This window comes from Bos grunniens, chromosome 13 (genome assembly GCF_055505025.1).
Source record: "Bos grunniens cultivar Pamir isolate PY7600 chromosome 13, Bosgru_T2T1.0, whole genome shotgun sequence".
In the NCBI taxonomy this organism is placed as follows: domain Eukaryota; kingdom Metazoa; phylum Chordata; class Mammalia; order Artiodactyla; family Bovidae; genus Bos; species Bos grunniens.
In genome coordinates this window covers 54,575,861-55,652,546 of record NC_141177.1, presented here as the reverse complement: position 1 = coordinate 55,652,546, position 1,076,686 = coordinate 54,575,861, and the positions used below count along the sequence as shown (strand labels likewise).

Below are 1,076,686 nucleotides of genomic sequence, written 5' to 3'. Positions count from 1 at the left end.
ATCTGCTGGAGAAGGGATAGGCTACCCACTCCAGTATTCTTGGGCTTCCCTTGTGGCTCAGCTGGTAAAGAATCTGCCCGCAGTGCGGGATACCTGAGTTCGATCCCTGGGTTGGGATGATCCCCTGGAGAAGCAAAAGGCTACCCATTCCAGTATTCTGGCCTGGAAAATTCCATGGACTATATAGTCCATAGGGTTGCAGAGTCGGACACAACTGAGAGACTTTCACTTTTCATTAGGTCTATGATCCATTTCAAATTAATTTCTGTTTAAGCTGTGAGTTAAAGATTATGGGTCATTGTTTTCCAAATGAACATTCAATTGTTACAGTACCATTCAGTTAAGATGCTATAATTTTCTCATATTATTTTCACTTCTTTGTCAGAAAATCAGTTGACCATTAGGGTCTACTTCTGGACTTAGTTCTGTTAAGTTAATCTGCATGTTATTCCTTACGCTAGTACTATTGTCTTAGTTAGTGTAGCTATATAAGTGTAGGAATCAGGTAGTACCAGCTTGTTCTTTTTAAAATTTGTTTTGGCAATTCTAGGTCCTTTGCATTTTGATGTGAATTTGAATAAGCTTATCAATTTCTACCCCAAAAACCCTGCTGAAAATTTAAGATTGTGTATAATCTATAATTTTAAGATTTTTCATCTGTGAATATAGTATGTCTCTTCATTTATCTGAATCTTCTTTAATTTTCTCAGCAGTGTTTACTGGTTTCAGTATACGTATCTATTTTTAAATAGTTTTATGGTGTCATATGGTGTTTTTTTCCATTTTAAATTCCAGTTATTTTGCATACATGCTAGTATACAGAAATAAAATGTATATTTGTCTATTGGCTTTGTATCCTGGGACCATGCAAAACTTGCATACTAATATACCAACTTTGTAAATAGACTCCTATTTGAAAAATCAAAATAATATGGAAAGTGGACAGAACTTTTTTTAAAGTGCCATACATTGTAAGATCATAGAGTATACCAAAGTTCCAGTTCAGTTTAGTTCAGTCGCTCAGTCGTGTCCAACTCTTTGCAACCCCATGAATCGCAGCACGCCAGGCCTCCCTGTCCATCACCAACTCCTTGAGTTAACTCAGACTCACGTCCATCGAGTCAGTGATGCCATCCAGCCATCTCATCCTGTGTCATCCCCTTCTCCTCCTGCCCCCAATCCCTCCCAGCATCCGAGTCTTTTCCAGTGAGTCAACTCTTAGTATGAGGTGGCCAAAGTACTGGAACTTCAGTTTCAGCATCATTCCTTCCAAAGAAATCCCAGGGCTGATCTCCTTCAGAATGGACTGGTTGCATCTCCTTGCAGTCCAAGGGACTCTCAAGAGTCTTCTCCAACACCACAGTTCAAAAGCATCAATTCTTTGGCGCTCAGCTTTCTTCACAGTCCAACTCTCGCATCCGTACATGACCACTGGAAAAACCATAGCCTTGACTAGACGGACTCTTGTTGGCAAAGTAATGTCTCTGCTTTTGAATATGCTATCTAGGTTGGTCATAACTTTCCTTCCAAGGAGTAAGCGTCTTTTAATTTCATGGCTGCAGTCACCATCTGCAGTGATTTTGGAGCCCAAAAAAATAAAGTCTGACACTGTTTCCACTGTTTCCCCATCTATTTCCCATGAAGTGATGGGACCAGATTATTAGTACGTAACCAGTTTGCTTTTGGACAGATCCCTTAACTCTTAAATTATGAAAATCTTGCCAAAGGATTAGAACATAATTCGTTGAAAAGAAATTAGAAATGAACTTTCCCAATGAAATCAAACTGATAAAAAGCACATGTCAAGTTTTTTGTTTTGTAAATTTTTAAAATCATTCTGGGTCTCAAGAAAATTACCACCTCCTTCCAAAAATCTAAATAAACAAAGGCACAAGATAATAAGTTGCAAAATCTCCTTGGAGCACATGCACTCTAAAAAGAAGAAGATAATGAAGAAAATCACAACATACAAAATTGTGTGAAAAGACAATGGGTTTTTACCAGTTCATCTTTTGACAAGGTTTTTCAGTCTCTTTCCTGGAAACCCTGAAGGACTAGGAAATAGTAAGGAAAGGACAGAGAAGAGTTAGTTAAGAGAGTGTCCCAAGGGCCACCCTTTTGATAAGGCCAGTTGCTGAAAATATGGATTCTCCATTAGTGTATTTCCTATGAAATTCTGCTGCCCAGATTCCAGTCCTGTTTCCTTTGGCATCCTTCTCCTTGCCCGAGAAATGGCTGCAATTGGATTTGAGTGAAGAAATTCTAAAACTCTGAGATACAGTGGAGCCCTTGTTAAGGATGGGGGTAGAACTCAGAATTTTTTCTGCCAGAGGTCTTTATCTCGAGTTAACGTGCCAAACGTAGTCACTGAAGAGGCCAGGATGGGCCATTTTGTTATTTTGATCTGGCCACTCACCTAGACTGTTGTTGGTATTTGACATCTATGACTCCAGCATTCCCTCCTCTGCATGCAGCAGGGTTTTTGACCCAGGTGGCTGCAGGGTATGGCCTTGAGTCAGACCTCATCATCGGCTGCCATGCATCTAATTGCTGGCTCTCCTGCCAGAAGGCAACGGCTGAGTGATTGTCACCATATGAGCCAATCTGTGGCTCCTCTTGTTCCCTGGCTGAGCTGAGAGAGCAATGCTTTGCCTTTTCTCTGTAGTACATCTGGGCATGTGAAAACACACACCCTCGTAACTTGGGGTTACCAACTTAAAGGTCAGGGACTGAATTTACTGGTATGATGTCTGAGTTTGGGCCATCCAAGAGGGCATTTTGTGTGGATAGAGGATAGACCCACCCAGCAGCCAGCAACCCTGGCTCAGGACCTGAGCTGGCCGTCAGCAGAGCTTGCACCTGCCCCATAACAACCTCGTCTCTCAGGTAACCCACCTTTCCTGGGTAACCAAGCTGAGGAGAGGCATTGTGGCTCCTGCATGCCTGTTAGTAAAAATTTCTGATCTGTGTGTGGGGCTGGGTACATGAGGGAGCCTCGCTATGGAGAGCACAGGGGGTCTACCTTGCCCATTTGCCAAGCCTCCCTGTTGTGCTACTTTGCAGAGTGGAATAGGAAGTGGGTGGGATGCACATCTGAGTCTCCCCTGTAGCTCAGAGAGGACCATCTCTGATCTTTCCCCCCCTCAAGCTGACTGATTTCTCCAATGTAAACCAGAGCCTGCAGAGGTGGAGGACAAACAGCAGAATTCCATTTTGGTCTGTTTAGCTTTTTCCAAAACTTAGAAATACTCATTCTTTCCAAATAATTTCAGTCTCATCAGATAATAAAAAACTAATGAAGTACTGAAGCATCTGCAGTTTTTGTTTCTTGCCAGTTTTTTCTTCTGCTTTCACCTCCTAATTTGAAGTGCCTGGTACTTGGAGTGAGCACTGTGGGGAGCAGGGGGTTTCCTACAAAGCCTGTGTGTTGAAAACACGCCCAGAGGCAGGTGGGTGGCTGTTGGGAATATGTGGATTGAGTAGGTTGGGTTTCACTGATTTCCTTTTGGTTTGGTTTAGGTTGAGTTTACATACACAGAGACATCTAAGACTTGCATAACATTAGAGCAGACATCTCAGTGATCCCCAAAAGAGCATAATCAAAATACTGTAAGCCTCAGCTGCCGATAGGCAAACACAATTGTGTCATGTCTAAACCAATTTGGCACAGCTTTGACTTTTGTTGTGTTGGGTCTTCACTTGTGCCCCAAGCCTCTCTCTCCAAATGATGAATCGCAGGACTCCTAAGAAGAGAGTGGCTCCCCTCTTCCCCCTGCCCAGGTAATACCATTTAGTGGTAGAGTTTGCCCAGTCCCCTTCCTACCTTCTCAAGGCTAGTTCAGCTCCTGCTTGGAGTTTGTGTGAGGAAATACAATGATGACTATACATGAGGCAATTTGGAATGTGCATAATTGCTTGATCACTAGAGTATTTTCAAGACTTTTATCCTAGTCTTTAAAAAAGTTACTTTGTATTCATTGCCAAGTGTCCAGATCTAACTAATTGCTCCACCTCAGCTGGCTTTTTCTCAAAAAAAAAAAAATGTTGCCGTATACTGGCCTGGAAACCGGCTTCCAAAGTAGGCTGGACTAACCAGCTAGGGACCCAAGGCAAGGGGGAAGCAGAAGACCCAGGGGAGGGGACTGGGAGATGGCCAGGAGTGGGTGCTTTTTCTTCATCTTTGAGAAGAAAGATGATCCTCTGATCCCACAGAGGTGCCCACTTAACGTTGTTCTTGAGTTTTCTGCATTCTTAGTGTGGAATCCCTGAAGACAGTTGGGAGCAAGGCTGGAAATAACCTAGTGCTTAGTCTGTGGCAGGAAGGCAGAGCCACTGGAACAAGAGAGGGCACTGTTACGGGCTGAGTTGTTTTCTAGGAAAAGATACACAGAAACCAAACCCCTGAGACCTGTGAATATTGACGTTATTTAGAAATAGGGTCTTTACAGATGTAATCCCGTTATTGAGGTAGCAGAAAGTGAAAGTGAAGTCACTCAGTCGTGTCCAACTCTGCGACCCCATGGACTGTAGCCTACAAGGCTGCTCAGTCCATGGAATTTTCCAGGCAGAAGTACTGGAATGGGTTGGCCCTTAACGACTGGTGTCCTTACAACAAGAGACACAGACAGAGGGAGGAGTGTGTGGAGACATGGGGAGTAAAGGCCATGTGATGGTGCAAGGAGTGACTGGAGCAATGCTGCCGCAAGCCAGGGGACAGCTGAGCCCTCAGAAGTTAGAAGAGGCGAGAGAGGACCTCCCCTGGAGCCTTGGGAGGGAGTGTGGCCCTGCCAACACCTTGATTTCAGACTCCAGCCTCCACAACTGTGAGAGGATAAGTGTTCATTGTTTTTAAGTCTCCCAGTTTCTGGCACGTTGTTACGGAAGCTCTAGCAAACTAACACTATGAAGAAAAAGGAGATGGTACTAAAACTGAACCTTATCTGCTGGCTACTTTTGGTTACAGCTGGCCTCACTGTAACCCTGGCTTTTGATTGATGCCATTAAGAAACCACCATTGAACCTTAAGACTTTTTAGAGACGTGAGAAGCACCTGGGCTCAGAGAACGGTTTTTACCCAAACAGTTGCATTTACAGGTCCCTTTCAGTCACATAACTACTGAGACAGGCTGATGAAATAGTGAGACATGCTCCCAAGTCCAAGCTTCCTGATACCCAAGTCTGTGTGAGCCCCACTGTCATTTGGGAGGGACAAGTTGGCGCCACTCAGCATGAGATTCAAGAAGACGATACAGTGTTGACTCAGCGTTTTTATTCATAAGCTGTAAGCAGATACACGATCTTTTCTCTCTACTGTGATTTCTCATCTTTCTGTGGACCAGGAGTCTCAGTGTGGGAGCGATGGTGAAGCAACAGGGAACCTCTAGGAGGGATAGCAAGAGGCCCCACAGGCCTTTGCTCACCTCAGAAAATCATCTGCCAAGAAGCGCAAGCCTGGGCGTTTCCATCCATGAGAACAGAAGGCCCTAGGTGACTGAGGCCCTGTGAAGGGACCTGTTTGTGTGCGGGAGAGGTGCCCGAATACCAGGGGTAAGCGGGTGTCTCAGGCTCAATCTTCTGTGTCCCTCAAACTGAGCTCAGGTGTGGTGGCGGTTGTAGAGGTAGGATGGGTACAGGCCGTCGTAATGCCACTGGCGCCACTGCTCGACAGCCTCCCGGCTTCTCTCTCCCTGTTCTGGGGACAAGAGATGAAGTCCTCATGTGAGGATGGAGGGCTCGGATCTGGGCACAGCCATCAAGTCCCCCAAAGTATCCACTCTGCCCCCATGACATGAACCATTGTGCCTGTGTACATGGGTGACAGAATGTCCCAGCTGGAAGGGCCTAAAAGGATGCCAAATCTAAAGCCTCCCTTTTACAGATCTGGCCTAGAGCGAGTTGCCAGGAGAGCAAAACCAGGATCCTACATTCCCTTCAGTGCATGTTCCTGCTCAGCCAGCGAAGACGGGGTAGCCACGTGCAAAAACTGGCCCGGAGACTCACCAACTAAGACAATACAAAATCACAGCAGCAGAAAAATAGATCGCAAAAGCATACTGTTGAAAAACTCACGGAAGGAAGTCACTGTCAATTTCAAGTGATGGGATTGTGAGTGAGGTTTTCCCTCTGTTTCTTAGCTTTAAAAATAAAGTTACGTTGTTAGAACTAATTGGGAAAGGGGCTGGACCAAGCAAGTGCAGGAAGATCTTAATAATTGCTGATTCTGGGTGATGGTTATATGAGGGTTTGTTATAATACATATTTTTCCATATTTTTGAAATGTTTCATAGTAAAAAGCTAAAAAGAACAGAAGGGAATTTTTAATGAGTAAGAAGTCTCAATTTTTCTGTCTTTGATGAGATGTGTTTCTGAATAGGGCTTCCGTTGTGGCTCAACTGATAAAGAATCCAAATAATGCATTTTTGAAGCTATAGAATTAGGCTCCTGGTGCCAGTTCAGGACTGCCTGTTAGCCACTGTTGTTGTTCAATTGGTGAGTTTTGTCTGACTCTTTGCGACTGCATGAACTTCCCTGTCTTTGTTAGCCACTGTTAGGTACCACTGAACCACAAGCAGACATCCCAAGGCCATCAGTGTTTAAAAAGCATCCTCAAAAAGTTAAACAGAATTACCATATGGGAAGAGATGAAAAGATGAAATGTGAGAAGATAGACTATAATGTCTAGATATGTCTGTGTGTATTCAGCCATGAAAAGGAATGAGGTTTTAATATCTGCTATAACATGAATGAAACTTGAAACATGCTAGGTGAAACACACCAGACACAAAAAGACAGATATTGTGTGATTTGTCTTCTGTGAAGTATGTGGTATAGACAAATGTGTATGGACAGAGAATATATTAGAGATTTCCAGAGACTGTGGGGATAGGGGAATTAATGCATAATGGGTGCAAAGTTTGAGGTGATAAAAGTGTTTTGGAAATAAATAATGATGGTTGTTGTGAATGTACTAAACGCCACTGAATTGTACACTTAAAATAAGTGAAGGTGGCAAATTTTAATGTTCTGTATATTTTACCACACTTTTTTTTGAGTATGTGGGGAAAATGTTGGGAAGATAGAAAGTTAATAGAAGATAATTGCAAGCTCTATGATGCATTTGGTCATCCTTCGTTTACAAAAACATGGGCTTTGCTGGCAAACACCTGCGTTTAAATTCCTTACTACCTGTCTCACCTTGGACATTCACATATTCTTTCAAAGACTGGGTTTTTGAAACTGTAAACTGGAAATTGTAAGACCTGAGAACTGGCCATAAGGATTATGTGGTTCAGCACAGAGTCTGGCAGGACAGGTGCTCAACCGATGACAACAGCTGCTGTCACAGCGTTCCCCGAAGGCCTGTGTCCTGCAGCCTTTCCGTCTGTGGGCAGCACCTGAGGCCTAAGCCTCAGTCTCCTCTGGCTTTGCTGGAGGACCTGGCATCCCTCAGGTGCCTCACCCCTCATCCTGATTCATTGTGGAAGGAAAACAGTGAACATTTTCCATCCAGATGCTAGGGATTTCGACCTGAAACATTTAAAAATGCACAAAATAAAATGCTGTTATTAATACTATGAGTTAAAAAAAAAAAACAGTGAAAGAATTTTAGAGGCCACATCCTCATTTTTTAAATGCCTTGCCCCAAGCTGTCCACCAAGTTAAACAAATCTGTAACAGAAATATTTGCTTCCGAGTTACAACAGTCCTAGCTTTTTCTGGGACAATTGATTTGCCAGGATCCTGCAGCCCTCTGGGCCCTGGTGATTGTGTCCTTTCCACTAAGAGATGCCCTAAGGGCACCTCACCTCTCAACTGCACCAGAGCGAGCAAGTAAGGAGGTTGGTGACTTCAGAAATGAAATCACACTTTCTCTAACAAAGGTCACCATAACTGGGGTCTTAATGCCTACTCTCACCTTCATCCAGAAACTTACTCAGAAGCATTTCAATCTTGAAGTTTCAAGAAAGACCAAAAAAGTAATAAACACACGTGTTGGCCTGCCTGGTCTGAACCCTGTACATGTTCTGTGGATTTTTGGCCATGAGTGACACATGAAAGTAGTCAATAAATACAAAGTCGAATCCCCTCAGTGTGGGAGGCTGTGGTTCGAAGGTAGAGTGTCTGTCCACCCATGCCCACACCCAGAGGCCCTGTTGAAACCAGCATTCCCAAGGGGAGGCTGGAGCCATCTCCCAGGAGCAGAGGGTGGGGATAAGGTGTGCAGACTGCCTGGTGCGAGACACACAGGCAAAGGCCAAGACTTCCCAAACACTTGCAGCAACTGGATGGGTTTGCAAACCACATAGGAACTTGCAGGGGCCCAATGCTATGAGTGAGGGGAGCTGTCCTGAGGGCTGTGGATGTTCAGGTTGGAGCAGGGAGGGTACAGAACTGAGTTCATTTGTCGGGTTTGCTTCCACCAGTCACCAAACGCTGATAATAGTGACTAGGGAAATGGAAGTCCTAGGTTTTCCAGGATGGGCAGTTCTAGAGCCATGACGTTGATGTAAATCCAAACCACTTGACAGTGAGTTTGAAATCCTCCCAACCCAACTCTGGGAATGAAGGCACAAGTGTAGGTACTGAGACAGAACACACCCAAGTAGGAGGAGAAAATACTATCAACCAAAAACTCCCCAGCCCCACAGTCCCCAGCCAGTGGTACCCTACGTGTTCTGACCTTTTCCATGCCTTCTCAGGTTCTGTAGCTACTTTTGTGACTTTCTCCCTTTTTTTTTTTTTTGAGACTCCCATAGATACGAATTGAAAGTAGAGCTGCTCTTATCTCCCTCCTCTAATTAAAACTTGGGACATAAATAAATAAAACTTAAAGGAAAAGTAGGGAGAAGGCAATGGCACCCCACTCCAGTACTCTTGCCTGGAAAATCCCATGGATGGAGGAGCCTGGTAGGCTGCAGTCCATGGGGTCGCTAAGAGTCAGGCACGACTGAGCGACTTCACTTTCCCTTTCCACTTTCATGCATTGGAGAAGGAAATGGCAACCTACTCCAGTGTTCTTGCCTGGAGAATCCCAGGGACGGAGAAGCCTGGTAGGCTGCCGTTTATGGGGTCGCACAGAGTTGGACATGACTGAAGCAACGCAGCAGCAAAAGGAAAAGTATAGACAGATCACATGGTTTTCCCATGTGATCACATGGTTTGGGAACTTCCAGTTCCCAAAAGTCACCGGCTGATGAGCTCTTACCGTCGTTTTGCTCCTCCACGAAGTTCTCAAACTCGTTCCTTTGTTCTTCATGATACTCTCTCCGCAGCTCGTCTGCCCACAGCTTCTGCCTGTTCTCCACTGAGGGAAAGGTGAGAGTTGCCCCCAAGAATAGGGGCAGCCACATGCATTGAGGGGGACACCAGTCATTCTGCATAAGAAACTCAGGTGCAGATGAGGCTGTTTGTGAGGGGCTAAATGCGGGGCCTTACTGCAGTGGTTCACCCCTGACATAGACTTTAAAACCTGAGGGACCTGGGAGAGCATCCCAGCCAACCACCTCGTGTTGTGTATTAAGAGGACTGAGACCCCAAAAGGTGAAGCCGTTTGTGTGCTTAGTCGCTCAGTAGTTTGCGACCCCAAAGACTAGCCTTCCAGGCTCCTTTGTCCATGGGATTCTCCAGGCAAGAATACTGGAGTGGGTTGCCGTTTCCTTCTCCAGAAGCCATTTAGCTCCAGTCATAAAATGAGCAGTGTAGCCAAGCTTGCTGGTTCTCTTAGAAGCTAGGAATTCTTTCTCAGATGATAGAAATGAATTCCCTGAGGGAATAATCCAACTTGACACTAACACTTGCATATCCATTCTGCAACTTTGAGCACCTGTCATGGCCAGAATATATGCTAAGCACTGGGATTAAAAAAGCAAGTAAGAAAGATCCTATCTATCCCTCTGCCTAAGAAGTCTGTAGTCTGCTTAAGGAAAAAGATAGGAAAATAAATTGCATTCAAAATTGTGGCTGCTGTGATAGAAATCACCACAGGGCCTGAAGATGGTGTAATCATCTTTACATTGACCTCTTCAGTGTGAGAACTGTGATTGTCTGGAGGAAATTCTTTCAAGAGCACCTCAGTCTCCCCACTGTGACGTGAGGGAATCAACCATACTTGTGTGAGGCATTCTGAGGGCCAGCTCTCCCTCCCCACACATGGCCTTCCTGCCTATGGATCTTTCCAATGAAAGCCTCATCAAAATAAGTATCTTGAAACTAAGAGAGCCACAGATTGGACCTCTGACTCGGCAGTGAATAAGACAAGATGCTAGATGCTGTTTTTATACCATGCACCGCGTACCTAGAATACATCCCTCCTCAGGAACGTGCCTTTCCTCCAATTAGTTCCTTTCACTGTAAAGTAACCTGCATCTTTACCCAGAAGCTTAGAGATAGGAGATGCCTGTTTTCTGCTTCCAAGTTCATTTATCAAAGTGTCGCCTTCCTTTACTGAACCTGAGATATAAGTGGGCATTGTTCTGCTGCCCAGCGCCAGAGCTGACTGGGCAACAGCAGGTGAACTCAGGTGTGTCCTCGGTGTTCACCAGGTTGTCCTGGGCAATGCCTGAAACCCTGAGCTTCCAACCCGGGTGACAGACCTCTGGCTTAATCATGTGCCTCGTTCTGAATCCCCTTAAAGGATGGAAACTATTCGCCTCCTAAATTCACGCCCATTCCCCACTGGGAGTCTGCCAGACGTTGCTTCTCTCATTTCCATCAAGAACAGTCCAAGCTCCATCACGGTCTTTTCAGTGTTTCTTGACATTTGCTAACCTCTAAATCTCAAATTGTGTGAGGCCTGGAGATATTTCCAGTGTGGATTGTACTTCTCCAATTAAAAAATAAATAGATACTAATTTTATCTCAAAGCATTTTCATCTCACTTCTTGCCCATCATTTGAAAACAGTCCTGTTATTTTCACTGAGCGAGTTACCTTGCTGAGTGTGCTGAGAGGCACAAAGAGTTTATTCAGACACACACAGAAGTGACGAATCAAGCCTTGGACTCAGTGACTGTCAGAGCTGAGTCCTTGGAAGAATCTAGTTCAAGGACAGAAAACTCAAATGCCTTCAAGGGTTGGCAGGTCGTTACAGGCAGGCAAGTAGACACCAAAGCCTACTTTAGGCTGAGCAGACATTCTTCCAAGCTCAAAAGTCTCCCAACTGCATTGGAAGTGAAAACTTAAAAACACTGCTGACTGAACACCATTCTTTAAATAAGGGGCTTATAAAGAAGGAAACTTGGGCACAGTGAGAGGAAGTGGTCAAGGCCACTTAGCAGCAAAGCTGTCACCAAGCCCACATTTCCAGTTCCCTGTCCCACGTGCCTCTTCCTGCCTGCAGTGCTGCTCTCTTGGCTATAAAGGTACACCACAAATTATCCAGAAAGCACACACTGAGCTGCGGTGTCTGCACTCCACCAGAACATAGATTTCCCCCATAACTTTTTCTTTTTTTTGGCTGCTCCACGTGCATGTGGAATCTTAGTTCCCCAACTGCGGATTGACCTGTGCCCTCTGCAGTGAAAGTGCAAAGTCCTAACCACTGAACCACCAGGGAAGTTCTCCCTCTTAACATTTTAACTTTCAGAAATTGAGGGCCAGTTCATCGACTTCAGTGCAGTCACGTGGCCCTTCCCTCTTTGTTCCTTACCCTGACGGCATAGCCAGTCAAGACTGACCTACAGTCAAAGAAATGTGGTGTAACTTCTGACTCAGAGCCACAGTTACTTTGACACTCAAGGACCTGGGTTGAGCCCTCCGACCCTGGCCATCCCCACAGCCCAGCTGACTGTGGGAGAGAGAAGGAACAGGAAGGAGCAAGAGCAGAAGGCAGGCCACAGCGTCTTACCATTGACCTCGTCAATGGTATGGAATCTGGGGGACCGCTTTCTGCGCTTCTTGAGGAAATTCAAGGCGTCTGATTCCTGCATGAAAATCTCTTCCACATCTGAAACCCGAGGAGAGAGGCCGGTCACACCCAGCACAGGCTCACCAAGGCTATGTCAGGAGCCAACCCATCCACCCCACAGCCTCGGGTGGCCCCGGTACTCACCTTCCTGTGCCTCTTGGCCTGCCACCTGCCTTGAGCCCACCGACACAGCGCCCCCCTCCCAGAGCACTGTGGGACGAGAGCACAGCATGAGGGCTGCAGCACCCCAAGGGAAGTCCTCACCCCAAGACAGGCCAGGACAGTCCTTCCCAGGCCCTATGACTTGCCCTGGAGCCCTAGACACAAGTACCAGTCACAGTCAGTCTCCCCAGGAAACTGTCAGACAAGCTGTTTTCTCTGTGCTGCATTGTGTCACACATGCACACACAAGTACAGCCTTCTTAACAACAGGCACCCTCTTTACCTGGGCCACCTAAGCCGCCTCACCTAACACCAGGTCCATCCTGGAACCTCCCCATACTCACTGGACAGGAGTGCAACGGCAGAGAGACAGATCAGAAACAGCTGTCTCCAGGCCATCTTTGGAAAGCCTGAGGCTCTGTCTGGGGACCAAAGAGAGGATTCTACAGACCCTGAGGCTGCTGGGTCCTCACTTCTGTGTCAGGCAGGCCAGGAGGGAGGGAGAGAGAGAGGCAGGAGGCAGGGATGCCACTGAGGGGGTGTGGGAGGGGTCCTGGCCGTGGCTTCCATTGGCTGCTCCTGCCGGAGCACTGGAGATGTTTTTGGCACCTTGCAAACCTCACAGAAGCAGAGCTTGTCATTGAGGCCCTAGCTGGGACAGTTCTGAAGTGGCCTTTCCAAGATCTGCACCCTAGGGGTTGCTGCTGGAACACCCAGCCTCCGAGTCAGGATTCCAAAGACCAAGGGCAAGTTTCAAAGGCCCCTGGCATCTGCTTCAGAGGAGGTGGGGACTCTAGTCCTGGAGGCTGAAGTATGCAGGAGGGAGGGAGAGAGGCTCAGTGCGGGGATTTGATTCAGCTGTCAGGCTAGGAGGGACCGTAAAGGCTGGAAGACCCCCCTCATGGTGACGCTCACATGGACATGTGGGCTGTCCTGATGGCCCCCAGCTTAACATGTCCCCAGCTGATGCCGACTTTTAAGAGAAGCACAGACCCCTCTCAAGACTTAAAAGAAGAGAGGCAGTCAGCCTTCTGTGGAGGAGTCGGGGAGCGCAATGTGGGTGGACTTCCCAAAGGCACACCCTGTGTAGGGGAGGAAGTACATTCCCAGAACTGGGAATGCTGATGGCATCCAAGCCCTCTGAGGCCATCAGCCTCCAGTCCCTTGGGAGCGTTGTTCTTAACACTGTCATTTATTCTGAACTATCCAGAGTCGCCTTTGGATACTGGTTAGGATTGTCCTAACGGTGACTATCACTAGACCCCCCCACACGAGGCTCCCATTTCATTAGACATGTGTAGTAACATCCCACTTGGACCGTTGGCAGGAAAAGAATGTTAATAGCAGAAAAACAGCCAAGGCAGAGCAAACAAAATAAATGAATTGTTTTCTTCGTGGCTGGGAGCACACAGAGGGCTCCCCTTCAACACTGGCTGGCCTGCTTAACCAGGCACAGGTGGGCTCTGCATGATCACTCCAAGAGGGGCAATGCCCATGAAAACATATCAGCAAATATTTATCTGTCAGGTAAAATGGTTGTCAACTTCAAGGAGGGAAGGGCCACAAGACAGCGATGTTGATGGGACTCGTAGGTGAGAAAATGGGTGTGTGAAATACGTGTGACATCCTTGATACCCTAGTTCTTCTTGCTGCTTTTTTAGTTCCATTCATGTCAACCATGAACATTTACCAAACACCTGCTCTAAGCCAGGCACCTGTGCTTGTCACACACTCACCAGCTTTTAGTAAATCTGCCCTACGTGTCCTAAGTACTTTCCACCCAAGATCAGATGCTGTGCATTCATTGGCCACGCAGAAGGGCTTAGGGAGAAATCTCAAGCCCTAGGAAGTCCTCTCAGACCAGCCTGGGAGAAAAGGGCAGGAGGTCTAGAATTCACAGAATGGAGAATGGAGGCTTGGAGTGAGATGTAAGCTCAGTTCTGGAAGAGCAAGATTACATTTCCTACATACCTAGGCTGGTGGCCTGAGATTTCTGTCAGCTACAGTACTGTGCTCTACCAAATGGTCTAGTCACAGCTGGCCTCCAAGTGTTATCTCTCAGTTCCTCCAGACCTTTCCCTCTAGAGCCATTGGCATCTATGCTTGCCATCTCTTTCATTTTCTACCTTCAGCTCCCCTGCCTCTGGGGCTGCTCACTGCGCCTGGCTGTGCTGCTGAGGTGACCTCCTCGTGACATCATACCCCAGGAGTATAACAGGCCACCCACCTCAAGGCAAAAGCATGGTTCTTAGGGCAATTATAATTTTATGAATATGCTAAAACCCATTGAGTTGTACACTTTACGTGGATGAATTGCATGGTATGTGGTTAATATCTCAAAAAAACTGTTAGAAAAAAATTATGTATCAGAACTTCCCTGGTGGTCCAGTGGTTGAGAATCTGCCTTTCAGTGCGGGGGACGCCAATTCAATACCTGATGGGGGAACCAAGATCTCACATGCCGTGGGGCAACCAAGCCTGCACGCTGCAACTACTGAACCCGTACACTGCAACTGAAGAAGCCCCCGCACGCCTCCGGGAAGACCTGGCCCAGACAGAAAAAGACATGTATATGTGTTACCCAATATGAAAGCAGCTTCAGGACTTCATATTTAGGGATCATGGGGTGGGGATGGGTGGAGAGAGTCAGGAAGACTAGAAAAGCAGTGATGACTAAGATGAGGCTTGAAAGACTTCCAGAGCCCACTTAGATGGGAAGGTACTGACAAAGGGCCCAGAGAAGTAAAGCCCTTTTGAGAAACTTCAGTCAGCGAGTAATAGGAGAGCAGGAGAGCACATGGAACAGCTAGGGGCAGCCAAGGCCTAGGTCAAGGTGGAAGAGGTCTGGCCTCCATCCTTGAGAGACTAGCTTGACACCTATAAGCACATGTCTCAGGGCCAGTCCCCTAGTTCATTCCCAGCATGGCCTTGGGCAAGTCATTTTACCTCTCTGTGCCTGATTCCCTCCTCTGGCACATAGATTGATGTGAGAGTTGGCAATAACGCATCCACAGTTCTTAGGACAGTGCCTGGCACACACAGATTATATATGTGTTTGTTCTCATGACTCAATAATGGACCATTGAATGATTTTGAACAGGGAAGGGACACGAGGATTTTGTTTTAGGAAAATCACACCCATGATATGGAGGGTGAGAGGGATTAAAGTGGAGAGACTTAGAGAAGGCTGTTGCAGTAGTCCAGGTGAGAGATGATGTCAGCGAGTGCAGAAGGTTCAGGATTAGAGAGGACAGATATTTTAAGAGATCAAAGGAATAGAATCTAGTAAGACTGGATGACTGATTAGCTCAGGAAGTGACAGATTGGGAGGTGTGCTTTTCAGGTGGCTTGTGAGTTTTTAGTTTGACTAACTGGGTAGAAGAATGGTAAGATCATTCAGTAAGATGGAGAAAACAGAAAAGGAAAGTTTGAAGAATGTGTCATTGGACAAATCAAGTCCAGTGATTTGTGGATCCAAACCAGGTCTTCTGATGCTGAATCCAGTGTTCTTCCCATTTCCCCCAAAATCATAATTTTATGAATAAAGGTTTAGTATATTCTAAGTCAATTTTAGAACACTTTCATCACCCTCTAAAAGAAATTCCATACCCATTAGCAGTCAATCCCCATTTATTTTCTCCATCCCCTCTAGGTCAACCACTAATCTGCTTTCTGACTCTATGGATTTACCTATTCTGGATATTTCCTCTAAAAGGAATCATACCCTACATGGCCTTTTCTGACTGACTTCTTTCACTTCAAATACTGTGTTCAAGGCTCACTGAGGTTGTAACATGCATTAGTACTTCATTCCTTCTTATTGCTGAATCCTTAATCCTGTTGTACAGATATACCACATTTTATTTATCCACTTATCAGTTAATGGACATTTGAGTTATTTCTCCCTTTTGGCTGTTATAAGTAATGCTGCTGTGAACATTCTTGTGCACGTTTTTGTGTGGGGATGTTTTCATTTCTGTTGGGTGGATACCTCGATGTAGAATTCATAAAGTAGCTCCATGTTTAACTTCTGAGAAACTCACTTTTAGCTAAAATGTTCATTTACTTGTCTATCTCCTTCAGTGCTATGAGGTCTTCTGGAGAAGTTTCTACCTTGTTCATACCTGAGATAGTCTCTGGCTCCAAACTGATGCTTCATAAATGTCTCAATAAACATTAATCAGTAAAATACTCTGGGGTGGAGGCCTTAAAAGGAAATATTTCTGAGCTCATTTCAATGGGCTATTCATAAGAAGGTACCAGTTTTAACTTTGACAAGGGCACTGACTCCACATGTCACTGATCCACCAGGGAATGAGGGCATCATTCATATAAGTGGAAATGATCCTCAGGGAGTGGGTCCATGAGGATAAGGTCACTAGATGCCATGGTCCAACTGTAAGTGTTACCCTGAACTGAATAGATAAAAGTCTATAGCGAATGCTAAGAATATATTATGTTCTTTCATTGCACATCATTTTCAGTGGACTGATTATGCCCCTGAGCAACCCCCTCCATGTGGCAAAAGTGGGTTAGGGATTGTACCATAAAGGGGACTCATGACCCTTGGGACCAAGAGATCTCAGAGCTCAGCCCCTTTAGGAGCCCCACAGAGTATTTAAATGGACACCTTTCCTGCTACCCCCTCAGTGAGAAGGAAACACCATAGATGTGGAAGTGAAGGCTTTTTGTTGGGTATGAGAGTGACCATTTGGGGAAAAAAAAGATGTTTCAGCTCATTTCAAGTCCCTCTGGATCTGACTGTGTTGACACATGTGGGTTTGGAAAATGAGGACTTTGTGAGTCAGGACATTTCTATAACATTTCAGGCTTCTTATTTTCCTGTGAAAGACATTCAGTTCTCTAAGCCCCTAGCCAGAGTGTCATAGACTTTCCTTATAGTGCTTTCCCTCATGTGCCATAGAAATATTATCAGTCACTCTGAAAACAGTGTCTAGACTTAATTTCTCTTGGTGAAATTAAGTCTTCAGAATGTGTCTCTATTCGGAGCAGTCAGCGTCACTAGGCTTATGGTGTATTCCCAGTGTGAGGAACAACTTCCCTGAGGCTATAGAGGAAGTTATAAATCCATGTCTGTGTCTTACTTTCCCCACACACCATACAAGGAAGCTGGGAATCATTTATCTTCCGCCGTCACCACCGGCATACATGAGCTGAAAAAAGCTTTGAAAGGGCATGAGGTATTCTACAGCTCCATGGAGTACTGCCATGAATATCTGAATTGATATTCAGTGGCAAACACAGTTATGGCTAAACCAAGTTACTAAAATATCCAAATACGTCCTTATCAACTCTTCAGTAGCCACTTTCCTCAGCCATCTACCACTCTCTGTTGCCTCAGGTACCCCAGGCTTTCTCCCCAGACCCCTGCTTTCTATAATCCATTATCCAAAAGGCTGATGCTTGGCCCCAGAGGGAACCCTGCTCTGGGTTCCCACTGAGGGCCTTGATTCTGATTGGTCAGTGTCTCTCCTGTGCCAGCTAAACATATTTAGTATCCCTCCAAATTCAGAAATTTCTCGTTACTCAGGAATCCTCCGAAATTACCTTATACTTTTTTCCACCTCTCCTCCTGCCACCTCTCTTGTGTTTTGCATAAGAGAGTACTATCTATCCTTGTTGTTCAGTTGCTAAGTCATGTCCAACTCTTTGTGACCCCGTGGACTGTAGCACACCAGGCTTCCCTGTCCTTTACTATCTCCTGGAGTTTGCTCAGACACATGTCCATTGAATCGGTGATGCTTTCTAACCATCTCATCCTCTGCTGCCCTCTTCTCCTTTTGTCTTCAGTCTTTCCCAGCATCAGGGTCTTTTCCAGTGAGTCAACTCTTCACATCAGGTGGCCAAAGTATGGGAGCTTCAACTTAAGCATCAGTCCTTCCAATGAATTTTCAGGACTGATTTCCTTTAGGATTGACTGGTTTGATCTCCTTGCAGTCTAAGGGACTCTCAAGAGTCTTCTCCAGAACCACAATTCAAAGACGTCATTTCTTCGGCGCTCAGCCTTCTTTATGATCCAACTCTTATATCCATACATGACTCCTGGAAAAACCATAGCTTTGACAATATGGACCTTAGTCAATAAAGTGATGTCTTTGTTTTTCAATATGCTGTCTAGGTTTGTCATAGCTTTCTTTCCAAAGAGCAAGCATCTTTAATTTCATGGCTGTAGTCACCATCTGCAGTGATTTTGGAGCCCAAGAAAATCTGTCACTGCTTCCCACCAAAAATCTCATACTCACTACAAAGACTCATGTGCATGGAGATTTAAAGTATCTCTGTTTACAGAGGTGCAAATCTGGAAACAGTCTAAGTAAAACAACAGGGTATACATCGTGGTGTACATATGAGAGAAGAGTATATACTTATTGAAAATGTTATGAAATGGGAGAACATAGTGATAGCATAGTTGTTGACAAGAAGCCACACATTGTAGAAAGCCAGATGTGCTGCCAGTAATTTGTTTCACCACAACAGATTCTCCTAGTTTGCTGCTCTCCATCACTAACTTAAAATAAGTTAGTAATATAAGGGAAGGGTGAGTCGGCCCCATTTTTCTAGAAGAAGATCAATCACCTTGAATGGGTAGATCTTCACCGTTATGAAAATGAGTCACTTTGGCAGGTCTTGTGGGAGGGGCAGGGGAGAGGGGGGAGAGGAGGTGGTGGAGGGGTATTTCAGGTCAGTGACGAGGGGTCTTGGGCAGATCCTGACCCAGCATCCCTTGGGCTTCTTCTCCATGGAACCAGAAAGATCTGATCGCTAAGATTGCTGAGACTTGTCATAGCTTAGACAGACCCCAGACAGAGTCACCCAGGTCTCATCTCTCCCCCGAGAAACAGAGTGAAGGACCTTTGCTCTACCACCCATGGCAGCAACTAGAGCGGAGCATGGAGCTTCACCTCCAGAGGGCGCTGTGTCACTGATCGTCTCTGCTGCTGCTACTACTACTAAGTCACTTCAGTCTTGTCCGACTCTGTGCGACCCCATAGACCGCAGCCCACCAGGCTCCCCCGTCCCTGGGATTCTCCAGGCAAGAACACTGGAGTGGGTTGCCATTTCCTTCTCCAATGCATGAAAGTGAAAAGTCAAAGTGAAGTCGCTCAGTCGTGTCTGCCCTAATATAAACCTGAACCTTCGGACCCAGACTCACTGGCTCCCACCTTCCTCTGCAGCCGCTTGCCTTTTGACCCATGAGACTGAACTATTGCCCATGTTCAGGCTTTGGGAGTGGCCTCTTCCTGCCTGGGTTAGTGGTGCACCACACCCCTAACCTTCACTGCTCAGAAGTTGACCCGTCAGGGATTTTAAAATCTTCCCAGTCAGGTGACTTGAAGCCCCTGTCCTGAAGATGACCCCTGAAGGTGAGAAGCTCACCTCCAAGGGTTTTTGGCTGTACATGATGACAACAGCTTAGTGATTACTACCACTTTAGGGACTGAAGACTTACCTCCACCTCCTGACTTGCAGCCAACTCCCCAAGGCCAGGTTCCAGCACAGACCCTGATCTCACCAGGTCACAGTCCCAAGACTAACCTCCAACATGGAACCAGGGCAGGTTGTACTACTGACCACATGACCTGTGATGTACAGAGGGAGAGAGACTGAACTTCTGGACACCCCTCTGAACCTCTGGACTCCTTCGCAGGCAAAAAAATAAAAAACTGTAGCAGTGCTTCTACATCCAGCTCCGCTCTGTCTATGAGCTGCTCTTCAGCCACCCCAAACCCTGGCTGGCTGTCGTCCGAAATCTTCCCAGCCTGTGATTATTCCAGTGTGTCAAGCACTGAAGAATTGATGCTTTTGAACTGTAGTGTTGGAGAAGACTCTTGAGAGTCCCTTGGACTGCAAGGAGATCCAGCCAGTCTATCCTAAAGGAAATCAGTCCTGAATATTCATTGGAAGGACTGATGCTGAAGCCGAAGCTCCAATACTTTGGCCACCTGAAGAAATGACTCACTGGAAAAGACCCTGATGCTGGGAAAGATTGAAGGCAGGAGAAGAAGGGGACAACAGAGGGATGAGATGGTTGGAAGGCATCACCAACTCGATAGACATGAGTTTGAGCAAGCTCCGGGAGATGGTGATGGACGGGAAATCCTGGCATGCTGCAGTCCATGGGGTCACACAGAGTCAGACACGACTGAGCAACTGAACTGACTGAGCACTTTGTGGAGATTAGCAGATTCTTGCTCTTTGTGCCATGCTGTATCAGGCCTCTTTGGTAGCCAAGGCAGGGTCTAGCACACCTTTGCCGGGACAGAAGTATGATTGATAACCTGGGCCTGTGCTGGTGCCTGGAAACTTGTCCAATTCTCTGAACAAAGGTGCTCTCTCTGGAGATGAAATACAGAGCTGCTTTCTGGTTTCAGGATTGGCTCTCTGGGGTAACGGAAAGGAAAGGATGCATTGGCAAGGCCCACGGAAGAGTATATAAATGAGGTCTGTGGGATAAGAAGTGTGGGCCAAGCTGGCTGGGGTCCCTGGCCATCCAGGAATCCTGTGAATATATGACACATATTCTGAGTTCTCCACAGTATGGACAGCACAGCAAGGCAGAGAAACTAAGTCACCTCAGGAAACCTGGTCCAGGGCTGAGCCGTGTTAAAGGAAAACAGGCTTACAGGCCCCCATCTTGCCCAGCTTGTAGGGACGGCTTTGCGGACAAGCCTGTGGGGGTGGGAGTGGGGACTCTGCTAGGCGAAGTCCTACACAGCAGGACTGGGGGAGCAAAAGGACTGGAAAATGGCAGGCACGATCCCTGACCCTCTTCCTCTTACAAGATGCCAAAATGCGTCTCATTGGAGGGAGAGAGCATCATCCTGTTCACTTCCAGTGACAGCCCAGCACTGAGGATAAAGTAGGGTGTAGGTTTCCCAAAGTCAGAGCTTTAGTCCCTCAGTCGTGTCCGACGCTTTGCAACCCCATGGACTGTAGCTCGCCAGGTTCCTCTGTTCATAGAATTCTCCAGGCAAGAATACTGGAGAGGGTAACCATTCTAACCATTCCCTTCTCCAGAAGATCTCTCCCACCCAGGGATCAAAACTGGGTCTCCCACATTGCAGGCAGATTCTTTATGGTCTGAGCCACCAGAGAAGCCCCAAAGTTTGGACACCCTGTACTACAGGATGCTCTAAGATGAAAGTCATCCAGGGTCAAATAAATTTGGGAAGTACTATGTAGACTCTGGTGGCACTAGTGGTACAGAACCTGCCTGCCAGTGCAGGAGACATAAGAGACACAGGTCCAATCCCTGGGCCGAGAAGATCCCCTCAAAAAGGGTATGGCTACCTGTGCCTGTATTCTTGCCTAGAGAATCCCATGGACAGAGGAGCCTGATGGGCTATAGTTCATAGGGTCACAAAGAGTCAAGACACAACTGAAGCGACTTAGCATGCACACATGCACGTAGACTCTATCCTCATCTTTCACACCATATTCACGAAACAGGAGTATACTAAAGATTCTGACGAGTCCTGCAGCTGGAAAGTCTGTTTTAGTTTAGCATTCCCCAGATTTAATTGACCATGCCATCTTTATTCATGGAGCACCCTTTAACGTTCCATGGCCTATTTGGGGAAGATCTGACACGGTTATTTAATAACAAGAGAATCTATAGGTAGACTGTCATTTGTCAAGAATCTAATTCCAAAGTAATGTAGTAAGTATTACATAATAATTATAAGGTACTGCACTCAAATAATATACAGTCCAAAAAAAGGTGACACAAATGAATACAAATAATTTATTTACAAAATGGACTTACAGACTCCTAAAACAAACTTATGGTTACCAAAGGGGAAAGGTCAGGGGGATGGGTAATTTAGGATTAAGAATAAATTAGGAATAATTTGGGATTAACATATATACACTACTGTATATAAAATAACAAGGACCTAGTGTATAACATAGGTAACTCTACTCAATATTCTATGATAACCTAAATGGGAAAAGAATCTGAAAAAGAGTGGATATGTGTATAACTGAACCATTTTGCTGCACACCTGAAACTGACACAATATTGTAAATCAGATCTAGTTTCCCAACCAGGGATCAAACCCATGCCTCCTGCAGTTGAAGCACAGAGTCCTAACTCCTACACCACCAGGGAATTCCCCAGAAGCAGGTTTTGATTTTGTTTTGTTTTGTTTTGTTTTTTTAATGAGTCAAATGTGAGCACCAAAGGCATTGGTACAGATCAAGTTGTCTAGAAAAGAGAGCAGTCAGTGTAGGCAGAGAAGCTTCTAAGAAAGCCCTGGTGTAAAGGAAGATGTGGTATTTTGAAGGATGAACACAGAGATGCCTTCAACAGAGAGCAGGGGAGGAACTCCAAACTGGGGTTATTGGTCTTAACAAAACAAGGAGAAAAGCAGAGAGAAAAGCAGCCCCCTGAGAGCTAGGCCAGAAGGATGCTGATCTTCGAAGCTCTCATACTTCTGGAAATCGCTGGGGACTGAGACATGCAGAGATGGGCTGTTGTGTGGCATAAAAGAAGTGGGGATAGAACTTTCTAAGCATAGACAGCGGACAAGTGAGAAGGGAGCTTGTGTATGATTGATTGTCTATTATGTCCCAGGACCTGCATTGCCACACTTAATTCTCAATATTACCCAAGGCAGGGGTGTGAGAATTATCACCAGTTGAGGGATGAGAGAGTTGTTGGGGGCCCCTTCTTCTTACTGGGGTCCTGGAAAAATTAAAGACTAGAACAGAGTGGGAGGTGAAGTTTAAATGTCACCTTTATGACTCAAAACCTAGAGTATGAGGAACCAGCAGTGTATAGAGTTCCAGTTGTTCTACACCTATTCAACATCTGATGGTGGTAGTGTTTTTAATTTGGCCAGTCAAATGGGCTTTAATGAAATCCTACTACATTGTAGTTTTAGTTTGCATTTCCCTGATGACTAGTGATATTGAGCACTTATTCATGTTCTTATTGGCTATCCTTTGTAAAGTTTCTGTTTAAGTCTTTCGCCCAGTTTTTATTGGTTTCTCTTCTTCTTACAGATTTTCTATATTCTCAACATACTATTATGTCAGATATAAATTTTAATTAAATTTTTAAGATACTTTGTCATTAAATATTTTCTCCAGATCTGTGGCTTCCCTGCTCATTTTCCTAATTGTGTGGTTCAATGAGCAGTAGTTTTTAATTTTAATAAAGTAAGACTAGTGGTTTTCTCCATGGTTTCTGCTTTCTGTGTTCCAAGAGCTCTTTACCTACTTCATGGTTTCAAAGATCTCTATTTTCTTATATAAGGATTATGTTTATATCTGTGATCCATCTTGAATTTTTAAGTTTTAGTTGCTTTATTTTTATTTATTTTATTGAAGTATAGTTGATTTACAGTCTTTCAGATGTATAACATACTGATTCAGTTATATGTATATGTATTTTTTTCAGATTCTTTTCCATTATAAGCTGTTACAAGATATTGAAATAGTTGCCTGTGCTATACAGTAGGTCCTTGTTGTTTATCTATTTTATATATAGTAGTGTGTATCTGATAATCCCAAATTCCCAATTTATCCCCTCCTCCTTTCTGGCGGGCTACAGCCATGGGGTCACAAAAGAGTCAGAACGCGACTGAGTGACTAAACAACAGCCTTTCCTCTTTGGTAACCATAAGTTTGTTTTTGAAGTTTGTGAGTCTATTTCTATTTTGTAAATAAGTTTATTTGTGTAATTTTTTTTTAGATTTCACATGCAAGTGATACCATATGATTTTTATCTTTGTCTGACTTATTTTAATGTGTAGTATGAGATAGAAGACAACATTCTTTTCCTTACGAACATCCAATTGTTCCAACACCATTTGATGAAAATATTTTCTTTCCCCATAGGATTGCTTTGATGCTTTAGTCAAAATTCAGTTAACCATATACCTGTGGGGTTATTCTGTCCCATTGATCTGTTTGTTTCCCCTTGTGTCAGTTATGGCACCACAGTGCCTTGATTTCTGTAGCTTTTACAGAGTCTTAAATTTACATAGTGTAAGTTCTCCAACTTTGGTCTTCCATCTGCTATTCTAGGCTCTTCTGAATTTCTGTATACATTATAGAAACACTTGAGGGAGATTAATTTGGGATTAATTTGGAGATTAATTTGCAATTTTAACAATATTAGCTCTTCCAGTCAATGCGCATGACCTCTCTCTCCATTTATTTTTATCTTCTTTAATTTGTCTCAGCAATGTTTTTTACGTTTTCAGTGTAGAGGCCATACACATCTGTTGTAGATTTATCCCCAAACATTTTATGTTTTTTTTTTTAACTTTTTAAAAAAATTATGTTTGCCCCATTGGGTCTTTGTTATTGCATGTGGGGTTTCTCTAATTGCAGTGCCTGGGCTTCTCTTTTGAGAAGCTTGTTTGAAGCTTGTTGAGAAGCTTGTTTTCTTTTGTGAAAGAAGCTTGTTAAATTTTGTGAAGTACTTTTACTACATCTGTTGAGATAATCATATGATTTTTCTTTTATTCTGTTATTGTGATGAATTATATTGACTTTCAACTGTTAAACCAATCTTGTATTCATGGGGGTAAATCCTAGTTATACTGAATTATCCTTATTATTTATTGCTGGATACAAAATACAAAATCATATTTTGTTTAGGATTTTTGCGTCTAGGTTCAAGGTATTTGTCTGTACTTTGCTTGTAATATCTTTTACTGGTTTTAGTATCAAGGTAATGCTGGTCTCCTAAAATGAGTTAGGAAATATTCTCTCTGCTCCTCTATTTTCTCAAAGAGCGTGCATAAGATTCATATCGTTTCTTCCTTAAATGGGTGTTAAATTCACCAGTGGAATCATTTGAGCTTGGTATTTTCTCTGAGCCTGGAGTTTTGTGGGAAGATTAAAATGGCAGTTTCCACGTTGTTAACAGATACAGGGCTATTCAGATTTCCTATTCATGCTTGTGTCAGCTTTGGAAACTTGTATTTTTCAAAGAATTTTTCTGTTACATCTAAGCTGTCAAATTTATTGACAAAAAACTGTACATAATTTCTTATTATTAACCTTTCTGTTTTTCTGTGACAAGTTTTGATGTCTCTTATTTCATTCCTAATATTGGAAATTTGACTTTTCTTTTATCTTTATCGGTCTTGTTAAGTGTTTCTTGACTTTGGTAATTCTTTCGAAGAACCAACTTTTGTTTTCATTGATTTTTTCCTCTATAGTTTGTCTATTTTGTATTTAACTGACTTCCACTACTATTTTTTTTAATGTTTTTGTTTAATTTTTCTTCTTTTTCCTAGATTCTTTTAAGAAGGAAGCTTAAATCACTGATCTAAGCTTATTTCTTATTTTTTTCTTCTTTCTTCTTTTCTGATATAAGCACATAAAATCATAGATTTCCCTCTCAGCACTGCTTCAATTGCATACTGCAGATTTTGATATGTTGTGTTTTTTGTCATTCATTTCTAAATGTTTTCTAATTTCCCCTTTGATTTCTTTAACCTGTGCATTGCTTGACAGTGTGTTATTTAATTTTCAAGTCATTGGGGATTTTCCAGGTTATCTCCTGAAACATTTTATGGTCAGAGAATATACTTCATGTGATTTCACTCCTTTGAAATTGATTGACACTTGTTTTATGACCAGCATATGGTGTATCTTGATAAAAGTTGGGTTCACATGCAAAGAAAAAGTGATTTCAGCAGTTGTTGAGTGTAATGTTCTATAAATGTCAGTTAGCCTTGGAAAGAACTTGAAAAAGCTGTGATTTTCCTCACACATTTTAAGAAGTTTTCTACAGTTTTGTTATAAATTTAAATAATTACAAATAATTTTAGAGATGTATAGTTATAAACATTTTTTTAGTCATTAACATTTTTAAGTAAAGTTGCTACATTGCTCTCTTTTAAACATATTCAAGAGACTCTAAATACAATAGTGATTTTATATCCACTGTCATTCATTTAAAAAAATACATGAATACTCTTCTCTTCTTGTTGTTCAGTCACTCAGTTGTGTCCAACTCTTTGCGACCCCATGGACTACAGCACACCAAGCTTCTCTGTCCTTTACCATCTCCTGGAGTTTGCTCAAACTCATATCCATTGAGGTGATGATGCCATCCAGCCATCTTATCGTCAGTCTTCCCCTTCTGCTTTCAGTCTTTCCCAGCATCAGGGTCTTTTCCAGTGAGTCAGTTCTTCACATCAGGTAGCCAAAGTATTGGAGCTTCAGCTTTAGCATCAGTCCTTCCAATGAATATTCAGGGTTTATTTCCAATGAATATTCAGGGTTGTATATTCTTCTCTAACAACTAGAAATTTGACAGTTTCCTTTTGCCTTTTGAATTCTTATTTCCAGTCCACTGGGATGAAATAGCATGTGCTAAGGCCCTAGGGCCTTTTCATTCGCTTCCTCGCAAAATATTTTCCTAATGCTGTAAGTATACCTTTAAGCTTTTAAGTCTTTCATTTATCACTCTCTCATACCTTTCTGCTGGTATATTTTTTTTCTGAAACCATAGTCCGTAGTGTTAATTTCTTTGTCTGGATTGAGTTGTTATTACAGTTAATATTAGTGCTTAACCAATCAAATTACATAATTGTTATCTTTAAATGGTAAACAAATGGTCATTTATTGATGTTAATCAGTAAATATTTCCTCATGAATTCAGCATAGTTCTTTGCAGATTATATGTATATCTCTGTGTGTGTGTGTGTGTGATTCTTTTTGCTAGATTGAGACAGGATTCAGCAATATTCCTCTTACTTTTTCATTTTTATAGACAGAAAAGCTGATGAAGCTTTTCCCCATTAATAAATAGATGAGGCAAAGAGTTTTTTTTTATTTAAATAATGTCACTCTTTGAAATTCTTCGAATGTTTTCTGAATTATATGCGAAAAATCACATAGGTGATTTATCACTGAATATTGTTGGTAAGGACCTATCAGGTGACAGATCTATTACATCTTCTTTCAATTTTCATGAAACCAAAGATTTGGAAACCACCAGAATCAGAAAAGGATTTGTTATATCATTAAAGTCATTTACTTCCCCAGCTTCTGGAAAATAGAATAAGAAGGATTTTTATCAAAACTTCTAAAATTATTTATTACTAAGCATTTGCTGGTAAAATATTTTAACAAAAATTTCATTACAAGTATGCTTTACATGTATATGTGTATATATATATAAAAATATGCATATGTTCAGTTCAGTTCAGTTGCTCAGATGTGTCTGACTCTTTGCAACCCCCCTGGACTGCAGCACACCAGGCTTCCCTGCCCATCACCAACTCCCGGAGCCGGCTCAAACTCACGTCCATCGAATCGGTGATGCCATCCAGCCATCTCATCCTCTGTTGTCCCCTTCTCCTCCTGCATATGTATATCACATGTATAATAATTTTTGCCTTACATATGTATTTTTATCAAATACTGGAGCTGCATATTCTCCTCATTACTTTAGGGGAAAGCCTGACACCTCACTAAATTGCAAAGTGCGTTGTATCCCCTCATCACAAAGTCAGACCAGCCCACACAGACTTTCTGACATCAAAAGTGTGACTTTGTTTTCCAGATTAAATAAATCTGCTAATACACTTCCTTCCTAGGACAAACATCTTATTTCAGAATTCTGCTTCTAGATGAGACACAGAGACTCCCCATGAGTTTATCTCTGCAGGGAAATCTTACCTGTTCCTACATCTTTTCTCTCTGACAGTCTGTCTGCTTTATTCTCACCAGACTTTACTCAGGAGCAGATATCCCAGGAATTTTTTTTTACCCCCTGGAACAATGACCCTCAATCAGATTCAGAAAGGTTGTGGGAGCAAGTGCTGATCTCTTGTGAAAAAGTGAGCAGGGAAAAAGGGAACCCACATCTCCATCTGGCAATGTTCTTAGGCCAAGAAGTTTTAGGAAAGAAAAGTGAAAGTGAAGTTGCTCAGTCATGTCCGACTCTTTGCGACCCCATGGACTGTAGCCTATCAGGTTCCTCCGTCCATGGGATTTTCCAGGCAAGAGTGCTGGAGTGGATTGCCATTTCCTTCTCCAGGGGATCTTCCCAACCCCGGAATGAACCCGGGTCTACCGCAATGCAGGCAGACGCTTTACTGTCTGAGCCACCAGGGAAGCCCGTAGGTCAAGCAGTTTTAGGAAAGAAGACATGTGCAAACAGAGGAGCTAGATCTTGATCCTTTAAAACTCTCTGTGGCCCATACACCTAGGAAGACCTCAGGAACCTCCATCTGAAGTTCTTTCCTCAGGAATGAGGAGAGAGAGAGAGAAGAGAAGAGAGTCTGAGACACCTGAGACAGGCACAGATATAGAAATCAGTGATGTAAAGAGAAACCAGCAAAAGAGGTTGGTAAGGAGTTGCTGATCAGTTAAAAGATTTGAAAGAGGAAGATGGGTTGATGGTAGAAGGAACTACATACATTTGGTCAACCACATACATCTGGCAGAAGGAACCATGAACATCTGGCTCTCATCAGAATCTATAAAGGTTTGGAAAGCCCTTCTTTTGGAGAGTTCCAGCATGCTTTGCTGAAACCTCTCAGGTAAATTTGGCAGAGGGCAGTGGGAGTCCCCCTAAGGGACCAGGCATCACCTGGGCTCCTCTTTCCTCATCCATCACTTCCATGTCTGCTTTTTACCATCTGCTTTTGTCCATTTTTCTCTGAATGAATATGCTCTGATAGATGCTGTCATTTCAAACCCTCTGACACTGGTTTTCCTGCCTCTCGTCTCATTCTTCTCTCTTATTTATCCTGCTAACTATTGTCAGATTCATCTTTTCACAATGCAAATCTGATCATATTGTACCACTACCCAGAACCCTCCAGGGAGGCACAGCACTGTGTTGGTGACTGCCACCCTCTTCTTTGTCAAGAGTCAAGATTTTTGTCCAGTTCTTCCTCAGCCATTGGCTTCCAGAATGCCTGGACTCCATCTCTAGCTCCAGTCAAGCCAATCAAGTAATCATCTTGGTATTCCTTGACTTAAGTAAGAAAGGGCATAAGAGCTTGAGGGATGAGAGCAAGCCTCTTGGAATGGGGGAGATTTTAGGATTCTTAGTTTTTAAAAAGAAACACAAAGAAGGGATCCTGAAAAGGAGACACATAAAAGAGATACAGTTCTTTTCTGCCTCTGGATGTTGCCAAATGAGGATGCAATGCCCACAGCCACTGCAGCCATGTTTTAAGCATGAGGAGAGTGAGCAACATGATGAGGACAGAACAGTAAACAGGTGAAAATAACTGAGCCTTTGATGACACTATATTGTGCCCTTTCTCTGGGCTTCCAGTTGTGTGAGTTAATGCATTTTGTTTATTGGTTAAACCTCCAGAGGTGACTTTTTCTGTCAGTTGCCACCAAAAGCATCTTGAGTGACTCACACTGAATAGTGAATAGATTCCAAATTATTTTGCATAGTGTAAGAGGATTTTCATCATCTGTCCCTGTTTACCTCTCCAACCCCTTCTCCCTTTGTCTGGCATGTCACCCGTGCCATGCTGCGCAGATTCTCCATTTCTTCACATTCTCTTTCTGGTGAACAAGCTTCTCCTTGTTCACCTGGCAAAGACTTTGTAATTCTTCAAGATAATTCTCAAGCTCCCCTTCTTTTCAATGCCTCCCTTTCCAGGTAGGAGAGACCTTCTGTTCCTCATGTCCCCTCCTCTCTTTCTCTCACCTTTGCCTGCTTTTCCTCACATCAGTTTCAGGACCAGTCTCACCCCATGCATTTAGATTTTTACATGGTTTCCCTCCCTCCTCAGCCGCCTTCTCTAGTTAGCTCTGAGCTCCTTGAGAGCAAAGACCACGTCTTATTCAGTTCTTTTGCTCACAGGAGTTCATGACAGTGCCTGGCACATCATAGTCACTTAATAAATACCTGTTGAAAGTGATTTATGTGAGGGAACTTGGATGAAAGCTGAGAGAAGCAGGAACAGTGTCCAGGCATATCTGAGAGGATAGAGACTGGAATGGTGGTGTGCGGTGTGAATGTGTGTGCACGCACACATACTAGCTCCTGTCTGGATTTCTCTGTTGAGGGAACCCATGAAAAGGTATCTGTGTGAACAGTGCAAGTGTTAACAAGTGGGCTTGTGTGAGTGAAGTCTTCTGTGTAAGGGGCTATGAAAGGGAGTTTGTCTGTGTGACTGAGCAGTCTGAGACTCTTTGCAGTGAAATTCTGAGAGTTGAGTCAGAAGTGTGGAAGGAACATATGTAAATTTTCCAGATCACTCAAAATTTTGATCAGGCTCAGATCTTTTCCTCCAGCTGTCTTTGCCATCTGTTAAGTCCTAGTTTCCAACCCTCTAATTTTTTCATTTCCACTCACCCTGACCAAATTTTCCACATCCCTTTCAAGGAACCTGAATTTAATAGGGAAAAATATTCTAACAGCAAGCAGATTGTCACTTATTATAGGTGTAACCCCAGTGCTTAAAAAAATGTATGAGGATATGAGGAGTGAATGGGACCCATCTTGAGGACCTCCAACCACTGGATGATTTAAGATCAGGTGATTTAAGATGATGATTTAAGATGGTGGGTGCTTTTGCTTTTGTCTTGGAGGAGGATGCTTGGTCCCATCAGAGCAACAAGGGACCGACACAGATTAGGGACCCAAGGGATCACCCTCACTGAAGCTGGTCTGGGGAACCCCTCTTCCAACTGAGGGGTAGTTTTCTTTGTTTTTATGGGTAACATGGACCTCATTTTCAGAACTTCTTTACCAAGTCTGAATAAGAGCAGAAAAGAAGCATACCCAGCACTCCTATTTATTCTTCAAGACCACCCCATGAAGTCCAATCTTACAAATAAAGAAACTGGGGTCTAGAGATGTTAAGTGACTGTCACGGTGGGGAACAACAGAGCTGGGATTTCACCTCCAGCCTGTCAGAGGGAGGACCACAAAGGGAATCTCTGAGAAGAGCTGGGGACCATTTTGCTTTTAGCTTTGTTTCTTCGGCTCTCACATTAGCCTGGGAAATGCCCATAGACCAGGAAATGTAGGTTTAAGATCAGGAGGAGATGCTCCAAGGTACCTGGAGGAGAAAGCTGTGTTTCCTCAGAGGTGAGCCAGTGGCCAGACCACAGGGCCCAGTCACAAAGCCCCTGGAATCAGTGCTGAGCTGTGTGCAGAAACAAACCTGGTTCAGTAACAGATGCTTAGATATTTGTTAGATGAACTAGCACACAAAAGGAACAGAGATAAGGTGGGAAATGTTTCCCGATTGACTAATTGCAGTTCACTCAAAAATAGACCAGAGAAATGACAAATTCTGCTGTCTGGTTTTCCTGCTGAAGTCCCCAGTTTCAAGGTAGACCTGAGTTTAAATTGGGTGTCCTTAAGGAGAAACAGACAAAAATGGTGACGCTAGATTTAGATAAACATACGCTTAGCAGATTGACCGAAAAAAAAAAATAAAAAAAACACTTCACTCTTCTTACTATTTTTTTTTTCTTATTAAAGGTTCAACTAGAATTTTTAAAAATAAGGACTATGTCTCCTTGCTGCCCTCCACTGGTGGAGAAACACAATCCTAATTAAATTTCCCATCTACACCAATTGAAATCCAAATCAAAAGTTACCTAAAAATTTCCTGGACCTTGAAAGAGGTTAGGTTTCATTCATTAATTCTGAATGTTTTCAACTGCCATGCCAAATATGAACTGGCAGAGAAAGTTACCCTGGTCTTCTTTCTTTAGAGAAAAAGACCTGGCAAGATCCAGTCTGTTTTTTTAAGGAGCGTGATTGGCCTAGAGAGGCCATGGAAGGAATCCTGTGTCAGAATGTGAGTTTCCACCCTTATTTTACACCCTAATGCCATTCTTAGGCCCTTCACTAACTGCACCTCTAATATTCATTGTTCCAGATTTGAAAAGAAATCTTACACAACACAAAATTAGGAGGTGATGGGTTTTGTGTTTGAGAGCATTAATCCCTGCTTGGGTAAAAAGCTAACTGGTTGGAAGAAACTGAACTAACCCACTTCTTTATGCATCACTTTTATTAGTTGCAACCCCAAGTTTTCCTTAAAACAGTAATATTTCAGTTCTTCTACTTTATATCCATTGAAGGCATCCTACCATACTGCAGAATTACCCATGTGCAGTTAAGTACTGCATCTGTGCACTTGGATTTTGTTAACATGGATAGAAACGATTAGATCATCTCATTGAGAAAAGATTTTCCTCTGACATCTTGTTCCACCTTGATTTTCTTGACAAGAGTTTGAGCGAAGGGCTATTTCTAAGGTTGATTCTTTCTCCTTTCACAACGCACCCTCGAAATGTCCAAACATCCTGCAAATAATACCAAACACAATGAGTTTCTGAGAACTTGGATTTACCTATTCACCATAAGACAAAGATTTCTGACATCTACAAATGGTTAAATACGGGGGAAAAAACAGCCCTCCACGTAGTCATAAATTAGTAAATAAAAACCACATTCTGAGACTCCAGTTAATTTACTTGCCAGCATCTAAAATTATGTTTCACAAGCCAGGACAGTGGGTCAGTGAGTGCCCACTCTGTCAGTTTTTTTTTCCTTGGTGCTTGTGTTGATTACAGGTGTTGGAAATGGCTGTTATGTTTGGTCACAATACAGTTTAGTACCCAAGCTCCTTCTGTTGTTGGTGATATTTGCCTGCCCCATTCTGGGTGATCTCCTCCTGAAAATGATGTCCTAGGCTATTGGATTGGTTTTTTCTTCTTTGTTCCTAATAAGACAATTCAGACGTTTTTGCTTATTTTTTAGCAAACAGCTAGGTATGATGGGAAGAACAATTTTAGAATTGGGCCTCTGAAATCCCTGTCACATACATAACTGAAGCCTATCTCTTGAACTTTCCCTTTTCTCATTAAGAGCGTGGAACTATCTCAACTGCTCCATTGAGTTTTGGTGAAGAAAAGGGATAGGAATGTGTTTTGTGCCTGCAAAGAACTCTATAGCAGAAGGTAGTATTGTTCTTCTAAGTAAAGTCGATAAACTATAGCTGAGAGAGTCATGAAAAGAAATACAGGAACTTACTGATTTAGTACAACTCTGACAGACCTCAAACAGAATATATACATTTTTTTCCTGCCTTAAAATTCTGTATGCTGGATGAAAGCCCCAACCGGCAAAATACGTTGCCTTCGTAGGACATTTAAGTGCTGGACAATGGAAGAAGGCAAGACCCTCCAGAAGGTGCAAATATCAGGCCAGAGCATCTTCACATACAGGGATACATTCAGACATTCTAGAAAGTAAAGGGGTTAAGATGGAGAATCTTGAGCTGGGAAGTTGTTTCAGAAGATAACACCTTGCCACTGGTGTGTGAGGCTCTTCAACGTACTGAGCGGCCCTGAGTTGTTATTACACTCAGTCTACTTGGGGGTCATGTCACCCCAAAATAGATGATGCATTTATGATTATGTGGAAAATTCTGAAAGAGATGGGAATACCAAACCACCTGACTTGCCTCTTGAGAAACCTATATGCAGGTCAGGAAGCAACAGTTAGAACTGGACATGGAACAACAGACTGGTTCCAAACAGGAAAAGGAGTACGTCAAGGCTGTATATTGTCACCCTGCTTATTTAACTTACATGCAGAGTACATCATGAGAAACGCTGGGCTGGAAGAAGCACAAGCTGGAATCAAGATTGCCAGGAGAAATATCAATAACCTCAGATATGCAGATGACACCACCCTTATGGCAGAAAGTGAAGGGGAACTAAAAAGCCTCTTGATGAAAGTGAAAGGAGAGTGAAAAAGTTGACTTAAAGCTCAACATTCAGAAAACGAAGATCATGGCATCCAGTCCCATCACTTCATGGGAAATAGATGGGGAAACAGTGTCAGACTGTATTTTTGGGGGCTCCAAAATCACTGCAGATGGTGATTGCAGCCATGAAATTAAAAGACGCTTACTCCTTGGAAGGATAGTTATGACTAACCTAGATAGCATATTCAAAAGCAGAGACATTACTTTGCCAACAAAGGTCCGTCTAGTCAAGACTATGGTTTTTCCAGTGGTCATGTATGGATGTGAGAGTTGGACTATGAAGAAAGCTGAGTGCCGAAGAATTGATGCTTTTGAACTGTGGTGTTGGAGAAGACTCTTGAGAGTCCCTTGGACTTCAAGGAGATCTAACCAGTCCATCCAAAAGGAGATCAGTCCTGGGTGTTCATTGGAAGGACTGATGCTAAAGCTGAAACTCCAGTACTTTGGCCACCTCATGCGAGGAGTTGACTCATTGGAAAAGACCCTGATGCTGGGAGGGATTGGGGGCAGGAGGAGAAGGGGAAGACAGAGGATGAGATGGCTGGATGGCTCGATGGACATGAGTTTGAGTGAACTCCGGGAGTTGGTGATGGACAGGGAGGCCTGGTGTGCTGCAGTTCATGGGGTTGCAAAGAGTCGGACACGACTGAGCGACTGAACTGAACTGAACTGAACTGCAGGCACGTTTACCAAATAGGATCAGCTTCTTGGTTCAGGGCCTAAAACATAATCATCTACAATGCAAATAAGTTTGTTTATTTGCCTTGACTGCTAACTTGTTATTGATCAGCAACAGCATGGAATGTTCACTAGTTAAAAATAAATAATCTAGAGTGAGGTGTATTAATTAGGCAGGCATATGAAATACTCTCTTACACTGCTATGAGAACCGTCAGTGATCTCCCATCTCTGCTACATGCAGGCTTTCCTTAAACTCCCAATGCAAACTGACCCAAACACTTGCTTGAGAATTGTTTTCTGAGAGTCTTACTGGAATTCCACATACATACGTACTCTCTTCTTCACAAATAAAGGAGGCTTAATGATTGACAGCCCAAACCTTTAACATCTGTGCATTCAGAAGGTCACTTTGTCCTCCATTTCCTGACCTGTGATTGTGCTATTTCTTCTTGTACCCGTCTGTTTTGGAACGTGATAGCCTGTGTACAACAGGCTAGCCCTTAGACTTACAGAACCCAGGTCCCCACATAGGGAAACAAGTAGAAACAAGCCCCGCTGTCATTCCAGGACATCTCAGCGGTGTTTCTGAAACAAGCTGTAAACCTAAGCACTTTATATTTTCAAACTGAATCAGGTAGGAGAAGTATTAAACATCTGAAGAAAAGAAAAAAACGAGATCTTTACCTTGTCATTTCATACAGACATACCCTCAGCTGGCGTTTTTCAGTCCATAGATTTTACAGAATACCTCTTCCATTTCCTTTCCAACATTTTCCTGATTGGTGCCCTTCAGATCAATGTAGTGACAGTTGGCATCAGCAAAATGGCATGAAATTGTCTGTGGAAAGTGAATGACTCATGTTAGAAGGAAAAAAAAAAACACCTTGTTAACACCATCAATCAAGCAATGAGGCATCTTTCAGAAAGTTCTGTCCGTGAGCATTTGATTTCTAGACTGAATGCTATTCCCATGTGTCTTAAATCAGTCCCTCGATGACTCAGCTGCTTTTTTCTTCCAGCTAAAGGCTAATTGAGAAATTGTAAGATTTTTAACTGTGTAATTTATTATCCAAAGATATATACGGGGCAGGGAACAGAATTATGTAAGGAAGAAGTCTTAACTTTTTAGCATTTGATTTTTCTAATGAGTGAATATTTCCAAGTGCTACTAAGGAATGTATTGCAGGGTTTCTCATCAACTCAGTTACAGAAGTTAGTGGAGTTTGTAATGAGTTGGTATTTCAATGGCCACAGATGATGGAGCAAGAAAAACTGAAAAGCCCTTGCAAGGGAAAACAATACGCAGACACCCTTCTCCAGTCCAAAGCACAGTTCCAGTCTGATAGCATTCACATAAAATACTCATCTTGTTTCCTTTTGAAGGTAAGATGGAAGTTGTTTGGTTCTCCCCAGTCTCAAAGGACTTATCAACAGATCTAACTTGCAAGGTGATAGTTAAAACTCACCTTCGTTGTCACAAGTTAGTTGTCTTAGGGTGATTGCACCCATCAGAAGATCTTCCTACTTCCTACAAATTTCTAAGCAGTTGAGTCATGAACTTTATTTCCTATGGAAACCCTAGTGCTATACGAAGCCATTTTGTAGCCTGAGGCAAAAGAGAAGAAATGTACACTCCTACCTGTACGCTTTTATGTATTTTTTAATAGTTAGCATTTTCCAAACCATTAAAGCAGTTAAAAATATTGAAAAATTACAAAATTAATATATTAAAACACACTATTTCCAGCATAGTGCCTGTACCCCCCCCCAAATTTGTACTGTTCTGAGTGTCATGGTAGTGGAGGGTCTGATCTTGTTTCATTTGAGATTGTGCTCAGTGTGGAATTTTTTGTTTTATGCGTTGAGTCTTAGTTGCAGCATGTGGGATCTTCATTGCAGTGCACAGCCTCTTTAGTTGTAGCTGCTGCTGCTGAGTCACTTCAGTCATGTCCGACTCTCAGCGACCCCATGGACTCTAGCCTTCCAGGCTCCTCCATCCATGGGATTTTCCAGGCAAGAGTACTGGAGTGGGGTGCCATTGCCTTCTCTGCTAGTTGTAGCACAAGAGCTTAGTTGTTCTTAGGTATGTCAGATCTTAGTTCCCCAACTAGGGGCTGAACCAACCAACTTCCCCCAAATTGCAAGGTGAATTTGTAACCACTGGATCACGAGGTAAGTGGCTCACCATGGACTTTTTGGCATTAATGTTTCTTTATTTTAAATAAGATATTAAAATATTATTTAATTGGATCACTGAGTTTCTTTTAGCCTCCAAGAGAACTGCCTTCTTGCCTCATGCTCATCTCAGTCCTGTTGAGCCTGGTGGATGTTTGAATGAATGGAGAGTGAAATCTGACAACTAACCCTCAGCGACAGGGAGACAAAAGGGCTGTTTTGATAAACTGGAAGCCTTCAGTTCAGTCACTCAGTCGAGTCTGACTCTTTGCGACCCCATGAATCACAGCATGCCAGGCCTCCCTGTCCATCACAAACTCCCAGAGTTCACTCAGACTCAAGTCCATCAAGTCAGTGATGCCATCCAGCCATCTCATCCTCTGGCGTCCCCTTCTCCTCCTGCCCTCAATCTCTCCCAGCATCAGAGTCTTTTCCAATGAGTCAACTCTTAGCATGAGGTGGCCAAAGTACTGGAGTTTCAGCTTCTGCATCATTCCCTCCAAAAAATCTCAGGGCTGATCTCCTTCAGAATGGACTGGTTGGATCTCCTTGCAGTCCAAGGGACTCTCAAGAGTCTGCTGCAACACCACAGTTCAAAAGCATCAATTCTTCAGTGCTCAGCCTTCTTCACAGTCCAATTCTCACATCTATACATGACCACTGGAAAAACCATAGTCTTGACTAGACGGACCTTTGTTGGCAAAGTAATATCTCTGCTTTTGAATATGCTATCTAGGTTGGTCATAACTTTCCTTCCAAGGAGTAAGCGTCTTTTAATTTCATGGCTGCAGTCACCATCTGCAGTGATTTTGGAGCCCAAAAAAATGAAGTCTGACACTGTTTCCCCATCTATTTCCCATGAAGTGATGGGACCAGATGCCATGATCTTCGTTTTCTGAACGTTGAGCTTTAAGCCAACTTTTTCACTCTCCACTTTCACTTTCATCAAGAGGCTTTTTAGTTCCTCTTCACTTTCTGCCATAAGGGTGATGTCATCTGCATATCTGAGGTTATTGATATTTCTCCTGGCAATCTTGATTCCAGCTTGTGCTTCATCCAGCCCAGCGTTTCTCATGATGTACTCTGCATATAAGTTAAATAAGCAGGGTGACAATATACAGCCTTGACGTGCTCCTTTTCCTATTTGGAACCAGTCTGTTGTTGCATGTCCAGTTCTAACTGTTGCTTCCTGACCTGCATACAGATTTCTCAAGAGGCAGATCAGGTGGTCTGGTATTCCCATCTCTTTCAGAATTTTCCACAGTTTACTGTGATCCACACAGTCAAAGGCTTTGGCATAGTCAATAAAGCAGAAATTAATCTTTTTCTGGAACTCTCTTGCTTTTTCCATGATCCAGTGGATGTTAGAAATTTGATCTCTGGTTCCTCTGCCTTTTCTAAAACCAGCTTGAATATCAGGAAATTCACGGTTCACGTATTGCTGAAGCCTGGCTTGGAGAATTTTGAGCATTACTTTACTAGCGTGTAAGATGAGTGCAATTGTGCGGTAGTTTGAGCATTCTTTGGCATTGCCTTTCTTTGGGATTGGAATGAAAATTGACCTTTTCCAGTCCTGTGGCCACTGCTGAGTTTTCCAAATTTGCTGGCATATTGAATGCAGCACTTTCACAGCATCATCTTTCAGGATTTGGAATAGCTCAACTGGAATTCCATCACCTCCACTAGCTTTGTTCGTAGTGATGCTTTCTAAGGCCCACTTGACTTCACATTCCAGGATGTCTGGCTCTAGGTCAGTGATCACACCATTGTGATTATCTGGGTCGTGAAGATCTTTTTTGTACAGTTCTTCTGTGTATTCTTGCCACCTCTTCTTAATGTCTTCTGCTTCTGTTAGGTCCATACCATTTCTGTCCTTTATCAAGCCCATCTTTGCATGAAATGTTCCCTTGGTATCTCTAATTTTCTTGAAGAGATCTCTAGTCTTTCCCATTCTGTTGTTTTCCTCTATTTCTTTGCATTGATCACTGAGGAAGGCTTTCCTATCTTTTCTTGCCATTCTTTGGAACTCTGCATTCAGATGCTTATATTTTTCCTTTTCTCCTTTGCTTTTCACTTCTCTTCTTTTCACAGCTATTTGTAAGGCCTCCCCAGACAGCCATTTTGCTTTTCTGCATTTCTTTTCCATGGGGATGGTCTTGATCCCTGTCTCCTGTACAATGTCACAAACCTCATTCCATAGTTCATCAGGCACTCTATCTATCAGATCTAGGCCCTTAAATCTATTTCTCACTTCCACTGTATAATCATAAGGAATTTGATTTAGATCATACCTGAATGGTCTAGTGATCTTCCCTACTTTCTTCAATTTCAGTCTGAATTTGGTAATAAGGAGTTCATGATCTGAGCCACAGTCAGCTCCCGGTCTTATTTTTGTTGACTGTATAGAACTTCTCCATCTTTGGCTGCAAAGAACATAATCAATCTGATTTCGGTGTTGACCATCTGGTGATGTCCATGTGTAGAGTCTTCTCTTGTGTTGTTGAAAGAGGGAGTTTGCTATGACCAGTGCATTTTCTTGGCAAAACTCTATTAGTCTTTGCCCTGCTTCATTCTGTATTCCAAGGCCAAATTTGCCTGTTACTCCAGGTGTTTCTTGACTTCCTACTTTTGCATTCCAGTCCCCTGTAATGAAAAGGACATCTTTCTTGGGTGTTAGTTCTAAAAGGTCTTGTAGGTCTTCATAGAACCGTTCAACTTCAGCTTCTTCAGCATTACTGGTTGGGGCATAGACTTGGATTACTCTGATATTGAATGGTTTGCCTTGGAAACAAACAGAGATCGTTCTGTCATTTTTGAGACTGCATCCAAGTACTGCATTTTGGACTCTTTTGTTGACCATGATGGCTACTCCATTTCTTCTGCAGGATTCCTGCCCGCATGAGTAGATATAATGGTCATCTGAGTTAAATTCATCCATTCCAGTCCATTTCAGTTTGCTGATTCCTAGAATGTCGACATTCACTCTTGCCATCTCTTGTTTGACCACTTCCAATTTGCCTTGATTCATGGACCTGACATTCCAGGTTCCTATGCAATATTGCTCTTTACAGCATCAGACCTTGCTTCTATCACCAGTCACATCCACAGCTGGGTATTGTTTTTGCTTTGGCTCCATCCCTTCATTCTTTCTCAAGTTATTTCTCCACTGATCTCCAGTAGCATATTGGCCACCTACTGACCTGGGGAGTTCCTCTTTCAGTATCCTATCATTTTGCCTTTTCATACTGTTAATGGGGTTCTCAAGGCAAGAATACTGAAGTGGTTTGCCATTCCTTTCTCCAGTGGACCACATTCTGTCAGATCTCTCCACAATGACCCACCCATCTTGGGTTGCCCCATGGGCATGGCTTAGTTTCATTGAGTTAGACAAGGCTGTGGTCCTAGTGTGATTAGATTGACTGGTTTTCTGTGAGTATGGTTTCAGTGTGTCTACCCTCTGATGCCCTCTTGCAACATCTACCATCTTACTTGGGTTTCTCTTACCTTGGACGTGGGGTATCTCTTCACGGCTGCTCCAGCAAAGCACAGCCACTGCTTCTTACCTTGGACGAGGGGTATCTCCTCACCGCCGCCCTCCTGACTTTCAACATGGGATAGCGCCTCTAGGCCCTCCTGCGCCCGTGCAGCCATCACTCCTTGGACGTGGGGTTGGTCCTCCCAGCCGCTGCCCCTGGCCTCTGGCATGGGGGCGTGGGGTAGCTCCTCCCAGCCACCGCCCCTGACTTCGGACGTGGGGTAGCTCCTCTTGGCCGCCACCCCTAACCTCGGATGTGGGGTAGCTCCTCCTGGCCGCCGCCCCTGACCTTGGACTTGGGTAGCTCTTCTCTGCCGTTCCTGCGCCATTGCAGCCTGGCACTCTTGGCTGCTGCCCTTGACCCCCGACATGGGGTAACTCCTCTTGGCCGCCACCCTTCAGGCATGGGGTCCTCCTGGCTTCTGCCCCTGACCTCGGATGTGGGTAGCTCCTCTCGGCCGTGCTTAGTGTGCCGGTAGCAGCCGCCATCACACTCAATGTGCCGGTCGCAGCCCCAAAGAAGACACTAATATTTAGTATCAACAGCCATGTCATCCTAGGGAAACGTGGCCCAGCATATCATCAGATCTGCTGAATTTTAGAGAAGCAAGAAATCTGGGAATTTATGAGAAATTCTGTCCGTTTTTAATGTAAGCACTGATCTCATAAAGCTTAAAACATTCTGAGGCTAAGGAGTGAAAAACATGGCCATATCTGATTTCTGGGTGGCCAATTCACACCTTCCTTTCCAATCAATAATATTTTAACCAGTAGCTATAATATTACAGACGTTCCCCTTATATGAGCTGTATACATTCCAAATGTTATTATTTGGTATGTATGTCTGCCTTTGTCTTTTCCTCTGAAAACATGCTGTCATTTGCCAAGTAACTAAGCTCTCTGTCTGAAGAAATTCCATGAATGTTCAATAGTGATGGCATCCTAAGGTCATCTGGCTTCTTACTGCTGTAAGCAACAAAGCATGAGGGAGACAAATATATTTCCTGGTAGATACACCAGACTAAAGGGCAGCTGAGTTAGAAGTTACAACTCCTTTAACTTTTCATGTATCGGGATACTTTTCTTCCTCATGCATTCATCTTCAAACAGTGCTGTGATGTGAATGTGTACCTTCCGGAATCCTTGACTTTTGTTCCGACCAGATCCATGGATGAGCAAAGGGTGAAAGAAGACGGTGTCTCCCTTCTCCATCACCAAGTGCACCCGGGCATTGTTTTTGTCATAGTCCTGGATCCCGTGGAACATGATGTTGACTCCTCCCTAAAATCATGAGAGAAGCCAAGTTCAAAAGTGAAGAAGTCAAGAATTAAAACTTTTATCAATGATTCATCAGGGAAAACAAAGCTTCTCTAAGTTCTTCCAAGAGAAAGAGACAAATAAATTAGATTTTTAAAAAATTATTTATACCAAAGCTTCTCAGTTGACTGGTTTTAGAAAGCCATGAGTTGTTAAAATCAGAGATACTTTAGACTGGATGAAAAATTTGGAATTTCCACCTATGGTTCATTACTGAATGATAACTGAAGACCCAGATCAGCTTTGCATTTTGTGGGAATGCAGGAGATCATCTTTCCTGGTAAACCCATGCTCATTCTTTCCCAGCATGCTCTTCTCCTCACCTGGAACTTGCATCAGTCATTCCTCTATTACTCAGAAGTATCTCTTAAGAAGCTAACTCAGAGAGAGGCTCATCTCCCCAAATAGGAGAGAGAAAGTACTCAGTATTTCTGAGCTCAAAACCCACTCATGTTACATCCAGAGTAAAGAAAGAAAGTAAATTAAAATGTTACATTTTAAAATTATTTCAACCTCTGTTTTTCAAAGTCACTGCACACAAAGAAAAAAAAAAAAAACCCACAACTTTGTTTTCAAACTATTTTCAAAGTTAATTACTGCATTAGCTAATAGTTATATCTTTTATGGAAAAAACCTAAAATGAGAAGCTTTCAAGCCTTTTTGGGTCTTGGGCAGTATCCCATTTCCTTTCCTAAGACTATCCCAAACCCAAATTCCTTTGCGGGAATGACTACTTCCCGACTGTACTGTGGTGAGTCTTTGTCTCCTGCCCAGAGTGGATATTTGAGCAAGATAACTCCATCTAGTCTCCCATTGCAGCACTTAGCACTAAGCCTCAGTGCAGGAATTCTAACTAATTCTGACTAATTTAAGCACAGAAGTCCTGAAACACGCACACACACACATATATATATATATATATATTTTTTTTTTTTTTTGGCTGAGCGGCTTTTCAGATCTTAGTCCCTAACCAGAGACTGAACCTGCATATTTCACAGTGAAAGCTTGGATTCCTAAGCACTAGACTACCAGGGAAGTCCCAATATTCTTAGCATCCTGCAGAACCATGTGCATTCTGTCTGCCTTAACAAAAGGTGCTCTTCCATCCTTACCATCATTATGGGATTTTGAGACCTTATTTCCTTACATCTAAAACACTAATTAAGAGTCTACTCCCTTGTTTCTCTGCCTCTGGACTCCTACACCTGCAATACATATACTGTGCCAGACCACAAGGTTATTATCCTTGAAAAAATGATTTGATCTCCTCAATCATGGGCCCCAAATCATTGACCAGCTAAATTGATAAACCATGGAACAGCCTCATAATGGAACGCTGCTCAGTCCTCCCCAGAGCCTCTCTCTGCTGGTCTCTTCAGGTGGAAGCAGATAATCCCGCTTCTTCACTGAGAGACCAACCAGTCAGTGTGTAAGACTCACTTGGCACATGCATCTGGTGTTACTGTGTTTTTGTCTTACCTCTGTAGTTAGGCTTTATAATCTCAGCTCTTTTATAGCATCACCAAAGTCCACCACTTTGGTTGGCCTTCAAGCACTTGTTGAAAGAATGGAGGTGATCATTTTATCTGACATCCTGGAATTTTCCCTAATCCTCGTTTTACATTCCAGAACAATGTTTCTCTAAGAAAGGAAATGTCATCTTACTGGTAAAGCTCCTTATGTGTATGTGCGTGCTGAGTCACTTCAGTCATGTCTGATTCTTTGCCTATAGATTGTAGTCTGCTAAGCTCCTCCGGAGAAGGCAGTGGCAACCCACTCCAGTACTCTTGCCTGGAAAATCCCATGGACAGAGGAGCCTGGTGGGCTGCTGTCTATGGGGTCGCATAGAGTCAGACACGACTGAGCGACTTCACTTTCACTTTTCACTTTTCATGCATTGGAGAAGGAAATGGCAACCCACTCCAGTGTTCTTGCCTGGAGAATCCCAGGGAGGGCGGAGCCTGGTGGGCTGCCGTCTATGGGGTCGCACAGAGTTGGACACTAAAGCGCCTTAGCAGCAGCAGCAGCAGCAAGCTCCTCTGTCCATGGGATTCTCCAGGCAAGAATATGAGTACTGATATGAAATCAAAACAGTCAAATCTGATCAAAACTCAGCCATCTAGCAAACTTACCTCCCATTGGGGATAATCATGGGGTTTCAAGGGGCCTTTGCGTGTCCCTGGCAGCACAGCCAGACAGCCATCGTTCCGGTCAATGTGCTCCATGGCTGTCCAGGCACAAACGATGCTATTGCTGGGCCTGAACGGGAAATAGTGCAGATCCTGGTGCAAGGGATGACGGGATGTCTTCTTGCCTGAAACAGAATTTGCTGTTAAATAAACTTAAGTCTCAGAATTCTTCTCTGCTTAAAAAACCAGAACAATGACCTATCCTTGCAAAAACCAAACAGATGAGACAATGCTGAAGAAAACCAGCCTCTAGAGATAAGCACCAAATTAGAAGACTGAATCAGCACAATGACTCAATCCTCTAATTCTTTCTGGATTTCTGGTAGCTGAGGACTACTTACACTGTTTTCTAGCAATCTGTACATATGTCATCATCTCCGTTGTGCTTTATACCTTCCTAACTCTGGTTTGGGCATAGAGCTTAGTATACCCAAAACAGGTTGACTAATTAAAGAGAGTGGTCAAATCTGAGATCCTATGACAGCCTTCTAAGTGACTGATATAAAAAAATGATTCATTAATTAACTAAATAAATAAATAGAAGGACTCTCAAAAGGTTTCCCCCACCAAACTAGAACCATTTGCTGTACAATCACTGTGAAGAACCAGAGATACTACACCCACATTCACATTCTCCCCTAGAATTGCCTTCTGAACGTGGTTTCCCCAGGCCAGGTGATCTCTTCACCCAGGACACCCAGGGAGGGAAAGGCCTACTGATATTAGGCTACAGGCTTAGTACATAAACCTCTCTTGGCCATCAGGACAGAGACAGAGTAGCAATGGATTAAAGATCTCTAATGGCTGATTTCCTACCACTGATACAGCTGAATTTCTCAGTGTGGCCAAGAGCCATCTGCATAGCATCTCTGAGTATGGTTAATAAAATCCAGGTTCCTAGTTTCTATTTTCTGAATCAGTCTCTCTAGGAGGGAGGGCTTAGAAGCTACATTTTACCAAGCACAGAAAACTTTAAGAATAGCTATGGTATTTGATAAAAGTTCAGTTTTAAATTTGTTAGTAATAATACTGTCTTCAGATCAGGAAGCCAAAGTCCACACCCTCATGCATTGGTGAGAATGGGTAACAAAGCTTAGAGATGCTGAATATCAGGAGTCTGTGGGGGTAGAGAGACAGTTGTGTTTTATTAAACTGCATCTTTCAGAAGCCACTTGTCTACAGTCCCAGCAATAACCCTGGAGTTAACATTGATATCACTATTATACTTCAGTGTTGTTATGATGTAAGCTACTTTGAGACTTAAGTGAAAATATATATATTCATTTATGCAAAAATTTAGCAGTAGTGCACTTTGCTATTTTCTTTCTTTCTTTTTCTCTTTATTTGTTTGCTTTTCTTTTCCTTTATCAATAAAAGCTCTTTACCAGAATCTGGAGGTTTGTTTATCAGCATTGTATGTATGGCCATAATATTGGGTCCAGTGAAGCACTCCACATACTTCAGAATCTAAGGAAAAAGGAGGGAAATCAGATGCACAAGTATGTGGCACAAAGTACATCTATCTATACCCCGTTGGCAGTCATTTAAATCAATCAACCAGTATTTCACAACCTTGCAAACAAACCACGCAAAAGTGAGCAACTGCAAATCATCAGAAACACTCTCAAACAGGCTTTTTGGAACCAGCTGAAAATCTAAGTGCTTCTTCTACAAGAGAGACACGAGTTTTTCTGAGACACCAGCTACGAAGGGCAGGAATTAAACCTCCGATGAAAAAGATGTCCAAACTGGCAGGGCCAGTTGAATGAAAACAATGATGATGTTGTTCAGACACTAAGTCCTGTCTAACTCTTTGAGACCCCACAGACTGCAGCACACCAGGCTTCCCTGTCCTCTACTGTCTCTCAGAGTTTGCTCAAATTCATATCCATATTCAATCTCTAATTCTGTCTGACTCCAAAAAATGAAGTACATTCTATGGCGCTCAATTATATGATCTCTTCTGTATAAGGAATGTAGGCAATTTGAGTATAAAACACTTGAAATGTTACAAAACTCCCAGGAGACCGACCTAATGCTTGTTTTATTTTTTATTAAAAAGTTTGTTTTTGTCATTTTGGGGGGTATTCAAAAAGATGGAAAAAGAGTTGTTCTTTACTTTTTTAAAAAATTTTGATTGGGGTATAGTTGAATTATAATTGTTAATTTCAGGTGTATAGTAAAATGAAAATGTTATATATATATACACTAAGACTCTTTCCCCATATAGGCCATTACTGAGTATTGAATACAGTTCCCTGTGCTATACAGTAATCGTTATTTGTTGTCTATTTTCTATACAGTGTGTGTATGTGTCCATCTCAGTCTTCCAATTTATCTCTCCTAGGCTGCGATTTTCTAAATGGTTGTCATTCAAGAGCAATCCTCAGAGTTTTTGTTCTGCTTTGCAGAATTTTCCAATATATTTAGAGGATATTCTCCCTACTTCCTATCTTAGTCTTATCCTGATTAATAAAATTCTTCAAACCATGGGTTTGAGGTGCTGGTCATTTTTCCAATATATATTAAAATAAACACCTAGCTATTAGAAGAATACCTACCTCCTAAAATATCATTGCATGAACCACCAGACACATGGTTTGCAGGTTACAGAAGTAGGAACATCCTGACAGGACATTCTACCACATGCTGCCTATAATTTCCAGCTTTTATCATGATCCACCCACACAATTTTCATTTCCAAAACAGGACGTGAGGTTGGGAAGAATGCATGGTTCAAAGAGGCCACTTCCCTTCTTGTCCCCAACTCAAGAGGCCAGACCTCCCAGATACCTCAGCTGTGCAGTCTTCAAGAATCAGACTTTCTAACAGCACTTGGGGTATAAGTTCTAATAAGTACTTTGTGCAAAGTGTCCTTTTAAACCATTCTAAATGACTGGTCAGAAACCATAGTACAGGACTACCTTATGCTACAGTGGATAAGAACCCCACTGCCAGTGCGGGGGACATGGATTTGATCTCTGCTCCAGGAAGATTCCACACACAAGGAGCACCTAAGCCCTCGCACCACAACTGCCGAGCTCCAGCTCTGGAGCCTGAGAGCCGCAGCAAGAAAAGCCAACAAAATGAGAATCCCATGCACCTCAACTAGAGAGGAGCCCATGTGCAGTAACAAAGACAGCACCAGCAAAAATAAATAAATGAGAAAAAAATAATAAACTCTTTTAAAAATGAAACTGTAATACATTCACGCAAGGCATTACTATGCAATAGTTTACAAAGTATAAAGTAGATCCACAGATACCAATGGAAAGATGTCTCTCTCATATGTACTACCAGTGGAAAAACCAAGGTGACAACCAGGATGCTTCCTGTTACACGAAAGGTGGGGTTATACAAATATGCTTGATTATACCTGAAACGGTTCTAGATGAATACGTAAAACAGAAGAGTGAGTGGTGCAGGGGGTGCGAGAATTTCCTTTTCCCTTCATGTCATTCCACACTAGATATTTCATAGCTATGAACTACTCTTAAAGAATAATTTTTTAAAAACCTAGTTTAAATTTAAAAACAGACACCACTACTGACCAGATTCATAAAACAAATTGAAAAGCGGCGTGCAATAGGTAAGCCTCAGCACTTTTATCCCTGTGGACATGCCTGTAGGGAGTGTGAGAAGGCTGTCTGTTTACCACAGAATTCCTGCTCCTCTCCAGCAAAAATAGAAAAATCATGAGGATTTCTCAGTCTTGGCACTACTGACATTTTGGGCCGCATCATTCTTTGTTTGCTGCAACAGGCTCTTCTCTGCATTATAGCATCCCTGGACCCAGTAGCAGCATCCAGATCTCTACCCATTAAAACCCACCACCCCTCCTGCCTGACAAGCAAACATGTCTCCAGACTTTGCCAAATGTCCACCTCTGATTAAGAACCACTGCTATCGGGCCCCAATAGAAAAGGACAAGAGTCTAATCCTTTGCTACCCCATGGAATGTAGCCTGCCAGGCTCCTCTGTCCATGAGCTTTTCCAGGCAAGAATACTGGAGTGGGTTGCCATTTCCTTCTCCAGGGGATCTTCTCAAACCAGGGATCGAACCCATGTCTCTTAAGTCTCCTGCAGTGGAGGGGGGTTCTTTATCACTAGCGCCACCTGGGAAGGCCAGTAGAAAAGGGCAAGATAAAATGAAAAAAACAAAAAAGTTATAAAGATTTCAGAGGCAGACATGCAGATAGGCTATTAGCTTAAAGAGAAAGAAAGCACAGGAAGGTCTTGAACCTCAGGGAGGGTGCAGTATCTGAAGAGTTCCTCATCTTCTTGGAAATCCTGGACCTTGGAAACCACTTTCTCACTTGGCACGTATTCTGATTTTGCGATGGTGACATCTCTCATCACCAACAATCCCAATGGTTTCACCTCCTTTCTGCAGATTCTTTGAAACTCATTCCTAGAAAATTCATTGGTAAATGATGTCAGTACCACAGGCACTAAGCACCTTCCTGGCCTTCCACTTGTTCTGTGGAAGGACTCGAAGACTTGGGAGTGGTTTCTCTGCACTAAATGGTCCTCAAGCCCCAGGTCAAATAGTTCTGATGACAGGAAGGAGAAAATGGCCAACTCAGAAGTGCCCGCCTCCTAACTGTGGAGTTGAAATTCGCTACCAGAATTTGAATAGTCCGTAGCTTAGTGGACCAGTGGGGAAATATTTGTGATTTGGTTTCATTAGAACAAAAAAGCAAACACCTCCCTAGCATCACCATGTACCAGGCCCTAAGAACTCTGTCTCTACTTTACCTGTTTAGTCCTAAAAACCATTCTAGGACATAAGTACTGTTATTTTCCCCATTCTGCAGATATAGAAACAGGCATGGAAAGGTTAAGGAAATTGCCCTATACCTACAATATTAACTAAAGAGACTGAGATTAAAGCCAGACACTCTGGCTCAAACCCAGGTTCTAACAAGCCACTTCCTAACAAACCTGATCCCTGAAAAATATCTGAACACACACAAGGTAATCCTACCCATAGTCCCATTGCACACACAGAATACACATTTCCATTATATAATAAAGTGTTACTTAGCACCTAAAGCGTTGAGTATCAGCATCAGACACCAAATTTTTAATGACAAGAAATCCATTTTCTTCATAGAATTTTCTCTGTTCTAGGCTTAGAACATTATTCTCCCAAGTGTACCTAAAGGAGGAAAAAAATCTCAAATAAATCCAATTTAAAAATCATAACCTAACATTATGTATCAAGAACCTGAGAAATGTTTGTACTCTTCCACCAAGCATTTCTAAGACTTTAAGGAAATAATCTGAGTTTTTTTTAAGTTTTAAATCTAAAACAGTAATTACTGTCACTAAGATATAGAATAATAATTAACTGATTATATCATATCCATTCAATGTGATTGGATTAAAAATGAACATACTTATTAAATTAAGGACATTGCTTATTAAATTAAGATTTGATGACAGTGATATAAAACCAAGACACTATTTGTTCCCAAGGAAAAAACTGTAAAGAAATACAGGAAAAATATTTAACAGTGATTTCCTTAATAGAATGGCATTATGGATGGTTTTTTTTACTTCCTCCTATTTCTCTGATTTTAAAATTGGCTCTGTAATGAATAAATATGGTTTATCAAAGAGGAAACAAATTTAATATATTTTGTGTTTTTAATTGTCTGGTTCATGCATTCACAGAAGAAATCCAAGTAACAAAAATCTAAATATGTGCATAGCACACACACAAACTCAAATCACCCTATCCCTTCCTCTGGTTTGGAGTTGCCACTCTATGAGAATAGTCCACAGACATCAATGTCTTCCACTTCAAAAGTGACATCAAGATAAACCAATGATGCTAGCTGGACATCAGAGTGACCAAACAACAGGATAATTTAAATGAGATTTACCATGCCTGAATTTTACAAAATAAGCTTATGCATTTTCTGACATTTTCACTTCTTTTTAAAATTTAAAATACATAGAGGAAAAGTCTTTGTCTTCAAAAATTTCCAATTAGAAAAAGTCCTGGGTTGGAGGACTTGTATAATAAATTCTCATCATGCAACCTGTGTTTTATATCCTAGTTACCATGGTCGGGGGGCGGGGGAAACCTTTATGTACATTGTATGGTTAAGAATTAAAATTATATCTACTTACTGGAATTGTTGAGGATGGAAAGTGGCTGGAGAACCAGGCCTTGAAGCCGGGTGAGATATCTAGGATGTGATTTAAGGCAAATCAAGTGAAGTCCAGGCATCACCCTTCTAGAATCAACGCACCCTGGATTGGTTTTCACAAGGGAAGACCAGCCCTACACAGTCACCAGGCACACTGACTACACACATACGCTTCAGTGCACTGCTGCTTAGATCGTCTCATTTCACAATGGCCTAAGGAGGTGCCTGGAAGCCAAGACCTTTATTATGCCAACTGCACAGAGCAGAAACCCTAGGCTGGGAGCGCTCAGTAACTGGTCCAAGGTCACCCAGCAGAGAGCAACTGAGCTAAGACTTGACTGACACTGTATTCATACTTTCCTTATTCCTCCTGGATATTTTTTCCACCAAACTACTGAGTGAATAAAAATGCAAAGGCTCTATTCTAGAAATAAAGAGAAATGTGCTATTTGAAAGAGATATTTAACTTAGTGGGAGCCTAGTCCAAAATATTAGAAACAGTTTGGCTGGTCATTAAAAAAAAAAAAAGTATGGAAAATGTTGCCAACCCTGGCTCAAGACTAAAAGCTATTGCTTTAGTGGAGTGCCTCCCTGTAAAGCACTGATTCTCAGATGAAGTGGGTATGGTGGGTGTCAGATTCACCTGGAGAACTTTTTTAAACCCCTACTAGAGTTCAAGCTCCAAAATTCTTCCCCCAGTAAAAAATCACTGTGGTAGGACTGGATTGTATCTTTCAGTTGTATTGAGGCTGGAAAATACTTGGAGAACTAGGAGGGTAAAAAACACTAGTGTCCTTAAGTGTAAGATCTGCAGTGATACAGCCTTTCACATGCCTCTGAATTACCTATGGTTTCTCAAAAGAAAAAATAAAGTCCATAAAATAAACAATGACTCCAAGAAAAATATAATCCACATACTAGAGTATCATTTTAAATATCTTAAAAAACTAGAAAATTCCTTCTAGTTTTCTTTTCTATATAGTTATCACAGATGATTGTCTTAGCATTGGGGTTTTTTTCTCTTCTCATTTTTTCTATTGTTTCTTTTGCTGAAAGAGTTATTTTCAGAATGTCACTTCTCAAAAACATGCTTTTTGAATGCTGTTTGTATGTAACTGGGGACAATATAATAATCAAGGAGATGTGAATTCCCTGGCATCCCAGTGGTTAGGACTCAGCACTCTTTCTCTGGAGGGCCCTGGTTCACTTAGCTGGTTGGGGAACTAAGATCCCACAGGCCTCACAGTGTGGAAAAATAAAAAGTCAGGGAGGAGGCAGGCCAGGAGTCAGAATTACTAGCTGCAGTCTGTTTTCCCTGAGGGAGAGAGTTAACTTCTTTGTCAGTTGTTCTCAGCAAACTGTGGCTGCCAGGACAGTCCAGACATGACTCTTCCAGTCCTTTTCTCCTCTCTCCCACGCCTGCATTATGGCTTTTACTTTTGTTGTTGTTCTTGGAGAATTTTTTTAATACATGGAAATGTTTACAAAGCTAATAATTATTTACTATGTTTCCTATATAATGTTAATAAACCTGGGGAAAAAAATGGGGTAAGAATCTGTACCATACTGCATGGTCCTAACTATGGAATTATGCAGTTATGTAAATACATGGAAATAAACACGCCAAACTGTTTACAAATAATGACCTGTAGGAAGTGGAATTATGGGTGATATTGATTTTCTTATTTGTGTTTATATGCATTTAAAAACTACACTGTAGGACTTCCCTGGCAGTCCAGTGGTTAAGACTGCATTCCAGTGCAGGGGGTGTGGGTTGGATCCTTTGTCTCAGACCTAAGAGCCCACCTGCCTCATGGCCAAAAATCAAAAACATCAAACAGAAGCAATATTGTAACAAATTCAATAAAGACTTTAGAAATGTTCCACTTCCAAAAAATCTTTATAAAAATAAAAACTAGACTGTCATACTTCAAAAATCATTCCTTATTTCAGAATCCTTAAAAAAACTGGAAATAATAGAACTGCCATATGATGCAGCAATCCCACTGCTGGGTGTGCACACTGAGGAAACCACAATTGAAAGAGACACGTGTACCCCAATGTTCATCGCAGCATTGTTTATAATAGCCAGGACATGGAAGCAACCTAGATGTCCATCGGCAGACGAATGGATAAGAAAGCTGTGGTACATATACACAATGGAGTATTACTCAGCCATTAAAAAGAATACATTTGAATCAGTTCTAATGAGGTGAATGAAACTGGAGCTGATTATACAGAGTGAAGTAAGCCAGAAAGATAAACACCAATACAGTATACTAATGAATATATATGGAATTTAGAAAGATGGTAACAATAACCCTGTATGCGAGACAGCAAAAGAGACACAGATGTATAGAACAGTCTTTTGGACTCTGTGGGAGAGGGAGAGGGTGGGATGATTTGGAGAATGGCATTGAAACATGTATAATATCATATGTGAAACAAATCGCCAGTCCAGGTTCAATGCATGATACAGGATGCTCGGGGCTGGTGCACTGGGATGACCCAAAGGGTTGGGATGGGGAGGGAGGTGGGAGGGGCGTTCAGTCTGGGGAACACATGTACACCCATGGTGGATTCATGTCAATGTATGGCAAAACCAATACAATATTGTAAAGTAATTAGCCTCTGATTAAAATAAATAAATTTATACTAAAAAATAATAAAAATAATAAATGTATTCAAATGAAAACGTCAGTGCTTTAACTGCACTAGTCATATTTCAGGTGTTCATAGCCACATGTGGCTACCATATTGGACAGCACTGGCACAGAACATTTCCACCAGCATAGGAGCTTGTGTTGGTGCTATTCTAGGAAACAGATATGGAAAAAACCAACTCTGACCTCCATACTATTAAAGCTAAGTCCAATATGATCAGAATATTAAACTTAAGGTATTCCCTGGCAGTCCAGTGGTTAGGACTTAGTGTTTCCACTGCAGCGGGCATGGGTTCAATCATTGGTTGGGGAAGTAAAATTCCATGTGTCATACAGGTGGGCAAAAAAAAAAACCCCACACAATTAAAATTTGAAAGTGTTAACAACCTGACTCAGAAACCTTAATCTAGTTCCAATTATATCTGGTCCGAGTATATTTGTGGTTTTCACAACTGAACTTGTATCAGAACCAGGTGAAACCAGGTTGCCAGCCCCACGTCCCTGGATGTTGACACCACAGGTCTGAGAGGAGGCTGAGGTCCTTCATTTCTACCAAGTAGCCAGGTGGTGCTGATGCTGCTGGCCCTGGGACCACACTTTAACAACCACTATGTGCCTTAAATGACCTTTGTCAGGAGTTTTAATCTCCAACCTCAATTGCTTTCTCACCTGTAAAATGAGATTATAGTCACCTGTGCTGTGCCTAGTTGCTCAGTCGTGTCTGACTCTTTGCCACCCCATGGACTCTAGCTCGCCAGGCTCCTCTGTCCGTGGGGATTCCCCAGGCAAGAATACTGTGATGAGTTGCCAATCTTCCTCCAGGGGATCTTCCCAACCTAGGAATCGAACCCTGATCTCCTGCCTTGCAGGTGGATTCTTTACCTTCTGAGCCACCAGGGAAGCCACAGAGTCACCTAGGTTCCCTTTATCAGTTTGTGGATGGGATTTTAAATTTACAATGGTTCTGATTGGAACTCCTCTGGGAGAACAGCAGTGAAATTAAAAGGAACAGCCACCAGAATCGACTTTAAGAAAGATTTCAGGATCCTGAATACAGCAGAGCAAAATCCCAGCCTGTGTTGTGAGCCCTGAATGAGATCACTGAACACACAAAAACAATTCTGCAAAGCAAGTTGATTTCTGAGGCACACAGTGACATCTCTCTGGATCCAACACCGGTGGCGCACAGATTGACTTGGATTCATTTCAGAAGGCCTGACCAGGAGTAGACACAGGACACCCAGCCCTTCTCCAGGAAACAGTGTAAGTGCCACCGGGCTCCCCTGAAGAAGAAGAGCTGGGGGGCAGCCCCATCCCGAGAGGAGCGCTCGGCTCCTCAGGGTGGCTCTGCGCCCCTGGCTATGGTCTCTGTCTCTAGGCAGCCCCACGATCAGGCATGGTCAAGTATAGAAAGTGACAGGGCAACAGAGAGTCAGCCAGCTTGGACTTCCCACCGTCCCCTCCCAAAGCCGGGGAACAGAGGCCCTGAGAGGGCCCGGAAGGCTGCAGCAACGCTAACTCCGACGCCAAGTCACTGGAGCCAGCAGTCCCAGACCCACCTGGCAGACAAGTGCCCTCCTGGGGGATGTACGTGTCCTCGCCCGCCAGCACCTGGAAGAGATGTGACCATCACAAGGACAGATGGTGGGAGCCAGGAGCCAGAAAGAGTCAGCAGGGAGGTTGTATGATACACCCTGAAAGCCATCATTTTCCGAGCTCGAACGCCGTGCTCCCAAAGGATACAGTGGGCCGGGCCAAGCAGCCATCGAGGTGGCGCAGCAAGATGCGTAGGCGGGAGGAGGTGTGGTTCTGGTCCATGGCCTCTCGGGGAACACCTGGCCCTTGGAGGCACACGTCTTTTTAACTCTGCTATCGGCCCCACCTCCACGTCGCTCCTGCTCAGCCAAGGCCTTGGGGCTAAAGAAGCTGCCACCTCCCACGTCGGCCAAGGGCACTGACACAGTTTGTTCTACAAGACCCGGAAGATCATATCTGTCACACAGAGCAGGAAACTATTCCCAAGGGCTCAGTCACTGGGTTAAGTTTGCCCAGGAAGAAAGCATGCCAGAACATAACTCATGCTTAGCTACATAGTTCCACTTATTTTATTCATGAAGATCCTTCTACCAAGCTGCTGAAGGAATGAAAATTCTTAGAAGTAACATGTGCTTTCCAGAAGAGACATTCAATTTACTGGGAATTCAGTCTGAAATACTATAAAGTTTGGTCGTTTAAAAAAAAAAAGGCGTTGAACATAAATGAGTCTATGAAATGCTCTAGTATAACTTTGGGAGTAGGGAGCCGGGCCGCTCAGCATGCCAGATGTTAGTTTGATGACCAGGGATTGAACCCGTGCAGTGGATGCAGGGAGCCCTAAACATCGGACAGCCCTGGAATTCCTAATTTGAAATTTAGGGAAGAGCTAGAATTTTTTTTTTTTTTTAACTTTACAATATTGTATTGGTTTTGCCATATATCAAAATGAATCTGCCACAGGTATACATGTGTTCCCCATCCTGAACCCTCCTCCCTCCTCCCTCCCCATACCATCCCTCTGGGTCGTCCCAGTGCACCAGCCCCAAGCATCCAGTATCGTGCATCGAACCTGGACTGGCGATTTGTTTCACATATGATATTACACATATTTCAATGCCATTCTCCCAAATCATCCCACCCTCTCCCTCTCCCACAGAGTCCAAAAGACTGTTCTATACATCAGTGTCTCTTTTGCTGTCTCGTACACCAGGTTATTGTTACCATTTTTCTAAATTCCATATATATGCGTTAGTATACTATATTGGTGTTTTTCTTTCTGGCTTACTTCACTCTGTATAATCAGCTCCAGTTTCATTCACCTCATTAGAACTGATTCAAATGTATTCTTTTTAATGGCTGAGTAATACTCCATTGTGTATATGTACCACAGCTTTCTTATCCATTCATCTGCTTATGGACATCTAGGTTGCTTCCATGTCCTGGCTATTATAAACAGTGTTGCGATGAACATTGGGGTACACGTGTCTCTTTCCCTTCTGGTTTCCTCAGTGTGTATGCCCAGCAGTGGGATAGCTGGGTCATAAGGCAGTTCTATTTCCAGTTTTTTAAGGAATCTCCACACTGTTCTCCATAGTGGCTATACTAGTTTGCATTCCCACCAACAGTGTAAGAGGGTTCCCTTTTCTCCACACCCTCTCCAGCATTTATTGCTTGTAGACTTTTGGATCGCAGCCATTCTGACTGGCGTGAAATGGTACCTCATAGTGGTTTTGATTTGCATTTCTCTGATAATGAGTGATGTTGAGCATCTTTTCATGTGTTTGTTAGCCATCTGTATGTCTTCTTTGGAGAAATGTCTGTTTAGTTCTTTGGCCCATTTTTTGATTGGGTCATTTATTTCTCTGGAATTGAGCTGTAGGAGTTGCTTGTATATTTTTGAGATTAGTTGTTTGTCCATTGCTTCATTTGCTATTATTTTCTCCCATTCTGAAGGCTGCCTTTTCACCTTGCTAATAGTTTCCTTTGTTGTGCAGAAGCTTTTAAGTTTAATTAGGCCCCATTTGTTTATTTTTGCTTTTATTTCCAATATTCTGGGAGGTGGGTCATAGAGGATCCTGCTGTGATGTATGTTGGAGAGTGTTTTGCCTATGTTCTCCTCTAGGAGTTTTATAGTTTCTGGTCTTACGTTGAGATCTTTAATCCATTTTGAATTTATTTTTGAGTATGGTGTTAGAAAGTGCTCTAGTTTCATTATTTTACAAGTGGTTGACCAGTTTTCCCAGCACCACTTGTTAAAGAGATTGTCCTTAATCCATTGTATATTCTTGCCTCCTTTGTCAAAGATAAGGTGTCCATAGGTGCATGGATTTATCTCTGGGCTTTCTATTTTGTTCAATTGATCTATATTTCTGTCTTTGTGCCAGTAACGTACTGTCTTGATGACTGTGGCTTTGTAGTAGAGCCTGAAGTCAGGCAGGTTGATTCCTCCTGTTCCATTCTTCTTTCTCAAGATAGCTTTGGCTATTCGAGGTTTTTTGTATTTCCATACAAATTGTGAAATTATTTGTTCTAGCTCTGTGAAGAATACCGTTGGTAGCTTGATAGGGATTGCATTGAATCGATAGATTGCTTTGGGTAGTATACTCATTTTCAGTATATTGATTCTTCCAATCCATGAACATGGTATATTTCTCCATCTATTAGTGTCCTCTGATTTCTTTCACCAGTGTTTTATAGTTTTCTGTATATAGGTCTTTAGTTTCTTTAGGTAGATATATTCCTAAGTATTTTATTCTTTTCGTTGCAATGGTGAATGGAATTGTTTCCTTAATTTCTCTATTTTCTCATTATTAGTGTATAGGAATGCAAGGGATGTCTGTGTATTGATTTTATATCCTGCAACTTTACTATATTCATTGATTAGTTCTAGTAATTTTCTGGTGGAGTCTTTAGGGTTTTCTATGTAGAGGATCATGTCATCTGCAAATAGTGAGAGTTTTACTTCTTCTTTTCCAATTTGGATTCCTTTTATTTCTTTTTCTGCTCTGATTGCTGTGGCCAAAACTTCCAAAACTATGTTGAATAGTAATGGTGAAAGTGGGCACCCTTGTCTTGTTCCTGACTTTAGAGGAAATGCTTTCAATTTTTCAGCATGAGGATAATGTTTGCTGTGGGTTTGTCATATATAGCTTTTATTATGTTGAGGTATGTTTCTTCTATTCCTGCTTTCTGGAGAGTTTTTATCATAAATGGATGTTGAATTTTGTCAAAGGCTTTCTCTGCATCTATTGAGATAATCATATGGCTTTTATTTTTCAATTTGTTAATGTGGTGTATTACATTGACTGATTTGTGGATATTGAAGAATCCTTGCACCCCTGGGATAAAGCCCACTTGATCATGGTGTATGATCTTTTTCATGTGTTGTTGGATTCTGATTGCTAGAATTTTGTTAAGGATTTTTGCATCTATGTTCTTCAGTGATATTGGCCTGTAGTTTTCTTTTTTTGTGGCATCTTTGTCAGGTTTTGGTTTAGGGTGATGGTGGCATCATAGAATGAGTTTGGAAGTTTACCTTCCTCTGCAATTTTCTGGAACAGTTTGAGTAGGATAGGTGTTAGCTCTTCTCTAAATTTTTGGTAGAATTCAGCTGTGAAGCCATCTGGACCTGGGCTTTTGTTTGCTGGGAGATTTCTGATTACAGTTTCAATTTCTGTGCTTGTGATGGATCTGTTAAGATTTTCTATTTCTTCCTGGTCCAGTTTTGGAAAGTTGTACTTTTCTAAGAATTTGTCCATTTCTTCCACGTTGTCCATTTTATTGCCATATAATTGCTGATAGTAGTCTCTTATGATCCTTTGTATTTCTGTGTTGTCTGTTGTGATCTCTCCATTTTCATTTCTAATTTTATTGATTTGATTTTTCTCCCTTTGTTTCTTGATGAGTCTGGCTAATGGTTTGTCAATTTTATTTATCCTTTCAAAGAACCAGCTTTTTGCTTTGTTGATTTTTGCTATGGTCTCTTTTGTTTCTTTTGCATTTATTTCTGCCCTAATTTTTAAGGTTTCTTTCCTTCTACTAACCCTGGGGTTCTTCATTTCTTCCTTTTCTAGTTGCTTTAGGTGTAGAGTTAGGTTATTTGACTTTTTTCTTGTTTCTTGAAGTATGCCTGTATTGCTATGAACTTTCCCCTTAGCACTGCTTTTACAGTGTCCCACAAGTTTTGGGTTGTTTTGTTTTCATTTTCATTTGTTTCTATGCATACTTTGATTTCTTTTTTTTATTTCTTCTGTGATTTGTTGGTTATTCAGCAACGTGTTGTTCAGCCTCCATATGTTGGAATGTTTAATAGTTTTTCTCCTGTAATTGAGATCTAATCTTACTGCATTGTGGTCAGAAAAGATGCTTGGAATGATTTCAATTTTTCTGAATTTACCAAGGCTAGATTTATGGCCCAGGGTGTGATCTATCCTAGAGAAGGTTCCGTGTGTGCTTGAGAAAAAGGTGAAATTCATTGTTTTGGAGTGAAATGTCCTATAGATATCAATTAGGTCTAACTGGTCTATTGTATCATTTAAAGTTTGTGTTTCCTTGTTAATTTTCTGTTTAGTTGATCTATCCATAGGTGTGAGTGGGGTATTAAAGTCTCCCACTATTATTGTGTTATTGTTAATTTCTCCTTTCACACTTGTTAGTATTTGTCTTACATATTGCGGTGCTCCTATGTTGGGTGCATATATATTTATAATTGTTATATCTTCTTCTTGGATTGATCCTTTGATCCAAGTAGTGACCTTCTTTGTCTCTTTTCCAGCCTTTGTTTTAAAGTCTATTTTATCTGATATGATATTGCTCTGATATAAGTATTGCTACTCCTGCTTTCTTTTGGTCCCTATTTGCATGGAAAATCTTTTTCCAGCCCTTCACTTTCAGCCTGTATGTGTCCCCTGTTTTGAGGTGGGTCTCTTGTAGACAACATATGTAGGGGTCTTATTTTTGTATCCATTCAGCCAGTCTTTATCTTTTGGTTGTGGCATTCAACCCATTTACGTTTAAGGTAATTATTGATAAGTATGATCCTGTTGCCATTTACTTTATTGCTTTGGGTTTGAATTTATACACCCTTTTTGTGTTTCCTGTCTAGAGAATATCCTTTAGTATTTGTTGGAGAGCTGGTTTGGTAGTGCTGAATTCTCTCAGCTTTTGCTTGTCTGTAAAGCTTTTGATTTCTCCTTCATATTTGAATGAGATTCTTGCTGGGTACAATAATCTGGGCTGTAGGTGATTTTCTTTCATCACTTTAAGTATGTCTTGCCATTCCCTCCTGGCTTGGAGAGTTTCTATTGAAAGATCAGCTGTTATCCTTATGGGAATTCCCTTGTGTGTTATTTGTTGTTTTTCCCTTGCTGCTTTTAATATTTGTTCTTTTGTGTTTGATCTTTGTTAATTTGATTAATATGTGTCTTGGGGTGTTTTGCCTTGGGTTTATCCTGTTTGGGGCTCTCTGGGTTTCTTGGACTTGAGTGACTATTTCCTTCCCCAGTTTAGGGAAGTTTTCAACTATTATCTCCTCAAGTATTTTCTCATGGTCTTTCTTTTTGTCTTCTTCTTCTGGGACCCCTATGATTCGAATGTTGTAGCGTTTAATACTGTCCTGGAGGTCTCTGAGATTGTCCTCATTTCTTTTAATTCGTTTTTCTTTTTTCCTCTCTGATTCATTTATTTCTACCATTCTATCTTGTAATTCACTAATCCTATCTTCTGCCTCTGTTATTCTATTTGTTGCCTCCAGAGTGGTTTTGATCTCATTTATTGCATTATTCATTATACATTGACTCTTTTTTATTTCTTCTAGGTCCTTGTTAAACCTTTCTTGCATCTTCTCAATCCTTGTCTCCAGGCTATTTATCTGTGATTCCATTTTGATTTCAAGATTTTGAATCAATTTCACTATCATTATTCGGAATTCTTTATCAGGTAGATTCCCTATCTCTTCCTCTTTTGTTTGGTTTGGTGGGCATTTATCCTGTTCCTTTACCTGCTGGGTATTCCTCTGTCTCTTCATCTTGTTTAAATTGCTGAGTTTGGGGTGTCCTTTCTGTATTCTGGCAGTTTGTGGAGTTCTCTTTATTGTGGTGTTTCCTCACTGTGTGTGGGTTTGTATGGTGGCTTGTCAAGGTTTCTTGGTTAGGGAAACTTGTGTTGGTGTTCTGGTGGGTGGAGCTGGATTTCTTCTCTCTGGAGTGCAATGAAGTGTCCAGTAATGAGTTATGAGATGTCTATGGTTTTGCGGTGACTTTGGGCAGCCTATATATTGGAGCTCAGGGCTGTGTTCCTGTGTTGCTGGAGAATTTGCTTGGTATGTCTTGCCCTGGAACTTGTTGGCCCTTGTGTGGTGCTTGGTTTCAGTGTAGGTATGGAGGCATTTGATGAGCTCCTGTCAATTAATGTTCCCTGGAGTCAGGGTTTGGACTTAAGCCTCCTGCTTCCAGTTATCGGTCTTATTTTACAGTAGTCTCAAAACTTCTCCTTCTATACAGCACCATTGATAAAACATCTAGGTTAAAGATGAAAAGTTTCTCCACCATGAGGGTCACCCAGATAGGTTCACAGCGTTACATGGAGAAGAGAAGAGGGAGGAGGGAGTTAGAGGTGACCCGAATGAGATGAGGTGGAATCAATAGAGGAGAGAGCAGGCTAACCAGTAATCACTTCCTTATGTGCACTCCACAGCTGGATCTCTCAGAGATGTTCACAGAGTTATACAGAGAAGAGAAGAGGGAGGAAGGAGACAGAGGTGGCCAGGAGGTTAAAAGGAGGGAATGAAAAGGAGAGAGATAGATCCAGCCAGTAATTAGTTCCCTAAGTGTTCTCCACTGTGTGGAACACACAGAAATTCACAGAGTTGGGTAGAGTAGAGAGGGGTTAGGGAGGAGACACAGGCGACCTGGTGGAAAAAAAGGAGGAGAGTCCAAAGCAGGAGACAGCAGTCAAGCCAGTAATCTCACTCCCTAGTAAAAAAAAATGGGTACTGAAGATTGGGTTCTTAAAGGTACAAAATTGGTAACAAATACATAAAAGCAGAAATTAAAAATCTAGAGTAGAATTTGGAATTTCAAAAATACAATGTTAAAGAAAAGAAGAAGGAAAAGAAAGAGAAAAAGAAAAAGAAAAAAAAAGTCATAAAAATTATAAAGAAAATATAGGTACAAAACTGATAACAAATACCAAAAAGCAAAAGTTAAAAATCTAGAGTAGAGTTTGGAATTTCAAAAATACAATGTTAAAGAAAAGAAAAAGAAAGAGAAAACAAAAACAAACAAAGTCACAAAAATTATAAAGAAGATATAGGTACAAAATTGATAACAAATACCAAAAAGCATAAATTAAAAATCTAGAGTAGAGTTTGGAATTTCAGGAATACAATGTTAAAGAAAAGATGAAGAGAAAGAAAGAGAGAAAAAAAAAGTCACAAAAGTTATAAAAAAAAAAAAGGTACAAAATTGATAACAAATACCAAAAAGCTAAAATTAAAAATCTAGAGCAGAGTTTGGAATTTCAAAAATACAATGTTAAAGAAAAGAATTAAAAAAAAAAAAAACAAGGTCACAAAAGTTATAAAAATATATATATATGAAGTTTGCTTTTTTTTTTTAAAAAAAAAGGGTCCTTTTTTTTTGCAAATTAATAGCAGGTTATAAAAGTGAAAATTAAAGGAGTAATAGAGGAATTAAAATTTTTTTAAAAATTTAAAAAAAGAAAGAAAGAATGATCATAAAAATAGTAAAAATATATATAGGACTCTCTCTGATGTTGTTGTGGGTATTGTGGATTCAGTTCATTTTCAGCTAGTTCCTTGTTCCGGCTTATATTTCTCAAGATCTATAGGCCCCTTCCTATGTAGTCGGTATTAACCATGGGGTTTTACTCTATTGCCTGTCACTTCCAAGGAGGTTCCCTCTGTTATAGCTTCTTCTGTTTGCTGGTCTCTTCAGTGTCTCATTTCCACCCTGATACAAAGCAGGCGGTGGTGGACACCTTTTTTTTTTTTTTTTTTAAGGCTCACTTGTTCAGTCGTGCTGTGGGGAGGGAGGGACACTGCAAATAAATAACACTGGCGTGTGCTCGCAGTGCCTCAGCCACACTGGGCCTGCCCCCGCTCACGGCGCGTGTAGCCTCCCTGTCCACACTGCTCAGGCTCTAAGTTGCTCCGCTGGAACCATCCGCGGCCGGCCCTGGGCTGCTTGCACCTCCCAGGTCTAAGCCGCTCAGGTTTAGGCACTCGGGTACTCCTCAGAGGCACAGACTTGGTTGGACCTGCACTTTGTGCCCTTCCCTGGTCCGAGCAGCTCAGGTGATGAGGTGTTTGGCGAGCACGGTTGCTGCGACTTATCACCTCCCCGCCACTCGGTTATCTGGGTGTACAACTGGCTCACCTTCTCAGGCGGATGTTGACCATCCAGAACCCCAAGAAGTTTTAGTTAGCAAAGAAGCCTGCTTACAGTTTTGTAGATAATGTCTGCCTGGGGCTGTGATTGCCCCCTTCCGGCTCTGGCTGCCTGTCACCAGAGGGGGATGGTCTGCAGCTGGCTATCTCTGTACAGTCCTTTGTTCCATGCATGAGCCTGGCGGTGTCTTAGGTTAGGGCTGGCATTTCGCGTGGTCGATATCCCACAGTCTGGTATGCTAGCCCAAATTATTTCTCTCAGGTAGCGCTCGGGGTATTCAGGCCAGATCCTTACTCTAAGCAATGCAGACCGCGCCGCGCCTCCCTGCCCAGCCCCCCGCTTGCTATGGTGGATGAAGGCGTCTGCACTGCTTCTCCACTGAGGGCGTTACCGTAGGGCTCGTAATCTGCGGGTTTTAATTGTTGATTTATTTTTCCTCCCTGTTATGTTGCCCTCTGTGCTTCCAAGGCTCGGCACAGACTCGGCAGTGAGAATGTTTCCTGGTGTTTAGAAACTTCTCTCTTTTTAAGACGCCCTTTCCGGGTCGGAGCTCCGTCCCTCCCTCTTTTGTCTCTTTTTTTGTCTTTTATATTTTTTCCTACCTCCTTTCGAAGACAATGCGTTGCTTTTCTGGGTGCCTGATGTCCTCTGCCGGCATTCAGAAGTTGTTTTGTGGAATTTACTTGGCGTTTAAATGTTCTTTTGATGAATTTGTGGGGGAGAAATTGTTGTCCCCATCCTATTCCTCTGCCATCTTAGCTCCTCCCCCCTAGAATTTTTTTTTTTTAATTCATTGATTCTGGGGATGAGTATACGTGAAACCAACACCACCATCAAAGACAGTTTCCTTCCACAGTTCTTCATTTCATTATTGTGTGTGTGTGTGTGTGTGTGTGTGTGTTAAGAACACAACATAAGACCTACATTCTCAGCAAATGTTAAGTATAGGATGAAGCATTGTTACTCCCATTGTTAATCACAGGTTTACCTTGCATGACTTCAACTTTGTACCAATGGACCCACCTCTCCAATTCTCCTCCTGGTAACCATCATTCTCTGTGCTTCTATGGGGTTGACTCTTTATTTATTTATTTATTTTTAGGTTGACTCTTCTAGATTCCACATACATGGAGTATCATGTAGTAGTTATCCTTCTGTGATTAGCTTATTTCATTTAGCATAATACTCTCAGGGTATAGCCACATTGTCACAAATGGCAGGATTTTCTTTTTTATTAAAGCTGAACAGCATTTCATTGTATTAATATGTATATACCCTGTCTTCTTTACCCAATATCCATCAGTGGAAACTTAGTTTATTTCTACATCTTGGCTATTATCATAATGCTGCAAGTGAACATGGAGGTGTAGGTATTTCTTCAAGATCCTGATTTCAATTCATTTAGATAAATATCTACAACTGGGACTGCTGGATCATATGGTAGTTCTATTTTTAATTTTTTGAGGTACCTTTATAGTGTTTTCCATAGTGGCTGTAAAAACTAGAAATTCTTTCCATAAGATCTCTTTTCTTGTTTTTAAATTTATTTATTTATTAATTGAAGGATAAATACTTTTCAGAATGGTGTTGGTTTCTGCTAAACATCAGCACGAATCAGCCATAGGTACAGATATGTCCCCTTGTACTTGGTTTCTTCTTATTGCTGAATCCTTAATCCTGTTGTACAGATATACCACGTTTATTTATCCATTCATTGGTTGACAGACATTTGAGTTGTTTCTACCTTTTGGCTATTATAAATAATACTGTTATGAACATTCTTGTGCACGTTTTTGTGTGGGCATGTTTTCATTTCTGGTGGGTAGATACCTAGATATAGATTTTGGGGATCATACGGTAAATCCATGTTTAACTTCTGAGGAACTTTCACTCTATAACTAAAGTGTTCACTTACATGTCTGTCTCCTTCAGTGCTATGAGGTCTCTTGGAGGAGAAGTTTCCACCTTGTTCATCCCTGAGATGGTCTCTGCCACCAAACTGATGCTTCGTAAATGTCTCAATAAACATTAATCAATAAAATTACTCGAGCGTAATAAAAGGAAACATTTCTGAGCTTATTTCAGTGGGCTGTTCATAAGAAGGTACCCACACAGGGACCTGAAATTTCCAAGTTTATGTATCTCTGGGTTCAGGGTCTTTCTCAAGCAGCAGACATGAATTCTGTGGTATGTTTGTGGTTGTCTTAGAGGGCACCAAAGATGGCCTTAATGTTCCCCTCAGTTTTAATGAACTTTAGACAAACTTCTTTTGGATTATAAGCCCCTGACATCCCTTTTTAAAAGAACATTTAATTTAGAAAACATGCACTTTTAATTCTTACCCTTCACCTTTGAAATGTATGCATATCTTCTACCCTCTTCCCAGACATTCAAGCCAGGAAGACTTTCTTCAGGGCCAGGGAATCATGTTTTTAAAATGAAAACCCCAAAGGAAACGGCGTTTTCACCCCTGTGGGAGGGTAAGTGCCTGACGTTAGTGGGCACTTAATTCCAATTGTGACAGCCAATTAGCAAACACAGGTGGCCTACAAGTCCCCATATGCGTGCATGTGTGCTAGGTCTCTCCAGTTGTGTCCGACTCTTTGCAACCCTATGGACTGTGGACCACCAGGCTCCTCTGTCATGAGATTTTATAGGCAAGAGTACTGCAGTGGGTTGCTCTGTCCTCCTCCAGGGGATCTTCCTGATCCAGGGATCAAACCCCCATCCCTTGTATCTCCTGCATTGGCAGGCGAGTTCTTTACCACTAGTGCCACCTGGAAAGCCCACAGTTCTCTATAACCCAGCTGTTAAAACCTCTCCAGGTCTACCATATGACACAGCAATCCCATTACTGAGTATTTATCCAAGGAAAATAAAATCCCTAATTTGAAAAGATACATGTACCCCAATATTCATGGAAGAATAATTTATAATAGCCAAGATATGGAAACAGCCTAAGTGCCCATCAACAGATGAATGGGTGAACAAGAGGTGGCATGCATACAGAATGGACTGTTACTTAGCCATAAAAAGAATGAAACTTTGTCATTTGTAACAATGTGGGCAGACCTGGAGGATATTATGCTAATTGAAATAAGTCAGGCAGAGAAAGACAAGTATTGGACACTTTCACTAAATGTGGAATCTGAAAAATGAAACAAACGGACAAATACAACAAAACAGAAACAGACTCACAGATACAGAGAACAAATTAGTGGTTTCCAGAGGGAGAGGTATAGGGGAGGAGCAAGATAGGGGAAGAGATTAAGAGGTACAGACTATTAGATATAAATAAATACATGATACGGCTGTAATGTAGAGTGTAAGAAATACTATTTTATAATAACCATGTATGGAGTACATTAATTAATATAATATTCGAAGTCAACTATACTTCATTTGGAGGAAAAAAAATCTTCAGCCCTTTGTTTCAGTGGGGTTGAGTTCAGTCTATCTCCTCTTTTGCAGTAGTCTTGAATAAACTGTTCCTTGCTTCGTCTGGTGCAGTTTTAACTTTGACAAGAACACTGCCTCAACATATCACTTGATCCACCAGAGAATGAAGGCATAACTCATCTAAGTGGAAATGATCCTCAGGGATTGGGTCTGTGCAGGTGAGATCACTAGATGTCCAACTGTAAGTGCTATCCTGAACTGAATAGAGAAGAGCCCAATGTTGATACCTCATACTAAGAATGTATTGTTTTTTGATTTCACATCATTTTCAGTGGACTAATTATGCTCCTGAGCACCCCCTCCATGAGGCGGAAGTGAGTTAAGGATTGTACCATAAAGAGGTTTCATGACCCTTGAAACCAGGAAATCCTCAGAGCTCAGCCCCTTCAGAAGCCCCACAGAGCATATAAATGGACATCTTTTCTGCCACCTTCTCAGTGAGAAGGAAACAGCATAGATGTGAAAGTGAAGGCTTATTTGTTGGGCAAGAGAGTGACTATTTGCCAAAAAAGAAAAAAAAATTCAACGCATTTGAAAACCTCTAGATCTGTGTTGAACTTCTTTACCAAGTGAAATCTGAATAGGCTTCTAAACAAACATTAAGAGCAGGAAAGAACCATACCCAGCACTCCTATTTCTTCTTCAAGACCACGCCATGAACCCCATCTTGCAAATAAAGAAACTAGGGTTTGGAGATGATAAGTGACACAGTGGGGAAGTAATGGAGCTGGGATTTCACCTCCAGCCTGGAAGAGGGAGACCCTTAAGGAGAGTCCCTGAGGACAACTGGGGACTGGTTTGCTTTTGGTTTTGTTTGTTTGGCTCTCACATTGGTCTGGGAAATGCCCAAGACCAGGAAATATAGATTCAAGACCAGGAGGAGATACTCCAAGTTACCCAGAGGAAAAAACTATATTTCCCCAGAGGTGAGCCAGTGGCCAGACCACAGGGTCCAGTCACAAAGTCCCTGGAATCAGTGCTGAGCTGTGTGCAAGAAAATGAAATTGAAAGTGTTAGTCTCTCACTTGTGTCCAACTCTCTGCAACTCCATGTACTGTATGTAGCCCACCAGGCTCCTCTATCCATGGAATTCTCCAGGCAAGAATACTGGAGTGGGTAGCCATTCCTTTCTCCAGGTAATCTTCTTCACCCAGGGAATGAGCCCAGGTCTCCTGCATTGCAGGCAGATTCTTTATTGTCTGAGCCACCAAAAATGATTAGCCTAACTCCCTACTTGGGACTGACTTGAACAGCCACAAAGTTAAGGCAGGGGTGTGTTATACATAGGTAGGTGGGGCTCCATTAGGGTGCCCCTTTCTAAGTCTTTCCAAGAGAGGAGACACCTAAAAATACCTAAACGATGTTAAATATGGTCTTTTCATGCATTATTCCAATGACACAGTAGCAAGAACTGAAGACCCTGACACAGTTCATTTCAGTTCAGTTGCTCAGTCATGTCTGACACTTTGGGACCCCATGGACTGCAGCAAGCAAGCCTCCCTGTCCATCATCAACGCCCGGAGCTTACTCAAACTCATGTCCATTGAGGCGGTGATGCCATCCAACCATCTCATCCTCTGTCGTCCCCTTCTCCTCCTGCCTTCAATCTTTCCCAGCATCAGTGAGTCCGTTCTTTGCATCAGGTGGCCAATTATTGGAGTTTCAGCTTCAGAAACAGTCCTTCCAATGAATATTCAGGACTAATTTTCTTTAGGATAGATTGGTTGGATCTCCTTGCTGTCCAAGGGACTCTCAAGAGTCTTCAACACCACAGTTCAAAAGCATCAATTCTTTGGCACCTAGCTTTCTTTATAGTCCAGCTGTGACACCCATACATAACTACTGGAAAAACCAAAGCTCTGACTAGATGGACCCTTGTTGGCAAAGTAATGTCTCTGCTTTTTGGTATGCTGTCTAGGCTTACTGAGCATAGCCCCACCTATCAGAAGAAGACCCATTTTCCCCCCTCTGTCAATCTATCCCCTCAGGAAGCTTCCATAAGCCTTTTATCCTTCTCCCCATCAGAGGGAAGACAGAATGAAAACCACAATCACAGAAAACTAACAAAACTGATCACATCCCCACAGCCTTGTATAACTCAATGAAACTATGACCCATGCCATGTAGGGCCACCCAAGACGGACAGGTCATGGTGGAGAGTTCTGACAAAACGTGGTCCACTGGAGAATGGCAAACGACCTCAGTATTCTTGCCTTGAGAACCCCATGAACAGTATGAAAAGGCAAAAAGTAGGACACTGAAAGATGAACTCCCCAGGTCTGAAGGTGCCCAATATGCTACTAGAGATCAGTGGAGAAATAACTCCAGTAAGAATGAAGAGATGGAGCCAAAGAAAACACGACACCCATTTGTGGATGTGACTGGTAATGGAAGTAAAGTCCGATGTTGTAAAAAGCAATATTGCATCCGTTCAGTTCAGTCGTTCAGTCGTGTCCGACTCTTTGCGACCCCATGAACCACAGCACACCAGGCCTCCCTGTCCATCACCAACTCCTGGAGTTCACCCAAACCCATATCCATTGAGTCAGTGATGCCATCCAACCATCTCATCCTCTGTCGTCCCCTTCTCCTCCTGCCATCAATTTTTCCCAGCATCAGGGTCTTTTCAAATGAGTCAGCTCTTCACATCAGGTGGCCAAAGTACTGGAGTTTCAGCATCAGTCCTTCCAGTGAATATTCAGGACTGATTTCTTTACGATGGACTGGTTGGATCTCCAGACCTGGAATATTAGGTCCATGAATCAAGGCAAATTGGAAGTGGTCAAACAGAACATGGCAAGAGTAAACATTGACAATTTAGGAATCAGCGAACTAAAATGGTTTCAGAGAACTAAAAAGGACTGGAATGAGTGAATTTAACTCAGATGACCATTTTATCTACTGCTGTGGGCAGCAATCCCTTAGAAGAAATAGAGTAGCCATCATAGTCAACAAAATGCAGTCCAAAATGCAGTAGTTGGATGCAGTTTCAAACGCCAGAATGATCTATGTTCGTTTCCAAGGCAAACCATTCACTATCACAGTAATTCAAGTCTATTCCCCAACCAGTAATGGTGAAGAAGTTGAAGTTGAACGGTTCTATGAAGACCTACAAGACCTTCTAGAGCCAACACCCAAAAAAGATGTCCTTTTCGTTATAGGAGACAGGAATGCAAAAGTAGGAAGTCAAGAAATACCTGGAGTAACAGGCAAATTTGGCCTTGGAGTAGAAAAGGAAGCAGAGCAAAGGCTCATAGAGTTTTGCCAAGAGAAAGCAGTGGTCATAGCAAACACCCTCTTACAACAACACAAGAGAAGACTCTACACATGGACATCACCAGATGGTCAATACCAAAATCAGATTGATTATATCCTTTGCAGCCGAAATGGAGAAGTTCTATACAGTCAGCAAAAACAAGATCCGGAGCTGACTGTGGCTCAGATCATGAACTTCTTATTGCCAAATTCAGACTTAAATTGAATAAAGTAGGGGAAAACCACTAGACCATTCAAGTATGACCTAAATCAAATCCCTTACAATTATATAGTGGAAGTGACAAATAAATTCGAGGGATTCGATCTGATAGAGTGCCTGAAGAACTATGGATGGAGGTTCATGACACTGTACAGGAGGCAGTGATCAAGACCTTCCCCAAGGAGAGCCCAGCTGCTGGTACTCAAATCGTGACTTTTCCATTTTGTAGCTGTGTTACCTTAGGTCAAACTACTTACCCTCTCTTTGCCTGACTTGTGTCTTTTGTAAAATGGGATGATTCTATTTACACTATGAGAATCATTATGAGAATGGAAAGTATCAAAAAATTTATGCACTTTCAATGGTGCCTGGCATGGAGTAAGACAAAATCCAGGTGTTACCTACTACTGCTATATATTACTCCAAAACAATTGACTGCCAAGGTGCCCCCATACATGGGGCCTAGGGTGCTGAGTGGCCAAAGGCTCTAACAAGTGCTACAGCTGGAAAAATCTGTTTTTGTTTAACATTCCCCAAATTCAGTTGACTGTGCCATCTTGATACCCCAGGGATAAGGGAAGGAGTCAGCGGTTAAATTGCTCAGTTGCTCCCCACCTCATCCTATAACCCTGTGACCAAGCAGCAGGCTGATATGTTGCGAAGCTCTGTCTGATTCAGTGTCACACCAGCCGCCTGGCTTCTGCTCCCTTTCCTTCCCAGGCTTCCCTCTCCTCCCTCACTCTCCTTTCCTGGGGTTGCTCTCCATAGCAGAGTCAGTGCAGGAGGTTTTGCCTCCAGCTCTGAGCCTTAAGGAAGCAGGGCTCACATAGACATTTACTGTCACACATTCTCTGAGTTCTTCCAAGGAAAAGAAACCACACCCACGATCTTCTTTGTGATTATGAATAAAGAAGACTTTATTACCTCTCCTTGCTATTCTTTGGAACTCTGCATTCAGATGGGTTTATCTTTCCCTTTCTCCTTTGCCTTTTGCTTCTCTTCTTTTCTCGGCTATTTGTAAGGCCTCAGACAACCATTTTCCCTTGTTGCATTTCTTTTTTGGGGGGGTTTTGGGGATGGTTTTGGTCACACATCCTGTACAGTGTTACGAACCTCTGTTCATGGTAGTTCTGGTGCTCTTTCTATGGGATCTAATCCTTTGAATCTATTCATCACCTCCACTATATAGTCATAAAGGATTTGATTTAAGTCATACCTGAATAGCCTAGTGGTTTGGCCTGCCTTCTTCAGTTTAAGTCTGAATTTTGCAATAAAGAGCTCATTATCCGAGCCACAGTCACCTCCGGATCTTGTTTTTGCTGACTGTATAGAGCTTCTTACATCTTTGGCTGCAAAGAATATTATCAGTCTGATTTCAGTATTGACCATCTGGTGATGTCCATGTGTAGAGTCTTCTCTTGTGTTGTTGGAAGAGGGTGTTTGCTATGACCAGTGCGTTTTCTTGGCAAAACTCTGTTAGCCTTTGCCCTGCTTCATTTTCTACTCCAAGGCCAAACTTGGCTGTTACTCCAGGTGTTTCTTAACTTCCTTGTTTTGCATTCCAATCCACTATGATGAAAAGTACATCTTTTTTTGGTTTGTTAGTTCTTGTAAGTTTAGAAGGTGTTGTAGGTCTTCATAGAACCATTCAACTTCAGCTTTTTGGCATTAGTGGCAGAGTTTCAAAGAATAGCAAGGAGAGATAAGAAAGCCTTCTTAAGTGAACAATGCAAAGAAATACAGAAAAATAATAGAATGTGCAAGACTAGAGAGCTCTACAAGAAAATTAGAGATACCAAGGGAACATTTCATGCAAAGATGGGCACAATAAAGGACAGAAACGGTGAGGACCTAACAGAAGCAGAAGAGATTAAGAAGAGATGGCAAGAATATACAGAAGAGCTATACCAAAAAATATATATTAATGACCTGGATAACCATGATGATGTGGTCAGTTATCTAGAACCAAATATCGTGGAATGTGAGGTCAAGCAGGCATTAGAAAGCATTACTAAGAATGTGATGGAATTCCAGCTGAGTTATTTAAAATCCTGAAAGATGATACTGTTTAAATGCTGCACTCAACATGCTAGCAAATTCTGAAAGCTAAGCAGTGGCTATAGGACTGGAGAAGGTCAGTTTTCACTCTAATCCCAAAGAAGGGCAATTTTCAAGGAATGTTCAAACTTCTGTACAACTGCGCTCATTTCACATGCTAGTAAGGTGATGTTCAAAAACCTTCAAGCTAGGCTTCAACAGTACATGAACTGAGAACTTCCTGATGTACAATCTCAGTTTAGAAAAGGCCACAGAAACCAGAGATTAAATTGCCAACATCTGTTGGATCATAGAAAAAGCAAGAGCATCCCAGAAAACCATCTACTCTGCTTCATTGACTACTCTAAGGCCTTTGACCGTGTGGATCACAACAAACTGTGGAAACTTCATGAAGAGATGGGAATACCAGACCACCTTACCTGCCTCCTGAGAAACCTGTATACAGGTCAAGAAGCAACAGTTAGAACCAGACATGGGACAATGGACTGGCTCATAATTGGAAAAGTAGTACATCAAGGCTGTATTTTGTCACCCTGCTTATTTAACTTCTGTGCAAAGTACATCATGTGAAATGCCAGGCTGGATGGATCACAAATTGGAACCAGTACTGCCGGGAGTAATATCAATAGCCTAAGATAGGCAGATGACACCATGCTAAAGGCACAAAGCCAAGAGGAACTAAAGAGCCTCTTGATGAAGGTGAAAGAGGAGAATGAAAAGGCTGGCTTAAAAGTCAACATTCAAAAACTAAGATAATGGCATCCAGTACCACCACGTCGTGGCAGATAGATGGCAAGAAAATGGAGACAGTGACAGACTTTATTTTCTTGAGTTCCAAAGTCACTGCAGACAGTGACTGCAGCCATGAAATTAAAAGATGCTTGCTCCTTAGAAGAAAAGCTATGACAAACCTAGACACCATATTAAAAAGCAGAGATATCACTTTGCTGACAAAGATCCGTATAGTCAAAGCTATGGTTTTTCCAGTAGTCATGTATGGATGTGAGAATTGGACCATAAAGGTGGCTGAAAGAATTGATGCTTTTGAACTATGGTGCTGGAGAAAACTCTTGAGAGTGACTTGGACAGCAAGGAGTTCAAACAAGTCAATCCTGAAGGAAATCAACCCTGAATATTCATTGGAAGGACCGATGCTGAAGTTGAAGCTCCAATACTTTGGCCACCTGATGTGAAGAGCTGACTCATCAGAAAAGGCCCTCATGCTGGGAAAGATTGAGGGCAGGAGGAGAAGTGGCAATAGAGGATGAGAAAGTTGGTTGGCATCACCTCTCAATGGACATGAGTTTGAGCAAACTCAGGGAGATACTGAAGGACAGAGAAGCCTGGTGTGCTGCAGTCCATGGAGTGGCAAAGAGTTAGACACGACTGAGTGACTAAACAACAACAAATGAGTAAAGAGCATCAGCAGATATTCTGAGTGTGGTGTGATAGAAGGCAGGAATTAGAACCCCTGAGTCTTCACATCTCATCTCTTATTCAAACCAACTAACTTACTGCTCAGAGAGGGGATTACCAAAAAATGGAGCCAAACATGTTTATCTTTCATCTCCCATGTGTGAGAATCAATCAACATTGGAACTAACACATTGAATGCCTGCTACACTGTATGATCTCTCTTGATATCTACCACAAGCTAGATAGTTTTACTCCCTAATAAAGTCTGTGTTCTGTGAGGCTTTTTGTTCTGGAGAGAAGACACAAAGTCATTGATGCAGAGAGACAGAAATTAAGTCTTTTAGTATATTCTTTTGGCCCCTAGCTCCTTCTTTTCACTAAAGATACCTCCACACTCCATCCTTGCTGCAATTTTTTTTTTTTATGTTTCAGTTTCCTTAATTTATTTTTATTTTTTTAATTTATTTATTTTAATTAGAGGCTAATTACTTTACAATATTGTATAGGTTTTGCCATATATCAACATGAATCTGCCACGGGTGTACACATGTTCCCAATCCTGAACCCCCCTCCCACCTCCCTCCCCATACCTTCCCTCTGGGTCATCCCAGTGCACCAACCCCAAGCATCCTGTATCCTGCATTGAACCTGGACTGGCGATTTGTTTCTTATATGATATTATATATGTTTCAACGCCATTCTCCCAAATCATGCCCCCTGCCCCCACAGAGTCCAAAAGACTGTTCTATACATCTGTGTCTCTTTTGCTGTCTCGCACACAGGGTTATCGTTACCATCTTTCTAAATTCCATATATATGCATTAGTATACTGTATTGGTGTTTTTCTTTCTGGCTTACTTCACTCTGTATAATCGGCTCCAGTTTCATCCACCTCATTAGAACTGATTCAAATGTATTCTTTCTAATGGCTAGTACTCCATTGTGTATACGTACCACAGCTTTCTTATCCATTCATCTGCCGATGGACATCTAGGTTGCTTCCATGTCCTAATTGTCTCAGATGAGTAACAAAGGGCCAGTGTTCTGTCTCTATCTCTGCAGCCACCAGCAGGTGCCACGTTACTCACGTTACCCAGAACTTGTCCCCAGGTCTTGGCTCCAGAGCAAGGGCCTCAGGGTCAGGAGTGGGGGTGAGAAGGGTCACAGTCATAGCTTTGGCCACTGGCCCAATCTGCCCTTCCCATGTGTCTCAGAGCCCCGAAGAGCATTTTTGATGGATTCAGTTCAGTTCAGTTCAGTCTCTCAGTCGTGTCCGAGTCTTTGCGACCCCATGAACTGCAGCAAACCAGGCTTCCCTGTCCATTACCAATTCCCGGAAACTGCTCAAACTCATGTCCATCGAGTTAGTGATGCCATCCACCCATCTTATCCTCTAAATTGTCCCCTTCTCCTCCTTCCTTCCGTCTTTCCCAGCATCAGAGTCTTTTCCAGTGGGTCAGTTTTTTGCAACAGGTGCCCAAGACTGGAGCTTCAGCTTCAGTGTCAGTCCTTCCAATGAATATTCAGGACTAGTTTCCTTTAGGATGGACTGGCTGGGTCTCCTTGCAGTCCAAGGGACTCTCAAGAGTCTTCTCCACCACCACAGTTTAAAAGCATCAATTCTTTGGCGCTCAGCTTTCTTTACAGTCCAAGTCTCACACCCATCCATGATTACTGGAAAAAACAGCTTTGATTAGACAGAACTCTTTGATGGATACTGATATTTATATTTAAGTGAAGTCTGTGATTATATCAGCGTCTCCACCGCACCTCAAACACCTCCTTTCTGGGATACAGACTCTCAGGGATGTCCCAGACTTAACTGAGATTAACAGGCCACATCAAGGAAAAAGATGAGGATGTTAATTAAACTTACTGTGGGGGAGTCATTTCGCAGTATATACATAAATCATCATTATTTTGTATACCTGAGACTGTTAAACAATATTATTGTCCATTATTTCTCAATTAAAAAAATACATTATTAAAAAGGAAAGAGAGAAATAGAAGCAGCCATCCAGCACATGTGGAAGCAAGTCACCCTCTCACTGGGCAGGGCTAGGCTCCTTGGCACCTTCTTTGTCCTGAAGAAGCAGTAAGGTGTGGGCACCCCACACACAGCTCCCACCAGGCCAGGTGCTTCTTGCTGCTGCTGCTGCTGCTGCTGCTAAGTCGCTTCAGTCGTGTCCGACTCTGTGTGACCCCATAGACGGCAGCCCAACAGGCTCCCCCATCCCTGGGATTCTCCAGGCAAGAACACTGGAGTGGGTTGCCATTTCCTTCTCCAATGCATGAAAGTGAAAAGTGAAAGTGAAGTTGCTCAGTCGTGTCCGACTCCTAGCGACCCCATGGGCTGCAGCCCACCAGGCTCCTCCGTCCATGGGATTTTTCCAGGCAAGAGTACTGGAGTGGGGTGCCATTGCCTTCTCCGCAGGTGCTTCTTACCAAACTGCAAAGGATTTGTTGCTCTACTGACTCCATGTATTGAGATCAGGTCAGCAAAATGGGAGCCAGGGCAATCTGCCATACCACCCTTGTTTGTAAATAGAATGTTACGGGGCCACGGCCAATGCCTGTTCCTGTAATTGTTGACTCTGGCAGCCTCCCTGAGTTGTTGCAATAGACAATACAGCCAATGAAGGCAGAAGTATTTAGAGAAAAAGATCACTGACTCCTAATCCCTAGAAAGGGGAAATCCCCAGAAATCCTCAGAAGGGCAGAAAGAGTTTGGAAATAAGCCAGTCACAAAAAGAAAAATACTGTATGCTTCCTCCTATATGAGGAATCTGGAATAGTCAAATTCTTAGTGATAGAAGGAAGACTACAGGTACCATGGGTTGGAGGGGGGCGGGTAAATGGGAAGTTGGGGTTTAGTTTATGTAAGGTATAGTTCAGACCGAGGCAGAAAAGGAGAGACGACCTCAACGGAGGTAGGTTACCTTTATTCAGGCAAGGAGGGGCGACAGTCGGCCTAACGACCAGGCTGAGTGTGAGAAGGATCAGGGAGGCTTCATATTTAAAGGGAGGTTTGTGGAAGTGATAAGGGAAAGGTTAGTCAGGCGGGATGTTTTGGGTATTCTTTAGTTGAGATGGCATTTGTAGTTGGACAGGGGTGGGAGGTTTTGGGCAAGTGGTGATAAGTCCCAGGTAGATGCAACCGGCCCAGAGCATCAGAGCGGGACCTAAAGTTTGGTTTTGTTTTCTCTGAAGTTAGATGATTCAGCAAGGGCCTTTGAAACTGTTGTTTTCTTTTCTAGGCCCAAAGACTCCTTCAGTTTGTAAAATGAAAAGAGTTCTGGAGATGGATGGCAAAAATGGTTGCACAACCCTGTAAGTGTTCTTAATACCAGTGAAACATACACTTAGAGATGGTTAAGGTGGTCAATTTTATGTTATGTGCATTTTACTACAATTTAATTTTTAAAGAATATCAGACTAAAACAAGAGATATCAAACTCAACACCATCACGACGACTGTGGAGCTTCGGATGAGTTACCAAACTTCTTGGTCACAGTCGCCTCCTTTCCTGGCCACCCAGCCCCCAACATATATAAAAGAGGTACTGCTGAAGAATGCAGTGGAGTCAGAGCTGGATGGAAAACTCAGGGAAGAACATATCAGGAATCAGAAACAGGTGTGAAGGCTGCACAGACCAAGTCTATGTCTGAGGGATACACACTTTCTCCTTTTTTATTTACATTCTTGTGTTAGTTTCAGGTATACAGCAAACTGAATACTTGTACATATACATATATCCACTCTGTCTTAGATTATTTTCCCACATAGATCATCACAGAGTATGCAGTAGAGTTCTCTGTGCTGTATATTATAGTAGGTCCTTATTAGTTATCTATTTTACACATAGTAGTGTGTATATACACACTACATATAGTATATACACACTACTATATGTAAAATAGAGACCAAATTGCCAACATCCGCTGGATCATTGAAAAAGCAAGAGAGTTCCAGAAAAACATCTATTTCTGCTTTATTGACTATGCCAAAGCCTTTGACTGTATGGATCACAATAAACTGTGGAAAATTCTGAAAGAGATGGGAATACCAGACCACCTGACCTGCCTCTTGAGAAATTTGTATGCAGGTCAGGAAGCAACAGTTAGAACGGGACATGGAACAACAGACTAGTTCCAAATAGGAAAAGGAGTACGTCAAGGCTGTATATTGTCACCCTGCTTATTTAATTTATATGCAGAGTACATCATGAGAAATGCTGGGCTGGAAGAAGCACAAGCTGGAATCAAGATTGCCGGGAGAAATACCAATAACCTCAGATATGCAGATGACACCACCCTTATGGCAGAAAGTGAAGAGGAACTCAAAAGCCTCTTGATGAAGGTGAAAGAGGAGAGTGAAAAAGTTGGCTTAAAACTCAACATACAGAAAATGAAGATCATGGCATCTGGTCCCATCACGTCATGGGAAATAGATGGGGAAACAGTGGAAACAGTGTCAGACTTTATTTTTCTGGGCTCCAAAATCACTGCAGATGGTGACTGCAGCCATGAAATTAAAAGACGCTTACTCCTTGGAAGGAAAGTTATGACCAACCTAGACAGCATATTGAAAAGCAGAGACGTTACTTTGCCAACAAGGGTCCGTCTAGTCAAGGCTACGGTTTTTCCAGTGGTCATGTATGGATGTGAGTGTTGGACTGTGAAGAAAGCTGAGCGCCGAAGAATTGATACTTTTGAACTGTGGTGTTGGAGAAGACTCTTGAGAGTCCCTTGGACTGCAAGGAGATCCAACCAGTCCATTCTGAAGGAGATCAGCCCTGGGATTTCTTTGGAAGGAATGATGCTGAAGCTGAAACTCCAATACTTTGGCCACCTCATGCAAAGAGTTGACTCATTGGAAAAGACTCTGATGCTGGGAGGGATTGGGGGGCAGGAGGAGAAGGGGACGACAGAGGATGAGATGGCTGGATGGCATCACTGACTCGATGGATGTGAGTCTGAGTGAACTCCGGGAGTTGATGATGGACAGGGAGGCCTGGCGTGCTGCGATTCATGGGGTTGCAAAGAGTCGGACATGACTGACCAACTGAACTGAACTGACTGACTGTGTATATGTCAACCCCAATCTTCCAATTTATGCATCCCACATCCTTTTCCCCTCTAGTAACCATAAGTTGTTTTCTGTATCTGTGATTCTGTTTCTGTTTTGTAACTTCATTCCAGGTGTATATCATATATGATATTTCTCTTTCTCTGTGTGACTTCTCTTAGTATGATAATCTCCATGTCCATCCATGTTGCTGCACATGGCATTATTTCATTCTTTTTATAGCTAAGTAATATTCCATTGTATATATAAAATAACTACCACATTGTCTTTATCATTCATCTGTCAACAGACATTCAGGTTGCTTCCATGTCTTGGCTAAATAGTGCTGCAATGAACATAGGGGTGCATGTATCTTTTCAGATTAGAGTTTTCTCCAGATATATGCTGAAGATAAGGATTGCTGAATCATATGGTAATTCTGTCTTCAGTTTCTTAAGGAACCTCCATACTGTTTTCCATAATGGTTCTACCAATTTACATTCCCAAAACAAACTAGAAGGGTTATAGGGACACTCTCTCTTATGTAAGAGAAACAGTTACAAAAATGAGCGACAGTTGCAATTACAAAAATGAGGGACACGGGCAGGCCAGTGATTAAGACACCATGCTTCCACTGCAGAGGGCACAGGTTCAATCTCTGGTTGGGAAATATGATCCCGTGTGCCTCAGGAGCAAGAGAAAGAGGGAGAGTAGATAAGTTTGCTGTTCATATTGAACAAGAAATAAATAGCAAGTGTCTTGTAGGTGAGGGCACTGTGAGTGTTAACCAAAGTGCCCAAGGAAGAGGCAGGACCTCCAAGGGTCCTACCCTCTCTATTCAGGAAGGCAGGATATTTACAAATGGGAAAATCATACTTTCAGTAAACGCATTAAGGGCTAAGTGGCGGCATGTACTATACACAGGATGGATACCAGAGTTGGGTTGAAGGAGAGATTAATTCAGGCTGTGTTGTGTTAGTAAGACAAGATTTTTGCAGGTAGATTTGAGCTGGTTTGAACCATGAAACTGTATTACTAGAATTGGTTTTGGGAAATGTTCCCATGTTTTGTTGATGCAATCATAAGCTTTTCAAACTCATTTAATCTGCTGCTTAAAAGGAGTGAACTCCAAGCAGATACCAGGAGCAAAGTTTTGTTTTCTTACACTCATCCCAAATATCATAGGAGGATCTGTCCTATTTCTTTTGTTCTGCACTGTGAGGACCTCGTGAACTCTTTTTAGATGAGTCTCTGGTGAAATACATATATTCCCAGGATAAATCACCTTTCACCCACGGTGAAGCCAGGCTTTTCCCTCATTCTGCCATGATCTGGCAATATTCCCACCCAACCCTTCAATTACCAGCTCCTACCTTTCCAGGGTGTCCCATAAGCAAAGTAGGCATCATCCTGCTACTGTCTCCCTTCCATATGTGGTCCTGCTACATGGAGTGGATTTGAAAGCATGGGTAAACGGTCAGTCAAATCCATCTCACCTGCCCCCACTAAGTGAGGTTGTTGTCACTGTGCTACTGAAGGCTTGCATGTCCTCCAGCTGCAACATAGCCTAAGTAAGAAGATGTTTCCCTGAGTTCCTGACCCAGACCTTGGACTTGGCTGTGTCTACTTGCAAGTGAACTGATTAAGATTGGGTAGGACTGAGGGAGGAAAGGAACAGGCTGAGCTGACTCCATCTTGAAAAAGAAGGAAACAACATCTTGCACTTTTGGTGAGCTTTGGACCATGTGCCTGGTAGCCATGGGGATAACATACCTACAGCCAAACTGCCCTCCTGGACTGATAAACACCGGATTCCATACCAACATTTCCCATCACCAAAAAGAATGTAATAATCCCCTATGTACTCAATCACCTTTGTAATCTTTATGGCACCCATTGGTGTAGGCTACAATGTATAACCAGTTGCCCCTTCTGATTATGAATCATGGCTGTAACCTGATTGTATCTCCCTTTAACACTTTTCAGGCTAGGTTTAAGGAATCTGGGGATGTGGGCTTGAGCCGTACACTTAAGGTATATAAGGTTTTCACAAAAGTCAGTTGGGGTCCTTGGCTAAGAGGAGACTCTGCCTTGGGCCCACCGGTGTAATAAACTGCACTCCACTATCTGCATTGTCCTTCTGAGTGAGTTTGTTTCCCAGAATGCGTGGCTATAACAGGACCACTGACCTTCCATCTGGGAATGTGCCAGTGTCTGCTAGATGAACTTTTGACACCAGAGGGCTGAATCCCATCCCCACTCAGTCTCTGCTGTGCTGTGCTTAGTTGCTCTGTTGTGTCCCACTCTTTGCGACCCCATGGACTAATACTGGAATGGGTTGCCATGCCCTCGTCCAGGGGATCTTCCTAACCCAGGGATCGAACCCAGGCCTCTCCCAATTTGCAGGCCATTTATCATCTGAGCCATCAGGGAAGCCCAAGAATACCACAGTGGGTTGCCTATCCCTTTGAGAGGGTAACAGATAGGAAGGCCAGGGGTCTCCAAACGGAGGAAATAGGCTGCAAGTAGCAGACATTTTTTTTTTCTCTCTCTCTTAAGCGGCAGGAGGAAACAAACTAGGGTTATATGTTTTCCCCTTCTCTATACACATTTAAAAAGAGGTTTCTCTTCGAAATTCTGTGTTGCCATAATGACACCTAGCTCCACCTGAACTTAACTTTTCTCAAACCGTGAGCTAACCAATGCACTTTTCTTATGGAAACATTTGTCTTAAGCTATATTAATGTCCTATGCTCTATCTTCAAGTCGGTTCCACCTAAAGGCTCAGAAATGATATGACCAGCCAGTATGTTATACTCATCCATTTTTCTCCTAATCTATGTTAATGAAACTGTATATTTGTATGGAAATCTGCCTTTCTTCAAGATTCACGTCAATCATTTTATGGCCCGGGATGACTCACCTGGTGCCATTCTCTGAGTTTTGAGACATTTCCTTTCTTTAATTAGCCGACTGCTAGTACCTGTATAACATCCAGCTAAAGACTAGCAGGGGTGGGGGTCCTCTTTCTGCTCCTTCTGATGTCTATGTCAGAAGCTTTCTCTCTTGTATAGTTTAATGAAACTTTACTGCACACAAAAAGCTTTGAGCAATCAAGCTTCATTTCTGGCCCCTGATTGAATTCTTCTCCTCCGGAGACCAAGAATCCCAGCGTCTTGCGTGGTTCAGCAACAACCTTTCACCTTCTCCAGGGGAACGTCCTGACTCAAGAAAGCAACTGAGGCCTCCATCATTGCAGGTGGCTTCTTTTCCAGCTGAGTGATGTTGGGAAGCCCCAGTCTCTGGCAAGCGTCTCCACTTCTGAACTTTCAGAGGCCGAGGCTTACTCACACCTGTGCACAATAATCAAGATGATACCTGACTGCACTCTCCCGGTTCCCTTTCCCCTGTGCTTCCATGCGCTTACACATGGAGCGCTCCCACACTCCTCCTTGGAGGAGGCCGACCTGAAACAGTTCTGTCTTTTCTCTTTGCTGTAAATCTCTGTTCGGAGCAGTTCCTCTTGAAATACATTTCTAGAAACTAGTGCAGAATGAACCTTGTTCAGTAACAGATGCTTGGATATTTGTTAGATGAACTAGTTGGCACAAGGCACACAGAAACGAGGGGAAGTGTCTCCTGACTGACTGGCTGCAGTTCACTCAGAACTGCACCAGGGAGATAATATTCTGCTGTCTGATTTTCCTCTTGAAGTCTAAGGTTTCAAATGTATTTTAAAGTTAGTTTGAACAGTTTCTTGCGAACAGTGTCCCATACATGCTGTTTATGCTGACTTTCCACATACACATTTTATTTCCAGTTATTCCATAGTCCTGAGAGCACGTCAGGGATTTTCATGTCTTCCCCAGTTTCCATCTGGACCTGAGCTTAAACTGGGTGTCCTTACAGAGAAACTGACAGAATCAGCAATCAACATGTAGGAAAACGCATGCTTTGCTTAAAGAAAGGGACCCTTTTCCTTATTCTGTTTTTCTTACTGAAGATTCAACCAGAATTTATAAAAAGAAGAATTATGACTCCTTGCTGCCGTCAGCTGGTGGAGAAATACAATGCTCTATTAAATTAAATCTCTGTAGCACATGCCACTTGATATCCAAACCAGAACTATTTTAAAAGCTTTCCTGGACCTTCAAAGAGATTAGGTTTCATTCATAAATGCTGAATGTTTTCAGCTGCTATGCTGAATATGAATTGACAGAGAAAGTTATTTCTCTGGTCTTCTTTCTTTAGACAAAAAGACTTGGAAAGATCCAGTCAGTTTTTTTAAGGAGCATGGTGGCCTAGAGAGGCCATGGAAGGAATCCTGTGTCAGAATGTGAGTTTCCACCCTTATTTTACACCCAGATGCCCTTCTTAGACCTTTTACTAAATGCATCTCTAATATTCATTGTTCCAGATTTGCAAAGAGATCTCACACAACACAATATTGGGAGGTGGTGGATTCTTTATTTCAGAGCATTAAACCTTGCTTGGGTAAAGCGTTAATTGAGTGAAAGAAACTGATCTAACACACTTCTTTATGCATCACCTTTGTTATTTGCAACCCCAAGTTTTCCTTAAAACAGTAATATTTCACTTTTACTACTTTATATCCATTGAAGGCATCCCACCACACTGCATTATTACCCATGTGCAGTTAAGTACTGCATCCATGCACTTGGATTTTGTTAACATGGATAGAAACGATTACATCATCTCATTGAGAAAAGATTTTTCTCTGACATCTTGTTCCACCTTGGTTTTCTTGACAAGAGTTTGAGCGAAGGGCTATTTCAAAGGTTGATTCTTTCTCCTTTCACAACACGCCCTCGAAATGTCCAAACATCCTGCAAATAATACCAAACACAATGAGTTTCTGGGAACTTGGATTTACCTATTCACCACAAGACAAAGATTTCTGGCATCTACTCATCATTAAATGGGGGGGAAAGACAGCCCTCCACAATAGTCATAAGGTAGTAAATAAAAACCACATTCTGAGACTCTAATTAATTTACTCACCAATATCTAAAACATGTTTCATAAGCCAAGACAGTGAGTCCTCACACTCATTACGCTTTGCTTGGCACTTGTGTTGATTAGAGGTGTTGGGACCTGCTGTTATGTTTGGTCACAAAACTGTTTAATACCTAAGCTCCTGCTGCCCTTGGTGATGTTTGCCTGCCCCATTCTGAGTGATCTGCTCCTGAAAATGATGTCCTACGCTACTGGATTGGTTTTTTCTTCTTTGTTCCTAATAAGACAATTCAAACTTTTTGCTTATTTTTCTGCAAAGTATGCTAGAAGAATAATTTTGGAATTGGACCTCCTCTGAAATATCAGTCACTTAAGTAACTGAGGCCATTCTCTTGAGCTCTTCATTTTCTCATGAAGAGTGTGGAGCTATCTCGACTGCTCCATTGAGTTTTGGTAAAGAAAAGGGACAGGGACATGCTTTTGTGCCTGCAAAGAACTCTATAGCAGAGTTAGTGTTGTTCTTCTAAGTAAAGTCCATAAACTATAGCTGAGACAGTCATGAAAAGAAATAGAGGAACTGATTCATTAGTACAACCCTGACAGACCTCAAACAGAATATATATGTTTTTTATCCTGCCTTAAAATTCAGGGTGTTGGATGGAAGACCCAAGTGGCAAAATAGGTTGCATTTCTAGGACATTTAATTGCTGGACAAAGGAAGGACAAGACTGTCCAGGAGATGCAAATGTGAGGTCAGAGCATCTTCAGATATGGGGATACATTCAGAGATTCTAGACAGAAAATGGCTCAAGGGTGGATGAAGACTCTTGAGGTGGGAAGTTTTTTCAGAAGGCTGTTGTTGGCATGCGAGGCTCTTCAAAGTACCGGGAGGCCCTGTGTTCTCATTACATTCAGTCTACTTGGGGGTCATGTCACCCCGAAATAGATGATGCATTTATGATTATCTCATAAGTTCAGCTTCTTGCTTCAGAGCCCCAAATATAATCACCTACAATACAAACTAACTTTATTTAGTTGCCTTGACTGATAATTAGTTATTGATCAGCAACAGCATGCAATATTCACCAGTAAAGAACAAACAATCTAAGTATAACAATGTTGTTAGTTGGCTTCATACCCCAATACAAAGTAAAAAGTTAAAAAAAAAAAAACAAATAATCTACAGTGATGTGTATTAATTAGGCAGGCATATGAAATACTGTCTTAACACCACTATGAAAAGCATCAGTGATCTCCCATCTGTACATGCAGGCTGTCCTTAAATTCCCAGTGCAAACTGACCCAAACAAACACTTGCTTGAAAATTGCTTTCTTTACAAATAAAGGAGGCCTATGATTGACAGCCCAAACCATTTACAACTATGAGTTCAGAAAGTTGCTTTATCTTCCATTTCCTCATCTCTGAATCTGCTATTTCCTCTCCTACCTGTCTGTTCTGGAACACGATGGCCTGCCCGAAGACTTAGAGAAACCAGGTCCCCCACACTGGGGAAGCAAGTAGTACAAACAAAACCCTCTGTCGTTCCTAGAAGGTCTCAGCAATGTTTCCAAAAGGAGCTGTAAACCTACACACTTTATACCTTCAAACTGAATCAGGTATGACACTATTAAGCATCTAAAGAACAAACTGAGATCTTTACTTTGTCTTTTCATACAAACATACCTTCAGAGTGACGTCTTTAAATCCATGCTTTTTCCTGACTATATCGACAACTTCCTTTTCAATGTTTTCTTGACTGGTGCCCTCCACATCTATGTAGTGACAGTTGGCATCCGCAAAATGGCAGGAAATTGCCTGTGGAAATTATTATGATCCAAAATTATATGCAGGGCAGGGAACAGAATTATGTAAGGAAGAAATCTTTAACTTTTCAGCATTTTATTTTTCAAATGAAGGATATTGCCAAGTCCTACTAAGGAATGTATTTCAGGGTTTCTCATCACCTCAGCTACAGAATTTAGTGGAGGGTGTAATGAGTTGGTATTTCAATGGCCACAGATGATGGGGGAAGAAAAACTGAAAAGACCTGGCAACAGAAAATAATACACAGACACCCCCTCTCCAATCTAAAGCACAGTTCCAGTCTGATAGCATTCACATAAAATACTCATCTTGTTTCCTTTCGAAAGTAAGATGGAAGTTACTTGGTTCTCCCCAGTCTCGAAGGACTTATAAACCGATCTAACTTGCAAGGTGATAGTTGAAACTCACCTTCCTTGCCACAAGTTAGTTCTCTTAGGGTGACTGCACCCATCAGAAGATCTGCCTACTTCTTACAGATTTCTAGGCAGTTGAGTCACAAAATTTATTTCCCATGGAAACCCTAGTACTATTCTGCACCATATTGGAGCCTGAGGCAAAAGAGAAGACATGTACACTCCTACCTGTACGCTTTTATGCATTTTTCAATGGTTAATATTTTCCCAAACTGTAAATCAGTCAAAAATATTGAAAAACCATCAAGTTAGTATATTAAAACACACTATTTCCAGTGTAGTGCCTATATCTTCCTTTTGCACAGTTCTGGGTATCATGGTATTAGAGGGTCTGATCTTTTTTTAAAATTTTGGTATTGTGCTCACCATGGACTTTTTGGCATTCATTTTTATTTCTTTTAACTGGCATTAAGATATTATTTAACTGGATACTGAGTTTTTTGAGCCTCTGAGGGAACTGCCTTCTTGCCTCTGGCTCATCTCAGTCCTGTTGAGCCTGGTGGATATCTGAATGAATGGAGGATGAAATCTGACAACTAACCCTCAGCCACAGGGAAACAGAGAGCTGTTGTGATAAACTGGAAAGCTTCACTCAGCCCCAAAGAAGACACTAATATTTAGTATCAACAGCCATGTCATCCTAGGGAAATGTGAGCCCAGCATATCATCAGATCTGCTGAATTTTAGAGAAGCAAGAAATCTGGGCTCTTATGAGAAATTCTGTCAGTTTTTAATGTAAGCACTGATCTTATAAACCTGAAAACACTCTGAGGCTAAGGAGTGAAAAACATGGCCATATCTGATTTCTGGGTGGCCAATTCACACCTTCCTTTCCAATCAATAATATTTTAACCAATAGCAATAATATTACAGACGTTCCCCTTATATGAGCTGTATACCTTCCAAATGTTATTATTTGGTATGTATGTCTGGTTTTATCTTTTCCTCTGAAAACATGCTATCAGTTGCCAAGTAACTATGCTCTCTGTCTGGAGAAATTCCACGAATGTTCAATAGTGATGGCATCCTAAGGTCATCTAGCTTCTTACTGCTGAAAGCAACAAAGCATGAGGGAGACAAATATATTTCCTGGTAAATACACCAGACTAAAGGGCAGCTGAGTTAAAAGTTACAACTCCTTTAACTTTTCATGTATTGGGATACTTTTCTTCCTCATGCATTCATCTTCAAACAGTGCTGTGATGTGAATGTGTACCTTCCGGAATCCTTGACTTTTGTTCCGACCAGATCCATGGATGAGCAAAGGGTGAAAGAAGACGGTGTCTCCCTTCTCCATCACCAAGTGCACCCGGGCATTGTTTTTGTCATAGTCCTGGATCCCGTGGAACATGATGTTGACTCCTCCCTAAAAACACGAGAGAAGCCAAGTCCAAAAGTGAAGAAGCCAAGAATCAAAACTCTTATCAATGACTCATCAGGGAAAACAAACCTTCTCTAAGTTCTTTGAAGAGAAAGAGATAAATAAATTAGATATTAAAAAAACTTACATATACCAAACTTTCTCAGTTGACTGCTTTTAGAAAGCCATGTGTGAATCGTGAATTTTTTAGACCTGACGAAATATTTGGAATTTCCACCTATGGTTCATTACTGAATGATAACTGAAGACCCAGATCAGCTTTGCATTTTGCAGGAATACAGAGACCACCTTTCCTGGTGAACCCATGCTCATTCTTCCCCAGCATGCTCTTCTCCTCACCTGGAACTTGTATCAATCACTACTCTATTACTCAGAAGTATCTCTGAGAAGCTAACTATTCTCCCAACTCGCAGAGAGAAAATTCTCAGTCTTTCTCAGCCCAGAAACCAAGTAGGTCAGATCCAGAGTAAAGAAAGAAGAGTAAATTAAAACATTAGCTTTTAAAATATTTTCCACTCCCTGTTTTTCCAAGTCAATCACTGCACAAAAAGAAAAAAACAAAAATCGTTATTTGTTTTCAAACTATTTTCTAACAATTTTTAAAATATTTTCAAGGTTAGTTATTACATTAGATAATAGTTATATCTTTATGAAACAAACTGAGACGAGAAGTAACAACGTTTGCAATCTTTTATGGGTCTTTGGAGGAGAGCATCCCATTTCCTTTCCTAAGACTATTCCAACTCCAAATTCCATTTTGGGAATGACTGCTCCCTACTGCACTGTGTTGAGTCTTTGCCTCCTGCCCAATGTGGAAAGTGAGCAAGATAAGCTCGTCTCACCTCCCATTGCTGCTACTTTGAATCTGAGCAGATGACTGAAGCGACTGGACATTGTCAAGGTACATCTGGCCACTCCAGGTGCTGCAGCCCAACTGTTCCCACTGAAGAAGGACTTCCTCTTTCCTCCTCACCCTCCAGAGCTGGCAGCCTGCCCACGGATTCTGCATGTCCAAGGGGCCCTCCCTTCAGCTTGAGTCACTGAGAGCCCACTTCTATTGCTTGCACCAACCTTTCCTAAACCAAAACTTAACTGAAGAATTTCAGATTTTATAGCAGAATCTAGACTCAAGGTATTTTCACCTGGCACTAATCCTCAGTTCAAGACTTCTAACTAGTTGACACTGAAGTCCTGAAAGCCATATTCTTTACATCTCACAGAACCAATGTGTACTCTTTCTGCCTTAACAAAATGTGCTCTTCCCACCTTGATCATTATTACAGGATTGTGAGACCTTATTGCCTTACATCTAAATGCTATGGGAGTCCTCTCCGGTTTCTCTGTCTCTGGACTCCTATTCCTGCAATACATTCTGTGCCAGACCACAGGGTTATCATTCTTGAAGAAATGATTTGATCTCCTCACTCATGGGCCCCAAAGCACTGAACAGTCCTCCAGTATCACCAGCTGAATTGATAAATCATGGAACAGCCTCATAATGGAATACTGCTCAGTCCTCCCCAGAGCCTTTCTCTGCTGATCTCTTCAGGTGGAAGCAGATGATCCTCTTTTTTACTGAGAGAACTAACAGTCAGTGTGTACAACTCACTTGGCATACATATCTGGTGTTACTGTGTTTGTGTCTGACCTCTGCAGTTAGGCTTTATAATCTCAGATCTTTTATAGCATCACCAAAGTCCACCACTTTGGTTGGCCTTCAAGTACTTGTTGAAAGAATAAAGGTGATCGTGTGATCAGCCATCCTGGAATTTTCCCTGCTCATTTGAAATCCTAGAACAATGTTTTGCTAAGAAAGGAAATGTCATTTTATTGGCAAAGCTCCTTATGTATACTGATGTGAAATCAAAACAACAAAAGGTTCTGATCAAGACTCAGCCGTCTAGCAGACTTACCTCCCACTGGGGATAATCATGGGGTTGCAAGGGGCCTTTGTGTGTCCCTGGGAGCACAACCAGACAGCCATTGTTCCGGTCAATGTGCTCCATGGCTGTCCAGGCACAAACGATGCTATTGCTGGGCCTGAAGGGGAAATAGTGCAGATCCTGGTGCAAGGGATGACGGGATGTCTTCTTTCCTGAAACAGAATCTGTTGTTAAAATAAATAAACTTGAGTCCCAGTATTATTCTCCTCTGCCTGAAAAGCCAGAACAATGAACTATCCCTGCAAAAGCCAAACAGATGAGACAATACTGAAGAAAACCACCTCTATAGATGAGCACCAAATTAGAAGACTGCTGCTGCTGCTAAGTAGCTCAGTAGAGTCCGACTCTGTGCGACCCCATAGACAGAAGCCTACCAGGCTCCTCCATCCATGGGATTTTCCAGGCAAGAGTACTGGAGTGGGGTGCCATTGCCTTCTCCAAATTAGAAGACTGAATCAGCACAATGCCTCTGGATCCTGTGATTCTTTCTGGGTTTCTGGTAACCGAGGACTACTTACACTATTTTCTAGAAATCTGTGCATATGTCATCATCTCCACTGTGCTTTATTCCTCCCTAACTCTGGTTTGGGCACAGAGCTTAGCATTCTCCAAGTCAGCTCAGTCGCTCAGTTGAGTCCGACTCTTTGGGACCCCATGGACTGCAGCACACCAGGCTTCCCTGTCCATCAGCAACTCCCAGAGCTTGGTCAAACTCATGCCATCGAGTCAGTGATGACATTCAACCATCTGGTCCTCTGTTGTCCCCTTCTCTTCCTGCCTTCAGTGTTTCCCAGCATCAGGGTCTTTTCTAATGAGTCAGTTCTTCCCATCAGGTGGCCAACATATTGGAGAGTATTCCCCAAAAACGTTGACTAATTAGAGTGGTCAATCTGAGGCCTTCTGATAAACTTCTAAGTGGCTGATATTAAAAAAGTATTCCTTAATTAACTAAATATATAAATAGAAGGACTCTCAGAGGTTTCAGCACCAAACTAGAACCATTTGGTTCTGCCATCACTGTGGAGAATCAGAGATACTACACACACATTCACATTCTCCCCTAGAATTGCCTTCTGAACGTAGTTCCCCCAGGCCAGGGGATTTCTCCAGGCAGGACACCCAGGGAGGGAAAGGCCTGCTGATGTTAGGCTAAGCCTGTATGTAGGCTTAGCACATAAACCTCTCTTGGCCATCAGGACAGAGACAGAGTAGAAACAGATTAAAGATCTCTAATGGCTGATTTCCTACCACTGATATAGCTGAATTTCTCAGTGTGGCCAAGAGCCATCTGCATTAGCATCTCTGAGTATGGTTAATAAAATCCAGGTTCCTAGTTTCTATTTTCTGAATCAGTCTCTCTAGGAGGGAGGGCTTAGAAGCTACATTTTACCAAGCACAGAAAATTTTGAGAATAGCTATGGTATTTAATACATAAGTTCAGTTTTAAATTTGTTAGTAATAATACTGTCTTCAGATCAGGAAGCCAAAGTCCACCCCCTCATGCATGGGTGAGAGTGGGTAACAAATCTTAGAGATGCTGAATATCAGGAGTCTGTGGGGTAGAGAGACAGTTGTGTTTTATTAAACTGCATCTTTCAGAAGCCACTTGTCTACAATCCCAGCAATAACCCTAGTTAACATCAGCATCGCTATTATACTTCAGTGTTGTTATGATGTAAGCTACTTTGAGACTTAAAGTATATATATTCATTTATGCAAAAATTAAGCAGTTGTGCACTTTGCTATTAGTTAGCACATCAATCTTATATAATTTAATTAAACACTTTTTTTTTTATTTGTTTGCTTTTGCTTTTCCTCTACCAATGAGAGCTCTTTACCAGAATCTGGAGGTTTGTTTATCAGCATTGTATGCATGGCCATAATATTGGGTCCAGTGAAGCACTCCACATATTTCAGAATCTAAGGAAAAAGGAGGGAAAAGTTCATGGGAAATCAGATGCACAAGTATGTGGCACAAAGTACATCTATCTATACTAGAACCCCGTTGGCAGTCATTTAAATCAATCAATCAATCAATATTTCACAACCTTGCAAACAAACCACGCAAAAGTGAGCAACTGGAAATCATCATAAACACTCTGAAACAGGCTTCTTAGAACCAGCTGAAAATCTAAGTGCTTCTTCTACAACAGAGTCATGAATTTCTCTGAGACACCAGCTACGAAGGGCAGGAATAAGACCTCCCATGAAAATGATGCCCAAAATGGCAGGGCCAGTTGAATGAAAAAGACAATGATGTTGTTCAGTCACAAAGTCGTGTCTGACCCTTTGCGACCCCATAGACTGCAGCACACCAGGCTTCCCTGTCCTCCACTGTCTCTCGGAGTTCACTCAAATTCATATCCATATTCAATCTCTAATTCTGTCTGACTACAAAAAGTGAAGCACATTCTATGGCTTTCACTTATATGATCTCTTCTGTATAAGGAATGTAGGCAATTTGAGTATAAAACACTTGAAATGTTACAAAAATCCCAGGAGTCTGGCCTAATGCTTGTTTTTTTAATAAAAAGTTTGTTTTTGTCATTCTGGGGGGGTATTCAAAAAATGGCAAAAGGGCTGTTCTTTTCATTTCTTTTTTTAATTTTGATGGGGTATAGTTGAATTATAAAGTTGTGTTAGTTTCAGGTGTATAGTGAAATGAAAGTGTTATACACACACATATATACACTAAGATTCTTTTCTCATATAGGCCATTACTGAGTACTGAGTACAGTTCCCTGTGCTATACAGTAATCGTTATTAGTTGTCTGTTTTCTATACAGTGTGTGTATGTGTCAATCCCAATCTTCCAATTTATCTCTCCTAGGCTGCGATTTTCTACATGGTCATCATTCAAGAGCCATCCTCAGATTTTCTGTCCTGCTTTGCAGAACTTCCCAATATGTTTAGCTGATATTCTCCCTACGTCTTATCTTAGTCTTATCCTGATTAATAAAATTCTTCAAATCATGGGTTTGAGGTGCTGGTTCATTTTTCCAATATATATTAAAATAAATACATAGCTATTAGAAGAATACCTACCTCCTAAAAAATCATTGCATGAACCACCAGACACATGGTTTGCAGGTTACGGAAGTAGGAACATCCTGACAGACATTCTACCACATGCTGCCTATAATTTCCAGCTTTTATCATGATCCACCCACACAATTTTCATTTCCTAAACAGGACGTGAGGTTGGGAAGAATGTGTGGTTCAGAGAGGCCACTTCCCTTCTCGTCCCCAACTCAAGAGGCCGGACCTCCCAGATGCCTCAGCTGTGCAGTCTTCAAGAATCAGACTTTCTAACAGCACTTGGGGTATAAGTTCTAATAAGTATTTTGTGCAAAGTGTCCTTTTTAACCATTCTAAATGACTGGTCAGAAACCATAGTACAGGACTTCCTTATGCTACAGTGGATTAGAACCCCACTGCCAGTGCAGGGGACATGGATTTGATCTCTGCTCCAGGAAGATTCCACACACAAGGAGCACCTAAGCCCACGCACCACAACTGCCGAGCTCCAGCTCTGGAGCCTGAGAGCCGCAGCAAGAAAAGCCAACAAAGAACCAGCTTTTGTCTTTGTTGATTTTTGCTATGGTCTCTTTTGTTTCTTTTGCATTTATTTCTGCCCTAATTTTTAAGATTTCTTTCTTTCTACTAACCCTGGGGTTCTTCATTTCTTCCTTTTCTAGTTGCTTTAGGTGTAGGGTTAGGTTATTTATTTTACTTTTTTCTTGTTTCCTGAGGTATGCCTGTATTGCTATGAACTTTCCCCTTAGCACTGCTTTTAAAGTGTCCCATAGGTTTTGGGTTGTTGTGTTTTCATTTTCATTAGTTTCTATGCAAATTTTGATTTCTTTTTTGATTTCTTCTGTGATTTGTTGGTTATTCAGCAGTGTGTTGTTCAGCCTCCATATGTTGGAATTTTTAATAGTTTTTCTCCTGTAATTGAGATCTAATCTTACTGCATTGTGGTCAGAAAAGATGCTTGGAATGATTTCTATTTTTTAAATTTACCAAGGCTAGATTTATGGCCCAGGATGTGATCTATCCTGGAGAAGGTTCCATGTGTGCTTGAGAAAAAGGTGAAATTCATTGTTTTGGGATGAAATGTCCTATAGATATCAATTAGGTCTAACTGGTCTATTGTATTGTTTAAAGTTTGTGTTTCCTTGTTAATTTTCTGTTTAGTTGATCTATCCATAGGTGTGAGTGGGGTATTAAAGTCTCCCACTATTATTGTGTTATTGTTAATTTCTCCTTTCATACTTGTTAGCATTTGTCTTACATATTGCGGTGCTCCCATGTTGGGTGAAAATATATTTATATTAGCCAGACTCATCAAGAAACAAAGGGAGAAAAATCAAATCAATAAAATTAGAAATGAAAATGGAGAGATCATAACAGACAACACAGAAATACAAAGGATCATAAGAGACTACTATCAGCAATTATATGGCAATAAAATGGACAACGTGGAAGAAATGGACAAATTCTTAGAAAAGTACAACTTTCCAAAACTGGACCAGGAAGAAATAGAAAATCTTAACAGACCCATCACAAACATGGAAATTGAAACTGTAATCAAAAATCTTCCAGCAAACAAAAGCCCAGGTCCAGATGGCTTCACAGCTGAATTCTACCAAAAATTTAGAGAAGAGCTAACACCTATCCTACTCAAACTGTTCCAGAAAATTTCAGAGGAAGGTAAACTTCCAAACTCATTCTATGAGGCCACCATCACCCTAATACCAAAACCTGACAAAAATGCCACAAAAAAAGAAAACTACAGGCCAATATCATTGATGAACATAAATGCAAAAATCCTTAACAAAATTCTAGCAATCAGAATCCAACAACACATGAAAAAGATCATACACCATGATCAAGTGGGCTTTATCCCAGGGATGCAAGGATTCTTCAATATCCGCAAATCAATCAATGTAATACACCACATTAACAAATTGAAAAATAAAAGCCATATGATTATCTCAATAGATGCAGAGAAAGCCTTTGACAAAATTCAACATCCATTTATGATAAAAACTCTCCAGAAAGCAGGAATAGAAGAAACATACCTCAACATAATAAAAGCTATATATGACAAACCCACAGCAAACATTATCCTCAATGGTGAAAAATTGAAAGCATTTCCTCTAAAGTCAAGAACAAGACAAGGGTGCCCACTTTCACCATTACTATTCAACATAGTTTTGGAAGTTTTGGCCACAGCAATCAGAGCAGAAAAAGAAATAAAAGGAATCCAAATTGGAAAAGAAGAAGTAAAACTCTCACTATTTGCAGATGACATGATCCTCTACATAGAAAACCCTAAAGACTCCACCAGAAAATTACTAGAACTAATCAATGAATATAGTAAAGTTGCAGGATATAAAATCAACACACAGACATCCCTTGCATTCCTATACACTAATAATGAGAAAACAGAAAGAGAAATTAAGGAAACAATTCCATTCACTATTGCAACAGAAAGAATAAAATACTTAGGAATATATCTACCTAAAGAAACTAAAGACCTATATATAGAAAACTATAAAACACTGGTGAAAGAAATCAGAGGACACTAATAGATGGAGAAATATACCATGTTCATGGATTGGAAGAATCAATATACTGAAAATGAGTATACTACCCAAAGCAATTTATAGATTCAATGCAATCCCTATCAAGCTACCAACGGTATTCTTCACAGAGCTAGAACAAATAATTTCACAATTTGTATGGAAATACAGAAAACCTCAAATAGCCAAAGCTATCTTGAGAAAGAAGAATGGAACTGGAGGAATCAACCTGCCTTACTTCAGGCTCTATTACAAAGCCACAGTTATCAAGACAGTATGGTACTGGCACAAAGACAGAAATATTGATCAATGGAACAAAATAGAAAGCCCAGAGATAAATCCACGCACATATGGACACCTTATCTTTGACAAAGGAGGCAAGAATATACAGTGGAGAAAAGACAATCTCTTTAACAAGTGGTGCTGGGAAAACTGGTCAACCACTTGTAAAATATTGAAACTAGAACACTTTCTAACACCATACACAAAAATAAACTCAAAATGGATTAAAGATCTCAACGTAAGACCAGAAACTATAAAACTCCTAGAGGAGAACATAGGCAAAACACTCTCCAACATACATCACAGCAGGATCCTCTATGACCCACCTCCCAGAATATTGGAAATAAAAGCAAAACTAAACAAATGGGACCTAATTAAACTCAAAAGCTTCTGCACAACAAAGGAAACTATTAGCAAGGTGAAAAGGCAGCCTTCAGAATGGGAGAAAATAATAGCAAATGAAGCAATGGACAAACAACTAATCTCAAAAATATACAAGCAACTCCTACAGCTCAACTCCAGAAAAATAAATGACCCAATCAAAAAATGGGCCAAAGAACTAAATAGACATTTCTCCAAAGAAGACATACAGGTGGCTAACAAACACATGAAAAGATGCTCAACATCACTCATTATCAGAGAAATGCAAATCAAAACCACTATGAGGTACCATTTCACGCCAGTCAGAATAGCTGCGATCCAAAAGTCTACAAGCAATAAATGCTGGAGAGGGTGTGGAGAAAAGGGAACCCTCTTACACTGTTGGTGGGAATGCAAACTAGTATAGCCACTATGGAGAACAGTGTGGAGATTCCTTAAAAAACTGGAAATAGAACTGCCTTATGACCCAGCAATCCCACTGCTGGGCATACACACTGAGGAAACCAGAAGGGAAAGAGACACGTGTACCCCAATGTTCATCGCAGCACTGTTTATAATAGCCAGGACATGGAAGCAACCTAGATGCCCATCAGCAGATGAATGGATAAGAAAGCTGTGGTACATATACACAATGGAGTATTACTCAGCCATTAAAAAGAATACATTTGAATCAGTTCTAATGAGGTGGATGAAACTGGAGCTGATTATACAGAGTGAAGTAAGCCAGAAAGAAAAACACCAATACAGTATACTAACGCATATATATGGAATTTAGAAAGATGGTAACAATAACGCTGTGTAGGAGACAGCAAAAGAGACACTGATGTATAGATCAGTCTTATGGACTCTGTGGGAGAGGGTGGGGAGATTTGGGAGAATGGCATTGAAACATGTATAATATCATGTATGAAATGAGTCGCCAGTCCAGGCTTGATGCATGATACTGGATGCTTGGGGCTGATGCACTGGAACGACCCAGAAGGAGGGTATGGCGAGGGAGGAGGGAGGAGGGTTCAGGATGGGGAACACAGGTATACCTGTGGCAGATTCATTTCGATATTTGGCAAAACTAATATAATATTGTAAAGTTTAAAAATAAAATAAAATTAAAAAAAAAAAAAAAAGAAAAGCCAACAAAATGAGAATCCCATGCACCTCAACTAGAGAGGAGCCCATGTGCAGTAACAAAGACACAGCACCAGCAAAAATAAATAAATGAGAAAAAAATAATAAACTCTTTTAAAAATGAAACTGTAATACATTCACGCAAGGCATTACTATGCAATAGTTTACAAAGTATAAAGTAGATCCATAGATACCAATGGAAAGATGTCTCTCTCATATGTACTACCAGTGGAAAAACCAAGGTGACAACCAGGATGCTTCCTGTTACACAAAAGGTGGGGTTATACAAATATGCTTGATTATACCTGAAATGGTTCTAGATGAATACGTAAAACTGAACAGTGAGTGGTGCAGGGGGTGCGAGAATTTCCTTTTTCCTTCATGTCATTCCACACTAGATATTTTCATAGCTATGAACTACTTTTAAAGAATAATTTTTTAAAAACCTAGTTTAAATTTAAAAACAGATACCTCTACTGACCAGATTCATAAGACAAATTGAAAACAATCTGCAATAGGTAAACCTTAGCACTTTTATCCCTGTGGACATGCCTGTAGGGAGTGTGAGAAGGCTCTCTGTTTACCACAGAATTCCTGCTCTTCTCCAGCAAAAATAGCAAAATTATGAGGATTTCTCAGTCTTGGCACTACTGACATTTTGGGCTGCATCATTCTTTGTTTGCTGCAACAGGCTATTATCCAGCATCCCTGGACCCAGTGGCATGGATCCGGATCTCTATGCATTAAAACCCACCACCCCTCCTGCCTGACAAGCAAACATGTCTCCAGACATTTGCAAATGTCCACCTCTGATTAAGAACTACTGCTATAGGGCCCCAGTAGAAAAGGGCAAGAGTCTAATCCTTTGCGACCCCATGGAATGTAGCCTGCCAGGCTCCTCTGTTCATGAGCTTTTCCAGGCACGAATACTGGAGTGGTTTGCCATTTCCTTCTCCAGGGGATCTTCTCAAACCAGGGATCGAACCCATGTCTCTTAAGTCTCCAGCAGTGGAGGGGGGTTCTTTACCACTAGCGCCACCTGAGAAGGCCCGTAGAAAAGAGCAAGATAAAATGGAAACAAAAAAGTTACGAAGATTTCAGAGGCAGACATGCAGATGGGCTATTAGCTTAAAGAGAAAGAAAGCACAGGAAGGTCTTGAACCTCAGGGAGGGTGCAGTATCTGAAGAGTTCCTCATCTTCTTGGAAATCTTGGACCTTGGAAACCACTTTCTCACTTGGCACATATTCTGATTTTGTGATGGTGACATCTCTCATCACCGACAATCCCAATGGTTTCACCTCCTTTCTGCAGATTCTTTGAAACTCATTCCTAGAAAATTCAATTGGTAAATGATGTCAGTACCATAGGCGATAAGCACCTGCCTGGCCTTCCACTTGTTCTGTGGAAAGACTCAAAGACCTGGGAGTGGTTTCTCTGCACTAAATGGTCCTCAAGCCCCAAGTCGAACAGTTCTGATGACAGGAAGGAGAAAATGGCCAACTCAGAAGTGCCCGCCTCCTAACTGTGGAGTTGAAATACGCTACCAGAATTTGAATAGTCCATAGCTTAGTGGACCAGTGGGGAAATATTTGTGATTTGGTTTCATCAGAACAAAAGAGGAAACACCTCCCTAGCATCACCATGCACTAGGTAGGCCCTGTTCAACGAACTCTGTCTCTACTTTACCTATTTAGTCCTAAAACCACTCTAGTGCATAAGTACTGTTATTTCCCCCATTCTGCAGATATAGAAACAGGCATGGAAAAGTTAAGGAAACTGCCCTATATCTACAACATTAACTGAAGAGACTGAGATTAAAGCCACTCTGGCTTGAACCTAGGTTCTAACAAGCCACTTCCTAACAAACCCGATCCCTGAAAAATATCTGAACACACACAAGGTAATCCTACTCATAGTCCCTTGCACACACACAATACACATTCCTGTTATATATCAAAGAGTGTTACTGTACCTAAAGCGTTGAATATCAGCATCAGACACCAAATTTTTAATGACAAGAAATCCATTTTCTTCATAAAATTTTCTCTGTTCTAGGCTTAGAACATTATTCTCCCGGGTATACCTAAAGGAAAAGAAAAATCTCAGATAAGTCCAGTTTAAAAATGATAACCTTCATGTCAATGTATGGCAAAACCAATATAATATTGTAAAGTAATTAGCCTCCAAGTAAAATAAATAAATTTATATTAAAAAAATAAAAATAAAAATCATAACCTAACAATATTTATCAAGAACCTGAGAAATGTTTGTACTCTTCCGCTCAGCACTTTTATTTCTAGAACTTTAAAGAAATAATCTGAACAAATTTTCAGTTTTAAATCCGAAACGTTAATTACTGTCACCAAGAAATGGAAGAATAATTAACTGGTTATATTATATCCTTTCAATGGGATATGACTTGACATTAAAAATGAAGAACATATAATAGCAAGGACAGTGCTTATTAAATTAAAATGTGATGACAGTGATGTAAAACCAAGACACTATTTGTTTAAAACAAGAAGACTATAAAGAAATAAAGCCAAAAGAAAAATGTTTCACAGTGATTGCCTTTATGTAATGGCATTATGAATGATTTTTTAAATTTACCCTATTTTATGATTTTAAAATATATTCTGTAATGAATATGTATGGTTTTTCAGAAAGGAAACAAACAATATACTTTATGTTTTTAATTGTCTGCTTCATGTATTTACGGAAGAAATCAAAGTAACAAAATCTAAATAAGTGTAGAGCACACACATAAACTCAAATCCCCCTGTCTATTCCTCTGTTTTGGAACTCTGACTCTATGAGAATATTCCACGGAGATCAATGTCTTCCACTTCAAAGGTGACTTTAAGATAAACCAAAGATGCTAGCTGAGATATCAGAGTGACCAAAAAAAAACCTGGCTAATTTAAACGAGATATACCATGCCTGAATTTTATAAAATAAACTTATGCACTTTGTGATGTTTTCCCTTCTTTCTAAATTTTAAAATACACATAGAAAGTGTCTTCAAAAATTTCCATAATTGTTCTAATGAGAACAAGTCCTGGATTCAGAGGATTTGTATAATGAATTCTTATCAGTCAATATGTATTTTATATCTGAGTTATCACTGGGGAAAAAAAGTTTATATACATTGTATGGCTAAGAATTAAAATTATATCTACTTACTGGAATTGTTGAGGATGGAAACTGGCAAGAGAACCAACCCCCGAAGTGTGGTGAGCTATCTAGGATGTGATTTAAGGCAAATCAAGTGAAGTCCAGGCATCACCCTTCTAGAATCAACCCACCCTGGATTGGTTTTCACAAGGGAAGACCAGCCCTACACAGTCATCAGGCACACTGACTACACACCAACACTCGGATGCACTATTGCTTAGATCGTCTCATTTCACAATAGCCTAAGGAGGTGCCTGGAAGCTAAGAGCTTTATTATGCCAACTGCACAGAGCAGAAACCCTTGGCTGGGGTCAGGGTTCAGTAACTGGTCCAAGGTCACCCAGCAGAAAACAGCTGAGCTGAGACTTGACCAACATTGTATTCATACTTTCCATATATTTTATTCCCCCTGGATATTCCTTCCACCAAACTACTGAGTGAATAAAAATGGAAATTTTTTATTCTATTCTATTCTATAAATAAGGAGAATCATGTTCTATTCAAAAGAAGTTTTTCTCTTAGTGGGAGTTCATCCAAAATATTAGAAACAGGCTGGTCATTAAAAAAAAAAAAAAAGAACATCTTTATAAAAAATTTTTGCCAACTCTGACTCAAGAATAAGCACCTGTCAGTTTAGTGGAGTGCCCCTCTGTAAAGCACTGCTTCTCAGAAGAAGTGGGTATGACGGGTGTCAGATTCACCCAGAGAACTTTTTCAAACCCCTACTAGAGTTCAAGCTTCAAGATGCTACCCTCAGTTAAAAAAATCACTCTGGCTTGGGATTGACACATCCACACTGCTATATTTAAAATGGATAACCAACAAAGTCCTACTGTATAGCACAGGGAACTCTACTCAATGTTATGTGGCAGCCTGGATGGGAGGGAATTTGTGGGAGAACGGATACATGTATATGTATTGCTGAGTCCCTCTGCTGGTCTACCTGAGACTATCAAAATTGTTAATCCACAGATTCCAATATAAAATAAAAAGTTTTTAAAATCACTCTGAGAGAACTGAGTTGCATCTTTCGGTTGTATTGAGGCTGGAAAATACTTGGAGAATGAATGGGGTAAAGAAACACTGCTGCTGCTGCTAAGTCGCTTCAGTCGTGTTGGACTCTGTGCGACCCCATAGACAGCAGCCCACCAGGCTCCCCCGTCCCTGGGATTCTCCAGGCAAGAACACTGGAGTGGGTTGTCATTTCCTTCTCCAAGACATGGAAGTGAAAAGTGAAAGTGAAGTCGCTCAGTCGTGTTTGACTCTTTGCAACCCCATGGGCTACAGCCCACCAGGCTCCTCCATCTGTGGGATTTTCCAGGCAAGAGTACTGGAGTGGGGTGCCATTGCTAGTTGCTTTCAATTTAAGATCTGCAGCATACAGCCTTTCACAGGCCTCTGAATTACCTGCGGTTTCTCAAAAGAAAAAAAAAGTTCATAAAATAAACAATGACTCCAAGAAAAATATAATCCACATAGTACAGTATCATTTTTAAATATCTTAAAACGTCTAAAAGTTCCTTCTAGTTTTCTATCCAGTCATCACCAGATGATTGACTTAGGATCTCATTTGTTTTGGTCATTTTTTTCATTGTTTCTTTAGCTGAAAGAGCTACGTTCTGAATGACACTTCACATAAACATGTTATCCTTTTTGAATGATGTCTGTATCTAAGTTGGGACAATATAATAGTCAAGAAGATGGGAATTCCCTGGCAGTCCAGTGGTTAGGACCCGGGCCTTTCACTGCCCGGCGCCTGGGTTAAGGCCCTGGTCAGGAAACTAAGATCCCACAAGTCTCCAAAGTGGAAAAAGGTGGAGAAGGGGGCCAAGAGTCAGAATTACTAGCTACTGTCTGTTTTCCCCGAGGGAGAGAGTTAACACCTTTGTCAGATGTTCTCAACAAAATGAAGCTGCCAGGACAGTCCAGACATTAGCCTTCCAATCCTTTTCTCCTCTCTCCCACTCCTGCATTATGGTTTTTATTTTTGTTATTGTTGTTCTTGGAGAATTTTCTTAGTATGTGAAAATGTTTACAAAGCTAATAATCATTTACTATGTTTACTATACAAAGCTAGTAAACCTGGAAAAAAATGGATGCAAAAATCTGTACAGTACAGCATGGTCCTGAATATGTTATTATGCAATTATGTAAATATATAGAAAAGAAACAGACCAAAGTGTTTACAAATAATAATCTGTGAGAAATGGAATTATGGGTTATATAGATTTTCTTCTTTGTGTTTATCTGCATTTAAACACTGCACTGTTACTTCAAAATTTATTCCTTATTTCTTAAAGGAATAATTAAGGTTGGGAGGAAATTGTCACATAATTTCTAGTAGTTTCTTTAAGCCTAAACCACACTTATATTCACTGAAAATTTAGTGAATTTAGGCAGAGACGCTCACCACTTCTGGCTATGTAAATTGAAATGAATTAAAATGAAAACTTCAGTTCCTTAACTGCACTGTCACATTTCAAGTGCTCATAGCCACATGTGGCTGCCACATTGAACCCTACCAGCAAAGAACATTTTTCCACCATCACAAGGAGCTTGTATTCGACAGTGCTGTTCTAGGAAATAGAGATGAAAAAAAAAAAAAAAACAACAAGCTCTGACCTCAACACTATTATAACTAAGTCCAGTGAGATCAGATATTAAATTTTAGGGAATTTTCTGTCGGTCCAGTGGTTAGGACTCTGTGCTTCCACTGCAACAGGCACAGATGGGTTCAATCCCTGCTGGGGGAAATAAAAGCCTCCGTGCTGTTAGCTTGCCCTCTCTCCTCCCACCCTGGCAAAAAAAAAAAAAAGAACACAATTAAAATTTAAAAATAATAACAGACTGGACCCGGAAACCTTAATCTACTTCCAGTTATATCCAGGCCCAATGTACTGGCACTTCTCACAACTAAACTATTAATAGTATCACACTAAGTGAAAACAGGTTGCTAGTCACACTCCCAGGCATTTGATACCACAGGTCTAAGAGGAGCCTGAGTACCTGCATTTCTAACAAGTACCTAGGTAGTCCTGCTGCTGCTGCTCTGGGGACCACGCTTTGACAACCACTGGTTCCATTAAATGACCTTGCTCAGGAAAGTTAATTTCTCCTAACCTCAAATGCTTTCTCACCTGTAAAGTGAGATTACATAGTCACTTGGGTTCCCTTTACCAGTTTGTGGAGGAGATTTTAAATTTATAACGATTCGAATACGTCAAGGCTTGGAACACAGTTGGGAGAGCAACAATGGAAGTAAAAGAAACAGTATAATCGTTTTAGGAGAAATTTCAGAACTAAATATAGCAGAGCAGAGTCTAATCAGGTCACTTGGCGGGGCGGGGAAACCCAGCCCGTGCTGTGCGCCCTGAATGAGATCACTGAACACGCAAAAACAATTGTGCAAAGCAAGTTGATTTCTGAGGCCCACAGTGACATCTCTCTGGATCCAACACCGGTGGCGCACAGACTGACTTGGATTCATTTCAGGCCTGATCAGGAGCGGACACAGGACACCCAGCCCTTCTCCAGGAAACAGTGTAAGCTTCACCTGGCTCGCCTGGAGAAGGAAGAGCTGGGGCGCAGCTCCACCTCGAGAGGACCCCTCGGCTCCTCCAGGTGGCTCTACGCCCCGGGTTCCGTCTCTGTCTCTGGGCAGCCGGACGATCAGATGTAGTCAAGTACACAAAGTGCAGGGCAGCAGAGAGAAGCCCTGCTTGGACTTCGCACCCTCCCTTCCCAAAGCCGGGAACAGAGGGCCAGGAAGATTACAGCGACGCCACTCCAGGAGCTGGAGCCAGCAGCCGCAGCCCCACCGGGCGGAAAAGTCCCCTCTTGGGCCTTGGGGACCCGTAGCGCCCGAAAGAGATGTGATCATAACGGGGACAGAGGCTGCGGAGCCAGGAAGAGCCAGCGGGGAGGTTATGCAATGCGCCCTGAAAGCCGCCACCCTTCACGCTCAAACCTCGCGAACCCAAAGGATACAATGGTCCCGGCCGAGCGGCAACCGAGGTGTCGCAGCAAGACAGTCAAGCGCGCGGAAGCTCGGTTTCGGTCCATGGCCGGAGGGCAGTACCTGGCGCCGGGCCTCCGGGTACTTAACTCAGTTGGGGGGCCCCGCCTTCTCTTAGAGGGAGGGGCGTGGAGCGGACGTGGCTCGACGAGGAGGCGGGGCTAGGGTAGCACCGCCTCCCGAGTTGGCCAGGGCGCTGCGCGCAGATTCGCCCCCTGGGCCTCTGGCGAGGGTGTTTCCTGCTAGAGCTTATTGCTTTTGAAGTGAAGTGAAGTCGCTCGGTCGTGACTCTTAGCGACCCTATGGACTGTAGCCTACCAGGCTTCTCCGTCCATGGGATTTTCCAGGCAAGAGTACTGGAGTGGGTTGCCATTTCCTTCTCCAGAGGAACTTCCCCACCCCAGGGATCGAACCCAGGTCTCTTGCATTGCAGGCAGACGCTTTACCGTCTGAGCCACCAGGGAAGTGTATAAAATGAAAGTCGCGTAGTCGTGTCCAACTCTGCAACCTCATGGACTATATAGTCCATGGAATTCTCCAGGCCAGAATACTGGAGTGAGTAGCCATTCTTTTCTCCAGGGGATCGTCCCAACCCAGGGCTCAAACCCAGGTCTCCCACACTGCAGGCGGATTCTTTACCAGCTGAGCCATCAGGGAAGCCCTTATTGCTTTTACGAGAGTCCAAAGACCGGCTCTGTCACACCGAGCGGGAGACTAATCCCCAGAGCCAAATCTCCCCAGAGTAATAGAACTAGAACAGAACTCACATTCTTAACTGCATCGTTCCACTTACTTTATTCTACAGGACTGATCCTTCCAAACTCTGAATGCAGAGTTCCAAAGAATAGCAAGGAGAGATAAGAAAGCCTTCACAGTGAGCAATACAAAGAAATAGAGGAAAAAAATAGAATGGGAAAGATTAGAGATCTCGTCAAGAAAATTCAAGATACCAAGGGAAAGATGGGCACAATAAAGGACAGAACTGGTATGGACCTAACAGAAGCAGAAGATGTTCAGAAGAGGTGGCAAGAGTACACAGAAGAACTATACAAAAAAGATCTTCACAACCCAGATACTCGCAATGATGTGATCACTCACCTAGAGCCAGACATCCTGGAATGCGAAGTCAAGTGGGTCTTAGGAAGCATCACTACAAACAAAGCTAGTGGAGGTGATGGAATTCCTGTTGAGATATTTCAAATCCTAAAAGATGATGCTGTGAAAGTGCTGCACTCAATATGCCAGCAAATTTGGGAAACTCAGCAGTGGCCACAGGACTGGAAAAGGTCAGTTTTCATTCCAGTCCCAAAGAAAGGCAATGCCAAAAGATGTTCAAACTACTGCACAATTACACTCATCTCACATGCTAGCAAAGTCATGCTCAAAATTCCCAAGCCAGGCGTCAACAGTACGTGAACCATGAACCTCCAGATGTTCAAGCTGGATTTAGAAAAGGCAGAGAAACCAGAGATTAAATTGCCAACATCCGTTGGATTATCAAAAAACCAAGAGACTTCCAGAAAAACATCAGCTTCTGCTTTATTGAGTATGCCAAAGCCTTTGACTGTGTGGATCACAACAAACTGTGGAAAATTCTTCAAGAGATGGGAATACCAGTCCACCTTATCTGCCTTCTGAGAAATCTGTATGCAGGTCAAGGAGAAACAGTTAGAACTGGACATGGAACAACAGACTGGTTCTAAATCGGGAAAGGAGTACATCAAGGCTATATATTGTCACCCTGTTTATTTAACTTCTATGCAGAGTACATCATGCGAAATGCTGGGCTGGATGAAGCACAAGCTGGAATCAAGATTGCCAGAATATCAATAATCTCATATATGCAAATGACACCACCCTTATGGCAGAAAGCAAAGAAGAACTAAAGAGCCTCTTGATGAAAGTAAAATAGGAGAGAGAAAAAGTTGGCTTAAAACTCAACATTCAGAAAACTAAGATCATGGCATCAGGTCCCATCACTTCATGGCAAATAGATGGAGAAACAATGGAAACGGTGGGAGACTTTATTTTGGGGGGCTCCAGCAGATGGTGACTATAGCCATGAAATTAAAAGACGCTTGCTCCTTGGAAGAAAAGCTATGACCAACCTAGACAGCATATTAAAACACAGAGACATTACTTTGCTGACAAAGGTCCATCTAGTCAAAGCTTTGGTTTTTCCAGTAGTCATGCATGAATGTAAGAGTTGGACCATGAAGAAACCTGAGCCCCAAAGAATTGATGCTTTTGAACTGTGGTTTTAGAGAAGACTCTTGAGAGTCCATTGGACTGCAAGGAGATCAAACCAGTCAATCCTAAAGGAAATCAACCCTGAATACTCATTGGAAGGACTGATGCTGAAGCTGAAACTGCAATACTTTGGCCACCTGATGTGAAGAGCTGACTCACTGGAAAAGACCCTGATGCTGGGCAAGATTGAAGACAGGAAGAGAAGGGGATGACAGAGGATGAGATGGTTGGATGGCATCACTGACTCGATGGACATGAGTTTGAGTAAGCTCTGAGAATTGGTGATGGACAAGGAAGCCTGGCATGCTGCAGTCCATGGGGTCGCAAAGTGTCGGACATGACTTAGCAACTCAACTGAACTGATCCTTCCACTCATTTGCTGAAGGAATGAAAATTCACATGTTCAGCACTGAAAGTACCATGTGGTTTCCAAAAGTGCCCATTAATTTAGCAGGAATCCAGTCTGAAATATTAGAAACTGTTTGGTTATTTTTGTTTAAAGTTGTTTAGGAAATGTGATTCTATGAAATGTCTAAGCCATGGTATAAGATGTAATTTTAAATTTGCTGAAGAACCAGATTTTTTTTTCCAATTCAATGAGCTTGGGGAAGAGTATGGGTGATGGTGTTGAGCCTTTAAATTCTACATACAAGTAGTATCAAGTAGCATATGTCCTTCTGTGGCTAGCTTATTTCACTTAGCATAATGCTCTCAAGATTTATTCCATGTTGTTCCATATGCCAGAGTTACTTCTTTACTAAGGCTGAGTAACTTTCCATGTTTATACATACTCCATCTTCTCTACCTATTTGTCCACTGATGGACCCAAGTTGTTTCTGTATCTTGGCTATTGTAATACTGCTGCAGTGAACATGGGGGTGTAGGTATTGCTTCAAGATCCTGGATTTCAAGTCATTTAGATAAATACCTAGAACTGGGATTGCTGAATCATATGGTAGTTCTATTTTAATTTTTTGAGGTACCATTATATAGTGGTTACCATAGTGGCTGTAAGAACTAGAAATTCTTCCCGTAAGATCTCTTTCCCATCCCATAGCTACATATAGCTGACTTACCATTTCACTGGGGTTTTTTCCTCTCAGTTTTTGTTTCTTTATCTTAAAGAGTTACTATCAGAATGTCTCACATCGTAAACCTGTTTTCAGTTTTGAATGATGCCTTTATGTAATGTGGTGAAACTGCCATAGTCAAGGAGAGAAGCAGGACTCAGTTACTAGCTGCTGCCTGTTTTCTCAGAGGCAGAAAGAAGAAAGGGCTGCCCTTGGGCTTCCACCTGTGTTCTTTATTCTTTTCCCATGATTCCTCCCTACCAAGACTCCTAGATTCCTTTACTTACCAGAAGGACCATGGGCCTATCCTTATCAGCTCTTAATCTGAGTCCCCTCAAACTTCTCATCACACAGCTGGAGCCTGATCCTGTATTTGTCAACTGGATCATCAAGTGTTTTCAAGAGGTGCACTTACGTTTATCATAGTTTGAAATGAAGTGTCTGGCTTTTGATAGGTACCGAAGAGAATCTGCATCTCTGACACTTTCTGAGAAAAAGCCCTGCTGGATTGTGCGTGGGTGCTCAGTTGCTCAGTTGCATCCGACTCTTTGAGACCCCATGGACTGTAGCCCGTCAGGTTCCTCTGTCCATGGGGACATTCTCCAGGCAGGAATGCTGGAGTGCGTTGCTATGCCCGCCTCCAGGGGCTCTTCCCTGAGGCAATGGGAATGGTCAAATGGGTGTCTCATACTTCCCTCGCCTGGTGAAATGTGGGGACTGCGGGCAGGAGGGAGAAATAAATAGGTCAATTCTGTTTGTATCTACTCAACATTTTTCATTTTTTGGTTTTTTATTGAAGTATAGTTGTATTGTGTTAGTTTCAGGTGTACAGCAAAGTGAATCAATTATACATGAACATTTATGTGTATATAGTCTTTTTAAGATTCTTTTCCTTATAGGTAATTACAAGATACTGAGTATTTCAATAATTCTCTGTGCTATACAATACTTGTTTCTGCCTATTTTATATATAGTGTGTATCTGTTAATCCCATACTCCTAATTTATCCTCCTTCCCCCTTTAGTAACCATAAGTTTGTTTTCTGTATCAAGTCCTTCTGTTTTGAAGTTCACTTGTATCATCTTTTAGATTCCATATGTAAGTGATATCATACATTTGTCTTTGTCTGACTTGTGAAAACCAAGTGGATTTCTCTAGAACCATCCATGTTGCTGCAAATGGAAATATTTCCTTCTTTCTTGTGGCTAAGTAGCAGTCCCTTGAATATATATAAGCTTATCCCCATGAACAGAGGAGCATGGTGGGCTACAGTCCATTGAGTCGCAAAGAGTCAGACACGACTGAGCAACTAAGCACACACAGACATTCTGGCAGGGCTTTTTCTCAGAACGTTTCAGAGAGATGCAGATTCCCTTTTCTGTACCTATCAAGTGTAGTGTCTACCAATGGATGAATGGGTAGAGAAGATGGAGTATGTATATACAATGGAAAGTTATTCAGGCTTAATAAAGAAGAAAACCCAGCCATAGGGGACAACATGGAATAAATTTGGAGAGTATTATGCTAAGTGAAATAAGCTAGTCACAGAAGGATATATGCTACTTGATACTACTCGTATGTAGAATTTAAAGGGTCAACACCATCACCTATGTTCTTTCCCAAACTCACTGAATTGAAAAAAAAGAATCTAGTTCTTCAGCAAATTTAAAATTATACCTACACTGTGGCTTAGACATTTCTTAGAATCATTTAAACTCTAGTTCCCCCAGTAATCTCCTCGAGCATCATGACATTAAGTTCCCTCTGTAAACTGGTGATCCCCACACGTCCATCTCTGGCCTAGGCTCTCCAATAAATTCCAGACCCTATGTATCCTACTTCACATCATTGCTAGGATTTCTAACAGACGCCTCAGGACAGAATTTCTGATCTTCCCTCACAAAAGCCGCCCCTCCAAAAGATATGTCCATGTCCTAACACCTGAAAGGATAAATGTGACCTCATTTGGAAGAAGGGCCTTTGCAGTTGTCGATTGAAAAAAAAAAAAGCACAACCTTAAAGTGGAGAATTCAGTTTTATTCGGCGAAGTTGTTGAGGACTTGAGCCTGGGAAGGCAGCTCTAAGATAGCTCTGAGAAACTGTTCTGAAGCGGTAGAGGAGAAGCTGGGATATATAGTTTTGGGGACAACAGACAAAACAAAACCCCCAGGTAGTGGCATATCAAAAAGATTACCATTTATTAAGGAAAAATGAGACATCTCTAGTTACTGAATTTAGCCCTTTTGTTTAGGAAGACGCAAGAGTCTGGGCCCATTGAAATCACTCCCTTGATATGCACCTTAACTATCTAGGGCCAGCATCCTGTTTTCTCCTAAACCCTGAATCCCTTCAGCCTGCACGGTCAGGGGCGGCTACTGGCTAGGTGGCCACAACACCCTTTGGTTACTGCTATGGCAGGTGACATTCTTTGTCCACACAGATGTGATCATGTTAAGGACCTAGAGATGAGCTCATCCTGGATGAGCCATAAACCCAAGGAAAACCCTCTCCAGGTAACTTTGACATATCATCACCCCCACTCTCAGCCTGATGAGAACCACTGATCTTTGGCATTTTGTGGTGAAGGTAGTAGGGTAGGGAGGAAGGAAACAAGAAAAAAATAATCACATACTACTTATTCACATTCCTTTAGCTCTGGATTACATTTTCTGCCTCTATCCCATGAAGAGCATGGTCTTCTCTTATGGAAATAATTTAAGGAAAACAGGATAAAGATATTTCTAAGGACACAACTATGCCCTTCATGAACAGTGAAGTGAAGTGAAATGAAGTCACTCAGTCGTGTCCGACTCTTTGCGACTCCATGGACTGTAGCCTACCACGCTCCTCCATCCATGGGATTTTCCAGGCAAGAGTACTGGAGTGGATTGCCATTTCCTTCTCCAGAGGACCTTCCCGACCCAGGGATTGAACCTGGGTCTCCTGCATTGTAGGCAGACGCTTTACCGTCTGAGCTTAGTCTAATAGTATTCATGAACAGTATGAAAAGGCAAAAAGATAGGACCCTGAAAGATGAACTCCCCGGGTTGGTAGGTGCCCAATATGCTACCAGAGATCAGTGGAGAAATAACTTGAGAAAGAATGAAGGGATGGAGCCAAAGCAAAAACAACACCCAGTTGTGGATGTGACTGGTGATAGAAGCAAGGTCCGATGCCGTAAAGAGCACAGGAACCTAGAATGTTAGGTCCATGAATCAAGGCAAACTAGAAGTGGTCAAACAGGAGATGGCAAGAGTGAACGTCGATATTCTAGGAATCAGCGAACTAAAATGGACTGGAACGGGTGAATTTAACTCAGATGACCATTATATCTACCACTGTGGGCAAGAATCCATTAGAAGAAATGGAGTAGCCATCATAGTCTACAAGAGTCTGAAATACAGTACTTGGATGCAATCTCAAAAACGACGGAATTGTCTCTGTTTGTTTCCAAGGCAAACCATTCAATATCGTGATAATCCAAGTCTATGCCCCGACTAGTAATGCTGAAGAAGCTGAACTGTTCTATAAAGACCTACAAGACCTTCTAGAATTAACATCCAAAAAAGATGTCCTTTTCATTATAGGAGACTGGAATGCAAAAGTAGGAAGTCAAGAAATACCTGGAGTAACAGGCAAATTTGGCCTTGGAGTACAGAATGAAGCAGGGCAAAGGCTAATAGAGTTTTGCCAAGAGAATGCACTGGTCATAGCAAACACCCTCTTCCCACAATACAAGAGAAGACTCTACACGTGGACATCACCAGATGGCTAACACTGAAATCAGGTTGATTATATTCTTTGCAGCCAAAGATGGAGAAGCTCTATACAGTCAGCAAAAACAAGACCAGGAGTGAACTGTGGCTCAGATCATGAATACCTTATTGCCAAATTCAGACTTAAATTGAAGAAAGTGGAGAAAACCACTAGACCATTCAGGTATGACCTAAATCAAATCCCTTATGATTATACAGTGGAAGTGAGAAATAGATTTAAGGGACTAGATCTGACAGACAGAGAGCCTGACGAACTATGGACAGAGGTTCGTGACATTGTATAGGAGACAGGGATCAAGACCATCGCCAAGAAAAAGAAATGCAAAAAAGCAAAATGGCTGTCTGGGGAGGCCTTACAAATAGCTGTGAAAAGAGAAGCGAAAAGCAAAGGAGAAAAGGAAAGATATACCCATTTGAATGCAGAGTTCCAAAGAATAGCAAGGAGAGAAAAGAAAGCCTTCCTCAGCGATCAACTCAAAGAAATAGAGAGAAACAATAGAATGGGAAAGACTAGAGATCTCTTCAAGAAAATTAGAGATACCAAGGGAACATTTCATGCAAAGATGGGCTCGATAAAGGACAGAAATGGTATGGACCTAACAGAAGCAGAAGATATTAAGAGGTGGCAAGAATACACAGAACTGTACAAAAAAGATCTTCACGACCCAGATAATCACGATGGCGTGATCACTGACCTAGAGCCAGACATCCTGGAATGTGAAGTCAAGTGGGTCTTAGGAAGCATCACTAGGAATAAAGCTAGTGAAGGTGATGGAATCCCAGTTGAGCTATTCCAAATCCTGAAAGATGATGCTGTGAAAGTGCTGCACTCAATATGTCAGCAAATTTGGAAAACTCAGCAGTGGCCACAGGACTGGGAAAGGTCAATTTTCATTCCAATCCCAAAGAAAGGCAATGCCAAAGAATGCTCAAACTACCGCACAATTGCACTCATCTCACATGCTAGTAAAGTAATGCTCAAAATTCTCCAAGCCAGGCTTCAGCAATACACAAACCGTGAACTTCCAAATGCTCAAGCTGGTTTTAGAAAAGGCAGAGGAAACAGAGGTCAAATTGCCAACATTTGCTGGATCACTGAAAAAGCAAGAGAGTTCCAGAAAAACATCTATTTCTGCTTTATCGACTATGCCAAAGCCTTTGACTGTGTGGATCACACTAAACTGTGGAAAATTCTGAAAGAGATGGGAATACCAGACCACCTGACCTGCCTCTTGAGAAACCTGTATGCAGGTTAGGAAGCAACAGTTAGAACTGGACATGGAACAACAGACTGGTTCCAAATAGGAAAAGGAGTATACGTCAAGGCTGTATATTGTCACCCTGCTTATTTAACTTACATGCAGAGTATATCATGAGAAACGCTGGGCTGGATGAAGCACAAGCTGGAATCAAGATTGCTGGGAGAAATACCAGTAACCTCAGATAAGCAGATGACACCACCATTATGGCAGAAAGTGAATAACTAAAGAGCCTCTTGATCAAAGTGAAAGAGGAGAGTGAAAAAGTTGGCTTAAAGTTCAACATTCAGAAAACTAAGATCATAGCATCCAGTCCCATCACTTCCTGGCAAATAGATGGGGAAACAGTGGAAACAGTGGCTGACTTTATTTTTGGGGGCTCCAAAATCACTGCAGATGTGATTGCATCCATGAAATTAAAAGACGCTTACTCCTCGGAAGGAAAGTTATGACCAATGTAGACAGCATATTAAAAAGCAGAGACATTATTTTGCCAACAAAGGTCCGTCTAGTCAAGGCTATGGTTTTTTCCAGTAGTCATGTATGGATATGAGAGTTGGACTATAAAAGCTGAGCGCCAAAGGATTGATGCTTTTCAACTGTGGTGTTGGAGAAGACTCTTGAGAGTCCCTTGGACTACAAGATCCAACCAGTCCATCCTAAAGATCAGTCCTGGGTATTCATTGGAAGGACTGATGTTGAAGCTGAAACTCCAATACTTTGGCCACCTGATATGAAGAGCTGACTCATTGGAGTAAGACCCTGATGCTGGGAAAGATTGAGGGCAGGAGGAAAAGGGGACGACAGAGGATGAGATGGTTGGATGGCACCACAGACTCAATGGACATGAATTCGGGTAGGCTCCAGGAATTGGTGATGGACAGGGAGGCCTGGCGTGCTGCAGTTCATGGGGTCAGAGTCTGACACGACTGAGCAACTGACTGAAACTGAAAGGGCACAAGTGTAATTAAGTTGTGCGTTGTCATTAGAAGACAAACTTCCTATAAATCCATTCCAGACAAAGAGATTTGGGCTTTATTTTCTGGAAGCCCATTTCGGAAGTCAGCCATAATTAAAACAAGTTGAAGAACTGAGACAATGTGTGGTGTAGAGTTTTTTAATCTTTTAGTAGGAACTAGAAACGAAAAGATATTATATGTATGTATATACAAACTCAGCAGGAGACGAATGGATACAATTATTATTTATGGAATTGTTTGGATTGAAAAATGTCAAGAGGACTAAATTATCAGTCACGAAATGAAGATAAATCAACCAACACAACTTCACACACTTCTTGGGTACTGAATTTGCCCAGGACTATCTCCATCTACAGGGAAAAATAGAGAGGGATGCAGGCAACCATTCATATTAGCAAAGAGTTCAACATCTAGTTAAAGAGAAAGATAGTGAGTACCTGTCATGGGCTCAAGGATCTGCATGAGGCATTTCTCCTTGAGAAGGACATGCAGGCAGAGGGAACGGGGGGTGGGGAGAGAAGCTGGTGGGTCAAATATATTCTTTTTAATGGCTGAGTAATACTCCATTGTGTATATGTACCACAGCTTTCTTATCCATTCATCTGCTGATGGACACCCAGCTACAATACTTGAGGAAAATCCCCAAATCTGATTAGCTTGGGCATGGAAGAACAAAGGGTTTTCAACATTTTAAGGATTAGTGTTCCACAGAACTGAAGTGAGTGAACTGGACAATTACAAATAACTTCAATATTTCTATTTCAAAGTCCGAGTATCCTGCAGCCATACAATGGGATACAACATCAGGGTTAACGTGAATGGGGATATTTCTATTATTAAATATGACAGGAAATTAGGTCCAGGGTATATAAAGTGAGAAGAAACAAGTTGCACAATATATCTATGTCAAATTTTAAAAAGCTCCATTACCCGCTTGGTATTTCTCTTAGTTTTAAGCACAGACTCCCTCTAAAGGCAACAGGACTAGAAAGACCATCAGAACCCACTGAAAACATCAACTGCATATTCAGAATTGGACATCAAATATATAAGGGCCACGAAACACAAGAACTCGACTCACCCAGTGTTTGCTAACCCACAGAAGGCGGCAGAATATGATTCAGTCAATTCTTGAAATGTGTCTGGAAACCTGTGAATTCCCCCATCTTACCAATTATTTCACTGAAGGCCTGCAAATCCACCCACTCCCATTCTTTCCACACAGACTTAACCAGGGGAAAAATGGTATTTCCATGTTCCACCTTTAAGACCAGGGCTCTGTGGGTTTTACTGGTGGACCCTGCCATGTGTGGCCCAGCCATACAGGGTGCTCATTTAAGGATTCCCTTAGTCCCCCACCCCCAAAATTCTGTTGTCAGCCTGGGTTGGAGCCCAATAATTTGACTCTGACAAGCATCGCCAGGTGATTCTAATGCAGGTGTGACCTGGACCCACTAAGAAACACTCCTGTAAAGCCTAGTTATTCCTCCTCATTTACATGGACCTCTAAACACCCAGCATTTCCTCTTTATAAAACATGAATATTCACAATCATTTCCTCAGAGCATCATTCGATTAGCTCACTTTCTCAACAGACCTGCCACCAAGGAAACCATCAGCATTCAAGACATGATCAACTCTGAAAGTAGTTCAGATTTAGCCATCACACCAAACCTTAAAGGGAAAAAAAAAAAAAAGCTCAACAGTATGTTCATCTCACTCAGAGGTTTCCAACATTTTATTTTGCTGACCACCAATTTGCAGCTTCTAAGGACCAACACGGTCATCAGTCCCTACCCAGTGTCCAGTTAACTTCAGTTCGCTGCAGCCCCTTGGTCCTACACACTGAAGTTAATGGCTTGAGTTCCAGTAACATGTGCAAAGAGGCTGCGCTTTGGCTCCTGAAGGAGGACGAGTCCAAGGTAGAGCCTCTTCCAGGGCTTTGCTCCCGCGTGGTGGTTTCCTTTGGCAAGAAGTTGAGCCATTCTCGACTTTGGTGCCTGTAGGCAGGAAGCGCTCAGAAGCGGGCGGTGGGACATGCGGGACAGTGTGACACGTGAGGAGAGGAGCCTCTCCTACTGGGTCAGTAGGTGAAAATAAAAGGAAGCCTCTGTTTTTAAGGAACACGGATAAACACCTTTTTAGATCACCTATTTGTTCTAGAACTACAAAATTTAATTCAAGAAAATATAGGTCCCGTGAAAGACTTGAAAGTTTTATAAAACTAAAATCTAGTTTTCCCCCAATAAATTGTATTTTAGCCAAAACCCTCTTGATGCTTCTAAAATAATACTAAACGGGGCATCTGATTATACAAGAGCAATAAAAAAAATTAAATATTTATTTGAATAACAAGTTGAAGTTCGAGCTGCATGGTTGGCCAATGCAGGTTTCCACACAGATCACAGGAAGCGTGCATGGAAAAGTACTGGCGCAAGGGACAAAATAATGCTAAGACTCAGGCTAAACAGCTGGATTTTAAGGAAACAAAAGGTCTGAAATCACTATACAAAATATAAAATGTATTAAACACAACTATCCACAGAACAGTCTTTATTATTATTGATTATATTTAAAAATTATTTGTGTAGTTAATTATATGCTGACTTGTAAATGAGTATTATACATGAACCCCCTTTCAGAGGCAAATCCTTGCTGTGCTATTGAACATCTAATTACATTGCAAAAAGTGTCCTTTTTTGCTATCAATAAAGAAAACAGTTAATGATACTACTGCAAGTATTAGGAAGGCTACAAAAAAAAGAAAGAAAGAACATTTCTTTTTTGTCTTCAAAGTGCTTTCCATGCAGTTAAGCACTTGCCTGGTTTAGCTGAATGCACCCTTGGGTCAAAGAGATGCTCTTGAATTAGAAGACTAAAAGGATTCATGCAACCCTCTTGCTACTGGGACACCATTGTGTCACTCCCTCACCAATCCTGTCTTTCCAGAATACCATTCCAGACACTTCAAAAAGGATCGGGCGGATAATGATAAATATACATAAAATGAAAAGACACAAACTGCTATACACTACGACAGGTAATGTCTGTGCTACGTGAAAGCACCTTTAAAAAGAGCCTACTCGGCAAGAGATAAGTGTCTAAAGATTCAAAATGAATCAACAGTATTGGATAACAATATAATTCTCAACTCAGAAGCTGCCTCAAGATTAGGTGCATCTTCAGTTAATGTAACGGGAAAAAAAGGCAATGGATTTTATTTGATTAATTGCATCCACTCACAAATCGACCTAAGGTCACCAGATGTGTAGACACAATGAGATTTTTCGTTGTTGTTTATAGTCTTTAATTGAAATGATGATAAGGGAAATAGAGCTATTTAAAAACAAAACCACACAGCTGCCTTGGCCTAGATTACGAGGTGGCACCGGGCGTGGGGTTCACATTCTGGGTGGCCACCTGCGGTGCGACCTCAATGATCCGGGGCTTGTCTATGATCCTGGCTGTGCGGTTACCCTTCTCCACGATCCCAATAATCCATGCTTGGTGGCCTTCACCATACTTGGGGGACTTGATCTCTGCACAGAATCGAGCTGCTTGCTCACGCGGTAGACAGATCAGGAGGCCGCCTGGCAAAAGGGAAAGGGAGAAAAAAGGAGCACCATTAGCGGTGATGCTGTTGTCTCCCCAGAAGAGGTCTACACTGCCTGCGTCTATTCCACAGACCGCGCTGTGGAGTCGCTAACTGATTCCTTGCTCAACTTCTACTATATTTCAAAACACACACAACAAACTTTTAAGTCATGAAAACACCTTCCTTGTGAATCATCTGATGCTGTGTAGGAGTGAAGCGTCTGAGACACAGCAACATACGTGGTGCCAATCTTTCCCAGGCAACGCTTGAAAGGATTAACAAAAGAGAACCTTACATTTTCAATCTGATTCTCTACATGGAGTCCTCAGTTTACCAAAAAACGCTTTTCATTTTTTTTTTTTTTTAATTTAAAAACTAAGGCCAAATAGGAAAAGGAGTACGTCAAGGCTGTATACTGTCACCCTGCTTATTTAACTTATATACAGAGTACATCATGAGAAACACTGGGCTGGAAGAACCACAAGCTGGAATCAAGATTGCTGGGAGAAATATCAATAACCTCAGATATGCAGATGACACCACCCTTATGGCACAAAGTGAAGAGGAACCAAAAAGCCTCTTGATGAAAGTGTAAGTGGAGAGTGAAAAAGTTGGCTTAAAGCTCAACATTCGGAAAACTAAGATCGTGTGGCATCTGGTCCCATTACTTCATGGAAATAGATGGGGAAACAGTGGAAACAGTGTCAGACTTTATTTTTTTGGGCTCCAAAATCACTGCAGATGGTGACTGCAGCCATGAAATTAAAAGACGTTGTTTACTCCTTGGAAGGAAAGTTATGACCAACCTAGATAGCATATTCAAAAGCAGAGACATTACTTTGCCAACTAAGGTCCATCTAGTCAAGGCTATGGTTTTTCCTGTGGTCATGTATGGATGTGAGTGTTGGACTGTGAAGAAGGCTGAGTGTAGAAGAATTGATGCTTTTGAACTGTGGTGTTGGAGAAGACTCTTGAGAGTCCCTTGGACTGCAAGGAGATCCAACCAGTCCATTCTGAAGGAGATCAGCCCTGGGATTTCTTTGGAAGGACTGATGCTAAAGCTGAAACTCCAGTACTTTGGCCACCTCATGCAAAGAGTTGACTCACTGGAAAAGACTCTGATGCTGGGAGGGATTGGGGGCAGGAGGAGAAGGGGATGACAGAGAATGAGATGGCTGGATGGCAGCACTGACTCGATGGACTTGAGTCTCAGTGAACTCCAGGAGTTGGTGATGGACAGGAAGGCCTGGCGTGCTGCGATACATGGGGTCGCAAAGAGTCGGACACGACTGAGCGACTGAACTGAACTGAAGGCCATAAAAGTGTGTGTGCCTCAAAGTATCTAGGTTCTGTCACTGGCTCTGTCATTAACTTCAAAATAGAAAAATACAAAATATGTGAAAATAAATCTTCATTGGTACCCGAGTAGCTAGGCCAGAATAATTTAATGTATTTTTAAGTAGAAGAAACACAATGGGAAAAAAATATATATGACCTTTTACAAAAAAATGAGACACTTTTCATTTTTAAATAGAGACAAACTATATTAGTTGGTAATATTCATTAGTTCATTCACACTGATTCTACACCTGCCAGGCAGCAGGTGCTGTTCTACCAAGAGTTCAGCTACCCTCTTGTAGCACACTTCGAGGAAGTGGATTTTGTGATTTTGAGGTCAGGAAGTGGCAGGGTCCTCTCTATGGCTGAGAGGCCCACCTGAGACGACCCCCACCATCCCCACCCCCAGGGCTGGTGCATGGGTGGGGCTTCGTGGTCTTAGCTTTTAGGGGTCAGAATTTCTTATGACCAGGCCAACCTCAGATTGACTACCTAGGGGTTCAGTCTAGGCATGGGTACTTTACTTCATTCCCAGATATTTCAACTCTTTTACCAGGACAGGGAAACAGTTCCTGAGTTATAGAGGAAGTATAACAGAAGTAAGAGAGACTAGGGGGAGGAAGGTGGGGCGGGTAGGGGATAGAACTGAAAGGATGAGACAGAGTCCAGATAAAGAAAAAAAAAGGGGGGGGGACAAAAATAAAAATGGTAATTTGGAGATATCATATACTATTTCATTCTTAAAACACTAATTTTAGACTTTTGCAAGGAAAAAATACAGCCTCGTCAATGTAACCTATGGATACATTAGCTATTTCTTGAGTTTCCAATGGAAACTAGGTGATGACCTATTTTCCCCATATCCTCCCTTCTTCCCATCCCATCACCAAACACTGGACTGAAAACAACGCTGCTCATCACAGGAAGGATGGCATGAAGACACCGTGGCAGACGGCAGCAGGCGGAAGATGCTCCCAGCCAAGACCTCACACCTTGGGGCCCTGCTGCTGGACCTGGCTTGCTCCTCCTCAGGGAGGTCCCACTGGCCTCACCAGCATTAACCCCTGACCCGGGCCAGGGCCCCGGTACCTGATGTCTCTGGGCAGGTCCCGTGCATGAGCCCAAACATGTTTCCGCAGGCCTTGCTCACGGCTGCCATCTTGGCCAGGACGGGAAGGTTGTGAATCACAAAGGATACCTCGTTCCTCTGCTGTTTGGCCAGGTTCTGTGCGTGGCCCAGAATCCCGAAGCCCGTGATGTCAGTAGCCGCATGGGCGTTGAATGTGTGCATGAGTCCTGCCGCTGCCGGAGGACAGAGAAGCCTTTGTCATCTGGTGTCATGAACAGAGACTCCTAGAAAACACCCCTCCTCAACTCAAAATCTTACAGATGCTTTGGTCTCAAAACTGCTATTTCGTCAGGAAGACGGCATACAGGAATGATGAAAGCTGGATTTTAAAGATTAGTAAAACCTGGAGTAAAATTCTGAAAGTTGGTTTTGTAGTTCATTTTGAATCACTCGGAACAGCAGCTTCAACCAACAGTAAAGCCCTAGTAAACCAAAATATCTGTAGCGAGGAAATGCTACCTCAACGAAAGATAAATCTGTCATACTCTCCTAAAATCAAAGAACAAGACCTTTTAAGACTGTCTGATCTAAATTCAAGGTACATTCCTGGTATCTGAAAGGTTAATCTTTTATTTTTTAATTAAAAAAAATTAGTACATTTTCTAGAATAGTCTTAGGTTTACAGAAAATTTAGCAGAAAGTTGCCATACTGTCCCTACCCTCCAGCCATCTCTCCTACAGTAATAGCCAGCATCAGTGTGCTGCCTTGACAGGTCAGGACTCATATGTTACTGTTAACTCCAGTTCACAGTTTACACTGGGGTTCACTCTTGATGTCTATGCGTGCAGCAGAAGTATGAGCTCGTGTATCCAGTCATTAGAGTATCATAGAGTATTTTCACTTCCCTGGAAATCCCAAGTTCCACCTTTTCACCCACTCCTCCAACCCTTGATCTTTCAACTTTCTCCATCATTTTGCCTTTTCCACAAGGTCAGAGTTGGAATTATACAGAATTTGATCTTTTTGGATTGATATCTTTCACTCAGTAATGTGTTCTTAAGGCTCCTCCATGTCGTGATAATTCTCTTCAGCACCGAGCAATATTCCGCTGTTTAGATGGACCACAGTTTATTTATATATTTACCAACTACTGAAGGACTTTAATATTTATACTAATTTACATAAATATAAATTTATATATTTACCAACTACTTCCAAGTTTTGGCAATTTTGAATAAACCTACGACAAACATCCATGTGCAGGCTTTTGGGTGGATAGAAGCTTTCAGTTCATTTGAGCAAACACCAAGGCACACAGCTGCTAGATCACATTAGCGGATGTAGTTTTGCATGAAGCTGCCAAACTATCTTCCAAAGCAGCTGTGCCACTCTGCATTCTCGTCAGCAATGGGCTGTCCACACCCTCACCAGCATTTGGTATTGACTTTAGCTATTCTAGTGGATGTGCAATTCCCTAATGACATACGATGTGGAGCATCTTTTCATATAATTATTTGCCATCAGTGTATCTTCTTTGGTGAGGTGTCTGTTCAGCTCTCTCCACCCCCCGCCCCCCATCGTTTTTTAATTGGATTTTCTGATTGTTGGGTCTCAAGAGTTCTTTGCCAATTCTGGATACCAGTCCTCTGTCACATGTGTTTTGTAAAGATTTTCTTCCAGTCTGTGGCTTGTCTTTTCATCCTCAGTCTCTTCTATAGAGAAGTTTTTTATATTAATTAAGTCCAACTTGTCCATTTTTTTTTTAATGGATTTGTGCTTCTGGTGTTATCTCAGTAGCTATTATCAAACCCAAGATCACCCAAGTTTTCTCCTATGTCATCTTCTAGGAGTTTAGCATGTTTGCATTTAGGTCTACAATCCATTTTGAGTTTATTTTTATGATGGGTTTAAGACCTGTGTCCAGATTCATTTTTTTACCTACGGATGTCTAATTTTTCAAGAACCATTTCTTTAAAAGATTTATCCTTTGCTCCTTTGTCAAAAATCAGTTTAACTATACTTATGCAGGCCCATTTCTCAGCTTTCTATTCTATTCCACTGACCTCTCTTTTTTAACCAACAACATACTATCTTAATGTCTGCAGTTTTATATGAAATCTTGAAGTCGGGAGGTGTCAGTCCTCCAACCTCAACACCGTGTTGGCTGTTCTGGGTCCACTGCTTTTCCATGTAAACTTCAGAATCAGTTTGCTGATACTCACAAAATAACTTGCTAGAACTGCAGTTGGGATTGCATTATACCTATAGTTGGGAAGAACTAACATCTTGACAATACTGAGTTCTATCCATGTGCACGGAATACCTCCATTTATTTACATCTTTAATTTGTTTCATCAGTTTTATAGTTTTCCTCATACAGAACTTGGACATGTTTTTAGAGTCGCACCTATGTATTTCACTTTGGGGATGGGGAGAGTAACTGAATTGCTAATTTTTAAAAACTAAGTGTCTTTCTCATGAAATGAAATATGCCATATGTTTACAGAAGTGCTCTGGGGTAAATGCTTTCTCTTTTTTTTGGCTATACTAGGTCTTTGTTGCTGCGCTCGGGCTTCTCACTGCAGTGGCTTCTCGTTGCAGAGCACAGACTCTAGGGCATGTGGGCTTCAGTATTTGTGGCATGCAGGCTTACTTGCTCCATGGCATGAAGAATCTTCCAGGACTGGGGACTGAACCTGTGTCCCCTGCATTGGCAGGCAAATTCTTATCCACTATACCACTAGCAAAGACCTGCTTTTTGATATACATTTTCTCTCTTTGGGCTTCCCTGGTGGCTCAGAAAGTAAAGAATCCACCTACAATGCAAGAGACCTGGGTTCGATCCCTGGGTCAGGAAGATCCCCTGGAGAAGGGAATGGCTACCCACTCCAGTATATTGGCTGGGAAATCCCACAGACAGGAGTGTGGCAGGAGGCAGTCCACGGGGTCCCAAAGAGTTGGACATAACTTAGTGACTAAGCACAAGTTCATCAAATCTCTCATTTATCTTTCCTTAGACCAGAATCTTTTACTTAGGTATATCGTCAACAACACACGCTGAGAGGAGAATTGACCCCATTCTGGTTCATAGTGCTAGCTAAGCAACACTGAGAACAGGCCATCCTATTCACATACCTACACCTGGCACAGTGGGTCAGTCAAGGACATTTAGCAAAGCCATAACCTCCACTTCAGCTCTTCCTGACGCCGTCCTAGACAAGCTCTGAGTACCAGAGTGGACAAGAGGACACAATGAATCCTACAGTCAGTAAGTGTGTGTCAGGCGCTCAGTCGTGTCCAACTCTGTGACCCTGTGGACTGTAGCCTGCCAGGCTCCTCTATATCCACGGAATTCTCCAGCAAGAATGCTAGAGTGGGTAGCCATTCCCTTCTCCCTCCTGACCCAGGGATCGAACCCAGGTCTCTTGCATTGCAGGCAGATTCTTTACCGCCTGAGCCACTAGGGAAAAGGGATTCTACTTTTAAGGTATTGGTCACCACTTCTCTTATATACGGAATGACTGTTGCTAATTTTTATTATAAAAATTTCAATGAAACACAAAAGCAGAGAGAGGAGCACACCACCATGAATTCCCACATACCTAACAATACCCAGCCTCAAGTGTTACCACCAATCTGCTGGGGTCTCATCTTTTCCTGCCTGCTTGCTGGGGGATGTGAGAGGTGATATGGAAACTTTAAAGCCAACCCCAGTCATGTCCCTTAGCTATCAGTATTTCTATGTGTGCCTCTAAAAGATAAAAAAAACTTGTAACAGCCACAATATCATTATCATACCAACAAAATGAACACTACATTTGATTGCTTTCTCTGAAACATCACAACAGTTTCCTCTCAGTGTCATTTATTTGTGGAGACTGAGCCACTTTTTCCTACAGCATCTCCTCCATTCTGGATTTGGGGATCTTCTCCGATGCGAGCACGTTCTACCATCTTCTCTATTTCCTGTACTGGTGTTTAGGACCAAGGCTCGAAGAGACTCAGGTTCTTTTTTTCTGGCAAGAATCCTTCATGGGGAATGGGGGGTAATATCATCAACATGAACCTTTCACTAAAAGCTTCTAGCAGCCACTGATGTTTTTTTTGTCTTGAGGTTCATTTAATCATGGGACAGCAAAAATGGCAACTCTGTAATTCAACCATTCTTCCTGTATTTATATGATTTCGATAAAGAATTTTTGAGAAAATTCGGTTTCCCTGAAATTCACTCTATACAAGACAGGTAAAGTAAAAGGATGACCACTTTTATTTTAGAACAAGTTGGTGACCCAGGTGACCAAGAAGTTTTAATTATCAGTTGTTTAGATACTTGATATGGTCACTCTGGTCTTTGATAGTCAAACTGTACCCTCCACCCCCATGAAGTGGGAGCCCCCTGAAGTTGTGGGGATGTGACACCACCACCACTTCCAGGCACAGGAAATCAAGTTTATCTTCTGTACTTCCTGCCCCAGAGCTGGAACCTGCCATTTCCCCAGGGAGTCCTGGTACTTTTTAGTGGAAAACAGTAACTTTCCGACCAGGGGCAATAAGACTTCACCCTTCATTGCTTCTAGGTCTTTTCAACAGGTTCAGAAATAAACATTTTCAGAGAAAAAAAATAATCCTGAGTTCACACTGATAATTCAAAATTAAAGATGATAGTTTTTAATTAATTTAAAACTGTCTTACTTCTCTTACTTAGATCGTCTTACTTCTCTCTAAAGTCTTTGTTCCTAATTACATTCACTTATTTATCTCAATATGCAATATTCTCACAAACACAAACCCACTGACAACAATGAAATATTTTTGTGGATTTTTGTCTTAAGGATGTACACAGAAAATACCAGGCTCAAAGAGATTTGAAATAATTCTTCTTCATGTCATTTTGCCACTAGCTTAGACGTACGTTGGACAACCTTAAAAAATTTGGTTTGGATTCATAAAATATGCTCTTTTCATTTAAGTATAGAAAACTACATAAAACATTTGTTTCCAAGTTGAACTTATGAAACAAAGCATGTTCAGAGGGTCTGCTTCCTCCCTGTTCTCTTGTATATGTAATAATTTTTGTTAATGACTTATTTTTCCACTGTTTCTTTTTGAAAGTATAAAATACACATTATTACTTCGTATTTATTTATGAACACACAAAACGTAGCATACTACACACATGCTCTGTCCTTCGCTTTTTTCACTGGCCATATCCTACAGATAGCTTCCTGGTAATAAAGCTCTCTCATTCCTTTTTCTAGGGAATAGTATTCCACTGTGCATGGAGACTAGACAATCCCAGTCAGTCACCCAGTGATGGACCTTCAGATTGCACCCTTCTTTTGCAATTATAAATAGTGCTTCAACGAATAGTGTTGTACACATGCTATTTCATATTCTGGCCACTGTAGCTTTGGGATAGACTCACGGAAGTGGGAATTCTGGGTCAAAATAAACGTACACTTAATTTTGCTGCATACGACCAAAGTGTTCTGCCATATCCCTATCAAGAATGTCTAAAACTTAAGGATAGAGGACTCTTAACTGCACAAATATAAGTAAACTAAAAATCTATATGAGTAAAACTAAATCCATTACAAATCACTTTCTAACTGTTAAACTACTTAATTTGAAGGACAAAAAAAAAAAACTTCTTAAACATGGCACAGTAAAAGAAGTAGGAATGAAAAACCTTTGTTGTAAGTGATGAGAGTATCAGAGAACAAAGAATTAAATAATTACAATTCAACTTAATTTGGAATAAAGCCAAAGACATACTCTTGGAATGCAGGGAAAAAAAATTACAGAAAAATTTTATCTCAAAATAAATTGTTCAAAAGTAGGCAAAAGGCAAATTAGTTACAGCATATTGTTCTGATAGAACATCTAGCCATTAAAAATCATGTGTATTAGAATTATATAATATGGAAAAAAGAATTTAGTAATATTAAGAATAAAAGCAAATTCCAGGGACTTTCCTGGTGGTCCAGTGGGTAAGACTATGCAATTCCACTACAGGGGGCATGGGTTTGATCCCTCCCTGGATGGGGAACTAAGATCTGGCATGCCGCTCCATGACCTGCCCCCGCCAAATTCCAAATACAAGTAAAATGTATGCTAACCATTAGTTTACAACATCAACAATAAGATAAAAGTAAACTACCAACCAACCAAACATGGATAAAAATCTTAGAAAAATACATAAAAGTATTAAAAAAAAATACATAAAAGTATTAATAGAAGTTATTTTGGGGTGGTGGGACTATGAACAATGTTTTTCCTTTACTTTTTATATTTTCTAAAAACTTTCCTATAATAAGCATATGATTTTTTCTCCTCTAAAGCAAATCACATTTACCCCGTGCTTATGTCAAGAACACGCAAGGTGTCTGGATTCCCACCAGGAATCCAGGTGGGTTAGGGCTCTAGGCACTAACAGAAGGGGTTGTGCAGTCACTGGCCAAACCTGGCTGGTGGCCAGTTCCTCCAGCTAAGATTTTTTTTAAAAAAACAATGTTAAAAGAGTCATGAGGAGAAAAAAAATCAGTGCAACTGAGACCGTGGCCCACAAAGCCTGAAAGAGCTCCCTTCCTGCGTCTCAGAAAGCTTGCTGACCCGGCCCAGCCGTACCTGTCCTGTTGAGCCTAGCCATGTTCATCATCGCCTCCTGGTATGCCAGCTCCACATCCTCCTGGGTGACCACTAGCTTGATTTTATTCCACTTCTCAGGCTGATGACAGGAACACAGATGAGGGAGCAAAGAGAAAAAATGTGATCAATCTTTGTTTCTAACCACTGAAACAGCCTATTTTTTCCTTAGTCATCTTGAGGAGTTTTACTTATCTAATTCTGCACACAAAATTAAGTTTTCTAACTCCCCACTCCCCCAACCCCCGTGATTATTATTTTAGGTGTCCGCTAGACGTTACTATCACGGCATCTTCTCTGCTCTCAGCTGCACCTCTGTATTCCAACACTGCAGTTTAGTGGAAACGTGAAACCAGCAGGATAGTTGTGAATGTCCTTAGGTTCTCCTCTTCATCTCCCCTCGTAAACTGATGGCTCACAATTTTCATGTTTTCGTGTTAACTGTGTTAATATTCTTACTGACTCTCCCTGAATTCTGAGAGCAAGTCCTCTTGAGGGACAAATGAATGGGAAAGAACTTCAACTTAGCATTGGCTCCGATGACATTGAGGGTGACCACACAGCACATCCTCTGAAACGCCACTGTCTTCCCTCTTCTTCCCCAGTCTGATAGTCAAAGAGCCTAGCGTCACGATGCTGGGTTCACGACATACAGTCATGGTACATTAATGGCCAGCATTCATGAATTCACTCATTTTTAGCAACACTCAATAATCTACCGCCCAATGGAAATCTATCTGTGTACCTCCCTTATTCCCTGCCCCTCAGCTCTCCCCAAGAGGTAACAACGATTTTGAATTTTATACTTGTCATTTTCCCGCCTTTTGAAAAGCAGTATCCTCATACATACAGACGCCCAAACAATACTCTTTGGTTGCTTCTGACCTTTATGAAAGGGTATCACTCTGTTACTTAGTCTTTGAAACTTGCTTTTTTCCAGTTCTGAGCACCTTTAAGAAATTGGTAAAAAGCAAAGTCCTGTGGTCTGATTGACAAGTAATCATACTAGATGGGAAATGTCCCCATCATTGCTGAATAAGAAGGGAAAAATATCTAAAGAATACGGCCTCCTTAGAGATTCTCTCTGCTGTGTGTCAAATTAAGATCTATCTGATTGATGAGTAACATAAAATTACTCTTTTTCAATTGTTTCTCAGGACTAGTGGTTTCAGATGTCAATTGCAGAAATTGAAAGCAGTGAGATATGTGAGAATATACCACAGTCATTCATTTTTGAGTTGCTACAGCAATGAAGAAAGTCTTAAAGGAAGAATGATTGATCATACTGCAGTAGAAAGTGACTCAGGATAAGTATCTTTATATTCTAGATGCTTTCTCCATAAGATGATTATTTATCAAAATGTTCTGATTCACTAATTAGCTTAAAAAGATAAAACAAGCAACCAGAAATGACCAAAACACTCATGACGAAATTGTCAATAAGCCTGGCCTTATTTATACCTCAAATATCAAACTTTGCACACATTCTCTTATGTATTAATTTTCAATGATAAGATATAGCCAGCTCATTAACTAATGAACAGATAAACTCAACTGTTTGCCAAATTCTCTTTATGGAGTACTTCTGAACTTTAAGCACTCGATACATGAAACTTGGATTTAATAAAAGAATAGGGACAACTCCCAGGATTTCTGTAAGGTCTAGATTGACACTATACTCTCTGGTACTACAACTAGAAGAGTGCATCAAAAAAAAAAATTTTTTTTTTTAATATATATGTATTTACTTGCCTGGCCAGGTCTTAGTTGCAGTACATGAGATCTTTAGTTGCACCATGCAGCACCTCTAGTTGGGGCATGTGGGATCAGGTTCCCTGACCAGGGATCGAACCCAGGGCCCCCTACACTGGGAGCATGGAGTCTTAGCAACGGGACCACCAGGGGAGTCCTCAAGAGCTCATTTGAGAAGACACACTGCTGACACCGGAAGGTGAAGGTCACTTACAATATCCAGCCACTGGTGCACAGCCACGGCCACTTGCGTCCCCAAAGGTTTTGTCAGGACAAGCACGTCACCTGGCACTGCATTATCTGGCCTGAAGAAGAGAACACTGGCAGTTTCTCATCAAATTAACCAAGGAGATAAGCTCACCATCGGTTAAACAAAAGAAAGCAAAGGCTAGTAAAACCAAGTGTGTTTGCGGTCACTTACTCATATTTAAGCCAACTACTGCCATGTACTGGCAGCAGAGCTTTACCATTTACTGCTGGGGCGACGAATGAACAAAACGAAGCATTAAATGAAAAGTGGAGAGGCCACGACTTCAACACTCAGGACGATGACTTACTAGTTTCCCAAAAAGGCAAACTGCTTAGACTTCAAAGACATCAGGCCCTGATTCAGTCATGCTCTGTACTTTTCAACACAGACCCACCAGGGTTCTGAGGCAACAAGACTTCTGAAACAAACACTGTTCTTTCTTTTTTACAATCACTTATATAGCAGAGACACAGGTGGGCTTTCTCAGGCTGTTCCATTATGGGTCTGTTTTGGTAATTTTACCATCAGTGTGTCAAATTCACAGTTATGACCAGTAAGTTTCCTTGGTACCCAGGATCCCTGGTTGGGCCCTGTCTTAAAGACAGAAGGCAAATACCAAAAAAAAAAAGGCACCCCTAAAAACACAAAGACTGCGCCCCCGAACAAAACTCCTGTCTCACTAAGTACCCTCATGACTAGCACTCATGTCTTTCTTGTCCTGGTTCAAGGAACTGTCCACACAGTCGTCTGGTCCCCCGACAGTGGACAACAATCATCCAGGTGGGTTAAAAACCCGCAGGCACACCCTTTCACGCTTCTGGAATTGTGAAACACGTGGACCCGGCACCCGCTCACAAAACCCACTCCCCAAATGGAGCTTCTGATTCCTTCAGAGAACAGGGCAAGGTGGTTTTCTTAATAAGATTTTAATACTTTTCTTAATTTTTCTTAATAAGGTTTTCTCAAACATGAAAAGTGACAACTTGTGTTAAGAGAGAAACTTCTCCAAAGACGTGGCAATGGCCTGAAGGCACATGAAAAGATGCTCTTAGCATTAGCCATCAGGGAGATGCAAATCAAAACCCACTGAGGTATCATCTCACACCCACTAAGACAGCTATTATCAAAAACAACAACAACAAAAAAAACAACAGTAAAGAAGCGGGTGATGCTGCTATAAACATTCATGTGCAAGCTTTCTGTGTGGACATACATTCCAGTTCCCAGGCGCAGATATCTAAGAATTACTGGGTCATGTGGTGACTACTGAACCTGAGGAACAAAACCAGCCGCACCATTTTACATTCCCCACAGCCATGGACACGGTCTGCGGTGTCGCCACATCCTCACCAAGACTTGTTCACTGTCTTTTTGATACCTATGTCCACACAGGAAACTTGCACACGAACGTTCACAGCAGCATCACTCGCAACAGGGGGAAATAGCCCAGAGGCCTGTGGCCTATGAATGGGTGGACACACTGCGGTCTGCCCATACCACGGAGTGTTTGTTATTCAGCCATAAACAGGAATGAAGCACCAGCACACGTGCAACACGATGAGCCCTGCAAACATGCTAGGTGAAAGAAGCCGGACATAAAACATCACTTGTTGCACAGTTCCATCTATATGAAATGCCCCAAACAGGCAAATCCATGAGACCAGAAGTAGATTTGTGGATTTTAGGGAATGGGGGAGGAGGGAGTTAGTAGTAGCTGCTATGAGTACGAGGTTTCTTTTTGAGGAGATGAAAATGTTCTGGAATTGGACAGTGGTGACGGTTATATAAGTCTATGAATACTAAAAACCAATACACTGTATACTTTAAAAAAACTGAATTTTATGTTATGTGAAATTGTGGGGAGCGAACCAGGCCAGGTGACATGAAACAAAAAAAAGACTTACATGATAAACTCGTTGGGCTGGCAGACAGTCGTAGCCACACCTCCTAAAACAATCCAGGGGTTTAGCACTGTTTGGCCGCCCGTTACAGACGTTCCTGCCTCCTCTGCTGCATCTTTAAAACCCTGTATAATTAGGGGTATCACTTTATCCCTTTCCTAGGGTTTAAAAGGAAAATTAAAAGTCACATCATTCAGCTGAAGACCTGGAAAAGAGAGTCTATACACTTACAGCTATGAAAAGATCATAAACCAGAAAAGATCATAAAACCAGAGTTTCCAGAAGGGGAAGGGAGTAACAGAAAGAGCTCACTTTTGTTACAGAGTGAGTAACAGCTCACTCTGTAGCCCTTTTATCACAAGTTGGAAGAGGCTGCAGGTTACAATGTGAATGGAGCTTGGACAACAGAAGTGAACTCTGGAAATGGGCTGGGTGTGCAGGGCTGCCTGCATCTGAATGGGCTCTCTACACGGTCCTCAACCACCCAAGACCAGCTCACGTGCACCCCCACGTCTGCCCCAGATGGCTGTGTCCAAGCAGAGGCCCAAGAGCACCTTGTGGGGGCAGACAAGAGCCCACTGAACGCTCAATTCTTATGCGCAGGGCGAACTATGGCAGGGCGTGGGGATGAAACCAATTACCTGTCAAAAATAATCTAAACAGGAATTCACCTCTGAGTCAAAGAACAGGTCAGGCAGGGAGGCCACAGATGCTCCAGGTGAGCAGTGGGACACCCCGACCCCACCACTGTCTATGTCACCAGCCAGTGACCAAAGGGAAGGGTGACGGCCTCGGTGCCACAGCCTAGGCTGGAAGGCTCCTACTCACCCTGTCCGTCATTTTATTACTGACTCCAAGGAGCATCAGCATGTTGTCGCACTCCGTGACCCCCATGGCGTAGAGGTCACTGAGGACGTTGGCACAGGCTATCCTGCCCTGGAAGAGAAGGGAGACATGAGCGGGGACCCCAGGGGACTTTCCGGGGCAGGCACAGAGAGCTCAGCTGCCCAGAGGCACCCGGGAGGGGACTTTCCAGGATGTGGGCCTCAGCAGCTGTGCTTCACACACTCGCTGCCTTTCCTCCACCACAGAACCAAGCTCAGACGTTCCTGCCACCACCTCTCCTCCATGCAGCACGCAGCATTTCCATGTTCTTCACCATTCTAAAACATCAGGAGAAAGCTGCCATTTATTTAGGTGCAGAACCCAGAGCAGGGAGATGGTGGAGAGAAGTGGGCATGGTGCAGATGGTTACAGAGGAGCCAGAGTGGAAATGCTGGGGAACAAACATCTTAAAGAAAATGTGGAAACAGTCACTTATCCTGAACAGATTCTTAAAAAGGGCCAACTTTTACTGGTTACAGAGAAGATGGGTTTTATGTACTCGGAGAAATTTTTGGACTCCTTTCCAAAGTTGTATGAGATAAACAGGAAAATCATCTTGGTTAAAAAAAAAATAGAAGAAATGAACAACACCTAGCCCTGAAACCAGATTGTTTTCTAAGAAAAAGGGAGGCAATTCCTAGTAAACTATATAGTTTTATTGAGGAACTTTGAACTAGTACTCAATAGAAAGGTGGAAAATAAAAAATAATTTCTGGTTATTTTAACAATTATTAATATTAATAATTACTTATAAAAAATAAAAGATTTTCTACTGCCGACGGAGATTGAAAAAAATTTTTAAAGTTGCCTTTCTCTAAACAGCAAAGGAGAAAATGACAAACTTTTCTTTTGACATAAGAGTAATCAAACTGCAAGTTACTATATCACTTCCAGTGGCCATTTCATTGCTGGTTTATTGTTATGTTGTCTTACAACTTCTGGGCAGGTTGGCAGGGAGCTGGATCACCTCCTGTGACTCACTCACGAGGCAACAGGGGCAGTGTGGTTGGCATGCTGGGAGGTGCCAACCACAGGCCAGGCTGCAGAGGTGTGCTGCTCCCTCTGTGCTAGGCTCTCAGGTCCTTCCGCAAGATGCTGGGAGAGGATGCATTCTGGTTCCAGCCACCTGGGCCCCAAGTCAGATAGGACACCAGAGGTATGGCATGCATGGGAGCACTGCTTTAGAGGAGAGACAGCTGGCTGTGTGGGCAGGAGACAGGTTTCTGGGAGCCCATGTGCTTGTCTTGGGACCTGAGTGGTGAACACTCCCTCCTCGCCTCGTTCCCAGTGCCCCTGGCACCAGGAGGGGCCTTTGGCACTTCCTACGGATAAGATGTTCCCAATCTCTTCATTGGCTCCTCCCAGCTGCCAGGGTGCAAGGAAGGGTCCAGCTGGGTAGATGGAGGGGCTGCTGGCAGCAACCCCACAATGAGCAGGTGGGGGTATCTGAGCAGAGCGTGATCAGCAGGGAGACCCATGGGTTACCCTATGGAATACAGACATGGAGAGAGGCATGACCAGAATCAGGATCAATGGTTAAGTTCATTGTGTTGAGATGCTAAGCTCTCTATTTCTGGACAAAAACATGCAGGATCTGTCCTATTACAGAGGATAGTGAAACACAGGAAAGTGGAGTTTACAAATGTCAAAGAAAAACATGGACAAGGAAACAAAAGAAGAAAACTAGAAACACATCATTCCATAGACACACTGAAAAGGTGCTTTGGCAGAAAGACGTGCACAGGTACGAGAGCAGCAGGGGACACCCCACATCCGCTCTGCCTGCCTCACGCACGGTACCAAGTGTGAGCAAGGGAGCAATCAAGTCAGACCCTCAATGGCAGAGTCATGGTGGGAGGAGTAACAACAGTCTGTACAGAACAAAAACAAAAACACACACACACAAGTACAAAACCCAGCCACCACTCCAAACCCAATGAGTAAGCAATTCCAGATGTAAAAGTACGTAGGGTCAAACTCACCATCATGTAAGGGTCATCAACGATGGGATAAATGTAATCTGTGGTTTGAACCAAGGAAAGGCCGCCGTGCCTCAGAGGAATGACACAGGTGTCCATCCCGATGCCTGCAAAGATGGGAGTCACCATCATCCAGAAGTCAACAGGAGAGTGGGGTCATTTTGTACCTTCAGTGTTCTGACAGGAGGGGTTTTGCACAGGACTCTTATGGAACACTACTCACTGCCAACAAAGCAATGTGCTTCCTATCAAGAAGTATAACCGAAATAAATGCAAAACAAAACCAGCTTAGATAGCAAACGAGAAGACAATTTGTTAGGTGTGAAGACTCAACTTCAACATGGTACTATTTTGAGACTCTAATGATGCCTTGAAGAGAAATTTTCCTTTCTTTTACTGTTATCATGTGATTGGCACCACAGAGAATTTCCGTAAAGATGAGAACAGCACAGAAGGAACTTCGGTTGTCTTCTCCATAGTTAGCCAAGAGTACATCTTTGGGTATCATTCTGTTTTTCTAACAGAAAATCTGTAAAATATTTTACACATATAAAATGCTATTCCACATTTTAGTAAAAAATGACCCAAAAAGGACAAAGCTAGAACAAGTATTCATCAACTCTAATCAAGCACACGCATAAGCACTGTGGTGCCCACGGGGTCTTACACTTGATGGGCTATTTAGAGATTATTCCCTTTCCTGAAATTGGTTTAGAAACATCAAGACTAGTTACTGTAGGTCATATTTCTCAAAAAAAAAAAAAAAAAAATCACTTGTAATGCAAACACTATGTGCTTTCCCAACACATCTCTCAAGGGGACACCCCCCAGCCCTTAGGAAGCATTTCGACTTTGCAACACAATGGGCAAAGGACAAATCAGGAGGAAGTACAAAAGGAGGCAGGTAGATTCACCCAGAATCCTAAATGAAACAAGAATAAATCACACCCAAATCCCACAGAGAGGACTACCTGTGAGCTTTCACAATTGCCCCCGCAGACAGGCTGAGTCCCAGGGGCAGTCTGTCAAGGTCTGATCCATTATTACTAATACAGAAATAAAATCAACTTTAGTAAAACATCACTCTGTGATGGCAGGCTGATTTTTTTATTACCACCCTAGATGGCAAAGCAGAAACTCTTGGTGGAAGATCCAGTTAGGGAACAGAAGGTTTTCTTTCAGAATGGCAAGCCTCACAAATTTGTGACCATGGAACACTCATTACCAGCGATCAGGAAGTGTGCAACAGTTCATCTCATTCGATGCATGTGCACAAAAATGCCCACTAATGATACTCTGCAGCACTCAAGTGGAAACAAGGCAAGAACCACAATTAAACTCACATGATTCTCCTGAAACTGATCATTCCAACAACTGGGTATTCCAAATACATTACTATTCACTTTGGAAAAGAGGGAAGGTTCCCTTTTAGGTTTCCATATAAACTACAGGTCTATAGAAAGAGACACTAAAAAAGAGTTGCTGAAAGTTAGCTTTAAATATTTCCCAACATGGGAATCTTAAACTTGAATTCAATCTTGATTTGTAGAGCAGTTAATTTCTCTCTCTCTATCCAGCATCAGAGAGTGTGACCGTGACTCCTGAGCACACTCCTGGGGCTGACAAGAAGCTCCCATCACCCACATATCCTCTCTCCACGAGGACACCACTGCATGCTTAGGAGGGTCTAGCGCTGTCCACATGGGAACTGCCAGCCACACATGGTAAGATATGGCAATTTCAGAGTGACACGCGCTGCCAAGTGTAAAACACACACTCAGTTTTAAACACTTGGACCTGAGAAAAATCTCAGCTAGCATCTCCTTAGCAGTGTTTTACATTAATTATGCATCCAAATGACATTTTTACATATAAAGTTAAAATATAGTAGAATTAAATTCACCTGAACTGGACATGGAACAACAGACTGGTTCCAAATAGGAAAAGGAGTTCGTCAAGGCTGTACATTGTCACCCTTCTTATTTAACTTATGTGCAGAGTAGCTCATGAGAAACGCTGGGCTGGAAGAAGCACAAGCTGGAATCAAGATTGCCGGGAGAAATATCAATAACCTCAGATATGCAGATGACACCACCCTTATGGCAGAAAGTGAAGAGGAACTCAAAAGCCTCTTGATGAAAGTGAAAGTGGAGAGTGAAAAAGTTGGCTTAAAGCTCAACATTCAGAAAACGAAGATCACGGCATCTGGTCCCATCACTTCATGGGAAATAGATGGGGAAACAGTGGAAATAGTGTCAGACTTTATTTTTGGGGGTTCCAAAATCACTGCAGATGGTGACTGCAGCCATGAAATTAAAAGACGTTTACTGCTCGGAAGGAGTTATGACCAACCTAGATAGTATATTGAAAAGCAGAGATATTACTTTACCAACAAAGGTCCATCTAGTCAAGGCTATGGTTTTTCCTGTGGTCATGTATGGATGTGAGAGTTGGACTGTGAAGAAGGCTGAGTGTAGAAGAATTGATGCTTTTGAACTGTGGTGTTGGAGAAGACTCTTGAAAGTCCCTTGGACTGCAAGGAGATCCAACCAGTCCATCCTGAAGGAGATCAGTCCTAGGTATTCATTGGAGGGACTGATGCTGAAGCTGAAACTCCAATACTTTGGCCACCTGATTCAAAGAGCTGACTCAATGGAAAAGACCCTGATGCTGGGAGGGATTGGGGGTAGGAGGAGAAGGGGACGACAGAGGATGAGATGGCTGAATGGCATCACCAACTCGATGGACATGAGCTTGAGTGAACTCTGGGAGTTGGTGATGGACAGGGAGGCCTGGAGTGCTGTGATTCATGGGGTCGCAAAGAATCGGACATGCCTGAGCGACTGAACTGAACTATTTTTTAAAACTATTTATTTACTTATATGACTGTGCTGGGTGGTCTTAAGTTTAGCATCAGGATCTTCTGTCGCAGAATGTGAATGCTTAGTTGTGGCATGTGGGATCTAATTCCTCAATCAGGGATCAAACCCAGGCCGCCTGCATTAGGATCAAGAAGTTTTAGCTACTGGACCACCAGGGAAGTCCCTGATTCTTTTTTTGTTTTTTTAATGGAACTACCTGTAGTAGAAAAATCTAAATGACACAGCGGGCTCATCTCATTTTTCTTTGGGACAGCACTAGTCTGTAGTGAGTGGTTTACAAATCCCCTATCAAATTTCAAGAATAGAAGACAGAGAGGGTGAGCCTAGGTTAGGCCATGGGATTTGAAAACGAGTGTATCAAATATGAGAGAGGACAGAGGCACAGCGTAGGTGGAAATAAAGGAAGATGCCAGAGTGGAGGAAGCCTCAAATACAGAGCAGGGTGTGCTTAATCAGTGGCTGAAGGGGAATTCTAGAAGGTTTCAGCAAGACTGAAACCATCCAGCAAAAAATTAAAAATAAATTAAAAAAAAAAACCTAAATCATCAAACTCCCTCCTTAGCCAGCAGCTGTCAACATGTGACAAAGCTTATGCATCAGCAAGAGATGTACCAAGTGGTTTTTTTTTTAAGAATTTTGAAAAAATTATTTATTTGGCTGAGCTGGGTCTTAGTTGCCATACATGGGATCTAGTTCCCTGCTGCTGCTGCTAAGTCACTTCAGTCGTGTCCGACTCTGTGCGACCCCATAGACGGCAGCCCACCAGGCTCCCCCACCCCTGGGATTCTCCAGGCAAGAACACTGGAGTGGGTTGCCATTTCCTTCTCCAATGCATGAAAGTGAAAAGTGAAAGTGAAGTCGCTCAGTCGTGTCCGACTCTTAGCGACCCCACGGACTGCAGCCTGCCAGGCTCCTCCGTCCATGGGATTTTCCAGGCAAGAGTACTGGAGTGGGGTGCCATTGCCTTCTCCCGGAGCAGGGATCAAACCTGGGCAGAGTCTTAGCCATTGGACCACCATGGAAGTGCCACATGTACCAACTTCCAAGACATACTTATCATAACAGTTCGTCAGATACAATAAACACGTATCTTTAACAACTGTTATGGCTTATCCTTAGAATGCCAAAAATACGACACTTTTAGAAAAAATTTAAAAACACATCAACAGACTTATGTGTATACATACATACCTTATACATAAAAACATGTATGTATTATGTATGTGGGTGCAGATATGGTACACATACATACACAGATAATTTCTGGTACTCAGTTGCAAACAACAGGTATTATTAGCCCATATTACAGATGGGGAAACTGAGGCTCAGGAGGGTTAACAAGAGTGTACAGAGTAACACTTATTATCTCTTTCTCCTGGCCTGTTCCCTTGCTGTCATTGCTGAGTTACAGCTGATGCAGCTTCTTTCCCCACAAACATGTCTGGACTGAAAAATCAGATGACAAGCAGTATGGCGAGCAGAGGAATGGAAAAATGTGGATTTCAAGTTCTGACCCCCACCAAATGACAGGAAACAGGCTACCCAGCTTTCCTGAGCACCACAGGGCTGCTGGAAGGACCAACTGCCTGAGTGCTCAATAAGTCAACGAGGGCAGTTACAGAAGGGAATTACTGCTTTATCCATAAAGTTGCTGCTGTTGTTTTTAATTTAATTATTTATTTGGTTGTGTTGGGTCTTAACTGCGGCACTCAGAATCTTCACTGCATCACGCAGGATCTTTTGCTGCAGTGCACAGACTCTCTAGCTGCGGTGCATGGACTCCAGAGCTCATGGGCTTCAGTACCTGCGGCACACGGGCTCGAGAGTGCACCAGCTCAGTAACTGTAGGCTGCAGGCTTAGTTGATCCGAGGCATGTGGAATCTTAGTTCACCCACCAGGGACCGAACCTTTGTCTCCTGCATTGCAAGGGGGATTCTTAACCACTGGACCATCAGAGAAGTCCCATCCATGAGGTTTTTACTGCATTTGTTGGTGCCCAAAGTTATCTAACGATTTTCTCAGTATATTCTCATTCCTTGACAAGGAAGCTGACATCCACTCCACCTCATTCACATGTTATTTTTCCACACTGAGACTTTAGATAGATGAAGACGGTTTTCTTTTTCTATAATTTATTTGGCTACACCGGGTCTTAGTTGTGGCATATGGGATCTAGTTCCCTGACCAGGGACTGAACACGGACTCCTTGCATTGGAAGCTCAAAGTCTTAGCCAAGGATCCCCAGGGAATTCCCAAGAGAAGTTTTCTAATTGAGCTCCTACGAGCCCTTACAGGCCCTGAGAGTGCAGGAAGTGAGTTTTCCTCTCTCCCACCCAAAGCAACTCTGCTTTATACAATCAGGAAAGAAAGGAGTACCCTGGGTTCAAAACCAATGTTATGAGATAGAGTGTGATAATATATAGGCAAAAAGAAAGGCAATTAAAACCTTATGCAGGAAATCTAACCAAGTCACACACTGTAATTACAAAACATCCACAAGCTCCTAAAATATACAACTAACACTCAAAAGGCAAAGTGATCACAAGTCTTGCATCACATACTGAACAAAGCACACACAGAAGCTAACAGACATCCCTGCAGCTGAGACTTTCTTTCTGAGCTCAATGTTTGGGGAAGGGTAAATCACTAAGTACATCCGGAACTGGATCAAGGAAACACAGCTCTCAAGTCCAGATGTCAAGCTGGGGTCAAGTACAGACCCAGTCCAGTGCTCCCGCCTTCTATGTCTGGAGCACTTTTCTTCTCCTTCCTCCCATGGGAACTTTTCTAGTGATGCCTATTGCAGAGGAGCCCTGAGTTCCTCCCAACCCAGTCACTGTTCTCCCAGTCCTGTACAAGGATGCAGAACCACTATCTTTTCTAATCTGATTGAATAAAAAATACCTTTACTGTTAACAGTTGTCTCATATACTTTAAAGTTTAAAAATGGTTAGAGCACATTTCTTGATGCTTTTCACGTAGTTCCTCCAAATAAGTTATAAGGTAAGTTACCACTGCTTTGCTCTGAATCCTTCTTGCAGAATTTTTTTTTTTTTTTAAAGGCAACATGGGAAAAGAGAACTCCGGTTTTTGACTCACTAACAATGCATCCAAGATGCTCTACTCGGGAAATATGAAAGAAAACAGTGGTTCACGTACCAAGTCTTGGCATAACTGCTCCAAGAAACTGCTCATCTTCTTGGAAGTGGTTCTCCTGTAAGGACTCCAGCAATTTCTGCAGGACATCTTGGGGCACTTTGCAGCCAGTGCCCTTCAGTTCAGTGAATCTGGTTAACCGGAAACTCTTGTCCAATTCATAACTTTCCGGGTTAAAGGACTCCCGTGCAGACATGGTTCTTGGGCCCACACACCTCACGGCCGGGCTCCTCCCCTCCTTCTCCTACGCAGCTGGTTTCTTTATAGATCCACCTGGGTAGCACCAAAACATAAAGACACCATTGAGTTCTCACCAGTACTTGGCAAGAATCAAGTGAATGTATGACAGTGAAAAGTAAACATGAAGTGGGCTGAAATCACCAAGACGATAGGAAAACAGCCATCTGGGACCAGAATGGTTTGACACAGTGATGTACAAGCCAGGTAAGTCTTAAAAAGTGACTGTACCATTAGAGACATGTTCTGCATCTGTGTTGTTATAATTGTGGCTGCGAGGGGCACCAAGAAGACAGAACTATGGGCCAGCTGGCTTACAGGACACAGTGCCATCTTGAGCAAAAAGTCCCAAACGTTCTTCTAGCTGATGGCATTACAGGAAAACGAGTCACTTCACCTATCAACCAGGAAGTACTATGGTTTAGAAATGAGATGCCCTGGCTAACGTGACTTTTCAGGAAGACCTTTTGCTATCTAAAAGAAAAATAAAATACCTAACAGGCATTTTTGGTGAAATGGAAGTTGATGGATATGGATTTGATGAAATTCTTTATGATGCTAAATTCGATTTTAGAAAAATAGATTTTGATTCCAAGTCAGAAGTACACAAAATGATCCAAAACTATAGGAAGCCTGTCTAAAGAACACAATTTGAAATCTGGAATGGCTGTTTTAACACAGCAAGGTTCATTTTCTACAACAGAGCAGTGGAAAGTTAGTTCTCTGATGTTTTAATTCAGTGCTATTTCCTAGAAAGCAAATGCTGCCCAACTAACTAGTAAACACACATCATTGACAAAGTATACTACTACTCCTTACTGTTTCATTGCAGATCTATAGTGATAAACTGTACTAAATCACTAGCATTTATAGTTTGGGTTACCACTGGAAGTTTCTGGAACAAATCTTTCTAAGTTTGAAGCCTTGGGGCTAAATGAAAACCTTTCCTGCGCTCCCGGGGTTTATAAACTTTCAGACTGATGCTTTATTGGGCACAGAATAACAGACACCCCAAGTTTTAAGGTCAGTTTCCCCTATAAAATTCATGTTTAAGAACATAATTCCCATTTATAGAGTTTTCGATCCCTTGGGAAGCACATCACTCATTTAAAATAAATCTCACAAAGCCTGAGTTCAGGCAGTCATCCAAACTGTCTTTACAAAACCATGTTTGGGGTGAGCAATGATTTTGGTTTGAAACCTACAACTGTAAAGCAGTGAACCTTCCGACAGTCCAAGAAAACACCTGTGCAAAAGGAGGGCGCGAGGCTAATCAAGTTACAGACATGGGAATTCTGAAGCCATTTTACAGCTGGGAAAGTCCAACAGCACTTTGACTTGGAAGGGTTTGCAACAAAAACAACAGTCCTTTCCTCACCAAATGCCTCGCACTTAACACCGCCTCACTCCTACCAGGGTCAGAAAAAAATCCAACTCACGAGGCATCCAGTTATTTTCCTACCTCCAATCCCTATCCAAAAATAAAGGCGGGGAGGGGAATCTGGAACTCAGGAGACTAGCTTCCTTTTAAATCTTCCAAGATTTTTAACGGCAAAAAGTTTAAAACACCTTAAGCCCAGAAGGCACTCAGGAGTTTCAAATTTCCAAATAGAATGAGGGACGTAGATCACACAAATCTCAATCCAAAAAAAAAAAAAATCTTGCTTTTTTTGGAGATGGGGGGGGGGGCCCTGAAGAAAGGTGAAATTAATGGCGGGGCGGGGGGTGGGTTGCATAATATGCAGTCCACTAGAACCCCAAAGCCGCCTGTTTACACCTTTAAAACAATGACATGAATATTTAAAGCAACGGTTAACCCTTTCTTTCCCAGCCACGTTTTAATTTTTTCAAACGAGGGCGCCAAGCGGGCCGCAGAGCCGGGGGAGCGCGGTGAGTGGGGGCAGGAAAGAGGGCAGCCCCGGCCCGGTACCTACCTCCCCCAAGGTTCCCAAGCCCAGGAAACAAACAACGGGGAGGACGCGGCGACTTGGGCGCAAGGGGCGCGTGCCCAGCGGGAAGCACACGTCGGGGCGGCGGAGGGCAGCGCTCGGGGACACCTTAAATCCCTGGCTGCCGCCTTTAAAGGCCACCCGGGCCCGGATTCTTTGTGCGGCGCGGCCAGGAGGAGGCGGAGCGGGGCAGCCGACGGGGCCATGCCCGCCCGCCCGCTCTCTGTCCCGGCGGCAGCGGGAACCGCGCGGCCCAGGCCGCGGGGAGGGCGCGAGGCCCGCACGGCCCCACTAGCCGCGATGGGTCTTCGGGTTCGCGGGCCGGCCAGGCCGGGGCGCCAGGCGTCAGGAGGCGCCCGCGGGGCCGAAGAGAGGGCGCGCGCGGGCGGGGGGGAGGCGGGGAGGGCCTGAAGGCGCCGCGCCCCGGGGACCGGGCTGGGCTCTCTCGCCGCGCGCGCGGGCCGCCGCCGCACAAAAAATGTCGGCGGGCGAAAAAATTAACCCCTGCGTCGCCGCCGCCGCCCTCCCCCTCCACTCCTCCCCCGCCCTCTCCTCCCTCCCTCCTTCCCCGGCCCCGCGCGGCGGCCGCGGCGGCGGCGGCGGCGGCGGCGCGGGCGGTGCTTCTTTTTTAAAGCGGCCCCACCAAGCCCTGGCTCGGCCCCTCTCCAGGCAGCGCTGCAGAGCGCCGGTCGTGCACGGCTCCCGGCGCGCCCGGGCGGCCCGCGGGGGGATCCGCACGGCCGCCCTGGGCCTGCGGACGAATATTCCCCTTTAAGCCTGGTGTCTCGCCCCCCCTCCCCGAGCCAGGCGCTTACCGGTTCGCTTTGCGCCCTCCGCCTCCTCCCGCGAACGGGACTCCGCCGCTCCCACAATGCACCGGGCGCGGCCGGGCTCCCTTAAGCGTCGCCTGAATAAAAAGGCCTCTCCCGGCGGCGGCGCGGAGGGCGGGAGGGCCCCGGCCCGCGCCTGGGCGCCGCGGGGGCTCGGCCTGCCTCGGCGGGCCCCTGCCGGGAACCAGGGCCGCCGCGCTCCGCCGTGCGCCGCGCGCGAGGGGCCTTTAAGGGCCGGCTCCCTCCCTTTAAGAGGCGGCGGGCCGCGGCCGGAGCGGCTCGGTGGCTGCGTGCGGCCCGGGAAAGGGGGCGGGGGCGATGTGCAGGCCCGAGCGCGGCAATGATTGGTCTCGGGGGAGGGGTGGGGGGTTGCAAGCCCGAGGAGCGGTGGCATCCGTTGCACGATGCAAAAAGGATTGATTTCAAAAGTTGCGAGTTGCATTGGCAGCAGCCTTTGGCGCCCGGGCCACCTCCTTTTCCTTGACCCGCTGGAAGGGCCGGGAATGTTTCCCAAAACCTGGCGGGGTTCAACCGTGCTGCGTTCTGCGGGACGCTGTACCTGCTCCCCGAGCGCTGCCGTCGTTCCTACCAGCAGACAATGAGCACGGAGACAATTTGAAAGTCGGGTGAGAGCAGAGGGAATGCCCCCTCTGCCGCGACGAAAGACTTAGAAACACAGACGGCGCGTTTGATTAATAACGACTCTCCCTTCTATTGTTCAGCCTGGCTTGGGAGATCACACGAGCCTTGGTGAACACGCACACGTCCTGCGAAGTTTCTTGAACGTTTCATGCGTTTGGTAGGAAGTCAGAGATTAAGGTTCCTCAGTTACATTGTTTGCTCTCCACAGGTCCAAGTCAACATGGCAGCCTAGTACCGCATGTGTTTGAATGAACACCCAAGGGAGAGATTCAGCTTCTGAGATTACTTTTTTCAGATTTTCAACTTTCTAATACGTTGCTGAAGCCAATAAAGTAAAATGCTTTCCTACGACGCCTTTTCGTGCTTCCCTTGAAACCGAGAAGTTGGAAACTGACCAATCTTTTCTAGAGTGGTTCAGCATTTTCCAAATATATTTCGGAGCAGGAGTGTTTTTTGTTTTTTTAACCAGTTTTTTTAACTGCTGTAGGTTCTGTTGTCAGGTTTGTAGGCTACGCAGATGCCTATTTCATTCTTAAAATTTCTGCTTGGCAGTTCCCCAGGGTTTTGATCTGGGTGCAGTCTAGGAGACTGGGCTGTTGCAGGCTCCTCGCGGTCTTTTCTCCGTAGCATTTCGGGAAGTTAGGAAAGAACACAGTAGCCTAGATTCTTTAATGTGATGTGTTGGAGTTTTGTCAGAGTGTCATAACCTACTGGTTGACAAACCTAGATTTGCCTCTGAATCGCCTGGGGTAACCCACGTGCAGGCACTCCCCAGGCAGCACTCCAGATGTCCAGAATCTGGAAAGGGGGATGAATGTCGCTTAATTCCTCTTATCTCCGCCCTTTTAAAATCGATTTTGTGAGTTGTCCGAGGCATTTTGGTATTGTGTGTTTACTTTTTAGCAAAAAAAAAAAAAAAAAAAGTAACAACTGAAAAAAAAAGATCTTGGGAGATTAAGGGTAAGGTGGCTTACTCAAGAGAGGTGAGTAGGACCCTCTCTGAAGATTCATGTCTCATGCTGAGTTTGGTGTTTCTGCCGTAGTCAGCAGAGTTTGGCAGATTTGGTTTTTACAAGCTTAGCTTGTAAAAGAAGGCTGTACCACATTTGCGAGGACATCCTCTCTCTGCCAGAAGGGAAGACAGGGCCACATCTACAGTGAAGAGGGAATTATGCAAGTCAGTCGTAGAGTCCAGGGCACCTGACCCAAAGCTGCAGGAATTCGGACCTAGGAAAGAATTTCAGATGATTTAGTGTGTTATCAGAAGAAGTGTAAGATGACCCCCAGATTTCTGGTTTGAGGGGAACAGGGTAAATAGTGAGGCTACTAGTTGAAACAGAAACTATTAGCATGCAAACAAGTTTGAGGTGAGTTCAGGTTTGGAAATGTTAAATTATAGGTGCTCAACTGATATTCTAGGCAGAAGGCAATTGGTAAAATGAGGTCTGCCGCTTGGGGTGGGGGTGGACTCTGAGTTTGAGATGCAAATGTGGGGACCATCAGCATGTAAATGGGGTTTGAAGCCCGGGAAAGGGTTGAGATTAACCAGGAATGAGAGGAGAGGGGGAATAAAAATGAAAGAGACCTTGGACAGAGCCCGGCAGAGCTTCAGACCTGAATGGCTGGTCGAGGCTGAGGCTGATCCCTGCTTTGTGTGGGAGGCAAGCGTTCTCAGAAACCGCTCCTTCCTCCCCAGCCCCTGGGGTTGGAGCCCTTCGGCAGCTCCAGCACACCTTGAGTCAAATTCTGCCAAGCAGAGTTTGTGGACTCTTAATATAAGCCACGATGCCTTGATGTCTCGGGGTCAGATAATCCACCAGATCTCTCATCCCTCCCTTCCTTTGCCCTAAACACAAGCCTCTCTCTGTGCTTCCCCCCCATCAGCTTTCTATGAGTCTTCCCCAGCGGGTTCATCAGAGTCACATCCTGTTGAGAACCATCCCCCTGTGGTCGCAGGTCCTACCAGCTCCTACTGAACAGATGGTTCTCCTGGGTCATGTTACCTGCTGGAGGCTTGTTACAACTACGGATTTACCAGCCCCACCCCAAAGATGATATCTATCAGGTGTAATGGGTGGAATTGTGACAAAGATTCTTTGCTTGGCCGAACCTGTAGTGGGTCTCCTGAACTTCCTCCTGGACCCATCCATGCACTTCCTTGTAAAATCCAGTCCTAGCAAATCTGACGGAGAAGGCAATGGCACCCCACTCCAGTACTCTTGCCTGGAGAATCCCATGGATGGAGGAGCCTGGTAGGCTGCAGTCCACGGGGTCGCTAAGAGTTGGACACGACTGAGCGACTTCACTTTCACTTTTCACTTTCATGCATTGGAGAGGGGAATGGCAACCCACTCCAGTATTCTTGCCTGGAGAATTCCAGGGACGGGGGAGCCTGTTGGGCTGCCGTCTGTGGGGTCACATAGAGTCGGACACGACTGAAGCGACTTAGCAGCAGCAGCAAATCTGATCACCCTCAATGTCTGAACAGGGTCCTTGTCCTCCACCATCACCCAGGCGCTTGATCACCCTGGCCTGCCTTCAGCAAGTGCTTCTAGAGCCGTGCTGTCCAATAAATACTATAACTACTCTTCATAGTCCCTTTTGAGAGCTTGGAATGTCCCACATGTAATGTGCTCTCTGTGGAAAATGCACTGGATTTTGAAGACTTAAACAAAACAAACAAAAAATGTAAAATAGCTCAATGATTTTTATACTGATTCATCTTGAAATAGAATATTCTTTTGAAGCCAAATGGAGTCCAGAAATAAACCCACACATAAATGGACAACTGATTTTTCTTTCAATTGATTTATTTTGACTGTGTCAGATCTTAGTTGAGGCACTATCTGGTTGTGATGCTCAGGCTTAGTTGCCCCATCTGCTGCGATGTGGCATCCCAGTTCCCTGACCAGAGCTCAAACCCAAGTCCCCTCCTTTGGAAGGCGTACTTTCAACTACTGGACCACCAGGGAAGTCCGTGAAATAGGATATTAGGGATATGGATATGTTTGGTTATATAAAATATATTATTCATTTCCTTTTTTTTTTTTAACGTGGTCATCTGACCATTTAAAGTGACACAGATGGCTCACAGCCTGTTTCTCCTGGACCGCTCAGCTCTGGATAATGCCCCAGTCCAGAGCCCCAGACACAGGCGTTTCCGTACTTACACGAGTGTTCCACAAACACTTTGACCATGTTCCAGACCAAAGCAATTATTTCTCTTCCAACCCTGCCCACTCCTCCCCGCCCCACCAACTCCCCCTCTATTTGCCATCTTGGCGGACAGACGATTATCTGCTGAACTGCACATGCCAGAACCCTGGCATTCTGCATGTGCTGTTATCCATCAGCTCTACCACCTTCATATTGTTCATATCCAAACCCTCCGCTCCCTTCCCACAGTCCCTGTCTCTCTGTTTATTTCTCGTCTCTCCCCTCAACTGTTGTAGAAGTCTCACGTATGGCATTTTCACTGATTTCCATTCAGTTCAAAGCGATTAATGCCGTGGGAATGGTATTGATCCAAGGCAAACCTGATCGTGTTCTTTCCCTGCTCCCAACCTTTAGGTGGTTTCCACGCCTCTGGCTCTGTTTCTCAGAGTATGGCATTCATTCATGGGTGTGTGTGGATGATTTTAAGGATACGGGGAGGAACATCTTATATACACATCTTGACATACACTGGAAAGATATAACAGATAAAACCTGTGATTTATGAGGATTATTCTTTAGGATAAAAAGTGTGTCAGAGAAAGTTTTTCTGATTTGTTTATTTTGGCTGCGCTGGGTCTTCGTTGCTGCACATGGAATTTAGTTGTGGGGAGCGGGGGCTCCTCTATAGTTGTGGCACAGGCTTCTCATTGGGGTGGCTTCTCTTGTTGCGGAGCATGGGCTCTAAGGTGAGTGGGCTCCAGTGGTTGCAACCTGTGGATGCTAGAACCTGGGCTCAGTAGTTGTGGCACACGGGCTTAGTTGCCTTGCAGCATGTGGAATCTTCCCAGGCCAGGGCTCTAACCTGTGTCCCCTGAACTGGCAGGTGGATTCCTAACCATTGGGCCACCAGGGAAGTCCCTAAAGTTTTAAAGAAACTATAGCACAGTCTAAAGTAATGGGATTGGTCAAGTAAATGCATTCCCGATAAATTTCAGACTCAATATGGTTTAAAAAAAAAAATCTTCACAACCCAGCTTCTAATGTCCTCTCTAATATAATGTCCAGAAGGTATCCCCTTTCTATTCTTCAGCCATACAACCATGCCACGTACTTGCAGGGCTCCAGGCTCAGTTTTTCTTTCTCCACATAGCATCTCATCAGGTGCTAGTTCTTTGTTATACCACCACATCCCCCTCTTCTGGCAAATAAGAACTAAACCTGTAAGACTCTTCTCTGAGAGTCTTCTCTCTCAAGAGTTCTCTGACAATGCATGGGGGAACGCTACCTATGGTAGGCAGCATATCTTGGTTGGCAAAAGGGATTTTGCAGAGGTGATTAAATTAAAGATTTTTTGGGGAGGGTGGTGGTGAGATTTTCCTGGATTATTTGGATGGACCAATGTAACACCAGGATCCTGTCAACTTAAAAAATATTCACAACCTAAAAGTTTGGAGTTATGTTTTCTTGGGTAGGAATATTTAGGACTTCAAGCCCTGGAGGCAGCAACTCAAATAACCCTGAGGTAACTGCTCCAAGAGGTGAGGGGGTGGGGGCCAGCCAGGTTATATAGAAGCTTTGCAACAAAGGGCAAGTAGTCTGAATGTCAAAAGATTATTGTTAATTAAAGGAAAACCAGACATCCCATGTTAAGGAGTTTAGTGCTTTTCTATGTATGGGAAGATACAAGAGTGTGGACTTAATCATTCCTTCTGCATGCACCTCAGCTGTCTGGGGCCAGTATCCTGTTTTTTCACATCCTGAGTTTCCTCAGGGCTCACCGTAGGGAGTGGCTGCAGACTGATGGCTAAACTAAACGGCAGGTGTTCTTTCTTTCCAGAGTTTCTTCAGGGCTCGCCAGCTCACACCGGAGGGCTGCAGCTGCCGATGACTGAGACATCCTTTGTTTGTTGATATGAAAGGACACGTTCCATTTCTCAGCACTGTTATCATCCCTATGTTATACTTGAGGAAACTGAGACCCAGAGAAGGTAAGCAACTTGTCCAAAGTTACAATGGCGAAAAGTAGAGAACTTGGATTAGAACCTGGGGGTCTGTCTCCCAAGTCCACACTCAAAGAGGTAGGCATTCACTGAGTGGCTGAGAAACAGAGCCCACTTCTATGCTCCCCCTGAAATAGCAGGATGGGTTTACTCTCCTGCAGCTGCCCCCTCCCCCAAGTTGGGCATTATACATCTGAGTTATCTACACACACAAAGAGGCCTGACTGAAAGGCTGGCAGTTGGCCGGACCATGGTTGAAGCCACAGAGGTGCCTGACATATTATCCCTTATCCTCCACTCTTGACAGGAGCTATGTACACTCAGGTTTTTTAGGAAGGACTCCTCATTCTCCCCTCTTCTTCCCTCTCAATCCAGGTCAGGACTTAAGATTCCCAGGGGTCCCCAACCTCCGGGATCTAATGCCTGATGATCTGAGGTGCAGTTGATGTAATAATAATAGAAATAGAGTCCACAATAAATGTAATGCATTTGGGTCATCCTGAAACCATCCCCCTTCACCCACCCACAATCCGTGGAAAAACAGTCATTAACAAAACCATTCCTTGGTGCCAAAAATGTTGGGGACTGCTGCACTCAACTGTCATTTGCTTCCCCAGCAGATGACAGGAGATTTCTTTCTAGGCCCTTCACTGCCTGCAGACCTGTCTTTGCAGCCCTAGACTTCTCTGCGAGCAGGGCTTAGGGCCCGAGGGCAAGTATGACAGTCCTACTGAAGGCAGGCTGCTATGGGGGGTTGAGGAGGGCAGAAATTCAAATCCAGAGGCAAGAGTGCCAGAGGTAATAGGTTCAGAGCCTAGAAAGGATAGATAGAGTCTTGGCAGCCCAGGTGGGAAAGCAATTTAGGAGTCTGTGCCTGGAACCACTCATTGTTGGCCCCTCTACACCCAGCATCCTAGGGGGGTGGATTCTAGAAAGGAGCATGATTCCTAAGGCAGATTTTAGGCTGCATCCTGATATTTTGGGGCCCCTCCCTACTTCCCCTGGGGCTTCCCTGGTGGCTCAGTGGTAAGGAATCCACCTGTCAATGCAGGAGACTCGGGTTCAGTCCCTGGATTGTGAAGATACACTGGAGAAGGAAAGGCCAACCCATTCCAGTATTCTTGCCTGGGAAATTCCATAGACAGAAGGAGCCTGGTGGGCTAGAGTCTACAGGGTTACAAAGAGTCAGACACAACTTAGCGACTAAACAACAACAACTCTGCTCCCCTTAGGCCCCTCTCTAAGCTTACTCCTGTCGTCCTGTACAGATATGAGAGCTGGACCACATAGAAGCCTGAGTGCTAAAGAATTGATGCTTTCGAATTGTGATGCTGAGAAGACTCTTGAGAGTCCCTTGGACAGCAAGGAGATCACACTAGTCAATCCTAAAGGAAATCAATCATAACTATTTACTGGAAGGACTGATGCTAAAGCTGAAGTTCCAATACTTTGGCCACCTGATGTGAAGAACAAACTCATCAGAAAAGACTCTGATGCTGGGAAAGATTGAGTGCAGGAGAAGGGGGCAGAGAGGATAAGATGGTTAGAGTGCATCACTGACTCAATGGACATGAATTTGAATAAGCTCTAGGAGATAGTGAAGGACAGGGAAGCCTGGCATGCTACAGTCCACAGAGAAGAAAAGTGTTGGGCACGACTTAGCAACTGAACTGTTGCTGCTGCTGCTGCTGCTGCTCAGTGGCTTCAGTTGTGTCCGACTCTGTGCGACCCCATAGACGGCAGCCCACCAGGCTCCCCCGTCCCTGGGATTCTCCAGGCAAGAACACTGGAGTGGGTTGCCATTTCCTTCTCCAAAGTAGCAACTGAACAACAACTTGAGACTACATAGCAAGGCCCCAGATTCCTGTCTGTGTAAGAGAAACTGGCTCTTTTTTTACACTGTGAACGTTCCCAGTGATCCAAATCCCCTCAAAACAGGGAAACAGCTTAAAGGCCAATCTTTTTTTTCTTGCATGACATAAACATGCTTTCTTCTTATTTTTAAATATCATTTCTCTCATTTCACCATTCTTGCCTAAAAAGTCAGGTCAACAATAAGCCTTACTTTCGAGCAGCTGCTGCTTTGTGGCCCTGTGCTCAGTAGAACACTGTGAACAGGTCAAGATCCCAATCAGTGACAGAGAAATGCTGTAATGCCAAGTGTGAAGTCAAGGTCTCAGGGATTTTTTTTTTTTTTTTTTTGAGGAGCAGGGATCTATGAACCTTCTGAAATGATGTGGAAAATTCTATCTACTTGTGCATTTCTGGAAAGAGAGTTCCTAGCTTCTGTCAGCTTCCCAGCTAGGATAATAGCTTTTATCATATTCCCAAACTGGGTAATATGGTGACAAGTGCTGTGGGAGAACAGAATTTGAAGGAAAAAGTGGAACTATAGGGAGTGCATTATTAGTCCATTAATTTATTAATGCTACTGTCCTTACAAATAATCATCAATTATTTTCTTCAGGGGTCTTTTACAATCTTCAGTAAAAGATTTTATGGTAGTTTTTTGGGTAAGAAAAAAAATCACATGACATTTGAGTCATGGTGTTTGACTTCAGAAGGAGTGACTTTTCTTTAACTTTTATTGGAGTACAGTTGCTTTACAATGTTGTGTTAGTGTCTGCTGTACAGCAAAGTGAATCAATGGTGTGTTTATATAGACCTGCTCTTTTTGGATTTGCTTCCCACTTAGGTCACGGAATTGGTTATTTCTAAAGGAAAGGAGCTCCTTGGAGTGGGCGATATTTAGCAAGTCCCCTGAAAGCTCAATGGAGGGTCTCCCCTCCCCTAATCAAGCCTGGGGCTCCCCCCGAGACCTGCTTTCTGCAGTATCCCCGTGCATGGCTCTGAGTGGTGGGTCCAGCAGGGTACCCTCCACTGAACTACAACTAACACCATCTTGCTTTCTGAAATTCTGGCTTTGCACTTCCCCAAATGTACCCACATTCCCCCAAATCCCACTGTGCTGTGGAGTTATCCCTGGCGAATCCCCCTTTTCCTCAGCACAAAAGTGATTAATCTGGTGCTATATAAAATGAAGATTTTATCGTTTGCACCCAGAGAGTAGCAAAAGTTACAAAGTTAATTAGGTTTTCCCTTTGTCTCTTGATACAGGGGCGATAACTAGGGGTGACGGGGGAGAAAGCCAGTTTATTTTCTTCAGTTACGTTTTCACATCTCTGTCTTCCTGCCTTCACTCATTAAAATGAGTGAGGTTTTGCACACAATTTCCAAAAATGCATAGACTACTCCCCACCTCCCTCAAATCCTGAGACCCAGAGAGCCAGCCCCTCCAGATTCATTGTGCAGCTCCTCCCTCGACCCTTCCATTCCCACTTCTATTGAAGAAAACTGCTCTTGCCTTTTAGCCAGAGATCCTAACCCAGCCATTTCTAGCTTCCTGTCCTTCAGGGGTTGATTCTGCAACATAATAAACAAAGGGTGAATTTCTTCCCATTTTTTCTGAATTATATATAATTGGTTCTCCGCCCCGCCCCCTCAGCTAAGACCATCTTTGAGGGATCATATTGTAATGAACAATTAGTGTTAGATGCCTGATCCCCCCTAGTATTTGGTGGGGGAGGAGGAAACGGAGAGGTGAGGAGGGGAAGAAGCAGAGAAGACAGGTAGAGAGGATGTGTCTGTGAGAACACAAGTTTCAGGCTTACTGTCTATTTCCTGCTGTCAGAACTGTTTAAATAAAAATTGGCTCCATGGTGGTCCAGTGGCTAAGACTCCGTGCTCTCAATGCAGGGGGCTTGGGTTCAATCCCTGGTCAGGAAACTAGGTCCCACATGACGCAATTAAGAGTTTGCATACCACAACTAAGACCCGTGCGGCCAAATAAAAAAAAATTGGCTCCAGAACCAAGCCCTCTGTGAACTGAAGTTCATTGTTCCACCAGCAAAGGAGCAGCTATTTATTCACATTCTCTGTTCTCCACATTTAATTCATGGCCAGCTTTGCCCTTCGCCCCCGAATACACCATCTTCCTTAATTATCTCCTCTGGTCAGAGGCCACTTGGGAAAAGTATTACTGATTGAGTTCTTCCTACCTGAGGGTTCCTGTCCTTGTCCAGCACTTGCTGTGTGCTGCAGCCCAGGCCCAGGCTCAGGAGTGGCCCTGGACTCAGGACCTCTAGACGAAAAACTAGACAGACAGGATACAAGGGAGGAATAATAAATAAATAATGCCAGAGACAAAAATCAGTTTTAGTTTAAGTCTCTCGGGGTACCTCACTGGAATGCAGGGGCCGTGTCCGACTTGGGATGAAGTTCAGGTTTGACTCTCCTTGGCTTGACCTGCTCTGAGCAGAGCCAGTTCTCTGGCTGCGGTGGTACCGTTTCTTTCAAGGAGAGTGAGCAGCATGTTTCCTTTTCCAGGCTTAGCAGGCAGTCCAAGCAACATGTAGGGGGTTGGACTGGATGAACCTTAAGATCTTTTTCCGCCTGGAGGTTCAGTGATTCCTTTAAGGTGAATGAATTGTCAGCACCCCTGACGATTTGTTGTTGGTGGTGATTATTTCCTCTGCTGGGTCTGCATTGTCAGGCGGATTCTTTCCCCCCTCGACAGTAGGTATATATGATAAATGCATAAAGACAAGGATGGAAGGAGTCATGCCAAATCCAAGATACGCTGACCTGTGGAAGGGAGAGGAGGAAAGTCTGAGGAGGTGGCTACAGTAGAATTCTACCTGTGGTATTTTATTTGAAGAAAGATCTAGGGGATTCCCTGGCGGTCCAGTGGTTAGAATTGCCAGTTTTCACTGCTGTGTGGAGAGTTCAATGCCCGATGGGGGAACTAAGATCCTGCAAGTCACATGGTGCAGCCAAATTAAAAGAAAAAAAAAAAAAAAACTAAGAAAGCTCAATAAATGTTAAAACAAAACAGATGTTACACTCATCTCAATATTCTTCCATCTGGTTAGGGGAGGAAGGAGAGGGTGAGATGGATGGAGAAAGTAGCATGGAAGCTTACATTGCCCTATGTAAAATAGAGAGCCAATGGGAATTTGCTGTATGTCTCGGGGAACTCAAACAGGAGCTCTGTGACAACCTAGAGGGGTGGGACGGGAAGGGAGGTGGGAGGGAGGTTCAAGAGGGAGGGGACATATGTGTACCTCTAGCTGATTATGCTGATATTTGGCAGAAAACAGCAAAATTCTGTAAAGCAATTATCCTTCAATCAAAAAATAAATAAATTTTAAAAATTCTTCCATCTGAAGATCAAGGCAGTCTCTTTCTGTGATTGGGGTATATGGGTCATGTGCTCTCTGGCCTTGCGTTTGTTTAGGGCCAGGTCTCACCATGTATTTCAGGAGGTCCTCTTATGTCTCAGGCATGTTCCTAGGTGATAGGAACTCCGTGATGAACAGGACAGATGTGGCTCCCACTCTCAGATAGCATTTTCCTCCCAGGGATGCTCTTGCATGACGGTTTTCACTAGGCCAGCAGCATCAGCCTCACCTCAGAACATACTAGAAATGCAGATTTGGGGTCCCTACCCAGACCTGTAAACTCAGGATGCTATGGGATTGGGGCCCCGTAGGGGGCACTTTCACAAGCCCTCCTGGTGATTCTGGTGCACCCTCAAATTTGGGACCCACTGCTCTTGCATGAAAAAGAGAATGCTCTCTCCTTTTTATACCCAATTTGGGAGGGGGCAGGGGTGTCCCTCCAAAAGTTGCCTGTGTCCCAAAGTGTTCCAGAGATGAAGAGAACACTGTCAACTCCCGCGTGCAGCCCTTTCCTCGCGCGTGCATACGCCACCCCAGTTCTTCTGGCGCCCACTGCTCTGGGGCGCCGGGAACCCCTGCCCCACCCCTCCCTCAGGCTTGGCCTCGGGACTGTGCCAGGTTCGTCAAATCAGACTCTTTCCAAGTCAGACTCGTCCTCCGTGGAGCCTCCCCGCAAGCTGCTCGCACCAGGTCCTATGTCTGTGTATGTCCAAGCTCCTGGGGCAGACTGAGTTCAAGTCATTTTCCCAGAAGTACTACAACTCCCACGGGAAAGTGGGGTGCGGTTGTATACCTGGGTACAGGAGGCACTGTGGTCCACCAGCCTCCTGACACTCTACCCCAGCTTCCACCTGGTCAAGATATCCTCCTTAATTTGGCACTTAAGACCCTCAGTGAAAGATGACTGTGGAAAAAAAGCACTTGTCCTTGCTCATAGAAGATAGTCACACTTTCTGTCTCAGAGGCTTGTATTTTATTTATATTTCTTCTGTCTAAAGTAGTTTCTGTATATGACAACTCCACTGTTCCCACCTCAGCCCCATCCATGCTTATCAGTTCAGATCAATCTCAAATGTCATTTCCTCCCTCTCTAGCTGGAGGCAGTTGCTTCTTTCTTTGTGTTTGCCTTGTCCAAGGCTTTATTGGCTTCCATAACCTGTCATGTATCTCTCCCATTTCATCCTGTATTCCAATGTTGTGTGTGTATGTCTTATTAAGTCATGAATCTCTTAGACATCTTAGTCAAGATAATTCCTTAATAATGCTGAGCATACTTCCAAGCTCAAGTGATATCAGTAAAGGTGTTGTTCCAAAGTGTCTGAGACATGGTCTTCTGTCCTCAAATTACTGTAAGTCTAGAGGGGAAGACGGATATTTTGTTTATACAAGGCGACTGAGCTCAGACAGGGTGATGTGTTTGCCTGGAGGAGAGAAAGGCTAATTCTGCTTGCAAAGGCCTTGGAGGTGGGAAGGGTTTACGGAGAAGGCAGTACTGGAAGCTGTTGGAGGGAGGAGTTCTCAGTACAAGAAAGTATAAGAGAGGCTTCCCTGGTGGTCCAGTGGCTAAGGTCTGTGCTCCACATGCAGGGGCCTGGGCCAATCCCTGGTCAGGGAACTAGATCCCACATGCTGCACGCAACTGAAGATCCTTCATGCCACGACTAAGACTCCTGTGCAGTCAAACAAGTAAATAAATATTTTTAAAAATATATTTAAAAAAAGGACTCTCTGGTAGTCCAGTGGTTAAGACTACTTCCAGTCGAGGCATGGGTTTGATTCCTGGTTGGGAAACCAAGATCCTGCATGCCAAGTGGTGCAACCAAGAAATAAATAAAAATAAATTTAAGAAGTTTTTTTTGAAAAGAAAGTGTAAGAGGATGAGAGACTGAGATGGGGCAAAGACACTCTCTCCTGTTTTCTGAGGGAAAAAAGACAAAAAGGTATAGACGGTAAAGAAAAGTAAGTACAGCTTCACAGAAGCCAAGGTAAGAGTTTGTTCTGTGGGAATAGAGTTAGAATCAGCACCAGAAGTGAAGTAGAGAGATGCCTTTGATGTAAGGTCATCGTTACTGCCAGCTTTATTCCGGAACCGCAAGAGGTACATAATTCAGAGAACAAACTACCATGCAGGAGCTCTCATGGAAACTGAAGGCACTTCTTTGAGTTTCAGGCTTGGTTACTATTTGAACTTCCTCACTTGCATGATTTAGGGTGGTGTTTTTCAGTCCAGGGACTGTGTTGTTGTTCAGTCACTCAGTCATGTCCGACTCTGCAATCCCATGGACTATAGCACACGAGGCTACTCTCTCCTTCACTATCTCCCGAGTTTGCTCAAACTCATGTCCACTGAGTCAGTGATGCCATCCAGCCATCTCATCCTGTCATCCCCTTCTCCTCCTGCCTTCAATCTTTCCCATTATCAAGGCCTTTTCCAATGACTTGGCTCTTTGCATCAGGTGGCCAAAGTATTGCAGTTTCAGTGTCAGCCTCGTTCCTTCCAATGAATATTCAGGGTTGATTTCCTTTAAGATTGACTGGTTTGATCTTGCAGTCCAAGGGACTCTCAAGAGTCTTCAACACCACAGTTCAAAAGCATCAATGCTTCAGCACTCAGCTTTCTTTATAGTCCAACTCTCGCATCCACATGACTACTGGAAACACCATAGCTTTGACTAAATGGATCTTTATCAGCAAAGTAATGTATCTGCTTTTTAATATGCTATTTAGGTTGGCCATAGCTTTTCTTCCAAGAAGCAAGCGTCTTTTAATTTCATGGCTATAGTCATCATCTGCAGTGATTTTGGAGCCCCCAAAATGAAGTCTGTCACTGTTTTCATTGTTTCCCCATCTATTTGCCATGAAGTGATGGGACTAGATACCATGATCTTAGTTTTCTGACACTAGAAAAACTAGATCTTAGTTTTCTGACATCTAGTTTTTTAACACACTAGATATATTTAAAAGATTTTCCCCCCTTTGCTGCTACTGCTGCTAAGTTGCTTCAGTCATGTCTGACTCTGTGCGACCCCATAGACGGCAGCCCACCAGGCTCTCCCACCCCTGGGATTCTCCAGGCAAGAACACTGGACTGGGTTGCCATTTCCTTCTCCAATGCATGAAAGTGAAAAGTGAAAGTAAAGTCGTTCAGTCGTGTCCAGCTCTTAGCAACCCCATGGACTGCAGCCGATTAGGCTCCTCGGTCCATGGGATTTTCCAGGCCTTTAGAAAGAGTCTATAGTAATTAAATTGAGAAGTGTTGAACGACCATTTCCTCCTGCTGTTTCATGCAGAGTCTCCCTCTGGCCAGTAGGAGGCAGCATAACCTAATGCTCTGAGTCAGGATCGTTGCTCCAGTGGGCTCTGGCCCAGGGGAGGAGGCTTGTGGATGGTTCTGTACTTTCATTTCCTTCTCTGCATCCTGAGAAAGGTAGGAATTAATAATAATTCATTAACAGCCAAGTATCTTCAAAATGTTAAATGATGTGGGCGAGCTGGTCATCATTGCAGGAATCAAGGCTGAATAAAACACCAGTCTTGCCAATGTGGCCCTGAAATCTGAGAAGCTCAAAGCTTTTTACAAGGGAGTCTTGTTCCTATTTCTGCAAATGGAAACTCTACTATGTAAATTCACAAAAGACATGGATGCCCAGTATGTAGCTATAACTAAACTAAAATAAGCATTACAGCCGACTTCTACCTGTAGGTATGAAAAAAAGGAAAAGCAAGGGTTTTCTGGCCATATGCTCTAAAATTGTTTAAAATGATTATATTACTTTTGAGTATATTAAAGCAGTCATCTGTCTGTTGCAAACACTGTATATTACTACCTGCAAGACCTGGAATATTAGGTCTGATGTATTTGCAAGTCTTTCCACTTCCCAGAGGCAGCAAAGTATAGTGGAAATGCATACCAGCCTTTCCCTCCAGCTGTGTGACCTCAGAGAGTTGGTCCAACCTCTCTGCTCTTCCCAGCACCTAGGTAACTGGACTGTCATGATAGTACCAACCGACTAAGCATGTTGAAATAAGAGCATGAAGTAAGAGCCTGGAACATAGTGGACACTCAGTAAAATATTCAACATGTTATTAGTACCTGGATGTTTGGTCCCTAAGCTAGATTATGATGTGGGGCACTGGGTTAGATACTTTCCAGTGTCAAGTTCTATGATTCCATGGGATATGGTGAAATGATAAAATGGGGTTTTGTTTCAGTTTTGCTAAAACCACCCTCATGTTGAACACGAACAGGAAAGTTACTCTGCTGATCTTGACCGTGTTAAGGTTGTCAGGAACACGAGCTACATTCTCAGAATGCCCCAGCTGCTTTCCCCCGCCGCCCCCATATGTTAGTTTTTTGGAGGCAGGCCTCTGAGCTGAACACTGCAGCTACTGCCGTTCACTGAGCATGACTCTAAGTATCTTGAAGGTATTAATGGACATGATCATGTTTGGGAGGGACCCATGAAGGAGAATCAACATGGAACTAGAGCAAGATGCCATGTGAAAAATGGCTATATGGTTATATGTGCTTGGAAACCCTGCTTACCACAGCCGCCTCCTAGAGATTTCCCCACTGTAGTGTGGAAACTCTATCCAACAGAAATGGAATGCAAGCCACAGGTGCAATTTATTTATTTATTTTTTTATATTGTATTGGTTTTGCCATATATCAAAATGAATCTGCCACAGGTATACATGTGTTCCCCATCCTGAACCCTCCTCCCTCCTCCCTCCCCATACCATCCCTCTGGGTCGTCCCAGTGCACCAGCCCCAAGCATCCAGTATCGTGCATCGAACCTGGACTGGCGACTCGTTTCATATATGATATTATACATGTTTCAATGCCATTCTCCGAAATCATCCCACCCTCTCCCTCTCCCACAGAGTCCAAAAGACTGTTCTATACATCAGTGTCTCTTTTGCTGTCTCGTACACAGGGTTATTGTTACCATCTTTCTAAATTCCATATATATGTGTTAGTATTCTGTATTGGTGTTTTTCTTTCTGGCTTACTTCACTCTGTATAATCGGCTCCAGTTTCATCCACTCATTAGAACTGATTCAAATGTATTCTTTTTGTCACAGGTGCAGTTTAAAATTTTCTAGCAGCTATGTTAAAAAAGTGAAAAAGGAACAGACGAAATTGGCCTTATTTACCCTTTTCTTTTTCCTTTTCAGCCACACCCAGTGGCTTGCCAGATCTTAGTTCCCCAACCAGGGATTGAACCCAGGCCCCTGACCTTGGAAGCACCAAGTCCTCACTGCTGGACTGCCAGGGAAGTCCCTGAAACAGATTTTAATGATATATTTTATTGAACCCAATTTACCCAAAATATACCCAATATTTTTAAGTTATCTCCCTAAATCTTTGATAGTTGGCATGTATTTTACAGCTAGTGCACTTCTCAGTTTGGGTTAGTTATGTCTCAAGTGCTCTGGGCCTCATGAAGCCAGCAGCTACGTTATGGGATGGCTCAGGCTCCAAGAATCCATGCTTGGAGGGAATCCCAATATAAGCTGAAAAGGCCCCATGGAGTGACAGGGGAAATAACGGAAAAGAATAGAAGGTGCATTTAGGTTAACCTAAAGCTGTCCGTCTAGTCAAGGCTATGGTTTTCCCAGTGGTCATGTATGGATGTGAGAGTTGGACTGTGAAGAAAGCTAAGCGCCGAAGAATTGATGCTTTTGAATTGTGGTGTTGGAGAAGACTCTTGAGAGTCCCTTAGACTGCAAGGAGATCCAACCAGTCCATTCTAAAGGAGATCAGTCCTGGATGTTCATTGGAAGGACTGATGCTAAAGCTGAAGCTTCAATACTTTGGCCACCTCATGCGAAGAGTTGACTCATTGGAAAAGACTCTGATGCTGGGAGGGATTGGGGGCAGGAGGAGAAGGGGACGACAGAGGATGAGATGGCTGGATGGCATCACTGACTCGATGGACATGAGTTTGGGTGAACTCCGGGAGTTGGTGATGGATAGGGAGGCCTGGCGTGCTGCAATTCATGGGGTCGCAAAGAGTCGGACATGACTGAGCGACTGAACTGAACTGAAAAGCTAAGATCTTGGAAGAGAGTCTGCCCTGAAAAGGCCTAAATGACATAAGTTAGGGTTTAAAATTTCTCATCGTACATTAATGACCAATATCAGCATTTCCCCTAAAACCCCTGGCAGAGACTAACAGAGACAGCTGTGGCAGAGATGGGCAGAGGCACCTGTAGTCCAGTCCAGGAGATGATATGGTCTTGTGTTTATTGACTGTTTGAATTCTTATTTAATCTTGCATTTCTCTGCTCCTGGGTGTCTAGAGGTTGAGGCTGTGTGGTGTTGGGCAATTTTTTTTTAAATCTGCAAATCATGTACGTTAGCAGCAACCACTTCTCAAACTCTTTGGCAAGAGACAACTTTTGCTCTGTGTCTCATCCCACTGTTCTGGTCCCAACCTTTTCACTGTGTCTGTGCGCTGGCCTTCTCTTCACTCTCCAGCCTGACTCCCCCACCTTCGTCTCATCTTCCAGCCAGCTTTCTTCCTCCAGATGGAAGAAGCCACAAACTTGAAATATTTGGTCCCCTCCTGACCTGCTGTGAAATACTTCCTCTCACATACCTCTGTTAAAAACGTTTTATGATCCCGCATATTAATCAATGTGGTTCTTTACCAGCGTCGCATAATTGTGCCATGAACCGCAGCCATAAGTCAAAAGACCTTCTCTAAACTTTCAGTGATTGTTCTGGACAGTTTTGTAGGAGGGAAGACGGGAGACGTTTAATCAGACTAGGAGTCTTTCAGGAGAGCATCCAACCTACCTCAGGACTCATCCAAAGGCCATTTGCTTTTCCCTCCCAAGCATTTCGCTTGATCCAAGGTCTGTTAACAATTTGAAAGTCAAACTCCTGTCTCGGGTTACGGAATGGGTATCTCCTTTTGTTGTGTGGGATCAGACACCTGATCCCAGCTGGTAGATCCCCCAAGGATGCTCCTTCCGCACGAAGCTCCAGAATTACCTTCTCAAGTGGACAGTGCCACGTAACCACACTGGGCATCCGATCGCCCCTCCTGGAAGGCAGCAGACATCTGCCAGGATCCCAGGACCGTGTTTTATATAAACAAGCCCAGCTCACTCCATCATTCGGAGATGTGTGTGTGGAGGCAGGCAATAGCCTTGGGACCACATGCTTTTGATAATCTTTTGGCAAGTGAGCACTTCCCCAAGCCAGGATTTGTCATCATCTTTTCTCTTTCTTAGCGGTGAGAGAATAGATACATGTTTTATTGGTTCCACTTTTTTGAAAGTCACTGGTCTGTTTTTTGCTGCCTGACTTTCAAGGCTAAGAATGTCAGTTTTGGTTACTTTCCATCTCTCAGTGGAGGTTACGTCCCTTCTGAAGTTGGAGAGGAAAGATGCGCAGGAAAGACGACTTAAAATGACCAAGATGGAAAGAAATTTAGGGCGAAGTGCCCATTTTCCTGTCTGGGTCTATCTACTCCACCAGCCTGGGACGCCTGCCACTTCCTGCTGCTTCACCCTTACCCCCCAGCTAAGGTGTGTGCTCAAAAGCTGATAAAGGTGATTTATACCCTATATCATGAAACTCATGCATTTTAAGTAGTTACTCCATTCCAAATTTGTGCAACCATTACCACTAATTCCAGAACGTTTTCATCACCCCGTAAAAGAAACTTGATGTCCTTTAGCCATCATTCCCTTCACCCCCATCACTAATCTACGTTCTGTCTCTAGAGATATGCCTCTTCTGGACATTTCCTATAAAAGGAATCCTACAGTCTGTGAGTTTTGTGTCTGACTTTTTTCACATAAAACAGTGGTCCCCAACCTTCTTGACACCAGGGACTGGTTTCATGGAAGACAATTTTTCCACAGATGGGGTGGGGGTGGGGGGATGATTTCGGGATGGTTGAAGCACATAACATTTATTGTACACTTTATTGTTACTACATTGTGATACATAATGAAATAACCATGCAGCTCATCACAGTGCAGAATCAGATCATCAGGCATTAGATTCTCATAAGGATCTTGCAAGTTAGATCCTTAACATGCTCAATTCACAGTAGGGTTCACACTCCTTTGAGAATTTAATACCTCTGCTGATCCGACAGGAGGCAGAGCTCAGGTGGTAATGTGAGTGACGGGGAGCGGCTGTAAATACAGATGAAGTTTTACTCGCTTGCCCTCTGCTCACCTCCTTCCAGTTCCTAAGAGGTCATGGATCGGTACTAGTCTGTGGCCCAGGAGTTGGGGACCCCTGACTTAGAAGAATGTTTTCAAGGTTCATCCGTGTGTGTAACATGAATCAGTACTTCATTCCTTCTTATGGCTGAAGAGCATTCCGTGCTCCTCACTTGGTTCATCCATTCATCAGTCGATGTACATTAATGTTGTTTCACCTTTTGGCTAATATTAATAATACTGTGATGAACATTCCTGTACAGGTTTTCATGATATAAATGTTTTCATTTCTCCTGGTTATATAGTTTGCAGTGGAATTTCTGGATCACATGGGAACTCTATGTTTAACTTTCTGAGAAACTGCCAAACTGTTCTGCAAAATGGCTGCACCATTTCACATTCCCACCAACACCACCTGAGGATGCCGTCTCACCACATCCACATCCTGGTTATCTACTGCCTTTTTGGTCATGGCTATCTGTGTGGATGTGAAGTCCTAGTTTATTGTGGTTTTCATTTGCATTTCCCTAATAACTAACAATTTTGAACAGCTTCTCAGGTGTTTATTGACCATGTGTACATTTTCTGAGAAATGTCTTTTCAAATCCTTGGCTCATTTTCCAATCAGTTGGGTTATTTGTCTTTTCATTGTTGAGCTCTAAGAGTTTTGGGGTTTTTTTTTAGATTTTCTTTTTTGATTTAGATGATTTTTGAAGTCTTCATTGAATTTGTTACAACACTGCTTCTGTTTTATGTTTTGGTTTTTTGGTCGAGAGGCATGAGGGATCTTAGCTCCCCAACCAGGAGGTTCAATCCCTGGAAGGGACTGGAAGGCAAAGTCCTAACCACTGGACCACCAGGAAAGACCCTAAGAGTTCTTTATGTATTTTGGATATTAGACCCTTAACTGATATAATATTTGCAATTTTTTTTCCCATTTTGCAGATCACTTTTTCACTTTCTGGATAGCTTTCTTTGAGGCAAAAAATTTTAATTTGGATGAAGCCTGATGTATCTATTTTTTAAAATCTGGTGCCTCTGTATAGGATATTTTTTTGGCTATGTCACCTCTTTGAATGTACTTATGTTTTAAATTTTAGCTTTAGTTATAGACTGTCATTCTCTGCCTTTGGTTAAAATAACAGAAGCCCAAGAATCAAGTAGGCAAGGATTCTGAGGGGCCAGGAGATCACTCAGATTACCTGCATGTTAGAAAGCACTTGGTCACAGCTTAATACTGAGACAGGTATCTTAGTGTGCATGTGTGTGTGTGTGTGTGTGTGTGTCTGCGCATACAAACTGGCATTGCTTGAGGGCCTGATAGATACGACATAGGATTAAAGAGAGTCAACTCACAGACTAGGGTTGAAATTGAGGGTGAGAACACCACCTCTCACACGTGTGTGGTTTACCCCACTGCTGATTCTTCCCAGTCCAAGGTGGAGATGACTTCTCTAAACAGATGACCCCTCTAAACAGGGCCTCCACATTTATCATGTTGTCCTTCTGCCTCTAATACTCACATTACCACCTTCATCCTGCTTGACCCCTCTCAAAAGCAGAGGGGCACTGAAGCCTAGACCCTTGGTCAGACTATGTTTACACTTTTTATTTGCTCACTTATCATACTCTGTTTTGTACAGTCCTGTGTGCACACTCTCCTTGAGAATCTCAAGTTGGAGGAGGGGAGGCTGGAGTGTTCTTTGCCTCCCCATTGTGCTGGGGATTGGGTCTTGAACACTGGGTTCTCAGTTAACACTTGTGGCCTTGACCTGAACATCTGCTGACCAATTCTCAGAGCCACTTTATCTAACGTACACTTTTGTCAGTTATGACTTTCATCTTTATAGCCGTCTAGTTATTTTTTGGCTGTGCCATAGCATGCAGAATCTTAGTTCCCCAACCAGGGATTAAACCCATGCCCCTGCAGTAGAAGTGCAGAGTCCTAACCACTGGACTGCCAGGGAATTCCCTCTTCTAGTTATTTTAGAAGCACACACAAAAACGCTTTTAAAGGTGTATGGCAAGAATTTCAGATCATATATTACTTGGGTCCATTAAAGAATTAATACAAAAATTGAAGATCAATATCAGGTGAGCTCTTACTCCCTCTGTCTTTCTCTATATATACATATTTTAATTGAAGTAAAATTCATATAATGTAAAGTTAACCACTTTAAAATGAACAATTCTGTCATTTAATATATTATCAATGTTGTGCGAATACCACTTCTAATTCCAAAACATTTCCATCACTCCTCAAAGAAACCCCACTCCCAGTCACTTTCCATTCCCTCCTCTCCCAGCCCCTGGCAACCACCCATGTGTGGGCTCTTTCTGTGAATTCCCCAATTCTGGATATTTCCTATAAATAGAATCATGTCATCAGTGGCCTTTTGTATCTGGGTTGTATCATTTATTAATAACTTACCATTTTGAAGTTCATTTACGTTGCAGGATGCCTTAGTACTTCATTCCTTTTCATAGCTGAATAATATTCCATTGCTTTGCCCTAATTTTTAAAAATAAAGTTCAAGTTAATTACCTATATCCATAAACAAATAGCCCAACTGTCTCTCCCAGGCCCCCATAGTGTTGTGTAACCACAACCTGACAGGCAGAATGTTACACTAACAGGATTGGACCTCTTCAGACGCTGAGTCTAATTAATCAGATAATGTAAGCTATTCCGATTCAATTCCACTCAAATAATATCATGAAATTTGGGCACTAGGAAGGATTAGTGGCAGAAGAAAATAAATATGAATAAAGCTTCTGAACAGATTTGATTCTTGTTGGAGGCATGTCCTGCCCCCATGGTCTACCAGCCTGTCTCCATCATCAGTAAAACTCACCCAGCCTGCATGCTCTTTCAGTGGGGAAAATACTCCTGCCCAAGGCTATTCCAACTCTAAAAAACTGTGATTCTGTAGGTCCTTAGTTTGTTTCTACCCCCAAAGGCTCACATATCTTGATATTGGAATGTCTCAGTTCAGTTCAGTTCAGTCGCTCAGTCGTGTCTGACTCTTTGTGACCCCATGAATTGCAGTACGCCAGGCCTCCCTATCCATCACCAACTCCCGGAGTTCACTCAGACTCACGTCCATCGAGTCAGTGATGCCATCCAGCCATCTCATCCTCTGTCGTCCCCTTCTCCTCCTGCCCCCAATCCCTCCCAGCATCAGAGTCTTTTCCAATGAGTCAACTCTTCACATGAGGTGGCCAAAGTACTGAAGTTTCAGCTTTAGCATCATTCCTTCCAAAGAAATCCCAGGGCTGATCTCCTTTAGAATGGACTGGTTGGATCTCTTTGCAGCCAAGGGACTCTCAAGAGTCTTCTCCAACACCACAGTTCAAAGGCATCAATTCTTCGGCGCTCAGCCTTCTTCACAGTCCAACTCTCACATCCATATGTTTAGAGAGAATCAATTAAGATACAAAAGGCCACTGATAACATGATTCTATTTATAGGAAATATCCAGAATTGGGGAATTCACAGAAAGAGCCCACACATGGGTGGTTGCCAGGGGCTGGGAGAGGAGGGAATGGAAAGTGACTGGGAGTGGGGTTTCTTTGAGGAGTGATGGAAATGTTTTGGAATTAGAAGTGGGGAGACTCAGCTGGACCATCAGCTCAGGATCACTCCCCTGGAGACAATGAGGACAGGTTTTGGATTCTGTGGAACCCTGGAGACTAAAGCAGAAGATGGTCACAAGCACAAGCTTATGGATGAACCATGGGGTACAGAGATCAGGAGCATAGGTTGTAGGTTCTAATTATGCCTGCAAGAGTTGAGCTTCCTTTGGATCTCTCCTTGTTTCAGTGTCTTTCATTCTTCTGCTCAGGGAGATGAGGAGAAATCAGAGAAGAAGCCAAGGGGTCCCCACTATGAAGGTTAAGGAGTAGAATAGATCTTTTAAAATAATTTCAGTGGTGGCTACATGAATAATATGGCAAGGGGAGAAGAGTGAGATTATAGAACTGACAAGTTCTGAATGGAATCATTTGGAGATCAGATTAGACAAGGAAGAGGATTACCTCTCAAACCCACACTTGACAGAAAAATGGGCCTGCTGATCAGAAAGTAGTGTTCTCAGTAAGGCACCAGTAGAAAATGTTGGCACCATGCCCTTACTGGTGGAACCACTGAAGGGGATCAGGAGGTGCTCCTTGCCCAATATGCTACTTTAGCATAAAGATTATTTTAAGCTGAAGGCAACTGAGAATCAACAGGTACAGGAAGAGTTTTCTTGCTCGCTAAGTCATTCCAGCCGACTCTTAGCTACCCCGTGGACTGTAGCCCACCAGGCTTCTCTGTCCATGGAATTCTCCAGGCAAGTATACTGGAGTGGGTTGCCATTCCCTTCTCCAGGGGATCTTCCCAAGCCAGGGATCAAACCCCGGTCTCCTGCATTGCAGGCAGATTCTTTACCATCTGCACTTCCAGGGAAGCCCTAAGAATTCTCTGGCCTCCCCTTATCCACATAAGAGCCGAACATAAATTTCCCTTGGTGACCAAAGTCCCTTTCTCCTGTACCAAGAGGAGGAGAATGACTCATATCATCAGAGACAGAGAATTGGCACCGAGAAGAGTCTGCATAAACAGACTTTACTGAAATAACCCTTATTTTCCATTAGCTCTTCTGTCCATGGGATTCTCCAGGCAAGAACACTGGAGTGGGTAGCCATTCCCTTCTCCAGGAGATCTTCCCAACCTAGGAATTGAACCTGGGTCTCCTGCTTTGCAGGCAGATTCTGTACTGTCTGAGCCACCAGGGAAGCCCCATATCCCAGCCACTTCCCACAATTTATTGTGCTTTGAAGCCCAAAACCCCCTTCCCTTCTTAAAGTGATATATAAGCCCTCGAATCTGATAACCTCTTTTAAGTTTTATTCTTTTCTATAAATTCCTATGCATGTGAAATGTTAGTAAAAATTGTATGTCTTTTCTCCTGTTATTTTGTCTTTTGTTAGTTTAATTTACAGGCCCATGTGGACAAACTTTAAGAAGACAGAGGAAAGGTTTTTCCTCCCTAACACCATGCATCCTACATGATGTGTGGATGGGGTGGATCCAGAAGGGTGCTGGGCATTTTGTGATTACAAGTGAGGGAGACTCCTCCCAACTTGATTCAGTGCCTTGGCATTGTGGGGTTTTGCCAAGGCAATTTTTGCGATGACTGTCCACGAGAGTAGCTTGGTAAATACCTGGTGACCGAACGGCTGATGGCACACGAACAGCAATTCACAGAGAATAGCTTTCTCCTGAAGAGTTTTAGCTACAGACCTAGAACAGAAAATGGATGGAAGCAGTCAGATGTTAAGGTGGGACTTGGGATAAGATGAAAAATTGTGCTTAATAAAAGTCATAGAGAGGAAAAAAGTGATACTGTGTTTCTTGTTTTCCATAAGGAGAAAGGACTTAGTGGAAGTTGTTGACTGATTTGAGACGAACTGATCACCCAGCCATTCAAAAAGGGCATTTTGTCATCTGAAAAACATTCCAAGGCAGGAATTTTGTTTAGAGAATTTAGAGTACAAAGTCTTCCACTATAATCCCAGAAGACACATTGGTGAAATTTAGTTTCCCTAGAATAAGTGGTATTGAGCCTTCAAAGGAAGACAATACATGACACATCTGAAAAAATATTTGGGGATTGAAATGGGTGCCTGTGACTTAATTTTCCAGTGGCATTACACCAAGCAGGACGAGAAATGTCTAAGATGAGAAATAATGTGGTTATGAAAGATGATAGTTTGGTATGGCTAATAAGCCAGGACCCATGAGATAAGCCAGGGCAATGAAATGAAATATATGACAATGAAATACCAAGTGAAATACTGGGCCAGACTGGGGAGAGGACAGAGGAGTGTTGCACATGGCAGAGAGATGGCAGAATGGTCCTTCCACCTTTGAGAACAGAGTAGGGGTATATGATTATGAAGAACCGGGGCACTTAACCTGCAAAGGCGGATTGAAGGAGCTGGGCTCCTGAAATCAACCGATTCCGGAAGTTGACCGGCTGGGGTGTGCAGACGGCTGAGGGAAGAGGGGAACCACCTTCCACGAGGTGGTACCTGTGGGATGGAAGGACGACTGGTTTGCCGAGATTCAGAGTCAAAAAGGTGGGAGGGGGGAGCTCCTACCATGGAGACCAGATAGCAGAGAAAAAGGAAGCAAAGACCACCGAATGCTGAGTCCGGACACGGAAGGAAAAGTTAGGTCAGCCAACAGGGAAGACAGAACAGGGGGAAAGAAAAATGCAGCGTGGCCCGGCCTTATGGTCAAAGGCGAGAAAAGGACGGAGGCTCGCTGGAAACCGGTCTTCCTTCTTTGTGGGCAGAAAGTTCCCGCCGGGTCGCGGGCAGATAAAGGAATCCGAGGCTGACTGCCAAAGACCGGAGGTAAGAGACGCAAGAAGAGTTCAGAAGTTCAGGAAAATAAAAGAGGATTATCATTCAAGGGTTCTGTGGACCAGAGAAAAGGTGAAATGACAGGAAGCTCTGAGAGCGGCGGGGGCGGGGGAGGGCGGGGGAGGGGAAGGGCGAGGGCGAGGGCGGGGGCGGGGGGCCCGGGTGGGGGAGGGGAGGGGGCGGTCACTAGGTTGAACTCCGCCTGGTGAGGATGGGAAGCCGGCTAAGTAAACAGACTGAGGTGCGCGGGCGTTCTCGTCCTGGAGCACCTAATCAACCAAATAAGCTCCTCACAAAAGACCAGACAGTGGAGGACTGGTTCTGAGCAGGCTCCATTTTTATAGTCTTGGGGAGAAAACCTTTCTGCCTTGGCATTTCAATTAAAAAAAAAAAAAAAGTTTAAGTGTTGTGTTATATATGAATGTGTATGTATATGTACATATATACACACACACGTATATATATTTTCTATTTTAAATAAAGCCACAGCAGATTTGAGAAAGCATTCAGAGGGTTACATGTAACAAAGGAAGACAGAGGGATGGGAGATATCAGCTGGGATGCCCTGGAGCCCCCCTTTCCATGAAATAGAGGGTGACAGAAAATAATGAAAAAGATGTAAAGGAAATCAGAAGTACAGTGAAGGCAGGGCAAATTAGAGAAATAAATTACTGCCCCAAACAGGAGACAAATCTAGGAAAACATTGACAGCAAGGAAGGAAGAGAGAAATCTCTGTAAATGATGGGGATGAAAGAACAAATGAAGACGTATGTTAATAAAATCCAGAGGGGAAAAGCGAGACATGTTCTGATGAATGCCTAAAGCATGAAGGATCGTAGAAAGAAAGGAATCAAAATGTTGGTTAAACTTAGGATAAATAAAACCAATGAGCAGAATTTTTAAAAGTTATAATTTTTAAACACTTATATTGAAGTGTGGATGATTTACAATGTTATGTGAATTTCTTCTCTCCAGCAAAGTGATTCAGTTATGCATATATATATTCTTTTTCATATTCTTTTCCATTATGGTTTATCATAGAATATTAAGTATAATGCCCTGGGCTATACAGTAGGATCTTGTTTATCCATCCTGTATATGCTAGTTTGCATCTACTAATCTCAAACTCCCAATCCATCCCTACCTTACGCCTCTCCCACTTGGCAACCACAAGTGTGTCCTCTGTGTCTGTGAGTCTATTCTGTAGATAAATTCATTTGTGTCATATTTTGATTCCATGTATAAGTGGATATCATATGGTGTTAGTCCTTCTGTTTCTGATTTACTTCACTTAGGATGATAGTCTCTAGGTCCATCAATGTGCTGCAGATGGTATTATTTCATTCTTTTTTATGGCAGAATAGTACTCCACTGATGTACATCTTTATCCATTCATCTGACAATGATGTTTAGGTTGTTTTCATGTCTCCGCTTTTGTGAATAGTGCTGCTATGAACATTAGAGTGTATTATCTTTTCAGATTGTGATTTTTTTCGGATGTATGCCCAGGAGTGGATTGCTGGATCATATGGTAGCTCTATTTTTAGTTTCTTGAGGAACCTCTATACTGTTCTCCATAGTGGCTGCACCAATTTACATTCCCACCAGCAGTGTAGGAGAGCCCCCTTGGAAAGTTATAATTTCTAGTGTACTCAGAAGTTTTGAAACTTTGTTAAGATAGAATATTTAGATTTTTAAAGGCCAGAATTAGAGAATTAGAGCATAAAGAATCTGTTTCTCCTTTAGATAGACTTACAGTTGGTTTAAAAAATGGTGTTTGTTATATTTGGTCATAGGGTTCTGATGCACTCTTGAAAATTTGAAATGACTGCAAATAAGGAATTCAAAGATCATTTTGTAAAAATGGTATATTTTCTCTGTTTCTTCCTTTCAATCTCTTCCTGCATACACATGCATACACAAACTTGAACATTCTTTTTCCTAAACATTTGCAGACATCATGATACTTCAGTATGCATTTCCTATTAGAACATACTCCTACCTGCTCACAAAACCACTATCACACCTAAGAACACAAATAATAATTCCATAATATCTAATAGGTGGGCAGTCATATTTAAATATCAGCAATGGCAGAAACTGGAGAAGGAAATGGCAACCCACTCCAGTATTCTTGCCTTAGAAATCTCATGGACATATGAACCTGGTGGGCTATAGTCCATGGGGTCACAAAAGAGTTGGACAGGACTGAGCATGCATGCACGCACACATCACTTCTGACATGAGAAAAATACTGTTGAGACAAGGTGATTTGCCTAAGGCTGATGCACAGAACATTTGCTCCATTTCACTTAAGTAGAATTTCATAGTAAGATGGCTTTGCATTTTTAAATAATTTTAAAATGATAAGTATCAAAGTTGTCATCATCGTGCAGGAATTACCACTCCTCCCTTAGCTATACTGAGCCCTCAAGACCAGTCAACTGTTGTCATGGGCATTTACATTCATTAGCTTAGTTGAAAAGTGAAAGTTGATCAGTCATGTCCAACTCTTTGCGACCCTATGGACTGTAGCCCATGAGGCGTCTCTGTCCATAGAATTCTCCAGGCCAGAATACTGGAGTGGGTAGCCATTCCCTTCTCCAGGGGATCTTCCCAATGCAGTGATCAAACCCAGGTCTCCCACGTTGCAGGTGGATTCTTTACAGCCTGAGCCACCAGGGAAGCCCTGTAAACTCAGTTAACATATCACAAACCCCCACAGTGATGACTCAGAGACCCTCTCCTGTCACACAGCAGAAGCTCAGAGCTGTTGCCAGACTGTGCTGTGTCTGGAAGCTGGCAGGATACCCAGATGGGCCCCATTGAGCTCTTATACCACTTTCCTGCTCTGACACCCCAGGGCATCAACACACACTGCCTCCGAGTATATTTCAAGACTGCACTTGTCCCTCTGTACTCACGGGTTCTGCACCCTTGATGCATGAAAATACTCAGAAAAAAAGAGAAAGTTTTGAAAAGCAAAACTTGAATTTGCTATGCCCTTGCAACTCTTAATGTAGAGTTTACATTGTATTAAGTAGTATACGAAGAGTTGACTCATTGGAAAAGACTCTGATGCTGGGAGGGATTGGGGGCAGGAGGAGAAGGGGACGACAGAGGATGAGATGGCTGGATGGCATCACTGACTCGATGGACGTGAGTCTGAGTGAACTCCGGGAGTTGATGATGGACAGGGAGGCCTAGCGTGCTGCGATTCATGGGGTCACAAAGAGTCGGACACAACTGAGCGACTAATCTGATCTGATCTGAAGTAGTATAAGGGGTGTCCCAAATGGTGCTAGTGGTAAAGAACCCACCTGCCAATGCAGGAGACATAAGAGACAAGGGGTTCGATCCCTGGGTCAGGAAGATCCCCTCAAGGAGGAAATGGCTACCCACTCCAGTATTCTTGTCTGGGAAATCCCATGGACAGAGGAGCCTGGAAGGCTACAGCCCATGGGGTCACAGAGAGTCAGACACGACTGAAGCGACTTAGCATACATACACTTAAGTAGTATAAGTAATCTAGGGATGATTTAAAGTGTACAAAGGATTATGTGGTAGTTTATATGCAAATAGTGTGCTATTTTATTTATTTAAAAAAATATTTATTTTTATTTATTTGGCTGCTCCAGGTCTTAGTTGTGGCACACAGGATCTTTAGTTCCCTGACCAAGGATCGAACCTGGGTCCCCTGCATTGGGAGCTCGGATTCTTAGCCACTGGACCACAGGTAAGTCTGAATAGTGTGCTATTTTATATGAGGGACTTGGGCATCCTCGGATTTGGGTATCCGTGGGGATCCTGGAAGCAATCTCTCACTGATACCAGGGGATGACTGTATGCAGGTCAAGAAGCAACAGTTAGAACTGGACATGGAACAACAGACTGGTTCCAAATTGGGAAAGGAGTACATCAAGGCCATATATTGTTGCCCTGCTTATTTAGTTTATGTACGGAGTACATCATGCGAAATGCCGGCTGGATGAAGCACAAGCTGGAATCACGATTGCCAGGAGAAATATCAATAACCTCAGATATGCAGATGACACCACCATTATGGCAGAAAGGGAAGAGGTACTAAAGAGCTTCTTGATGAAGGTGAAAGAGGAGAGTGAAAAAGCTGGCTTAACATTCAAAAAACGAAGATCATGGCATCCGGTCCCATCACTTCATGGCAAATAGCTGTGAAAACAATGAAAACAGTGACAGACTTTCTTTTCTTGGGCTCCAAAATCACTGCAGATGGTGACTGCAACCTTGAAACTAAAAGACACTTTCTCCTTGGAAGAAAAGCTATGACCAACCTAGGCAGCATATTAAAAAGCAGAGACATTACTTTGTTGACAAAGATCTGTCTAGTCGAAGCTATGGTTTTTCCAGTAGTCACATATGGATGTGAGAGTTGGACCCTGAAGAAGGCTGAGCAACGAAGAATTGATGCTTTTGAACTGTGGTGTTGGAGAAGACTCTAGAGAGTCCCTTGGACTGCAAGGAGATCAAATCAGTCAATCCTAAAGGAGATCAATCTTGAATATTCATCATAAGGACTGATGTTGAAGCTGAAACTGCAATACTTTGGCCACTGGATGTGAAGAGCCAACTCACTGGAAAAGACCCTGTTGCTGGGAAAGACTGAAGGCAGGAAGAGATTGAAGGGGATGACAGAGTATGAGATGGCTTGATGACATCATCGACTTGATGAACATGAGTTTGAGCAAGCTCCAGGAGATGGTGAAGACAAGAAAGCTTGGCATGCTCCTGTCCATGGGGTCACAAAGAATCGGACAGGACTGAACAACTGAACAACAACAATGTAACTTTTCAAATGAAGTCATAAAATAGGTGGTGCCCTCTCCCCAGCTGATTCCTTGCCAGTGTTCTCAATACGTGGTGTTTGAGGGGGTCACTAAGTTGCCACTTTGAAGAAAATAAAATGGCAAAGAAGGCAAGATGAAATCTTCAGTCTTTCATGCCTCGGGGCAATGCAAAGCTATGGGATTCCTAGGACACGTTTTGACAATAAAGGGAGACTGTAGAACACTTAGCAACAGTAAGTGAAAGAACAGATCCTGCAAATGAGAAATATTGCTACATAATGAACCTAGACTAAAAGTGGAATGAATGAAAGTGGATCTTTCTCTTGCTTTTTGTTATATGAAGATTCCAGGAAGGTTAGAGTAGATACCTTGGTCCATTTGCCCTTGTATTCCACAAACGTCATGCATAGTTCGGAGTATACGTTGATCTCCAGATAATATTTATATTAATTCAGCAAATATTTCCCGAATGCATTCTATGTGCCTGGTGCTGACCCTGCCCCCAAATAAGAAACAGACCACATCCATCCTTCTTGGTAAGCATGATGGACAGTGGGGCAAACGCCTAGTGTTGCAGGCTTGGGAGGGACAGGAAAGGCTTCCAGGAAGAGGTGTCATTTAAGTCAATACTGGATTGGAGAAGGAAATGGCAACCCACTCCAGTATTCTTGCCTGGAGAATCCCAGGGACAGAGGAGCCTAGTGGGCTGCTGTCTACGGGGTCGCACAGAGTCGGACACGACTGAAGCGACTTAGCAGCAAAGGTGGATTAGTGATTCAAGCTGGCTGAACTGAATGGGTGAATTATCTTTGAAGTAACTTGAAGACACAGGGAACAGTAAACTATATACACAGATCTTTATTGTTTGAATTAGCAAACCAACTGGTGAGAGTGGTGGCCTGTGTATAGAAAGCAAGAAACTTATACCCTTTTAGCTCTTAAAAAAAATTATTTATTTGGCTGCACTGGGTCTTAGTTGTGGCATTTAGGAGCCTACCACGTGTGGGCTCAATAGTTGCCACATGCAGGCTCTTCGGTTATGGTTCGCAGGCTTAGTTGCCCCGAGCCATGTGGGATCTTAGTCCCCAACCAGGGACCGAACCTGAGTCCCCAGCACTGCAAGGTGGACTCCCAACCACTGGATCACCTGGCAAGTCCCCCCTCTTAAATTGTCTTCTAATTTGTTTGAGTAATTAAAATGACTTTTTTTTTTTTTTTGTATCCCTTGGCATCCCTTTGAGAAAAAATTTTTAAAAGAAAATGATAAATTTATGTTCTGGATGGAAGATCACTGCAGGGAACAGAACAGGAAGGGTATAAACACACCCCTCTTCAATTGAGCAAAATTTGAGGATGCTATAAACTGGACAGTGGTCTAAAGGAAGGGGCTATGCTTTCCAATCTGTGAGTGTCTTGTGGGCTTATCCAGGGACCAAAGAGAGGAGACCAGGACGGTGAACCTGTTAAGAGGGAGGGAATGACAGTGAAAGGGAGGACTTCTCTGGTGGTCCAGTGGTTAAGAATCCACTGCCAATGCAGGGGCCACGGGTTCCACCCCTGGCCCAGGAATATCCCGCAAGCCTCAGGGAACTAAGCCCACATGCCACAACTACTGAAGACTGCGTGCTCTACAGTCCGTGCTCCACAACAAGAGAAGCCACCACCGTGAGAAGCCCAGGCTTGGAAACAAAGAGTAGCCCCTGCTCACCGCAGCTAGAGAAAGCCCGCAGCCCATGAAGGCCCAGTGCAGCCAATAAGTAAATAAATAATGTTTTTAAAAAAGAAAATGAATGGGTTCGTTAAAACCTTGGAAATTTTTTTTTCTGGTACTTTATTATTTTTTAAATTAATTAATTTATTTATTTTACTTTACAATATTGTACTGGTTTTGCCATACATTGACATGAATCCACCATGAGTGTACATGTGTTCCTCATCCTGAACCGCCTTCCCACCTCCCTCCCCATCCCATCCCTCTGGGTCATCCCAGTGCACCAGCCCCGAGCACCCTGTATCATGCATCGAACCTGGACTGGCGATTTGTTTCACATATGATATTTTACATGTTTCAATGCCGTTCTCCCATATCATCCTGCCCTTGCCCTCTCCCACAGAGTCCAAAAGACTGTTCTATACATCTGTGTCTCTTTTGCTATCTTGCATATAGGGTTATCGTTACCACATTTCTAAATTCCATATATATGCGTTATTGTACTGTATTGGTGTTTTTCTTTCTGGCTTACTTCACTCTGTATAATAGGCTCCAGTTTCATCCACCTCATCAGAACTGATTCAAATGTATTCTTTTTAATGGCTGAGTAATACTCCATTGTGTATATGTACCACAGCTTTCTTATCCATTCATCTGCTGATGGACATCTAGCTTACTTCCATGTCCTGGCTATTATAAACAGTGCTGCGATGAACACTGGGGTAAACGTGTCTCTTTCGATTCTGGTTTTCTCAGTGTGTATGCCCAGCAGTGGGATTGCTGGGTTGTATGGTAGTTCTATTTCCAGTTTTTTAAGAAATCTCCACACTGTTCTCCATAGTGGCTGTACTAGTTTGCATTCCCACCAACAGTGTAAGAGGGTTCCCTTTTCTCCACACCCTCTCCAGCATTTATTGCTTGTAGACTTTTGGATCGCAGCCATTCTGACTGCGAAATGGTACCTCATTGTGAAAACCGTGGTAATTTTTTAAAAAAAGAAACCTCCAGAAACAGAAATGGGGAGACAATCTGGGAAAAGAAGAAGAGAAAAGAAGACGACATGGCAAATCCCTGAGGCAATTGCTGCATGTTTCTGGGTGACCCTTCCTTTTATACAGTTGTTGCATTTTACATTGTGGAACAGACAAAGGGTAGTGTTGATGAGGAAAGTTTGTACAGGTGACACAGCAAATATGTTTACAAGAGAGTTAGTATTACTGGGCGAGAGTGCTCAGGTGTGAATTTATTTTCTTTTACTTTCTTACTGAGGTATAATTGATTTACAATGTTGTGTTTGTTTCAGGTATGCAGCAAAGTGATTCAGTTATGAAAAAACAGTCGGATAGTCATGTCCGACTCTGCGATCCCATGGATTGTAGCCTGCCCGACTCCTCTGTCCATGGAATTCCCCAGGCAAGAGTACTGGAGTGGGTTGTCTTTTCCTTCTCCAGGGGATCTTCCCGACCCAAGGATCAAACCCAGGTCTCCTGCACTGCAGGCAGGTTCTTTACCAACTGAGCCACCTGGGAAGCCCCCGTGTATATATACACAGATATATTCTTTTCAGATTCTTTTCCAATGTTGGTTATTACAAAATATTAGGTACAGTTCCCTGTGCTATACACACTTGTTGTCTATCTATTTTATATATAGTAGTGTGTATATGTTAATCCCAGACTCCTAATTTATCTCTCTCCCCCCTTTCCCCTTTGGTAACCAAAAATTTGTTTTTTATGTCTGTGGGTCTGTTTAAGTTTTATATATAAGTTCATTTTCATCATTTTTTTTGATTCCACATATAAGTGATATCATATGGTATTTGTCTTTCCCTGTCTGGGTTACTTTGCTTAGTATAATCTCAGGGTCCCTCCACATTGCTGCAAATGGGAGATGTGACTTTTTTTATTAATTTTTTTTATTGAAGGATAATTGCTTTATGACTGAGCAACTTCCCTTTCACTTTTCACTTTCATGCATTGGAGAAGAAAATGGCAACCCACTCCAGTGTTCTTGCCTGGAGAATCTCAGGGATGGGGAAGCCTGGTGGGCTGCTGTCTATGGGGTCACACAGAGTCAGACACGACTGAAGCGACTTAGCAACAACAACAAAAACAACAATTGCTTTACAGAATTCTGTTGTTTTCTGTCAAACCTCAACATGAATCAGACATAGGGACACACACAGCCCCTCCCTTCTGAACTTCCCTACCACCTCCCTCCCCACCCAACCCCTCCAGGTTGATACAGCCCCTGTTTGAATTTCCTGAGCCATACAGCAAATTCCTGTTGGGTATCTATTTTACATATGGTAATGTAAGCTTCCATATTACTCTTTCCATACATCTCACCCTCTCCTCCCCTCTCCTCCTGTCCGTAAGTCTGTTCTCTTTGTCTGTTTCTCCACTGCTGACCTGTGAGTAAATTCTTCAGAACCATTTTTCTAAATTCCGTATGTATGCATTAGAGTACGGTATTTATCTTTCTCTTTCTGACTTACTTCACTCTGTATAATAGGTTCTAGGTTCGTCCACCTCATTAGAACTGACTCAAAGGCATTCCTTTTTATGGGTGAGTAATATTCCATTGTGTGTATGTACCACAACTTCTTTATCCATTCATCTGTCGATGGACATCTAGGTTGCTTCCATGTTCCAGGTATTGTAAATAGTGCTGCAATGAACAATGGGATACATGTGTCTTTTTCAATTTTGGTTTCCTCAGGGTATATGCCTAGGAGTGGGATTGCTGGGTCATATGGTGGTTTTATTCCTAGTTTTTTAAAGAATCTATATACTGTCTTCCATAGTGGCTGTATCAATTTACATTCCTACCAACAGTGCAAGAGCATTCCCTTTTCTCCACACCCTCTCCAGCATTTGTTGTTTGTAGACTTTTTGATAATGGCCATTCTGACCAGTGTGAGGTGATATATCATTGTAGTTTTGATTTGCATTTCTCTAATAATGAGCTATGTTGAGCATCTTTTCATGTGTTTGTTAGCCATCTGTATGCTTTCTTTGGAGAAATGTCTGTTTATAGGTCTTTTCCCCACTTTTTGATTGGGTTGTTTGTTTTTCTGGTATTGAGTTGTATGAGCTGCTTGTATATTTTGGAAATAATCCTTTGTCAGTTGTTTCATTTGCTATTATTTTCTCCCATTCTGAGGGTTGTCTTTTCACCTTGCTTATAGTTTCCTTTGCTGTGCAAAAGCTTTTTAATTTAATCAGGTCCCACTTGTTTACCTTTGTTTTTATTTCCATTACTCTAGGAGGTGGGTCATAGAGGATCTTGCTTTGACTTATGCCATCGAGTGTTTTGCCTATGTTTTCCTCTAAGAGTTTTATAGTTTCTGGTCTTACATTTAGGTCTTTAATCCATTTTGAGTTTATATTTGTGTATGGTATTAGGAAGTGAACACTTTTAAACTCATTCTATGAGACCACCGTCACCCTGATACCAAAACCAGACAAAGACATCACAAAAAAAGAAAATTACAGACCAATATCACTGATGAACATAGATGCAAAAATCCTCAACAAAATTTTAGCAAACAGAATTCAGCAACACATAAAAAAGCTCATACACCATGATCAAGTTGGGTTTATCCCAGGGATGCAAGGATTCTTCAACATATGCAAATCAATCAATGCGATATACAATATTAAAAAATTGAAAGATAAAAATCATATGATCATCTCAGTAGATGCAGAAAAAGCCTTTGACAAAATTCAGCACCCATTTATGATTAAAAGTCTTCAAAAAATGGGCATAGAAGGAACCTACCTCAACATAGTGAAGGCCATATATGATAAGCCTACAGCAAACATTGTTCTCAATGGTGAAAAACTGAAAACATTTCCCCTAAGATCAGGAACAAGACAAGCATGTCCACTTTCACCACTATTATTCAACATAGTTCTGGAAGTCCTAGCTATAGCAATCAGAGAAGAAAAAGGAATAAAAGGAACCCAGGTCGGAAAAGAATAAAACTCTCTCTGTTTGCAGATGACATGATACTGTACATAGAAAACCCTGAATATAGTATCAGAAAATTACTAGAGCTAATCAGTGAATTTACCAAAGTTTCAGGATAAAAAATCAATACACAGAAATCACTTGCATTTCTATATACTAACAATGAAAAATCAGAAAGAGAAATTAAGGAATCAATCCCATTCTCCATTGCAACAAAAAGAATTAAATATCTAGGAATAAATTTACCTAAGAAGATAAAAGAACTGTACACAGCAAATTATAAGACACTAGTGAAAGAAAGACAACATAGACAGATGGAGGGATATTCCATGTACTGGGATAGGAAGAATCAATATTGTGAAAATGACTATACTACCAAACGCAATGTGATCCCTATCAAATTACCAATGACATTTTTTACAGAACTAGAACAAAAAATTTCCCAATTCATATGGAAACACAAAAGACCCTGAATAGCCAAAGCAGTCTTGAGAAAGAAGACTGGAACTGGAGGAATCAATCTTCCTGACTTCAGATTATACTACAGAGTTACAGTCATCAAGACAGTATGGTACTGGCACAAAAACAGAAATATAGACCAATGGAACAAGATAGAAAGTCCAGAAATAACCCCCTGCACCGATGGGTACCTTATTTTTGACAAAGGAGGCAAGAATATACAATGGAGCAAAGATAGCCTCTTCAATAAATGGTGCTGGGAAAACTGGACAGCTACCTGTAAGAGATGTGACTTTTTTAATGGAGCAGTTTGTTTTTACTTTTTGAAATTTTTGCAAGGGCAACACATTAAAGAAATGTAAGTCTTCTAAGCCCTGTGCAAAACATCAAAACATGAGGTCTAGGGTAAGGTATACCTGTGGGGTCAGTAAGGCTGGAGTTTGATTCCTGGCTCTGTCACTCACTGGCTCTGGGACATCAGGGCTCTTCAGGTTCCCCATGTTGCGTCTCTATCAGTGGCAGAGGGGTAGTAACCCATGTGGGAGGGTTGTTTTGAGGATTGACAGTGAAGTGACAGTTCATAACACCTTCTTCATGTTACTTGCATTTGGTGAGAAGGCCCGAATTCCAGGAGAGCTCCCAGCTCCTGAGGGTTGGGGAGAAGGTGGCTACTGCTCCCCTCTCCATGGTTCTGGAAAAGAGATATAAAAAGTGCAGGCAACCCACTGGTTAGTGAGGAAATCCTATTGTTTGCTGCGTAGGTTCACTTTCTCTGCAGTCTCCCACAGGAAGAGTCAGACCTCCATGATAGGAGCCGGAGAACCCCAAACCCAAGTACATGACAGATTTGGCGCAATGGAACAACTAAGGGGGAGGAAAAAGGGAACACTCTCAAGAGAAAAGCAGACTTGTCAAGAGGCTCTTATGGATTTGAGGGAGAGGGAAATTGGCCAACGACATTTTTGTGTCCATGGAGGAGGGGAAAAGTGTATTCCAGGTCTAGGTGAATTGAAAGTTGCTTAGTCGTGTCTGACTCTTTGTGACCCCATGGACTAATACAGTCCATGAAATTCTCCAGGCCAGAATGCCAGAGTGGGTAGCCTTTCCCTTTTTCCAAAGGATCTTCCCAACCCAGGGATCAAACTAAGGTCTCCAATGCGGCAGGCAGGTTCTTTACCAGCTGAGCCACCAGGGAAGCCGGGGTGGTCTAGGTGGGAGATGATAAAAAGCAGAGGAAACACAAAACCATCACATGTCAGAAATAATGTTTTCAGAGCAACTAGAAAGACAGGGAAATGAGAGGTCAAACAAAAAGAGAAAATTGTACGAGCATATTTTTTAAAAATACACACAAGACTGTTAGAATCATTTAGGGAAGTCACTTTCCTGTCCAGGATCTGTAGGCACTCCCCTTGTTTTGATGTTCAAGGCCTTCTATAATCTGGACCCAAACATATTTGTCCACTTCTGATGCCAAATATAGTAAATAAGTAAGTCATTTATCAAACCCTTTCGACTTTCTCTGGGGGTCTAGGTACCAAAGGGAGGAAGCCTTGACTGCCCTGTCGTCTCATGGGAATGCCCATAAGATGGAGGCATCCCAGAAATTACTCCCTGGTGAAGGAGCTGGGATTGTTCCTCTTGCCTTGGAAAGTTCCTCAAGCTCCTTCTTTTCTGTCTACATCCCACCTTCCTTCTTGGGCCATTCTACACACATATGGTCGTACAATTTTCTCTTTCTGTTTGACCTTTCATTTTTCTATGTCTTTCTAGTTGCTCTGAAAACATTATTTCTGCCATTTGATGTCCAATATCTCTCCCCTCAAGGAGTTTGCGAACTGGTAAAAGAGGTCAAACAGGTACTTATTAACTATGACAATGGGCAGCACGTGGTGGAAGGAGTGCAGAGAGATGGTAGGAGAGGAGGAAAAAAAGATATTGGAATGGCTTTGCAGAAGAGGTAGCATTGGAGATGGAAAGACATGGGTAGAATTGTGGAGGGTTAGTTGAGTTGAAAAAGAGGTTGTTGAATAAAGTATCTGACATGACTGATTTGAATACGTTTTGGGTATTAGTATTCAGGTGATAAACAGAGACAGTAATGTGGGCCATCCCATGAAATGTCTTTGTTGCTAGGCTGAGAAACGTATACCTAATACAGTAGCCAATAGGAATCCATTGGAGATCTTTGAGCAGGAGAGCAACACACAACCATGTGATCTCCAAGCTCAAAGGGACTTAAAGGCCTTTGGTTCTATCCAAAGCCTGATGTCTCTGTCTGCCAAGTCCAGATTTGGCCACTAAGTTCTCCTTGTTATGAAGATTAAATGAGATGACACTTGTAAAGTGATTAGCTCAGGGTTTGTCAGAGAGTAAAGCTCAATAAATCTTGACTGATGTTGTCAACATCACCATTCATTGGATTATTATTTAGATAGGTTTTCCTTAAGCCTTCATTCACATTTGTCCTGTAAGGATTTGAAGACACCTGATCTGCCTCTTGAGAAATTTGTATGCAGGTCAGGAAGCAACAGTTAGAACTGGACATGGAACAACAGACTGGTTCCAAATAGGAAAAGGAGTACATCAAGGCTGTATATTGTCACCCTGTTTATTTAACTTATATGCAGAGTACATCATGAGAAATGCTGGACTGGAAGAAGCACAAGCTGGAATCAAGATTGCTGGGAGAAATATCAATAACCTCAGATATGCAGATGACACCACCCTTATGGCAGAAAGTGAAGAGGAACTAAAAAGCCCGTGTCCATCAGCAGATGAATGGATAAGAAAGCTGTGGTACATATACACAATGGAGTATTACTCAGCTATTAAAAAGAATACATTTGAATCAGTTCTAATGAGGTGGATGAAACTGGAGCCTATTATACAGAATGAAGTAAGCCAAAAAGAAAAACACAAATACAGTATACTAACGCATATATAGAGAGTTTAGAAAGATGGTAACAATAACCCTGTATACGAGACAGCAAAAGAGACACTGATGTATAGAACATCACTGATGTATAGAGTCTTTTGGACTCTGTGGGAGAGGAAGAGGGTGGGATGATTTGGGAGAATGGCACTGAAATATGTATAATATCATATATGAAACGAGTCGCCAGTCCAGGTTCGATGCATGATACTGGATGCTTGGGGCTGGTGCACTGGGACGACCCAGAGGGATGGTATGGGGAGGGAGGAGGGAGGAGGGTTCAGGATGGGGAACACATGTATACCTGTGGCAGATTCATTTCGATATTTGGCAAAACCAATACAATATTGTAAAGTTTAAAAATAAAATTAAAAAAAAAATTAAAAAAAGTATTCTAATAAAAAAAAAAAAAAGAAGAAAAAGTTGGCTTAAAGCTCAACATTCAGAAAACGAAGATTATGGCATCCGGTCCCATCACTTCATGGGAAATAGATGGAGAAACAGTGGAAACAGTGTCAGACTTTATTTTTCTGGGCTCCAAAATCACTGCAGATGGTGACTGCAGCCATGAAATTAAAAGATGCTTACTCCTTGGAAGCAAAGTTATGACCAACCTAGATAGCATACTGAAAAGCAGAGACATTACTTTACCAACAAAAATTCGTCTAGTCAAGGCTATGGTTTTTCCTGTGGTCATGTATGGATGTGAGAGTTGGACTATGAAGAAGGCTGAGCGCCAAAAAATTGATGCTTTTGAACTGTGGTGTTGGAGAAGACTCTTAAGAATCCCTTGGACTGCAAGGAGACCCAACCAGTCCATTCTAAAGGAGATCAGTCCTGGATGTTCACTGGAAGGACTGATGCTGAAGCTGAAACTCCAATACTTTGACCACCTGATTCGAAGAGCTGACTCATTGGAAAAGACCCTGATGCTGGGAGGGATTGGGGGCAGGAGGAGAAGGGGACGACAGAGGATGAGATGGCTAGATGGCATCACCAATTTGATGGACATGAGTTTGGGTAAACTCTGGGAGTTGGTGATGGACAGGGAGGCCTGGTGTGCTGGGATTCATGGGGTCGCAAAGAGTTGGACACGACTGAGCGACTGAACTGAACTGAACTGATCCCGTTCCTTTACATTTTATTTTTTTACTTTTATTTTTTGGTCAAATAGGCATGTGATCCCCGATCAGGGATTGAACCCATGTCCCCTATATTGGAAGCACAGTCTTAAACTCTGGACTGCCAGGGAAGCCCCAGCTATCCCATTCCTGTCTGAAATTTGTCTTCTCTAGACCAGATATTCTTGGTTTCCTCCACCAGCCCACATTCATCTTCCTGATTGTCTCTAGTCCTTGTAAAATGTGGTACCTGGAACCCAGTTGTCTGATCACAGCCGACCAGAGTGGGCCCTTTCCTTCTCTTATACAGAAGATGCCTGAAGTGGAAAGAAAAATTTAAGAATTTTTTGGCAGTCATGCTCTGAGTATAATACAGGTACTCATCACACTGAATGTAATTCTGATTTAAACTCCTAAGCCATTCCTACATGCACTGCTGCTAAGCTACAAGCTTTTCTATTCTCCACTTGTTCTTGGACCTGCACAAGACCTCAGATTGCTTTGTGATTATTGTTTCCTCTTATTGTCAGGAAAAAATTGTGAAAGCCTTTGAAACAGGCAAAAAGATGACTGTTTCCATTCAGTGAAATTGCTGGGTGTCATCTAGCAGATTCTTCTTGGGTTGTCTGATTTTACAGGGGTCTGTGTCTTTCAGTTTTTGATTAAACTATTTTGCAACTATCAATTGTAGAACACACATGGTTCTAATGAGAAGAATTCTCATCCATAAAGAGGCAAGTAAATTTGGTCTGGTGAACATGCAATTGATTTTCACCCTGTGAAAGAAGCTGCTAATCTTTCATCTATTAGCAAATTTATTTCAGTATCCCTGATTGCTTTTATATGTGTCCCTTCTCTCGGTTTCCCTTGGAGCCAATTGTAATGTTTTACTGCCTCATTGTTATTTAATAAGTTAGTTAATGGACACATGTTCATTTTATATTTGTACAAGAGCCCTGATTCTTTCTTAAAGTAATCCTTCAGCACTGATTTTCTTATCCCTTCACAAATTGGAAAGGCATGAACAGGGCAGAAATGAAGATTTAGCAAGCATTAGAGACCTCCCTTTAAATTGGCATGGATTACAGTTGCCAGGATATGGAAGCAACCTAAGTGTATCCAGTGTTCTTGCCTGGAGAATCCCAGGGACGGGGGAGCCTGGTGGGCTGCCGTCTATGAGGTCGCACAGAGTCGAACACGACTGAAGTGACTTACCTTACCTTACCTTAAGTGTATCAATAGTTGAATGGATAAAGATGTGGTATATATACACAGTGGAGTACGGCTCAACCATAAAAAAGAAATTCTGCCATTTGCAATAGTGTGGATGGTCATAGAGAATGTTATGCTTAGTGAAGTAAGTCAGAGAAAGACAAATACTATTTATTATTACTTATATGTAGAATCTAAAAAATAAAGCAAGCAAGTGAATATATCAAGACAGATACAGAGAGAAAACTAGTGATTGCTTCTGGGGAGAGGGGAGAGGGAAGAGTGTGGGGCACGATGGTGGTAGGGGATTTAGAAATACAAACCACTGTATATAAAATAAGTAAGCTACTACAAGGATATGGTGCACAGCACAGGGAATATAGCCAATATTTTTCAATAACTATAAATGGAGTATAAGCTAGAACATTTTTGAATCTGTCTTGTACACTGGAAACTAACATCATATTATAAACCAACTATACCTCAACTTTAAAAAATCATGTTTTAACAAAAGGCAATATTGACATTGGGTCTACCAACCCATATCTTTTGGTAAAGTTGCTCAACCAGTTATCACTTCATGTAACTGTACCAGTGTGCTTCTGCTTATGAACAAGTCATTCATAAGTCCACTTGTGCATAAATTCTATGTGATTAAGAGGTATTAAAACTTGCTCTTTGCACATGCATTCTCACCAATGATGAATGCAGGTCTGACTGATAATTTTTAGATCAGTCATAGATTTCCTCTTCCTTGCTCATTTACATTCGTATGGATACCCTTTGCCAAAAAAGACCAGTTTCCCTGCACCAAAAATCCTCAATGATCTTGGAACTTCCCTGGTAGTCCAGTGGCTAAGACTCTGAGTTCCCAATGCAGGGGGCCCAGGTTCAATCCCTGGTCAGGGAACTAGTCCCACATGCTGCAGTTAAGAGTTCGTATGTTGCAACTAAAGATCCTGCATGTGGAAACTAACACCTGGCTCACCCAAATTAATTAATTAATTAATTTTTAAAAATCCTTAATGATCTTGTTGGAGAGTACTCAGCAGGAGAACTGAGTTGCTATGGAGAAGAGGAGTTTGGGGGTTGGTTAGTGGAAACAGAACACGTTAAGTGAATGAAGTTAAGGTCTGTTACCAGCCTGCAGGACATAGTGCAGAAACAGCAAGGAGAATGAGGAAGGGCTGCCATGATGGCATTTTTGGCTGGAAGACTGTGAGACAGCCAATGATGCAGGTGAATGGAATGGGCCCTTCCTCGTGCTAATGGTATTATAATGATAAGTAAACATTAATCTGGTCCTAAGAAAACCTGTGTCTAGTGGCTGCACCTTGGAAGAAGGACAGGAGGGCTTTAAGAGGATGCTCTTGAGCAGACAGACTGGTTCCAAATAGGAAAAGGAGTATGTCAAGGCTGTATATTGTCACCGTGTTTATTAACTTATATGCAGAGTACATCATGAGAAATGCTGGACTGGAAGAAACACAAGCTGGAAGAAATTGTGTTTCGGGAGAAATCAATAACCTCAGATATGCAGATGACACCACCATTATGGCAGAAAGCGAAGAACTAAAGAGCTTCTTGATAAAAGTGAAAGAGAAGAGTGAAAAAGCTGGCTTAACATTCAAAAAACGAAGATCGTGGCATCCGGTCCCATCACTTCATGGCAAATAGATGGGGAAACAATGGAAACAGTGACAGACTTGCTTTTCTTGGGCTTCAAAATCACTGCAGGTGGTGATTGCAGCCTTGAAATTAAAAGATGCTTGCTCCTTGGAGGAAAAACTATGACCAACCTAGACAGCATATTAGAAAGCAGAGACATTGCTTCGCCAACAAAGGTCTGTCTAGTCAAAGCTATGGTTTTTCCAGTGGTCATGTATGGATGTGAGAGTTTATACTATTATTATACTATAAAGAAAGCTGAGCGCTGAAGAATTGATTCTTTTGAACTGTGGTGTTGGAGGAGACTCTTGAGAGTCCCTTGGACTGCAAGGAGATCCAACCCGTCCATCCTAGAGGAAATCAGTCCTGAATATTCATTGGAAGGACTGATGCCAAAGCTGAAACTCCAATCCTTTGGCCACCTGATGCAAAGAACTGACTCATTTGAAAAGACCTTGATGCTGGGAAAGATTGAAGGCAGGAGGAGAACGGGACAACAGAGGATGAGATGGTTGGATGGCATCACCGATGCTATGGATATGAGTTTGAGCAAGCTCCAGGAGTTGGTAATGGACAGGGAAGCCTGGCGTGCTGCAGTCCTTGGGGTCGCAAAAAATCGGACACAACTGAGCGACTGAACTGAACTGAGCTGATCCTGGTTCAGGTCCAGGTACATGATCAGTCAGGACTATGGCTTCACAGTGCCTCTCCTTGGCCGTCGCTGCACTAAAGGTAAATTGTGAAGGAACAGGATGGGTGAGGCAACAAAATGCAGTAACTTTGCAGGACATTCGTTAGCACCGAATTCATCAAACACTTTTGACAGTGGAAGTGGCTATGCCCAGTGCACCACAGTTGATGGCTCATAGAGTCCCATCATTGAGTTTTCAACTCCACAACAGTTTCGTTTGCATCAATGAAAGGTCTTCTGCTAAAAAGCTTCTGGGTTATGTTTTAATCCACATTTCTCAACCGTTTCTCCAAGGATGAGAGGCTTATTAAATGACTTGCTCAAGTCCTGACCCAGTATGTTTAATTTTTTTTCTAATTACTGGTTTAGCCATAGAAATAAATTAATCTTGCAGAACACAGTTGTACCTTAGGATCTGAGGTTGAGGAATGGAGGGTGCTGCAGAGTCCAGTCATTACCCATTCACGTGCTTTAATTTTGCACTTGCTCTTTGGTGCCCTTACACCCTTGACCTTCTGTAGGGTCCATCCTACTCAATCCTACCTCCCAGGCAACCTACTCACTTGTTCAAGTGTATCCGTGCACATGCTGGCAGCTGCGTGACTCTAAGGGGAAAGCAGATAAGCCAGGTGCACCATTAAAGGCTGAAACAATGATGTCATTTGTTCTCCAAGGCCTGTCCCCAAAGCTGCTGCTTTAAAATTCATCCCAAGAAGAAATGTGCAGTTGAGTTCATCTGGGCACAGCTTTTCAGACCATGAGCATTTCAGATATTCTCTTTGGGGCCCTTGATGATAGAAAGGTATTTTATTTTGCTTTATTTTGTTAAACTTCTCTATTTATTTTTTTAAAAGTTTTGACTGTGCCATTTGGCATGTGAGATCTTAGTTCCCTGACCAGGGATGGAACCTGTACTCTCTGCAGTGGAAGCACAGAGTATTAACCACTGGAGCCCCAGGGACGTTCCCAGAATGATTTTTAAAAGTAACAAAAATAATGTTGTATAAACATAATTTCTGTACATATATGTTTTTTAGAAAAGTGATTAGAAGCTGATATGCCAAAGTATTTTTTAATTAATTTTTGTTGAAGTATAGTTGATTAACAATGTTGTATTAGTTTCTCACGTACAGCAAAGTGGATCAGTTATGCATATACGTATGTCCACTCTTTTTTAGATTCTGTGCTGTACAGTAGGTCCTTACTATTTATTTTATATGTAGTAGTATGTATATGTCAATCCCAATCTCCCAATTTATCCCTCCCTGCTTTAACCTTTGGTAACCACAAATCTGTATGTGATACATCCACTAAGTTGTTAGATGTTCCTGTCATAGCCAAATAGTCACAGCTAGTCTTCCAGAGAGCAGATATGAATAACTGCTTGCAGCTGGAATGTTGCATCTAACCTTGGCATTTCAGCTGTTTATTTAGTGGGAACTTTTTGTTAACATCCTGGAAGGCACCTGCATGGTAGGAAGGAGAAAGCCAGAGTGGGAACTTACTCAGGAGCCCAACCACAGATCCCAGGGATGTTGCTGCACGGAAATCATCTGAGGACTCTGTCATTACAGCGACAAGATCCAAAAGTTAGGAAAGGACCTCTAAGTCATCCAGTCCAGTCTGCCGTAGGTGTGACATTCTGCCTACAACCGTCCCACCAAGGTTGGAGCAGTCTGGGCTTAAACACCTCCGAGGACAGAGAACTCACTACCTCCTGGGGAAGCCTGTCCTATCTTTGTAAACCTCTGGCTTTTCTATGTTCTCTGTAATTTCCATCTTAGTCTCTGCTTAGTGGGGGCCAAGTAAGTTAGCCAAGGACTAATTGCTGGCACCATCCCAGGGCATAGTGTTTGTCTTTGGGGAAGGAGCAGCTAGCAAACAGGACACTTTGGTGTCCTGACTGTTCTCCCCGCTAAGTATTATTAGTCTATTTAGTTCCTTATTGAAGATGTTGAGGAAACCCCAGTTATACTACCTCAATCTTGCTAAAGCTGATGGAGGAGGTCAGGGGAGAAGACAGTGCTCTCAGAACTGCTAAAAAAAATACCTTAGGACAGAAGAGGCCTTAGTTTTGTGTTTGCCTCACAAAACTTAGAAAAAGTTTTAGCTGGAAGACTGTAAACTATGATCATGCTCTGCCTGGAGTTGAAAGGTTAAATAGCCCCTAAAGACATATACCTTAAGATTCCTACAAGTACTGCACACACTGCTTTTATGGAGAAAGCAAAGCTTAGGAACTTGGGGGAACCACATGTCTCAGTGTCAGAGAGGTGCCATATTTTCCAGCTGGAAACTCCTAAAGGTTGCCATTGCCCAGTCATTGATTTTTAGAGATGGGGAAACCGAGATTTGAAAAGACTTGCCCGAATGCTTTGGCATCATCTAGACCCACTTCGGAGAAGGCAATGGCACCCCACTCCAGTACTCATGCCTGGAAAATCCCACGGACGGAGGAGCCTGGCAGGCTGCAGTCCATGGGGTCGCTAAGAGTCAGATACAACTGAGTGACTTCACTTTCACTTTCATGCATTGGAGAAGGAAATGGCAACCCACTCCAGTGTTCTTGCCTGGAGAATCCCAGGGATGGGGGAGCCTGGTGGGCTGCCGTCTATGGGGTCGCACTAAGTCGGACACGACTGAAGCGACTTAGCAGCAGTAGCAACCACAAATTTGCTTTCTGCATCTGTGACTCTATTTCTGTTTCGTAAGTTCATTTGTACCATTTTTTTAGATTCCACATACAAGTGACATCATATGGTGTTTGTCTTTCTCCATTTGACTTACTTCACTCAGTATGACAAGCTCTAGGTTCATCCATGTTGTAATGCCAAATGGCATTCTTTCTTTCTTTTTTATGGCTGAGTAATATTCCATTGTATATATGTACCACTTCTTCTCTATCCATTAATTTGTTGATGCACATTTAGGTTGCTTTCACGTCTTGGCTATTGTAAATGTTAATAGTCCTGCTATTGGGATGCATGTGTCTTTTCGAATATTTTTCATTTAACAAACATTTATTGAGCACCATTCTTGGTTCTCAGGGAGGAAAATTCCCTTCTTTCGTGGACTTTGTGTTCTACTGAGGTGGTCAGACAATAAGTAACAACCACCACAACAATAATAGTAATCTAACAAAACTATGAACCCAAATAAGGCAGAGTTAGAGTACAGAGGGTGTTAGAGACAGGACAGTGATATCTCAAGACGGTGAGATTACAGGGAATCCCCTGGCAGTCCAGTGTTGTTAGGACGCCACATTGTCACTGCTGGGGGCCTGAGTTTAATACCTGGCCTGGGAACTAAGATCCCACAAGTCACGTGGTATTGCAAAAAAAAGATGGTAAAATTACAGATAATTTGCATTTTTTTCCTGTGTGTTTTTCTCTACTTTCCAAATTGTTTACAGTAAACATGCTTTCCTTCTGTAATTAAAAAATAAGCGATTTGGAGAAACATTCTCTTACATGGCAGTAGCAGATTGTCAGACTTCTGTTCGCTTTCTCCCTGGCTCTTTTTTTGACAAGATCTTTGGTTGGTTGTTTACCAATCCACTGTGTATGACTTGTGATTTTCATGGGGAGAACAGGAAGAAAGAAAGGGCAGGTGGATTTACCACTTTTCCTTTATTTACTTAGACCGTAAGCAAAATGCAAGAAACCAAACACTGCTCAGGTCACTCTTGGGAAGAAGTGAGTTGGCTGAGTGCTAAATACTGCCCTGGGCACCTGCCTTCCAACCTGTTTACCCCTCCTCCTTGGTCTGTGTCTATCACCACAGTTTTAAAAAGGGGAGATGGGGCACCACTGTGATTGTCAGAAAACCCACTGCCTCCACCATGGACCACAGCTCCATGGGGATGATAGTTAAATCCATATCTCTGGCTGTAACCCCACCCCCAACCAGCTGAGGCTTTGTATCCACCCAGTGCCACAATGTGGAGAGCATCCATAGCTTGTGGCTTGGAGCTCAGGTGACGGAGCCACAGCTGCACCTGGCTGAAACTTGATTAGCATTGATCACATTCATGGAGCAAAGTCATATAAGGGTGATCAGTGGATACGAAGAAGCTTTATTGAATTCAGCACAGACAATCTTAGGGATTGAACCCAATTGAACCCCAAGATTGTGGTTTGGTGATTTTAGAGAAATACCACTGGGATATGCCTAGGAAGCAAGATCTTGGTGTTAGGAGACAGGGTTGAGAGATACCTGGCTGGATATGAAGACTCTGTAGGTTCTGTGAAGTTAATCATATTATAGATCTTATGCTGCTGTGCTCAGTCATGTCTGACTCTGTGCAACTCCATGGACTGTAGCCTGCCAGGCTCCTCTGTCCATGAAATTTTCCAGGCAAGAACACTGGAGTGGATTGCTATTTCCTTCTCCAGGGGATCTTCCTGACCCAGGAATTGAATCTGCATCTCACATCTCCTGAATTGGTAGGCGAATTCTTTACCGCTGTGCCACCTGGGAAGCCTGTAATAAGATTTTATGTCTGGGTATTAGTTTCCTCATACCCCTGTAGAGGACAGAAGAGCCTGGCGGGCTGCAGTCCACGAAGTCGCAAAGATTCAGACACAACTTGGTGACTAAACAACAGCAACAGCATTAGTTTCCTATGGCTGCTGTAACAAATTACCGCAAACTTAGAGGCTTAAAGCAACATGATTTATTATTTTACTGTTCTGGAGGTCAGAAGCCCTATAGGAGTTTTAGAAGGCTGAAATCAAGATGTTGGAAGCTCCAGAGAGAATCTGTCTTCTTACCTATTTCTGGAGGCTGCCTGCATGCCTCGGCTCACAACTCCACTCCTCAAATTGCATCACTGCAGTCTCTGCTCACCTCTTTGCATCTCTTTTTTCTGACCTTGACCCTCTTGACTCCCTCTTTACTTTGATTGTTGTAAAATATGAAGTATATATACCATAAAATTTGGCACCTAACCATTTTTTGAAATGTACAATTCAGTGGCATTAATTACATATACAATGTAGTATAACCCTCAGCACTGTTTCCAAAACCCTTCCTGGCCCAGGCAGAAACTCTGCCCATTAAGCAGTAACTCCCCGTTCTCTGCTCCTCCCATCTGTTGGTAACGTCGAGTCTGTTCGCCGTCTCTGTGACTCTGCCTAGCGTATGTATGTCATGTAACTGGAGTTAGGCTGCATTTATCATTTTGTGTTGTTTTTTTTTACCTAAGGTAGTATTTTCAATGTTCATCTGTGTTGTAGCAAATCCTAGAACTTCCATTCCTTTTTAAAAAAATCTTTGTCTATGCTCGGTCTTAGTTGTGGCATGAAGGACCTTTAGTTGAACATGTGGGATCTAGTTCCTTGACCAGGGATCAAACCTGGACCCCCTGCATTGGGAGCTCAGAGTCTTAGCCACTGGACCTACCAGGGAAGTCCCCATAACTTCATTCCTTCGGTGGCTGAATGATATTCCATTGAACACGTATGCCACATTTTGTCTATCTGCTCATCAGTTGATGAACACTTGGCTTCTTTCCATTACTTTCGATATTGTGAACAATGCTGCAGTGAACACTGGAGTGCAAGTATCTGTTTAAGTTCCTGTTTTCATTTCTTTCTTTGATTTTATTTCAAACCCAAGAGCATGGAATTGTGGGATGATAGGAAAATGCAACATTTAGTTTTTTCAGGAGCTGCCGAACTGATTTTCCACGGTAGCTGGACCATTTTACATTCCCACCAGCAGTGTGTGTGGGTTCCAATTTTTCCACATCCTCACCAACATTTGTTATTGTCTATCTTTATGATTATAGTCATCTCAGTGCATGTGAGGTAGTTTCTTGTTGTGGATTTGATTTCTTTAATGACTAACGATAGAGAACATCTTTCATGTGCTTGTTGGCCATTTGTTTATCTTCTTTGAAGAAATGTCTGTTTAAGTCCGTTTTTAATTGGGTTGTTTGTCTTTTTGTTGTTGAGGTGTAGCAGTTCTTTACACATTCTGGATATTAATCCCTTATCAGACATACAATTTGCTGATATATTCTTCCATTCTTGGCTTGTCTTTTTGCTCTTAGTAGTGTCCTTTTTGTTTTCATTGGAGTATAGCTGCTTTACAATGTTGTGTTAGTTTCTGCTGTACAGCAAAGTGAATCAGTCATTCCTATACATATATCCCCTCTTTTTTGGCTTTCCTTCACATTTAGGTCACCACAGAGCACTGAGTAGAATTGCCTGTGCTATGTATTCTTTATTCTTTATATGAAGTGAAGTGAAGTGAAGTGAAAGTTGCTTAGTTGTGTCTGATTCTTTGAGACCCCGTGGACTGTAGCCTACCAGGCCCCGCTGTCCATGGAATTCTCCAGCAGGAATACTGGAGTGGATAGCCATTCTTTTCTCCAGGGGGCCTTCCCGGCCCAGGGATCAAACCCAGGTCTCCTGTATTGCAGGCATATTCTTTACTGTCTGAGCTACCAGGGAAGCCCATTCCTTATGTAGTAGTGTATGTATGTCAATCCAGTAGTGTCCTTTGATGCATGAAAGTTTTGCCTCCCTCTTATAAGGATGCTTGTGATTACACCCATTATCCAGAATTTGTTCAGTCACTCAGTCATGTCCGACTCTGCAACCCCATGGACTGCAGCACGCCAGGCTTCCCTGTCCTCCACCATCTCCTGGAGCTTGCTCAAATTCATGTCCATTGAGTCAGTGATGCCATCCAAATAGTCTTACTTTCTCAAGATCCTTAATTGAATCACATCTGATTTTGCCATGTAATGTATTCACAGGTTCTGCGACTAGGAGGTGAACATCTTGGCTAAGCCACTATTCCATCTAGCACAATTCGTTCCAGGATATCTGCAAAGTCAGAAATTGTGACTGTATTCATGCAAAAAGGTATAAGCTAGCGACTTGGCAAGAAAGCAGCCTGCCTCATATACAGCAGTCATGTAGGGCTTCTGCCCTCAGGCCCCCTTTTAGGCTTTCACTCTGTGCTGGGTTACTTAGTGTCTCTGTTCATTCTTTCTTTTTTTTTATGTAAATGTACTTATTTATTAATTTTTGGCTACGCGGGGTCTTCGTTGTTGTGAGCGGGCTGCTCTTTAGTTGTGGTGCACTGGCTTCTCCTTGCGGTGGCCTTTCTTTTTGGGGAGCACAGTTTCTAGAGCTCAGGCTCAGGAGTTATGGCGCACGGGCTTAGTTGCCCCGAGGCACGTGGGATCTTCCTGGCCCAGGGATGGAACCTGTGTCCCCTGCTTTGGCGGGTGGATTCTTCACCGGTGAACCACGAGGGAAGTCCGCTGTTCTTAAAATGAGACAAATTGTCCTTCCTCTTAGGGTGAGCAATGGGGCTTTTTTATCATCCGTGTGAACCAGAAGTCCCAAATATAAAAGCTACTTTAGGAACATCATGAAAGCTGGCACACAGTGAGTGGATAAATACAAGCCAACAAATAAGGTTTATGTTTGGACCTGTATCAGAAGGAAAAATAACAGACCTGTGGAGATTAATGAGACCATGTCTCAGAAAACCTTTGAGCTCTTTGGAGGAAAAGCGCTTCGTAAACGCAAGCATTTCTACACCCCTCCTCACCTTTTTCACCCAGTAGCAGCTCTGGTGCCTTTTTATTCCTCATACCTATCACAGCAGCCTGTAATTATCGGAGGTAGTAATTGTGCTTGGGTGGAAGGGTGGTGGGGGGAGGCGAAGATACCTTGGTAAGAACATAGGGCTAAATGCTGGATTAGTGTCGGGGGAGGGCCTGACCCATGAAGTCACAGAATCTGAAAAAACAGCTCTTTTCTCGTGTTTCCAAAGCCTTCAGAACTGGTATACATACATTAGACAGTCATCTCGCTAATAGAATCTCCCCTAAAGAAATGCTCGGAAACGCAGGCTAGGACATAAACCAGAGATGTTTGTCAGCGTCATTTGTAATTGTGAAAGACTGGAAACGACCTCAGTGTTGCTTCCTACAATTGGAAATGGTTAGATACATGACTGCATGAAACTCCTTGTAGTATTATGCCGCTGTTCAGCACTTCGATGAACAATTTTTAACAATGTTAGGAAATGAGTCTGATCAAGTGTAAAAGAAAAAAGCAAGACTGCTTTCAATGTGAACTGCATTCTCAGCAACATAATGTACTGCTAGGTAGGAAAAGAGGGGTTAAGAAAACATTGAAGGATGCACCAAATATTACCACTTGTTTCTTCTGCTTGGTGGAATTCTGGATGTGAATTCAGTAACCCGGGGAGGCTGTGTTCTCTTGCTTATTGGGTTGTCATTTCCTAGGGATGATGTTAACATGTTGGTTTGTTCTTTTGGTATTTGCCTTGCTTTGAGGAAGAATCAGAGAACTGAAGTATTAAAATTTAGGAGAAAACCATAGCTGGTGAAGGACTTCCCTGGTGGCCCAGTGGTTAAGAATCTGCCTTCCAATGCAGGGCACGCAGGTTTGATCTAGATCCCACATGCCGTAGAGCAACAAAACCCGTGAGCCGTAACTAGAGAAAGCCTGAGCACCACAGTGAAGACCCAGCGCAGCTAAAATTTTCAAAACTAAATGAAAAAAAAATAGCTAATGAGTGCTGAGATTTACTATTATAAATGTTTTTGAAATTTCTTTGAAAAGTGGTAAGAATGGAAGTGAAGATGATGGAACAGTCTAGTTTCTCTGCCTCCCTTCCTATAAATTTAGCTATTTCTGATAAGTTAGATGAAACATTTTCCCTGGCGTTCAACCTCCTTGGTCATGAGAGCTGGTCTTGCCCACCCAGAACGTCCGACCCAGCTCCTATAGTGGAGGTCAGGGTCCTTCCCACCACATGAATGGGGCTGAGAGGTGAGTATACTCAAAGGCAGTGGCTATGGGTCACCTTAAATTCTGCCGGAGGGGGGCTGCCTGCTCACTGCTCTGGGGCCTAGGCCTCCCTGTGTCTGAAAGAGCCATTCGGATATGGAGAGTCTGACCTTGAGATCAATCTAAGCCTGCTCACCCTTTTCCAATCGCCTAAGACTTGAGCCAAGAGGACATTTTGCATCCTTGTCACCTGGCCCTTTCCTGCATTCTATCTACTTCAGTGACTCAGGCTCACCCAGAGCTGACACTGGCCGTGGGTTCCTGACAGTCTGGGATGTATTTGTTTCTTTCTTTTTAAATATTTATTTATTTTTATTTTTTTGGCTGTGTCGGGTCTTGGTTGCGGCAGGCGAGCTCTTAGTTTTGGCGTATGGGATCCAGTTCCTTGACCAGGGATAGAACCCTGGCCCCCTGTATTGGGAGTGCAGAGTCTTAGCCACTGGATCACCAGGGAGGTCCCTGGGATATGTTTCTGAGCAAGGGAATTCTGACCTGTAGAGTGAATCTACATGAGTGGTTTTTACCTACCATCTGCCAGTCAGCTCCAACTTTGCTTCATAAATGAGAACTTTTGTATATCATGGTCCAACCACCATATTTTTCCCAGAGCAGGCCTGGAGTTTCTGTGGCCTTGGTGTTGTTTCTGCTTGAGAGGTTTAACTGACAACACAGCAAAGCAACTTAAAAATAGCCCAGGAACTACCTCTCTCTGACGCCAAAGATCTGCACCTCTCTCCCCTGGGCCTACCTGTCCTGGGACTGGGGCCCTGCCCTCCTGGCCTCCCGTCCCCAGGTGGCTGAGTCCAGGCTGAATCCTCCTAAGGACCAGGAAAGGGGCCGTGGGGGATCCTGGCCTTTTCGCACTCAGAGGAGACCCTCTGGTATATATCTTCTAAAAGTGTCTCTGGTCATAGAGTGGTTTTCTCAGACATGGTACAGTGATCACCTCTGGATGATTTCTCATTGCATCTGTAATGCCAGGCTCTATGCTGGGAAGTGATGTTGGAATATGATGAAAAGCCAGGACCTAGCTGCTTGTGGGCTGTAAATTCAGCCTTTAACTTTAAAAATCAGTGTTTTATTGTGAAATGTGTATTCTTATAGCATATTACATAATCTCTATTGGCAGGTAGTATAGTATGTTAAAAAAATAAAAGCCTGGGCTCTGGAACCAGACCACCTGAGTTAAATTCTACCCTATCCAGTTAGAAGCTGGGTGAGCTTAGGCCTGTTCCTTAACATCTCTGGTCACTAGTTTCCTTGTTTGTAAAATGGCTTGATAACGTCAGACCTACCTTAGAGACTGTAATGAGGGGTTGTATGAGGGGGTTTTTAATATTTAAATTATTTATTTGTTTATTTTTGGCTGCACTGAGTCTTCATTGTCGCGTGCAGATTTTCTCTAGCTATGAAGAACGGGGGCTACTCTCTGGTAGCAGTGGACAGGCTTCTCGTTGCAGTGGCTTCTCTTGTTACAGAGCATGGGTTCTAGGCTCACAGGCTTCAGTAGTTGTGACTCAAGGGCTCTAGAGTGTGGGCTTCAGTAGCTGTGGCACTCGGGTTTAGTTGCTTCGAGGCATGAGGGATCTTCCCTGACTGGGGCTTGAACCCGTGTCCCCTGCCTTGGCAGGCAGATTCTTAACCACTGGACCACCAGGGAAGTCTGGGTTATATGAGTTTTAAATGTGGAAAGCATTTAGAACAGTGCTGAGGATAGAGGAAGCATTGAATAATAATGGATATGTTCTTTGTTAAATTGTAAAATATGGATAACACAAAATTTACCATTTTAGTCGTTTCTAGGTGCTCAGCTCAGTGGCACTAAGTGCATTCACATTTGTGGCCATCACCACCATCCACCTCCAGAACGTCTTCATCTTGCAGAACTGGGGCTCTACACTCATTAAGTAACGACTCCCCATCCCGCTCTGCTCCCAGCCCGTGGTAACCACCGTTTTATGAATTTGACTCTCCCAGGTTCCTCATATAAGTGGAATCCTGCAGGATTGTCTTTTTGTGACTGACTTCTTTCACTGAGCCTAATGGCCTCAAAGTTCATTCGTGTTGTAACACGTGTCAGAATTTCCTTCTCTTTTAAAACTGAGTAATATCACATTTGTGGGGCTTCCCTGGTGGCTCAGCGGTAAAGAATCCACCTACAGTACAGGAGACGTGGGAGACATGGATTCAATCCCTGGATTGGGACGATCCCCTGGAGGAGGAAATGGTCACCCACTCCAGTATTCTTGCCAGGAGAATCCCATTGACAGAGGAACCTGGTGGGCTGCAGTCCATGGGATCACAGAGTTGGACACAATAGAGCACACACGCATGCAATATCACATTGTCTACACGACATTCTGTTTATTCCTTCATCTGTAAATGGGCATTTGAGCATTTGAGTTGTTTCCACATTTCAGCTACAGCGAATAATGCTGCTGTGAACACAAGTGTACAAATATGGGCCCAAGTCCCTGCTTTCTCTTCTTTTGCCCAGAAGTGAAATTGCTGGATTCTCTAGTAATTCTGTGTTTAATGGTGTTAGGAATCATCCTACTGTTTTTCATAACAGCTGCACCATCATTCTCATGGCTTTAAATACTATCTACCAGCAGATGAATTCTATACAACTTCATACCTTTCCTGAGCTGTAGGTGAAGTGAAAGTGAAAGTCGCTCAGTTGTGTCCGATTCTTTGTGACCTCATGGACTATACAGTCCCTGGAGATCTCCAGGCCAGAATACTGGAGTGGGTAGATGTTCCCTTCTCCAGGGGATCTTCCCAACCCAGGGACTGAACGCAGTCTCCCGCATTGCAGGTGGATTTTTACCAGCTGAGGCACCAGGGAAGCCCAGCATGGAGGGAGGTAGGGAGCTGTAGGTAGATGTACACAATTGCCTACTTGGTCTTGTCAGTGTGATTTCTCACGGGCATCTTGAGGTTAAATATGTCCCAAACTGCACCTCTTACCCCACCCTGCTCTTTTCTGTTTTGGTAAATGACACTAACTGAGCATCTGGTTGCCCCAAATAGCTTTTAAGCAGGACCAGCTATAGAATTTGCCAGACCTGGTGCTACATGAAGATGGGCAGGAACAGGGTGGTGAATTCCGCCTCCTTCCAGGGCTGTGCCCCCGTCCCCAGTGTACTGGCCATCCTGGGGGCATTGAAGCCTCTGTGCTGGGACCTGCCCAGTACCTGGATCCAGGGTGGCCCTGAGCCTCCACTGAGGTCCCCACCAGCTTGGGGTGGGGACATCTCTTGGCACTGATCACACCCCCATGAAGCTGGCCGTGAATCCTTCAGTGAATCTGGGATTCCTTTTTTCCTCACCCTCTAAGTTCACTTTATCATCAAGACTTATGAGTCTGACCTCTGAAATCCATCTCAGCTCTTTACTTCCCTGTCTCTCCTGCCAGGATGAGCATCCAAGCTACCATCACTTCTCTCGACTGTTAAAAGCCACCCGCCTGGTTTCTTTCACTCACACTTGCCTCTCCCCCTACATTCCACACACAAGCCGATGTGATTGTCTCCAAAAATAAATGAGTCCATGTTTACTGCCCAGTTTTAAAACATTTGTGGGCTCCTTGCCACATTTAGAATGAGATGTCAGCTTCTCACCAAGGCGTACAAAGAGGGTGATTTCAAAGCCCTGTGCGCTCTTCTTTGCTTTTCCAGGCATGGCTTCCTGTTTTCTACACTTTGAAGATGCCAAGGCTGGAATGGTCTCAGGACAGAGTTTTTCCACCCGGCACCACTGACATTTTAGATAACCCTTTGCCTGTGGGTTTGTCCCTGGCATGGTAGGTCAGCAGTATCCCTGACCTCTAACCCTTAGATGCCGGTGGCACCACCCCCAGCCACCACTTTTGAGGACAGAATGTCCCTGGACGTTACCAAAAGTGCCCCCAGGGCCACCTGCTTCCTGTGCTTCAGAACCTTCCCTGGAGCCCTAGAGCCCTGGTTCCTCCCCCGGCTGGATCATTGCCCCCGCACGCCCTCTGCCGCTTTCACTGGTTGCATCTCCTTGTCCTTCGAAGAGCAAAGAAGCCGCTTGCCAGGCGGGAGACCTGGGTTTGATCCCTGGGTTGGTAAGATCCCCTGGAGAAGGGAACTGCTACCCGATCCAGTATTCTGATCTGGAGATTTCCGTGGACTGTATAGTCCATGGGATTGCAAAGTGTTGGACACAACTGAATGCCTTTCACTTTCACTGATCAACCAATATAAAGTTGTCTCTCAGTCACACTCTATTTAGATTGCTATCTGAATGCTCACCAGTCTCTGATTTCTCTCTTGTTTAATTATGTGTTTGCTTACTTTCTTCTGTCCCTCCCCTCCAGCCCCCACCAGGATGCAAGCTTTTTAGAGTGGTCATGTCCATCATTTTGGTTGAGTGCTGTATTCCTGACACCTGGAGTGGAACCTGGCATATGGTAAGTGCTTAGTGTATCTTTGGGCTCCCCAGGTAAAGAACCCACCTGCCAATGCAGGAGACATAAGAGACTCGGGTTCAATCACTGGCTTGGAAAGATCCCCTGGAGACAGGCATGGCAACCCACTCCAGTATTCTTGCCTGGAGAATTGCATGAACAGAGGAGCCTGGTGAGCTACAGTCCATGGGGTGACAAAGAATCGACACAGCTGAGTGACTGACACTTTCACTTCACCTCCTGTACCAGTGTAGGACGGTTCCCTTTTCTACACATCCTCTCCAGCATTCATTATTTTTAATGATGGTCATTCTGACTGGTATGAGGTAGTATATCGCTGTAGTTTTAATTTGCATTTATTTAGTGATTAGCATTCACTTTCATGCATTGGAGAAGGAAATGGCAACCCACTCCAGTGTTCTTGCCTGGAGAATCCCAAGGACAGGAAAGTCTGGTGGGCTGCCATCTATGGGGTCGCACAGAGTCGATCATGACTAAAGCGACTTAGAAGCAGCAGTGATTAGCAAGGAGAAGGAAATGGCAACCCACTCCAGTATTCTTGCCTGGAGAATTCCAAGGACAGAGGAGCCTGGTGGGCTGCCGTCTATGGGGTCGCACAGAGTCTGACACGACTGACATGACTTAGCAGCAGCAGCAGCAGTAATTATCAATGATGAGCATCTTTTCCATGTGCCTATTGGCCATTCGTCTTTGGAGAAATGATTAGGTCTTCTACCCATTATTTGATTGGGCTTTTTGGGTTTTTTGTTATTGAATTGTATGAGCTGTTTGCATATTTTATAATTTCAGCTCTTATAAATTCACAAAACACTTTGAAACTCATGCTTGTTTCTGTGTACTCATCAGGCCATTTTCATTTCTCTCCAGTTCTTCCTCTTCTTTCCTTTTTATAACCTCTACTTTCCCTTTCTGATCCCCATTTCTGCTCTTTTGTCTCTTTTCTTTCTTTTGGTATTTCCCACATTAATTTGATTCAACATCTTTCATAACAGAAACAAAGACAAGTCAAACATGACACAGATAAAGTTTTGGTGAAGTTGAATCAAGCAACAAGATCTCATGGTCAAGTTCACTGGACTTCGAATAGCAGCCAGGACACAGAGGATCCCAATTGCCTGGGAACCAGACAGGACATCCCTGGGGGGAATCCCGGTGGCCTCTTGCTCCGTCTCTTTTCCCTCCTTCACTCTGAGTGTTGGCTTCTTTCTTCTCTCATTACGGCCAAGACCCCTGTGCCTCTTTATTTACCTGGTGAGAAACATTATTTCCATCAATATCTCCATAGACTTTTATTGAAGAAACCTGGCAGATTGAGCTAAAATGTCTTTATCCCAAATTCAAACAAACCATTGGGGAAAGAATTCCTTGGCTCAACTTGGGGAGGAGTCTTTGTTGACCGTCTCCATGTTCCAGACACCTCTAGGTGATGAGGATACGGCAGACAACAGGACAGACACAATTCTGTTGTCATGGAGCTTACATTCTCCGACACTGTACTTGCTCTATGTTTATTACTAAATGCGTATCAAGAACCAGGTCCTTACCTTGTGCCAAAGATATAGCGAACAAATCACACAAGCATAATTGTATATGGTGATAGGGCTAATTTTTTAAATACTTATTGTTTATTTGGTTGTGCTGGGTCTTAGTTGAGGCATGTGAACTCTTAGTTGCCACATGTGTGAATAGTTCCCTGACCACGGTTCCCTAAGAATAGTTCCCTGACCAGGGTTCGAACCCGGATCCCCTGCCTTGGAGGGGGGAGTCTTAGACCACGAGGAAGTCCTGGCTGATAGAGTTTTCATCAGGTTTCTCCAATGTGACTCTTTCCCTCCCCATTTCCGTACTGTAAAGCTGCTGTATTTAAGAGGGGAGGGTTGGTGTGCTTCACTTCCTGGGCAGTGTGTTTTGTTCTTCATGGCTTTGTTGAGGTACAATTTACATACGACAAAATTCACCCATTTTAAGTGAACAGCTCATGCATTTTAGTAAAAATTGATATAGTGTACCTGAGGAAAATGGTCTTGGAGCTGACACCCTAAGGATGCAGAGGATTTAAACAGCCAAAGGCAGGGGAGGACTGTTCTAAGCAGAGGTCACAGCAATGTGCCAGCCCCTCCTGGGAGCGTGGTATGTTTAGGGAACTTGGGTGAGTCCTGAACCACCTAAAAAAAATAGGCTGTGTCACCATCCTTCATTCAATATGCTCATAAATATTTTCCTCAGAACATTTAAAAGTCAACAGCATTTTATTGCCCAAATGTGTAAATTCCAGTTCTGTGAAGCACATGTCTCTCTAAAACAACTCCATCCCTGTTGGTTTATCCAAGGTTTTACTGTAGCAGTGTAAATATTAGGATAGTAAAATTCAGAATGGTCCCTGAGGGGAGAATAAAGGTGTTAATAAGATTTCCCCCCCTTTTTAGGTCTTGTTTAAATGAGAATGTAAAGTACGTGTACTATTTCCTCTCTAATTTATTCCCCTTTGTAACAAACCCACTACAACAAAATGAGAATGGGAAGGTGATTCAGAGGCAGAAGAAGGGAAAGGAACTATACTTAGAAAGATATCGTTTTACAAGCTTAGAACCTGAAAAAAATCCAGTTAGCAAAAACACTGAAGAGCTGTTTCTACTTAGAAATATCTATGCAGAAAGAAGATAATAAAACTGATTTGATGAACATATAGTATTGTCTTTGCCACAAGCCAACTTTTATTATTTGATGCTTTCCACATTAATACATGTTTATTGTAGCAAGTGAAATAAGTGTATGAAGGCGAGACCGGTCATCTCCTTAATACTTCCCGCCTCTCTTCACGTTCCCTTCCCTGCCACACCTCTGTCCTTGTTCCTGTAACTATACTTCATGTTCCTGTGCGATTCAGGAGAAATGAACTCTGAAAGACTCTTCTGAACTGGAGGTTGTTATGATAATGCTTCTAGAGTTGCTGGGAAACACCTGAAGGGAATGTTCACCCAAGAGGTACCTTGTGTTGACAGAGTAGGGATAGAATTGAAAATCCAGTACTTTGTTTATTTTTTCTTGGCTCACTGCAGGTGGCTGGCATCTCTGCCCCTGGCTAGGCTTTCTGAACTCCCTTGTCACTATTAGAAGCTTTGCTTCTGAATGGTAGACCCAGCTGGAGCTGTGGCAGCAGAAAGACCTGGGTTCAGATCCTGGCTTTGCCTCTTATGGTCTCTGTGATGTTAATAAATTTTGTAATGAACCCTTCCTAGGTCATGGAAGCAGCATGACTTCATATTTGAAACAGAGACCTAGTACCTATCTCTGGGGTGTTTACAGTACCTACTCTTTTTAAATAAACATTTATTTATTTGGCTGTGCCAGGTCTTGATTGTGTTACATGGAATCTTTGATTTTCGTGAGATCTAGTACCTTGACCAGAGATCCAACCCGAGCCACCTGCATTGGGAGCACAGAGTCTTAACCACTGGACCACCAGGGAAGTCCATTACAGTACCTACTTTTCAATCTCCCAGGTTATTGGATATCTCTGACGTCTTAGGATCCACAGCCAGAGACCAAGGCAAGTTGTATTTAAAGTGTCCAGGGGACTGAGAAGTTGGGCCTAACGTCTGTCTGTGAAACCAAGTGTCATAAGATAGGGAGGAAAGGAAGAGAAAGTATAGACTTGAGAATGTTAGTGGGGACTTCCCTGGAAGTCCAGTGGTTAACACTCCATGCTTCTGCTGCAGGGAGCACGGGTTGGATCCCTAGTCAGGGAAGTGGGATCCTGCGTGCCACATGGCCAAAAAGAAAATACATGAATAAATGGAAAGGTATTTTTAAAAACCTTAAAAAATGTTAGTGGGCTGAAGTGGATTTGGAGTACTCATTTTGGAAGGAAGGAAGGTATCCAGGAAATGAAGGTTGGGACATGTAGAGATTGTTAGAAAGATGTTGAGACTGATCGGGCAGTTGGACTTCCAGTTTTCCTCTTCATTAGTTATGCATAGCTCCCATCAACAGAGGCAGGGTCCTGCTGTGGCAGACCTTTCTTATTAATGACCCAGTGGAATAAAAGATTCCATGGAGCCCTGAGTGTCCCCAGAGGAAGGGATTGGGTCTGCCCAGTGCTTTAAGTTTGTTCTGCAGTTTAGTATACATGTATGTGTGTGTGTGTGTGTGCCTGACCAGTTGCTCAGTCATGTTTGACTCTTTGCGACCCCCATGGACTGTAGCCCACCAGGCTTCTTTGTCCATGGGATTTTCCAGGCAAGAATACTGGAGTGGGTGGCCATTTCCTTCTGCAGGGGATCTTCTTGACCCAGGGACTGATGATCTGCAGTACAGGTGGATTCTTGACCACTGTGGAAGTGGTCCACTTGACCACCAAGGAAGCCCTAAGTTTAATGTAACAGTGGTCTAAAAGCAGAGAAGCCCAATTAAGGACAAGTGGCAAACTTTGCCAATGTTGAGAGGGCGGTGAGCATAAACATTGACAACTGAAAAAAATTAAAAACGAAAAGATCGTGTCAAAGAATTCATCCACATGAGGACAAAGGGCAGCACCCAAACACAAAAACTTGGATATTTACAGGTATACTTTGGAGCTACTGCAAATTTGGTTCCAAATTACTGCAATAAAGTGAATATTGTAATAAATCGAGTTGCATACCTTTTCTGGTTTCCCAGGGCATGTAAAAGTTATGTTTACACCACACTATAGTCTATTAAGTGTGCAAAGCATTGTCTAAAAACATATATATACTTTAATGAAAAAATGTTTTCTTGCCAAAAATTATTAACCATCATCTCAGCCTTCCACAAGTTGTAGTAGTAACATGAGAGATCACGGATCACCAACAAATATAATCATGATGAGAAAATTTTGAAATGTTGTGAGAATTACCAAAAGGTGACTCAGAGACACAAGAGGAGCAAATGCTATTGGGACAATGGCACTAATAGACTTCCTCGATACAGAGTTGCCACAGATCTTCAATTTGTAAAAAAAAAAAAATGACGTGTCTGTGAAGCACAATAAAATGAGATCTGCCTGTACACAAATGTCCAAAAGGGGGAAAAAAAAATGAAGAAAGATTCATCAGTTTATTCATTAAAACCGTAAATCACTTTAGGTATTTCAAACAGAGAGGGATTTAATACGGGGAATTCAGTCATAAAGCTGGTGGAAGAGCTGGGAGAGCTAAAAGGCGGAAGGTGATGTTACCCAGGGATCAGAAATTCAAGGAGCTGGGGACATGTTCCAAGCAGTTAGGGTCTGTATGTTGAAAGCTATTTGTTTACCTAGTGTTCTAAGAACAGCTCTGTAGCTTTTCTGGTCTTTGTGCTTCTCTAGTCTGTGGGTTAGATTATAATTTCAAGGCTTAATTTTATGGCTTGTACAACATGGAGTCCCTGTAGGGAATCAAGGCCATGACAATGATCTTGTAGTTACCAACAGGCTGTGAAAGCTGGTCCATGGCATCTTAAACTTTGACAAGCAGGTGAATCATACAGCTGGGCTACCTTGGTTTTGCCTTGCTCTGATTCAGCCCAGGGTTTGTTTGCTGATGTTTATGTAAACCAAGGAATGGTGCACGTGCCCTTTCCTCCTGGGTGTGTTTTAGGGGGAGAAGTGCATCTGTGCTCCAGGTGTGAGTTTAATGTTCCCAGTAGCATGATCCGATGGCAGGGCTGTTGAACATTTCTGTGGACACTCAGGGTTCCGTGAGATTTTTTGTGTGCTTTCAATTTATTTATTTTTAATTAAAGGATAATTGTTTTACAATATTGCATTGGTTTCTGCCATACACCAGCATGAATCAGCCATAGGTATACATATGTCCCTTCCCTCTTGAACCTCCCTCCCACCTCTCACCCCTTCCCACCCCTCTAGGTTGTTACAGAACCCTGGTTTGAGTTCCTGGAATTATACAGCAAATTCCCATTGGCTGTGTTACATACCGCGAGTCTTTGAAGGAAGCAGTTTGGGAGCAGCTCAGTGGTGACTTTGCATAAAGAGGCGGAGAGGGGGCCGTTTTGGTTTCTAGAATGCTATAATGTTCTCTCTCAGGCTGGCATGCAGTGGCTCATTCCTCAGCCTCCTCCATCATCCTCCTGTGCCCTGGGTTGTCCCTTCCTGCTTTGCTTCCTTGGATTAGTCCTCCCTGCACATGGCGGGAACAGGGAACCCAGACCATCCCCCAGCTGGTCTTCCCATTGATAATAGCTCTAGTGATAGAGTCCGTGGTTCCTGTGACAAGTCTGTGGTTCCTGGGACAAGTGAGAAGTCTTCTGTTCTGAGTCTTCTGTCCATGCTTGCCACTCTGGACCAGGCTGATGGATCAATTCCCACAATTTCTACTGTCTTTACTCTTCCTTTAAGTGGGAAGATTCTGTATCAAAAAACACATATTTCCACTGAATTCTATCCCTAAGAACTTTCCAATCTCCCCAAAGTAGGGTCAAGTTCGCCAGCCTAAGAAATTTGTCCTGAACTTGGCTGGGTACCCCACTTGTCCTCCTATCTACCCGGCATGGGCACTGGGCTGTTCTAATCAAATTACTCAGTAGGGGTCTCCCCCAACCGTATCCTGTTTGCTCCCACATATAGATCTCTCCTTCACACTCTGTTACTGGTAAAAGCTTTTTCAGCAAGGGAGGGTTTACTACAATGGTCTTCTAAGCTCAGCTTGCCCAAGGAGGGGTGACATTCTGGGCAGCTTCTTAAAGAATATGATCAGAAAGCATGCGATTACCTCTCCTGAGTGTGATCCCTAGGAACTCCTAGACTCAAGAGTTCAGCCAGGCTGATCAAAGGGACACAATTTCTCCCATGCACTGTGATTGACGATTTGCAAAGCATTTAGAGCTTAACACACATTCTTAATTTGATCCTCACATTCAATATTTTTCCCAGATGACAAAAGAGAAGCTTGGAGATTAGGGAGCAGAGGGCTGGTTATATAATAGAAAGCTGGGCCAGAAATCAAGATACTCAGACGCTGACTTCTAGACCTTCTTTCTGTACCAAAGGACTAGCCTAGGAAGATGTAATGAGTGTGGGTGCTTACAGCAAATGTGTCCTTGCAAAGGTCAAAAAGATGAATTTGCCAGAGCCTGGCAAGGGTACATTTTTGCAAAGGAAGCCTTCTGTGAATGATGGAGGGGTGGGGTGGTGAAAGCAGAGGAAGACTGGGGAGGATCCCCTCGATAGAGGGAGATAGTCCTAAGAGTCCCATACATTTTCCAAAGATAATGTCTTTTGATTTAAAGACATTAGAAAAAGCAGGTCTATTCTACATGATTGAAAGAAGACTGGTTTGACTAAAGCCCTGACAAAGGTAGTTGAAGCATGGTACATGTTCGTCTCTCTGATGCTAAAACTTATACCTTGAGAGGGGAGGGAGGGCTTCCCTGCTGGCTGCTGCCAGTGCAGGAGACAAGGGTTCAGTCCCTGGTACAGGAAGATCCCACATGCTGCTGAGCTACCAAGTCCACGTACTGCAACAGCTGAGCCTGTGCCCTAGAGACTGGGAGCTGCAACCACTGAGCCCATGTGCCCCAGAGCCCATGCGCCACAGCAAAAGAAGCCACTGCGGTGAGAAGCCCAAGCACACAACTGGAGAGCAGCCTGCCCATAAATGAAGACCCAGCACAGCCAAAGATAAAATTATTTTTTAAAAAATTTTTTAAAAGAGGGGAAGGAGAGGAGACTTAAGATATATTAGTGTTTCTCTGCTGTGACACACCCCTAGACCTTACACTTCTGGCATGTTGGGAATTGCTGACCAATCCTGAATCTCCAGGATTCAGGACTTATCTGGGTTTGCCTGGAGGGCTGGCAAGGTAGATCCCAGGCCTAGCACCAATCTTGAAGGGCAGTCTTTTTTTAAAAAGATTATTTTATTGAAGTAGAGTTGATTTACAGTGACAGTGTTAATTTCTCCTGTACAGCAAAGTGATTCAGTTATATATATCTTCTTTTTTTTAATTAATTTATTTTTTTATTGAAGGATAATTGCTTTACAGAATTTTGCTGTTTTCTGTCAAACCTCAACATGAATCAGCCATAGGTATACATGTATCCCCTCCCTTTTGAAACTCCCTCCCATCTCCCTTCCCATCCTACCCCTCTAGGTTGATGCAGAGCCCCTGTTTGAGTTTCCTTAGCCATACAGCAAATTCCCGTGGGCTATCTATTTTACATATGGTGATGTAAGTTTCCATGTTACTCTTTTCATACATCTCGTCCTCTCCCTCCCTCTCTCCATGTCCATAAGTCTATTATCCATGTCTGTTTCTCCACTGTTGCCCTGTAAGTAAATTCTTCAGTACCATTTTTTCTAGATTCCATATATATATGTGTTAGAATATGGTATTTCTCTTTCTCTTTCTGACTTACTTCACTCTGTATAATAGGTTCTAGGTTCATCCACCTCATTAGAACTGACTCAAAGGCATTCCTTTTTATGGGTGAAAATCTGTATGCAGGTCAGGAAGCAACAGTTAGAACTGGACATGGAACAACAGGCTGGTTCCAAATAGGAAAAGGAGCACGTCAAGGCTGTATATTGTCACCCTGCTTATTTAACTTATATGCAGAGTACATCATGAGAAACGCTGGACTGGAAGAAACACAAGCTGGAATCAAGATTGCCGGGAGAAATGTCAATAACCTCAGATATGCAGATGACACCACCCTTATGGCAGAAAGTGAAGAGGAACTCAAAAGCCTCTTGATGAAAGTGAAAGTGGAGAGTGAAAAAGTTGGCTTAAAGCTCAACATTCAGAAAACAAAGATCATGACATCCGGTCCCATCACTTCATGGGAAATAGATGGAGAAACAGTGGAAACAGTGTCAGACTTTATTTTTCTGGGCTCCAAAATCACTGTGGATGGTAACTGCAGCCATGAAATTAAAAGATGCTTACTCCTTGGAAGAAAAGTTATGACCAACCTAGATAGCATATTCAAAAGCAGAGACATTACTTTGCCAACAAAGGTCTGTCTAGTCAAGGCTATGGTTTTTCCTGTGGTCATGTATGGATGTGAGAGTTGGACTGTGAAGAAGGCTGAGCGCCGAAGAATTGATGCTTTTGAACTGTGATGTTGGAGAAGACTCTTGAGAGTCCCTTGGACTGCAAGGAGATCCAACCAGTCCATTCTGAAGGAGATCAGCCCTGGGATTTCTTTGGAAGGAATGATGCTAAAGCTGAAACTCCAGTATTTTGGCCACCTCATGCAAAGAGTTGACTCATTGGAAAAGACTCTGATGCTGGGAGGGATTGGGGGCAGGAAGAGAAGAGGACGACAGAGGATGAGATGGCTGGATGGCATCACTGACTCGATGGACGTGAGTCTGAGTGAACTCCGGGAGTTGGTGATGGACAGGGAGGCCTGGTGTGCTGTGATTCATGGGGTCACAAAGAGTTGGACACGACTGAGTGACTGAACTGAATATTCCATTGTGTATATGTACCACAACTTCTTTATCCATTCATCTGTTGATGGACATCTAGGTTGCTTCCATGTTCTAGCTATTGTAAATAGTGCTGCAATGAACAATGGGATACATGTGTCTTTTTCAATTTTGGTTTCCTCAGGGTGTATGCCTAGGAGTGGGATTGCTGGGTCATATGGTGGTTTTATTCCTAGTTTTTTAAGGAATCTCCATACCGTCTTCCATACTGGCTGTATCGATTTACATTCCCACCAACAGTGCAAGAGTGTTCCCTTTTCTCCACACCCTCTCCAGCATTTGTTGTTTACAGACTTTCTGATGAGGGGCATTCTGACCAGTGTGAGATGATATCTCATTGTAGTTTTGATTTGAATTTCTCTAATAATGAGCTATGTTGAGCATCTTTTCATGTGCTTGTTAGCCATCTGTATGTCTTCTTTGGAGAAATGTCTGTTTAGGTCTTTTTCCCACTTTTTGATTGGGTTGTTTGTTTTTCTGGTATTGAGTTGTATGAGCTGCTTGTATATTTTGGGAATTAATCCTTTGTCATTTGTTTCATTTGCTATTATTTTCTCCCATTCTGAGAGCTGTCTTTTCACCTTGCTTACAGTTTCCTTTGCTGTGCAAAAGCTTCTAAGTTTAATCAGGCCCCACTTGTTTACTTTTGTTTTTATTTCCATTACTCTAGGAATTGGGTCATAGAGGATCTTGCTTTGATTTATGTCATCGAGTGTTCTGCCTGTGTTTTCCTCTAAGAGTTTTATAGTTTCTGGTCTTACATTTAGGTCTTTAATCCATTTTGAGTTTATCTTTGTGTATGGTGTTAGGAAGTGTTCTAATTTCATTATTTTACATGTAGCTGTCCAGTTTTCCCAGCACTACTTATTGAAGAGACTGTCTTTGCCCTGTTGTATATTCTTGCCTCCTTTGTAAAAAATAAGGTACCCATATGTGCATATGGGTTTATTTCCGGGCTTTCTATCTTGTTCCATTGGTCTATATTTCTGTTTTTGTGACAGTAACTTACTGTCTTGATGACTATAGCTTTGTAGTATAATCTGAAGTCAGGAAGGTTGATTCCTCCAGCTCCATTTTTCTTTTCAAGAGTGCTTTGGCTGTTTGGGGTCTTTTGTGTTTCCGTATGAATTGGGAAATTTTTTGTTCTAGTTCTGTGAAAAATGCCATTGATAATTTGATAGGGATCATATTGAACCTGTAGATTGCATTTGGTAGTATAGTCATTTTCACAATATTGATTCTCCTATCCAGGAACATGGAATATCTCTCCATCTGTTTATGTCATCTTTGATTTCTTTCATTAGTGTCTTATAATTTTCTGTGTACACTTCTTCTGTCCCCTTAGGTAGGTTTATTCCTAGATATTTAATTATTTTTGTTGCAGTGGTGAATGGGATTAATTCTTAATTTATTTTTCTGATTTTTCATTGTTCGTATACAGAAATGCAAGTGATTTCTGTGTATTGATTTTGTATCCTGCAACTTTGCTAAATTCACTGATTAGCTCTAGTAATTTTCTGATACTATCTTTAGGGTTTTCTATGTACAGTATCATGTCATCTGCAAAGAGTGAGAGCTTTACTTCTTTTCCAATCTGGATTCCTTTTATCTCTTTTTATTCTGTGATTGCTATAGCTAAAACTTCCAGAACTATGTTGAATAATAGTGGTGAATGTGGACCCCCTTGTCTTGTTCCTGATCTTAGGGGGAATGCTTTCAGTTTTTCACCTGAGAATAATGTTTGCTGTAGGGTTATCATATATGGCCTTTACTATGTTGAGGTAGGTTCCTTCTATGCACATTTTTTGAAGACTTAATCATAAATGGTGCTAAATTTTGTCAAAGGCTTATTCTGCATCTATTGAGATGATCATATGATTTTTATCTTTCAATTTGTTTATATGGTGTGTCACACTGACTGATTTGTGTATATTGAAGAAACCTTGCATCCCTGGGATAAACCCAACTTGATCATGGTGTATGAGCTTTTTTATGTGTTGCTGAATTCTGTTTGCTAAAATTTTGTTGAGAATTTTTGCGCCTATGTTTATCAGTGATATTGGCCTGTAGTTTTCTTTTTTGTGATGTCTTTGGTTTTGGTATCAGGGTGATGGTGGCCTCATGGAATGAGTTTGGAAGTGTTCCTTCCTCTGCAATTTTTTGAAAAAGTTTTAGAAGGATAGGCATTAGATCTTCTCTAAATGTTTGATAGAATTCTCCTGTGAAGCCACCTGTTCCTGGGCTTTTGTTTTTGGGGAGATTTTTTTTATCACAGCTTCAATTTCAGTGCTTGTAATTGGATTATTCATAATTTCTATTTCTTCCTGGTTCAGTCTTGGGATATTGAACTTTTCAAAGAATCTGTCCATTTCTTTCAGTTTATCTATTTTATTGCCATATAGTTGTTCACAATAGTCTCTTATAATCCTTTGTATTTCTGCATTGTCTGGTTATATAACCTCTCCTTTTTCATTTCTAATTTTGTTGATTTGATTCTTCTCTTTTTTTCTTGATGAGTCTGGCTAAAGGTTGGTCAATTTTGTTTATCTGCTCAAAGAACCAGCTTTTTGTTTTATTAACCTTTACTATTGTTTCTTTCATTTCTTTTTCATTTATTTCTGCTCAGATCTTTATGATTTCTTTCCTTTTACTAATTTTGGGGGTTTTTTATTCTTTTTCCAGTTTTAGATGTAAAGTTAGATTGTCTATTCAATGTTTTTCTTGTTTCTTGAGGTAGGATTGTATTGCTATAAACTTCCCTGTTAGAACTGCTTTTGCTGCATCCCATAGGTTTTGAGTTGTCATGTTTTCATTGTCATTTGTTTCTAGACATTTTTTGATTTCCCTTTTGATTTCTTCAGTAACCTGTTCATTGTTTAGAAACATGTTGTTTAGTCTCCAATTGTTTGTGTTTCTTATACTTTTTTTTTTTTGGTAATTGATATCTAGTGTCATAACATTGTGGTCACAGAAGATGCTTGATATGATTTCAGTTTTCTTATATTTACTGAGGTTTGATTTGTGACCCAAGATGTGGTCTATCCTGGAGAATGTTCCATGTGCACTTGAGAATAAGGTGTATTCTTCTGCATTTGGATGGAATGTCCTGAAGATATAAGTGAGATCCATCTCATCTAATGTATCATTTAAGACTTGCATTTCCTTATTAATTTTCTGTTTTGATGATCTGTCCATTGGTGTGGGTAGGGTGTTAAAATCTCCTACTATTATTGTGTTACTGTCAATTCCTCCTTTTATGTCTGTTAGTGTTTGTCTTATGTATTGAGGGGCTTCTATGTTGGATGCATAGATATTTACAATTGTTATGTCTTCCTCTTGGATTGATCCCTTGATCATTATGTAATGTCCTTCCTTATCTCTTGTAATCTTCTTTATTTTAAGGTCTATTTTGTCTGATATGACGATTGCTACTCCAGCTTTCTTTTGCTTCCCATTTGCATGGAATATATTTTTCCATCCTCTCACTTTCAGTCTATATGTGTCTTGAGGTCTGAAGTGGGTTTCTTGTAGACAGCATATATATGGGTCTTGTTTTTGTATCCATTCAGCCAATCTGTGTCTTTTGGTTGGAGCATTTAATCCATTTACATTTAAAGTAATTAGTGATATATATGTTCCTATTGCCACTTTCTAATTGTTTGGAGTTGATTTTGTAGATCTTTTTTCTTCTCTTGTATTTCTTGACTATATAAGTCCCTTTATCATTTGTTGTAAAGCTGGTTTGGTGGTACTGAATTCTCTTAACTTTTGCTTGTCTGAAATACTTTTTTTTCCTCCATCAATTTTGAATAAGATTCTTGCTGGGTACAGTAATCTTGGTTGTGTATTTTTCCCTTTCAGTACTTTAAATATATCCTGCCATTCCCTTCTGGCCTGCAGAGTTTCTGCTGAAAGATCAGCTGTTAAGTGTATGGGGTTTCCCTTGTATGTTACTTATTGCTTCTCCCTTGCTGCTTTTAATAGTCTTTCTTTGTGTTTAGTCTTTGTTAGTTTAATTAATATGTGTCTAATTAAACTAACAAAGGCTATGTGTCTGGGCTTCCCTTGTAGCTCAGTCAGTAAAGAATCTGCCTGCAGTATAGGAGACTGGGGTTCGACCCCTGGGTTAGGAAGATCCCCTGGAGAAGGAAATGGCAACCCACTCCAGTATCCTTGCCTGGAAAATCTCATGGACACAGGAGCCTGGTGGGCTGCACTCCATGGGGCCGCAAAGAGTAAGCATGACTGAGTGACTAACACTTAGTATGTGTCTTGGCGTGTTTCTCCTTGGGTTTATCCTGTATGGGACTCTTTGTGCCTCTTGAACTTGATTGACTATTTCCTTTTCATGTTGGGGAAATTTTCAACTATAATCTATTCAAAAGAGATTTTCTTTTTCTTTTTCTCTTCTTCTTCTTCTGGGACCCCTATAATTCGAATGTTGGTGCATTTGATATGGTCCCAGAGGTCTCTGAGAGTGTCCTCAGCTCTTTTCATTCTTCTTACTTTATTCTGCTCTTCAGAAGTTATTTCCACCATTTTATCTTCCAGCTTACTGATTCGTTCCTCTGCTTCAGATATTCTGCTATTGATTCCTTCTAGATTATTTTTAATTTCAGTAATTGTGTTGTTTGTCTCTGTATGTTTATGCTTTAATTCTTCTCAGTTCAGTTCAGTCCCTCAGTCATATCCGACTCTTTGCTACCCCATGAATCGCAGCACACCAGGCCTCCCTGTCCATCACCAACTCCTGGAGTTCACTCAGACTCATGTCCATCGAGTCAGTGATGCCATCCAGCCATCTCATCCTCTGTCGTCCCCTTCTCCTCCTGCCCTCAATCCCTCCCAGCATCAGAGTCTTTTCCAATGAGTCAGCTCTTTGCATGAGGTAGCCAAAGTACTGGAGTTTCAGCTTCAGCATCATTCCCTCCAAAGAAATCCCAGAGCTGATCTCCTTCAGAATGGACTGGTTGGATCTCCTTGCAGTCCATGAGACTCTCAAGAGTCTTCTCCAACACCACAGTTCAAAAGCATCAATTCTTCAGCACTTAGCCTTCTTCACAGTCCAACTCTCACATCCATACATGACCACAGGAAAAACCATAGCCTTGCCTAGACGGACCTTAGTTGGCAAAGTAATGTCTCTGCTTTTGAATATGCTATCTAGGTTGGTCATAACTTTCCTTCCAAGGAGTAAGTGTCTTTTAATTTCATGGCTGCAGTCACCATTTGCAGTGATTTTGGAGCCCACCAAAAATAAAGTCTGACACTGTTTCCACTGTTTCCCCATCTATTTCCCATGAAGTGATGGGACCAGATGCCATGATCTTCGTTTTCTGAATGTTGAGCTTTAAGCCAACTTTTTCACTTTCCTCTTTCACTTTCATCAAGAGGCTTTTGAGTTCCTCTTCACTTTCTGCCATAAGGGTGGTGTCATCTGCATATCTGAGGTTACTGATATTTCTCCCGGCAATCTTGATCCCAGCTTGTGTTTCTTCCAGTTAATTCTTCTGCTGCTAAGTCACTTCAGTCATGTCCGACTCTGTGTGACCCCATAGACGGCAGCCCACAAGGCTCCCCTGTCCCTGGGATTCTCCAGGCAAGAACACCGGAGTGGGTTGCCATTTCCTTCTCCAATGCATGAAAGTGAAAAGTGAAAGTCAAGTCGCTCAGTCGTATCTGATTCTTAGTGACCCCATGGACTGCAGCCTACCAGGCTTCTCCGTCCATAGGATTTTCCAGGCAAAAGTACTGGATTGGGGTGCCATTGCTTTCTCCGAGTTAATTCTTCTAGGTCTTTGTTAATTGATTACTGCATTTTCTCCATTTTGTTTTCAAGGTTTTTGATCATCTTTACTATCGTTATTCTGATTTCTTTTTCAAGTAATTTGCCTATTTCCTCTTCATTTATTTGGACTTCTGTGTTTCTAGTTTGTTCTTTCATTTGTGCAGTATTTCTCTGCCTTTTCATTATTAAGTTATTATGTTTGAGGCCTCCTTTTCCCAGGCTTCATGGGAAGTTGAATTCTTTCCTTGAAGAAGGTTGAATTCTTTCTTTCTTTTGGTTTCTGCCCTCCTAAGGTTGGTCCACTGGTTTGTGAGCTTTGTATAGGGTGAGATATGTGCTGAGTTTTTGTTTGTTTATTTTTCCTCTGATGAGCAAGGCTGAGTGAGGTGGTAATCCTGTCTGCTGATGATTTGGCTTGTATTTTTGTTTTGTTTTTAGTTTGTTTGTTGTTTAGATGAGGTATCTTGCACAGGGTGCTACTGGTGGTTAGGTGATGCTGGATCTTGTATTTAAGTGGTTTCCTTTGTGTGAGTTCTCACTATTTGATACTCCCTAGGGTTAGTTCTCTGGTAGTCTAGGGTCTTGGAGTCAGTGCTCCCACTCCAAAGGCTCAGGGCTTGATCTCTGGTCAGGAATGAAGATTCCGTAAGTGGTTTGTTATGGCATTAAGTGAGATTAAAACAAATATCCAAAAACTAGAAACCAAAGATGAACCCGAGACAAATGGCAGTTACAAAATCAGACAAATAATAATTAAAATAGTGGAATATATACATATACATATATACCCATGAGCATCGTGAAAACAGTCCAGCAAAAACAACATACAGTAGATTGACCTGGCAAACAGAGGAAATCAAAAATTATATTTACCAGTTAAGAACAAAACTAACTTAAGCACAAACTAGAAAACAAAACTAAAGCAAGGTGCGAGTGGGGAATAAAGCAATGAAAACAAAACTAACAAATATGTTGAGAGGAAAGGAAAGAAAGAATAGATATGCAAAGTTAAATAGAGATAGATAAAGAAGATTTATATATGTTAAAGATTAACTGCAAGGGAAAAGAACAGTAGAAAAGGCAAATGAATAAATGTAGAAAAAATATAGTAGGTTTGAAAAATTAAAAATTAAAATTATAAAAAAAAGAAAAAAGAAGAAGAAGAAGAAAGAAGAAAGGAGGGAAAAAAGGAAAACTCCACAGAACTGCAAAAGTCCAATGTATAGGTAGAGGTTTATAACAACAATAGAAAGTGTGACTGAATGTGCACATATAGGTATACACCCACAAGCAAAATCAGAACAGTCCAACAAAAATAAAGTACAATAGATTGACCTGGAAAACAAAGGAAACTAAAAATTATATCTACCAGAACAAAACTAATTAAAGCACAAATTGGAAAACAAAACTAAAGCAAGGTGCCAATTGGGGAATAAAGCAATGACGATAAATATGTTGAGAGGAAGGGAGACAAAGAAAAGAAAGAATAGATATGCAAAGTTAAATAGAGGTAGATAAAGAAGATTTATATATGTTAAAAATTAACTGCAAGGGGAAAAGAATAGTAGGAAAAGCAAACAAAAGAATAAATGTAGAAAAAATAATAGTAGGTTTAAAAAATTAAAATTAAAAAAAAGAGGAAAACTCCACAGAATTGTAAAAGCCCAATGTAGAGGCAGAGGTTTACAACAACATAAAAAATGTGAGTGAGAAAAAAATAAAAGCTCAAAAACTTAATTGGCTTTCTTAGTGCAATAAAATTGACAACTACAACACTGGGGGTGGGAATCCAAAAGAATCTACAGAACATGTCAAAAAATAAGAATAATAAATGTTTTTTTGAGTCATTGCTATCAGAGTCCTTTACCTCGCTGGGAGTCACAGTCCACCTTACCTCCCTAGGATGCCTTCCAACACTCTGCTGATCTCTGGACCTGCTGTGGGGCAGCTCAGATTCTAATCTGGTCCTACTCCTGTGTGTTCTTGCCTGCAATGTCCACAGCTATCAGAGCTAGTGTATTTTATTTTGTGGGAGCTCTCAATGGCCTTTTATATATTCCATAGACACAGAGTCTGCTTAGTTGATCGTGTGGATTTAATCTGCAGCTTGTACAGCTGGTGGGAAGGTTTTGGGTCTTCTTCCTTAGCCGCACTGCCCCTGGGTTTCAATTGTGGTTTTATTTTCACCTCTACATGTGGGTCGTCCACTGGGGTTTACTCCTGAGGCTGCCCTGGAAGGCTTGGGTTTGCCCCTGAGAGGGCCAGGTGTGGAGGTGGTGCAGGTGCTTGGGCCCCAGGGATTCTGGCAGCACCAGGTACTCAGGGGGGTTGGCAGCTAGGACAGCAGGAAATAGTGCTCTGGAAGGGTATGGCAACCAGTATTGGCCAATACGCTCCAGTATTCTTGCCTGGAGAAGCCCCTCTCTGACAGAGAACCCTGGCAGGCCATGGTCTACAGGATCACAGAGTCTGACACAACCAAAGTGACCCTGCACATACAGACTCAAGACTTCTTTTGCCTGTGGCAGCTCTACCCAGTGAGAGTTGAGCATGAAAGTGGTGCAGCTGCTTGGCTTGTGGGGACCCTGGTGGCACCAAGTGTGCAGGGACACGGACTGCCTGCCCCACAGGAGTTATGGCCCTATCAGAGTCTTTTCTTGAGCCTCTTGTAGCTGGCAATCAGAAGGTCTCTTTGGCCGGTTTTTCTCTCTAGCTCCGCCTATTCAGGCACTTAGAGGGCTCCCTTGCCTGGGGTCCTTCTCTGTTGTTCGGCACGTCAGGCACATAGAGGGGCCCCCCCGGCTGGGGTCCTACTCTGTAGATTGGTGCATCAGGCACTTAAGGGGGCACCCTGGGCGGGGTCCTACTCTGTAGTTTAGTGAATCAGGTGTTTGATGCGCCAACCTCTCTATTGTTCAGCTGCCATTGCTGGAATGTGGGGAGAGAGAGGCTATGGTGATGGCTCCAACCCCTACACGTGACTCAGCAGTATCTATTGCCTTGCTTCCATGGCTGTCTGGCTTTCCTTCACCAGCATTTCCCACCACGATCTCCTCCCTCTCATCCCCTCAATCCGTCTCTTCACAGTCAACAGCAGCCCTCGCCCTGGGATCCCTAAACTCCAGCTCCCCGCCGCTGCCGCTTCCAGGAGACCAGCGTTCCTGTCCGGGATATTATGCATGTGGCAAAGACTGTGATTCTCTTTCCATTTAGGCTGCCACAGATCAGCTGTTTCACACTCAGCCTTAAATGTTTCTCCTTTGACTCAGACAGTTGCCCCACTGTGGGGATCAGACCCCTGCTTCAGTTCCCCACCCACTGAGGGCAGGTCCAGTCCGACTAACACTCCTGTTTTTCCCGCTAGTTTCTTCATCATACTGAGTTTTGCGTGGTACTATATATTCTTTTCCACTGGTCAGGTACTCCTGTCCGCTCTCAGCTGGTGTTCTGCATGCACTTCTGTGTCTGAAGATTATTCCTGATGTATCTGTGGAAAGAGATGTACTCCATGTCCACCTACTCCTCCGCCATCTTGTTCTCTATATTCTTTTTCATATTCTTTTCCATCGTGTTTCATCACAGAATATTGAGTATTGTTCCCTGTGCTATACAGTAAGACCTTGTTGCTCTTCCATTCTATATGTAATAGTTTGTATCTGCTAATCCCAAACTCCCAGTCCATCCTTTCCCCTCTCTCCTTCCCCCGTGGCAACCTCTCTATGTCTGTGAGTCTGCTTCTGTTTTGTAGATAAGTTCATTTATCTCATATTTTAAGATTCCATATATAAATGATATCGTATGATGTTTGTCTTTCTCTTTCTGATTTAGCTCACCTAGTTTGATCATCTCTGGTTGCATCCACACTCCTCCAAATGGCTGAGTAGTATTCCATTGTATATACGTAGCACATCTTCTTTATTCATTCGTTTGCTGATGGACATTTAGAATGTTTTGCTGTCTTGGCTGTTGTGAATTGTGTTCTATGAACATTGGGGTGCATGTATCTTTTCAAATTTAAGTTTTCTCTGAGTATATGCCCAGGAGTGTGATTGGATCATATGGCAACTCTATTTTTAGTTTTTTGAGGAACCTCCATTCTGTTTTCCATAGTGGCTACATCAATTTATATTCCCACCAACAGTTTAAGAGGGTTCCCTTTTCTCCATACCCTCTCCAGCATTTGTTATTTGTAGATATTTTTCATGATGGCCCTTCTGACTATTGTGAGGTGGTACTTCATTATAGTTTTGATTTGCATGTCTTTAAAAATTAGAAGTGTTGGCCATCTTTTCATGTGCCAGTTGGCCATCTGTATGTGTTCTTTGGAGAAATGTCTATTTAGGTCTTCTGCCCATTTTTTGATTGGGTTGTTTGTTGTTTTGTTGTTGAGTTGTACGAACTGTTTATATCTTTTGGAAATTAAGCCCCTGCTGGTTGTATCATTTGCAAGTATTTTCTCCCATTCTGTATGTTGTCTTTTTGTTTTGTTTGTGGTTTCCTTTGCTGTACAAAAGCTTGTAATTTTGATTAGATCCCATTTATTTTTGTTTTTTTTGTTTCTATGACCTTGGGAGACTGACCTAAGAAAACATTGGTAGGATTTCTGTGAGCTGTTTTGCCTATGTTCTCTTCTAAGAGTTTTATGGTGTCTTGTCTTATATTTAAATCTTTAAGCCATTTTGAGTTTTTCTTTGTGTATGGTGTGAGGGAGTGTTCCAACTTCATTGATTTACATGCAGCTGTCCAGCTTTCCCAACACCACTTGCTGAAGTGACTTTTTTTCCACTGTATAGTCTTGCTGAAGGGCAAGCTTTAGCACAGCAGGGCCATGCATCATTCTCCTGAACATTGGGAGTGCTTAGAAACCTACACAGTGGTCTAGTGTGGGGAGGGTGGAGTGTGTGATTCAGGCTTCTCTCTTCTTTAGGGAGAGCAGGCATCAGCAGTGGGGGGCTGTATTGATGTCCAGGGCCTTGAGGAGAAGCCTCCGCCTGACCACAGACCCCTGGGCAGCAGGAGACAAGACTGGAGGGAGACACCTTCCTGGAACCTTCAGACCTGTAGCAGTTGGGGCAACACATAACCTAGTAGGGAACCATAGTTAGACTTGGAGAAAGCATGCATGCCACGTGGTCGTGAAAGGACACACATACCCATGACATGTCCTAGAAATGATGACAGAGGCTTTGGGGTGGCTGGGGAGTCCTTCAATGGTAAGCAGGTTCAGAGCCAGAGGACTACTTCGTATCATTTTATTTTGCAGTGTCTTGTTTGGGGTCTGCACTCAGCCAGTAGGCAGAGCCCCCACCCTCCTATTGAGTGGCCACCCAGAGCTGGAACAGCTTGGAGGCCACCAATGAGTAGGAACAGCCAGAGGTGGCCTCAGGGCTTAGGAAGCTCGTGGTCTGGGCCCCCATGTTTGGTTTGGCTCATGAGAAGGGCATCTTTTCTGCTTAGTAAACCCCAGATCAAGGGCTGATCATCTAAGGCATGTATGCAAGGTAGCAAGCTATCTTTCATAAGGTTTCCTGGGGCAGGGTCATGCCCTCCCATCTCTCATTGGTACTTAATACAAGTTATCTGTAGACTCTGATTGAATTGGATGACAAGGCCAGGACTCCTTCTTCCAGGTTAGTCTCTGCCATCCTTTAATCCCTCATCTTTATCCCTCTATGCCCCCTCTCTACACCCCCTAGTAGGTCCCATCTAATGGATCCGGAGTGAGAGGAAGCCCAGAGAAGTGAGAGTTTGCATGGAGGGAAAAACAGAAGGAATGGAGAGTGCTCATGAATGTCAGGTGACAGCAGAGACTAAACGTGGAAGAAGGAGTCCTGGCCTTGTCATCCGATTCAGTCAGAGTCTACAGATAACATGGGGGTGGTAACTGTTCACCTAATTACCTGTCATGTGACCCAGCTAGATTACTGTCCCCTCTGTACCCCTGGCTACACATGTCTGCCCTGCGAATGGTACTACAGGATCAAAGTACCAGAACTGATGTCAGAAGGAGGAGGAAAAACATCCCATAAACACTGTCACCTCCAGGGTTGATGTAGGGAAGTCTCTGGAGCTCTGGGCCTGGATGTGATGTTGAGGAGGCCAGGGACGTGGGGTGATAGTGGGCTCGCGATTTTCACCATCCTTTTTTGAAAAATATTTTATTTATTTTTATTTATTTGGCTGAAGCATGGGGGATCTTTAGTTGCCGCATCTTAGTTCATCCATATTGTGGCGTATATCAAAACTTCATTTTCTGTTTATGGATGAATAATAGTCCATTATCTGTGTGTACCACATTTTATTTATCCATTCATATGTTGATTGACATTTGGGCGGTTTACCCCTTTTGGCAATTGTGAGTAATGCTGTGATGAACACTGGTGTACCGTTGTATGTTTGAGTCTCTGTTTTCAGGTTTTCTTTGGTATACACCCAGGAGTGGAATTGCTGGGTCATATGGTAATTATATGTTATCTTTTTGAAGAACTGCCAAACTAGTTGATATTCTTAGTTTTTAAACAAGGGGCTCTGCATTTTCATTTTGCACTGGGCTCTGCAAGTTGTTTCCATGGTCTGGCCTGCCAGGGCTACTGTCAGATATCAAAGAAAGTGAAAATGAAGTCATTCAGTTGTGTCCGACTCTTTGCAACCTTGTGGACTGTAACCCACCAGGCTCCTCTGTTCATGGGATTTTCCAGGCCAGAATACTGGAGTGGGTAGCCATTTCCTTCTCCAGGGGATCTTCCCCACCCAGGGATCGAACTCGGGTCTCCCACATTGCAGGTGGACTCCTTACCATCTGAGCCAGCAAGGATCCCATTCAGATGTCAAAGTCTAAGGCATATTTGAATCACCTCTCCCGTGGGTGGTTTAGCATGTGTCACTTCTGTTTAACCAGAAATTAGCCACCACACCTACCCTGTACTCCTGTGGACAAACATTTTTTTTTAACTGCTATCACTGTTATATTTTTATTATAATAAGTATTATTATAGCTACAAAACTCTATGTGATATACATGTTAAGCTTTTAGTTTTTTTCTATTCTTTTGCAAATTTTTTTCCCATTGAGGCTATTACAGAATACTGAGCAGAGTTCCCTGTGCTATACAGTGGTCCATGTTGATATACCTATTTTAGGAATGTTTTTGTTCAGTCGCTAACTCGTGTCCGATTCTTTGCGACCCCATGAACTGCAGCATGCCAGGCTTCCCTGTCCTTCACTATCTCCCGGAGTTAGTAGCAGTGTATATATGTCAGTCCCAAACTCCCAGTTCATTCCTCCCCCCAGTCTTTCCCTCTGGTAACTGTAAATTCATTCTCTAAGTCTGTGTTTCTGTTTCTGCCTTGTAGATAAGTTCTTTGTATCATTTTTTTTTAAGATTCTGCATATAAGTGGTATCATATGAAATTAGCCGCCACACGTAGCCTAGAGCCCACTTAAGTTTGCTGTACTCCTGTGGACAGACATGGTTTTCACTTCTTGTCACAGGGTGGAAGGAGAATGGTTTACTTAAGGTCACTGACTTGAGGCCTGAACACATCCATGTCCACCAAGCGTACTTACGTCTGTATTAATGTGCTGCTGCTGCTGCTAAGTCACGTCAGTTGTGTCCGACTCTGTGCGACCCCATAGATGGCAGCCCACCAGGCTCCGCCATCCCTGGGATTCTCCAAGCAAGAATACTGGAGTGGGTTGCCATTTCCTTCTCCAATTAACGTTACTAGAACCATGCAGTCCTCACTGACGACTTGATTCCCCTGTCTTTACCAACATGATTTAATGATTGTAGAAACACTTGCCCAAGAAGATAAAAGCTGTAAATAATTTTATGGTTTTAGGAACTTCTCTTAAACCCACTTAAAACTGCTTAGCTTTTCAGCAGATAACATCAAATGACTGTTAACACACCTTGCTTTGCCCACAATCCTGAACTATTACATCAAGAACCTACACAATCCTAATGAAGCCCCACCTTCAACCTGATAAATAACCTGCCTGACTCAGAGACACCGTTGAGACTGCTGAGTACTGACCTCTGTTACTGCTGGGAGCTTTGCTGTATCAACAGGTTGTCTTGGTGATCTATTACGGGAGCCTGTATTTAATCAGCAACAATTTTATTAAAAAAAAAAAACATTAAACACTTAAATTTATGTATTTATTTTTGGCTGCACTGTGTCTTTATTGCTGCATGTGGGCTTTCTCTGGTTGTGTCGAGCTGGGACTGCCCTCTATTTGCGGTGCACAGGCTTCCCACTGCAGTGGCTACTCTTGCTGCAGAACATGGGCTCTAGGGCTTCAGTGGTTATGGTGCATGGGCTCAGTAGTCGCAGCTCGGGGGCTTAGTGGGATTGAAGGCATGTGGAATCTTCCCTGACCAAGGATCAAAGCCGTGTCCCCTGCACTGGCAAGTGGATTCTTAACCACTGGACTGCCAGGGAAGTCCACAATTTTACTTTCTGCATGATGCAGTTGCTCCAATCTTATTTGACCCAACATCCATCCATCTGATCATCCATTCATCCATTGATTTATTCACTTAACTGTTTATTGAGTGCCTACTATGCATTAGGCATCCTTAGACACTAGCTCCATGATACAGCTCTTGTTTCTAGAAAGTTTACTCTGGTTTAATGCTTCTATTGGAGAAAGTGTGGATTAAGAGCCACTTTCAACTTGAATCTATTTGAAAATAGAACTTTCTGCAGCAAACAGGCTGGATCCCTTTTAAAATCTGGATTTCTGGACTTTCTAGGGGGGAGGAAAAAGTTTTCCACTACCCTCTTATGTTCAATACTCAAGGGCCTATGAATTTAAATGGCAAAAGACAGATTATAAGGAGAAAAGGAAGACAAATTTTATTACTATTTTACATGGATTTCACAGAAAAAAAGTGAAACTCAAGGTAGACTTGATTCAGGGATTTATACATCATCTTCAACAAAGGAAAGGAGGTCTGGGCTTCTAGGGATGATACTTTGTGGAGAAGTGACGGAGAAATGTAAGGGGGAAACTAATGGAAGATAAGAGTTCTTTTTTTTTAAGATTATAGATTTATTTCTGTATTTTATTTTTGGCTGTACCAGGTCTTCATTGCTGTGCAAGCTTTTCTCTAGTTGCAGTAAGAAGGGAGCTACTCTCCAGTTATGGTTACTTGGGCTCCTCATTGCGGTGGCTTCTCTAGTTGCAGAGCACGGATTCTAGGTGCAAGGGCTTCGGTAGTTGTGGCACATGGGCTCAGTTGTCCCATGGCATATGGGATCTTCCCAGACCAGGGACTGAACCCATGTTCCCCGAATTGGCAGGAGAATTCTTTACCACTGGACCACCAGAGAAGTCCAAGGGTTATTTTAACAAGGTCTGTTTATGCAGATTCGTCTTGGTGATGACTCTGTCTTGGTAATAAGAATCTCTTTCTAGTACAGGAGGAGGGAAACCTTCCCCAAGGGAATTTTATGCCCTGCTTTTAGGCAGAAAAGGGGAGGGAAGAGAACTCATTTAGCACTGTGTTGATTCTCACTTGCCTTCAGTTTATAATCAGTAATAATCCTGATGCCAAAGTGGTGTATTTGGGAATGGCATATCGTGGTCCCTTTGACTTGATCTTTAGAAGGCAGGGCTGCTAGATGGTCTCAGGGTGAGTTTGTCACTCCTAATGATTACCTGACTTGTCAGCGCTGTCTTGTTACCTCTAAGGTGCGTCTTGTTTCCAGGTACCACCTGTGCAGCCAGTGCGGAGACAGAGCCTAGGGGCTGGAAGCAAGAAGGTGGCCCAATACCCTGGCATGGCCCTTTCAAGCCAGGAGTCCAGTTGGTGAAATGACCCACCGGCCCTTCCCGGGAGATCTCCCAGAGGGCTATTTGCCAGGATATATAATCAGCCTGGTGAGAAAGGGGCCCTATCAGAAGCTTTGCCAAGAGCTATGACCTGCCAAACCGGTTTGTGAAGCAGCTCCAGCCACTTCGGGGAGGACTGTTATATGTCTCAGTTCAGTTCAGTTCAGTTCAGTCGCTCAATCGTATCCGACTCTTTGCGACCCCATGAATCGCAGCACGCCAAGCCTGCTATGTGTCTGGATGAACACAAATCTGGACTCTCAAACTGTTCTCTGCGCGTTCAGTTTTCTTTTCACTGAAGATGCACTTTCAGTTTTCTTCCTTTTTTATCTTTTCTGCAGCCACTCGAGACGCTGCAGCCCAGCCTGTTTATCTTGTGAGCTGCAGAGGCACTCACAGCCCCTGCTGCGGCTCCGTCCCCGGGTGATTGCATCTCTCCTAGGTAATGGGGTTTTTGACCAGCCTTTTGTGTCATGCCAAGCCACAATGGGACAGGAATGTTCTCCCCTTATTTTCATCAGACGCTTTTATTTCCTGAGCTGTTTTATCAAGTGGGCCTGTTTCTGATTTTGCTCCTGGTTAGGAAAGGGGCCCGGGGTTCAAGGAGATCAGATGCCCTGTAGTGTTGATGGGGCTTTAAAAGAAACCAGAGTCCATCACGTGCTGAGCCCAGGGCCAATGCAGTGCTGCCTCCCAAGAGGCCAATCAATTTCAATTAAGGAGATTAAAAGCCCTGAGCACAGGGAGGGGTGGTCACGGGTTTCTGAATGCCCTGCTGCTCCAGCAGCCTGAAAGCAGGCCGCGGGCCCCAGAGGCGCTGGACGGTGTCCTCTGGGTCAATGGCAAGACAGCAGTGAGGGGTCAATGCCAAAAGAGAGCTGGCTTTAGGGACTCAATGATTCTTCAGGGGGCCCTACTGGCATATGGGGCAGGACTGACCTGTTAGTGTCCTCAACCCCATTAAGTATCCAGTCCCAAGTCACTGGGCTGTCACAACACCACACCACCCCTACTTCCAGATGGAACCACCCCAGGATCCCTGCAGCTGCCTCTGACCTGCTGTCCAGATTGGGGGGCAAGCCTTCTGCGGCTTTTGGGTGGAGACCTGGTTCTTCTGGTCTGGACCCTCCTTCTCCGTTGGGCGTCCCAGAGGTTCTGGGTCTGCCTCTCTCACTAGCTGCTCAGGCATCCTAAAGGCCACACCCCAAAGGGTAAGCACAGAGGCCAGGGCAGGAAGTCTGGTGAAGGAGAAGGGCCTTTGGTATTACACAGATCCAGGGCTGAGCCGCCTCTGCCTCTTGCACTACGTTGACCATGAGTCAGCACTTGACCACCCTGTGCTTGTTTTTTTTTTTTTTTAAGCCCAGTGGACACCCCAAGTCATCCCGCTGTACCCAGGCACCCAAATGAGCCTCCTTCCATGTTTATAAAGAGGAGCTTATTCCCCACCCCTGGCCTCATGAGGTTTGCCAGACCCACAGGAGGTACTTTATGTACATAAACCATCCCTGATTGCATGACCCAATGTTTGCAGGTCGAAAATTACACTCAGCTCTCAGATCTGGTGATTTTTGTTCAGAAGCCAATACATCAACAACATCACAAGAATTTGATGAATGTGCTTTGTCCATTGTAAATGCTAGGTGGGTGTTAAAGGACGGGACCAGACGACCAGAACCATGGGAGGAAGAGCAGGCAGGCTGCAGGAGAGGAAGGAGGAAGGAACCACAGGAGAGGGTGTGGCGTGAGGCCGATGGAAACCACAGCTATCTGTTGGGCAGGAAAGAGAAACCAGATACAGCTTCCTGGGCAATGGAACTTCAGAGACAAGCACAGAGTTTGCTGGCAACTCCAGGAGGCTGAAGCCACCATTCCCGCAGCCTTTGGGGGTGAGTTTATCTCAGAGGACTGGCTGTTTGTCAGGGCTTGGGTCTCTTCCTTCTCTTGGCTGTTTACCTTCTTGCTACTTTCCTATTAACAGCACAGCCTGGAGAATGAAGGGAGCAGGAAGGGAGGCTCATTTCAGTCCATTTGGCTTCTTGTTTGATTATCTAAAGGACCGGATGGCTGCTGCAGAAAGTGACTTCATCGAGGATGGGGTCGCAGGGCTCCAAGCCCTCATGGGGAGCCAGGCACAGGGCGGGTCATGGGCTTACACCACCCCTGTCGGTAATGGCAGGGCCAGTCTCCTGCTGTCCTGCTACAGCCCCCAGCCTGCTTCCATTCCTGACCTACTGCTCCCAGGATAATTGAGAAATGAGTGATGGGAGCTGCAGGCTTCTGCTGGTTGTCGAGAGCTGTGATAGCTGCTCATAAACTTCTACAGTGTCTGCACTTTCCTCTAAAACAACAGCATGGTCAGCCTTGTGCATGTTTGTGTTGTATAAAAATGACCTCACTCTTTTTTTTTTTTGGCCATACTGCATGGCTTGTGGGATCTTAGTTCCCTGACCTGGGATTGAACCCAGGCCCTCAGCAGTGAAAGCGTGGAGTTCTAACCACTGGACCACCAGGAATGTCCCAAAGACCAGTTTTCTTATTTGCGATGAGATTTGATTGCAAATAAGATAAAAAGCGAGATGCTTTTATAACACACAAGCCTGTTTCTTTTTTATGATAGGGCTCCATGGACCTAGCACTGCTGGTGAATTGGCGTGGATGCCGCTAAGTGCTGCGCTCATTCTTGCGATCTGTCTCTATCCCATTCTGGAGCAGTGACCAAGCCCTCAGGGGCCTCCTGCTGCAGACCACCCTTTCAGGGAGGCTGTTTAGAGCCCCACAGAAACCGTGCCACCAGCCATGGAGCAGTGCTGCCTGAAGCAGAGAGCAGAGAGCCTGAGTCAGAGAGCAGAAGGCAAAGTTGCCTGCTTCCCCAACTTGTGAGCTGTGTGAATTTGGGTTGAGCACTTAAACGGTCTGTGCCTCAGTTACTGCATCTAGCAAATGCAGGCGATGGTAGCTGCCCCTCCTCAGGGAGACTGTGAAGACTAAGTGAGATGGTGCCTGGCAAGCACTTCACATGGTGCCTTGTTAGTCTGTCCTCTTCCTTCTTTAGAAAAAGGGCCCCAGTGGAGAGGCAGGACCCTGCCCCATGAAAGAGGGACGCATGCCTAAAAAGAGCAAAGGGGCCTCTTTCACAAAATCATAGGATGTCTGAACAGAAGGTCTGGGTGGATGCAACTTCTGGGAACCCAGCCAGGAGTGAAGTCTTCCCTGGAGAAAATTTCCCCAGCAAGAAGCCCTGGAGCAGGAAAGCTAGGATGACCAGACTAGTTGACCAAATTCAAATTTCAAATCCTGCGTTCAGACTTGCCGAGGGATGACATCCTGACCAAAGAGAAGACTGATCTCCGTGGAATCTAAGACAAAAATCTAAGATAAAACATGACACACGTGAGCACCAAACAGTTGGTATATCTGTGGTTTCTGGGTTTCGCTCAGTAAGCCTCAAAGGCACCATCCTCAGGCATTGAGATGAATGTCAGGAGACCAGGGGCCTCTGACATTGGGCCATCAGCACCGAAGTGGTAGCAGAGGCACCTGTGTCCATTTGCTCAGACTGCTATAATAAAGTCCCATGGACCGGGATGCTTAAACAACAGAAATTTCTTGTCTCATGTTCTGGTGGCTGGAAATGTGAAATTGAGGTGTGGACAGGGTTTGTTACTTCTAAGGGAGATAAGGGAATGGTCTGTTCCAGGTCTCTCTCTTTGTCTTGTGGGTGGCCATCTTCCCCCGTGTTTTTTTTTTTTTTTTAATTTTTCATTTATTTAATTTATTTTTGACTGCTCTGGGTCTTTGTTATTGCGCACAGGCTTTCTCTTGTGGTGTGTGGGCTTCTCACTGCAGTGACTTTCTTATTGTGGCTCACCAGCTCTCGAGCCCGGGCTCAATAGTTGTGGCCCACGGGCTTTAGTTGCTCAGTGGTATGTGGGATCTTCCTGGACCAGGGATTGAACCCGGGTCGCCTGCATAGCAGTTAATCACTGGACCACCAGGGACGTCTTCCCATCCCCTCCCCATGTCTGCATCATTTTCCTTTTGTGCATGTCTGTGTCCAGATTTCCCCTTCTTACAAGAACACCAGTCATATTGAATTAGGGCCCACCCTAATCATGTCACTTTAAATTAATTACCTCTTTAATGGCCCTCTCTCCAAATACAGCCACATTCTGAGGTACTTGGGATGTAGGGATCCAGCATATGAATTCTGGGGCCAGTTCAACCCATTGCAGTCTTTTACCAACTGGTCTGAACTTCATCAGCAGAGAAATAATGGGTGAGCCTGTGTTTTCCCAGATTTCTCCCACTTTTAAGCAGATTAAGGTTCAGCCTAGAATCGTGCATTGACCTGCCAAATGCAACTGAATGTGTAACTTAGACCATGTCATCTTTCCAGGTTAACATTTATTTATAAACCGCAGGTAATAAAAATAACATCTATTTGTCTCCCTCAGAACACTTAAGGTGTTCTGAGCCTTAAATTATGGATGCAGCAATTATGCTTTTCAGAACCAAGCAAATCAGTCCTTAGGACAGACGACTCAGGCAAACCAGCCAGCAGCACCAGCAGCAGCACAAAACAACCTTTCAGACCCACACGAGAGGACAAGATTGTAATGCCTCCGTGACAGCATTGCTTTATTGATGCAAGGCAAGGAAAACTACATTAGATTCTATTGATTCTCTTGGAGATCTAATAATATGCTTTATTCAGATCTTATTCACATCCCTTTTCCTCCACAGGGCTGTCTCAGGAGCTGAAATGGGCCAGTTACAAACAGAATTGGTTCTGCCGTCATAGAAAACCACAAAAGCATATGTGTTTTCAGACACAAAAGCTACCACACTTTCTTTAGAAAACAAGGCACAGGTGAAAAAAAAAAAATCTCACTTCTAAACAGAATGGAAAGCATGGCTAACTTGAGATTTATTTAATTACAGTGTCTTTCTCCGGGCTAATCAGTTTTAAAACCCATTCATATTGGTGCCGATGAGCCAATAAAAGATCCAGAAGAAAAGAAGTATTATATCAATGCAGAGAAACAAGGTTGTTTTTTTTAAAGCATTGAATTAATGTTTACACCACTGAGTCAGATTATTTATACATAGGCTACAGGTTTTGCATCTCCAGAATTTGTTGGCACTTAGAATATGATAAATTGTACCTGACTGACTTGTGAAAAATCATCTCGAGAAAGATTTTTCCCCCTGGGAAAATATGGAAATGACACATGGTGTGTACAGCCAGAAACAGCGAAAGGAAAGGAGGGTTTTGAGCTGTCACAGTGGATGGTTAAGAATTTCAGCTTTGGGGCAGAAGTTTTGCTCAAGTCACATTACCTCAAAACCTTATCGTCTTCATCTCTAGATTAGGTTCCAAGTTCAGGTATTTCTGCATATATTCAATGGGATAGGGACTTTCCTGGTGGTCCAGTCATTAAGAATCCACCTGCCAATGCAGGGGCATGGGTTCGGTCCCCGGTCAGGGAACTAAATCCCACATGCCACGGGGCAGCATGCCGCAACTAAAGAAGCCTGAACATTGGATAGAAGACCCAGCACAGCCAAAAAAATTCAGTGGGGTAATGCATGCACAAAGTTCAACATTAACCTCCCAGAGGCCAAATAAGAATCCAGTAAATGCTAATGTCTCTATCATTACCAAAGGGAATCTTTGCATGCTTTATCTCTCATCTGGAAAAAATTCACAAAAAAGGATTAAATTTGTTGGGGGAAAAAAGGTGAATCTTGGGTCCCCCTTAGCACATGTGCACTCCATCCTTTCTAAAAAGTGAAGTTTGTAAGTTTACAGGTTTTAGGGAGAAAGGGAAGCAACCAGAATGCTCCTACATTACTGGTGGGGATGTCAAAGGTCACAGACCTTTTGGAAACTCTTTTGTGGCTCCTCAACAGTTAAACATAGATACAGCCCAGAAGTCCCACTCCTAGGTGTATACTCAGAAGTGAAAACATGCGTTCATACAAAAACTTGTTCATAAATGTTCATTTCAGGATTGCTGAAGTGAAATGTTAGTTGCTCAGTCACATCTGACTCTTTGCGACCCCGTGGACTGTGGCCTCTGGGCTCCTCTATCCATGGGATTCTCCAGGCAAGAATACTGGAGTGGGTAGCCATGCCCTTTTCCAGGGGTTTCTCCCAATCCAGGGATCGAACCCGAGTCTCCTGCACTGCAGGTGAATTCTTTATAGCTGAGCCATCTGGGAGGCCCTAGAAAGACACAGCTCAATTGTCTATTGACATGATAGACAGATAAAATAGATTTAATAAAAATGTTGAACAGCCATACCATGGAATTTTATTTGGCAACAATAAGGTGTGGACATAAGCTACAAGTGGATCAACCTTGAAAACATGATTCTAGTTGTGAAGAAACCAGTCACAAAAGGCTACGTACTGCATGACTTCATTCATATGAAACATCCAGAATAAACAACTCCATAGAGACAGAAAGGAATTAGTGATTGCCTGGGGCTGGGAGGGAAGGCAGGTATGGGGAGTGATTGCTAATGGATATAAGGTATTTTTGTTTGGTTTCGTTTATCTTCATGTTTACTAATATTTGTTTGGCTGTGCCAGGTCTTAGTTGTGGCATTCCGGAACTTCAGTCTTCATTTGTGGCATGTGGGATCTAGTTCCCTGGTTCTTCAGGGATCAAACCCAGGTCCCTTGCATTGGGAGCACAGTCTCAGCCACTGAACCGCCAGGAAAGTCCCCAGGGTTCCTTTTTGCAATGATAAAAATTTTCTGGAATTAGATAGTTATGATGGTTGTACAGCTTTGTGAATAGTCTCTAAAACACTGAACTGTACCTTCTAAAATGGTGAATTTTGTGGTTTACCAATTGTATCTGGAAAAAAATCAGTGAATGGTTAATGTGGAAAAAAAGAAAATAGAGAAGCCAATATTGTCATTGTAGCATCCAGAGATAATCACTGCAAATGCTTTGATGTAGATCCTTCCAGACTGATGTAAATATATATATCAAAAAAAAAAATAATAAAATGGTGTCATACTGTACATACTGTTGAATGAAAGTTTTGCTTTTTTTGTATTACTGTCACTTTTCAATATTAAGAAATTGCCTCTCTAGACATAGGTGGCATCTGACTCTGAATCTTCTCAAATGTCTTGCCTTTCCACTTCCCTCTGCCAAACTGTGTTTCTTCTCTTTCCAGAGTCTTCTTAGGACTTTGCAAACAAATCTGTTCACCTTGGCTCACCAAAATGTGTTCAGTGCTTGCTGTCACAGCTTGACCTATGTTACAAGCTCTGTCATTCATATCCATGATTTCAGTGGAATTGATCCCTAAATCCATATTTTTACCTTGGCCTCTACCCCTTATACTAGACCTTTATCTCCAAATGGCTACTAGAAATTCCCACTTGGACATTCATCACTGACACTATCATAAGACTAAAATCGAACTCATTATACTTTTTAGGCCTCCAGCTGGGCACAAAAGAAGATGTGAATTATGAATTTTGAAATGGAGGTTCATGCCCACACTTAACCTTTCTCATTCAAGCCAAGCTTCTTACAAGCCATGGAAGCCTACCCTAGCTAACTTAGAAAAGGTTGATTTGGAGGGAGACAGGGTGGCTCACACCATGGTCAAGAAGAGAAGGCCAGGGAACCAGATTTGGAAAAAGGGCAGGTAAATGGCCTCCCAGGGCCTGCACGGCAGTGACAACAGTGATGTTGGGTCCTGAGCACAGTCTGGGCTGCTGTCTGCTGGCTGGGATGCTAATGGTCCTCATTTACCTCAAGTAATTCCTCAGAGTGCAGAGAGGAGTCGGGTATGGGACAATGTAAAGAAAAACAAACTCCTGTCCACACAGTCTGGGATTCCTTAAACCAAGGAAAACAGAAGTAATTTTCCTCCCCACCTCATGGGATTGTAAGAAAGAGCTGGTGTGTTGGAAGATAGTTTGTGAACCACAGGGTCCCTCCACAAAGTGTTCCTTACTTTGTGTACCTCTGTTCCCCCTCAGGGCTTCCATATTCCCTCAGTGCCCCCAGACTCCCCCTCACAGCCCCCACATCCACTCACTGATCCCCATCCCACTCATGGCCCCCATATCTAAGCCATAAAGTCTTGCCTATAATTCCTTCTTCACCCAGCTGTCCTTTATCATCTTCATTGGCCCTTAGAATTCAGCTGCAACAGTGAAAATCAGTCGCTCCCAAGCTTGATGATACATTAGACTCACCTGGGGCAGTAACTGCTTCAGAGGAGCCGTGAGGAGACCTCCGGAGCTGTATTTTCAAAAAACTGAGGAAATCACAGCAGGAACAGACCCACTGACCCACCGACTGAAATCTACAAATTGAGCTTGTGACACGGCGGCGCACTAGCCCTCAGTGAAAGGGTTCTGTATTGAAACGTTTGTAAGATGTAGCCTGCGACGTACCCCTCCAGAGATTCACAATTGAAGAGGTCCTGCAGGTAAGATACCTGTGAAACCATCCAATCCAGGACGTGTAAGACCTATGAGACTGCAAGACTCTTTTGTCTGGGATATTGTGATTTATAGTAAGAAATAGGCCATGGTTTTCATCCTGTTTCTGGCAGAGAGCTTCCTGAACTCTAGGGATTTTCTAAGTGGTGATACCTCAAAGGTGTCTCTTGTTAACACTAGTGAGGTGACTTTTGGAGGCACATAAGGGTGGGGGCTGGTTGCCATGGAGTCTACCCTGTGATTGGAGGGTTGGAACTTTTAATCCCACCCCCTCTGACCCAGCAAAGAGGGGCCAGTGGCCAATGATGTAATCAATCATGCCTACGTAAGGCTGTCAAGCCATTAAAAATCAAAAGGGGGGGGGTTAGAGAGCGTCTGGGTTGGTGAACACATGGAGGTGCTGGGACAGTGGTACCTGGAGAGAACATGGACTCTCCAGGCCCCCTTCCCTTTCCCTACACATCTTGTCAGTCTAGCTGTTCCTGAGTTACATCCTCTCCTGCTGGTGTAGTGAAATGAAAGTTGACACAGTGGACGTGAGTTTGAGCACACTCCAGGAGATAGTGAAGGACAGGGAAGCCCGGCATGCTGCAGTCCTTGGTGTCACAGAGTCAGACACGACTTAGTGACTGAACAGCAATAACAATGATCCGGTAAGTAAAATGTTTCTATGAGCTGCTCTTGCAAATGACTCGAACCTGAGAAAGCTGTGGCAACCTCTGGTATATAGCTGGTTGATCAGAAGCATAGGTGACAACCTGGACTAGTCTGAGTGGAGCAGCGGCAGTCTTATAGGACCAAGCCCCTAAGCTGTGGGATCTGATGTTATCTCTGAGTAGAGACTGTCAGAGCTGAGTGGATTTGCAGGATGCCTGACTGGGGTCCTGAGACTTACCTGTTGGTGTGGGTGCTAGAACCCATTTAGTCCCATAACATGTATTAAAAGTTCTACCTAGAGAAAATTCTGAGAAATATACTTCTACTTTGGGGAAACCCTGGCCTATAGAATCTGTTTGGAATTAGTTACTCTAGTTTCCAAGGTTTTTGACCACTTGGCTGCAAGATTTACCTCCTCCCATGTCTCTGTATATACAGTCAGCCCTGGGTGTCTGCAGGGGATGGGTTCTAGGAAACCCCGCAGATACCAAAATCCTTGCTTGCTCAAGTCCCTTATATAAAATGGCCTGCTGCTGCTCCTGCTGCTGCTAAGTCACTTCAGTCGTGTCCGACTCTTAGCGACCCCATGGACTGCAGCCTACCAGGCTCCTCCGCCCATGGGATTTTCCAGGCAAGAGTACTGGAGTGGGTCGCCAGTGCCTTCTCTGATAAAACGGCCTAATGGTTGCATGCTGCTGCTAAGTCCCTTCAGTCGTGTCCGACTCTTAGCGACCCCATGGACTGCAGCCTACCAGGCTCCTCCGCCCATGGGATTTTCCAGGCAAGAGTACTGGAGTGGGTCGCCAGTGCCTTCTCTGATAAAACGGCCTAATGGTTGCATGCTGCTGCTAAGTCCCTTCAGTCGTGTCCGACTCTGTGCGACTCCATAGACAGCAGCCCACCAGGCTCCCCCATCCCTGGGATTCTCCAGGCAAGAACACTGGAGTGGGTTGCCATTTCCTTCTCCAGTGAATGAAAGTGAAAAGTGAAAGTGAATTCACTCAGTCGTGTCCGACTCTAAGCGACCCCATGGACTGCAGCCTACCAGGCTCTTCTGTCCATGGGATTTTCCAGGCAAGAGTACTGGAGTGGGGTGCCATTGCCTTCTCTGAATGGTTGCATATAACCTACCTAATACCATTAATACCTAACACAATGTAAATGAAATGTAAATAGCAGGCCAGGCATGGGGCAAATTCAAGTTTTGGTTTTGGGAACTTTCTGGATTTTTTTTTTTCCTGAATATTTTCTATTGGCAGTTAGAGGAACCCGAGGATCCAGAGCTCCTGGAGCTTGTCCAGCTTCTGTAATTGTGCTGTGATGTCCTACACCCTCATCTACCCCTAAAAAGCAGGGATCGCATGTTGGATACCTTAGTCCCCTTTCCTGGGGCAGGACCCCCTGCTGTAGTGGCCTGGTAAATAGCTGTCAGTTTTCTGAATGTCTTTTGGGGTTTGTGGGTTTGGTTTCTTCTCCAGCTGATGCTGCCCAACCTCCTGGGCATCATGTCTGTGGGGTTCAGGGTCATCTTGGAGGGCAGAGTGCTAGTCAAGGCCGTGGAGTGGGTTATGTGACTGTCCAGGGCAACCACAGAAGGGATGGAGGGGAGGTCCAGAATGAACACACACTGAGCAAGTGGCCCACTTGCTCCCTCCACACTGGAGGGAGTGGCCAGCTAAGCATGTGGCCCAAGGGAGTGAGGGTTCTGGGGTTAGTCCCTGCCCTTTAGGGGCCTCTGTCCAGCAGCTAAAATAGAGAGGGCCCAGGTCTGAACTTCTTCACATGCTTGTCCTGCCTCCAACCAGCCACCGGGGGACTGGCACCTCCAGTAGCTTCTGAGATTAATACCTCCCGGTTTCCTCCGATCAGAAGGCCAGGGGCAGTGATCCTAGCCCAGGGAAAGTACTGAATCCACCCTGACTTGTTAAGGGAGCAAATTCACACTGTTGTCCTTAGTCACTAGTTGCTGGTTGTCCACGTTGTGCTCTGAGGTTGGGGCCTCCCCATATCTCCCAGCTCTCCTGGCGCTGTGGCTCTTGAACTTCATCGTGCATCTGGGTGATCTGCAGGCCTCGTCCAAACACACTGAGCTTCCCGCCAGATCTGTTGGGTCAGCAGACCTGGGGCGGGGCAGGAGGTTTTACATCATTAACAAGTTTCCCAGGTGATGCTGCTGCCGCCCATCTACAGAATCATACTCTGAGGGTCATTGATTTGGGGCATCACACCCTCTGGCTTCCGCAGCCCTTCCACCTGCAGCAAATGTCTCCCCACTGACGTGGAGGGTTTTCAGTGGCTCTCATCATTCTGGGGATAGTCTGACCTGCATTTCAGTGTGTCTCCTCTAATTCTTTGAGTGGACAGATGGACAGTGAAAAGGCAGAGGAAATTAGGAATAAAAAGATAGCTGAGAGGACTTCCCTGGTGGTCTGGTGGTTAAGAATCTGCCTTCCAATGTAGGGGACTTGGGTTCCATTCCTGGTCGGGGAACTAAGACAGGCTAAGATACAGCCAAGTAAATAAATATTAAAAAAAAAAAAAAAAAAGACAGCTGAGTCAGTATTTAAACCGTGGTCAATCTGATGACAAAAGTCTATCTGCTAACCACTCTGCTGTGTACATCTGGAATCCTTTTAATAAAGAACCTGTTTCAGGTTAAGACACTGGCTATTTCCCTGGCTCTTTCTGACAGTATGTTGAGGGTATTTCAAACAAGATGATTTAGTTAAAACACTTAAGGTCTGACAGAGAACAGACATTCAAGACATGTACCTAGAAGTACATCCTATAGCACAGATATTAGAAGCACAGGCTCTAGATCAGAATGCCTGGGTTTGAATCCCATCTCTGCCATTTATTAGCACTCTGGGCAAGTTACTTAAGCTAACTCAGTCTCCTCATCTGTAGAATGCGAAGAATCCTAGTAGTACTTCCAAGCTTAGAATTGAGATCAACTGAATTCTTGTCTGTAAAGTACTTAGGACAGTATTATCGCTCCTGGTTCAATGCTTTTGTGTAAACTAAAATGCAGTGTAAATAAAAATGCAATGTAAAGAGCAGGTTAGGCGTGGGGCAAATTCAAGTTTTGCTTTTTGGAACTTTCTGAAATTTTTTTCCTGAATATTTTCTATTGGTGGTTAGAGGAACCTGCAGGTCCAGAGCTCCTGGAGCTTGTCCAGACTCTGTAATTGTACTGGGTGATGTCCTATGCCCTCATCTACCCCTGAAAGCAGGGACCGCATGTTAGGTACTCTTAGTCCCCTTTCCTGGGGCAGGACCCCCTACTGTAGTGGCCTGGTAAATAGTTGTTGGTTTGCTAAATGTCTTTTGGGATTTGTGGGTTTGGTTTCTTCTCTAGCTGATGCTGCCCAACCTCCTGGGTATTGTGTCTGTGGGGCTCAGGGTCACCCTGGAAAGTGGAGTGCTGGTCAAGGCACCCTGACCAGCCTTGAGGTCAAGAATAAAGGGCTTAGTGAAGGCAACTCCTATAGGCCTGGCCCTCAGAGGGGTTATTGTGAACATTTTACCGAAAGTCTGGATGAATGGGAGCTGGTGTCACACTTCCCGGATTCAAATCTTGGCTAAAAATGACTCCTTAGTGAATTGGAATAAACTGCCTCACTTTTTTCATCTGTTAAATGGGGATAAACGTAGCAGTTACTTCACAGGATGCTTTTGTGGATTAGGTGAGTTACACTGGACTTTAAAGCATTGCTTCCCTGGTGGCTCAGAGGTTAAAGTGTCTGCCTGCAATGTGGGAGACCTGGGTTCGATCCCTGGCTCGGGAAGATCCCCTGGAGAAGGAAATGGCAACCCACTCCAGTATTCTTGCCTGGAGAATCCCATAGACGGAGGAGCCTGGTGGGCTACAGTCCACGGGGTTGCAAAGAGTCGGACAGGACTGAGTGACTTCGCTTCTTTAAAGCATTAGGACAGGGCCTGGCCTGTGCTATGTGTCCAATCCGTGTTGGTTGGTAGCCACAGAGAGTGGGTGTTACCTGTGGTCCTGACAGCATCAATCCCATCTGTTAAGTCCCTGTCACTTTGCACAGAGGGATAAGCATGTGAGTGAAGACTGTCGTGGCTTGGCTGCTCACGTCTTGGTTTCATTTATTACAGGAACCCATCAGTTTTATTTTTCTTAGGTAGCCAGTCTTCCCAAATCCCAAGGGCCCTGGTGGAATTGTCATTTGAACTGATGTGTCAGATGCATTTAGACGTCCGATGGGTTTCTTCTTATCTTGAAGCTGATACATTTTTTATAAATCATCAGCTCCAGTGTCCTTTCAAGCTACAGAGACGATATGCTTTTTGTGTTAAGCTGCAGAATGACTTTTCCCCCCATTCACAGTGGAGCACTGACTTCCCGAGCTCTGTAAATGGGTTCAACATACGTATTATTGGAGCAACAAGGTGAAGCTTTCACTGGAGCTTATATGATTCTTTGGAACTCTGTGTTATAAGACTTTACATTGATACTTCAGGTATTCCTAACAGTGTCTAAGCAGTAAGCATGACATACATACACATAATATAGACCTGTGAGCCTTTTCTTCCTTTACCTTCAAATATTTAAATTTTTATTGGAATATAGTTGATTTACAATGTTATGTTCATTTTTTCATTTTAGAAAATGATAAGTGAACCCTGGTGTGCTGCAGTCCATGGGATTGCAAAAAATCAGACACAACTGAGCGACTGAACAACAACAAAAATAAGTGTCATTTTAGAAAACTTACACAAATAATTTTTTCAGTCACATATAATTCTACCACCCAGAGCTAACCACTGTTAACAACCTCTTTTTTTCTGTGTGTGTGTGTGTGTAAATATTGCTTTTACAGAATGTGATCAGGCCAATGGGTAACACAACATCTGTACCTTTTTAAAGCTGTAGGAGGTTGTTGATGTAGGTATGTTTTTGAACATGCTGCAATTTGGCTATAGTTGCACACAATGACCATTAATCTAACTTTATAAAAATAAAGGAGTTTCTGAAATAAAAAGTAGGATCAGGCTGAACATACTGTTTAATATTTTGTTGTCATTTAGTTGCTCAGTCGTGTTCGACTCTCTGCGACCCTGTGGACTGCAGCACACCAGGCTTCTTGGTCCTTCACCATTTCCTGGAGTCCACTCAATCTCATGTCCATTGGATGCCACCCAACCATCTCATGCACTGTCACCCCCTTCTCCTTTTGCCTTCAGTCTTTCCCAGAATCAGGGTCTTTCCCAGTGAGTCAGCTCTTTGCATCAGGTGCCCAAAGTACTGGAGTTTCAGCTTCAGCCCTTCCAATGTATATTCGGGGTTGATTTCCTTCAAGATTGACTGGTTTGAGCTCGTTGCTGTCCAAGAGATTCTCAACAGTCTTCTCTAGCACTACAGTTCAAAAGCATTAATTCTTCAGCGCTCAGCCTTCTTTATGGTCCAACTTTCACATCCATACATGACTAGTGGAAAAACCATAGCTTTAACTATATGGCATTTCTTCATGCTATAAATATTTTTCTGCACTATTAAAAAGTCTTAAGAATAACCTCCCTTTTCATTCCCTGTTCATTATAGGAAAGTTAATTTAGTAAATAACAAGAAGAAAATTTTTAAGTTCCCATAATCTAACCATTCAGAGGTAGCTATCAGTAGTTGGGCGTATGTCCCCTTAGACTTTGTTTTGAGTTTGTGTATTAAAAAAAAAAATTTAGTATTGTTTTTGTTCATCTGCTTTTCTTTGTCTCTTGACTGTTGATCTGTGTAAACCACTGAAAATGGATGTATTCTTTTCTAAAAACTTATTGAAGTGTAGTTGATTTAGTGTTGTGTTAATTTCTGCTGTAGAGCAAAGGGACTCAGTTATACATACATATATGCATTCTTTTGCATATTCTTTTCCATTATAGTTTATCACATGATATTGGATATAGTTCCCTGCACTATAATAGGACTTTGTTGTCCATTCATTCTACAAATAATAGTTTGCATCTGCTAATTGCAAACTCCCAATCCACCCCTCTCCTACCTCCCCGGCTTGACAACCACAAGTCTGTTCTCTGAGAGTCTGTTTGCTTCATAGATATATGCCTTTGTCCTTTAAATGCCACATATAAATGTTATCATGTGACACTTGTCTTTCTCTTTCTGATTTACTTCACTTAGTATGATCATCTCTAGGTCCATCCATGTTGCTGCAAATGGCACGATTTCATTTGGATTGTTTTTGTTGTTGTTGAGTTGTATGAACTGTTCATATATTTTGGAAATTAAGCCCTTGTTGGTCACATTATTTGCAAATATTTTCTCCTGGTCCATAGGATGCCTTTTTGTTTTGTTTATGGTTTCCTTTGCTGTACAAAAGCTTGTAAGTTTGATTAGGTCCCATCTGTTTATATTTGTTTTTATTTCTATTGCTTTGGCAGATTGACCTAAGAAAACACTGGTACAATTTATGTCTCGAAGAATGTTTTGCCTATCTATGTTCTTTTCTAGGAGTCTTATGGTGTTATGTCTTAAATATTTAAGTCTTTAAGACACAAAATGCCTGTATAGTATTTTAATTTAAGGATGTATTATAATTTAAATGTAAATTTACATGATAACATGAAAATTATTTTAATTTTTAAAAATATTTAAACAATATTGTGGTTAATACCCTGTACCTTGATTTTGGGGCAAATCTTTCTTTCTTACAGATGAATTCCTTCAGGTAAAATTGCTGGGTCAAAAGTTTTAAACAAATTTGATATTTATTTCCAAACTGCCATCAGAAATATTGTAGCAATGAACATGTCTATTCATAATGGCTAAGAGTTCCCTTCAGCACAGAGAGAAATACTGGTGCTATCTTTCAATATTTGCCAGTGAATAACCATAATTTTCTTTCCACTATTTAATTTGCATTTCTTGGTTTAATTTTTAGCATTTTAATGTTTATTGGCCATTTGATTTATGACAGTTGGATATGTATAAGTATATTCTTTCTTCAAAATCATTTATTCTGCATATATATTTCTCATCTTCTCACTTGCTCTTTTTCTTTGTAAACTTTTTGAAGTACACTTAAAAATTTGTAATTAAATAATTCTTAGTTGATTATTTCTTCCTATGGCATCATATTTAAGAAATCCTTTCTCTCCTCAAGCTTGTATAAATATTAATTTCAAATTTTCTAGTTTTTTGTTTAAATCCTTGAAATACTGGAATTGTCACACATAGAGCAGGATAAGAGGGTCCAACTGTACTGTAAGTTTTTAACAGCTTGATTTGAGGTACAATTCACATACTATAAATCTTGCCCTTTTAAAGTGTATAGGCAATTTTCCTGGTGTCCAGTGGTTAAGACTCTGTGCTCCCATGGCAGGACCACAGGTTTGATCCCTGGTTGGGGAGCTAAGATCCCACATGCTGCCAAAAAATAAAAGTTTAGAAAAAGTTAAGTATACAAGTCAGTGGTTTTTAATGTATTCAGGGTTGTGAACCATCACCACTATCTAATTTTAGAACATATTCATAATTCCAAAGGGAAACTCTGCATCCCTTAGCAGTGACTTCCTATTACTGCTCCCCATCCTGGCCCTAAACAACTGCTAATTACAATACTCCCAGTCTCTTCAGATTTGCCTAATGTGGACATTTCATATAAATGGAATCATAGTATATCTGACCTTTGTGTCTAGTTTCCTTCACTTAGCATAATGTTTTCAAGATTCATCCATATCAGCATGTATCAGTATTTTATTTTCTTTAATTGCTGAATAATATTTCATTGTATGGGTATACCACACTTTATCCATTCATCAGTTGATGGACTGATGTCCAAAAACTTGAGTCTGAAAATTCAAGTTTCTGATTTTTGGCTACTATGAATAATGCTGCTCTGAACATTTGTGTACAAATCTCTGTGTGCTCAGAAGTTTTTCAATTCTTTGACCTTCCCCTCCACTCTTTTCTTTTAAATTGTTTTGTGGGATCTTTTTGGATCATGGATTGAATCTGTCTCCCACATTGGCAGGTGGATTTATTTTTACCACTGAGCCACCAGGGAAGCCCCATTTCCCCTCCACTCTTACTCCCGCTTCCCAGAGTCTTAAATATAGATTTGTGCTGGTGAGTCAGCTTTGACCACTTGGGTGAGGATGTTTCCCAGGGGTGACAGCACAGTAAGATGGATATAACTGGGTTTCTGGATGACCACATGAAGCAGAGCTGCCTATGACCACCCTGGACCCCCACACCCACTTCTAGGCTATTATCAGTTGGAGGGAAAAAAATCTGTTTTGCATTTGAGTGCCTTACTGTGGAGGGGGGGGCGCTCTTTGTTATAGCAGCTGAACATATGTTATGCTGATTATAACAATACTTTTAATATATGCTGTATAGAGACAAATTTTTACTTAAATCTCCACTCTGTTTCATGGATCTGTCTATTCTTGTACCAAAATCACAGCTTCAATTTCAATAATTTTATGTTTAAATGGGAGAAGGATGGGAGGGGCCTATGTCTCTCTCTCAATTTCTAGAGCATTTCTTGACTTCTCTCTTGCATTCAATCTTTCAAATGAATTCAGACTCATTTTGTCAGCTTCCACCACCTCCTATTTTCCACCTCCAAAGTCATTGGGTACTTTCCAATCAAAAGTCATTTTTTGGTCTCTGAGAGTTTGCTCATTTTCTAAAGCTGAATGTCAAAATGCTAGCCTCGGCATTTTCAAGGTGTATTTGGGGTCCACCAGCCAACATCCAGGAGTCAGCTGGACGTTTAAAATATACCCAGTCCTCCATGACCGTTGAGCCCATCCACCCAGAGACAGGGAAAGACCAGCTGTGGTCATGGCTTCCAGGGAGGCAGGGAGGACACACACACTTGAACAGTCCATGACACAAACCACAGAAACAAGCAAAATCTTACTGAGTCCAAGATGCCCACAGCTCTGGGTCTGTGTTACAGGGAGCGTCTGTGAGGTCGCAGTGGAGGAAGGTGGCATTGCTTCACACCAGTGAGATACTTCTCCTAAAGACAGGGCAGTGCTGCAGTGTTGATTACAAGAGAGGAAGGGGACTGTTAACTGAGTCTGATTTCCCCCTATTCAGTGGTTAGTAATACATCAATGTACAGAATTCTTAATTCAGTCATATACAGAGTAAATGCCATCTATTGTAATGTAGTCTTCCTCCCTCCACTGCTTGAGGACAGCAGAAAGCAATTCTCCTTCTGGAATGTGCAGTTGGTCCACCACTTCATTGAACCAATGTAGGATGCTCAATTTCCTTTGTAAGATGGATTTTTTTTTTTTTTTTTTTGCTCCCTATTCACATTGAGGGCCCTCAACATTTGGAATCTTGATGGCATTGTTTTGGAGAGTGTGCACACCTGGAGTTCAGGAGTGTTCTCCATTTAACATACTTTCATCAGCTTAACTTTTTTTCTAAAATTCACTTCTATATTGTACAGATATAGAACAAATTTCTCCTTATTTTTGCTATTGTTCACATCTCCATGGGTAACTTCATAGACTTGGGCAAAAGCCCCTTCTCCAAGAAGGTGATCAACGTAGACCAGCAATGAGCCTAATTGGAATTCAGTCTTGGGCTTGATGGCTGGAAGCTTACATGTCCATTCATAAGTATTTGGATAGGAACTCACTGGTTTAGAAAGCCCAGCTAAAAGTTTGAGAATCAACTCCTCATCTCTGGAATTCTCTCAACAGTGAAGTTTGGAGTGTCTACATTCCCAAGCAAGCCAGCCTGCATCAATTCAGCCTGGAGCCCAGCGCTGGCTTCTGACGGATCCTCTGCAATGGCAAAGTCAGGGGGTGCCACTCTGCCTTGCTGGTCAGCATGGCTGCAGCAAGCTGGCCCAGACAGAGCAAGGACGCAGAAGGGACATCTGTGGGGCACACTAAGTCTCGACTTATCTCTTCAATTGGACTGAACTTTCTCTTTCAAGGGTTCCACCTTGTTTCTTTTGAAAGAATCCAAAGCCACATGGGTGTGCTGGTGTGCTACCATATTTTCTTTATCTTCCAGTGGGTGCATGGAGTCCATGGGAAGCCTGTGGAAGGGCATAGATGTGAGCTGCATGGCGAACCTAAAGTCTCCTGGGCTCTTGGGGCTGGGCGCTAGGCTTTTGTTGCCGTGGACACCCCCCACAGCTGAATCATCCAGAAACTCATCAGTGTGAGGCACTTCATTTGGTTTTGTAGGAAACCAGCTCATGGAACGTTCTCCAAAGGTCCTGGCTCCTGCAAGTTTATTTTTTGGCTGTGGTAATCCATACTTTTCTTTGTTTCATCTTCAAATACAGGAAAAGCAGATGACAAAGAAGAGATGATCTTACTGACTCCCCAAGCCCCAGAAGATGTTACATTTTTTTGAAACTTGGTTTCAAACGCATCTTCATTTTGACCTAGAGATGGCCATTCCTCTTTGTCATCAGAAATATCAGGAACTGTAGGAGCCTGAAACATATTCACGATGAAACCAAGAGCTTACTTTGTGTGCACGGTGGGTGATGGCTACACTTTGGATAGTGTTGCCTGAATGAGTGCCAGTGATATGTTTGGAGTTGTGTGAAAGGAACTTGTGTTAATAACTTCTGTGTTTCACACACTCCTTTGACCTCTGCTCCACTGTGTAGCCTGAATTCATGAGTACTTTTGTTCACACACCTGGCATCTTTGCTGACCCCTGAAAACATGGCGTCCATCACTGGCTGGCCTGCCAAAGGAGCCAGGCAAGCTACACTCTGGTTGATGGCTGGGAACAACAGAGCAGTGGTGACAGCACTTGCCATGAGAGGAACAGAAGTTGCCTCTCTGGGTTTCTTGTCCACATTCTTCGAGGTCTGCTGAGGGATGGCTGGAAGACTCAGAGCTCTTAGTTCCTGCTGGGAGTCTGTGTGTGGCCCCAAACATGCTGGACTGACTTAAGACATCCCCTGGGAAGAGGGCAGGTTCTCATGAGACATCTCTGCTACTTGGTGTAACTTCTTATGAAGCTCATCCATTTTCTGTTTTAATAGTTGTTCATCAAAAGCATTTGCTTCTTTCCTTTTCATATAATGTCTCTCTTCATTTACCCATTGTTCATGCTTTCTCCATAGATTGTATTTCTGGGCTCTCAGCTCTTTGAAAGAAAACTCCAATTCTCGGCGAATAAGCTTCTCCTTGCAATACATGACACATTGCTGAACATAAGCTTTGTCATAAGCTTAGATGGGTGTGCAGAATATCCTGATTTAGAAATCATGATCACCCTTTGTTCCATGTTCGACCCTTTATCACCAGCTGCAGGTGTTTCTCCAGAAAGTTGTGGACTCTGATTCTTAGAAATGCAGGCTATTCCCTGGATTTGATTTTGAGTTACCTTTGATTTAAAATCTGAGCATCCAGCAGAGGTTCTGAAGTTCTTGCTGGAGTTGGCAAATGGTTTCAGTGAGGTGTGTCTGAAACATCCTGTACTGTTGTTGCAGTAGCTCCCTAGGTTTGACAGAGGAGCTGACCAGGTTCTGCTCCCCTGGTTGTACAGAAACTCAAAAACTGGTGATGGTCACTATTGCACTCGGCAAATTTTAAACAATAATTGATGAACCTTGGGTCATTGTGATATCACTTCTTATCTAAAAATTCCTTCATTAGATGCTCTGATGAATTTGTTCACAACAAACTGTGGAAAATTCTTCAAGAGATGGGAATACCAGAGCACCTGACCTGCCTCCTGAGAAATCTGTACGCAGGTCAAGAAGCAACAGTTAGAACTGGACATGGAACAACAGATGGGTTCCAAATTGGGAAAGGAGTATGTCAGGCTGTATATTGTCACCCTGCTTATTTTAACTTATATGCAAAGTACATCATGAGAAATGCTGGACTGGATGAAGCCCAAGCTGGAATCAAGATTGCTGGGAAAAATATCAGTACCTCAGATATACAGATAACACCACACTTATGGCAGAAAGTGAAGGAGAACTAAAGAGCCTCTTGATGAAGGTGAAAGAGGAGAGTGAAAAAGTTGGCTTAAAACTCAACATTAGGAAAACTAAGACCATGGCATCTGGTCCCATCATTTCATAGCAAATAGATGGGGAAACAATGGAAACAGTGACAGACTTTATTATTTTGGGGTTCCAAAATCACTGCAGTTGGTGATTGCAGCCATGAAATTAAAAGACACTTACTCCTTGGAAGGAAAGTTATGACCAACCTAGACAGCATATTAAAAAGCAGAGACATTACTTTGCCAACAAAGGTCCATCTAGTCAAGGCTATGGTTTTTCCAGTAGTCTTGTATGGATGTCAGAGTTGGACTGTAAAGAAAGCTGAGTGCCGAAGAATTGATGCTTTTGAACTGTGATGTTGGAGAAGACTCTTGAGAGTCCCTTGGACTGCAAGGAGATCCAACCAGTTCATCCTAAAGGAGATCAGTCCTGGGTGTTCATTGGAAGGACTGATGTTGAAGCTGAAACTCCAATACTTTGGCTACCTCATGCAAAGAGCTGACTCATTGGAAAAAAACCCTGATGCTGGGAAAAGATTGAGGGCAGGAGGAGAAGGAGATGACAGAGGATTAGATGGTTGGATGGCATCACCAACACAGTGGACATGGGTTTGGGTGAACTCCGGGAGTTGGTGATGGACAGAGAGAACTGGCGTGCTGCAGTTCATGGGGTTGCAAAGAGTCAGACACGACTGAGCAACTGAACTGAACTGACAGCATATTAAAAAGCAGAGACATTACTTTGCTAACAAAGGTCTGTCTAGTCAAGGTTATGGTTTTTCCAGTAGTCATGTGGATGCAAGAGTTGGACTATAAAGGAAGCTGAGCACTGAAGAATTGATGCTTTCGAACTCTGGTGTTGGAGAAGACTCTTGAGAGTCTCTTGGACTGCAAGGAGATCCAACCAGTCAATCCTAAAGGAAATTGGTCCTGAGTATTCATCGGAAGGACTGAAGCTGAAGCTCCAATACTTTGGCCACCTGATGCAAAGAATTGACTCATTTGAAAAGACCCTGATGCTGGGAAAGATTGAAGGCGGGAGGAGAATGGTTGGATAAGATGGTTGGACGGTATCACTGACTCAATGGACATGAGTTTGAGTAAACTTCAGGAATTGGTGATGGACTGGGAGGCTTGGCATGCTGCAGTCCATGGGGTCTGAAAGAGTCAGACATGACTGAGCAACTGAACTGAAGTATTCTTTATTCTCAGGAAAATTCTCTTCTACTCATCCCATGTAACTTTCCCATTAACCAAGTGGGTCATCGCCCTTGTAGCTCTGCATATGGGCTTCAAACATCTGAAAAACATTTTCCGGGTTATCCATGGTGAGAGGACCCAGGCCAGCAGCAGTTTCAACTGCTCAGCTTCATTTTTGAAATGTGTTTGAAAGGAATTGGCTGAAGTAGCTTAGTTTCAAAGTTTAAGTTTAAAATGTCCTTCAGTTTCTCAGCATTAACAGGTAAAAATGGCAAAAAAAAAAAAAAAAAAAGTAAAACAATTAAAAGGCACATAAGTATTGAGTCTATTTGGAACATCAGTATGAAAGCACAGAATGCTGTGGACTATCCCACAAGGGCTCCATTTCTTTATTGTTCTTCAGCTTTCCCATTATGACTCATTTTACATTCTTTTAATTTCACTGGTAACAAAATAGAAATAAATAATACATGCATGCATATAATATGTATTTTGGGAGGGATGACCAATATCATACGTTCAGAGGTTACAAAAACGCAAATGGAGTTGGTTTTTGAAAATTCAAAGCTTTGTTCTGAATCATTAGTTACCGGATTCTCCTGGGCAGCACCCACAACTCCAGCAGAGTTATGGACACTTATGAAGTGTCAACATAGGGACAGAAAGTCCACATGACTGAAGGCTATGAGACACAGAAGAGGGAGAGGGAAGTGTGTGTCCTAGTCCACCTCTGCTGGAGAGGATGAGAAGTGGGGGTCCTGAAAACATGTTTTCCCCAAGGACTGAAATCTATGTGGCCTTAAAGATCCCTGTGACATCATGATGCTTAGATTCCAGAGGGAAAACAGATAATAAACATAAATAAACAAGACAATCTCAGAGCATGGTAAGTTACCCAAAGGGACCGGAAGACTGTGACTTGATGGGGACTGGGGACTTCTCGTGAGCTGACAGACCCCTCTGTTATGATGGAGTTTAGTTCAGACTTGAGTTATGTGGGATGAATGGGGCTTCAAATCTTGATCAACTCTAGCTTGGGAGAAAGCTGCTCAGTTTAAGTTCCCTCTTCTTGTTCCGGAACTCAGGAACTCAACAGAGTTTATGCTCTGGTGTTCCTTGGGGCTCACGGCTGTGCCCCCAGCCCCCAGCACTGTACCAGGCAGACCCTAAGTGTTCAGCGACCACTCACTGAAAGAAGAAATGGGGTACCATGCGCACCTGAACTTGTCTGTCATCTTTTCCCAAACTGCCCCTCCCCCCATGTTTCCAATCTCACGGTTCCCAGCGGGAGACTTGGGTGTTGTCTTCCACACCTCCTCCCTCCTCCCCAAGGCTGCACTCCCTCCTCCAGCCGAGCTAGTGCATCACTGAGTCCTCTTGGTCCTCCTGTGCTTTAGCATGTGGGGCTTGGTCCTCTGGGGTCCTCTATCCATCCTTGGTTGTTCCCACTGTTTCTTAATGGGACTCCCTGCTCCTGACGTGCCCCTCCCCTCCCCTCAACATTCCAGACTTTAGCCAGACCCATCAAGGGTGCCTGTAACTCTGATCAGACCTCTTATTCAGAATCCTTCAGTGGCCCCCACAGCCGCCCCATTTTGTGGGATGGTCCCAGGCTGACAGGCTGCCCCAGCTCCAGCCCTCACCCCTTGCTTCCCAACCCTGGCTGTGCTAAACCAACACAGCACCTACCGACAACAAGTGTTCAGTAAGTGCTTGGGTAGGACTTGGAGGACAGGACTGGGAAGTGAGTCAGCCGCCATCCACCTATACTTAGTTTTAAGGGTGGGCCTGTAGGAGGGAGACAACTGAGGCAGGTGTGTGAGCTCTTATTCTACAGAAATGCAAGCGGTGTCCCTTCTGGTGGTGACACTCGACCCCCTTCCCTCACTGGATGAGAAAGCTCTTCAGGGTGTCAACCAGGAGAACTAGAGAGCACAGATCTTCACCAGGAGGTGGGAACAAAGGTGTCCCAGGGCCAAATCACATGACATAGCAATAATTTAAAAAAAAAAAATACAAGTAATTCCCCGGCAAAAGGGCCATGTGTGTGGGGGGCAGGGGAGCGGTTACAGCATGAGGGGCAGGTAGGGGCCAGACCCTCAGCTTCCAAGGGTACATGGAGGGTTCATGAAGAATCGGTTGGCAGGAGTTTCGATTTCCTTTCTTTCCAAGCAGTTCACCTTCGTCACCTTCATTCCTGCAATCCAACGGCTTTCTTACCCTCCTCCCAGCTGTAGACTAGCCCACCACCCCCATCCCCTCAAACGAGGGCCCAAGAACTGGATCCTGAACCAAAGCCTGGACAGAGCTGACAGACCCTCCCGGGGGGGCCTTTGGAGGCAGGAGGGGGCAAGTGCCTGTGAAGAGTAGCGCCCTTCTGTGTTCAGAGAGGAGAATAAAAGCAATTAGGTTTGAACAGCCACTTTGCATTAGAGGAGATTGACTTGTCCTTCTGATGTGTTGTTTCCATAGAAGCGGGGCTTAACCTTTTAAGTGAAGATTATGAAGGCACCTAATTCATTTAAAATTAGGCTTCAAGCATATCAGTACTTACTGCTCAAGTGTTACTGTAGGCCTTGCCATTGATCTGATTGCCAGGCAGAGCCTGTGACTTGAGATGCTCCAAGACGCTCTTTCTGGTGGCAATCTGGTCCGTGCGTTTATTTTTAAAAATTAACTTAGTAAAGAGACGATAAAACTTTCACATAAGATCACCAGAGTATTAATAAATACCTTTTAATTAATGGCTTGCATTGGCTCCTCTTCATAAACGCGGGAGGGCTGGCGCACAGGCACGAGACAGGCGAGTTCAATTAAAGTAATTTATTGTTTTCTTCCAGAACAGACATAAAGGGCGTCTTGGGACTTGATATCACAACACATGTTATACACCATTTTCACAACTAGCCTTGCGTGGAATTTTTTTTTAAAAGAACATAGTAATCTTAAAAAAATCTAAATATTTACATATTAATAAAACATATATACAGAAGATTGAGACATGATCCATAGGTATGGAATAATAATTTTTTTTTTTTTTTTTTGCTAAGAAAGCCTATAAAAAGGATTTCTGAGTAGAGTCTGAACAGTAGTCACAGTTAAGTAAACACAAATACAGTTTTAATTTACAAAAATGATTTGCTGTTGCAGTTTTACAACACATATTTCCAATTTGTGAATCCATTGCACATATCTGTGAGCTGAACAATCCCCACCCCCCTCTCAAGTAGTGAAAAATTCAAGCTCTCGCCCAGTCTTGGCAGGAAGTGCTTTGAAGTTTCATGGTGTATATTTAATAGATTCCACAGCCGTAAGGTAAATGTTTCTACCTTTATTCCCAACCTATTCATCGTATTCATAGTATTGTAACAGAGGTGAAAGGTCACTAATTAATCTTTTCAATTCCCTTAAGACTTCCTTCTGAGAGGCAAAAGACAAATTTTAAAACACGCTTTGCAGAAAAACAAAAGCTTGGGTTCACAGTACTTCATTAGACTCTGTGATGAACAGAAGGGTGGGTTTTAGGGAAGGGGTTACTAACTGGCCTGAAATCGAAAAGGCTAACTAAACGTGATGGAAACCATTTCTCTGAACCGTCCTGGAGGCTCCAAAAAGAAGACAAAAGACACACATGTATGAGATGCACCTAGACCAGCTTTGTCACTTCACAGGGACGCCTCCCATGGCCTTGGGTTAACTAGCTGGTCTTCAGTGGATTCCAGAATCCTCCTGGAGCTCTCCTCCTGGCTCAAGGTCAACTGCCCTGTGTCACACATATGGCACAAGTACCTTGGATGGGGTAGGAAGGAATTGAGGCTCCTGGTTTCGCTAGCCCGTTGACGTGTTGTTGCCCAGCCCAGGATGGCCCTAGCCCTCACTCCTCAGCCGCCTTACCGCAAAACGAGGGGGTGGGACTGAGGGCCTGAGCTATAACTCTGAGCCCTAACACTCTCTGCTTTGATCGAATAAGTGTTCGGGACATGTGTTAAATGACAGTGTAGCATACCCCCTCCCCAAGGTTTGGTATTTCTACTGTCCAAGTTCCTTTGAAGCCAACTTTTGGCCTTTGGGTCAAGTGTCAAAGGTTCACGGTAATTTGCTTTCTACAGTAAATGAGGTGTAAAAGTAATGCTTCTAAACAAACAGGTTATTTTAAATTCACCATCTCAACTAGAGAAAGGAATCTGGAGATAAATATCTCTGTAAAACAAATACCCACATGCCAAAATACTTCTTGGAAATGAACCCACATTTTCATTTGTTGGTTTTATGTCAAGTGGAGAGCACGTGTACTAGAACCGAATGAGGTGTGAAGGGTAAGTACATTTGTGGCCAGTTGCCACATGATGCCACAACCCTGGACCACTCAGAGCCATCTGTTAAAACAGTTGTTGGGTATCATGTGGAAGGCTGCTTACTCTGAGTTTCTCACCTTTCAATTAGGTATTTTGTCACTGTTGACACAACCTACGTGAAAGGTTTTTCTTTCCTGACAATTCATGTATCATTTGCACTTATCAGGGACATGATATTTTGGGGGGAAATGATGTCACAAATGATTTCATCTAATAGGTTAGAGTCACCCTGTCTCCCCAAACAAGTTTTCCATCTTCAAGGCTGATGACAGTTTTAATTAATCTTGGCTTTCACCAATGCTCCTTCAGTCCTGAAAGGGCCACTCTCCTTTATAAAATGCATTGAAGCAATTTATGTTAAAATGTGTGCTTCCAAACTCTCTACCATATTCACATTGAAAAAAAAAAAAAGAAAACTGCTCCTTTTTGATGGACCACGAACCAACGGAATGATATGTTGGACATCAAAATGCTGACAGTTCAACTCTAAAGATGATTTTTTAAAAATCTTAGACCAAACTGGAGGCTTGATTATTGCATATGACAAAGAAAGAATATGAAAACTCTTCAAACATGACGGGTCAGCTCCACGGAATGCCCACGCCCTGCAATGACCTGAAATGCTAGTAGATCTTTGAGGAGATTCAAGTGGAAGAGCTGTGTGTACTAAGGAGCAGGGTCACTAAAGGAAAGTCTAGGCAGTGAAAGCTGTCCCTGTGTCTTCCGGTTTTTCTCTCCTGGTGTCAAGTATATGACCTACAACAGAGACAAGAGCGTGAAGGGGGTCCCTTCTCTAGGGAGGGCTTGTATGCTCTTCCATGACACAGCCAGATGTAGGACCTCTTGGGGAGGCATCTGTGTCTTATCTCTAAATCACTATTTCTTAACCAAGGCTTTAGGTGTGCCAGATGGGCAATTTTAGGCCATTAAAAATCTGCAATAATGATTTTTTACAGGAAAATCCATGAATGTGTGTTACTTCTAGAGGATGTTCACATCTATTATCCAGCAATAGAAAATGGCTAAATAAAATATGATTTACCTGTAAAACAGAATATTGTGCAGCTATTAAAAGAATGTGTATGGAGATTTGTAATAAAATGGAAAATTCTTGTTAGGTGGTCAACCAAAACAGAATAAAACCTTAGGGAACCAACTGGATGGATTTGACCTCCAGCATATAAATTTTAAAAAAATACAGAGAAAAGGCTGGGGAAAAAACACCCAATAATAATGACTATGTCTGGGTGGCAAAAGTAATTAACATTTTCTTCGTTACACTTTTCTGTATTAATTTCTAAAAGTATGTAAATGGATGCCAAATGATGACCCCCAAATCTAAGCCTAGGTGCACTCTGCACTAACCTATTTCAAATTCAGAAGTCTCCCAACTCAGTGCTGATTCCTGGCCTTGCTCAAAAATGCTTACTGTAAGGGTTGAGGGAAGAGAAATTAAGAAAATGTTTTTCCACTATAAAATCTGTATCCATTTTGTTAAAACTAGACAAACAGAAGGTTGCTTAAGTGTGATGGATTGAGATCAATGTCATCTGACGCTTGACTGTAAACTTGGCCTGGTCGGTTCTGGTTCACAGAAACACTTGGGGAGTTATACCCCTGCCCCAGCCCTCCTCAACACACATGAATTTGGAAGGAGCAAAAAGACCTTAACTGGATAATAAAGGCATTGTTAAATCTTTAAAAAAAGACCAACTGTGGCTGGCTCAGATAGACCAGATGACCAGATGAGGATGATCTGGCCAGTGAGTCTCAGATCTAGGAAGGAAGCTGCACGTATGGGACGGTCTCAGACGGTCTCATTAGGAGACTCGTAAGAAGAGAGCATGCGGTGGTGGCGCTGTGTTCAGAGAAGCCCCAGGATATGAGTTTAGGTTAGAGGCTCTGGGGAGACATGCTAGTCTAATCAAGATCATTTAATTCCACAACTGCAAGATTCGGGCACCAATCCGTGACTTCTTTTCCCTTTTTCGAGGTGATTAAGCGGTACTATTTCTCATGCTGTCTAGTGATTTGTATCAAATCCCTAGCAGGCGTCTAGTGAAAAGACCTGCCGGGGGTGTCCTACAACTGCCCTCACTGGGACCTCACAGCCTCGGAATCTGAGGACAAACCCGAGAGCTGAACTGTAGCAGACTTCAGGCCGGCTTACGACGGGGCGACACTGAAATGGAATCCTACAGGGATTAGTACGTCCATCAATTCTTAGGATCTCTAGGAAACATGCAGAGAAAGTTTAAGAAAGCTACGCAGTGGACCGGCTGGGAGTTGAGAGGCCTGGGCTCCGGCCAGGCCACCAACCAGCTGTGAGACCTTGAGAAAGTCATTTAGTGTTTCTGGGCCTCAGGCTTTTTTACCTGTAAAATAAAAGGACTGGATAAAAACGAGGAACGGGACTAGATGATCTCTAACGTTCCTTTTTTCTCAGAGTCCTTGAAAGTGTTTTCAGTTCCATGAGGCAGTTCTACCATCCCGGGTTCAATTTTTTCATCTGAAACATCTCTCTGCCTCCATCTTCAGATGGGAAAATGCAAAGGTATTATTTCAAGGGGAGTGGTTTTCAAATAATATACTTCTTAAAAGCCCACTGTGGCAGAAGGCAGCCAGGTGGGCAGTGCAAATGCCCTGGGGACAATGGGGCTGGTTGGGGAGGAACCCTGCAAAGTATTGGGTTAGCCAAAGAGTTCATTGGGGGTTTTCCGTAAGACATCAGAAACAAAAGTTTCCAATGAACTTTTTGGCCAACAGATACAAGTAGAACAGCCAAGGGTTCCTCCAGAGGGCCTCCTGAAAGGGGACAATTTCATCATTAGTAGCAGCACTTCATGCCTCTACTGGGAGGGGGAGGTCAGAACAAGGATAATGGGAATTGTCCTGATACTCAGAGAAGGACAGGAACAATAGAGATCATGCATTTCAGTTCTCTTCCTTCATAAATATGGACACATAGCCAAACTAGAAGAGAAACCACTTTTCTGGCATTTCTGTAATGACTCTATCCAGTGAGACCTTGATAGAAGGAGGTTGCTGTTGGCCTCCGCAGTTTATTTCATTTATCTATCCATCTGTCTGTTGCTTAGTTACTCGGTGATAGAGAAAGCACCTTCTCACTTGTGTGGCTGTGCCTACTCTGAGTTCACTAATGTGTGTCTGTGCACCTTGAAGTCAGGGTGAGTGCTGCCTGTGTACACGTGGCCTCGCAGAGTTCCTACACATGCCTTTCATAGTCGCTGGCTTTACCATGTCAAAGGGAGAGAGAACATTGAGCTAAGCTTGTTCACTGACAGGGTTTTTGTCGGGGGAGGTGCAGGGTAGGGGGTGTCTGGGTTTGGCTGTTAGAGGCTCTTCAGGTATTTCGAGAGCAGTCAAAACAATCTTGAGACCAACTGAGGGATAAACTCTGTCACGTGACTCACTGGACACCTGTCCCTCGGGCTCTCAGGTGAGAACTGAGGCACAGGCAGAGTCCAAGGTTGGAAGGATTACTGGAGAGTTAAATAATGAAGTTTGAAGGAAGTCTGCAGCTTATCCCTGCCGCAGATGCAACAGTGAGATGCTATATTCAGCTGATCCGGTTACAGTGTTAGCCACCCGGCTAGATGGATCAGCTTATTCACTCACTCAAAGCACAGTATTCAAAGGGTGCCCATTATAGGGAGAGTGGTGATACTGCCCCTCAAAGCCTTTTGGGGGAAGGAGGGAGAAGCCAGAACAGACAGGAGTCCCATCATAAAACAGATGATCCCTAATCTAAACAGAAATATCATTTTATGTTAAAATAGATATCTTTTTAATGTCCCAAGGTTTGGGGAGGCAAAATGTGACACTAAATTTTTAGGACTTGCTGTTCTGAGGTTTACAAGAAGATGAAACAGAATGTGAGAAAACGGTAGCTTTTCATATTCAATTTTCAAAATCTCCCTGAATGCAGGGCACTGAGCTCCTCTGAGGACTAAGGGCTGGGTCTCTTAATGGAAGTAGTTTGCTCAAGCATCGGCATCTCTGATGTTAAAAACATTTTCAACGCAAATATTTTCATATGCCATATTTTCCAGCAGGTGATGAAAATGGAAATGTGTTTTACCTGTTGGGGTTAGAGAAACACTGTCCAGCCGTTCATCACCGTCAACTGCCTCTGCTGGTTACAAACGCAAAACACAAATCTCATTAGTTTCAAGGCATTCATTCATTCTGCCTAATACGGTAATACAATTTAAAAACTCCAGCATACATAATAGTTTTCACCTTTCTTTTCCCTTCTCAGTTTAGGCTGGATCACATTAGAGATTTTAGGAGCATTATTTAAATGAAAAAAAATTTAAATGATATAAAATCTATTTTTGTGTATTACATTTTTTTTATATCTTATGATCCTTATTCTATCACTCATTGATGATTGCAGTTCATTTTCACTTATTTACATAGGCTTCAGTATCTACCCAGAATCTGGGGTGAATTGTTTAAACATGATTGTTGAAGGCATGGAGGTCAGTGAATTCCTATGGCAGAATTTTACTGGTCATCCCCAGAAACATTCCAGTGGGGCAGGCTTATGACAGCTTGGGAATGAAACCTTTTTTGATGGCTGGAAACTCAATCTAAAATTGACATAAAGTCATGGATAAAATCAGAAAGAATAATAAGCATTTCTTCAAAAGATTTGTCACTTCTATGCTTTAAAATGCAAAATGCTGCTCATCTATTTCAATAGCCCTTAAGAGTTTTCCAAAAGGATGTGACATCCTTTTGTCACAGAGAACCTTCCACCCAGTACAAAAAAAAGAAGGTGCCTATTTGTTTCCTGGTAAGTGATGAGCTTGTCAGTTTCCCGGACGTGCCGTGGACGGGCCAGAACATTCCACGGCTACTGGGATCACTCTGGCCTGCTCCCTCTGTCTGAAGGCTGTGGCCCTGTTGGAATTTCCTGCATGTGTGCCCAAGAGGGCCGTTGGGTGAGGGCTGCTGTGTGCAACACATCGTAATGCTGAGTTGGTGGTACACAGACTAGTGCTTTGTTCTTGTTCTGCTTGTTGTGGTTTTGCTTTTTTGGCTGCTTGACATCTTAATTCCCCCACCAGGGATGGAACCCATGCCCTCTGCAGAGGAAGTGCAGAGTCTTAACCACTGACTGCCAGGGAAGTTCCCAATCATTGTGATTTTAGACACAACCAGGGTTCAGAGATGGATGGAGACATTCAGAGATTTCCCCTCGTTTACCTCTCTACCATCCTGTCTGCAGATTGCCACACGCTGGCCAGTGAAAAACCCATCGCCCCTGTGGTGTGCTAAACCCACCACAAAGAGAAAACACCGAGACAGAGTAATCAAGACCAGTTTTGATTGGAGAAGATGATGATGTCGGTGAATGCTTAATAATGAAAAACATATCCAGATGGGACAAATGGTAAGATTAGAATTCTGTCAGTAGATTTATGGGCAAAATACAGCTCACACTAAAATGTTTCTCTCTGCATGAAAAGTTTATGGCTATTTAAAATTTTGTTCAAGTTTAACAAATTTTAAAATTTTATTTCATACTTAAAAAATAACAAGCATGTTATTTTCATATTTAGAAGACATTATTCTCTTAAAAATTATTTATTTATTTATTTGGCTGTGCTGGGTCTTAGTTTCAGCATGTGGGATCTAGTCCCCTCACCAGGGATTGAACTCAGGCCCCTTGTATTGGGAGTTTGGAGTCTTAGCCACCGGACCACTAGGGACGTCCTGACATTATTCTCTTCTGATTGGTTTCAGTGAACTTGAATAGGAAGATGATCTTTCATTGTCTGGGATTTAAAGTTTTCTTCAGTAATAATAGCTCTGATAGGCATCACCATTTACTAAACGCTTACCACCTACTGAGCACTTACTATATGCACCGTGTCATCTAATCCTTAGCAACCCCTACAGGGTAGGTCTAACTCATGCCCATTTTAACAAATGAGGCAATGGATTCAGATAGTAAGAAATTTACCTAAGGTAATAAAATAGCTAGTGACTCTGCCAAGGACTTGACTCAGGTAATGCCTTGACTTAATCTCTTTGCTATTAATAGTCCAAATATATATAACATGCATCACTATAAGCTACATTTTTAAAACTTCAGGTTTTTTAAATTAATTTTTTAAATTTCAGTATAGCTGATTTTACAATGTTGTGCCAATCTCTGCTATATGGCAAAATAACTCAGTTATATACATATAGACATTCTTTTTTTATATTCTTTTCCATTATGGTTTATCCCAAGATATTGACTATAACTTCTGTGCTGTACAGAGCCTTATTGTTTATCTGTCCTATGTATAAAAGTTTGCATCTACTAATCCTACACCTTCCCTCCCTCACCCCACTTTCGCTTGGCAACTACAGGTCTGCTCTCTAGGTATATGAGTCTATAAAACTTCAAGTTTTAGTTCATTTTACACTTTAGTAATTTTCTCTACTTTCTATGAAATACTGCATTTCACTTAGTAATGACAAAAATCAGTTCCAGGGATGAAGTTGATCACTTTGTAATTCAGCTATCCTCACTTTTTAAAAACAGGCCTGTGCAAATATGTGCTCTGTAAGAACCAAACATACACAACCCCCACATCTGTAAAGGATTATGTATAAATTAGCAGCTGCCCGCTGCATGAACAGGACCAAGTGTCTAGGATGAAAAACACGACTGTTACTTAAATTTAATTATAACATCTGTCTGTAACAACAAGCTCACAGTCTTTCTTCTCTGGTGACAGGCAAGTTGTGAGATTTGAGGAAGATTGAACAAGTCCAATAAAAATGTAATAGCAGCGACAGCTTTACTCTTAGATCCAACACAAAAAAAATTGCGATTTCCGTGCCGAGGAAATAATCTAATGAAAATTATTAAAAAAAAAATCTACACCAGGAAAGGAATCATTCCAGTTATCGAAGAAAAATTATTACATGTGATGACAGCCCCGAATGAGTTTCTATTTGGATTTGCAGAACAAACTTTCAAGTCTGTGGGGGGCACTCCTTTTTTTCTGGAGGCTGTGAGGGCTGGCTTTAGCGGTGAGTTGATTGTTTTGCCCAGGTAGAGTGTGTACCTAATTCCAGGAACTGGGCCAAATACGATAAATCAGGTCGAAGCTGTGGAATACCTTTGAGACACTGTATTGTCACTTAGACCAAGAAGGAAACACAAAAAGAGCAAGCAATAGCATTGACCCCCGGCCCCTTAGTTCCCATCACGTGACGACAGCAACACACGTGGCTCCAGTTCCAGTTTGCTGGGGTCCCACTTCCGTGCCGCTCAGATAGAACGAAGTGGGGCAAGATTTGACAAAACTGGGAGACAGAGCCTACTTGATAGGTCACTGCAGAAGCGCTGCCATTTTCGCTCTCCTGTGGCTTCTATGTGGTCTCTATGTCACCTTCCACTTCTCAGACACTGATAGAACCTGCTAGAAGGGCAGGACAGAACTGCCAAGGTGCCAATCACAGCTCTCTGAGCAGAGAATCTAAAGACAGGGCCAGAAGTGAAAACGTCTTAAATCAGATTAGACAACGACCCCAGAGCAGGGCAGGCAGTTATCTGGGCAGGTGAGATGGGGGAGGGGGGTGGAGTCTGCACCCCATTCTGTACCAACAGGCATGGGAATTACTAACCCAAACTCTGAGATGGTTAAGAAGTGTGTTCCCTGGCCAATCTATCTGGGGGATGTGGAGGAAGGTCCCCACTGTGTGTGTTACAGGGAAGGGAATGGAGGCCAGAGCTTAGAGTAATTGGTCTCAGCATCTGACAACAGAAAAAAACAACAACAAAAAAAGAGGTGTGTTTATGTATAAAATATACACAGGAGCGGGGAACAACATCAAAACAGAGCTTGTTCTTCTAGTCCAGCGTCTCTGAGAACAGTGCTCTCCAGTGTACTCAGCGCAGGCCCAGTGCGCTACACCCGATGCACGTCTTCTGCCTTCGAAGGTGACTCTTCAGACTAGAACTTACCAGTCCTTTAGGGATCGGTGGGTCACTTGCTGTCAGTCAGGCCCAGGCTCTGGGACACTGAGCCCGCTTCCTCCGGGTGGTCTCTGCAGCTCCTCAGGCAGCAGCGTCAGGATGAGAATTTATCCCATCCTTTCCCCTAGGAGCTCCGAGCGCTCCCTAGGAGCTCCGAGCACTCCCTACACCCTCCCGTGTGCTCCCATCACCCCTTGTGACACAGGGAGCGGTTTTGGTGGAAGGAGCCTGTACAGATTTGCTGGAAGCTGATGGCATGACTGGGACCAGGGTGCAGGGACCACAGGGCAGCAGGTCGCTGGATGGGGCGGCTGTGGCTCTTTGCGTCTGCTTGGGACTAACCTTGTATTACGTTTCAGTCTCTTCACAGTGATAAATCTCAGTTCTCTCTGATAATAGACTTAGTGTCTTTTGTTCTGGGGGTTCGACAATTGCTCTGAAAAGCAACAGGTAGATACAAGTGCTCACATACTCAAAATAGTTAGGATGGGTTAATGCAGAATTCAGGCAACATAAGACTTAATACTAAGAGGGACAGTGTTCAGGCTTATTCTTGAAATCTGATTAGGGATCATCTGAGACATGCACCCAACATGACACCAGTGCTCACTTAACATGGGGTGACTCACGGTGCTGTCCTTCCTAACACCTGTCAGTCAGCTGCAAAGAGCTCCTTCTTTGGAGCCTGAGATCTAAGGGGTCAAGAGTCACAAGGAGGCCTTTGTAAGGCCTTTCTTTGTAAGTCAGGCAGAGACAGGGGACCTTCAGTCTGAGAAGAGATGAAACCCGCCGGCAGAACGTTGATCTTCCCAGGTGTTACTCAGTTAATCCACACAGCGTGAGGTCCAGGCGTCCTGACCCAGGACTCTGAAGCTTTGGGGGAGGCTGGGAGAAGCGGCAATCGGGAGGGAAGAAAGACGACTGAGGAGATGGGGGCAGAGAAGTGAGAGAAAGAACCCGAGGAGGGAGGCCAGGCATCTGGAGAGTGGCTGCAGGGGTACCCAGGACACAGCCACCCCCAGGCTCTGGGGGGTATGCGGAAGCACTTCAACCTCAAGTAAGGGACTGATGGGTTATCCTCTAGGATTTCACGTGACTGCGATGAGCTAGGAGCTGTTTGCTGTGGACTGCTGTCCCTTTGTTTCTATTCATTGGTTCATTGGTTCATTCAACAAAGATTCCCACGTGTCCACGCTGTGGCACATACTGTTCTAAACATTTAGGGACACACAGCCTCTGCTCCCAAGGATCTCGTGGAGGAGACAGGTGTGTCCTTGTCACTATTCTGGTGGCGGAAGATTAAAGTGTCTGGGCTACCTGTGAGGCCTCCAGGAGGAAGTAACCTTTGAGATGCTGCATGTTTCCCAGGCAGAGAGAAAGTGGGTGTGGGGGTGGCAGCCAATTTTAGACCAGGGAGGGGGCTGATGTGGCTTCAGGGGGCAGAAGCTGATGGCAAGAGATCAGGCTGGCGCTAGATGGTGAAGAACCATGCATGCCATGCTGAGAAGGGTGTTTAGCAGGGATTTTATTTGGGAGCCAACAGGAAGTCAGATGTATTTAATCTGGGGTGGGGCATGAACAGACCCCATTAGCAGAGGCATAGGGAATGAAGACTCGGGTCTCAGGATATGGCCAAGCCTGGAGCCGCTCGCTGGGGATGCTGGGTCAGTGCACGTCACCAGCAAGGATGCAGAACAGAGGAGACAGGCAGAAATGAAAGAGCCAGGGAAAGAGACTCCAGACAGTGAGGGGGAATCTGGAAGAGAAACAGAATGAAATCACAGAACCTGGGGGAAGAGCAATGTCAAGAAGGAGATTCGACAGGGTAAAAATCAGTATGGAGGTCAAGTTCAACTGTTAATATAAACAAGTGAAATCTAATGATCTGATGCAAACGTGGCAAATGTTCTTGTAGAGGAGTGAAGTCAGAGGGCAAAATGCAATGGATTCTAAGCTGCTGTATAGCATGGGGAGCTCATCCAGTGATCTGTGATGACCTAGCGGGGTCGGATGGGAGGGAGGGGATTATGTATATATGTACATATAACCGATTCATGACATTGTCTGCAGAAATTAACACAACATTGTAAAGCGATTATCCTCCAGTAAGAAATAAATAAAGTGAACTGGGATGGGGACACAAACTCTGGGAACAGAGACCCTTTGGGAAGAAATCTGACCAATGATGCCAGGAGAAAGACACAGAAGTGCTTTTAAGACATGCAAGGAAAAAGGAGTCACTTTGTTTTGAGTTGGCAAAGGGAAGGAGAATAAGGTCATGGGCATTTTTTGAGCATTATTATATTTCTGCTCTCCATCAGTGGCAATACTGTATCTAATTTTAATTCTGAAAACACCCCGTGGAAGGCATCAGCCTCGTTATATAAATGGAGAACCCGAGGCTCAGAGAGGTTGAGACATTGGTCCAGGTTGCCAGGAGATTGTAAATGGCAGACCAGAGCTAGCAGGGCAGCGTGTCCTCTGCACTGCACTGTGCTGTGTTTATTGCAGATGATTTGGAGATGCAGGAGGCAGTGAAAACCGGGAGGCAAAGAGGAGGGTGAGGGCCTGACTTACTGTCCAAGCCTGAAAACCTTTGAGAGCAAAAGAAGCATCCCTGATAATCACGCCTGGACCATAAGAGCAAAGCGGCTGCCCTGGCATAGCAGGCCGGTGGGTCTCCTGACTGAAGACGCAACTGTGGCTGCACACTGCCAAGCACGGCTGTGCCCAAAGACAGACCTCTTCTGAGAGGTACGCTAACTTCGCTGATAGACATTCCTGTACAGCACACGTCAGGAGCCTTAGGACAGCGCTGAAACTGGCTGTACTTGTCTCCTTAGTGATGGAGACCCAAGGATGAGAAGGACCTAGTGACTTGTCTGAGGGCCAGAGCTGGTGAAGAGCAGACATGAGTCCTGGGAAATGGATCTACTGACTTCTCTGTGACGTGTTACCTAAAGCGATAATCCATTTGTTTACCAGTTAAATTAGTAGTCCACTGCTCTTTTTAAAAGCAGAATCAGTTAAGTGTAAAAAGAAGCCAGGAGGGTAAAGAAGGAGGAAGGGAAGATTTTTAATAGAAAAGTCATCCAGGAGTTGAGTCCCGCTGGCTACTTTTATAGACCTGTAAGGGTTTTTTTTTTTTTTTTTTTTAATTTATTTATTATTTATTTTTGGCTGTGCTATGCTGCTAATGGGCTTTCTCTAGTTGTGGACAGCAGGGGCTATTCTTTGTCTCGGTGCGAGGGCTTCTCATTGTGGTGGTTTCTTGCTGCAGAGCACAGGCTCTAGGTGTAAGGACTTGAGTAGTTGTGGTGCACAGGCGTGGCTGCTCTGTGGCATGTGGAATCTTCCCAGACCAGGGATTGAACTCGTGTCCCCTCCATTGGTAGGTGGATTCTTATTCACTGTGCCACCAGCAAAGCCCAACTATAAGGTTTTTCACACTGAAAAACCACGTGGTCCCTCAGTGCTCTGTGTCCTGTCAAGGGCACTCTGAGCCTGAGCCCAGAGCTTTCCTTCCAGGGGCTGGTAACTGGGCTCCTCAGCAGGCTTGGTCACTGTTACTTCTACTCATGGTGAGAATTCCAAGAGGCTGTGTTACAGATAGTCTCCTGAGTTTGTACTGCTGTTCTCAGAGAACCTCCAGACCTCTGTTAAATCCCAAAGTGTGACATTCTAGCATCTAAAATCTGTCTCCCCAGATGATGGGAAAAGATATGGTACATATATGCAATGGAATATTATTCAGCCATAAAAAATGAAATAATGCCATTTGCAGCAACATGAAAGCAACTAGAGATGATCATACCAAGTGAAGTAAGTCAGAGGGAGAGATGCCACATGATGTCACTCAGATGTGGAATGGAAAATATGGCACAAACGAGCCCACCCTCGAGACAGAAACAGACTTAGCGAACAAGCTTCTGGTTGCCAAAGTGGGAGGGGGAGGGGTAGGCTGGGAGTTTGGGGTTGGTAGATGCAAATTATTATATTTAGAATGGATACACAACAAGGTCCTACTGTACAGCACGGGCAACTATATTCAATATCTTGAGGTTACAAGAAAAGAATGTCTGTATGAGTTAGAGCTGAGTCACTGTACAGCGGAGATTGGCACAACATTGCAAATCAGCTGTATTTCAAAAAAAATAAATCTGTCTGCCAAACTCTCACATCACAGCCACACAAGCACAGAAGGCTCTTAGAAGGCCAGGGGTCCTGAGGTTTGATTAGGAATTTTTTTTTTTTTTAATAATAACCATATAATGGCAGAAAACTGACTCCAAAGGGATTCTTCATTGGTAAACTGTCCCATTGCTACTTTGGGGAGATTGCGAATTCAGATACCCAAATCTAAATGGGCAAATGCAACCGGTATTCACTTTTCCTGGAAGAATTATCCCAGAATTGCCAAGCCCAGATTGAAAAAAAAAAAGGTAAGTTAATATTTTACTTAAAAAGCCCTTTCTACTTCACATGGTATTTCTGGTAGGATGATTATTGTTATTTCATTTTTTTAACCTTAAGCAACTAGTACTTTTTATAAAGTCATGCAGATCCAAATAAAAAACCAATAGGTAACAGAAGCAGATCACAAAAGAGAGACCTTGTTTCAAACATAAAACTACCAATGAGATTAGCAATCTTTTTCATTTGTGCTATTTAAAGTAAATGGTCTGATGTAATTTTCACTGTTTAATCTTAGGGTGAATTTCAAAATTATTTGAATAAGATTTTAAAACACAAAACCAAGGCACATTATATAAAGCTTCTCCTTCAAAAGACAAAAGACAATGAAGTATCCGAGAGTAAAGAACTGTATTTTGCAACATCTAAGAATTCAGTTGAGGGCTTCTGCAATTATTTTCTTGCAGCTTATTCATACCTGAGCCTCTTTTTAACCTTCTTCTCGCCAGTTTGATTTGATCCTGCAGAATCTGAACCCAGTCTCTTGGGCCAGGAAGTTTATCCACGTGATTAGCAGTGCAATATTTTTCTGTGAAGACTGAAAGAAAATATGAAATATTGTTTAACATTTGAAAAAAGAGAATGCATATTTGAAATAGGAACATAACCCCAAAAAGAGGGGGACAAAAAAGAGTATATTTCTAAAAGATGTCAGTTCTGCAGTGGCTATTCTCCAAATCCATATGACATTCTTTGGTGAAGATGGAGCTTGGCAGGGCCCATCCTGCACACCACATCCTGTGCTTCCAAATGAAACTGGCTATCAATGCTAGTAGTTCTGAAACTGCTTTTTCTGATTGCTCCAGTCCATGTGTATGTGTCTTATGGGCAGAGAAAATGCTTCCTAGGGGGTCCATTGGCCCCCTGACAGAATTCTGCAAGTGTATTAATGTATTTCACTTTTCTGTTGTTAACTCAAAATCAAATGGAGGGGACTTCCCTGGCGGTTCAGTGGTTAAGACTTCCAATGCAGAAAGTGTGGGTTCGATCCCTGGTCAGGGAGCTAAGACCCCACACGTCTCGAGACAAAAAAACCAAAACACAAAACAGAAGCAATATTGTAACAGATTCAATAAAGACTTTAGAAACGGTCCACATAAAAAAAAAAAATCTTTAAAAAAAATCAAATGGAAAATTACACAGAGAGATGATGTTCTCATGGTGATTCCAGCTAACTGCCTCAGCGCTCACTGGATCAATGCAGTTGGGTCTTAGTGAAAGCTCCAATCCTACTTTGAGTCAACTTCTTGCACCCCGAGCTAGCAGCTCCTAGAGAAGAGCTCCCTAGAAGCACAAAGGAAGCTCTGGGAGTTGTGTGCCAGGACACAAGGGAGCAGGACAATTATCTGAGCAAAGCCGCACAGCGTGCAGCGGTGCACGCGGCGCTCCGGCTGGCACTTCCGCTTCGCACTAGCGGCGCTGGGGCTGGCACTTCCGCTTCACACTGAGCTCCCCAGCACTTTTCAACCTGCTCCCCTCAAGGCCAAGGCCTGCCACGCTGCCTCTTTGATGTTTAAAATAGTGATCGTTTTAATGTTTCAAAGGTTTCTTTTAAAAAGAAAGGACAGAGGAAAATGTCATATTCAACTAACTGTAAACAATTTCTATTGAATAAAAAATAAAAATTTTATTTGAATGAGCAGAGCTAGTGGCACTAAATCCACCACCACAGGAAGAGCTCCTCCCAAATAAAAGTGTAACTTCAAGCCTCCATGGATAAATGGACAAAGTGGAAAACGTTCAAGTAACATGTAAGCCCCTAAATTGCAGAACATACTTTATACCTACTAAATTAGATAAGCGATAAAGCTAATACTAATATTGATAAAATTGTGTTGACCTGGCACAGCAAGTTTGACTGTTGGCATAAACTGGCAGAACCCTTTTGGGAAATAAGATGGCTGTATATGACGAGGCATATAAAACTGTTATTCCTCTGGACTGGTAATCCTATGTCTATAAACTTATCCTAAGTAAACAGTAATGTGAAAGAAGGGGAAAAAGTCATAAACAGTCTGGAATCTGTGGGGGATGGGTTTCAGGATCCCCATGGGTGCCAAAATCCATGGATGCTTAAGTCCCATATGTACAATGTGTATTATATGCATACCACCCATGCATATCTTCCCATATACTTTAAATCATCTCAGGGATGATTTAGAATACCTAATACAATGCAAATGCTAGGTAAATAGATGCCTGCACTTGGCAAGTTTGTTTTGTTTGGAACTTTCTGGAATTTCCCCCCAAATATTTCGATTGGCAGCTGGTTGAACCTGCAGGTGCAAAGTCCGTGGATGCAGGGGTGGGGTAGGGTGGGGGGGGAGTGTACAAACATCAACAATCCAGTTGTGCAGGAAGAGATGCAGGGTGGCCTGGGGCGGGTAGCTATGTGTTGCGGGGAGCACGGATGCCTTTGAGGAATGTGCATAGTCATAGAGTCGGGGTGGTGCTAGTGAAGACAGAAGGGATGATGGAACAGATGGAGAACTGGCATTTCTGGAGACTCACTTGACTTGTAAATCCAGGAGGAGGGATTGTGAGGGGATGAGCCAGATGTATTAGGCATGGTTTGGGACACTCTGAGTTTGGGGCATCTGTGGAGCCCCCACGGGGGACGGCTGGCAGCTGTTTCAACACAGATGCCTATAGTTCAGGGAAGGGGTCTCTGCCGAAGACATAGACTTCAGGGGCACAAATGTGTGTGGCTGTTAAAATGACAAGAGAAAACACAGTGGGCAGGGAGGTTTCAACAGAGCGCTGGGCAAGCACAGAACAGCAGGAACCCCTGGGGACTGAGGGAGGCTAAGGCACAGAGTCGGGAAGCAGCTGGGAAGCATGGTCTGGTGCAGGTGGGAGTGTGTGAATACACTAAAGACTGTGGAGAGACCCACAGTCCCGGTGCAGAAGAGCCAGGAAGGAGGTGTGGAGAGGGTCCCTGGCAGCCAGCAAGGATGTGGGGAGGGTGACCAGAGATAGCACTCTCCAAACACCAGGTTTGTGGGAGCAGGGAAGAAGAGGAGGAGGAAGGCTGGGGCAGGGGAAGGCAGGCAGCACAGCTGGAGTGGGTAGGATCCAGAGAGAAGGAGGGAACAATCAGAGGAACCATACACCAGAGGAACTGGAGGTTGGGATCCTGGAGAGAGAGTGGTGACCCTCGACCAGAATCAGGAGGAAAACTTCCTCCTCTGAACCCAGAGAAGGGGAAGACAAGGGTGAACTTAGAAGTGGCCAGAGGTGGTCATCACTGCCCCTGATGCCTCACTGAACCTGGAGAGTGCAGGGACATCTGGGGTTGTAAGGCAGTGAGGATGCAGGGTGCTGAGCAGGAGGGCCGCGTGCTTGTGGTGGCAACCACAGGGCAGGCGTTTTCTCCAGGGCACCTGGCAACTCCTTGTCTGGAGTGGAGATAGCGATGGGAGGGCTGGTCTAGGGTTAGGCATTTGCTGGCTGGTTTTGGCAAAGGTACAGGATATAAAGGACAGCATTGAAGATGTTGGTGAAGATGCCTGTTCCCCTCCCCAGAATGAATTACTGCTTCCTTCAGCCATTTTCCTTTCCACCCAAATCTAGGAAGCAAGTGAAGCCAGAAAATGGCTCAGACTTGGAACGATCTAAGAGACCAGGGAATGGAAATCTCAGTGGGGTTGGCAAGGAAGTGCCAGGGAGAAAGGGCAGCAGGACATGTGGACAGTGGTGTAGGGCTGAAGTGGAGGCTGAGAGCCAGTGCGGACGAGGTCAGGACACTCTAGCTCTAGGCAGTCACGTGGATGGTGAGGTGGTGCTGATGGAAAGGCTGTATCCTAACTCCCAACTGAGAGGAGGAGGAGGCAGAATTACGGTCCAGGGAAATCATCGACAGGCTGCCCACCAAAGGGCGCATGGGCCATGCAAGTAAGCAGACTCCACCTGGGAGAGAGGCAGAGGGGACAACATCCTGGGGGTGGGACTGCCTGTGAGTCTCCTCTACCAGATTATAGACAACTTCAGGGGCCTGTGTCTTGTCTCCCTAAAAGCACCTACTGTGGTGCCCCCAACTAAGAGCCCCATAAACATCTGAAGGATAAACAAATGTACTTTCTGCTTTTGTTTTGGACAGAAGTAAATACAACAGCTCAGACATTTAGGCCAATTGGAGGAGCAAGGCCTATCTGAATTAATAGAAAGTTTTAATGGCATATATTTAAAGTAACAAGATTTTATTATAGTCAAATACCCACAGCGACATTTCTTATTGTGACACTTCTTAATCAGAGTTGCAGAAAGGTTCTTGAAATTCTGTTTGAATGACTAGAAAAAAGTACCTGTTTTTGGCACCCTATTAGTTTCTAAGAAAATTGTACCACAAAATGATTGAGTGTACCATCTTACAGATAAACAGCTCCCTCTTTCCTCGTAATATTATTTATGTAATTAATTTCCATAGCAACCCCTCTCTTCCTAGACTGGGAAGTGCATGCATCCAAATTAGCCCGGATTAGGAAGTAAAGATTTGAAATAAACCAAATAGATTTGGATTATGCCGACATCGAAGTGATTCCCAGCAGGCGCATGTTCAGGAGTAGAGGGAAGGTCCCCTAACGTGTGGGCGGCATCCAAGGGGATCTTTCTAATCTCATCCTGAGCTCAAGTATTCTGCTGTGTGTTCAAAAGGCGACAATTGCTGGCTATTTTTTTCTCCTTTCAGCAAAAGCTTATCTGCTTTCAATCACAAGAGACCAGGGAACTCTCTGCCTCCTGGGTCTGCATCTGAGACCTTTGAAGGCAAAGCATTAGGCTTTCAGGAAAAAAAAATACATCTACAAACAATTATTTCCACTGAGCATATTACTGACATTCTCGTTTCTGGTTTACACTCAAACTTAAAAGAAACTTCTAACTAGAATCTACCTACAGAGGATGAAATCCTATTCCTTGTGACATGGGTAGATGAGGCCTGAGAGAGGGGCCAAAGGTTTGTGGTTGGATTGATCTGAAAACATTCCATGCTATGTGGATAGGTATTGGGTAAGCAGGACATATTTTTGCTATCTGAATCCATAGCTAAAGGTCAAGCTATTACCCTGCTAACAGTTTCATTAGGAGTAATGATGTGAAAAGAGGCATTGCAGTAATGCGTTGGGCTTCCTACTATGTTAATAGTGGGTCATTAAAAATCAGAGAACAATTTGCATTTATCCTTAGAATGCGATAGGTCCTGAAAAGAAATTTCCCTTCTCTCCTAGTTTAATATATTAAGGGGAAGCGAGGGATAATTTTACACAAGTCCAAATCATCTGAACAAGTGGATTAAGGCCAACCATTAAACTGAATACAACTGTGGAAGCATCTACTCTGCTTAACATCATCTGAGGTCCCAAGGCACAAAGATGCGTGAAGTCGCCGGGGAAGTGACAAAGGTTCAGTTTGATCTGTACACAAATAAGGACTTTTCTCAGATGTCTGCATTCAAACCCTGCCCTTTAATTGGGCATCAATAATCAATAAGCTAGTGGTAGCTGAGCGGATCCTTCCCTGGGAACCCGGGATCTGATGTCATCATCAGTGAACACAGTGGTGTGGCACGTGTCTGGATATGGCAGGAGAACAGGTCGGATTGGCCATGTTCCCCAAACAGCTGTCTGTCCATGTGATAGTTTCTAGAGCAGTGGTCCCCAACCTTTTTGGCACCAGGGACCAGTTTCTTGGAAGACAGTTTTTCCATGGACCCAGTGGGGGGTGGGGGGATGGCTTTGGGATGATTCAAGTACTTTACATTTTGGGGCATGTTCTTTCTATTATTACATCAGCTTAGATCATCAGGCATTAGATTCCAGAGGTTGGGGACCCTTGTTCTAGAAGGCTCTCCATGTGGGGTTTTCTGGCTCCCTGCACTGGGAAAAGCAGGGCACTGTACATATGTTGAAAGAAAGTCCCTGCATCACACAGACAATGTAAGAAGCAGGGGAAGGCTTGGGGAGCTTTCATTTCATCATGAAATTCACCATGAATAACTCCAGGCAGCCCTAAGAGCCTACTTCTGATTGGCAGACTTGGTGTAAACTTCTGATCAGAAAAACGAGCAGAAATCAAGGTTCACATCAAACAGAACTGAAAGTGGAGTCCTCCTTAGATCTGCCAAACTCCTGGACCTCGTGAGGGGCTGGGGACTAAGGGTGAGAAAAACAACTGTCCACAGCAGGGTCCTGGGGACGTGCAAGTGGGGAGGAAGCTTGGGACCAGTCCCAGAGGAGAGGTGGACAAGCCGACTAGGTTTCCCTGCAGGCTGCTTGCACCCACATCCACCCACCTAAGTGAGTATAAGACAGCCAGCACCCCAGCCCACAACCAACCATTCCCTCTTTCCTTTGCCTCTTTCCAAGCTATGATTTGAAACTCCCCACGTGCTGAGCACGGTCTATCTCATTTAAGCTTGGCAGGAGCCTGGTGGCACAGGTATTGTGATCCTATTTCTTTTGTGATGACAAGCTGAAAGTTCGGGCAGGTTAAATAACTGGCGCAAGGTGGCACAGCCAATAGGGATTATTTTCCATATAAGTTATTTAATTTTTAAGGCAGTCATGAAATTAAAAGACGCTTGTTCCTTGGAAGAAAAGCTGTGACAAACCTAGACAACGTATTAAAAAGCAGAGACATCTCTTTGCTGACAAAGGTCCATCTAGTCAAAGCTATGGTTTTTCTAGTAGTCATGTATGAATGTGAGAACTGGACCATAAAGAAGGCTGAGCATCGAAGAGTTGATGCTTTCAAAATGTGGAGCTGGAGAAGACTCTTGAGAGTCTCTTGGACAGCAAGGAGATCAAACCAGTCAATCCTAAAGGAAAACAATCCTGAATATTCATTGGAAGGACTGATGTTAAAGCTGAAGCTCTAGTACTTTGGCCATCTGATGTGAAGAGCTGACTCATTGGAAAAGATCCTAATGCTTGGAAAGATTGAGGGCAGAAGGGGGTGATAGAGGATGACATGGTTGGATGGTATCACTGAATCAATGGACATGAGTTTCAGCAGCAAGCTCTGGGAAATAGTGAAGGAAAGGGAAGTCTGGCGTGCTGCAGTCCATAGGGTTGCAAAGAGTTGGACACGACTTAGCGATTGAACAACAATGAGAACACAGATTCTGGAAAAGAACAGTGGTTGACTTCTCCATGGGAATAAATCTATAGCTGACTGAGGTAATGCTCATGTGTGACAGCTGTGAACGCTGGTGGTACTTTCACCCACACAACACAGAAGGATGGCAGCCATGGGGTGGGAGACCCCTCCCCGGGTCTGTGGGATCACGCCTCCCCCTCCAGATCACGGGGCCCCAGGTGGCCTTGGTAAGGAACGGGGCGGGACACAGCCTCAGGCAGCTTGGGTGTACAGCAAGGATGAAATGAGACATATGCACAACAAAGACGGAAAGACCACGCCACACAGACCGGCATTCAAAGGATGGCCTAAGGCTGTACCTGAGGACGAAGAAACAGAAGAAGGGCGGGAAGAACAGGAAGCGGGAGGGGGAAAAAAGCGGACATGACCTGTGGGAGAGTAAGAATTACAGCAATGCCAAACTGATGGAGACTGAGTAGTACTGGCTCAGAGGCAGACAGAAGACCAAAAGTAGACACGGAAAAGGGGCGATTCGTTTATGACAGAGCTGGATTACAATTCACATTAAAAAAAAAAAAAAAAAGGATGGTGTTAAATAAGCAACGACCCATAGGAAAAAAACACATTCAATCCCTCCCTCAAATTTTATAGCAAAGGTAAATTCCAGATGGATAAAAGACTTGAATATGAAAGAGAAAACTTGAAAACTTTGTTGGGAAAAAAAAATATATCATTACATAATCAGGGTAGGGAGGACTTCTTTAAAAGGGCACAAGAAATGCACTAAGCATAAAGTAACCCATCTGACTGCTATTCTAAACTCTGGTATGATAAAGGTCAGAAGTTTCTACAAGTTGGAAAATAAGAAAAAAATATTTTTAACACCTGAAAACAGAGTAAAGAATTCATGTAAGTCAATAAGGAACCAACAACCTGATGGGAAACACAAGAAAAGGATGGATGTTCACAGGCAAATAACCAAATAGTAATAAATATGAAATGATGCTCAACCTCACTACTTATCAGGGAACCCACCCCTGAGGTGCTACTTGAGACCCATCAGACTGACGAAAGTCAAATTTGTTACCACCAGATGTCAGTGAAAATAAGGAAAAATGGGATTTTTGGATCCATTGCTGGGGGGTGTCTAAACGATACTGTTGGCATTAGAGAGCTGTTGGACAAATCTTAGTGGTGATGACAACACTTCTACCCTGAAACTTAGTTTCACTGCCTGCTGCACACCGCTTTCCACAGAGAAGCACACCACTTTCCACAGAGGATCAAGAGCAAGGAGGACCAACACAACTGTCTCTTAACACAAGACGGGAAAGAAAGTGCTTTGTTTATACAGGGGTGAGCAGTTAAAAGGAATAAACTAGATTTATAATGTACTGATATGGATCAACTTGAGAAAAAAGGACACAAATTTGCAAAAAAGTACAGCATGAGGTCATGCATGTACACTCACAAATTCGCAAAATAGTAAATGTGGTGAATGGATACATACTTGAGCAGTAAAGATGGAAAATATGAATGGGGAAGACTCACACCGACTTCACTGATACTCTGGAACAGGAAGGAGAAAGAGTAAGAGAGTCTGGTGGAGGAACACTGTGATTCTTAAAAAATTAAGGAGCGAGGCTGGGGTATGAAGTATGTCTAAACATCTGTTTTCGATCTCGGTGGTAAGACGGAGAGAAAAGGAATCTTGGAAAATATCTCCAACACACTCAAGATGAAGAGGAATGTATTATTTCCACTTCTGACCTCAAGACTACTTACTGCTAATTCGGACAAACACTGTTTGTAGATCACTCTATGAACAGATCAGACAACATCTCCTAGGATGAGGCTGTGGACATACCAGCGCTGATGGGTCTCAAGATCATGCCTTACACACACTCTCTCTTGGAATGAGCATCAGCAGCTTTCTGTAAAAGAGAGCTAGCAGGGACTTCTCTGGTGGTTCAGTGATTAAGACTTTGAGCTTCCACCGCAGGGGACACGAGTTTGATCCCTGGTCGGGGAACTAAGATCCTGCACGCTATGCAGCATGGCCAAAATAGGAATAAAAGAGATCCAGGAGAAGTCTGGGTGATTTGCCTGCTAGAAATAACAGGTGAAGGTGAGAATCCATCATCCTGCAGGTCTCAGCTGAAGTGTGACCTTCTCAGGAACGGCCTCCCTGAGTTGGTTAACCAGTGGTTTTTATATCATACCATCTAGTGATCGTCTGGACTATCAACTCAACAAGCGCAGAGATCACAGCTGTCTTGTTTGTGGCTGGCACATGACAGGGAGCATAAGTGCATGGTTGGTGGAAGAATAAATCGGAGGAACTCTTTTTCTCAGGTCTGTGACTTAACTCAAAAGAACTGAAGGAAGAATTCTTCAGTAAATAGTCATCAATCTTGAAAGACACTGAGTCCTGGAGTTCATTTTGGGTTTGATTTAACAAGACTGAGCTTAAGTGTATCAATAAATACACCTAAATATGAAGTCTTCAGATTAGAAGGAAAGTTAAGGTGAAGCAGTCGTGCAAACAATAATGTGTTTACTGATGAGATCAGAATATCGTACTGAACTGCATACGTAGGAGCCTGCAGGGCAGTCAGCTGGCCCAGCAATCATCGCTGACCTCAACGACCATGGAATGCTTTGTCCTTGGTGCTGAGCCTTCCACGGGGTGTGAACTTCTAGTGGTGGTTGTAATGAAGAAGACTTTGGATCGCCATAAAACTGATTTCTGAACATATTTTTTAATTATGAGAATTTGGACAAATTTACTGAAGGTGGCGTGAGTGGTAAAGAACCCGCCTGCCAAGAGACACGGGTTCGATCCCCTGGAGGAGGAAATGGCAACTCTCTCCAGTATTCTTGCCTGGAGAATGCCATGGGCAGAGGAGCCTGATGGGCCACAGTCCATGGGGTGGCAGAGTTAGACACGGCTGCAGTGACTTAGCAGCATTGAACCACAGAATTTCTGAACTGGAAGCAAGCTGAAAAATTAGCCAAGTCACGCTTCCCCCCCCCGCCCCCCTCCCCCAGGAGAGGGTAGTGTCTCGAGACCTTACGTGGCAGTTGGGAGTAAGTCTACATCCCACAATGCTCCTTTCATTGTCCCCAAACTGGTGGGACTTGGAGGTTTGAACAGTCTTGGGGAATCAGCCATTCTCAAAGATCAGAGGCCAGAGAAGAGTCTAGAGGAAAAGAACTAGATCCCTTGTCTCTTTTTTGTAAATTTGGTTTTGGCTACAGTGGTGTCTGTGTCTAAGAGGAAGTGCCTCTAGTGGTGTCTTACATTAAACAAATTTAATTTTAATTTACTTTTATCTAAGGAAGCCCTCAAGGTCTTCCCTGGTCTCTCAGCAGTTAAGAACCCTCCTGCAATGTAGGAGATGCCAGAGACGTGGTTTCCATCCCTGGGTCAGGAAGATCCCCTGGAGGAGGAAATGGTCACCCACTCCAGTATTCTTGCCTGGAAAATCCCATGGACAGAGGAGCCTGGTGGGCTACAGTCCTTGGGGTCCTAAAGAGTTAGACATGACTGAGCGTGAGCACATACACATGAGGAACCCCTCAGTAGGGCTCATCTGTAACACAACTAGTGAGAAATGTAATACTTTCCTTTGGCTTGTGGTGCAGCACGTGGCAACATGTTCACTTCCTGTGCTGGATGTGTTTCAAGGGGATGAATTATACCTGCTAAATATTAAGGTCTGGTTAATAACAAACTTTGACCTAATGGTGTTTCACTATATACCTCCTTTTTTGGCAAAGAGAAATGTTTCAAGATCATAGATGAAATTCTGCTTGCAAGTCATCCTGGAAATAATATAACTCCTTTACTTCAGAGATCAGGAACTGAGAGGTTCGGGTGAAATGAAATTTAAAAGCTCAGGAATCATCAACTCAAATAGCTGGGCAGTGGCATAAACCACGCGCCCACTGAGTGGCTAAGCATTGCTTGCCAGGACGCTTCTCTGTGTATCTGTTCTATATAGAAACAAATGAAGGGAAAGTGCTGAGTTTTCCTCTTGGTTTTTAAAGCTAGGATTCTTGGCTTGTGAACTTTTGAAGTCATTCCATGAGATCCTGAGTGCACCTGCTGGCCAGTTAATAGTCATAGGACCAGAATGAGTGATGACATATTTGGGAAACTCAGGGACCATTCTGTCCCTCACCACCACCTAAATTCAGAGACGGCTGAGATGGGAAGGACAAGAATGACGAGATGTGCGAGCAGTGGGGGTGCTGAGGTCTCGCCCATGGGAATCAGGTCAGCAGAGCAACACACTCACCCCATCCCTGCCTCCATCCACCCGTGGCTGATGTTGCAAGTGAGCATGGCAGTGAAGATGCTGGGCGTTAGAACAGGGCTGATGCCTCGGGGCTGGGGTTCTATTTCCTCTTCTTTCTTAATGGTGAACAACTCCTTTCTAATTGAGATTGGCTTAAGGAAATTTGGGAGTTATGTCGAGACTGACAAGAGGAAGTTCTCAATCTTTCAGTACTTTCCTTTTGAGCCACCGAGGTTCTGTGATGACAGATGCTAAGAAAACACAGGGATGGATAAGTATGCTGACATTATCAAGAAGCCTTGAGATGGTAAAGACAGAAAATGGCACATTTAGCTTGCTTTGGGATTCAATTTGGGAGTTTATTTAAAATCAAAATCCCATGAGGAAATTATTTCACTTTACCTTTTGGAGATGATTACTTTCTGGTGTGAATGAAAGTGGGAAAAACTACACTTCCTATATTGCATACTGTGGTGGCTGCTCTTTGATACATAATGATAATTCATGCTTTCAGAGGCGCCACAGAATACAAATTAGGTTTTACATTCAGGATCACTTTGATGGTCTTGACTGACAAGATTTATACCATCCTCAACTGCTCTATACCACCTGATTTGTCTGTTACTGTTGTTTCTTCTATCTTCAAACTGATAATTCTGCCTTCTCTAATTTCAGTGGCTCTCTTCCAGCTGGTCATGGAGAAGTTTTGTGCTTACCCTGGTTTCATGTCCTGTGGGGTAGAGTTGTTTTGATTTTTAAGACACCACCTTTTTCAGTGCGGATGAACTGACTGCCTAATTCCCTCTATCCATCTCTCCTTCCTTCCTGCATTTATTGATCATTAACTGCATTTCACATGCCAAGGAACATGCAAAGCAAATATCCCCCATGTAAGATTTGCCCTCTAGGTGTCCATAGTCTTGGAAAGATAAGATGTCCCAGCACAAGTAGGATGACCAAAGATCCAGATTTTCACTGGAGAGTTCAAAATGCCTGTTTTCCCCGTGAAGCGATTAACAGCACCATTCTCACTCTCAAAGGGTCCAGTTTGGACAATAAATGATAGAGCCATCCTCCACCTAAACCATGAGTAGCAAAGCTAAGGGTTAGGATGTACTGCTAAGCTGTATAAAGGTAACGTGTGCTATAAGAATTTAGAGAAAGGAAAAATCGATGGAGGCTCAGGCACCAGGAGAGAGTCTCACCGTCAAGGTAATGAGACCTGGGCTGGACCAAGAAGAATGGGCAGGATTTGTCTACAAAGAGAGAAGAGCATTGTAGCCTGGGGAACATAGCAAGACTCAAAGTCCAAGACAAGCAAGTGATGCTTAAGGAACAGTGTCAGTACTGGGCTGGTTCACCACGTAGGAGCCTGGGGGAAATGTGGTCAAGCTCTGGGGAATCTGGGGAAAGGCCAGAGACTGCACTTGATTTAACAGGCAAATAGGAGGTAGGAAAAATGCCATGGGCTCTTATCTTACAAGTGGCTGTTAGTATACCGTTAGTACAACGTAGATGAAGAAGTGAGGGGTAGGAAGTATATTTAAAAAGTGTTTCTGCAGAACTTCAGGGTCAAAGTGATAGACAGCTGGACTAGGATGGTGTCAGAGAAGCTGAAGCAGGAGAATGCTGATGCTGCTGTCAATAATGATGTGTCTGGTGGTCCAGTGGTTAAGACTCTGTGCTTCCACTGCAGGGATTGTGGGTTTGATGCCTGGTCGGGGAACTAAGATCCTGCATGCCAAGTGGTACAGCCAAAAAAAAAAAATTCCTGCCAGGGGATGTTAGTGTAAGAAGGCCCAAGCCACCTTTCAGGTGTTGCACGCTTCGGTAAGAAGGACCAGCCCTGATTCTAGAAAGAGGCCAGGGCAGGTCCCCTCATCTTCTAGTGGTCAGGTTGGATGGCCTGCCTGTCTTGGTTCCTGCTGTCGCCTGTCTCCTTTGCACCTGGTTTCCATTCACATTTCTAGTTAAGATTTTCCCCTACTTAGTTGTAGGTGGCTAAGCTGCTTCCATGTGGGACGGGTGGTGATGGAGAGACGTGGGGACTCCTGTACATAACATAAGGGCTGCTGGATGGACTCTGTGATCAAAAGCAAAGGGTTGACAAGGGGACGATATGGTTCTGAGAAATACCAGGAGCTGATGATGGAGAAGCATCACAATCAAACCAAGTGCCAGAAGGAAGAAAGAAGATCCTGGAAACACAGTCAGCATAACAGAGACTTGACTATAGGGAGAGTCAGTACGAAAACCAGACTAATTCCAAGAGGCAGCGTCTCTCTTTTCTAAGACAGCTGCAGCCAGGCCTGCTGTTATATGGAGATGTCTTCTAGGCACCCACAATCCATGACAGCTTTCAGTTCAATTTGAAATAAAGGTCCATGGATTTTGAGGCATTTTCTTAATGGGAACTGACATGTATCCTAGGTTTTTTGTGAGCTGACCACCAGTCCCTGGTACCACAGTGACAGCAAATATCCCACGATCATTACATAGACATCTGTGGGGCAGCTGTCCAAGCGAATGTCAATTCCCGAGTCTCAGAAGTCTGCTGAGTCTCTTGTAGGAGACAGTCAATAACTGTTCATGGAAATGAATTAAAATAATTGCCAGATCACTAGCACCAATGATAAGTCCAGGAGAAAAGCAATGAGGAATGTAATTTGACTAGTTTGGGACTTATCCAATTCCGCTTCCTGGAAATGGGAAGGAAAACAGAGACGAGGCATTACCTGAAGATGCTGATGAGCATTTCAGATTAGCCGCGCAATTCAGGGATTTAAAGAATGGTGAGGTGGGCTAAGCAGAAAATACTGCTTCTTCTGTCCAGGGCTGTGGCTAGGCCACGTCATACTGTGCCGTGGCTAGAAATTAGAAAGGTACCTCTCCCTTGGGACATATGACTAGCATCTGCCAGAAAACTGTCATAAGAGATAAACAAATCGACAGTGTCCACCCCAGGAAGGGTGCCTGTAACATCACAAAGTGCCTAGTCATGTTGTGGTGGCCCTGCCTGTGCGTCAGAAACCCACCTCTTTTGACAGGAGGCTGTTTACTTCAGCCCCAGCTGTGGTGTTGAAAGGCAGGCTGGGTGAGAATTCAGTACCCGGGACTTAGAACTGAGTCCCTGTGAGTTAATCCATGGCGGGCTCCCGTCTGTGATGAAATGGGGTGAAGACAACATCAACAAAAGCCACAGCGTCCTTCTCAACAAACGTCTCTATGTGTCCCTTTGCTCCTTATGTAGATGGATTTGTCACTTTGAGGAAGGGGAGGAGGTTCCTTTTCTGAGCTTACAGATGATCAGTGACAAATGAGGGGCAATCTGGCTACTCCCTATGGCCCCAATCCCAAGTTTTCTGGTTCATTAAGTCTGGGATGGGGCTGAGGCAGCTTTAAGAAGCACAGCGCTAGGTACTTACTTCCCTGGCAGTTCAGTGATTAAGACTTCGCCTCTCAATGCATGGGGTGCAGGTTCGATCCCTCCCACTTAGCTGGGGAGCTAAGATTCCACATGCCTCAAGGCCAAAAAACCAAAACATAAAAAACACAAGCAATATGGTAACAAATTCAATAAAGACTTAATACTTAAAAAGAATAAAAAAGCACAGCCCAGGTTGAAAACTCCTGAGGGTAAACTATGTTTGCATCCATGGCAATTGGCATTTATATTCGTGAAGTTAAACACTCGAAGGTAAACAGCTTGGCGAGGACTCAGGCCCTATGCTTAGAAAAGACTTTAAACTGTTCTGGAGGTGAAAGGCTCCAATGTCTTACTGTGTTGAAGATTCACTAATCTTACTCTGTAAGTTAACCTTTTCCATTCTCTTTGCATCTAGGACACTGCTCATCCTTCAAGGTTGAGTTCCAACGTCACCTGTTCCGTGAGCCCTTCTCTTAACCGGGATTTGCAATCACTCCATCAGTAATGGGCACCTGATGTACTTTGGCCACCTCATGCGAAGAGTTGACTCATTGGAAAAGACTCTGATGCTGGGAGGGATTGGGGGCAAGAGGAGAAGGGGACGACAGAGGATGAGATGGCTGGATGGCATCACTGACTCGATGGGCATGAGTCTCAGTAAACTCCGGGAGTTGGTGATGGACAGGGAGGCCTGGCGTGCTGCAATTCATGGGGTCGCAAAGAGTTGTACACGACTGAGCGACTCATCTGATCTGATCTGATGTTCATTCTGTCCTGTCTTGGAGATGGTGCTAGGTTCAGCTCACTGTTTACAGCTCTGTCGCTCTGCGGGACTGCACACCCTGAAGGTCAGGGCACCTTTGCCCAGCTCTCAACGGGCCGGTAATAAGCCTGAGTGTTGTTAACAGAAATGTCTTGCCTGCTGATGATTTCTAAGTTTGTGAGGTCAATGAAAATACTGCAAATGTTTGGGTGGTCTTGTTACTTAACTGGAATCAGAAAAGCAGCCAAGACCACGTCTTCTGTGTGACACTGTTTGGTGTGGAAGTTGGGGCAAAGTGCTCCAGATATGCCATTGAGGAGGAGTCTGGGCAAATGCTTGCCAAGAACAGAGATGACTCTCTGTGTAGCGACAATAGAGCCTCCCAGCGTACTACACATGTGTTTATTGATCCACACACTAGTCTCCGGCTGAGTCTGGCTATGCCCTTTTTCCACTTTGGGAAACGAGGCAGTTCATCCCTCAAGTCCTGGGGAGCCACTGAGGGTGTGTCTGAAACCAGAACCCTTGTGTCAGACGACAGGAAAAAATCAGGTTAAGCCCCAGACAGTCTAACGGTGAGAGCTGTGGACATAGGTTATCTTGTCATTTGCTCCTGGAGAGACGCAGGGCAGGCTTCAGAAAAGACACACTCTTAGCAACAGAGGGGGATGGACATGTGCAAGAGGGCCAGGCAGCCCAGACAGATGGTGTCTCTTTGGAACCAGTCATTACAACCTAAGCTGGGGTGGCGCTGCTCTGCCAAGTATGTGTGTTAGTAACTCAGTTGTGTCCAACTCTCTGCGACCCCATGGACTGTAGCCCACCAGGCTCCTCCATCCACTGGATTTTCCAGGCAAGAATACTGGAATGGGTTGCCATTTTCTTCTCCAGGGGATCTTCCCAACCCAGGGATGGAACCCAGGTCTCCTACATTGCAAGCAGAGACGCTTTTCCGTCTGAGTCATCAGGGAAGCCCTGCCAAGGGGGTTGTCTGGAAACAGCTGCCATCAGTCACCGGTAGCTGCTTGTTCAAAATCCAGATTCCTGGACTACCCTATACCTACTGAATCAATCTCCAGGAGGGGACCCCAGAAATTGGAATTTTGAACCAATACCTGCGGTAATTCTGATGCACCTTGAAGTACGAAACCAGCTATGGCAGGGGTTGAACATATAGGGTTCCAGGTGCAGAATGATCAAGGTTCAACATCACCCACGTGTTGCTGGGCCTCCATAAAAAGAGGGAGAATGCCAATAACAACAACTAGGTAGTAGTCACAGCCAAGTTATGAACGTGACGTCATTAAATAATCTCTTAGAGTCTGTCATCATATAGTATTCAGGCCTGTCCTGTTTTAAGCTGACCTGACGCATAAACCGATGAACAGATAAATTCACAAATGGTTCAGTTCAGTTCAGTCACTCAGTCATGTCCGACTCTTTGCAACCCCATGGACTGCAGCATGCCTGGCTTCCCTGTCCGCAATGGTTAGTCATCTTCTAAAAGGATTCTTTTTTAAAGTAATTTACTTTTTAATTGAAGGATAAATTATGTTTATCCTTTACAGAATTATGTTGGTTTCTGCCAAACATTAACATGAACACTTCCAGTATACAGAACCACAAGAACCACAGAGAAAGAGCATGAAAGTTGTACTGTGACTTCCAACGTTGTAACATGGAAACTAAAAGGATTCTTGAATGAAAGCATTCATCGATTGGCTCCAATGGGCAAACGCTTCACTAGAACTGAATTTACATACAGTGTTGGAAGTCGCACGTGCAGTGGGGCTTGCATGCTCTTTCTCTGTGGTTCTATGTACTGAAAGTGTCTCTTTCCCTAGGGAAAGGATCATGCTTCTATTTTCCTCCCTACTGTCAATGGGACTGATCCTCACTGTCTTCAAAGGAAGACCTGCCCTTGAAACTAGGAAATAAACAGAAGGAGAGCTAAGCTTATCTAGAAATTCATTCTGAATACCACACAACTCACCAGTCATTTCAAATCATTAGCATGGCCACCTTCCCAGTGGAATTTATAAAGAATCCAAAATGCTAAAATTTAAGATAAAAATTTAAAGTAGAGATACCTTTCTTTCTTTTCAATAGTCCTCATAGAAGAAACGAAGTAATGGCTTTGGAGAGAGGCCTGGGGTTCAATCTTGGTTTTCCCACTTACTAGCTGTTTCCTTGGAGAAGGCAATGGCAACCCACTCCAGTACTCTTGCCTGGAGAATCCCAGGAACAGAGGAGCCTAGTGCGCTGCCGTCTATGGGGTTGCACAGAGTCGGACATGACTGAAGCGACTTAGCAGCAGCAGCAGCAGCTGTTTCCTTTAAGTTTACTTAACTTCTCACAGTCTCAGCTTCCTTTCCCATAAATGGAACGAAAATCATCAGCATCACAGGGGTATCTGAATGCAAGCTGATGTTTCAGCCTTGTTCTTAAAGAGAGCTCTCAAAGCTCAAAGAAGTTACTATCAAGAAATAAGTAAGGGCTTCCCTGGTGGCTCAGTGGTAAGGAATCTGCCTGCCAATGCAGGAGACACAGGTTTGATCCCTGTTCCAGGAAGATCCCACATGCCGTGGAGCAACTAAGCCCATGTACCACAACTGAGCCTGTGATCTACAGCCCAAGAACTGCAACTCCTGAGCCCATGTGCTCTAGAGCCAGTGCTCTGAAATGAGACAACATTACAATGAGAAGCCGGCACACTGCAATGAAGAGTATCCCCCGCTAGCAGCAACTTGAGAAAGTCCTTGCAGTAACAAAGACCCAGTACAGCCAAAAATAAATAAATAAATAAATAAAATTATTTTTTTAAAAAAAGAAATGACTAAGAAGTCAGATGTAGATTCCACCCCCAAACATATTAAAGTCTATTAGAGACCAGATAGAAAACAGCTATTCACTTTTGGGGGATAAATCCAAGGAAATAAGTGATGATAAAAAAGTGGAGAATAAAGGAGTTCTAAAATGGCAGGGACTTCCCCGGCAGTCCAGTGGTTACGACTCTGCGCTTCCACTGCAGGGGGTGCAGGTTTGATCCCTGGTCGGGGAACCAAGATCCCACTTGCCAAGAGGCACAGCCAAAAAGTTCAAAAAAATAAAATGACAAATATAGACCCTGGATGTCTCTTGAGCTGCTGGAATAAAAGGAGAGGTTTTGGTGGTCTGTTCAGCAGAGCCTATGAAAGGGTGGGTCTCATGAAGTGTCAGAAACACCACCACCCAAGGAGAGCGCCCTCCTGGGGATGTGACAATCCCTGTGGACCATCCCAGCAGGTCAGCAGCCTAGATGCCCCCAAAAGCAGCATCAAAGTTTGTGCTGCATCATGTATTGCATGGAGTAAGCGAAGGGCAGTACAGTGGTTCCTGCAATTGACAAGCAGACATAATTTGCTTTGAATGCAAGAGGATTCAAGAATCTTGTTTGTTGGATAGTACCAGGTTGGCCCAAAAGTTCGTTCAGATTTTTACTTAAGACCATGGAAAACCCTAACGAACTTTTGGCCAACTCAATAATAAAACTCTCTCAACTAATTACTATGAAGCTGAATTAAAAACCAAAACCTAGGCTCTAAAAACAGCTTTACCACAACTATACTTTCTGAAGAGCCTTCAGACATGAATGATTATGTCAATATCTAACAAAACTTTCACTAAGTCACCCTGCATGGTCTCCTGGCATAAGACATCAAGAACTAGGTGGTCTCCGGCAGGTAAAGCATGAAGGGAGGAAGGCCTGCCTAGGTCCTGACCTCAATGCTGCATCCTGGCTGTAAGATCATTTCCAAATTAAATCTAGGATACTAAACTCTCCTCAGCACCAAAACCCAAGACTCCACTTAATAAGATCCTAAGTTGCTTCTTCCCAGAGTTAAATTCAAAGTGCTTAGGTGGATGTTTCTAATTAAGGGTCCTTCCATCATCAACACCTCAGGTCATAACCTATAAATGAATTTTTAATGAATTACCAATAAGTGTTAGCTACCATAAGACAGATGAGACTATGTTGAAAGCATGATCTCTATAAAGAGGTTTATATTTTATTTTCCAGATACTATAGTATGGGGAATATTATCACTACAAAGAGCTATGTTAACAATCCTACAATAAACTCTTGTTTTTTCAGCACATTTCTGTTCCTATCTATAAGCATTTTACAGGTTTTCCTTCATCTTTGTTCCCATTCTTAACCAACCTTATCACTTTAAAACAAAATCCAGCCCCACTATTGTTTTTACTTTGAAGGTTTTATAAAATTGACTGGTCTTTGTATATCCCTAAGTTGTAAAACTTTGCAAATTAATATAGTATTGGTACACTGTCCCATAAAGGACAGAGGAAGAAAGACAGAACACTTAATATTTGCAAAATCTTTTCAAAGTATGTGGTAGACAGCAGGGGCTACATGAGTAGTCTTGCCATAATTATAAAGAAAGAAACCATTTTATTACTTTGCCAGATTACTGAGATTCAAAAGACTTGGTTGGGGAAATAAATTTCTTTTTAGCTCTAATAAATAGCAAGAAAAACTGGGTATAATTATTCTGTAAGACCTTAAATTAAGAGTTGCTTAGATTTCTTGGGTCTCTTTCATGTATGCATGTTATTTTGTTATTTTCTCTCTCTCTCTTTTTTTTTTAAAGAACTTTGGGAATCCCCTGGTGGTCCAGTGGTTAGGACTGCGCTTACAGTGCCGGGGATCAGGGTTTAATCCCTGGTCAGGGAACTAAGATGCTGCAAGTCACACAGCGCAGTGATAACCAAAACAAGACAAAACAAAAAAAGAACTTCAGTTAATGACTACTTCCAAAAATCACTTTATATTGTAGTATGTATGTCAATAAATTTTTAGTGAGTCAAACTATGATATGAAAAGAAGAAAATTAGGGCATTAAGAGAAGTGTATTCAAATTTACATTCAATTTTTGTTTCCATATTTTTGGTTTCATTATTAACTTTATTAACACGTAACAATTTACAGCAACATCTGATGTCAGCTGTTCCAAATTAGGTGTGAGAAGCCCTGAGGATGGATGTTTAGTACTAGGCCCACTATGTCAATAAATTAAGGCAAAGAATCCCAGGGACAGAGGAGCCTAGTGGGCTGCCATCTATGAGGTCGCACAGAGCCGGACACGACTGAAGCGACTTAGCAGCAGCAGCATGAGAAACAAAAACTTACGTCCATTCACCCTGCATGTATTTATGGAAACCCGACTGGGTGTAGAGCTCTCAGTGAGGTGCAACAGGTAATAAAAAACAGGATGACAAAGCTCGTCCTCAAGGTGCTTGTAAGAAATTGTCAGAAAAATCATGTAAAAATGCTGGCTGATCAGTATGAACAGAATGTTCTCGTTAGAGAGACAAAGCCGACAACTCATTCATAGTTTGAACGAAGATTATAGGAATGCACACAGACCCTCTGAAGAGCGGGATGATGGAAGCCTTTCAGCTTTCTGTGTTTTTTCATGGTTTGGATTTCTTTTTTCAATAAGCATGTGTTATTTTTGTAAGAAGGAAAAGAAATCAAAATAAAAATGTTTCTATGAATCAACACTGGAAGCAAACAGTGAATATATGATATCTGTTGACTTAGGCTGTTGGTGCCTTATGGGTGGATTTCTGTCTGTCTTAAAGTTATTGTGTTTGCTTGTTGCCCTAAAAGAATTTTTAATGCCAGGTTTAATTCAACAAAAAAAGAGTATGGAAAATTAAAGTTCTTTGGTTTGAATAATCTGCTCTACAATGAACTAGGTCTGAAGAGGGCTCATTGCCATTTTTATTTCTAGCTAAAGAGGAGAGATGTGAAGAAGATTAAGGTGTGTTTTCTACTTCTGTTTGTAATATACTTTCTCAGGCTATGGTATCATGTCCAGTCTAAATGGAAAATGGTAGAATAAAACCCGTATCGGTTTGATATGTGTAATGATATATTTCATTATTATATATGATTAGGGTAACTCTTCTACTGTCATTAAAATGAAACATGGTCTTTTATGATTCCCTAATTTCCAAACACTTTCATACTGTTAATATACTGCCCTGGAAAAAAAGAAAATTAAAACAATTCTTAGCTACATTGCAGCATGTTTAAGAGCTTCAGCATGAAAAGCATCGTCAGCCTTGACCTTCATGTTTCCACAAGCCCCAGCCACATTAAATCCAAACGGGACCCTTCTTCACTTCAGCAAGTCCTAGTTACATCACTGACTATTTTTCAAATTCTGTAATCTTGTTTTCAGTGTCACTTCAGGCTGAATCATTCTTTTCAGAAGTGGCACCGATTGTGATAATCTCTGTGGCTTATTTACTACAACTCAGCTGTCACTTTAAGTGAAAAAACTCTGTTGGAGAATAAGAAATTTTCTGCTAATGAAGGCTCATGTGCTCCTGGCCATGAACAAAGGCTGTGTGGTACTTGCTAGCTCCATTTAAAAACTGTATTATTTTCAAAAGTCAGTCGTGGGTTTCCAAGTATACTCTAAGTGCTATTATGTTCATTGACTCATTTTGCGGGGACCAAGAGGTAGAGGCTGGGGGTGCTTTCTGCGTGCCAGTCCCAGTCCACAGCCAGGAAGGAACATTCCGGTCAGTGATGCTAGAGGGACTAAGGCTTGACCCCAAATTTCATGTTCATGGTGGCTGTGTTTTATATTTGCCAATTCACTGACATTCTTCCTGAAAGTCACACTGAAATGCTTCTATTACCTAAAATTACTTTTATCAGAATCCTAAATAAAGACATGTTAAAATTAAGGAATAGGAAAAATTAAATTAAAAAATACATCCAGGATGTGGAACTGGAATTAAATGAAGATCCACGTATGCATGCACCTGGCTATCCTAATGCAGTGAGATTCAGACACAGCTTCACAGGTGTGAATGGGGAGACACAGGGTCTTGTCTACATGTAACTGGCACAACTCATGTCACAAAACCCCAGGGAGCAGAGTAGGGTCTGGCTTCACACTGGGTTCACTTCCACTTAGGGTGTTTTTAGAAGCAGTGACCCGGTAAAGCAACTTCTCAACTTTGGAGAGAACTGTTTTACCTTCTTTCAAAAGAGCATCACAGCTGTATTCCTTCTGACAACTAAAAATCTAAGTAGAAATCCTATGTTGAGGAAGTTCTTAGTGTGAAATGACTAAGAGGAAAACGTACTTTCATTTTCAAAGTTAATTAAGGAACGACTTTGTTTTGGTTCTGCAGCAGATCAGACTGGCTTTTAAATTCTGATTTTAACAAGTTAACATCACCTTGAAACAGCAAGTTCTAGTGGTATCTGGGGCGGAGGGTTAAGGAGTTCATACCCAAAAGCCATGCCAGTGGGCAGACGTCCAACGGCAAGTTAAGTTCACCTCTAAGTTCACTGACTACAGTTGCAGCTGCATCTTTATGGAATGAAGGCAAAGCTTAACAAAGACCCCGTTAAAATGAAATGAGGCAGACCAACCTTTTATTGCACCCACAATATTTTGGTCTAGTCCTTTCCGGTTGTCATTGAGTCCTCTTTTCCTCTTCCCATTGGGTAAGGAGTTAGCCAAAGTCTTGTCATCAAAAAATGCACACACCAGTTTTCTAAACAGAAGGCTTCCTGAGCGAGTGTAGTTTGACAATATAGAGTCCAGCTGAGATTTAGGCATAAACACATCGAAGCCTTCAGCAAGTTGCACTTCTGGCTACCAAAAGAACATAAATATGTCATTAAAAGCAAGATTTGAAGTTACCAACGTTGGGCATATGTGCAACAAAAAAACATCACCAGCTCTTGCAATGGCCATATATCGTGAAAACCACACAGCCTCAGCTTTGTGTGCCAGTGTTTGCGATTTACAAACCCAGTGACTAGTTGTAATTCACCAACAAAATGCTCTAATTCCAGTATTAAGTCTCGTCAAAAACAGTGCAAAGGAGTATACTGAAAAAGCATTCTCGTCCTCAGAAACTGAGTTAAGAGAAAGCTGGATAATTTCCAAAGCATTTAAGTCTAGAGCTACCCAGGGGACTTGAGATTTCTGGGTGAAATGTCTTCATTTTGTAAAGGAAGGAACTCAGGCCTAAAGAGATCATAACAAAAATAACTTAAAAAAATAATTTCGAGGTATTCAATTGCATTACAGTTTACAGATCACTTTCTCCTGCATTAAATAATTTGATCTCATTTGCCTATGGACATGGGGCTACCCCAAACGTCTCATGCTCTTTGTACTAGGCCAGTGGTTTTTAGCTGTGGAACTGTTATTTTTTCCCCCCAAGGAAAACTTATGTCAACTAATGTATAAAATGTATAAACAAAAATCCTGAGCAGATGCCCTGACCCCTGCTTTGGGGAGGGAAATCTGAAGCTCTATTTCAGAGCACCATTGGGAAACCAGTGCTTCCCTGCTGGGGATTTCCTGGCTGGGGGATACTGGGTCAGAGGACTGATAAGGGGCCTTTCAACCTGAACTCTACCATATAAGCTCTGTGTATATGCCATGGATGTTTACAACCCATCCTTTCATCTTTCAACCCGCTCATACCATTTCCTTTTCAAAGCTTTTCTTAGCTCCTTCTTTCCCAAGGAGACTTGGGGGAAAAAATTTTATTCATTCATTCATTTATTGGCTGTGCCAGGTCTTAGCTGTGGCACTCAGGATCTTCAATCTTCATTGCAGTATTCAAAATCATTTTTTTAGTTGCAGCATGTGGGATCTAGTTCCCTCAACAGGGATCGAACCTGGCCCCCCTGCATTGGGAGTGTGGAGCCTTAGCCACTGGACTATCAAGGATGTTCATATTTATCTGATTGTATTTATTATACTGTATTATAATTATTGATTAGATTGTGGCCCTTCCTGATGTCTAGAACTCAGGCTTTATGTCTCCAGGGCCTGGAACACAGTAGGCACTAAATAAATTCTTGTTAAATGGATAAAAGTTCATTAGTCATTACATAAACTACTAAGTCATTTACTACTGATTAGAACATGATGACTTTAAAATAGTAACTTTAGGGTGAAGAAATGCAATTGGTAAACTTTCCTTTGAAAAAAAGTCAGCAGGAAATCTCACGTAAGATATATCATAAAAGCTAATTCTTAGATATCTTATTGCAAACTTGGCTAACCTGATGCTACTTTGGATTTTTTAAATCATATGAGACATGTGAGGATTTGGGTCTTGTTTTTCTCCTGGAGAACAGGAATTATTGTTTGTCCTATTGCTTCTCAAAATGCATAGCAATGTGCACTATGCCCTGTGGTCAGAGCAAAGGGTTCAGGGCTCATGGTCAGTCACTGAGTCGTGGCCAACCCTTTGCGATCCCACAGACTGTACCTATCCATGGAATTCCAGTCTCCTGCATCTCCTGCATTGGCAGGCAGATTCTTTACCACTGGTGCCACCTAGGCTTGGGGAAAGGCTTAAATGACTCAGACTGTGTGGGGACCATCTAGGGCCCTGCTCCTCCTCCCAAGTGGAATTCTCAACTGGATTTTCCAGAAAATCATCTCTCTTCTCTGCTTTGCTCTCCCATTTGGCTTTTGGTCTCTGAATGCGCAGTGAATATCACTCTAAAAACAGTGTTGCCGGGTGGGTCCCTGGCTTTTTGCCCCTCGATGCTGGTGATGGTCTGCAGAGGAAGCTGACGGGAGCCAGGGTCTGGGCCCCCAACTCCTGGGACAGAAGCTGTACACTTGGGCAACTCAAGGCACATCTGTTGAATGACTCAATGTAGAAATGTTAGGATTGAAGGAATTCTACATCAAAATCTAAGATAAAGTTGTATCCATAGTCACAATTTTATTTTGCACATCCTATGGTTGCCTAATTTAGACCTTTTATGCTAAATGAACTGACCAGATTTTTGCTGAATGCTCCTATACCATTTGAAAACCATTTAAAAAGAATCCCTGTCTACTTTATAGAAATAGCAACTCACAGCTATTTGAAGATCCGGGGGTTTAGGCGGGTGGTACAGAAGCTCTTAAATTTGCAAGAGAGAAAAGGGAAAGATGAACCATGGTCTCTCATTCATGTATGTCTGCTGGACTGATAACCACCAAGCAGGGGTTTAGAGCAGCCACCCGACCTCTGAGACTCCTAGTACCTCCCCTTGGATTTATCGTGTAGGACTTGAACCTGGTTTGAGAGACTGACCTAGACTAGCCCACCAGGCAGGACTGGCCACTCCTTTCTTCACAGGCGCAGTGTTTTCTATGAACTACATTTCTGGCAATTTTCATGATGCATTTGTTTAGTTGGGAGTTTGTGTTTCTCATCAGAATGTGTACTGTCTTTGGCATTCAGAGTGCCAAACACCCGGCTAGCAGCGCCTGATAGATTTTTCTCAGAATGAACAAAACACTATGGAAGAATTCATTCAAAATGACTAGTATTGATTTCGAGGTCTTTTATCCCCACATAAAGGAAGTGGCTGTGGAAGTCAGCTGTGCCCTAGTCCAGCCCGCCAGCTTTCTCCTAGCAGGGCCCGTGCTGGCTGGGGGAGCAAGCTACCAAGAGAACACGGCCCTGACTCAATCAATATTTACTTGGCATCCTCCGTGTGGAAGGAGTTTAAGGTCGGGCTCACCAGATGAAACATGTACATAAACCCCGATCATACAGAGTGGAGAATGACCAATGCTGCAAGAAGGGTAAGGACCACCAGGCAGAGTTGGCCGGTGACGGGAGAAGGGATTTGGGTAGAGGGGGCAGGATAGCATTTTATTAGGACCTTGGAGGTTTTAGGACTTCGGAGAGATGCAGTTGCTGTTTGGGGCATCTGCTCCGACTCCTAAAACTAAGCATCTGGAGGTTTCTGTGGAGCTGAGACTCCCTATGGGATCAGAGCAGTGTTCTGATTTCTGAGATGCTATCCCGATGCATGAGCTGTCAATACTTTGTGCTCTGCTTTCTACTGCCAGATGATTGTTGTTATTTTGAAGACTTCCCTCCAGATCAAGGAACACAAACTCGCCCAGTTATGCCTCCTTTACAAAGGAGTCAGTTTTATTAGTGGAGGCAATAGCCAGGGGCAGCAGCAGAGGCCAAGGTGACTGGTCTCTGATCCTCCCTGCTCCTCAAGTCTTTTCTTTCAAGCAGACTTCTTAGCTGGTTGTCAGTGAGCACTAAGGTGTCACAAAACTACAAACCAATTCCTTAAAAAAAAAAAAAAAAAGGATTGGGGAGCCTTACTTCCTAAGGCATGAAGAATTTGATGGTTGATTAATCTCAATGTTTTACAATGAAACCTTTTTATCGCCTCCATTTTATAAATATAATACAGTGGCCCTGGTAGTGATCCACAGCTTTGTACTTACATTTAAAAACAGGTTAAAACTCTATAATTTTATGCTTGAATATCTTCTTTTTGTTTACTGTCTAGTCTAAGTGAGATCCCTCTGCTTACTGATGATGGCTATGATAGAAACCACCACTAATCCAAATGAATATCATTTTAAAAGCTAGACTTCCTTTGACAGAATTACTGTCTGATACTCCAGCAAGGACAGACAGCTAATACACTGATTTACAGATTCTATTGATTACTGAAGTAATATGATTTTTAAATGATGACATTCAAAGTATGGGACAGGATTTACAGCTCTTGGAGTCATCTTTTTTAGAGTCAAGAGTCTGAATGCCCACTATAAATTTGGATTCCCATGGATGGCTTGCCTATTTTCAGTACCTCAGCCACTTAGCACAGTAATGTATCAAATGTTGAATTTTCCTATCCAATGGTATTGTATCTTATACCCAGTGAAGTCTGGGAGGCAAAACTGCATGTAGTCATGACGATGCTTAAAAATGTTCCTGGACCCAGGCCTGTAGACATTAACTATCTTGTTTCTCTTCACAGTTGCATTTCAACTGTGGTCTCCCTTTGATTAGAAGTAGGTGGGGTCAAGATCTAGTTTGGTTGAGGGATCCCATAACACCTGGTAAATTAACAGATTTCCCCAGGGACTTTCCAGGTGGTCCAATGGTTGAGAGTCTGGACTCTGCAGGGGCCACTGAGGGGGCTGGGGTCAATCCCTGGTTGGCAAACTAAGATCCCGCATGATGGAAGGTGTGGCCAAAAAAGAAAAAACATTTTTCCCCTAAGTCTCTCTGAGTATATGACTCCCCTGTATAATCTAAAGAAAAATACATAAAACAATTTTGAGATCATACAAATTAATCACAGAGGCAATATTTCTGATATTGGCTGTTTTATGTAAGGCATTGTTGGCTGCAAATTATAGGAAGATATGTAAAAAGTGACATATAGTCATCAGGTTAAAGTAAACAGAAGTACAGGAATATTCATATTGGGCATGAGTCCCAGATTTTCAATCTCAAATTAATTATACACAATAGTTTGTAAACTTGACTTGCTACCTAGTCAAGTTTCAGACTGGCTCAAGATTCAAATCTATTAGAAAACTATGGATGAAAAGTTAAGGAGTCTTTCAAGTAAGACTAACTGCTTTTGAATGGAAAACGTATAACAAAACTTATAAGAACAGTGAATTCAACCCTTCTGTTCATAACATTATTATATACAATGATCCTTTATTCTCATTTGAGAGTTTATTTAGCAGTGCACTAGATGTACTTCTAGGAAAATAAGCTTTAGTTTATGAAATTAAAAAACACCCACAAAACCCTTTCATAACTGATTTTGTTTTGCTCACAAATGTGATCTGCCTCTTTTTGAGAAATACTGAAAATGTTCCCTCTAACTCAGGTCTGCTCCAGGTAGATTTAGCAAGTGTTACTGTCACTATTTATTAAGCCATGCCAAGATCATGGCCAGTGAGCTGGGTAGACTCAAGAACCCACTGGATTGAAAGGCAGACTGTATATTATTGGTTCAGCTGTCACAGCCCAAAACAGTGTGACCTGCGGACGTGGCGGAGCCCTGAACCACTGCTTTGATGGGGCAGAGTGGGTGGACCCATTGTGTAAAAAGGATGTTCTGTAATGAGTAAAAAATGCTCAGGCAGGAGCTGTATCAAAAAGTATATAATAATCTCTTAGACTAGTGTACACTGAACGTTGAATAGGGTGATAATTACCAGGAAGTCATTAAAGAGCCAATCCTTGATCGATTTTTATTCAACAAAATGTTGGTAGAATTTAAAGTGAGAAAAGAAAACAGAGAGGGGCACTCACTGGCAGTCCAGTGGTTAGGACCCAGCCGGTGCTTTCACTGCCTAGGACCCAGGGTTCAACCCAGAGTTCAGTCCCTGGTCGGGAAACCATGATCCTGCAAGCTGCAAGGTGTGGCTAACTAACTTAAAAAAAAAAAAATAAGGGAAAGGCGGTACAGTTTGAAAATGACCCCACGCACCTGCAGAATGAGATATTTCAGCCTTCCTTTCTCAGGTGGCAAATTAATGACTCTGAGGACTTGGGCTTGATTGATGCTCATGCTATTTGAGCCAAAATGTTTCATAAGATTTCAATCACTGTGGTCTAATTTCTCCCATCACAACTCCATGGAAACTGCTCTTTGGAGAAAATGGCCACCTCAGAGAGCCTGTCCTTAACACCCCGGGCAGAGGACAGCTCCGCTTACATCCTATTACACTGTGATTACTGCTTATGTGTTTTCCTCATACGGTCCTTGAAGGGCGAGGACTATTTTATTCATTTCAGTAGCCCTCGACAATGGTGTAATAATTAGCATGTCCATCCCGCATTACATGGGTTTCCTAATTTAATTCTCATCATCCTATGAAGCAGTCACTTTCATGATCCCCAATTTGCAGATGCAAAAATTAAGGTTTAGAGAGATTAGGTAACTTGTTAAGATTATCCATCTAATAAGTGGTGAAGCAGTGCTGTGAACCCAGGCAGTCTGCACTAGAACTTTAACTCTAAAGCACATACTGCCTTAAATTTCAACGTGTCAATGAATAAATTAAAAATTTGCTTGCTTGATGGATCTGCTTTACTAGCTCCCAGTGGGTTACTTTACTTATTGGGCTATGAAGAAATTAAGAAAACAGATTCTGAATTCAGTAGCTATTTATGTTGAAAGCACCAATGCATTTTAAATTATTTAAGAATGACATAAACATTAACAAAATTATCTGAAGTTGATGGATATGTAGCTTTATCTTCTGACAACTTCTGTGTGATCTGGGATTACTGGAAAATAGTCACAGTAACTACAGAAAATAGAAAAACATTTTCTATGTTTTTAAAAAATATTTAAAATATATAAAAAAACTGATCTTAGTGTTTCATCAAGGCCAATCAATAAGCCAAACAGGAAGCAACAACAAGGAAGTAAACCTAAGCCATGTGTATCTACCCTGAAAAAAAAATCAATAAATCCAACTAGGTAGGGAAAACTGTCAAACATTTACACCTGTCTTCTGTGAGTCCTGACAGAGTACTGGGTTGGGAACTCCTGAAGAAAGAATTGAATATTGTATTTATATCTGAAATTTGGTTTGGGGTTTCTGTTTTTGCTTCTGTGCAGTTCAGATTTCAGTTTTATTTAATGCACTAACTTAAAATGGGTCAAGTAATCTTGCCCCCAGAGAGAACCATTTCTGGCCACTCTCTTTTTAAAAATATGATTAGTTTGTGTGTATTTGCTCAAGTGTATACACTTGTAAGTTTACTTAACAAAGTTATATTTATCCCTATAAAGGTACTTCGCTAGGACTGCTAAGGTTTAAAAAGGAACCAGTATTTACTGAGTGCTTAAAAAGGTCCCAGGTACTATTCTAAGTGCTTTACATAGATAATGTCATTTAATTCTTCCAGCTGGCCCACACTGTGAGGTCAGCACTATTATTACTCCCATTTTGCTCAGGGAAAACGGAGGGAGGTGAGGGTGGGTACCTTTGTCAGGGTTACACGCAGGGCTTCTAGTCTGGGCATCCTGACTAGACATCCTGGACATTTCAGAGCTATACCCTTGACCAGGAAGGTCTCCCCTGGAAACTTCCAAGTAAACAGCATACACAGGGACTTCCCTGGCAGCCCCGTGGTCAGGACTCTGTGCTTCCTCTGCAGGGGGCACGGGGTCAATCTCTGGTTGGGGAATTAGGATCCTGCAAACTGTAGGGTGTGGCCAAATAAATAAATAACCCAAACCAACCAACCAGCCAGCATACAGAGCCACAGTCTAACCTTTCTCTTCTTTGTGTACCATCATCTCATGAACAGTGAGCGGTGGTCACACACCAGAGCTGGGCCAGTGCAGGCACTGGGTCGAGCACTGGTGGACAGGGTGCACACAGCCCTGGTCTGAGAACCAGCTCCACCTCTGACTGCATGGGCTCGAGCAGACTACTTAACCCTTTATGCCAGTCTTTTCATCTATCAATTTTTAAAAAATGTATTTATGTGGCTGTGCCAGGTCTTAGCTGTGGCATGTGGGATCTAGTTCCCTGACCAGGGATAGAACCTAGGCCCCTGGCATTGGGAGCATGGGGTCTTAGCCACTGGACCATCGGGGAAGTCCTTCCTTATCTATAAATTGAGGATAATAATAATACCTCAAAGAGTAAGGATGAAATTTGAAAAATTACTTGGCAAAGGATAGCACACAAACACAACTACAACTACTATTATTGTTGTTATTTTTTAATTTAACCCCTGCCCTTGAGAAGCAAAGGGGGAAGGAGGGAAAATCACATTAAATTGAGGAGAGGGTTCTAATTAAAGCCAAGTCCTAGAACCAAAGTTCTATAAGGTGATTTCGCATATTGTGTTTGATGCAGCTGCGATGCATGGCTGTTTACTGAGCACCTTTTCTGGGCCAGGCACCGGGGCAGGGTTCCCTGCGTGCCTGAGGCTCTTGACTGCGGGTAGTGCTGACTAGGATGCCCTGCTTTTCCACACTGAGCAGGGCTGCCCATCAGGTGTCAGGGGCTCAGTGGTCCCCTTGCAATGATCCACAGCCCCTCAGGTTCCTGCTTGTGCCCAGACACACAAATTTGTATTTGGGCAATGCTAAAAGCCACAGCATAAAAAAGATAACTTCATATATTGTGAACTTTAAACAATTTACGGTAATTTTTTTTTTTTTTTTACATTTAAAAAGCAATAAAGGAGCATCCCTGGCAGTTCAGTGGTTAAGACTCTGCACTTCCACTGCAGGAGGCACGGGTTCCAATCCTGGTCAGAGAACTAAGATCTCACACTCTGCAAGGTGTGGCCAAAAATAAATAAATGATTTTTTAAAAATTCTGATAAAAAAAATTGTTTTAAAGCAATAAAGGCACAGGTTTTATGTGTCCTTTTATTCATTGCTTCTAGCTCTAATATTTTTCCTGTGCTCCAAACATCTACTGGACTTTTTGAGGATACTCAACCTCCTGTTACTTCCCATCCAGAAATGAAGGCCTGCTCCCGCCTTCCCTGTCTCAGTTAAGGAAGTCAGTACTGACTAACCTCATTTTCCAGGATAGACATGTGGGGCTTGCTTCTCCCAAGGCACCAGGTCCCCTGTGGGGGGTACCTCCTGGGCGCTTCTCACTTCTCTGTCCCTTCACTGCTCACGGCTGGACTCTACCCATCTCTTGCCTGACTGCCTGGAATTATCAGTCTCCTGGTCTCTGGTCTCTCCTCTGTGTTGATCAGTCATCCACAAGACACTTCCAGATTCCAGTCTAAACATGGATATATGACTATTCCTCTACTTGAAACCTGCAGTGGCTCCCTAGTGCCCACAAGATAAAAAAGCCAAAGGCCTCGGATAACACGTCGGGGCTTTCACTGTCTGATACACTGCTGAGCCCATGTTCACGTGATCATGTGCTACCAGCGCAGCCACGAGGCTGCCCCAGCCACACTGGCCCACATGCCCACTCCTACAATTCTGGACCTAATCTCCCCAACACTGGGTATTTTCAGAGCCTGTCTTCAGACACATAATGCCCATCTACTTACATATAATCCTGCTGTATTACTTTTTTTCCAATCAGTTTTATAGAAGAATTCCTATAAGATTATTATCTATTTTCTATTTTCTCCTCTGGACTTCCACCAAAGTGTAAAAGGTTCATGGCTAAGGAATAATAAAAGACGAGAAGGGTGTCTAAATTTAGACACCTTTAACACTGATGGACCCACCACCTTAAGGGGCCAGCCTCATCCATGCCAGCAAGACTCTCTGAGGACAGTTTCCAGTAATGGGACTCACTGTATGGTTCTCTAAGGGCAGTTAGTTTCCATTCAACAGATGAATCAAAGGGCAAAGCAGTTGGATAACATAAAGATAACATCTATATACAGTTTTTGCTTTTTTTTTAAGAAGCATGTTATTCTTCTATCAAAGATAGTCAGCCCTTAAGTCTTCATGAACAATTCTAAATGTGCTTTATTAAATTTAATAGTTCTTGTTAGGAAAACTCATCATGAATAAAAAGCAAATTATTTTTTTGGCATTCTGATATTGATAAAGGAAAGTTCTATTTCACTAATGTACATATAGCCTTTATCAGATCTTTCTCAATTTATCTCTGAAGTATGTTTAGAGCTTAAAAATTTTTTAAAGAGGAAGTTCAGTGATTAGAATGAGATTGACTCATTTTGAAGATGATTTTCACAACTCCAGTGATTGCTCCTGATACACTAATGCCTATTACAGGAAAGAAGGCTCTAAATAATTCAAGAAAAATATAAAAGTATTGTGAAAGCTGCTTCAGGCTGAATGTACTTTGTGATGGGGTATCACCTGCCTCTGCTTCCAAATGTGTGATTGACATGGGTTTTGAACCTAGGGCCTAAGCTACAATAACAACCGGATAGGAGGAAATGAACCAGCTAGTCCAGGGTGGAAGGCTGTCACCATTAATGATTTTCTAAGGCTAAGTTTTTAGTCTGGAAGAACTTCTTAACAATCGTGCGTGTGTTCATGGATAAAAAACAAACATGAACTCTTCTCATCAAGGAGGAGATAAAAGTTCAAGTGATTTTCTAGTCTAATAAAGTCACGAGACGATCATTTTCATTGCCTCCCTTTATTAAAGACCCAAGCTAGCAGCTTGTCTTTTTCCAATGTGAAAGGAATGCTGTTTTAAAATAGCAATGTATTTCTTATTTAAAGTTGAAGAGTAGGACCACACTTGCATCCTATATAGGCCTGTGGGAGTTCTCAGCAGGGTTCTCATCCTATGCCATCTGGTAATAATAGCCCACTCGTTCTGGTTTATTTTAGGAACTCTCCCAACAAGTTGGGGTTCACAGCATCAGTGTACTCAGACACTAAGGCGAGTTCGCTGTGGCTGACAGAACATGTCGCTAAGTTCGTTTATGGCCGTGTGACTCTAAAATGGTAAGTCAGACAGTTGTCTTAGATGTCATTTAGTATCTTGGGCTGTGACGACCTTCGAGCTATGATATTAAAATAGAAAACCCTTTGCAGAGTGTTAACCTATCATTACAGACTCAATGGCACGGCACTGCAACCCAATTAGCAGTGTGGCTTGCATCCTCGCATCTATAAAATAGAATTAGCGTGAGCACTGCTCTTTTTTTTATTATTAGTTTGTGTTTCTAGAAAGGTGTGACTTATCTGTAGGGTTCTGCTCATTTATGTCCATCTACAAAGGATTTAATTACATTCTTTTAGCTCTCTATGCTGAGGAAATTGAAAACGGCCGCTTTGAAATTACAAATGTTAACGAAATTAGTGAACAGAATATTTACTCCATCACCCTCTCCTTTCAGAGAGAATGGAAACAAGCTGAGGTAAATAAGGCCTAAGATTTTCAGAAGAGAAAATTCTGGGCAAGGAGAGCATTAAGAGTTCTCCTTTCCTCTTTCCCACGTGTATTTTCTGCAAGCTTCTCTGGTTTTCTTGGGCAGAACTAGTGAAGGGCAAAGTGTATAAATATGGCACAGTGTCTGAAAGTTACATATTAGCACGAGCAGCTAGAAAACATCACTTACATCGGAGGCTGGTGATTCAAGCACGATGCCGAATCCTAGAATGTGGCTCTCCCCAGGGGAGGTGTGCTCGGCCACAGGGAGACTGGAATTCTCGGGGGCCCCTGCAGCCTTCTTCTCAGCTTCCAACGCACTGGGCTTCTGTTTCACAGTGAGAGGTTCCACAGTCTTTGGGGGCACTTTTTTCTTTTTATTTCTCTTGCGTGAGACGGCAGTTCGCTGGGAGCAGATAAGGGAAATTGGGGGTTGTTGTCTGTTTTGGGTTCCAACTGTGAACAACAAACAAAAACATGGTACAGGCACATGTGTCTAACCTAGGAGAGTTCCCTTGCTCCATCAGCTGAGGCTGAAATGGGTTCACTGGAGGATGGGGCACATCGAGATCAACCTCACACTGGACCTGAGCATGACCAAATGCTGCCTCAAAAGATCTACAGGCAGAAAAAACCCAAGAGAAAACTCTCCTCCAAATCCTGGTGGCTAATTGATTACCTGGTGGGTAATCGATAGGAGGAAAGGATGATGAGCTATAAGAAAACATTGAACCATGATTTTACGCATCACATGACATTTTTGTATACCCAAGAACCCCAGAACTTAAATTGAGGTGTAGGCATCTATGTTTTTTGGAAAGCCAATCTCGGGAATACTCCACTTGAGATTAAACTGATTGGTAGCCAGCAACCGACAGGTGCCGAAATCAACAAAAGTCGGGTAACGATGCTCATTTGGGCAAGTCTGATCAAAAGCATCACTTGAGAATGACCAGTAAGCATGTGGGCTAGGTCTGTTGGTCAATTTCAGGTCCAGTTACTCCTGCTTCACAAACCAATACTATCCACACATCAGCCATCTCCACAGACTATGCTACTGGGTTCTGACCAGGCTGTTTCTCCATAACCCGGTTTTATGTAGCTGAAAAATAGGAAAAATATAGTTCAATACAAGAAGAACAAATCAGTAAGGTCCAGGAATGGTCTGAATTCCAAAGACGAGAAGCGCTGATCGAGAGCTGAGTGCTGATGTTGAATATATACTTAAGGGAATCAAGGATGGTAATTACAGTTCTCAGAGGTGCCCTTCAAGACGTAGTGTTTGTTAACCATTTAAAAATACTCTGATCTAAAGTTTAGTAGGGAAATATGGCATTATTACTTAAATCTGCATGTGTTAATATGGTTTTTAAAACTATGACCACAGCTGCTTTTTCACAGAAATACAGCTCTAAAAATAAGCCAGATGAAAACCTAAAACTCTTGACATGCACATAATATGGATCATTTCTCATCAGGTCGTAAATGGGTAATATTTGTACTCTGAACTTGATATCTGCATCTCTAGGCTGGACAGAAATTTATAATAACTATTAGAAACACTATTTGCACTGCAAATGAGCACTGCAAAGTTTTTTAATCACGCATGCAGTAAGCAGTCTAGCTCACTGGTTCTCAACCTCAGCTACACATTAGTTTCACTGGATTCACCTTAAAAAAAAAAAAGAAAGCCAGTGCCTCAGCCTCAATCTAGACTAATTCAGACTGGAATTTCCCAGGGAGATGCCTGGGTATCGGGATTTTTTAAAAGCTCCACCAATGATCCCCAATATATAAGCCGGACTGGGACTTTTCTCTGTTAGATCTGAATTTTCAGCTGAGGCTAGGTCTCCATTTGCAAAGTTAGACAACTGAAGCAGTTATCAATGATCTAGGACTCCAGCCTCACCAAGTCTCACTTTCCAAAATTAAAAGTGAAAATGTTTTGAGTTTAAAGAACACAGGGTCTGAGGTTTTCTTCTCCTTCTGCAAGTCTGGACAAAGCTGTGTTCTTTCGAATCAGATCTTAATCGCTTGATCTTATTCCTTGCCTTCTCCCTGAAGTAAAGGTGAAACTTTCTAAGTAGAAGGTAAATCTACATTTTATAGGTAATAAACCTTAAAGTCAATCTACTCACTCAACACATATTCTTCAGTTTAAGAAAATTAAAGAAGACTAATTTATTCAGTTTATCCTCTGGGATCCCTGACAGCTCTGGGGTCGTTTACTGCCCTAATCTGCAAAGGTTCATAAAAGGAAACAGGGAGACACAGTGGCATTTACTTAATAGATTCTCAGAAGGCTTCAGTCAAGGATTTAAATGGTTGCAATTTGTAGTTTGCCATTTGGGGAGTAAGGAGCTTAAGTAACAAAATAAATCATTACCATTTCATACGCATATTTTCTTAAGTGCTAACAAATTCTTCCTCTGAGGAAAGAAATCTGTACAGAATGAAGTAACCTTTCTTTCTGAGCTCCTTATTTAGGAGATGTTAGCCTCTGCTGGGTTAATAAGAACACAGATTATCCTTGTGGAACAAGGTGAGTTAAATGCTTACTGGCCTGACCAAAATGTTTTTATTTTTTCCCTTGGGATAAGACTAAATCCAGTGCATAAAATTAGATGTTGCTTCTCAGAAAGCCTTTCGCTCATTTCACTTGCATGTGATCTTGGGTGACTGATATGTTTAAGTATTAAGTTTTTTAAGTATCAAACCACATCACTGAATATTAAAATTTTACTAGAATTAACTAAACGGCACCAAGGACGATTTCTGAGCTGTCTGAATACCTTTACAGTGGAAAGGGGGGAAGTTAGTTATATATGACTGGTCCATTTACCAGCTTAAGGAGCAGTTTTCCCTGATGAAGCGGAAGGCTTAATGAAATGATTTATTATTTTCTGTTGCTGTTGTTCAGTCGCTAAGTTGTGTCTGACCCTTTGGGACCCCATGGACTGCAGCACGTGAGGCTCCCCTATGACAAAAAAAGCTTTTTCTTTACTAATTTTGGAGACTAGAAATCACAGCCACTATAATAAGGACCTAGACTTCCAGACTTCTAAGAAATGCTCCAGGTCTTTGTAACAACACTCACAAAATAGCTGAGGCTCAGATCATGCTTTACCAAGTTCAGCTGCATTTACTATCTCTTCTATTTTCAAAACAACCCTGTGAGTTAGATATTAATACTCTAGTTACAGATGAGAAATCTGAGGTTCAGACTGGGACTCTGACCCTAAAATGCAAGTTCACTGCTCTTCTGTTCCTCAACTTGTCTAACAGGAGCGAGAACAACAACAACAAAAAAAGCATCGTGTAAATAAAAAGACAAAACCGGAGGTGTCTCAGAGCCTCTCTGACCTGAATGTTAGGGAGAAAAGCCACAAGCAGAGCCTGAGGGCCAACGTTTCTTGTCAGCTGATACTCTGGAATCTTTACCAGCAGAGCCCAGGCTTCCTAAGGGCTCCTCTGCATGTACAGAGCTGCTTGGCTCCTCACCTGTCACAGGGAGCCCAGTGTTGGAGGCAGGGTGGGCTTGTGCAGAAGCGAGGGTTGTAAGATGCACAGAGCCCCCTAAACCGAGCCCCTCAGGAGGGAAGATGAGCCATTCTCACCTCTTTCCCCATCACGAACCTCCTTGTCAATTTACATTAGGGAGATGAGCCGAAGGGCTCTGCCCACCTTCGGGTATAATTGTTTCAAAGTTTAACTAGCTGACATTTGTGAAGCACCCGAAGCACATGTACAGAAGGAGTGAGCAGTATCAGCCAGAAAACATTTGTGAGACTGGCTAACAGGAAGGTGGGTTCTGGAAAAAGCAGAGAAAAATGGATGCTTGAAGAAGTACACCATCAACTATACTTCCATAAAATTTTTTTAAATAAATTATATATATATAATTTCCTTTATATATATAAAAAGGAAACCTTGCTGGGAGACACAGCGTAACCAAAGCATAATGAACATCCCCACTGAAGATCCTCCCTCTGAGGCTGGATCTGCGTACCTGCCTGAATCTGCATCAGTTTCCGCATGGTCTTGAGCTCTTGGAGGATGGCCTGCAACGTCGACTGGCAGTTACAAGTGCAGCAGTTGGATCCAGCTGATGAATTCACCACTGGAAGTTCTCCTGAGCATGAAAAGAGAGAATGATGGCCGCCAAGCAACAGCAAGAATATAAAGAGGAAAATAAAAAAGGCACCCGGTGATTTTCACAGCCTGAATGCTGGGGTCTGACTTTAGCTAACCGTTCAGGTTTCTCTACTGTCAGGCGTGTGTCGTGTCACAGGGTGGCGGAGCCTCTGTGAATGGACACACACAGTTTGCTGTCACAGCGCCCCCCCCGCCCCGTCACCCCAGTTCATCTCAGATAATGATAGAGAAAACATTGACTAAGAACACACTCGTGCTATTTTGCACAAAAAACTAGCTCTGTGAACAGCCTTTATCTAAAACCAAACAAACTGGGTAGCTGCACATGTCCTGAGAGTTCATACTAAGAGTTAAATGTATCTAACTATTTAAAAGATAGTTTTAGCATTAACCACGTGATTCTAGAAATTAAGAACTGTCAACACATTGCTTTTGTGCTGGGTGTGGTATGTCTGGGTGGCGGGGGCAGTAGGGTCTGGGAGGGTCCATGTGAACTTAAGGGGTCAGAGGCTGCTGGTGTGTTGGCTCTTCTCCAGCTTCATAGAAGAGTGCCCTTCTACATCGTCCATTCCCCATTCTTCAGTTTCATTTTAGTCTCGTTTTCACTGTTTGAAAGTGAAAGTCGCTCAGTTGTGTCCAACTCTTTGCAACCCCAGGAACTATACAGTCCATGGAATTCTCCAGGCCAGAATACTGGAGTGGGTAGCCTTTCCCTTCTCCAGGGGTTCTTCCTAACCCAGGAATCGAACCCAGGTCTCCTGCATTGCAGGCGGATTCTTTACCAGCTGAGCCACAAGGGAAGCTCAAGAATCCTGAAGTGGGTAGCCTATCCCTTTTCCAGTGGATTTTCCCAACCCAGGAATCAAACCAGGGTCTCCTGCATTGCAGGCGGATTCTTTACCAACTGAGCTACCAGGGAAGCCCTTTTCACTGTTGAATATGCCATATAATTGTCCTACTCTGTTTTCCTTACATGTAAACAAATACCTTCCTGTTATTGCCGGAATAAAATGGGACATTTGGAAAAGCATGCTTTCAGTACAGTACCCCTGGCCTCAGTATCCAAGTTCCCTTAAAGGCAATCAGGATAAGAGATGGCTCTCACTTGGGTTTTTTCATAGGTGGAAGAGGGAAGTTCTATAGTTTTGGTCCACCTATATTCTTTACTATATATTAAGTGTAATTTACATCCTGCAATATGCATTCTTTGCGAATATTAATTATTGAAAGTTTCACCACAGCGAAACCTGCAATATGCATTCTTTGCGAATATTAATTATTGAAAGTTTCACCACAGCAAAACCATGGAATACTTAATGTGTGGAGCAGCACAATTATTTACATTCAGAGTTGTAGCAAAATGAGATGTTACAACTTTAAAACTACAAATGATTAAATTAAAACTCCAATGAGATACCAAATGTATTCCGATCAACAATACGCCATTAACACAGAAGTATTTTAAAACAAATATGGGGGAATTTAGGTTCGTAACTCTGACCATTACTAATATTTTTCAAAGTAAATCCACCATCCTTGTTGGGGCCTGGAAAATAGAACACTATTCACCCAATACTTCCTGATGGGGGCGCTTATTAGCTTCATAGATACCTGAGGCCATTTTATTTCTCTAGTCATTTCTCCCATGGCAGTAGAGTTAGGAGGACTTTGTGAATATTCCTAGTCACTATTCCAAGTCTGTATCATTTTAGAGGACAAAACCAATCCTTTTCATCTTGTTATAAATCATTTTCTAATTTTAAAGAGAACTACCTTTTTATTTTTATGGAGGACTCTTTAAAGAGCCATCTCTTTCTAACGTAGAAGCAAGCCAGCATGAGAATCTGATATTGGCTTATGTAATATTAAGAGAGACAGAAGACACCCATACATCTCTTGGGGTCCCTCCCCGTCTCTTCAGCAGTGGCTAGTGATGGCTTTTTATACCTTTGAACTGGTTATCACAAACTGTGTTTAAAAAAAAAAATAAAATCACAATAATTGTCTTTTCCTTGAAGGATAATGAACAGGGGGGAAAACCCTTAACTTTTTAAAGAAACTAGAAATGTGTTCTTCCTTTCTTCATTCCCTTTGTTAAAACGACAGATCTGCACATCTGTATGTAATTTATAACACGAATAACAGTGTCACTGGAAGGAAAATTAACATGAATGGAGAAATCAAGTTTTTCCTTATGTTTTGGGGAAAAAAAATTTGCCATTTGAGTTTTTTTTCCCCTAACAATTAGGAATTTAAAATAGATAACTAATAAGAACCTACTGGATAGCACAGGGAACTGTACTCAATATTCTATGGTGCCCTACATGGGAAAAGAATCTAAGAAAGCGTGGATATATTTAGGTGTATCGCTGATTCATTTTGCTGTACACCTGAAACTAACACAACACTATAAATCAACTATACTCCAATTAATTTTAAAAAACCCATTAGGAATTTAAAGTAAGGAAATTTTACTTTAAAGGAATAATTTTCAACCTGAATGAAGCAAGTTATAAAATATGGATCATCTGGTTCAGGAGCTTGAATGGGAGGTTAAAGTCAAGGTGTCACTTGACTGGCGGGGTCATCAGTCCTCCCTTTAAGTGACTCGTCCTATAATGAAGAAAGCCCAGGACTTAGCAAGGGGATGTGTTAAGAATACACCATGTGACCAGGAAGATTCTTTTAATGCCACAGTGGAGCTCTTTCTGCCCTAATGTTCAGTTGTTTGTGACAATAATATCCGTATCTCAGACAGTGATGGCTTTGACTTCTTAAAGAGCTAAAGTGTCTATCAAGAAACTATCCCTTCTAATAGAGAACCCCCAGTTTTTCCTGCATCTCAAGTCTAGATTTTTTTATACTCTTTTTCCTTTATGTCTTCCCTGTCTTTTAAAATAACTCAATTAAGGTACATGATTAAAGGAGGGTTTACTCTATAGAACTCAAAGAACATACTGAATGTTTATAGACAGAAAACATATTGGGACGACTGTGAGCGTCTGATGAGGGCCATACCATTGGAGCTCCCAGCAGTGTGGGGCTGGCTCTGAAAGGTTCTGGAGCGGGTGCCATACTGCCCTGAGAACTGCCCGCTCTGGGGTGGCAGCTCGTTCCACGTGCCCCGGGAAGATGGGTGGAGGCTTGGGGGGGCCTCTGCAGAGTTCAAACGCTGAGGCCAAATCGCATCCAAATCCTGGGGTTCCTCTTTAAGTTTCTCCCCCTCCTTGCCCACACGCTGATATATCCTCCCAGCGCTGTCATTCAGTAATCTTCTCATTCCTGTAATTTGTTTTTTAATTTCCATGCTTTCATCTCCTAATGGAAACAGGGCCAGAGATAGCACTGTAAATTAGTGAAAGAAAAAATAATCCACTACCAGAAAAAAAAAAAACAGAACAAGACACCCCCCCTCCCTTCTTTGGAATCGGGGGAGGATTACTGACCCCAGATGCAAGCTTCTCTTTTCAGAATCTTCTTTCCTCAGAGGACTTTTTTTTTTTGAACCAAAGTATCTGTATTGCACCGAATAAATATTACTTAATAAATATTACTTAAAGATGACTCTGAAATTATACAGATATAAAATATTTTCTATAAACAATATCATTAAAGGATCTATTAGATCTAGATCTATTAAGGGCTATTTCACACACGTGTGCATGCTTGCTCAGCCTCTCAGTCGTGTCCAACTCTTTGTGACCTCATGGACTGTAGCCCACCAGGCTCCTCTGTCCATGGAATTCTCCAGGCAAGAATACTGGACTGGGCTCCCATTCCCATCTCCAGGGGATCGTCCCAAAACAAGGACTGAACCCTTATCTCCTGCACTGGCAGCTAGGTTCTGCAGTGCTGAGCCACAAAGGAAGCCGACCGCAAACATACTATCTTTTTAAATTGTCATCAGCCAGTAACTTTACAAAGGTTAAGGGAAGTAGTCTTTTCTTTTTTTTCTCTAATCTGGGTTTTAAAATAAAAGTCTAATGCCACGGTACACACTCATACAGTCACTCTACTAAATGCTTGAAATTTCAACTATGAAGAAAGGAAAAGCCCCGCAGAAAGCATCTATTACAAAAAACAGCTCCTACAAATAAATCTAGCACATTTATTTATTTATTTTTAATTTTTGGCCGCATCTGTGCTGCATGTGGGATCTCAGTTCCTAACCAGGGATCAAACCCACGCACCCTACATTGGGAACTCAGAATCTTAACTACCGGACCACCAGGGGAGTCCTGAGTACATTTAATATAATCATGTTGTAATACCCTCAGCATCATATTAGCCAGATTTCTCTATCAGACTGGTAACTGCACAATGAATGTAGGTATTCTGCATTGTCTAGTTAGATATTTAGCTTATTAATACACAAATACGTTACTGAATGTAGTGGAGAAGGAAATGGCAACCCACTCCATTATTCTTGCTTGAAAAAGTCCGCGGGGTCACAAAGAGTCGGACACGACTCAGCAAACTTAACAACAACAGTAACAAAACTGAATGTAAGGAAACTTTTCTATTTTTATGCTGTGAAGTTAGTATCTTAAATTTTTAAAATGGTAACAAAAGTATTAATTGTCTTTAATATCTAACATGAACAAATGCAGAATTAATACAGATTTCCAAATTTACAATACTGCTCTGTGTTGGCATATGCTTGAGAGGAGAAATATTTTACTTTGTCATAAAACTCTTTCCATTTCAAACACCTGTGAAAATGACAATACAGAAACAATAAATCATGTTCCAGATTTTTATGAGAACGAATGACCGAGCACAATTGAAGAAATGCGGAGCCAGCATTTACAACTTTCTCACGATGTCTGGGGAACAGGGTGTGTCTGGAAGAGGTCCCAGAGGAATTCTGAGAGATAAATCTATAAGCCAGTGTGGCTGCTGTTACTTTCAGCATCCAAACCCGCCCTTTCCCGGCGTGACTAACAGCACAGCTTGGGCAGGAAGGAGCTTCTTTCCTGCAGGGCTTTTATTCTGGACCAGGGACGTCACACACGCATCCAGGCTGCAGCGTGCTGATCTCGGTTGACACTGGCTGGTGGCTGCCACTCCCCTCCCTCCCAGGGCCCTGGCAAGAACCACACCAGCCAAGCCAGGCAGAGGCGGGCACGCTGCCTGGGGCCTGGATCAGTGCCAGCTTACTCCCCACATGAACTCTGACGCATCACAGCCAAAGGGCCACTCTCTTTTCAAAGGTTCCACTTATGCTCCAGTGACTGAATCCTATGATAAAGTGCTGTCTTCAGAAGGAGGGAAAAAAGGTATGAGGATCCTGGAACTTTTTAAGATCAAAGTTGCTTTGTCATGAGCTTAGTTTCACAGTCCCAGAACCTACAGCTCTGAAACTTACAAGACTGAAAATACAGTGTGAATTCTGCACACTTGATACTTTCAAGAGGACAACTAGGATTGTGGAAGAGGGAGATCCTGGCTGTGGGCTGACACTTAGAAACATTTCTTACAAAATCAAAACAAGAGGCAAACCATGACAACAGATTAGGACCTGGGACTGAGGAGGAAGAAAAACAGGGGGCTGTGAAGGCAGGTAGCAGAGCTGGCTGACTTTCTGAGAAGAGAGCTCACAGTCTATCCAACTGTGGGACAGCTGAAAGGACAGAAAACAGCTAAGTGTAAGAATTGCTGGAGTCAAGGAAAGCTGAGAGACGTGGAAAAGGCTGGAAACGGGCTGGTTGCAGGGCAGCCTCTTAGAGGTGACAGGCTGGGTGTCCCCAGAGGGCAGTGGGATGAGCTGTCCTTCCTTTAGCCAGAGAAGTCAGGAGCAGCCCTGACCACACTACCTGGGCGGGAGGCCCTAGAACCGTATCTCTCTCTTTTGAGCTCTGTCTCTGTCTCTCTCTCACACACACACATGGGGCAGGGGTGGGGTGGGGATGATGCACTCTGCAGAGAGAGGGGAATTGAGTCCTCACATATTCAGGAGGGATGCAGCAGAGGATCAGGAGGGAGACCTAAAGACTAGAAGTGGGGACGACAGAGAAAGTTGAGCAGCCTGCACATACTGGGATGGAGAGGGTGAAGCTTGCAGGCTTGGGCCACGGATGCTAGGGGGTGGGTCAGGGGACAGGCTGGGGCCAGGGCTCCCAGACCTGGACTCACTTCCCAACTGTACTGACTTGCTACCTGATACGAGACGAGCCACCTGCTATTCTCAGGCTTCAGCTTCCTGAACTATAAAAGGGAATTCTGAACCAGACCATGCCTGGCATAACCCAGGGGGAGCAGTCAAGGAGGGATGTAGGTTTTTTCCATTACCAAGATGTTCACAGGGCACCAAACAGCTCTAAAAGTCATGTATGTCCTCCTCAGAAAGAGTGGGCTTATTCTGACTGCTACAAGTGAAGCCAAGTTCTCTGACTCAAAAAAAAAAAAAAAAAAAAAGGGATAAATTAAGATGTTGAGATCTGAAGCATTAGTTGACCTCTTTGTCTTTCCAGTTCTAATAAGTTGATGTCTTCCCCATGTATAAATGCCAAGAAAAAGAAGCTCTAAAGAAGCATGATTCCAGGGAATTCCCTGGTTTCCCAGTGGTTAGGACTCCGCACTTTCACTGTCAAGAATGTTTCAATTCCTGGTTGGGGAACTAAGATCCCACAAGCTGTGCAATATGGGCAAAAAACAAAAACAAACAACAACAACAACAAAAAGAAGCAACAATTCCATAAGGAAACCTGTTCACTTTCCAAACCTAACCATACCTTTTTTCATGTTTAACCACAAAGGGCTGGATCTTTTTAGAGAAAATGAACAGGAATCTTACAAATATGGATCCATGGTGTGTGGCTGCATTATAGTAAAACAATCTTAAATGAAAAATGGTTTGTATGTTTAGTAACTGGACTCCTTGGACAAGACTGAAAAAAGATTACAGGTTGGATTTTACCCTTTGCTCAATTTCAAGACTCCCTTTCCTTTACATAGATTACTTTCCTTTACGTAAATAATTTGCATAATACAGAATAGAGAGTCTTGAAACACAGAAGTCATCATACAGGATGACTTGGTCAGGAGAGAAAAACATATTACACAGAACACGATTATTCATTGTTTGGGGTAATGAAAGAAAAAAGGCAGTAATGCTCAAAGATAGAGTGAGATGATGTGCCTTAACATTATATATCCATTTCTATATGCCTTCTTTTCACAAAGACTCAAAATAGTCACCATATCTTTGCATCGAAAATTAACTAGTGTTGAGCTGTAACAGTCATTTCATATACCTTCTTTATGTAAATGAAAGAAATGTTGTATCACAACCAGAACGAGGTCTAGTAGAATTAAATGATACAGGATGCTTGGGGCTGGTGAACTGGGATGACCCAGAGGGATGGTATGGGGAGGGAGGTGGGAGGGGGGTTCAGGATTGGGAACACGTGTATACCCATGGTGGATTCATGTTGATCTATGGCAAAACCAATACAATATTATAAAGTAATTAGCCTCCAATTAAAATAAATAAATTTATATTAAAAAATAAATTAATTAATTTAAAAAAGAAAAAAAAGAATTAAATGTGATACTAAGGTTTATAAACAAACCATATACAGAGAAAAATCCGAATGAACCTTTTGGCCAACCCAATATTAATAGGATGGAGTGAAAAAGTACCAGAAATACAGTAAGAAGAATAAGTTACTGAATAAGATGAATAAAGTTTGGAATAAGAGGAATCAAGTTACTCAGATCCCATTCCCTTGGGGCTGGGGAGGGTGGCCCCTGAGCATCACTCTTGCAGGCAAAAGCTCACTGTCTGGGTGGATGGCACAGCTGTACCACTTCCCCTCTTATTCAGTAACTTATCAAGCATCTCCTGGGCCCCAGAGATAGAAAGATCATCCTGTTCAAATTTAAAGGTACTCCCCTTCCAAATCTTTCAACATCTTTTACTCACATCCTTTTGTACGGGTTGGTTATTCTGAAAAATGGTCCTGATTTTCCCCAGCCTGCTGACCTGCACCTCTTTTAAGTATGTGCCCCCAGAACTCCAGCTAGAAGACTACCCTGCTATCTGTAGACACCTCTGATTTCTTGCTAGAGCTAAAAGGTGGACCTTCTCTGAGGACCCTGCCTCCCTGAAGTCCCCTGTGTGAAAGTTATTCACCTCCCATTCCCTTGGGGCTGGGGAGGGTGGCCCCTGAACATCACTCTTGCAGGCAAAAGCTCACTGTCTGGGTGGATGGCACAGCTGTACCACTTCCCCCTCTTCTTCCTGAACAGCAGTCTGTGTGCCGGGAGTTTAAGGTTCATAAAGAAAAGTGGCAGGTGATGAAGTCAACACATACAGTGAGGTCATCCCATTAAGGTGCCAGGTTAAGGAAGAACAATTTTGCACTGGAGATATTGGGTTATTGCTCTGGGTTATTTATTTCAATATTTTTATTTATTTATCTGGCTGTACCAAATCTTAGCAGTGGCAGGCAGGATCTTTAGTTACGGCATGTGAACTCTAGGTTGAGGTATATGGGATCTAGTTCCCTGACCAGGGATTGAACCCAGGCCCCCTGCATTGGGAGCATGGAGTCTTAGCCACTGGACCCCCATGGAAGTCCCTGCTCTGGGTAATTTCAAATTCACTCTCTCCTTAACATAAGGATGGTAAACAAGCAGATCTTTCCCTTAGAAAAACAAATCTGGCAAAACCATGTGAAAGTAGCTTGGGGAGAGGAAACCAGCCAGAAGGTTATTGCTAAAGGCTTTGTGAATGGCCATGACAGTCTGGGCCAGGATAGGGGATGGGAATGGAGAGGGAGACTCTGAAGAAGGTTCACCAAATAGACTTGCTGATTCACTGGATGTGGGGATGGGGGTGAGGACGTGAAGGAGAATCAGTGAAAGATAAATCCGAGGTTTCTAGCTAGGGTGACTGAAAGGATGCTATCTAACATCGGTCAGAGAATTAGAAGGTTGCAGGGGAGTGAGAATACAATGAGGCTAGTTTTTAAAAAAAAATTTATTATTTTATTATTTATTTGGCTGTGTCGAGTCTTAGCTGAAGCATGTGGGATCTTTAGTTGTGGCATGTGGGATCTAGTCCCCCGACAAGGGATCGAACCCAGGTCCCCTGTATTAGGAGCACGGATTTTTAGCCACTGGACCACCACCCTGAGGCTAGTTCTGACAAAGGAAATTTATACAGTCGGCAGGCAGTTGGGAATATACAGGAAGCTGATGGTGATGAAGTGGGAATGCTGTTGGCAGCAGCAGCTACTGTTGCTACCAGTGGTACTTGGCCCCTTTGCGCTGAGACAACCCCTTGGGCTCACAAACAACTCAGGGGGTGGCAGGACACCTTATATAGAGATACTAGGTTTCCTGTTAATCTAACACGTAGAGAGCTCAGTACCCTCATTTCAACATTAAAAGCTATGAGCTCATGTGTGTGTCTCGGCTGGCCAAGTGAGTTCACCTGCTCCTCCTGGACTGAGTCCCCGAGGCAGGCAGCAGTCACCGTGGTCACAACTGTGCCATCTCTAGCTCCTTGCGCGCCCTGACCACCATCCAGTCCATCTCCAGGGTGCCACTCCCTAACTCATGTCTACAGAAGGACTGACGGACACTGAGAGTACTGAGGTACAGTCACCACTACATCCAGTATGCTTTGGCTCTTACTGTGGTATCATGTCCAGCCTTTTTGTTTGTTTTTGGCCGAACCACACAACTTGGGGTATCTTAGTTCCCCGACCAGGGATTGAACATGGGCCACGGCAGCGAAAGCACAGGGTTCTAACCACAGCCGCGAGGGACCTCCTGTCACGTCCAGTTTTGCACTCTTTTAAAGAGGCTGTGAAAGTGCTGCACTCAATATGCCAGCAAATTTGGAAAACTCAGCAGTGGCCACAGGACTGGAAAAGGCCAGTTTTCATTCCAATCCCAAAGAAAGGCAATGCCAAAGAATGCTCAAAGTACCGCACAATTGCACTCATCTCACACGCTAGTAAAGTAATGCTCAAAATTCTCCAAGCCAGGCTTCAGCAATATGTGAACTGTGAACTTCCAGATGTTCAATCTGGTTTTAGAAAAGGCAGAGGAACCAGAGATCAAATTGCCAACATTCGCTGGATCATGGAAAAAGCAAGAGAGTTCCAGAAAAACATCTATTTCTGCTTTATTGACTATGCCAAAGCCTTTGACTGCCTGGATCACAATAAACTGTGGAAAATTCTGAAAGAGATGGGAATACCAGACCACCTGATCTGCCTCTTGAGAAATTTGCATGCAGGTCAGGAAGCAACAGTTAGAACTGGGCATGGAACAACAGGCTGGTTCCAAACAGGAAAAGGAGTTCGTCAAGGCTGTATATTGTCACCCTGTTTATTTATTTATATGCAGAGTACATCACGAGAAACGCTGGGCTGGAAGAAACACAAGCGGAATCAAGATTGCCGGGAGAAATATCAATAACCTCAGATATGCAGATGACACCACCTTTATGGCAGAAAGTGAGGAGGAACTCAAAAGCCTCTTGATGAAAGTGAAAGTGGAGAGTGAAAAGTTGGCTTAAAGCTCAACATTCAGAGAACGAAGATCATGGCATCGGGTCCCATCACTTCATGGGAAATAGATGGGGAAACAGTGGAAACAGTGTCAGACTTTATTTTTCTGGGCTCCAAAATCACTACAGATGGTGACTGCAGCCATGAAATTAAGACGCTTACTCCTTGGAAGGAAAGTTATGACCAACCTAGATAGCATATTCAAAAGCAGAGATATTACTTTGCCAACAAAGATTCATCTAGTCAAGGCTATGGTTTTTCTAGTGGTCATGTATGGATGTGAGAGTTGGACTGTGAAGAAGGCTGAGCGCCGAAGAATTGATGCTTTTGAACTGTGGTGTTGGAGAAGACTCTCGAGAGTCCCTTGAACTGCAAGGAGATCCAACCAGTCCATTCTGAAGGAGATCAGCCCTGGGATTTCTTTGGAAGGAATGATGCTAAAGCTGAAACTCCAGTACTTTGGCCACCTCATGCGAAGAGTCGACTCATTGGAAAAGACTCTGAGGCTGGGAGGGATTGGGGGCAAGAGGAGAAGGGGATGACAGAGGATGAGATGGCTGGATGGCATCACTGACTCAATGGATGTGAGTCTCAGTGAACTCCGGGAGTTGGTGATGGACAGGGGGGCCTGGCGTGCTGCGATTCATGGGGTCGCAAAGAGTCGGACATGACTGAGCAACTGATCTGATCTGATCCGAAAGAGGCTGTCGAGAAACTTGAGATCATGCAAAAGTCAACAAAAAAGATGAAAGGATCAAAGAAAGGTTAAAGAAGTTGGGTCATTTCTCTGAGAGACAAATAGCTACTGAGTGACTCCTCTTCAAACACTTGACGGGTTATCACGAACACTGTTCATTATCCATAGGAAAAAGTGGCCTCAAACTGTAGCTTCTAGGCAGGAGGCTGGGCAATGCTATGGTCTAAAGAGCTGACCCCTCCAGTTCTAGAAACAGAGGAGGAACCTCTGAGAAGATGTGCCGAAGGAGTGGCACTAAGGATGCCTCCTGTCTGGGATGTTGAAAAGTGCTGGGAACAGTGGCAATGGCTGCATACCACTGTGAACATCCTTTTTGGAAAAGGCCTTCTAAGGGAACTTCCTGGCGGTCCAGTGGTTAAGACTCGGGACTTTCAATGCTGTGGGCCCAGGGTTCGATCCCCAGTTGAGGAACTAAGACTCCAAAAACCACAGAGTGCAGCCCTATAAAAAGGTTTACAATTCACTGCAAACGAACAAACAAAAAAACTCCTTGCATTTTGCAGGTAATGGTAGTTAAACAGAAAAAAGTTGAGTTTATCAGTGAGAAATACTGAGATAACCATGATTTATATTGAACAATGCAAGTACCTCCTTCTCAAACACTAGCAGAAGCTGGCATGGAGCTGTATTGTAGAAAAGGCTGAACTCCGACCTGTCAAATGACAGCAGTGAGAAAAAGAGCAGGAAAAAAGGAAGCAGGGCCCATCAAGACCACACAGCAGCTCTCTCCACCACAATGCTCGACACGTGAGTTGAATAGCCAGGCACCTGCAGTGGACTCTGCACTCTCAGAAGACCCGGGTTAGCATCATTGCCCCAAACCTGAGCTGACTTGCAGACACTATCAAGGACCTGACAGGCTGTCCCTGGGGGTGGCAGCCACGTTCACCAGGGACACGCAGGCCTGGGGGTGCTAATGGCAAGAAGGGTCTGAAAAGCATAGAGAACAGAGTGATGGCTGCCAAAGTGAACCCTTTGTTCCGAAGCAATCTGAAGTGGAATCCCCCAAATAAAGAGGAGCCAAGATCTACTGAAGAGAATGTGTCGGAACCTGCATTCCCAAAACAGTCCTTGGAGTCCAGCTGAGAACACTGTGTAGTCTAAATGCCACTGAGAAAGAAGGATGCAAACCTCGGCTGCAGGATCAGTGAACTGGTGGAATCAAATGTGTTGATAGGGGGAGTTAACCCACATGCCTGCTGCCACGTGCTGGGGGACCCTCCTGTTCAACTGAAGTGTTAGGTGGAATATAATTAAGTAGCCCAGGGCATAGATGGTGTTTTCATTGAAAAGACGAAGTTCCTTACAAATCTGTTTAGATAACATCAGGTTCATTCATCTATTCAATAAATATTTACTGTACTACCACTACTAAATATGAGATTTCTGTAGGACCAAAGAAAGAAAAAGACAAGAAAGACAAGATACCATCTCTCCCCTCCGGGAGTTTACAGCCTCTCTTGGAACCCAGATGAACGCACAAGGATTTCGAGGACCCAGGGCCTCTCTCCTGACACGTGGGCAAGCTCACCCAGCCTGGGACACCCATAGCCAGCATGGGAGGCAGGAGCTTTTTTTAACTGAGGCTGAGGAAGTGATGCCAAGACAGGTCCCAAGACAGAATGCCATGGGTCCAGGCTGGGAAAATGGGCCTGCAAAGCAGAAAGGGGAAGAAGGGCTTGAGATGGGTAAGAAGGGCCAGGGGAGCAAAGAAATACCAGGACATGAATCAACACGGGCTGTCATGCTGCTTCTCAAATGTGTCCCTCAGTGGGACGAATTGAGAGAGTAACACTGACATGCACATTACCGCGTGTAAAGCTGATAGCTGGTGGGAAGCTGCTGTACAGCATGGAGAGCTCACTCAGCTCAGTGCTGTGATGACCTAGAGAGGTTAGAGAGGTGGGATCAGGGTGGGGTGGGAGAGAGGTCCAGGAGGGAGGGGATATATGCATACATATGGCTGACTTCACTGTATACCAGAAACTAACACAACATTGTAAAACAATTATCCTCCAATTAAAAATAAATTTTAAAAAGTATGTCCCTCAAAGAACATCTACAGACAAAGTAGAAAAAGCATCCATGAGAAGTTTAGGGGCAAAGCCCTAAAAGGGGATGAAGGAACAATTTTCTTTGATGGCTTCATGCTTTATCCAAAAAAACAAATGCAAGTATCCTCTGCTTTGAGCCCACCGAAATATGCAGATCCCTATCTCCATGGAACAACCCAGGGTCCCATGGTCCCAACTCAGAACCATTACAGAAGGCAAAGGGTTGTTGCGTATGACTGTCCCCAGCTACGTGCTCTAGGAATACATTTATAGCATGATCAGACCAATGAAACTGACAGAACACAGGATAAACGCCTTGGATGATGCCTAAATTATGAGCGTTTTTGGGAATTGACGAGATCTCTTTGTGAGGATTACAGCTGACTCCATGAAGACAGAAAGACCTGAGTTGGTGAAGAACATGTGGTCAGCAAGTCCATGGGCGCTCTGAGGGAGAGAAGAGGGAAGAGCACTGGAGGCAGAGGAGAAACCAGGCAGGCCGTGGTGAGAAGCTGATTAGCTGGACTGAATGATCACTGAATGCGCAAAACAGAGAACACAGGGACCTTGATGTTTTTACTTTATCCTGAAAATGACAGGACATCAATGAAGAAAGCAATAGGATACCACTAGAACTATCCAACCAATTCAGAGAGTTTATCTACTTTTCTCTTCCCCAAATGTACTTATAACAAGGAAAAATTTGATTTTATAACAAATAGAGCATGGCCTCCCAATCAAATGTTCCTTCATCAGACATGGACTGTAACTCCAGCCACATTAAGTGGGTAGGTCAGAAACCACCACTTCAAATAATGTTAAGGAATAATCAAACCAAAGAGTTCAGATCCCAAATGTACAGGAGAGGTCTTACACATCAGTGAAGAAGATGACGACACACACCTACTAACAATGGGAAATGGGCACAAGACAGGAACATGCAATTCACAAGGGAAATAAATAGTTCAAAGCTCTTAATGTCCCCAATGACTGATGTAACAAAAATTACACAATGTGAAATTCTTTGTCTATTAATTTGGCAAAGACTATAGATTCATACGGACAAGGCAATGGCACCCGACTCTAGTACTCTTGCCTGGAAAATCCCATGGGCAGAGGAGCCTGGTAGACTGTAGTCCATGGGGTCGCTAAGAGTCGGACACGACTGAGCGACTTCACTTTCACTTTTCACTTTCATGCATTGGAGAAGGAAAGGGCAACCCACTCCAGGGTTCTTGTTTGGAGAATCCCAGGGACGGGGGAGCCTGGTGGGCTGCCGTCCATGGGGTCACACAGAGTCAGACACAACTGAAGTGACTTAGCAATAGATTCACAGGGCGTCCCAGATGGTGTAATGGTAAAAAATCCACTTGCCAAGCAAGAGACTCGATTTTGATCCCTGGGTTGGGAAGATCCCCTGGAGAAGGAAATGGCAACCACTCTGGTATTCTTGCCTGGGAAATCCCATGGACAGAGGAGCCTAGAAGGCTACAGTCCATGGGGTTGCAAGAGTTGGACATGATTTAGTGACTAAACAATGACAAAGAGATTCAAAAAGCCCATTTTTGATGAAGGTGTAGGGTTACAGTCCCTCTCATAGGCTGCAGGTATGGGTCCTTTTCGGGAAAATTCAGCAATTCCACTCATAGGCATTTATCCTGCAGAAACATTTAGACAAGTATTTATGACATACTTAAAAGAACATACACGGTAGCATCATTTTCACTAGTGAGACATCGCAAACCACCCAGACATCAATCAGTGAGTATTAGATAAGTGAATTATGACGTATCTATAGACTGAGATTACAGTGTATCTTTACATGTCTGAAAAGGATGAAGCGGACCTTTTTACAGTCATTTGGAAATAAGTGCAGGATTATCCTATAAACTCCATGAAGGCTGAGACCATGATTATTTCCTTCAATACTGGATAGTCAGAGCCTGCCTGGCTTAAACTAGGCACTCAACCTGTGTGGAACAGATGGAGATTTGGTTAAGCAAAAAAAAAAAATTACAAAACATTATACAGGATAATTCTATTTTCCTTTTTTTAATGGTTAGTTTATTTTCCATTCATTTTTGGCTGTGCTGGGTCTTAGTTATTGTGTGCAGGCTTCCTCTAGTTGCAGAGAGCGGGGGCTACTCTCTAGCTGTGGTGCTCTGGTTTCTCACTGCAGTGGCTTCTCTAGCTGTGGAGCATGGACTCTAGGGTGCACGGGCTTCAGGAGCTGCAGCTCACAGGCTCTACAGCGAGGGCTCAGTAGTTGTGGTGCATGGGCTTAGTTGCTCCACAGAATGTGGAATCCTCCTGGACCAGGGATTATCGAACCTATGTCCCCTGAGTTGGCAGGTGGATTCTTATCCACTGCGCCACCAGGGAAAGCCCCATTCTCCTTTTTGTAACACACATGCCTGTATTTTTTACACATACTCTATGGTTATTGCTGGAGAGGGTGACTGGGACAGGACTTTTTAAATTTTATATCTTGTTCTCAACTTTATAAATGAAAACTGTAAAAAATGATTTTGAAATGAATATGTATTAATTTCTGTAAGAAAAAAATAATCTGTAAGAATTATGTACATTCTTTTCCCTGTTGGATTGTAAAGTTGGGTATAAGGCAACTGGTGGAAACAGTTTTGGACTTAAAAAAATCTTCTTTGATGAAGCTGGGCAGGAGTGGGAAGTAGGTGGCCAAAAGGAAGTCAGGGAAGGAAGGGGCTGCCTAGGGTGCACTTTGAAATCCAGGGGTTCAGGCCTAAGATGATTTTCTCTTGAAGCTTACAAACCATGGTTGTTGTTTTTTTTATTTAACATTTATTTTGGCTGCATCTGGTCTCAGTTGCAGCTCGCTGGATCTTTGCTGCACCATGTAACGACTGCCCTTGTTCTGATGCACAGACTTTCTAGTTACAAAACACGGTTTCTCTAGTTTCAGTACGTGAGCTTGGTTGCCCCATAGCCTGTGGGATCTTAGTTCCCCAACCAGGGATCTAATTCACGTCCCCTGCATTTCCAGGCAGATTCTTAACCATCAGATCACCAGGGAAGTCCCAAGCTATGTGTTTTTTAAAGGAATTTGGACGTGCTTAGGAGGAAAAGGGTTAGAGTCACCATTTACGGACCACCACTTGCTATGTACGGGGCCCTTGGGCAAGCACACTGCCTACCTAATCACAAACTAAGAGGTTCAGAGGTTGATGAATACATCTTTCCCAGGAGAAAACAGAGACTTTGAGTTTAGACATTCGAGACCCATCACGCTCCAAGGTCCATGAGCCTCACTGTTCTACCAGGATGGGCAGGGAACTGACCAGCTGGCCGGCAGGAAGGGCTCCACCCATGAAGCCCACTGCCCTGCATCCAGGAAGCTGTAGAGACCTGCGCTGGGCGCTGCATGGGGTCGTCAGCACCTTAACCACCCACTTATCTTAGTACACATGGTGGAAACAATGAAATCTTTGGACCACACTATCTCTATGGAGTCCAACTTAGTTGTGCGGTTTCAAACTAAGAAGGCAGCTCAGAAATGTCCTTTAAATTCAAAACAGGGCTCATGTGAGTCCTGTTAGTCCTACAAACGATGAGAATTTATTTGTGCTCATGGTTCTCTGAGACATAAGGCAAAAGTCTTCAAAGGCTGACAACACACACAGGAAAAATATAACAAGACTGAAGACCAAGAGCTGCTTTCATTTTCCGAGAGAAGTATAAACAAAATCTTGCCCTCGTTTAATCAGAAATAAAATGTTCATAATTGACTGTCTGGAAAGAGACAATCTGTTTCCATATAACCTGAAATCTTGACCCTCTGCTCTGCTGCACAGAAAACTCTTGAAGAACGCTAGTACAGAACTGCACATTGCCCCTACTGACTTAAATATTAACTTACATATCATATAAGGTCAATTACGGAGAAGGCAATGGCACCCCACTCCAGTACTCTTGCCTGGAAAATCCCATGGAGGGAGGAGCCTGGTAGGCTGCAGTCCATGGGGTCGATAAGAGTCAGGCACGACTGAGCAACTTCACTTTCACTTTTCAGTTTCATGCATTGGAGAAGGAAATGGCAACCCACTCCAGTGTTCTTGCCTGGAGAATCCCAGGGATGGGGAGCCTGGTGGGCTGCCGCCTATGGGGTTGCACAGAGTTGGACACAACTGAAGCGACTTAGCAGCAGCAGCAAGGTCAATTAAGGATGAACAAGAGTAAGTACTGGCAGTACTGTTTCTTCGGTCATTTAAATTTTTAAAAATATTCCAACTTAAAGTACACATGCTGTTATACAGTTTCATCTTCAGTATCCAGTTCAGTTCACTTGCTCAGTCATGTCCGACTCTTTGCGACCCCACGAACCGCAGCCCGCCAGGCCTCCCTGTTTATCACCAACTCCCAGAGTTTACCCAAACTCATGTCCATTGAGTCGGTGATACCATCTAACCATCTCATCCTCTGTCATCCCCTTCTCCTCCTGTCTTCAATCTTTCCCAACATCAGGGTCTTTTCAAATGAATCAGCTCTTCGCATCAGGTGGCCAAAGTATTGAAGTTTCAGCTTCAGCATCAGTCCTTCCAATGAACACCCAGGACTGATTTCCTTTAGGATGGATCTCCTTGCAGTCCAAGGGACTCTCAAGAGTCTTCTCCAACATCTTCAGTATAAATAATGTTAATGAGGATGAGAAATGTATGACGTTCACAGCATCTTTCTCTTCCACAAATCTCAAGAAACTGTGGGCCCGAAGGCACCTGGAGACTGGCAGTGGCCGCCTTCCCTGAGCGAGGCCAGGGATGAGGTGACTGCGGCTGTAAGCAGCAGCTTCCAAACTTTCTGGACTGTGAATCACAGCAAGAAAATCAAAGTTTCACAAACTTATCCTTCCTGCATGCAAGACACTCTGATACTTTCTATCTATTTCTCTTATTATTATTGTATTGATATTTTGTGTGAGTGACAGTCTGCTAAACTAACTTCATGACCCACTTATACGGCCACTGCCTTAAATGCTGTCGTTTTCTTGGACCCTGTCCCACGTGGGCCTCTCCCTCTCCACACACGTCCTGGACTCACCCCATCCACCCCACCTCTCTTCTGGCTCCAGTGACCATCTGTCTGTGAGGACTTCAGCCCTGATCCTACTTCTAAGGGCTCCAGACCCATACATCTAATTGCCCACTGGACAGTTCCACTTGGACATTTCAAAAGCAACCTTAAAACTACGTCCAAGAATGTATTTTATGATGACTGTCACCAAGCCTTGATAAACAGCACCAGCTTGGCTATCCAAGCCAGAAAACTGGGCCTCATCTTCCATCTCTTCCCTCCCACAGCCACTTAAACACTGAGTCCTGCTTATTGTAACTTCTAGATTACTCAGGAGTCCTTCCACTCCTCTCTCATCATCACTTGATGGGGCGATGGCCAAAAGCCTGCAGCAGTGCTCCACCCCACCACAGTCCATGCTGAAGCCAGGGTGATCTTTCGGAAATGCAGACCTTGTCAAGTGACCTGCCTCAGTGGGAGGTGATGGGCCCCAGCTCTCGCACTGGGGGCTTCTCTAGCCTTGGCTCTGGCCACATCTCCCCCTGTTCTAGGCGGTGGCTCTTGTGTCTGATACACATTAGAATCACATGGATAGCTTTAAAAAAACCAGGCCTAACTTCAGGACAGTTGAATCCAAACCCCATCAGTGACTATACTGGATGGCCAGAGGGCTCCCCGTTTCAGCTCTATGGAAGGTCTTCAGGGACTTCCCTGGCAGTCCAGTGGTTAACACTTCGTTCTTCCAGTGCAGAGGGCAGCAGGCTCAAACCCTGGTCAGGGAACTAAGATCCCACATGCCATTTTCATGGCCAAAAAAAAAATGTTTTTTAATAAAAGAAAAAAAGAATTACTCTAAGGAGGGTCTTTGGCTCCTGGGACAAGCTCTCACTTCCTTACTGTCTCACAGCCTCAGTCCCACCTTATACTTATTCTTTAGGTTCTTCTTTGCTTAAATGTCCTCTTCTCAAGGGTCACCTCCCTTCACCCTCCAGGTGAGGTCCCCTGGCTCTGTCTTTCTATCACAATCTATGGGCTGTCAAATCTCCCAGCCTGGCACCAAGGGCTGCTCAATAAAGACCTACCAATGGGTACAGAAATGGTTAATTCTAGAATCAGATACGCTGAAGCTATTGTTGAGGAAAGCTGGGAGGGAAAAAAAAACAACCCCCAAACACCACTGATGTACAAGGCATAAACTGACATCTGTAACAGAAGTTCTCCTCGTTTCCGTGGGGTGCGTGGGTTTGGCCAGATGAGGCTAGTTGGTGCCTGAAAGTGAAAGTCGCTCCGTCATGTCCGACTCTTTGCAACCCCATGGACTCTATGTCCATGGAATTCTCCAGGCCAGAATACTGGAGTGGGTAGCCTTTCCCTTCTCCAGGGAATCTTCCCAACCCAGGGATCGAACCCAGGTCTTCTGCATTGCAGGCAGATTCTTTACCAGCTGAGCCAGTAGGGAAGCCCAAGAATACTGGAGTGGGTAGCCTATCCCTTCTCCAGGGGATCTTCCCAACCCAGGAATGGGACCAGGGTCTCCTGCATTGCAGGCAGATTCTTTACCAACTGAGCTATCAGGGAAGCCCTACAGTTGACAGTGTCTTCCTACAAAAGCTTCCCAGGGGAACATGTCTCATTCTCTGCCTCTTCCCAGTTCACCCAGGACAACAGACAAGAAATCCGCGCCCCCAGCGCCCACCAAAACAAACGAGATAGGGGCTTCCCTGGGGGACCTTCCAATGCAGGAGGCGGCGGTGGGGTGGGGTGGGGGGGTGATGGTTCCATCCCTGGACGGGGAGCTAAGATCCTACATGCCTTGCAGCCAAAAAACCAGAACCTGAAACAAAAGCAATGTTGCAACAAAGTGAATAAAGACTTTAAAAATGGTCTACGTCAAAGACTTGAGTTGCCCAAAATGACCAAAGGAAATCAGAGGAGGATGGATTAGGTCTGGGTCCATGTCCCTGCCTCTCACAGGAGGAGTTAAACAGTTCACAGGGACACCTCAGGCTCCCACTCCTGCAGCAACGACGGCACCGCTATATTTCACACGGCGCTTATTAAGGTACCCATTAAAGTCTTGCTAGTAATTGAAAAAATTATATATGTGCGAGGAGAATGAGTTAATGTTCACAGAAGAACCTTTACTCGTGCACCTCCTGACTCTTTACTTTCAAGGTGTGCCTTAACCTTGCATTTTTGTGGGGTTCTTTACATCTTATACGTGGGCTTAAAGTCACATTTGAGATATAATTCCATTAGCCACACAAGCAACTTCAGAGGCTATTATGTTGCATCAACTTTTTCTGTAAAAAATAAATTGTTCAGGATATTATTCCTGGAACAGAATAAATTCTTGGAATTACCGAGTAACTTATGTGCCGCACCACTGTTCCAAGAACACATTACTTATTTTATCATGACAAAGTCAAGTTATTAATCTTCTGGCTTCCATTTCAACAATGAGAAATTCTGCGAGATGCACAGCAGACACCTGCATTCCATCTCAGTTCAACTTTATATCGTCCATAAACATCTCTGTTTTGGACACCTCATCCAAACAAATGCTCACGGAATACTCGATGTAGCATTCGATTTTATGAAACTATAAAAGCTCCTTGCTGTTAATTACAGAGACAAATGTCCCATCACACATTTGGTTACCAGATAGCATAATTAGTTTTCTCCATTAACCTTTCAGATGTAAAATTTGATTTCCAAGTTAAAAAAAAAAAAACATTGTAAACCCTTGGAATTCAGAGAACACACTATATATTTGTACATGCTGGGGGAAAAAATTGCAATACTAAGAAAACAATTTTATGAATTCTTATTTACCAGGATACTGTCTGGAATCTTGAAAGAAAACCTGTCTAAACTTCTTCCCGGTTTTAAAATATATGCTCAGATACGCACGCAGTTAGCCGTCCACTGTGTGGAAAGGAGGTGCAGTAACCTGACCATGAACGGAATGTGCCCTTTGATCTCTCCCTTCTCGGAATGGTGATGCAGCTGAGTCAGTCCATCACAGCCTCTGTCTTTGTTGTCCCCCTTCTCTCAGGGCATCTGAGAGAGAATGGTGAAGGAAGGGCATCCAGGCTTTTTCCCCACTCAAAGCTAAAGGACCTGGACTTCCCTGATGGTCCAGTGGTTGAGAATTGGCCTGCCAATGCAGGGGACACAGGTTCAATCCCTGTGTCCGGGAAGATTCCACATGCTCCAGGGCGCCCAAGCCCATGAGCCGCAACTACTGAAGCCCATGCATGTGAGTGCCGGGCTCCACAGCAAGAGAAGCCACCGCAATGAGAAGACCACTCACCACAAGAAGAAAGTAGCCCCCGCTCGCCACAACTAGAGAAAACCGTGTACAGGAACCTAAGCCCAGCACAGCCAAAAACCATTTTTTAAAAAGCTAAAGAACCCCACAACCCTGGCATGCTAAGGACCACACTCTGGCTCACATGTGCTGGAGGCTGATGGTCACAGTGACCAAGTGGGAAGCTCTCGACCTGCATGTGTATTTATGATGCTAACATCCAGAGGGTGCGATCCTAACCTCCTTCAAAGTGTAAGGCAGTCCTGCCCAAGAAAACCTGCTCGGCTTAACAAACCATCCCACTCGGATCAGCTGATAACTGGAGGCAAAGTACATTTCAACATGTTTTAACATGGTACTCATTTATCCAAAATTAGCAACCCAGAGTCTACTTGTCGCCAGGTATTGTGCCCTAGGAACAGGAAGCTCAAAGTCTTGCCCTGCAGGAATTCAAGCTGAGACTCGAGGGTCAACAGAGATCTCACAGACAAGGCAGTTAAGTAGACGTGATGGCAGGCAGGGATCAGCGCCACAGTACTGCAATATTTCAGGCATACCTTCACACGGTGGGGTCTAAGTCTGCAAGACCCTGGGGCAGGGGCAGGAACACACACAAGGGCATCCTAGTCTTGAGTTCAACTTTAAAAGGGGGCCAGCTATTAACTTAATAGGAAAGGAAAAAACGTGTAATGAAAAGTAACCGTGGACTTCCCTGGTAGTACAGTGGGTAAGAATCCACCTGCCAATGCACAGAACACAGCTTCGATTCCCTGTCCCGGAATATTCCACGTGCCTCAGAGCAGCTAAGCCTGTGCACAGCAACTACGGAGTCAGCACTCTAGTGCCTGTGAACCACAACTACTGAGCCCTCATGCCTCGAGCTCCACAACAAGGGAAGTCCATGCACCAACCCAACAAAGAGTAGCCCAGCTCTCTGCAACTAGAGAAGGCACGTGCACAGCAATGAAGACCCAGCACAATCAGAAATTTTAAAACAAATGGAATTAATTACTTTAAAAATGATTATTTTCAAAAAAAGAAAAGTAACTGTTCCGTTGGGTATTTTACTCCTGACATGTGAGGTCCAGGTAACTCCTGAGACGGACACGTAGATTTTCATCTTGTGAAGCCAAGATGGGAGCTTGGAGGTAAAAGAGGTGAATGATAAAGCTTCAGAGTAGCTGATCTCACTATTTTTAATTTGAAGTGGAGCTCCTCGCTGATTCACTGAGCATCCTTGGATGTTTGTAATGTGCCCAGCATGGTGCTGCGAAGTGGGGACACAGGAAGAGAGAGAGAGAGAATTAAACTGGCAGTGCCTTCACTTTGGTAGAAATGGTGTGGAAGGAGATGGGAGGGGGGAATCAAAGAAGACTGCCTGGAAGAAGCAACGTCAACTTGGAGTCTTCAGGGATAAGAGCTAGCCAAGCACAGAAGAGGGAGCATGGTGCAGGTGCAGGGTTGCAAGCAGAGGAGGTGGTCAGTGCAGGAAGTAAAGAGGGGAAGCGAGGCGGCTGCAGGAGTGGAAAGTGGTTTGGAGTGGCTGAAGCATAGGAAGTGGGAAGAGCTGTCTCAGGAATCAGCCTAAGGCAGGCAGGTGGTAGTTCCTGTGGGGTCTTAATCTGTCTTCTGAGTCCTGATCTTTGAGCCAGAGACAATAGGAGGTTCAGCTGGAGGCTGGGGAGAGTGCGATCCTCCAAGGGCCCTCCAGGCGCCCCTGCATCAATTACCATGGGTCCCTGCAAGCGTCCTGCTACTGCATAACCTTCCTTTGTAGGTAGTGTTCTCTCCAATACTGTTAAGAATAACAGACGTGCTGCGTAAATGTCCTAGGTCTATTTTTAACTTTGAGATGCGAAACACACTGTTCCCCAGTCTTTTTTCCCCTTATGAATGACCATACTCTTTTCCTCCAAAAGGAAAAAAATCCATATTCCCATGGGAACCAGGGAGGCTAAACTGTTAAGACACCTCCTTAGAGTCTGTCCCTTGTGAAGATTTGTTCTAGCAATGTGGTGGTGATCGGTGGGGGCAAAGCCAACTCTTATAACCCCACAAGTTTAACTCACAGGGCGGTCGCTGAACCACCCCGAGCTTTTAGGAGAAACAGAAAGAGGTGTGTGTAGACGCACACATCGGGGGTGGGGACGGGGGATCCAAATGGGACAGTTCCAGGGTCTGTTGCCATCTGATGCATGGATTTTCTTAAATGCAGGTAGGAAAACCTGCTCCAAGTGGAGCCCGAGAACCAGTTGGTTCTAAACATGGGCTTACGAACAGGGCAGGACCATCTTCAGCCCCTTTGTAAAGTTCTGCCAAGATCGCGGTGAATTACAGAGCCAGCAAAACATGTTATTTTTCAATTTGGGTTTTCAACACGTCGTTGCTTTCGTATGTGAGTGCCTCTCCTTTTTTTGTCTTTACTAGATTTGAAAAATAAAAAATTAGGTTTCAAGTTGTCTCTCACCCATCAACATCAGAAACCCCCAATTTCTATGCTAGTTTAGTATACGACCAAAGCTTCTTTGGTTAAATGAGACATGTCTTTGGCTCACTGCTGCTGTGGCTGCTAAGTCGCTTCAGTCGTGTCCGACTCTATGCGACCCCATAGATGGCAGCCCACCAGGCTCCTCCGTCCATGGGATTTTCCAGGCAAGAGTACTGGAAAGAGTACTGGAGTGGGTTCACTAACCATCTCTAAAATATGAGGATGGTGCTGTATTTTAAAGCACATCTTCAGAGTCCTACACAACTGTATCAGTGTCCAGTATACTCACGCACGGAGATAACATGGATTTGAGTACCCATCATGTGGGGTACTTATTGTATTCAAACAAATCACTGTGCTAAGTGATTTGTTTCTAAAGCAGTGGTCCCCAACCTTCTTGGCACCAGGGATCTTTTTGGTGGAAGATGACTCTTCCATGGACCGGGAGGGCAGGGCATGGGCTTTGGGATGATTCAAGGGTATTAAGTTTACTGTGCACTTGCTTTGTAATCTAACGCCACCGCTGGTCCAACAAGAGGTGCCAGTGCACGGCCCAGAGGTTGGGGACCCCTGCTCTAAAGGATTCAAAAAAGAGTTCAGGTCCCACTTCCTCTGATCCTCCAATGCACAGGAGCAGAGGTGGGTTAAAAACAACCAGAGTTCAACATGGGATGTGTTCAGGGTGACATGAAGCACAGAAAGGACGCGTACAAAACAAGGAACTACTACAGGCAGTCTGCGGTAAATGCTGCAGGAGAGCGGCATTCCTATTCAGTGCTGAGGTGCCCAGAAGAAAAGATAACCTCTAATTCGGAGAAAACGGGGACAAAAACAAATGCAGTGTTTTCTAGTTTGAAAATGTGTTTCACCGCAAAGGATGTGTTGTGTGCTGTAGGGGCACTGGATGAGAGATTAGGATCTCCATCAGCATCTCATTAAAGAAGAGAAAACCCTCACGAGTCTGTCCAAGGTGTGCTGAACTGTTAACCTGAGATTCAAACCAAGGCTTCACCAACCACAGTAGACATTAAACAAACCTGAGTCTCTTTCTTCCCAAATGGGTCCCGGGCTTCCCCTCTACCAAGCTTTTGGCCACGCCGTTCCTTCTACCTCCGGTGGGGCCCCCTTTCTCACCTGAAATCCTACTTTGCTAGGGGTGGGGGGGGGTGGTAGTGGGGCCCAGGGAGGTGAGTTACATCGAAGATGAAGATGGAGATGGAGATTAGGGGCAGATTGGATACACTGGATATACTGGATAAACACTAAGTTAAGGGGTTTCAACTTGACCCTAGAATCCATGAGAAGACAGTTAAGTGTCTGAGCATGGGGTAAGATGATGAATTACATGTTAAGATCAGCATTTGTGAGAGGAAGGCGGGGATGGGGAGGCAGCTCCGGCACAGGGAAAAGAGGACAGAATGAGATGTCAAAGGATCCAATTTTAAAGCCTAGTCAGCTACTAATTCCTGTGTGACTTTGGGCAAGTCGCTGTCATCTCTGAGGTCAGCTTCCCATTTGTATTCATCTAAGGGATGTAACACCTACCTTCTGGAGGGGTTGTAGTATTAACTCAGTGATTAGTGGAAGTATGAGACAGCCTAGCAGCAAAAGCTCTCAAACTTCAGGCAATAAAGTGAGTCCTCTCCAAGGATGACTAAGCCTGCACCCACAGCCACATAAGCGCAGGTACTTATGAGCACTTATGTTCAAAGAAGCCACCAGTCCTTAAGGCTCCTCAAGAGGCTCTCAGATTGGACTTTGCTTGCTCTTGTTTTTGAAACCATTTCTGGACCCACAGTAGAACCAGACATAGCATCAGTGCTATAGGAATTCTCCAAAACCATCTGGACCAGAGGCTTTTCCACGGTGCTGAGGGCACCCTGACCGTTCTGCAGAGGCCAGCAGAGGAGGTGTGACATGCGACAGGTGTTCGGGACATCCTCCACCTGCTCCTGGCTGCTCTGCTCCCCTCCAAACTTTGTACCCATGGGAGTTCATTTCAACAAGCTTACCACGTGGATAAGAGAGTTTTGGAGACAACAGACCCTCGTTTGGATCCTGGCTCTGTCACTGAGTTACTCCATGAAAACCTCAAATTTCTCAAAGTGGGAATAATAATACTTTTGGGGGACAATTAATGGGATAACACGCAAAGTTCTCCACATGGGGACTTCCATGGTGGTCCATTGGTTAGGACTCAGGACTTTCACTGCTGTGGCCCTGGGTTCAATTCCTGGTTGGGGAACTAAGATCCCACAAGCCTTAAGGTGTGACTCCCTCCCCCCTCCCCCAAAAAAAACTCCCAAAGCAAAGTTCTTAGCGTGGTACCTGGCGCCCAGACAACTTGATGAATGAAACTACTCTGGTTGGCTGGATTCCTAACTTCAGGAGACTCTTCGACGAGATTCGGGGGACCCTGAAAGGGCTGGCTGTCGTCAAGAAAGTCATTGAAAGATTCAAAACATCAGAGATCTCAACCCTGCTTGCTCAGCTCGGCCTACTGCACCTTGAGCTTCGTCTTCCGAAAGCTGTTTCACAGACTCAACATTAAAGAGAACAGCCAGCACAGCATATAACCGGATCTGACTAAACAAATGAATGGGACCAGACACCTGAAAAGACATGTTTCACATCTACTATAATACTAAACCTAGGACAAAATCTAGATATAAAAAGATTTTCCAAAATGTTTGCTACTGTTATGGATAATAAATTCATTCTTGCATTAAAATACTTCCTAAAAGTGCCCCGATGCTGGCTGAGGTCTCTCCAATGATCCCTGGATTTGCCCGGCTCAACCAGGCAGAGGGAAAGACCTTGGGACAGGAGTCCTGGGTTTAGTCCAGGATCTGCTACTTATGAGCAAGTCACTTAACTCTGAGCTTCAGTTTCTTCCTCTGGGCAATGGGAATAATGACATCCACCCAGGCTACACACAGGTCCGTTGTAAAAGTCATGAGACTGAACTTCCCTGGTGGTTCAGTGGTTAAGAATTCACCTGCCAATGCAGGGGACATGGGTTTGATCCCTGGTCCAAGAAGATCCCACATGCCATGGGGCAACTGAGCCCACAAGCCACAACTGCTGAGCCAGCACTGTAGAGCCTATGCTCTGTATCAAGAGAAGCACCACAGTGAGAACCCCCGCCTGCCAAAATTAGAGAAAGCCCACACCCACGGCAGCCCAAAACAAACAAAAAAAAAATCAGGGGATGTGGACCTCCCTGGTGTCCAGTGATTAACACTCTGTGCTCCCAATGCAGGGGGGCTGGGTTCGATCCCTAGTCAGGGACTAAGATCCCACATGGTGAAACTAAGAGTTCGCATCCCGCATGTTGCAACAAAGATCGAAGACCTCAGCTGCCACAACTAAGACCTAGTGCAGCCAAAAAAAAAAATCATGACAGCTGGGCCAGTACTGTCCAAACTACAGAGCGCAACCCTCACTTAGAGTCTGATTATAGTGATACTCAGCTCTCTTCTGAGGCTCCCATCACCTCTCCCACCTGGAATCTTCTCCAGCTCCCCTGCCTATTCAAACCCTCCCCAAGGTCACAGTGTCGCCTTTCCAGCACTCTCCAACCCACCCGCATTGTGATCCTTTCCTTCTAGCTCAGCTTTTGCCCTAAAGGCTCACGTCTGTCATTTAACACACACACACATGCTGTGCTGTGGGGTGTTCCCAGCTCACACAGACTAGTGAGGTCCCAGTGATGGCACCTGCCCCTTGGGAGACCTGTGGCAGCCTCCCTGACACCTCTAGTGAAAGTCCCTCAGTCGTGTCTGACCCTTTGCGACCCCATGGACTATAGAGTCCATGGAATTCTCCAGGCCAGAATACTGGAGTGCGTAGACTTTCCCTTCTCCAGGGGATCTTCCCAACCTAGGGACTGAACCCAAGTCTCCCGCATTGCAGGCAGATTCTTTACCAGCTGAGCCACAAGGGAAGCCCAACACCTCTAGTCTTGTCTACAAGCTCGGATAGTGAGGACTCTTAGAGATTTGCTCTGAGGGGTAAATGAGATCCTTCTTGTCAAGGACTCGACTCAATGCTGGGCACACAGGAAGTGCTCAGACTACTGCAGTTGTTCGGATGACTGAATTTTGCTCCTTCACTGTGTCCTGAATTTGTTCAACTGGATTTTCTATATTTTTGGCTGCACCAGTTGTTAGTTGCAGCATACGCAATCTTCACTGAGGCATGTGGGATGTAGTTCTCTGACCAGGGATCGAACCCAGGCCTCCTGCATTGGAAGCACAGAGACTTAACCACTGGACCACCAGGGGAAGTCCCTGTCCAGCTGGATTTTAATCATTGAGAGCAGGATCCCTGTCCTATCCACTTCTTTGGTTGCCCTCAGTCCCACTCCCATTTCAAAAAAGTGCTGACTTTGTCATACATTCTCAAAAAAAAGAGAGAAATCTGTTACATTGATCAAAAGGAATTAAATTGTTTTTCTCCAAAATAGTACTCAAATCTTCATAACAACCCATCACGGCCAGCCGGACAAAGCACATGTCCACAGGGTAATCTCTCCTGACCCTGTCAGCAAGTTAAACATGTGGGAGGGACGCTCAAAAAGCTCGCAGTCAAGTTGTTCACACCACTGAGCCATCCTACCCTGCTGAATATGCTGCCTTAGTCAACAGCCTAAAAATATCCCAGGGAAATTGATTTGAGGTGGGAACCTCTGCCAAATTCTGGAGCGCTCTCTTTCCCTGAGACATGAACCGTAATCTTACAGGTGCAGATAGTATCAGATATGACACATATGGACATTTGAACACAGAAAATCCCATGCAGCATGCCAAAGGCCCTGTTTGAGGAATGTGTTACAGGTCAAACAGTTCTGCTGTTTTGCTAACAATCTCCCTTGCGTGTCACAACCTCATGCAGAATTCTACACCACGATGAGTAATATCACGGGTGGACTCAAGCCATTTACAAAGCAAACGTGAATGACATTTGCAAAAAAGAAGTATAACCTAAAAAAGTCCCCTTTATAACACCATCAACAACAGAACTGTGTTTCATACGTTATCAGTAACTATCGCTCTAGAAATCAGTTTGCATAATCGTTTGCTCCTCCAGTTTTGTTTTTTTCCAAATTGACCTGAAGATCACAAAATAGAAATGTTCTATGGAAGCCATATCCCACTTTCCCCAGAATGAGCAAAAGACTGAGAATAACCCAGGCACTTTCACAATGTTCCATCTTTTGTCTCTTGATGTCTAAGGCCTCTGTGACCAACAGCGACTCAGAAACTTATCACAAGCCTGGCCTTGCACTGATGTTCTCTTATCTTCCTGGGCTCGAGCTAGGAAAGATGAAGCCAAGAGGCCTCCCCCTTGGAGAGTTTACCTCTTACCAAGTCCCAAGCACTGGCGCCTGCTTGCTCTACATCCTTCACTCTCTCGTACCCGGAGTCCACCCACTGTATCGCATCCTCACCCTTCTCCAAGTACCCAGCAGACAGGGGGAACAGCCTGCTGTGTCAGAGAAGAACTAAACCAAGGATATGATGTTCCTTTTTTTATGATAAATGCACCTCTTTCTACTAATTGGCAAGTTCTTCCTTTCAAATGGTTAGATTGAGTGGTGCTTTGATATAGAATTCCGACTGATCGAGGTAAGGGAACTGAAAATACAGGATTCTGAATAAGTGGAAGGAACTGAACAGAGTACAGTCCAGGAATGTTCTCCTCCTGGGTCTCAGCACCTCTCTTGACTGTGAACCTTTTGGGTTCTAGACCCTCAGAACAGAAAACAGGTGCTGAGAGCAGTGCTGGCCGCAGCCACAGTCTCTGCCTGGATGGAAAGATCCACACACCTTCGGTGCTTGCTGGTGGAAGAAATGTCATTCCCCTCCTGTTTTACCTCTGTTCCAGTGGTCCCCCACCTGTTTGGCACCAGGGACTAGTTTCATGGAAGACAATTTTTCCATGGACTGGGATGGGGAAATGGTTTCAGGATGATTCAAAAGCATTCCATTTATTGGGTACTTCATTTCTATTATTATTACATCAGCTCTACCTCAAATCATAAGGCATTTCAGATCCCAGAAGTTGGGGACCCCTGCTCTATTTAGTACCCATTTGACTTCTCAGTCCTTTGCCACCCGCCCTTTCTCTTCCTTCAAGCAAGATCAAGAGAACCCTCAACTGCCTGGCTTCCTTGTTGTTTTAACTGGCAGTACCCTGAATCTGAGCACCCATCTTGCTTCCAAAAGACCTACTATGTGTAAAATAGATAGCTAGTGGGAAGCTACTGTACAGCACCGGGAGCTCAGATCACTGCTCTGTGATGACCTAGATGGGTGGGATGGAGGAGGAGGTCCAAGAGGGAGGGAATATATGTATACATTATAGCTGATTTACATAGTTGCACTTCCCTGGTGGCTCAGATGGTAAAGAATCTGCCTGCTATGCAAGAGACCCAGGTTCGATCCCTGTGTTGGGAATATCCCCTGGAGTAGGGAACGGCAACCCACTCCAGTATTCTTGCCTGGAGAATCCCGTGGCCAGAGGAGCCTGCCGAGCTACAGCCCCTGGGGTCACCAAGAGTCAGCTACAACTGAGCTAACACTCACTTCTTCACTTTTCATAGCAGAAATTAATAAAATACTATAAAGCAATTATCTTCCAATTAAAAAAAATTTTTTTTTTTAATGACCTATCAACTCTCCCCAGAGACATGGCCATTCCGGCCCTTGCTTTCAATGGCTCTTGCCAGGACTGTCTCCCACTTCTGCTTCCTCATGGGGCACCCAGCTCTCACACTGCCACCCAGGCTCTAGGAGGTGTTGGGGAAGGGTACAGTGGAGACCCAGGGCCATGATTTGTCCTCCACTCCGACCTCACAGGTACTCCATCCTTAGTGGCAAAATCCTAATTTGTTTCATTTTTGGTTCCTCTGTCCATGGGAATTTTCAGGCAAAAATACTGGAGTGGGTTGCCATTTCTTTCTCCAGGGGATCTTCCCGACCCAGGGATCAAACTTGTCCTCTTGTGTCTCCTGCATTGAAGATGGATTCTTTACCCGCTGAGCTACTGGGGAAGCCGTTTTGGCTTATGGTCCACAAGTAACAAACTGCATGGATGGGCAAGGCCCCTCGGGTACAGTTTCTGTACTAAAAACCACACGTGGACAGAGCGGCATCATTTTAGGGAACCTACTCATCCATCACGAAGTTACTCTTGTCGGATGGCCTCAAGGTGCTGCTTTGCTCCACTTGGCCCTGGGGTGGGTCAGGAAGGAGGGTGGTGAGAGCAGAGACTGGCCTCCCCTCTCTGACATGGTGTGAAGTGAGCATAGAGCTGGGCGGACGAACGAGGAGTGGCTCCGTGATCACCAGTCCTACCTAGAGGTGGTTCGACGGACCATCACACTTTCCTTTTCCTTCTGCTTTTTGGCTGGAGAGTTAATTTAATTTTGTCATGGCAGGATTAGCAACCAGGCCACAGTGGTGAAGGGACATTATCATCAGACAGCATATTAATCCTCTACCCCACCCAAGGAGGAAGCAAAAACCAAACAAATAGCAGCTTTCTGGAAATTGAATTTCTGTTATCCAGATGTCAAAGATGTAATACCCCAATTACACAAACTATTGCCAATGAAGCATGCCAGCGAATATGCGATGTAAATGGGGTGAACACAGAGCCACAAAACTGCACGGTCAGCTTCTGGCTCCGGGAGTGAGTGATAATTAGCACTGTGTGTAGACACTAATAAACATTTATGTCTGAAATTACAACTTTTAGCCATGTTAATAAGGGATCTATTGGCAATCTGTAAAATAAAAGGTCTTGAAAAGAATGTCATACATTAAGCGGTGGCAGACATTTCCCATTCTGGCACAATCTTTTCTTTTCCCCCCTTCCCCCTAATTGCAAATGGCCACACTGTTTTGCTGAGAAATTAATTGACATAAGAACCTACCTAAAAAAATGGGTTGTGTCTCTTTGGCCTCCCCATTAACATCGCTGCTGAAGTCTGAGATCTTATAGACCTCATGGTGATAATCTGGGGTGAGAAAACAGCCAAAAATTAGAATTCTAATGACCTGCAAGATATGAATAAGCAAGAAAGGCGAGAATCTCATTATATACATTATGTGTAAGCTACACTTCATAATTTTTTGAGATCTCAGTTCATCACAGAATTTGCAGTCCCTGGTAATCCCTACCGCTCTGCTTACTCTGGAGAAGTACACAAACTTGAAACTATTCTTTTGACTTTAGAAAACAGCTCTGCTTGATCACACAGTTTTCACAGGAAATTTGGTCCACAAATGCCAATTACATACCAGGCTTCTTTTCTTCCAAATGACAAGTATTTTTATAAGGAAAAGAAAAAACCTTGCCCAATCATAGGCCAGGAGAAGATTCCAAATTTATCTCCACAACCCATTTGCATGAGTAGATGATAGTACGCTTCAGAGTTACCTGGTACTCTTAGTTTATCCAGAGAAATCCTAGCCTTTGAGCAGCTTGCAGGCAAGCACACATGAAAAATACTGATTTGTTATTTCAAATATAGTATAATTTGGAATAAGTAAGCGAGTCTTGCATTCGGCTACCACACTTCAACATACAATCGTTTAAGTTCTAAAAATGCACCTGCAGAGCAGAGAGAAAAATCAGACCCGTAATTTTTTTTTTTTTAAAAAAGGAAAAAGACAGACTTGCTATGTCAGTCAGACTTTAAAATACAGTATTTTACAAGCTTCTCTAAAGAGGCTACTGCACTTTGGCAACTGTTTCCAAAAAGTAGGATTGCTTAAGTAAGAAACTAGACAATCCTTCTTAACAGTGATTCCCTTTTGGGGGCCTTAGCCCTCCCAGAACAAGGTTTACAAAACGTATCTCACTTTTAAGATAAAGTAGTAAGTTCCATGAGTTTGAGCAAACTCCGGGAGATAGGGAAGGACGGGGAAGTCCGGCATGCTGCAGTCCATGGGGTCACAGAGTCGGACGCGACTGAGCAACTGAACAACAAAGTAAGTTCCCTGAGGTCATAAATAAGAAAGCTACCTAGATTCCAAAATGAATCAGACAGACCAACAGGCCAGTCATAAATGGAGGTGCTTTTAAAGTACAAATGACTGAGAAATCAACCCTGCTAGGGATAAAAAAACTGTACAGGGTAAAAAGCAAAGCCAAATATTTTGAATATGTACAACTACGCCAGGCTTTTCTCATCAAACAGTATCCAAACTAAATCGGAGTTAACAGATAGTAGATCTTCAAAATGTCTATAATCAAAATCAGTTTCAGACTAACCGAAAGCAGGCTTTATTGAATCTACACCATAGTTAGCTTAGCTGGAAATTGCAATCGCCCTCTAATTTTCATCAGCTTACATGTGACTTCTCCAGGTTGGTAAAACAATCGCCTTGCTCTCTAGTCTGATGCCAATGCTAGATACTACAACAGAGGAACAAAGTGGACAGGTTCTCTGGTTTGGTTTTGACTTCAAGCTGACTTAAAGACGACACTTAAACAGGATTATTCCAAACTCAATATTGGGACTTGTGACATGATGGGGAGAAAAAGTCACCTGCCTCTAATTTAAAGTGACACAATGCATTTTGATAGGCATAATTTTTTGTCTGCCCTTACATTCTTATCGTTTTTTGAAAAGTCAAATCAGGAAAAATAAAGACTCTTTTAACAAGTCACCGAACACAGGCAAGACTATTCAACTTTCCTCTCCCCTCATAAAATAAACCCAAGCCCAGAGACCGCGGTGTACACCTGTTAAATCGTCAGGGACCGGCTGGATTTTTTGTTTTTGTTTTTCTCTTTTTAATGATATTTATCTGACTGTTACGTGATCTATTCGAAAACATCTTTCCTGCCCAAATAACATATTCGGGAAAGATGCTGCATGTCATCAATTCTTCTCTGGGCTTGGACACCTAATGAGCTTCTTTCTCGGTCTTACAACAGCCACCACCACCTTTTCTCCTTTTTGCAGGAGGGGAGGAAAAAAGCAAACCAACCCCAAACCACCACGACCACTGGTCCGGGTGGGTGTCCGCACGGCCTGATGGAGACGCGTCCTCCCCCACCCGGCCGCCAAACCACAGGAGAGGAATACCAAAGAAGGCTCCCCGCTCTCCAAGTGTCATTGTTTGCTAATTTCCTGATGTGCCCTCCGACTTGTTTACGCGGAATCACATCCTGCCTTCCCCCTCACCCCCAGCCGCACAACTTTCCTCGCCGCCCGGCGTGTGTGCGGCCGAAGCCCGACTCGGGGAGGGGACCCGGGGCGGGGGAAGGGGGGGTACCAGGAGCCCCGGCCCTCGGAGTTGGCCGCACCGGGGGCCGGGGGCTGTTTACGCGGCGGCCAAGTCCTCCCTCGGCCGCCCGCACGCCCCCCGCCCGGCCCGGCCCGGCCCCGCTTACCTCGGTTCACCAGTTTGAAGCTCTGGGATTTCCTGCTCCGCTTCCTCTCCGAGAACTCCATGGTGCGGCGGGCGGGCAGGGCAGGGGCTGCGGCCGGGGGCGGCCGGGCGGAGGGGAGGGACAGAGGGAGCGGCGGCAGAGGCGGCGGCGGCGGCGCTGGCTCTTGTCACCCGGCAGCGGGAGCGCGGGGACCAAGGTCCGTCTCTTGGATCCGCAGGGGGGAGGCACAAGCAAGGGAAAAACCACTCGAGCCCGCCCGGGGGCTGCGGCCGGCGGGGCCGGGAGAGAGGCGCTCTCCCGGGCGAAGTTGCCCCCTCCTGGCCGCCGCTCAGCTCGCCCCCCGACCCCGGCTCATCCCCGGCTGCCTGGCTAGACGCCGCCGGAGCCGAACTTTCCGTTGGGGAGCGAGTTGGGGGCGGGGAGGGCGGGCCGGGGCTGCCGGCGCCCTGGGCGCTCGCCGCGGGCCGGCCTGGGTACAGCTCCGGACGCGGCGGCGGCGGCGGCGAGCGCGGCCCCGGGGACGCGGCGGGAGGGCCGAGGGCGGCGGCGGCGGCGGCGGCGGCGGCAGGGTGCGAGCCGGGTCGGGGCGCTGACCGCCCCCGCGGGAGGAGGGGCGCCGGGAGGAGGCGGCGCCGCCGGGACCCCGGGGCCACCTGCTGGCGGAGCGCGGCCGCCGCCATCCCCCGGGGCCCGGGCAGCCGCCACCCACCGGCCTGGCCGCGCAGCGCCCGGAGGAGGAGCCAGAGGCCGCGGCGCAGCGCCCTCGGCCCGGCCGGCCCACCCGCCCCCGGGGACCGCCGTCCCTGCCAGGCGCTGGGATCCCGACGCCGGTGTCTCGGGGGCCGGCGAGTCGGGGTGCGGCTGCCCAGGGGGGGCCTGGCTCCCGGCTCCGAGCTCGCCTGTATCTTCCCGGGGCCGATCTTGTTCTCAACGGCTCTGGGTGTCGGCGACCCTTCTGGCCAGCCCACTCTTCTCGCCGTGAGGTTCAGGGTGTCGGAGGGCCAGACACTGGTTTCAGGCAAGTTTTAGGGGGGGGGGGGGAAATCAACCAAAACCCAAAAACTTACCCATCTGAACTCTGCAAGGAAAAGAGATTTTAGAATTTACTGATCAGCCGAGTATGGAAAAGAGTGAGCTTTAGTTCTTTACTCCAATGCGAGGAGGGATGTAGGAAGATTGGGAGTTAAGTTCAAGGAGAGAACTTCGAATGTGGGGCTTGGAGAGGGTGGATGGGGTGAGCAATGCGACGTCAGTGGGTGCCCCACCTCTCTTCTGACTCTTAGGGAAGACATGGCCAAGGCAGGTGCAGAGGAGTCTGCCATTGGGTGTACTAAAGCCAGAATAATCGGCAGGAATGGAAAGCTTGTGTTAGTTTTATATTGTATTCTTTTCTAGGGAGTTAAGAGTACACTCCATTGCTTTTTCACAACAACTTTATTGTGGGGATGGAAGAGAATTCTATACCAGCGGGGACTGGCAGGTCAGAAATGTGATCTGATAAGCTGAAAAGTACCGCCACCAAACTGGGCATCTCTAGACGCAAATACAAAGAGAGTAAAGAGATGGACGTCGGAACCAGCACTGTGACAAGTTCAAGTGACCTCAAAAGAGTGGAGAGGAAATAAGGGGGGAGGGTATGTTGATAAATGCGGTAACACTGCCAGTCTTACTCAAATGAGGAGGCTCAGGACTCACTCTTTTTCTTTTTTTATAATTTTGTGTATTATTTATTTTTGGCAGTACTGGGTCTTCCTTGCTGGGCAGGTTTTTCTCTAGTTTTGGTGCTCAGGCTTCTCTTTGCAATGGCTTCTCTTGTTCTGGAGCACCGGCTCTAGGGCTCAAGGACTCCTTAGTTTCAGTTCCCAGGCTTTAGAACACAGGCTCAGTAGTTGTGAAACTTATTTGCTCCGCAGCACGTGGGATCCTCCGGTATCAGGGGTCGAAGCCGTGTCTCCTGTATTAGCAGGCAGATTCTTTACCATGGAGATACCAAGGAAGCCCCAGGAAAGACAAAAAGATAAGTTGGAGGCAACCTGCATAAGCATATACACACCAGGAAATCAAGGAACCAGGTAACCCGTCAAATGGCAGAAGCAGAGCCTGGTATACCTTCTGAGGTCTTACGTTAGGCGGTACATATGTGATAAGTGATATGGGAGGCTTGTTTCAAAGTGAGAAAAAGGACCGTTCAGGGGACTTCCCTGGTGGTCGGGTGGTTAGGACTCTGCACTTAATGCAGGGGGCTCAGGTTCCATCCCTGGTCAAGGAACTATGATCCTGCATGCCAGTGCAGCAGGGGCCAAAAAAACAAGAGGAGTGTTCCTTCTGTTCGATAAAATGAACCCTTAAATAAGAGGTTTTAAATTTTTTTCTCACTGTCTCCTTGGAGATTATATTCAGAGTTCAGGGCCTTTTCCTAGAAAATATGTGTAGGACAAACAAAATTGTATACATTTTTTGGAGTTCTAAAAGGTAGCAGAAAGGATTAAAGTGATAACAAGGGTTGGTCAACTACTCTATTTGGTTTTCTACTGGGTTTTTTTGCCTCTCTTTCTTTAAAATACCTGAAGGTGTTTTGAAGATTTCTAAAGAAACAGAGCACCTGATTCTGTCCCCTGGGCAGGGACCCCTTCTTTCTTTTTTTTAGTGCCTTTAAAAATGTTATTCCAGAAGCCACAGGCTGAGGACTGTACTGATTGAAGAACATTTAGGATTGTTCATGCCTTGGAGCATAAAATGAGACTTTATTATGCTTGCTATGATAAAATCATTGAAGGTACCATACCAAGAAGCAGATCCCTAGGGGGTTATTAACAACTTAGCATTTTCAGTTCAAGCGGGAATATGAATTCCGTTTGCTGAAGAAAATATTTTTTATATAGTTAAGAAAAGATATTTCATTGTGATAATGTTTTAAAATAATGATTGTTCTTCTTGACCCTTTGTTCCTGGCTCAACAGAAATGGTCTGTGAGCAAGTTGGTCTACAGAGGCCATAGATCAGGCCTGTCCTATTAACAGGTAGAGAAAATCAACAAATATTTGTTTATTCTCCACATTGTGCAAATCACCATGCCTTTGTATAACAAAAAAGATAATATATTCAAAATTACCGTTAATAAAAGATCTAAATAAGAGGGCTTCCCTGGTAGCTCAGTGGTAAAGAATCTGCCTGCCAATGCAAGAGATGCTGGTTCAATCCCTGGGCCAGGAAGATCCCCTAGAGAAGGAAATGGCAACACACTCCAGTCTTCTTATCTGAAAAATCCCATGAACAGAGGAGCCTGACGGGATACAGCTCATGGGGTCCCAAAGAGTCAGACATGACTTAAGCGACTAAACTAGAACAAAAGATTAATAATGATGTTTAATTAGAGATTGCTTTAAGTGGTAGATATTAGTTGCTTGAGCTGCCATACAAAATGCAATAGATGAAGTGGTTTCAACAATTGAAATTGACTTTCTCATGGTTCTGAAGACTAGAAGCCCTGGATTCAGTTCTGGCAGAATTAGTTCCTGGTGAGGGCTCTCTTGTTGGCTTGTAGACAGCTGCCTTCTCACAGTGGTGGAAAGAGAGTTCTGATCTCTTCTTATAATCCCATCATCAGTGCCCCACTCTCTTGGCCTCATCCAAAACCTGATTACCTCCCAAAGGCTCTACCTCTCAGTACCGTCACGTTTGGGGGTTAGAACTTCAACATAGGAATTTGGGAGCAGGGAACACAATTCCGTTTGTAGCAGTATTTTGTTTGGTATTTGGTTTGATTTGGTTTTTTTGGCTGCCATGCAGCATGCAGGATCTTAGTTCACTGACCAGGGAACTTGTGCGCCCTGCAGTGGAAGCGCAGAGTCATAACAGCTGGACCACAGCAACAGTATGTTGTTTTTGAGTTTTTATGTAGGGGTGTTCTGCATAATCCTACCGGAGATGTATTAAGGTCATTTCTCTGTCTCAATAGTTCAGGTTTCCCCAAAGATTTTAGAACCACAGGTTCACATATTATTAAAGCTCTGGCAAAACTGGTCAAATATTTTATCATATGACCATTCTAAAATTCAGTTGATTATAGATAAAGATTAGGTTTTAATCTCTGATAAAGGCAGGTAATTTGGCCAGAGAATATTTAAGCAACCTTAACCCTGATTTTTAAAAATCCTTTTCTGAAAACTCTGTCCTGAGAAGAACAGCATTATGAAGATCTCCATCTTTATTTAGAGCCCTGCTGTCCAATAGAAATATAATGCAAGCCATAAATGGAATTTAAGGTTTTCTATTAGCTATATTTTTAAGAAGTAAAAATAAACAAGTTAAATTTATTTGAATAATACTCTTATTTAACCCAGTATATTAAAAATATTATCATTTTGATATACAATCAATATAAAAATACTTAGTGATAAACAATTTACATTTCTTTTTCTTTGTACACTGTTTTGAAAATGGTGTGTATTTTACACTTAGAGGACAAACCAATTCAGATTAGCCAAGTTCACATATTTAATAGCCACATGTAGCTAGTGCTACCACATTAGACAGCTCAGATTTCCAGGAACTATATGATTTGAACCACACTATGTACATAGATATGACTATAACCTGGCTGTTGTTTATGTAATAACCCTCAAAAAGATAAGTGGGATGGTATTATGGCTTGAGGCTGTTTATAATCTTTGATTGGAGTCTCTGGAATTGAAAATCGTGTCAGTTGATTCTGGAATCCTTCAGGAAGATTAATAAGTATAAATATTAACTTTTCATTTTGTGACGATCACCCATCAGAAGGGTCATGGAAAGAACAGAAGTAAGCCCTACTCTAGACTCAGTTTATCACTTTGTTGGTGGCATAACTCAAGTTTCCATTTTCTTTTACTTCATGGATTTTAGCAATTGTAACTTAGAGGAGGTAATATCTATAAGAGATTACTTAAGTGAAAATGAGATCTTGAAATGTGCCACCAAGAACATTACTGTATATTTATAAGAGGCTTCTCATATAGGAACTCAAGAATACTTATACATCATCTAATGCTCTTAATTGCTATAGGAAGTTGATAGGTATTAATGTTCCAAATTTGCAAATGAGGAAAATCCATTTTCATGAGGTTTTTTTTTCAGTGAAGCACAAATGCCATACAGGTTTCCTGACTCTTAAGTGTGATGCATTAACCTTACTTACTTTCTGCCATTTCTTTAAAATAAAGATTTAATGTTCTTTAAATGAAGATCTAACATATATAGTAAAGAGCATGAATCTTAAGTGTTCACCTCAATGAGTTTCTTTTACTTACGTCTACATCCGTATAAAACCACCCTCTGCCAGCTTAAGATGTAGGACATTTCAGCTCCCCTGAGGTCCCTCCCAGCAGAGAATCTCCAAAGGACACCATAAGTCTAACTTACCACTATCACCAGAGCTTGGTTTCCTGTGTTCCTGAACTTCATATACATGGAATCATACAATGTGTACCATTTTATATCAAGCTTTTGCTCAGCATTATGTCTGTGAGATTCATTCCTCTTGTTGGGTACAAGAGTTCATTCATTTTCTTTGCTCTATATTATTTCATTATATAAATATACTGCAATTTTTTATCCATTCTACAGTGGATGGGTATTCTTGTACATTTTAGTTTATATCTTTAGGTAGACATAAGCACACTGTATCTTGTGTATATGTTCTGTTCATGAGTGGAATTTTTGGATTAGAGTGTGTGTGTGTATTAGTATGTTTGGCTTTAGTAAGTATTATCAAATAGTTTTCCTGAGTAGTTGTATCAAAGGTTGTACAGTGGTAAAGAATCTGCCTGCAGTTCAGGAGACTTGGGAAAGTTAGGCTGTATCGCTGGGTCGGGAAGACCTCCTGGAGAGGGAAATGGCAACCCACTCCAGTATTCTTGTGTGGGGGAAATCCCATGAACAGAGGAGCCTGGCTACAGTCAATGGGGTTGCAAAAGAGACGTGACTGAGCACGCACTCACGCACTCTCACCTGCAGTATATGAGAGTGCTAGCTATCCCATATCTTCACCAACACTTGGTATTAATTGGAGCATAGTGGTACATTTTTGCCTCATTGGGATTTTAATTTGCATTCCCCAATCGCCCAATGACATTAGGCACATTTTCATGTGCTTGTTGGTCATTTGGACATCCTTTTCTTTCACAAGCCTGTTCAAGTCTTTTGGCCATTTAAAATTTTAATTTTATATTGGAGTATAGTTAATTAACTATCAATGGGCTTCCCAGATGGTGCTAGTGGTAAAGTACCCACCTGCCAATGCAAGAGATACAAGAGACACGACTTCAATCCCTGGATTGTGAAAATCCCCTCTGGAGCTGGAAATGGCAACCCGCTCCAGTACTCTTGCCTGGGAAATCCCATGGACGGAGGAGGCTGGCAGGCTACAGTCCAGGGGGTTGCAAAGAATCCAACACACCGAGCACATGCAGCACATGGTTAATTAACAACGTGTCAGTTTCAGGTATACAGCAAAGTGATTCAGTTATACATGTATCTATTCTTTTTCAAGTTCTTTCCTGTTTAGGTTATTAGAGAATATTGAGGAGAGTTACCTGTGCTATACACCTTGTTGGTTATCTGTTTTAAATATAGCAGTGTGTATACATCAATCCTGGGAGAAAGCAATGGCACCCCACTCCAGTACTGTTGCCCAGAAAATTCCATGGATGGAGGAGCCTGGTAGGCTGCAGTCCATGGGGTCACTAAGAGTCGGACACGACTGAGCGACTTCACTTTCACTTTCTACTTTCATGCATTGGAGAAGGAAATGGCAACCCACTCCAGTGTTCTTGCCTGGAGAATCCCGTGGATGGAGAAGCCTAGTAGGCTGCAGTCCACGGGGGTCGCACAGAGTCAGACACGACTGAAGTGACTTAGCAGCAGCAGCAGCAGCAGCATACATCAATCCCAGTCTCCCAGTCTATCCCTCCTTCCTACCCTTCCCCATCTGGTAACCATAAATTCATTCTCTAAGTCTGTGAGTCTGTTTCTGTTTTGTAAATAAGTTCATTTGTATTTTTTTAAGATTCTGCTTATAAGCGATATCATATGATATTTGTCTTTTTCTTCTGACTTCACTTAATATGATGATCTCCAGGTCTAACCCTGTTGCTGCAAATGGCATTATTTCATTCTTTTTAATGGCTCATTTACCAGTTGTTGGTCTTTTTTCTTTCATTTGAAAGAGTTCTTTCTATATTTGGATATAAGTCCTTTGTAGAATATTATTTTGCAAATGTCTTCTAATCTGTAGCTCGTGTTTTCATCCTGAATGTTCTTAAAATTCTGAATTTTAATGAAGGTAGCTTTACAGTTGACCTGTGAACAACTCCGTAGTTACGGACACTGACTCTTGGCATGGTAAAAAATCTGAATATAACTTAAAGTCCACTTTCCACCTATGCAGTTCCTCTGTATCCACAATTCCTCTGTATCCAAGGTTCCACATGTAAGGATTTAACCAAATGTGGGTCATGCATTACTGTAAGACTTAGCACTGAAAGCACTCCAAGTATAAGTCCGAAAACACTCCAAGTATAAGTGGACATGCACAGCTCAAATCAGTGTCGTTAAAGGATCAATCATGTAGATCTTTTCCAGTCACATAAGAAACTTAAACTTGAATTTGTCAGTGTATTAGTTTCCTGAGGCCGATGAAATTACCACAAACTCTGTGGCTTAAAATAATGGTAATTTATTCTCTCCTAGTTCTTGGGGTCAGAAGTTGGAAATGAGTCCCTTGAATGGACCTGACCTGGCATCACAGTTCAGGTGGCAGCAGGGGACTGTGTGCCCTCCTGAGGCTCTAGAGGGCCTCTGTTCTTGGCCTCTTTCTGGGCCTCACCTCTACTAGCTTCTGGAGACTGCAGGCATTCCTTCGCTTGTGGCCATGTCATTCCGATCTCTGCCTCTGTCTTCACGACACCTTCTCCTCTGTGTGTGTGAAGTCCCACTCTGCCTGTCTCTTTTATTTGTTTAATTGGCTGTGTCAGGTCTTGGTTGCATCATGCAGGACCTTTCACTGTGGCACCCAGACTCTCTAGTTGGGCCACACAGGCTCCAAGGACTAGGACGGGGGTCTTGCCGAGATCCAGTTTTCAGTCTCTTGGTCATATGGACTCCAGAGTAACTAAGCTTCAAGACAAGACAGTCGTATTACAAAGTCCCAGCTGGGAGTTGGGAGACTTGAGTACAACTGTGCATGTAAAATTTTAATGTCTCTGGGCCTCAATTTCTGTATCTATAGGAATAATAACATATGCCTTATCACCTCTACAGAGTTGTTTGGGTCAAATCATGTATGTGAAAGTGATCTAAAATATTAAAATCTATGGTGGTGTGTGGTTTTGTGCATGCTAAGTGGCTTCAGTCATGACAAACTTTTTACGACCCTATGGATTGTAGCTTCTAGGCTCCTCTGTCCATGGGGGTTCTCCAGGCAAGAATACTGAAGTGGGTTGTTCTGCCCTCCTCCAGCGGATCTTCCCCACCCAGGGATCAAACCTTTGTCTCTTCTGTCTCCTGCACCGGCAGGCAGTTTCTTTACCACTAGTGCCACCTGGGAACCGCACTTGAGGAGGTACATTTGAGTACCTTCCTCTAACACTATTATTTTTTGCCATTGAGTGAGATTCTAGGTAAGTAAGTACTTCCTGTGGCATGAGTGGTGTCCAGGCCATAGGGGAAGCTAACCTGAATTTTCTCCCAAATGTTTGAGACAACGTAGCATGGAAGTTTGGAGTGTGTCCTCTGGTTCCAGATCTCCTGGCTTTGAAGCCCAGCTTGATTGCTTCCCACAAGCAACATCTTGGGCTGCATTGTTTGATATAATATAGCATCTTCCCAGCACTCTTATCTGAGGACAATTTAATGTAAAGGCTTGGTAATTAGTAGAAGGAGCTGAGCTACTAAACAGGGTAAAAAGCATCCGAGGGCTACAGAGGCTGCAGCCATGACGTCTCGGCTGAAGGAGAGGGGACAATAAAGGGACAGAGGACCAGGGCAGGGGCCACCCCAATCCTACCCCTAAACCCAAGGCTAAGAGTCCACCTCCTTCAGAGAGGCTGTGGCTACCTCATGTGCTGCAGTCCATGGGGTCGCAGAGTCAGACACGACTTAGTGACCAAACAATGACAACAACAACCTCATGTGGGGGAAGACATTCCAGAAGGTGGAGCCAGAGCTGGACTGCAGAAACTGTTCCCAGTGAGGACAGAGTGGCCAGAAGTGCAGCTGACTCCTCCAAGCTGGCCACCGGCCTCCAACATCAAATACCAGCTATGGAGGGCCAGAAGGTGAGCAGCATGTCTTCCTGGGGCAGAGGTGTGTCCCTCTGGCGCCCTCTGTTGACAGCCTCGCATTCCACCAGCCTCCAGCTCAGAGAAGGGCGAGTTTGGAGCTGGGAGACACAATACATTGGTAACTGCCAATTTTTCAATAATGCTCTTAAAGCCTTAAATGTTATGAGCTGGAAACTGGGGGGTAAGACTTGTAACCCTCCACATAGAATTATTGTAAAAAACAGTAATTGAATTAACACATAGAAATGCCCAGATCAGGGACTAACACAGTCCAGGCCAGCTATTTCAACTGGTTCTTATTTATTACCTTATCCCAGGTCCACATCATGAGCTGGTATCAAGAGAAAAATGAGACACTGTCTCTGCCTTCATGAGCCTTATCTTCAAGACCGTCATTAGATGGACAGATCTTAGATGCTTCCCAGTTATCTTTAAGGACTAACACTATCTTAAAGCCTACCTTTAGGAAATTAAAGAGCTTTTCCCCATTCTGTATTGGTTTTAGGGGGGAGAGTTAGCTTTTTTTAACAGAAAAGTATGCATGGTATCTTTCTGTTTTGTTCCTTAACTACAGAATCACTGCCAAGCTGTATCTTCAAGCTGTATTCATTAGCTGTCTATTCTGTGTCAGGCCATATCTAGGTCCCCTGGTTATAGAGGTGAGCAAGACAAAACAAAATTTCTGTCCACATGGAGTTTGAATTCTAGAAGGGGTTGGGGGAAAGAGTCAATAAAAATAAAGATATAGAGTAAGTAAGTGATAAATACTATGAAGTATAATAAAAGTAGGAGCAAAAATGAACTTGCTCATTTTCCCTAAGTGTCACTACCTAAAAAGATGTGTGTGTGTGTGCACAAACATGCATTTTGGTGCCGGTTCCATGTACATGCTGTGGTTCTGTATCAGCTGTGAAAACCAGAAACTCCAGGATCCCTGGTGAGCCTATGCTGAGAATAGTTTCCTTTCCACCTAGCAATTTTGGTAAATTTGAGTTAGATTCTCCTTTTTAAAATCTTTCCTTTGCAATATAAACACATTTGCTTCTCAGTGAACTCAGACTCATTTACCAAGTTGCACAAATACTCAGTGGGGGAGAAAGTCCTCTCCTGCTTGTCAATAGTCTTAATTCTCTTTCCTGCCAGATTGGTGGTGATGATGTCTGATGAGTCGCTAAACCCAGTTTTTCTCACATGTATGTCTGAATGTCAACATCTCCGTAAATCTGAGTAGGTCCTCTGTGTTAAATTCTCTTTTTAAAATTCTTCCTCTTTTAAATATTCATGGGAATGGCTGATCTCTATCCCATGAAATAAAAGTAGAAATTTTAGACTAATCTTCCATTTAATTCCTCCATTCCAAAGACCTTAGAAAACAGGCCTGAAGATTATATGAACCACAAATTTAAAAAGTGTTAGTTTGATATGTCTGAAATTAATGCTTTAATTTATTCACTACAGAATGTCTTCACACATCGCTGTTTTCTGTAATTTATACCATATACTGTCTACTCAAGTTAATGTGTGAAGCATGGTTAAATTATGCCTAAAAAAGAATGTGAAAACGATCCACAGTATGGTGACAGGGGACGGGTCTAAGTAGGAGTAATGGGGCAAAATTGAAATAAGGCAAACTGAAAGGAAAATCTCAGAATAACTCTCAGGTGTCGAAGTTGTGCCTAACTGGAATAAGGAAGCTTTCCCTGATGGTTCAGTGGTAAAGAATCTGCCTGCCAAAGCAGGAGATGCAGGTTTGATTCCTGGTTCGGGACTGTGCCCTGGAGTAGGAAATGGCAACCCACTCCAGTATTCTTGCCTGGGAAATCTCATGGACGGAGGAGCCTGGTGGGCTACAGTCCATGGGGACACAAAGAGTTGGACACTACTGAGTGATTAAACAACAACAACTGGAATAAATTCTTCAGAAAAAGACTGAAACAAGAGCAAATCTACCAGAAATGGATTAGACAAAGTTCTAGAAAATATTTCTAGGGACTTCCATGGCAGTCCAGTGGTTAAAACTTTGCCTTCCATTGCAGGGAGTGTGGATTCAACCCCTGGTCAGGGAACTAAGATCCCACACACCTGGCCAAAAACAAAATTTTAAAACAGAATCAATATTTTAACAAAATCCAATAAAAGGTTTAAAAAATGGTCCACATTAAAAAAATTCTTTTAAAAAAGTAGAAAATATTTCTCTAGGGAACACACAATTTGCACACAGGGCCAAAAAATGTGGCTTACATAATCCAATGGGCTTTTGTTTGTTTCCTATCTTCAGTTTTCAATCTTTGGTTAATCATGTCAAAGAAGGTTTGGGAGAAAGATCAAATGAACAAATTTTATAGAAAGAGATGAATTTTATCAATGTGATTTCATTTGTTCTTTCCCCAGTATATGTGACATGCTAACAGGAACTTTATTCATTTTGTGTCGGCTGATTTCATGCTGGTCAAAGTTTGGTAAAGCCGCAGCCGTACCTTCGGTGTCTGCAGTCTGTTTTCCTCTCCCCTGACCTCATACTTCAGTCTCATTCTGAAGGAGTCTGGGTGAGAATTGTGAATACAGAGGTCAGGACAGATCCCAAGAATAAAAAGACCTACTTTGCATCCCCAGCAGGATGGTCTCTGTGATTCAGTCTGGTTTGTTTTTGGAGATTAATAATATACTGCTAGTTAGTGTTTGTAAATGTTAACCATTTGGAGAGTGCATTCATTAATTCACTGAAACTCCTATCTATGTGCAAAGCACTTGCTTCTAGGTTTTAGAACCCTAGGAAATACACATCTGAGAGGCTTCTCCTGCCATCAATGAGTATACACTTTGGTTAGCTGCCAAAGTGAGAAAAAGCTGCTGTTTTTCACATGGACTGTCACTTCTAAAACTGAATGAAAAATAGGAAATGGAATTTAGATGGTGAGCGGTTGGGGCTGGGCAAAGAGGATGTGCCAGAGGAGGCCTCCAGGTTGGCAAATATGGGTTCATTTCCCTCTGTGATGCTTCATGGACTTCTTTTTACTCTCCTATTAGGTTTTTCCCAGAGAAATAGAACCAGTCAGTTCTATTTTTTTCCACCCACCCTTAAAGAGAGCAGCATCCTGGTGGCTCAGATGGTAAAGTGTCTGCCTACAATGCGGGAGACCTGGGTTCAATCCCTGGATTGGGAAGATCTCCTGGAGAAGGAAACGGCAACCCACTCCAATACTCTTGCCTGGAAAGTCTCATGGACAGAGGAGCCTGGTAGGCTACAGTCCATGGGGTTGCAAAGAGTCGGACACGACTGAGCGAATTCACTTCACAGGGTTTTCCCAGAGAAATAGAACCAGTCAGTTCAGCTCATTTCAGTCGCTCGTCATGTCCAACTCTTTGTGGACCCATGGACTGCAGCATACCAGGCTTCCTTGTCCATCTCCTGGAGCTTGCTCAAACTAATGTCCATTGAGTTGGTGATGCCATCCTGCTGTCTCATCCTCTGTCATCCCCTTCTCCTTCTGCCTTCAACCTTTCCAAGCATCAGGGTGTTTTCCAAGGAGTCAGTTCTTCTCATCAGATGGCCAAAGTATTGGAGTTTCAGCTTCAGCATCAGTCCTTCCAATGAACACCCCGGTCTGATCTCCTTTAGGATGGACTAGTTGGATCTCCTTGCAGTCCAAGGGACTCCCAAGAATCTTCTCCAACACCACAGTTCAAAAGCATCAATTCTTTGGTGCTTAGCTTTCTTTATAGTCCAACTCTCACATCCATACACGACTACTGGAAAAACCATAGCTTTAACTATATGGACCTTTGTAGGAGCGGTATAGCTATAGATATATGGGTACTATGCAAATGAATGAAGGGAAACTTCACTGAAATGGAGTTGGGAGGCAGAAGAGTACTCACACACATGCCACTTGAGGTCAATGCAGATACCAACAATAAGAGACCTTTTTTGCATCCCTAGCAGGAAGCAACACTACTTTTAATACTTAAAGCAAAGGCAAAAAAATTTTCTCTCTGCCTGGCAACAACTCAGCCATTCAGATTGTTACAACCCAACCAATGATTATGCAGTGGAAGTGAGAAATAGATTTAAGGGACTAGATCTGATAGAGTGCCTGATGAACTATGGATGGAGGTTTGTGACATTGTACAGGAGACAGGGATCAAGACCATTCCCAACAAAAAAATGCAAAAAAGCAAAATGGCTGTCTGAGGAGGCCTTACAAAATAGCTGTGAAAAGAAGAGAAGTGAAAAGCAAAGGAGAAAAGGAAAGATATAAACATCTGAATGCAGAGTTCCAAAGAATAGCAAGGAGAGATAAGAAAGCCTTCCTCAGTGACCAATGCAAAGAAATAGAGGAAAACAACAGAATGGGAAAGACTAGAGATCTCTTTAAGAAAATTAGAGATACCAAGGGAACATTTCATGCAAAGATGGGTTCGATAAAGGACAGAAATGGTATGGACCTAACAGAAGCAGAAGATATTAAGAAGACGTGGCAAAAATACACAGAAGAACTATACAAAAAAGATCTTCATGATCCAGATAATCATGATGGTGTGATCACTCACCTAGAGCCAGACATCCTGGAATGTGAAGTCCAGTGGGCCTTAGAAAGCATCACTACGAACAAAGCTAGTGGAGGTGATGGAATTCCAGTTGAGCTATTTCAAATCCTGAAAGACGATGCTGTGAAAGTGCTGCACTCAATATGCCAGCAAATTTGGAAAACTCAGCAGTGGCCACAGGACTGGAAAAGGTCAGTTTTCATTCCAATCCCAAAGGAAGGCAATGCCAAAGAATGCTCAAACTACCGCACAATTGCACTCATCTTGCATGCTAGTAAAGTAAGACTCAAAATTCACCAAGCCAGGCTTCAGCAATACATGAACCGTGAACTTCCAATGTTCAAGCTGGTTTTAGAAAAGGCAGAGGAACCAGAGATCAAATTGCCAACATCCACTGGATCATGGAAAAAGCAAGAGAGTTCCAGAAAAACATCTGCTTTATTGACTATGCCAAAGCCTTTGACTGTGTGGATCACAATAAACTGTGGAAAATTCTGAAAGAGATGGGAATACCAGACCACCTGACCTGCCTCTTGAGAAATCTGTTTGCAGGTCAGGAAGCAACAGTTAGAACTGGACATGGAACAACAGACTGGTTCCAAATAGGAAAAGGAGTACATCAAGACTGTATATTGTCACTGTGCTTATTTAACTTCTATGCAGAGTACATCATGAGAAACGCTGGGCTGGAAGAAACACAAGCTGGAATCAAGATTCCAGGGAGAAATATCAATAACCTTAGATATGAAGATGACACCACCCTTATGGCAGAAAGTGAAGAGGAACTCAAAAGCCTCTTGATGAAAGTGAAAGTGGAGAGTGAAAAAGTTGGCTTAAAGCTCAACATTCAGAAAAGTAAGATCATAGCATCTGGTCCCATCACCTCATGGCAAATAGATGGGGAAACAGTGGAAACAGTGTCAGACTTTATTTTTTTGGGTTCCAAAATCACTGCAGATGGTGATTGCAGCCATGAAATTAAAAGACGCTTACTCCTTGGAAGGAAAGTTATGACCAACCTAGATAGTATATTGAAAAGCAGAGATATTACTTTGCCAACAAAGGTCCGTCTAGTCAAGGCTATGGTTTTTCCAGTGGTCATGTATGGATGTGAGAGTTGGACTGTGAAGAAAGCTGAGGGCCAAAGAATTGATGATTTTGAACTGTGGTGTTGGAGAAGGCTCTTGAGAGTCCCTTGGACTGCAAGGAGATCCAACCAGTCCATTCTGAAGATCAGCCCTGGGATTTCTTTGGAAGGACTGATGCTAAAGCTGAAACTCCAGTACTTTGGCCACCTCGTGTGAAGAGTTGACTCATTGGAAAAGACCCTGATGCTGGGAGGGATTCGAGGCAGGAGGAGAAGGGGACGACAGAGGGTGAGATGGCTGGATGGCATCACCGACTCCATGGACATGAGTTTGAGTGAACTCAGGGAGTTGATGATGGACAGGGAGGCCTGGCGTGCTGTGCTTCATAGGGTCGCAAAGAGTTGGACACAACTGAGCAACTGAACTGAACTGAGCTGAACCAATGAAAAGCCGATACTTCCTACTTTCAGTTTCCCCCATTGGACTCTGTAATAACCCCTCCCAACTCTTTATTCTACTCTATAAAAAAAGTTTCTTCTCCTTTGTTTTACCATGTGGTTTACCATCATTGTGTGCCCTGAATGGCAATCCTTTGCTGCTCCAGAATGAACCCATTTTACTGGTAAAATAACTGGCTGCTTTATTGTTTTAGGTTAACAATATACATGTAGGTAAAGAGATTTATTTGAGGAATTGACGCAAGTCATTACAAAGGCTGAGAAGTCCCATGAAATGCATCTATAAGCTAGAGACCCAGGAAAACTAGTGGTGTAATTACAGTCTAAGTCCGAAGGTCTGAGAACCAGAGGAACTGATGTCATAAATTCTAGTTCAAGTTCAGGAGAAGGTCAGTGTCCCAGCTCAAGGAGGTAGGAAGCAAAAAGGGTAAATACCTCTTTCTCTATTCTGTTTAGGATTCTACACCAGCCTATAATGAATTGGATAATGCCCACCAGCACTTGGGAGAGTGATCTACTTTAGGGAGCCCACTGATTCAACTGCTAATCTTATCCAGACACACCCTCACAGACACACCCTGAAGTTATGTTTAATCAGACCAGTCAAGTTGACACATAAAACTAACTGTCATGGCTCCAAAATCATATTTCAGCAGAATAGAGTCTGTTTCCTTCAAACAGAGAGTTGAGCATGTGGAGTCGTTTTTGGACTTTTTCAAAGGAGACATAAACAGCACAATCTTACCTGTGACTACCTGAGCCTTCACTCTAAAGCCTCCTCCTGCTTCATTCTTTTTACTTGCTCTAAACACCTCTTCTGTTTCACTGATCTCTTCTCAGGGAAGCTCTGCTTTCACTTGGGCTAAATCTCATCATTGACTCAAACTCTATTCATGCTACAGGGAATAGCTGTGGGTGCAGGAAGCTGCTTCGCATTACGTAGCTACTGCTACCATTGAACTAGCACATGTTCTGTTCCATCCTCGCTGGGAAGCCAAACAGTCTCATTTCACCTGTAAAATCCTTTGTAGTTAAACTCTTGCTCAAGAATGCTTTGATACCTCTATCTAGTAGAGGTATATATTGATAGTCTTTAAAACAGCAAAGCAAAACAAATAAATTGGATATCTGCTATGAAACTTAGGTAATTTGGTGATTCTTCTGGTTTCATAATTTGATGATTAATAAATAATCCATATAGATACATCTGTGTTGTTTAGTTTCTAAGTCCCATTGGACTCTTGTGATCCCATGGACTGTAGCCCGCCAGTGTCCTCTGACCATGGGCTTTCCCAGGCAAGAATACCGGAGTGGGTTGCCATTCCCTTCTCCAGGGGATCTTCGCAACACAGGTATCGGCAGGTGGATTCTTTACCACTGAAACCACCAGGGAAGCCCAGATATATCTATACAATGCTAATAACTTTCAATAATTTAACTGAAATTGTTTATAATTACATAAACATACATTATGTATTTATCTTTAAAATAATGATTCGGCTCCATGAAGTGACTCCGTAATAGTTTCATTCTCCGAAGAATTAGGGTGAGATTCCTTATTTCCTCCTTTTTATGAGAATAATCAAGATTGAAGATAAGAAAGTGAGAACTAGCCAGATTAGACTGGATTTATCACTTCAGATTTTCACTTTTCTACTCTGTTTTTCAAGGGGGAAAAAAAAATCATGTTTTATTTTGTTTTGTTTTGTTTTTGCACATTGCCCGATGCCTACCCTCATCCCTTTTAAGTTTTCCAAGTCATTGTAGTTTCATTTTATTGTAGGATCTTTGATCTATATCATCTCTCAGTTTGGCAATGTAATTTCCCTCAGATTTTTAAATATTCCTATAAGCATTTTGCTTTGAAATTCCCAACTCCCCCTTCCAGGAACCAAGAAGAGACTTTAAGCTCATCTATACTTATTGACAAGTAAATTTTCATGTGCTACAACACCATATACTCTTTTAGGACAAGCTGACTTGGTCTCTATCTGTAGGAGACCAATAAAATATGTCTAGCTACTTAAACATCTTAGTGCTACAGACTCCCTCTGTCTGATCTTGGTATTTTCAGAGACTGCTTTTTTTTTTTTAATTGAAGAATAGTTGATTCACAGTGTTGTGCCAGTCTGCTGTATAGCAAAGTGACTCAGTTATATGCATACAGACATTTTAAAAAGCATTCTTTCCCCTTATGGTTTACCCCAGGATGGTGAATGTAGTGCCCTGGGCTGTGCAGTAGGACCTTGTTGTTATCCATCCTATGCATAGTAGGTTTCATCTGCTAATCCCAAACTCCCAGTCCTTCCCTCCCCCTTGGCGACCACAGTCTCTTTCTGTTTTGTAGAAAGGTTCATCTGTGCCCTAGTTTACATCCCACCTAAGAGTGACACAGTGTTTGTCTTTCAGAGACTGCTTTCTTGATATTTTGATGTTTCAGATACATTTTCTTGTGGGCAACTCAAGAGACAGTTAAGGTTTTTTCACTCTTGGTTGATTCTCATAAATTAGGGTTACCAGACCTAGGCAAGAACAGATAATCAAACAGGAGCATCCACTTAAATTTGAATTTCACATAAAGAATGAGTGCTTTTAAAAATAAGCTTATCTCATCAATATTGGGGGCATACTAAGAAATTGTTCATTCTTTATGTGAAATTTAGGCTTAACTGAGTGCCCTGTATTTTATTTGGCAACCCTGTAATAAATAGGAATTTCTGCTCCTGCAGCTTCCCTACACTTCAGTCCTCAGAACTTCACCCAAGGTTCAGAGTCCAGAGAGAGCAGAAGGGTGTGGGGATGTAGGAGGGTTCTTGGCACTTTCTGAAGCTTTAGACACCCTTTCAGGCCTAGAAAAGTGGGGCTGAGGTATCAAATAAAAAGAAGGGGTCCTGAGGAATGAGGTAGTCCCAGGCATGAGATAGCTCCTTGTATGTAGTGGTAGTAGTGTTAGTCGCTCAGTCGTGTCTCACTCTTTGCAACTCCATGGACTGTAGCACCAGTCTCCTGCCCATGGAGTTCTCTAGGCAAGAATACTGGAGTGGGTTGTCATTTCCTCCTCCAGGGGATCTTCCCAACCCAGTGATTGAACCCACATCTCCTGCATTAGTAGGCAGACTCTTTACCACTGAGCCATATTTTATGTAAATGCATGTAAACCCATCCATGTAAATCAATGCCAATCTAATCGGCTCCCAGCAGGGCTGCAGCCATATTTCTCAGTGAATAAGTGGTCCCTGAATTGTTCACCTGGACTCTATAGCCAGGCCTTGTTGTACCTGATGATGTCCTAAGAGTATATCTGGTTAAGGTTATCCATCATAGTTTGTAGTGAAATGTAATTCTGCCTGTCAGATGTTGGTATGACAAGAAACAATAATAATATTTGAGGATTCAGAGCCTCACCCCCTTGTCACCTTCAGTCAGTTCAGTCGCTTAGTTGTGTCAGACTCTTTGCGACCCCATGGACTGCAGCACCCCAGGCATCCCTGTCCTATCACCAATTCCTGGAGTTTACTCAAACTCATGTCCATTGAGACGGTGATGCCATCCAACCATCTCATCCTCTGTCATCCCCTTCTCCTACTGCCTTCAATCTTTCCCAGCATCAGGGTCTTTTCAAATGAGTCAGTTCTTCACATCAGGTGGCCAAAGTATTGGAGTTTCAGCTTCAGCATCAGTCCTTCCAATGAATATTCCGGACTGATTTCCTTTAGGATGGACTGGTTGGATCTCCTTGCTTCTCACCTTGGCAAGGCGAATTCTGTCTTCACCAATGCTGTGTCCCTGGTCCCAGGAGTGCACTGGACCAGGTTAATGGGAGAGAGAGGGAATTAAAAACAGTTCAAAACAATTACATTGATCTCAGGAAGTGACAAAACAAGAATGGAGCAGATTCAGAAGATAAGAGCGGTAGTGCAGAAAAGGAAGAAGTCGGTGTATGTATGGAAGGGGGATATGAGACAGAAGTGGAGAAGGAAGATGGCAGTGGGTAGGGGGGAAGGTGCAAGGAAATGTAGAGAAAGACCAGGACGGTGTTCCTGCCAGGCCCAGTGACATACCAAAGGGGAGAAAGCAAGCGAAGATTTTCAAGAAGTTTTGCTCTGGGTTGTAAGATCTATCCCCCATTTGGCAATTTTTGAAACACTGTAGTTACTATTTATATTTATCCAGTGACTTTTTGCCATCACAACGATGCTTCCTCTGAGTGTAAAGTGTCCTCAGGTATCCCTACCTACAACCTAGCATATGCTGTTTAGACAAAGTGAAGAGAAAGGAAGAAAGCAGGGCCAGAAGGGTCCATTAAATTCTGATCAAACGAACGTTGGGCAGCAAAACTGTAGCACTAGTGCTTCATTTATTCCATCTTTATAAGATTCCCTGGGGGCACTAAAACAGTGATTCTCAACAGGAATATTAGAAATTAAATTGACATTATCTATTCACGTCTTCATGACATTGTGGATTTCCTCTTTACTGTCTTCCTATTATCCTCATATTGATAAATATATGTGTTACATGATGTGTAACCATGATATAAACACATTTTTGTCATGCCAAGTAGCACTAATACTCCAAATGGAGTTTTTCTTCAAAGTTGTCAACATGTATCCATACGTCATTGCTTTGCATTGCATTTGAACATTGCATTGTTCAAAAACATGCAGGTCTCTGTTTGGAATTACCTTCAGAGTTTATGTCAAATTATTTCAGTTTTCAGCAATGAAAAATTTTCATCCTTAAAGATGCATTGGACTTTTGGAAACAGTCAAGGACAATTTGGAACATACTTTGGTGGTTAAAGTATATAATCATAATAGGTTACACTTTTAGATAAAAACAAGATAGCAAAATTAATGAAACTTTCTGTATCGCTCCTCAACTGAAATGAAGCTGAAATAAAAATGTCATTCTAAATTATTTTTTGAGCAATGGATTGAGTTGAATGAAAGTATCAGTTCAGTTGCTCAGTCATGTCTGACTCTTTGCGACCCCATGAATTGCAGCATGCCAGGTCTCCCTGTCCATCACCAACTCCTGGAGTTCACCAGACTCACATCCATTGAGTCGGTGATGCCATCCAGCCATCTCATCCTCTGTCGTCCCCTTCTCCTCCTGCCCCCAATCCCTCCTAGCATCAGAGTCTTTTCCAATGAGTCAACTCTTCGCGTGAGGTGGCCAAAGTATTGGAGTTTCAGCTTTAGCATCAGTCCTTCCAAAGAACACCCAGGACTGATCTCCTTTAGAATGGATTGGTTGGCTCTCCTTGCAGTCCAAGGGACTCTCAAGAGTCTTCTCCAACAGCAAACATTATCCTCAATGGTGAAAAATTGAAAGCATTTCCCCTAAAGTCAAGAACAAGACAAGGGTGCCCATTTTCACCACTACTACTCAACATAGTTTTGGAAGTTTTGGCCACAGCAATCAGAGCAGAAAAAGAAAAGGAATCCAAATTGGAAAAGAAGAAATAAAACTCTCACTGTTTGCAGATGACATGATCCTCTACATAGAAAACCCTAAAGACTCCACCAGAAAATTACTAGAGCTAATCAATGAATGTAGTAAAGTTGCAGGATATAAAGTCAACACACAGAAATCCCTTGCATTGCCATACACTAATAATGAGAAAATAGAGAAATTAAGGAAACAGTTTCATTCACCATTGCAAAAAAAAAGAATAAAATACTTAGAAATATATCTAAAGAAACTAAAGACCTATATATAGAAAACTATAAAACACTGGTGAAAGAAATCAAAGAGGACACTTCAATAGATGGAGAAATATACCATGTTCATGGATCAGAAGAATCAATATAGTGAAAATGAGTATACTACCCAAAGCAATCTATAGATTCAATGCAATCCCTATCAAGCTACCAACGGTATTTTTCACAGAGCTAAAACAAATAATTTCACAATTTGTATGGAAATACAAAAAACCTTGAATAGCCAAAGCAATCTTGAGAAAGAAGAATGGAACTGGAGGAATCAACCTGCCTGACTTCAGGCTCTACTACAAAGCCACAGTCATCAAGACAGTATGGTACTGGCACAAAGACAGAAATATAGATCAATGGAACAAAATAGAAGCCCAGAGATAAATCCATGCACCTATGGACACCTTATCTTTGACAAAGGAGGCAAGAATATACAATGGAGAAAAGACAATCTCTTTAACAAGTGGTGCTGGGAAAACTGGTCAACCACTTGTAAAAGAATGAGACTAGAACACTTTCTAACACCATACACAAAAATAAACTCAAAATGGATTAAAGATCTAAATGTAAGACCAGAAATTATAAAACTCCTTGAGGAGAACATAGGCAAAACACTCTCCGACATAAATCACAGCAGGATCCTCTATGACCCACCTCCCAGAATATTGGTAATAAAAGCAAAAATAAACAAATGGGACCTAATTAAAATTAAAAGCTTCTGCACAACAAAGGAAACTATAATCAAGGTGAAAAGACAGCCTTCAGAATGGGAGAAAATAACAGCAAATGAAGCAACTGAAGAACTAATCTCAAAAATATACAAGCAACTCCTGCAGCTCAATTCCAGAAAAATAAAGGACCCAATCAAAAAATGGGCCAAAGAACTAAACAGACATTTCTCCAAAGAAGACATACAGATGGCTAACAAACACATGAAAAGATGCTCAACATCACTCATTATCAGAGAAATGCAAATCAAAACCACAATGAGGTACCATTTCATGCCAGTCAGAATGGCTGCTATCTAGAAGTCTATAAGCAGCTGGAGAGGGTGTGGAGAAAAGGGAACCCTCTTACACTGTTGGTGGGAATGCAAACTAGTACAGCCACTATGGAGAACAGTGTGGAGATTCCTTAAAAAACTGAAAGTAGAACTGCCTTATGATCTAGGAGTCCCACTACTGAGCATACACACTGAGGAAACCAGAATTGAAAGAGACACGTGTACCCTAATGTTCATCGCAGCACTGTTTATAATAGCCAGGACATGGAAGCAACCTAGATGTCCATCAACAGATGAATGGGTAAGAAAGCTGTGGTACATATACACAGTGGAGTATTACTCAGCCATTAAAAAGAATACGTTTGAATCAGTTCTAATGAGGTGGACGTAACTGTAGCCGATTATACAGAGTGAAGTAAGCCAGAAAGAAAAACACCAGTGTAGTATACTAACGCATATATATGGAATTTAGAAAGATGGTAATGATAACCCTGTATGCGAGACAGCAAAAGAGACACAGATGTATAGAACAGTCTTTTGGACTCTGTAGGAGAGGGAGAGGGTGGGATGATTTGGGAGAATGGCATTGAAACATGCATAATATCATATGTGAAATGAATTGCCAGTCCAGGTTCAATGCAGGATACAGGATGCTCGGGGCTGATGCACTGGGATGACCCAGAGGGATAGTATGGGGAGGGAGGTGGGAGGGGGGTTCAGAATGGAGAACATGTGTACACCCGTGGCAGATGCATGTTGATGTATGGCAAAACCAGTACAATATTGTAAAGTAATTAGCCTCCAATTAAATAAATTTATATATAAAAAAAGAGTCTTCTCCAACACTACAGTTCAAAAGCATCAGTTCTTTGGTGCTCAGCTTTCTTCACAGTCCAACCTGAATGAAAGTATAGTCGCCTACAAAAGTATTTTTTAAAAGCCATGTGTTTGGAATTGTGTTTATTCCTTTATTTACCCATTCTTCAATAGACATATCTTGAGGACCTACACAATCTTTGATGTTGGCTTTGAGAATGCCAAGATAAAAGGACAAGCTGTGGCGTTTAGCTGCCATTTCTTTTTATTCTATAGATCAGAGTCAATCAAGAAAAGCTCACTGTGGAGATGGACATGAGTTGTCAGACTGTCCCTTTTTTATTTAAATCTATTTTTATTTGTTTATTTATGCTGGTTTCCACAAGTGAACTTTCAGCTGTGGCATGTGGGATCTATTTCTGTGACCATGGATTGAACCCGGGCCCCCTGCATTGGGAGTACAGAGTTTTAAGCCACTGGACCACAAGGGAAGTCCCCAGACTGTTCCTTTTCTAATTCAATTTTTTATCCAAGTAGTGCATATATCATCTTTACAACGTGAAATAGCACAAAGCACAGAATAAAAACCAATGTGCTCTGTACCACATCTCATTATCCCAGTCTTGTTTCATTAAGTTGCCCATTTTCACTCCTGTAAATGGTTTCTTCTGGGATTTACCTGCACGACCTAAGTAATGTGCTCCATCTGTTATAAATGGCAGAAAAAAACAATTGAAAATAACTTAAATAAGAACATATATTCTCACATAACAAGAAACTCAGATTGGACAAGCTTCAGACCCTGTGTCTGCCTCCATCTCAACTGGCTCCTCTCATGATCATAAGATAAATCCTTTGGTTCCAAGAGTCACATAGGAAAAAAAAAAAAAAAACTCCAGTGGAAAGCAAAGGAGGACTATCCTTACTGCAAGTATTTGTTTTATTTAGTTTATCAGCAAATATTTTTCAGAAGCTCTCCAGCTTTCTTCCCCTCCTGTGCCTTTGGCTGACTTGGGTCAGTGGTCTGGGTTGGATTATCCCTCGTTGATTTGGCATCATCATCACCCCTGCTAAGTTCTCCTTTGCTTTGAAGAGGAGAAGCCAGGAACTACATTTGCCAGAATCCACTTTATCATATGGTTCCATATTAGAGCGTGTGTACAGGAGGAACCCTTGAGCCAGAGTGATGGAAAGATCCTTACTCTCCAGTCTGTTTCAGCCAGAATTGTGAGTGGATGTGGTACTCAGAGAAACTTCAAGGTGAATTTTGAGAGCCATCTGCTTGAATGCTTCAGGTTGAGAAGATGAGCAGTGATTTATCTGACCGTTGCTCTGTTAGGCCTTTTTTTTTCCTTCTGAGTAATCTACCAGTTTCCTATATTAGAACCCTTTATACCTAGCCTGCAAAACATAGCTTCTAGTTTCCTGACTGATAGATGACCCTTCCTAAACATATGAAGCAGGGAAGATGAATTACAACCCTGATCTAAATGAGTCACAGTTTACCCCCAGAGATATGTGGGAGGAGAAAGGACATTTAAAAAATATTTATACATTTGGCTGCATCGGTTCTTAGCCGCGGCACTCGAGATCTTTGGTCTTTGTTGAGGCCTGTGGGATCTTTAGTTGCAGCAGGCAAACTCTTAGTTGTGGCATGCGGGATCTAGTTCCCTGACCAGGGATTGAACCCAGGCCCCCTGCATTGGGAGTTGCAGAGTCAGCCACCGGAAAGTCCTGAGAATGGACATTTTAATAAAATTCATGTATACATACATTCCCTCCCTCTAGGGCCTCTCTCCCTCCCTCCCATCCCACCCGTCTAGGTCATCACAGAGCACCAAGTTGAGCAACCTGTATTATACAGCTGCTTCCTACTAGGTATTTATCTATTTTACACAGGATAGTGTATATATGTTAATGCTGCTCTCTCAATTAGTCCCACCCTCTCCTTCCCCTCCTGTGTCCACACTTTGTTCTCTTTGTCTGCACCTCTATTCTTGCCCTCCAAATAGATTCATCAATACCACTTTTCTAGATTTCATATGTATGCATTGATATATATTGGTTTTTCTCTTTCTCACTTACTCTGTATGGCAGCCTCTAGATTCATCTACATCACTTCAACTGACTCAATTTTGTTCCTTTTTTATGACTGAGTTATATCCCATTGTATATATGTACCACATCTTCTTTATCCATTCATCTATCGATGGACGTCTAGGTTGCTTCCATGTCCTGGCTATTGTAAATAGTGCTGCAATGAAGATTGGAGTCTATGTATCTTTTTTAATTATGGTTTTCTTAGGGTATACGCCCAGTAGTGGGATTGCTGTGTCATATGGTAGTTCTATGTTTAGTTTCTTAAGGAACCTCCATACTGTTCTCCACAGCAGCTGTACCAATTTACATTCCCACCAACAGTGTAAGAGGACTCCCTTTTCTCCACACCCTCTCCAGCATTTATTGTTTGTAGATTTTTTTGATGATGGCCATTCTGACAAAGAGTTCTTAAATATTAGTAATCATGAGAATATACCGATTTTGATGACAGTGTTGTGATCATGCAGGATAAAATCCTTTTCTGTAGGAAATACTATTTGAGAGTGAAGAACATGATATTGGCAACTACTCTCAACTGGTTCAAGGGGGACTGTACTTTACTTTTTCTGCAACTTTTCTTAAGTTTGAAATTGTTTCTGAAATAAATACCCACTTCCAACAACAAAACAAAATAAAACCCATGAGATGCCATTCTAATGGCTAAAATATATTTTAAAAAATAGGGTGGAAAATGTTGAGAGGAGGATGTGAAGCAACTGGTGGGATGTAAAATTATAATACCACCTTGGAAAAGGTTTGGTAATTTCTTGTGATGTTATCCCTTTCTTTGACCCAGCAATTCCACTCCTAGTTATTTACCCAAGAGAAACAAAGTTGTATATCCATTCAAACATATGAACATGGAACACTTGCAGCAGCTCTCTTCATATTAGCCCAGATCTGGAGATAAAATATCTATCAGCAGGAAAGTAGGTTAAAAATTGTGATATAATCATACAGTGTAATACTAGTTAGTAATCAAAAGGAATGTACTACTTATACATGCCTGAGTGTCACAGGCATGCTGAGTGAACAAAGCTGGAATACATACTATTTGATTCTATTCAGTATCTTGCCTGGAGAATCCCATGGACAGAGGACCCAGGTGGGCTACAGTCCATAGAGTCGCAAAGAGTCGGACATGACTGAAGCAACTTAGCATGCACACATATTAGGTTTTAGAAAAGACAAAGTTAATCTATGGTGGAAAAAAATCAGAACAATTATGTGGAAGGGTAAAGGACCTAAAATATCCAAAACAGTCTTAGAAAAGAACAACATTGATGGTGTTCCTCAATTGCTCAGTGATCATGGGCTGTCCTTTTACAGTTAAAAGTCAGATACTTTATAAGTCCTACTTGGCAACTCAATGAGTATGAACAAGGCTTGTTGTCTGGTGTGCTTGCTTCTGCTGCTGCTGCTAAGTCGCGTCAGTCATGTCCAACTCTGAGAGACCCCATAGATGGCAGCCCACCAGGCTCCCCCGTCCCTGGGATTCTCCAGGCAAGAACACTGGAGTGGGTTGCCATTTCCTTCTCCAATACATGAAAGTGAAAAGTGAAAGTGAAGTCACTCAGTTGTGTTCAACCCTTCGCAACCCCCTGGACTGCAGCCTACCAGACTCCTCCATCCATGGGATTTTCCAGGCAAAAGTACTGGAGTGGGTCGCCAGTGCCTTCTCCAGTGCTTGCTTCACTGTAGGATAATAGGCAGGCATATAGCTGTTTTATTGGTTGACCTTCAAATGCAAATGTATATGCACTTAATCTCCAGGAAGTTAGAGGCAGGGATGGGGAACAGTGGTGAGACAGGTTGGTGGTTGGTGGTCTAAGCTTGGGAGATGACAATGGGGTAGGGGACCTTGGACTATACCATTCACTATACAAACTTTCATGCAAAGAAATCTTAGGGACATTTCTTCACTGCCTTCCTCTACTGTGTCTGGTGTCCATGTGCAGATTGTAGGGTTAAATTTCTCCAAAAGTAAACCTCCCACTCTTTCTCTGAGTTGGTGAGGAGCACCCAACTTCATGGAGTATGGAAGAGATTTTTACAGCCACTTTCAACTAATCCATCTATTAAAAATTTTTTTATTTATTTGGTTGTGCAATGTAAGATCTTTTTTTAAGTTGTAGCATTCAAATTCTTAGTTGTGGCATGTGGAATCTAGTTCCCTGACCAGGGATTGAACCTGGGCCCCCTGCATTGGGAGCGCAGAGTCTTATCCACTGGACCTCCTGGGAAGTCTTGGTCCCTCTATTTCTAGTTTCAGTTCATGCCTCCCTCTGCCTTATTTAGTGCCTCTAATTTCCAGGGCTTCCCACGTTTCTTTGAGGTGAATAGCTTGCTTCTTATTGATATCCTATTACCAACAAGTCTGGCTGATTTTTAGTTTCTCCTGCCTACTAAGTAACCCACTCCAGTGTTCTTGCCTGGAGAATCCCAGGGACGGGGGAGCCTGGTGGACTGCCGTCTGTGGGGTCGCACAGAGTCGGACATGACTGAAGCGACTTAGCAGCAGTAGCAGCAGCAGCCTACTAAGTAAGTTACCTCTACCATCTGTTTTCCTGGGTCTTGCTGATTAGCCTTTGGGACCCCAACACACTCCCACTTGGTCTATAAAGGTTATAATAGATTAGTCAAATTATACCAGGTGATGGAAGGCAGACAGAGAAGGATATCTTAGGTAAAGAAATTGACGTGACGAAACTGGCATTTTTGGATAATTAATCTCTTAGTGTTATGCAGGATAGATCAGAAGCTAGGGAGACTGACTAGCATGTGAATTCATTCATGGAGCTATGTGATGCTTAAGATCTGGCATAGAGTGGTAGTAAATATAAGAAGTAATGAATCTAAAATACTTTATGCAAATAAAATTCCATTTGCATAAAGATGTTCACTGCAGAATAATTTATAATAGCAAAAACTTGCAGTGATCTAAATAGCCAACAGGAGCAGAATGATTTAAATTAATTTTGGTTATAGCTCACTTAATGAAATATTATATAACTAAATAAACTTATGAAGACTATTACTCAAAATGGAAAAGTGCATATGATATAATATTGTTAAGAAGGCAGGATATGAAATAATATGCATAGAATTATTGCAAAGTCTATAAATATGCTTATAAAATATGTATATAAATGTTATCAAATGATAGCTGATTATCTGATAGAATTCAAATTGTACCTGATTTTATTTTGTTCTATTTCCAAATGTCTATGATATAGTTGTATTCATTTGAAAGATTCTATAATCCTTACTTCCTATTTAGACGAATGCTTTCTTTGATTTAAATAATTTTTTTTTTTTGGCTCCACTGGGTCTTCTCTGCAGTGTACTGGCTCTTTGTTGCTGTGTGTGGGCTTTCTCTAGTTGTGGTTCTTGGGCTTCTCATTGCAGTGGCTTCTCTTGTTGCAGAGCATGGGCTCTAAAATTCGAGGGTTTCAGTAGTTGCAGCTTGTGGGCTCAGTAGTTGCAGATCCTGGGTTCTAGAACACAGGCTCAATAGCTGTGGGGCCTGGGCTTATTTCTCCACGGCATGTGGAATCCTCCCTGAACAAGGATTGAATCTGTGTGCCCTGCATTGGCAGGCAGATTTCTTAACCATTGGACCATCAGGGAAGTCCCTAAATAATTCTTTTCATAAACTTATTGCTGTCCTGGTGTTTCTTGGGTCCTGGAATGTGCCTTCCATGAGTATTGTTGTTGTTCAGTTGCTAGGTCATGTCCAACTCTTTGTGACCCCATGGACCACAGCACCCCAGGTTTCCCTGTCCTTTGCTATCTCCTGGAGTTTACTCAAACTCATGTCCATTGAGTTGGTGATGCCATCCAACCATCTCATCCTCTGTCATCCCCTTCTTCTCTTGCCTTCAATCTTTCCCAGCATTAGACCTTTTCCACCTAGTCATTTTGAGAAACTCATTTAACCACCAAAATCAAGGTTGGCTCTTGATTAAAAAAGTAAAAACAAGCAGCAACAACAAAAAACCTTCTTTTTCCAGGCCCCTCACCAAAGGTTTATGGAAAATCCCCATACTGGATTTAGATGGTTTCTAGAATAGCTAGGTCCTTCTAGGCCACCAGGTGCCCATCATTTATACTCACTTTCTCTTCCCTTTTGGCTGTGATTGGAATTAATGTTGAAATCAGCAAGCCCTGACCAGTGTCTGACTGATGTGTCCTTCAGCTGTGCTTTTTGTCTCCCAAGACTGTTCTCTACCTTGAGGCAGTACTAATTTTGTTGGTAAGATCATGGACTTTGAAACAATGCCAACCTGGGTTCAAGGTCATCTGCTCAGTGCTATGTGACTGGGCAAGTCACTTGATCACACCGTGTGTCTTTGCCCAGGGGGTGTTATTATTTGTTTCATGGGATTGGAGGGTGATTGCAACAAGGTCAAGGAAGAGTATTGATAGAGCTGTCCCTGTGCTGAGGGGGAAAGGGACTGACCCCCAAGTGGATCCTCTGTCCCCCATTCTGGGGAGGTCAGGGCAGGGCTGTGCTCAAGGACCCTAAGGCTTGTGACTTAGCAGGCTCTGAAATAGTCTGCATTAATGACTCTCCTGGGACAGTTTGGAAGTCACCATCATCAGTGCCCAGATATTCTTATGCAGCTATGCAGTTTATTGAGGATGACACTTTTCAGAGGAGGTTGGGACGGTGGCACTCTTTGTTTTTAATGCCAGCAAAAATGAACAGGTAAGTGAGTTATCCAGAAATAACAGCTCCTGGAACTCACCTCCCCTGGGTACTCCCTTTTGTGGTATTTACAGTTTACCTCCACCTCTTCCTGGTAGTGGAGAGTGAAAAAGTTGGCTTAAAGCTCAACATTCAGAAAACAAAGATGATGGCATCTGATCCCATCACTTCATGGCAAATAGATGGGGAAACAGTGGAAACAGTGTCAGACTTTATTTTTTGGGGCTCCAACATCACTGCAGATGGTGATTGCAGCCACGAAATTAAAAGACGCTTACTCCTTGGAAGGAAAGTTATGACCAACCTAGATAGAATATTGAAAAGCAGAGACATTACTTTGCCAACAAAGGTCCGTCTAGTCAAGGCTGTGGTTTTTCCAGTGGTCATGTATGGATGTGAGAGTTGGACTGTGAAGAAAGCTGAGTGCCGAAGAATTGATGCTTTTGAACTGTGGTGTTGGAGAAGACTCTTGAGAGTCCCTTGGACTGCAAGGAGATCCAACCAGTCCATTCTGAAGGAGATCAGCCCTGGGATTTCTTTGGAAGGAATGATGCTAAAGCTGAAACTCCAGTACTTTGGCCACCTCATGTGAAGAGTTGACTCATTGGAAAAGACTCTGATGTTGGGAGGGATTGGGGGCAAGAGGAGAAGGGGACGACAGAGGATGAGATGGCTGGATGGCATCACTGACTCGATGGACCTGAGTCTGAGTGAACTCCGGGAGTTGGTGATGGACAGGGAGGCCATGGCGTGCTGCGATTCATGGGGTTGCAAAGAGTTAGACACGACTGAGCGACTGAACTGAACTGAACTGAACTGAACTTCCTGGTATCATCCTAAACCTCTGTGAGCCCAGCTCCTGGTCAGATCCCTGTAGGCACTCAGGTTGCTCAGAAACACCTACAGGCCTCCATTAGCATGACAAGGGACATTACAATCTAAGGCCCTGATCAGTAAGTACCAGATAGCAAGGGGAGGGATTCAGATGGGAGAGCTGCTGACTCTCCTTCCACCATCCACCCCATCTGTGAGTCTATTACAAAGTTCAGAATTACAGTGTTCACAGCTCTGATTGCCTTCCCCATGCAGTTCCCCTGGTATGTGCTGTTCTACACATTTCAGTACCTGGCCTCTATTATACACCCTGAAGACTGACTCCAGCAGTCTTACATGAGGCCCCAGGTAAATGTTTAGTGAGGTTGATGTAGCCACAACCTCCAAGACCTGTTCCCACTCTGGTCCAGTGGGAGGGGCCCCCTGAAGGGTGCCCTTGGATACTCATACACACCCAAGAGAGCAGCTCCGTCCTCCATCAGGAAAACTCCGATGGGCAACTCTGGGTCTATCCTGTTTGATAGGAGGGATCTCTTGGACGAGATTCATCAGCCTCTGTGTCCTTAAATTGGTTAGCTATCCTAGCACACGAGGCCAGGTCTCGGGAATGCCTGCTCTGACATGCTGTGCATGCCTAGTGTTTATTTCATGATTGCACTCTGCTTCATGAAAATATTAGAAATATTCTGGCTTTGATCCCTTGCCCCTCCTCCTATTTATGGCCTTAGACTTGTCTCTCTGATCCCATGCTTGATGCTGTCCTTTTAGCATGAACTTCTGATTTCTCTTCACAGCAGTAACTTGCATTTACCCCTAAAATTGCCTGTGCGTCCACCTCTCTGAGTCAGTACTTCTGTCTGGTCCAATCCAGCCCCCGTAACGCCTGACATGATCTTCTCATTCCCTCAGCTCTGTTAACAGGAACTACATCTAAGACGCCAACATGTCTGTCTACCATCTATGCTAAGGACTATAAGCAATTTTCACCTCTTACACGGCAAAATCCTAGTTTGATAGCTCTAGGAGAGCTATCAGGAGAAAGGTCTTTAATAAGGAGCAGAGCAAGAAGGTATCTAAGTATGAACACTTTAAGACTGACAGGATAGCAAAAAGAGGTGTGGAGTGCTGATCAAACCAGAACCTGTAAATCTTTCATTCATTAACTGTACGCCTTGTGAACGCTGATCTCTGCACTTTGTTACCTATTTTTCCTCTCCATCTGTTCCTGAGTCTAACCTATTTCCTCTTGGCATATCATGAACTTGCAGGTTATTCTTCTTGTCTTACCTCTTCCTCTTGGCATTGCGACAATGGCCCATATCCTCCCCCACGGCTTGTCCCCCACCGCACCTAACCAGTACGGACCATCTGGTCTTCCCCACTAACCTGTCTTTTGTCTCAAGGTCTAGCTCTCATTGAGCACCTCACCAACACTGGCCAGAATTGATGCCCCCGAACACCCCAGCTCTGTCCTTTGGGCAACTTATTCCTTTGAATGAGGCTAATATCCCCTGTGGGGGACTTAGAGCAAAGGTGGTTGAGTGATAGGGGAGGGCATGAGGCAAAGAGTTAGTAGGAAGTGGAAAAGAGTGAAGCCGTAAGGAAAGAACCAAGGGAGAGGAAGAATTATAAAGCCGAGCAAAATTAAGTGTGTGGAGGTGACACCTGAATTAGGAAAATAAAATAGGTGTATTAGGGACTTCCCTGGTGGTCCCGTGCTTAAGAATCCACCTTGAAATGCAGGGGACATGGCTTCAATCCCTGGTTGGGGAACTAAGATTCCACATGCTGTGGAGAAACTAAGCCCGTGCATGACAACAACTTAGTCCATGTGCTCTGGAAGCTGTGCCACAACTAGAGAGTCCGTGCACTGCAATGAAAGACCCTGCGTGATGCAACAGAAATTCCTCACGTTGCAACTAAGACCTGACACAGCCAAAATAAAATAAGTAAATTTTAAAAAATAGTTATATTAGTCAGAAGGGAGGTATAAGGCAGGAGTGAAGGTTGAGGAGATGGGATGCAGGGTCATTCCACAGTGAAATCGTAAGGTGGACAACTGAAACAGCAAAGATCTGCCATTAAAAGGCACTGTCATTGTTCTTATCTTCAGGAAAGGTATATTCTAAAAGATAATTTAAATACATACAAAAATAATTACACAATAAGGTGGACTATTAGCCACACTAAGAAAAGTATAGTTAAAGGGTGATGGGGATACAAAAAAGGGATGCCATGACAGTCGACATTCAGTGCTGTGTCCTGAGTGCAGGTCATGCTCAACAAAATGATGTCAGGAGAGAAGCTGACATCAGAAAGTGTATTGTTGCAAGCGTGTGATTTTTAAATAGCATAGGTGGTGTTTCATTTGCTACTAGTGATTCTCAGTATTGGATCACCTGGAAAGCTTTTAGAATGACTAATGTCCAGATTCTGCCTTAGTTATTCTGGGATAAGGCCTGGGCATCAGTGTTTTTCAAAAGCCCCTAGATGATGCTACTGAGAAGCCAGGGTTGAGCAACCTCTGGTCTAAAAGCATGTTTTTCCTTTTGAAAGGCTAAGGGGCTTGGAATCAAAGGAAGACATACAAATTTGAGAAACAGGAAATACAGATGACAGATGTAACACTAGTGCCCATTAATAAATCTTGGATAATTTCTTTTCTTCAATACAATAAAAAATCATGTCTAAATTCAGAGTGATATTTGTCTCTAGCTCTCTTAGCAATTTTACTAAAAATATTAATCAATCAAAAGAAAATAATTTTTAAATTAAAAAAAATTAAAGTGTAATTGACATATATTAGTTTTGGGGTACCATGTTATTCTTTATTACAAAATCTATAATAATGAGTCTACTTATAATAATAAGTTTATGCATCTTGACATACAATTTCATTTATTTCTCTCAAAATCTGTGCCAGTGTGGTATTATCTTTATTTTGCAAATGACTGCCTTACAATAACACCTCCTTCAGTAACGAAGCCACTTTCTATTTCTCTTTTTTCAGCCTTGTGTATTTTTCTAGATCGTTATTGGCATGCAAACAGCTGGTATATTCTATGATGAATCAATAGTATTGGTTTTAATATAAAGAATAAAACCTTGGCTCTGTTTTCAACTAACTGCTTAATTGGCAAGATATTGGAACAAATAAAATACATTGAGGATGGTAAACAGTTGAGGAGAGTATGAGGAACTGGTGTTTGTTACTGGCTATTTCTAAGCGTATTAAAAAGACATAAAGAACAGTGACAAAATACAATAAACTATCCAGCTCCTAGCATCATAACTGCTAAAGATGCTTGTTGAAAGAGTGAGTGAATGAATGAACGTAGTTTTGAGTATTTACAGAAATGACTATAATGATACAGAAAATTATTGAGTATCACCATATGCCAGGCTTGTTTTTAGCCCTCACATGTTTTTTTATGTCTTTTTAGTCCATGTACTTATTCTATTAGGTGGGTATGATCATTACCCCTTATTTTACAAATGAAGAAAATGAAGTTCAGAAAGATAAGTAATTATAGTGGAGAAGCCCTGTCCTCTCATCCCCTAGTAGCACTGTGGCAAGTTGCTTAGTTACCTAATTTCATAATGCAGTTGGCCAACCATACTCTCCCTCACCTGCTGCTGCTGCTGCTAAGTCGCTTCAGTTGTGTCTGACTCTGTGAGACCCCATAGACGGCAGCCCACCAGGCTACCCCATCCCTGGGATTCTCCAAGCAAGAACACTGGAGTGGGTTGCCATTTCCTTCTCCAATGCATGAAAGTGAAAAGTGAAAGTGAAGTCGCTCAGTCGTGTCCGACTTTTAGCAACCCCATGGACTGCAGCCTACCAGGCTTCTCTGTCCATGGGGTTTTCCAGGCAAGAGTACTGGAGTGGGGTGCCATTGCCTTCTCCACTCCCTCACCTGCTGCTGCTAAGTCACTGCTAAGTTGCTTTAGTTGTGTCCGACTCTGTGTGACCCCATAGACAGCAGCCCACCAGCCTCCCCCGTTCCTGGAATTCTCCAGGCAAGAACACTGGAGTGGGTTGCCATTTCCTTCTCCAATGCATGAAAGTGAAAAAATAAAGTGAAGTCGCTTAGTCGTATCCAACTCCTAGCGACCCCATGGACTGCAGCCTACCAGGCTACTCTGTCCATGGAATTTTCCAGGCAAGAGTACTGGAGTGGGGTGCCATTGCCTTCTCCACTCCCTCACCTGAGCCAGGCCCAAATCCATCTATTTGTCTTCTCTGTGGTGCCACCTGCTGGAGATAGGACATGCACTTGTTACCTTTCCCTAGCATTATTTCTTCCAACTTGTTCCTGAGTCTGTTGGCAAGCATTTGCCAGGGTACCTCCTCAGCTTTAACAAGGGACAGGAATAAGTGGGAAAAGGGCTGTTCATTTCAAATGTAACATGAAGACTCCAGCCCAGGGCATGGTTTCAGTCCTCTGGATTCAAACTTTGCTCTCATCTCTCCTTTCTTATTCCAGAAGCCACTGCCACATACTGTGCATCCTCTGTCCAGCCATCTTGCAGTTTATTGACTCTGGGGTTTGCCATTAGTTCTAAGGTGCACTGTTTGAAAAAAAAAATGACAGAATGACCTCTGTTCGTTTCCAAGGCAAACCATTCAATATCAAAATAATCCAAGTCTATGCCCCAACCAGTAACGCTGAAGAAGCTGAAGTTGAATGGTTCTATGAAGACCTACAAGACCTTTTAGAACTAACACCCCAAAAAGATGTCCTTTTCATTATAGGGGACTGGAATGCAAAAAGTAGGAAGTCAAGAAGCACCTGGAGTAACAGGAAAATTTGGCCTTAGAATACGGAATGAAGCAGGGCAAAGACTAATAGAGTTTTGCCAAGAAAATGCACTGGTCATAGCAAACACCCTCTTCCAACAACACAAGAGAAGACTCTACACATGGACATCACCAGATGGTCAACACTGAAATCAGATTGATTATATTCTTTGCAGCCAAAGATGGAGAAGCTCTATACCGTCAGCAAAAACAAGACCAGGAGCTGACTGTGGCTCAGATCATGAACTCCTTATTGCCAAATTCAGACTTAAATTGAAGAAAGTAGGGAAAACCACTAGACCATTCAGGTATGACCTAAATCAAATCCCTTATGATTATACAGTGGAAGTGAGAAATAGATTTAAGGGCCTAGATCTGATAGATAGAGTGCCTGATGAACTATGGAATGAGGTTCGTGACATTGCACAGGAGACAGGGATCAAGACCATCCCCATGGAAAAGAAATGCAAAAAAGCAAAATGGCTGTCAGGGGAGGCCTTACAAATAGCTGTGAAAAGAAGAGAAGAGAAAAGCAAAGGAGAAAAGGAAAGATATAAACATCTGAATGCAGAGTTCCAAAGAATAGCAAGAAGAGATAAGAAAGCCTTCTTCAGTGATCAGTGCAAAGAAATAGAGGAAAACAACAGAATGGGAAAGACTAGAGATCTCTTCAAAAAAACTAGAGATACCAAGGGAACATTTCATTCAAAGATGGGCTCGATAAAGGACAGAAATGGTATGGACCTAACAGAAGCAGAAGATATTAAGAAGAGGTGACAAGAATACACAGAAGAACTGTACAAAAAAGATCTTCATGACCCAGATAATCACGATGGTGTGATCACTGACCTAGAGCCAGACATCCTGGAATGTGAAGTCAAGTGGGCCTTAGAAAGCATCACTACGAACAAAGCTAGTGGAGGTGATGGAATTCCAATTGAGCTATTTCAAATCCTGAAAGACGATGCTGTGAAAGTGCTGCACTCAATATGCCAGCAAATTTGGAAAACTCAGCAGTGGCCACAGGACTGGAAAAGGTCAGTTTTCATTCCAATCCCAAAGAAAGGTAATGCCAAAGAATGCTCAAACTACCACACAATTGCACTCATCTCACATGCTAGTAAAGTAATGCTCCAAATTCTCCAAGCCAGGCTTCAGCAGTACGTGAACTGTGAACTTCCAGATGTTCAATCTGGTTTTAAAAAAGGCAGAGGAACCAGAGATCAAATTGCCAACATCCACTGGATCATGGAAAAAGCAAGAGAGTTCCAGAAAAACATCTATTTCTGCTTTATTGACTATGCCAAAGCCTTTGACTGTGTGGATCACAATTAACTGTGGAAAATTCTGAAAGAGATGGGAATATCAGACCACCTGACCTGCCTCTTGAGAAATCTGTTTGCAGGTCAGGAAGCAACAGTTAGAACTGGACATGGAACAACAGACTGGTTCCAAATAGGAAAAGGAGTATGTCAAGGCTGTATATTGTCACCCTGCTTATTTAACTTATATGCAGAGTACATCATGAGAAGCACTGGACTGGAAGAAGCACAAGCTGGAATCAAGATTGCCGGGAGAAATATCAATAACCTCAGATATGCGGATGACACCACCCTTATGGCAGAAAGTGAAGAGGAACTCAAAAGCCTCTTGATGAAAGTGAAAGTGGAGAGTGAAAAAGTTGGCTTAAAGCTCAACATTCAGAAAAGTAAGATCATGGCATCTGGTCCCATCACTTCATGGCAAATAGATGGGGAAACAGTGTCAGACTTTATTTTTTTGGGTTCCAAAATCCTTGCCGATGGTGACTGCAGCCATGAAATTAACAGACGCTTACTCCTTGGAAGGAAAGTTATGACCAACCTAGATAGAATATTAAAAAGCAGAGACATTACTTTGCCAACAAAGGTTCGTCTAGTCAAAGCTATGGTTTTTCCTGTGGTCATGTATGGATGTGAGAGTTGTACTGTGAAGAAGGCTGAGCGCTGAAGAATTGATGCTTTTGAACTGTGGTGTTGGAGAAGACTCTTGAGAGTCCCTTGGACTGCAAGGAGATCCAACCAGTCCATTCTGAAGGAGATCAGCCCTGGGATTTCTTTGGAAGGAATGATGCTAAAGCTGAAACTCCAGTACTTTGGCCACCTCATGTGAAGAGTTGACTCATTGGAAAAGACTCTGATGCTGGGAGGGATTGGGGGCAGGAGGAGAAGGGGACGACAGAGGATGAGATGGCTGGATGGCATCACTGACTCAATGGACGTGAGTCTGAGTGAACTCCTGGAGTTGGTGATGGACAGGGAGGCCTGGCGTGCTGTGATTCATGTGGTCGCAAAGAGTCGGACACGACTGAGCGACTGAACTGAACTGAACTGAAGAAAAAGAAACACAGCCAGTTATAATTGCATGATGTCATCAACTGAAGATGCATCCCTGTTTCAGAGAAGTTAAAATATGAAAAAAAAAGCATCTTAGAGTTGATGAAATATAACATATAATTCGGAGAAGGCAATGGCACCCCTACTGTTGCCTGGAAAATCCCATGGACGGAGGAGCCTGGTAGGCTGCCGTCCATGAAGTCGCTAAGAGTCGGACACGACTGAGTGACTTCACTTTCATGCATTGGAGAAGGAAATGGCAACCCACTCCAGTGTTCTTGCCTGGAGAATCCTAGGGACAGAGGAGCCTGGTAGGAGGCCGTCTATGGGGTCGCACAGAGTCGGACACGACTGAAGCGACTTAGCAGCAGCAGCAGCAGCATATAATTGTGCTTGAAAGATTTTTCTAACACTCGGGCTGTTCATAGCTGGCTTTTCTCATCACCATCGCTTTTGCCAACTTGAAATGCTTTGTCTCTCATTACGAACTGTAGTGACTGTGGTCACAAATAATGTCCTCCCCAACAGTTAAACAGGGAAGTGTGCATATTTTGGGTTACCACAGGACAAGAGAATGGTAGAGGGTAGTAAGGAATGGATGCAGTTGGAGGACTATGGAATATTTCGGGTGATAGGAAGTTTAGGGGGTGTCTGCTGCTGCTGCTGCTGCTGCTGCTGCTGCGTCGCTTCATTCGTGTCCGACTCTGTGTGACCCCAGAGACGGCAGCCCACCAGGCTCCCCCGGCGCTGGGATTCTACAGGCAAGAACACTGCAGTGGGTTGCCATTTCCTTCTCCAATGCATGACAGTGAAAAGTGAAAGTGAAGTCACTCAGTCGTGTCTGACTCTTTGTGACCCCATGGACTGCAGCCTATCAGGTTCCTCCGTCCATGGGGTTTTCCAGGCAAGAGTACTGGAGTGCCATCGTCTTCTGCGTTAGGGTGTGCCTGGAAGTGTTCTGTGTTTTTTTTTTAACTTTATGATATAGAAATAGTTCCATCCCCCACAAAAAAGCTCCTTCCTGCCCCTTTGTAGTCAATTGCCAGCAAGTCCTGCTCCTAGTTGGAGAAGGCAATGGCACCCCACTCCAGTACTCTTGCCTGGAAAACCCCATGGATGGAGGAACATGGTAGGTTACAGTCCATGGAGTCGCAAAGAGTCAGACACGACTGAGTGACTTCACTTTCAATTTCCTGCTCCTAGTAATCACTAATGTGCTATTGATCACTGTAGTTTTCATTTTTAAAGAAATCATATACACGGAATCACGAAGTATAAGGTATTTTATGTCTGCAATATTTCACTTAGCCTAATGATTTGAGACTTTTTCATGTTGTTGCATGTCTCAGCTGTTCATTCTTTTTTATTGTGGAATAATTATTCTTTGAAAAGATCATACTACCATGTGTTTCTATCCATTTATGAGTTGACATACGTTTGGGTTATTTCCTCAAACCAATGCGGAGCCATTCATTCTTTCACCATTCAGTATGATACTAGCTGTAGGTTTTCTGTAAATACTCCTTCCTAGTTTTCCATCTTGCTGTAGGTGCTGGATTTTGTCAACTGCCTTTCTCTCTGTCAATTAATGTAGACACATGCTGTTTCTTCCTTCTCCTATTAATACACTGGATTACCTTGACTGATTTTTGGATGTTGATGTACCCTTGCACTCCACTTTATTCTTTTTATACATTGTTGGATTCAAGAACTTTAATATTTTTTGCATTGTAGTTTGCTGAATTATCCTCTCAATTTCTTTTGTATGAAAAAAATCTTTAGTTCACCTTCATTTTTAATAGATCAATTTGTTGAGTGTAGAATTCTAGATAGACAGATTTTTCTTTCAGTATTTAAAAATGTCACTCCTTTGTCTCCTGGCTTATATAATTTCTGATAGGAAGTCTATAGTCAATCTTTTCTTTGTTCCTTTTTCTTCCATCTCTCCAGCATGCCTGTTTTCCCCTGCATTTTTGAGCCTCTGGGGCATATTTATAGTAGCTGATTTAGAAGCTTTCCTATTTCATCATCTCTGTCATTTCGAAGTATATTTCTGTTGATGGACTGTCCTCTTGGTTATGAATTATATTTTCTGTATGCCGGTAGTTTTGTTTGGGTTTCAGGACATTGGATTTTTATATTGTTGGGTGCTAGATATTGTTGTATCCCTTCAAAAATATTGACCTTTGACCTGACACACAGTTAAGTTAGTTGGAATCACATTGACCCTTTTGAGGATGGCTTTTCTGCTTTTTTAAGGTACTTCAGAGCAGCCTTCAGTCTAAAATCAATTAGATCACCGCTGTGAGGGTGATTTCCTTCTGAAGACTCTATTCTATGCCTGGTGTAGGCCTATCCCTGTTTGAGTGCTGTGTATTGTATGGTCTCTGCTTCAGGGTGATTCTTTACTCGGTCTCGGGAGTTTCATCTAAACACAAAGATACTGGATGCTTGGGGCTAGTGCACAGGGACGACCCAGAGGGATGGTATGGGGAGGGAGGAGGGAGGAGGGTTCAGGATGGGGAACACATGTATACCTGTGACGGATTCATTTTGATATTTGGCAAAACTAATACAATTATGTAAAGTTTAAAAATAAAATAAAATTTAAAAAAAATAATAAAATTAAATTAAAAAAAAAAAGAAAAGTTATTCTAAGAAAATTGGGATACTTTAAGTATAGCCAGTGTATTAGATAATATCATTGTTTCAGTGATAATACCTGTGTACACATGCTCTTATTCCTTTGTATACAATAAACACCGTTATTGAGGCAAAAAAAATAAATAAACACGAAGATCAGGATTCAGTCATTGATCTGAAGGGACTCCTCTGCAGATCTCTTGAGATTTCACCTTCAGTGCCTCTGTCCTCCCCAGGATTCTGTCCCACAAATGTAGCTTCATTAGTGTCCCAGAACTCCTTTCCTCAACTAAGTGAGACAACTGGGTTCTGCCTGTGTCTTGTATCCTGGAAACTTGTATCCAGGTAGCAGTCTAGAGCAAGCGCTTGCCTCATTGGTTTCCCTGATCATAGTGTCACAGGCCTGTGCTGCCTGTTGTCCAACATCTGAAAAAATAGTTTGTTTCATATATTTCCCCTATTTTTATAATTGTTTATGATGGGACAGCGGGCTTCCCTGGTTGTTCAGTGGTAAAAATCCACCTGCCAATGGAAGAGACATGAGTTGGAAAGATGCCCTGAAGAAGGAAATGACTACCTGTTCCAGTATTCTTGCCTGGGAAATCCCATGAACGGAGGAGCTTGGTGGGCTACAGCTCATGGGTTCGCAGAGTCAGACACAACTGAGTGACTAAACAATAATAGCATGGGACAGCAGTTCCTTAGCAGTTAGTCCTTTAGGTTAGAAGTAACAATTCAGAAGCCAACACAATATTATGAAGCAATTATCCTCTGGTAAAAAAAAAAAAAGGTGGAAAAAAAGTAACAATTCACTCACCTTTTCACTATTTTTTGTGGCTATTATTGGAAATATTTACTTCCATGTGATCTTTAAGATAATTTTCTCCTCTGACAAAACCCCACTCCATAAAAAGTAATAAGTGGGACAAGAATTTATATATTACATTTTAGAAAGCTGACATTTACACTGAAGGTACAAAAGCAATAGTGAGTTCACTGATGCATTAGCATGAATCAAAGCTGTGGCTCTAACTGTGCCACTAGTCAGAGTCTTCATATTCATGCCCTCACACACACGAAAGCCAGCTGCACTTAAAAAGTTCTTAATAAAGCAGTAAAAATGATTAATTTTATCAACTCTTGCCACATGGCTAGGCATCTTTTTAATATTCTGGGTGATAAAACCGGAAGTACACATGAAGCACTTCTGTCGCATACTGAATTCCAATGGTTGGCTTTAGGAAAAGCGTGTGTGTTGTCTGAATTGCAAGCTGAGCCAGCTCTTCTTTCTTTCTGTGTGTGGGCTACTACTTTTACTTAAAAGAATAAGCAAGAGACAAAATATGGTATTCAGACTTGGTTATTGGGAGACATCTTCTTGTAAACGAACAAAGTGAGCTTGTCACTTAAAGGAAACAACTGACAATGTCTGTTGCTAGTGATAAAATACGAGATTTCAGTAAAAACTAACATTTTACAATTAGCAAATCGTATCTGCCACCATGAGCTTAATCTCTCCCCTATAATTAAAAGGCTTAAAAAATTTTTATTAAAGTATAGTTGATTTACAGTGTTGTGTTAGTTTCTGTTGTACAGCAAAATGACTCAATTATACATATATGTGTGTGTATATATATATATTCTTTTTCATATTCTTTTGCATTGTGGTTTATCACAGGATACTGAATATAGCTCCCTATGCTATATAGTAGGACCTGGTTTTTTTTTTTAATGCATCCCATTTATAATAGTTGGCATCTGCTAATCCCAAGCTTCCAATCCTTCCCTCCTCCACCTGCCCTCCACCTTGGCCAACCACAAGTCTGTTCTCTGTGTCTGTGAGTCTGTTTCTGTTTTATGAAGGTGTTCATTTGTGTTGTATTTTAGATTTCACATATAAGTGGTATCATATTGTATTTGTCATTCCCTTTCTGACTTACTTCACTTAGTATGGTAATCTCTAGGTCTATCCGTGGGGCTGCAAATGGCATTATTTCATTCTTCTTAATAGCTGAGTAGTATTCCATTATATATCTTTATCTATGTATCTCACATCTACTTTATGCATTTATCTGTCAGTGGACATTTAGATTGTTTTCATGTCTTGGCTATTGTGAATAGTGCTGCTATGTACATACGGGTGCATGTATCTTTTCAAATTATAATTTTGTCTGGGTATGTGCCTAGGAGTAGAATTGCTGAATCATATTTCAACTCTAGTTTTTGGAGGAACCTCATACTGTTCCCTCGGAGAAGGCGATGGCATCGCACTCCAATACTCCTGCCTGGAAAATCCCATGGACGGAGGAGCCTGGTAGGCTGCAGTCCATGGGGTCGCTAAGAGCTGGACATGACTGAGCGACTTCACTTTCACTTTCCACTTTCATGCATTGGAGAAGGAAATGGCAACCCACTCCAGTGTTCTTGCCTGGAGAATCCCAGGGACGGGAGAGCCTGGTGGGCTGCCATCAATGGGGTCACACAGAGTAGGACACGACTAATCCGACTTAGCAGCAGCAGCAGCATACTGTTCCCTAGTGCTGTACAAATTTACATTCCCACCACCAACAAAAGGCTTTTCTGAGGAGATGGAGGGGGCGATATTAATAAATGTGATTTTTAAAATATGTAATATAGTGTGTTGGGTTTCCTGGGTGGCTCAATGATAAAGAACCCATCTGCCAATGTAAGAGACATGGGTTTGGTCCCTAGGTTGGAAAGATCCTAGAGAAGGATATGGCAACCCACTTCAATACTCTTGCCTGGGAAATCCCATGGACAGAAAGAGGCTAGCAGGCTACAGTCCATGGAGTCACAAAACAGTTGGACACGACTTAGTAACTAAACAACAACAACAATATAGTGTGTTAGCCTCTGGAAGACCTGCATAAATCAGCGAACTGATATTTTCCAAATGACCAGTGCATGATGTTAGAAAATCATGCGTAAGTAAATGATACATTTAAAGTTCAAGATACACCTGAAACTAACTCAACGTTGTAAATCTACTCTACTCCAATAAAAATTAAAAAATAATAACAAATACAGTTCAAGAAAGACTGATGGACATTAATGAAATAGAGTAGGAAAAGTTTATTCATATGGTTTTAGATTCCACACTGCAACTAATTTTTAGAAAACCACCATTTGTCATGTTGGGTATAGTATCAAAGAATCTACACTAGTTTGATTAAGATACTGCCCTTTCCCAACTGCATAGCTGTGTGAAGCAAAATTTTCTTTTTAGTTCCATGACTGAACTCATGTCCCCCGCAGTGAAGTGAGGAGTCCTAATCACTGGACCACCAGGGAAGTCCCTTTTTCACATACTTTAAACAAAATAACATATTACAACAGACTGAATGTTAGGAGTGAATGTGAGAACCTGGATTTCTTTTTGTTTATGCTAGATACTAAATAGATGTGAAATAATGTAAATGATTACTGGGCTTCCCAGGTGGCTCAGTGGTAAAGAATCTACCTGTAAAGCAGGAGACGCGAGTTGGATCCCCAGATCAGGAAGATAGCCTGGACCAGGAAATGGCAACCCACTCCAGTATTCTTGCCTGGAAAATTCCATGAACAGAGAAGCCTGGTGGGTTACAGTCTATTGGGTCACAAATAGTCAGGCACAACTGAGCAACTGAGCACACACAGCCAGTAAATATCACTCTTCTCCCTAAATTTTTTGAAACCATTATTTTCCCACAAAAAATATATCTGTTTTTAGATATAGTGTGTTTGTTGTTATTTTTAAATGAATTAATAATATAAGATTTTTATTTTAATTTTTGGTATGATAAATATTGATAGATATGATTCACCTCAACAAAGCCTTCCTGAAATCTCTAAGAATTATTGCAAATAGAAAGAGTTTCTGAGCACAGAAAGTTTGAATTACTATTCTTTAAAGATTATGTGGATCTCTGCAGTGAAAATATCTGAACCTGGTGTCTTTTAAAATCGGACCACCAGGACCACAGCCTTGTCTAAATCAATGAAACTATGAGCCATGCTATCACCCAAGATGGACAGGTCATGGTGGAGAGTTCTGACAAAATGTGGTCCACTGGAGAAGGGAATGGCAAACCACTTCAGTATTCTTGCCTTGAGAACCCATGAACAGTACGGAAAGGCAGAAAGATAGGACACTGAAAAATGAACTCCCTAGGTTGGTAGGTGCCCAAGATGCTACTGGAGATCAGTGGAGAAATAACTCCAGGAAGAATGAAAAGATGGAGCCAAAGCAAGAACAACACCCAGCTGTGGATGTGACTGGTAATGGAAGTAAAGTCTGATGCTGTAAAGAGCAATGTTGCATAGGAACCTGGAATGTTAGGTCCATGAATCAAGGCAAATTGGAGGTGGTCAAACAGGAGATGGCAAGAGTAAACATTGACATTTTAGGAATCAGTGAACTAAAATGGACTGGAATGAGTGAATTTAACTCAGATAACCATTATATCTACTACTGTGGGCAAGAATCCCTTAGAAGAAATGGAGTAGCCATCATAGTCAACAAAAGAGTCTGAAATGCAGTAAGTACTTGGATGCAATCTCAAAAATGACCGAATGATCTGTTCATTTCCAAGGCAAACCATTCAATATAACAGTAATCCAAGTCTATATGCTGCACAGTAATGCTGAAGAAGCTGAAGTTGAATGGTTCTATGAAGACCTATAAGACCTTCTAGAACTAACACCCCCAAAAGATGTCCTTTTCAGTATAGGGGACTGGAATGCAAAAGTAGGAACTCAAGAAATACCTGGAGTAACAGGCAAATTTGGCCTTGGAGTACAGAATGAGGCAAGGTAAAGGCTAATAGAGTTTTGCCAAGAGAATGCACCAGTCACAGCAAACACCCTCTTCCAACAACACAAGAGAAGATGCTACATGTGGACATCACTAGATGGTCAATACAGAAATCAAACTGTATATATTCTTTGCAGCCAAAGATGGAGAAGCTCTATACAGTCAGCAAAAACAAGACTGGGAACTGACTGTGGTTCAGATCATACTGTTCATACTGTTCATGGGGTTCTCAAGGCAACAATACTGAAGTGGTTTGCCATTCCCTTCTCCAGTGGACCACATTTTGTCGAAATGACCCGTCCATCTTGGGTGGCCCTAGATGGCATGGCTCATAGTTTCACTGAGTTAGACAAGGCTGTGGTCCATGTGATCAGATTGGTTAGTTTCCTGTGATTGTGGTTTTCAGTTTGTCTGCCCTCTGATGGAGAAGGATAAGAGGCTTATGGAAGCTTCCTGATGGAAGAAACTGACTGAGGGGGAAATTGGGTCTTGTTCTGATGGGCAGAGACATTACTTTGCCAACAAAGGTCCATCCAGTCAAAGCTATGGTTTTTCCAGTAGTCATGTATGGATGTGAGAGTTGGACTATAAAGAAAGCTGAGCACCGAAGAATTGATGCTTTTGAACTGTGGTGTTGGAGAAGACTCTTGAGAGTCCCTTGGACTTCAAGGAGACCCAACCTGTCCATCCTAAAGGAGATCAGTCCTGAATATTCATTGGAAGGACTGATGCTGAAGCTGAAGCTCCAATACTTTGGCCACCTGATGCAAAGAACTGACTCATTGGAAGAGACCCTGATGCTGGGAAAGATTGAAGGCGGAAGAAGGGGATGACAGAGGATGAAATAGTTGGATGGCATCACCGACTCAGTGGACATGAGTTTTAGTAAACCTCGGGAGTTGGTGATGGACGGGGAGGCCTGGCCTGCTGCAGTCCATGGGGTCCCAAAGAGTCGAAACGACTGAGTGACTGAACTTAACTGGAGGGACTTCTCTGGTGGTCCAGTGGCTAGGACTTGGTGTTTTCACTGCTGTGTGCTCAGGTTCAATCCCTGGTTGGGGAACTAAGATCTTGCAAGCCATGTGGCACAGCTTAAAAGAAATAAATAAATAAAATGGGAGGAGGGCTTTCCTGGTGGTTTAGTGGTAAATAATCCACCTGCCTGTGCAGGAGACACAGGTTCAAACCCTGCTCCGGGAAGATCCCACATGCCATGGAACAACTAAGGCCATGCACCACAACTCCTGAACCTGTGCTCTGGAGCCCTGGAATTACAGCTACAGAGCCAGTTTGCCCTAGAGCCCGTGCTCCACAACAAGAGAAGCCATTGCAGTCACAAGCCTGTGCACCACAACTAAGAGTAGCCCTTGTTGGCCACAACTAGAGAAAATCCTGTGCAGCAGTGAAGACTCTGCATAGCCAAAAATAACTAACTAAAATTATTTTAAAAAAATAATAAAATTGGGGACTTAGTGGTTCACTGGTTAGGATTTGGTCCCTTCAATATTTTTATAGATTATACTCCATTTAAAGTTGCTAAAAATATTGGCTATACTCACTATGCTGTATAATATATCCTTGTAACCATTTTGTTTTTTAATCTTCAAAATATATTAATTATTTTCAAATGGAGAATGAGCATCCATAGACAATACAAGCTTCTAAAAACAGATAATTAGGATGAACAGTTTTGAAAAACAATGATCTCTATTATATTGGCACCAATAGTGGAATTTTCCATGGGACAATTGGGTTATTTCTTATCTATACTTTTTTATTTTATGCCTTTGAGTTTGTATCTCTTAGTCCCCTTCCCCTCTCTTGCTGCTCCCCACTTCCCTCTCTCCACTGGTTTGTTCTCTGTATCTTTGAGTCTGTTTCTGTTTTGTTACAGCCATTCAATTGTATTTTTTCAGATTTCACATATAATTGAAAACATACAATGTTTATCTTTATCTTATTTCATTAAGCATGATACACTTTAGGTCCATCCATGTGGTTGCAAATGGCACTGACTCCATCTTTATTTCATTCATTTCACAGACCCCACTAATAATACAGTATAAAATATTTGAGACAAGGAGACTAGAAGGGATGACTAGACAGGAAATGTTAGGCAAGAAAAAAGGGGAACTGATCTGGTATATGGTCTGTCCCCTTAATTTGATTCCCAAAAAAGTCCAGGAAAACAAGGTATCAGTAGGAATTGTCTGCTGGGGATTGTCTCAACCAGGGCTTCACAGGACTGATATTTACAAACCTACCAGGATACAAGCTCTGCTTCTCAAATTTTAGTGTCCAGAAATTCAACTTTTCTTGTGTCCCCAGACTAGGATCAGGCTCTGGAGTAACTGGTCAACCACAATCACAACAATGACTGATGTCAAAACTAGCAGGCCAATTTCATAATCTCCTAACAACTGAACCACGATACCTATGTCTACCTCTCAAAGCATTTGTTTGCTTTGAACGCATGTGTTTGTGGTTTCCTAGAGACTGTTCTTGGAGATGCATCTGTAAGGAAGTGAGGAAGGCAGGATTTGGCACAGAGAGAAGCTGGACTGCAGAGAAGTTGCAGCTAAGATCCCCTGTGGTCCTTGGGGAGCTCTGGCCCTGGAATGACTCTGTAGCTTTGCCCCCAGGTTGAGACAATGGAGCTGGACCTTGGAATCTCCAGGCAGTCATTGGTGGTGGACGCCCCCTGGAGGAGCTCTAAACTTGGCTGAGGCAGGTCCCTGCAGCCAGAGTCTGTGTCCAGTGAGGGAGGCAGCTGTGTGCCCCCAGTTCAGGGCAGGTGGGGGATGGACACCTTAGTTCTGAACAGTGCCTGAGTAGAATACCATAGCTGCTGCTAAGTCACTTCAGTCGTGTCCGACTCTGTGCGACCCCACAGACGGCAGCCCACCAGGCTCCCCCGTCCCTGGGATTCTCCAGGCAAGAACACTGGAGTGGGTTGCCATTTCCTTCTCCAATGCATGAAAGTGAAAAGTGAAAGTGAAGTCGCTCAGTCATGTCCAGCTCTTAGCGACCCCATGGACTGCAGCCTACCAGGCTCCTCCATCCATGGGATTTTCCAGGCAAGAGTACTGGAGTGGGTTGCCATTGCCTTCTCTGGAATACCATAGCAACTCACTACAAACACACTGGTTCTATAATGCCTCCTGAATTCAGAAACATTAAAATGTGAAAAAAGAGTACCTTAAAATGGTAGATTCAATAGGTTTCTTTCTTTCTTTTGATATGGAGCGAGAAGAACCATGATAGAGAACTGGAAATCCAGGGGCTTCGAGGACTCATCTCCATTGTCTTGTCACTCAGGATTCTTCTTGCAAATCTGTTTCACTTTTTTCCTTGATATTCCAACTCTCTTTGCTGAACCGTTTAGCAAAGCCCACCTGGGAGGTGAGCCATGGCTGGTGCCGTGCTGGCAGATGTTTAAATACTGGGCCTCTGGACAAAAAGAACTTCGCACATATATTCATGTTGTTTTTACTGATACAAAGGAGACAGGGGAAAATGTATAGGTGATAATGAATGCTATTATACTCTGTATTGTAAATTCCATATAGCCCATTGATTCTCACAGAATGCTTTCATTGATTTTTGCAGAACTCTTGTATCCCCAACCAGCCTGTGGTTATAATTGATGAACACGTCCAGCTCTGACATGAATACTGATGGACATTTTTGCTTAAATTAATGAATAAAAAGTGAAACAACAAAGATGCGTGTCAGAATGTCACTTGTTGGTCAATGATGTGAGAGGCTTCTTTCATAATTATTATTGAAAGCTGAGTCATTTTATTTATTTTTGTCATGCTGGGTCTTTGTTGCTGACTATGGCCCTTCTCTAGTTGCAGCGAGTGGGGGTTACTCTTTGTTGCAGTTCTGGGGCTTCTTATTGTGGTGGCTTCTCTTGTTATGGAGCACGGGCTCTAGGTGCTTGGGCTCAGTAGCCATGGCGCAGGGCTTTGTTGCCCCGAGGTATGTGGGATCTTCTTGGACCAGGGATCAAACCCGTGTCTCCTGCATTGACAGGTGGATTCTTATCCATTGTGCCACCAGGGAGCAAAGAACTAAAGAGCGTCTTAATGAAAGTGAAAGAGGTGAGTGAAAAAGTTGGCTTAAAACTTAACATTCAGAAAACTAAGATCATGGCATCCGGTCCCATCATTTCATGGCAAATGGATGGGGAAACAATGGAAACAGTGGCTGACTTTATTTTTGGGAGCTCCAAAATCCCTGCAGATGGTGATTGCAGCCATGAAATTAAAAGACGCTTACTCCATGGAAGGAAAGTTATGACCAACCTAGACAGCATATTAAAAAGCAGAGACATTACTTTGTCAACAAAGGTCCGTCTAGTGAAGGCTATGGTTTTTCCAGTGGTCGTGTATGGATGTGAGAGTTAGACTGTGAAGACAGCTGAGCACCGAAGAATTGATGCTTTTGAACTGTGGTGTTGCAGAAAACTCTTGAGAGTCCTTTGGACTGCAAGGAGATCTAACCAGTCCATCCTAAAGGAAATCAGTCCTGAATATTCCTTGGAAGGACTGATGTTGAAGCTGAAACTCCAATACTTTGAGTTTCAGACTGACTCCTTGAAAAGAACTTACTCCTTGGAAAGAAATATGCCGGGGTCCAGCCCCAGCTGATCCAGGGAATTCGAAGGAGAGACGGCATCGGTGACCTATTTATTTAAATATTCATCAAAGATATAAAGAGTAATAGAATAAGGATAGCTCAGTGAGGAAATTCAGTGGAGAAAAGAGGCTGAATAATTCAGCCAGAAGGTGAGAGAAAGAACGACATGGGGAGACCAAGTTTCGGTGAACAAGGCCCGCACTTTATTTTCCAAAATAGTTTTTATACCTTAAGTTATGCATAGAGGATAATGGGGGAAGGGGTAGAGTCATGCAGTAAGCCAGGCTTTCTTCCTGCAAACTTATCATATGCAAAAGTTTAGGTGATTTGCATCATTTTCTGGCCCAGAGGCCTGTTAACATTTTAAGACCCTTTCTTCAGAAAACTTATTTTTCTCTAAAGGTGATTAGTCAGGCGCCACCCTCCAAAAGCATTAAAGTTGCATTCCTATAGGGCAAAGGTGTGGTGGGCTACAACAAGAAAAAAAATTAACTCAAGGGTCCAAGGTTACAAACATTAAAGCTACTACTTACACCAATTATATTAATCAATACACTGCCAAGGACACAGTAGGTAAGGGATATGGAGACTTAGCAGCAAACATTGGCCCAATAAGTGAAAAACCCTTCACCAATACAATTTCTAATCAATCTTTTAACTACTCAAAGGAATCTGTGTTTAGACAGTTTAGAACATCTCCTGCCTCTCACAGTTGGGAGGCTCTGAACAATCACATGTGGCTGGAAAAACCTATTCAGGCAGGCTAGAGGATTTCCAAAGGAGTTTGTAGGTTGAAACACTATTACACCCAGGAACTTTATTAACTGTAGCTATAAGTTAACTCTTTTTTCAGAGAGAGGTAGTGGGGGACAGCCCCTGGTAAAGTCAGAGGTGTAGGTGAAAGCACAAAGCAGAAAGTAGGCAGACTCTGGTTTTGGGGGTAGATGCTCGAGAATTTCCAGGGGCACTCCTGAGACTCGATCCCGCCTTTGCATATGCCGAGCCTCCTTCCTCATGACCTTTGCCATGGGCGGAGTTCCTCACACTGGCTCCCGGCAGTGATAGAATTCCAATTGAGCTATTCCAGATCCTGAAAGATGATGCTGTGGAAAGTGCTTCAGTCAATATGAAATATGCAATATGCACTCAATATGCAATATGCCGGCTCCCGGCAAACTGACTCCTTGGAAAAGCCCCTGGTGCTAGGAAAGATTGAAGGCAGGAGAAGGGGACAACAGAGGACAAGATGGTTGGATGGTGTCACCGACTTGATGGACATGAGTTTGAGCAGGCTCTGGGGGTTGATGATGGACAGGGAAGCCTGGCATGCTGCAGTCCATGGGGTCGCAAAGAGTCAGACATGACTGAACGACTGAACTGACTGAAGTGAACTGTACCACCAGGGAAGTCCTAGAGGCTTCTTTTTGATTCACATAATAGTCTTCAAATCCTGGAAGAAGAACCACACAAATCTTTGTCCTCTTCACTATGTAATGGCCATAGACATGATGCTTTAAATTTCATTTGTATCAGTGCTTCTCACTTGGAGAGAGATTTTGCCCCTCTGGGGATGTTTAGCAATGTCTAGAGACATTTTTGGTTGTCATAACTATAGAAAGGGTGTTACCAGCATCTACTGGATAGAGTTAGTGACATTTCTTTTCCAAAAAAGAATTATCTGGCCTAAGGTTGAGAAACTGTGAACCATATTATTAACTTTTTCCCCATAACTTTTTAAAGCTTAGATAATCAAATCCAGATTGGTAGCATTTGCCAATTTCTTTGGTGTAAATACTCCCATTTTGGCTGATTTCAAGTTACCAACATGAGCTCCTCAAGTGTGGCATTAGGGAAAGACATGCACTGACCTCAGCGTTCTATAATATTACCACCACATAGATGCAACAGTCATAACTAACTCCAAGAGCATAAATAATAGTAAAATGCAGTAATATAATTAGTGAATAATAGGTTCTGTGTATTTATTACTGTTGTTTATAACATGTTTAATTGTTAACAAACATTTAATTTTTAATGATAGCTATGCATAACAGCTGGTTCACAAAATTTTTTAAAAAATGGAACAATGGGCTCTTTTTTAAAAAGACATGTTTATTTATTTATTTACTTGGCTGCATCGGGTCTTAGTTGCAGCTTGTGGGATTTTTAGTTGTGGCATGTGGGATCTAGTTCCCCGACCAGGAATCAAACCTGGTCCCCTGCATTGATAGTGCAGAGGCTTATCCCCTGGACCATCAGGGAAGTCCCACGCAGTAGCTTCTTGCAGTTCAAAACGGACTGATCTGGCTCCAGCATGCCCCTGGAATGGTTTCCACCACTCTCCAATCCCCACCTTCTGTACCTGCAAAGACTGACTCAATTCCAACATCAGTTTTCCAGGGCACAGACTCTGATTGGTCTACCTGAGGCCAGGTCCCAGCCCACTCTCTGTGAACATGCAGAAGTAGGCCTGTGAACATGGCTGGCTCCAAAGGGAACCGGCCCCTTCTATTTAGGAAATTTCCCAAAGCACCACTGTGAGTGGGCAGACGCCCTGGGAGGCCCCATGACAGTACTGTAGACACCGACACAGCTTCCTCCCCCGTCTTGTTTATCAGGACTTCCCGCAGACCTAGTTTCTGACTCACCCGATGCTCCAAAATAATATATTAGATCAGTGGTTCTCAAAGTGTGGTCCCTGGATCCACAGCAGCTGCCTCACTTGGAAATTTGTTCAAAAAGCAAATTCTTGGGCTCCTCCACAAACCTTTTGAATGAGACATTCTGGGGACCCACAGTCTGGGTTTTTAAAAGTCCTCTGGGTTATTTTGAGGCATGCTCACAATGGAGGGCCACTGTATGAGATTTTTAAATTTAAATGTTGTAATGAATGAATTAAATCTTTGTTGTTGTTGTTGTTGTGGTTTGTGGCTTCTGGGATCTTAGTTCCCTGACTAGGGATTAAACCTGGGCCCCAGCAGTGAAAGCACCAAGTCCTCATCACTGGATTGCCAGGAAACCTCCCAGTATGAGATTATATAGCTTTCAAAAAAGAAGTTACAGTCTATCCTTTAGGACAGCAACAAAACAAACCTAGATCATCTTGATTAAACTTGGTATTCTCCCATTTTCCAGAAATCTCTTAGGATGGGTTATTTCAATGTCAGAATAATCTCATCAATTATATACCTATTGAGTTTTTACTATTTCTTGTTTTAGTTTCTGTAAATACTTTTAATAGTCCCGTATATGCTACAAAATCATATTTATCTTATATAATTTAACTTTTAGCTGGTAACATCCTCATGGGTAGCACTATGTATGGTATCAATATTTGGTTTAGTCCACAGAACCTAAAGGAGTACAGAGCTCATAGGAGACATCAAAATATTTTCATTTATTTACTTATTTTTGGTTGTCCTGGGTCTTCCTTGCCGTGCACAGACCTTCTCTTGTTACAGCAAGCGGGGGCTACTCTCCAGATGTGGTGCTCAGGCTTCTCTGGCTGCAGAGCTTAGGCTCTAAAGCACAGGCTTCAGAAGTTTTGGCTCTTGGGATCAGTAGTTGTGGCACATGGGCTTAGTTACCCCGAGGCTTGTGGGATCTTCCTGGACCAGGGATAGAACCTGTGTCTTCTGCATTGGCAGGTGGATTCTGAACCCCTGGACCACAAGGGAAGTCCGAGACATCTAAATATTGACTGAATAAGTATGAAGGTTAGAAAACATTCTCTTTTTTATCTAATTTTTTGTTTTCTTTTACTGGCTTTATTTAAAATTTATCATACATGGCTTTTAAAGTAGTAATGCTGAAATTCTATAAAGAATTTCAATAGTAATGAAATAAAACAGAAAATGACTGCCTCTCAGGATTTTCCCCCCAAAATTATGGAATTTGTACAATTGTAGTATAACGAAGAATAGGTAATAATCTGATATTTGGATATGTTTCTGTTCAATCACTCTCTAGATTTACGTGCTTTTTTTTAACCAAATGGAGACTGTATGTTATATTTCTAGTTTCATTATCCTACTTTCTAATTTTTATTTAAAATTTTTTTCTTGGCTGTGCAGCATTTGGGATCTTAGTTCCCCAACTAGGGATCAAACCAGCAGCCCCTGCAGTAGAAGCACGGAGTCCTAACCACTGGACCACTGGACCACTGGGGAAGTCCTCTACTTTTTTTTCTAACTAAACATTATGTCACGAGGATTCTCATATCACTGAATATTTTCTGAACATATTGTTCAGTTGTATGTATGAATTATGACTTTATTTAACCATTCCCCCAGATATGACACTTAGATTGTGTCTAATATTTTGCTCTTTAAAAAACTGCAATATAAGGGGATGCATATTTTAAAAATGAATATGACTCCTTATAATCAGGATTAAGCAGTTCTCTTGAGTATTTCTTAGCTCTCCTGGTCATCTGTTTTTCCCCTCAGTATAAACCGAAAAGCTTCCTTATCAGTTTGCTTGTTAAAGTACTTGTCTCTCCCACTCTTCCATCTTAGGCCTTTATTAAGACTTAATGCACATATTTACATAAACATCAAGATCAATGAAAATCTGAAATTTAAGAGGAGCCTGTTTATAGAAGCTACTGTCTTCCCTGGTTTACGTGAGCTGTTCCTTCTCTGTGAACTTCCATTACTGTTACAATTACTTGTGTCAACCTTCAGGTTTTTGTGTCATCATTTCTAAACCCTAAACAGGAATAGGCTAATAAATTATTATTTGCTTACTGAACTATAAGTGACTCAGGAAACAAATCCATGTAAAAATGTTCCCATGTTTAATGATTCAAGACCTTTTTTTTTTTTTTTGGTAAAAGTTTTTTAAAGCCCTAAAAATTAGCAAAGCATCTTAGCTCAGAGACTGAATTAACTTTCTATGTTGATTTATTTCTGGCAAAAGTCAGATATCTTTTAAAGGAAATATAACCAACACACACATGTATACAGTAAAAGTACTTTGTAAACTGACACCACTCTCTATCATCTTTTATTTTGCTAAACCATCTCACCCATTAATGAATCGGCTGAACTGAATATTTCTTTCCTTTTTTGACTGGGGAAAAGTAGCATGTCTAATATTGTTCAGTTACAACTTAACTAGAAACTTAAACACAACTTCAGTGGTATGGGCTTCCCTGGTGGCTCAGAGGATAAAGCATCTGCCTGCAATGTAGGAGACCCGGGTTCAATCCCTGGGTTGGGAAGATCCCCTGGAAAAGGAAATGGCAACCCACTCCAGTATTCTTGCCTGGAGAATCCCATGGACAGAGGAGCCTGGCGGGCTACAGTCCATGGGGTCCCAAAGAGTTGGACATGACTGAGTGACTTCACTTTACTTTCTTTCACTTTCAGTGGTATAGAACCAAAAATAAATATAAGCAGTTTTTAGGGTCTTTTAAACATTAAAATCTCTGACATAATTTCCCCCCAATTTAATTTGTCTTCTTGCGAAGGCATTAAAATTTTTTTTCAATTACATCTTTAATCATCTCACTGAAAATCTTCATTGCTGAACACATGATCAAAGAGATTATCTCAGTTTGCTGGGGTAAGAGAGTTCCAGAAAAACATCTATTTCTGCTTTATTGACTATGCCAAAGTCTTTGACTGTGTGGATCACAATAAACTGTGGAAAATTCTGAAAGAGATGGGAATACCAGACCACCTGACCTGCCTCTTCAGAAACCTGTATGCAGGTCAGGAAGCAACAGTTAGAACTGGACATGGAACCACAGACTGGTTCCAAATAGGAAAAGGAGTACATCAAGGCTGTATATTGTCACCGTGCTTATTTAACTTCTATGCAGAGTACATCATGAGAAATGCTGGGCTGGAAGAAGCACAAGCTGGAATCAAGATTGCCGGGAGAAATATCAATAACCTCAGATATGCAGATGACACCATCCTTATGGCAGAAAGTGAAGAGGAACTAAAAAGTCTCTTGATAAAAGTGAATAAAGCTGAGAGCCAAAGAATTGATGCTTTTGAATTGTGGTGTTGGAGAAGGCTCTTGAGAGTCCCCTGGACTTTTAAACATTAAACATTAAATCCAACCAGTCCATTCTAAAGGAGATCAGTTCTGGGTGTTCATTGGAAGGACTGATACTAAAGCTGAAGCTCCAATACTTTGGCTACCTCATGTGAAGAGTTGACTCATTGGAAAAGACTCTGATGCTGGGAAGGATTGGGGGCAGGAGGAGAAGGGGACAACAGAGGATGAGATGGCTGGACGGCATCACCGACTCGATGGATGTGAGTTTGAGTGAACTCCGGGAGTTGGTGATGGACAGGGAGGCCTGGCGTGCTGCAATTCATTGGGTCGCAAAGAGCCGGACACGACTGAGCGACGGAACTGAACTGAAATGTTCAATTATCACTAAGATATATACGAGCAATCTAGAACTCAGGGAGGAGGGACAAATTTACCTCTGAAATTATGTAAATGAATGTACTGTAATTGTCTAAGTTTACAGGTAGTTTCACCGGCCAGCAACGAACACCTTTTACTCTATACTTATGAGTTAGTATTATTGTTCTGGGTTTTCTCACTTGCGTACATTAATTTTGGCACGCAGGTAGCTTCATGAACTCCAAAGTGAGATTCTTGTGTAGCAGGTAAAGATCTGACTTCAGTAATCATAAATGAAGTGTTCCGCTATGAAGCTTTTGCACCTCAAGTAGCAGGTACAAAAAAAGTATAACCTTTATCTTCTTTTAAAACTGAAGTATAGTTGACATAGGTATATAACTTATTATTTTTTTAATGCAGCATCCATTTAGAAGACTCGTGTTCGTATTTTCCATGTTTGTTCGTATTTCCGCGGAAACTATAGGCACGCTGTCGGAGAGGGCCGCCAGGGGGCGCCGGCCCTCAGCGACTACGTAAATAATAGGAGCCCTGGAGCGCTCTTTCCCCTCCTCTCGCTTACCTCAGCTTCCGCCGGAAGCCGCCCTGTCAGTTGTTGTCCTCCGGTGTTTGGGCTGGTTGTGTGTAAGTAGGTTAGTGGCGGCTGGCTGGGTGAAAAGTCTTGGTCTAGAGAGCTGGAGCGGGAGAAAGAAAACTTGAGACAGCTTCAACCCGGACAGCAAGATGGACGTTCTGAAATCGGAGATCCTCCGGAAGCGGCAGCTGGTGGAGGACAGGAACCTGTTGGTGGTGAGGAGCCTTGGGGTCGTGGGCGTTGGCGACGGAGGAGCTGAGTGCGTCGGGGAGGGCCTGGGGAGAGGGGAAAGGTGCTGAGAGAGTCCTTGCTGGGTGGGGCTCAGCCAGAACCCCGCCGCGGCCCCAGAGAGGCCGCAGCTAGACCCACTGTGCCCTTGGCACTCACTCGGGAGCCTTTGGGATGAAAGTGTGGGAATTGCAGGAAAACCCGAGACTTTGGCAGTTCTCTTTCCCCCAGCTGTCCCTCACACCTATTCCCGTCTGTCGGTATTTTTCGGACCGCCCCACTTCTTCTGGTCGTTCACTTCTGTCGTTGTACGAAGGCTTTGCACTTTATGTGTACTTCCTGTTTTGTCGCACAGGATATTAAAAAGATGTGGTTACGGACCACGACTTAGAAAATTAATAATTTTACAACTTCAAGGAGGTAGTTAAGTGAAACTGCCCCCACTCCATTAGTGCTCAGCATGGACGAATCTGACAGCTGGTACAGTTTAGTGCTATTGTCTTGATGGTTGTGAAGTCTTCAGGAGACTCACTTTTCACTCTCAGTGTCAATGTAACAGAGTGAACGGGCAAATAATACCTGAGTACTGAGAATAGTTTTGACCTCAGAGACCCTCTCAGAGGGTCTTAACGACCCCAGGGGCTCTTGTGGACTACTCCACTCTGAGAACACCTGACTTAAGTATTTGATTAGTGTAAGTTGGGATTGTTAGTTTGGCAGGTGGAGGTTTCATAATCATTGAAACTTTAAAAAATAATAAAGTGGATCTAATTAGAGTGTTATTTAGCAAATGGTGTGGAGCAGAGCTTGTTCATATTTGTAACTTGGTATTTTCATCTCTTAACTGGGGGCCTTTTACCTTTGATGAGTGGTTTCTGGAGTATTTGAAAAAGCTAATTTAGATGTTGGAATGCACAGTGGGTGTTAGAAAGGGCCAGGTGTTGAAATACAAAATATTTTCGGGGAAAATGGAATCAGGAAAAGCTCAGCGCATTCTCAGGGTTTACAACCTGCTTATTTGCATAATCAACCTTTAAACATGATTAATTATAAACACTGATTCTACGTAATTGTTCTTAATTTATCATCATATATAAACTTTTTCTGGTATGTCTTTAATTTTGTAATTTGATAGTTGATTTAATTACTCAGATATCCCTGGCCAGGAGGTAAGATTGATTTCCCAATTAGGGCCAGCAAAGGGACATACATGAGATGGGGATTAAAATACTGAAAGTCATAGTTCCAGTTAGTAATCTGCAAGGCAGTATGCAGAAGGCTTCATATGTGACACCTTGTTTAATTTGTACATCAATTCCATAAAGTTACTTGTTGCTCCCATTCACAGATGAGGAAATGGAAACTAACAGAAGCTAGGTTGATTTACAGATTGACACAGAACTGCACAGCTAGCGAGAGAGAGAGCCTGAATTGGACTCCTCCTCTTCCACTCTAAAGCTTACTCCCTTAACCACTGCAGACAAGCTGTTTATCTTCACCTGTGAACATAGAACTGGTGTTCATAGGGTTAATCTAAGAATTAAATTACTTTAACATACACAATTTGTGTTTTTCAAAGCACCATAGTATGCTTTCTCATTTGAGCTTTACAGCAACTCTGCTTGGTACATAGGGCAGTTAGTATGCTCTTCCCACAGATGATGAAGCTGAGGGTTGCGTGATTTTCTCCTGGCTCTGGGGTGGATCTCAGTCCCCACTGCGTGGGTGAGTTCTCTTGCATAACGTAGGGCAATGTGTGTAGTGAAAGTGAAAGTCGCTCAGTGGAGTCAGACTCTTTGTGACCCCATGGACTCTACAGTCCATGGAATTCTCCAGGCCAGAATACTGGAGTGGGTAGCCTTTCTCTTCTCCAGGGGATCTTTCCCACCCAGAGAATCAAACCCAGGTCTCCTGCATTGCAGGCGGATTCTTTACCAGCTGAGCCACAAGGGAAGCCCAAGAATACTGGAGTGGGTAGCCTATTCCTTGTCCTGCAGATCTTCCTGACCCAGGAATTGAACTGGGATCTGCTGCATTGCAGGTGGATTCTTTACCAACTGAGCTATGGGGGAAGCCCAGACTGGACACTTTTTCTTTTTAATGCCTGGGGAGACCGTCATTTGCTTTGCCGCCGTATAATTTTATACGGAATTGTTTGCTTTATAGCCTTTATCTTTCTGTATCATAGTGTCTGTCAGTAACTTTCAAACTTCCCACCGCCCCAGGCATAGTAAGAATTAAATCTATATTTCAATCTGATATGTATGAAAAAAGTTTCATGCAACATTTCCTATCGTAAGTACATGTGATTCTGTCATACATTTCTTTGTTTTAATCCGTTGTCCTGTTTCATTTTTTAAACAATTTCTGGTCGCGGGTCGGTGAATCCTTTTCACTACCCTTTCTGTAGCTGGGAAACGCCCATTTCTATTGTACTGTTTTTCCAGAAGCACCACCTCCTCTTTGGTCATTTTACAATGTAGTGTTTAATTTCTGCTGTGACTTCTACTGCAAAATTGTTGAGTTATATATGTTCTTCTTCATATTTTTTCCGTTACGGTTTATCATGGGATATTGACTACAGTCCTTTGTGCCATACAGTAGGACCTTGTTTATCCATCCTGTATGGAGCTTGGTGTCCCAGCTTTTTCTTTTTTAAGTTCATCAATTTTAAATTCTGGCAGCATTTAGAATGTGCTGGTCTTCGTTGCTGCGAGGGCTTTTCTGTAGTGCTGTCACGTGGGGTCTGCTCTCTGGTTGTAGTGCTTGGACTTCTCATTTCGGTGGCTTCTCTTGTAGGTCACGGGCTCTAGGTGTGCGGGCTTCAGTAGTTGCGACTTCTGGGCTCTAGAACTTGGGCTCAGTGGGCTCCGTTGCTCCTTGGCATGTGGAATCTTCTGGATCAGGGATCAAACCCATGTCTCCTGCATTGACAGGTCGATTCTTCACCACTGAGCCACCAGGGAAGCCCCTCAGCTTTTTCTTGTTAGTCCAGTAGCTGAATATAGTAAATACTTAGCTTGTGAGCGCCCCTTTTCAGAACTGGAGGAGCTTCTAAAGCGGCCTCCTGTCCCGTGTTCAGTGCTCTGCCAGGTGTAACTACGTGGAGGTAAATTCGGCCTCCCTGTTGCTAGAATGCCAGTGCTTTGGAGCCCTGGTGTTGGTGAACCTTCATTTAACACAAAGCCTCATTCACGTGGAAAGCCAGGCCACTACAGCACTCAGTGGGGCTTAATTAGCAGTTTTATGAGTTGCAGTTTGGAAGATGGACTTTGTGTAGAATTTTAGCTTTGTTTTTTCCAATATTTATTGAATGTTTCCTCTGTGCAAGGTACTACACTGTGCCACAGAGGATTTTTTTTTTTTTAATAATGTTTCATCCTTTACTGTAAGGAACCTACTTTCAGTTTTATAAAGAGAAGCCATCAGTCAATAAATTCCTCACCTTTCTCCTGTGAAAGTGGATGAGGTATTGGCTGTATGTTGGGTCACACCTTCCACTTACATGTTGGAGCCCAACTCTCATCTTTATTAGCGTCATCAGAACCTAAATATCACTTGTCTCCTTTCCTCCTGTGTCTTAATCTCTCTACTGGCTCATCTCTAGCAGCAGTGAAACACACATGATGTGTGTATGAATGTTTCAGTGCTGTATGTATGTTTTAACAAACATATGTAAATTCCTTTTTTTGTTTTTTAAACACAACTGTTATTAAGAATAAAAAAAAAAAAAACCCCACACAGCTGTCCTTTTTCTTTACAGCCAAGCTTCTTAAATTCTATTTCTCACTTACTCCTTAACCTGATTTCTGCCCTGGCAGTTACACTGAATCCTTCCTAATCAGGGGCCACAGTGACTGCCATGGTTTCTTAACCGCAAGAGCATTTGTACTAGACTGGTCCACCTTCTCCACTCTTCCCTTGGCCTCTTACGCCACAGTGTCCTGCATTTGCGTCTACTTTTCAGGCTACTTATTTCTGATCTCCTTTAGAGGCTTCTCTTTTCTTGTTTTTTTATTGTTTGGTTTTTATCCCTTAAATGTTGGTTTTCCTTAAAGTTTAGGCCTTGGCTACTTCACATTGAAAATTCTCATATATATGCATACATATATGTATGCATATATATTTACTTTTCTTGGCTGGGCTGCGTGACATGTGGGATCTTGGTTCCCTGGCCAGGGTTGAACCCGCACCTCTTGCATTGAAAGCACAGAGTCTTAACCACTGGACCACCAGGGAAGTCCCCCCAAATTCTCTTATTTGAATTTCATATTCCCCTTCAATTTCAGTTACCATCTGTTCTTAAGTGGAGCCTTTGGATGGACTTCAGAGTTCCCATCAGCTCTTTGAAATATTAGAAAAAGTTTCAGTTCAGTTCAGTCACTCAGTCGTGTCCAACTCTTTGTGACCCCATGAACCGCAGCACGACAGGCCTCCCTGTCCATCACCAACTACCAGAGTCCACCCAAACCCATGTCCATCGAGTCCGTGATGCCATCCAGCCATCTCATCCTCTGTCATCCTCTTCGCCTCCTGCCCCCCAATCCCTCCCAGCATCAGAGTCTTTTCAAATGAGTCAGCTCTCCGCATCAGGTGGCCAAAATATTGGAGTTGCAGCTTCAACATCAGTTCTTCCAATGAACATCCAGGACTGATCTCTTTTAGGATGGACTGGGTGGATCTCCTTCCAGTCCAAGGGACTCTCAAGAGTCTTCTCCAACACCACAGTTCAAAAGCATCAATTCTTCTGCGCTCAGCTTTCTTTATAGTGCAACTCTCACATCCATACATGACCACTGGAAAAACCATAGCCTTTACTAGACGGACCTTTGTTGACAAAGTAATGTCTCTGCTTTTTAATATGCTGTCTAGGTTGGTCATAAGTTCCCTTCCATGGAGTAAGCATCTTTTCATTTCATGGCTGCAGTCACCATCGGCAAGGATTTTGGAGCCCCCAAAAATAAAGTCAGCCACTGTTTCCACTGTTTCCCCATCTATTTGCCATGAAGTGATGGGGCCGGATGCCATGATCTTCGTTTTCTGAATGTTGAGCTTTAAGCCAACTTTTTCACTCTCCACTTTCACTTTCATCAAGAGGCTCTTTAGTTCTTCACTTTCTGCCATAAGGGTGGTGTCATCTACATATCTTAGGTTATTGATATTTCTCCCGGCAATCTTGATTCCAGCTTGTGTTTCTTCCAGTCCAGCGTTTCTCATGATGTACTCTGCATATAAGTTAAATAAGCAGGGTGACAATATACAGCCTTGATATACTCCTTTTCCTATTTGGAACCAGTCTGTTGTTCCATGTCCAGTTCTAACTGTTGCTTCCTGACCTGCATACAGATTTCTCAAGAGGCAGATCAGGTGGTCTGGTATTCCCATCTCTTTCAGAATTTTCCACAGTTTGTTGTGATCCACACAGTCAAAGGCTTTGGCATAGTCAATAAAGCAGAAATAGATGTTTTTCTGGAACTCTCTTGCTTTTTCTATGATCCAGCAGATGTTGGCAATTTGATCTCTGGTTCCTCTGCCTTTTCTAAAACCAGCTTGAACATCTGAAAGTTCACAGTTCATGTATTGCTGAAGCCTGGCTAGGAGAATTTTAAGCAGTACTTTACTAGCGTGTGAGATGAGTGCAATTGTGCGGTAGTTTGAGCATTCTTTGGCATTGCCTTTCTTTGGGATTGGAATGAAAACTGACCTTTTCCAGTCCTGTGGCTATTGCTAAGTTTTCCAAATTTGCTGACATATTGAGTGCAGCACTTTCATAACATCATCTTTTAGGATCTGAAATAGCTCAACTGGAATTCCATCACCTCCACTAGCTTTATTCCTAGTGATGCTTCTTAAGGCCCACTTGACTTCGCATTCCAGGATTTCTGGCTCTAGGTCAGTGATCACACCATCGTGATTATCTGGGTCATGAAGATCTTTTTTGCATAGTTCTTCTGTATATTCTTGACACCTCTTCTTCATATCTTCTGCTTCTGTTAGGTCCATGCCATTTCTGGTATGGTATATAAATAAAAAGTTTAGCATGTATGTATATCTGTGACCCCACGTTGCCTCCTCCTGTTGACGATATTATTAAAGGGATCTTTGACTCAAAAAGGTCAAGAACTAGTTCTTTCTGGGCTGGGGAACATCTCTGTGCCCATTAATCCCTAGCCCCAGGCAGCTGTCCCAACTGTGCTGACCCTTCTTCATTTATTTCAGTCCTTCAGCTTGCCTATATTCACACTTTCCCTTCATTCCCACAGCCTTCTATAAAACTCTCTAACACCTTTCTCTCTTTAGCGCTTGGTGAGGGGCCTTTCACAGGTTTTTTGGTACAGTTAGAAAACGGCGTGGAAGGGAATTTGTCATGTTGGTACCGTGTCTTGACATGTCCTGCAAAGAAGTTTTTCCTCAGAACTTCACTGTGAAAGCTTTTAAATGTACAGAACACTCAAAATAATTGTACTGTGAACACCCATATGCCTGCCATCTAGATTTGCATTAAATCTGCGATTAACATTTTAATATATTTGCTTTATTCTTCGACTGTCCATCTGTCCATCATTGTATATCCATTCGTCAATCCATCTAACAGTGCAGAAACTGCTTTTACCTCAGGACAGTAAAACCGGCAGAGCATTTTAGAATAGTGGAAGGCAGCTTTTCCGCACTTTGACAAGAGACACAGGCTAAGTCGTTACCATTTCACCTAAAACAGATGAACCATAAAAAGCTGGGAAACCGCTTGAAATGACCAAAGATGGCTCTTTAGATGAGTGTTTTCCAGCTGCTTACAGGGTCCTGAAGCCAAGGTACTGATCTTGATGCATTTCAGATTAATTCACAGACATTGTTGCACGTTACCTTAAGTATATATAATTGCCAAAATATAATTTGACATGTTTTTCATTGACTAGTGTTCACAGTGTTTGTCTATACATACGAAGAAACACACAAATCGTAAGTGTCCCACTCAGTGGTTTTTGATAAATGCATACGCAGCTGTGTGACCCTGTGTGTATCAAGGTACAGAACATCGTCTTCACTCCACCTTGCAGTCAGCCTCTGCCATCCCCAGAAGCAACTGCTGCTTCGCTTTCTTTCCGCCATCCATTGGCTTTGCCTGCCCTAGAACTTCGCGTAAGTGAGATCATACTGTGGACTCTTATATGACCCACTGTGTTTAATCAGAATAACGTGAATTTTATTCGTGTTGTTGAGTGTGTCAGTTGTTTGTTCCTTTTATTGCTGAGGAGTATTGTATTGCACACATGTCCCGGTCTGTTGATCTGTTACCCTGCGGATGGTCACCTGGGCTGTTTCTAGGGTTTAGCTGTGGACCCTCTTGTGCAAGTCTTTTATTTTTTTGTCACTGATTTGTTTTTGGCTGCGCTGGGTCTTTCTTGCGCTTTTCTCTAGTGGTGGTGCACGGGCTTCTCATTTCAGTGGCTTCTCCTGTGGCAGAGCTCGGGCTCTTGGGTTCGCAGGCTTCAGTAGTTGTGGCACATGGGCTTAGTTGTGCCACGGCCTGTGGGACCTTCCTGGATCAGGAATTGAACCTGTGTCCTCTGCCTTGGCCACTGGAACACCAGGGAAGTCCCTGTGCAAGCCTTATGTTTTCATTTCTCGTAGGAAAATGCCGGGGAGTGCAATTGCTAGGTCATGGTGTTCGTTACGTGTTTGGTTTCGTAGAAAGCCGTTAGAACTTCTCCCAGAGAGGTTAGACTGTGTCACATCTCCACCAGCAAAGTAAGACGGTTCAGATCTCGACATTGGGTCAGCAATTTGTGCTTCAGTCTAACTTTAGCCAATCTGGTGGATGTATTGTAATATCTCATTGTGGTTTTAGTATGCATCTCCCTGAGAATTAATATTAAGTAGGTCTTGTGTGTTTTTCTATTTGTATATCTTTTGTGATGTGGCTTAAAATTACTTGCATATTTTAAAATTGGATTGGTTGGTTTAACCTTAGTAAGTACAAGGAATTCTTTATATATATCATGGATATCACTCCTTTGTCAGTATGTTTTGTGAATTTTCTAGACTGTGGGTTTTCTGTTCATCTTCTTAAAAGTTTTTAATTTTGATGATGTCCAGCTTATCAATTTTTCATGATTAATGTTGAGTGTATCCTATCTGGAAATATAAAATAGCGTAACCTATTGAAAAACAGTTTGGCAGTTTCTTAAAAGTAAAACATAGACCTGCTGAGTGATCGATCTATTCTACTCCTAAGCATTTACTCAAGAGAGTAAGATATTCTCTTTTAATATCTTCTAAAAGCTTTATGGTTTTATCTTTTACAAAAACAAAAATTTTTTGAATCAGTTTTTTGGTATGATGTGAGGCAGGGGTGTGATTTATTGTATTTGGATGTCCATTTGTTCCAGCACCATTTATTGATAATGTTTTTCTTTTCTCTTTGGATGGTTTGGTATCATCAAAAATCAGTAATAGTTTGTGTGGCTCTGTTCTGCTCTGCTCTCTTGTCCTAATCTGTTTGTTGATCTGTATGCCAGTGCCTCACTGTCTTGATTGCTGTTGCCGTTTGGTGAGTTGTAAAGTCAGGCAGTGTAAATGCTAACACTCTGTTTAATTTTGTTTTTTTAATTGAAGTATAGTTGCTATACTTATATAAGTTCCAGGTATACAATAGGGTGATTCACAATTTTAAAGGTTCTGTTCCACTTACAGTTATTATAAAATACTGACTCTGTTCCCTGTGTTGTATAGTATGTCCTTGTAGCTGATACGGGATAGTTTGTACCTCTTACTCCGCTACCCCTATATTGGCCATCCACCCTTTCCGCTGGTAACCACCAGTTTGTCCTCTATTATCTGTGAGATTGCTTTGTCTTTTTTATATTCACTAGTTTGTTGTACTTTTTAGATTCCACATAAATTTGTCTTTCTCTGCCTGTTTCTTTTAGCACATGCCCTCCAAGTCCATCCATGGCGCTGCAGATGGCAAACTTTTGTTCTTTTTTATGACTAGGTAGTATTTCACTGTGTGTTTAAGTACCGCATCTTCTTTATCCACGTGCTTACTGGTGGACACGTAGGCTGCTTCCACTTGTGCTGCTTATTTAAGCAGCCTTATTGAGGTACCCTTGACGCACGGTAAGCTGCACGCATTTAGAGTGCGCAGCTTAGTGAGTTACGCCACGCCTGCGCCAGTGGCGGTGCCACCACAGCGAGGAGCGCGAACATGTCTGCCTCACCCCAGGGTTTCCCTGTGCACCTTGTGAGCCTGCTTTCTTCCCCTTCCCTGGGCTCTACCACCCTTCCACAGACTACTGTGGGTCTGCCTTCTGTTACTTAGATTGCACTTTCTAGGGTTTTATGCAGAGTTGTTTAATACAAACTCTTTCATCTGCTTTCTTTCAGTCTAATTTTGAGATTCATTCATGCATTTGTATGAGGATTTAATTATTTTTGTTACTGAACAGTCTTCTACCATTGTATGGATATACCCCCAATTTGTTTATTCATTAGCCTGTTGATAGACATTTGAGTTGTTTCCATTTTTTGGCTATCATGATAAAGCTGCTGTGAACATTAGTGTACAGGTTTCTGTTTGGACATATACTTTGATTTCTCTTGAATAAATGCCTGGGAGTGAAATGGTTGGATAATACAGTAAGTGTATGTTTAACTTCTTCATTAAGGAGCCTGTGTAAGATTGGCATTTATTTCTTACATGTATTTTTGTCTAATTTTATATATAGTGATATGAAAAAAGGGAAAGTCGTTCAGTCATGTCCAACTCTTTGTGACCCCGTAGACTGTAGAGTCCATGGAATTCTCCAGGCCAGAATACTGGAGCAGGTAGCCTTCCCTTTCTCCAGGGGTCTTCCCAACCCAGGGATTGAACCCAGATCTTCTGCTTTGCAGGTGGATTCTTTACCAGCTGAGCCACAAGGGAAGCCCAAGTATACTGGAGTGGGTAGCCTATCTCTTCTCCAGCGAATCTTCCTGACCCAGGAATTGAACTGGGGTCTCCTGCATTGCAGGTGGATGCTTTACCAACTGAGCTACCAGGGAAGCCCCCATATGGTGATACAAATATATATAATTATGAAGTACATAGAATTCACCTGTGCAAGGTAAATTTTGGTATAGTTTTCTACTTTGGATGGCATCATTGAGAAAATATATTGCCTAGCTAACAGGATCCCTTGACAGTTTATAGTTCTTACACTTTGAAAAGTATTATATCTCTTTAAATTCTGTTTGGGTGCCCAACCATTGGGTTTGTTACTCCATACTCTTTACGGCTTATTTCCATTCTTCAGCAGGAAACTGACCCTGTCACATGGTTCGTGATTTCTCACGTTCTGCTTTGGGTGTTCAGGCTGTGTATTTGTTAGCTCTCCAGTGTCTTTTTGTAGAACTCTTATGATGTTTGTGTTTGATGTTCATTTTTGTAAACACTAAAAATCTTAATCTGATGGAAGGAATGATGATTCTAATTAATGCAACAGTCATGTTGCATTTGGTTTTTAGTTTTGACTCTTCTTCATTAGTGTGGGCTGGAGGTTCAGGTGATGTGGTAGAAAGATTTGTTCTCTTTAGGCCTGGGAATCTCAGGTTTATAATCCAGACAGTACAACTTGGACAAAGCCCAAGAATAGCATGTGTGAAGCACCATGCAGGAATGAGGCTCTGTCTTTAAAAGAAGTGCTTTTTATGTATACCCTCTTCAACTTGTTTTTAAAATCTGCTGGAGTGAGAGGTCCAAATGGAGAGTTCAGATGCTTTAGGAGGGAACACACATTTACCTTCAGTTCACATGCTGTCTTAAAATCGCTACCAGCCGCTTTCAGGATTGTGTTTGTAGGGCTGTGTTGTATATTCTGTCATTGAGTCAGCAAACGTAGAGTTCAAAGATTTGGAATATAGCTAGAAAGGAAACTAACTTCGTAAAAGGAGTTAACAAGTCCTGAAGTTCACAGGGGCTCCGTTGCAGAGGGCTCTTTAAGTTTGGGCAAGGTCTCTATCCTGCCGAGTTACCTATGAAGGGGGATGTGTTACTAATCTCAGGTTGTAAAATACTGCAGTGTCACTTGTGTCGTGAACGTAGCTCTCCTAAGTTCGTTTGGTGTTCAGTGTGCCTTAGAAAATGTTTTAAATAGAAATCACTGCTTGACTTCCTTTCCTTACAAACTGCTGTTTTGTTTCTAAACAAAAAGTGTGCAGGATGATAGTGAAACCTGGCAGGGAACCTTTTGTTTTGGACGACCTTCTTTTGCCCTGAAGTGAAGGGTCGCATAGTACGAAGAAAAACACCTACATTTTTCCCAATATAACTTTTTAAAATGAGAAGCAAACTAGTTTTCAAAAATTAAATTTATTGTTAATAGATAACGCATTCAAATGATTCAAAATTCAAAACATACTAATGGGTGAGCAGTAAAAAGTTTCCTTCTTACCCATGTGCCCCAACAGTTCACCTCCTCCAAAGCAGCCAACATTGTCAGCTTTGGGGTCTCCTGTAGTTATTACATGCTTTAGAAGCAAATGTGAAGAAGCAAAGGTGTGTCTTTTCTCCTTTTTAAATAAAGATGGCAGCATACTAGATTCATTCTTCTGCACTTGCTTTTTTCATTTATAAAAGTATAGAAATGACTTAATTAAAAAAAGAAAAACCTCCTTTAACAGAAATTGACAAAATCCTGAAATTGAAACAATAAAGGAAGGAACTATAGGAACCAATGTGGAAGTTACTGGAAAAAAGGAAATAATAAATACAATAATTAGGGCAAATAATGCATTCAGTTTAGTTCAGTCGCTCAGTCATGTCTGACTCTTTGCGACCCCATGAATCACAGCACGCCAGGCCTCCCTGTCCATCACCATCTCCCGGAGTTCACTCAAACTCACGTCCATCGAGTCGGTGATGCCATCCAGCCATCTCATCCTCTGTCATCCTCTTCTCCTCTTGCCCCCAATCCCTCCCAGCATCAGAGTCTTTTCCAATGAGTCAGCTCTTCGCATGGGGTGGCCAAAGTACTGGACTTTAAGCTTTAGCATCATTCCTTCCAAAGAACACCCAGGGCTGATCTCCTTTAGAATGGACTGGTTGGATCTCCTTGCAGTACAAGGGACTCTCAAGAGTCTTCTCCAACACCACAGTTCAAAAGCATCAATTCTTCGGTGCTCAGCTTTCTTTATAGTCCAACTCTCACATCCATACATGACTACTGGAAAAAGTTCCTTGGACTGCAAGGAGATCCAACCAGTCCATCCTAAAGTAGATCAGTCTTGGGTATTCATTGGAAGGACTGATGTTGAAGCTGGAACTCCAATACTTTGGCCACCTGATGCAAAGAGCTGACTCGTTGGAAAAGACCCTGATTCTGGGAAAGATTGAGGGCAGGAGGAGAAAGGGACGACAGAGGATGAGATGATTGGATGGCATCACCAACTCAATGGACATGGGTTTGGGTGGATTCCGGGAGTTGGTGATGGACGGTGAGTCCTGGCGTGCTGCAGTTCATGGGGTCGCAAAGAGTCTGACACGACTGAGCAACTGAACTGACTAGACAGACCTTTGTTGGCAAAGTAATGTCTCTGCTTTTTAATATGCTGTCTAGGTTGGTCATAACTTTTCTTCCAAGGAGGAAGTGTCTTTTAATTTCATGGCTTCAGTCACCATCTGCAGTGATTTTGGAGCCCCCCAAAATAAAGTCTGCCACTGTTTCCACTGTTTCCATCTATTTGCCATGAAGTGATGGGGCCGGATGCCGTGATCTTAGTTTTCTGAATGTTGAGCTTTAAGCCAACTTTTTCACTCTCCTCTTTCACTTTTATCAAGAGGCTTTTGAGTTCCTCTTCACTTTCTGCCATAAGGGTGGTGTCATCTGCATATCTGAGGTTATTAATATTTCTCCCTGCAATCTTGATTCCAGCTTGTGCTTCATCCAGCCCAGCGTTTTTATGGTGTACTCTGCATATAAGTTAAATTAGTAGGGTGACAATATACAGGCTTGATGTACTCCTTTTCCTATTTGGAGCCAGTCTGTTGGTTAGCTGAGAGTTAGTTCTGACCTGTATCAGTGGACCTTTTGGATATTAAAGTCTGTTGATTTGGTCTGTTCTAGACCTATTGTATTCTGGTCTGTTCTGCTCCTAAATCTTTTGCCTGTGCATGGTTTTATAACATCTTGCCTTTGTGACATCATGAGTTTCTCAGCTATGCTGAATTATGCTGATCTTCTAAATGTTGATTTTTCCATTAGACAGTATTGTAACAGTCACATTTGTTAATATCACCACTGATTTCATCAGTGGAGCCTTTATGTGTCAGGAAGCCAGCAAGTTCACAGTGAGGGATACCACTTTTCTACCATTCTCATTTTCCCTTGACAGGTGGAATTTTATCATAGACAACAAATACTGTCATTGTTTTCCTTTAGGTGACAAGATTGCTTTGTTCAGTTTTGAGAAAATGTTTGCCAAAAATGCAAGTCTGAATAATCAACCAGTTGCACAGGTGTTTTTCTTTGAGAGGGCTCTCCTACTTCATTATGTAGTAGAAGTGCTTCATATGTTTCATTTCCTTTCATTTCATCATACCAAATATTAAAGGGGCACGTAGTTAAGGGTTAAGATTTAGTAAAATTGTTCTTTATCAAAACATTCAGAGAAACTGGCCTTTTTATTTTCTGGCAAGAGCATGGTAGTGAGTACAAGTGACTACTATACATCAACAGTGTTTATACCAAGGTTCTAGTAGTTTTCTTCACCATTGCTTCTGTACCATCAGTGCAGATCTGAGCATAATAAAAAGGGCAGTGGGGTGGCACACATAATGTCTTAGTATTGGGTTGGCCAAAAAAATTTGTTCAGTTAGTGAATGTGTTTTTTAATAAAGTTCTTGGTGAAAATGAAAAGTGTCTTTTATTTTTATGTAAAATTGGATGAACTTTCATAACACTGTCCTACTTCATTAGCAGTAACCATAATAATACCTCAATAATACCTCCACACAGGTATTTAGCACCTCATAGTTCCACAGCTCACTCAGGCAGTGATCATCAGTGATGCTGTGCTCTGACAAGGAAGCTTAATGGTGAGCAATGGAAAGATCAGGTTCCCACACCTGAACGCACTGCTCAAGCCTGGCCCCAGTAAAGCATCAAGGAAGTACACAGCAAACCACTGTATTATGTGTTAAAATTCAGCTCAGTGCTATGAAAATGAATTTGACCTGTGCAGTCTCTGGAAGGGTCTTAGGGACCCCCAGAAGTCTACATTTTGGGAATGGATGTTTTAGGTTGAAGGTTTTGCTAGGTATGTTCACTGGAATTGAGACATGGTAGTAAAAGATTCCATAGTTAAAGGTTGGACCATGGTCCGTGGCCTGGGGAGTCCTGTTACTTTCTTTGTACATACCAGCTCTTTCTGAGAGGCCACCAGTCCATGTTGTCAATTCATTTATTTCAAATATGACCAGTATGTTCTATTATACATAGTCAAAAGGAACAGTTTGCGATGCTGAAATGCCTTTTGGGCGTGAGAAACTGTAACATGGAATACTGGATCAGCACAAAGGATTTAAGGACCAGAGGTCTTAGTCCTGTCTCTGTTATTCATGAGGCTTATTGAGTTCTGGGAATGTCACCTGACCTTTCTAATTCTCAGGTTTCACACCTCTCCAGTGGGATTAATTTTATTTGCATCCACCTTTTCCAGAGTAGTTTTGATGTTCAGATGATGCCATCAGTTTCTTACACTGGGTAACGTCTTCCTCTTTATATCTATAAAGTTGTGCTTGGGGTGCATGAGATAAGTCAGTAAATATTTATTGAGTTAATGAATGAACTTTGAAAAACCTGTTAATTTTAAGCTGTTTTTAATATATACACAAATAGTTCATTGTATAATGAACTATCTACCTTCCCCCTAACACATGTAACTCTAGAAAATAAGAATATATCTTTATAGAACTAAGATCACACTCAACAAAATTAAAATTGGGTCCTTAATACCATGAAATACTCTTCTCACATTCAACTATCCCCAGTTGAATTAAAATAGAAACATACATATGTTTTTACAGTTGGTTTGTTCAAATCAAGTCCACACAAAAATCCACTCATTGCATTTATTATGACTCTTGGTTTCTTTTAGTGAAAACATTTTCTTTTCCCTCAGGTCCCCCACTTTTTAAATTCGTCAACTTGTTGGAGAAACTGGGGCTAGTTTTATGAAATGTGTTAGTGTTTGATTGCTTTCCTGTGGTGTTTGAACTTTTTCCTGTCTTCTTTATGTTTCTGGGAAGTTGTATGATAAGAGACTGATTTAGATTTTGGGGGAGGACATATTTAAGTGGTTTGCTGTGTACCTCCTAGATGTTTTACTGGTGCCAGGCTTGAGCAGTGGGTTCAAGTGTGGCAACGTGATCTTTCCATTGTTCACCATCAAACTTCCTTGTCAGGGTATAGCATTATTGATGATCACTGCTTGAGTGAGCTTTGGAACTATGAGGGGCTAAATATATGTGTGGAGGTATTATTGAGGTATTGTTATGGTATCTTTATTTGAATTAAGTCATCAGTGAAATAGTATCTAAGAGGCAGAACTGCAGATAATAACAAGCCTGCAAATGAGGAACTGTATTTTTTACATTATAACTGACATAAAATATGGCTTTCAGGTGTTCAACATAGTGATTTGATAGTTTTATACATTATGAAATGATCCAAGGGACTCCATTTTTAACAGGATAATTTTATGTATAGCATGGAAAGAGCTAACCTTTTTTCCCCTGCCACAGTAGGTTGAGTTTGTCTCTTAACATCATGTCATATTAAAACCAAATACCTTTGAACCATCTTTTTACTAGAGAAGCTCTCCAAAACCATCCTATGTCCACATTATTTTTAAAAATTGGTTAATACAAGTACAGTTAACTGATCATTATAATAAGATTGCAGATGACAAAAAAGGATGTGGACACATCCTTGGAGGTCTGTTGATAATGAGATTTAAAATGTCAGCTGAAGCTACCATAATTTTTGTTTGATTGGGTCTGTTAGGAGAAAAGAATTAAAGGATCACATTTTATGTGGTTCACAATTAATCCATTTGTAGAAATTGAACTAAAACACCAAGAAATTAAATCAAAACAATGTTAACATTTGGTAAATGGGGTTGGTTCCTTCTCTGTGCTGTTGGATGATGTCTGTTAAAATGATGCTGCAAGAGAAATGTCTTCATGTTTAGACCAGGGTGGACAGGTGGTGTGTTCAGGAAATCACTATAATCTCTGTGGGACCTAAAAAACTTTATAGTTCTTGAAAAACTTTCAAGGTTGTTGATCAAGAGACATGAAATTTGAACTTCTTTCTTCAGTAGGAAGAAACTTACTTGTATCTTCAATAGGAAAGTTAAAACTTTTGTTATTATTAACTTACTTCTTTCTTCAATAGGAAAATAAAAAATATTTCAAGCGTAGTGAACTTGCAAAAAAAGAAGAGGAAGCATATTTTGAAAGATGTGGCTACAAGGTATGAATGCCTGCTTTTATGTTAAATTATATATTTCTGAGTTTAAATTTATATAGCCGTTGTTAAAGTAACAAAACAATTGATCTTTGTTCAATTTATCAATGTTATACATTAGCCTATAAATGAGAAGCCATCTGGAGAGGTATGATTTTGTTTTTCTTTTTTTTTTCTTTTATCTTGAATTCAGGAAAATACATGCATGACCTTTGGCTTGGAATGGTTTGGCTTTTTGTGGACAGCATGAAGTGGCTTGAGATCAAAGCTTGAATTTTTTTCCTTTTAATTAAGTCCTGGATCTGATACTACCTCATTTTCATCACTACCACCACTCCTTTCCCCACCTCTCCCAATAAAAGTCCATTTGTAAAGGGTTGAAAACATTTTATTCATTCAGCAGCAGTGGTATCAGCAGTGGTATTTCCCCTGCTTTCTCCTGAATATTTTAAGCCATTGTTTTATGTTTGCAATGTGAATAATCCCTTTTGGCCCTCAGTACCTCTGCCTGAGATATAGCCATTTTATATGATAAGGTATCACATTTCAAACACTGCTCACCCTACTGGATAGAAAATGTGATCTTGAAATATTAGAAATAAATGAGGTTTCTAGAAAACTTTGAATACTTTAGAAACATGACTAAAATTATCTTTGAGATTACCTAGTTAATAATGTATTGGGGTTTTTATTGGGAGGGGTTAAAGGTTACAAGGTGAAGTTGTGTTTAATTTATTTTAAAAGATGACTGTATCTAGTCTAATTTTTTAAACAAAGTTCAGAGGTTCTATTGAAATACTTTTGACAAATCATAAATTTGAAATCGACTCTTTGCTTGTGAAACATTGATTATACAATAATACTCTTGTGCATGTAATGGGGAAAGTTCTGGAAATTAATTTTATCTGGCATAGCATTTCTAGAAGAAAGCATGAAGAATGCAAATGGTATGTATATGGATTTGCTTTCATTTTGTACTTTTGGGAGAGGGTAGGTTTTAAAACTGTAGTTGTATTTCTGATAGGTTTCTAAAATTTGAAAGTTTATATTGGTATTTTGATACTTCTCTTAAGTATGTCTATTTCATTTGCTTCTAGTGTAGGGAATTAAAATATGTTTTAAAACCATCTAAATGTCGAATAGTCAGAAAGGTTTCCCATTATTTGCTTGCCTAGCGTTGTCTAACTCACACTTAAAGTAAAATAAGAATCACTTACCTTTGGTTTAGTCCACTGACTCGGCTGCTTTCCCATATCCTTAGATTTGAACCTTTTTAACTTTTTGATAAGGTAGGAAAATAAACAGTGACAGTTTTCCTTAGTTTAGATTGCTCTTGCTAAAACAGCAGTTCTTTCTTGCCAGTATAGAGGAAAGCACTGAAGCAAAGTCATTGCTGTAAAGATACCGCTTGTAACGTTGAGTCCAGCTGACAGAATGTCTTAGGTCTTTTCCTTAAGGCTACTCACTGCCATTTTATAATTGAAAATGCTTTCCATCCTGAGATTTTGGGAGAAATACCTGTTTTTATGCTTAAAAAGAAAGCACAGGGTTTTCTTTCTGAAGCATATTTAATGGTTCCTTGTTGGTAGTAGTGAAAATATAGCATGTTGCTTTTATTCTCTTATAAAACTAGTTACTGTTTATTGAGACTTGATGCTGATTTGGTTTGTGAAAATGGCGAAAGTTTGGTTTTTTACTTACATTTTCTGTTATCACTATTAACACTGATTAATATAACCTTTAACCTAAAGTGTGGAATCATCAAGTATAAAATTGTAACCATACAGCCTTTCTTAACTGAATGGTTTCCCTTAATGTTGATCTTCTTTGATTTTTTTTGGATCTTCTTTTGACATATTAGATTTGTCTTAGGGTCAACTGGAAAACCACATTTCGGTATCTTTTTACAGACCAAGCAGTGGGACTTATAAACTGCTGAACTCAGTTTTCCTAAACTGTGACTTGGGAAGCTGACTCAAGAAAATGTTAGATTTTTTTCCCTGCAGGTTCATATGAACAACAGTATTCAGTCTCATCTCTGTGTGCTATGAGTAGAGAGTGGCTGGTTTTCATTATTTTCCTTCGTGGCTCAGTTCACGGGCAAGTTCGGTGGAGCATTGGGAAATTTTTTTACACATCCAGCGATGATTCCTGTGCGCTTGGAATATACCTTTCAAAAATCAGGATAGGAAAGAGCTGACACTTGAGGCTTCACAGGTTTTTGTTATCAAGCAGTTCTTTTTTCTTTGGTCTTCATTTTAAATCTAGAGCAAGGATCAAATAACCCTGTAAGATGATTTTCTCAAAGAGGAGAAGCAAGCTGATTGTTTCCAAGAAGAAAGTAAAAATCTTGGAGTCTAGGGAGAAAATGAGTCTAGGTTTCAACCTCTAAGTTTTTGATTGCGGAAACCATTTTATTAATAACTTCTGTCGCGCTTCTGTAGCAAGAATGCTTCCAGGGTGCATGCTGTCTCCTCCGGTGTCCCTGTGCTCCCGCAAGCATGTACGTCAGTTATGAGCTGTTTGCTCAGAGGAACACTTAGAAAACCTTCAATATGTAAAACATGTTTCGTTTTGATAGATACCTAATGTATAGAATGGTACATGTTAAAATAAACCATATTGTATTTTAAAAGGAGAATTTCATTTCTTTTGGCTATTGATGTAGATACAGCCAAAAGATGAGGACCAGAAACCATTAACTTCATCGAATCCAGTATTAGAACTTGAACTGGCAGAGGAAAAATTACCCATGACTCTTTCTAGGCAAGAGGTAAGTTTATATATGAGTGCTTTGTTTAAAAAAAAAAAAAAAGAATCTCCACAGGATTGCATTTATCTCTAGTTCTAGTAACTTTTATGTCATCATTTCCCATATAAAATGACTTACCTGACCAGCACAGTATTTTAGTTTAGTTTTCTTTATGAGGTTCTAAATTTCTGCTTTTCTTGATACTGTTGTCTTAAATAGTTTAAAGGATATCTCATGTCTTAAATTTTTTAAAGAATATATCCTTCTAAACTTTAAAAACTAAACACATTCTAAATAAGTATAATTAAATGCATGTATTTGAAATAATTATATTTAATTTGTCAAAGTTATTTAAAATAATATCATTTATGTATTAAGAGAAAGTAAGTTACAAAACAGTAACTTTTTTTGTTGTTGTTCAGTTACTAAGTCTGTGCCCAACTCTTTGCAACCCCATGGTCTGTATCCCGCCAGGCTTCTCTGTCCTCCACTGTCTCCCAAGTTTGCTCAAATTCATATCTTTTGAGTCGGTGATGCTATCAAACCATCTCATCCTCTGCTGCCCTCTTCTCCTTTTGTCTTCAATCTTTCCCAGCATCAGCATCTTTTCCAGTGAGTTGGCTCTTCACATCAGGTGGCCAAAGTATTGGAGCTTCAGCTTCAGCATCAGTCCTTCCAATGAATATTCAGGGTTGATTTCCTTTTACTTTCTCTTAATACATCTTTCTAAGTCAAAATATAGAGGTCTATATAATTTTTTTATGACTTCATAATTTCCCACAATATTTTAGAACTACTACTTTATTATTTTTAAAACCAATTCTTTGTTAATGGTCATTTAAATTGCCTCAGTATTTCCATTTTATAGGTTATACTGAGATGAACATCCTTATACAGATGTCATTGCGTGTGTAATACTATATGATTAGTTTCCTTTGGAAAATTTTCTAGAAACATGATTTCTGGAGTCTACTAAAGCCTATATATTAATACATGTCTAACACTTTGGATATAAATTACCAGAGAGCTCTGTAAACACGTTCCACCAGTTCATACTCTAGCCTGTAGGCTTTGTCCATACCCTGGTCAATATCAACTGTTATTTTCCTTCAACAACAGCAAAATTTTAAAATATTCATGTGAAAAAAGAGTTACGATTATATACACAAAGTACACAACGAAATGAACTTTGAGCAAAACGAAACATTCAGAGGAAAGGAGGGCTGACTCCAGAAGCTGTCATGTGAAAACTAGATGAAGGACTTTTGAATACTTGGCCTGAAGAGAAGAATATTAGAGATTTTTGAAAACAGATCCATTGACCACAGCTCTAATTTTGAAAAAGCATTGAGTGTTCTGTCTTTTCATAAAGCTGAGATAATTGAAAGAGGTGGGTTTTGTTTATTTTGAGAAGCATAGTAAAACTGTCCAAAGATGAGATGGGCTGCTCCATGAAGAGGTGTGATTCCTGTCATTCGTCAGACAGTGGCCCGAAGAAGGTGTTTTTGAGGTCATTTCTGCATTGATTGGAGATAGCACTGCTGCTGCTAAGTCGCTTCAGTCGTGTCCGACTCTGTGTGACCCCATAGACGGCAGCCCACCAGCCTCCCCCATCCCTGGGATTCTCCAGGCAAGAACACTGGAGTGGGTTGCCATTTCCTTCTCCAATGCATGAAAGTGAAAAGTGAAAGTGAAGTTGCTCAGTTGTGTCCGACTCTTCGTGACCCCCATGGACTGCAGCCTACCAGGCTCCTCCGTCCATGGGGCTTTCCAGGCAAGAGTACTGGAGTGGGGTGCCATCGCCTTTTCCGGGAGATAGCACTAGATGAGGTCTAAGTTTTAGTTTCAGTTAATCCAGTGGAAGCCTTGCCAGTGGTTTCTAAGTGTGATACTATTTCAGTTCCCAGACTAAATTCTTGGTAATTTTTTTCTAAATACAGCTTATTTTCTTAATTATAATTTTTATTAGTCCTTTTTATGAAATATATAGCATGTATACAGAGTGTGTGTAAAATGTGCAATATAGTGGATAATTGCAAAACAAAACAGACACTCATACAACCACCACCAAAGTCAAGGAGGAATATTACCTCCAAAAGCCCTGCATGTGCCCCCCTCCACCCATTTGTAACTCACTTTCTTGTCTGAGGGACTAGTTTTGGGTTTTAATTTAGTATTACAGTGATGACCCTTGCCTGTCTGTGGTCATTAGCTGATCAGCTGACTCCAGACTTTTTTTTTCCTCTGTATGAATGTTATCACTCCTTCCCATCTTAATGGTTTTCTTATGTTGCCTACTACACAGATTGGTCCTTTCTGTAACACTCACCAAATGACCTAAACCATTCGGGTTATTTAAGGTATGACAGTAATTCAGTATATCTGTTCGTGGAAAACTAAAGAAAAAACAAATATAACTTACTTTCGCATCTAATTTTCAAAATAAGTGTTTAGTCTTCTAAAATAGAAATTACTATTGTTTCTTCCTTTCTTTTTTTAAAAATAGGTTATCAGAAGATTGAGAGAAAGAGGAGAACCAATCAGACTATTTGGAGAAACAGATTATGATGCTTTTCAACGTTTAAGAAAAATAGAGATCCTCACACCAGAAGTTAACAAGGTAAGAAGAACAAAGCTAGAATATCATTGTACCACATCGCTGAGAATACTACAGACTTTGACAGACTTCAAATAATTGCCTTATTATAAGGAAAAAAGGAAAAATGAAGTTGCCAGATTATTGCTGCTGAATGTAAATTTTCTTTTAAAAGGCACACATCTTGAGCATGCGGTTCAGTGCATTTTGAAAATGCTTGCAAGTGTGTGGCCAGTACCCTTACGAAGATATAGAGTATTTTCATCACACACACATGAAAACTCCCCAGCACCCCTTCTTGGCCAGTCCCTGGATTCTTCCTCCTCCATTCCTGGGCAACCACCATTTTAAATTCTGTTACCGTCGATGAACTTTACTTGTGTTAGTGTTTCACTTGGGTGGAGTCACACAGGATATGTCTGGCTTCTTTTGCTCAGTGTAAGATTTTGAGGATTCATCCATGTTATTGTGGATGTTGGTAACTTGTTCCTTTTTATTGCTGATGATATTCAGTAATATGAATATATCACAATATGTTTCTAGCCTTGGGCTGTTATGAATAAAACTGCTGTGAACATTCTTACACAAATATTTTTTGGTTCTATGTTATTTCTCCTAGGTTAAATACATTTTTATCTCTCTGGAAGTGGAATTGCTGAATAGTAACAGTATATGTATGCTCAACTTTTTAAGAAATGCTGGGTATTGCCAGTGTTGTCTCATTAGTGTTTGTTATTGTTAGTCTTTTAAATTGTAACCATTCTCTTGTTTGTGTGGTACTATCTTATGTGGTTCTAGTCACAATTCCCTGACAACTAAAGATTATGAGCATCTTTTTATAGACTTACTAGCCACATCTTTCTCTATGCAGTGTTCATGTTTTAGTTGGGTTGTCTTTTTATTTTTGAATTATAGGAGTTCTTTATGTGTAACCTGGATTCTTCATTAGATATACAAATTCATGTTTTGTATCTATTTTTTCCTAAGCTTTACCTGTTTTCTTAACGGTGTCTTTTCATGGGCAGGACTTTTGAATTTTGACAAAGTTCACTTTATAATTACTGCTTGTGGTGTTTTGCTTAAGAAAATGTTTGCCTACCCTAAGATCTTAAAGAGATGGTATTTTCTTCTAAAACTTTAATAGTTTCAGCATTACTTTTAGAACTCTGATCTTGTTTTATGGCTCAGCTTATAATCCATCTTGGTGAATATTCCATGGGCTCTTGAAAAGAGTATGCTTTATGCTTTTGAAATGTCAATTACAGTGGTGTTTAGATCTTTTGTGGTCTTATTTACTTATTTACTTGCTCGTTCAGTTACTGAGAGAGACAGACGTGGTTATATGTAGTTGTATAACAAACCACCCCAAAACTTACATTGTAAAACAATTCATTATCATAAAATCTTTCTCAGTCATTTGTGATGGTAACAAACCACCCTGAAACCTTGTATACTAAGATAGTTTATCATTCTCCGTCACATTCTGTGGTTCGATTGGGTTAAGCTGGGTAGTGTTTTGGTTGAGGTCTCACCTGTGATACAGTCACATGAGGGTTGCGGCTGAGGTCACCTGAAGGCTCTCTAGTCTGGCCTTCTTACTAGCTAGGCATGCTGGCTTAAAGGTGCAGCTTTGTTGTGGCAGAGGTCAGCATTTCCTGCCCTTTTAAAGCTAGTATACCATTGTATGTATGGATGCCATTTTGTTAATCCATGCATCCTTGTTGGACAGGGAGGTTGCTTCTACCTTTTGGTCTATTGTGAATAATGCTGCTATGGACACAGGTATAAAAATATCTGTTCAAGTTCCTTGCTTTCTCTTCTTTTACATATATTCCTAGAAGTGGAATTGCTGAATTGTATGGTGATTCTATGTTTAACTTCTTTTTAAAAACATAAATGAATTTAAAATGTTTTCTTCATTTATATTATTAATGTCCACAGTAATTTGTTTTTTTTTTTTTTTAGTAATTTGTTTTTATTTTCAGTCCTATCTAAAGTTTCCTTACCTAAATCCTTGGAAAGAGCTAAGTGGTTTTGTAATGCCTCATTTCACCAGTATTTGTTCTCTTCTATATCCCAAGTCACTTTCCTTATCAAAAGAGTTAAAATGCTAATGTGCACTATTTAGTTTTTGGTACCTGATTTAATTTTTCTGCTACTCATGTCTCATTACTTGAGAAATTTTCTAGCTTTTAATATTAACTTAGTACAACCTGCTGTATTCTGATGTTATTCAATATTAAAATTTATCTGTACTTTTAAAAGTTGAATTATAATTAACATATAACATATTTCAGGTGTACAGCATAATGACTTGATATTTGTATATATTGCAAAATGATCACCACAGTAAATCTAATATTCATCACTGTATATAGTTACAAAAATTTTTTTCTTGTGATGAAGACTTTTTTAAAGATCTACTCTCTGAGTAACTTTGAAATGTGCAGTGCAGTATTTTCAGTCACCATGCTGTACATTATTCCATGTGACTTATTTATTTTGTAACCGGAACTAAAAGTTAATAACTTAAGTTTGAACACATTCTGAAGCTCAACACTTTTCCTCCTCTCCCTCCACATTTTTTTCTGATAACACATTTTGCATCATTTTGTATTGTGTAGCCCTTAACTAATTACTGCACTTACAGTTATTTTTACTACTTTTGTCTTTTAATCTTCATACTAGCTTTATAAGTGATTAATTTACCACCTGTACCATACATTTACTTTTATCACTGGGATTTATGCTTTCATATGTTTTCTTGCCAGCTGAAAGAAGTCCCTTTAACATTTCTTAACAAGGATAGTTTAGTGGTTAGGAACTCTCTTAGCTTTTGCTTGTCTGAAAACTGTATTGCTCCTTCAATTCTGAATGATAACTTTGCTGGGTAGCATGTTCTTGGAAGTTTTTTCTTTTAGCACTTCAAATATATTGTGCCACTCCCTCCTGGCCTGCAAAGTTTCTCCTAAAAAATATCCTGATAGTCTTATTGGGAGGTGGTTCCTTATACAAAGCAAATTGTTTTTCTCCTGCTGCTTTTAAGATTCTTTCCTTTCTGTAACTTTAAAAAAAAAAAAAAAGTGGAGTATGATTGATTTACAATATTGTGTTAACTTCAGGTAGAGAGCATAGTGATTAAGTATTTTTGGCATATTATACTCCCTTATAGGTTATTACACAATAATGGGTATAATTCTCCATGCTATACAACATCCTTCTTGCTCCTCTATTTTAAATGTAGTTTGTATATCCGGTACCCCTAATTTGTCACTCTCCCCTTTCTTTTTCTCATTGGTAACCACAAGTTTGTTTTCTGTATCTGTGAGTCTGTCTCTGTTTTGCATATACACTCATTTGTATTATTTTTTAGATTCCACATAAGTGGTATCACACAGTATTTGTCTTTCTCAGTCTGACTTATTTCACAAGACATAATACTCTCAGATCCATTCATGTGTTACAAGTGCCAGAATTCCATTCTTAATTATGGCTGAGTAATATTCCTGTGTTTGTGTGTGTGTGAGAGAGAGAGACATACATACATGTTCTTAATCCAGTTGTCTGTGGGGCACTTGGTCTGCTTCCATGTCTTGGTTATTATAACTAGTGCTGCTGTGAACTTTGGGGTGCATGTATCTTTTCATATTTTTGTTTTTTCTGGATGCATATGCAGGAGTGGAATTGCTGTGTTATGGTGGTTCTATTTTTAGTTTTTTAGAAACTATTTTTCAGTAGTGGCTTTATCAGTTTTCATTCCCACCACTAGTGTACAAGGGTTCCCTTTACTCTGTATCCTCTTCAGCATTTGTTGTTTGTAGGCTTTTTAGAGAGGGCTGTTCTGACTTGTATGAGGTGATACCTCATTGTGGTTTTGATTTGCATTTCTCTTGTAATTAGTGGTCCATCTAGTCAAAGCTATGGCTATGGTTTTTCCAGTAGTCATGTATGGATGTGAGAGTTGGACTATAAAGAAAGCTGAGCCAAAGAACTGATGTTTTTGAACTGTGGTGATGGAGAAGACTCTTGAGAGTCCCTTGGATTGCAAGGAGATCCAACCAGTCAATCCTAAAGGAAATCAGTCCTGAATATTCATTGTAAGGAGTGATGCTGAAGCTGAAACTCCAATACTTTGGCCACTTGTTGCGAAGAACTGATTTATTTGAAAAGACCCTGATGCTGGGACGTATTGAAGGTAGGAGGAGAAGGGGACAACAGAGGATGAGATGGTTGGATGGCATCACCAACTTGATGGACATGAGTTTGAGCAAGCTCTGGGAGTTGGTGATGGACAGGGAAGCCTGGCATGCTGCAGTTCATGGGGTCGCAAAGAATTGGACATGACTGAGTGACTGAACTGAATAATTAGTAATGTAGAACATCTTTTCATGTGCCTGTTAGCCATATGTATGTCTTCTCTGAGAAATGTCTTTTCGGATCTTCTGACCATTTTTGGCTTGGGTTGTTTTTTCATATTGATTTGTATGAGCTGTTTGTATATTTTGGATATTAATCCCTTGAGGGTCACATCATTTGTAAATATTTTCTCCAATTCAGTAGGTTGTTGTTTCATTTTGCTGATGGTTTCTTTGCTTTGCAAAAGCTTTTAAGTTTAATCAGGTTCCATTTGTTTGGTTTTGCTTTTATTTCTTTTGCCTTAGGAGACTGATGAAAGAAAATACTGCTAAGATTTATGTCAGAGCACTCTGCCTGTGTTCTCTTGTAGGAACTGTCTTTAACTTTTGACATTTTAACTGTAATGTGCCTTGATGTAGGTATGTTTAACTTTTTCAGATATTGCCCTAACATTTTCCACAGCAGCTGTACTATTTTACATTTCCAGCAGTGCACAATGGGTCTGTTTCTCCATATCCTAGCCACGTTGTTATTTTCTGTTTTCTGTTGATAATATCCATCCTGATGGTTGTAAAGTGGTATCTCTGTGGTTTGGTTTGCATTTCCCTAGTGATTAGTGAGGTTGAGCATCTTTTCATTTACTTATTGGCCATTGTATATTGTCTATTCAAGTCTTTTGCTTATTTTAAATCAGATTTTCTGTTGTAGTTAACTCGAAGAGCTACAGTTTTATAGTTTTAACCCTTACATTTAAGTCTTTGATCGATTTTGAGTTAATTTTTATATGTGGTATATGATAAGGGTCTATCTTTAAGGCTTCCATTTTAATCAAATGATCACAAACTAGAAGTGAATAAAATGTGGAGTTTACTGGTTTGTTAAAAACATAGTGAAGTCTAGGACGTGGTTGAGACTCTGGCTTTATACTGTTGATGTTGCCAGATGTTGTGGAAGTTGAAAGCAGTTGGAGTTGTTAGAGGTTTTCAGTGAACCAGGAAAATGGGTGGAGCACCTGGTCACTTTCTCTAGGCCTCATTAGAAAATTACAGCATTTATGCAGATTCTTAATTGGATTTGTCGCTCATATTTTTTATTTTTCTGTCAGACTAGCTATTATAATATATTATTATATATTCTTTTAAATTTGAATATGTTCATAAGAATTGACTTTGAATGGACAATAGTGATAGCTGTATAATTAATTGAAATATTGTTTGAGTTTCCTTATGGAGAAAAAAATGAATTATTATCAGAAAAAAAAATCAGAAGTGAAACATCAATGAAATTTCATACGAGGTGTAACTTTTTACCTTTCCTCAGGGATTGAGGAATGATCTGAAAGCAGCTTTGGATAAGATTGATCAGCAGTACCTCAATGAGCTTGTGGGTGGCCAAGAGCCTGGAGAGGAAGACACCCAGAATGATTTGAAAGTTCATGAAGAAAACACCACAATTGAAGAATTAGAGGTGATCCCTCCACCACCTTCCTCACTCCCCCACCCCACCTTTCATTCCCTGGAGCTGATGGTTGAGCTCATTAGACTGTTCAGTTCACAGCACCCTGGCTTCTTTGGTCATTACAAAGGCCCTTCTATTTCATGACTGTTGTTTATTCACTCCCTTTTTTCTCATTTTCTACACACATTCCCCTCCTTCCTGCCTTCAAAAGTATTCATTCTGATATGTTTGATGTGTACATCCTTTTATTTATTGATGGTCTTGTAAAACCAGTAATGTTTTGTATGCATGTGCTTCGGTATACATAAATGATACTTTACTGTGAAATTCTTCATTCTGTTTTTTATTTTCAAGTTCCAACCTTGATATTCTGTGTCATCTAAACCTTTGATTTTAATTGTTACATAGTATTTTATACAGTGTTAAACCTTTGATTTTAATTGTTACATAGTATTTTATACAGTGTGACTTTCAGTGCCTTTTAATACTAGCACGTAATAATTGTGCATGCAATAATAAGCATGCAATAATCTTCTTCCTGTTACCACAGACAGTTTTGTGACCGACAGTCTTGTACATAACCCCTCTGGACCAGAAACAAGATTGCTTCTTAATTTGTCTGAATACTGCCGGGTTGCTCTTTGGAATGGGTGTACCAGTCTTCACTCCACCATCAGCAGTGTATCCGTACATCCCTGCCAACATTTGGCAATATCTTGCTTGCTTATTTTTGCCGGTGTATTGAATGTGGAGTGATATATGTAATATTACTTGAAATAATTTTAAATTATCTGTCTAGCATGAGCAAAAATAATGACTTAAATTTCTTGATAATTGTAAAGTCATTTTTCTGTTACCTTTCATTCCTTGCTCTTAACCCATGTTGACTGCTGTAAGTGAGATTGTAGTTGAGGTTATTGTTTGTTTTTTTGAGATTTTCCTCCTTTTTATTTATCTTTTAATATATATTTATTTTTAATTGATTGACTGCTTTACAATATTGGTTTGATTTCTGCCATACATCAACATGAATTAGGCTTAGGTGTACATATGTGAGGTGGTTATTTTATTTGTACTCCCACCCCCTGAATTTTACTGAAATAAAACTGGTGAGCAAACCAGTTCTGGGCATTTTAAACAACTTTGGAGATAGTCACATACTATGCAATTTATCCTTTTAATGTGTACAATTCAGTGGTTTTTAGTATATTCACAAGTTCCAACAACAGTCTAATTTTAGAGCATTTTTATTCCCCTAGAGAGAAACCTCACATTTATTAGCAGTCACTCCCATTAATCTTTAGATTCATAAAAGATAACATGCTGTCTAAATTTAAATGGCAAATTGATATTTTTAACCTATCTAGAAATTCTCTCAGGCTTTAAATCAAAATTGGACCATACATGTAATAAAGGGCCATGTTTGGACTGATGTTAATAGCATATATATTCAGCTGTTGCTCCTGACTAAAACAGAAACCTTCCTTCTTTTCAGGCTCTGGGAGAGTCTTTAGGAAAAGGTGATGATCATAAAGACATGGACATCATTACCAAATTCCTTAAGGTATGTACTTTTTGGCTAGGAAAGGAGGATGTTTTCTTTAGATAAGAATTGGTCTTACTTTTTTTTTGGTCTTACAGTTCTGAATTGTTTAAGAGTTAGACTGGAAAGGGAAACTCTCATTAAACATTTCTGCATGTGTAGTGTTTATAATGTTGGTATGTGTTTGGGTATAGAGGTTGAACAAAATGTATATTTACTTTCTTCATGGCACTTGTAAAGCTGACTTATTACTGTAAACACACAGAAAAGAATCATAGCAGTAGAATGAACAAGAAGTTTTAAGGATTAAAAGATTTTTTTAAACATCCTGGGAAAGAGTGTAATAAGGAGAGAGTTCCAGAAGCTTCTCTGAGAGATGACATAAGGAAAAAGTGGCAAGACATTGGCAGTGAAAAAAGCAAACACTTGGGTAACCTTTCACAGAATTATCAGTAGCTCATTCTATCTTTCTTCCCAGCTTTTCTCTCTTCAGTGGTTTAGGTAGAGTATGTGCAAACCCCAGATTCCTTTGAACATTTCTTCACGAATTATCAATATTTATATTCAGACCAAGAAATTTAAATGCAAGAAATGCTTTTACTTGTATTTATAGTTTAAATGCGACATAATCGGTCATCAAGATTCTTAACCCACTGAGGATTTTGCATGGACTTAGCTAGGGCATGGGATCTAGTATGGACGGAATTTCCTCTGAGTGACGGCCTCTCCCAATAGCACATGCATATGTAACACCACTTGGGGAATATGGCCTCCTCAGCCCACTGTTTAGCTGCCTCCAGAAAGGATGCTCTTTGTGTGGTTAAATTCAAGGAGCACCTGGGTAGTTTTCTAGGGTGGGATGGGGGCTGGTCATAGTTTCTTGTATTTTCGTTCCTTTTTTCCTTCCTTCTTTGGTCAAGTGTTTTAGAGGGAATTTTTAGTTGAATTGTGGTCTCTACTGCAAAAGTACAAAGTCCAAATATAGCATCATCATCCTTGAAAAATTGATTAAATATCACAGCACATGGCATTATGGCTGATAAGTCTAGGCAGGTTGAATTTTGTGTAATAGAAATACAAATAAAAGTTTATTTCTATCAAACAGTTACCTGTGAAAGTTCTTCCTATTTCATCCCAGGAACTTGGGGAGCAGAGTTTCTGGCCTGAAAAAGAACTTTTTCGTATTTCAGCCCGGGGTTCTTTTTAGGGGAGAAATGGATCACACTTGAGCTAGGAATATGTGTAGAATAGGGAGGTTTGTGACTTGCCAAAAGCACTGCTTTAAAACATCTATGAGTTACTAAGCAGAAACAGTTCATTAAAACATCAGTGACTAATATTAATCAGTTAAGACATTTACCCTAAGGATGAATGTGTACCGTTTTGTGCATCAGAGAACTTTCGTGCTTATGAAACCACTGGGTGGCATTGTAGTCTTAAATTTACCCTTTCTTTCCACAGTTTCTTCTTGGTGTTTGGGCTAAAGAGCTGAATGCCAGAGAGGATTATGTGAAGCGCAGTGTGCAGGGTAAACTGAACAGTGCTACTCAGAAACAGACTGAGTCCTATCTCAGACCCCTTTTCAGAAAGCTACGGAAGAGGGTGAGGGTTCTCAAAAAATGCTTTCATTAACTGATTTTTTTAAAATAGAATATACAAAGTTAGGACAAATGTGATCTATAACTACATATTGAGCTTCCATAATTACTTTTTTTTCCTTTTCCAGAATCTTCCTGCTGATATTAAAGAATCCATAACAGATATTATTAAATTCATGTTGCAGAGGGAATACGTGAAGGTACGTTATGCTGTGCATCAAAATTATATTCGTGAATGTATCTAGATTGTGTGCATAATACGTTCATCTCATGTGGGGGTATTTTAATAGCAGATATAAGAATAAATGTGAAATAAATTTTAAAAACTAAGCATTTTATAATTTATTGTCAGCTTATTGTTAGATATGAATAGATATTGTTAGGTTTGAATTTTTTAATCATTTTGAAGGAAGGTATAAAGATTCTGCAGAGCACAAATTGGATATAGACAGTGTTCATTTCATGAATGGGACTGAATTTCTAAGTTTATAGATGGTTGATTATGGCTTGGAACAAATTTTCCCATAGAAGCAATGTTATTAGATCAGTTTCTCAGGCCAGCTGTAAAAGCCTGCTTAATCTATAATATAGCTGAACTATTGAACTAATGATACCATGGAACTTAACCACTTTTATGCTGGTTTCTCTGAGAAAATGTTCCAGGTCAGGCTGCCAGAATTCCTTGCTCCCTTTTCAGTGGTGCAGCATAGCAGAGCCTAGTAAGGGAGGACTCTTCCCCTTGCTGTGGTGTTTTTATTCCTGAATGGACTTGGGGAGGAGGTGGCTGGGGAGAGAAATCTGGTGTCCACGTGCTCTGAGGGCAGAGTTTAGAAAGGTGGGTGCAAGGCTCTCAGTTGGTGATGAACAGGAAGAGAAGGGCCTCCTGTACTGCTAGCAGCATTGGAAGTATGCCAGTGCTCGTGGGCCGTCAGCCAAGTCTGAGGAGGGAGGCTCCCATGGGCTGTGCCTTCCAGGAGAGGAGGAGGAGGGGAAGACTTCCGGGCAGCACCTCCAGTGACAGTTCCAGAGCAGTAGACAGGCTCTACCAGGAAAGCGGGGAAGCCGTTGCTTATTCCTGTGCCCTGAGTGTCTGTCCTTAGCTCGGTGATCCTGGGTGACGAGGGCTCCCTGCTGAACTACTCCCTCTGCATGGGGGCCAGTTCATTAGTCAAAGAAACTGTTTGTTTTATGAGTGTCAGCTTTAATTTTGGGTAGTTTCTGTGAGTTGCCTGTTGCTTATGAAGGGTGATCCCATTGAGATGGATGGATAAGGTCACCATCACTGCAGAGAGAATTCAGGTCACTTGTCTGCTCGAGACCGTGGCTTCTCCTTGGTACTTTTCTCATTCTCATATATTATGTGAGAAGCTGGTGAAAGTTTATTTTATATACAATACAGACAGAACTGAAACTTCAATATTTGGACAGTTTTCTTTGAAAATTGGGGGAAACCAAATATTGGAAATTTTATCAGTTAATATCCAGTGATTTCTCACGCACAAGAATCAGTGATAAAAAATGTGTATGCCCTTCTAAAATTCTACATTATCAGTCTCATGGGTGTTTGATTTTTAAAATTAAAATCTCTTTGAGTCCTGGTTGTATAAGCTTCTCTGACACCATTGGGTCTTCTCGAATTTACTTGCTTTCTGTTTTGTATTTTTCCTTCTTTCCCTCCATGAGTAGCCACACTTGGTTTAGAAAAAGCCATTTGTCTTTGTTGCTTTCTGTCTTCTCATTTTGTAGCCTTAAATTTTTTAAAAATATAACTTTATTTATTTATTCATTGGCTGTGCTGGGTCTTCATTGCTGCGCAGACTTTCTCTAGTTGCAGTGAGCAGGGGCTACTCTCTAGGTGTGGTGTGCAGGCTTCTCATTGTGGTGGCTTCTCTTCTTGCTGAGCATGGGCTCTAGGGCACGTGGGCTTCAGTAATTGCAGTTCCCAGGCTCTAGAGTACAGGCTCAGTAGTTGTGGTGCACGGGCTTAGTTGATCCACGGCATGTGGGCTCTTCTTGGACCAGGGATCGAACCTGTGTCTCCTGCACTGGGAGGTGGATTCTTTACCACTGAGCCACCAGGGAAACTGTAGCTTTTATTTTTAAGATTCTTGGCAGGTGGGAGGTTTCGGGGGGCCAAAGTGAAACGATCTCATCCTTGAGCTATTCGAGGGCCAGTTTTTAATCTGTTTACACACCTGCTTTGGGACCAATGTGATGGTCCCAGCACACAGAGCCCATGCTACTTTCAGAGGCCCACACTGCTGTGTGGGGAGAGGATGTAGCTTCAGGTGGGATTATGAAAAACTAGTTAGCCTCTGTCTTCCCTGTGACCACCTATGGAGAATACCGGGTCTAACAGAGACTCAGACTGGAGTCTCTATCAGTGCATCAGATTACCTACCTAGTACTTCCAGATCTGAGCTGCATTAATATTTAATGCCTGAAGGCTGCAAAGAATGTTTGTCTTTTTACTCACTGGGTTAGTTAGCATTGGTTTCTGTTTTTCCACAGACATTTGTGGTTGTGGGCAAGCAATCAGTCACCCCTGTTTTAATTTCTTTTGTTTGGATAATGGGAATAGTGATATTTTCAACATGCCTAAGAGATGGATGAAAATTACATCATGTAGGGCTGTGAAATACTTTAAATGAAAAATTTGGACCAACAGAATATTTCTGCCTTTCTGATCTCTACTTAAACTTTCTTTTTAGGCTAACGATGCCTATCTTCAGATGGCCATTGGAAACGCCCCTTGGCCCATTGGTGTTACTATGGTTGGCATCCATGCCAGAACTGGCAGGGAAAAGATTTTTTCCAAGCACGTTGCACATGTTTTAAACGATGAGACACAGCGGAAATATATTCAGGTAAGTAGTTTGGAGGGCGAAGTGCTTTGGAGGTTAACATTCCCCACTTCTCAAACTAAGTTTTGCGAGAAGGAGAATTACAGCAATAGGATATAGCATGACAGGGTGCAAGTGCACGCTTTGTATAAGTAGTGCTTGTATTTAAGACACCTTCACTGAACTGTAAAACAGAAAGCTTTTACGTGTCATAGATGATGTAAGACAGAGTCAAGTGTTGTGCTTTAATTACCGTAGTAGTGAAATAAAACTATTACTGTTTGCTTTGGGAATTTACTGAAGAATGATGAATTTACAGAGTATTTTGCAATAAGTCACAATTTTGTTATTTTCAAGGTAAGTTTAACATATAGACTAAAAAGGTACGAATAGTCAAAATTTGGCTAGTAGTATTTTTTAAATAATTTATAACAACACTTCTCTACACAAATAGATTTAAAGTATTCATAGTTTATTTTCTTAAAGTTATTGAGCCTCACATAAACCTGATAATACTGCTGTTGGATTAAACTTTTGTTTTTAGTGGGGGAGAAAACCTCAGTTATAACCTAGTTTTTGCCAAGTTATCAACGATCCCAGGTTGTGTCTGTATAATGACTTTTGCTGGATGTTAACGCTAAAGCTTGGAGATGAACCTCAAAGTTTATTTAAAGTATAAGATTCACTTAAAATACATAACATGTTTTCAGAATTTGTGCTGGACAATAGTCGCTATCATATTCATGCATTACCATTTTATTTCATTTCACTTCCAAGTGCTAAAGGTTATTTTGCCTGTCATGCTTTGTGCCTTATTCATATGTATTAACATTTTAAAATATGATTTCAACTTGACCCCCTAATGGGAACTGCAGAATTTTAGAGTTCAAATATAGTTGTGGAAATCAAAGACATTTCCATTTTTTAAATAACCACCATTGACTGTATTGAAGGCAAAAAGCTTTTAGTTGGGGGGAAAAGTGGCTTGGCTTTAACAATGGAATATTGTTTCCAGTGATTAAATTTACTGATTGTCTTCAGTTATACCATGGCCAAGGCTATAGTGTGTCTAAAAGTTCATTTTGTGTGTGTGTGTATGTGTGTGGTGCACACTCAGTCTTGTCTGACTCTTTTTTGCAACCCAATGGACTGTAGCCCACCAGGCTCCTCTGTCCATGGAGTTTTCCAGGCAAGAATACTGGAGTGGGTTGCCATTTCCTCCTACAGGGGATCTTCCTGACCCAGGGATTGAATCTGAGTCTCCTACAGTGGCAGGCAGATTCTTTTCCGCTGAGCCACCTGGGAAGCCCTGTCTTAAAGACAGCATGCTTTTTTTAAACAGTGGTTTGATTACCATCTTATAAACGTTTATCCTTTTTTAAAATATGCTTAGTATTTTAAAGATTTCTGGTTTATTTTGGAATAGTATTTATTATTATAGCTATACAATGACCTATCCTCCCTCCATTGTTCTTCGTTTTTGTAAAAAAATTATTTTATTTTTGGCTGTGCTGGGTCTTGCTGTGCTTGTGGAGAGCAGGGGCTGCTTTCTGGCTGTGATGTGTGGGGTTCTCGTTGCGGTGGCTTCTCTTGTGAGCTTGGACTCTAGGCACACGGGCCCTAGGGCACAGGCTCCATAGTTGTGGCGCATGGGCTTAGTTGCTCTGCAGCATGTGGGATCTTTCTGGATCAGGGATTGAGCCTGTGTCTCCTGCTTTGGCAGGCAGATTTACTACCTCTGAATCACCAGGGAAACCCCAATGTTCTTTCTTTTTAACTTTTCTCCTTCCATTCCTTTTTCCCCAAGGTGATTAGGGAATATTGGTGAACATACTATATCTGAACTGTAGGAAGGTGTTTGACCTAAACATAATAATATTCTTGTGTACAGATGTAAATATGATAAGACAGCCAGGTGGACTCAGCTTGTTGAGTGAGAGAAGCCATGAGGACTGAGTAACGAATCCATGTCTGTCTGGGTGGTTGCTGGTGATATGCCACAGGGTTCTTAGTGACTTCAGCACTCTCCTGTTCAACAGTTTTCATGACCAACTTGGATGACTCTACCAAGAGGTATATTTATCAGATTTACAGACAGTAAGAAACAGAAGGGATAGGCTGTACATTCAGATGGAGAAGAAATTTGCATTCTGGAAGTTCTTGAAAGACTGAAGAAAAAAACTGATTCTAAAAAATCAGTACTTATCTTATTCTAAAAGATTATGATGACCACAAAGAAATTTGAACTGTCAGTTGCTTGAGCAGTTTGAGCAGTGTATATCTGGAAGGATTAGGGAATTTGGTGGACTGTAAGTACAATAACAGTAGTGTAGTATGGCTACTGGCAGGTCTAATGAGAGCTTATCTACATTGTTAGAGAGACATAATAATTTAATTTAGTGTACGTTCCACAAAGCGGGAGCATAGCTCACTGATGTGTCCTCAGAGTCTAGAAATAGTGCTCGTGGTGGGTGCTCAATCAAGATTTGCCCATTGAATGAATGCTCAGAGGCACGAGAGGTCAAAGTCTGGCTTTTATTCTAGTCCTTGAGAAAGCAGACTCTTGTTGGGGATCTGGATAACTGTCGATAAAGAGAGAACTTTGTGGTGGAAGAGGGGTTAAGTTTGTCCTATACAGTTAAGGCCCTGGTGACTCAATGGTAAAGATTCCACCTGCCAATGCAGGAAATGCTGGTTTGATCCCTGGGTCGGGAAGACCTGCTGGAGGAGGAAATGGCAACCCACTCCAATATTCTTTCCTGGAGAATTCCATGGACAGAGGAGCCTGGGTCCTTGTGGTCACCAAGAGTCGGACATGACTTAGCGACTAAACAGCAGCAGCAAGGTATAGGAAGGAAGACACATTTCTAATCAGTTTAAGGAAAAGATTCTTCCTTTTTTAATCTTTTTGTCTTGAAACAATGGTAAACTGGTAAGAGGTTGCAAAAATAATACAAAGAAACTTTTTAACAGGCAGAATTGCCCCCGAATAGGAGTAGGGCTGCTTTAGAAGATACAGGGGAGATCCCTACCACTTGATATTTGAAAGAATCTGGTTAACTATTACCCTTATCTGGTCCTTCGATATCTCTCTGCTGTTTTCCCTAGAGGCCTTTGCTTAAACCTGAGGTTGCAAATTGACACTCACAGGATAGTCAGGTAACGAGTGAGCGGAGTGTTAAGAAACCCCTGACCCTTGATCTGGCTTGTCTTTTCCAACTTTTCATGTAGACAGAGAAGCGGTATTTCATTTTCCTGTCAACTCTGTGATGAGAAAGGCAGACAGGTGATTAGCAATGTTGTTAGTTCCATTGTACTCCAACATAAAATAAAAATTTAAAACCGTGGCAGTGCAAGCACAGCATGAAGTGTCAGCCGCATCTTAGCCTTAGCATCACTGGTGTCACCTCAGCTCACTGTTACTTTGTAGGAATATCTTTCTAATGTCGCTCCATCTTCCTTTATTTTTTAGTGAGATACCAGAATCCTTAATTTTTTAAAAAAGCATATGCTCCTATTTTTAAAATATTGGCAATAACAAAAACAAAAAATTAGCAGTTTGTGAGGCCAAATTAAGTGCTAGTTTTTGATCTATCTTAAACCCATGGGGCAGCTCAAGGCAAAATGCTGCCACCCCATGTTAGCATTTTATGAAATTCTTGATTACAATTAACTGAGTGATTTACTAAGCTGTCTTTTGAATCTCCTCTTATTTTGGTATTCGGGTGAGACTAATGTGAATTATTCCTACAAAGGGACGGTTTAAATATATGATTTGAAGTTGAAGTCAGGGAGTGATCCACTTTTTCTTAAAGAGTCAGGTAGTAAATACTTTAGGCTTTGCACTTCATAGGTTTCTGCTACAACTGTCCAACCCTGCAGCTGTGTGAAAGCAGCCAGCGGCTGTGTTCCAGTGAAATTCCGTGTATAAAAGGGATGAGCAGCCTGTGGGCCGTAGTTTGTTGACCCCATAGTAAATATGTAAACCCAAACCTTTTCTCGTTAAGATATTTGCTGAGGAGGTAATTGTGAAAGTCATTTAATAGGGTATTTTCTTTCTAAATTTAGATATAGTAAACCTTTGTAAGTAGTAAAGCATGTAAAGTGTACTCATCTTAACTGTACAGCTCAGTGATTCTTCATGTACGTGTGATTTTGTATCAAGATGTAAAACAAGGTCTAGATAACAGGAAGTTTCTAGCAGCATCCCTGAAGTTTCCCTCATTCCTTTTCTGAGTCTAAGCCCTCCTCCCATCAGAAATAACCATTATTTTGATGTGTGTCATTATTGGTTAATATTGCCAGGTCTTGGGCATCACTTAAATGAAATCTTGCAATGTATAGAAGAATTCCTTTTGCATAGAAATACTGGTAAGAAATAACTGTTTTCTGAAATACCGTGAAACCAATTCAAGGGGATCTTTACTGGGGCTTCCCTGGTGGCTCAGCTGGTAAAGAACCTGCCTACAGTGTGGGATACCTGGGTTCGATCCCTCGGTTGGGAAGATCCCTTGAAGAAGGGAAGGGCTACCCACTCCAGTATTTTGGCCTGGAAACAATTCAAGGGGTTCTTTACTATAACATGATTTCATCTTTGGGTTTTATGCAAATCTCTGTAGAATTTAAACTGTGAAAATTGTTTGAAGTGTTCTCTTTCTCACAAAAATTAAACACACCACAGGGAGGGTTTTCTCACCATGCAGATCAAAGAGAAGTTGGATAGCATATTAGTTAACTGCAAATCTCGGGTGAGATGGAACTGTTGGTAGGAACTTCAAGGACTTTGGTTGGTCTGCCAGATGCAGATGTAACCTTTGGCCCAGATTTGGGTAAAGCTTCTCCACAGATTACAGAAAATTCTTCATTAGTTAGTCTCGATAATTCAGTCATTTCCAGACATCTCTTGAAAAGGTTCATGTTGTGACGGTTCTTTACTTGTTGGTAAAGAAGAGGAGGACAAAAAGCTGAAATTGACCTCACGTGGTGATTTGCCCTCCAGATCCAGTCCATCCTTCCTTACCTGATCCTGTACCTTGTGCCCTGGAAACCTGGCTTTTATGAACAACAGTGACAGGCTCCCTTGCCCTCTGAGTTCTGAATGGGGTGGGCTGTGAGAGAGATGGGAAGGCATTTTATAGGCAGGAGAGGAATGAGTTTGGGTGTTTATTTTCCTGGCTTCCTCTTGTGGAGTCACTGCACCCCTCCTCAAGGTCTGGCCATCTCTGTCTACGTTGAGTCACCACTTTCCTCCCTGACCCCCTTGGAAACAGGCTGGCTGTGGCTTCGGGGTATTGCTGGCTTGGTGATGCTGTATTGTCTCTTGTTGGTCCCAGTCTTGCCCAGACCTTTGTAAAATCCTTGGAACTATTACGGTCATATTACCCGACTTGAGTGTGCCCTTCCTTTTCCTGTGGATACCCTTCCTAATTCATGTAGATTAACTGCTCTGTGTGCTGTGTTTCAACACACATTTCTTTGGGAATTAGAAGATTAAGGAGTAATATTCATTCCAAATAATTTTTCTCAAGTCTTCACTATTCCAAAAGGCAAAATGTTCTTTAATACTCTTCTCCGGCAAGTTGTGTTCAGTAACCTCAAGTTTGTAAATTCCCTGGTGAAAACATCATTCCAGCATTTTATGTCAGGTATTTATATCTGCATTTCAGTTTGGCATATTTCATCTGGACTTTGCTTAATTTGTTTTTGTGAAACATTTGTAAATTTATAACATGTTTGTGTATTGCTGAAAATGGTATAACAGAAACATTCATTACTGCAGTGAGCAATCACAGCTTGATCCATGTGCTGGATACACAATATCATTGTTAGTTGGTAAACACTCTCTATACATCAGATTCTATGTCACACATTTGTGGGTCAAGTGGCCTTATCCTATCTTCAGGCATTCTTGGGTCTGAAAAAGCATTTCTTAAAGGCAAGTTACTTTGGTAACAGTTTACACATTTAATAACTTCCTGGCATATTAAAACAAAATTTTAGAGAAAAATACTGCTTAGCATTTCTCTTTCATCTATATTACCTTAAAAAAAATTTTTTTTTTAAGTTTATTTTATTTTTGGCTGTGCTGGGTATTCATTGCTGCACAGGTTTTTCTCTAGTTGTGGTGAGTGGGGGGCTACTCTTCGTTGGGATGCACAAGCTTCTCTGTTGTAGTGGCTTCTCCAGTTGCCGAGCACGGGTTCTAGGTGTGCAGGCTTCAGTAGTTGCAGCACGTGGGCCCAGTCGTTGTGTCTCCCAGGCTCAGGAGCACAGGCTCGGTAGTTGTGGTGCGTGCGCTTATTAGTTGTTCCACTGCATGTGGGATCTTCCCAGACCAGGTATTGAACTTGTGTCTTCTGCATTGGCAGGTGGATTCTCTATCACTGGGCCAGCAGGAAAGCCCTACATTACCTTTTAATATAGAACACTGAGGGTTGGTGCCATGATACTTTTTAGCTGGCAGCTGAACAGACATTGTACTTGGTATATTAACTTATATTTCTCAATCACATGCATGAGAAAAAAAAAGAAAAGATCATCTTGCACTGTGAAGTCCTTGTAGGTCAGATAAATAAAATCTTTCCTCAAATTGGTCTTCCGCCATACATTTTTACCTACTTTCATTAAGTAGATGAGTGCTGTTTTCAAAATGTAATTATCACTTGAAGTCCTTCAGTCGTGTCCAACTCTTTGCCACCCCATGGACTGTAGCCTACCAGGCTCCTCTGTCCATGGGATTTTCCAGGCAATAGTACTGGAGTGGATTACCATTTCCTTCTCCAGGGGATCTTCCCAACCCAGGGATCGAACCTGGGTCTCCCACATTGTAGACAGACGCTTTACTGTTTGAGCCACCAGGGAGGTCCTTTCATTTGATACTACTTTCTATGAAATGATAAACCTTTGAATTTGTAATTCTGTTCATTTATGTGACAAACATTCAGACAGGTAAAAATGGGAGCAGCTCTGTTTCTTACCGTAAACTCGAGAAGAAGATGAAGTTAGCCCCAAACTGAGTTTTCTTTAATTTCTACTATGTCCTGCAGAGCCTGAGCAATTGAATACATTTGGCAGTTGCACTGGGACTCTTCATTGGAAGCAGCGTGAGATTGCTTTTGTCCCAAGCAGCTTGATCCAGATCAGAAATTGAAAAGTCTGGAATGAGTTAATTTAGATCCACTCAATTTTAATCATATACACTTGTGTGAAAAGAATTCCTGTGGACACTTTTTGAAGGATTGGCCTTGGTATATACATGGCTATGAATGTTGAAAGTGTAGAAATTTTTATTAAGTACACACTTTTAGAAAATCACACTTTGGGTTAAAGGTGTATTCTATCGAAGTTAGGATTAATTTTTAACTATCTCATGTTAATTCATTCCTTTATTAGAACATACGGCAGTTCATTTAGTTCAGTTCAGTTGCTCAGTCATGTCCAACTTTTTGTGACCCCATGGACTGCAGCATGCTAGGCTTCCCTGTTCATCACCAACTCTCAGAGCTTGCTCACACTCACGTCCAGTAAGTCAGTGATGCCATCCAACCATCTCATCCTCTGTCATCCCCTTCTGCTCCTGCCTTCAATCTTTCCCAGCACCAGGGTCTTTTCCAATAGGTCAGTTCTTTGCATCAGGTGGCCAGAATATTGGAGTTTCAGCTTCAGCATCAGTCCTTCCAGTGCATATTCAAGACTGATTTCCTTTAGGATGGACTGGTTGGATCTCCTTGCTGTGCAAGGGACTTTCAAGAGTCTTCTCCAACACCACAGTTCAAAGGCATCAATTCTTCAGTGCTCAGCTTTCTTTATAGTTCAGCTCTCACATCCATCCACGACTACTGGAAAAACCATAGCTTTGACTATATGGACTTTGTCGGTAAAGTAATATCTCTGCTTTTTAATACACTGTGTAGGTTTGTCATAGCTTTTTGTCCAAGGAGCAAGCGTCTTCTAATTTCATGGCTGCAGTCACCATCTGCAGTGATTTTGGAGCCCACCAAAATAAAATTCTTTCAGTGTCCTATCTTTTTGTCTTTTCATACTGTTCATGGGGTTCTCAAGGCAAGAATACTGAAGTGGTTTGCCATTTCCTTCTCCAGTGGACCACATTCTGTCAGACCTGAATGACTGTTCACTGAAAATGAACTCTGAAAGATGTTCACTGAAAGTGGAACTCCCCAGGTCAGTAGGTGCCCAATATGTTACTAGAAATCAGTGGAGAAATAACTCCAGAAAAAATGAAGGGATGGAGCCAAAGCAAATACAACACCCAGTTGTGGATGTGACTGGTGATCGAAGCAAGGTCCAGTGTTGTAAAGAGCAATATTGCATAGGAAGCTGGAATGTTAGGCCCATGAATTGAGGCAAATTGGAAGTGGTCAAATGGGATGACAAGAGTGAATGTCAACATTCTAGAAATCAGCGAACTAAAATGGACTGGAATGGGTGAATTTAACTCAGATGACCATTATATCTACTACTGTGGGCAAGAATCCCTTAGAAGAAATGGGGTAGCCATCATAGTCAACAAAAGAGTCTGAAGTGCAGTACTTGGATGCAATCTCAAAAATGACAGAATGATCTCTGTTCGTTTCCAAGGTAAACCATTCAGTATCACGGTAATCCAAGTCTATGCCCTGACCATTAATGCTGAAGAAGATGAAGTTGAATGGTTCTATGAAGACCTACAAGACCTTTTAGAGCTAACACTGCAAAAAGATGTCCTTTTCATTATAGGGGACTGGAATGCAAAAGTAGGAATTCAAGAAACACCTGGAGTAACAGGGAAATTTAGCCTTGGACTACAGAATGAAACAGGGTAAAGGCTAATAGAGTTTTGCCAAGAGAATGCACTGGACATAGTAAACACCTTCCAACAACACAAGAGAAGACTCTATATATGGACATCACCAGATGGCTAACACCGAAATCAGATTGATTTTATTCTTTGCAGCCAAAGATGGAGAAGCTCTATACGGTCGAAAAAAACAAGACCAGGAGCTGACTGTGGCTCAGATCATGAACTCCTTATTGCCAAATTCAGACTTAAATTGAAGAAAGTGGGGAAAACCACTAGACCATTCAGGTATGACCTAAATCAAATCCCGTATGATTATACAGTGGAAGTGAGAAACAGATTTAAGGGGCTAGATCTGATAGACAGAGTGCCTGATGAACTATGGATGGAGGTTCATGACACTGTATAGGAGACAGGGATCTAGACCATCCCCAAGAAAAAGAAATGCAAAAAGGCAAAATGGCTGTCTGAGGAAGCCTTACAAATAGCTGTGAAAAGAAGAGAAGCGAAAAACAAAGGAGAAAAGGAAAGATATACCCATTTGAATGCAGAGTTCCAAAGAATAGCAAGGAGAGATAAGAAAGCCTTCCTCCGCGATCAATTCAAAGAAATAGAGGGAAACAATAGAATGGGAAAAACTAGAGATCTCTTCAAGAAAATTAGAGATACCAAGGGAACATTTCATGCAAAGATGGGCTCGATAAAGGACAGAACTGGTATGGACCTAATAGAAGCAGAAGGTACTAAGAAGAGATGGCAAGAATACACAGAAGAACTGTACAAAAAAGATCTTCACGACCCAGATAATCATGATGGTGTGATCACTCACCTAGAGCCAGAAATCCTGGAATGTGAAGTCAAGTGGGCCTTAGGAAGCATCACTACAAACAAAGCTAGTGGAGGTGATGGAATTCCAGTTGAGCTCTTTCAAATCCTAAAAGATGATGCTGTGAAAGTGCTGCACTCAATATGTGAGCAAATTTGGAAAACTGCAATGGCCACAGGACTGGAAAAGGTCCATTTCCCTTCCAATCCCAAAGGAAGGCAATACCAAAGAATGCTCAAACTACCATACAATTGCACTCATCTCACGTGCTAGTAAAGTAATGCTCAAAATTCTCCAAGCCAGGCTTCAGCAATGCATGAACCGTAAACTTCCAGATGTTCAAGCTGGTTTTAGAAAATGCAGAGGAACCAGAGATCAAATTGCCAACATCCACTGGATCATGGAAAAAGCAAGAGAGTTCCAGTAAAACATCTGTTTCTGCTTTATTGTCTATGCCAAAGCCTTTGACTGCATGGATCACAGTAAACTATGTAAAATTCTGAAAGAGATGGGAATACCAGACCACCTGACCTGCCTCTTCAGAAACCTGTATGCAGGTCAGGAAGCACAGTTAGAACTGGACATGTAAAGCTCAACGTTCAGAAAACTAAGATCATGGCGTTCAGTCCCATCACTTCATGGCAAATATATGGGGAAACAGTGGCTGACTTTTATTTTTTGGGCTCCAAAATCACTGCAGATGGTGATTGCAACCATGAAATTAAAAGATGTTTACTCCTTGGAAGGAAAGTTATGACCAACCTAGACAGCATATTAAAAAGCAGAGACATTACTTTGTCAACAAATGTCTGTCTAGTCAAGGCTATGGTTTTTCCAGTAGTCATGTATGGATGTGAGAGTTAGACTATAAAGAAAGCTGAGTGCAAAAGAATTGATGCTTTTGAACTGTGGTGTTGGAGAAGACTCTTGAGAGTCCCCTGGACTGCAAGGAGATCCAACCAGTCCGTCCTAAAGGAGATCAGTCCTGAATATTCATTGGAAGGACTGATGGCTTGAAGCTGAAACGCCAATACGTTGGCCACCTGATGTGAAGAGCTGACTCATTGGAAAAGACTCTGATGCTGGGAAATATTGAGGGCAGGAGGAAAAGGGGACAACAGAGGATAAGATGGTTGGATGGCATCACTGACTCAATGTACATGTGTTTGGGTGAACTCCAGGAGTTGGTGTGGACAGGGAGGCCTAGTGTGCTGCAGTTCATGGGATCGCAAAGAGTTGGATATGACTGAGCAACTGAACTGAAATGAAAATAAAGGTCTGTCACTGTTTCCATTGTTTCCCCATCTATTTACCATGAAGTGATGGGATCTGGTGCTATGATCTTCGTTTCTTGGATGTTGAGTTTTAAGCCAACTTTTCCACTCTCCTTTTTCATTTTCATCAAGAGGCTCTTTAGTTCCTTTTTCCTTTCTGCCATGAGGGTGGTTTCATCTGCATATCTGAGGTTATTGACATTTCTCTTGCAGTCTTGATTCCAGACTGTGTTTTATGCAGTCCAGCATTTCACATTATGTACTCTGCATAGAAGTTAAATAAGCAAGGTTACAATGTGGAGCCTTGATGTACTTCTTTCCCAATTTTGAACCAATCCTTTTTTCCATGTCCAGTTCTAACTGTTGCTTCTTGACCTCCATACAGATTTCTCAGGAGACAGGTAATGTGGTCTGGTGTTCCTATCTCTTGAAGAATTTTCCACAGTTCATTGTAATCCACACAATCAAGTCTTTAGTGTGGTCCCTGAAGCAGAAGTAGATGTTTTCCTGGAATTCCCTTGCTTTTTCTATGATCCAGCAGATGTTCACAATTTGATCTCTTGGTTCCTCTGCCTTTTCTTAAACCAACTTGAATATCTGGAAGTTCACGGTTCATGTACTATTGAAGCCTAGATTGAAAAATTTTGAGCAATTGCCGGGGACCAGCCCTGGCTGATCCAGGGTATTCGAAGGAGAGACGGCGTAGGCGAAGATCAGGAAACACTTGCTTAATTAAATGTTAATTAAGGATATAAAGAGTAATAGAATGACGATAGCTCAGTAAAATTCAGTGAAGAAAAGAGGCTGAAATAAGGATAGCTCAGTGAAGAAATTCAGTGGAGAAGAGAGGCTGAATAATTCAGCCAGAAGGTAAGAGAAAGAACGACATGGTGAGACCAAGTTTCGGTGAACAAGGCCCGCACTTTATTTTCCAAAGTAGTTTTTATACCTTAAGTTATGCATAGAGGATAATGGGGGAAGGGGTAGAGTCTTGCAGCAAACCAGGCTTTCTTCCTGCAAACTTATCATATGCAAAAGCTTAGGTGATTTGCATCATCTTCTGGCCTGGAGGCCTGTTAACATTTTAAGACCTTTTCTTCAGAAAACTTATTTTTCTCTAAAGGTGATTAGTCAGGAGCCACCCTCCAAAAGCATTAGATAAAGTTGCATTCCTACAGAGCAAAGGTGTGGTGGGCTATAACAAGAAAAAGAATTAACTCAAGGGTCCCAGGTTACAAACATTAAAGCTACTATTTACACCCATTATATTAATCAATACACTGCCAGGGACACAGCAGGTAAGGGATATGGAAACTTAGCAGCAAACATTGGCCCAACAAGTGAAAATCCCTTCACCAATACAATTTCTAATCAATCTTTTAACTACTCAAAAGAATCTGTGTTTAGACAGTTTAGAACATCTCCTGCCTCTCACAGTTGGGAGGCTCTGAACAATCACATGTGGCCGGAAAACCTATTCAGGCAGGCTAGAGGATTTCCAAAGGAGTTTGTAGGTTAAACACTGTCACACCCAGGAATTATTAACTGGAGCTGTAAGCTAACTTTTTTCAGAGAGGTAGTGGGGGACAGCCCCCCGTAAAGTCAGAGGTGTAGGTGAAAGCACAAAGCAGAAAGTAGGCAGACTCTGGTTTTGGGGGTAGATTGCTCGAGAATTTCCAGGGAGACTCCTGAGGCTTGATCCCGCCTTTGCGTATGCCAAGCCTCCTTCCTCATGACCTTTGCCAGAGGCGGAGCTCGCTCCCCGCAAGCAATGGTTTGTTAGCGTGTGAAATGAGTGCAATTGTGCAGTACTTTAAACTTTCTTTGGCATTGCCTTTCTTTGGGATTGGAATGAAAAAAAAAAAAAACTAATCTTTTCCAGTCCTCTGACCGTTGCTGAGCTTTCCAAATTTGCTGGCATATTGAGTGCAGCACTTTCACAGCATCATCTTTTAGGATTTGAAAGAGCTCAACTGGAATTCCATCACCTCCACTAGCTTTGTTTGTAGTGATGCTTCCTAAGGCCCACTTGACTTCGTACTCCAGGATTTCTGGCTCTAGGTGAGTGATCACACCATCATGGTTATCTGGGTCATTCAGATCTTTTTTGTATAGTCCTTCTGTGTATTCTTGTCACCTCCTCTTAACATCTTCTACTTATGTTAGGTCCATACAGTTTCTGTCCTTTATTGTGCGCATCTTTGCTTGAAATGCTCACTTGGTATCTCTGATTTTCTTGAAGAGATCTCTAGGTCTTTCCCACTGTATTGTTTTCCTCTCTTTCTTTGCATTGATCACTTAGAAGGCTTTCTTATCTCTCCTTGCTATTCTTTGGAGCTCTGCATTCAGATGGATTTTTCTTTCCTTTTTTCTTTTGCCTTTTAGTTCTCTTTTCTCAGCTGTTTGTAAGATCTCCTCAGACAATCATTTTACTTTTTCATCATCTTGTGGCTGGTAAAGAATCCACCTGCAATGTGGGAGACCTGTGTGATCTTTGGATTGGGAACATCCCCGGGAGAAGGGAAAGGCTACTCACTCCAGTATTCTGGCCTGGAGAATTCCATGGACTATATATAGTCCATGGGGTTGCAAAGAGTCAGACATGACTGAGCAGCTTTCAGTCACTTGCTCACTTCTTGGGGATGATTTTGATCACTGTATATCAGTGAATCATTGTATATCATTGAACACTATATCCTGTATAGTATTAACAAACCTCTGTCCATAGCTTTTCAGGCACTCTGTCTATCAAATCTAATCCCTTGATTCTATTTCTCACTTCCACTGTATAATTGTTAGGGATTTGATTTAGGTCATACCTGAATGGTCTAGTGGTTTGCCCTGCTTTCTTCAATTTAATTCTGAATTTTGCAATAACGAGTTCATGATCTGAGCCACAGTCATCTCCCGGTCTTGTTTTTGCTGACTCTGTAGAGCTTCTCCATCTTTGGCTGCAAAGAATATAATCAGTCTGATTTCAGCATTGGCCATCTGGTGATGTCCATGTATAGAGTCTTCTCTTGTGTTGTTGGAAGAGGGTGTTTGCTATGACCAGTGTGTTCACTTGGCAAAGCTCTGTTAGCCTTTGCCCTGCTTCATTTTGTACTCCAAGGCCAAACTTGTCAGTTATTCCAGGTGTCTCTTGACTTCCTACTTTTGCATTCCCGTCCCCTGTGATGAAAAGGACATTTTTTTTTGGTGTTAGTTCTAGGAGGTCTCATAGGTCTTCATAAAACTGTTCAACTTCAGCTGCTTCAGCATTAGTGTTTGGGGCATAGACTTGGATTACTGTGATTGAATGGTTTGCCTTGGGAGTGAACTGAGATCATTCTGTTGTTTTTGAGATTGCACCCAGGTACTGCATTTTGGACTCTTGTTGACTATGATGGCTACTCCATTTTTTCTAAGGGCTTCTTGCCCACAGTAGTAGATATAATAGTCATCTGAATTAAATTCGCTCATTCTGGTCCATTTTAGCTCACTGATTCCTAAAATGCCAATGTTCATTCTTGCCACCTCTCATTTCACCACTTCCAGTTTACATTGATTCATGGACCTGATGTTCCAGGTTGCTATGCAGTATTGTTTTTTTACAGCATCAGACTTTCCTTCCATTACCACTCACATCCACAACTGGGCATTGTTTTTGCTTTGGCTCTGTCTCTTCATTCTTTCTCAAGCTATTTCTCCATTCTGCCCCAGTAGCATATTGGCCACCTACCAACTTGGGGAGTTCATCTTTCAGTGTCATATCTTTTTGCCTTTTCATACTGTTCATGAGGTTCTCCAGGCAAGAATACTGAAGTCATTTGCCACTCCCTTCTCCAGTAGACCATGTTTAGTAAGAACTGTCCACCATGACTACTGTCTTGGGTGGCCCTACATGGCATGGCTTGTAGCTTCTTGAGTGAGACAAGCTTGTGATCCAAGTGATCAGTTTTCTGTAATTGTGGTTTCCATTCTGTCTGCCCTCTGATGGATAAGGATAAAAGGCTTGTGGAAGCTTCCTCATGGGAGGGACTGGCTATGGGGAAATCTGCGTCTTGCTCTGATGGACTGGGCCATGCTCAGTTCAGTTCAGTCAGTCAGTGCTGTCTGACTCTTTGCAACCCCATGGATTGCAGCACACTAGGCCTCCCTGTCCATAACCAACTCCTGGAGTTTACTCAAACTCATGTCCATTGAGTCAGTGATGCCATCCAACCATCTCATCCTCTGTCATCCCCTTCTCCTCCTGCCTTCAATCTTTCCCAGCATCAGAGTCTTTTCCAGTGAGTCAGCTCTTGGCATCAGGTGGCCAGAGTATTGGAGTTTCAACTTCAGCATCAGCAGTGAATATTTAGGACTGATTTCCTTTAGGATGGACTGGTTGGATCTCCTAGCAATCCAAGGGACTCTCAAGAGTCTTCTCCAACACCACAGTTCAAAGGCATCAATTCTTCAGTGCTCAGCTTTCTTTACAGTCCAACTCTTACATCCGTACATGACCACTGGAAAAACCATAGCCTTGACAAGATGGACCTATGTTGGCAAAGTAACGTCTCTGCTTTTTAATATGCTGTCTAGGTTGGTCATAACTTTCCTTCCAAGGAGTAAACATCTTTTAATTTCATGGTTGCAATCACCATCTGCAGTGATTTTGGAGCCCAAAAAATAAAAGTCAGCCATTGTTTCCACTGTTTCCCCATCTATTTGCCATGAAGTGATGGGACTGGAAGCCATGATCTTAGTTTTCTGAATGTTGAGTTGTAAGCCAACTTTTTAACTTCTCGTCTTTCACTTTCATCAAGGGCTCTTTAGTTCTTCACTTCTGCCATAAGCGTGGTGTCATCTGCATATCTGAGGTTATTGATATTTCTCCAGGCAGTCTTGATTCTAGCTTGTGCTTCATCCAGCCCAGAGTTTCTCATTATGTATTCTGCGTATAAGTTATATAAGCAAGATGACGATATACAGCCTTGATGTATTCCTTTTCCTATTTGGAACCAGTCTGTTGTTACATGTCCAGTTCTAACTGTTGCTTCCTCACCTGCATATAGGTTTCTCAAGAGGCAGGTCAGGTGGTCTGGTATTCCCATCTCTTTCAGAATTTTCCACAGTTTATTGTGATCCACACAGTCAAAGGCTTCAGCATAGTCAATAAAGCAGAAATAGATGTTTTTCTGGAACTCTCTTGCTTTTTCGATGATCCAGTGGATGTTGGCAATTTGATCTGTGGTTCTTCTGCCTTTTCTAAAACCAGCTTGAATATCTGGAAGTTCATGATTCACGTATTGCTGAAGCCTGGCTTGGAGAATTTTGAGCATTACTTTGCTAGCATGTGAGATTAGTACAATTGTGCAGTAGCTTGAGCATTCTTTGGCATTGCCTTTCTTGGGGAGGGGCCATGCTTAGTAAATCTTTAATCCAATTTTCTTTTGATGGTGGGGCTGTGTTCCCTTCCTGCAGTTTGGCCTGAGGCCAAACTATGGTAGGGGTAATGGTGACCTCCTTCAAAAGGGCTTTTGCCAGGACTGTTGTATTCCATGCCCCAGATCACACAGCAGGCCACTGTTGACCCATGCCTCTGCTGGAGACTGCTGGACACTCACAGAGAAGTCTGGCTCAGTCTCTTGTGGGGTCACTGCTCCTTTCTCCTGGATCCTGGCATGCACAAGGTTTTGTTTGTGCCCTCCAAGAGTCTGTTTCCCTGGTCCTGTGAAAGTTCTGTAATCAAATTCTACTCGCCTTCAAAGTCAAATTCTCTGGGGATTCTCAGTCCCTTTGCTGGATCCCCAGATTGGGAAATCTGTTGTGGACCCTAGTACTTTTGCAACAGTGTGGGAACTTCTTTGGTATAATTGTTCTCCAGTTTGTGGGTTGTCTGCCTGGTCGCTTGGTGGGATTCACATGCTGCGCCTCATGAGTCTGCTGGAGCCAGAGCCCCTGTTCCCATGGCAGGCCACTGCTGACCTGTGCTTCTGCAGGAGACACTCATACACTCAAAGGCAGGTCTGGCTCAGTCTCTGTGAGATCCCTGGGTCCTGGTGTGCACAAGGTTTTGTTTGAGTCCTTTGAGCATTTGTGACGAGTATAGGGTTTGATCCTAAAACTGATTTTGCCCCTTGTACCGTCTTGTAGGGGCTTCTCCTTTGCCCTTGGACACGGGGTATCTTTTTTGTTGGGATCCAACATTCTCATGTCAATGGTTGTTCAGCAGCTAGTTGCATTTTTGGAGTTCTCACAGGAGATGAGTGCACATCCTTCTACTCTGCTATCTTAGGCACATTTTATGTACCTCAGAGCCCCTGGGAAGGAGGCCCCCAAGGAAAGGGTCTAGCCAGCATCTCTAGGCCACATGACCCCTTCCGCTAGCCACTCTGGAGGGTGTAGGGTGGCTGTAGGAGGCCCTCCACCACAGGCCCCAGTCCCAGGCAGAGAGGCACCCAGTGAAGCAATGGGACCCCAGGCAACATGCAGATGTGGAGAATGAGGGTGATGATATTGTCCAATGCGGATAAGACCCTCCTGAAAAACAGTTATTAAGCGTCCTTCGACTTCATTGAGAGAATTTAAATAACTAAGTGGAGAACATTCTTAACTTACCCCTGTTCTTCATGTTCCTATGCTGTGTCACTAAACACATCTGTGCTTTCATCTTTGAGACTGTTCTTGCAGGGTACACTAGTGACAGGGACAGAAATAATTGATTTAATAATGTTTTCCTTTGATGTTATTCAGTCCCTAAGTTGTATCCGACTGCCGCCCCATGGACTACTGCATGCCAGGCTCCTCTGTCCTCCACTGTCTCTTGGAGTTTACTCAAATTCATGTCCATGGAGTGGACCATCTCATCCTCTTCCACCCTCTTCTCCTTCTGCCTTCAATCTTTGCCAGCATCAGGATCTTTTCTGATGAGTTGGCTCTTTGCGTCAGGCGGCCAGAGTATTGGAGCTTCAGCTTCAGCATCAGTCCTTCTGGTGAATATTCAAATATCTTACATTGAAGTAAAAAGATTACTTAAAATCTTCCTCAAGTTCTATTGACTAATGATAGTTCATAAGGTAAGACAAATCTAAAAGGTTATGGTTATAGTTTGGTTAGGTTTTGAGAAGTTTTTGTTTTCTGCAGTAATAAAGAATTGGTGTTGCTTTAGTTGATGCAGGTTGACTGTTTTAATGGTTCATTGATTTATCTGGATATAAACAACTCTCATTATCCAGGATTTGTATCCCGTATCACAAGCTATCATACAGCAAACTGTAGCCATATTTGATATTCCTATACCTTATCTAGAATATTCTCTAATGCTTACTATTAGATTTTTAAAAACTGAAGTATTTGTCATAGATTTTACCAAGTTGAACATTAAAAAAATTTCTTACTCAGCTTTACCATCTTGAGTGTACAGTTATGTGTACCATCTTCAGTGTATCAGCTTAAATGTATAGTTCATCGGACTTCTTAAAATGCAGAATATTTTCCTGGAAACAATAATGATTTAAAAAAATCAATTTAGTTAATACTGTGTGGGGAGAAAGTCATTAAGGAGTCATTAATGAGGAATCTGTAGAATCTAGAAAGGCTCAGGACATGGGATGTTTAGGCACTTAAAAAAGGCCAGACTGTGGGATGGGGCTGAAAATGAAGGAGTGGTTGAAATTAGGATAAATTGTCCAGAGGTTCCTTCTCCTGTGCAAGTGGGCCCCCATTCCCATCTCCTCTCTTTCAGAAAACAAACATTCTGAGGGATTCTACCATCAGGCAAGGTGAGATTCCCTACTCAGAACAGACAATTCAAGTGAGAGTGTATGTGTTGACAAATGGGACCCCTGTTTCCTCTTCTCCTTTGGTTCCTCTGATGCTGGCAGGTGGGCTTTTACTGCCAGCTCAGGAATGGAAGTTCTTCTCTGAACTGACCCAAGAGAAAAAATGTATAGTTACTAACATTTAGCATTCCAACACTGAAAAAACTGGCTTACTGCCATATTGTCCTAAAATGAAGTTCCACTGATAAGCCCTGCCCATTCAGTGAGTTTCCTTTAGCTCCTTATTGCCTTACTCATAAATATGCATGTTCACTTAGGATCATCAGGTGTTCGTGGAAGTTTCCAACATGAAAGACCAAGACCAAACACATAGTAACAATGGAGTTGAGAGTTATGGCATTACAATATCAGTTCAGTTCAGTTCAGTTGCTCAGTCATGTCCGACTCTTTGCGACCCCATGAATTGCAGCACTCCAGGCCTCCCTGTCCACCACCAACTCCTGGAGTACACTCAGACTCACGTCCATCGAGTCAGCGATGCCATCCAGCCATCTCATCCTCTGTCGTCCCCTTCTCCTCCTGTCCCCAATCCCTCCCAGCATCAGAGTCTTTTCCAATGAGTCAACTCTTCGCATGAGGTGGCCAAAGTACTGGAGTTTCATACCATGCCATTAAATTTACCCATTTAAAGTATACAAAACATGGCATTATCCTTGGCTTTTCTCTTTCTCAGCCCACATCAGCAAACCGTGATGGTTCCATATTCAAATAACATCTGGAATCTGATCCCTTCACTACCTCCACTGCCCCAACCTGGTTCCAGCCACCAGCCTCTCTTCTCTGGATGGTTGCAGTGTCTCTGCTCTGAGCTCTTTTCCTTGCCTCTCTTTTGTTCAGTATCTGTACGGCATCCAGAGGGATGCATTTAAAATACAAACCAGACTGTGATGTTTTCTTGCTCAGAGCGCTTCAGTGGCTCTTGAGTTCAGGGAAAGCCAGAGTCCTTTTGGTCACTTCTCACAGCATGCACACCTCTTGCCTGCCTGATCTTCTCCATAGCACTTACTATCATTCAACATATTAGACATTTACATAGTCATTTTGTTTCTTGTCTTACACCTGTTCTCGTCTTCCTTTATTAGAATGCATTCTCAATGAGAATTGGGATTTTTCTCTTATTCTTTGCTGTATTCCCACAACCTAGAACATTGCTTGGCATATAGTAGGTCCTGAATAAGGATTTATTAAATAGATGTATTATTTTTATATAAGTAAAAACTATATTTAAGAATACTACTGATTTTAAGTTATTTGCAGTAAGCTAAGCTAAGGTGCTCCTTATCTTACTGATTTAAGCATCCTCAAGCAACTTGAAACTAAAATCGTGAGAGATCTAATTGAGAAGAGTTGTTTCCATTTGGAAAATATTCATAGGCTATCATGAGATTATGCCCCTTTAAAAATCTGTGCTGGGTGCTAGCAGTCCTTATTGCAAATATTTATTGTAACATTCCATGGTAACTTTATAATGGAGACTCTTTTAATATTTATTTTTAAATCAGAGAATCAGCTTAGTGAGTGCATCTAAGCATCACAGTTATCTTCTGTAAAGGCACAGACGCCTGAAATTCTAATCCTGTGGTGTAAGGAAAATGACCCCTACTTGTCTTACCATCAGTTTGCCTTTATTGGTTCATAATAATACTTGCTGTGTTTTGGTGTGGACTGAAGCTATTTAGTATTTCATCAGTGTTCCCTTTCCTGGCTTTGCCTCTCTTCTCACCTGTTCCTTTGAGAAAACTTAGGATCCCAGATTAACGATATTGCAGACATTTTCATGGATTTCATGGATCCAATTCTGCATCCACATGATTAGAATTCACAGTAGGAAAAGCTGGTCTAAAGCCAGAAGGGTCTTTATCCTGAAGCAAATACCCTCTTAGGCACAGGATATAAGAATAAAAAGCTAGGAAGAAAGCAAATTCCCTGGTCTGTCTTTGCCAGCACGTCTTCCTTCTTGGAAATGAGCTGAAAGATAGCCTCCCTCCACACTCCCAGTCCTTAGACAGCATAATATGGACAGTCTTTGAACCCACAAAAGACTTTAAGTAAGATGTTTGAAAAATCTTGTTTCTCTGATGTTTAATCTCTTAGATTATAACTCACTTCATAGAAGTAATTTATATTTGTGTTATCTGCTTCCTGTGGGACCTCAGGGATTGGCAGGCTTTTTTTCTTATTGTTTTGTTCTGTTTTTGGTGATTTCACTTAACTTAAGAGTTGTTTGAGGGCTTCCCTGATGGCTCAGTGGTAGAGAATCTGCCTGCCAGTGCAGGAGACATGGGTGCAATCCCTGGGTCAGGAAGATTCCACATGCCTCGGAGCAAACAAGCCTGTGTGCCACAACTGTTGAGCCTCTTTTCCAGAGCTGGGGAGCCACAACTCCTGGAGCTCGCACACTGTAGAGCCTGTGCTCCACTGCAGGAGAAGCCGCGACAGCCAGAAGCCTGTGCACCGCAACTGGAGAATAGCCCCCACTCGCCGCAACTAGAGAAAGCCTGTGCACAGCAGTGAAGACCTAGGGCAGCCAGAAATAAAAAAATAATAAACATTTTAAAAAGTTTAATCATATCATAGCCAACCACTATTTTTTTTTTTTTTCTTAGGGACTGAAGAGGTTAATGACCATTTGCCAGAAGCACTTTCCTACAGATCCATCAAAATGTGTGGAGTACAATGCACTATGAGATCTGTGTGCAGTGTGTAAATATCAAGAGAAGCTTAAGGAAGCCTGTCACGGACTTCTGGAATCACCACCAGTTGCAATGAGGGAAGAAAAAAGGAGTTTGTGGTCTCTGAGTTCTACCTAATGCAGCTCTTGGTTTTAAGAACCTGTGTTGGCTCTCATGTCACATCTGACTGCAGAGTGATTTTTGTGTCTTACTTTTAAGTAGTCAAAAGATTAAGTACTAAAGACTTTTCCCAGTAATTTAAATGTGTAAATTTAAAACAGTCACAGGACACGGTTTAAAATAACTTTTCCCCTCTAGACCTAAAAGTTGAAATGAAAGGATTAGAGAGGAACATTTGAGGATGGACTTAATGATTTCTATAAAATATGGTAATTTTCATGTTGCCTTTTATGTTTTGTTTATAGAGAAATATTTTTATATTTTTCAACAAAAATATGGAACCATTTAGTGAAAATTGATCGTCCTTAAATGTTGCTTGACTTTTGCCACCTTGCAATATATTTGAATGTAAATATTTTTACTATTAAGTGTCTATCTTGCGTTTTAAAGCTTTTATCCTTTAAAGATATACATTATAGTATTGGTCATCTCTCAGAACAGAATTAACAGGAAGTAGAAGTTTGGAAAACAGAGATGGTATATTAAACCAACAGAAGTTCAAATTCAGTAGCCCCAGGCATCAAGGTTTCAAGGTGAGGAAATGGATTGTCAGGGCTGCTGCTGGCTCTTCCTGGAATAGGACTGCCTGCTAATGTCGTCCTCCCGAGACCGTGGTGGATGGCTGGTCACACTCCGTCTCACCGGCCAAAGAGAAGGGTGCTGGACTCTTGTCACTGCCCAAGTTGTAGGGCTTGGTCTGATGTCACTCAAGCGAGGACTTCTTTTGACTCTTGCACAGTGTCACACCCAGATATCTGTGATGAATCACTGCGCTTTAGAAGTCGAGAGGATTCACTGGATAGAGACAGGTGGGTAAATAGAGTGGTACTTGACCAGGTGGAGTGGTGCTGGCGGCTCCTGGTAGGAGTGGGACTCTGACATCAGAACTGCCTCGCCTCACATTTCAGCAACACAGGCATGTGTATGTCTGTACACCCACGAGCAAGGCACTTCATCTCTCTAAACTTCAGCTTCCTTGTCTGCAGATGGTGGTAGTCATTGTCCATGCCTCACAGCATCACTGTTTTAAGTAAAATAAAATGTATAGCACGCTACCAGGCAAATAACTCAGTACGTAACAATTGTGTCCTTGTTGGTGGTAGAGTGAAGACAAAGTGGCTTTCCCAGACCACTGGTCAGGACAGTGTGCGCTCCCCTCAGGATGACAGCCAGGCTGCTGGTGGCAGTGTCGGTAGTACTAGTCAGTGGAAGTATTTATTAAGCACTTACTGTATCCACGCTCTATAGTTGCTCACACTTTCAGCCATTTCTGAGTTTAGAAGAATCCAGAATGTGGAGCCTGGAGTCAGCCAAGTGAGTGCAGGTGGATTCAATTACTTATTCTGGCCCCTCTTGGAAAGCCTTGAAAGCCAATTTTGGCCACTTGTGGGGCCTGTGGCTACGCTGGGCTGATTGTGTCCGCTGGTTATTTGCTCAATGGTGGCTGAGGCCTCCTGTCCTGAATTGAATCAGTGTTCCTTGCCCTTCACCCCACTTTAGAAAACCATTTCTTATTAAATTAATTAGAACTGAATGAAGCTTAGTAGAGCAATAAGAGACAGGCTTTCATAAGATGTGACAACAATGTAGACTTCAGTTATATAGTCTTGAATAGAACTTGTTTATAAATATTGTTGAATGAATACTCCACAGATCACTTTTTAAAAAATTCATAGGCAGCCCACACCATGGTAGTCAGCTCATTTTGTGTTGTCTTCCCATTTGCCCTGAGTTAATATTCCACAGAGAAGAAACTGCATCATGTGACACCAGTACCTTCTAGAACTGATCAGCACGGGTAGATGGTTTGAGGGGAAAAAAAAATGTGTAAGGTATTCTGTGGTGCCGTGAATGCTAGTCATTTTGGGGCTTGGGTAGAGGGAGGCAGGTTGAAAGGTGTAGATTCCTCATAGAGAAGTTTTCTATTTCCCAGAAGTTAAAAGGTCTTCAGAGGACTTTACCTGTCATGGGGGTTTAGTAAAAAATGACCTCTCTCATTCTCCAGATCATGAAAATTATAGTGCAGCAGATGGTACATATTTCTAATTTTTAGCTGTTTCTAAAACAATAAAGGCCTATCTTTTAAAATCAGTCACACTCCTGAAATAAGTATATTCTTCTCTCTCTTCCTCCCCACCTCCCCAGACTCCTTTCCAAAGGAGTTGTGTCTTTCTGGATCCAAATCTAATAAAACACTGTTTTCCCTCAAAAGTAAATCCTGTGTTTCTTAGGAGTGTTCTTGCCAACTGCAAAGACAGCAGTATTTTTTAGCATTGCAGTACAGGGCTGTGGCAGTCTGGAGGCCAGGGCTGTGATTTCAGCCCTTGGGGAAAAACTAGGAAAAGAAAACTGAGGCCAAAAACAATTGACACATAGAGAGGAGACACAGAGAGGAGAGGGGACAGCCCAGATCTTGTAGGAAGAAGGGGAAGGTCCCAAGAGACCAGTGCTGGGAAGGTAGCTGTCGCTAGTACGAGTGTTTAGGATGCACTGCATCTTGAAAAGAATTTGGAGGAATAGAAAATAGGGTTGATTAGCAGTACAACTTTTGAATGTTAAGTTTTTCCTTCTGATGATCTCCTGGCCCCCTGTAGCACTTTAGATTGTCCTGGGATTTGACCACAGTAAATATGGTAGTATTTACTTAGCAGTAAAGAATCCGCCTGCAATGCAGGAGACTCGGGTTCTGTTCTTGGGTTAGGAAGATCCCCTGGAGAAGGAAATGGCAACACACTCCAGCATTCTTGCCTGGAAAATCCCATGGACAGAGGACCCTGGCAGGCTATAATCCACGGGATTGCAGAAGAGTCAGACACGACTTAGCAACTAAACAACAACAAATTCTGTAGAAATCCAATTATTTGAAAGAAAGAGTTCCGTAGATTTGAACTTGTGGATCCTATCACTGGCTCCTTTTCAGCCCTGTAGTAACCCCTTTATTACTTCTGGACCTACAAAGGTAGTAGAGCTAAGTGGGGCAGATTCAGTGAAAGGGGAGCTTCGGTTGAGACGTAGCTGTTCCCTTTGAATATCTGCAAGAGCGTAACCTTGTGGATCATGCCTCCTTCCTCCACATCCTCGCCCATGAAGTCCCTTAACTTTATCCCCTAGAAATTTATGGTATGGAGTCGTACTGGGAGGCTTGAACTGAAAGCCCTTTCTCACGGCAGGTTTGTGTAAGAGTTTCCAGCTGTCTAGAGCGTGAGGAGCCAGCCCCAGTCCCCAGAGGGTCGCTGTGGGAACACTGTTATGGCAACTGGTTTTCATCAGAGTTGGCAGTTGGATGGGCTGAATTCTGACTATGCACTAGTTCGTCCTGTAATGGTTAACAGTAACCTTAAAATCTTTTGAAATTTAAAAATAAGTTCTGGTGGCGTGGACTAACTCGAGGGAATGCAGTGTGGTTGGCAGTTGTCGCTGTGGTGTGAACTGACCCCTTTCAGGATTTTGGAAACATACTCATTTAAAATACACACACACACATATAAAATATTTGTATGTATATATATGTTTTTACATTTTCCAAAACAGTTTATTTTGAAAGTATTGATTATTTACTCCTTTTTCCACAAACTCTTATAAACTCGCCCAGACTAATCTTTGTGTTGATGGTAGTGGTTACTCTTGTTTAACTAGGCCACTTCCTTTTGTTTAGTCTCTCCTCTCTCTCCTTAAGCACCCGCTTTGAAATCATTGTCAGCTTTCTCCCAGCATTCAAGATGAACACATACTTTGACCACGGAGGGCAGCTAAGAAGGTTTGAGCTGCTTTTTGAGTGTCACTGGTGATCACTGAGGCATTCAGCAAGCTTCCTTGCTGATGATTCTTGCTGATGATTCCATCAGGAGTCATCTGCATACCCAGCTCTCCTTGCCCTCTAAACTCCCAGGGTTGACAGCTTGCCAAAACCAAATTGCCTTTACTCTCCAACTTGCTCTTCCCTTGAGACTTAGGAGACATCACGAACCATTAGCATTGTCCTCTGAGCCTGATTTCAGTTTTGCATCTCGTAAAGTGGGAGGATTAAAGTTGTGGCTTTGAGAGGCTTTGACTATAGCTCAACAGTCAGCCATAACAAATAGGTGGGACCCAGTATCACCTATGTGTATTCCCTGACCATGCCATGAGCGGTGCTTTCTGATTTTTCTTTCCTGTTGTGTTTCTTTTAAAAATATGCTGGTATGACTCTAAAGTGGCTTACAACTCATTAATGTGTTGTGACCAGCAGTTTGAAAACCACAGGTTAAAAAGAATTAGAGTTACAGAAGGAAGTGACCTGGTGGATGAATTTAGGGCAAAAGGACTCTATTTCTTCTATTTATTTATTTTTTAATAGAGAACACTTAGCTCTCAAGGTTTATGTGGAAATTGGCATATTATAAAACCTTGAGTATTTCAGTTGTTAAATATTTTTGAAGCAATAATTCTTAGGTTTCAAATGAGGTGACTTGTGCATAGAGAGAACCTCCAGGACAGGCCTCATGTAAGAAAATTAATGGTAAGAATAGGTGACTACCTTGGGCTGACTATACATTGTGTAAAGCAAGAATAAACAGATATTATAAAATATGAGATTGTTTAAACTATGAGTTAGGGTTGAGGCAGAGAGAGATAGCAGGAGTCTAGTATTAATCAGTTACCTGTTGAGGGTTTGTTTAGCCCTTTGATGATTATTTCCCAAGACTCGCAGCTAGATTTCATTTCCTTCATTTCCTTCAAAGTTTTATTCAGTTGTAACATATACAGCAAAGTGCACACATCAGAAAGATACCATATCATACAACTTTTTCAGAGTGAAGCTGTCTCAAAGTAACTATCATCCAAGCCAGGAAAGATAATGTTATTAGTGCCCCAGAAATCTCTTCATGCCTCATCAGGACAGAGCCGTGGCCTTGATTTCTGCTGTCATTATTTAAAAAAACATCTTTCTTGATTGGATGCGTGTACTGTAAGATTCACCCATTCAAAGGGTACAGTAGTCTTTAGAATATTCAGAATTGTGCAGTCAGCAGCACATGTGGAACATTTTCATCACCCCGAAAGAAACCTGGGACCCATTAGCAGTCATTCCCCGTGTGAGTTAGTTTGCTTGTTGTTTGTTTGTTTGACTGCACCAGGTCTTAGCTGTGGCAGGCAGGATCTTCAGTCTTCTTAGTTGCAGCAGGTAGGATCTAGTTCCCTGACAGGGTTTTGAATCCGGGCTCCCTGCAGCTTCTTAGCCACTGGACCACTTGGGGAAGTCCCTTATTGTGATTTCTTTGATTCTCATTTCTCTATCCCATTCTACATTTGATAGACATTTGAGTCATCTCCACTTTGGGTATGAATGCTGTACATGTATTTTTTGGTGAATTATAAATTCCTCTAGGGTCTATATGAAGTTGAGAAATGTTTGGGTATGTGTGTACTCAGAAGGTGGTGCCAAAGAGCTTTCCGAGGGGCTCGTGCCAGTCCACAGTGCCACGTGCGGGACTCGAGGGGTCTTGGCCCCTCCTGGAATGTCCTCGGTCACTTCAGCTTCAGCTCTTGTCCACTTCAGCTCTTGTAACGGGCTAACATGGTACCATGTTGTAGTTTCACTTTGCGTTTTGCTGAGGAAAATTAAGTGGAGCATTTTTCATATGTACTTCATGGCCATTGAGATTTTAACTTTTGTGAAATCTTCTGTTCAAGTTTTTATTTTTGTCCACTTTTTTCTACCGAATTCCTGGCCTTTTTCTTACTGACTTAACACAGTTCCTTATATGCTCTGGCTGAGCCCTGGTGTTCAGTGTGTGTTATAAATACTTCTGCTCTGTGGCTTGACTTTATGTTAGGTTTTCTATGCATAGTGTTAGTTGCTCAGTCATGTCCGACTCTGTGTGACCCCATGGACTGTAGCCCTCCAGGCTCCTCTGTCCATGGGATTCACCAGGCAAGAATACTGCAGTGGGTGGCCATTCCCTTCTCCATTTTCTCTGCGTAGGGGAAATAGTCTTATCACTAGCTCAGATATTGACATAACCTTTGTCAGCTATCTTTACCAGATAGATTTTATAAAAAGTCACGTGAATCCTAAATAATATAATCTTTGCATAGTGCAGTGCCTGCGTATGGGATTTGAGAGGAGAGAAATAATGTGTTTTTGTATTATTGTTAAACGTTGTAGTGGTACTAGATTGCCATTTCATTAAGACTTGGTGCATTTTTGCCATTCTCATAAGATACGTGTTAAGCATGTCAGCATTCACCTGAATGAGCTCGTGGGTATCGGCACCGGGTTGCTTCAGCTGCAGGAAAACCCGGACCCAGTGCGTGTTAATGGCAGTCCATAGACAGCCAGGTTGCAGAGCAGACGGAGGTCGACCTGTGGTAGAGATTCGTGTCACTCTGTAGGACAGAGGCATCGAACTCTTGTTCCTCTCTGAGTTATTCCCAAATCTCCACTAGGCTTAGGAGTGACTTTGAGAGGAATAAACTCCGGATACCTCTGTGGGTGAGAAAGATATCTGAGAAAACATACACTTGTGATTCTGTCATTCGGGGAGAAAGTATCTTGGTATGCTTTGACTTGTTAACTACCACCGTTCCTTCTAGGGCAGTAACAGACATTACACAAACTTGAGCCAAAAAGGTATGTATGGTTTTTGTCCTTTATAGAAAATTACTTTTTGACTGACAGCCTCTCCCCTGCACCTGCCACACTCTGCTTTGGGATCAGGCTCTGCAGACCACATTTCTCCTCTGCGACTGGCTTTGTGTTAGGTTCTACCGATCATGGGCCACGTGGGAGACAGGAGCCCCTAGGAGGGAGGGAGGCCCTCTTCCTCCGTGTTCACTATCTGTCCCCAGTGGTGGTGGCCCAGCCGTGGGCCTGCAGCCCACGGTGACACTTGGCATTCCTAGAGGAGGTGGTCCCTGCTCACAGGTTTTCCACACTTCTGTAGAACCATTGCAGCATCATCAGCCAGTGCTCCTCTCCAGACATTTGAATCCTAGCTCTGTGGGGTCCCGCCAAGTTCCTGAGGCACCCGAGCCACCCGAGCAGCATCCAGGTCTCAAAGGTTTGATTCCCAGCTCCTCAAACCTCTAAGTCTTTCTTCAGAGTCCCTTGTCTTTGTTTCCAGCCCTGAGACCAGTGGCTCTTCCTGTGGTTCTCATCTCTGTGATACCTCAGGGTCCCCCTTTTCCTTTCACCTCTTCACTTTCTGGTTAACAGTCTTTTCTGTTATAATAATTGACATGCTTGGCAGCCAGATTTCTGGTTCCTGCTTGAGGGGAAGTGTGATGGGTCCCCTTCCCACAGCCTTCAGCTCAGGTTGGCTTCCCTCCAGCACACATGGACTTTGCTCCCAGTTCGTGGGGTTCACCCCAAGCGTGGAGAACCAAGATGCTGGGGAAACTGGTGTTACCTCCTGTCTGGTCTCGAAGTCCTGTCCTTGTGCCCTCTCTAATTCCCTCTCTGCTCTGCCTCAGTCTCTTCAACACCTTCTCTCCATTCGTTCCTCTGCTTCTTTCTACTTCCTCGGCATCTTCCTGGCTTTGCTCTTCTCCGTAATCCATCTGGAGTCCATCATCATCACTCCAGTTTCTCACCAGGACCGTCTTCTCTCTTCCCCTGTTGTCCTTTGGCCACACTGTCCCACACAACCTGGGCCTGGCTCATTCCGATGGCTCCCCGACCCTGCCGCGGTGCCACTGGAGGGGATTCCCACCCTGTGTCCAGTGTCCTCGGGCGCCGAGAGAGGCCTGGAGCGCGTGCCCCACCCCCTCTCTGCTTGGGGCTGTTCTCCCCGTGACCGCTGCATCCCGATCCTCCGTCTTTCCCTTGTCATCTGGAAGGTGGCCTCACCTAGTTTTCCTCACAGCAGGTGGAACACGGACACAGGCCTAAGGTCTGTCGCTGCCTCCACACTTACCACCTCTTCTTACCTTACTTGGAGGAAAGGTGTATCTCCACCTGTCAGAGGCTGAATCTTCCACTGACCAACCTTGCTTTCTTCCAACCTTCTAATGTGTTATATAAATTATTATTTCTTTCCCTCCACCCCCAAGAGAACAAGGGCAGGGATTTCACATCCATTTGGTTGGCTGCATATGCGACAAGGACAGGAGGTCATCATGGGTGGGTCCAAGGATTTGGGCCTGAGCCCTGGGAGACTGGAGGTGCCTCTAACTTGGTTGGGGGACGTCACTGATGGAGCGGATTTGGAGGGTAGCTCAGAAATTCACTTCCAGATGTGTTAGCACATTAGACATCCGTGTGGAGCTGTTGAGTGGGCTGCAGGATATACAAGTTTCAGAGAGGAGGTCCAGGGAGAAGTACAGATGCCCTTAGCACAATGGTACCCCACTCCGGTACTCTTGCCTGGAAAATCCCATGGGCAGAGGAGCCTGGTGGGCTGCAGTCCATGGGGTCGTGAAGAGTCGAACACGAGTGAGCGACTTCACTTTCACTTTTCACTTTCATGCTTTGGAGAAGGAAATGGCAACCCACTCCAGTGTTCTTGCCTGGAGAATCCCAGGGACGGGGGAGCCTGGTGGGCTGCCGTCTATGGGGTCGCACAGAGTTGGACACGACTGAAGTGACTTAGCAGCAACAGCACACAGATGACATTTTAAACCATGGGCACTATGAGAGCTACAGGAAGTGACTGCACGGTAAAGCTTGAACTGAGCTCTGGGACACTCTAGTGCGTAGACCTTGGGGAGATGGAGCAAAAGCCATCAAGGAGCTGGGCAGAAGCCCTGACTGTATTAAGGAGGAAAAACCAGACGATGTCCTGTCCTGGATTCAAGTGACAAGAGTCTTTCCATGAAGGAAGCAAGAGGGATCAGCCATGCCCAGTGCTGCTGGTAAGTCACCTTACAAAATTAACCTAAGAGAATTAACCCTTGCATGTGGAGAGTCATCCTTGACCTTGATAAGAGGGGTTTTGGTAGAGTGGGAGGAAGGGAAGCATTATTAGAAAGGGTTTGATGGAAAATAGGATGAATGGGTGAAAAAAGGAAACTACTTGTTTATGGGGATAAAGATTTATGGAGAGTAAAGTGGGTTTCTGATGAAAAAATAAATTTTGGTGCAACTGCACATGTATGAGCCTTATCAGCTAACCTGCTGAACTGCAGATTCATCCTCCTGAATTGCAGTACAGGCCCTTCAGCTCTTACCTGGATAGATACTGACTGTGCTGGGAGTGAGACTCTGTGCAAGGCAGAGAGAGGTCGTGTCTCTGTCCGGTCTGCTCATCTCTGCTATCTCACCAGGCAGCCTCTTGAACGAGAGATCCCTGAGGGATCCCACTGACACACTTGCTTATCTCCTATCTGCCGGGCTCATTTTACCCTCTTCCGTTAGATGCAGAGGACCTGGGACCACTGCAGAACATGCAGGGAAAGGCTGACTTCAGCTGTGGCCACTGCCTGCTGGCTGACCCCCATCAGGGCTTCTCTGATATTCCTCTTTTTAGAGGAATTTCATGTCTGAGCTTGTTGGAACTGGTGTTTTGGAGTAAGACCTATTTTTAATGCTTTCTACAGGAACCAGCTATTTACTTTGTGTTCTCTACTAACCAAAATAATGACTTTTTGGAATTGCCTTGTCACAGTGTAAGGGGAGTGTGTGTGTGTGTGTGTGTGTGTGTGTGTGAAACGGGAAAGTTCCATCTTCCTGTGGGTTGGTTGCTTTCAGGTGATAGAGCTTAATAGGAGACAGTAGATTTATTTCCTGAGCAGCAACATGTTTACATGTAAAAGACTTATTAACAGAAGATCCTATTTGTTTGAAATCAGTGTTGATTATCTTTTGATAGGAGGCCCTGGTAGCTTTGCCAAGGACAGACAGGCTTTGGTGTAAGATGCTGTCCTGATGGGCTCGCTTCAGATGTGCTTTGAGTCTGTTCTCAGTGGCTTTTTTCCCTTTCTGGGAGGGTTAGCCCACACTAGCGGCAGATGTTTCAGCCAGGCTCTCCGTCCTGGGGTGCTTTTGCCCGTCAGATTTCTAGTTCCTTGCTAGTGAGGAGGTGCAGTGTGGGTTAGGGGGCCAGGGTGCGACGGCAGCAAAGGCTCCACTAAGTCAGCCTGTTACTGCTGTGTCCCTCAGTGCAGGGCTTTGTACCTGCAGGCCCAGCGGGCTGTTGCTTTGGTGATAGGATTTGGAGGGTGGGGGATGGAGTCTGAGCTGTGGTACAATGAACAGCAGTGGTAGGAAAAAGGCTGAGCTGCCTGCCCGTCTCCTCAGTTGGCCTGTCAAAAAAAGGAGCCCGATGAGGACACAGGCAACTGAATTACAGCTCCTTGGAGCGTACATAGGCATTGATCAGTTAGACACAAACAGAATGTCCAAGAGGCAGCTGAGATCTTTTCATTTTGAAAATGCTTTAATAAGTGTTGACAACACTGTTTTGCAAAATGTAAAGGTACTATACAAATTCTTAATACAAAAAGAATAAATTAAAAGCAGATTTCTTTTTAATTCTGCAACTTTGTCTACAACATACATCTTTGTCATTGATTACAGATGAACAGAATCCAGTAAAATCATCTTACATGCTCTACAAGTCAGTTTCAGGAGCAACCTAATCTTTTCCTCCCCATTATTAAACTAGAGTCCGTTTTACACAACTTGTAATAAACTATTGACATGAATGTATATGTAAAACTTTACACCTAGTTAATTAAGCAGTAACTGGTCATCTGATAGCACCTGGATGGGGTTTGCTCTATGAAGAACTAAACTAATACCGAATGAAAACAAAGTGGAATTTGAACAGTTGCAACACTCACCTGCATATAAGAAAATTAAAAAACCCACCTGTCTCACAACAAAGGCTGATGTAGGTGTTTTTACCAGCCTTCTGGCTCAACAGGCAGTTTCTTACACGTATCCAAAGAATCCAATAGGGACTTTATTTCAGACCAGGGTTTCGTATTTCCTCTTAGTTTGCTTTAAAGAAATAGGGAAATATAAAGAGCTTGCCAGTGCTTGTGTACAATAACTATATCACTTCCCACCACACTGATCATTAATCATGTCGGTCTCACAGGACCAACACTTTATGTACATCTTGTAGGAACATGAATGCAGCTCAACAGTAAAACCTGTTTTACTTAATCTCCGTCTTTGCTACCAGACTATCAGGATGTTCGTCTGAACTGTAATTCCACCCGCCTCCCCCACCTCCACTCCTTTCTGCCTCCTGAATCCCAAACCCACGTGTTGAGAGAGAATTTTTGTCTGTCATTCCTTATAACCCAGCTGGGCTAAAAACTTGATCAAGATGACTTCCAACTTGATTTCAAACTAGTGTCCCTGTGTATGCCCTGTAGCCATATAAGCTTGTCACCTCCTCTAGTTCCCTTTTGACTTTTAACTGTGGCACAGAGTTCAGTTTGATTATTTGTGCATCTTCTTTTGGGAGAAAGAATCTGGCCTCGTAGAGACTTGTTTCCAAATGGGAAGGGAAAAAACTTGCTGTTTGTAACTCTTGACTGTCAAAGTAAGAGCAGCACCGCTCCCCCCATGTCAATCCCCAGAATCCTTTAATAACACTATCATCAATTTTATTTACCCTGCAGGGTCTACCCCCAGAGTGTTCTATGAATATTACTCCCTTCCGCAAGCTGGTATCACCAACGCAGCCAGGGAGCCAGGCCCTGAACCGTCCCAACTGGCCCCAGCCTGCTCCGCACCCCAGAGGAATCCCACAGTGTTTTCCGAGCTGCAGCGGGGGAAACACCGTGGTTGTTGTGTTTTTAACCACTGGTAAGTATCCATTCCTACCCTTCTGGTCTGGTAGAGTCTATTGTTATTCTTGGATTACATATACATTAAAAAAAAAAAAAAAGACTTTTCTTTTTATGCTAAAGCTAGCTTCAGTTCTGCTTACCCACAAATCTACAGCCAACCCAGCTCCTGTCTGGCTGTCCACTGCCTTTCCAATAGGAAGAGTCATTATAAGTGAGAAAAAAATTAACCCCCCCCCACACCCCCCTACTTGCGCCAGGTAAGCACAGCGTCCCATCTCTGTGGAGACCGTGTTTGTGCCATTTGAAACAAGCCAACTCAGAGTGTGCACTTGTTAGTATTAGAAAAGTATTTTGAGGCCTTTGAGGAAACGGATGGCTTTCCAGTTGTGTACTGAGCATAGCTCAACACACATGTAAACGGGCAGCTCCCACACACCTGTTTTCCCTCTTCCTTTTTTGGTACCTGCAGACTGTGATACATCAAGGTAGCTGATGGTGTCACAGGCATCCGGGCCCTCCGGGAGCTGATACATTTTTTCAACCCTGCTCTGCCTGCCAGCTAGTAGACACGTGAGTACAGTCTTCCTATCTAAGGGCATAGTTGGGTTCTTGGAAGAAGTGACACAGTGGTCACCGGGTGCTGAGACGTCGGATCTGAGCTCTTTGTCACACAAGTGCTAACAAACAGAAAATGGGCCGTGACAGGTAAATACCTTAATGGATTGTAATGTGCTTTTTTCCCTTGGCTTCCCGTAAAAAATCAAATGAAACACCTTGTGCGAAAAAATAGGATACACTTTTACTGGTTGTTTTAATGAGAGAGAACCACTTTTGGCAACCATCACCTTACGCTTCCTACAGATCCCCAGAGGAAAGCAGCTCTGTGTCTTGGACTGAACCCCCATGCAGGCTGGGGCCGAGCGGACTCTCTGTTGCTCCCCACGGGGCTGTTCTCCTTCGAGTCCAGGCTCGTGGAGATCCAAGTCAGCAATGCTAGCTGGGGGCTCTCCGACTTGCCCATCACATTGGGTGAGTTTTCAGGCTCTCGGTGGAGAGGGAGGTGAATGTTCAGGGAAGGGTTATAGAGGGGGACACGTCACAGATGGTCGACTTCCACATGTGGGATGTGGTAGCAGTTGAGGATTTAAGAGATTTCATTGCAGAAGGAATGTCTTCCTCTTGGGCCCTCTTAATTTTTTTGTGTGTGTTTTAATTTTTTTTTTAATCTTTGGCAGCGTAGAACTGATTGTGATCCTCGGATGCGTCTCTGACGTGTTCAGCTTCCTGTTTCCGTTCTCCCCCTCCGCCAACAGCCACTCCTCCTAGGAAATATTTCAGCTGAATATTCCCCTGAGGCAGCCTCTTCACAACATGCTTGGATGGCCTACAGGTGGCAGGTGGGCCTCGGCTTCCCTAGTCTTTCTGGATCACCCTGTGCTAAGTCCCTTCCCTGGTCTGGCCAGTGCCACTGGTCCACGGGAATCCATGCCAACCAGCTTCCCCGCCGGTTCCTGGCCTGGGGGCTGTCACGGAGGGGTGGGGGGGCACCAAGATGCCATTGAGGACTGGTGCCTGGCTCTCTGGGCAAGAGAGCCAGGGGACACACAGTGGGACCGGAACCTTCCAGAATGTCTCCTCAGTCAGGTTTTTTGAGGGTGAGGGGTTGCGGAGACGGGAGAAAAAAAGTGCTGAGGGCTAAAGCTGGTGCAGGGAGACAGTGCGTCTGGGTAAGGCAAATGAGAGGCAGTGAGGTGATCTCAGAATGGCGGCGAGGCGGTCAGGTGGAGGCCGGCGGGCTCACACAAGGGTCCCGGGCTTGGCTTTTTCCTGCCCGTACCACTGGACATCAGCTAGTTCTGGATAGAGGGAAGAGTCCAGGAAACAGCTGTCACCGTAGCTCCTGCAGGGACCCAAGGAGAAGAGGAGACCGTTAGTGGGGAATGACACTTTGCAGCCTGCATTCAGAAGGACGTGTTCACAGGGCCTGGGACAGTGCTGTGGACAGCAGACTCTCGGGGACTGAAAACATCCTTGACCGTCTGTGGAGGGAGAGGGAGCGAACATGCAGCAGTCCTCAGGCTCGGGTGCATGTGGGAGTCACCCGGGAGCCTTCGAAACACTCCTGTCCGGCCCCGCTAGCTTAATTGGTCTGGGGTGTGCTTGTGTATCAGGAGCTTTCAAAGCCCCCAGGTGACTCTCCGTGCAGCCAAGGCCTAGAACCTCTCGGGCTGGAGTCCTTAGGATTCTTTTCTTCTCGGAATAGTTGCTTGGTTTGTCCTCCCTCAGACTCCAGGCATAACTAAGTTTACTAGATTTTTATTCTGTCCTGGAAGCACATTTGAAGTGGCAGGTTTCCCTGTAGTGAAACTGAGGTGATATTTTTGAATGGAGTCTTAAATGCTGTTTACTTGATAACATGTATTGTGTGATGATCAAAAAAGTATTGAAAATATATATTTTCAAAGTGAAAGTGTATAGAAAGGCCGTTAAAGATTTTCAGGTATGTGTCACGATACAGGTTGGGTGGAGGTATGGTCATCCATGGGTATCTGGAGGGGATTGGGTCCAGGAGCCGCCTGGATCCCAAAGTCCAAGGCTGCTTGAGCCCCTGATGGAAGGACAGTGGGCCCTTCATATCTGCGGTTCCTGCTCAGCAGATATGAAGGCTGGCTGCGTATTTACTGGAAAAACTATCTGAGTATAAGTGGACCTGTGCATTCACATCTGTGGTGTTCAAGGGTCAGCTGTAGTTCTTGCGTATCAAGAGGCCATCACAGGGCTATGTCAAAGCCCAGAACCATTACTCGGCATCATTCCTTGGAAAAATAGTCCCTCTGCACTCATCCTGAGCTAGCTCTTCCAGGGCAAGATGAAGATCACACCTCATCTTAGTGAAGATAGGCCTGAATTTGCCCAGGAGGCTCCCAGAGGCTGGTTCAGAAAGGCAGCCATGCCGCCTGAGGAGAGGGTTCCTGCCTTCCTCTCCTGTCCTGCCCCGCAGGCCCTGACGTGGGGACGGCTGACCCCCACGCCTTGTGTGGAAGCAGCTGTAGGCAGGATGGCCTGGATCACCTCGTGTGCTCTTCCTTCACGCTGAGCTTCTACTTCTAGTAACTCCAGAGAGTTCACTTGTGCTGATTCCAAACCCGCAGGCCTCTAACCTCAGCCTTCGGTTTTGAGTAACGTTCCTGTGAGTGACACTGGTCGGTGCCTCTCGGTTAGTAGGTCTCGGTGGTGTTCAGGCTGGATTTTTGAGTTTGACCTCCCAGAGCACATGCTGCTGGGGGTAGAAACACCTGTCTGGAAACAGCATAAACGACAGAAGGGGATCTCTCCCCTTGCCCGCTGCTGACCCTTTCCATGCCCAGTGCTGGGCAGGAGGAGATGCAGACAACAGTGGGTTTAAGAGCATCTTATACACAATGTCGTGTCCCAGTTTATGACTGAGCATAAGCCATTATCACCATTTTTTTTATTTGATTTGCTGTCATTTTTCTAGGAACAAGGGGATGAAGGCATTCTGGATTTTGTGAAGGTTTCTCATCTGGCTTTTTAAAAAAACCCATCAACGCAGCAAGACCAAAGGCCTCTGGGAGCATACTGTGGCCTTTAAAGAGAGTCCTGTGCCTGGATCCCCTGAAATGTATGCTGGGGTTAATATGCTGAAAGGTGGCTTCAGAAGCAAAGTGACACGAAGGTCCTCAATTCTGGAACTGGCCGTGGCCATCATCACTGTCTTCAGGTGATAAGTGGCTGACTCCATCACACTCACCCTGTACACTCTCCTCCTGACAACTGACCTTACCGTTGTGCCTGAGAGACTCCGTGGCAGAAGGTGGTTGGACCCCACGTGGACATATGCTGTTTACTGGGAGGGCGAGCCCTCTCTCTCTGTGTTGACCTGGTGGTGCCCTCCACCAGTGTGTCCCCCCTGCCCTCACTGAGGGGAGCCAAGTGGCCCAGGGGGACCAGTGGAGTCCTCTAATCCCAGTCACTGGTCAGAGATGGGCAAGTGACTGAGAGTGGACAAGTGGCTTTCTCAGTACAAGGCTGACCGCTTCCTCCTGAGGAGGTGACCACCAGGGGCAGGAAGGAAAGGCAGAGATGGAAAGAGAACCACCAAGCTCCTTGTTTGCCCTCAGCCGTGAGGCAGGTGCTATCATGCAAAACCCTCTAGTTTATAAAAGAACATGCATACATGCTAAGTTGGTTCCCGTGCCCTCCCCTCCAGGGGATCTTCCTGACCCAGGGATCGAACCCATGTCTCTTACATCTCCTGTGCTGGCAGGTGGGTTCCTTACCACTAGCACCACCTGGGAAGCCCTGATAAAAGAACAGTTGGGTCCAAGTCATGTTTCTGGAAGCTGGAATAAATTAAGGTTAGCTGCTCAGTTGTGGAGAAGACACTTAAGGTTTTTCATTCACCTAAGCTCCCCATACCCTTGCTTCTCTTTTTTTCCTTCTGATAAGAATTACCTCCCTGAAGTTTCTAAGAGCTGGCCTGGGTTAGAGTTCCTGGAGGAGACCAGGTGGAACATTCCCATCTCAAAGGCACCGGAAAAGAATGGGAGTTCCTCCAAGAAGGACTTTCCTTTCCTAAATCCAGGTCTTTTACAATGTCTGCACCCTCCCCCCCCCACCCCCGCTTTTGAGATGAAGAGGGGTTGCTTAGGGATTGATAAAAGGTTGGCTGAGCTTTGAATGGCTTCAGAGCTGCATTTCTGTTCTTGTAGAGACTAGGTTTGTAAGACAGGACTAATTTAGAATTAGACAGTTTCTAATTCCACAAGGAATTGGGTTGCAACTTGAATAAATGAAGCCAACAAGATTTTTACTTAATTGAATTTTTTTTTTTAACAGCAGTGACAGCCTTGGGATCCCAAGAGGACTTCAGAGTCCAAGATTCCTCTGTTTTGGGTTCTCTCCAACTTTATTCCAGATTTGGACAAAGACAGATTGTCCTTCTGGTGAGTACTTTTTTAGTTTCTGAATTAGAGTGCACTTGGTTTACATTTAAACATGTAGTTTTCCTGAGAGAAAAATTAAAACAAAAATTGGAGGGCATGGGTCAAGCACCTGATGAGAGACAACCATCTCCAGAGCCCAGGCTCCCAGGTAGGAAAATGTGGTCATGGCCCAGAAGGGGCACACGTCCCCGGCCACCTGCAAGAAAATTGAGTGTATTGAGGAAGCCCTGGTCGGGGGTCTTGACATACGGGGCACCGGCCGTCCACCGGGAAAAGGAAGTCTCCTGTGAGAGACAGGCTGTCAGACCTGAGTCCTGGCCCTCAGTTTACCCCTGAGGCTTTCGAGGATTTTCTCTGCTCTAGGGAAAACTCCACAAGTGGATCCCAGTCACCTAAATGTTTTAAGAGTGCCCCCACCACCGCCTTAGGAACTACCCCCAGCGGCTTTATGTTAAAAGACACTGTGGTCTCTCCACTTGCACATGGACTGCTCTTACTGAAGATAAACCAGAATAACGGTGGCCACCAGGAGGAGTGTTCCCGTTACACAAGATTGTTCACTTCAGAAGTCCACATCAAACAGGTGGATTGGGATGCCTAGTTTAGTCAGTATGATAAAGCTTGCAAAAGGCTTCAAAATTCCCGTATAGCTTCACTGAAACTCACTGAAAAAGGCTAATAAAAAACTTAAAGACACAAGAGATACCTAAAGTAAGAGTAAAACTTTAACTCCTCCTGGATTCATTCTGCTTGTCCTCTGTCTGCATTCTCTCCCCACTTGGAAGAGACTGCGAGACTGTAACAAAAGCCTGTCAAGTTAGTGCTTGTACAGACACCCCTAAATCTATCCCCAAAGGAGGAAGCCCCCCCACCCCCTGGGCTCTCCCAGGGTTGATGGGACTTCATGGGATTCTCCTGTAACTGCTTCCAGTTACTCCCTTCCATAGCCAAGGGGAAACTAATAATAAAATTAATGGAAAACCTTGCTGAATCTCAGTAGCTAGTGAAGCTACACTCTAAACCCTACTTGTTCCAGAGCCTGCAAATGGGATCCTGGTCAGTCGGGCAGACAACAGCCAGGGTGAGCATCCCGACCAGAGTCAGTTCTCCTGAATCTGCCTGCCATGGCCAGCTGAGAGAGAAAGGTAAACTTTCACACCCCTCCCTTTCCAAATCCAGACACACTGATTGATCTTTTCTCTCTCAGGGGCCATTGTTGCCTTCTTGTCTGTCTTGTGTCCTGAGAACTTGGTGACCGTCAGGTTGGGCGAATACCACAGAAATGTAAATTGCACCTGTTTGTAGCTGAGGTCCTGCCTGATGGGTTCCAGCCCTCAGGGCGAACTGAGTCTTCCCTTTTGGTTATGGGAGTGGCTCTGGATCTGGAAGGGTGGTATCCTTGGCACCCTCTTTGGGAATGCCTCTTTGCATCCATGAGGTCTTTCAGTATGGCCAGGAATATTTACTGTTTGTCCTCCTGACAAGATATTTAAAAGGTTGTTTATGTGGCTCTATGGTCAGAAGTTGGCCAAACTGGAAGCTGATATTTAGAACCTATTGGGGATAAAGTTCCTAAGTCAAAATGAAACTGTGTACCCAGAGGGAAAGAAGAACATTCCAGAGACAAAGCTCTAAATCTGGAGCATAGGAATCTTTTGAATTCCATCTTAGTCAATCTTCTTCATGATCTACAGAAGCAAACAGAAGATGATATAGTTGGAGGCATGGGACAGCCTGTGATGTCATTCACATTGCACCCTGTCCTTGGTCTTATAAACCTAATCTTTACAAAAATAGAATCACAGGTTTAGAAGCAAATCAAAGGCCACCTATTCTTTTTATCAATCCCCAAACATAGACCATTCACTTCAGAATGCTTGCAGACATTGTAAAAGATCTGAATTTAAGAAAGAAAAGTCCTTGAAGGAACTCCTATTTTGAGCAGGTAAGTTTAACTTACTCGAATGTCCAGAAACAGGATTTGGATAAAACAATTTTTCTATAAACTAGTAAATTCTGCTTTACTGTACCTGTCTCATGGCTAAAATTTTAAAACCAAAGCTTCCCGACCCCTGCATCTGTCTGTATGTTTGTGTATGTACATGGTAGGTTCCTGTGGTCATGTATGGATGTGACAGTTGGACTGTGAAGAAGGCTGAGCGCCAAAGAATTGATGCTTTTGAACTGTGGTGTTGGAGAAGACTCTTGAGAGTCCCTTGGACTGCAAGGAGATCCAACCAGTCCAATTCTGAAGATCAGCCCTGAGCTTTCTTTGGAAGGAATGATGCTAAAGCTGAAACTCCAGTACTTTGGCCACCTCATGCGAAGAGTTGACTGATTGGAAAAGACTCTGATGCTGGGAGGGATTGGGGGCAGGAGGAGAAGGGGACGACAGAGGATGAGATGGCTGGATGGCATCACTGACTCAATGGACATGAGTCTGGATGAACTCCGGGAGTTGGTGATGGACAGGGAGGCCTGGTGTGCTGTGATTCATGGGGTCGCAAAGAGTTGGACACTACTGAGCGACTGAACTGAACTGAACCGATGGTAGGTTTGTAATGTGTTTCTGCCTCTGACTGGTACTATATAATCAGTTTGTAAAAAATGCATCTAATTGGCTTAAAGAAAAATGATTATCAAATTCAGTATTCTAAAACTCAGAAATACAGAAACTTAGCCCAAACATTTTTCAAATTCACATGATCTGGGATAAATCAAGAGTGATCTTACATTTGTTGGTTTGATCAAAGTAGGTGTGTTAAATATTGATATAATGCAGACATAATTTGATTCTACTTGTGTTTACTATTCAAATAAGTTCATGTTATCTTGGTTACAAAATGTGTCTGTAAAAAGATAAGACATTGGCTAGCTGTTTAATGGCAAGAGAAATTTTCTAATTAAACATAATTGTTAACAACGAGTAAACAAACGGACAAATACGTATTGGTCATGAGCTGTATGTTTTTTGCTGGGTAGAAGCGTTTTCCTGTTGATAAGCAGCTGCCTCTTTTGTAGCAAAGAAATGACTTTAAAACATCCTCCCTGTATGGGGCACCCGCATCATTTCTGCACAGTGACTGAGAACTCACTTCACTGGCTGGCAGCCTCAGAACTCCGCAGAGTCCCTGCTTCTGCTGTACAGGCTGCCTTCAGGACAGGACAGAAGACTGGTGACATCATTAAACCCAATGAGGAGGCGACCAAAGTGCTGTCCCTGGGCCTTCTGAATCTAAGGTCCCCTGCCTTTGAAAAACAGACTCATTCTCCACACTCTGACCCTCCCATTACCCAACAGAACCCATGAAAAAATCGCTGGTCATCTACTGTCAGTTCCTCCTCAGGTTGAAGAAACTTATGCTGAACAAGATTACAACCTGCCACCGATACCACTTGCCCACTACTTGCTGGAGAATATGTCCGTTGAAAAAGACACCAGCTGAAGGACTCCTGCTCCCCTCCTGGGAAATGACCTTTTCTGGTACTGCTCACCAGTCCCTGCACAGCTAAGCTTGAAAACCTCTGTCCCACCTGCAAGGAGTCACAGGACATGAACGGACAGCAGAGCCATCTGCAGTCTCACCCTCAGGCTCTCCTGGCAGCAGAAGCAGATGATGTGGACAGCGGTCTCCAGACACCGGGCCAGGCCTGCATAACCTAACTTGATTTCTACACCTGTTCTCCTTCACTATGAAATTCATGGTGGGGGGTTATTAACACATTATTGACCAGAGACATATCAATACACTTTTAGAGGGTGACACAATTAATAGCACCGTGAGAAACTGTTAGAGCTTCACATTGATCAAGGGTTCATTATACAACTTGTGATCGTCATGATCACAGTTTGCTCTGTTAGGTTTCTGTTCCAACCTTGTGTATAAGTGTGACATTTTAAAAAATGACATATTGTGAAATTTTGAGTGAAGAAGTTCAGAATTTCATAGAATTCAGTGAAGAATTTTATGCAGGTATTTCCTTTGATTTCCAAGTGACATATATACTAGTGTCTTGGAAGATGGTAGTTTTTCAGAATATAGTTCTGATTCAGAGACATTTAATTAAACTAACAAGGAGACAAAAATCCTGAGTGAGTGATTCTGATAAAGAAAATGAACGTGAAACTCACAGTGCTGGAGAATGCTCCTTTGCTTCTACGTAAGAGTGGATGGAAGACAACATTTCATGAAAATTGGAAGACTTTCCAGGTGTGTCAGATGTAACTAGTGACTGTAATAACCCACAAAGTGTTAGTGACACAACAGTTTCTGGCCAGCCAGCTCACAGCCACAAGCATTAGTTTCTGCAGAACTCCCCTGGTCAATAATGAGTTAACCAGACTCCTCCACTCACCTGCTTTCTCTTCTCTTTGCCTGCTTCTGTTGCTCCCTGATCGGGAGGATAATCCCTTGCCTGTGTCTCCCAGGTGACTGACTGCCCAGGGAAGAGACCTTTCAGACTCTGGATCTTCCATTTAAAACTCCTATCTGTCCATGATGTTGGCGACTTCCTGGTCTGCCTGTAACCTGATTTTTCCCCTATCCTTCGTGCCATCATACACACCACCTTAAGTCCCTTCGATGTCAGCTACAAAGGTAAAACTTTTGCAGCCAAGCTTCCCGGTGCCTCTTTTCACCTTTCTCTGATTAGAACTCAAGTTGCCCGAATTGACACACACATCTTGTCAACTATAGTACCATCGTACCCCATTTCCTTACGGTTATCTTAAATCAGACTTCAAAGGATCTGTCTCTTACCTTATGAAAGATGTTATACTAATTAGTTTTATTGTTCAGATACACGGGACACATTGTCAACTAACTGATGATAAACCTTTTTGAGTTATTTGTATGGATGCATGTTATTAAGTACTCTAGAAATTGTGTGAAATTTCTAAAAATCTATCTTGGTATAACGTTATCGATCATAATTCTGGTTATCTTAAAATGCTGTCTATCACATATCTGGAGAAAAACATCTGTAAGGACATATGCACCCCAATGTTCATTGTAACACTGTTACAATAGCCAAGACAAGGAAGCACCCTAAATGTCTATCACAGGGGAATGGATAAAGATGTGGTACATATACACTATGGGCTATTACTCTGCCATTAAAAAGAATGAAGTAATGCCATTTGCAGCAACACAGATGGACCTAGAGATTGTCACACTGAGCGAAGGAAGCCAGACACAGGAGAAATATCCTATGACATCCCTTCTGTGTGGAATCTAAAATGAAATGGTAACAAACGAACTTACTTAGAAAACAGAAATAGACTCACAGACTCAGAGAATGATCTATGGTCCCAAGGGGGCGGGATAGATAGGGAGTTTGGGGTGGACACGTACACACTGTCCATCAGTGTGGACATGGACACAACGGATGATCAACAAGGGCCTGCTGTACTGCACAGGGAACTCTGCCCAATGTTATGTGGCAGCCTGGATGGTACGGGTTTGGGGAGAATGGATACATGTAGTATATGTATGGCTGAGTCCCTTTGCTGTCCACCTGAAACTATCACAACATTGTTAATTGGCTATACTCCAGTATAAGATAAAAAGTTAAAAGTTGTATATCACAGAAATAACATTATATTGAATTCAACACGAATTCCTCATCGATTTCTTTATAATGAACTCTCATCAGATCTTTACCACTGAGCTAAGTTATTATTTACAGACAGATCTTTTACCTTAATGCTTTTGCAGAAGTGAGATTCATGGAAAGTAACCTACCATGAGCTCTTGATGGCCACATGGCTGCCCAATCACAAGGCACCAAACCTTGGGTGGAGACATCACAACGGATGAAGGCTCTACCTACCTTCTGGTCCCTCCCCTCCTGCGCAAAAGCTGGCAATCTCAAACCAAACTGACTAGGGAGAGAAGTGGCTACCACAGAGGTAAGACTGCTTCCTCCCAAAATGTCAAATCAAGGACATTTCTTTCCATTCCTCCTTCCCTCTCTGACCATCCTTTTCCTAACTCTTACTCTGTGAAGGTTTTTTATGATTCTTCTGTCCATCTTTCTGCTTTGGAGAGAGAATGCCACTGTCCCCACATCTCAGACCACCGCAAAGGGGGACAGATCCAAACCTCCAGACGACTGTTTGAATGATGATTAACACTGTGATGCTGGTGATTACGTACTTCTGCCCATCACAGCTTCTCCCTGATTTCTAGGGCCTCGGTTTCTCTGGATCAAAGCTCAGCCAGCCCCCATCTCTAATGTGTCCCACTCCTTAACCCTGGGGGTCTGCTTCCTTGTCTCTGGTTATTGACCCAGGAAACCTTGCATCCAGGCTGTGTACAGAGAAAGGGACACAAGGCAAGGGAGACCAGAATAAAGCCACCTGTGCTGTCTACAAACCCTTCCCTTTTACTGGCTTCCAGGGCTGTCACCTTCCAAGTCCCTAGCCACAGATTCAACACGAATTCCCAGGCAGGAGTCAGAGATTTCAAAATTTGCTTTCTTTGGCAGATCCCTCATCCCCTGGCCAAGAGCTGATGCAAAGGAGGCCATGATTAGTAATCTCTCCTTACCTCTTGAAGATACTGCAGACCCTGCTGGTAAAGCAACAGCTGCCCAATAAAAAATCCCTATACTGACCACAGTCGTTCCTGATGAGACAAGCCTCTGACAGCCTTTAGCCAAGCAAGGAGATGTCTGTGCTGTGACCCACACCCGTGCACCTCGACGACACTTCGGGGGAAGCTAAGACTCGGCCACAGAAGATTACTGAACAAGCCCAGTACTTTCTTAGGCCAGCAGCCCAACCAACACAGTCTTTCTCTAGGGGTCGTTCTGTTTATAAGAGTAGTCACCGTAGGGTGCTGTGTTCTCTCAAAAGCTTTAAATACAGCTTTGCAGCCACAGGCAACCAAGTACATGCTCTCCCTTGAACAGAACATCAGAAAAGGAACAGAATGACTGACTGAAAGAATGTGAACTCAGTGTCATGACCTGTGAAGACCACACAGAGATTGAGCAAAAAGCCGGTAAGAACCCCAGAGCCATAGCTGGGGGTAGCCCTACTGCCTTACATTTGGATGAAAAGGGGAGAACTGTTAAAAACAACAGACCCGAAATGCAGTTGTATAGGCTAAGCTCCACGTCATCACACCGAGACTTGACTTTACAGTTTCAGCTCCCCCAGGAATGGAATCCCCCAACCGCATGATGAGGACGTCACCCGCCAGGCGCCTGCTGTCCCCTTAAGGACAGCAACTGGGCCGTCCCCACCCGGCCTCTTCACCTGGTGTAACTGCCTGTGCGTGCCTGCACATCTCTGTTTTTTGTGCAGCATCTCGGAGCTCTTTGCTTTCTGCTGGACTGGAAGCTCCTTGATTCACAAATCACTGAAATAAAGCCAGTAGGATCTTTCAAATTTACTCAGCTGAATTTTGCTTTTTAATACCACCTTCCTCGCAAAGGCTAAGCCCGTTTTCTGAATTCCCCCATGTGTCAGCTCAGGGCAGCAAAAGTTGTTGTCTGTCTTTCTGTTGAGGATTTGTCCCACCCTACTTTTCAGACTGAGCTCTAGCTCTTTCTCTACAGCAAGAAGGCGCTCTCTTGTTCCCCCACACACCCCAGCTTGTTTCTACATCTGTGCTTTTGCCCTTGGAAGGGCGTTCCTCAGCCTCTGCCTTTCAAAGCCCCTGCTCCCACCCTGGGCCTTTGAAGCCAAGTTCACACAGCATCTCTAGAAACCAGAAGGGATTCCTCTCCCCAAGTCTCAGAGTATTGAATACATAAGTGCTACAAGAGTTAGCACTGCCATCTTTTGATTGAGTAAACTTACCATTTGGAAGTGGCTTTGAAAGAAGCTGTATCATTATCTTCTTAGTTAACCCTTGAAATGCTATTAATTTCAATACTTTGTCACCCCTTAAGAATAGGAACCAGACCAAGTGTTCACGTTTTTATGCCCACTGAAGCAGGGCTTTGCAAATTCCAACATGCATGTGATTCTCCCAGGGGTCCTGTTAAAAATGCAGATTTGAATTCCGTAGGTCCAAGAGTCTACCTTCTACCAAACTCCTGGGTGACATGGGGGACAAGGCTTGTCTGTGGACCCCATGCTGGAATGCACAGCATTTGGTAAAGTGGACAGCTGTCACTAAAAAACACTGGGAGGAACTTGGGGGTGGTAGATGCTTCTAGACCAACTCAGTCTGCCCCTGGTGCTTTGAGATGTAAACTGCATGATGCTATTCTTTTCAACAAACACTGGTTACAAAAACCAGTCAAAGATTCTACAAGTATCTGCATATACAAAGAGCCCAGGAAGGTCTAAAACACACTTTGAGGTCTCTTTGGGGAAGGAGCAGTGGGACTACCTAACATCTAATCTATATCTAATATCAGAGACCTGGAAACAGACACAGACATCGAGTTCCACATGTATCTAGAGATAGGACATGAAGATGACAGCTTCCACACCACTCAGATGTTTCCCCCTGGAAATTATGATCCATACGAGCAAAGGCAACTCCTGCACCACACGTGAGATCTCCGACTCATGAGCAGGGAAGGGGAAGGGCTGGAAGAACAACACGTTCCCTTACGATACCTCTATTCATCAGTACTTTGGTGGGCTGGAGACTCGGACCCATCCATAATGGGCGAGTTTTCTGTTGCTTCTCTGAACCAAGGAAAGCAGGAAAAGGAAGAGAAGAGAGGTCATGTTAAAGAGAGGAACTGACAGACACGATGAGTAGCTTATCAATACACTGCAAAGCCCAGCTGACATGCACCCAGGTGTTAGTGACAAATAGGATATTTTCAACCCCGGGCACAACTCACAAAGATCACTTTGGTTTTGTTAGGAAGGCTGCCAGACTTTGGCACTACTTCTCATTTTATCATCACATCACAGAATAGTTATTCTTCATTAATGATAATTCAGCCCAATCTGATAAAAGAGTTTAACGACCAACCAAACATTTTTTGTTTCAAATTGGTCTTGTGTCCTCACTAGCTGTGTGTGATCAAACATAGGCAGCTGCCCAGACCCACTCCAGGGTAAAGGTGCTCCTAAGCTCCACAGCCTGCTGTCAGTCATTGGCAGTCATATGTTTGGAGCAGGTGAGACTGGGTGTGATCCAGAAAATGTGGAGGAGCCAGACAGACACCCTGAAATCAGAAAGTCCTTACTTGGGGGGAGACGGCTTAGTCAGTGGAGGTACCATATACACAAAAGGTCACTCTTATGGGTCTGTCCTCTTGAGACTCTTGGGCCCGAAGCCTTGCAGCAGCTGCCTGACCACAGGAGCTAGAGCTGGAGTGCAGATGGTACGTAAGGAAGTGTTATAAGGTGTGTAGTAAGGACAGAGTGGGTAGCTGCTGCCCAACAGACAAACCAAACAGAGTGGACAGAGAACACCGGCAGCTGAGACTGCAGGCTCTTTTAATTCAAGAGGAGTAAGAGGCAGTGTGGGGTGTTCAGTGACATCAAACTTGAGTGCATGAGAATCCCCTGGAGGGCTTGACACCACACTGACTGCCAGTGCCCTGCACCCTCGACTTAGGTTCTGACTCAGTGGGTCACTGATGGACCCGAGATGTTTGTGCATTTCTAACAATACCCCAGGTGATGCTTATGCTGCTGGTCTGGGTACTGCATTTTAAGAACTGGCTTAGTGGAAAAAGACAAGGCTTTGGTTTGGGGTAACAGAGTGCAGGGCTGAAATTACAGGGTCATCCAACTGTGTAAGATGAAAAGGCACTGACTTTCTCTGAGCCTCATCTATAGAACAGAAAAAAGTCTGGATACTTCCCTTACGAAGTTGCAGTAAGGATTACATAAGCTGATACAGGTTAGAAGAAGCTCCTGGTCTTTGAGTACACAGCAAGCACTCAATCTTAGCTCTCCTGTCAAACACTAAGACAAAGCCTGGCTTAAAAATCACTAGAGATAAATGTGCAGAAACTGAAAAACGTCTGCCAAACACAGACATCTGGTCAAAGAAGTGCACTCACCTCCTCCACATTTTTGGGATTATCACCAGCTTTGAAAGACAGTAGAGAGAATCAGCTGAATAAAATGACCACGCTGGAAGGGGTGGGGGTGACGAGGGACTACCAGGGCCTGGGCCTCCCCGGAGAGGAGGGAGTTTCCCAGTGCCGTCCATCATTCCCAGGACATCGTTCTTCTGCTGACACACCCTCTGTTACTAGGATGTTATACCTGCTATCCTCTAACCCACAGAGAAGGCTGAGGAGGGTTCCAGAACTTGGGAGGGAGAATCAGAGGCCTGCCAAGGGAACTCACCCGGTCTGCCAGGTTAGGATGTGGTGGGGGCTGCTGGGGGGCGTCGCTCCGATTTCACTCGACGGTGTTGAGCTTCTCTGGCTTTGAGGTAAGGCAGCTGCGTGTGGGTGGTGCAGAAAAGACAGGGGTCAGACCCAGGGGAGTGGAGAAGTTTCCCTCCAGAGATGCTCCCAGGACCCGCTGCAGGGTCCTGACGGGAAAACATCAGCCCATCTCCCCACATCTGGCCAATTACGTTTTCTCTCCTGAGCCGTTCTAGCTCCATGTGGGTCGAGCTCGCCTGAGATTCCAGGTCCCCTGCTTTGCCACTGGGAAGTGGCCACAAGGATGATGACAGTCCCCATAGTCCTCAGAAGGGGGAACCTAGGCTGACCTAGTGCAGGCATGACTGATTTCTCCGGACACCAGCGAGATACGCCCCAGGGAGTTTCCACATGTGGCCCCAAGGTTAAAACTGTTGTTCATTACATAGAATAGAGAACCTCCAGAAAGGGTCTCAGAGCTTGCGGTCTCTGCTGTTTCAGGCTTGTTATTTACCATGTTTAGGACACTTCAAATGGGGCAGGGCTTTTCAGAGCTCATCCAAGTCTGACTACTGGGAGCTTATTGATGGGGACAGGATTTGTTTAGTTGGGAAAACTCACTAGGAAACAAATCCTATTTAAATGCATCCCTTTGCCTCCTTGGGAATGCAATCTTTTTCATCAGGAAAGGTCAGATACAGCTTCCTAGAATTTTTAGCTTAAAATATGTTTCAAAAGATTTACCAAATCTATTCAGGTAAAGCAAATCTACTAGACAAGCACTACAATTCTGACAGAATATAAACACTCCTGACCTGTCCAACCAAGGCTTCTCCTAATAGGGTCACAGGGAAACATGCTCTTTAAACGCTATGTGTAACTTATTCATGCAATTCTTCTCAAAATCCTCCTAGGAAGTTGATGGCAAATGTCACTGGGCTGATTTGACAGATGACAGAGGCATCTGAAGAAGCTTTTAGGACACTGAAGTCCATGGTTCTCTCACAATGGCTTGAACCATATTTATTCTTGTCTCTGAAACTTGTCATTCAGCTGATGAACCTTACTACATGAGTCAGTGGGGCGCTGGGGAGAGGACGTAGGAGCCCTGTGGCCTGGTGCACCCGGGAGCCGGCAGGGCTTTCCTCTTTGCCCTCCCCTTCCTAGGCCCCAAGCATCTCCTTCAGTTCCCCAAAGAGGGACCCTTCGTCTTCCTTAAGATCGCTCCCCTTTCCCTGGGTCTTTGCCCTTCCTTATCTTTCTTTCCCGTCCCAAGTTAAATCTGACTTGGACTTCGTTCCCTTTGTTGCTCATGTTATACTTTGAGAATCATTCTTTATTACGTCTCAAAGTCCTCCCCTGTTTTCTTTCCTACAGCCAGGGGAATACAGTTGCTCTCTTTTTCAAATTGGCGTTCAGGCGATTCGTGAATGGGCAGCACCTGTCTCCCAACTAGAAAGGTGCTCTTATGGCTACACTCTCCCCGCTCTTTGTGGAAACTGAGATAACCTACACAAGCTCATGTGTGCAGGTGCTGAGAACCCCTCAGGGATGTGGAGAAGGCAGGACACATCCTGGTTGTTATTACCATTATTCTTTCTTGGAGATGGAGAGGGGAAGGGATTGTAACTGAAGGGGGAGGATAGTTTCTTCCATTTTTTCACTGGATTCAGTACTGCTTAATGCCCAAGTACAAGAATATAAGGTAACCTTTCATCTGATGATGAAAATGTGAAGGTGTAACCCCAGGGCATCAGAAGCACTTGACAAAAATTACTTTGGTTAGATCATAACATCACTGGAAAGGGATACTGTGGTGCAGTCAGGAGTTCTATAAAGTCACTGGGGAACTCAGGCAGAACTGCCACTTCTTTCTGAAGCCAGTCTGCCCCACCTGGGGGGTGGGGGACACTGGCCAAATCTCAGGGCCTCAGGACCAAGCATCGCCCGGAGGGAGTTCTCCTCTGCAAGGGTGCTGCTCAACTCTACCGCCAAACTCCTTCACCAGGGCAAAGGCGCACCTTTGACTGGATAAACCTAGAGACACGGACTTCACCACTTCCTGCATCTCTGTCCTTACAAGGAGAAGTGGCTGGACGGGTGGATGGCATCAGAACTTAGGAAGCTGAAATGAGAGACTGCGCAGCCCGCTGGGGGTGGGCTAGGGTGTCAGATGCACCGCCTTACCCCGTCCCGGGTCTTCCTCTGGCAAAACCAAGGGCAGAATGGAAGGGATGGGAAAGGAGGGGAACGAAGGTCTTGCATATCGCACAGCTAGGTTTCTAGAATTAACCATCTCTCCTTACTGTCGACTCTAAAAGCTGCACTCTCCGCCGGTTCACAACCTGACCGATGATCACACATGCACGCGCCCGGCCGCCGCGCCCTCCCAGTCCCCGGTCCCTCCTCACCTGACGTGGCCTTGCACATCTGGGGCATCCGGGTGACCCTGCTGTGCGCCACGAAGGTGCTCTGCGAGGAGGTGCTGTACTGGGAGCCGCTGTCCGAGGAGGTGGAGCTGGTGTGCGACAGGCGGCTGTGCTCCTTGTGCGAGGCGCTCGAGCGCTGGTACCACTGGCGCAGCTCATCCGAGACGGCGGCGCGGCCGGGGCCCTTGTCGGGGACGCCCTCGCGACCCAGGGATGGAGTCCGCAGGATCTGCGAGCGCGAGGGCGTCAGGCGGCCCGCGTCGCCCTCGTCGACGCCGCGCCAGCTCTCCCGGAAGAGGCCGCCGGCCGTGTAGGAGTTGGAGGTCTTGAACTGCGCCTTGACGCTGTAGTGGCCTTCCTGGTCACTCTCCAGGCTGCGCACCACCACCGGTGTGGCCCCGCCCTCCACGTACAACGGGTACTCCTTGATGCGGTACTGCGAGCTCGGCTGGCTCTGACTGTGCAGGTAGACGCCGTGGCCGCCGCCACGCGCCGCTAGGTTGGGCATGCTCCCCGAGTTCGCCCCGCCCAGCGCGCCCGCCGCCCGCTGGCGCTGGCGCTGCCGCGCGCGCGCCTTGGACGGCGAGTCCTCGGCCAGCGTGGAGTAGTTGGCGTTCATCTGCGCCGGGTAGTAGTGCTCCGAGCTCGAGTGGCTGGTGCACGACGAACAGTCGTCCATGGGGTCCGAGCCATTGCTGCTACGAGTCCGTGGCGTGTAGAAGTCGGGGCTCCCAGTGTCGTTCTCCGAGCCCAGGAGCTTGCCCTGGGACTCCAAGCTGGAGCTCCGGTGCCGAAAGTGCAGGGCCAGGCTGTGCAGCCGCGTGGGGCTGAGGTCCACCGACCTGCGGGGAGAGGACCGGCGAGGTGGGTCTGGGGGCGCCCAGGGGAAGGGGCTGGCGGCTCTGCGATCGCGGCCCGGGGCCTTCGGAAACGTGCATCAGACTTCGGAAACAGTCCAAGAGCCGGTGCTTCCCAACCTTCCCAGGTGAAGGCAGGGCGAGAAGGGGACGGCTGATCCCCAGGCCTCCGCTCTGATGTTTAATTTTGAATGGGCGGTGGGGTCAGAGACAGCGCCCACGTGTTATTTGTGAAAAAAGCACTCCAATAGCCAGCCCCCCCACCCCCGCTTTTTGTTTTTTAAAGATGAAAAGAGAAGCTACAGACACAGTGAATCAAGATAATCCCCGTTTTAGCATTATGTTAAGCCGCTGAAATGCCATTTTTTTTTGAAATGCCATTTTAGTAGGTCAAAAAAAAACCCAAAACAATCCTTGCAGAAGCAGTCACACGGTTCCACCCAGTACTATTATGAGACCCATGTCAATAGATTTCTATTTCCCTGTGAACATCTGTGTGAAAAGGAAGACTGGCGGCACGTGGAATACTTAAAAATGAAAGAGGCAAATAAACACTTACTCCTCCACTACTTTGTTTATACTCCATTCCACTTATTAGAGCCACACAATAAATATCCATCAATATGGCCATGGGGCAGAGTGTAAGGACTCCATGGAAATTCACCGTGGCTGGGTTAACCAAGTACATGAAGAGGTGAGTCCCAGGGGTGACTGTCACTCGGGGTAGACTGCGAAATCCCAATCATGTGGCCCTCTTTGACTCAGGCCTCAGTTTCCTCTCTGGTTCCACTCCCTACTTCACTCAAGCTCATGGGAACATGCCAAGTGCAAGCCTGAATCTGGCTCTTTGACCTTCCTGTTCCCTGAATATCCTTAGAGCACACCACCCATCCCATCCAGGTCTCTGCTCAAATGTTATCGTATTAGAGAAGACTTCTCTGTTGGTTTCATTTAAATGATAGTCTCTCCCTTCACTCTCTAGCTTCTTGCCTGCTCATTCTTCTTCTCAATACTTATCACTGCTGACACTTCTTTACCGTGAACTCTCTTCCTACTAAAACATCAGTCTGATGGGAGCATGGTGTAGTCTTTTTTGTCCCCTGCACTTGGTACATAGATGCACTTGATAAGTATCTGTTGTATGAGTGAGTGAGTGAATGGACGGATGGATGGCTAGATGAGAGACTCTTGCCTGGAGAGCTCAGTTTTATCCTGTATAAATGGTTTACTACTTACAGCAGATCACACTATCTGTCCTTTGAACTATAGTCCCTATGAACTTAGGTATTAGAGAAAATTGAATGACGGCTTTGGTTTTGCCTCTTTTTAGGAAAAGAAGGTGGGATTCACTGAAAACTCACTTTTCCTTTTGCTGTTTAATGTACCCCCTGGGACATTCAAGGAAGTCCAGGATAAACTTAGGCTTAAACTTAGGTACAAGGGGACCTCCTCTGGGCAAGGCTGTTCTGGTCCCTGCTAATCCAGCTCAAGTTCCCACCTCCGCTCTTATTGGGAAAGCTCCTTCCATACCCACAGTGTCTGGGGGATTCTCTGACCAGTTCCTGGTGCCCCACTATGCAGACAGTGGGATATAATGTGTTTCTTGGCTCCTGGGGTCCTTCTGCTGCCGGCTTACTTTTTAATTCTGCTTCACTTACAGAAGAGCCTACCTCATTGGTTCAGTCCTGACTCTAGTTCACCAGTTACCTGGGCCAGTGTGGGACCAAATTTTTACAAAGGTGGGGGTCTGGCCCATGGAGGGAAATGGGGAGACTCACCTCGTGGAATGCACGTAGTGGGGACTCCGGACGCGGAGGTCGGGTGTGGATGGCATGCTGCACTGCGAGTTCCAATGTGGGAGGCTGCGGATGGGGCTGGTCTGCAGGGAGCTGCTCCCGCCTCCAGCTTCGGCACAGCTCCCCGTGCTGGGGAAGCGCTTGTGGCTGCTGCAAACCAGAGGAGACCACGCTGGTCACTGCCTGCCAGGGCTGCCCCTTCTCTGAGGTTGCTGACTGTGGCCTCAGGACATCCCTCTAGGGGTGGGGGAAGTTTGCCCAGGACTCCCCCAGAAGTGGTGGGCATCCTTATCCCTTATCCTTCATGCCTTAGGGCAGTGTGAGATGAAGCCCCTGTTCTGTGAAGCCCCTGCCCTCAACCACAGTTTCTGTTTTCCATAAGACAAATATTTACCTGTCCAGGCACCCACTGGGAGTTTTACGGGGCATAATGAAGGGAAATGAGAAAAACAGAGAGGCAGACAAAAACCTCCCTCTCCCATATCAGCTGAGTAATGAACTGGAAATACACAGCTAAGATTACAGCTGTTTGGCTTTGGAATTCTGTTGTATGATGGTTTAGGGTTCTCAGCCACTTTGGGATTCTTATGAGTGGACTCTCATTGGCCATTTCAGAATACTTCTGCCTATGATTTCCTAATTAATTCCCATGGAATTTAAGGATATTCAAGCAAGCTGCTGCCAACGTGGATTGTGAGCCAAAAACCCCAAATTTCCCTACGAATGACAAATCTGCACCTCTGGCAGGTCGGCAGCAGAGGGCGCTGTGGCACAGCCCTGCTAGAAGGCAGCCTAGGGGAGGCGCATGCAGGGTGCGGGGGACCTGAGACTCGCAGATGCTACTTAGCCCTTGGATTCTGTCCAAGTGTGGACAGTGACCTCGTGTGGCCTTCCCGGCCCAGCTCACCTGGAGTGACTGTGCGAGGAACGTTTCTTGACCTTCTCGTAAGGCTCATCTAGCGAGGACTCGCTCCACATTTTGGGCTTTATGGGCGACTTGTCATAGTCATTGCGGTGATAGTGCATCTGCCTGAGTCCCTCCAGGGACTGGGGAGGAGGTGGCCGGTTGTGCGATGGTGGCCGAGGAGGGAGCCCCTTGTGAGGGGACTGTAAGGGGGACAGTGTGCTGGTGACCTGAGAGTCTTCTGCATCAAGACGGAAAAAAGTGGAAGTGAGCAAGGGTCATCCTTCCCCCTTCCCCCTGCAGGCTCCGCCCACCCTAATTCCACCCCCGCCATCGGAGGTCAGTGGACAGGAGCTGTGGTTTTACTGTTTTACCCCTCAAATCAGTAAGTGTCCCTGGAAGGAGCTACCTGCGATGGGAGTGGGGGGCCCAAGTGCTGCCGTTATGCCCCTTGGTAGGTCCAGGGTCTGGCATATGGGGAAGAAACTGATCACACGCAATGCTAAGGACAGTCTATTCCTATTCCAAGTTCTCTCTACAGAGGAATCTCCCTCAAGTGTTCTGCTTTCCTCCCCGGAAGAGACTGGAGTCCACAGAGGTCAAAACCAGCGCTGGATCTCTGATATTCAAAACATGGCACCCACTCCCCTGCAGTTCCGGGATTTCCTCCCACCCATGTAATGAATAAAATGACGATCTGACTGCATATAGCAGGACCAAGACAACTGGGCAAATACCCTGCCAGCCTCATCCCATATCAATGCAAGGAATATTATCCTTATAGTTATCATTATGACTAGGAGCAAGATCTTCCACGTTTTCTGTCTGAAACACCCCTTACCACCTGAAGTTTTCCTAAAGGGCAAAAAAATAAATAACTACCACTTAATACAATGGATTGGCCAAAAGAGATTTTAAAAAAAAAAGGTCAAAAAGATCTTACTGAAAAACCTGGATGACCTTTTTGGCTAATCCCATATTTCCATATCGTTAATGCCCTGACCTCCCCAGGTTGGGCTTAAATTCATGGGAACATTCTCTAATATGGTTCTGTGTTTGGAATTCCTTCTTCCCTGATGTGTGGTGGTGGTGGTGGTGGCAGCGATGGTGGGCTGGGGTTGGGGGGTGGTAGGTGTGCGAGCGCTTCTAGTTTTGTAAGAATTTCCCAAGAAAATATCCTGAGAATCACTAGGTTTTTGGAGGTCAATGAGAAATAAGAAGACAGTTTTCTAGGTGACCAGGAATCTAAAGGGACATCTTTCTTTCACTTTCACCATTTCTCAGGAAGGTACAGAGACTTGTTTTTTTCTGGCTGCCCGTAGGCTCTCCTAGCAGGTTTCAATCTTTCTGACCCAAACCAATGTCCACTTCTTTCCTCCAGAAATTACACTCAAAAGGAAACTATTCATGGTGTTTAAATCATCTGTTCAGGTAAAAATGTGGTTTTGGCAACTAAAAAAGTCGAACACCATCCACTCACTTGGATAGCATCACCAACTCAATGGACATGAGTTTGAGCAAACTCCAGGAGACAGGAAAGGACAGGGAAGCCTGGCGTGCTGCAGTGCATGGAGTCACAAAGAGCTGGACATGACCAAACAACTCAAACCACTCACCATCACCTTAAGTCTTACCTCCAGGCCCCAAGACATAATGAAATTCCAATAGGCATGTGTTTCTGTAGTGCCCACCCACTCTCAGCCAAAGAGGTGACCACTGAGCAGTGAAAGAAACACAGGGAACCCGGCGCCATCTTGATCCGGCTCCTGGCTTTCCACTGAGCTGTTTCAGACTACATATAGCTTAATCCCAGGCTGTCCCAGACTACATTCAGCTTAATCCCAGTTTAATCTATGCTCTGAGTTCTCAAGCAGGAAACAGACAACATACCATCTTCAAGAACAAGGGCATCTGACAGGGAACTGTCTTCACTGGCAATATTTCCGTCTGGGAAGACAGAAAAGCATCAATGTATGAGTTAAGCACATCCCTTAGACAAAGCTCTATCTGTGAACATCGTTGAGTTTCCCACCATCCCATTTCTTTCTAATCAGAAAGAACCCAGGAAACAATCAAAATGCTGTTAGGCATTTCTTTTGACAGTCTCTGTGGTAGGTCATGACTCACCCCCCATCCCTGACACTGCAATGTGCCCGTTCTTTGTTTCACTGGCGACAGCAATACTGAGCAGCTTAATATCCAGCATAAAGGCTGCCTGGCCACATCATTGCCCCGGCCCATCTCAGGGCGCGTTCCAACTCAACCCAAGGAAGTGACCTGCTATTTATTCTACACACGCGAAACTAGGGTGAGGAGCTTGGTTTGGCTCATATGACAGTAAATGACTTCTCAATAAACTTCTTAAGCCATTAGCAGACAAAACAAGCTTCTAAGTACAGCTTCTCTCTCCAAAGCTTATTTTCAGAGACACCATTCAATTAACCATGAGAACACACCCAGAGGGAGACAGAAAGATAATCCCCTTCCTTTAGCAGCTAGGGAAACTGAGGGATATCTAGGGAGGGATGGCTTGTCCAGGGCTGTGCTGCTCTCCTGGCTAAGTCAGCAAAAGATCCCAGGTCTTTAGATCCCAAGCTTAGCCTTTTATCTCTTAAATAACAAACCAGGCTAAGGCATGGAAGAAGAAACTGGAATTACTCTAATTCAAGTGGGTTCTTATGATCAAACATATTTTCAAGGAGGCAGAAAAATGGAGAAGGTATATTCTTAAGCAGATAAACACATGGCTAACAGCTTGGATGGGACCATTCACCAGCTGGTCAGAGAGTGAATTACAGACGGACTCTGCTGGCTGCCCTCACAGAATGGCCCTCGCTGAGCAGGCGGGGGAACCATGCTCTTCTGTGGTCGACCAGCAAGACGTCTGTCCCTCAGCTGTCCCTCCCAGACTCTGTCAGCCTTGCTGATGTTTCTGCAGAGTTGGGGACCCCCCCGGGTCCCTTCAAGGGTGCAGAAGAAGTCCCAAAAGGCAGAGAAGACAGAGGAAGGCAGGCTGACTGCAGCTCTTTTAGGGAAAATGACAACATCTTCGCCAAGGACAACAGGGCAAGAGGCAGAAGACAGTTATTTCAAATTTCCTAGAGCAAAAAAAACTGTTTTATGATCTTTCTCTCTTTGAACTAAGAATTCTCTTAATTTGTATTGCTTGATGAACTATGAACTGCTAGGAGACACAGCCTTGACTAGCATCTTGGAGTCGCCAGTCTGTTATCCCCTCCCCAGGATGCCCATAGTTTTAGGCTACAGCAATATATATAGAGAGAGAGCAATGGTAAAACATACATAATGGAAAGTTTACTGTTTTAGCCATACAGTTCAGTGAATTTAAGAACATCCACACTCTGGTGCAGCCATCACCACCATCCAGCCCCAGAACTTCTGTCATCTTCCCCAAACTAAAGCTCTGTCCCCATAAAGCACTAACTCCCCTGTCCACCTCCCCCAACCCCTCGTAACCTCTCTTCTACTTTCTGTCTTCCTGGAGCAAAAGTTATGATAAATGTGTATAAACTATGAAAGGATACTTGATGATATATCTTAAAGAAATTGATAAGGAAGGACCTACTATATTCAGGGAACTATATTAAATTATCCTGTAATAACCTGTAATGGATAAGAATCTGAGAAAGAATAGATGTATATATCTAGTCTTTTGTGAATCACTTTGCTGTACATCTGAAAGGAATGCAGAGTTATTCAACACAACTATACTCCCATTAAAAGAAAAAGAGTTTGCTGACTTAAAAAAAAAAAAGGATCATGATAGCTGGGAGAGACTTGAGAGTTGGTGATGAATTCTGGGTTCTTCCCTTCTAGTATTCACCAAATATAGTCTCCCCAGCTCCTAACCCCTCCTGGACCAGGGTTTTGGGCTCTAGACCATCACAGTGGGGAGGCCCAGACCTCTCCAGCCTCAGCAGCATGACAGAAGCCTATGGAGACAAAAGAGGGCTGCGTGGGTGCTGGCCTCGGGGTAGCCCAGCCTCCCGACTTTCCCTCCAGACCTGGGTAGGGTGACCAGGTCCCTGAGGATGTCGGAGCCTAGGCTGGCTCAGGACTCAGCTCCCAGGAGACTGAGAGCAGTGCACTCCCAAGAGGCCATAAAGAGTAATAATACTCCTTTGATTTGTATAATCCCTTTTATCTCTGGTTCTGAGTGCATCTTATTGATCTCACTGGTACCAGGTCTTTCTAGCTTCATCTTATGGATGGAAACATTAACGCACAGGAGTAGCTCCTCAGCTTGCTAGGTTACTCAGGGGTCTGGGCTTTGGGTCCACCTCTGGACAGGAACACCCATCCCCTGAGGCCAGTGGGGGAAGGGAAGGGACACCCACAGTGGGGAGTGGTCTTAGCACTGACCGTCGATGATCAGCGAGGCCCTCTGGGTGGGTTTCTTCCCAGATTTGACGCGGTTCTCGTTGATGGCGCTTTCAATCTCCTGCAGCTTCTTCAGTGCGTTCAGATAAGAGGTTTTCCTCTGCTTCTTCAGTTTTTTGCTGACATTGGGGTCACTGGCCAGGCGGCGGGCAGCCTCTGTAATCTGGGACTGAATGGCAAACTCCCGCTCCAGGCGCTCCAACTCGGCTTCCTGTAGGAGGGGGAGCCGAGGCCACACTTAGGCAGATACTGAACAGGTGATGCCCATCCTCCCACCCCCGCCCCGCCGCGCGAGACATGCGCACTAGGGAACCAGAGGCCTCAGCGCCCACCCTGGCTGGGCCTGGCCCCTCAGCGCCTGCTCCTCCAGTCCCTGGCAGCCAGGGACCTTGACACGCCCGCTTTTGAGACTCTAGGCCTCTGATCCATCCTGGGGACAAACATCAGCCCTGAGACTGGCACCGTCACTGAGAAGCAGGGAGTTTTCAGGCCTGGGGGCTGCTAGGGTTCATTTCCAAGGTCTCCAGCAACGTTCTGGAAGACCCAGCGTGGAGGCGATCCAGGGCCCACTGGGTTGGCGTCTGCTTTCCACTAGGGGCATCTCTCTGTGCTCTTCTGTGGCTTTGCTAGCAGGGGACTCACAGGGACAGCCCCACCCCACCCCCGCTGACCCCAGCTGCAGCACATGCCCTCTGTCTCTCCTATTTTGAGTCCTTCATGCTGGGCCTCATCCCTACTTAATCATGCCTCCTTCAGATGTTTTCTGTGAGCTCTGCTGTCCACACACACCTGCTCTGCACACAACTCCTGCTGAATGACCAGGGACCCCCCCACCGTGAGTCTGGCTGGTGGGTGGTGGAGCAGGCCCCTGCTCCTTGGATCGTCCTGGGCACCCCTTCCTTTCCCATGTGCCTCCCTCCCTTCCTCCTCTACTCCTGACTTTGGCTGAAAGGAGTAGGGGGATGAATTTTCCCTCAAACAGGGTTTTGAACCCAGGAGAAATGCAACTGTGGCCACCAGAAGGTGCCTGGTGGGCCCAGAGGATGAAGGGTCCCCTCAGATTAACTGCTGGCTTCTCTGCAGCTCAGCTGGTCCCTTCTGCAGACACCACCCAGACCATCAAGACCAGGGGAGCCCAAGCCTGCATTGTGGCTCCGGAGGATCCACAGCCCGGCTAAAACCTGAAAGGAACGGATCTAACCAAGGAAGAGCAGATTACCGAGCTCACTGGAGCCAGCACTTCCTAGTCAATGGCCAAATACTCCACCCTCACCTGTGGGCACCGTGTGCCAGGCAGGGTGCCTCCATCAGGCACAAAACTCTGAGCTGGACTTCACTTCCTGTGGAGCCCTAAAGGGACAGGCCCAGGGGGAGACTGAAAGGAACAAGGGGTTAATGAAAGTCCCCGGGTCCTTCAAACACCCACTGCATTTCTTCATCCCTGGAGAAGAGTAACCATAACCAGGCAGACTCTTGCCTGGACCCTCAAGACAAAATAGTTACCAAGGACACAGCCTGGTCTGCGAGAGTGACCTCAGCTCGCAGCTGCTCCTGGGAAGGCAGAACAGCCCTGGCCCAAGACCCTGACTGCGATTTTGTGGGAGCCCAGGACACACTCTTGCTACTTAAACCAAGCCAAGGACAAGGCTGGCAGCTCGTCTGCACAGATGGCTGCCTGCGTGTGAACAGGGAGGTCAAGGGCATTCCCAGGAGAAAGGGGCATCTGCTGCTGACATCTGCAGGAGACAAGGATTCTTCGGGAGCCGAGTCATCTTCTAATGGGAAGTGTGACAGAGGCTCTGTGAGAAGGCGTGATGGGAACGTGGGAAGAACCACAGGGCATGGGTAGGGTGGGGTACTCACTCAAGTGGGGTCTCCCCTGGAAAGTTCAGTGCAGGTGTCTGACTAGTACAAGAGGAGCGGAAGTCTCCAGGCAATTCTGACGACAGCCGGGTTTGAAAAATACTCCACCAGATGGTTCTCTAAATCGCACCGGCCTGTACCCCAGTTCTGACTCTGATAAAGTCCCAGGCCCACCCACAGCCCAGCACCCCTCCTCTGACACCCCTCATGGTTACTAAACATCTAGCATTTGTCAGTACTGAATTAAATATTTTCTGTCCACTTGCTCACTTAATCCCAGCAACAGTCTGGAGAAATGAGGGTCATGACCTTCGTTCTACACAAGAGGAAAACTGCCTCCGGGTTTGGATGAAGGGTTCTGGTGCATCCACCAGTTCCTCCCAGTGCCTGGGGATGGGGGGCTGCTATTACAGATTTCAGGAGACTGGTCACCCCCTCAGTTGTCTCCAAGGCATGTGTGTTTCCCCCTCAACTCAACCGCTGCACGTGTTATGTGACAACATCAGGTTCTCTTTTTAAAAGCACTAAGCCCGTACAGAATTCCCTTCTCCACTGGCTCTGATTCCTGCCCTTTGAAACCCTCTGTTCAATAGTGTTGTAATGAGTAACTGTATTCGGAATAAATTTGGAAAGCCATTTCCTGGACGTGCCCCTGGGGCCTGAGGTGTGCCTGGCCTTGAATTTCTATTGCTCTGAGACTGGATAACATATTAACCAAGTGGGTGCCCAAGGCTCACTGGAAAACACTCTGATGCTGGGAAAGATTGAGGGCATGAGGAAAGGCCAGTGACAGAGGATGAGATGGTTGGATGGCATTACTGACTCAACGGACATGAGTTTGATCAAGCTCTGGGAGACGATGAAGGACAGGGAAGCCTGGCATGCTGCAGTCCATGGGGTCACAAAGAGTCGGACACGACTTAGTGACTGAACAGCAACGAGGGCAGCCCGATGGGCTTTCCCCAGCAACAGCGCCCCTGCACCTGCTGACACGGCCTCGGCATTCTTCCTTTCTGATCGTTTTCTCTCACAGATCACACAGCACACTTGGCTCTCAGTGACAAAGAGCTGGGAGAAGTACACAGGACTGTTGCGGAATATCCTCCCGCTAACCCTGCTGCCTGCGACAGGCCTGCTGAGTCAGACACACAACCTCTGCAGAAATCAAAATGCTTTCAGATTAACACAGGTAACCAATCCTACTACGGGCACGGAATACTGGCCAAACAGATAACTTAAGAAAAGACTACAGGAGGGCTACTCAGGAGGAAAAGAGGGTGCGGTGTTGGGCAGAATGAAACATCATTAGAGAAAACCCTGGCGCCCTCACAAATAGGCCAGGAAGGCAGGTGTCAGAGAATCTAGCCACAGAGAGAAGAAACATGCACCTCTCCTTTGGGCAAGATTTTCTGCTCATCCAGCTTGAAGGCCGTCCCGATTCTTCTTCGAACAATGGGTGGTTCCTCTCCTGGATCCAGGGGATACTCTACGGGCAGTTTGCCCGTCAGCTCCTGTAGAGGTGTGACATCATGGGAGGAGGGATCAGCAGAGCGTCCATGACTGGCTTCTAGGACATGGACACACACACACACACACACACATGCATGCACATACACGGACACATACGCATATATGCACACACATACACGTGCACACACACATGCACACTGTTCAAAGTACAGATCCAATACATAGCTTTGAAACCATAACCTCACACAATATTAAGGTTAACAGGAGTTCCTACAGTGCAATTTCATTTCTACAAATGTTATGAGAGCAGTCCTTCTTTTACAGAACAGAGGCACTTGGAAAAGTTTTTCCCAAAGTAAATTCCTATCAGGTAAGTCAAGTCACTGTTGGTTTTCATCATAAAAACTCAAATTTCTTTAACTTGTTAAGTTCATACATGTGTCTGGCGTGTCTACTGAGTGCCCCGCAAGACTGCACAGCCAGTAAGAGCAGTGGCAACACGAGATTGCTGGTCTTTCTGGCTCTAAACTCTGGTTCTTTTCACTGCATCAACTATTCCCTCTCAAATATCAAAGTTTAAAATGAGTCTTTCAAATGAGCTTTCTTAGGAAGATTGGTATCTATTGGGCAAATCCCAGAAAAGGGCATTATTACATTATTTAAAACCTGAATATGAGTAATAATTATTCCACTCTGGCTGGATGCTCAAGGAACAGGCTGAGCTCAAAAGAAATTAAATGTGTACAGATATGAGTTTCAGTTGAAACTGAAATATAATCAATACTACTGACAAAGCTATTTAAAAAAATCTGGTATATGTGCCTCTGAGGCTCTGGAAATCTAACTGTTGTGAGTAGGACAGTGAATTTAGTGGACAGACCACCGTTGGGACAATGGTCCCAGGAAAAGGTGAAGAGAGGTCTGTGGGATGACTCACGGTTAGGATTAGGCTCTCTCTGAGTGGTTACCTTTGGGCTGAATAAAGATTACATTTGAGTCAGCAGCTAATCCACCTAGTGGAGCCCAGGAGTCTACTGCAAGGAGTCACTTCCAGGGACCAGAAAAGCCTGGGAAACCCACTGCCTGCCTCCGAGGCACAGGTGGCCCTTCCAGGCAGAACCGAGCCCTGGTCTCTAGTCTCAAACCAACATGGATGCTACATGAAGACCCAGTGCAGGCTCTTCTTGGGAACATCTGTCACTCACGCAGAAACTTCTGTGCCAGGCAGCCTCCTATGGGCAGGTGAGCCCTGATCATTAGATTCCAGGGGCAGACTGACCTTCCAACAGAAGGAGTGACCTGGCTTCTCTGCACCACTGCTGTGTGCGTCACTGGGGTGTTGGTCTGTACTTGATGGGTTGTGTGTGTGTGTGTGAGTGCATGTGTGGGTACACCTGGCATGTACAAGCACACCCACTCCCTGCGACCCCAGGCCTCTCCTCCTGGGTTCAGGCCATCAGGAAATGACCTCGTGGGCTTTTTATTCCCCAGTGTAAGCATTTCAGAGCACAATGGCCAACTCTTTGAGTACAAAATGCTCTGCAGTTTTCTTCCCTGTTTTTTTTTTTTTTTTTTCTGTTATTCTAAATGTGGTTCAAATGTCTCTCAAGTAGTTATATGTTTACTCGGCAACATTTTTATCTACTGCCCTGAAAGTCTGCCTATAAACAACATGACAGAGGGTTTTATGCTGTTGGGACTTTCTTTTTGACTTTGTGACTTAAAAAAGAAGGGAAAAGTTGTTAAAATGGGCATTGATTTAAAACTCTAAAGAGTCTATGGTTTTCTAACATAAAACTGCAGAACAATTACAGTCCAACATATAATAAAATTTTTTTAAATCTATGAAAAATTTAAAGGCTGTCTCTAAATTTCCTCTTCCATTGTAAGGTACTACAATATTGAAAAGTTGTATTGATAATTACTGCAAATCGAGAATCTGTATTGTCCCAGCAAGAGTACCAAGCCTTCTGAGAATAATGAAATAAAACTTCAAAAAAGACAAAAAAAAAAAGTCTGTGGCTTTAAAAAAAAATATCTTTTTTAAAAAATGAGGCTACTGATTTCCCACCATCTGCTTGAAGGTATTTGAGTCCAGGCCTTGATTCTCCATATTTAATCTGATTTCACGTGTAACCAGAGCTGCTGGCGAAAGGGGAATTTAACACACTCTGGTGAGAGGCTCAATGGACCCGGTTCCCCTTCTATTCTTATGTCAGTTATATTCTGCCAAACACTCCCACTGCATCTCATTCAGGCTGCCCCATGCCCCAGATGACAAAAAGCTTCTCGATACCCTGAGCTGAGGGGCATAGTGTGGGGGGGGACACAGAAAGAGCAGGACTATCAGGAGACAAGTTCTCCTGTCCCCTGAGTTCAGAGGAGGTGGGAGACTGTGACCGGCTTCTTGTGAAGTCATTTCTGCCACTCGAGCTCTATTTTCTGGGGTCCACATTACAAAAAGTAAGAGCTTTGTTTTCCTTATTTTGCTTTTATATTTAAGAGAGGCCCGTAGACCTTTAACAGACATGCTGACCTTGCCCGGACATGTTTCACCAGTTTTCTAGTGCTGGTTCTCTGCTGGGTTTAAGGATGCTGCCTTTATTAAAAGAAAAATAAGGCTTTACAAATTAACAACTGCAGATACCCACACCCATGTTGTCTCAGTCTTCCCAATGCATTCTTTATAAAGAGCTTGCTGATATTAACAGTATCACAGAGCACATCCCCCAGCCGGGCCAACTGCTTTTCCCAAGATTTGCAAAGGATTTGCGCTAATGTGGGTCTGCTTTGAGCTGGCTCCGGTTTAAATCAATCCAGAGCATAATTAAGCCAAGTTGAACTGTAATGTGATCTCCTTCTGTGGCCCCTGCTTTCATTCTTCCCGGAGTAAGGCATTATGATTTGGGGGAGGGGAGTAACACTCTTCAAGTTAGTTTGGGAACACCTTTCCACTTCCCTTTGGGAGTTTTTGACCAACAGAGCTCCTTGTACTGTTACATGCAGGACTATCTCTCCCCCAAGGGTTCCCACCCCATCATATCTGTGTGCAAGCACGCTCACAGTAATGTGAATTGCATTAAAAGAAATCAAGCCTTCAAACATAACAAAGAACTGTGGAATAAGCAGAAGGTGGTGGAAAAAGACACAGAAATAAATATAAATAGCGATCTGCTACAGCCCCTAAATCTCAATGAGATGCGAGACGTGTGTGTGTGTGTGTGTGTGTGTGTGTGTGTGTGTGTGTATACCTGAGGAAGCACTGCTTTGCATAAATTAGAATATTTTTTAGATGATTAGGCTAAGATTTCATTTACAAACAGCTCATGCAGCTCAATATCCAAAAAGTAAACAACCCAATCAAAAAATAGGCCAAAGACCTAAATAGACATTTCTACAAAGAAAACATACAGATGGCCAAAAAAGCACATGAAAAGATGCTCAACATCACTAATTATTAGGGAAACACAAACTGTAACTACAGTGAGGTATCACCTCACACCAGTCTCAATGGCCGTAACCAAAAAGTCTACAAATAATGAATGCTGGAGAGGCTGTGCAGAAAAGGGAACCCTCCTACATTGTCGGTGGGAATGTAAATTGGTGCAGCCACTGTGGAAAACAGCATGGAGGTTCCTCAAAAAAGTAAAAACAGAGCTACCATATGATCCAGATATATGTCTAGGAGCAATCCAACTCCTGGGCATATGTCTGGAAAAAAACTTTTCTGAAACCAGAAAAACTTTTTTCGAAAGTATACACGCACCCCAGGGTTCACTGCAGTACTGTTTGTAGTAGCCAAGACATGGAGGCAACCTAAAACGTCCACTGACAGATGAACGGATAAAGAAGATGTGGCACATAGGTACAATGGAATAGTCCTCAGCCATCAAAAAGAAGGAAATAATGCCATTTGCAGCAACATGGACGGACTGGAGACTGTCATTCAAAGTGAAGTAAGTCAGACAGAGAGAGACAAATATCATACGACATCAAAAAATACATGTGAAATGCAAAAAAAAAAATGGTACAAATGAACTTATTTACTAAGCAGAAACAGATTCACAGACTTAGAGAATGAATTTATGATTACCAGGGGGAGGTATAGATTAGGAGTTTGGGACTGACATGTAGACACTGATATATTTAAAATAGGTAACCAAAGACCTGCTGTAAAAACAAACAAACAAAATAGAAAAAACTAAAGGAAAAAAAGCATCATCTACCAAAAAAAAAAAAATAACCAAACACTAAAAGACACACACCAGATCATGAGTTTTAAAGATATATCAGAGGAAATCCTGATTTCCTTGTTGATCCCTAAAGGTGCTTCTCACTATGATCTCAACAAAAATAAATCTGAAATATACTCAAGAAAAACAAAAGCCATAACACTGATAAACTCAGGCACAAAGTCTTAGGAAGATGGCAAACCATTCCATCCAACATGGTCCTGTCATATGAGGAAATGCTTTATAAACTATGAGGTACCGTGCAAATGTTGCTGTTTACCGTTGCTATCATGACTGTTATTACTACTTGTCATTTGGCCCCTGGGGGGAGGTTCTCACTGGGAATTCTGCCAAGACGTGCTTTCACTGCTGTCAGCGTGTTTCACTATGGTCCAAGATGAGGGATGCTCATCCCAGGGGCTGGGTGTCATCAACAGAAGAGGTCCTGCTTCCCTCTTAGGCCCACTGTGATGCCCACCCTTGCCTTTTATAAATTCACGAGCACGGATGAGCACACAGGATGAACCAAGGGTACTCACCGCTTCTCGGAGGCAGAGTTTCTTCAGCTCCTCCAGCCGCTGGCGCAGTGTTTCCTCCAGAGCTTCCTGCCTGGATTTCAAGGCCGCCAGCATGTCTTTCTTGGCCGACTGAGAGCTATCTGATTCCTGAGAACCTGTCAATTAACAGCAGGGTTACCAGGCCAGTCGACGAAGGGATGCACATCTGGACCACAAAGGAACTGAACCGAAGCCCACGCTGTGGATGTGGGATTTACCCCTGGAATCAACGGAGTGTGAAATAAACAGGTGCTTGGGGCTCCAAGCTTGAGGAACAACTTCTCAGCACTCTGGGTAATTTGCAACTGGTCAGAAAGACTGACAGGGAAATGTACATGCCCGAAAGAGAAGTTTCTCTTCCTTGATTATCTTAAGATATGTCATACATCCATTTTAATTTCACTAGCAAATTTTGATAAATATTTTGCACCAAGAAGGGGAAGTAAATTGAGCCAGTCATTTGTTTAATTTTTTTTGGCCATGCCACACAGCTTGAGGGATCTTAGTTCTCCCACTAGGGATTGAAATTGCACCCTTGATAACGAAAGCACAGAGTCCTAACCACTGGGCTGCCAGGGAATTCCTGAGCCAGTCATTTTAATACATAGTTTTAATTTCTTTCAATTTAAAGTGTTTATTTTTTTCTTAGTACAAAGATAATGCATGTTTATCATAAAAATCTGACAATGTAGACAGGTATAAAAATAATCCATAAGCTAGTCACCCAGAGGTAACCACCAATAAGCATTTTCTTTTGGTCTTTTTAGCTAAGCACATATAGTTAAAAAATAAAATGAGATTTTTATTGTAGTTTTTGAATGCAAGACTGAATCATGAGCAAATTCCCTCCTAATAAAAGTTATCCCTATTTTTACATGCAGCATAGAAATATCTGCTTGCTGATTCAAACAGCAGCCTGCTAGACAGGAAACCATTGTGTAGCGCAAAGTGTAAACCAAACAAAAGGAAAATAAGCTGAAATGCCAACTGGAGAGATTTACGTTAGATCAGAAGAGTCGTTTCTGGGCTGCAATGTTTGGACTCTGAAATAGGTTTCCCGCAGTGAAGCGATTATACCTTTTCTACCTGGATGGTTACACAAGGCACTTTGACTCCCTGGGAAAGGAAACGTTGCTTATTACTTTGCTTCTTGTGCCATGGAGAGCAAAATCTTAGAAATGGATTGGTGTGCCTTCAAGGGGCCCCTGTCATGAGATCTGCAACAGCATCAAACGACATCGAATACCTAGAGATTCATCTAGTGAAAGGTGGACGGATCTCCACAATGAAAAGTAGAATACTCTGATGAGAAAAGCAAGACCTCAAACAAGATAGGGAAGTACTCTGGTCATGGATTGGAGGCTTGGTGTTGTAATGATGTCAATTCTTCAGGAACTAAACCAGTGAATCACTGTAATCCCAATAAAAATCCCAGCAGGATTTGTTGTAGGGAGGGGTGGGAACTATATTTCCTTAGGAAGCATTTTGGGACGATTCAGTGAATGGATGACAGATTTGAGAATAATCCAAAAGGAATTCTCAAGAGTCAACTGTTCTGTTACTTCCAGTGGTTAAAGAAGGTGTCTCAGAATCAATACTAGAAAAAAAAGACTTCCATGCTTTTACACTAAAAACCCTGCGATGCTCCAATCAGTCCCATATATATCTGATTCTTCTTTCTTCTTTAGGCTCTGAGCAGGTGTCTCCATGTTCCCTCAATTACCAGGCACCTAGGTTCTTATAACCTTAATCCTCAAGAATTTTCAATGTTTAGGTACACTTTGACTCCATTTTAGGCTTCCCCTACCCCCTACTCCATTCTAACTTGAAACAGAGAATTTCCATCACTGCAGGAATGGACCATTTTTGTCTCCATACTGGCTAATACATATTAGCTTGAATAAACAAATACTGTTGTCAATCATATGCTTCAGTTCAGTTCAGTCACTCAGTCGTGTCCAACTCTTTGTGACCCCATGAATCGCAGCATGCTATAATTAAGTTGTATCTCATCTTGGTAAAGAAATCTAGTCCCTGTAAGTGGTTTCTTTATAGAATCAGCCTTCCAAGCTTTTAATCATTTTTGAAGCTCTTTCCTGGATTTCATCATGCTTCAGTTAGTTGCATGTTTCCAAATTCAACAGTAAATGCAAATGAAAACTTGACCCTCACAAAGTGTCTATGACCGCGTCTCTCTGATTCTAAATCCATATGGTGTGCTAATGTAACACATGGCTGGACACTACTGCAGGCTCCGCTTTCTGAAATGCTTCAGGTTTTCTACCCCCATAAGTCAATTACCCCCAGTTTATTAGTCCTGAACTATATCCAGTCTATATCCATCTAACATAACACAGCTATTAAAAAACCATTTTGAATCTTAATTTCATTCTTTTAGCCATAGTCACCAACCACAGGTGAAGACACAGGAAAATTTAATGAGCTAAGCTCTATTTCATCATTGAAAGGATTAATAAGAATATAAAATAATACTGGAAGGAAGTCAGACTTTAGATTTAAAAAACAGACCTGGGGAAACTTGGGTCCAAGAAGATTAAAGGATTTCTAGCACAAATGAAACATTCATTGTTTTCCCTCTCACCTCTACCTAACCTCTCAATAGGAAATGATGATTTATGAAGTCTAATCTAAGAATGAATTATATTTAAAGGATGGGAAAAATCACAACATTAAACTCTGGGTGGTAAAGCACAGTGTTTCTGGATGATCTGACCTCTAGTTATGAGATTAGTTAAGCTTTGGTTTTGAGCTCATTCAGTTCAGTTCAGTCGCTCAGTTGTGTCCGACTCTTTGTGACTCCATGAATTGCAGCACACCAGGCCTCCCTGTCCATCACCAACCCCTGGAGTTCACTCAAACTCACGTCCATCAAGTCGGTGATGCCATCCAGCCATCTCATCTTCTGTCATTCCCTTTTCCTCCTGTCCCCAATCCCTCCCAGCATCAGAGTCTTTTCCAATGAGTCAACTCTTCACATGAGGTGGCCAAAGTACTGGAGTTTCAGCTTTAGCATCATTCCTTCCAAAGAACACCCAGGGCTGATCTCCTTTAGAATGGACTGGTTGGATCTCCTTGCAGTCCAAGGGACTCTCAAGAGTCTTCTCCAACACCACAGTTCAAAGGCATCAATTATTCGGTGCTCAGCTTTCTCCACAGTCCAACTCTCACATCCATACATGACCACTGGAAAAACTATAGCCTTGACTAGACGGACCTTTGTTGGCAAAGTAATGTCTCTGCTTTTGAATATGCTGTCTAGGTTGGTCATAACTTTCCTTCCAAGGAGTAAGCGTCTTTTAATTTCATGGCTGCAGTCACCATCTGCAGGGATTTTGGAGGCCAAAAAAATAAAGTCTGACACTGTTTCCACTGTTTCCCCATCTATTTGCCATGAAGTGATGGGACCAGATGCCATGATCTTAGTTTTCTGAATGTTGAGCTTTAAGCCAACTTTTTCACTCTCCTCTTTCACTTTCATCAAGAGGCTTTTTAGTTCCTCTTCACTTTCTGCCATAAGGGTGCTGTCATCTGCATATCTGAGATTATTGATATTTCACCTGGCAATCTTGATTCCAGCTTGTGCTTCTTCCAGCCCAGCATTTCTCATGATGTACTCTGCATATAAGTTAAATAAGCAGGGTGACAATATACAGCCTTGACGTGCTCCTTTTCCTATTTGGAACCAGTCTGTTGTTCCATGTCCAGATCTAACTGTTGCTTCCTGATCTGTATACAAATTTCTCAAGAGGCAGGTCAGGTGGTCTGGTATTCCCATCTCTTTCAGAATTTTCCACAGTTTATTGTGATCCACACAGTCAAAGGCTTTGGTATAATCAATAAAGCAGAAATAGATGTTTTTCTGGAACTCTCTTGCTTTTTCGATGATCCAGTGGATGTTGGCAATTTGAGCTCATTAGCACTACCTAAATTATTATTATTTACAATAATTAGCCTAAATAATTCCTAAAATGTGAACATCAACATTTTAGAAATCAGTGAACTAAACTGGACAGGAATCAGCAAATTTAATTCAAATGACCAATATATCTACTACTGTGGCCAAAAATCTCTTAGAAGAAATGCGATAACCCTCATAGTCCACAGAAGAGTTGAGAATGCAGTACTCAGGTGCTATCTCAAAAATGATCTTGGTTTGCTTCCAAGGCAAACCATTCAACATCACAGTAATCCAACTCTATGCCCCAACCACTAATGCCAAAAAGCTGTATTTGAATGGTTCTATGAAGATTTACAGTACCTTCTAGAATTAACACCAAAAAAAGATGTCCTTTTCATCACAGGCAATTGGAATGCAAAAGTAGGAGGTCAAGAGATACCTGGAGTAATAAGCAAGTTTATCCTTGGAATACAAAATGAAGTAGGGCAAAGGCTAAAGGAGTTTTGCCAGAGCACACACTGGTCATAGCAAACACCCTCTTCCAACAACACAAGAGATGACTCTACACACAGACATCACCAGATGGGCAATGCCGAAGTTCGACTGGTCATATTCTTTGCAGCTGAAGATAGAGAAGCTCTATACAGTCAGCAAAAACAAGACCGGGAGCTGACTGTGGTTGAGACCATCAGCTCCTTATTGCAAAATTCAGGCTTAAATTGAAGAAAGTAGGGAAAACCACTAGGCCAATTCAGGTATGACCTAAATCAAATCCCTGATGTCTATTCAGTGGAAGTGACAAGTAGATTCAAGGAATTAAATCTAGTAGATGGAGTGTCTGAAGAACAGGAATCTGTGACCAAAACCATCTCAAAGAAAAAGAAATGTAAGAAGGCAACATGGTTGTCTGAGGAGGGCTTACAAATAGCTGAGAAAAGAAGAGAAGCAAAAGGCAAAGGAGAAAGGGAAAGATTTACCTAGTTCCAGAGAATAGCAAGGAGAGATAAGAAAGCCTTCCTCAGAGAACAATGCAAAGAAATAGAGGGAAAAAATAGAATGGGAAAGACTAGAGATCTCAAGAAAATCAGAGATACCAAGGGAACATTTCATGGAAAAATGTGCACAATAAAGGACAAAAATGGTGAGGACCTAACAGAAGCAGAAGATTAAGAAGAGGTGGCAAGAATACACAGAACTATACAAAATAGCTCTTAATGACCCAGATAACCACGATGGTGTCATCATTGTCTAGAGCCAGACATCCTGGAGTGTAAAGTCAAGTGGGCCTTAGGAAGCATCACTACGAACAAAGCTAGTGGAGGCGATGGAATTCCAGTTGAGCTATTTAAAATCCTAAAAGTTTATGCTGTTAGTAAAGTGCTGTACTCAATATACCAGCAAATTTGAAAAACTCAGCAGTGGCCACAGGACTGGAAAGGTCAGTTTTCATTCCAATCCCAAAGAAAGGCAATGCCAAAGGATGTTTAGACTACCATACAATTGCACTCATTTCACATGCTAGCAAGGTAATGCTCAAAATCCTTCAAGCTAGGCTTCAGCAGTACATGAACTGAGAACTTCCAGATGGACAAGCTGGATTTAGAAAAGGCAGAGGAACCAGAGACCAAATAACCAACATTCATTGGATCACAGAAAAAGCAAGGGAATTCCAGAAAAACATCCACTTCTGCTTCATTGACTAAGCTAAAGCCTTTGACTGTGTGGATGAAACCAAACTGTGGAAAATCCTTCAGGAAATGGGAATACTAAGGCAATGGCACCCCACTCCAGTACTCTTGCCTGGAAAGTCTCATGGACGGAGGAGCCTGGTGGGCTGCAGTCCATGGGGTCGCGAAGAGTTGGACACAACTGAGCAACTTCACTTTCATGCATTGGAGAAGAAAATGGCAACCCACTCCAGTGTTCTTGCCTGGAGAATTCCAGGAACGGGGGAGCCTGGTGGGCTGCCGTCTATGGGGTCGCACAGAGTCAGACACGACTGAAGTGACTTAGCAGCAGCAGCAGCAGCAGACCACCTTATCTGCTCCCTGAGAAAGCTGTGTGCAGGTCAAGAAGCAACAGTTAGAACTGGACATGGAACAATGGACTGGTTCCAAATTGGGAAGAAAGTACATCCAGGCTCTAATTGTCACCTTGCTTATTTAACTTTTATGCAGAGTGCATCATGTGAAACGTAAGGCTGGATGAATCACAGGCTGGAATCAAGATTGATGGGAGAAATATCAACAACCTCAAATATGCAGATGATACCACTCTAATGGCGGAAAGCAAAGAGAAACTAAAGAGCCTCTTGATGAGGGTGAAAGAGGAGAGAAAAAGCTACCTTAAAACTCAATATTCAGAAAACTAAGATGATGGCATCTGGTACCATCACTTCATGGAAAATAGATAGGGAAAAAGTGGAAACTATGGCAGATTTTATTTTCCTAGTCTCCAAAATCACCACGGACAGTAACTGCACTCACAAAATTAAAAGGCACTTGCTCCTTGGAAGAAAAGCTATGACAAACCTAGACCATGTATTCAAAAGCAGAGACACCATTTTGCTGACAAATGTCCATGTAGTCAAAGCTATGGTTTTTCCAGTAGTCATGTATGGATGTGAGAGTTGGACCGTAAAGAAAGCTGAGTGTCAAAGAATTAATGCTTTTGAACTGTGGTGCTTGAGAAGACTCTTGAGAGTTCCTTGGACAGCAAGGAAATCAAATAAGTCAATCTTAAAGGAAATCAACCCTGAATATTCATTGGAAGGACGGATGCTAAAGCTGAAGCTCTAATACTTTGGCCATGTGATGCAAAGAGCTGACTCACTGGAAAAGACCCTGATGCTGGGAAAGATTGAGGGCAGGAGGAGAAGGGGGCGACAGAGGATGAGATAGTTGGATGGCATCACTGACTCAATGGATATGAGTTTGAGTAAACTGGGAGATAGTGACAGGGAAGCCTGGCGTGCTGCAGTCCATGGGGTCGCATAGTCGGACATGACTTAGCAACTGAACAACAACCTAATAATTAGCCTAAATACCAAGCTCATATAAGATAGAGTGGTGGTTCAAGAGCTGTCTCCATATTGGGCACCACTAACACTTGGCTGGCACTGTTTCAACCTTTAATTTTGAAGTTGCTTCAGTAGGAATATGGTGCCAGACACCAAGTTAAATCTTAACAAAGTAAATGAGCTGGTTGGCCTAGACATGCAGAGTGTTATTATCATGGTAACTGGATGGTGAGGAGAGGGTAAAATGATCTGTATTCTAAACCACTCACTAGATGAGTGACCTTGGGCAAGTGACCCGCCCTCTTCAATCTGCTGAAAAGACTAATGAGAGGACTTCCCTGGTGATCCAGTGGTTAAGACTCTGCACTCCCAAAGCAGGAGGCCTGAGTTTGATCCCTGGTTGGAGAACTAAGATTCCTCATGCCATGTGTGCTGTGTCTGACTCTCTGCGACCCTATGGACTGTAGCCTGCCAGGCTCCTCTGTCCATGGGATTTCCCAGGCAAGTATACTGGAATGCACTGTCATTTCCTTCTCCAGGGGATCTTCCCTCCACATGCCATGTGGTGTGGTCAATAAATAAATAAAAGGATGTCTATAAAATAGACTAATGAGCTCACACACTTTGAGCATTTAGCTTGTATCCAGGGTAGACTTGAGTGAGTGCTCATACTCACATGGGTACACACGGGTAGAATCAGAAAGAGAGAGATGATTGAAATGACTTTCTCGCCCCTGCTCCAGGAGGCCATCTGCCAAGGAAAAGAAGCACTCTGTGCCGCCACTGGGGCTCCAAAGCTCATCTTTAGAAGAAGCGAAAGAGGTCTGGACACTTCAAATTCTGTTTCTTGAGCCCCTGGGTTTGTAGTTACGCTTTTTAGGGTGTATGAGGGTGGGATGGGGGTCAAGGAAGTTCAGCAGGTCCTGGGCTCCCTACTCCACCATTCTCTAGCTAAGGCAGCTCTGCAACTGGGGTTCCTGTCACAACACATTTGAAAAAGAGAGGTTCCCAGTGCCTCTCTTTCTGAAAAGGAAATGCACCATCTGGGCAAGCGTGCTGAGTTCTTACAGCTGCTCATTCCTGGAGCTTATGGGATCTGAGTCTATGGGGCTCTTACTGCAACCAGGCAAATATGGCAACCATGGGGGGAGGCGGCCGAGTGTCCAGTGTCAGCACCAAAGAAAGAAACTCAAGGGCATCAGAAGAAGGAGCCCCAAGTGCTCTATGATGTTGATGTTGTTACTCTTCAGACATCCCTGCAAGGCAGGTGTGGCATCTAAAAGGTAGAATAGCCAGACAGCTAGAAACTGGGAGGCAGACATTCACTCTTCATCCTCTCAAGTGACAGAACAGAATGAATCCAGGGGAGAAACACAATCAGAAGAGCCTCAGGGGCTCAGGGCAATGAGCGTCTTACCAACTAAAAGCACATCTGGAAGGATTCTAAGCACAGAAATAATTTTCAATCAGCACCTACACATGGCGAATGGTATAAAAGTTCTCGGTTACTACAATTTATCCATTTCCAGGTATGTGAACACACACATGCCTTTTCACAGGCAGCACAAATCCAAGGTTATACGTTCAGACCCTTAGAAATGAACAAGATGGGAATCTGCTATTTTTGAGAGCAGCTGTGAAAGATAAAAGACATCTGGATTTCCAACATAGTTCAGTTCAGTTCAGTCACTCAGTCGTGTCTGACTCTTTGCGAGCCCATGGACTGCAGCCCACCAGGCCTCCCTGTCCATCACCAACACCTGGCATTTACTCAAACTCATGTCCATTGAGTTGGTGATGCCATCCAACCATCTCATCCTCTGTCGTCCCCTTCTCCTCCTGCCTTCAATCTTTCCCAGCATCAGGGTCTTTTCAAATAAGTCAGTTCTTCACATCAGATGGCCAAAGTATTAGAGTTTCAGCTTCAACATCAGTCCTTCCAATGAATATTCAGGACTGATTTCCTTTAGGATGGACTGGTTGGATCTTCTTGCAGTCCAAGGGACTCAAGAGTCTTCTCCAACATCACAGTTCAAAAGCATCAATTCTCAATGCTCAGCTTTCTTTATAGTCTAACTCTCACATCCATACATGACTACTGGAAAAACCATAGCTTTGACTAGATGGACCTTTGTTGGCAAAGTAATGTCTCTGCTTTTTAATATGCTAAGTTCATCATAACTTTTCTTCCAAGGAGCAAGCGTCTTTTAATTTCATGGCTGCAGTCACCATCTGCAGTGATTTTGGAGCCCAAGAAAATAAAGTCAGCCACTGTTTCCCCTGTTTCTCCATCTATGTGCCATGGAGTGATGGGACAGGATGCCATGACTTTAGCTTTCTGAATGTTGAGTTTTAAGCCAACTTTTTCATTCTCCTCTTTCACTTTCATCAAGAAGCTCTTTAGTTCTTCTTTACTTTCTGCCATAATGGTGGTGTCATCTACATATCTGAGGTTATTGATATTTCTCCCAGCAATCTTGATTCCAGCTTGTGCTTCATCCAGTCCAGCGTTTCTCATGATGTACTCTGCATATAAGTTAAATAAGCAGGGTGACAATATACAGTCTTGATGTACTCCTTTTCCTATTTGGAACCAGTCAGTTGTTCCATGTCCAGTTCTAACTGTTGCTTCCTGACCTGCATACAGATTTCTCAAGAGGCAGGTCAGGTGGTATGATATTCCCATCTCTTTCAGAATTTTCCACAGTTTGTTGTGATCCACACAGTCAAAGGCTTTGGCGTAGTCAAAGAAGCAGAAGTAGATGCTTTTCTGGAACTCTCTTGCTTTTTCAATGATCCAGTGAATTTGGCAATTTGATTTCTGGTTCCTTTGCCTTTTCTAATCCAGCTTGAACATCTGGAAGTTCATGGTTCATGTACTGTTGAAGCCTGGCTTGGAGAATTTTGAGCATTACATTACTAGCGTGTGAGACGAGTGCAATTGTGCGGTAGTTTGAGCATTCTTTGGCATTGCCTTTCTTTGGGATTGGAATGAAAACTGACCTTTTCCAGTCCTGTGGCCACTGCTGAGTTTTCCAAATTTGCTGGCATATTGAGTACAGCACTTTCACAGCATTATCTTTTAGGATTTGAAAGAGCTCAATTGGAATTACATCACCTCCACTAGCTTTCTTCGTAGTAATGCTTCCTAAGGCCCACTTGACTTCACATTCCAGGATGTCTGGCTCTAAGTGAGTGATCACACCATCATGATTATCTGGGTCATGAAGATTTTTTTGTGCAGTTCTTCTGTGTATTCTTGCCACCTCTTCTTAATATCTTCTGCTTCTGTTAGGTCCATACGATTTCTGCCCTTTATTGTACCCATCTTTGCATGAAATGTTCTCTTGGTATCTCTAATTTTCTCGAAGACATCTCTAGTTTTTCCCATTCTATTGTCTTCCTTTATTTCTTTGCATTGATCACTGAGGAAGGTTTTCTTATCTCTCCTTGCTATTCTTTGGAACTCTGCATTCAAATGGGCATATCTTTCCTTTTTTCCTTTGTCTTTCACTTCTCTTCTTTTCACTGCTATTTGTAAGGCCTCCTCAGACAACCACTTTGCCTTCTTGCATTTCTTTTTCTTGGGGATCGTCTTGTTTCCTGCCTCCTATACTGTGTCGTGAATCTCCATCCATAGTTCTTCAGGCACTCTATCAGATTTAATCCCTTGAATCTATTTCTCACTTCTGTTGTATAATCATAAGGGATTTGGTTTGGGTCATACCTAAATTGTCTAGTGGTTTTCCCTACTTTCTTTACTTGAAGTCTGAATTTGACAATAAGGAGTTCATGATCTGAGCCACAGTAAGTTCCCAGTCTTGTTTTTGCTGACTGTCTAGAGCTTCTTCATCTTTGGCTGCAAAGAATATAATCAATCTGATTTCAGTATTGACCATGTAGTGATGTCCATGTATAGAGTCATTTCTTGTGTTTTTGGAAGAGGGTGTTTGCTATAACCAATGTGTTGTCTTGGCAAAACTCTATTAGCCTTTGCCCTGCCTCATTCTGTACTCCAAGGCCAAATTTGCCTGTTACTCCATGTTTTTCTTGACTTCCTGCTTTCGCATTCCAGTCCCCTATAATGAAAAGGACATCTTTTTGGGTGTTAGTTCTAGAAGGTCTTGTTGGTCTTCGTGGTATCAGATCTCGAGTTGTAAGAACTTCCCATGTGGCTCAGTGTTGAACCAATGCAGGAGATGCGGGTTTGATCCCTGGGTTGGGAATACTCCCCTGGAGTAGGAAATGGCAACCCACTCCAGTATCCTTGTCTGGAAAATTCCATGGACAGAGGAGTCTGGCAGGCTATACTCCATGGAGTCACAACTGAGCACACACACACACTTGGGTTGTTAACCTCTCAGAACCATGATGTCTCCAACTAGAAAGTGACCAACTAACTAACCCCCAAGATTTCTCCAAACTCAAAGAATCTGGTACTTCAGACACTACTGACCAGGGGATTTTTGTGGAAACTAACACCTGTGACTGGTGATTTGTTATGTAAGTGAATATTGAAACACTGCATACGTCTCTGGTAAATAAGCTGTTAATAAACGACTTACTGAGGCAGTTCCCTCTCACCTCTAGGAGTCATTTTTACAAATTTTACAAAAGAAACCTTACATACGGTATCATCTTCCTCCTCTTTTCTTTCTCATCCCTGCCTCTAGAACAGACAAACATCATGGCAGCTCTGGTCCCTCTCCCAGCTATTGCTACAAAGTGCTTCACATCAAAAGGAAATGTCTAATTATCGACCAGCACCTAAAGGACTGACCTCTGCCTCTTATCAAAAGACCAAAGCAAATAACTGTAGACTTGAACACTGTTTAATCTGAGCTGTGTTTGGGGTTCATGATATATGAAGATGGACAGCAATTTCCTGGAGCCAGAAGAGTGATATTTCAAAATGTATAGACTGACAAACACTAGCCAAGTGCTACTTGGAAAGGGCTGTCCAGAAATAATCAATTGATGTAGTAACCCTGGGAAAAACAGGAGTGATTATGAATATTTGTGAAAGATCTAAGTAGCGCATAAATACTTTGTTATTGGTGTCAAATCTTCGAGCAGCACGAAGGTTATAAGGATAGAGTGCTGTGAATACACCTTGAGAAACTTCTACAGGTCTTGTAGCCTCTGGAGGCAGAATACTACTGTCCAGCAGTTTAGAGTTAACAAGTCTAGGCTTGTGTCCTGGCTCCTGTGACTTACTTGCTGTGAGGACTCGGCAATGTTACATGACCTCTCTCAATCTGTCACCTCCCTTATACTGTGAGAACGAAAGCAGGACTTCTTCAAAAGCTGGGATGATCAAAGGAGACAGTGCTGGCAAGGTGTTTAGACCAGAGCTCAGAACACCACAGGCACTACCTCAATATTTCTGGTTACTTGTATTAAACCATCTCACTGACTTTTGTTAGGGGTTGGCACCCCGATTCTGAGGAGCCTCAGAATGTAAAGAGGAAGAACAGTGAACAGGCAGGAAACGCAGAAAGCTAGTGGAAGGTCCACACGCAGGAAGCATGGGAGAAAAAAGGGAACGGGGAGATTTTTACAGAACCCCTAACAGGAGCTTCCCACATATTCTACTTCATTTCATTCTCACAAAAACATTAACCCCATTTCCATAGAAGTGGTCACCAGGACTCAAGGAGGCAGAGCTGGGATTCCAGCTTCCTGTTTGGTCTTTTTCATCCTAAGGATGGAAATACCACGAGGGGAGGAACTTTGTCTTGCTGTAACATTGTTGGCATGCAGTCCTATCTGTCTTTGCAAGCCCAGACAGACTCTTTCTGCAGGATGTATGGAGGAACATACAGGCAGAAAGAAGGAGGAGGAGCCGATGGGTCCTTCCAATGCACCAATGAAGCAACAGAAGTCTCTGAAGCACCGTCTGTGTACACAGTGGGGGCAGGAGACAGGGATACAGGTAACCGGATGTAAGCCCAGCCCTCAGAGAGCCTTGGGTTTGGCCACAAAACACTATCTAGCAGGAGGAAGGAAATAAACCATGCACCTGAATAGGAGAGGTGGTGGCAGCGGTGTAAGGAGTGAGCCTACATTCCAGGGCCAATTAGATAATTAGCCTGCAGGGCTGATGATGTCCCTAAGTCTAGTCTGAGGAGGCTGAGTCTCCCTATGGTCCATGGCCAGGAAGACCAGCATCAGATCAGTTCTCTGGAAAACCTTTCGTCTTACTCACTGCCTAGTCAACATCTGTTTGAGCCCAGATGGAAAATATCTTTTGTCTTTGGCTATCAGATGATCATATTTCAATCCACATCCTTTATAGAAATCAGTCATTCATCAACTGGCCAGTGAAGGGGAGGAAAAGATCTGACCTCTAAGAAGACAACTGCTAACCAAACACAGCCAGGAGAGTTTGAATGATGTGCTTAAGATCCGAGAGTGACTTTCAACGGGCTTTGGGAGATCTCTGGAGTGAACTCATGGATGCTAGGGCTGTTGTTGGCAGGGATATGGAGAAAACTTGTTCTGCCACCTCTGGAGAAACCGCATCTAGGACTTTCCACAGGTTCCAGCTGGGGAACTCCAGTTGTCGCCCAATGGGCAGCTGGTTCCCTGGGGCAGGATGTGAGGAGAAGGCCAACTCACACAAACAGCAGCTCCCTGCTCCCCCGGCAAATGGGAAGGATGTGCTCATCGGGCTGAGATGGAGAATGGGCTCCAATCTTTCAAAAGACCCTGGGCTACTCCGCACCGGATATGAGAATGCATCCTCTTGAAGAGAATGTTGTCAGGAACCAGGCTCATCTGTTTTTACACAGATGGAATTCTGATGACCAGTCCGCTGACCTCAAGAGACAGAAGGGGTGCTTTCCTCTCTGAAAGCAGGGGGAAATTTGAAACAAATAGTCCCCCAAAGAAGAAAGAAATCCGTTGTCCTAAAAGTAAGGGAAGGAAATGACTATCTCTCTGTTTAGACTTTTAGGAAGGAAAAAAAAAAGAAGGAAGAAGGCATATTCCCAGCAGATCTATAAAAGCTGTAAGGAAAAGTTTTGGCAGATACCCCAGGAATAAATATGAGGGAAAGGTCTGAACCCTTCTTTATGATGAGAGATATTTATTTGCCTCACAAATCCTCAATTATGAATTTCTTACAGAAAAGATGTCCTAAGAGAACATGGGAAATAGAGCCACCTGGCAGATTTCAGGATAAATGTGTGATCTCTGGAAAGCGTCTCAGGGAATGAAATGTGATTTTTTGTAATGTGAAAAGTTCATGCTCAGAAAACTTTTCATTAGAGTCAGAAATTTTAAAAATAAAATAGTTCATGTTAAAGAGTATTGAAATGGGAGCACTTTGAAAATAAACACCTTTTGGTGGCAGCTAAGAGTCTCTGGGACTCAGAAAAAAAAAAAAAAGGACTCACTGGTACTCTTAGCAAAGGGTGAAGAGTACAAAGATAATTAAAAAGAAAAATAGAGGGAGGAGGAGAGAGAGAATTGAGCAACTTATTTAAAAAATTAACAGCATCTCAAAAGAAACCTGGAGTAGCAATACTCATACCAGACAAAATAAACTTTAAAAAATAAAACACTGTTACAAGAGACAAGGAAGGACACTACCTAATGATCAAGGGATCAATCCAAGAAGATATGATTGTAAATATCTGTGCACTCAACATGGGAGCACCTCAATATATAAGGCAAATGCTAACAGTCATAAAAGGGGAAATCTACAGTAACACGATAATAATGGGGGACTCTAACACCCCATTTACACCAAAGAACAGATCAACCAGACAGAAAATAAAGAAGCACAAGCCTTAAATGACACATTAGACCAGGTAGACTCAATTGATATCTATAGGATATTCCATCAAAAACCAGTAGGATACACTTTCTTTTCAAGTGTGCGTGGAACACTCTCCAGCATAGATCACATCTTGGATCACAAATCAAGCCTTGGTAAATTTAAGAAAACTGAAAACATATCCAGCATCTTTTTAGATTACAGCCCTATGAGAGTAGAAATCAATTACAGAAAAAAACTGAAAAAAACCACAAACACATGGAAGCTGAAGAATATGCTACTAAATAACCAAGAGATCACTTTAGAAGTCAGAGAGGAAATAAAAAATACTTAGAAACAAATGATAAGGAAAACACAACAACCCAAAATCTATGGGATGCAGCAAAAGCAGTTCTAAAAGTAAAATTTACAGCAATACAATCCTACCTCAAAACACAAAAAAATCTTAAATAAACAACCTAACTTTACAGATGACACCACCCTTACGCCAGAAAGTGAAGAGGAACTAAAAAGCCTCTTGATGAAACTGAAAGTGGAGAGTGAAAAAGTTGGCTTAAGCCAACAAGTTCAACATTCAGAAAACAAAGATCATGGCATCTGGTCCCATCACTTCATGGCAAATAGATGGGGAAACAGTGGAAACAGTGTCAGACTTTATTTTTTGGGGTTCAAAAATCACTGCAGATGGTGACTGCAGCCATGAGATTAAAAGACGCTTACTCTTTGGAAGGAAAGTTATGACCATCCTAGATAGCATATTGAAAAGCAGAGACATTACTTTGCCAACAAAGGTCCGTCTAGTCAAGGCTATGGTTTTTCCAGTGGTCATGTATGGATGTGAGAGTTGGACTGTGAAGAAAGCTGAGAGCTGAAGAATCGATGCTTTTGAATTGTGGTGTTGGAGAAGACTCTTGAGAGTCCCTTGGACTGCAAGGAGATCCAACCAGTCCATTCGGAAGGAGATCAGCACTGGGATTTTTTGGAAGGATTGATGCTAAAGCTGAAACTCCAGTACTTTGGCCACCTCATGCGAAGAGTTGACTCATTGGAAAAGATTCTGAAGCTGGGAGGGATTGGGGGCAGGAGGAGAAGGGGATGACAGAGGATGAGATGGCTGGATGGCGTCACTGACTGGATGGACGTGAGTCTGAGTGAACTCCGGGAGTTGGTGATGGATAGGGAGGCCTGGGGTGCTGCGATTCATGAGGTCGCAAAAAGTTGAACACGACTGAGCGACTGAACTGAACTGAACTTTACACCTAAAGCAACTAGTAAAAGAACCCCTGCCCCGCAAAAAAAAACAAAACAAAACCCAAAGTTAACAGAAGGAAAGAAATGATAAAGATCAGAGCAGAAATAAATGAAATAGAAATGAAGAAAACAATAGCAAAGATCAATAAAACTGAATGCTGGCTCTTTGAGAAGATAAACAAAATTGATAAATCTTTAGCCAGACTTATCAAGATAAAAAGGGAGAGGACTCAAGGCAATTAAATTAGAAATGAAAAAAGAGAAGCCACAACAGACAGCACAGAAATACAAAGGATTGTAAGAGAAGATTCCACTACAAACAACTGTATGCCAATAAAATGGACACTCTGGAAGAAATGAACAAATTCTTAAAGAAGTACAACCTTCCAAGACTGAGCCAGGAAGAAACAGAAAATATGAACAGACCAATCACAAGTAATGAAATTGAAACTAATTAAAAATCTTCCGACAAAAGTCCAGTACTAGATAGCTTCACAGGCGAATTCTATCAAACATTTAGAGAAGAGTTAATACCTATCCCTCTCAAACTCTTCCAAAAAACTGCAGGCAGAGAAACACTCCCAAGATCATTCTAGGAAGCCACCATCACCAGATACCAAAACCAGACAAAGATATCATAAAAAAGAATATTACAGGCCAATATCACTGATGAACATAGATGCAAAAATCCTCAATAAAATATTAGCAAACTGAATGCAAAAATACATTTAAAGCACTACACACCATGATCAAGTGGAATTTATCCCAGGGATGCAAGGATTCTTCAATATCTGCAAATTAATCAGTGTGATACATCACATTAACAAACTAAAGAATAAAAACCACATGATCATTTCAATAGATGCAGAAAAAGCTTTTGACAAAATTCTACACTTAATTTATGATAAAAATTCTCCAGAAAGTAAGCATAGGGGGAACCTACCTCAACATAATAAAGGCCATATACGACAAACCCACAGCAAACATTATTCTCACTGGTAAAAACTGAAAGCATTTCCTCTAAGATCAGAAACAAGACAGGAGTGTCCACTCTCACCACTATTATTCAACATAGTCTTGGGAGTCCTAGCTATAGTAACCAGAGAATAAAAAGAAATCAAAGGAATCCAAATTGGAAAAGAAGTAACTGTCACTGTTTGTAGATGACCTAATACTACACATAGAAAATCCTAAAGATGCCGCCAGAAAACTACTAGAGCTCATCAATAAATTCAGTAAGGTCATCAGTTCAGTTCAGTTCAGTCGCTCAGTTGTGTTCGACTCTTTGAGACCCCATGAATCTCAGCACGCCAGGCCTCCCTGTCCATCACCAACTCCCGGAGTTGACTCAAACTCATGTCCAGCCTTTGACTATGTGGATCACAATAAACTGTGGAAAATTCTGAAAGAGACTGGAAACCAGATCACCTGACCTGCCTCTTGAGAAACCTATATGCAGGTCAGGAAGCAACAGTTAGAACCGGACATGGAACAACAGACTGGTTCCAAATAAGAAAAGGAGTACGTCAAGGCTGTATATTGTTACCCTGCTTATTTAACTTCTATGCAGAGTACATCATGAGAAATGCTGGGCTGGAAGAAGCACAAGCTGGAATCAAGATTGCCGGGAGAAATATCAATAACCTTAGATACGCAGATGACACCACCCTTATGGCAGAAAGTGAAGAGGAACTAAAAAGCCTCTTGATGAAAGTGAAAGAGGAGAGTGAAAAAGTTGGCTTAAAGCTCAACATTCAGAAAATTAAGATCATGGCATCCAGTCCCATCACTTCATGGGAAATAGGTGGGGAAACAGTGGAAACAGTAAAGTCATAGGATACTAAATTAAAACAGAATGGTGAAATTTAATTCTAAGCTTTACCAGATCCCCAAACCTACATATAACTTAATCATTCTTCCTTCCCTCTAATTTCAATGGAAGAGGTGTTACAACTTTTATCTAAAGGCAATGCTTACATGTGCTCTGACATTTTTTTCTTTTGCAGTGATTTATTTTCTAGATCATACTTTATTTCCTTCTCTTGAATTCTTCTTTTCATTAGTTAGACATTCTCTAGTTTTCTATTTTAAGAATGAATCTTCCTGATTCAATCTTGCTTTCTGTTTCAATTAGCTTAATACCACTCTCCATTCTTCACAGCCAAACTCTGCCTTCAAATATTTCTTCACCTCCCATTGACAATTCAGTCCTGCACTCCCTACTCCAAAACTCCTTTGGCCAAGGTTGCTCTATTGCTCACCTCTTAAAAACCCACCCACCTCCTTTGGATAGCCTAAAAATTTCACTCCTTGTTTTTATTTTTAAGAATGTTACTTGAGATCTCAAAAATAAATATGACTAGAAAAAAAATTAATACAGACATCTCTTGCATTCTTATATACTAACTACAAAAGATCAAAAAGAGAAATTAAGGAAACAATCTCATTATCATTGCAATGAAAAGGGTAAAATACTTAGGAAAAAACCTACATAAGTACTGATGTATGGCAGAAACCAACACAATATTGTAAAGCACTTATCCTTTGATTAAAAAAATAAATAAACTTACCTAAGAAGGCAAAATATCTGTATGCAGAAAACCATGATACACAGATGAGAGAAATCAAAGATGACACAAACAGATGGAGAGATATACCATGTTCTTGGACTGAAAGAATCAATATTGTGAAAATGACTATACTCCCCAAAGCAATCTATAGATTCAATCCAGTTCAGTTCAGTTCACTCACTCAGTCATGTCCGACTCTTTGTGACCCCATGAATCGCAGCACACCAGGCCTCCCTGTCCATCACCAACTCCCGGAGTTCACCCAGACTCACGTCCATCGAGTCAGTGGTGCCATCCAGCCATCTCATCCTCTGTCATCCCCTTCTCCTCCTGCCCCCAATCCCTCCCAGCATCAGAGTCTTTTCCAATGAGTCAACTCTTCGCATGAGGTGGCCAAAGTACTGGAGTTTCAGCTTTAGCATCATTCCTTCCAAAGAAATCCCAGGGCTGATCTCCTTCAGAATGGACTGGTTGGATCTCCTTCCAGTCCAAGGGACTCTCAAGAGTCTTCTCCAACACCACAGTTCAAAAGCATCAATTCTTCGGTGCTCAGTCTTCTTCACAGTCCAACTCTCACATCCATACATGACCACTGGAAAAACCATAGCCTTAACTAGACGGACCTTTGTTGGCAAAGTAATGTCTCTGCTTTTCAATATGCTATCTAGGTTGGTCATAACTTTCCTTCCAAGGAGTAAGTCTTTTAATTTCATGGCTGCAGTCACCATCTGCAGGGATTTTGGACCCCCCAAAAATAAAGTCTGACACTGTTTCCACTGTTTCCCCATCTATTTCCCATGAAGTGATGGGACCAGATGCCATGATCTTTGTTTTCTGTATGTGGAGCTTTAAGCCAACTTTTTCTCTTTCCACTTTCACTTTCATCAAGAGGCTTTTTAACTCCTCTTCACTTTCTGCCATAAGGGTGGTGTCATCTGCATATCTGAGGTTATTGAGATTTCTCCCGGCAGTCTTGATTCCAGCTTGTGCTTCTTCCAGTCCAGCGTTTCTCATGATGTACTCTGCATAGAAGTTAAATAAGCAGGGTGACAATATACAGCCTTGACGTACTCCTTTTCCTATTTGGAACCAGTCTGTTGTTGCATGTCCAGTTCTAACTGTTGCTTCCCGACCTGCATACAGATTTCTCAAGAGGCAGATCAGGTGGTCTGGTATTCCCATCTCTTTCAGAATTTTCCACAGTTTATTGTGATCCACACAGTCAAAGGCTTTGGCATAGTCAATAAAGCAGAAATAGATGTTTTTCTGGAACTCTCTTCCTTTTTCCATGATCCAGCGGATGTTGGCAATTTGATCTCTTGTTCCTCTGCCTTTTCTAAAACCAGCTTGAACATCAGGAAGTTCACGGTTCACGTATTGCTGAAGCCTGGCTTGGAGAATTTTGAGCATTACTTTACTAGCGTGAGAGATGAGTGCAATTGTGCAGTAGTTTGAGCATTCTTTGGCATTGCCTTTCTTTGGGACTGTAATGAAAACTGACCTTTTGCAGTCTTGTGGCCACTGCTGAGTTTTCCAAATTTGCTGGCAATCCCTGTCAGATTACCAATGGCATTTTTCACAGAACTAGAACAGAAAATGTTACAATTTGTACAGAAACACAGAAGACCCTGAATAGCCAAAGCAATCTTAAGAAAGAAAAAAAAATGGAGCTGAAGGAAATCAGGCTCCTTGACTTCAGACTATACTAGAAGTAATCAACACAGTATGGTAACTGGCACAAAAGCAGAAATATAGACCAATGGAACAGAATAGAAGGCCCAGAGGAAGTTCACACACCTTTGGTCACCTAATCTATGACACAGGAGGCAAGAATATACAATGGAGAAAAGACGGCTTCTTAGTCAATGAATGGTGCTGGGAAAACTGGACAGCTACATGCAAAACAATGAAATTAGAATACACCCTAACACCATACACAAAAATAAACTCAAAATGCATTAAAGACCTAAATGTAAGGCCAGACTCTACAAAACTCTTAAGAGGAAAACATAGGCAGAACATTCTTTGACATAAATCACAGCAGGATCTTTCTTGACCCACCTCCTAGAGTAATGAAAATAAAGACAAAAATTAACAAATGGGACCTAATTAAACTTAAAAGCTTTTGCATAGCAAAGGAAACCATAAACAACATAAAAAGACAACACTCAGAATGGGAGAAAATGTTTGCAAACAAGGCGATGAACAAAGGATTAATCTCCCAAATATACAAACAGCTCATGCAGCTCAATAGAAAAAAAAGAAAAAAATTAAAAAATGGGAAGAGGACCTAAATAGACATTTCTCTGAAGAAGACAAACAGATGGTCAATAAACACATGGAAAGATGCTCAATATCACTAATTATTAGCAAAGTGCAAATGAAAACTATAATGGGGTTTTACTGACACCCATCACATGGGCTTCCTGGTGGCTCAGATGGTAAAGAGTCTGCCTGCAGTATGGGAGACCCGGGTTCGATCCCTGGATTGGGAAGATCCTCTGGTGAAGGAAATGGCAACCCACTCTAGTATTCTTGCCTGGAAAATCCCATGGATGGAGGAGCCTTGCAGGTACAGTCCATGGGGTCGCAAAGAGTTGGACACAACTGAGCAAACATATCCATCCAAAGAACACATGCATGTACATACATAATCTGAGCTAAAAACCAAATTCAGGAAAGTTGTAAGATACAAGTTCAACATTAAAAAAAAAATCACACCCATCCTAATGGCCATCATTAAAAAAAAGTCTACAAACAATAAATGTTGGAGAGAGTGTAGAGAAAAGGGATCCTTTGTACTGCTATTAGGAATATAAATTGATACAGCCACTATGGAGGTTCCTTAAACAAATAAAAAACAAACTACCATATAATCCAGCAATCCCATTCTTGGGCATATACCCAGAGAAAACCATAATTTCAAAAGACACATGTACCCCAATATTCACTGCAGTTCTATTACCACTGTTTACAACAGCCAGGACATGGAAGAAACCTAAATGTCCATCAAAAGAGGATAAAGAAGATGTGGCACATATATAAATGGAATATTACTCAGCCATAAAAAGGAATGAAGTTGGGTCATTTGTAGAGACGTGGATGGACCCAGAGACTCATATGGAGTGAAGTCGGAAAGAGAAAAACAAATATATATTAATGCATATATGTGGAGTCTAGGAAAATGATACAAATTATCTTATTTGCAAAACAGAAATAGAGACACAGATGTAGAGAACAAACGTATGGACACTCAGCGGGGAAAAGAGGGGTGGGATGAATTGGGAGATTGGGATCAATCAATCAGTATCACTACTGATAGTAGGTATAAAATGGATAACTAATGAGAACCTACTGTGTGAGTCAAGGAACTCTACTCAGTGCTCTGTGGTGATGTAAATGGGAAGAAAAGTCCAAAAAAAGAGGATATGTGTACATGTATAGCTGATTCATTTTGCTGTATAGGAGAAACTAACAAGACACTGTAAAGCAGCTATACTTCAATAAAAATTAATAAACATTTGGCAGCATCTGGTAAAGTACCCAGTTGAAACTACTGTTATGAGTTAACTTATATGGTTTCTATTTCTTATATTGTGAAATACGAGGGCTTATTCTTCTGTCTCCAAAATTCTGATTCGACGGCAATATTGAGAAGGCTGGTCTCAATAAATGGGAAGAGTGCAAAAAGCCTCTGGGTGGGGACAGTGATTTCTTTATCACTGTTTAAAATTCCATCAGTTTCAAAGTCATTCACTTAGGCTATAGATGATCATTCTGTCCTGGTTTTCTTTAGTAGGCAAATATTCCTTTACACAGGAGGGCATAAATATATCAGAATAAATGGCTTTCATGGTGTTTTTTTTTTTTTAACCCCCTGATGAGAAAGCAGAAAAGGACAACCATGCTGTCTTCTCAGTATTTTGACTCAGGCCTGTCCTGCACAAGCCACGGCCAGAAACATCTATTCCACAGAGATTTCACAGCCCTCGCCAGTTACACAGTCCTGTATAAACACACCCTGGCAGAAGGTGAGCCCTCTGGCAGTCCTGCAGGCTGACCCCGTCTGCAGGGCATTGAGCCCAGGAACCTGGGCATCATTAGACTTAAGAGGACAACAGAACTTGAAAAAGCTGAAGAGAAATACAGGGAAGAGGTAGAATCGAGAGCTAAAGAGAAAGGTTGGAGATGGGACTTTCCTGCAGGTCCAGTGGTTAAGACGCTGAACTTCTAATGCAGGAGGCCCGGGTTCAATCCCTACTTGGGGAACTAAGATCTCACATGCCATGCAGCAAAAAAATTGATATCAAGTAATTGCAAAACATAAAGGAAATACATTTGAACTGTAGGAATAAAATCTACATTAAAAGAAAAAAAGATGACAAAAAGAAGAAAAAAGCCCCCAAATATCGTGTGATTGATACCAACTACAGGGCTGTGTATTCTGAGCTGAACGCAGCCCTGAACTATAAAGCTGGCAGGCGCCTATCAGATCAGTCCTCTGGAAGGAGAGATGGCAGATAGCTGGCACCCTCATTGTTACACTAGTTATTAATAAACTTCCCAACAATGGCAGGAAGTGCTGGCATTCAGAGAAGGTGAACGTGTGAAGAGTTGAGTCATGGACATGGACGGGTCCCAGACAGAGCAGGCCCTACGCTCAGTACAACATGTTTTCCCCCAGAGCGGAAAAGGTCAGAGCTGAGTGACCCCAGCAGACTGCAAGGCTTTGTGCTATTTCTTTTTTATTTTATTTTATAAACCCAAGACCCATCACCACATTCTTTGCAATCCTGCTCTTCACAATGAAGGTGACTCAACTGCCATCTCATTAATCCCATAGCCCGACTCCTATTTATAGACACAACATGCCGTTCTGTTTTGGAGAGAGTGGGTGGCTTCTGCCCCTGTATTTCCATTCAAAAAAAGAACATGTCTCATTGTTCTATTTCTTTAAGAACGGATGCACAGTGACTTTTTTTATTGTTGTTTGGGGGGAGGGATGGTTAATGCAACAATCCAAATGGGGAAGCAGAACACAGCATCTCTCCTAAGAGAGTCCGTGCCATTTTCTTTAAATTGGCTAAAAGCAAAAACACATCTCCCTGAGCCCCTACCTTCCCACTGAAACCAGAACTGTCCTGGGATGGCAAATTCCAGAAGCAATGCTAGGACAATCCTCCACTCTCTCTTGCTTTCAGAGGACCTGTGGAAAGGCCATGTGTGTTCAACATGCAGTTCTTGTGTCTTTTATTTTGTCATTCCATTTTTCCTCCCTTTCCCATCATTTTTGAGATTTTAAGAAAAAGATGGTGAAGGACAGGGAAGCCTGGCGTGCTGCAGTCTGTGGGGTCACAAAGAGTCGGACAGGACTGAGTGACTGAGCAACTAGGCAGAGTGACTACAATGTCCCCTGCTCACCCCCACGTCCCCCGTAGTGGTCAGGTGGCAGGCTGGCTGGGTACCCAGAGGTGCAGAGCTTGTGAGGAGACCAGGATGGGGGCAGTGGGTGGGGCTCTGCTGGCCTGGAAGGGGGGCTGCGCCTTGAGCTGCCTCCATATCCCCTCCTCTGGGGACCCTGGGAAGGCCAGGCCATCTCTCAGTAGATGTGCTCTGAGACAAGGGTCCTCACATCTTTCAAAGCCTGCCCACCGACACCCCTTTACAAATGGATTTGGGATTTGGTTCCCTAACCTTCCTAGAATCTGAATCTCATACAGTGCAATGTCAGGAAGTAAGAGCTTGACCCCTTTTAATCCAGCAGAGCTCAGAAGGCTCAGCACCTCTAAGGGTCTCTACTCAGATCTCCCACGGGACAGGCCTGGGTGTCACCACTGAAAATTTCAGGGGGTCTTGGCCCCGAGCCTTAGTAAATCATTTCAACTCTGCAGACTGTTTCTTTTTGAAATGTTAGCCCCTGAATGGGCCATTAGTAAGAGAGGACTTCTGACTTCTTTAACAATATCCGTAACATTTCTTCATTTCTTTAGCATCTGACACCTCAGATTCCTTTAAAATGACTGAAGTCCAGTACTTGGTAATGATGTGGCCTTGTTAAATAGGAAAATTGCCTTCAGAGTTACTAGAAGTTGACAATATTTTATCTCTGTTTTACGTCAATACACAGTATGCAAACTCTTTGAGGAGAGAGGCTATAACTTTTAAAATGCTATGCATAGTTCCTAGCCAAGTTCGGGAGCTGGAAAAAAATGTTTATACTGTAAAATATCGCAGTGTGGTTATACGGCTCAGTTACAACACAATTTGGAGACAGACAAGGGTGGAAGGATGAACGAAAGAGCATGAAGATGGATGGTATTTGCAGGAGGGGCCTGATCTGAAAAGAGTAACCTCTGAAGGTCTGATACCATCATGATAATCTGATGGAAAATGTTGGTGGTAGGTTTATGAGAGATCCTGACAAGGACCAAGATACCATATACTCTGGGAACACAGAAGGTTCTTAAAATGCAGCACACACTGGATTCTTACTAGTATCCTTCAAATTTTAATTTCAATAACTGTGTATTATTGACATCAGTCTTGGTGATGATTTCTTTAAATTTGACACCAAAACCAGAGGCGCCAAAAGTAAAAATAAACAAATGGGACTCAGGACTTCCCTGGTGGCCCAGTGGCTAAGTTGTCTCACTCCCAATGCAGGGGGCCCAGGTTCAGTTCCTGGTCAGGGAACTAGATCCCACATTCCACAGCCAAAGATCCCACAAACTGCCACGAAGATCAGAACTTCTGAGTGTGGCGACTAAGACCCAGTACAGCCAAATAAATAAATATTAAAAAAAAATAAACAATGGGACTACATCAAACTAAAAAGCTTCTGCACAACAAAGGAAACCATCAACAAAGAGAAAATGCAACCTACTGAGTGGGAGAAAATATTGGCAAATCATATATCCAATAAAGGACTAATATTCAAAATATGTAAAAAACTTACACAACTCAATAACAACAAAAATCCAATTAAGAAATGGGCAGAGAGTCTGAAGAGACATTTTCCAAAGAAGACATACATATGACCAGTATCATTAATGAAAAGGTATCCCGAATCATTAACCTTCAGGGGAATGCAAATCAAAACCACAGTGGGAAATGACCTTGCATCTGTCAGAATGGCTGTCATCAAAAAGAACACGTGTTGGTGACAATGTGGAGAAAAAGAAAGGGAACTCTGCCTACACTGCTGGTGGGAATGTGAGCTGGTGCAGCCACCATGTAACAGTATGCAAGTTCCTCAAAATACTAACAGTAGAACTACCACATGACCCAGCAATTTCACTTCTGGGTATTTATCTGAAGAAATGAAACACTAACTGGAAAAGATATCTCTATCCCCGTGTTCACTACAGCACTATTCACAAGAGCCAAGACACGGAAGCAGCCTAAGTGTCCACCAGTAGACGAAAGGGTAAAGAAATTGTGACTTTACCACACACACACACACACACACAATGGAATGTTATTCAGCCATAACAAAAAAATTAAATCTTGTCATTTGAAACAAGATAAATGGACCCCGAAGGCATTATGCTAAGTGAAATAAACTGGAGAAAGGCAAACACTATTTGATTTCACTGATACATAGACTCTAAACACAAACAAATAAAACCCATAACCTCCCCTGAGCTCATAGATAAAAGGAAGAGACTGGTGGTTGTCAGAGGCAGGGGGTGACAGTGGGGGAAATAGGTGAAGGGGGTCAAAGGTACAAATTTCCAGTCATCAAATGAGTTATGGGGAAATAATGTAAACATTTTTAAAAATCATGTATGGAGCAACTACTGGGTGTCAGGCACTGAGCTACAAAAAAAGGATTTTCGAGTGACGATTAGTTTTTCAAAATGTTTTTCAGGACTATTAGACAGCACCTTTTTTTTTTTTTTTTTAAATGAGGCACCAGGTGGGCTTCCCAGGTCAGTGATAAAGAACCCACCTGCCATAGGAGGTTTGGGTTTGATTCCTGGGTTAGGAAGATCCCCTAGAGGGGGAAGTGGCAACCTACTCTAGTTCTTGCTGGGGAAATCCCATGAACAGAGGAGCTTGGTGGACTATAGTTCATGGGGTCAAAAAGACCCAGACATGCACACCAATACAAAATATTTTTTTTGTATTTGTGAAGGAAATAAAAATAACTGATCAAATAGGACACTGGGTATCCTATTTCCTGAATGAGAGGTAGATCATAGTTCTGGCAAGTATCATAAAAGAGTGTTTAAATCAGGTCCATCCAGAAAGACTGGAGCTCTCTCATTTATGCAAGCCCGTCACTAAAATGTAGGCCTCTCAGTGTGCAGCGGAGAAGGGCTCACTAAGGCACCAAGGACCAGTTCCGTGGGCTCGGGGCAGGCGTGAGGGGGTTGGGATGATTCAAGTGCACTGCATTTATTGCGCACTTTATTTCTAATCCAATGCTGCCACTGATCTGAGGGAGGTACTGGTTTGTGGCCCAGAGGTTGGGCAGCCCCAGTCTAGAGGATGAAAAGCACAGGTGGGGAGCCAGCCTATATTTTCACCTGGGGGATGGGCAACCATCCCTTCCAGGTGGGACCACAAGGCCTCAGGAGAAGGCATCTTTTTCTCCTGCATATGGAAAGTCAGAGGCACAGCAAGCACACACCTGGAGGCCGCAATGGCCCGATGTACAGGTCCTAGAAGTTCCCTGTGTTGGCTGATGGAACACTTCCGGTGCACGGTCTCTCCCTCCACTGACCCATGGCCTTTCCTAAGTTAGGAGGGAAACCTCCCCACAGAGCCTCCGTCTCTGCATTTAAGGCCAGTTCTTCAAGATCTATCTCGCAGGGCTGGGTCGAGTGTCACACGCTCCCTGGCCTGGTCACAGGCACGACTCACACCTCCCCACCTTATCCTCCACCCAGCCTTCCTCTCACTTAGCTGAGCAGCAGAGGGCAGGCAGAGAAAAGCCAGAGGGCCTCGGCCCTATGCATGAAGCCACTGCAGAAGTGCTGCGGTCAGGGGACCCCGGTTGCTTCCATCAACTTCCGAACAGCTTTGTGTGGGGTCTTCATCACTAAGTTAGAACAGCTCTAATATCCTGGGATAAAGATATTAGGTGTGGGAGTGGATTCAGCAGTTGATTCATCTCCTAACCCATGGGATTGATTAATGTCAAGCTGATGGCGATAACAGAGAGGAATTGCTTCCTCTAAATAAACTAATTTATTAAATTAGTACATTTAATATTAATTGCTTAGTATTAAAACTGCCTGGATCTCATCTCTGATGGTTGAGTAATGTCGTTTCATGTTAGAAGTTTTGGGGCTCCTGCTCACCCATTCCTCTGTACCTGCTGTTAGCTTTGCATCCCTGGAGGGTGCCAGAGACAAGGGGCCCCTGCAGATGGACCAGGACATAGGTGTAAAAGTGGGGAGAGGAGGGACTTCCCTGGGGGTCAAGTAGTTAAGAATCCTTGCAATGCAGGGGACATGGGCTCAATTCCTAGTTGGGGAACCAAGATCCCACATGCCAAGGAGCAACCAAGCCCACACACCCCAATTACTAAAGCCTGCATGCTGCAATGAAAGATCGTGCACAATGCAATGAAGATCCCATATGCCACAACTAAGACTCAATGTAGCCAAATAAATAGTTGAAAAAAGATACTAGTTAGGTTCATTTGGTAAAAGTGGGGAGACCTAAGTTCCTTGATCTTGAGCTGTACACCCACCTCAAGCTTTTCTCTCTTCTTCAACAAGAAGGGAGACTCTCAAAGCAAGGTCCCCAGACCAGCGGCATCAACAGCACCAGGGAACTTGTTGGAACTTGCTAGAAAGGCAAATTTCTGGTCTCACCCAGTCTCATAGATCAGACACTCCAGGGCTAGTACACAGCTATTTGAGTTTGAAGGAACCTCCCAAGGGGTTCTGATACACCTGAGCTGGAAGAATCTATTCTCCTCCTGGGTATAACATGCCATGTGCAAAAAGAATGTGGATTTCCGAGTGGATATGAAACCACAGCAAGGATGTGCCCCTAGCTGAGGCTGGAGGAAGAGTCAGCCTCATAGGGGCTAGATTAGGAGGATGGTGGGCAGATGAATCCAGGCTCAAATCTGAGACTCTGGGCTCCCAGGTGGCTCAATGATAAAGAACCTGCCTGCCAGTGCAGAAGACACCGGAGATGTGGGTTTGATCCCTGGGTCAGGAAGATTCCCTGGAGGAGGAAATGGTAACCCACTCCAGTATTCTTGCCTAGAGAATCTCATGGGCAGAGGAGCTGGGCGGGTTACAATCCATGGGGTCACAAAGAGTCTGACGTGACTTAGCAGCTGAACATGCACACAGGGGAGTGTCTCAGGGACAATCACAGTGCTGGCCCTGCCCTCCCTCATTCAGCAGGGAATCAGGAGTGGCTGAAATTCCAGGCAGGGGTCTTGGACTTTGGAAAGCATTCTCTTTGCTACAGCATTGTCCATGGTCTTCACTGGAACCCTGTAAGCCTCAGAAATAATGATTACTCGGACCATTGTATTGATGAAAACATTTTAAGGATCCAAGACAGGGAGGGGTTGACAGTGATCCTTAATGGTGACCTAGCAGAGGCAGAGCCAACTGTGTGGGGCCTGACACTTATATAATTTTGGTGGCTAAATGTATTATGTTCACAGATTTTGTAAAACCCATGGCCATGTGAACACCTGGCCACGGGTCCCTGGGGACCTTACAAAGGCCGATCAATCCTCACCCTTGCCCTTCAGGTCTGAATGTGTTCCGGTTCTGACTGGACTCCACCAGCCCAGAAATTAACTAGACAGGTTTCAGCTTCTCCCTACTCCTGTCTTTTTCCTTTTTTTTTAAGTTTCTTTTTTATTTTTAATTGGAGGATAATTGCTTTACCATGTTGTGCTGGTTTCTGCCATACAACAGTGCAAATCAGTTATAACTGTATATATATCCCCTCCTTCTTGATCTTCCCCCCGCCCCATCCCAGCCCTCCCGGTCATCATGGTACTGATGAATCTTTTTCCTTTTTTATTTCCCTTTTTATTGTCTGCTGCCACCAGCTGTATAGAAATGACTCTGGAAGATAAGGTAGGACAAAGCCTTCTTGTTTCACTCTCTGGCTCAGAGGCAAGGAAGAGGACACTGGCCCCAAGAATAATCCGGCCGTGACCGTGTGGCCTGGAGGGTGACCAGCATTATTATACTTCTGTAACACTTTCAGGAAATTTTTGCCTCCTTCTCTTCGATTCCCTGCCCAACTCAAACCACTCCCCTTCCTGTCACTTCAGCAAACGGTGTCCCTTCTCCTGAATCCAGCCAGACCTGAAACCTCAGGGCATTTCTGCCCCTCCCAGCTTCGAATGATGACAAACACTTGCCCAGGGCCCTGCAGAGACAGACTGCATCAGACCTGCTGATCCTCTCTTTCCAAAGGCGCCAGACAGCAGGACTCTCCTTTCCAAATGATCAAGAGTTTTCTGTACTTTTGAAAGCCTCAAGAAGTTCCCCTGGGAACACAGTGCAGGTCCCTCAGCACCATGACTCGGACCTTCAGCCCTTTCTTAGGTAATTCTCCTTGAGTGGCACCCAAGGGATCCCTCCTTCCACCCCTGGAGCAGACACTCCTGCAGGCTGGCCATCAGCCTCGAGAAGGCTCTGGATGCTGCTCTAAGACCCTTGTGCGTCCTCCGCACACTGTGTGGTTCTTCCGCCTCTCCCCACCCCCCATATCTTTGGCCATTTTCTCTGATCCATGCTGGACTGCAAACCTTGCTCTGGATGCCAGAGCCAGCTTCCGCCGAGCCTGCCACATGGTCCTGACCGCCCCCCTCACCTACCCTCAGAGCGTTCCGCCCCAACCCAGGGCTTGCAGCCCTGCTGCCCGGGGACCTCTTTTAGGGTCTGCTCACCTGAGGACAGGAGGCTGCCGCTGCTGCCGCTGATGATCTTGCCTTTGCTGCCCATGTTGGCCAGTTTGGATGTCTTCAGCGTCCCCGTCTCTGTCAGGTCGATGGCAATTTCGCTCAGGCTGCGGGCGGCATGGATCTTCGACTAAAAAGATCAGCGGGTTGGACAGATTAGGTGGAGGACACTCCCCTCCTGGCGAGGACACGCTGACTACAGCTTGTCATCCTGAGATCTAGCAAATGGCCTCATGGCCCGAACTGCAGTATTTTTCTGTGTGTGTCCCGGGGCCCATCGCTCATCCTCTGAAACTTTCCCTCGGGAGCAGATAAGACTCCAGAGGTGACTCACTAGGAATTTTCTAAACCTGTCATCCCCCAGGCTGTGTGTACAGGGCTTACAGAGTGTGGATTTGGAGTCAGATAGATCTTGGGGGCTGGGGGCGGGTCCCGATTTGGGGAATGACTTAGGCTCATGGAGCCTCATTATTCCCAAGGATGAAACAGGGAGACCACCACCTACTGCTCAAGGTTTTGTGAGGGTCAAAGGAAGTCAGACAAGTGAACGGCTTCCCTCCCTTCTCCTCCCCCTTCTGTTCCCCTCCCCATGCCACCTCCTACATAGCTCTCAATAAACACTAGTGATTATACAGGATTTTGTGCTTAAAGAAGGAGAAAAAAATAATTGTCAGCTTGGTGAATGATTTAAGAGATGTCTGAAGAAAGTTTAGGAAGTTTCAGTAAGTTCTAAAGTGGTTCATAACTCTTAAAGTGTTAGCCATGGAGCTACGAAAACTCAGAGGGTTGGGAAGTGACCACGCTACCAGCCTGCAAGCGCGGTGTGCAAGCATAGTGTGTAAGCATGGTGTGTAAGGGCTTCTGGAACAAATGCTCGTTGGGATGTTTGGTTCCCACTAAGGGGCACCTGACACGGGGCCCTGCTTCCATTTTGATACCTAAATGTATGAGCCCAAGTCTTCAGATTACGGTTAAGACTCCACTGACTCCACAAATTAACTGGCCCACTTTGGCAAACAACAGAGCAATCAGAAGAGGACTCTGTTCACAATTACATTCCTAAAAGTAACTGCTGCAGTGAAGCTTTCTGCTCCAGTTCCCAGCTCTGGAGGTGGAGATGGGTTTGCATGCCCCCTGACAATTTGAGCGTGTTTTTTTTTTTTTTTTTCCTTTATCGGGAAATCAGTTCATGATAATTCCTCAGGCAGGGACTTCTGCTGAACTGTGGCCTTCCAGAAAACAGCGATCAATGCTAGTGTAACCTGTACATGTGTCCATCTTTCTGCGGTCATTGGCGATATGCCAGGGATGCACGGATAGAACCAGGCGAGGCTCCCCACTGAGGTTTGCAGTTATTTGGTGTGTGTTCACCCCTGGCTGGTGTGAGGCCCAGTCTGTCCCTGACACAGGAGAAACCGTGGAATGTGGGCAGACCACTGCCTGGCTCCCCTCACATCCTGTGCCCACAGTGGTCTCCAGCAGGGTCTGTCTGGATCCTGAGACCCTGCCCTTCTCTGGCCTCCGTGTTGATGCCAAAATTGGTGAAAGACAATGACTTTCGACTGCCAAGTACTTTCCTCACCTAAATGAGATGATAGTCTGAAAGGCAGAGGAAATGCGGAGATTTTTTGCTTTTTTTGTTCATCGGGTCTGGCTTGTCTTCTTTCTCACACTCTTCTATCTCAGTGATCCTTCCTTTTTTTTTTTTCCCATGATGTGGCTTGTGGCATCTTAGTTCCCCGACCAGGGATTGAATTGGGGCCCCCTGCCATGGAAGCACAGAGTCCTGACCACTGGACTGCCAGGAACTGGTCCCTCCTTAACTGTTGTCTCCTCTCCGACCTCAACTTTTGTCCCTACATTCAGAACCAGGCCGCCTTCCTGCGGTGAAGGCTTCCTTGCTCATGAAATAATCCCAGCTGCCAGCCCCTGGCAGGGTTTTCTGGCTTGTAGCAGAAAGCAGGAAGGCCTCCATTTCATTTTGACACAGAATATCAATCACATGCACCTGGCTAAGTTGTATCCTCTGAGCAAAGCAGAGAAAGCACAATCCATCACTTCCTTTCTTTCAACACTATTCTCTTACCAAGGCCCACGCATCACCAAGAGGAGCCCACGCTTGCAGTTATGCAAGAATAACTCATGAAGTCACAGCCCAATTCACCCTGGTGAAGGATCCAGGCTCTGGAGTCAGAAAGACCTGGACTGGAATCTCGGCTCTTTCCAGTAAATCATAGATTGACCTTGATTTCCAACCTCTCTGATCCCGAGATCCCTGTTTGTAAAATGGAGCTCTTAAAACCCACATCACAGAGGTGTGATGTCAGGACTAAATTAGATAACAGACATCAAGGTCATTGGAATTGGAATAAGCTATAAATCAGGTCCTGGGAGGAATTTGCTAAGTGAGGTTCAATGAATGACTCCATTGGATATTTTAGGGGATCTCATCAATCTCGTGGGAAACCCGTCCCCCCTCGACCCCATCCCTGTCATGCTAACCTTGGAGACAGGAAACAAACTAGGAAAAAGGGATAACATGTGTGCTTTTGAGGGAGATTAGCTTCTCAGAAGTTTTAGGAAATTACTGACTTCTGTCTGGAATGGAAATATCACAATGCCCACGTGGATCAGTAGGAGAGAGGGCACTATAGAGGAGACAACTTGATGGGGAGATTCCCTCCTTGTAAAGTCAAGTCTTTGGGTCAAAGAGCCTCTAAAGTTCTAGACGTTTTGCTTGGAGGGTCTTGCTGTACTAAGTATTACTACAGGCATTCTGTGAGCCAGGTTTAATCAGCCTCTACCATGCTTTCACTTGGCTTTTGATCTAGACAGAATAAAGAATAGCAGATTGGATCAAGTGGGGAAAAAATATTAAGAAGGAAAGATGTTAGATCTGGGGGCCAACTCAACAAGTCCTCAATCTGAATTCAGAGGAACAGTGACTAATATTCACTCTAAACAATTTAAGTTTTCAAATATTTCCCTCTGAACTCTATTAGAGATTCCTTGGGCACATAGGTTGGCAGGATCCAGCTGATGACACTTCTGATCTTTGGGGTCAGCAGATGTAATTTACCAAATGTCACTGGTGACTGTACAGCCTCTCATTCTGAAGGAGCCACCAGAAAGGAACCAGAAGGGCTTCTTTCGGCTGTCTTTAGTGACGGAGGGTGTGTGTGTGGGTGTGTGTGTGGGTGTGTGGGTGTGTGTGTGTGCGCGTGTGTGTGTGTGTGTATTCATCCTCGTTCTTCTCTGTCTTTAGTGATGCAGGCTGTGTGTGTGAGAGAGAGCGAGCGAGAGTGAGACAGAGAAGAGAGAGACAAGGAGAGATTTTAAGCAACTTACACCAGAACCCTGAAAGAAGAAAATAACCAAGTGCCAGTGTATGAGCACAAGACTTCTCGGTTACCTACCCCTGCTGACTCCAACCACCAGACCACACTTGTTTCTGGGGTTGAAAAGAATTCCTTAGGAGGCTTGGGCTTTGCTGAAGCACTTCAGAGAAAGGAATGGTTGGCATGGCCCACTACAGTAGAGTGTGAAGCAATGGCTAGCATGCCAGCCAATACTGGCTGCTCAGAAATACTTGGAAACACTTCATCCCAGGTCTGCCAACCATCACGCACCTGGAACCATCCTGCCCACTGGAGATGGGTCACATTGCTATTGTCTAAAGAACATTCCAGAATTGAAAGGTGTTGTAACACAATTCCTGAGGCAAATTTTATCATCTCTGGTTTGGGGGTACTTTTAAAGAGTTTAAACTTCATACAGGTGTCGGCCAGGGAACAGCATGCTCGATTAATAATGACAATAATGAAAGATAGCTCCCATCTCCTGAAGCAATCACAAACACTGTGTCCCTGGACCAGTCAATGATTTTGTCAGGGGTTTCTTTGCTGTTCTTTAACTGAGGAAAGCAAGGAGTGAGGAAAGACTTGTCCAGGGTCACAGAACGAGAAGGCAGAATCCTTGGACTTCCCTATGGGGCAACCTGTTTCTTGCCTAATACCACAGGCAGAGGAACTGGTTCCAAAAGAAAATGCATGGGCTCTGGAGTACCTGTGAATATTCAGAGCTTATCTGGGGAAAATTCTCCTGCTCCTAGGAATAGGTGTATTTCCTTCAGCCCTCCAGGGGTTGCTGAGGTGAAAGTTCTCTATGGCTATAAGCATTTGGTTTGGTCTCTTAAAAGACACTTCTTGTTAAGAGGTCATCCTTGATAGTTACTTTTAATTAACTATTCTTGGCTGCACTGGGTCTTCATTGCTGTGCTTGGGCGTTCTCTAGTTGTGCATGGGCTTCTCACTGCAGTGGCTTTTCTTGCTGTGGATCATGGGCTCTAGGGTCTCTGGACTCAGTAGCTGTGGCACACGGGCTCAACCGCTCTGCAGCATGTGGGATATTCCTGGATCAGGGATCAAATCCGTGTTCCCTGCATTGGCAGGCGGATTCTTAACCATTGGTTCACCAGGGAAGTCCCTGATGGTTACTTTTAAAGGTTTACTTGCTGTATCAGTGGGTTGACCTGTAAGCCTGCTCCATAAAGCTTCCCCAACTGCAGGTGAGACAACCTTCAACAGGGCTGTAGAACCCTAAGGATGAGCCTCCTGAATTACCCCAAAGGCATTCTAATGCAAAAAGCCAGCACAAGGAGGAAGAGTTCAAACAGCTAATCCTTAGGGTGAAGCATGCTTTTTCTTTTCGGCATTCAACACTGAGTATCAGTGTGTGTGAGGTTCTCGCAAGAGGAATCGGTAGTGGGGTTCAGGAGGGTTGTCAAACTCTCTTACCTCTCATCATGCATTGCCAAACAGTACGGAGGACAGAATCAAGGTTCTAAGGTTTCGACCTCCAACTCTTGCCACCGGAGGGCAAATCGCTGACACCCACCCACTGTCTCAATACAAAGCATGAGTCAAAAGCACTTTGGCCCTGTTTCTTTGGATCTAATCGGGCCTCAAATTCCTGTGCCAAAGCCCGTCATCACCAGCAGAGCTGTAGAACACTCTCATTATTCCTGGCAACAAAAATATTCCACCCTGTGCCCACTCATCCCAGAAAATGACCGAAAGAGGGGTCAGGAAGAAGACCTAGGAGAGGAGAAAATGTGTTACAGAGGAGAAAGTGACCCCCACATGGGAAAGGCTGTGATTCGAAACTGAACGATGACTTCAGGGTTTGTCTGCTTCCTTCCTGCCCTATTGTCCTACTATCTTTCTCTTGCCTCCTGCTCAACAGCTCTCCTTCCAGTCCTCTCCCCAAGCCAGGAAAAAAGCATCTCCAACCAGAAGGAAAATAACACCCAAGGGGAAGCTGCAAGAATACCAAAGGGCACCAATCCAATAAGTCTTGGGCCCAGTAAGCCCAGAGTCCTGCCACCTCCTCCCCTTTCAGGACTCATGGGGTGGGACAAAACCTCCCATGGGGGATGGTACGGCTAGGCAAGGGGCCAAGGTCCATTCCCCACCCTTCCTGAGCCACCAGAATCCTGAGAAAGATACTGAGCCCATCTTGATACGGCTCTTCACCTGAGGGGTAGTGGACGGGAGAGGCTTGGGTGGGGAAGGCGAGGGGAGCCCAGAAGCCAAGGCAGGAGGAAGAAGGGGCAGAATGTTGACGGAAGCCCTGTGTGAACTGGGGAGATGTCGTTTTCCCACCCACCAGAAAATGCACCCCTCCCCCACCCCGTGTCTGTGAACTTGGGCTACATCAAACCTCCCTTGGAGGATGACTGTTTACCAAGGCCTGAGGCTCTGGGTCTACCTGAGGGAAACAGAGTTGTTGCTTTTTAATTTTTTTTTTTTTAATGTTTCCAGTTTTGCATTTTTCAGAAGAAGAGTTGGCAGTTGGAAAAGCCTGGAGGCTTTTCACAAGCAATTATCCTCAACAGTTAGGTGGTGTCTATTAGTTGAGACTAGTTGCTTTTTATTTTCTCAAAAGGAAAACAACATGCCAGTGTTTACACACCAAAAAGGGCTTGACTGCTTACTCCTGGGAGAGGCTCTAGGGCTTTGAAAGCGCAGGCAGAATTCCTACCTGGCTGTGTCAAATGGCTTAAGTGGCTCTGACTATTCTTGACCAGGTCGCTGAGAAAGAATTGTTCTCTTAAAGAGTTGATCTCATTCCTGCCTCTGATAGCCCTAAAAGGCCAGTCTGTACCTGTGCCCATTTCAGAGCAAGGGATGCAGAGCCTCCCCCAGCCATCCAATGCCCACTCCCCAAACTACAAGATCCAGACAAGGACCCTGCCCTTAGGAGAGTTCAAGGCTCAGTGGAAGCTCTGGTCTCCGCAGAGGCCCTCCCCACCCCAGGAGAGGCCCTTACCTTACTCTGCTTTCTGTCCAGATAGAACTGGTGTTGGCTAATGGCCATAGCCCAGATGGACTTGATCAGTGCTGGACACGCGTACCACGTGTGCACCGCGATGCCACTGTGTCCAAATGTCCTCCTTGTCACCGAAGCCCTGGGAGAATAAGAACCAGAAGGGTCAACCAACTGCGCTGGCCATGAAGGACTCCAGTCCTCAGTCCACAGCTTTTACCAAGAACCCACTGGGTCCAAAAGTTCTGGCATAAAGGTAACCGAAGGGCCTTGTGTGCACACACGTGCAGCTGGCTGACAAAAGCCAGCTTTTCATTTTATTAAACAGAAACGGATTCTACTTAAGGTATAGAATATGATGATTTGATCTTCATATACACAGTGATCACTGCAGTCAAGCTAAAGAATATCTCATCTCCTCCAATATTACCATCATGTGTGCTTGTGTGTGTTTATGGTCAGAGCACCTGAAATCTGTTCTTAGCCAGTTTCCAGTATATTATTAACTATAGTCACCATGCTGTACATTCTGCCTCTAGGCTAATTCTTCCATAACTACCCCTTTGTACCCTCTGACCAGTATCTCTCCCTTTCTCCTGCCTCCTTGCTCTGCCCTACCCCCAGTGACGGCCATTCTTCTCTCTGCTTCTGTGTATCGACTCTTTTAGTTTCCATCTATAAACAAGACCATGTAGTTCTGTTCTCTGTGTCTGCCTTATTTCACTTCATAATGTCCTCCAGGTCCATCCACGTTATTGCAAACAGCAGGGTCTCCTTTTTTTTTTTTTTTAAGGTTGACTGATACTCTGTTGTGCATACACATCACAATTTCTTCATCCATCAATGTACACTTAGGTTGCTGCCATATCGTGGCTATTGTGAATCCTGCTAATATTTTGATTTACTGGCTCCTTAGGGATCAAAATTTGGCTAAGCCTCTGCCTTGTCTGGAATAAGATGGGTCATTCGAGGTCACGGGACGGTCTTTTCTGATCTTCAGCTCTTGGCACTGGGCCAAGGCAAACTTTGGAGACAGGAAAAGCCTTTGACAATGCCCTTTATTAACCAGGCAACACTGCCTGTCGTGAAGGATGAGTAAATTTTCTTCTAATCACCACATCATCTAAGGCAATCAGGACTCCTTATGTTATTCTTAGGCAATCTTCCTTGAAAGAGCTGGTTTCAATTTCAAATATATTCAGAGGGCAGGTGGGGTATAAAAGTAATCAGGATAGGGAAGGCAGAAAGAAATGGGCCCGTCTAATCTCCCTCCTGCTACCCAAACCACTTCCACATACACACGGATGTAGGAGATGTGGAGGATGTTGTATGGTGCAGAGAGAGGCAATCAGACTTTAAATGGAAGGTGGGAGAGACTGGTCCTAATGTAATTCATCACATTAATGGAATCATGGGGGAAAAGTTATATGATTGTGTTCTTAGTGAAGTGTATTTTATAGGATGGGTACACGATTTTGCAAGTGAAATCTCAGAATGAGTGTGTGCATACTTGCATGTGTGCATGTGTAGGGCAAGGTGAGGGGGCAGTGGGGTGAGGCTTAGGGTATCTTATGTGCACATCAGAAGAACAATATGTGTTCCAGATTGAGCTACTGCATTTCCAGAATCTTGGGGGTGATCAGGACTTATGAATAATCACATTATTTTCATGGCCAGTTTTTTTCCTTGAAGGAAATTAGAAGCTGCTCCAATCATCTTCTCTTAGGGTCTCAAGATTTAACAGCAGGTGTTCTACAGACCCACTTTTAAGGAGGAATTCCAAACTGGTGGTTAGTTAATGCTACAGATTCTAAGCAGAGCATTATTCTTTCTTTTGGTTAAAACCAAAGGTAAAATACCAGCTCACGGAAGAACACACAGTTGAAAATAACAGAAAAAGAGCTGGCGAGAGAGTGAGAAGGAAACCCCCACGGTCTCTGAAATGCGATGCGAACACTCAATCTGGCTTCCACAGCAATGGCTGATCCTGGGAGTAAATACGTTTTTTTACCCCTCCTAGAAAAGGTGAATTAGAAAGGAAAAGTCATTTGAAATGTGCTTCAGTGGCAGCAGTGAGAGCAGAGCCAGGTGAGGTGTATTTTTCAGGTAAGGTGGAGGAGTAGGAGGCGGGAGAAGGCTGGCCGGCCTGGGTGTTCCCAGCAGCACCTGAATCAGATGCTCTCAGAGTGTTTCTCACACTCGATTATGAGTTGGTCTTTTCTCTACAGGGTTCCCTTCAGGCTCTTCCCATCCCACCGTCTCTTCTGTTTGGCCAAAACCTTAGAAATGGAATATCTGCCAAGCCCAGTGAACCGCAGACACAATGCTGGGTATTGTGTCAGGATGCATGTCCAGGAGAGAAAATCTTGAAGTATCTTCTGTGGCGGCCGAGCCACCCTCTGTACTTACCATGTCCCGGGACACTGGTCTTCGGGACACGATTCTGCCCCCGCTCTTGCCATCCTATAACTTCAGTCCTGGCTTCCTTCCTGGTTTGGGGGGAGGGGCTGACTACTGAACCATCCCAACAAAGTACAGACTATTAGATGACTCTTCCGTGTTCAAATAAACAAGGCAACAGCAACAGGATGACACGTTTAACTGGAGGAGCGCCAGGAGTCCTGTAGAACAGCGCTTACTGCAGCGCCAGGCGGAAGACGGGGTTGGAGCTTTGGCTACACCACTCAGCTTAGCAGCTAATCTAGAATGGTCCCCTTTGCCTACTCTGGTGCACCTTTAGTGCCATCGTCAACCTGGGTTTCCACCTCTGACATCAAGGAGGCCACATCTGGCCTCTCCTTGTCCCCCTCTCCTCTCTCTGCTGGTGACTCCAGGCTGACCCAGGAATACATTCCTTGAGGGGATGTGCTCACGGCTCATGTTCAGTGCTCAGGCTGCCTCTGGCTCTTCTACCTCCCTCCTCTCTCCGACACCCACCTGACTGACATCTTTATCCCCCAGAGGGCCCACTTTGAGCTCTATGTCCTTAGCTAAAGATTTCTCCTTCTCAGGATGCCCCTCCAGACCAGCCTGGCCAGCTGCAGCATTTATAGGCTGTGTCGTTTGGCACTTGGTACCCGCTGCCCATGTATAATGTGGTGGAAGGCACGTGAGCTATGGAGCCAGACTCCCCGGGTTCACACCCTGCCTCCATCCGACTGCTTTCTGTAACCTGGAGCAGGTTACTGTGCTTCTCTGGGCCTATTTCCCAAGTAGGACAAGAACACTAGTGCCTACTTCTCAGGGTTATAGCAAGGACCCAATGAGATAGCAGTCCAAGTGTTTAGAACAGTGGCTGTGCATGGCAAACACTTAATAAACATTAAGTTCCTTATTCCTTCTCCTCAGCAGTGCTAGAAGTTCTTTTCAGGGCAAGTAGACCCCGTCTGACTTTTTTCTATACAAAGCAACACATAGTAAGTTATGAATACTGTTGCGGGACAGTGCCCGAATACCCATGCTACTCAACAATGTGAGATGGATCACTTTCATGTAATAGGCTAAAGGCCCAGGTAATAGGAACTTGTGAGGTATGGACTCTTTTCGATATCCCTGGGCCTTGGGAAAAGGAAGGGAATTTGGTATTACAACAGGATAGGACAACAGGCCCAGAGAGAACAAGAACACAGACACACAGACTCACACGCAAGGATGTGGACACACAGACTCACACGCAAGGATGTGTCCAAGGTACCTCTGCCTTAGCAAAATTCCCAGCAGCACACAGGCTCGGAGAGGCTGTCTAGTCCTTACCCTCAGTCCCTTAGGTCATTCAATCTCCATCTTTATTTTGTCAGTCGTCCGTGTTTTCTGCATCTGACCCACTGTAGCACTCACTCATTTGGGGAAACGGTTTTCAGCATCTCTCCTACCACCTGTCCTGCACCAATGGATTCCTGCTCTGTAGAGACTGGGTCTCCAGACCATGAGACCCTTCATCGCTGGACCCTGAAAAATGCCACCAGCACTCCTGTCATCACCTGACCACCAAGTCGTTTTCCGCTTGCCAACTGCATAGTAACCGTGGTCGTGGAGGGCGCTCTTGGCTACATGGGAGGCTGCTTCACGCAGATTACACGACCAGGCAAGTGGTGCATCAGTCCTCTTGGGTTATCACTGGCTGCAGGAGCAGAGACGCCACCCCGCCCCCACAAGCCTCACCCTCTGATGGGGCATGAATCTTACTCTGGAGGTCTTGTGCTGAGAGCTTTCTGGGAGGCACCTCGGCCTGAGCGCCCAGAAGCCATGTGTGTGCGAAGCTGGTGCCAACAGTTCCTCTGCCCTGAGCCACGGCCGGGGCAGCAACAGCACTTCACGTTCCCATTTACTCCCCTAGAGACCCTGCCCTCCGCCTGTCTTTCCAAGGCTTCCTTCCTGTTCTCAGTCTGCTTTTGGACCTGTTGAAAGTGATTTATCCTTAAGCATTAGGTCTGTTTTCAGGGAATTTTGCAGCCGCTTCTGGGCTGCCTGTAACTCTAGGACTAGCAGACAAAGAGAGGAAAAGTCACAGTGCACCCCCCCACCCCCCAGCCCCGAGAACCTTCCTCGAAGGGCTTGCTGCATTCCAAAACGGGACCCTATTGTTCGCTGCTGGACTTGGGGAGCACTCATTCTGACACGAGTGCTCCCTGGGGTACAATGTGATGTGGAGAGGAAAAGACTTCCATTTCTTTCACATCCACCCACCACTGCGAATACCCTAAAGTTACAGCTCACAAAATGAGACCATTCAGCACAACTCTTTAGACTGGAGGTTCCCTCTGCTGCTGACTGTCCAACCAAAAACAGTCTCAGAAACTGACAAGCCATCCCTCAGACTCTTCTCTGGCAAAAACTTCCTAAAAGGACTCAGGTCACTGCTCACTTTAATTTGGTAATCGTTCCAAAGCACTACAAATTTTTCCTAAAATGCTCCGGCTTGTAAAGACAACTCCACATAGACGGGCAAGTAACACATGTAGTCAGATGAGATGATCATGGCATTGCTCTTTACACACACACACTGCATTTCTCAACACACAGAACAAAAACAAAACTCAATTCTCCCAATCAGCCACCTTCTTCCCCCTAATTAATAACACGAACAGTGACAGCACAAAAATAGTAATGTAAGTAATATGTCAGCACTCCCAGGAGGAAAAAACATTTCTAGCTTACCTGCGTGGGTCATGAACTTCCACAGAAAACTTCTTCTCTCTGAAATACAGGTTTTCCAACTGTCTCCATTGGAATATCTGGACAGAAAACAACGCAGTTGAAGTTCAAGTGCGAGCGGCTCACGGCTGCAGTCCTCTCGCTGCGGCTGAACTTACAGCTGGCAGTTTCCTTATCAGAGCTGAACCCGTACAGTTGTTTGCACCTCCTATGCCTCTTGCTTCACACACACACACACACACACACACACACACACACAGCTCTCCAGTTCAACCCTGGCAACGTGGGTGTGGATTTTCCTGCAGGCTTCTCAACAGGAACAAAACAAGTTCTTTTCAAGTGGTTCCCCGGCTCTGCTGGGCCTTTGTTGAATTCTCCAAGACAGTTCCCGGCTCTGCAGTTTTCCCTCCAAGGCGAGGGGGAGGAGGGGGAGTGGAGGGCGGGCTGGCGGAGGGAGGGAGGGAGCCGGCGCTCTCAGGAGGGAGCAGTAGCCATCTGCCTGCAGTGCTGATCCGGCTTCCTCCCTGCAGTGCTCCAGTGGTAAGGCACTCGCATTCCCAGCCTCCCCTCGGGACTCCACTTCCCGCCCACTAATGTGTCAGCGGCTGGACTCGCCCTGGTGATCTGGGGCGGCCGGGGAAGCTTCCCCTCCAAGGGTAGGGGCTGCTCGGACCCTATTTGGGGGCAGGCGACTCCAGATAACCACAGAAGCCTGACAAGCCCAGCTTCTTTCTTCAGCACAAAGAAAATCAGGGCTAGCGGGACGCTGCAGCCAGGGGCTTGTGGCCACTGGGGCGCTGGAGAGTGAAATTAGGGCTGTTCTGAACAGCGGAAGCTAAACCGAGTTCCTGGAGCTGCCCAAAGGCCCTGAAGGGCCTGGTGGACATTCTTCCTTGGCTGAGCGAGTCTGTTCACTAAGATGTTTGGGAGTAATTAGGGTGGCAACATTGCTCTGTGAGGGGGTTCTTACATTGGATGAAAAAGCAAGTTACTTCAACTCTGAGGGAAATGTCAAAAGAAGTTCAAGTTATGCCCATAGCATTCATATTTGTATCTGATGCAATACTGCAGTCCCTTCGATAGAATTTGAGTTTGTTTAGCCCAAAGAAGGGCCAAACAGACCTTCACCCTGCAAGTGGCTGATTTTTACCCCTGGTCCTCCCTTGTTTTGCCCACTGAGTTAAGGCAGATGCTTTTCAGGGTCTTATCTTAGACCCAGGATCCTCTCACCTGACACCCCTGACACTTTCTGATCTGCTCACATTCTCTCCTGCAAGACAACAATTTCTGTGTCCCATCAACCCTCCTTGCCAGGCCCAAGACACAGGCCTGGCCAAAGGACTCCGCCTTGTTGTCAAACTGGGCTGGAATAAAAACTGTTTCTGGCAAGGCTGCCTTCTCACAACCTGCTCTGCAGAATCTTACAATGATTCTGTCTGCCTAACGGGGAGGAGGACATGGATTTTCTCTGATTTCAGGGCCATCTCTTTTGTTTACAGCTCAGAGTACATTTTGCTCTGAAGTCCAAGGAAAATTGTACTTCCTTTTCTCCTTTCAGGTCATTTCCAAGGAAAGCAAGTCCTACCGGAGCTCAGAGAGCCTTGTGTCCAATCACAGATGAAAAGCCACCTGTGTAGTCGATGACTCGAGTCCCAGATCTGAGCCTTATCTGATGCTCATCTTATCTGATGCTCTGGTAAACCCCTTAGTGAAATGCACAGAGTTCCTCTCGGATTCCCCACTGATAGGTATCTACCGAGGTTCCACTTGAACTTGGCCACAGACACACAAGCACCAGAACTAACAGCTCCCTGACCTTGTAACCTGGAGGTAGGCAGTACACAGAACAAAGTGGCCAGGCAGATGCTGTGGAGTCCAGCTACGTTTGTTTGAATCCTGAGTCCCCTACATCCAAACTGTGTGACATCAGGTAAGTGACCGCATCGCCTTTAGCCTCAGTTTTCCCATCTGTAAAATGGCAATAACGCTTCTAAGGTAGAAGCAACAGAGATCCTTAGCACGGTACAAAGTAAATGCTCAGTGAACTCAGGTCTCAGTGCAATTCTAGTTGCTCTTACTTCTCCCAAATCCTGGCAAATGAAGTAGATTAACTCCAGAACAACCAAAATTATTAAGCTTTTTTTTTTTTTTTTAACTTCTAGCCCTGTCATTGGGGTTTAAGAAAATAAAAGTCCCAGAAATCTGAAGTGTATGGATTTAGTATCCTGCCTACACCCCATCCCCTTTTCTCCAAAGAGAGGGGTGGGTAGGAGATGGCTGATCCCTGAGGGGGACTTGCAGCATGTGTGTGGCACCCACCTGGCCAGGTAAGGTGGAGCCTCGGCCAGGACCTGTTTCTCAGGTGTGTGACCCGAGGGCCCTGTGCTTGGTCTAACATTCTGCTGTCTCCATCTCAAAAGTCTCAATAAGCTTGATCAACAAGCCCTGAATTTTCATTTGTCCTGGGCCCTGCAGATTATGCCACTGGTCCTAACTGATGCTCATGCCTCGGGCACTGTCTTTGGGGGACAACATGTGGGGGAACATGCATCTGATGGGCAGACCTCCTGGGCTTTATCCTCTTGGCGCTGGTGCACTGACAAGCACCTCACATGGGCCTCGGGCTGGGAGCTCCCTCCTTCCTGGTGAAAACTCCCAAAGCCCAACACTCAGGGGGTGGGTTCCCTGGCAATTCCTCCCTCCCTGGCTTTTTAAAACAGAACTTATGCCGGGCGTTCCCCAAAAGTACTCCCCATGCCCCTGGAGTGGAGAGCCTTGTGTCTGCCAAGGACCAGAACACAACCTTGTGTCTGCTGTGGCCCTTCTGCCTACTGATGGTGCACTGCAGACTCCTGCCTCAGCACGGAACCCTGCCGGCCCAGCTCCCAGCATCTGTAGGCATTTCCAGCAGGAGCAGAACAGTGGCTTTGCCTCCTGTTTGTTCTAGGCAGGGTTTTTTCCTTATTTTCTTCTTTTTTTGTAAATGAAAACACGGGGAAGGGAGGAAAGGAGGGTAATTTTCCAGGCCAGGAAGGTTCCAGGAACCCAAAAGGAGGTGCTCATGAGGGACCTTTCCTCCCACACCTGGGGGTACATGGAGTGCTTGGGAACAAGCAGGGGGATGCAGGCAGCTGGACGCCCCACGCATCAACGTGGCCTCTTGTGTTCGAGGGCCCCTGTGCCCACCGTTCTGAGGCTGTGCCTACTAAACCCTCCCTCTGAGGCTGGTAGAGTAGAACAACAAGCAGATAAACAGCAGACATTTGGCTTGGCCTCCCCTTTGTGAACAGGGTACACGAGGCTCCGAGGTGCTGGTCTGGGGGCAGCCCTTGATCATCCGTGTCACTTCAAAAGAACCCCTTTGACTCACTGCAGCCATCATAACCCAGCCACCAGCTAAAGACACCAACATGTTTTGGAAATCCACATAAAGAACTCATTGGACATAGAAATATGGTTACAGCTGGGCTAGATCCCTTAGGAGTTTGGCTAATTCCTATGGCCAATTCTGCCCAAGGAGCTACCTAAAATCTCAAACACAGGTCTATCAGTAATCAAAGGACTTATTAATTAATACCTATGAAAAAGGCTTAATGCACTTCATTGGGGCATCTTTAAAAAGCAGACGCCTCTTCTTTGATCTTTTAGCATCCTCCCCACCCCCAAGAAGAGCAAGTAGGAAACTTTCTTCTTGGGGAAAATGAGGCCCAGAGAAATGAGGGGAAAATGCCCAAGGCCACACAGCAAGTCAGTGAAGGAACCAGAAATAAGAGTCAAGGGCACCTGGCCCATTACTCTAACCTCTAACTATGTTCCTTTCCCTACGGGGTCCACCAATTAGTGGGAACAGCTCTTACTCACTAATGGATGGTTAACTTTACAAGTGGAATGATTTTTTTTTTTTTTTTTTTTTTACAAACGAGCAGCTAGGTAGGAAGTATAAGCCACATCTTTTCCATCCTATACAGCAGCTTTTCTTTCCTTTACAGGCTGTAAATGATAACACATATTACTCCTTTCTCGCCTTAGAGTCCTGGCTTCCTCTGGTTTTCTACACAGAGATGCTTCAGTATCAGCAGCTTTCCATCCAGGACTAACAAGTAACAATCATGATTAAGAACAGACTTAATAATTTGGCCTTGCATGGAAAACAAAAAAGAAGAGAAACCTTCCAGAAGTGGTTTTATGGAGACCGTGCCTGTTGCCATGATTGGAACCACGGGTGGTCGTGGATGTGGATTTGTGGCTTCTGACCCAGATGTGTAGTTCCCAAGCAAACATAGGTCCTCCAGTTCCCCTTGCTGGGGCTCAACGTGATGTGTAAAAGAGATGGAAAATGTTTATGCACAGAAAGCAGACAAGAGTGGCTAATAAATACAGCTTCTGTGCCCTGAGTGCAGCAGAGTACACTAAAAACACTTAACAAGCCGGACCAGGTTCCTGGATCCCATTAGCTGGTCTGCCTGATTCCCACATCCTGTGTACACTGGAGGTCAGGGCTGGGAAGGACTCATGTCCTGTTCTTTCAGAGTGGGTGAAGGCGTAGTGGGGATGGGCCAAAGGGCCTTGACTCCCTGAGACTTCCTCCGTAGCCACTGTTTACTGGGCGCCAGCACAGCACGTGGGGTGATGGGTGAGCTCTCGAAATGAGACGGAAATAAAGGCTCGAGAGGAAGCCGGCTAGTGGCTCTGATTCTTGAGCAGGACTTGAGGGGGTGGGGGCTCGTCTTCCTCCTGTCCCTGAGGCTGAGTCACCGAGCCTCTTAATGACCTCTCTCTGAGTAACTTCCTGCTGCTTCTAGAGGGGCCATTATACTGAATCCCGGGGGCCATCTGGCCAGCCCCCGACTCCCACAGATAAAGCAAGCCCAGAGGGGAGAAGTTAAGGGACTGGCAGAGGTTAAATGAGTAACTGATGTCAGGCCCACTCTTGTGGGCTCTTCCTAACACACCAGGGGGATCTGGCAATGAGTGAGAACAGAGTTGTTTCCAGCCGATGGTTAAGTAAGTCATCACTCCTCCAAAGGTTCTTGGCCTCCTGCTTTGCAAACACCAGCAAGGAGTTCTCTTGTATTATAAGAAGAATGAGAATCAGGCCAGGAATAACTTTGGAGCTCAGGATGAAAAATACCAATAGAAAACCACTGCCTGATTTCATTTTTGCTCTGTTCACCCTCTAGAAGTTGTCACTGTCATCTCCAGGTGTATTTATACCTTCAGCAAATAAACATGAGCTGATACACACTGAGACGGATACAGCACAAAAGAAGTCACTCAACCCCAACTGGATGGACTTGAATTAAAATAGGAGAACAGCACAGAAAACCCCCAAGCCTGCACACTCAGAAACTTTTACAGGAGTCCCCTGATGAGGCTCCCCTGTCATTCAGGAACTAATTCTACGAACAACAGAAGCAGTGCTGTTTTTAATGGGTTAAACACTCTATGCCGGAGGTTTTTGTATCAGTTGCATGGGTATTCAATATATTGGGCTGGTAAGCAACTTTGTTTGGGTTTTTCTACACCATCTTACGGAAAAACTGAAATCAACTTTTTGGCCAAGCCAGTATTTTATGCTTGAAACAAGGCCCTGGGGATTTAGGTAACATCCAGTCCCCATTCCTCTTTCGAACATTCACGTCGTGGTGTCTACTCTGCATAAACCTATGCGAAGAGGACAGAGGAAGGACATGCCTCCCATGTGTCTCTATGTCTAAGGCGCTTGTTGGGAGGATGTGACATACATAAAGCAGACTATCCATGGCATAGGAACTAACTCCATGATGGAGTTTCAAACCTCCTAGAGTTTCGGTATCAGGCTTTTGTTCTAGGGAGGGACTTCCCTGGTGGTGCAGTGGTAACGAATCCGCCTGCCAATGCAGGGGACACAGGTTTGATCCCTGGTCTGGGAAGATTCCACACGCTGCAGAGCAACTAAGCCTGTGCGCCCAGAGCCTGCGTTTTACATCAGGAAAAACCACTGCAATGAGAAGCCCGCACACTGCAACAAAGAGTAGCCCCTGCTTGCCGAAACTAGAGAAAGCCTGGGTGCAGCAATGAAGAGCCAGTGCAACCAAAATAAATAGTATTAAAAAAAAAAACAAAACTCCATGGAGGCACCATACCAATTTATGAAATATGTCTTGTACTCTTGTCTCAGAATCAATATTCATGAGCATTGCTGAGACTCCCTGGTTTTGGTTCATCAGTTTTAGGGATGAGAACTCCGACTTGGAAGTCAGGAGGCCTCAGTGCTAGTCCTGACTCTGTAAATCCCTCTTTATCTTGGCTTCCTTTTCTGCCTTCCCTTACCAAAGGAGGGGCATGTGTGTGGGCCTTCTGCATCCAAAGCATGGAGTGAAGGTCAGCACTATAAATCCTTGAAATGCCACCCAGCTACTCTTTGGAATTTAAAAATAAAGTCAATTGTTTTAAACATCTCCTATTTATGGGAAACAGTACAGTTGACCCTGGGTATCCTCAGGGGCTTCGTTCCAGGACCTTCCTTGGATACTAAAATCTGAAGATGCTCAAGTCCATTATATAAAATGGAGTGGTATTTGCATAAACCCCAGGCACATCCTCTGTACACTGTAAATCATCCCCAAGTTATTTACAATAACCTAATATAAATATAACCAAAATCACTGCAGATGGTGATTGCAGCCATGAAATTAAAAGATGCTTACTCCTTGGAAGGAAAGTTATGACCAACCTAGATAACATATTAAAAAGCAGAGACATTACTTTGCCAACAAAGGTCTGTCTAGTCAAGGCTATGGTTTTTCCAGTGGTCATGTATGGATGTGAGAGTTGGACGGTGAAGAAAGCTGAATGCTGAAGAATTGATGCTTTTGAACTGTGGTGTTGGAGAAGACTCTTGAGAGTCCCTTGGACTGCAAGGAGATCCAACCAGTCCATTTTGAAGGAGATCAGTCCTGGGTGTTCATTGGAAGGAATGATGCTAAAGCTGAAACTCCAGTACTTTGGCCACTTCATGCGAAGAGTTGACTCATTGGAAAAGACCCTGATGCTGGGAGAGATTGGGGGCAGGAGGAGAAGGGGACGACAGAGGATGAGATGGCTGGATGGCATCACCGACTTGATGGACGTGAGTTTGAGTGAACTCCAGCAGTTGGTGATGGACAGGGAGGCCTGGCGTGCTGCGATTCATGGGGTCGCAAAGAGTCGGACATGACTGAGCAACTGAACTGAACTGAATATAAATGCTATGTAACTAGTTGCTGGCATGCAGCAAATTCAGGTTTTGCTCTTTGGAACTTTCTGGAGTTTAAAGATTATTTCTGAATATTTTCAATCTGCAGTTGGTTGAATCCACAGATGTGGGACCCACAGATAAGGGAGCTAACTATTTCACTGACTAAAAGCATGGTTTTCAAAGTTGCACTGTCTATAACTTACTGGCTGTTTATCCTTGGCAATAAAATGTTTTTCTTTTATCATCTTTGAAATAAGACTACCAACAACATCAGTTTTGTTTTCATAGCGATGCTGTATCAATGAACTAATACATACTAAGTGCTGCATATAGAGCTAGGTATGTAGTTAGCACTTAAATATCAGCCATTATGTTCTCTTTCTGCCATCACTCACATGACAGTATTACTTTTCATGTAAAAAAATATAGTTGTCATTACTTTGAACACATAGCCCAGAGTAGAGGTTTGTGAAATTCTTTTTTAAAAGATGGCTAATATGGTGCCATGGGCATTTTAAAAAATGTTTTTTGTTCATTGAATTTTTCACCACACAAGGATAAGTCTAACCCAGGTTCCCCTGCATCTCCTTGAGTTGGTTTTTGATGTATTCTCTTCAGGTTCTTCCAGTTCTTACCCAGTCAGTTCCTGGGTCTACCACAATTTTGACCAGAGTCAGTTTTGACCATTTTCCTGCTGATATTTTTTGGGGGTATCACACACCTTGTGGGATCTTAGCTCCCCAACCAGGGATTGAAACCCTGTGCCCCCTGCAGTGAAAGCGTGGAGTCCTAACTGCTGGACCACAAGGGAATTCCTCCTGCTATGACTTCTAATCTCACAACATTCACCCTGAGAGGAAGTAGCCTCCTATGATACAGCTCAGTAGTATTCACATGGAATGGGCCAGACTGGAATCCAAACCATGGCCTCCAAGACAGGCAAACTCTGTCCCCACGTTACTAGCTCAGAGAGTGGTTGTGAGGGTGTCCTCAGGACCAGCGTTGATAGAGGGCTCCCTGGCCTCCATTTTCTCCCGAGAGGGCCAGATACCCAGCCAAGAAAATGATAGCTAATTTTTCAGCACCGCCAGACCTAATGGAATCAAGACGTTCCTCTGGCTGACTCCTCAGTGTCAGACTACAGGAGCTCTCAACTGATTTGGTTAATTCAGTGACAGACGTCCGGAGCACCAGGCCCTGACCCTTTAACGGACAGCCTGTTTTTAACCCATCAAAAACCTTTTAGCTTCCTCTGGCTTCAGAGTTGTTACTAGGGGCAGAGAAAGGGAAAGAAGATCCACAGATACTTAAGAGGTCCATGGAGAAAACAGGCCATTTTATTTGTCCCCACTCAATGCAATTTCCGTTTATTTCTCTCCTTGGGGGGCATCTCTCTGTATCATTTTCTTGTGTGTATTTTGGCTTTTTCTCAGGGAGACCTGACCATAAAGCTTTGGCAAATGTAAAAACTTTCAAGAGAAGCTGAAAGCGTTTTTCCTTCCTTATCCTTGGCCTCCTGATGGAACTTCTTCCCTTTTCCACGTGCCTCTGGGGGGATGGATGTGGGTTAGTGTCCAAAGGGAGAAACTGGCCAGGTAACTCATTTTACCCGAGTCGAACTTTGTTTTTTTCCAGCAGTGAGCATGGGGGCTCAGTTTGGTGTGGCTTCACTTCTCTGTGTGCCAGGCTTTTCTTTAGGGAAAAAAAAAAAAAAACCTTCAAGGCTTGGGACTTCCCTGGTGGTCCAAGGGAGCTCTTCCTTGGGAGACTCTGCGCTCCCAAGACAAAGGGTCTGGGTTCAATTCCTCATTAAGCAACTAGATCCCACACGCCACAATTAAGACCCAGAGCAGTCAAATAACTAAATAAATATTTTTAAAAAAACCATTCAAGGCTAATCACAGCTGCTATGACTTCTGTGAATGGGATGCTTCAAAGATGGAATTGGCCTGCAAAGTACTAAGTCCATCTTGGGTGGGGAATTTTGATGGGAACCACTTGCAATAGCAAAGGTCTTTTCTTGGATGGCTGTTAAGGATTTTTTTTTTTTTTTTTTTTTGACACTTTTGGAGGACAGACTTTGGGTAACTCTGTATTTAAAAAAATTTGTTTTGTGGGGATAGTTAAGAGTTGGCAGTTAAGAGTTCTCTTATGCCTGGAAGCCCTGCCCAGAGGTGTCGCATCACAGTGAGATCTGATTTCCCTGATTGGGGGTACCTGAATCCTTGGGAGATGGGGTAGAAGAGAGGATAGGATGACAACCAGCTCTACATAAACAAAAGTAAACACTCATAATTAAAAGCCTGGATAATCAAGCTTAAAAAAAATGACAATACTCTAGTGTTATCTGTAAAACAAAGTTTAAAAATGTTAATCAACCAGCAAGGGCTCTTTGGGAATAATCACTTAAGAGCAGTTGGCATGCACTTTAAACCAGCCAGTGTTTCAAGAGCTGGCCCATCCTTCTGGGGAGGGGAAGGCCTGGCAGACCCTGGTTTCTGTGGGGACCGCCCAGAGTGCAAGTGTGAGCTCCAGGCTCTCCTGGTTGGAAAGTATCCTAGGGAGCATGGGGCCGGGCAGGCTTGGGGCCAGGGCAGGCATGGGACGGCTGGCCCAGACTGCTGCCGAGAACACTCATCGGTCCTGCCAGCTGCTCTGTGATGGTGGTGCAGCCAGGAGGGGCAGAAGAGGAAATGGGCACTTCTCTGCAGCCTGCCCTAAACTACATTTTTTCATGAGGGCTGTTCCCACCCCTCGAGACGTCCCAGCCCTCAACTGGGCTGGTTCTCCTCGATATTCATTCATCTCCCTCTGTCAAGCCAGTTCTCATCCTGTGTCATAAAATGTCTTTTTTTACTCAAATGTCTTTTCTACTAGACTCTAGGCTTGTTGAAGGTATTTTCCTGGCACATAGCACAGTGCTTCAGGGCATATTAGGCACTCAGTAATTGTTAAGTGAATAAGTGAGTGAATGAAGAACTCTATAAGGTAGGTTATTATGGCAACCAGAGTTCAGAGACGTTAAGTCACTTTCTCCAAGTCACACAGATCATTAATGATGGGAGTTGGTATTTGAACCCCTATCTGCTCAAAATTCAGATAACCTCCATGCCATGAGGAGCCACCAGCCCTTGAACCTGCACGTCTAGTTTATACATTTCTAAACCACATGGGAAATGGCAATGGGGAAGAGACAGGGGGTCCAGCCTGGGAGCTGCAACCCAGGAGATATAGCTCTTCCTTCTACTGGTAGCTCTGTCTGAATTCAAGTTGGTTCCAAAGTGAGTAGGTCTCCAGGAGCTCAGAAGCTCAAGCTGGAATCCTCTTGAGTCCAGACCTGAAGTGACCCCTCACAACCCATTCTGGCTAGACAAGTGGAAGGCTCTTTGCTAGGCATGACCTGGAGCAGGCTGAATCCTCCAGTAGAGTCCCCCAGCCCCACCTCCAGGCTCGGCCAATGAGCCCCTGGGTGCGGGAGTGAGAGCTTGACAGTGTTCAGGCTATGCTAGGGTTTAGTATGAAACAGGTTCACACTTCAGGAAGATCACCTGGGGACTCCCCTCTGAATCATGCTCATTAAGAAGGAAAAAACCTCACAGAGCTTCCTAAGTGTTGTGGGGTTCAGCAGAAACAAGCTGAGAGCCAAGACAAGGCAAAGGGTACTGGATCTGACAAACAGGGTTTCTCAGCATGACATTTCCTGCTTCTAAGCAAGAAAAGGCATCCAGCTGAATGATTCAATGGCCTGCCTTCGTCCAGAGATTCACTTTTGACATCTAGTGACTAGTAGTAATCTGAGTCCTTTTTGCTCCAAGAGACAAAAAATCAAGAGACAGTCTACAGCAGGAGTCCCCAGTCTCTGGGATATAATACCTGATGACCTGAGGTGTTGATGGAATAATAATAGAAATAAAGTGCATAATAAACGTAATGCTCTTGAAGCATCCCCATACCATCCCCACCTCACCCCAGTGTGTGGAAAAACTGTCTTCCATGAAACTGTTCCCTGGTGCCAAAAATGCTGGGGACCGCTGCTCTAGATGGACTGGTAGGGAAATGTTATGCTTTTTGTTTTTCCATCAACAAGTCTAAGCTGTTAAAAGCTCTCCTGCCTCCCTCCCTTTCCTTACAGATGTCTGGTCTTTTCTTCCAACCCTTCCTTATAGAAGCTATGCTATTTATCCTTCTTTCTCTGAGACCACTATACACATATATATGGAAGTGGCTCACAACATGTTAGCAGAGAGCAGAGATATTCCGCTCTGGCTGCCTTTTTTCATTTAACCACTGTTTTCTACCTTGGGTCAGGCACTGCGATACCAGTGGGCATGTGGCAAAGAAAACACCGACAGTCTCCGCACATTTCTGTGAGGTAGGAATATAAATCAGAGAACTATACGGAGGACATTAGAGGGTAGCAGGTTTGAGGACAAGCATCAGGGGTAGGGCAGGGGGTGTCACTGTTTATAAAGCAGTCAGGGAAGGCACTGCTGAAGTGACAGCTGAGTGGGTACCAGAAGGAAACTGGGGCAAAGCTCTACCCCCTTATCAGGGAACACTATAAGTACGAAGACCCAAGGTACCGTTTGTGTGTATGTGTTTGCTGTGTTAGAGCAGAAAATGCTGAAGTAAACAGAGAATGAGGGAAATGTATTCAGCCATGAGAAGGAACGAAGTTCTGATTCCTGCTACAGCAGGGATGAACCTTGAACACATTATTCTAAGTGAAGGAAGCCACAGATTCTGGTTCCATTTATACATGTCTGGTACAGGCAAGGCCACAGAGACAGGAAAGTAGGTTTCTAGGTGACTAGGGCTTGGGGGGTTGTGTAGAAATGGGGGTAACCAGGAGCTCCTTAGGCTTTGCTACTGCTCTGACTGGTAAATCCTACTCTCCATGAACCATAAAACAGAAGATGCTCTTGTGGTTAAAACTCAGTGAAATTAATTACTTAAAAGGAGCCAGCAGTCCAGGATAAGGCCCCCTAATCCCGACTGTCCCTTTCCACAGGCAGCTTCCGACTCCCCCTGCTCTGATGGTCCTTCTATAGCGCTTTCCTCTCGCGTCTGCTGGGGTGGGCCCTGCAGGTGACAAGTGACCTCCCCCAGCCCGACTGCTTTGTGCTGTCGTAACTGAGGTATCTCTGGGGGTGTTTTCTGACACTACCATGTAAGAAATCTGGCCAGGGACCCGTTTCTCAACCCCCACAGCTCCAAGCATCAGCTCCATGACGTGGTTAAAGATATACACCTGTGCACGGCCACACAGAGGCCATTCCCTCAGCTGTAGCTCCTGATCCTCGCTACAGGCAGGGCTAGCAGCTGGCTTATGGTCCCGGGAGGCCTGGAGAGATGGGCACCTAGAACCCCTCTGATTCTTCGACCTCTTGATAAAAGGTTGGAACAGAAACACTCATCATGAGGAGGCTGGGTCCACTCGGGGTGGGGGTAACCCACAGGCCACATTTGGTGATGCTAGTGGGTAAAGTACCTGCCTGCCAATGCAGGTAGACATTAAGAGACATAGGTTTGATCCCTGGGTCAGGAGAATCCCCTGAAGGAGGGCAAGTCAACCCACTTCAGTATTCTTGCCTGGAGAATCCCACGGACAGCGGAGCCTGGTAGGCTACAGTCCATGGAGTCACAGTCGGACATGACTGAGGCAACTTGGCATGCATGCACTTTCTAGAATGATTCTCAGGATTGGTGAGGAATCTTTCAAAAACCCATGTAGCATCAGAAACACCTGCCGCAAATGCCAGAAAGACCTGCATGCTGGGATTGTCTTTGGGTTCACTGGCCAGGGTTCTGTGGGGTTGCCCCAGGTCTTAGCACAGTTGGTCAGGAATTATGTGACAACACCACTGCACAACCAGAGTTGCAGGATCCGACAGCGATGTACTAGCCAAGACTTTATGATAATCCTTCTCAGAGGAGTCTGGCGGGCTACAAGTCCATGGGTCGCAATGAGTCAGACATGACTGAGCGACACAGACACACATATACCATCCCTCCCACTCCCCCACCGTTGCCTGAGGAACTTGACAGGCGTCTCCTAAAGTTAAAGGCTGAAGCTGAGATTGCCACCTGACCCCTGCTCACATCTAAACAACGAGGAGTGGGCTGCTAGCTGCCATCAGAGGAGGTATGGAGAGATGGAGGTTGCCCAGCTGGGAGAGGGGATGAGATTTAATGTTACATCAAGCTGGGGGCTTTGGTTGTTATCAAGGATTGGGCACTGTCATTTCTTTTGTTTTCAGTTTAAACTTTTTATTTTGTATTGGGGTATAGCCAATTAACAAACAATGCTGTGACAGTTTCAGGTGAACATACTGTTCACCTGGTGGGCCAGTGGTTAACATTGTTCACCTGAAATTATCAGGGACTCACCCATACATACCGGAGAAGGCAATGGCACCCCACTCCAGTGCTCCTGCCTGGAAAATCCCATGGACGGAGGAGCCTGGTAGGCTGCAGTCCATGGGGTTGCTAAGAGTTGGACACGACTGAGCAACTTCACTTTCACTTTTCACTTTCATGCATTGGAGAAGGAAATGGCAACCCTCCAGTGTTCTTGCCTGGAGAATCCCAGGGACGGGGGAGCCTAGTGGGCTGCCGTCTATGGGGTCGCACAGAGTCGGACACGACTGAAGCAACTTAGCAGCAGCAGCACCCACACATACACCTGTATACATTCCCCCTCAACCTCCCTTCCTATCCAGGCTGCTACATAACACTAAGCAGAGTTCCATATGCTAGACAGTAGGTCCTTGTTGGTTAGTCATTTTAAGTATAGCAGTGTGTACATGTCCATCCCAAACTCTCTATCTCATTTCTTAATAAAATTAACTTTGCTATTTGAAGTGACTCTGTATTACTTGGGAGATCAGAAAAGTCATGCACTGCTTGCCTTTCCATCTAGGGAAGAACATCTTTAAAAGAACAGTGGGAGATAGAAGAAATGTGTCTTTTGAGTTCCAGGTCTTTGATGTTCTTGTTAGCCTGGCCAAGTCTTTGGTTTTTAAGCGAGAGAAACCCAACCAGTTCCTAAGTCACTACTGGTTCAGAGCTCCCTTTGCAGTGGGTGGGGCTACTGGAGATGCCTCTACCAAAGACAGAGATCCAACAACAGCCTTTGGTTTTCGTTATCGTCTTCAGATTATACCCAAGGTCTATGGGGCGCCTTGGGTAGCAGGAGTCTATTTCTGCCAGTTATCTAGAAGTTTGGCAGTCTCAAGGGGGCTACTGGCCTGTCTGGGTAGGTGTTTATTTGGATGTTATAAATACAGATAGTTCAGTTGGTAAAGAATCTGCCTGCAATGCGGGAGACCTGGGTTCAATCTCCTGGGGGTTGGGAAGATCCCCTGGAGAAGGGAAAGGCTACCCAGTCCAGTATTCTGGCCTGGCGAATTCCATGGACTATATAGTCCATGGGGTTGCAAAGAGTTGGACATGACGGAGCGACCTTCACTATAAATACCGCGTGTGGAGTCTGACCCCGACTCCGCTCCCTCCCCACTATCAACGTGGCTGTGTATACAGTGATCCTAGTGCTTGACACGTGCTGCTGCTTAATAAGACGACGCTCGGCCACGGGTGGCAGATGAGCTCCGGGAGGCCTCACACCCCACGAGGGACAGATGCTCAGCTGGGCCGGGGGCAGGGTGGGAAACTATTTTTGGTCATCTGCTTGGATCTAGCAGGGGTTTCAGTGAATCTGGACAATAGTCAGAGACAGGGATTTACCCACTTAGAAACTGGCATTCTCTCTCTCTCTACCACTTCCTTCTGAGAAAATGTTGTTTTCCACTGTTCCTTTCACAAAGGACTAACTCCCTTCTGGCTTTATAGCAAGCTTGCCCCTAGCTTCATCCCTCTCCCTCATTTCTTGTTCCCTGCTTCTCTTGACCTCAAGATTCCCCATCATCTGCAGCAGCTGCCTTGTTGATGGGAAACTGAGGCCCAGGGATGCGACTGAGCTTGGAGACCTAGATCTAGAAATGAGGGGCCTTGACCACCAGATTGGACATCTTGCCATCAGAAGTAACAGTAGGAGGTGGGAGCAGGAACAGAATACCCAAAGGGTGATGCCAGGCCTGGAGAGTTACCCTGGTAACCAGATAGCACTTGGGTGAGTTCTTCATAGTAAAAGGTACCACCTCTAAGAGGGACCTCCAAGCAGGTCAACCCACAAGAGATTTGGATCTGCTTCTCCTAAGACTTGCATTGGGACCTCCCTGAATTGCATTGGTCCAGTGGTGAAGAATTTACCTGCCAGTACAGGGGACATGGGAAGTTCCCACACTTAGCTGCAAGGCAGCTGAGCCTGTGAGCCAGGACTACTGAGCCTGTGCTCCACAAGAGAAGCCACCTCAATGAGGAGCCTGTGCACTGCAACTAGAATAGCTCCTGATTGCCACAACTAGAGAACGCCTGTATGCAGCAACGAAGGCCCAGCGCAGCCAAAAACAAAACATTTTTAAGAGGAGAATTGCATTCCTGTCCTCCTGTACCTTTCCAGAGAAATGACTCACCTTAGAGCTCTTAAAGATTACCCACCTGGATGGGCACATGCTTTTATTTTCTGCTCACAGACATCATGTTCAAAAGGGACAGTTTGACATTAGCACGAGTATTATGGAGACACTTCCAACAAGAATACAAGTTGGTGAGGGGGAGGGTTTAACTCAGGACCAGGCTTTGAAATGGCCTCCAGAGCAACCTGTGGGAACCAAGGGACCCTAGGTTCTCAGATCCAGTGACTAAGAAAAAAATCAATCATCTTAACAAAGAGGCGTTGTTTGCTCTTCATGGTAATCCTGCCTCTTGTGTTCAGCATAAAAGAGACTGTAACAATATTTGCTATGTCAAGGGCAACAGTACTTTTATCGTGGGGAACAGGCAACTCTTTGAGATGTAAACATATTCAAGTTGAAGGTAATTGGACTATTGCTCATGTTTTACAGCCTCCATTTCACAGACATAAAAACAGAGGCCCAGAGAAGTTAAATAAGCTGTTTATCACAACTCTGAATCCCTTGGAAGTGAGTTAATACTCCTCAAATTACTCCTTGGTTGAGATTTTGAGATTTATTTTGGGCCTTTAAGTGGATGTGGAGGCCACTGGTTTATAAAACCTCTTTTTACATCTGTTATAAGAAGGAATTTGACTTTAACTTAGATGACACTGTCTTAACAACAAAGCTGAACAACAGAAAGTTTCTGTTATCTGTGTGTAGAGCAGCCATCCTCAAACTCTACAGCCTGTCTCCAAATCTTCCCGAGGACTCGTGAAAACCCATACTGCCACGCCCCAGCCTCTGAATTTCAGAGTCAGATGGGTACCTGGAATATGTGGTTCTTGTGTGTTCCTAGGTCATGTAGCAGTGATCTGCTGGTTCAAGAGCCACACTTGAGGAACCACTGCGGTAAAAGCGACTGCACCGACCAGCGTCTCCTTCAGGACTGCAGGATTTACCACCTCTGCATAACCTCAGCTGTGCAGAGCCAATCTTGCCCAAGGTCACGACCTCACCCTGGCGGGTCACCTGGATCTAATGATTGGTTGATGCTGAACTAAGGTGATGGGTCTGCTGGTTGCAATTTCTCAGCTTTGCCTGAGGTTGCATCACAACTCCAGTTCTCCCTCTGCCGGGTCCTGTCTGCTTCCCTTTGTTCTTTGGTGTTAATTCCAGACCATTTCCCAGTATATCTCCTGTGAGAGAATCCACCTCCGACTCTGCTTCTCAGGGGATGTGCAACACTTGGAGTAGAGTCACTTAAACATCACCTCTTCGGCGAGACCACTCCTGACCATTCCATGCCCTCCCCCTCTTCCTTACTGATTGGTTGTCTTTGTCGAATTCACTACTCTGACACTCTACGTTAAGAGACCTAATGCTTTGACTATCTTCTCCTCTAGACTCTAAGCTCTGTAAAGGCAGGGACCCATCTTTTTTGTTCACTGTATCATCTTCAGGGACTTGCTCAGGACAGGCAATTGGTATTTCTGGGACCATTTTACTGAAGGATTTCATATTCAACACCTTCTACTGGAGTTCTGAGGCTCCAGCTCAGCACATTCAGGAGACTGAAATTCTTGGGAGAGGAGACTGGGATTCCTGTTCCAAAGGGAGAGAACTCAGCTATGCTATTACGCATGCTCTGAGAAGAGGATGTCTTCTCCAGTGGTGCAGTGGTAAAGAATCTGCCTGCCAATACAGGAGATATAGGAGACTTGGGTTCGATCCCTGGGTTGGGAAGATACCCTGGAGGAGAAAACGGCAACCCATTCCAGTATTCTTGCCTGGAAAATTCCATGAACAGAGGAGCTTGGGGGGCTATAGTCCATGGGGTCGCAAAGAGTCAGATACGACTATGCACATACATGTATGCACTATGATGCTTTGAGAAGAGCATCTCAATCTTCCTAGAATACAACTGCTTTTTTCCTTTCCTGGGGAGTTATTTTAAGATGGCAGACGTTGGTGACTCTCTGCCCCCACTTCCTCCCTGCAACCCAGCATCCCTCCAGCAGGCCCACTCCTCAGCTTTGAGGCGGGCTCCTCTTGGTGATCTGTGGCCAGGAACTGTCACCCACAGGCACTGAACACTTCCTGGTCCACTCAGTGCTGAGTGAGATCTGAAGGAGGCAACAAAGGAGCCCTTTGATCAGACACTGAAAAAGCAAAGGCTGCAAAATGCTTGGAATGCTGAACATACTCCGTGGAGCTCTTCCTCCCCGGGGAGCCCAGGGTGCGGTCTCCCAGGGGAGTACAGATAACGGGATGAGGGAGGCACCCGCCCAGGGCCTGCCAAGGCAGAGAGCTCAGCAGCCCAAGGATGAGTCAAGTGCATCCAAACAGAAGCTGAAAAATAAGTCGGCAAAGCACTTAAAGGCATGCTTATCTCGTTGAATAATTCAGCAGGCTGGCTGACTGTGAGCTGGAAGCTGGTTCACAGTTAATGGAATATTTCCTGTAAATATTATTTTCTCTTCCTGTCTCATCGTTTCATCCAGTTCAAAAATCTTTACTAATCTGGGGTGGTGACAAGCAATGCATCAGTTCTCTGAGCTAATGCTCCCGATTCTGAAATGCTCAGAGGAACCATAGGAAGCTGCATTGGCTGCTCTGGGGGAGAAGGGGCAGAACATTTACTCTGGTTCCTTCTCCTAATGTCTCAGAGGGGAGCCCTCTGCGCTCCTAATTGTGCATCTAAGTGAACATAAGAGCGCCCCTAATTGCACATCAAATAAATAAGTAAATGTTGTCTGCTGAATACGTAACAAGGACCAGCGCTGTCATCCTCCCCCCACGGAGAGATTTCATTAAATATGGGCTGGTGAGGGGGCTGCAGCAATCAGTGATGATTTACAGATATTGAATATTGCTTCTAAGGTTTCTTTGGAGCCACGTGTTTCACACTGTTCTTTTTTTTAATGCATATAGCGTCTGATAAAGCCTGATGGACGGATCTTTATTCTGACTCTTCCTGGCGCCCCATTCAGAAAGCATTTTCTGTTGTAAATGATAATGTTTTCTGATGATTCAATGGCTGGGCTCACCACAGGATTGGGGAGTGCAGACTACAGCCAGAGGACAGAGCACACAGTGCCGGGGTCCAGCCCCGGCTGATCCAGGGTATTTGAAGGAGAGACGGCATAGGCGACCTATTTATTTAAATATTTTATCAAAGATATAAAGAGTAATAGGATGAGGATAGCTCAGTGAGGAAATTCAGTGGAGAAAAGAGGCTGAATAATTCAGCCAGAAGGTAAGAGAAAGAACGACATGGTGAGACCAAGTTTCGGTGAACAAGGCCCGCACTTTATTTTCCAAAGTAGTTTTTATACCTTAAGTTATGCATAGAGGATAATGGGGGAAGGGGTAGAGTCATGCAGCAACACAGCTCAGCTTGGTGCTGGTGGGAACTGAGTCTCGAGCGTGGGAGAAGTGAATCACCTGAAACCTTTGGCCCCGGTGCTCCCAAGAAGAGGCAGATTGTCCCAGAGATCAGAGCTTTCAGAATTTTTCAGGCTCTGATCTAAGGAGTGCAAGGTCCTCCTCTAAAAGAGGGAGCCCTTTGTGATCGACTTTACCCAGCTTTATTTATCTCTGCCCCATGTGATCCTGGTTCCACAGGAGTTAACAAACAATGTATTTTCTGTATAGATCATTTAATTTTCATTCAAATGTTCTCAGCGAAGTAGAAACACTCTTGCTTGTACCAACACAGCTGCCTGAGACTGACATGCCAGCTGATTCGCGGCATGTCCCCACTGATGGTCACTTAATGTAGTGGCATTTACTCCTGTTTGATGCTTCTGTGTCTTTCCTTGGCCATAAATATAACCCAAGATGAAGTTTGATCTTTTACTTCGAGTGTCCAAGCGCCCTTGAACTGACAAGTTCAACTGATAATGTTTCATGATTCCCTGAAGTCAACCGGACAGTTATTTAGTCACTAAGTCCTGTCTTAGTGAGACCCCATGGACTGTAGCCCTCCAGGCTTCTCTGTCCATGGGATTCTCCAGGCAAGAATACTGCAGTGGGTTGCCATGCCCTCCTCCAGGGGATCTGCCCAATCCAGGGATCAAACCTGTGTCTCCTGCATTGGCAGGTGGATTCTTCACCACTAAGCCACCAGGGAAGCTCAACTGGATGGGTACTGGTGGAATAAAGGATCTCTCACCTGTGAAGAGCTCCATTTCTACACATGTAGACATGTGCTCAAAGGGAATGTGGTACCCAGGAGAAAGTAGGGGAAAATAATCTATGTAGCTGCAAGACTTTGTCTTTTTTTCACCGATGTAACACTCTCTGTACTTCTGTGACCACTGCTAAACCCAGACAGTTAGACATGAAAATACTGTCACTCCTGTTCTCTGAAACCTCACTCACAACAGTGCCTAAAATGATCACCCCGTAATCACGGTAAAGAAGAGAGGTAGGTTTGGCAGTGTATGAACAAGCGTGCAGGAGAGGGGAGGCAGGCTGAGTGAGAGGGAAAACATCAGTGGGTGAAAGAGAGAAACAGCAGGATTCAGTGAGAGTTGATGCCGGGGCGATATTTAATGACATAAACAATTCTACAACCTATCCTCAGACACTGTTTGGGATTCCATCTGTTCATTTTAAAAGAACTCATCTTGAGACTTCCCTGGTGGTCCAGTGGCTAAGACTCTGAGCTCCCAATTTAGGAGGCCTGGATTTGATCCCTGGTTGGGGAACTAGATCCCTTCCACATGCCACAAATAAGACCCCATGAAGCCAAAAAAAAAAAAAGTCATCTATGTAAGCAAGGGCCACTATTCTAGTATAGATGGGAGCTTGGGTATTTTGTTCTTAGTCCTATGCATGGGCTTCTTAGGCCTTTGGGTGGCAATTCTTGCACCGCGCATCATTCTGAAATAGTTCTGAGCTTCTGCACATACTCAAGAGCCAAAACACCCTCTTGGGGTGTCCACACACACCTTGCTGTTCCTGACATGTGTGCCCTGAGGGCAAAGAAGCTATTTTTTTTCCCCTAACATCAGCAGCTTGCATTTTGGGCTGTGCTTCTGCAAGGCCAGGTGCCCATCTGTTTAGAAGATCCAGGTAATAGATATTACAGGGCCTAGAATGCTCTCCCTGCTCCACCTACGAGGGATCCCGTGCTTTACTCCATCTCCCCAAAGCCCCCAGGGCTTCAGAGTAGGATTAAGCAATTTAGGGAAGACTGCAACCAGAGTGGGAAACTAGTACCCCCAACCCCCAGAGAAGCTGGAACAGCTGTGGTGCTGCCCACTTTGGGACAGTCATTAGCTACCCGCTTCTTCTCAGGGCCCCAACGGAGGCACCTGAGTGCATTCTCACAGGAGACTGCTGAGGGCCTGTTTCTGGCTGCGTGCATGATCTGCTGATGCTACTGCAGCCGAGGACGCCGAGAGATGCCTCCAGCTCCTCTGAAGGCAAAGGTGCGGCTCACCCTGGTCCTGCCCCTACTTGAAAGCTGGCTCCCATTGTCTCGGTGCCATGGGGCCTAGCTGCTGTAACTGGGTCAGAGTGTTAGGGAGACTCCTGCCTGGGCTGGAGGGGCAGTTGTTGCTACAAAAGGGCCTTCAGGTGCCCAGAACTGGGTGCCACTCCCCGTTTACTGAGCACTGCGGGGGGCCTGGGTGGCGAGCTCTGCCTGGCCCCCTTTGCCAGGGCGTGATTGCTGCCTGCAGGGCCATCCCTCATTCAGAGCCGGCCCAAACTTGAGCCCTGTGCCCAGCTCCCCAAGTGCAGAGGCCCTGCCGGGCACACCTGCCATGCCTGGCTGATCCTCCTTGAGTCTGAATTCAGAAAGGACCCACCGCTGGCCGCAGGAGTGATCCTCAACTCTGGCCACCATGTCAGAATTGACTGTGAGGCTTTCTAGACATCCAGCGGCTGGGTCAGAAATGAGAGGGGGAGAGATCAGGGGAGACTGGGGCCTCTGTCCATTCTGACAGTTTCATGTGAGTTTCCAATCTTTCGCTGAAGACAGATTTGGGGCACTCATACGTAAATGTGCACCGGTGGTCACTACCACGTGCCTGCGTCTCCTTAGATTCACAGGTCTGGAGCCTGGGAGTGTGCTCTGTGCATTCAGAGACTCTCAGGTGCCTTACGTGGAATAAAGATGGCCTTTTTATGATGGTGATGGTGCTGGCTACGAGCAAAAGGGACAAGCGCCCTGCCTCATGTTCCCTGAAGCTGGGACCTCTTCACTACAGCTCAGGCTAAGTCTTTAGGGCCCACGGCATGTCTCAGCAGAGGTGGATACCCCTTGGGCTAATGAAATTTCTGCTCTTCTCCCTATGGGCTTTTCAGAGTTCTTAATTTTGTATTCCAATTGCACATTTATTTCCTAAAGAGGGCTCCCCAAGTTATAGTAGGATCAGGGTGTCCCGGTCCCCAGCCTGCCCTTCAGCCTCACAGGGAATGTCACGATGGGAAACCGAAATTCACTTATGGCTACTGTAATTTTTTCAGTGTTCTGAGTACCTCTCCCGCTCCTCTCTCTGTTCAGTTCTGATTTGGAAATTGATACTGTCGAGCTCCAACTGAAAACTCACTGCCTATCTGCCAAGGCTACCCGAATGCCCCATCAGCCTAAGACGTGGCATGTCCTAAATTGCTCTTCTTTCCCCTTCTCTAACATTCCCAGGATCTGGTCAATCAAGAAGCCTGGGAGTTGTTCCAGGTTCTCCTCCTTCTCTGACTGCCATCCTCTCACCCCCTGCCATTGATCAGTCACATCACCTTCTAAACATCTCTCTTCCAATTCCCCGTCTCCACCCCCAGCACTGACAGCCACCCGCAAGCCCCCACCAGTTCAGACCTACACTAGTGTAATGATGTCCCAGTCTGCAACTATTGTCCTGTATCACTCCACTCATCCTCCACCAGCTGTCAGAATGATGCTCCTCTGGCTATGGAAGTCCGAAATGGCCACTCGTCTGCTTCTGCCTCAAAGAGGATATCTCCCTAGCAAATCCTCAGGATTCTGGATGCTGGAGCCCCATCAGCCTCCTCTCCCGCTACGTTCCCGCCCCAGTGGTGCCTCGTGCTTCTCCATCACACCATGCTCCTCTCCTTCAAGGTGCTTTCATGCACACCTGTGTGTCTCCTCACCCCACTGGTCCATCTTCAATACCTCTGCACCATCGTAAGATACAGCTCCTTCTCCGTAAGCCCAGCCAATTCATTATCAACCCTCACGCAGACCTGTCTTATCTGTAAGATGCAATCATTACACCTCTCTTTCTAATAGCCTGGTAGGACCTGAGGACCTGATGTGTGTCTTATTTCAGAACCCTGCAGTCTGCTTGGTGCATAGAGGGTATGAAATACACATTTCTGAAGGAACGAAGAAACGAATGAATAATGACTCTGATGGCCTGGTTGTCCCTCTGTTAGTGATAGACTTGAGAATCTCAAATGCTTCCTTAGAGGACACAGAAGCAGGCAACATTTTCAGTAACAACTCAGTTTGAATACAGTCAGTATCCTGAATACATGTATTCCCCTGCGAACATTTTTAATCCACTGACCTGCATAAATTCAATCAATGAGAGTAAATTGTCTTATTCAAAGGGTGATTATTCACACATTTTGCTTTCCACTTTTCATTATTTTGAAGTTTCTTTTGGAGTCTTACAGGAATAGTTACAATTTATTGAACCCCTGTGCTGCATTTTGTATGTTTCACAAATATCAAGGCTACCTCACTACATCTAAAACCTTCATTAGCACCTCAATTAGAGAAACAAGGCAAGCTTAAACATATTAATAAATCGAACTGAACACACACCAATACTAGTTAGCACATTTTTCAAAAACATTCAGAGGGAGAGAAGAGTTCAACCATGGGATTTTAATGAATTCCACTGTAGACCCCAATCGTCCAAGCTGGCCTTGGTCTCCACCAGTGGGGCAATTGAGAGATGCATACATTGTTACTAGGACTGGTTAAAGGATCTAGGAGTCTCTGTGGCTCTTGCAAGCAGAAAAAATAGCCAAGCAGGTTGGAGAGAGGGGACAGTCAATGTACAAATGAACTTATTTACAAAACAAAGGCAGACTCACAGACTTAAGAGAAGGAACTTAAGGTTGCCACTGGGGAGTCAGGGGAAGGGATAGTTACAGAGTCTGGGATAGACATGTGTACACTGCTATATTTAAAATGGATAACCAACAAGTTCCTACTGTATAGCACATAGAACTCTGCTCAATGTTATGTGGCAGCCTGGATGGGAGGGGAGTTTGGGGGAGAATGGATACATGTACATGTATGGTTGAGTCACTCTACCATTCATCTGAAACTTTCACAATGTTGTTAAACAGCTAGGCTCCAATATAAACTAAAAAGTTTAAAAAAACAAAAAGAAGAAAGGAGTAAAGAGAAAACTCAAGAAAAAAAGCACAGAAAGTTATAAAGGTTATAAGAGAAAGAGGTAGAAAATAAACAAAAAGTTAAGAGTGTTTGAAGTACAGACCCAGTGACTGAGAACGACAAAGAAGAAAAAATAAGAATGCAGAGTCCAAATCATGTCTTGCAGCAGGAAACTGGAGGGGTTTTGAAAATAGTCACAAAACAATCACCCCTAGAACAGCCAGGTTCCTCCTGAATTGTCCCCAAGGAAGAATTCCTCCATCACAGGCTCAGGATCTTTTCATAGAACTTAACTGACTTACTGATCAATTGAGTGAAAATCTTCCTCAATACAGAACCATTTTTTCTCTATCAGTTTAATGAGAAGCTGGCTAAGGGCAGACGTCCACTGGATAGACTACAATAAGCTCGGATGTGTAGCGTGGATTTCAATCCTGCTCATGGATAAAGCAGCTTGGAAAGCATTTTGCAGTGACATAATGAACTCATATGGCTTTTTCCCTCCAAAAGCAAGTGTGGTTTTGATAGACTTTTAATCTGTATTTCAGGGTCTGATTCGCATACTGTGTCCCCGTTTTTTTCTCTGCCTGGAGGAGCTGAATGACAGCTCTCGCCTCAGAGACATTTTTTCCATTATAATTTTTTAATTTGTTCTGGTCTGAAAAATGTGTAGAAATGAAAACAGAAAATCCAAGTCTGGTGTCCCCTTCAAACACTCTGTTTTGGCTTTACCGGGACTCTATATACTCTGTTAAGCTTCCCTTTCTTTTTTGGCAAGGGATCTTATTTCTTCCAGATTTCTGATCACTTCTAATATGCCAGAAAATATTTACTGGATTGGCAGGCAAGCCTCTCATGCTTCTTTATTTTTCACCTCTTTTTGACCTACAATCTCTTCTTTTAGGTTCCCCCCTTTCTAAAAAAAAAAAAAAGAAAAGAAAACCTTTGGGAAAACTCAGATTAGCCTCAGGATTCAAGAGAGACACTCCTTCACATTCTCATTACCACAGTATCCCAGAGAATGAGGGCCAGAATGGTCTGTCAGAGGCCCGTTGTCCATCTGCTCTGGGTAAGCTGACCTAGTCTTCTTGTTCTATATGTGCTAAGTCGCTTCAGCATGTCTGACTCTTTGTGACCCCATGGACTGCAGCTCACCAGGCTCCTCTGTCCATGGAATTCTCCAGGCAAGAATACTGGAGTGGGTTGTCATGCCCTCCTCCACGGGATCTTCCCAACCCAGGGATCAAACTCGCATCTCCTGTATTTCTTGCATTGGCAGGCAGATTCTTTACCACTAGTGCCACCTGGAAATCCCCTAGTCTTCTTACCTTAAATAATTTTACAACTTCCATTTCCTTAGTGACAGGAAGGAAAAGTATTTTCCCAGAGAAGGCAGAACGGATGAGTTTGGAGTAGTTTGTGTACACCGCACTTATCAGGAGACTGGGGAGCCCAGAGGCCCTGAGGCTGCATGGCTACAATTTTTGTCACTTCTCAGCCTGTTCCTCCCTCCACCGGAGCACCACTAGCCCACCACGGAGAGCATGCTTACCTTCCTGGGCTTGACTTTATCATGGTAGTCGTACTGGAAGATGCCTTTGTAGCTCAGGCCCAGCCACCACGGTATCCCCTGCTTGTCCTAGGACATCAAAAGAAGCACGGGTAAGCAGGGGACCAGAAGAGAGAAACATGAGCCAAGAGATCTGTTTCATCTGAAGACAAAGGGAAAAGCAAATTCCTTGAAAGGGATGGACCCCATCTCTCTGCGATTTACCTTGACAGGTGTGCCCCGTCATCAAAGGATGCTCAGTGATGTGACTTGGAAAGTGCCCTGGGTTGGGGACCCAACTCCATTCCTAACCAGCAGCACAGCTGTGGTTCTCTCCCCTATTCTGAGTCAAAAGTGGATGCCTTGTTCTCTGTTCTCCTCCGAAGAATTTAGGTTTTCAGCGCCGCACCCCCATCCCCACTTAGGAAAATCTGAGAGATGCTGAGCACTGACAAAATGACCTTCTGAGCCGAGAAACTGTCATTGGCTGTCAGAGCTGGAAGGAACCATGAAAACTATGAAAGGTGACTCCCCTAAAAATTTTGCCTTAAAAGATTTTAATTTTTTTTTCCAGCAGTTTTAGGTTCATGGAAAAATTGAGAGGAAGGTACAAGGATTTCCCATATATTCTCATCCCTACAGCCTCCCCTATCAATAACATCCCACACTGGAATGGTACTTTTGTAGTAACTGATGAACCTACACTGACCCATCTCAATCACCCAGAGTCCATAGTTTCCCTCAGGATTCATTCTTGGATTGTACATTGCATAGGTCTGGACAAACATATATAGATACGTATCAATCATATAGTGTTGCACAGAGTATTTTCATTGCTCTAAAAATCCTGTGTGTTCTATCTATTTATCCCAGGTTCTGGCAACCAGGTTTGTCTTTTCCAGGATGTCATTTAGTTGGAATCAAACAATATGCAGCCTTTTCAGATTGACTTCTTTCACTTAGTAATATGCATTTAAGACTCCTCTAATTAAAAAAAAAATTTTTTTGGAGTAGGGTTGATTTACAATATTGTGCTAGTTTCTTCTGTACAGCAAAGTGAATCAATTATACATATATCAACTCCTTTTATTTTTTCTTAAGTTGTGCATCTCTTTCTTATGTTAGCTTTTTTTTTTTTGGAATGTGGACCATTTTTACAGTCTTTATTGAATTTGTTATAATATTGCTTCTGTCTCATGTTCTGGCCCTTTGGCCCGAGGCGTGTGGGATTCTAGATCCCTGACCAGGGACTGAACCAGCACCCTCTGCATTGGAAGGGAAAGCCTTAAGCACTGGACCACCAGGGAAGTCCCAAACTCCTCTCATTTTAGAGACAAAGAAATCATGCAAATGTTGTGTCCTGCTGTACTCAGGACCCCCTTCCCCTCTCCCCAGCCCCCAGCAGGCCAATGGCAGTGCAGGGCGAGCAGGTGCTTCCCAGTGTGTCCTGCTCACTTACGAAGACAGCGGCTTCCGGGCTGGCCTGGGTGACTCAGGCTACAGGTCAAAGTAACAAAATTGAAGCCTAGACACTCCGGGGGCAGAATGAGAAATGCCAAGACCCTCTGTTTTTTCCTTTAACAGAGACTTCTGGCCCCTAGATGGTTAATCTCCATTCAAGTAGGGTGATTGTTAATGAGAAGATCCCAAACGCTAGGAGCTGGCAGTGGGCATATGAAGCAGCCTTTCCCTGGATTTGTTTTAATTGCCACATGGATGAATGGCCTAATAGAACCCACAGAGGACGTCCTGAAAACTCAAAGTTGGCTTCAGGGTTTTGCGGGGCATGAGTTTATGCTTCAAGGTAAGCATAAAGGTAAAAAGCAAAAGAACTACATTTTGAATTTTTAGAAGAGCTTCTAAATTTCTTTAAAGGTATGGAAAGTGCCCATATGATTGCACTGGTTTTGGAGAACAGAATAAGAGGACAGACGAAGGCCACTGTGGTTTCAGATTGTTGAGGCAAGAGGTGTCATCACACCAAGATATGTGGCATCTGTGAAATTTACACGGAAGGCCACCAAACAGTGAGTCTCGATATCGTTGCTTAGGCTCTTTCTCCAACTAAGTGGGAGAGCAATCCCTCAAGCTTGAGATTCCAAGAGTCAAACACACAGGCACACTTGGCACCCAGAAATTCACAAACAGCAAAGGAGCATATTTCTAAAGTTTTATTGGATAGCAGAGAGCATGCATATCAGAGGTTGTCCTTTTGTCATGTTCCAGGGCTGACGAGGAAACAGAATTCAAGTTTATGCTGTGTTCGTAAAACCCAGATGAAGTTCTATCTGAAAGCCTTTTCATCTAGGTATCTCAACCTATCTCTGCTGCTGCTGCTGCTAAGTCGCTTCAGTCGTGTCCGACTCTGTGCGACCCCATAGACGGCAGCCCACCAGGCTTCCCCGTCCCTAGGATTCTCCAGGCAAGAACACTGGAGTGGGTTGCCATTTCCTTCTCCAATGCATGGAAGTGAAAAGTGAAAGTGAAGTCTCTCTGTCGTGCCCGACTCTTAGCAACCTATCTCAATAGTCTTCTAATACTTAGAAAATTTTTGTGGAGTAGTTGGTGAAGCAAATTTCTTAATCTCCATTTTATTTGTTTATTTTATTATATACACACACACGTATATTATCTTCATTTATTTATCTTTGGCTGTGCTGGGTCTTCACTGCTTCTCGGGATTTTTCTCTCGTTGTGACAAGCAGGGGCTACTCTCTAGTTGCGGTGTGCCAGCTTCTCAGCGTGGTGGCTTCTCTTGTCGGGAAGCACAGGATCCAGGGTGCTTTAGCTTCAGTAGTTGTGGCATATCCACTCAGTAGTTGCAGTTCCCAGGCTCCAGAGCACTGGCTCAGTGGCACATAGGATTACTTCCTCCACGACATGTGGGATCTTCCCAGACCAGTGACTGAACCTGTGTCTTCTGTACTGGTAGGCAAATTCTTTACCACAGAGCCACCAAGGAAGCCTCGATTTACTTTCAATATATATTTATTTATTTAGCTGGGTCAGGTCTTAGTTGCAGCATGTGGTTGTCATGTGGGATCTTTCATTGTGCAGCTTGAGCTCAGCAGTTACAGTGCAGGGCTTCTGGATCTGTGGTGTGTGAGCTTAATTGCTCTGTGGCATGTGGGATCTTAGTTCCCTGACCAGGGATTGAACCTGTGTCTCCTGCCTTGCAAGGTGTTTCCTCAACCACTGGACACCAGGGAAATCCCTTAATCTCTCTTCTAATTATGAGTAGCAGAGGTGAGATCGTGCTTAGGACAAACAGCAAATCAGAGAATGAAATGGAGTCAGGGCTTCCCGAATTACTGGCTCCATTAATGAACTCAGACCTCTCCACTAAACATCACTGTGGAATATTTCCACAAGTGACAGAGAGACTCACAGTTTGATTTCTGTGATATGCCTCTTGTAATAATGTCAGGACTACTGCTGGCCCCTCCTGTTTCCTTTATGGTAGCAAGACGGCAAAATGGACATGGGCTCTAGACTCACTCACAGTGTAAGAGTTGAACCCTGGCAGCCAGCAGGGGGGATTTTGAATTTCTTTTCACGATCAATTCAATTTCCTTTTGGGGAGTTGACTGCCCACTGATTTCAGTGATCATATCCCCGGCAGAGCGATACAGGGATTGTCTCCTCAGATGATTCACACTTTTCATGTGGGACAGAATTTAGCGCAGAAGCCCAGGTCATACTTCTCATGACAAGACTGTACCTTAGACTTGAGAGAGGCAGGGATGACTGCCATGGTTCTGAGTTCTGTGCGTCACGGTGAAGAGAGAGAAAGAGCTTCCACTGGTGGGAAGGGTGTTGGAAGGACATCAGGAAGAGCTGAGCCACTGCAGGCTGTGACAGATCTGGAGATGAGCTGCTGGGTGGGACTGCACCCACATATGCTTCAAAACTGGACTCCACAAATGTCACTCTGATATCTGTTCCCATCATGGAAACGCATACATCCAACTACTCGATTCAATTCTCAATAAAGGCACCTGGTAAACATTTGCTGGGCACCTACTACATTCCAGGCACTATGCTAGATTCTGCTGGATTCCAGGAATATATAACAGAATACAACACAGTCTTTGCTATCAGAAGGCTGCAGTTTAGAGGAAGATACAGGCCATTAAATGCACACCAAGGATGTGTAAAATGCCGTTGAAGCTGCCGTGGTGACACAATAATGAATGAAACACGGCACACTCTGGTCTAAAAGAATTAAAAATACAGTCAGGTGGGGCTTCCCTGGCGGTCTAGTGGTTAAGAATACACCTTGCAATGCAAGAGATACTAGTTCGATCCCTGATCCAGGAACATCCCACATATCATGGAGCAACTAAGCGTGTGTGCCACTACTGAAGCTCGAGTGCCTAGAGCCAGTGCTCTGCAACAAGAAGCCACCACAATGAGATGACTGAGCACTGCAATGAAGAGTAGCCACCACTCACTGCAACTGGAGAAAGCCTGCATGTAGCAACAAAGACCAGTCACAGACAAAAAATAAAGTAAATAAATAAATCTTAAAAAAAAAAAAATACAGTCAGGTAGAAACATGGGGAAGGAAGTTGGTGGGCAAGCCTGAGAATATCGGGTTGCTTGGTGGGACTGTCTTGCATTCAGAAGGGTTTTCTGTTCCTTTTGTCCTGACTTGGGACAATGACTTCGATAAACTTCACGTCAGGGTAAATGAAGGAAAGGAAGTTATCCTTTCTCAGGACAGAAAAAAGAGCCTGGGAACATCATTATCCACTATTTCAAAGAAGGGATCCCAGTCTTGGACATTATGTATCAAATGTAAAAGAATTTACAATGGGGCCAGTGTCACATTGGACTTGCCATCAGCATATTTAAGAAGATAGAGGCTGTTGATTTCTCAACCCATAGTCCCACTTCTCCTATTTGGCTGCCTACATGGCATTTGACCACCAAGAGAAACACTGTTCATTCTGCTTAAGTTTTTGTTCTCTATAGTTCCTTGGAATCTTCCTACTGAGAGGCTCTGTGGTCCTGATCTCCAGGATTCTTCTGAGAATTGAAAGGAAGTAGGCATTTATCAAAAACCTCAGATATGCAGATGACACCACCCTTATGGCAGAAAGTGAAGAGGAACTAAAAAGCCTCTTGATTAAAGTGAAAGAGGAGAGTGAAAAAGTTGGCTTAAAGCTCAACAGTCAGAAAATGAAGATCATGGCATCCAGCCCCATCACTTCATGGGAAATAGATGGGGAAACAGTGGAAACAGTGTCAGACTTTATTTTTGGGGGCTCCAAAATCACTGCAGATGGTGACTGCAGCCATGAAATTAAAAGACACTTACTCCTTGGAAAAAAATTTATGACCAACCTAGATAGCATATTGAAAAGCAGAGACATTACTTTGCCAACAAAGATCCGTCTAGTCAAGGCTATGGTTTTTCCAGTGGTCGTGTATAGATGTGAGAGTTGGACTATGAAGAAAGCTGAGTGCTGAAGAATTGATACTTTTGAACTGTGGTGTTGGAGAAGACTCTTGAGAGTCCCTTGGACTGCAAGGAGATCCAACCAGTCCATTCTGAAGGAGATTAGCCCTGGGTGTTCTTTGGAAGAAATGATGCTACAGCTGAAAGTACTTTGGCCACCTCATGAGAAGAGTTGACTCACTGGAAAAGACCCTGATGTTGGGAGGGATTGGGGGCAGGAGGAGAAGGAGATGACAGAGGATGAGACGGCTCAATGGCATCACCGACTCGATGGACGTGAGTTTGAGTGAACTCTGGGAGATGGTGATGGACAAGGAGGCCTGGCGTGCTACGATTCATGGGGTCGCAAAGAGTTGGACATGACTGAGTGACTGAACCAAACTGAACTGAACTGAGGCATTTATCACACCCACTTCACAAAAGGGAAAGTAAATTTTGGAGCGTCTTTGAATCAAGTCTTACTACACTAGTTGGGGGTGTTCCACTGTCCCAACTCCCCCAGCATGTGATCTCCCTGACCGAGTCCTCCCCAAAACCCCAAAAAACTTCACTAAGATTAAAAATAAAGAAATGAAAATCTTTTTTAGGGCATGTTGGCAATGTTCACCAAATGAGCTCACTTACCTTCACTGCGTAATAGTGAACTCCATAGGTTGGGAGAGACTCTACGATGCTCATGTAGCTGTGAAAACAAAACAAAACAACACACACACACACACACATACGTGGTTATTCAGCAGAACTGGTATCATACGCACATTGGTGTCTGTGTGTACATGATAAAAGTTCTCTGAATGGTTATTTACTTAAAAATTAAATGGAACCACCATCCACTGGAGTCTCTCCCAGAAGAACTGAACAACCCTGACATGTTCTATGTGAACACACACACAACCTCATCAGCACTGGGAGGGGTGAGGTACTTACTTCACGATGGCTTGGCCTCTGGTCTGGCCGTTGAGTTTCTTGTAGTGCTCGATGACCCGGTCCTCACTAGAACGAGAGGAAAAGGAGTCTCTACCTTAGTCTCCAGGTGACAGCCCCGAGCCCTCCTCAGGAAAAGACTGTGAGCCCCACATCCTCACAAGAAGTTCCAAGGAGCCAACAGCTCCTAGAAGAATGATTTGTCCTGGAAGCAGCATTTTGAAACCCAGCCGAAGTGAGATGTCCGGGGCGACAGAAGTACCAAAAGAGTCCACTTTCCCTTCAGAGGACTCACTGCTCTTTGTCTTGAGTTTGGCTCAGGTTCGGGGGGTTAGACTCCTTGTGGGAGCAGAGGATGAAAGGAGCACGCATCCCAGTGGGGAGGGACACAGGACGAGGACAGGCAGACAGCCACTGCTGGGGGTCCACGTGGATGCTTCGGGCAACCTCAGTCAGGCCCTCCTCCCCTCCTAAACTCCAGCTGCCCAGTCAGGGGGAAGGAGGTGCTGACCTCAACACGACATTCATGGCCTCTCTACCCTGTTAGCAGTTAATAGCTCAGGGTGTCCAAGGAGGATCGGAAAGTTCGGGAATTTGGGGCTGGTTAACACAAATCAACCTCAGATAGGCAGATGACACCACTCTTTCGGCAGAAAGTGAAGAGGAACTAAAAAGCCTCTTGTTGAAAGTGAAAGAGGAGAGTGAAAAAGTTGGCTTAAAGCTCAACATTCAGAAAATGAAGATCATGGCATCTGGTCCCATCACTTCATGGGAAATAGATGGGGAAACAGTGGAAACAGTGGCTGACTTTATTTTTTTGGGCTCCAAAATCACTGCAGATGGTGACTGCAGCCATGAAAGCTTACTCCTTGGAAGGAAAGTTATGACCAACCTAGACAGCATATTGAAAAGCAGAGACATTACTTTGCCAACAAGGGTCCATCTAGCCAAGGCTATGGTTTTTCCAGTGGTCATGTATGGATGTGAGAGTTGGACTGTGAAGAAAGCTGAGCGCTGAAGAATTGATGCTTTTGAACTGTGGTGTTGGAGAAGACTCTTGAGGGTCCCTTGGACTGCAAGGAGACCCAACCAGTCCATTCTAAAGGAGATCAGTCCTGGGTGTTCATTGGAAGGATGATGCTAAAGCTGAAATTCCAGTACTTTGGCCACCTCATGCGAAGAGTTGACTCATTGGAAAAGACTCTGATACTGGGAGGGATTAGGGGCAGGAGGAGAAGGGGACGGCAGAGGATGAGATGGTTGGATGGCATCATGGACTCGATGGACATGAGTTTGACTAAACTCCAAGAGTTGGTGATAGACAGGGAGGCCTGGCGTGCTGTGATTCAGAGGGGTCGCAAAGAGTCGGACACGACTGAGCAACTGAAGTGAACTGAACACAAATCATAGAGCAATAAAATGCCCACAGCAGCATTGTGAGGTAAGGCAGCTACCAGAAGTCAGATGGGGACCCAGTAACCTTCTGAAATCTCAGATCTAACATAGCAAGAGGTTAGCTCACTCCTTTAGGGGCATGGGGGCTTCACCCTCCTGTGACAAGGCAGACAGTATGAAGGGCCTCCTGGGAAGTGACCCTGTACCCCGCTGCCTTTGGAAATGCCAAGCCCAACTCTGGAACCACATTCCACCTATTGGGGGGTCAAGTCCAAAAGCCTGGCCTCTGGGACCTTGGAACCTTCTTCCTCAGGCCTCCACCTTACTCTTCCTCCCCACAGCCTGTGGACTCCACGATGGGAGGTAATTCCAGGGATGAACCCTCAAGACCTCCTCAGTTGAACTTCATGATCTATGATTCATTTATTATCCCAGAGCAGATCGAAAGCCTTCTTTCACCCACCTCTTATTAGTGAGGCCACTTCTGGGGAGCGGAGCACACATTCTGTATGTTCATTACCGAGTACTTGGGGGTAGTTTATTTTTCGTTTAGTTACTCTCTTAATCTTCTGTGAATATCTCTGCATGTTAGTATTCTGAAATTTGACTTGTACAAGATTGGCCCCTGGCAGGAAAGTGTCTTTCCTGACGTCCCAGATGGGGAATGACTGGCTACGAGGGGCCTTTGTCTAGCTGAGAGTCAAGTCTATGGGGTCCGAGCACCCTCTCTTCAGAAAAGGGCAGAGGCAGCCATGTTTCTCCTTAGTTCCCACACACCTCACACCGTGGCGGCTCTGCACTGAGGGGGACAAGGCCCTCTCCTGACAGAAAATTCTCCAAAAGTGTCCTTGCTTGGGTGGATGCCAGCCTCACAGACCATCAGAGTGGGGTCAGGACATTCTGGGGTCACCCTTCCAGCTTCCTCCCCAGCTGCCCACTGAATCAAGAGCTGGGTGGGCACACGATGATGTAGCATTTAGGGAGGCTGACCCTCAGATCCAGGGTCAAGCCACACAGTATAGCTACGAGCCCGCTTCCTTGGTATAGAGTCGCAGAGAGGGTTCCCTGCTCCCTAGGCTGGGATGGGGGTGTGGAATTCAATACAGCGCTGTAGTGGTGAACACCAGCATGGCTCAGGAAAAACACCAGCGGGGTCAGAAACACCAGCAGGCAGCTGTGCAGCTGTTCATAAACTAAATGGCCTGACCCTTGGGGCCTCACTGAGCCTGACAGCTGCAAGGATCTGCCACCCCACCCTCTCCCGCCTAGTTTCTCCTGCTGTTTGAGACCCTCTGAGGCCTCAGTATCTTCCTTCTTCCTTGGCTTTCCCCTCTCTGTCTGTCCCAGTGGAAACACCGTGGGCAGGCATGTGACAGCAGCTGCCACGCTTCCCCTCCACTCCCTGTCCCTCCATGGGGACTGACAGACAATCATGGCACTGACCACCCCTCCATGGGATTACTATCAGAGACCCACCAGCCAGAGGAAATGGAATCCCCAAACACCATTTGGAGGGTATGGTGTTACATGAAGCAAAAAGGCAAGTGACCCAGGCTGATAGTGCCCCTAGGCAGGGGCTGGCTCGCGCTGTTAAGGTCAGTCATCTCTGCATACAGGGAACCCAGAAACAAGCCGACGGCCACAGGGCTCCCTGTCTCAGAGGAGCTGTCAGCCTGCAGGGGCCAATGATTTCAGAGTAAAGGAAGACATCCCCTCACGCCCTGTCTGGGTGTATTTGTGGTCCCTCATCAAGAGAAGCCAGGTCAGGGCCCTGATGCTGCCTTGTCCCGGGGCCCTGGGCACTGCGTGACTCAACGCCACCCTCCCATAAGGAGATCACGCAGGGCGAGAAGTCCAAGCCTGTGGAATGCTTGGGGAAAATGAGCAGAAAGGATTACTGGGTGACGGTCTGGCATTATTGTGTACCACTCACAACTTTCTAACTGCATTATGCGCTTGTTTATTAATATTTCCTCTCTTAATTACAGTCTGGATTTGGCTGCTACGGTTAGTCCCATTTTACAGATGGAAAATTAAGGCAGCAGAGCTTCCTGGATTGTCATTACCCCGCAGCTCAGAGACATGGCTGGGATCCTAAACCTGCTGTTCTGCTCACTAGGCTGCAATGCCTTCCCTGGCTAGTGTGGACAGGATCCCTACGGCTTATTTAGGCCTGAAGGTTGTCCACTGCATCTGTGTATGGGCACTTTTTTTTTTTTTAAGCTATGCATCATGACAATGGTTCATGCTACTGGCCTGTTTGTGTAGAAGCTGAGCTGTAGAACCTGGGGGCACCTGCTTCAAAAGCATCCCTCCCTTTGTCTTGTCATCCTCCTAGGACATTTAGACAGTAACATGGTGCCTCTGGGTCCAAAAGGGTGGGCCTGGTCACAGAGATGCAGGGCTGTTCTGGCAGGACAGCTAGAGACGTGGATGAGGATGAAGCCGTTCATGCTGACAAAAGAGAGAGCACCAGCGTGAAGGAAGGAGTCACGGCTCAGTGATGATGTTTGCGCACAGAGCAGGCTGTGGAGATAACCCAGAAGAAAACCCAGAGGCAGGAAGGAGAGAGATGAAAGGAGGACTTCCCAGCTCTGAAAGGAGCAGCCAGGGTGTAAGCAACATTTGGAAACATACAAATGAGATAACTGAGGGATTCATTAGGCTCAAAGCAACTCTGACTCCAGACAAGCCAGCAACATTACAGCCTCTGCCAGCTAATGCATTTCACCAGGTAGGAACTACTGGTTTTGTGAATTATCTCCTTGCAGCTCCAGTCCCTTCATCACTGGTTTCCTGAAAATAAACCGCTGGGAGGACAGAGAAGGTAAGGCCCAGGGAGCATGAGGAATTCGGTAGAGGGCAATTTGTTTCCACACAAAAGGAAACAAGAGTGCCATCTGGGGTGTTTGTATGTGCACGCTGCCAGGCTGGAAGTCTGGAAACGGACACATGCAAAGTCTTTGTGTGTTAAACCAGTCTTGTTCTTTGAAGGCACATTATAAGGCTCTGAGCACTGTTTATCACACCTATGCTACCAAAAAAAGACTGGCAACAAAACAGTTCAGAGAAATGAAACCGAGAGTGTCGGCACACAGGTGGAAGCTCCCAGTCTCAGGGTTCAGCCCTTTTATTTCCTGTCCAGCTGCCCGGTCACTTGGTCTCTTGGCAAGACATGATTTATGTCCTGGAGTTTCATTCTGCTAATGCCCTCCACAGTAACATGCACCCGATCCCAGCCAAAGGAGTCCCCTGAAGCCATCCAGATGACTGAAAAACTAGTCTGACAACTGGAAAGGTGTCTGGTGGCTCAGATAATAAAGCGTCTGCCTACAATGCAGGATCCCTGGGTTGGGAAGATCCCCTGGAGAAAGAAATGGCACCCCACTCCAGTGTTCTTGCCTGGAGAATCCCATGGATGGAGGAGCCTGGTGGGCTACAGTCCATGGGGTTGCAAAGAGTTGGACACAACTGAGCGACTTCACTTTCTAGACAAGATGAAATGTTATTAAACTGTAAACTTCATAAAGTGCATTAGAGAAATGCTGAAAAGTCATATGTTATAATGCAACAAAATTGACTTGTTCTGTGATTTATATCTTATTATTTTTAAATAAAAGCCCTTACAGAAGCCTAACAAAAAGTGCTTTTGGTTACAGAGTCATAAGAATGATTAGGAAGTGGCGTTTTCCTTTCAAAGGATAGTGGTTGGGGCTCGCTGGCCCTACAGTATTTCAACACACTACCCAGCCATGCAAACCCCACTCCACTGTGACCTGAACCACAATCCGGGAAGAGTTCAAACGCCTGATTCATTGAGAATCAGTAGTGTAGGGCCTAACAGATGAACTATGGTGTAATGTTACACGGCAGCTACATCGGGAGATATGAAACATTGGGGGAAAAGGAAAGAATCAACCTCCCTCTTCTGCAAAGAGGAAAGCCCTCTCATCCTCCCACATCTCAAAATCCCACACATCCTGTCATCAAATGACAAGGATCCCAAAGCGAAATTCTAGCAGTCCATGAAGGGATCTCCAAGGAGGCAAGGCATCCAAAGTGAAATTTTAGAAGTTTTCCCTTTTATTAAAAAAAAAAAGAGGAAAAGAAAGAAAATAGGAAAAACAGCTCTCATATTCCGTGTCATTTAAATAAATGCAAAATATGGTTTCATGAAGGCTCAGGCCACTCGATACAGTTTGGAATCGCTCTCTGATTGGGGACCAGGTTGGCCCGTGGTGGTGGGGAGGGTGGACAGTCACCCGGAGTCCCCTGCCTCCCTCGAAGGGGCTCCATCGTTGGGGGGATGACTGGGGCGTGCAGAGAAAAGGGGCTTACCAGTAAGCCAGGGAGGGGTGCTCCTTCAGGGCCTGTGTGGGAAGCGCTGGCAGCTTCTTCAGGTCAGTCCTCACCACTTCATTGCTGCAAGACAGGGGCAGACAGGGGGCATGGCAGAAACACACTCGGCCCGGGAGAAGACCACTTCACCATGCCAGGAAACCCGACCCCCGCCATCTGGTCCTCATACCCCACATCTGCGCCCCTTTAGTGAAAAGGGGAGCTTTCTTTGTCCTGATTCAGTTACACAAGGGGACACACAGCATGCAGAGCCTGCGGGCCTACGCCTGTGGTGCACACAGCAGGGCAGGGTAGAGCCCTCTGGGATGCCTGAGGGTTCTTTTCAAGTCCTGCATGCCAAGAGGGCACAGATGAATGTCCCTGGGCAGCAGGAATGTGGGAGAAGAGCCACCAGTGACCCCAAAGGGGGGACCTTAGGGAGCTCCTGGGGGCCCAGTCGTGGGCTTTGAGAATGGAGCTGTTTTTGACTGTTTTCGCCTTAAACTGCTTCCCTCACTTATCTATAGGTCAGTTTTCTTTGCCTGGATTAACCACATACTAGAAACTGTTGTCCAAAATATGACAAATCAATAACATTTGCTCTTTAAAACCAAGATAATTTAAAAATTCATTATTATATAAAATATGGTGTTCTTTATAAAATGCTATTAGCCTGTTAATAAGGCATGATTTCACTATATTAAGTTATCTACATTCAGAAATCCTTGGTCTAGTGTATTAACCTCTTTCTTCCTAAGTAAAAAAGAAATTTGCACTTACTTATGTTCTGAAATATGATAATTACAATATATTTTCAAATTCTCAAAAAATTCGACTTTAGAAATTTTTCCTATTGGAGTATAGCTGGTTTACAATGCTGTGTTAGTTTCAGGTGTACAGCAAAGTGATTCAGTTTTGAAACACAAGCTGGAATCAAGATTGCCGGGAGAAATTTCAGTAACCTCAGATATGCAGATGACACCACCCTTATGGCAGAAAGAGGAACTAAAAAGCCTCTTGAAAGTGAAAGTGGAGAGTGAAAAAGTTGGCTTAAAGCTCAACATTCAGAAAACGAAGATCATGGCATCCGGTCCCATCACTTCATGGCAAATAGATGGGAAACAGGGGAAACAGTGTCAGACTTTATTTTTATGGGCTCCAAAATCACTGCAGATGGTGACTGCAGCCATGAAATTAAAAGACGCTTACGCCTTGGAAGGAAAGTTATGACCAACCTAGATAGCATATTCAAAAGCAGAGACATTACTTTGCCAACAAAGGTCCGTCTAGTCAAGGCTATGGTTTTTCCTGTGGTCATGTATGGATGTGAGAGTTGGACTGTGAAGAAGGCTGAGTGCCGAAGAATTGATGCTTTTGAACTGTGGTGTTGGAGAAGACTCTTGAGAGTCCCTTGGACTGCAAGGAAATCCAACCAGTCCATTCTGAAGGAGATCGGCCCTGGGATTTCTTTGGAAGGAATGATGCTAAAGCTGAAACTCCAGTACTTTGGCCACCTCATGTGAAGAGTTGACTCATTGGAAAAGACTCTGATGCTGGGAGGGATTGGGGGCAGCAGGAGAAGGGGACGACAGAGGATGAGATGGCTGGATGGCATCACTGACTCGATGGACGTGAGTCTGAGTGAACTCCAGGAGTTGGTGATGGACAGGGAGGCCTGGCATGCTGCAATTCATGGGGTCGCAAAGAGTTGGACACGACTGAGCGACTGAACTGAACTGAACTCACTGATATTGCAAAATAATGAGCAAAGTTTTCTATGCTATACAATAGGTCCTTGGTGGTTAACCATTTTGTATATAGCAGCATGTGTATGTTAATCCCAAGCTTCTAATTTATCCCCCAAGCCCTTTCCTCTTTGGTAACCATGAATTTGTTTTCTATGTCTGTGGGTCTGTTTCTGTTTTGTATACAAGTCATTTGCTTTTGACAAGGTCCAGAAACAACTCAGAAGGTGTGAAGCTGACTATTAGGCACTAGAAGGACGTCTTATGCCTCTGGTCCCTGGACCAGACTTTCCCTGCAGACTCACACATTCTCAGATTTGGAAGATACCTTAAACTTGTCAAGTTTAACCAGGGGTTTTCAGAGGCTTGACTCCCCCATATGCACTCAGCAGACCTGCGTCCCCACTGGGACAAGACATCTGGGTGTTGGCCCCCACCGTCTACCTCTAGAGCCGTCGGCAGCATCCCTTTGGGATGGTTTTGGTGTGTACCAGGGTCTCTCTGTACTGGTCCACCAGAGCGTCTCAAGGGCCCTGCTGGGGAGCAGAGGCCACCCGTGGAGCCTGCCTTCACACACAGGTCTAAGCTTGGCTATAGTAGCAGCTTCCATGCTGCTCATGAAAAGCAAGGCAAAGACTGATGGCCCGGGCATTGGACAGTAGCATGTAAAAAGCAACGAGACAGGTGCTCAGTAGATAAATACAAAGGGAAGAAGGAATGCTGCAGTCACGTGACTTTCTGTGGGTCCCCAACCAGCCAGAAACGCTGCCTCCAGCCATGCCTTTTGGATGCCAAGTGTCACTGGGCAAAACCACTTCCAGACTTCGAGTTCACATACACGGTGACAAAGAAACACATGGATGTAACCTTACTGCTACTCCCTGGAAGGGCATTTTTCAAGTGGACTAAGAAACAGAAGCCTTTCCCTTCTCCAGGGGGATCAAACCCAGGTCTCCCGCATTGCAGGTGGATTCTTTACCAGCTGAGCCACAAGGGAAGCCCCACAAGAAACAGTGACAGTGAAGTTTGTGAATATTGGCTTTGAACAATCAACTGGAAAGAATAACTTAATTTGTAACTGCTGAAATCAATAAATCCAAGTCCTTGAACTGTTATCACTCAACTGGCAAGAATGTATTGATTAATAATCAATAAGTTGAATGTATTTATGGAGCCCCTGCTATTAGGAAGTAGTGTAGGAAAGATTAAAATAAAAAGGATAAGACATAGTCCTCAATCAAAAGATGCTCACAATTCAGGCCATGGAGCAAGAGGTACAAATTAGAAGACAGCCGGTGACATGGGCAGTACTGGATCATGTTGATTCAAACAACAAACTAAAACGTGTGGAGGAAAGGAAGGTCTCTGCGGGCTCTAGTGTAAAAGCAGGCTTTGGGGCAGGACCGGCATGAAGAAAAGAATAGGAATCTCATTTTTCTTCTCAGAATCCAGCAGTATGGAGGTCAGGCACTATGAACTGAAGAGATCAACCAGGGTAGGTGGTGTATAACGGGCAGCTTGGCCAAATAAAGGGAAGACTAGGCATAGGATTTTGAGGATCTTCCGTGCCAGGCTGGCAGAGTCCAAGTCTGGGTAGGAGACATTTGTCAGTGACATTTGTCAGTCACTGGAGATTTTGTTACAGGTCGCCTCCTTATGTTTAGGAAAATTCAATTCCCAAGCAGAGCTTGGGATCTTTACTCACGTGCTATTAAGACATAGCTTAAAGAAATACTCAGGTCCCCAAACACCCAAGAGCCCACAATAATGAGTTTTGGGGTCTGATCTCTGTTTATTAACCATAAGCTCCCCAAGAACAGAGATTTGATTCACTGACTCTTCAGTGCCTAGGGAGGCACTCTATGGGTTGAATTTTATTGGATGCAACTGTAAGAAAGGCGGTTAAGCTGAAGCAGGGATTTGGGTTTACTCAGACTCATCTAAAGCATATTTGGGGAAGGATGGAACTAAAGGAGGAAGGGATTGTCTTACCCACTAAACACTCATTTGTTGGCAAACAAGCATGCCTGATGAGAGTCCCAGGTCTGACATCCTGGCTGGAGCAGTAGTGGCTTTTCGAGCACTCCCCCAGGGTAAGGTGACACAGACAAATACAACAAGAAATCACAAAGGCGTGAAACCCGTCCAAATCCATTACATTCTGGAAGGGATCCAGGGCTCTTAAACCTTCCCAAAGGACAGCTATGTAGAAACGTCCTGTTTGTTTTTTTGCTGTCTGTAAACATCTGTGATAACTTAGAGGGGGACCGCCCGTCAGGCGCTCTGGCCAAACTCGGACTGCAAATCACAAAGCTGCCTTAACGGGACAGCTGGTCACTCTATCTCCAGGGACTTGGGAAGCTGAAACCAAAAGAATGTGCTAGAAGTGCCCAGCTTTCTCTCTCAAGATCTTCCACTTGGACATTTCCCCCAGCGTTCAGGGTACCTGATAAATGCCAACTTATAAAACAGTCTAAAACAGTTCCTTGTTCCAAACAAATGTTAGGTTCCACTTTTATTAACAGAAAAAGAAAAAAAGGTCTCTTTGAAAGTCACTTGCTAAACTGAGAGTAAAACTGAAGTCTTCTTATTTTTAATATTTTATTTTATTCAAAACTTTAAGATAGTGATTAATGTTGCCAGCAAAAAAGTGATCTCTCAATGCTCTGTTGGTCTTTGATTTAAGGCTCTTTTTTTCTCCTTAAGATGATGGACCTTGCTTTTACTGTCTACCCTGGTCATAAAACACGCGAAGTTTGAAGGACCTACTCTGGAAATCTAAGCTTTCTAGCAATACCTCAACTAGGGGATTTGCCACAAAAAAACAGCTACAATACATTTAACCAAGACACCATAAAGTGAAGAAAGCAAGAATTAAACTTGATAGGCGTGTTAGCAAAATCCACAAGGTGCTTGTGAAAGTGAAGTCACTCAGTCGTGTCTGACTTTGCCACCCCATGGACTGTAGCCCACCAGGCTCCTCCATCCATGGGATTTTCCAGGCAAGAGTACTGGAGTGGGCTGCCATTTCCTTCTCCAGGAGATCTTCCTGACCCAGGGATTGAACCCAGGCCTCCCGCATTGTAGGCAGACACTTTACCATCTAAGCCACCAGGGAAGTCCTTGTTGTCCTTTAAAAGTGAGGGAATGCTTTTTCAGAAGATTCCTTCTGGGTCACGTAAGATGTTCATAATTTACAGGACAAAACTTGGGCAGATAGAACTGGCTTCACATGGAAGAATTCCTCCTGAAACCAGTGGTTTTGAGGTCCCCTGGTACTAAAACGCTACAGCACTAAAGCCAGAAGGCTACACTAGTGTTACAGAAAGGATGAATGGGAACCTCAGGAGCGGTAACAGGAAGCTAATGTTCTACCAACTCCTCCACATTTCCTAAGTGTATCATGAAGGTCAAATTCTCCAGGGAGAGGGGTTTCATAAGTAAAAAAGAATATTATGGGTCCTCATTAGCCACAATTCCAAAATCTGAAAACCTCTAAGAAATAAAGCCTTCTAGGGACCTCTCTGGTGGTCCGGGGGCTAAGACCCAATGCAAGGGGGCCTGAGTTCAATCCCACATGCCACATCTCAGCACAGGCACCACAACTACTGAGCCCACACGCTGCAACTACAGAAGGCCGAGCACCGCATGAAGACCCGATGAGTCAAATAAACAATACAGAAAAAAGCCTGCTAGCCAACTGGGTGGCAAACCTAATGTTTGACCTTTCTCTCTCTTCCACTTGGTGTAGAATGTCCACATTCTGATACAGAAGTGTGAACAGACAGGGGTCCAGAGGCTGTCCCAGATATTGTCCTGGGTGTTACAGGATAGCCTGCATTATCATCTAAAACCCACAAAGCTCTCAAATCAGAAACACTGGGAAAAGCTTCAGAGATGCCCTGTGGGTCTGTATTGCTTTATCGAATGGTACAATACATCTAGAAAACTGAGACAAATGAATAAGGAGACTTGTAGATGACCTCTGCTGATTGTAATTAACTGTGAAAGAAACAATTTCTCTCCTTCCTTTCTTTTTTTTTTTGTGAACCAAGCTGAAGTTCAGGTGACAGCAAAGAAGATGATTCTCTCTTCCCTATCACATACTCTCTCAGGGGTGGAGGGAGGCTCACAGAGCTGGTGGTTGGGGGCAAAGCTTATGACGTTTCTCTTGTCATGACACTTGGAGACACCTGGGAAGCACATGGAATCCCTCTGAGATTTTTCCAGCATGGGACTATGGATTCCAGGCATGCATCATGGATAAATATGCCACATTAATTTGCCACCTGGATGGAGGGGCAAAGCCAGTATGTATGTGCCTTTATTTCTGATGTTAAAGGCTAATTTATCTAAATAATGATTTCTTTCTCGATTAGTGAGTTTGGTTTTCTAGGATGACGGAAACAATTTTTTTGAGTTTCTAACATAGCTGTAAACTTGTAAAATTCAAAGCAAGTTAAAAATTTTTTGTAAGCCTACAAGGTGAGGCAAGAATTTTAAGGGCACAAGAAAAAGCAACTGATTAATTTTCTACAACATTATGCTTCTGAGACAGAATCTTAATTCTGAACAACTGACATAATGTCATAGTTGTGAACCCTTTTGCTGTTATCAAGGTTCACTCAAAATGTAACACTGATATTAAAGAAATGCTTAGCAAATAAGACAAGCTGTCATAATACACAAGTTCTTCTTTCACTTTTTTTTTTTTTTTTTTCTTTCACTTTTTACTTAAAGGATTCCCATAGGATTTGAAGAATATCATCCTGCAAAATACCCTATCTGAATACTTTTCTATGTTTGGAAACTGTGAATTACACACTTGAAAAGCTCAGTGAAATGGACTGTTGTGCACAAAACAAAGCTTTCTGTAATAACTTTTCCATTTGAACATTTTGTTTCAAAATTGCAGATTCCATTCCTTTCAAAAGGTCCTGCTGGTGTGAGAGATTCCAGCTGTTTCTCTCTCAAGTCCTTTATAAGTCATGGGGAAATATCACACACTCCTTTCTCCTTTCTTGATAAAATAATATATGAGATTTATATACATTTAAATCCTTCTTACAAAAACTCTTCTTGGGGCTTCCATATGTCTCAAGCTTAACAGATGACTTTTTTCCTAGGAATTTTCCAATAGGGAAATTTGCAAGTTTGTGTATTAAAGATACTAATAGGTTATGTAAGTTGTATTCCAAATGTTGACTCTTCCAAACACAGCTGTCCGAGTCTTTTTTTTTTTTTTACTAATTATCTAAAAGTCTCAGTAAATCTATTTCTCTTACTATATGATCATACCAGCTGCTTTCTTTCAAGAGGCCAATTAAAACACTGTAGGAAAATATACCCCAAATGATCAAATGCTCTAAGACTGCTATAAAACTGAGCTCTGACTTGCAGTAGTAAAACCACTTATGTAAGTGCAAAGTAATGATGCTGGAGGCTCAAAATTGTGATTTATAGACTGCCGCCTGCAATTAATCAGCTTTCAATGCTCTTTTAGCAGGGCAAGAAAATAATGCTGCCATCTTTTAAAAGATAGTAATCTATATAAATGTTTATGTTACCAAAAAAGTCCTTTAGAAGAAAGTCAGCCCTTTGTCTTCTTTTCCTGTTGATCTTTTAAAATTCTCCGTTTAACCTGCATGTGTGTGTGTGCTGAGTGGCCTCAGTCATGTCCAACTCTATGCGACGCTATGGACTGTAGCACACCAGGCTCCTCTGTCCATGGGATTCTCCAGGCAATAATACTAGAGTGGGTTGTCATGCCCTCCTCCAGGGGATCTTCCAAACCCAGGGATGAAACCCTGGGTCTCCTGTTTCCTGCATTGGCAGGCGGGCTTTTTACCACTGAGCCACCTGGGAAGCCCTCCTTTAACCTATGACTGCCTAAAAGGCATCACCTAGTCTAACAAAAAGACAAAAAAATAAACCCACAAAACCTACAAGCCTGGAATTTTCAGATACCAGTAAGTATTATTTCATTGCATTAATTCACAAATGCTCTTAAAAAATGCAGAACAGATATCACATAAAGAACAAAAAAAATCAAGAGGGTATATTTTTTCCCCACAGAAATTTCATTTTATCTCTTAGTGAACACATGGTCCCATGGTTTACAGAAGATAAAATATTAAAAGGTCTTCATTTATTTATTTATTTATTTATTTTGCTTCTAACTGCTCTTCTAGAGACCTAAGACCAGGCAAGTCTGTGGAAGCTGAAAGGAATTTTTCGGGACAAATAAATACTCCAATTGCTCATCTAAAATGGAGTTAAAAATCAATTTCTTTTGTTAATGAAGGACCACTATTCATTTCTGTTGAGGGAGTAACGTGCTGCTCTGTATCTAAAAGTAGTATTATCGTTATTAAGGAGAATTAGAAATCTGCAGGTTGATAAATCAAGGTTATAGTAAGACTCTTACTGACCCTGGAACTCTGAGAGGCAGATATTGTCTCACTAGGACCAGCCCATAACCCGGTACAGGTGTCACAGAAACTCCTTTGACTCTGGTTGCTGTGTTTATTTGGACCTGAGAAGCTGCAGATGGAAGGCAGCTTGCCATCATCTTTAAAGCAAGCACATGATGAGCTTTGCCTAACAGGTAAGCAAAGTGTGACTCACAGATCTTTACATGGGATTTCCTCAGTATAAGCCTTTTTCAAGAGCTGACTGCTTACTGGTCCTCATTAGTCTTTCAGTGATTAGCATGGCTTTCCTGATAGCTCAGTTGGTAAAGAATCTGCCTGCAATCTGACCTGAGTTAGATCCCTGGGTTGGGATGATCCCCTGGAGAATGGAAAAGCTACCCACTCCAGGATTTTGGCCTAGAGAATTCCATGGACTCTATAGTTCATGGGGTCACAAAGAGTCAGATACGACTGACTGACTTTCACTCTCACTTTTCATCAGTACATCCGGTTATCTGTAGCAAAGGTATTTCCAGGTCTCATCAGGTGGCCCCAAGTAACCGAGCTGTCCTGATCTGGTTTCTGTAAATCTTGTTCACAAAAAATTCTACAGAACCGATTTTATTTTTTACTGCTGCTGCTGCTGCTGCTAAGTCGCTTCAGTCATGTCCAACTCTGTGCGACCCCATGGACTGCAGCCTACCAGCCTTCTCTGTCCATGGGATTCTCCAGGCAAGAACACTGGAGTGGGTTGCCATTTCCTTACTAGTCCCTATTAATTTGTGGATGATTCTTTATATCAAAGGCAGTGTGATTTGGGAATTTATTTATTTTAACCTTATATAACTGTGCCTTGACTTCTTTATTTTTTAAAAAATTATATATGTATTTAAAAAATAATTTTATTAAAAAAATTTATTTATTGGCTGTGCTAGGTCTCCATTGCTCCATGGACTTTTCTCTAGTTGTGGAAAGCGGGGGTTACTCTCTCGTTGCAGTACACAGGCTCCTCTCGTTGCAGTGGCTTCTCCCGTTGTGAAGCACAGGTTCTATGGCGTGCGGGCTCAGTAGCTGCGGCACGTGGACTCAATGGTTGCAGTTTCTGGGCTCTAGAGCACAGGCTCAAAAATTGTGGTGCATGGCTTTGTTGCTCCAAGGCATGTGGGATCTTCCCACATCAGAGATTGAATCCTTGTCTCCTGCATTGGCAGGTAGATTCTTTACCACTGAGTCACCAGAAGCCCCAAAATATTTTTATTTATTTATTTGGCTGCCCTGGGTCTTAGCTGTGGTATGTGGGATCTAGTTCCCTGACCAGGGATTGAACTTGGGCTCCCTGCATTGGGAGCATGGAGTCTTAGCCACACTGGACCACCAGGGATGTCCTGGCAGCATAAAGTATTTTTAATCAATTCACTGATTTGGTAAAATGTTTAAAATGATCTTTTTTCCTTTTTTTTGGTGGCCCACTTTCAGAAGGGCTGACAGAAGGTAAAAAGTGAGGCTATTCTCAAAACCAGAGTATAAAGATTAGACACTAGGGTTTTCAGTTAAGATCTCTTTAGGGACAAAAGCAAAAAAAAAATCAAGTTCTGTAAGTAGTAACTTGCTTAGTACAGTGTACTAAGAAATCTTCTATTAAATTAAAATGTAACTATACAATTTGAAAGTCCTGTTCAGTTGATTAAATTAGGTGTTCCCTGCATTAGCTTTTTTTTTTTTTTGACCTTTTAAAAGGTGAGAATATTATTTTTCTACAGAAACCCAATGTTTAAAAAAAAGAGTGAAGTAAGCCAGAAGGAAAAACACCAATAGAGTATACTAACGCATATATATGGAATTTAGAAAGATTGTAACGATAACCCTGTATGCGAGACAGCAAAAGAGACACAGATGTATAGAACAGTCTTTTGGACTCTGTGGGAGAGGGAGAGGGTGGGATCATTTGGGAGAATGGCATTGAAACATGTATAATAACATATATGAAACAAATTGCCAGTCCAAGTTTGATGCAGGATACAGGATGCTTGGGGCTGGTGAACTGGGATGACCCAGAGGGATGGTATGGGGAGGGAGGGGGGTTCAGGATGGGGAACACGTGTACACCCGTGGAGGATCCATGCTGATGTATGGCAAAACCAATACAATATTATAAGGTAATTAGCCTCCAATTAAAATAAATTTAATAAAAAAAATTTTTTTAAACAAGAAAAGTCAGGGCTTGGCATTTAAACCACTGCGGAGTTTGTGGTGAATAAAGTACATATAAATCCTGGAAAATGTGTGTTAGCTAATGACTAATGCTCAGGAGAGATTATCAAAGGAGAACTGTTTGTTTTTAAAACTGTGTTGAGCCTTTTCACCCTAATATTGCCTATGTAGCTGCCATGATGGACAGTTCTTAGGCTATTCAATTGTTTTTAAACAGAAATGCCAACTCCACTGATTTCCTCATTGCTGATGGACATTAATGTTTTTAACATATGCATGTACCAGGAAATGAAATATGATAACTACATGCTGTGCTAAGGAAAATACTACAAAGGAGAAAATATTATTTTTAGATAAGATGACTTCCTCAACCTTTCACTATATCTTATGAATTTGCCCACTCTATGCTAGAATACGGACATGAGTGACATATATTTCTTCCTGTTGTAAAAAACATTTACTATCCATCTATACATCTCTCACTTTCTTTCAGCAACACTGAACCCAAGATTTCATTGTTAAGTTCAATAAGACAAGGAAGTGAACAATTCAATTAACTGGAAAGAAAAGGGGGTTACGTAAGAATCAGCCTTCAAGGGTCTGCTGAGCAAAAACAGTCCAAAAGAAGAAGCAGAACAGCTGTGAGTTTCACGAGAAAGAGCAGTTATGGCTTTGGGGTGACCTTACATAGTTCTTATTCTAGTAAAGTAATATCAGCACTTTCGACTTCTCCCTTTTGTTAAAAGAACACTTTTCTTCCTGTGCATCAAGGAACTTGCTCCCATAGATGTGGATTTTTTTTTTTTTTTCTTTTCCTGCACTGAGCAGCTTATAGCATCTTAGTTCCTCAACTAGGGATTGAATCTGGGCCACAGCAGTGAAAGCTCCAAGTCCTAACCACTGGACTGCCAGAGAATTCCCATAATATGTAGAGTTTTAATACTCATTCTACATAAAAGTAATCTGTATCTATTCCCTGAAATGTAAATGTATAGCATAACAGCATCCTGGGCAAAGTAACCTTTTAAAAAAGAATGGCAGAGATTCATGATCTTCAGGCTATAAAGGGGCTTCCCAAGAGGCTCAGTGGGTCAAGAATCCGCCTGCAATGCAGGAGACACAGGCTTGATCCCTGGGCTGGGAAGAACCGCTGGAGGAGGGCATGGAAACCCATTCTAGCATGCTTGCCTGTAGAATTCCATGAATAGAGGAGCCTGGCAGGCTGCAGTCCATGGGGTCGAAAAGAGTAGGACATGACTGAAGTAACTTGCACACACGCACGCACGGGCTATGAAGAGTTCCTCTGCCATCTGTGTGCAGCCATTCTTTTAAAAGGTTATTGGATCCTCTAGATTCCAGAAGGGCTCAGAATGAAGCCCTGGACCACGTATTATATAAAAGGCTTCCAAAGTGCTCCGTGTGTTCTAAGCTGACATCTTATGTTACAAATGTTGCTCAGGAAAATGCATTTTATTTACAGGATCTGTATATAAATCAAAGGCTTCCCAGGTGGCTCAGTGGTAAAGAATCCACCTGCCAATGCAGGAGATGCAAGAAACACGGTTTCGATCCCTGGGTCAGGATGATCCCATGGAGGAGAAAATGGCAACCCACTCCAGTATTCTTCCCTGTAATATCCCACGTACAGAGGAGCCTGGCAGGCTACAGTCCAAGGAATCACAAAGAATCAGACACAACTGAGTAACTGAGCATGCACATAAGTCAAAGCTATTCAGTTAAACACAATTAAGAATGTAGAAGCTGGCATTCATTATCAATAGCAAAAACACCATTCTCCAATACTAAATTCTGAGAAGGGGACATCTAAAACATCTCATATCAAATGGGGTCCACTTTAGTGTTATGGGGATTTTCCCAGATATGGACGGAAGATATCAACAAAGAATTTTGAATTTCTTCTCTGGTTCCAAACTCCAGGCCACTCAAACATACTAACTGTGGACCCCTATGGAGAACAGTGTTTATCAGGGAATCCTATCTTCCATGATGTGAGTTTTATGCTGGGAGATAAAGTGACCTTTTAGATAAGGTGTCTGACCTCTCCCCTCCCGTGACAGCTATTTCTCACCCCAGACAGCTGCTGCTACAAACAAACTTCGATGAACATTTTGACAAATGAAGTCAAACCAGGGTCCTTTGTTTCTCTGCAGCCAACAAGCTGGCATTCCACAAGCTCATGAGGGGGCCATGAGTTACTGGAGGCCAGGCCTGCCCCCCTCACTGCTGGTCGCCCCTTGTAGCCCCACGTTCCCAGGATCTGTGGGGCCAGATGATGCTGTTCCTGGCTCACATTCCATCCTGTCAGGGGACTCTCAAAAATAAATAATATTTACAGCAGAGTTCAGAGCCGGTGAAAGAAAAGGGGGGTAAAAGTACCTTCAGAGTAAGCAGACCAGACGATGGAGGTCATTAGATCTGTGGTTATTAAACCATTTTTCGTGGGACTCCTGAGCCCTTTTTCAATAGATATGAACCTGCACTTATCAAGAGCCTCAACTGCAATGAAGGACATAAAAAACTAACAAATGAAAATAGAACAAAGTACAGTTTCTAAATCCTGAAAATGTTTCCCTCAACCCATTTGGTCAATGGTTATGGACCACCTACAATGTCCAAGGTCTCCTGCTAAGGTTATAAATAAACCTTCATCCAAAAAAAATGGACTACCGCTGTTTCATAGCAAGAACTTGGGAAACCTAAATACAAGGGGCCTGGAGGTCTCCTTCTACAAATAATCAAATTGAGCTGAAGGGACTATATTTTAGGAACAGGGGTCAGCCCACTGCAACCCACTGGCCAGATCCAGCCCCCTGCTTGTTTTTATGTGGCCTGTGAACTAAGAATGGTTGGGGGGAAAAATCTTAAGAAAAATACCTTAAAAGGTTGGGAAAAAAGTCAAAAGAAGATTACTTTGTGGTACATGAAAATGTATATGACATTCAAATTTCTGAGTTTATAAATAAAGTTTTATTGGAATACCGACATACTCATCTGATTACCTACTGTCTCTGGCTGCTCTGCACTTAGAAAGGGAAAAGTGATTAATTGCAACAGAGACTGGGTGGCCTGCAAAACCCACATGTGCACTGTCTGGCCCTTTACAGAAAATGCTTACTGACCCTTGTTTTACATTGTAAAAGAATTTTTTTGCTTTTGCTGAGATATCTGAATGAGAACATATGCCTCTGCCTTTGTTAGAAAGCCTTAGAAATGCACGGGGAGTAGAGAGAAGGCAGCTAAGACCTGAAAACCTAGTCAGCATGAACTTGACAAAGCTGGATAAGTAGAGGTAGATACCAAGTGAAGTAGGTTAGGTTACATTTACAGATCAGATTTCCCAAAGCATGAGAAAACATCCAAATTCTTCATTGGAGAAGAAGTAGGGATCCATGTTTTTCATACCACTTTTGTTAATTTCCTTTCAATGGGCCAGAATCCTATGCCCCGACGCTGTTTTCTTATACATGAGGTTAATACATGTCTCTAGGCCTCAATTCTAAAGAATGGGCTGTTCTGGAGACTTCCCTCAGGAGTGTCTAGTAAAACAGAATCCCAGGAATGGTATCTGTTTTCGAGCAGACAGCTCTGTTGGTGGAGGTTGACAACCACCCCCTATCTGACTCCATTAAAGATCAGGAGAGACTGGCAATACAGCCCTGCTAGTCAATGGGCCGTGCTTAACGAAATGAAAGATTGAGAATGAAGTTTGCAGGTCTATAGAGTTATTAAAGCTGGGCACAGTTTTCCCCATGGTTAAGTCTGTTTTTGTTCTCTCCCTAATGTAATATCCAGAAAAGGAAGGAAAGTAGAAGTAGGGTATTTATGTTTAACACTTTCATGAAAGATATCTTTTAGAGGTTAGCATTTTGTCTCTTCAGGGTTGGAACTAAAAGAGGGGGGAGAAAAGTCCAATGGCAGCCCTTTAGTAACTTTCATTTTTTTTTCTTTCAGTTTTTGGTCATACCATGTGGCATGCTGGATCTTAGCTCCCCGACTAGGGATCAAACCCACACCCTTGGTAGTCTTGACCATTGGCCCACTAGGGAAATCCCTAGTAACTTTCGTTTGGTACAGAATATTCTCCTGCTATTACTACATCTTCTCTGCTTGACGTAATTTTTCCACTGACAAGTTGGGAACTGGATTTCATCATTAATATATAATATTAATAAACTGTCCTCCTATGAAGAATAACAGAATAGTTTCTTTTCATACAGATGCAATAGAATACATTTTTAAGCCAAAAAACCTAGGTAAACTCACCTAGAAAAATCTCCCTTTGCCTCCTGTAGAAGAAGAAAATTCAACATCAGTGACTCATTCTGATTTGTGTTACAGATTTTAAAATGCACTGTAGAATCATGAACTCCTCTGCTGAATCATTCCAACTGACTGCTATTTCATCCTATCAGCTACCAGAATATAATTAAGGAAGGATGCATGCATTTACCACCTGAATAGGAGACAAACTTTAGAAAGTTCTATACAAAGAAAGCAATTCATAATGAAAAGGAAAGTTTCCACTTCTAAACTCTGATCTAACTTTTTCCACTGTAAAGATTCTGAACCTGGACATGTGTCTGGGTAGCACTATGTGTCTATATCTTGTGGTACTTGCTGTTTTGTCTTGTATTGTGGGCTTCTGCGGGTAGGGACCATGGAGTCTGTAATGAATCTAGCAAAATGCCTGGAGCACAGTAGTTGCTCAATAAATCTTTGCTGAAGGAAAAAGTGAATGACATCATTTCAGTTCATTCTGCCAGTGTTTCTGATCTTGCCCTTGTGGCTAATATTCAGTGATCCCTCTTTTTCCACACAAGCTTAAAGGTATTTTCCTCATCTTTCATGACAGTGCTTCTCCTGGCAATTAAATTCTAGCTTTTTTTACTTGGCTTTCTCCAGTGACCTGAAGAAAAGGGGGTCACCAGATGATCTCAGTTTCCCAATCTCAGGTTATACACACAATTTTCCCTTGCAGAGAGATACTGTCTTAAAATTTTGGACAAGAACAGAGAATAGAGGAGACACTGTTTATTGCTATGGTGTAGTTTCCCTAATAGCTCTTTCCTGCTTGTGGCTAAAGAATAAGGAGTCAAAGAGCTAGTGGTTATAGCAACTGCCATCCATGAGGTGTCTTATTCCTATTTCTTCTGTATATGGCTCTAGAATACAAAGATGGAGGGAAACAACTTACCTGTAAAATATACGAGGCCAATTCAAACACTACTTCACTATCAACATCAATCAGCTCCTGAAAGGAAAACCAAGTAAGGTAAGTTTGGTACTTTAACAACGATTTCTTTATGATCTCCCCCGAAAGAGGAGAGGTCTTTCTTATCTGAGATGTTACCCAGAATCTCAAACACCCATAGAACATCTTTTCTGAATTACTTGGACTCAAACGTTCCCTGACATCATTCCCTAAGCTCTTATAAGAGCTCCAATGGTCCTGTGTCTACACAGTCACTTCCAGGGCTTCATCTTTAGGTCTTCATGAGAAATTAAGGAATGGATCAGTCTCCAGCTTTTTACAAATCGGTCAATCTGATTAATTGATGGATTAAGGTTACTTGATCACCACATGCATTTTTCTTTGTAAACTCTACTTCAGAACCAGTGGTAAGACTTTGCTAGAGAAAAGGTTATGATGGAATTATGACTCTTTAAATTAAAGTTACATAAAGTTAAAAATACAGTTTCCCAGTTGTATGAGACACATTTCTTCATGTACTCAAATACTTCAAGGTAGCTGTTGACTACCATGATGTCAGAGCAAATACGGGCTCTTCACTCACTGCAGAAAGTTTAAAAACGTTTCTCTCAGGACTTCCCTGATGGTGGTCTAGTGGTTAAGAATCCGTCTGCCAATGCAGGGGACACAGGTTCAATACCTGGTCTGGGACGATCTCACATGCTGCAGAGCAACTACGCCCGTGTGCCACAACTGCTGAGGCCTGCACCCTAGACCTGGTGCTCCGCAGTAAGGGAAGCCACCACAGCTAGAGAGGAGCCCTGCTTGCTACAACTAGAACAAGCCTGCACGCAGCAATGAAGACCCAGCACAACCAAAACAAGTTACTTTTTTTCTTTGAATTATAAACCAAATTCTGATTCATGGATTTTCTAATGATTTTTGTGTGGTCCAGGACTTGCCCCTGTATTTCAAAACAATGCACTGAAGCACACCTATATCTTTAGAGGGAAGGATATCCCGCAGGCTCCTTCAGGTTTAGGAATTTCAAAGATGGATAATAATGTTTGCTACCAAACCACCTTGGAGTGCGAGCTAAGAGAGACGTGGATGGATCGGGGACAATAATTCTTTATGCTTAACCAGCTAAAGGAGCTTTACGGCCACTGTAATTGATACAGATTGTCAGTGCTGCAGTGTGGAGGAATGCCTGGAATTGCAGTCTTGGGATTACCAGGTCCCATCTGAATGTAAATCATTTAACAGTGGACAAATGATTTAACAGAAACACTGTCCAGGGTTTCCACAATGGATCATTTCTACTCGCACTATATGCTTTTCCATTCCCACCAATCGACTTCCCAAAGTCACTGGTGTGTGCTTGTCGGTGTATCGGTATGTGTGCTCTGTCAAACATTTACACTGAGCTTGCAGGTGATGGTCAACAGTGGCTAATAGTTAACATCCCAGGAGAGGCCAACTCAAAACCAACCATCAGGAACAGCCCCGGAACGTGTGCACATGGTTTTTGGTTCATTACTTGGCTCATCTGCTAAAGGAAAACATCCACACTTTTGGGGAGAGGACAAACGTGGGGAGGGTGGATGGTGGTCATTTTCTAATTGATTTGGTTTTGCACAGTCCATTCTGTAGTTCTGGGGGGAACTGCCATCCCCTAGTCATGGGGCAACATTAATCATAATGTACCATTTTTCAGAGTCAAGCTACCTAAGATGCCCACTTAAACACTCACCTGATTTATATGAATTCTTTCTTCCCAACTGCATGTGTCCTCAGGGTAAATGAAAACTAGCATCTCTAAACCCACTCCAGTGTTCTGGCCTGGAGAATCCCAGGGACGGGGGAGCCTGGTGGACTGGCATCTGAGGGGTCGCACAGAGCCGGACCCAACTGAAGCGACTTAGCAGCAGCAACTCTAAATGGGGTGAGTTTCCACCTTCTCTGTCCTCGACCATCTCCCAGTGAAGATATTAAAAACACTGAGAGTCAGAACGTGATCAGTAAGAGTCAAAAGGATTGAAAAGTAAGGTGACCCAGACATCCCCCACTTTTGTAAAATCTGATGGGAAAGAGAGCTGCAGTATTCCTTCTCACTGTTTCTATTTAATATTGAGTTCAAGAATCACAGCTTTAGGCTTCCCTGATAATCTAGTAGTTAAGAATCCGCCTATCAATGCAGGGGACATTGGTTCCATCCCTGGTCAGGGAAGATTCCACATGTTATGGAGCAGCTAAGCCCATGCGCCGCAACTACAGAAGCCCACGCACCCTAGAGCCCATGCTCCACAAGAGAAGACACCACAGTAAGAAGCCTGCACATCGCAACAAAAAGTCGCCCACGACTGCTGCAACTAGAGAAAGCCTGGGCGCAGCAACGAAGACCCAGCACAGCCAAAAATTAAAAAACTAAATCTTAAAACCAGCATTGTCTGTCCTCGGAGGAGTCAGTTCAGAGATCTAAATGGTGTTTATAAGACCCAATCTAGGAATGGGGAATGGGGGCCAGGGGAAGAGATCCTCCAACTGGAAGAAAATTCTTTCCTGCTTTGCAGTCTCTGCCCAATTCCCTGAGGTCTGTTTACAACACAAGGTTCACAAAGGACGAAACCTTCCCCTTTGCATCCCTGGCCCTCCCAGGTGACTTTTACCTTTAAAATTCCCCTGAGGTGGAGCAGAGCTCTAGGCTTCCTGCCCACACCACACATTTCCCACTGTGCCTCGAACCCCAAGAGCTGAGTCCCCATGGGGAGGGGTGGATAGATGTTTCCAGGTGTCCACTTCCCATAGAACATTAGAGAGACGACTCCACTTTCCACCTTTTCCTTATCTGGCTTCTCTTGAACACAGGTGGCTTTTTTCAAGTGTTTCTGCTCAAGCAGAGCATATTAACTGAAGAAGACCACAGACTGCATGCGAAAACCTTGTGCTTTCCTGGGGCGCTGGGTTTTCCTTTGATGGAGGATGAATCAGAGAAGGATAGGGAGCAGAAGGCCCTTCAAGGAAGGGGTACGGGTGCTTTCCCATCTGGCACCACCCACGGGCTGAACGTGTGACATTCCTCTGTGTCCCAATTGGGGTGGGGAGATCTGCAGAGCAGGGCTGTCTGCTGAACTAGAGTCTTCCTTGGGAATCCAAGGTAGTCTGGAGGGCATGGAGTCATTTTCTTTTGAGATTCACTGGTAAAAGGGAGATGCTGATAGGAGAGAAAGTGATGTCACGGAGTTCACATGTCCTTCGGACATCTGTTTTACTGTGTTGATTTTTAGTTGCTAAATTGTGTCTGATTGTGTCCAACTCTATTATCCCATGGGCTGTAGCCTACCAGGCTCCTCTGTCCAATGAATTTCCCAGCCAAGAATACTGGAGTGGGTAGCCATTTCCTTCTCCAGAGGATTTTTCCAACCCAGGGATTAAATCCTGTGTCTGCTGTATTGGCAGGGGATTCTTTACCCCTGAGCCACCAGGGAAGCACTGTTTCACTTTCTACTGAATAAGGCATGCTGCTTTCTCTGATCTTTTGATTCATGGTATGGAAAGACAAAATGTGACTCTGCAGGGGTGTGTGTAAGTTCAGACAGGGCTGGGAAGATGGTGCCACTTTCTCCCACTCCACAAGGTTTTATCCCAGGTGATTAAGTTGCTAAAGGAAGAGGCTTGAGGTCATTTATCAGCAGTCTCAGAGTTAACAATATTCTCAGAAAGATTTCTCCTTTGAGGGTCTCCGAGTGTTCCAAAGAAAGAGCCCCATGAGACCCCCCAAGTGCCAGGTGTTATGGACCTTCTCCAAAAGTCCTGAAAGCCGGAGGAACTCGTCATGATTGCCTTGCTCCGGGGACCTTAGTGGTGGTCTTCAGACTCAACTGAGAATCTTAACAAAAAACATTCCTCCATGGTCAGGAATGAGAGAAATTCCAGCTTTCATGGAAGATTCATGAGAGAATTATAACAGAAAAGATGATGAGCAACCACATGGTAGGTTGAGGAGATTTCCATGAGGACAACCTTTGCAAAGTTCAAGCAAAACAACCTGCAGGGCTGTCCAGTGGATTTCCTAGTAAATCTTCACCCATTGTAATAACCATCTTTCTTTGCACCCACAATACGCCTGAAGAAGATGGTTTCCTGCCATCCTCTTTAAGACACTTTCTACTTTGGGACTTTGAATAAATGCATCACTGGACCTCATTGAGTTTCAGTTTTCTCATCAGTAGAATAAGGAGAACACTTTCTTTTCTTTCTTCATTTCTCCCTTTCTTGGCCATGCCTTGTGACTTGTGGAAACTCAGTTCCCTGACCAGGGATCAAACCTATGGCCCCTGCACTGGGAGCAAGGGAGTCCTAACCACTGGACCTCCAAGGAACTCCCAGGAGAACAGTTTCTTTTTCAAGTACTGTACTAAGTCTGGTGAGGTGGAACTCTGTACAGGTGATTTGGACACTCTAAGACACACCACAAAGATCAACTCTGTATTATTATTTTTTTTGTTCCCTGGTCTTTACAGATCATCTGAACTCCACAGAATCTCTGTTCTGTTTACAGTTCTGTTCATGGTGGTTTTTTTTTTTGCATTTATGTTTTAGAATTTATTGGAATCTTTAATAAGACTTAAAAAAAAAAGAGGTGGGAAGCATTGTGGAAGTGTGTGTCTGCACGTGTCTGTGTATTGGCCACCGTGTCTACCATCCCAGTGGGTCCTCACACCCACATCAGCCTCACTGTGCCCGGTGCCTGCCCCGTCTCATTGCACAACCTGTAGTGTCTACAGGAAGGCACCCCCAGGCAGTGAGGGGCTGGGGTGCAGGATGAGACTGATGTGGTCTTGCACACTTCCTCTTTCTGAGCCCTTTGCCAGGTTTCCATCAGTCGAGTCACTTCACGTTTGTCTGGGGCACTCGCACTTGGTGGCCCGGGGATTTCTCCCAGTGTCCGCAGCATACACTGCATTTCGTGATCTTGAGGAATCTCTCCTGTGGAGGTCGCAGGCACAGCCCAGATGATGGGTCTGTGTGCATTTGTTTCTAGAGAGCTGAAGACAGAAGGCCCTCTCTGTCTTCTTTCCCTTCCTCTCTCTGTCATGTGAGCATACACACCAAGCCGGCATGCATCCATCTAAGAGATAAGGACTGGGATTCTGTGAGTCCGAGATGAATGTTTACATTGGTTCCTTTGTCCTGTGGGACTTGATTCTGGGCTTTTGTTTCTCTCATCTTCAGAAGAGATATCATCTGCTCATTAGCAAACCTCCTGGAAGATCCTGGCTAAAGACTGCTTATTTAAATTTCAGCAAGAACATGGTACTTAGATCCAAGTAGCAAATATGGACCAGGGATGACTGTTCAAACTTTAATCATATGTGATGTTCTCAGTTTAATGGGGACATCTCAGCCCGGGAGGCTGGACAAGACCCCCAGCACAAAGGAGGGATTTTAAGTTTGTTTTTTTTCCACATTGACTATGCACCTGCCTGGTAGGCTTCAGTCCATGGGGTCACGAAGAGTCAGACATGACTGAGCGATTTCACTTTTACTTTTCACTTTCATGCACTGGAGAAGGAAATGGCAACCCACTCCAGTGTTCTTGCCTGGAGAATCCCAGGGACTGGGGAGCCTGGCGGGCTGCCATCTATGGGGTTGCACAGAGTCGGACACGACTGAAGTGACTTAGCAGCAGCAGCATGCGTCTGGTTCAGTGATACATCAAAAGAAGCTGATTATCAAAATTTACTTAGAAAAATGCTAGTGCCAACTTTTTCTCCAACCCAACAAGACATATTTCTGTGCATTCTCAGATGGTGACCAGGGGTCCTGCCTCTTTGGTTATAATATTTGACAAGATACATTTTGAGATCAAGCATTTAAATGTGATAGATGGATTTATTTAAAAAGTGGATGGTCATCCCCTTCAGTTTAAATGTGAGATTCAAACAAGGCAGCTAGTCATCTTGACCAGTCCCTTACTTCACCCAACTTAAGTCATCTGAGGATCAGATAACTCCTCCGAGGGACTGAATAGCAGTGTAAGGTCCTTCAGCAAGTGAGCCTCTCTTCTTGTCTCTTGGAAGGTATGCCACTGAAGACGACTGGAAGCTGGACTGCAGAGTTCTTTATTTCCTTATAACTTTAAGACCTATCATCTAAGGGAATCCTTCTTCCTAAACATTGAAAAAAACACTTGACATTTTATGACCTAGAAATTGTTGTTTTGCAAAGCTTTTGAAAATGATTGTGGCAACTAATTTTTGACAGCAATCTCACTCGGCCAGTGGAGAATTCCAAGCAGGCAGGATTCCATCCTGAAGGTGGGGAAAGTGCTGGGATTAGAGTCCACATCCACCCCATCACTCCCTCTAGCATGACAAGTCCACTGTTCCCTGGCCGGACTAACTGATGGGCCTCTCCAGTTGACGGAGGAAGCCACATCCCAGAAGAGAGACGGCCAGATGGAAAGCCTGGCAGGAGGAGCTCTGGTTTCCTGTGTCGCTTCCCAGGAAAAACACATCATCCCAGGCCCACTTCCCATGTGAGCTTTCCTAGGAACCAGACACACATTTCTGAATGAGTTTTATCCATCCCTTGGCCATAAATTTCCTTTCCATCATCCACTTGAAACACAACCAAGCTGAAAAACAACAGAAACGCTGTTGGAGCAAAATGGCCACGTGGGGCATCAGTGACCCCTTTCTAAACCTCCTCCTGCTCCACTTAAAGGCAATACTTCCAGCCCTGGTCACTGCTGACCAGATTCTAACGTTCTGCATCTTGGACAGATTATGACTGTTATTTCCTGCTCTTTTTGGTAGAAAATAAGGGGACTGAAAAGAAAGGAGAAGTGAGAGAGGACCCACTGTAGTTATGTTTTCTGCCTCCTGGTGAAGGAAGAGTGGAGGGCGGGAGCTGGCATTCGTGGCTTGGGGAAAATGACAAGATAAACAAACAAAACATCTTTCCTCACTTTTGTGCTGTTGAAGAGATCAGAAGTTGGTTCTCTGGAGAAGATGATACCCAGGAAGCTGGGATGAAGTGGGCAGAGCGATCAGGGATTAAAAGGAGGTCTACACCCCAGTGGTGGCCACTCCCTCCCCCAAATGCTAAAGTGGGAGCTGACATCCCAGGAGCGAAGTAAGGCAATGAAGAGTCACGAGAAAAGACCCCAAGCGCTGATACTCGGGGTTCCTGCTGAAAGAACGAGCTTGCCAGGGACACAGACACAGGGGACCATCTCCACCTGGGCACTGGGAGCTTTTGAGTGTCTCACTCTTAGTTGTGGATGGAAAGCCCCCTACATAAAAGGCAGAGTGCATGCTCGCTCTGTCACTTCAGTCATGTCTGACTCTTTGCAATCTCATGGACTGTAGCCTGCCAGGCTCCTCTGTCCATGGGATTCTCCAGGCAAGAATACTGGACTGGGTTGTCATGCCCTCCTCCAAGGGATTTTCCTGACCCAGAGATCGAACCGGTGTCTCTTATGTCTCCTGCATTGGCAGGCCGGTGCTTTACCACTAGCGCCTCCTGGGAAGCCCACATAAAAGACAGAGACCAAAAAAATCAACAGGAAACAAAAAGAACTGGAAAGAAACAGAACATGCATGATAATTAACATTACTGGAGAGATAAGAGGATATTTAGGGACTTCCTTGGTGGCTCAGACGGTAAAGCGTCTGTCTACAATGCGGGAGACCCAGGTTAATCCCTGGGTTGGGAAGATCTCCTGGAGAAGGAAATGGCAATCCACTCCAGTACTATTGCCTGGAAAATCCCATGGACAGAGGAGCCTGGTAGGCTACAGTCCATGGGGTCTCAAAGAGTCGGAGACTACTTCAGTTTCACTTTCACTTTCAAGAGGATATTTGGTTCAAAGACAATAATAGGATTATATGTATCTAAAGAAAATCAGTTAATATGAAGGAAGTCTGAGAAATTCAAAGCATGATAGTAAAGGTTAAAAAGTCAATAGAGGAGATTAAAGATAACATTGAGGAAAATCTTCCAGAAAGTAGAACAAAATGACAAAGAAGGAAAATAGGAGAAACGAGATGTCAAAGCAGGAGGTCGTGCCCAGCCTCTGATTAGTGGGGGCTCCAGAAGGAGGGCAGAGAGGAAACAGAGAGACATCATACAAGAAATAATACAAAAACCCCGCCAGATATGAAGAGGAATACGAACCTCAGACTAAAAGTATCCATCTACACAACACAGCGGGTTTACCAAGACCTACTTCAAGGCACACCATCCTGCAATTTCAGATAAAGGGAAACAGAAGGAAATCCTAACAGATCCCATGGAGGTCATGGTGGGGGTAGTCCACTTAGAGTGTACAGGCACAGACTTCCCCAGAGCAACTCTTGAAGACTCTGAGGCAACACCTGTGATATACTGAGAGGTATTCTGTATTTTCACATCCAGTGAAACTATGAAATCAGATGTGATGGCAAAACAAAGACTTTTTCAGGTGTGCAAGGACCCAGACATTTCAATTCCCATATACATTTTCCCTGGATTACTGCAGGACGTTCTCCAGTGAAACAAAAGTGTAAAAACACAAGAAGACTCGGGACCCAGGAAGCAAAGTACCTACTCCAGAGTTGGGGTGAAGGAAAGACGGGACAGGAACGGGAACATCCTGGGCTGAGGGCTGCAAATGAGGCTACGTTCAGACGGGAGCAGAAGGACAGAGCGTTCCAAAAGGGAGGTCCCAGGAAGAACAACAGAGGCAACAGCAAAAAACCCAGCCAAAGAGAGGAACAGATGAATTACCCAATGTGTATGGAAATTAACGTCTATTATTTTCAAATAGACATTTGAAAATCTGTAGGAGCTTTTGGGAAAAAAAGATGGATGCATAGAAACTAAAGCAAGTAATGGCAAAATGGTTATTACCTTTAGGTAAAATAACTGGTTGTCTAAAAAGGAATCGCAGCCCCAGGATGCTACTTGGGTTAGTCATAACAATGGTATGTGGATGGGTATGCCGTTTGCGTAGGATTGTGGTATCACCACACTGGGAGAAATGGGAAGGGGAAAGTGCGGGTGGGTGCATAGGAGACCTCAGTCCTCACCTATATCAAAAATGGATAAATCAAGGAATAAGACCCTGTTCCAGTTATTTAGAAGCAGAGAGAGGCAAATACCAGAAGAAACAGCTAAAAATTGTTGGAAGTGGTGGGGGGTGGGCTCTTTTTCATAAACAGCCTCTTGACTTTTAAACTATATCATATATTACTTAGATAAACATAAATGTGTTAAAAGTGGATGAAGCACTTCCCTGATGGTCCAGTGGCTAAGAGTCTGTGCTCCCAATGTAGGAGGCCCTGGTTCAATCCCTCGTCAGGAAACTAGATCCCACAAGCTGCAACTAAGATCTGGCCCAGCCAAATAAATAAATAAATATTAAAAAAAATAAGAATCTTTTCTTTTTAAAAAGTGAATGATTGGGTCGTTTATTTTTCTGGAGTTGAGCTGTAGGAGTTGCTTGTATATTTTTGAGATTAGTTGTTTGTCGGTTGCTTCATTTGCTATTATTTTCTCCCATTCTGAAGGCTGTCTTTTCACCTTGCTAATAGTTTCCTTTGATGTGCAGAAGCTTTTAAGGTTAATTAGGTCCCATTTGTTTATTTTTGCTTTTATTTCCAATATTCTGGGAGGTGGGTCATAGAGGATCCTGCTGTGATGTATGTCGGAGAGTGTTTTGCCTATGTTCTCCTCTAGGAGTTTTATAGTTTCTGGTCTTACGTTTAGATCTTTAATCCATTTTGAGTTTATTTTTGTGTATGGTGTTAGAAAGTGGTCCAGTTTCATTCTTTTACAAGTGGTTGACCAGATTTCCCAGCACCACTTGTTAAAGAGATTGTCTTTAATCCATTGTATATTCTTGCCTCCTTTGTCGAAGATAAGGTGTCCATATGTGCGTGGATTTATCTCTGGGCTTTCTATTTTATTCCATTGATCAATATTTCTGTCTTTGTGGGGTGTGGAGAAAAGGGAACCCTTTTACACTGTTGGTGGGAATGCAAACTAGTACAGCCACTATGGAGAACAGTGTGGAGATTCCTTAAAAAACTGGAAATAGAACTGCCTTATGATCCAGCAATCCCACTGCTGGGCATACACACTGAGGAAACCAGAAGGGAAAGAGACACGTGTACCCCAATGTTCATCGCAGCACTGTTTATAATAGCCAAGACATGGAAGCAACCTAGATGTCCATCAGCAGATGAATGGATAAGAAAGCTGTGGTACATATACACAATGGAGTATTACTCAGCCATTAAAAAGAATACATTTGAATCAGTTCTAATGAGGTGGATGAAACTGGAGCCTATTATACAGAGTGAAGTAAGCCAGAAGGAAAAACATAAATACAGTATACTAACGCATATATATGGAATTTAGAAAGATGGTAACAATAACCCGGTGTACGAGACAGCAAAAGAGACACTGATGTATAGAACAGTCTTATGGACTCTGTGGGAGAGGGAGAGGGTGGGAAGATTTGGGAGAATGGCAATGAAACATGTAAAATATCATGTAGGAAACGAGTTGCCAGTCCAGGTTCAATGCATGATGCTGGATGCTTGGGGCTGGTGCACTGGGACGGCCCAGAGGGATGGTATGGGGAGGGAGGAGGGAGGAAGGTTCGGGATGGGGAACACATGTATACCTGTGGCGGATTCATTTTGATATTTGGCAAAACTAATACAATTATGTAAAGTTTAAAAATAAAATAAAATTAGAGGGAAAAAAAAAAAAAGTGAATGAAATAAGTTGGAGGAAGTGGGAATGAACAGCTTATTGTATCTGAACAATGTAGATTTCGATTTTAGTACATTGTAGGAATTGCTTCCCAAGCCACAGGGAGGGTGCTGGGTCAGCCAGTATCAGCATCACCCACCAGTGATGCGTCTGGCCCTGCTCTCGGGCCCCTCAAGTCGCCAGAGGGCAGTGCGGGCGGCACAGAAGACTGCAGCCAAGATGAACTTGGATCTGATTCCAAGCGAGCAATTCTACCTCAGTGGGAGCTAGTAACGTGCCTGGTGGGGTGCTGGCCACCTTCACATCTGTCTGGCTTAATCTTCCCAAAAAGCTAGTGGGTGGGGTTTTTTTAATATTCTTGTTCAACTGAAGAGGAAAATGAAGTTTGGAGACATCACAGAAGGTGTCCACATTTATTGCAGTTGCTAAGACGCAGAGGTAGGAAGGGAACCCCGAAGTCCAAATCCCTAATCACAGTCACTCTGCTCCAGAGCCTCCGCCATCTGTACATATTTACAGGTGCCAAGCCTGTCCACCACTTCAGGTTCCTTGTCTTTGACTAAGTTACTAAGTGTCTCCAGCACCACTTTCCTCCCTCAGTAAACTTGATTCCATCTCACTCGTGAGTCTCACATAACGTAATATATGTGAAAGAGATGTTTAAACAAATGAAATTATTTACAAAACAGAAAGAGACTTAAAGATATAGAAAACACACTTATAGTTACCAAAGAGGAAACGTGGTGGCGGAGGGATAAATCAGGAGCTTGGGATAAACATACACACACCATTATGCATGGAGATAAAGCCTGAATATTCATTGGAAGGACTGATGCTGAAGCTTCAATACTTTGGCCACCTTATGTGAAGAGCCAACTCATTGGAAAAGACCCTGGTGCTGGGAAAGATTGAGGGCAGGAGAAGAAGGGGGCGACAGAGGATGAAATGGTTGGATGGCATCACCGACTCAATGGACATGAGTTTGAGCAAACTCTGGGAGACAGTGAGGGGAAGCTTGGTATGCTGCAGTTCATGGGGTCACAAAGAATCTGACATGACCGAGCAACTGAACAACGATCACTACTATATATAAGACAGATGACCAACAAGGACCTACTGTATAGCACAGGGAACTCTACTCAATATTCTGGGATAACCTATATGAGAAAAGAACCTAAAAAAGAATGAATATATATAACTGAATCATTTTGCTGTACACCTGAAAATAACAGCATTGTAACTATACTCTAATAAAATTAAAAGAAAAATTGTATATACTCTACGTGTCAATTATGCAAATAAAAATATTATTTTTGATGATGAGAGACAGGTGGCCTTGTGACATGATTCTGTCTCCTTTGTCACCACCAGAAAAGCCATCTCCGGCTTACTGGCAGGACTCACTACGCTCCAGGACAGATGCTGAGAAGAGAGAGCAGGGGCTCTAGAGGGGCACTCAGGTCTGCAGGCAGGCTGATGCCATGGGCACCTGGACCCTATATGTGGCTTGTTCCTAATGTATCACCTCCTCCACTTGGGGAACCTATAATATTTAGTTCTGGGGATTTCTTTTTTATTTCCCATTAATCCCAGAGACCTCTGTGATCATGATTCAGAACCACCGAAGTCGTCACCTTCAGCTCAGCATCTGTGACTAGACTGAACTGAACAACTCTGAGAGAAACCACGTCCGCTCCCTTAACCCAGGGGCCTGGATATGCACAATCTGGGGGCAACTTTTCATTTGCCAAGGTTGACGGGGATCTCACCCAGGCAGCGACTTTCTAAGCATTTACTGCCCAAGTCTGCCCCCTTGTGGACAGTCCTCACTGCTTATTTCTTTCAAAGTGCTTTCACATGGATTACGCAAAGACCATCAGACACTTGCTACCTATGAGGTAAGTAAGACTGGTATTATTTTCACTTTATAGTGAGAAAATGAGGTTTAGAGAGAGAAAGAAAACCACAAATCCTAGAATGACATTTAGCGTCTTTGTGCTGCCATTTAGCAAAATCCCCAAATATTCTAGTCAGAGTGCCCTGCACTTGAGCTCAGGTTAAGTCCTGGTTCAGCAACCGTCACCGAGCGAGGTTCTTTCACAGATGGAATTTGATCACTACCATAGCCTCCAGGATTTTGAACACTTGCATTTGGTGGAACTATTTTGTGCAGTGAGGTGCTGAAATCATTCTAGAAGGAAAAGTGATGGCTGATAGACCATTTCAAGTCTTGTGTGTGTGCTTCAGCGTGTGGTGGGTTGCTGCAGTCCCTCAAAGCTGGGTTTAGTTAAGCAGGAAAAGTACAGGCAGCAGGATGGGAACTCCTTTGAACACAGCCATTGGCCATGTCACAACAGGTGTAGCTGGCTTTGAAGTTCTCTGTGGAGGGTTTGACTGTGAGGGCACAGTGCAGCCCGGAGGCTGAGCTCTTCGATCCTGAGTCAGGCTGCCAGCGTCAGCCACTCAGTAGATATGCAACCCTGGTGAATCTCATAACCACCCTGTGTCTCAGCTGCCTCACAGAGAAAGCTAGGATAAAGAACAGTATTCACTTCGGAGATGGTGCAAAGTTTCAGCCACATAACTTACAGAAAGCACTCAGCGCCAAGCCCGCCACGGTGCCACAGGAGGAGCTGTCAGCAATCCCTCTCCCTGGCCGCTGATGAGCTGGCCTAAGGCTGCGCTCATGAAACAGAAGGAGGTTTGCCGGCGGGTGCAGAGTGGGTCTTTACTTTAAATACATTGCCCCAGTTACGGTTCTCAACCCCAGGATGGAGCGTGTCCTCGGAATTTTCTGTGGGCATTTTGGGTTATCCAGTGAAAGGAAACACTACAAGAATATGGGAAGTTGGATGCAAGAGACTGTCCCACTCAATTAAGAACTGTGAAGAGACGTGGCCCTAAAGAAGATGTACAAATGGCCAGAGAGCACATGAAACGATGCTCGACATCGCTAATCATCAGGGAAATGCAAATCAAAGCCACAAGGAGAGATCATCTCACACCACTAGGATGCTGTTTTGTTTTGTTTTTTTTAAACCCAGAAAATAGTAAGTGTTGGTGAGGATGTGCAAATCTGGAATCTTTATGTGCTGTTGGTGGGAATATAAAATGATACAGTCCTTATGGAAAGCAGTAAGGCAGGTCCTAAAAAACTGAAAAACAGAATTACCACATGATTGAGCAATTCCACTTCTGGGTATCGACGCCAAACAACTGAAAGCAGGGATATGAATAGATACTTATAAACCTATGTTTTTCCAGTAGTCACATACGGATGTGAGAGCTGAACCTTAAAGAAGGCTGAAGAATTGATGCTTTCGAATTGTGGTGTTGGAGAAGACTCTTGAGTCCTTTGGACAGCAAGGAGATCACACCAGCCAATCAATCCTAAAGGGAATCAACCCTGAATATTCACTGGAAGGACTGCTGCTGAAGCTGAAGCTCCAATACTTTAGCCACCTGATATGAAGAGCCGACTTACTGGAAAAGACCCCGATGCTGGGAAAGATTGAGGGCAAGAGGAGAAGGGGGTGACAGAGGATGAGATGGTTGGATGGTATCATTGACTCAATAGATGTGAGTTTGGGCAAACTCCAGGAGATAGTGAAGGACAGGGAAGCCTGGCATGCTGCAGTCTGTGGGGCTGCAGAGTCAGAGACGACTGAGTGACTGAACAACAACAATGTTCATAGCACCATTACTCCTAACAAGCAAAAAGTGAAAGTCATGCAAGTATCCACTGAAGGATGGATGAATAAACAAAAGGTGGGAATGCATACAATGGAATATTAGCCGTCAAAAGGAAGGAAATTCTGACACATGATACAATATGGATGAACTTTGAGGACATTATGCTAAGTAAAATAAACCCGACACAGAAGGTCAGATATTGCAGGAGTCCCCTTATATGAGGGACCCAGAATAGTCAGATACAGAGAAATAGAAAGTAGAATAGAAGTTGCCTAGGTCTGGGGGTGTGGAGAATAGGGAATCATTGTTTAAGGGATACAGAGTTTCAGTTTAGTAAGAGGAGCAGTTCTGTGGATAGATGGTAATGGTGGTCGCACAACAAGGTAAACATGTGATACCTGTTAAGTGTTAACATACACTTATCAGTGGTTACCATGGTAAATTTTATCACAGTTAAAAAAATGTCTCACTGCCACAGAGAACAGTGGTTGATAAGAGGGTCAGGGTGGGCTGGAGAGGGATGGATTGGGAGCTTGGGATTAGCAGATGCAAACTACTATATATAGAATGGATAAACAAGGCCCCCTACTGAACAGTGCAGGGAATGATATTCAATATCCCAGGATAAACCACAGTGGGAAAGAATACAAAAAAAGAATGAATATATGTATAAATGACTCACTTTGCTGTACAGCAAAAACATTGTAAATCAACTTCTTGTTCTTTTTCAGTCACTAAGTCGTGTCCGACTCTTTGCGACCCCACGAACTACAGTACGCCAGGCTTCCTCCACTAAATCAGCTAGACTTCAATAAATAAATGAAAAAAGTTGTCCCACCCAAAGTGCCAATAGCATCCTTTTGAGAGATACTTCCAGAATATCCAAAAATGATCAAATATACATGCATTTGGTTATAAGACCTAGTGCATTTGTCACACTAGTCTGGGTTTCCCCTTTTAGGTCACAGTTGCCAAGTTAAGGAGACACCTAAAATCAAGTTAAGAAACACCTCCAAGGAACCATAACACAGTTACAGGATTGGAAGGAGTCACTTTATAAACACACAACAGCTTTAGCTCCTTGGAGTTCTCATTTATTTATAGCCATTAATTTAGAAATTACTTCTACTAATCAATAGAAGTAGTAGATGCAATGCAGGAGACCGGAGTTCAATCCCTGCATCAGGAAGATCCCTTAGAGAAGGGAATGGCAACCCACCCCAATATTCTCGCCTGGAGAATCCATTGGACAGAGGAGCCTGTGGGGGCTATAGTCCATAGGATCACAAAGAGTCAGACACAACTGAGTGACTAACACACTTTCTACTAATCAATAGCATCACAATTGGAGAGGGCAATGGCACCCCACTCCAGCACTCTTGCCTGGAGGATCCTATGGATGGAGGAGCCTGGTGGGCTGCCGTCTTATGGGGTCCCACAGAGTCAGACACGACTGAAGTGACTTAGCAGCAGCAGCAGCAGCAGCAGGGGCAGCAAGCTGGGATTCCCAGCTACAAAGGAGACTTTCAGATTTCAACAGAAAACTCGAAACAGGAAGAAGTAGTTCTTACCTTGTAGATACAGGACTTGGCATTCAGGAAGAAAAGCTCGATGGTGGCATTGTCCTTCAGGTATGAGATGCTCTCGATATAGAACCTGCAAGAGAACAACTGTCAGTAAACCACGGACACACCGACCAATGAGGCAGAAAATCAAGTTGTCTGAGTTACACGATCTGACTGGAGGATGAGGACTTCCAACCCAACAGGAACAAAAGAAAAAGTCATCAATTCCTTAGTGCTTTTCAAGTTTTATTTATAGTGGATTAGGACCATCAAGACTGACAGCCCTTCCCATAGCTAGGAGCCAGGTTCGCCATCAGCCTCCAGGAGTAAACTTGAACTTGACCATTTACTTCTATTTTCCTTACCTGTTGCCAATTTTTTTTTTTTACAATGTCACTTGTTTCCATTACATTACTTTCTGTCCTAATCACTGTTAAGTTGGAGTTTTAAAAGATAATTTCTTTTGCTTAGTTGAATAAAGGACCTTATTTTCTTTGAAATGGTTACAACAGATCTGAAGACAGCAAGGTAGGGTTTGACATCTCTACATCCAGAAGGCTGGGGCCGGTGTTCTTAACACTGTGATATTCATGAACATGAAGCCAAATGAAAATTGGATTCTTATGCAGATGAAGCTTATGGGGTTTTTTTCAAGTTGACACATTCTGAAATTATTTAAGTTTGCATTCAATAAGTCTTTACAAGTTGATTCTGGAGTTTATTCAATTCCCTAATTAGATAAGGCACTTGTACTTGTCTTAGGATCAGCTATACTGAGGGAGCCGAGATGACAGGGGAGAAGGAAATGATTGGCATGCAGAGCCTTGGAGGGGAGGAGGTTCTGAGTAAGGGGTGACAACTCCTGGGGGGGCCTCATGGAAACTGGGTACCTGCCTCATGGAAACTGGGGGCACCTGCCTTGTGGAAATTGGAGGCACCAAGAGGGGGTAGAAGGTGAAATGAGAAAAAAGCAAGTGCTGTGGTCTTTCAGAACAGCATTAAGATATGATGGAAGGAGTCACGGGGAGGAAAGTCAAGAGCCCAGTAATCTGTGCCCAGGGCTTTGTGATTCAGGACAAGTCACACTGGGCTTCTGCTTGCCAGACTATAAAAGACAGCAGGACGCCATCAGCAGTTCCCCACCTAAAATGTTTGCTGCTTTCAAGTACTGGAACCTAATGCAGATTAAGAACTTCCTGGTGGCTCAGTGGTAAAGAATCTGCTTGCATGCAGATCCCTGGGCTGGGAAAATCTACTAGAGAAGGAAATGGCAACCCACTCCAGTATTCTTGCCTGGAGAATTCTATGGACAGAGGAGGTGATGGGCTACAGTCCATGGGGTTGCAAAAGAGTTGGACGTGACTTCGAGACTAAACAACAATAAAAACAGCAAAACCAACACACCAACATTGCATAAGGCAAACAACAGGTTTGTGTAGGCTAGGGTAAGTCCACGGCATCCCACTTTGCAACCTCTGGTCTACAGCTAAGTAAACAACATCTTTGACCATTTCACAGATATGCACAGAGGCTGTTGTGATGAATACAACACAGATTCAGTTAAATTTGTGAGTAACTCCAGAGTAACTTCAGATATTAGTAGACATTTTCAATCCACAGATATTAGTCCTACAATTACCATCATGAAAGGTCTACAAAATTTTTGGAAATTACAATTCTATCTTCATTTGTGCAAAGCCTGGGAATGAACAGGCTGGCTGATCACCCCTTTCCCCTACTGAAAATACAAAGCACTTGCCTCCTGCTTTTGGACCAAGCATTTTAAGTCATGAAGGTCTCCGTAAAGGGTCTGCAGCAGTCTCAGAGAAACTGGGAAGCTGCGCCCCTTTCACTCTCCTAATAACAAAGACTTGAAATGCGGTAGCAAATTCTACTTCTCAAAGCAAAAACAGTTGTCTCTCTGTATTGGCAGGGGATTGGTTCCAGGATCCCCTCCCCAAGGATATCCCTTGGATGCTCAAGTCTCTGATATAAAATGGTGCAGTACAGTCAGTACATATCAGGGTTTTACATCTGATCCATGCATATGGAGAACGGACTGCAAGTTAAATGCGATGTCATTTAAAAGACTCCATCCCTTGTAAAAGGTTCTTGGCGATGGGTAGTCAGAATAGCAAAATCAGAAGGAAAGAAGGCAGACAGATGGAAGGGAAGGGAAAGGAAGGCAGGTGGCGGAGGGGAGGGTGACAAAGGCTCAGGACGGGGCTTTGGGGCAGGGGGTTGGGGGACAGCAAAGCCAGATTAGCTGGGAGACTTGCTGTACTGTGCTTAGTCGCTCAGTGTGCCCGACTCTTTGCGACCACATGGACTGTAGCCTGCCAGGCTCCTCTGTCCATGGGACTCTCTAGGCAAGAACACTGGAGTGGGTTGCCATGTCCTCCTCCAGGGGATCTTCCCAACTCAGGAATCAACCTGGGGTCTCCTGCATTGCAGGTGGATTCTTTACCAGCTGAGCTACCAGGGAAGCCCAGAGACCTGCAAGGGTGGCCTATTACAAATCAATTCTGCCTCTATACCTGTGTCCAAGCTACTCTTCTCACCCCAGAACAATCCTGCTGCAGATCCCAGCTCATTCCTGCTCCCTTTCGCCTTGCTCAGTCATGACATGTTTTCATTGACTCTGTGGACGGTCCCCACAGAGGATCTCCTCTCCTGGGCTCCAGTGACACCCTCTGCTTATTGTGTGGCCCCTGGTCCCGAGATTCCCTGTTCTCTGAGATGCCGTCTCACTAGGCTGCTGACTCCTTAAGGGCTGGGACCCAATCTCATTCATTTCTGCATTCCCAGCACTAATCCAGGACCTGGCACCAACGTGTACAATTTTTTAAAATTTTATTTCTTTATAAATTATTTTAAAAAAAAACGTATTCTTTTCCATTATGGCTTATCACAAGATATTGAATATAGTTCCCTGTGCTATATGGTAGGACCTTGCTGTTTATCCATTCTAAATGTAACAATTTGTATCTGGGGTTCCCTGGTAGCTCAGACAGTGAAGAATCTACCTATAATGCAGGAGACCCAGGTTTGATCCCTGGGTTGGGAAGATCCCCTGGAGAAGGGAATGGCTACCCACTCCAGCATTCCTTTATATATATATATATATTTTATTTTTGGCTGTGCTGGGTCTTCGCTGAGCTTTACTCTAGTTGCAAGAGCAGGGGCAACTCTCTAGTTTGCAGCACGCACGCTTCTCATTGCGCTGGCGTCTCTTGGGCCAGTGCACGGGCTCTGGGGTCGAGAGCTTCGGTAGTTGCTGCACCACATGGGCTCAGTAGTTGCCGCTCCTGTGCTTTGCACAGGCTCAGCAGTTGTGGTGCACTGGCTTAGTTACTCGGCAGCATGAGGGATCTTCCCAGATCAGGGATCGAACCTGTGCCTCCTACACTGGCAGGCAGATTCTTTACCACTGAGCCACCAGGGAAACCCTACTCCAGCATTCTTGCCTGGAGAACTCCATGGACAGAGGAGTCTGGTGGGGTATCAAACCCCAAGTCCCAGTCCATCCCTCTCCCTTCCTGCCTCCCCCTTGGCAACCACAGTCTTGTGAGTCTGTTTCTAGTTCACAGATAAGCTCCTTTTGTGTCACAGCTTAGATTTCACACAAAAGTGCTATCATATGGTACTTGTCTTTCTTTTTCTGAATTACTTCACATAGTATGATAATCTCTAGTTTCATCCATATTGCTGCAAACGGCATTATTTTGTTCTTTTTATGGCTGAATAGTATTCTACTGTATATATAACATGTAAGTTTATATGAGTGAAAAAGTCTGATTTTCAACTGTTCTCCGCTCCATACACCACTGTTAGGAGTTCTTATTGGACAGTGAAATGAGTGACAAAGACATGTGGGAGGGAGAAAAAAAAATAAATGATTTCCCAGCCCATTTATAATGATTAGGGGTCCTTACACTCCACACCCAGCCCCTGCCCCTCTACCCCTTCTCTCAGTGTGAACGTACAAAGCTGTTCACAGAGATATGCTGATGACTTTGAATCCTAGAGCCAGGAGAACACCAGAGGCTTTTGGAATTTGCCAGTGAGTGACCTTAGTTCGGTAATAATTATGAACCTAAAGCTGTTGGGTCTGAAATAACTTGATTTTCAAAACAATGCCTTACGTCTTGATACCATTCATTTTAATGCTTGACAATTAAGGAGTGAAGACATTCTGTCCCACCCCCTCCCAATTTTTTCTTCAACAGCATATTAAGCAAAAACATTACAATTCCCTTTCCAGCTCTCTAATAATGGGAAACTGAAATGAGATGGCAAATTTTATGCCTTTTGAGGTAGTATTTGTTCTCTGGCTTCACAAGAGACAGGAAGGTGGAGGAAATAACTATATTCTGAGGTGGAGGGAAAAAAAAATCACTTCCTTTTGACAGAAACTGGAAAGCAGTTTCCTGTTAACCTTTATCACCAAGAAACAGCCTGGGAAACCCAGTGAGTTCCAGGGCTGTCATATTATTGTTCTGTAATCCTGGGTATTTAATTCATCCTGAACTTTCCATCTGTGCTAGGGAGCTGGTGAGTCAAAAGTGCCCAGAGGAAAACAGACCTTGGACATCTCAATCCCAAGCCAAGGCCCAATATACACTCGGAGAGAACTTCTAGGGAAATGGGGAAGGTTGACAGTGTCTGTTCAAAGTGGAGATCCCAGTTCTGTTCTTTGGGGCTTTCCTGGTGGCTCAGACGGTAAAGAATCCACCTGCAATGCAGGAGACCTGGGTTTGATCCCTGGGTTGGGAAGATCCCCTGGAGAAGGGAATGGCTACCCACTCCAGTATTCTTGCCAGGGAAGTCCCATGGACAGAGAAGCCTGGCGAGCTGCAGTCCATGGGGTGGCAGAGTCAGGCACGCCTGAGCGACTAACACTTATCTGCTCTTTTGGTTTTTCCTGAGAACCTTATCAAAGGTCCTCCTTTGAGGCACTAGATGGCGATGTTGCATTTCCTTACCTACCAGTGCGGAATGTCAGCGTTAGAGCGGGTTCACAAAAAACATTCCAGGTCTCTGGGTAAACCTAAGGAAACGGATGATGTCTCTCGTATTCAGAGGGTCTGTGTGGATGATTCCAAGCCTGATTCTGTATTAACTGACGGGTCTGGATGCCTTGACATCCGGGGTCTTGCTTACCCTGTGGGCAATCCAATGCCTACAACCCCTTTCCTCGCCTGCCCCAGGGGAATTTCACACTCCAGGCTGCTATTCACCTTCCTTAATTATCTCAGAGCCAAGAACTGGATAACTTGGGAGAGTCCACATACCCCCAGAGGCTGCTAAAGTTATTCAAACTAGCCAGTCCTAAGCCTGCTTACCACGCCTGATCTATTCCTGCAGAAACCACAGTGAAGGCTCTTGCCCACAGGTACCTCACTCCCTCTGCTTCCTGGCCGAGCCTGGTGCTTCCCCACGTGCTTTACTCTGCTGGGAACCCTCTCCTCTTGGGAATCAACTAGCAGTCTCTCTTTTCAATGTTAGTCATTTCCTTATCCGTTGGCCCCAAGTACCTGAATAAAAATAAGGCCTACATTCTAAAACAGGCTCTTCATGGGAACTTCCCTGATGGTTTGGTGATTAAGAATCCACCTTCCAAGGCAGGGGATGCAGGTTTGACCCCTGGTTGGAAACCTAAGATCCCACACGCTTTGGGGCAACTAAGCCGGTGTACGACAACTAGAGAAACTCACATGCCATAACAAACATCCCACGTGCTGCAACGAAGACCCAAAGCAGCCAAATAAATAAATATATTTTTTAAAAACCTAAAACAGGTTCTTCAGCGCATTTAATAGGGCTGAATCTTTTTCTTTATTCTCCCATGCTGTGCAGCTTGTGACATCTTAGTTACCTGACTAGGGACTGAACCCAGGCCCCGGGCAGTGAAAGCACCAAGTCCTAACCACTGGACTGCCAGGGAATTCCCAGTAGGACTGAATCACAGGGCTTCTTTTTGAGTCAAAGGAAACAGTGCTCTGGGCCAAGGGCAAACCTGGCTCAGTACCATGACTGATGCCACACGCAACCTGACCCAGATGATGCCAGTCTGAGGATATTTTATCAGATGGTCTGAAGTAGGAATACATATGTGCTATGCTATTACGTGTCTGAGTGTATTCAATACTCAAGGCTCTGGAGCCTTCGGGGAGTCTGGTCCCCTTAACCTGTAGAAGCCTCAGGTGGCGGCAGACTGAACACCCCCCTGCAGGATGACATCAGCTAGGGGCTCCTATGGGCCCTCTCGCTCCCCCTCCTCCCTCTCACATCCCCACTTGGCACTTGGGAATCACTGACTATTTACGGCAAGTGTTAATTAAATGGCCCAATGATTTCATTTCATAATGAACACAAATGTCACATTTGGAATGCTGGCTTTTGGTAGCAAAAAGGAGCGATAGTAATGAGAAAGATAATTAATACTGCTGTGAGTTTATGCAGCCAAGTATCTCTGATGTTGAGAATTTCAACAGCGCCGAGAATCCTAACTGGGACACCCAGTCGAGATCTAATGAGTTCTGGTTAGTGGACACCTCCTTTTAGGTCCACACCATCGTTGTTACTGCGAGTGACAGGAAACAGCACTTGCTGTCTTAATTAGCCCCGAAAGACACCAACAGGCAGGTCGTGAACTTGGCTATAACATCCCCCCTCCCAGATGACAGCTTCCTGGCATCTCCTCTCTTTTTTTTCTTCTCTGTAGCTCACTTTATTTTATTGTTTGTGAAACTCTAGGTTTGAAGAGACACATCTAACTTCTATTTATTTTCCTATAAACAATGTCGATGACCAGAGCTCCAAGAACACTTGGCTGCAGAACACACAATGAAAGGAACACCCAGACACGGAGGAATTATCCTGAGCACAAACTTAAGTCCATTAAAAAAAAAAAGAAGGGGACTTCCCTAAAGAAGGGGACTTCCCTGGCGGTCCAGTGGTAAAGATCCTGTGCTTCCAACATAGGCATCATGGGTTTGATCCCGGATCAGGGATGAGATCTCACCTGTCTCATGGTCAAAAAATAAAAACAAAAAAACCCCAAAAAGGACAGAGCGACTTCTTTGGGTGAATAGGCATATTTTTCCTTCTATTTTTTCTTGACCTATTTCTTTATTTTCTTAATTGTGTTTGGTTGTTCTGGGTCTCTATTGCTGTGTGTGGGCTTCCTCCAGTCGTGGCAAGTCGGGGCTACTCTCCAGTTGCAGTCCGCGGCTTCTCATTGTGGTGGCTTCTCTTGTGGCAGAGCACAGTCTCTAGGCACATGGGCTTAGTTGCCTTGTGGCATGTTGGGACTTCCTGTACCAGGGATTGAACCAGTGTCCCCTGCACTGCAAGGCAAATTCTTCACTGCTGGACCATCAGGGAAACCCTCTTGACCTACTTATTAAGCTTGACTGGTGGTCCCTACCAGAGGGTCACTGCTCTCAATTTGGGGAGCTTGCCTCATGGCATTAAACAATGACCTTGTCATTGAATGTGATCTTTGTCAAACTGATCACTGGGAGGCTTGTAGAAGATGTGTGAGGGGTCAGGGGGTGGGGAGAGATGAGGCTGGAGAGGCATGCACAAGTCAGGTCACCCAGGACAAGCGAGGGCAGCCTTAGCATGATAATGCATTGGGGATCAAATGACAATCCTAGAAAGGTGCTCAGTGACAACATATAGAAGAGGGTGGGAGGGGCCAAGACCTGAAGCAGAGATGAACAAGGAGATTTCAGGATCAGCTGAGACTTATGAAGGTCCTAATTACAGACAGGGGCGTGTACAGGGAGGGTAAAAGTGAAAATGTTAGTCACTCAGTTGTCTGACTCTTTGTGACCCCATGGACTGTAGCCCGCCAGGCTCCTCTGTCCATGCAATTCTCCAGGTAAGAATACTGGAGTGGTTTGTGATTCCGTTCTCCAGGGTATCTCCCCGACCCAGGGATTGAACCTAGGTCTCCTGCATTGCAGCTGTTAAGTCGCTTCAGTCGTGTCTGACTCTGTACGACCCCATAGACGGCAGCCCAGAGAGATTCTTAATTATCTGATCCACCAGGGAAGCCCATGGAAGGTAAAGGACAGAGCTATTTAAGATATGTTAGATAAGAGGAATTCACAGATAAGAGGGCAGAGAAGGGAACAGGTGGGAGAGAGCTGATGACATCCAGGCTGAGTTTCAAGTTACTGGCTTGAGGGGCTGAATGGGTGGTGGTGCCCACTGCAGAGATAAGGAGGCATCAAAGCAAGAAGACCAGGTTTGGGGGCAGAAAGATGATGATGTTACTTGATTCAGACATGAGGGCAGAGAAGCGCCTGTGCAATTTGGTGCCCAGAGATCTCCAGTTACCATGGGGCTAATGGGACCAGACACTGGACCCTTAGAGACTGAGGGATCAGTGGGACATGGGAAAAGGGGCAAGTCCATCCTTCCGAACCTCTGCTGTGAACATAAGGGGGCACAGGGGTAGGAGCTGCAGGAGGAGGCAAGTCAGGGAAGGTATTTTCTTTTGTGAGGGTGAGAGTGCTGTGGATGTGGAGGGAGGGCTCTGTGGAGAAGAAGCGGCTTAAGATAGAGAAAAAGAGTGGAGACTGAGGGGAGTAAGCTCCCTGAGGTGGTGGGAGGCACTGGAACTAGAAGGTATGTGGACCCACCAGCCTCAGATAATGGAATGAGGTGTGTGTGTGTGTATGAGAGAGAGGGAGAGGGAGAGAGGGATGGAGGTGGGAGAAAGGGACCCTGGAAGTTGGGGGGTTTAACTTGTTCACTGATCTGATCTTAAATCCTCAAACAGCATCTACATCATACAAGCTCCCAATGAGTATTCATAAACCAATACCCAAACCCATCGATGATGGTGAGTACTTAGCATGGAGTTCACAAGTTAGAAAGCTGTTGACAACCCATAGTTGAAATGATAGGCTTTTGGCTCTTAATGTCCAGCAGTGATGCAGCTCAGAATGACAAAAACGGACCAGCTGGACAGAGGAGTTTTCTCCATAGAATAGGAGAGAGCACAGCACAGGGCAGAATGTCTCCACACTGGAGGTCCCTGTTGTCAGGAGATGGCAGGTCCCTCTCAAGAGGGACTAATGGCACACATCTCTGCTTCCCTCTTTAAGACTCCCCTTCCATTTGCTAAGGTGGTTTCCAATGGGGCTGCCAAGCTTCTGGACTGCAGGTTGCGGTTGTCCCCGCAGGGGGCGCTCTGTCCATGGTGCTGACTTGGGCAGTCCCAGAGCAGCAAGGTCAGGTCTGGGAGGGCTGCCTTTCTCACCGCCCCTCTCACCCAGTGCTGGGTGCAGTTGTCCTTTGCAGATGGACGCCAGGGCTGCAGATGAGGCCAAGCATGGAGCCCAAGATGGGTCAAGGCTAGCGATCTCGACTCAGGTCCTCTGGCCCTGCCTGCACAGGGAGCAATGGTAGGCTCTCTGATTAGCAATCTTGATGTCCCCTTTCATTTGTGAGAGGGAGACTGCGTGGTGCAGAGGGCAAGGCCCCAGGATGGGAGTCAGATCTGGCTGGACAGATACAGTAACTTACTAGCCATGCTGGGGAGAGAGTTTACTTAAACATCTTGGTCCCCCATCTCCTTATCTTGATTAGGAAAAACAATAGTGCTTCAAGGACTGTTGCAAACTAATTCACCCATAGTAATGGACAGTTGCCTTCTCTCTGACCTTTTTCCTTTTTAGGTAATTACTAAGACCCTGATGTCGCTGTGGCCATTCCTGGTCATTTGATTGATGAGAGCTGTAGTGATCAAGTCCCTTTGAGGCTAAATAATGGGTCAGTGATGGCAGGTTCTCAGCCCTCCTTCCTGTTATTCTGAGGCTGCCTTGCTTCACACCCTCCAAGGAAGCGAAAGACAGTGAAAGTTGCTCAGTCGTGTCCAACTCTTTGCGACCCCAGGGACTCTACAGTCCATGGAATTCTCCAGGCCAGAATATAGGAGTGGGTAGCCTTTCCCTTTTCCAGGGATCTTCCCAAGCCAGGTCTCCTGCATTGTAGGTGGATTCTTCACCAGCTGAGCCACCAGGGAAGCCCAAGAATACCGGAGTGGGTATCCCTTCTCCAGCAGATCTTCCCAACCCAGGAATCGAACTGGGGTCTCCTGCATTGCAGGCAGATTCTTTACCAACTGACCTATCAGAAGGAAAAGTTTATTTCCTGGCTTAGAGGATAAACAGAATTCTGTGAGTTCCAATTCACATTATTTATTAATATATTTGGGTCGTATTTTTCCTAATTGGTTGAAAGGAGGCGCTAATTCTGCCTAGATGTTTTGAATATGCACTGCAGTGAAAGAATATATAAATGCCAAGGAACAAGCTATGCTGGGTGGCAGCACAAACACAGATCCTTGGTGACAAAGGGTTAAGATTTCTACTTGAAGAGTTCCTAAATCTTGGCTTAAGGCAGCCAATCTCCCCCATGGTCTCTTTTATCAGGTGGTTTTCTTCTGCCTTTATTCTCTGATATGACTGTACACATGTTACACAGATGTAACATAGATGTTTAAAGGAAAGGAGAGTGGCAGTGAAGGCGTGGAGAGTCAGGGTGCATGGGGAATGCACGGATGATGGACACCTGGCTTCTTGCTTAGAAAGGTCAGTATGGACACAAAGAGAAAGAGCCCAGTTGGACAGGATGTCTTTCAGAGACTCTGGTATACTCCAAGGTCTGGGTCTTTTATGAAGATAATTTGTCATACCACTCCTTTGGAAAAATATAGCCTGTAGCCATTCTCAGAAAGGCATGAAGTTATAAACTGGGAATTCTTCCCAGGCCGAAAATCAAGGTAAAAGCACAGAATTCATCCCCAAGGGAAAATCTGCCTCCTCTCTGGGAGAAGACAAATGATCAGAGTTTTGCTGCGTGCTGTTCAGCCAGCTGCAAACTGGGGACTCAGGGAAAGTAGGGGTTCCGGGAGACAGGATCCTCTGTGGCCAGTGCTAAGGAGACACCCTCCCTGGGAGTCTGATGTGATAATTCAAGTGACAGAAGATGAGGGCCTGAGTTCAGGTAATAGAGAGGAGAGGGAAAAGCAGGGAAAGATTTTGTAAGCAGCAGCAGAGAATTAATGCCTGTAACAATCTGAGGGGAAGGAAAGGAGGACAGACGTTAAGATTTAAGCCTACTGACATTGCTGGCTTTCAAGGTAGGGAAAAGCGGCCTTGAGTCTAAGAATGTGGGCGGTCTCTTGAAAGTGGCAAAAGTGAAGGGAACAGGGCCTACTCTGGTGGTCTGGTGGTTGAGAATCTGCCTTTCAGGGCAGGAGGTGCTGGTTCGATCTCTGATTAGGGAATTAAGATCCCTAGAGAAGCTCTTGGGCCACAACAAAGACCCAACACAGCCAAAATACAATTTTTTAAAAAGTCAAGGGAATAGACTCTTTGAGAACCTTAAGCAGGCAACACAGGCCTGCCGAGACCTTTATTTTAGATCGATGTAGTTAATTAGATAAGGTTAATTTTGAATTTATAGAGTCATAAGATTTAAAAAAAAAAGGGGGCCTCCCTGGTGGCTCAGATGGTAAAGAATCTGCCTACAATGTAGGAGACTCAGGTCTGATTCCTGGGTTTGGATGATCCCCTGGAGAAGGGAATGGCTAACCACTCCAGTATTCTTGCCTGGGAAATCCCATGGACAGAGGATTCCATGGGGTCACAAAGAGTTGGACATGACTGATAGACTAACACTTTCACTTACAAGACCAAAAAAAAAAAAAAAATTTAAGACTAAACTCTTGAATCTGGAAGGGCAAAGAAAGGATCCTCCCCTAGAGAATCCAGAAGGAATATGATCCTGCTGCCCACAGCTTGATTTTAGTCTTATAAGATCCTTTTTGGACTTCTGATCTCTAGAACTTCTGATCTCCAGAACTGTAAGACAATAAATTGTGTTTTAGCAAAAAAAAAAAACCCAACAACAACGATTTAAGCCTATAATAAATGGATAACAATGTCACATTTGATGTGATCACAGGAGGTCTGGGGAGGTAGGTGGGAAGATGATGAATTTGGCTTTGGACCTGTTGAGTTTGACCTCCACAGATGGCCAAGAAGTAACCAGAAATAGAAACCCGAGGCTCTCCAGAAAGACCTGCTAGTAGGACGAGCTACAGGAAGCTCTGCCTTGTGTTTCTGTGGGGTGTCCATCACTAAATGTGATTTTGGAGAGATTTTCCCAGTGAGCATTTGGGGAGATGCCTGCTTCAGCAAACCACATGTCCTTGGGTCTTCAGTCAGCCTGTTGCCAGGCTGGTTGCACTGGCCTACCGCGGCAGTCCTCTGTGTATCTGGTCCCAGGGAGAGACATTGGCCTGGAGAGATTTGGACGTGTTGGCACGCAGATCCTAGACTGCAAACATTGCAACCAGGCAATCTCATGCTGTCCCAAGCTTTTCTTCAAAGCTTGGTTCCCCGAACCCACAAATAACTCAGCTCATAAAAAACACTTGAAAAAATAGCTAATATGCAACCAGCCCAGTGTTTTTCTTCTTGACTAATGTTCGCAAAAAAACACCAAGAAGAAGCGGGGCCAGGTACATGTCAAGTGTATGGACGTGTTCCCCTCTGATTATAAGTTCATGACCTGCTTAAATGCAAGCAAGTCTCCCTTGATGCTGCCACCCCTCCTGGTGCTACTGTTCCTCTTTGCTTTATAGAATGACTTTTCCATTTATCAGAGAAAATGTAGCCCCTATTAAAGAGAATATGACACAGAAAGCATGCTCATCAGGGATGCAAATGGTGAAGATCAGTTTTGATATGTTCCCAGCTGTTAAACAAGTCAAAAAGGCATTAAAAGCAAGTTTACATTTCCTCTGTCAGCTGAGATACAGACACGTTCCCACCTGTAAGAGGCACCTTTACCTCTGATTTTGCCTCTTGTGGTATCAAGGTGGCTTTGATTAAAACTGCATTCCTAGTTGTGTTCTTTAGGAAGAACTCAATTGTAATGCGATGGTGTCCTGCTCTTGAATTTCTATTCACATGTTTTAAAGGCGCTGAGTCTATGCCTTGGGTGGAAGGGTTGGTGTGCATTTTAAGACCAAAGCATTTGAACCCAAACACCTCTGCAGCTGTGCAGCAGAAATAGCCTGGTGCTCAACAGACAGGGTACTCAGAGAGCTGCTGGGTCTAGGGGCTCAGATTCTGGATCTGTTTCACATGATTTGCATCAGTACTTTGCCCTTGAACTCCTGACGTGATCCCCACTCTGGCTTCACACAACCTTTTGCAAGCCCAGTGGTAAGTCAAGTCTGAAGTCTTGACTCCATTAGATTGTTGCAAACATTAAATGTGAGAAGCTTATAGTTCTCTGCAGTCACAAAATAAAACTTCTTACACTAGATTAATGAACAGAAAATTCCTACTGTTTCTGAAATATTATTATAACTTAGCTTCCCATACTGGGAAATGCATTTATCTGTGGTTTGTTGCTGGGTTGCAACTATTCCTACCTGGGATAAAGCACACAAGTTTCAAGAAGCCAAGTGGCAGAAAGAAAGAATACACAGACTTTTGTTATGTGGCTTCAAACACCAACAAAGGAATCCACAGGTTTGTGTTATTCTCAGAGACTCAGTTTCCTTTGAGATATATGCCCTCTTCCCCTCTCCCCCACCCAAAAAGCAAAACCAAAAAGGTTTTACCTTCATTCCACAGAAGCATTCTAGTGCCAGAGCAAAAACATGTGTGTTCAAGCCTTACACGCTCACGCCCTACGTTTACATGGAACTCTATACCACGACCTCTACTCCTGGCAGCGAACCAAGATAAACCTGAGTTCCCTTTTCTTTGTTTGCTCTACCCTCCTGGGCTTTTCTGACAAAGGGGAAAAAAAGCAAAAGGGTGGATACCCAATGTTCGTACCTGACACAAAAGTATAAAACCACTGGTCCCGACTTTTTGGGGAAGTCATGTTCCAAGACTCTTCGATCTAGCTGAAGCCAGTTCAAGTGTCCCCTGTGGAAAAGAGAGACCAGTGGATTAGACCTTTGGGTGTTGCCAAAGTTACCCGGGATGAAGGTCTATGTCTGCATATATGGTACATGCTGGAGCACAGATACACATGGACCTCTGCTTCACTCTTAAGTTCTAGTAGTTTTCAGACACCAAAGGAAACACTGGAGAAACAGTGCATCAGCAGGAGATACCATGTAACAATCACAGTTGGGGATTTGAGACCCACAGTCCATTTCCTTGATGGCACTGAAATGAAAAGGCAATCATTCTTTTTTTTGTCCTGAATTCCCTGACCACCACAGGGAAGAAAGACAGTCTTTTCTGTCTGAAGGCCTCCAAACACCCTTTAGAAACATGTTAGCAATCTTCACCATATCATGCTGGAAGCAGATTGGGGTACAAAGTGAATCAGAGACAATTTCTTTAAAAATGAAGCATACACCTAGCACAGGACCCAGCCTCTCCACTCCTAGGAATTTACCCAAGAGAAAGGAAAGCAGACATCCATACAATGACTTTCACACACAGATGTTCATGTTATTTGTAATAGCTCGAAACTTGAAACAACCCCAATGTTGATCACAGGGGAATGGACCAATTACGATATAGAAAGGAATACTACCCAGTGACAAAGACAATGAGCTATTAATACACAGAGCAACAAAGATGAATCACAAAATAATTATCCTGAGTGGGAGAAGCCAGACAAACAGAGTACAGATTGTATGATACCATTTATAGAAAACTCTAGAAAGTACAAACTAATCTGGGGCAACAGAAAGCAGATTGGTGGTTGCCAGGGGTGCTTGATGGTGGGATAGTGCGTGTGTGTGGTGGGGGATGAGCAAACCTTTGGGTGTGATGGAGATGTTCATTATCTTGAAAGTGGGGATGGCTTCTTGAGTGCAGACATATCAACACTTAGGAAATTGTAAACTTTAATTGTGTAGTTTACTGCATGTCAATTTTATCTCATTAAAGCTATTTTAAACAGTGAACCGTGGAAATACTTGATGATATGCAAATGGAGTCACTTCTGCATTTCTTTCTTCCTTCCCTTCCTCCCTCCATAAATATTAATTGATCATCTTCTCCAGATAAGGGTCTGGAGATGTAGCAGTAAGCAAAATTGACACAGTCCCTTTACCCCTGATGCTTATATTCTTGTCAGGAGACAGGAACTCAGCAATTATTTTCATGATTAATTCTGCAATTACCAATAGTATGAGGACCTGTAAGGACCTGATCTAGACTGGGGGTCCAAGAAATGCTGCTTGGTGTTTGATTGAGATTTGAAGAATGACAGAAGGAAAGCAAAGAGGAAGAGGAAATAACATTCCAAGCAGTAAGGCCAGCATGTGCAAAGGCCCTGAGGTGGGGAGGAAAACCTGGCACCGTGGTATCATGTGAACAGAAAGGGATGAGGCTGGAGAGTGGGGACCAGGGTCTTGGTGACAAGTTGAGGAGCTTGGTCTTTGAAGAGCAAGACAGAATCATAGAACAAGGACGAGCAAAGGGATCCACCTTGCCCCTTTCCTCTCCTCTCCTTCCCCAGTCTCAGCCCGTCATTCAGAAGGGTTCAGAGTCCCATCATCTCTGTGACTCAGTAAGCCCATGCTGAACAGACACTATTGCACAACATTTCTTCAGGGGCCTGACGCTGTGTAACACTGGTGTTTATAACGTATACACCCATGTGAAAGGCTGTGCTTACTGAACATAAAAGCTGTTGCATCATTGTATTAAAAGGTTTGCTCCTCCAAGCCTCCAAATAATGAAAGCTGGAGGCTTTCCATCTCCATTTTGAGATGTCTTTCAAACCGCACCTTCTGCGCACAAAAATAAACAAACCCCTCTTTCAACTAAGCCCGAGCCCATGGCTCCAGAGATGAGGATGAGGGCTGCCTCAAAAGAGTGTCTGTCGGAGGAACTCTGGCCTCTTTCTCCTCCAGGAATTTTCATCTAGACAAAACATGTTTTTTTATTAACTTTATCTTTCATGTTTAAAGCAGTATCTCAATTCTGAGTACAAGGGTTAAAAAAAAAAAAGAATGGAAAAAAGTTCTCTGTGCAAAACGATTGGACCAACATCTTCCAGAAAGGCAGGATAAATTTTTGTTCGAAAGAACACGGGGTCTGGAAACAGAAAGCCTCAATGCCACCATTGTCTCTGGTCAGACCTGAAATGTTGACAATGCCCCGTGGGGATCATGTTGTTTTAAACCTCTGTGCCTTAACTCATGCTGTTCCCTCTGCCTAGAATGCCCTTCTTCCTCTCCACTGCCCAGCGAAGTCTGGCCCATCCTTCAAGACACAGCTCTCCTGTGTCTCCTCTGGGAAGCCTTCCCTGGTACCCCTTCCTCACACCACACACCAGCCTGGGCTGCGGGTCCTCCTCTAGGTGCTCCAGCACCCATCCTGGGCACAGCTCTGTGGCTGCCCTTCCCGAAGTCCATGGAACTTACTCTGTGTACACACTTTTCCTCAACAGACTTTCTACATATGAAAAACACAGAGAGATCTACTCCCTCAGGTAACAGTGTGTGCATTTTTGATTAACTGGAAGGTAAGACAAACAGACCTCATTATCAAGGTGTAATAACCCACAGTCTCCCTCCACCCCCACTTTGGCCTCTGAAAATGTCCAAAGTCTTCCAGGATCCTCTCTTTGTGCTCAGCCTCCTGCAAACACGTCATATGCACGCTCACCCCAGTACTTCGATCATTTGGTTTCTCCTCCTTGGAACATTCTCTCCATCCTCTTTATCTGAATGCTAGCCACTGTTCAAGGTCAAGTTCAAATCTTACTTTTAGTGAAGCCTTCTAATTGCCTAAGTCTGGGTTTTCTTTCCAATGTCTCCAGAGCTTCTGGTTTGTGTCATCTGCAAGGCATTTAGCAGAGCCTAGTACAATTAGTTATTTAAAAAATAGGACCTGTTTCTACAGCTCAGTTATGATTTCAACATATAAACAGAATCATCCCTAGAACATAGCATAGCACTTGGCAAATATTATGGACGCCGAAGTACTTGCGCACTGGTTAGATGACTACCTCTGTAAGAAGCTGAGGTGCGCCCTGATCTCAACTTACAAAAGTGACTGAGTGACAGCACTGAGAGGTCAGTGCCACTGAAGGGAAAGTTTAATGTTCCTCATGGTTTCCTGGAAATGAGAGGCACCCACCCCATGCAGGGTCATGAGAAGAAGCTCCAGTGTTGTTCATGAGGCAGAACGGAATATGGGGAGGACACAGGAAGAGACTTCACTGGGGTTTTCATGGAAAAGGCATGAGGGACAGCTTAGGACTGGCTAGCCTGAACAGTGCTGGTGGAACCTGAGTCTTCAGAACTATCCCTGGTTCTCTGGTAACTGGCTCTGGGGTGATTAAGGATGGGAGGGGGAGTACTGGCTTGGGGTTTGGGAGTTACTTAAAGGAAGTGGTTCAGAGTGTGGCCTCAGGGTCACAGAACTTTGGCTGTTAGTTTGGGATGGAATGGAAACAGCTTTAGCTGTTAGTTTGGCCCTGTAACTAATGATCCCAAACAAATACAGAATCTGTAAAAACTCAGAACAGAAATTTATCCAATGACCATGCAGATTTAAATTTTAATCATTTGCCTTGCAATAACTCCTGATAAAGAGTCTGGTGAGACTAACCTTTTCCAGAATCTTGCAAGAGAGAGACTAGAATGGTGCACAGCAATTTTCCTATGGTCCCAAATGCAAGGAATAAGGAGGAATCGAGATGGAATGTTCTACCTGTGCCCTGAGGATCCATCAATGGGTCAGGCTTGAGAAATTCTCATTCCACCCAAGGGCACAACATTTCTAACCACTCAGAGTGCTGGGGATTTGACCTGGGGGCCATAATTCACTTGGTGGAGAACCTGAAAGTGGGAACCCTTTGAAGAAATACAGACCATGTTACTAGGGTACCACTCTACGGGGTTTGCTCATTGCCCATCTTCTTCATCCATGTTAATGGAGAACAAACAGATGGATCCCACTTCCCTAGGTAATTTCACTGCCCACACTAAACTTTTTAAAAGAACATTATAGGGATGAATTCCTTGGTTCCCAGCCATGTATTAGTTCAGCATTGATCAAACCATGAAATGACTAGATTAAGAAAATGGTCAAAAAGCAGAAAGAACAAGGAGGCCAGAATTCCCCCGTAACTGAATAGTTGGCCTTGGAGAGAAAATGAACTTCCTCCCCCTACTTCCTCTACTCAGATTCCTCAACCCCACTTCTGCAAGGAATGACAGTGCACACACACACACACACACACACACACACACACGGGGTTCTGAAATCCTCGGGGAGGGCTCTTCCTGCACCTGGAGTCCCGCGACCCTTCGACTTTATGTGCCTGTAAAATCTCTCCACTACAAAGGGGCTACAAAAGGAAAGACTGAGGCACCAGTAACCCACCCTGGGTCCCTGAGGATAAGTGCTCAACATCTGGGCAAAAGCTAAGGGATAGATTAAAAAGGAAACAAAATCTCACTTCAATTTCCATGCATTAAAATATTTTCTGCTGATTGCGTTGGGTTCAAGGTCACATTTTTCTACACCCAACAGTATCAAGGATAAGGATTCCTCACTGTCCGTGATTTTTTTTTCCTTATGTAACACCTCTCGTTCCCAACATCAGGTCTCTTCCTCAACCTTTCTTTTTCTTTTCTTTAAGCTTAGGTAGGATGGGAAGCAAAGAGTAGAAGAAGCATTTTCTCTGTACAGTTTAACTAAGAGATGCCTGATAGCTTGGGTTTCATTATCTCATTGATTTTTCATTTGAGAATTCACATCAGTACATTGACCTATAACAAAGCAAAAAAAAAAAAAAAGTCCCAGGAGATGCTCAAGGTATTTTTGTTATTGCTTGACTGATAACTATCTTTAAAGCTGAGCAAGATAACACCTATTGGTTTATGGCGGCAATAGGTCAAACTGTTGGGTCAGTATTAAATATGCAATTGCTTCTAGGCAACAGAAATTGGATGCATTTATTTAACAGATTGCTTTTAGCGTCTCCATACAATACAAATAGATTTTTGGTTCAAGGAAGCTTTAATGGAGAAGGCCTTAAAGGGAGCTTTGTTTGTAGAGAATCACTGGGGTAGGGGTGTGTGATAAGTCTATCTGAACCCAACAGTCTTGAACCCCAGGGGAGAATGAGACTCGGTGCCTTTTAGAGGTTTTTATTGTAGACAACTGATTCTTAGGGAATGCGCTTCCAAAAAATGTCAAAGCAAGAAGATGAAGTTCTTTTAGGTGTTACTAGATGGAGAGGCTAGGTTTGAAGTTCTTCAAAAGGAAGATTTCTGCTCTTCATTCAGTCCAGTGTCTTAGGGTCAGAAGTATGTGTGCTCAGCAAGGACAGCTAGGAATACTGGTTTAGCTAGACTCCCTCAAAGAGTGGCTTTCAAGAGTGTGTGTGTGTGTGTGTGTGTGTGTGTGTGTGTGTGTCTACAAGAGAGAGACACACACACAGATGAAGTTTAAGAGAAGGAATATATAGGGAGCCTGGATGACTAAATCATGGGCTATTTTGTCCATCTGAATTTATGCCTTTAATTTTTTTTATTACACACAGAGGGATTGTTTGCTCTACAGTGTCCTCTGAAGGCTACTCAAAATTTTCTTTTCTAGCATCTCCTACCTATAACTTAAATATTTATTGCCTAAACTACAAATACAAGCTCTCCAAGTGGTCACAGGCCAGTTACTTCTGTATCTCCAGACTCAGTAGTTGATGCTAAATAAACATTTGCTGAGAAGTGAATACACTGGCTTTAGATAAGCCCCATAGATCAATATTGCTGTTGGTTCCATGACTGCCCTCCACGTCTGGACGCTGCTCCCGCCGTAACTGAACAATCTTTGTATCCAATGAGAATTCACCTAGGCCAGGCCTGGGTTCCCCTGTACTTTGGGAGGCTTTGGGAGGAAAAGGTCAGGAGAAAGATTGGATTCCTAAGACCCCTTCTGGTTGCCTCATTCTTTTTTCTCTTAGCTGCACACAGGAAGAGTTCTGCTAAAGCCCTTTTCTGGTTCTGAACAGAAGGTCCTGTTGTTTGCCACGGCGTCTGAAGGTCTCAGCGGGCTGTCTCCGAGGGGTAATGAACGCTGAATGCCACGTTCCCAGAAGCAGCTATTACAACCCGGGCACCGAGGTTGTAGCCATTGATTTTCTCCTTGGTCGCACAGTACTGAGCATTTAATGAATGGAAATCCCAAACCTATTTCCAAATAAATTACATTCCCAGGGCTGCAACTTGTGGTGGTTTCTTCTGCAATTGGAAAACCGCTTTTCTGCTTTTTTAAATTGCACATCAGCTTGTGACTGGGGATGCTCATCGACTAGCCCCTTTTCACATGTCTCGGTCCATGCTGGTCCTGGTTCTAGTCAAGGGTTACAGGACTCAAAGGTGCTGCTGAACCGAGGGTTCTCTTCATTGTCCTGGCATTGGGTCTAAAACGGATGCAATTCCAGTGTGATATGGGCATTTAATTAACCAGATAAATAACACTCCCTTATCAGTACCTATCCACGGCTCAATTAATCAAGACACAGCATGTCGTTTTTTTAAAAAATCCTTAATCGGTTCTTCAACTTAGATTCTGGCTTCAGAGTGCCTGTGAACCTTCTAAAATTTAAGCACTAATTATTCTGTATGTAAACAATTGTAGGGGTGAGGGAATGTAACTTCTTAAATTTCACAAGGGTCTGTGATTAAATAAGAGGTTAAGAACTATTCATTTTCCTAATTGGTACGTGAGAATACACTGGAACTGTACATGGCTTTGAAATGTGCAACAATGGCTTAACTGAGTTTTGTATCTTTCTCCTTCAACTTTCTAAATACTTCTTAAAGTGTTCTTACACAGATACTCATTTACAACATTTGACAAACAATCCTTAAAATTTATGACAGGAAATTAAAATTAAAATTTAAATATGTTACAATTAATCATGACTTCACCTTGATGGGTATTTGACTAATAGCCCTAATAGCCTAAAAGCTGTTCAGTTATTGCTGTTGATGGTGGGATCCTCTGTCAACTTTTTTATTTTAAAAATGGAAAACTTGGGTGTTACAGGTGTTTGCCTATGCCAATATTCTGTAATAACCTAAATGGGAAAAGAGTTTGAAAAAGAATAGATATATCTATACATATAACTGAATTACTTTGCTGTACACCTATACATTGTAAATCAACTATAGTCCAATATAAAATAAAAAAATTTAAAAATTAAACACTTGGGTGTTATCCATGCTTGCCTATGTCCAAACTCGTTGAGCTGTACACTTTAAGTATGTGCTGTGCTCGCTTAGTCGTGTTCCACTCTTGGTGATGCTTTGTACTGTAGCCCGCCAGACTCCTCTGTCCGTGGGATTTTTCTGGCAAGTATACTGGAGTGGGTTGCCATTTTCCTCCTCCAGGGGCTCTTCCTGACCCAGGGGTCAAACCTGACTCTCCTGTGGCTCCTGCACTGCAGGCAGATTCTTTACCTTCTGAGCCGCGGGGGAGGCCTTAAATATGTGCAGTTTTGTATGTCAATTTCACCTCAGTAAAGTTTTTCTTTTTAAAAAAGAAACCCAGAGGAACAATGATGACAGAGAATAGATCAGATAACTAAAAATAGGGCTTTACATATTTAAATTATACCATCAGAACCATGACTTATGAAAAAAATCAGCCTGAGTGTTGAAATAGCAGTGGGAATATTTCAAAAATAACATACAAAAATAACTTTCCTTAAAGATGAATGTTAGTGTTTGATAAATGAAAATCTCGGTTATTCTATTTGCACTCTAGCAAACACGAAATCTGAAGTTCTGAGTGGGTTCTTAACAGGTTTCCAGAATCTGGAATGGGGAAGAGTTTATAACTTTGCAGCCTCATGGCATGAGTCCTGATGGGCCTCAAATATTCAAAGTTAGAATGAACTCAGCTTCTCTTCCTGGATCTGGAGGGAGGGGGCAGAGACAACTTACACCAGCATCCCTCTGCTCTATGAAAGCGGTTTTCAAACTGGCTACACATAAGAATCAACTGGAGAGCTTTAAAAAATCCTCATGCTCAGGCGACACCCTGACCAATTAAATCAGAATTTCTGGGGGTAGGGCCCAGACACTGGCATTTTATAAAGAGTCCAAGGTGAATCCAATGTGGAGTCAAGGTTGAGGACCACATCAGTAGCAAAACATTAATTATTTTAAGATCCAATTTATACTAGGACTTCCCTGGTGGCACAGTGGATGAGAATCTGCCTGGCAACACAGGCAATATGGGTTTGATTCCTGATCCAGGAAGATTCCAAATGCCATGGAGCAACTACATCCAAACACCTCAACTACTAAGCCCGTGTGCTGCAACTAAAGCCCATGTGCCTGGAGCCTGTGCTCCAAAACATGAGGAGCCACCTCAATGAGAAGCCTGAGCACAGAAAACATGAGGAGCCACCTCAATGAGAAGCCTGAGCACAGAAAACATGAGAAGCCACCTCAATGAGAAGCCTGAGCACAGAAAACATGAGAAGCCACCTCAATGAGAAGCCTGAGCACAGCAACGAAAAGTGTAGCCTCTGCTTGCAACTAAAGACTGCATGTGGCAATGAAAACCCAGCCCAAACAAAAATATATAAATAAAATTATATTAAAAAAAACTCACACTAGGCTCTTACTTGGCTTCAGAATATTTTAAAGACTGCTAAAATGTCGTAGTTTGCATGGATCACCACACTTCAGATATTCATTGATAACCATCTACGGACACCTCAGAGATAAACTGGGTGATTGCTTCCAGACCACCAAAATAAAGTGACTGTCACAAAAATGAGAGTCACATGGATTTTTTGGTTTCCCAGTGCATATAAAAGTTATGTTTACACTATACAGTAGCCTATTAACTCCGCAGTAACATTGTCTAAGAAAACAAGGTACATACTTTAATTAAATATACTTCATGGCTAAAAAATGCTAACACTCATCTGAGCCTTCTGTGAGTTGTAATCTTTTTTACAAGAGTAACATCAAAGATCACCGATCACTGCTACTGCTGCTACTGCTAAGTCACTTCAGTCGTGTCCGACTCTGTGCGACCCCATAGACGGCAGCCCACTAGGCTCCCCGTCCCTGGGATTCTCCAGGCAAGAACACTGGAGTGGGTTGCCACTGCCTTCTCCAATGCATGAAAGTGAAAAGTGAAATTGAAGTCGCTCAGTCGTGTCTGACTCTTAGAGACCCCATGGACTGCAGCCTACCAGGCTCCTCCATTCATGGGATTTTCCAGGCAAGAGTACTGGAGTGGGGTGCCATTTCCTTCTCCATCACCGATCACAGACAACCATAAAAAATACAGTAAAAATGAAAAAGTTTGAAGTATTGTGAGAATTACCAGACCATATGACAGAGACACAAGATGAGCAAATGCTGTTGGAAAAATGGCACTGACCGACTTGCTCAATGAAGGGTTACCACACAAACCTTCAATCTGTAAAAAACAGAGTATCTGTGAAGTGCAATAAAATAAACCATAAAAAAACAAAGTTCGCCTGTATATCTTTTTATTTGTGCAGAGTTATTAAAAATAAAAGGGGCTAAATGCACTTGAATCCAGAAATAGAAAAAGACATTCAGTGGGAAAAGTGGTGAAATTTGAATAAAGTCTGTAGTTAAGTTACTCACAGTATCAATACCAAGGTTAATGTCTTAGTTTTGATACTTATCACACAGTATTTATGATATTCACATTAGGGGAAGCTGGGTAAGGGGTATATGAGAATTCTGTACTATCTTTGCAGCTTTTCTGTATAACCAATTATTTCTACATAAAAATTTTAAAAATTGAATTACAAAAAACAGAAGATAGACCTAGTACTAATCCTGCATTGATTAACTAATGGTAGGAAATATCCCTGGACACAGAGTCTGGCACTGTGGCCTTGGACACTATTAATGAATGCAACTTAGGGGTGAAAGGAACTTAGAGAATCTTCCAGTTTCGTCTACATTTTGTTTCATATTTCTTTTCTCCATGCCCATCCAGAGCCTACGAAATGTCATCAACAGCATTTCACACTGAAAGACTCACTGACTATACACCAGTCACATACTGTACTATTAGGAATTATAACACTGCTGGCAACTCCTAACACTAGTGCAGTATTTTATAGCTTATAGCACTTTTTTCTTCTTTTTTTTGGCTGCACCATGCAGCATGAGGGACCTTAAGTTCCCTAACAAGGGATGGAATTGGTGCCCCCTGCACTGGGAGAGTGGAGTCTTAACCACTGAACTGGCTGGGAAGTCCCTACAGCACTTTATAAGTCTTGTTTTGATCTGAATTGGGAAAAAGGCAAATGCATGGGGTATGCCATGGATTGTAATAAAGGATGAAAGTTCAACTGCATTTTATTATTAAATACACAGTGTAGTACCCGCAGAAATCACACACACACAACCACACAACCCAATACACATGCATAATTAGAATATCCAGTTATTAAATGATCTGGCATTACTGTCTAGCAGTGCCCAGTGTGAGAGCTGAGGCAGGATACAGGACAAGGACAGTGGTTACCGACGTATTATCACCACCCTAGACACTTCCCTGGTGGCTCAAACGGTAAAGAATCTACCTGCAATGCGGAAGACCTAGGTTTGATCCCTGGGTCAGGAAGATCCCTTGGAGTAGGGCATGGCAACCCACTCCAGTATTCTTGCCTGGAGAATTCCATGGACAGAGGAGCCTGTCGGGCTACAATCCATGGAGTCACAAAGAGTCGTACATGACTGAGCACCTAAGCACACCGCACAGACCAAGCCTCACCCACAGGCACCATTCTTTGGTCACAGCTTTCATTCATTCCTTTCCCACCAAGAAAAGGAGCAAAGGTCAGATGACCAAAGAGGCCATGAGCCAACGCCTTGGCCCCAGGTGTGGTCAGCCCTTGACTGACAATGGCCTGAGTCACGGCCACCCCTGCCTTCCCTTTGTTCTGTCTCCTCATCCTGGTCTCTCCGAGGCTGGTTCCTGGTTTCCTAGGGGTCCCTGATACTCACTGTTCCCTGGTGAGTCAGGCCCACCTGCCATCTCTTTTCCAGGAACTGTCTGCCAGCTGCAAAGTCTTGTCTACCGATCTCGGCTGGCTGTCCACCACTTCTACCATCGCCAGAGGAGCCCTCCCACCCACACCCAGGTGAAGAGGTTGGTGGTGGCCACTCTTCCTCTGGACGATGCCAGACGATGGTTCATATCCTGCCTATCACCCCCACCCTCCCCAACAGGGCTCTCCAGCCGCCAGTTCACAGTCCAGGGAGAGGGACCCTTTCCGCCAGCCTGCGTGCCTCCAGCCTGCGTGCACGTGTACACACACAGACACAGGCACACACACACAGACACACACACACTTTCCCCACCGGCCTGGGGAGCCAGGAGGTCAAGACCTGGAACAGACAGACATAAACACACACACACTTTCCCCACCAGCCCAGGGAGCCTGGGGCAGACGGGCTCCATTCGATGGGACAGGTGGGTGGTGCTGGGTGGTTTTCCTGCTTTCATCTCTCCTGGGAGCAGAGGGACTTTCTCCCTGATGTTCATTTCTTCCTGGCTGGTGCCATTAGGGCTGTGATCTGAAACCTTCAGCAGGTGTATTTTTTCCTCCTGGGCCCAGGACAATAAGCTCGTTCTCTGACTTGTTTATCCAAAAGGGAAGTCGAATTGGGACCCATCTTGAGTTCACTGGCTCTCTGAGAAGAGGAAACATACTTGGGAAATGTGAACAATGGGATATGATGAATTGAAACTGTGGTTTCCTTCTAATTAGTGAAAAATGTCTGAGTACCAGTTGAGAAGGTTACAGTGGTTTTCAGGAGAAAGGGTAGAAAACAAGTACATTCATGAAAGTGGTTATTCTCCATGTATATTTGTACATTTGTCTTAAAGCATTTTTGAAAATTACTTCGCTGGCTCTTTCCCATCATAGCCCTCCAGGTCACAGCCCTGTTTACGAGGTCCCACCCGCAGGCACAGCAATCCTTCTAGACCAGGAGCAAGCAGTCCTGCCTCCCTTCCGGCTCTGTTCTCCGAGGCTCCAGGGCCAGGGGCAGCCTGTTCCTCCTGACTTTCTGGAGCCAGGTGTGACTCTGCCCCCAATACTGCTCACACTGCCACCTGAAAGGTTGCTAATTTAGAGGGCTGATAATCTGCCCAGTCTGCCCCAGACAGTCCCAACTTACACCCTCTTTTACCCACAGTGTCCTGATATGGATGATAAATGCTACGGCCGCCCCATCCACCTGCGGCTCCCGGAGGGTCCTCGCACATATACACCTGATCATCTCTCCCACCGACCAATGTGGATGCCTCCAGTCCTTGCTCTTGAGCCCAACCTGCTTCAGTGGGACCTGCCTCCCAGAGTCGTCTTGTCCAGATGCTAACCTAACCCTAATCTATTAATGTTTTAGGACATCATCTCTGTAATTCTAAGGATCTGGAGGAGCATGTATGCAAGTGTGTGTGTGTGTGTATGTACAGAGGAGCAAGAACTGTAAAACATTTGCTTAGAACAGTGTATCGAGGAATTTGTGCAGGTGTACACTGTACTCTTTTATTAACAATATATTAAGAAGGAAATTGAAATTTTAGTAAAGATACTCCTTCCTTGTGTTGCAAAACACCACTTTAGAGAGCCAAATTGAAAGATCACTGAACACAAATGTACTTTTCATCAGATGAGCAGTCTGAATTTTCCATTTTTATAGTCTACTTCATCGTTGACAGTGAAACTGCACAGATAACTCTTCATTTTGAATTTATCATCGCATTGACTTCCTGTTATTGTTATTCCAGCACTGGAAAGAAATGCTGCATTTCCAGACGTTTTCGTTTAACTCTAACAGAAAACAAACCCAGACAAATCTTTTTTTAAAAAGAAACATTTCAGTTCTGAACACGCACCGGCTTGATTATAAGAACTGGTTTACCTAATAATTTCATAATATGAGCATCATCCTAATTATATCCCTTGGCTGTTCCAGGCATGATCACAAGGCCTTTGAAATTCAAATGATGAACTTGGACTGACCCTGAACCATGAGACCTACGTGGCCTGCAGCAGCCTCCACTGCGGACAGTTGAGACAGTGCGATTTCGGGTTCCACATTTTCCCTTCGGGTTCTCTGAACACGTGGGTACTTACGTCTCATCCGTGAAGGCAATTCCAAAGTATTCCTTCTCCTTCAGGTTGAAGTGAGAGGCCACGAGGTCAAGCAGCTCCTTGGCCAAAAGCTTGGGCTGGAGAGAGAACAAAATGGGAGAGTAAGAGACGAGAGATTCCGTTTCCTGAAACATGCGATCTCAATCTCATATTTCTTGAAGGGAATGTCTCAAAGTTCAAGAACATCGATACACATGGTTTTTATAAAACCCAAGGAGTTGACAGTGAGGACAGGGCCATCAGTGGACTGAGACCTTCTGCCCTGTTTCCTGGTAGTTTGTTCTATCAACAAATGCTACTTGCTCATTGACAAGGCTGTCAGAGCTCACAGCTCTCCCCCCCACCCCCCACAGGAGAACATTTTATACTGAGTTGACATGAAGATATCTTATTAAAAAAAAAAAAATATATATATATATATATATACACACACAAGAAAGTGAACGTGAAGCCGCTCAGTGATGTCCGACTGTTTGCGACCCCATGGACTACAGTCCACCAGGCTCCTCCGTCCATGGGATTTTCCAGGCAAGAGTACTGGAGTGGGTTGCCATTTCCTTCTCCAGGAGATCTTCCCAACCCAGGCATTGAACCCGGGTCTCCCACATTGTAGGCAGACACTTTACCATCTGAACCACCAGGGAAGTCCCTTATATAAATACATAGTCATACATATGTAATGGGCTACCCTGGTGGCTCAGATGGTAAAGAATCTGCCATGCAAGAGACATGGGTTCGATCCCTGGGTCGGGAACATCCTATGGAGAAGGAAATGGCTGCCCACTCCAGTATTCTTCCTGAGAAATCCCATGGACTGAGGAGCCTGGCAGGCTACAGTTCATGGTGTCACAAAGAGCCAGACAAAACTAAGCAACTAACACTAACATATGTAATATATATATGCTGTGACATACATCAAATATATATTGCATAACACAAATGTTATATAATACTATAATATATTAATACTATAATTAATATATTATAGAATGTGAAGATAGATATATTGGTTTGGTCAATAAGCTCATTTTGATTTTCACATAAGATATAATGGAAAAACTTGAACTTTGTAGCCAACCTAATATATATATATATATACCATGCACTTATATAGTATTTGCTATGTGCTATCTGCTATGTGCTAGGGCCTATTCCAAGCACATTACAAACACCAGCTTCTTTAACCCTCATCACAACTCTATAAGGTGGTTCTATTATTAATTCCATTGTATGGGGAGGAAACAGGTGCCCAAAGATTAAACATCTCTAAGTACTATAGTTGAGATTTGAACTCTGGTTCCAGAGACTACCCTTGACTACACTATGCGTGTGTGTGTGTGTGTGTGTGTGTGTGTGTATGTGTTAGTCGCTCAGTCATGTCCGACTCTTTGGGACCCCATGGACTATATAGCCCACCAGCCTTCTCTGTCCATGGAATTCTCCAGGCAAGAATACTGGAGTAAGTTGCCATTTCCTTCTCCAGGGGATCTTCCCAACCCGGGGATCAAACGAGTGTCTCCTGCATTGGCAAGTGGATTCTTTACCATCTGAGCCACTTGGGAAGCCCTGATCATTCTATATGCTCCCATAATTTAAAATTCAAACAATAAGAGTAACTTCCTGACAGAAATGTTAACATTAAGGCCAGAGAAACTTGAGAATAGTTATTTAAGAATAAACCAAAAATTTGCCTTTCCAAGAATATTTTTATCATCAACTCTTTCCTGAACATCTCTGCCAATCTAAAGGAGTGTGTCAGAGCCTTAGGTATGAAATCATTGTAGCTGTTTGCATTGTCAATACATCCATCACTCTGGCCTATCACTTAAGATGACCACAGACTACCAGGCAAATATTTTATTTTCTTGGGCTCCAAAATCATTGTGGACAGTGACTGCAGTCATGAAATTTAAAGGCGCTTGCTCTTTGGGAAAAAAGCTATGACAAATATAGACAGAGTATTAAAAAGCAAAGACCTCTCTTTGCTGACAAAGGTTCACATAGTCAAAGCTATGGTTTTCCCAGTAGTCATGTATAGATGTGAGAGTTGGACCATAAAGAAGGCTGAACACCAAAGAATTGATGCTTTTGAACTGTGGTGCTGGAGAAGACTCTTGAGAGTTCCTTGAACAGCAAGGAGATCAAACCAGTCAATCCTAAAGGAAATCAACCCTGAATATTCATTGGAAGGACTGATGCTAAAGCTCTAATACTTTGGCCACCTGATGCGAAGAGCTGACTCACTGGACAAGACTCTGATGCTGGGAAAGACTGAGGACAGGAGGAGAGGGTGGCAGAGGATGAGATGGTAAGATAGCATCACCAACTCAATGGACTGAGTCTGAGCAAATTCCAGGAGGTAGTAAAGGACAGGGAAGCCTGGTGTGCTGCAGTCCACAGGGTCACAAAGAGTCAGACACGACTCAGCAACTGAGCAACACCACCACCACCAGCTTCAGATGTAGGAGGGGAAGGAAAGGCTGATAATAGAGATGTGGAGCCAAAAGGTGTCAACTATTTATAAACTGCCTCCAAGATCAGGTTTTTGTAGATGCATTGCCTTTATTCTACAACAACCACCCTGTTCCAGCAAGTATACTCACTGGATGTCTCTAAGCACAAAGCAAAAAAGAATGCAAGAAGAGAAAATGTGTGTGTGTGTGTATTTCCATTAATGCACATTAGTATACCATTCCTGAGTAAATTTCCTGTTCTGATGGTTACTTTGTTCCATTTTTCTATTAAGAGGGTGGATAAGATGTATAAATCAAGAGCTACATAGCAGGACTTCCCTGATGGTCCAGTGGTTGAGGGTCCACCTGCCAGGGCGAGGGACACGGGTTCGATCCCTGATCTGGGAGGATCTCATGTGCCACGGAGCAACTGGACCTGTGCACTGAAACTACTGAACCAGTGTGCTACAGCCACTGAAGCCTGAAAGCCTAGAGCCTGTGCTCCACAATAAGAGAAGCCACCACAGTGGGAAGCCCACGCACAGCAACTGAGTAGCCCCCACTCGCCGCAACTAAAGAAACCGTGTGTGCAGCAACAGACAGCCAACACAGCCAAAAATCAAATAAATAAAAATTAATTTTAACAAAGAGTTACATAACAGTTTTAGAACTAGCATCAGTTCAGTTCAGTCGCTCAGTCGTGTCCGACTGTTTGTGACCCCATGAATCGCAGCACGCCAGGCCTCCCTGTCCATCACCAACTCCCAGAGTTGACCCAGACCCACGTCCATCGAGTCAGTGATGCCATCCAGCCATCTCATCCTCTGTCGTCCCCTTCTCCTCCTGCCCCCAATCCCTCCCAGCATCAGAGTCTTTTCCAATGAGTCAACTCTTCGCATGAGGTGGCCAAAGTACTGGAGTTTCAGCTTTAGCATCATTCCTTCCAAAGAAATCCCAGGGCTGATCTCCTTCAGAATGGACTGGTTGGATCTCCTTGCAGTCCAAGGGACTCTCAAGAGTCTTCTCCAACACCACAGTTCAAAGGCATCAATTCTTCGGCGCTCAGCCTTCTTCACAGTCCAACTCTCACATCCATACATGACCATTGGAAAAACCATAGCCTTGACTAGACGGACCTTTGTTGGCAAAGTAATGTCTCTGCTTTTGAATATGCTATCTAGGTTGGTCATAACTTTTCTTCCAAGGAGTAAGCATCTTTTAATTTCATGGCTGCAGTCACCATCTGCAGTGATTTTGGAGCCCCCAAAAATAAAGTCTGACACTGTCTCCACTGTTTCCCCATCTATTTCCCATGAAGTGATGGGACCAGAACTAGCATATGATCTCGCAATTCCACTTCTGGATATTTACCCAAAGTAAACAAAAACACTAACTTGAAAAGACATGTACCCCCTTGTTCACTGCAGCATTATTTACTACAGTCTAGACATGGAATCAAGCTAAGTGTCCGTCTGTAGATGAATGGGTAAAGAAAATGTGGTATATACACACAATGCAGTATTATTCAGCCATAAAGAAGAGGGAAATTTTACCATTCACAACGACATGGGTGGACCTTGAGGGTATTATGCTAAATGAAATAAATCAAACAGAGAAACACAAATACTATATGGTCTCACTTATATGTGGAATCTAAAAAAGAAAATTAAAAAACACTTCATAGACACACAGAACAGACTGATGGTTGCCAGAGATAGGGGGGATGAGTAGGGGCAGGTGAACTGGGTTAAGATGGTAAAAAAAAAAAAAGAGTTACGAGACAGTTTAGTTTCTTATTTTCACTTTTTTGGTGCTACTAAGGACTGTGCTGTGTCCCCCCTCCCAAATTCATATGTGGAAGCCCTAAACTTCGCTGTGATGGTTTTAGGCAGTGTGGCCTTTGGGAGCTGATCAGGGTTAGATGAGGTCATAAGGGCAGGTTCTCATGATGGGATTAGTGTCCTTATAAGAAGAGATCCCAGTGAGCTGGCTTGCTCTCTCTCCACCAGGTGAGGACACAGTGAGAAGGCTGCAGTCTCCAAGTCAAGAAAAGAGCCCTCATAGAGCCCAATCAGGCTGGCACCCAGACCTCGGACTTCCACCCTGCAGAACTGTGACAAAATCAGTGTCTCCTATCTAAGCCTCCAGGTCTATTGTATTTGTTAGGCAGCGACTAAGACAGGGGCACTTCCTTTGATCCAACAAACATTTATGGAGTGCCTAAAATGTGTAGGGCACTAGCGAACCCTGCAGGAGATACAAAAATACACAGCACACAGTACTTGCCAATAGGCCCTCAGACTCTCATTAGGGCACAGAATAACAGCTAGTGTTCATTGCAAAAAGCCAAAGCAGATGGCCCCGTCTCTGCTGCCTCATCCTGGGCTCCCAGCATGGCAGCCTCGGGGTCTCATCACCATCAATTTACCAATGAAAACTGCCAAAAATGATGACAGTGGTTTTGAAGCGGGGGCAGAGCTTCCTCCCCCCAGAAAACATAAATCAACAGGAGAATCCATTTTGATAAATCAATGTCATCCCATATGCTATGCTTCCATTCACACTAAGGAAGGCAGGGGAGTCAATGTGGCACATCTCAGAGCATCATTAATGAGTGACAAGTAGAATCTGAGGGGAGGAGGGCTCTTGAAGCTTCAAGCTGTATTTGTTAAGGGATGCTGTGGGGCTGTGTTGCTAGCATCATCTCCATCCCCCCAAGGTACCTAGCTGCCCAGATAACAAGTATTTAATGCAGAGGCTGTGACCCAATGGAGGGAGGTAAGGCTGATTTTTACATTGCAAAGTACCGTAACTCATCCTTCCAAATGCTTGCATCCCTTTCAGAACAGTCACAGCATTTCTATAATCTGCTATTTCTTTAAACATTTTGATCATGTTTGGGGTCTGCCTTTGAAGTTGGTGTCTCATGTGTAAAAGCATCCTCGCTGGTCTTGGAACAGATTTTATATTTTTTTAAATGGCACAAGTCACATGAGGCCAACTCTGGTGAATGGTGATAGAGGGTGCACGGGGGGAGCACGCTGGATCAAACTGTTTTCTAAAATGAGGTGTGACTGGTAATTCATTATTTGTGGGTTCTTAGAGGTAATGGGGAGATTCCCAGCCCAAACTTGGAAATGATGGAAATAAGATTTCCTTCTCTTTGAGAGTTAAACTTGAAAGCCATCATCTCAAGAGAAATGACCAGAGGTATACAAATTTACCCAAGAAAAGAAGAGAGTTAAACTTGAAAGCCATCATCTCAATGGAACTGACCAGAGGTACACAAATTTACCCAGGAAGAGACAAGAAGTCATCTATCACATGACTAAATACTGTAGTCGTTCCATAGAATGGGCTGGGTGAATGACCAGCCTGTGTGCAGAAGTGGTGGGGAGTCTGGGAAAAGGAAATGAGCTGAGAAAAGTACTGTAGTCTTAGCCCATAGGCCTTAAATATTAATGTTTGAGTCCCAGCAGTAAGGCCTTTTCTCTGTAGAAATGGAGGCATGGGGCTACCTTAGCCAGTCATTTGAAACAGTCAAATTACATATTTAATTCCCTTTCTTCCAATCTCATGCCTTTCAAAGAACTTACTGAGGTACTGTCATGTCCTTCATATGAGTAGTCTCCTATATGATGACATTATCATCTAAATTAAGAGATTTTTGTGAGTTTCCTGGCAGTCCAGTAGTTAAGAATTTACCTTCCAATGCAGATGGTGCAGCTTTAAACCCTGGTCAGGGAGGTAATAATATCCCACATGGCTCAAGACCAAAAAACCAAAACATAAAACAGAAGCAATCTTGTAACAAATTCAATAAAGACTTTAAAAATGATCCACATTAAAAAAAATCTTAAAAAAAATAAGACACACTCCTCTTCTACTGTCATGGTGACTGGCAATGCCCTAGCTGGTAGCCGCTCTACCAATGAGAGCAAGCTGTCCCACCCACCTCATGGATGAGTAGCCTGAGTGAGAAATAAACCTCATTGTTCAGTTTTCACCATGACCTTAGGGGTTGGTTTGTCATCAGAGAATAACCTAGCTTATCCAATTGATTCAGGCACTGAAATCTTAATTCCCTGTATGGTAGGTTTAAAGCTATTTAAAAGTCAGTGATTCCCTGAACTTGCAAACTAAGACAATATCCCACCTTGATGCGGTGGTGATTAATGAACTTACATCGTTCAGAACGTTTCCTAAACTCATTTGGTGAACACTGCTGGGTAAGCAGAAAGCTTTATGCTATTAGTTACTTTGAAGGGACGTTTACAAAATCTGCTGATTATAATTTGCCAATTACTTGTACTGTAAACATTTGTGGAGCTTTGCAGGATTTGGCTGGGAGCAAGGCCAGGCAGGTGGCCTGTAGACTCGTCAGGTTCTTCAGGACAAATGTGGCTGAGGCCTCAATGCCAATGTGAGCAAGGCAAGCCCTATGCGTTGTGGGTTAGAAACAGCCTATTCTGGGTCACTGGCACCATCCAGGCTCTCCGAGGTCACGATGTTTAAGACTGACTTTCTCTCAACCCATAATGAACTTTGTTCACTCAATAGCTTTTCTCATTTTCTTTTTCTATCTCAGATTCTTTTCCCATGTGCCCTTCTAGGCTTTAAACCATCCTTATAACTGACAAATAGATTTTCTTTATAAATGTCTTACTCTACCGTACAGATCTGAGTTCCCAGGGCTCTGGACTATTCCAGTGGGAAACTGTGCACATACCTGCATGGACAGGGTTCCAGAATGGGCCCCGTCTATACTGGCTTCCAAGGTGGGACATGATTGGATTGTAAAGATCAAAAGAACACTTCACAGGGACACATGGCTCTACAGTGCTCTGGGCACACAAGATCCTTCTAGCTGACCTTGTGAACTGTCCAGGCAAAGTGTGGCGAGAGGGATCAGCTGACCAGATGGTACCCTAGTTCCTCTCTAGTTCTCCACAGAATATTTTTATTATCAATCACACAGTCTACTTTCCACTTAACATGGCTCCATTCCAGAGAGATGCTCTTAGACAAACTGTGTAACTGCTATGAACCTCAGCATTTTCCTTTATAAAATTATGAACTAGATTGATGAATTAAGACTCCTGCCCTTGGATTCTTTATTCATTAAGCTTTTTATTAAATTTAGTTCCTTCCTTCCCTAAAACCTGCCCAATGTTCTCAAGGGTCTAGTCATTCTTTCTAAAAAAAACTCTGCAACCATTCTGGATCTCCCTGGATCTCTTAAATCTATCAGTTAACATAGCCATCCTTCTTATTCAATCTCGGGCAAGTCACTTGGCCTTTCTGCACCTCAGTTTCCTTGGCTGCAAAATGGGGATGGTCTCCATGCCCACATCACAGGACTGCAATGAGGACTGAATGAATTAACAGTGACTTGCATTAGATGCCAGAGCAAGTGCTTGAGACAAAGTGAATGTTCTATGTGTTCACTATTACTTCAGATGCTCTTTATCTCACCTATGAATTATGATAATAGTCTCCTAAATGGTATCAAGTTGTAAAGGCCAGTCTGGTATTTAAGGCCACTCTTTTAAATATAGGGCCTATCTAATCTCACTTTTCTCCAATTCTCTCCCAAAGTGCTCATTTCTGTCTAATCTGTTTGTATCAGAGTGAAAAAAAAAAAAAAACAAAAAAACACCAATCTCATTTCTATTTTCAAACCTTGCCCACAATATCCTCTCTCCTCTGCCCCCTCCCATTTAAATTTTATTTTGCTCAAGGCCCACGGGCCCACTTCTTGCAGGAAGGACCCTGGATCATCCCATCTCTAAATAGTCTCATTCTCCTCTGAACTCCTCTAGCATTTACCACAGGGATTTCATTCAACCTTGGCATGCATACTCTTATGTTGCAGTAAATTCATTTATTTTTATTATCCTTTAACTTTTTTAAAATTGGGGTACAGTTGCTTTGCAATGTTATGTTGGTTTCTGCTATGAATCAGCTATATAGATACAAATATATCTCCTCCCTCTTGAGCCTCCCTTCCCTGCCATCCCACCCCTCTAGGTCATCATTGAGCTGAGTTCCTGTGTTATACAACAGGTTCCTACTAGCTATCTATTTTACACATGGTAGTGTATATATGTTAACCCAATCTTCCAATTCATCCCCTCTTCATGTCCACATGTCCACTCTCTATATCTGTGTCTCTGTCCCTGCCCTGCAAATAGGTTCACCTGTACCATTTTTTTTTTTAGATTCCACCTATATGCATTAACAAACAGTATTACTTTTAATTCAAACATTTTTTAAAGTATGGTAAAACACACATAACATAAAATTGAGCATCTTAACCACTTTTAAGTATGCAGTTCAATATTATTAAGTATATTCACACTGTTGTTCAGCGCTAGAATATTTCCTCTTGCAAAACAATTCCCCATCCCCCCTCCTCCAGCCCCTGGCAACCATCAGTCTACTTTCCATTCCTATGAACCTGACTACTTCAGGTACCCCATCTAAGTACAATTGTAAATTATTTGTCCTTTTGTGGCTGGCTTATTTCACTTAGCATAACATCTTCAGAATTCATTCATGTGGCAGCAGGTATCAGAATGTCCTTACTTTTCAGGGTTGAATAATATTCCACAGTATGAATGAACCACATTCTGTTTATTTATTGATCCACTGATGGACACTTGGGTTACTTGCCTGTTTTGGCTTCTGCAAATAGAACAGGGTGTTCTGAACATGGTGAATTAGTTTGTGACATGACTTGCTGTGCCCTGTAATGGGCTGAATGGAGACCCCCTCCCAAAAGGTCTATCCTAAATGCTGCAGCCAGTGAACATGACCCTGGATTATACATGATGTGATTATGATCCTTGAAAGGAAGTGCAATCACACAGATCCTTCTAGGAGAGAGACGGATGGAGTTCTGACACATACAGCCAAACGCTAGAGAACCACGTGAAGATAGAGATGGAAGTGATGAAGCCACGTGTCAGGGAAGGCTGGCAGTCACCAGAAGCTGAAAAGAATGGATTTTCCCCTCCAGCTTCCAGAGGAAGCTCAGCTCTGCTGACAGCTTGACTTTGGCTTCTGCCTTTCAGAACTGTGAGAGAATGTGTTTGTTATTTCAAGCGCCCAAGTTTGTGGTGATTTGTTATGGCAGCCTCAGAAAATGAACACACACCTACAGACAGAAGCCCCGCAGAGCCTGGCGTTCAGGTCCTACCAACAGGAAACCCCAAACCCCTCGGTTGTTTGAGACACAAAACGGGGTCTCCGGAGAAAGCCCTGTACTAGTATTTGCACTTTCTCTTTATAATGCCATTGACCTGGGCAAGGAAGCCGCAGACACAAGTCCAGCTGGGGACACCTTTGTTTCAGGGGCTGATCGGAGGCAGCCAGTGGCTGCCGGCAGCTTCAACTCAGTCACTTCTCCCCTCAAGCCCTTTCCTGTCACCCCCCATTCCTTGAGGGCAACTCACAGATTCGAAATCAATGGAATTGCTACTTCTGAATTAATTGCATTAAAAAATTAAAACCTCGCACGGCTCCCATCTGTGCTTTGGGAGGAATCACGGGGCTGGGAGACTGAGAGATCACCCTCTCCCCTTTCCTTCCTCCCTAAGGCTGTTCTGGAACTCACTGTGGTCACAGTGCCCCCTGTGACCGCCAGGCTGCTGGGGACAGCTGGGTCACACCCGTCCCTGGGCACCGGGTACTGCATCCCCCATCCCAGAAAAATGTGATTCCCGCCCCGGAGAAGGAGGCCGAGGCGGAGCAGCTGTACGGTGGTAGAGTCCTGTGCTGAGAGTGGAAAGAAAGAAAGCGAGGTCAGTGCTCTTTCTTCCCAACTTTTCTGAAAACCTAGAGGGAGACAGGGAGGTGAAGAGGGCCAGCTCTGAATTAATGATGCCAGAGCTTGCCTGCGGCCTCTTTGAAGCCCTGCCTGTTATTGTGTTTCCCGGAGCAGCTGGGAACCTGGCTCCCACCCTCCCCTCCCCCTCGGGGGGCTCGGCAATAAGCAGCCGAGCGCTGGTTGGCTGCTCCTTCATCCTGGGGAGGGGCGCCGCGCGAACCATCGAGAGAATGCATGAGGTCATCCCGCACACAGCCGCGGGTCTAGCTGCGCTCCCCTTCCCGGTCGCCCCCCTGATGCTCTGGCTGATTAGCTGGGGAGGCGGGCTTCCTTCCAGCCTCTTCCAGCAGCCCTTGGGTTCCCTTGGTTGGGGGCAAATGCGGGGAGGCTTTATGTAGGCTGATTCGTTCTTCAGGGCCCCCAGGTGCCTGGGATAGGCAGGGGTAGGGATGCGGGTGTTGTAAATCTCAGTGGGTCCTGACAGAGAGAGCATCTCAGCATCTGGGAGGTCCCCATTCAGTCTGAACCCCAACTCATTAGAGGACAGGAGACAAATGCTTGACCTCCAGCTCAGGGGGGACCAGCAGCAGAGCATTGCAGCAAAGCTGACTCCAGACACAGCCAATACTAAGGGTTTCTGTTTACTGGTGCAGCATCTCTCCCAGCAGAGAAGTGAGTCAATCCTTACCCAGGAGGCAGATGTCAGGATCACCCCAATGTAATACAGGAGGAGCCAAAGCCCAGAGAAAGGAGTATCTTGCCAAATGCACAAAGTTAGTAACCAGCAGATTTAACTCAATGATCAGGCAGGTATAAATCACCTAGGAACATCAGATTATATAAAAAGCTACTGACTGGTTACCCAACCCATGTTTAACTGATAAGGCAGGAAACTAAGATTCATGGGGCTGAGAAGCCTGTCCATGGACAAGGGAGGTCACCTTAGTGATCAGCACACATGGGGCCAGGATAGCCCTTTGCTAGTCCACTTTGGGCTTCTCTGTTGGCCCACCTGCCAATGCAGGAGACGCAGGTTTGATCCCTGGGTTGGGAAGATCCCCTAGAGAAGGAAATGGCAACCCACTCTAGTATTCTTGCCTGGGAAATCCCATGGACAGAGGAGCCTAGTGGGCTACAGTCCACGGGGTCGCAGAAAAGAGTCATTAGCAACTGAACAACAAGAGTCCACTTAAGCAGGTGGTTTGAGAAAAGGCTGCAATGATCTGGAACAGGAAGGGAAGAAAACAGAGGGCATCAATCACGGGGGAGTCCTGGCAGAAAAAAAGCTGTCACTGCACACACTATGCTCATGTCCAGGGTTCCTGGCCCTTTCCCGCTTTCCCTCCAGCTGCTGCTGCCCCTTTGCCCCGGGGCACCATCATATTCTACCGCCCCCTGCCCCCCTCCAGGTTCTGGGCTGCATGCTTCACTTATATCATCTTATTCCATCTTCAAAGCAAACCTGTAACACGTTGTACACATGCAGACACTGGAGCTTAGAACGGTCACTGTGCCCAAGGCACAACCCCCCAGGGGCACAGGGCAGACGAGGGGCTCGAGACGGGACTGACTCCAAAGATTTGGTTTTAAAAGCTGCATAATCCAGCAAGTAATGGACAACACAGACAGGAAGAGGATGAAGCTGTGTTTTTTAAATGCAACAGAATTCTGCCAGACAATATGTTCCCAGAGGACAGGATCAGGTTTGATCAATATGTGTAGCCCTGCACCCGAGCACAGTGCCTGGCACGCAATAGGCACCTAATAAAGGTGGTTTGTTATTTTGTTTTAATTGGTAGATCAGGACAGACTGAAGGGTCTTGGTTTGATTGCTCCACCAGTCTAGCAAGAAAGCTGACCATGGGGGAGAATGAAACCTCCATGCTCACTCAAGCCTGGTTGGAAGCACAGAACTCCTAGGCAGAGACTGTGGGGCCCCATGTGGTCCAGAAACCACAGACCCAGATACAAGACAGTCCCTGGGTTTCAAGGGGTCTTATACCTTGAGGTACCCAAGAAGGATGCTCTGACATATACTTTGGCAAAGTTACTCGTATCCCCAGGAAAGGATGTTTGTGTCTGTACTCCTAACCCCTCCTTTTAGTGCATCTTTTCCTCCAACCTGACTTCTCCCTGCAACCAACTCCCTTTAACCTCATCCCTCTGCCTCCTCCCCATTCTCACTCCTTCCAACAGACCCTGTCATTTAATCCAGCATCAGGGACTTCCAGGGAATAACCTCTGGTTTCCCACTTACTTGGCCCCTTCCTTTATACTATTCTTATATATTATTCTTTATGTGATACTAATGTACTCCCTTGTTCTCATCCTCTTATTTCCACATGCCTTCTTCCACATTTTGCTAAGATACACCCTAGTCCCAGTGTGGGGAAAAATTGGGGTTGCTATCAGTCTGGGAAGCTGAGTCTTTCTCATCCATGCATTTGAATGATGCCCAATGGGAAGGCTCTGACAAGCACACATAATCATTACTCCTCCAGAAATGCAAAGTGCTCCTGCCAGCCAGCTGGGGAGCCTGCTTTATTCAGGGTCTGCTCCCCGGGGACTCCGGGTGGGTGGGCAGGTGTTCAGTGGGAGCGCCTGCTGATTAACACACTACTCCCCCAGACTCCAGCCTGCTCAGGGCAATGTCACGCAGACTGCTCATCCAGGGTGGCTCCCCTTGGCAGCCTCTCCGAATTCATGAGATGATAACCGCTTCAGTGAGGCAAAAACACAAAGAGATGCATGGTGTTCAGATGGTCTCTATAAGATTGGGCTGGCTGACAGTCTTCAGCCCCAGTCTGGAGATTCTGGAAGCAAATATGGGGGATGCTAAGGGTCTTGGGATTCATCGTCCATGGTCATCATGTCTACCACGCCTATTTTTCCCTTTAAATCAAAGCCTGCCCTGCATACCAGGTTATGACCCTATTTTGTCCTACCACGAGTGATAAATTACTATTTTTGACATAAACCACCCATACATTCCCTGGAAGGTGAAGTGAGTTCTCCAGGATGAAACTGGCCAATTGGTCACCTTTCCAATGGGACAAACAACACCCAAACCCATTCAAACTTGAAGTCTTCATGACACTGCACACTGAGGTCTTCCCTTTGCTTAACGTTCAGGCAAGAGTGAAGGAGAGCATCGTTCCAGGGCACAGGACATTGGAGCTTTGAGATTAGCTCTGTGTGGTTCACCGGAGGCCATGGACTCTAAGGCAAGGCTCGATCATTCCAACCATAAATTCTGTAGTCCTCGGTACTGAGGAGCTCTTAGGAGTCTCATTGGTAAGGGGACGATGTGGCAGTAGCACAGAGAGGAAGAGTTAGGGTAGAGCCATTTTCTGGGACAGGTACCTGTGATGAACAGAAGGATGGCACCTGCTGTCTTATGCCAAGGGCATGCATGGTTTTCAGAGAGGCTTCATCACCCACATACAGGAAATAGAAAGCTTGCCATCTAGCATGATGATGGGGAGAGTGCGACATTGTGGGGGCTTAAAAATATATATGGTGCTATGATGGATCTTAAAATGTAAGTGCCCCTTTCATGCAGTCTAGTCAGTGGATTTGTAGTCAGACACCAAGGCTTGGAAACCCAATTCTATTCCATGTGTAACATGATCGGCATTTATTTTCACTTTGAAACATTGGAACAATAACACCTACTTCATGGGTTGCTGTGAGGAGTCAATACACGATCATTTATAAAGTACTTGGTGCATGAAGGTGCTGAATAAAAGCACACTCTCCTTTTCTCCTTCCATCAGTAACTTATCCCCTCATCGCTTTGACATGGGCCTACTCTGATCGGAATCTAAATCCTCTTTTGAGTGAACTGTCATATCCTTTATCTCAGGGACCATGAATAAATCATCACTAGGCAATAAGGAGAAGAGAAAGCAGACAACTTCCCTTGGAAACGAACTCATTTGGGTAGACTTGCCCTAAATAGCACCCATCTCTGCTCCCAGTGTCTGCTCAGTGATGCTCGGCTCCATTCACTACAGTGATGTACTCTCTCACATCAGTCCTTGTCTCCTGCTTCTTTACGGTTAAAACAACATTTGCTGGCCAGAAATAAACCTCTCTCCTGCTCCAGGGACTTATCAAGGCACGGTGCCGGCTTTCTGAGGTTGGTTAGCATTTTAATTTGGAAGTTCCCCAAGGCTCCTCCCTGCGGACCCTCCCCCCATGGCTCTTGCAAATTGCTGGCAGGTACAAGCTAGAGAGAGACAGTGAGCTCTGCCCATGATGTCATTTCCAATATAATTAAGAAGGCACTCTCGCTGCCGCCGGGGGTGGGAGAGAGATGAGAAATGCACAGGCGCTGGTGTCTCAGGAGGTAAAGGAGGGGAGAGCAACTTTTGGCTGAGGAATATTTATTCCTGAAGAGTCGTTTCACTGAAGTCAGCCGACAACAAAGCAAAAGCACGGCAGCCCCTCCCGTGCAATGTGCTAATTAAGTGGATGAGAACAGATGACGTGCTACGGGGTCCAAGGGAAAACTGGGCGCCTGTAAGGCCCCCATTCTCGGATCAGAAATACTATTTTATTATTTGCCTACATTGACCCCCAGCCCCACTTTCAGAAGGCTCGGAGGAAGCTTACAAAATTTTAGATGGTATAAAATAGGGGGATTAAAACACTAAATAAGACAGACTCCACTGAAGGTGATCAAACACGTGAAATAAACTAGTTCCTGGTGCTGACCAGGTTACACCAGTTTTGTTAGCAGACCCAAGAAGCACGCTAAGTTCTCACACACAGGCAAGCCTTTCCTGGGAGTGCATCCCAGAAGGAATTTATCAATTGGTCCCACACGGGAAGGGACAGCATACAGCACGTCTTCAGCACAGTCCCTGGGAAAGACAGGACTGTTTCGTAGTTTAGCCCTCTATGCAACACCCTCTCCACCTGGAGCAGGTTTTAAAGCAGTCTCCCGAAGCCCAATGGGATATTCTGGGACAGGCCTTATGTTTGATTTATTTACATAAGTGAATTTGGCTGGAAATTTTGGAGGCGATATTTTATTAGGTTCTTAACACATGCTCGCGTCAGCTATTAGGCAGCTTGGCACTGATGTTCTGTCTTGACTCTGAAGCCAAGCCACCGAAGAAATTGGCAGTCAGTCCAATTCAGGCAAACCACACCAATCTCCTGCAGACTGATAAGGTGAGATGAAGGAATCGCGTCCAAAAATTCACAATGGGAAAAAGGAGAAGCAGGTGAGCTGAGCAAAGGGCCCTTGGACATGGTGGGGCTGAATCGGAGGTGCTGATACAAGGCCAGGAGGCAGGGATGGTCTGCATGTGCATCTCATCTTGGGAAGGTCTGCAAGCCCACCGGGAGGAGACCTCCACACCAAGGGGGTAGGCGGGAGCCCTGTTCTTTCCTTTATTGCTGGGGTTTTCACTGTACATTTGCCCCCAGGGCCTCCCGGCCCCTTTCTTTTCCTCTGCTGCCCCTACTACCATTTTTTTGGGCTCTCAGTGTGGCACATGGGAATCTTAGTTCCCCAACCAGGGATCGAACCTGTGCCCCCTGAAGTGGAAGCATGGAGTCCTAACCACTGGACCACCAGGGAAGCCCCCTTGCCCCCAACTACCCTTTAAATTTAAGACCCTGTGCTGCAGCCTCTCTGAAGGGGGAGCTGCCTTGGCCTCACACCTGCTCTGGAGTTCCCACCCAGGCGTCCCCAGCATCGCCATGTGACGTCTGGGCTCAGGCTCACAGGGCCCATCAGCCTCCCCGGATGTTCAGGTCTTACAGCAGGTGCATCTGTGCTCAGAGTCTATTCCTCTTCAAGAATGACCACGTCTGGGGAGCAGGAACAGCATCCTCTTTATCTTCATTTTCACAGAGCCTGACCCAGATGGTCAATGTTAAATGACTGTCCAGGTGGATCAATGAATGAATGGATGGATGAATGCATCCATCAATTAATGAATAGTGGAGGAAGGATCAGAGCAAGAGGAGCCTTCACACTGATAAAAACCAGTGTCCCCTGAGTTCTGTCCCCAGGTCCAGGCCCTCCTTGGTCTTCACACAGGCCCCAAGGGACCTCACCCGTCCTTGTTCTAAGTCCTACCAGGTTCAAGTGCCTTCAAAGCCAGCAAGGACATCCATCTCAGGAGGTGTCAGGGAGTCACTCTCAACTGCTAGGGTCTCTCTACATATTCAGCGGGACTCTTCTAGAAGAGGATCCAGCTCAGGGCTCGTGCCGCCTCCTAGTTTATTATCCAGAGCGTGAGCCCCAATCACCCTTACTAAATGGAGCCAAGGAAGTGTGGGGGGCCTGCCAATGAGGAGAAAGGAAACCAGGACAAAGGTGTACATCCCAGTCTTGCTGCCCTTGTCACCCACCTGTCTCTTTGAATCAAAAATCATTTCATCAGAATAAATCCAGGCCCTGGCAGAGCCATCTGCGGTAACACGTAACTCTTAGACTTGCAGGGAAATAGTTCACATGCAGCGCGGGAGACCCTCGCACCCCCCACTGGGCATTGCTGGTGTCTGCGCTGAGTGGTGACTCATCTGGGGGCCTGACCTGGTGCCTCTCCAGACTACCCCCACCCACTCTCTCTTAAGGCCCTCCATTTCCCTTTGTAGAGTCGAGTCAATACGCTTTACATTCTTAATGGCATGTCAGTCTGCACAGAGAAATCATCACAGCCTCTGACCCTGTGGCAGCAGTGTCGCTTGGTTGCTAAGCAGGGTGTCCTTTGGGGAGGGAGCTGTCACTCCTGCCCCCCTTTCCTCCACTTGTGTGACAAAGGGTCAGACTCTGGCCCAGGTCAAAGGCACAAAAGAGATTTTGTTCTGTGCTACTGCCTTGCCAGGCCCATTGGAAAGACTCCTATTGATGATGTCAAGGATCCAAGATGGCGGTAGCGTTACAATGAGAAGGGGGAAAATGACAAAAATAAGATGAACTTCCTCCCAGAGCTTCTCCAAAGTCAAGGTGTAGTAGGAAGAACCCGGGATAAGATTAGAAATCCCCTGTTCTCTCCTGGCCACCAATAGCTGACTCTGGATCTATCTCTCCTGGATCTAATAGCCGACTTTCAACTGCTTCATTTCACCTATGTCTACCCCTGCGGGACCAACATGAGGCTTCACATGAATCCAACTCCAGCATGGCCATCAGAATCTGCATAGGAGGCTAAAAGAAAAAGAAAGTTTGACCCTGTACTTCTGTGTTCATGTTCATACAGTGTGTGTGTGTGTGTGTGTGTGTGTGTGTGTGTTTGGCACACATGTATGCTCAGTACCTTAACCTCTGATTTTTAAAAATTACTCCATATTATAGCACTACTTACAATAGCCAGGACATGGAAGCAACCTAAATGTCCATCAGCAGAGGAATGGATAAAGAAGATGTGGCACATATATACAGTGGAATATTAGCCGTAAAAAGGAACGAAAATGGGTCATTTGTTGAGACATGGATGGACCTAGAGACTGCCATGCAGGGTGAAGTAAGTCAAAGAGAAAAACAAATATTGTATATTAATGAATACTGTATATTAACGAATTAATATTATTCTTGCCTTGAGAACCCCATGAACAGTATGAAAAGGCAAAAAGATAGGACACTGAAAGATGAACTCCCCAGGTTGGCTGGTGCCCAATATGTAACTGGAGATCACTGGAGAAATAACTCCAGAAAGAATGAAGAGACTTAGCCAAAGCAAAAACATCACCCAGTTGTGGATGTGACTGGTAATAGAAGTAAAGTCCGATGCTGTAAAGAGCAATATTGCATAGGATCCTGGAATGTGAGGTCCATGAACCAAGGCAACTTGGAAGTGGTCAAACAGGAGATGGCAAGAGTGAACATCGACATTCTAGGAATCAGCGAATTAAAATGGACTGGAATGGGTGAATTTAATTCAGATGACCATTATATCTACTACTATAAGCAAGAATCCCTTAGAAGAAATGGAGTAGCCATCATAGTCAACAAGAGAGTCCAAAGTGCAGTATTTGGATGCAATCTCAAAAACAACAGAATGATCTCTGTTCATTTCTAAGACAAACCATTCAATATCACGGTAATCCAAGTCTATGCCCCAGCCAGTAATGCTGAAGAAGCTGAACTTGAAGGTTCTATGAAGACCTACAAGACTTTGTAGAACTAACACCCCCAAAACATGTCCTTTTCATTATAGGGGACTGGAATGCAAAAGTAGGAAGTCAAGAAACACCTGGAGTAACAGGCAAATTTGGCCTTGGAATACGGAATGAAGCAGGGCAAAGACTAATAGAGTTTTGCCAAGAGAACTCACTGGTCATAGCAAATACCATCTTCCAATAGCACAAGAAAAGACTCTACACATGGACATCACCAGATGGTCAGATGGTCAACACTGAAATCAGACTGATTATATTCTTTGCAGCCAAAGATGGAGAAGCTCTATACAGTTGGCAAAAACAAGACCGGGAGCTGACTGTGGCTCAGATCATGAACTCCTTATTGCCAAATTCAGACTTCAATTGAAGAAAGTAGGGAAAACTACTAGACCATTCAGGTATGACCTAAATCAAATCCCTAACGATTATACAGTGAAGTGAGAAATAGATTTAAGGGACTAGATCTGATAGACAGAGTGCCTGATGAACTATGGATGGAGGTTCATGACATTCTACAGGAGACAGAGAGTAAGACCATCCCCAAGAAAAAGAAATGCAAAAAAGCAAAATGGTTGTCTGAGGAGGCCTTACAAATAGCTGTGAAAAGAAGAGAAGCAAAAAGCAAAGGAGAAAAGGAAAGATATACCCATTTGAATGTAGCATTCAAAAGAATAGCAAGGAAAGATAAGAAAGCCTTCCTCAGTGATCAGTGCAAAGAAATAGAGGAAAACAATAGAACTGGAAAGACTAGAGATCTCTTCAAAGAATTCCAGATACCAAGGGAACATTTCATGCAAAGATGGGCTCAATAAAGGACAGAAATGGTATGGACCTAACAGAAGCAGAAGATCTTAAGAAGAGGTGGCAGGAATACACAGAAGAACTGTACAAAAAAGATCTTCCTGACCCAGATGGTGTGATCACTCACCTAGAGCCAGACATCCTGGAATGTGAAGTCAACCGAGCCTTAGGAAGCATCACTACGAACAAAGGTAGTGGAGGTGATGGAATTCCAGTTGAGCTATTTCAAATCCTGGAAGATGATGCTGCAAAAGTGCTGCACTCAATATGTCAGCAAATTTGGAAAACTCAGCAGTGGCCAGGGACTGGAAAAGGTCAGTTTTCATTCCAATCCCAAAGAAAAGCAATGCCAAAGAATGCTCAAACTACCGCACAATTGTACTCATCTCACATGCTAGCAAAGTAATGCTCAAAATTCTTCAAGTCAGACTTCAATAAAACGTGAACCGTGAACTTCCAGATGGTCAAACTGGTTTTAGAATAGGCAGAGGAAACAGAGATCAAATTGCCAACATCCACTGGATCATCGAAAAAGCAAGAGAGTTGCAGAAAAACATCTATTTCTGCTTTATTGACTATGCCAAAGCCTTTGACTGTGTGGATCACATTAAACTGTGGAAAATTCTTCAAGAGATGGGAATACCAGACCACCTGACCTGCCGCCTGACCTACCATACCAAGAAATCTGAATGCAGGTCAGGAAGCAACAGCTAGAACTGGTCATGGAACAACAGTCTGGTTCCAAATTGGGAAAGGAGTACATCAAGGCTGTATATTGTCACCCTGCTTATTTAACTTATATGCAGAATACATCATGAGAAACACTGGGCTGGAGGAAGCACAAGCTGGAATCAAGATTGCTGGGAGAAATATCAATAACCTCAGATATGCAGATGACATCACACTTATGGCAGAAAGTGAAGAAGAACTAAAGAGCCTCTTGATGAAAGTGAAAGAGGAAAGTGAAAAAGTTGGCTTAAAGCTCAACATTCAGAAAACTAAGATCATGGCATCTGGTCCCATCACTTCATGGCAAATAGATGGAGAAACAGTGAAAACAGTGTCAGACTTTATTTTGGGGGGCTACAAAATCACTGCAGATGGTTACTGCAGCCATGAAATTAAAACACGCTTACTCCTTGGAAGAAAAGTTGTGACCAATCTAGACAGCATATTCAAAAGCAGAGACATTACTTTGCCAACAAAGGTCCGTCTAGTCAAGGCTATGGTTTTCCCAGTGGTCATGTATGGATGTGACAGTTGGACTATAAAGAAAGCTGCTGCTGCTGCTGCTGCTGCTAAGTCACTTCAGTCGTGTTCAACTCTGTACGACCCCATAGACGACAGCCCACCAGGCTCCCCCGTCCCTGGGATTCTCCAGGCAAGAACATTGGAGTGGGTTGCCATTGCCTTCTCCAATGCATGAAAGTGAAAAGTGAAAGTGAAAGTGAAGTCGTGTCCTGCTTCTGAACTGTGGTGTTAGAGAAGACTCTTGAGAGTCCCTTGGACTGCAAGGAGATCCAACCAGTCCATTCTGAAGGAGATCAGTCCTGGGTGTTCATTGGAAGGACTAATGCTAAGGCTGAAACTCCAATACTTTGGCCACCTCACGCAAAGAGTTGACTCATTGGAAAAGACTCTGATGCTGGGAGGGATTGGGGGCAGGAGAAGGAGACGACAGAGGATGAGATGGCTGGATGGCATCACCAACTCGATGGACATGAGTTTGAGTAAACTCCGGGAGTTGGTGATGGACAGGGAGGCCTGGCGTGCTGTGATTCATCGGGTCACAAAGAGTCGGACACGACTGAGCGACTGAACTGAACCGAACTGAATGAGAACCTATTGTATAGCACAGGGAACTCTACTCAGTGCTCTGTGGTGACCTAAATGGGAAGGAAATATGGCTGATTCACTTTGCTGTACACCAGACACTAACACAACATTGTACAGCAACTATACCCCAATAAAAAATAATAAAAAAATTTAAATTACTCCTGACCTAAGTCTTCCCACAAGACACTTCTCAGTTGAACAAAGAGGAACATAGAGAAAGGTGGGACCCTTGGCTATAATCTCTGCTGAGTTTTCAGACCATGCTTTTCTGGTCCCCAAGCAGGACTCCTCTGGATGAGGTCAACTTCACAGGCTGCCCCTTGGAGACCTGAGCATCAAATGGTGGCCTTAAGGACCCTGGATCATTGTCAGGAAACGGGGAGGGTTTTGAAGTCAGACACCTGGATTGCAACCATGGTTCGTCAGCTGCTGTGGGGTCCTGACCAAGTTGCTTAGTTTCTCAGAGCTTCTGCCTTTTTCTGTAAAATGGGTGAAATTCCACGGACCTTACAAATGCTGTGAAGATGAAACAAGACTGTATGTGTAAACGGATCAGTTCTTGATGAGTGATGATTACTTCCTGCCTGTTAATTTCTTTCCCACTTTCTTTCTCCACTTGCCCCCCCCCCCACCCCCGCCACCCCTCCCACAGCCATCTCTATCAACATCTTCATCTCATGCTGCCTTCCTTGGGGAGGACTTCCCACCAGCTGTTGTCACCAGGGAACATTCTGGCATTCACTGAGGGCAGGGCTGAGTTACTATGAGATGAGCCACATGCCCGGGTCCATCAGAATTCATCAAGCCTAATCCCTCAGGCGGAGAAGGCAATGGCACCCCACTCTAGTACTCTTGCCTGGAAAATCCCATGGATGGAGGAGCCTGGAAGGCTGCAGTTCATGGGGTCACTGAGGGTCAGACACGACTGAGCGATTTCACTTTCACTTTTCACTTTCATGCCTTGGAGAAAGAAATGGCAATCCAGTGTTCTTGCCTGGAGAATCCCAGGGACAGGGGAGCCTGGTGGGCTGCCGTCTATGGGGTCGCACAGAGTTGGACATGACCGAAGTGACTTAGCAGCAGCAGCAATCCCTCAGGACCATTTTAACACAAGCAAAGGGGAAAAAAATCTCTTGGCACTTTATCTTCAAGGCTTTCACTTTCTTAGCCAGAGAGTGGAAGGAAAAATAAAACAGAGCAAAAACAAAAATAATACCCATTTTTTAATGCATGTGAGGTGGGCCCTGGTGATACATTAGTTCAGGAGAACCAATTCTCCCCATTTGGGTCCCTGGATATTGAACCTGGATTCTACGTTTCCTGCATACGCTGATGACAGTGGACCCTCAGTATCCATAGGGGATCGGTTCCCAGACCTCCCAGGGAGGCCAAAACTCCCGCACGGACGCTCAAGCCCCTAAGTTGGTCCTACAGATCCTCCGGTTCCACGTCTGTGGAATCAAACAACCATGGATCATGTACTATTATTTATGATCCAAGGTTGGCTGAATCCTCGGACACAACCATGGATAGGGAGGGCCTACTGTATCCTCTTTTAGCATCTCTTAAAACATAAATTCTAGGCAGACTTTTCAAACTACTTGATTGACGTGCCCTCCTGATGAACCAACAGCAACAGTGAAATCCAGGACTCTCTATTGTCCTCCAAAAATCTGTTCCTCCATGGACCTTGGGGCTCTATTCAGAGTAGGAGGCTCTGAAACAGGAAGCAGGAGGCCTGGACAGAAATGTCAGCTGGGATGTTCTAAATTAGCCATAACCAGCCTTGGCAACCCATGAGGACCACCTGGGAACTTAAAGGAGCCACTACCACCTGAGCCCCACCCTAACGAGTCTGGGCTTAATTGATCTGCAGGGGGAAGGGTGGGGGTGGTCCAGGAATCACTGATTCTAATGTGCAGCTGGGATTGAGCTGCCCTGAAGGAAGTAGCAGAGTGTTGGGGGCACAACTGTCTGACCCTTATCAGTTTACACACGGCCTTCCCGTAGATGCTTCCCCTGGATGCCAAGCAGTATTGGGATGGAGCACCCAAAGTGTGCTGGGCAGTGTGCTGGGCAGAGTGCAAGGTGCCAGGGTCCACAACAGGAAGCCAAACCCCCCGCCTGAAGGAGCTCACAGGCAAGGAGCCACAACTACACACATACACGGTACACCTGCCCCACCGACTCCACGGGGCTCAGAGTCCTGATTCAGAAGCCGTTTATGGACTTCCCTGGTGGTCCACTGGCTAAAAATCTGCCTGCCAACAGAGGGCACAGGGGTTCAATCCTTGGTCCAGGAAGATTCCATATGCCTCGTTGCAATTAAACCTGTGTACCACAACTATTGAGCCCACACTCTAGAGCCTGAGAGCCACAACCACTGAAGCCCAACCACCTAGAGTCTACGCTCTGCAACAAGAGAAGCCAACGCAATGAGAAGCTTGTGCACCACAGCTAGCAAGTAGCCCCCACTCACCGCAACTAGAGAAAAGCCTGCTCGCAGCAATGAGGAGCCAGTGCAGCCAAACCCCAACTCCTACCCAACCCCACTCCACCCCCGACCCCAAACAAAACAAACAGAAGCCATTCACCACCTTTGGGGCCTTAGGCAAGTTAAATGAAACTCTCGACAAAAATCAGTATCTCACCTGCTTCTTGTTGCGAGGAGTAAAACTCTTAGAACACTGTCTGGCATCCAGTAAGGTGTTCAGTAATATATACATCATTACAGTCACTCTTCTCTACAATCTCATGAAGCAAGTACTATTGTTAACATTATTCCTACAGGAATCGTCACACAGCTATTTCTCACTGTATCTGGGCTTCACACCAGACCTAGATCCTGTGCACTGGACCCCAAGGCCAGTACTCCTTACTTCTGATGCTGCTTGTGGAGAAGAAAGACTTAAAAGCCAAAACCCAACTCTCTATGTGTAATATGAATACAATATGTGAGGGTTATAACAGAAGCAGAGCCTGGCATGACTCCATCAAACGTGGCTGAACAATAACACATCTAAGAGGCATAAGACCCACAGAGGATGGACTGTGAAGGAAGACAACAGGTCTCTGAGCCTCATCACAAAGCTGGGATTTGATTCTATACGTTTAAGGGGGTTACATGATTAGATGTGCCCATTATAATTAGGAACTCAAGTAAATGTCCCCATTGCATGTCTGGAGAGACCAAGGCAGGACAGATCATTCCAGATCAGAATGCTAGCAAGGGGCAGGGGCCGAATTCAAACCAGGAGGATCGTTGGCTGAGTTGCCTTAAGCACAATGAGATATCACTTCTTGTTGGTGGAGAATGTTTAAACATCTCTACGTCTGTTTGAAAGAGAAACTGTAATTTCATGCCCTTTGTTGTTCTGTCACTAAGTCATGTCCAACTCTTGCGACCCCATGGACTGCAGCTCACCAGGCCTCCCTGTCCCTCAGTATCTCTCGTAGTTGGCCCAAGTTCATGTCCATTGAGTTGGTGATGCCATCTAAACATCTCATCCTCTGCCTCCCTCTTCTACTTTTGCCTTCAATCTTTCCCAGCATCAGGGTCTTTTCCAATGAGTCGGCTCTTTGCATCAAGGGGCCAAAGTATTGGTGCTTCAGCTTCAGCATCATGCCTTTTACGCTACCCTAAATATCCTAGCATTCTGCCTTGGAGACTAGTAGGCTGGGTGGTATCCTACAGCCAAGATCTGAACGTGCAGCCAGAAGCAAGACACTCCAGAAAAGCCAGAGGGCACCACCCTGAGCAGAACCTGCCAGGAATCATCTGCGGTTCCTGGAGGGAGAGTGAGTGTGGATGGAAGAGGCTAAAGAGCGAGCAGCCTCTGACAGTGGCTGCGGGGACCTCTCCCTTTCTGGGAACTCCTCCGGGCAACCCTCCTTTCTGGAAATGCTCAGCTGCAAGAGCACAGTGCTGTCGTCTGGGTTTCCCATCTCGCTCCAGGGAGCACCCTCAGGGCAGCGGGCTGGCTCTGGCCTCTGTCAGGGGTCAGATCTAGACGAAAAAAGGTCTGATCCCTAACTGTGAGGTCTCAGAGGCTTTGAAGAACCGTCCCTTCCTCTTCTCTTCGTGAGTGTCCAGCAGGTCAGAGAACACTAAGCAGTGTTACTCTTTAATCCCATTTGTGCTTGTGAAAGTGTATTTCACAGGTGATGTTAAGCTCCTCTTTCTTTCTTTCTTTCCCCTAAAGAAGCTATGATGTGGAATTCTATGAGGAGAGAATTTCCAAAGACATTAAGAATTCCTTACTCCCTGGAGATGAAATGGCAACCCACTCCAGTATTCTTGCCTGGGAAACCCCATGGACAGAGGAACCTGGCAGGCCATAGTCCATGGGGTCTCAAAATAGTCAGACACAACTTAGCAACTAAACAACAACAAATTGCACTTTATAGTTATTTTTTCACACTGTTTCTTAAGGTAATTTTTGTGCACTAAATACTACAATAGAATCCTGAAAATAGATCCTGGTGAATTCAATAAAAATTGCCAGCTCTCAAAAAAAATATAAGAATTCCCTCACTAAGGTTTTGCAAGGGCTTCCCAAGTGGTGCTAGTGGTAAAGAACCCGCCTGCCAATGCAGGAGACCTAAGAGTCAAGTTCGATCCCTGGGTTGGGAATAGTCCCTGGAGGAGAGCCCGGCAACCCACTCTGGTATTCTTGCCTGGAGAATCCCATCGACAGAGGAGCCTGGTGGGCTACAGTGGGACTGTAGAGTCACAAACAGCTGGACATGACTGAAGCGACTTAGCACAGCACTGTATAGTACCAGCAACTCTAATCAATATCCCATGATAAACCATTATGGAAAATAGGAAAAAGAATATGTGTGTATAACTGAGTCACTCTGATGTACAGAAGAAATTAACACAGTACTGTAAAACAACTATATTTCAATACAATTTTTTTTTAAAGAAGGTTTTGACCACTGACATGCTTTCCAAGAAGGCTGCAAGGTTATCAAGGAATTCAAAATTTACCATCTTAACAATTTTTAGGTGTATAGTTCAAGCACTGAGGACATTCACTTTGTTATGCAACCAATCCTAAGAACTCTTTTCATTTTGCAAAACTGAAACTCCAGCCCCATGAAACAAGGTATCAAGTATATTTTGAAGGCAAGCCATTTTCAAAATTGACTGGGTATGGCCTCAAAAAAGGAAAGGAGAGGAAGTACACAAACTTATAGGTTTTTAATATCTTTAATTCAGAATTCTATAATTTATCCCATTTCTTTCGCCCAATCTTTCACCCAAATGTTTCATGACTACAACATCTTAAAGATGTAAGAAATAAAGATAATAAACATGAAAGTCTCATTGTACAGAAAACACACTAATTCGCCAAGAATCTAACCTTAAGAGTATCTTTGTTTGTAGACCCACCATAACTTTTCCAACAAGGGATACACACATATTACATTCTTTAAATGGAATCTGAGAACTAGGGACTTTTTAAAAAATTCTGTCTCAAAAAGGCAGTCTTGAAACTCTTAGTCATCTGAGAAACTGCTCATCATGTCCTCCTGGCCTGAATTGGAGGCTGTGTCCTCTATAGTCACTCAAAGCAGCATGCTCTGGTCTCCGTGTATTACAGACACTATTTGTATTTCATTTTCAATTGACACGGGACTGTGAAAAAGGTCTGACTCTCAACTTACCTTTATCTGTATTTTTCTGAATAAATCACAACCACGACACTGAATAGCAAGCCACAGGAACAATGCAACTTAGAATCTTCACAGAGCCAAAATATAGCATGACATGGAACAGAAAGGGCACATGGCATGCTGGAAATTGAGCCAGGTGAGATACATCCTTTTTTAAACATTTAATTTTTTTGCTCTACCAGGTTTTAGTTGCTGCATGTGGGATCTAGCTCCCTGACCAGGGATCGAACTTGGGCTCCCTGCACTGGGAGCACAGAGTCTTAGCCACTGGACCATGAGGGAAGTCCCTACATCCTTTTTTTTTAAAGTATATTTTAAAAAATTTATTTATCTGGCTATGCTGGGTCTTAGTTGCCTCTTGCAAGATCTTTCGTTGCAGTGCATGGACTCTCTAGTTGTGCCAAGGACTCAGTTGGCCCGTAGCACGTAGGATCTTAGCTCCCAGACCAGGGATCAAACCCATGTCCTCTGCATTATAAAGCAGATTCTTAACCACTGGACCACCAGGGAAGTCTGGAGATACATCATTTGGATTAAGTTTGTTTACAAAGCTCTTGCCCATAAACAAAGCTACCTGGCCTGTTCATGTACTGTACTCAAACCAAGAGGAAAGACACCCATGACCTTCAGTTTGGGGCACGACCTTCTGCATGTGAATTGCAAATAACTGCCTTTGTGTGAGAGTCAGAGGCACAAATTAGAGGTGTGTATCTGAAATAAAACTTTCACAACTTAACATTTTCAAGTAACACAACCCTGGTCCTCTTTACTTGTTATGACTTGTCTGGGAGGAGTGAGTACATACTGGGAAGAGACATGGAGCTTTCTCAGGAGCTGAGGGCCTGATCCACAAACCCCCTTCCCACCCCACCCCACTCTACTGGTGCCCTCCTTCAGCATTTATTAAGGGTTCAGTTCATGCTGAAATGCCCTGTTCCTAGGACTCTTCCTGCCCAGCCTTCCTGCCCAGGAGCAGATGAAGAAGTGAAACCTTTTGCCCATGTTCAATGTGCCCTGGAGCCAGTTTCCAGTTCTCTGCCAGCTTGCCAAGGCCAGGATAGCGTCCTTTCTTGCATTCATGCCCCAGAATCCCCAAGCTTAGAGTCTGGGGGTAAAGGCATGGAGAAGGAGAAAAGAAACACTCACCTTTCCTCCACAGATCCCCTAAAATTCCTAAGGTGATTTCCAGAGAGCCTAAGAGTACTGTGACAATCTGATAGCCCAGCCATCTGGGGACCACATTACTGAGTCTCATGACCAACAACAGCTTCACCAAGAAGGGATCCTGAGTATCTGGGGGTCTCCTGTGGGCTCAGGGAAGATGAGCCACTTGTTTGCTGTGCTTACAGAACTAGTTAGACTTTTTGATGGTTTTACAGATGTATGCACACATCAAAATGACCCAACCGTACATGTTAAATATATGCAGTTTGATGTATGTCAATTACGTCTCAAAAAAGCTATTAGAGATACTTAGAAGCTTTCTTTTTTTTTTTTTAAAGAGAAAGATGGCACATGATCCAAACCAGTAAAAGGCACCCACAGTGAAAACTACATGAAAGGAAGTCCCCCCTCTCCAGCGCCGGCCTGCAGGGAGTTTTTAGACAGATGTTTTTTTCCGATCACGCATAGAACTGGGCTTACAAGTCAAGCCCACGGTGGACACACATAATGAAGAAGGAAGTTCTCTTCCCCGAGGATGCATAAGCAGGTCTGAAAAATACCAAGGCTTGTGGCAGGAGAGCCAGTTCTCTTTAAGAAACCAGTCTCTGGACACAAGTTGGTTTAGTCTTCCCTAAAATCTGACTGCAGACATGAACTGAATCCCCTGGCTGCTTCTCCAGAATGAAGAGAAATGGGGAGGAGTCAAGCTCCTTAACCCTGAGGCTCTTCTGAGCCCCTCTAAGTATTAATGTTTGAATGCTCACAGGATACCAGAATTTGAAAGCCTGACATTAGAAAGAAAACTTTGAATAGACCGACATCCTCCCCGAGGGCATAGGGAAGACAAAATTGATGTGTCTGAAATTTCTGGTCTGGAGAACAGTCTTCAGGGTTACAAAGAACACTAACAGAAAAGGAATGGGGCCCATACATGACATACGGAATTCCAGGAAGGCTACTGAAAGGGGTTGTTGTAAGACTTAGGTGAAAGGAGTTATAGGATGTAAACAATGCCAGAAGGGGTGAGGAACAGATGAGCTGAAGATAGAAAATGCTGCACTGTTGGTGGCCGAGCATCATAATTTCAAGCACCTACATCCACTTTGGTAACGTGGGGGTACATGTGAAACTTTCAAGGGATTTCAACACAATTTCTTGTCATGATATCAGGTTTGTATACGAGCTGAAGTGTTGCAGGCCACACCTAGGAGACATTGTGGGTTTGGTTTCAGATCACCTCAATAACGCAAGTCACTTGGACTTCTTGGTTTCCCAGCACATATAAATGTTACTCTACTGTAGTCCGGCAGTCCCCAATCTTTTTGGCACCAGGGAGCAGTTTCATGGAAGACAGTTTTCCCATGAACTTGGGGTGGGGACGGAATGATTCAGGCAGTAATGCGCGCGATGGGGAGTGGCAAGATGAAGCTTGTTTGCTGACTCACCTGTCACTCACCTCTGGCTGTGAGCCCAGTGTGTTAACTGGTCCACGGCCTGGGGGTCGGGGACCCCTTCTGTAGTCTATTAAGTGTGCAGCGGCACTATGTCTAAAGACATCTACATAACTTCTGTAGTCTATTAAGTGTGCAGTAGCATAATGTCTAAAGAAATCTACATAACTTAATTAAAAACACTTCATTGTTAAAAAATGCCAACTGTGATCTGAGGCTTTGGCATGTCAGTGTAGCAACATCAAAGATCACCATAACAATTATAATAATTTAAAAATCTGAAATATTGTGAGAATTGCCAAAATCTGACACAGAGATACATGATGAGCAAACACTGTTGGAAAAATGGTGCTGATAAACTTGTTCGATGCAGGGCTTCCACAGACCTTTGAAGTGCAATAAAATGAAGAACAATTTTAAGAGGGTCGGGGGGTGACGTAAAGGCATTGGACAGCCAAGTGACTTTATAAGCCAGTAGGGCCAACACTTCTCCTCTGGACTATGCAGACCTCACTCTTACCTCTGGAATTCTACCCTGTTGAGTTTTTTCCTTTCTTCTGTTTGGGCAAAGGAACATCCAGACAATTAGATCCTTCCTGTGAGGGCCATGTACACAGACAAGTAATCACACCTTCATCTGTCTAAGACCAAAGAGTCCAGCTGCCAAAGGACGGCCTGAGACAGAGGTCATCACAATGGACTAGAAAGAAATACATTTTTCTTTCCTTTTCAAAATGCTTTTATTCAGCATGACAGCAAACAGAATGGTTATGAGAGCTCAGATATCAGACAAACTGGGGTTTGAACTCAGTTCCTTCACTTCTGTGGGATCTTCAGCAATTAATTCCACTCTCTGTGACTCAGTTTCCTCAACTGTAGAGCAGAGCTACAGTTGGCACCAGGGAGTTTCTCCTGGAGATGTCATGAACATCAGTCAAAATATATAAGTATACTTAGAAGTACGCCTGGTATGTAAATATTCACAATTGTCATATGTTGTTATATGGGACTTCACTGATGGCTCAGCAATAAAGAACCCACCTGCCAATGCAGGAGACATAAGAGACGTGGGTTCAATCCTTGGGTCGGAAAGATCCTCTGGAGGGGGAAATGATAACCCACTCCAGTATTCTTGCCCGGGAAATCCCATTGACAGAGGATCCTGGCGGGCTAGAGTGCACGGGGTCACAAAGAGTCGGAAACAACTAAGTGAATGAGATGTAAATATTCATAACTGTCATACGTTGTTATATACTTTTTATATTTATTGACCCGATCAATGCCTAGAGAGCGCCTATTGTGGGCCTGGCATTACATAACTCGGTGCAGAATCCGTCTTAAGGAATGGACACCAGTTTTCTTCGAAGGAGCTCTCAGGACATTCACCCAACACTGTGGTGGCATCAACTTTCTAAAGCACTCAGAACGCCTGTGTCATTTTGCCATGATCTTGGCAGCTTTCCTGAGAAGGAAAAAGAGGTGGTACCAAAATCAGTGTTTTCTGTTAGGAAAATTGAGGCACAGAAAGGCCGACTGGCCTGCTCAGAGTCATCCCACTGGCCCCGGTGGGGCTGAGACAGGATGCGTCTGGATGTGGAGTCAGACATAGCATTTTCCAGAGTGTTATAACATAGACCCCTGGTCCCATAAACCCCACTAAGCGGGACCACCCAGGAGAGAGGGATTTTCATGAGTATGGAGGCCTGGGAAGACTAGCTGACCAGATGCTTTCACCACAGATCTCCCCGATGGTTTCAGTAGGCAGATGTGCCCATATCTCAGATGGGAATGTACCGTGAGGCATTTCCCAAACTTCCTTGACACAGGACCCTCTCCTCTCGGATAACATTCTGGGCTTTGTGTTTCAGGGAGCACATTTGGGTGAATGCTGGTTCAGAGAGTGGTTTCCTTACAAGGGTGGCTTTCTGAGAAAACCATCCCAAATCAGAAATATAAGATTAAACCAAACAAACTGCCCCCTGTCTCTCTCCCTTAATATGGTCACCGAGCTACGAAGAAACTTGTGTTGCAGCACACTGGGCTGAGGTCGGCAAGGTTCAAGGGCCCCAATGCCCAGGTTTGGGAGTCCCAGCTGGGTTCTGAATCACCGTTCTCCCATGATGCATGCCAGGAAGCTGAGAATTCCAGCCAAGACTCCTGACCTTTTTTAAACGAAGCTGTTTAGAGCCTTCCACAGATTACAGAAAGTCCGCGGTGGGGAATACATGACAGTTACAAAGGGTCAGAGGGTCATGTTCTTGGCCACCGTGCTTTTTCCGAACAGTTGGCTGGAATGAGCAGCTTCTGAGTTCTATCCTCTTGGGCAATATTCTTCCTCAAAGTTAATCTTGACTCTATGCTGGCATCATATAGACACTAACTTGGAGTTCCGACTCTGATGGTATAGCCATGCATTCACCAATAAGAAGCTCAAACATGAGCTGCTGGCATGACCTCCTGCTTCCTTCTCATCAAAGCCCAATTGCAAGCCTCTTCTGCAAGGTGTCCATCGATCCACGTGCCTCTCGTTACACCACCCCCCAGGCATCTTCTGTTCACTTCCTCTGTCTTTTCCTTCTATCTCCTGACCTGACAACATGAAAACAGCCCGGAATCTATCTCTGGCCTCCATGGTAACCTGCCCAGTGAGCACCTTTGAAGACGATGGATGAGGAAAACAGGCTTAACTCCACCAGGAATCATCCTTCCCATGAAAGACACGGCATAACATTTCTTCTGTAGTCATTCCTCCGTTGCAAACGTCATGGGAAAGAGACTCTGAATTCCAGCACCCCATTTATGGTCTCCTCTCATAAATTCATTTCTCCCTGATGCATTTCTTGGCTTAATGCATCACTTACCCTCTGAACTGTTTTCCACATATCTGAAGGCACTGACATGACAGTCTTTAACTGTAAGCTCCTGGGAGGTGGGGACATTGCCTGTTTCCCTTTATTATCTGGTCTAAAATACTGACCATGACTGTGGCATAAGATGGGTTGGGATGGGGGTGTGTGGGAGGGAGGTCCCAGTGGGAGGGGATATGTATACATGCAGTTAATTCTATTTGTTGTACAATATTGTAAAGCAACTATATCCCAATTAAAAAAACCCATGACCTTGAATAAAAGCCACCTTATGATGAATAAGATAAACACAATGATTAACATAACTTTAGGACTTGGCTGAAAGAATCACCAATTCTGAAGACATTTTGAGGACATCACCTCAAAATGGTATTTAGTCATCTGACTGGACAGAGATGAAGGAGATTATATTTACTAGGAAATACTTTTTAAATGACCTTCCTCAGTGGTCCTCTCAGCCAACAGGATCCCTGCCATACATGGCCACTATGATCATTCTGAGGAAGTCTGCAGAGGCTTTTCAGTGAGGTTCCGATTCATTTGGCTTTAGGACACAGCATTCTTCTCTCCTTTCTTTCTCCTTTAAGCTTTTTAAACATCAAGAACATTTTTTAAAAATTCATTTTATTGAAGTAGAGTCGATTTACAATGTTGTATTAATTTCTGCTGTACAGAAGAGTGATTCAATCATACATGCCTGTGTACATATATATGTATATATAAATTCTTTTCCATGATGGCTTATCACAGGATGTTGAATATGGTTCCCTGTGCTATACAAAAGGACTTTGTTTTTTATCCATTCTATACATAATAGTCCACACAGCATAGAGATTATCGTCAACAACACTGTACTATAAACTTCAAAGTTGCTAAGAGGCTAACGGTACTCATATTGCAATATATAAATATACCAAATCAACACAGTGTATACCTTAAACAATGTTATATGTTTTATTATACTTCAATAAAAAATGAAGAAAAGTCATGCCTCTGCAGTGGAACCCCAATAAAACCCTGGACAGTGATGCTCAATGGAGCTTCCCGGTAGGCACACACACAGCTGCCCTGACAGAGTGATGTGTCCTGATTCCACCGGGAGGGGACAAGGAAATTTGGCATTTGGGACCCTCTAGACCTTGTCCTATGAGTCTCTTCACTGGCAGGTTCTGATTTGTATCCCTTACAATAAAATCTTATAATCCTGAGTACCATGCTTTCCTGAGTTTCATGAGTCATCCTGGTGAATTCCTGAACCTCAGAGGGTGATGGGAACCCCCACATTTACAGCCAGCTGGTCAGAAGTGCAGGGTGACTGGGGACCCCCACGCTTGTGGCTGGTCTCTGAAGGGCGGGTGGTCTTGTTGGGGATGAGAGGAGTCGGCACTAACTCCAAGTACTGGGGCCAGAATCACATTTCAGGTTTGCAGCCTCTTTCCCCCACGTTAGCTCCCCCAAGGTGACACTGCTGCTGTGAGTGTCACAACCAGAGGCTTTGTCAGTCACAAATGGGCTGTTATTACGCAGCTGAACACTTGAAGACAGACGTGTTTGGGGGCTAAAAAACAACCAAGCTCAATGTTGGTTGGTTTTTAGGAATTAAAATGATTATCCCTAGAATAACTTCATGAGCTTGTGCCCTCTCCTATGTTCCCCCTCCTCTCTCTCTCTTTTTAAAGTATATCTTTAAAGTCCCTACGCTTTGAGTCACTGAAAAATAATCTGGCCGTCCCTTTTGCCACAAGTAAACGAGGACAGAAGTGCTAACTTGAAGACTCGAGAAGTTCTTATTTTGAAAGCAATTTGTTCATCTATTCATTTGTTCAATGAAAGCAGCCACCATAGGGCCCCCGAGAAGAGGGTGCCGGATTTCATTATTTCTAATTCTCACCACAATCCTGCAAGGTAGTTATTACAATTCCCATGTTAGCAACAAGAAAGCTGAGGTTCATATAGATAAATGTTTCCTAAGCCCACACACCATCCACAGGAAGGGGGGCGGGTCAGGATTTTTACTTTATCCAGAGTACGAACTTTATCACATCAATGGCTCCGGAGCCCTGATCCATTTTTCCATGGGTCAGTGGTGAAACAAGGAAAATAAGATTAATGTACGTAAACATTTTATAAAGCAAAAGGTATCCTACACTTAAAGGACTGCTCTTTATTCTCCTTGTCTATTATTTTTGGTATTTTTTTCTTTTTTATTACAAAAATGAAGGTTAATGTATTCAGCAATATTTTTAAATATTCTTACTTGATCAAAAAAAAAAAAAAATCCAGCCCTACTTTTCTTTTTTCTTTACATTTTATGGTTCCTTAAATTCCAAAGTCTGCGAACCACTGCCTCACACTGACCCTAACTGTGAGCCCCAGAGGGGAACTCTGGAAAGGCATACAGGCCTGCACTCTCCTCCACGTTAGATTCTTGCTATCTTAGTATGCAGTGTGCCTGGGAGCATGCAGGCTCCCATGGCGGGCTGCATAGAACCAGATGCTGGCTCCATCACCGGGTTCCACCAGGGATGTGCTGAACCAGAGAATCTGCATTTCTAACGTGATTTCCAAGTGATGCTGCCACTGCCAATCTCAGACTACACTTTGAGAAGCCCTGGCTTATGCCCACCACATCATTTCTGTTCACCTTGTCAGGGACTAGCTCAGATCTATGAATATGAACCAACAGAGTGTGGGGTGGGGAGGGAAGTAGGGAACAGAGAAGGTTTGTCTTTCACGATAAAAGAGTTACAAGAGGAGAAACTCCCTTCCTTCTTTGGAACGTGGCTGTGTGAAGATGCGCTACTTGGAGTTGCTGCAGCCAGCACGTGACCAGTGGAGTCCAGGAGCCTGAGAACTTCCGGAGAAGTAACTGCATTTAATCTGGAGCTCAAAGTGAAGCTGAACAGAAAGATGATTGTTTTCACGCTTCTGAATACAATCTGGTGAGAGCGCAGCTGTTGAACTCAGGGTCACAGGGCAGCGCTACTCTCTAAAATATAGTGTGTGTGTGTGTGTATTTGACAAAGCCAACTGAATGCTGGAGGCAGCTTGGTATCATAGCATTCATTGGTTTATATATCATTTTATTCACCTCTGAAAGGTAAACGAAAAGGCAGTTATCTGGTCACACCTCTCTGATTCTGTTATAGATATACTCTTAAATGAAATGGAGACCTGGAATCATTTGGAGGATTAGTACAATCCAACATACCTTTGTATGAATCCACTGATATTCTCTCTGTCATTTTAAAAATCACTGAGTCTATTACAAGGGTAAGGAAGGTTAATCAACAATTTTTATAATACTGACATCCGGCTAGCTTTAATTTAGCAATGCATCCATCAACAATTTAAAATGTAAGATTCACTGTACTTAGATCGGGAGTTTGAGACTGCCATGTACACACAGCTATATTTAAAACATATAACCAAACAACAAGGACCTACTGTGTAGCACAGGGAACCCTGTTCAATACTCTGTAACAACCGAAATGGGTAAATAACATGAAAAAGAATAGATACATGTGTATATATAACTGAGTCACTTTACACCTGAAGCTAACACAATATTTTAATCAACTATATTATGATATAAAATAAAATGTTTTAAAAAAGAATCACTGTATTCATTCAAGCCGCTGTCAAAGGAAGTCACGTGGGATTTTAAAATCCTCTTCCCCTCAAGGAAAAAGTTGTGACCAGTTTTGAACTGGCAGTTAGGCGTTTCTGGAGCCAGGCAGTTCTCTTGGGAATGATCTCAGATGGCTGGTATTCTAGCAGCCCTGGTTAGGCACAAGTTCTTCTGAGACTTGCAGAGTAGCAAAGAATGCAACTGAATGCCCAAAAATGTCCATCCCGCTCTGGGCTACAAAATCTGGCTAGCGCACCACATCCCCTGGAAAGGATACAGCCCTTAGTGGGAAATAACAGTTAATGCGAGAACTTGTGAGAACTTGAGACCATGAGTAATGAGCTGGGAAACCAATCACGAACTTGTTTACGAGGAATCATGCTCGCCTTCAGTTCTTACCCTACCACATTTCACAGTCAATATCATCCATTTGTATAAAATTAGGCTTCAAGATTATTTCAGTGTAAAGTATTATAGATAGGGTCATTTATAAGAGACTGGGTTGCAACCATCAAAATCTTTTTTTTTTTCCCCTATTTTATTCCCCAGAGTGACAAGCGCTTAGCAAGCTTTGACATAGTTGGAAGTTACAACTGCATTCACTCATCTAGATGGTTATCAGTACTTGGCATGAATACATTTCCACTTACATCCTGTCTGTCCTCTGTGTGTGTGTGTGTGTGTGTTCAGTCGTTTGGTCGTGTCTGACTCTTTGCGCCTCCACAGACTCTAGCCATACTCCTCTGTCCATGGAATTTTTCCAGGCAAGAATACTGGAGCGGGTTGCCATTTCCTACTGCAGGGGATCTTCCAGACCCAGGGATCAAACCTACATCTCCTGTGTCTCCTGCAATGGCAGTCAGATTCTTTACCACTAGCACCACCTAGGAAGCCCCCTCTGTCCTCTACGACCTTGTCACATGAGTTGTATATGACACTGGGAGGATTAAAAGTGATAACCACTGTCCATAAAAGGCTCGGGGGACCATGTGTCAGGAAGCCTAAAAGGTTAAGCAATTAAGCCATTTTTGACCGACACGCAACCCCATCCCTTGTCAAGCGAACCTGCACTGCACTCTAGAAATACTCCATAAAGCCTTGTACAGAGTCGCAAGGAATACCAAATTACTAGGAATAATTACACCACAAATTATATAGCATTTCCCCAGAGGCCAAGGTAGTTAACAATTCCATTTTACAAAGAGGTAGCAAAGGAAGAGGCTTGCCCAGGTTACCATAGCTACTAAGTGGTCCAGTTTGGGCATCGGATGGCCCGAGATGTGCGGAGAAATCTTCTGAGCATGTTATATGTTCTAATGCATTGAATCCTAATCATAGCTCCATGAGGCAAGTTCTAAAATTAATGTATAGATAAAATTGGCAGGAAGATTGGAGGCAGTTTTGATTCCCGGGTTACAGATAAGGAAACTGAAGCTTAAAGAGGCTGGACAATTGGCCAAGGTGATGGAGCTACTAAGCATCAGGCTGGTAACTCCGGGACCTTGACTGATTTAAATTCTGGCCAGGTTTTGAAGCCAGGCTGTCTGGCCCTTGAATCTGTGCTGTCAGTGTATCAGTGATAAGCTGCTCTTCCCCAGAGCCATACAGCCTAATTTTGAATCAGGTATCTACTCTTTCCCTGCTGTGCCATCCTGAATAAGTTACTTAACTGCTCTATGCTGAAATTTCCTCATCTGAAAAATGGGAAGAATAATGGAGTTAATTATCATCTGATGATTCAGCACATATGGAACACTTAGAACAATTTGGCACAGAAAGAAGTACTCAGTTAACTACACTGATGATGAATCACTAAGCCATAAAATTTCCCAAAGCATTAAAAACTGGCTTTGGGAATTAAAGCTTGAATCATATTGAACTGTTTGGGAATGTGTTCATTTGCATAAAGTAAAGGATACTTATATTTTTTTATCAGCTGGTTTCTATCTAGTGATTTCTAAACCCTGAGGGCTCTGTTGAGCCCCCTCAGGTGAACCCTGTCAGGGGTAAGGGACAAGCCAGAGGTGTTCAAACTTGCTCCATTTACATGACACTTAGACTACAGTATAGTGTAAACAGAAATTGTAAAATCAAAGTTGATCTACAGTATTATATTAAGTCCAGGTGTATAACATAGTGATTCCATATTGTTATAGAATGGCTGCCATTAAAAATACAACAAATAACAACCGTTGGCAAGGATGTGGAGAAAGGCAACCACCAGCACCAGCGCTCGGAGGAGGCAATGGCACCCCACTCCAGTACTCTCGCCTGGAAAATCCCATGGATGGAGGAGCCTGGTAGGCTGCAGTCCATGGGGTCGCTAAGAGTCGGACACAACTGAGTGACTTCACTTTCTCTTTTCACCTTCAGGCATTGGAGAAGGAAATGGCAACCCACTCCAGTGTTCTTGCCTGGAGAATCCCAGGGACGGGGGAGCCTGGTGGGCTGCCGTCTATGGGGTCACAGAGTCGGGCACGACTGAAGCGACTTAGCAGCAGTAGCAGCAGCACCAGTGCTGGTGGGGATGTAAGTCGGTGCATTCACTGTGCAAAACAGTAGCGTCCTCAAAATCCTAAAACCAGAACTACCATGTGACCCAGCAGCTCCTCGCCTGGGCTTATAGCTGAAGAAAATGAAAATACTAATTTGAAACAATATATGCACTCTAATATTCAGAGCAGCATCACTTACAATTGCTAAGATAATGGAAGCAACTTAAGTGGCCATCAACAGATGAATGGGTAAAGAAGTTGTGATGCACACACACACACACACACACACACACACACACTATGGAACATTACTCAGCCATAAAAAAGAATGAAAATGTTGCCATTTGCAACAACATGGATGGACCCACACAGTATTATATGTCGTGCAGTAAGTCAGACAGAGAAAGAAAAACACTGTAGGTTTTCACTTATGTGTGAAACCTAAAAGATAAAGCAAATGAAACATAAATTTTATATCTATAAAATTTAGGACACAAAAACACCATGCGACTTGATATGTTCTAGTCCTCAGAACCCAACCTGCAATATCTCTGCTGTCTGCTGGCACCCAGCAGGTGGCTTGATGTATGAGATGGGGGCTTTGGCAAGATCTGGAAATCTTCTGTGTTGCTTTGGTAACTAAATTGTCGGTTCTTCACCAGGCAAGTGAACAAACTGGCAAGTAGAGAGATTCAAGGGCTCTGGGGCAGGGCCGCAGGGGTGGGAGAGACAGGGAAGAGCACAGAGCAGCCGAGTTTCCCAGACCTCTGATCCCTTCACCACCTCTTCCCCCTTCTCCCTTCCTCCCCTCCATCTCTGGGCAGGATGGGACAAGCTGCAGCAGAGGCTGCCAGGATGCACAGCTCTGTCTCTCCAAATCCTCCTGCACCCGCTCCTTATAAAGGGAGAATGGGGTGCCCTTGGTATAACTGCACAGAGAAAGGGGCGCTGTTACAGCCAGTGGAGAACACACAGCCCATTGCAGAAGTAAGAATACCCCGGATGTGCAAAAAGTCGCCCAGCCCACCTCTAGACATGACCTTCTGCTGCAAAGGGAGGCACACTGACATCTCTGCAGCACAGGGAAAGATGAATAATAGAGCTTTATGAAATGAGCAAGTGCAATTCAAGTCGAGCAATGAGCCAAAAATTAATGTGAGTTGTGGGTGAAAAACAGAAAACACCCAGATTTGTTAATACCCAGGTTCCCGTGAAGCCATCCTTTCCAGATGGCCAGCTCTCTCTCCATCTCCACACTCTCTTGGGCTGGGGGTGCACACACACACGTGTTTTCTGTGTATCTTTCCCCTAGTGACACAATTATTCACATTTTGCTGACCTGCATTGGGTGTTAAGCTTGTTTCTGCCCCTCACCTTTCTCACCTGTCTTGGGCAGAAAGGCTACACCAGAGAGCCCACAGTCCCCACCTGTCTCCCAAGGCTCCTTTCTACCAACACTGCTTTGGGTCACCTTGGAGAATTTGTGGAAATGATTTTGTAAAAGGATCAATAAAACAACTCAGCAGTAGCGCACACACACACAAAACAAAGCCACAAAAATCAACTTTCTAGAGGGTCATTTCTGGGAGGTAAGGTGTCGCCCTGTCTTCCTCTCCTGAAATTCCCTTTCTTGCCCCCCACACAGTTTGAACCCCATAAAACTGTCTTTTCAGTAGGACGTAATCAGCCAACACTGGCCATTTCAAAGTATTCCAAGTGATATGCTTAAAAAACCGGTTAAAATGAACATCAAGGGAGAATGGCCTACAGAAAAGGAGGGCTGGGGTGGAAGGAGGGTAAGGTGGGGAAGGAAGCAAAGAAGGGGATGTTGCTAAGGAACCAGAGCCTGGACCTCAACTGCCTGGAACCTGGTCTCTCCTCCTTGCCCTGAGCTGGCTGCTCCTGGAGTTGTGTGTGCCTGTATGGTGGGGTGAGTGTATTGGGTGTGGCCCCTGGATGACTGCACAACCTGCTGAATCCTGACACTCCTCTGTCACAGCCCCACAGGGAGACTGGGGTTCGCTTTGGTTATCAAGCAGAGCAGAGCTCCCCAACTTTTCCATAAAGGCCCTCCATGCAAAAAAGAGGATGTACAGGTCCCTCCCTCCTCTCGCCAGAGGCAGAAACTGCTGAGCTGCTTGTGGCCCCCAAGGGTATACTTTAAGGACTATTTCTTATTCCTCCAAGCCACTAATTTTGATTCCACGTAGAGTGACCATTACATACCACTATGTCCTCCGTCTGTGATCTATACCTTAACATCTATTTGCTTCACGATGTGCCTTTAAGATGTTAAATATTATCAGCCACCCCCAGGGGCGGGGAAGACATCTGTTTGGCTCATTTGGGCGCATGCCCAGCTTTGCAGCCAGAAGCTTAATAAATGATGATGGCCATCGCAGTGACTCTGAGATCAGCCCACAGCACTGCTGCCTGACCCCGCTGGCTCTTGTTTTATGAGGCGGCCTGGGGGCCTGGGAGGTCCCAGACAGAAGGTCCAGAACACCCAGGGCCCTCGGTCTGCTCCCAGCTCTGCACAGGGCTTCCCACCCCTGACTGAGACTGCACCTCCTGGTGACTTCAGTCCAGACAGGAGCAGATGGCCCGGCCAGCCCTCGCTTTAGTAGACGGGCCAGCTAGCAAAGCAGACCACCCTTCTCGGCTGAGAAGATATGGAATCAACTCTGTGTATTTCTTTTCTCGGCAAAGTGCGTTTTGGGGAAATTCTTGGCTTCTTTGATAGAAAATAATCCTTTGCATTTTTATAGAAGAACATGATAAACCATGGAAGTAGCTAAGGATGGGGGCTGAGGGTGAATATGAACGTGTGTTTGCACACAGAGGAAACTCAGGGCTTGTTCATTTATCCCATGCAACACTATCAGACTTCCAGATTTCTGAAAAAGTCATGTACAGGTTGCATTTTAAAGCCCATTATACATAAGAATATTACTTTGCCTTCAAGGCTGCTTTATTCAGAGGCTATATAAACTTACTTTATCTTTAAGCCGGTATCACTAGAATCTTTGTCAGGCAGAGGAAAGTGATGAGAATCCAAGAATTATTAAATCTGCTGCAAAGGTTCTCTCATACCTGATACCCTCAGGCTTAGACAAGATGTTGAAACTCTTAATCCTGTGTCAAATCTGCGTATCTTGACTTTATTGATTAGAAACTGAGTTCAAAGAAACAAAACAACCCCAGGAAGCCCATCTGAGTTCAGTTCTCGATCTGAGATGAGGTTTGTTTTTTTAAACTTTTATTTATTTATTTGTAGCTGTGCTGGGTCTTTGTTGCTTCATGAGCTTTTCTTTAGTTGAGGCAAGCGGGGGCTACTATCTAGCTGCCGTACACAGGCTTCTCATCACAGTGCTTTCTCCTGTTGTGCAGGACAGGCTCTACGGTGCATGGGCCTCTACAGCTGTGGCACGTGGGCTCAGTAGCTGCAGCTCCCAGGCTCGAGAGCACAGGCTCACTAGCTATGGCACATGGGCGTAGCTGCTCTGCAGCATGTGAAATCTTCCTGGACCAGAGATCGAACCTGTGCCTCCTGCACTGGCAGGCAGATTCTTTACCACTGAGCATCACCAGGGAAGCCCTGAGAGAAGGCTTTAAGTCTTTAATTCTAGTCATTTATGAAGCTGGTGTTGGGGCCAACATGAGAGCCATGTATCCCATAAACCGTCTCACAAGTCTGGTATTAATCGTATATATTTCTTACTTGTGCAATGAAAGAGAATAGGCTGAAATGTCAGAGGAGTGGTGTTCCAGCTGCGTATATTACTCTGTGACCCTTGAGCAAGTTAATCAACCTGTCTGAGTTTCTGTTTCTCCATCTGAGTTAGCATCTTATTTACATAGCTAATGTGAAGGTTAAATAAGATATGCTCCAGAGAAACTCTGTAAAGTGCCATCATTATTATAGAGGTCGTTCAATAGGAAATTTGGATAAACTTAAACAAGTCTATTAAGTTTATAATTTTTTTCTTGCTTAAATGATCTACTCTTTATCCTTCAGAGATAGCTGCCCAACAGAAATATCATGGAAGCCTAATAGGAAATTTTCATGTTTTTTAGTTAGCCACATGAAACAAGGAACAAGAAACAGGTGAGATTAATTTTAATTATGTATTGTCTTTCATCTCACATAGCCCAATATTATTTCAACATGGAATCACTGATATGAAAATCATTAATTAGATATTTTATTTAAAAAAAATGAAGTCTTCAGAATCTGGTGCTTGTTTTACAGTCACAGTCCATCTTAATTGGGACTGGCCACATTTCAAGGGCTCCAACTGTACCCCACAGTGTAGCTTTAAATCTCCCTTGATGTTTCTGTCCCACTGGTTTTATCAGGATTAGGGACACTATGTGATACACAAGAATAGTCCAGCTACTATCTTTAATTCTCTTGAAAACACACTGACTTGTTTAAGTTTGCTCCATTTCTCAGAATCACAGGATACTTCGTTCCTCTATTTTAACGCAAGTAAATAGTTATAAATATGATGCCAATGGCCACTTAGAGATAGGGTCAGAGAAGAGAGAGACAGTAATCTTAGGATTCACCCCACATCACTGGGCAGTTCCCTCTGTGCAGGGGATGGAGAAGACTCTGGTGTGCTCTCTCATCAAAGGGAGGAAATTCTGCCATGAGCATAATACCCACTCATCCAAAGAACCGGGAAAGACCTTGACACGAGGCATCTCTGGAAGTAGAAGGTACATATCTGTTTTTCTCTCATTGGCTTGTCTTCCTAAGACAAGCCCTCACACAGTATCATAAGCCTCAAGAGACCCTAAAAAGGAAGGACCACACCTCAGCCATTCCAATCTAGTGAAAATCTATTGTATTTTTTAAGAAACTCAAAAGAGCGAGCCTGGAATCTTCCCATTAACAGCTTCCAGTCCTCCACCCACTGACCCTCACTGTCAGGAAATTCCTCTCTGTCTTATTGAAATGATTCTCACTAAGAGTAAAGCTCATTTCTCTTTCTTTGCTTCCAAAATGTTCCCTTAAATACACACTCAGATCAGAAAAAAGTGAAGAAAGTCATTTTAAAGGAATAACTATATGAAGGCCAGATGCGAGTTCAGTTTAATACAAAACAAGCATGGCACCCTCCTGACTGGTTATAGAAGTATCAAAAGGTTGGTTGAGAAAAGTCCATGATGGTGGCCTCTTGTATTTTGATTCAGGCTTTTTCAAGTACGTTTCTAAAAGGTTGAAACAATTTGGTGCAATGGAGAAAATGCCATTGACTCTGTTGAATGCGAGTGCGATGTGGCTGGACAAAGTTCACCCAATGATGACCAAAGCTGAAGGGTTGACTTGTTACTAAATCACATCTTTGTGTCACAGCATGGTTTCAGCTGTCCGTAAGTGCAATTCAGTGACTTAGGGCATCACGTGGTCATATCGTGGGTGACAGGAACCTGCCTGTGGATTGAGGGATGAGCCTTCTGAATATTAATATTCCTGTATGTGAATTCTTGACCTCTGTTCTTTCCCCTGTACACGTAATGTGGGATTTACTCAACACCATCAGGAACTTAGAAGTGCAGATTCCACTTGGCAATCTCAAAAGGGTTTCGTAATAAACCTTCAATGTGGGGATTATGGCCATTTTGCTCTGTAACCCTTAGAAGGGAAATGCTTCCATCACAGTGGCCAGGTTTGCACAGGTGCAGGAAATAATCTCTGTAGTTGTCTGATTACCAGCATCCTTCTGATACAAAGCAATTCTGGTTACATTTTGATTCTTAGTTAGCCCAGTGTTCTACCACTTCTGCGGCTGGAAACTGTGCTGCTTCTGAAGGTCTGTGGTCTAGCCTTGGATGAGTCTCTTGTCCTAATCTTTAGTGGCTGAAAAGCTGGACGTCCCATGTCTGTTGCTATTATCAATGCCCTTCATTCTTTCATCCTTGTGTGTAAACCTGTTTTAATCTTTGTGAAAGATGACCATTTCCTCAAAACTTGCCTCTCCATCTTTTAACCCCTGTGAGGTCAGCGTAGGAAACATCCACCCTTCCCCACCAGATCAAAAGATTAGGAAGGGTACTGCTCAGTCTACAGCTTATTGCAAATATTCTGGAACTGTTCTTAACAATGGCAAAAACTTTAGCATTTAATATGCATAATACTGGTGACTAAACAACTTACAAGGTTCTCAGCCTATGAAGCTGTTTAAAAAAAGGTTCCAAGTCAAAATATTATATGCTATTAATAACTTAGAGATGGGTCCCAGTGAATTCGAGAATAGGGAATCCCCTAAAGCTCCTGTCAAAAGAGTACAATCCTGGGCTACAGTAGTTTGTAGGATACAAAGAAAAGTCATATATTTAAGTTGGCTTTTGTCCATCCTTGTTTCTCCAAGTTCTGTTGAAACTCATATTGTAATAATATATGAGAGTTTAGAATCATTTCTTCTTCATTTTTTTTTTCCTGAGGCAAGGATTACAACTTTATTTGGAAAGCCAGCTGACCAAGAAGATAGAAGACTAATGTCTCAAAACAACCATCTTCTTCTTCTTATTTTTAAAATGAATTTTATTGGAGTATAGATTTATACCATTATATATGTTAGTTTCCACTGTACAGCAAAGTGAAATCAGTTATACATATATCCATTCTTTTTAAGATTCTTTTCCCATATAGGTCACTGAAAGTGAAAGTTCTAGCTGCTCAGTTGTGTCTGACTCTTTATGACCCAATGGACTGTAGCCCACCAAACTCCTCTGTCCGTGGAAATCTCCTCTCAAGAATATTGGAGTGGTTTGCCATTCCTATCTCCAAGGGATTTTTCCCAACACAGGGATTGAATCTGGGTCTCCTGCATCACAGGCAGATTTTCTTTTTTTTTTTTACCATTTAAGCGGTGGCAAGAATACACAGAAGAACTGTACAAAAAAGATCTTCCCAACCCAGATAATCACGATGGTGTGATCACTCACCTAGAGCCAGACATCCTGGAATGTGAAGTCAAGTGGGCCTTAGAAAGCATCACTACAAACAAAGCTAGTGCAGGTAATGGAATTCCAGTTGAGCTATTTCAAATCCTGAAAGATGATGCTGCAAAAGTGCTGCACTAAATATGCCAGCAAATTTGGGAAACTCAGCAGTGGCCACAGGACTGGAAAAGGTCAGTTTTCATTCCAATCCCAAAGAAAGGCAATGCCAAAGAATGCTCAAGCTACTGCACAGTTGCACTCATCTCACATGCTAGTAAAGTAATGCTCAAAATTCTCCAAGCCAGGAGAATTCTCCAGCAATATGTGAACCATGAACTTCCAGATGGTCAAGCTGGTTTTAGAAAAGGCAGAGGAACCAGAGACCAAATTGCCAACACATGCTGGATCATCGAAAAAGCAAGACAGTTCCAGAAAAACATCTATTTCTGCTTTATTGACTATGCCAAAGCCTTTGACTATGTGGATCACAATAAACTGTGGAAAATTCTGAAAGAGATGGGAATTCCAGACCACCTGACCTGCCTCCTGAGAAACCTGTATGCAGGTCAGGAAGCAACAGTTAGAACTGGACATGGAACAACAGACTGGTTCCAAATCGGGAAAGGATTACATCAAGGCTGTATATTGTCACGCTGCTTATTTAACTTATATGCAGAGTACATCATGAGAAATGCTGGGCTGGAAGGAGCACAAGCTGCAATTAAGATTGCCGGGAGAAATATCAATAACTCAGATATGCAGATGACACCACCCTTATGGCAGAAAGTGAAGAGGAACTAAAGAGCCTCTTGATGAAGGTGAAAGAGGACAGTGAAAAAGTTGGCTTAAAGCTCAACATTCAGAAAACTAAGATCATGGCATCTAGTCCTATCACTTTATGGCAAATAGATGGGGAAACAGTGGAAACAGTGTCAGACTTTATTTTTCTGGGCTCCAAAATCACTGCATATGGTGACTGCAGCCATAAAATTAAAAGACACTTACTCCTTGGAAGGAAAGTTATGACCAACCTAGACAGCATATTAAAAAGCAGAGACACTACTTTGCCAATAAAGTTATGTCTAGTCAAGGCTATGGTTTTTCCAGTGGTCATATATGGATGTGAGAGTTGGACTGTGAAGAAAGCTGAGTGCTGAAGAATTGATGAATTTGAACTGTGGTGTTGAAGAAGACTCTTGAGAGTCCCTTAGACTGCAAGGAGATCCAACCAGTCCATTCTAAAGGAGATCAGTCCTGGGTGTTCATTGGAAGGACTGATGTTAAAGCTGAAACTCCAATACTTTGGCCACCTCATGCGAAGAGTTGACTCATTGGAAAAGACCCTGATGCTGGCAGGGATTGGGGGCAGGAAGAGAAAGGGACGCCAGAGGATGAGATGACTGGATGGCATCACCGACTTGACGTACGTGAGTTTGAGTAAACTCCAGGAGTTGGTGATGGACAGGGAGTCCTGGTGTGCTGCGATTCATGGGGTTGCAAAGAGTCGGACCAGAGAAGGCAATGGCACCCCACTCCAGTACTCTTGCCTGGAAAATCCCATGAACGGAGGAGCCTGGTGGGCTGCAGTCCATGGGGTCACGAAGAGTTGGACACGACTGAGCAACTTCCCTTTCACTTTTCACTTTCATGCATTGGAGAAGGAAAGGGCAACCCACTCCAGTGTTCTTGCCTGGAGAATCTCAGGGACAGGGGAGTCTGTTGGGCTGCCGTCTATGGGGTCGCACAGAGCTGGACACGACTGAAGAGACTTAGCAAAGAGTTGGACATGACTGAGAGACTGAACTGGAACTGGAAGCCATTAAGGAAGCCCCATATAGATCATCACAGAGTATTCATTCAGTAGAGTTTCCTGTGCTATACAGTAGATCCTTATTCAGTTCAGTTCAGTTCGGTTCAGTCACTCAGTTGTGTCCGACTCTTTGTGACCCCATGAACTGCAGCACGCCAGGCCTCCCTGTCCATCACCAACTCCTGGAGTCCACCCAAACCCACGTCCATCGAGTCGGTAATGCCATCCAACCATCTTATCCCCTGTCGTCCCCTTCTTCTCCTGCCCTCAATCCTTTCCAGCATCAGGGTCTTTTCCAATGAGTCAGCTCTTCCCATCAGGTGGTCAAAGTACTGGGTTTCAGCTTCAACATCAGTCCTTCCAATGAACACCCAAGACTGATCTCCTTTAGGATGAACTGGTTGGATCTCCTTGCAGTCCAAGGGACTCTCAAGAGTCTTCTTCAACACCACAGTTCAAAAGCATCAATTCTTCAGTGCTCAGCTTTCTTTATAGTCCAACTCTCACATCCATACATGACCACTGGAAAAACCATAGCCTTGACTAGATGGACCTTTCTTGGCAAAGTAATGTCTCTGCTTTTTAATATACTGTCTAGGTTGGTCATAACTTTCCTTCCAAGGAGTAAGTGTCTTTTAATTTCATGGCTGCAGTCACCATCTGCAGTGACTTTGGAGCCCAGAAAAATAAAGTCTGACACTGTTTCCACTGTTTCCCCATCTATTTGCCATGAAGTGATAGGACTGGAGGATCCATATTAGCTACCCATTTTATATATAGTAGTTTGTATATATCAATCCCAACATCCAATTTATCCCCTCCCCCTTTGGTAACCAGAAGTTTGTTTTCCACATCTGTGTATTTCTGGTTTTGTAGATAAGTTCATCAGTAATTTTTTTTTTTTTTTTAGATTCCACATACAAGCGATATCATATGATATTTGTCTTTCTCTGACTTACTTTACTCAGTATGACAGTCTCCATCCATTTCACTGCAAATGGCGTCATTTTGTTCTTTTTTACGGCTGATTAACATTCCTTTGTATATATGTAGAACATCTTTATCCATTTGTTTGTCAATGGACATTTAGGTTGCTTCCACTTTTTTTTTTTTTTTTTGGTGCTAAACTCAAAGCAATTGGTTCTATAGTCCTTGGGGAGGTACTTCCAGAGTATCTTAGGATTTGCCCATTTTTTCATTCACAAGGATTTATTTAGTGACCTATGTGCCAGGCCCTGGGCTGGGTGCTGGGGCTACACAGTGACCATGACACAGACCCGGCCCTCACACTGTTGATGGCCCTGGGAAATGCCAAGTAAACAGGCCATGACAGTGAGTCGTGATGAGTTGTGACAGTAAGAGGGAAAGCTCAGGGGCAAGGGTGAAAGTTAATGTCACAGCGCAGGACTGTCAGCAGGGGGTCTTCCCAGGACAGACACCCCCCCCCCCCGCCCCACTGACCATGTCCTCTGCCTGCCTCTTATTTATAGAAGAACGTCAGCCTGCTCCAAATTCCAGAAAGTAAATTTAATCACAGAAGTGAGAAAATACAGAAACAAGGGAAATAAGCAAGATAAAATAACAATAGCTCAGCCATTAAACAATGCCAAGAACCTAAGGACCATAGATAATATTCTGAGCCATAGCCTTTGAGTTGCTCTGTAGATACTAACCCACCCCCTCACCAGGTGGAAGAAGTTAACTCTGTGCTGACCACAAATCACAAAGACCCCAGGCTGGCTGGAACCGGAAAGCTGATGATGCTGACTTCCAATTACCCCACTACAAACCAATCTGAAGAAAGTCCACACATTGATCACAACTTCACCATGTGTTTTAAAGCCATTCCCTGAAAGCCCTTGGGGTGTTCAGGTCTGTCAAGCATTAGCTGCCTGGACTACTATCTTGGTGAGTGAAAGTCGCTCAGTCATGTCAAGCTCTTTGCAACCCTATGGACTATACAGTCCATGGAATTCTCCAGGCCAGAATACTGGAGTGGGTAGCCTTTCCCTTCTCCAGGGGATCTTCTGAACCCAGGGATTGAAGCCAGGTCTCCTGCATTGCCGGCGGATTCCTTACCAGCTGAGTCACAGGGAAGCCCTTAGTACCTGCTGTAAATGCTGCACTTCACTTCACCACAATCTTGTTTCAGGAACCAGCTTTACTGTGTGTGGGTGAGCAGACACAAGTCTGGTTGGGTAATGGTTAAGACCCAGACCTGGGGGACTGGGTTTTACCCAGACAAAGGGCTTTCAGGGAAAGTCTTAGAGGGAAAAGTGTCTTCGAATCTGGGAACTGAAAGCTTAACAGAAACTATCCAGGGACAGAGGTGAGGGCATGGGAAGGAGTGTTCCAGGAAGAGGGAGTAACATTTGAAGCATGTTCTGAAAAGTGTGGGAAGATGGGAAGAGTGTGAACTTCTCTTATTTGGTCCAATTCAAGGGCATTTGAAAATGCCCTTTCCAAAACTGCTGCACATCAATAACTGCATCTCTTTTCAGTGACTTGAGACTACTTCAAATGCCCCCAACCATACTTCCCCAGAGCAAATCGGCCAACCGATTGTCATTTCACTGCCACTGAGGTGTCATTTCCTGTTTAAGAGGGTAGCTGCTTTCTAAGCCTCTAAGAGCTGATGTTAAAAAGCGTCTAAAACACACCAGACCACTCACCTCTCAGCAGCTCAAGTTGACTCTTAACCGTTTAGAGCTCCAAGTGCTTTATCAGTTTGTGACGCTGCTAACTGAAGAGATCTTGCTCACCTTATAGTCTTATCCACTGCCCCACCCTCCAACCCAAGCCAAAGTTTCAACTCTTAATAAGCCTGTGGTCCTCCGAATCTAGTCTAACAAGGACATAATCCAAAACATGGGAGGACAGTACAAGGGTAGATAAATTAATCACAACATTTAGTAGAAATAGTAAAAATGTAATAGTGGAAAAATTGTAAAGAAACCTTCAATGGACCTAAATGAGTTAAGTGACTCAATACTAATGGAATATCCATTTCTGGAATTTATGAAGCTATTCACAAAGACGACAATTTTCAGTAACTTGGAAAAGGCTAATGAAAGACAACATTAAGTGAAAAAAGAAAATACAGAGAATTAGTCACACATGATTGCAACTATGTAAGAAATACAAATATGAAAAGTGCTGGAAAGAAATCTACCAAAATGAGAATAGGAGTTGAACTGTTATTTGTGGTTTTGAGCTTCTTCCCACAGTTTGTCTCTTTCCTACACTGCATTTGCAACACCTTTAAAACAGAAATCTTATTAAAAGTAGTCACTCTTAAGAAGTTAGCAGTTTGACCATTTTCAAATCTGAGCAGCACATACACGGGAACATGAGATTTGAGTGCCTCTATGTAAATCTCCCCACGGGAGCATAGTTTTCCCTTGTGAATGAGCATGTGGGCATTGTTTCAACCCACTGATGAACAGCAGCATCTCCAGGGCAAATACGATGGAGGTTAAGGAGCACTAGCCTAAGAATATGATAGACACTGGAGAATATTAAGCAAATATGGTTAGAAAAGTTGGAGGTGAACAAGAGATTTGGAATTAAGTTCTTTAAATCAAGTTTGGAAATTTCACCATTCTTTAGGGCTCTGAGTAAAACAATGATACGTTATTTTTTGAAGCTGAACAAAACCAGGGTCCATTTCTAATGGACTAATTCTAATGCCTGGATTCTAATGCCTGCTCTGACTTCTCTGCCATGGATAAGTTCTTTGGGGATAAATGATTTCCTATGTGTCAACTAACATATAGACAATCAACAGTGATGGCAATGATGACCTCTGGGAGGGAGTAGGAATTACTCAGCCTTTAGAGAGAAGACTGAGTCAGGAGATTGCTCTTCTTTGTCACACCTATGAAGGCTTGACTTGAAAATAATAAACTGTTTTCTATAACTCGAGCAAGGAAGATGACAAAATCAGTCTTGTAGCAAGAGTTCTCTAGGTTATACTATAGCCAACTCCTTTCATTCAGAAAGATTAGCTAATGGCAGTTGTGGAATTTCCTTTTCTAGAGATTTGTAACAATAGGTTTGATCTATATCTGGCCTTGAATGCCTTAGGGGTCCAGTACAAAGAAGCAGAACGAACAAAAATAGCGTGCAAGCCCGTGTGCTTGCACACACACACACACAAAAACACCAAGGTGTGCCCCAATCTTCTCTCAGAGATTTTAATAGAGATTTTAAAATGATTTATTTTCTCACCCACCCTTCAGCTGAATCAATATCTGAACTGCATCAGTCGCAGAAAAAACTTAGAAAGTTAGCCAAGAGTCATTTACCTGAACTAGGAGTTCCAGCTTCCGGTCATCAAGAAGATGTACTTGACATCGACGGCCCTCCGTCATCTAAGAAGAAAGACAAATGATGGTCACCAAGAGTCTAGTGGCCTTTCACAAGGTTAGAGGGTCCCCATGCTGGATGACGGCAGGCACATTCCTCTGGGCAAAACCTTCCCTGGGAGCTGGAGACTATAAGGCCAAGAAATGGCAGGACTGGTTCATTCATTCATTCAAAAATATTTATTGAACATTTTCTATGCGCCAGGTACTATTTTGGGAGCTGGTGCATAGCGGCACACAAGACTAGGTATGTGCCTGTTCTCACGGAGGTTACATCTTTATGGGGGAGATGTAAAATAAACTAGCAAATGCATATGTAACGTAATATCAGGTGGTAATAGTTCTTCCTTCTTGAGTCACTCTTCAACAATTTTGTCACTGTGCATTAGGGTCACAGTTCAGTATCTGGTCTGGGCCACCTCCCAACTCGTTCCCCTATTTGATCACAGGGAGCAAATGACCACCCCACTGGCAACTGATCTTGATTTCTGTGTTAATCATCCCCCCTCCTCAGGTATGACCCTAGTCCCTACAGAGCTATCACTTATGTTACAGGAACCCTGGAGATAAAAGCTCACAGCTGAACTTGACCTCTCACCCTTGTGCCTTTCACCAATAACATATCTGTACAATAGAAAGAGCATCTTGGCAGGCAGCAGGAGACCAAGTCAAGTCTTAACCATGCTGGTTATTGGCTGCAGGACCTTGAACAAGCCTCTGTTCATCTCTGCACCCCGATCTCAGTTATTAAAACGAGTAGGTGGGCCCACTGGGAGCAATGGTAAATGTTTAACAATCAGCTTTCTGGAAGGAAAAAGATTTCAGAATGCTTCCAAATTTGTAGCATTTGCTGGAGCCCTGGCATCATCCTCAAAGGAAATCCTCTGAAGATCAAGCTTTCTGGGAGATGTTAGACAGCCACCATTCTAACCAAAAGACTCTTGCTGCTCCAAGAAGCTTCACCACGTCTGATTTCAAGCAACTGTCAGGACAACATGCAGAGTGTTTCTGACAGAGACAAAACACACCACCTCCAGGTAGAATGATGCTGGGAGAGGGCAGGGAAGCTCCATGCCTCTCCCCCATAACCTCCCTATGCATTTCTTCTATCGGGCTGTTCCTGGGTTTCATCCTTTTATAATAAACCAGTGGGGCTTTCCAGGTGGCTCACTGGTAAAGAATCTCAGTGGTAAGAACAACAACAATAAACCAGTAATCTAGTAAGTAGAAACAAAACAAGAAAAACCTAATACATACCACTTCAAGAATGGAGATCCTAGCAAAGGCCAGTAAAATAATTAGGACGTGTTAAATTGATTTACTTAGTTATTATAGTATGTATTAACTTTGTTTCAACATAACTTATTTAACTGTAAGTTTATATAATTTAGTGTTAATAATGGCTATGTTTTACAACTGGAGCACAGAATTCCTGAAAAGATAACAACTATGCTCACAAGTGAATACGAGCCACCCCAACACAGCTGCCTGGACCAGAAGACTCCAAGATTCCTTCCAGTCTTTGGCTTTACATATGGCTGTAGCCCCCACTGAAGCCACCTTCTCTTTCCCCAGCTATCAGCCATGTCATGCAGACCCAAAGGAAAGATGAACATGGACTAATTCCAGCCTTGCCTCACTTCATGGGCATCACAGTACGTTCTCAGGAGCGCTTTCTCCGGGAAACATGGAGAAGGCAGCCTCCTCTCTCCTTGCCCAACCTGGCTCCTTCCCTGACCACTGGCATGAGCAAAGCTGTTGTCTATTCCTACAAGAGAATTCTTTCTCCTTCCTTCAAAGAAGCCAACCAAGTCATAGTATTATTCATGCTTCCATCAAGTCATATTATCACTCATAGTTATTCATAAGAATATGATTCAGCCATAAGAAAGGAAATGTAGCCATTTATGACAATGTGGATACACTTGTAGAGCATTCTGCTAAGTAAAATAAGTCAAGACAGAAAAAAATACTGTATGATTTCACTTACGTGTAGAATCTAAAATAAACCAATGAAACCAAAAAGCCATGAACTGCTAGATACTGGGAACATGGTGGTGGTTGCCAGAAACAGGAGAATGGGGTCGGGGGTGGAAACTGGGTGAAGCTGGTCAAAGAGTACAAGCTTCCAGTTAAAATAAATAAGACTTGGGCATGTACTGTACAGTCTGCTGACTATAGTGAATAATACAATATTGTATATTTGAAAGTTGCTAAGACAGCAGATATCAAAAGTTCTCATCACAAGAAAAAAATTTTGAAACTTATATAGATGTTAACGAGACTTATTCTGGTGATCACTTAACAACATATACAAATATCAAATTATGCTGCATGCCTGAATATAATCTTATAAGCCAACTATATCTCAATTTTTTAAAAAGGAAAACTTTTACAAAGTGAATAAAAAACTTGGCTTGAAAAAAAAAATCCATCAGCTTCATTTCAATCATTGCCCAATCTAAGATCAAAGAAAGCTACTATAATTTTAAATTATGCTAAAATATATGCTGTCATACCAAATTGTATAAATGATTCTTTTAACAAAAAAGAACACCCAAAATGTTCACGATTCAATAGGGAAGCTGACAGCAACTGCACAGGCATTTTGGATAACATTTTAGATTTTCAGCAATTGAGTTCTTATTAGGACGAACTCAAGGTCAACAGAGAGGGAGTTCTAGGAAGGCGAGTGCTACAACCATCGTAAATATGATTTTTGAATTCCTTTAAAAACCTTTATTAATATTGTTTGAGAAAATTTTCTGAAGGGTGGGGACAACATTTTTTAATTTTTAAATTTATTTTAACTGGCAGATAATTGCTTTACAATGTTGTATTGGTTTCTGCCATACAACAGTGTGAATCAATCATAAGTATACCTATATCTCCTCTCTCTTGAACCTCTCTCCCACCCTCCCCAATCCCATCCTATCCCTCTAGGCTGTCACACAGCACCAGGTTGAGTTCCTTGTATTATACAACAACTTCAAAGCTAAGGACAATTTTAAGGAATTTTAAGAAATTCTGTTTGTCCTTTCCACATATAAAACACAAAGTTTTGAACTTCTTTTTATTGTAAACGGTTAAGGGTATAAACATGTTCTTGAGTTACTTACTCACATTCTAATAAGTTGTATAAAAACCAAGGAAAATTGGTATCCAAGAGACATTACTATATCAAATAAAGTTCTACTCACGGCCATAGAGGTAGCCTTACCATTTTTCTCAAAATATTTCCAAACTTGCAAACTGTGATGTGACCCTGAGTTCATACCCATATCTAAAGTCTGAGACTCTCATACCTGAGTCTCATTTTCATCGGAAACATACAATTCCAATCCCTGCATCTCATCTTATCTGCTCAGACATTTAAAGAAGTAGCAGTACATTCAGATGTTAAGATCTACCCAAGGATCTTCCAACTTCATTCTTCCCTTAAACAAAATCTCACAACTAAATCTTGGGGGATTTACAAGCACACTCCCTACTCTAATAGGAAATTTGGTTCCCTGGTGGCTCAGATGGTAAAGCATCTGCCTGCAATGCGGGAGACCCAGGTTTGATCCCTGGGTCAGGAAGATCCCCCAGAGAACAAAATGGCAACCCACTCCAGTATTCTTGTCTGGAAAATTCCATGGATGGAGGAGCCTGGTGGGCTACAGCCCATTGGGCTGCAAAGAGTTGTATATGACTGAGCAACTTCACTTTCTCTTTTGGAAGGCAAACTGCCTCTGAGAAAAATCTGCACAGAGAAGTGAGTCTAAAGAGAAACTCAACTTTGAATCATCATGTTTTTGAAAGCACAACTTTCTTTTGACAGCACAGCTGTGGCTCTTTTTTTCCTCAAAAAGGAGACCTGTTTGTTGTTCCACATGGAGGGAAATTGGTGCATCCTGCTTTCATCATCAGCTGAGAAAAGGTTTGCCATCCTGGGTGTGTGTAGAGAGAGAGCGGCTGGACATCTGTAGCTTTGTCTGGCTTCCCAGGCACAGTGAAATTTTCTTCTGAATACTAACAATTGCAAACTAATACTGCTTTCCTTGTTCTCATTTTCAGCTGCTCGGGCACAACTGGAGGGCTGGCATTACCCTCAAAGGAAATCCTTTCGGAGAACAAGGCTTCTTGCAGATGTCAGCTGGCTACCTCTCCAGCCATGAATCGACTTGTTACAGAACAATTCTATACCAAGCAGACGCCTGCCAAGTGCACTGTGATGCCAAAGGATACACAGAATAGTGTTATTTTGGAAATAAGGTGTCCGCTCCATTTATCCAACTTTGCTGTTAAGACATACAGTGAATCACGAAAATTATGCACAAACATAGAAATGCATGTATGATACAAGCTTAAGTGAACACAGCAGAATATGAACTGTCTACTATAAAGGTAGCCAATAAAATTGTGGGAATTAAGAGGCAAAAATAAAATAATTGATGTGCTGGGGTAGTAGGGTTATGGGTGGTCCTCCACCCAAATACGACCTCACATCTTTCTTTCTTTTTCAGTTAAAAAATGTGAAAAAGAAACTTTATCTGGAAAAATGAAGGACTCTGCTTGAGGTCAGCTATAGGAAATGGGGCTTGAGAGGTTTCCTTCTCAGCAAATTCATTTTAGATTGCCTGTGAGATATTAAAATTAATTTTTAATTAGAGTTTGGTTGATTTATAATGTTGTATTAGTTTCTAATGTAGAGCAAAGAAAATCAGCCATACATATATCTACTCTCTTCTAGACTCCATTCCCATATAGCTCATTACAGAGCACCGAATGGAGTTCCCTGTGCTATACAGTAGGTCTTTATTAGTTATCTATTTTACATGTAATAGTGTGTAGACATGAATCCCAATCTCCCAATTTATCTCTCTCCGCCCCTTGGTAGCCATAAGTTTGTTTTCTACATCTGTGACTCAATTTCTGTTTTGTAAATAAGCTCATTTGTACCAATTTTCTATGATTTTAACATACCAAGTCACACTAATTAATGTACAAATGAGAAATGCAATGGTCACAGACATTAGAACTGTTAAGACTGAAGGTCTCCCACCTTCTCTCCCTGCAGGAGGGAACTTGACTGTGACCAGAAGAGGTCCGGGGAACACAGAATGTGAAATAGGGGATTAGAAGTATCTGTGTTTGAGAGCCTCCATCCACCAGAGCCTGACATATTCCTGATGGCAGAGGGGGTCTGTCCCAATATGACAGAGGGGTCCCCTCTGCAGGGTGTTACTGAAAAACAACTACCTAACCAGTGACGACAAACTCCCCCAAAGGGTGATTTTGAAGAGCTTTACATGAAGAGGCACCAGGTACTGAGCTCATCATGTGAAAACATGTTCCGTTAGGAATATTTTCTCTTCAAATTCAAAACGAAGTAAACCCAGATTCAATATTCTTCTCATTATCACCTTTCCCTCCACCTAACAGCCCCCTCTCCCTCTCTGAGTCATTTCCTGCATGTCCGCTCCACCCTATTCTTGTCACTCAAGTAATGTGTCTACTATGCTATGCACACCACAAAGAAATAACCCTAGGCCCCGTTAATAATATTTTCATAGAAAACTAATGATATTGTGCCAAAGACGGTAGGGTAACAGATCTTGAATTCAGAAAAACATATGCTTTTAAAAAATTAAAATAAATTAACACATGTTACCATGATATTTCCTGAGATTAATTTATACTGGAACTGTTACCACTAAGACATTGGGGGCTGGGGGGAGTGTAGGGAGGGGGAGGAGAGCCAGGTTCACAGCTAGCACATGACTACTTGTTCTATGCCTAATAAGTCACCACGTTGCAATTCACATTCATTCTAGAGATAATACTTTATGGAGCAATAAAATAAGAAATATTAAAGACTCATTGGAATTGCATGAAACAAAGAATTAACATTTCCAAGGCACACTTAGGAAAACTATCAATACTCCTCCAAACACCCTGAAATCTTATCCTTTAAAACGTTATCATTGGAACTTCTTTGGCAGTTCAGTGGTTAACGCTTTGCCTTCCAATGCAAGGGATGTGGGTTCGATGTCTGGTTGGGGAACTAAGATCCCACATGCCACAGGGCCAAAACACCAAAACATAAATCAGAAGCAATATTGTAACAAATTCAATAAAGAATGGGGCATCCTGAGGATGCCGGAAGCATGACAGCAGCACCTCACAATCTGCCCTCTGACCCAGGCCCCTCTGTGGCTCAGAAGGAAATTCCAGATTTATGACGATGAGTTCCCAGGGCAACTCATTGTTGGAGCATCTGCTCTCTGGGTCACCTCAACGTGTCACATCCCTTCAGTTTCCTCTGCAGACAAATGAAGACCAGGGACTCACCTAAGTACCAGAAAGTCACAGGATCCCAGAATCTCCAGAATCATGAAGCTGTCATACCCAGGAGACGGATAAACACAGCACATCCACAGCAGCCTTGAGAAAGTCAACCCCACCGTAAATAAACTCACAGAAAGGGATAGTAAACAAATTAAAAGTTGCTTAAAATATTCATCGTTGGGACTTCCTTGGAGGTCCAGTGGTTAAGAATTCACCTGCCAAGGCAGGGGACATGGGTTCGATCCTGGTCCAGGAAGATCACACACCATGAGGCAACTAAGCCCGTGGCCACAAGAGAAGCCACCGCAATGAGAATGTCACACACCGCAACTCTGCAACTAGAGTCCCTGTTCCCTGCAACTAGAGAAAGCCCACACGCAGCAACAAACACCCAGCACAGCCAGAAATAAATAATTATTAATTTTTTTTAAAAGCTGTTAAAAAATATTCATCCATCTGCTACCCACATCTAACCTGTGCTATGGAAATATCAGATATAATAAGCTATTGTAATATTATAACATAGTAAAAGTGCATGAGGAGCCTCTGCCCACAACCTTTAAGAAAAATTGAAAAGTATATTGTCCTTTTTATTATAATTTTTCCTCTGTCTGATTTATCTCATGGTTACTATTTTTGTCTTTAAGTGACATTGTATTAAAATCAAGAAGCTAATGGAAAGAAAGAAGATACCAGGTACTAGACAGAAGCCCGATTCAGGGAGAATAACCTTATCCTGACTTTGCTCCATGACTTCTGGCAAATTATGTCACCTCTGCCTTTACTACGAGTCTCCGAGGTACAGAAGGACACACACAGGCGTGTCCTTGAGGTTCTTGGCTGCTGAATACAGTCAGAACTGATAAAACCCAGATGAAAATGATTAAATGTGTGTCTTTATCAGAAACAAATTCACGTGGCAATGCAATGTAATAAGAACTGAAACAGGCTAGCATTCTTCAGAGCTTCAAGCGTGCATTTGATGAGTGTAGTTAGTGGTTCACTGGAGGATCTTTGGAAAGCAAATTGTGGTGGTGGTGATGCTGCTGTCTGGGTCTCTCTGCCTCCAGCAAAAGGAAATTGGGTTTTCTCTGGTAACGCAGGAAGAGAGGTAATGGTGCTGTGGAGCACTAAGGGCTGGGGACAACAGAGGGCTGCCGTGGCCCAGCATGTCACAGGGAAGAAGAAATCTGATTCCATACTGGATCTGTTTCTTTTTCTTTAACCTTTGTATTCCATTGCTTGAAAGAATGCTGCCTACAGTCTGAAATATACAGGACACCCCATTCTCAAGGCTCTGACCTTTAAAAGTATAACTTTTCTATTCATATAGAGATAAAAAGTTGCAAAATAGAGAAGAACATTTATCTTGTTGGAGCTTTATAGCAACACTGTAACCAGAACTATGGTGACAGCTGCAAGACCAAAGGATTCCAACACCAGGAAGTTGGCCATAACCAACCACACCCCATCTCCTTCAGTATAAAAGAAGCCTGAATTCTAATTAAAGCAAGCTGGTTCTTTTGGACATGAGTCCACCATCTCTTTGATCTGCTGGCTTGCTGAATAAAGGCTGTTCGTTGCTCCAACAACTCATCTCTCAATTTATTAGACTGTCATGCAGCAAACAGTACAAGCTCTGACTTGGTAACAAGTGGACAATTTTAGTCCCCAGTTCTGCTGCCCTGCAGACCACTGCTGTGTGTGATCAAGCCACGAGTCCTTCTGGACCATCATTTCAATCCTCTCCAGATGGGGCTGCAGGTGAGAGGGTCAAAAAATTCATTATCAATCTTGGGGCATAAAGTTGAGATAATGAGGGACAGACAAAGGAGAGGACAGCCAGTCGTCTAATGGGCTCATGTGATCCCAGTGAGGAGGAGCTCCCAGCCAGGGCTCTGTTGTAGGATGTACGGAAAGAGGGGACTTTTTTTCTCTTCCAGCAAGACACTGCAATCTGAGGACAAGCTATAGACATGGAGGTCGGACAGGTGTGTCTAAGATCCAGAAGGTCAAGGCCCAAGAGGGGCAATTTCAGTCCAGGGCTAGAGTGTGACAATCAGACTCTCCTGTCTGAGAGCCAACTACATAGGATGAAAAGGACACTGGGAAAGCCACACGCATGGGCCCTGTCTATGCACCACAGACACCCGCTTAGTGAAAGAAAGTGAAAATGAAAGTCGTTCAGTTGCGTCCGACTCTTTGTGATACCATGGACTATACCGTCCATGGAATTCTCCAAGCCAGAATACTGGAGTGAGTGGCTGTTCCCTTCTCTAGGGGATCTTCCCAACCCAGGGATCGAACCCAGGTCTCCTGCATTGCAGGTGAATTCTTTTCCAGCTGAGCCACCAGGGAAGCCCAGACACCTGCTAAGTGACCACGGAATAGTGACGATACTATGGTTTGGTTAACAGACATGAACAGAAGTGCAGGTGAGGCGTCCGGTTCCTGGAAGGCAGCAGTGCTTTCTGAATTACATTCTAACCAGCTGGACACTGAAAGAAGAGTGACCTGGCCATCACACTCAGCTCCCACTGCTGCCAGAGCATCTTCTGAAGACAATGATTTTCTTGACCAACATTTTGAGTAGATTAGCAAGATCTCAATCTACTAATGCAATCCAAAATACATCTACTAGCACATATTCACCTCATTCACAGCACATCTACAGGCAAGCTTTTGATTTCTACCCAAAAAAGCTGTTTCCACACAACTTTGGTGCTGCAAGCAGAACAACTAAAGTCTTTGAAGATCCACGGAGATTCCACGCTACTTGATGTTGTATTATTATGATCATTATTTGGAAAGGGCTGGGCAAAAGGAATAGCGCTTTCTCATAAGTGAAGGTGAGTTGGGAGTTTCAACATGAGAGAGAATCCTGAGAAGTCTGGACAGAGGATGTCTGAGAACAGCAGGATCCTGAGCAGATCTGGACAGAAGGCCTCGGGGAATAAAGGCCCAAGAAGGAGATTCTTGAGGAGGTTGTAAAACATCTCTTGTTGATTACACACTGTTGCTACCACTTGTGAGAGACTAATACTTGAATGCTGGATCACGAGCCCTCTGAGATCTGGCCTCATCTCACCAGACCTGTTTTTTTCTTTTCCCCTCAAATGCTCTCCTTCCTCCCTAACCCCATCCCTGAAATTCCAAGACCAGTCCAAGTCCAGGACTCAACTGCCCTGGACTTCTAAGTTCTGTTCCTCTGAGGGCCACCCTTGCTTCCAGATCCAGCCCATGCCATCTCTTTGGCCTGGAACCACTTTCTCTTTCTTCATGTCCCCAAAGGACAATCCCTGCCTGCCTGGTTCAGACTGCACACAAATCCAGGGGCTGGAGACACAGCAGTGACCAAACTAAGCTTCATCTTATTTCTCAGAGGTCACTAGTTTAAGGAAAAGATGGACATGACTTTCACTCATTCTTCCAGACTCTAAGATGATGCACAAGCTTTCTCCGCCCCATTGGTGGGGGAAGGGGTTGATTTCCCAGCCTGGTCTGGCAATTCTGATGCCAGGCCTCTAGCCTCCCCTGCCTCTGTCCTCCCCAGGTCACTGTGCCAAGGCTTAGAGAAGATGGGAGGAAGGCTTTGGGGCTGGACCACCTAGGTTCATGTCTTATCCCAGCTTCACCAGGGGCTAGCTGGGTGTGAACCTACAAGAAATTCACCAACTTGTGCCTCATTCCTCAGTCTCTGAAATGGAGATCACCCTCATGCCAACCTCGTGGGGCTGCCAAAAGGAATAACCAAGTTAACATATACAGTGTGTGGAACTCTGCTTGGCACAGAAGGCTATAGTTCGGGAAGGGGACGTTTGTCTGATCAGCATTGTCAGACAGATGAGAGACAATGCATCCTGACCTGCAGCATGGAATCTGGTTTTCATCAATGATGCACAAACCCGTCCCCTATAGGCACAGGATGGCCTTGATGAGGCTGCAACTTTTTGCCACTCACACTAGGCTGTCCATTACTGTGGCTGGGTGGAAAGGGATGATGGGCCAGGTGGGTATCTTTTGGATAGCTATTCCCTGTGCTGAGTAAGTACCAGGCCTTCACAGAGCAGAGTCCCTGGGGCCCTGGTCATGTGTTGGCATCCACAGAGAGCTGATGGAAGGCACGCCAGAGCCAGTGGAGGAATGGCGGTTTAGGGGTGTCAGTACCCCATGCTGACATTGGTGGGGACCACAGGAACTGCTGGGCAATATACAGTCTATTATCAGAGGAGGAGATGAAGCCCTTCTGCTGCCAAAGAGACCCCACCTGATTCTCTCAGCAGATTCAGGGTGTTCTTTTTTTTCAGGTGTTATTCTTACTGACAACTGTTTATAACTCGGTGTCCATGAAGACATCCTTCAAAGGTGACTGGGAAGGTATAAAACCCAAAGAAACAAAACATGCAAAGGAAGCAGCAAGAACCCTTCTAACCCACCCAACATTCCAGGGTTCTCCTTGAAGTGAGCAAAGGAGAAAGAAAATGACACTTGTGCTTAGGCAGGTGGAGTTCTGACTTCAGAGTCTCAGAGACAAGAGTGTTGGTGGACCTGAGGGATGGGCTGGGGAGGGAGGTGGGAGGGGCGTTCAGGAGGGAGGACACATGTACATCTATGGCTGATGTATGGCAAAAATCACTACAGTACTGTAAAGCAATTAGACTCCAATTAAAATAAATTAATTAATTAAAAAAAGAAACCATAAAAGTTATAAGCAAAAAAAAAAAGAAAAGAAAAGAGTGTTGGGTGGAATGGAGATGCTTCTTACATAAGAAAAGGCAAGTATCTATAGTTTCCTTTGTTCTGATGACTGCACTTGGATTTTTTATAGAAAAGGACTGATAGGTATTCCTAAGGGGGCCCCAGACTCAAGGAAAATGGTTTTAAAGTCCAGAAAAAAAGATGAGGTTGACTCTGTGGATCTGCAAGAATATCATTTGCATGAGATTGAAATTTCAATACAAAAACTTTAAAGATAAAACTAACACAATAAAAATAAAATTGAATGAGAAAGTGAAGATTCTGACATTCAAAGAACAAAGTATCTGCATGAAGAATTCACAAAGGAATTTAGTATAATATATAATTTAGTATATTTTAGTATAATATATACAACGTGTCAAGGGCATGAAATACATTATATATGTGATGCACATAGATGAGGAAGTGTCACAACCCTAGAGGGACAGAGTTGGAAAACTGAGACAAAGGTTTACAATGAGGAACATCTAAGGACAATAGAAGAGCCTTTAAAGATACATCCCAAGAAATAAGAGGGAGGAAAGGAATGTTTTCATTGTTTGACACCAATAAATCTTTGTTAAAAGATGAGCTGCTGGACCACTTAGATCCTGTTTAGTTTCAATCTCCTCACCAAGAAGGTACGTGGTAGGACTAATGACTAAAAGAATGTAAATTGCACTTACTTCCCCTGTGGTCCAGTGGTTGAGAAGCCACCTGCCATTCCCGGGGACGTGGGTTCAATTCCTGGTCCAGGAAGATTCCACATGCTGTGAGGCAACCAAGCCTGTGTGCTGCAACTGCTGAGCCTGTGCTCTAGAGCCCGTGTGTTGTAACTACTGAAGTCCGCACACTTAGAGCCCATTCTCCGCAACAAGAGAAGCCACCACAGTGAGAAGCCCAGAACCACAACTAGAGAAAGCCCACATGCAGCACCGAAGACCCAGCACAGCCAAAATAGAATTAATTAATTAAAAAAAATTTTAAGAATATAAACTGTACTTCTTTTCCCAGAATAAATTCCAAGTGGTTCATACAGTGAAATATTAAAATAGACAGGCTTATCATGTTTTTTTAAGTATAAAAGCAATGGATGGGCCAAAAGGGGAAAATGCATACAGTTGATTACATTTTAAAATTCTTTTTCAAAAAACTAATTTTACTCTGTAAATCACCATAAGCAAAAAGAAAAAGCAAATGCCGAGTTGGTATGGTTAACAACTATAAAGTGATTAATATGTTAAAGATAAAATTATTTAATTATTAGATGATTATAAGTTAAGTAGAAGACCACTCGGAGAAGGCAATGGCACCCCACTCCAGTACTCTTGCCTGGAAAATCCCATGGGCGGAGGAGCCTGGTGGGCTACAGTCCATGGGGTCGCGAAGAGTCGGACATGACCCAGCGACTTGACTTTCACTTTTCACTTTCACGCATTGGAGAAGGAAATGGCAACCCACTCCAGTGTTCTTGCCTGGAGAATCCCAGGGACGGAGGAGCCTGGTTGGCTGCCGTCTATGGGGTCGCACAGAGTCGGACACGACTGAAGCGACTTAGCAGCAGTAGCAGCAGCAGAAGACCACTAATATCCTACTGGAAATTAAATTGCAAATGGCTGAAGAGTTCACAGGCTTCCCTGATAGCTCAGCTGGTAAAGAATCCGCCCGCAATACGGGAAACCCTGGTTCAATTCCTGGGTCGGAAAGATTCCCTGGAGAAAGGGGTAGGCTACCCACTCCAGTTTCTTGGGCTTCCCTGGTGGCTCAGATGGTAAAGAGTCTGCCTGCAATATGGGCAGATTCACATTGCAGAGTTCATCTCCTTTGATAATAATTTCTCCTCTAGAAGACATCTATCCATCTCTCTAGTAATCCAGGGAGTAAACCAGTGACCAACCCTCATGAAATAAGAGAAATGAGGTTAGAAGATTATACATAGCTGTGTCCATCATAATATGTGTTCATCTGCAAATATTTATGGCACATAGCACTGTGCCAAGCAGCTTATTCGATATTTAATGATGAACACAATTTTGTTCCTATATTTAATGAGCTTTTATGTTCAGCAGAAGTACCTAAGTTAAGAGGAAATTACAGTGTAATGTGTGACAAGGGGGTGAGTATAAGATGCAATGGAGCAGAGGGTGGGGGGACCCTCACTCACATCTGGGAGATTGGTGAATGCTCAGGTGAGGAAGTGCCGTCGGAAGAGAGGACATCCAGCAGAGATGACCTGATGTAAGAAGACCTGGGTGGAAGAGAATGTGGTGTGTTTTCAAAACATCAGCTGGGCAGCAAAGCCGTGAAAAGTACAGCTGGAGAATCCTCTTTACAAGAGGAAGGAGGAGCAGCTTCTAGCCTAGAGTCTGAGGATGGCTAAATCACTGATGTATCTACTGGACAATATTTTCACATCAATCCAATCCTAACTGGTGTAAAAATGAGGGGAGTATAGAAAGAGGGTTCTAATTGCAAGTGATGAGGCTAAGTGCTTTAGAAAAGATACAAGCAGTTGGAAAACTATAAAGAGATACTATTATAGGGATTTCCCTGGTGGTCCAGTAGCTAAGACTTGGGTGCTTCCAATGTAGGAGGCCCAGGTTCAATCCCTGGTCGGGGAACTAGATCCCACACATCACAAGGAAGATCAAAGATCCAGCATGCTGCAACTAAGACTCGGCGCTGCCAAACAGTTACATACATAAATATTTTAAATAAGAATGTAGGCAACAAACTATAGTAGTACCTGTGACCTTCAGATCAATAAAATCACAGATATTTTCATGTCATAAAAAGAGATGCTATCATAAATATAAGCTCTCCGTATGACATCCGTATAACGTCCTCACAACTTATAACCAGACGCAGAAAGTGTGCCAACCACATTTACAGATGACAAGAGGCTTGTTTAGATGGTAACTTCAACAGCTACAAAGTGAAGTCATATTGTTTATGGTTTCAGGTCCTGTTCTCTGTCCACATGCTAGAAGTACAGCATCCTGAATAATGAAATCAGGATGCCTCCTATATCCTACTACAGTTAACCGTGTCTGGAAATCTGTGTTGAATTCTGAATACAGTATTTTAGGTACCAAATGAAAGAACCTGGAGCAAAGCCAAGGAAGGGTAACCAGAGGAGGTAAAGATCTGGAGACCATGTCTTCCCAGGGCTAATGGGAAAGCTGCATATGGGCTTAAACAGCAAAGGCTCTATTGACAGGATGACCCTGTCATCTACCGCCCATGCATGACCCCCCAGGCTACCTGCTCTCATAGAACCGGCATGAGATGCAAACCGGCATGGGTGACACGTGCCACCCATGGCTGAGTCCCGGGGCCCAGTGCACAGACGCCAAGTCCTCCAGGTTTGGAAGGCAGTGCTCCAGCCCAAGAACTGATCCTTCCGAGACTGAGGCTGAAATCAGCCCAAATTTCCAATGGCATCACACACAGCAGACCCGAGGCACACAGTCCTGCGGGGTGGTCCCAGCTCCGTCAGGAAGTATCGAGCCCTCGGCCCTCCCTGGCCCAATGCCACCAACACAAAGCTGCAGAGAGAACTTGAGAACCTGGAGGCTTGCACTGAGGGCCGTTTTCACAGCTACCTTAGACTGTGTCGGCAGGGGGCCGTCCATCTGGCCTGGAGGCTGACGCCTGGATGTTTACATAACCGAGTTGTCTGGAAAGGATTCGGCTGGAGTGTCGCTGGCAGGGACTGCTCCCTCTTGCATGGGCTGCGCTGGCAGGGCTTACCCTCCATTCATCTTGTCGGAGGTTGCAACGCTGGCCGGCTGCCCCGTTTGCCACCCCAGACGCTTCCAGGAGACCTGCTCCCCAGCCTCCAGGTTCTGCGCCGGCAGTGCTACAGACAGAACAGGAGCCGTGGTTGCCAGTATCATTTACAAACAAGGGTGCGGCATCAGGTTAGGAAAGAAAGGGAAGTGGGGGGAGGGAGAGGGACGATTGCAAGACCAAAAGAGGGCTCCCCACTCTTTTCACCCCAGGAGGCACAGCCTCTCAGGGGCATATTATTTTTTATACTTATTTGTTTACTTGGCTGTGTTGGGTCTTGGTTGCATCAGGTGGGATGGTTTGTTGTGGCGCACGGACTCTCCAGTTGTGGGCTGAGTAGCTGCAGCGTGCAGACTTAGTTGCCCCGTGGCTTGTGGGATCTTATTAATAGTACCCCCGTGTCTCCTGCATTGCAAGGCGGATTCTTAACCACTGTAACACCAGGGAAGTCCCCAGGGTGCATATCAGGATGCTGGATCTATCAGTCAAATCAAGAATTCTAATTGGACACGGAACGATTTCTCCAAGCTTTCAGCAGGTGGTGATTACTATCCTGCCTACACACAAGGAAAAAGGGGGAAACAGAGCTTACTGTTTGGGCTGTTTCCATGCAAGAAGCAACTAGAGAGAAGTTTCTGCTTATATCAGAACCGATGAAAAGCTGGCAGGGTTCCTGACCTTTCCTCTTTCCCAAGTTAACCAGGAACGCAGGTGTCAAACAGTTTACATATGTCATTCCAAAGCCTTTGGTAACCAAATTTGAGTGTACTTCCAGCAAACGTTGGAGGAAAGACCTGGAAATGAGTGTACAATGCAATAACTCTTTAGGGAAAGGCAGCATTTTAAATTTGAGCAAACACACAGGCAAGGAATAGTGGTTTCATCTTTTATCCTTCACAGTGCCCAGCATGGAGCTTGAAACACACCAAACTCTCAGTAAGCATGATTGATGAAAATATGGAGTTATAATTCTTGACTGCGGTGATGGTTTCATAGGTGTGGCCATATGTCCAAAGCGAGAACCATCGCCCTAGACCAACCAACCTGCCTGCAGGTGTGGACATATGTCTAAACTCATTAAACAGTACACTTTAAATATGTGAAGCTTATTGTATGTCAATGGTACATCAATAAATCTGTTTAAAATACAAAAGTCAGGAACTTCCCTGATGATCCAGTGGTTAAGAATCCGGCTTGCAATGCGGGGGACTTGGGTTCGATCCTTGTTTGGGGAACTAAGATCCTACATGCTGGGGGGAGCAACTGAGCCTCTGCTCTGCAACTAAAGATCCCACATAACACAACTAGGACCCAACAAGCCAAACAAATAAATAAAATATAAGAGTTAGAGTTATTCCTTTTGTGCATTAAAAAAGGGACAGACCATCAGGCTGATCTGAAAAGTCCGATTTGTTTTTGTTGTTGTTATCACTGCTATTCCTCTAAACTGTATTATACTCCCACCTGGTATACACACACCACGCACTTGTCACCTAAGGAACGTTTGCTGAGTGAATAAGTGACTGAAGAGTCCAATGTGTGCAACTGTACATCTCAGCAGGGTTCTTCGCACTTGGAGGAGAGATTACTTCATTTTTTACATATTACATTTTAAAAAATTCGAAGTATGAACTGGATTTACGGTGTCTTTTTCTCAGATGTTGTCACATCCAGGACTGAGCTACGAAGTCTTTAAATATCAGCTCTACTTGGCTGAGTCCCACTTTGTGTCTCTGCCGGGACTTCCTCCTTTCCTAGGTTTGTACATGATGAATGCAAAATTGCCCACTCAGCATCTCCTTTTGGATAGCTGCTACATATCTCAAAAAAAGTGAACTACTGACCTATCTTCTACAAAATGGCAATCCATTCTAGTAGTCTTGCCTGGGAAATCCTATGGACCAGGAGCTCGGTGGGCTACAGTCCATGGGGTCGCAAAGAGTTGGACACAACTCTATTACTGAGCACGCATGTACTTCTTCCGCAAACCACCTTCACCCAAAGCTTTTCCCTGTCAGCTAACGGCTACTCTAGCTCTCCATCAGCACATTCTGTCCTCTCACAACCCACATCCAGCTCACCAGAAAAATCTCTAAATATCCAGACCCTTAAGCCTGTTCATCATTGGCACTTTATCACTTGCCCCATTCCTGTAATGGCCACCCAACTGGCACCCCAGCGGTTCCCTCTGCCTATCTTGCAGTCTGGTCCCCACAGAGCACCCAAACCATCCCTGTGCAGCCCACGTGGGATCAGGGTGCCTCCTAGATCCACACTCTCCAGCAGTCAGTCCCACTGCCCCCAGTACAGACACCTTCCTACCTCTTCCCCCCCACTCACTTCATCTGCTGTTCCACCCTCATCTCCTTGCTGTTCCCGACAAGCCACTCTTTTCCACCTGGGGCCTGTGATGAGCTCTTTCCTCTGTCTGGAATGTTCCCACAAGACACCCACATGGCTCACTGCTTCACAGCCTTCAAAGCTTTATTCATGTCACCTTTTTATAATATCACATCCTGAATTTAAAACAGAAACTTGACATGCTTCCCGGCCTCTGCTTCATTTTCCTTACAGCAATCAGCACCTTCCAGCACAGGATATAATAATTTACTTATTCATTATGCTTCCTGCCTGTCTCTTCCTTGTAGAGTGCAAGCTCCCGAGGGCAGGAAGCTTGGTCCCTTTTGTTTGCTGACATATTCCCAGGACAGAAGAGGCACATAAGTGTGTCAGTCAGAATAACTGACTGACTGACTTAAGGAATAAATGAAAGAACTGGATGTGCAGGCACTTCCTGCCTCTCTGCCAGCTGGGGTGCCAGGCTCACCTTCATATGAAGGACACAGCTGTGCTGCACCATTCTTGTTCTGCTCCTCTTTACTCTGTGACACAGACACATGCAGACAGAGGAGGGCTGACAGGTGAAGGACTCTAGGCTTAAGCACTAAAAAAAATTAGTTCCAGCTATATGCAAACAAGGAAAGAAATGAGAAACCACAAAACGTGCCAAATAATCACTCACTTATATTCTTGAGCACCCACCAAATGCTAGGAACAATATAAGTTGCTTTAGGATCAAAGACAGATAAAGTGCAGCCACTGTGGAGAACAGCATGAAGGTTCCTCAGAGAACTAAAAACAGAACTACCATACGATCCTGCGATCCCACTCCTGGGCACAGAATCCATAAAGAACTATAATTTGGAAAGATATACACACCCCAGTGTTCACTGCAGCATTATTTACAAAAGGTAAGACGTGGAAACAAGCAACCTACAATGTCTATGAACAGATGAATGGATAAAGAAGATGTAGTATATATGCACAGTGAAATTCTGCTGCTGCTAAGTCGCTTCAGCCGTGTCCGACTCTGTGCGACCCCATAGACGGCAGCCCACCAGGCTCCCCCGTCCCTGGGATTCTCTAGGCAAGAACACTGGAGTGGGTTGCCATTTCCTTCTCCACAGTGAAATACTACTCAGCCATAAAAACAATGAAATAATGCCATTTGCAGCAACGAGGACAGACTTACTTATCGTACCAAGTAAGCCAGACAGAGAAAGACATACACCACAGGATATATAACTCACATGTGGAATCTAAAAAAATGATACAAATGAACTTACTTACAAAATAGAAACAGACTCCCAGACATAGAAAACAAACTTATGGTTACCAAAGGGGGAAGGAGAGGGGAGGCATAAGTTAGGAGTTTGGGATGAACAGATACAAACTACTACATATAAACAAGATAAATAACAAGGGAACTACAGTCAATATACAGCTTAATATATACAATTAAACATCCTGATCGATAATGCAAAGAATATGAAAAAAATGTATATTTATATGTACATGTGTATAAAGAATCTGCCTGCCAATGAAGAGGATGCAGGAGATGTGCGTTCTTCCCTGGGTTGGGAAGATCCCCTGGAGGAGGGCATGGCAACCCACTGCAGTGTTCTTGCCTGGAGAATCCCGTGGACAAAGGAGCCTGGCGGGCTACAGTCCATGGGGTCACAAAGAGACGTGACAGAAGTGACCAAGCACACATAGACACATGTATATATGTATCTCAGTTGCTTTGCTGTACACCAGAAACTCATACAATACTGTAAATAAACTATATTTCAATTAAAAATAAAAAGATACAATCCTTCCCTTAGAAGCTACAGTGGGAAACATATACACAAATGGGTCATTTGAATTTGAGACCAAACTCGACAGACACCTGGTAAGGCTGGTGCAGGAGACCAGAGGAGGAAGACGTGCTCCACCTGGAGGAACAGGAGGAGGTGACACTGCAGGCTGGACCTGAGGAACAGGAGCGTCCAGGCAGAGAAGGGACTGGAGGGGCCTCTTAATGTGAAGGGTGAGTCACAAGAGACCGACGTCCAGCAGAGAGTCCAGGCAGAGAAGGGACTGGAGGGGCCTCTTAATGTGAAGGGTGAGTCACAAGAGACCGACGTCCAGCAGAGGTCAAATGCGCGTGGGAAAGGCAAGGGTGTGTGGGTGTATGTGCACAACAGACGGAATGCCTGTGTCCCTTCAAAATCCATATGCTAAACCCTTACCCCTCATGTGATGGTATCAGGAGGTGGGGTGTTTGGAGGTGATGAGGTCATGAGAATGGAGCCAGCAGGAATGGGATTAGTGTCCGTAGAAAAAGGGGGTCCAGAGAGTTCTCTCGCCCCGGACAACAGTGTGGGGAACACAGAAGGCGCCATCCATGAACCAGGAAGTGGCCCTCACAAGACACCAAATCTGCTTTACCTGGACTCCCCAGTCTCCAGAACAGTCAGAAATAAACGTGGGTTATTTATAAGCCACTGAGTATCTTGTTACGGTTGCCTGAACAGACTAAGTGTATGAAGGATAAGGAGAGTGAAGAAGTTTAAGAAATAAGAAGCTGGACTTCCCTGCTATGATCCAGTGGTTGGGAGTCTGCTTCCCAAAGCAGGGGGCATGGGTTTGATCCCTGGTCCAGGAATATTCTACATGCCTCGGGGCAGGTAAGCCTGTGTACCACAGCTACTGAAGCCTGTACGCCCTGGAGCCTGTGCTCTGCAACAAGAGAAGCCCCCACAAAGAGAAACCCACGCGCTGCAACTAGAGAGGAGCCCCTGCTCACCCCAGCTAGAGAAAGCCCTCTCATAGCAACAAAGACCTAGTGCAGCCAAAAACAAACACATACTTACATACATAAATAAATACAAAGAAGCTTCCCGGTTGTGGTGGGGCCTTTTATTCCATGTTAAGGGCTGTGGCCTATAGAGAATGAAGTGGAGAGGGCAAGGAGAGGTAGAGAGATGTTTGTATGCGTGTGTGTGTGTGTGTGTGGTAGGAAGATGGTAAAGGGACAAGTTGTAAAGATTTTACAATAACTCAGGAAGGAAAGAGGAGGCCTTGAACCATCATGGCAATGGCAGTAGGTACCTCAACCCAAAAGAACTTGGGAAGAAAACATACGGATGAGGCATTGGAGAAATTGATGGTAAAAGGCCAGGAGAGCTTGATGCTAGTAACGTAGCAAAAAGGAAGAGTTAGGCAGGCGTGGTTGGAGAAAGCAATGGCACCCCACTCCAGTACTCTTGCCTGGAAAATCCCATGGACGGAGGGGCCTGGTGGGCTGCAGTCCATGGGGTCGCAAAGAGTCGGACATGACTGAGCGACTTCACTTTCACTTTTCACTTTCATGCACTGGAGAAGGAAATGGCAACCCACTCCAGTGTTCTTGCCTGGAGAATCCCAGGGACGGGGGAGCCTGGTGGGCTGCCGTCTATGGGGTCGCACAGAGTCCGACATGACTAAAGCGACTTAGCAGCAGCAGCAGGCAGGTGTGGTGAGTCATTTATCACAGGACAATGAGTTTTAAGCCTTAGGAGGAAGAGGAACGGGGTAATCAAAAAACCAGGTGGAACTAGTAAGAACAAAAGGAAGTGCAGCAAAGTGTTGGCTAACTCTGGACTACTAGAGGAGAGAGGTTCCTCTGGGGAACTGTATTTCCCAAACGTTGGTAATTAGTCAGACAGAGTCTCTGGAGTTTCAAAGCCAGTCTGAAAGGCAGTCTTACCAGGCAGGGTCTGATGGGGAGGGGTGGGCAGATGCTGAGGTATTATCGGCCTCACCTTCTGGGCCACAGGGAAGTGATGGTAACTCGAGCTTCCCCGCTCCCACCTTTCCACAAACAAGAAACAAGGATGCTCACAAATTAACTTTTCTCTATTTCCACCAGAAAACCCAAAGCCACAGTAAGAAACGTAACAGCTTCTGGATTTTTTCAGTTGGGTTTTGTTCGTTCTTTAGGCATATGATCAGGCCTACTGGCAAGAAAAAAAAGAACTCTGCCATTAAAAAACCCAAAGGACTGTGGTTTGGGATGTTATTCTTTGGAATACTGGATAATATGATCATGATATATTTGAGTATCTTTGCAAGTTGGACGTTATAGACTTCTGTATCTCAAGGGCACAAAATCTCCATGGATAAAGTCAGAACCTTAGGAACAGGAGGGCAGAGAAACTCAACTGCAGTGGGCTACAGAAACCACATTTTCCACAAGAAAAGAAAGACGGAACCACGAACAAATGGCAGTTTATAATTTCTCCATAAAATGACAGACACACTCCACCCTGTCTAGGCAAACGGAGCCCATAAGCTGTCCCTGAAGATCCACCAAAATATACCCTTGTTCTGGATGTGGCTATTATGGTCTATAAATACTTTCCTTGTTTAATGCTTTTATTCTGTTGCCTGTGTGTGTGCTTGTTTAATCTGTCTCCAGAAGACGGACAACCTCTCATTCTAATTTATTTTATTTACCATTTCAAAGGTTATTAGGTGCTTAAGTAATTTCTGATGAATATTCTGCAAATTGGCCTGTTGACTTCTACAATGAGGAAACTCTCGCAGTATTTTCAGAGTGGTCAGATGGTGGGTTCAATTAAAAAACTCACATGAGCATCTGGTACACTCAAGTTCTAGGCTTATTTCTGCCATTCACTTGCTGCATAAAGTACTTGGGTGAAATATAAACAAGAAAATTGGAGTTGAAAACCTTTCTAGTTGATGACCATGAATGGAAAACTTTTATATAGTGATTGGATTGTTTTCTTTGCTGTTAAGAAACAGATGACATGAACAGGCTCATGAAAAGATGCTCCACATTGCTAATTATTAGAGAAATGCAAATCAAAACCATAACGAGGTACCACTTCACACCGGTTAGAATGAACATCAACCAAAAGTCTGCAAGTGACAAATGCTAGAGAGGGTGTGAAGAAAAGGGACTCCTTCTACACTGCTGGTGGGAATGTGAACTGGTGCAGCCACTGTGGAAAACAGTATGGAGGTTCCTCAAAAAACTAAAAATAGAGTGGCTATATGATTCAGCAATCCCACTCCTGGGCATATATCTGGAGAAAACTCTAATTCAAAGAGATATATACACTCCTACGTTCATAGCAGCACTGTTTACAACAGCCAAAACATGGAAGCAATTTCAGTGTCCATTGAGAGATGAGTGAATAAAGAAGATGTGGTACATATATACAGTGGAGTAATACTCAGCTATAAAAAAAGAATGAAACATGGATAGACCTAGAGATTATCATACTAAACCAAAGAAGTGAGACGGAGAGAGACAAATACTATATGCTGTCACTTGTATGTACAATCTAAAAAATAATACAAGTAAATCTATTTACGAAACTGAAACAGACATAGAAAACAAACTTATGGTTACCAAAGGGGAAAAGGAGGGGGAGGGACAAATGAGGAGTATGTAATTTACAGATGCAAACTACTATACGTTAAGTAGATAAGCAATAAGAATTTACTGTATAAAAAAGAGAGTAATATTCAATATCTTGTAATAACCTATATTGGAAAATCATCTGAAAAAGCACATATATAACTGAATCACTCTGCTGTACACTTGAAACTAACATAATACTTTAAATTGATTATACTTCAATTAAAAAAAAAATGATATAACCAATGACTGACATACCCTTATTTCTATTGGAGAATTTTTTCCAAGATAAAAGCCTTAAGAGCTTTCTGATCAATCCTGAAAACTGAAGAATTTCAGAAAGGTAGGGTGACAGAATCCATTAGTGCAAAGGTGAAATCATATTTCTTCTCTCTCTTCCCCTCCCTCAACCAACCCTCACCGGATGAGTGCTCCTGGATTCGCTGGAGACTTGCTGCAATGCTGCAGGATACTGCCCCCTTCTCTGTTAAGCCTGCTCTGTTCCAACGAGGTAAGGGTCATTCCAGTGATGTCTTTACCTGCAGAATCCTTTCTGGAAGGATGGGTGACTTTTATGGAATATCAGAGTGAACAAGGTTTTTTTCTCTTTATAAAATTCATTCCAGGAAAGTGGGTGAGGAGTCCCCTTTTGCTTCCATAGTACAATGGAATGGTATACATGGCCCACTTCCTTGACCAGTGGCCTTTTTACACTCCATGTGTTCTTTTTTTTAAAAAAAGAATTATTTGGCTGCGCTGGGTCTTAGTTTCGGCACATCATTTTCAGATCCTTCATTGCAGCCTGTGGGCTACACTGCTCCATGACATGTGCGATCTTAGTTCCTCAAACCAGGGATTGAACCTGCATCCTCTGAATTACAAGGTGCATTCTTAACCCCTCGACCACCACAGTAGTCCCCGTGGGACTACCCCATGGGACTACTTTGAAGAGGGGAGAATGCAAGAATATAATTTCTGATTCTAGAAAAGTTCCTTATTATTTTGTGCTGGGTACTTCACAGATATTATCTCATTGGCTCCACTGAATATAACTTTTCTGATAATTAAGAAAACTGGGCCTCAAAGAGATATAGTATTTCACCCAAGTCCTCACAGCCAGGAAGGGGCAGAGCTAGAAATCCAAGCCACGGTGAGGTGAGATGACTCCACAGTGCCACTCCTTCTTTGCCAAAACACACTGTCAGGTAGTAGGGACTCTAGTCTTGGCCCTGCAACTGAGACCTCAGCAAGCAAGGTCCCTGAACCTCTGTGAGCATCTCCTAATTTGTAAAAATGACCTATATGCTCCCTTTCTTTCCTCAAGCTCCATCTGAGATGTCCGACTCAATGGAGAATCCCCAAATCTCATATGTGCGTGGTCCACACTTTGAGCTCAACATTTAGTGTGACTGCAGCTCTCTGCTGCTTTGCTCCGACGAGGTCTCTGCTCTCCTGCCAAGACCTGCAGGCTACATCTGTACTACTGGACACTCTGTAGCTACTCTGTTACAAAACACTCAACCATCCCAATAAAAGGGGATTGAGAAGGCAGAACACTGCCCTGCATTGTGTTCGGCTCCAATCTGGTTCTTGTCCTCATCACCCTCCCCTCTTCTCTGCTCTCTCTCTGAGCAACAGAGAAATAAGTATCCAGGATCTCTAGCGGGGTAGCCAAAGGGAGCAGAGAAATTGGTAAGCCTGCACCGCACTACCCACTGTTTGTAGGTGTGTTGCCTAGATCCAGATGGCTCCACACTATTAGGATTTCCCAGTTTGGGTTTGTCACATTTACATACTTCTTCACAGGCATGTGGGGAGGGCATAATTGTGCATTTTATGGTTATGAATGGCACAGCCTGGCAACTCTCCGATTATTATTTCCATTTGCTGTCATGCATTATCAATCTAAGACCCATTACACACTGTTTTTTTCATGCATTCCTCATATCAAAAGGACAAAGAAAGGCAAAAAGCCTTGCAAAGAAGCCCTCATCACCAGAAGAATGGGCTAATTCTGATGGAAATGATGGAGTTGGTGTCCAAGACTGAGATGACAGCCTTTGGTTAATTCGAAGTGAAAATTACTGTCAAAAATTTTGGTATTCTGCATGAGTACCAAAAGGGCAAGGTATTGCTAAATGGGAACAAGGGGCCACACCACAGAACAGACTTCTTTTAAAAAAAGTTAGATACGGGACAACCTAAGAGGTTCCAGTTTTCTTTAGCTCACTGGGCTTTCCAGGTTTCTGAAGATGCTGAAATTGGTATGAAGAGTCACTCTGTGATTTTCTTATTCAAATAGGATCTACTGAGTGCCTGTCATGAGCAGACAGTAAATTTAGGGAGCCTTCAGTGAACAGAAAGTATGCAACAATTATGGATTGGCAAATAATCACTAATAAGATAGCACGCATGAATGTAGTGAGAATTTGAGGAGAAGGCTATGCACATACAACTGTTCGTGATCACACACAGCTCACGTCTTCTTGTACTGTATCAAGGAATGGCCAGAGCTTCAATTTTAAAACACAAAACCAGCAACCACCACATATGATGGAGATTAGCCTCCCTAACAAGTTGGATCCTATCCGCTCCATCTATGACCTGGAGTTAGCGATGCTTGAACATCTACAGAGAAGCTACCCATTCAGTTCAAACAGAACCTACCAGCTCATTTTCTCTTGATCGTTTGATAGTCATAAGGTCACTGAACTGAACCAGACCCCTTAGATCCCTTCCAACAAGCACAGCCTTTATACTTAGCAGTAATTTCCATCTTTAAAGATAAAAGTATTTCTCTTTTGGAGGAAAATACCTAATTTCCACTGATACAATTAAGAACTGAACATCTCCTTTCCACACACTCACTCAACAGCAAACAGCACCCAAAATAAGCATTAATGCAACTCACTAAACGGTAGCAGTAGCTCTGATGATCTGAGGAAGTAAGAGAGGCATAATGCTGGATGTTTTTTAGATAATGGTGCTAGTGGTGGAGCTGGTAGCCTCAAAAGTGTCTAAATTATTCCTTATAAGAATAAAAGGGTGTGTCTAAATTATTCCTTATAAGAGAAAGAGATGCTGATCCCACAGGGCAGGGGAAAGGGTGGCAGCTGATGGATTTAGGGAACCAAATGGAAAGTGCTGTGGGGAGAATTTCTGATAAGCTGGATTTATGCTGATTCAGAAAACTTGCAAAAGAGAGTAGCAATACCAACAGGCTTTGTGTGCAATGGTGACGCTGGAGCCCAGAGCTTCAAAAGCTGTTGTGCCAGCTCTGGAGGTTAAATGTCCTGGGAAAACCAAAAACAAAAATGGACAACAGTGCCAATACACTTCAGTCTGACTACGGCTAGAATGAACAGAACAAGGTAAAATACTCAAATTTCACCTTTCTCCAGCAGGTTCAACTTTTAGTGGCCACTTTCCCCAGATTCTTTATGTCTTTGATTTTTGCTTATTGTAGGAAACGTTCAAGCACCTATGGATCCTATGTAACTGATGGAATGATCCTGTCTCTTCCTTTTCTCACATTAACTCCTATCTTTTAGGAGACAGCCAATGTTTACTTTTGTTACTTTAATTGCCTATTTAGAGAGCAATAGATGGCAAGGAATCAGAAATGGGCAAGATAGAAAGGTTCACCAGTGTCCTGGGGCAGTTACGAGTACATGCTCAACCTATAAGGCAGTCCCTGTTTTGCATCTTTAGCTCAAGAAGAATGCTGTTTTTAAAATTTAGATAAAAGATCTTTGCCCATGGCTTCTCTCCCACTGAGGTCTCAGAGATCCTTTCTAATAGAGACGCTGGAATTTTTTACAATGAATACATTCAAATAGAGAATTCCTGCCACAAAACTTACTGACATATCAGCTGATACTCAAAAATATAACCTGGAAGTCCAGTGGTTAAGAATCCACCTGCAGGTGCATATGACATAGGTTCACTCCCTGGTCTGGGATGATCCCACGTGCCGCAGGGCAACTAAACCCATGTCCCACAACTATTGAGTCTGTGCTCTAGAGCCTGCGCTCTGAAACAAGAGAAGCCACTGCAATGAGTAGCCCCTGCTTGTCACAACTATAGAAAGCCTGCACAAAGAAACAAGGACCCAGCACAGCCAAAAATATATAAATAAATAAAATTATTTAAAAAACAATAATAATCTTAAAAATAAATCAAAAATATTTTTAAAAGATATGAGACAAGTCTTAAGAATAAAACACATGGATGAAAGCCATTGGTGAATCTAGTCTTGCATATTCTGATACTGTGTAGAATGTGGTTTAAACTAACTTCACAACCTATTTAACTGTTAGCATGTCTTTCTCATTTCCCCTAGTTTAAATGGAAATTCTCCAGAAGTTACACTGTTTCCTTTTTTTTTTTTCTTTTTAAAGAAGTATTGACACACGCAAAAATTTCTTAGAACAAAACTTGAGCTTTGAATGTGCCTGATCATATTTCAGTCATTTGGTGTGTCAGGCTACACGCAACTCTTATAACTGGTGAATATATGACATATGAATAGAACTGGAAGTCTTTTCCTTAAGACACACATGCTAACATTAATAACATGAGCACAAATGGTGTATTTATGCAGTAAAGTTGATAACGATCTCCTCTGGAGGCAGTCATGTCCAACCCCACGTTTACTAAATGACCAAGGTACCCTGACAGGTCCCCGTCAATACACTATTTCCTGGACCTTTCATCTCATCACTGCCTCTCCCATTACAGATGGATCACACTCACGCATCAATCCATCGAGCCTAACTCAGGAGCCCTTTCCTTTATAACTCTGGCATCCCCACTAGTCCACAGAGCCTTTCCCCAAGTTCCAGGACCCATACAAGGATGCATTCTTTTGTTTGTTGCCATACTGTGTGACATGTGGGGTCTTAGTTCCCTGACCAGGGGTTGAACCCACATTCCCTGCAGTGGAAGCTTGAAGTCTTAACCACTGGACTGCCAGGGAAGTCCCTCAGACTCATTCTTGGTTTATCTTTTGACCTCAGACTATAACCTGGACATTGCAATAAAGCTGAGCACATCCACATCTGGGAGGCAGTTCTCAAGGATTATGAAATCAGCAACTCACTGAACCTCAAGAGGTTTCGGTTCCCCCCACAACAAGATAATGCTAATGGTACTTGCCACCTGCCAGGCTGTCAGGGGACTTGGCAACGATGTCTACAAATAACAAAGCAGCCCTATGCCATAAATAACAAGTCTTATTAATAAAATTAGTTCAAGTGCCAGAAAGAATACTAGCAACAGCAGTGGCAGATCACACTTGATCAGAATAAAAGTAGGTGGAGAAATTTAAAAATGTGCACAAGATCTAAATAGACATTTCTCCAAAGAAGACATACAGATGGCCAACAGGCACATGAAAAGATGTTCAACACTGCCAATTATTACAGAAATGCAGATCAAAACTACAATGAGGCATTACCTCATTCTGGTCAGAATTGCCATTGTTAAAGAGTCCACAGACAACAAATGCCGGAGAGGGTGTGGAGAAAAGGGAACCCTCTTCCTACCCTACACTGTTGTTGGGAATGTAAATCAGTACAGCCACCATAGAAAACAGTATAGAGGTTCCTTAAAAAACTAAAAACAGAGCTACCATATGATCCTGCAATCCCACTCCTGGGTAGGTATCTGGAGAAAAATGTGGCTCAAAAGGATACATGCACCCCAGTGTTCATAGCAGCACTGTTTACAATAGCCAAGACATGGAAGCTACATAAATGTCCACTGACAGATGAAAAGATAAAGAAGATGTGGTACACACACACACATATATAATGGAATAATACTCAGCTATTAAAAAGGATGAAATAATGCTATTTGTAGCAACATGGATGGACCCAGAGATTATCATACTAAGTGAAATAAGATAAACACAATATATGATATCACTTATATGCAGAATCTGAAAAAAGAAAACGGTACAAATGAATTCATTTACAAAAGAGAAACAGACTCGCAAACAGAAAACAAACATGGTTACCAAAGGGGAAAGGCAGGGAAGGAATAAATTAGGAATTTGGGGTTAACATATACATACTACTACATTTAAAATTGATAACCTATTAGGTTATCTACTATACAGCACCAGGAACTATATTCAATATCTTGTAATAACATATTACGGAAAAGAAGCTAAAAAAGAATGTGTGTGTGTGTGTGTGTGTGTGTGTGTATACACATATTTGAATTACTTTTCTGTATACCTGAAACTAATAAGATTGCAAATCACCTGTATTTCAATAAAACAATTTTAAGTGGATGGAGGGATTTTCTGATCCTCATTTCAACCAACATTGTTCCCTTTCGACACAAGAAGAGTTTAATGTTGTTATTCTAAAGGTTACTTCCACAACACATCCAGCATCACTTTTTTCCAAGTTATTTGGAGGCAACATTGTATTCACTAACAGGACAATAGTGTTGATTTCAAAGCAAGTCCAAATATTGCTTCCCATAAAGTAATTACAGCTATTTAACTCCATTGACAGAGGAGCCTGGTGGGCTAGTCCATTTGGTCGCAGAGTCGGACACAATTGGGCGACTAACAGGCACATACAACCTTTCCGGACCAAAGAGATTCAAATCTATTTGCAGCAAGACCCCCATTCCTGGTGTTCCTTAAAACACCCAGATTTCATTCACAGCAGAAAGGATCCCTCAGCCAACAGAAGAGGCTCATCCTCCGGCCCTCTGGTTGCAAGAGATGAACACTTGAAGAACCAAAGTCAGATGTCTACTGATTGAACTGTTTGTTTTTGGTCTTCCCACCTTGTCCAAGTCAGACTCCAAAAGGGGCCAAATGATATGAATGAACTTGAAGCAATTTAAAAACCAGAAACAATGAAATGTTTGTCTTCCCCAACTCCCCACTTTGTGGCACATTCAAGAGATGGCACATGGAGCTAAGTTCTACCTAGTATAAGGAACAGATTTCTGCATCCAACTCCTGAGACAGTGCCCCCAGGGTGAGCGGTGGCTTCCATGAATGAAGCCAGAAGCCTGCCCCTGGCTCTTTCTTGGACTTGTGCTCTCCAGAACATCACAGCCATGCTTTCAGAAAAAACCCACAGACTTGCAGATGTTGAGGTGTCAGGGGGATGTGAATAGCTGTTCAAAACTCACTCAGGTAAATAAAAATCAAGTCAGCCTGACCAGGGGCCTAAATACAGCTGAGTCTATGCCAACACTTAATATAAGCCATCCGCCCTGAACAGCTCACATTTAGAAACTGGTGCTTGGCTTAGGTGTTCTGAGAATCCCTTTCACAGATGCTGGGAGGATTCACACTGAGTGAAGCCACAACTGCGGTAGCAACCTCTATTGGGATGTTCCATTCATAGGGGAGAAAGAACCTCCTCCTTTCACGGTGGGGTCAGGGAGTCCTTTATTGGCATTGGATAGCCTTTTCGCAGCAAGCAGAGTTTCCGGGGGACGGGCATGGCCGCATCATTCAGAAGGAGTGTGTCTATTAGGAAGCCACCGCCAAACCTATTATTAGAATAGCCATCCCTTGGAAATTCTCTCGAATCTACTGAGCAGTTACTCTGCTAACGAGGTTAGCACCGAGTTCCTGATGACACACGGGCAGCTTGCACACAGCTTTCAAAGTACAGGGCCGGTTCACCTTTCCTAAATGCACTATGCACCCACGCTGGGGCAGCTGCTTGCAATACAGAAGCACGGCTTTTGGTCATTTTTAAATGACCCCGTCCTGAAGGGGCTTCCCTCCTCCCCGCCTCCCGCTGTCTCCCTGCATCGAACTTGCTGCAGCCATTTGGAATGTGACGAGCAGTCCATTTTAGCAGACCCGATCTGCAGCCTGCCGCCTGCCCCGAAAGAAGGACTATTCCTGTCACTTCCAGACAAATGAGTTTTTTAAAAATATCCCGCCCAGGTCTGCCCGCAGCAACGTCCTTTCCTTTCTCCCTGGGTTAATCCAGCCTGACTGAGGTCAAGGTGCCCAAGAAAGTGGGTGTGGGGGGAGGGAGCAGAGTCTGTCCGCACGTGGGGTGTGCACTGGAACAATGTCACATCTTCAGCATTCAGTGCTCTATGTCCTCAGTAAAGCACAAGTGTCATGCCCCTCTCACCGGCCAGACATGGACCCAGAACTGCTGCAGAATCTATCGCCTGCCCGCAATCGCGGACGGGAAACAAAGACACATTACCTTTTATTCGTGGCGCTTCCCGGGGAGCCGAGGAACTTCAGGTTTGCAGCGGCGGATCCACCGAAACGGGAGTCCCATGCGCCCCGGGTGCGCAGGCCCGGGGCCTACCCGGCGGCATCCGCGCCCGGCGCCTCCGCCTCCGCCGTGCGGCGCCCGCAGCCGCCCCGCCGGCCCCGGCGCGCCCCCGCCCCCGCCGCCGCCACCGCCCCGCCGCCCCAGCGGGTCCCCAGTCAGCCCATCGCCCGCTCGCGCCGCTCACGCCGAGCCTGGCCGCGCGCCAGGGCGCACCACCGCCGGCCCGCCCCTCGCCCGCGCGCCGAGCCCCGGGCCGCCGCGCCCAGCCCGCCGCATGCTGGGCGGCCCCGCGCGGCGGACCCGGGCACGGCGAGCGCGCTCGGGGCGGCGGGAGGCCGGGCGATAGGCTGGCTCCAGCGAGTCCCCGCGCGGCGGAGCGCGTCGCCGCCTTCCGCGCCCGCCGCAGGGCCCCGGAGCGCCGCCCGCACCTAGACAATGAACGCGCCCGGCCGGGCCCGGCCCCAGCCCAGCCCGGAGGTCCCCGGTACCGCCGAGCTGGCCGAGCCCCCGGTTCCCTCTCTGCTTCGCAAGCGATCGGGACAAAGTTAGGTCTTGAATCAGCCGCCGAACAGCAGAGGCTGTCCGAAGGAGAGCGGGGATTCCGGACCCGAGGACCCCGACTCTGTCCCCAGCAAATCTCACCGAAACCCACCGCGAGAGGCCCCCTCCCACCTGGGAGACCCAGGAAAAGGCTACCTTGGTTAAACTTGGCTGAAGGGTCGGCTCTTCTCCCTCGATCTAGTCCAGTTTTCTTGCATTAATCTCCCCTCAACTCTTTGGAAATGGAAGTTCCTGTGAGATAACCTAGTCGTGGGCTATTGTCAGAATTCGCAACAATTACTGCGGAGGGGAGACTCCCCTTCAGAGCCCGGGGGAGGAAGACGGCCTGACACGGTCTCTCTTCAAAAAAAGAGAAACAGACTGGGAGACTATCCCGACCGAGAACAATAACTCAATTCACATTGTATGTCTAAATGTTTATTACTTCAGGAGCTCAATTTGCCTTAGACACGTTTTCTTTTCTTTTTTTCTTCAGGAATTGTCAAAACACGGTTGATGAAATAAAGGGAGAAGCAGACAGGAGCACCCGCTTAGTGAAGGTGGAAAAGCCAGCTTGTCTCAGAGGTAAAATCTTTCTCTAGAACTCACTCTTCCCTTGAATTCCCAGGATCCATCCATCCACCTATCCATCCTTCAAGGGAGGGGCTGGTTCCCCTTTCACCCTGGTTTGATGGGGACTCTAGTGTACTGGCACCATTATTTCCAGGGCACTGGCAGGAGTGAAAACTTACAAACTTTATGTTATAATGAAGAGAAATCTCACACATCCTGTCTTCCAACTGATCTTACCAGACACAGCTTGTGTCTTCTCTAAAGATCTCTGGGAAACATATCTGACAGCTTGAGGTCTGTCAATCAACAGAAGGTAAACTGCCTGTGCAGATAGTGTTGGAGGGAAAGTTAACACCTATGATAAGGCCTACCCATCTTATCTCAAGCTGTGGTGATCACCATGCTCCTGGGTGGAGGACTTGATTGTCTGAATCTGAGTAATGGGAAGCTGAAAGGGATGTTTCTGTACTTCTGAAGTCCTTGGGGATTGTTCTTAAGCAAAGCCCAGTTCTCATGCTGCCACTGAAACCCATCTCCTTGTGTTCTGAAGCCCTTAGGGGGGATGTTATTCTTTAGAAGCAGGTTGTTTCTGGTGCTGATTTGTTTAGACTGTAACACCTAGCAGGTGGTGATTAAGGAGATGTTCAAAGGTAACATTTCTCTCCCAACTGTTAGTTTGCATTCTTAGAAGAGTCTTGGGGTTCCATCTACATCTACCTCCTGCCTTTCCACTGTGGCCATTGGAACTCTCAGTTTGTCCTGAACTCAAGTTGACCCACAGGCAAAACCTCTTTCCAGGTTCCCTATCTTACAAAACAGCATCCTTCCTCTCCCCTCAGGGAGAGAAGGACCTTTCCTCTCCTTCTTTTTGTTCGTTCTTCACTGTCAAGATATCACCAAGCCTGTCCTCATAAAGAGCTCTGGAAAGTTGCTGGAGACCAGCCCCTTGTCTCACTTGTTCCAGTGCCTGGTGCTGGGTGGTTAATCTTTGTGGCATGAGTAACCCATGCCCCTGGCCCTGGTCAGTGAGTATCACCTATCACCGTTGTGTCTCTAGCAGCATCCTGACTGGATCCCAGTCTTGTCTCTCAAACACATTCCCCACACCACCCAGAGTCATTCTGCTGAAACCCACATCTGATCACAGGACTTCTTTGCTTAAACCCATCCAGGTTTCCCTGGCTCTTAGGAATGAAGTCTTCACTTCTTCAGAGGCCTGACAAGTCCTGAGCACCAAGCCTTCCTTATCCATGCATCCTTGTCTGTTGCTACCAGACCGCTCTCCGCTTGAATTCCATAGCCCGATTCCAGGTCCCCTATGTTCCTGGTTCTTGCTCGCCCTGTTGTTCCCCCAGCAGCCAGGGACTGTAGAAGCGACTCAGATCATGCCATATCTCTGCTTACAACCATCCGGGCTTCTCACTGCTCCTGAAGCATCCACCCCATTGTCATCCCATGTTATTACTCTCCAAGTCCCTTGCTATGTTTTGCCACCCAGGCCACTTTTCTGCTCGTGAATGGCTCTTTCCTATTCTTGGCTTTTGCGTGTCTTGTTTCTCCTGCCCAGAATGCTCACCTCTGCCCCCTCACTCTTTGTATTGCTGGCTCCTTGCCATCCTTCAGGTTTTAGCTCAAGTGCTGCCTCCTAGATAGCCTTCCCTGATCAGCACTTGGGAATTGACCTCCCCATCTGCTCTTTGTATCATCAGCCTGTTTATTTCCTTCTTAACCAAGGTTGGTACTCACGGCTGCATATTAAAGGCACAGACTGATGTCAGACTTCCAGACTTGGCTCTTGCCTCTCATATCTGATAGCTGTGCAACCTTGGGAAAATGTCTTAACCTCTCTGCGCCTCCGTTTTCTCAGCTATGAAGTGGGACTCATAATACTACCAACCTCAATGAGTTGTTGTAAGGATTAAATGAATCAGTATATGTGAAAACCTTAGAACAGGACCAGGCAATATTAGTGTGTACATGTGAGGGCCTCTATGGGTTTTATTCTCACTCTGACCCCAAGGCCTGGGCTAGTTCCTGATGCAGGCTGTCTTTACCCCCTAAGTGTTTTGTGTTTGGACCCCAAACTGAGAATGGATAAAAATTTAGAAAAGGAAAAACTACATTTGAAGAACTTAAGTACTGAGAGAAATTGGCCATGGTTAAACTAGATTAATGAGATAAAAATTTTAAGGTAAATTATCTGGAGGTCAATGAAAATATGAAGGGAATCTATCCTCTCTTTCATCAGCGGTGATCCTTGGAGTTAATGGATGACAAGCTTTGCCAGTCTGAATTCTATAATGGTTTGTTTTCCGAAGAGAAGCCAATTCCAACACTGACAATTCAGGCAGTTTCTTGCAAAGACATAAAGAATCAAAGGACCTTGGCAAAGCGTTGGTCCGTCGGCCAGCCCTAACCTGTGGTTGTGATGAAAGAATAGAGAATGTTTCCATTTTAAGCTCGAATGTGATGCTTTTTGAAGCATTAAACTGAAAAAAGAAACATGGAAGGCCAGTTTCTGGACATATGCCTTTGTGTTTTGCTTTCAGTACCGGGGAAGATTCAGAAGGAAGGAGAAATACTTTCCTTTGGTTCTTCCTGAGGGCAAGCAGGATTTTGAGACCTGATAACGTGGGATTCTCATACAGAGCTGGGGAGCTTTGTGTTGAAAGGAGGTGAAGTCTCCAGTAGAGGAGAGGTGCTCGGAAGCTTGCAAATGGGGGATGGAGAAAAGGGTGGAGAAAGGCAATGGCACACCAGGAAGAAGAAAGGGCTGCCACCAGCAAATGGGAAGACCCTTACTGCATGTCTGCAGAGTGCCTCAAGAGGGCACTGCTCATCTGCCAGGGTAGCATGGGGACACTGGTAAAGGTAGCAAATTCTAGGAGGTGTGTCTTAGGCACAGCACAGGATCTTAGGCATGGAATCTTTGGCTTTAAAAATGGACCTCAACGGGACTTCCCTGGTGGTAAAGTGGTTAAGAATCTGCCTTCCAATGCAGGGGACTCAGGTTCGATCCCTGGTTGGGGAACTAAGATTGCACATACCACTGGGAAACTAAGCCGGCGTGCTGCAGCTACTAGAGCCCACATGCCACAACTAGAGAGCCCACACACCACAAGGAAGATCACACGTGCCGCAACTAAGACCTGACACACCAAATCAATAAGAGTAATATAAAATGGAGGCTTCCCTGGTAGCTCAGCTGGTAAAGAGCCCGCCTGCAATGCAAGAGACCCCCGTTCGATTCCTGGGTTGGGAGGATCCCCTGGAGAAGGGATAGGCTACACACCCCAGTCTTCTTGGGCTTCCCTGGTGGCTCAGATGGTAAAGAATCCACCTACAATGTGGGAGACCTAGGTTCAATCCCTGGGTTGGGAAGATACCCTGGAGGAGGGCGTGGCAACCCATTCTAGTATTCTTGCTGGAGAATCCCACGGACAGAGGAGCCTTGTGGGCTACAGTCCATGGGGTTGCAGAGTCAGAAACGACTGAGCGACTGAACAACAACAATATAAAATGGACCTCGTTCTCAGGTCCTTGGGCATTTCAGTGGCATCTCTGCTGGGCCAATGACAAGAGACCCTTTTTATGTCATGAGGTCGAATGTGAGTTGGGGGAGAGGAGACAATGAGTAAATTCCTGCCACCTTGGTGAGAAAGGACATAGATTTAATTGGGCTTAGAGGAGCAAACTAATATGACTTTTTTTTTTTTTTAATGCCCAAAGTTGCAGAGCAAAAATTATACACTCTTCACTAATAGAAAGTACCTGGTTCTTAACTCTGGGATCTGAAGTCATAGCTTTCCTAACAAGCTCAGGGCAATACATGGAGCAGTTAGAAGATGCCTCAGCTTGGATCTTAGCCAGAGTAGCACAGATGGTGGAGAACGATGGGCCCCATTCTTTCCTTTGTGTATCTGCTCAGCAGAGGACACACACCAGCGTGGGGTGGATCTGACTCAGGGCTGCATGATCCTTCTGTAGGAACCTGTAACATGGAACAGCCTTAGAATCATGCTCTGAAGGTGCAGTGTGACCTTGAACAAGTCTCTTAATTTTTTGGTATCCATTTCTTCACCTTTAAAACTGGCCTGATGAATGGATAAGAAAGCTGTGGTACATATACACAATGGAGTATTACTCAGCCATTAAAAAGAATACATTTGAATCAGTTCTAATGAGGTGGATGAAACTGGAGCCTATTATACAGAGTGAAGTAAGCCAGAAAGAAAAACACCAATACAGTATACTAACGCATATATATGGAATTTAGAAAGATGGTAACAATAACCCTGTATACGAGACAGCAAAAGAGACACTGATGTATAGAACAGTCTTTTGGACTCTGTGGGAGAGGGAGAGGGTGGGATGATTTGGGAGAATGGCATTGACATATGTATAAAATCATATATGAAACGAGTTGCCAGTCCAGGTTCGATGCACGATACTGGATGCTTGGGGCTGGTGCACTGGGACGACCCAGAGGGATGGTTGGGGAGGGAGGAGGGAGGAGGGTTCAGGATGGGGAACACATGTATACCTGTGACAGATTCATTTTGATATATGGCAAAACCAATACAACATTGTAAGTTAAATAAAATAAAATTTAGACTGTGAAAAAATAAATAAATAAATGGCTAAAATGAAAAAACAACAAAAACAAAACTGGCCTGATAGGGACTTCCCTGGTGGTCCGATGGCTAAGACCCCTCACTCTCAGTGCAGGAAGCCTGGTTTCCATCACTGGTCAGGGAACTAGACTCCACATGCCACAACAAAATCGAAGATCCTATGTGCCACAACTAAGACCCAGCACAGACTAATAAATATTTTTGAAAAACCGGCCTAATAATCATTTCTCTCTCTAGCCTTATTAAGACCATGGATTCAATAGGTATCAAATATTTCCAAAACCATACAACTGACCACAATTGATAGCTAACATTATTTTGAGTATATACATCCTGTGCCAGGTACCATGCTAAGAACTTTCCAAAACATTCGTTAATTTGATCATCACAAGAGTCCTATGAGGTGGAAATTATTTTTCTCTCTCTTCTACAGATGAGGAACCTGGGGTTTTAAAAGGTGAAATAACAAGCTGAAGGGACTGTGTTCCTCACAATTGAACCCAGAGTCATCCTTTTGTGACTCTGAGCTCTTTTCTTCCAAGCTTAACCATTACATACTAATACACATGACATATACAGGCAATCTCAGTGCAGAGCCATGCACTTACTTTGATATACACTTTTAATTGTGGATTGAGGGACTTCCCTGGCGGTCCATTGGTTAAGAATCTGCCTGCCAATGTAGGGGACATGGGTTCAATCACTGGTTGCTGCAGAGCAGCTAACTGGTTGGATCACTTAGTTGCCGCAGAGCAACTAAGCATGTGCTCCACGGCCACTGAAGCCCGCACCCTCTAGAACCCGTGCCCGGCAACAAGAGAAGCCACTGAAATGAGAAGACTGGACCCCGCAACTAGAGAGTAGCTCCTACTCGTCAGAACTAGAAAAAGGCCACACGTGGCAATGAAAAGCCCTATTCACCGCAATGAAGACCCAGCACAGACAGAAATGAATAAACTTAATTTTTAAAAGTTATGCATTGAGTCACACTTGGAAGGCATCTAGGAAGAGGTACTTGTACTGTTATATTAGTTCCTAACCTGTACCAAATAGACATTGTTTTACATTCCATTCATGTTTCTGGGGAACAAAAGTGGCATGTTTTCTTTCTACACTTTCACCAGATTTTGAGGATAAAGCAAGACCCCTTTGGGGGCAGGTTAAAGTCCTTGACTGGCTTTAAGTAAATCTGATTATATTTTTATACCCAATCCTTTTTTCTTCTTATCCCAGGTCAATTAAAGGCCAATTCTGAGCCACTTCAATCAAAAAGAAAGAATTATATCTCCTCTCCTGGCCTGACAGCAAGCACTTAAGTCCACAGTCCCTGGGGTAGATGAAGAAATCATCTAATAGCTGTGTTTTATGTCATTATTTTTTTTTAATAGCAATGCCATTTAAAAATAGCTATGTTTGATAATCTTGTTATGTTCTCATTACATGAAATTGTTGCTTATTATTTTTTCCTGTTTGGGAATCCTGATTTAGATTGCCTCAACTCAGGGCAGCAAAAACCCAGGGCAAGTCTTTGTGAAACACAGACAAGAATCAATCAAAACATCACAAGCTAATTAATGTCATTTGGAGCCCTGGGAGCAGCTGTATCACAGTGAGTAGCATATTATAAAATTGGTGTACATCAGAAGTACACTCAAGGACATAGATTAACTCTCTCACCAAACCCTTTCTGTTTATTTGCTCTGAAATATGTATTAACAATAGTTAAGTCTTGGCACTTAATGCCAGATTCTGCTTATGCATTTTACATACAACAACTCATTTAATCTTTTCAACAACCCTGGGGGGTCAGTGCTATTATTAACCCCATTTGGAGGGAAAGGAATAAGGCAGAGAGATGGTTTATAACCCACCTCAGATCCTACAGAGGACAAGTAAGCAACAACCAAATATCAAACTTAGGTGGTCTGAGTTCAGAGTTGAGATTATTGACCCTCACTCAACTCACTGTCCAATGGCCAAGTATTAAATTAGGAGGCATTACTTCCCTTATTCCGAACACAGTGTCTATCAGCAGGAACTTAGTATTTGTTACTTATTTGTGAGCCCATCACCGCATTATGAAAGGGCATTAAGAGAAATATTTGTGAAACTGAACGGAAAAAATTTTCAGCAAGTATTTCTCTTTCAGTTGAGACTTCTAATAGAGAAGGCTTTTGTGCAGGTGACGTCAATCATCAATCTCTCAAGCAAGCAAGAAGAATGTATTGGAACCATGAGCCAGTGTTGGGGGAAGGGGCCCAGGATTTAAGAGAACAGAGGCCCCTGTGCCCCAGGGGAGAAAGTAACTCAGTTTCTTGGAGTTGAGATGGGGCTGAAAACTGTCATTAAGTGATGACTTGTGATATGATGACTTTTTTTCTGCCATCAAATATAGATCAGATCTACCCTGAGTTATAATGGCTAAGAATTCGCTATAATTCACGTCATAAATAAAGTGGGCTCAGTGCAGCAGATTTCTAGGGTTCTGATTCAAATGGGAAGTTGGTTAGGCTGTTTGCTGAGATGGGAATTGGATATGCAAGATTAGAACTCAAAAAGATATATGGGTGGAAAAGGAAAAAAATTGGCAATGCCTGTACACAGAGGAAGGAAATCCTGAAGGAAATCAGTCCTGAATATTCATTGGAAGGACTGATGCTGAAGCTGAAGCTCCAATACTTTGGCCACCTGATGCAAAGAACTGACTCATTGGAAAAGACCCTGATGCTGGGAAAGATTAAAAGCAGGAGGAGAAGGGGATGACAGAGGACAAGATGGTTGGATGGCATCACCGACTCGATGGACATGAGGTTGAGCAAGCTCCGGGAGTTGATGATGGACAGGGAAGCCGGGCGTGCTGCAGTCCATGGCGTTGCAAAGAGTCAGACATGACTGAGTGACTGAACTGTACACATAGGGCATTTAAACCTATGGCACTTGATGAGATTGTCCAGAAAAGATACCATAGTGGGAAAGAGGGCTCAGGATCTAGCTCTCAGGTAGTGGTTCTCAGACTTAAGCCAGCATTGGGATCACCTGGAAGACCTGTCAAAGCCGATCCCCTGGGTCTCACCTTCTCCAGCGAACCACCACCGCCTCCCCCCCACTGCCGCCCCTGCCCCCTGCCGCCCCCGCCACCACCTCACAACAGAGTTTCTACTTCATAGATCTGGGTTGAGGATGCAAGAATCTGCATTTATTTGTTTTAACTTTTTATTTTGTATTGGGGTATAGCCTGTTAACAATGTTGTGATAGTTTGAGGTGAACAGAGAAGGGACTCAGCCATACATATACATGTAGCCTTTCTCTCCCAAACTCCCCTCCAATCCAGGCTGCCATACAACATTGAGCAGAGTTCCAAGTGGTATATGGTAGGTCCTTGTTGGTTCTCCATTTTAATTATAGCAGTGTTTACATGTCCGTACCAAACTCCTTAACTATCCCTTCTCCCCATCCTCTCCCCGGCAATCATAAGTTTGAATTATGATTTCTCATCAGTTCCCAGGATGTTGATGGGGCTGGTCAGCAAGCATCACTCTTCTGCCACTGCAGCCTTGGCTTTGCTCCAGGCACCCTGCCCCCCCACTGTTGTTCTGACCCCTCAAACTCCGTCTGTCCCAGGGCCTTTGCATGGCCTGCTGCCTGGAATGCAGCTCTCCAGATATCAGTGCAATCAAGTCCAAACCTTTTCCAGGTCCCTGCTCAAATGTCACCTTCTTAAAGAGAGACTTTCTGACCATCTCTCTCTCTTTTTTTTTTTTTTTTTTTCTAGTAATGAGACATGGAAGCAAGTTTTCTTTCTCTTAGTGGTCATTTAGTTTTTCAAATGCCAAACTCACTATGATCTATGACCATCTTTCTTAAGAAAGTAACTCCTCTCACTCACTCTCCTGCTTCTGCCCTTCACCCTCATCCCTTCTCTGTTTTTTTTTTTTTTTCTCTAGGTTGCCCTTCTCACCTTCTAACAGACTATATGACTTATTTACTTGTGTGTTTTGTTCATATCAGTCCTTCCCAGGAGAGGAGGGATTATGTCTTTTTTTTTGTTTTTTTGCTGACTCTCTTAAGCCTAGAACTGTCCCTGGCACATATCAAATGTTCAATAAATATTCATTAAAGGATGAATTTAATGAAGGAATAAAGATTCTTTTGTGTAGAATTGTAGTTTTAAGAATTTAATTCTGGGACTTCCCTGGCAGTCCAGTGGTTAAGACTTTGCTTTCCAATGCAGGGGGTGCAGGTTTGATCCCTGGTCAGGGAACTAAGATCCCACATGCCTCCTGGTCAAAAAACCAAAACGTGAAACAGAAACAGTGTTGTAACAAATTCAATGAAGACTTGAAAAATGGTCCATATCACAAAGAACCTTAAAAAAAAAAAAGAATTTAATTCTGATGGAAATTCTTTATAAATGGTTTCTTCCATATCAAAAATGAAATATGATCATGTTGTTCCATTCTGAGAGAAAAAAAGAATTTCCTCTCCTACCTGGGGGTAAAGTCAAAGATCTTTGATATGTTCACCAATAGGCACTGGTTGGGCTGGGACATGACAGGGAACACACTCTGAGGTAGTTTCCATCCTCCTGTTCCCTATCTGGTTAACACACTCTTGCTCTATATTAAACACCTGGATAACAACACTCTCTTGCTCTTTAATGGCCTATGCATATCTCTACCCACTTTAACCATTTCTGCATTTGTCTGCATGCCTCACTCAGGATTTCCTCCAAGGTAGGAATCATGGTGGTGCTTATTTTTGGGTTTTATTTTATTTGAAGTCCTCCAACTTTGTTCATCTGTATACAGTATATTTAATGTTGCTTTATCACTGTTTTTTGGCTAAGCATTATGATCATTATCCAGTAGATTTTTTAAGTGAATCCTTGAAGTCCTCCAACTTTGTTCATCTGTATACAGTATATTTAATGTTGCTTTATCACTGTTTTTTGGCTAAGTATTATGATCATTATCCAGTAGATTTTTTAAGTGAATCCGTTCAGCTAATAAAAAACAGAAGAAGCATCTGTGATGGTAGGAAACAGCATTTGATCAGTGTTTATATGCAATTCCCTGTAATTGTTTTAATAAAAGTGGCCTAAATTATAGTCAATCTGAAGCTATAAATGAGCTCTGTCGCTCATAAATGAGCCAGGGCGAGTTGTGCAGTGTGTATGCACTGTTGGCAGTGCGGAACTTCTGCACTGTGTTCTAAGGATTCCTAAAAGCGTTCATGGAGCCCTGATGAAACACTTAATAATGCTGCAGCTGTAAATTCTATCTTGAAATGGATATTTTTCCATCTCCCCTCTCAGTCTCTACTTAGTAAACTCTAAACCGTTTTGATGTTGACTTTCCAAAACACAAGGTTCTGCCTTGGTTTATATTCTTTTATATTCTTCTTGAATGGGGTCTTGGGAAGACCCTTAAGGGTGCTTTCTTGGATTCCACCCTCTTTCTCACTCTTTCAAAAGTACAAAATAAAGAAATAAACACTGTGGTCTGAATAGCTGCTCTCAGGCAGAGGTGAGGATGTGAAAGTCACTCAGTCGTGTCTGACTCTTTGTGACCCCATGGACTAAACAGTCCATGAAATGCTCCAGGCCAGAATAGTGGAGTGGATAGCCATTCCCTTCCCCAGGGGATCTTCCCAACCCAGGGATAGAACCTAGGTCTCCCACATTGCAGGCAGATTCTTTACCAGCTGAGCTACCAGGGAAGCCTGAGGTGAGGATACTTGAGGGAAGTTTTGGTCTTGAGTTCTCAGTAGAAGAGTGGATACAGCAGAGACAAAGGAAAGTACCTTTAGAATCTTCAGAGGATGCCTTCTGTGCTATTTGCAAAGAAAATTCTCTTGGAAATGGTTATAACCTAAACTGGGATCAGACAATAATAATAATAATGGCTATTATTTATTGAATGGCACCAGGAACATTATGTGAATCATCTTTAATTCCTGTAGCAACACTGCAAGTAGGTGTTGAGTCCAGCCAGCCCAGAACCAAGGCCACCTCTGAAGTGGCTGAGACCCTCTGTAACTGTTGCCAAAAGCCCCCTTGACCATTGCCAGCAGGCTTCTTGACCCCAAATTAGGCAAAAATGCCCACCCCAGTAGTCACTCTATGGCACCCTAACCAATCACCTACTGCCAACCTTCCAGCAGGAATTTTCTTTGTCTTGAGGTTATAAAACTTGGTTATTAACCCACGAAAAATGGTTGACTCTCCTTGGTCTGTCAGGAGGTTGGCCCACTGCACTCGCAGTGCCCACATTATTTCTACTGTTTGTTCTTAATAAACTCACTCCCTTATGAGAAGCTGCATGTCTGGAAATTCTTTTCCAATCTGTGCTTGGATTGCTTCAACAGTAGGTATTATCAATGTCAATTATATAGATCCAGAAAATGAGGCTCAGAAACATTAAGTAACTTGCTGAAAGTTCATACCCAGAAAAAGGCAGATTTGAATCCAGGCATCCTGGAATGCAAGGTCAAGTGGGCCTTAGGAAGCATCACTATGAACAAAGCTAATGGAGGTGATGAAATTCCAACTGAGCTCTTTCAAATCCTAAAAGATGATGCTGTGAAAGTGCTGCACTCAATATGCCAGCAAATTTGGAAAACTCAGCAGTGGCCATGGGACTGGAAAAGGTCAGTTTTCATTCCAATCCCAAAGAAAGGCAATGCCAGAGAATGCTCAAACTACCGCACAATTGCACTCATCTCACACACTAGCAAAGTAATGCTCAAAATTCTCCATGCCAGGCTTCAACAGTATGTGAGCCATGATTTTCCAGATGTTCAAGCTGGATTTAGAAAATGCAGAGGAAACAGAGATCAAATTGCCAACATCTACTGAATCATTGAAAAAGCAAGAGAGTTCCAGAAAAATATCTGCTTTATTGACTATGACAAAGCATTTGACTGTGTGGATCACAACAAACCATGGAAAATTCTTCAAGAGATGGGAATACCAGACCACCTGGCCTGCTTCCTGAGAAATCTGTACGAAGGTCAAGAAGCAACAGTTAGAACTGGATGTGGAACAACAGACTGGTTCCAAATCAGGAAAGGAGTACATCAAGGCTGTATATTGTCACCTGCTTATTTAACTTATATGCAGAGGACATCATGAGAAATGCTGGACTGGATGAAGCACAAGCTGGAATCAAGATTGCCAGGAGAAATATCAATAACCTCAGATAGGCAGATGACACCACCCTTATGGCAGAAAGTGAAGAAGAACTAAAGAGCCTCTTGATGAAGGTGAAAGAGGAGAGTGAAAAAGTTGGCTTAAAACTCAATATTCAGAAAACTAAGATCATGGCATTTGGTTCCATCACTTCATGGCAAAAAGGTGGAGAAACAATGGAAACAGTGAGAGACTTTATTTTTTTGGGCTCCAAAATCACTGCAGATGGTAACTGCAGCCATAAAATTAAAAGACGCTTGCTCCTTGGAAGAAAAGCTATGACCAACCCAGACAGCATATTCAAAAGCAGAGACATTACTCTGCCAACAAAGGTCCATCTAGTCAGTTATGGTTTTTCCAGTGGTCATGTATAGATGTGAGAGTTGGACAATAAAGAAAGCTGAGCACCAAAGAATGGATGCTTTTGAACTGTGGTGTTGGAGAAGACTCTTGAGAGTCCCTTGGACTGCAAGGAGATCCAACCAGTCTATCCTAAAGGAAATCAGTCTTGAATATTCATTGGAAGGACTGATGCTGAAGCTGAAGCTCCAATACTTTGGCCACCTGATGTGAAGAACTAACTCATTGGAAAAGACCCTGACGCTGGGCAAGATTAAAGGTGGGAGGAGAAGGGGACGACAAAGGATGAGATGGTTGGATGGCATCGCCAACTTGATGGACATGAGTTTGAGTAAGCTCCAGGAGTTGGTAATGGACAGGGAGGCCTGGCATGCTGCAGTCCATGGGGTTGAAAAGAGTTGGACACGACATCAGTGACATCAGTTCAGTGAACTGAACTGATGGCAAATAACATAATTTTTTTTCAACAAAATATATGAAGGTTCTTATTGAGCCCAACAGCCACTGGAACCAGTAAATAATCATATACACATGGGCACCGCCTGTGACAAACAGCTGTATCACACCATTTTGCCCTGTGCCTGCACCAGTAGCCACTGCATCATTTATCAAGAATGCTCTACTTTTAAGCCTCTGGGAGTTTCATGGCAAAAATATAGTAGTTTTAAAATTCGTCTTTTTAAGAAAACTTTAAGAAAAGGAAAAGTGTCTCGGAAATTTGACTTTTAAAAAGAATAGCTTCCTGAGCATATCTTTTCCCTCAGCCAGAGGAAACTGCTGGCTGAAATTTTCAAACTCAGAGATGAATTGTTAGTTTTCTTCATGGAATGCAAATAAAAACAACCAACCAACCCCCACCCCCCACCAAAACTACAGCCTTTAAAGGGAACCCTAGTACCTTACTCTTGCCTGGAAAATCCCATGGACGGAGGAGCCTGGTAGGCTGCAGTCCATGGGGTCGCTAAGAGTTGGACACGACTGAGCGACTTCACTTTCACTTTTCACTTTCATGCATTGGAGGAGGAAATGGCAACCCACTCCAGTGTTCTTGCCTAGAGAATCCCAGGGACTGCGGGGCCCGGTGGGCTGCCGTCTATGGGGTCCCACAGAGTCGGACATGACTGAAGCGACTTAGCAGCAGTAGCAGCAGCAGTACATTGTTGGTGGGAATGTAAATTGGTGCAGCCATCCTGTCCCTTCACTCATGAAGCTGCCATTCTAGTGGAGGAGCCAGGCAATAAACAAATAAGTGAGTAAGTACATAGTTTATGAGATGGGATTTTCTGTGGCCAGGAGGGAGGTATATCATGTGCAAGTTGGATTGTAGAGAGAGAGGGCAGAGCCTCCGAAAGGCGAGTGTAATGAGTGGGTAAAGAAGTCTGGAAGGTGAGATGAGGCTTGACCATATGTATACCCAACACCTCTCTACCTCCCTGGGGCACATTTGCATCCTGCAAAAGAGAAGATGGCTATGGGCAAGATGAAGAGCTATCAAGTGACTCAGCTGTGGCCCCTGCTGTGCCCAAGAAGGGGAAAGCACCAGGGGACACCTCCTGTTGTAAAGGTGTCCTGGTTTCCATTTTGTTAAGGCTAATCGACAGGGTATACTTTACTTTCAGTGAAATATTTTACAAAGTTTCTCATACAAATTCTCTCCTGAATTCTATAATTGTAACATGAGGTCTGAAAACATTCAAAAAGGAGTGTGTCTTGGTGTCCGTATAGTCAAAGCTATGGTTTTTCCAGTAGTCATATATGGATGTGAGAGTTGGATCATAAAGAAGTCTGAATGCTGAAGAATTGATGCTTTCAAATTATGGTGCTGGAGAAGACTCTTCAGAGTCCCCTGGACTGCAAGGAGATCAAACCAGTCAATCCTAAAGGAAATCAACCCTGAGTATTCATGGGAAGGATGAGTGCTGAAGTTCCAATACTTTGACCACCTGATACGAAAAGCTGACTTATTTGAAAAGACCCTGATGCTGGGAAAGATTGAAGGCAAAGGAGAAGGGAGAGCCGAGCATGAGATGGTTAGATAGCATCACTGACCCAGTGGACATCATTTCAGTTCAGTTCAATCGCTCAGTCATGTCTGACTCTTCGTGACCCCATGGACTGCAGCATGCCAGGCTTCCCTGTCCATTTTACCAACTCCCAGAGCTTATTCAAACTCAACGACATGAATCTGAACAAACTCTGGGAGATAGTGGGGGACAGAGGAGCCTGGTGTGCTGTAATCCATGGGGCTGTAAAGAGTCAGACACGATTTAGCAACTGAACACATCTGGGGGAGGGATAAATTAGGAATTTGGGATTAACATATACACACTACTATATTTAAAATAGAAAACCCACAAGGACCTACTGTGTAACACAGGGAACTCTGTTCAATGTACTATAATAACTTGAATGGGAAAAAAAGTTGAAAAAGGATATATGTATATGTGTAACTGAATCACTTCGTTGTACACCTGAAACTAGCAACATTGTTAATCAACTATGCCCCAATATAAAATAAAAATTTGAAATAAAATACAAATTAAAACAAATAGGAGTATACCCTTACCATGGGCAAGTTCATAACTCATAAAATAACCATGTGCAAAGAATGTCAATTAATGAAATCATATAGTAAATATTAAGTAACTGTATTCAATATGCCTGTGATGAGTACTGACAGTAAAACCATTATCAACAGTATGCTAAATTAATAGTATTGACTAATATCAATAATCAATGGCATTCAATATTACTCAAAATAATAACAGTTGTAGTCTAATAAGAGTTTTATTGGTCCCTGGTTGTGGCACAGAAACTTGTTCATGTACAGATATGTACATTATAACTATTTTTAGTAATCTCTTGGTTGAAATTGTGAAGAATTCTTACCAGATTTTCAAAATGACCAAAACTTAAAAGAGAGCTAAAAAGCAGAATTCATAAAGGTCTGAGAAGCTTTATGAAAATGATGGACTTAACAACAGGAAATATGGTTTTAACCAAACCAACTACATATACATAGGATGAAAAAAAGCAGTACTAAAAAAAAAATCCTGAATTTTGTTGATGACACACTTAATTAGGAACCTGGAGCGTTACAGGGTTGGCTCAAAATCTAGTGCAATATTAGTACACAAAGTAAACCAGAGTGTTAACAGAGGGGTTTATAGGACCTATATATTCAGAACATATGCGAATTACTGAGTTTAATTTCATGGGCTACATTTTAAGATGAATGCTTGCAATTTTAACTATGTCAAGATGAACATAATTAGGGATGCAAAGCTTTCAGAGCCAACTTCAGTGATTGAAGGGAACAGGGATGTTTAGTCCTTGAAAGAATAGCTCTGGTGAGGGAAGGCAGGAGCCAGCTACCTGGAGAATTGATTTCAGGGAGATCTGGTGTGTTAAGTGCTGGTACAGGAAACTAGATCCCTATGGGGACAGAGGGGCTTTAAGAGTGCAGACTTTACTGTGACTTTGTAACTCAGAGCTGCTAACCGATGGGGCGGCCTCCTTGTGACACCGTGGGTGGGTGTCCCTGCAGGGGCTAGGCACCACCTGTGATCCTGCAGGTGAGAAGCCCTCCCTGGGTGGGCAAATGGACTCCCGACCCTGAGTTCCCTCTGAGTCTCGGAGTCAGGGAGCAAGTACCACCAACGAAGAGTTCCATTTGGGTGGCTGGCTCAGGCGCTATGGGTTCCCAACACTAGTAATTTGTATTCAGAGAACAAACGTAACGTTGTCTGACTTTAAGCAGTGCTGAAGGCATGGACTTTGAGAAGTAAACACTATCTGGAATGGCGCTGACTGCAGGTCAATTAGAAATGCAGATCCCTCCAAGATAGGAGTCTGCTGTTCATTTATTGAGTTCCTCATCCTCAAAGGCTGCCTGACCTAGCTTGGCCTGGAATCCTCTAGAAGGTTTCATCTTATCCATCCCCTACCCCCACCCCCACCCCCACTGCAGACTGTTTCAGAGACTCAGTTCTATCAACTCAACCACACACTCAAGAAGTGGTTCCTCACTTCTTGAGGCTGCTTTCATCCAGCTCATGGACCTCATTGCTCCTTTGGCTGCTCTTGGGGTTTAGCTCTGTCCACCCCCTCTGGCTTTGGGAGCTTGTACTCCAGTACTCCTGCCTGGAAAATCCCATGCACAGAGGAGCCTGGTAGGCTGCAGTCCATGGGGTCGCTAAGAGTCGGACACGACTGAGCGACTTCACTTTCACTTTTCACTTTCATGCATCAGAGAAGGAAATGGCAACCCACTCCAGGGTTCTTGCCTGGAGAATCACAGGGACGGGTGGGCTGCCGTCTCTGGGGTTGCACAGAGTCAGACACGACTGAAGCGACTTAGCAGCAGCAGCGGCAGCCCAAGTCAAGTTCTCATTGCCCTGGAGGAAAGGGCCAACAGGCGTACAATTGGCATTCAATAGCCCTGTAATAATTCCATTTATTGACTATCTATGTGCCAGACATGTAACAGTCTATGTTTCATTTAATTCCTGTAATGACATTTCAAAGCAGGTGTTATGCCCACTTTACAGAAGAAGAAACTGAGGTTTAGTGGCTAACTTGCATAGGTTACTCAATGAGAAACAAAACTGGAATTGAAACCTCTCCATCTGCTTCCCACATCTATATTTTTCTCTAGTTTTGAGTCAGCACTTTAATAAAATGATGCCAGGTTTTCAGTAAATATTTGTTGATTAGTGCTTTTTTTTGTTTGTTCACTTGCTTTTAGGGGATGAAGAAAAACATTCTCTTCATTTTCATTAAAAAAAAAAAAGCAGGCCATGATCTTAGGACTCTCCTGAAACAGTGGTTGAGTGGATTTAAAATGAAAGCTCTATGTTTGACAAATTTGCTGTGAGATTTTATACTTGGATAATTCTAAATGGGAAAAGAATCATCTCTGTGGGCCTACTGAAGTTTCAGCTCTCAAAACTTAATTGAAATTATAAATGAAATTTTAAAAAATTCAGTATAGCAGGAATGAGTCATACTATCTGATAAAGACTCTCATCACCAAGTAGTGCCTTGAATTTAATGAATAACAAGTCAGGCGATGGCCCAGATGACAAATGTGTGTGGCACCAATTGTGGCAGCTAGGGCCTGATTCAAAATTTGTAAGTATGGGATGGATTGTCGGGAAATTCTTTGACTTTACCCAATTCCTCTCTTTTTTTGTATCTTAATACTCTGAACAAAACATTTTTTTTAGTAATAAGCACACGTTGTACTTTTATTCCCCCTAGGGAAAGAAAAAAAATCCAAACCCGGAAACTGTAAATATCAAACTTCACGAGGCAGCAACTCTGAGCAGAACAGAAACACACCATTACAGGCTTCCTTGGTTCCCAAGTTGGCAGGAGTGACAGAGATGTACCCCTCATACCACAGGCAGATGGGACAGGAGATCCAAGCGAGCTCCAGCACCATCCTCACTGGATGTGTGGCTCTGGCTAAAACTGTTTAACCAGCTTCGGACCCTCAGTTTTATCATCAATAAAAAGGGAGATAAATTAAGCAAAACGTACAAGACAGCATAGTAAACTATAAAGCACTTTATGGAAAGTGGTTGCTACTACTTTAGTCCACAGTATTCCAGTGAGGAGAAATCAACTCATCTGCTATTAGAATTTTACAAAATAGAAACAAAGTCATGGATGTAGGAAACAAACTTACGGTTACCAGGAGGGAAGTGTAGTGAAGTCACTCAGTCGTGTCCCACTCTTTGCAACCCCATGGACAGTAGCCAACCAAGCTCCTCCGTCCACGGGATTTTCCAGGCAAGAATACTGGAGTGGGTTGCCATTTCCTTCTCCAGGGGATCTTCCCGACCCAGGGATCGAACCCGGGTCTCCCGCACTGTAGGCAGACGCTTTACCGTCTGAGCCATCAGGGAAGTCCACCAGGAGGGAAAGGGAAGGATAAATTGAGAGATTGGGGTTGATATACTTACACTACTACATATAAAATAGGTAACTAATTAGGACCTACTGTATAACACAGGGACTCTACTTAATACTCTGTTATGACCTACATGGGAAAAAAATCTAAAAAAGAGTAGATATATGTATGTTTATAACTGATTCACTTTGCTGTATACTCAAAACTAACACAAGATTGTAAATCAACCATACTCCAATAAAACTCTAAAAAATAAAAAAAAGGAGATCCTTGTTCTAAAATTGCCCACAGCAGGTTCTCTCCCTGATTACTGATTTGTTTTTCTCCTTTGTACTCATCATTTCCTAACATAATATGTTTGATGATTTGTCCATTGTCTGTTTCTCCATATTAGATGATTTCCTGAAGGCATTGTTTTTAGCCACTTTGTTCTGTGTTGTATCTCAGAGCCTTGAATGATACTGACACACACTAAGCTCAGTAAATTCTTGTTGAATTAATACATGTCAAATGATATTTCTAGTTTCAATGACCCCATCCTAGCCCCAACTGGGGTACCAACATTGTTTTGGAAGGAGGCTTTGAGAGTCATTTATTCATCCATTTATTCATTCACTTTACTGATGTTTATAGAATGTCTACTATTGGCAAAGCTCTGGACCAGGTGATAAAGGAACCATGCTAAGTGTGAGTTTTGGATCTCAATCAAGACTATTGTGAAACAAATAAGATCATCTGTACTCTTTTTCTAGATGTATGTTACTATATGACACCTATTTTTCTCTTTCTGACTTATTTCACTCTGTATGCCACTCTCTAAGTCCATCCATGTCTTTGCAAAGGACCCAATTTTATTTGGAAGTCCAAAAGGGGATGTATGTATACGCATGGCTGATTCATTTGTTCATGATACTGTAAAGCAATTATATGCCAAGAAAAATTAATTAAAAAAAGAATATTGTAAAACAAAGCAAAATAGCCTTTGTAAAAACAAAACACACACACAAAGGATTTCAAATACATATTTAAATGATAGTGAAAGTCACTCAGTTGTGTCTGACTCTTTGCGACCCTAATGGACTACACAGTCCATGGAATTCTCCAGGCCAGAATACTGGAGTGGGTAGCCTTTCCCTTCTCCAGGGGATCTTCCCAACCTAGGGATCGAACCGAGGTCTCCTGCATTGCAGGCAGATTCTTTACCAGCTGAGCCACAAGGGAAGCCCAAGAATACTGGAGTGGGTAGCCTATACATTCTCCAGCAGATCTTCCTGCCCCAGGAATCAAACCAGGGTCTCCTGCATTGCAGGTGGATAATTTAGCAAATGGGCTATCAGGGAAGTCCAAATGTCCCCTAATTCCCAGGTTCCATTCTACTTAGTATCTTTATAGCTCATTTATAGATATCTTGCTTTGGGCAGCTTTGTCTTAGATTTAGAAGGTTTCTCTTAATTTCGAAAGTGCTATTTGATTGGGTGCTAAAGAGGAAATACTGTATTCTCTGGTTTCTTCCATACTTGCTTAGGAAATGGTTGCAATTACAATAGATATGTGTGTGGGGGGTGCACAAAAATTTAGGTAGAATTTAGTTTGTGATATTAGATATTGATTACACATTTGTTTCTATGTACACATAGAAAAACATGACATTCTTTGAAAACCTCTGCCTCTCTCACTAAGTTTTTTTGTAAAATTTTACTGTTTGATAATTTAGTTGTTGATTTTTTAAAAAATTTATTTATTTATTTTAATTAGAGGACAATCACTTCACAACACTGTGGTGGCCCCGGCCACACATAGTCACGAATCAGCCACAGGTGCTGAAAGTTAATATCTACTTTACAGTGAAAAGGAAATAAAAACTTCCAAGCAAAGCAAAACTTGAACTTCAGCTTATTGCCAGCTTTCACTGAAAAGGCTATTGAAGTTTGACTTATAGAAGCAGGAGAAAATTTGGAGTGTTTTTCTTTTTTTCATTATGCTTCATTTACAAAGTTATGCTGGTTTCACATGTACAGCAGAGTGATTCAGTTGCATGCATTTATCTATTGTTTTTCAGATTCTTTTTTCATTATAGGTTGTTACAAGTTATTGAATATGGTTCCTTGTGCTATACAGTAGGGCCATGTTGTTTTATCTATGTTATATATATTAGTATGTGTCTTAATCCCATACTCTGAATTTATCTCTTCCCCCACTTTCCCCTTTGGTAACCATAAGTTTGTTTTCTACGTCTGTGAGTCTGTTTCTCATCTGTAAAGAACTTCATTTCTACCATTTTTTTTTAAGATTCCACATATAAGCAATATCACATGATAATTTGTTTTTCTCTGTCTGACTTGCTTCAGTTAGTATGATAATCTCTAGGTCCACCCATGTTAAATAAGTGAGTTTAAAAGATAACATTAGTGAATAAGGTTGATGTGCAGAAAAAACCCCAAAAAAGTCCCTTAGCAAAAAAGATTAAAAAGGAAATCCCTGTTCTAACGTGGTGACCTTTAAATAAGCCAGTGGCCGGTGACTTTGTTTACACTGCAGTTGGAGCTCATTTTACTTAGGAAACTGCTCATTCGTCATTGTACTAATGAGTTAATAAGCAACTCGATTCCTGTTTTTTCCAGTTGTGTGCTGCCCCACTTTACTTCTGGGCAGCAATAGCATAAACAGTTTGAAAGGAAGGGTTCAAGAAGGAAAGAAAACTTAGAGCTAGAGACTTTCAGAAATATGCTTGCAGAATATATATCTCAAAGAATAATGCATTATTGCTAGACTTAGAGTGTAGAATATATATCACAATGATGTATATTTATATACAATAAAAAGTGCCAATGAATGAAAAAGTAGCAATTAAGTGGAAGAGTATCTCTTTAGAAATCTTAATTTTTTAAAAGTCTGGATTGAAATTCTGCCCCCAAATGTACACCTGACCATCAAAGAGGCCACTGAAAACTCTCCCTCCACAGTCCCAAACCTCTCCCATCAGTCAGGACGGGAGATGGGGGTTTAAATTGGTCAAGTTTACAGCAATGGGAGAAAGCCTTCAAGGGAAAAGCAATTTCAGAGTCACAGCAAATCTATTAGATGAAGAAAAATAAAGTCAGGCATTTTAGCATTCCTCTAACATCTAGGCACTATTTTGGTGGAAGCAAAACTATGTAGCTACTGATGTAGTTTCCATCCAAACATTTGGGTCTTGTTAGGACAATGGCACCCCACTCCAGTACTCTTGCCTGGAGAATCCCAGGGACGGGGGAGCCTGGTGGGCTGCCGTCTATGGGGTCACACAGAGTCAGACACGACTGAAGTGACTTAGCAGCAGCAGCAGCAGCAGGACAATACTACATGCTGTCCTTAAGGTCATGACAATATTCTTTAACTGAACTCCTGCATCACGTCCCTCAAACCCCACCTGCCCTCACCTACTCCTACTCAGTTATTTAGACCCAATTATTTAGTATATTGAGCTCATTTTTCCAGAATGAGGTTCTGGAAAATTCTTCAAGGTGATTATAGGTATTCTTTCTAGGGTGTTAGAACCTATACTACAACATACACTTTAGTTGCACTCAGATTCAGACACATTATCAGAACTTGAGTTTTAATATTGTGGATGTATATTGGAAAACCACTGTACCTAAGAGTATTTCCCCAACAGTCCTAGGAAGTCAGAAATCAAACACTGGTTCTCCCCTGGGAGTGCTTTGTTTTAGGCAAGTACTCTTCATTATTATTCCAAAAATTTTTTACACACATTATGTTTAAAAGGGCCTGGGAGCCAGTTTCTATATTTAATGCATTGTTTTCTTTTTCTTTGAAAAATCCTTCTGTTGCTCTTAGAATGGGAGGAGTTCTGTACAGATGCTTCAATAGCAGAACAGTAACAAACAGATGCAAATTCTTACTGTGGTCAGGCATTGTGCCAAGCACTCTATTTATCTTAAGTCACTTAACACTTTATCCCCATTGTACAGATAAGGAAGAGTCACAGAGCTAGTGAGAGTCGAGATGAAATTCAGACTCAGACAGCATGGTTCCAGTGTCCTCACATTATTCCATATTGTTTCTCTAGCAAGCTTTGCCTCCTTATGTTAAGAATTCAGAAATTTTGTCTGGCAGCTGCTACGGACTGAATTTGTCCCCCACCAAATTCATATGCTGGAGTTTTAACCCTCAGTATGATGGGGTCCTTGGGAGGTTGATTAGGGCTGGATGAGGTCATGAGATTGAGATTAGTGTCTTTGTAAGAAGAGGAAGAAGGATATCTCTGGTGATCCAGTGGCTCAGACCCTGTGCTCCTGATGCAGGGAGCCCGGGTTTGATCCCTGGTTAGGGAACTAGATCCCGCTTGCCACAACTAAGAGTTCACCTGCTGCAATTAAAGATCCTGTGTGCTGCAACTAAGACTTGGCACTGCTGCTGCTGCTAAGTCGCTTCAGTCGTGTCCGACTCTGTGTGACCCCATAGACAGCAGCCCACCAGGCTCCCCCGTCCCTGGGATTCTCCAGGAAAGAACACTGGAGTGGGTTGCCATTTCCTTCTCCATTGCATGAAAGTGGAAAGTGAAAGTGAAGTCGCTCAGTTGTGTCTGACTCTTCGAGACCCCATGGACTGCAGCCTACCAGGCTCCTCCATCCATGGGATTTTCTAGGCAAGAGTACTGGAGTGGGGTGCCATCGCCTTCTCCGAAGACTTGGCACAATCAGGTAAATAAATAAAATATTTAAAAAAAAAAAAAAGAAGAAGAAGAGGGAGAGACACCAGAGCTCCCTCCCTGTGATGTGAGGACACAGTGAAAGGGTGGCCACCTGCAAACAGGGAAGAGAGCCCTCGCCAGACACCACTCTGCCGGCACCTTGACCTTGGACTTCCTGGCCTCCAGAACTATGACAAATAAATTTCTGTTGTTTAATCCATCTCATCTAGGGTATTTTTTAAAATAGCAGCCTGAACTAAGACATGGCAATTCACCTGTCCATCTTCTATCTGCCTACCCCTGATATTGTTGATACGTAGTGAAGAATAAGAAGTTAAGGAACTATGAAAGTAAGCAGATGGACAGTGGTCTTTAAGAGCAATGTTAATCCATGTGTTATAACAGCAATTAAAGATATTTATGGAGCCAGAAAATCTGTTTGTGAATATGTGGTCCAACTCTTGTTATTTTATAGGAGAAGGTAGAATCCAGAGAGGTTAAGTGACTTGCTCAAGGTCACACAGAAGTTAGAACCAGGTTATTTATTTTGTGGGATTAAAGAAGATTGATTTCTGTCTATAGGGTAAGTGGAGTCTGCTCTAAAATAAAAAGCTCTCATTCTCCTCCCATGTTGACTCACAGTAGTAGATGCAATTCTCGTTTTATTATTCTAATGACAAGAGCACACTGCTTCTGATTAGAAAAAGCCAAAATATGAGACACAATTAGAATCAGATGATGCTGCTTAAAAATAATTCAGAAACCAGCAAGTTCAGTGCTTTGTCATTTTTTTTTTTCCTCTTTCTAGGATATAGTCAATAGAACTGAATCATTACAATGAAGCATGTGACAGAAATGTTGACTATTTCTGCCATGTCTGTCTATTTACAACTTCTTCAGACTACAGCAATTGTCAGCAATAAATAGATGATATTCAAACAGTGGACTGATTCGCTATGCAGTATTATAACTAACTGGGAGTAGTTCATTCTTTGGCTAAATTATACTTGTAAGAACTGAGAAAATGGGTGAAAAAAATGCACTCCATCCAAAATGATAACCAAGGGTTATTGTGTATTTTCTTGAAAGAAATAACAAAGTACGCACATTTTAGACACAGAATAAATCAGAGTAGAAGACTCTGTGGGAGTGAGTCTTTCCAGGAGCAGTTTGATATATTAAAAAAAGTCCATCTGTTTGAATTTTATAAACTTGCCAACATTCCCTTGAGGGGGATGCTATAGTATACATGTAGATAAACCACTTTCTTCCTCAGGTGTTTACCAAGACCAAGGCCAAGTGGAAAGACAACACACCAGCCACCAGCCTGGTGTTCCTGAGTGTGGACTTTTCGGCTTTCAAAGTATTGGCATCGCAGTTTCAGTCAGACTGTGGCAGCTGGGCCAGCAGTGGTTAGAACAGTTCTTTTTTTTTTTTTAATTTAAATTTATTTATTTTAATTAGAGGCTAATTACTTTACAATATTGTATTGGTTTTGCCATACATCAACATGAATCCGCCATGGGTGTACACATGTTCCCAATCCTGAACCCCGCTCCCACCTCCCTTCCCATACCAACCCCTCAATAATTTCACAATTTGTATGGAAATACAAAAAACCCTGAATAGCCAAAGCAATCTTGAGAAAGAAGAGTGGAACTGGAGGAATCAACCTGCCTGACTTCAGGCTCTACTACAAAGCCACAGTCATCAGGACAGTATGGTACTGGCACAAAGACAGAAATATAGACCAATGGAACAAAATAGAAAGCCTAGAACAGTCCTTTAAAGTCATAAGCCCAAGCACATTATGTCTCAGCTCAGATTCCTCTAATACTTCCCATCTGATTCAGAGTAAAATCTAAAGTGTATACACCAGCCTAGAAGAAAAATTAACATTATCTGGAACACTTTTTCCTGACTCTCATTCATCTCCTCCCACTGTCCTTCTCTCTCCCTCCCTTTATTCCAGGCCCTGGACAAGCCATGTTCCCTCCTCCTGGCCATTGCACTTACTGTTCCCTCTGCCTGGAACTCTCTTTCCCCGGTTAGAGTCTGGTGGTGTACATAGGGCTTCTCTCAGTGGAAAGCCATATGGATCACCCAGTCTAAACCACATCCTTATCCCTGCTGCCTCTCTTTGCCCTCTTATGCTGCTTCACTTTGCTTTGTGGCATTGCCCATCATCAGATACAGTACAGGTGTGTTTATTTTCTGCTACCCTGTTTCACACAAAGGGACTCCCATGAAGATGGGGATGGGCATGTTTTGTTCTCTGCTTTATCCCCAGTGTTTGGACAAGTATCTGGCATATCACAGACACTTGTTGAAAGAATGACTTCATAGAGAATTCAACTGAACTATTTCTTCACTGACTATTGGCTGCATGTCTGCCCGGTGACATCACTGGAGAGACACTGCAGTCCCTTAGAGAGACCACCAGGACGGCTAAGACTGATCACATCCCTGGTCAGGATTGAGATTCAATCAAGGCACCTAGTATAGGGCTTGAACTTGACGACTGGGGCAAGAGAGAAAAAGATGTAAACATCATAGGAAGAATTTCCTCTAAGGGCAGTTTTTATAATCAGCCAAAAGCACTTGTATGCTTACTTTTGTGTATAAAGATTCAGCCTTGCTAATCTGATCAGTTCCCACTTTATTCCTGTTTATTCAGATCATTGCCCCAAGAAAGTTAATTTTGGCAAGAGGAGAACGCCAATGTTTTTAAATCTTAACCCCCTCTTCATTGTATGTGTGCATGTACACTCAGTTATGTTTGCCTCTGCAACGTTATGGACTATAGCCTGCCAGGTTCCTCTGTCCATGGGATTCTCCAGGCAAGAATACTGGAGTGGGTTGCCATGCTGTCGTCCTCCAGGGGATCTTCCCAACTCAGGGATAGGACTTGGGTCTCCTGCATTGCAGGAGGTCTCTTTAATGACTAAGTCCCCAGAGAAACCTATTTTTAGTTTAACACTATGAAATTTTCCATTGTAGTGAAAGGTGTTCTTTTGTTTGTTTGTTTTTATAAATATAAGAGTGTATCTGTACGTGTATCTGATTGATTGAAAGTGTACATGGTAAAAATTGCTGCTCAAGGAAATCAACTTTGATTTCTTACATTTGGGCATCTGATTCAAAAAAGAAATTCTTGGCTGCAGAGATCTGAAAACCAGAGTGAAGGAGTATATTCACTTTTGACCTGTTTCTCCTTTGGCATTCTGGGCACTACTGAGAGTCATGTGAAGAGACAGAAGAGCAGAGAAAGCGAGGCTGTATGTCAGGAAATGTTTCTCAGTCTGTGATCACAGATCCTCAGAGAGGTGATCAAAGCCTCCTTGTTGGAGTCATTTTCAGCCAGACTGGTCCAGACGCTGGAGATGTAGGGAATAATCCTGTCTGGGCACCTTAACACACAGGGGAAGGAGGGGCTAAGATGATCTAATAGGTTGTTCCCTTTTGTAGTGGGTATTGATTAAGGCCAAGGGAATACCCAGAGCAACTCTTGTCCATAGTAAAAAAGCAACACAAACTTATGGCTGCCAGCGAGGAAGGGTAGGGTAGAGATAGTTAGGGAGTTTGGGATGGACATGTACACACACCACTATACTTAAAATAGATAACCAACAAGGACCTACTGTATAGCACAGGGAACTCTGCTTAATGTTATGTGGCAGCCTGGATGGGAAGGGAGTTTGGGGGAGAATGGATACATGTATATCCGAAACTATCACAGTCTTGTTAATTAGCTTGACTCTGGTATTAAAAAAAAAGTTAAAACACACACAGACACAAGCAACACAACAGCAGTGCCAATGACCAGCCAGTAACTTAGAAGCCAAAAGTAAAGATCATAAACCTGGATACTGATTTGCAGGCTTTTTAATGCCACCTCCTCTAAACAGTAGCATAAACACAATATTTTCTTTATGGCCCCCCGTTGCTGTTGGAAACAGCTTTGACTCTAGCTGTAAGAGAGGATGTTTGCCTCACGCATAGCTCCCTGAGTGCATGGATCTTCATGTGTCCTCCTTGACTTAGGCAATTTCCTCACATAGATAAATAGGAAAAGTGTGCTGAGAATGTACAAGGATACACAGAATAAAGGGAATAAAGACATCCAGAGGCACCACTGAGCACCAGATAACTCCAGAACAGAGAAATAAACAGCCGCTGCAGGGTCACTTGGAAATTTCTGTCTTTACTCCTACTTAACTGAATCCCCCACCTTTCCAAAGAATTCAAAGGGTTCAAAATAAATCTCTATTTATGATTTCTATTTAGAATGATGCCCAATGTCATTCATCATCCTCTCCCCTAGCATGTAAAACCATCTGTTTAGAAAGACCAATTCCATGATAATGGAAATCTGTTCAGGGTTCTATAACAAGTACCACAAACTGGGTAGCCTATAAACAACAGAAATATATTTCTCAGAGTTCTGGGTGCTGGAAGTCCCACATCAGGGTGCCAGCTTGGTTGGGAACTGGTAAGAAAGTTATGGGTTACAGATTGCCAACTTTCTTCTGTGTCCTCACCTGCTGGGAGGGTTCAGGATCTCTCTGGGATCTCTTTTATAAGGGCAGTAATCCTATTCATGGGGGCTTCACCCTCAAGACCTAATCACTTCTCAGACACCTCACTTCCTAACACCATCACATTAGAGGTTAGGTTTCAACATAGGAATACTGAGGGACTAGAAACATTCAGACCATAACACTAGATTTACCCTATATTCATGTCTGCCCATGAATTTCTGCTTGAAGATGGATTTTCACAGCATCCTATAAATCATATATTGATATCTAATTTTCTCACACCACTGAAGAAGTAAAAAATCTGAATTTCAATTGGGTTCAGTTAGTTTCTTCCTTCTATCTGGATACAAGGAGCAGCAAGATAATTTGTGCTGTCTGCTCAGTCGTGTGGATTGTAGTCCACCAGGCTTCTCTGTCCATGGAATTTTTCCGGTAAAAATACTGGAGTGGGTTGCCATTTCCTACTCCAGGGGATCTTCCCAACCCAGAGATGGAACCTGTGTCTCCTGCATTGGCAGGCAGATTCTTTACCACTAGCACCATGTGGGAAGCCCAAAGATAATTTAAAAATAGCTAAGAAATACCACCAGTAGCAGGAAAAGATCAGGAAAAGTTTAGTTATTCCATTAGGCTCTCTCTTAAAAGTGAAGCTAACATGACCACAAATGTAAATGCTCTGTAAACTCTATACATGGGGAGAGAGGTCAGTATGGAAGACAGGTTGTAACTTCATAACAACACATGAAAAATGAACACAATTTGATTTTTAAATTCTAAAATAGTTGGCAGTGTTAGAAGTCCAAGAAATCTAAGCTTTTTTGGAACATGTACATTAAGCTGGAGATCCTAAGAAATGAAACTGATTTTTGGAATTCCTAGTATATTTTTAGAGTACATTTTCACAAAAATCGTGTTCAGGATTCAAAATGATAACTCAATGATCTATTTTAAAAAGTAGAAATTCATCCAGAAGAAAAAGGATGGTTCTATTTAACATATAGTTCGCTGATTTCACAAGTGAGTCTGTTTGTCTCTTCTACTTACAATAAAATAAAATAAGATAAAATCCTGAACTGAACTGTGAATTTGAATCAATCAAAATCCAATTCTTTACCCAAGTGTTTGGATTGGCATTTGTATCTTGGATTGAGGCAAATGATCTAAGGCATTGTTTTTAACCTGTGGAATTGAAAAATAAAGACTCTGGGACTCTCCTGGTGGTCCAGTGGTTAAGAATCCTCCTGCCAATGTTGGGGACATGGGTTTGAACCCTAGTCCAGGAAGATTCCACATGTTGCAGAGAAACTAAGCCCACACCACAGCTACTGAAGCCCATGAGCTCTAGAGCTTGTGCTCTGCAAAAGAGAAGCCACCACAATGAGAGGCCTGAGCACCTTTACTCTGGCTCAGGGGTAGCCCACCCTCACCACTACTAGCTCACCCTCACCACAAAAGGCCCATGTAGCAATGAAGACCCCGGGCAGCCAAAAATAGATAATTAAAAATAAATAAAAATAAAGACTCTTTATAGAAGACTAACAGTTGTTTGTTTTTTTTTTTTAGTGGCTCCATTTCATTTCTTTTTATATTCAGTGATAAATGGACTTTATATGTTTTCTTTAGTAGCCCATTCTGTGATTTCACATAAGCACTGAGGCCAGCTGGATGGCTACTCTGAGGATGTGTGGCCATGTGGCAGGGTGTGGAGGTGTGAACTTCTGGGAATGAGGCCCTACCACTGTTGAGTCCACCCCAGGGCTGGAGGACCACATGGACACTCAGCCACTCAGAAGGTCCAGTGTGTATAAACTGCAGGGAAATTTCTCCAATGCCCTTGCCTCTTCCTTCCACTTTATCAGAGATGTGTAACAGAATAACAAGAAGCAGGAGGCCCATTTGGAATAGTGTTGCATGGAGATTTTATGAAGCCATGTGCTTCATACTATTGTGCTTAGTTGCTCAGTCGTGTCCGACTCTTTGCAACCCCATGGACTGTAGCCCACCAGGCTCCTCTGTCCATGGGGATTCTCCAGGAAAGAATATTAGAGTGGGTTGCCATGCCCTCTTCCAGGGGATCTTTCCAATCCAGGGATTGAACCCAGGTCTCCCACACTGCAGGCAGATTCTTTACCATCTGAGCCACCAAGGAAGCCCAAGAATACTGGAGCGGGTAGCCTATCCCTTCTCCAGGGTACTTCCCAACCCAGGAATCAAACTGGGGTCTCCTGCATTGCAGGTGTATTCTCTACCAGCTGAGCTACCCATTTCAAATATGATTGAGTGTTTGGTGACATATTAGAAATTGATTTGAAAGTAATTAGACATGCTTGGGATCCTTTTCTTCCTGCGCCAAGCCATCCTGTTAGCCTCACATTTTATTTCCCTATTATTTGTAGAGTGTTTGGCTGCACAGCAAGCTGCACATTATTTGTGGGATGGTAGCCTGCAGCAGATTTTTATTTTTAAATTACGTTACCACTCGACACACAAAATGTAAATTTCCCTCGTCCAGTAGTAACAGTGACAGCCCCATGTTTCACAATTTGTTCAGTCTGTTCCTCTCCATACAGAATAATTAGCGGGCTGTCTGGAAGACTTCCTTATATGTTCTCCAGGATGAAACTATGCTCCTGGGCTATAGGTACCTGCCCTTGGCACCAAGCCTGCTCACGCCTTGGGTCCCCTGTTCACAGGAATGAGGCACATTTAAGGTTTTCAATGGTCAAGTCTGGAGTGATGAAGTGTCATCATTTTCAGAGGGAAATCAGTTTCTGAAGATGAGAAATACAGTCTGTTATGGAGAGAGAACCCTGAACTGGAGAAATGGTTGGCAGGCAGCCTAATTCTACCACCTGAATAAAAAGACGGGAGGAGACTAGAGCTCCCCAAAGTGGGAAGTCTAGTTTCTGATATTGTCCCAAATGGGAACTGATGCCAACTTAATATAACCTTTGGCATTTAAATTCTCAGCAAGCACAATGGCAATGAGGTGCAGTGGTACAAAAGCAAGATCTGGGGTCAACCTCTCCAGATTTGAGTCTTGACTGAGCTACTTCCCAGCTCTTTAATGGGGCAAATTAAACTATACAATCTGTGCCTCAGTGAGCTCATCTATTTTTTTTTTTTTTCTTTTTGGCCGCACCATGAGATGTACAGGATCTTAGTTCCATAACCAGGGATCGAACCTGTGCATCCTGCAGCAGAAGTATGCAGTCTTAACCTCTGGACCGCTGGGAAACTCCCTAGCTTATCTGTTAAATAGGGACCACATCTGCCTTATAATGATGTTGAGATTAAATGAGATAGTCCATGAAAATCACACAGACAAACCCAGTAATAATAAGCAAGGAATAAATATTAATCATACTGATCATAATAATTATTAATCTGGGCCAGGACAGAGTGTGAAAATTAATCTTTTTCTGAAAGAAAAAGACTTTGAATTTCCAGCAAGAAGAGATGAATGTGATAAAGTTGAATCTAAAACTTGGAGGCAGAGATGACCTTACGGTTGCACAGAACTATGTGTATTGGGAGCACGTCCGGCTAAAATCCCAATAGGCTAAGTCAGGTCTTTACAGGGCAGATTTGACGCTGCCTCTGTCACTCATGGCAGCCTGCTTTGTTCAGAGAAAGTTCTCTGGATTTCCTGGCTTACGGGGCTCTGGCTGAGAAACTTAACAGAGGGGTGATGAGTGAGCAGAGGGTAGGTTTCTGCCGCTACTTGACTTCCTTGTTGAGTGTTTGATAATGCCGGTTTCTGCTAGATAAGCAACAGGGTTCCCTGTCCTGTGTGAGTCTTCCTAGGAATCAGAGAGGAAGCCGTCAGCTCCACGGGCCAATTGGTGCCTGTGGAGGCTGGTGAATGACCTGTGGATAGTTTTGCAGCAAGGCATGGTTTGCTCCTACCGGGTACAAGATGATTCTCTCTAATCAACTGTAAAATCCAGTCATAAGCAGAGGATCATTTCGAAATATTCCCAAAAGGGGTGGGGGAAGAGGCAGATGAAGGGATTTCAAGTTTAGGGAAAAATGTGCTTTGAGTGAGAGAACACTTTATGGAACGTCACGGGGCAGAGTTAAGAATAATAAGGTAAATGAGTCCTTTAATTACCAGCAAATCCCAGCACCTGTTCTTTTTAGTCTTTGCCTAAATGATACCGGTCCTGGGAAAACTGTTTAACATTTTAACCTGAGACCCTAAGTGTGATGGGGCCATTTAAAGGTCAGGGGAGGAGAGAAGGTTCGAGACAATTTAGTCTATCAGCATGCTGCCAGCTCCCGAGAGCCTGGGCCGCTGCTCAAGGCTCCACAGCTAAATTGAAACCAAGGGAGGTCTAGGATCCAGGTCACTTGACCCCTCACCAAGGCTCAGGTCGTTCGTTTATACACCCCCACTCACCCCTTTAGGACTGGGACGGCTCCAGCCCGGGCTGAACAAATTCAATCCCCCTCCTTGACGTTTCTGCACCCCCAGGGGACTGCTGGCTGATGAATTCTCCCACCACTACCCCTGGCCCATTTCAGAGCTAAGATTTGAGCACACTATTTCCCAAAATGGACTTTTCTGACCACCATGTGCTGGCTGCCTGCTTCTCCCTGTGCTTCTAAATGCCTAGCACCCCTGATCACCACATATCTCACACTCAGGCATAATTCCTTGTTCTTGAGAAAGAAAAAAAAAAAAAAAAAGACAGTGAAATAGGAACAAACAAGTCCAGAATTAAGAAACAATAAAGCAAATAGCGACTGACCAACAAACCTAACCAAACCATATGCCCCCGTTGGAAAATCTTTTCTCCTGGTTTCGCTACAACGAACTTCAAGTTTTGTGAAAGCAGTGACAAGGCCCTCTCTCCTGCCTGTGGTGTCCCTTTCCTGGCACACAGAAAGTGCTCCAAAAATGTTTATTTAATGAATATTGAATGAATGCATTAATTGTAAGTAATGACAGATAAATCACACCCTTCCTATGTCTTTTCTTCTTTAACCTAAACATATTTTTTTCTTTCTGTTTCTCAAAAGAAATGTTTCCAGACTCTTTATCACCGGAAAATCTCTCCTGGGCAAACTACAGGTTCTCAGAATTCTGTTTATCTGATGATTAGGCAGAGGCTATATCGTGCTTGAGGTACAGAGTGCTGGCCAGTCTGGTTCATCTTTCCCGCTATCTGCACCTGTGATTCTATTGTTGTTGTTGTTCAGTCGCTCAGTCGTGTCCAACTCTTTGCAACCCCATGGACTGCAGCACACCAGGCTTCCCTGTCTTTCACCATCTCCTGGAGTTTGCTCAAACTCATGTCCATTGAGTCTGTGATGCCATTCAACCATCTCATCCTCTGTCATCCCCTTCTCCTACCACCTTCAGTCTTTCCCAGCATCAGGGTTTTTTTCAAATGAATCAGTTCTTCGCATCAGGTGGCCGAAGTATTGGAGTTTCAGCTTCAACATCAGTCCTTCCAGTGAATATTCAGGCCTGATTTCCTTTAGGATTCACTGGTTTGATCACTTTGCTGTCCAATGGACTCTCAAGAGTCTTCTCCAACACCACAGTTCAAAAACATCAATTCTTCTCTCTCAGCTTTCTTTCTGGTCCAGTTCTCACATTCATGCATGACTACTAGAAAAACCATAGTTTTGACTATATGGCCCTTCATCAGCAAAGGGCTGTCTCTATTTTTTAAATATGCTATCTAGCTTTGTCATAGCTTTTCTTCCAAGGAGCAAGTATCTTTTAATTTCATGGCTGCAGTCACCAACCACAGTGATTTTGGAGCCCAAGAAAATAAAATCTGTCACTATTTCCACTTTTTCCCCTTCTATTTGCCATGAAGTGATGGGCTCAGATGCCATGATGTTTTTTGAATGCTGAGTTTTAAGGCAGCTTTTTCTTTTTCACTGTCCTTTTTCACCCTTATCAAGAGGCTCTTTAGCTCCTCTTTCAGATCAGATCAGTCGCTCAGTCGTGTCTGACTCTTTGTGACCCTATGAATCGCAGCACACCAGGCCTCCCTGTCCATCACCAACTCCAGGAGTTCACTGACACTCACGTCCATCGAGTCAGTGATGCCATCCAGCCATCTCATCCTCTGTCGTCCCCTTCTCCTCCTGCCCCCAATCCCTCCCAGCATCAGAGTATTTTCCAATGAGTCAACTCTTCACATGAGGTGGCCAAAGTACTGGAGTTTCAGCTTTAGCATCATTCCTTCCAAAGAAATCCCAGGGCTGATCTCCTTCAGAATGGACTGGTTGGATCTCCTTGCAGTCCAAGGGACTCTCAAGAGTCTTCTCCAACACCACACTTCAAAAGCATCAATTCTTCGGCACTCAGCCTTCTTCACAGTCCAACTCTCACATCCATACATGACCACAGGAAAAACCATAGCCTTGACTAGACGAACCTTTGTTGGCAAAGTAATGTCTCTGCTTTTCAATATGCTATCTAGGTTGGTCATAACTTTCCTTCCAAAGAGTAAGCGTCTTTTAATTTCATGACTGCAGTCACCATCTGTAGTGATTTTGGAGCCCAGAAAAATAAAGTCTGACACTGTCTCCACTGTTTCCCCATCTATTTCCCATGAAGTGATGGGACCGGATGCCATGATCTTCCTTTTCTGAATGTTGAGCTTTAAGCCAACTTTTTCACTCTCCACTTTCACTTTCATCAAGAGGCTTTTGAGTTCCTCTTCACTTTCTGCCATAAGGGTGGTGTCAATCTGCATATCTGAGGTTATTGATATTTCTCCCGGCAATCTTGATTCCAGCTTGTGTTTCTTCCAGTCCAGCGTTTCTCATGATGTACTCTGCATATAAGTTAAATAAACAGGGTGACAATATACAGCCTTGACTTACTCCTTTTCCTATTTGGAACCAGTCTGTTGTTCATGTCCAGTTCTAACTGTTGCTTCCTGACCTGCATACAAATTTCTCAAGAGGCAGATCAGGTGGTCTGGTATTCCCATCTCTTTCAGAATTTTCCACAGTTTATTGTGATCCACACAGTCAAAGGCTTTGGCATAGTCAATAAAGCAGAAATAGATGTTTTTCTGGAACTCTCTTCCTTTTTCCATGATCCAGTGGATGTTGGCAACTTGATCTCTGGTTCCTCTGCCTTTTCTAAAACCAGCTTTAACATCAGGAAGTTCACGGTTCACATATTGCTGAAGCCTGGCTTGGAGAATTTTGAGCATTACTTTGCTAGCGTGTGAGATGAGTGCAATTGTGTGATAGTTTGAGCATTCTTTGGCATTGCCTTTCTTTGGGATTGGAATGAAAACTGACCTTTTCCAGTCCTGTGGCCACTGCTGAGTTTTCCAAATTTGCTGGCATATTGAGTGCAGCACTTTCAAAGCATCATCTTTCAGGATTTGGAATAGCTCAACTGGAATTCCATCACCTCCACTAGCTTTGTTCATAGTGATGCTTTCTAAGGCCCACTTGACTTCACATTCCAGGATGTCTGGCTCTAGGTCAGTGATCACACCATCGTGATTATCTGGGTCGTGAAGATCTTTTCTTTACAGTTCTTCTGTGTATTCTTGCCATCTCTTCTTAATATCTTCTGCTTCTGTTAGGTCCATACCATTTCTGTCCTTTATCGAGCTCATCTTTGCATGAAATGTTCCTTTGGTATCTCTGATTTTCTTGAAGAGATTCTGTTGTTTTCCTCTATTTCTTTGCATTGATCGCTGAAGAAGGCTTTCTTATCTCTTCTTGCTACTCTTTGGAACTCTGCATTCAGATGTTTATATCTTTCCTTTTCTCCTTTGCTTTTCGCTTCTCTTCTTTTCACAGCTATTTGTAAGGCCTCCCCAGACAGCCATTTTGCTTTTTTGCATTTCTTTTCTATGGGAATGGTCTTGATTCCTGTCTCCTGTACAATGTCACGAACCTCATTCCACAGTGCATCAGGCACTCTATCTATCAGATCTAGGCCCTTAAATCTATTTGTCACTTCCACTGTATAATCATAAGGGATTTGATTTAGGTCATACCTGAATGGTCTAGTGGTTTTCCCTACTTTCTTCAATGTAAGTCTGAATTTGGCAATAAGGAGTTCATGATCTGAGCCACAGTCAGCTCCTGGTTTTGTTTTTGCTGACTGTATAGAGCTTCTCCATCTTTGGCTGCAAAGAATATAATCAATCTGATTTTGGTGTTGACCATCTGGTGATGTCCATGTGTAGAGTCTTCTCTTGTGTTGTTGGAAGAGGGTGTTTGTTATGACCAGTGCATTTTCTTGGCAAAACTCTATTAGTCTTTGTCCTGCTTCATTCCGTATTCCAAGGCCAAATTTGCCTGTTACTCCAGGTGTTTCCTGACTTCCTACTTTTGCATTCCAGTCCCCTATAATGAAAAGGACATCTTTTTTGGGTGTTAGTTCTAAAAGGTTTTGTAGGTCTTCATAGAACCGTTCAACTTCAGCTTCTTCAGCGTTACTGGTTGGGGCATAGACTTGGATTACTGTGATATTGAATGGTTTGCCTTGGAAACAAACAGAGATCATTCTGTCATTCTTGAGATTGCATCCAAGTACCGCATTTCAGACTCTTTTGTTGACCATGATGGCTACTCCATTTCTTCTGAGGGATTCCTGCCCGCAGTAGTAGATATAATGGTCATCTGAGTTAAATTCACCTATTCCAGTCCATTTCAGTTTGCTGATTCCTAGAATGTCGACATTCACTCTTGCCATTTCCTGTTTGACCACTTCCAATTTGCCTTGATTCATGGACCTGACATTCCAGGTTCCTATGCAATATTGCTCTTTACAGCATCGGACCTTGCTTCTATCACCAGTCACATCCACAGCTGGGTATTCTTTTTGCTTTGGCTCCATCCCTTCATTCTTTCTGGAGTTATTTCTCCACTAATCTCCAGTAGCATATTGGGCACCTACTGACCTGGGGAGTTTCTCTTTCAGTATCCTATCATTTTGCCTTTTCATACTGTTCATGGGGTTCTCAAGGCAAGAATACTGAAGTGGTTTGCCATTCCCTTCTCCAGTGGACCACATTCTGTCAAATCTCTCCACCATGACCTGCCTGTCTTGGGTTTCCCCACGGGCATGGCTTAGTTTCATTGAGTTAGACAAGGCTGTGGTCCTAGTTTCTGCTATTAGGGTGGTATCATCTGCATATGTGAGGTTGTTGATATTTCTCCTAGCAATCTTGATTCCAGCTTATGATTCATCCAGTCCAGCATTTCACATGATATATTCTGCATATAAGTTAAATAAGCAGGGTGACAACATAAAGCCTGGTCATACTCCTTTCCCAATTTTGAACCAGTCCATTGTTACATGCCTGGTTCTAACTGTTGCTTCTTGACCTCCATAAAGGTTTCTCAAGAGATAGGTAAGGTGGTCTGATATTCCCATATCTTTAAGAATTTTCCACAGTTTGTTGTGGTCCGCATAGTAAAAGGCTTTAGCATAGTCAATGAAGCATAAATAAATGTGTTGTTTTTTTTTTTCCTGGAATTCCCTTACTTTCTCTATGATCCAAAAAATGTTGGCAATTTGATCTCTGGTTCCTCTGCCTTTTCTAAACCCAGCTAGTACATTTGGAAGTTTTCGGTTCAGATACTGTGAAGCATAACTTGAAGGATTTTGAACATAATCTTGCTAGTACCTGAAAGGAGTTCAATTGTTCGGTAGAACATTCTTTGGCATTGCCCTTCTTTGGAATTGGAATGAAAAGTGACCTTTTCTAGTCTTGTAGCCATGGCTGAGTTTTCCCAATTTGCTAATATATTGAGTGTATCACTTTAAAAGCATCAAAGGATTTCAACTAGGTCAGCTGGAATTCTATCACTTCCACTAGCTTTGTTTGTAATAATGCTTCCTAAGGCCCACTTGACTTCACACTCTAGGGTATCTGGCTCTAGCTGAGTGACCAAACCATAGTGGTTATCCTGATCATTAAGATATTTTTTGTGTAGTTCTTCTGTGTATTCTTGCCACCTCTTTTTAATCTCTTCTGCTTCTGTTAAGTCCTTACCATTTCTGTCCTTTATCATGCCCATCCTTGCACAAAATATTCTATGATATCTGCCATTTTCTTGAAGAGATCCCTGGTCTTTTCCATGCTATTGTTTTCTTCTATTTCTTTGCATTGTTCATTGAATAAGATTCTCTCTCCTTGCTGTTCTCTAGAACTTTGCATTCATTCTATAAACCTCTGTCCATAGCTCTTTAGGCACTTTCTCTACCTGATCTAATCCCCTGAATCTATTCATCACCTCCACTGTATAATCATTAAGGGATTTGATTTAGGTCATACCTGGATGGCCTAGTGGTTTTCCCTGCTTTCTTCAATTCAAGTCTAAATTTTGCAATAAGGAGCTCATGATCTGAGCCATAATCAGCTCCAGGTCATGTTATTGCTGACTGTATAGAACTTCTCCATCTTTACCTGCAAAGAATATAAATAAATATGATTTCAGTATCAACCATTTGGTGTTGTCCATGTGTAGAGATGTGTCTTGTGTTGTTGGAAAAGATATTTTCTATGACCAGGGTATTCTCTTGAAAAAACTCTGTTAGCCTTTGCTCTACTTAATTTTGTACTGCAAGGACAGTCAGACTTGTGTATGTTTAAAAGTTTTCTTTCGGTTTTTCAATAGGTAAGGATAAGTTTCATTGTTTTTGTTTATATTTTGGATGATTATGGCCAATATGTATTGCCTGCCCCCTGCATCTCTTTCCCAGGGGGCAATGAGGCACAGAAAGAAAGGACTTGGCATCCCCTTGGACTTGGGCAACAGATGAGGGGGAGGCAGGTGATAAGACAGACGTGGAGGAGAAACTCATTTATGTGAACCATCAGGTGAGCTGAACTCTGGGAATAATGGAGCAAAATATAGAAACATCACCCTTGTAACTGTGTAGGGGAATAAAGAATCCTTGACAGCTCAATAACTATTATTCAGAAATTAGCAACTGCCAGAATCACCCAAGATTGCAAAGGAAACTTAAAACTGTTATGAATGAATGTCTTAAAGATGTGATCCAAAAAAGCACTATGGGATTTGGCAAGCACCTGTATGCAGGGTTAATTAATTTTCACACTTTGGAAAAAATATATGAGTCCTACCTATCCCTAAAATTCATCGATGAGGACAGCATCCAGGGTAGTGAAAAATATGGAAGGAGGTCTTGAAAAAAGTCTAAAAGAAATTCAGTTTTAGGGACTCATTAAGCTGATTTCTTATATCCAAAGAACTGTTGGAACAAGGAACAGATCCTAGTAAGGTGTAGACAATCCAGCTTCTGGTTCTGCTGGTCAGCAGGACAGAGGAAAGTATTTGTTTTCGACATGTGGACATCAGATTTTGGAGAAAAATCAGAATTATTTCCCTCAACAAATATCTGAGGATCCACTTTATTCATTTAATTGCTGGAGAAGACAGGCTTACTTTTAGAGCTAGAAAAACAGGGTTCTCAAAGTGTCCTTGCCATCCATCAAAAAGTCACAAATAATGAATGCTGGAGAGCGTGTGGAGAAAAAGACTTTCTACATGGTTGGTGGAAATGTAAATTGGTGCAGCCACTATGGAGAATCCTTAAACCCACTATGGATGGTCCTTAAAAAACTACACAGAGAGCTACCATATGATCCTGTAACCCCACCTGTGCACATATATCTGGGGAAAAACATAATATTATTTGTAGCACTATTCACATTTGCAGCACTGTTCATAACAGTCAAGATGTGGATGCAGTCTCAACATCCACTGACAGATGTGTGCATAAAGAAGATGTGGTGTATATATATACGTACACACACACACATATATGTAAACATACACACACATACAGCCATATAAAATGGAATATTACTCAGCCTAAAAAAAGAATGAATCAATGCCATTTGCAACAACAAGGATGCAACTACAGATTATCATACTAAGTGAAGTCAGACAAAGACAAATATTGTACGATAGTACTTATATGTAGAATCTAAAAAAAATTATACAAATGAACTTATTTCCAAAACAGAAACAGATTCACATACATAGAAAACAAGTTGATCATTACCAAAGTGGAAATGGTGGGAGGGGATAAATTAGGAGTTTAACATGTTCACACTACTATATAAAAATTAGATAACCAACAAAGTTGTATTATAGAGCACAGGGAACTGTAGTCAATATTTTATAAAAAACCTTTAAGGGAAAAGAATCCCACTGGTTTGTGTGTATGTGTGTGTGTGAATTATTTTTCAGTACACCTGAAACTAACACAACATTGTAAATTGACTATGCTGCTGCTGCTAAGTCACTTCAGTCGTGTCCGACTCTGCGCGACCCCAGAGACAGCAGCCCACCAGGCTCCCTCGTCCCTGGGATTCTCCAGGCAAGAACACTGGAGTGGGATGCCATTGCCTTCTCCGAAATTGACTATACTTCAATTTAAAAAAAAAACCACTTTTTAAAATTGGGAGTTGACTGTTTTTTTATACTCATTTACCGAAGGACAGAGGAAAACAAAGCTTGCGGACCATCCCACTTACATCTGGTTACTAAATACTGATGCTTCTACAGTGTATAAGCTTTTTCTCTACACATTTGCTGAAATAAAATGGCCCATCTCTTTGCTGTCAATCAGTTGCAGAATGTTTTTGCATGTACAGTATTAGACTAGGATGCTAAGTAGAATTTTTGCTTTCCTGCAGAGAAACTAGACGTGAACCCCATGATAATTACCTTGCAAAAAATTCAGTGTCAAGTTATGACGAGAACTGTGTAGATTCAGGACCAGAACAGGGGCTCTTGCTCTGGAAATGATAGCCATTGATGGATGATATTCAAGAAAGTCCTAGGATGATGCACGAATAATGTTCTGAGAATATTTTTATATAAAGGGCACCATATGTTTCAGGAAATGGGTCAAAACAAGTGGATTGTCTCTGATTTGAGTTTTCCAGAAAGGAAGTGAAGAAAGACCATCAGGACAGAAATGCCATGGGAAGTCTGTCCTGAACATCCCCTACATTTCCTGAGGTGACAATGGACTCTTCCCACTTGTCACCCTGTTGCTCTCTTGCACCAGCCATGATCCCTTAGGTTCTCCTCCTTCTTACAGACTGAAATGGAGGCTCAGGAAGTCACCTGACTTCCCTGTACAAATGCATCTTTCAAGTGGAAAAACTATGAGTTGGATCACAGTCTGTCTGCTTCTCAAGTTCAAGTGTGCTGCACCAGCTTGTTCTGATCAGGATTCTTCTCTCTTCTCTGCTGCCTTTGACACCTAGCCCCTTGGCCCCATCCCAGCAAGATTTGTGTAAATAATGGGAAATGGGTTTGCACAAGAGGAGGTTCTATATTGATTCAAAGCCGGGGGTCAGACACTGCAAACAAGATATAAGGAAATGGATGGAACCCGTACCCTGACCTGCTGGTACACAAATAACCATAACACAGACATACACATCCAGGAAGGCTTCATGGAGGAATCAGCAAATGAGCTTAGGGGAAAGTCAAGAACTTCAGCTTGTTTCAGGCTGTACAGTAGTCACAGCTTTAAATCACACAGGGGTGGTGGAGAGGCAAGAATGGCCCAGGGCTAGAATCTGAACATCCCACTGGATTCCTTGGCCCAGTCTCTTCCTGTGGGTGGGCTGAGAATGGCTCTTCATTGTAAATGAGGTGGTCAACCCAGGATGCTTGTGTTGCTTTGAGTCCCAAATATCTACAAGTCTTTGTTCTTCTTTGATTAGAAAGAAAAAAACATTCTCCTCTTGTTAGGCTTTCATCACTTATGCTGTACACTCATGTGTTAACTAAGCATTTCCCCTTAAATAAATTGTTTTGACATTTCTTTGTGTTGCTTCTGATCCATTTAATAAATGCAGCTGAGGTCTCTGCCACCCATGGCTAGACAGGCAGAAGAAACAAACTTGGCCAGGCTAGCCTAGGGAGCGTTCACTTCTCAGCAAGATGGAAAGATTCCTGACAGCAAATAAGAGGTTGAAAAAGGCCTCCAGGGGTGACATTTTTGCAATCTTTTTGTGGGTTCAGTTCAGTCGCTCAGTCGTGTAACCCCTTTATTCCTAGAAAGCATGAAATGCTTGCCATTTCCAGAAGTTACGCGTCTTTGGAGAGAGCAAAGAGGAGCTCTCATTTTGCTAATAGCAAACCTCAGGTGAATCGTTAAAGGGACTTCTGATGACAGAGGTGCTTCCAGTAAAGATCTGGAATAATTGACCCCATGGAAAATGTACTTAGTGAAGCAGAAAGGACAGGTAAAACAATAGTTAGCAGATAACTGGAGAAAACAACTTGAAGTTTATGTGCTGATAGCTACAAACTCTTTAAGCAGTGGATGCCAAAATTCTTCCTACTGCAACCCGGTGCCAAGCCTTTCCATACATCATACTTGGGACTTTCCGGGTGGTCCAGTGGTTAAGACTCCACCTGTCAGTGCAGGGGACATGGGTTAAACCCCTGATTCAGAAAGGTTTCACATCCCATGGGCAGCTAAGCAGCTAAGTAGTACTGCAACTACTGAAGCCTGTGTGCCTAGACCAGCACTCTGCAACCAGAGAAACCGCCGCAATGGGAAGCCCACGCACCACAACTGGAGAGTAACCTCCGCACCGCTACTAGAGCAAGCCCTCGAGCAGCAATGAAGACCCAGCACAGCCTAAAAAAAATAAAGAAATAAATGAAATTTACCAAATACATCCTACTTAGGGCACTGTTCCTTTAAATGTGGTCCTGGAGAAGGAGGGGTGTCTTTGCTTTAGCCCCACTTCAAATTGAGTAGCACATTGTCAGGCTTTTTCACACTCGTGCTGCTTTTGGTGAACCGCGGCAGTGATATTTATTATTCTTTGTGAGAGGCTATGTGGAGGCCCTTTGGGCATCATGCTCATAAATTAATATTTATGCTGAAGATTAATAAAACTGAAGTGAAAAAAAGTGGACTTAAAATTAAACTTTAAAAAGCCCTTCAATCTGTAAATCCATTTCCAGTGAAAGGGATGGAGGAGCAGTTAGTAACATGCATGTTCTGAAATATTTATCAGTAGGCAAATCTCTTAATTGTAACCATTATATTCTGTTATGAATGATCCACTAATTTCTCAATTTCATTCTCCACTGTTTTTCATTCAAGCTTATTCTTGGTGTCTTTTTTTCCTCTCCAAATGCCTAGCTCTTCAGTTATAGAAGGGAAAAAAAAACCTCTTGTGAAACAATCTACTTTTCCTTTTTTCCTTTGTATTCTTGTATACACATATCCTTTTGGTTCCATATGAAAGAAAGTAATAAAAAAATTTAAAAAAGGACTTTAAGCAAATTCTATTCTACTTACATGCCCTGACCTAAACCAACTACCTACTAGTCTTCTAATCGAATTTTCAAAGATCTTCAAAGAGTCCCACTGGATATATATCATAATTAATGATCCTCAATATTAGAAAAGTTTTCTTCTGAAAGCACTCCTGTTGTGGCTTTAATGTATATTCTTTGCTCCGTTGCAGTACACCCTCCATAGATAATAATAACATATATTCACACAGCACAAATTCAGGTTAACTCTTGACAAAGCTTCCTTCTGGGCACAGAGGGGTCAACAGGTTCTCAACAGTGGGGTGAACGCTCAAGGGATGTTTGGCAACATCTGGAGACATTTTTGATTGCTACAACTTGAGAGGTGCTACTGACATCTGGTGGGTAGGGGCCAGGGATGCTGCTAAAGATCTTAAAATGCACAGGACAGTGACTGCAACAGAGAAGTGTTCAGACTGAAGTGTCCACAGTGCCCAGGTTGTCAAATCCCGGATTTGGAGAAATAAGGGCTGCAGGGTAAGGGGAGAACCTCAGAAACAGCTACAGGAAATTCAACTCCGGTATCAACTGTGCGGTTTAAATGGTTCAGCGTCTCATGGGATTAGTCAAAGCAGAGTGAGTTTAGAGACAGAAACCAGCCTGGAGATCATCTGAGGTCTTGAGAATTCTTACCCACATGCTTTTAGTTATACTTTGGACCTACTCTTTACTTTATCATCAGATTACCAACCCAATTTGCCTCTATTTTTCATCAGGTAAAAAGCTGTAATTCACTATTTGGGAATTACATTTTGGCTTGGCCAGCTTCACTGTCAGGCTCTTGACATACTTCCCTGGCATAATGTGTGGGATTTATTTGTAATATAAATTTCTGGTTTGTTAGTCCCTGGCTCTGACTTTAGAAACTGCCACATTTGGGGAGGAGAGGGTTGGACTTTCCCAACATTAACAAGAGAGCTTGAATGTTTTTGTCCGTCCAGAAAAATGTCTATGTGTCAAATGTCAATGACATAAAAGTATTCCTAATTTCATAGCAGGCATGACTAAATATAGAATGGAACGAAACCTTCCAATGGCTTTGTGGAGCCAAGAACAATAATGATCTGTGGTACTGCAGAGTGAGTGTCCTTGCCTGACAACTTTTAAATGTATTGCCTGTCTTTTCAGCAGGATGGCCACAAGGGGAGTCGGTGCAGAACCTACATTAAAACAGATTTCCCATCCTGGCAGCAAAAAGATTTTCCCATCTCATCGCTTAGGTTGGAAAACAAGGTTCCATGTCCTGCTGGGCAGTTGGAGCACTTTGTAAACCTTGGAGGGATCCACACTTGTAAGTCTTACCAAGATATTAATTTCCAATTGTTGGCAGAGCAGACAGTGCAGGCCTTTGATGGAAATAAATACAGGAAAACAACTCGATACTTGTTGAAGTCTTGTCCTACAAGCCATTTGGCCCTAGGAGTTAGAAAGCAAGAACTATTACTACTGCCCAGGTTTTGCTTGGTGAATCTGAAAGAGTTATGAGCAATATCCTTCCTTCCCTGTGGGTCTGACACTGTTCCATGCAGAACAGTGTCAACTGAGGTCAAGGTCATGGGTTGACTCCTCCCATGGAAGCCAGTTTCTTCGAGTTCTGTGACCAAAGCCAGCCATGACAGCCTTCCCTAGTGTCCACTTACAAGTATGAGATTGCCATTATTGGAAGGGGCAAAAATGTAGGATTACTCCTGGTCCCCTTCCAAAAGGGACATTCTTTAATGTCATGCTGATTTCATTAAAAAAAAGAAGAAGAAGACAGGAGCCTTTACATTTAATGTGATGCTATATATGTCATTTCTTGTTCCATTGAAAAAACTCTGTTAAAATTAGATGTCTGCATCGTGTCCATCTATTATCCTGGGAACCTTTCTTTTTCTCAGGCTTGAAGCTATGAGTCTGGAGCAAAAATGACTCCGTTTCTGCTTCCTCACACCCCTGTTAATGTTCTGACCTGGTGGATTCGACCTGGTGGATTCTGCAGGGGCTGAGGAACAGAGGATGATATGGGTAGTGATAAGAAGCAAAGCCTGCCGGGGAGGGGTCTGGCTGATGCCCTGGAAAACAGCTGCAAGATGAGGATGATCTGTTTGGCCTCTCCAGGCAACCTGACCCTGTTGCCTTATCCACAGACTCATGCAAGGTTGCAGCCCAGCATATCCTCAGTCCTGCCCTCCAGTAAGTTGTCAGAGTGGTTAGCCTGTCAATCATGACACGGCCAGTCAGTGGCCAGGATGGGACCAGGTCTCTACAGTGCCAGTGCCACTGACAACAATGTGAGAAAGTAGGATGGGAGAATTCCAAAGAACCTATGAGGTGGATGAAGAAAGAACCTTGGACATGCCAGTGTCCAAGGACCGTGTGTCGAAAGAGTCCAATTAAACTCAGTGCAAAGTGCCAATGGAATCAGTCTGCTGAACACTTGAAACTAACACAACATTGTAAATCAACTATACTCAATTGAAAAAAAGAAAAACAAAGTCAAACTAAATTAAACTAAAAGGTGAGAGAAGAATCTCAGTAACCTGACAGGTTACCTAGGGGAGCTTTTCTGCCACCTACAGGCTCAGGCTGGTAGAACTGTAGTTAGGATGTGTGCTTGCCCTTTAAGAGAAGGTGACCACAACCTCACGACTGTCCCTGGAATGGAGCGAACCTCTCCTGCTATTTCAGCAGGATCAGCCTTACCCTGGTCTAGAATCTCCCAGGGCGATGTTTCTGGTTGGATGCCCACAGGAGAACCAAGTGGCAAAGTGTGATCCCAGAAAAGTCTTGAGGTCTTCTGGAACATTGACTCTAGCTTGTTCGTCAGGGGTTCCCTGAGGACACTAGACCGTGTTCCAAGCCTGTTAGTAGTCTGGAGGGATCATGGGATGTGCAAGTTAGAGGCCAGCAAGCCCAGCTTGCACACATAGCCTCCTGTTCAGGTGAGCTCTGAGAGGCTGCTGGTGGAGCCCACAGAGCCGAAGGCTGGTGCCTGGTCTCCCAGGCCAGCACGGCGACCTCATGCTGGGTGGTAGTACGTGTGCATCCCAGCCTCCCTGGGATGCCAGAGCCCTCGCCTCTCTGAGGGTGGTTATCCACTCTGCGAACTGGTCTATGACAGAGTAAATGACTCGGAAAGTTTCTGATTCAGCCGCAGATGAAACCGGAGAAGGCTCATTAAAGGCACTAACGAGTTCTCCCTTTCACATCACTCCCTGGCTCCCAGCCTGTGCTATCTCAGCTTCTCCATTGCTCTCCGCCTGCAAGGCTGAGCCCCTGTGCCCTTCACAGGAGAGTGAACTTGCTGAGGCTGAGCTCTGAGAACCCAGGATGCCTGCAGGTCTGAAAGGCACGTCCAGCTTGAAGGCATCTGATTGAGATCAGGGACTCCCTGCAGGCTACTGAGGCTTCACCAGGGAAGGAGTGAGGATGGTTGACGACATATCTGGGTTTCCACGATGGGAACAGTGTACAGGACATGTCTGTGCTCTCCTCCCCCTAGTCATGTCTTGAGATCTCATCCTCAGTGTGATGGTGTTTGGAGATGGGGCTTTTGGGTGGAGCCCTTGTGAATAGGATTAGTGCCCTCCTAAAAGAGACCCCAGAAGCTCCGTTGCCCCTTCTGCCATGTGAGGACACAGCGAGAAGACCATCAGTGAACCAGGAAGAGGGTCTCACAGGACTCCGAATCTGCTGGCACCTTGATTTTGGAATTCCCAGATTGTGAGAAGTAAATTTATCTATTATTGTTAAGTCTCAAGTTTTGTTACAACCTGAACTGGTTAAGGCATATGGCTTGATTTTCTGATTGTGATACCTAGAAAAGATGGCAGTGAATTTTTCTGAGGCCTCTGAATTTTCTGGAGAAATGAAAAAATCATCCCGTATAAAGAGAGTTAAAAAAAAAAAAAAGGCTGTGTCTTCTGCTTTTATTTGCCTTGAGAAAAACAGCTGTGTTGTGGTTTCTGTCATAATGTGTCTGATCTTACACAGAGTGGGGTGGGGAATGGTTTCGTGAATTATAAAACACTGTCAAGTCATTCTAAAACTATGGGTCATATATTTCATTTTGCAAATTTCTATGGCATTTGTGAAGAACTGGGCTGTTTCCCATGGCAAAACATCCAGCGTGAGGACACAAAAGCCAGCTCTTGATCAAATAGATTATTTGATGAAAAATAGACTTAAATCCAAAAGTAATGTTTTTGGTATAAAGCCAAGACTTTTAATTCCTTTTAGATAATACTGATATTCAATATATTTTATGCCTTTCGTTAATACCTGATAAGGTAGTAGGTTGGTGTTTGTGGTTAAATTGGTGTTGAAAGTCTGACTCAGGAGGTGCTGGAGTGGGAGTCCTATTCGTAATACGGGAAAGCAGGCAAAATCCACGGGGCTGTTGAAAGAGATAAGGTCTTACAGAACCCAGACATCGGGAGGAACTTGCAATGTTTCTTCCAAGTAGAAGGAGCAGAGTGAAAGACTTGGCGAAACCAGGAGAAGCCTTCTGTCTGGGAGCCCTTCCCCAGCAGGTGAATACTGAAACCATTCGGGAGGTCTGTTTTATTTCTTGGGGATCTTTTATGAGCCAGGGACACCATTAGCAGGGTGGACAGAGCACAGTAGTGTTTGGCCTGCTTAAATATTCAAGGTGTTCTCCCCGGCACTGGACAGAAAACTCCCCTGTTCAGAAGTTCATAGCTATTAATATTTTTGGAGACGAGTACTGTCTCAGCTGCTGAGGGATTGTTCTGGAAGCTTCTTTTGTGACACGGGAAGGCTTGATAAATACCTCCTAGTGCTGTGCCCTCTCCACTTGTACCCACAGCAACATGCAGAAAGCAACCCCTAGCCCTTCAGTCAGGAACACAGAGTATCTGAGTCTTCGCGAGATATCTAAGTATCTGAGTCTTCGGCCCCCTGGGACTGCTGGGGACAGTCCTGCAGTGTGGCCCTCATCCAGGAAGGTAGGTGCTGTCAGGTGGAGCCATGCTGATGAGATGTCATGTGGGTGGACATCAGCATCAGTTCTTCTGGAGCGTTTCTGTCATTTTAGCCCCTCACGCCTCTCTACCAGCATTGGCATGCTGGGAGTAACACCTGAGAGGCACACCTTAACTGGAAGGTGGCCGGGCAAAGCCTAACCTGGACCCAACAGGCACATGTAGAGTAAATAGACAAGGAGTTTTTTTAAAAAAGGTATTTCTAGGGTGTGGCAGATGAAAACTGCCAAGTCAGTGTCTTAAATATTTTCTGTCCAGTAAAATTTTAATCTTCTACCCTGGGATGAGCTTTATGTGGTTAGGCTTCTCTTAAATATGGGTCCAGCCACTTTGTTTACTCATACAGTTCTTTTTTTCTTTTTTAAAGCAATGGTAAATTTTTCATAAGTTCCTTTTTTTTCTTTCCCTCCTACAACAGATCTGGGAAAGAATCTTAAAACTAGAATGTCATCAAATCCTTTATGAAACATTTGGGGCTAATTACCCTTGCTGGAAGTCTCAGGATATTTTTTTCTTTGCCTATCCCCCCACCACCTTTTTTTTTTTTTTCATTTTAATGGAACACAGTTCAAGTCTCATAAATGCTTAAATATCGAGTTGTAAAGTTTGAGATGTCTCACGGGCACAACTGTCTGCAAATATGCCAGGCAGGGCTCTGGGGAGGTTCAAATTCAAACTGGTTTCCGCCTCTGGAACAGTGTGTTAAGTAAACCAGGCTGGGAGAACTTACATGCTCAGAGTGACAAGCAGTTCAATAAAGCTCAATAATATATTCAGGGTCAGTCCTAGCAATCCTGCCACCTCCACATTTAAATGGTGGGAGGGGAATCTCTGCATTTGGCTGTCCTTTCTTTCTCCTTATCCAATTATCACCAGCAACTAAGCCCTTCACTTTTTTGCTTACTTCGCAGGCGTTGAGGAAGAAGCCAGACCAGGCCAGGAAAATGCATCAGTTTTACGTTCCTCTGGCTGAAACCAAAGTCATGAATCAGAGTCCAAGCATTATTTACACATCCCTACGATTTGCCTTCCTCACTCGCAGAGCAAAATACCAAGTGGTTTAGGGCTTCCCTGGTAGCTCAGATGGTAAAGAATCTGCCTGCAGTGCAGAAGACATAAGAGACCTGGGTTTGATCCCTGGGTCAGGAAGATCCCCCTGGAGAAGAGAATGGCAACCCACTCCAGTATTTTTGCCTGGAGAATTCCATGGTCAGAGAAACCTGGTGGGCCACAGTCTATGGGGTTGCAAAGAGTTGGACATGACTGAGCGGCTAACACACACAGGTGTGGAATAATTTTGGGGTGCACAATGATAAGTTGGGATCCAAAGGGGCAAAGGAAGGGATCAGATCTGCTTTGAACTCTGCTTGACGGTAGTCCTGCCCTTAACCCAGTGTGCCTGACCACCAGGCAGCTGGGATAACTTGAGGATGCTTCCTAAGCTCAGGGCTAGAAGAATTAACTCAGCTGGACTTTCCAGACAAGTCCTTCCCTAAAATAAAGGAGCACATTTTATGGGTTGAAGGTCTGAGGCTGAAACCAAGCAGCTGAGATGCAGAGCTTTCCCCAAATTCCCTGTTCTCTCTACCTCCTTCTTCTCAGAAGCTAGCTGATACTGGAGATACCTCCTGACACGGCAGAATTTTTCCTCCTCATCACAGAGATTTCAGGTGCTCTGGGTGGTGTGATGGTCACTTGTCCATTTCCCTCATTTCCCCAAGTCACATAAATGTGTCTTTTATTCATGGAACACACTTAATCTCCCTTGAGCCCCTCTACAGACTCTAGTGGCCACTGACTCACTTTTTAGTGCAACTTTAGTGCACTTTACCATGGGAATAGAAACCGGTCTTCTTTCTTATCTTTTACACCCTCCAATCTGTGCTTCTTTTCTTTTGCCACCTTTCTCCGGCTGAGCTATAAAGTGATCAGTTAAAAATCAGCATGTATTTTAAAATAATGAACTTATTGCCAAAACAGAAAGAGATTCACAGACATAGAAAACAAATTTATGGTTACCAAAGGGGAAGTGGGGGCTCAAGAAGGGATAAATTAGAAGTTTGGGATTAGTATATACATGCTGCTATATATAAAATAGATAACCAAGGACCTACTATATAGCAGTAAGACCTACTATAAAACACAGGCATCTATACTCAATATTTTGTAATAATCTACAAAGAAAGAGTCTAAAAAGGAATATATAAATATGTATAACTGAATCATTGTGCTGTATACCTAAAACTAGCTGAGCACCAAAGAACTGGTGCTTTTGAAATGTGGTTCTGGAGAAGGCTCTTAACAGTCCCTTTGACAGCAAAGATATCAAACTAGTCAAGCCAAAGGAAATCAACCCTGAATACTCACTGGAAGGACTGATGCTAAAGCTGAAGCTCCAATAGTTTGGCCACCTGATGCAAAGAGCTGACTCACTGGAAAAGACCCAGATGCTGAGAAAGATTGAAGGCAGCAAGAGAAGAGGATGAGATGGTTGGATGCTATCACCAAGTTGATGGACATGAGTTTGAGGAAACTCTGGGAGATAGTGAAGGACAGGGAAGCCTGGCGTGCTGCAGTTCATGGGATTGCAAAGAGTCAGACACGACCTAGCGACTGAAAAACACCACCACCACCTGAAACTAACATGACATTGTAGATCAACTATACTTCAATTTAAAAAAGAGACAAACAAACCCACAAACAATCATTTTGGTCCCCGCCCCCAAAAAATCAACATGGACAGCCTATCATGGGTGTAGGAAAACAACGAGCAAGCCAAACTATGGGACAATAAAAAAGATCAGGTGCTTTGGGCAGGGGTTGGGGATGAATAGACAGAGCAAAGATTTAGGACACTGAAAATACTCTTACAATATTATAACAATGGATACATATCATTATACTTTTGTCTAAACCCATAGGACGTACAACATCAAGAATGAACTCTAAGGTACACCGTGTGCTTTGCAATGTGTGCTTCGGGTGATTATGATGTGTCAGTGTTGATTGATCTTTGGTGAAAATTGCACCATTCTGCTGAATGAGGACACCCAGGGCAAAGAAGTTGTTGACTTTGGTATGGGTGGATTTATGAGAGGAGTTTCATCTTGTTCTAAATTAGAAGTTTTCTGCATTTTCTAAAATTATATATATATATATTTTTTAGGTCAAGCTTTGCTTACTTACACAGTAATTTAGTTCACATAAGAATTAACACATGACTTCAGAAGAGTTTTCTTCATGTACTCATCTGTCTGAGATGGGAAATATGGGTCCTAGCAGCTCAAGTCTAGTATCACATTTCACCAAAAAGAACATAATGTAGACAAGAATTGATACTGCCAAGATTGTTCCAAAGTTTCAAACATACTCAAATTTTGTAAGATCTTTTATGATTCACAAAGCTTGTGATCTTCACATCAACTCTATTGGGTAGATTTTATAAATCCCTATTTTTGTATACAAGATACTGAGTCCCAGATTTGGTGACAGTTATTAACTACTACCAGGCTGGCTTCTCTGGTGGCTCAGTGGTAAAAGAATCGGCTTGCCAATGCAGGGGACATGAGTTTGATTCTTGTGTCAGGAAGAAACCCTGGAGGAGGAAATGGCAACCCAATCTAGTATTCTGGAAAATCTCACGGACAGAGGAACCTGGTGGGCTACAGTCCATGGAGTTGCAAAGAGTTGGACACAACTTAGCAACTAAGCACAACAACAAACACAATACCACTGAGCTGATAACTGAAACTGGGTGTAACATTGTGATTTATCAGAAATATATATTTGGTCTTCATCCCTGTTCCTGGCACAGGGCTGCTAAAACCCTCAGATATCTTCAGTGATAAGAGTGATGAGATGTCTTTTGTTATTCATAAAAAGCCCCTTTCAATCACACCTGAGTTTATGTTAATGGAGTGGCTTTTGGAAAGCCCCTAAGGAAGGGGATCACCAACTTGATGGACATGAGTTTGAGCAAGCTTGGGGAGTTGGTGATGGACGAGGAAGCCTGGCATCCATGGGGTCGCAAAGAGTCAGACACAACTGAGCGCCTGAACTGAACTGAAGGAAGGGGACTGGTTGCCAGGGAAAATACTGCAAGATTAGAGGGTTGAGACCTTTAGGAAGGGGAGAGGGGCTGGAGGTTGAATCAATAGCCAGTCTATCATACGGAGTGAAGTAAGTCAGAAAGAGAAAAAAATCGTATTAATGCGTATATACGGAATCTAGAAAAACGGTACTGCTGAACCTATTTGCAGGGCAGGAATAGAGATGCAGACACAGAGAACAGATGCGTGGACACAGCAGAGGAAGAAGAGGGTGGACAAATTGGGAGAGCTGTGTTGACATGTATACACTACCATGTATGAAATAGATAACTGGTGGGAAGCTGTTGTAAAGCACAGGTCTCTGTGGTGACCTAGAGGGATGGCGTGGAGGGTAGGAGGAAGGGAGGCTGGCTGATTCACTTCCTTGTACAGCAGAAACTAACACAGCATTATAAAGCAATTATACTCCAATTAAAAAAATTGTCAATGGTCAATGATTTAATCAATTATGCCTACACATTGAAGCCTTCATAAAAAACATCAAAGCATGGTGTTTAGAGAACTTCTGGGTCTGTAAACACGTAGGGCTGCTGGGAGGCTGGCGCCTAGAGAGGGTGTGGAATGTTTTCACCACCCCCTACATACCTTGCCCTATGCTTCTCCTCAATCTGGCTGTCCATGAGTACTATCCATTTATGATAAACCAATTATCTAGGAATTAAACAGTCAATCCTAAAGGAAATCCATCCTAAATATTCATTGGAAGGACTGATGCTGAAGTTGAAGCTCTAAAACTTTGGCCACCTGATGCAAAGAACTGACTAATTGGAAAAGACCCTGATGCTGGGAAAGATTGAAAGCTGGAGGAGAAGGGGAGGATGACAGAGAATGAGATGGTTGGATGGCATCACCAACTTGATGGACATGAGTTTGAGCAAGCTCTGGGAGTTGGTGATGGAGAAGCCTGCTATGCTATAGTCCATGGGGTCACAAAGAGTTGGACACGACTGAGTGACTGAACTGAAACTGTTTTCCTGAGTTCTATAAGCCACTCTAGCAATTAATGGAACTTGGGAGGTGGTGGTGTAACCTCTGATCTGCAGTTGATCGGATGCACAGGTCACAACCTGTACTTGCAGCTGGCATCTGAAAAGGGTGGTGGTGGAGGGGGTGGTCCTGTGAGGCTGACCTCTTCACCTGTAGTATCTGATGCTATCTCTAGGTAGATAGTGTCAAAACTGAGGTAAATAGTGTCTCAGAACTGCCTGATGTGTGGAAAACCCACACTTGTGGTGTCAGGAGTGAAGCAGTAATATATCAAAGTATTTCCTGGTAGCAGGTTCAATCCTTGGGTCAGGAAGATCCCCTGGGGAAGAAAATGGCAACCCACTCCAGTATTTTTGCCTGGAAAGTCCCATGAGGAGAGAAGCCTGGCAGCCTACAGTCCATGGGGTCTCAAAGAGTTGGATGTGACTACGTACCGAGAGTAAAGGTGCAATGTGAGTGTTTTCCCTTTATACTCCATTTTCCAACTCTGAGATTTCTCAGCATCTTGTTTCAGAAGCGATGGGTATGGAGAAAAGACATTCACATCTGTGTATCTTTCTCTTTGGAATGCATGAAACGAGATGCTAGTCATTCCCCATGTCATCAAGAGTCAGTACTTCTTATGACAGATCACAGCATCTCAGAAAACGTTTCTTTAATTAGCAGAGTTACTGACTTTGCAACACACAGACGATTTCCCCAGGAAAGAGCCCTCTGGGTAAATGCAGTGTGACCCGATCCTGTGTGAGGAATTTTCCTCCACCCACAGCTGGTCCTGTGGAGATGAAAAACAGGCACACACCCTAAGATCTCGCCCCAGATGAGCGGCTTTGGGGGATGCTGAATTCCCAGTCAGGCGGAGGCGAAAAATAAAAAGGTGGGGGACACTTGCCTTAGTTGTTCTGGATGAATTTTACTGATGTTTCAGTGTAATGTTATTTCTGGCATCATCTTGATTAGTGACTCAAAGACTGGTTTTAACTTGAGGAAAGGCTGAATCTGAACAGATTTCATCTCTCTTTCCTTATCTCCTTCACTGAAATTCAACTAACTTAATACAGTGTTCATCTAGCATCAGAGAAGATAGGAAAACAAGCAAGATCTGATTTTCTCACTCAAGATTAGATATAAGACATTCTTTAAACAATGCTGTTTGAAGGTAGGATGATAACAGTAGGTGACACAGGTTTGATCCCTGTTCAGGGAACTAAGATCCCACATGCCATGCAACAACTAAGTCCCTGGCTACAGTTACTGAGACCAAGCCCCATAACAAAGACCCGAAACAACCAAATGAATAAATGTTTTTTAAAATTAAATTATATCTGAGAACATACAACCTCGTGCCTGACATGGGAAGCCCACATGTCCTACTTTGGTCATAACACTGTTTTCTACCTGATTTTTCTAAATGAATGTTCTTCTCTTTGTGAAATAGGAATTCCTGTGTCTGAAGGGTTGTGTATCCTACTTTTGTTCTCATATACCATCACCTTGTGAACACTTTCCTGTAACGTGTGCAGCATTTCCCTTTCTATTCTACAGTGAGCTATGGCAGGTGTTCCCCAAGAAATGAAAAAGCTACATGTTGTTGTTACCCTGGCAGCATCAGCAATTTTTAGCCTTCGTAAAAATCTCAGAACTCAGCCTATCATAATCAGACAAGAAGTTCATTTTGAAAGAATAACCACAAGGGAGCCACCTGTCCTCACGCCTTCTTTACCAATATATATATATAGAGAGAGAGAGAGAGAGAGAGCGCGCGCGAGAGCGAGCGAGCGAGAGAGAGAAAAGAGGAATCATCTAGAACTGTGTTAGGAGGTCAAGGCAGAAATAGAGTCAAATGTATGGAGTTTTCACTTCTCCACCAAGTCTTCACTGCTTTTCTCTGGGTTTGTACAGAAATAAATAAGATACCTCTTTCAAAACTCCCTATAGTGCTTCATGGCTCTGGCTGTTCAAGAAATGGGAATGGGTCTCTAGGTGAGAAGCATGGCCCCTCAACCATCAGAGCCCACTCAGACGGGGTGTCAGAGTCCTATGGCAGGATACCCCCATCTCCTCCTGCTGGCAGCCTGTGTGATGCAGTCCTCAGTCAGGCTCCTCCAAGGTCGCACCTGGAGTATATCACAGACTCCCGGGGTCTAAAACCCTGCATCAAATTCACCCAGAGCACCCACGTGAAACTAGGGGTCTGTGCAATCTGATTCTGTTGCTACCCTTTTAACTTGAGATACTTTAGGTCTCAGGCAGGCTAGAAATAATCACCACATTGTCTTTAAAAGCAGTTTGCATGCACCCCAAAGTTCATTACAGCACTATTTACAGTAGCCAGGACATGGAAACAATCTGTGCATCAACAGAGGAGTGGATAAAAAAGATGTTGTACATAAATAAAGTGGAATATTACCCAGCTATCAAAAGGAATGAAATTGGCTCACTTGTAGAGACATGGATGGACCTAGAGACTGTCATATTCAGTGAAGTAAGAGAGAAAAACAAATATCATATATCAACACATATATGTGGAATCTGAAAAAATTGGCATAAATGATCTTATTTACAAAGTGGAAGTAGAGACACAGACATAGAGAACAAATGTACAGACACCAAGGGGGAAAGGGTGGTGGTGGGATGAATTGTGAGATTGGGATTGACACCGACACACTACGGATACTGTGTAGAAAACAGATAACCAATGAGAACCTACTGTATAGCACAGGGAAGTCTACTGAATGCTTTCGTGACCTAAATGGGAAGGAAATCCAGAAAAGGGGGGATATATATATATTCTACTGCGCTGCACAGTAGAAACTAATACACCACTGGAAAGCAACTAAACTCCAATGAATTTTTTTTTTTAAAGCAGTTTGAATTTTCTCCTAATAAAGGACCTTGACTTTGATTCTTTAAGCCTTAGCCATGATTTTCTTTCTTGGACTGGCTTCATTTTCCATACGTCATGGATCTTAACAAAGCATACATCACGTCCAAATGTGTAAGGTAGTCATTCTATCCGACTGGAATAATTCTGCTCCTAAATGCTACTTAACCATCTACCGTCCTTTAACCCAAGTTCCTGAAATGTAAACAAGTGAAGAAGAATCTGGTGGCTGGTGAGGCTGAAACAGTGCAGGAGTGGAGAAGGCGCTCTCTGGCTCAAGGACCTCTGGTCCCAGAAGAGTAGTACTATTAGCCCAAGGGCTTTCACATGGGGTGGGCAGTTCACCTTGAAGTCCGGGGCTGCAATTCCTTCTTTAATTAAAAACACACTGCAATAGTGGAGGTGTCACCTGATGCAGGCTTACTTGCCAACATGGACCCAGTGCCCTGCTGGGGTATATGTTGTTTTAGAATTTCTCATGTATTAAAGACCCTACCGAGAAACTGCTTCATAGTGGAGAGACCCAGCCTGCTGGAAAGGCACCCTTGGAGAGAAGAGAGGTACTGATTCGTAGCCAATGCTAGGAGGGGAAGGACATTGTTCTTAAATATAAAGTAGTACATCCAAAAAATATTTCTATATTTTCCAGGCTCTCCTGCTCTTGGTTTGAAATTGGTAATGCATGCAAAAAACAGCAAGGTGGTTTTTATGTTGTTGAGCCCTTTCACATTTATCTCTAAAGCTACTGCAGAGGGCCTTCCTAGCAAAGCTGGATTTCCAAGAATGCTCAAGTGATGAATGAATATCCAAGCAAGAGTACTGGAGTGGGTTGCCATTTCGTTCTCCAGAGGATCTTCCCAGCCCAGGGATTGAACCTGGGTCTCCCACATTGTAGGCAGGTGCTTTACCATCTGAGCCACCAGGGAAGTTCAGTAATGAAACAGCTACCCTTTATTGAGCATCTCCTATAGGAACACAATATGCTGAGTGCTTTAGGGAGGATGTCTTTCCTCAAAACAAGCTTACAAGAAATTGACTGTTACCCGCATTTTACAGAAGAGGAAACCAAGTCTCAGGACAACTATGGAGCCTGCCAGGTTCATGCAACAGGTAGATGATGGACCTATGTTTGGTGGAGACAGGTAATTTGGACCTGAATCAGTCTGACACCAAGTCTCTGCTCATCTCAGGTACACCATGATGCTAATCTAAAATTACAAGTGGCTCCCATGTTCACTCCCATTATTTACAATGGCCAAGACATGGAAATAAGCTTAAGAGTCCATAGTGATGGATATATACATAAAGAAGTCGTGGTATACATACACAATGAAATATTATTCATCCATAAGAAAAGAGGGAAATCCTGCCTTTTGTAACAACATGGATGGACCTTGAGGGCATTGTGCTAAGTGAAAAGAGTCAGATGGAGAAAGACAAGTAATGTATGATCGCTCCTATCTGTGGAATCTAAAAAACACAGCAACAAAAACCCCACCAACTCATAGAAAAAGAGATCATGTTTGTGACTACCAGAGGCAGGGGTGGGAGGCGGGAGGAATTGGATGAAAACTGTCTATGGGGTCACACAGAGTCGGACACAACTGAAGTGACTTAGTAGTAGTAGTAGTCAAAAGGTATAAATTTTCAGTTATAAGATAAATAATACTGGGGATGTAGTTTAACATATGTCATGATGATTGTAGTTAACACTACTGTATGAGAAGGAAATGGCAACCCACTCCAGTGTTCTTGCCTGGAGGATCCCAGGGATGGGGGAGTCTGGTGGGCTGCCGTCTATGGGGTCGCACAGAGTCGGACATGACTGAAGCGACTTAGCAGCAGCAGCAGCAGATGCTATGTGAAAGCTGTTAAAAGAGCAAACCCCAAGACTTCTTATCACAAGGAAAAACAGTTTTTTCCTTTCTCTCTTTTTGTTTTTGGTATCTTTGCAAGATGATGGGCTTCCCCTGTGGCTCAGTGGTAAAGAATCCTCCTGTAATACAGGAGCCACAGGAAGCACAGGTTCAACCCCTGGGTGGGGAAGATCCCCTGGAGGAGGGCATGGCAACTCACTCTAGTATTCTTTCCTGGAGAATCCCATGGACAGAGGAGCCTGGTGGGCTACGGTTCATAGGGTTGCAAAGAGTCAGATATTACTGAAGCGACTTAGCAAGCATGCAAGATGAACTATGTTCATAAAACTTACTGCAGTAATCAATCACTCAACAGTATATGTAAGCAAGTCATTATGCTGTACATCTTAAACTGATACAGTGCTATATAGCAGTTACACCTCAAGAAACTGAAAAAAATAACTAACTGGAAAAAAGGGAAATAATTGTGGATGTATGGCTGTTTATTTTTTCCGGTGGCACAGAAAATGCATTTAGCAGTGTACAAATAAACTGACATGCATTTCTGAGCATTATAAATGATTTGGAGGACTGTATAAGGTCGGAGGAGAAAAATAAAACAAATGGACTCTCTCTGAGTCTTGGCCTCATCAAGTGTTTGGGAGGGACAGAAAGCAGGAGACTGAGCATTTTTGAAAACTGAGATTCACAATGAGTTCCATGTTCTCCAGCCCCTACACTGGGTACTTCCTCAGTTCCTGAGAACTGAGTGTCTGCTTTATCCAGAACATTCTTGCTAAACAACTGGCTTAGAAAGTCCTGGAAAGAGTCAGCATGCCCTGAACCAGAGAGTGAGCCAAACAGTTGGTTAATAACAAGATCAGCGCTCTCTCCTGGGGTGGCCCTGACTGTATGGATGGGTGTAGGAAGGCAACTGTGTCTTGAAGCTGAAAGATTCAACAAACAGACAGGCTCCTTTGAAAGGCTCTTCTGCCCGACTGTTAATGTTTATAAATCTTCCTGCTTCTCTTTGGCTTGTACTTCATCATAAGCAGAGTCTAAAGAAAAAGGAGGGGATGTAAGCCTTCCTTTGCTGGGGGAAAGTGTCTCATATTGAGAATCTAGCTGGGAACTGGGAATCCTTGGTGTTATTTCTGGCTGCAATATTAATTCATGGGGTTGAGTAAATCACTAGCTTTTTTGCTCCTTTCACTTCCCCATTCCATTCAGTCCTATTTTGGTCCTTGTATCTCTCTGGCCCCAAACTCTCCCTCCCTTCCTCTGTATTGCTAGCCACTTAGAAAGTTGATCATATATGGCAACTGTGAATACATCGGATGTTGTTTCTCCTACATCTTTTCCAGTATTTGTAATAATTTTTCTATTTGGGAAACTTTCCTTCTCCTATAGCCTAGCTAAATCCTGTCTGGTCTTTGTCTTCCTCCCTGATTCAGCTCTGAGGTCTTGCCCCTTCTTTCTCTGAAATCCCACAGGATTTGTTGTCTGAACTTCTTACTTGGTCTCTATCTGCTACTGCCACACATCCCTAGTTATCTTTCTTCTACTCACCTGACTGATTTACGCAGCTGGTTTGAAACTTGTAGCAAATACCTTACCGAGGCTTTTGTTTTTCTCTCAGTATTAGTATACTGACTGTTGGAACTTAGTCAATGTTTGCTGATTCAAATGTAAAAGAGCAACGTTAACAATGGCAATGGGTGCATGCTAAGTCACTTCAGTTGTGTTCAACTTTTTGTGACCCTATGAACTATGTAGCCTTCCAGGCTCCTCTGTCCATGGGATTCTCCAGGCAAGAATACTGGAGTGGGTTGCCAAGCCCTCCTCCAGGGGATCTTCCCCGACCCAGGGATCAAACATGAACATCCTAGGTCTCCTGCATTGGTAGGTGGGTTCTTTACCACTGAGCCACCCCAATAATGACAATGACAGTGAAAGTGTGAGTCACTCAGTTGTGTCTGACTCTTTGCAAGCCCATGGACTGTACAGCCCACCAGGCTCCTCTGTCCATGGAATTCTCCAGGCAAGAATACTGGCGTGGGTTGTCATGCCCTTCTCGAGGGGAATTCCCAACACAGGGATTGAACCTGGACAGATTTTTTACATCTGAGCCACCACAGAACTTCCTTTTATTGAATGTTTCCTGTTCACCAGAATGATGTTAAGAGTTTTATGTTAATATCTCACTCATGACAACACAATTGTGAGGTCTTATGTATCCCCATTTTACAGTGGAGAAAACTGAGGCTCAGTAACAAGATAATGGTCACATAGCTATTACTTGTTAGAGCGGAGATTCAACAAGTTCCATAAGTACCATGCTGCCCTGCTCCAATTAAGAACTATGTCATGAATGAAACAAGCCAAGGACATTTGCATTTATGGTTAACATGGCTGTAAACAAGGTGACTGTGAAACTGAAACAGAAGCAACAAGGAGGTGATGCAAGGATTCCACAAAAACAGATTTGCAGTCAGCACCCCAGCATCAGCTAATGTGCCTAACATTGCTTCAGATTCTGAACTTTGAAGTCAAACTGACTTGGTCTGAATCTTGGCTCCACAGCTTGCCGGCTGTTTGATCTTGAGTAAGAGACATTTAAGTTCATGGTGACTCAGTTACATTAAGTTCATGGTGACTCAGTTACCTCATGTATAAAGGTGGACTGTAATGGTATCCTCTCCTCTGGTAGCCTTGAAGATTAAGTATAAACATGTGAAAGGCACATACAGTGAAGTGAAAGTCACTCAGTCACGTCTGACTCTTTGCGACCCCATGGACTATACAGTCCACGGAATTCTCCAGGCCAGAATACTGGAGTGTGTAGCTTTTCCCTTCTCCAGGGGAATCTTCCCAATCCAGGGATCAAACTTAGGTCTCCTGCATTGCAGGTGGGTTCTTTACCAGCTGAGCCACAAGGGAAGCCCAAAAAGGCACATATATGGATCCTTAAGTAATTGTCAGCTATTATTATCAAGAACCTCTAACTTAGACCAAGGTAATAGAATCTAGCCCAGGAGGCAGAAATGGCTGTGTATTTCACTAGATTTCAGGCAATGAAAAAGAGCCCCGTTTTTATCCTTCAATCCCAAACACAACAAAGAAACTGCAGATAGGGAATTCTAGGAGACAAAGGCCTCCCAATGACTGTATTGCAAGGATTATCAAATATGTCAAGACATGGTGACCCAATACTCATCACTCAAATGGCTGTGGGAGCCAAGGGTGGCAACATAAGGGACCTCCTTGCGGTAGATGGCTAGTAATGCAGAATGTGAACAGGTGATTTCTACAATCACTAGATACCTGGCCTCTGATTGTTTCTTAGGAGTTGCAAGACCTTGGGTTGGGTGACCTAACCTCCCTTTTCTTACCTATAAAAGGGGATAATAATAGTAGCTACATTAAAGGATCATGGAGAAAATTAATGTATATGTAAAGCACTTAGAGGACTTTCCTGGTGACTCAGGAATAAAGAATCCACGTGCCAATGTAGGAGATGAAGGTATGATTCTTACATAGGGAAGATACCCTGGGGAAGGAAATGGCAATCCACTCTAGTATTCTTGCCTGGATAATTCTATGGACAGAGGAACCTGCCAGGCTACAGACAATGGGGTTGCAAAAGAGTTGGAAATAACTTAGTGACTGAACAACAGCCACAGCAAAGTGCTTGGAGCATAACTCAATAAACAATTACTTTAGTTTTATAGTCACCACCAGTCTCAACAAGTAGTTTCCTTGGTTGCTTGCAATATAGCCTTGGCAGAAGAGAAGGAATTACTCTTGACTAAGTTAACGAAATTCCCCAGCACTCCAAGTATTTTATTCTACAAAGTGGCTTAAATAAGGGAAATTTATTAGAAAACAAGGGCTGGAATTTTCACTATCTTTTCTCAGCAACCTCTTCTCTCAATGATAATCAGGTAATGTCTATCCACCTTCTTCAAAAGCTGGGTTTTTTTGTTTGTTTGTTTGTTTGTTTTTTAAGATTTGATCTCAATACCCTGCAGTGACATTTAAGAGCAAGGCCAGGTTGTGACACAACAGCTGAGCCAATTTTTTTTTTTTTTCCACGGGTTTAGCTAAGGTTTCGTGGGCACAGGAGGAAACTAAATGTAACCTCAGGGGTTCAAGGAGGTCATATCTACCTCATCAGGATCCTCTAGACCTGCCTCTGAGCACACCATGAGAGCTGGCACTTGCTGCCCCTCTGCTGCTATGCCTGGATCAGAGCCCTCACATGAAGTGTCAGGTATAATTTTCACCCCAGGCCTGGAGAGCAACAAGGACAGCCTCTTGCTTGGAAAATGCTGGGGGTGGGAGGTACCCTGCCCTCTGGACTTGGCCAAGAGAGAAAGCAAACTGCAGGTAATTTGGCCCAAACCAGCAGATGCTGCTCAAAAAAGCCACAGTGCTTGCCCTGAAACAGGGAAATCGCAAAGCAAATGCTCGCCTAGAAAGCACAAACAAAGCTGCCTGGTATTGGAGAGGCAGCCCCCATGCTTGGATCCAGGCGTGGCGGGGAGGATAGATCAGAGGGCCCTTCAGATTTCTAGGAAACACCAACCTTGGGACTCTCATTCAGCGCTGGGTCCCCAGAGGCCACCACTACCTAAATTACCAAGATTGCCTACTTTGAATCTTGGGTCACAGCTTACTTCCTGACATAATTGTCTGTCAAAAGACTTCCTTAAATTATCCCTGGAAACTGAAAGGAGACTCACGAAGAACAATCTTGCACAAATTTTGGAAATTGAGTATTTTTTTCCTTCATTTAGAATTTAAACAATATTGTTTTATATCCCCATTCATTTCTCAGTGTGGATGATACAAAAGGCTCAGGCACCTTTAAATTTGCTCTTATTTTATAGCAAATGAATACATTAATAATAATAGCTTAACATCTATTGAGCTGGTATTATTTATCATACTCGCTCTAAGTATTTTATATGTAATGCCTCATTCAATCCTAAAGATAACCCAGGTCTCCTGCATTGTAGGCAATTCTTTACCATCTGAGTCACAAAGGAAGTCCCCTAAAGATAACAGTAGGTGGTAAATAGAGTTATTTGTTTCCTGGATGAGAAGATGTGCTCTGGGGATTGGGATTTCATACCTAGTTCACTGACTTAGGGTACATGCCCCAAGCCCGCTGCAATAGGTGGGCCAGGTACCCACCTACCTGTTCTTCCCAGCTTTCCTAGCAGGTGGGGGTGGTCATGTGACCATCTTCTGGCCAATGTTATGTGAATATAAGGGAAGAGTTCTACTTTGAGATCTGGACCATGAAAAACTCTAAGGGCACTTCCCTGCCCTGTTCTTCTTTATTAAATAAATAGGACACTGAGACCTTAGAGGAGGGACAAGTCATGAGATGACCCTGAATGATTCTGGGGAGGGCTGTATGCAAACCAGAACAAGTTAGACTTACTATGAGTGAAAACTACATTTCTGTTGTGATAAGTCACTGAGATTTCCAAGGTATCTACTGCAGAAGCCCCAGTTACTTTAATTCATGTACCTGGTGAGGAAAATGAATTGATTGTTTACAGTTAAATTGCTATTGGGACTTCCTGGTGGTCCAGTAGTTAAGACTCTGCACTCTCAATGCAGGAGGCCCAGGTTCGATCCCTGGTCAGGGAACTAGATCTCACATGCCGCAACTAAAAGATCCTGTGTGCCAAAACTGAGACCTGGTGCAGCCAAATAAATAAATCTAAAAACCCATTACTGTTAGTGGACTCTTAGGGCAGAACTGCCTAGTTCTACACTGTATCTTTTCTCTCAAAATGCACGGTGTGCAAACATAATGAGGAAATTCCCTTCCAACTTAGAAAGATGATAAAGAGATCCCATGCCCTGCTTCCATCTCCCATCTTCCAAAGAGAGCTAGCATGACGAAAATAATCAGATTGCACAATCATCATTTATTAGGAACCCATCTGGTGTGGGGATGAGCTCATAGCCTTGAGAATAAAGAAAATTTCCAGCTAAGACTGGATGGTGAGGCTTCTAATGCAGGCCAGCTGGTTTTCAGAAGGTCTAGTGCCAGGTTAGAACAAGGCTCTGTGATGAGCAGCCAGCGGTTAAGCAGTACGGACATCATTACTGCAAATGATATAAATCGCATTACACTTACTACATAAAGATGCATGACTGTTAGCCTAACAAATTCAGTATAGTTGTGCCCCTTTTTGCTGCAACAACTTTAAGCTGGCACATTGTGTTGCTTCTGCTCATTCCCTTTACCTAGTTCATACCCACTCGTCTTTATTAATAAGACCTCTGCTCATCTACTGTCTTCTCAGGAAGCCCTCCTTGATGTCACAGAACAAGTAGGTTTCCCAGTGAAACTCTCTCAGGCCCTCAGGTAACTTGTCCTCAAAGCACTGACATTCAATTTTAATTTCCTGTGAGTTTGCATAGTTATTAGTTCTGTTGAGTGAGTGATTGTCAGAACTCCACCACTGTAATATAATCTATAAACAAATACGGTACCGTGTTCAGTTTTGTTCACGATCCCATCTCTAGCACTCAGCACAATATCTGCACACAGCAGGTGTTCTTTCATTATTTGTTAGATGAATGAGCAAACACCTGAATAAATAAATGAATGAATCCTCATTTAGTGAAGAAACTGAGGTAGAAATATGTCATACCCAGATTTATTGGTAAAGATAGGAATATACTTTAGAATATCGGATTTCTGCAGCTACTACTGCCCATCATCTTTCAAACGACTCTGTAGAAAGAGATGCCTTCAAATCAGGTGACACTTGCATAGGTGACCATCACTCCAGAACAAATGTGATAACACAGATGCTGAGATCCTCTCCCACAGGAGGCTAGTCACTAACTTCTCTGAGCCTCAGTGCAGTATCCTCATTTATAACGCACCCCTCTCCCACCCCCACACTGGCATTGAGAATCAAAAATAAGAGAATTCATTTGACAATACCCTATTGACTCTGTGCATGTATGTTTTGCTTAAAGTTAGGAAGTTTGAAAATTGTCTCTCGATGGGATTTTTGAAAAGACACTGCTTTGTGAAGAAGATTGCATTTTGAGGATGTTAGACAAAGACTCACCATTTAGTTAAATAATCATTATTTCCGGGCAATGGCAGAGAAATTAGATCTCCCACAGTTTCCATCAGCCTCAGCCCTAAGACCTTTAAACAATCATACAATTTAACTAAAAAATTGGCTACTCTCCTTCTGTTGGGATGACTATTTCCAAAGCCCAACCTGAGTAGAAATTTAGAAGCCTTCATTATTCAAAGGTAATGTGATATTTGTCAAAAGAGAAACTTCTGAGTTGATTTCCACAATGCTTTCAAAGCAGATTAGCATCTGTTGGGAGGGACTGGCCCAAAGTGAGCATTGCTTGATGCAGTAACTGACAGCTAATTTTAAACCATGAAGTATTATTTTCTCACTGGAACCAAGGAAAGTGCTTTCAAGAAGGATGAAAATCTACCGCATGTCAGACTCAAAAATATTTTCTGAACAAAGTAAAAACTGAGATCCTACTTTGCAAATACATTTCTAGAAAATTCAAGAATGAGCTTTGCAGATTCATGAGGTTCTATTGCAAAGACGTGACTCCTATCAATGTAAGAAGATGCAGTTGCAAAGACGTGTGTGTAACATTCAAGCACGTCAGCAGAAATGCATTCATATAACCCTTTACCAACGGGCACAAATAGCTGTAATGAGTGGCAGAAAAGGTTGACGTAAACAAATGCACAGACTTGACAAAAGATAGAAAGAAATAGAATAAATTTGGTAATTGTTTTGCTTGGTGCAAACCTATTTTTTCCCCTTTAACTATAACATATGTTGTAGATCATCGGAGGAAAGGCTCAGCCCCACAGCATATGTAGGCACTAAATAATACAAAAAGCACAACCCCTGGAAAACATACATTGCCGGAACGAAATGATGAAAGAGGAACAGCAAAAATAGCAAATTGAGCATCAAAGCCTAGCTTTGCACATGTGGGAACGTTTCCTGGAATCATGGCATCATCCACTGGTCCCAGACTGGTTGTATTAGTGGCTTTAGAAGATACAAATAAATCATTGCAAACCCAATCCCCTTTTAGAGGAATTATTCATCATTAGAAGAATTTACCACTGACATCATTATAACTCATCATACAGACAGTTGATAAAAATGCAGTTTCAAAATCATTCCTATTTGTAGAACCTCTCAGTTTCAGAAGCACAATTCCCATTAAAAGAAAAACACACAAGCCATTCTCTGTGACTGTAAACCCCATCCCAGGGTGATAAAGCAGTCTCCTCTGTCATTGACTTCTTTGTTTTTGTTTGTTTTTCTGGCAGTGTTTGTGGGAAATTCAGTACATACAGGTCAATGTAGGGCTGATTCTGTCAGCCATAGAGAGGCAGTGCCAGAGCACTGGGTTAGAACCTCTCAGTATAAATAAAAAGGACTCTCCCCAAATTCCCAACACCTGGGTGTCACTTTGGCTCCTGGTCCATATTCTCTTCTAGAAGAAAGTGATGGATGATTTTAAATACACATAAGAAACCATACTCCTTAGAGGAAGGTGGGAACATACACTGGAACATTTTTCCACTCCTAGTTTCTCCCCCACAGCTTATATCCTAAAGTCAGGAAGAGCAGGTAAATTTCCTCTTTGGACTTCATTCAGCAGCCTCAAAAAATAAAAAACAGAAACAAAGCTAACAACTCTCATGAAGGGTGCCGTTTCTGCCAGTAGACCAAAAATGAAGAAATTGAAAAAATGAATGACATCCAACTAAAAAAATAAACTAAAACAGACTCACATATGCCATGCATATGTGCTCTTCATCTTTGGAGCCAGAAACAATTTATGGCACAGCAATAATTTAGGTTACTGGTCTTATTTATCTTATTTCTCCTGTAGTTCATACTCATGATAAGCAGTTGGGCAGGAGGAAAAAAAGGTGGCTTCATCATGATGTTAATGAAGCTTAAACTTCAGGGCCTGTCACTTCTTGGGATCTCTTCTAGGGCTCTAGGATGATTGCTGATAATATGTGTACACAGTCACAGTTGCATAATGGAGCTATTATAATTGCAATCAGTTATGTCTACTGTCTATTTCTGCACTGACCTTCCCTCTGCTAAACTTCCCTTCTTGATGACGTAGCATTGGAATGGCCATGGACACTTTCTGGAGCTCAGCTCAGGGGCATTTGAGTTGCGATACACGTAGTTTGGGTTAAAAGAATAGATGTTTGAAGTTCACGGTCATTTCCATTTATCTATGAAAAGATGGGACTACCTGGTGGCTAAGATGGTAAGGAATCCACCTGGGTTCCATCCCTTGGTTGGGAAGATCCTCTGGAGGTGAGCATGGCAACCCACTCCAGTATTCTTACCTGGAAGAATACCCATGGACAGAGGAGCCTGGCAGGCTACAATCCATGAGGTCGCAAAAAATCGGACATGACTGAGCGACTAAGCACACAGGAAAAGATGGAAATGGATTATGCCATTGAAGGATTGGCTTTCAGTCATACTCCTCACCCCCAAGTGTTGACTTAACCTGTATTGTCCATAAAGGTACAGGGCCTGGGGTCTTATCCAGATATTACTACATCTTACAGCACCTGGTTATGGAACTATGTGGCCTCCACATAGGAGAAATCAGGCTTAAAATGCAGGGAGCCAATTTCAGCAACATGATTATCATGATCAAGATTATCATACTAAGTGAAGGAAGCCAGACAGGGAAAGACAAACATCATATGATATTGCTTACATGTGGAATCTCAAAAAAATGATACAAATGCACTTATTTACAAATCAGAAATAGACACACAGGCACAGAAAATAAACATCTGCTTACTATCTGACAGTGGAATGAGCTTCCTTCAGCTCAGAGGCTCTTCAGCTGGATGCACAATAAATACCTAGAAACCTTAAAAAACATACATACATAGGCTCCAGATCAATTAAACGAGAATTGCTGGGAGTCAGACCTGAGCATGGGTGGCTTTAAAAGCTCCCCAACAGAATCAAAAGCCCAACCAGGGAATGATAGCCATCACTTCAGGCAATGGAGAAACCATCAACCGTGAAAGCATTGCTATGAAATAATAGGAAAAAAGTTATATATATATATATAGGTCTCTGTCTTCCATTTCCAGCACAGAGCTCCTTAAACTCCTGTAATTTTTCCTTAAAGAGCACTGGGAGCATTTTTTGTTCTTATATTTGGACTTCAACCCTGGTTCCTGACACAGAGCTCTTAAACCCCTTAGAATTCCTGAGTGATAGGAATGTCTTTTGTTTTAATGAGGTGACTCTGTTGGGCTCTTGGATGGCTTCAGAATGGGGACTTGTCACCAGAAAGATCAAGCCATGATTGGAAGCTTAAAACTTTCATCTCCATCCTCATCCTCTGGGAATGAGAGAGGGGCTGAAGACTGAGTTAATGATTGAGCATGCCTACATGATGAAGCATCCATAAAATTTCAAACATATGGGGTTCAAAAAGCTTCTGGGCTAGTAAACATATCCATATGCTGGGATAATGTGCATCTCAGTTCCACAGGGCTAGGAGCTCCTGCACTTGGGACCTTCCCAGACCTTGCCCTATGAATCTCTCCATCTGGCTATCCATCTATGTCCTTTCTCATTTCCTGTATCATGTAATAAACTGGTAAATGTGTTTTCCTGAGTTCTGTAAGCTCTTCTAGCAAATGACCAAATCCAAGAAGGGGATCATGGGAACCTCCAATTTGTAGACAAGTCAGCCAGAAGTTGTGGGGTAAACTGGGGATGTGTGATTGGTGTCTGAAGAGTAGGGCAGTCCTCAACCTGAGCCCTTAACCTGAACTTGTGCTGCCTCTAGGCAGTTAGTGTCAGAATTGCTTTGTGTGGAAAATCTAACCACACCACAAGCATTGTGAGTGTGATAGCAGCATAAGAGTAAAGAAAAAGAGAGAGTTTTCCCTAGACAAACAAAATACATAAAAATGGCCATTCATCACCTTACCACTAGTAAGTAAAGGCATTCTTGATGAATTTTTCCGAAGATAAAAAACAATAATAATACAGTATATTAAAAAATAATCATTTTTCATTGTTGTGCATTGTTGTTCAGTCGCTAAGTCATGTTCAACTCTTTGTGACCCCATGGAGTGCAGTATTCCAGGCTTCCCTGTCCTTTACTATTACTAAAGGCACTCCACTCTTAATGAATTTTTCCCCAAGATAAAAAACAGTAAGGATACAGCATATTAAAAAAATGATAATGAAAAACTAAAAAGAGAACTGCCATATAATCCAGCAATTCTACTCCTGGGTATATATTTGAGGAAAATGAAAACACTAGTGTGAAAAGATACATGCACCCTAACGTTCACAGCAGCACTGTTTACAATAGTCAAGACATGCAAGCAACCTATCATCAAAAAAGAACACAAGTAACAAACGGTGAGGACGTGGAGCAAAAGGAACCCTGGTAGATTGTTTGTGAGAGTGTGAATTAGCGCAGCCACTGAGGAAAACAGTATGGAGGCTTCTCAGAAAACTAAAAATAGAACCACCACGTGACCCAGCAATCCTACTCCTGGGTATATATCTGAAAAACAAAAAACCAACCCACAATAATTTGAAAAGATACACGCACCCTAATATTCATAGCAACATTATTTACAATTGCCAAGATATGGAAGCAATATAAGTGTCCATCAACAGATGAGTGGATAAAGATGTGGTATGTATGTGTACACACACACACACACACACACAATGGAATACTACTCAGTCATACAAAAGAATGAAATTCTGCTATTTGCAACAATGTGAATGGATCTAGAGGATAGTATTTTTAGTAAAATAAGTCATACAGAGAAAGACAAGCACTGTACTTTCTATGCAGTGACACAGATATCACTTTATATGTGGAATCTAAAAAATAACACAAATACGACAAAACAGAAACAGATTCACCGATACAGAGAAGAGACTAGTGGTTATCAGTGGGGAGAGGGAAGGGAGCAGGAGCAAGAAAGGAGTAGAGGATTAAGAGGTACAAATTACTATGTATAAAATAGGTCAACAACAGGGATATACTGTACAGAACAGGGAAATACTGCTATTATTTTGTAATAATTTTAAATGGACTATAATCAATAATCCATAATAATATTGTCATTGTGTTGTACACTTGAAACTAGTATAATACTGTAAATCAATTATACTTCAATAAAAATAACAATACTTTCCATTTGTATATACTTCAGCAGTTGCAGCACACTTTCACAAATATGTCCTATTTTACCCTTACACTTAAAAAATTAATTTATTTTAACTGGAGGCTAATTACTTTATAATATTTTAGTGGTTTCTGCTATACATTGACATGAATCAGCCATGGGTGTACATGTGTACAGGCTTCAACAGTAAGTGAACTGTGAACTTCCAGATGTTCAAGCTGGATTTAGAAAAGCCAGAGGAGCCAGAGATTAAATTGTCAACATCCATTGGATCATCGAAAAAGCAAGAGAGTTCAAGAAAAAACATCTACTTCTACTTTATTGACTACACCAAAGCCTTTGACTGTGTGGATCACAACAAACTGTGGAAAATTATGAAAGAGATGGGAATACCAGACCACCTGATCTGCCTCTTGAGAAACCTTATGCAGGTCAAGAAGCAACAGTAAGAACTGGACATGGAACAACAGACTGGTTCCAAACAGGGAAAGGAGTACATCAAGGCTGTATATTGTACTCTGCTTATTTAACTTATATGCAGAGTACATCATGGGAAATGCTGGGCTGGAAGAAGCACAAGCTGGAATTTAGACTGTGGGGAGAAATATCAATAAACTCAGATATGCAGATGACACCACCCTTATGGCAGAAAGTGAAGAGGAACTCAAAAGCCTCTTGATGAAAGTGAAAGTGGAGAGTGAAAAAGTTGGCTTAAAGCTCAACATTCAGAAAACGAAGATCATGGCATCTTGTCCCATCACTTCATGGGAAATTTGTATGCAGGTCAGGAAGCAACAGTTAGAACTGGACATGGAACAACAGACTGGTTCCAAAGAGGAAAAGGAGTAAGTCAAGGCTGTATACTGTCACTCTGTTTATTTAACTTATATGCAGAGTATATCATGAGAAACGCTGGACTGGAAGAAACACAAACTGGAATCAAGATTGCTGGGAGAAATATCAATAACCTCAGATATGCAGATGACACCACCCTTATGGCAGAAAGTTAAAAGGAACTAAAAAGCCTCTTGATGAAAGTGAAAGTGGAGAGTGAAAAAGTTGGCTTAAAGCTCAACATTCAGAAAATGAAGATCATGGCATCCACTCCCACCACTTCATGGGAAATAGATAGGGAAACAGTGGAAACAGTGTCAGACTTTATTTTTCTGGACTCCAAAATCACTGCAGATGGTGACTGCAGCCATGAAATTAAAAGACGCTTACTCCTTGGAAGGAAAGTTATGACCAACCTAGATAGCATATTCAAAAGCAGAGACATTACTTTGCCAACAAAGGTCCATCTAGTCAAGGCTGTGGTTTTTCCTGTGGTCATGTATGGATGTGAGAGTTGGACTGTGAAGAAGGCTGAGCGCCAAAGAATTGATGCTTTTGAACTGTGGTGTTGGAGAAGACTCTTGAGAGTCCCTTGGACTGCAAGGAGATCCAACCAGTTCATTCTGAAGGAGATCAGCCCTGGGATTTCTTTGGAAGGAAAGATGCTAAAGCTGAAACTCCAGTACTTTGGCCACCTCATGTGAAGAGTTGACTCATTGGAAAAGACTCTGATGCTGGGAGGGATTGGGGGCAGGAGGAGAAGGGGATGACAGAGGATGAGATGGCTGGATGGCATCGCTGACTCGATGGACATGAGTCTGAGTGACCTCCAGGAGTTGGTGATGGACAGGGAGGCCTGGCGTGCTGCGATTCATGGGGTTGCAAAGAGTCGGACACGACTGAGAAACTGATCTGATCTGATCTGATGCTTTCTTTTCCAAGACCCCTAGCCTGGCTCTTCAGACAGCTAACTGGTCAACGTGGCCTCTTAGGTCAGTGAACTCGTTTAGACCTGCTGCCCTTGCTTTCCCCTCCACAAATGCCTTTCAAACCCACCTGTGGGAATTACCTGTTGGCTGAAGACAGGCTGTGTGGGTCATAGGCAGCTGACCTCTAGGCTGACCATTTTGGCTTAGCTGGCCAGTCTGGCATGGCCAGAGACAAATCATGGACAAGCATGAGGTGTGATTAGCTTTTGAGTCCCAATTGCCTCCCAAGGGCCAGGTGTAAAACTGCTCTTCAGTAAGTGTCTGATGAATTGAGTTGAAATTGAAGCAGGAGGAAGGTTCTTCCAGGTCTGGTGGCCAATAATTCCATGTTCTCTCCAGTACACTTATAGCATGAAGGAAAGTCTTTAAAAAGCCCACTGACATGGGCTAGTACATTAGAATCCTGATTTTTATATAACTTAATGAAACATAAAGCGAGGAAAACAGGAGAGAAAAGAATGTGGGAGAGGGACTTTCCTGGAGATCCAGTGGTTGGCATGCTTCCACTGCAGTGGGCATGGTTTTGATTGGTTGGGGAACAAAGATCCCACCTGCCCCACAGTGCAGCCAAGAAATAATAAAAATTTAATAAAAAAGAAAGTGGGAAACAGAAGAAGCCAGGACTCCCAAATTCACTTGTAATTAGCAACAAATAGGACAGACTCATCTGGTTTAAGGAATTAGCCTCAACACCAAGCTGTTGAGATTTGACTCCAAAACCAAGGTTTTAAAAAAATCCTCAAATGGACAAACCAGCCATGTTAGTTTCTGTTTGTATCTCCCATCTGGGTGATTTTTTTCCCCCCAGATATCTTTCAAAATCACAATTTGTCATGGGAAACACTGTAAAGACTTTTCAGATTCTTGTCAAATTTGGGAAGACTTCTTTCAAGTTTCTTTTACATATGATCTATTACAGACATAACCTTATTTGCTGTTTATAGCAAAACTATAGGCATATGCCTTTCAAACACAAGAATTCTGGGGGGAAAAGTCCTCATTTTTAGAAACAACTTGAATGGTCTTCATCCTGTCTGCCAACAGGCAGATGAAGAAGTAGAAGGAAGGGGTTCTGGGAGGGCTGTGTGCCTCTGTGAAACCAGCACAGGGTGTCTGGGCTCATCTTCCAAGGAGCTGTCTATTCAGTGCAAGTATGGACAGTCCACCAGGAGGGCTCGGGGGGAAGGGTGGCTACAGGGTCCTGTGTTTAGCCACTAGTTCATTAAGAGATTATATGCAGCCAAATTATGCTTAAGAATACAAAGGCCAGCTGGGCCTGCTTGCTTCCAAGCAGTGTGGGAAGCGGAGAGGGGGCCAACACCTCTCAAGCTAACTTAGTGAAAGAAATAGTATTGCAAGAAAACATTAACTGAGGCCAAGCTAGTGACACCTGCCTCCAAGAAGCAGGCAGGGGCAGAGCTGGCCCTTTGCTCATTTGCCTTCATCTCCCCCACCCCGTCAGTCAGTCTGGATCCTTCTTCTCAGGCTGGGCTGGGCTATCAGGACTGAAACCCCCATGGTCGGCAGGGACTTGGCTTCATGCCACCAGTCTGGAGGGATGGGTGGGAAAGCAGACCCTCTCCCTTTTTAAGAGCTCTATGTCCCCAGCCAGTGGGCTTAGAAGGGCCACCCAGCTGCAGAAAACTTTCCCCATTTCTCACATTTGTGTGGGAATGTCTGAGAAGGGAAGCTACCAAATGGGAGGGAGGGGAAGATGGGGACTTGATACTGCTGCTCAGTGCTCGTCCCTCCTCACCTCCTGGCCTGCCAGCCAACACCCCGTATCAGGTTTTTGCCACCCCTATACACACACACACACTCTTTGAGAAAATAGCATCTCTTGTGAGAGGAGCATGAACTTGTGGGGAGGGCATCCTCATCTTTGTAGCCAGAAAAACTTGGGTGCAAATACCAGAGCTCTGTCATTTATCAGCTGGGTAACACTGAACATCTTATATCCCTCCCTGAGTTTTAATAACCTTATCTCCAAAAGGTGCCACAAACACCCATTTTTATCAGGTTGTCAGGAAAACTGAATTAGATCCTGCTTACAGTGCACCTCTCCCATTGCCTGGCACCTAGAAGACGATGCCAGATGAAGGTGGATTCCTCCCCTTGCACATGGTACAGAAATGACAAGAGCTGATGTCCCTTTCCCACCATTCCCCACGAATTTCTCATGCTACAAAGAAACAGAAGAGGAGCTTCTGGTCCCACCTGGTAGACAGCCCTGGAGATGCACCATGGTTTCAGCATCAGTTGCAGGACCCGCACGTTTCTGCCTTGGCATGTCCTCAGAGCCCGGCAAGTCAGGCCCCACACCGGCCGGTCCCAGGCATTCAGCAGGTTCTCAGAGCCCAGCGGCCCCGCAGCCATGCCAGCCAAGGCCCCGCCTCTGCCCTTCTGGTCCCAGGCCCCATATGCAGGGCTGTGTTCTTTTCCTGACGCCAAGTTCAAATGTCACTGAGATGTCATCAGACCAGGAAAAATGCAGTCCAAATAACTCTGCCTCCACTGGGGCCTCTGTCCTAGCCCCCACCCTGCCTCCCCAGCACCCTCACTAGTCTTCAGAGACTGTTTCCGCACAAGGACGAGCTAACAGCTCCTAAATGAGAATGTTTTCTCCCTGCCTCCAGAAAGTCTCCCAGGACAAGGTAAAAATAAGCCTCCCCTGCAGATAATAGCACTCGCTGGACCTCAGAGGACACCCGGCTGACTTTCCAGGCAGATCAGAACAGAATTTTAGAAAGAACGTGGACCCGGATCGTCACTGTGTGCTCATGGTTCCGGAATTCCATCCAGGGTGAGAAGCAAAGGGGATGGATTTTCAGCCTCCCGCCAACATTCCCAAGGCATTCCGTTCAGACTCTTAACTCTTTAAAACTTCCAGAACCAGAGTTTCTGCATGACAAAGCCAAAAGGACAGTTTTTTTTTTTTTTTCCCCCCCAAATCAACACTGGAAAAACTGCTATATCTGTCGACAAGTTGTAAAAATCCAGGCATTTACTTTGGAAATGTCCCAAGTTTAGGTTAGGAAGAGAAGGGCAGGAAGAAAGCTTATCTGCTAGATGTAATATCCACATCTGAGATTTTAGAGGAGAGGGGATAAAGGGGGATAAAGGTGGCCTATCTGCTTTTCCCCATGATGGGTCATTTTCTATAAATGCTCTTGTGACTTTATCATGTATTAAATAAATCCTGTGGCAACCTTAACTCAAGGAAGGGCATCCAGTTAAACAAGATAAAGCTCTTTGAGATGTCAATCAAGTTATTTTGAGTTTTGATTTTTTTGATTATTATTATTGGTTATTATTTTGATTATTTTAAACCATGTTTCAGAAGGGCATCTGCATCTAGTTCAATAGTGTACTGACCAAAAGACAAGATTTCAAAGTGAGAAGGGGACGGAGGATTAGCTCATAACACAACCTGTATGTTTAAGGGAACAGCATGTTTAGTCTTAACATCAGTTTGAGTGTTTGGTAGTCACTGAGGCATATTTGCCTTCTGCACATCCTTTATACTGATTGATTATCTTGTCTCTTCAACTGGAACCTTTACTATCATCAGAAAAGTAGTAGAACATAACCCACAGAACTCATAACTCACTACCTCCTGGAATGTCCTGATGCGAGACATAACTGAGTTTGAATTCGGCCCTACCACTTACTGTGTGACCTTAGACACATTGACTTCTCTCGTTTATTGTGTTGGCCAAAAAATTCGCTCAGGTTTTCTCATAACATGTTATGGAAAATATCTAAACGAACTTTTTGGCCAACCCCAGTAGTTCTTTATCTCTCAGATGGAAAGCATACCAACCTCACAGGGCTGTTGTGAGGATTAAGTCAGGGGATATACTTAAAGTAGATAATGCAGGGTGTGGCATGTACCTGATTTTCATTTTTTGGGAGTGTTTCCCATGATCAAGTAATTCTAGGATACTATCCACCACTGATAGTATAAAACTCTTGAGATCATTTCCAGATCTGTGTTTCTCTGAATCACCTTTTTGGAATCCCTTTTGCTATGGATCCATGCACTTATTCATTTAATGAATATGTGAAGATCACTTTCACCAACAATCTTCTTGGATGATTTTTATCATTTTCCTGTGGGTCATGGCTCCAGGGAAAAACTGCAGGATTTTATTCCTGTATATTATTCCTTTATTTTCACACACCCCAAAATAAAAGGTGGTGGTGGGTTTATGAAGGAATCCTGTCTTTCTACAGACATCAGCAGAGATAGTTTCACTTTCAAGTAAAAGAAAGAAAGAAAGAAGGAACAAAGGAAGGAAGAAAGAAAAAAGAGAAAGAAAGAAGCTAAATTAATTTTTAAAAAGTAGTATATGGAAAGTGACTGCTCCATTACCATTAGCTAACTGCTTTGGTATTTTTAAGAAGAAGCAAAGGCAAGCGATATCATAGTTAGCTGTTGTCTATGTCCCCAAGCTCATACATCTCTATGGGGATTTTGGCCGTGAACCAGGCTCTTATCCAGAGCATGTAATTATGGAAAGGACAGGGACCAGTTTAAAGGTTCTGTTTTACACTATTGTTAAGTAATGTGATTAAAACATTTCTTTATAGTTAAATATATATTTAGCTTATAGTCTGGGAATCTTTGAAGTCTAAAGGTGCCCTAATAAGCTTTTTAAAAACATGCCTGAATATAAACATATTAATTCTTGAGAACAGCAGGACTTAATCACACTGCCCTGAAGTCTTTGGTGCACACAGGGACAGGGCCGTCCTCTGCAGGGACTGGCTCAAGGGCCTGCAGCTTGAGCCTGGTCATGCCAGCGGATGACTTTGAGCCTGGGGAGGCACAGGTGGCAGAGACAGGTCAGGCCCTAGTGCTGGTGGAGGATGCTACCTGGTTTCACTGGCCCCGTCTTTTCAATCATATCTGATTCTGTCCTAGACTTTCAGTCATTAATTCAGACTTTCACAGGGCAGGTTCCCTGATGGCATCTGAGGATGTGCATGCAAACGCCACTAGCATCAACCATGATGCCCTGTGTCTTTAAAGGGATTTATGATGCTCAAGCCTTTGACTGTGCGGATCACAATAAACTGTGGAAAATTCTGAAAGAGATGGGAATACCAGACCACCTGACCTGCCTCTTGAGAAACCTATATGCAGGTCAGGAAGCAACAGTTAGAACTGGACATGAAACAACAGACTGGTTGCAAATAGGAAAAGGAGTACATCAAGGCTGTATATTGTCACCCTGCTTATTTAACTTCTGTGCAGAGTACATCACGAGAAACGCTGGGCTGGAAGAAACACAAGCTGGAATCAAGATTGCCGGGAGAAATATCAATAGCCTCAGATATGCAGATGACACCACCCTTATGGCAGAAAGTGAAGAGGAACTCAAAAGCCTCTTGATGAAAGTGAAAGTGGAGAGTGAAAAGTTCGCTTAAAGCTCAACATTCAGAAAACGACGATCATGGCATCTGGTCCCATCACTTCATGGGAAATAGATGGGGAAACAGTGGCTGACTTTATTTTTTTGGGCTCCAAAGTCACTGCAGATGGTGACTGCAGCCATGAAATTAAAAGACGCTTACTCCTTGGAAGAAAAGGAGTTATGACCAACCTAGATAGCATGTTGAAAAGCAGAGACATTACTTTGCCAACAAAGGTTCGTCTAGTCAAGGCTATGGTTTTTCCAGTGGTCATGTATGGATGTGAGAGTTGGACTGTGAAGAAAGCTGAGTACCGAAGAATTGATGCTTTTGAACTGTGGTGTTGGAGAAGACTCTTGAGAGTCCCTTGGACTGCAAGGAGATCCAATCAGTCCATTCTTAAGGAGATCAGCCCTGGGATTTCTTTGGAAGGAATAATGCTAAAGCTGAAACTCCAGTACTTTGGCCACCTCATGCGAAGAATTGACTCATTGGAAAAGACTCTGATGCTGGGAGGGATTGGGGGCAGGAGGAGAAGGGGATGACAGAGGATAAGATGGCTGGATGGCATCACTGACTCAATGGATGTGAGTGAACTCCAGTGGTTGGTGACGGACAGGGAGGCCTGGTGTGCTGCGATTCATGGGGTCGCAAAGAGTCGGACATGACTGATCGACTGAAGGGAACTGATAATGCTCAGAGCAGTTAGATATAAATGTGTGTGTCTTTGTGTGTGTGTGTGTCTGTGTGTTTGTGTGTCTTTGTACCCTCATATTACAAAGGAGGAAATCAGAATGACCTGTCCAGGCCACATGGATATTGTGCAGATGTTGGGACATGACCCCAGGGTTCACCAAGCCAGCAAATGACCTGGATTTGTCTTACTATTCCGAACTCCATTTAATCACTTTCTTTATACTTTCTTTGAAAATGATAGAAAACTAGTTTGCTAGGTGGTTTATCCCTTAGACATTTGATCACCAAGCCTCAGGAATAGTGAAGTGGTGAACCGCTGGGTGTTGAAATGGAGAGTGGCATCATGAGGTGCTGGGAAGACATAGTTAAGATCCATCCTGCATCACCCCTCCTTTCATGAACTTCTTTGCTAGCGTTTGGGGGTAAAGAGTCCAAGTCTTGAGTTAGTTGGCAGAATTGGATCAGTTGCTGTGTGTTTGCCTGCTGTCTGCCCTGGGGGAACATCACTGATAAAACTGGTGTCTTAGTCCTATGGTTCCACCTTTAGGAAGGGAACAGATTCCAGGGGGAGGCAAGCCTGGTGAAGCCAGGAGTTTCTGCATAGAGCAAAGGCAGAAAGAGGTGGGCAGGACCTCCCAGGGAGTGTGGGGCCCAGAGCAGGGCTCTGCCTGGATCCCCTCCCCCATCTGCTCCACCCTTGCTCCAGTTCTCTCCCTCTCCATGCCTTTGGGTATTCCATCTCTGCTCCTAGACTCTCCTCACTATTTTTGTAAAGACAGAGGGATTTTTTTTTTAAAGCAATAATTGCCTTTGCCTGACTCAAGGGATGTTTTCAGACATAATTACTACTTTGAAAAGAATTTGGAAAAACTCAAGTTGGAAGTAATGCCTAGTGTCATTATGACCAAAATTTGCAAGTAGACAGAGACACAGGAAATGGCACACAGGGGGGAAGTCTATTTATAGCAACCAAAGAAATGTGTTCGGAAATGCAATCTAATTAACCCATCTTAATTATTCACTGATTATTTAGTGACATCTATTTTAGGAAATGTCAGCCAGAAGATTGACTGGCTATACTCTATGTTAGGTTAAATTCAGCTCCCGGGAGGCATAAATAGCCGTGTTTAGAAGATTCTCTTAGATGAGTTATGTTATGCTTTGCTGGTAGAGCCAGAGGGGAAAGGTCAGTTTCTCCAGCATCAAGGCCCAGTCTGGTTGAGATCCAATGCCATGACATTTCAGCCAGAATTAACACCTTATTAAAGCCACATCTGCTTTCTTGGAGGAACTGAAGAGGATCAACGGGCAACTTATTCCAAAGTGAGCCTGAGAAGATGAGAGCAAACAAAGGGATCCACAAGAGTGAGGCAAAAAAGCAGGGATGTGTTCAGAAACCCCATGAACCATATCTTCAGGTTTTGTAGAGAGCAGATTTCTATGGGGTTTTGTGTACAGTTAATGTTTCTGTGTCACAGACTTTATCAGCCCTTAGCACTAATTCTTATTTTTATTCTATATTCCCCACACTCCCTCCCACCCCGGTTTCCAACATAGGATCAAACAGGCTGAAATCTATTGCACATTTAGTTCTTTCCACCAATTGAATGCTTTTGTTTTTAAATCTTTATGTGTAACCAAAATGCAAGTCTGGGCAGAACTGGAAGCTTCATTCTTTACATGAAATTGGCCCATCATTCTCTGTCTTTTGGACTCTGTGGGAGAGGGCGAGGGTGGGATGATTTGGGAGAATGGCATTGAAACTTGTAAATTACATGTGGAACAACTCGCCAGTCCAGGTTCGATGCATGATACAGTATGCTCGGGGCTGGTGCACTGGGATGACCTAGAGGGATGGTATGGGGAGGGAGGTCGGAGCAGGGTTCAGGATAGGGAACACCCTTAGTGGATTCGTGTTGATGTTTGGCAAAACCCATACAATATTGTAAAGTAATTAGCCTCCGATTAAAATAAATAAATTTATATTAAAAAATAAAGAAATTACAAGTTAAAAAAATAAATATCAGAGAAATTGTGGATTCAGTTCAGACCACCACAATAAAGTGAATATCACAATAGAGAGAATCACACAAAATTTTTGGTTTTCCAGTGCATATAAGAGCTATGTTTACACTATCAGAGATCAGATCAGTCGCTCAGTTGTGTCCGACTCTTTGCGACCCCATGAACTGCAGCACGCCAGGCCTCCTTGTCCATTACCAGCTCCCAGAGTTCACTGAGACTCACATCCATCGAGTCAGTGATGCCATCCAGCCATCTCATCCTCTGTCGTCCCCTTCTCCTCTTGTCCCCAATCCCTCCCAGCATCAGAGTCTTTTCCAATGAGTCAACTCTTCGCATGAGGTGGCCAAAGTACTGGAGTTTCAGCTTTAGCATCATTCCTTCCAAAGAAATCCCAGGGCTGATCTCCTTCAGAATGGACTGGTTGGATCTCCTTGCAGTCCAAGGGACTCTCAAGAGTCTTCTCCAACACCACAGTTCAAAAGCATCAATTCTTCGGCGCTCAGCCTTCTTCACAGTCCAACTCTCACATCCATACATGACCACAGGAAAAACCATAGCCTTGACTAGACGGACCTTTGTTGGCAAGGTAATGTCTCTGCTTTTGAATATGCTATCTAGGTTGGTCATAAGTGTGTAATAGCATTATGTTTAGAAAACAATATATATATTTTAATAGAAAGAATATTTTATTGTTAAAAATGCTGCTGCTGCTGCTAAGTCGCTTCAGTAGTGTCTGACTCTGTGTGACCCCATAGATGGCAACCCACTAGGCTCCCCCATCTCTGGGATTCTCCAGGCAAGAACACTGGAGTGGGTTGCCATTTCCCTCTCCCATGCATGAAAGTGAAATGTGAAAGTGAAGTCGCTCAGTTGTGTCCAACTCTTAGCAACCCCATGAACTGCAGCCTATCAGGCTCCTCCATCCATGGGATTTTCAAGGCAAGAGTACTGGAGTGGGTTGCCATTGCCTTCTCCGCTAAAAATGCTAACCATCATTTGAGCTCCAGCAAGAGTTGTAATCTTTCTGCAAGAGTAACATCTAATATCACTGATCACAGATCACCATAACAAATATAGCAAAAATGAAAAAGTTTGAATTATTCCAAGAATTACTGAAATGTGACCAGAGACACAAAATAAGTAAATGTTTGAAAAGTGGTGGTGATAGACTTGCCTGACACTGGGTTGCCACAGAACTCCAATTTGTAATAACCAAAATATCCACAAAGCACAATACGTGCAACACAATGTGAAGTGCAACAAAATGTGTTATGACCACAGCTTTTTCTTGGGCGGGAGCAGGGTGATCAGCGGCAGGGTTCTGACGCGAACTGAAGTCGGACAGCCTGGGGGGTGAGCCCGCCCGGAGCCTGGAGGTGTGTCTGGCTCGCCTCCAGGGTCACAGGGTGGGGTACTGGCCACCGACTGGACTGGATGACCGCTGGCTTGTGTTCGGTGCCAGCTGCGTGGGCTCCAGCTTTGTGCGTTTTCCTTGGAATGCTCGGAAACTCGGCGAAGACTAAGGAGATCCCCTCGGAATTTGCCGGGCGTGCTGGCACCGGGTAAAGTACTCGCGCGCTGGCCTCGACTCCAACCCCCTTCAGCCAGAAGATGGCAACCTGCAGTGTTCCGCTAAAGATACCCCTCGTCCAAGGTAAGGAGCAGTGGCTGCGCTTTGCTGGAGCAGCCGTGAAGAGATACCCCATGTCCAAGGTAAGAGAAACCCAAGTAAGACGGTAGGTGTTGCAAGAGGGCATCAGAGGGCAGACACACTGAAACCATACTCACAGCTTTTTCTTAACTAGCAGTTTTAAAAAGAAATTAAAAAATTTTAAGAGCGATTCTTCATTTTAATGGAAATTATGACTGAATTTCATCAAGTGGTATGATGTGTCCTTTTGGATTTGAGTAAATATTACATTTAACTGGATTATGTGTATCACTATTTTGAGACAAAATTATGTATGGTATGGCCCAATAAGCATATGCTTGTTAAGTGCACATTGATATAATAAATTTTTTTCACCTTTAAAAAAATAAAAGAACCCTTGATTGAGATATATTTTCCATACTATACACTTCACTCATCTACAGTATACAGTTCAGTGGATTTTAGTATGTTCATTGGGTTCTATAACCATCACCACGATCTAATTTGAGAACATTTTCATCACCCCAAAATGAAACCACATACCCATCAGCTGGTACCACCACTTCCCATCTTTTCCCATCTTCTTCCCCCAGCCACCTGCAACCACTAATTTGCTTTCGGTCTCTATAGGTTTGCCTGTTCTGGACATTATATGTAAGTATGATCTCTGTGCCTGGCTTCTTTGACTGAGCGAGTTTTCAAGGTTCATTCCTGTTGTAGCTGGTATCAGCACTTCACTTCTTTCTCTTACTGAATAAAATTCCATTGTGTAGAGATAACACATTTTGTTAATCCATTTATCCACTGGTGGGCAATTGGGTTGTTTATACTTTGGGGCTATTATAAATAATGTTATGGACATTCATGTACAGGATTTTGTGTGGATGTACATTTTGCAAAAAAGCAAAATGGCTGTCTGAGGAGGCCTTACAAATACCTGTGAAAAGAAGGGAAGTGAAAAGCAAAGGAGCAAAGGAAAGATATACCCATTTGAATGCAGAGTTCCAAAGAATAGCAAGGAGAGATAAGAAAGCCTTCCTCAGCAATCAATGGAAAGAAATAAGGGAAAACAATAGAATGGGAAAGACTAGAGATCTCTCCAAGAAAATGAGAGATACCAAGGGAACATTTCATGCAAAGATGGGCTCAATAATGGACAGAAATGGTATGGACCTAACAGAAGCAGAAGATATTAAGAACAGGTGGCAAGAATACACAGAAGAATTGTACAAAAAAGATCTTCACGACCCAGATAATCACAATGGTGCGATCACTCACCTAGAGCCAGACATCCTGGAATGTGAAGTCAAGTGGGCCTTAGAAAGCATCACTACGAACAAAGCTAGTGGAGGTGATGGAATTCCAGTTGAGCTATTCCAAATCCTGAAAGATGCTGTGAAAGTGCTGCACTCAATATGCCAGCAAATTTGGAAAACTCAGCAGTGGCCACAGGACTGGAAAAGGTCAGTTTTCATTCCAATCCCAAAGAAAGGCAATATCAAAGAATGCTCAAGCTACTGCACAATTACACTCTTCTCACACGCTAGTAAAGTGATGCTCAAAATTCTCCAAGCCAGGAGAATTCTCCAGCAATATGTGAACCATGAACTTCCAGATGTTCAAGCTGGTTTTAGAAAAGGCAGAGGAACCAGAGATCAAATTGCCAACATCCGCTGGATCATCAAAAAAGGAAGAGAGTTCCAGAAAAACATCTATTCCTGCTTTATTGACTATGCCAAAGTCTTTGACTATGTGCATCACAATAAACTGTGGAAAATTCTGAAAGAGATGGGAATATCAGACCACCTGACCTGCCTCTTGAGAAATCTGTATGCAGGTCAGGAAGCAACAGTTAGAACTGGACATGGAACAACAGACTGGTTGCAAATAGGAAAAGGAGTACGTCAAGGCTGTATATTGTCACCCTGCTTATTTAACTTATATGCAGAGTACATCATGAGAAACGCTGGGCTAGAAGCATAAGCTGGAATCAAGATTGCTGGGAGAAATATCAATAACCTCAGATATGCAGATGACACCACCCTTATGGCAGAAAGTGAAGAGGAACTAAAGAGCCTTTTGATGAAAGTGAAAGTGGAGAGTGAAAAAGTTGGCTTAAAGCTCAACATTCAGAAAACGACGATCATGGCATCTGGTCCCATCACTTCATGGGAAATAGATGGGGAAACAGTGGCTGACTTTATTTTTTTGGGCTCCAAAGTCACTGCAGATGGTGACTGCAGCCATGGAATTAAAAGATGCTTACTCCTTGAAAGGAAAGTTATGACCAACCTAGACAGCATATTAAAAAGCAGAGACATTACTTTGCCAACAAAGGTCTGTCTAGTCAAGGCTATGGTTTTTCCAGTGGTCATGTATGAATGTGAGAGTTGGACTATAAAGAAAGCTGAGCACCAAAGAATTTATGCTTTTGAACTGTAGTGTTGGAGAAGACTCTTGAGAGTCCCTTGGACTGCAAGGAGATCCAACCAGTCCATCCTAAAGGAGATCAGTCCTGGGTGTTCATTGAAAGGACTGATGTTGAAGCAGAAACTCCAATATTTTGGCCACCTCATGCGAAGAGCTGACTCATTGGAAAAGACCCTGATGCTGGGAAAGATTGAGGGCAGGAGGAGAAGGGGACGACAGAGGATGAGATGGTTGGATGGCATCACCGACTTGATGGACATGGGATTAGGTGGACTCCGGGAGTTGGTGATGGACAGGGAGGCCTGGCGTGCTGCGGTCATGGGGTCATACAGAGTCGGACATGACTGAGTGAGTGAACTGAACTGAACTGAACATTTTGCATGTCTCTTAGGCAGCTACCTAGGAGTGCCATTGCCATGTTATCTCCATTTTTAACCTCTTAAGGAATTGACAAGCTGTGTTCCATAGCTGCTGCACCATTTTACATTCCCATCAGCAGTGTGTGACGGTTTTTCATTTCTCCACATCCTTGCCAACCTTGTGAACATCTGTCCTTTTGATTATAGGTGTTCTGGTGGGTCAAGCATCGTGCTTTCCTGGTCGGGTTCTATGACACAGCCTTTGGATAGGGTGGGGCACAAGGGCCAGAAGGCAGTGCCCACCTTTCAAGGGCTGGCCTGCCATCTTTCCTGACTGAGCCCCAAGCATATGAATGGGCTTTGGGGACACAGAGGCAAAAGTCTCAGAAGAGCCCAGAATTTCCCCTCCTCCTCCTTCTCCTTCTGCTCCTGACACTCTCATGCCTACCATTTGGGGCAAATGTCCAAACACTTTTGGAAGTTCCCATTTGTCACTTTATAGTCCCAGTGCCAATTCTTTGGGAAAAGGATATTTAGAAATAGCCCTTGTCTGATGAAGTGAGTGGGCAACATGCAAAACCCAAACCCAAACAATTTTTTGAAATTCTGAGGCGTTTCAGAACTGCTCACTAACACACTGAATTCCGTATTTGGGTCTGGAAAATGTCCCAGCTCTGACAGAGTCATCAGTGCGTCATTATTCTTCAACCTGGGAAAAAAAATGCTAGGGAGTGCATTCTGATCATTTAGGGGTAGGAAAATCATTAAAAAAAAAATGCTTGGCTGTGTTCATGAAAATATTTTGGGTCCCTGGGAAAGTAGCAGAGAGGCAGGACTGCCCTCTGGTTTAAGGGCTCCAGAGCTGCACGCCAAGAGCTATATTTAGAAATATTTCCTCTAAGCACTAAAAACCATTATACAAGGGATCCTAGGGCCCTAAAAGTGATGTCATCCTATCAATTACTCTGGTTACTAAAGTTAGTTCTCAGATACATGCCAGGCCCCTATAGAAATAAAATCAGGGCTGCCTGAACCAATCAGTCCAGACCCTGAAGAGATATTAAACGTCCAACCTCCTCCCTTTCTTAATCTCTCTTATTTGGTTTCCATGGAACTCAGTGGCCAAGGATGTTTTTTGAGCATATATTTTGCAAGCCTGTTTTATATGATCCACACAGCCTTAATGTGAAAAAATAAATGCGTTGTTTTGTTTAGAGGTTGTAAGCAGTTGGAAGGGTCTGGGGCCCGTTGTGAGTGGAGTTATAACGCTGGGGGGTGTCTGCTAGCCACTTGAGCACTATCTCCTCTTCCTTCTCACGGAGGGGATTAAGATGAGTTACTAGTCAGAGGAGAGCTCCGAGAGATAACTTTCCCTCCAAGGGGGAACCAAGAAGACGTTAGAAAATCTGTGTCTAGAAGCTGTGAAGAGGTTTGAGGGAAACTCAGTGAGGAGGACGTTAATGTTTCTCCCTCTAATGGAAGGCAAGTAGAATTGATAAGAGGTAAATTAGGATAGCTTAAATTCCTTTGAACCCTTGCCCCGCCTGTGGACTTCTTTATACTATTGTGTTGTTCATAATATATTAGGTTTTAAAAACTTGTTACTCATTTCTAGTGAGGTTTGGTTCCTCTTTAAAATTTCTTCTAATTTAGCAAATCCACTTAAAAAAAAGCCTCAGCGTCTTGAGCTTAACAGAATTGTTGGAAATGGCAGAGAAAGAATAAAAGAAATGGCAAAGAATGAATGAAAATGTGTCTCTTACATAAAAGCATAGGCTTGTGGCTCTTCCTGCTGCTCTTGGGTGACGTGCCTTCATAAAATCTTCATAAGCTACTCCACCCTGGAGTAGCTTAAGCTCTATAACAGGAGCTTCTGTGGTTCTTCTTGCTCTGGTTTCTCAAAGAGTAGGTGTACAGGGTTAGCCCTGCATCCCTTTTCTTACTGAGTAGTGAAGACATGACGCACTATGACAGTGATGATGCTGGAGGCTTGATGAATGCGGATGGAAGGGCCTTGCTAAGGGAAGTGGGGTCAATGCCGCTTTTGTGGATCGATGCCATTCTGGTGAGATAATGACTTTGGGAAGCTGTTCTCTAGGCTACGTTTCCCCCTTGCTTTCTTGAAATGCTTTTCCCAAGGGGAAAAGAAAGCAGAGAAATAAAGGATGTCTGCCATCAGAAGAACCCAGCTAGGAGACTACCTCCTGACCACCACCCTGGGCTACCCCAGGGCTCTGTATCCTTATCCTTAGCACCACCTAGGCCAGAAGTCCCACGGTTATGCCTGGTTCCAGAGACTGTATTCCTACATGGTTGTGGCAATAAATCTGTCTGTCACATTTATTCTAGTCTGTCACATTTTTTAGAGTTAATAAAAGTCCTCTCATGAACAAGATCCATAGTAAGGACAGAAAAACCCCAAAACACATAAAACAAAACCACTGTTCTGACTCTATGAATTTGCTTATTCGAGACACTCATGCAAGTGGAATCACACAGTATTTGTTCTTTTGTGACTGGGCTTATTCCATTCAGCTATTTTCAAGGTCTATCTATGTTGTCATCTGTGTTAGAATTTGCTTCCTTTTTAAAGGCTGAATAATACTCTACTGTGGGCTTCTCTGGTGGCTCAGTGGTAGAGAAATGGAAGTGAGTCAGTCATGACTTTTACTTTTTACAGTTTCATTCTTGGACACCTTTTCATGGTAGAGGCTAGTGAATGACCTTTATCCCATACACAGAATGAAAAATCAACACTTAAGGACCTTTTACCCAACGATTCCTTGCCCCCCTCTAGCCCCCGCAAAAAATAATTCAATTAATTAAAATAATTATTTTGTTAAAAGGATTTTCTTCCCACCATGAGAACATACTTGTTGACTTGAAAAGCCTGACTCTTAGTAATGCGCCTTTATTTTTAAATTAAAATGGTTTCTTACTGATGGGATATTTCAGGACTTGACTCCCCAAATGCAGGGATGAAGCACCGAAGCTGAGAGCCTGAATCACTTACTCCTTTGTCCCTGTGGTCAAGAGGGCAGAACGTTTCAGAGGTTAAAATCCACGTCAACAAAGAGCATTTAGACTCTTGTTTTAGAAATGAGTGACTCATCTTTGGGTCATTTTCATGTCTTTCTGTCCTCTCTCTCTCTCTCCCCTAACCAGGAGGAAACTGCAGGCAAAACACTCTTCTTTATCTCCACACACAAAGGACACAAATGTTGCTGATCCCGAAACCTGACTTCCTGTTATTAAGGAGGACATCCTACAATTTCATGGAGCGAGATTTCTAAGTAAAGAAGAAAGTTGAATGACTTCAGAGTTTGCTCCCCACCTACAATTAACTAGGTCACAGCTGTAAAGGAAGAGAGGGGGGAAAAAAAAAAAAACCCAAATCATTTCAAGACAGGGGCCCTCAATATCATCTGTGGCCAAAAAGTAAACACTTGATTTTATTTTTTAAAAGGAAAAGCAATACATTTAACAGAGACAAGTACATTGGAGGATGTAATAGAAAGTGAAAAAAAAAAATCTCATAGGATAGTAGGCTGAGGGCTGGTGTCACAGGCCTAATTATTTTATTTATTATTTGGGCAGAGGGAGATGGAAATGATCTCCTTCATACATATAAACCCTGATCTGCCTTTAATCTGTGTAGAGGACTTCTTAGGATTATGCAAAATCCATAAAGATTCCCATTTGGTTATGCAAGGGTTAAAGACTTTTTAGGACCCAGAACTGTTTCATGTCTGTTGGACTTCCAAATTTGGCAAATGTAAAATTCTCACAGTGGACTCTTTGACTGTGATAGGACATCAAGGTGGGACAGACTATTTCAGAGTGGATTAGATATTTAAGAATTTACACTCTCCAAGGAAGGAATGCTTCTCAGAAATGAAACATCTCAATGTGCTGTGTCCTTTTCTTCCTCTCTTATGACCCCCTGGCATCATGGGGCTTTGTTTGCTCACTGAGTGGGAAAGATTTATGTGAATAACACTAACCCATCGACCAAAAATAATTTCTTTCTTTCCTGCATCTCAATATAAGCAAATATATCCCTAGAAGCCTGGCTAAAATGTGGTTCCTCATTCCTAAATATGGGTATCACACACACACACACACTCCCATTGAAGGATGTGCTATGGAGTGGGAAACTATGAGAGTCCCAGGTGAGATGTCTGTACAAAACTGAGGGCTTCCCTGATGACATAATTGGATTTCTTACTTGTTATATTTCAAAGCAATGTTTCACTTAGAAAATGACTCTGGAGGGGATCTTCCTGACCTAGAGATTGAACCGTGTCTCCTACATTGCAGGCGGATTCTTTACCACTAAGCCAACTGGGAAGCCCTGGGATGTCCTGAGTGCGACTGAATAACCGAAAAGAGCAGAAAGAAAACCAGGGGAGGTTCAGCCTGACACCATGGTCTAAAGTCTGATGTCTAGTTCTATCACAGTCATTTCTGCTGTTCTGTTAAAAAGAACCTGAAAAGAACCAAGAGACACATCCAGAGTCTATCCTGATCAGCAAGGGGAATAAAAGAAGGTCAGCGTCATCTGCCTAATAGCTCTTAAACACCAGATGGCAATTTCCAATTAGAGTTTGGTACATACAGAGCATGACCTGGCAGATGGTTTTCACCTGACAGAGAGGTAGAGCGCGTTCTCCTGGCAAAAGGCCCACAGGAACATTTCATCACAGCACAGTGACTTGGGGATGCCTCACTCTTTCTTATATATATATATTTAAAAAACTCCCATGACCTTCATGTGCAACAATAGCATGAAATCTCACTCTGAAGACTCATAAGCCTCCAGTCTAAAGAAAAGAGATCAAGCCCTGAGCCTTTAGAGTGGGAGCACTGACTCTAAGACCCTAGACTACCAGAGAACTAACCCTAGGGGGTATCAAATAGTGAGAACTCACTTAAAGGAAACCACTTGAATACAAGACCTGGCACCACCCAACCACCAGTAGCACTCGGTGCAGGATGCCTCATCTAAACAACAAACAAAACAAAAATACAAACCCAATCCTCAGCAGACAGGATTACCACCTCACTCAGCCTTGCCCATCAGAGGAAAAACAAACAAAAACTCAGCACAAATCTCACTCTATATGAAGCTTACACAAACCACTGGACCAATCTTAGGAGGGCAGATATGAAAAGGAAGAAAGAACTCAACCTTGAAGCCTGGAAAAAGGAGACCTCAAACACAGTAAGTTAAAAAAAAAAATAATGAAAAGGCAGAGCAATACTACACAAATGAAGGAACAAACTAGAAACACAGAAGTCCAAATAAATGAAAAGGAAATAGACAAACTACCTGAAACAGAATTCAGAATAATGATAGTAAAGATGATCAAAAACCTTGATAACAAAATGGAGAAAATGCAAGAATCAATCAAAAAAGACCTAGAAGAATTAAAGAATAAACATGCAGAGACAAACAACACTATTACTGAAATTAAAAATAGTCTAGAAGGAATCCTTAGCAGAATACCTGAAACAGAAGAACGAATCAGTGAGCTGGAAGATAAAATGGAGGAAATACCTTCTGAAGAGCAGAATAAAGTAAAATGAATGAAAAGAACTGAGGATAGTCTCAGAGACCTCTGGAACAATATCAAATGAACCAACATTAGAATTATAGAGGTCCCAGAAGTAGAAGAGAAAAAGAAAGGGTATGAGAAAATCTTTGAAGACATTATACTTGAAAATTTTCCCAACATGGAAAAGGAAATAGTTAATCAAGTTCAAGAGGCACAAAGAGTCCCATACAGGATAAACCCAAGGAGAAACACACCAAGACACATATTAATCAAACTAACAGACTAAACACAAAGAAAGAATATTAAAAGCAGTAAGGGAGAAGCAATAAGTAACATACAAGGGAAACCCCATACACTTAACAGCTGATCTTTCAGCAGAAACTCTGCAGGCCAGAAGGGAATCGCAGGATATATTTAAAGTACTGAATGAGAAAAGTCAACAACCAAGATTACTATACCCGGCAAGAATCTCATTCAAAACTGAGGGAGAAATAAAAAGCTTTTCAGACAAGCAAAAGTTAAGAGAATTCAGTACTACCAAATCACCTTTACAACAAATGTTAAAGGGACTTATATAGTCAAGAAATACAAGAGAAGGAAAAAGATCTACAAAATCGACCCCAAACAATTAAGAAAAAGGCAACAGGAACATATATATCAATAATTACCTTAAATGTAAATGGACTAAATGCTCCAACCAAAAGACACAGACTGGCTGAATGGATGCAAAAACAAGACCCATATGTATGCTGTCTACAAGAAACCCACTTCAGACCTCAAGACACATATAGACTGAAAGTAAGTGGATGGGAAAATATATTCCACGCAAATGGGAAGCAAAGGAAAGCTGGAGTAGCAATCCTCACATCAGACAAAGTAGACCTTAAAATAAAGCAGATTACATGAGATAAGGAAGGACACTACTTAATAATCAAGGGATCAAACCAAGAGGAAAACATAACAATTGTAAATATCTATGTACCCAAAATAGGAGCACCTCAATACATAAGACAAACACTAACAGACATAAAAGGAGAACTGACAGTAACACAATAATAGTAGGCGACTTTAACACCCCACTCACACCAATGGACAGATCATCAAAGCAGAAAGTTAATAAAGAGACACAAGTCTTAAATGATACATTAGATGAGATGGATCTCATTGATATCTTCAGGCCATTCCATCCAAATGCAGAAGAATACACCTTCTTCTCAAGTGCACATGGAACATTCTCCTGGATAGACCATATCTTGGGTCACAAATCAAACCTCAGTAAATTTAAGAAAATTGAAATTGTAACAAGCATCTTCTCTGACCACAACGCTATGAGACTAGATATCAGTGACAAGAAAAAAACTCTAAGAAACACAAACACATGGAGATTAAACAACACGTTTCTAAAAAATCAATAGGTTACTGAAGAAATCAAAAGGGAAATAAAAAAAATTTCTAGAAATAAATGACAATGAAAACACAACTCAAAACCTATGGGATGCAGCAAAAGCAGTCCTAAGAGGAAAGTTTATAGCAATACAATCCTACCTCAAGAAATAAGAAAAACATCGAACAGACAACTTAACTTTACACCTAAAACAACTGGAAAAAGAACAACAACAAAAAAATCTCCAAAATTAATAGAAGGAAAGAAATCATAAAGATCCGAGCAGAAATAAATGAAAAAGGAATGAAAGAAACAATACTAAAGATTAATAAAACTAAAAGCTGGTTCTTTGAGAAGATAAACAAAATTGACAAATCTTTAGCCAGACTCATTAAGAAGAAAAGAGAGAAGAATCAAATCAACAAAATTAGAAACAAAAAAGGAGAGTTTACAATAGAGAATGCAGAAATACAAAGGATTATAAGAGACTATTATGAACAGTTCAGTTCAGTTCAGTTCAGTCGCTCAGTCATGTCTGGCTGTTTGCGACCCCATGAACTGCAGCACACCAGGCCTCCCTATCCATCACCAACTGCCAGAGTCTACCCAAACCCATGTCCATTGAGTCGGTGATGCCATCCAACTATCTCATCTTCTGTTGTCCCCTTCTCCTCCTGCCCTCAGTCTTTCCCAGCATCAGGGTCTTTTCCAATGAGTCAGCTCTTCACATCAGGTGGCCAAAGTATGAACAACTATATGGCAATAAAATGGATAACCTGGAAGAAATGGACAGATTCTTAGAAAAGTTCAGTAAAGTAGGAAGAAATAGAAATGATGAACAACCTAATTACAAGCACTGAAATTTAAGCTGTGATCAAAAATCTCTCAAAAATCAAAAACCCAGGACCATATAGCTTCACAGGAGAATTCTATCAAACATTTAGAGAAGATCTAATACCTATCCTTCTAAAACTCTTCCAAAAAATTGCAGAGGAAGGAACACTTCCAAACTCATTCTATGAGGCCACCATCACCCTGATACCAAAACCAGAAAAAGGCAACACAAAAAAAGAAAACTACAGGCCAATATCACTGATGAACATAGATGCAAAAATCCTCAACAAAATTTTAGCAAACAGAATTCAGCAACACATCAAAAAGCTCATATGCCATGATCAAGTTGGGTTTATTCCAGGAATGCAAAGATTCTTCAATACACACAAATCAGTCAATGTTATACACCATATTAACAAACTGAAAGATAAAAACCATATGATAATCTCAATAGATGCAAAAAAAGCATTTGACAAAATTCAGCACCCATTTATGATTACAACTCTTTAAAAAATGGGCATAGAAGCAACCTACTTCAACATAGTAAAGGCCATATATGATAAGCCTACAGCAAACATTATTCTCAACAGTGAAAAACTGAAAACATTCCCCGTAAGATCAGGAATAAGACAAGGGTGTCTACTTTCACCACTATTACTCAATATAGTTCTGGAAGTCCTAGCTACAGCAATCAGAGAAGAAAAAGAAACAAAAAGAATCCAGATCAGAAAAGAAGTAAAGCTCTCACTGTTTGCAGATGACATGATACCGTACATAGAAAACCCTAAAGATAGTATCAGAAAATTAGTAGAGCTAATCAGTGTGTTTAGCAAAGTTGCAGGATACTAAATCAATATACAGAAATCACTTGCATTTCTATATACTAACAATGAAAAATCAGAAAGAGAAATTAAGGAATCAATCCCATTCACCACTGCAACAAAAATAATTAAATATCTAGGAACAAACTTACCTAAGGAGACAAAAGAACTGTACACAGAAAATTATAAGACACTGATGAAAGAAATCAAAGATGACATAAACAGATGGAGAGATATTTCATGTTCCTGGGTAGGAAGAATCAGTATTGTGAAAATGACTATACTACCAAATGCAATCTACAGATTCAATGCAATCCCTATCAAATCACTAATGGCATTTTTCACAGAACTAGAACAAAAAAATTCACAATTCATATGGAAACACAAAAGACCCCAAATAGCAAAATCAGTCTTGAGAAAGAAGAATGGAGCTGGAGGAATCAACCTGCCTGACTTCAGATTATACTACAAAGCTACAGTCATCAAGACAGTATGGTACTGGCACAAAAATAGAAATATAGACCAATGGAATAAGATGGAAAGCCCAGAAATAAACCCATGCACCTATGGTTACCTTATTTTTGACAAAGGAGGCAAGAATATACAATGGGGCAAAGACTGCCTCTTCAATAAATGGTGCTGGGAAAACTGGACAGCTACATGTAAAAGAATGAATTTAGAACACTTCCTAACACCATACACAAAGATAAACTCAAAATGGATTACAGACCTAAATTTAAGACCAGAAACTATAAAACTCTTAGAGGAAAACACAGGCAGAACACTTGATGACATAAATCAAAGCATCCTCTATGACCCACCTCCTAGACTAATGGAAATAAAAACAAAAGTAAATATGTGGGACCTGATTAAACTTAAAAGCTTTTGCACAGCAAAGGAAACTATAAGCAAGGTGAAAAGACAACCTTCAGGATGGGAGGAAATAATAGCAAATGAAACAACTGACAGAGGATTAATTTCCAAAATATATAAGCAGCTCATACAACTCAATGCCAGAAAAACAAACAACCCAATCAAAAAGTGGGAAAAAGACCTAAACAGCCATTTCTCCAAAAAAGACATACAGATGGCTAACAAACACATGAAAAGATGCTCAATATTGCTCATTATTTGAGAAATGCAAATCAAAACCACAGTGAGATATCACCCCACACTGGTCAGAATGGCCCTTATCAAAAAGTCTACAAAGAATAAATGCTGGAGAGGGTGTGGAGAAAAGGGAATGCTCTTGCACTGTTGGTGGGAAGTAAATTGATCCAGCCACTATGGAAGACGGTATGGAGATTCCTTTAAAAACTAGAAACAAAACTACCATATGACCCAGCAATTCCACTCCTAGGCATATACCCCGAGGAAACCAAAATGGAAAAAGACTCATGTTCATTGTTCATCATAGCACTATTTACAATAGCTAGAACATGGAAGCAACTTAGATGTCCATCAACAGATGAATGGACAAGAAGTTGTGGTACATATACACAGTGGAATATTACTCAGCCATTAAAAAGAACACATTTGAGTCAGTTCTGATGAGGTGGATGAAGCTAGAACCTATTATACAGAGTGAAGTGAGTCAGAAAGAGAAAGATAAATATCATATTCTAACGCACACATATGGAATCTAGAAAAATAGTACTGAAGAATTTATTTACAATAATTTCTTGCAGCAGTGGAGAAACAGACATAGAGAATAGACTTATGGACATGGGGAGAGGGGAGGAGAGGGTGAGATGTATGGAAAGAGTAACACGGAAACTTACATTTCCATGTGTAAAATAGATAGCCACCAGGAACTGCTGTATGGCTCAGGAAACTCAAACAGGCGCTCTGTATCAACCTAGAGGGGTAGGATGGGGAGGGAGATGGGAGGGAGGTTTAAAAGGGAGGGGATATGTATATACCTATGGCTGATTCATGCTGAGGTTTGACAGAAAACAACAAAATTCTGTAAAGCAATTATTGTTCAATAAAATAAATAAATAAAAAGATTCTATTCAAGATGATTCTTCTGTTAGGATTATTTTCCAGTGTAACTCCACCATCAATAAATGGCATAAAAGAAAAAAAAATGAGTTAGTGACATTCACACTGATCTTGCCGAAACATCTGTATAAAATAGTCATGGTAAAGATTATTGATTGATAGATATAGAGATATATAGATACAGATAGATAGAGGACAGAGAGATAATGTGTGAAACAAAGATAGGGGGAAAAAAATCTGTGTCTGTGTACAGAAGTTAGGACATCCTCCAGGGGATCTTCCCAAACCAGGGATTGAATGCCTATGTTGGCAGGCAGGTTCTTTACCACCAGTGCCACTGGGAAGCCCAGACAAGTTAGTGCACCAGTGTTATTTGGGAGCCTATTAGAAACGCAGAGTCCCAGGACCCACCCCAGAACAGCTGAATCAGAATCTTCATTTGACGAGATCCTCAGATGATCCCTTTGTTCACTGATACTGGAGAAGCACTGCTTTGAGCAGCCTAGAACAGCGATCTTTAGTAAATGTTGCTTTCACTTATGGAAATCTTTGCCCAAGTGACACTGAGGGTGGAAACATATATCTTACAAGCACAGCTCCTCTGGTTGAGTCAGGGGCGAGTTATCTAAGCCTTCTTGGCCCCCTAGTGGCACCTCCCACTGCTGCCAGTAGGTACTTTTACTTCTATAGGGGAAACAAGGGTGCCCGGTGCTTGTACCCTAATGCCTACTGTCCCAGAGGGCATGAGCCACCACTTTCTGAACAACATCTCCTGGCTTACTATGGGAGCTCAAGCAATAATCAGTCATCTCTAACAAGTGATTCTGAAGCAAGTTTATGTGCAGAAGCACAGAAGGACATAAGAAAAATCAAAGAAAGCAGGCAGGTAGTACATTTACTATGAAAGCAAGATAAGACAAAGAGAGAAATGAGAGTAGCCCTATAGTCAGAACTGCCAGACAAAATATAGGATGCCCAGCTGAATTTGAATTGCATCGAAACGTGAGACAGACTTATACTAAAGCACTATTTGTTTGTTATTTACCTGAAATTCTAAATTTACCTGGGTATCCTGTATTTTCACTTGCCAAATCTAGCAACGCTCATTCCTCCCTCAAGGACACTTTTCTCCCAGTCTCAGGGCCCAGGAGTCTCCTTCCAGATTGGACTCCAAGCAGATTCCCCTCAAAGAGGTCTCTGCCTGGGTTCAAACCCTGGATCTACCGATGATGGCAGCTGTGGAACCCTGGGAGAATGATTTAATCTCTGTCTTCCTCTTCTATAAAGTAGGGAGGCAGGAAAACCTATCTCACAGGACTGTCTGGGGGCTAAAGGAGAAGGTATCTGTAAGTCAGTATATTAGTCACTCAGTTCAGTTCAGTCGCTCAGTTGTGTCCAACTCTTTGCGACCCCATGAACCACAGCACGCCAGGCCTCCCTGTCCATCACCAACTCCCAGAGTCCACCCAAACCCATGTCCACCGAGTCGATGATGCCATCCAACCATCTCATCCTCTGTCGTCTCCTTCTCCTCCTGCCCTTAATCTTTCCCAGCATCAGGGTCTTTTCCAATGAGTCAGCTCTTCGCATCAGGTGGCCAAAGTATTGGAGTTTCAGCTTCAGCATCATTCCTTCCAATGGACACCCAGGACTGATCTCCTTTAGGATGGACTGGTTGGATCTCCTTGCAGTCCAAGGGACTCTCAAGAGTCTTCTCCAACACTACAGTTCAAAAGCAGCAATTCTTTGGTGCTCAGCTTTCTTTATAGTCCAACTCTCACATCCATACATGACCACTGGAAAAACCATAGCCTTGACTAGATGGACCTTTGTTGGCAAAGTAATGTCTCTGCTTTTTAATATGCTGTCTAGGTTGGTCATAACTTTCCTTCCAAGGAGTAAGCATCTTTTAATTTCATGGCTGCAATCACCATCTGCAGTGATTTTGGAGCCCAGAAAAATAAAGTCAGCCACTGTTTCCACTGCTTCCCCATCTATTTGCCAGGAAGTGATGGGACCAGAAGCCAACTTTTTCACTCTCCTCTTTCACTTTCATCAAGAGGCTTTTGAGTTCCTCTTCACTTTCTGCCATAAGGGTGGTGTCATCTGCATATCTGAGGTTATTGATATTTCTCCCGGCAATCTTGATTCCAGCTTGTGCTTCCTCTAGCCCAGCGTTTCTCATGATGTACTCTGCATATAAGTTACATAAGCAGGGTGACAATATACAGCCTTGATGTACTCCTTTTCCTATTTGGAACCAGTCTGTTGTTCCATGTCCAGTTTTAACTGTTGCTTCCTGACCTGCATACAGGTTTCTAAAGAGGCAGGTCAGGTAACTCAGTCGTGTCCAACTCTTTGTGACCCCATGGACTGTAGCCCACCAGGCTCCTCTGTCCATGGGATTCTCCAGGCAAGAATACTGGAGTGGGTTCCCATTTCCTTCTCCAGAAGATCTTCCTGACCCAGGGATTGAACCCAGGTCTCCTGTACTGCAGGCAGACTTTACCATTTGAGCCACCAGGGAAGACTGATAACCGTAAAGCACAGAGTAGGAGCTCACTGAATAAAAATGTACTTTATATCATTGTCTATCAAGGTCTTGTGGGTCTTAGCACCTTCCTTTCCATCTAAATTTGCTGCTGGTCATTTCCTTGGAGAACTGAGATTAATCTGCAGGGGGAGGGGAAGGGAAAAGAGGATGTGGTGCTGGAAAGACACAGAAGGGGTTGCTTTCCCTCATTCTGAGGGGCCTGTCCTGGCCAGGCCACCCTGGTCCCTGCATTTCCGTTCTATCTCCCCCAGGGGCCATGCTGGGGGACGTGCTGGGGAATGAGGGAGGAGAACATGTCACTTAACATTTGCTCCTTGACCCCGGCTGACCCAGTTCATTCACTGCAGGATGGAAGGAAGTGCACTCAGGAGCCCTTCCTTTGCGAGAGCTTCTTGGCCGGATGTCTCAGCCCTCGGGGAGCAAGATTCTGCCTCTTTGAGAGTGAGCTGAACAACGGGCGTTCCCATAGCCTGGCCAGGTGGACTAGCCCAGGACAATGACACCTGACATCTCAAGGTCAGACATGCTCAGAAAACTGCTGAGCAACGGAGCCAGCATTTGGGAAGTGTTATTTCTTCTTCTGGGAGTAAACCTGACATGGAAGCCTCATCACCTCCCAGCTTTTGTTTTCATCTTTGTTCCCATGAACGCCAAGATCAGAGACTAGATTCTGATAATGAACTGGCCTTCAACATTAAACAAATAAAACAAGAAAGCCAAGGCATCTGGAGGTGGGGGCGGAGTTTAAAGTCTCCTCCCCGCAAAGAGAAGATATTGAGGCCAGGTTTCGCGGTTGCTTCAAGCCAGCATCCCTCACAGAAATCAAACAATTCTCCTGAAACTGCAGTCTGAATGCTGCGGTTCCCCTGAAACTGTCCCAGGCTTTCCTCCTCTGCTTGGGGCTGACCCATCGCCTGTGGCAGCATCACTTTCCCAGGAAGCTATTGTTATTTGTGTATCTGATGGTTGACAGCAGAGCAAAATTTAGAAAGGCAAAGAAAAAAAGAAGCAGAGGGTGAAAAGGACAAAAAGGAAGCTTCCAGCATCCTGGTGGGAACTTGAAAGCAGACACACCTTTCTTTTAGCCCTCAGCACAGCAAGTTAGGGCTCCTCAGAAAAGCTATCCTCAGGCAGAGTTACACCTGGCTGGAGGGTGGGCGTTGGGCATGGAGACACTGAAAGAGGCTGTGCCCCTCTGACCCTCCCCTGGGGCTACCGTCTGCCGTGTATTCTCTGATCTTCCCCTAGAATATCCCTCCAACCGCCACCGAGGGGCTGCATTAAGTCACTGAGCCCACACGGCACACAATGGGGGTGACATGGAGGGGCTCTGTTTTTCAGGGCTGAACATTCCAAATGAATTCATTTCCTTCTGGGAAAAAGCACTGCCTTGTTCAGAGCACAAAGTTCCCAGGGCTCGGCTTACCTGGCAGCATTTTGAATACACCTGTTGGGATCTTTGGTGCTGCCAGGAGAAGGGATGCTGTATGCTTTGTTCTATTTTCTACTCCCAGCTGACTGTTTCCAGTGTGTTGATTTCCCTGACAGAATCTAACGGAAACAGGGTTTGGGTTAGGACTCCACGCTGCTTGGGAGGGAGCAAAACATATGCACACAAATACACAGCAGACCCTTCAACAACATGGTTTTGAACCATGTAGACTCCCTTATATGGATTTTTTTTTTTCAGTAGAACACTACAGTACTACCTAATCTGTGGATGGTGGATTCTCAGATATGGAGGAATTTTGGATAGAAAAGAACTGCAAATCTAGATGACTAGACTAACTATAAATTACACGTGGGTTTTCCACTGTGTCAAGAGCTGGTACTATTATGTACTACATTGTTTAAGAGTCAACTGTAGGGACTTCTCTGGTGGTCCAGTGGTTAAGAATCACCTTGCAATACAGGGGACACAGGTCTGATCCCTGATGGGGGAACTAAGATCCCACATGCCTCAGAGCTACTAAGGCTGCGTGTTGCAACTACCGAACCTGTGCACCAGAACTAAAGAGTCAGCAAGTAGCAACGAAAGATCCCGAGTGATGCAATGAAGATCCTGTGTGCCACAACTAAGACCCAATGCAGTCAAATAATTAATTAAAAAAACTTTTAAAAAGTCAACTGTATACATGGAATATAAGGGTAAACTAGGAAATTAAAAAAAAAAAATGAAATCCCTCTGTTGTGTCCGAATCTTTGCAACCCCATGGCCTGTAGCCTACCACGCTCCTTTGTCCATGGGATTTTCCAGGCAAGAGTACTGGAGTGGGTTGCTATTTCCTTCTCCAGGAAATTAAGGACAATGTAAAAAAGAAAAAAAGAGAAAATAACAGAAATGAGTTAAATGAAAGAGATAAAATGAAAAGGCAGCTAGAACAAGCAAATTAGCCCTACTTTAGTTCTGAGTTTCCTGGTGGCAGAGGTAAAAAAGGTAATTGAATGGAATTATAAACTTATTTGCTCCAAAAGGAATGAACAGGATGGACGTTACAGAAGGAATCCTGAATAACATAATCAACATTATCTTTAACTGTCACTTTGAAAAAGTCCCAGAAGCATTTTTACACGTGTTTCTTCTGTCGGCTTTCTGAGCAGGATGGAACCTCACCCACTCTCTGCTTGTCCACAGTCCAGGCTGTGCCCAGACCTGCCTGTGGCTCTGTAAGTTGTTCAAGGGATTCCTCCAGACGCTTCCTCCTACCTCTGCTCTGAGCCAACTTCTCCCCTGACTTCTCTGGCCTCCATCGACCATTTCAACCCCGATTTCCCCAGGTCCATCCAATTCTTTCCCTCCCAGGACACACCCACCTGCCCATAGGGCTTCTTTTAGGGATTCCTGCCAATAGTGAATTCTCATTCCTTGCCTTGGTTTTATGTCCTATAAATCCTGCCCACCCTACTCCATGTTCTGCCCAAGTCCTAGCTTTCTTGGCCCTAGCTCAGACCCAGATGGCATCCTGCATGACTGTGGAAAAGGGTATCAGCCTTCAGTAAGGATGGTGGTGGTTTAGTCGCTAAGTTGTGTCTGACTCTTGCGACCCTATGGACTTGTAGCCTGCCAGGCTCCTCTGTCCATGGGATTTTCAGCTCAATAAGGATGAGCTAAATCTTAATTTAAAAAAATCCCATCAGGGAGCTGAGAAAATATGGTTCAGGTGTGTTGATATTTGATTGTTTAACTCCAGAATGATAAAGTTTAAAGGGATTAAAGTAATAAATAGATACAATGTCCTTCAAGGGATTAAAATAATGAATAGATACAGTGTCGCTCAATTTGCTCTTCCTAGTCATCCCTAGGAAGACTTTGGTTAAGTGCTGGAAGGCGGGCAATTCACAGTTGCCTCATCTAGCCAGAGGTAGAAATGGAGATATTCTGAGATTAAAATTAAAGAGATACATCTCTGCTATAGGTCGGAGTGAGAGGTGCCACGTGGAAGGGACAGTTGAAAAGTGTGCCTTGTACTGTTTCTCTGTTGGAGCAGCATTCCACCTTGACCTCCCAGTAAGATCAAGAGTTCCTGTGGGTAGAGCCAAGGCTTTCATCAGAAAAGGAACTGTGAATCTATTCAAGTTCCTGCTCAAGGACTTGGCTGAGACCCCAGAGTTCTCCTCCATCAAGCATGAAAGAGATGATTGAAAATGAAAAAAATATTTAGTTCTGCTGTTACCGGCCAACCACCTGGATCATAAAAGAACTTCATTCTGGTTCTTGTGCAATGTCTGGTTTGGGGTAAGACCACACACTGCTGCTCTGTAAATATGAGTTAGCAGTAAAGTATACCTCTAGGTGATGGAGTGATTGCTGCATTGGACGAAATTGTTCGATATAGTCCACATTGATATCAGGGAACACTTGCCAAAAGCAAACAAATGGGCTGATGCTTAGATGCCCTAATAAGGTTATGATTAGATCATACGTTTAGTAGCTTTTTGAGTTCTATTCCTCTTACTAGGTAATAAAACCCCACTCTCAGCCAACAGGATGCTGTCTTCCTGTTTCTTATAGCTGAAGGATATTCAATTTATTTTAGTGTGTTTTAAAATTTGCATTTGATCTATCAGAAGAGGTTTTTTTTAAAAGTTCTGATTTAGTAGTAGGATTATGATGCCAGCTGGAGGGTCTGAAGGATCTATTCCAAGATTCATTTTTTTGTATCACCACATCTCCTTTTTATGATATGCAAGACTAGGAAGAGAGAATACATAGATATTTGGTGTGGGATGGTGCTCATTTTATTGTAGAAGTAAAAAACTGGCAACTTATGAACCAAATGTAGCCTGTAAACATGCTTTCTTTAACATGTCGTGTTTTCCTTTAAAAGCTTAGACTTGTTGCTGGCATATGAAAATTGAGATATCTCACCTCTTTTTCACACACATATATACATACACATATACATATATGTGTGTGTGTGTATATATTCTTAATTAAAAGAAAATTGCATGAAAATTTTCCTCTGGAAAATCAGAAGATCCAGGAACACCAGCCCCAGTTTCCCCATGGTAAAGCTGAGTAGTAACTGGCCATTGGCTAAGACACAAGTTCTCCAGTTTGCAAGGTACCACTTTTCTTCTTGACCTCCGCGCATTTGACCTGCCTGACTCTGGTAGGCATCTGAGTTGTGATGCCCATGCGGTGCCCTATTTTATAAGATGGCCAGAATGAACAGAGGCAGCCCAGGATCAAGAGGAAGGATGAGGTCCGAAGGGGAGTATAGAAGACAGAGAGAAACCCTTGACAAGTCTATTTCTGATGGGTGGGTCTCAGAAGGAGCAAGAAAAGTCTTGCCTTGCTCAGGCCCTATTCTAAGACACACAATCCCTGTTTCTCTCATGCCACCTTAAAGTCATTCGACTGAAGGAAAGAGGAAGTCACAGACTTGAGAAGACACTTTTGTTTGCTGTTGGCCTTTGGTTCTGTGCTCTCCAGAGGGGACTTCAGAATACATGTCCAGGGATGGTGCTAGAAATAGGGCTCAGACGGTAAAGAATCTGCCTGAAATGTGCGAGACCTGAGTTAGATCCCTTGGTCAGAAAGGTCCCTGGAGAAGGGAATGGCAAACCTCTCCAGTATTCTTGCCTGGAGAACTCCATGGACAGAGGAGATTGGCAGGCTATAGTCCATGGGGTCACAGAGAGTCAGACATGACTGAGCGCCTAACACTTTCACAGTGATTAAGAATGGACCCTGAGCCTGAGCCAAATGCCTCAGGATAGTGGTATTCACCCCTTCTCCCCACCCCCGGGTGCTGGAATGAGATGGCTCACAGGCTGGGGACCTTGGCTTCTGTTCCCTGGGCACAGCCCTCAGGAGGAAGACAGAGCTGTCACCAGGGGCCCTGGTGTGAGCTTATTATTCTATGCTGCTGATATCAAGTCAACGAGTACCCACTCCCATGTGTTTCCAGAGGACTCTTTTCTTTGTTTGGTAGCTCCTCTCCCTACATGCTCTGATACTTGAAAACTTGGAACTAGGACCCAGTGGGATGGTGGAGGGAAAAGGGGTTTTCTTTCTTTATCCTACCCCTAGGTTGACATCTTTACAAGAAGGATTCTAGATCCTGGCACCTGCATTGCTGCCTATATGTGGATGGACCTGGCCATGCAACACAGCAGTGCAAAGCAAGGATATTATTGCACACATGCAGAAGAAGAGCTTTCTTGGTGGCACTGGGGACTGAACGCCTCCAAACCCAGACACACCTGATTCTGCTTGAGAAATGAAACAGTTTAATTCCCTAACATCAGCCCAGAATCATGGGAGGGACTCACAACACATCTGCCTTTAAAGTTTTTCTTTCAGTAGTTTAAATTTGATGTACCTAAAAGTAAGATGCGGAGAAGGCAATGGCACCCCACTCCAGTACTCTTGCCTGGAAAATCCCATGGATGGAGGAGCCTGGTAGGCTCCCATCCATGGGGTCGCTGAGTCGGGCATGACTGAGTGACTTCACTTTCACTTTTCACTTTCATGCATTGGAGAAAGAAATGGCAACCCACTCCAGTGTTCTTGCCTGGAGAATCCCAGGGACAGAGGAACCTAATGGGCTGCCGTCTATGGGGTCGCACAGAGTCGGACACGACTGAAGCGCCTTAGCAGCAGCAGCAGCAGCAAAAGTAAGATGAAAGCGGACGAGGAGAGGAACTATGTGTGTGCTAATCTGGTGGATATTTTCAATTGTCCCAGATAGAAACCCTTTGATCAATAGGATCTACATAAAGCACCATGTTTGCATTACTAAAGGCCTTCACCTTCCTCAGCCCAACTGGCAGATAAGACCAAGATTTTCTTCTATAAGAAATGCCGTGAGGACTCATTGAGACAGAGCCTGATGTCAAAAACATGATTTCTTCCAGTTCAATCCAAAATCCATCTGCTTTTACAGAATAGGTCTAAACCCCAACACTCAGGGTTCAAATCAGGACCTACTCATTTCAGGCATTTGGTGGCTGCCTCAGCCCTAAATTATACTTTCTAAATCTATTCTGGGACTTGGCTGGGTTATGAAGCTCTGACACATGATAGCAGCAACCCATTTTAAAAACGTTTTCAGGAGTGAAACAAAACAAACAAAGCAAAAGAAAAGAGAGATCTTAGGGAAACTAATCGTGGTGGGGTGCCGGCTTTTGACACAGGTGACCAATGTGAGATGTTGAAATTGGTCTTTCATCTCTTTTGCCTCCCCACCCCCCACTGCCCCCACTGGACTAATTCTAAGGGACTGACTGCAGTTCCATTTTTCTAACATAGTGGTTCAAGTTGAGGAGGGGGAGCTGTTTAAAACAGGAGCACTGAGTTTCTAGGATGCTTCAGGGAGGAAGATTCTCTACTGGCCGTGGTTGTTGTAGCCTTCACCCATTAGTCCTCATCCTGGGCTCCACTTGCTTGGCCCAGGACTGACCTCAGGTTGAGTAAGAATTGTCCTGAGAGTTTCTCCCTTTTCCTGTTTCCTGTATTTCCCCCTCCCTGCACTGTGCTCTTTTTTCTCCCTCACTGGTACCTATTATTATTTTTCTTTCTGATAAGCTGTACTCCCAGGAAGGCTTTCCAGGTGGCCTAGATGGTAAAGAATCTGCCTGCCAATGCAGGAGACACAGGAGATGCTGGTTTGATCCCTGGGTTGGGAAGATGCCCTGGAGGAGGAAATAGCAACCCAGTCCAGTATTCTTGTCTGGAAAATTCCATGGACAGAGGAGCCTGGCTGGCTGCAGTCTGTGGGATCACAGAGAGTTGGACACAACTGAATGACTGAGCACACACATACTTCTGGTACTGTTTCTCAAACTTTAGGCCCTGTTACAACCCTCAGAGGTTCAGATTCAGTATGTCTGGTGGGGAGACCATGTACCAGTGGGTTTTGACAACACCTGGGTGACTCTGATGCACATGGCTTGCACACAGGCTTCTTGATACACTGTGCTCAGAGGATTTCCTAGTCCTCATAGTACTCGACTAATGGCAGCAATGGATAATCCAACACTCCTCCTAAGAGTTTCTCTTCAATTCTCCTTGCGCCTCACTGGATGCACCTTATCTGCCTTCTTTGCTGGTTCCTCCTCCTGGGACTGACCTCTACACTTGGGTCCACTCCTCTGACATTTCTTTGTGCCACTGTTCAGGTCTTGTGGCTATTAACATCATCCTCCAAGAGTATCCCAGACAGTGTTCAACCATTGACTCCCCACGCAAAATAGCCCCGATTTATAATGTTAGCCAATTTCCATGGTGTAAATTCTCCCATCACCAACCCTTTCAAGCTGCCCACTGTGGTCACTGAAAGTGGCCACACATTGGGAAGAGATGCCATAGTCAGCTCTTCGGGGCCTGAGATAAGCCAGTCCTATCAACCCCAGATCATCATCCACATTTACATCTCCAGTGCAGACTCTTGCCTAAACACCAAACGTGTTTCTAACGTCCTCCATTTGCATTTGCAGTCATCCTCTCAAGTTTAACACATCCAAACAGAACCCCTCATCTTCCCGTCCCTGCTGTCATCACCACCCAGCTTGTCTTTCAGCGTTTCCTATCTTAATGTCAACTCCACTCTCTGGGCGCTCAGAACTCCTTCTTGACTCCTCTTTCTCTGTCATCCAATCCATCAGTCAATCCTGTCAACCCTACATTCTGGCTAAATCCAAATTCATTCATTTCTCACCACCTCCAGAGTCAGCATCTCTCATCAAGATTCTTACACTCATGACCCACTGAGTCACCCACTTCCTTGCCCAGTTCTCTCTTGGCCTACTAGCAGCAGGGGCTCCTTTAAAAACGTGTCAGCTGAGGTCATTCTTCTGTCCCCAAACCACTGGTCTCCTTCTGTCCTGCTTAGAGTAAAACCCCAAAGTCCTTTTTGTGGCTGGTGCAGCCCTCTGTCATCAGGGTTCCAAACACTTCCCTGGCTGCTGCTCCCAACCACTAACCCCACCCCTACTATGTCCCAGCTATCACCCCTTACTCTGGCCAACCCTGGGTGCCCCGCTTTATTCCTCAAATCCTTCGAGTGTATCAGCCTGCATCACAACTGTGTATTGCAGTGTCCTCTGCCCAGATGTTGTGTGCCCGTCTCTTACTTCTCCATGCCTGTCCTCCAAAACCACATTAACAGAGATCTACATCTATAAGATGCAGCACACTCCGCACCTCTTCTCCTACTATTTATTTCCCTAGAGGCATTATCACCAATTATGGTCATCCCTGTGTGTCTGTGAGGGATTAGTCCCAAGGCTCCCTGTGCTGTGCTGTGCTTAGTCACTCAGTCGTGTCTAACTCTTTGCAACTCCATGGACTGTAGCCCACCAGGTTCCTCTGTCCATGGGGATTCTCCAGGCAAGGATAACTGGAGTGGGTGGCTATGCCCTCTTCCAGGGGATCTTCCCAACTCAGGGATCAAACCCAGGTCTCCCACACTGCAGTGGATTCTTTACCATCTGACCCACCAGGAAAGCCCCCTCTGGTCCCAGAGAAGCCCATGAATACTGGAGTGGGTAGCCTATTGCTTCTCCAGGGGATCTTCCCAACCCAGAAACTGAACCAGGGTCTCCTGTATTGCAGGTGGATTCTTTACCAGGGAAGCCCTCCAAGACCCCCTACATATATTCAAATCCATGAATGCTCAAGCCCCTTGTATAGAATGGCATATTATACTCAGCCTTCTCTAAATGCAGGTTCCACATCAGCAGACAAAGAGAGCCCACCACAACATGAAAGCAGAGGCTTTTCTACATCCCCTGCGCCTACAACACTGCCTGGCATGTAGTAGGTATTAACAAATTTTTGTAGAATTGAAAAATTGAATGTTGGGCCCTAGACATTAGAGTCCTTGGGATATTTATAGTCTAAGACTGGTTTTGTTTGATTGAACTTGAACCACATTTTCCAGAAATTATTAATATACTTCTAAAAGCCTTATTGGTTTTTCCTGATTAATGTTCCAATCGAGAAATTGGAAGGACCATTGGGGATGCAATGTATCCATGTGGAAATGTGACTCTAGGCATGTTTGAGAAAGGTCAGCAGGCAGTAGAGGAAAATGATCAGGGGCATATTTATGGACTATTACTGATTCTGACTGGTAAGGAATAGGGTTGCCCATGCACTCAGAAGGGTTAATTGTGTAGTAGGGTTTCAGGAAGTTTTTCTTTTTTCCACTTTTTTAAAGATTCTTTTCCCATATACCTGATTACAGAGTATTGAGTAGAACAAGATTTTCATAAATAAGTTCTCTACTAATACAATTAACATTCTAAATTGAGTCACTTTGTTAGAACTGACAATGACATAGATATTGACATGTATAAGGAAGGCAAGCACTTTGCAACCTCATCTTTTGGTTGACAATTCTGTTTGAGTTTTTGATCATGAAAACATTCTTTTTATTTATCTACTCATTCAATAAATATGTATTCATTCTATAAATATGCTATATATGTGCCAGGTACTGCTCTAGGCTCTGAGACTTAGTAGAAGAATTGACCACATCCTTTGAAGCAATCAGTTATTGAGTGTCCATGAAAGGAAGAGAAAAAAAGAATGAAAATCCACAGATGTGGTTCATCCACTCCCAGATTAGAAACCATAGACCCATGGCAGAGTCTTCTGCTCTATTGTTCCCTACACACAGATGCTATTGTTCTCAGAGGTGCATTGATAAATCAGTACAAATAACAGTGGATTGTTTTCAACTATGCACTCAAAAAAACCTCTTATATTACACAGGTGGATAGTGTTCACTCTGCTAGAGCAATTTATAAGAGATCTGTTTTCAGAATACCTACAGAGAGTGTCCTGAGAATAGAGGACTGGTTTTAGGAACATGGCTGCAAGATGGTGGGTTGAAATATACCCAGAAGGGACTCTGTCTCTGCTGCAATGGAGAGCAACTTTGCTGGAGTAACTGGATTTGGGTGTTTCAGATCCCAACTTATCTAAAAGGAAGTCCTACATGGTACTAGCCTCTCTGACTTCAGAAGGCTGTGTTCAGTTCTCCAGAAAGTGATCTCAAAGTGTTGGGCACTTCATAAGCTGTCCTAGGAATATGGACTCAACTTTCAAAGAGATTAATTTTTCTCTCCTATTGAGAATGACACTCTTGACTAAAAATCCAAAACAATTGACTCATTTATTTCCTTTTTATGTGAAGACACAAGAAAGCACTGGAACTAGCTAATTTCTTCAAGCTAGCATCTTGTCCAGACAATCTGTCTTGGCAATAATCTCACCATGGGGCAGCGGTTCTCAATGTGGCCATGCAGTAGAGTCACCTGGGGGCTTAACTATGATGGTGCTTGAGTCCCTTCTCCAGATATGCTGATATTTGTTGATTTGGGGGTACAGCTTGGTTGCTGGGATTTTTAAAGCTTCTCGGGTGCTTCCACAGTGAAGCCAAGGTTGAGAAGCACTGCTTTAGGATGAGTGATGGCATTTGACCCAAAACGTTAACAAGAGTCCTAAGAAGAAATCAGGACCTGGGGACAAGTAGTCTAAAGAGGAAAATCATTGCCTGGTTTCATGCTGAGCTTGAAAGCCAAAGTTTGGTGCAGGATGGTGAGGGTCCTGTGGGTCCTGGCCATTTGAATGTTAAATGACCACCAGCCCCATTTTTGCTGGTGGAAAATGTGTCCATGCTTCTCTGTTTCACCTTTCCTCCAGCCTGAGGAATAAGAACCCTGGTGTGGTACCCAGTAGAGGGACAGTCTTTCCACTACCCCATCTCGTTCTGGTCAAGATGAGAAGCCATTGATTTAAACTTGACATGAGCTGCTGTGAGAAATAAAATAAAAGTTGGCGCACCAAATCTGGGTCAGTTGAAATTCCATGGAACTGACCCACGTGTACAACATGGCCTTCAATACAGCCTGTGAACCCAAGAATTGGAAACCCTGATACAATTCATGTTCTTCCTCCTCCAGATATGTGTGTATTTATAGAAGGAACAAAACCTATGCAGGATGAGGGGGCTGGATAATAATATGTGTGAATACACTGATCTGTCTGAACCATTTCTTGGCTGTCTGCTTTCAATGGTAATAAATATCCACTAAAAGCCGTCTGCTGTATGTGTTTTTGGTAAAGTCTTGCACTTCCCTGCATGAATACATTCAGAATGTAAGCACCAAACACTCCACGACAGAGACTCTGTTGTACTCTGAAATGCCTAAGTTATGCAGCTTAGCAGCTGTGATAATGTAATGGTTTGCAAAATAATAGACGGGCCACACGTCAACCTGGAATAACACGTCAAGTAATGAATAATGTGGGTGCAAAAAGGTTTAATTTATACTGTGTTAAAGATACTGCTCCAAAAATACCACACCATTTCAGACTTTCCAGGACAAAAAAAAATCCTTTTTTACTTGGATATTTAAATAATTGCAGTAAAAGAAAATGCTTTCTTATTTATTTATTTTTTTAATAAAGATATCCAATTTCTATTACTCTGTGAAGAGACAGATACTGAATCTGATCAATTGTTCAGATACACACGTTCCCCTGCAAGACACATGCTTTGGCCTTAGATTTCAGAATGAATAGGAGAAAAGCATTTGTATCCTCAGTCTGCATTAACATATAAGCATGGACACATTTTCCACCAGCAAAAATGGGGCTGGTGGCCATATAACACGAGATGTGTGGCTCTTCCTGTTTATGGCTTCATTCTGATCCTCTTCCCCAATTTTCTCCCTGAGGGAAGCTTCTGGCATCTTTCAGATTTCATTCATTCTCTCAGCTAGTGAATGTTTATCACTCTCCTGTTAGGAATCAGGGGCCAAGTTGTGCCTCCCGTCTCCAGGAGCATGTCATCATGTGAATGAACATGAGGGAAACCGGCTGACAAGAGGCAGAGTCAATGCAGTGTCATTTGTGTTATTATAAAGGACATACTACCACTCCAGTGTTCTTGGGCTTCCCTGATGGCTCAGCTGGTAAAGAATCCACCTGCAGTGTGCGAGACCTGGGTTCCATCCCTGGGTTGGGAAGATCCCCTGGAGGAGGTCATGGCAACCCACTCCCGTATTCTTGCCTGGAGAATTCCATTGACTGTATAGTCCACGGGGTCGCAAAGTGCCAGACACGGCTGAGTGACTTTCTCTTTGACTTTCAAAGGACATTCAGGGGTTTCCTAGATGGCGCTAGTGGTGACAGAAAAAAAGACCCTTCCTGCTAATGCAGGATATGCAAGAGACACAGGTTCCATTCCTGGGTTGGGAAGATCCCCTGGAGGAGGGCATGGAAATCTGCTCCAATATTCTTGCCTGGAGAAGCCCATCGACAGAGGAGCCTGGTAGGCTACAGTCCATGGGCCACAAAGAGTCTGACATGACAGAAGCGCCTTAGCACACACACTCAAGGGACATTTGGAGAGCTTAGAGAGCCTGAAGGAAGGAAAAACAGTTATTTATACTTGGGGAAGTGATAGGGTACCTGGAAAGGCATCCCACAGCATGTTATCTTTAGGCTGAAGGGTGTGAATAGGGAGTTGAGTAGGTGGAAGGAGAAGGCAGTGTGTATCAAGCCTACAAAAGCACATGCAAAGGCCGTGTAGCAAGGGAGAGCGTGGTAGTCGGAGGAACCACAGATATGTTCAGTGTGGCTGGAGTGTGCAATATCCAGAGTAAAGGGTGGGGGGAGACCAAGCTGGAGAGGGTCTCGATTATGAAGGGCCTAGTAATGATCTTTAGGCATCTGTACTTATCCTGAGGCAGGGATTTTAAGTACACAAGTGGGAGATGGCAGGGGCCTGAACTAAGAAATGGGGAGGCATTAGATGTGAGAGAGATTCTGGAGCTAGAACCGGCAGCATATGGTGAGTGATTAGATGGGGGACCCTAAGGAAAGGGAAGATACCTGGGTTCCTGTGTGGGTGTTCAGCTGGCTAGTGGGGTTGGAGGAAGAGGAACAAAATTGTGGATGAGATGATGAGTTCCACTTCGAACATGTTGAATGTCAGGGATTGAGACACTCAAGAGAAGAGAGATGTCCAGTCCACCCTAGGACACGTGGGTCAGGCTGATAGGATAAATCAGCAGGGAGATGGGCATCCTTAATAAATGCACACAGTAGACTTCCCTGGTGGTCCAGTGGCTAAGACTCTGCACTCCTAATGCAAGAGGCCTGGATTCAACCCCTGCTCAGGCAACTGGATCCCACATGCCTCAACTAAAAGATAGCTCAGGCCACAGTGAAGATCGAAGATCGCATGCCACAACTAAGACCCAGAGCAGCTAAACAAATAAATATTTTAAAGAAATACACACATTAAAGCAATGCAGGCCAGATATAGCTTGGCCCACCCTTAGGATTTGGACTTACAAAGGTAATCTCCATCATGAAACCATTTCCTCATATTACAGAGTCATTGAAGTTTAATAAAAAATGTTCCTCCCATCACCGAAGTAAACTCCTCCCCCCACTTAAAGGCCCACACTTGCTCTTTACTTAACTCATTTATACATTATGTTCTTACATTTATTAGGATTTTCCATGAAGTTCAGTTTTACCTTTCCAGCTGTAGAAGCAAAAGGCCCTACAGAAGTCATCCAGGCTTGAATACGTTGACTCAGTTGGCACTGGTGTGCAATGAATTTGAAACACTCTGGTTTTCATGTTTACATAAAATTGGGAGTCCAAGGAAAATTATCACCAGGAAATACTTCTGTATTGGCTTTATCAAGTGAATGACCCTTAAAGAACCTCTCCAGGTAACAGTAAGTGTGACTAACGAGTGTGTATAAAAGGCTATTGGTTGTTAAAAATACAAGACAAGTGTTCCTCTACTCAAAGGTAAACTTCAAAAGTATGCCTATTGAATGTAAGTTGGTATAGCCACTATGGAAAACAGTATGAAGGTTTCTCAAAAAGCTGAAAATAGAGTTGCTATATGATCCAGCAATCCCAATCCTGGGCATACATCTGGAGAAAACTCTAATTTGAACAGATACATGCACCCTTATGAATGGTAAAGAAGATACTGTGTGTGTGTGTGTGTGTGTGTGTGTATGCAATGGAATACTACACAGCCATGAAAGAATGAAACAATGCCATTTGTAGCTACATGGATGGATCCAGAGGTTCTACTAAGTGAAGAAGTCAAAGAGAAAGACAAATGCCATACGTTATCACTTATACGTGGAATTTAAAATAAGACACAAATGAACTTATCTACAAAACAGACTCACAGACAGAAGGGTAGACTTGCGGTTGTCAAGGGGATGTGGTGGGAAGGGATGGATTGGGAGTTTGGGATTAGTAGATGTGAACTATTACATCTAGAATGGATGGACAACAAGGCCCTGCTATATAGCACAGGGAACTATATTCAAAACACTGGGATAAACCACAATGGAAAAGAATCACTTTGTTGCACAGCAGAAATTAACACAGCACTGTAAGTCAACTCTAATTCAATAAAATAAAAATATGCCCATCATTAATGGTTGCCTCCTTTCTACATGCCAGGTATCATGGTAGGGTCTTACATACATCACCTCTAATCCTTAACAGCCATCTTTGAAAGTAGATAGTGCAGATGAATAAACCAGGCTGAGACAGCCTGAGTCACTGCCAAAGTCACACAGTTAGTGGAGAGTGAGGCTCTTCTTTCTTGGGACAGTGTGCCTTGCTTCCTTCTGCACCTGAATCATCTTCATTTCTAGTTTCCAGTGTATGCGTGTTAGTCACTAAGCCATGTCTGACTCTTTGTGACCCTATGAGCTGTGACTCAAGAATACTGGAGTGGATAGCCATTCCTTGCTCCAGGGGATCTTCCTGACCCAGAGACTGAACCCGGGTCTGCTACATTGCAGATGGATTCTTTACCATCTGAGCCACCAGGGAGAAGGGAATGGCTACCCACTCCTGTATTCTTGCCTGGAGAATTCCATGGGCAGAAGAGCCTGGTGGGCTACAGTTCGTGGGGTTGCAAAGAGTTGGACACTATTGAGTAACTAGAGCTTCCACTTTGGGTTTCCCAGGTGGTGCTAGTGGTAAAGAACTTGCCTGCAAATGCAGGAGACTTAAGAGATGCGGGTTCACTCCTCGGGACAGGAAGATACGCTGGAGGAGGGCATGGCAACCCACTCCAGTATTCTTGCTTGGGAAATTCCATGGACAGAGGAGCCAGGTGGGCTACAGTCCATAGGGTTGCAAAGAGTCAGACACGACTGAAGTGACTTAGCACACACACATCTCCATTAGTTAACTGTAGCTGGATTGTATGACTATTGTATGCTTTATAACTGTTTCGTTTATATAAACCCCAGATCCCTAATCTCTGCTATATTACCAAACACAGGCATTTTAGATATCTTTTTCCACTCTGCATAGCATGGTGATGGGCTGATGGCAGTCTGTGAAAACATGAACAAGAACCAGGCTTGGTCTCCCAGTCTGAGTGTTTTTGTAATTCAGGATTTGATGGCTGTCAAAGTAGCAGAGTTAGAAATGTGCATTCCTGTTTTTTCACCTCAACTTCTAGCAGTTGGAAAACAGAAGCCCCTGTTCTTAATCCTGAACAACGCATGACTGTCAGTGTACGAGGTCATGGGTTCTCTTTGGTCGCCAGAATCTCTGTCTTTGGTAAGTTTACTTTTCTGTGAAGTACTAGTGACAAGCTGGGTACAGCCCATCTCTCAGGGCCAGGTTGCAATGTCAAAGCTCTTTCAGGGAGCAAAGGTGATGAAATATGGACTCGATGGCAGGGATGTAATATATCAGGTCCCTGATTGAAGTCCTGCTCTGTCCTTGACTGTATGTCTTCAGAGGGAAGATTAAACCTCTGCATGTCTTGGTTTCCCTGTTCATACAGGGCAAGGGCAATAAATAAGCCCAATTCTCTGTGCCTCCCTACAAAGTGCACCGGGCAAAGGTGTAGAAATGCAAGGTTTTATCGCCATTAAATATCACGAGGCCATGGAAATCACTGATGTCTGGCACCATGTAAACTGCTGATGTAACCAAGAAAGCTATCACTTCTTGAATTCAGGGAGTCCCAGGAAAAGAGCACTGGTTCTCAGTGTTTGCCCTGAAAGTAGATGCCACCTCTAGCCTTTCCTGCCCCCTTTTTATATAAATATATGATGCTGATTCTGAAAGTTGTCATAAAACCAACAATGGCATAAACTATCCAATTGAAATCGACATGACATCATACGTTCCAGTTAGGCTCCCCCTCCCCCATGGTGGAGGGTGAGTACGGAGCCTCATAGGAACATAAAGGGGCTCCTCTTGTGAGTGATGGGGTCTCGGACCCCTCCACTTCACAGCTGGCCATGGAGATTAATAGGACATTTGATGCTCCACTGATGGACATGCTTCTCTTAAGGGCCCAGAAGCTTTCAGATTAGACTCCTGAGGCCCTGGCGACACTGATGTGTCCAAAGGCAGGACATAGGTCTGTGTCTGGAATGTCAGTGTACACCAACACATGCAGTAGACAAGCTTCATATGTGACACCGTGTTCATATATTGTCAGCTTTTCTTAAACAAATAACAGAAACGGTGCCTGCATACATCTGGACTTATGAAACATACGTGATTCATTACACCTCCATCTGGAGATTCTTATGGTTAAATAGGTTACTGAGGATTTTGTGTGTGTATGTGCAGGATAATGCTCACGTTAGTTTTGTCATGTGGTACAGCTCTGGTGTGGGCAACTCGCATTTGCATGTGAGTTTTCATGAACAGAACACATTATATAAACTTAATTATGATACAGGTCAAAAAATTTTCACTGGAACCCAAAATCACGTTCAAGATAAGCTACATTTGTAAACATAACAGTTAATTTGTAAATTTTGCTATAACATTTGGTCCTATAATCTAAAGCTCTTGGTATAAAAGAGAGCACATATTAGACACTGAATACATTTAAGTTGATGACCCTCATATGCAGCCCAAGAAATATGTCTCAGAAGAAAGACCTACACACAGTAAGAAAAGGAAGTGAAGTTTTTTCATTGTTACTCAAACGGCAGAAAAAAATGTAACTCGTAGAAAGTCAGGAGATCAACTCCCTCTGGAAGTCTAGATTGCCCCTCCTACTTTTAAAACTTAAATCATGTTTTCCTTAAATTTAAAAATTACTGAGTAGTCAGTATACAAACCAGAAAAAGTCACTTGAATTAGATGCTGCTCCCCTTTATAAGATGCAGCAGGTTCGCTGATCTATCATGAGAGCAGTTTGTGATCCTCTTTGCCTTATTGATTTAAGATTACACCTTAACCTAAAACGTCTAAGTAGACATCCACAGCTCACGGAGGGGCCTGCCATGATGCAAACAGATTTTGGGTGTTTCTGAGACCCCCCCATGTGTGGATACAGGCACTGCCCCCACATGCATGAGCCCCCTACATCCCAAATATGACCAGATTTGCATTAACGACAGTCATTCCCCCAAACTGTATTAGTCACTCCAGAGAAGGACAAATCCCTGTTATTGTTTTACAGCATCTTCTCTGCCAGGCGCTACCGTAAAGTAAGCATGTTTTCAGAAAATTAACAGAGCCACCATCCATAATGTTAAAAAAAAAAAACAAACCTGAATGATAGCAAGGTATTTGAAACAACAACGAAACAACAGAGGGGATTGTAATCAACCAAGTGCATCATTTAAACCCTCCAAGCATCACAGCTCCTTCTGTCTTTATCACCTCCTTTGAAGACACTGTCACCCAGAAAAGGACAGGGAATTTGCAGCCCTGCTGCACTAATGGATCTGTTTCACCAGAGAGGAAAGCAGATTTTACAGCCCAAAGCTCTCCTCAGCAAGCACCCGCATCTTCCATCCTCTTTCCAGAGGGCAATCCCTACCCCAATCTTTCATCTTTCATCTCTAACAGCTCCCACCTCCATGCACAGCCGACCAGAATTTGCTTCAAATTTCTTATCATTATCTGTTAAGAATAAAATTGCATATACTATAGATTTCTCCAGTCCCAGGAATTTGAATTTTTTTTAGGAAAACATGACTTCCAGAAGGGATGCTATGTACAATGAAAAGAAGCCTCTCCTTTTCTTTGGAGCAATTGCTCCGGTGAAAAGCAAACAGCCCGCCACGTTGCTTACCCTCTCCACACTGCGTCTTCTCAGAGATCCATACGGAATTTTCAGTAGGAGTCTCTGGGATCTATTTGGAGCCACTGCAGCTTGAACCACCATGGTGTAGAGCCGTGGGTGAGTGTGTCTGCGTGAGTGTGAGTGAGAGTGTGTGTGTGTGTGTATCTGTTCCCAGCAAAGGGAGAGACGGAGGCGTCCTCAAAACTAAGTTATGGTCTCCTGGAGGTTTCCCAAATATCAAATAACTGAAAGAGGGTTTTTTTTTTTTTCTTTCGACCGTATGAGTCAAGATGTGGTGTGTCTGGAGGTGGGGGATGGGGAAGAAAAAAAATGAGCCCAAGTTCTGCAACTTCAGCGCGCCTCCCGCAGCTCAGCCCCACTCCCTCCTGCCTGCCCCTGCCTGTCGGTCCCTCGGTGAGGCTGCACGTCCCAGGAGTGGGCCAGTGAGTGACGCTTCTGGGGGGAGTGATCCTGAAATGTCAACTTTGCTTCCCGCGGCTCCAGACGGTAACCAGGTCAGTTGTCTAATGGAAACCCTATCAGACGTATTATTCACTCTGTCACGTGACTCCAAAGCCCCTCGGCCGTACAGTAGGTCACATGCTCACCTTAAAAAGACTATTTGGAATATCATCATCTGGTGCAGAGATTAATGTGCAATTCTGCATTCTGATTTCACTCTCTTCTGGACACAGGGAAAATATTTGAAGGGCAGTGGCATAACACAGTGGGGACTTGAGGGGGAGTCCCTCTTTGTAGTCATAAATTATACGTATGACCCTGAGCGTCAGACGTGCATATTTTTTTCTTCCTGCTTTCCAACAGATAGAAAACAAATGTAGGCATACAGTTAATTATATATGTGAATGGCATCCACAAAGAGGAAGTCTGAGGGAAGAAAGGAGAAAATGTTTGTATCACATGGTTCAGATGAATCAAATCAAATACACCAGACAGACTCCCATTTGGCATCTCCTCATTTAAATGTTTGTGTTACAGAGCATTGATTTTTATGTGTGCCAATAAACATGAAGAAATTATGTTTGATTTTACAAGGCTCTGAAAAGGACTATCTACGCTCAGACTCACCCATCACATTTGTATATTCTTCTCTAATCAGATGGTGTAATTCTACATCAGACAAGCTTCTCTGACCGAGGGCACACATGCTCTAAAAATTTAAGTGTCCTGTAATATTTTGTTTCTGACATATTGTTCACTTATGAGACTGCCCTCATCCCTACTCCTCCCTAAACCTGCTTATTTCGATAGCAGACAAAATTACTCAACAGGAAAAACAAGTAAGGGGCTTCTAGGATTGGAGGTATTTTAGGGTTTTTTTCTTTTTAACTAATTTTTGCCTCCGCTGCTCTCTCTGTTGCGGCGTTTTATGAAAGGGATGCCATTTCCTTTGTAAAAATCCCAGGCTTTTGGGTGTTTGCCTAATATCACTCTTATGTTTTGGGAACCAACTTTTATTTATTCTCTACAGACCCGTTTATTGAAAACGATGGAAAAGAAAGTTCTGTTTATTCTAAGAATCTGATGGGAAGTGGGGGTGGGGTGCAGAGGGGAAAAAAGTGGAATTTTACACTGCTTGAAAATGAATCCGGAAAACACTCTTAGAAGGAGGGTGTTCCTGGGGGTGAGGGTGGGGGAATGGAGACGTGGGTCTGGTCACCCAACTCAGACACACATTAAGAGGCAGTTAAAGAAAGCATCAAGTTGATGTGGGAAATTCCAAATATACAACAATCGGGCTTTGTTCGTAATGGGTTCCATATGTGCAGTTGGAGAGTTAGTGAGAGGGTGAGAGGGAAGGGGTGGGGGTAGACGGGGTGGGGGGAGATGGAAAGTTCTCCAGCATGACCTGCACAGAGTCTTTGGCGAGGTGGTTTAGGCTAACTCTTCTTCCTCTTTCTCATTTCCTTTCTGCACTGCCTGGTGGAAATGCATCTGGAATGCTACCCAGTAACCTGGCCAAATCAAGTCTCTCTTCCTTGTTGATTCCACAATGGTTTTGAACAAAGGAGAGGCACATTTTCAAAACCCTGATCTGGCCAGAGCCCTGGGATTTCTGTTTGCAAGTGCAGCTTGAGAGGGGGGCCATGGATCAGATCAACAGAGAAGTCACCGTCTCTTCCTGACCCAGGCCAGGGCAAAGCCCCTGGGAGCTGGATTTATTTATATTTGACTAAATGCAACTTCCTGTTTCCCAGGGGTATTAATGAAGGTTTCGATGCAGAGCTCAAGTCTTTGCAGCATAGTTCAGATCATAAGAGACACTTTGATGAACTAAGTGCAAATAAAACAAAAACATATGCCTTTGATTAAAGTTAAAATACATATAGAAGAGAATGTTAATGGAAACAAAAAAAAAATAACCCTTGGCCAGACTCCCACACATTTGAGCCCCACACATTCTACCCCCCTCCCCTAGGGGTAGGGTGTGGGGCAGGATCATTTCTCATATCAGCACTGGCGCCTCCTCCCAGCTAATAGAGAATCCTCCCCAGTCCCCACAGAGTAGGAGGTTTGAACCTCAAACCTCAGAGAGGTTTGAAGGCTCTTAAAGTTCAACTTGTTCAAAATTATCTTTCTGACGGTCTTACTCTAGGTGTTTGAGATTTACATGTTTTAATTAATTATTGAATCTAATATATTTATTTTCAGAAGACTATTGTTACACTGTTAGAATACAAATATGTTTCTTGGGAGTGGATATAACCCATACCTTAGCAGATATGACCACTTTAGAGAGGTGAGGGTAACTGATATTTAGTGAATGCTCGGCCATTGCCAGGGAACATGCTAGAAGGTTACTGATGACTTGTCTCCGTGGCAGAATTAAGTTTCATTATCTCAGTGGTAAAGAATCTACCTGCTGATGCAAGAGACACAAGGGACTTGGATTTGACCCCTGGGTAGGTCGGGAAGATCCCCTGGAGAAAGAAATGGCTACCCATTTCCCAGTATTCTTGCCTGGGAAGTCCCATGGACAGAGGAGCCTGGCAGGCTACAGTCTATGAGGTTGCAAAGAGTCAGACATGACTGAGCATATACAAACATCCATGTTTTACAATTGATGAAAGTAGGGCCCAGAGAGGGTTAATAAGTTGACCAAGGTAGCACAGCTAGAACTGTCAGAGCTAAGATGAAAACCAAAGTCAATTTGGCTGATTTCAGGGCCTGACTTGGTCCCTTGTACTCTCACCTACTGCAGAGGACTTTATCCGATTATAGCACTTTGGAAATCTAAAAAAGAGATGTATCCACAGTGCCCAGCAGAGGAATGGGAAGACCACTGTCTTTGAAAAAGAGAGAATGTTAATACAGGAAATGGGGTTAGACGGAGCACTGCTAGTGTCTCTGGAACCACTGCTTTGATGCCCCTTGGAGCTAAGCCTTTGAAATGGGGTACAGCTGGCTACCCCCACCCCCATCAGTAGATTCAACCAACCTGGAGACAGGCTTTGACCTGCAATTGGTGGAACTTATGTATGTGGCATTCACAGATACTGGGATTGGTCCAGGAACCAATCCCCTGCTGATACCATCAAGCAGCTGTATTACTTAGAGCATGTTTTTGCCAGGGTGGTGGATGATAGGGTTCCCTTTGCCTCCAGGGAGCAGCAGCCTAATGCACAGGGGACAGACTGGGAGAATCTTGCCCCATCAGGGTATCAGTGAGCCCTGCTGGGAAATGGTATGGAGATGATAGACCTCCATTCTTGAGTCTGGGAGCCTCTGGGAGCACAGCACCCACTCTAGGCTGGTGGCGCTCTTTAGTTGTTCATTCTGAATATTTCCTTCCCGTGTTAGTGAGAAGTATTCACATTCAAACTCTGGAATGAAAATGCATGGGAATCAATCAAGCGATATTTCAGGAAAATCAATGAAGTGAGATGTATCCAATCAAATGGGAGTTCATGGTCAGGGATAGCAGGGGGAGAGACAGGGGGGTCAGGGAATGATGGCCTGTCTGGGGGAAAGCATTTCCTAACAGCACAGCTAAGTGGGAGGCTGGAGGGAAGGTCACCTGGGGTGATGTGCGTGCCTGGGTACGATGCTGACTTCCACGTCAGGCCACTGACCATGAGGGCACCTGCATGGCAGCTGTGGGAGTGTGCCACGAGTGAGTCCTGGGAGAACACTGGGCACAGAATGGGGACTGATCTGTACCCTCCTGCCCAGAGTGAGCCTGACACACTAGAACCAAGGGCTTATCCCGGCTCCTGGCCCAGGGCCTGCAGTTACCATTTGTGAGGCCAGTCCTTTTTGGCCCTCGGCAGGGGCACAACAACCCACTCCAGTACTCTTGCCTGGAAAATCCCATGGACAGAGGAGCCTGGTAGGTTGCAGTCCATGGGGTTGCTAGGAGTCGACTGAGCGACTTCACTTTCACTTTTCACTTTCATGCGTTGGAGAAGGAAATGGCAACCCACTCCAGTATTCTTGCCTGGAGCATCCCAGGGACGGGGGAGCCTGGTGGGGTTGCACGGAGTTGGACATGACTGAAGCGACTTAGCAGCAGCAGCAGCAGCAGGGGCACGTGAATGCCAGTCTCACCACTGACTGTAATTTACTGGCACTCAAGTCAGTTCATTCGCACAGCATGATTTTGTTCATTTGGCAGAACACAAAGAGAAGGGGTTATAGGACGGAGAGTGTCTGAGGGAGGTGACTGAGGGCATGCTGTGGGGGAGGGGAGGGGTCAGAGGGCAGCCTGAGGTCACTGTGAGTCTGGGGTCGGGGCAGAAGGCGGTGAGCTAAGTGTCAAAAAGGTGAGCTGAAGTGCCCTTCCAGAAAGAAGGACAGAGTCCATCTGAGAAACATCAGCCCTGGCCTTTTTGGCCACTTGCATCCTTTCTCTGGTGAAAGGTGGACTATGATTGGGGAAACAGGACAACAGAAAGCGGGCAGTTGAGGTGCTTCTCCCAACGTCCACCTCAAGCCATTATTTCTTGTCTGTTGAGGAGGATGCGAAAGGGCTCTTGCTAAGTTTTATCTGTGGTTTCAAGGCAGCAGGAGCCACCTTCTTCCAACCCCCCTCAAGGGTTTGCGAGGGAGGTTCTGAAGCCCTCAGTTGACTTTCCCTTCAGGCTGTCCAGGCAGGAGGATGAGAGTGAAGGGGGCGCCATTTGTCCCTCAACTCAGACCTGGGGAAGGGACTGGCTGTGGGGTGCCCGCAGGGAAGGTGACCGGGAAAGGGGGGCGCCTGGAGCAGCCGCTGGAAGCAAAAGGAAGGCGGTCACTCCCATCCCACAGCCTTGGCTCATCCCAGGTGCTTAGCGTGTTGTGTGGAGGAAGGCAGATGGAGGCTGGGGGCAAAGAGAGGGATTTATGTGACCACCTGGGAGAGAGTTAGATATTGTGATCTTTAGTAAAAAAATATGCCTTTGAGGGCTTCCCTTTGAGGGCTCAGTGGTAAAGAATCTGCCTGCCAACACAGGAGACATGGGTTCAATCCCTGATCAGGGAGGATCCCACGTGCCGTGAAGCAACCAGTACCACAACTACTGAGTCTGCGCTCTAGAGCCCGGGAGCTGTAGCTTCTGAAGCCTGCATGCCCTCAAGCCCCTGTTCCACAAGAGAAGCCACCTCAATGAAAAGCTTGCACACTGCGATAAAGTAGCCTCCTGTCGCCGCAACTAGAGAAAAGCCCATGCAGTAGTGAAGACCCAGCACAGCCATAAATAAACAAATACAATTATTAAAAAATAAAAAAGTATATACATTTGGTCTTAGTCTCCTTTCCTGGCACAAAACTCTTAACACTCTTGGAATTTTCTAACCAGTGAGAGTGATAGAGGAACTTTTGCTATATTCGTAAGGTGAAGTTTGGAAAGTCCCTAGGACACCTAAGAATGGGGCTGGTCACCTGAGGAACCCAGCCTGTGACTGGAGGGCTGCAAATTTCAGCCCTACTCCCTGACTTCTGGGGAGAGGTGGGGCTGGAGGTTGAATCAATCACCAAGGGCTGATGACGTAATTAATCCTGACTATGTAATGAAGCATCCATAAAACCTCAGTAGTCTGGAGTTTGAAGAGCTTCCGGTTGGAGATGTACGGGAGATGGGTGCACTCATAGTTTGTCCCATGCTTCTCTTCCATCTGACTGTTCCTGAGTTGTATCCTTTAATAATCAATTGGTCATCTAGTAACCAAAATGTTTCTGAGTTCTGTAAGCTGCTCTAGCAAATGAACCAAACTCCCAAAGAAGATCTGATTTACAGCCATCTGGTCATGACAACCTGGACTTGCAATTAGTGTCTGAAATTGGGGGTGGGGAAGGCTTGTAGGACTGAGCCCTCAACGCACGGGAAACGATGCTGTCTCCAGGTAGACTAGGACCTGCCTGGTGTTAGAGAATCACTGATGGCAGAACCGCCCCTGTCCGCCTTCCCCACACGCTGGCATTGGGTTCAGGAAAGTTAAGAGGTATCACTTGTGCCTGGGAACTGCAGTGAGAAATCCCTAGCAGTGGGTAAGGTGGGGGTGGGGAGGTGGGCAGGGACTTCCAGGAATGCACAGGCGTCCTGCGAGGACAAGACTGGGTTTAAACCCCTGTCTGACCCAGAGAGAAACTGTTTTGACTTGACCTGTCCCACCTTCCCCACGTCCAGCATCATCCAGCTCTGACTCTTGAATGAAGTGTGGAGTTTTTAACGACTGTCACGTAAAATGGGTGAGAGAATCGATCAGCTGAGATGCACCCAAACACAGGAAGGCAACACATTCCTAACCGATTTGGAAAATCCCTCCAGCAGGCGGGAGGGAAGCCCTGTCTTTCTTCAACATTCCAGCACCTTTTCCACCAGCTCCTAACTCAGCTAACTTGGGTGATTCTTGTCACATCATATTAGAGTAAGCTGTGACTGAGGCTATGCAAACAGAAATACTGCCGACAGTTGTAATTTTCTGTTTGAAAAGTGGCTGGAATTTAGGCCAAACATGAAACCCAATATCCCAAAGAACAGAACCAAGATGTGGAGCAACACTGGTGTCCCTGGACCTCATGTGCCCAGAGCCCGTGGGATTATCTACAGGTCCCCGTGCAGGAGTTTTGGTTTCTCTTGGTTGGAACTAAGGTTTACCCTGGTGCTAGGCATGGTAGTCATTACCCAGCTTTGGACAGACCTTCCCTCCTCCTATGGCATTTGGAAGAAGCAGTGGGTAGGATGGTAGCTAGCTTGAGTAAGCAGATGAATTTTTCCTTCCCTTCTTCCCCCTACCCCTTTTCCTCTCTTTCTGTTGCAAGCTTCTTTTATCTAGTTGGGCTCTGTCCTGGGCTTCATGGAACAGATTTTTTTCCATGACCATCCAGGCAAAGAAAAGAAGTATAACCCGAATCCTTCAGTTTGACTCCCACTCATCCTTGCTGGGAAAGGTTTGGTGGACGAAGATGAATCTATTATTTGCTTCTGAGGTGACAATGACATTGTCTGTGCTCTACTTGTATTTCATACCAAACTCCACACTAACCTTACCCTTGTCTAAACCAATGTTGTCTATTTCAGGAACTCTTCTAAAGGTTTTTTTTTTTTTTTTTTTTTTAATACAGTCCTTTCCTTAATTCAAACAACACCTTATCAAATAGGTACCCTTGTTTTCCCTGGATGAAGAAACTAAGGTAGGAAGAAGTGGAGTCACCTGTCTGGGGTCCGCGGTAAGTGGCCTCACAGTTGATGAACTGTTACACTCTCCTAGATGTGCCTAGAATTGAGGACATAAGAAACCTTTTGCTTATTGGAAGAGTTTTCTTTTGTCCCTAAAACTCAGTTCCTGTCCTTGATGAGGGTCTCTGGGGAAGTGAAAGAATGCTGACCTTATACCTGACCTGGCACCTGGAAGGTTACTGAACACCTACCCGTCAAGAGAAAATGAAATCATGTTTGTGAAAGGTTTTTGTAAATCACACACACACACACTCTGTTTTCCTGTTACCACAACAGCCTTCCTGGGCCTCACCATCTACTTCTCTCCCTCTTCATACAATATCCTGCTCTGATGGCCACGTTTCATCCATCTGAATTCCCTAAAGGTCATCCAGCTAAGCCCCACTTTTTTTGGTGGGATAAAAAGATTTTGAGAACTCCCTCTTGAGGATGTTTCGTTTGGGTACAGAATTAGTTAGTCCAGAGTAAGACCCTCTATCTCCATCAATTCAAAGACACACATCCCATCACAAAAGAACAGATCTCAGTCTTCCAGGACCGGGAAGAAAACATAGCATTTTGCTGATGGAAACCTTGCTTACTAACCAAGCATCCCAGAATCCCATTTAATCTTTATGATAGTGATCAAGGGGAAGAGAATGTCAAGTGGAAGATATTAATGGCTTATGTGGAGGATTAGTCCATATTCTGTCTTAGCAACCCTTGCTTCATGGACATCAAATAAAGGACTCATCAACATGCTGGCAGGATTATTTCAACTAGTCACCCAGGGAAAGAGGGAAAAGGCAGAGCTCCTGGATTGCAAGCAGCTGATGGATCTTATTCCTCCACAGGAAAATTCTTCACATGGAACCTGGGTATGATTTGCCCCCTGCCTCCTCATCAGAGCTTCACTTGCCCTTCCCAGCATGAGACTAAGTCAGGCAATCGATGGCCGCAGCGTGGAATGATGGCTTTTCTGCATGGCAATAATGGCTGAGTGCATGTGCTGTTAGGAGTGATGTCACGGCCAGGTCCTGAGGAATCAATAAGGTTGCCAGGATGCCTGTGTGATTAAGAAGTCAATAAGCTGACCTGTGTGGGACTGGTCATTTAGATTGGCTTTCAAGGCCATTTTGCAAAACCCTTTTTCATGTGCTATCGGTTGTGGATGGATTTTGATAACTAGCATTGATCTGCGATATTTATGAAGTGCTGTTTGTACTGGTTAAACTGTGTAATTGCACCTAGAATGGACAGATAAATAATGTCCTTATCTGTGGTATTGACCACCCAGGATTAGCTGAATATATATGTAGTGTACTTCCAAACAGTCAATGGAGGTTGACTTTTGATTTATCTTTTAGCTGTCAAATTTCAGTTAAGCATTGGGTGGTAAATGACCCACTCTTAAATCTGCTACTAATTTCCATGCTTCCTTTTCCCAGAGAGGAGAAGTTTAACATGCACTTTTCTTCAATAGGAGAAAGGTTCATCTTGGTTTAAGTGATATCTTTGGTACCGCAGAAAGGGATGGTTTTCTCTTGGGCCATCGGCTTGCTTTCTTTCCTGTGCCCAGGAGTGTGTCACTCCAAGGGTAAGTGCCCATTTACCCAGGTGTCTCTGTAATAAGCCACATTGTCTGTATTTGCCCTAGAAGAGGAAAGAAAACGTTTGAATCTATTAGGAAGTTGGGTGACACATTTTAGGAATGTGGCTTATCTTGAGTGTGCCTTAGAGGACTCCTGTAAGTCAAAATGCCAAATGTTTTCTCAATATCAAATCATGGCCAAAATGAGAAAAAATATTTTCAGTGGGCAAATCCTTAGATTTAAATGAGGATGAGTAGGGGATTCTATTACTGTCTGCTTGCATATCCTATACTATTTGAATTTTAAACCCCTATAGCATGAACACAGATAATAGACTGTTGTGAAACTTGAAGGAGACAGTGAATCACATGTGTGAGAACAAGGTGGTCACAAATGACAATGAGACCATATTCTGACTTTAATGCTATAGAAGAATATATTCTAGATCTTATTTGATTTGCAAGAAAGAGTCATTAAAAGTTGTTTTTGAAAGGAATGATACTACCTTCCTGAATATTTTTAACTTGAGGGATAAAGGATGAAGGGTAGAATGGAGAGTCAAGGTGTGTAGAGACAAGGAGAGCAGCTACAATGTCAACACAATTGTCCAAATGAGTGATGATTAACTCCAGAGCTAGAATGATGGTGAAAGGTTGAATACATGATATTGGCAAGTTATAAATGCTGGAAGGAAGAATAGTGTTCCTCTCTACTGAGGGGCTAGAGGAAGAAAGGTCCTATAAGTTCAGGTAAGTACACAGGAGACGGGGGGAGATTTGGAAGATGATAAGCATAGCTCTGAATGTACAGAATTTTTGGTGTATGAACGTTTTGATCTGAAACTAAAGAGGGAAGTCAAGCTTGGAAATGTAGGTCTGGATTTCAACAGCAGACACATAACCACTAGACAAGTTATTAGTCAAGTGTGAGGGAAGACATTCAAGAACACAAAAATTTACTTCTTATGGACTTTTTCTCAGGAGCTTACTGGAAGATGATCTCCAGGAAAAGAAAGTTAAACCTACAAAGAGGAGAACCTGAGTTCCAAGAAAAGGAGAATGAATCACAGGACAGGTGCAAAGAGATTCCCAGAATAATGGTGAAGAAAAGGGAGCCTCAAGAAGACAATCATTTAGGAGACTTAAGAGAGCTAGTTGAATTGGTGTAGGAGGATGGAGGGATCTAGGAAGGATGCCTCAAAAAAAAAGAAAAAAGAATAGAGTGAGTGGCAAAAAATGAATTTGCCAAATTGAAAGGAGAGACACAGCTCTATTGAAGATCTTAGAGAAAAATACTTGATGGGCATAACAGAATATTAAGTGAGCGAATAATTAAATAAGGCAACTATTAATTCCTGGAAAAACATAAAGTTGGAAAATCCAGGCTATGTAATGACACTATACAATAGTTGTCAGCTGTAAACAATACCTTGATAGTCATAATAAAAGTGAATTTTGATTTAAACTGTGATATAGATACTTTGAGAAAATAGGAAAGGAGATGTGTGAGCCTGTAGGGATGTGGAGTAACAACTGAAGTAAATTCTAAGCCTCATCTCTCAGGGTGGCAGCATAAAATGCCCAAAATTGAGTGATTAAGAAATCACAGTATAAACAGATGATCGAGAAATCTGGCATTAACTACCAGAAGCAACAGTTGAAAGAAAATGTCCATGGCCCCCCTGGGGAGAGGGACTCAAGAGATGAAAAGAAGTGGAAATGGAGCCTGCTGTTTGTGTTTATAAATCGTCCAGTATTCTTCAACCTTAAAATGCTATGAAAATTGCCATGCACACGTATAATTTTGATAAAAATGAGAAACTGCCAAGAGAAAGAGCAATGTTCAAGATAATTTGAGCCAGATAAGGCCTGGGGGTAGTGAGTGGTAATTAGAAGGGCATTCATGGCCCTGAGAAGGTGTGCGTGGAATGCTGACTGCAGATGCTGGCTGTGGAAGCAGAGCCGGATTGCCAGACCTCTTTCTGAATGGACAGATTTGGGTCCAGATACTGGGGTTATTTAATTCAATGAGTAAATGTTTCAGGAGACCTGCTTCATTTCCTCTGGTGTCTTTTCTTTCAGTGTCTTGTTACCGGGTTCTCTGTCCATGAATATGCTATTGAAATGGCTGTTGAAAATGGCCGATAGCTTAAAATGCCTAGCTTTTAAGCTACACCTCGGAAAGAAGCACCGTACATCTTTTGAAACAAGATGAGGATAGACAGACAAAAGGAAAAAGACAAACACATCAGCAAAGGCACTGCCATCAATTCTGGAGCCAGTCCTGAAGGGTCATTCATGCTTTTGAGTGATCTCACCTTTTTTTTTTTTGGCTATGCTGCATGGCATGTGGGATCTCAGTTTTCCCATCAGGGGCTGAACCCACACCCCCTGCAGTGAAAGTGTGGCGTCTTAACCACTGGGCTGCCAGGGAAGTCTTGATCTCACCTTTTGAACTCTTTCCCTCAGTGTTGGGTTGTGTTTGTGTGTATGAATGCTCACGCATATACACATGTGTTACTTCCTTTTGTGAGCCTAGCAGCATTGCAGCAGCTACAGAAGCCTCAGAGTGGTGATAACTAATTATGAAACACTACGCCTGATGTGTCCCTTTTATCTCATCTTGCAGAAGCCTTGCATTCCCACGAAATCCCCCAGTGGATCTTTGTAATCCTGGAAAGGAAGTGTCAATATGGAAACAGCTGTTGTTGAGATAGTTAGATGACATTCTAATGAGCTACGGAGGAAACTCAAGGCTAATGGGACTCGGCTGCAAATATTCTTTCTAGACAATTAGACACACGTGAGAAAGCCTATAGTCCCCAGGAATGCAGAGAGGGGTACACTGGGCTGTAGGTATCACATCCCCTCATTCGTACGTGGGCTTTTATCCTCCCAAGCCATGTGGGATGTCGAACACTCTTCCTGGCTCTCTACTGGGAGCTGCAGACTCAGGTCCCTTTGCTAAAAGGCCCCACCAGGGGATCCCAATGGAGAGCAGAAGCCAAGCACAGTCTGTGCCCAGGGCTCCGTCCCCGTCCGCTGCTGGGTGAGTTCAGGACGAGGTACCTGCTGCCATTTTGGAAGGAGTCAGGAGAAATGGCCATAGGTTGATGTGATTGAGGCAGGGAGCAAATACCGTCCTTCCACAGAACCCAAACCCCTGATCGTTCAAAGGAAAAGGTTTGGTGATGGGAGTGAGAGAGAGCTTTAGAGGCAAAGACATGGGATATAACCTTTTACCGTTAGGGACTTAAAATCGATGCCTTGGGACTTCCCTGGTTGTCCAGTGGTTAAGAATCCACCTTCAAATGCAGGGGATGTGGGTTTGATCCCTGTTTGAAGAACTAAGATCCCACACACCACAGGGCAACTAAAGAACCCAAGCACTGCAACTAGAGAAGCCTCCGTGTGCTGTAACTAGAGAAAGCCCGTGAGCCACAACGAAGACCCAGTGCAGCCATAATTTACAAATAAATAAATGAAATTTATTTAAAAACCCACCAACCAACCAATACCTTTTATAGGAGAAGGCAAAGGAAGAAGATCATTTACTCACCCAGTGCCTCCTCTGCATCAGGCATGGCTCTGGGTTCTTGCTCTAAATGACATCTTTTAAACCTTCACTGTGATCCTATAACCTGGGTAGTATTAGCTACATTTTGATGAGGAAGACAAAGCTCATCAAGATTAAACACTTGCAAAGCTGTGATTGAGACCTCAAATCCATGCGACATTGAAGCTCATTCTCAGTATTCTTTAGAGATGTGTTTGTAGAGATACAGCAGAGCATTCTGTGCTTCTGAACAAGGCTGCCTTCAGGAGAAAATATTTTACCAGAGCCTAAACAGTTGAGGTTGAATCAGAGCATAACCTACTTGCAGGAAGGGAAATGCCAACTCCAGCCCCCTCCATCTATTCTGTCTCACCTAAAAGGGGGAATCCCTGAGAAGTGCTGTAAAATTCACAGCCTAAGGCCATAGGCTTCTGAAATAGTGAGACCTCACACGGGACTATCAAATGCCCCAATGCTCACCTCACCGCCTCACTGCTAAAAGCCCATTCAGCACAGTTCCTTTTATACAGTACATCATGTCCACCTTGAAATTACAAGGTTTCCTCAAAGTGAGAAACAGTTTAAAGATACAGTTCAGTTGAACAAGCATCAGAGCCAGAGTCAGACATGTAAGGAGTGTTGGAACTAAATCAGACCAGAAAGCAAACAAACAAACAGCAACAATAGAAGCAATGATTTTTATCCTAAGGGCATTAATGGAAAGGTTAATTATATAAAGGAACAGATGAATAACATAAACAGAGAGATGGAAATTCTAAGAAAGAATCAAAAACTCTAGAGATCAAAAACACTGTAAGACAAATGAAGAATGCCTTTGATGATTCCATCAGTTGACTGGACATGGCTGAGGAAGGAATCTCTGAGCTTGAGGATGTGACAACAGAAACTCCTAAAATTGAAAAGCAAAGAGAAAAAAAAGACTGCAAATAAAACCAGAATGGAATATGCAAGAACTGCGGGACAGCTACAAAACATGTAACATAGGCATAATGGGAATAGAAAAAAGAGAGAAAAAAAGAAAAAACAGAAGCAATGTTTGAAGAAACAATGACTGAGAATTTCTCCAAATTTAGTGTCAGGCACAAAACATAGATCTAGAAAGCTCAGAGACTATCAAACCAGACAAATCCCCCTACCTACAAAACCCTAAAATCAGCCCCCACCACAAAACCACACACCAAAAAACCCCACAAAAACAAACAAACAAACAAACAAACTACACTTAGGAATATTATTGTTAAACTTCAGAAGATCAAAGACAAAGGAAAAAAATCTTTTTTTAAAAAAGTATTTTTCCTATTTTTCCATTAAGGTTTATTATAAGATACTGAATAGAGTGCCCTGGGCTATACAGTAGGACCTTGTTGTTTATCCATTCTGTGTATAATAGCTTGCATCTGCTAATCCCAAACTCCCAATCCGTCCCTCCCCCCCGCCCTGCCTCCTTGGCAACCATAAATAGATTCTCTGTGTCTGTAAGTCTGCTTCTGTTTTGTAGATATGTTCATTTGTGTCATCGTTTAGATTCTACATATAATAAGTGGTGTCATATGATACTTGTCTTTCTCTTCCTGGTTTACATCACTTAGCACGATGGTCTCTAGGTCCATTCATGTTGCTACAAATGGCACTATTTCATTCTTTTTATGGCTGAGTAATACTCCATATTATATGGAATATTACTATTGGAATACATGCGTATATATATTTTCTTTATCCATCCATCTGTCATTGGACATTTAGGTTGTTTTCTAGATGGTTGGCTATTGTAAATAGTTTACTTTACTCTATGCTATGAACATAGAGTAAAGAAAAAAATCTTGAATGTGTGATAAAGAAAAAATCTTGAGAGAAGTCAGAAGGTAGGTGGGAGTCACTGATGAATTCTACTGAACATTTACAGAAGAAAGTACACCAATTCTCAACAGCCTTTTCCAGAAAACAGAAACAGAAGACTTCCTAACTCATTCTTTGAAGCTAGCATTGCTCTAATGTCAAAACCAGACAAGGATATTATTAGAAAAGGAAACTACAGACTGATATCTCTTGTGAACATAGATATAAAAATCCTCAACAAAATATTAACAAATAGAATACAACAGATATAAAAAGAATTATATACTATGCCCAAGTTGGATTTATCCCAGGCTGTTTACACATTCAAAAATTAACTAATGTATTTCATCATATCAGAAAGCTACAGAAAAAAATCACATGATCATATCAATATATGCAGAGAAGGAATTAGACAAAATTCAACACCCATTCATGATAAAAAAAAAAAAAAACCTCTCAGTAAACTAGGGCTCAGAGGTAAACTTCCCCAGCTTGATAAAGAATATCCTCAAAACCCTACAGCTAACATCATACTTAGCAGTGATAAACTTAAAGTTTTCCCTCTAAGATCAGGAACAAGGAAAGGATATCTTTCTCAGCATTGCTTTAACATCTTATTGAACAAAGTCCTAAATAATACAATAAGACAAGAAAAAGAAACAAAAGTTATATAGATTTGGAAAGAGGAAATAAAACTGTCTTTGTTCCCAAATGACATGATTATCCATGTAGAAAATTTGAAGGAATTGACAAAAATATACTTGGAACTAATAAGTGATTATAGGAAGTTTACAAGATACAAAGTTAACATACAAAAGTCAACAGCTTTCCCACATATTAGCAATGAGCAAGTGAAATTAAAAATGAAAAATATATTATCATTTACATTGTGTGTGTGTTAGTTGCTCAGTTGTGTCCAACTCTTTGTGACCCCATGGACTGTAGCCTGCCAGGCTCCTCTGTCCATGGAATTCACCAAGCAAGGATACTGGAGTGAGTTGCCATTCCCTTCTCCAGGGAATCTTCCTGACTCAGGGATGGAACCCAGGTCTCCTTCATTGCAGGCAGGTTCTTTATTATGTGAGCCACCAGGGAAACCGTCCCATTTACATTAACACTCCCCCAAACAAAATGTTTAAGTATAATTCTAACAAAATATGTACAAGATATATATGAGTAAAATGAGAAAACTGTCATGAGAGATACCAGAGAGGAACAAAATAAATGGAGAAATATTCTATGTTCCTGGATAGGAAGGCTCAATATTACAAGAATGCTAGTTCTTCCCAACTTGATCTATGTGTTTAATACAATCTCAATCAAAATCCCAGCAAACAATTTTATGGATATCAACAAACTGATTCTGAAATTTATATGGAGAGGCAAAAGATACAGATTAGTTGACACAATATTGGTGAAAAAAACCAAGTCGAAGAGCTGACACTACCTAACTTTGACTTACTAGAAAGTTACACTAATTAAAACAGTATGCTATTGGTACAAGAATAGATTAGACCCATATAACTGAATAAATAGCCCATAAATAAACCTACATAAATACAAAAAAAAAGGTGATATTTGGCAAAAGAGCAAAGGTATTGAAAAGATGCTCAAAATCATCTATTATTATAAAGGAAATGCAAATTAAGACAATAATAAGATACCACTACCTACTTATCAAAATGGTCAAAATCCAAAACACTGACAATACCAAATGGCAAGAATGTAAAATAACAGCAGCTCTCATTCAGTGGGAATGCAAAATGGCACAGTTTGGAAGGCAATTTGGCTGTTTCTTGCAAAATGAAATATGCTCTTATCATATAATCCAGCAATCAAGCTCCTTGGCATTTACTCAAATGAACTGAAACTTACAGCCATAATGGAACCTGCACATGGATGTTTACAGAAGCTTATTCATAATTGCCAAAATTTGAAATTAAGTTCTCTTTCAGTAGGTTAATGAATAAACAGACTGTAGTATATCCAGACAATGGAATAATATTCAGTACTGAAAAAATGAGCTATCAAGCCATGAAAAGAAACGGAAGAAACTTAAATTCATACGGGCTTCCCAGGTGGTACAGTGGAAAAGAATTCACTTGCCAATGCAGGAGATGTAGGAGACTTGGGTTTGATCTCTGGATTGGGAAGATCTCCCTGGAAGAGGAAATGGCTACCCACTCCAGTATTCTTGCCTGGGGAATCCCATGGAGCCTGGAAGGCTACAGTCAATGGGGTCTCGAAGAGTTGGACATGACTGAGCACACACGCCTAAATTCATATTGCTAAGTGAAAGAAACCAAGCTATATATTTATGATTCCAACTATATGGCATTCTGGAAAAGGCAAAACTATGGAGTCAATAAAAAGATTATTAGTTGCTAGGCATTAGGGGAGAGAGATGTATGAACAGATGCAGAACAGAGGATTTTTAGGGCAGTGAAACTACCTTGTGTGATACAGCAATGGTGGATACACATTATTACACATTTGTTCAGACAACACCAAGAGTAACCCTTAATGTGAAATATTGACTTTTAGGGATAATGATGTGTCAGGGTAGGTTCATCAATTGTAGCAAATGTACTACTCTTATTGAGGATATCTGTAGCATGGGGTGTTGTGAGTGTGTGGGGACAGGGGTATATGGGAAATCTTTATACGTTTTGCTCAGTTGTGCTGTGAATCTAAAACTAGTGTAAATTTATTTTTTATGAATTAAAAAATAGAGTGTCAGGAGATTGATCTGGAGATGATAATGGTAGGATTAACCAGAGGAGAAACACTGGATACAACAGGAGGATAATTAGATGCTTAGCCCAAGTGAGAGTAGTGAGAACCTAAACTGGGGCCATAAAATTATGGGTTGCATTTCTTGAAAAGGATGGAGGGTGTGACAGCAATCCTTTCTAGGACCTTCCAAACAAGACAGTGGAGATGGAAGCATTGGTAAAAGAGCATAGGGGTACAGGTGGTTAAGGAGAGAAGGATGATATATTAATGACTTCGTGGTATTTAGAGAAAACAACTCCTTGGTTAATTTTGTACCCTCTCAAACTAAACTCACATCAACTCTTTGATATACCACAGACCGTCCCACGCAAGACCCTATGGCCACCGGCCACCAGCCCCACTGTGGCAGGCAGTGGTGGCTGGATAGAGGATATCAGCCATTAGTGAAACCCTCTCATCCTGCCATTCCATCTCCTTCTACTTCAGATAAAGTAAGGATGCTAGCTGTGGGTCTCCCATCACTGGAAACCCAGAAGGACCCTCTCAGTTCTTGACAACTCTCCTCCTTAGGGCGTAATTTCCTGGCCCTATGGCCAGAGTGACTGTGAATCCCTGAGATCCCGGTTCCCAGCCCTGGAAAAGTTGATTCCTTCTGGGAATCCTGCCAGCATCATGTTGCCTCAATTTGAAGACAAATTATAAATTAATAAAGAGAAAAAGCCCCAGACTCTCACATCTGCCAAAACACACCATTCCCCGAAAGGTTCCTGAAAGGGCTTCAGTGATGCAGAGTACAGAAAGAGCCAACCTTCCGAAAGCCTTTTCCAGATTTGAGAGGCAGGATGGCTTGTCCTCCAAATGCACTCCAGCTGCCTTTTCCCAGGGCAGAGCCAGCGTTGTTCTTGGAAGGTAACCACCTGCATGTTTCACACAGTCTGGAGTTTCCTAAACCCCCACCAAGCAGACAGACCCTATCATTGACAGAAAACCCCCAGGAAAGACTGAGAAAGACTGTGGCCAGTGTGGCACAGCAACACTGCTTAGGTTGTTACAAACGCCGAGGGTTTTCAAAGACTGTGTTTCTGAGCTTATCACAGTACAGAAGTTGTCCCTGTCAAGTGATTTTTCTTTAAAAGAGAGGATCATTCAAACAGCCTTCCCTATAAAATCAACTCCTGAGGAAGTCTTAGTAACCTGATACCTATGAAAGAGGAAAGAGGCAGGGATCCAGGCACTGGAGAGGGGGCTTCACGCTGCCCTGCCCTCTGCATCCTTCATCAGCAAACTACACACTTTTCAGGCAACCCTCCCCTTTTTTCTAGAGGGATTGCTTCCCTTTACAAACGAATTTGATTTTCCTCGGCAATGCCTTTTGAAGCTGCTTTGGTCTCTTCTGGCAAACGCTTTTTATTTCTTCATCTCATTCATTCCTACTTGTGCAAGTTATTTGGTTTAAAAAGCCGCTACTCTGCTTTGTAATCCATATAGACCAATCTGCACAGCTCAGGCATTTAGTGACTTTATGGTTTTCTCCCCCTAGAGGCACAGGAGGAAGAAATTAACAACAGCACAGGAAGGACTGGATGATTGTGGAAGAGACTCAGACCCAGTGATGGGGACACGAAGACCCTGGGGGTGGCAGAGGGAGGGTCTGCTTTTACTTACAAACACATCCATGAGCAGGTGTTCCAGTGTCACCTCAAAGTCCTCCAGTTTGGCAGCTAAAGTCATAACGGACGATCCGCTGGGTGATCTGGTCCCCCCTGACGGCCCAAACCTGTACACTCCTCCGCTCGGAAAATTTGGTGACAAATTTAATGACAAGGCAGAATCGCCACTAATGGGAAGTAGAAACTCTCAAAAGAGAACAGAGCATTGCAGACTGTCCGGGTAGAGCTTTGTAGCCAGAAATCATAAAGGATTGGGGGAAAAAAAGGAAGCTGTATTAAGGGTTCTGTGGAACCAGTCTGGATATAAAATGATGTCACGCAGTGAAGAATCCTGGCTCTTGATAACTTCAGGGTCTGAGGTGCCGTAGGAAAGGCAGGGAAATCCCGACAGTGGGTGAGAGAGAGAGCGAGAAAGCAAGATGGGGTGAGTAGGGAGAGTGGGGAAGAAATGGACTAAACCGTCTGGCTCTGATATTTATAGGGCCACATGTTTTTGACTCCAGCCCATTTCTCAGTTCACTTGTGACCTTTCATAAACGGCCAAACACACTGGAGCGTATTGTAGAGCGGAGGCAGTGGGTCCCGCCGAAGTTGGCTGTGACCGATGCCGGGGCAATTCACACAGACACACCATCAATGGTTCTTTGTAAAACCCCCATCAGACCTTGTTCTGTACATGATGACAGAAAAGCACATAGTCTTGTGAAAAACAAGGAAACGACATTTTTCCTCAGAATATTATTAGATCCTTAGACTCACCCCCGTCCTGCGTCCTCCCCACCCCCTCCTCTGTAAGAGTAGATAAACATCAAGGAAAAAAATTGAATCTCTTTGCGTCAACTCCTCAAGCTTCTGCCAGTGAAAGACTATCCACTCAATCTTGCAAAGGCCATTTCTTCTTTTCTGCCTCCAAAGTTTGCTTCTTGCTTTTACCTAAAAGGTTTTAACTGTGGTAAAATAGCATAGCATGAAATTAACCAGCAAGCCTTCCTCAGCAATCAATGCAAAGAAATAGAGGGAAACAATAGAATAGGAAAGACTAGAGATCTCTTCAAAAAAATTAGATACCAAGGGAACATTTCACCCAAAGTTGGCTCAATAAAGGACAGAAATGGTAGGGACCTAACAGAAGCAGAAGATATTAAGAACAGGTGGCAAGAATACACAGAAGAACTATACAAAAAATATCTTCACAACCCGGATAATCATGATGGTGTGCTCACTCACCTAGAGCCAGACATCCTGGAATGTGAAATCAAGTGGGTCTTAGGAAGCATCACTACGAACAAAGCTAGTGGAGGTGATGGAATTCCCGTGGAGCTATTTCAAATCCTAAAAGATGATGCCGTGAAAGTGCTGCACTCAATATGCCAGCAAATATGGAAAACTCAGCAGTGGCCACAGGACTGGAAAAGGTCAGTTTTCATTCCAATCCCAAAGAAAGGCAATGCCAAAGAATGCTCAAACTACTGCACAATTGCACTCATCTCACACGCTAGTAAAGTAATGCTCAAAATTCTCCAAGCCAGACTTCAGCAATATGTGAACCATGAACTTCCAGATGTTCAAGCTGGTTTTAGAAAAGGCAGAGGAACCAGAGATCAAATTACCAACATCCGCTGGATCATGGAAAAAGGAAGAGAGTTCCAGAAAAACATCTATTTCTGCTTTATTGACTATGCCAAAGCCTTTGACTGTGTGGATCACAATAAACTGTGGAAATTCTGAAAGAGATGGGAATACCAGAGCACCTGATCTGCCTCTTGAGAAACTTGTATGCAGGTCAGGAAGCAACAGTTAGAACTGGACATGGAACAACAGACTGGTTCCAAATAGGAAAAGGAGTACGTCAAGGCTGTATATTGTCACCCTGCTTATTTAACTTATATGCAGAGTACATCATGAGAAACGCTGGGCTGGGAGAAGCACAAGCTAGAATCAAGATTGCCGGAAGAAATATCAATAACCTCAGATATGCAGATGACACCACCCTTATGGCAGAAAGTGAAGAGGAACTAAAAAGCCTCTTGATGAAAGTGAAAGAGGAGAGTGAAAAAGCTGGCTTAAAGCTCAGCATTCAGAAAACGAAGATCATGGCATCCGGTCCCATCACTTCATGGGCAAATAGATGGGGAAACAGTGTCTGACTTTATTTTTATGGGCTCCAAAATCACTGGAGATGGTGATTGCAGCCATGAAATTAAGACACTTAATACTTGGAAGGAAAGTTATGACCAACATAGACAGCATATTAAAAAGCAGAGATATTACTTTGTCAACAAAGTTCCGTCTAGTCAAGTCTATGGTTTTTCCAGTGGTCGTGTATGGATGTGAGAGTTGGACTATAAAGAAAGCAGAGAGCTGAAGAATTGACACTTTTGAACTGTGGTGTTGGAGACTTGAGAGTCCCTTGGCCTGCAAGGAGATCCAACCAGTCCATCCTAAAGGAGATCAGCCCTGGATGTTCATTGGAAGGACTGATGTTGAAGCTGAAACTCCAATATTTTGGCCACCTGATGTGAAGAGCTGACTCATTGGAAAAGACCCTGATGCTGGGAAAGATTGAAGGCAGGAGGAGAAGGGGACAACAGAGGTTGAGATAGTTAGATGGCATCACCGACTCAATGGACATGAATCTGGGTAAACTCCTGGAGTTGGTGATGGACAGGGAGTCCTAGCATGCTGCAGTCCATGGGGTCGCAAAGAGTCGGACACAACTGAGCGACTGAATTGAACTGACTATATTGAAGTGGCTAGTTCAGCAGTTTTAAGGACATTCACATGGTTGTGCAACCCACCTCCAGAACTTTTTCATCTTGTAGGACTCAATCTCTATACCTATTAAACTGTAACTCCCCACCACCCCAGCTCCTGGCAGCCCCCATTCTGCTTTCTGTCTCTATGGATTTGATGGCTTGGTATGTCATGTAAATGGAATCATACAGTATTTGTCCTTTCGGTAACATCATGTTTTCAAGGTTCATCTAGGTTTTATCTTGTGTCAGAATTCCTTTCCCTTTCAGGGCTAAAATCTTGTATCTTAAGAAAGACCACTGCTTTGGACAATTTTTCAGGCCTGAGTAAATCTCTCAGGAACACTTGGTTGTCAAGCCTACAGTGGTACAGATGCCACCCATCCTGTTACTGTCCTATAACAAAAACAGCCTTGGTCTACTGAGTTCTGTTCTGTTCCTTAAATAATTGCTGAACAATCCATGCAAATTCCAGCTTCTGACTCCAAACAAGTATGACCACTTAACAGTTAATATTGATGCCAAAGGAGAAGGTGGCCTACATGCATTGGAGAAGGGAACAAAAATATGAAACTCTCTGGTTTATAATAAAACTCATCCCCTTCTCATGAGCTCTTTAAAGTGGGAACAGCTGAAACTCTCCAATTTAGTACCTTCCCATGAATTTTCATTTTCCCAAAGGAGGTACAGACCCACTTTACTTGGCATATAACATCTAAGCAAAGCAAGCATAAAACAAAGGACCAAGAAAAGAACTGATACAAAGCATCATGTTATTTATAAAGCAGATTGCGAGTCTGTCAGAGTAGTTTAGCTTGACAGTCAGTCATAAATTGTACATAAATGTTCTCTGAATTATAGTTTTGATTCTGTTTTCAGGCCTCTAATAGGGGAATTAGAGTGGGTTTCATGACAAGCATCTCTTGTTAGACAAAGGCACCATGGAGGGGGCGACGGTATTGTGATGAATGGCTCTAATAGCCAAGACTGTACAGAAAATATATTTCCCTGATGGGTGAACTCATATTCACAGACCTCCCTATGAGCTAATGTGTTTCCCATGTCTGCAATGCAGGCAAGTACCAGAGCAAACGATGTCAGCCACCAAGACTCAGCACCAGCAGAAGTCCTGCCATGTAGCTGCATTTTTTAAACAGGTAGAGTTAAAACTCTACCTGCCCTGAAGGAACCCAAAATGCCAGGTACCTGCTCTCACCACATCTAAGAGTGACCTGTTGGCCTTATAACCTGGAGACTACAGGAGAGGTGAGGTGTATGCACAAATGTAATACTGTTCTGGTCTCCTGAGACGCTCCAGAGAGCTTTCAAAATCAGGTTTTCTTGAGCCCCTTGCCTTTAGAATTCAATTTGGACAAAGTATTTCAAAAATCTGGGATTTCATAAAAGATATACTTGTGTATTTCTTTAATCCTCTTCCTGGGATAGACAGGGATCAGCCTATGGAGAACAGTTAATATTTCTCATTTAAGGCAGTCTATCTCCCAGTCTCAGCAACGACTTTACATGATTTTAAAGGCAACCCAAGACATGGCTTCTCTTAAAATATACACAGCAAACTTCAGGGACAAGAAACTGTGCATAATTTGGAGTGTGAGTAATTTATATTCTTGAGCTAGAGCTCTAAGAACGATGTATCAAAAACATCCTGCTTTTAGGAGTAAAGCTGCCTTGCTGCTGCTGCTGCTGCTCCTAAGTCGCTTTAGTCGTGTCTGACTCTGTGCGACCCCATAAATGGCAGCCCACCAGGCTCCCCCGTCCCTGGGATTCTCCAGGCAAGAACACTGGAGTGGGTTGCCATTTCCTTCTCCAAGGCGTGAAAGTGAAAAGTGAAAGTGAAGTTGCTCAGTCATGTCTGACCCTCAGTGACCCCATGGACTGCAGCCTTCCAGGCTCCTCTGTCCATGGGATTTTCCAGGCAAGAGTACTGGAGTGGGGTGCCATTGCCTTCTCCAAAGCTGCCTTAACAGTTTCCAAAGGGGAAAAATGGACTGGAAGAGAGTTAGTATGAAGGGAGAATGAGGAGACTGGTAGTGAATTGTGGATGTCACGCATATGAGGTAGTAACTCTAATTGATACACATTTTTGGTAACTATGTTTGTTTGTTCAGTTGCTCAACTGTGTCTGACTCTTTGTAAACCCATGGAAAGCAGCACGCCAGGCTTCCCTGTCCTTCACTATCTCCTAGAGTTTGCTCAAATGCATGTCCATTGAGTCAGTGATGCCATCCAACCATCTCGTCCTCTGTCATCCCCTTCTCCTCCTGCCTTCAACTTTCCCGGCATCAGGATCTTTTCCAGTGAGTCAGCTCTTCGAATCAGGTGGCCAAAGTATTGGAGCTTCAGCTTCAGAATCAGTCCTTTTAATGAATATTCAGGAATTGACTGGTTGGATCTCCTTGCAGTACAAGGGACTCTCAAGAGTATTCTCCAACACTACAGTTCAAAAGCATTAATTCTTCGCTTTCAGTCTTCTTTATGGTCCAACTATCACATCCATACATGACTACTGGAAAGGCCATATCTATGGAGAAGTTTCATTGATGCTTATATTAAGTATGGATGCTTATTTGTTCACTTATTCACACAAGCTTTTAACAAGTATTTATTCAGCAACTGGGCCAGATATTGGATGAGTCCTTGTACTGCTAAGAAGATCAAGACACAGCTCTTTCAAACACATGAAACGATGACATCACTAATTATTAGAGAAATGCAAACCAAAACGACAATGGTGTACTACTCACACTGGTCAGAATGGACACATCAACAAGTCTATAAACAATAAATGCTAGTGAGGGTGTGGATAAAAGGGTGTGAGGGTGTGAACTCTCCTACGCTGTTGGTAGGAATGTAAGTTGGTGCAGCCGCTGTGGAAAACAGTATGGAGATTCCTTAAAGAGAGAAAAATAGAGCTACCATATGACCCAGCAATCCCACCCCTGGGCATATACCTGGTGAAAACCGTAATTCAAAGCTACATGCACCCACGGGTTCATTGCAGCACTATTTACAATAGCTATGACAAGGAAGCCGCCTAAATGTCCATCAACAGAGGAATGGATAAAGAAGATGTGATACATATATACAATGGACTATTACTCAGCCATAAAAACAAGCGAAATTGTGTCCTTTGCAGAGACGTGGGTGGACCTAGAGACTGTCATACAGAGTGAAGTAAGTCAGAAAGAGAAAAACCAATATCTTATATTAACGTATGTGTGAAATCTAGAAAAATAGTATGGATGAACTTATTTTCAATGCAGAAATAGAGACACAGACATAGAGAACAAACACAGGGATATCAAGGGGGGATGGGAGGTGTGGGGTGAATTGGGGGGAGTTAGGATTGACTACTACTATGTATACACCACTATGTCTAAAATAACTGTATAGCAGAACCTACTGTATAGCACAGGGACCTCTACTCAGAGCTCTGTGGTGACCTGAATGGGAAGGTAATCCAAAAGAGAGGGGATATATGTGTACATATAACTGATTCAGTTGGTTGTTCAGTAGAAACCAACACAACGTTGCAAAGCAACTATACTTTAATAATAATTTTTTTAAAAAGACATGGCTTTTTCTTTGAGACTTACGGTCTACAGAAGACATGGCAAGATGTGCTGATACAGTTTTATAGTATCCTTTTTTGAGAATATGAAAAAAGGATGTACTTCCTTATTGAGGAGCACTGACTCTGGGACTTGGGAGATGAGAGGGTTCACTGATAGAAAAGAAAGAACATGACTTCCACCCCATGGGAAATGAACAAGAATGAGTGAGGTGTAGAGCACATGTCCTGAGATGGGGTTTGCAGAGGTAAGTGGCAGGGGCGTGGCTGGGGGCAGTGATGGATCCTGGGGGTCTGAGCCCAGAGACCACTGGGTTTGAGAAGGTAGCAGCCAATGTCTCAATATTGGCAGCTCAGGATCCTGACACCATCCCACAGACATCACTGTGATGGTATACATTTCATTAAGGAAACAAATACACTTCAGTCATTAACCAAAGCCTCATGGCCACCTGAGAAGGATCTGACACTCACCACTGTGTTGAAGCTCATCAACTGAGAACAATTAATCAGCAACACATCTAATATAGTAGGCAAATGCTAGAATCTGCTCTGCACATTTAAATCATAACATTGGTGGGTATTTTTTAAAATTTCGAGTTTCTTTCTCTTTGAATCTCACTGACCATTTCCTTCTACCAAAGTCCATGAAAAACCTCCTTCAGCAGCCTCAGTATTTTGGTGACAGGACTTGGATGAAAGAAAAGTCCTTGGAAGACGGATTGGCAAGATTCCTTGAACAGACATGAAACCAGTCTCCCTTCAGTCCTCCCCAGGGAAGCTATGGCAAACCAGTCTTTGAGACAGAACCACGTTATTCTGCAGCTTTGAAACAAATCATCCACTTCTAGAGCTTGAGCATTGTGCAGAGGCGAGGTTCTCTGGTGGTTCAAGTTATATCGGACAGTTTCTATTACGTACGATGGTGTGCAAGCAAGGGGCTTTCCAGTTGGCACTGTGGTAAAGCATCCACCTGCCAATGCAGGAGACTCGTGTTCAGTCCCTGGGTCGGGAGGATTACCTGGAGAAGGGAATCTCTACCTGCTCCAGTGTTCTTCCCAGGGAAATCCTGTGGACAGAGGAATCTGGCAGGTTACAGTCGACTGGGTTGCAAAGAGTCGGACACGACTGAACGACTAACACTTTCACTTTTCACATCGATGTACTTGTCTGTCAAGTTTCTGCCTTACCTTAAAACTAGAAAGAGAGGGATTTTAAGAATATGCATGCTTAAGTAAAACAGGCTCTTTTGATGGCCCTACAGACAGCTGCCTGTCTGGGTCTAGTAACAAAGGCTCGCCTGACTGCTCCAGCTGTCGCTCAGAGAACAGACATGTTAATTTAAAGGTTTGCCTGTATAGGGCCTGTGGCAGGCTGGCACTGCCGTGGCTCAGGGCAGGGGCCTCTATCAGCAGCCCATGCCCCCAGTGTCTGCCTCATTTCGTTTGTCAGATAGCTTACACAAGCAACCTTGTCTTCCCCACTCACCAAGCATTTTAAATTTTGGCAGCCTCTCTGGCAAATACAAAGGCTCTGTTTCTCCGCATCTGTCCTCTCTACCCAACTCTGGCCCTGCCTCCCATACCCGTATCCCCTAGTCGTTCACAAGGATGAAGTTCAAGACTTTCCAAACCAAGAGGCAGTGAAACTCGTGTCAGGCACATGCATTGGTGCTCTGGGCTGATGATGGAGAGAACACATAAATATTTGTCTGATTTCTTTCAGTCCTGCCACCTGTCACTTGCTCTACCATTTGGAGTAAAAGAAGCTTGTAGAGATTCCAAGCTCACCCCCTGCAGCACACCTTGGGATGTGCCGAGGATAATCATTCCAACTCCACCACCCATACCTTTCAGGGCACCTTGCTTTCTGGAGTTCAAATGCAGGTTGTGGGAGCAAAGATCCTCATCCTTCCAAATCTTTTACAGACATTTTGATGACTCTTTCTCATCTGTTCAAGTGGCACAGGATTTAAAGATTTCCATGTTTTCCAGGGATATTTTAAAAATGAACCCAGTACATTTAAATAGAGTGCTTTGAGCTAGTCTAAAATAAGAAGTTGTGGGCATGCAAACTATGGGATGGTTACTGCTCGCTATGAACTGAACGTTTGTGTCCTCATTATGTCCACAGTGGAAGACCTGACTCCAGTGTGATGGGCTCTGGGAGGTGACTAGGTCATGAGGGAGGAGACCTCATGAATAGGAAAAGAAATCCCAGAGAGCTCCCTTGTCTCTTCCTTCTGCCACATGAGGTTATAGCTAGAAGATGGTCATCTATGAACCAGGAAGCAGGGTCTCACCAGCCCCTGAATCTGCTGGCACCTTGATCGTGGCATTTCCAGCTTCCAAAACTGTGAGAAATAAATTTCTCTTGCTTAAAAGACACCAGGTCTATAGTATTTTATTATAGCAGCCCACACGGCTATTTTGACTGTGGCAGGCTGGCCTCCTGTTAGTGTATCTCTCTTAAGAGTTCACAGTGAAGCACTTCACACAGTCAGAATGGCCATCATCAAAAAGTATACAAATGATAAATGCTGGAGAGGGTGAGGAGAAAAGGGAACGTTCCTACACTGCTGGTGGGAATTTAAATTAGTATGACCACTATGGGGAACAGTATGGAGGTTCCTTAGAAAGCTAAAAATATAATAGAACTACAATATGATCCTGCACTTCCACTCCTGGGCATATATTTGGAGAAAAGCCCTAATTTAAAAGGAAACATATATCCTAATATTCATCTCAGCACTATTTACAATAGCCAAGACATGGAAGCAACCTAAATGTCTATTTACAGATGAATGGATAAAGAAGAAGTGGTATAGTTACGCTAAATGAATATTACTCAGCCATAGAAAAGAATGAAATGATGCCATTTGCAGCACCATGGATGGATCTAGAGATATCATACTATGTAAGTCAGATAGAGGAAGACAAATATCATATGATATCACTTATAGGTAGAATCTAAAAAGAATACAAATGAACTTATCTACAAAACAGAAATAGACCCACAGACATAGAAAACGAACTTAAGGTTACCAAAGGGGAAGGCAGGGGGAAGGATAATTAGGAGTTTGGGGTTAATATATATATATATATATATATATAATTATATTAACCTGTGCTATACAGCAGGTTCTTGTTAAATAATATAGCACAGGGAACTATACTTAGTATTTTATAATAATCTATAAGGGAAAAGAATTTGAAAAAGAATAGGTATATCTCTATGTATATATAGAATCACATTGCTGTACACCTGAAACTAACACAACATTGTAAATCAACTATATATTAAGGAGAAAAAAAAAAAAGAGTTCCAAGATGGTCAGCATCCAGGAACTGGTTCTTGGCATTCTCCATCCTTCAGCCAGGAGAGCCCTGCATTTTCCACGCCTGATCCCCAGAACTTGGAGGAGCATTCTGAGTGCAGCTGGATGAAAAATGGCAGTTGTGACTGGCTCTTGGCTTTGAACCCTCATGAGACTGATATAATCTCATCACTGAGAAAAATGAAGTTTCCACAAGACAACAAGATAAATATTTTCATAAGAAGTATTGGGTATGGGGAAGATGATCAGATCCTGGGCTTTGGGTGGATCTCCACCCATAACTCACAGCCCTAATCAATAGAAAACCCGAGTTTCTCATGCAGTTGACAAATCCCTGTTCAAGTTTAGCTGGAGTATTAACCCCAAAGAGAGAAGAACACAAAATGACCTGGATTTATCTCACTATGGCAGCCCTGCTCCAGAGACCAGGCCCTGACATTTTCACTCAGGCCAGACCTAAAAGGAGAAAGGTTCATTCCACTAGAGGTGCGATGACATTTCTGCAACAACTTCAATTCTGGGGGTGATTTCATAATAGGGAGACTCGCCTGTCAATGCAGGTGCCAGAAGGAATTCTCCACTGATTTTCCTCTGGCTTAAACAGAGCCTGAAGCATTCAGGTGTCTTTGGCTACACTTCTCCTCTGAGACGTCTACACCACACTCTGCCCTGAATAGGGTGAGATGAAATCTTTTCCTAAATGTGGTCAGAGGAATTCCCACTGGTCACACGAAGATCATAGGGCACAAAAGAGGGGGAATTTTGTTAGCACATGCTCTTTCAAGTATGTTATTTAATATACTACATGAGTAGGAATTTTTCACATGCTACATGTCTTGTCTCAAGCTTTTACGGTAGCCCCATGGTTAATATCACTTTTCTCCCTCTTTTTTAGGACCTTTGGCTAAAGATGGAGATGAAATGATCTGAGTGCTTTACCTCATGGATGGCTTCACAAACAGCCAGGATTTGCCCTAACTAGCTTTCCATGAGGCTGCCAGGGAGGTCAGTGCTCCCTCTCACCTTGCTTGGAGCTGTTCAAGTACAGCTGAGGCAGCAGTGACCCTGGGGTCTCCCATTTGTGATCTGGGGTTCACAGCCTCTTTGGGCTCAGTTTCTGCATGTGTCCAAATCCAGGCTGAGCCTACACAAGGGATTCTAGACTATGGGTGTCACAGAACACAACAATTTGTACAACAAATTAAATATTTGGAGGACCAAGCTAGGGCTGCCAGTATCTTATACGGTAAGTTGGGGCATTAACAAGAACAAATAACAAAATTAGCCTGTTCCCATCTGCCATCACTGAGACTGTATTAAAGGAAAGACATTTTTAACACATACTAAAAATAGGAGAGAGAGAATCTCAGAATTTTAAGTGGATGGCATTTAGTTGGATGGAGAACTCCCTCTGTTGTCTGTATTTTTTTCTGTGATACAGACTGGTGAGGAGTTTATTACAGGCAGGGATTGGTGCTTCCTGGAACCAGAGGAACATCAACTACGATCAGCTCTTAACATCTGCGATTCTATCTCTGATTTTCAGTGCATCGTCTCACTGCTACTAAAACACAGACCAAAGATATGCAGAAACAGCCCATAGGTGAATCACTGCAAGCAGATCCTCTGTCTTCCTCTCCATGTGTTTATTCTCTCCCACAGTTTCAATGTCAACCCAGGGAAGAGAGCATTGGCCAGGCAGAAAAGGGAAACAGAAATAAACACTTGCGTTCAATTTTAAGGGCGTGGAGAAAGGACAAAGCCAGGACAAGGGAGAGCTGGTGATCTTATTTCACTTCTTAGTTGACTCAAGTCCTTGCAAAGGTGTTCTGGAAACATCAGTGCCCTCTGGGAACTACTGCTCCTCACCAGGATGAAATCTCTTGCCTATGTGTGTGCTTGAGAATGAACAGCTGATTTCTAGGCACAAGACTGAGCTCCAGTTTTTTGAACCTCTTTTTGTTAATGATTTTTATATTGGTAATGTATGCAGGTGGCACAAAATTTAAAACAAAGGAGAACAGGTTTAAAAGTTTGTCTCTTTTATATCTACAGCCATTCAGTTGGAGATGTTTCTGGAGATGTTCTGATCATATTCAGGCATAAAATATCACAACTTTTGTATGTTATATGTATATAGAAGGTTTATCACAAATATTCACAATTGCAAATAGTACTTCACTATCTGGAATATTTTATTAATCTGCACCCTATTGATGGGGATTTCAATGTATTGGTAAGACAAGATGAAAATACATTTTGTGTGTGTAGACTTCTAGAGGTGGAACTGCTGACTTGAAGGTCATGTACATTAAAAATTTTTTTTTACCCACCATAGAGTTTGTGCCAATTTACACTCCCCCCAAAATAGAGAGTGCCTGATTCCTGACACTGTCAGCCACATGGTGTGACAAAAACTTTTGAATCCTGGCAATATGACAAGTGAAAAATAGCATCTCACTTTTATTTAAATTTATAATCTCCTTTAATAATTGAAAAAAATGGTTCACAAAAATTCGCTAATATGAATTCCCCCTTTAAAACCAAGTATTCATTGATCCAGATGGGTTCAGCTGTGTCTCATGAACATTCTGATAACACGTATAAACTAATGATTAGCAGCAAGATGTTAGATTCATGTACTTGCTGATATCCATACTTAGAGGCAATATAAGAGAATCTTTTTTTTTTTTTTTACTTTACAATATTGTATTGGTTTTGCCATACATCAACATGCATCCGCCATGGGTGTACACGTGTTCCCCATCCTGAACCCCCCTCCCACTTGACTCCCCATACCATCCCTCTGGGTCATCTCAGTGCACCAGCCCCAAGCTTCCTGTATCCTGCATCGAACCTGGACTGGCAATTCATTTCTTATATGATATTATACATGTTTTAATGCCATTCTCCCAAACCATCCCCTTCCTCCCTCTCCCACAGAGTCCAAAAGACTGTTCTATACATCTGTGTCTCTTTTGCTGTCTCGCATACAGGGTTTTATTAATGGCTCCCTTATGCACCTCTGTATCACCTATCCCCCAAAACGCACCTGTTAGGATGAATGGAAATGAAAACCACGTTAAGCCAGAGCAAAGGGTAATTCATTCCTTCATAAAATGTCCCCTTGACCTTGAGAAGAGATCTCAAAGCAATGAAAAGGCTGAATCTTGAAAGACGTTGGACCGTGACACTTGATCAGAGGTGGACTGCATAAAATGGATAACATTTGTCAGCTACTCCATTTCACATCTACAAAACTCAGAAGCTAATCTCATAAAGGATCACCAGCATAGGCAATAAAGATCTTCAGAATTTCTACTATGTGCCAAGATATACAAGATTGTCACCTCCACCAGGTACAGCTACTGATTCCCTGGTGACTTTGTGGATCAAAGACTTGTGACCACTGACTTGCATCCATAAAGCTGGTCCTCCTGCCTCACTGAATTTATGATGCGCCTCTATTTTCTATGGTTGCTCATCTCTGTTCAGATTTCCACTTACTCTCAAGGTCGCTAGCTGTGTTTGGACAAAATGATAATAATATTGATCTTCAGGACACCATGTCTTGAGCATTTTTGAAAGGGGCAGTGTCTCAGTCATTTCACGGACACATAAAAAATCATTACAGAATGACAGCCAACAAACTAAATAATTGAATTAATTAATTTAAAGTAATTAAACATGTTAAATATTTACTGAGTTTGTTGTTTTCTATTGGATTTGCATTGAGGTTATAGTGATTTTGTCATGTGCTATAAGCACCAAGCTATTAATCCTGTGGGTGGAAATGCTTAGACTCACAAATTGTTAGAAGACTATTTTATACAACATAACCCATACTTAGACCATGTACTTGTATTGTTATTTAATGATATTCTTTTTTACTCACATTCATAATGGGGTAGATATATGTACTATGGGTGAGTCAGGTCTTTCACAGCTACAAATTTGAATTTCTAGTTTCTAAGTTAGATCTTATGCTTGTTTACTTGCTTATCTATCCATATTTCTTTTATTCCTTCCATCCATCCATTCACCCATCTATCCATCTTTTATCTATTTTCTATCCATCCATTTATTATCTATTATCAATTGATCTTTCCATTTTCTTTCTCCCATCGATCCATCCTTTGTCTATCTATCCATCCATCTATTCTCTTTCTATATCTTTGAATGTACCTATGTTTCTATATATCACCCCCATTTAATCTTTGCCCTGTGCCAGGCATTGTACTGGGCTTCCCTGGTGGCTCAGATGGTAAAGAATCCACCTGCAATGCGGGAGACCCGGGTTCAATCCCTAGGTTGGGAAGATCCCCTGGAGAAGGAAATGGTTACCCAATCAAGTATTCTTGCCTAGAGAATTCCATGGACAGAAGAGCCTGGCAGACTACAGTCCATAGAATCACAAAGAGTCAGACACCACTGACGTGACTAACACACACAGGCATTGTTCTAAGTGCATACAAATATGAACTTATCCTCACTATAATCCCATGAGATGGTTATCATTTCTCCATTTTCATCTTACAGATGGGGAAACTTAGGAACAGAGAGTCACTTACTAACAGTCACACAGCCAGTCTAATGGTGGAGTCAGAATCTGAGCCCAAGCCTTCTGGCTCCAGAGTCAGTGATGTAACCACTACACTGGGCTATGTGTGTCCAACATCCTAGTTTTGTGAACCATCGCTTGTTCCCTGTCACGGAGGGAAAATCATTCTTCTGTTGGATGAAACAGAGAGTTCTTATGAAGAAGCAAAGCTGGTTAAAAAGTGTTTGGTGGTGATGGGGCTCACTGGAAAATGTCTGTTATTCATTTACAAGATAATCTTAATAGCATCTCCCTTGTGTAATGGAGAGATTCAATAACGGTACTAAAGAAATTCAGTTGAAATTAGTGTTGGAGCAAAAAGCACAGAGTGATGCAATTCTTAAAACTGGGAGGAGTATAAGGTTCATCTGAGGCTGACTGTATCTTGGAGATGAGGGAACAAGCTGGGGACTGTGGCCTCAGATGGCCTGACTGCTGGAGACCATCTTGGACCCAGGGACCCAGATCCAGATGTAACATCTCCAGGTGCAGTGGTCCCGCTTCGGTCCTTTATTAACAGAACTGAGGACTCCTCAGAGGCCTCAGATCAGCTCAGGTATCTCTTTGCCCCGCTCTGAAATGCACTCATCACGGGCACTGAGAGCTTTCTGGCCTGCAGTGGACACAGTGGAGCAGTGCTCACTCACACAGGTGCTCCCTTTCATGAGGTGATGCTGGGAAGGTGTCTGGACCAGAAGAGGCCAGGGATGAAGAAAGGGATGATGAAGAGGCCAGGAGTCTTCAGCAGTCTTTCCCACAAGCCTGCAGAAATCTATTTCTCAGGGCTGTGGAGTAGTACGCGCCAGGCCTTCAGTGTGGGATAACTGTTTTATTTCCTCTTCATTAAAGGAAAGCTAGGACTCCTTTACGAGAAAGCAAAATGACTTATTTGATCATAATGCAGCTTTGGAAATGGCAAATTGCAGGGTGTCAAAAAGTCATAAACAATGTGAAGTCCGGTCGATTCCTTTCTTTTTATTGTGTTTTTTTTTGTTTGTTTTCATGCTGAAATAGGGCAATTTGGACACTTCTGCTTTCCTCAGATAAAACAGAACTCTTACTGTCCTTTGAATTCTTCAGAGTTGCTTTTAAAGGAAGCTAACTTGGCTTCCTCGTGACGTTTTTCAAAAAGCCTTTCTGAAGACGTTCTCAGAAAAGACTTGCTTTGCTGTGGTACTTCCAATAGTTCCACATTTCGGTTACAGATTAGCTTTTTGTCATGAAAATTCTAATTGAAATTATTTTTGTTTATAAATGAATTTGTTTTCTTCACCAAAAGGGAAGAAACCACACTATAATCTTCTTCATACCTAAGCTATTTGTTTAAACAAGATTTAAAGTCAGGGAACATTTACAAATAAGTTTCACATCTAGGAATGCACCCATCCTCCAAAATTAGTGTCCCATAAAAGTAAGTTCCTTCCCAAGTAAGTGTCTATATAAGCACCAGAGGACATGCTCAGGGACTTTCACAGAAGCATTATTCATGACAACTTAAAATAAAAACAATCTAAATGCTCATCAGAGGTATAACAGATAAATATGTAATATGTTCCTACCGCAAAATCACTGCAGATGGTGACTGTAGCCATGAAATTAAAAGACGCTTGCTCCTTGGAAGAAAAGCTATGACCAACCTAGACAGCATATTAAAAAGCAGAGACATTACTTTACCAACAAAGGTCCATCTAGTCAAAGCTATGGTTTTGCCAGAAGTCACATATGGATGTGAAAGTTGGACTATAAAGAAAGCTGAGTGCCAAAGAATTGATGCTTTTGAACTGTGACATTGGAAAAGACTCTTGAGAGTCCCTTGGACTGCAAGGAGATCCAACCAGTCAATCTTAAAGGAAATCAGTCCTGAATATTCATTGGAAGGACTGATGCTGAAGCTGAAACACAATACTTTGGCCACCTGATTCGAAGAACTGAGTCATTGGAAAAGACTCTGATACTGGGAAAGATTGAAGGCAGGAGGAGAAGGGGATGACAGAGGATGAGATGGTTGGATGGCATCACCAATGAGACGGACATGAGTTTGAATAGGTTCCGGGAGTTGGTGATAGACAGGGAAGCCTGGCATGCTGCAGTCCATGGGATCGCAAAGAGTCGGATACAACTAAGCAACTGAACTGACTGATGTTCCTACTGTGTAATCATATAATGGAATAAAATACAGCAATGAAAAGTTAAAACACAACTGAGCTTTACAATCCGTGCTGTACTAAAGTGACCATAGTGATTAGAAACAGTGACACTTTTTTTCTTCATAAAACCTGAAGGTTAAAGCTTAACTAATGTCACAAGACAGGTCATGAATTTCCTTTTCTATATTCTCATGGGGAATCTTTAAAAACAGTGTATAAAAGACACATGGCAACATGCAAAGCTCTTCTATAACCTTTTGGTAAAACTCTTTTTCTGCATTAGTTGAGTCCTTAGGGTCTAAATGACCATGTTTTAGGAAAAGGCAGACTTGGGGGTCCAGTAGGACTCTGAGTTTTCACTGTCATGGGCCTGGGTTTAATCCTTGGTTGAGGAACTAAGATCCCTAAGACCATAGCCAAAATATGTGTAAATAAATATATGTGCCTGATCCTAGGTAGAGGGGCCAAGTTTTTACCAGCTTATCAACTGAACCAAGATCCCAAACAGCAGAACATCATCACAACAAAACAAGACAAAAACAAACAAGAAAAAGAAAGAAGTAGGAAAGAAGAAAGAAAAGGAGAAAAAGAAGCCATTGGGTTCATTTCAGTTTTTCAAACCAGAGCATATTCAGCTGTACTCATTTCAGAGGCCAAAGGGTCAGGGAGGTTGATATAAACTATCCAATCTTTCTTTGATACAAACTTGAATGCTTAACACAGACTCTTAGTGATGGGGAAGATAATTTAAATATTCCTGTTGGTTTCTCTCCTATCTGTTCTAAAAACCCATTGTACTAGTGCTGAATACTCTAGAAAGCAAAACTGACTGTAACAAGAAAAGTGAAACCCGAGGATGAGAAGCACTTTCTGTCCTGGGATTTTCAAGTCCAAGAAATGTGGGAGAATGTGACTCCTTGGGGTTTGAATACAAAGGAGTTGTGAGGTACTGGTGTGAAACAGAAAGAAGCCTTGGAGTCAGGCAGAACAGAGAGAATCAAGGCATTGCTGCTTCCCCATTGGGAGACCCGAGATAGACTCCTGAGGTCAAGTCTCAGCTTCTTTCCCCAGCAAGGGGGACGATAATACCTACTTTAGAGAGCAGTTCTGACCAGTCAGTGAACAATATACGAAGCACTGAGTACGCAGTCTAGCACACAGTCACTAGGCAACCGTTAGACATCATTTCTGATTTGTTAATCAGTAAAATCCCAAGATCACAGAGGAGGGAGGTGGAGTTCTTACAGGGAAGGAGGATGAGGAGGGATGTGGGAGTGTGGGGATAGTAACCAAACACCCAGAATCAGGCTGAAAAGTGAACAAGCCTCCCGAGACATTACTAGGATGGACACCGGTTATCTGGAGTCCCCACCAGCCACAGGACTGGGAATCGTCCATGGATGTTCATGCTATAGCACACAACTTCTGGGACTGGAATGGATTTGGATGGAGAAACAGGAACTTCGGAAATTCTGGTCAGGGAGCTTTGAGAATGCCTTCTTCATTTCATTTTCCTCTTAACAGCACAATCCCCTCATTTTGCATAGCTGATTTTTTAAAGCTCCCTACTTATTACATATTCAAAGTGACTTAGCACACACGCACACCCTTATTACATAAGGGAGCATTTTATAGCAGTAAAAACAATAATGATTTTTGTGAACAGAACAGGCTTTCCCCAGTTGTTATTAAAACAAAAATATTTCTTTCCTTCTGGCCCTGGAGACTGCCACTCACCGACTGACCTCCAGTTCCTAGAGTCTGCTCAGAAATGTCAGGGAAGTTAGTCTTTATGGACAGCATCTCTCATCGGCAGAGCATGGGGAAACTCCCTTGTAGTCAAAAAGAATGCATGAGATGACCATGACAAAAAGGATTTTGGATTCAGGACCAACAGACGGCTCATAGAATGATGTAGAAAGAAGTTGAGTAGCCAGTTACGAGGGAAAACAAGTGTTGGATTTGTCCACTGTCGATTCCTCATATACAGATATGCTGGTTTAATTTGTACCTGAGACCCTTCTCCTACATTTTTCAAATAAACAAGTTTACAAAGATGGTAAACAAAGCAATTAGGACAGATGAATTACAAATGTGCAATGGTGCCTTGTGGAGCAGAAATGGTAACCCACTCCAGTATTCTTGCCCGGAGAATCTCACGGACAGAGGATCCTGGCAGGTTACAGTCCATGAGGTTGCAGGTTACAGTCCATGATGTTGCAAAGAGCCGGACAGGACTCAAAAGACTTGGCATGCAAGCACAATGGGGACTTGTTGGGTGAGGAGATAATGGTTGATATAAATAAGGAATTCATGAAGTGGACAGTTTCACATTCAGATCAGATCAGATCAGTCATTCAGTCGTGTCCAACTCTTTGCGACCCCATGGATCGCAGCACGCCAGGCCTCCCTGTCCATCACCAACTCCCAGAGTACACTCAGACTCAGGTCCATCGAGTCAGTGATGCCATCCAGCCATCTCATCCTCTGTCGTCCCCTTCTCCTCCTGCCCCCAATCCCTCCTAGCATCAGAGTCTTTTCCAATGAGTCAACTCTTCGAATGAAGTGGCCAAAGTACGGGAGTTTCAGCTTTAGCATTATTCCTTCCAAAGAAATCCCAGGGCTGATCTCCTTCAGAATGGACTGGTTGGATCTCCTTGAGGTCCAAGGGACTCTCAAGAGTCTTCTCCAACACCACAGTTCAAAAGCATCAATTCTTCGGCGCTCAGCCTTCTTCACAGCCCAACTCTCACATCCATACATGACCACAGGAAAAACCATAGCCTTGACTAGACGAAACTTTGTTGACAAAGTAATGTCTCTGCTTTTGAATATGCTATCTAGGTTGGTCATAACTTTCCTTCCAAGGAGTAAGCATCTTTTAATTTCATGGCTGCAATCACCATCTGCAGTGATTTTGGAGCCCAGAAAAATAAAGTCTGACACTGTTTCCACTGTTTCCCCATCTATTTCCCATGAAGTGATGGGACCGAATTCCATCATCTTCGTTTTCTGAATGTTGAGCTTTAAGCCAACTTTTTCACTCTCCACTTTCACTTTCATCAAGAGGCTCTTTAGTTCTTCTTCACTTTCTGCCATAAGGGTGGTGTCATCTGCATATCTGAGGTTATTGATATTTCTCCCGGCAATCTTCATTCCAGCTTGTGTTTCTTCCAGTCCAGAGTTTCTCATGATGTACTCTGCATAGAAGTTAAATAAACAGGGTGACAATATACAGCCTTGACGTACTCCTTTTCCTATTTGGAACCAGTCCGTTGTTCCATGCTCAGTTCTAACTGTTGCTTCCTGACCTGCATACAAATTTCTCAAGAGGCAGGTCAGGTGGTCTGGTATTCCCATCTCTTTCAGAATTTTCCACAGTTTATTGTGATATTAGACAGTCTTCAAAACAGGTTGAGAAGAGGAAGTTGAAGAAACATGCTGAAAAGCATTCCAGATCTTTAAGAACCAATGATAGACTGTGGGATTTTAAAACCGCAGTTCCTTCTCCCACTGTGGTTGTTGGCACATCAGGAAAAAGATCAATCAAACTGTGTCCTTCTACACCTTGCAACTCACGGTGGCCTACAGTAAATCCTTTTTTCTCTTTAATGTCCTTAGGATCTACTGGATCTTATGTTTTTAAAAAGTTGGACCTCATTGTGTAAAGATTTTATTAAACATGAGAAAAAAATCTTGCTTTTATGAGTTGACCATGTATTTACAGTTTCTCTCCATATCATGCTTACTGCACCTCCATGCAACCCATCTTTTCACACCAAGAAGTCTTTATTGAGCCCCTATATGTGGAGGCAAAGAGTCATGATGTGGGTATAAGCTTGGTTCTATCACTTAACACACATATTGGTGTTAGATAGTTCCTTTAACTTCTTTTGGCCTCAGTTTTCCCATCTGTAAAATGGGGCTCATGGTACTAATCTCCAGAGTTGTTGTGAAGATTAAATGGGTTCATCCGTGCAAACCAGTTGGAACACAGAGCAAAGGCATGTTAGGTAGAAATGGCTCGCTCTTACTGCACCGCTCCCTTGTGCTAGATATTGCTGTAGAGTTTTGCAAGAATCAACTCATTTAATTCCCACAAGAGCCCTGTGAAGTGGGTGCTGTTATTATCCCCTCTTTTGTGGATGATGAAACGAAGACTTTGAGAAGTTAAGTGGTGGCAGGGCATGCTCATTCGCTTCCCCAAAGGAGGATCGCAGCTCCATGAGTAATTCTTCTCCTGCACAGGAAAACACCTCTTAAAATGTGTGAATCAAGGGAATTCCTTGGCGGTCCAGTGTTTAGGGAGCTTCCCCAATGGCTCAGGGATAAAGAATCTGACTGCAATGCAGGAAACACAGGTTCGATCTCTGGGTTAGGAAGATCTCCTGGAGGAGGAAAAGGCAACCCACTCCAGTATTCTTGCCTAGAGAATCCCAGGGCAAAGGAGGCCTGTGGGCTACAGTCCAAAGGGCACAAATAGTCACACGTGTCTAAGTAACTGAGTATGAGATCCAGTGTTTAGGACTGTTAAGGGTGGGGGTTTAATCCCAGGTGAGGGAACTAAGATCACTCACTGCACAGCACAACAGAAAAAGTGCAGCTCTTGGGGGGAGGGTATGCATGAAGCATGGTGTGCAGCCTGAAAGTCCCATCAGTCACAGGGCTTGGATATCAGCAGAGCCCAGCCTGCAGATTTCCCCCAGCTAGCAGTTAGAATGCTTACTTTTTGCATCCCAATTTCCCTAGAACTTCACTTCAAATACACCTTTCCTGTGACTCTTAGCTCACTGTGTGTGTGTGTGTTAGTCACTCAGTCATGTCCAATTCTTTGTGACCCATGGACTGTAGCTCGCCAGGCTCTTCTGTCCATGGGATTCTCCAGGCAAGAATACTGGAGTGGGTTGCCATTCCCTTCCCCAGGAGATCTTCCCGACTCAGGGATGGAACCCAGGTCTCCTGCATTATGGGCAGACTCTTTTACCATCTGAGCCACCAGGGAAGCTCCTCTTAGCTCACTATCCTCACTCAACCCATTTATTCTATATTCCCTGAGTGTCTTAGCCTCTTTGGGCTACTGTACCAAAAATACCATAGCCTGGTGGCTTATAGAAAACAAAGAGTATTTCTCACTGTTCTGGACAGTGGGCATCAGATTGGGGTGCCAATCTGACTGGGTTCTAATGAGGACCCTCGACCAAGCTGCAGAGGCTGCCTGCTCTTTATATGCATCTGTGGCAAAGAGTAGGGAGCAAGTAAGCTCTCTCCGAATCCTAATCCCACCCTCATGACCTCATCTATTTCCTAATAAGGGCCCCACCTTCATAACCTCATCTAATTTCTACTACAGTAAGTCCCCAACATATGAAACTTAAGTTCTGAACTTTCAAAGATGTGAACATACCCCTGTGTGGAGCTGTTGTGCTGTACTATTGTACTTTTCAAGGTACTGTACTGTAAGATTAAAAATATTTTCTTTATTTTTTGTTTATTTTTAATGTATTATTTTTATGAACACTATTTTAAAACTACCATAAGGGCTTCTCTGATAGCTCCGGTGGTAAAGAATCTGTGTGTAATGCAGGAGATCCCAGTTTCATCCCTGGGTTGGGAAGATTCGCTGGAGAAGGGATAGGCTACTCCAGTAGCCTCCAGTATTCTTGGGTTTTCCTTGTGGCTCAGCTGGTAAAGAATCCATCTGCAATGTGGGAGACCTGAGTTTGATCCCTGGGCTGGGAAGATTCCCTGGAGAAGGGAAAGGCTACCCACTCCAGTATTCTGGCCTGGAGAATTCACGACCGAGTGACTTTCACTTCACTTCACTTAATGGAACTATATAGTTAATTGTGTTAGTTGGGTACCTCAGCTAACTTTGTTGGACTTACAGACAGGTTGGACTTGCCAATGTGCTCTCATAACAAAACTCACTAATATGTAGGCTACTTACTGTACCCCTACCAGCCCGACCTTTTAATACTATCATATTGGGAGTAGGGTTTCAACATACAAATTCTGGGGGCACAAGTGTTCAGTCTGTAACACTGAGTACTTGGTTTGACTTGTTGATCTTCCACCCCTATAGCCAAGGAGTCACCCACACTTGCTTTGTCACCTGCAAATTGGCACTTGCCAAGAGCATTTGCCAGCAACTGAACAACCTCTTCCAACAACACAAGAGAAGACTCTACACATGGACACCACCAGATGGTAGACACCGAAATCAGATTGATTATATTCTTTGCAGGCAAAGATGGAGAAGGTCTATACAATCAGCAAAAACAAGACTGGGAACTGACTGTGGCTCAGATCACGAACTCCTTATGCCAAATTCAGACTGAAATTGAAGAAAGTGGAGAAAACCACTAGACCATTCAGGTATGACCTAAATCAAATCCCTTATGACTATACAGTGGAAGTGAGAAATAGATTTAGGGGACTAGATCTTGATAGAGTGCCTGATGAACTATGGAATGAGGTTCGTGACATTGTACAGGAGACAGGAATCAAGACCATCCCCAAGAAAAAGAAATGCAAAAAAGCAAAATGGCTGTCTGAGGAGGTCTTACAAATGGCTGTGAAAAGATGGGAAGCGAAAAGCAAAGGAGAAAAGGAAAGATATGCCCATTTGAATGCAGAGTTCCAAAGAATAGCAAGGAGAGATAAGAAAGCCTTCCTCAGTGATCAATGCAAAGAAATAGAGGAAAACAACAGAGTGGGAAAGACTAGAGATCTCTTCAAGAAAATTAGAGATACCAAGGAAACATTTCATGCAAAGATGGGCTCAATAAAGGACAGAAATGGTAGGCACCTAACAGAGGCAGACAGAGAAGGCAATGGCAACCCACTCCAGTACTCTTGCCTGGCAAATCCCATGGATGGAGGAGCCTGGTAGGCTGCAGTCCATGGGGTTGCTAGGAGTCAACTGAGCGACTTCACTTTCACTTTTCACTTTCATGCATTGGAGAAGGAAATGGCAACCCACTCCAATGTTCTTGCCTGGAGAATCCCAGGGACAGGGGAGCCTGGTGGGCTGCCGGGTATGGGGTCACACAGAGTTGGACACGACTGAAGCAACTTAGCAGCAGCAACAGAAGCAGAAGATATTAAGAAGAGGTGGCAAGAATACACAAAAGAACTGTACAAAAAAGATCTTCATGATCCAGTTAATCGTGATGGTGTGATCACTCATCAGGAGCTAGACATCCTGGAATGTGAAGTAAGTGGGCCTTAGAAAGCATCACTATGAACAAAGCTAGTGGAGGTGATGGAATTCCAGTTGAGCTATTTCAAATCCTGAAAGATGATGCTGTGAAAGTGCTGCACTCAATATGCCAGCAAATTTGGAAAACTCAACAGTGGCCACAGGACTGGGAAAGGTCAGTTTTCATTCCAATCCCAAAGAAAGGCAATGCCAAAGAATGCTCAAATTACCACACAATTGTACTCATCTCACACACTAGCAAACTAATGCTTAAAATTCTCCAAGTCAGGCTTCAGCAATACATGAAGCATGAACTTCCAGATGTTCAAGCTGGTTTTAGAAAAGGCAGAGGAACCAGAGATCAAATTGCCAACATCTGCTGGATCATCAAAAAAGCAAGAGAGTTCCAGAAAAACATTTATTTCTTCTTTATTGACTATGCCAAAGCCTTTGACTGTGTGGATCACAATGAACTGTGGAAAATTCTGAAAGAGATGGGAATACCAGACCACCTGGCCTGCCTCTTGAGAAACCTGTATGCAGGTCAGGAAGCAACAGTTAGAACTGGACATGGAACAACAGACTGGTTCCAAATAGGAAAAGGAGTACATCAAGGCTGTATATTGTCACCCTGCTTATTTAACTTATATGCAGAGTACATCATGAGAAACACTGGGCTAGAGGAAACACAAGCTGGAATCAAGATTGCTGGGAGAAATATCAATAACCTCAGATATGCAGATGACACCACCCTTATGGCAGAAAGTGAAGAGGAACTAAAGAGCCTCTTGATGAAAGTGAAAGAGGAGAGTGAAAAAGTTGGCTTAAAGCTCAACATTCAGAAAACGAAGATCATGGCATCTGGTCCCATCACTTCATGGCAAATAGATGGGGAAATAGTGGAAACAGTGGCTGACTTTATTTCCCTGGGCTCCAAAATCACTGCAGATGATGACTGCAGCCATGAAATTAAAAGACACTTACTCTTTGGAAAGAAAGTTATGATCAACCTTGACAGCATATTAAAAAGTAGAGACATTACTTTTCCAACAAAGGTCCGTCTAGTCAAGGCTATGGTTTTTCCAGTGGTCATGTATGGATGTGAGAGTTGGACTATAAGGAAAGCTGAGTGCTGAAGAATTGATGCTTTTGAACTGTGGTGTTGGAAAAGACTGTTGAGAGTCCTTTGGACTGCAAGGAAATCCAACCAGTCCATCCTAAAGGAGATCAGTCCTGGGTGTTCATTGGAAGGACTGATGCTGAAGCTGAAACTACAATACTTTGGCCACCTCATGTGAAGAGTTGACTCATTGGAAAAGACCCTGATGCTGGGAAAGTTTGTAGGCAGGAAGAGAAGCGGATGACCCAGGATGAGATGGTTGGATGGCATCATCGACTCGATGGACATGGGTTTGGGCGGACTCTGGGAATTGGTGATGGACAGGGAGGCCTGGCATGCTGCAGTTCATGGGATCGCAAAGAGTTGGACACGACTGAGCTACTGAACTGAACTGAACAATAACAAGGGTGTTTGCTATCTGCCTCTGCAGAGATTGAACCCTGTGCTGCTGCAGCTGCCGACCTTCAACACCTCCTGAGGGAAATTCAGGGTGGAGAGTGAGGCACTCTGTGCTCCAGGGAAACTGGTGGAACAGGTCTTTATTCAGCTAAATATTTTCAGAAACTGATTTCATGATCCCAATTCTTACATCTCTTCATATCTAGAAAATCACTAAATCATTTCATGGTGACATCAGGCCTTGTGACAAGCAGAAAAACCTTTTGTAAAATAAGTGCTTGATTGCATTAAGCTCTCCCTTCACCAGAATCTTTTATTTTGACCTTCCCCCATAGCTCTTTGCAGCAGTTTCTCAGAGCTAACTGAGGTGCTATCTCCCAGGCTGCAGTCCTCATTTTGCCTCAAATGAAACTTTACTCACAACTCTCATGCTGTGCATCTTTTTTTAGTCGACACCTTCTAAACAAAGATCCTTACTTTATATACCCAGATTATTATGGTGTCAGCCCACCTCCATCAAAAAGACCCCTGCTATTTCAGAGCGTTTTCTGAGGCCCTATCTTTGGTACGTTCCAGAACAAACAGCCCTGGGTCCTTGGTTTGGGTCCTTTACATGTAGTTATGTCCTTGCCACCACCTCCATTGCTGGTGACCCTGGAAAGACTGCCTCTCTGGGCCCAACCCCTGAGACTCCAATTCTTGTTTGTGGACAGAGACCACTCCTCTTTCACTCTTCTCTGCACAGCTCGAAGAATGGAAACAAGTCTTGCCCTAATTTCCCCCATGACTGAGACCAGGCTGAAACTTTTATAAGGCTTACTGAAAATTCAACGAGAGTGCAAAGAAAAATGGAAATTGCCCTATACGTGTAGTCCCTATGTGGTACACGGCCAGCCTCCCACATAGAAACTGGACAGTCTCCAAGGACAGAGGCCAGACTACCAGCACCATCCCAGGCCCTGGTCTCTCCAGGCAGTTTTCCTCTCCAGTTTCAGTAAAAACTATCTTCTCAGATCCTGAGAGAGGGAGTATTTCACTCCAACTCCCGTCTCAAGTCCACTTTGTTGGGGCTTCAATTTTTGTCTCCTTCCAAGAAGATGGGTGGAGATGAAACAGGAGGGAAGAGGGCAGAACCCAACCTTTAAATGAATGACATAAACATAGCACATGACAGAGACTGCTGAGAACTACCTGGGTTCAAAATGGTGGAAGATGTGACTTCCAGTAGGCCTCGAGCCTCAGTATACACTCATTGTGGTACATTAACAGAAGCCAAATGACATACCCACCAGAGCCATGACAGTTCTGAGGGTAATCATAAAAGGCCGAAAGTGGGCAGTGGCCCAGTTCCTGGAAATCCTCCCCCCTCCCCCTAAATAATTGGAATACTCCTCCCACTAGTTAGCCTATGAAATTACCCAGACCATAAAAACTAACCACCTCATGTTTCGGGGCTCTCTATCTCACCTTCTAAGATGGGCCACACTCTGTCTGTGGAGTGTGCTTCTTTCTAAATAAATCCACATCTTACCTATGACTTTGTCTCCAGATTCTTTTGTGACGAAGCAAGAACCTCAAATTCACTGGCAACAGAAAGCACTGATTCACTCCAGAGAAAAACCTACCACCAACTACCTAAGTGTCATTTGGTCCTTGTCTCTAGAAATTCAACCACAGTCTCTTTGTTAACAAATTAATGAATACATTAATACTGTTTCCTTCCAAGGAAGATTCAAATGGGTTAGGTTTTCAGGTTACTTTACAGGAGCCTTAGTGGGTCGGCTCCTTACAGATGCCACCTTCATCTTCATGATCTGTCTGTATTCCCATCCAGACAGTAAGAACCTCAGGAATAGATAGTAAGGTTTACATCCCTTTTTCTGACTTCCCTGTACCCTCCAGCCCTCCACTGTTCTAGCTACACACACACACACACACACATACACACGTAATCAAGACCTAAAATCAGTGAATTTTGCACACATTGAATGATCCCTAGATTTGTTTTCTTACAAAGCTTCTGAAATGACTGAAGGATTAAAAAGACTGTAAATTATACCTGCCTTCATTTTAAAGATATTTGCTGTTTTCATTTTTAAAATACCAACCTCATTCTTTTTTAAACTGAAAATTTATTTATTTACTTAAGGCTGTGCTCTGAAGTATGTGGGATTAGTTCCCCTCCCTCACATTTTAAAGACTCCCTCAGTATTTCTTCAGGACCAGTCTCAGCTCCAGTTACCACTTCCCTGGACCAGTGGTGCGCACGGCATCACTCCTTTGCTATTGGCCATCCAACCTGCCACTCACACATCTTTCAACCAATCCAAGCCCACAGCCTAGGAGGCCTCCCCCTACACCCGACATCTGCTCTGGTTCATTCACGTGCAAATACTCTGCCGTTTCAAATGCAGAGCTCAGCTCTTTGCTGTTTCTTTGTCTCTTCTAGTGAGAGAAAAGCACTGGTGGAGAGTTCTTGCTTTCTTGCCCCTTGTTTTCTTGCCCCACTTACCGTCGAAAGAAAAGATATTGGTTACAGAATATTTAGGGGAAAAAAATCATTGTTCCTGACATCTCCCTTAGTAAGTGAGTTTTTCTACGGTTATATTTAACCATGCCAGGCCTGGCAGATTATATTTTGTCACAAAACCTTGAAACCTTAGTAAATGGACTGACACAGTTTGTATTTCTTTGGACTTGTCATATTTAAAAAAGCAGCCAACAATAAGAATTCAAGAAACTTCAGCTAGGTTTGGAGAGTGAGACTTAAAGAGCTTTGCAATGAAGGCATTTTGCTTTTAGGTCAGTGGAAGTTTAGCCATGCAATATTGTCAGTACAGACCCTAGACTGGGTTATTTATTTCTCTGTCTGGTAAGACGACACAGGCAGACAGCACACTGGCACCTTATTTTTCAAATCCCAGTGAATTCTTGATGAAATGAAAGCAAAAAGAGAGAGAAAATGTTCTCCTCACCACAATCTGAATATAGCATCTTCCTCACATATTATCTTTACCTTAGAGCTGGATTTATGAGAATATGTTATGTCAACAAATACAAGAAAATAATAAACATCAGGCTCTGTAGCTATTTTGCCTTATTGCTTCAACTCAGGACATTTCAAAGAAAGGGAAACACAAATCCAACAAGATAGAAGACAACATGTTCTATTTTTAATATCTGGCAAGTCGACTCCTGGATATTTATCAAAATAAAATGAAAACACTAATTAGAAAAGAAATATCCACCCCTATGTTCACTGCAGCATTAATTACAGTAGCCAAGTTATGGAAGCAACCTAAGTGCCCGTCAATAGATGAACAGATGAAGATGATGCTGTATACAAGTATACAGACATATATACACAGATGCATGCATGCTCAGTTATGTCTTACTCTTTGCGACTCCATGGACTGTAGCCCATCAGGCTCCTCCTCTATCCATGAGATTTTTTCAGGCAAGAATACTGGAGTGGGTTGCTATTTCCTCCTCCAGGGAATCTTGCCAACCCAGGGATTGAACCTGTGTCTTCTGTATTTCTTGCACTGAAGATGGATTTTTTACCTGTGGAGCCATCACTCACACTCACACACACCCACCCACACACACCCACACACACACTGTATAATGGATTACTCATCCATTAAAAAGAATGGTATTTTGTCATTTTTGACAACATGGATGGACCCAGAGGGCATCATGCATAGTGAAGTAAGTCAGACAGAGAAAGACAAATACTGTATGTTTTCACTTATAGGTGGCATCTAAAGAACAAAGCAAATGAGTACAGACAGAGAGAGCAAACTAGTGTTACCAAAGGGGACAGAGGTAGGAGGAGAGGTGAAATAAGTGACAGGGATTGAGAGATACAAACTGCCAGTTATAAAGTAGATAAGTCCCAGAGATGAATTCACAGCACAAGGGGTATAGTTAGTATTTTATAATAACTTTTATGGTGTGTCATCTATAAAAATATCAAACTATTTTTGGTATACCTGAATATAACATTGTAATATACTTCAATAAATTAAAATAAAATAAGAAGAAGTCAATATGTGCTAAGCTAATTTTGGAACTAAAACACCCCTTTCCCATCTAGTGTGTTTGTTTACTCTTGACACTCATCAGAGTCTCTAGGAACCAAACTTAGTCTGTGTTGGTGAATGTGATTAAAAAATAATAGTCAAACTCACCCAGAAATAAAGGAACAGTTTTGATCAGGGAAGTAATCTCTAGTTCCCTATAAAGGAATCAGTGAATTCACCTTCACCAAGGTCTTAAATTGAACCCACCATAGATGTGTGTCTATTTCTGGTTCCTTTAAGAGGTGAAACTGGAGAGAAATGATTAGAAAAACCTAGGCTTGGTTGAGGGAGCAGGTGGTAGGTGGGGGTTCCTCTTACCAAATATACCATATCCTCAACTGCAAGCTTCCTTTCCTTCTTTTTGTCCTTAGAGATGAGAAAACAGAGTATATTTTAGCTATTTTCATAATGAATTCATCCACCATGTAGAATTCATTGGTTTCGGCCCAATCTGGAGTTTAAATTTACACATCTTTTGCTTTTTTCAAGGACAAAAATGTACTTAGATATATATAATTTTAAATGTATGCTTTTAAAATCTTCATTTCTCCTTCTAGAATCTTTCCACCATTTATCTTTAAGTGTATTGAGTGGTGCAGTGGTAAATAATCCACCTGTCAATGCAGGAGATGCAGGAGACACAGGTTCAATCCCTGGGTCAGGAAGATCCCCTAGAGGAGGAAATGGCAACACACTACAATATTCTTGCCTGGAAAATCCCACGGACAGAGGAGTCAGGGCAGGCTAGAGTCCATGGGGTCACAAAGAGTCAGATACGACTGAGCACACACACACAGACACACACACACATTGTCTAGTCTGGATCAGTAAGACACTGCAAGAGGATGAAAGAGCCTAAGAGAGAAGAAATGTAAAAGGTGTCTTTTTCTTACATCATGTTACTGTTCAAATCCAGGCCTTTTCATTTATTGTAGTGTGGTAGAAACTACAGAAAAAGTTGAGTAAATTTCACAGAAAAGGATAAACACAGACATTCGCTGTTGACTGAGCACCTCATCTAGGTTAGCAGGGATATGATTCTCATGGTCCTTTCTCCGAAGCTTGCTTGATAGGAAGGGGATGGACTGGCAGAAGCACTGCACACATCCCAGCATGGCAGTCTTTGAAGTCCAAGTGAAGCCCTTTGGTGAAGGAACATACAGAGAACCCTGCAATTGTAGGGTCTGCAGAGAGCAGGCTGGTTGTACATGTTTACACACACCCACCAGCTAAATCACAGATCCAAACGGGATATGCAGCACTCAGAGGCCCCAAGTGGTGTTTTAGGCTGCCATAATCACATATAATGTCTATCCTTGGTTTAGGAGGTGGGTGGGAGCAAGGGAAAAATGCTGTGGTCAAACTAAAAATGTTTTTTGTAGTCAAGGCAATAGCGGTGAATTGAGATATAATGGAGGTGAATACAAAAAGCAAAATGCAAAGCATTCCTACTTTATCCAATAATTCTGGTTAACAAACAACTAAGAAGAAGAAGAAAAAAAAAACCAAAGAGCTTATTGAAAGTCATACCAGGATTGAAAGAGAGAGAAAACCTGATCCAAATCTAGTTATGTTTTATGGACATCACTGTGGAGTCTAATGTTTGTGTGTAAATGAAACCAGGTGGCTATAGTATTAGCTCCTGTCTCCTTTGGAGTCCCAGTGCTGTTTCACAAAAACCCAGGAGAATCTAAAAGCTAGAGGTGGGATTTCTTGGAAACTGTCTGCTATGGACTGAATTATGGTTCACATCCAGCCCAGATCCTGTCTAGAGAGAGAAGAGGGAGTCCCTTCCTGTAGCTTTCCTGGTCGCCTCCCAACAGATTTCCTTTCTATCTTGTTAACCACATTCCCCTGAGGGAATGGAATTAGCTGTAGGGTAAGGAAGGTGTTGTTCTAGCCCAAAGGAGCTGATCCTTAGAACTGGGGGTGGGTTGGCTTTACCTGAGAGAAGGGTATTGAACAAAATCAAGGTATTGTTCAGAAGTAGGTGAGGGTATCTGGGCGGAGGGTGAGCATTCTACAGGGTCTACTAATCCACTATGTAGGCATTCATTTTATTCCTCCAGTTCTTTGTTTTAATTCCCAATGATTTTGTCTCTAGGGACATAATGTGATGATCTTACAGACACTGCACACTTTCTGTTTCACTGTGTTTTTTTTGACAATGCTTCTCATGTTAATTCTAATCATACAACCTATGTTTTAGTGATTATTTATTAGCACTTAATATGAGCCAGATACTATTTTAAGAGCTTTATACATAAGGAAAGAATGTACTTGTTTTGAAGACATAAATATTTCCAGTCCAAGTAATAAATCTCACATAATAAAAATAAATATAAATTTCTAGCATCTTGGTTCCCACCTCAGTTTTCTGGATGCTATAGTAAGTATGTGTACATCTTTCCAGCCTGAATTGCTCCTGGACATTAGCAAGTATCAATCTCCAACTCTTTAAAGCAGAGGCAAGAAGCAGATTCTTCTTTTAATTTTGGCCCTGATTCGCCTCGAGATGAGCCAAATATTTGCTATGCCATTTATATTTATTATTTTCTCAACTACACTATTAGGTTGGTTTTATTATCTCTGGGGATTTTACATACACGGAAACTGAGGCTCAGAAAGTTCAAGTAACATACCCCAAATTAAAGATAAAAGCCAAAGTTAGTTTTACTTTGTTTCCTTTCCTCTTAAAAAAAAGTTCTATGCCATAGCTTTAATTCCATGTCCGTAATTTAGTGATACACTTGTTACTGCTCTGTTGAAACCTAACAGGGTTCAAACCATTGCTAGGCACGTAGTTATTTCTTAATAACTACCTGGCCATTATCTAAACAAACCAGTGTAGACTGGGCATCATGGCTTTAAACTGGGGTTCCCAACCTCTGGGATAAAATGCCTGATGACTGAGGTGCAACTGATATGATAATGAAAGAAATAAAGTGTACAATAAATGTAATACACTTGAATCATTCGTAAACCATCCCCCCAACCCCCACCCCTGGCCCATGGAAAAATTGTCTTCCATGAAACCAGTTCCTGGTACCAAAAATGATGGGGACTGCTGCTTTAATTGTGCATGTGGATTTAGCTAATGCCTATCTGATATGCGTTCTCTCGCCAATGCATTCCAAACTCCTTAGAATTTCCTATCTACCTCAGTAATAAAGGTGAGGTAGTCAGAACATGAAAATTAAATCTGCTTGCTATATACATATCATAAAAAAATTGCTCCATGAGTTTTAAGTGCACTAAACAGTAGAAATATGAAAATGAACATTTTGCAGCTTCCTCGAGACTTTTGAGGCCAACTGAATGGTTCAAAAGCTTTAGAGCAGCTATAGATCTACCAAGGATTTGAAAAATCAAGTCATGTTCTTTCTGTTACTTAAGTCAATACCAAGAGTAAAGATTTTGCAGTCAGAACGCACTAGCAATTTCTCTGGGAAGTGCTCAACAATGGAATGCATGCTTAATCCCCCCCAGCTGGACGGGAGCTGGAGCCCAACAGTAGCCAAGTGTGTCCTCATAAAATATGACTCAGAAGCGTCCACGGAGCTGAAGATATTGAGGTCCTAAAAATAGTTTATTTTTATATTGATGTTTTCCCTAACTACAGCCTCACTGAAAGAATGCATGAGTTCACAGTTGCTTCCACTTTTCCTTTCATAGTGCTTTTAAATTACGCGTCGTTATAACCACTTCCAGCAACCTCAGAAATATTCCTTATTGTAAAAAAGCACCATGTGAAAGCGGCTATCCAAGTATCTAACTCTTCCACCCGACATTGCCATGGACACCAGTGGGGAAGGCGTCCCTTCAGCCTTTGGAAAACAGTAAACGCTTATTCTCGGGAAATTATGATTTTTTCTGCGTGAACTTTAAAGAGCCCTTTGCTAGTGCCCATTACTGTGAAGTTCCTGGTGAATTTCAACGATCAGAATACTGTGCTTATTTTGAACACTGAGGAAGTGATCAGTCATTAAAACAGCAGCAGAGGCAATTTTAGCATTCGAAACTGCAGTGATAGTAATATACTCTAATAATATTATCAAGCATTTATCGAATGCCATATCATTTTCAGGCATTCTCCCAGTACTTCCTAATTTGAATGGTAGAGTATCATAAACCCCTATTGCTGGCTCTGGGGTCTTTGCCCACACCCATCATTGATATTTTATTCTACTAGTAATGGGAGGAGACAGATGGAGAATAGGAGCCTTGCCTTATTCAGTCCAACTCGGTTTTTCCAGTTCTTGTTTGAAGCAGACTATGGGGAGAGGCCTTTATGCAACCTCTCCAATTTGCACTGAAATACCTAAGTCACTAAAAATGCTAAGAACTCATTCAAGTATCCAACATTGGAACATCAAGTAACAGAATCCCGGAGAAATTTCTACTATCAGAAAGGCTGTTGGAATTAAAGTAAAATAAACAATGGTCTAACCTTGCTTGGAGAAGGCAATGGCACCCCACTCCAGTACTCTTGCCTGGAAAATCCCATAGATGGAGGAGCCTGGTAGGCTGCAGTCCATGGGGTCGCTAAGAGTCGGGCACGACTGAGCGACTTCACTTTCACTTTTCACTTTCATGCTTTGGAGAAGGAAATGGCAACCCACTCCAGTATTCTTGCCTGGAGAATCCCAGGGACAGAGGAGCCTAGTGGACTGCAGTCTGTGGGGTCGCACAGAGTCGGACACGACTGACATGACTTAGCAGCAGCAACCTTGCTTAGGGCTTCCCAGGTGGTAGGAGACTGGGGTTTGATACCTGGGTCAGGAAGATCCCCTGGAGAAGGAAATGGCAACCCACTAAAACATTTTTGCCTGGGAAATTCCATGGACAGGAGGAGCCTGGCATTCTGCTTATAGTCCACGGGGTCGCAGAAGAGTCAGACATGCCTGAGCAATTAAACAACAACAACAAACCTTGCTTAACTTGATGAAGCAAAGAAGCCCCATTCTCATGAAAGAGGAGGAACACATCTGCTTCGTTTTTTGTACACCTCACCTCTTGGCTCACAGACTCAGGGCTGAATAAAGCATGAAGAGGGTCATAGTAACTTCTTCTCCAGAGAATGTTTAGAGGTGACCAGAGTCCTAGCCCCCCTAATCCTCCCTGCTCACATCATCCTACTGGGATAAGTATCTAGGGACTTCCAGAAAACAGAAACAGCAAAAACATGAAGTGGGGAGGAGTGTGTGGCATGCACACACCCCCATATGTATACACAGAAAAGAGTCATCCCACTGGCAGGAATAGGAGCAGCAGGACCAGGACTGATTCTAGGGGTCAGACATAACAGAAGCAGAGCAAGAGCTGTGCTGGGAAAGTTTCCTTCCACTCCAGTTAATATCTGTTCCATCCAGTGTTACTCCATCTGAAATCCTACCACTGAAAGTTCGTCATAATAAATGAAGCCATCTGCTTTCTAGGATCATCTTTTGCAGTCCAAATATGCCCAAGAGGAGTCAGGTATGAAGTCACTGACACCTAAGCAGGAACTGTGGGTCATGTTACAAGGTCAACCTTTTCCAGCCCCAGGCCCCAGGGAGGGTGTGTGAAATCTTGGGTGAAGTCAATGAAAGAAGCAAGACTTCATTTCCCTGATGACTGTGCTAAGGGGTGATTATACCACATGCCTGAGGGGAACATATAGGAGACTAGTTATGATCAAGAATATATAATATAGACCAGATCCTTGCTATTTATTTCCCAGTGATTTTATCATTCAAGTGTGGTGCAGAAAAATTTGAGCTCAATAAAGCTTTGATTCATTATAATCTAGTAAGTGCATATATTGGCTTCTCAGGTGGCTCAGTGGTAAAGAATCCGCCTGCCAGTGCAGATGCAGGAGACACTGGTTCAATCACTGGATCGGGAAGATCCCCTGCAGGAGGGCAACCCACTCCAGTATTCTTGCCTGAAGATTCTCATGGACAAAGAAACCTGGTGGTCTATATAGTCCATGGGGTTGCAAAGAGTAGGACACAACTGAGCAACTGAGCACACACACACAAGTGCATATGTTACTATATTTTGTTCATAATGTTTGTATGTACATCTGACTTTGGGCTGTGCTCAGTAGCTCTATTCAGAGTTCTTAACCCTAGGATGTAAAAAAGGGTATTGGGGATGGGAGGAAATTTTTCCTTCCCTTTCCATTGAAAATAATTAAATTATATAGAAACAATAATACCTTACATTGGATATCACTTACATGTGTGTGAGTTCGAAGATCTCACACAGATATACACTGCTGGGTAGTGGTTGAACTAGCCACATATTATGATCTTAGTTTTATTAGGGTTAATTAGAATTGTTTCCTGGTTTTTTCTCCCCTAGGCTAAGTGAGATGAAGGAAGCTGTCTTATCTGGTCAGTTTTCTTTTTCTCTTAAAAACATCCTGAATGATTTGTGAGTATATTATTTTCCTCAAGTCCAAGGGCATTGCTTTTGCTCTTTCTGTAATGTCACTCTGTTTCCAATCGGCTGCACCTCCCCCCATTCCCAGCCGTCACTCCTGCCTCCAGGGTAGGGAGAAAGGAGATTTGCTGATTTACTTATCAGTACTGTTGGGGACATATCATTTGCTCTCTATGTTACATTCTCAGAATGTTATGTAGTTTAGCTAAGTCAATGCCGAACTTAGGTCAGTTCAGTTCAGTTGCTCAGTCCTCGCCGACTCTTTGCGACACCATGAACTGCAGCACGCCAGGCCTCCCTGTCCATCACCAACTCCCAGTGTTTACTCAAACTCATGTCCATTGAGTCGGTGATGCCATCCAACCATCTCATCCTCTGTCGTCCCCTTCTGCTCCTGCCCTCAATCCTTCCCAGCATCAGGGTCTTTTCCAATGAGTCAGCTCTTCGCATAAGGTGGCCAAAGTATTGGAGTTTCAACTTCAGCATCAGTCCTTCCAATGAACAGCCAGCGCTGATCTCCTTTAGGATGGACTGGTTGCATCTCCTTGCAGTCCAAGGGACTCTCAAGAGTCTTCTCCAACACCACAGTTCAAAAGCATCAATTCTTCGGTGCTCAGCTTTCCTTATAGTCCAACTCTCACAACCATACATGACCACTGGAAAAACCATAGCCTTGACTAGACGGACCTTTGTTGGAAAAGTAATGTCTCTGCTTTTTAATATGCTGTCTAGGTTGGTCATAACTTTCCTTTCAAGGAGTAAGCGTCTTTTAATTCCATGGCTGCAGTCACCATCTGCAGTAACTTTGGAGCCCAAAAAAATAAAGTCAGCCACTGTTTCCCCATCTATTTCCCATGAAGTGATGGGACCAGATGCCATGATTTTCATTTTCTGAATGTTGAGCTTTAAGCCAACTTTTTCACTCTCCTCTTTCACTTTCATCAAGAGGCTCTTTAGTTCTTCACTTTCTGCCATAAGGGTGATATCATCTGCATATCTGAGGTTATTGATATTTCTCCCGGCAATCTTGATTCCAGCTTGTCCTTCTTCCAGCCCAGTGTTTCTCATGATGTACTCTGCATATAAGTTAAATAAGCAGGGTGACAATATACAGCCTTGACGTACTCCTTTTCCTATTTGCAACCAGTCTGTTGTTCCATGTCCAGTTCTAACTGTTGCTTCCTGACCTGCATACAGGTTTCTCAAGAGGCAGGTCAGGTGGTCTGGTATGCCCATCTCTTGAAGAATTTTCCACAGTTTACTGTGATCCACGCAATCAAAGCTTTGGCATAGTCAATAAAGCAGAAATAGATGTTTTTCTGGAACTCTCTTGCTTTTTCCATGATCCAGTGGATGTTGGCAATTTGATCTCTGGTTCCTCTGCCTTTTCTAAAACCAGCTTGAACATCTGGAAGTTCACGGTTCATGTATTGTTGAAGCCTGGCTTGGAGAATTTTGAGCATCACCTTACTAGTGTGTGAGATGAGTGCAATTGTGTGGTAGTTTGAGCATTCTTTGGCATTGCCTTTCTTTGAGATTGGAATGAAAACTGACCTTTTGCAGTTCTGTGGTCACTGCTGAGTTTTCCAAATTTGCTGGCCTATTGAGTGCAGCACTTTCACAGCATCATCTTTTAGGATTTGAAATAGCTCAACTGGGATTCTATCACCTCCACTAGCTTTGTTCATAGTGATGCTTCCTAAGGCCCACTTACTTCACATTCCAAAACTTAGGTCATGTGAATTATATTCCTTGTTCTGCCACTAATTCATACGGTGATGAACGCTAAGTTATTGAACTACCATGCCTTGGTATGCACAGCTATAAAAGTAAGATAAAATTGCAAAAATGACTGGCTATGGTATCATGAATTCAGATGACTGATCTCTATTCATATAATGGTTCTCTAGAGCACAAGTGCTTATCTTAGAGATGATCTTCCTGAAGTTGTTTGCAAAAGCGTGTATGCATCTGCCTATTTCTTGGGAGAGAGTTCATGAGTTTTATCTGAATTCAGCCTGTTTACCCTGGAGCCTCCAGGACAGCTGTGCGTAAACACTGGTATGAGGAATCATGAAGAAATTTTATTGGTCCATGACAAAATGTACAAAATAAGAACAATTGTAAGGGAATTTCCTGAAGCCAAATGGATACAACTTTAAAGACTGTGCTTTATTTAAAAAGTGTATATTTTCCAATGTTTTGGTGTTTCACTTATTATGATGGTATTAATGTAGGGTAGTCTGTACCCCTTCTCTGCTCCAATGGCTTCCCAAGGCAAAAATGTTAAAGTTAGGTTCAAGGAACTTTTAATTTTCATGGCCCCTGAAACCAAATATTTGGGAACTACACCTTTTACAGAAGATTCTCATGGTCTTTAATTTTTCTTTCTAACATTTGCAATCTGTCTTTGGCTATTTTGAGAGTAAACTAATTAAGGGGCATTTGGATGTCTCAGGTGTGAATGTGTGTGTATATGTGTGTGAGTGTGTGTGTGTGTGTGTGTGCTCTCAGTCATGACTGAATCTTGGACCCATGGACCCTAGCCCACCAGGCTCCTCTGTTCATGGAATTTTCCAGACAAAAATACTGGAGTGGGTGCCATTTCCTACTCCAGGGGATCTTCTCAACCCAGAGATCAAACCTGCATCTCCTCTGTCTCCTGCATTGGCAGGTGGATTCTTTACCACTGTGCCACCAGAGAAGCCCCACTGGGCTGCTTCCAGGGCTGGTCTACTCAACACAGATCAATAGTCATCAGCTGTGAAGAACAAAAAGTCTTGATGAGGGTGTTCTTGATGGAATGGTTTGCACAGAGCATCACAGTGTATTTACTTTCCTTCCCCTCAAACCTCACACGGACCAGAACTGCTCCATTTCTTTCCTTCTGTCCTCACACTGCCTGCTCCCTGCTCCCCCCTGCTTTGTATCCTTCTGAGCTCAGTACCATGCCCATCCCCTGCTCCTTCCTGGGAAGACGCCTGTGGGGTGTGATCCAGCATCTATTCTACCTTCTTCCCCCTGCTTCCTCCTCCAAGTAGTCATCTTGGAAATTTGGAAGATCCTTCATCTTGTAATGGAGTTACAGTTCAAAGAAGTGATACTCAAAAATGCCAACTGTTCACATTGCTGTAAATCAACAATACTTTAAGAAAAAAAGACAAAAAAAAAAGAAAAGAAAAAAAGACAACTATACACTATGCTCCTCACCCTTAATCTTTCATTTTACTTGTCCTCCCCCTAGTATTTTCCTTCTACCAACATTTAATTAGCAATATAACAGGCAGCCCTGTTAAATAACTGGAGAAGAACTGGATGAAAGTAAAATGGTCAAGGAGAGTGAGCTGAGGAGAGGCAGACAGCAAGAGCTAGTCTTCCATCTGAGCAAGAATGGACTTGATAATGCAATGCTGTCCATCTGGGAACTTCAGAAGCACCAGACCTCTCATCTCTTTCAGGGCTCGGGAAATCCTTTGGACTGTTATCCATGGTTAGGGCTATATCTTGGTTCACTCATTCATTCAACAACTATCTACTGAATGTCTACTGTGTACAAGACACTGCTAGACACTGGGGATTCAACGGGAAACATGCAGACGAGATTTCCGCAAACAAGGCGGCTCAGACCACCACCGATCAGCAGCGTTGTTGCTGCTAAGTCGCTTCAGTCGTGTCCGACTCTGTGCAACACCATAGACGGCAGCCCACCAGGCTCCCCCATCCCTGGGATTCTCCAGGCAAGAACTCTGGAGGGGGTTGCAATTTCCTACTCCAATGCATGAAAGTGGAAAGTGAAAAATAAAAGTGAAGTTACTCAGTCGTGTCCGACTCTTCGAGACCCCATGGAATGCAGCCTACCAGGCTCCTCCGTCCATGGGATTTTCCAGGCAAGAGTACTGGAGTGGGGTGCCTTCTCCGGATCAGCAGTGTAGGGGAGAAGTTTATGTTTCAAGATTACTGTGTTGACAGATGCATTGCCAAAGGAAGTTTCCTTAGCATCTTAAAAGGAGATGCAAGAATTTCAAGTCAAGACTGATATACCTAATGAAAGAAAATCGAGAAGTTGCCAGATAAGATCCATACTGGCTAACACTTTATTAATTACTCTCTGATTAATTACTCTGAGGTCACTGATGTGCAAAGTCAAACATCTCTCACCAGGGAAAGAGCCCAGATCCCTGACCACTGGAACCCTCCTCACATTACCTTTCTGCTGCTCCTTGTGGCCATTCCAATTGTAAGGATATTTAGAATGAAGTCTCTTAGAAGCTTGTCAAGAGCAAACATAAACCAAGACTGACTTAGTCCCCCACAAATTCCATGCCACACTCAGAAAGGCAACCAATTCTCCAAGGGAGCAAAATAAATCAGGCTGGCATCTTGACCTAGCTGGGGATGAAGTCTACTAAATGCATATGACTTTCAAACAAAGTTTGTGTTAACACTGGCCACTGTAAACCCTGATTTTCCAGCTTCAAGTTAAGCTTAGCTTTCATACATCATGCCTTCATTCTCCAAGCACAGGAGAAATCTTTGGTTTGGGATTAATTACATTTAAAAATGTAAAGCAAAAAAAAAAAATCTTCTTTGGAAATGATCCCAAAATACTGTTAACATCTGAAAATACTTCATGTAAAGAAATGATTTAGGAGAAAAAAAGACTTACTTTGGATTGGAAAATAATTTTAAGCTAGGAGAGGAAGAGAGGGAGATGGCATAGGGAGAAAATGTAACTTCTGAATTTTTATTGTCTCTGAACTCTGTTCTTAGGAGGTGGGTGGATAGGACTTGAGTGCTGCTGCTGGCTTAAGATGTGGCTGGTAACGGGGCAGAGAAAATGATTGGACATATGTGCAGAAAGATCTGTGCTTGCTGGGTATCTTCTCAGGTAATCACTGAATGAAGAATGACTCAAGAAGACTCAGGGATGGTGCACTGGGGTGGAGACTTTGACAAGTGGGAGCTGGTGGTTGCGGTGAGAGAGAGAGTGTGTAAAAGAGGTGCTGGGAAGCGTTACTGTCCATGTACTATTACCAGGCTGCTTCTCTTAATTTTGTGTTTTTGCCATAAAATCCAAAGAACTGTGACCAATGTTTAATAAACCTTCAATAAACATTGATGTTTCTACCTGAAATTCTACCCATCAGACATTGATTTATTCTAACAACATCCTCCTTAAAAGAATAGTTCTCCTGGGAAGGTTCAAGTCAATTGACCATTCATTCATCTTTCACGATGTGTATTTAAATAAGACTGCTTCTGGATATCTAGCTAAAATCAACTGCATAAGGAGAGCTCGATGGCCAAGTGGAGAAGAAGGGACAGGGTGACATAGGTCAAGGAGATGCTGGGCTTAGGCACAACTGGTATCTTAGGAAGTCAGTTTTTGCTTCTCCAGGATACTGTCCTCAAGGTGCCAAGTGAAGGAGATATAGCAAGAACAAACCAAGAATAACAACTGTGTCTGTGCAGCCTTTTTAGGATGATGTAGCATTCACATAACCCTTACTCTTCAAAGTTGTAAGCATTCTTTGGCAATTACAGATCTAAAAGATTTTAAAGACTTTAAATTCTGTGAGTTGGCCTCAGCTGGTCTTCTAAACCTAGTGCTTTCTGAACCTTGGTGGTGTCAGCCAATGAGTAAACATCCACATTTGCTGTCCACAGCTGCAAAGCTCTAATTTTCAGCAAGATGTAAAGTAGGCGTTTGACAGCGTAAAGGCAGCACAACAACCATCACCACAAAGGATCATTTATCAGTTATTTTGGGAATGGGGAGGATTTTTTTTTAGAAGAGAGGAAACTATGCTAATAAGCTTTTTGTCTGCACACATTCCTCATGGAGATTCCATATCTGTGCATCTCAGTTTGCTACATATTGAGCCTTAAAGGAAAATGAGGTGAAATGGAAAAAGATGAATCATAAAAGTAATAAAACATGCTTCTGGAAAATAGCTTTATACTTTCTCTTAACCCCACACACTTCCCAGTTATGTGGTTTGTTTCTTCAACACAAGTCTTTGGAAAATAGAGTTATGGATACTGATTACTAGGAAAATATATACATATGTTCATAATTTATAGGAAGGACAATAGAGAAAGGGACTAAAAAAGGATTAAATAAAAATAACTTCATATTAGAAAAGAGAAAATATTCAAGGATGAGACTTACTCTGTGAGGATAGCCTGTAACCTGCACCCACATCAGCTTTCCAGGCAAAACAGGGGGTCCCTATCTCTTGGCTCAGATGTTAGTGCCAGGCACATCTTCTATTTATATGTTGTCTCTAGAGATCTTGCTGATTGGCGTACTTCTTACAACTCCTTTAGTAGGTAGGGAGTGAGGGTGATCTGCAGGCTGGGTTGTTGGTGGAGCTGAGAGAAGGCTTGCAAGGAGATTTGTGGGATGGGAAACTTGGAAGCATTTTTGGTATGAAAGGAGGTGTTCTAGGTCATAAAGAACCAGATCACTGGGTTGTTTGTAAGAAATGTTACACATTTGTCAAGTTCCCAGGTTATTTCCTTAATTTGCTCATCATCTTTGGGTGGTTAGCTTTGTGGTTGTGTGGTTGAAACGAAACACAAAGGACCTTGAATATACCCTCCAAAAACAAAACCTGACTGGGACCTGAGGTCAGATACTACATGGCTGGTATCCATGATGGAAAAGATCTCAGATGATAACTGATGAGATTGGGGGTGTCTTGCCTTGCTCAAAGGCTGCTATAGAGGGCGGGGATGGAGTGAGGGGCAATTCAGGATAAAGTCTGCCCTTTTCATGGGTTTTTCACCACCAGCACTCATCTAACTCCTACACAGTAGAGCTGAAATTCCCGGTAAGTCAGGTGTTGGAAGACTGTAAGTTGCCCTGCATGAGTTGAGTCACCAAAAGTTCCTTTTAAATTTCGTGTAGGTAGTACCTTGAAAAGAAAGTGAAAGTCGATCAGTTATATCCAACTCTTTGAGACCCCATGGACTACACAGTCCATGGAATTCTCCAGGCCAGAATACTGGAGTGGGTAGCCTTTCCCTTCTCCAGGGGATCTTCCCAACCCAGGGGTCAAATCCAGGTCTCCCACATTGCAGGTGGATTCTTTATCAGCTGAGCCATAAGGGAAGCCAAGAATACTGGAGTGGGTAGCCTATCCCTTCTCTAGGGGATCTTCCCCATCCAGGAATCAAACCAGGGTCTTCTGCATTGCAGGCAGATTCTTTATCAACTGAGCTATCAGGGAAGCCCAAGTAGTACCATGGCACCAACAAATACTTAGGCGGCAAGTAGAAGGGTAGTCAAGGTAGATTGTAAAGGTAGGGGTTATGGGAGTGGGGTCTCAGTATTGGACAGAGCAAAACTGGAAGCAGTGGAAGGGTGAGAGAGGACGTGTGTCTCTGCCCTCAACCCAGGCTCTGCGCTCCTGTCTCCCACTTGTCCCAGAGCTAAGGATGAGAGTCAGCCAGTGCAAATGCTTAAGACCTGCATCAACCAGATGAATTATCAGCAGTTTCACATCCAAAATGTTGAGGGCACCCAGTTCAGGAAAGCAACAGTGATCAAAGTCAACAGTCAAGAAGACATCACAGCTACTGCAAATGCTATAAACTACTGTGCAGAACAAAAGCATTTCTGTGTCTGGGTGCAATGACCTTGGGGATGAATGCATTCAGAGTTCATGTTTACTGACCACATAGAAGAGGAAATGTCTCATCCAGGAGGGTGTTGGACTGATTGGGCATGTCTGGCTATAGAACTAGCTCTTCCTTCTTAACATTTTGAGTCTCTATAGATTCTGGATAGTGTCCAGGAACTTGTACAACTGCATACTTAGGGTTACTTATAGCTGGAAAAGATGCAGCTCCACTGAGGAGAGGAGACTCACACAAGTCAAGAGGGGTTTTTAAGATAGTAACACTGGTCATTCCTGGCTAAGCATGTGGGACAGGATGAGGGGAGAAATGTAAAATAAAAGCCTTGACTTCAGGTCTTGACTTCAAGGGAAGTACTCTTAGATGGTTTAATAGATATTTCAGAAGCTTATAATACAGCAAGTCCTGCAGACAGGGAGAGAAGACTACTCAGATTTACTTGACAGTTGAAATACTGGTAAAGAACCTGCCCGCCAATGCAGGAGACATAAGAGATGCAGGTTTGATCCCTGGGTTGGGAAGATTCCCTGGAGTAGGGCATAGCAACCCACTCTAGTATTCTTGCCTGGAGAATCCCATGGACAGGGGAGCCTTGTGGGCTACAGTCCATGGGTCACAAAGAGTCGGACACAACTCAAGTCACTTAGCATGCAGCATGACATACTTTGTAGAGTCAAACAAAGATGCTCTAATAATTAAAGAAAAAACCTACACTAACTCATGCCAACTTCTGCGAATAGAGCACTGCCAAGGGAAAGTTCTGCAAGATCATCAGCAATGATTAGATACAGCTTATTTTAAATTACACTCACATTTGCATAGAAATAATCAGTGATCTATGTCTTTTTTTAAATGTTCTTTTTCTCTTCAGTTACCTGTTTATGTTCTGGTAAAATCCTGCTCATCTGATTACTATTACTATATTGGGAAGAAGAGAGGCAAGGAGAGGAGGAAATATTATTTCCTTGGCACCTAATCAATCCAAGTACTTAGTAAATACTTTACCTCCCTTATCATATATAATCATCAGAACATCACTACCATTGATTCTATTTTTCAAATCAAGGAACCAAGTTCTGAAGAGTTGATATAGATTTTCAGGGCTAAGAACATCCAGGGCTATCATCCCTTCCTAGACCATGTTGCTTTCCCAAACTAACAGTGGCAAAATATACTTTAGTCTAACATGAGCTTGTAATATGCCATCTATCTTTAATTAACAGGAAAGTGAAGTCGCTCAGTTGTGTCCGACTCTTTGTGACCCCATGGACTGTAGCCTACCAGGGTCCTCTGTCCATGGGATTTTCCAGGCAAGAATACTGGAGTGGGTTGCCATCTCCTTCTCCAGGGGATCTTCTCAGCCCAGGGATCAAACCTGGGTCTCCCGCACTGCGGGCAGACACTTTACCATCTGAGCCGCCAGGGAAGCCCATAATTACAGGAAGGTACTAATATTTGCCAGAAGAACCTGACTTAAGCTATAGGACTACTTGGTCTTGGGTCTATCTGTCACTCCTGAGGCTTGGAAAAACCAGCCTCAGGACTATGAGGCCAGTGCACCACACACACACCATGCATCCCTTTACCTATTCATCTACCCAGTGTGGGTTGCACCCAGAAGCCTGCAGCTGTGTCACAAGGGCCTGTCTGTGAATCCCGACTGGCCTCTCCCAGGTAATCTGTATGATTATAAGGACTGCAGAATTTGTGAGCATGGCCAAAGAATATAGTGTGCTCGGGTTTACTTTGTCATTTCTGGAGCTAAAACCATCACCTTAAGAAGCTAAAATGTATGAAGTTGTTAAATGTCATTACTATTTATTTTGGGGTGGTGGGGGAAGGAGGAACAAGACAGATTCAGTCCACCAATTTGCCTTCTCATACACTTGCCTGGATCTCTCTCTAGTAATGAGTTATTTGATCAATTTCTTCATATGTTCATTTCACACATATTCCCCCAAACAGGACGACAGCATATGAGGTTAAATGAAGGGTGGCTCTTTTCCTCAGTGAGTTCTCAAGTAGGGGAGACAGAAGGGGTAGTAAGAGATGAAAAGATACGGGGCTGAGAGAGGACATGTATGTGATGGAGTAAGCACAAAGGAGAGGGCAGAGTCCAGAGGCTTGTGGGGAAGACAGCCCTTGGAATTTTGCACTTTAAGCCTCTTAATAGAAGGCCTGGGTCTAGGAGTATTAATACTTTCTTGCAGTTTCCTTTAGGGCTAGCTCAGTGTCACTCAAACAGAGAAGTGAGGAGACACCAGGAATCCCAGATTCTGACATGGTGCCTGAGTAGGTATCACAGGGACTAAAAATGCTGCTTGTCCATGAGAAAAAAAACCAGATGGGATGGAAGATTTTGGACCAGGGCACTGGCATTGCCAGTCCTTCCTTGCTGCCCGTGGAACCTCAGGGCTTTGCTTTCTCATCCTCCAATGAGGGTGAGAACATGTTCTCATAACAGCCCTCTCCATGTCTCTGAGGGCTGTTATGAGGCTCAAAGGGGATAGAGCACATGAGGATGCTTTGTAAATGGGTCCTGAGTATTTGCAGTCACTATTATTAGTATTGGCAAAACATCCATTTCTGCATCCCTCTCCAACTGAGTGGAAAGCCTTTCTGTTGCCCTGCTCTTAAGAGGCCACTCTTGTCAATTCTGAGATGCCCTCTGCAACATGGAAATGTATCAGGAGCAATGCATTTGGAGTAATGTCCTCTTAAGGTTTGACAATGCATTCATTTTTTAAAAGCAAACCGAAGGTGAAACAGACCTATTTGGATTGAGGTTTTATGTCTAATGTTCAAGGAATTGCATAATTAAATCAGAGACTGCATCCCCTGAAATACTCAGAAATAGACCCCCTCTCATAGGCTCAACATCCATCTCAAATATTCCAGGTGCTTGTGATTACGTGCTGCATGTGTTACATGGTGTGTGAGGGTGCTGGTGTCCTCACTCACACGTGAGTAGGGCATTGGGTAGGGAAAGAAGAAAATGAGAAAAGATCTTATATAATGAACACAACTGTGCAAAATATTATACAATGGTGAATCATTTCAGCCTCAGTCCACCTGATGATCACCCTGGCTTCAAGGATTAATAACCCTCATCATTAGATTTCTGAGGCAGACAGCATTCCATTGCAAAGAGCCATTTCCACGAATGAATAATCATAGTAAACAAAAAATTCATAGATACAAGCCAGAGGTTCATCTACAGTCTACTTCGCTGGACCCTAATAGAATCACAGCCCCGGTTGCAACATTCTCCAGGCTGCTCTTTTAGAATCCAAAGGGGAGGAAGAACCGGCAAGGTTACATTTGTTTGTCTGTGTCTCCAGACAAGATTACCCTGAAACCACACCTAACAGGGCTATAAAGGACTTTGATATTCCTGTGAGAATGCACTCAAGGCTTTAAGATGCTGACTCTCAGGAAGTCTGCCTCAGTCAGTTCAGTTCATTCGCTCAGTCGTGTCCAACTCTTTGCGACCCCATGAATCGCAGCACGCCAGGCCTCCCTGTCCATCACCACCTCCCAGAGTCGACTCAGACTCACGTGCCTACTGTGTGTCAAATCTTGCATGCCTCTTTCATTTAGTGGAAGGCAGACTACACCTGGGACAATGGATTCATTTTCAGTGGTACACGAAGCAAGCTGCCTTTCTCTCTGTCTATAAGATACATGGGCTCATGGAATAAAGTTGCCTCATTCAACAGTCATGCACTGAACACCAACCATGTGTGAAGCAGTCTCTGAAACATTTTGCATTTTATAGTGTCTGACATCAGTTTTTCATGTGACCCTCACAATAACTCTCTGGGTTTGGGCACGGTAGAGGTGGTGACCTCTAGATAGGGAGTCCCCCATCTCAGGGATCTAATACCTGATGATCTGAGGTGGAGCCGATGTAATAATAATAAAAGTGCACAATAAATGTAATGCACTTGAATCTTCCCCAAACCATTCCTCCACCCCTGGTCTGAGGAAAAATTGTCTTCCATGAAACTGGTCCTTGGTGCCAAAGAGGTTGGGGACTGTGGCTCTAGATGATGCACAAAGGAGCTGATGCTCAGAGAAGTTGTAACGGTGAAGTTCAAACCCAGGTCTTCTGGCTCCAAACCCACGTTTCCAGTTGCACCTCTCAGCCTCTGGCTGTCCTGTGCTGTCATCCCTCTGTGGGGATGGGCGCATTGTATGCAGCCCTTCTGGCAGGCCATTTGCATTAAGGTTCTGTGTTCTGGAAGAGTCCTAGGAATTCCTCCCTGGAAGAGGCAACCAGTAATACCCCCAGGTCCTGAAGGATTTCCCTTAGAGATAGCCCAGGTCTGGCCATCTCAGAGGGTCCAGAGCCCCTCATTTTTCTTTCCTCCTGACCGTAGCAGTCAAGCGCAGCTGTGCAGAGGGAGGCATCCCAGTATGGCAGACAGGATAACAGTAGATTCCTGCTGTTGCTGTTCAGTTAGTCAGTCGTGTCTGACTCTTTGCAATCTCATGGACTACAGCGTGCCAGGCTTCCCTGTCCTTCACTGTCTCCCAGAATTTGCTCAAGTTCGTGTCCATTGAGTCGGTGATGCTACCTATCTCATCCTCTGCTTCTGCCTTCTCCTCCTGTCTTCAATCTTTCCCAGCATCCAGATCTTTTCCAATGAGTCAGCTCTTCTCATCAGGTGGCCAAATGATTGGCCAGTAGATCCTGCAGATGGTCAAATCCCAACCTTTCCTCTCACCACCTGTGTATATAAAACCCCACCTTCCCTTCCCTATTTCTTGGGGATAAGCAAACCCCTTATGAGGTCAATGTGAACAGTAAACATGAATGCTACAGAAAACACAACAGGGGCCAGCATTGAGGAAGTGACAATACATGCCAGATTTTTATGTCTCAAAATGTGAAGAAAGTAAATGATATAAAAACAATAAAAGTGTCTTCTAATATTTCTAGTAATAAGAATTAAATGACTTTTTCTGTTTTTTTGTTTTTTTGTTTTTTTTTTACATCTAGCATGCATTTTGAGATGATCAAGCCTTCAGAGCAATGGTATTTAATGAAATGGGTGAAATCTACAGTGGTTATAGACAAAAAAAAAAAATCCCTGGCCAGAGAGTAACAGACCTATGTGTTGATTCTATGTATCCTTTGGTGCCTCAAACACTACTGGCGCTCAAGACTGGCGCTCAAGCCAGACTGTTCTGTACTAGTGTTGGGTCACATGACTACTCCTTCCCCCAGCTCTATCTGGAGGGTGCTATAGAGACAGACTTCCACACAGTCCACTTTTTCTGCTGCTTCCCCACTGTGTTTGTCACATCAATGAAGGCTGTGATGATATTCCATCCTTTCCTCCATATTTTCCCAGCCATGGACATGGGAACTGGGTCCTGTGTGCAGGTTAGTCCAGGAAGGGAACCCTCAACCACAATGACAAGCCCTCCAGCACCTTGAAGTCTCATTCACTGGACTATGGGGATCGGTGACTTGACAGGCAGGGCATGTTCTTTGTTGGGGCCTCTCTTTCCTGGTGCCATGAGAGTGCCAGGACTGAGACAAGACAGTGAGCCCCTCCTTGCTGGGGGCTGTTTCCCAGGACTTTGATGGCCAGGTGACTTTGGATCCTTTCTGAGGACAGCTTGCAATTAAGAACTGGTGATGCCAGCCTCTCATTTTGCAGATGAGAAAACTGTAGCCTGAGAGGGAGCCTGGCAAGCCAGCAAGAGGCCGAGTTCGAAGAAGAATCCTGGGGTCAGTGCCCAATTAGGGTCTCATTAGGGCTCATCTGCTGCCTTTTCTGGATCATCTACCAGGCTTGTGTCAGTAGAGTGAGAGACTGATCACAATGAGATAAATAAATGTATCAAGTCAAAGAGACGCCTGGAGAAAGGCAGTCTGATTGAAGTGGCGAGTGTGCTGCTCAGCATCTAACCAGCTCAGATGTTGGTGGGTCATCGTCATCTCTGTAAGGGAAGACAGCAAGCATCGTTCTAACCAAATCACAGCTATTTGATGCTTTTACAGAGGGATGACTCATTTTGGGATAAAAGCCCATAAATTAATAAATGCCATTAAATTTATTGGCTTCTCTTAGTCAGAGTTCTTTTTAGCTATCAATTTACTTTTTAATAAACTCTCCATGTAAAACCCTGCAGTCGATTTCTAGTCTGTGCTGAAGTGATATTTCTGGTATCGACTTCCTTCTGCATGTGTGTGACAAAGGCAAAAGGGCCAAAAACAAAACAAAACGTTGGTTGCGAGACATTTGTCAGTTTATGTTAGGCAGCCGGATGGAGGCTGCCTCTTCCAGGGTCTGCCTGCACTCAGGGTCTTGTAAGCACTTCGCTGGATAGCTCAGATGAAGAGGAGATGGGAAAGCCACTTTGGACTGAGACCCTCTGAAGGAGAATTGAGTGGAAATCACGGTTGACCCATGATTGACTCCTTATCTAAGATAGTACCATCTCCGCATACCACACAGGGGTGATGGAGGAGAAAATAAGTGAATGTTCAGTAGTGAGCTTTATATCCAGGAATACGTTAAAGTGCAATAATGTAGTAGTAATAATAACAATAATACAATGATGATGATCATAATAAATATCATGTTAATATATTGAGTGTGTTCTATGATGTAGGGAACTATGTCAAACACTATTCATTATTGTTTTTAATCCCCATACATTCCTAGGAGGCAGGTTCTCCTTTGGATCAGAGTGGATGGGTAACTTACTGGAGGCAACACAAGCCAGTTCTTCCTGTGGCAAATTCAGCCTTCCAGTATGGTCATCTGGTTCTAGTTACGGTCTTGCACTGCCCTAACCCTTTTAACATGTAATCTTTTTTAAGTTTATCTGTCTTAATTCAGACCATACTTTTCAAAGATTTTTCTACTCATTGTTAAACACAGATACAACCTAGGATGTTTCTACTAATATTCCAGTCTTGGATTTTGCAAAAGACGTACCATCTTTGTAGCCAACCACTGTGAGAGGCTTTGCACAGAACTCAATGTTTCTTTCTCAAAAGTGACTAGAAGCCCTGTAGACATGGAGGGTGGGAGATAGGGATAGATATTGGGAGTCCCCGAATCTGCTTATTCAAGAAGAGCCAAGAACTCCTAGTTGTATTTAGAACGGATCTCCCATGAGCTGATAAACCTGGAAGAGATTGTAGAGTTCTTGAATCCAACATTCTTATTCTGCAGGAGAAGGTTCTGAAGCTCAAGGATTTTGTAGTGCTGTGTCTAAGGTCACCAACTAGTTTGTGATAGAACTGGTTACATTATTTACGGGATGCTATCTCTTGGGGTGAGCAGCCCAATCAATGAATTACCCAGTGCTCTGGCATTTTCCTGGAATCTGAGCTGTAGAGAAGGGGAGAGCTGTAGTGCTTTCCACCAAGGTCTGACAATAATCTGGACAAGTAGATTTTTCAAGAATGTTCACTATTATATTCCCAGCAGCTAGAAGGGTGTCCTATACATAGCATCACTGATAAATATTTGTTGAATAAAATAGATGTTAATATCTCAGTGTATTGAAATGACAGCTCCAGGAAACTATAAACTCAGTAACTTGTTCTGCATCACACAGGTCTATTTAAGGGGGGAGGAGAAATCTGAAGTTAGGTCTGCCTGCCTGAAAAGCCTCTATCCTTAAAGTTTCTCTATCCACCACTTTCAAGCTTAAAGTTTAAGGTGTGGTTCTCACACATTATGTATAAGGACTGGCTGGGGACAGAGTCCTGGAACCTTCCTAGAGAATCTGATTCTCTAGGACCATTGCCAAAGCAGCATAGGTTATTTTGGTGTAGGTGGACCATGGGCCCCCCTTGGGAAAATACTGTTCCAAAGATTATTAATAACAGCTGATATCTGCGAGCCTTACTCTGCCCCTGAAATAGTTAATTAATCTTCACACCAATTCTACAATATAGGTTCTGTTATTATCATTGCATTCTAGAGATTAGGGAAAAAACCCTGAAGCACACAGAGGTTAGGTGACCAGCCCCAGTCACTGAGATGATCAGATATGAAGCCACAAGAGGAACCCATGTCGTACTGCAGAGCATCTGCTCTTAGCCATCAGCCTCTCTGAAAGGAAGAGAAAGGCCGGAGGGTGGCGTGTAACAGACTGTTACTGTCTCCACTCAGTTTTGTTTGAACATAAAAGGCACTGGATCCTTAGGTGAACGGCACTACGGCAGAGGTGATGCCTCTAGGCGTAACTTCAGTCTGAAAACTCCCCTGAAGGCAGGGCGAGGCTGTGAATTGACAGAGGAATTTGACAGTGACTCCACCCACCCAAGTTACTGCTGCCCAGTGTCCACCAACGGATGAGGGGACATCTAAGTAGATTTTAGAGTTGATTCCTCTCATAGCCACAATTCCTTCATTTTTGGTAGCAAAGAAGACAGCCTATTGTCAAAGACATAAATAAAACAAACAAAAAAGAAACGATATGAGCATCGTATAAAAGTTACAACAACATCCATACTTTTGAACCCCGAGGAATTAATGCTTTTGAATTGTGGTGCTGGAGAAGACCCTGGAGAGTCCCTTGAACTGCAAGGAGGTCAAGCCAGTCATTCTTAAAGAAAATCAACCCCTGAAGATTCATTGGAAGGACAGATGCTTAAGCTAAAGTGCCACTACTTTGGCCACCTGATTCGAAGAGCCAACTCATTGGAAAAAGACCCTGATCCTGGGAAACATTGAAGGCAGGAAGAGAAGGGTGCAACAGAGGGTGAGATGGTGAGATAGCATCACCGACTCAATGCACACGAGTTTAAGCAAACTCCAGGAGGTACTGAAGAACAGGGAAGTCTGGCACGCTGCAGTCCATGGAGTCACAAAGAGTCGAACATGACTTCCTAACGGACCAATAACAACAACATACTTTTGTTAGGCATCTCTTCCCCACCTTTGTCCCATTGAAACTCCAGGGAATGAAAAATCTGGTTGTTAAAGAAGCAAGCAGGAGATCCCATTTCTAAAGAAATACTTCCAGGAGTCAAATACCTGCGCTAATAAAGACTCATTTATGAGAGGTGAGACAATTTATCATCTGAGCCACCAGGGAAGTCCTATACCTAGAGAAAAATGGCACACAAGCCCATGTTTCAGCCTCCTTAGACTTGTGAACAGTCCACAGACTGTGCTCTGAAAGCAGCAAAATTGTCCCATAAAACATCTGTAGCCATGACTGCTGCTTAGGTTGTCATGGCAGAAAGTAAAAAAGGTATATGCACAGAGGGTTTTGTAGGGGCACTCTTGTATTAATCATACTTTTTATTTCATACCACACCATCCCCATCCACAGGGGATACATTCCAAGGCCCCTAGTGGATGCTGTAAACAGTTTAATAGTGAAACACTTTCACTTTTTCCACTGCATATACTATGTTTTTTCCTATACATACATACCTATGATAAAGTTCAACTTATAAGTTAGGTTCAGCAAGGGAATAACAGTAACTAACAATAGAACAGAGTAATTATAACAATATGCAGTAATCAAAGTTGTGTAAATGTGGGCTCTCTCAATCGGTCTCAGAATAACTAACTGTACAAATGTAATGCCTTTTTCATCTTAACTAAGCACTCACTGCCCACTGTGACTGTTAACTTTTGCAGTTCCAATACAGCAGCAAAACTAGCATGAGTTTCGTTTTCCTTTTTCACAACTTCATGGATAGAAGATGTGTTCTCTCTGTAGATCTTGGCAACCTCAGCATACAATTTTTCCCTTTCCTCACTGAGTTGAGAAATTTTACCTGTTCACTTAAAGTAAGTTCTTGACACCTCCTCTTTGGCAGATCTAAATGGCCAGCATCACTCCTCTTGTGCTTTGGAGCCATTATTCAGTAAAACAAGGATGACTCGAACACAAGCACCATGATAAATGGACTGTCAATCTGGTAACTGAGGTGGCTACTGGGTATGTAAATAGTGTGATACTCAGGACAAAGGAATGATTCACATTCTGGGCAGGACACAGTGGGACAGCTTAGGATTTCATCACATGACTCAGAGTGGTTCAAAATCTAAAACTTAGGACTTATCTTTTCCTGGAATATTCCATTTAATATTTTTGGACTGAGGTTAGCTGTAGGCAACTGAAACTGTGGAGAGAAAAACCACAAAAAGGGTGAGAGGGCTCCTGTAATTATTAATAATTCCTAGAGCGAAGAAACAATTTGATAGCCAATACACCTTGACATGCAAACCAATCAAATCTGAGTCCATTTCTCTACCCACCTACTTTCATCAGGCTCCTGCAGGCTGGGACATTATCCCCCAGCCCCAAATCATCCCAGGGACGGATACAGCTAGAGACCATCTCTATTCCCAGAACCTGCCAAAGTTAAAGTATCCGATTGTTAAGTGTGCCCTGCTGCTCAGCCTTCCTTGTCCAATCAATCCCATGAAAATCCACAATAACGACTTTTACCCCTGCCTTTCCCTGCTTCTTCTGTCTCCTGACTGACCCTGGTGCTTCCACGCGTGGTCCTGTGAGGTGGGCCACGCCCTCTCCCCTTAGGAATGGTGACTAACAAATCCTTTTCCATAACAACTGTCTCCTGATGTGTTGGCCTTACCAATAGATAAAAACAAAATCCTGGGTCCCTTTTGAAACACCTCCTTGCTCAATATCAGAATAAATCCTCATTTTCACTAACCGAATCACTTCATCTGTTTATAAATCAAGAAGTTTTCATCACAGGCCCTGAAAACCTTCTTGCAAAGTAGCTTGCCCTGTGCCATTATATATAGGACAGTGGGTATGTGCCTGGAGGCAGCAAGAGGTGGTTGCATCCTAACTCCTGTTTTCTGGGCTGGTTATTCCCTCTAAGTCCCAGTTTTCTCATCTGTAAATGTGGATGTGAATTTCCATTTCCCAGGGTTGTGGGTTTACAGAAAATGGTGTCTATAAAGAAGACAGCCCCCTGTTTGGGTTCTAGTTAGTACTAACTGAAGGGCAGCTTTCAGGTGTTCTTATTTTCTCCAATCACCAGTCTTGCTCCTGTGGCTTGACAACCCGCGGGTGACGCTCTGACAGTTTGCAAGGAATAGGCCCCCCTTATCAAAAATTCTTTCTGCAGCAGAGAGATTAAACAGGTCTCAGAATCTTATATTCAGAGGGCTTGCCTTTCAACTCAGTGCCCATGGGGATGCTGGGAAAAAAGGCTGCCTCACACGTCGGGCATGCAACACACCAGGGAAAGCTCAGCCTGTGGGATTGGCGGAGGGGGGAGTGTGTGGGCAGCCGCAATCTTCCCATCTATTCATTTGCACTCACTGTCCTGTGAAAACCTCCTCTCTGTGAAATTGGTGTAGTCACGATTTTGGGCATGGACCATCTGCCTGGTCCCAAATGTGATTCATGAACTTGGAGGGATTTGCATTAACTGTTCATTTCAGCAGCAGGAATCATGCATTCATTTCACAGCTTTGAGCATCAGCACCCTTTTTGACCTGCAACAGGCATGCAGGGGCTCATTTTGATGAGCACTGCAACAAATTTCTCTCTCTCTCTCTCTCTTTTTTTTTTTTTCAAAATCCTCTGCCTTCAACTTTAATGGGATTGGCAGGAAGCCTTTTGTGCTTTGGTCTTTTAAGAATTCTCCAGCTTATTTAAAGGCATGTAATTCCACTTTAGATATATATTTCTCTAGTCAAGGTCCACATTTATTATAAAATAAATGGAAGTGATACTTCCCGTTTTACTTTCAAAAGAAGTAAAACTAATTAGGTAGGCTAGGGAACAAGATATACTGATTAAATCTAATTACTGTTTAACTAAGTCTAAATGAAAATCTCAGTTTGGTTTCCACTATTCTAACAAAAAACCTTTCAAATGTACCAGTCAGTCTGCTTTTCTGCCTTAGTAGATTGAACATTTGATTAATCTTGGATAACTCAGCATTTGATAGTACCTCAAATTCACTAATACGAACAGCAAATCTGCCAATATAAAAAATTTGACTCCATGTTCATGTATTTTAAACAAATAGAAAATACTTATACTAAAAACTTATTCATAGTGTACTTTGTTATGATTTACATCTTACCTTCTATAAGTGAAATAGGGCTGTTTCCCATTGACATAATTTGGGATAACCAAATTTGTTTTAAAAGTATTACTCAGCCATTATATATGTAGAGTACATCATGTGAAATACTGGGCTGGATGACTCACAAACTGGAATCAAGATTTCTGGGACAAATATCAACAACCTCATATACGCAGATGATATCACCCTAATGGCAGAAAGCTAAGAGGAACTAAAGAGCCTCTTGATGAGGCTGAAAGAGGAGACTGAAAAAGCTGGCTTAAAACTGAACATTCAAAAAACAGATCATGGCATCCAGTCCCATCACTTCATGCCAAATAGATGGGGGAAAAGTGGAAACAGTGACAGATTTTATTTTCTTGGGCTCCTAAATCACTGTGGATGGTGAGTGAAATCATTAATTAAAAGATTATGACAAAAGCTATGACAAACCTAGACAGCATATTAAAAAGTAGAGACATCACTTTGTCCACAAAGGTTCATATAGTTAAAGCTATAGTTTTATTAGTAGTCATGAATGGATGTGAGACTTGGACCATAAAGAAGGCTGAGCACTGAGGAATTGATGCTTTCAAATTGTGGTGTTGGAGAAGACTTTTGAGAGTCCCTTGGACAGCAAGGAGATCAAACCAGTCAATCCTAAAGGAAATCAACCCTGAATATTCATTTGAAGGACTGATGCTGAAGCTTTAATACTCTGGCCATCTGATGAGAATAGCTGACTCATTGGAAAAGACCCTGATGCTGGGAAAGGTTGAAAGCAGGAGAAGAAGGGAGTGACAGATGATGAGATGGTTGGATGGCATCACTAACTCAACGGGCATGAATTTGAGGAAACTCCGGGAGATAGTGAAGGACAGGGAAGTCTGGTATGCTGCAATTCATGGGGTTGAGAAGAGTCAGACATGACTTAGCAACTGAACAACAACTCAGCCATATACCAAGTTTTTTTTTTTTTTTAATATTTCTCAGCCATAAAAGGAACAAAATTGTGCCATTTTCAGAGATGTGAATGGGCCTAGAGGCTGTCGTCAGAGTGAAATAAGTCAGAAAGAGAAAAACAATATGGTATAGTAATGCATATATGTATAATCTAGAAAAATGGTATAGATGAACCTATTTGCAAAACAGAAATATAGACATAGAGAACAAATGTATGGAGACCAAGGGGAAGAGGGGGTGGGATGAACTGGGAGATTGGGATTGACCCGTATACATTGCCTGATAGCTCAGATGGTAAAGAATCTGCCTGCAGTGCAGGAGAACTGGATTTGATCCCTGGGTCAGGAAGATCCCCTGGAGAAGGGAATGGCTACCCACTCCAGAATTCTTGCCTGGAGAATTCCACGGACAGAGGCAACCGGCGGGCTACAGACCATGGGTGGTAAAGAGTCAGACTCCACTGAGTGATTAACACTTTCACTTTCATAAAACAGGTAACTAATGAGAGCACCTTGTACACCACAGGGAAATCTACTTAATGCTCTACGCTGACCTGAATTGGGAGGAAATCCCAAAGTGAGGGGGTATATGTATATGTATGGCAGATTCATTTTGCTGTACAGTAGAAACTAATGTAATGCTGCAAAGCAACTAAACGCCAATAGAAATTAATTTAAAAAATAAGTAAAAGCAAAGAAAAAAAAGATGAGTACTTATGAGGAAGTCAGTAGGGCTTGTTCAGCCAGCTTCTGGTCACCAAACTAATGTAACGCTGCAAAGCAACTAAACGCCAATAGAAATTAATTTAAAAAATAAGTAAAAGCAAAGAAAAAAAAGATGAGTACTTATGAGGAAGTCAGTAGGGCTTGTTCAGCCAGCTTCTGGTCACCACCTCTTTCACAAAGCCTCTTTCTTGGCATTTGCCCAATGCTTGGAGTACATTTACTTTCCCAGCTGATTTTACAGTTCCAAAGCTTCTCCTGATTTCACCTGTGCGCCTCCCAGCCCCTGGTGATGGCTCTCTGGAAGTTGTTTCCACAGGGATAGCACAGTGAATAGGGCAGCTGCCCGTGGCTCACTCCTCCCCACCCTGCACCCCCTCCATGGTCCATCCTTCCCCCGCAGGGACTGGGCTCACCAGCCCCTGCATGCACATATCAGCACTGTTCCCAGAGAGGATGGACTGTTCAGACTCTGAACAGTCACCTGTTGCAGGGAAAACAAAGACCCTCTCCCCCACCTCTCACCCAGTATGCTAGGCACAGGGCCAGTCCATTCTATGCTTTCAATAAGTTTTCAAACATGCTCCTTTCACTGGCCGCTTTGGTGGTGATTATCTCATCAGGGTCTTGGCCTTGAAACACCTTATTTATTGTGAATTGTAAAACAGTATACCCTCTCAAGCTTTTTTTTTTTTTTTTTTTTTAAATACAAACTCTAGTTTTACTGGAATTTTTTCTTCTGGGAAAATCTCTCCCTGCCCCATTGAGAGATGCTACCACCCCCAGTGTGGATGGATTGTTCAGGGACCTGGCCCGGTGCCATGGAACAGGAGCTCACAGCCCAGACGTCAAGGTAATTTCCAGACCTTGTTTTGTTTCCTGCATCCCCTTCACGAGTTCATGGGTTAAACCCCATGAGCCGACCGGCTCCTGATGGCTTTATATAAACTGCACAGATTTTTCAGGAAACAAAAATAAATCTTGCTCACTCCTAACAGAGCAGGGGCGATATTCTCTAGGAGAGAGAAAGGAATTGTTGAAATGGCTCTAGAATGGATGGCAGTCCTGTGATTGTGTAACCCAAACAGCCAGCATAAAATTGTAAAACTCTGCCTCAGGGGCAGATGGCTGCTGGGAGGATATTTATAGCAGGGACCTAGAAATAACTGTAATAGAAAAGCCTCCTGAGTAACAGAAGATAGGACTTCAGGTAGCATTTGGTCTAGAAGATATTGTTGCTTTTATCTGAAATTCTGGAGGGCTGCGCACCCCCTAGCATGCAGGAGAGAATATTTGGTATATACAGAATATGCAAAAGTTAACCCTCCCATAGTTTCGTGCTGCGCAGACCCGATAGACAGGAACTGGAAACAGAAGGGAAGTAGTAAGATTAGTAGAAGCATGGGTGGGGCATTTTGCACCATGTGCTCGGAGATGCAGAAAGAGAGCCTGAGGACACTCCAGAATCAGCGTGATGGTGGTCATCATATCAGGAAGGGGCCGCTTTGCAGGGATGTGCATGGGGCAGGGGCAGGAAACACAGAATTGGGGCACAGAGATTGGGGTCTGGGTTCAAATCAGGATGCAATTACCCAGCCCCTCTGTGCTAAAGCCTTCAACAACTGGCCAAGGAGGAGGGAACCAGACTGCAATGGACCTGTGTACGACTTGTCATTCTTTTTCTCTGTTTCTAAGCTTATGAGCTGTATAGAGGATACTTTGTTGGCATGGGTTCAGGACTCTGTAATACATCTTTTGGTCACTGTTATAAATTTTCAAGCCTCAGTTCTCATTACAGAGAAGCACTCAAATTAAAGCACCCAAACCAACATTGAAGTCACCACTCTTGGATCCTGCCAGTGTAGATCAGCAAACCATGAAACGTCCCCAGAGGTCTTAAAACTATAAGGCGTGAATAAGGCTGCAAGAAAGAGAGGGAAGGTTGTTCAGATTCCTACAGGGGGTTTCTTTGTGTACTTAATGTCTTAAGTAAGTCATTTTATCTTTTAAAAATCATTAAAAAGCCATCAGGTGGTTCCTGCAGACATGTGTGAATGTATGTATATGTCTACAATAAACAAGGTAGTGCCACCCAGCATTCAAAACAAAACAAAACAAAGCAAAATACTCCTATAACCGTATGAGAAAACAGCTCCGTGGAAAAACTGCACCATGTGTATAAAGATCTCTTTTTTTCTTAGAGAACTGATTGAACTGATTTTCCCAATCTTAGTTTTCCTATGAGTGTATCTTTCTTCAATGCCTGCCTCATTCCAATGGGAGAACCAGAGAGGAGCTTGGTTTTTCTTATTTGCCGTCCAGCTAGCATATCATTAAGATTTATCACATGCATCTTTAAGTCCTCAACGGGAACCGCCAATGTTATTAACAACCCACACTACTCACTTAGAAGATAATTAACAGAGTATCCCAAGCACAGCTTCTCTAGAAGGTACAACTCTCCACTATTTATAGAAACTTCTCCCCAGTTGTTTTCATCCTCTTAGCAAGTGATGCCTTATTTTCTGCTCAATGCCACCTCAGGATCTCCTGATCATGTATGTGATTAAACCTAAGGAAAGCGTGACTTTTGGTGAAGGAAGTGGTAACCCACTTCAGTATTCTTGCCTGGGAAGTCCCATGGACAGAGGAGACTGGCGGGCTACAGTCCATGGGGTGGCAAAGAGTCAGACATGACTGAGTGACTAAGCACAGGATGACTTTACACTCCAGACACATTCATCTCTCATACGACAAGTTCATCAGGCAGGATGTAATGGTCCAGGGCGTCACACCCCAAACCAGGCAGGTTCCTCATGTCTGTTCTGTGCTGCACTTGGTGGTGGGGACTCCTGGCCGTGGAGACCTGGGAAGAAGACAGTGATTATGTGACTATTCAGCTCTCCGTTTCCCTCTTCAAGTTGAATAACGGTAGCCCAACCTGCTTGTGGACAGAGAACACAGGAGTTTACCTGAAACTGAGTGGGACATTTTGATAGCCTCAGGCGCAGCCAGCCACACCCCAGTTTGCAGCCATAGGACCAGACAAACTGGGAGCGACCGTGGCCTAACACAGGAATGGACCCTGAAGCCGGCTTTGACGGGAGATACCAAGGCAGAACACAGATCTGGAGGTGGGTGTGAGCTCTCTGACAACAGGGACCATGTCTGATTCCCACTGTATCTCTAGTACCTGCTCGGAGCCTCGAACACAGTAACCCTCCTTAGAGTTTGTCAAGGGCATCAGCAAAGCTGGAGTTTTTCACTGTGATCTCATGGGAGGAATTCAAAGGGGAATCACATGGCATCCAAACAGCTCAGTAGAGGACACTTTCAGGGAGCCGGAAGTTAGCAATATCTAGTGATCAGAGGCACCTGGGGGTGGTCTGCATCAGATAGTGGGGTCCTAAGACCAGGCTCAGATTATAAAGGCCTCGGAGAGTGTCTGGTGAGACCAAAGCAGTAGAGTAGAAGTGGACTGGTTATCAAGAGCAGGGCAGAGACCTGCACAGTGAGAAGGATCCAGAAGTTGGAGGAAGCTGAGTCATGAGAGCTGGACTATGAGATCAGTGTTAGAGCAGCAACCTGGTTGACGCAATAATGCTGTTGTGTCCAAGAATGTTTGGCAAGAAACAGAGCTTCTTGCATCACTTCTGTTAAGTTTCCCAGGCCAGGGCCAGAGTCAGGGCCAGGGGAGGGCTCATGGGTAAAGAAGAGGAGGTGCAGAGGCTGTGACATGATAGTCCCTGCATTCCCGATCCCGGTCAGGTCAACCTCTCCAGCCACAGCACAACTCAGTAGCTTATGGAAACTGCCTTTCTAGTTGATTTATAACTGTTTTCTTCCCCCCTGCACAAAGTGCATTTAGGTTAAAAACCAGGCAGCATATAAATAAACTAATTGAGAGCATAAGGACTAAGATTTTACTGTCCTTTCATAAATTTGAAGTTTTAGAGTCTTCTCAAGGCAGAGGCAATATAAGATTCCAGGCTTTGCCTGTTGCAAAAACTGTGACCTTAAATCTAATAGGGTGAAAGGGAAGTGATGGTTACCTAGAGAAATTAATCAAAGAACACCACCTAAATCCTCCAAGGAATCGTGAGGCTCACCTGTCTTCTAAAGAAAACACACACACCTTCACACTTAACACCCACTCACACTTACGCACACAATAGAAGTTTTGACTGGACAAGTAGGACCTGATTGTAATCACTGTTTTCTGAAAAAGCCATATGTTTATAGGCAATGAATAAATGTCATTGGTTTCAACAATTTTGTGAATATAACCAGAAAAGAAATTAGCAGAGAGCTAAGAGTTTTGACAATGAATCTTGCATTTCATCATTTAGTAAAATACTAGGTGTTCCCTTAAAATTGCAGGTTGGGGGACTGCCTAGGTGGTCTATGTGGCTAAGACTCTGCTCTCCCAGTGCAGGGGGCATGGGTTTGATCCCTGGTTCAGGAACTAAGTTCCTGCAGGTCACAAGGCATGCTCCCTCCCCCCAAAAAAGTGCAGGTTGGATATCCTAGAATGTTCAGTCACACTTGCCCTCGAAAGCCTCTCAAAGGCAGCCTTCTTTCCCTCACTGTTCGCTGCCACCTAGTGAATTTATATGGAAAATAAACCAGAGCTAGAAAGGAAATGCTTTTTAAAAGGAAGATGGCTTTAATCATACAGTTCAACTGTCAAATTGTAAGGGGTGCCTGGAGCAGGAAGGTGGAAGCTCTTGCCAAAAGGGCTGTGGAGGAGATAATGAAATTCAAACCACTGGAGCAGAACATATAAATGAAGCCGCTGTCTGGTGGAGCCTTCTGGAAAGAGCAGGTTGAGGTCAGCAATTCGTGACAGCATGGGGCTACCAATCAGGACAGTCTGGCTCAACAGAATCATCTGTTCCTTTGCCCGCCCCTTGGTCGACCCCAAAGGCAGGGACACATGTCACATTGCCCTGTGCACAGATGGAAAGTTCACAATAGAAAGGTGTTTGGCATGATGCTGTGGCCGGTGCTATAACTCCAGAGTTTGTGCATGGAAGGCATGAAAAGTATGTTAACGAGGCCCCCTGGGGGGATGATCACAGAAGTGGGGGAAGTGTAATCAGAATGGAAATGTAATGATGCGCAGCTTTCCTAACCCCAGCTCTTGCCTTGGCCAGCCTCCCTGCAGTGTGAACACAAAAGGCTGCAACCTCCCAAATGGAGAGCCAGCCAGGGTAACCATCTACTGGTCATCTACTGTTCCTCCATCATTCCACACACACAACTGCAGGCAAGAGATGCATGGGTACCAATTCAGTGAGTGCTACTGTGTGGCTTAACCTGGGCCTTGTGCTTCAGAATCTACCTTACCTCTCTCTCTACTGGGATCATGAGAGCCCTCACCCCTGCCTAGATTCTCAGGCCTGCCTAGGTTCTATGAACATGATGGAGAAGTGGATTTTTCCAGTTCAGGTAACAATATTTGTGCAAATTAGAATTGCTGTGGCAATTTTCATTATAGTGTGTGCGCGTATGCACACACACACATATACCTGGTTGTATATGTGTGTGTGAGTTCAAGGGTATATGTGTGTATATGCTGTATAAACACTAAGAACCTAATGATTTCAAGTCTTTTATTGTCTTCATTGTCTCTGAAGGGTGAGTTTTAATGACTCTGATCATTAAGGAAATATTGAGGCTGTCTGGCTCAGAAACTAAGAAAAAAATCCACTGATTTTAATAGTTAAATGAGACCAACATGAAACTCTTGAGATTTGCCTTTTTTCACTCAAGAGACCACGGACCATTCCGCTCATGACATCTCCCCCAGGCATCCTCCAGAGCAAACAGTCCAGTGTTAAAAGATGCTGCCTGTGCTGTTGCGTGTCTCCTGCTAGCCATCACTTTCACACTCAGAGCAGATTTACCCTGATGCAAAAAGGGTGATATTATTATTTTGGCACAGGGCCATTCAGTGATTTGATGCTATTTGTATTGTAATTTACAGCTGTCAATTGAATTTGAATGCTTGCTCAGTCTGTGGGGACCTGAGCTATTAATAGTGCGATGCATAGAGTCTAAGCATATCGCTGGGGATCACTGTTTGAATAATTTTGTGTGTGTACTTCTCAACATCATCCCCTTTAGCACTATGCAGCCTGTGGGCCAGTGCTGTTTACTGGATCCATTTCTACAGAATCATTGTTCCTCCAACGCAGCAGGTCAAATCCTTATTCAATACGAAGGAACGAAACAAAGACCACACGTGAAGGTGTTAGCCCATATACAATTCCACATATAATTAAGCACAACTAATATGCTTTCCAAATCACATCTAACTCCTCCAGAGCTTAGTTATACCACGCTTCATCCAGAGGTTGCTGGTCCCACCCCAGGGCAAGTCCAAAGGGCATCAGTGTGAGACCAACACAGGACTCGCTCTCCAAGAATCAGTAAAACCAGGAGAACAATAAGAAGATTTGAGGAGTAAAAATGTAAAACTAGAACACTCTAGTGTGCTGTGAATTTGGATCATCTGTGCCCGACTGAGAGAGGCTGTAAAAATAACCCCCACCATCCTGTTCTTGGAGGAAAAAAATAGTGCTAAGCATTCTTAATTAGTACTTCCCCTGGCAGCAGTTTGGGGACTCTGTGACTCCCCAATTCCCCTAGAGGTAGGAAGCTGACTTCACAGAAATCTTCTAGGCAACTTTGGGAAAAATGACTCCTTAATCCAACTTTGCAAATAAATAGGTTTTCAGTTATTAGATATTTCCCTCCAAATTTCAAACAGATAAATCACACAGAGTAAATTTTAAGCAACTAATTTTGCATAGGGCTTACTCTGCTTAACCATGAAAAGAATTGGGAAGACCTGGACTCTGCTGTCCAGGAGTTGGGAACCCAGGAGGGCCTGAGCCAAAAAAGGCAGTGAAACAAAAATAGGACAGCAGCAGGTAATTCCCCATCCATGCAGAGGGGGCGTTAGCAAGACAGCTTGTTCAGATGCACTGCATGTTATTCATTCACTAAAGAACAACGATTTAAAAGAACGACAAATTTAATTCAGATGACCATTATATTTACCGCTGTGGTCAAGAAGCCCTTAGAATAAATGAAGTAGCCCTCATAGTCAACAAAAGAGTCCAAAATGCAGTCCGTGGGTGCAATTTCAAAAATGACAGAATGACCTCTGTTCATTTCTAAGGCAAACCATTCAATATCACAGTAATCCAAATCTATGCCCCAAACACTAATGCCGAAGAAGCTGAAGTTGAACAATTCTATGATGATCTACAAGATCTTCTAGAACTAACGACAAAAAAAGATGTCCTTTTCATCATAAGGGGACTGGAATGCAAAAATAGGAAGTCAAGAGATACCTAGAATAATGGGCAAGTTTGGCCTTGAAGTACAAAATGAAGCAAGGCAAAGGCTAACAGAGTTTTGCCAAGAGAATGCACTGGTCATAGAAAACACTCTCTTCCAATAACACAAGAGAAGACTCTACACATGGACATCACCAGATGGTCAATACTGAAATCAGATTGATTATATTCTTTGCAGCCAAAGTTGGAGAAGCTCTATACAATCAGCAAAAACAAGACCGGGAGCTGACTGTGGCTCAGATCATGAACTCTTTATTGCCAAATTCAGACTGAAATTGAAGAAAGTAGGGAAAACCACTAGACCATTCAGGTATGACCTAAATCAAATCCCTTATGATTATATAGTAGAAGTGACAAATAGATTCAAGGGATTAGATCTGATAGAGTGCCTGAAGAACTATGGACAGAGGTTTGTGACATTGTACAGGAGGCAGTGATCAAGATCATCCCCAAGAAAAAGAAGTGGAAAAAGCCAAAATGGTTGTCTGAGGAGGCCTCACAAATAGCTGACAAAAGGAGAGAAGCTAAAGGAAAAGGAGAAGAGGAAAGATATACCCATTTGAATGCAGAGTTCCAAAGAATAGCAAGGAGAGATAAGAAAGCCTTCCTCGGTGATCAATGCAAAGAAATAGAGGAAAACAATAGAATGGGAAAGACTAGAGATCTCTTCAAGAAAATTAGAGATACCATGGGAAATTTTCATGCAAAGATGGGCACAATAAAGGACAGAAATGGTATGGACCTAACAGAAACAGAAGATATTAAGAAGAGGTGGCAAGAATACATAGAAGAACTATACAAAAAAGATCTTCATGACCCAGATAATCACGATGGTGTGATCACTCACCTAGAGCCAGACATCCTGGAATATGAAGTCAAGTGGGCCTTAGGAAGCATCACTACAAACAAAGCTAGTGGAGGTGATGGAATTCCAGTTGAGCTATTTCAAGTTCTAAAAGATGATGGTGTTAAAGAGCTGCATTCAATATACCAGCAAATTTGGAAAACTCAGCAGTGGCCACAGGACTGGAAAAGGTCAGTTTTCATTCCAATCCCAAAGAAAGGCAATGCCAAAGAATGCTCAAACTACTGCACAATTGCACTCATCTCACACACCAGCAAAGTAATGCTCAAAATTCTCCAAGTCAGGCTTCAACACTACATGAACCAAGAACTTACAATGTGCAAACTGGATTTAGAAAAGGCAGAGAAACTAGAGATCAAATTGCCAACATCCACTGGATCATAGCAAAAGCGTTCCAGAAAAAAATCTACTTCTGCTTTAATGACTACACCAAAGCCTTTTACAGTGTGGATCACAATGAACTATGAAAAATTCTTTAAGAGAAGGGAAAACCAGACCACTACCTGCCTCCTGAGAAATCTGTATGCAAGTCAAGAAGCAACAGTTAGGACCAGACATGGAACTACGGACTGGTTCCAAATGCTGAAAGGAGTACATCAAGGCTGTATACTGTCACCCTGCTTATTTAACTTATATGCAGAGTACATCATGCAAAATGCCAGGCTGGATGAAGCACAAGCTCGAATCAAGATTGCTGGGAGAAATATCAATAACCTCAGATACACAGATGATACCACCCTTATGGCAGAAAGCAAAGAGGAACTGAAGAGCCTCTTGATGAAAGTGAAAGAGGAGAGTGAAAAAGTTGATTTAAAACTCAACATTCAAAAAATGAAGATCATGGCATCCAGTCCCATCACTTCGTGGCAAATAAATGGGGAAACAATGGAAACAGTGAGAGACTTTATTTTCTTGGGCTCCAAAATCACTGTAGATGGTAACTGCAGCCATGAAATTAAAAGATGCTTGCTTCTTGGAAGGAAAGCTATGACCAACCTAGACAGCATATTAAAAAGCAGAAATATTACTTTGCCAACAAAGGTCCACCTAGTCAAAGCTATGGCTTTTCCAGTAGTCATGTATGGATGTGAGAGTTGGACCATAAAGAAAGCTGAGCGCCGAAGAATTGATGATTTAAACTGTGGTGTTGGAGAAGTCTCTTGAGAGTCTCTTGGACTGCAAGCAGATCAAACCAGTCAATCCAAGAGGAAATCAGTCCTGAATATTCATTGGAAGGACTAATGCTGAAGCTGAAGCTCTAATACTTTGGCCACCTGATGTGAAGAACTGACTCCTTGGAAAAGATCCTGATGATGGGCAAGATTGAAGGCAGGAGGAGAAGAGGACGACAGAGGATGAGATGGTTGGATGGCATCACCAACTTGATGGACATGAGTTTGAATAAGCCCTAGGAGTTGGTGATGGACAGGGAAACTTGGCGTGCTGTAGTCCATGATCGCAATAAAGACTGAGCAACTAAACTGAACTGAAAGAACAACAATGTCTATTCGTTGAAGACATCAGCCTACATACCAGAGATTCTCAACCCTAGTCATCTTAGGAAACATGAGAAATATAATTTTTGAAAATTTTAAATGGTTTAAATGAGATCACAATGAAATATTATTTAAAATTCATTATTTCTTATTCTCTGCAGGTTTTTTTCTCTGATTGATAGGAAAGACTGAGGCAGTAAGGTATTATTAGCAATTATTATAATGATAGTAAAGTAGCTATTATTTATTCAGCACTAAATATGGGCTAGGCCACTGTATTATTAAGTGATTCATCTTTTTAATCCTTACTTTCACAATACATTTTAAGGTAGTATCATTACAATGAATTGAAAGTTTGTGTATATTCATATAATTCATATGTTGACATCCCAACCCCTAGTATGATGGTATTAGAAAGTGGGACCTTTGGGGTGATTAGGTCATAAGGATAGAGCCCTCATGAATGGGATTAGGGCCCTTATAAAAGAGACATCAGAGAGTTCTCATACTCTTTTTCTGCTACGTAAGGTTACAACAAGAAGCTGACAGTCTGTAACCCAGAAGAGGGCTCTTATCAGAACTCAGCCATACTTGCACCCTGATCTTAAACTTCCAGCCTCCAAAACTGTGAGAAATGAATGTCAGCTGTTTATATGCCCCTCAGTCCATGGTATTTTGTTATAGCAGCTCTAACTAGCTAAGCCCATCATTGTCTCTGCTTTATAAGGGAGGAAGTTGATTGTTCAATGTTAAACAATTAGTGAGTGACAGAACTAAGATGCAGACTTTGGACTGTCAGTGTCCAGAGTCAGTGTCCTCAACTGTTACACTTGTGGATATATGACATCCTAGATTTTTGCTTATATATATACATACACATGTATATGTGTGCATGTGTGCATGCTCAGTTGCTTTAGTCGTGTCTGGCTCTTTGCTACCCCATCAACTGTAGCCGGTGAAGCTCCTCTGTGCATGGGATTCTCCAGGCAAGAGTACTGGCGTGGGTTGCCATGCCCTCCTCCCAGGGCTCTTCCTGACCCAGGGATCACACCCACATGTCTTAGTCTCCTGCACTGTCAGTGGATTCTTTACATGTAATTTCTTTTCTATTCCCATTTTCCTAGCTTGGAAGCTCTCAGGGGGCTGTTGTCATAGTCTTCAAACTGGCCACCTATGGCTCCCGTCTCTTCTCCAACAAATCCATCCCCATAAGCTGCCAACAGAGTTATGTTTTAAAAATGCAAGTCATAGGATTCTCTCTAGTATCCTCTCCATGGCTCTTTTCACTTGACCAATAAAGTAAATGCTTCTTATATGGTGCTCAAGGATCCATGATCCAGCCTCAAGTCCTTTTTACATCCCTCACAGTCACGTGAACACCTGGTTCAGTGTTCAAAGGGTCTAAGACTTTTGTTCATGCTATGATCCCAATCTGGCCTGCCGTCTGGCAGGGAGTGGGGCATAGAGGACAGGAATATGAGCTTTACAGGTGACTGGATTTGGACTGGAATCCCAGCTCTGCCACCCACCAGCTGTGTGAACTTGGGCTAGTTGTGTGAATTCTCTAAACTTTATTTGTTCATCTGAAAACATGCATTGTTTAGAGCATCAAAGGAAAGAGCAGATACATTCCACTTAGCACAGTGCCCAGCACACAGCATTCGGTACAGGGAAACCATTTTATTTGCCTTGGGAAATTCTGTGCTCTCTCTTCGAACTGTGTCTGAGGGGTTACCCAGCAACACAGGGTTTGCTCTGTCTACTTGACCTTCACACTCCATCAATGTCACATTCAGACCTACTTTTGGCTTAAGCCTCAAACCCATAACTATGGTTCATCTTTGTTTTGGCCTTCCAGATGCACCCAATAAAATAGTCTTTCGAGTCTAAATTTCCAGGGCAGGGTTAGAAGACAGACAGGAGGTCAAAGAGGCTAAAAATCTTATTAAATCTTAAAATATTGGTACCATTTTTAGTTCCTCCTTTATAGATGGGGATGGAGATGGTCAGAGAGATTAAAGAAGTTTCAAGGTACAGAACCTGGTTTGAACCAAGACACCCTGACATTCAGGCAAGCATCATCTCCCCGTCCACTGTCCGGTCGCCCCTCAATTCTCTGCTCCTGACATTTATGGACTCCGGGAGTTGGTGATGGACAGGGAGGCCTGGCGTACTGCGGTTCATGGGGTCGCAAGGAGTCGGACACGACTGAGCAACTGAACTGAACTGTATTGACATTTATGCAAACTCTCAGGTGGAGTGTAGATCTCTGGTTTTTACCCCAAATGTGTTGGTTTTTTTTGGCTCATTCCATCCTTGTCTCACAATCAGCCCAGCAAAATTCCACATGGGCTACCCTGTGATTTATGTCATCTTCATTTCTACTTTCACCATGATTCACCTGAGCTTATGAATTTAGAATCACTGAATGCATGTGGTAAAAGAAGCATTTCATTTTCTACCACTTTTTTTAATTTGAAGGAGCATCCATGCCGGAGCTTCAAAAGTACACTAGAAACATTCAGTTGCAGCCAGAACTTGATATACTCAGATATTTGAGAGAAATGCCTAGAAAAATGCTCTGTTGCAAATATTTTAAAATTATTCCATCATTCTCTATAATGATAGACTGTGTTTGGGTGCTGGGATAACTAGTTATTGTGATTTTAGGAAGAGCAATTTCAAAAAGACTGTTCCACCATAGATTTCTCCTTCTTAAAATTCTGAATAATGGAATAGCTTAATCTTTCCATGCACAGATATGATCTATAGGGTCTGGGACATTCGATTCTCTGTATTCACTGTCTCAGAATCAACCACACATTTGAATCAACCTGAGAAAAGTCAAGTATGTCTAAGAGTCTTGAAGTCAAGATTATACTGGAAATATAGCATGTACATTTTTCTGGTTGATAGGATTTTAGGTGGATTTCATTTTTTCCCTTATACTCCCTACACTTCCTGAGTTTTCAAATTAGGAAAAAATAAACATTGAAGGGAAGATCAGTCATTGGCTCACTGTTATGGGAAACTTCTGAACTAGAAGTTTGGAGTGTTGAGTCCAGTTTAATGCCACCCCTCCTGACTGTGTAACTTTGGGCAAGTCTTTCAGCATCTCAGAACTCAAGCTTCTGGACCTTTGTGACATGGGGGTTGGATGGTGCCACAGTGCTTAGACTTTAAGCTCTAAATCCCAGAGGTCCCTGCAAGAGCATCCTCTGGCATCCTCTTCCCCTCCCCAAATCTCCTTCTGATGCCCAGTCTGGTTTCCACCAACACAGCTCTGCTTAATCGGCTCAATGTTTTATGTGTTAAGAATTCCCCTACTGTTTCCTTTGAGGAATGTTTTCCTTTTTTGTGAAGGAGACACAATGGCAAAGACTCAAAGGAACACTCATAAAGAGAAGTATGGACCTTTTCAGAATACTGCTGGATATCTTTCACCTCCGCATCTCTATCTAACCTGTGTTTTTAACAGGGGAAAGAAAAATCTTAAAAATGTTGTTCAGAATTATGTGATGAAACTATGGAAGTCAAAGAACTTTGGCAGTTAAAATGTATGTGTGTGATTAAAAAAAAAAAAAAAAGAATCCCTCTACTGTTTCTACTTACAAATATTTTGCTTAAGATAAAAAAGTTTGATAAACCTCTGGACTAGGTGATAGCTCCATGGGTCACAAAGAAGCGACTGAATAACAATAACAGGTAATAGCTCAATGGAGTTAAATAGCTTCTCACCTGTGATATTGTAATCCTTTTGTCAATTCCATATCTCATGAAGATTACAGGATTACCCAGAACTTCCTACAGTTATCCTGTACGAAGGACAGTTTCATTGCACCCTGCAGGCAATGAAACTAGTGAAACTGACTTGCAATAGAGAAACTCGCTAAGACACTTCCCAGGCATTTTTCTTATGAGTTACTTTCTGATACATAAAACAGATAACCAACAAGGACCTACTGTATAGCAAGGGAACTATATTCAATATTTTTAATAACCTATAAGGGAAAAGAATCTGAAAAAGAATATATATATATATATATATATGTAAAGAATATATGTAAAATATATACTTATATATATATAAAAGAATTTATATATATATGTAATGTGTGTACACACAAATATATAACTGAATCACTTTGCTATACACCTGAAACTAACACAACATTGAAATCAATGATATTTTAATTAAAAATAAATAAAAGCAATGAAAAAAGACAAATCTATGATTTAAAAAAAAGAGTTACTTGCCACATAGATAGCCTTTGGAGTAGGTAAAAAAGGCCTCTGTGATCTGCTAGTCAAAAGATCCTTTCTCAGATATTGATCATTGGCTGAAATTCCAATGGAATTCATTACACTTTATAACAATTAGGTAAATTAGGTTCCACAGACTTTTTTGAGACAAGAGAAGAGAGGGAAAAAAAATGATACTGGGAATCAAAGTAGAAAGAACATCAGGTAAAAACCAGAAACAACAAAAGGAGATGAAGAAGGAACCAATGATCCTTCTACCTGCTTCATGTTCTACTCATATTTGGACCTAGTCCATGTGGTCACCATCTTGGTGCTTGAGAATTGCTACCTTCCAGTGTTGAGCCTGGCTCAATGCTAACACAACACAACACGTCTTCCTTTGTGAATTACACCCATCAGCCACTCATGGAACAAATCCCAGAAGTATATTCTCTTCCTTCTCTTCTTCTTCCTTCCCTCTTCATTTTGGCATTTCCTATCAAAGTCATCAAATAGAATTTTAAGCATATCTCCCACCAGATGTTTGAGGACTATCATCTCTCAATCATTTCTAGAAACTAAATGAGGAGTTTTTTCCAGTGGACTTCAGTCCAACTTGTGGACTGCTTTTAGAGAATAGAAGATACAGATTTCCTCCTAGTTAAGCACATTTCTGAAAAACCACAAGATGCAAAAGCATTAGTTGCTCAGCCATGTCTGACTCTTTGCAGTCCCATGGATTGCAGCACACCAGGCTCCTCTGTCCATGGGATTCTCCAGGAGAGAATACTGGAATGGGTTGCCATTTCCTTCTCCAGGGGCATCTTCCTTACCTAGGGATTGAACCTGGGTCTTGCACACTTCAGGCAGATTCTTTACCATCTGAGCAACCAGGGAAGTCCAAGATGCAAAAGAGCTCAGTAAAAGCTATGGGAGAAGAACACAAGTGGGGTGGTCCAGTGATTGGAAGATCTGTTGATAAAGGACAGAATCGATGGTCCCACAGCAGCAGTACAGCTTCAGCAATATACATTCACAGCATGTAGCTTAATGTCTCTCAAGAGACAGACTGAATAATTTTCTGCTCATTTCTTATTAACCAAGCTTGATTACACAGGTATGTCAGGGCACCCTGATCATGGATTATCAAGACCCAACTGAACCTCATATAATGTACGAGACATCAGCCCGCTGCATTACAATCCACAGTTGGATTTGGAACTTAAGGGACTTTTTATGGGAAAAGATACTTCAGAGAAGATTTCCCTCAGTTATATAGTGTCTTCTGTAAGTTCTCTAAATTTTATATACAGCAACTGTCTGAACTTCAAAAGCTTCCTGAATGAGATGGGACTGGCTTCTAGTAAAATGCTATTATTAAGTCTTGAAGAGAGAAAAGAAAAGGTCTTGCAGAAATGTATTCTTGAAAAGAGCAGGGCTTGGGTGTTCTCATTTGGCATGTAGCCCTTAAATACATCTGACAGCTCAATTTTCCAATATGATATGCAGGAAATATGAAATTAGCTCCCAATTATATCTGGTGCAGTGATTATATGCACGGGAGGTTTCACACAGGGCAACTTGTCACAGCTACTTCCTGAAGCTTTTTTTTTCCCCCTCTGAAACTCTAAACCCAGCCCACAGCAAATTAGAAATGTTTAATAAATAGACAGGATGAAGAGCATGACACGATTTACTTTTTGTTCTATTTGGGCACCTTTCATATCTGGTTTCATGATATGAGTCTCTCCTTGACATAGATGCCTCGGCCAACACAGGCTCCACTGCAGAAGTAACAGAGCCTGTGGCATCAACCTCGATATTCTTTTCTATCCTGTGTTCCATGGACCAAAACATGTGTTTTAATCAGATCAGCAATGAGCCTGTTTAAAAGGGGTATACAAGTGCATTCTCATGCAGATATGTTCTGTGATTTTGCTTTGCTTAGTGGGTGTTAATAAAGTCTCCTTAACCAGGAGGACATAGCCTCTCCCCTTTCTGCTTCACTGCAGTCTGGAATACAGATGTAATGTGTTGATCTCAAGCAGCAAGTTGGGGCCACGAGGGGATATATTGAGGATGGTGGAGCACCACAACTCAAGAACCCCGGGTCCCTGCTGACCGCATTTATAGAATTAATAACCTTGGTAAGCAAATTTAATCAACAATAGATATGAACTGCTCCCTGCTGCTGCTGCTGCTAAGTCGCTTCAGTCGTGTCCGACTCTGTGCGACCCCATAGACGGCAGCCCACCAGGCTCCCCCGTCCCTGGGATTCTCCAGGCAAGAACACTGGAGTGAGTTGCCATTTCCTTCTCCAATGCATGAAAGTGAAAAAATAAAGTGAAGTCGCTCAGTCGTGTCCGACTCCTAGCGACCCCATGGACTGCAGCCCACCAGGCCCCTCTGTCCATGGGATTTTCCAGGCAAGAGTACTGGAGTGGGATGCCATTGCCTTCTCCAATATGGGTACCTAAATGCCTTCACCATCTCTATATCCTACAAATGGCCTCTCCTCTATTCCTAAATGTTCCACCTCTGAGGCACTACAACTCTTATCAAAAGTAAATATGGTAAAAAAAAAAGTTATGTATACACAAACACTGCTTATAAATATGTAATTATAAGACAGATTTCATGATAAAGCTGCAAAGATATTTCCGTTTAATTTAGAAGACCAAATAAAGAGAAACTGGTTTGTAAAATGAATGGGAAAAATTCATTTGAAAGAATTGAAAGAAAGAAAAAACACTTTTGCCCACGATCAACCATGGAAATGAGGTGCTCTAGACCTCTGTGACATTCTCAAGTTTGAAAAAAACGGCAAATATGAGTGATTTTATAAATTGTAAAGTGATCTATGAGGTTTTCTTTTTCATGATTCAAGAAGATGATGTAGAAATACACATTCTGGACAACTGAGATGTGTATCTCTTTTATTTATTTATTTTTTAAAAAGGAAAACTGGAAAACCTTCAAGGGAAGGGTGCATCTGGTCACCTGAACTATATTCAATCAGATTTCTCCTTTGTTTTGAGAAACAGCTGTGAATTCCTTTGTCATGCTGAAAATAAGAATTTTTCTTTGCCATTGTTGAAATGATTTTAATGTGCCAAACACATTTCTAAGAATTATCTCATGAGCAGTTATCTGTTTCTTGTAATAGTAATGTAAATTTTAAACATTATGATAAAATATACCTAACAAAATATTTACCATCTTAACCATTTAAAACTATAAAGTTCACTGGTGGGAAGTCTGTTCACATTGTTGTGCAACCCACCTCCAGAACACTTGTCATCTTGCAAAATGGAAAATCTGAAGCCACTAAACAGCTCCCCATCCCTTTCCCCCAGTCCCGGGAAACTACTACTCGACTTTCTGTTTCCAGGCATTCGACTACTCCAGGTACCTCATAGGAGTGGAATACACAGTATTTCTCCTTTTGTGACTGGCTTATTTCACTTAGCACACCGTCCTTCAGGTGCATAGGGTATGTTTTAACTTTTATTTATTATACTTGTGTTTTGTAAAACCACAGGGCTCTATGCCTTGGGTTTCCTTGAGGCCTGGACCCACTGAGAATGACTTGACTCATGGTTTTATTGGATGGTGTATAACCATGTCCATGTGTCTAGCTCAGGGACGACTCTCCCCTCCACATCCCTTCCTTCAGGAATGGGTTGCTGGACTTCCCTGGTGGTCTAGGGGTTAAGAATCTGCCTTGCAATGCAGGGCACATGCGTTCAGTCCCTGGTCCAGGAAGATTCCATATGCTGTGGGGCGACTAGACCTGTGCACCAAAACTACTCCAGGCCCTTGAGCCCTGGAGCCTGTACAGCAAGAGTCACCCCCACACAACAGGAGAAAGCCCATGTGAAGCGACGAAGACCCAGCACAGACAAAATTAATTAATTAATTAATTAAATCTAAGGGGAGAGAGAGAGAATGGATTGCTTAGGCAGCATTACTGCCTCTTCCCTGGAGGGATTTCTAAGCCTGAAATGCTACGGTTGGGGAAAGATTGCTACTGTGGGAAAGATCAGAGTGCAGACATCATTAAGACTGAATTTTAACAAAATGAATCCATTAATTAATTAATTCATCCATAGAAGAAATGTGTATTGGGCATACCTAGTTCTGTCAAAGCATTATGTCATGTACCAAAAGGAATAAGACATGATCCTTGTACTGAGAAACTTGAAATCTCATTGAGAGATGAGGTAAATACATTTAAAAAAATGAACAGTATATGCTATAGTCTGATTTTTCTCCCCCCACCCCAAATCATACACTAAATCCTACCCCCTCCGCCAACCCCCAGGGATGGTATTAGGACCTCTGGGAGCTGATTAGGTCATGAAAGGGAAGCCCTCTAGGATGGGATTGCATGTGTGTTCAGTTGCTCAGCCGTGTCCAGCTCTTTGTGACCCTATGGACTATAGCCCATCAGGCTCCTCTGCCCATGGGGTTCTCCAGGCAAGATTACTGCAGTAGGTTGCCACTTCCTCCTTCAGGGGATCTTTCCCACCCAGGGACTGAACCAAAGTCTCCTGCATCTCCTGCCACTGGTAGGCAGAATCTTTACTAGTAAGCCACCTGGGAAGTCTCCTTGAATGGGACTAGTGCCCTGATAAAAGGGACCCCAGAGAACTCCTTTGCCCTTCTCACCATGTGGGGACACAGCCCGAAGACAGCCGTCTGTGAACCAAGAGGCAGGTCCTCACCAGACACCAAATTTGCTGGCACCTTGATCTTGGACTTCCGGAAGACAATTTTTCCATGAACCGGTGGCGGGGAGGGATGGTTTTGGGATGATTCAAGTGCATTACATTTATTGTGTGCTTTATTTCTTTTATTATTATATCAGCTCCACCTCAGATCATCAGGCATTAGATCTTGAAAGCTGGGGACCCCTGGCATAAGTGACTGTCACAGGAGTCTATGCCTAATGGACAAATTAATGACAAAAATGATCAAAAAAGTCAAGTGCTGTGTGCCCCGGGGAAGAAGGACATTTCACACACAGTTCCTCACCACAGGTGCTCAGCGATTACTGGAGCAAGGAAGGCAAAGAGAATTACAGCCTGGGGACTAGTGTGAACAAAACTTTGTGTTGGGGGAAGTTCAGGAATTGTTTGAGAAACACTAAGCTGAGTGGTTTGTCAGAAGGACAGGGACCGGCCTGGAGGTACCTGAAGGCGAAGATCAGATATGAGGACGTGAGTCCTGCTGGGGTGGGCCTATAGCAGTGGGATGTGGTTTTTAATTTAATTCTCTAAGTAATTAGGAGCAGTGAAGATCAGTGTGCAGGAATAACATGATTAATGTGGCATTTTAGGAGGATTAATCTGGCAGGTATGTGCAATGGATTAGTGTGGAGAAGAGAAGGGAAGACAGAGCAGTGAAGAACACTTTGCCAGGGTCTGGATGAGGCCAGGTCTGCATTTTCTCTCAATTGATTTCAGAAGAACGAGATGGCTTTGAAGAGCTCACAATACCTCCCCTGAGACCTCCCCATCTGCTCACTTTAGTTCAGGATTATGGCAAGGCAATGATTAAACTTTATTTCTCCCAAATTCAAAAGGACATCTCATTCTATGCTCCCATCTCTATCCTCACTCAATGGGTATAATTATTATAATTAAGGCAACATACAAAGGGGTTATTAAACGGTGGCTATTTAAGTGTGTGCTAATTGGGAAACACACACCAAGGGGCCAGCCTGGATGACTTGGTGGGGCTGGGGGCGGGGACAGGAGCTTGTGTGTCTAGTACAGATACATCTATAATATCCCTTTTAATGACACTATATTTTGCATTCTTTGACAGAAAACCAGCTCAAAGAATGCTGTGGGGTACACGGAGTTTTTCATTTCATTTGTCCTCACCATTATTGGCTAAAATGTTCCTTTAAAAAAAAAGGCACCTATACACAAGAAGCCCATTTTCAGAAGTCATTTGTTGTTCATTTCTCCAATTATCTGAACCAAAGACCAATTAGTGAAACTCTAATTAGAAATGTACATATATACATATATATATATATATACACACACAAATGTTTGTTTTTCTCCATCAGATTTTGATTATTGAGCAAACACTATTTAAATACTGGAAGTCAGATCTCTTGACCTCCAGGGTGAAGGATCAAGAAGGTCTGTTCTTCTGTACCCCACACCATACCGCCAACCTATCCTATCTCCAAGGATACTGAGAGGTGATGTGGGCTGGCCAGACTCCAGTGCATGGACTGGGCTAGGTCTCAGTGGCTTTTCAAAAGCTTAACATGCTTGGGTATGGCCTGGTTTGGAAATTTAGTCTCCCCTTCCCAGGCTTCTCTGAAAGATCACCCCCACCTATTGTCTGCTCTGTGTCCCAACAAAGATTTAGGGAGGATGGCTTGGACAAGCTCCCGCACGCTTAGGGAGATCTGTTCCCCATTCTCCCTCATGCTTTTCTTTGGGTTCATCTCTCTGTGGGGGAGCTCTGGTCTGCCACCTGCTGGCTGCTACCCTGAGATGCAGATTGGGTTCTGAGAGCATCATTCAATACTGCTTTGCAACTTAATGTCCACTGACATTAAGAGGAACAGATAAAGAAGATGCATGTCTCTGTGTGTGTGTATATGTGTGTGTGTGTGTACCTACTAACAAAAATGTTTGAAGAAATGTAAGAGGTAAGAAATCAGTGAGGGAAAACTGAGCGTGGGCAATTGAGCCCCCTTCAGAGCTTCTGAACCCACAGATCCACTGGCAGCCATCTGAGTTTGCAAAACCACTGAAGCTGCCAGGATTAGCACAAGTGGGTGTGCCTCAGGACCTGTGACCGCCATCTGGACGCCTTAGAGCAAGTTCCTAATGGGCTTGTCAGAAGGTATGAATGAGCCATGGAAGGAACGTGAATGGACTATGAAGTGTGGGTGCAGAGAGAGAACAAACGGTCACCTTCCTACTACTGACAGTGCTGACGTGCTTAACTCATGCTCTCACCCACTTGGAAAACATCAGACCACCTTGCACATTCCAGGAATTGAGTGTGTTCTAAGGACACAGTAGGAGAACCCATCTCGGAGAAGCCTACATTCTAGAGCAGTCCCAGTATGGAAATCCAGTGTGTTGTTTATACTTACAGCACCTCAATTCTGACCAGGCGCACTGCAAACGTACAGTAACCATGTGTGTGAGTTGGCCACTGCATTGACCAGTGCATGGTGGTTCAGACATTTCTGGTTATCCCTTGATCATTACATACCAAAGGTCCCAACCCATCCTTGGTTGGGCTACATGTAGCTTACCTCTTAGTTCTCATGGAATCCCCGACTACATAAGAAAAATTATAGATAATTGCTCTTTTATCTGGTTAGACAGATGATGCCCAGTCTTACAGTCTTTCTACCACAGACTAAGGTTTTGCTTTTATGATTATACTCTCCTCTACTTTATGCAAGAAATGGATGCAAAACTCCATTTAACTCACCTGAACCCCAATCCCTTTTCAATGAGCATCTCTGGCTGTACTGTAGTTTCTTAAAAAAAGACAAAACAAAAAACCATGCCCATAATAGACACTCAATAAATATCTCTGAGTGAAAGAATGAAGAAATATTTTGTAAATGTCATCCGCACTCATTAATTTCAAAGCATGGGTTGGGGGTAGGGAATTTTCAGCCCAATATTCGGAAACACTTCAGATCTCTGTGCGATTGTTGTTTTTTCCCTCAGGCTATCTCAGCTCTCATGCATGCAAATGGGGGGCTTGGTTATGAAAATTTCATGCCCTGCCTCATTGCTCTGCCCTGTTAGGAATCAGAGCTGACACAGGAAAACAGGAACATGTTTCACTCCGCGAAATGTGAGTAGCATCTGTTAGGAAAACCCAAACGCTACGGCGACAGCTTGTTTTTTCACCTCAGATTCATATGAAGAATGCACACTGGGGTGTGGTTTTTGCATGTTTCTTCCTCTGTTACAATCAGATTGAATCCGTCGAAACTGCTGAGTTGAACAGACTTCAGTGTTATGCCTTTTGTGTTTTCTAGTTTGGCTGAAAGTGGATATGGAGAATTACTGTAGTACTTGCTTATCCTGGGATTTACTGAGCCCTGACATTGCAAATAAAGAAGCCCTGATGTAAGTGATAGGAGAAGGGGTGAAAAGGGGGCTTCTAATGGGGGGATCTTGAGGCAGAAGGCAGCCTTAGAGAGGTCTTCCCTGAACTCAGCTTCCTCACTATGCAAAACCTCATGCTTTTAAACAAGCAGTAGCCAAATGCCAGCTCATAACATCTGCCCAGTCCACCCTTTGTATGAGTTCAGACCAGCACCTGGCACAACTTACATAGTCACCCATCATAAGTTACTTCTTGCCTTTAGAAGACAGAAAGTGGATAACAGTCAAGCTAGTCTAAGCCATCCCACAGAAAGAGGGATATAACTTCTTCTTACCTTAGCTCTGATTTTACGCCGAAATTTACTCCTGCTTCCTTTTTCATTCTGGTTTTGTGAAAAGCGTGGCTCTATGACCACCAGGGGAACGCACCTGGTAGACCTCCTAGAGCTGAGAGCATGACGGGCAAGGGCCTTCTGCTATGCATTGAAATCCATCATTGTGCTGGCCCTGAGGTATCACCATCCATGGGCTGCTCCCCACCTATGTCCAAGTGCAGCAGAGATACTCAGGCAGCCCGTTCCTCGCAGACACTGGACTCATCTGTTGGCCAGTTTAGGCTCAGGTACTCCCAGTGGCTCAAGCACAGCAGTTTGTTATGCTTTCAACCAAACTACTCCACCTGTCTTAGTCTGTTTGGGCTGATACAACAATACAGTGCAGCCCAGGTGGATTATACACAATAGAAACATATATCTTATGGTTTTAGAGGCTGAAGTCCAAGACCAGGGTAGGGGCATGCTTGTTTGAGGGACCTTTTCTGAGACACAGATATTTTATCATGTCTTCTTAAGGCAGAAGGTAGTGAGGGATGTCTTTGGAGCCTCTGTCTTACAATGGCACTAAGCCCATTCAGAAGGGCTCCACCGTCACAACTTGTGGCTGTTGTAGTTCAGTCACTAAGTTGTGTCCAGCTCTTTGCAACCCCATCGACTGCAGCATGTCAGGCTTCCCTGTCCTTCACTCTCTCCAGGAGTTTGCTCAAACTCATGTCCATTGATTCAGTGATGCCACCTCATCCTCTGTTGCCCCCTTCTCCTCCTGCCTTCAATCTTTCCCAGCATCAGGGATTTTTTAAATGAATTGACTCTTCACATCAACTGGCCCAAGTATTGGAGCTTCAGCTTCAGCATCAGTCCTTCCAATGAATATTCAGGACTGATTTCCTTTAGGATTGACTGGTTTGATCTCCTTACTATACAAGGGACTCTCAAGAATCTTCAGCACTTCTCAAAGGCCCCACCTTCTAATATCATAGTCTTTGGAGGTAAGGATTCCAACCTAAAAATTTGGAAGGGATGCAAACCTGGAGATCATAGCATTCCCTTTCTCCTTCACTCCAGATCAAACTTGGACTGCCTTTTGAGGCCTCACCCAGCTTCTCCCAGCTCTACCCCATTTGGTCACAAAGAGTTGGATACAGCTGAGTGACTGAACAATAACTCCATTGCCATTCATGCAGGCATTTCCCCTTGCATGTTTAATCTTGACTTGGTGTCCGCTTCTTGCAAGGCCCAGACTCACACTGGCTCCTTTCCTCCATCCCAGGAGAAGGCCTGAGTTCATCACAAAGCAGGGGCTGAACAGGGCCTCTCATGCAGTGGTCACTCAAGTCATATTTGCTGAATGAGTGAATGAAGGAGCGAATCAGTGAGAGCCACTTATTCAGCCCTAGTATGAAGATGAGTCTTCATTCATTGTGCAAATGACAGTCTGCTGGCCTCCTTATCATCAGGGCCACTACCCTCCAGTTCTAAGGAAACAAGGGTCCTACTGTCTAGAAGTTGATGGGTTCTCATACTGCCATGGGGGTCATGGTGACTTCAGGTCTCTGAGACTCTGAGAACCCAGCAGCCTTCTTTCCTGAGCTCTGTGTTCCTAAGGCATCAAGCAATGAGCATTTTTTTTCACCCATTGAGGCCAAGAAAGAGGGCTCCATCAAGAGGCCAACATCGCCAAGCGAGATAGGTCAGTTAACCTGGGGAAGGAAGGTGGAGGGAGCTGGCTGCTGTGTCAACACTAATAGTGTGGTGTGGGCATCTCCTGATGGAGTGGAGAAGATGACTCACGCCCACAGAGCATCCTGGGGACTCTGGGAGCCCATGCAGCATAACCTGGAAGTCTGGAACAGCTGCCATGTGTTTTCTTGGATATGTGAGCCTGTCTAGAGCCTGGGGCGAGCTTGGATGCCCTAAATATTCAAGCAGTGAGTGCAGCACCTGGGAAATGGGGATGTTCAGAGACATTGTGAAATTGCTAAAGAATTTAACCTTCACACCTCGAGACCAGTTTTATCATACACCCATGACACCCTAATCTCTGGAGCTAGGGCCCAGGAATCTGAATCTTCAGATGCAGCCCTGAGATTCTTGGCCCTAAATGTAGTCAACATGGCCAATGTTAAAGACATGACAATTGGAGACCTTGAGAGCAACAGAGTTCATTTTTGGCAGCAAACTGATAAGGTAGGGAGATTACAGATAGGGATTTAACATAAAGGACATCTATCAATAGCCACACAGAATCAAACTCCCTTGGCCAGGACTTCCCTGGCAGTCCACTGACTAAGACTTTGCCTTCCAATACAGGGGGTGTGGGTTCCATTCCTGGTCAGTGAGCTAAGATTCCATATGCCTTGCAGCCCAAAAACCAAAACATAAAACAGAAGCAATATTGTAACATTTAATAAAGACTTTAAAAAAAATGGCCCACATAAAAAGAAAATCTTAAAAAAAAAAAAAAAACAAGCAAACAAACAAAAAATTCCCAAGACCTTTTTCCTTTGAAGATGCAGCAAGTCAGAGGCAGCCAACCCTTATTAGATGGGGGAGAAGGCACTGGCGACCCACTCCAGTACTCTTGCCTGGAAAATCCCATGGATGGAGGAGCCTGGTAGGCTTCAGTCCATGGGGTCGCTAAGAGATGGACACGACTGAGCGACTTCACTTTCACTTTTCACTTTCTTGCACTGGAGAAGGAAATGGCAACCCACTCCAGTGTTCTTGCCTGGAGAATCCCAGGGACAGGGGGGCCTGGTGGGCTGCCGTCTATGGGGTCGCACAGAGTCGGACATGACTGAGGTGACTTAGCAGCAGTAGACATCAGTTCCTCAGATAGTGAAGAGTCTGCCTGCAATGCAAGAGACCCAGGTTTGATCCCTGGGTTGGGAAGATCCCCTGGAGAAGGGAATGGCTACTCACTCCAGTATTCTTGTCTGAAGAATCCCAGGGACAAAGGAGCCTGGCAGGCTACAGTCCATAGGGTTGCAAAGAGTCAGACATGACTGAGCACACACACACATCAGATGTTTATAAGCAAAGACTTTGTGGAAATTGCAGGAAAGATGGAGAGTGAACCCACTCTCAGTGTCTGAAAGTGTTAACTGTTTATTTTGAATAATATTACGAGCCACCCAGTGTTGATGCATTTAAACCTCACTTCATCCACCAGAGGCACGACACAGAAGCCGTCAGCAATGGACCTCTTTCCAGTTTGGGGCACACCCACCAGATGAGACGTGGGGGGCCTGAGTCCATTTCCTGCCAAGGAAGCTGAAAATATTTGGTGCTTCCTCACTCTCCCAGCCACCCTGAAGGTAGGGTGTGGGCACTGGACCTGGGCATCTGCATGGACTTTACACCTGGATTCAGAGGCTCATTTCGAGGAGTCCCGGGCACTGAGGGGCATCTGCAGTGGCAGCAGCCTAGCCATGGGAGAGTGTGTGCCTTCAGGGCAGCAGCGATGGAGCTGTCCTAGTGAGGGTGTCTGGTGTCTGGAGTTGTGAGCTGCAGCGTCTGGGTGTGGCGTAAAGGTGATGGTGTCTTCACGGCATCCACTGGGAGGTGAGGTCTGGGGCATCTCTCCCAGCCATCTAACCTGGATATCCCAGCAATTCTCTGGCTCTCCTGGAAATTCTGTCACCTCTGTAGTGGTTTCCCTTTTAACCAATTTCCTTCCTTCATCATCAGCCAGTTGTGTTTCCACAGTGAGGGATGCAGAATCCCAGTCGACTGCATGGTCTTTTGTTGGAGGAGGAATTGGTTTCCAATTGAGAGTCCAGCTCAGAAACGTGGCCAGGAGCAGTGCTGAGGGACCCAGGGGTTGTCACACACCAGCAGCCAGGGCAAGTCAGGTGAGCACCCAAGTTCAGAGAGGTGACAGACACAGGAGCGTGACTCACTCTCAAGCCTGCAGACACCAGGACTATAGGCTTCTGTGAGCCGAGAACTGCAGGGAAGCATCTCTCCGGGAGCATCCTTAGGAGTGGAAGAGGAGGTCAAGGAGGAGGAACCTGCTGTGGTCTATGGGAGAAAGTGAGTCAGCGAGAACAGAGCGCAGGGTTCCGTGGGTGGGATCTAACTTCGTAGAACTTCCTCATCTGTGCATCTGCGCTGCAGTGGCTCTGAGGATCCCCCAGTGGGAGAAGGAGGGATGGAGCAGGCGTCCTCCACGTGCAGATATTAAATTTCCCTGTCCCAGAAGTTCATCAGGAATAGAGGCTGACGGTGCTGTTTGCTGTGATATATTAGCAGCCTTTGTCAAGCAGATCAGGGAGCAGCAGCGGGGTTACTCCAATGCTAAGCTTCAAATCAACCTGTCTTTACTGCATTCAGAATGTCCTGTGATTAATGGGGGCTCAGAGCCCAACAAATGAGAGGGGGTAACACCTGTGGGCTGCTCTTTGTTCTGATTAAGTTATTAATCACTCTCCCTAATTATGATGGACAGAACTTTGTGTTCTGTCCCACAGACCTGCTGAAGGACATATTTGGGGCTGAGAGTTTGGTGGAGATAGTGTGCAGCGGTTCTGAAAACCCAGTACCACCCAAGACCTAGGTAATGGGTAAAATCTGCATATCCCTCTTTCAGTAATGAGCTCCCCAGGGCGAGGCAGGTGACAGCTGTTCCAGGACTATAAAATATGGGGTAATTTAAAGCAGCTTGCACCTCCATTCTTGCAGAGTTATAAAGGGCATTGTAGGGAGGAAGCTAATTTGTGTGTGTGTGTGTGTGTGTGTGTGTGTAGGTGTCTGCTTGTGACTGTTCTCTGGGTGACTAGGCATGAGAATGACATGCAGGTGCGTGGTCAGGACTCTTTGCATCTTTTCCTGCCAGCTGGGGCTAGACTGTGGATCCACCTTTTCCTACCTTCCAGGAGACAGGCAACTCAGCTATTCTGAATTGTCTTCCTCCACATCTCTCATCCTTCCCTGAAAGCATCATCCAGCTGACCAACATCTCAGTTTCCCAAACTTAAGTTCCTCCATGACTTCACACAGCCCGCTTGTGGTGCAGTTCAGTCTTCAAACTTCACTCTGCCTTGTTTATTCTTTGTGTTGTGTTAATCGCTCAGCTGTGTCCAGCTCTTTGCAATCCTATGGACTGTAGCCTGCCAGGTTCCTCTGTCTTTTCTAGGTAAGAATACTGGAGTAGGTTGCCATTCTCTTCTCCACACAATCTTCTGGACCCAGGGATCAAACTCGGGTTTCCTGCACTGCAGGCAGATTCTTTGGTGTCTGAGCCACTAGGGAAGCCTGTTTATTCTTTCCATACGTCTAAAGTCACTTCAGCATCACTCCTGCCAGGAAGCCTTCCCTCATGTTCCTGCCTGACGCCCACCTTGTCTGGGTTCCCAGAATGCCCTTCCTTACTCTTGTCCATGGTTTCCAGTCACTGGGCTGCTGTTTATCACCCCTCTGGATACTGAGCTCTTGACAAGATGCAACAGTTCTATTCCTTTGTTATTCCAAGACCTTCCATATAGCAGGCATTCACAAATGTTTGTTGAATGAATAAATAGATGAATGGGTGCATACATGAATCTTATTCATTTTTCAATACTATTCATGCGTTCATTCATTTATTCAATGAATAAATGAGCATTTGGGAAATAAAAGGATACCAGTGAACTGTGGTGGGAATGGCTGGCTATTCACTAAAGCTTTTTCCTGAACACACAGCCAGAGCATGTTTTCCACGTTCCCTTACACTTAGAGGTAGGTATGGAGAGTGAACTGAAGTATTAATAATAAGCATCACTTCCAATTTTCTGGGAGCAAAGCCCTCCCCAGATTATATTTTACACAAGTGAGAAATACTTTTTTTAAGTATTTCTGTTAATCACAGAGACTTAGGTTACCTGTGTCAGCATCTGCATGCGTGCTAAGTTGCTTCCATCATGTCCGACTCTGTGCTACCCTCTGCACTATGGCCCGCCAGGCTCCTTATCCATGGGATTCTCCAGGCAGGAATACTGGAGCAGGTTGTCATGCCCTCTTTTACCTTAATCAGCACACAGGCCTTCTAGGCAAAGGACTGTGTCTCCTGGCTGTTTTCTCTCCGGCTCTCTTCTCTTGTTTCTGAAGCAGCAAGATCAGAGGGGATCTTGTTGGTGTGATCTTTTTTGTTATAAGTCAGTGTCTCTCAGCCTCTCATGTGCATGTAAATCACCTAGGGATCCTGTTAAAACACAGCTTCTGCTTCAATAGATCTGAGTGGAGCCCTGAATTTCTAACAAACTCAAAGGTGATGGGGACATTGTTAGTTCAGCGATCACATTTCAAGGAACAAGAATTTAGAAAGCTGAGTGTCATCTCTATCACCAGTGGGTGAGCTGGAGAGAAACCACAAGCAGATGTGAGTGGGCCAGGCCAGATCAAGGCTGTGGGCCTTGATTTTGGGCCTTCTGGGCAGAGGCCTGAAGTTCTGAGTGATGTTTGTACTGTGGTTCCAGGGACTGGACGTCAAGAGCTCCACAGCAAATGGCAAGCACGTGGGACCCATCCACACTGGCTCTTCACCCTGTCCCTGCTACCTACTAGCTGTGCAACCTGGAGCAAATCTCTTAGCCTCTTGGTGCCTCAATCTCCCCATCAGTTAGATGGGGATGGTACTAGCCATATGTTGATCTTATAAGGTGGCTGTCAGCATGATGTTAACATAGGGAATTGTGTCTATGGCTATACCACCATGAGTGTGCCCGATCTCATCTGATCTTAGAAACCTGACACAGAATGGCTCTACTGTTACATAATTAGAGTGTGCAAGTGTGGGCATCAAAGGGTGAGAAAACTGGGTTCTAATCTCACTCAGCTACCTTCAAACTTTGTCTGCAGGCAAATTACCTAACCTCTCTAAGCCTCATTGTCTCCATTTGTTAAAGGGGGAATCAAAGTACTTGCTTCATAGGGATGTTGTGGGGATTGAATGAGAAAGTGAACACAAGACATTGCGTGACCCAAAAAGTAACTGCTGCTAAAATAATCACAAACATGACTTCCGGCCAAACTGAAGCTTGCACTGGCCCTGCTGGGGCTTCCCTGGTGGCTCAAGGGTAAAGAATCCACCTCCTAATATAGGAGACCTGGGTTCAATCCCTGGGTTCTGGATCAGGAAGATCCCCTGGAGAAGGAAATGGCAACCCTCTCCAATATTCTTGACTGGGAAATCCCATGGACAGAGGAGCCTGACAGGCTACAGTCCATAGGGTCACAAAGAGTCGGACACGGCTGAGCACACACACACCGGCCCCGCCATGCAGAGGCAGGACCTATTCTGTGGTCATGTTCCCGACAGGCTGCGTGCTGGTGGTTTCACACCAGTCTGTTCCTGGGGAAGGTTCATTAGCACACAAGTGCCCCCCTTTGCTAGTTCTGCTCCAGAAGTTTTCCTTCTTGCCAGCATCTTTGGGTTTCTGGCCAAAACTTCCAGCAACTGTTTCCAGTTCCATTTCTTTTACCAGTTGGAAGGATAACTGTGAAAACAAAGGCAAAATGCACAGGACTGGAGGGCCTCCAGTCTTCTCCCTGCATAAGCAAACCAGGCTTGTCCAGAAGGGTCAGGTTCCTCTGCAGGTCTAGGGCCACCCTACTGGGCTCTCCCATCTTCCCTTCAGTAGTGAAGGAACTCTGCTTTCTAAACCACACTCTACCTACAGCCTTTCTTCAATGGAAAGTCCTTCTGTGTCTTAGAAGTCCGCTTTACCTCTCAGAACCTTCAAGAATCCTGATGTACCTGACCCCAGTCCTAGGAGAGGGGCCACCATGCTGTCTTGGAACTGATGTTGAAGCTTAAACGCTACCATCATTGTGACTCCTTTGTGAAGCTTGTGCCCAGTGGACCCTGAGGTTTGCTTGGATCTGAGTGCAGGCGTCTTCTTCTTCATGTTGGTGGCCCCCTGAGTCTTTGAGATGGAGACTGGACATTTTATTGGCAACTCCCTGTATACCCATGTATTTCCCCCATATCCCCTAGGATAATGCAGAGGCTTCTGTAAAATGCTACAAAGAGCAGGGTTTAGGGCAAATATTCAACCAAGAGCTCACCCACTGAGATTATTTGCAACTGGAAAGCACTAGTCTCTGGGCTTAAAATGAGGGAAACTTTATGGAGCAGAAACTGTAAGTATCCGTACTCCAGGGCCTCCTGACTCAGGGGTGTAGTTGAATCAGGCCAGACTTATAAGACACGAGAGTCTGAGTCCATCTTCCCCATCACCTCCTTTTGTGACTCTAGATATAATAATAATTTCAGTACCCAGGTACCAAGCACTTGCTCTGTACCAGGAACCATGAAGTTTGCTTGATCTGGGGTTCTCACAATAGGTGCTTACAGACAGATGTTATAATCCCTGATCTCACAGAGGAGAAAACCGAGGCTCTGACACAGGTAAGTAGCTAGCTAGATAGTAAGTGACGGAGCCAGGATTTGAACTCAAGAGCACATGATCACCAAACAGGACTCTATCCACTACTGGGCGTGCACCATTCCTGACTGCATTTTCCCACCTGTAAAAAGACAGACCTGGGTAGTGTGTAATCTCCTGTCACCTCTGAATGAGCCCTTCTCTGGGGACCCATGAACCTCTGAATGCACATATAGACAGTGTTTGAAGAACCTAGAAAGGAGAGATTCTACTTTGTTTTGTAACATCAGTTTTTCAGAGCAGAGGAGCATGAAGCCCTGTGTGGGGCTGTTTTCTAGCTTCCGTTTACAAATGAGGTTCAAGAAAGTAAAGTTAATGAAGCAACTCAGCTACGACCGAGATGCAGCAGGAAGCCATCAAGTCTGGGACTGTGGGACGGTTGCCATGACACTCCGGAGCAAGCACCGTGTTCGACGTCTATGAAAATGCCCTCCCTTGATTGATGGCAGGTTGCCTCTGTTTTCTTGTAAGCAAATGTGATAATAATATTAAGCAATTACAAGTAATGTCCCCCAGCTGCTTCTCCCCTGCTTTCGAATATTATTTTAGATTTGCCAAAATAATAGCAAACCTATTTGGAAGAACAGGGAGAAAGCTATACCCTATCCTCCAAAGAAAAAAGGGTGACGGGCTTCAGATAGTCAAAGACACGGCTACCCTGTCATCAGTCCAAGGCTTTCAGAGGTCCATTTGCACTTAGGAGAGGCTTATGGGATGAACTCTTCAAACATGCAACCACTAAAGGCACAGTCAGGAGTGAGGGGAGCTGATGAGGTGGGCGTTCTGTCGGCTCCAAGGTTAGAACACAACTCTTCCACCAAAGTATTGCTGTCTGATTCTCACAAAGCTACAGCCCAGCTAAATCCAGCAAATATTTATCAACTGCTTATGTGGACAAAGCAGTAATCTGCTGTGGGGAATGCAATCATACACACACACACATACACACACACACGCACACACACACCGCACAGGGTGGGACACGTCTCCTGTTATCTCCAAGTTCTCAGGCTGGTCCAGGGAGGACATACAAACATTAGTCAATAAGTCTAATTGATACAAGGAGAAATGTGATAAACAGGACAACAGGGAGCTGGACACGGTACAATAGAAGCAAACAAGAAGCGGAGATGAATTGGGACTTGCTTTGATTTATGGAACTGATCACAGAGCAGTGCATGATAATCTGGCCTGGATGAGTCTGTTTATCCAGTGTTTTCTATCCTGGTAACTGGAGAACCTCCATCTATCACCCAGTGGTCCAAGTCAGAAATGTGGGGTCTTCCTTAAGACTATCTTCTCCCTCATCCCTTATGTCCCCAAACACCACCAAGTCCTGTTCACTTTTACCTACTAAATTTCTCTCCATTTTCCCCCAACTCCACTAGCACTACCTTGGCTACAAAATGACCACCAGCAGCAGCTGGGTCAACAGGCACCCTTGTTTATCTCCAAAAATATGTCCTTTCCTTCCGTCTGTTTGGGCAGCTTTGGCCATGGGCCAGAGAAATGCCCCAAGGAGGCAGAATAATCTGAGTCACCACGTGGGACAGGGGGTGGTGTGGCTATTGAAATGAACATGGGTTTTATGGGTGGTGCTAGTGGTAAAGAATCCACCTGCCAATGCAGGAGACACAAGAGACATGGGTTTGATCCCTGGGTCAGGAAGATCTCCTAGAGTAGGAAATGGAAACCCACTCCAGTATTCTTGCCTTGAAAATCCCATGGACAGAGGAGCCTAGAGGGCTACAGTCCAGGGGGTCACAAAGAGTTGGACACGAATGAGCACACACACTTGGAGGGTATAGGAAGAACAAAGCGGATAATGGTTTGGGGGTGGGGGGAAGAAACTGATAGTAATTTGCCTCAGGGAAAAGCACCATAGGAGAATACATCATAATGAGTAATTTTCCATATTACATATTTATTGTAGCCCTTGGGCTTCCAGGTACTGGAAAAAGCTATTTTTTATTCACTGGACAAGTATTTGAGTGGCAGGCAGTAGAGAACCAACAATGAACAAAAAAGGAAAAGAGTTCCTTCCCTCACTGAGCTTGAAATCTAAAGGGAAGGGCTGACACTAATGACACGGTCACATAACTAGAAAGCACGGCCCTGCTCCGAGGAGGAGACCCACGGGTACTGCAGGAGTCTTGGAAGTGAAGCAGATGCCATGAGGGAGTCAGAAAGGCTGCCCTGCAGAGCTGCGACCAGACCAGGGAGGTGGTAGTGAGAGCAGTTAGCCAGTGGTAGAGGCTGACCCACAGCCTGGAGCGGGAGGGGCAGGGAGTACCATAGTCTGAATGTGAATGCTGAGCCACTGAACTGACCAGTGATGGCTCATTCCTGATCTCTGGGCTTCGTGTTCTGTGAGTTCATCCATTTTCTTTTGATTTCAGCCAGTTTGAGTTAGAGTCTGTTACTTGCAACTCAAAGCAAAATAAATGATGCTGATCCCAGTGCTCTGTGAAGTGGAGGGGAGGCCTCACCACACACTGGGGAAGCTGAAGGTGGAGAGGGTTTTAGAGCATCCAGTGTTTATCTCTGCTATGTCACTGCTCAAGACATTTTCTCTCCCCAGAGTAACTTTGGTCCACCTCCTACTGAAATTCAACCCATCCTCCAAACACTAATTCGAATTCCATCTCCAGAAAGCCTCCTTCAATCACCACACCCCACCCCCGCCCCCGGCCCCAACCCCCAGCTATCTCCACTGCCTCTGAGCTCACTTTTAGAGGTTGGACCACTTTTCCTATCACTTCTTATCTTTTGCTTTCTTGGAGAGTGATGTGCACTTGTGATTCTTCCCTCTATTTGAATGTGACATTATTGAGGGCAAAGGCTGTTTGTATGGTCATTGTATTCCAAGAATCCTAGGCACTCAAATCTGATGCAAATTTTTATTATGGTTTCCCTGCAAAAATAGAATACATTTGCTGGTTGGCACATGGCTTTGAATATGGTAGTTGAGCAAATCTAGGGTCTAAGGTTTTCTACCTCCATGGGTCTCTTAGTTGTGTGATGAGAAAATGCCCATGATAACTCTGTAGATCACAAGCACTACTGACATGCCAATGCAGAGATATTGTGGCTTCAGTTCCACATTACCACAACAAACTGAATACTCCTATAAAGTGAGTCACATGACTTTTTTGGTTTCCCAGTGCATATGAAAGTTATGTCTACACTCTACTGTGCAATAAAACTATGTCTAAAGAAACAGTGTGCACACCTTAATTAAGAAACCCTTTCTTGCTAAAAAGTGTTAACCATCAACTGAGCCTTCAGTGAGGTGTGGTGACATCAAAGATCACAGGTCAACAAATGTAATAATAATGAAAAAGTTTGAAATATTGGGAGAATTACCAAGATTGGACACAGTGACACAAAGTGAGAAAATGTTCTCAGAAAACATGGTGCCAGTAGACTTCCCTGATGCAGGGTTGCCTCACACCTTTGCTTTGACAAAAAAACAAAAAGAATGCAATGAAGCAAAGCACAATAAAATGAGATCTGCCTATATATGCATATCATTTGCTGCCATCATCACCACCACCATCACCACCACCACCATCATCACCACCATCATCACCATCATCACTGCCATCATCACCACCACCACCACCATTATCACCATCATCACTACCATCATCACCACCACCACCATCATCACCATCATCACCACCACCATCATCACCATCATCACTACCATCATCACCATCACCATCATCACCACCACCACCACCATCACCACCACCATCATCACCACCATCATCACCATCACCACCACCACCATCATCACCATCATCACCACCACCATCATCACCATCACCACCACCATCATCACTACCATCATCACCATCACCATCATCACCACCACCACAATCACCACCACCACCACCATCATCACCATCATCACCATCATCACCACCACCACCATCATCACCACCATCACCACATCATCATCACCACCATCACCATTATCATCATCATCTTCATCACCATCAACGCTCTCGGGCCTGACACCATCTCCGGGGTGGCAGCCCTCCTTTAACCTCAGTTAACCTCACCTGTCCTGTATTCCCTGTGTTTGGGTTGTAAGAGTCAGAAAGATGATGAATGTGAAAAAATGCTGGGTGCATTCATGGAAGGAACACTGCTTGTTGTCAGGCTAAGAAAATTAGCTTCCTTTGCAAGTCTGCACATCCACAGTACAGCTCTGTCCCTCAGATAACATGTCTCCAGCCCCCACCCCCTCTTCGAACCCATGCCTTGCCTCATATGGATGAAACTTTCCATTGATATCTACTTCACCCCAATAGCCTTTCATCTTTCTCTCTCTTTTCACCATTGTGAATGGGAATGAAGCAACTTATTACAGTCTATCTAGTTAATAATTCAAGGAACCAAAGCACAGAGACACTTTTCCCTTTGATCATTTGACTTAAATCAGGAAAAGACCAAACAAAAACAGTTCCTCTGAAAGGCTCAGGGTTGCTTACTGATTAAAAATCACCCATAATTTATAATAATACCATTACTACGCCTAGATATACATGAATAGTAGAAGCAATTTGGAATCAGCAATTGCAAAACCAGCTAAAGGTCGCAGAGAATGTCAATATGACAGTGGAATTAGCACTGACTTTAGGGAGCTCCCAGCTAAGAAAGAGATTTCCTGGGCAGCCCATCTGCTGGGCAGGACACCAGCCCCTGGAAACAGAGGCATCTGCCCGCAGGCTGCCAACCAGGGAAGGAAGACCCCTTCTCACCCATCAGCCAGCAGGGTGATGCATCGTCCTGGGCTGAGCTGACCTGTTCCTGCTCCCTCATCTTTCAGGGTTGCTGAGAAATATCTGAAGCACAAAACAGGAAGTCTTACTATTGGGTGTATTAACAGCTTTAATTAACATGAAACAACAAAAACTCAGTGGTTGGTCTTTGAAGTCTACAAACCTCTCTGCCCACATGCTTCCAGATTTTCCATCACCTAGCTGCAGGCACCTGGCTGAAGCTTTGGGTAGATGATCCTTCCAGCTCCTTCCATGTTGCAGCACGCCCTCTCGGTTTTCCTGGTTCCTCAGGGCTGTCCTCTCCACAAACCTCCCTGGCCTGTGGTCCTACAGTTGGACTCAGGCTGCCTCCATGCCTTGTGGACCCCCTATGCTTCTTCCCCAATCCTAGATTTCCTCTCGGGAATCCATGGCAACTGCCACGAAGGGAGCATATCTCCTTTTGCTGTCATGGCACTTTCTCCCCACCCCTAGATGTCTGCCATTCTTGTCTTTACTATATTCAGAGACCTCTGTTCTCCACCACCTGGAAACCTTTGTCTGTCTCACTATCGTCAATATTGTTAGGTGTTTCTCCCTAGAGGTCATTGCAGTGTTTGGTGGCATTGCTAAGTTCCACCTAACACAGGACAGGTACTGTAGCTTCTCATTCATGTTTGAAAAACAATGTGATGATCACATACCTAAATATTTGTATATAAGCTACACAACTTAGGTTTTAGCATTGAAACCTACCTTCTAGTATCCATATGTAGATATATGTGTGTTTATTTCACATAGGAAATAAAGCTTTATATACTTATCTCAAAACTCCTAACACCAGGCTCCAAGAAGGCTTTGAAATCTGTTTAGCCTGGGATCAAGCCTCTGTAATTCCTAGATTCTCCAAGGGGACATTCCAGTTAGATCCTGGGTTGAAGCTCAAGCTTTGGTCTGAGGTTAACATGCCTGGGTGGAATCTAGCATCTCTGGCTTGTATTCTTGTCACCTGGAGAGGCACAGTACTGCTGTTCTTTTGGAAAAGGTTAGCTGCAGCAGACAGTGTTAAATTCTCACATGCCGTCTCTGTGGTTCTCCTATAATTGGCCCTGTTACACCATAAGTGCTGAACTGCCGCGTTTGTAACATGGATTTGAACCACACAAATCCCCTAATTATGCTTTTGCTAGAACAAAGGAAACAGTGAATTGCAGCGTTCACAAATCTCTCTTCTAATTATGCCACACCCCAAACACCAGGGCTGGCAAAACCACCAGAGGGAGGAGAGGCTAAGCTGATGTGGAAGTGCTGAGGGACCCCCAGAGTGAATCAGAGTCAGATTCAGGGAAAAGGAAAGGGAACCTTCTGGATGCTTCTTTAGTTCATCCAAGTTACTGCCCTCCCGCCACCCTGTTGTCGCTTCTATCTGGTGTCTCTCCTGGGTCACCCCGCTTCAGTGCTCTGCCTTGATGATGGAATCCAGTTCAGGTGTGACCGTCTTGGGGACTATTGGAAAAGACAGAGACCCAACCCATGAATGGAATAGACAGAGTAACTTAGGTGTCTGCGGCTCAGCAGTGTGACTGCTCCGGCTCCCACGTCAAACGTCTGAGGCTTTCATCTGAAGATTCTCATCCACTTGCCAGGCCATTACAAACAATTTGGGCACAGACGAAAATACACTTTAAAATCTTGGCTCAGGGGAGAGAGACACACAAGACACCGGGTCCCTGGGTGGACAGGGGTCATTTTCTGCCTGTCGCTGACCCAGGAGACCTGGTTGCTCCTGTCCTGCAAGGGTGGTAGCATGCAGTCAGGGCTGGGAGCTGGGCTTTCAGATTCATGGAGCTCTATCCTGCACTGTGACCACAACTAAGACCCCTTCACTCTGGAAAAAAACACCCCACCTCTGTACTCCCATCCCAAGCCCCCTGCTCTGCTGGCCATCATCCTGTGACCTGCAGTCACACAGGCAATTTCCAATTTATTTTCCCTGACTAGTGGGGCAGAAAACTCACATATACACAGTCAGATGGGAGTTCTCAGGGAGCCACGCTTGCCTTTCTAAGTTGTCAACCAACCAGATCGAGAAATATTGAGGGAAAAGACAGCAGACTGTGTGCTGTGTACTGTGTGATGGAGAGGCTGCCAGGGGTTTGTCGGAGCAGATGTCAGGCAGCTTTCATCTCCTGAGGTCTTTGACCCTTTGACCCATGGGCACCTGGGACTCTGTGGGGCTCTCATTGTGGAAAGCGGAGGGAGGATGAGGCAGAGACCGCTGGTGTTGTGGACTGAATGTCTGGGTCCTCAAATTCCTGTGCTGAAGCCCTCCTCCCCAGCATGATGGGATCTGGAGATGCGGCCTTTGGGAGATGGTTAGGGCTTCCCTAGCGGCCCACATTGTAAGCATCTGCCTACAGACTGGGTTGGGAAGATCTCCTGGAGAAGGCAATGGCACCCCACTCCAGTATTCTTGCCTGGAAAATCCCATGGATGGAGGAGCCTGGTAGGCTACAGTCCATGGGGTCGCAAAGAGTCAGACACAACTGAACAACTTCACTTACTTACTTAGGCTTATATTTTTAGGTCATGGGGCTTCCCAGGTGGCGCTAGTGGTGAAGAACCTGCCTGCCAATGCAGGACATGTAAGAGACGCTGTTTCGATCCCTGGGTTGGGAAGATCCCTTGGAGGAGGGCATTGCTACCCACTCTAGTATTCTTGCCTGGAGAATCCCATGGACAGAGGAGCCTGGCAGGCTACAGGCCATGGGATCGCAGAGTTGGACACAACTGAAGCGACTTCGCACACATGCATGTTAGGTCAGGAGAGGTTCCCATGGCATGGATAGCACCTTTTAAAAGGAAGAGACACAAAGTATCTCTGAATCTCTCTTTCCCCCTGCATGCACACCTCACAGAAAGGCTAGGTGAGAACATAGCAAGATAGCAGCCACCTGTAAACCAGGACAGGGGCTGAATCTGCTTGCACCTTGACTTTGGACCTCCCAGCCGCAGAACTGTAAGAAACGAAGTCTGTTGTTGAAATCACCGGGTCCATGATAATGTGTTATAACAGCCCAGACTGAGTAAGACAACTGTGTCTTGAGTATTATTCCACCATTTCCTCCATTTTTCTCTTTTAAAACCTTTCATTCAATGTTGGGAGCTTTCCTTGCAGGAAAAGGACACACCATGGCCATCACAGGAAGCCACAAGAGAGACACATCACCAGCCCAGTCCTGCCTGTGACTCACAGTGTGAATGTGAGTCACAATGTGAGTGGAGCGAAACCAGTTTTATTCTGCAACAGGCGTGGTCTGTACTCACTGTGACCTGCTGAACAGGGGTTGAGTGCCTATTGTGGTTTCCAGTTGATTCAACAACTGGTTTTTTTTTTTTCTTTTTAATTGAAGTACAGTTGATTTACAATGTTTCAGGTGTACATCAAAGTGACTCAGGCTTTCTTGGTGGCTTAGCTGGTAAAGAATCCACCTGCAATGTGGGAGACCTGGGTTCAATCCCTGGGTTGGGAAGATCCCCTGAAGAAGGGAAAGGCTACCCACTCCAGTATTCTGGCCTGGAGAATTCCATGGACTGTATAGTCCATGGAATCATAGAGAGTCAGACACAACTGAGCGACTTTCACTTCACTTTCAAACTGATTCAGTTACATCTATCTAGTTACAGATGTGTAAGTTCATTTTCAGATTTGTTTCCTTTGTAGGTTATTACAAGATACCGAATACAGTTCCTTATGTTCTATAGTGGGTCCTTGACAACAACTGTATTTTTCTGTACCATCAGAATTCTAAAGACAGGGCAGCCATCCTGATCGTCCAATTTATGAAGAGCTAGTCCTGTTTTATCTTGTACCCTTGTCAGGAAGATCAGGATAAGAAGGAGAAAAAAACTCAGTGAAATCCGAGTAAGTGAATTCTGACCAAACTTTCAAGGATTTAGCTCAAAAATTTGGCTGTGGATGGAATAAGTGATTTCAATCCAGCCTAAGATAGAATCTATTGATGTTAAATTAGGAGGAAAGAAAGGTATCTTGCTAAGAAGTTCTTGGGGCATGGCTAGTTGGGGCCAGATAAAAGCTCTTTGTAGAAGTCTCTAGACTTTAAATATAAAGATGGCATATGAAAACTGAGTGAATAATCGAGTTCAATTTTAGGTGCCAAAGTGATGTTAGAGAATGTAAAAGGCAGGCAGGCATTTGGCTATATATTTTCAAAGCATCCATGGGTCCCTGCTGCCTCAGCAGTCAGTCTCTAGAAGCTTGGCCATCTCAACAAGAAACATGATCATGGACCATGCAAGGAGAGTGTGATGACCATGGCTGGGGACAGCCTGAACCAACAGGATCCCATCCAGTGGCAGCTGAGGCCCAGCTGGCAGGTGTCCCATCCTTCTCTGGTTGGAGAAGGAAGGACACAGCTCTTCTGGGGACCCACTCCCTCCTGTGTGCAGCATCCTGCCTGGAGAGGTGGGCACACAATCCTCTGCTCACCTAGGACACTTTTTCCCCACTTGGAGAATGGGAGGTGACTTGAAAGCATGCTTACTCACTGTCCATGTCTCGTGATTCTGTACTCTCTGAATAAAGCCCACCATTTAGAGGACAAAGGGCCTGTCTCTTTCTCTACTTCTAGAATTAATAGTTCATCCCACATATGGTGAACTCAGATGGGAAAATAGTTTGTTAGGAGCATGTAGTGATGGGCAGAGAGAGGAGGAAATGAGGTGAAGTTTGCAGGACTCGTTTCCCTTTAGCATCTGACATGACCTGAGTCTTGGGACAGGCTGATTTCTTCTATTTGCTGTGCGAACTAGCAAATTTGGGTTTCCCAGGTGGCACCAGTAGAAAAGAACTTGCTTGCCAGTGAAGGAGATGTAAGAGATGTGGGTTTGATCCCTGGGTCAGGAAGATACCTTGGAAGAGGGCATGGCAACCCACTTCAGTATTCTTGCCTGGAGAATCCCATGGACAGAGGAGCCTGGAGGGCTATAGTCTATAGGGTCACAAAGAATCGGACATGACTGAGGTGACTTAGCACATATGCATTTGATAATTTCTTCTGATAATTTCTACATGACTTCCAATAAAAGAAGACTAACGTAGTCTTTGGTTTCCTTTGACTCTTTTTTCTTTTGTTTTCTTTCTTTGTTCCTTTTCTGCTATTAGGTATGTCTTTTGCAAGATGTCTTTAATTCTTTTGATTTCAATGAGCCTTAGAAAGCATACATAGATGGGTGGGTGGGTAGATGGATAAATGGATGGACAGAGAAAGAGAAAGATAAATGAAGTGGAGAGAGTGATGGAGACTAAGGCAATAGGGGCAAACATTCACTACCCATGTCTGGAGGGAGTTTTAAAAAACAGGATTACTGAGAATGAGGATGACACCAAGTTTAGAAATGCACTGTAACAAACCCTATCACGTCAACTGTCTGAATACAATGCCCTTGACAACTACATTGAAGGGAAACAAAAGAGTTTTTGAGGCACTATTTTGTTTTAGGTCTAGAGGCGGCAGAGGTAACCTGCCATTCTATTTCCATAATATTTTCATAGAAAAAATTTAAATAAGAAAGCAAGCACTCTGTACAAAAGCAGCATTGAACTGAAAATTCAGCTTTCTGATTTACTTTTTCAAGTGCTCAGAAGTACAGGGTCATGAGATGAATTCGACCCATTGAGAACATACGCTGCGTCTTCCCTAACTTGGTTTCCCATCTTCAAGGGTAGCCCTGGTCCTCTCACTGCCCTCTCTAACCAGGTTGCTCAAAGTTTTCCTATCATCTTGTTAATGTATCTAGGAAACGTAGGTTTTAAGTGTTCGTAATTAGGTTTATGCATTTTGCAGATGTGTAAGAGAGAAATTCAAGCATTGCCATGTGAAGCACGTAGCTTGCCCTCTCCCTGCAGGCAGCATCCCCATGCTCTCACTGCCCCCTTGATTATTGGCACTTACTGATTATTCCAACTCAACAAAAACCATCCACTGGTGACATGAAGCCCCCAGATCCTGCTATTCTGACCTTCCAAAAGCCAGCACACGTGGAGGAATTCTCTTTAGGTGACTCCTACAAGGAGGATCTTGTGATTTCTGCTTTTTATTCCACTGGAATGGGAAGAGTATAATTTGACTCTGAAGTTAATAAAAATTATCTTTCTCTACAGGAATACCGTCCCCAGTGGAAAGATGACTTTTGACTCTGAAGCCAGATTTGTAGTCTACAAGCAAGCACATTGGGCTATTTGAGCTGGGCTTTAAATTCGTCTTGGGAACTTGTGTGTTTTGAAGCTATGACAAGTGACAAAAAGGTATTGAGTTTGACTGCATGAAATCTTTGAACTGGCTTGGCGCCTTTCTCTCTTTCTTCCTCTAGCATTGAAACACCCACCTTTTGAATTTTCCCTGTGACTTGAGAGCCATCAGTGCACACTGATTTTGATGTTACGAAGTTGTCTGCCTAATATGAGTGAAGTGATTGGAGTTCAGAGGAGATGAGTAGGGAGGTGTGAAAAGAATTCATGCCACGTAGCCCAAGAAAACCTGCTCTCACTGAATAGAAACCCCTCTGAGACGCAGTTTCCAGCTCTTTCCTATGCCAGGCCCTTCCCCGCCAGCTTCCTCGGCTACCCTGATCATCCCTCTTCTCAATAGCTGCCACCTGCTTATATATTTTTCCCACCTCTGAATATAAAAGGGTGTTCTACTGCCCTCCTTCTTTGTTCCCTACTTTCATTTTCATCCTCTCTGAACCTATTTCATTCCTGCCTCTTTTCCTTTTCTTACAGGATTATTTAAGCCCCAAGTGCTTTTTTGCTCAGAGAAGGCGATGGCACCCCACTCCAGTACTCTTGCCTGGAAAATCCCATGGACGGAGGAGCCTGGTAGGCTGCAGTCCATTGGGTCGCGAAGAGTCGGACACGACTGAGCGACTTCACTGTCACTTTTCACTTTCATGCATTGGTGAAGGAAATGGCAACCCACTCCAGTGTTCTTGCCTGGGGAATCCCAGGGATGGGGGAGCCTGGTGGGCTGCCGTCTCTGGGGTTGCACAGGGTCAGACATGACTGAAGTGACTTAGCAGCAGCAGTTTTTTCTTTGGGGAGCATTTTTGGGTTGGGCACATCAAAATCTTTAAGCCTGTATTGATTTTGTTAACGAAATTACTTCTGTTTTTATGTTTTTGGTCCTTTGGACATGAGGAGCACGGGATCCTAGCTTCCCAACCAGGGATCGAATCTGCATCCCCTGCATTGGAAGGTGAAGTTTTAACTGCTTGACCACCTGGGAAGTCCCACAGCCAAATCTTTGAACAGAGTTGTTCTGCACTCACTCTGCCAGTAAGCAAGGGTGGGCAGGCTCTTCATAATATGAAGCTATTGTTAGACAGAATGACCATTTCAGCATCCCAGCAGGTAAGCTGAGAGACCAAAAGCTGACCAACATATTTATTGAATGGGTCATTGAGTTTTCAACTAACTCTGGGTGCTGAATGAATCAAGAATAAACTTGTTTAAGAAACAGACTCATAGACCTAGAGAACAGAGTGGTGGTTGCCAGCACTGGGGGCTGGGGAAGGGATGGAGTAGGAGGCTGGGGTTAGAAGTTGTAAGCTACTGAATATGGAATGCAGAAGCAATAAGGTCCAATTGTATAGCACAGGGAAATAGTCAGTATCCTATGACAAACCATAATGGAAAAGAATAAAAAAAAAAAGAATGCATAGACACATATAATTGAATCATTTTGCCATACAGCAGAAATTAACACAACATTATAAATCAACTAAACTTCAATTTTAGAAAGTCAAGTATTAAGCAAAGGAATGTATTTGCACTTGCTTTTATAAACATCAGGCTGATTTCTATATGAAGAAAAGATTTGGAAGAAATTGATGTGGTAAAGTTATGGCAAGATTGCAGGTGAGAAATAGTAATAACAGTCTGGACCAGATTAGTAGTTTAAATTAAACATAGACCTGTGTCAGTCTCAACACATCCCAAAACAAATTCATTTGTTCTATCCTAAATTATCTTTTCCTGTGTTTAGCATCTTAGTGAAAGGAAATTATTGACCAAAAAAAGAAAAAGCTTGTTTATTCATTCACAAACTTTCTACATGTCTCGCTGAGTGTTCATTGTTGGTGACACCAAGGTGCCCAAGACATGCCTTTGTTCTGCACAGTATGGTGGATAGGATGAAGCAGATGAATCCAACTGTGTCTTGTGAAAGACTCTTCACAGCCTTTTAAGTGGCTCATCTTTCTCCCTAAGATAACGATCTGGTACTGGTAATGCAGTAAATGTTTTATGACAACGATAGCAAAATAAATAAATTCAATCCGCTTCATTATCTTCTTAATGCTGCTGGGACAAGGGACCAGGAGAAAGTTGGAAGCTTAGTAATTTTAACCTATCTACTAGCATCCATGATATTCAGCTAATACAGTTGCTTCTTGTTAAAATACTGAAACACAAAATGGCAAGTGACTGACCAGCACTCCTCCAAGGACAGTGGAGACTCAGTCATAAAGGGCAATGGGAGGCTGTGACACTTCATCCCAAAAGGGCATCTCTCCAAAGGGTCTAGCCTGGGGGCAGAGACCGGCACTGGTAAGAAGACACACTGCAGGGAGAGGGGAGAATTCGAGCAGACAGAGACTGGACATGTTTTCTAGGCTAAAGAGATGGTGGTGATCTGATATTTTATCAGAAACCAGGTATGGGTAGACAAGGACCTTAAAATGTGTCCACTCGGAAGATGCAAGGGAAGGTACGAGTATTTTTGAGCTCCCAGTATGTGCCAGCCACTGCAGCAGCCACCGCAGGAACTGCTCTTAAATCTTACAGCACCTGTGAAGAAAGCATTTTTATCACCATTTGACAAGTAAGGAAAAGAGGTCCAGAGAGCAGGGCACCTAAGCATTTTCACCAAAGCGTCCTGTACTACCTATTCAGCTTTATCTCTCATCACCTTCTGCCTGTTCTCATGTCGGAGACTCATCTTGAAACACACAGAGTGTCTTCTCTCTGCTCTGCCTTTGCCCATGTTGTGACTGTTAATTTTATGTGTCACCTTGATTGGCCCACAGGGTATGCAGATATTTGGTCAGACGTTATTCCAGGTGTGACTGTGAAAGTGTTTTTGGATGAAATTAACATCTAAATGGGTGCACTGAGTAAAGCAGATTGCCCTCCCCCCGTGGGTGGGCCTCATCCAATCAGCTGAAGGCATGGATAAACCAAAGGGCTGACCCTGCCCAGGGGAAGAGGGACTTTTCCTGCTTGAGTCTCTTCAAACTGGCACATAGGCTTTTTTTCCTGCCTTCAGACTAGAACTGAACACTGGCTCTCCCTGAGTTCCACACCTGCCAGTCTTTGGACTGGAACTGTATGACTCTACTGAGGCTAGAGCTCACTGACTCACTCTGCAGATCTTGGGACTTGCTTTCCATAACTACATGAGCCAATTCCTTATAATACATCCCTTTACATATATATAAAGTGTGCATGTGTGTGTGTTTACGTGTGTGTGTGTTTATGTGTGTGTGTGTTTGTGTGTGTGTGTGTGTTTATGTGTGTGTGTGTGAGAGCCTGGTGGGCTACAGTTCATGGGGTTGCAAAGAGTCGGACATGACTGAGCACGATGCATGGTGTGCACATGTATACACACATCCTGTTGGTTTTGTTTCCCTGGAGAATTCTGACTAACACAGGAGCTATTCCTCTTGCCCAGGATGCCTTCCTCCACACCTCCTTCTCCATCTCCTCCACCTACTGAAATTCTATTTCTCCTTCAAGTACACCTCAGAGGTTAGCCTTCCTGTAATACCTCCCTTGATGATCACCCCAGCCTTCCCCACCCCGCTCCCAGGCAAGATGAATTGCTTCCTCTCTCTACACTTTCATATCAGGGTTGGTTGCTCCCACTTTATTTCCTCCAGTGCTTCTCACCCTGTGGTCTTTCTGGTTTAGCATTTGGGGTGTGTGTGTCTGTGTGTGTGTGATCCTCAATGTGACAAATTCCTTGTGTCATAAGGAATCCTCTGATGCCTGGCGTACTGACGGAATTCAACAAACATCGGTTGACTGAAAAATCTCATTTCCCCTGAAGGATCACAAAAGGTACATTTGCTCTAATAGGCTCTGTTGTCACAAAGGAAGGTTTATAATAAAAACAGAGTTTGTGTGACTAGCTTTTATTAATATTAGTATCAATAATATATTGGCAAATCTCTTATAGATGGAGACATGACAAAGAACTTTTTCAAAAAATAGTTTTTTAAACAAAGGTGCTAATAACAGGAATGATGTTTTTATCAGAAAGTTCCAGCATTCTTATTGTTAACCCCTTTGGTATGCCTCCTCTCTGTCTAGCAATAATGGTTATTCAAGATGTGTGCATCATTTATGCACATGATCTGGTGACATCCTCTAAATTGTTGAGCACAGATTTTCCCAGTAAAGTGTACTCTCTGCTATTAAGGGAAACTGTCAGGCCATTTAAGCAGAAAATATGACCTTGTAAAATGCTGACCCTTCAGAAGCTGTAATCTCATGATGACTGCTTCCTAGAGAACAAATACTGTCAAAAATCTATCCTATGCCCTAAGAGAATTAAGGGAAGCAAGTAACACTGAGATGAGCACCCTTAACTGGAAATCTGGTTCTAAGACATGGATTATAAGAGTTTGCATCCAATAAACTCTCCAAAACTAACATTTGCTTCATGACTAGCATCGGGGCTTTCCAACCAGGAAGAGTCTCTGAGTGATAATATAACCCAATGCTCTCCTTTCCAGATGAGAGAAAATGAGAACAGATCACAGGGAAGTACCTAAAGCAGACAATATTTTAATGGGTAGAATTAAAGCCTGAGCCTCCTAGACATCTGAGTTTGGATCTTCCTGCTGTTTCTGGCTGCCAAAGCAAATGCTGCTCGTGTAATAAAAATGGGACACAAAGGTCATGGGTATGTATCATTTTCACTCAATGAGGAACAAAGGGTGAGGGCATAGAAGAGCTGGGGTAAACTGAAAAGATGTGCAAGTTTGGGTGACAAAGAAGTGGAAGAGAAGACCCCTACATGCTACTGGGGGGATTTGAGGGCTAGAGTTCTCCCTATCTGCTGGCTAATATTCAAAGTTTCTTCCTTGGAAGTTCATTCATTTAACTTTAGCTTGTCTACATGCAAATCAGCATTACTCCTGAGAGCTACAGCACTCAGTCACATGGTCACATGTGCCTTAAGAGAACAAGGATGGGGACTGCCCTAGGAACTGGTTCTGAGGGTGTAGGAGAGGAGAGAGGGGAAAACAAGAGTCTAACAACCCAACAGGATTCCTTCTTATTTCTTTTGCTCCTTTTTAGTCTCTGATGTGTTTAGGTGAGTCTTTCAGATAGTACCAGTAATTATCTTTGCTCAGCATCACACACAATTTACACTGCCCAAATTGAAAAGTACAAAACCTTGATGGGTTTCTGCTCTAAACCATCTCCCTGGCAGTAAATGTGTCTTTATAGCACTTTTTCTATCTGCAATCGGCGGCCTTATCATGTTTGGTAATTGTCTCAGCACAATTTGCGTCACTCACAAGGGTATTATCATGCTAGGTTGCCATGTGGGAATTTATTCTGATAGATGGCATGGCCATCTTGAGCCTGAAAGACAGAGGATGATTTCTAAAGCCTTGGGTCAAACAGGGAAGTAGCCTTGTAATGAGAAAAACCTAAACTGCTTCAAACCCCACTCGATTCTGGGGTTGGGTGGTAAGCCTGATGAATGGGATGCTGAAGAGAAGGATGTGGTTTTAAGAGAAATCCTGGAGATGGCAATCACGGGGTTGAGACAAAGACATGGAAACCTGCACATACTCTCTCCTTCACTAGTCAGGCTCCTCTAAACCCTCCAGGCCTCCACGGTCCGTGTCCATCCTTGTGTCCTCACTGGGCCTGCATTGCCCAGCTGTAGCAAGAATCCTGTCAAGGTGGTTTAGAATCCCTGTCCTAGACATCTGATCATGTCAGTATCTGATCAGATTCCTCAGGTGATTCCTGCCTTCAGCAAGAATCCTATCAAGTCATTTTAGCCCGAATCCACTCTTACCTCTGAAGTTTCCTCTTAGCAATTTTCTATCCACGGACCCCCACCCCCGCTCCTTGGCTATAAATCCCCATTTGTCCATGCTGTATTCAGAATGCAGCCTCTTCCATTTCCCCGGGTCACTTTCCCCCCATTTCAATACTTCCTGGTTAAAACCTATTTTTACTGCTGTTAACTACTATCCAGCTCTGAAACGACAAACTCTTAGAACTGAAGGGTCCTTTGAAACCATCTAATGCTGCTCCTTCGTTTTACTGATGCCTGGAGAAACTGATGCCTGCCAGTGTTACTGGAAGAGAAGGGAAAGGAATCCAAAGTCACTTCAAGGTTCATTTCTGGGGTGACCTGGAGACTGGTGTTACCGTGAACAGATATAAGCTTACACGGAAAGAGTAGACACATACATATAAGGGCGAGTGAAAGAAGCATAAATAGTACACACAAGGCGGGTGACGACCACTGAGGACTGCTGCTGCTGCTGCTGCTGCTGCTAAGTCGCTTCAGCCGTGTCCGACTCTGTGTGACCCCATAGACAGCAGCCCACCAGGCTCCCCCATCCCTGGGATTCTCCAGGCAAGAACACTGGAGTGGGTTGCCATGTCCTTCTCCAATGCATGAAAGTGAAAAGTGAAAGTGAAGTTGCTCAGTCGTGTCTGACTCTTCGAGACCCCATGGACTGCAGCCTACCAGGCTCCTCCGTCCATGGGATTTTCCAGGCAAGAGTACTGAAGTGGGGTGCCATTGCCTTCTCCAGAGGACTGCTAAGTAAGCACAAAAACCTCAGGAAACTACAGTTCTATGCCTAGTTCTACCACTGACTTATTGAATGACTTTGGAAGAGTCACTTAATTAACCCCCCTAGATCTCAGTGTTCCTTCTCTTCCCCATATGGAGATAATATATACAATTAACTAATGCTAATCAGTTTAAAAAATGAGTTCTACACACAGGTCACTGAGACGTTCAGTGTCATCCTCTTCGTGTTCCGGTCTGAGTGCTGCTCTTAAGACGCTGTTCCCAGGGTCGGGGTTGGGGGTGTGTGTGTGGTGAGTCCCAGCAATAATAGCACTGACTTGCTCTGTGCTAGGCCCTGTGTTACAGGTACAAACAATTTAGACATTATGACCAGGATATTTTGCAGACTTTATTGTTACTTTAGTAGTTACATCTTCAAAAATTATATTTTACTGCTACTGGGTGAGGAAGTTGAGACACTGAGAGGTTGAGCATCATGTCCAGGTCACGAAACTATTGACTGACAGAATGAGGACTTGAACTTACACTGCTTGGGGCCAGAAGACAGGCTCTCAGTCTCTCACTATGTTGCCTGAGAGGCAGAAGCTATCTGAAAAAAACTGGAAGGGTATTCGCCTTCCTAAGAAGATAAGACTAGGCTCTGTGACAAAGGTTTGGGAACATTTTCTTTTGGAAGAAGAGAAGACTTATTCTGTACTGATAGGATAAAACCGGATCACTGGGTCTCAGCATGTGAAGGTAGATTTCAGACAAACCTTACAACATTTTCCTAACAATACAATCTGGAAATGAAATCATTGTCTCAGAAGGCTCAGTGGTTGACAGATCTGCTGTGTGCTGACCCTGTGACCTTAATCTAATGACTAAACATCTCTGTATCTCAGCTGGGGGCTGACAACAGGACCTACCTCCTAAAACTAGAGTAAGGATTCAGTGAGCTCTACATCGTTGTTTAGTTGCTAAGTCGTGGCCACCTCTTTTGCAATCCCATGGACTGTAGGCCATCAGGCTCCTCTGTCCATGAGATTTCCATGGGCAAAAATACTGGAGTGGTTTGCCATTACCTTCTCCAGGGAGTCTTCCCAACCCAAGGATCAAACCTGTGTCTCCTGCATTACAGGTGGATTCTTTACCACCAAACCACCAGGGGAGCCTGAGTTCTATATGAAGAACGCTTAAAAGCTGACTCATGGAAAGTGCAGGATAAATATTAGCTCTTCTCCTTGTCATCGTTCCTCTACCATGTTGGATGTGGCAGCTAGATGATTCACAGAATGATATAGGAAGGAAAAGATTCCTACACAGTGTGGGAGGTAGTCAGGATCGGTACTTCCTTAGAAGACCTATGGATCCAATAACATTACAACATGATATAATTCAACACAAGAGGACACAACACAGTTGATAGCAAACCCATTTTGATCAGCACCTTATTCATCTCACTGCTGTGGACGATTATGGTGGCCATTACCTATATATGATACCTGTTGGAATCCTGGAAATATAGGGATGAATTCTTCCACACTTGACTGTTTTTTCACTTCTCAGAGCCCCTTCTGACACAATTTCTGACACAGTATGGCATAGCATGAAGTGTGATCTTGTTCTCATCTCTTCATTCACATATACCAGACTTTCCCTGAGGTTCAATGTCAGCATCTAGCCATCTCTTCAACAGCCATATCTTCAACATCTTTGCCTCACAAAGAGCACCTAGCACTTGCTGGGTGCAAGGTAGTTTCCAAGTACAAATGAGTTGATTGATGGGTTGAAAATAAAAGTGTTTTGTATGTGATTAGTTGGGGCAAATGATAGGAATGTTTAATTATAGTAAATATCTATTTGCTTCATTTCCTTTTCAAGTGTGCAATTTTCTATTTTCATCTAAGAAGTACATGTATGCAGCTGTATTATGCTGCCTCAACTCCTTTTTTATACACAAAGTATAAATTATGGATAAATAAACAAAATGTCAGACAGGCCAGTTCATTGAAAGGTAGCTTGGATTATAATTTCAGAGCCCCAGGACATAGTACCTTTTGGAAAAGATACAAATGTTCCTTTCTTCATGCCAACCTGTAGCTGGTGAATAGCTTATGACTCTCAAAGCAGGTGAGAGTCTGAAGGACAGACTCTCCTTCTATCTGGGGATGAGAAGGTCCAGAGCCAGTCCCAGTGGGTGTCCACTATGTTTCTAGTGGGAGTCAACTGGCTCTACATGCTGGAGCCAAACCCCAGTTCTAGATCAGAGATGCCATAGAGACTTGCTAAGGATGTAGGCTCTGAGCCCACACTACCTGCATTCAGATCCTAACTCCTTCACTTACTATGTGATCTTGGAACAGTTGCTTAGTGTTTCTGTGCCTCAGTTTCTTTATCCATAAAGGAGTGAATGGTTGAAATTCTTCCTATCTAAAGGCATTTGAGGATCATTTAATTCCATTAATTTCTTGAGAACCCTCTCAGTAACGTTCAGTTCAGTTCAGTCGCTCAGTTGTGTCCGACTCTTTGCGACCCCATGAATCGCAGCACGCCAGGCCTCCCTGTCCATCACCAACTCCCGGAGTTCACTCAGACTCACGTCCATAGAGTCAGTGATGCCATCCAGCCATCTCATCCTCTGTCGTCCTTCTCCTCCTGCCCCCAATCCCTCCCAGCATCAGAGTCTTTTCCAATGAGTCAACTCTTCGCATGAGGTGGTCAAAGTACTGGAGTTTCAGTTTTAGCATCATTCCTTCCAAAGAAATCCCAGGGCTGATCTCCTTCAGAATGGACTGGTTGGATCTCCTTGCAGTCCAAGGGACTCTCAAAAGTCTTCTCCAACACCACAGTTCAAAAGCATCAATTCTTCGGCGCTCAGCCTTCTTCACAGTCCAACTCTCACATCCATACATGACCACAGGAAAAACCATAGCCTTGACTAGACGTTAGCTGTCCTCATTCCCTTAAGAGGTACACTCTCTACGAGTAAGTACTGTGCTGTGCTATGATGTTATGGAGAAGGTCTTGGAGAAGACTGAGCCTCACTAGGCTCTTGAAGAGTGTACATGCCCTATTTACCATACTGCTGCTGCTGCTGCTAAGTCACTTCAATCGTGTCCGACTCTGTGCAACTCCATAGACAGCAGCCCACCAGGCTCCGCCGTCTCTGGGATTCTCCAGGCAAGAACACTGGAGTGGGTTGCCATTTCCTTCTCCAATGCCCATGAAATGTAGTCAGATAAGGAAAGAAAATATTTTAACTGTCTTTTTTCCATTTCCAGGTTAATGAGCTCCAGAAAGTTTACACGTCATGACTGTGTTATTCTTTTCATCCATTTTATAGAAAACACTACTCCATTTTTCAACACATTCGACCAGAATGCATGGTCATGAGTCGACCCTGGCCTCAACCAGGAACTCTCTTTGCAAACAATGAATGAAAAATAAAACATTCTCAAAGGGTTCTAAAATCCAGAGGAAATCCCCTTTTAAAAAAGAAGCAATGAAAAAACCCTCCCCACCCCTGTTTCTTTGAGGAATTGCAACAATAGAACCAGGAATATTTAACATTAAAATCTGGGGTAAGACCTCATAGTGTTAAAGTGTTTCTTAGATGATTAAAGTTTTACACTATGATTTTACTTCCCATATACAGACCCAGATATATGCAAACGCTCACACACTTGTAATTATAAATGAACTATAATACATGATTATATACACATCACTGAAAATAAACCTAATTCACACACTAAAGCACAGAAATGACAAAACATTGATAAGGGTGATTTTAATAACCTATAAACATCACAATGGAGAAGGCAATGGCACCCCACTCCAGTTCTCTTGCCTGGAAAGTCCCATGGACGGAGGAGCCTGGTAGGCTGCAGTCCATGGGGTCGAAAAGAGTCGGACACGACTGAGCGACTTCACTTTCACCTTTCATGTTCATGCATTGGAGAAGGAAATGGCAACCCACTCCAGTGTTCTTGCCTGGAGAATCCCAGGGACGGGGGAGCCTGGTGGGCTGCCGTCTATGGGGTCGCAGAGTCGGACATGACTGAAGCAACTTAGCAACTTAGCAAAACATTACAAGAAAGTCAAAAGCCAAGTTCTTAAAACTTACTAAACTGTACCTGCTTACAGAGAAACTGGACTCTTTTAGGGACCATTGTTTTTGTAGAAAACGCATGTCATAGAAGAATTTCAACTGAAAAATAAATTACAATACTCATTAGACAACTGGATGCTACTCATAATATGCTTACTATTTCAATATTAATTGTCTTATAGGCATAACATATCCAGTGAATTTGATGTAACTGTTTTTTAAATATTCCCGTCACCTTAAGATATGGTATCTGTATTGGTCACTCAGTCATGTCTGACTCTTTGTGATCCCATTGACTGCAGCCTGCCAGGCTCCTCTGTCCATGGCATTTTCCAGGCAAGAGCACTGGAGTGGATTGCTATTTTCTTCTCCAGTGGATCTTCCTGACTCAAGGATTGAACCCAGGTCTCCCACATTGCAGGCAGACTCTTTCCACCAGATACATTGCCAAAATATGGAAGCAACCTAAATGTCCATCAATGGAAAAATGGATAAAAAAAATGTTGTGTATGTATGTGTGTGTGTATATGCATACATACATACATACAATGGAATATGATTCAATCATTTTTAAAAAACAAATGAAATCTTGCCTTTGTGATTACATGGATGCACCTTGAAGGCATTATGCTAAGTGAAATAAGTCATATAGAGAAAGAATATACCATATTATATCCCTTACATGTGGACTCTAAACAAAAAAAAAAAACAAAAACAATAAACATGCAAACAAACAAAAATCAAGCTCATAGATACAGAGAACAGATTGGTAGTTGTCAGAGGTCGGAGTGGGAGAGTAAATTGGATGAAGGGGGGCCAAAGGTATAAATATCTGGTTATAAAGTAAATTTGTCCTAGGGTTGTAATGCATAGCATGGGGAAGAAACAGAAATTACAACATTCATCAGGCAGTGGAATTCCTGACATAATGTACTTAATACTTCAATATTAATTATACTAGAGGTACATAAATATCCAGTGGGTTTGATGTAAATGCCTTTTCAATATCCCGCCATCACCTTAAACATGTAGCCGGTTCCACTTCCCATCCTCAAGGAGGGTGGAGGCTAAGGGGTTAATTTATAGGCTTCTTGTCCCCACGTGTCCTAGCCTGCACTCTTCCATTTAGGATCAAGGTCTATACTTCAGTCATGAAAGGAAGGAGATGGAGGAGCATGGACATCTCATGCATTTCATATGTGGCATCCACTGGTAAAAACAAACCAATGCCTATGACTTGCCGATGGGGAGTAAGTAGTATCATCTTTGTTCTCAGAGGATACTTAGATCGTTGTTTTCATTTACGCTGGGATGCCAGAGTAGAGGTGATGCTGTTCTTTCATTTGTATGTTGCTTAATTTTTTGCATATTAATGAGATTAGATTACATCCCAGTCCAGCCAATATACCCATTTTGACTTCTCCCGCCCTCTCCCCACCTCAAATTTATCAGCAGTTCCAAAAGATTTCATTAAAAATAGAGTATTTACTTTGTGAATTAAAGACCATGGGGCTCAGTCAGTGATTTATTTTTTCCTTTGCCTGTGCATATTGGCCATCATTTCTCACTCCTCCTCTCCCGTTTTGGAGAGTCTACTGTGCTCTATCACACGTGGTTTCCTAGGAGACACACTCACAGCCAGGAACCTCAAAGTACACATTTCCATTTTCCTCCCCAGCTCATCTCCCAAGAAGCTTTAGCTAATGAAACAAGGTGCAAATACATCAGCACTTTTAAAAATTACTCTACAAATTACTATACCGATTTCATACTCATTCACGGGAAGACCTCGTAATTGCCAACTGTGGGCTTTTTCCAGAGCAATCTCAGTTAAGAATCACACCTTAGTGATATCCTAGGTACTGGATTTGTCACACGCTCAGGGATTTCAAATGCTGCTCAGAGGCAGAGACTGAGGTTATTGAAATTCCTTGACTTCCTAGTTCAAAGCTCCATGGGGTAGTTCTGGTCATTTATTTGCAGGCACAGCCCCCATGCATGGGAAAGTTGCTGTCCATTGCAGGAGGATGAGTATCTGATTGGAAGAATGGAACCTTCTACAGGGAGAGCAGCCATCCTCACTGTAACCCTTCCTCCCTCCCTCCCACCCCCAGGCTGTGCTTCTTGGAAGTACTGTAGATTAGTTTTAGAAATGTTTATTTAATTTCTTTCATCCTTGTATTTTTTCTTTCCTTTATTTTGGGAAGGCAGCAGGTCCCCATGCCTCTCACTTCAGAAAGATTTCCACCCAAGCCCAAAGAAGAAGTAGCTTTCAGGGCACATTCCACCCCACTTTCTAGGTTCCTAAAACTCAGCTTGTTGAAAAGATGCTGCCAGGATTCCCAGGGGAAGAAGAGTGAGAGAATGGGACACTGAGCAGCACAAAGAGAAGGCAATGGAATGCATTTATGCTGTCTCTTCATACACCAGAACCTGCCAGAAAATAGATATGTAGCCAAACCAGATATATCTGTGTGTTCCCATTAGAGAAGTCTAAAGAGAGTAACTCGGCTGGTGAAACTGAAGTAAAAATATCTGGCTGGCATCTTGGTTGTTGCACTGACCAAGGGAGACACCTGGGGACAAATGTCTTCCTTTTGGACCACCTTTATTGAGCATCTTGGACTTAACACATTACTGACCAGAGAGGTATCTATATGTTTTTAGAGAGTGATACAATTCACATGACTGTGAGAAGTTGTTAGAGCTTAAAACTAATCAAGAGTTTATTATACAACTTATGATTGCCATTATGACTCACATTTTGCTCCATCAGTTTTTTTTTCCAACCTTGTGTACATTATAAATGCAAGTTTATTACTGTAAAATTTTCAAAAATGATGCATCATGAAGTTTTAAGTAAAGAAGAATTTTTCAGTGAATTTTATGCAGATACTTTGATTATACAAAAAACATACATACTAGTGTCTCAGAAGATGATAGTTCTTCAAATAAGTTCTGATTCAGACAATGTGAATATCAGACCAACAAAAAACAAAAAACCTGAGTGATTGATTCTGATACGAAAAGCGAAAATGAAACTCATGGTGCTGGAGAAGACTTTAGAGGTGTGTTGGGTATACCTATTGAATGTAATAAATAGCAAAGTGTTAGTGATACAACAGAATTCAGTTTTGGCAGGCCAAAATAAAAATTGCTTGCCACAGGAGTTAGTTTCTACAAAAATCCCCTGGTCAATAATGAGTTAAGAATGTAGAGAAGAGAGTCCCCTAGCCTGGGATGTAGATAGAGGTCAGGTGGTTCCATGAGCAGTAGAGATCTTTACCCCACTCTCTGGTGGAGCCCCAGGAAAAAGGCAAGATCCAAGAAGAAAATGACTTCAAGGGGCTCCTGGGCACTAGGGTTCCTGGCCTTGGCAAAGACCCTGGGCCCCATACAAGGCAGGGAAGCAGAGAGCTACCCAACTTGCCTCAGGTAGGCTGGACAGTAAGCTGTCAGTGGTGACCATGATGGACTGAAGAAGACAGAGCTCCTATTTTCCACGTACCATGAGAAAAGAATGACGAGAGTAATCCCTGCTCATCTATAGGGATAAAGACTCAGATTCACATTAATTCAATTTAAGAAAATAAAGCAACGGACATTCTTGTACACCTACTCTTGTGCATGCATGCTAAGTCGCTTCAGTTGTGTCCGATTCTGTGTGACCCCATGGACTGCAGCCCACCAGGCTTCTTTGTCCATGTGATTCTCCATGCATGAATACTGGAGTGGATTGCCATTTTCTTCTCCACCCTTGTAGATAGACTAGGATTCAAATCTGTTACATATCAATGTTAACTTTTGTATTCTGTCTCCTGAATGATTTTTAGGATGAAACAAGAGGATAGAGATAGCATATACCAAACATGAGTGCTCATGCTCCCCTTCTGTGCTCTTGACAGACATGACTAATCAACCCACTACTCTTTCCCCAACTGTGCATGCACAGATAGAATCACAGGAACATCAACAAGGGGACCCAGGCAGCCACAGAAACCAATAACACTGGTACAGAATAAGAATCCTGTTTGCCCTTTCTGACATACAGTGAGGCCATATCAGTGTGTTGAAGGGAGAGTCACCCATAATGGTCATTCCCAGTATCAGTTATCTGAAAGAAGTGGAGGCCTGTTGTACAAAAAACACAACTCGGGAGTCACACCTTCATATGCCTGTTTTCCTCCCTTCCCTTGTTCTGTGTCACAGGAATTGCATTCGCAGACTCTCTGGTTGTCTTTGTCAGTAGGGAGTTATGAGGGAAGACAGCCCCCTTCTATCAGGGCTGTCTCTCCTTCACTGTCTCTCCTTCCATGAACTTGGTTCTTACCAGGCAGCCCCTGCTGGGACTCTGACTCCTGACAGATGGCTCGGGCTGGGGTGTTGAAGTAACCTTACCTCCTCCCCCGTCCCTACAGCCTTATGGGGTGGTGGGGGGGCGGTGGGGTTGGGGAATAGTGGCTTTCTGCTGTCACTTCACCATCCCCTGTTCAGCTGCTTAGCTCTTCTACCACCTGGGTAACCAATGTTCTGTCTTAGATGATCTGGGGCTTAAAACACATGGCTGGACCTGACTGACACCGGAAGTGATCTCAGAGAGGTAGGGCAAGAAGGTTATGTCTCTCTCTTGACCTTAAGCTCTAGGGTGTGGATTTTGAGAGCTTCCAGCAGCTTTGCAGGAACTGCAGGTGAGGAAGAAGGAAAGCTTCCAAGGAAGGGGACAAGCAGGAGCATTCACGAGGACTGAACATGAGTGAATTACTCCTCCTGAGAGAGATGAGAAGCTCACAGGAAAATGTTCCATTTGGGTCTCAGCTATACCAAGAGGTTTGATTTCACTTCAGAAATGTGTGGACCCCTTTCAAGGACAAAACAATTTTAGTTACTTAAACGTGTGTGACCATTAAAAAATATAATTTCATTATGCTTAGAGTTCTTCCATTAAAGTCAAATTTATAACTTAAATACACATATATAAGTATAAAATCAATAAAATTCAAATTAACATCATTGATTGACCCTAATAATGATGTTTTGGGGGGACTAAGACTAAATTCAGTGTGAATATGTTTCTAATTCCCACATGGCAGTTTCGAGTGTGGCATGCTTGTATTACCATGTGTGGGGTGAGAAGTCAATTCTTCTCTCATTTTTTTCCTATTCAAACCTCTGCAAAACCTTTAATAATGCAGGGCAATGCCTAAGCCTGCATTTGGCAGAACTACATCATTTGTTACTAAGTAAATCTTTGCTCTTTCCTCTAGCCTGAAAGAAACAAGGTGGATGGTACAATTGTGGGCCAGTGCTCAGCTATGAGGTGATCATCAGATGGTGTACAGTCCTCTCCTACTCTTTGTCTTATGAAGATTATTGGGTAGACGTGTAAAATACAAATTCTCATAGAGGTCTCCCAAGAAGTAGAACAAGTAAATGTGCCTCTGAGGCCAGCCTAGTTTTGGTGGCAATAAATCCCAAGTGGTTCTCTCAGGGAAGCTGGATCGCCAGGAAAAGGAACAAAAGTTTGGAGGATTAGCTGCTATCTTTTTCCATATGGAGACTCTCCTTCCTTCAGTTCAGTTCAGTTCAGTTCAGTCACTTAGTCGTGTCTGACCCTTTGTGACCCCATGGACAGCAGCATGCCAGGCTTCCCTGTCTATCACCAACTCCCAGAGTTTACTCAAACTCACGTCCATTGAGTCAGTGATGTCATCCAACCATCTCATCCTCTGTCGTCTCCTTCTCCTCCTGCCTTCAATCGTTCCCAGCATCAGGGTCTTTTCAAATGAGTCAGCTCTTCACATCAGGTGGCCACGGTATTAGAGTTTCAGCTTCAACATCAGTCCTTCCAATGAACACTCAGGACTGATCTTTAGGATGGATTGGTTGGATCTCCATGTAGTCCAAGGGACTCTCAAAAGTCTTCTCCAACACCAAAGTTCAAAAGCATCAATTCTTCAGTGCTCAGCTTTCTTTATAGTCTAACTCTCACATGCATACATGACTACTGGAAAAACCATAGCCTTGACTAGATGGACCTTTGTTGGCAAAGTAATGTCTCTGCTTTTTAGTATGCTGTCTAGGTTGATCATAACTTTCCTTCCAAGGAGTAAGCATCTTTTAATTTCACGGCTGCAGTCACCATCTGCAGTGATTTTAGAGCCCCCGAAAATAAAGTCTGTCACTGTTTCCACTGTTTGCCCATCTATTTCCCATGAAGTGGTGGGACCAGATGCCATGATCTTCGTTTTCTGAATGTTGAGCTTTAAGCCAACTTTGTCACTCTCCACTTTCACTTTCATCAAGAGGCTCTTTGTTCTTCTTCACTTTCTGCCATAAGGGTGATGTCATCTGCATATCTGAGGTTATTGATATTTCTCTTGGCAATCTTGATTCCAGCTTGTGCTTCATCCAGCCCAGCATTTCTCATGATGTACTCTGCATAAAAGTTAAATAAGCAGAGTGACAATATACAACCTTGACATACTCCTTTTCCTATTAGCAACCAGTCTGTTGTTCCATGTCCAGTTCTAACTGTTGCTTCCTGACCTGCATACAGGTTTCTCAAGAGGCAGGTCAGGTGGTCTGGTATGCCCATCTCTTTCAGAATTTTCCACAGTTTATTGTGATCCACACAATCAAAGGCTTTGGCATAGTCAATAAAGCAGAAATAGATGTTTTTCTGGAAGTCTCTAGCTTTTTCGATGACCCAGCGGATGTTGGCAATTTGGTCTCTGGTTCCTCTGCCTTTTCTCCTTCCTTAGACAGCCTTAAAGAAGGTGGGCTTGGCTTTAGTAGCAGTAGCATGTAGCTGCTGCTGCTGCTGCTAAGTTGCTTCAGTCGTGTCTGACTCTGTGCGACCCCATAGACAGCAGCCCACCAGGCTCCCCTGTCCCTGGGATTCTCCAGGCAAGAACACTGGAGTGGGTTGCCATTTCCTTCTTCAATGCATGAAAGTGAAAAGTGAAAGTGAAGTCGCTTAGTCGTGTCCAACTCTTTGCGACCCCATGGACTGCAGCCTACCAGGCTCCTCTGTCCATGGAATTTTCCAGGCAAGAGTTCTGGAGTGGGGTGCCATCACCTTCTCTGAGCATGTAGCAGTAGCATGAAATTATCATTTCATGAATTTTATGTAAAGAAAATTTCTTTTTCTGTATGTTTTCTCTTATGTCAAGGACAGAGCAAAGCAGCACACATCAAAAACCCCAGTAAAATCAAGCAGTCTCAGATCAGGTAGTGCTGGTTAATGCTATAAATACAAACACACACACACACATTGGTGCCACATGTTAAGGTCACATATATAATCCAATGCACAGTAGGGAGGGTGCTGGGACATTGGGCTGATGACTTTAAAAGTACATTTAAGTTGGAAACAACCTTAATGCCCATCAACTGAGGAATGGGTAAAGATGTGGTACATATATACAATGGAATATTACTCAGACATAAAAAAGAATGAGATGCCATTTGCAGCAACATGGACAGACCTAGACATTATCATACCAAGTGAAATAAACCAGAAAGAGGAAGACAAATACCATGTGATATCACTTATATGTGAAATCTAGGGAAAAAGATACAAATGAACTTATGTACAAAACAGAAAAAGACTCAGAGACATAGAAAGTAAACGTACTTTATCAAAGGGAAAAGAGGGAGGGGAGTGTTAGGGAACATTTAACAGGAGGATTCCTGCATGCTGTTTTCTATTTCTCAAGGATTCTCTGTTCCTTATCAGTTCCTATTCCGAAAACGAGTAGAGCTGCATGCAGTTCTCAGGACTGAGGTTACAGGATGAGACATGTAGTGACTCTTTTCAGCATCAGTGACCTTGTATGTATTAGACTATCCATATTGTGGCTATTGATAAAATTGCATCCTGTGTAATAGCTGAGTAATCATCTTACTAAAGATATATAAGCCTGCATTTCTGCTAGTAAAGCATCCTTGCTCCATCAGAGCTTGGGTCCCCGTGTCTTTCTTTCTTTCTTTCTCTTTCTCTCTTTCACTTTCTTATTGTCGACTCTGGACCACCAGGTTCTGGTCCATTAAAGGACCGCAACAGGGGAGGGATAAATCAGAAGGATGGGATTAACATATACACATTACTATATATAAAATAATCAACAAGGACCTACTGTATAGCACAGGGAACTCTATTCAATATTTTGTAATAACCTATAGGAGCATCCCTGGTTGGGAAGACACCCTGGAGAAGGAAATGTCAACCCACTCACTCCAGTACTCTTGCCTGGAAAATCCCATGGACAGTCCATGGGATTGCAAAGAGTCAGATATGAATGAGTGACTTCACTTTCACTTTATAGGAGAAAAGGATATATATGTATAATTGAGGCACTGTGCTATACACCTGACTCTAATATAACATTGTAAACCAGCTATACTTAAATAAATAAAATTTTTAAAAAGAGAAAGTACATGTTACAGTAGAATGACAGCAGATGGAGGTTTTGGTGGAAAGTAATCAAATACCTCTCTTACTTTCATCCTCTGGACACAATGCAACGAGTACAATAAATGCTGTATATATAGACAAAAACACTTATGCCATCCCTACCACAGAATATGGTGAAGAGAGAGTCATAACATGGGGAAAGAAAATGTTCTGATGGTCATTGTCTCTGCAGAACAATTTAGTAAATATTAGGATGTCCATACCTCCCAGCCCAGATACTTTGCTCCCAGTGTAGACACTGTGGAAACTTTCCCCATGAGTTCAAGGAGATGTATATAAGAGCGGACTCGGCAATATTGCTTGCAATGACTGAAAGCGGTGAGAGAGGGCTATATCCACCCACAAGAGAATGGATATAAGACTTGTGGTATATTCATGCCCTGCTGTGCTCTAGCAATTCCTTCAGGAGGGAAAATGAATGACCTGCAGCTATACACATCCATGCTGATGACACACACATGCCCTGTTGAGTGGAGAGAACAAGTTGCAGAAGGTTCATACACTTAGGCACTGTTTCTGGGAGGCACTAAAATATACATACAATATCACTGACTTTTCATGACAAACGTTGGTAGTAAAAATATAAATAAAGGTATAAAATGGTAAATGTCAAGTTCAGAATGGATGTCAACTCTGGGAAATTAAGAAGGGGGATGATACTCTGTCAGCAATGTTTCATTTCTTAATCTGGGTGACACATACATAGGGCTACAGGTCTATATTCTTTATGTGCTTTTGATTACCTGAAATAAGTCATGACGAGTAAGGCATTTTAGCCATGTTACACATAACTCAATACTGCTTGGAAAATACTTTAATGGAAACCTTTGAAGATCCATAGACTCCTAGCTGTTCCAGGACCACACCTTGTAAACCTGAGCATGAACCTTGTCTGATGATCTCATTGGGTTCAAAGAGGCTCATCAAGAGGTTCATCAAGACTCTCTTCATGAAAACACTAAGCTGTAAAGCAAAATAAACTTTACAGCAATCCAGATACATGTTTTCTTAGAGCAAATGAACTCATGTCAGAGTAGTTGGCTGTATTGCCATTGTTGGTTCATTCATTTAATAGAGGTAGGTCTCCTGAGAGAAGAGCAAAGGAACACAAATATTTCTCAAAAACTCACCAACCCTTGGGAGACCTAAGGTTCAGGTTTGAGAGTTGCAGTGAAGTCCAAACTGAATCTAAAACTAATGCAAAGCAACCCCGCTATGCTCTGTGAAGGAGGTCCCATTCATCAGACCAACCTAATAAGGGGACATTAACAGCATTTGCTCTGATACTGTGGAAATTGACCTTACATGGAGACCCTTTGAGTCTTCTCCACAGCTCCTAGACTATCTTTTGCCCAACTGGAGCCCAGAACCTACCATAATCTGGCTCATTCTTTACTGGATCACCTTTATATCATACAATACCACCAACCACATCACAGATTTGGGAGGCATTTGGTATAGTGTAAAGAAATGTGGGATTTGAGGTCAACTAAGGGGTCAGGTCCTGTCTCTATCCTCATGATGACTGTGATGATCTTGAGAAAGTTACTTGACTCAAGACTCAAAGTTACAAGACTCAAGAGCAACTCAAGTCTCAGTTGCTCTTCTTTAAAATGAGGATGAAAACATTTTTGAAGAGCTGAAAGAAAAGCAACATATGGTGCATGCCCCCTGCACATGCCCTGAGACGTGGGCAAACCACCTCAGCCACCCCTCCAGCCTGACCCCTGGACACACCCTTACCCTCACCAGCTTCCCCCCTCCTCAGAGAGTGAGTGGGAGAGCAAGGGCACCTGTTTCTTGTTCTCACTCTTACTGCAGCAGGAGCCCAACAAAGCCTTGCCTGGATTTCCTGTCTGGCCTCTAATCAGTTTCTATTGATTAAGGAGGTCAACAACCCTGATTGGTAAACATTTACCCAGATGTCACACTAGAGGGGATAGCTTACTTCATAGGTGATGCAAGCAGCTAGAGAAGAATTTTGAGAAGAAAAGTGACATGATTGGATTTGTGTCTAAGAACAGTGGCTCTGTGAGGAATAAATTGATGGATTAGAGGAAGTGAGTCTTGGAGACCAGAAGCCCAGTAAGGAGACTCTAGTAAGAAGTCAGTCAAAAGATGACCACTTGCACTCCAAGTGTGATCTTGTGGATGATGAGGAAGGAAGAGACATAAGACAGAGCGCAGAGATGAGAAACCAAGACGTGGGAACTGATGGGATATGAAGAGTCAGGGGAAGAAGAGGGTGTAGAGACCAGGTCTTTGGCTTGAGCCTAGATGGAGGGGGCTGCCACTTAGTGAGGTGGGGACACAGGAAGGAACAGCTTGAGGAGGTAACAATGAGTTCACGCTTGTATTAGGTTTAAAATGTCTCTAGAATATCCAGCGAGTGATGAAAGCAACAACAAGAGAAACAAACAACTATTTGGATGTGTAGCCATGAAACTGGAAGGAGAGGTGTGGACTGGGGTGGAGATCATGGAGGATCAGCAGAGCCAAGAACTTGGACTCTGTTGAAGAAAATGCTCCCCCAGCTGACAATGCCTTTGCATAGAGTGCTTTGGTGTCTGGAGCAACCAGCTAGAGAAAATCCCTACAGAAATGTGATTAAACCAAAGGGAAAGACCTGAAACAACACTTGGAATGGCAAAGAAAAAAAGAGAGAGAGAAACTTAGTATTAATGTTAAATCGACTGGGAGGGAAGTGTGGAAAACAACCCCATGAACCACTTAGAATTGCTCTGTTCCCTGGTGTCCACATGCCCCCTCTGACTTGACCCCCATCCCTCCCACACAATGGGGGCATTGAGATCCTTCATGCTTTGTGTGTGACCATCAGCTTTCATGGTCGAGGTCAAAGCGCTCTGGGCATTCATCCCACCAAATATGCTTGTACCAGAGCTCCTGGGCTGCACCAGCATCCCAACTCAATACAACATTGGGGAGAGCTGACAGCAATTGCAATTGACCAGTATGAGACAAATCCCCGCTTTATGGCTTCTGTGGTGGTACCAATAAATCAGTTAGAGATGCCCTGTCTAGCATGGTGGCCACCAACCATCTGTGCCTACTGAGCCCTTGAAATGTGGCCAGTCTGGGTCCAGAAGTGCTGTAAGCATAAAATGCACTCCATATTTTGAAGACACTATAAAGAAAGAATGTAAAATATCTCATTCATAAAGTTGATATTGATGGCATGGGGAAATGATAATATATTAGATGTATTTAGCAAATAAAAGATGTCATTAAAATTATTGGGTTGGCCAAAATGTTCATTAAGATTTTCCTGTAACATCTTACCAAAAACCTGAATGAACTTTTTGGACAACCCAATACTTATAGCTATGTCTTTTTTTTGTTTGTTTTTAATGTGGCTACAAGCAACTTTAAAATTACTCCTGTAGCTCGAATTATATTTCTATTGGCCAATGCTGAGTTAGAGAACTTACATTCTCTTCACTCTTTGTTATATACTATAGCATATCCTTGGTACATACTATGATTTTACCCTTAAAATTGAAAACAAAGTACCTTACAGTAAATGTTAACATCTTTCCAGTCTATCCACAATGCACATGCCCAAGAGCCCTACCCAAGAGCTAGCCATGACTTACTTAACCTGTAAATTAAAATTTGTTTTATAGCCTATAGGAAAATATCTAAATTCTGCTCCATTTCTACGACATACACTAGCATTGGAATCATTTTCAGAAACATCAGTTTTGAAAGTGAATGAGAGCTACACATACACACACAAATATGAATCTCTCACCAAAAATCTGTAGAGACATAATAATAATAGAAAAGTCCAACTGTGTAGTTGGGGTTATTCTAGTTATCAAAATGAATTAACTAAGGGCTTTGGTCTTTATCAAATTTCATCATACTTGACACTGCATTTTCTAACCTGGTTTTCCCAGTGCTAACTACAGCATTTGACTTGAAATCTTTGGAGAAATAACTGTGTTCAGTTTTCCCATTTAGAAAATACATTGGAGTTCACGCTCTTCACGTAGATAAAGGAAACCTTCCAAGATGCAGTAGGATCCTCCTGGAGGCATCTTTATCCCTTTGAAGACACTCAGCTATTACCATTAACGTAATTCCCTTTGAATACCAATGCGGAGTTAATTTATCCAATTGCTATCATCCACTTGTGAAAAGCATCTCACTCAGTGAAAAGGAACGTGCCCTTCAGGGAGAGCATTTTCTCCTGCTTCCAGCCTCTAGAGCATGTGCTCAGATTCTTTTCAAGGGAAGGGACTGGGCTGCTTTGTCTGGTTTGTGGATCTTTAACATGTTTCCCTTTTGTCTGTACAACCTTGACAGAAAGAAACGAGTTTATTCCCTGACACTTGATCCGAGCACTTAATAAATCCTTGCTGGATGGATAGGTAAATGAGATAGAATAACTGCCAGGTTACTTTCTCTTGCTCAGCAGCTTTGTTGTTGAGATCTCTTCTCCTGCTGGAAATGTACCAAATAGATCTGACTGGAAAATGAACAGAATTACCACAAATATATCAACTCTCTATTTTTTATAGGGCTTCCGTGGTAGCTCAGCTAGTAAAGAATCCAGTTCAAAGACCCCAGTTCAAACCTTGAGTTGGGAAGATCCCCTGGAGAAGGAAATGGCTACCCACCTCAGTATTCTTGCCAGGAGAATTCCATGAACAGAGGAGCCTGGCAGGCTCATGGAGTTACAAAGAGTCAGACACGACTGAGCAATTTTAATTTTCTTTTTTTTTTATATTTCAGAAATGCTCAAAAACCTTCATCTATGCCCTCTCCTCCCTCAATCATGTTAACATTTACTTGCCACCTTCATATTCCAGTCTAATTATACAGCATAAGCTCAGTAGCTTGAGGGGCCTCATCTGTGCTCTTTTCCCTAGGTACAAGTAGATTTTGGCTTACCGGCCAGGGGTGTTGCCACCTGGGGCCCTGTTATCCGATCTGATGAAGCCAGGGGCCCATTCCTTTTCTGCTTCCACAGGGTCATCCAGCCAGCCTCCTCTGTGACTTCATAAAATCTCCTGGGCCAACAGGATTTTTGTTGGGACATGATGGAAAAGGCTTTAAACCAATCATGGCTTTGAGAGTCCAAAAGTTACCAGGCTGTTTCGCAGTCTGTTCCTGGCTCTTTTCATCTACCTTCTGGGGAGTGGGACAAGCCTTGCATCCTGCATTTGCCCAGGTCTGGTCTCCAAGCACCAAGGCCCCACTGTCAGGAGATAGGAGAGCTGATCCATCTGGGGAGACCCACAGAGGCATCTCTCTGCCTGTTCCCAGCTCTTTCCTCCCTGAGGCCTTGTAACCACTGCAGTAAAGATCACAGAAGATCATGCACTTTCAACTTGGTAAGATCTAAAGCACAATAGGAAGAAGGACTGTTCTTTTATGAAGGCGTCAGTGTGGAGATGACAAAACCAAAACCTGGAGCAGAAAACTGATTTTCTCGAGCTTCTGGAGAGGAAAACTTTAGGCTTCAGCTGAATCTACAGTCTTTTCTTCTAAACAATTTCCACATCATCATCATTTGTTGTGAAGGCCCTGGCTGTAATGAGAACTGATTTACGCTCCAAAGGCGTCTGTTTTATCCTCAGCTCTTGGAGCTGCACCTTGACAGGTGAGGGCCTGACTGCACAGGGATCTTGCAGTGAGGAGGGGCTCTCCTTCTGCGTTTCAGCTTGAAGACCAATGCTCTGCCTTTCCTACTTGTGCTCATGACTATGGCAATTCATCCCAAACACTTGTTGTGAGACTTGCATTTTGGTATATATTCATTCACATGAGGATACTAGTAATGGGTAACATTTATTATAATGTGACAAGACCCTGTAGTCATTATCTTATTTACTTCTCAAAACAACCTATGCAGCAGTCCCCAACCTTTTGGGCACCAGGGACTGGTTTTGTGGAAGACAATTTTTCCACGGACTGGGTAGGGTGATGGTTTCCAGATGATTCAAGCACCCTACATTTATTGTGCACTTTATTTCTATTATTATTACATCAGCTCCACCTCAGATCATCAGGCATCAGATCCTGGAGGTTGGAGACTCCTGATATGGTATTGGTTTCATCACTGTATGCATTTTGTACATGAGAAAACTGTCTCAGAAAAACACCCAAGTCAACAGCAGAGCTAGAGTGTGAACCCCAAGTTTTATAGGTTTGGGAGTGCGATGTAGTCTATCGCCTGATTAGGAAAGGTTATGTTGCCTTGTGTATCTTCTCTCATTAAGCAAATAAATTGTTCTATGTAGTCCCCAACTTCCTCTCCACAATTCAGTTTGCTTGCAAGAGGTTGTTTGAAAACAGAATAAAGTTGTTTCCTGTTCATACCCAGCTGAGTTGCGTGATTCAATACATGTAACTTTATAAAGGAGTCTACTGCATGCCTTGTCAGCAAACGTATATCTGGTTTTATTGGCTTTATGGTGAAAATTCACAGCATCATAAAAACAGGGCGTGTCTTAAAGGCTCCTCTTGGCTTCATAGGTAGGATCGTCCTTACCTGTCTCAGAAGCCTCAGATTAGAAACCACATAAACCTTTCTCAGGAAAAACATTTTGGTGTCAAGAAACACTGCCTTGAATTGAATCTACAGCTGTCATGTTTCAGCTCCAGTAGTTTTCCTCTTATTTAAGTCTCCATTAAGATAAAGTATAGCCTGTCATTAGCTGCTGAATAATCTTGTGTATATTTAATATGTTTGAAAGTAATTGTCAAGCCTCTGCCTTAGACTTCCCAGTTCAGACTACAGTATTCTTTAGTCTGTACTGATTTCAAGGAGCTCTTTAAAAGGGAGATTTCAGTATTTTTTTCAGAATCTACGTATTAAGCAGGCAGAACACAATGGATCATTTCACATACTCCTCCATGGAGTCCTGGCAAAGTCTTGAGCAGATTTAGCACAATCCTAAGTGACTTGAAGGGTTTCCTATATTGCATGACAATTGATCTAAAGAGCCAGAGAGCTTTGCACTCTTTTGATTCTTTCTTTCGCTCTCTGTATTGCCTGCAATTTTAGGATGTTCACATCTTACATCTGTATCTAATGTTTCCAAAATTGCAGTGTGGTAGAAAAGGATTGTTCTTGAAGTAACAGCAACTGCTGCTTGGGGCACTTACTCTGGGTGCACAAAAGCCAGACACAATTCTTGTGTTAACTTCAAATGCTTATACTGTTATCAGCTCAGTTTACATTTCTCCTTAGCATCCCTTTCACAAATGGCCTGATCCTTTCAGAATGACTTCCCTTAGAAAATCACCCTAAGCCACAGATCAGAAATCATTCCCTTTAAAAAAAAGTAACTGAAGTGAAGTAATATCCACAATGTCTTTGAGGCAGAAATTAGGGGGGTTCAAACATAAGCAACACCTTCTCTGGGAAGTTAGCTAATTATTAATGGAAAGCAGATATAAAAGGCAAGAGTGTCATGGTATTCTAAAAACCCAAGTTAGTACACAGAAGAGTTACTAACCTGTCAAGTTAAACTTTCTAGAAGTTAATACTCCATCCCTTGTAGAGAAGTTCATTTCAATCCATTTACAGTGCAGTCACTTGATAAAACACACCTTGGATATAAAATCTTTTGGACATAAAAGATAGATTTCACATTTCTCAAAACATAAAAAATAAAACTATCATATGATCCAGTAATTCTATTTCTGGGTATTTATCCAAAGGAAATGAAATCACAAACTCAAAAAGATATTTGCACCCCTTATTCATTGTCACACTACTCATAATAGCCAAGCCATGGAAGCAACAGAAACACACACACACACACACACACACACACACACGAAATACTATTCAGCCATAAAAATAAGGCAATCCTGGCCATTTGCAACAACATGGATGAAACTTGAAGGAATTGTGCTAAGGGTGATAAGTCAAAGAAAGATGAATGCTGTATGATCTTGCTCATCTCTCTCAAATGTGGAATTAAAAAAAAAAACTCACAGAAAAAGAGATCACATTTGTGGTTACCACAGGCAGAGGGTGATAAAGGGAATTGGAAGGAAGGTGGTCAAAATGTACAGTTTCCAATCATAAGATCACTCAGTACTAGGAATGTAATGTACAGTGTGGTGAGAACAGTGAACACCATTGGCTGTTCCATTTGAAACTTGTTAAGAGCATAAATCCTGAAAGTTTTCATCACAAAGGAAAGCTTTTTTTGGTAACTACATGAGGTGAGGAGCTGGATGTTAAATAAACTCAGTGATGATCATTTTGAAATATATATATATATATGTTAAGTCATTACATTCTACACCTTAAACATATGCAGCGTGGTATGCCAATTACATCTCAGTAAAACTGAAAGGAAAAAACAAAAGGTGAACTTTTAACCAAGCCATCTTCCCTTCCCTCCATCCTCTCCCCTTCCCTCCCCTTTCTTCTCCTCCTGCAAATTTTACAGCAGGCACTGGCAAGCAGGAATAACAAGAAGCGGAAAATGAGAGGAATTTTTCTGCCAGCCTCATTCACTGGAGGCAGTGCACAGAGGATTAAAGAGAATTATGGAAGTTGGGGGATTAGAAATCGAATTAAAAAAGGACACATTTTAAAAGTGCACAAAGAAGATTAATTATAAAATTCTTTCCTGGACCCTCCTAGGAGAAATGACTCAATCAGTGCCTCTCTTTTCCTCCCCCCAACTCCTAGTCTCTGCAAACATCATTTGTTATGGTTAGCATCCTGAGGCCTGTGTCGTGGCCTGCCAGGAGACCAGTCACAAGTCTATCCATCAGCCTGCAGATGCTCTGAGATTGCATTATATATAAAAGGAAGAGTAAGTAGCGTACTCAAGTGAATGCAGCCACAAGCCAAAAACTTCAGTGAGCCACTGCGTCACTGACAGCACACTGACTGTGACGTAGGAGGCCAGCTGCTGCCCTGTCTGTTTCCAGGTATGTCTCGTGTGGCCACCACCCAGGAGATGCAGTGCTCAGGTGCCCTCCTTGCAAATGCCTTATTTGAACACTCATGAACATTTTGCCCACCTCCTTTTGCCATTTCCAGTTAACCTCATGCATATTTATGTGTCAATTATGCAAATCCCAAGATAAAAATGCATTAAGCACCCATGATTTACACTGGTTAAGTCTATTACACAGCGTAATGAAATTAGTGCATGATGTCCAATTTACCTCAACACTTGCTTTAAACTGTCAGTAAGTTATTAAGTAACCATAACACACCAAAATTCAGCGCTAGGAGGCTTTCTTTGTTCAACCTATTATGATACTCTGAAGTCAGAAACTTCCAGCTAAATACTTATGAAAGGGGGAAAATATTCCAGAATAGACTTAATGAGACACAGTGTGGATCAAAGTTTAAGAACAGCAACCCACTGCCACTGATCTACATCTTTGGATAGATTTTTACAATTCACAGGGTAATTTCAACAACATGGGACAGAGCAATTAAGGAACCAAAGCTGAGACCCATCAAAGGGATCTCCTTTTGACTCCTGCACAGTCAGGTCTTGTCCCCTGAGTCAGGATGATACTGGAAGGTACCAAATTCAATGTGATTTGAATCTTCAATATGGATATATTGATTTCCAGCATCAGAAAGAGAGTTAAAAAGAATTCACAGAAGCAGTTTAATTCACACACACACAAATCTCACGAAAGCTAAAAATTAGTGGGTCTGAATGAGTCCACTTGCTATGTAGAGACTATGTTTGAACTCTAGCGGGACCACCCCCTACTCCATAGTTTCACTGGGTGATATAATGGTTAAGGAAAAAGCTCTGATGTGAATTAAACTGATAAACATAATATATGAGTAGTCTGACCCACTGACATTCATATCTCCCCCTGCAAGAGCATGCCATTCTAATTGGCCCAAAGTGTGATTTATGCCTCCGCCACTGTGCTTAGGTCTTGACTCATTTGCATGGGGAACTCCCGTCCAAGTCTAAGAGAGTTGTACTCGCGTTAAGGTTATGAGCACAGATTCATTGCTCTGATGGAAGCCTGACTGTGCACAAGAGAGAGTGCCAGTGGCAGCAATTTCGGAAGCTCGGCATACAGATTTCCATGCCGTTCCCTAAAGCATTCACACCGCACTCTGTCAATAAAGAGACACAGGAACCCACTGCCATTTGCCACTCTCTTTGCAGTGGTACACAACATAGGAAGAGATATCTGCTGTTTCCGCAGCACCTTGAATTGAGGTATGCTGCCTGCAACCATAACGATGCCAGCTAATGCTTCAAGAGAGCAAATGGGTCACAGAAGAGGTCTTGCAGGAGATCAATCAGCCAGTCAGCCCAGGGGCTGAGATTAGAACCTTTGGTAACAAATTCACTTGGGGCAGTCCGTCTAATGAATGACTGTCACACGACTGGGACTGAGAGAGGAAGATGGGGAATTCTCCGCGAGGATGGAAGCTGTCATGCGTAAGACTCTAGTTCTAATATTCTCTTAAAACACTGTGGTCATGCTCATTAACAAGCAAGGGGAAAAATAATTCCATGACAAAAGAGTCTATTTGTCTTGGAATCACTAAATAGAGGATCAAAGAGGTGAAAATCAAATCAAAGCCATAATCTTTTGACTTTAACTCTTCTGGGTGGTTATGGAGATAATTTCCCCACGATTTTTTTTTAGAAAAGGTAGTATTTCTAGCACAAGGTAGAACTTTTGGTGCACCCATTTCGAGTTACATGTGGATATAGCAGATATCAAATATACTCCTCATCTGAGCTTTTAATGCCCCATCTTCACGGCATCCCTTTTTCAAGCAAAAAAGCAAACTCTAACCCGGAGAGCAAGTTCCCAGAGCCTCCGGGAGAGGGTGAGCTGTTTCTTACAAGCGCCTCTAAATGTTAGAGGACTGAGTTCTAGACATCAGGCTAGTCCAGTGCACTGGACTCTTTTCCGCGGTTCTGCCAGTTCCCTGAGAACACGCTGGCTTCCAGAATGCATTAACCTACTTTCCATTGAGGATTCCCTGGCCCTCTCGCTCTAGAGAAGAGCAAGAGGCAAGAGCATATTTTGAGTGAGAGCTGGGCATGCTCTCCTTTCAAACATGTTACTCTTTCTGCTTAACAGCAGTGCAGAAATTGGTACTTCCTGCAACGAGCAGCTCTGAGGGCTGCACAGCCTCCGAAGAAGAGTGATTGGAAATCCTGCTAAAATATGGCTGTCTAATCACCCGAGAGGAGAACTCATTCACTAAGATTCCCATTGTCCGCACTGACAGATGGTTCTCTCCACCCCCTGCTTTCCCCTTCCCAGGATCGCACTGCCTTTGAGGCGAGCCTATTCTTTGAGAGATCCAGTTGCATCCGCCAGCCTAGTTGTGAAACAAGACAAAAGCTCCCGGAGCCTCCCATTTACAGAAGCCTGAGGACACCTCAGCCGCCTTTCCTGTACCTTTGAGCGGAATCAAAAGAAACGGAGATCCACTCCCCTTACCTTAGTCCTCATCGGAGACAGGAGCCCTTCCATTTTGGCAGAATCCTCATGCCAGTTTCCCTCTCCTCCAAGTTACTCTGTCTGCGCGCTGTCTTCAAGCATCCCACAAGAAAAGAGCCATGCCGGGAGTCGCCGGGCACTCCCCTCTTCCCGGAGGCGCCTTGCCACCCTGTCTAACTTGAATCTCCGGTGCCTGAAAAGCGCTGTTCCTGAAGAAGCCTGCTCCTCTCCTCGCCCTCTTCCCTCGCTCTTTCTCTCTCTCCCGCGCTCTCTCTCCCCTCCCTCCCTCTCCTCCCTCTCTCTTTCCATAATCTGCCTACAGCTCTCTGTGTACCAGGCTCACTTGACAAATGATCCCTGTCTTAGGTACCACATTTGAGCCAAGAAAAGTGATCTGCACCAAAGCACAGGGACAGCTCACCCAGGACAGGAGGCGAGGTGGCTTAGCTGTTCCCCGGGGCATCCCCCTGCTTCCCAGGATCCACTGGCAGATGCTCTCTGTAGAGCTGACAGCCCAAGGCACTGCAGAGCTATTCATTCATTCATTCATTCCTCTTTTAAGGAATGGACCCAACAGCGGGGCATCTAGTCGCCACCATTACTCAGCTGGTTTTCTGGCTGGTGTGCAGAAAGCCAAAAAAGAAATCTCATCACTTGGATATTTCTAGGTTACCATTTTTTTTTAGCTCAGTGTTGACATAACATCTGGATAGTTAACTGGGTTTTCTTGCTGTTTGGCCAGATGTGTATGAATGTACAGGCAGAGCCTCTTCCCAGGAAGTTTCAAAAGCAGATTTATGGACTCAGTTCCTGAAGGGCTAAGCATGAAATATTAAGTGTGAGTGCTGCCCAGGACTCCACATAAACAAGGATTGAGTGTTTCATTCAGCCTTGTTGGTTGGTCCCTTGTAAAAAGTAGACAGTGAAAAAATATTGCCAAGACCTGGGTCAGAGCATAATGAAATTGAAAAAGATGAGGTTTTCGGGAACTTTTTTATGTTTGAGAAATTCTCTATGCGGAAATAATTTGAAATCTCTGCACCGTATGTGTGACATGCGCATACTACATGTGAACTCATCAATGAAATTTAAAGCTAGCGCTCCCTGTCCCTGGATAGAACTTGCTGCTTTTATGCCTGACTCTCGATTCATCTCCAGGATAGGGTGACCCGCATGCTGACCCCCAAATGGCATCAGAAGTGGGTCCGCTCATCCAGCCTCTTCTCCCATTTGTGTTCTTCATCCCCATGAACCCGTGCTTTCTCTTCCAGTTCACACACTCACATTCTAAAGACTCCCAGGGTCCACACCATCACCCTCTGCTTCCTCTCCTGTCTCAGTCCTTTACTCTTCACCTTTCTCTGCTACATGACACGTGCACATTGTAACCGCATTCTAATTCTACCAGTGATATCCGTCATTTGGCTTGAGTCTTAGCATCCAGAAGAATCCTCAATAACCCCAGCATACTGAGTGCAACACTCTGCCTTGATCTTTGGCATTTTGGGGGGTCTCTGGACCTTGTTCTTTTAGTTGCTGGCTTAAACATGACGTTTTTGTATTCAGCATACTAATATTCAGGGGTTATTTAATCTTTTATGTATTCAGTCATCTATCTGACAAAGTTGTAATGTACCTACTATCAGTGGGGACCTATTCCAGTTTCAGGTGATACAGTGGGAAATGGGGTGGAGAAAGCCCCTGCCAGCTCATTTTTTATATCAACCTCTGTGTGTGTTCTTGTGTTTCTCTGTAGGATTGTCACCCCTCCCACGAGGTTCCCCTTCCGCTATGGCTCCACTCATCTTCTAGCGGGATACCCGTTAGTCACTTTCTGGGGCGACTAAAAACCAATTTGTTCCACAAGAATTCCATTCCTCCACCTGCATCTTTAATTATATTCCCACCTCCCAAATCCTTCTTTTATCTCCTCAAGGGCTTTATTCAGGGGAGGGAGAAAATCACTCTTGGTTTTTTTAAAGACAGCGTGCTCATCCACCCCACTTCCTAGTGCTGGACATTGAAACAGGCTTGCTATTCCGCTCATTCTGACACATCACCCATTCCACCCAGCTTTCATTCTCTTTGACTTCTCAACAACCTGGACAAGGTACATCCATCTTGTGCCTTTTATTTTCCACAATTCTTTTCTGAAGCTTTCTGTTTGGTCTTGTTCCTTCCTACACCTGGAACCCGGATCACCAGGATTACCAATTCCAATCACTTTTCTCAAACTTTTCTTTGCCCTTTTTTGATTTTGCCACAACGAATCACTTCCTGCTTCTTGTCTCTCTCTTTGACCCTAAATCTCTCAGAGGGTTAAAGTGGTACAACAGAGTGGGACTATGTCAAGGTTTTTAAAAAAATAGACTGATTATATGTTTGAGGCTAGTTGGTTTCTGACAAACCCAAAGCATAGTTTTTGGAACCATGACAGCCTTCCTGAGCCAGAGGAGGAAGCTTGACAAAGGAATTTTGAATCTCCCGTGTCATCACACCACATAATGAAAGTGCAACTTTTCTGGTTGCTCATACTCCATAACTCTAGCCCCTGGAATCTGGGCTTGCTCACCATGTTCACAGTGGTCTGAGAGGTCCCTGACTAACCCAAACCTTTAAACATTTATAGGACCTGGACCAAACTAGGATCTTGAGGTGATGCTGATGGTGATGGTAAAGATGAAGATGGTGATGGCTGTTAAACACTTAACTTGTACTAGATGCTGGACTAAGTGATTTTCATCATTAGCTCACATCACCCTCTCAACTACCCTATGAGGGAGGCAATGTGCTTATTGCTATTTTGTGGATGGTTTGGTTAAGTACTTTGCTCACACAATGGACCTCCATTTAGCTCAGTGAGGCCACAGTTAGTGAGAACACTAGTTCCTTCCCATCTCCTCCGGCAACAGGAGACATATAAAGAGTTAACGGTCTATTTTTTATTAGTTACAGACCGCAAATTAAGCATTTGAAACTGCATTATTTTAGGCTATTGTGTTAACTTTAGTACCTCATTCACTTATTCGTTGATGATACCAATCAATATTCATTGGCCATCCACGTCAAGTCAGTTACCGTGTAAGATACTTATCAAGCACAAGTCTGGTGTTTATTAAAGATAATGAGTTATTTGTGAAAAGGAACATACCAGTCAATTTACTGTCTATATCTAAGTCCTTTAAATACTGACCATTCCATCTCTTATATCTAAATTCATTAGATTTCTTTGGGGGATGGGAATGGGCAGATGGTGGTGGTGGTAGGGTTTTAGGAAATATTCTAACCTGGGCAATAGACATGCAATGTCAGTTGACAATAATTACCAGCTCATTAGACCTCCTGACATTCTTAAGGATGATTAATGTTGCCAAAATATGCAAAAGTGGGAACACTCATTCACATCTCTTCCCCCAGATTTCCTTAGATTGAGGCATTCTCCATGTACTATTTCATGTTCCAGAAGAGTTCCTACTGCTTCAAAAAGGGCGGGAGTTACAATCTGGGATTAACTCAGCCTTGGAAGAACAAGTCAATGGATATCAAATATACAGAAACTGGTAAAATATCAATTAAGTTTGCATCACAGGGAAAGAGAGTCTTGGCTCAAGGAATTTCCACTGCATGGTAGGGGCTTCTGACCTTGGAGGAAACATTCCTGCACTAAGGAATCTCTCAGCAAATGCATTTGTCCCTTGGGCCATCCATCTTCTCTATTTTGACATTAAAAAAAGAAGAAAGAACTTCATAATAAACCTCTCTAGGCCAGAAGCACTTGGAAATGTCACAAAGGCCCTCAGACAGGTATCTGTCGGAGGCTCAGGTTTCCCATCTCTCGCTTTAAGATGCTGACCCTTGCTTCCCCACCCTCTCCATCTTCAAGGTTAATTTCTATGGTCCCTTGTGGTCTCTGGGGACCACAGCCAGTTGCACATTTAGGGTTCATTATCTGAGGATGGTATTGAAAGGGGAACACTGACTGAAACCGCTGGCTCTGGCCGGGCAAGCACTAGCACCAGCCCCTTGCATGAGTTATCTTAGCAACAGGAGGTCCTGGTAAGGAACGTGGAACTAAGAGGCTACCACCAACTGGAAGAATCCGGAAAAGGTCAAAAGGAGAGAGGTGACACTAGCCCATATGTCTGACCAATCTCCCAGAATCCTTCTCGCTGGAATCCATCCTGACTGAATGATGTGCATGTACCACCAGTAAGGACCCTGAGTCAGAATGATTGGGCAAAGACAACCTGGAAACTAACTGCATCACCATAAAACCTGAGACTGCAAGCTACATGGCAGAGCTGGGTTCCCTTACCCTCCTGCTCTCCACCTGGGTGCCCCTTCCCAAAAAAGTCTCTTGCTTTATTGGCACATGTGTCTCCCTAAACAACTTTCAGGTGTTAGACAAGAGCCCACTCTAGGGTCCTGGAGGGGTTCTCCTTTCCACAATGGTACTGTCTGGCTTCATAAATAGTTTTTTATTTATTAAGGTAAGAAGACTGTGACCTGACAACCATCAGGGTTTTCCCTCCATGACCCATTACTCCTTACTTCTTGTTGGGAAACTTCATCATTAAGACTGAGGCTTTCAGGTGATGTGAGATGGTTGGATGGCATCACCAACTTGATGAACATGAGTTTGAGCAAGCTCCGGGAGTAGGTGATGGACAGGGAAGGCTGGCGTGCTGCAGTCCATGGGGTCACAAAGAGTCGGACACAACTGAGCGACTGAACTGTACTTGCAGATGATAAAGCACAGAAAAGACCTTACTCCTGGATGGGTTCCAGCTATCTTGGGCAACACTCTGAGTGTCACTTTAGCTCATGCCATACTTTCCCCTCCCATTTCACTTTCCCCTGCCCCTGCCCTTGATCTTGGGCCACGCGTATTTACTTTGCTTTATAATCCCAGGGGTGGGGGAGCCTGGTGGGCTGACGTATATGGGGTTGCACAGAGTCGGACACGACTGAAGTGACTTAGCAGCATAGTGTAACTATCACAGCATATCACAGAGAAAATTTCCACTTACTCCATGCTGAACCAAAGAATTCAATGACAATTGTGAATTAATATCCATATGCTTGAATTTATGTTTGTATCTGGTAAGAGGAAGCATTCTCTAAGTTATCACAATACAAAAATTATATACCAATTGACATTCTTTCCAAGTGCTTTCACCTGCATTTCCTTTTTAGAACCTCACAATAATCCTGTGTGGTGTGGCAAGCATTAATTTCCATGTTGCCAAGTTGGAGAGGGGAGTAGGAAGAAACTAACATTTATCAGCTATTGACTTTGTTCTAGCTTTGGGGTGAGTAGTCATGAGTACCATCTTGTTTCTTCTTCAATGGTGCGTTATTATCCCCATTTAACAGATGAGAGAACAGAGACTGAGAGAACTAAGTATCATGGTACATTGCATCATTTAGCCTCAACCCTTCATGCATTTTGTTATCTATGCCATCTTCCACCTAGACTTTACTATACTCTCTCACTTCCTCTGGGTGTGGCTATATAGCTGGTTTGAGCCAGTGGGATGTTAGCAAATGTGTTACAAATAGATGGCTGACAATGTCCATCAGAAGGGCATATCTCAGGTAGTCCCCTGGTCCCAGGCAGTGTGTCTGTTATGCAGCCAATGGATACAGTGACTTATCCAAGATCACAGTTCTGAAAACAGTATAACCAGTACAACAGTACAGACACACATCTTCCAAGCCCAAATTTCATGTTTTCCTACTCCAGATAGTTCTGAAAGCAAGTCATGCAGAGTTTGATGGAAATGATGGTCATTCACATATTTTCCAGACCTCTGGATCAATATCTGAGTTTCAAGACACACACTAACACTTTTATGTTACCAAGTATCAAGCACAAGACTGGCAACATTTCATTCTCAATGCTTTTTTCCCTCCACTATTTTCATTCTAAAATTGAGGAAGCCTAGGGGTAAGTGGGTGTTAGGTTTTCAGCCTTGGTTGATCAGTCATCTTGTCTTTATGATCTTTCAGATACTCTGTCCCATTTTTGAAAGAACTGGTGATTGCCAAAAGTTATCAGCAATCAGTGCCACAGTTAGTTGGAATCTAGCCCTGGGAGACATCTTACTTCAGCAGTTCTTGACTTTCTGAAAAAGTGCCACACAGTGGGAAAAAAGAAACTGCTTTTGTTCGTCCTCTTGCAAGCTTTGAGTGGAAATGGGTCTCTAGCTATTCCTGTGTTGTACAAAAAAGGATAAAGAACAAAGTGACATGACTTTGCAAGGCATTTAAAAAGAGGTGTTTATATTTCTCTCTTTTCTAAGGGTTTTTGGTTTAAGTGCTTTTGTCAAGAGGGAAGAAACCAACAGCTGCTGTGGCCTCAGACCATTACTCTGGTATTTGCTTAGAAGACCTTTGGGAACACAGATAAGGAGAAAACTAAAACAGGGTATCTGGGCCCAAGACACTGAGGAAGCTGCTGGCACTTTCCTTCCTTTGAACCCTGAGGAAGAAGGAGAGGCAGCTGAATGTTCTTTTAACCCTCTCCACCCTCTTCCCTGCAAAGAAGGCATCTGTTCACATTTTTAAAGACCTCCTGTTTCTTTTGGGGTCCTTATTTCAAAGCTCCAAAATAAGGCATTGTGCTGAAGAATATTACGTAAGAGAAACACCTTTTCTTGATCCTTCTCTCAAAATGTTCAGGAAGGTCAGGCTGTAGACAAATCACTTTCAGAAATCAAACCCTGGGCACAGATGGGACAAAAATGATAATGATATGCAGAGAGGATGGGACAAAAATGACAATGATACGCAGAGAGGGGAATCCTAGCAGTTTCCAGCTCGGAGACTTCTTTGAACCCTCCAGCTGTGTAAATAGAACAAGAACCTTTTTTTCCAATGTGCCCATCCTGCACTCTGAGGGTGTGAAAGAGAGCCCCCGTCTTCTATCCTAAAAGCACCTCATTAATGACTGAGCTTATTGAAGCTGGGCCCCAGGACGCTGCAGAATTCTTTCAAATTACATGTATGTGTTAAGAAATGCCTTAGTCTCTTCAGGCTGCTGTAATAGAAACACCATAGACAGGGTTGTATGTTAACAACAGAAATTTACTTCTTACAGTTCTGGAGGCTGGGGAGGCCGAGATCAAGATGTCAGCAGACTCATTGTCTGGTGAGAGCTCACTTCCTAGTTCATAGACTGCTGTTGTTTTCTGCGTCCTCACAGGGAGGAAGGGACAAGGCAGTTCTCTGGGGTCTCTTTTCTAAGGGCACTCATCCCATTCAAGGGCTCCACCCTCACAACCTAATCATTTCCCAGAGGCCTCACTTCCAAATAACATCACATCACATTGGGGATTAGGTTTCAACATTTGAATTCCGAGAGCGGGGGCACAAACCTTTTGTCTATAGGAAGAACCTACAGTATGTTAGGCCCAGCCAGAGGCTCTGCTCTGAGGATACTAAGCTAATGAAGACTAGTTATGGCTCTTGAAGAATTCCAAGGATTGGAGATGAAAATGCCTTCAAAGACCTGAATGATACTGGAGAGAACTAGCATAGGGGGTTGGACAGTTAAAGTGGAACCGAAGGTGGGGAAGGACTGATTCACCTCACACCGTGGATGAAGACTTCATAGGGAGGGCTGTTCTTGTGGCTTCAAGACTGTTATGTGGGCACTGTATGAGACTTACTGTTGTCAAGTTGGGGGAATGAGTGTGGAGAAGGGTCAGACTAAAGAGACGACGTCAGACAGAGAGGTTAACACATGAAAATGAAAGACAGGGACTTCCCTGGTGGTCCAGTGGTTATGAATCCACCTTGCAATGCAGGAGACACAGGTTCAATCCCTGGATAGGGAACTAAGATCTCACATGTCACAAAGCAAGTGCTGAGCTTGCACACTGAAGTTGAGAGTCTGTGTGATGCAACAAAAGATTCCACTTGAAGCAATGGAAATCCTGTGTGCCACAACTAAGGCCTGACACAGCCAGATAAAATAAAAAATAAACATTAAAAAAAAAAGAAACACAGAGGCAGAAAATAACACCATGCTTGAAGACAAAGGTAAGAACACCAAGGTGTGCAAAGTGCTGACAAGTGATCTCCAGGTTATATGATCTCAGATGTGATTTTTCCAAATTTAAAACTTCATTTACACCTCACATTGTTTGAAAAAAATCTGTACACCACACACAAATGAAATAATAGGATAGTTCACTTTATACCGTCAGTGTTTTCTTGAAAGTTCCATATTAATTTATTTAACATTCTGCAGGAAATTCTTGTATATTATGAATTCTGATTCTTTAAAGTTGTTTGACATGAAAAGTTGAAGTGTGCGTACCTGCGCAGTACTCAATGGTCTCTTTAATTACCAGCAGTGAGATTACCTAATAATGGAATTATGCTGAGAACGTGACCTTTCAAACAATAAAATATGCCTCAATGTGCATTATTTTCATAGCTCTGAGGAATTTTTCAAATCAACTTAAGTTTCATTGGTCAGTTTTGGCCTGAGGCACAAAGGAAAATAATTGCTTAATTCGATTTCTTACCATGTCAAACTCATGGAATTAATGATAGATATTGATAGGCATCTTTTATCCCCAAACCTGGAAACATGCTCTGGTTCACAAACTATATCTGAACCTTGAGATCTAAGTATGTGTCTTAAAAGCAAGACTAGTGACTTTCTTTCATAAACAGAAAAAGAGGTACCAGTGCCTGAGGTCACAAAGTCATTGGCATTTTAATTAGACATGAGGAATATTTCTGCCTCAGTTCTGATAATATGTGATTTTTCTGATTCAGAACCTCAGCCTGAACCCAAGAAACCAAACTCTGAATGTAAAGCATATTGACTTTAAACATAATGGTAATTAATCACAAGAATCAAGAGAAATTATGAGATATGGAACAGCTATAGAGGGGGACAAAAGAAGGAATTATTTTGAACTTTGCTATGATCATGGAATGACCACCTGGCCAAGGTCTGGGAAAGCGACCGGACCTTTTAAAACCAGATCATCGAAGCTCTTATACCTGAACTCATTTTCTCTATCTAACTTGTTAAATAATCTTCGTTATGTACCCCACTTCTCTTAGACAACTTTCTATTCTATTCAACGGGAAATGGGGAAATTGCTAGTTCTCAAATGTCCCCAAATCTTCCTGAACAAATGGTATTTCTTTCCAATTTAAGTGAATTCATTCACTCAACAAAGATTAAAATTCCCTGTGCAAGGCACCATGCCCATCTCCCGAGGGGCATTCTGACTGTTTGCAGAAGCACATGCCCAGGCTGGGCAAGACATAACTTCTTTTTCACCTCTCTATGAAACAAATCTCCTGAAGCTGTGTTTCAAAGGAGCACAGATGTATGGTACATAGGCTGTGGTTCAGAAATGAAAGGAAAGAAGTTTGAGTAATAAAGTTTTTTTTTTTTTTTTAAGGAAATTCTGGATCCTCAGGCAAGGACTGCGCAGGACGCAACTCTGTGGGCAAAATGGTGCATAAACAAACATGACCACGAAAGTAGTTTAGGGTGTCTCCCTTTCATGTCTGAATATGTTTAGACAGTTACACAACCAGAGAGCTTGGAATGAAAGAAAACAATGCCCAGGAGAAAGGAATGCTTTGAATCTGGGTCGCTGGGCCTTGATTTTGCTTACTTTTTCTCTGAGAAACCAACCCAAGACCATTGCACATCTTGATTATCCTTTGCCAGAATCTGTGTCTGGACAAGTTTTTCCCAGGAATATACCTCAGAAGTCACCTTCATCCCGTTTTTCCTATTACATATATAATATGGAGAAGCCCAAAGCCACTGTGGGGTCTAACCTTGCACATCTGTTTCAAGAAGCCCAGACACACCAATTGCCTAAGGTTCTTGCTTCCTGGGAAACCTTAGAAGTAGGATTCAGAGATGGATTCTTTACATTAAAAAAAAAAAAATTTATTCCAAGATGTACTGTAGGTCAGAGCATGGCAGCAGAGGCAGACTCCAAAGCCCTGGTAAGTCTTGCCATCTTCTGATCCTCTTGTGAACTTAGGCTAAGTCCACAAAACCAGAGAACTAGATTGCTAAGACCTCAAAGACATACTATAGTAGGAAAAACAAAATAGACACAATGCTTAAAAAGGCAATGTACCCCATGGGTGTGAAGCTATGTGAAAGTCGCTCAGTTGTGTCCGACTATTTGCAACCCCGTGGACTATACAGTCCATGGAATCCTCCAGGCCCGAATACTGGAGTGGGTAGCCTTTCCCATCTCCAGGGGATCTTCCCAACCCAGGGATTGAAACCAGGTCTCCTGCATTACAGGCAGAGTCTTTACCAGCTGAGCCACCAGGGAAGCCTGAGTAAAGCTGTAGGGACACCAGTTAGCACTGGAGGTGGGACTGATCGTAGCATCCTTGCACTGAGGTTATAGTGCCTATCGGTGATGCTTTCAACAGAAGAGGTCATGGTGGTGGTAAAGTAGGAAACAGAATTGAACCTAGGTATGACTGGCAGCAGGGCTTCCTAGGTGGCTCAGCGGTAAAGAATCTGCCTGCAATGCAGGAGCTGCAGGAGCTGGGGGATGGATCCCTGGGTCAGGAAGATTACCCTGGAAGAGGGCATGGCAACCCACTCCAGTATCCTTGCCTGGAGTATCCCATGGACAGAGGAGCCTGGAAGGCTACAGTACACAGGGTCACAAAGAGTGGGACACAGCTGAAGCAATTTAGCACAGCACCGCAGGAGTGGCAGCAGCGTCAGGGGTTGGTAGCCAAGGTGGAGTACCTCCAGCAGCCACAGGGGAGCAGTGGCAGTGGTAGCAGCTTCAGGGATGGGCACTTCAGTCGTTCGAGAAGGACATCATGGTAGCAGAGACAGAGAAGGCTCATACCAGCCAAAACCACTGGGAAGGGTAATCCAGACTAATCGTGGAAGGTATGGGGCTGAGTTGGGCTGGAGCCAGCAGAAGCAGCAGTGGTCAGGCTCTGTAAAGAGTAGGACAGACTCATAACAGCAGTGGGGCAGAGATAGGCTGCAAGGATATCCAAAAAGTCCACCCTAAAGGAAATCAGTCCTGAATATTCATTGGAAGAACTGATGCTGAAGATGAAGCTCCAATGCTTTGGCCACCTGGTGCGAATAACTGACTCACTGGAAAAGACCCTGATGCTGGGAAATATTGAAGGCAGGAGGAGAAGTGGACGACAGAGGAGGAGATGATTGGATGGCATCACCGACTCAATAGACATGAGTCTGAAGCAAGCTCCAGGAGTTGGTGATGGACAGGGAAGCATGGCGAGCTGCAGTCTATGGGGTCACAAAGAGTCAGACATGACTGAGTGACTGAACTGAACTGAACAGGCTTAGCAATGCTCTGAATTAAAAAATAAAAATAAAAAAGGGACTTCCTTGGTAGTCCAGTGGTTAAGGATGCGCCTGCCAATGCAGGGGACATGGGTTCGAGCCCTGGTCTGGGAAGATCCCATGTGACACAGGGCAACTAAACCCATCTGCCGCGACTACTGAAGCCCAAGCAGCTCAAGGCTGTTCTCCACAACAAGAGAAGCCACTGCAATGAGAAGCCCGTGCATCACAACTGGAGCGTCGGTCCCGCTCCCTGCAACTAGAGAAAGCCCATGAGCACCAACAAAGACCCAGCACAGCCATAAATAAATAAATACATAACAGCAGGCACATGTGCAGCCAGAACAGAGTCATCCTGGGTCAAACATAAAGATAGGAGCAGGTCCAGATGATGAGTTGCACAGAGTTCATGGTCAATGGAGAAATAGAGTGGGGAAGGGTGCAAGCTGGGACCCAGGTAGTTCAAAGGGAACAAGATGATCTGCGGACCCTGCTGCTCTCATATTCAATGTCACCCACATGTAACCCACAGGTCTAGACTGTGCATCTTCTCCCTTAGTTATATTTAGACCCTCCTGAGAGAGGAGAGTCATTCAGCCTCAGAGGCTACAGAGGCTTACTGAGCTTCAGATTTCTAACCAGGAGATGCACCAGGACAGACTGGTCTTTGACTGCTGAAGGTGGTGCTGGGCACAGTGTACCCTTTAAGAACATTTATAATAAGAAACACTTATAGTCTGGAAATGGAGAAGGAAATGGCAACCCACTCCAGTGTTCTTGCCTGGAGAATCCCAGGGATGGGGGAGCCTGGTGGGCTGCCGTCTGTGGGGTCACACAGAGTCAGACACGACTGAAGCAACTTAGCAGCAGCAGCAGCAGCAGCAGCATAGTCTGGAAATATAGTGATGCTGTTTCTCAAAGGCATAGTAAGCCTAACTCCATGATATAAAAGCATTATTATATTAGAGCTGAATTTTATATCAACTAGCCTATCCACTTATTTCAACAGGTAGGTAAAAACTGAGTGCCAGGGAACTCAGTGAATTTCCTAATGTATACAAAGTCCTCCGCCCTCCTAATTTGATATTCTTTCTCCTTCAAATCTTCTATTATATATCCTTTGCCAATAAATGTATTTTATTTAGATCAGTCTTACAAACACTGATGAATTGACTCAGAAACTCTCCCAGGACATTTGCTTTGACCTGTATCCAAAGCATTTCTCCATCCAGTGTACAGAGGGAAACAGACAGCCAGTTATGGTGGGAAGAAGTGAGAGAGGACAAGTGTCTGTCAAAAAGAAAAAAAGGTATCCAGCGAGAACTTGCTGAATAATGTGTCTTGGGATGTCAGACTTGGAGGATTTGGTTTTTATTTGAATTCATAATTTGCTAGGAGAAAGGAAAGTGATATAAAGAAAGATAGCACAAAGAGAGATGGAACTAAAAGAAATAGATGGTTCACATTACCTTAGGACACTGGCCAGAAAATAAAAGCCGGGTAGCATTCTGCCCCAGTAATTAGGCAGAATTACATAATTACAGGATTATGGGCTTCCCTAGTAGCACAGATGGAGAAGGAAATGGCAACCCACTCCAGTGTTCTTGCCTGGAGAATCCCAGGGATGGGGGAGCCTGGTGGGCTGCCGTCTATGGGGTCGCATAGAGTTGGACACGACTGAAGTGACTTAGCAGTAGCACAGATGGTAAAGCATCTGCCTGCAAGGCAGGAGACCTGGGTTCAATTCCTGGGTTGGGAAGATCCCCTGGAGAAGGAAATGTCAACTCACTCCAGTATTCTTGCCTGGAGAATCCCATGGACAGAGGAGCCTGGCAGGCTATAGTCCATGGGGTCACAAAGAGTCGGACACGACTAAATGATTAAAACACACACAGGGTGCCCAGAAGGTAGTATCTAACAGTGGCCAATCTCTGCTACTCCCTGAAGAGCGAGGATAAGATGCTCAGTTAATCTCTGCTGTCAGGCTTCATCCTTCCCACTTACCCATGAGGAAGGTGAGGGGTGGACTTTCCAGCAGCCTTCACAATGCAAGTTCCCCATCTCTAACACCCTAGAGGGAAGGTCTCTTCATCTACTTGTGGTCCCCTCAAGTTTAATACATCCAAACTCAGCTCTAACATTCTTTCTCCCAGACGAGCTCCCTCCCCTGGACCTCCAAATGCCGCCGCTGATGGTAATAATTCTTCTGATCAACCTTATACTCTCCCTTGCCTTCTGCCTCTCCATCTATGTCCAGGTTCCACGACCTAATGCCTGGGCTATCTCAGTGGTATCCTGCTTGATTTCACCACTGTTTCTTAAATTGTACAATTGGGTACACAGCATTCTCTACTAAAAAAAAAAATGGTATGATAGCTCCCCATGACTTGAAAATGTAGTTCAAACTCCTTATTTTCACCTTTAGATTGATTTAGTATCCTCTTTCCTTTTTACCTCTCCTCCTGCCATTCTCACTTCTAGGCCAATATTCCCCTTTTCCACTTCGATTCCATCACCAAGAGTCTCCCTCTTAACGATTTCCCTGGTGGTATGGTGGCTAAGACTTCCTGCTCCCAGCTAAAAGATGTTGCGTGCTGCGATGAAGACTGAAGTGCCACAGGCTCAGGCGCCACTCTGAAACTCAGGCACTCAGTTCAGGTGCCACAGCTGAGACCGGACACAGACAAATAAGCAAATACATAAAAATAAATATTAAAAAGAGAAATTGTCATACTGGGTGAAGTAAGTCAGACAGAGAAAGATAACACCGTTAAAGAAAAAGACTCTCCCTCTTCATGAGATAGAGTGGGCAAAGGGCCCCATGTCCTTTCCTTAATAGGCACTCAATAAATGTTAGCCCTCTGAAACGTCCACAGTTACTCCTCTTTCTTCAGGAAGCTTTTGCTCAGTACCCAGCCCCACCCCCCTTATCTATAGTTCCTATTTGACATTTAGCTTAGGTTACCTTGTTGTTATCTTTTAGCTGCCTTTTAACCCCTCTGATAGTGCTTAGCATTCCCAGCACTGTGTGTAGTGTTTGTGGAGAATAAGAGCTTAGTACCTTGCACTGACACCGCTGCTGTAGCATCACCAGAATGTTATCCTCAGCTTCAAACACACACCACTGGCCCACCTCTCATCCCCCTAGCAAAATTCCAGAAATGTAAGAATCTTAGATGGAGAAAGGATTAAGAGGAGGAAAGAGGACAGGTATTTACTGGTTACTTCCTGTACACAAAGTAACAGTCTTTGTTAGTGTATAAACATCTTCTCCTACAGAGGAAGAGTAACATATTGGAGTGAATTGATTTAGACAGGATAACAAATGTGTCACTGCTTAGAACTAGAGTCCATAAACTTCTGACTCTAACTGAAAAACAGCCAATGTCAAGATGAGTTTGGATGGATCTTAACTCAGCCAAATACTCATTAATGAGAATGATGGTAAAAGGGTTGGGAACGTAAGTTGGCCTCAGTAAGAAAATCCTTGTAAATTTAATGAGAGCTCAGGAGAGATTTCTATCTTGTAAGCTTCACGGTGTTCTGGCTTTAGGTTAAGCCATGAAGCACCTTGATATATCTCATATAAAAGCTTAGGGCAATTGGGGTTCTCTTGAGTAAGTCAACTTCCAAAACATGTTTGACAAAACTGGTTTAAATGCAGACATCACCCTGTGAGTAAGAAAAATACTTTGCTCATCACCCCCTTTCACAATGGGAAAACTGAGGTATAAACCATTATAGCGACTTGCCAATTGTTCCACGACACACCACTGTGGCTCTGTCCTGGCAAGTTAGTCTGGTGCTCATCCTAGAGGGAAAATGGTCACTAGCCACTTCATGGCTAGCAACCACGATTCATATATCATATATGATGGCAACTTTTAGGAAAATTGGGCAACACAAATAGAAGGGGTCACCTGCTCCAAGAAACTTTATCAAGATGGACATACAGTTCATTAAGCTACAGTGCTATTGATACAGAGCCATGGTTCATCAAAGCAAAGGCTGACACCCAGTTTAAGTGCTAGCTCATAGAATAAAGGCTGTCGCGTCATGGCTCCAGTTTACAAGGCTCAGACCCAATGCCAATAAAAGTTCTTCCTGATTCTAGTCTCTGTGTCACTAATTAAGGATTACAATCAACTGCTTCTGTTTCTCATGCAGTGCATCAAGCGTCATGCGACAACTCAGAAGAACAAAAAGTAGCATCGGGCTGTTGCTATGGAGACCTAAGAACCATCTGAATTGCTGTGGCATCGTAAAAGCAAAATCCCAATCATCAGTCTTTTAACTATAGGCTGTTGAAATCTATCTCATATTTTTAGAATGTGTGACATTTAACACACTGATGATTATTTCCAGCTTCAGAATATATTCCCTGCTTTCACATTTAGATGGGAGTTTTCAGTGCAACTGGTTGGATATTTTTTTTTTCTCCTGGTAAATGCTCCATCTCCTTATACATGATTGCAGCTCTTTATATACTTACTTCCTAGATGTTATTTATTCTTCCTTCCTATTTTCTCTTTATTCTATAATTAAAATTATTTTCTCACTGGCTGTGGATCTCTTCTTCCATCAGGATATCTTTAGTTATGTGTTTCATATCCCTAGTTGAAACATCATTCAGGCCTTAATCCCCACTGGTCCTAACTAATCACTGTTTAAGGCTTCATTGCTAATAATCAACTGTTCTGAGCCCCAGTCAAAGGTGCATAACTGCTTACCTGGTGATTCTTTATCTTTGAAGTTACTATCCCCTTATCATCCAAGGTGATCCCAACTTACTGACATTTCCAGGCTTTGTATAAAAAGTCTTCAGGGATTTGGACTAATAGGTATGTCATTTCCACTTTTATCTCTGTGAGAATTGCTAAAAGGATTTGGTTTAACTCTATGCACCATTTTGGGAATACACACACACACACATACACACACATGTTGTTTACCTTATTTGAATGATGTTCAAAGAGACTGATCAGCTGTTAAAAACAGCAACCCTAATAACTTGTTGGTGTAAAAGAAAAAGAAAATTTTGAATACTCAGTCTGAAAACACAAATTCTGTTCAAAGGTACTGAGTACATGGTTTTGTGAAACAAGTCTCCATCACAATCTTCTTGTTCATCCAGATTGGCCTCTTCAAACCTTCTGGTTTAGGTAAGAGCCTTCTCCTTTGAACCTCTTTCCTTAAGAGAGTTTCAGGATCTCTCCAGGCTTATTTGTTTTTTCCCACTCTCTAAACCTCTCCAAAGAAGTGCCTTCTTGCTCTCTCCAGTGTCAGACAGTAAACTCAAGCACACTAGTGGGCGTGGGATTACCAATGTATGACTTTTAGTCTGTGAATTTCCAGGATGTGACATCTCTGCCTCTATATAACTGGATTTAAGAACATAATGAATTTCTTGAAGAAGCTTTTAAGTATTTTTGAGTCAAGGTTTTCTTCTAGGGGTCTACCAGAATCTACCAGAGGATGATATATTTATTTGCTCTTACAGCTCTAATCACCCCCAATGGGCTTCAGTGTCAGAACTGTGTACATAGCAATGTGCACAAAATATATTTACACAGAGAGTCATGCCCAAAAGAAATAAAGAATAACAGCCTGTGTTTGCTGACTTCAACATCAAGGATTGCACTGTTATCCTTGTCAATATCTAGGTCAAGTTAAATACTCTGTTCAGAAATTCCACTCTGGGCCAACCATAGCTAATTTTGTTTTATGTCTGAATGGGATTTCTGGCAATCACAGAATGGTGAAGAACATGCTCTTCCTTCACATGATTTTTAAACACATTTTGATTGCTTGTAAACCTATAAACCAAAAAAACTCTACCTTGCTTTTTCCTGATAGGCTGCCTCTTAAATAAATTAATCCCCCAAGAATCATGGACCCAGGGATGTGCCTTGCTTTGAGAGCTGTGCTATGGCAATGGGTCAGCCTTTGGTGACACTTGTAAGTATTCGTCCCTCTCCCCAGCTCCTGGCAACCACTAATCTGTGATCTGTCTCTATAGATTCACCTATTCTGTCATTCAAATAAATGGAATCACATAAAATGTGACCTTCTGTGTCCGGCTCCTTTAACTCAGTATAATGCTTTTGGGGATCATCTGTGTTGTAGCCTGTATCAACACCTTATTCCTTTTTATGACTGAATGATATCCATCAGGTGATTTGTTTATGCAATCAGCAGTTGATGGGTATCTTGAGTTGTTTCCACCTTCTGGCTATTGGAATAATGTTTCTCTGAATGTGTGTGTGCATGTATTTGTTTGAGTCCCTGCTTTCAATTCTTTGGGGTCTAAACCTGGGAGGGGAATTGCTGGGTCACATGATAATTCTATATATTTAATCTATGTAAGGAAATACCTAATTGGTTTCCACAGTAGTTGCACCAACGTCTGGATTTAAGCTGAGAGCCCAAAAAGATTGGATGTAGGTGTCTAAATGGAGAAGGAAATGGTAACCCACTCCAGTGTTCTTGTCTGGAGAATCCCAGGGACGGGGGAGCCTGGTGGGCTGCCGTCTTTGGGGTCGCACAGTCGGACACGACTGAAGCGACTTAGCAGCAGCAGCAGCAGCAGGTGTCTAAAGCCACTTTCTGCCTTTCTTATCCCCCAGCAGGTGACCAGGCATGAGAACCAACTGTATTCACTTCCTTATGGGAGAGACAAGCACTGCAGGCAGAGAGCATGACTAGGCAAAAGGAGAAATAGAAGAGGTTGATAAAAACATGCAAAGCAAATCAAAATCTTAAAGAATGGCCTTCCCACTACATCTAGGAATTATCCTAAGGAAGTTGTCCTAAGATGGCATAACTATTTATAGAAAAGGAGCTCATGACAGAATTATTTTCATAGTGAAACTTAAATGCCCACTCTGCAAGACAATTTAATCCTATTGAGGTACATCCAATCTTATTTTTAACCACATTTTGTCTGTGAAAATCTTCACAATAGAATACTAATCGGAGAAACAGTTAATCACACGACTAAAATCTGTGCGACCCCATAGACGGCAGCCCACCAGGCTTCCCCGTCCCTGGGATTCTCCAGGCAAGAACACTGGAGTGGGTTGCCATTTCCTTCTCCAATGCATGAAAGTGAAAAGTGAAAGTGAAGTTGCTCAGTCGTGTCCGACTCTTCGCAACCCCATGGACTGCAGCCTACCAGGCTCCTCTATCCATGGGATTTTCTAGGCAAAAGTACTGGAGTGGGGTGCCATTGCCTTCTCCGATATACTATGATGTCAAATTAGAAAAATGAGGTTATAGCGTTATACACAAACATCCACGTGTGTGTGTGTGTAGTCTGCATGCATGAAAAACAGAAGGAAATATGCCAACATCTTTACAGTGTGATCCCCTGTGATTATTATTTTCATTTTTATATTTGTCTCCATTTCCCAAACTTCCAAGAGTTGATTTCTGTAACAGAAACAAGCAAAAACAAACCACTGGTGAGATACCAGAGCAGTCATCTGTTTCTTCACTAGTTCACCCAGCTATACATTCCTATATTCACTCATCAACCTCATACCAAGTCCTTTTCTCACACCACTGGGTTAAGCACTGAGGAGGTTGGTGGTAGAGGGGGGCATTTTTGAGAACTTTTAATTTCTGAAATGTCAACACCATGAAATTGATAAAAATCTTGCATTTTGTGACCCCCCCCTTTCTTAGCTGTCCGAATAAAATTCAAAACCTTCCTTTGTCCTTAAAAAATATTATTCTTTATATTTCAAATGTCCTTTGAAAAAAATGCCTCATCTGGTTTCGTAAAGACCATTGGATGAAAATTATGAATCACATCCCAGTTTTGAGGAGGGAAGCCCCCTACTCCACTTCAGACTGGTCAAAGCATTAAGTAATCATCTCTCTGCTTATTTTCCCTTCCTTCCTTAAAAATTAAATAGCAATTCTTATTCTCAGGGCAGGTTTAAATAGAACAATGTGAATTATTATTAGTAGTATATGTTATTTCTTTCTTCTAGAATGTCAAAAATAATCTACCATATTCCCCTGACAATCCTTTTTATGGAGTCTTAATGTCCTAATTTTTATTTTTGCATGAGTGGAAACACCCAGAGGCTATTTCCTATTATAATCCAGTAAATTAGAAATGGAACACGAACTAGAAAAAAAATCTCTGAAATCTGGCTCACGATTTCAGGGAAATTTTAAAAGAAAAACATACCTGAGAGAGAGGCATACCTGCGTGTGAGAGTAAATCTTTCTCACAAAAGTAAAATGTCTCCCCTGTGTTTCTTTGCATTAAAAATCAGTTGCCATCAGGAAATAACAGAGACACGCAGGGCTGCAGTTATGGACTGAAAACTACCTGCAAAAATTATTTCCCTAAGGTTCCCCCATTTATTCCATTCTCGCCTCAGATAATAAATAAACTTGCTCAGTTCTGAACATCAGTCTGACTCTTCGCGCTGAGAGATCTCCAGGTGTCCCTGCTACAGGAAGAGTCAAGCTGGGTCCAATCAATTCTTCACGTGATTGCCAGGCAAGGAGGTGGTAAGCTTATAGCAGAAAAGACCAGAGGGAAACTGGCTCCTTTTCTGAGGCTGTATACCATTAGGAAATTAATAGTTGCAAGTTGGACTAAGACCATCCAAGCCTTCAGCATATGCACAGCCCAGGAGAGGTTGACAGAGGAAGTGAACCTCTGGTACATGCCACCATAGTTTCCTGTACCACACTGAACATACACAAACAAAGAATCTGAATCAAGTAGTTTTTTTTTACCACTTGACAACACTGAAATGTTTCGTGTAATGTATTCAGAAACCAGTGATCATGTCTCTTTACTAGCTTGTTGTGAAAGATCAGTCCACCAGTGAAGTTGCTCAGTTGTGTCCAACTCTCTGTGATCCCATGGACTATAGCCTACCAGGCTGCTCCATCCATGGAATTTTCCAGGCAAAAGTACCGGAGTAGGTTGCCATTTCCTTCTCCAGGGGATCTTCGTGACCCAGGGATCAAACCCAGGTCTCCCGCATTGCAGGCAGACACTTTACCGTCTGAGCTGAGATTCAATAAAGACTTTCTCAGGGAAGGCAAATCAGTTACAATACCCAGGAACTGCAAAAACATATTCTGTTGTTTAGTTGCCAAATTGTGTCCAACTTGTTTATAACCCCATAGACTATAGCCCACCAGGCTCCTCTGTCGATGGGATTTCCCAGGCAAGAGTACTGAAGTGGGTTGCCATTTCCTTCTCCAGAGGATCATCCCAACCCAGGTATCAAACTCGCATCTTCTGCACTGACAGGCAGAGTTTTTATCACTGAGCCACCAGGGAAGCAAAAGCATATTGTAACTCCCATCTGAAAATCTTTCCACTACACACACACACACACACACACACACACACACACACACGCAGAGTCACAGGGGAATGTGGCAGGAAGCTCATTAGTAGAAACTGGTGCCTGGGGTTGATTGGGACCCAATCAGAAATTAAGATGAGGTCAACTGTGAGCTACTCAGACTTGACCTACTCTCTAAGGATCAATCCCAGAGTCTCTCTGAAGAGTGACCTTCAGCCATAGACCCAATATTTCAACCTGCAAAAGTTGCAGAGATATTGAAAACTTTTTAAATATACCTATTAGTAAATGGCTTTGGGGCACATGAAGAACATGAAAGATTCAAAATAAAGGCTAAAATTCAATTTAAGTCAAAATCTGAAGGTTCCACTTTTATAAAAAAAAAAATCAAGCACAAACTAAAACAGTATTTCCTACATGTATCACAGATACAGAGAGACATCCACCTCTGTGGAGTTGAATACAGTGTGTGCATCACAGCAGAGTCTACAGGGTACTTACATTTATCTGGTATTTGATTAGAAATGACTTTCTTAATATAAACTGATGAACCACAGAAATCGCTAAATAAATGTTAACTATTACTGTGATTACCAGTGCTAACTGTGATAACTTTGTTGTTGTTCAGTCACTAAGTCCTGTCCAACTCCTTGTGACCCCATGGACTACAGCACTCCAGGCTTCTCTGTCCTTCACCACTTCTGGAGTTGGCTCAAACTCATATCCATTGATTCGATAATGCCATCCAACCATCTCATCCTCTGTCGCCCCCTTCTCCTCCTGCCCTCAATCTTTCCCAGCATCAGGGTCTTTTCCAATGAGTCAGCTCTTCACATCAGGTGGCCAAAGTATTGGAGTTTCAGCTTCAGCATCAGTCCTTCCAATGTATATTCAGGGTTGATTTCCTTTAGGATTGACTGATTGGATCTCCTTGCAGTTCAAGGGACTCTCAAGAGTCTTCTCCAGCACCACAGTTCAAAAGCATCAATTCTTTGGCACTCGGCTTTCTTTATAGTCCAACACTCACATCTACACATGACTACTGGAAAAACCATAGCCTTGACTATATGGACCTTTGTTGGTAAAGTAATGTCTCTCCTTTTTAATATGCTGTCTAGGTTGGTCATAACTTTCCTTCCAAGGAGTAAGTGTCTTTTAATTTCATGGCTGCAGTCACCATCTGCAGTGATTTTGGACTTTACAATTAAAACTAAATTAACTAATTCAAGTTAATTGAATTTAAAAATAATTTTTCTTTCTTGCCCAAATAAACATTTTAATTCCACATTACTAGTTTTATTTTTAAGTGTTATCTGTTGATTATATTCTTAAGTTTTATTTAAAAAAAAGTTAATCCCATTTGCTTTAGCTATTGTTTTAGTTGTTCATTTATTTATCCTTTATTGTTTCCCATGAATTCTAATATGTATTAGATTTTTAATTTTCTTACTTATTTATTTACTTTTGGTGGCCACATTTAAGTTCTACTCTTTTAGCAGATTTCAACTATACAATATATTATCAACCAGTAGTAGTCACCAGGTTTTACATTATATCCCCAGACCTTATTCATCTTAGAGCAGAAAGTTTGTACCCTGGAGGTCTGTCCAGGAAAAAGTGTCCTCTTCCCAAGTACCCCATTAGTTTTGACTCTGCAGTTACCATGCATCTCATAACTTGATGTCTCTAATTTTGCAGGGCTGATAGGTTATTTAGAGTCAGATTGGTGCCCACATTGATGGAACACAGAAATGTGGTTGCACACTCAACGTTTACTGATAGTCTTTCTTTCCTTTTGCTTCATTTTCTTCACTTTTTAAATTTAAATGTTTATTGCAATGCCTATACATTTTCATATAAATTACTCAACTGCTTGAATATTTGATATAGTAGAAGAAGTTGACAACTGATACAATTTTCTCATTTTCCATCTCAAAATTGGGTAGGGATGATCTTTCCAAGTGGTGCTAAGTAATAAAGAAACTGCCTGCCAATGCAGGAGACATAAGAGACATGGGTTCAGTCTCTAGGACCGGAAGATCTCCTGGAGAAGGAAATGGCAACCCACTCCAGTATTCTTGCCTGGAATATCCCATGGAAAGAAGAACCTGGTGGGCTACAGATAGGGTTGCAGAGTCAGACATGACTGAAGTGACTTAGCATGAAGCATGCATGGGCTCTCTGAGACTGGGGCTAATTATTACACAGGCCATCTTCCTATAGTTAACAGAGAATGCTTCTGCAAGTCACACTTGTGAGAGGGGGAAGCCAATAAACTATTGACAGCACTAGATTCTAGAAAGTATCTAGATCCTAGAAAGTACGCAGTTATTATGTTAATTAGTAATAACAGTGTTCAAGTGACCCCGTCACTCTCTAATAAACACATAAATCAGACAGTAATTCAGCTACATTTACTTTTTTTCCCCCTAGCCCTGATCATTTGATTTTTGCATCAGTAAGCACTTTCCTGGACCCATGGGTGTCACCTGCCTTGTTCGCATCTTGTCATCAGGCTCTGCGCCATCATCACTGGACGTTTCTGCAATTTTCTCTTTTTTCATCTTTGCACTTATTGATAGTAGACATGGATTGAATAATTATTTTGTAGAAAACGGAAAAGATATGAAAACAACCTAAGTGTCCATCACTGGATGAATGGATAAAGAAGAATGGTATGTATATACAACGGGCTATTACTCAGACATGGAAAAGGAAGGAACTCAGCATGGATAGACCTCGAGGGCATTATGCTAAGTGAAGTAAGTCAGACAGGTATTATATGATCTCAAAAAATAAACAAAAACAGGAGTTCATAGATACAGAGAACACACAGGTGGTTGCCAAAGGGGAGAGTTGGGGTGGCGGTAGATGAAACCGGTAAGAGGGTCAAAAGGTAGAAACTCAGTTATAAAATAAACGTCATAGGATGTAATGTACAGAATGGTGACTGCAGCTAATAATACCGTATTTGAAAGTACCTAAGAAAGTAGATCTTAAAAGTCCTCTTCACAAGAAAAAAAATATTTGTTAACAATGGATGGGTGTTAGCTAGACTTATCATGGGGATCGTTTCAGAATAGAGACAGATATCAAATTATTATATTGCACACCTGAAACTCACACAAGGTTGATGTCAATTATACCTCAACAATGGATAAATTACCATTAAAAAAGTGAACAAAAGGCCTCTTGTGAGGCCTTTTGTAAGAGATGTGCAAGCTAGTTTCTTCCTTGGATAGTCAATTTTCTTATTTACCAGGTTTCCTTTAGCATTGAAAAATGGTTGAAAAGAAGAAAGAGGGGCTCATTGAAAAAAATATCACTTCAGTTCAGTTCAGTCACTCAGTAGTGTCCAGCTCTTTGCAACCCCATGAATCGCAGCACGCCAGGCCTCCCTGTCCATCACCAACTCCCAGAGTTCACTCAGACTCACGTCCATCGAGTCAGTGATGCCATCCAACCATCTCATCCTCTGTCGTCCCCTTCTCCTCCTGCCCCCAATCCCTCCCAGCATCAGAGTCTTTTCCAATGAGTCAACTCTTCGCATGAGGTGGCCAAAGTACTGGAGTTTCAGCTTTAGCATCATTCCTTCCAAAGAAATCCCAGGGCTGATCTCCTTCAGAATGGACTGGTTGGGTCTCCTTGCAGTCCAAGGGACTCTCAAGAGTCTTCTCCAACACTACAGTTCAAAAGCATCAATTCTTTGGCGCTCAGCCTTCTTCACAGTCCAACTCTCACATCCATACATGACCACAGGAAAAACCATAGCCTTGACTAGACGGACATTTGTTGGCAAAGTAATGTCTATGCCATCATAAATAATTATTAATTATGGTAATGATGGTTTTATGTAAGAGTGGAAACTCACAACATCCTACGTCAAGGTGGATGGCCATAGTTAAGGTAAATTCTTTTTCTCATAATTGTAAAATGAGTCAACTATCATCTACTCCATCAAGGAATAGGAAAGACATGGCAACCTCTGTGGCTCTGAATAATATCGTTTTTATTCCATAAGGTTGGATTTTGTTTATTTTTCTATGTGGGCACATCAGAGAAACTGTCACCCTTGATCAGTGCCTTTGAGAAAGATGAAAGTGTCACATTCACATCTGTGCAGCGGGACCAAGCAAGGAGGAATTGGGAAGATCAGGCAGGGAGCTTTCACACCGAGATCCCCCAGCTGTGTCAAAAATCAAGCCTATTGAACATGAAACCCCAAACCACCAAAATAACCCTGCAACCAGGAAGAAAAGGAATCAACGTCCCAGCAAAGCAAATCCAACTTGGTTGCATTTCAAACAAATTCATCCTCTCTAAGCTCAGTTTCATGCCTGGCGACTCAGCTGCTCTTTACCCAAGTCTGCTGCCTCATTCTTCTATTTTGATGAAATGATAATGAAACAAAGCAGGACCCTATGGTCCTTCCCTACTGTGTCCTCCACCTGCTTTTTGTCTGTAGAAAAACTTCAGCCAAAGAACAAGTTTAATTAGACAAGTGAGAAAATGCAGAAGCAAAGAAAAGCAGTCAAACAGGACAAAATAATAATAAAGTCAGTAAGCAAAGTCAAGGACCTTTAGTTCCTTCTCAAGGGCTATAGGTCATATTGTGAGCCATATCCTGTGAGCTGTCTTGTAGATACTGAAACCCACACCAGGTGGAAGAAGTTAACTATTTGATGACCAGACCATAACCATAAGCTGCCATAACTCTGAGAATCAGCCTCAGAGAAACTGAGCCTGGAATTGAAGATTAACTCTATGTAAAACAATCAGAATGACACTGATCAGACCACTGCATGACTAATTTCAAGATTGTCAGAGCTGACTGTGATATTTCTGCATGTAGCCCCCTCCCTTCATCTATATAAGCTCTTGCCCACTGATTGTCAATTGTGGGGAGTTGGCCTTCTGACAAGAAACCACCCTCTCCACCCCTACTCCAACCCCTAGTTGCCATCCTCCAAAATAAAGCAAACTCTCTTTTCTACCAGCCTGGTGTGTTTATTGGGTTTGAGTGGCAACCAGCTGGACCCCACTTTCGATAGCAGCAACATTTTACTTCTTTGTATAAATTAAAAATTGACTTAAAACAGGACTTGGACTTTCAACAGTGTTAGCCATAAACCTAAAAAGGTTTTTATCGCTTGAAAACACGTGCTAGCCAGTGCAGCAGCCAACAGCCACAGGTGACCATTTACATTGAAATGAATTCTAAAAATACCATTACAAATTCACTTTCTCAGTTGCACTGGACACATTTCAAGTACCCACCACATGTTGCTAGTGGCTACCATATTGGCCATGTAGACATAGAGCACTTCCAGCTCTGCAGAGAGTTCTCCAGGCAATGGAAGGATTACAGAACTTACCTTCCACTATGCAACTGGTTTATATTCCTATAAGCTTTCTGACACTCTGAGAATCTACTGGGTTGGTCAAAAAGCTCATTTGAGTTTTTGGTAACTTCTTACAGAAAAACTTGAATTAACTTTTTTGACCAGCCCAATACCTTCCCTGATTCTCGGTTGAGTTCCTAATATTATGATGAATGTGAACTCGTTGCCTGCATGTGGCAAAAATACTGGAGTGGGTAGCCATTTCCTTCTTCAGGGGATCTTCTTGACCCAGGGTTTGAATCTGTGGCTCCTGTATTGGCAGGCAGATTCTTTACCACTTGAGCCACCTGGGAAGCCCCATGAATGTGATTTACATGCCAGAAGTTCCCTGGGGCCCAAGTGATCAGGCTATTTAGAAATTGTGTTCATTCTTGTAGGTTCTGAGGCCTCTGCTTCATTTGGGATGCGAAAAATTTCCTAATCTTTAAAGAAGCCTACCAAGATCATTGTCATGGAGAATTTTGTATGTCAACATGACTGGATCCTGGGATGCCCAGATTATTTCTGGGTGCATCTGTGAGGGTGTTTCCCAATGAGATCAGCAGTTGAAAAGTTGGATGGCCCTGCCCAGTGTGGGTGGGCACCATCCAACTTGTCATGGCCTGAATAGAGAACAATGTGGAGGAAGGATAAATTTACTCCTTCAATCCTGCCTCACTGCTGAGCCGGGACATAGCTCATGTTCTCCTGCCCTTGAACTGCAATTTATGCCATAGACTCAACTGGTTCACAGGCTTTTGGGCTCAGACTGCTTTATACCACTGCCTTTCTTGCTTACCCAGCTTATGGATGGCACATCGTGTGACTGAAACCAAGCAAGATCCTTGGGGTTCCTGGGCATGGAAGCCCCTCTGTCCCCAGTTTCTTGTTTGTAGGAAATAGGCTTCAGCCTCCAAAACCTTTCCTGAGTTTCAGAGGGCAGGTTCAAACAGTTGTTACTGAGGAAAGGAGGGCAATCTGGAGAGGAGAGAGGAGCAGCCAAGAAACAATAGTGTAGCCCTGGGGCAGGGTCCTGGTTCCCCTCAAGGAATATACACAAGAATATCTTTGAGCTCTTCTGTAGGTAATGAAACCCCCAACAAATGGAAGACGTCAACTATCTGATGAGATATTATCAATTCCAGAGAGAAGGTCACAGTTTGATAACCTCAAGAATCACAGAAGCTCTTGAGGAGACCACCTGAGGCCAGATTAAAGAAATGCAGGTCTGCACACACTCCAGTTGCAGTGTGTGGACTGTTCCTTGCAGTGGCTTCTTTTATTGTGGGGATGGGCTCTAAAGTGTTCAGGCTTCAGTAGCTGTGGCACATGGGCTTAGTTGCCTCACAGCAGGTAGAATCTTCCTTGACAAGGGATTGAACCTGTGCCCCCTGCAATGGCAGGTGGATTCTTAACCAGTGGACCACCAGGGCTGTCCACCTTGCCATTTCTTGAGGCTCCTATTTCTTCCCAAGATTTATTGTATATTCTGGAGGGAATAGGTTCTGACAGATAAAAGCTGGCTCCCGGCTGCTCTACCCACAGGCCAGGCCTCACGTCAGTGCCCCAGCGTGCATTCCTGTTTGATGGGCATCACATCCAGCCACTGCTAATAGAAGCCCAGCCACTGACCTGCTGGTTGTTTTCAAAGCTAAATATTCAGAATAATCTAACAGACTCTCACATAACCACATAGACCCACAAGTTTCTTACAACCTTCTCAATGCAAAAGCTCACATTTTTTCCTCCCACCTCAGGCACACACAGACAACCAACTAGGACTTAAATTGGAACAAAAAATGAAAAGATGGATCCACCACTGACAAGTTTAAAAAAACAAAAACAAAAAACAAAGAACAAAAAAACTATTGTTGCTGTTTTTTTCCACACTAGGGGTCTGTATTTTGAATTTTAATATACATTCATCTACTTTATGCTCCATTGCTCCTTTTAATCCTAATTTCTTTACTCAGTCTCCTATTTGTAGACCCAGATGTTCCATGTTAAAAAGCTAGTTCAAAACTCAATCTTTAAAAGGAGAAACAAAATATATTGAAAATAATAACATAAAACACTGGAGATGAGATCAGCAGGCTCATGTCCCACTGATTGAAATGCAAAGTGAAAGTGTTAGTTGCTCAGACGTGTCCGACTCTGAGACCCCATGGGCTGTAACCTGCCAGGCTCCTCTGTCCATGGAATTCTCTAGGCAAGAATACTGGAGGGGGTAGCCATTCCTTTCTCCAGGGGACCTTCCTGACCCAAGGATAGAATCCGGGTCTTCTACATTACAGGCAGATTCTTTACGGTTTGAGCCACAAGGGAAGTTCATGGTGGAAATGCAAAATAATACAGTATTTCTGGAAAGCAACTGCATCTGGGCCAATCAACAGCTTTAAAAGCATTCAGAATCTTTGACCCAGCTGACACCTCTGCTTGTAGAGAGTTGGCCCAAAAAACCAGATAGTCCACAAAGATCTCTGCGCAGGGATGTTTATCACAATATTATTTATGATACTGAAAAGCTGGAGAGAGGACCCGAAATCTTTAAGAGATCTATCTCTATTTCACAGACAAGGAAAAGTGAGGTTCCTAGATATTTCTACAGCACTGTGATAGGAATCAGACTAAAATGTACATTTGCTTATAAAGGCCCACACACTCTTTCTGCTAAATTACCCTCTCCTTGTCTGCCATGATAAGATTTTTAGGGGGCAACAATTGTATTTTACTTATCTTGGGTCCCCTGAAGCTTTATAGTCCTTGACAGGGCGAAGGACAAGTGAGGGTCTGGTGTAGGCCAGCCTGGGATATCATGCATTTCCTGGGATATCATGTTTCCAAGACCGCAAAGTATTTGGAGCTGATATTTAAGTAAGAATCTCAAGAATGAGTGAAATTAAGTGACTTGGGAAACTGTCAGACATTACAACACATTTTAATCCAATTTCTTATGGAAATTGTACAAGGGCTGCCATGAGAGGTATTTCAATGTAAAGTGCTTTAAAGCCCTGAATGTATCTCCATGATGCCTTAGCTCAGGAAAACAGGCTCCAGATCTTCTTCATCTCTGTTTAGTGAACCCAAGTGATAAAACAAAGCAGCTTCGAGCTCCAAAAAGATGCCTAGGGTATGAATAAGCATCCCCGTCTGATGCTTGAGACAGTCTGTCTTTGTTTGGGCTGAAGAAGTGCCCCCAGGACAGCTCCAAATTGGCACTCCTTTCCCGGGAGGAGAAAGGGGGGGGCCTTCCCCGTGCTATCCCCATTCGACGCCTTCCCTATGGGACCCTCACTAACAAGGGCTGCTCAGCAGCATCCACACCAGAATTCAGAGGCACCAAGGCCTTTGTACCAGCTGCCACGGGAAGATAGCCTTTGGGAGAATATTAATTATAAGAGAAGGCACATCATTACCCTTTGCCTCCAAAGACCTCCTGCATCTAGCAAGCAGTGGAACAGTCCCTGCTGTCCTTCCAACTTCACCTAACTCCACCCCCCACACCCACCCCCACTGCCTTATCAGAGCAGTGGGGGCTGGATCAGATGTCTGCCCTGAGCTTCCACATCCGGTGATCTTATTTCCCCCTTAATGGAAGAACAGATCTGCACTTCTGATACTGAAAATCATTTAGTCCCTGTCATGCTAGCCACAAGCTCAGCCAGCTCTTCTCCTGTGGATACTGGACACCAGGCAGAAATTATCTATATCCTTAAAGCATAGGAAGATGCCTTGAAACCAGAGTAGGAGAGCAGAATGACTCTGATTTTGTGATGGATGCCTTGAATCAGCACCTGCAGAGGTGTGGGTCAGCAGTGGCCTGCTGCAGGGTAGGGGGCACTGAGTGTAGCAGTGCATGATGGGACCTTTTGAAGGAGGTCACCATTATCTTCATTACCTCCACCATAGTTTGGCCTCAGGTCAAACAACAGGGAGGGAACACAGCCCCGCCCATCAACAGAAAATTGGGTTAAAGATTTACTGAGCATGGCCATCAGAACAAGACCCAGTCTCCCCCTCAGTCAGTCTCTCCCATCAGGAAGCTGCCATAAGCCTCTTATCCTTCTTGATTAGAGGGCAGACAGACTGAAAACCACAATCACAGAAAACTAACCAATCTGATCACATGGAGCACAGCCTTGTCTAACTCAATGAAACTACGAGCCATGCCATGTAGGGCCACCCAAGACAGACGGGTCATGGTGGAGAGTTCTGACAAAATGTGGTCCACTGGAAAAGGGAATAGAAAACCACTTCAGTATTCTTGCCTTGAGAACCCCATGAACAGTATGAAAAGGCAAAAAGATAGGACACTGAAAGATGAACTCCCCAGGTCGATAGGTGCCCAATATGTTACTGGAGATCAGTGGAGAAATAACTCCAGAAAGAATGAAGAGACAGAGTCAAAGCAAAAACAACACCCAGTTGTGGATGTGACTGGTGATGGAAGTCAAGTATGATGCTGTAAAGAGCAATGTTGCATAGGAACCTGGAACGTTAGGTCCATGAATCAAGGCAAATTGTAAGTGGTCAAACAGGAGATGGCAAAAGTGAACGTTGATATTCTAGGAATCAGTGAACTAAAATGGACTGGAATGGGTGAATTTAACTCAGATGACCATTATATCTACTACTGTGGGCAGGGATCCCTTAGAAGAAATGGAGTAGCCATCATGGTCAACAAAAGAGTCCGAAATGCAGTACTTGGATGCAATCTCAAAAATGAAAGAATAATCTCTGTTCGTTTCCAAGGAAAACCATTCAATATCACAGTAATCCAAGTCTATGCCCCAACCAGTAATGCACAAGAAGCTGAAGTTGAATGGTTCTATGAAGACTTATAAGACCTTCTAGAACTAATACCCAAAAAGATGTCCTTTTCATTATAGGGGACTGGAATGTAAAAGTAGGAAGTCAAGAAACACCTGGAGTAACAGGCAAATCTGGCCTTGGAGTACAGAATGAAGCAGGGCAAAGGCTGAGTTTTGTCAAGAGAATGCTCTGGTCTTAGCAAATACTCTCTTCCAACAACACAAGAGAAGAACCTACACATGGACATCACCAGATGGTCAACACCAAAATCAGATTGATTATATTCTTTGCAGCCAAAGATGAAGAAGTTCCATACAGTCACCAAAAAATAAGACTGGGAGCTGACTGGGGCTCAGATCATGAATACCTAATTGCCAAACTCAGACTTAAATTGAAGAAAGTAGGGAAAACCAATAGACCATTCAGGTATGACCTAAATCAAATCTCTTACAATTATATACTGGAAGTGACAAATAGATTCAAGGGATTAAATCTGATAGACAGAGTGCCTGAATAACTATGGATGGGGTTTGTGACATTGTACAGGAGGCAGGGATCAAGACCATCCCAAAGAAAAAGAAATGCAAAAAGGCAAAATTGTTGTATGACAAGGCCTTACAAATAGCTGTGAAAAGAAGAGAAGTGAAAAGCAAAGGGGAAAAGGAAACATATACCCATTTGAATGCAGAGTTCCAAAGAAGAGCAAGGAGAGAGACAAGAATGCCTTCCTCAGTGATCAATGGAAAGAAATGGAAAACAATAGAATGGGAAAGACTAGAGATCTCTTCAAGAAAATTCCAGATATCAAGGGAACTTTTCATGCAAATATGGGCACAATAAAGGACAGAAATGGTATGGATCTAACAGAAGCAGAAGATATTAAGAAGAGGTGGCAAGAATACACGGAAGAACTATACAAAAACGATCTTCATGACCCAGATAGTCACGATGGTGTAATCTCTCACCTAGAGCCAGACATCCTGGAATGTGAAGTCAAGTGGGCCTTAGGAAGCATCACTATGAACAAAGCTAGTGGAGGTGATGGAATTCCAGTTGAGCTATTTCAAATCCTAAAAGATGATGCTGTGAAAGTGCTGCATTCAATATGCCAGCAAATTTGGAAAACTCAGCAGTGGCCACAGGACTGGAAAAGGTCAGTTTTCATTCCAATCCCAAAGAAAGGCAATGCCAAAGAACGCTCAAACTACCATACAATTGCACTCATCTCACACACTGGCAAAGTAATGCTCCCAATTCTCCAAGTGAGACTTCAACAGTATATGAACCGTGAACTTCCAGATGTTCAAGCTGGATTTAGAAAAGGCAGAGGAAACAGAGATCAAATTGCCAACATCATTTGGATCATCAAAAAAGCAAGAGAGTTCCAGAAAAACACCTACTTCTACCTTATGGACTATGCCAAAGCCTTCAACTGTGTGGATCACAACAAACATGGACAATTTTTCAAGAGATGGGCATACCAGACCACCTGACCTGCCTCCTGAGAAATCTGTATGCAGATCAAGAAGCAACAGTTAGAACTGGACATGGAACAACAGACTGATTCCAAGTAGGGAAAGGAGTACATCAAGGCTGTATGTTGTCACCCTGCTTATTTAACTTATATGCAGAGGACATCATGATAAATGCAGGACTGGATGAAGCACAAGCTGGAATCAAGATTGCGGAGAGAAATATCAATAACCTCAGATATGCAGATGACACCATCTTTATGGCAGAAAGCAAAGAAGAACTAAAGAGCCTCTTGATGAAAGTGAAAGAGGAGAGTGAAAACGTTGGCTTAAAGCTCAACATTCAGAAAACTAAGATCATGGCATCTGGTCCCATCATTTCATGGCAAATAGATGGGGAAATTCCAGTAAGAGGCTTTATTTTTTTGGATTCCAAAATCACAGCAGATGGTGACTGCAGCCATGAAATTAAAAGATGCTTGCTCCTTAGAAGAAAGGTTATGACCAACCTAGACAGCATATTAAAAAGCAGAGACCAACAAAAGTCCATCTAGTCAAGGCTATGGTTTTTCCAGTAGTTATTTATGGATGTGAGAGTTGGAGTATAAAGAAAGCTGAGCATCGAAGAATTGATGCTTTTGAACTGTGGTGTTGGAAAAGACTCTTGAGAATCCCTTAGATAACAAGGAGATCCAACCAGTCCATTCTAAAGGAAATCAATCCTGAATATTCATTGGAAGGATTGATGCTGAAGCTGAAACTCCAATACTTTGGCTACCTGATGCGAAGAACTGACTCATTGGAAAAGACCCTGATGCTGGGAAAGATTGAAGGCAGGAGGAGAAGGGGTCAACAGAGGATGAGATGTTTGGATGGCATCACTGACTCAACGGACTTGAGTTTGAGTAAACACCGGGAGTTAGTGATGGACAGGGAGGCCTGGCGTGCTGCAGTCCACAGGGTCACAAAGAGTCAAATATGACTGAGGGACTGGACTGAACTGAACTGAACCCAGGGAACAGAAGAACCAGAGGTGGCAGTATTTCAACATTTGAAGACTGCAATCTCCTTGATGCCATTTGAATGAAGGGCACAGTGCTTAACAGTCACTTAGAGAGAGATGCTACAGAGCTTTCATGCTCTCTGCCTATGTAAATCTCATTCATTTATAGAATGTCTCCCCCTTCAGGAGCTGATCATTAGCATCTATGGGGCCAAACAGAGCGATGTTCAAAGTCCAACCTGCACAATTCTACCTAGAGTCTCTGAACTTAGGTCTTGAAAGTGCAACTCCAATCCCATGTGTTCTATGAAGCCTTCCTTGACTATCCTTGTGACGATAAGAAGAGGCAGTGCTGGGACCCAAAGTTCTGGGCTGCAAGTTAGCATATGTTGATTTAGCTGTGATTCTGCTGAATGTAAGCTGAGGGAGCCCAGACAAATCATTTAACTTTTCCAGATTTCCGTTTTACCTCTGGAAAATAAGGGAGTGGAATAGGGTGAGTCTAAAGGTCCTGCCAGGGACTTCCCTGGTGGCTCAGTGGCTATGATTCTGAGCTCCCAATGCAGGGGGCCTGGGTTTGATCCCTGGTCAGGCTTCCCTGATGGCTCAGCAGGTAAGAATCTGCCTGCAATGCAGGAGACATGGGTTCCATTCGTGGGTCTGGAAGATCCTCTGGAGAAGGAAATTGCAACCCAAACCACTCCAGTATCCTTGACGGGAAACTCCATGGACAGAGGAGCCTGGTGGGCCACGGTCCTTGGGGTCCCAGAGTTAGACATAACTGAGCACTCATGCACACATACAAAGGGAACTAGGTCCTACCTGCCACAGCTAAGAGTTCTCGTGCTGCAACTAAAGACACTGCAGTGAAGATGGAAGATCCTGAGTGCTGCAACTAAGACCTGGAGCAGCCAAATAAACAAATACAAAGATTGTTGAAAATGAAAATAAAGGTCCTACCAGCTCAAAAACTGTGTAACTTGTCTCTCTTTTGAGCTCAAAATTTTTGTGACTTAGTACTTAACATGCATTATCTTGTACAGCTTTATTTCCACATATCTCTATCAAATTTCTCTAAAATTTTTGAGTTTCTTGTAGGCAGCGTTTCTCTAGATTCTCAATCAAAACAACAGTTTTGATGTCTGGAGTCCCACTGTTCACAGATACTCTTGTATTTGGGATATTTCCCCTGTGCCTAGAACTCCACTGTCATATCATATAGACACAATTAAGTTGAAGCATTCTGGGAAACACAGAAAGGAAGAAAACCAGCTGTGATTTTTAAAAATCTTTATATTGAGCCTAAATGCAAACAAAGAATTATCTAAGTAACAGCCCCTTGCTAATTTATACTCGAACATCATAATTTCTAAGGCAGAATCACACCAGTAAAGCTAATGGGTTTATAATAAAAAGTACATTATTCCAATTTTTTGCAATTTATTATTATGGCTGAATTAGCACAAGCGTGATGAACCGGGTCACTTCATCAGATTAGATTTCAGATAAAAGAAAGTGAAAATTTTAAATGCCAACAGTTGGACTGTTGAAAGGACACAGTAGCAGCCAGTTAAATAGGAAAAAGGTAGATACCATCAGCTCTAGAAATCTTTGTCTTGACTTTAAAGGAAAAGCCGTGGAAAATAAATACATTCCAGGGGTTCAAAAGTTATTTTAAATTCTACCTATATACTTAAGTGAAAAACAAGCCAAGTCCTAAAATAATTAAAGCCATCAATATAAACGACTCTGGTTTGAAAGGGACCAATATTTCTTACTCATAAAAAATGTAATAGCATGCTCAACTTGTTTTTTTTTTTTTTTTTGCCATCTGCTACTTGAATTGCATGGTATGGTTGCAAAGTTAATATAACACCAGAATATCACTAATAAGACTATAGAATGCCTACCCTTAGTCAAAACATGAAAGTGTGGTTTTCTTTTTTCACTGTAACTCTTTCAACTTTATAAACTGAAAGTAGCAAGAGTGACTTCAGATTTTTTTTTTTTTTTTTTTGCTTTCCTTCTTTTAGAGAAAAAGCATTAAGTGGGAAGAAAAGAAAATTTAATAAAAGTGAGTGTAATAACACAATTCTCTATAGAATACTAGGTGGAGGTGTCCAACTGTTTCTCCCACTCATGTTGAAAGCTTTTCTTAGGGGTTCTATTTGAAGAGCTTGGGGGAAAACTTGAAAGAATAGTACAAACACACAAGTGAAAGTCTGTATTAACCAGCCAGTCAGTAAATTCACCAAGTTTTGCCAAAGAACAAGAAGAGCCTACTGTGAAATTAACCATTTCACACTATTTAAGAATTTAGTCATGGGAGTCTTAGTGGCCACTCTCCCTGCCTCTGTCATCCTTACTGAGAAAGTCTTATCATTCTGAGCAGGTCATTTCACTTTCTTATTTTTCAAACTCTGTTTGCTAACACTGAATTAACTTTTGGGAAAAGAAGTTCAACCTTTTTCTGACAGTGGCTCCTAAGGCCACTTCTGCTGCTTTGGGGCATGAACTCTGTGTTTAGGCTGAGGAAAACCCACCAGTTTCTGGGTTATTCCCAGTTCCCTGCAGAATTCTGAGATTTGCTGAACAAGTATTCACCCCATCCTTCCCATTCATGATGGAATTAACATCAAGCATAAAGTCAGTTCAATTTCCCCCCCTCTCTTCACAAACACCCTAGTATTAATATTTTGGGGATACTTTTTGGTTTCTTTTTATTATTATTATTGAAGTAGTAAATACACTGTTGTGTTAGTTTCTGTTATACAATGAATTGAATCAGCTATATATATACATATATCCCCTCCCTCTTGGACCTCCCTCCCTCCCACTCCCATCCCACCCCTTGAGGTTATCACAGAGTACTGAGCTGAGCTCTCTGTGCTTTATACCAGGTTCCCATTAGCTGTCTATTTTACACATGGGGAATCACGTCCCCATCTCAAGTAGGGATACAACCTGAGTTTGCTGGAAAGGAAAACAGACTTCTGAGTTTTCAAAAATACCTTTGGTCACAAGATGAATATATTTCTTTAGTGAGTGAGTGAAAGACACTCAGTCACGTCCAACTCTTTGTGACTCCATGACTGTAGCCTGCCAGGCTCCTCTGTCCATGCAATTCTCCAGGCAAGAATAACGGAATGGATTGCCATACCCCTCTCCAGGGGATCTTCCCAACCCAGGCATCAAACCCAGGTATCCTGCATTGCAGGCAGATTCTTTACCATCTGAGCCACCAGAGAAGCCCAAGTTCTTTAAGGAACCTGTAAATTATCAGTCTTGTACCAACTACCAAACCAAGCCCTCTTTCTTGGTGAGATAGCAGATCAAAGAGAAAGATCCCAGAACCTCCTTCTGTATGTTCCCCCTGTTTCCAAATTCCCACCCTTTCTTTAGTTCTTTCTCATCCATTTCCTGAGCATCAACTATATGCCTGAAACATAACTGGCTGCTGAGGACACAAGAACATGCTCGGAACTTTCCCCAAAAACCCATCCACGGGATTTCCTAAGTGTTAACTTCAGTTCCTCACTTTTCTGTAATTACACCTAACACATTCATCTTTTTGTTTAAACATTTTATTGTATAGAATACATTTTCAAAACGAATATGCACCGTACTCTGTAGATGATTTTTAAAATGTCAAAGGAAACAGTTGTAAGCATTGATCCTTGGAGGACGTGTGGTTCCCACTCTGGACTACCCAGAAGGATTGATGGGTGGTGGCCTGCACCGGGACACCTGGTCACAGTTGGCTCTCTGCAGTCTGGGGCCCCCTTCTGGGGCAGGGTTCTATTAATCTACAAGAAGAACCACCTATAGAAATTCTCACAAAGGTGCTCTGTAGGCTAGCAGTGTCTCCTCCAAAATAGTCATCGTTTCTCTCTACTCTCTCCTCTTCTTTTGTAATCTATATCCAATCATTTCCCAGTTCCATGTCAACTTAGTTGGTTTAAATTGGCATGAAATGAAGGTAAAGATGTTCCTAAAGATTAGACACATGGATTCCCTTTTTTATCCACATCTTCATTAAGACCAGCAGAGAATTTAATAGATTTTTGGATTCATTTCTTCTTTCACCAAGAAGACATAGTTGTTTAAAGGCTCATTAACTGACCCAAATAAGAACTCAAAACTGCTGAGTTATCATCACTAGGGTTAAATTGCTGGACTTCAGTCATAATGACAAAGCATCATCCCAACCACCAATGTCATCATTCTTTACATTTGTACAACATTTCATGGTTTACCAAGTTCTCTTGTATGTAGAATCTCACACCATCTCACGCAATCCGTGTAAGCTGTGGTACATCATAGATTGGATCTAGAGGGTCTTAGCTATGAAGCTGTTTGTGAAAGAAAGAAGAGGAAGTAAGGGAGGCGCCAGGAAAACAGGAGGTGAGAGGAAGCCAAAGAATAAGCAAGAGTAAGTCAGGTAAGCGGGGCTCAGTCTGTGTGACAAAAAGAACTAGGAATAGAATAATGGAGACATCTCAAAAGCCAATGTTTCTATTCTGCATTGTCTTAGCACTCATATAAGTTCTTTGTGACTGTGGGCACCTTGAGTCTCTGGATTCTTTCTGGATCAAGAACAGCACCTGCCAGGGACTTCCCTGGTGGTGCAGTGGCTAAGACTCTGTGCTCTCAATACAGGGGGCCCAGGTTCGATCCCTGGTCAGGAACTAAATCCCACATGTTGCAACCAAGAGTTCACATGCTGCAACTAAATGTCCTGCAGGCCGCAACTAAGTCCCAAGTGCACGCCTCAAGTAGAGCCAGCGCAGCCAGATAAGTGATAAAGTGAGTAAGTTTTTAAGAAGAAAGAAAATAGGAAGGACTAAAAAAGTTTTAAAAGAACTGCCTCTGTTGTCTTTGTCAGATGTTTTTGATGGGGACCTGGATGTCCTGGAACTTACATCAGGAGCAACACATGGGAAACTGGGTCATCTACAACATTCTGCAAATATTTACTGAGCACCTACTTCATGCTAGGCTTCCCTAGTGACTCAGACAGTACAGAGTCTTCCTGCAGTGCGGGAGACGCAGGTTCAACCCCTGGATGGGGAAGATCCCCTGGCGAAGGAAATGGTAACCCACTCCAGTATTCTTGCCTGGAGAATTCCATGGACTGTAGTCCATGCGGTTGCAGAGTCGGACACCTGTAGTCCATGGGGTTGCAAGGAGTCAGACACGACTCTCTGAGCGACTTCACTTCTTCACTTTACTCCATGCTAGCACATGCTAATTGCACCATGAAATCGTAACCTGGATATTACTATTCATATTTATATTGGACATTGTTTCTATCCAATGAGGAAACTGCGGCTCAGAAAAATAAGTTTCTGAGATGACAGAACGAGGCAGTGATGATCTGCAAGTCCATCAAGTCTCAGGCTACAAACTCTTGCTCTTTTGACCAAGCTGTGCTGATCCATGGTCTTGTGTCCAGTAACTACATTTATTATTGTTTTGTTTTTCAAGAATGGAGCAGCAAACAGAGACAGCTAAGCCAAATGGAATACCTTCAGACAGGGGTCCTGAGAACTTCTGAGGGGCCAAGGGAAGGTGGGTATGTGCTTGTGAATGTCCACATCCAAGACTCATTCCAGGAACAAAACTTGACTGAGGGAAGGAGGGAGTCAGCTTTGGGTCAGGGCCTGGGTTTTTAAGATGAGTCACGTGGATCATGTAACAGGAGAAGGGGATGACACAGGATGAAATGGTTGGATGGCATCACCGACTCAATGCACATGAGTTTGAGCAAGCTCCGAGAGTTGGGGATGAACAGGGAAGCCTGGCATGCTGCAGTCCATGGGGTTGCAAAGGGCCAGACACCACTGAACTGACTGAACTGAATATGAATCTTTCTTAAAGCTTGGAAGTACCAGCAGTCAAGAGGAATAAAAATATTCTCCCCTTGATTTCAAGACAAGAGAGTAAAGTGGAGATTCCTGGGATTAATTTTACATGATTTATTATGAATCTCATCAGAGACACTATCTGGAGCAAGAGGCTGTTTTTCAAGCCTGGTTGTTCACTTACCATCGTGATCACCTGGCCCTCAAAGTCCAAGATCTGTGTTTTCCTCTGCTGTCATTCCAGAAGTTAATGTTCTGGTGACTTGCATTGGTTTACTCTTGTCCTCTGAGGGCCAAAAATGCAACTTACCATTCTTCTCCAAACAGACCCCCAACACCAGGTCAATGTGAATTCACTCCAAGTCAAACCTCAAGTGCCTCATTTATACAGTGCCATCCCAGAAAGTGACTTTAACTTTACTTGTATTGCTGATAATATTACTAATTTGGCATGCCATTCAAAAGACCCCTTCACGTCTTTTAATTGAGCAGAGCAATTAAAAATCCTTCCTGGAAATCATAATGCCCTCTCACCCCACTAAAGTGGGGTCAGGATGGCATCTCTATCTCCAGCTTTTCAGCCAATTGTTGAATTTGTTTGGTATGTTGGAGCTATACGGCCTGAAAGTCCTCTCATCACTGATGCACTCTCCAAAACAATCAGAGAAAATTCACTTCTTGAACTGCTTGAAAGCATTCTGATTTTGCAGTAAGTGACTTTTAAAGTGGCTGAAATCAGTAAAGAAGGGAGAAGGTCAGAACACAAGGTCCTCCTGCACTGGACCAACCAGGTGAGGGGTTCTAAGTGGGTTACTTGGTGGCCTTGGCATCCAGAAAGAAGGCAGGGGGTATTGGAGAAGTTGCATGGTCTGGAGTGGCAGGGGTCTGCAGCTCAGTGGCAGGACATAGCTCATTGAGGCAGGCCCATGGGATAATGTGGGGAGGGGCAGGAATCTGACCATATGGACTGAGAAAAGGTGTCCCCCCAAAAAAGTGGGTCATTCAGCCAATGGTGGAAAGATTTAGGCAGAGGAGAAGCAAGGGGCTGACCCAGGATCCTGGTTGGACAGAGCAGAGGCAAGTCTGGCAAGGCTAGTGTCCTGGGTGCTGCCCTACTGACCTGAGGGGCCTTAAACCCTCTTGACTAGGTGAGCACTGTTGTCTGAACTTGACCAAGGGCCTGCTCACTACAGGTAGGGGCAAACTTCTGCTTCTATGGGGGTGGAGGCTTTTCAGGAGAAGGTTAAGTCAGGGGTTTTGGTGACAATGGAGGCCTCATATCAATGTTTAGAGAAATGCAGAGAAGGAGGCCTGGGGGTCTGGGTGGGATGCCTGAAAGAAAGTGCTGTGTGAGGGCTGGTACCCAGAGAGCCAAGGCCAGTCCTGGATGGTGTGATCTGGGGAGACAGATCACAACACCTTCCTTTCTTCAAAACCAAACCAGCTTCCTGCAGCTCTAAAATCATTACTTTGAAGAAGGTTAATCCATGAATCTGTATCTCTTAATTGGTGGACTTTTCATGCCCATGATTTTGTTTCTGAACTCCCCTGTGCTACCAGAGTGGGCACAGTTGACTACTGAGTTGTGAGGCCCCGGTTTACTTCTCTAGGCAACAGGTTCTAAAAATGATGGTTGCTTCTCTCAAAGATGGTTAATTCCTTCTTGTGGAGTTTGCTGTCCCTGCCTTCCTAAGAGAGAAGGTGATTGTTCTCTTGCCCACAAACACACACATGCCATATGTGTCCAATGTCTCAATTTTAGTTCATCGGTGAAGTATGAAATTATTTTTAAATGACGTATCTTTCAATATTCAAATGAGAATCAATCTGGCAAGGAAAATTACATGATGTGAATTATTCTTCGTGCATATAAATCAGCTGTGAAATCATTTGAAACTCCTGAGTGTTTGGGTCCTCTATCGTGCAGAATAATTATCAACAGGCCTTAGTAAGCCTCACTTGGCAAAAGTTCTCATTATGTAGAGAATGTAGGTTTGCTTGGTGCTCCCTGGTCTGCAAAATACCTGCCCCAGTCTGTGCCTGCCGTGGTGCACATGTAAAAGAGGTGTGTGATGCTTATCCAGTTGTCAAATAATCAGAACTGTCCTTTTAGAGCAGAAGGTATGAAAATCTGATTTGAAGAGACAGACAGAAACTAGGCTTTCTGTAACAGAGGATTTTCTGAACGAATAATGTGAACAGATACTCAGAAATAGAAGTACATCTTATAACAATATTACAAATATGATTCTCACCACATGTGACCATTTTCCATTCAACTGTGCTACTCCCGGGCTTCCCAGGCGGTGCTAGTGGTAAAGAACCTGCCTGCCAATACTGGCGAGGTAAGAGATGCAGGTTCGATTCTTGGGTCAGGAAGATCCCCTGAAGGAGGACACAGCAACCCATTCCGGTATTCTTGCCTGGAGAATCGCATGGACAGAGGAGCCTGGTGGGCTACAGTCCATGGGGTCACAAAGAGTCAGACACAACTGAAGCAACTTAGCATGCACCCACACACATGCTATTCCCACCCGTTCCCAACTTATTGCAGAACTAGAACACAGTCTTGAATAGGCAAGTCCTGGAGATCATTGGAGTAAAAGCGTCTTGAGGAGAGAAATATGATTTATTGCTTTCTTGTTGTGTTCAGGTGATACTTCTGACTGTTGGAGCTCTGAAATTAATAAATTCCTGAGAACCACTGGTCTAGTAATTTTCACTTCCCCTGAGAGAAAGACTTCAGTGGTCCACATTTCTCAGGTGATCAGGCACAAATGCTCAGCAGGGCCAGCAAGGCACCATCACCCTGGCGGCACCATGCATGCCAGGGACACACACTCCCTCCTCCTTCCTTCCCCATGGTGGGCACAGCCATGCTTCTATCTGGGAAGAACTGCTCTCTAGAAGGTGACAGACTCTGGTGCCAGTGGCTTCGATGATTTTCTCTGGGGATCTTGGAGAATCATTGAAAAGAGCCAAGTGTGATATGTGGGCAGAGGCAGGTGACGAGGATGGGAACCCCTGGCCCCTCTCCATCTCTGTGTTGAGCTCTCCTCTTCAACCCCATAGGCTACTGTAATATGGATCCCCCTACCACCAAATAAACTCATTTCTTCTGAGTGGCTAGCTGAAAAGATTTTGGGGGACTCTTCTCTAAAGCTGGTCATTTACAGCAGGGAGCTTTGCCCTAGGTCCCCTCAAATCACCCCATTGAAAATTTGGCTCTGTGGCATTTACCATCCATGGCTTTGCTCGGGGAAGAAGTCTTGACCATTTCACTCTTAGGACAGGGCTGCCCTGAATTCTCAGATGGAAAGAAAAATTCCTTCTTTTTCAAATCCACATCCCCCAGCAACATGTGCAGAAAGCCAGCCCCATAGAAATAGCCCAGTTTCTGTGGAGTGTCTTCAAATCCAGGTCTTTATTTCTCGATGTGGGGCCACACCTGCGCAATCCCCTACCTTCTAACGGGGCTGGGCGTTCTCTGCCCATCCTTGACCTTCTGCAACATCACGAGGCTCCTTTAGGATGTCTTCCACGGAGTAATTGTCTCTTGTGTATGTGTCTGTCTCCCCATCAGATGGGGGCCCTTTGAGTGCAAAGCTGAGTTTATTTTACTTGTTTTTTCTTCCCTCACTTCCACTCCTTACTCAGACCATGAAGAAAAATCTGGGGTTTATCCAGTTAAAAGACCAGTTAATATAGTTATAAGGGAAGCGTTTTTGACTGTGAAAATGGCCAAATTCTGAAATGTATTTCCTGCAAAGAACTTCAATATACCAGCAACTTGCAAGCAAGCCTACGTGGATAAAATTCCAACTGCCAGCTTCAGCCATTCAGGGGTCCACTCCCATCACTATCCAGAAGCAGCAAAAGATGAAAGCGGAAGCTTAAAAGAGGCTCATGTTTATCTCCTTAGAGCATATGACTTTTGATGACAGTCATGTTAAGAGGGAAGACTTGATTAATTTAATTTCACTGGCCTGCAGCTATGGGGAGAGAGGCCGAAAGTTTTATCAACTTTATTTATAAGTCCAGCTTGTCACTGATGGAGAGCAGCCCCACAGGAAACCATTTTTCACTTAACTAAAGGAAAAAAAAAATCCCAAGAGGGCTCAAAGAAATTAACCAGCAAACCTGAAATAAATGTGCCCTGCCTTTCCCATTATGATCCATGTCATCTGAATTATAGACAGTCCTAAAAACAAGAGTTGCCAGAGTGAGAGAGTCACCTGACTACAAAGAGACCTAGCATTTGTGTTAGAAACAGTGGGCAGAGGGAAAGGGGAAATACACCCCAGAGGAAAGTGGGTATACAGAGAAAACCCTAAAGCTGGTGGTGGTAGTGGTTTAGTCACTAAGTTGCCTCCAGCTCTTTGCAACCCCTTGGACTGTAGCCCACCAGGTTCCTCTGTCCATGGGATTTTCAAGGCAAGAATATTGGAGTAGATTGCCATTTCCTTCTGCAGGGGATCTTCCCGACCCAAGGATCAAACCGAGGTCTACTGCACTGCAGGCAGATTTTTTACAGACTGAGCCATCAGGGAAACCCCAGATGAGAGAGTAAGGGAACAATATTTTACAAATGAACAACAACAAATTTGCTGCAACCTAGAGGGGTGGGATGAGGGGTGGGAGGGAAGCTCAAGAAGGAGGGAATATATGTATACGCATAGCTTATTCTCACTGTTGTACAGCAGAAACTAACACTAAAGCAATTATACTCCAACAACAACTAAAAATAAAGAGATAGCAAAACTGAAAAAATAATTTGCTGCAAAGCATTGAGCTGGAAATAACCATTATTGAAATCACTACTTTAAAAATATTATATTTATACCTATTTAAGAAATTGACATGAGAACCACAGTGAGGCCTCATCCCCAACCCTGAAATCCAGCCCTCACAGCCAAGAATGTGGAAATAAGGGAAATGAAACTTGAAAGTCAGAACATAATGGATGAAAGCAGCAATATGCAGAATTATTTCAAAGGAAGTGAACAGTTCTTCGGGCAGCAAGGCAAGTCTTTAATCTGATGGAAGATATTCATATTTCAAAGACAAACCACTTGTAATAAACTATAATAGAAAAGAATATGAAAAAGAATATATATATATATACATGTGTGTGTGTATATCAGAGAAGGCAATGGCAGCCCACTCCAGTACTCTTGCCTGGCAAATCCCATGGACCGAGGAGCCTGGTAGGCTGCAGTCCATTGGGTCGCTAAGAGTCAGACACGACTGAGCAACTTCACTTTTACTTTTTACTTTCATGCATTGGAGAAGGAAATGGCAACCTACTCCAGTGTTCTTGCCTGGAGAATCCCAGGGACAGCAGAGCCTGGTGGGCTGCCGTCTATGGGGTTGCACAGAGTCGGACACGACTGAAGCGACTTAGCAGTGTGTGTATATGTGTATGTATATATATATATATATATATATATATATACCGAATCACTTTGCTGTACACCAGTATTCCAGAAACTAACACAATTTGTAAATTAGCTATACTTCAAAAAATTTAAAAAGACAAATCACGTTTTCATTAATATGGAGTGGATCATCTACGGATGCAAGGAACACCGTAGAAACGAAAGTTGGCAGTACCTCACATGCACTGAGGGATTCCCAGGTGGCTCAGTGGTAAAGAATCCACCTGCCAATGCAGGAGATGCAGGAGACGTGGGTTCAAGCCCTGGGTCAGGAAGATTGCCTGGAGAAGGGCATGGCAACCACACTCCAGTGTTCTAGCCTGGGTAATCCCATGGACAGAGGAGCCTGGCGGGCTACAGTCCGAGGGGGTCGCAAGAGTCAGGCACACCTGAGTGACTCAGCACGCTTGCACAGACCAGGGTGGAGAGTCCAGCTGAGGGCTGGAGGGGATGAGCCGATGTGCAGTCCGTTTGGCACCCCCTCTGGATCATGGGGAGCGCCACATCAGGCTATGAGAGCCTGACTCCTTACCAGTTCAGACCATGAAACCAACCCCCTTGTTCTGACCGTGGGTGCCAGACAACATTCTAATTATCTGTTTCTCTCTGCAGCTCTTCTGTAAGTGGTTGAAGAGGTTGGTTAGGAAGAAACATGTGTCTGTTCTACTTGCCAGTCCTATCTCTCATTATAAATTAATAATTTGGTATTTGGGATCTAGATAACATTTCTTGTAAGGTCTGTGATTGTGAGTCTGTTCTGGGACCAACTCAATGGGGCAATTTCTTAACCCAGGGGGCAGCCAAGGCTGAACTCTGGGCAGCCAGACATTCTATCTGATGCCCTAATCTTACTATGCCTTTTTTTTGTGAATTCCTACAAGCAACTATTTTGAAGCAACGTATTAACAAAGCCTTTTTTCATCCACTTGAATGTAGAGAAAGCATTTGGTACCAAAGTGACAGCAGGACTCTCCTTCTGTTCACCCCTCACCACAATCCCTTCCCTGAGGCCCACTTCCACAGCATCAATGCCTGAGAATCCTACTCATGATGGCTCCTGAACCTGGAACTCAAGCCCAGTCATCTTTCTGGAGCCTTGACTGTCCACGTCCAGCTGGACCTCTTGACTCTGCGGTTCAGTTCAGTTGAGTTCAGTTGCTCAGTCATGTCCAACTCTTTGCAATCCTATGAACTGCAGCACACCAGCCTTCCCTGTCTATCGCCAACTCCAAGAGTTTATCCAAACTCATGTCCATCAAGTCAGTGATGCCATCCAACCATTTCATCCTCTGTCATCCCCTTCTCCTCCTGTCCTCAATCTTTCCCAGGATCAGGGTCTTTTACGATGAGTCAGTTCTTCACACCAAGTGGCCAAAGTATTGGAGTTTCAGCTTCATATTCAGTCCTTCCAGTGAACACCCAGGACTGATCTCCTTTAGGATGGACTGGTTGGACCTCTTTGTTGTCCAAGAGACTCTCAAGAGTCTTCTCCAACACCATAATTCAAAAGCAGCAATTCTTCGGTGCTCAGCTTTCTTTATAGTCCAACTCTCACATCCATACGTGACTACTGGAAAAACCATAGCTTTGACTAGATGGACCTTTGTTGGCAAAGTAATATCTCTGCTTTTTAATATGCTGTCTAGGTTGGTCATAACCTTTCTTTCAAGGAGCAAGCATCTTTTAATTTCATGGCTGCAGTCACCATCTGCAGTGATTTGGGAGCCCAGAAAAATAAAGTCTCTCACTGTTTCCACTGTTTCCCCATCTATTTTCCATGAAGTGATGGGACCAGATGCCATGATCTTAGTTTTCTTAATCTTGTGTTTTTAGTCAACTTTTTCACTCTCCTCTTTCACTTTCATCAAGAGACTCTTTAGTTCTTTGCTTTCTGCCATGAGTGTGGTGTCATCTGCATATCTGAGGTTATTGTTATTTCTCCTGGCAATCTTGATTCCAGCTTGTGCTTCAACCAGTCCTGCATTTCTCAGGAAATATACAGACTTGATGTAGTTCTTTTCCTATTTGGAACCAGTGTGTTGTTCCATGTCCAGTTCTAACTGCTGCTTCCTCACCTGCATACAAATTTCTCAAGAGGCAGGTCAAGTGGTCTGGTATTCCCTTCTCCTGAAGAATTTTCCACAGTTTGTTGTGATCCACACAAAGGCTTTGGCATAGTCAATAAAGCAGAAGTAGATGTCTCTTGCTTTTTCCATGATCCAGTAGATGTTGGCAATTTGATCTCTGCTTCCTCTGCCTTTCCTAAATCCAGCTTGAACATCTAGAAGTTCATGGTTCACGTACTGGTGAAGCCTGGCTTGGAGAATTTTGAGCATTACTTTACTAGCGTGTGAGATGAGTGCAATTGGGCAGTAGTTTGAGCGTTCTTTGGCATTGCCTTTCTTTGGGATTGGAATGAAAACTGACCTTTTCCAGTCCTGTGGCCACTGCTGAGTTTTCCAAATTTGATGGCATATTGAGTGCAGCACTTTCACAGCATCATCTTTTAGGATTTGAAATAGCTCAACTGGAATTCCATCACTTCCACTAGCTTTGTTCATAGTGATGCTTCCTAAGGCCCACTTGACTTCACATCCCAGGATGTCTGGCTCTAGGTGAGTGAGCACACCATTGTGATTATCTGGATTGTGAATATCTTTTTTGTTAGTTCTTCTGTGTATTCTTGCCACCTCTTCTTAATATCTTCTCCTTCTATTAGGTCTGTACCATTTCTGTCCTTTATTGAGCTCATCTTTGCATGAAATATCCCCTTGGTATCTGGAATTTTCTTGAAGAGATCTCTAGTCTTTCCCATTCGATTGTTTTCCTCTATTTCTTTGCACTGATCTCTGAGGAAGGCTTTCTTATCTCTCCTTGCTCTTCTTTGGAACTCTGCATTCAAATAGGTATACCTTTTTTTTCTCCTTTGCTTTTGGCTTCTCTTCTTTTCACAGCTATTTGTAAGGCCTCGTTTTGCCTTTTTGCCTTTATTGTTTGACAACCATTTTGCCTTTTTGCATTTATTATTCTTGGGGATGGTCTTGATCCCTGCCTCCTGTACAATGTCATGAACCTCCATCTATCAGATCTAATCCCTTTAATCTATTTGTCACTTCCGCTGTATAATCATAAGGGATTTGATTTAGGTCATACCTGAATGGTCTACTGGTTTTCCCTACTTTCTTCAATTTAAGTCTGAGTTTGGCAATAAGGAGTTCATGATCTGAGCCACAGTCAGCTCCTGGTCTTGTTTTTGCTAACTGTATGGAACTTCTCCGTCTTTGGCTGCAAATAATATAATTAATCTGAGCCAAAGGAAAAATCAAGCAGAGCCAAAGCAAAAACAACACCCAGTTGTGGATATGACTGGTGATGGAAGCAAAGTCCAATGCTGTAATGAGCAATATTGCATAGGAACCTGGAATATGAGGTCCATGAATCAAGGCAAATTGGATGTGGTCAAACAGGAGATGGCAAGCGTGAACATTAACATTTCAGGAATCAGAGAACTAAGATGGACTGGAATAGGTGAATTTAACTCAGATCACCATTATATCTACTACTGTGGGCAAGAATCCCTTAGAAGAAATGGAGTAGCCATCATAGTCAACAAAAGAGTCTGAAATGGATGCAATCTCAAAAACAACAGAAATGATCTCTGTTTGTTTCCAAGGCAAACCATTCAATATCATGGTAATCCAAGTCTATGCCCCAATAAGTAATGCACAAGAAGCTAAAGTTGAATCATTCTATGAAGACCTACAAGACCTTCTAGAACTAACACCCAAAAAAGATGTCTTTTTCATTATAAAGGACTGGAATGCAAAAGCAGGAAGTCAAGAAATACCTGGAGTAACAGGCAGATTTGACCCTGGAGTACAGAAGAAGCAGGGCAAAGGCTAATAGCGTTTTGCCAAGAGAACTCATTGGTCATAGCAAACACCCTTTTCCAACAATACAAGAGAAGACTCTACACATGGACATCACCAGATGGTCAATACCGAAATCAGATTGATTAATCTTTTTATTCAGACATAATTTTAATAACATTCCCATTCTCTCTCACGAGTGCACAGGCTTGGGTGATCAATTATTCAGTCACCTACTCATATATCAGGAAGATCTCCTGGAAGAGGAAATGGCAACCCCCGCCCCACCCCCGCTCCAGTATTCTTGCCTGGAGAATCCCACGGACAGAGGAGCCTGGTGGGCTACAGTCCTCGGGGTTGCAAAGAGATGGACAGGACTGAGCGACTGACCACTACCACTCATACACCAGTTTATAAATGTCTCATTTTGTAGGTGAAGATAGTATTCTCCTGACTGTTTTCTTTGGAGAAAGTAAATAACTGCAGTCCAAAGATACAGAATGAGGCTTTCTTAAGAAAAATGTGGTTTGGAAACAAGAATGTGATAGTAGCTAAGGTTTATAAGATGATTCAGACTTCTGACATAAAGCAAACAATACATCTGAGTCAATGTGTAATAGAGCCCGCAGGGGATATATGTATCTGGAGTAACTGAGTTAAAGCAAATTAGGATCTAGATTAATACAAATCGCCAATTTCTGTTTGTTTGAGGTTTTTCAGTCATTGAGAAATACATGCAATTAATTTCTTACATTTAGAAAAGTTATTGTCTAGCCCTCACAGTTCAGAGGCATAAAGCAGGATGTGGGAAGTCAATTTTCCAGAACTTTTGCATCAGATTGCCTGAGATTGCTCTGTGATTTAGTTTCAACCATTATGTATTCTCACATAATCAGCTGAACTGCTATGTAATACGAGCACAAAAACACACCCCACAGCTTCATATAGGTACTGCTGGGATTATCTGCTTATGTAGATTTTCCTTGCCCTGTTCCTTTTCTTCATCACCAATGCTGGAGAAATGTTTTTAAGATAAAAGTAAACTTTTTAATGACGGGAGCGTGGAATGGATTTATGTCCAGGGTAAGAGTCTTTTGTCATCTTTTGCTTAACATAGTTCAAAATTTGAAGCATATTCAGGAAAAGAGGTTTTCATAGAGGTAATATTCCCTGGTGGCTCAGACAGTAGAGTCTGCCTGAAATGCAGGAGACCTGGGTTCAATCCCTGGGTCAGGAAGATCCTCTGGAGAAGGAAGTGGCAACCTATGCCAGTGCCTGGAAAATTCCATAGATGGAGAAGCCTTGAGGGTTACAGTCCATGGGGTTACAAACAGTCGAACATGACTAAGCAATTTCATTTAGACTTTCTTTCTATTGCACAGCACAGACACAAGATTAATTTAAAGCCAACTTGGTGACATGAGTAAGCATTGTGTGTGTGTGCGTCTACACCATCATTTAAACTTATGCTACTCAATACACAGCATTGCTTTAAGTGCCATTTTTTAAAACTAAAATTAGGTATGCAAAAATGGCAACCACAGATACTTCCGTAAACTTGTAAAATGTATTTGAAGATCTTGGTTTTTTTAATGGCCAATTATACAAGACTGTTACAATGTATCACAAATATACAAACACATATGTATTTTTATTTCAAAAACCAAGAGATTTTGTCAACAAGTTCTATATAAAACAAAACTAAAATTCAGACTCCTCAGAGCCCTTGTCTCGAAACAGAGTTGAATGCTCATACCATCTAGCTAGCCTGCCTCTCTACAGGGGTCATTCTGCCCCAAATCAAAACTTGAATTGTCCTGCGAACTATAAAAGTTGAGTTTATGCCCTTTGGGAATTGGTGGAAAATCCAATTTGCTTCATTGCACCCCTGTCTACAGAGATGAGCTGATCTTATGGTCAGAGAACTCTCAGATCCCAACTGCTCAGAGACCTTGTAAATGTAGTCATTGATTATTTTTCTAACGACAGCACTGTGTCACATCCCTGAGTAAAACACAAGAAAGGCATGTACCTCTCATTTACAATTGATAGAATCTTTACAAACAGCAGAGCCAAGGGAAGCCCAAGAATACTGGAATGGGTAGTCCTTCCCTTCTCCAGCAGATCTTCCTGACCCACGAATCAAACTGGGGTCTCCTGCATTGCAGGCAGATTCTTTATCAACTGAGCTATCAGGGAAGCATAAAGTTCATTACAGCTTCTCATTTCAGAAATGAGAAATGTGGGATCCTCTTCTTCCACCTACTTAATACCAGATTTAAGAACACTTTTGATCATTGTTACTGAGAAATAATTAGGAACTTGGAGTCTAGATACTGGATATAAAGTTCTGGGTCCCTGAGCAAGTTTCTTTAGCAATCCTAGGTATCAATTGCCTTGTTTGTAAAATGGGAATAAAGTTAATATCTAAATCACATTATTGTTTGGATCACAAAGATAATGCAAACAAAGATCCTGGCATCTGGTAAGTGCTCAATAAATACAAGTTGTTATTATTGTTGTTTGTTTTTGTTGTAGCTGTTGTTTTTGCTACTCACAAGAGCAATCATTTGCACTCCTAAGTCTGCATGATCATTTTTAGTTAGGTAAAGTGGTAGAGAAAAAAAAAATTCCAACCCAGTTCTGACACATAACAGCTACATGACCCTCTGCCATTTTCTTAACCCCTCTGAGCTTCAGTTTCCTCATGTGCAAAATGGGGATAATATCTACCTTACAGGATCACTGTGAATTAAAGGTAATGTAAAATTATTGTTACTGATATTATTGGGGCTTCCGAGGTGGTACAAGTTGTAAAGAACCCACCTCCTGCCAATTAAGAAGACACAAGAGATGTGGGTTCTATCCCTGGATCAGGAATATCCCCTGGAGGAGGGCATGGCAACCCACTCCAGTATTCTTGTCTGGAGAATCCCCATGGACAGAGGAGCCTGGAGGGGTAGAGTCCATAGGTTTGCAGAGTTGGACACTACTGAAGCAACTTGGCGTGCACACACACACACACACACACACACACATATTAGTTTTCAACTTCCACTAAGGCATAAAAATATATGTCCTCAAAACCATCTGATTTCATGGTATCCCCACTTTCAGAAACAAAATCATTCTGGGCACTTTTGTGACCCTACTCAGTTCAGTACAGGATGTAAGAGCTTTGCAAATTCACGAGAATAGAAACAGACTAAAAAAGAATAAAAGCAGGAGAGCCAAAAGAAACCCACTGGTTTTGCTTCCTCACAGAAGAACCGACTCAGCACAGAGAGGCAGAGGTGGTTACAATTAAGCCACGTAGGCACCCAGTTGATTGCCTTTTGCAGTGTGGAGAGCTGAAGTCAGAATCAGAAACCATTTCAGGTCCTAATTCAAGATTCAAAAACTAGAAAGTTGTTTCTGAAAGTGGGTCTGAAATAATAAATCAATGTGACACAAGGAAAAGATTCTAAATAGGCTGTGTTTTGTCACTGCTGAGAATTCAAACATTTCTTCTTTGCCCTAGTGCCACCGTGAAGCGGGGAGAAGGAAATCTCAAGCCTAGAAATCTACCGTTTTCCCTCCTGAGACCAAGCCCAGAACGCTGGGTACTCTTACAGAACTGGGGGCCAGGCAAGCAGATAAATGAAATGCATCTCTTTTTTTTTTTTGTCTGAACACTTGACATAGCATCTCTGAAGATACGCATTTAATATGTTGATTGCCTATTTGCTAGGGCTTCAGGGGTTTGGAAAAAAATTCAGTTCTGGTTGAATCAACTGTTCCAACCCTTTGTTTCTGGATCAGTTTGCATCAGTCCCTGGTGAGGAGTCTGTGAGTTCTGGGTCAGCCACTCCAACTAATCAAAACATCAGAGACCGATTCTGTTTTCCATTTGTGTTCATATATAGTTCTTATCAGCAACTTCCTCCCCTTCCTGGTCCTCTGAACCACTTCAGAGGGATCCTAGGGTTGATGTGAGTTGGGCACAGGGGTATTTCTCAAAGGCAGCGACCAGCCCATCTTACACAGGGATGTTCAGACTTATTGCCCCAGAATGGAGCCCCAAGGGGCTGATTTGGGCATTCAATGCCAGAGCAGGTCTTATGTGGCTCTGGGGTATGAATGTGGGCAGAGGGCCACAATCAAAAGGGACCAGATCTTGTCCTTCAAACAGAACTCAATAACTGCAGTGTGAGTCTGATGCCAAAGATCAATTCTTCTGTATTAAAATGGTAGAAACTGTCAGCCAAGAGCAGTTGGGGAAATGTCTCTATGTTAGGCATTCAGATCTTCTCCTTTTATGATCAAATTCTGGAAACTTCATGGTTCCACATCTAGTAACAGCCCCTGTGGCTCTGTGTTAGATCAATCACTACTGTGACTCATGAAGGAGTCACCGATTATAGGAAATTTTCAGCATTGCTCTAAACTTTTCCATGCTCAAGTTTTAAAGCATTTATCTTTATCAACTGTACTTTCGTAGCTCTTGTTCTTTTTTTCTTATTTGCTCCTTCCTAGACACATGTAAACATGGGAGTTTATAGCTCTCTTCCGGTTAGCAACTAGTCCACCTCTAGTCCTGTGCTCACCATTACCATGTTTCTGGATTTGCGATGCTTCAGTAAGGGCTTTCTGGGCAACCTAAGCGGTCTTTTAGCAGCAGTCCCCATCTTTCCCCACATAGCCACTGCTGCATTGCTGGAAGTGCTTCACTTCCAGTACCACACTATCATACATCTTCCAGACCAAGGTTACTGCTGCTGCTGCTGCTAAGTCACTTCAGTCGTGTCCAATTCTGTGCAACCCCATAGACGGCAGCCCACCAGGCTCCCCCGTTCCTGGGATTCTCCAGGCAAGAACACTGGAGTGGGTTGCCATTTCCTTCTCCAATGCATGAAAGTGAAAAGTGAAAGTGAAGTCGCTCAGTCGTGTCCGACCCTCAGCGACCCCATGGACTGCAACCTACCAGGCTCCCCCGTCCATGGGATTTTCCAGGCAAGAGCACTGGAGTGGGGTGCCATTGCTTTCTCCAAGACCAATGTTAACCATCCATTTGTTGCTTCAGTGGGGTTTGGTATGGGATATTTGTTATGTCTGATAACATGTGTATTACAGAATCAGCCGCTGCCCTATGTCCCATAGGGGAGCTTCCTTCCAACAACTCTCCAGCCAGCCCAAGACTGCTGTGCTATTGCAGAGCTAACAAAACTGAGGAGAGAATCCCAGAGTGTGAAAGGATGTCTTCTGTCCTCAGGACTACTTGCCAGTTGTGCCATCTGCCAGGCAAAAAAGCTAATTAGGATGACTTTGTAGGGACGCTATAGAATAAGCACAGATCATAATCCTCATTCTGAATTACATTCACCTATGACACTTCTACAGAGAAGGCAATGGCACCCCACTCCAGTACTCTTGCCTGGAAAATCCCGTGGACAGAGGAGCCTGGAGGGCTGCAGTCCATGGGGTCGCTGAGGGTCGGACACGACTGAGCAACTTCACTTTCACGTTTCACTTTCATGCATTGGAGAAGGAAATGGCAACCCACTCCAGTGTTCTTGCCTGGAGAATCCCAGGGATTGGGGAGCCTTGTGGGTTGCCGTCTATGGGGTTGCACAGAGTCGGACACGACTGAAGTGACTTAGAAGCAGCAGCATGACACTTCTAAGAATCAGACAGCAAATCCAACCATTGACAGTGAAGGATGCAACAACCCAGGGCAGAAGAGAGTGTATCTGAGTCTCAAAAAATCCCATAACAAGAATTTACAGGGCCAGGAAGAGACTGAGAGAGAAAGAACTCCACTGAGTCTCATGTGTGACTCTTCTCCACAGGGCCTCTGAGTCTTCTTTCACATTCTTTAGGATTTCCTACAAGGGATGTTCTTCATGTTGCACTTGCCTTCAATCCAATGGTAAAGAAGAGCAAAGTAAAACCCTCTCCCTCGGTCCCATTCCTATTTATGAAGCATCTTTTCCCAGGTAAAACACCCACCAGGAAAAGGTAGTCTGGATTCCTCAGCAGCGTGGATGAGAGAGTTCTTGGTTATAATCCAAGAAAGCAGCTCTGACTGATTCAAGCAAAAAAGGCATCACCAGAAGAAGGTAGAGAAGCACACCTGAGCTGAGAGGGAGACTAGAAAACCAGAGTGGAAGAAAGAAGATGAGTCAGGAGTCGAGGGAGCAGAGGAGATAGCCGAGGTCTCCCATCATCAGTCAGTTGGGACAGCTGGCCCCATACCACTGGGAGCTCGATGCTGTCACTAAAACTACAGCACCTCTAACAACTAACCTACAACTGCCCCTGCACTGGTACATTATCCCTGCACAGGCAGAGAACCAGGTAAGAGAGCCAACTGCTTGGATTGCTCTGGGCAGTGGGAGCCTGTCTTACATATCAAGTGCGAGACGCCCTTAAATAGTCAGGAAGTTCAGATGGTGGCCAACAAATAAAAACAAATGAACGATCCAAGAAGCAAACTTTCTGAAGAGGTGATATTTAACACTAAGTCCAACTAAGGCTGCAAGTAAAATCCCCCTTCATCTTGTGTGATGTTGATCAAGGGATCTGGGGTCTTGGGGTCTCAGTCTCCTGTTCTGTAAAGAACAGATAATAAAGCCTATTATTTCAGGAATTGCTGTGAGAATTAGAGACACTGTCTATACAGTACCCACAAGACATTGGCTTATTTATAAGTCAATGATTTATTTTATTCAAACAGGAAAAATGGCTTCACCAAAGAAGGTGGTGGTGAGAGAAGGGACAGCTCATTCATGTTCTCTGCAGGATTTAGAAGCAAAATCACACAATCCAAAGATGTTGAAATGTGGCCCATGTTATAAAAGGGGAGGAATGGAATAAGTTGGTCATGTGACTTCCAGTACTAAGCTGGATTTCTGATAGAAATTCCGAGCGGAAGCAAAGCAAGTAGGCAGTGGTGGGTTTGGGGTGAAGGCAGAGAAGGAAAATTCCCCTGCGCCCCAACTTCTGTGCTGGCCAGGGTATTTTGACAGAGATGAAGCAAAAACAAAGCAGATGAGGAGTGCTTCCAGGACCTCTATTTTCGGGAGCTGATGCAGGGGTGGGGGAGTTGTGGGAACACAATCTGTGCTGGTCCTGAGGGCAGCTTTGTAACAATGGCTCTCACAGCAGGATAACTACTGTGTCTGGCTTGTGGCTAGCAACTACCCTCCTGGCACTATTTAAGGTTACTGTACTTGGGGACACCTTGATTTCTTTCTACACCGGAGTTCTACACTGAGTTCCCTGGGGGCTCATCTGCTGAGCAGGAGCGTCAAGGTGGGTGGAGCGCACCTGGGAACTGCTGAAGGCTGCAGTGCCTGGGTGAGCCTCCTCCTTTCACTGGTTACTCTCCGTAGATGACTGCACCCAGCTTATGCTCTGAATGGCAGGGCAATTTGATGTTGCCCACATTTTTCTCCATCCTAGACCTCCCTCAAACACTGGACTCCAGCTGTGTGTATAGTCACAATTGACATGTCTAACAGATATCTTAAATCAATACAGAGACCTTGACTGGACACCTCCTTTATTCTTCTAAACCTGCTCTTCTGCCTGGGTAAGAAAAATAAAGAATGATGCCAGCAAACTGCAAATCCCAAGTACTATCAAAATACCTGTATTGGTATTTCATCCCAAAACAATGAATTTCACCTTTTTCTCAAGCGCACATGGAACCTTCTCCAGGATAGATCACATCCTGGGCCATAAAGCTAGCCTTGGTAAATTCAAAAAAATAGAAATCATTCCAAGCATCTTTTCTGACCACAATGCAGTAAGATTAGATCTCAATTACAGGAGAAAAACTATTAAAAATTCCAACATATGGAGGCTGAACAACACGCTGCTGAATAACAAACAAATCACAGAAGAAATCAAAAAAGAAATCAAAATTTGCATAGAAACGAATGAAAATGAAAACACAACAACCCAAAACCTGTGGGACACAGTAAAAGCAGTCCTAAGGGGAAAGTTCATAGCAATACAGGCACACCTCAAGAAACAAGAAAAAAGTCAAATAAATAACCTAACTCTACACCTCAAACAACTAGAAAAGGAAGAAATGAAGAACCCCAGGGTTAGTAGAAGGAAAGAAATCTTAAAAATTAGAGCAGAAATAAATGCAAAAGAAACAAAAGAGACCATAGCAAAAATACCTGTATTGGAAGCCTACCATAAAGTAGCTTTTTGTTGTTGTTGGTTTTAAAATTTTATTTTGTAGTGATAAAAGCAGTTAACATGAGACCTACTCTCATCACGTGTTTAAGTGTATGTTATTGTTGACTATAGGTGCAGTACTATACAGCTGATCTCTAGAACTTCTTCTTACTTGACTGAAACTGCCTATTGATTAGTAACTCCCTGTTTCTCCCACACTCTGACACCTGGGGATTACCATTCCACTATTTGATTCTACAAATTTGACTATTATCAACACCTCATATAAGTGTAATCATGCAGCATTGTATTTCTGTGGCTGGTTTATTTCACTTACTAATGTCCTTGAAGTTCATTCATGCCATTGCTCATTTCATCATTTCCTTCTTTTTTAAGGCTGAATGATATTCTATTGTACGTGTATACCACACTCTCTTTATCCATTCCTCAGTCGATGGGCATTTAGGTTGTCTCCACATCCTGACCATCATGAATGTGCTGCAGTGAACATAGGAGGGGGCTATGGCCCATTTAGGACTCAGAGCACTTATTGATTTAAGATAAAGATAACCTTTAGTGATATACGCTGATTGTAGTTTAACATCAACCACATCAGACTCTCATCACACCTTTCTGTTCTTTGTTACTTAATTGGACGGGAAAGATCAATAGCTATCATGGACTGTTAGTAGTAGTTTCATGCTTATGACTTTAAGATGAGCACAAACATGAAAGTTATAAGAAAAGTTACCTGTGTGTTAAATCACTACAGAGACTGACTACTGAACTGTTACTTCAATGTGTCTAAAAAGATTTAGACACTAAGCACAGAGCAGCAATATTTCTGACATTTAAATTTTAAGCTTTTTGAAAGATGCATGTTATGTACAGTATACTGAAATTCTGCAAGGAATTTTGACACACACACACACACACACACATATATGTCTATCTTTCATTGCCACATGCTTCCTGCATCTTCAGTACTCAGTAAATGAAAGTATTCCTTCCACGAAATGAAAGCAGGTGGAGTGGAAACTTATTTTTTAAAGTTTACAGTCAGTGTCGCATATTGATAAGGCAAGCTGTTGATGGCATTTATTTTGTATACTGACAAGTTTTCAAATAAGCATGTTTACTTAACTCTCCAAAGTGCAGAATTCAGGGCTTCCTTCACCTTCAAGAAAAGCTGTGCCTCCTAATTCTAAACTTGAATAAAGTGACTCTAATGTCTATACCTAAGTCAATGATTTGTTCTTCGCCTAGAAAAATATCTGATAGTTTGCACTTTCTGATATTTTAATAACTATAGTGGTTGGTTAGTAACAAGGTTAAGATTATTTAGACCAAGTATATTGCATCTTCAAAGTCTCAACCATGGAGTGGTTAATACAGCGTATCTGCTTTCATTTTAGTCCCTCATCCTCCATTTTTGAGCACGCTGCATGCCAGGCACTGGGTTAGGTACTGAGGTGAGGCAGTATTGAGGCACGTCGTCATGGGGCTGCAGGGAATGCAGGCAAACCACAGGCAATTAAGAAGAGCTCTGACGGGTCAAGTTCAAGTTGGCATGAGGGCACAGAAACACCTGCACAGACATAGCGGAGGGGTAGTCAGAGCAGGCTTCCTGGAGCAAGTGACCTTTAAACTGAGATCAGAAGGCAGAGAGGAGCAGGGCCAGGCAGGTGGAGGGGAGGCAGCTGTGTTTAGGCAGAGGGAGCAGCCTGCAGGGATGGAACTTCCTAACCAGCGTTCTTGTAACCTTTTCTCTCCTTCCTCTTTCTCCTTCCCCCCTCTCCACCTTCTACAAATTAAGAACACTTTGTTTTTTTCTCTTTGGTTTTCTAAGCACTTTCACATATATCTCCTCCACGTTTGTGACCACAACAGCCTCATAAGTTATATACATACATCTTCATTAGTTTTGCCCCCCCCCGCCTTTTTTTTTTTTTTTTTTTGTCCAGTCGAGGAGCCAACACAGATAGCGAAGTGGCTTACTCCTGTCCATACAGCAGACAGGAGTAAGAGCCTGAACTCACACCAAGTTCTAACCCTGCATCCCACAGGCATCTACCTGAATGATAAGGAGGAGCCCAAACAGGGGGAGTTGACCGATTCTGAGAGCTCAGCGCCCCCTGATCCACTGCTGGCCCTTGCTGGCCTCCCCTACAGAGCTCTGTGGTGGGATTTCCAAGGCACAGGGGATGGAAGACCCTTTACATTTCTGCATGAATCCAACAAAGGGAATAGACTGCATGGGGCAGCAAAGGTCCTCAGCTGTGCTCCAGCTCTGTGCCTCTGGGCACAGGTTAAACCTGCAAGGACACAGACCACCGGGCTCCACAGAAGACAGAAGCCAGTGCTCTGCGACAACCTGGACGGATGGGGTGGGGAGGGAGGTGGGAGGGGGTGCAGGATAGAGGGGACAAATGTATGCCTATGGCCGATTCATATTGATGGATGGCCAAAAACCATCACCCTATTGTAAAGTAATTATCCTCCAATTAAAATAAATAAATAAATTTTTAAAAAAGTCTTCCTTTGCCCTGTTGAATTTTGAATCCAGTTGGAATATTTTTCAAGTTTTTCAAAATTTACAAAATGAGAAGCTTTGAATTATTCAACTGGAATATTAAATATGGCCTTTTCCCTTCCTGCTTATAAAAGCTTCTGTTGCCTTTAGAGCTTCCTTGTTAAAGGTTTGTTGCTTTCCTTTGGGTTTCTCTGGATGCACGATGTGAGTAGTTTATCAGAGAGGAAACCCTAGGTATTAGCTTGAGAGGGCAGAAAAGTGAGACAGAGGAAGTGAAGTCTAAAAAGGTTATTACTGGGTGATTACTGCTGTGGCAAGGGGTGGGCTCAGTCTCACTGGGGACCCCTAAGGAACCTTGTAGAATGTCCCCCAAATTGTCCCCTCAGGGAATAGGCTGGGGCATTTGTCCACCATCTCTTCTCCACCCTTCTCCACCATCTCTTTTCCACCCTCCCATTGGTTGAGAGTTGCCTCCAAGGGCATTAAACTTTCCTATTTCAGGATCAGGAGGCTTCTGGGAGAATCCTGGGATGGGAAATAGAGAGAAACCAAGGTTCTTGAGGTGGGTCCCTGGCTATATGTAAGTGCTGCCCCCTCAGCTGCACTGAAGCCAAATGGGACATGGGGACATGATAGAGCACTGTTACAGAAAGCCAAGACTCTAGCATGTGGGATTTGGGGGTAGAACACATGTGCTAAGTCCCTGTGCCTTCTACTTCTTATGCTGGATCATTTGATCAGGAGCAAGTCACAGGTTTTGACCATCAGTTTCTATTCTGTTGAGGAAGAGAGAAACAGAACAGAGAAGAAGGGAAACTCCCAGCCCTATTTATGTCATAGGCTGTTGCTAGGATCAAAGAGGACAACGTGAGAAACTATGAAGTTCAACATAAATGCTATTCATTATGTTGACCACTTAAGGTCCCTCTGGGAATCCATCATTCACTCTGGGTCTCTGAGTGTTCACCACAGTCAGGCTACTGAGGTTATCAATGAAGGGCCTCCCTTGGACATCTAGTGGCAGGCAGATGTCGCCTTGGTCCTCATCTGTTTCCGGAAGCTTCTGTCCCTACTCTGCTCGTGTCACTCCAGAATTCGGCCATAGGTGCCATTGAGAGGACATTCACTGCTCCCTTTAGGAATCCTCCCTAAAAACAGCTTTCCCAGCGATTTACAGCAAAAATAAGGCACCAACCACCCTAACATCTATTCCAAGCTTACCACTGCCAGGCACAGTCTTAAGCATCTTACATACTGTGTGTCAGCAAATTTTATAATTATATACTGCGTATACATGATATATTTATTATCCGAGATTTGTAGGTGAATCGGGAGCTTATCCAGATAAAATCACACCTGATGGGGGTCATCACCAAGTGTTGGCAAAAATATTGATGGATGGCAAAACCAATATGATATTGTAAAGTAATTAGCCTCCAATTAAAATAAATAAATTTAAATAAATAAATGAGTCCAAATCTGATCTCAGAGCCAGAGCCCTGAGCTATTGCATGATGCTCCATCCAGAAACCAGATCATCATCCAATTTACGTCTTCCTAGTGTGAGGGCAATGGCACCCCACTCCAGTACTCTTGCCTGGAAAATCCCATGAACAGAGAAGCCGGGGTTGCTACGAGTTGGGCACGACTGAGCGACTTCACTTTCACTTTTCACTTGCATGCATTGGAGAAGGAAATGGCAACCCACTCCAGTATTCTTGCCTGGAGAATCCCAGGGACGGGGGAGCCTGGTGGGCTGCCGTCTATGGGATTGTACAGAGTCGGACACGACTGAAGCGATTTAGCAGCAGCAGCAGCAGTGTGTTAATCACTCAGTCATGTCCAACTCTTTGAGACACCACAGACTGTAGCCTGCCAGGCTCCTCTGTCCATGGGGATTTTCCAGGCAAGAATATTGGAGTTAGTCGCCATTTCCTTCTCCAGAGGATCTTCCCGACCCAAGGAACTGAACCTGGGTCTCCCACATTACAGGTAGATTCTTTACCATCTGAACCACCAGGGAAACCCTACATCTTCCTTAGGGAAATAATGTCATCTTCTGACCCATCACCTCTCTAAAGGACCTTTTAAACATCTGTTTCTTTCCCCTCTTCTTTTTTGAGCAAGAGAGCAAGATGCATTTTTTTTTCATTGATTTATTTCTACCCTTCCTGACTGGTGACCTATAAAAGTGTCTTCTAAATGCAGTTCTAATATTGAGAACATGGGAAGGCAGGTATGACATTTCACCCTGGAGCTACTGTCATTTTAATTATCTGGCACATTCACAGAAAAATGTCCCGGAGACTCTCGCTTCCTTTTCGTTTCCTTTGTGGTAACAGAGCTGGATCATTTAAGAGTTGAAATCGTTGAAGCAGGGGTGTTGTTTAGGTGGTATGCTGCTCCAGGGATTAATAAATTTATAAACTGCTTTAATTTGCTCTAATTAAAAATAGCTTTTTAATTGCTTTTTAAAAAGAAAGTCTTGTAAAGAATTGCTCCTTTAAAACCAGTAAAAACAAAGTGGGGTCAGGCAGGTTTCTATTGATTTACGATCTAACTACTCAAACAACACACAACTCAGCCCAACCACTGAGACTGCATAGATTGGCCAAGTGGAAAGAGAATAGAAAAAGAAAAGATGCCCTTTCAAGCATGTGCTCAGCTCAAAGAGCAGTGTGATTTTTGGAAACACCCACTTGGGCTCTGCTTATGCTGAGCTAATCTGTTCAATGATTTTCTGCTGCAATAGATGTAACGCCTTCAGAAGAGTAAGTAGGCTTCTGCAATATGACCCTTTGAGCCTCAGGAAGGGAATTACATCATGAGATATCTGGCAAACTGTAAATTGAATCAAGTACTGATTGAAAGAATGCTTTGAGTGTGTGCTCACTTGATTTGGATATTGTAACATAGGGTACCACATGGATTGTTAATAGAGTTACAGTTGATTGTTACCAGCAGCAGCAGCAGCAGCAATGTAGGGTACCACATGGATTGTTACTAGAGTTACAGTTGATTGTTATCAGTTATAATTCCAGTACTGATCAAGCAATGACATCTTCATTATTCCTCACTCACTCCATCTTCCCTTTCCTTCCCAGCCTCCCCCAACAGAGTAGGATGGTCACACTGTACATTCAATGCTGTCGATCACTCAAAGCCTGTGTTGGAAGTTTCAATTGGAGATCACACAGGCAGGGATGCGATACCAGCTGCATGAAACTATTTCTGATTTCTCAGACCATCTCCAAATGCCTCCCTTTCCCAGGGTGAGTGTAACATTTCTATCATGTGGCCCACACAATATAAGTGTCAGGCCCTTCCTGAATCAAGCCCGCTGGTGTATGATGATAAACAGTGCCCTGATCTGCAGTGATTCCTACCCCTCCACATGCTGGCAAAGGTCGCCTAGCAACTGTTGTTAGGGGCAACACTGGCAATGTTTAGTTTAATTCAGTTCAACAGGACAACCTTGGTCTCCAGATGAAGGTTCAAGTTTATGCCCTAGAGATCAGGACCCCCTCACAAACCCACCCCCATTTTAATCCCCCTTATGTTTGCCTAAGATTTAACCATTATTACTAAATTCGCCCATTTAACAAGATCAAAATGGTCATTCTGAGTCTATCACACCTTCCACCCAGGCTGTGATAAAGGGTTAGTATCTGATTTTTACGAGGTAACAGCTTGGCCTCATTCCCTTCCCTGTTTAATATTCACCACGTTGACTTCAAAATGGTTTCCAAACTATAAAGCCTGGAATGAAAATAAAAAGTTTAGAAAAAGGAGAGAGAAGTCCTTTATTAAGCCCCTGCTGGGATGCCTTTTCCTTAATGCACTTCAAAAATAAAATCCTGAACAATTTTTCATTCAGATGCATGAACAGAACCATGTGAAAAATGCCTGTGTTTGTGGATTACACCACCCCCTACTGATTGATCCTCTTAATGGCTCAGCGTTTTGCAAATGAAGAAGCAGTTACCCAAGTTCTGTTGGCTATTAATTCAGTCTACATAGGTTTCTGCTGGTTTAATGAGAACAGAATATCGTCTACCAAAATGCAGTGCTTTCAAGGTATATAATAAAGCAGTCCTATAAAACAGCCTGTGTTTAAAATAGCCTATAATAAAATAGCTAGCTAGTGTAAAATGTAATTTCATGTCACCATATTTATAAAATAGCCTGTCAGTCCATTTAGAGGAAAAAAGAATGTATATTAAACAGACTTGGCTTTGACGTGGACTTTTTATATTAAACTACCCAATAGTGACTCAGTTGAAACTATCTAAACCTTTGTTACTAGAACCTTTTTGTTATTGTCAGTATTTTGAGGACAAATCCAAATAATCAGGTGAGGCTGATTATTCAACAGCAATTAATATTCCTATTTAGCATAAAAGAGATTTCAATTATGAGTTTATTTTTATCTCTTGGTTGTTTTAAAAAAGTCTTCCATAAAGAGCAGAAATATGGAAATACAATGGTTTGAAGGACACCTGTGAATTCCCACACTTGTGTTCAGAGTTTATGTAACTTCCATTCAAATTATTTATTAGCCAGCCCAGAATGTCACAGTGACTCTAATCCCCTTTGACAGAAAATTGGCTGTTGCTGCCAAGTCGCTTCAGTCATGTCTGACTGTGTGACCCCATAGACAGCAGCCCACCAGGCTCCTCTGTCCCTGGGATTCTCCAGGCAAGAATACAGGGAGTGGGTTGCCATTTCCTTCCCCAATGCATGAAAGTGAAAAGTGAAAGTGAAGTCGCTCAGTCATGTCTGACTCTTAGCGACCCCACAGACTGTAGCCTACCACACTCCTCCGTCCATGGGATTCTCCAGGCAAGAGCACCGGAGTGAGTTGCCATTTCCTTCTCCTTGACAGAGTATTGGAGGGAGTTGTTTTTTCCTTCTAAGAAAAAAACCAAATTGAGAATTATACAGAAGTGGTGTCAGGAACAGAGATGACACAAATAAGATAAAACAACAGAACTGTCCTTTGCATGTGTATGTCTGCTTGGGAGTATGGGAAGATGACTTCCCGAGGACTCCAGGACCACCCAGGCAGGAATTTCCTGGCATTGTAGGAAGAACTTGAAATAGGCTATTTTCTGTTTTCCTAAGCAAATATCACCACCAAGCTGCTTTTCTTGGAAAGCTATGCACCCAGGTGGGGTTGGTGGTGGATGGGTGTGGAGCACTGTTTGCTCAGACAAAACTGATGGAGAACAGCCTGGCTGCAGGAGTGAGAAGCAGACAGTTGGAAAAGTTGAGGCTGTTTTCTCTACACTGCTCTTCAAAGCATTTGTTCATACCTCTCCTCACACGCTAGCTTCTCAAGTCTAGGAAATTAAAATCTTTTCAGGCTTGGGACCTAAGAGATATGGGGGAAAGTTATCATTTCAAGTAAAAGGCTATAGAGTATATTGAGAAAATGAGAGGCAGATTCCACTGATGGGATATTTATTACCATCCAGAGTCATGGAGAGTGAGGAAGGAGAAGGAAAACATCCACAGATTTAGCTAGGTTCCCCAAATTTTGTTTTGTTTTGTATTTTTGATAGAATAGCATGTAGTTAGATATATCTAGTATATATACCTAGTATATCTAGAAGTCAGATGCTAACTAAACATCAAGTACATTCCTTAAAGTAGCTTTATTCCCACAAATCTCTAAGGGGCTGCATGTCTATATTAGACTTTGTGTTTCTTACACATCATTACTAAGAATACTGGGAAAATTCTATGATAGATAGCCCATAGGTATAGCAAGTATATTAACAGTAATAAAAAATGACCAAAATCCAATAAAGACATACCAAGGATAACTTGCTTCCATGTTCTTTGTCAGGATTTAAAGTATAACCTATGCCTCTAGTACATGACCTCTGAGTAACATTACAAAGTAAAACAAGGATAAGGAGGCAATAAATGCCAAATGAGGTCATGATACATGGGATGCAAGAAGGACTCTGTCCTTTGTACAAGAATGTGAAACAAGCAACTTATACTCTGAAGACCTCCATGGCGAGGTCAGCCAGGGTGTAAAAAAGTATACCCTGATGGAGGGAATGGTAAGTGCTGTAAAAACTATAGAAAATGATATGGCAGTGCCTCAAGAAATTAGGCAATGGCACCCCACTCCAGTACTCTTGCCTGGAAAATCCAATGGACGGAGGAGCTTGGTAGGCTGCAGTCCATGGAGTCGCTACTAGTCGGATACGACTGAGTGACTTCACTTTCATGCATTGGAGAAGGAAATGGCAACCCACTCCAGTGTTCTTGCCTGGAGAATCCCAGGGACAGAGGAGCCTGGTGGGCTGCTGTCTATGGGGTCACACAGAGTTGGACACGACTGAAGCAACTTAGCAGCAAGAAATTAAAAATATAATTATCACAAAATCCAGTACTTCCACTTCTGGGTATAGATCTCCCTCAAAAAACTGAAAACAGGGGATCAAACAGGTATTTTCACACACATATTCAGAGCATCATTATTCACAACAGTCAAAAAGTGGAAACAACCCAGGTGTCTGCAGACATGAATGGATAAACCAAATATGTATAACTATATGTACTATATGTTATATGTATAAACTATATATATAAGGGAATATTATTCAGCCTTTAAAAGGAAGGAAATTTAGACACATTATAATATGGATAAACCTCTAAGACACTGTGATTAACTGAAATAAGCAGTCACAAAAGGACAGATACCGTGTGATTCCATTTATGTGAAGTAGTGACAGTAGTCAAATTGATAGAGACAGAAGGTAGAATGATGTTGCCAGGAGACGGCGCAGGGGGAATGGAGAGTTACATTTAGTGGCTGTGGAATTTCAGTCTGGGAAGATGAAAAAAGTTCTGGCAATGGATGGTGGTGATGGTTGCACAATTATGTAAATCTATGAATAACACTTAGAAGAAATGGAGCAGCTATCATAGTCAACAAAGTGGTCCAAAACGCAGTACTTGGATGCAATCTCAAAAATGACAGAATGATCTCTGTTCGTTTCCAAGGCAAACCATTCAATATCACAGTAATCCAAGTCTATGCCCCAACCAGTAATGCTGAAGAAGCTAAAGTTAAACAGTTCTATAAAGACCTACAAACCTTTTAGAACTAACACCCAAAAAAGATGTCCTTTTCATTATAGGGGACTGGAATGCAAAAGTAGGAAGTCAAGAGACACCTGGAGTAACAGGCAAATTTGGCCTTGGAGTACAGAATGAAGCAAGGCAAAGATAATAGAGTTTTGCCAAGAGAACGCATTGGTCATAGCAAACACCTTCTTCCAACAACACAAGAGAAGACTCTACACATGGACATCACCAGATGGTCAATATCTAAATCAGAATGATTATGTTCCTTGCAGCCAAAGATGGAGAAACTCTATACAGTCAGCAAAAATAAGACAGGGAGCTGACCGTGGCTCAGATCATGAACTCCTTATTGCCAAATTCAGATTTAAATTGAGAAAGTAGGGAAAAATCACTAGACCATTCAGGTATGACCCAAATCAAAACCCTTATGATTATACAGCAGAAGTGACAAATAGATTCACGGGATTAGATCTGATAGATTGCCTGAAGAACTGTGGATGGAGTTTCATGACATTGTATAGGAGGCAGGGATCAAGATCATCCCCAAGAAAAAGAAATGCAAAAAAGCAAAATGACTGTTTGAGGAGGCCGTAATGTAATGTAATGTAATGTAATGTAATGTAATGTAATGACCTTACAAATAGCTGTGAAAAGAAGAGAAGCCAAAACCAAAGGAGAAAAGAAAAGATATACTCATTTGAATGCAGAGCTCCAAAGAAGAGCAAGGAGAGATAAGAAAGTCTTCCTCAGTGATCAGTGCAAAGAAATAAAAGAAAACAAGAGAATGGGAAAGACTAGAGATCTCATCAAGAAAATATGAAATACCAAGGGAATATTTCATGCAAAGATGAGCTCAATAAAGGACATAAATGGTATGGATCTAACAGAAGCAGAAGATATTAAGAAGAGGTGGCAAGAATACACAGAAGAACTATACAAAAAAGATCTTCATGACCCAGATAATCACAATGGTGTGCTCACTCACCTAGAGCCAGACATCCTGGAATGTGAAGTCAAGTGGGCCTTAGGAAGCATCACTACGAACAAACCTAGTGGAAGTGATGGAATTCCAGTTGAGCTATTTCAAATCCTAAAAGATAATGCTGTGAAAGTGCTGCACTCAATATGCCATCAAATTTGGAAAACTCAGCAGTGGCCACAGGACTGGAAAAGGTCAGTTTTCATTCCAATCCCAAAGAAAGGCATTGCCAAAGAATGCTCAAACTATGCACAATTGCACTCATCTCACACACTAGTAAAGTAATGCTCAAAATTCTGCAAGCCAGGCTTCAATAGTACTTGAACCGTGAACTTCCAGATGTTCAAGCTGGATTTACAAAAGGCAGAGGAAACAGAGATCAAATTGCCAATATCCACTGGATTATCGAAAAAGCAAGAGAGTTCCAGAAAAAAACATCTATTTCTGCTTTATTGATTACGCCAAAGCCTTTAATTGTGTGGATCACAACAAACTGTGAAAAATTCTCAAAGAGTTGGGAATACCAGACCACCTGACCTGCCTCTTGAGAAATTTGTATGCAGGTGAGGAAGTAACAGTTAGAACTGGACATGGAACAACAGACTGGTTCCAAATAGGAAAAGAAATACATCAAGGCTGTATATTGTCACCCTGCTTATTTAACTTATATGCAGAGTCCATCATGAGAAACGCTGGACTGGTTGAAGCACAAGCTGGAATCAAGATTGCTGGGAGGAATATCAATAACCTCAGATATGCAGATGACACCACCCATATGGCAGAAAGCAAAGAAGAATTAAAGAACCTCTTGATGAAAGTGAAAGAGGAGAGTGAAAAAGTTGGCTTACAATTCGACATTCAGAAAACTAAGATCATGGCATCCAGTCCCATCACTTCATGGCAATTAGATGGGGAAACAGTGGAAACAGTGGCAGACTTCTCTTTTGGACTCCAAAATCACTGCAGATGGTGACTGTAGCCATGAAATTAAAAGACGCTTGCTCCTTGGAAGAAAAGCTATGACCAACCTAGACAGCATAGTAAAAAGCAGACACATTACTTTGCCAACAAAGGTCCATCTAGTCAAAGCTATGGTTTTTCCAGTAGTCATGTATGGACGTGAGCATTCGACTATAAAGAAAGCTGAGCACCGAAGAATTGATGCTCTTGAACTGTGGTATTGGAGAAGACTCTTGAGAGTCCCTTGGCCTGCAAGGAGATCCAACCAGTCCATCCTAAAGGAGACTGTTCCTGAGTGTTCATTGGAAGGACTAACGTTGAAGCTGAAACTCCAATACTTTGGCCACCTGATGTGAAGAACTGACTCATTGTAAAAGACCCTGATGCTGGGAAAGATTGAGGGCAGGAGGAGAAGGGGTTGACAGAGGGTGAGATGATTGGATGCATCACCGACTCAATGGAGATGAGTTTGGGTAAACTCTAGGAGTTGGTGATGGACAGGGAGGCCTGGCGAGTTGCAGTCCATGGGGTCGCAGAGTCGGACACGACTTAGCGATTGAACTGAACCGAACTGATGAATAACACTAAATACTTTAAAATGGTTAAAAATGAACTTACTTACAAAACAGAAAGAGATTCACAGACTTAGAGAACGACCTTATGGTCACCAGGGGGAAGGATGGGAGGATAGTTAGGGAGTTTGGGATAGACATGTACAGTCTGCTATATTTTAAATGGATAACCAGCAAGGACCTCCTGTTCAGTGCAGGGAACTCTGCTCAATGTTATGGGACAGCCTGAATGGAAGCTGAGTTTGGAGGAGAGTATATAAATGTATGTGTATGGCCGAGTCCCTTTGCTGTGCACCCAAAACTATCACAATGTTGTTAATCAGCTGTACCCCAATACAAAATATTTTTAAGTGCTTAAGATGGTAAATTTTATATTACATAGATTTTACTGCAATTTTTTAAAAAGTTAAGGGGAGCAGTCAGTACTGTGCTGGAATGTAACCACATCCTGGTCAGTGCTAAAAAGCAGAATGGACCTCAGCTGAATGAGTCAGATAAAAATAACCAACTCTGACTTTCAGTCTCTGCCCAAGACACACAAATACATGATGTCACTGACACATTCCTAAAATATCCTTTTCAATGCATGGTCAAAAATGCTTTCTTTTTATAGATGAATCTACACAGCTCTACCATGACAACTCAGAGAATAACAGCTGACTTTGGAATATTCATAGATAATTTTCCCCAAGGGTGAGGGGGCAAGAGGATATGCACCTCCAGCAATTAGTCCACTTGATGAGGATCCATTAAGCCCTTCTGGAAAGAGAGCAAGTGAAAGCGAGTACAATGGTTTTCAGTAAAGGCAGACCTGGTTATAAGAATGTTGGTTGTCTCACTCTTTTGTGACCCCATGGACTGTAGCCTGCAGAATCCTCTGTCCATGGGATTTCCCAGGCAAATTACTGGAGTGGGTTGCCATTTCCTTTAATAGGGGATCTTCCTGACCCAGAAATCAAACCTACATCTCCTGCATTGGCAGGCAAATTCTTTACCACTGAGCCACCTGGGAAGCCCCAAGAATGTGGGTACCATGCACTCAGTACCTGCTCTATAGAGTGAAGTGTCCTTGTTGCTCTTCACCTACTCCTCCTGGCAGGTGCTAGAAGGTGTGCGTGCAGGGCCCCCTTGCGCTTCTGTGGAGCTACATGGCTGGGTTCAGCTGGTGAGTGCTGAGCAGCAACGTTTGTCACTCACAAACAGAAGCATTTCATTGATGGTGCAAGATTCTCGGGAGAGGACTGGTGACCCGTGATGCTTGAGATGGTGGCTTTTCTATCAGAGTGAGGAGTCAGGGGGAGACATACTACACTAGACATAAATATTTGTAGGGATAAACCACCAAGACTGTGGGTAATTTGTTACTGCAGTTTATTTAGCCTAGCCTATATTTTGCGACAGAACCAAAACAACAACAACAACTGAGATACTGAACTGGGTACCCTAACATATATACAAATAGACCTCAGAGATACCGCAGTTTCCATTTCAGGTCACCTCAATAAGGTGAATATCACAATAAAGTACATCACATAGCTTTGTTTTCCTAGCAATTAGAAAGCCTTGTTTAACTACAGTGTAGTCTACTAAGAGTTCTTTTTTTTTTTTGGCTGGGGGGATCATTTATTTATTTACTTTTATTTTATTTTTTAACTTTACAATATTGTATTGGTTTTGCCATATATCAACATGAATCCGCCACAGGTATACACATGTTCCCCATCCTGAACCCTCCTCCCTCCTCCCTCCCCATACCATCCCTCTGAGTCATCCCAGTACACCAGCCCCAAGCATCCAGTATCGTGCATCGAACCTGGACTGGCAACTCATTTCATATATGATATTATTCATGTTTCAATGCTATTCTCCCAAATCATCCCACCCTCTCCCTCTCCCACAGAGTCCACAAGACTGTTCTATACATCAGTGTCTCTTTTGCTATCTCGTATACAGGGTTATTGTTGCCATCTTTCTAAATTCCATATATATGCGTTAGTATACTGTATTGGTGTTTTTCTTTCTGGCTTACTTCACTCTGTATAATAGGCTCCAGTTTCATCCACCTCATTAGAACTGATTTAAACGTATTCTTTTTAATGGCTGAGTAATACTCCATTGTGTATATGTACCACAGCTTTCTTATCCATTCATCTGCTGATGGGCATCTAGGTTGCTTCCATGTCCTGGCTATTATAAACAGTGCTGCAATGAACATTGGGGTAAGAGTTCTTTTTTAACATTAAAAAAGCACATCCCTTAACTGAAAAACACTTTGTAGCTAAAAAATGCTAGCGCTGACATATATACACTACTATGTATAAAATAGATAGCTAGTGAGAAGCTTTTGTATAGCAGAGGGACCTCAGCTCAGTGCTCTGTGACAACCTAGAGGGGTGGGACAGGGGTGGGGTGGGAGAGAGGCTCAAGAGGGGACATATATATTTTTAAAAAAATGCTAACAACCATCATCTGAGCCTTCAGAAAGTTGTAGTAGTAACATCAAAGGTCAGTGATCACTGATCACCATGACAAATATATTCAGAATGAAAATGTTTGAAATACTGTGAAAATCACCATAAATGTGACACAGAGACAGGGAGCAAGCAGATGCTGTTGGAAAAATGGCACTGATAGACTTGCTCAACAAGAGGTTGTCACAAACCTTCAATTTGTGGAAAAAAAAAAAAAGCACAAAAACAAAACAGTATTTGTTTAGTACAGTAAAGTGCAATAAAACAAGGTCTGACTATAATCTGTAAACCATCAGCAACTCTGCAATGAGATATTATGTACCCATTTCCTGGATGAAGCAGTTGGGGGCAAAACATCACACCCACTAAGGTAGTACTAACAGCTAAAACTCTAAGAGCTGTTCACTTTCCACTGTAATGTAAAGTTCCCTTTAACATTCATGTCTGGTTTAACCATTAAGAACCATTATGATAGCTCAGTTGGTAAATCATCTGCCTGCAATGCAGAAGACCCAGGTTTGATTCCTGGGTCGGGAAGATCCCCTGGAGAAGGAAATGGCAACCCACTCCAGTATTCTTGCCTGGAGAATCCCATGGACAGAGGAGCCTGGCAGGCTACAGTCCAGGGGATCACAAGAGTCGGACACAACTTAGCAACTAAACCACCACCACCAACCATTAGGAGTCACTGTCATCTCTAAAGGGTTATGTTGTTTATCCTTGAGATAAAATAATGATTTATCTGCCCCCACTTGATTCATGTCTAAATAAGCATCACCTTTCTGGAAGAATAGTCTTCTTTGGAAAGCAGGGCCCTCCAGTGCTGTTGGATCCCTTGAATATAGAATCTTTCACAAAAGGCTCAACATCCTACGACCCCAGCTGTAAAACGAGAGATAAAACCCTAATGTTCATTCTTCTGACACATTTGCTCACAGACACTGCACAGCACAGTTTACCTTGGGTCCCGAGGACCGAATTAAGTCTCGAGTCTGTCTTAGGCTCTCAGATCAGGATGAGCAGTACTGCTGCTGGGGTGGGGGAGGGCCGAAAAACTGGGCTGGATCTGCACGGGAAAGAGTGTGGGGCTGGAGTCTGGCCTCTGGTCCATGGGCCGGTGACCAGCTATGAGGTATCAGCAGGTTATCCTCCCTTTACTGATTCCTCGTGAAATGGTGAAGAAATTAATACCTACCCAAGGGATTGAAGTGTAGAGAAAGTGAGTTCCTACTTATAAATCACCCAGAGGGTAAGCTGAAGAGGAACATAGGTAGTATTTATGGCATTAGAGGAGAGCAAAGCGCTTTCCAGTAGGTGCTTGAGTCCTGTTACAGCCGAACGGCATTCCCCTTAAATTCTTATGTTGAAACCATAATCTCCAGTATCTCAGAATGTGACTCTCTTTTGGAGATTGGGTCTTTACAGAGGTAATTAAATTAAGTTCAATAAGGCCCTCAGGGTGGGCAGTAATTCTAAGTCACTGGTGTGCTTACATGAAGAGGAAATGTGGATGCAGACACGCATGGAGGGGAGGACAATGTGAAGACACTGGGAGAAGGTGTCTACAAGCCAAGAGAGAGGCAGCAGAAGAAACCAGCACTGCTGACACCTCTGTCTTGGACTTCCAACCTCCAGAACTGCAAAACTCCTGTTGTGCAAGCCTGAGTCTGTGGTTCTTTGTTCAGTAGCTCTAGCCTCTCCTGGTTGCAAATGACCAGAGTAACTCTGAAAACACTCATTAGCTACTGACAGCACATTGGCCACAAAGAACCCCTCTCTCTCATAGGCCTGGGCTGTAATCATCCTGCAAGGGACCCAAAGGGAGGCTTCGTGGGCTGCTGACCTACCCCTGCAAGGGGCTCCCCCAAATCAACTCTCTACCCTGCCCCCCACCAAGGAGAAATCTAGTCCTAGGCTCAGTAGGAACCTTCCAGAGAAACTGTTGGTCGATGCTTGGTTTCTTGTTGAACCACCAAAGTTTCCTCAGGTTTAAATAAAGATCTAGGTCTTTGATTCATGGAGTGAATGGAGGCAATGGAGGCAATGTCAGTTTATCAAAAAGAAATTTTATATCACAACCAAACACGAGATCTAATGTTATTCATATCAGGAAAGTACTTTTTCAAATACACAGGCCTAAGGAGTCCTGGTTCAGAAAAAAACTAAGAAAGCACACACACAGAGAGATAGAATGGGCTGTAAGAAATTAAGTTGTTTTGACAAAACACCAAGTCCCCTAGGCAGAAATATGTAGCACGGTTCCCAAAGGAAGGTATGGTGCCAACAAGGTAGCTGTAGAGAGGGAGGTAAATACCCTCCTCAAGGAAAACAGAGAAGGGAGAATACGTGGAGACACAGAGGGATTGAAGACATGTAGGAGAGGAAATTTGGTATGTCCAGTAGCAGAGGGGTCTGAGAACATGCAGTTCAGGGACGTGGAAAGGGAAGGGGCCGCAGATACCAGTCACAGGCTCAGCTGCAGAGATCCGGCAGCCTTTACACGTATGTGAAGCCCTGGACCATTTTTCTTCAGAGGAGACTTTTCCAAATAATCAAAGGATGCTGGCAGTTCTCCACTTGGCTATGTGAACAGCTTCTTCAGTATGTAAACCAACACGAGGTGGGCTGGGATAGAAACATCAGGTCTCCTCTGGTGTCCATATGTACACACTGCTGGCCACACAGGGGGCCTAGGGACCCCAAGAGGCCAGTAGGAGACCAGATGGCATCTTTGGGGGAATCCTGCTTTCATCCTGGTGGAAACTGAGTATGCTACCTAGGTGGCCAGAGGGAGCCTCAGAAAGACAGTTATTTATCTTTCCAATGGTCTCACTGCTGAACACTTGCTCCTGCAGACATGGGTTCGGGCCTCAGGCCCTGGGATAAAGATACTACACAGTCCCCAAAACCCAACAAAGGAAAACGCAGCTCAGAGCCCTCGTTGGGAGGAAAAAGATCACATTAAATTTCTTGCCAATTTCTTCTTCTGCTAAACTAGCTGGCTTACCATGCAGACAGCTCTCTCTGCCTCTCTCTGCTCTGCTTCTCTCTCTCTCTCTCTCTGTGTCTTTGTGTCTCTATCTCTATAACCCTCTATATATCTCTGTTTCTTTGTCTCTCTCTGTTTCTCTTTCTATATATATGTACCTCTGTATCTCTCTCTGTTTCTCTCACTCTCTCTCTGCTTCTGTCTCCCTCTTTCTCTGTATCTCTCTCTATCTCTCAGTCTCTGTTTCACTCTCTATCTTTGTCTCACCCTCTCTCTGCTTGTCTCTCTCTAGCCAGTGTTCTAAACAGCAGCCCAAAGATCCATATGTCACAATCTGGCAGAGGAAGCTGGTATGAAAGACACATCTATTCTCTTCCTTTCAAATGACAAATGGGAATGAGCCCCATTGAGGGAGGCGCAGATGATGAGGAGAGGGAGTGGATGCCACAGGGGGCACAGGACTTACACGATGAAGTCTCAACCATGAACTAAAGCTCGGCTCCACTCCATGCTTCTGTGTGTCGTGAGGACATGGAGATGCTTGGGGGGTAATTTGTAAAGTGCTTCCACACACTGTGCAAGAGCCAGAAAACTCTACTGGGGCCTCACACAAAACATTATTTCTAAGAGTTTAAAAAAAAAATTTCTTTTGGAAACAAGCCACTGTAGATGGTCAAATCCTATCCTATGCCACATGATAGAGTAAGTAAGTGTGCCTTATGCTTCTATGTCCTAAACCCCCTGCCTCCCCCACCCCAGCTCCCCAATGGGTACTCATCCGGAGTTGATGTCTGCCATCTGACACCCCCGTGATTCAAGCCAGCAGACTGGAGCACTTGCTATGTGCCAGGCAGAGACCTGAGCATCAATAAACATCACATCTTTATTCTCACACAACACCAGGAGTTAGATAACTAATACATCTATACCCAAATATAAGCAGACCCATCTTAATGAGAAGATCTTCCCAATACCAGTTCTTATCCAGTCACTTATATAAACTCTTAGGGCTGTAGCTAAAGTAAATATGACTTACAAAATTTAATTTATTAATACTAATTTGGTTGCACATACATATTTAAAACCACAAACTATTAAATTATACATGAATGGAGAAATATTGGCTCTTTCCAGTCTGACATATCATTACATAATTTTATTCATTGCATGTTCATTATCTCTAGAGCCAATTTTTGAGTCATTCAATTCATTTTTTTTCCAGAACATGTCATCTTCATTTCCATCTGAGTTGTTCGAGATATAGTACTCTGTCACTAGAAAGTTTATCCCAAGCCATGAATACCCATTAATATAACATTAGGACAGCTGTTTTATGTATTCAAACTATAGGTGTGTATTTATGAGCAGCACACTGCAACCAATTATTGCCTTTGAAGGAAATCTTCAGAAGCTCTGTTTACAATGGCATCCATATTCTCAATTCATGATGTCAGATTCTCGGAAATAATTGCTAAATCTGTGTTCAATTCACTTGCCTCCTTTCTGTTGACTTATTCTGTATTATGTCAAGAAACCCCTGTAAGCATCCCAAACAAACACTGGGGTGTCTGGGATGCTTACATTTCAGGGATGCAAGTCATTTCGTGCCAATGTGTTTTCTTTAAACAAGGTTTTGATTTGTGTGTTGTGCTCAGTTGTGTCTGACTCTTTGTAACTCTGTGGACTGCAGCTCACCAGGCTCCTCTGTCCAGAGAATTTTCCAGGCAAGAATACTGGAGTGGCTTGCCATTTCCTCCTCCAGGGGATCATTCCGACCAGGTATCAAAGCCATATCTTTTGCATCTCCTGCATTGGCAGAAGGATTCTTTTATCACTACCATCATTTTTAGTTAAAGGATCTCAAATTTTCAGACACTTTGTAAGGATCCAAGTTTTTAGATATGGCTTCTTTAATAAGGGATGCTTTTGGTGAGCACCCCTATATTCTGATTTACTTGAGATCATTCATCCCATTTTACAGATAATGAAACTGAGGTTCAGAAGTTGAAGTAACTTTGCTAACATCAAAGAGCTAGTGTTTGACTTCCACCCAGGGGGCCACATGCTGAACCACTAACACTATTGCCTGTACTCCCTCATGTGGCCCCTGACCTCGTGTCCACTGTCTTCAGCCAGTTGCCTTTCCATGGCTTCCTGCTGGTCTCAGAATCCATGGCAATCATCATTCTTTCCTCTGAGTCGGTAATTTCACACACACGAATTTATCAGAGGAAGCCCGTCAGAAATTCACATGATTATTTAGCCCAGGGATATTCATGATAGCATTATTTTTAAGGACAAAACCTTGGAAACAAACTAAGAATCCACAATGAGAAATGTTCTAAACTACCTACATGCTCACAGTGGAATGGTAAGCAGCCATATTTAACATTCATGAAGTGTTAAGCGGAAAAAATGAGAGGTTGTGTAACGTGATTCTAGCTTTATTATTATTATTTTGACCTTACAGCTTCTGGGATCTTAGCTTCCTGACCAAGGATTGAACTCAAGCCCACAACAGTGACAGTGTGGAGTCCTAACCACTGGACCACCATGGAATTCCCTGACTTTATCATTTTTAAAAAATAAAAGTATGTATACACCAAAAAATATGAGGAAAAAGCACAACAACAAGTTAATTTAGTTAATCTCTGGGTGATGGAATTAAATGAGGTGGTAATTTCCCATTTATATTTTTCTCTTTCTCTCTTCAAAAAAAAAGTCATGTGTATTCCAAAAGCATAATTCCAACAGTGAGAATTTCAGGGGGTCAAGAAAGAGTAAGCAGGCCACATGGAATGGCAGGAGACAGAACTGGGTGGAAATGATGTCTTCTTTTATAAACTGTTGCCTGGACTACTTCACAGAGGTGTTGCCCTGCAAAAGGATTTTCCAATTAAGGAGAAAAGATTAAGGCTGTAATCCTGAGATGTTATCAAGTCCAAAATCGGTTTGGTCTCCCCATTACAACTGCACAGGTATAATAGCCTGTCTTATAGAACCAACCAAGTGTGCAAAGCACTTGGCATATGTCAGATCCTCTGCTACGGCCAAAAATCAATCAAACTCTCCTAGGGAAGAAGCCAATGCTCTTTTAACCCAGTTCCTGGCCCAGGGTTTGTGCTAGGTGGGAAGTAACCGTTTTGGCAAAAATGACACATTCCCTACCCTCAGGGAGTCCACTAATCCAGTTCAGCCAGGCGGATGAAGACATGGACCCAGTGAAGAGTAAGGAAATGGGCAGTCTCAGGGAGAGGCCCCAAAGTCACAGCCAGTCACTTGGTGGTACCTGGGAGGGATGTCCAGTACCTAGAGGGCTAATGGTACTAAATGGGAAAAGGGAATAGGAAGCCAACTGTACTCCTTGCCAGAACAAACCATCTCTTAGATAGCTGCCATTCCATTCTTCTGTCACATGTTTCTAGCTGCATTCAAAAATTGGCCTGTTTCAAGAGATCATTGAACTTCCCTGGTGGCCCAGTGGTTAAGAATCCACTTGCCAATGCAGGGGACACAGGTTCAATCCCTGGTCTGGAAAGATTCCACATGCCTCGGAATCCATATGCCGCATTCCACTAAGCCTGTGTGCCACAACTACTGAAGGCCATGCACTCTAGGCTCTGCACCCCACCACTACTGAAGCCCTTGCGCGTAGAGACCATGCTCCACAACAAGAGAAGCCCCTGCAATGAGAAGCTCACTCACTGCAGCTAGAGAGTAGCCCCTGCTCCCCACAACTAGAGAAAGCCTCTGCACAGCAACAAAGACCTAGCACAGCCACAAATAAATAAAATAAAAATTTTAAAAAGAGCGCTCACTATCAGATCAGATCAGACCAGATCTGTCGCTCAGTTGTGTCTGGCTCTTTGCGACGCCATGAATCGCAGCATGCCAGGCCTCCTTGTCCATCACCAATCCCGGAGTTCACTCAGACTCACGTCCATAGAGTCAGTGATGCCATCCAGCCATCTCATCCTCTGTTGTCCTCTTCTCCTCCTGCCCCCAGTCCCTCCCAGCATCAGAGTCTTTTCCAATGAGTCAACTCTTGGCATGAGGTGGCCAAAGTACTGGAGTTTCAGCTTTAGCATCATTCCTTCCAAAGAAATCCCAGGGCTGATCTCCTTCAGAGTGGACTGGTTGGATCTCCTTGCAGTCCAAGGGACTCTCAAGAGTCTTCTCCAACACCACAGTTCAAAAGCATCAATTCTTCGGCACTCAGCCTTCTTTACAGTCCAACTCTCACATCCATACATGACCACAGGATAAACCATAGCCTTGACTAGACGGACCTTTGTTGGCAAAGTAATGTCTCTGCTTTTGAATATGCTATCTCACTATACCCAACAAGAATAAATATGAAAACATGTACACAACTAATACATAAACTCTGTGGCAAGTGGCCTCTAAGACAGCCTCCAATGATCCCCACCTCCTGGTATTTACTCGCTAGTGAAATGTGAAATTCCCTTCTCCCCCCAGCTGAGATGATCTCATTGTTTCTCATAAATAGAATACAGCACAGGATGTCACTTCTGAGGTGCAATTATAAGAAGACTGTGGCTTCTAGAGAAGACTAGGCATTCTCTCTCTCTGTCAGTCTTTCTCTTTGCTTGAACTGGAGGAGTCCAGCTGCCACGTCGCAAGGCATCTTTGTGGAAGAGCCATGTGGTACAGAACCCAGAGCTCCTGACAACCAAGGGAGTGGGCTCTGACACAAATATCTCCCAGGCAAACCTTCAGATGCGAGCACAGCCCCAGACGACAGCTTCAACTACAACTACAATCTTTTGAGAAATCTTCGAGCAGAGACACTCACCTGAGCTGCACCCAGATTCCTGACCAACAGAAACTGTGAGTATTAAATGTCTGTTATTTCAAGTCAATAAGATTTGGGGTAACATGTTAAACAGAAGCAGACAATTATACAGACTCTAAACAGAAACTTCCGAAAAGCAGTTCCAGGTGTTATGAATAAGTTTTGAAATAAGAAGTCTATTGTGATTTACTCAGCCCTTACAAGCATTCTGGATCCAGATTCCTATGAGTTCATATCTCATGTCCTCCCTTTACTAGCATATATATACAGGCAAATTATTTAACCTTACTGTCCCTCAATCTGGGTCTGAAAATGGGGAAAACAACACCACTTATCTCACAGGATAAAAACTAAATGAGTACATTCACTCATTTATAGATATAAACTACAGGACCAAAGAGCAAGTTCTATGTAAGTGCTTATTAGTACGACAATTAAAACATGGTACAAAATGAGATCTCACTATCATACGTTTACTTTTAAGACTTGTATTTGCTTATATTTCATTTTGATAAGACTTCAGATTTACATATGACCAGACACTCTTCTAGATTTCTCAAAAGTTAAATTTTATTCCACTTGTTTTGGCCTTTTCTTTCTCTTTCACATTTTTTTCAGATTTAAAGAAAAATGCATCCCTAAATACTCTACTATGTCTTTCTGAAAACCAAACTATTTTGTCACATAACCACAGGAAATCATCAAAATTGAGAAACCAACATTGAATAATTATTATCATCTAATCTACAAATCTTACTGAGTTGTTTTTTTTTTTTTTTTTGTCATCTGTCCCAATAATTTCCTTTAGAGCAAAAGAATTCAATATCATGTGCTGCATTCAGACGACACATCATGACTAATCTACAATCCCTGACTCTCTTATTTGTCTGTGTTTTACAATATTGATATTTAAGAAGAATTTAGGCTAGTTATTTTGGAGAGTCTCCTTCACTTTGGGTTTGTCCAATGTTTCCCATAATTAGAGCTCAGTCATGCCTTTTGGCAGGAATACTCCACAAGTGATGCCGAGTTCTCACAGCATGGTGTCAGGTGGCACTTGCTGTCCATTTGCGCCATTTTTGGCAACATTACCTTTGATCATTGGTTCAGGAGATGCCTGTCATGATCTGTACTGTAATGTTACTATTTTTCTCTTTGTAACAAAAAGTAGCTTGTGGGGACTATACTTGGAGACCATGTAAATATCCTTTTATTCCTCAAATTTTGATCCACTATGCTAAGCCAATTATCACTATGCTGGTTGGCAAATGGTGTGTTTTTAATTCCATAATTTATTTTGCATGCATTAGTTGACATTCTACTTTAAGAAAGAGCTTTCCTTTCTTCCCCATTCATTCATTCATTCATTCACATCAGTGTAGACTCATGAATTTTTACTTTTTTCAACAGATTATTATCTTTTGCTCTCCATAATTTGTAATAAAGCCAAAGATAAATCTGAATAGCTCTGAATCAAATAGATTACTTTAACAACATTTAAGGACCAAGAATATATATACATTCATCTCTAAAAGACATGGGTATATGTTGGAACAGAGACTTTGCTCATGTTAAGAATTTTTTGTTATCTTCATCTATGCTCTGGTCAAGGTTAATTCCACTGAAGACTAAGTAACTGAGTTGGCATCAGCATTAATCATTTCTGCAGAACATGACAGCATGAAACATTCAAGATAAATAATGAGCATCTCTTCTAAGATTTAAGAAAACTATCCTAATATTTCGACAGCAGTTTGTCAAAGAAGTGCAACACAGTACTACCCACTCCGGATCTCCTCCATCCAACTGGACAGAGTAATTCTCAGGAAAAGAAGCAGGGTATGACACCAGACAAGAAATGGCAGGGAACGTTGTGCCAAAGCATAATCTCCAAGAGTAAATGCAGATGGGGACCCAAGAAGAGCACTGGTGTTACTACTCACTGGAAATTGTACATTTTAATGCACCATGATGCTTTGAATTTCAGAGAACAAAGAAGCAAAGGCATGAGAAAATCAGACCAGTAGAGTAGCACTTGTTGGACACTGGAAATCTAGTTATGAGCAAACATGCCTCAAATTGCAGATCTGAAAAGGTAATTAGTCCAGACACGAGAAAACAATCATGAAAGGGACCCTAAATAAATAAATAAAGTTTAAAGCTTGGATATCAAAAGGAGATAAGAGCAATTTTGAAAATCATTGAATTGATAAAGGTAGTTTAAGTAAGTCACCAGATAAAATATAAATATACCAAAAATATTCAGGTTCCTATACACTAGCAGAAACTGGGTAAAAAAGGTAATAGAGAAAAGAAAGACTCTGTTTATAATGGAAATCAATAAGTAGAAATATTTAGGAATGATGCTAATAAGAAATACATAATAGAAATCCATACAATGAAAACTATAAAACTTTAATGAAAGATATAAAAAAAACTTACATTAAAAGAAAGCATAAACAGATTTCTCTGTGGTGTAACTAAAATTGAAAAAAATGGCAGTCCTCTACAAAATTGTACATTGGTACAATGCTAGTTGAGTAGAAATTATAGTGGACTTGAACAATTTTGACTAAATTATTTTAAAGTTCATTTGGACAAATAAGCAAGAAAAGCATGAAAGTATGAAAGTTTTAGGAGGTTTTCCCTGATAATTGTTAAAGTCAATTATAAAGTTACAATGATTATTAGAGTACAATACTGGTAAAAATCTCAAAAACAGTATTAGAACAAAATGGTCATTAAATTGGTCTTATTGTATATGCTAATAAGAACTTAAAGGAAGAAACAGAAAGGGCAAGAGACGAATTACCTCTGAAATGGATAATGACTCTGTTTAAAAAAAAAAAGGAAATGTAGGGACTTCTGGAGTGGTCCAGTGGTTAAGAATTTTCCTAATGAGGTGGATGAAACTGGAGCCTATTATACAGAGTGAAGTAAGCCAGAAGGAAAAACATAAATACAGTATACTAACGCATATATATGGAATTTAGAAAGATGGTAACAATAACCTAGTGTACGAGACAGCAAAAGAGACACTGATGTATAGAACAGTCTTATGGACTCTGTGGGAGAGGGAGAGGGTGGGAAGATTTGGGAGAATGACATTGAAACATGTATAATATCATGTAAGAAACGAGTTGCCAGTCCAGGTTCGATGCACGATAGTGGATGCTTGGGGCTAGTGCACTGGGACGACCCAGAGGGATGGTATGGGGAGGGAGGAGGGAGGAGGGTTCAGGATGGGGAACACATGTATACCTGTGGCGGATTCATTTTGATATTTGGCAAAACTAATACAATTATGTAAAGTTTAAAAATAAAATAAAATTAAAAAAAAAAAAGAATTTTCCTATCAATGTAGGGGACATGTATTCCATCCTTGGTCTGGGAAGATCTCTCATGCCACAGGGCAGCTAGGCCCTTAAAATTCAACTACGAAGCCTGTGCCCTCTAGAGACCATATGCCACAAGAGAAGCCCTTTCACCACAACTAGAGAGTAGCCCCTGCTTGCTGCAACTAGAGAAAGCCCATGCAGCAAGAAAGACCCAGCACAGCCAAAAATAAATAAACAAAAAATAAAATTTAAAAAGGTATACGTAATCATATACAGTATTTGTATAAATTATCATGTGTATACCTTCAAAAATTAAAACCTAAAATAAATACTAGGCTGCTGCTGCTGCTGCTGCTGCTAAGTCGCTTCAGTCATGTCCGACTCTGTGCGACCCCATAGACGGCAGCCCACCAGGCTCCACCATCCCTGGGATTCTCCAGGCAAGAGTGGGTTGCTGGAGTGGGTTGCCATTTCCTTCTCCAATGCATGAAAGCAAAAAGTGAAAGTGAAGTTGCTCAGTCGTGTCCAACTCTTCACGACCCCATGGACTGCAGCCCACCAAGCTCCTCCATCCATGGGATTTTCCAGGCAAGAGTACTGGAGTAGGGTGCCATCGCCATCTCCGAAATACTAGGCACTAGGTAGGAAAAAAAGAAATTGGTGTTTTGGAGAAAAAAAAAATCTTACAGTGTAACTATATAAAATACTCCAGAATATACCCCAATTTTTAAAAGCCAGAGCATTTAATAAGTTGGAATAAAACAGAGGTTAATATTTGATCTCAGGATGATAAATGACTTTTGAAGCATAAAAGCAATGAACCAAATCAGACAGTATAAGTCACATACATGGTTAACTAATTTCCAGCCAAAGCCCCCAAGTAATTTATACTGGGTTAAATGTGTGTCCACCCAGAGTCCCAGAATGTGAACTTAATTGGGAATAGGGTCTTTGCAGCTGTAACTGGTTTAGATGAGTTCATAAGGAGCATGGTGGCCCTTATAACCAGTATGACTGGTATCCTAATAAGAATAGAAAACAGACACACAGAGGAAAGACTATCACGTGGAGCCAGAAGCAGACATTGGAGTGGCTGTCAGCCAATGAGTGATAAGGAGTGCCAGCAACCATGAGAAGCTAGGAAGAGAAAAAGAAGGATTCACCCCTTATTTTGACCTTCTATCTTCTAGAACTAGAAGAAAATTAGTTTCTGGGTTTTAAGTCACCCAGATTGTAATTTGTTATGTCAGCCCTAGGACACCAATGCAAAATTCAGAGGGGAAAGGAAATCTTTTCAACAAATGGTGCTGGAAATATTAGAGAGCCTTGTGTATGTCTGTGTGTGTGTGTGTGAGTGTGTGTGTGTGTTTGCTCAGCTGTGTCCAACTTTTTGCAACACTATGGACCGTAGCCCAATATTTGGAAAATATTTCTAAAATAGGACAAAAAACATACACTACAAAAAAAATAAATCAATAAATTTAACATCATCAAAATGTAAAACTTACACTCCTAAAAGACATGTTACAAAATAAAAGGCAAGCCACAGACTGGGAGAAAATATGTGCAGACATATATATGACAAAGGGATTTTATAAAAAATATTTATATACTGATGTTCAAAGTTCAATAATGAGATAAATTTTAAAATGGACAAATGATTTTAACAGACACTTCACTAAAGAAGATATAAGAATGGCAATATGATATGAAAATATATTTAGTATCATTAGTTATTTGGAAAAAGCCAATTAAACCATAATTAGATACTATTAGATACCCAGTAGAATTGCTCAAATTTAAAATGCTAGGAGAGGGATTACAAGGAACACAAGGAAACTTCTAGGAATGATGTATTGGTTCATTATCTTGATTGTGGTGATGGTTTAATGACTGTATATATATATGTGTGTGTGTGTGTGTATGTATATATATATATGTCAAACTTTATCAAGAATGTACACTTTAAATATGTGCAATTATTATATATTAATCATATCCTATAACAAAAAGAATGGAATCATACAATTTAAAAAAGTATGAGCCAGGGACTTCACTGGTGGTCCAGTGGCTGAGACTCCAGGCTCCCAGTGTTTGATCCCTGGTCAGGGACCTAGATTCCACATGCTGAAACCAAGAGTTCAAATGCCTCAACAGAGATGGATGATCCCAAGTGCCACAACTAAGATCCTGAACAGTCAAATGTATAAATAAAAAAAATAAGAAGTATGAGGCAAACATATGCTTAATGTACCAAACATACAAAGTGGCCTCAAAAATCAAAAAGAACACATGAACAAATTTTAAAAGTAGTCGAGAACAAATTTTAAAAGTCGTCAAAATTGTAAACAAAAATTCACAACTAAAATACATATATAATTTTTCAACAATTATATTAATAAAATATTATTAAAAACAATATTTTGCCCACCAGTTCTCATCAATAAAACTGGCACTTTTTTCAATTTTAAAAATTAATGCTGGCTTTGATGCAGTGAAGTGAGCATCCATATTCCAGCAATGTTAATGCAATTGGAGAAACTTTTCAGAGAAAACATTTGCCAATATTAAAATCTTCATATTGCTAGGTGTCACAATACAAAGTCATCTTAATTTTCTCCTCCATAATTTCCTTTTCACATTTTTAATAGCAACCATAAATTTTTTCACCAAATAAAAATTTTTAAAGGGGAAAATGCTTGAATTAGCTTCATTTTGAAAATGTACAAGCACAAAGAGTTGGATGCACCTTGAAGGTCTCCCTCCCTGTTGACTACAGGTTTCCCACATTGGGGGAGGGCAGCTTGACATTGTCACCAGGGGATCTGCTTCCACATGGTTCGTAGGATACATGCCATGATGACTACAGTGTCCCATTTAGCATCTCCCATCCATACGTGGTTCCAGCTTATTCTCTCATGTATACCTCTATCTCCTCTTAACAATACTCAGAGGAAATTAATAATAGCATTGCAAGAAAGAAAAAAATCTCTATGTCATAGATAATGTCCAGATACAGAGAGAGAAAAAAAAAAATCACATCTCATCTTGTTGGCAGCTTACCCAGAGTCCCAGGGCAGACTATTACTGACATCATGCAGAAAAGGGAACAAAGAGGAATGAATTAAAGTGAAGTGACCTGTAGTAGAGTCTCACTGGGTCATGGAAAGACCCAGACTCCAGCTCAGCATGATCCACCTTCCAACCACTGCCCTCTCTCCCTTCCATACCATGCAGACTCTCATTTGCTTTCACAGTAATCCAAGTTCTAGGTGGGGATCTGTTTATCTTCAAGTAAACCAATAAAGAAGTGTTAGTCCCCACAAGTCAAACAATCTAGCGGAGGGAAACTGTCCAGTCTGCAGATATGGACACCAAACAATGACTGAGTCGATGGGTCAAGCCAACAACAGCTGCAACAACACACAGAAAACATGAAAAGTCTTCTGGGGCTCAAGTTTCACACACTGATCAAATCAGAGGGTTACCAGTTGTCCCAAATACTCATTAAGTCACAAGGAAAGAGTGTGTTCTTTCATGGCCTGACACATCAATGACAGTGTCGAATCATTATGAAGATTAGAACCAAAGCCAGAATGATCACCATTCAAGGCACATGCTGATCTTGACCACTTCAAATTGACCACCTCCTGTCAAGGAGCAGAACAGACTCAAGGAGCATTCACAGCCAAGCTCACAAAACAGTCAAGGAGCATTCACAGCCATGCTCACAATCCCCACCTTTGTTCTTAAGAGAGACTCTCCCAGCAATGAGGAAACATGACTTTTGTCAAGGCAAACTATTTCCTTGACCATAAAAACAAGTTAAAAGTGAAACATGAATATAGGAGAAAACCTGAGCGTTTCCCCTGATAACAAAGAAGATACAGTGATATAATGTTCAGAATTGCTCAATTCCAAAAAGAGCATTCAGGTCAAGCTTTGGGCTGCACGACTAACTTCTTTGAGTATGTCACTCACTTTTTTAAGTCGGTTTTTCCACTGAGAAAAGGAATAGGTTGACATAGATGATCTCTAAGAGCTTTATGCCTAACTACTTGGGGAGAATTTTAATACAAGATGGTATCTGGGCAATGAACACATGAGATTGAGAAGCTGGAGTCTGATCTTCAGCCATCAACATGGTCCCCTGCCCCTTTGTTCCAGACAGCATCTAATCTTTCCTTCCTTGGGGCAATATGCGTCACGAATCACTCTTGAGGCTACATGGAGTCTAGATTGAAAGGAGCATCAAAATATACTGAGAAAATATTGGGAGTACTATTCCCATTACATTTGCTTATATCCTTGTTTATGGATTCTTTAGGCATGGTAGGCTAAATACATATCTGATGAGTAAATAAATAAAGGAACAAACTAAATGTGAAGAATTCTCCAGACCATATTTTAATGTAGCTAACCTGACTGCTCTCATCTACTTGGACATCAGCAGAAACCAATAAATGAGAGAACAGATATCAAAAAGTATAGAAAAAAACTTTAGCAAGTATATATATTAGATATACAGTAGTTACACAGTAGGCATGACAATGGCATTATTAAATGCACATAGTGACACCTATAAAGAAAGCTGAGTGCTGAAGAATTGATGCTTTTGAACTGTGGTGTTGGAGAAGACTCTTGAGAGCCCCTTGGACTGCAAGGAGATCCAACCTGTCCATCCTAAAGGAGATCAGTCCTGAGTGTTCATTGGAAAGACTGATGCTGAAGCTGAAGCTCTAATACTTTGGCTACCTGATTTGAAGAGCTGACTCATTGGAAAAGACCCTCATGCTGGGAAAGATCAAAGGTGGGAGGAGAAGGGGGTGACAGAGGACGAGATGGTTGGATGGCGTCACTGATGTAATGGACATGAGTTTGATCTAGCTCTGGGAGTTGATGATGGACAGGGAAGCCTGGCATGCTGTGGTCCTTGGGGTCTCAAAGATTTGGAAATGACTGAGCAACTGAACTAAACAATGGACAGAGTCTTTAAGGATACTAGATAAGACCATTCTGGGTTCTGGGGCTAAGACTTTTGCTTCATGTAATCAGCCATTTATGCTGCATGATACCAGCCCCTATTAACAGACAGTTTTGATATCTAGCTGGTTGTCAGACTGTGTCCCTGTTATCTCCCCATCCAGGTAGTCCTGTACTGAAAGGTTTACCTCCTCACCACCAGCCCAAATGCCCAGCTCTTTCCTTTCAAGGACCCCAATCAAAGCTGCTGCTTCCACCATTGAAACAGCTGTCAGAGAAGCAGCTGTCCAACAGCTGCCTTTTCCAAATACTTTTCCTTCCAAAGGGCTTCCCTTGTGGCTCAGTTGGTAAAGAATCTACCTGTAGTAGACCTGGGTTCAACTGCTGGGTTGGGAAGATCCCCTGGAGAAGGAAAAGGCTACCCACTCCAGTATTTTGGCCTGGAGAATCCATGGACTGTATAGTCTATGGGGTCGCAAAGAATTAGACATGACTGAATGATTTTCACTGTAAACTCACTTTTCCCTTCCAAAGAGGATGCCATGGCTGTGCCACCCAATCCCATTCCAATCCGGTGCACATCAGCCCCAGAGAGGGAGGCAAGATGCGCCGTGTGAGGAAAGAAGACCTGGGCTCTCATCCCGGCTCTGTCGTTGGTGAGTTGGTGACCTTGGGTAAACTGTTTAACTTCTCTGCACCTTAGTTCTTTCATCTGTAGCTTGGAGGGACAGCAGGACAGACCTTTTTTTCTTGGCATTAATGTAGTTAATAAAGAGCTTTTAAAATTACTCTACTAGGTTCTTTTGAGGCCACTTGTGTTCAGAGAAAAGTAACTGAGAGACTCCAACCCAGGTACTGGCCTCGAGGGAGGTTGTTAACCAACCAGAGGCTGGTGGGAGGCAGCTATTCAGTCTTACACACACACACTCTCTTCATTTCCCTCTGTCCCCCTCTCGACTTCTCTGTCCTTCTCTCCACATCTTTGTGTCATTTCTCGACATACTTCTTCCACTTCCACATGCTTCCGAAATTTCAAGAATAATCTTTGATTCATAAGTGGAAAGAGTCTGGAGGAAAACCTGTCTTCTTCCCATAAAGCCACAAAATGCAGACATTGTATTTCAGTCTGTGCTTTTCTTCAAATATCTACATGAAAACTGGGCTGAGACATAGCTTCCCATCATCTCCCTAACCTGGTTATCTCCTCTCTGGCTCCCTAATACTAACTAGATAACTCTAGGCAAGTTACCTCCTCCTTTGAAACCTGGTTCTGTAAAACAGCCTTTAAATAACTACAGCATGAAGTTGCCGTGCATGTTAAAAATCTCATTGCTGGCACTTTGCAAATTCTGGGTAATGATTATACGTAAATCTTCGTGATAATATGTTGTGTAATGAGGCTTATCCAGAAGGCTCTGGAATGCAGGCATACATGCTGCTGTCGGCCTGATGATGGTGGGGCAGGCAGAAAGGAGCTGGAGCTGAGAGTTTTTGCTCAGAGGGCTGAACCATTCTTACCTCATCCTGCCAACTGAGACCCTCCCTTGCCAGAGTTCATGATTTACAAACATACAAAAGGCTTCTGGGTGGTAAGCAGCAGCAGGAATTTAGAATGAGCCTCTTTCTCATTCCCAGAGGGGTTGAGAGACAATAGATAATGCTCTAGAGATGGAGAAAAAGACAAAGCACATCACAAACCCCAGGGGCCTCAGGCTTCAGGTGTGTTAGGATTTCAGTGAAGAGAATCCCCTCCTAAAGAACATTTTCTTTTACAAGTAGATTAAACAAGTCAGCATACTAATAGCTCCCTAATTCATCAGGAAGACCAGAGGGCAAGCCATAAAAGAAGTACACAGCAAATTCAGTCCGTGCTGTTCTCATTCTGTCAGTCAGATCCAGCAAAAGGGGTAAATAAACTAGCACAGCACCCCCTGGCCTGAATTCCTGTCCCATCCTTGCTCAGAAATTTCCTTTCAGGACAAATAGCCAGGAGGGGACTCATGTGCTATTTTCTGATGGCAGCGTTTAAGGAGACAGAGCCATGAAGTTTGAACAGACTTAATTTGAGAAAGCAGGACAGTGATACCCTCTTCTGGGAGCTGGCGGGACAGTCAGGTGGCCCAGCGTGGTCCCTCTCCACCAGTCCTATCCGAGAGAAGCGTCTTCTAGGTAGAGCTGAGGTCCTTGCACAGAAACTCATGAGCCCGTGGCCTTGACTTCAGCCAATCCAGAGGGAGGTGGGACTAGCCACATAAATCATTTGTAAAGCCTCTGGACAAGCCTGCTGCTAAGAATCACCCAAAGTTTCCATCTTCTTCCTTTGTTTCATAAACTTTCTTTTTTAAAAAAATATTAATAAGCGGATCCATTTCATGTGCTTTGGAACCTCAAAATATAGAGGTTGTTTCTTGTAAATCTCCTTCACCAGAAAGGCATCCCTTGTCCACAGCCAGCTCTGAGTTTCCTCAGTCTGTCCACGCACCACACACCACCACCTGCTGTCTCCAGGAAGATGCTACAAGGACTGGTAGAGGTGGTGGTGTCCGTGATGGGATCTTTGGATCCCAGACAAGACCTCCTAAACTCCTTAGTATTCTGGGGTTGGAGTGTGTGCAGAACAGGGACAATGTTCAAGGAGCCCTTGGAGTCATCAGAAGAACTGGAAGACACTTAATTTCCACTGTGACTCAGGCCTGCCCTTGATTAATGCTATAGACTGAAGGTTTGTGTCCCCACAAAATTCATCTGTTGCAATTTAACCTACAATGTGATGGTGTAGGAGGTGAGGACTCTGGGAGGTGATTAGGTTATAGGGCTAGAACCTTCATGAATGGGATTAGTGCCCTTATAAGAGAGATTCCAGAGAGCTTCCTGGCCATTTCTGACTCGTGGGGACGCAAGAAGACAACCATCTGTGAACCAGAAAGCAGGCTCTCAGCAAACAACAAATCTGCCAGCACCTTGATCTTGGACTTCCCAGCATCCAGGACCATGAGAAATAAATGTCAATAAGCCACCCATCCTCTGGTGTACTTCCTGGTGGCTCAGACACTAAAGAATCTGTGTGCAGTGTTGGAGACCCTAGTCTAATCCCTGGGTTGGGAAGATCCCCTGGAGAAGGGAATGGATACTCACTCCAGCAATCTTGCCTGGAGAATTCCATGGACAAAGGAGCCTGGCGGGCTACAGTCCATGGGGTCACAAAGAGCCGGACAACACTGAGTGACTAACCCATCCTCTGGTATTTTGTTATAGCCACCCAAAACAACTAAGACAAGAAGCAAATCCCAAACCTAATTAAGACATTCCTGCAGACAGTTCAGTTGCCAGGAGAGGTAATCCAAAGAAGGTGCTTAGACTGGGGCTGGGGAATAAACAGTCAGTGGGCACCCAGGGGAAGAGATGGAGTAGAGCAGCATCAGGCTCTTTTCCCTTGCACGGACATCCCCACGCTACCTATAAAGAGCTGTGGCATTAATTACACATCTTCTTGCTAAAGATTCACTCTTGGACTGTCTATGAAAACTAATGAAGACAATCAGAACACCACTCAAAACCTTTCCATCTGCCAAGCACTTCACAAGATGAGCTCATTAATCCACATGGCCCTCCCGTGAAGCTGGTAGTTATGCTTATGCCCAGTTTAGAGAGGGAGTAACAGCAGAGATAAAGCTACTTCCTGGAGTCTCTGGGTGCACTGCAGCCACTCTCTTCTTTTGTCCAGAAAGCAAACCACGGGTCTCTGAGGAAGGATTTTCCTGTCGTTTCTTTTACCCTAGCTTTCACTGAGATGAGTATCCCGAAAGAGGGTAACAGATATACAGCCTGGATGAGACTTCTCTGGTGATCTAGTGCTTAAGAATCCACCCTGCAGTGCAGGGGACTCAGGTTTGATCCTGGGTTGGAGAACTCAGGTTCCGCATGCCATGGAGCAACTAAGCTCACACGCGGCAACTAGTGAGCCCGAGCCACAGCTGGAGAGTCTGTGCACCGCAAGGACAGACCCCACATGATGCAACTAAGACCCGATGCAGCCAAACAAATAAAACAGAAAATACACAGGCCGGTTCTTCATGCTGTGCAATGCCTAACTAGTCCCCTTTAGAAGCAGTCATTATCCTCAAAGTTACTCTTTCATAGCTGAGGTATTGCCAGACTGTTACTGATGACCGATTCATAGCCATCAATGAATTATTAATTTTATCAATGGATATTTATTGAATTCCTTCTATATTTCAAATGTTATACTATGCCCTGTGCTCAGTGCTAACTTAGTTTTAAAAAAAATAAAGTGAATGCCCCCTCAATTTTGTTGTAATATTATTTAGCCTGAATATAAGGAATTCCTATGGAATATTTCATTAAAATAACCTACTGGTCCGTATTTCCCTTGCCTTCAACTTTTGCTTCCTCTAAATTTCATTGACACAAGGATGAACTAGTCACTTAATATTGTAATCCATTACCATTATTCCAAGTTTTGGAAAAAAAAAAGAACCCTTTTGCCCATTATTGGCTCTCAACTTTTCCCATAGCCACTTGTGCTACTTCTGGAGCAAAGAGGTATCCCTCCCTTGTTCCCCAAAGCACAGCAGATACCCTTAAGAGGCATGGTTCCTTGTGTCAGGCAGTAAGAAACCTCTGGTGAACCATGTGTGACTTTCCAGGGTGGTCACTTTTGTCAAAGTTTCAGGAAGTAGAAGTTAAATAAATTACCTGGTAAGTAACTTAAAATATTAATTTTCTAATAAAACAAGAAAGACCATATTATGGAGTTAAGTTCAAGCTCAAGACCTAAAGAAATGTCAAGTTCACAGCCCACCTCCAGCTAGCTCACTGCTATGAGATGCTGGGAGAATACAGACAGAGTGGTGCTGTGGGTCTAAACCATCATATCATGCCTCTGTCCAATTTGGGGGCAATAATGAGTCAGCACTAGAGGGAATCAGAAGGACTCAGCATTAGAGTTAGAGGTCCACAGATCAAAGGAGCCAACTATCATAGCCATCACTGCCCTATGATAGATGTCAAGTTAATGGGCAGCTAAGATAGGATGGATATGTGTCAGGGAGAAAACAGAGAGATGAATGAATGAAAGCAGTTAACCTACATACATTTTGTGGAAGTTGGAGTGACTGTTCCTGACACTGTACCCTTTTTAGTCAGCATGATGGTGCTTGTGAAAGCACGTAGTTAAGAACCCCAGATCTGGGACTTCTCTGGTGGTCCGGTGGCTAAGCATCCTCCTGCCAGTGTAGGGGACATGGGTTCCATCCCCGGTCTGGGAAGATTCTACATGCCTCGGGGCAACTAAGCCGGCATGCCACAATTACTGGCCCTGCACGCTCCAGAACGTGCTCTGCAACAAGAGAAGCCACCACAATGAGAAGCCCGTGCACCGCAACCAGAGAGCAGTCCCCGCTCACCACAACCAGAGGCGGCCTGAGCACAGTAACAAAGACCCAGGGAAGCCGAAGAATACAATTTTTAAATTAATTTTTTTTAAAAACTGCTTTTCTGTTTTTTTGTTCTGTTTTGTTTTATAAAAAAGATCCCAGAATCTGATTACACGGGTCTGGGTTCCAATCCTGACTCCACTCACTACTTTAATGTGACACTTAAATATCTTCAGGTCCTAGGTTTCTTCATTTCTGAAGTACATTAAGAGTGGTAGTGTTTCATGGGACAGTGGTGAAGATAAAATGGAATAACTCATACAAAATATTTGTGTGCCTAATCTATAATATTCCCCCAATAAAAGTTAACTATTATGATTTCTAACATTTAAAGTGCTACACAATTACAACAATATATGTTAATGTTATTATCATTGTCCTTTTAAAAAATCTCTCATTCAGTGCCCTTAGTTTAAGGTTATACCTGATTAAAATGAGCAGATGGTATTTTATCCTTGGTTATATCTGTAGGATCATTGAAATAGGTTTATCTTTTTAATGCAAAAGTTTTTCCATAGGGATTTGGCAGATGTTTTATGATTTATGATATATTCAAAAAAATCTGTCACTTCTTAGATGAAAATTTTTAAAGTAAATCATATAAACTTTAGAACAAGGACTCATATTTATAAAATTATACAAGCTATAAATAATGAGAATATACTTTTAAAAGACACAGGGCATTTCTGAGAGTAAAAATGCAAAACTGATTATTTCTATAGTGGTTTCTAATAATCCTACCAGAATTATAATGGAATGGCTCACTAGCTACATGACAAGGATTTAGGAATGGTTCTGAGTGATAAGATCTGGCTATGGAATTCTAGGAAGTCCAGATATTTTAGATCTGCATATTAACATCCCAAATCAGTGCCCTCCAGATAGGTTGGGACTGTGGCTTCACATGTGTTTGCTACTGGTTGCCAGAGCAACCAAGGAGAATGAGAAAACCATTCATCATAAATCCCACCTGGTGCTGCCCCATCACTCTCCCTACTCACGTTGCAGTAATGGCATTATCTCTACCTGCCCCAAAAGCTACTGCAACAATGGATTGTCTAAGTACGCTATGTGTGTCTCTTCCTATTATTTCAACAGGAGCTATTTATGCAGTCTAAAAATAAAATAGGTGAACATGATGGGAAAATGGACCTTATAATGTAAATTAATTGAGAAAGAGTGATCCGGATGTCAAATGGGATAACAGCCACCATTTGCTAGAGGGATATATGGACAGGAGGTTGTGATGTACTTTAAAAATAAAGAAGTATTCAGAGTAACTCAGTAACTGGCTACCAAGTCCCCTCTTGCCTCAGCACAAATTTCAGACTTGGGAAAAAAGAAAATATCCTGAAGATTCAGTTCAGTCCAGTCGCTCAGTCGTGTCCGACTTTGCCACTCCATGGATTGCAGCACTCCAGGCTTCCCTGTCCATCACCAACTCCCAGAGCCTACTCAAACTCATGCCCATTGTGTCAGTGATGACATCCAACCATCTCATCCTCTGTCAGCCCCTTCTTCTCCTGCCTTCAATCTTTCCCAGCATCAGGGTCTTCTCCAATGAGTCAGCTCTTTGTATCAGGTGGCCAAAGTATTGGAGTTTCAGCTTCAACATCAGTCCTTCCAATGAATACTCAGCTCTGATCTCTTTTAGGATGGATTGGTTGGATCTTCTTGCAGTCCAAGGGACTCTCAAGAGTCTTCTCCAATACCACAGTTCAAAGGCATCAATTCTTCAGTGCTCAGCTTTCTTTATAGTCCAACTCTCATATCCATACATGACTACCGGAAAAACAATAGCTTTGACTAGAGAGACCTTTGTTGGTAAAGTAATGTGTCTGCTTTTTAATATGCTGTCTAGGTTGGTCATAACTTTTCCTCCAAGGAGCAAGCATCTTTTAATTTCATGGCTGCAGCCACCATCTGCAGTGATTTTGGAGTGCAAGAAAATAAAGTCTCTCACTGTTTCCATTGTTTCCCTACCTATTTGCCATGAAGTGATGGGACCAGATGCCATGATCTTAGTTTTCTGAAAGTTGAGCTTTAAGCCAACTTTTTCACTCTCCTCTTTCACTTTCATCAAGAGGCTCTTTAGTTCTTCTTTGCTTTCTGCCATAAGGGTGGTGTCATTTGCATATCTGAGGTTATTGATATTTCTACCGGCAATCTTGATTCCAGCTTGTGCTTCATCCAGCCCAGCGTTTCTCATGATGTACTCTGCATAAAAGTTAAATAAGCAGGGTGACAATATACAGCCCTGACGTACTCCTTTCTTGATTTGGAACCAGTCTGTTGTTCCATGTTCAGTTCTAACTGTTGCTTCTTGACCTGCATATAGATTTCTCAGGAGGCAGTCAGGTGGTCTGGTATTGAAGATGGCCAGTATCAAGTGCTGAATCACAGGGATCAGTGAGCTGAACAACCTGCAAGCTTTGAGCAGGTTTCCTAAGCTTGACACTATTGACATTTGGAGCTGGTTAATTCCTTGCACTGGGGGTCTGTCCTGTGCACCGTAGACTGTTTAGCAAACCTGGTCTCTATAGACTAGATGTGTTCACCCCTTCTCTCTAGCTGTGACAACCAAAATCTCTCCAGACATGGCCAAATGTCCTCTAGGATGGTGGTCCCCAAACTTTTTGGCACCAGGGATGAATTTCATGGAAGACAACTTGTTTATAGACCAGACATGTAGGGAGGTGATGATTTTGGGATGATTCAAATGCATTGCATTTACTGTGCATTTTATTTTTAATCTAATACTGCTGGTGATCTGACAGGAGACACCGGTCCACAGCCCAGAGGTTGGGGATCCCTGCCCTAGGGGATGAGTCTTGGAGGGATAAACTAGCCCTTGCCTGAAAACTACTGCTTATCCCTCAAGGTTTCTCTCAAAGTCAGATGAAGTTTGGGGAGGTGCTTTTAGATTATTGGGGCTTCCATGGTGGCTCAGACAGTAAACAATCCACTTGCAACGCAGAAGATCCAGGTTCAATCCCTGGATTGTGAAGATCCCCTAGAGAAGGGAATGGCAACCCACTCTAGTATTCTTGCCTGGAGAATTCCATGGTCAGAGGAGCATGGAGAGCTACAGTCCATGGGGTCACAAAAAGTCAGATACAACTGAGTGACTAACATATTTCTAGATTATGAATATATTTTCTGGTACAATTCCATTGAATCACTGAATTAAACGAGCACAACCCTGTTTCATTGGATGCTTTTAACTCTCAGTGTGTATGTGTGTGTCAGTGTGCGTGTGTGTGTAAGGCTATGCAGGACTATTTTACACAACATTCAGTAAAGCAGAAAGCAGAAAAGGATGTTTGAAAATGTTTCCTCAAAGGTTAATGATATAAAGAGAATATATTCATAAAAGAGAAAAAAATTGGAAAGGAGGAAAATCACATTTTCATACTTGAGAATATACATTAGTTTAACTTCCTCTATTTTCTTTGTTATGAAGAGACTCCAAGAAATGCAATTTGCAAATATAATTGAAAGTTAATTATACTATTATCAATTATATCCTTTTACTGCTCTCTGGAGAAGACTAAGAATTTTAGGGTGAATAGATGGGTATAAATGTTCATGTTGTAGTCAATACACAATTTATATCATTGAGCTACCATTAAATATAATGAATTCCCACACTGTGTCATGGAAACAATCAAGAACGGAACTATTTTTTTCTTCAGAATTCCTAGGCAGCGTTTAAGTTTCAGCATTGCTAGCACTGTGTATTAACAAAACACGTTTTATTTAGGA

At 43.3% G+C, this 1,076,686-nt stretch overlaps 8 protein-coding genes, 4 long non-coding RNA genes, 1 other non-coding gene and 1 pseudogene across 81 annotated transcripts; 7 read left to right on the top strand and 7 right to left on the bottom strand.

Moving 5' to 3' along the window:
• Positions 1 to 5,249: 5,249 nt before the first annotated feature.
• UCMA (upper zone of growth plate and cartilage matrix associated) lies at positions 5,250 to 12,587 on the bottom strand. The gene is made up of 5 exons (XM_086334313.1): positions 12,411 to 12,587; positions 12,049 to 12,114; positions 11,845 to 11,943; positions 9,206 to 9,304; positions 5,250 to 5,692 (listed from the first exon to the last, which is right to left on the bottom strand). The coding sequence occupies exons 1-5, from the start codon at positions 12,463 to 12,465 to the stop codon at positions 5,595 to 5,597; spliced, it is 417 nt and encodes a 138-aa protein (XP_086190439.1). The 5' UTR covers positions 12,466 to 12,587; the 3' UTR covers positions 5,250 to 5,594.
• A 19,465-nt stretch (positions 12,588 to 32,052) lies between these two features.
• Positions 32,053 to 54,429, bottom strand: LOC147361029 (phytanoyl-CoA dioxygenase, peroxisomal-like). The gene is made up of 9 exons (XM_086335198.1): positions 54,292 to 54,429; positions 53,975 to 54,159; positions 48,775 to 48,885; positions 47,967 to 48,135; positions 45,110 to 45,191; positions 43,668 to 43,849; positions 41,350 to 41,499; positions 35,216 to 35,346; positions 32,053 to 32,358 (listed from the first exon to the last, which is right to left on the bottom strand). Exons 1-8 carry the CDS (start codon positions 54,364 to 54,366, stop codon positions 35,218 to 35,220), a joined length of 1,083 nt encoding a protein of 360 aa, XP_086191324.1. The 5' UTR covers positions 54,367 to 54,429; the 3' UTR covers positions 32,053 to 32,358; positions 35,216 to 35,217.
• Positions 54,430 to 82,415: 27,986 nt separating this feature from the next.
• On the bottom strand, positions 82,416 to 103,135 carry PHYH (phytanoyl-CoA 2-hydroxylase). The gene is made up of 9 exons (XM_086334311.1): positions 103,047 to 103,135; positions 99,069 to 99,127; positions 97,858 to 97,968; positions 97,046 to 97,214; positions 90,346 to 90,427; positions 88,478 to 88,659; positions 86,400 to 86,549; positions 84,630 to 84,761; positions 82,416 to 82,815 (listed from the first exon to the last, which is right to left on the bottom strand). Exons 1-9 carry the CDS (start codon positions 103,119 to 103,121, stop codon positions 82,762 to 82,764), a joined length of 1,014 nt encoding a protein of 337 aa, XP_086190437.1. The 5' UTR covers positions 103,122 to 103,135; the 3' UTR covers positions 82,416 to 82,761.
• Positions 103,136 to 114,119: 10,984 nt separating this feature from the next.
• Positions 114,120 to 140,896, bottom strand: SEPHS1 (selenophosphate synthetase 1). 2 transcript variants are annotated; one of them, XM_086334302.1, is made up of 9 exons: positions 140,865 to 140,896; positions 137,867 to 138,136; positions 131,828 to 131,931; positions 129,789 to 129,896; positions 128,964 to 129,118; positions 127,024 to 127,114; positions 125,040 to 125,139; positions 118,432 to 118,644; positions 114,120 to 115,999 (listed from the first exon to the last, which is right to left on the bottom strand). In XM_086334302.1, exons 2-9 carry the CDS (start codon positions 138,057 to 138,059, stop codon positions 115,785 to 115,787), a joined length of 1,179 nt encoding a protein of 392 aa, XP_086190428.1. In that variant the 5' UTR covers positions 138,060 to 138,136; positions 140,865 to 140,896; the 3' UTR covers positions 114,120 to 115,784. The 2 variants fall into 2 exon arrangements, with proteins under 2 accessions (XP_086190428.1, XP_086190429.1); XM_086334303.1 differs by lacking the exon at positions 140,865 to 140,896 and adding an exon at positions 140,035 to 140,622.
• On the top strand, positions 139,895 to 230,539 carry LOC147361026 (uncharacterized). 5 transcript variants are annotated; one of them, XR_015139645.1, is made up of 7 exons: positions 139,895 to 139,990; positions 146,515 to 146,665; positions 170,162 to 170,259; positions 198,307 to 198,399; positions 223,839 to 223,939; positions 225,141 to 225,386; positions 228,244 to 230,539. It is a non-coding gene; the product is annotated as an uncharacterized LOC147361026 (long non-coding RNA). The 5 variants fall into 5 exon arrangements; XR_015139643.1 differs by having other exon boundaries at positions 226,118 to 230,539; XR_015139644.1 differs by lacking the exon at positions 228,244 to 230,539 and adding an exon at positions 228,010 to 228,080.
• A 1,290-nt stretch (positions 230,540 to 231,829) lies between these two features.
• On the top strand, positions 231,830 to 278,459 carry LOC147361024 (uncharacterized). Of its 2 annotated transcripts, none has more exons than XR_015139649.1 (3): positions 231,830 to 231,969; positions 255,441 to 255,605; positions 277,906 to 278,459. It is a non-coding gene; the product is annotated as an uncharacterized LOC147361024 (long non-coding RNA). The 2 variants fall into 2 exon arrangements; XR_015139648.1 differs by lacking the exon at positions 231,830 to 231,969 and adding an exon at positions 232,312 to 232,635.
• LOC147361025 (mitotic checkpoint serine/threonine-protein kinase BUB1 pseudogene) lies at positions 239,346 to 245,955 on the bottom strand (annotated as a pseudogene). Its single transcript, XR_015138803.1, has 2 exons — positions 245,883 to 245,955; positions 239,346 to 244,275 (listed from the first exon to the last, which is right to left on the bottom strand). The product of XR_015138803.1 is annotated as a mitotic checkpoint serine/threonine-protein kinase BUB1 pseudogene (transcript).
• Positions 248,637 to 336,450, bottom strand: BEND7 (BEN domain containing 7). Of its 32 annotated transcripts, none has more exons than XM_086334295.1 (10): positions 335,716 to 336,281; positions 333,245 to 333,328; positions 304,562 to 304,630; positions 304,134 to 304,433; positions 300,970 to 301,092; positions 297,151 to 297,416; positions 285,716 to 285,941; positions 263,083 to 263,202; positions 254,286 to 254,339; positions 248,637 to 252,558 (listed from the first exon to the last, which is right to left on the bottom strand). In XM_086334295.1, exons 4-10 carry the CDS (start codon positions 304,420 to 304,422, stop codon positions 252,545 to 252,547), a joined length of 1,092 nt encoding a protein of 363 aa, XP_086190421.1. In that variant the 5' UTR covers positions 304,423 to 304,433; positions 304,562 to 304,630; positions 333,245 to 333,328; positions 335,716 to 336,281; the 3' UTR covers positions 248,637 to 252,544. The 32 variants fall into 32 exon arrangements, 18 of the variants coding, with proteins under 18 accessions (XP_086190421.1, XP_086190414.1, XP_086190420.1 ...); XR_015139624.1 differs by having other exon boundaries at positions 249,140 to 252,558; positions 285,716 to 285,937; XR_015139627.1 differs by having other exon boundaries at positions 252,100 to 252,558; positions 285,716 to 285,937; positions 335,716 to 336,450.
• Positions 336,419 to 472,080, top strand: PRPF18 (pre-mRNA processing factor 18). Of its 18 annotated transcripts, none has more exons than XR_015139642.1 (21): positions 336,419 to 336,733; positions 409,212 to 409,289; positions 409,405 to 409,431; positions 411,952 to 412,056; positions 414,542 to 414,655; positions 420,308 to 420,454; positions 421,941 to 422,009; positions 423,450 to 423,590; positions 423,715 to 423,786; positions 426,298 to 426,453; positions 447,741 to 448,795; positions 459,543 to 459,729; positions 460,183 to 460,283; positions 460,575 to 460,742; positions 460,949 to 461,110; positions 463,213 to 463,455; positions 464,574 to 464,680; positions 465,717 to 465,825; positions 466,790 to 469,278; positions 470,398 to 470,591; positions 471,170 to 472,080. XR_015139642.1 is itself a non-coding variant. In XM_086334308.1 (11 exons), exons 4-11 carry the CDS (start codon positions 412,036 to 412,038, stop codon positions 447,819 to 447,821), a joined length of 801 nt encoding a protein of 266 aa, XP_086190434.1. In that variant the 5' UTR covers positions 336,419 to 336,733; positions 409,212 to 409,289; positions 409,405 to 409,431; positions 411,952 to 412,035; the 3' UTR covers positions 447,822 to 450,202. The 18 variants fall into 18 exon arrangements, 4 of the variants coding, with proteins under 4 accessions (XP_086190434.1, XP_086190433.1, XP_086190431.1 ...); XR_015139631.1 differs by lacking the exon at positions 336,419 to 336,733 and adding an exon at positions 392,568 to 392,762 and having other exon boundaries at positions 469,110 to 469,278; XR_015139629.1 differs by lacking the exon at positions 336,419 to 336,733 and adding an exon at positions 392,568 to 392,762.
• On the bottom strand, positions 458,326 to 980,272 carry FRMD4A (FERM domain containing 4A). Of its 13 annotated transcripts, none has more exons than XM_086334273.1 (24): positions 831,407 to 831,976; positions 683,451 to 683,516; positions 632,009 to 632,103; positions 618,700 to 618,792; positions 604,823 to 604,907; positions 588,792 to 588,848; positions 587,861 to 587,883; positions 573,208 to 573,291; positions 567,478 to 567,543; positions 567,175 to 567,232; positions 561,090 to 561,176; positions 535,420 to 535,496; positions 530,266 to 530,404; positions 523,924 to 524,065; positions 493,477 to 493,610; positions 488,624 to 488,746; positions 485,355 to 485,583; positions 482,862 to 482,918; positions 480,975 to 481,212; positions 480,050 to 480,217; positions 477,397 to 478,256; positions 474,963 to 475,059; positions 473,262 to 473,333; positions 458,326 to 461,613 (listed from the first exon to the last, which is right to left on the bottom strand). In XM_086334273.1, the coding sequence occupies exons 1-23, from the start codon at positions 831,497 to 831,499 to the stop codon at positions 473,264 to 473,266; spliced, it is 3,141 nt and encodes a 1,046-aa protein (XP_086190399.1). In that variant the 5' UTR covers positions 831,500 to 831,976; the 3' UTR covers positions 458,326 to 461,613; positions 473,262 to 473,263. The 13 variants fall into 13 exon arrangements, with proteins under 13 accessions (XP_086190399.1, XP_086190394.1, XP_086190404.1 ...); XM_086334268.1 differs by lacking the exon at positions 831,407 to 831,976 and adding an exon at positions 789,315 to 789,841; XM_086334278.1 differs by lacking the exon at positions 831,407 to 831,976 and adding an exon at positions 714,333 to 714,473.
• Positions 535,873 to 542,888, top strand: LOC147361021 (uncharacterized). Its single transcript, XR_015139650.1, has 3 exons — positions 535,873 to 535,956; positions 536,975 to 537,346; positions 539,446 to 542,888. It is a non-coding gene; the product is annotated as an uncharacterized LOC147361021 (long non-coding RNA).
• LOC147361020 (uncharacterized) lies at positions 714,149 to 722,576 on the top strand. 2 transcript variants are annotated; one of them, XM_086334310.1, is made up of 3 exons: positions 714,149 to 715,125; positions 715,444 to 715,532; positions 717,769 to 718,043. In XM_086334310.1, the coding sequence occupies exons 1-3, from the start codon at positions 714,242 to 714,244 to the stop codon at positions 717,792 to 717,794; spliced, it is 999 nt and encodes a 332-aa protein (XP_086190436.1). In that variant the 5' UTR covers positions 714,149 to 714,241; the 3' UTR covers positions 717,795 to 718,043. The 2 variants fall into 2 exon arrangements, with proteins under 2 accessions (XP_086190436.1, XP_086190435.1); XM_086334309.1 differs by lacking the exon at positions 717,769 to 718,043 and adding an exon at positions 721,388 to 722,576 and having other exon boundaries at positions 714,150 to 715,125.
• On the top strand, positions 778,604 to 778,676 carry TRNAE-CUC (transfer RNA glutamic acid (anticodon CUC)). Its single transcript has one exon. It is a non-coding gene; the product is annotated as a tRNA-Glu (tRNA).
• On the top strand, positions 831,706 to 837,137 carry LOC147361018 (uncharacterized). Its single transcript, XR_015139651.1, has 2 exons — positions 831,706 to 831,912; positions 836,850 to 837,137. It is a non-coding gene; the product is annotated as an uncharacterized LOC147361018 (long non-coding RNA).
• Positions 980,273 to 1,076,686: the final 96,414 nt, after the last annotated feature.

Excerpts from the sequence above, each read along its gene's own strand:
- UCMA (XM_086334313.1), bottom strand. The coding sequence starts at position 12,465 with ATGGCCTGGAGACAGCTGTTTCTGATCTGTCTCTCTGCCGTTGCACTC. Across the intron at positions 12,115-12,410 it reads TGCCGTTGCACTCCTGTCCA|TGCTCTGGGAGGGGGGCGCT; the intron begins GTGAGTATGGGG and ends CTCGTCCCACAG. Across the intron at positions 11,944-12,048 it reads AGGCCAAGAGGCACAGGAAG|ATGTGGAAGAGATTTTCATG; the intron begins GTGAGTACCGGG and ends CTCGGGTTTCAG.
- LOC147361029 (XM_086335198.1), bottom strand. The coding sequence starts at position 54,366 with ATGGACCAGAACCACACCTCCTCCCGCCTACGCATCTTGCTGCGCCAC. Across the intron at positions 45,192-47,966 it reads GATACTGCACCCTCCCTGAG|ATTCTGAAGTATGTGGAGTG; the intron begins GTTCAAGACCTT and ends CTTTTTCCTTAG. Across the intron at positions 43,850-45,109 it reads AAACAAACCTCCAGATTCTG|GCAAGAAGACATCCCGTCAT; the intron begins GTAAAGAGCTTT and ends ATTCTGTTTCAG.
- PHYH (XM_086334311.1), bottom strand. The coding sequence starts at position 103,121 with ATGGACCGAAACCGAGCTTCCGCGCGCTTGACTGTCTTGCTGCGACAC. Across the intron at positions 99,128-103,046 it reads GCCGCTCGGCCGGGACCATT|ATAGCTCACCACACTTCGGG; the intron begins GTATCCTTTGGG and ends ATCACATCCTAG. Across the intron at positions 82,816-84,629 it reads TTAAAGACGTCACTCTGAAG|GATGTTTGGACATTTCGAGG; the intron begins GTATGTTTGTAT and ends TATTATTTGCAG.
- SEPHS1 (XM_086334302.1), bottom strand. The coding sequence starts at position 138,059 with ATGTCTGCACGGGAGTCCTTTAACCCGGAAAGTTATGAATTGGACAAG. Across the intron at positions 131,932-137,866 it reads AGCAGTTATGCCAAGACTTG|GCATCGGGATGGACACCTGT; the intron begins GTACGTGAACCA and ends CCATCTTTGCAG. Across the intron at positions 125,140-127,023 it reads TGCACCAGTGGCTGGATATT|CCTGAGAAGTGGAATAAAAT; the intron begins GTAAGTGACCTT and ends TCCTGTCATCAG.
- BEND7 (XM_086334281.1), bottom strand. The coding sequence starts at position 335,776 with ATGGAGTTCTCGGAGAGGAAGCGGAGCAGGAAATCCCAGAGCTTCAAA. Across the intron at positions 304,434-333,244 it reads GACACAACCCATTTTTTTAG|GAGATGAAAGCATGGAAATT; the intron begins GTAGGTTCTTAT and ends TGTTTCCATTAG. Across the intron at positions 254,340-263,082 it reads AAGGTTAAAAAGAGGCTCAG|CAGAGGCAGTTGACGGTGAT; the intron begins GTATGAATAAGC and ends GTTTGTAACCAG.
- PRPF18 (XM_086334305.1), top strand. The coding sequence starts at position 392,697 with ATGGACGTTCTGAAATCGGAGATCCTCCGGAAGCGGCAGCTGGTGGAG. Across the intron at positions 420,455-421,940 it reads CCACAATTGAAGAATTAGAG|GCTCTGGGAGAGTCTTTAGG; the intron begins GTGATCCCTCCA and ends CCTTCTTTTCAG. Across the intron at positions 426,454-447,740 it reads CACAGCGGAAATATATTCAG|GGACTGAAGAGGTTAATGAC; the intron begins GTAAGTAGTTTG and ends TTTTTTTCTTAG.
- LOC147361020 (XM_086334309.1), top strand. The coding sequence starts at position 714,242 with ATGCCCCTCTCACCGGCCAGACATGGACCCAGAACTGCTGCAGAATCT. Across the intron at positions 715,126-715,443 it reads TGGTTAAACTTGGCTGAAGG|GAATTGTCAAAACACGGTTG; the intron begins GTCGGCTCTTCT and ends TTTTTTCTTCAG. Across the intron at positions 715,533-721,387 it reads AAAGCCAGCTTGTCTCAGAG|GTCAATTAAAGGCCAATTCT; the intron begins GTAAAATCTTTC and ends TTCTTATCCCAG.
- FRMD4A (XM_086334267.1), bottom strand. The coding sequence starts at position 789,473 with ATGGCTGCGGGGCCGCTGGGCTCTGAGAACCTGCTGAATGCCTGGGAC. Across the intron at positions 530,405-535,419 it reads GAAGTTCATGACCCACGCAG|GGCTTCGGTGACAAGGAGGA; the intron begins GTAAGCTAGAAA and ends TTATTCTCCCAG. Across the intron at positions 480,218-480,974 it reads TCCTCGCACAGTCACTCCAG|CAGCCACAAGCGCTTCCCCA; the intron begins GTGAGCTGGGCC and ends TCTGGTTTGCAG.